Below are 1153433 nucleotides of genomic sequence, written 5' to 3' on the forward strand. Positions count from 1 at the left end.
CAAAAATCCAAAATTTTCTAGAAAGCTTTAACAAATTTTATTTTTTATGAATCAACTTGCTCATCTTTCTCAGATTCTAACTACAGTACCATCTACAACCTTATGCTGCATTATAGTTTCTATACCTTTACTGTAAACACAATGCGCTATAAGTGATAGAAGTTGTCCGGACTCCCTGTCTACGATATCTCATGTCCTTGTCAAAAAATGCAATTTCCATAAATATCATGTTAATGCTTATTCCAAGCAAAAGAAAAATGTCAAATTTAACATTTTTATTTCGTACAGGTTGGCGGAAGCTGTATCTTTATAGAGTGAAAAAAAAGAAATACTGTGTATAAGTGTTATAAACCTATCTATATTAATATATTTTATCTTCTGCTACTTTTCACTTCTATTTTATATAGTAAAGTTTTCTTGGCAGCTTCATGCAATCCCTGCTAAAAAGGATAGACGTGAGGTGTCAAATGCTATCAAAATGACAACAAATCGCAGGAAAATGAATATTGTATTACAAGGCAAAGTAATTTGTTGAGGGATCTGACTGGTTCCTACAGCTACTCTTACAGTGTCCTCCCAGATGTCCCCTTCGATAGCACGCAGGGAAAATGTAAAATTAAGCAGTCCGATTTACAATGAAATGAAATGAATCTCTGCAGAATAAATCAAATACCTGCACCTCACCCGTGAAGGGCAATTTGCTGTCTTTCACTCATGAAGAAGACAGACTTTTGCAAGTTATTACTACTTTTCTCACTTGTCCAGATTTTTCTTTTTTTTGTACCTTTTACTGTATGTGGTTATGACAGACGGTGATGTGCATTTTAATAACTTATTATATCTTTTAAAAATAATGTTAAATAAACAATTTCTACACGATGGCAAGAACTAATTTCCTTTCAGATAACATTAATAAGCAATTCCAGGTCTGAGAACATGTACTGTCATTATTTTAATTATTAGCTGAGCAAATTTGGGGATTTGGGAAATCACATAACAATTAAAATAGGTCTCTAGTTTAAGTTTAATATAACAGCGTATTCCCAGTGTGATACCTTCAATGAATGTTACCAGTTTGACAAACATGATAGCAATGCTGAAACAGCCGTATGACCTATCAAGATAAATCAGAGTCAGGAGATTGTGCTTCATGTTCTTCATAATATAGGCTAAATATTGCAATTATTACTATCTGATGCATTCTACAATAGTTTTATTGTCATTCATTGGTAGAGCCATTGAGTTGACTTTTTGTATGCTACTACTACTTTAGAATGTTTTATTTTTATCATACAGTTACATTATTATTATTTTCCTTATTATTATTTATCATCATTAGATGAGACACGAGCCAGTGTACTGAAATTTGGCAAACTGCTCAAATTTGGCAGGAAAATTTTTTATTTTCATTGAAGTTATTTGATGTGAATTGAATGATCCTTCTGATGTTTTGGGACTCTAAAACTTAAACTCACTGATCACCTATCTTACCATTTCTTAGCATCACCATCTTGTCCTTTTATCCACTCATCAGCTTGCAACATCTTCTTGAGCCACCTTCACTCTGTATTCCGGCACCAAGTAGACCTCTGATATCAAAACACAACATAAAAAGTGACGTGCTTAGTCAGCGCCTGAGGCCTACTTGGTGCCAGAAAACTTGGCACAGAGTGAAGATGGCCAAAAAGAAAGTTGCACACAGGGGGAAAAAAGAGCACGTATGGAAAGGAGGACAGGACTGTGAGCTATGGTTGTAACAGTCTAACTTCTTTCTGACATCCGATGATGTACTATCCCATCCATGTAGTCTGGGCCCGTCTGACCATGGATGGGATAGTACATCGAAGCCGATCGACCACGCACACAGGTGGTGTGCGGCCGATCGGGGCCGGGTGTCAGCTGATTCTCACAGCTTACAAGTCTATAATCACTGCACTAGTGCAGTGATTATAGACTTGTACGTATTGATGGGATTATTTCTCGTTCACTAGCACCTTACTTCCCTCGGTCGTGTGCTAGCCATCTCTATACTTGATTCTCACAGCTGACACCCGGCACTAAGTGCTAGAAGTCCTGCCACTTTAAATCCCAGAACACTGCGATCAAACAACATCGCAGCATTCCGCTGCCAGCAGAAGTATAGAGAAGCATCGCGCAGGGATCCCTCTGTGATTCCCTCAGAACAACGCTATATGATCGCGTTGTCCTGAGGTTCTCATTTCAGATGCCTGGCTCCAAGATGGCCGCGGGGTCCTTCCGGGTTCTGCAGGGAGGTTGCTTCAAGCCTCCTCCACTGCCTGTCAGATCGCTGATCTGATACAGTGCAGTACAAAGTGTCAGATCATCAATCTGACTTTATACAGTGATGTCCCATCCTGGAACAATGAAAAAAAGTAAAAAAAATATATTAGCATGTCTCAAAATATATTTTTTTAAATTTGTAAATAAAGACAATATATACAGTATATATTTTTTTTTCCCAATAAATACATTTCTCTATGTATATAAAAAAAATAAAAGTACACGTATTTAGTATCGCCGAGTCCGTAACAAACCGACCTATAAAATTGTGCCACTAGTTATCCCTTTTAGTGAACCCCTTAAAAAAGGCAAAAAACAATGTTTTATCATCATACCGCCGAACAAAAAGTGGAATAACACTCAATCAAAAAGACGGATATAAATAAAAATGGTACCACTGAAAACTTTATCTTGTTCCTCAAAAAGCGAGCTGCGATACAGTGTCATCAGCGAAAAAATAAAAAAGTTATAGCGCTAAGAATAAAGCGATGCAAAAATAATAGTTTTTTTTATATAAAATAGTTTTTATTGTATAAAAGTGCCAAAACATAAAAAATATAAATGAGGTATCGCTGTAATCGTACTAACCCGAAGAATAAAATTGCTTTATCAATGTTACCACATGGTATAAACGCCCCCCCATAAGAAATTCATGAATTGCTAGTTTTTGTTCATTCTGCCTCTCAAAAATCGTAATAAAAAGTGATTAAAAAATGTTATGGTACCAATAAAAATGGTACTAATAAAATGTCAACTCGTCACGCAAAAAACAAGACCTCACATGACTGTGGGCCAAAATATGGAAAAATTATAGCTCTCAAAATGTGGTGATGCAAAAAACTATTTTTTTGCAATAAAAAGCGTCTTTTAGGTGTGACAGCTGCCAAAAATAAAAACCCACTATAAATAGTAAATCAAACCCCACTTTATCACCCCCTTAGTTAGGGAAAAATAATAAAATTAAAAAACTATTTACTTCCATTTTCCCATTAGGGTTAGGGTTAGGGCTAAAGATAGGGTTAGGGTTGGGGATAAAGTTAAGGTTAGAGTTTGGGTAAGGGTTAGGGTTGGGATTAGGGTTAGGGTTGGGACTAGAGTTAGGGATGTGTCATAGTTAAGGGTGGGGTTAGGGTTGGGATTAGGGTTAGAGGTGTGTTGGGCTTAGGGTTGTGGTTAGGGTTGGGATTAGGTTTAGGAGTGTGTTTGATTTAGGGGAGTGGTTAGTGTTATGGTTAGGGTTTAGATTAGGGTTAGGGGTGTGTCGGGGTTAGGGTTGGAGTTAGAATTTGGAGTTTTCCACTGTTTAGGCACATCAGGTGCTTTCTAAATGCGACATGGCGTCCGATCTCAATTCCAGCCAAATCTGCATTGAAATAGTAAAACGGTGCTCCTTCCCTTCTGAGCTCTGCTGTGCGCCCAAACAGTGGTTTACCTCCAAAAATAGGGTATCAGCGTACTCAGGACAAATTGCAAAACAACTTTTGGGGTCCAATTTCTACTGTTACCCTTGGGAAAATAAAAAATTGGGAGATAAAAAATCATTTTTGTGGGAAAAAAATATTTTTAATTTTTATGGCTCTACATTATAAATTTCTGTGAAGCACTTGGGGGGTTCAATGTGCTCACCACACATCTAGATAAGTTAGGGGGTTAATTTCCAAAATGGTGTCACTTGTGGGGGTTTTCACTGTTTAGGCACATCAGGGGCACTCCAAATGCGACATGGCATCCGAACTCAATTCCAGCAAATTTTGTATTGAAAAGTCAAACGACACTCCTTCCCTTCCGAGCTCTGCCTTGCACCCAAACAGTGGTTTACTCCCACATATTGGGTATCAGCGTACTCAGGACAAATTGTAAAACAACTATTGAGATCCAATTTCTCCTGTTACCCTTGGTAAAATAAAACACATTGGATCTGAAATAAATCTTTTGTGTAAAAAAGTTAAATGTTCATTTTTTTAAACATTCCAAAAATTCTTGTGAATCACCTGAAGGGTTAATAAACTTCTTGAATGTGTTTTTGAGCATCTTGAAGGGTGCAATTTTTAGAATAGTGTGACTTTTGGGTATTATCTATCATATAGACCCATCAAAGTGACTTCAAATGTGATGTGGTCCCTAAAAAAAATGGTGTTGTCCGGGTCATCAACATGCAAATCACCCTTGGGGGTAAAGGGTTTAAGTGAAAAGTGAGTTATTATTTATTAAAGAGGCTAATCACTACTTTAGCTTTGATGGACTATCCTTAGGATAGGTCATCAATGTTTGATTGGTGAAGTTACGACACTTGTCAAACATTCCAATCAGCAGTGTCGGCGGCTGCTGGAAGTGCCCAGTTACAGAGATAATTTAAATAGGGGGTGAATGTGCAGTACCGCTCTCAGTAAATGGAGCAGCTCTATAACAGAGCACTTTCGGCAGCTGCCGACACCGAGAACAGCTGATCGTTGGGGTGCCAGGTGTTGCACCACCACCAATCAGGCATTAATGACCTATCCTAAGGATAGGCCATTCATTTTAAAGTAATGGACAACCTCTTTATCTCCTCTCTCCCAGCACTCTACAATTTATAAAAACAGCAGCTGGCTGGCTACCTTTTTGCTGAATTTGAAAAAAGCAAATTTGAAAAATACTTGTTTGTAACACGAGGCACACAGATGTTTATCGCTTTCTCCATATTTATCATGTTATGGACTAGAATTCATCAGCGGCAGCAATGTTAACGCGAATACCTGCCCACTAGGCATCAAAATTTGGACTATTTAATTTTATTATAGATTATTTACAGTGGTAAAAAGCTTTGTTCTTCTGTTTCACTGATCCAAATCCCATACATAGAAATAAATATAAAATATAAGATTATTACTGTCTGCAGCCGGCACTCCGGGGACTTTAAGGCTATGTGCCCACAATGAGCTTTTGGTGAGTTTTCTACATTGCATATTTCTATTGCATCATAAACTCAGCATCTTACAGTTCCAGTAAAGTGGATGGATTTATAGAAATCTCCTGCCCACTGTGCTTTTATTTTACTCAGTGTAAACTGACCTGCAGTGCGGGTTTCAAATCCACAGCATGTAAATTTCTTTTGTGGGTACAGTGATTTTATGTGCAGATTTTCTCCATAAACCTGCATGAGGTACAGAAAATCCTCAGGTCAAAATGTGCATGTGTTTTAGTGTATTTCTGCTGAGTAAACAATTAAAAAATGCATGAGACTCGCATGTGGCTGTATCGATAAAGTTTTGTCAAAGTCAAATACTGGAAAGTATCAAAAACTAAGCAGCTTTATTTAAAACATGAAAAAAAAAATGAAGCATCAAAAATGCAATAAAAACACTCAAAAACACCTTGAAAAAACACAATTAACCTAATTTACTCCATAGGTTCAGAAATGGGGCAGAAAATCTGAAACATCAAAAACTCACCAAAAGCTCTTCATGGGAACTTAGCCTTAGGGGTTTTCAGCGTTATTAAAACTTATTTTCCCCAGCTGCTGTTTGTTTAAAAAAAAACAAGAAACAACTTTACTCACCTTCCCCAGGTCCAGCGCTCAGTTATTGGCTGCAGTGCTCTAAACGTGATGTCACTGCTGCAGACAATAAGGCCGGGGTCACACTAGAGAGGAATACGGACATATCAGAGGCACATAAATTGCATTGCACACTGACCAATGTTTCTCTATGTGGCAGTTCCTACCTGGCATATATTTCTCGGCTGTATTTTATGGGCTGAGAAAATCGCAGCATGCTGTGTTTGTCAGCATATTGCGCAAAAAATTTGCCAATGAAAGTCTATGGGGGCGAGAAAAATACGGATTACACATGGACCATGCATGTGACTTGCGAGAAATACGCACCGGTGTTCTATAGAAAAGCCAGTAATTCAGTGCGGTGCACAGTGAAATTACACTGACAGGTTAGAATAGAATAGATAGAATAAATGCCTGCAAATAGTATAGGTAGGTAGATATATATATATATATATATATATATATATATATATATATATATATGTCAGTGAGACACACATATATATATTTATATTTCATACAGCGCTAGATAGCAGAAAAGCCGGTAATTCAATTGCCGGCTTTTGCTAACTTTTTATCAAACCCGACAGGATATGAGACATGGTTTACATACAGTAAACCATTTCATATACCTTTTTTTACATATTCCTCACTACTAATGTTAGAAGTGTCTGTGTGCAAAATTTGGGAGCTCTAGATGTTAAAATAAACGGTTAAATCATGGAAAAAACTGGTGTGGGCTGCCGCACAATTTTCACCTCCAGAGTGGGAAAGCCAGTGACTGAGGGCAGATATTAATAGCCTAGAGAGGGACCAAGGTTATTGGCCCCCACTGGCTTAAAATATCTGCCCCCAGCCACCCGAGAAAAGGCACATCTGTAAGATGCGCCTATTCTGGCACTTAGCTACTCTCTTCCCACTCCTGAGTAGCGGTGGGATATGGCGTAATAAGGGGTTAATGTCACCTTGCTATTGTAAGGTGACATTAAGCCTGGTTAATAATGGAGAGGTGTCAATAAGACACCTCTCCATTATTAATCCAATATTAATAAAGTGTTAAAAAAACACACACACATTAGGAAAAAAGTATTTTAATGAAATAAATACACATGGTGATGTAATAGGTTTATTATACGCTCAATCCAAATAACAACCCTTGTCTTCTGAAAAAAAGTTAGAATTAAAAACAACAATATCCCATACCTGTTCGGCGCACAGTCATGTCCCACAATGTAAATCCATCTGAAGGGGTTAAATCATTTTACAACCAGGAGCCTGCTAATGCAGCTGCCCCTGGCTGTAAAAACTGGGGAATGAATGGAATGCAGGGGAACATAGCTACCGAGACTTGCGGTGCTGCGCCCCATGCTGGCATAACCTCATATGGACTCTAGTGTGGAAATTTGTCAGAATATTTTCCCACGCTAGAGTTCATGAGTTTATGCCAGCAGGGGGTGCAGCACCCCAAGTCTAGGTAGCTACCCTCCCCTGCATTCCATTCATTCCCCAGTTTTTACAGCCAGGGGCAGCTGCATTAGCAGGCTCCTGGTTGTAACATGATTTAACCCCTTCAGATGGATATACATTGTGGGACATGACTGTATGGCAGACAGGTATGAGATATTGCTTTTTTATGTTAACATTTTTCAGAAGACAAGGGTCGTCATTTGGATTGAGCGTATAATAAAGCTATTGTAACACCATGCATACTTTTTTCCTAATGTGTGTGTTTTTTTAACCCTTTATTAATATTGGATTAATAATGGATAGGTGTCTTATTGACACCTCTCCATTATTAACCAGGCTTAATGTCACCTTACAATAGCAACGTGACATTAACCCCTTATTAGTCCATATCTGTTGTGAATTTGCTTTTTGCTCCCTCTAGTGGTTACTAGTTTTTTGACTCTGGTTTTTCTGTCATTCCTTTTATCCGCACCTGGGTCGTTAGTTAGGGGTGTTGCTATATAAGCTCCCTAGACCTTCAGTTCAATGCCTGGCAACGTAGTTATCAGAGCTAGTCTGCTGTGCTCTTGTCTACTGATCCTGGTTCCAGTTATATCAGCTAAGTCTGCCTTTTGCTTTTTGCTATTTGTTTTGGTTTTGTATTTTTGTCCAGCTTGTTCCAAATCTATATCCTGACCTTTGCTGGAAGCTCTAGGGGGCTGGTGTTCTCCCCCCGGACCGTTAGACGGTTCGGGGGTTCTTGAATTTCCAGTGTGGATTTTGATAGGGTTTTTGTTGACCATATAAGTTACCTTTCTTTATTCTGCTATCAGTAAGCGGGCCTCTCTGTGCTAAACCTGGTTCATTTCTGTGTTTGTCATTTCCTCTTACCTCACCGTTATTATTTGTGGGGGGCTTCTATCCAGCTTTGGGGTCCCCTTCTCTGGAGGCAAGAAAGGTCTTTTGTTTTCCTCTACTAGGGGTAGCTAGATTCTCCGGCTGGAGCGTGTCATCTAGAATCAACGTAGGAATGATCCCCGGCTACTTCTAGTGTTGGCGTTAGGAGTAGATATATGGTCAACCCAGTTACCACTGCCCTATGAGCTGGATTTTTGTATTCTGCAGACTTCCACGTACCTCTGAGACCCTCGCCATTGGGGTCATAACAGTTTGCCAGGCCAGTATTAAATGTTTAATGCGTTGCAGAAGAGGGATTATAAGAAAGAAGATTCTGAGTTTTTTTTTTTTTTCTTTCTTCTTCCCCTTTACCTCAGAGTGGCTATGCTTGCTGCAGACATGAATGTCCAGACCTTGATTACAAGTGTGGACCAGCTGGCTACTCGTGTGCAGGGCATACAAGACTATGTTATCAGAAATCCTAGGTCAGAACCTAAAATACCGATTCCTGAACTGTTTTCCGGAGACAGGTTTAAGTTTAGGAATTTTGTGAATAATTGTAAATTGTTTTTGTCCCTGAGACCCTGTTCATCTGGAGACTCTGCTCAGCAAGTAAAAATAGTTATTTCGTTCTTACGGGGCGACCCTCAGGATTGGGCTTTTTCGCTGGCGCCAGGAGATCCGGCATTGGCTGATATTGATGCGTTTTTTCTGGCGCTCGGTTTACTTTATGAGGAACCCAATCTTGAGATTCAGGCAGAAAAGGCCTTGCTGGCTATGTCTCAGGGGCAGGACGAGGCTGAAGTGTATTGCCAAAAATTTCGGAAATGGTCCGTGCTGACACATTGGAACGAGTGTGCACTGGCCGCTAATTTTAGAAATGGCCTATCTGAAGCCATTAAGAATGTTATGGTGGGTTTTCCCATTCCCACAGGTCTCAATGATACTATGGCACTGGCTATTGAAATTGACCGGCGGTTGCGGGAGCGCAAAACCGCAAATTCCCTCATGGTGTTGTCTGAACAGACACCTAATTCGGTGCAATGTGATAGAAAAACCGCAAATTCCCTCATGGTGTTGTCTGAACAGACACCTGATTTAATGCAATGTGATAGAATCCTGACTAGAAATGAGCGGAAAATTCATAGACGCCGGAATGGCTTGTGCTACTACTGTGGTGATTCTACACATGTTATCTCAGCATGCTCTAAACGTATAGCTAAGGTTGTTAGTCCTGTCACCGTTGGTAATTTGCAACCTAAATTTATTCTGTCTGTAACTTTGATTTGCTCACTGTCGTCTTATCCTGTCATGGCGTTTGTAGATTCAGGTGCTGCCCTGAGTCTTATGGATCTGTCATTTGCTAAGCACTGTGGTTTTACTCTTGAACCATTAGAAAATCCTATTCCTCTTAGGGGTATTGATGCTACGCCATTGGCAGCAAATAAACCGCAGTATTGGACACAGGTTATCATGTGCATGACTCCTGAACACCGCGAGGTGATACGTTTCCTGGTTTTACATAAAATGCATGATTTGGTTGTTTTAGGGCTGCCATGGTTACAGACCCATAATCCAGTCCTGGACTGGAAGGCTATGTCAGTCTCAAGTTGGGGCTGTCGTGGTATTCATGGGGATTCCCTGCCTGTGTCTATTGCTTCTTCTACGCCTTCGGAAGTTCCGGAGTATTTGTCTGATTATCAGGATGTCTTCAGTGAGTCTGAGTCCAGTGCACTGCCTCCTCATAGGGACTGTGACTGTGCTATAGATTTGATCCCAGGCAGTAAGTTTCCTAAGGGAAGACTGTTTAATCTGTCGGTACCTGAACATACCGCTATGCGTTCATATATCAGGGAGTCTCTGGAGAAAGGACATATTCGTCCGTCTTCTTCCCCCCTTGGTGCGGGATTCTTTTTTGTGGCAAAAAAGGACGGATCTTTGAGACCTTGTATTGATTATCGGCTTTTAAATAAGATCACTGTCAAATTTCAGTATCCTTTACCGCTGTTGTCTGACTTGTTTGCCCGGATTAAAGGTGCCAAGTGGTTCACCAAGATAGACCTTCGTGGTGCGTACAACCTTGTGCGCATTAAGCAAGGTGATGAATGGAAAACCGCATTCAATACGCCCGAAGGTCATTTTGAGTACTTGGTGATGCCTTTTGGGCTCTCCAATGCGCCTTCAGTTTTTCAGTCCTTTATGCATGACATTTTCCGGAAGTATCTGGATAAATTTTTGATTGTTTATCTGGATGATATTTTGGTTTTTTCTGATGATTGGGATTCGCATGTGGAGCAGGTCAGGTTGGTCTTTAAAATTTTGCGTGAAAATTCTTTGTTTGTCAAGGGCTCAAAGTGTCTCTTTGGTGTACAGAAGGTTCCCTTTTTGGGGTTCATTTTTTCCCCTTCTGCTGTGGAGATGGACCCAGTCAAGGTCCGAGCTATTCTTGATTGGACTCAGCCCTCGTCGGTTAAGAGTCTTCAGAAGTTCTTGGGTTTCGCTAACTTCTACCGTCGTTTTGTCGCTAATTTTTCTAGCATTGTGAAACCGTTGACGGATATGACCAAGAAGGGCTCCGATGTAGCTAACTGGGCTCCTGCTGCCGTGGAGGCTTTCCAGGAGTTGAAGCGCCTGTTTACTTCGGCGCCTGTTTTGTGCCAGCCCGATGTCTCACTTCCCTTTCAGGTTGAGGTGGATGCTTCAGAGATTGGAGCAGGGGCCGTTTTGTCGCAGAGAGGCCCTGGTTGCTCTGTTATGAAACCTTGTGCCTTTTTCTCCAGGAAGTTTTCGCCTGCCGAGCGAAATTATGATGTGGGCAGTCGGGAGTTGTTGGCCATGAAATGGGCATTTGAGGAGTGGCGTCATTGGCTCGAGGGTGCTAAGCATCGTGTGGTGGTCTTGACTGATCACAAAAATCTGATGTATCTCGAGTCTGCTAAACGCCTTAATCCGAGACAGGCCCGCTGGTCATTGTTTTTCTCCCACTTTGATTTTGTTGTCTCGTATTTACCAGGTTCAAAGAATGTGAAGGCCGATGCTCTTTCTAGGAGCTTTGTGCCTGATGCTCCTGGAGTCGCTGATCCTGTTGGTATTCTTAAAGATGGAGTTATCTTGTCAGCTATTTCTCCGGATCTGCGACGTGTGTTGCAGAGATTTCAGGCTGATAGGCCTGAGTCTTGTCCACCTGACAGACTGTTTGTCCCGGATAAATGGACCAGCAGAGTCATTTCCGAGGTTCATTCCTCGGTGTTGGCAGGTCACCCGGGAACTTTTGGCACCAGAGATCTGGTGGCCAGGTCCTTTTGGTGGCCTTCCTTGTCAAGGGATGTGCGGTCATTTGTGCAGTCCTGTGGGACTTGTGCTCGAGCTAAGCCTTGCTGTTCTCGTGCCAGCGGTTTGCTCTTGCCCTTGCCTGTCCCGAAGAGACCTTGGACACATATCTCCATGGATTTCATTTCTGATCTTCCGCTATCTCAGGGCATGTCCGTTATCTGGGTGATATGTGATCGCTTCTCCAAGATGGTCCATTTGGTTCCTTTGCCTAAGCTGCCTTCCTCTTCCGATCTGGTTCCTGTGTTTTTCCAGAACGTGGTTCGTTTGCACGGCATCCCTGAGAATATTGTGTCAGACAGAGGATCCCAGTTCGTTTCTAGGTTCTGGCGATCCTTTTGTAGTAGGATGGGCATTGATTTGTCGTTTTCGTCTGCTTTCCATCCTCAGACTAATGGACAGACGGAGCGAACCAATCAGACTTTGGAGGCTTATTTGAGGTGTTTTGTCTCTGCTGATCAGGACGATTGGGTGACATTCTTGCCGTTGGCTGAGTTTGCCCTTAATAATCGGGCTAGTTCCGCCACCTTGGTTTCGCCTTTTTTCTGCAACTCTGGTTTCCATCCTCGCTTTTCTTCGGGTCATGTGGAGCCTTCTGACTGTCCTGGGGTGGATTCTGTGGTAGATAGGTTGCAGCGGATCTGGAATCATGTGGTGGACAACTTGAAGTTGTCACAGGAGAGGGCTCAGCGCTTTGCCAACCGCCGCCGCGGTGTGGGTCCCCGACTACGCGTTGGGGATTTGGTATGGCTTTCTTCCCGCTTTGTTCCTATGAAGGTCTCCTCTCCCAAATTTAAACCTCGTTTTATTGGGCCTTACAAGATATTGGAAATCCTTAATCCTGTATCTTTTCGTCTGGATCTTCCTGTGTCGTTTGCTATTCACAATGTATTTCATAGGTCCTTGTTGCGGCGGTACATTGTGCCTGTAGTTCCTTCTGCTGAGCCTCCTGCTCCGGTGTTGGTTGAGGGCGAGTTGGAGTACGTGGTGGAGAAGATCTTGGATTCTCGCCTCTCCAGGCGGAGGCTTCAGTACCTGGTCAAGTGGAAGGGCTATGGTCAGGAGGATAATTCCTGGGTGGTCGCCTCTGATGTTCATGCGGCCGATTTAGTTCGTGCCTTTCATGCCGCTCATCCTGATCGCCCTGGTGGTCGTGGTGAGGGTTCGGTGACCCCTCACTAAGGGGGGGGTACTGTTGTGAATTTGCTTTTTGCTCCCTCTAGTGGTTACTAGTTTTTTGACTCTGGTTTTTCTGTCATTCCTTTTATCCGCACCTGGGTCGTTAGTTAGGGGTGTTGCTATATAAGCTCCCTAGACCTTCAGTTTAATGCCTGGCAACGTAGTTATCAGAGCTAGTCTGCTGTGCTTTTGTCTACTGATCCTGGTTCCAGTTATATCAGCTAAGTCTGCCTTTTGCTTTTTGCTATTTGTTTTGGTTTTGTATTTTTGTCCAGCTTGTTCCAAATCTATATCCTGACCTTTGCTGGAAGCTCTAGGGGGCTGGTGTTCTCCCCCCGGACCGTTAGACGGTTCGGGGGTTCTTGAATTTCCAGTGTGGATTTTGATAGGGTTTTTGTTGACCATATAAGTTACCTTTCTTTATTCTGCTATCAGTAAGCGGGCCTCTCTGTGCTAAACCTGGTTCATTTCTGTGTTTGTCATTTCCTCTTACCTCACCGTTATTATTTGTGGGGGGCTTCTATCCAGCTTTGGGGTCCCCTTCTCTGGAGGCAAGAAAGGTCTTTTGTTTTCCTCTACTAGGGGTAGCTAGATTCTCCGGCTGGAGCGTGTCATCTAGAATCAACGTAGGAATGATCCCCGGCTACTTCTAGTGTTGGCGTTAGGAGTAGATATATGGTCAACCCAGTTACCACTGCCCTATGAGCTGGATTTTTGTATTCTGCAGACTTCCACGTTCCTCTGAGACCCTCGCCATTGGGGTCATAACACATATCCCACTGCTACTCGGGAGTGGGAAGAGAGTGGCTAAGCGTGAGAATAGGTGCATCTTACAGATGTGCCTTTTCTGGGGTGGCTTGGGGCAGATGTTTTTAGCCGGGGGGCCAATAACCATGGTCCCTCTCTAGGCTATTAATATCTGCCCTCAGTCACTGGCTTTCCCACTCTGGCGGAGAAAATTTCGTGGGAGCCCGCTCCCAAATTTTGCACACATACACTTCTAATATTAGTAGTGAGGAACATGTAAAAACAGGTATATGAAATGGTTTACTGTATGTAAACCATGTCTCATATCCTGTTGGGTTTGATAAAGAGTTAGCAAAAGCCGGCAATTGAATTACCAGCTTTTCTGCTATCTAGAGCTGCATTAAATATAAATATATATAGTATATATATATATATATATATATATACTGTATATATATATATATGTCTCTCTGACATATATATATATATATATATATATATATAGAGAGAGAGAGAGAGAGAGAGAGACTGTATATATGTTTTCATGAATATTTAAGCCCATGGATCCATTCTATGTCCATTTTGCAAGCCGTCGAGAAAATCTCGCCGCGCGGATGCCATACGGATGACACACGGATAATTTTTTGAGAAAAAAATCGCATCCTCGCGTTGAATATGGATCACTGTTCAGGAACTTTTCTGAGTATCTCGGGCGTAAAAAATGGACCGTATTTTCCTATGCTAGGAGGGACGCTGGCCTAAGGCCGGTTTCACACGTCAGTGGCTCCGGTACGTGAGGTGACAGTTTCCTCACGTACCAGAGCCACTGACACACGTAGACACATTAAAATCAATGCATCTGTGCAGATGTCATTGATTTTTTGCGGACCGTGTGTCCGTGTGCCAAACAAGGAGACATGTCAGTGTTTGTGGGAGCGCACGTATTACACGGACCCATTAAAGTCAATGGCTCCGTGTAAAACATGTACCGCACACGGACGTTCTCCGTGTGCCATGCAGGAGACAGCGCTCCAGTAAGCGCTGTCCCCCCACATGGTGCTGAAGCCGCGATTCATATCTTCTGTGCAGCAGCGTTTGCTGTAGAGAAGATATGAATAATCCATTTTTTTAGTGGTATTTCATGTTTAAAATAAAGCTCCATGTCCCCACCCCCTGTGCGCCCCCCCCGCTGTTCTGAAAATACTCACCCGGCTCCCTAGTTGGCTGTCGCTGCTTCCTGTCCTGGCCGCACCTTCTACTGTATGCGGTCACGTGGGGCTGCCGATTACAGTCATGAATATGCGGCTCCACCTCCCATAGGGGTGGAGCCGCATATTCATTACTGTAAATGAGCGGCCCCACGTGACCGCATACAGGAGAAGCTGCGGCCAGGACAGGACACTGCGAGGGAGGCGGGTGTTGTGAATTTACCTTTTTGCTCCCTCTAGTGGTTACTAGTGATTTGACTCTGGGAATGTCTGCCATCCCTTGTATGCTCACCTGGGTCGTTAGGTCAGGGGTGTTGCTATATAAGCTCCCTGGACCTTCAGTTCAATGCCTGGCAACGTTGTAATCAGAGCTAATCTGTTGTGCTCTTGTCTACTGATCCTGGTTCCTGCTAGATTAAGCTAAGTCTGCTTTCTTGCTTTTTGCTATTTGTTTTTGTTTGCATTTTTGTCCAGCTTGTACATAATCTGTATTCTAACCTTGCTGGAAGCTCTAGGGAGGCTGGAGTTCTCCCCCCGGGCCGTTAGACGGTTCGGGGGTTCTTGAATTTCCAGTGTGGATTTTTGATAGGGTTTTTGTTGACCATATAAGTTATCTTACTACATTCTGCTATTAGTAAGTGGGCCTCTCTTTGCTAAACCTAGTTCATCTCTGTGTTTGTCATTTCCTCTTACCTCACCGTTATTATTTGTGGGGGGCTTGTATCCAACTTTTGGGGTCTATTCTCTGGAGGCAAGAGAGGTCTTTGTTTTCCTCTTCTAGGGGTAGTTAGTCCTCTGGCTGGCGCGAGACATCTAGCGACCAACGTAGGCATGTTCCCCGGCTACTTCTAGTGTTGGCGTTAAGAGTAGATATATGGTCAACCCAGTTACCACTGCCCTATGAGCTGGATTTTTGTACTTCGCAGACTTACTTGTTCCTCTGAGACCCTCGCCATTGGGGTCATAACAGTTTGCCAGGCCAGTATTAAATGTTAAATGCATTGCAGAAGCGGGATTATAAGAAAGAAAATTCTGAGTTTTTTTTTCTCTTTCTCATTTTTTTTTCTTTTCCCCTTTACCTCTGAGTGGCTTGTGTTTGCTGCAGACATGAGTGTCCAGACCTTGATTACAGGTGTGGACCAGCTTACTGCTCGTGTGCAGGGCATACAAGATTATGTTATCAGAAATCCTATGTCAGAACCTAAGATACCGATTCCTGAACTGTTTTCCGGAGACCGATTTAAATTTAGAAATTTCAGGAATAATTGTAAATTGTTTTTGTCCCTGAGACCCTGTTCATCTGGAGACTCCGCTCAGCAAGTGAAAATTGTTATTTCTTTTTTACGGGGCGACCCTCAGGATTGGGCCTTCTCGCTGGCGCCAGAAGATCCGGCATTGGCTGATATTGATGCGTTTTTTCTGGCGCTCGGTTTGCTTTATGAGGAACCCAATCTTGAGATTCAGGCAGAAAAAGCCTTGCTGGCTATGTCTCAGGGCCAGGACGAGGCTGAAGTGTATTGCCAAAAATTTCGGAAATGGTCCGTGCTGACCCAGTGGAACGAGTGTGCATTGGCTGCAAATTTCAGAAATGGCCTTTCTGAAGCCATTAAGAATGTGATGGTGGGTTTTCCCATTCCCACAGGTCTGAATGATTCCATGGCCCTGGCAATTCAAATCGACCGGCGGTTGCGGGAGCGCAAAACCGCAAATTCCCTCATGGTGTTGTCTGAACAGGCACCTGATTTAATGCAATGTGATAGAATCCTGACTAGAAATGAGCGGAAAATTCATAGACGCCAGAATGGCTTGTGTTACTACTGTGGTGATTCTACACATGTTATCTCAGCATGCTCTAAACGTCTTACTAGGGTTGTTAGTCCTGTCGCCATTGGTAATTTGCAACCTAAATTTATTCTATCTGTAACTTTGATTTGCTCACTGTCATCGTATCCTGTCATGGCGTTTGTAGACTCAGGTGCTGCCCTGAGTCTGATGGATCTGTCATTTGCCAAGCGCTGCGGTTTTGTTCTGGAGCCATTAGAAAATCCTATCCCTCTTAGGGGTATTGATGCTACGCCTTTGGCAAAAAATAAACCGCAGTTTTGGACACAGGTTACCATGTGCATGACTCCCGAACATCGGGAGGTGATACGTTTTCTTGTTCTGCATAAGATGCATGATTTGGTTGTTTTGGGTTTGCCATGGTTACAGACCCATAATCCAGTCTTGGACTGGAAGGCAATGTCGGTGTCAAGTTGGGGCTGCCATGGAATTCATGGAGATTCCCTGCCCTTGTCTATTGCTTCTTCTACGCCTTCGGAAGTTCCGGCGTATTTGTCTGATTATCAGGATGTCTTCAGCGAGTCTAAGTCCAGTGCACTGCCTCCTCATAGGGAATGTGACTGTGCAATAGATTTGATTCCGGGCAGTAAGTTTCCTAAGGGGAGACTGTTTAATTTGTCGGTACCTGAACATACCGCGATGCGTTCATATATCAAGGAGTCTCTTGAGAAGGGGCATATCCGTCCTTCTTCTTCCCCTCTTGGTGCGGGATTCTTTTTTGTGGCCAAAAAGGATGGATCTTTGAGGCCTTGTATTGACTATCGGCTTTTAAACAAGATCACTGTCAAATTTCAGTATCCTTTGCCGCTGTTGTCAGACTTGTTTGCCCGGATTAAAGGTGCCAAGTGGTTCACCAAGATAGACCTTCGTGGTGCGTACAACCTTGTGCGCATTAAGCAAGGCGATGAATGGAAAACCGCATTCATTACGCCCGAAGGTCATTTTGAGTACTTGGTGATGCCATTTGGGCTCTCTAATGCACCTTCAGTTTTTCAGTCCTTCATGCATGACATTTTCCGGAAGTATCTGGATAAATTTTTGATTGTTTATCTGGATGATATTCTGGTTTTTTCTGATGATTGGGACTCGCATGTGGAGCAGGTCAGGATGGTTTTTAAGATTTTGCGTGAAAATTCTTTGTTTGTTAAAGGCTCAAAGTGTCTCTTTGGTGTACAGAGGGTTCCCTTTTTGGGGTTCATTTTTTCCCCTTCTGCTGTGGAGATGGACCCAGTCAAGGTCCGAGCTATTCATGATTGGACTCAACCCTCGTCAGTTAAGAGTCTTCAGAAGTTCTTGGGTTTTGCTAACTTCTACCGTCGTTTTATCGCAAATTTTTCTAGCGTTGTTAAACCATTGACGGATATGACCAAGAAAGGCTCTGATGTAGCTAACTGGGCTCCTGCTGCCGTGGAGGCTTTCCAGGAGTTGAAACGCCGGTTTACTTCGGCGCCTGTTTTGTGCCAACCTGACACCTCACTTCCCTTTCAGGTGGAGGTGGATGCTTCGGAGATTGGGGCAGGGGCCGTTTTGTCGCAGAGAGGCCCTTGTTGCTCTACTATGAGACCTTGTGCCTTTTTCTCCAGGAAGTTTTTGCCGGCAGAGCGAAATTATGATGTGGGCAATCGGGAGTTGTTGGCCATGAAGTGGGCATTTGGGGAGTGGCGTCATTGGCTCGAGGGTGCTAAGCATCGTGTGGTGGTCTTGACTGATCACAAAAATCTGATGTATCTCGAGTCTGCTAAACGCCTGAATCCTAGACAGGCCCGCTGGTCATTGTTTTTCTCCCGTTTTGACTTTGTGGTCTCGTATTTACCAGGTTCTAAGAATGTGAAGGCCGATGCTCTGTCTAGGAGCTTTGTGCCTGATGCTCCTGGAGTCGCTGAACCTGTGGGTATTCTTAAGGAAGGAGTTATCTTGTCAGCTATTTCTCCTGATCTGTGGCGTGTGTTGCAGAGATTTCAGGCTGGTAGGCCTGACTCTTGTCCATCTGACAGATTGTTTGTGCCTGCTAAATGGACCAGCAGAGTCATTTCCGAGGTTCATTCCTCAGTGTTGGCAGGGCACCCGGGAATTTTTGGCACCAGAGATCTGGTGGCCAGGTCCTTTTGGTGGCCTTCCTTGTCAAGGGATGTGCGGTCATTTGTGCAGTCCTGTGGAACTTGTGCTCGAGCTAAGCCTTGCTGTTCTCGTGCCAGCGGGTTGCTCTTGCCCTTGCCTGTCCCGAAGAGACCTTGGACACACATCTCTATGGATTTCATTTCTGATCTTCCGGTGTCTCAGGGCATGTCTGTCATCTGGGTGATATGTGATCGTTTCTCCAAGATGGTCCATTTGGTTCCTTTGCCTAAGCTGCCCTCCTCTTCTGATCTGGTTCCTGTGTTCTTCCAGAACGTGGTTCGTTTGCACGGCATTCCTGAGAATATTGTGTCGGACAGAGGATCCCTGTTTGTTTCCAGGTTCTGGCGATCCTTTTGTGGTAGGATGGGCATTGATTTGTCGTTTTCGTCCGCTTTTCATCCCCAGACTAACGGACAAACGGAGCGAACTAATCAGACTCTGGAGGCTTATTTGAGGTGTTTTGTCTCTTCTGATCAGGATGATTGGGTGACCTTCTTGCCGTTGGCTGAATTTGCCCTTAATAATCGGGCTAGTTCCGCCACCTTGGTTTCGCCATTTTTCTGCAACTCTGGTTTCCATCCTCATTTTTCCTCGGGACATGTGGAGCCTTCTGACTGTCCTGGGGTGGATTCTGTGGTGGATAGGTTGCAGCGGATCTGGAGTCATGTGGTGGACAATTTGAAGTTGTCACAGGAGAAGGCTCAGCGTTTTGCCAACCGCCACCGCGGTGTGGGTCCCCGACTTCGCGTTGGGGATTTGGTATGGCTGTCTTCTCGATTTGTTCCTATGAAGGTCTCCTCTCCCAAGTTTAAGCCTTGCTTCATTGGTCCTTACAAGATATTGGAAATCCTTAATCCTGTATCCTTTCGCCTGGATCTTCCGGTGTCGTTTGCCATTCACAACGTATTTCATAGGTCCTTGTTGCGGCGGTACGTTGTGCCTGTGGTCCCTTCTGCTGAGCCTCCTGCTCCGGTGTTGGTTGAGGGTGAGTTGGAGTACGTGGTGGAGAAGATCTTAGATTCTCGTCTCTCCAGGCGGAGGCTTCAGTACCTGGTCAAGTGGAAGGGCTATGGTCAGGAGGATAATTCCTGGGTGGTCGCCTCTGATGTGCATGCGGCCGATTTGGTTCGTGCCTTTCACACCGCTCATCCTGATCGCCCTGGTGGTCTTGGTGAGGGTTCGGTGACCCCTCACTAAGGGGGGGGTACTGTTGTGAATTTACCTTTTTGCTCCCTCTAGTGGTTACTAGTGATTTGACTCTGGGAATGTCTGCCATCCCTTGTATGCTCACCTGGGTCGTTAGGTCAGGGGTGTTGCTATATAAGCTCCCTGGACCTTCAGTTCAATGCCTGGCAACGTTGTAATCAGAGCTAATCTGTTGTGCTCTTGTCTACTGATCCTGGTTCCTGCTAGATTAAGCTAAGTCTGCTTTCTTGCTTTTTGCTATTTGTTTTTGTTTGCATTTTTGTCCAGCTTGTACATAATCTGTATTCTAACCTTGCTGGAAGCTCTAGGGAGGCTGGAGTTCTCCCCCCGGGCCGTTAGATGGTTCGGGGGTTCTTGAATTTCCAGTGTGGATTTTTGATAGGGTTTTTGTTGACCATATAAGTTATCTTACTACATTCTGCTATTAGTAAGTGGGCCTCTCTTTGCTAAACCTAGTTCATCTCTGTGTTTGTCATTTCCTCTTACCTCACCGTTATTATTTGTGGGGGGCTTGTATCCAACTTTTGGGGTCTATTCTCTGGAGGCAAGAGAGGTCTTTGTTTTCCTCTTCTAGGGGTAGTTAGTCCTCCGGCTGGCGCGAGACATCTAGCGACCAACGTAGGCATGTTCCCCGGCTACTTCTAGTGTTGGCGTTAGGAGTAGATATATGGTCAACCCAGTTACCACTGCCCTATGAGCTGGATTTTTGTACTTCGCAGACTTACTTGTTCCTCTGAGACCCTCGCCATTGGGGTCATAACAGGCGGGTGAGTATTTTCAGAACAGCGGGGGGGCGCACAGAGGGGTGGGGACATGGAGCTTTATTTTAAACACGAAATACCACTAAAAAAAATGGATTATTCATATCTTCTTTACAGCAAACGCTGCTGCACAGAAGATATGAATCACGGCTTCAGCACGATGCAGGGGACAGCACTAAACTTTAGCGCTGTCTCTTCTGCATGGTCCGTGTGGTACCCAGGCGACACACGGCTGCCGCACGTGTGCCACACGGATGGCCTACGTGAGCTCACGGACACACGGACACGGATAACTCCGGTACCGATTTTTTCCAGTACCGGAATTATCTGGACGTGTGAGACTGGCCTAACAGATACTAGGTTCTTTCATGAACATGGGGAGGGTGAGTAAAGCTCTGTTTGTTTGTTTGCTTTTTAACAAACTGGCTCCGGGAGAGAGGTTTCCAAAACTTGGTGAATACTGTCTTTAATGACAGAGTTTAGCATATAGAAATATACTTTTAACTCCTACCCTTGCAATAGTGATGGCTGCAGGCGGTACTAATGTTATTTTCCCCCCATAAAATCATAAAAGAAATTGAGCTAGTCATTTTTGGTCAAGGCGAGAATATTTACGGTCTTATACGGTATATTGGCTGTGCTGCCAGGCTGCCCCCTTTATTCTGTCCCATTACATTGTGATTGTCAGTCATCTTCTCTTGAGGATGCTAGCGGCAAGTAACTACTGTCCAATTATTGTGAGATTGCCCCAGATGATGGCCATTTTCCATCTTGTTTAATGATAATTGCACTGTGTCAGTCCTATATGAGTTTCCAGCACTGGATATGATTGCCATTACTGGAGAACCAGTGCTTTCTTTCAGGTCTATTCCATCTATCGTTTGAGACATTTTCAGCTAACTGTACTTTTGTCACAGATAATCCATCACATTAGTTACAAAGACAGAATACATGGTGTATATAGAACATGCCAGGGTAAGGATAGCGCTATTAAATGACTTGCTGTAGTAGTGAATAGTGCCTGAGGCGTTCAGTCTGTGCTTCACTTAATTGCATATTTTATCTCTTGCTAGTTGGTTTTTAATTACAATTACTTTACCAATCAAGTCTAACTAATGTGCGGTATTTTAGCAAAACGTATAACTTGCTGATTTGTTAAATTCATTTTAGATTTTTTTTATCGCATTAGAAAATTCCTTGTAATGCTGTCATTAATTCCTAAAATGACACAAGTATGAAGGAGCGGAACTTTAAACTCGTGGGCCTCAATGCAAAAACAGCATCACCATTTTTAATAAGTAATGAGTTTTCATGTGAGCCAAATCGTTTTTTTTTCAAGTTTTGAGACCCAAGTGTGACTGCAATCACCGCACATGTTATAGGTACACCTCTGCAACTATACTACATATATGGGATTGAGCACAACTTACGTGCACACATTGAGTATTTGCAGCAGATTTTTCAGCAGCAAAAATCAGTGTTGGAAGGAAAAACCTTGCACAAAATATATTTTTTTTATTTGCAATTTTTATCCCATAAGTAAAAATCGCTGTAAAAACGCTGAAATTATTGACATGTTCCAGACTTGAAAAAAATGGAAAACTTTGATGGCTCAAATCCACTCAGAGAAAATAAGCAGAATGTGCATGAGATTTCAGAAATCACATCCACTTTTCTAATGCTGTAATGTACGCTGTTTTTAACCCTTGAAAAACATTAGGAAACAAAAATTCAGCACGTGAAGTAGCCCTATCAGAAGTCACTAAGGAGGAGGTGCAATATTATTTTTTTGTGGGTGCTGAAAGGTACTCTTATAACACTGCAATAGGTAGATCTTGTTTTTGTCTCTGCGTGAATGAACACACATTTGACTTCCTAAGGTCTGCTTACATGTTATGAGGAATATAATTTGCCAATAAAATGTGAGAAATTGAAAAAATATTTTAGTCATTAATTTAAACAGCATGAATAAAAATTGCATAAGTGTAGAGTAAAATCCTTTCCATGTTCACAATACTAAAGTGATTATCTCAGCCAAATACTTATAGGCTTATTAAAAGGATATGCTATAGTCCTTATTCAATAATTATTAGTGATGAGCAAGTATACTTGTTGCTCGGGTGGTCTCCAAGTATTTGGGCGTGCTCGGAGATTTAGTTTTTGTTGACTCAGCTGTATGATTTATGGCTGCTAGCCAGTCTGAGAACATGGGGGGGTTGCCTGGTTGCTAGGGAATCACCACATGCAATCAAGCTGTCTAGTAGCCACAAATCATGCAGCTGCGGTGACGAAAACTAAATCTCCGAGCAGTCACAAATAGTGTTGAGCGATACCTTCCGATATCCAGAAGTATCGGTATCGGATTGGATCAGCCGATATCCAAAAAATTTCGGATATCGCCAATACCTATACCCGATACCAATGCAAGTCAATGGGACACAAATATCGGAATGTAAATAAGCCCTTTCTGTCCTTCTATATGCTGTTCTGGAGGGGGGAAGAGTGTGGGCGGTGTGTGGGCGGACACTGTGCGTGTCTGTGTGTGCGGGCAGGGTTTGTGCGAGCCTGCTGGGGATCTATACGGGCCTCTCGGGGGTCTGTGCGGGCTGCCAGGGGTCTGTGCGTGCCTCAAAGGATTTCTTTTAAATTTTTAACCATTTGATGGCCTATTAAGGTTATGTTTATGCTGAATAGTTGAAAAAAAAGATATTAAAAAAATTGTCATTTTTTAGAGAATATGGATATTTGTAAAATTGAAGTAGATTTCAATTAACTCATTCCTACTCATTAGAGACTCCATAGTGCCATGTATTTCATGTGCTTTTGCTCTTTCACTATTTGTATTTAGGGGGTCTGAAAGACTTTCAGGCACAGGACACAATAGTGCTAGAAATTTTTATTAAAATGTTGTCTTATACTTGGTCATTGATTGTCTATGAACATGTTACAGATCATGGCCAGAGAATTCTGAGTCCAAAGACAGTGTGAACTTATTCTCAAGCTGCTAAATGAACTGTCTTCATTTGTTGGTCTTTTGCATATTCTTCAGTTTTGACTCTTACTAGTAAATAGATTTAATAGCACAACACACAATGGAGTAGAATACAGATGTACCATTCTCTGCTGCAATTTAATTCCTGTCTTATGCTCTTCTTTATGCTCTTCTTTTTATTTCTGCTCTAATAAATGTGCTCATTCTCTTTTATTTTAGCTGGAGATTATTATTCCTGCATCTTTTTTTTTTTGTCTCAGATGTCGACCTTGTGTTTTTAAAATGTTTTATTTGTTTATTAGATGTAAGTTTGATTATACTTTATATGTATTGTTCTCATAACTATTTATTTCTGTAGCACAAACATACCAGTTAAGGTTACATACACAATACAGAATGGAGCTACAGATATCAGCTCCAGTCAAAATGTAGTGGCAACTTCTGGGTACTGCAGGATGGCTCCTATTAAAAAGCATAGGGTAGAGTGGCACGTGCAAAGAGAAAAAAGAAAAAGAAAGGTCCGCACCACTACTATGGCTGCAGTGCAACCTCCTGGGGTTTTATGAGAGCAGCAGTCGGCATATGACCTAGAGCCTTCGGGTGCTCATCCAGAACATAGACAATGTGGACCCGTTGAAGCGCACTTGCGTGAATCGATAGTCGTGAGTCCTGCACCCCCGTTCCCTTTCTCCGGCAGAAGACGTTGCAATAAAGCTTGAGAATCAGCCTGGTGAGTGCTGTTCTTTTGATTCTACTACATTTGCATAGGGTAGAGTGGCTCAAGCCAACATGTAGCAGCAACTGCCAGGCACTGCAGAATGGCTCCTATTCAACAGCATATGGTAGAACTGCTCCAGTTGACATGTAGGAGCTTCTGCCGGGTACTGCAATATGGTTCCAATTCAAAAGCATAGGGTTAAGCGGCTCCAGTCAATATGTAGCAGCTACTGTCGGGTACTGCAGAATGGCTCCTATTCAAAAGCATATGGTAGAGCTGCTCCATTCAATATGTAGTGTCTACTTATGGGTACTGCAGAATGGTTTCTATTCTTTTGAATAAAGTATGTTTAAACTATACATTGAACCTAAGGATACGACGTCAATATGCTGTAAACATCACATGAAATTGACAAGAAAGATTCTCTAGTTAGATGCAGGCCTGCCATTATGGCAAATACCAATGTTATTGCCATCAGAAAGCCCAGTCCAAAAAAAGATCGAAAAAATAAAAACCTTTTTAATTAAGCAATTCAGTTTAAAAATGAGATCAGAAGGATACTAGACCCATGAGCCGAATTCTGAGGGAAGGGGAATAGGCTTTATGCTTGAAAAGGATTAAGTTGTTAGTCTTTGTGTCTACTAAAGTTGAAAGATGGTGTCCAGGTTGGTGAAAAGGAGATGTTGAGGAGAGGTCAATGGTTTCTGACGCTTGTCTGAATGGGGGCCAGATACTTCAGCTGTGGTGGATACACTAATGTGTTCTTTTCCCTTTTACTCTTGGCTCAACCAATTAATATAATAAGAGCCAATGTTACAGCTGGTGATATGATACTGCACCTATAGTATTTTTAAGATAACGTTCCTTTCATCAGAATAACACTTAGCTTAGAATATTGAAGAAATGTTCATTATGATCAGTAAACAAATATAGAGACTCCAAAGTTTTTTGGGCTCTTGTTACATCTACATCTTTAGGTGAGTGGCAAGAGATGATTGTCTTAAAAAATACTTTATAAAAATATCCTCTTCTGATAGTAAGAAAACTAGAACTCTAGTGCCATCTAGAGTGCTGACTTATAAAAAGCCAAAGCTGACACTCCATTTCCAGACACGTGTTTTATGTTTTGAGATGTTTGCCCTTCATCAGTGCTAAACAAAAGGACTGATTTGGTTAAATGAGAGGCCTCTGGCATGAGGTTTTAGGGGGCACAGTTTCTCCTTGTGGAGAATTCCAATCTGGAGTAAGGAGACTTGTAGGCTATACATCAGTCATCCTGCTTTGCATTGATGAGGGGCAAATATGCCAAAACATGTGTCTGCAAATGGAGTGTCCTGTTTGACTTTATACCCTAACACATGTGACAAGGACCATTAAAGGCTCAAGAGTGACTTTTAGGATTTCTACCTCCAATAGGTGACACAGGAGTTCTTGTTCTCTTCCTCTCCGAAGAGGATATTCGCATATTTAATTTACTAGAGGAGCATTGCATGGCCTATGGCCTATAAGTCTCTTTATGCCAACTTGCCACTCTCTTCAAGGAGCAAACTCCCCATTTAGACTCCACAAAAAATGCTGAAAAACCTAGAAAATGTTTCCACTACTGCATAAAATGTGCCCACGCATTCTGAGCCATCTGAGAATTGTGCTCGCATATTTGGACATTGAATGGAATTAGTTTTATGAGAAACTGGATTCCTTTTCAAGGTTTATGGAAGAATAAGCTTGGACACATCTGTAAAACCACATGGATATCAGTGCTCCAAGATAGCAGTGTTACCAATGACCTGTCCTGTTGTCGTGTCACATATTATAGCAGTACTATTATTACTGGTAATTGATCTGTGCGTATTATATTACTTACATGCCCACACATAAGTATTCAGCTTTATTCTAACATCAGGCAAACATACAGCACACACATCGCAGTTATTTGAGCAACAGGATAAGTAGTTGAAATCAGTGATAATAAAAACATCAGCAAGACTCGTTTATGACCTCCCGCTGGCACATACTTTACCTCAGCTGCTGAAATGATACTGAACAACAACGAACGAAGAGACTGATCTCACTGAAGAGCAGAGTTTACAAGGTATAAAAGCAGAAATAATTGCATAATGGCTTTTGCATGCAGAAGGCGGCATTAATTGTCACCGTGCTGACGGCCATTATTGCTGATCATTGCTCTGATGTCGATAAAAAACTAACTTTTACCTGCTGATAAAAAATATCAAAGAAAACCAAAAATGCAACATAAAAATGGAATAAAAGGTTGCAAGCAGGAAGGCAAGATACTTTTTTGAGGTTACCTAATTTTTTACTTACTAAATAATCTGCTGGATAAGTGTTTCCAAACTATCTATCTTCTGTATCTATCTATCTATCTATCTATCTATCTATCTATCTATCTATCTATCTATCTATATATCTTTCCATCTATTATCTGTCTATCTATATTTCTATCTATTATCTATCTATTATCTATATTTCTATCTGTTACCGTATTTTTCGGACAATAGGACGCACCGGACTATAAGGCGCACCCAGGTTTTAGAGGTGGAAAATAGGGAAAAAAATATTTGAAGCAAAAAAAAGTGGTAAAATATTTAATAACATAAATAACATACTATTATATGTGTGTTATTATATATAATAGTACGTTATTATGTTGGAAGCTGCGGGACCAGTGTGGTGTCTGTAAAGTACTATATGAAGACACTGGAGGGTGAGTATAAGAATGGGGGCACAGGGCTTATAGTGAAAGCACCACTCCAGCACTGCAAAATAACACTGGAGTGCTGCTTTAAAATCCCATGGGAGAAATATAACTCCCAGCATGTCCTGCAGATCCTATGACATGCTGGGAGTTATAGTTCACCAAAGGAGTGGCAGAGTGCTTTATTGTGTTTTGTAAAGACTGACCTCTTAATTGTGGGAGCCAGCCTGTGGTGAGGTAAAAGCTGGTGCATCCCATGGCTGCACACACAGAGCCCTCTCTCTTGTTGCCTTTCCACAGCGCATGGAAGCTGCAGATTCTAGGTGGGAGTCTGAAGGACCTATGATGATGTCAGAAGAGGGAGGGCTCTGAGCTGCCATGTGATGCTCCAGCCTGCCCACTTCTGACATCACACAGGTCCTCCTTGTGCACCACAGACAGCTCAGCGTCCAGCACAGGCAGGTATGCAGCGATCTCCTGGCCCCTGCTGCTGCTGCCTCCTCCCCAGGACACACAGATTCTCCCCAGAATCAGTGCTGGGGAAACTGTGTGTCGCTGCTTAAGTGCAGTATTCATTTGCTGCTCCCGGCTCACCGCTCAGCTGATCGGTGGGCGGGGAGCCGCTAATGAATATTCACTGCACTTAATCAGCGGGGCCATGTGGTTTTCCCAGCGCTGATTCCGGGCAGCGGGGACATCCTGAAGTGGGATATCATTGCGATCCCACTCGCTGCTGCCCCCCTCCCCACATGCTATATCCGTACTATAAGACGCATCCACACTTTCCTCACAAATTTGGAGGAAAAAAAAGTGCGTCTTATAGTCAGAAAAATATGGTATCTATCTATCATCTATCTATCATCTATCTATTTATTATCTATCTATCTATATTTCTATCTATTATTTATCTATCTATTTATCATCTATCTATCATCTATCTATTATCTATCTTTCTATCTATTATCTATCTATCTAGTATTTATCTATCTATTATCTATCTATCTATCTATCTATTATCTATCTATCTCTCTATTATCTATCTCTCTATTATCTATCTGTTATCTATCTATTTATCAATCTATCTATTATCTATCTATTATCTATCTATCTATCTATCTATCTCTATATCTATCTACTATCTATCTGTTATCTATCTATCTATCTATCTAGTATCGATCTATTTATCTATCTATCATCTATCTATCTATCAATCCATCTATTATCTATCTATTATCTATCTCTATATCTATCTATTATCTATCAAACTATTATCTATCTATCTTTCTATCTATCTATCTATCTATCTATCTATCTATATATCTATCTATCTTCTATCTATTTTTATTATCTGTCTATTATCAATTATCTATCTATTATGTATCTATCTATTATCTATCTAAGTATGTATGTATCTATCTATCTATCTATCTATTATTGATCTATCTATCTATCTATCTATCGATCAATCAATTGATCTGCCTGTCTATCTAGCTGATATCTAGCCAATATCTATTTATCTATCTAGAAAAAATATTGAGAAGTAGCGCCAAAAATACTATATTATGGGTGCAAAGCTTTTGGGGCAGTTACCCTTTTTGTCCCATATAATATGAATAGAAAAATAAGCAACAATCTTAATTATGTGAAAACAGTGAGAGACTTTGTATTTTCAGTTCTGTTATGGAATTGAAACACTTTCACATCATTAGGAGTGCTGGTTTCTATCTATCTATCTATCTATCTATCTATCTATCTATAAAAAAGAAAAATTGGAGGCAGCACACCGTTTGTAGTGAAAAAGAGCTTATTTAATCAGCCCAGAAAGCGACGTTTTGGTCCCAACAGGAACCTTTCTCAAGCGGGCTGATTAAATAAGCTCTTTTTCACTACAAACGGTGTGCTGCCTCCAATTTTTTTTTTTTTATAATTGAGGTTTGGTATTTGCCTGGGGGGCTCTGCACCTGGACTTTTTCTTTGTGTTGCTCTAATTCTCTTTTTATCTATCTATCTATCTATCTATCTATCTATCTATCTATCTATCTATCTATCTATCTATCTATCTACCTGTCTGTCTGTCTATCTATCTACAGTATCTAGTCCAAAGAGTTGAGGCAGCACACCATAAAAAGATATAATCTAAACTCTGTTTATTAGCCCATGTGGCAACATATCTGTCCAAACGTGTGGACCTTTCTCAAGCCTTTCTCGGTCCACACTTTTGGACTGAAATGTCGTCACATGGGCTAATAAACAGAATTCACATTATATCTTTATATGGTGTGCTGCCTCAACTCTTTGGACTATACTTAAGGGCTGGCATGTACCTATGAGGCTCAGCACCCTCTCTATCTGTCAATCAATCTGACATCTATCTGTCAGCCTATGATAGAAAAGATGAAGCAGCTCTAGTAGTATATTGCCGGGTGCATTCCTTCGGAAGATTACCAAAGACCCCATAAGTAACTGACCAAAAAAGATGACCGCACCACAGTGTTAATGTGCAAAAAAGGTATTTATTTATCTATCAGGTGTTATAGCAATCTAAAGAAAAGGCCATTGGGATCCAAAGACCAGGCTGCGGAGAGCCCCATCTTGAATGGAGCATTAATTTCTATGGGACTGAGACAGCAGAGCGCTGTACTCACCTTTCTTTGGCAGTCCAATAGACAGTGAATGAAGTGAAGGCTGAACATTGAAAACTTTGATTATGAGATGAGGCTACAGAGCCTGTTCTCAGATTTCCAAAGCCTTGGTTTTGGATAGCTGGGGTCCCAGTGCTTGGATCCCTATTGATCAGCAAGTTATTCCCTAACCCATGGATCCTCGGAATATAGGATAATGTGCTGTTGTGGAATTAACACTTCACCTCCAATACATTTACCAGTACTTACATAAATGAGTGCAAATAGATCAAAGTGTAGAAAATTAGATTGTTTCTTTGGCAATCATTTCAGAGTTGTGGTCTTTATGAAGGTCTTTTTAGCCATTGACCCACCACATCTAAATATGAGGTTTCTAGTTTAGTTACCGCCTCAGCAGTCGGAGCCTTAGTTATAAGAAGGTACACTTGTTATCTGCTTTATACTTTTAATGATGCTATAGGGAATAATTAAGTCATATTAAACCACGGAGCTTTGGTTGAAATTCTTCTAATAGCGCTGCAAGTCTTATCTCGTCCCCAGAACTGTGATGTTGCTCTCTTTAATATTAACACAAGCTGTAAATTGCAAACCTCTGTATATGGCAAGTGCTTTGTAAGAGCTGTAATCACAACACAAAGCACTTTCAAGGTTTTCAAGCATTATAATTATATTTTGTATATAGTGGTTTTACCTCGTTCCTGCATCTTGGAAATTGATTTGTCTTAAGTGACATGTTTTTATGTAGTAGATGTCTTCACGGTTCACTAATTACAGTAAGAAAAAGTGAGAATTAGATACCGAGGGATTCACATCCCTGGGAATTATTCTGGACTGGGCCATAGTGAGTAAACCAAAATTTTAATGGACTCCGTCACCTATATTAGTTTTAAATAATTTAGAATCAGATAGTAGAGATGAGCAATTCGATTTGCACTATCCTGGTCTGACGTCCAGTATGAATGTCTGTGCCAGCCGGTCTTCATTTCTGTACTTTGTGGTTGTCGCAGGGTCTAGTTAGTACAAGAGGCTCCTTGGATGCTGGTCCAATAATGCCAGGTGCTGAAGGGAAGACTATTTGTCATGGAGGACCAGAAGGGACGATGAAGCAGGGCAACATAAATTGAATTTCTCTTCTCTATCAGGTACATGTACCCTGGTGCGAAGTCCAGTTTGATCCTCTGTGGCAATTGGGCTTCATTTTTGCACATAGTGACTTTCGCATCCCCTAGTTGACACAAAATGTACCTAGGATGCCGGGCTCAGAATTATTTAACAGCTCTCGTTGTGGACTCCAGATAAGGACACTGAAAATCAAATTGCTCATCGCTAACAGAAAGTGATAAATATTTGGTTTTTTATTTCTAATCTGGTCTTATTTTCTGATCCAATTTTTTTTTTGTTAATTTTATTTTTTTCACATGATTATGGGATTTATGATCTTGCTTAAGCTTCTGATAAGAACTTACAGCGGCCACATGGTCCAAAGACAGCGACAGATTGGAAATGTTCATATTTTAGTGTGATAGTATTATGGGCATGCTCTGTGGTCTGTGCAAAGGTTATTATGTATTTGTGGGAAAGAGGGTGAGGATTTGAGCTGTGCCTTGATATTATTCTGTAATTATTTGTTTTATTTACATATATAATAATTTTATATTATTATACTTCTATTTAATGCTTAGAATGTGGGGTCCAATCCCAATGGCATGGAAATTTGGGACCCATTGCTGAGTCAGAGTTTGTTCCCACCATAGGATCCTCTGATGCATTAAAATAGGGTTGATTTAATGTCCATTAACCATAGCTGACTGGCAGCAGTAAATGACTGGGGATCAGCTTCTAATTTCCTGATAGATGTGAGTTTAATAGCTTGCTTACACAGGCCGACCTCACATCAGATTCACTGAAAGAACTGTAAAAGATTGTTCTGCGTGGTTCAGCTCCCATTGTTCTCAGCAGCACAGATCCTGTTTACACCGTGCAATGTGCTACCAAGAATGATGATCTTTTGTGAAAAACAGCAGACTGTAATATCAGAAGCTAAAAGTAGAAACTAGTGATTGTGAATTTATCATATGTGGCCCTACTGGATAGTTATTACATATAGAGATCAATAAAGGGCAAAGCCCTACCTTCTCATGTCAGGTGGTCATGAAATTACAAAGTTGTCATCTTACACATGTCACAAGATAAAGAGTTTTGACCTTTACAGTAGCTACAAAGACTGCCACGTCAAACCAAAATGTTTCACGTAGGTAGACAAGATTCATCTCCATGACCTAATATAACTTAAAGGATAAAGTTTTCCCACTTATAATAAGTTGACAACATTCCTGTTGAATTAGTTTAAAATATTCTGTATGTCTGTCTTAGTACTCAGCAGGACATTATACATTTTCTTATATTACACATTTAATTGGTAATATCTAAAAGAGAGAAGAAGCACTCAATAGAAAAACATGAAATATGTCATCTCATCAAAAAGAAAATTAAAATAAAGGAAAGAGTGCAGATAACTGTAAAGTATAAAATATACTATAATGTAGAGAGGTGGAACTTAAAACTCTATGGGATAACTGTTGATTAAGCAATTGTTTTGTCTGGCAGCTATCTCCACTGGCTTACCCTGACAAAGGAACACTAGATTCGGCCCATCATTCCTGTCTTCTCTATGAGAGAGTCTCTGCCAAAGTCCTCTAGCGCTAGCTTTTATTCAGGTAGATCAAAATGATAAGCCATTTAAAGTGTTCTCGACTCTTCCTCAATAGATGATGTCTAGTGAGAGTCGAGAAGACTCCATATACATTAGGCTAGTTTCACACTAGCGTTTAGCTGGGCTGCGGAGGGATGCGGATTTCCTCTGTGAAGCCCCACCCACTGCCGCGCCTCTTTATTCAGCTCCACCTATGGCTTCATGCGGTGTGCGCACCCTATCTTTAACATTGGGTATACAGGCCATGCCGCTATATGCGGATGCCTCTGCATGTGTCATTTTGACGGTGCGGTATCTGCACGAAATTGCAACTCATTGCGTTCGGCGCAGGTCGTCGCACCATCAAAACGACGCATGCGGAGGCATCCGCTTACAGTGGCATGGCCTGCATACCCAAAATTAAAGATAGGGTGCGCACGCCGCATTCAGCCATAGGCCGTAGGCCCGGCTAAAAGCTAGTGTGAAACTAGCCTTAGACAGTGTTCTGATCTCGATAATATCAGCTGACTGACTTTTTTCTTATGTGTTACTGGACCATATGGTTACAAGGCACAAACTGCAATAGGGTGTACCACTTATTATGTGCTATAATATACAGTGGGGCAAAAAAGTATTTAGTCAGTCAGCAATAGTGCAAGTTCCACCACTTAAAAAGATGAGAGGCGTCTGTAATTTACATCATAGGTAGACCTCAACTATGGGAGACAAACTGAGACAAAAAAAATCCAGAAAATCACATTGTCTGTTTTTTTATCATTTTATTTGCATATTATGGTGGAAAATAAGTATTTGGTCAGAAACAAACAATCAAGATTTCTGGCTCTCACAGACCTGTAACTTCTTCTTTAACAGTCTCCTCTTTCCTCCACTCATTACCTGTAGTAATGGCACCTGTTTAAACTTGTTATCAGTATAAAAAGACACCTGTGTACACCCTCAAACAGTCTGACTCCAAACTCCACTATGGTGAAGACCAAAGAGCTGTCAAAGGACACCAGAAACAAAATTGTAGCCCTGCACCAGGCTGGGAAGACTGAATCTGCAATAGCCAACCATCTTGGAGTGAAGAAATCAACAGTGGGAGCAATAATTAGAAAATGGAAGACATTCAAGACCACTGATAATCTCCCTCGATCTGGGGCTCCACGCAAAATCCCACCCCGTGGGGTCAGAATGATCACAAGAACGGTGAGCAAAAATCCCAGAACCACGCGGGGGGACCTAGTGAATGAACTGCAGAGAGCTGGGACCAATGTAACAAGGCCTACCATAAGTAACACACTACGCCACCATGGACTCAGATCCTGCAGTGCCAGGCGTGTCCCACTGCTTAAGCCAGTACATGTCCGGGCCCGTCTGAAGTTTGCTAGAGAGCATTTGGATGATCCAGAGGAGTTTTGGGAGAATGTCCTATGGTCTGATGAAACCAAACTGGAACTATTTGGTAGAAACACAACTTGTCGTGTTTGGAGGAAAAAGAATACTGAGTTGCATCCATCAAACACCATACCTACTGTAAAGCATGGTGGTGGAAACATCATGCTTTGGGGCTGTTTCTCTGCAAAGGGGCCAGGACGACTGATCCGGGTACATGAAAGAATGAATGGGGCCATGTATCGTGAGATTTTGAGTGCAAACCTCCTTCCATCAGCAAGGGCATTGAAGATGAAACGTGGCTGGGTCTTTCAACATGACAATGATCCAAAGCACACCACCAGGGCAACGAAGGAGTGGCTTCGTAAGAAGCATTTCAAGGTCCTGGAGTGGCCTAGCCAGTCTCCAGATCTCAACCCTATAGAAAACCTTTGGAGGGAGTTGAAAGTCCGTGTTGCCAAGCGAAAAGCCAAAAACATCACTGTTTTAGAGGAGATCTGCATGGAGGAATGGGCCAACATACCAACAACAGTGTGTGGCAACCTTGTGAAGACTTACAGAAAACGTTTGACCTCTGTCATTGCCAACAAAGGATATATTACAAAGTATTGAGATGAAATTTTGTTTCTGACCAAATACTTATTTTCCACCATAATATGCAAATAAAATGATAAAAAAACAGACAATGTGATTTTCTGGATTTTTTCGTCTCAGTTTGTCTCCCATAGTTGAGGTCTACCTATGATGTAAATTACAGACGCCTCTCATCTTTTTAAGTGGTGGAACTTGCACTATTGCTGACTGACTAAATACTTTTTTGCCCCACTGTAAGTATCTTTATTTCAGCCACTTTAGTCACCAGGGCTCACATGAGGCTGCAACCTTTGTAAGCTGCAAGGCCTGGTATGTAAAAAAGTGATCTTGTAAGTTAAGTGTTACACACACCTAACCATATAAACTCTACAGTCAATCATTTGTCTGAGCACCAGGTTTTACATTTAACTATACTATGTGATAGGATCTTACTTAGGCACCTGTAAGCCAGAAGTGTTTTGCTTTCTGTTTCTCTCCAAGTGTTACACACGGTTTCTGGGAATCCAGGGCTCTGCTACGCTCACCTCAATCCGCTGCCCTCTGTTATGCTCCATGTGGGTTTTGCTGGTTGCCTGGTTTGGCTCATTGACGTCATCACCATAATTGTATTTAAGGCCTATTGGGACATACACCTGTGTTTTAGGATTAAAACTCTAGTGTTTAGTTTGGGGTGTGCTTGTTCCTACACTCTGATTTTGCAATCATTCTTGCTTTGCTCTACTTACTGCACCTGTACTACCGGTTCTGAGTTTCCTACATGTGCCACCTCCTTGCTGCCCATGTACTATCCTGTCAGATGCCCCAAAATCCACGTTCTGTGTACCCACCTGGATCTGGAGCTAAACTTCACAAAGTGATTCAAGCAGTAAGCTCCCAATTGTAAACCACTTGAGCAACTTTGCATATGACTGCCCTGGACTGGAGTTTGGGAGTGATGTTCCCTGCTTCAACAATTGCTGTGAAAAGCAAGTGCAAGTGACTAATGATATAGGGAGCCCTTCCATTTGGTTACTTTCCTCCAATAGTCCCGTTTCGTGCTCACTATCCTAATCACACATATTTATTTTTTAGATGGCTTTATGTCTATGAGAATGGCAATCTAAAGTTGAATAAATCAAGTAACTAAAATATAAAAATATACAGGTTTTGAATTGCTCAACCAATCTAAACCTCACATCAATCAGAGGTCTTTAGGATGACGATAGGTAAGCTTTAGCATTCCAACCCTATTGATGTGATCTGCAAATCCCATTATGTCAAGGTGGAGAGAAGATGAATGATTTCATCCACAATATGAAATCTCATGAGAGGTTTTCACATGGCAAAGCATCAAAAGATGAAGGCTTGCTCCAAATACATACTATCAACATATATCTATATCAGATTGGTGAAATATATATCTGCAATTTAAACTTTCATCTAGTTTAAAGAATCTTTCTTTGACTTGTTACATCCTATCTTAATCAGTTTGGTTCTGTGAAGGTTTCTGAAGATTATGATTATATGATGATATGAAATGTGTCCTTCAAGGTGATATTCCCAAATTATGATTTTTACGATACCAATTGAATCTTTTGCAAACGTCGTATGCAAAATGTAGTAAAATATATATATATTTTTTGTAATAAATACATAAGTTTAAAATCAGACTTCCACTGTCCTTCTTAAACTTTTTTGCCTCAGTATATACAGTATGTAGCAATGACCAATGACCCAATTATGCTATTTTCGTCCCTATCAGCTATTAGTCTGTTTAGTATCATCCTGTCCTTGCTGCAGTGGAAATCAATGGTGATAGACTTGTATTTATGCACAACAGCCAATCAGAAGAGGCAGAGCAACAATGGCAGAAGTGAGCAGCAGTGTGAATTAAGAGGAAGCAAAAGGTGTGTCTCAGACTACCATAGAAACACTGTAGAAAACTGTAGTCGCAGATAACAATTCTGAATCAATGGAGCTAAGATAAAAAAGCTGGCTAGCAGCAAAACACAAACAAATAATGACAGTCGTCCGTTGAAAGTATTCACTTACATATCACGTTTGAGATTATGAATGGTCAATCACTTTAAGTGTGTAAGTAAAAGAGGAGATGAATATAATTCATGGAACATGATGCTTTATAAACACACATTTAAGAAAAACCAATGGCTTCCAGAGTCAACTAAAGGCCAATACTTTTAAAGCAGAGAATATATCTAATATCTTATCCTATTATGTTTTTGACATGCATTTCATTGAAAGTAGGACTTTTTAACCCTTTACCCCCAGGGTGGTTTGCATGTTAATGACCGGGCCAATTTTTACAATTCGGACCACTGTCCCTTTATGAGGTTATAACTCTGGAATGCTTTGGAACGGATCCCAGTGATTCTGACATTATTTTCTCATGACATATAATATCATGTAATTGATGAGAGTTGTAAAATTTCTTTCATATGACTTGCATTTATTTGTGAAAAAAAAGGAAATCAGGCAAAAATTTTGAAAATTTTGCAATTTTCCAACTTTGAATTTTCATGCCCTTAAATCACACAGATATGTCACACAAAATACTTAATAAGTAACATTTACCACATGTCTACTTTACAGAAGCACAATTTTGGAAACAATTTTTTTTTTATAGGGAGTTATAAGGGTTACAAGTTGACCAGCCATTTCTCATTTTTACAACACCATTTTTTTAAGGACCACATCAAATTGGAAGTCACTTTGAGGGGTCTATATGATATAAAATATCCAAAAGTGACACCACTCTAAAAATGGCACCCCTAAAGGTGCTCAAAACCACATTCAAGAAGTTTATTAACCCTTCAGGTGCTTCACAGGAATTTTTGGAATGTTTAGAAAACATGAACATTTTTCTTTTTTCACAAAAAATTTACTTCAGATCCAATTTGTTTTATTTTACCAATGGTAACAGGAGAAATTGAACCCCAAAAGTTGTTGTGCAATTTGCCCTTAGTACGCTGATACTCCATATGTGGGGGTAAAATACTGTTTGTGTGCATGGCAGAGCTCAGAAACGAAAGAGCCTCGTTTCACTTTTCAATGCAAAATTGGCTGCAATTGAGGTCGGATGCCGTGATGTGTTTGGAAAGCCCCTGATATGCCTAAACAGTGGAAACCCCACACAATTGACACTGCTTTGGAAAGTGAACCCCCTAAGGAACTTATCTAGATGTGTGGTGAGGACTTTGAACCCCCAAGTGCTTCACAGAAGTTTATAATGTAGAGACATAAATTTAAAAAATCATATTTTTTCCACAAAAATGATTTTTTTGCTCCCAATTTTTTTATTTTCCTAAGGGTAAAAGGAGAAATCTGACACCAAACATTGTTGTGAAATTTGTTCTGAGTATGCTGATACCCCATATGTGGGAGTAAACCACTGTTTGGGCACATGGCAGAGCTCGGAATGGAAGGAGCTCCGTTTTCAATGCATAATTATCTGAAATTGAGATCGGACGCCATGTCGCAGTTTGAGAGCTCGTGATGTGCCTAAACAGTGGAAATCCCCCACAAGTGACATCATTTTGGAAAGTAGACCCCCTAAGGAACTTATCTAGATGTGTGGTAAACACTTTGAACCCCCAATTGTTTAACAGAAGTATATAAAGTAGAGCTGTGAAAATAAATAAAAATCATTTTTTTCCACAAAAATGATATTTTAGCCCACAATTTTTTATTTTCCCAAGGATATCCGGTGAAATTGGACCCCAAAAGTTGTTGCGCAATTTGTTCTGAGAACGCTGATACCCCATATGGGGGCATGGCCGAGCTCGGAAGAGAAGGAGCGCCGTTTTTAATGCAGACTTTGATGGAATGGTCTGCAGGCATCACGTTGGGTTTGCAGAGCCCCTGATGTACCTAAACAGTAGAAACCCCCCACAATTGACCCCATATTGCAAATTAGACCCCCCAAGGAACTTATCTAGATGTGCTGTGAGAACTTTGAACCGCCCAAGTGTGGGAGTAAACCACTGTTTGTGTGCATGGCAGATCTCGGAAGGGAAAGAGCGCTGTTTGACTTTTCAATGCAAAATTGTCTGGAATTGAGATCGGACGCCATGTTGCATTTGGAAAGCCCCTGATGTGCTCAAACAGTGGAAACCCCCAAATTCTAACTCCAACCCTAACCCCAACACACCCATAACCCTAATCACAATCCTAACCATAAGCCTAACCACACCCTTAACCCAAACACATGCCTAACCCTAATCACCACCCTAACCACAACCCTAAGCCCAACACACCCTTACCTCAACACACCCCTAACCTGAATCCCAACCCTAACCATAACCCTAACCACACCCCTAACCCTGACACACCCCTAACCTTAATCCCAACCCAAACCGTAATCCCAGCTGTAAACATAACCCCAACCCTAATCCTAATCCAAACCCTATCCCTAATTTTTGCCCCAACCTTAACCCTAACTTTAGCCCTAACCCTAACCCTAATCCTAATGGGAAAATTGAAATAATTAGAAAAAAACTATTTTATTATTTTTCCCTTACTAAAGGGGTGATAAGGGGAGTTTGATTTACTATTTATAGTGGGTTTTTATATCGGGTTTTTATGTCTGTCAGCTGTCACATGCTAAAAGATGCTTTTTATTGCAAAAAATAGTTTTTGCATCATCACATTTTCAGAGCTACAGTTTTTCCATATTTGGGCCCACAGAGTCGTGTGGGGTCTTGTTTTTTGTGGAACGTTTTTATTGGTACCAATTTTGGGCACATGACATCTTTTGATTGCTTTTTATTACGATTTTTAGGAGGCAGAATTAACAGAAACCAGCAATTCATGAATTTCTTTTGGGTGGGGCATTTATACCTTTCTGCGTGTGGTAAAATTGATAAGGAAGTTTTATTTTTCGGGTCAGTACGATTACAGCGATACCTGATTTATGGTCCAGTGTGTCTTATAGTCTGAAAAATAAGGTCAATGTCACAATCTATTGCATTTATGACAATAAAACCAAAAAGAGTTCCTTTGAAAGCTAGGGCTAAAGAATATTAATGTGTAGGTACAATTAAAAAGCAACAACATATGCTGTCACACTTAAAGCACCAACAGATGCACTAAATGCTTATATTCACAGCAATCATAATTGAAAATTAATATTAATAAAAATCAGCAGTGATAAAATAGCACAAATAGAAGTAGGACAATTGGTGATAAATATAATGACACTTACATTAAACGTTTGAAATGTCTAACATGAATAATATTGGATCAATGAAAAATTAAACCTTATAAAAATCAATGTGTGCACTCAATACTCACATTGAAACCTTTTGAACAAAGAGTGGCTAATTTGAAAATCCAGAAAGTTTCCCTATTGTTTAATCTCTGAAGGCGATAAGGAATCCGCTATTAGCTCCGAGATAGTAAAACGTAAACTATCCAGGTTTTTTGGCAGTCAATTAGGAAGTGTCTCAACAAGCAATGATCTAGTATCACACTTTTTATGTCTTTGCTTGTTCTTTCTGTTGTGGACAGGTTGGATAGAACGTATACAAAAGAATTGGAGTGTGCAATCCAAGATGCAATAAAAAGTATTTTATTAAAAGTTAGACATACAAGGCAAAAAATTGCAATAAAATATATACCAGGGAACAAAGGAATTCAAATCAGAGAGTGGGTACCAATAATAGGAGAGTGCGGGTATCCCACAAATGAAATAGGGTGAAGAGGAAGTAAATAATAGATTACAATTTTTTTTATAAAGTGACAATGCAGCATAGTACAGCATTAGGCCATAAAAAAGGAACTAAATCATATTGTAAGTGGTTAAATCCTAAATACCACTACTAGTGGTGCTAATGGCAAAATATATCTCTTCAGTCAAGAACTCTTACCCATATTTCTGTTTGTGAGGCCACAGCCCCAACGCGCGTTTCTTGATGGCTTCCTCAGGGTGCTGTAGTCTATGTCTTTTGTATGTATCCTTGATAGGAGTATCCAGACTCTTGTTTTTTCAGTCGGCCCTCCTATGTAGGCATAGGACCACATTATTTTCTAAGAAATTAGGTAATTATATCTGTTTTTGATGATATTGTATTAGGTGGGATAGTACATCCAACATATTGAAAACCTCAACTGGGCTCTAATAAACAGATAATGAATGATGCATTGCTATTAAAATATTGGTCATTGGAGAAAACCTCTCCAGTTGTTCTAGATTGGACATTTTTACCGCCATGCTTCAGCACTGCACAGCATAGACTTTTGGGCCCCCCCACCGATAAACCCTCCTCAACTCAGGGAATCATAAGGATTTGCTGGACATATTGGTTGACCCCTGGATTTCATAAATGTGGCTCAGTGCGATGTGGTTCTTTAGATTTCTATGTCTTCTGAAGACAATATTAGGGGTTTTCGGTATATGCATGGCCAACACAGGGTCATTCCTCAAAATGAACCAATAATTACCTAGCAAAAATGTGATAGAACTGTGAGAGCTGTTGAAGCTGGTTACGAAACTATATTGGTAATTAAATAATAGCTCCATTTTCTATCACCAATTGAGGGTTAGGTTTAACCCACTGTTGAAGATCCTTGGACCTAGAAAAAGGATCCCTCAAAATACCTCTGGGGTAGCCCTAAACCTTTTATTTAGGATAGGTGAATCTCTCAAAAAGTTTGCATCATTTGTACAATTTTTACAGATATGCCAATACTGTCCAAATGTAATTTTTTTATCCATTTTGGAGGATGATCACTAGAGTATGCTAAATAATTATTTACATCCACTTTCTTTAAATGGTTGGGCGTACAAATTTCCCCCTCATCACTTTTGAAAATAACCAGTTCTAAAAATTCAATGCATGTGTTAGGTGTCAAGTTCTCATCTCTGCACAAGGGGAATCTCGAACCATCTCCGCTGTGGTCTCCCATACTTCTCCAGCCACAGTGGAGCCTGCTCAGCAGAGACGTCAGTCCCAGCGTCTGGCTCAAGCTGATACTGTGCGACTGGTTGCTGCTGCCCTTCCAGGCTCTGCCTTTGTAGCCAGCACTGATCAGCAGCGAGCAAGTCTTTCTGGGACCTGTTTTTCCCATACTGAGCATGCCCACGGGACAACCTCCCATTGGAGGTTGGGGGTCACATGCTCAAGTCCTCATGCTCCTATTGGACCATCTGGAAGGTCCCGTAGCACTGCTGCTAAAAAAGGTTCGCATGGCCTCTCGGCCATGCGCTAGTCTATACGTGAATACGTGTGTGTGTAGATGTGTGACTGTTGCTCTTTAATCATCCCCCTTCCTAGTGTTGTTGACTGCTCACTAATGGTGGATGTTTGCAATCTAGCGCCTGACAGTGCTACCTGCACCTAACACACGATACAGTATCTGTTTGCAGTGACCGCCAGTGCAGCGCAGTGCGTTAATGGAGCGCTTTCCTGACCCAAGTCTGGATGAGCATTAAATTATTGTTTCTGTTTAACTATGACACCTCAGTAGCAGTGTCAAGCACAAGTGGTCTAGAGGAACTCTTTACCCGAGTCTTGGGTTAGATTTCTGTGACTCATTGCTTGCGCTCTTTGTGCGGTGCTGCGGCCCTATGATGCAACAGGGTTCGCTTCCTTCATACCGGGTGAAGCTAACCCGTGTGTGTATCCACATTATACCACCATATAGTCCGTCATTACTCAGCAGCAGGTTCCATCTCTGCACGGTGGACCCTGGGCTGTGAACGCACCTTATACCATCTTCCTAATTATTTTGTGTGTTCCGCTAGCCCTAACATTACACTAGCACCATGGTCTGGCTAGTAATGGTGGACGAACAGCAACCCTTGCAGTACATCCAGCAGCTGGAGGGCAGGTTGGCGGCTCTTGAGCACACAACGTCAGCTGTGGATGTTACCGCAGTAGCTGTTCAGGCTGCTAGCCTGGCTGCAGCAACTTTATCCAGTGCCACCCCGGTTCCAACCTTATCTCGCCTCCCGCTTCCAGACAAATACTCTGGTGATAGCAAATCTTGCAGGGGTTTCGTGAGCAAGTGCTCTATACACCTCGAGCTCCTGGCTGCATGCTTTCCCACAGAGCAGGCAAAGGTGGGATTCATTATGTCTCTCCTGTCAGACAGGGCATTGGAGTGGGCTACGCCGATGTAGGAGCGTGGCGATCATGTGGTGCAGAGTGCTCCGCTGTTCTTGAGCACTCTGAAACAGGTATTTTTAGGACCTCGAGTCACCCATGATATGGCGCTCCAACTGTTAGCATTGACTCAGGGCTCTTACTTGGTCAGCCATTTTGCCGTCCACTTCCGCACCTTAGCATCTGAGCTGGAGTGGTCAGATAAATCCCTCATCCCTGTATTTTGGAGGGGGCTGGCTGACCATGTGAAGGACACTTTGGCCACTAGGGAGATTCCTGCCACACTGGAGGAGCTAAAAGCAGTATCAACTCGCATAGACCTTCGTTTTAACGAGCAAAGGTTGGAACGAGCCCAGTGTAGGCAGAGGTTTCGGCTGGCTCCTACCTTCGCCAAACCCCTGGAATCTCTGGTCCAGGTGCCCGAGTCACATGAGGCCAAGGAGATGCCACAAGCGGGATCAAAGTCCCGGACCTCTCGTGCACTTAAGGTCTGTCATGTCTGCAGGCAGTCAGGACATATTGCCTCCAGATGTTCCCAGCGTTCGGGAAAACGTCAGCTCTAGTGGTTGTAGGAGGAGGTACACTAGACACAGCAACGTTTTCCTCCAAACTGTCCTTTAAGGGGACAATTACCATAGGCCTATCCACTCATACGGTAGAGCTTTGCGCAGATTCCAGGGTGGAGGGCAATTTTATGTCATCTGTCTTCGCCCAATGACACACAATTAGTGTTGAGCATTCCGATACCGCAAGTATCGGGTATCGGCCGATATTTGCTGTATCAGAATTCCGATACCGAGATCCGATATTTTTGTGGTATCGGGTATCGGTATCGAAACAACATTAATGTGTAAAATAAAGAATTAAAATAAAAAATATTGCTATACTCACCTCTCCGACGCAGCCTGGACCTCACCGAGGGAACCGGCAGCGTTGTTTGCTTAAAATTCGTGCGTTTACTTCCTTACGTGAAGTCCCGGCTTGTGATTGGTCGCGTGCCGCCCATGTGGCCGCGACGCGACCAATCACAGCAAGCCGTGACGTAATTTCAGGTCCTTCAGGATTTTAAAATTACGTTCCGGCTTTGTGATTGGTCGCGTCGCGGTCACATGGGCGACGCGACCAATCACAAGCCGTGACGTCACGGGAGGCTGGACACGCGCGCATTTTAAAATGCGCGCGTGTCCTGCCTCCCGTGACGTCCCGGCTTGTGATTGGTCGCGTCGCCCATGTGGCCGCGACGCGACCAATCACAGCAAGCCGTGACGTAATTTTAGGTCCTTCAGGATTTTAAAATTACGTTCTGGCTTGTGATTGGTCACGTCGCGGTCACATGGGCGACGCGACCAATCACAAGCCATGACGTCACGGGAGGCAGGACAAGCGCGCGCGTGTCCAGCCTCCCGTGACGTCATGGCTTGTGATTGGTCGCGTCGCCCATGTGACCGCGACGCGACCAATCACAAAGCCGGAACGTAATTTTAAAATCCTGAAGGACCTGAAATTACGTCACGGCTTGCTGTGATTGGTCGCGTCGCGGCCACATGGGCGGCACGCGACCAATCACAAGCCGGGACTTCACGTAAGGAAGTAAACGCGCGAATTTTAAGCAAACAACGCTGCCGGTTCCCTCGGTGAGGTCCAGGCTGCGTCGGAGAGGTGAGTATAGCAATATTTTTTATTTTAATTCTTTCTTTTACACATTAATATGGATCCCAGGGCCTGAAGGAGAGTTTCCTCTCCTTCAGACCCTGGGAACCATCAGGGATACCGTCCGATACTTGAGTCTCATTGACTTGTATTGGTATCGGGTATCGGTATCGGATTGGATCCGATACTTTGCCGGTATCGGCCGATACTTTCCGATACCGATACTTTCAAGTATCGGACGGTATCGCTCAACACTACACACAATACCCCAGGTGAGGCTCCCCAAACCTGTGACCGTACGACTGGTGAATGGGTCGACACTGCCCTCACAGATAACACACCAGACCATCCCATTTACTCTATCTATATCGCCATCTCATCAGGAGATTATTTCCATACTCATCATTCCTGAGGGAATTGATGAGGTCCTTTTAGGGATACCTTGGTTATCATACCACTCCCCTCATATAGAGTGGTCTACAGGCAAAATTTTGGGATGGAGTGAATCCTGTGAGGGTAGATGTCAGAGGGAGTGCGTTCAGGTTGCTACTACTGAGGTACCAGCAGATTTTTCCTCTCTCCCCAAGCACTATTGGCCCTATGCGGATGTTTTCTCCAAAAGGGCTGCGGAGACTCTTCTGTCTCACCGCCCATATGACTGTCCTATTAACCTCTTGCCTGGTGCTGAGCCTCCTCAGGGTTGAGTCTATCTTTTATCTCTCCCGGAGATTGAGACAATGTCTCAGTATATCCAGGAGAATCTGGCAAGAGGATTCATTAGGAAGTCAGTGTCACCTGCAAGGGCTGGGTTCTTCTTCATGCAGAAGAACGGAGAATTACATCCATGCTTAGATTACAGGAGTCTTAACGCCATCACCGTTAAGAACAAGTACCCACTGCCCCTGATATCTGAGCTCTTTGATAGGCTTTGGGGAGCAAGGGTATTTACTAAACTAGATCTTCGGGGTGCTTGCGACCTGATTCGCATCCATGAGGGGGACGAATGGAAGACAGCATTTAACACCAGGGACGAGCACTATGAATACCTGGTGATTAGTGTTGAGCGATACCTTCCGATATTCAAAAGTATAGGTATCGGATTGGATTGGCCGATATCCAAAAAATATCGGATATCGCCGATACCGATACCCGATACCAATACAAGTCAATGGGACACAAATATCGGAAGGTATCCTGGATGGTTCCCAGGGTCTGAAGTAGAGGAAACTCTCCTTCAGGCCCTGGGATCCATATTCATGTAAAAAATAAAGAATAAAAATAAAAAATATGGATATACTCACCCTCGGACGGACCCTGGACCTTAGCGGTGCAACCGGCAGCCTCCGTTCCTAAGAATGCAGTGAGTGAAGGACCTTCGATGACGTCGCGGTCACGTGAGCAGTCACATGAGTGGTCACGCGACCAATCACAAAACCGTGACATCATCGCAGGTCCTGTACACTCACTGCATTCTTAGGAATGGAGGCTGCCGGTTGCACCGCTAAGGTCCAGGGTCCGTCGGACGGTTGAGTATATCCATATTTTTTATTTTTATTCTTTATTTTTTACATGAATATGGATCCCAGGGCCTGAAGGAGAGTATCCTTTCCTCCAGACCCTGGGAACCATACACTGGGAACTTCCGATTCCAATTTCCGATATCACAAAAATATCGGAACTCGGTATCAGAATTCCAATACAGCAAATATCCGCCGATACCCGATACTTGCGGTATCGGAATGCTCAACACTACTGGTGATGCCCTTCGGGCTCTGTAATATGCCTGCCATTTTCCAAGACTTTGTGAACTATATCTTCCGGGATATGCTCTCCACCTCGGTTGTAGTCTATCTGGATGATATTATCATCTACTCTCCAGATATAGACTCCCACCGGAGAGATGTTTGCAAAGTCTTTGACCTCCTACTGGCAAACTCCCTCTACGCCAAGTTGGAGAAGTGTGTGTTTGAGCAGGAGTCCTTGCCTTTTCTTGGCTATATATCTCTGCCCAGGAATTGGCTATGGATCCTGCCAAGCTGCAGGCTGTGATGCACTGGCAGGAACCCCATTCTCTCAAAGCGGTGCAGCACTTTATGGGGTTCATTAAATACTATCGCCAGTTCATTCCCCACTTCTCAACTTTGGTAGCTCCCTTGGTTGCCCTCACCAAAAAGGGAGCAAATCCCAAATTGTGGTCGAAGGAGGTCTCCAAGGCCTTCCCCTCTATTAAGTCCCACTTTGCTAGCGCTCCCATTCTACATCACCCCTATGTAGATAAACCGTTCATAATGGAGGTGGATGTCTCATCTGTTGGTGCTGGAGCAGTCCTATTCCAAAAGGTCGGAAGCATCCTTGCTTATTTTTCTCTAAGACCTTCAGACCAGCCGAGAGGAATTATTCCATCGGGGACAGGGAGTTGCTAGCCATGATGTTGGCTTTCTCAGAGTGGAGACACCTCATGGAGGGGCTCGCTTTCCCTTCCAAGTTTACACTGACCACAAGAATTTGGTCTATATACAGACTGCCCAGCGGCTAAATTCTCGCCAGGCCAGATGGTCCCTGTTCTTCTCCCGGTTCCATTTCACCCTCCATTTTATCTTCGGGGAGAAGAACATTCATGCTGACGCTCTCTCCCACTCAGTAATGTCATAAGCAGAGGAGGAGAAGGAGGAACCTCGGCTTATTGTCCCTTCTGAGAACCTGAGGACTGTGGCTCTGGTTTCACTAGAGTCTGTGCTCCAGGCAAGACTTTTGTGCCATCAAATTTGTGACCGGAGGTTCTCTCTTGGGCTCACTCGTCCAGGGTGGGTGGACACTTTGGGACCAAAAGGATATCTGAGCTTCTGGAGAGGACGTACTGGTGGCCGCATATGGCCCGTGACGTCGGAGACTATATTTGGGCGTTTGTCTCCTGTGCCAAGAATAAGTCTCCTCGACAGCGGACAGCTGGGTTACTTTATCCCCTGCCGGTGGCAGACAGGCCCTGGGAGATGGTCGGGATGGACTTTGTGGTGAGCTCACCCAAGTCCCATGACTGCACCATCATTTGGGTAATCACCAACCATGTTTCTAAAATGGTGCACTTGGTGCCCCTTCCACGGCTACCTTCTGCACGGGCCTTGGCAGCGTTGTTTATAAAACACATTTTTCTCCTACACAGTATGCGGACAAAACTGTCAGTAACCGGGGTCCCCAGTTTGCATTTCGGTTCTGGAGAGAGCTTTGTCATCTAATCCGCATCGAGTTGAATCTCTCTTCAGCAAACCATCCTGAGAACGAATGGGTTGGTAGAGAGGGCAAACCAGACCTTGGTCACATATCTGTGACATTTTGTTTCAGCCAGGCAGGATGACTGGGCATCGTTGCTACCATAGGTGGAGTTTGTGCTGAACCACGCAGTAGCCAACTCCACTTGGCAGACCCCATTTCTCCTTAGCTACAGTCAGCATCCACGGGTTCCTGTGCCTATGCCCGTGTCTTCCGCCAACTACAAGGTGGCAGACTGGGCTGTGGAGGCACGAGACATTTGGAACTGCACTCAGGATGCCATTCAGGCCTCCAAGGAGAAAATTAGGTCCTCCACCGATGCACATCGGTGCCCTGCTCCGACCTTTGCTCCTGGCGATTTAGTGTGGCTCTCTGTTATGATCCTAGTGGCTGAGGATCGCAAAACGGACTAGCTAAGTATATGAACTTAGACACGAGCTCTTAGGGAGGTGGTAACTGGACTGACCGCAAACCTGATCCTAACCAACACACTAAAGGTAGCCGGTGAACGTACCTAAATTCCTGGACGTCTCGACGCAGCCTGAGAAACTATCTACTCCTGGAGGGAAAGTAAGACCTCACTTGCCTCAAGAGAAATCACCCCAAAGATATAGAAAGCCCCCAACAAATAATAACGGTGAGTTAAGGGGAAAACACAAACGTAGAATGAAAACAGATTCAGCAAATGAGGCCCTCTAATACTAGATAGCAGAAGACAGATAGGGAACTGAGCGGTCAGTTAAAAACCCTATGAAAAATATCCACGCTGAGAATACAAGAACCCCCACACCAACTAACGGTGTGAGGGGAGAAACTCAGTCCCATAGAGCTACCAGCAAGCTAGGAAATCACATATTAGCAAGCTGGACAAGAAACAAAAATAAAGCAAGAAACATATGACCACTGATGGTCAAAAATGAACCAAGCAAAACTTAGCTTCTCTTGAAGAGACTGATAACGAAGGACTGCAGGAGAGCTCCAAAATAGCACTGAAGACATTGACAGCAGGCAAGGAATAATGGTCCAGGTGAGCTAAATAGCAAACCTGAATAGCAAGTAACGAAACAGCTGATTCCAGCCAAAGAGCCGCAGTAAAACAAAAAGGCCACTAGAGGGAGACAAAACAGAGAACTCACACAGTGTTCACAACAGCTCTCCGCCTGTAACATCAGGCTTCAAGTTGAGTCCACTAAGTTTGTACCTTGCTACTTGGGTCCCTTCAAGGTCCTGGAACAGGTTAACCCTGTGGTCTACCATCTGGCCCTTCCTCCATGCCTAGGTATCACCGACACCTTTCATGTGTCCCTCTTAAAGCCCGTACACATTTCCTGGTTTTCCGAGACATCTGCCGGGACATCGGGTTCGTCTACAGATGATTACGAGGTGAACGCTATCTTGGGGTGTAAAGTGGTACGTGGTAAATAATATTATTTGGTGGATTGGAAGGGTTATGGCCCAGAGGACAGATCCTGGAAGCCTGCTGAGCTCATTCGAGCTCCGCAGCTCATTGCTGCCTTCGAGCATAGCGAGGTCCAAAGGGAGGGGCCCTAAAGGGGGGAATCTTGAACCATCTCCGCTGCAGTCTCCCATTCTTCTCCAGCCGCAGTGGAGCCTGCTCAGTGGAGACATCGGTCCCAGCGTCTGGCTCAAGCTGATACCGTGCAACTGGTTGCTGTTGCCCTTCCAGGCTCTGCCTTTGTAGTCAGGACTGATCAGCAGCAAGCAGGTCTTTCTGGGACTAAGTCCTGCTTTTCCAATACTGACCATGCCCACGGGATGACCTCCCATTGGAGATCGGGGGTCACATACTCAGGTCCTGTTGCGGCTTCTATTGGACCATCTGGAAGTTCCCATGCGCTAGTGTACACTTGAAAGCGTGTGTGTGCAGATGTGTGACTGTTGCTCTTTAATCATCCCCCTTCCTAGTGTTGTTGACTGATCACGAATGGTGGATGTTTGCTATCTAGCGCCCGACAGTGCTACCTGCACCTAACACACGATACAGCGTCTGATAGCAGTGACCGCCAGTGCGGCACCATGCGGTAATAGACCGCTTTCCTGACCCAAGTCTGGGTGGTTAGTGGCGTCCGCCAGAGCGGCACTGCAAGCACTCTTGTGCATTTATTGTTTCTGTTTAACTCTGACACCCCATTAGCGGTGTCGAGTACAAGTGGTCTAGAGGAACTCTTTCCCTGAGTCTTGTGATAGAGTTCTGTGACTCCTTGCTTGCGCTCTTTGTGCGGTGCTGCGGCCCTGTGGCGCAACAGGGCTCGCTTCCTTCATACTGGGTGAAGCTAACCCGTGTATTTATCCACATTATACCACCATATAGTCCGTCATTACTCAGCAGCAGGTTCCATCTCTGCACGGTGGACCCTGGGCTGTGAACACACCTTATACCATCTTCCTAATTATTTGTTGTGTTCCGCTAGCCCTAACAGCATGTCTCCCAAAATGTGATGGTAAATTCCAAACCCCAAGCATTCTTATTCAAGTTGGTAACAAAATTATTTTGCCTTATCCTGTGACACCATCCAGACAAAAAAACAAGTATTCTGTGAACCTTCTGTAAAAGATGATGGGGCACTTCGGAAATAATAGTAATAATAATAATAATGATAATAATAATAATAATAATACAGGTGGTGCTTAGCATTCAAATAGTCTGATTTCATATTTAGCAGGAAATGTTTTTTACTTTCTTGGGAAAAACAGTTAATATAGCTTTACATATTTCAAGATTAATAATATTTAGCATAACTTGTTCTATATGTTCTCTCACACTTTAATATAAAGAAATTAAAATTGAAGAACCAAACGTGCTAATGTTGACATTTCATGATGAAAAGTCCATAAATAAAATCCCCACTAGTTATTATTGTATATGAGCTGTGTACATTTTGAGCATTCAGTCATTTTAATAAGCCTTTGTTACATTGTTCTTGCTACACTGGTTATTACCTTATATTCTTCTACCTCCCCTAGGGTTACTCCCTTGGTTCATCGTTAGGTTATCAACAGACCATAGCATGCTTTACAATGATTAATTTTTACCATTGCTGTCATTTGCTTGTGCTATAGATCTGGGCCCCAAGTAATTTCATGGGAGGTTTAATTAAAGTAAAATTTAACACTAAAGTATCATCTTACTTTGGTTTTGGAGAAAAAATACAGTGAATGCATCTTTGTACATGGTAAAACATAATGATATTGTAGATATAATACATCATTACAGACATTTGAATTTTGAAGAACGGATTAAAAATAGCATCATTGTCTTATGAGTAATAATAAAGCCATTGTAATTCATCCATGAAAACATTCTATATGCTACACTTTTATTGATAAAACCTGTCAATGAAGATATGAGCATTATGTATTTGATAAACTATAATGCAATAATAACTCAACTGTTATCTCTGAGAGAGTCATAAGCAATATGATAGTTATCACTATGGGACAATATGATGAGGATATGTGAATATATTCCCATTATAGTTTTCTTACATTTTTTCTAATTCTTGAATCATATGCAAAATTGTCTGGAATGATATAATATAATGCTTAGAGATGAGAGTGATGATCATCTACAAAATTGACTTTGAGTCAAATTTCCCAAATACAAAGGTCCTGACGAATTTGCGATTCTATTTGCCTGGATTGCGAAAAAAATAGTATATAATGCCTGGCACCTTTTCACACATTGCTGAATAGTACCTCAGCCAGAGAGTGAGTTCATGATGTCAGGAACAGCTTTTCCTTTAATACTTCAGCTATTACTTCACACAGACAGTAAAGGGGGACTATAAAAGATGAGGGTAGGGAAAACAGTGTTCATTTTAGGATTTTACAGCCTACTGCTAGGAGGCTGAAATGTGTAATTCATTTTATCAGATAGTGATAAAAAAACTAAATTTGTGGTGCACTACTGTAACGCTGAAGTGCCTTGAAAATGGGAGTGTTATACTAAGTCTACGTATAGTAATATACAGGTTCAAGTGGTAGGGAGGTGCAGTATCTTCAGAGTCAGTGTGACTTTGAATTTTTTAATCTGCAATATATTGCAGTAAGAGCATCTTACAAACAAAAATTTGTTCAGTCTTCAACCAGTGCAAACAAGAAGGACAATTTAATACCGCTTTGTCCTAATTTTGAAACTAATGAAAAATTCTGAAACCTAGTCTTGTGTTTAAAGTTAAGAGTAGGAAACCTGTTGGCTATACAAAAAGAGGAATGTTTTTCACTCCTAACTGAGAAGATTTTATTTTTTCACTTTCAAAATAGCTATCTTGTTCCTGCTCCCTGCTCCGGTTTAGTTTTTAACAGTTTGTGAAAAATGTATGGCTTCTTGATTTAGCAAAAGAATAAAACTCTTGATAGTCCGTAAGCAGAGATAATTTATTATTATTATTATTATTAATATTATTATTATTTATTGTTATAGCGCCATTTATTCCATGGCGCTTTACATGTGAGGAGGGGTATACATAATAAAAACAAGTACAATAATCTTAAACAATACAAGTCATGACTGGTACAGGAGGAGTGAGGACCCTGCCCGTGAAGGCTCACAATCTACAAGGGATGGGTGAGAATACAGTAGGCGAGGGTAGAGCTGGTCATGCAGCGGTTTGGTTGATCGGTGGTTACTGCATGGTTGTAGGCTTGTCGGAAGAGGTGGGTCTTCAGGTTCTTTTTGAAGATTTCGATGGTAGGCGAGAGTCTGATGTGTTGTGGTAGAGGGTTCCAGAGTAGGGGTGATATGCGAGAGAAATCTTGTATGCGATTGTGGGAAGAGGAGATAAGAGGGGAGTACCTCTTATCTGTATCTGTGTACCTTCTCTTGTTAAAAAGTCATGGCTTCTTTTGTTTGCACCACCTGCATATAAACATCAACAGTGCAGGCATCTGCCCTAAAAAAGGAATATTTTTTGGAAATTTTTAACATTTTAATTAACCTATAAAGTCTAATACTTTAGTGTGTTGTTAGTATTGTGTTGATGCCATCTGTTTTACCCTAGGCAGGTGTGCTGAGCTCACTTAGATATTACTAAGTTTATGTTTGCATTAAAGAGCTCAAAAGGGGTTCAATACCATGCATGGAGACCTCAGAATATTTTGGGTTTCAAAAGATCTGCTCAACTTTAGTAATACATGTTTGTTGAGTATGTGGTGTCTTACTTCTAAGAAGCAAATAGTAGGCTAATTTGCTAACTCCTTTCTCAAATATATTGCTTACTATCCTCATCTATTAGCTGGAGCCGTGAGCAACAGTATAGAGCTTTGTGAGGTTTGAACCTTGTTAATCAAAAACAGAAAAATTGGAAACAAATTTGAATATTTCTAAAAGGAACCATAAAAGGAAAACAGCTAAACTATGATACTTTTACACTGGCCTTCCGCCCACATTTCCGTATCAGCTACTGGGTTGTTGGTTGACGGTCCTTAAATTCCCAGCTATGACGGGCAGACCAGTTTCAGATACACATTTAATGATTAGTAACAGATCCTTCACTGTGCATAGGCTGCAATTGTTCTCAGCAAGTCAGGTCCTGTTTGCACAAGATGATACGCTGCGGAAAATGATTTCACCTAATGAGTGTTTTATCTGTTAACACTGCAAAATTATTGTAAACGAGTGTTCTTAGGAATGCTCAATCATGATCGTAGAACAATGGCAATTTCTACATTTCTACATTTACAGCTTTTAAAGATTGAAAAACTCCCTTAATATTGTCAATCTTTCGTACTGAAAAAATGAATATTACAACTTTGACCCGGAATGTAATGTACTTTTTTGATGATTTCAGAACTGAAGAGATTTAGAGACAGACATGGCAAAGTTTGAGGCATGTTTACCTAAATGCATTGTGCACTCAACAATTGACTTTCATTGTCCTTCTGAGTTATATTGTATTTGTGCAATGTAGCATATGCCTGACTTTTGTTCTAATGAAAACTGCTTTTAACATTGTATGACATGGTTTGTTCCTAACAGAATGTGAAATGTGCACAGAATTATATTTCAATCAATTTACATCTGTCGATTTGTGATAGAAGAAATGATTATAAAAATTGTTTATATTTCCTTATTAAGTGAAAGTTATTTCCAATATTCCCCATTTTATTCACCGAGTCCCTGATTTGCAAATGTGAGTGGAAGATTGACTTTAAATTTCCAGAGATGATTAGCTGCCAGATCTAATCAAATTGAGAAGTAATTAGCAAATTAAAGCTTGATTAGGTCTTTGCTTGATTTTGCAGAAATTATAGTTTATGCAGTTTAAATGATGGGGGAGGGAAGAATCTTTGCACTTTTTAAGATATGAACACTATAGAAAAATGCAATGTCAGGATATTTATTGGATGGTAACCAAACTTATTTTCAAAAATCAACTGTAATGAGAATGAGCTCCATTTGAGCCAGTTAAAGAATAAGACTTTTCTAGTCGAATGTTATTCAAGCGTGATATATTGATGGGAATAAGCTGACAATAAATAAATGGTCTTGGAATCAGAAGCTCTAAATTAGTCCCTTTTGACATTGCAACTCTGTAAATTTGTAACATCGTGTTACTGGCATACAACAAATAGACAGGATTTCAGTTGAACATTTCAGCTTTTTTAAGGAAAATGGGGCAATGAACTGTACGTGTGCTTTTCATCTATTGAGATTTAGATAATCCTAGAATAACAGGGTATTAAAAAATACTCTGACACAGTTTCTTCAAGTTCAAAACAAAAAGCACTCTAAAGGGCAATCATGTGCCAAGTTGACATTGAGTTTTCAAAGTTCCTCCAAGCTTTAAGAATTTGCAATTTAACTTTTATATTCATATATTTCAACCAACGACATGATGAAAAACACAGAACTCAAGAAGAAACACATTTCTCTTATTATTCTGACCAAAACATGAACACTATGGTCCTGATCTATTAAAACTGACTTTGTGCATGCCAGTCTTAGTGATCGGCTGTCCAGCTTATGAAGAACCTCATTTATTAAAAAAGCACTCCCACACTCCCATGTAAGTTTTATTCATCTTAATAAATTGCAATAATCATTTTATATAGCACTGTGTACTTAAAATGGTGCATTTTGCCTTTCTACCCAGTTAATTCTTCTCTTTTCCATTAGGTCCATGGCACCACATGATTAAAAACAGACTAGCTAAATCCTTCTACTCTCTATTTTGAAACAGGAGATCTCTTTTCCATAGACATCATCCCCCCTCTTCAACTGCTGACACAGCTGATCCACTCCTTCCCCTTTTCAAGGGACTTTTTTTAGTAATTTTCAATTGCAGTTCTCATGATGACTCATGCAGGGAAAAAAGACTTCCTGTTCCTTCATAGAGTTTTTACGGATTAATCCAGTCTGTTTTTAATCATGTGATATCATGGACCTATCAAAAAAGAGAAGAATTTACTGAGTAGAAGGACAAAATGAGCAATTGGGACCTAGTCCGTTTGTCTGCCCTTATTCACACGCTGAGGTCAACTTTGACACATGGTAAGTCGAGGTGGGATGGCTTTTATGCTATTTTGGATCAAAAACAGTATTACTAGGAACCCTGTATTATTTAAATGCACTTTTGCTTTTTACTTATTTAGTTACAGCAGGGTTTTTGCTCATTTTGTTAATTGTAGGTTTTGAATGTTTCATGGCAAATGAAAACATGCATTTATGTGTTGCATGTACACCAACTCAAATAAAGCTCAATTTTTGTGTTTTTCTTTATATATTATGGTCATTGCAACATATTTCGAGGATATAAATTTTGATGGAAGTGCTTCTTTAATAGGCATATAGGCATATGTCACTTAAATGGATTTTTTCATAAACAAAGTACATTTTAATTAATATATCTTGGAATAAGTATAAGTTCCACAATTGGATTTGTTTAAAAAAAAGGTTCCTGTGCTGAGACAATGTTATAAACAGGACAATGCTATGTATTGTGTAATCGATTTGTCCTACTGTGCAGGAACATGGTTTGATCATACCATATCTCCTTGGCAGGGGAGGAAGCAAAAGAGTATACAGGCATTATAGCATGGGATCACAAAAAAACAGTTAATTCCCTGTTTTTAAGTAATGTTTTACCTCGAAGAAAGAAACAGCTGTGATCACATGCTGCATTGTCTATATACTCTTTCCTCCCCTGCCCAGGAGATGTGGTATGATCAGACTATGTTTCTGCATGGTAAGACACATCAATTACACAGTACATAGCATTGGCTCATTTATAACATTGTCTCAGTATACAGGAACCTTTTTTAAACACATCCAATTGTGGAACTTATTATTATTCCAAGATCTATTTATTAAAATGTACTTTGTTCATGAGAAAACCCCTTTATGTGACATATGCATGGTCAGTCATAGCCATTACACAGTATATAGCATGAGCACATTTATAAAATTATATCAGCACAGAACTAAACTGGCATGTGCCTCTGAAAAAAATATACTTCAGTCAGGGACTCCAAACAGAGACTGGATTACATTTCTGGAGTAAGGGACTCCAATAAATAGGTGTAACTTTTCATGAATTTGATGGGCAGGCATAGCCACACTCTGTCCAGGCTATGCTTAGCCCATAATGATGCAGATGGCTAAAACTGGAGCGTAAGTGCCAAAAGTCACAATATTTTAACCCCTTTCTGACCTCGTCCGAGGTCAGAACCCCTGCTTTGATGTGGGCTCTGGCGGTGAGCCCGCATCAAAGCCGGGACATGTCAGCTGTTTTGAATAGCTGACATGTGCCAGCAATAGTGACGGGTGGAATTGCGATTCACCTGCCGCTATTAACTAGTTAAATGCCGCTGTTAAACGCTGACAGCGGCATTTAACCGGCACTTCCAGCCATCGGGCCGGAGATGAGCGCATCGCCGACCTCCGTCACATGATCGGGGGTCAGCGATCCGTCAGGATAGTAACCATAGAGGTCCTTGAGACCTCTATGGTTGCTGATGCCAGATTGCTATGAGCACCACCCTGTGGTCGGCGCTCATAGCAATGCAGGAATTCAGCTACATAGGAGCGATCTGATGATCGCTCCCATGTAGCTGAGCCGATCGAGTTGTGCCAGCTTCTAGCCTCCCATGGAGGCTATTGAAGCATGGCAAAAGTAAAAAATGTAAAAAAAAAAGTAAAAAAAAAATATAAAAGTTTAAATCACCCCCCTTTCGCCCCATTCAAAATAAAACAATAAAAAAAATCAAACATACACATATTTAGTATCACCGAGTTTAGAATTGTCCGATCTATTAAGAAAAAAAGGATTAACCTGATCGCTAAATGGCGTAGTGAGAAAAAAATTTGAAACACCAGAATAACGTTTTTTTGGTCACCACAACATTGCATTAAAATGAAATAACGGGCGATCAAAAGAACGTATCTGCACAAAACTGGTATCAATAAAATTTTCAGCTTGGAATGCAAAAAATAAGCCCTCAACCGACCCCAGATCACGAAAAATGGAGACGCTCCGGGTATCGGAATATGTTGCAATTGTTTTTTTTTTTTAGCAAAGGTTGGAATTTTTTTCACCACCTAGATAAAAGAGAACCTAGACATGTTTGGTGTCTATGAACTCGATAATCATAATGTCAGGTCAGTTTTAGCATTTACAGAACCTAGTAAAAAAGCCAAACAAAAAACCAGTGTGGGATTGCACTTTTTTTTTGCAATTTCACACCGCTCTTGGACTTTTTTTTCCCATTTTTTAGTACACGACATGGTAAAACCAATGATGTTGTTCAAAATTGCAACTCGTTTTCCAAAAAATAAGCCCTCACATGGCCATATTGATGGAAAAATACAAAAGTTATGGCTCTGGGAAGGAGGGGAGCAAAAAACAAACACGGAAAAACAGAAAATCCCAAGGTCATGAAGGGGTTAAACCATAATTCTGGAGTAAACACCTTAATAAATCGTGGGAAATTTCTCTGAGTGGGTCAATACTTGGTATAAAATTGATAATCTAAAGAACATAACAGCCCTTTTGATACTGATATAATTTGCTTTTTTATATTGATGGCCTGTATGGACTGATTGAGTCAGGCCTTTCATACTACATAATAGTTGTGCAAGATATGTGCATGAGGTTTTTTTGGGAAAAAAGTGTATCATAATTCTGGTACTTTTATGTCAGCAAGGGAGCAGACAAATGACCATATCCACACAACCTAGAATGCAGTGTACAGACTGGCCGATGGCTCTCCTGACCCTTCATGTTTTTCTATGCAGCTGTCACGGTTAGGTCAAGAGAGCCGTTGGCTAGTCCCTGTACTGCATTTCAATTCCGTTCTTGCTCCGGTTTTTACCACCATCTGACTGTGCCCTAAATTTCCTCAATCATTTGTAAGAGTTTTATTGAGTTTCATAACATCATTGGTGGATAATTTCCAACTTAGCTTTAATTTGTATATCTGCATTTTACTAGTATTTCAATAAAGGACTGTAACTGTGTGATATATTTTAAATTAAGGCTCAGCTAATGAGTCTTTTGAATATTGTGAATATTTGGTCCAATTTACATATATTGACAATTCAACTCTTCATGATTAATTAAGATGAGAAATTCTATCACTGGTAGGGCAAAATTTCCAACATTTCAACAGTAAAGGTCAAATACACGAATTCGACTGACTCAATGTTGGCTACAACATGCTCTTTTGCCCAGAGAACAGATAAGGATTCAACCCATGTTTCAAAACTACAATTAAGATAATTGACAAAGACAAAACAAGTTCAAAATGCTAATTGGATTTTTCCATCTCTTCACTTTCAATTAGCTGGGATGATATGACACCTATCTTCATTTTTAATGTTTCACAGTTATCTATGTACCAAACACACAGTCAGTCAAGTAAGTAGTGATTACTGAAATAGTTTTGGAGCCGAAACAACATTTTGGGATGTTATAATTGCCCTCCTGTGTTTGAACAGCTGTATCTTGTAATTAGTATTTACTTCATTTATGTAGCAGTTGGAATATGCACTCAACATACGGAGAGCTTTTTGCATTACAGAACACACCCAGTTGACTGGAATGCAAAGAAGCCAGTGAGCGGAATGGCAATGATACTGGCTGCACTTACCCTTGGCATTGATGCCTATTTCTCTAGCTGTTATCACTTTGGTTTTGGGAAACTGCATCTTTAATTATTTAACCCAGAATATATTCTTATGAATTTCATTATATTTGCCCTTCCAGATATGTTTTCTGAAAATGAGACAGAGATAAAAAGATAGATAGTAATTGAGTTTCCATAGCATAACAGATGTATGCTGTATTCACCCAAGATGAAAGGACACAAAGTAGAGAAGGGAGTGTTAATGAATGCTGTTCTCTCTTCCTCCCAGGACTTTCATCACTTTTAGCTTACACTGGATGAGACGTATTGTATTAGTATTAGTGCATAGTATATGGAAAAAAAAGGAAGGATTGAGTGCAAATAAGAACTTGGGATCATAACATGATAATAAAGGCATAAAAGACGATAGATAGGAGAGATATGGAATTAGCGGCTAATACAAAGGTACAACTAATGTCATTAATGCATAGTTTATATTAAGATCCATAATACTGTACATACATTGCTTAACACTTTGCAATCTCATCCTATATATGCTCTTGTTTCATATGCTAAATCTTCAAAGAAAAGTAAATGTTAGTGGTAGAGTTCAATATGTCCAAAACTTTGTTCACAATCCCAACTTCACAAATATTTGGAAGCCAATGGAAATAAATGGTGAGGGCACAAAATGATTTAAAGTGTTACTGTCATTTCCAAAAACTTTAACATTTCTTAGAAACATTTCAAAAGTTTCGATCCTTGAAGGTCCAGGTACAAAACAACAACAAGAAAGCCCACACTGATTCGTGAAACAAGAATCACACTTCTATCTTTGGCATTGCACCATATATGTTCTTATTTGACTGCTAGTAGAAAGCACCATTCAACTTCATTCAGCAACCCCAGCTGGACCTCAACAATCAAAGCTTTTGACTTGTAACTATGGAATATCTAAAGTTTTTTCAAACGATTTTGACTCTTTGTCTTTTGGTTAGTATTAGGTCGAGTGTGACCTGACAAAACATTGGATTGCACCCGGATCAATGTTAGTTTATGGGGCTGAGCACATGCCTGACTTTTGAATCAGATAGAGCTGTTCTGCTGAAAAAATTGCTACATGGCAGACTTTGATCCGATATTGGGATCGCATTCGGCCATGCAAGTCAATGAGTTCATTGAAATTATTGGACTGCATTCGGATGACACTTGAGGGCAGTCCGAGTTACACACACTGACATCTGAGAGATTTGGATCACAATATTCTGACACTCAGATCAAACTCTGACTAGAGCAGGGGTCTCAATTTGCATTCCTCAAGGGCTGAAAACAGGTCATCTTTTCCGGATGTCCTTGTATTGCACAGGTGATAATTTAATCACCTGCACAGATAATAATTCCAGCACCTTGTGCAATGCTAAGGAAATCTTGAAGACATGTACAGTTTGCAGCCCTCGAGGAATACAGTTTGAGATCCCAGGATTAGAGTTTGATCAGAGTGTCACTTACATTATCAACTACATTCTCTCACATGAAATAATTTACGACATTGTGCACAAGCCATTATTCTGTATATGCTCAGTACAACCAGCAGATATGTGCCCCAAACATTAACCCCTTACCAACCTCCACCATTCTAGTACTGCAGAGGTTGCATCTCTTCTTTTGATGCGGGCTCCGGCGGTGAGCCGCATCAAAGCCGGGACACGTCAGCTGTTTTGAACAGCTGTAATGTGCCCGCAATAGCGGCGGGTGAAATCGCGATTCACCCGCCACTATTAACCAGTTAAATGGGGGTCAGTGATGCATCAGCATAACAACCAAAGGTCTCCTTGAGACATCTATGGTTATTGATGCCGGATTGCTGTGAGTGCCACCATGTGGTCGGTGCTCATAGCAATGCATTAAATCTACTACTGTACATAGGATAAATATCGGTCACACAGTACACATAGAATAAATTTCAAATAACTCACATTCCTATTTATATATCTGTATATGTGAAGAAAGTGTACAGAGTTCCATATGCATCACCCCAGTGCATTGTGTAACAATTCGCTGTGGAAACCACAGCAACAACCAAACTAAAACCAAAACAATCAGTAGAGGACACCAAGAACCAAATGAAATATCAAGACGTGGACATATCAGAATAAACTTTTATTATTTATTATATTATATATGACGATGGTTACAAAGTATATTAAAATTTGCATAAATCCATAAATATAAAATATTATGTAAACATAAATATTTAAAAACAACAAAACATGCGCTGCACCAGGAAGATCAGAATAAAAGAGTGAAATATCACTCCTAGCTCCAGCCCCACTATAATAACAGGGTGTCTCAAATTATGCTGGTACCACGTAATAAAAAGTATCTCTGCCAAGACCAACACAATAAAACAACAATATAAAGTGCACAAATGCCAACTCAAAATTAAATAGTATTGCTAAGTTCAACTCAATAGAACTAAATTAAAAGTGCATCAGTGCCAAATCCACATTTAGATAACCTCTCATGATTATCAATTGATGTAAATCACTGCATAAAGTGACATAGTGCAAAAAGTGTAAATAGTGCAAAAGTTTACCCACAAAACATACCTAATAGAGTGTCAGTATATGTTGGCGATAGCTCATTATAAGAAAGTGGTGTCAGCAGTTAATTATTAATTTATACCTGCGGGGGCTGAATCCTGGACCTGCGCTTCTCCCGACGCGCGTTTCGGATTCAATATATCCTTCTTCAGGGGGAATATTCCCCCTGAAGAAGGATATATTGAATCCGAAACGCGCGTCGGGAGAAGCACAGGTCCAGGATTCAGCCCCCGCAGGTATAAATTAATAATTAACTGCTGACACCACTTTCTTATAATGAGCTATCGCCAACATATACTGACACTCTATTAGGTATGTTTTGTGGGTAAACTTTTGCACTATTTACACTTTTTGCACTATGTCACTTTATGCAGTGATTTACATCAATTGATAATCATGAGAGGTTATCTAAATGTGGATTTGGCACTGATGCACTTTTAATTTAGTTCTATTGAGTTGAACTTAGCAATACTATTTAATTTTGAGTTGGCATTTGTGCACTTTATATTGTTGTTTTATTGTGTTGGTCTTGGCAGAGATACTTTTTATTACGTGGTACCAGCATAATTTGAGACACCCTGTTATTATAGTGGGGCTGGAGCTAGGAGTGATATTTCACTCTTTTATTCTGATCTTCCTGGTGCAGCGCATGTTTTGTTGTTTTTAAATATTTATGTTTACATAATATTTTATATTTATGGATTTATGCAAATTTTAATATACTTTGTAACCATCGTCATATATAATATAATAAATAATAAAAGTTTATTCTGATATGTCCACGTCTTGATACTGTACATAGGAGCGATCTGAGCTTCGCTCCTATGTAGCAGAGCCAATTGAGTTGTGCCACCTTCTAGCCTCCCATGGAGGCTATTGAAGCATGGCAAAAGTAAAAAAAGTTTTAAAAAATATGAAAAAAATAAAAAAAAGTTTAAATCACCCCCCTTTTGCCCCATTCAAAATAAAGCAATAAAAAAATCAAACCTACACATATTTGGTATCGCCGCATTCAGAATCACCCGATCTATCAATAAAAAAAAGGATTCACCTGATCGCTAAATGGTGTAGTGAGAAAAAAATTAGAAACTCCAGAATTATGTGTTTTTGGTTGTCACGACATTGCATTAAAATGCAATAATGGGTGATCAAAAGAACATATCTGCACCAAAATGGTATCATTAAAAACAGCAGCTCGGCATGTAAAGAATAGGCCCTCACCTGACCCAGATCATGAAAAATGCACAATTTTATTTTTAGCAAAGTTTAGAATTTTTTTTCACCACTTAGATAAAACATTATCTCGACATGTTTGGTGTCTATGAACTTGAAATCACCTGGAGAATCAAAATGGCAGGTTAGTTTTAGCATTTAGTTAACCTAGCATAAAAGTCAAACAGAAAACCAGTGTGGGATTGCACTTTTTTTTGCCCTCCAACAGGGCAGATCAGTATGCCTGCACAGGAGCACAAGACAAAGCAAGCAGGATGATGACATCGCATGACGATGGGAGGTGCCGGACCTGGACCTGTAAGACCCATCACACCGAACCGCCCCCGGGGGAGTATAATAAAACTTGTTTTTCCTCTCTTTCAGGTCGGACCTGGGGCTTATCTACAGCATTATAGAATGCTGTAGATAAGCCCCGAAAGGCAGTGGTCACATCTTATAATGGCAAAATGAGGTGACAGGTTCCCTTTAAGGGCTGCTTATACAGACCGACCAGTCGCACGATATGTGTGCCAATAGATAAACTGTTACCAATCAGCGGTCATTTACACACGCAGACCAAATAAAATTATGTACACTTAGTAGTCCAGTATAGATCACTTAATGCGCATCAGTTACATACTTATAAGTATAGGCTGCCATTGTTGTTTGCAATGTGAGTCTTGTCTACACAGGACAATGCACATCCGAGAAAGATGTTTTTTTTGTTTGGCACAAAAGTTCATTTTAACAAATAAACTAGCATTTTACTTGTTCATCAGGTGATCGGCAGCTTGTTTATAAGGCCGGCGTCACACTGGTGAGTTTTCCGGACGTATGAGTGCAGAAAATACACCCGTAAAATATGCATAACACACGGCCTAATGATTTTCTATGGCCCAGCTCCTATCAGCCATATTTTACCGATCTGAATTATACGGTCTTCTACGGCCGTAAAAAATCGCAGCATGCTGCGTTTGTCACCGTATTGCGCAAAAAAATCACCAATGAAAGTCTATGGGGGCGAGAAAAATATGGATTACACATGAACCAGCAGTGTGACTTGCGAGAAATACGCACCGGTGTTAGAGAGAAAAGCCGGTAATTCAATTGCCGGCTTTTCATTTCTCCTTCCCAAACCCGACAGGATATGAGACATGGTTTACATACAGTAAACCATCTCATATCCCTTATTTTTTTGCACATTCCACACTACTAATGTTAGTAGTGTGTATGTGCAAAAGTTTGGCACTGTAGCTGCTAAAATAAAGGGTTAAATGGCGGAAAAAATTGGCGTGGGCTCCCGTGCAATTTTCTCCGCCAGAGTGGTAAAGCCAGTGACTGAGGGCAGATATTAATAGCCTAGAGAGGGTCCATGGTTATTGGCCTCCCCCTGGCTACAAACATCTGCCCCCAGCCACCCCAGAAAAGGCACATCTGGAAGATGCGCCTATTCTGACACTTGGCCACTCTCTTCCCACTCCTGTGTGGGGTAATGAAGGCTTAATGTCACCTTGCTATTGTAAGGAGACATTAAGCCAGATTAATAATGGAGAGGTGTCAATTATGACACCTATCCATTATTCATACAATAGTACGAAATAGTTAATAAAACACACACACATATTTACAAAATCCTTTAATGAAATAAAGACACATGTTGTTGTAATATTTTATTAGACTCTTAATCCACCTAAAGACCCTTGTCAACTGGAACAAAGTCACAAAAAAACAAACAACAATATTCCATACCTTCCGTCGTTCTGTCCCACATTGTAAATCCATCTGAAAGGGTTAACTGATTTTACAAGCAGAAGCCTGTTAATGCAGCCGTTTCTGCCTGTAAAACCCGGGGAATGAATGGGAAGCAGGGTGACCAGTAGTTACCTAGAGTCGCGGTGAGGCGCCCTCTGCTGGATATCCTCATGAACTGGAGCCTTGGAATTTTTCCCATGCTTGAGATCATATGAGGACATCCAGCAGGGGGCACCTCACCGCGACTTTGAGGCTGTTTCAAAACAGATGGGGCATGCTAGAATTTGCAAAAAAATTACAATTTTATTAAAGATCCACTAGTCTAAAGAAAAATGAATTTTGTTGCTAAAATTGAGGGTGGGACCATTAACCCCTTTCTGACCTCGGACGGGATAGTACGTCCGAGGTCAGAACCCCCACTTTGATGCAGGGCTCCGGCGGTGAGCCCGCATCAAAGCTGGGACATGTCAGCTGTTTGAGCAGCTGACATGTGCCCGCAATAGCGGCGGGTGAAATCGTGATTCACTCATCGCTATTAACTAGTTAAATGCCGCTGTCAAGCGCAGACAGCGGCATTTAACCGGTGCTTTCAGCCATGCGGCCGGAAATGAGTGCATCGCCAACCCCCGTCACATGATCAGGGGTCAGCGATGCTTCTGCAGAGTAACCATAGAGGTCCTTGAGGCCTCTATGGTTACTGATCGCTGGTAGCTGTGAGCGCCACCCTGTGGTTGGCGCTCATAGCACACCTGCATTTCTGCTGCATAGCAGCGATCTGATGATCGCTGATATGTAGCAAAGGCAATCGAATTGTGCCAGCTTCTAGCCTCCCATGGAGGCTATTGAAGCATGGCAAAAGTTAAAAAAAAGTAAAAAAATGTGAAAAAAATATAAAAGTTTAAATCACCCCCTTTTCGCCCCATTCAAAATAAATCAATAAAAAAATCAAACCTACACATAATTGGTATCGCCGCGTTCAGAATCGCCTGATCTATCAATAAAAAAAGCTTTAACCTGATCGCTAAATGGCGTAGCGAGAAAAAAATTTGAAATGCTAGAATTACGTTTTTTTGGTCGCCGCCACATTGCATTAAAATGCAATAACGGGCGATCAAAAGAATGTATCTGCACCAAAATGGTATCTTTAAAAATGCCAGCTCGGCACGCAAAAAATAAGCCCTCAACTGACCCCAGATCATGAAAAATGGAGACTCTACTAGTATCGGAAAATGGCTCAATTTTTTTTTTTTTTTAGCAAAGTTTGGAATTTTATTTCACCACTTAGATAAAAATAACCTAGTCATGTTAGGTGTCTATGAACTCGAACTGACCTGGAGAATCATAATGGCAGGTCAGTTTTAGCATTTAGTGAACCTAGCAAAAAAGCCAAACAAAAAACAAGTGTGGGATTGCACTTTTTTTGCAATTTCACCGCACTTGGAATTTTTTTCCTGTTTTCTAATACAGGACATGCTAAAATCAATGATGTCGTTCAAAAGTACAACTTATTTTGCAAAAAATAAGCTCTCACATGGCCATATTGAAGGAAAAATAAAAAAGTTATGGCTCTGGGAATGAGGGGAGCGAAAAACGAACACGGAAAAATGTAATATCCCAAGGTCATGAAGGGGTTAAACCAAATTACACATGTGCATAATGTGTTAACATAGACTTGAAATGTTAAAGTGCAGGAATGGAAAATTTAAAAAATAGGTGACAATTCAACAATAAATTTCTTGAAAAAGTAAACCCAAAATAAAATAAAGGTATGGATGTAATCGGTATTACAATGCTTTTATAAAAATGGAATTAGTTTGGGGTATAAAAACCTAATGAGCACTTCACTTTAAATTACAATTATTTGTTATATTATTACTATTATAATTATAATTATTATTATTTTCATCATTTTAAATCATTGTTCTTAATAACATTTTAAAAAAAGTCATTGGTATAAATTATACAGTAATTTTGTACAACTCCAATCAATCATTTCATCCATCCATAAATACGTAAAAATCACTCTACTTGTTGCACAATATCTAGTGGTGATTAGTGTTTACTTGATACTATTTCTATTGCCATCATAAAACTCATAGCATGAAATGTCAAAAATAAAGTACACTACTGAGCCACATACGTATGTTTTATGTATGCACCATTTGAAACTCTAAAGTTTATGTGTTTTCATATAACAACTTCATTGCCCTCAATGTCCCTTTGCCAAAAAACAGACATCCAGGAAGACTGTAGACTTTGAGTTGCGTCTTACATCTTTAGCTTACTGCAGCTTCTGACAATAAGATCAGTAGACAAGTCCCAAAGGCAACGCAAAGGACACATAAAGGCAAAAAGCAGATGTTTCCTCTCCAGCTGTATCATAGTCACTGTCTGTCATTCCAAAGGTGAAAAACTGACTTTGACAGTGAGGGAGGAATAGTTATACAGAGATTAAACTTGAAGATAGATGGAGATATTTATATGTATATTTTTTATCAAGGAGAATGAAATTGGCTTTTGCATCCTGCCTAAATCGACTGTGCTAAAATGTATCCTCCGTCATTAGGAGTTTAATCTCCAGTGGCATTTCATAATAGTGGCTTTCACATATGTTCCTCTTTGTTGATAGCTGACTTGGATATTTCAGGATGCAATGTTCACATCTTTTTCGTTGTAGAATAATTACAATGATGGTAAATGGTAAAATCCATAAAGGTGTTGAGCAGTAAATGTCATAACAGGAAGGGCTCCTGTACGAATACATATGGGCGATTTTTGATTTTTAATAGCTCATCATAGAAGACTTCCTTACACTATGTCACTCTAATCACTCCCCCTATTCTTATTTTGGTAGCAGTGATTAAGTCACAATTGCTCACATGAGAAGCAGCGAAACTTCCTCAATTAAAAAAAAAATATCTCTCATGAACCGCAAATCCAATAAATGTGTTGGGGGTAATGAGAGATAGTTTAAGAATCATTTCATTATAGAAGGGGTATTCTCATCTCTAAGATCCTATCCCAATATGTAATGGCGTGAGAAAATAGAAATAGCAAGTACCTCCAGTCCTAAGTGTATTATTATTATTATTATTATTATTATTATTTAACAGCCTTCATCTTGAACTTGAGCCATGGTGACATGATGGTTGAGTGCTGTATAGGAACATCGATCTTGTGCAAGCCTAGATAGGTCCACCAGGTTCTTTTCCACAATTAATGAATTAAATGTTATTTATTTGATCGTGTCTTGTAATTTTTGTGTTTTTAATCAGTCTTGTCAACTATGGTATCTCTAATAAAATGTAGTTATATGGACTTATTTTGATTGTTTACATTTAAGGTCAAGTAGTTCTCCTCTTTAAGTCTTTTCCACCATTATCTTAATAGTTTCCAATCATCAGGTTGCTGGTCTTCCTCTTGTGCCTTTTTCCTCTTGTGCCTTGTTTCATCCATTCTCCCAACCATTATGTTTTTCTCCAGTGATTGCTTCCTTCATATTTTGTGACCAAAGTAGGCAAATCGCAGCTTGGTGATCCTTGCTTCCAGTGTCATGTCTGGCACGATTTGCTCCTAAATGAATTTGTTTGTTCTTCTTGCCATTCCTGGTATTGATCACATCCTTCTCCAGCATTAAAATTCAAAGGCGTAAATTCTTCTGAAGTCTTGTTTTTCTATCATCCTGATTTCACACCCATATGTTACTAAAAAAAATACTATGTACAAGCTTTGTCTTTGTTTCCAGTGAAATGTTCCTTGATTCGAAGTCCTAAATGTTCTATATTTCTTCTGATTCACTATTTCGCTTACCCATTGTGCAGGGCATTGCAGTAGCATAGTTATTCATGGTTATGACCACTCATATGGTGACAGTTAATTGTCAGTGGTGGTAACCATGGATGCCTAAACTGCTGCATTGCCCTGCACATGGGGTAAGAGGCAGTAAATCAGAAGAACTATATTACATTTCTAATTGGAAGTTTGTGCTAATATCATTATTATTACTACACCTAATATATATTGGTATAGGCTCTTGGAGATGGGAATACTGTTTTAAGCTTAGGTTTAGAATTATGTGTTAGGGGAAACATAATTGAATTAATGGCGTTAAATAGGCAATACTGAGTCATCACTATGCGATGTTAGATGGATAACGACAGGAAAAATAGATGTAGGATATATTTCAATTGTATTTAAGAAACATTATTTTTCCTTTCCTATGAGAGATTCATAGAGGCCTATTTATACTGCAAGTGAGAAATTTGCTTTTCTGTGCATATTAAAGGGAACCTGTAAGCTCGTCAGCTCCGATTATGCTAATAATCTTCAGATATTGGGTTTTATCTGCAAGTCAATAGCATTAAAAAGGTGCCTGGCTGCAAGACTGAAAGTGTCAGGTTGTGCTTACATCCGCCGCTCTCTGTACTGTGAGTGATGGCTACAATTGCCCCTACCACGCCTACATGTCTGAAAGCCGGCGGCTTCTGGAAAAAATAAAGTTCATTTTCTCCTGGGTGCGCTTTTTCATTACTATGGCCTGGCACATTTATAACATTATTAAACAGTAAATCAACCTTACATCTGCAAATTAAATCATGTTATTGGACCTGACAGGTTCCCTTTAAAAAGAGATCAATATAATCTGACATATATATATATATTTTTTTTTAATTAGAATCCTTCTAAATTTACAATATGAATACATTCTTTTAAGCTTTGAAGTTAATTATCTTGGTCTCCTATATTCAATAAATTAGACATTAAAAAGCTGCTATAAAGGTGACAGTTGTCCACCAAACTCAGCTCTACCAAACCTGGCAGATGTTTTCCCTTCATGAGTAGTGTTGAGCATTCCGATACTGCAAGTATCGGGTATCGGCCGATACTTGCTGTATCGGAATTCCGATACCGAGATCCGATATTTTTGTGATATCGGGTATCGGTATCGAAACAACATTAATGTAAAAATGTGTAAAAGAGAGAATTAAAATAAAAAATATTGCTATACTCACCTCTCCGACGCAGCCTGCACCTTACCGAGGGAAGCGGCAGCGTTCTTTGTTTAAAATTCGCGCTTTTCTTTCCTTTACGTGAGTCCCGGCTTGTGATTGGTTGCGTGCCGCCCATGTGACCGGGACGCAACCAATCACAGCAAGCCGTGACGTAATTTCAGGTCCTTCAGGATTTTAAAATTACGTTCCGGCGTTGTGATTGGTTGCGTCGCAGTCACATGGGCGACGCAACCAATCACAGCAAGCCGTGACGTAATTTCAGGTCCTTAAGGATTTTAAAATTACGTCCCGGCTTTGTGATTGGTTGCGTCGCAGTCACATGGGAGACGCAACCAATCACAAGCCGTGACGTCACGGGAGGCTGGACACGCGCGCATTTTAAAATGGGCACGTGTCCAGCCTCCCGTGACGTCCCGGCTTGTGATTGGTTGCGCCGCGATCAACCAATCACAAGCCGGGAGGCTGGACACGCGCGCATTTTAAAATTTTAAAATGCGCGCGTGTCCAGCCTCCCGGCTTGTGATTGGTTGACCGCGGCGCAACCAATCACAAGCCGGGACGTCACGGGAGGCTGGACACGCGCCCATTTTAAAAAGCGCGCGTGTCCAGCCTCCCGTGACGTCACGGCTTGTGATTGGTTAATGGCGGCCATGTTGCCGGGACGCGGACCAATCACAGCAAGCCGTGACGTAATTTCGTCACGGCTTGCTGTGATTGGTCCGCGTCCCGGCAACATGGCGCCGTGACCAATCATAAGCCGGGACGTCACTGGAGGCTGGACACGCGCGCTTTTTAAAAAGCGCGCGTGTCCAGCCTCCAGTGACGTCACGGCTTGTGATTGGTTAATGGCGGCCATGTTGCCGGGACGCGGACCAATCACAGCAAGCCGTGACGTAATTTCGTCACGGCTTGCTGTGATTGGTCCGCGTCCCGGCAACATGGCCGCCCTGACCAATCACAAGCCGGGACTTCACGTAACCAAGTAAAAGCGCGAATTTTAAACAAACAACGCTGCCGGTTCCCTCGCTGAGGTCCAGGCTGCGTCGGACAGGTGAGTATAGCGATATTTTTTATTTTATTTCTTTCTTTTACACATTTATATGGATCCCAGGGCCTGAAGGAGAGTTTCCTCTCCTTCAGACCCTGGGAACCATCAGGATACCGTCCGATACTTGAGTCCCATTGACTTGTATTGGTATCGGGTATCGGTATCGGATTGGATCCGATACTTTGCCGGTATCGGCCGATACTTTCCGATACCGATACTTTCAAGTATCGGACGGTATCGCTCAACACTATTCATGAGCCATGCCCCTCTTCAGCTCCTGACCCAGTTGCTCTCTCCCAGCCTGATGGAAACTTTTGCAGTGATGACTCATACTGGGAAAAGAGATTTCCTGTTTCTACATAGACCTTAGAAGGATTCAGCTAGTCAGTTGTTAATCATGTGATGTCATAGTGCTAACGGAAAAAGAAGAATTAACTGGGTAGAAAGGCAAAATGAGAAATCGTAAGTGCACAGTGCTATATAATATGATGATTGCAACATATTAAGATAAAAACTTTGATGGGAGGAGTGCTTCTTTAAATAACATACATATCTGGGAATGTATAGTTTTACATAAAATTACACTTATGACCAAATGATGATGCCCTAATAAGTTAAATGACAAATTGAATTCTGCTGTTTCTGGACGTGCTCAGACAACAGTGAACAAAAGATTAATGTTAGCCTTAGCGGAAGGCACAGTCTGGCAGCAAGATCTTGGGCTTAGATGAGTTTTGTGTTCCCTATGCCGTGTTAATGCATTATTATTCTTAATCCCCCATGAAAAAAAATGGAATACCTTAGATAACCTGAGATTAAGAACAATATTTATAAACAGTGAAATCCCTAAAATGAGTAAATATAAGACAGATTGGACGACTGTGATGATATAATAGAGCACACACGTTTCTGGATGAGGAAGAGGGTCTGTTTTGCATCTTAAATGTCACCTTCTCTTCAGAGCTGAGGAAATGTAGTTTAAAGTAAATAGAACATTAATCTCCTCCAAGCAGTAAGTAATGAGATACCAGCTGAATGTTCATGTGTACATAATGCTGTATTAGGTGATGCATGTAATGCACTTCAAGAGGTAGGTCAGGGCTTTTTATTAAGTAAATAGGATATACAGCTTGCATCATACAGACGTTTCTTCTAAGGTCATTTTGAGTCGTCCATAAGTACTTTTAAAACTGACATCAAAGAAAAAGTTTTGTGAAGTGTTATGGCAGTCTCTCTGCTCTGTGAATATAGATAAATAGATGGACCGACAAAGAAATCAAGAGATGAATTAGATAGAAAGACACAAACAGACAAACAGAAAGAAGTCAAAGAAAGTGAAAATTCACACCGATCTACAAAGAGTAAACTATATTGGTATGAGGCGCTAACCGAATGGACCACAACCTACAAACTGTCAAAATAGCAGCATTCACATGATCTGTGAAAACTAGTGGATCACTAAAACACCCTACCTTTTTCACTGCCAACTGGAGCTCTGCCAGTTTTGAAAAATTTTAGATAGATACATAAATATGAGATGGGCAATGATAGATAGATATTAGATAGAACATAGATAGATAGACTTTAGTCAAAATGGCCATCTGAGGACTTGTTTTTTGTGGGACAAATTGTACTTTTGAATGACACCATTGATTTTAACATATGGTGTACTGGGAAAGGGTAAAAAGTGCATTGAAATTGCAAAAAAAGTGCAATCCCACAGTTTTTTTTTTTACCGGGTTCACTAAATACTGACCTGCTATTATGATTCTCCAGCTCATTATGAGTTCACAGACACCAAACATGTATAGGTTCTTTTTTATTTAAGTGGTGAAAAAAAATTCCAAAATTTGTAAAAAAAAAAAAAAAAAAAAATGGTGCCATTTTACAATACCTGTAGTGTCTTCATTTTTTTGTACACTTGAGCTGGGTGAGGGCTTATTTTTTGCGTGCTGAGCTGATGTTTTTAATGATACTATGTTGGTTTAAATATGATCTTTTGATCACTCGTTATTGCATTTTAATTCAATGTTGCAGTGACCAAAAAACATAATTCTGGTGGTTTAACTTTTTTTCTCGTTACGCTGTTTAACAATTGGGTTACTTTTGTTTTTATATTGATATATCAGGTGATTCTGAATGCAGCGATACCAAATATGTGCATATTTTATTTATTTTTTAATTGTTTTATTTTGATTGGGATGAAAAGGAGGTGATGCGAACTTATATTTTTTAATTTTTAATATTTTTAAAAGCCTTTTTTTTTTACTTTTTGAATGCTTTAATAACCTTTATGGGAGACTAGAAGCTGCAGTTGGCTCTGCTACATACAGGCGATTCAACACAAAACTCACAAAAATTAACGTCTACTGGTGGCCGAGAGCACAAATTTGTTAAGTCTCTCCCAGTATTTCTGTCTATACCTGTGAGACAGTATAGGATACTCCCTAGACTATAGAAAACCAACAAACGGAGTATATAAATCCCAAAACACATTATTAATATAGATTATATATTTTTATTAATTTAATCAAGACAATAACACTCAAGTGAGACAGTATTACAAATACATCTGTCACAGGATAAAATGCAAAGGAGGAACCAAATGACAGTGGGGGAGCAGTTAGAAAATATACAACACCACAGGGACTGCTGATACATAATTCATGATAGCTAGACATTCATATGTCAAAAAATAGTTAGTTGGATGAAATAAAGTGCAGTAGTGCCAGCCTCTATCAATAAATAAAGTGTCACAGTGCACCCTTAGGCTGAGCCCCTCAAACCGGCAGTGGCAATGAAAGTATATACATCAGAATACAAATGTCTACATTCCATTATGCCATAATGGAGGTTTAAACCCCTTTTGAGAAAGCATAATTGCGAAACGTGCGTTAAGGGGCGGTGAGTGGAGCGGTCTGAGACGCTTGGAACTTGATGGGTAAGCTGCTACCATGATGGTCAGTATGAGAGAGTTAGTATAAGGTGCACTGTGACACTTTACCGGTGGATATAGGTTGACACTATGGCATTTACCTGGCATAATGGAATGTAGACATTTGTATTCTGATGTATATACTTTCATTGCCACTGCCAGTTTGAGGGGCTCAGCCTAAGGGTGCACTGTGACACTTTATTTATTGATAGAGGCTGGCACTACTGCACTTTATTTCATCCAACTAACTATTTTTTGACATATGAATGTCTAGCTATCATGAATTATGTATCAGCAGTCCCTGTGGTGTTGTATATTTTCTAACTGCTCCCCCACTGTCATTTGGTTCCTCCTTTGCATTTTATCCTGTGACAGATGTATTTGAAATACTGTCTCACTTGAGTGTTATTGTCTTGATTAAATTAATAAAAATATATAATCTATATTAATAATGTGTTTTGGGATTTATATACTCCGTTTGTTGGTTTTCTACATACAGGCGATGTTCAGATCGCCTGTATGTAGCATAAATGCTCACTTTCTATGAGCGCCGACCACCAGGCAGCGCTTATAGCAATATAACTATGACAACCATACAGGTTTGCTGGAGACCTCTGGTTGTCATGCCAACCCATCAGTGACCCGTGATCAGCGATTGGCGGGATTTCTGGTGCGCTTGCCGGAAGCACGAGTTAAATGCTGCTGTCAGAGATTGACAGTGGCATATAACTAGTTAACAGCCATGGGTGGATTGAGATTCCACCCATGGCTGTTGCAGGCACATGTCACCTGTATATATCAGCTGACATGTGCTAGGAAAACAGGGGGAGTCTGACATTGGCGTACTATTATTCCCGATGTCGAAAGGGGTTAAAGCTCATAATAGCAATGTTTGAATGCTTGGGTTCTATAGCGACTATTTTGCATTTTTCATTATCTCCTTACATTATCCACCCATTAATCAGTTACTCAATAGAAGTAACTAGAATATGTGCCATGCTTACATAGTTATACTTTGTGCAAATTAAAAAAAATAATAATTAAAGGAAAAAAATAATAAAATGGTTAAATGATAGCGCCAGTTTGAAAACCATCCCTTGTCCATATTGATAAGTTTTAACTTTCTGATTTGAGTAGAGGGGGTCTATACTTTGGATTTTGTTTAAATCTTGGGAATGATGGGCAATTACTGGACTGAACTCTCTGTCATTATCTCTGATGTTAATGATTGGCTGCAGTAGTCGCTTGGTGGGTGGCAAGACATCAATCTCAAAGTGTAAGCAAAGACCACTAAAATGACAGAGGATTGAGTATTGTATTTTTATGTATTCTTCTTTTTCTTATTATTATTGTGATTACAATTATTAGGTTCTGCTGTCATTAACATTAATATTATACATTTTCTGCGCCTTTTTTTCTCTTGAACAATCCCTTTAAATACAGGTGCAGAAAAAAACAAATCTCTACCGCTTAGTTTCACGCTGGGTCGGCAATATTCCCTCCTCTACTTTGTTATGTCTACAGAGATTTTGCTTTATAAACAGATCCCAGAAAAACTTTCCCTTTTAACTTGTAACAGACAGCTATTTAAGGCGTCCTTGTAGGTTTTACTTCACTCTGACATCTACAATTACTAAACACTGTCCTGGGAAGTTACATAGAGAAGCTTGTGGACAGCAAGTTTCCACCAGGAGCTGTTTTCATACAGTAGGAATGGCAGAGCCGGGTCATGGACGTATGATTCGGCTGAAAGCGAAGCTTGTACACAAGTCAGTCTACTCTTGAGGCCCTCCTCTGGAGATTCTTAGGTCATTCATTTTATATCTGCCTGTGTGACAGCTTGTGTGTGGGATTCTATCATTTCTATTTCTAAGCACACAGCTTTCTTCTGCAGTTGAAATCTTCTCAATCACTTCCTTTCCTTCGAAGATTGGTTGCTAATGTGTTTTGTATTGTATTATCAGACTCTATCATTCAGCATGTTTTGCCTTTTAACCATTTGCCTTGTAACCTTAACATTGCTCACACCACAGTAATAAATATATGAGTATATTTTTGTATCCTACACTTATATTCCAGTCCAATAGCTTGAGCTCACATTTTGCCACTCAAGGGAGAATTACAAAGCTAATTGCATCTGAATTATCATGCAAAGATAAACAATAGGAACACTTAGCGTTACATTATCAAGTGTAAAAAGTTTAGAAACTTTCTTCACCACACTTAACAAAGAGTCTGATTAGCTAGAAGGAATAGGCGTATGGCTTAGAAGAAATACATATAGCTTGAAATGTGACACTGTGCACCAAAATTTCCTCAAAATAAGAAGCCAATAATGTGCTGTTAATGTCCTGTTAGGGATGTTACAATGCTGCCTGAAGGAGTAGCTACCAGGCAAAAATTACCTTATTTCATCCCGTGAGCCTCCAGCTTTCAGTCATCAGGAGAAGCTATTGTCACCACTCATGGCATTACACATCATACTGTAAGCAGAGGCTGATAATGTATCCTGACACTTTTATTGTCATCCAGCTCTGCACCGATGCGCTGCAGACTGAGCTGTCAATCAAAGACTTAGGATGTGCTTACAACTGCTACTCGAAGCATAATCAATTAATCTAGAAGTGTGACAGTAGCTGCACCTTTATTGCCCCAATGACTGAAAGCTGGCAGCTCCCAGGAGGAAATAAGTTCATTTTTTACCAGTAGCCGTATTTTCATTACAGCTGCCAGGCAGCATTGTAATACTATTTATTTGCAGATTGACCCATATATATGCAGGTAAATAACATTTTTTGAGGTGACAGGTTCTCTATAAGGTGTATATCCATATCACGATTATCATGAAAGAGTGTTACTAGGAACAAATGAGCATAATGGTGATTTATTGGGTGAAATTATCACTAATGATCATCCTTCTTGGCGGTACATTGTCCCGTCTCTGTGTAAACAGGAAATGTGCTACCAAGAACAATAACAGCCTGTGCTCAGTGAGCAATCTATTACATATCGATCAATGCGCATCTAAATCGAGAATGGTCTGTGCAAAAATGCTATTAAATTACTAACATTCATTAAACAAGTAACTTTCAGTCCATGTGACGGTGCACCAAATTTGCCATCTTATATAATCCACTATGATAAATTTGACTAAACATGCTAAAAATGTTCCAAACGCTAAAAATTACAAATACACTATAAATATAAGTAATACAACATTTCATATGTGTATATTCACTATATAAATACTAGAACTCCTACCAATAAGGATAGTAGATTGTGAGCCCTCATGGGTACTTGTTTTTATTATCTATACCCATTTTCACATGTAAAGCGCCATGTAATAAATGGCGCTATAATAATAAATAAGAGCGATAATAATAACAAGAAAAAAAAAATATATTTTTTAAAAAGTATATAATTTTATTGATACACAGGCATTAAAACCACTTTAAGAAAATGGGGAAAATGGAAAGGGGGCCATACACAATGAAAATACATAAACATTTATAAAGAGTGTGTATAATATAAACAGGTATATACTTAATTTGCCTCAAATTAATTTTCTTATCTCTAGTGTGATGTCTTTCTTTAACTTTCCATTAAAATGTGCTAGGTCTAAATTAGGATATTGAATATAGTAAAAGGTAAATTATTTGGACAGAGGCACAGTATTGCACTTATAGCAGTCTAGAAGCCTTAATGTATATAGCGGTCTGTGAACAGTAATGTTTACAGCAGTCTATGATTCATAATAAATAAATAGCAATCTTTGAGCCATAATGTGCAGTATATAGCAGTCTTTGAGCCATAATGTACAGTATATAGAAGTCTTGGGACCATTTTTACATCAGTCTATGGGCTATGCTGTAACCATAGCAGTTTATGAGTCATACTATGTATGAGTTATTCTGTATCTATTGCAGTTTATGAGCTGTCATGTATATAGCAGTCTTTTTGCCATTTTGTATTTGTAAAAGTTTATGGAACTGATTTTAGCTACAGCAGTTTAGGAACCATACTGTATATGTCAATGAGCTATACTCTAAATAGTATTTTATGGACCATACAGCCCTATTACAGACTATGGCCCATACTATCTCTATAAAAGCTGAGAGGCTATACTTTTGATACTATTCTATGGACCATACTGTATCAGTTTATGTGCCATGCAATGCCTAAAGCAATTTCTTGGCCATACTATCTGTAGTTCCCTAATGGTCATACTGCACATAAAAGCTATCTATTTGCCATACTATATGCTCATATGTTTCCAGTTTTATTTCATCAGAAAAAAATGCCATATTATGGAGGAACCACACTGCAACACCCTTTAGTATTGAGTCTTGGAAATTGGATAACTTTGCCATATAGGGCAGAACTATGATCATGAGTTCTTCTTGTCTGTGAAATTAAACATCACTTTGGCTTGAATATAAACATTCTGTGTACTGCACCTCTGAACATACCGGCGATCTAAAATTTTGGGGGAAGGAGCTGTTTTCCGAATGTGGGCATTACTGTTTTTAAGGGCATTTATCAGACTGTTTGTTTTATCCCTAGTCTTTAGAGCTCAAGATGGGCATTTTAAAGCAACTGACATTTTTTATACCACCCTTTTATATTCTTCATAGAAGCCCCTTGTTCTTCTGCAGTTCACAGCTATGTCAAACATTGAATGTAGGAATCAAACTCTTCTACTTTGATCATCCTCACACTTTCTTTGATTAAGGTTTTCAAACTATGCAGCATAGCAGCAGGGGACAGGTTGATCTCTGTTGCTTCTAATGGGCAAATGCAAGAAGAGAAAATGGTGTTTAGAGACCGTTTGAGATCAATCGTCTCTTTCTATGCTCAAGATTCAAAACAGAGTCATGAATAGGTACTATAAGTTTAATGTTGAAAGTCTAGTAAAAGGATCTAATGAATCTCATAAATATACTTAAATAATTACATAAATCCTTCTGCACAAAGATTGTCAGGGAATTCATTTGTATTCAGAAAACTTCAGAAAAATAGGATGACGGCTTTGTTGGAAAATGTTTGCAAATGTAATGATCTGAGCTAGACTTATGTGGTTGAATTGTATCTGATCTCTAGAAGTCTATGTCATTTGCAGTAACGGGTGATGACCTGAAATAAGACATTTGTCAAAATGGAGTTATATCATTATATTACTCAGCTGCAATAAAATCAGAAGTTTTCACCATCTTACATTGAAAAAAATACTAATGGCTGATGTTTATTAACTAATTTACTTTTTAGCATAAAAGTAGTGAGACTTTGCGTTGGACTCATTAAAATGTTCTGACACAAGAATATATATTTTCGAGAAAAGTTACAAAAACAAGAAAAAAGCTAATTAGTGAAGAAAATATTAGGCAAATTCTGTTTACAGAAACATTACTAGGCAAGTGGAAATGAAGAGGGTCACATTATACAGAATCTTAATTGTAGGATTAAGCTTTCCATCTTTTTTTTAATGAAAAATCAATAGCGGATAAAAAATAAGTCTTTAAAATTTAAGTTAAAAACTATAAAAAATGAAATAAAATGCTTTACAAGCTGTGTGCAATTATGTAAATTACCAGACACATCACAAAAGGGAGGTCCTGATTTTCTTGCAAATAGATCCCATCATGTCCAGTGGCTTGCGATTTCGAAATTTTTCTGTATGAAACATTAAATACCATATTTTGCGGACTATAAGACACACCGGATTATATGACGCACCCCTAATTTTGAGGAGAAAAATAGGCAAAAAACGTATTTAATAAAATGGTGGTGCTTCTTATAATTCATGCATCTTATTGCTTACCGGGAATTGAGGCTGCGGTGAAGCGGGGTCCCAGAGTCGCTGCTGGAGGAGGCAAGAGTGGAGCATTGCTGCTGGCTGCAGGCTGGGGTGAGGGGGTGTTCGGATGTGCACTGCTGTGGGTGTTCAGTGGTGCGTGGGCTCTGCTGACATTTTGTGAAAGCCCAGAGACCCAGACTTACATGGTTTACTATGCGGTGGACACCAGGAAAATGGCTGCCGGGAGTGGTGCATGTGCAGTTTGAGATCTTAGCACCAAGATCCACCAAAGCTCTGGTCTTTGACAAAATATCAGCAGAGCCCCTGTACCATTGTATTACCACAGCAGCCACATCTGAACACCCCCTCATCCAAGACTGCGGCCTGCAGCAATGCTCCACTCTTGCCTCCTCCAGCAGCGACCCTGAGACCCTTCTCTACCACAGCTGGTAAGGTATATCCACGTTATAAGATGCATACCCATTTTCCCCAAAAAATTTTGGGAAAAAAGTGCATCTTTCAATCTGAAAAATACTGTATGTAGGACCCATGTTTGGCTGCCACATCAATATTCTGGGTCCATTAGGAGCCCTGCAAACCATATTGTGCTTGCCAAAATCCCTGGCTTTCACTCCTCTATAGGGTTTTTGCAAGTTTTTCAGAGATCTTGTTGCTATGACTAATAACAATGTTGACAGCATTTATGCCGCTGTTATTGAAGAATGTTATATTTACAGATGTAACATTCCTCAAATAATCATTAATTTGTGTTACAAATGTTAGTTTGCAAGAGGGAGAGGAGAAGAAGAATATAGAAAAAAATTGCAGTTTTTAGGGGCATAGGCCCCTTAAAAGTATAGGCAGCATATGTGTAGGAGTGTGTGCATACAGCGTTCATTACATGAACCGCCAGGTCACACGTCCAGATTGATACTGTCAAGTGTGCACCCATTGTCACCGGCATATGATGTCAGTGTCATGTGCCACATGACACTGACATCATATTCCTATTAGGTATATACTCACCCTCGGACGCGCCCTGCTTCTTTCCGGCAGCCTTCCTTCCTAAGAATGAGCGCGTGAAGGGCCTTAGATGACGTCGCGGCTTGTAATTGGTCGTGTGGCCGCCCATGTGACCGCTCACCCGACCAATCACAAGCCGCGACGTCCCCGCAGGTCATTCACGCGCTCATTCTTAGGGAGGAAGGCTGCCGGTTAGTACCAGGGCGCGTCCGAGGGTGAGTATATCAATATTTTTTATTTTGATTCTTTATTTTACACTTAAATATGGATTCCGATACCGATTCCCGATATCGCAAACATATCGGAACTCGGTATTGGAATTCCGATACCAGATTCAGAAGATCGCCGACCTCATGGCCAACCCCACACAGGGGTCTGGTCGGGTTTCATGAAACCCGACTTTGACAAAAGTCGGCGACTTCTGAAAATGGCCGACCCGTTTCGCTCAACCCTAGTGAGCGCCAAACCTGCAGAGGAGGAGGACGCTGCCTGACACATGGAGCGCAGGAAGGTAAGAGGAATCTTTTTTCTCTTCATCTCTGTGTGCATGAAGCCAGGACAAAGGACCAGGATGGATATATGAGAGTCAGGATAGATACATGGGGGCAGGACAAAGGACTAGGATGGATACATAAGAGGGGCCAGAATGGATACATATGAGGAGCAAGGATGGATACATATGAGGGGCCATTATGGATACATTTGGGGCCCCATGGTGCCAGGATGGATATATGGGGCATGATGGATGTATGGTGGGCAGGACAAAGAACCAGGATGGATATAAAAAAAGGTGGCAGGATGGATACATATGGGGGTCAGGATGGATACATATGGGGGGCCAGGATGGATACATATGAAGGGCCAGGATGGATTTGCATATATATGGGGGCCAGGATGGATATTTGAGGGGTCAGGATGCAGATACATGGGGGAGCCAGGATGGATACATATGGGGAGGTCAGGGTGGATATATGGGGTGCAGGACAAAATACCAGGATCAATACATTTGGGAGGCCAGGATGGAAACATATGGGGGCCAGGATGGATACATATGGGGGAAGGACAAAGGACCAGGATGCATATATAGGGGGCAGAATGGATACATAAGGGGGGCCAGGATTGATATATGATGGAGCCACGATGCATATATATGGGGGGCCAAGATGGATATATGGGGGGCCAGGATGGATATAGCGTAGAGCCAGGATGCATATATATGTGGGGGCCAGGACAATGAACCAGAATGCATACACTCCCTGACAGAAGTTATGTCGCTTATCCATGTTATGTAAATAAAAGCTTATAACCTGACGTTAAATTAATCCATTGGTTGTATAAATTATTCTTTTGAAAGCTGAAACCCTCCGAAATGTGGTTTAGCTTAAGAAAATAAATTGGCATTAATGCAGAAATATTGATCAGTTAATGGAAGCCCCAAAGAGAATGAATGGAGCTGCGGTCAGACATATCGCCTGTTCCTCCATTTTAAAATGGGAATAATTGTCCTATCGGGATAAAACTTCCTCATTCTTCCAATGGGTGCAGTTTCTAATGGTAGGACCTAAATGAACACCTATCCAGTGGAGCCCAAGGATCGGTGATGACTTATTTCAACCAAAGATCCCCTTTAAGGTAAACTACCATAATTGTACATCCTAGTTATGGTGGTGAACAGTAGATGTGCAGGAGCCATGTGGGTTTTACAGTCGATGCTCCACTACAATGGGGACAACGGCTTACAGATCTTTGCATATAGCTGTAGGGTGGGCCCCTAGAGTCCATTCCCCCTATGGGCCCCAGACATGCCAGTCTGACCCTATATATATATATACAAAAAAAAAATATATATATATATATCTACTGTATATATATATATATATATATATATATATATATATATATATACACTGTTATACTGTATATATATATAGTCTGTAACCTTATTCATCTGGCATAATCCCTCTATATTTAATGTATCTGTATTCCAATATTTCACCTTTTAAGTTAAGGTATTTTTTAATCACCTTTATGAAAGCTTCAAGGTTATTTCATGTAATGTCATTGCTCTAGAACTGCAGCAAGTACATAGTCAATGAAATTCTAACTACTGTATTGTGGCTTCTATTTTTGAAGACAATTCTAATGCATTTTTTACTCCATAACATACTGTAGCCTGAGGTGAACATTTCCATAACAGCACACATCACTGCTGAATATTAAATAATATAGTTATAGAAAGTTGCAAAGTCTAGAACAGCTTCACGGAATAATGTGGAAATACTTATATGGAAATGAATGTCAGGGACACATTAAATGCTTCTAATAAAACAAAAAAAAGTTTCCAGTGTTTTACATGGATTCAACAATGTAGTACAATATGCAAACAATTAACTTATACTGTAGTTGTTCGAATGGAATTCTACCATCGGCCATTTTTTTGGACTACTTAGTATTCCAATGGAAACTTCTTGCTTCCATTTTCGTGTCTCTTGAATTTACCCACATGTGATCTCTTGTGTTGTGTTTTTGACCACGGTGTCCATGTCTATTAGCACATGTGAAACCTGTTTAGTGTTCTGCACAAGCTACTGTGGAAATCACAAAAAGTAAAGATTAACGGGTTTTCAATAAAGTAAATATCTGCTCACTTAGCATAATGCAAAACCCCTACTCTGTAGCTTATTAGAAATTTCCCTGCCTTAAACCCATGTCTATGTTCCCTTTTGTGATCATATAGACCAGTGTTCCCCAACTCCATCCATCAGGAGTCACAAAGTTTCATGTTTTTAGGATTTCAGTTGCTAATTCTATCACCTATCCAATACTAAGGAAATCCTGAAAGCATGAATTCTGAGGACTGGATGTGAAGAACACTGATATAGACAGTTCTGTGCAGAAGACTCAAACTGATTGTGTCACTGTTGGCAGTGACTGAGGCTAGTGATGTGCCATATATTCCATAACACACTTTTCTTCTTCCCTACTATTTCACGTGCTAGAGGCCAAGTATGACTTGTGTTTGATGTTACTACTGCCTAGTCGGCTGATTTTGTGTTCTTTTACACTAACCCTTCCATGGCCATTTTCACTTTTTCTTTAACTATACATTTAGTATAACAGTATGATACAATTTGACAAGGTAGGTTTTCAACCCAAATTGTTCGACCCTTGCCAAAAAAGATGCAATAAGAAATGGTAGGTTTGTAGATAGGTGCACATAATGAAAACAAAATGTGGCAAAAGGTTGCAGTATAGGTTTGGCCCGTACACTTTTTGAAAATTGGACTAGTAAAGCAAAAGTGTAAACATAGACATGCACAATAAATGTCTACATGGTTTAAACAACTTTTTTCTTCAATCACATTCCCAAAAATGATGTGATAAAAAATGCAATGTATATATATGTTCCCCAAAAATTAGCATCTGTAACAGAGAGCTGTCTCAATGTGTAAAATTTGACTAGTAAAATAAGTGACAAAAATTGTTTGTGACAATCACACTTTGTGTAGTGTGAGTTAAATGTTTGGTTTTTGGGTATTTTTTTAATCGAAATTTTGGATAACAATTATTGACCTCTTCAAAAAACGCAATTGCACAAGAATTTCAAATACTCAGTACAGTCACATTTGTCAAGCAAGCTCACTATCTGACACTGAGTTTAGATTATTTTACTCTGAAAAAAGTGTTGTCTGTCTTCTACTTTCTGATGTATTAATAATAAAAAATGTGTAATTGTAATTCAAATGAAGCAGGAAAAATGCTGGCTACACTATATTACCGATCAATCAAACTGGCACTGCTGTTGGTTCCTCCTTTATTATTTTCCAGTATAAATCTTTGTATTAGTCACAGACTACTACAGTCATCTTTTTCAGTGATACAGTTGTACATCACATGTGCTGAGATAGATGTAATGTAATAGCACTATGGGGCATCTCAAGCGACTTGCAAATTTCTTAAAATTCTATTCAAATTTGATCCACATCAACTTGTTTCTTTCACCTCTATTGAGGATTGGTCATCAATGTCTTAGTCCATAAAGAGTCTTTTAAAGAATATAATAGACAATTTAATATAAATATCAGAGATTAAAACATTTGCTGAAGTTTGAATTCAGTTGATTTGCTCAAATTCAGACAGGAAATTTGATTTGTCTAGAATGTAGTCAATGCAAATCCAATATGCCCCAATAGCCATTAGAAAAGCCATTTTTTGGGCTCTGAGGTCTTCTGATGCATGAAATATGGATGAGCCAGGAAGAGGTTAACAATTAACTATCATAATACTCACTTGCCGCTCGCCTTTTTCTCCTTGTGCTTCACCTCACTAGTTTTCTGCTCACTCCCTAATCTTCATCTGCATTCTTCTGTAAACGCTTCACCATGGCTTCTGCTGAAAACTAAATATCTATGCGTGTCATAACGTGCATCACCTAGCAGGGTCATATCATCCCATATAACTGCATGGGGCAACTCACTTTAGGACAACAAGAGGGAAGAGAACAATTAGCAGAAGACTTGAAGGGAAGCTGTGGTGGCAGAGATAGGGCGGGTTAAGGTGAATATGAGATTTTGCTTTTTAACCCTTTCCAACAAAATGGTGGCCAAATGGCTGCCATGTTGAGGAAGTTCTAAAATCAAGTCCCAAAAAATTCTGATTCACTGTCTTTAACACATGAATTTTGGCAAATTCTAAACAAATTTTGTAAGCTTAAAATCAATGTAATAGTTCTAACAAAAACTATAATCCAGTTTATTATAGTAGTTTGAACAGATCAGATTTGTTTATTTATAGAGGTACCATATATACTGGAGTATAAACTGACCTGTGTATATGCCGAGGCACCTAATTTTACCTAAAAAAACTGGGAAAACTTGGTATGCATGGCCCCATCCTTATCCTTGCATGCATGACTCCATCCCTATCCATGTATGAATGACCCTATCCTTATCCTTGTATGATTGGCCCCTATCAAAAACATTAAAAAAAAAAAAACATTACACTTACCTTCCCATGAGAGTGGAGAGAGGTGATAATTAGTGTTGAGCATTCCAATACCGCAAGTATCGGGTATCGGCCGATACTTGCGGTATCGGAATTCCGATACCGAGATCCGATACTTTTGTTGTATCGGGAATCGGTATCGGATCCATACTAATGTGTAAAATAAAGAATTAAATAAAAAATATTGATATACTCACCTCTCCGGAGGCCCCTGGACATCACCGCTGTGAACCGGCAGCCTTCTTTGCTTAAAATGAGCGCGTTTAGGGCCTTCCATGACGTCACGGCTTCTGATTGGTCGCGTGGCGGTCACATGAGTGACACGCGACCAATCAGAATCCGTGACGTCATGGAAGGCCCTAAACGCGCTCATTTTAAGCAAAGCAGGCTGCCGGTTAACAGCGGTAAGGTGCAGGGGCCTCCGGACGGGTGAGTATATCAATATTTTTTATTTTAATTCTTTATTTTACACATTAATATGGATCCCAGGGCCTGAAGGAGAGTTTCCTCTCCTTCAGACCCTGGGAACCATCAGGGATACCTTCCAATACTTGAGTCCCATTGACTTGTATTGGTATCGGGTATCGGTATCGGATCAGATCCGATACTTTGCCGGTATCGGCCGATTCTTTCCGATACCGATACTTTCAAGTATCGGACGGTATCGCTCAACACTAGTGATAATTCATTTCTCTTAAGTAGTGGCACACATGACCGCTGGGCATCTGCAGGAGCCGGCTGCTGCGGCTGGCGCTGTGATAACTATTACAGAGAAATGAATATTCATTGCCAGTGTAGTGAATAATCATTTCTCTTTAGCAGCAGGCTCAGGAGTTAGCCACAGCAGCCTGCTCCGCTCCAGCCTCCTGTGACCTGCTGCTCCGCCGCTGCTCCTCGCCATCCATGTTCTGGACACCTCAATCAAGTATAAGCTGAGGGGGCATTTTCAGCACAAAAAAAGTGCTGAAAAACTCAGCTTATACTCGAGTATATACAGTATTTCAATAGCTGGATTAACAGCCTAATTTCACTTTTCAGTAATATGTGAAGTCAGTGCAACTCAAATGTCAAGTTCTTATTCTGTGGACAACAACATCTAAATAATGGACTTTGTTCTAAGGAAATATTGAATGTTTTATTTCGTATGACTGGACTTTTTATGTTTGTTGTGCTTAGTTTTCTCAGACTATTTATTTTTTAATGACTGAGAAAGAGAGGCAAAGTAGCAAAAAATGTTGATTACAATACTAAATGCAACCTATAAGTCCAATATTTGATTATAATCCCATCAAATATAATTTAAAATGCTAATAAAAAATCCATTTATCATATCCAGGCATGTGTCTACTTCACTCTGCTGACAAACGATATAACAGAACATTTTAACTATAGCGACATGTAAAGTAGCTCATGAATATGATAATCATTTTGTATTTCCACCTTAGCCATTTCCTGAAACACATTAAGCCATATTTAACTAGAGATGTCGCAAAATAACACAAGTTCACATTAATATGCCCCATAAATTTACTGTATACCTCTTCAAGGAAAGAACTGATTTTTGAGCAAATAAAGAAATTTTTCACTGAAAATGCAATAATAACATTTTTTAGTAACTTAGTAAGTCCTTTGTTGTTATTTTGCTTTTTTGTCTAAAGTAAATTCAGATCTAGAGGAATATTCCATTAGGATGAAGTTATAACCACAGACTAGATGATAATAACTTCTTGATAGTTGGCGGTCCGACCCAGACACTACCACCAATTGCCAAAATGGAGGATGCTGATAGGTTGATAAAAAACTTAAATAACTGTTTAATTAACAACATTGTGTGATCTGACTCCATCCGTAGACACATATAACACCGTAGAGTTGAACAGCCAAATTTCACTATTGTTTTTGGATGTTAGTGATCTTCCATCAAAGTCTAAGTGGACATACTACCCGGATGAGGGGAGTTTAATAGACAAAGAAGTTGTCAAACATTTTAATACATTATTGGAATTAGTTGTTTAACCACTTCAAAACTGGAGTTTTAATTCAAATTTTTTCTACATTTTTGTTTCATTTTTAATGTTTTCAAAATTTTTCAGATGGGAGCTTTACAATGCAATTTGGCACAACCCAAATTCCTAAAGATATAGTGGGCCACGTGAATTTTGTCAGTCCTTCAACTGCCAAAGCGGCCCACTAGTGCGGTAAGCTGTTTGGATTTCCCATAAAGGGCAAGTTTTAGGCAAAGTGTGGCCCTGTACAAAAATTTAAATTGGTGCCCGAATGCTCGCATGTTACACCATTAAAAAAGTCATTTATGCATTCACGTAAACCAATTCAGACTGTTAAACAAGCGCCAATTGACTAATGAAGAAAAATGGGGACGGAATAATCACTAATAGTTTATTCTGTCCTCATGCAGTGTCATGTTATCTTCTGTTTACACCGGGAGACAAGTTGCTGAGAGAGATGATTTTTCTTATGACATAAACAATCCAATCACCTGATGAATGGACATTTTGAAAGTTTGTTGGGTGATTGCCCAATGCCCATCTGTACCTCCATCATTTTTCAATGTGGATGCTATGCATACAGTGTAAGGTAATACCTGCAAATACTGCCATCCACGCACATATTGTATGTTACACTACATGATACAAACAATTGTGTTACTCACACGCTCATGCTAAACACATACATGCATGGAATGCTGCACTGGCACTCACACTGTATGTCACATACACATACATACACACTGTATTATTAGCACACACACTGCATATTACACAAACAAACGGTATGTTACACACTGCATATTACATGCTACATGTTATTCACATTCACACATGATGAATGCTGTACACGCACTGGACATACACACACTCACACACATAAAGGGTTCACCAGGTTCTTTCCTCCTGTTCAGTTCCTCCACACTTCTTCAGGATGAAGGATCTTTAGTCATATAACCAGTGTGTCACTGAAGGTTCTACACTTCTAACCTTGGAAACGGTACTGATAATATGGGACTGGTATTATCAGTGTGTCTTTCCTATAAAGGCTTACTGTTCTTTTGGCGATAGAGGCAATTCCCCACTTTATTCCTCCTCCCATGGCTGCTCACCAATGGAAGCTGATACTACTAATGCAGAAAATCTATCATATTGGTCTTTGTGAACTCTACTACATAGAATAGCAGCATTCATTATGTGGATCAGCAACACCTACAATTATTAGTATATACTCCATCTGCTGTTTAAAGGGAACCTATCATTAGATTATTATACCCCTAACAAAAGTCATGTGTGCATAGGTCATGTAATAGCTGTTAAATTCATATCTTGCTTGTAGCATTTCATTTTGAAATCATAGAAAAATCCACCCTTGAAGTTTTATTTAAAAGTTCAGATTACACAATGCCTCTTTTCTTATTTCTCTGCCACCCAAAGTCTTCCTGTCTCTGACCAACAGGTCATTCTTCTCTCTGTGACCTGCTTCCTTATAATAATAATAATAATTTTATTTATATAGCGCCAACATATTCCGCAGCACTTTACATTATAGCGGGAATTCGTACATACAATAGACATTAAAGCATAACAATAAACACAGATCAAAACAGATACCAAGAGGAATGAGGGCCCTGCTCACAAGCTTACAAACTATGAGGAAAAAAGGGAGACACGAGAGGTGGGTGGTAACAATTGCTTTCGTTGTTCGGACCAGCCATAGTGTAAAGATCGGGTGTTCATGAAATGCTGCATGAACCAGTAATCAGCCTTAGTATGTAACAGTACAGACACAGAGGGCTATTAACTGCATAAAGTGTATGAGAACATGATGCGAGGAACCTGATTATGGTTTAAGTTTTTTGAATGGGCCACACAGGGATTGGTAGGTTAATGAATTGAGGCGGTAGGCCAGTCTGAAAAAATGCATCTTTCAGGCACGCTTAAAGCTGTGGGGATTGGGTATTAATCGTATTACCCTGGGTAGTGCATTCCAAAGAATTGGCACAGCACGTGAAAAGTCTTGGAGATGGGAGTGGGAGGTTCTGATTAATGAGGATGTTAACCTCAGGTCATTAGCAGAATGGATGGCACGGGTGGGGTGGTAGGCTGAGACCAGGGAGGAGATGTAGGGTCGTGCTGAGCCATGGAGTGCTTTATGAATGAGGGTAATATGGGTAACCAATGGGTAACCAGTGTAATGACTGGCACAAGGTAGAGGCACCGGTATAACGATTGGTGAGGAATATGATCCTGACTGCAGCATTCAGGACAGATTGGAGAGGGGAGAGTTTGGTTAGAGGGTGGCCGATTAGTAGAGAGTTACCATAGTCCAGACGAGAATGAATAAGTGAAATAGTAAGAGTTTTGGCAGAGTAGAAAGTAAGAAAAGAGCAGATTCTAGAAATGTTTTTGAGATGCAGATAACAAGAGCGAGCCAGTGATGGGATGTGGGGGGTGAATGAAAGCTCGGAATCAAGTATGACCCCAAGGCAGCGGGCATGTTGCTTGGGAATAATGGTGGAACCACACATGGAGATGGCAATGTCAGGCAAAGGTAGGTTAGTAGAGGAAGGAAACATGAGGAGTTTAGTTTTTGAAAGTTTCAGTTTCAGATAGAGGGAGGGCATGATGTTGGAGACAGCGGTAAGACAATTACTCGTGTTTTCTAGAAAGGCAGGCGTGATATCAGGAGCAAAAGCATATAATTGGATGTTATCAGCATAGAGATGTACTGGAAACCAAATCTATTGATTGTTTGTCCAATAGGGGCAGTAGAAGAGGAGGGGGCCTAGGACTGATTCTTGAGGAACCCCAAAAGTAAGGGGAAGATGAGAGGAAGAGGAGCCATCAAAAGATACAGTGAAGGAGCGGTCAAAAAGATAGGAGGAGAACAAGGAGAGAATGATGTCCTTGAGGCTGATGGAGTGTAGCATAGTGAGCAGGAGCTGATGATCCACAGTATCAAATGCTGCGGAGAGATCCAAGAGAATTAGCAAGGAGCAGTGACCATTAGATTTAGCTGTTAGTAGATCATTAGAGACTTTAGTGAGGGCGGTTTCAGTAGAGTATAAAGAACGGAAACCAGATTGAAGAGGCCTAAGATTCAGCCCTGGTGCATTCATTGCCAAGGATCCTTTCATCAGAGGAGGCAGTGCATGCACAGTAAGCTCCTGATGAAGTTGTGAGCACAAGACTAATATTTTGCACAAGTGCTGCCTCCTCTGATGAGACATCCCCCAGGCAATTACTGCACCTACACAGAATCTCATTAAAGGGAGCTTCAAACAAACATATATGAAAGTACGGGTAAGCTGTCTAGCAATATTTAGTGTATATGTGTATATACAACTCTGGAAAAAAGTAAGAGACCACTGTGAAATGTTCAGTTTGTCTGATTTTTCTCTTTATAGGTATATTTTTGAGTAAAATGTAAATTGTTCTTTTAGTCTATAAATAAATTTCCAAGCAATACATTTTTTTCTGACAAAGAAAAAAGGTCAAAATTAAAAAAAAAAAAACAGTGCTTTCAGACCTCAAATAATGCAAATAAAACAAGTCCATAATCATTTAGAAACAACAATACTAATGTTTTAACTCAGGAAGAGTTCAGAAATCAATATTTTGTGAAATAACCATAATTTTTTATCACAGCTTCCATGCGTCTTGGCATGCTTTCCACCAGTCTTTCACACTGCTTCTAGTGCAAAAATTTAAACAGTTCTTCTTTGTTTGTGACTGTCCATCATCCTCTTGATTACATTCCAGAGGTTTTCAATGGGGTTCAGGTCTGGAGATTGGGCTGCCCATGACAGGGTTTGGATGTGGTGGGCTCTTAATTTTTGCCAGATCTGTATGTGTGTTTGTGTGTTCATATTGTAGACTAGAAATAACAGAAAATAAAATGGTTAACGGCTATGAAGCATAAACAATATGTTAATGATTCCAAGCATAAACATTTTATCTGTGAGTATAAAGGCACTGTACTGTACAAGCCTGTTTTTCAATAATATATTGCACAAAGTCTTATTTACCGTGTTGTGTGCACCTACGTTCTCTGAGCTCTTGCAGATGTTGAACATCTGTCTAAAAAGAACCAGTGATTCATGACAAATTCTATAAATGTCTACAGGCTTGCTGCCATGCTAGCGAGATATCGAATAAGAAAGTATTTTCATGAATACATTTTCAAGAAATAAACAATTTGCATCTATAATGGACTCCAGCGAAAGGCGGATTGTGCGCTAATGTTGCATTCTTACAGGTGTCAATGTGTTATGTATATTATGCATGTTGATTGAGGCAAGCAAATAAGAAAAAGGATGGAAAAAAAATAAAATAATTTATAGCAATTTTTTTTTCACTTTTATGCTTGTGTTTGGCTAAGTGCTTGATTGCTGCAGGTAGGAGAACAGATCTTACATCTGCGCTAAGGGAGTGTTTCTTCAAAGTTGTACAGATTACTATGTATGCTGTTTCTTTACCAATTGAAAAACTGTCATAGTTCTAAGTACTAAATACCATGTGTACGATGCTAGGCATTTTAATGAGTTTGCTGTGGTATAAGGCTATGTGCCTGTCTGTGTTGGAAACTTTCATGTATGGATAGTAAATTTATTTTGTCTTCAATAGTGTTGAGCATTCCGATGCTGCAAGTATCGGGTATCGGCCGATACTTGCTGTATCGGAATTTCCGATACCGAGATCCGATATTTTTGTAATATCGGATATCGGTATCGAAACAACATTAATGTAAAAAGGTGTAAAAGAAAGAATTAAAATAAAAAAAATCGCTATACTCACCTGTCCGACGCAGCCGGGACCTCGGCGATTGTAACCGGCAGCGTTGTTTCTTTAAAATTCGCGCTTTTACTTGCTTACGTGAATTCCCGGCTTCTGATTGGTCAGGGCGGCCATGTTGCCGGGACTCGGACCAATCACAGCAAGCCGTGACGAAATTACGTCACGGCTTGCTGTGATTGGTCCGCGTCCCGGCAACATGGCCGCCATTAACCAATCACAAGCCGTGACGTCACGGGAGGCTGGACACGCGCTTATTTTGAAAAGCGCGCGTGTCCAGCCTCCCGTGACGTCACGGCTTGTGATTGGTCACGGCGCCATATTGCCGGGATGCGGACCAATCACAGCAAGCCGTGACGAAATTACGTCACGGCTTGCTGTGATTGGTCCGCGTCCCAGGAACATGGCCGCCATTAACCAATCACAAGCCGTGACGTCACGGGAGGCTGGACACGCGCGCTTTTCAAAATAAGCGCGTGTCCAGCCTCCCGTGACGTCACGGCTTGTGATTGGTTAATGGCGGCCATGTTGCCGGGACGCGGACCAATCACAGCAAGCCGTGACGTAATTTCGTCACGGCTTGCTGTGATTGGTCCGAGTCCCGGCAACATGGCCGCCCTGACCAATCAGAAGCCGGGAATTCACGTAAGCAAGTAAAAGCGCGAATTTTAAAGAAACAACGCTGCCGCTTACAATCGCCGAGGTCCCGGCTGCGTCGGACAGGTGAGTATAGCGATATTTTTTATTTTAATTCTTTATTTTACACATTTATATGGTTCCCAGGGCCTGAAGGAGAGTTTCCTCTCCTTCAGACCCTGGGAACCATCAGGAATACCGTCCGATACCTGAGTCCCATTGACTTGTATTGGTATCGGGTATCGGTATCGGATTGGATCCGATATTTTGCCGGTATCGGCCGATACTTTCCGATACCGATACTTTCAAGTATCGGACGGTATCGCTCAACACTAGTCTTCAACCTTATGTTTCCCATTAAAATGATGGATGGTGAAATCTGACAGACCTCAACCAATATGGTCGTGTGAGAGTTTAGAAATCATTTTCTATTACTTTGTTACTGTGCCTGCTGTAAACATTGAACCTCAAGGTTTTGCATAGTGCAATTTTTTACTCTTCAACAACATGTTTGCCCAACAATTATCACTGTAGGGAATGTGCTCTGTTTTCTCTAAAAAGTCTCATCCCATGTAGAAAAAAGATAACAAACTTTAATTTTAATTGAAAGTTCCCTTTAAATGGAATCAATGACTACTCATGACTAGTGTTGAGCATTCCGATACCGCAAGTATCGGGTATCGGCCGATACTTGCGGGTATCGGAATTCCGATACCGAGATCCGATACTTTTGTGGTATCGGGTATCGGTATCGAAACAACATTAATGTGTAAAATAAAGAATTAAAATAAAAAATATTGCTATACTCACCTCTCCGACGTAGCCTGGACCTCACCGAGGGAACCGGCAGCGTTCTTTGCTTAAAATGCGCGCCTTTCCTGCCTCCCGTGACGTCACGGCTTGTGATTGGTCGCGTGCCGCCCATGTGGCCGCGACGCGACCAATCACAGCAAGCCGTGACATAATTTTCAGGTCCTGAATGCCTAATTCTAGGCATTCAGGATTTTAAAATTACGCTACAGCCTTGTGATTGGTCGCGTCGCGGTCACATGGGCGACGCGACCAATCACAAGCCGTGACATCACGGGAGGCAGGAAAGGCGCGCATTTTAAAATTACGTCACAGCTTGTGATTGGTTGCGTGCCGCCCATGTGACCGCGACTCGACCAATCACAGCAAGCCGTGACGTAATTTTCAGGTCCTGAATGCAGAATTAGGCATTCAGGACCTGAAATTACGTCACGGCTTGCTGTGATTGGTCGCGTCGCGGTCACATGGGCGGCACGCAACCAATCACAAGCCGTGACGTAATTTTAAAATGCGCGCGTTTCCTGCCTCCCGTGACGTCACGGCTTGTGATTGGTCGCGTCACCCATGTGACCGCGACGCGACCAATCACAAGGCTGTAGCGTAATTTTTAAATCCTGAATGCCTAGAATTAGGCATTCAGGACCTGAAAATTACGTCACGGCTTGCTGTGATTGGTCGCGTCGCGGCCACATGGGCGGCACGCGACCAATCACAAGCCGTGACGTCACGGGAGGCAGGAAACGCGCGCATTTTAAGCAAAGAACGCTGCCGGTTCCCTCGGTGAGGTCCAGGCTGCGTCGGAGAGGTGAGTATAGCAATATTTTTTATTTTAATTCTTTATTTTACACATTAATATGGATCCCAGGGCCTGAAGGAGAGTTTCCTCTCCTTCAGACCCTGGGAACCATCAATGATACCGTCCGATACTTGAGTCCCATTGACTTGTATTGGTATCGGGTATCGGTATCGGAGTAGATCCGATACTTTGCCGGTATCGGCCGATACTTTCCGATACCGATACTTTCAAGTATCGGACGGTATCGCTCAACACTACTCGTGACATGTTTATTTTAGTAAATAATTGTTTTCCCTATTAACTAAAATTTCCACAGCTTCTCGTATTAGAAATTTACTTTTATTTCTCGAATAACTTCATGAAAAAAATTCTAGCTGATTCCTGCACCTTGGGGGTGTGTCCCTGCGCACTCTGACACTGTCCAATCAGTGCTAGCAGTTCCAGACTGTATAGGGACACGCCTATTTGATAGGATGAATTATAACATCCAGTTTTAAATATACTCGTACATATCAGGAAGGAATAACAGAGGAACAACACAATGTAGAATTGTAAGAAAAGATGCTCCATAGTAAATAATTATGGGGAATAAAAGTATTTACAAAAACAAGTCAGGAGTGTTTTCTAAACGTCTTTAAGACACATGTCATTAGTATAAAAAAACATGGTAGAAATATATTTTGAAGCTTTTTGGTTAAATAATGAAAAAAATGGTTTCTGAAGCCAGGGGCAGATTATGTCAGGAAATGTTTTTCTCATAATATTCTTGGGAAAAGATCAAAGAGTGTAATGTGAAGTTTTTAGTTCATGCAGACCACATATAATTATATGTTATAAGCCATTAATGTAGCTATTTATGCAAATGCAAGCTCCCTCAGGAGCACGGTCTGTTGATTTTCACTTCATAACTACTGCAATAGATACTGTTTCCTCTTATCTTTAATCTTTAATTAAACAATATCAGCCAAGTCAGAGTTTATGCTTGTCTACTAAGAAGCTTTCATCACTACCTGGCACTCCGTTCAGGATTAAATCCTTCACCTTTCTGGCCCCATTTGTATGGAATGAGCTTGGAAAAGAAAAAAAGGAGACAGAAAGTTAAAGCAACAACTGTATTTTTTTTAATAATGAAAGAATTGAAAGCTGTTATTAAAACTGCCCATAACGCAGAAAGACATTTCCATTTCTAATATTGACTTTATCAAGTTTCATGGACATAGGTGTCAGAACAGAACAGTTTGTGATTAACTTTTTGTAAATGAATTCATAATGTATACCACTAATTTTATATATGGTAATGATCATTATAGTACAGTAGCGTGCACAAAAGTCATAATGACGTTTCTTCTTCTAAATAGCAAGTTTGACCCTGGGTTGAAAACCGTCCAGAAATTACTGCATTTTGATACAGGAAAGAAATATATCTTGGTACCGTGTTAGCCAGTAGATAGAAAAATATTTAGAATTGAGAGTCCTCAGTGGTTGATACCTTTTAATGGCTAACTGAAAAGATGGTAACAAATTGCAAGCTTTCGAGACTACATACGTCTCTTCATCAGGCCAAGACTAAAACAAATTCTGAAGAATCACATATTTATGCACAACATAGTATAGAGAAAAAGAAAAAAAGAGGGGAAAAAACATGGATAAGCTAGGTGACATGAAGCAGAATTACCATGGGTGATAAACAGTTACGTCCATAAATATTGGGCCAATTCTTAGATAAGGATTGTTTTATTGTCCTGTGATTAGGGTAATCACAGGACAATAAAACAATCCTTATCTAAGAATTGGCCCAATATTTATGGACGTAACTGTTTATCACCCATGGTAATTCTGCTTCATGTCACCTAGCTTATCCATGTTTTTTCCCCTCTTTTTTTCTTTTTCTCTATACTATGTTGTGCATAAATATGTGATTCTTCAGAATTTGTTTTAGTCTTTGCCTGATGAAGAGACGTATGTAGTCTCGAAAGCTTGCAATTTGTTACCATCTTTTCAGTTAGCCATTAAAAGGTATCAACCACTGAGGACTCTCAATTCTAAATATTTTTCAGAAATTACTGGACAGTCAATAAAAAAGGGCACTTTTTCCTCTTGTCCGCAAAAAGAATTGATGAGTCCATGAATTTTTTTTCGAGCTGAAGAGACTGGAAAATATTTTTATGACATTATTTATCACCGTCTTACAGTTTACCGAATACAGCTGATGCCTTCATATAGGATTAATTGACTGTAGATATGTATCACTTATAATCTTAATGATTATGTGTCTTATGTGTCCGTAAAAAAAGTTGTCTGCCCGTGATTTTTAAGAAGTTGTCTAGAAAAAAATACAAAATCAAGTTGGCAGCCCTGATTGGACTTATCAAGTCCTTGGTAGTGTCCTGTTATCTTCTAGACTCCCATATCTGGTAAAGCCGCCAACAGTATGGAATCACACTGCAACAGCAGTAGCATCTCTATTGGATACAAGACCCTGGAAACTGGACCCACTGTACCCAATTGTACAGTTTGATGATGCTGCTTACAGTCCATGCTGCTATTTGTAAGCTGAATCGGCAATGCAAGTAGTTTTAAAAAATGTTATTGTGCATATTCCTCCACTGCAGTCATTTTCTTCATAGTTGGATGTGCTTTTTAAGCTAGACTTGCATTGGGACGTGTCATGTGACAGAAATTCTCTGAAAAGTCCGTGCAACTTACTGTTGTGTGACTATTTTAGAGCTGTTAATTTGCTGTTAATAAATAGTCAAATTGCAGATAAGGCTACGTTCACACTAGCGTCGGTATGGGGCCGTCGCGCTGCGTCGGCCCGACGTACTGACGCATACTGTGAAGAAAATGCCCGACGTTGGCAGCAGAAGCAGTCTTAAGACTCTTCCGCTGCTTCATTGTAAGGTACGGGGAGGAGGGGGAGGAGTTTTGGCCATGCATGCGCGGTCAAAAATGGCGGTCCTGATGCACAAAAAAGTTACATGTAATTTTTTTTGTGGCGGCGGTGCGCCAAAACACAGCACAACTGTCGCACGACGGTTGCGACGTGTGGCACTGCGTCGCAATGCGTCGCTAATAAAAGTGTATAGAGAAAAAATGCATCCTGCAGACAACTTTGCAGGATGTGTTTTTTATCCACTGCGACGCATTGCGACGTGCAGTGCATGACGCTAGTGTGAAAGAGGCCTTAGTCACATGTACATTGCAGGTTCATATGACTTGCATTAATGTCTACCGCAAGTGAGAAATGTGCAACTTTTCACCAGCAACACAAAATCCAACACATATGGCAACATGTGCAACTTTGTATGGCAGTAGATTCAAGGTCGCATTGCGACACCATACAAAACTAATAGATGCACATATTGCAGTGTTGCGTAACATTTTTTGCAGTTAAGCTCAAGCCAAAAAATATTTTTGGGTAGCTTAGAATAGATATCTGACTTTAAAGTTGTGTAAGACATTCTAAAGGGATTTTGTAAAAGAGGAAAATTTAAATAGATTCATGAAAGAGTTAAATATCTTACTTAAAGGGGCTCTATCAATAGCTTTAGGGTCACCAGACTGGTACATTTTTTGGGAAGGTTAATGAAAGACATGTTCAAACATACCTTACTATTGATAAATTAACTTTCAATTCCTAAGAAAATCATCTTTGAATGTTTATGTACTGTAAATGGCTGCCTGTGCACCGAGGGCGGGTCTTTGTTTACAGAATAATTTATCTCAGTGATGGAATATTCATTTGTGGCAAGAAAGATATGTTTGAACTTGTCTTTTAAAACCCAATCCAGATTTGTAATGTAGTCTGACAAACCTAAAACTCCTCACAGGGTAGAAAAATATAATAATAACATTATTAATGAAAAATGTTGATCCAGAGATATATCCTACTCCCAGAAGGGGTCAGAAAGGAATCTTTTCTCCTTGCTTTGAGAAATTGGTTTGTACCATTGAGTGGCTTTACCTTTAACTGGATCTGCTGGCTTTTAAAAGTATATGAAATTTAGCTACATTATGTCTTCTAAACCCACTAGCCATATGACTGTGATAAACAATTTATAGACGTCAACGAATTTTTAATATAGTGCCAACAGGAACAGAAAACTGTAGTTCAAACAATTCCATACTTAGTGAATCTTTAGAAATCGTATTTTCTCTTGATTCCCCCACGTGACTCTTATTTGCTATCTGAAACCTGGAAATTCAATACTTTTAGGTTAGCAAATTATCTAGAATTTTGTTGCCCATTGATTCCTCAATATACAAATCACTGTAACTATTGAACTTGATAAATCAATTCTACCATATTTACTTTCTTGCTCCTGTGTCCATTCCCTCTTCTCAGTACAGTCTAAATCCAGTTATGAGCTGAGTAAATCAGCCAAATGAGTCAGTCAAATTAGTTAAAAACCCCTTGAGGAAGCTGCTAATTGACTATATTAGCGTAAAAACTCCTTTCCGACTTCACTTGCGGCAATCATACTAGTTCTCAGGATGAACATTTTGTCACAGAATCTAGTGACCATAACCTATAATATTATATTGTTTAAGAAAGTAATTCAGGAGCTCATTAACCATTTTTATTGAATAAATCACTGCAATATCATGTGGCAGAAAAGTACATAATCTTCGTACAGTAAAGAATCACCGTGTTTGGTGATAGAACCTTCTTGCCTTTAGACTTAGAGGATGCCCCTTGTCATTTTTTGTGGGTTTACATATACAGAAGATCTTTAGAAAGATCTCTATTCTGTCTCTTCATATATTTGTATATTGTAATAGGACCATCCCTAAGCTTGCAGTTCGCTCATTCCCTTAATAACCTTGGCTGTTGTTATCTGCCCCCACTTCACCTGAAGTATGAACTTCTTATGCACTGGATCACAAAATTGTATAGAATATTCCAAATGTAGTCAGTCTAGTTACTTGTATAGAGGCAAAACTGTTATTGCTATGCATTTTTTAATGCATCTTATGATTTTACTGATTTTATTTTCTTTGGCAGCAGCTGCCTGGCACCGATCACTGAATTGGGTTTGTTGTCCACCAATACACCCACATCTTTTTCAAAGCCAATTTTACTCAGTGTTTTACAATTTAATACATAATTGTACATTTTGTTTTCTCAGCAAAAATGTATGACCTTACATTTATTTATATTAAATTTCAATTGCAATTTCTCATCCCAAGCCTCCAGCTTTCATAAATATTTCTGTAATATAAATTTATCCTCCTAGATGTTGATTATTTGCAGAGCTTAGTATCCTCTACAAATATTAATATTCTACTGTGTATGCCCTCAGGCATTTAATTTATAAACATATTAAATACAATGGCCCAATACTGACCCCGTGGGTACATCACGCTTATCTGTGACCCAATCAGACCCCATCAAAATGTGTTCCATTAATAACGCATCTATGTTTCCTTTCACTGAGCCAGTTGTTAATCCAATAACACTTGTATTTTCACATATTTCCATTGTTCTTATTTTATAGACCAACTGTCATGATTGCTCCACTCAGTGAATGATTGCTATGCTGTTCTATGGAAACTGTCTTGCTGAGCTGTCTGTCTCTTGATTGACAGCTTGGTTGTCCAATAATGTGATGGGCTTACTTGTTATGGACCTGGTGGTTAGGAGCACCCGGAATGACCTGATGAGTAAACTAATAATCGGAACAAGCTCTTGGAAAGTGGGAACTCTGCTGACCGCAAACCCTACTCCTATCACACAAACTAGAAATAGCCGTGGAGCGTACCTAACTCTCCCTAGATGCCTCTTCACAGTCTAAGAGCTAACTACCCCTAAAGATAGAAATAGAAGCCTAACCTTGCCTCAGAGAAATTCCCCAAAGGTAAAGGCAGCCCCCCACATATATTGACTGTGAGTTAAGAGGAAAGTCACAAACACAGGAATGAAACAGGTTTTAGCAAAGGAGGCCAGACTTCACTAAAATAGTCAGAGGATAGCAAAGGGAACTATGCGGTCAGCACAAAAGACTACAAAAAACCACGCAGAGTAAGCAAAAAGACTCCCCACACTGACTCACGGTGTGGAGGTGCCACTCTGCACCCCAGAGCTTCCAGCTAGCAAGGGAATATCATGATAGCAAGCTGGACTAGAAATTAGCAGTACTAAGAAATATATTCAGGAAACAGTAACAACAAATGAACTAGCAAAGACTTAGCTTCTGCTGGAGTAGACAGGTCCTCAGAGAAGTCCAAGAGAGATCTGAACCAATACTGAAACATTGACAGCTGGCATCAAGTAACGATCTGAGTGGAGTTAAAAAGGGAAGCCAGCAAGCAATAAATGAGAGCAGCTGACAAAGCCAACCTCAGTGACCAGCAGTTCCGCTCAAAGCCACCAGCGGGAGTCCAAGAGCAGAACTAACCAAAGTACCATTCATGACCACAGGAGGGAGTCCGAGAACGGAATTCACAACACTTACTGGCCTGTCGGTGCCTTGATTGACAGATTGACTGTCCAATCTGTGACTGGGGTATGTGGGACTATCTTCAGGTGTTCAGTGTTCTGGTAATCACATAGCTACTTAACTGAGCTGTCTACCCCTGATCCCTGCCAGATGTAGTTTGTGCTTCTTGGTGAGTGTTAGCCTGATTCTGCTGCTCCGAGTTCTGATATTCTGCTACCTGACCATTTGGACCGTGTTCTGACTTCCCATTTGTCTTGTCCTTTCCTTTGGCTTTTGATTCGCTATCTCTTGTTATTTACCCTAGACTGTGACCTGACTTAGGCCTTTGTCTTTTCCCTTGGTTATCTACGTACTCTCTCAGTATTGACCCCATAATGTCTGACTCTTCTGTGTCATGGCCTGTCCGTGAGTAGTGACAAGCATCACACCAACCTTTCATTTGACACTGTTTCAAACTTCTTGGAAAAGTCCAGATAGACAATATCCTTAGTCTTACCCTAGTCCGGTCTAAAACTTACGTCTTCGTGGAAGCTTATCAAATACATCTGTCAGAACCAAACTCTCAGAAACCTATGTTGATGCTGGGTTAAAAGTTTATGCTTATTGAGGTACTCCAGGATAGTATCACTTAAAACACCATCAATGATTTTTCTCAGTCAAGGCCAAGCTTACCGCCTAAAGTTTCCAGGATCAGTTTTTGTTTTCTTTATGAATACTGGCACCATATTTGCTATGCACCAGCCTTGTGATGTTGACCGTCTTATTATGGAATCCATGAATATTAGAAATAAAGGTATGTCTATCCTGGTACTTAATTCCTGCAGTACTCAGAGTGTATGACATCCGGACCCGGTGAGTTGTCTATTTAAGAGTTTCTACTTCTTCTTGGATTAAGCAGATGATATTTAATTGAAGTTTATGGCATCCTTGATCATGTTGTCTGTCATGAGATTTTCTTTTTTAAATACTGAAGAGAAGGAATTTAGTAGATTAGACTTTGCCTCATCTTCTTTCACCATTTCAACCAATTTTTTTTAAAGGGTTAACATTTTCATCTTAGGTCTCTTACAGATTATGTAGTTAAAGAATATGTTTGGATTTTTCTTACACCCTAAATTAGTTTTAACAATATTTTTTCTCTCTCTACTTATTTAATGCTTGTTATTGCCCTTTTTCTTTGGTTCCTCAAGTGCCTTCTTTTTGTCAATTATTTATGTAGTAATTTAATAAACCATATTGTTTTTCTTTTATTTCTTTTATTTCTAATTAATTCACTCCAATATGCAGTCCAAAATACTGTCCAAATTGCAGGACATAAAAAATGTGAATATAAGCAATGCAAATGAAATGATGAGAAAATGTCTTAAATCCTTATCAAAAATCAATGGCTTGGTGATTAGTATATCAGTAGGCATTGGAATCAAGCCTAATGATCCAAATGATTTTATAATTTTTATTTAAGTGTCTAAGATAAAACACCATTGGGTCGCATGAATATAAAAATAAAGAAAGCTGAAAAAATGAGAAACTATCAAAAGTCCAATGAAACTTTTAGTATGCCATATAGTATGTGCAATCGGTAACGTTACAGCTCTATAGAGTCTTTCTCAAACTTAATATATGGGGATGGAAATAAACAACAATCACTTAACATTAGAAATGAGCAGAACAGGCAAAATTTGAACACTCCTGTTCCCATGGATTTTTCTAGGAAAAACCAATTTGCAGTGAGGTTATTCTCCATAAATAGAAGGTTTATTAGACCCCAGAGTAAAATGAACATAAAATGTAAAAAAATAAAAAAACTCATACTCACCTTACGGCTCACCACTTCGGCTCCTCCGCTCCTAATGATCACCTGTACAGTTTGCACCAGAGCTTCATTGCCATGAGCACTGAAATCTTTGCAAAAAATTTAAGGTCATAATGATAAGACATCGCACAGTGCATGATGACCTTGTGCGTCCATTCATAAAATCATTCTGAGCACCATCAGAGCCAGAGTTCCCGGCCCAGCATGAGAGGCCAAGAGATTCAATGCTCGAAGTGGTAATAAAAAGGCGCAACAAAAATGATGAGAAGCAAAAGGGCTAGAGTCAAGGGAAAAGTATAACTATCTTTTAAATCTATTAACCATTTGATGGCTGTCTTTTTGTTTTTTGGTATGGAAGTCAATAGCAAAAAAATCAGCATATTTGCAAATGCAAATTTTTGTAATATTTAACTCTAATTAAATTTCAATCTAATATATTCGTTCATCTCTACTTAGCAGTACATTTTCATAATACAACACCTGTTATCACATTGAATTTTCGATTGAAAAAAAGAGAAAGTACATAACAAAAAATTTGCTTAAAGAAGAAGGAGCCTCTGTGCTCTGAAATCTTGCAAATACAATTTTTCTGGTTAGCTAATAAAGGTATCACTTCCAAAATATTTTTGTCATTTTTGGTCATAAAATTATATACACTGGATGATTTTGACAATTGCAGCACTTTAAAATCTGCAGCACATCACTTCTTTTGCATTTTTGCAGGGGTTTTGTAGCATTGTTTTACCCTAAGCAAGCAGTTAGACAGTGAAAAAGCACTGCAAAAGAAATGCAAAATGTTTTTGTTTCATTTTCACAATTTTTAGCTTTTTTTAAAAATAATAAAGCTAAATTTATTAAAACATGTGTGTAATCCACACCCAAAAAGGCTGCAAAAAACAGCAAAAATTCTGAGAAATGGGCATTGTGAAAGCCAACTGCCAGAAAAAAATGCAGCAAAAACCTTGTGTGTGTACATTGCCTAATAATCAACAACCTGCTAACTTTCTTAGTGTGTACTGTTTTATTAAAAAGATGTAACAACAGTATAAATGTATGCAGTATGCTCCCTAGCTCCATCTAGTTGTGGCTTCTTGCGGTCAGAATGTTTTATTTTTAATCTACATTTATTATGGAATTAATATAAAGTTATAGGTGCTTCCTTTACTAAATTTGAAGCTGTGATAAATAAAAAGTAATCTGCATAGAAATTATGATCTATTTTAACAAGAAAATGGTATTTATGGTTGGTCATTAAGCTTTTACTTTCTAATATATTTTACATTTAACAATTCTCCTTGTATTACATTTTTCTTCACCTTTAAATAACATGATAAAATTCATGACATATTCTTAATAAAAATATGAATCAAACAGCACATTGAATAAAATAACAGAAATGGTGAATTCCTATTATAAAAGTTTAGTCAGTATAGACATCTCTTCACTCGTTAAAACTTTTTGTCTATTTAATGTAATTCCTGCACTGAAGAAATTACACAGTGCTGGACAAAGCAGGAAATAGCAGGATTTTATTGATTTTAATTACATTTGTGAAGAACTGCAATTAATAAAACATAGTATGAAGTCTAATGAAAGTTATATGCAATTGACTGAGAAATTCATTAGAAGTGTATCTGGAATGAATGCAAATTCAAGCTTACCTAGTCATTATTAGAGCAGATTAAAATAAAAAGAAAATACAGGGAATATACTAATGATCTGTCTGGTTTAAAAAAATAATAAAATCTAAATATTTTATAGTTTTTTTTTTAGTTACTTGCTATGTATCAGAGCATATGACAAGCTTAGAAAGGAAAGTAGGGAAATGGTACATTCATCCAAGAAGAATAAATTACATATTTTTCTTCAATTGTTTAACATATTTGAACCCACTAGTTACTGATGAGTACTAGGTAAAGATGGGCAAATCTGCTAAAATTCATTTTGTGCAGATTTCCTTAAATTGACTAATAGAATTAAAGGGGTTATCTGGTGCAAATCAATAAGTCTGCAGACATTATGTGTGACTACAGACTTATTAATCCCCCCAGGACAAGCAGTGTGTGCTGCGGGGATTCAGTGGTCTATGAATCGGGGGACTGGAAGGTTTGCATGCATTATACATGCTACTCCCCAGTGGGCATGGCCTCACTCCACACACATGTATTTAGCCGAGTTCATACCCCAACTAGTGACGTGACCGGCCAGTGGGCCAGGAGGATCCCCACAGCACACAGTGCATGCACTGGGTGGATTCATACATCTGCAGTCACACAAAAGGACTGCAGACTTATAGATTTGGACCATACAACACCTTTAATTCAGTCTGAATAAAATCGGTTTGAACGAAAACATTTCCCAATTGCCTTCAAAATATGTTTTGTTTTGGTCTGAGTTTTTTTAAAATCCCCAAAACATAATAAATGGAGGGGGTAGAAAGGATTAACATTATGGATAAGTTTAAATTAAAGGTAAAATTGGAAAAATTATTGTACTCACATGTCCTAGTCCTTCAACTGACTCTTACATTATCTCTGTCACCGCCACAGTTTCATTATTGTTACTTACAGAGCTGAGGCCCATGCAGTCATATTGGAAGTGATGCTCATAATATATGTCAATATTTTAGCCACTTCCTGACCTTCCTAAGAATCCAGAAAAATGGTGGCCAGTTGACTTGATTCGTTTGTCAACGTTTTCGAGAAAATTGTTAAGTCCTAGTGCTAGCCTTGTTTTGAATCTATGACATGCCAAAATGTTGACTGGTCTACTTAATAATTGGTTTCAGTGTACACATACTACACACATAATACTTTACAAAGGTCTTCTTCTTTACTTTTCCTCATTTTTCAGATATTTGGTGGATATAGGGATGAGCGAATGTGCTCGGTAATACTCGGATAGTATCGGATTGCTCATATTTGCTTGTCTCTCCTTGAGCAGTATTCGGTGTTCAATTTCAAACTTGAAACACTACCCCGTATGTTTGGTGCCTGTTGCACAGCCAATAAGCAAGCATGGATTGCCTGAGAGTAACTGTAATGCCGTAGCTAACTTGGTAGTGGCATTAATGTGATTGACTGGCCATATGACATCATCAGGAGTTATAAAAGGACAGCCTCTGTGACTCTTGGCATACTCACAACATCACGCAGTTCTGTGACAGTTATTGGAGGAAAAGAGTGCTTTTCCCAGCGTGTTTGTGCACATTTTAACAAATCAGCATCCTGTAGATTTGATACTGATGCTGACTTGAACCATCATACTAACAGTCCTTCTTAGGTCTAGTCTTGTGCTTTGCTGCTTGTCTCAGATGAAATCTACATTTAGCATTGGAAGGGAGATAGAGTTGCAGGGAGAATGTGGGACATTTTCTAAATTGTTCTACTACAGGTGTACAAACTTGGTTCCTTTTTACTCTGTACCCAGCCACCACTATTTCTCTTGTACCAGTACGTGTCCAAGAACATCACCTGTTCCCTTAGCAACGCAATTACTGAGATTGTCCACTGACATGTGGACAAGCATCTGTGGCCAGAGATGCTACATTTCCCTGATGGCATACTATCAGGATCCTGTCAGCACTGGCTAACTGCCATGGCTGAGCATGGTGACTCACCCACACTGTGGGAGAGCCCGGGGTCAGATGCTATGGGGAAAGCTCAGGCAGATGTGACCTGCGATCATGTGACCACAGGATGTGGGGCTTAGCGTCCTGCTGCTGGAGATGAGTGCAGGATTCTACTGGGACCCTGGAATAGAGGATAATGTAACTCAGGTCAAACAAACAGGGGTTGTACACGGATAGGGTGGTGCGATACAGGAGGGGCAAGCAGAGAATAGTCAGTGCATAAGCAAGGAGTCATAAACGGAGTTAGCAGCACAGTACAGAAGGGACAGGTGGAACTCTTAATGGGGACAGAACCAAGTCAGAACCAGACAAGCCTAAAGTAGCACAGGCACAAAGCACAGGCACAACAGGGTCACACACACTAGGTCAAGGGGCAAAGTATAAGCAACGAGGAATGACCCCACAATGAGGCTATGAGAAGCCTCCCAGAATCCCAGAGTGAGGCTGTCCAGATTAAACTCTGAACTACCTAATCCCACAAACTAAGCAGATCATGACACATACTGGGTGAACACTGTTGAGGCTGGAGACGAGTCCCACTCTGGCACAGCACATATGCTACCGATGGAGAAGATTGCTGGTCCTACTTTTATCAGGGTTTCCTCCACCTCCTACACCAGTTCCTGCATCCCCTCCTGCTCCTCCTCATCCTTCATCTTCAATGTGCTATCTCAGAGTGCATCGTCTGCATCAGCCGGAAACTGTAGCACTTCCTCAACAAAGCGGCAACAGGCTCTGCTGCAGATAATTTGTCTAGGGGACAAACTGCACACCACAGCAGAGTTATAAAATGGAATAACCGACAAGACAAATCAGTGGCTCTCATCGCTGAACCTACAGCCAAGTATGGTCATGTGTGATAATGGACATAACCTGGACGTGATTATCAAGCTTGGCAAGTTCACACACACATACCATGTTTGGTAAATCAGTGGTTTCTGAAAACCTGCCCAGATATTTCAGAGCTTCTGGTCAAGGTAAGCAGCAGCTATGTGTTTATTTTCATGGTAAGAGAGGTAAAAAATAAATGCTTAAAGCACCACTTCACTGTTTTTTTCCAGCTCTATAGTGGATCTTTAAATGTAAGCCCCCTGCCCCCAGTCATACACTTACCCTTAGGTGTTGTCACCATTTTTCAGCACCACTCTGGTCTGCAGTACCAGCTTGTGAGCGCAGCTTCTGAGTGGCCAGAAGTCAGAGCCTATGTCATAAGCTTTCAATGCAAGTCTATGAGAGCCAGAATGAGCCTCACATAAACTTGTATTAAAAAGTGACCAACGCGCAGCTCCGTGAAACACTGGGTCTGCCGGCAGGTCACTTTTCGCCAGAGACAGACAGGAGTGATGAAGGCGGCAGCAGGTGAGTATGAGACAGAGGGCAGGGAATTACATTTAGAGCACCACTCCAGCGGGCCAATAAAAAAAATCCTGGAGAGGTGCTTTAATGATACTGTGCATCAAACTAATTATATTCAGCCTAAAATAAACTAATCAACATATTAATTACATAAACACACACAAAAATAAATTAATGGAAAAAAGAAACATAGTTATCGAAAATGCTTCCATGTACACCTGCATCTGGAGCTTACTCTATTAACTGTTATTACACCTTATTAATATACGGTATCATGCTAAAAAATTTGACAACTGGTGAGCCTATTCAAATGAAAAAAATATCTCTTACTTATGATGTGTCTAATTACTGCTCTGAGAACAGACCTTTTACCGTTTATTCAGTCTTTAATTTAAATGGCATGAAATGCCTTTTAGTTTGGGCTTTGGCTGGCATTGTGTATCTCATTTCAATGAACAACATTCAGATGCAAATACAGTTTGTTTAAAGTGGATACAAATGACGCTAACATGACTGATGAGTGCTTTTGATCAGAGCTTCTCAAAATGAAACATTGAAATAGAAAATGCTTTTCAGATTGGCATATGAAATTCCAGGAATTAATTATTTAATTTGCATTATTTATAAATGCCTTTGAAGAAAATGAAGGTAGGAAACAGGAGACATATTTGTGTCTTGGTCTCTCTACATAAATGTGACTTCTTATTGCTTCATTCTACAATATTTATCCTAAGTGTTGTCATTGATTTAAAATTAATGTTGTTTAAAGTAAAATTTATTTTTATAGCAGGAAGTTAGACAAAGTTCAAGTAAAAAGTATTATGGCAGCCGTCATCAGATGCCCACTTCAAATTTTTGAGCTTCATAAGTCAAATGGTCATGATTCAAATGGTCATATACCATCTTATAACTAGAGATGGATGTCCAGGTCCAGCAAGTTTGGCTGAAAATTTATAAAAAGTTTGGGGTCGGGTACCAGAACAATACCCGGACCAGAACTCAAACCCGGACCTCATTCACTTGATTGTGTGGCCCAACCATCCAGTGTTTTCCACACTATCACATTTAAAAGACAGCTTGAGCATGCAGCTGTGATGGGAGATATAAAGTTTACCTCTGGTCACTGGTCTCAGCTGATGGGACTACTGTTCCCATCAGCTGACTCCTGCTGCCACTAATTACAGTGAGAGCAGGAGCGGCTCTGAGGGGAGTATCTATAAGCCAGTTCCTGCAATGTAAATAAATAATTAAAAAATAACATGGGTTCCCCTGTGTTATTGATAACCAGTCAGGTAAAACTGGGGGCTGCAACCCTCAGCTGTCAGCTTAAGCAAGGCTGGTTATCAAGAATAAAGGGGTCCCAACACCATATTTTTTAATTATTTAAATAAATAATTTAAAAAAAATGTCGTGGGGTCCCCCCTTTCAGCAAATGGTCCTGCACTACTCCATCTTGTAAGTGACTTGGCCTCTACTGGCTATGGTCCTGCTGAATGAAGCAGGTAGTGCAAAACAAAATTACGTCACATGTGTCATACAGAAGACACTGAGCAGCAATGGAAGGAGATGGCTAAAGCATCTTGTAACTGCTGATATATAAACTTCCATAAGGATTGGATGAAATTGAATGTAGAAATGGCATTGCAAATGGCACCACAGTAAAAAGGCTTATAGGATGTTGCACTCCCTCTTCTCCCAAGTGTGCCACTGATTGTCACGAATTTCAGTGATGGCTAGGGTACAGACTGAAACTGCTCACACCAGTCTCCCGATGCCCCAGCTGTTACTATGCAGTGTGCACAGAGCTCTAAAAGAGAGGACAAGCTGCATCAGTGTGGTAACATTTATAATTATTTTTTTTCTATTTGTGATCTTTAGCTGCGGTGGTATGAAGCACCTTTGCTCCTCTTAAATATTATCCTGACCCTGCTTTGGACTAAAATACACACTTTTGCACTAAATCATCAATGCCTTTGAGCCTGTTTTTTCTCTAGTTTTGTGTGTTTTTCCCCTAATATATGTGCTATCCTATTTTTCTCTGTTTCCACTTTGTGGGTAGTGTTTAGCAATTCTAGATGTTTTTGCCTGATTTATCAATTGCTTCTTTTTAGAAAGTTTTAAACTTTGGTGTAATTCCACTCTAGTCTCCTCCTTTGAGTATGCTAGTGTTTTTAATGCAAATTTTGTGCCATTTTATGAAACATTTGACATTTGGAGCTAATCTGTTGCAAAATCAGTTCAGAATGAAAAGAAAAACTGATATAACATGGTCAAATTCCCAATAGATCAGTTTTTGGACCAATAGGTAGACTTTAGCTGGACTGTAGATAGTTCAGTTTCATTTCCAAAATATTATTTATATTCAATGTTATCGTTAGTCATTTTCCAAATGCAGACCTCTAGCACTTTAAACATCAACAATCCATGTAGAACCATGTGATAGAAACCGTAACAATGTGAAAAAGGAAGGAGGATCCAGTGATCAGCTGAGGTGATCTTTCCTAACAGTGTGTTAGTGCCCGACAACATGTGCAATTTATTTTAATAGCTTTGCAACAAAAGTTATTTTTTGCCACCTCCTCCTATCGCTGGATCCTCCTTCATTTTTCATTTCATTGTGGCTTCTCACTTTGATCCATGCGAGGCATTGGTTGGCTTGGGGAGCACGCATACACATGCTAGTAAAATGATTCCACCATTTTTTACCATGCGAAAGAAACCATCCATATTGTGAGCCACTTTCTTAAAAGTGGTTGTCTGATCCAAATCAAAAAGTCTGCAGTAACCCTGTGTGACTGCAGACTTTTGAGTCCCCCCCAGTGCACGCACTGTGAGCTGTAGGGATTTGCCCATTTCTGAGACAGGACTGGAGGGTATGTATGTTTTATACATTCTCCCGGGCCAGTAGGCACGGCCTCACTCAATACATTTGTACACCACAAGCGTCTGGAGAGAGAGGCTGCGCCTACTGACCAGGAGTATGTACAGTATAAGTCATGCATACTCTCCAGTTCAGTCTCAGAAGCCACCAAATTTCCACAGCATACAGTGCGTCCACTGGGCGACTTATCGGTTTGGACCAGAAATCTCCTTCAAGGGTACGCTCACACTTGCATACAACACTGCCAAATGCTATCTAATGTTTTATTGGCTAGCACTCGCCTCAATGTTATACTATGGGTCAGTGCAGATCTGCGATTATTTTCTCATGCCAAGAGACCCCAGACCATAATAAGGGACATTAAATTTGTGGCAAATAACGTTTTTGGTTATCAAATTTCCTGGGAAATAATGTGCAAACTGGTAAATTCAAATTGTGCATGAGCCTCTAATCTCTACTAGTAAATGTTATATTTTATGGAGTTTCCTGCTTTTAAATATAACTTTATTGTAGCCCTAGAGGTATGATAGATAGACGTTCAAGTCCCATTGTCCCATGTCAAACATTTACTACCTACATTCAATATGTACATGAATGACCCCTTGTGTATTCAAAGTTCTCTGAAATAGGGGCTTAGGTTCTCTGTCTAGTGATCACCAATCCTATGTTTTTGATAAATTATCTTGGTTGTGATTTATCTCCTTGAAACTTTAAGCAGGAAGAATTTTTACTTCAGCTACTTTTTTATATTTACTTATCAAATTAAATTGTCTACTTATGATAATGTACATAAAGCAGAATAAATATTCTTTAGCGTGGTACCTTTATGTGTAGACCATAATGTAAGGAAGCCTCCTGCAGAGTCTGCTTGTTTTATCATGAATCAATATTCCACTTAACAAACCAATGCCCTTTCCGAAATGCCAGTCTACGCAGCAATCATATACACCTAGAAGTCAGTGCCAGAATTGGCCAAAGAAATCTGTCCGCATTTCCATTTCTTTTCAAAACGCATTCTTTGTAAAGCTGAGCTGCTAAAATATGTTCTCAATGTGAGATAACTACAGTAATTATGTATCAAGATGTCAGAAGGACTTAAAAATAAGTATATAATGCAGAGTGTGTGCATTTTCTGCTCTTTTTGGGGACTATAAATGTAACATAAAACTGGCATATAGCTTACCTCATCATTCTGAATGACTTGGTTCCCAGGTGAAAGTAGTGAATATCTAAAGGACTCACAGGAAGCAGAAAAGGAACAATTGCATTTTTTTCTTTTTTTGGTACAAGGTCGTAAATTCAAGGTAGTTTACTGCAATGTTTCTTTCTCTTGGTAGACATGTAGGTACATATGACCCCAACCCACATTGTGACATTAGTTTAGGCTACAGATGAACTGACTGTTCTAGGCTCGTTAGCTTAGACTGGTAACACCATACTGGGTAGTGCAAGATCATTGTTGAATGGTCATCTGTTCTGCTAGCTGTAATTTTTTTTACAGGCATCATTTTAGACTTTTTTTTCTACATCGGTCTTCTCAACGGCTAGAACTTGGAACAATGCCCAATCACAGTACTGCTTGGTTAATCCCTTTGCTGGTGGAGATCCCTTACTCAATTTCTTTCCTTAGGGTTTGACTTTATTCTGAGATGAGCAACAGAAGAAGTGCAAGAATTAAAGAAAACCAAAAAAAATTACTTTGTGATATTTTGTCAAATGATGTTTATTCTACATGAATCTATATGTACAACCTGGTGCTTTTTATTTAAATTGCAGCCTTCTGAATCTTTTGATAGCATGTTAAAAATAAGGGTAGACACATTAGTATTTAGACCCACAAAATTCAATACTCCCAGGAAGTTATCATTTAAAATGTGCACTTCTATTGGCTTGACTCTTTATATTTACTCCTATGACTAATGCAGTCAGGGCTGGATGATAAGTAGGTCATGGGTAGAATACGGCCACTCTAGCACCATTAAAATTGGACAAAGTGATCAAAATACAATTTTATGCATTGGTGTCAAATGCTTGCTTTCCTTTAGTTCTCTCTGGCTATCACCCACAAATTTGAAAATGGTTGGAATCTGCATTTGAACGTTGCAATAATTTTTTTTTTCATATCGGAGAATGCCATTTATTTTTTGTTATATTTTCCAGAGGCATACAGGTGACTCTTCCCTCTTGTATAGTAATTAGAGTAAACAGAAAAAAGGGAAAAAAGAAATCGCTTCATATGAATGCACACCACACCATGTAGAAAAATAACAAGGTAAACCTTTATTGACACAACAAATAAAAACAATTAAAACAGGATAAACCAACATCCCCACGTATGCCCGCAAAGAGTACAACAATACAAATAAATGAATAGAGGCGCCATTGAGTCAAAAAATGCTGAAATAGCAATGAATCACACAGAAATCCGCTCCATGTTCCACAGGGCAAAAAGCATGGATATCAAAACTCAGATAGTATGGGAGGTGTGTTAGAAACTTCTAATAAATAGGCATAAGTCCACAGTTGTAGAAATAGAAAAAACACCCCTATGGGTAAGTATCACATATATCACATATAAAAGCCAAAAGGCGCCCAGGCGGCTGGATCTAGCTAGTAAAATGGTAGAAACATGGGCCAATGGCAAAATAATAATTATGCATCCGCAATACTGCCAATGAATAAAGAATATATCTACCATGAATGGAGAAAATGTAAATCCAGGTCCCAGGAGCGGCTAAGCCGAGTGTGGAGAGGAACTGCGGCAGACCCAGATGGGGATAAAAGGCGCCGAGAGCGCAGCACACGTGGGGAGGACACCCAACGCGTGTCGCCGTTACAAGGACGGCTTCGTCAGGGGAAAGTGGGTTGTAACGATCAAAGACGGTTTAAATACCTTATGCGTGTGTAGCCTGGGGAATGAGCGATGCCGGAAACCGGAACCGGAAGTAGCGTAAAAAGGGCAGAAAAGTGTGTAGTGGCAGACGTCTCTGCCACTACTACACAATGCGCCTGCGCTGAAAATGATCAGCGCCGCACTTTGTGTAAGAAGATAAAGCAGGGACGTGCATGAACGAGAGAAGGGGAGGAGGCGGCCGCATGCATCAGTAAAGATATAAGGACTTGTACAGGAAAACAAGGATTACAGAGATAGGACAATAGGAGATGGACAAAAACACACATATCTCTAATCACACAATAAACAGCCACACAATACATGTGACAGAACGTACATAAAATGTGGGTGCCCAGGATGGTATCAGAATGTGGTGAGATATAGGACCCGAGATGGCAGATAGATACCAATAAGCAATATATGCCTATGCTCAGAGCCTTAGACCAAAGAAGTGACACTCCTACATTTGCATATATAGAAGACACATAAACACACACAAAAGATAACATAGCTCTGAAGATTTATTGCGTGATTTATGCCCCATTCAGCATCAACCTGTAAAGAAATTTGTTAAACAGTAAAGGCTAAATTGACAAATTAAACAGTTAGACAAAGATGAATTCTAGGCAAACCTAGAATAAATGCCACTCCATAGTAATGGGGCGGTTTCATATGGCCCTACGGACCTAGATGCATGAAAAGAACGGGCAAGACCTAATAAGAGCGTTTAGAAGCCAATAGAAGTGGAATAAAGAGTAAGGGTAAGGTGATGCCGCATCCAATTAAAAAGGAGGACAAAAACATGTCCGCATGTATGCGAAACCGTAGGACCTGGAGTATGTGTCACCCCATAATGGTGGGGCGGCCTCATGAAGCCCTAGGGACCTGAATACAGAAAAATGGGGGGCAAGGCCTGACAGAAAGACGGTTGGAGACTAATGGAGATGGGACAACAAATGAGGATGAGATGATACCACGCCCAATAACAGGGAAGAGCAACAAAATGTATGCCAAAACATGGGGAATCGGACTGAGTATACAGGAAGGATGAGTCAAATTGACCTAATACAGAAGAAGAGTGACATGAAAAAATACTCTGTCCTACATAATGAACCAGGAAACCATATATAACTTGAGGACACACGTGATATCCCAACAGACGACATCCAGCTTGCTTGAACAGGGACCGTCATAATGTAAGCCAGAGAGTGTCAGTGCCAGAGATTCACGCATGGATTTAAGTCCAAGAGCATTTTCAAATATGAGGATGACAAGACCTCTCATGTCCCTCCTGGGTCAAATATTTATATGAGGGCATATAATGCCCCCATGCCCTTCTTGATGACATGGAATAGAGTTAAGATTTATCTAGGTCCAATGCGGACGACTCCACAGGTCGCCCATCAGTGATTAATTGCCGAGCAAAAGATCTTCATCCATATATACGAAGGCCCATGAGGAAGGTCTTGGGCACAGCCTGTATTCCAAAAAGTTCAAGGTTGGAGGGAACGAAGAAAACCTCTCGAAAGCCTACGAAGTATACAAAGGACAGCCTCAATGGTCATCTGGGAGAGAAGAGAAAGGCACCAAATTAAATTAATGCAGAAAACCAGTGAAAAGTAGATCCTCATTGATCCCAAAGGGAGCAGTGGAGTGTAACATAAAAATCCAACGGGCCTCTACTTGTAAAAGCCTACTCTCTAATGATCCTCCCCTGTCGGACCCACGAATGCGCTCAAGACCCACTACTCTGGTGCCCGAATGTCTACCAGCATGATGTTTCAAGAAATGTGCTGCCACCGTGGTGAGCAACTTATCCTTCTGGAGGTCAGCCATAGCCGTCCCAATCGTAGAAAAATGCTTCTGTATGCGTCGGCGCAACTCCTGGGAGGTCTGTCCCACGTATACCAATGGGCAAGGGCATATGATGGCATAGACGACATTTGTGGTCTTACAATTGATGTAACTATTAAGTCTGTGCTCTTTCCGATCAGTTGGATTACAGAACTTGTCCCTCACTGGGTGCATAAACTGACAAACGTTACAATCACCACAGGGAAACGAGCCCTTCAATGAAATGCCCCTATTCAGTTTCACCGTGGGTCTAACATAGTGACTTCTTGTAAGGATGTCACGGAGATTAGGTGCTCTCCTCGCAGTTATCAGTGGGCGTTCACTAACGATTTGTGATGTGGACAGATCCGTTGTGAGAATGCCCCAATGTCTCTGTAAAATATGCCTTACCTGAGACCAATGCGTATTAAACCCAGTGATGAAACGGATCGATTTGTCCGACACTTTCTCTCGAGGCTGTAATAAGGCCACTTGCGACTGCCCCCTGGCTCTCTGATACGCCTGAGAGATATGCTTGTTGGGATACGTCCTCTTCTTAAATCTCTCAGTCAGGTCATGTGCTTCTCTGTAAAAATCCTCGTCTCGCGAGCAATTCCTCCTGGTTCTGAGAAATTGCCCAACCGGAATACCTTTCTTTGTATGGGAGGGATGGAAGCTGCGGAACTCCAATAAGTTGTTGGTAGCCGTGGGTTTCCGATAGAGGCAAGTAGACAAAACACCATCTTGACATGTCACATTCAGGTCCAGGAAGTTGACTGAGGAGGGAGAACATGAAAAGGTAAGAAAGATGTTATATGGATTATTATTAAGTGAATCAATGAAAGTCTCAACCTCTCCCTGGGTACCTGTCCAAATAAAAAACACATCATCGATGTATCTACGCCAGCATCGAACCTTTGATAGAAACCACACGGAATTGTAGACCACAGTGAACTCCCACCACCCTAAGAAAAGATTAGCCAGGGCAGGGGCACAACGAGCCCCCATGGCGACGCCAGAAACCTGAAGAAAAAAATTTCTGTCGAAAAGAAAGAAATTATGTCTCAAGATGAAATCCAGGAGGTCCACTATAAATGAGTCATGTAATCTATCCGAGTTCTGCTGTTGGTCAAGGAAGAAGAGAACTGCTTGTAGGCCCTGTTCATGATCAATATTAGAATACAAAGATTCGACGTCGCAGGTCACCATGATCTCACCTTGGATCAGAGAGATATCTTGCAATGATGTTATGAAATGGGATGAATCCCTGATGTATGAAGGAAGATTCAAAACAAGTGGCTGCAAGAAGAAATCTATATAAGTGCCCGCCTTCTCGCACAGACTCCCTATGCTGGATACAATAGGACGTCCAGGTGGTTTGTGGATGTCCTTATGTATCTTGGGTAGCATGTAAAAAGTTGATGTGATAGGATGCTTAACCCAGATAAAATCTCGTTCACCCGTATTGATGATCCCCAATTCCAGTGCCCTGTCGATTAGTGTTCTTAATTTGGTAGAGAAGACACCCGTAGGGTCAGATGGTAGTTTTCGATAAAATCTAGGGTTCCCCAGTTGACTGTATGCTTCCCTAGTGTATAACTCGTGGGGCCAGAGAACAATGTTACCACCCTTATCGGCTTCACGTATAATGAAGTTACTGTTGTTTTTGAGGCCGGCTAATGCACGCTTTTCTGGTACAGTCAAATTGTCCACAAAGGGGACTTTGGAAGGCAACCCCATAATATCCTTTCTTGCCATTTCAAAAAAAATTCTCACGGCTGGGACAATGGAAAAGGGGGGCGACACCCGGGATTTATTCCTGTGAGGGAATTTGGGCCTACCTGTATCCACTTGATCCTCATGTAACAAGTCCATGAGGTCCTGGAAGACCCTTTGCTCCGTTTGATCCAATAGTGGAGTGGCCTGCGATTTGTTATGGAGTACCTGCAACACAATTTTTCGGCAAAACAAAAAAAGATCTTTAAGCAGAGTAAATTTATCAACTTGTTGGACCGGTGAAAAGGTTAAGCCCTTAGAAAGGACAGATATCTCATCCATAGAGAGGACATAGTTAGATAGATTGATAACTTGGAGAGTGTTACCTGGATCCTGGTCACATACACTGGCGGCATTAAACGGAGTCACCTCTGTTGGTGTCTCCGTGGGTTGCGACGTGGTAGTCTGTAATTGTAATTTTTGGCCGTTCGTGTTGCGCCGTTTCCTATGCCCTCGCCTGGTCCTGGGTCGATTTCGCTTTCTGCTGATGACAAAAAATCGCTCGAGGTATGCCCATCTGTGGGTGGTGAATGCCTTTCTGGGTTAGAACCCCTTGGTCTCCGGTTAAAACCCCGGCGTTTGTTCCCCTGATGTGTCCAGCGGAAAGCCGTTTTTTCATCAAAATCTGTCTTGTCTCTTAGAAATTTTGAACGTTTTTTAGTCATAATCTCTTTATCATATTTGTCCAACAAGTCTTTGAGTCTCACTCTAAAAGGTTGGACCTGAGACACCTCATCAAATTTATTCAATTTAGTCTCTAGACTAATAATCTCCGCCTTAACGGTAGTCAGAAGTTCTCTGTCATGCGTAATCAATAAGTTAATCAAAATGTTGGAACATCGTATCAAACCTTGTTCCCATATTGTCCGAAAGTGCGGGGAAGGTTCCCAAGCCGGGAAGATAGATACCCTGAGTCCCCTAGGAACAATATTGAGCTTTAGGTACTCTTCCAAAGACCGAATATTCCAAAGCAATCTAATCCCCTGTTTCTGTGAGGCAATTAACTCAGTAGTGAGACTTGAAAAATCAGCGTCCCCAGAAATCTGATTAGTTTCAACGAAGGCACTAGAGGAAGTCGCCCTCCATGCTGCTTCCCGCGCTTCCCAGTCCATGATACCGGCAAAGCTCAAGGAAAACCACACTAACAATAAAATATAAATATACTCAAACTGTAAAGCTGAATAAACTCTGGTAAGCTGTGTGCTGCTGGCCAGAACGGCAACCAAGAGGAAACCTGCAAAACCAATAATATAGAAGAGTTACCAGCGCACTACCAATATCAATGAATATATACGGGGTGCAAACAGAAGCGAAAGAGACCATGAACAAACAGAAAAAAGGGAAAAAAGAAATCGCTTCATATGAATGCACACCACACCATGTAGAAAAATAACAAGGTAAACCTTTATTGACACAACAAATAAAAACAATTAAAACAGGATAAACCAACATCCCCACGTATGCCCGCAAAGAGTACAACAATACAAATAAATGAATAGAGGCGCCATTGAGTCAAAAAATGCTGAAATAGCAATGAATCACACAGAAATCCGCTCCATGTTCCACAGGGCAAAAAGCATGGATATCAAAACTCAGATAGTATGGGAGGTGTGTTAGAAACTTCTAATAAATAGGCATAAGTCCACAGTTGTAGAAATAGAAAAAACACCCCTATGGGTAAGTATCACATATATCACATATAAAAGCCAAAAGGCGCCCAGGCGGCTGGATCTAGCTAGTAAAATGGTAGAAACATGGGCCAATGGCAAAATAATAATTATGCATCCGCAATACTGCCAATGAATAAAGAATATATCTACCATGAATGGAGAAAATGTAAATCCAGGTCCCAGGAGCGGCTAAGCCGAGTGTGGAGAGGAACTGCGGCAGACCCAGATGGGGATAAAAGGCGCCGAGAGCGCAGCACACGTGGGGAGGACACCCAACGCGTGTCGCCGTTACAAGGACGGCTTCGTCAGGGGAAAGTGGGTTGTAACGATCAAAGACGGTTTAAATACCTTATGCGTGTGTAGCCTGGGGAATGAGCGATGCCGGAAACCGGAACCGGAAGTAGCGTAAAAAGGGCAGAAAAGTGTGTAGTGGCAGACGTCTCTGCCACTACTACACAATGCGCCTGCGCTGAAAATGATCAGCGCCGCACTTTGTGTAAGAAGATAAAGCAGGGACGTGCATGAACGAGAGAAGGGGAGGAGGCGGCCGCATGCATCAGTAAAGATATAAGGACTTGTACAGGAAAACAAGGATTACAGAGATAGGACAATAGGAGATGGACAAAAACACACATATCTCACCACATTCTGATACCATCCTGGGCACCCACATTTTATGTACGTTCTGTCACATGTATTGTGTGGCTGTTTATTGTGTGATTAGAGATATGTGTGTTTTTGTCCATCTCCTATTGTCCTATCTCTGTAATCCTTGTTTTCCTGTACAAGTCCTTATATCTTTACTGATGCATGCGGCCGCCTCCTCCCCTTCTCTCGTTCATGCACGTCCCTGCTTTATCTTCTTACACAAAGTGCGGCGCTGATCATTTTCAGCGCAGGCGCATTGTGTAGTAGTGGCAGAGACGTCTGCCACTACACACTTTTCTGCCCTTTTTACGCTACTTCCGGTTCCGGATTCCGGCATCGCTCATTCCCCAGGCTACACACGCATAAGGTATTTAAACCGTCTTTGATCGTTACAACCCACTTTCCCCTGACGAAGCCGTCCTTGTAACGGCGACACGCGTTGGGTGTCCTCCCCACGTGTGCTGCGCTCTCGGCGCCTTTTATCCCCATCTGGGTCTGCCGCAGTTCCTCTCCACACTCGGCTTAGCCGCTCCTGGGACCTGGATTTACATTTTCTCCATTCATGGTAGATATATTCTTTATTCATTGGCAGTATTGCGGATGCATAATTATTATTTTGCCATTGGCCCATGTTTCTACCATTTTACTAGCTAGATCCAGCCGCCTGGGCGCCTTTTGGCTTTTATATGTGATATATGTGATACTTACCCATAGGGGTGTTTTTTCTATTTCTACAACTGTGGACTTATGCCTATTTATTAGAAGTTTCTAACACACCTCCCATACTATCTGAGTTTTGATATCCATGCTTTTTGCCCTGTGGAACATGGAGCGGATTTCTGTGTGATTCATTGCTATTTCAGCATTTTTTGACTCAATGGCGCCTCTATTCATTTATTTGTATTGTTGTACTCTTTGCGGGCATACGTGGGGATGTTGGTTTATCCTGTTTTAATTGTTTTTATTTGTTGTGTCAATAAAGGTTTACCTTGTTATTTTTCTACATGGTGTGGTGTGCATTCATATGAAGCGATTTCTTTTTTCCCTTTTTTCTGTTTGTTCATGGTCTCTTTCGCTTCTGTTTGCACCCCGTATATATTCATTGATATTGGTAGTGCGCTGGTAACTCTTCTATATTATTAGTAATTAGAGTATACTTCAGTTTGGCATTTGAAGTCAGCATATTAATAAATATAATAAATATAAAATATAAAAAAATGACAACTTCACCGTGACATTTCTTTTTTCCTCTAAAGGTCTTTGAATGAAGTCCATGATCCAGCAGAATAGAAACAATTGAAAACGGAATTAATAAGAATGTGCCAATGTAGCCATTAAGAACATTAATGTTCTAGTTGGTAACATCTAAAATGCTTTACTCACATCAATTAGTGCATTATAACGTCAAAATGGCTTAATCTCTGGCTCCTGAAAATGTCTACTTTTTAAGTGCTTGTTACATAGAAATCAATGACACATAAGCCCTTAATGAGTTAAATCTTTGTGTTTAAGGCTAGAAAAATATTTAGAATTGAGAGTCCCCAGTGGTTGATACCTTTTAATGGCTAACTGAAAAGATGGTAACAATTTGCAAGCTTTCGAGACTACTCAGATCTCTTCATCAGGCATAGACTAATAGAAATTCTGAAGAATCACATATTTATGCACAACATAGCACAGAAAAATGCCATAGAAAAGACAGGTGACGTGAAGCAGAACTACCAATATGTGAGTAATAAACAGTTATGTCCATAAATATTAGGACTGTATTCTCTCATCTGAGTGCATCAGGTCAATTGTACAGATCACTGTTGTGAAATTGGATTTTGGGCTCCCCCGGTGGCCACTGGTGGAATTGAACTGGTGTGCATCATCCTCTCTGTTCACCTGTTTCCATCAGGATGTGGGAGTCGCTATTTAGCCTTGCTCCTCTGTCACTTCCAGGCCGGTCAACATTGTAATCAGAAGCCTTTCTGTGCATGTTCCTGCTGCTAGACAACTCCCAGCTAAGTTGGACTTTAGTCCTTGTTTGTTTTTGCATTTTGTTCCAGTTCACAGCTGTAGTTTCGTTTCTGTGTCTGGAAAGCTCTTGTGATCTGAAATTGCCACTCTGATGTTATGAGTTAATACTAGAGTCTTAAAGTAATTTCAGGATGGTGTTTTGATAGGGTTTTCAGCTGACCATGAAAGTGCCCTTTCTGTCTTCCTGCTATCTAGTAAGCGGACCTCAATTTTGCTAAACCTATTTTCATACTACGTTTGTCATTTCATCTAAAATCACCGCCAATATTTGTGGGGGCCTCTGTCTGCCTTTCGGGGAAATTTCTCTAGAGGTGAGCCAGGACTATATTTTCCTCTGCCAGGATTAGTTAGTCCTCCGGCCGGCGCTGGGCGTCTAGGGATAAAACGCAGGCTACGCTACCCGGCTACTGTTAGTTGTGCGGCAGGTTTAGTTCATGGTCAGTTTAGTTTCCATCCTTCCAAGAGCTAGTTCTTATGTTTGCTGGGCTATGTTCTCTTGCCATTGAGAACCATAACAGTTTGACCGGCCAAAAAAGGGTTAAATTAATTGACAGAGAAAGGAGAGAAAAGAGAAGTCTGCTGAAGATTTTTTTTTTTTTTTTTTTTCAGTTCTAGTGTGCTTGTAATTGAATCTCTTGCAAGTCTGCCTATATTGCAGCCTTTCTCTCTCTCTCTCCTTCTAATCCTGGAATGGCTCTGTGTTCACCTGTTTAAAATGGATATTCAGAGTTTAGCTGTAGGTTTGAATAATCTCACCACGAAAGTTCAAAATTTACAAGATTTTGTTGTTCATGTTCCTATATCTGAACCTAGAATTCCTTGGCCTGAATTTTTCTCGGGGAATAGATCTTGCTTTCAAAATTTCAAAAATAATTGCAAGTTGTTTTTGTCCCTGAAATCTCGCTCTGCTGGAGATCCTGCTCAGCAGGTCAGGATTGTGATTTCCTTGCTCTGGGGCGACCCTCAGGATTGGGCTTTTGCATTGGCTCCAGGGGATCCTGCGTTGCTCAATGTGGATGCGTTTTTTCTGGCCTTGGGGTTGCTTTATGAGGAACCTCAGTTAGAACTTCAGGCGGAAAAGGCCTTGATGTCCCTATCTCAGGGGCAAGATGAAGCTGAAATATATTGCCAGAAATTCCGTAAATGGGCTGTGCTTACTCAGTGGAATGAGTGCGCCCTGGCGGCGAATTTCAGAGAGGGTCTCTCTGATGCCATTAAGGATGTTATGGTGGGGTTCCCTGTGCCTGCGGGTCTGAATGAGTCCATGACAATGGCTATCCAGATCGATAGGCGTCTGCGGGAGCGCAAACCTGTGCACCATTTGGCGGTGTCTACTGAGAAGACGCCAGAGAATATGCAATGTGATAGAATTCTGTCCAGAAGTGAACGGCAGAATTTTAGACGAAAAAATGGGTTGTGCTTCTATTGCGGTGATTCAACTCATGTTATATCAGCATGCTCTAAGCGTACTAAGAAGCTTGATAAGTCTGTTTCAATTGGCACTTTACAGTCTAAGTTTATTCTATCTGTGACCCTGATTTGTTCCTTATCATCTATTACCGCGGATGCCTATGTCGACTCTGGCGCCGCTTTGAGTCTTATGGATTGGTCCTTTGCCAAACGCTGTGGGTATGATTTAGAGCCTCTTGAAACTCCTATACCCCTGAAGGGGATTGACTCCACCCCATTGGCTAGCAATAAACCACAATAATGGACACAAGTAACTATGCGGATTAATCCGGATCACCAGGAGATTATTCGCTTTCTTGTGCTGTATAACCTACATGATGTGTTGGTGCTTGGATTGCCATGGCTGCAATCTCATAACCCAGTCCTTGACTGGAAAGCTATGTCTGTGTTAAGCTGGGGATGTAAGGGGACGCATGGGGACGTACCTGTGGTTTCCATTTCATCATCTATTCCCTCTGAGATTCCTGAATTCTTGACTGAATATCGTGACGTTTTTGAAGAACCTAAGCTTGGTTCATTACCTCCGCACCGGGAGTGCGATTGTGCCATAGATTTGATTCCGGGTAGTAAATACCCTAAGGGTCGTTTATTTAATCTGTCTGTGCCTGAACATGCTGCTATGCGAGAATATATAAAGGAGTCCTTGGAAAAGGGACATATTCGTCCTTCGTCATCTCCCTTAGGAGCCGGTTTTTTCTTTGTGGCTAAGAAAGATGGCTCTTTGAGGCCGTGCATTGATTATCGGCTTTTGAATAAAATCACGGTTAAATATCAATATCCGTTGCCACTGCTGACTGATTTGTTTGCTCGCATAAAGGGGGCCAAGTGGTTCTCTAAGATAGATCTCCGTGGGGCGTATAATTTGGTGCGAATTAAGCAGGGGGATGAGTGGAAAACCGCATTTAATACGCCCGAGGGCCACTTTGAGTATTTGGTGATGCCTTTTGGTCTTTCAAATGCCCCTTCAGTCTTTCAGTCCTTCATGCATGACATTTTCCGTGATTATTTGGATAAATTTATGATTGTGTATCTGGATGATATTTTGATTTTTTGGGATGACTGGGACTCTCATGTCCAGCAGGTCAGGAGGGTTTTTCAGGTTTTGCGGTCTAATTCCTTGTGTGTGAAGGGTTCTAAGTGCGTTTTTGGGGTTCAAAAGATTTCCTTTTTGGGATATATTTTTTCCCCCTCTTCCATCGAGATGGATCCTGTCAAGGTTCAGGCTATTTGTGATTGGACGCAACCCTCTTCTCTTAAGAGTCTTCAGAAATTTTTGGGCTTTGCTAACTTTTATTGTCGATTTATTGCTGGTTTTTCTGATGTTGTTAAACCATTGACTGATTTGACTAAGAAGGGTGCTGATGTTGCTGATTGGTCCCCTGCTGCTGTGGAGGCCTTTCGGGAGCTTAAGCGCCGCTTTTCTTCCGCCCCTGTGTTGCGTCAGCCTGATGTTGCTCTTCCTTTTCAGGTTGAGGTCGACGCTTCTGAAATCGGAGCTGGGGCGGTTTTGTCGCAGAGAAGTTCCGATTGCTCCGTGATGAGACCTTGTGCTTTTTTCTCGCGTAAATTTTCGCCCGCCGAGCGGAATTATGATGTTGGGAATCGGGAGCTTTCGGCCATGAAGTGGGCTTTTGAGGAGTGGCGTCATTGGCTTGAGGGGGCTAGACATCAGGTGGTGGTATTGACTGACCACAAAAATCTAATTTATCTTGAGTCCGCCAGACGCCTGAATCCTAGACAGGCGCGCTGGTCGTTGTTTTTCTCTCGGTTTAATTTTGTGGTGTCCTACCTGCCGGGTTCTAAGAATGTTAAGGCGGATGCCCTTTCTAGGAGTTTTGAGCCTGACTCCCCTGGTAATTCTGAACCTACAGGTATCCTTAAGGATGGAGTGATATTGTCTGCCGTTTCTCCAGACCTGCGGCGGGTAGGGTTGAGCGACTTTCATTTTTTTAAGATCGAGTAGGGTTTTGGGAAACCCGATTTTGTCCAGAGTCGAGTCGAGTGCAGTCGGCCGATTATCGCTAAAAGTCGGGGATCGACCGAAACACGAAACCCAATGCAAGTCAATGGGGAAGCATAGTCGGCAGTGAGTGGAGGCCAGGAAAACACCTACAGTGCCCATTTTAATGCCAAAAACATCCATTCTTGTTTCTGAAGCTTGCCAATCTTAATTAACTGTATAATAATAGTTGGGCATAGGGAATTGGGGGAAAGTTGTGGGGGGAGTAGGGCTGGCTCAAGTTTTTCGTGGGCCCAGGAAATGCGGACTACGTCACGGCGGTGTTGCAGGGAAAGGTAAGTATTTAAAAGTTGCAAGTGCTGTGATCCTGAGCAAGCAGGGGGGGGGCCCACTCATTCGCATTGCCACTGGCACAGGGCCCCTCAAAGTACGGCGGTGTGTTTGCATGGCGGGGGCGCCTCCCACCAGCAGCGACACTTTTGCGTACTCTGAGGGGCCCTGTGCCAGTGACGTCGCCAACGAGTATGCCCCCCCACCTGATGAAGGAACCTGCACTTTCATCTGCACCTTCCTCTTTGTCCCTGTGTAAGGTGGTATAACATGCGGGAAGGGGAACCTTACTTTCAGCAGGGACAGATTCTGGCTGTGTAGAGTACAAGGGGAATGTAGTGGTCTAGGTCAATGTACCAGCAGACTCATTTAGCAGTGGCTGGGCAATGGGCAGGATGAGGAGGAAACAGATATAGGGCCAAAGAATAAAGTAGGCTACATGCAGTTCAAAATTGGTAACAGGACTAAACAGGCGGCATTGCTTTGTTCAGTGGAGTAGCAAACCCAAGAGCAGCAGACACTGTTTCAAGGGCCTAACCACACTAGTAGGCCAAATGCAGTTTAATATCTGATAGTATAGGGCGAAAGCCAGAATGTGGAAGCTCAGCTTTGTTCAGTTGAGGACAACACCAGGGAGGGGCAGACACCTTTAGTAGGCCGGAAAAGCCTATTGCATTTTTTAAAATGGTAATTTGGAGCAGAAGGTTGAAGCTCAGCTTTATTTAGTTGAGGGCAACACCAGGCAGGGGCACACAGACAGACACCTTTAGTAGGCCGGAAAAGCCTATTGCATTTTTCAAAATGGTAATTTGGAGCAGAAGGTTGAAGCTCAGCTTTATTTAGTTGAGGGCAACACCAGGGAGGGGCAGAAGCCGTTAGTAGGCCCTAACCACCATTTTTTTTTTTAAAACCACTTAATGAGAGCCGGAAGGTTGAAGCTCAGCTTTATTTAGTTGAGGACAACACCAGGGAGGGGCAGAAGCCGTTAGTAGGCCCTAACCACCATTTTTTTTTTTAAAACCACTTAATGAGAGCCGGAAGGTTGAAGCTCAGCTTTATTTAGTTGAGGACAACACCAGGGAGGGGCAGAAGCCGTTAGTAGGCCCTAACCACCATTTTTTTTTTTAAAACCACTTAATGAGAGCCAGAAGGTTGAAGCTCAGCTTTATTTAGTTGAGGACAACACCAAGGAGGGGCACACAGACAGACACCTTTAGTAGGCCGGAAAAGCCTATTGCATTTTTCAAAATGGTAATTTGGAGCAGAAGGTTGAAGCTCAGCTTTATTTAGTTGAGGGCAACACCAGGGAGGGGCAGAAGCCGTTAGTAGGCCCTAACCACCATTTTTTTTTTTTTAAAACCACTTAATGAGAGCCGGAAGGTTGAAGCTCAGCTTTATTTAGTTGAGGACAACACCAGGCAGGGGCACACAGACAGACACCTTTAGTAGGCCTGAAAAGCCTATTGCATTTTTCAAAATGGTAATTTGGAGCAGAAGGTTGAAGCTCAGCTTTATTTAGTTGAGGGCAACACCAGGGAGGGGCAGAAGCCGTTAGTAGGCCCTAACCACCATTTTTTTTTTTAAAACCACATAATGAGAGCCGGAAGGTTGAAGCTCAGCTTTATTTAGTTGAGGACAACACCAGGGAGGGGCAGAAGCCGTTAGTAGGCCCTAACCACCATTTTTTTTTTTTAAAACCACTTAATGAGAGCCGGAAGGTTGAAGCTCAGCTTTATTTAGTTGAGGACAACACCAGGGAGGGGCAGAAGCCGTTAGTAGGCTGTTGTGAATTTGGATTCTGGGCTCCCCCGGTGGCCGCTTGTGGAATTGGACTTGTCATCCTCTTTCCTGTTTCACCTGATTCCATCAGTAGTGGGTGTCGCTATTTAAGCTCATTTCTCTGGTGGTTTCTTGCCGGTCAACAATGTTATCTGATGCCTCTCAGTGCTTGTTCCTGCTTCTAGACTACTACTAGATAAGTTGGACTTTTGTCCATGTTTTGTTTTGCCTTTTTGTTCCAGTTCACAGCTGAAGTTTTGTTACTGTGTCTGGAAAGCTCTCGTTGATCAGGGATTGCTACTCTGGCGTTATGAGTTAATGCCAGAGTTTAAGGTAATCTCTGGATGGTGTTTTGTTAGTGTTTTTCTGCTGACCATGAAAGTATACTATCTGTCTTCTGCTATCTAGTAAGCGGACCTCAAATTTGCTAAGACTATTTTCCTGCTGCGTTTGTTGTTTCATCTGAACTCACCGTCATTATATGTGGGGGGCTATTGTCTTCTTTGGAATATTTCTCTAGAGGTGAGCCAGGTCTTATATTTCCCTCTGCTAGCTATTTAGGTCTTAGGCCAGAGCTGGGCATCTAGCGTTAAATAGGAAATGCTACCTGGCTATTTCTAGTTGCGCGGCAGGCTTAGTTCATGGTCAGTATAGTTCCATCTTCCGAGAGCTTGTCCCTCTATAGGCTTGCTATGATCTCTGCCTGCAGAGATCATGACAGTTTGACCGGCCAGTAAAGTGTTAAAGACCCAGGTTGAGAAAGGAGAGTTATAAGAAGTCTGCTGAAATTTTTTTTTTTTTTTTCCTCCAGTCTGCCTTGCTGCAGTCTTTTCTCTCTCTCTCCTCCTAATCTCTGTATGCTCTGTGTGCACCTGACAATAATGGATCTCCAGAGTGTAACTGCGGGTTTGAATAATCTCATCACGAAAGTACAAAATTTACAAGATTTTGTGGTACATGCTCCGGTATCTGAGCCGAGAATTCCTTTGCCGGAGTTCTTCACAGGGAATAGAGCTAGCTTCCAGAATTTCCGAAATAATTGTAAGCTTTATTTGTCCCTGAAGTCTCGTTCAGCTGGAGACCCTGCTCAGCAGGTTAGGATTGTGATTTCCTTGCTCAGGGGTGACCCTCAAGATTGGGCCTTCTCATTGCCAGCAGGGGATCCTGCGTTACGCGATGTGGATGCGTTTTTTCTGGCCTTGGGCTTGCTTTATGAGGAACCTCATTTGGAACTTCAGGCAGAAAAAACTTTGATGGCACTATCTCAGGGGCAAGACGAAGCTGAAGTTTTCTGCCAAAAATTCCGTAAATGGTCTGTGCTTACTCAGTGGAATGAGTGCGCCTTGGCGGCAACTTTCAGAGAAGGTCTCTCTGATGCCGTTAAGGATGTTATGGTGGGGTTCCCTTTGCCTGCAGGTCTGAATGAGTCCATGACAATGGCTATTCAGATTGATAGGCGTCTGCGGGAGCGCAAACCGGTGCACCATCTGGCGGTGTCTATGGAAAAGACGCCAGAAAGTATGCAGTGTGATAGAATTCTGTCCAGGAGCGAGCGACAGAATTTTAGACGGAAGAATGGATTGTGTTTCTATTGTGGGGATTCTACTCATGTTATATCAGCATGCTCTAGGCGTACAAAGAAGCTTGATAAGTCTGTTTCCATTAGCACCATTCAGTCTAAGTTTATTTTGTCTGTAACCCTGATTTGCTCTTTGTCATCCATTGCCACGGACGCCTATGTTGACTCTGGCGCCGCTCTGAGTCTTATGGATTGGTCCTTTGCCAATCGTTGTGGTTTTGATTTAGAGCCTTTGGAGACTCTTATTCCTCTGAAGGGGATTGACTCCACCCCATTGGCTAATAATAAACCACAATACTGGACACAAGTAACCATGCGTATCAATCCGGATCACCAGGAGATTATTCGTTTCCTGGTGCTGTATAATTTACATGACGATTTGGTACTGGGATTGCCATGGTTGCAGTCTCACAACCCAGTCTTGGACTGGAGAGCAATGTCTGTGTTAAGCTGGGGATGTAAGGGTATTCATGGGGACGTACCTTTGGTTTCTATTTCGTCGTCCATTCCCTCTGAAGTCCCTGAGTTCCTCTCTGATTATCAAGACGTCTTTGACGAACCCAAGCTTGGGTCGTTACCTCCGCACCGTGAGTGCGATTGTGCCATAGATTTGATACCGGGTTGTAAATATCCAAAGGGTCGTTTGTTTAATTTGTCTGTGCCGGAACATGCTGCTATGCGGGAATATATAAAGGAGTCTTTGGAAAAGGGACATATTCGTCCATCTTCTTCTCCCTTGGGAGCTGGGTTTTTCTTTGTCTCAAAAAAAGACGGCTCTTTGAGACCATGTATTGATTATCGGCTTCTGAATAAGATCACTGTTAAGTATCAATACCCATTGCCATTGCTTACTGATTTGTTTGCTCGTATAGAGGGTGCTAAGTGGTTCTCTAAAATTGATCTTCGTGGGGCGTATAATTTGGTGCGGATCAGGCAGGGGGATGAGTGGAAGACCGCATTTAATACGCCCGAGGGCCACTTTGAGTATTTGGTCATGCCTTTTGGTCTTTCTAATGCCCCTTCAGTTTTCCAGTCTTTTATGCATGATATTTTCCGCGATTTTCTGGATAAATTTATGATAATATATCTGGATGATATTCTGATTTTTTCTGATGACTGGGACTCTCATGTCCAGCAGGTCAGGAGAGTTTTTCAGGTTCTGCGGTCTAATTCTTTATGTGTGAAGGGGTCTAAGTGCGTTTTTGGGGTCCAGAAAATTTCCTTTTTGGGGTATATTTTTTCTCCCTCTTCCATTGAGATGGATCCCGTCAAGGTGCAAGCTATTTGTGACTGGACTCAGCCCTCCTCTCTTAAGGGTCTTCAGAGATTTTTGGGCTTTGCCAACTTTTACCGCCGATTTATTGCTGGTTTTTCGGATGTCGTTAAACCACTGACTGATTTGACCAGACAAGGCGCTGATGTTGCTAATTGGTCCCCTCATGCTGTAGAGGCCTTTCAGGAGCTTAAGCGCCGTTTTGCCTCTGCCCCTGTGTTGCGTCAGCCTGATGTGAATCTGCCTTTTCAGGTTGAGGTTGACGCTTCGGAGATCGGAGCTGGGGCAGTGTTGTCGCAGAAAGGTTCCGACTGCTCCGTCATTAGGCCTTGTGCCTTCTTTTCTCGCAAATTTTCGCCCGCAGAGCGGAATTATGATGTTGGGAATCGGGAGCTTTTGGCCATGAAGTGGGCGTTTGAGGAGTGGCGCCATTGGCTCGAGGGGGCTAGACATCAGGTGGTGGTATTGACTGACCACAAAAATTTGATTTATCTTGAGACTGCCAGACGCCTGAATCCTAGACAGGCGCGCTGGTCTTTATTTTTTTCTCGCTTTAATTTTGTGGTGTCATACCTACCAGGTTCTAAGAATGTTAAGGCAGATGCCCTTTCTAGGAGTTTTGACCCGGACTCTCCTGGTAATTCTGAACCCACAGGTATCCTTAGGGAGGGAGTAATTTTGTCGGCCGTTTCTCCTGATCTGCGGCGGTCCTTGCAAGAGTTTCAGGCGGATAGACCGGATCGTTGTCCGCCTGATAGACTGTTTGTTCCGGATGATTGGACCAGCAGAGTCATCTCTGAGGTACATTCTTCTGCATTGGCAGGTCATCCCGGAATTTTTGGTACCAGGGATTTGGTGGCAAGATCCTTCTGGTGGCCTTCTCTGTCACGAGATGTGCGAGTCTTTGTGCAGTCATGTGACGTTTGTGCTCGGGCCAAGTCTTGTAGTTCTCGGGCTAGCGGACTGCTGTTGCCCTTGCCTATTCCTAAGAGGCCTTGGACACACATCTCAATGGATTTTATTTCAGATCTGCCTGTTTCCCAGAAGATGTCTGTCATCTGGGTGGTCTGTGACCGTTTCTCTAAAATGGTCCATTTGGTTCCTCTGCCCAAGTTGCCTTCTTCTTCTGAGTTGGTTCCTCTGTTTTTTCAGAATGTTGTCCGATTGCACGGTATTCCTGAGAATATTGTTTCTGACAGAGGTACCCAATTTGTGTCTAGATTTTGGCGGGCATTCTGTGCTAGGATGGGCATAGATTTGTCTTTTTCGTCTGCTTTTCACCCTCAGACTAATGGCCAGACCGAGCGGACTAATCAGACCCTTGAGACATATCTGAGGTGTTTTGTCTCTGCTGACCAGGATGATTGGGTTGCTTTTTTGCCATTGGCAGAGTTCGCCCTCAATAATCGGGCCAGTTCTTCCACCTTGGTGTCCCCGTTTTTCTGTAATTCGGGGTTTCACCCTCGATTTTCCTCCGGTCAGGTGGAATCCTCGGATTGTCCTGGAGTGGATGCGGTGGTAGAGAGATTGCATCACATTTGGGGGCAGGTTATGGACAATTTGAAGTTGTCCCAGGAGAAGACTCAGCGTTTTGCCAACCGTCATCGTCGTGTTGGTTCTCGGCTTTGTGTTGGAGATTTAGTGTGGTTGTCTTCTCGTTTTGTCCCTATGAGGGTCTCTTCTCCTAAGTTTAAGCCTCGGTTCATCGGCCCTTATAGAATATTGGAGATTCTTAATCCTGTTTCTTTCCGTTTGGACCTCCCTGCGTCCTTTTCCATTCATAACGTTTTTCATCGGTCGTTATTGCGCAGGTATGAGGTACCTGTTGTACCTTCAGTTGAGCCTCCTGCTCCGGTGTTGGTTGAGGGTGAGTTGGAGTACGTTGTGGAGAAAATTTTGGACTCTCGTGTTTCCAGACGGAAACTCCAGTATCTGGTCAACTGGAAGGGTTACGGCCAGGAGGATAATTCTTGGGTCAATGCATCTGATGTTCATGCTTCTGATCTTGTTCGTGCCTTCCATAGGGCTCATCCTGGTCGCCCTGGTGGATCTGGTGAGGGTTCGGTGCCCCCTCCTTGAGGGGGGGGTACTGTTGTGAATTTGGATTCTGGGCTCCCCCGGTGGCCGCTTGTGGAATTGGACTTGTCATCCTCTTTCCTGTTTCACCTGATTCCATCAGTAGTGGGTGTCGCTATTTAAGCTCATTTCTCTGGTGGTTTCTTGCCGGTCAACAATGTTATCTGATGCCTCTCAGTGCTTGTTCCTGCTTCTAGACTACTACTAGATAAGTTGGACTTTTGTCCATGTTTTGTTTTGCCTTTTTGTTCCAGTTCACAGCTGAAGTTTTGTTACTGTGTCTGGAAAGCTCTCGTTGATCAGGGATTGCTACTCTGGCGTTATGAGTTAATGCCAGAGTTTAAGGTAATCTCTGGATGGTGTTTTGTTAGTGTTTTTCTGCTGACCATGAAAGTATACTATCTGTCTTCTGCTATCTAGTAAGCGGACCTCAAATTTGCTAAGACTATTTTCCTGCTGCGTTTGTTGTTTCATCTGAACTCACCGTCATTATATGTGGGGGGCTATTGTCTTCTTTGGAATATTTCTCTAGAGGTGAGCCAGGTCTTATATTTCCCTCTGCTAGCTATTTAGGTCTTAGGCCAGAGCTGGGCATCTAGCGTTAAATAGGAAATGCTACCTGGCTATTTCTAGTTGCGCGGCAGGCTTAGTTCATGGTCAGTATAGTTCCATCTTCCGAGAGCTTGTCCCTCTATAGGCTTGCTATGATCTCTGCCTGCAGAGATCATGACAGTAGGCCCTAACCACCATTTTTTTTTTTAAAACCACATAATGAGAGCCGGAAGGTTGAAGCTCAGCTTTATTTAGTTGAGGACAACACCAGGGAGGGGCACACAGACAGACACCTTTAGTAGGCCGGAAAAGCCTATTGCATTTTTCAAAATGGTAATTTGGAGCAGAAGGTTGAAGCTCAGCTTTATTTAGTTGAGGGCAACACCAGGGAGGGGCAGAAGCCGTTAGTAGGCCCTAACCACCATTTTTTTTTTTTAAAACCACTTAATGAGAGCCGGAAGGTTGAAGCTCAGCTTTATTTAGTTGAGGACAACACCAGGCAGGGGCACACAGACAGACACCTTTAGTAGGCCTGAAAAGCCTATTGCATTTTTCAAAATGGTAATTTGGAGCAGAAGGTTGAAGCTCAGCTTTATTTAGTTGAGGGCAACACCAGGGAGGGGCAGAAGCCGTTAGTAGGCCCTAACCACCATTTTTTTTTTTTAAAACCACTTAATGAGAGCCGGAAGGTTGAAGCTCAGCTTTATTTAGTTGAGGACAACACCAGGCAGGGGCACACAGACAGACACCTTTAGTAGGCCTGAAAAGCCTATTGCATTTTTCAAAATGGTAATTTGGAGCAGAAGGTTGAAGCTCAGCTTTATTTAGTTGAGGGCAACACCAGGGAGGGGCAGAAGCCGTTAGTAGGCCCTAACCACCATTTTTTTTTTTAAAACCACATAATGAGAGCCGGAAGGTTGAAGCTCAGCTTTATTTAGTTGAGGACAACACCAGGGAGGGGCAGAAGCCGTTAGTAGGCCCTAACCACCATTTTTTTTTTTTAAAACCACTTAATGAGAGCCGGAAGGTTGAAGCTCAGCTTTATTTAGTTGAGGACAACACCAGGGAGGGGCAGAAGCCGTTAGTAGGCCCTAACCACCATTTTTTTTTTTAAAACCACATAATGAGAGCCGGAAGGTTGAAGCTCAGCTTTATTTAGTTGAGGACAACACCAGGGAGGGGCACACAGACAGACACCTTTAGTAGGCCGGAAAAGCCTATTGCATTTTTCAAAATGGTAATTTGGAGCAGAAGGTTGAAGCTCAGCTTTATTTAGTTGAGGGCAACACCAGGGAGGGGCAGAAGCCGTTAGTAGGCCCTAACCACCATTTTTTTTTTTTAAAACCACTTAATGAGAGCCGGAAGGTTGAAGCTCAGCTTTATTTAGTTGAGGACAACACCAGGGAGGGGCAGAAGCCGTTAGTAGGCCCTAACCACCATTTTTTTTTTTAAAACCACATAATGAGAGCCGGAAGGTTGAAGCTCAGCTTTATTTAGTTGAGGACAACACCAGGCAGGGGCACACAGACAGACACCTTTAGTAGGCCTGAAAAGCCTATTGCATTTTTCAAAATGGTAATTTGGAGCAGAAGGTTGAAGCTCAGCTTTATTTAGTTGAGGGCAACACCAGGGAGGGGCAGAAGCCGTTAGTAGGCCCTAACCACCATTTTTTTTTTTAAAACCACATAATGAGAGCCGGAAGGTTGAAGCTCAGCTTTATTTAGTTGAGGACAACACCAGGGAGGGGCAGAAGCCGTTAGTAGGCCCTAACCACCATTTTTTTTTTTTAAAACCACTTAATGAGAGCCGGAAGGTTGAAGCTCAGCTTTATTTAGTTGAGGACAACACCAGGGAGGGGCAGAAGCCGTTAGTAGGCCCTAACCACCATTTTTTTTTTTAAAACCACATAATGAGAGCCGGAAGGTTGAAGCTCAGCTTTATTTAGTTGAGGACAACACCAGGGAGGGGCACACAGACAGACACCTTTAGTAGGCCGGAAAAGCCTATTGCATTTTTCAAAATGGTAATTTGGAGCAGAAGGTTGAAGCTCAGCTTTATTTAGTTGAGGGCAACACCAGGGAGGGGCAGAAGCCGTTAGTAGGCCCTAACCAAAGTTGAAGGCCAAATGCAGTTTAATTTCTGATACTATAGGCCGAAAGCCAGAAGGTGGAAGTTCCGATTTAGACAGTGGAGGACAATTTGAATTAGGGACTGCAGACAGACTTAGTAGGCTGTCCCCTGTGGACCATGCATCCACCACATTAACCCATTGCGCCGTAATGGACACGTAATCTTCCGTGGCCATGCCTACAGGTCCATGCGTCTGTTGTCAGGTGCACCTTTGTACTCACAGATTGCCAGAGTGCATGGACAATGCGGTCTTCTACATGCTGGTGGAGGGTTGGGATGGCTTTTCTCGCAAAAGAAGTGTCGACTGGTTAGCTTGTAGCGTGGTACAGCGTAGTCCATCATGGCCTTATTAATAGTAAATAAAATATATAACTAGGCTCTATGAACTTTTAAATAGGTTCCAGGGGTACACGGGCAGCATTGGTGTGGTCAGTGGAGGAGTATTGCAAGTAGGGGCTGCAGACAGGCTATCAAAGGCCTAAAATAACAAACAGTAGGCAGTCATGGCAGTTTTACATCGGTTACATGGATACACAGGCAGGCACTCCAGGCAGCATTGTGGTCAGTGGAGGAGTATTGCAAGTAGGGGCCGCAGACAGGCTATCAAAGGCCTAAAATAACAAACAATAGGCTCATGGCAGTTTTACAGCGGTTACATGGATACACGGGCAGGCAACTTGGTGGTGGTGAGTGGAGGAGTATTTAAAGTAGGGACCGCAGACAGGCTATCAAAGGCCTAAAATAACAAACAATAGGCTTATGGCAGTTTTACAGCGGTTACATGGATACACGGGCAGGCAGCTTGGTGGTCAGTGGAGGAGTATTTAAAGTAGGGACCGCAGACAGGCTATCAAAGGCCTAACATAACAAACAATAGGCTCATGGCAGTTTCACAGCGGTTACATGGATACACGGGCAGGCAGCTTGGTGGTGGTGAGTGGAGGAGTATTTAAAGTAGGGACCGCAGACAGGCTATCAAAGGCCTAAAATAACAAACAATAGGCTCATGGCAGTTTTACAGCGGTTACATGGATACACGGGCAGGCAGCTTGGTGGTCAGTGGAGGAGTATTTAAAGTAGGGACCGCAGACAGGCTTCAAAGGCCTAACATAAGAAAATGGGCTGGCTGTAGGCACTTTATAATTGGTTCCAGGGGTACACGGGCAGCAGTGGTCTGGTCAGTGGAGGAGTATTTAAAGTAGGGACCGCAGACAGGCTATCAAAGGCCTAACATAACAAACAATAGGCTCATGGCAGTTTCACAGCGGTTACATGGATACACGGGCAGGCAGCTTGGTGGTGGTGAGTGGAGGAGTATTTAAAGTAGGGACCGCAGACAGGCTTCAAAGGCCTAACATAAGAAAATGGGCTGGCTGTAGGCACTTTATAATTGGTTCCAGGGGTACACGGGCAGCAGTGGTCTGGTCAGTGGAGGAGTATTTAAAGTAGGGACCGCAGACAGGCTATCAAAGGCCTAAAATAACAAACAATAGGCTCATGGCAGCTTTACAGCGGTTACATGGATACACAGGCAGCTTGGTGGTGAGTGGAGGAGTATTTAAAGTAGGGACCGCAGACAGGCTATCAAAGGCCTAAAATAACAAACAATAGGCTCATGGCAGCTTTACAGCGGTTACATGGATACACGGGCAGGCAGCTTGGTGGTCAGTGGAGGAGTATTTAAAGTAGGGACCGCAGACAGGCTTCAAAGGCCTAACATAAGAAAATGGGCTGGCTGTAGGCACTTTATAATTGGTTCCAGGGGTACACGGGCAGCAGTGGTCTGGTCAGTGGAGGAGTATTTAAAGTAGGGACCGCAGACAGGCTATCAAAGGCCTAAAATAACAAACAATAGGCTTATGGCAGTTTTACAGCGGTTACATGGATACACGGGCAGGCAGCTTGGTGGTGGTGAGTGGAGGAGTATTTAAAGTAGGGACCGCAGACAGGCTATCAAAGGCCTAAAATAACAAACAATAGGCTTATGGCAGTTTTACAGCGGTTACATGGATACACGGGCAGGCAGCTTGGTGGTGGTGAGTGGAGGAGTATTTAAAGTAGGGACCTCAGACAGGCTTCAAAGGCCTAACATAAGAAAATGGGCTGGCTGTAGGCACTTTATAATTGGTTCCAGGGGTACACGGGCAGCAGTGGTCTGGTCAGTGGAGGAGTATTTAAAGTAGGGACCGCAGACAGGCTATCAAAGGCCTAAAATAACAAACAATAGGCTCATGGCAGCTTTACAGCGGTTACATGGATACACAGGCAGCTTGGTGGTGAGTGGAGGAGTATTTAAAGTAGGGACCGCAGACAGGCTATCAAAGGCCTAAAATAACAAACAATAGGCTCATGGCAGCTTTACAGCGGTTACATGGATACACAGGCAGCTTGGTGGTGAGTGGAGGAGTATTTAAAGTAGGGACCGCAGACAGGCTATCAAAGGCCTAAAATAACAAACAATAGGCTCATGGCAGCTTTACAGCGGTTACATGGATACACAGGCAGCTTGGTGGTGAGTGGAGGAGTATTTAAAGTAGGGACCGCAGACAGGCTATCAAAGGCCTAAAATAACAAACAATAGGCTCATGGCAGCTTTACAGCGGTTACATGCATACACAGGCAGCTTGGTGGTGAGTGGAGGAGTAGTGCAAGGAGTGTCTGTCCCAGTACTCCCAAAATATAAATAGATGTTAATGTCTCGCAAAACAACCAAAACAAAAAAAAAGGTGGCATACTTAGGTACAGGGGTGGGCTCATCTACTGAGTTTCTGACATAGTAATTTGGCAGTAACTATTTAATGGTGCCAATATAGGACACAGACACAGACTACTTTAAGTTGCATCATAGATGTCTACAAATTTGTATTGTCAGTGCCAGACATTGAATGATGTCAGCGAATAGACTAAAGATTGGTGGAGCTGTGCGACATAATTTTGCACGTGGTAGAGCACATTTTGAGCTGGGGTAGGGGGGAACTCTCTTGAGGCCGGCGGGACCGCCCCAGGGCCCCTCATGTTACAACGGTGTGTCTGACGTTGGGTGCGCACCACCACCGCCAGAGACACTACATTGTACTATGAGGGACCCAGTAGCAATGCCGTCAACCAAAAGCGAGCACACCCACCTCTTCAGACAAACAGCAGTCTCACGGGTGCTTGCGCCAAGTCGCGATACCACGGCCCCGTGTGGGGAGTTTTGCCATTTAGGGAGGTGTAAACATGTCGTATGCTGTACAATCAGCTGCAGCAAATTAGACATTAGAAAAGTAATTCACAGGCAAGAGCTTTTCATAGGAAAGCTAGGTGTCGGCCGGGCAAGGTGGGGCAAAAGATTTCGAAATCCAGTTGTGGTTCATTTTAATGAATGTTAGATCGTCAACATTTTGGGTAGCCAGACGAGTCCTTTTTTCGGTTAATATTGAACCTGCAGCACTGAATACTCTTTCTGATAGGACACTTGCTGCCGGGCAAGCAAGCTCCTGCAATGCATATTCTGCCAATTCTGGCCAGGTGTCTAATTTGGAGGCCCAGTAATCAAATGGGAATGACGGTTGAGGGAGAACATCGATAAGGGATGAAAAATAGTTAGTAACCATACTGGACAAATGTTGTCTCCTGTCACTTTCAATTGATGCAGCAGTACCTGTCCTGTCTGCGGTCATAGCAAAATCACTCCACAACCTGGTCAGAAAACCCCTCTGTCCAACGCCACTTCTGATGTGTGCACCCCTAACACTCCTAGTCTGCTGCCCCCTGGAGCTCGTGTGAGAACGATCACGTGCGCTGTGTGCTGGGAATGCCTGAAGCAAATGGTCAACAAGAGTTGATTGTTTGGTTGCTAATATTAGTTCCAAGTTCTCATGTGGCATAATATTTTGCAATTTGCCTTTATAGCGTGGATCAAGGAGGCAGGCCAACCAGTAATCGTCATCGTTCATCATTTTCGTAATGCGTGTGTCCCTTTTTAGGATACGTAAGGCATAATCCGCCATGTGGGCCAAAGTTCCAGTTGTCAAATCTCCGGTTGTGATTGGTTGAGGGGCAGTTGCAGGCAAATCTACGTCACTTGTGTCCCTCAAAAAACCAGAACCCGGCCGTGACACGCAACCAAATTCCTGTGCCCCCGGGAAAGGTTCGGCATTAAAAATATACTCATCCCCATCATCCTCCTCGTCCTCCACCTCCTCTTCGCCCGCTACCTCGTCCTGTACACTGCCCTGACCAGACAATGGCTGACTGTCATCAAGGCTTTCCTCTTCCTCTGGTGCAGACGCCTGCTCCTTTATGTGCGTCAAACTTTGCATCAGCAGACGCATTAGGGGGATGCTCATGCTTATTACGGCGTTGTCTGCACTAACCAGCCGTGTGCATTCCTCAAAACACTGAAGGACTTGACACATGTCTTGTATCTTAGACCACTGCACACCTGACAACTCCATGTCTGCCATCCTACTGCCTGCCCGTGTATCCTCCCACAAATAAATAACAGCACGCCTCTGTTCGCACAGTCTCTGAAGCATGTGCAGTGTTGAGTTCCACCTTGTTGCAACGTCTATGATTAGGCGATGCTGGGGAAGGTTCAAAGACCGCTGATAGGTCTGCATACGGCTGGCGTGTACAGGCGAACGTCGGATATGTGAGCAAAGTGCACGCACTTTGAGGAGCAGGTCGGAGAACCCAGGATAAGTTTTCAATAAGCACTGCACCACCAGGTTTAAGGTGTGAGCCAGGCAAGGAATGTGTTTCAGTTGGGAAAGGGAGATGGCAGCCATGAAATTCCTTCCGTTATCACTCACTACCTTGCCTGCCTCAAGATCTACTGTGCCCAGCCACGACTGCGTTTCTTGTTGCAAGAACTCGGACAGAACTTCCGCGGTGTGTCTGTTGTCGCCCAAGCACTTCATAGCCAATACAGCCTGCTGACGCTTGGCAGTAGCTGGCCCATAATGGGACAACTGGTGTGCAACAGTGTCATCTGCCGATGGAGTGGTTGGCAGACTGCGTTCTGTGGAAGAGCTGTAGCTTCTGCAGGAGGACGAGGAGGAGGAGGAGGAGGGGGTGCGAACGCCTACAGCCAACTGTTTCCTAGACCGTGGGCTAGGCACAACTGTCCCTAAATTGATGTCGCCTGTGGACCCTGCATCCACCACATTCACCCAGTGTGCCGTGATGGACACATAACGTCCCTGGCCATGCCTACTGGTCCATGCATCTGTAGTCAGGTGCACCTTTGTACTCACAGATTGCCTGAGTGCATGGACGATGCGCTGTTTAACATGCTGGTGCAGGGCTGGGATGGCTTTTCTGGAAAAAAAGTGTCGACTGGGTAGCTCGTATCGTGGTTCAGCGTACTCCATCAGGGCTTTGAAAGCTTCGCTTTCAACTAACCGGTAGGGCATCATCTCTAACGAGATTAGTCTAGCTATGTGGGCGTTAAAACCCTGTGTACGCGGATGCGAGGATAAGTACTTCCTTTTTCTAACCAGAGTCTCATGTAGGGTGAGCTGGACTGGAGAGCTGGAGATCGTGGAACTTTCGGGTGTGCCGGTGTACATGGCAGACTGAGAGACGGTTGGAGACGGTATTGTTTCTGCCGGTGCCCTAGATGCAATATTTCCTCCTACAAAACTGGTGATTCCCTGACCCTGACTGCTTTTGGCTGGCAAAGAAACCTGCACAGATACTGCCGGTGGTGCGGAAAATGGTGGCCTTACAGTGACGGAAGGGATGTTGCGTTGCTGACTAGCTTCATTGGCCGAGGGTGCTACAACCTTGAGGGACGTTTGGTAGTTAGTCCAGGCTTGAAAATGCATGGTGGTTAAGTGTCTATGCATGCAACTAGTATTTAGACTTTTCAGATTCTGACCTCTGCTTAAGCTAGTTGAACATTTTTGACAGATGACTTTGCGCTGATCAGTTGGATGTTGTTTAAAAAAATGCCAGACTGCACTCTTCCTAGACTCGGATCCCTTTTCAGGGATTGCAGACTGAGCTTTAACCGGATGGCAACGCTGTGCTCCAACAGGTTTTGGCTTTGACACGCGTTTTGGGCCAGATACGGGCCCGGCAGATGGAACCTGTTGCGATGTTGATGCCTGCTGCGGCCCCTCCTCCACCTCTGCTTCTGAACTACTGCCGCCTGCACCCTGTTCCCCCAATGGCTGCCAATCGGGGTCAATAACTGGGTCATCTATTACCTCCTCTTCGAGCTCGTGTGCAACTTCGTCTGTGTCACTGTGTCGGTCGGTGGTATAGCGTTCGTGGCGGGGCAACATAGTCTCATCAGGGTCTGATTGTGGATCTGTACCCTGAGAGGGCAATGTGGTGGTCTGAGTCAAAGGAGCAGCATAGTACTCTGGCTGTGGCTGTGCATCAGTGCACTCCATGTCAGAATATACTTGTAATGGGCATGGCCTGTTAAATGTTTCACTTTCTAAGCCAGGGACGGTATGTGTAAAGAGCTCCATGGAGTGACCCGTTGTGTCGCCTGCTGCATCCTTCTCTCTTGTTGTAGTTTTTGCTGAGGAGGACAAGGAAGCGACTTGTCCCTGACCGTGAACATCCACAAGCGACGCGCTGCTTTTACATTTACCAGTTTCGGAAGAGGAGGCAAAAGAGCTAGAGGCTGAGTCTGCAATGTAAGCCAAAACTTGCTGTTGCTGCTCCGCCTTTAAAAGCGGTTTTCCTACTCCCAGAAAAGAGAGCGTTCGAGGCCTTGTGTAGCCTGACGACGAAACTGGCTCCACAGCTCCAGACTTAGGTGGAATATTTTTATCCCCACGACCACCTGATGCTCCACTACCACTACCATCATTACCAGCTGACAATGAACGCCCACGATGACCTCTTGCACCAGACTTCCTCATTGTTTTAAAATCTTAACCAAAGTAACTTTATTTGTTGCTGTCAAACAACTTACACGGTGAGCTATAACTTCAGTATGATTTCAATATCCCTTAACAGGTTGGTGAGACCACAAGGAAAATCAGGCACAATGTTACACACTCTGTTTTCTGTGGCACAAAATCACAGAGATGACACACACGCAGGACTGTCACTCAAGCACTAATGTCAATATTAATCTCCCACCTAATTTATGGTTTGTTTTTTTTCAGGGAGACTTTAGAAACCAAATAATATTAAAAAAAAAAAAAAAAAAAAAAAAAAAAAAAGGCTTTCTATGGCCCACAATTAGAGAGAGAGAGGTGGCACACCCAGGAGTCAAGACTGGCACACAAGCTGAAAGGGCAATTTTACTCTCCCACTGTTTTTTTATGTATTTTTTGTTTTTTAAGGGAGACTTTAGAAACCCAATAATATTTAAAAAAAAAAATAAATAGGCTTTCTATGGCCCACTGAATGAGAGGGAGAGAGGTGGCACACCCAGGAGTCAAGACTGGCACACAAGCTGAAAGGGCAATATTACTCTCCCACTGTTTTTTTAGGTTTTTTTTTTTTTTTCAGGGAGACTTTAGAAACCCAATAATATTTAAAAAAATAAATAAATAGGCTTTCTATGGCCCACTGAATGAGAGGGAGAGAGGTGGCACACCCAGGAGTCAAGACTGGCACACAAGCTGAAAGGGCAATATTACTCTCCCACTGTTTTTTTAGGTTTTTTTTTTTTTTCAGGGAGACTTTAGAAACCAAATAATATTAAAAAAAAAAAAAAAAAATAGGCTTGCTATAGCCCACTGAATGAGAGATAGCACACACAGCAGTGGCACACAAGCCCTGACTGAGGCCAATATTTTTCTCCCACTGATTGATGTAGTGTTTTTGTGTTGAGGTAGAATTTAGAACACAAATCACGGAAAAAATAAATAGGCTTTCTATGGCCCACTGAATGAAAGGGAGAGAGGTGGCACACCCAGGAGTCAAGACTGGCACACAAGCTGAAAGGGCAATATTACTCTCCCACTGTTTTTTTATGTATTTTTTGTTTTTTCAGGGAGACTTTAGAAACCCAATAATATTTTAAAAAAAAAATAAATAGGCTTTCTATGGCCCACTGAATGAGAGGGAGAGAGGTGGCACACCCAGGAGTCAAGACTGGCACACAAGCTGAAAGGGCAATATTACTCTCCCACTGTTTTTTTAGGTTTTTTTTTTTTTTTCAGGGAGACTTTAGAAACCAAATAATATTAAAAAAAAAAAAAAAAAAATAGGCTTGCTATAGCCCACTGAATGAGAGATAGCACACACAGCAGTGGCACACAAGCCCTGACTGAGGCCAATATTTTTCTCCCACTGATTGATGTAGTGTTTTTGTGTTGAGGTAGAATTTAGAACACAAATCACGGAAAAAATAAATAGGCTTTCTATGGCCCACTGAATGAAAGGGAGAGAGGTGGCACACCCAGGAGTCAAGACTGGCACACAAGCTGAAAGGGCAATATTACTCTCCCACTGTTTTTTTATGTATTTTTTGTTTTTTCAGGGAGACTTTAGAAACCCAATAATATTTTAAAAAAAAAATAAATAGGCTTTCTATGGCCCACTGAATGAGAGGGAGAGAGGTGGCACACCCAGGAGTCAAGACTGGCACACAAGCTGAAAGGGCAATATTACTCTCCCACTGTTTTTTTAGGTTTTTTTTTTTTTTCAGGGAGACTTTAGAAACCAAATAATATTAAAAAAAAAAATAAAAAAATAGGCTTGCTATAGCCCACTGAATGAGAGATAGCACACACAGCAGTGGCACACAAGCCCTGACTGAGGCCAATATTTTTCTCCCACTGATTGATGTAGTGTTTTTGTGTTGAGGTAGATTTTAGAACACAAATCACGGAAAAAATAAATAGGCTTTCTATGGCCCACTCAGTGAGAGATGGCACACACAGGGATGGCACTGTAGCAGAAATGCCAATCTTAATCTCCCACAAAAAAAAACAAAAAAAAAAAAAAAACTGTCCTACAATTACTATCTCCCTGCAGTAATGTAAGCCAGGTATGGCAGGCAGCAATAGGAGTGGACTGATGCACAAATTAAATAAAAAGTGTGGACAAACAAAAAAGATAGCTGTGCAGAAAGGAAGGAACAAGAGGATATGTGCTTTGAAAAAAGCAGTTGGTTTCCACAGTGGCGTACACACAGCAATACAGCTATCACGGAGCCTTCTAGGGCAGCCCAATGAGCTACAGCGCTGAGGGGAAAAAAAAAAAAAAATAGCTTCCACAGTCCCTGCACACCGAAGGTGGTGTTGGACAGTGGAAATCGCTGCAGCACAAGCGGTTTGGTGGTTAGTGGACCCTGCCTAACGCTCTCCCTGCTTCTGACGAAGCGGCAGCAACCTGTCCCTAAGCTCAGATCAGCAGCAGTAAGATGGCGGTCGGCGGGAACGCCCCTTTATAGCCCCTGTGACGCCGCAGACAGCAAGCCAATCACTGCAATGCCCTTCTCTAAGATGGTGGGGACCAGGATCTATGTCATCACGCTGCCCACACTCTGCGTTCACCTTCATTGGCTGAGAAATGGCGCTTTTCGCGTCATTGAAACGCGACTTTGGCGCGAAAGTCGCGTACCGCATGGCCGACAAGCACAGGGGTCGGATCGGGTTTCATGAGACGCCGACTTAGCCAAAAGTCGGCGACTTTTGAAAATGATCGACCCGTTTCGCTCAACCCTAGCGGCGGGCCTTGCAGGAGTTTCAGGCGGATAGACCTGATCGTTGCCCACCTGGTAGACTGTTTGTTCCTGATGATTGGACCAGTAAAGTCATTTCTGAGGTTCATTCTTCTGTGTTGGCAGGTCATCCTGGAATCTTTGGTACCAGGGATTTGGTGGCAAGGTCCTTCTGGTGGCCTTCCCTGTCTCGAGATGTGCGAGGCTTTGTGCAGTCTTGTGACGTTTGTGCTCGGGCCAAGCCTTGTTGTTCTCGGGCTAGTGGATTGTTGTTGCCCTTGCCTATTCCGAAGAGGCCCTGGACGCACATCTCGATGGATTTTATTTCGGATCTTCCTGTTTCTCAGAAGATGTCTGTCATCTGGGTGGTGTGTGATCGTTTCTCTAAGATGGTCCATTTGGTTCCCCTGCCTAAGTTGCCTTCTTCTTCCGAGTTGGTTCCTCTGTTTTTTCAAAATGTGATCCGTTTGCATGGTATTCCGGAGAATATCGTTTCTGACAGAGGTACCCAATTCGTGTCTAGATTTTGGCGAGCATTCTGTGCTAGGATGGGCATAGATTTGTCTTTCTCGTCTGCTTTCCATCCTCAGACTAATGGCCAGACCGAGCGGACGAATCAGACCTTGGAGACATATTTGAGGTGTTTTGTGTCTGCAGATCAGGATGATTGGGTTGCTTTTTTGCCTTTAGCGGAGTTTGCCCTCAATAATCGGGCCAGCTCTGCCACCTTGGTGTCTCCCTTTTTCTGTAATTCGGGGTTTCATCCTCGATTTTCTTCTGGTCAGGTGGAATCTCGGATTGTCCTGGAGTGGATGCTGTGGTGGAGAGATTGCATCAGATTTGGGGGCAGGTAGTGGACAATTTGAAGTTGTCCCAGGAGAAGACTCAGCTTTTTGCCAACCGCCGGCGTCGGGTTGGTCCTCGGCTTTGTGTTGGGGACTTGGTGTGGTTGTCTTCTCGTTTTGTCCCTATGAGGGTTTCTTCTCCCAAGTTTAAGCCTCGGTTCATCGGCCCGTACAAGATATTGGAGATTCTTAACCCTGTGTCCTTCCGTTTGGACCTCCCTGCATCTTTTTCTATTCATAATGTTTTTCATCGGTCATTATTGCGCAGGTATGAGGTACCGGTTGTGCCTTCCGTTGAGCCTCCTGCTCCGGTGTTGGTTGAGGGCGAGTTGGAGTACGTTGTGGAAAAAATCTTGGACTCCCGTGTTTCCAGACGGAAACTCCAGTATCTGGTCAAATGGAAGGGATACGGTCAGGAGGATAATTCTTGGGTGACTGCCTCTGATGTTCATGCCTCCGATTTGGTCCGTGCCTTTCATAGGGCTCATCCTGATCGCCCTGGTGGTTCTGGTGAGGGTTCGGTGCCCCCTCCTTGAGGGGGGGGTACTGTTGTGAAATTGGATTTTGGGCTCCCCCGGTGGCCACTGGTGGAATTGAACTGGTGTGCATCATCCTCTCTGTTCACCTGTTTCCATCAGGATGTGGGAGTCGCTATTTAGCCTTGCTCCTCTGTCACTTCCAGGCCGGTCAACATTGTAATCAGAAGCCTTTCTGTGCATGTTCCTGCTGCTAGACAACTCCCAGCTAAGTTGGACTTTAGTCCTTGTTTGTTTTTGCATTTTGTTCCAGTTCACAGCTGTAGTTTCGTTTCTGTGTCTGGAAAGCTCTTGTGATCTGAAATTGCCACTCTGATGTTATGAGTTAATACTAGAGTCTTAAAGTAATTTCAGGATGGTGTTTTGATAGGGTTTTCAGCTGACCATGAAAGTGCCCTTTCTGTCTTCCTGCTATCTAGTAAGCGGACCTCAATTTTGCTAAACCTATTTTCATACTACGTTTGTCATTTCATCTAAAATCACCGCCAATATTTGTGGGGGCCTCTGTCTGCCTTTCGGGGAAATTTCTCTAGAGGTGAGCCAGGACTATATTTTCCTCTGCCAGGATTAGTTAGTCCTCCGGCCGGCGCTGGGCGTCTAGGGATAAAACGCAGGCTACGCTACCCGGCTACTGTTAGTTGTGCGGCAGGTTTAGTTCATGGTCAGTTTAGTTTCCATCCTTCCAAGAGCTAGTTCTTATGTTTGCTGGGCTATGTTCTCTTGCCATTGAGAACCATAACAGATCACACTCTGATTAGCTTTTGATCAGAGTTTGATCACATTGTGCTCTGATTCAGATAAAGAGAAGATGGAGAAAAAACATCTTCATCTTCTCCATTCTGTCAGTGCGCAGAAAGCAGATGCCATCCGATTGCAGTCCAATGGTTTTCATGGACTCATTAACTTGTACAACTGAGTACATTATGAATATCAGCTCAAACTTGGACACGCCACAATATTTTCCCCAAACTGGCCTGGACAGAAAATACTGTCATGTGTGTTAGGGTTTTGCGGAACGCACCAAATATTTATTTCTGGAGTATTCCGTGCGTTCGCAACCCGAGGTCCACAGCGCAGGAGTAAAACGCGCTGCTAGTAACTGATGGTACTATATGGCGGTATAAGTGAACTCTGTTACTTCAAAGAGTCACCAAAGACAAGAGAACGCTGTGCCCTGTTAACCTCACAGAGGAAGACAGCTACCAAATAGAGCGAACAGTGGTCATGCAGTCAAAATAGCACACGCAAAACTCCTCACCGGAGGTGCCGGTATTCTAGGGGCTTATTTCAGCCGAGCCCTGAATTCACTCACACAAACTCCTCACCAGAGGTGCCAGTATTCTAGGGGCTTATTTCAGCTGAACCCTGAAACCACATACACATGATCACACTGGTGCAGAACACATAAGTTATTTGATACTAGTGCATGGCCGTGCGGCCATGGGAACCTTTTATAGCTGCAGCAACTTCAGGACCTTCCTAGAGGACCAATGGGAGCTGCTGCAGTACCTGAGCATGTGACCCCTGACCTCCAATGAGAGGTCTTACCCTGGGCATGCTCAGGAGGGGAAAAGCAAGACTTAGTCCCAGAGATGTCTGCTCGCCGCTGACCAGTGCTGGTTACAATGGCTGAACCTGGAAAGGCAGGAGTAATCATCCGCACTGTATCAAGCTGAGCCAGATGCTGGGACCGACATCTCCACTGAGCAGGCTCCACTGCGGCTGGAGAAGAATGGGAGTTGGCAGCGGAGATGGCTCGAGATTTCCCCTGTGCAGAGGCAGGAATTCAACCCCTAACAATGTGTACAAGCCCATGTCTAGGTCCAAATGACTACACATAAAACATGGCTGCAATGAAAAAATGTGTTCTTAGTTTTCCCACCATTATTTACTGAGGTATGTGTATTATTTAAAGTGCTTTTTTTAGAAATGTCCAGTTATGTCCTATCCTAGAGGTAGCGGTCATGGAGGTCAAACCAAAGTGGGCAATAGTCGTTCTTGAATGAGGCTAACATGTTTTATTAAAAGGTTTGCAGTTTATTAATAGTCAAGCTTAGCCAATGATGATACAATAGGAGTAAACACTCAGTTCTGGTGTATTATTAACTGTATTAACATATATTATTATATCAGTCATAAATCAGCTTTCAAGCAATACAGTGATTTTTCATATTATAAGAATTCATTAGAGATGAGCAGATAGATTTGTGGGACTTGAGTCCAACGACCAAGTCAGTTGTATCTGGCAAATAGATGGGATTGCCACAAATCTCTTACCTTCCTGCATCTGCAATGCGACATTCGATTTGCCAGGGCTTGTGTAACATTACCAGTGCGTCATGATGTACAGATGATGTCTTGCCCACCCTGGCTAACGTAGTTGATACCTTTTGATAGCTAACTTTCCCGCTGCCTTGGGGTCATACTTGATTCCAAGCTTTCATTCATCCCCCACATCCGATCACTGGCTCGCTCTTCTTATCTGCATCTCAAAAACATTTCTAGAATTCGCCCTTTTCTTACTTTCGACTCTGCAAAAACTCTTACTGTTTCACTTATTTATTCTCGTTTGGACTATTGTAACTCTCTTCTAATTGGCCTCCCTCTTACCAAACTCTCCCCGCTCCAATCTGTCCTGAATGCTGCAGCCAGGATCATATTCCTCACCAACCGTTACACCGATGCCTCTACCTTGTGCCAGTCATTACACTGGCTACCCATCCACTCCAGAATCCAGTACAAAACTACTACCCTCATCCACAAAGCACTCCATGGCTCAGCACCACCCTACATCTCCTCTCTGGTCTCAGTCTACCACCCTACCCATGCCCTCTGCTCCGCTAATGACCTCAATAATCAGAACCTCCCACTCCCATCTCCAAGACTTTACATGTGCTGCGCCAATTTTTTGGAATGCACTACCTAGGTTAATACAATTAATCCCCAATCCCAACAGTTTTTAGTGTGCCCTAAAAACTAATTTGTTCAGATTGGCCTACCGCCTCAACGCATTAACCTAACTATCCCTGTGTGGCCCATTAAAAAAAAAAACATAATCAGGTTCCTCACATAATGTTCTCATACACTTTATGCAGTTAATAGCTCTCTGTGTCTGTACTGCTACATACTTAGGTAGTTAACTGGTTCATGCAGCTTTACATGAACACCCGAGCCTTACACTATGGCTGGTCCGAATAATTAAAGCAATTGTTACCATCCACCTCTCGTGTCTCCCCTTTTCCTTATAGTTTGTAAGCTTGCGAGCAGGGCCCTCATTCCTCCTGGTATCTATATTGAACTGTGATTTCTGTTATGCTGTAATGTCTAATGTCTGTACAAGTCCCCTCTATAATTTGTAAAGCGCTGCGGAATATGTTGGCGCTATATAAATAAAATTATTATTATTATTATTATTATTATTATTATTAACTGAAAAAAGTGATGACAATTAGCATTGAACTCTTAATTTGTATTTTTATCTACTTCCAAAAATTGAACAGAGGTTTAATCTTCTTATCTCTTACTGAATGAGGTAATAGACATCAGTAGAAGAGCAACACATATTTGTCTAAGTTTTCCATGTTGAATTTTCTGAATTTCCCAGTAACTTCCAGCAGGAAATCTCACATAGCTGTTAAAATAGTAAGATAGCTAAGAGACTCTTTTTCAGTCTCTCTTACTTAAAAAGACAGAGTTACTGTTAGGTGTTGAGTTCCCGCCACTGCACAGGGGGAATCTCGAACCATGTCTCCTGCGGTCTCCCTTTCTGCTCCAGCCACAGTGGAACCTGCTCAGCAGAGACATCGGTCCCAGCATCTAGCTCAGCCTGATACTGTGCAAATGGTTACTGTTGCCCTTCCAGGCTCTGTCCTTGTAGCCAGCACTGGTCAGCGGCAAACATGCTTTTCTGGGACTAAGTCCTGTTTTTCACGCACTCAGCATGCCCACGGGAGGACCTCTCATTGGAGGTTGGGGGTCACAAGCTCAGGCCCTGTTGCAGCTCCAGTTGGTCCACCAGGAAGGTCCTGTAGAGCTGCAACTATAAAAGGTTTGCATGGCCGCATGGCCATGCACTAGTATCAAATGTGTTTGGCTTATGCCAGTGGATACTCTACCACTCTATATATATGTGGTGTGAGGCTGTAGCTTTGGGACTGTACACTCAGGCAGGCAGCTAGTGTCAGTGGGGGCAATTAGCCTTGGCTTAGCATCTGGTTCCTTCATGTGTGCGGTTAGCACAGAAGAGTTCCAGAGCAAGCACAACGCTTAGTTAGGGTAATAGTTTTGTGTACAGCGTGACTCTGTGAGTCAACAGAGATTACTTCCAGTTCATACGGAGTGAAGCTTAACCCACGTGTGAGCTCAGAGGTTATCCGCCGTTACTTTGCAGCAGAAATCTCTGTACGGTGGACCCCGGGCTGCGAACGCAACTCGTAGCTACCTATCTATACTCGGTGTGTTCCGCTAGCCCTAACACTTACTTCCCCTAAATTAGACAGTGTTCCAAGATGTGATAGGTCCTCTTTAAGAATTTAAAGGTCCAGTAACTTCCTCTTGCACCACTCAATCCATGAAACAAGGATTACATACTATACAACTTTATAGATTTTTTGAATATTTTGGAATAATAATAAAAACATTTTCATGCAACACATTTTTGACAGACTCTATATAAAACTAGAGAAGGAAAACATAGTCATTAAATATCCCGGCATCAGAGTTACCGTTTGATGTAGAATACTTCTCTACTAATTTATAGAAGGCATCTTTCTGCATTATGCCTGCACTTGAACAGATAACCATAAAACAGCACAATTCGTTAAAAAAGTTACAAATATTTCATAATTCAAAGAGTTTGTCGACAGTACATAAATTGTAAGTTATCAGTTCTTTTGCCATCAAGCATATAGTCATTTTTCTCTGGAGGATTATTTATTGAGCCAGCACTTTAAAGAGCTTTATTTGTTTAGCGAACTGTAAAAAAAGATACCTTGAATCAAAATAGCCTGAGTTCTATTATGAAGTAGAAAAGAGATAATGGAAAAAATATCCATACAAAATACTCATTAAGCCATGTCTAATACGCTTTTAAAAATCCCTGACGCTCACATTTTCGAAGGTTGTTGGCAGTGTTATGGGGGATCTCTATTAAATATTGATAGATTGATGGACTTAAAAAGCCAGCAGTGATGACCATGGTGCGATATGTAATAAATTATTTGCTCAATGCATATCATGGTGTCTGCTAAAAATGTTGTAGGCTTAGGGTGCCTCAAGGCTTTATGATGCTTTTCGTGTAAAACATCATACATGGGTAAACCAGCTGTCATTGTAAATTAGGTCTATAATGACAGCTGACAGAGCGAGGGAGAATTAGTTGCAATTATTTTAATGTATGCATCAAACAAGCTCTGGCCACATTCTGTATTCTGAGTATTAAATTTTGCGTTTCATTATTAGGACTTTTTAAAAAATAATTTCCATTTCTTAATTTTCTCATGCCACTTTTGAAACTGTACATTTTATATGTAAGTCACCACAGTTGAAATACCATTGGTTTATAGTCTAGCACCATGGATGGACACAGTGTATCAGTTTTTATTGTAATTCTCCTCTTTTAGAAATCCATTAACTAATTAATTTACTAAAGAGCTGGGGCTGCATGATGACTTGTGGCCGAGACGCATTTATTAATATCAATTATATTACATTTGGCAAGTAGAAGCCAAAAACATTGGGGATTTTGTGGTTGCAGTAAGTTTGCAGGTCGTGACCATGTTTATTATCTGTACTTATGATGTAGGAGTAAAGATTTTTGATCTTATGCTGCATAACCACAAATTGACACATAGCCTTTACTATAGTACACTCCAAATTCCAAAAAAGATTGAACGCTGTGTATAATGTAAAGACAACAGGAGCGCAATCATTTGGATTTCTCTTACAGTCAATCTTTTTCATTCTCAGAGGAACAAAGAACACAGATCAGAAGTTGAAAATTAGATAGTTTTCCATTCCATTTGAAAAACAAAAAAAATTTAGACATGTATAACAGCAACATATCTCAAAAAGATGGGACAGGGTTAGTTCTACCTTTGTGCAGCATTACCTCTTCCTTTTATTCACAAATTGTTGCTCTAAAACCTCTAAATAATACTTAGCATTGATAGTGTTTTTCAACAATTTTTTATTAATATGACCACAGTTTTTAATTTTGAATCAAAACTATTTTAAATGAGCTTTGGTCCAGATCAGATGGCAGTGTTTAAGGATTGTGTTGACATACAACTTCTTTGCATGTTAGAGCGCTAACTTGCATTTGCAGGTTGCACGGCAAACTGTGTTCACAGAAAATGATTTGTGGTAGTATTCCTGAGCTACTGCAGTGATTTGCATGACAGAATCATGTCTGTTTTTTCAGTGCCACCTGAGAGTACAAAAAATGAAAGTATTCAAAAATGACCATCAGCCTTGGCACTTGTGCACATGGATTTCTCCATGGATTTCAATAGGTGGCACTAGAGTTCTGGTCCTCTTCCTCTCTGAAGAGACAATTTGCATATTTCCCAGAGGAGCATGTGGCTTTAAGTGTACTCATCTCGACATGCTTAACATGTCACTCTCTGCAAGGAGAAATGATACTTCTTGGATCCCAGTCAGACACCTCTCACTCAGCCAGACCAGATCTCACACTTTGCACTGATGAGGGGCAGTACCCCGAAACACAGTGTCTGCAAATTGAGATTCTGGTTTGGCTTTTATCCTAAGTCATGTGACAAGGCTCGTTAAAGGGTCGACATTTGCTGTTAGGATTGCTACTTCCAATAGGTGGCACTAGTGTTCTAGTCCGCTTCCTCTCTGAAGAGACAATTTGCATAAGCCTTATACTGTAAGTCAATGATAAAGTACATCATGTAAGCAACTACCTAATTCCAACTCACTAAATTAATGGGTCACAACAATCTATGTTGAAGAATTAATTGTAAAATTGCAAGTTTTGCCTTCTCCAAAGTAAACCAAGCAAAGCAAAGAGCAATTCATAATAATAATAATAATAATAATAATAATAATAATAATAATAATAATATGAAATGAGTGGTGCAAGCTCCATCATAAACTCTACTGAATCCTAATGGAATAAAAAAGAAAACTACGGTAACGTGAAAAAGTTATTCTTTGTTGTCTTTTTATGTGCTGACTGCAATGGTTCAGTTAAAATGTTCAACAAACATTGTCAATGTATTGCTCATTTCAGGTCAATTTAATAATATCATGAAGAAAAAGAAAAAAGTTTAATTTAAAAGCAGAATATGGTGCTTTATTGTATTGAGTATTTTCCTCCAGCCCACTAAAGTGTTGTGAGGCTTATACTTAAGTTTTATAAAAGGGCTTATTTTATATGGACATTTATATTTGTAAAGCAGGTGGGAGAATGCCCAATTACTTCCACCTGCAGAGGCGGCACAACATGTCCTGACAGGACCTGTGTGATGTCACAATCATGAGATCAGTCACATGATGGAAGAGCCACATGGTCTGGAGCTTAAGCACCTGGCTTCTAAAGACAGCAGTGTTCAGTGTGCCTGGAGAGGAAGCACACCAGGAAAGTGTTTGTGCCCATGTTGTTGGTTAAAGGACCTGAGCCATTGACATTGCTGAGCGTGCTGATCCCTGCTGAGAGAAGGACTGTGTTTTGTTTTGTTTTGCTGTCTTGCCCAGAGGGCCATGTTTATTTTTCCAAGCCTGGTTTATGCTGCCTATAATAAACCAAGCACATTCTTAAAGAGGCAGTGTTTTTTTACTTTTCTGTTTTTTTGCAGAAGTTATCAGAGTATCTTTTACGCATTATTCTTTTCATGCTGGCATTAACACATTTTAACATTGTATCTTATCCTTTCCTGCTGATAATTGATGAGCATCCTCTAATGTAGCCTTACTTTAATGTGTGCTCCCAGCTGTGTTAAGAGCACAGTACATTAAAATGTATTTGTTTCTTCAGAGTTCACTGACATTTGTTGACATTTGGGAAATTGTATAGATGCTTTCTGTGAAGGAAGGTTTCTTAAGCAAATCACCAGGTTTGGAAAAATGAAATTTAGAAAAAATTGGTAGCTTCAATAAAAGATTTTGGAAAACAATAATAAAACAAAAACTACAACCAGTAATTTATATACAAAATAAGGGGCCCAAATGCATTGCATGGAACCCAGCAGGAGATGATACATATTATCCAATCTTTGCAAAACTGAGACTACCAAAATGGTCCTCATCTCCAGGGTCCTGATTGAAATACATGAGTTGGAGTTTATCCAAAATAGGTGACCAATTCAGCTAAGGTTGCTTATTCTCCAGTCACAATGGATAACATTGTGCACAGTTTATGCCTTTTCATTCCCCAAAAAATTGCAGAGAGGCCATTTTTCCTACAAATACTTATGCACTTGAATATGTGTGGCATAGAAGTGGTAAAATTGCATAAGAAGAGGTGAGTGCATCTTGGGAAGTTGGCACTTTCTAAATAACTATTCTATTATATTCTAGCACCCTAAAATCCTTGCCTTTAGCCATAGAGAACTTGGAATCTCAACTGAGAAGCAATAACCTTCAAATGCTCCTATTTTACCCAATCTTAACTTGAAACTATGGGAAAACTTTTTAGTTAATTTTCGTAACTCTTTTAAATTATAAATTGTAATTGAGGATAGTTTCCACAGTTCCAGGCCCATACAATTTCATTGTCTGCATGACATTGCCTGAAAGCTACAAATGAAAAGCTTTGTGATGATCTAGTGACCAATATTAAATCTATTGAAATAATTTTTTCCCTAATATCTGGCTTACCCAAGGAAATGTTACTGTTTTGCTTTTAAGTCTCTACTTGCCAAACTGCAGGAGTAGGGCTTAAGTCAATGAATAACTCCCTTCTCTCTCTCTGTCATATACAAGGAAAGATTGTTATTCCACTAAGATGCCTTCATCCTTTCAAGTACTTTAGCAAGACTCTGGACATAGCTCCCCTAATCTGCTCTAAAGCACTGCTTTGCGTCTTCACCTTGCCAGGTTACAATGAAGACATGTAAACCTGGATATCTTCCCCTGCCAGACCTCAAAGCTGAGACACTGTCTATAGGCTGTTTTAGTTTTTTGGTCATTAAGTTTTGTTGATGACGATGTCCATGACCTGGTCATGAATTCATTATTCTCTTCTTGCTAACAATGAAGTTAAGAAAGTTTTGCATAGGTTCTCGCCACTCAATAGCAATAGGGATGGTACTAACAAGGGCTGCATGGACCTCCTCTCTCACTCTTACTCTCTTTATAATAATAATTTTTATTTCAATAGCACCAAAAATTCCACAGCACTTTACATTTCAGTGGAGACATAACAGAGTAAGATATGATAGAGTAAAACGTAACTCAACAGATACTAAGAGCGATGAGGAACCTGCTCGCAAGTATACAATCTTTGTTTAAATACATATACACTCACCGGCCACTTTATTAGGTACACCATGCTAGTAACGGGTTGGACCCCCTTTTGCCTTCAGAACTGCCTCAATTCTTCGTGGCATAGATTCAACAAGGTGCTGGAAGCATTCCTCAGGGATTTTGGTCCATATTGACATGATGGCATCACACAGTTGCCGCAGATTTGTCGGCTGCACATCCCAAAGATGCTCCAAACAAGGCAGGATGGATCCATGCTTTCATGTTGTTTACGCCAAATTCTGACCCTACCATCCGAATGTCGCAGCAGAAATCGAGACTCATCAGACCAAGCAACGTTTTTCCAATCTTCTACTGTCCAATTTCGATGAGCTTGTACAAATTGTAGCCTCAGTTTCCTGTTCTTAGCTGAAAGGAGTGGTACCCGGTGTGGTCTTCTGCTGCTGTAGCCCATCTGCCTCAAAGTTCGATGCACTGTGCATTCAGAGATGCTCTTAGGCCTACCTTGGTTGTAACGGGTGGCGATTTGAGTCACTGTTGCCTTTCTATCAGCTCAAACCAGTCTGCCCATTCTCCTCTGACCTCTGGCATCAACAAGGCATTTCCGCCCACAGAACTGCCGCTCACTGGATTTTTTTTCTTTTTCGGACCATTCTCTGTAAACCCTAGATATGGTTGTGCGTGAAAATCCCAGTAGATCAGCAGTTTCTGAAATACTCAGACCAGCCCTTCTGGCACCAACAACCATGCCACGTTCAAAGGCACTCAAATCACCTTTCTTCCCCATACTGATGCTCGGTTTGAACTGCAGGAGATTGTCTTGACCATGTCTACATGCCTAAATGCACTGAGTTGCCGCCATGTGATTGGCTGATTAGAAATTAAGTGTTAACAAGAAGTTGGACAGGTGTACCTAATAAAGTGGCCAGTGAGTGTATATATATATATATATATATATATATATATATATATATATTTTTTTTTAATCACGACATTTTTTAAAACCTTAGTGAATGCCAAAATACTACAGATATAGTACTGTAGGAGTAACACAAACACCGACGTATCTTGAAAATACAAATATGCACAACTCGATATAACGATACCTAAACTACAATTTAGAATACACTGAGTATAAGTGCCATATAAAGAAATTTTATTGAATAGACATTTTAAGAAAAGGAAATAAATTACGTACAGGATACTAGAGGCTGCATAGCTCAAATGCAGGAGATATCTACAATACTAAACCATGGTGATCATACATAAATATCTATACTTATGAATATACTTAGATTAGCATTGCCTGTACTTAAGTTATAAAGTGGTACAGTTTACATACTTGCTAAGGCATATGATAAGGTGCTAAGTAAGATCTTACATGTGCAGACCGGGTGTTGATAGTGGTTATCCTGCTACAAAGATTAAAGGCTGAGTCACACATAATGATATCGTTAACGATATCGTTGCAACGTCACGCTTTTGGTGATGTAGCAACGATCCCGCTAACAATCTCATTATGTGTGACAGCGACCAACGATCAGGCCCCTGCTGGGAGATCGTTGGTCGATGGGAATGATCAGGACCATTTTTTGGTCACTGATCACCCGCTGTCATTGCTGGATCGGCGTGTGTGACGCCGATCCAGCGATGTGTTCACTTGTAACCAGGGTAAATATCGGGTTACTAAGCGCAGGGCCGCACTTAGTAACCCGATATTTACCCTGGTTACCATTGTAAAAGTAAAAAAAAAAACAGTACATACTCACATTCTGATGTCTGTCACGTCCCCCGCCGGCGTCCACAGGGTTAAAACTGATTTCGGTAGGAGCGCTGCTAATATGCACGCGCTCCGGCCGAGAGCTTCCCTGCACTGACTGTGTCAGTGCCGGCCATAAAGCAGAGCACAGCGGTGACGTCACCGCTGTTACTGCCGTCGCTGACACATTCAGTGCAGGGAAGCTCTTGGCAGCAGGGCGTGCATATTAGCAGTGCTCCTGCCGAAAGCAGTTTTAACCCTGTGGACGCCGGCGGGGGACGTGACAGACATCAGAATGTGAGTATGTAGTGTTTTTTTTTTCACTTTTACAATGGTAACCAGGGTAAATATCGGGTTACTAAGCGCGGCCCTGCACTTAGTAACCCGATGTTTACCCTGGTTACCCGGGTGCTGCAGGGGGACTTCGGTATAGTTGAAGACAGTTTCAACGATGCCGAAGTCGTTCCCCTGAACTTTGGTTGCTGGAGAGAGCTGTCTGTGTGACAGCTCCCCAGCGACCACACAACGACTTACCAACGATCATGGCCAGATCGTATCGCTGGTCGTGCTCTTTGGTAAGTCGTTTAGTGTAGCGGTACCTTTAGTGTAACCTTTGTTTTCATCATTTGGACCTCTGCTGTTTCTTTGATTCTTGGCTTAGTGGACAATCTTATCAGTGACTGACAGCTTCCTTTGCATACAGTATATACAGAGATAGCTGTCAATCACTGATAGATCCAATCACTAGACCAAAAACCCCAGAGAGAAGAGGTTTTAATGATGAAAACACTGATTATTCTGAATCTTTTCTCATAAAATTAGAGTATTTTACGGACTATAAAACGCACTTTTTTTCCTCCAAATTTGGGAGGAAAATGAAGGTGCTTCCTATTGTCCGAATGTAACTTACCAGGGAGGATAAGTGCGTCCGCAGTGGAGTGGGATCATAAGAGGCAGGGTCACTGTAGCAGCTAACATGGCAGTGACAGGAGTAAGGCAATCCTGTGGACCTTGGACTGGGAGGAAGGGATGTCCTGTGGTGCCAAGTTGCAGGCCCTGGTCTTTAAGAAAATGTTGGTGGTGAGGCAGGAGTGGAGTCCCCTCTCTATACATTGATTTCTCAGCAGTAGACTTCAGTATTTAGATCTCGGCGCGACCCTGCTTCTTGTGACCCTACTACACAACTGTGGACCTTCCGACCAGTAAGTTACTGTAAATTCAGTCAATAAAACAGACCCCCATTTTAACATTAAAGATGTATTTTCCCTATTTTCCTCCACAAACTTTTGGTTGTGTCTTATTGTCCAGTGCATCTTATAGTCTGAAAATATAGTATATGTCAATCTACTCCACTCCTCCTGCTCTATAACATATTGCCTGCAGATAGGTCTTTTGCTTTTGATTCAGATTTATCTTTTGTTTCTTCACTTTGCATGTTGCAAGCTGGTCAAAAATAAAATCTTAAAGGGATACTGTTGCATTCTAAAATGCTACTAATCTGCAGATATTGGGTTAATGTGCAGGTTAATCATGTTCCAAATTGGCTTGGTCTCTACACTGAAAGCTTGGCTGATTGTTGGAAATTAATTTTGCTCCTTCTGGCAGCCTTTGGCTTTCAGTCATAGAGATGTGGTCGTTGTGGCTTTAGTCATCACTCAGTACAGGGACTAGTGAATATAGCCACACCCCTGCACTGACTGACAGCTGAATTTACAGTGCATCAGTGCAGAGCTGGCTCTCAGTCAGTGCGATTGCTGCCACTGCTTTCTATGTACTAAGCGGTGACTGAAGCCATAACGGCCACGCCTCTATGACTGAAAGCTGGATGCTGCCAGAAGGAATAAAGGATAAAGGTAAATTCCTCCCATCTGTAAAACTTTCAGTGCAGAGGAGGCACATGTTTGGAATACTATTAAACTGCAGAATAACACCATATCTTCAATTTGATAGCGTTTTCTAACATAACAAGTTCCCTTTAACACTTGTATTTTTAAAAGCATCCTTTTTTCAGCATTTTTTTCCCACACCTGCCTAAAACTTTTGGACAGTACTGTGTATCCATCATTTTTGTTACATTTGAAGAATATGCTGTTTTTGCTCTTGGATTGTACAACTTAATTACAAAATTTATCATCACTTTCTTACTCAAGGGTTCCCACTTAAGCAAAATTACACGCTCATATTCTGCACAAAATCTAATAATTTGCCTTTCTCTCCTTTTAAATCAATATATAAACCACCTTCTCTTTCCAGACAGATGTGGTTTTTGGTAATGAAAAAAGTAATTCAACTCTGTGTCAAGTAGGTCAGCCGTTAAGAGAATATTCCTACAGCGTATTTCATTACTTTTATAAGGTCCCTTGCTTATTTATGACTTTCAGGCTTATTTGGGCCATGAGGTCCCAGTTCAGATTTTAGTCTCTTTGGTTATTAATGTCATTAATTTACGCCAGTTGTGTGTTTGCCCTATTAGTAATGATAACATGATTGAGTTATCAAACGGTATGAACTGTGGGCTACTCTTGGGCTTTATTTAATTTATATCTTTACCTGCCAATCATTTTTACAGTAAGATAACTTGTGACATTTAATATGGATTACTCCACAGACTTAAGCCTCATACATATGGCAAAGCAGTGCGTACAGATCCTGTACGGTGCACATAGGGTCCCTATGGTGCCATATTAACGAGCTTAAGATACTCGTAAACACATGTGTCACCGTAAGGTGCCTCTGAGCAATGATTTTAGGTAAGAAGGTCTGAATGATACAGCTTGTACTCAAACAAGCCAGAGTGTTTCAATATCAGTTCTTTATAAAAAATGTAATACCTCTTCATATGAAACCAGGAGAATATTTGAAGCGCAATAGAGATGTCTATGGCTGCCATATTACTGATCCCTACAATTAGTGTTCTTAATAACAGAACTATCGTTTATCCTTTAAATGTGCTGGGGAATCAATTATTTATGCGGTATTGGTTATTGGAGTGTTAATTGGAAATCATATCTAGTTATACTTATGTTACCGGTAATTCATAATTAATGAGATCAAATGATTTAATGTTTATTCACTTTATTGAATTTTAATATTTTATGGCATGCTATTTATTGCCTTTGAAGGATTTGTCTTAATGAAATAGGCACAGATTTGAGCTCGAAAGTGAATATCACAGCCATCATGGCTTCTCTTTTCATGACCATTGTATTCTAAATCTAATATTGGAAATGCTTCTTTTAGCAGCAGAAACTTTTTCTAATATATATGGTGTCATTATTGCTGGATTCCTTACTGTCTTACCAAAGACTTTAAACTGCAGTTTCTAGCAGTGTAAAACCTACCAGTGATCTTCAAATTGTCTTCCAAAGAGACTTTAGAGAATTTACAGTGGTCTCGTGCTCCCATAGAGTTCTTGAGTAAGATTCATAATAGTTAATATATAAGAAATATGTTGGGAAAGAAAAAAAGGTAGTCGCCTCAGCTTCCACGGAGGACAAAATTCAGTGTGTTATCCACTTGTATTCACGTAGACATTGTTTGGTCAAAGTGCAGGGCAGGGAGTGTAGAAACACACCAGGCTGGCGTCCAGGTCAGAAATGGAAGAAGGGTCCATGAGAGCTGTGCCTTTACGCAATTCAGGTAACTAACCCGAAACACACAAGTTTATGGATCCTTAATCTTTTTTGCTTTTTCTTTCCTTTTTCAGGCCACATGGACCCTTCTTCCATATATGATATATGCAGTAGTGCATCTTTAGTAGTTTATAAAATAACAAGAACACTAGGATTAAAAGGAAAATAAAATAAGAGACATAAATTGCCTATGCCCCTTGCTTGCTCTGTTAACACAGTACTGATGTGATTGCAGATGATACCCTGTTTAGCACGATTTCTACCCTGTAGAGAGTAAAATAACAAAACATTTTCTTGTTGTGATTCATATTAAAAAATCTCAGATGCCAAATAACCTAGCGGGAGCTACCTGTGGAAATAGCTTAATATCTCACAATATTAGGGCTACTGATGCAAAACGTCTGATAGAAATAGTTTGCTGTTTAAACCTTTTAGAGCAAACACAAATATATTTTGCCCACACATATCATTTATAACTGTAATACAATAGAATATATTTAACATATCAAAGATTAAGGTTTATATCATTGTAAAATATGAACAAGAATACACTCTTTGGTCCATTTATAAAATGAATCTTAATTCATGTATCTGGAAACCTGGAGAATATCAGGGTACATAACGCAAAATTAAGGAAGTCAAAGCACGGGGGAACAAGTGCATCAGGGGTGATTAACAGCACTCCACCCAAATGCTATGATACTTTTGGGGACATCCTCTTTTTCTATATACTATATTCTCATATAGTATAATATCATTCATCAGTTTCCTCCATTAATAGTAATGGCCATCCACCATCTGTCTCAGTGCTATTGCGTTCCTGCAAAAAAAAAGTCACATGGAGAAATGTTCTATCATAGTGTGGACAAGTTTTCTCATCCACAATTCCCAATACACAGAGCTCCGGCACACAATCAATATGAATTAGCCATAACAATGTGGAAACCACTTCATTCCAATATCTCCATACCATCGTGAAGTTCCAAAATAAGATGCCAAATATCTGCCCTCAATTCCCCTCTTCTGTGACACCCATCAGAAGTCAATGTGCAAAACCTATATAATTTATATGGGGTAGAAAAGACTGGTAGAAGAGATATAATTCTATTAACTTGCTATACGCAGCTGCTGATACCACCGTGTAGGCTTCCAAAGCCTCACTCCATTGTTATTCAGTCATTGAGGGTATCAATTGTCACCACTAGTCCTCCACATCGAGTTGAATAAATGTGATTTTGGAGTTCAGCAAAAAAGTGTAAAGGGTTGATATCACCCCTGTGGGGCCATGGGTAGTGAGTACATCAATTAGCGGGTATCTCCATATCCGCATCTTAGGATGTAGGAACTGGTGTGTCATAGCATGTCTCAATTGCAAATATCTATAAAAGTCCCTGTGATGAACACCATGTTTTGAAAGAATTTGATCTAATGATAATAAAGTTTCTTTTTTTGAAAACTTTGCCAAGTGTTGTTATACCATAATTTTTACAGAATCCTAGATCTTGTAATTTTTTAAGGTGGGAAAATTCGGGATTACACCGCAGCTGAATCTCACCAATTTGATTAGTGAATTTCAAAATACGTTTACTTTCCTTCCAAATCTGCATCGCAAAACTATGTGAAAACAATAAGCCTTGTAATGGTTTATAGGACTCCTCCAGTTGAGCCCTAACTGAATTTTCATTAAAAAACTAAAAAAATATCAGCTTCTATTACTACTAAACCAACTCTTTAAACATCACAATTGACCAGCTAAATAGTATAAAAATAAATTGAGTACCACCTAACCACCTTGACAATTAGGTCTCTGCAGGATTCCAATGCAGAGTTTGGGCCTTGGTGAATCCTCAGTCTCTTTTTATCACTTGATGTCATAGACCTAATAGAAAAGATAATACTTAGCTGGGTAGAAAGGCAAAATGAGCAATTATAAGTACACAATGCCATTTAAAAGGATGACTGCAATATATTAAGAGAATAACAAATTTGATGGGATTGCTTTTTTAATATGAGATATTTAAAAGCATAACACAGCCATTCTGACATCCATTTTCAAAACAAGTACACTAACCTCACTAGGTCTATTTAGTAATTTAACATGCAGGTTGTATTGTAAAATCTGGTGACAGATTCTCTTTAAGAGTTATCATACATGTAGAACATGTCTTGCAATGCATTACTTAACATAGGGTAGGTACACTTAAACAACTGTTTGTGCTGTTGTGTATGTTGCGTTCAGATGCCTAAAACATTTTTAATAGACAATTTTGCAAATTTAAGCTCTTTAACAGTCTTACTTTTCTGCTCATAGAGTTCCTTTGCTGACCTATGCAGTAGCAGACTACTTATAAATAAGTGATCAGAAAACTCCTACTTTTAGCAGATCCCATTGAATGTATATCCTTCTTGTACAGCAAACAATAACAACAGTAAAGCAATAAAACATTGACATGTGCCTGCTGAGTATAGATGGAGAGTTATCCCTTTGAATCATTTCCTCTGATAGGCCCAAAGTATCTCTTTCTGATATTGTACATCTTCTCTGTGTAGTGTCAATCAATAAGTGTTACTCCACCCTTGTTGCCCAATTTTCTTGCTAGCATGTAAAGGGAGTAACATGCTGTACACAGGGTTTATGGTAAACGAGATGGTAGCCTGATTCTAACGCATCAGGTATTCTAGAATATGTACAGTATGTAGTTTATTTATGAAGATTTTAGAATAATACATTGAATACACAGGATCCGGACTGCGCCTGTCGCTGATTGTTCGCGGCTGGCCACGTAGTATATAGCACAGCCACGTAGTATGTAACACAGCCCACGGAGTATATAGCACAGCCCACACAGTATATTGCACAGCCCACGCAGTACATTGCACAGCCCATGTAGTATATAGCACAGCCCACGTAGTTTATTGCACAGTCCACGCAGTACATTGCACAGCCCATGTAGTACATTGCACAGCCCACGTAGTATATTGCACAGCCCATGTATTATATTGCACAGCCCACGTATTATATTGCACAGCCCACATATTATATTGCACAGCCCACACAGTATATAGCAATGTGGGCATCATATCACTGTTAAAAAAAGAATTAAAATAAAAAATAGTTATATACTCACCTTCCGTTGGCCCCGGATCCAGGCGAAGCGGTTACCGACGCTCCTCGCGCACTCCGGTCCCAAGAGTGCATTGCGGTCTCGCAAGATGATGATGTAGCGGTCTTGCGAGACTGCTACATCATCATATCGCGAGACCGCAAAGCATGGAGCGGTCACCGGAGCGTCGCGAGGAGAGGGAAAGGCCGGTTCTGGATCCGAGGGGCCGACGGATGGTGAGTATATAACGATTTTTTATTTTTTTATTATTTTTAGCATTAGATCTTTTAACTATTGATGCCGCATAGACAGCATCAATAGTAAAAAGTTGGTCACACAGGGTTAATAGCAGCGATATCAGAGTGCGTTACACCGCGGAATAACACGGTCCGTTACCGCTGCCATTAACCCTGTGTGAGCGCTGACTGGAGGGGATTATACAGTGGGCACTGACTGCGGGGTGGAAGGAGCGGCCATTTTGCTGCCGGACTGTGCCAGTCGCAGATTGGTCGTGGCCGTTTTGCCGCGACCAATCAGCGACTTGGATTTCCATGACAGACAGAGGCCGCGACCAATGAATATCCGTGACAGACAGACAGAAAAACAAACAGACAGACATACGGAAGTGACCCTTAGACAATTATATAGTAGATGTTCCTTTCATATAACTTTCCATAACCATAAAAAATTTACGTCATGTTTAGTCTTCCCGGTATATTTCCCCGGCCCTAATCTAATCTGCTTTTATTTATTCTCTTCCTCCTATGCAATCATTTGTTTCCAGTGACTGCTGTGAAGAATAAAAGTAAAGGTGAGTTCTGTCTTAGTATAGAATGAGAGTCATATAGATAGTCTATGAGCTGCACTATACGTAACAACACTGCAGTCCTCATAAAGCAACATAATAGCCAAAACTATGATAACAAGTGCATGAAGTATGCAAATGCTTCACGAGGAGATTTCAACCTTTGTGGTTATGCTAAATCAGTCCAAATGCATAAGGGACCTTGGAGATGGAATCACAGTGAGCACAGTGATACCATCCATGTATTCATGGAGATACACCATATTTATCTAGTTCCCCAAGAAAGAAACTTTTAGACCATATTTTTGGCCTAATAGATCGGCTTAGAATTTAAATATAGCTAACTGCTATGGGAATATTCAGGATTGATGATATCTCTGATCCTGGATGTCTAACCCTTTATATTCAATGGCCATAATCAATGTAGCTCCTAAAGACTTAAAAGGAACCTGTCACCATTTTTTAGCATTCCAACAAATGCCACCACCTTTTCCTGCTGTTCACAAATGACTACATTCTCCTCCTGACTCTCCCCTTTACACCTCAAAAATGCTCCCACGCTGTATTTAAATGAGGCAGGTCTGGTCAGATGGGCGTCCAACCTGTGGCATCTGTTTCTCCTCTCTGCTAGTAAAAGCCATCCTCCGGCTCTGATTGACATGGATGACATGCCCTACATCATCCACATTGCTGAACAGAGTCTCACACTTCCACAGTAGCATTGCTGGTCGCGCAGGTAAAAGACATCAATGCGCATGCGCATTTTGAGGTGTAAAGAGAGAGACCGGAGGCAATATAATTATATGTAAAATGCATAACAACAGCAGAAAAAGGTGGTGACATTTGTTGGGATGCTAGAAAACTGGTGACAGGTTCCCTTTGACAAAAGTGAGGAAATGTTGATGAGTTGCTGTTTCTACCAGAGGCCTATCAAAAACCCTAGAAATTAGGAATCACAATTAAAACTCCAGAAAGAGGAGAAAAAACAAAAGTAATAAAAAAGATGTTAAAACTAATGATAATTAAAAAAACATTTTTGGCATTGCAGTAATTGAAATGACTTGAATAATAAGGTCTACATGTCATTTATAGTATTATATGTTATGTCAAAACAACATATGATATATATATATATATATATATATATATATATATATATATATATATATATATATATATATATATATATATATATATATATATATTCGACCACAGAAAGGTTGAAATTCTCTAAAATATTGATCAGGTGTATACATAGTCAAACGTTTCATACTTTACACCAAATTTATATATGTATTTATGCTTTTTGCTGTATATTTGCATGCAGGAGGCAGCATGATCATGCATGTGTAGTTTTTCATGCTATTTTATGTCATCACACATCGTAGTAAAAAATGGTGTTTGATGCATGGAATAATGTGTAATATGTGATGCATGTTGGCTGGCAGTAATAACAGGAAGGCAGAAGCTTTACTACTGAACTATGATATACCAGATAAATGGTTAAGAATATGTGATATATTTTATCTTCTCTTTTCTGATGTGCAAAGAGAAAAAAAGGAAAAAAAAAGAGAAATTAGATAATGTGATCACTAATAAGTCATCCAAATAATCTACTTAAAACTGACTGGCATAGTTTTGCTTTAGAGCTATCCAACAGATGATTTTGTACTTCAGAGCATTATTTAATCACTCCTTGATCAGCCCCGAAAGGGCCTTTAACCCCTATATGACGTTGGGTGTAATAATAAGCCCACATCAGAATCTCTCCCTTTGATGGGGGCTCCGCCACTGAGCCCACATCTTTTCCAGCACATGTCAGCTATTTTGAATAGCTGGCACGTGCCTCTAACATCCGCAGGTGGAATCGCGATCCACCTGCTGCTGTTAACTTGTGAAAGGCCGCTGCCAACCTCTTACAGAAGCATTTAACTCACGCATACCGGAAGTGCAAAGGAAATCCCACCCATCTATGAACCCGCCACATGATTGCGACTCATCGATGAGTTGGCATGACAACCAGAGGTCTCCAGCAGACCTCTATGGTTGTCATACCTGTATTGCTATGAGCGCCGCCCGGTGATCGGCACTCATAGCAAATGAGCATTTCTGCTAAACACAGGTGATCTGATCATCGCCTGTGTGTGGCACAAGCAATCAGACAATTGCAGCTTCTAGTCTCCCATGGAGACTATTGAAGCATGCAAAAAGTTTTTAAAAATTAAAAAAAAAAATAAAGTTCAAACCACCCCCCTTTCACCCATTCAAAATAAAACAATAAAAAAAAATCAAACATACACATATTTGGTATCGCCACATTCAGAATAGCCCGATCTATCAATATAAAAAAGAATTAATCCGATCGGTAAGTTTGGATTTTTTTTTCACCACTTAAATTAAAAAAAAGGAGACATGTTTTGTGTCTATGAACTCTAAATGACCAGGAAAATCATAATAGCTCATCAGTTTTAGCAAACAGTGAACACAGTAAACGAAAAAAAAAAATACAACAACTACTGTGGAATTGCACTTTTTTTGCAATTTCACCACACTTGGAATTTTTCTACAGTTTTACAGTACAGGATATGTTAAAACCAATAATGTCATTCAAAAGTAAAACTTGTTCCACAAAAAACAAGTCTCACGAGGACATTTTGACCAAAAATTAAAAAAACTTATGGCTCTGGGAAGAAGGGGAGAAAAAAATGCAAGAATGAAAATACCTTCAGTCGTTCTGGGGTTAATGACCAGTCCTTTTTTTTCTTTTTTTTTTAAATTGATTTGGCTGTATGAATATTTTTCATATATGTATAAATTACTGTATATAGAAACCAAATTTTTAGCTTTCTTTTTTATTTTTGTATATTTTTTTATGTTCACGATTAACACCTGTTGAATTAATTCTCTAATGTATTACGGTCATGTAGATAGTTGTGAAAATAGGTTTTTCAATCCAGCAAAGTGAATTAAAAACAAAAAATACTTTATTATGGATTCATTAAAATAGTAACATGGGCATAATAAATCGAGTCTAGCTGACTCTTAACCGTAGATACAGTTCCAGACTGAACAACATACATATATTGGATTGGGTGAGCTGCATCTACAAACTTTCTAATATTATTGATCATGTAGATTCCTAATATATACAGTTTTGAGTGTTGCATGCACAAAATGTATTTTGTATGAATACGAAAAATCTTTTTTGTGTGTTTTGTCATAGGGACTTTATATATTTTATTACTTTTTCTGTATTTTTGTTTTATACATTTGTTTGCATAATTTGTTCTCTATGACATCTCTAAGTCATTTTTTCTATTTTATTGCTCAAGTTCTCCTACTATAACTGAGGCATCCAGAGAGCATCTACAGAAGCTCAAGTTACAGGGGAAATCCATCCCCTGCTGTGTCAGGCTTCACTGGCAGAGCTGATCTGGGTCTTAAGGCCCCGTCTCACATAGCGATTTACCAACGATCACGACCAGCGATACGACCTGGCCGTGATCGTTGGTAAGTCGTTGTGTGGTCGCTGGGGAACTGTCACACAGACAGCTCTCTCCAGCGACCAACGATCAGGGGAACGACTTCGGCATCGTTGAAACTGTCTTCAACGATGCCGAAGTCCCCCTGCAGCACCCGGGTAACCAGGGTAAACATCGGGTTACTAAGTGCAGGGCCGCGCTTAGTAACCCGATGTTTACCCTGGTTACCAAAAAAACAAACAGTACATACTCACCATCTGATGTCCGTCAGGTCCCTTGCCGTCTGCTTCCTGCTCTGACTGAGTGCCGCCGTACAGTGAGAGCAGAGCGCAGCGGTGACGTCACTGCTGTGCTGTGCTCTCACTGTACGGCCGGATCTCAGTCAGAGCAGGAAGCAGATGGCAAGGGACCTGACGGACATCAGATGGTGAGTATGTACTGTTTGTTTTTTTTGGTAACCAAGGTAAACATCGGGTTACTAAGCGCGGCCCTGTGCTTAGTAACCCGATGTTTACCCTGGTTACCAGTGAAGACATCGCTGGATCGGTGTCACACACACCGATTCAGCGATGTCAGCGGGACCTCAACGACCAAAAAACGGTCCAGGCCATTCCGACACGACCAGCGATCTCGCAGCAGGGGCCTGATCGCTGGTACGTGTCACACATAGCGAGATCGCTACTGAGGTCGCTGTTGCGTCACAAAACTTGTGACTCAGCAGCGATGTCGCTAGCGATCTCGCTATGTGAGACGGGGCCTTTACAGTGGACCAATTTATTATTAGCTGATATCTCTGATGGTTTAGGGTGATGAAAAAGCTAATATGATGTATATTATTCATGGTGGTCCTAGGTCTATTTAATAGTGTATACATTGTTATATTTGGTTACACGTCTCGTAACTTCTCATAGATGCCCCCAATCTATTTTATGTACTGCTGCTATATATTATATCACATGGATAGGCAAATGAGTTTTCATAATATTTCAGTTGAAAAAAAGTAAAATTGTCTGAGTACACATTGTGAAATATAATGAGACATTTCTATAAAAAAAAATCAACAAAACTAATACAATAAAAGTTGGAAATAATTGATGTTCCATAGTTAGTAATGCATCATCATTTGGATTTAAAGGGAATCTGCAATCATTACTTCACCCACCAAACTATATGGGCATGTAGCTCTTTCAAAGAGAAGTACAGCAATATTGATATAGCCAGTCCATTCACCATTTACTGAAAAAGTTGTATTTGAATTAATATGCAAATGAGGCTGAAGTTCTTTCAGCACCTGGAAGCTCTTCCCAAACCTCTGTCACTCCAGTTCTCTTCACCAGCTAGGGCTGCCTTGTCCTGCTTTTCTGATATTTCATTTGCTATGAGACTTCAAGCATAATAGGTGTCAGTTAAACAGAAGGATTCAAACCAGGATGGGGAATTCTACCAAGTGTAAGAGATTTTGAAAGAGCTTCCACACACCAAAGCGCTTGTCTCATTTGCATATTGACTTAAACACAAATTTTTCAGTAATAAAGAAGTAGATTGGCCATATAAAGGTATTGCTGGACTTGTCCTTGAAAAAGCTGAATTCACATATATACTTTGGAGTGTAATCCAGCTGACAGATTCCCTTTAAACAAGCTATTGAGTCACTAAAAAATGCTTTTAAAACATCTTTGAATGTCCTGAAAAAAGAAAGCTACACTGACTTTCAAACCTTTGACATTCCAGTTTTAACACTTTTGGAAAATATTTCCATTTCTACTTCCTGCTGCAGCAAAGATGTCCTATCTCACGGACATGTGACTGCTGTAGCTTTTCCCTGGCTGCATTTTTTTTGTTATCTGTTATTTTAGAGAATTCTAAGATGTTCTCAAAATAGTTTGTTATGGGCAAGCATGTTGTACTATTTAAAGAGGACTTGTCAAAAGTTGTCCCAGGTGTGTCAGGTGTGATAAGCAGTCATCCTGAACCCATCCATAGAAGGTCATTGCGATTAGTTCTACAAACACCTTCTTGATTTTTGCATCTCTGTTGTGGAGTGATATTCTTCCCCCTCTAGGACCCAACAGTTACCTCCATCTCCTGCTGCTATGCTGCTAGCACACCTATGCTGAAGGTTTAAATAAATTCAGTGCCCTCAGCAGGATGCTGGTGTGAGTTCAATTTTCCTCTGTATTGTTGGAAGTACTAGCATCGGCTAGTGTCTTATCGGAGTGCTCTTGGAGGATTGATGGCGTGATATCTCGGTGGTCTTCTCAAGCTAACTGTATCCCCTCATTTGTCCACCCTCTCTGTCCTTAGTTGAAGTGGGGGCTGGCTAGCGCACACCCCATCCCCTTCCTATCCAATCCCTATTGCTAGGGTCAGGCAGGTATTAGGTTTCTACTCTGCGATAGGTGCGGAAAATATTTAGGGACGTTCAGGGCAGACAGGGTGTTATTAGATCTGCATACGGTCTCCACTCCCCCCTTCCCTAGTGTTCAGGTCTCCCCATCCCTCTCTCCATTGTTGTGCACCTTACTTCTTCCTCACCCTGCATTACATTAACACCAGCCATACACTTTCATTTTAAAAAAAAACCTGACACTTTTTTTGTATGTGGTTTTTTCTGTGTTTTTTTTTTCTTTTTCCGGGGTCATGGATCCCATTTCTTTGCTAGCAGAGCAGCTGTGGAGGTTGTCACTGGAGGTGACTGACCTTCGATATGAGGTTCAACAGCAATGGATGTGGCTGCAGGCTCCTACTGTGGGACTCTGCGAGTTGGCCGGTCCAGCTTGAACCCAAAGTTGCCCTAACAGAAAGGTTTTCAGGAGGAAGGGACAAGTTTTTTATATCTAAACAAGCATGTAAATTATTCTTTAAACTTTGTCCTTACCCTTCTGGAGATGAAGAGCAACGAGTTTGAATTGCGATTTCACTTTTGCAAGGGGATCGTCAATACTGGGTTTTTCTTTCCCACAGGGGTCTATTTGTCTCCAGTCTGTAGAAAGTTTTTTCAGGGCTTCAGCCCTTATCTATGATGATCCTAACTGAATTTCCTTGGCTGAATCCAGGCTGCATCGCCTTCAGCAGGGGAATCATTCAGTGGAGACTTACAGCTCTGCATTACGCAGATGGGCAACCGATGCCAAATGGAATGACCTGGCTCTTGGAAGCCAATTTTGTCAAGGCCTTACTGAAAGGTTAAAGGATGCCTTGGCTGTGTAGGAAATCCTAGAGTCATTGGAGGCTGTCATGTTATTGGCTATACAGGTGGATAGATGCCTATGTGATAGATGAGTAAAACAACTTTTGCCTGAGCCCTCTTTCTGGTACAATAGTCCTGTGCTGGGGGGATGGTCCAGGGGTGGATCAATACTTGTGAAGTTAGAGGAACCCATGCAGTTTGGAGGTGCTTCTGCATCGCATGTCTCCTCTGACATTCGTGCGTGTTTTTTGTGTGAAGGAGGAACATTTTATTAGGGCCTGTCCTTTGATTCCTAAACAAAAAGAGACTTGATTAACCTTTGTTCGTCTTCAACCTGTTATTTTAAGAAAGTCCTGACAGCAGAGGTGGTGCTAGAGAACAGGACTGAGAGAAATTTTGTGTTTGTAGATAGTGGAGTTGGAGTCTTCTTGCTTGCTTGCTCTACCTTAGCTAAGCCCATTCCTATTTACACCATAGACTCAGCACCACTTGCACAGAGAGCTATGAAGCAGACTGTACATAACATAAGACTGAAGCTTGGGTCTTTTCATTATGAGGTAATTCCTTGTTATGTCCTGGAGGGTCTCCCCACTCCAATTGTACTGGGTTTGCCCTGATTGGTGAAACTGATTCTAATTATGGATTGGCAATCCAGAGAAATTGTGAAATGGAGAGATTGCTGCCATGATAACTGTGTAAATATTTCCCTTTCTGCAGTATCTATGGGGACCATACCTGCATTTTTGTCTGGTTTTGAGGACATACTTTCTGAGAAGGGGTGTCAAGATTTGCCCCCATCGTGCATATGACTGTCCTATTAACCTGACTCCCAAAGCTAAACTACCCAAGTCGAGACTGTATAATCTGTTCAGTCCTGTAAGAGACAAGCAATCACATATTTTATTGCTGAGAGTCTTGAGAAGAGACATATCAGACCTTCACCTTCGCCCATGAAGGCAGGGTTCTTTTATGTGAAAAAGAAAAATGGCGATCTCCATCCCTGTTTAGATTTCCGGGAATTGAATCTAATTACTATCCGAAATCAATGTCCTCTTCCTCTGACCTCAGATTTATTCAACCAGGTGTTGGGAGCAAAGGTTTTCTGCAAGTTGGATTTAAGGAGGGCCTATAACCTGGTTAGAATCAGGGAAGGAAAATGGCGTTCAATACCTCTGAGGGATATTTCGAGAGTCTGGTTATGCCTTTTGGTCTTACCAATGCACTGACTGTGTTCCATCATTGCATAAATTATATTTTCCATTATTTGGTGGGCAGTTTTGTGGTGGTCTTTCTGGATTACATTTTAGTTTATTCAACTGATTTGGAGACACATCAGGAGCATGTGAGACAGGTGTGTCATACATTAAGGGATAACAAGCTTTATGCCCAACTAGAGAAATTTGTTTTTGTCATCCAGGAGGTGCAGTTTTTGGGGTACCTGTTGTCATCATCTGGTTTTTGGATGAATCTGGAGAAGGTTTGTGCTGTACGTTATTGGGACCATCCTGAGAGCCTGAAGGCATTACAGCGTTTTCTGAGTTTTACTAATTTTTACCAGAAGTTTATTCAAAATTAGTCGGTAATGGTGAAACCCCTTCCTGACATGACAAGGAAGGGGTCTGATTTTTGTAAATGGTAAGATGCTGCTCAGCTGGATTTGTCCTCTTTGAAGAGTAATGTTGACACTGCAACTATTCTCAGTCAACTCAATGTTTCTCAACCTTTTGTCATAGAAGTGGATGCGGCAGAGGTGGAGGTTTGGGCAGTGTTGTCTCAGGGTCTGTCCGCAGGTAAATGGCTTCCATTTGTTTTCTTTTCCAAAAAATTATCCTCGGCTGAGAAAAACTGCAATGTGAGTAATATGGAGCTTTTGGCAATTAAATTGGCATTCAAGGAATGGCGACATTAGTTGGAGGGGGCAGTTGGACCAGAAAAACCTGTCATCTCTTCAATCGGTTAAACATCTCAACCCTAGACAAGTGAGGTGGTCCCTGTTCTTTACTAGATTTAATTTTATGGTCACTTTCCATCCTAGAGTTATAAACACCAAGGCAGATGCTTTGTCCTGAAGCTTCCCTGGTGGTGGTGACCATGAGGAAACTGCCCCAATTATGCAGAAGGAGGTAGTCATCTTGGCCATATTCCCTGATCTAGAGGGTGAAGTGTTGGAGGCTCAGGGGTCACCCCTGCCTCCTGCCCTTCAAGGAGGTTATTTGTTACCATCTGAATTGCATCATAAAATAATTAAGGAGCATCATAATTCTGTGCTTGGTGGTCATCCAGGTAGTAAGGCAACCGCGGACCTCCTTTCTCATCATTTTTGGTTGCCGGGGTTGCATCGGGATGTGGTTAAACAGGTGTCTGCTTGCAGTGTTTGCGTACATTGTAAAGTATTGCATACCCGTTTGTCTGGTTCTCTTCTTCCACTGCCCATTTCTAGCAGAACATGGACACACTTGTCTATGGATTTTATTACTGACTCGCCAGCATCAGCAGACAAGACAGTGGTTCTGGTGGCAGTAGATAGGTTCAGTAAAATGGTGCATTTCATTGCTTTACCGACACTTGTGAATGCCAGGACTCTGGCTTAGGTTTTTGTTAATGAGATTGAGAAGCTTCACGGGGTTCTCTCTGATGTGGTGTCAGATCAGGGGACCCAATTTGCTTCCATGTTCTAGAAAGCATTCTGCACTAGACTGGGGGTGCATATGTCCTTTTCTTTTGCTTTCCATCTGAAGTCAAATGGGCAGACCGAGAGCACAATTCAGAATTTGGAGACTTAACTCAGGTGTTTAGTCTCCGAAAACCAGGAGGATTGGGCATCTTACTTACCGTTGGCCGGGTTTGCTATTAATAATTATTGCCAAGAATCTACCGGGAGGTCACCATTCTTTGTTGCATATGGTTTTCATCATCAGTTTGGTGCTTTTAGTGGGGGATGGGCTTTGGGATTTCCTGAGGAGGAATGTTTTGCTTCGTCGCTCTTTTCAGTGTAGCAGGGGTTCACAGTACTTTGAAGATCATGGTACATATGTCCGGACCAGTTGAACGTTTCCTGTCAGCCATACATTTATACCTAAATGTGAATTACTTTGTGTGGTTGTATACCAAGAATATCAAGTTGAATGTCTCTTCCTGCAAACTGGGACCTAGGTTTATTTACCCCTGTAAAATAGCTTCCATCATTAATCCTGCAGCTTTTCAACTTGAGTTACCCCAGGCTCTTAGAATTCACAATGGGTTCCACGGGTCTCTGGTCAAGAAGTATGTTGAACCTCTTGAGTCCTACCACCACCCCCATTCTTTGTTGATGATAATTTGGAGTTCCAAATTTTGAGGATTGTTAATTCTTGTCTTCAGCGTTGTTCCTTGTTATACTGCGGTGGACTGGAGGGATTATAGTCCAAAGGAGAGGATGAGGGTTTCAGCATCAGAGGCGAATGCCCCTAGACTGGTTCATTCATTCCATACCTTTCATCCTGAGAAATTTGGTCCTGTCATGGGTAGAAGGGGGTACTGTCATGGGTTTGTCTGGTGTGACAGACAGTCATCCTGGACCCAGCTGTAGAAGGTCATTGCGATTAGCTCTACAAACACCTTCTTGATTTTTGCATCTCTGTTATGGAGTGATATTCTTGTCCCTCTAAAATCCAACAGTTTTCTTTCGCCTCCTGCTGCTATTTAGCAAACCTTTGTTGAAGGCTTAAAAAATTCAGTATTTTCAGCAGGGTGCTGGTATGAGTTCAGTTTCCCTCTGTCTTATTGGAAGTGCTAGCAGTTGACTAGTGTCTTCTCAGAGTGCTATTAGAGGATTGCTGGCGTGATATATTGGTGGTCTTCTCAAGCTAAGTGTATCCCCTCGTTTGTCCACCCTCTGTGTCTTTAGTTGTAATCGGGGATGACCAGCGCTCACCCCCGCCCCCTCCCTTTCCAAGGCCTTTCTAGGGTCAGGCAGGGATTAGGTTCCTGCTCGGCAATAGGTGGAGAACCTATTTTGGGACGTTTAGGGCAGACAGGGTGTAGTTAGATCTGTCAAGGGGTCTCCACTTGTCCATTCCCTAGCACTTGTGATTCACCCTCCCTCTCCCCGTTGTTGTGAATCTTACCTCTCCCTCACGCAGCATGACACCAGGTCAAAAGGGAAAGTTTTTTCTCTTATTTTATTCCAATTGCAGCCACCTATGTATTCTGCTGTTTTTTTTTTGCTATTTTTTTCTGTATGTATCCACCATACAGTTTACAATTTTTTTGTCCTTTTCTTAAAGGGTATTTGTTGTGAATTCGGTTTGTGGGCTCCCCCGGTGGTTTGTTATGGTAGTGTCTCTTATGTGCCTTCTTCCATCTCTGATTACCTGTCGCCACCCTCTAGGGGAGTTTCCTATTTAAGGCTGCTTGGCTGTTAGTCATATGCCGGCCAACAATGTGCTAGTAGCATTCTGTTGCATTCACCTGCTTCAAGTCCCAGTTCAGCTAAGTTGAATTTTGTTTCTTGTTTTGCTATTTTTGTCCAGCTATCTGCAATGTGACCTTTCAGTGCTGGAAGCTCTTGTGGACAGAAAATTACTACTCCAGTGGCATGAGTTGTCACTGGAGTTTAAAGTAGTTTCTGGATGGTGTTTTTGAATAGTGTTTTTAGGTTGACCGTGAAGTAACACTTTCCTGTCCTTCTGCTATCTAGTAAGCGGACCTCACTGTGCTAAATCTGCTGTTCATCCTACGTATGTCATTTCCTCTGAACTCACCGTCAATATCTGTGGGGGCCTACTATCATCTTTTGGGGTTCCTCACTGGAGGTAAGGCAGGCCTGTATATTCCTCTTATAGGGGTAGTTAGATCTCCGGCTGGCGCGTGGTGTCTAGGGCATCGTAGGTACATCCCCCGGCTACTGTAAGTGTTGGGTCAGGTTCAGGTCACGGTCGACCTTAGTTTCCATCACCCGAGAGCTAGTCCGTTTTGTATTTTTATTCCCCTGGTCATTGGGGTAACCATAACAGTTTGGCCGGCCCGTAAAAAATCTATGTGTTACTTCCGTTCCAGGTTGAGGTGGATGCTTCGGAGATCGGAGCAGGTGCAGTTTTGTCGCAGAAAGATCCTGACTGCTCAGTAATGAGACCATGTGCGTTTTTCTCCCGAAAGTTTTCGCCCGCTGAGCGAAATTATGATGTGGGAAATCGGGAACTTCTGGCCATGAAGTGGGCGTTTGAGGAGTGGCGTCATTGGCTTGAGGGTGCTAGACACCAGGTGGTGGTCCTCACTGACCACAAGAATCTAATTTATCTTGAGTCGGCCAGGCGTCTGAATCCTAGACAGGCGCGCTGGTCGTTGTTTTTCTCCCGATTTAACTTTGTGGTGTCATATCTGCCTGGGTCCAAGAATGTGAAGGCGGATGCCCTCTCTAGGAGTTTTGAGCCTGACTCGCCTGGTGATTCCGAACCTACCGGCATCCTGAAGGATGGGGTGATATTGTCAGCTGTCTCCCCAGACCTGCGGCGTTCTTTGCAGGAGTTTCAGGTGGATAGGCCTGATCGCTGTCCGCCTGGTAGACTGTTTGTCCCTGATGATTGGACCAGTAGAGTTATCTCGGAGGTTCATTCTTCCGCGTTGACAGGTCATCCTGGAATTTTTGGCACCAGGGATTTGGTGTCTAGGTCCTTCTGGTGGCCTTCTTTGTCTCGAGATGTGCGCATGTTTGTGCAGTCTTGTGATGTTTGTGCTCGGGCCAAGCCCTGCTGTTCTAGGGCCAGTGGGTTGTTGTTGCCCTTGCCTATTCCTAAGAGGCCTTGGACGCACATCTCTATGGACTTTATTTCTGACCTTCCGGTTTCTCGTAGGATGTCTGTCATCTGGGTGATTTGTGACCGTTTTTCTAAGATGGTTCATTTGGTACCTTTACCCAAATTGCCCTCCTCCTCTGAGTTGGTTCCTCTATTTTTTCAGAATGTGGTGCGTTTGCATGGTATTCCTGAGAATATAGTGTCTGACAGGGGTACTCAGTTTGTGTCTAGATTTTGGCGGACGTTCTGTGCCAGGATGGGTATCGATTTGTCTTTTTCGTCTGCATTCCATCCTCAGACTAATGGCCAGACTGAGCGTACTAATCAGACCTTGGAGACTTACTTGAGGTGTTTTGTGTCCGCTGATCAGGATGATTGGCTTGACTTTTTGCCGTTGGCAGAGTTTGCCCTTAACAATCGGGCCAGTTCTGCTACTTTGGTTTCTCCATTTTTTTGTAATTCAGGGTTTCACCCTCGGTTTTCGTCCGGTCAATTGGAGTCTTCGGATTGTCCTGGAGTGGATGCTGTGGTTGATAGGATGCATCGGATTTGGGGACAGGTTGTGGACAATCTAAAGTTGTCCCAGGAGAAGACTCAACAGTTCACTAATCGTCATCGGCGTATTGGTCCTCGTCTTTGTGTTGGGGACCTGGTGTGGCTGTCTTCTCGATTTGTTCCTATGAAGGTCTCGTCTCCTAAGTTTAAGCCTCGGTTTATCGGCCCTTATAGGATTCTGGAGGTTCTTAATCCTGTGTCCTTTCGTTTGGACCTCCCAGCATCTTTTAATATCCATAATGTTTTCCATCGGTCATTATTGCGGAGGTATGAGGTACCGGTTGTTCCTTCTGCTGATCCACCTGCTCCTGTGTTGGTTGAGGGTGAATTGGAGTATGTGGTGGAAAAGATCTTGGACTCCCGTGTTTCCAGACGGAAACTTCAGTATCTGGTTAAGTGGAAAGGTTATGGCCAGGAGGATAATTCTTGGGTGACAGCATCCGATGTTCATGCTCCCGATTTGGTTCGTGCATTTCATAGTGCTCATCCAGATCGCCCTGGTGGTTCTGGTGAGGGTTCGGTGCCCCCTCCTTAAGGGGGGGGTACTGTTGTGAATTCGGTTTGTGGGCTCCCCCGGTGGTTTGTTATGGTAGTGTCTCTTATGTGCCTTCTTCCATCTCTGATTACCTGTCGCCACCCTCTAGGGGAGTTTCCTATTTAAGGCTGCTTGGCTGTTAGTCATATGCCGGCCAACAATGTGCTAGTAGCATTCTGTTGCATTCACCTGCTTCAAGTCCCAGTTCAGCTAAGTTGAATTTTGTTTCTTGTTTTGCTATTTTTGTCCAGCTATCTGCAATGTGACCTTTCAGTGCTGGAAGCTCTTGTGGACAGAAAATTACTACTCCAGTGGCATGAGTTGTCACTGGAGTTTAAAGTAGTTTCTGGATGGTGTTTTTGAATAGTGTTTTTAGGTTGACCGTGAAGTAACACTTTCCTGTCCTTCTGCTATCTAGTAAGCGGACCTCACTGTGCTAAATCTGCTGTTCATCCTACGTATGTCATTTCCTCTGAACTCACCGTCAATATCTGTGGGGGCCTACTATCATCTTTTGGGGTTCCTCACTGGAGGTAAGGCAGGCCTGTATATTCCTCTTATAGGGGTAGTTAGATCTCCGGCTGGCGCGTGGTGTCTAGGGCATCGTAGGTACATCCCCCGGCTACTGTAAGTGTTGGGTCAGGTTCAGGTCACGGTCGACCTTAGTTTCCATCACCCGAGAGCTAGTCCGTTTTGTATTTTTATTCCCCTGGTCATTGGGGTAACCATAACAGGTATTGCTCACAGGATTCTCTGAGGACCTGTCTTTAAGCTGCATCGCATAATTGCTCTGTGAGCACATGCCCCCTTGGCATTAAATTTCCCCATAAGGTGCACTAAACAAATGGTCCATATTTCTAGAATCATAAGGTGCAGTTTAAAAAAAATATAATAATAATTCTAAGTGAACATATGAGGGAGCAGTGGGAGAAAATAAGACAAATACTTTCCCCTTTGTTGTTTGATACAGCTATAAGAATAGACAGGTTCCCAAAGAACTTAAAAATAATCTAAAGTGTAATATAATAGAGAATAGCCAATATAAAACAAAGGAATTGTTTGCAGATAAAAAGTTTACTCCACAATATCAGGATACTTAGTTGAATGCTAAAATTAAATTTGAAAAGTTCAATATCTTCAGATTTTAGTAAAGTTAACTTATTTTACCTGGTAAAGAACATGGGTCCAATTTAGTGCCTGTTCAAATTGTGTATGATTGTAGAATTTGTATTTTTAGTTCCTGAAAGTTACATTCCCTGATAACAGAGAGTAATATACTTTTCATCATTATTAAACAGCAAACTACATAAAACTAACATCACATAAAGATGTCATCGCCAGGCAGGCAAATTCTGGAGGCAAGAAATCAAACAGATCCTTAGATGTTTTTTTCTATTTCCTTCTTTATGAAAGTTTTCATCTTTTGAAAAAGTAATTACTGTTCTCTTTAAAGGGTACAGCAATGGGCTCAACATGGTGCCCTGCACTGAAGATCCCTTTTGGGAACTGACATTATTAGACAATATCATAAGATATATACATTTCGGTAGAGGTGTTTATCTTTAATGATTAAATATTTGACAAAGGTTCTATACAGAAATTCATAAATTAAATTATCCAGAATGGATTGTATACCCTAATCTATTGCACTAAAAGTCAATTGGATTAAGTCAAAATCATATACAAATATGATATATTATATATTATTATATATAATAAATTGTGTATGTGAAATCACAGATAGACTATGTTTTACTAAAGGCAAATATTTAGTAAGCACTTTGGCCAAAGCTTAAAGAGAACCTGTCACCAGGTTTGGCCGATATGAGATGTGGCCACCTCCTTTCAGGGCTGATATGCAGCATTCTATAATTCCGCATATTTGCCCCAACTCGACCTGTAAGAGAAGAAAGATAACTTTTATTATACTCACCTTATTATACTCACCTGCGGGGCAGTCCGGTCCGAGGTGTGTCGATCTTCTTGATCCGGTGCTTTCCATCTTCTTGTGATGCCATCCTCCTGATTGATTCATGTGGATGACACGTCAATGCATCATCCACACAGTCTGATTGGCATCGTGCTACAGTGCAGGAGTACTTATCTGTCTTGTTGAGGGCAGAACAAAGTACCGCAGTGCGCAGAAACTGGGAAAAGTCAGCGAGGCCCAACACAATCTTCTGATTGCCCATCATTGCATTTTATTGCAATGTAGCAGCAAGCAAAAAAACGTAATTCTGGCATTTTTTATTTTTTCTCATTACGTTGTTTAGCGATCGGGTCATTTTTTTATAGTGATAGATCTGGTGATTCTGAATGCAGAAATACCAAATATGTGTATATTTGATATTTTATTGTTTTTTTTTTTAATGGGGTGAAAGGGAGGTGATTTGAACTTTTATTTTTTAATATTTAATTTTTTTTTTTACTTTTTGCATGCTTCAATAGTCTCCATGGAAAACTGGAAGCTGCAGCTATCTGATCGCCCGTGCTACCCACAGGTGATGATCAGATCGCTTGTGTGTAGCACAAAAGCTCACTTGCTATGAGTGCCCATCACCGGGTGGTGCTCATAGCAATCTGGCTATGACAACCATACAGGTCTGCTGGAGACCTCTGGTTGTCATGCCAACCCATCAATGACCCGTGATCACAAGATGGGGTTGCCAATGGGTGGGATTTCAGACACATTTCCGGTAAGGGCGAGTTGCATGCCGCTATCAGAGATTGACAGCCGCATATAACAGGCTAACAGCCACAGGTGGATCACGATTCCACCCATGGCTGTTAGTAGCACATGTCAGCTGTTCAAAACAGGTGACATGTGCAGGAAAAGATGTGGGCTCAGTGCCGGAGCCCACATCAAAGGGAGGGATTCTGACGTGGGTGTATTATTACACCCAACATCAGAAAGGGGTTATGTTAGATAATGTTCTGTGAAAAGATATCAAGATAGCGCATTGTGAGTCATGATAAGCTTTGCCACATCTATATACATGGGAAGTGGGAAGTGAGAATGTTTAGTTGGGCCCACAAGTGTGCATGTTTATTTAACCCCTTCACGACCTTGGGGTTTTCCGTTTTTGCATTTCCTTTTTTTGCTCCCTGTCTTCCCAAAGCCATATATTTTTTTTTATTTTTCATTCAATATGGCCATGTGAGGGCTTAATTTCTGCTTGACGAGTTTGACTTTTGAACAACATAATTGGTTTTACCATATCACGTACTTGAAAACGGGGAAAAAGTCTACGTTTGGTGAAATTGCATAAAAAGAGCAATTCCTCAATTGATTTTTTTTTTTTTTACCATGTTCACTAAATGCTAAAACTGAGCTGCTATTATCGTCATTATACGTTCACAGATACCAAACATGTATATGTTTTTTTTTAATTTATATTGTATAAAAAAATCCAAAGTTTGCAAAAAAATAAAAAATATTGACATTTTCCGAGACCCATAGACTCTCCATTTTTCATGATCTAGTGCTGGGTGAGGGCTTATCTTTTCCATGACAAGCTTACAATTTTATTTATACTATTTTGGGATAGATACAATCTTTTCATCGCCTGTTATTGAATTTTATTGCAGTGTTGCAGAGACTAAAAAACTATCATTATAGCGTTTTGATTTTTATCTCTTTACGCCATTTACTGATTGCATTCATTCTTTTTATATTTTGATAGATCGGGCATTTCTGAATGCAGCGATACCAAATATGTGTATTTTTTATTGTTTTATTTTGAATGGTGTAAAAGGGGGGTGATTTGAACTTTAACTTTTTTTTTACTTTTTTAATATTTTTAAAGCCCTTTTTTTTTCTTGTTACTTGCTTCAATAGTCTCCATGGGAGAATAGAAGCTGCGATATTGTGATCACCTGTTCTACACTTAGCATGTGTGGCCAAGATGATCATCTGCTATGAGCGCCAACCACAGGGCAGTGCTCATAGCAGATTATCAATGACAGCCACAGGGGTCTCCTGCAAACCCTGGGTTGGCTTGCCAACCCATCGATGCCTTGTGGTCATGAGACAAGGACACCGATGGGTGCAATTAGTAACCCGCTTCCGTTCCATGCTAAATGCCGCTGGCAGAGAATGACAGCTGCAAGTGCATCACGATTCCACCCATATCTGTTAGGGCTCAGCACCAGAGCCCACATGGAGTGCAAGGACATGACCTATGGCATACATATACATCATAGGTCATGAAGGGGCTAATGGTCAGATGACCAAATATTTTTTTCAACTTGATCTTGGAATTTTTTGACAACAACTGCCACTCCTATCCATGATCTGTGTCTGGTATTAGAATGGAGTCCCATTAATCTGAATGCAGCATAAACACATAGACAAAAATTGTACTCTTTTTGAAAAAAAGTTCTAATCCTAAAAAATACCTAAAATGCTACATCAATCAGTTTTAAGTATTTCTGACAGCTTAAAAATACAAACATTATTATGTCAATGTTATTCTTTTATTTTATTGCATCTCAATATATTGCATAATTTCCTCAAGATGAGTCTACAATTTATAAATGTATATGTATATGTTAGAATCTTAATTTTTCCATGACCTTCGGATATATCATGAGATGTATATAGTTGAAACATGCCATTCATAAATAGAATACCTTAATACGGCATCTTGTCCATACATGCAATAACAAGCAGAGGGATCTGACAGATCAATATGCCACTCTGAGCTTCTTGCAGGTAAACAAAACTAAAGGTAACCTAATTGGCCCTTATGACAAACCTTCACTTTATTAGGACACTTTCAGTAAAGGTTTGGAAGTTTCAATGCACAAGGGGACACAAGCTACAATGAGATAATATAAATCAAATCCCCCTACAGTATTATTTTATCAGAGGCTAATTGGATTCCTGCAACCCTCAAGAAACACTTAGAGATGACAAAGCTTTCAATATTCTTCTGACAGAAAACAAATTTATTTCTTCGTACCCAATGGTATGAAGAACTTCTAAGGCCAGAGCATATACTATTCTATAGGATTTAGTGTTATGCAACTTCCAACTGTGCCCATTCAATAAGCTACATTAATGGCATGGGAAAACCTTTTGATTGATTATTTTTACATTGCTTAAAAGGGAACTCTAGGTATTGGTTTGAACATAAAATGTGCTTCAATGTCATGATATTCAATGTTACAAATGGATTTGATGCTTTAATTAACTCGATTTGTTCTTTACGTATCTACAGTATTGTTCCTCCATGAAAGCCAAGTAAGACTATTTTGCACATAGCTCATATATATCCCTACTATAACATGAAGCCCTCATATACATTAGCTGCTTCATTTCATTGATTACATCTGTTTAACAACATTTTCAGTTCCAATCAGATCCTTAAAGGCATGGATAGTTGAGTTTGGTGTGGAACAACATGACCAACCATGCAGAGCCCAGACCTCAAACCCATGGAATTGCTTTGGGCTGGACTAGAGAGAAGATTGTGAGCTTGGCCATCTTGTAAAACATCAGTTCAGTGACTGAGCTCACAAGTGCTCTTCTAGATGATTGGTCAAAATTTCCCACAAGCATATTCCAAAAAGCCTTTCCAGAAGAAATCCTTGTAGAGAGTCTTTCCAGAAGAAATCTTTATAGAGAGCTTTCCCAAAACAATAGAAGCTGTTTTAGCTTTGAAGAGAGTACCAATTATTGCCTATGGGTTTAAAATGGCATGTCATGAAAACTCCTTTTAGGATTATCTGTAGGTAGTTTTATTGCTAAACTGCATTATGTGCAACCATGGTATGCAATCTTCTTTCATTCCAAGACTAGACTGTAAAAACCTGGCAACTTTTTTACTGCCTGGTACAGCATGTAGTAGTAAGAGTTACAGTAACTACCTGTGTAAGTCCTTAATGTTTAGGGCTGTCATGCAAGGGTGCATAAAAAAACTCTAGAGAAAAGGACAGATAACTAAGGATTGATTTTCAGAGTCCGTAAATTGAAAATTCAAGGTCAAACTATATGAAGATGTTATCTCTAAACCAGGACCAAAAATGGCAAGCAAAGCTTGTACATCAAGAACACAAATATACGTTTTTGTTGGTGGCACAACTTGAAGCTCATGGTCCCAATTGTAAAATTTACAAAAGGGTGCCCATAACACTGGGCTTTAATAGTATTGGTATTTCCATATGGGTCAAAAGATTTATTTGCCCCCTGGTAGGCTCAATGGCCCAGGTGTGACTGCAACCCCTGTACCTTCTATGGTTACGTCCTTGGTCTTTTTCCTATTGACTATACTCCTAAACCCATTAATCATACTTTAATTTATGAATGGTGAGGGGTTAAGGGTCTATATATAGAAATATATAAATCACTGTCTGTTCGGGCATATAGGCTAATGCTTAAATAAACTAAGTTTTAAGTCACTTGGAAAATCATGATTTAGACAGAATAGAAAAACATCTAACCTAACTACAGGAATTTCACCATAATAGGATTTATACTGAAGAAATTATTTGAAGTTCAAGGCCAATATTCTTGAATTTATGATGCCACGCATGGTACCAATATCATGCAATTTATCCTACCGGTAACAATGGGGAATATTGATTGATGCCTGTGCAATGAATAGCTTTATAATAATTAGGAAGGCGAAGGACAATCTTGTTGCCTCCTGTGCTGGGTTAATGCCATGTGTGTGCCTAGATTTTGTACAAACATTATGTGATCTCTATTCATTTAACAGGTTTCTAGGTCAGGAGCGAGAATAAGTACCTCCTTGTAACAATAAATCCTATTGGCCTCCTATTGCTTTGGCAACATAATTTCATGGCTGCCGCAGGGAACGCGCTGCAAGGCTTTTCTATTTAGCAATATCTATCTCTTACATTTCTCTCGATATTGAACATTTTCGACATTAATCTATATTAAATTGTGTTGCTGTAAGGTAATAAATAATCAGATTTCTTTCCTTGGAATTCTGGAGAGTATTTGTGTTTGATATTTCAGCTATGGGTTAATTTTGTGACTTGACTACTACTTTGTGTACATTGTTTGACTGTTTGCTGTATCTTGGAAAATTTTAAAAATGTTCTTCAATGTTCTGGATAGAAGATTTGCTTATTGATTATTTTGATACAATTTAGGCATGATAAACTCTTAGATCTTAGCTACAGTTCAATTTTACTAAATTCATGTATGTGTATTATTTCTGTATTCATATACAACATGATTGGCTACAAAATAAAACAATTTTATTTTCTGAAATTAAAGTCAGTTTAAGAGGAAAAAGCTTATTTTACTTGTATTCCAATATTGTTTCAGGTAGACTTAAGTCAAAAACTTTGGTTCTTCACATTGAGGGTATGTGCACATGGGATCTCTTTGCAGAGTTGTCAGGGCAGAAACAAAGCAGAACTTCAAAACTTTGATGAGTTTTGAGTTTTTGGGGAGGGCATGAAGAATTTCCACTTAGTTTTCACTCAATTTCTGCTCTGAAACCTTCATTAAAAAACTTATTTTGCCCATAGTCTTAAAGGGTATTCCCATCTCCAAGATCCTATCCCAATTTTTAGTAGGTGTAATAATAATAATAATAATAATATCAAATACCTCCAAATAAACACACACTCTAGTTTGTATGATAAGCTATGCCACTTGCCACATGTGCAGGGCATTGTAGTAGCAAAAGTATCCATGGTTATGACTAGAGGTGAGCGAATATTTCAATATTCTGTTCAGCTCATGATCGCCAAATTTGCAATATTCACCAATTTAATCATCGAATATAGCTGAACATAACAGCACAAAAGCTTCCCATGCTTTTGATCATCGGTAATGTTACCGTTGGTAGATCGTTATTGCCATCAGAGCCCTGCAGGGCCATGCTGTTATATGTCAACATGATCCCGCAGAGATGCTGTGACCTGTGGTAAAAACCTTACTGCAGGTCAGCAGGCACCAGCTGATGAGAGGCTACTACTCCTCCCATCAGGCTATGTCTGCTGTCACTTATAACAGTGATAGTTGGAGCCAGTGATGGGAGAAATAGTCTCTTGTCTGCCAGTGCCTGTGCTGTACACTGTAGTCCATGCAATTCTGAGTGTGCCATGGCAATCTCACGTGTAGAACAGTTACATCAGGAGATGTGACGCTCTACCTGACCGCTGAAGATACACTGTCAGGAGGTAATCGCTCCCACATTGTATCACTGAGCTGCTGTGAGAGAGGTCACATGAGTTCATGATGAACTCTGGTGAACTTTCTCACGCAGCAGTGGTGCTGTAACTGAGATCACCGGACCTGATCAGCTGATGAACTCGTGTGACCTCTGTCATAGCAGCTCAGTGCTATACACTGTAGGAGCGATTACCTCCTGTGTCAGTGTATAGTCGGCAGTCTTTGAGAGCAGTCACATTTGTGACTGCCCTCAAAGTTATCAGGATCATCCTGGAACATTATGTATTATCTTCTCTGTGGACAGGTAAGCAATATATTGGTTTATTATTTCATTTTTGTTGCAGGAGACGTTAGCATCAATGGATTAGGCATTCAGTAAGTATTGTTTAATTTAGATTCAATAAAGGAATCTGTGTCATTATTTCAAATAAGGAACTTTATTCTGGGTGTCTGTGCTTTTTCTTAATATTACGACAGGGTTAACATAGTAATGAGGTTTTCTTATAGACTCCTCTCCATTACTAACCTGTGGGCTGGATGTTACTTGACAGTACAAAGGTGACATCAACTTCCCCAACCATTACTCCACTTCCCACTGCTGCAGGACAAATGGGAAAAATAAGGCTAGTTGCAAGATTTAGCACATCTTACAGATGCCCCTTTTCTGGGGTGGTTAAGATCTGATGTTACTGAGGAGGGGGCCAGTATCCACTGCCCTTTCCTAGGCTATTAATATCAGCCCACAGCTGTCTGTATAGTCTTTGCTAGTTATAATTTATAGAGGGACCCTATGTCAATTTTTTTCTGGGGTCAATATGTAACCTAGCCAGTAAATACTAAGAAAACAGCTGTGAGCTGATATTAATAGCCTGGGAACCTTTATGGCTATTAGCTCCTTCCCAGAATATTAACATCAGCCCTCAGCTGTCAGCTTTCCCTCTGCTGGTTATGAAAATTATTTGGGAGCCCATGCAATTTTTTTAAATTTAACAGTGGTTGTTTGGTTACAACCTATGTAGGTTCATTCTGTAAATGTTCCTACATAAGATGGTTACAGTGTGTGCATGTGTGCACATATGTGCGTATGTGTGTTTACTTACTGCTTTAGTAATGAGGTTGTCTGGCTGACATCTTTTCATTACTAAACATAGGGATTGGTGTCAATAACAGCCAAGTACCAATCCCATTACCCTGATGCTAATGCATTAGAACAGGGGTGGGGAACCTCAGGCCCCAGGGACATTTACGACCCTCGATGACCTTTTATCAGGCCCCCAAGCAGATTCTCAGGGACTGCATTCTTTGACAGGGAGGTGTATTTTGATTACAACCAGCTCATTAATTTCTTATTGCTCTGTTAGCACACACATGCAGTGTTCACTTCTGAACACTGAAGGGCATGCAATGAAAGATTAAGTCCTGAAACCACTGCCAGAGACAGGATGTACTTTGTGAGTGGAGTTAGTGCGGACCCGAAGGATGGTATAAATATCCAAATGGCCCTTGGCAGAAAAAAGATTCCCCACCCCTGCATTGGAATGAAAAAGAAGGTGTTGAACACAGAAATTGCATCACCAATCTTTGTATATTTAGCTAAACAAAGACTTCATTGGTGCACAAAAATGCATACAAAACCGCTGCAAAAACGCACCAAAAAGCGCCAAAATGTGCATTTTTGTCACAGCGTTTTTTCTGCCAAGAGATGCAGAAACCTTGCAGAAATTTCTGCAGGCAAATACCCAAAGTGTGCATATACCCTAAAGCTGGAGTTACCCTAGCGATTTTAAAATCGGTCCAATTTTATTCCTGCAAAGTCGGACGAGTGTAATGCAAGTGTCATGCTTTTTTCATGCAAATACAATCCGATTTACATCCTAAGGACGGTTTCACACATCCTGATATAGTACCTGAGATGTCAGTGGCATAAACAATTAGTACAGTGTGTGTGCAGCTTACTCAACATGTAATTAATTATTAAAAGATTAAAAAATGGCTTGGGCTCCCATGTAATTTTCATAACCAGCAGAGGGAAATCCGATGACTGGGGGTCGATGTTTATAGCCTTTGAAGGGGGTAAAACCCCGGAGCTTCCCACGATATTAATATCAGCTCACAGCTGTATGCTTAGCCTTTACTGGCTATTAAAATGGGGGACCCCATAAAAAATGACGTAAGGTCCCCTATAATTGACCCCTAAATCCCTGGAGCTTTTTTCGGTTTTACGTTTTCACTTTTCTTTCTTCCCAGAGCCATAGCTTAATTATTTTTCTGTAAATATGGCCATGTGAGGTTTAGGCGGGACAAGTTGTTCTTTTGAACAACACCATTGGTTTTACCATGTCATGCTCTAGAAAATGGTAAAAAATTATTCCAAGTGCGGTGAAATTGTAAAAAAGTGCAATCCCACACTTGTTTTTTATTGGATTTTTACTAGGTTCACTAAGTGCTAAAGCTGGCCTGCCATTATGATTGTCCAGGTCATTATGAGATCATAGACACCAAACATGCCTAGGTTCTTTTTTATCTAAGTGGTGAAAAAAAATTCCAAACTTTGTTTAAAAAAAAAAATGCGCCATTTTCCAATAGCGTCTCCATTTTTCATGATTTTGGGTTAAATGAGGGCTTAATTTTTGCATGCCGAGCTGACGTTTTTAATACCATTTTGGTGCAAATACAAACTATTGATCGCCTGTTACTGCATTTTAATACATTGTCGCGGCAACCAAAAATGTAATTTTGGTGTTTTCACTTTTTTTCGCTATGCCTTTTAGCGATCAGGATAATACTTTTTTTATTGATAGGTTGGGCAATTATGAATGTGGCGATACCAAATATGTGTAGTTTTGATTTCATTTGTATTGTTTTATTTTGAATCAGCTGAAAGGGGGGTGACTTGAACTTTTATATATTTTTTATATTTTTAAAAACATTTTTCTTAACTTTTGGCATGCTTCAATAGTCTCCACAGGAGACTAGAAGCTGCCATAGCCCGATCAGCTCTGCTACATAAAGGCGATGATCAGATCGTCTCTATGTAGTAGTATTGCTGAATTGCTATGAGCGCCAATCCAGCACTGACAATCATAGAGGTCTCCAGGAGACCTCAGGTTTTCATGCCGATACACCGATGACCCGCGATCACATGAGGCAGGTCACCGGTGTGCGTATTTCAGGCATGATTGCCGGAAGCGCCATTTAAATGCAGCTGTCAGTGGCATTTAACTAGGTAGTAGCCACAGTTGGATTGTGATTCCACCTGCAGCTATTGCAGGGACATGTCAGCTGTTCAAAACAGCTGACATGTCCCAGGAAAGATATGGGCTCACTGCCAGAGCCCACATCAAAGGGAGGGATACCGATATCAGCGTAAATGTACTCCCGATGCCGGTAAGGGGTTAATAACCAGCAAAGGCTATGCAGACAGCTGTGGTTTGATATTAATAGCCTAGGAAGGGGCCATGCATACTGGCCCACCAGGCCAAAAGCATCAGCTATCAGGCGCCACGAGAAAAGGTGCATCTCTAAGATGCACCAATTCTGGCACTTAGCCTTGCTCTTCCCACTTGTCCTGTAGCGGTGGCAAATGGGGTGAAAGTTGGGGGGTTGATGTCACCTTTGTATTGTCAGGTGACATCAAGCCCTGAGGTTAGTAATGGAGAGGCATCAATAAGACACCCCCATTACTAACCTCATAGTAACATTGTACAAAAACACAGACACCAAGAAAAAAGTCCTTTAATTGAAAGAATGATACATACTCCTTTAATAAATCTTAATTAAACCATAGTTATGACCTGGCCCATTCCACCGATGCCCTCGTCATCTGCAAAAGAGTTAAAAAATAAAAAAATATTCACCAGCTTTTTTCATAGATGCTGCTAATCCATTTGTGCCACAACAGGTCTAGCTCTGCTACATCTAGATGGCAGTCTGCCATTCAGCAGAGATACTGGGCAGCATCTGCTACTGCTGCCCATTATTTCACAGTAAAGTGGTAGGACCTGCCTGCAGGGGAGAATTATGAGAGTTGTATCCAAGTGACAACAATGACAGCAGTGGCGCCTTTTGGGACTATTACTCCCATCATCCGACACCTGCTGCCCCTAATAATAGTAGAACTAGAAGAATAAACTCTGCTAAGATACTAGGTGCAGGCTGAATCTGGACGGGTCCAGAGGACATAATTAAGAGAAAAAAAGCCGCACTCAAAGAGTCTTGTTATGTTTGCAAAAAGGAAAAACTCTTGTGTTTATTATGTATACAATAGAAGTTCACCACAGGGAAATTCAATTGACAAAGTAAGGTATCAAGATAACGAGGTAACATCTCAACCCTGTTCTGGGTCTTTGAGGTTTGGCAACCAGCCTTGCTAAAGCTGACAGCTGGAGGCTGGTATTCTCAGTCTAGTAAGGGGCCATTGATGTAGGCTCCCCAGTCAACAAATAGCAGACTGCAGCTTCCCAGAAAAGGTGCATCTATTAGATGCACCAATTCTGGCACTTTGCCTGGCTCTTCCCACTTGCCCTGTAGCGGTGGCAAATGGAGTTCATTTTGTGGGGTTGTTGTCACCTTTGTATTGTCAGGTGACATCAAGCACACAGATTAGTAATGAAGAGGCATCTATAAGGCACCTATCCATTACTAATCCTATAGTTACATGGTAAATAAAGACACATCCAGAATAAAGTCCTTTATTAGAAATAAGACTAAACACAGTTTTACTTTTTTATTTAAAAAAACATAGTTATACTCACCTAACGCCTAATTTCACTCAATCCCTTCGCTTCTGTGAGAAAACAAAAATGAAAAACAACAATATCCATCACCAGTCCGTCGTGCCATATTTTTTCTGAATTTATGTTTGGCGATCGCGATCGTTTTCCGAACATATTCACTCATCTCTAGTTATGACCAATCATATAGTGACAGTTGTTAGTTGTTAGTGGCCATAACATAGATATCTAAGCTGCTGCAATGCCCTGCGCAAGTTGTAAGCGACATTGCTACAGTAATCAGAAGAACTATACTACATTTCAAATTATAGGTATTTGCTAATATTATTATTACACTTGCTACATATTGGGATAGGGTCTTGGAGATGGGCATACTCATTTAAAATAGTCCATATACTGTATTTTGAATTATTAGTAGTCATGTAAAGTTATTTGTGTAATCAATTATATCAGAACCTTCTCTGCTGCTGGGTTTTAATAAACTACACCCTGCACTGGTGCTTCCTGCATTGATTAGGCATTGGGTCATGCATGTTATAAGGTCACAATATCAGGACATCATAGTGTGCTTCACTTAAGGCCTAGTCAACACCTCGGGAAAGCACGTTATGGTACCATGATGTTGACAACTTGTGTTGAGACCAATTCAGAGTAGGAAGAATTAGTGCAAAATGAAGGGAAAAGAGAACAGATCGGGCATGGAGCTACATCAGTAGGCAAGATGAGTTACAAAGTGATCATATCATTAAAATTTGTTTAATTTGAGGTCTATTTGATAAATTAATTTTATGTTTTTCCTGGCTAATTTCTAGAAAAATTTTGAATTTGAATTGATGCAGATTTGCTCATTACTTGGCTCACGATTAAACAAATATATGCTTGTCAATCAATCTTTTTTTACCCTTTATTTTTTTTATTTTCGGCTTTTTACTTTATTACTCAAATGTCAAAATAGATCAATTGTTCAATAATATGGTTCTAGTTTCTTGTGATCAATACATTATTGCTTGCAAATCTCTCAACACGCTGTGATCTACATCATAACCATTGGGTGGCCACATACAGCATAAACATCTCAGAACAAAGTAGCACAAATATATATTTTTTCATTTCATAGCAAGCCAAAATGAAATATAAGGACGGACACAAGTATTTTTGCAAGTGGTAATTCTTTCTCAAACTCCACATTAATAAAAAACACAAACATTATCACCCCATCCTCCACTATTAATAGACTCTCAAATGTAAAGACTTTTCTGGGTCTTGTAATGTTTAACAGAAGACAATTTCATGTTGAGATTATCTTTAGCCATGAAGAGTGTCAGCATTCAGTAACATGTACATTAATGTGTCAAGAACATGAGTAGTCGATGTTGAATGATCTCGTGAAGAGCTTCACTACCCATGTTTTTTATAATTTAGAATGACTCGTTCAGCGCCTCATTCCATGCAATACACAATAACACTACAACTGTATAGATGTTCTTCCATTTATCATCTTCTCCCCAGAGCATTATATTTCACAGTTACTTGTCCCCAGGTGAAAGTGCTTGTAGTGTTGATCAATTAACACCACAATCTCACTCATCTGTAGATCTACCACTTACATAACACACAAATTATCCTTCGTGCAAACAGTGCAGGAGACATCTTTTCTACATACAATTATTAACCGAGCCCTCAAGGTATTTTTATAGCTGTTGGTGTTTCTTACAATAATAATGTGCAATTGTAAAATGCAAATACAGCATGCTTGTAGTGCCAAGATCTAGCAATGAGCTAGTGATCCGTCAAGGTCAACAATCATTGATCATGAATCGTTGGTCATTACTAGAGGTAGGCTCATTGATTAACTGATTTGGAGAAACAGTTAATTTGCCTATTTCTATCAAAGACTAATGATTCCCTAATCCATTTGCAAACTGTGAATCATGAACTTGGCGGATCAGTTCGTTGAACTCTTCTGCCAACATGACACCGAAGGGAAATGCTTTGGTTTTCAATCTGCTGACTTGCAGACTCATCTAAAATTATTCCAAAGTGGCTTTCTTCATAATCTACTTACTCCTAAGCAATGAAACTCCGTAAGAGTTTTTATATGACTTATGATTATGACTGTGAACACACAATCACTGTAAAAAATATTAGCAATGCTTCTGCACTGTTATAAAACAGATGCAACCTTTTGTGCTCTTCTCTTGGCTGAAGATATCATAAGGTGAGTTGGTGGCCACTTCTGTGGACTCATCAGTAATCGGTCATCGCTGGATTGGAACAATGGCATTCACTAGATGACATCCACAGCTCATGTTTTAATTAGCCACTATGACATTACACCAGGCCGATTAATCAAAAGGAGGGTTATGGATGCCCGGAAGTAGGAGGTGGGTCTCAGTGCTCCTGCCCAGTAGTCATAGATTATAGATGTGGTCAATAGACTGAGCCCTGCCAATCACTTTGCGCAAACTCTACTCATGCAAAATGACCTCCTAAAAAACATAATTTCTCCTTATTTTGTTTGTGGTTGTGTATGCTATATGTGTCTATATGTGACATCCCAGTGATTGTGATTTTATTTGCAGCTCGTCAAGTGTTTGGCTAATAAGTTAATGATGATCTTTTTGCATAGCGAGAAACTGCTGTTTTTAACAAAACTCTTGGAATGTCAGAATGTAATAAAAGCTCTACTAATATCTAGAATATTGAAATAACTGTGAGACTTAGTACTAAATTTTAGCAATGTAATGATCACATTTGTAATTAATCACAAATAAGCACATGCATCATGCACTACCAACATTTATTTAGTGAGAGCCTCTTTCCTCTTTTCACAAAATGCCAGTTACTTTCCATTTCTTCCACAAAGCTCTTCTAATGTTGTTTTCCTGCATTTGTTAATCAAAGTAAAAGGAAAGTAAATAATATACATGTACATTTAATTTATTTTTTATTTTTTTCAGTTTATGGCGGCAATCCTTTTATTATGGTCTTATTTTTCTCAATTCAATGCTATTTCTTTGACAGAAACTCATTTTGCTTTTTGTCCTTTCATATGATCACATTTTGAATGCAGCATTATTTCCTGTTAAAACTGCAGGTTAAATTTAACTTCAATATGTTCTGTGATTAAAGTAAATTAGCAGGTTATTGCTATGTAATCTGAAGACAGCAGTAGATAGGGGCTGAAACAAACATTTCAATGATGTGTCACTTACTAAGCTGTGTGCTGTTGTTTACTTACAGTAAAGGAGTTATCACCAGGAGATTATAAATTTCTGGACTACAGCTCATGAGTCTGCTAGAAAACCCCCTCCTCTGACAAGCAGCTTACTGTCAATAGACAATGTACACAGAAAGCTGTGGTGTGTGCGGAGTTAGCTTTATTAACTCTGGTACATGGTACATCTAAGAACTCGGCTTCCCAAGTGCTGCACCCAGGCATGTAAGCAATACATCATTGGAATCAGAGTCTCTTTTTCTACATTATACTTCTCTCAGCAGAGGTAGAAAAAACCAGGTGACAGATTCCCTGAGAACTACACAATGTCATCATCAACTTAACAAATTAGGGCTGAGCGCATAGTTTTGGATAACTCCTTATCCGAATAGCTATAGCGCTTACCGAATAGCTGCATTGGGAACCCGAAAACCTGGAGCGCTTCCGATAATCAGCTGTTTGGCGCTGCATCTGCATCTGTTGTGGCTCTGGCAGTTACAGCATATGATAATCAGCTCACTGTGTATTGACAATATAGATAGAAAGCCTGGTGTGGGCGGGGTCAGCTTTCTGAGCTCTGCTGCATGCTAAATCTAAAAACTCTGAAAGTGTCACAACTGTTTCACCCAGTAAACTAAGTGATACATTGTTGTATTCAGGGTCTCTAAGCCTACATTATGCTGCTCTTAAATGAGGTGGCAAAAACCTGCTGACAGATTCCCTTAAAGTGAATAAATAGAATAAGGCGAGAATTAAAGCTTTATCAATGATTAGACAGCACTCTGCACCTATGACACTGTGCTATCAATATTATCCAAACTAAAAATATTATATAGTGATATATAGGGTTGAGCGACTTTCATTTTTTTAAGGTCGAGTCGGGTTTTGTGAAACCCGACTTTGTCCAGAGTCGAGTCAAGTGCAGTCGGCCGATTATCGCTGAAAGTCGGGGATCGACCGAAACACGAAACCCAATGCAAGTCAATGGGGAAGCATAGTCGGCAGTGAGTGGAGGCCAGGAAAACACCTACAGTGCCCATTTTAATGCCAAAAACATCCATTCTTGTTTCTGAAGCTTGTCAATCTTAATTAACTTTATAATAATAGTTGGGCATTGGAAATTGGGGGTCATTTGGCTAAAGTTGTGGGGGATAGGGCTGGTTTAAGGTTTTAGTGGGCACAGGAAACGTGGACTACGTCACGGCGGTGGAGCAGTGAGAGGTAAGTATGTCAAGTTTGCAAGTGCTTTGATCCTAAGCAAGCAGGGGGGCCCACTCGTTGGCATTGGCACTGGCACAGGGCCCCTCAAAGTACAGCGGTGTGTTTGCACGGCGGGGGCGCCTCCCACCAGCAGCGACACTTTTGCGTACTCTGAGGGGCCCTGTGCCAGTGACGTCGCCAATGAGTATGCCCCCCTACCTGATGAAGGAACCTGCACTTTCATCTGCACCTTCCTCTTTGTCCCTGTGTAAGGTGGTATAACATGCGGGAAGGGGAACCTTACTTTCAGCAGGGTCAGATTCTGGCTGTGTAGAGTGCAAGGGGAATGTAGTGGTCTGGGTCAATGTACCAGCAGACTCATCTAGCAGTGGCTGGGCAATGGGCAGGATGAGGAGGAAACAGATATAGGGCCAAACAATAAAGTAGGCTAAATGCCGTTCAAAATTGGTAACAGGACTAAACAGGCGGTACTGCTTTGTTCAGTGGAGTAGCAAACCCAAGAGCAGCAGACACTGTTTTAAGGGCCCAACCACACTAGTAGGCCAAATGCAGTTTAATATCTGATACTATAGGCTGAAAGCCAGAAGGTAGAAGCTCAGCTGTATTCAGTTGAGGGCAACACCAGGGAGGGGCAGACACCATTAGTAGGCCCTAACCACCAATTTTTAAAAACACAGCACTTAATGAGAGCCAGAAGTTTGAAGCACAGCTGTATTCAGTTGAGGACAAACACCAGGCAGGGGCAGACACCGTTGGTAGGCCGGAACCACCAATCTTTTAAAAAACAGCACTTAATGAGAGCCAGAAGGTAGAAGCTCAGCTTTATTCAGTTGAGGACAACACCAGGCAGGGGCAGACACCGATAGTAGGCCCATAACCACCAATTTTTAAAAACACAGCACTTAAAGAGAGCCAGAAGGTAGAAGCTCAGCTTTATTCAGTTGAGGACAAACACCAGGGAGCAGCAAACAGAGGTATTAGGCCCCATCCAGCAATTAAAAAAAAAAAAAAAAAAAAAGCTTAATCAGAGCCAGAAGGTAGAAGCTCAGCTTTATTCAGTTGAGGACAACACCAGGCAGGGGCAGACACCGTTAGTAGGCCCATAACCACCAATTTTTAAAAACACAGCACTTAATGAGAGCCAGAAGGTAGAAGCTCAGCTTTATTCAGTTGAGGACAACACCAGGCAGGGGCAGACACCGTTAGTAGGCCGGAACCACCAATCTTTTAAAAAACAGCACTTAATGAGAGCCAGAAGGTAGAAGCTCAGCTTTATTCAGTTGAGGACAACACCAGGCAGGGGCAGACACCGTTAGTAGGCCAGAACCACCAATCTTTTAAAAAACAGCACTTAATGAGAGCCAGAAGGTAGAAGCTCAGCTTTATTCAGTTGAGGACAAACACCAGGGAGCAGCAAACAGAGGTATTAGGCCCCATCCAGCAATTAAAAAAAAAAAAAAGCTTAATCAGAGCCAGAAGGTAGAAGCTCAGCTTTATTCAGTTGAGGACAACACCAGGCAGGGGCAGACACCGTTAGTAGGCCGGAACCACCAATCTTTTAAAAAACAGCACTTAATGAGAGCCAGAAGGTAGAAGCTCAGCTTTCTTCAGTTGAGGACAACACCAGGCAGGGGCAGACACCGTTAGTAGGCCCATAACCACCAATTTTTAAAAACACAGCACTTAAAGAGAGCCAGAAGGTAGAAGCTCAGATTTATTCAGTTGAGGACAACACCAGGCAGGGGCAGACACCGTTAGTAGGCCAGAACCACCAATCTTTTAAAAAACAGCACTTAATGAGAGCCAGAAGGTAGAAGCTCAGCTTTATTCAGTTGAGGACAAACACCAGGGAGCAGCAAACAGAGGTATTAGGCCCCATCCAGCAATTAAAAAAAAAAAAAAAAAAAAGCTTAATCAGAGCCAGAAGGTAGAAGCTTAGCTTTATTCAGTTGAGGACAACACCAGGCAGGGGCAGACACCGTTAGTAGGCCCATAACCACCAATTTTTAAAAACACAGCACTTAAAGAGAGCCAGAAGGTAGAAGCTCAGCTTTATTCAGTTGAGGACAACACCAGGCAGGGGCAGACACCGTTAGTAGGCCGGAACCACCAATCTTTTAAAAAACAGCACTTAATGAGAGCCAGAAGGTAGAAGCTCAGCTTTATTCAGTTGAGGACAACACCAGGCAGGGGCAGACACCGTTAGTAGGCCGGAACCACCAATCTTTTAAAAAACAGCACTTAATGAGAGCCAGAAGGTGGAAGCTCAGATTTATTCATTTGAGGACAACTTGAATTAGGGACTGCAGACAGACTTACCAGGCTGTCCCCTGTGTGGACCATGCATCCAATACATTAACCTATTGCGCCACAAAGGACATGTAACCTTCCGTGGCCATGCCTACCGCTCCATGTGTCTGTTGTCACGTGTACCTTTGGACTCACAGATTGACAGAATGAAAGGACAATGTGGTCTTTAACATGCTGGTGGAGGGGTGGGATGGCTTTTCTCGCAAAAGAATTGTCAACTGGGTAGCTCATAGCGTGGTACAGCGTAGTCCATCATGGCTTTATTAATATTAAATAAAATAAAAAAATAGGCTCTATGCACTGTAAAATTGGTTCCAGGGGTACACGGGCAGCAGTGGTCAGGTCAGTGGAGGCCTAGTGGAAGGAGGGACCGCAGACAGGCTTCCAAGGCCTAACATACTAAAATGGGCTGGCTGTAGGCACTTTATAATTGGTTCCAGGGGTACACGGGCAGCAGTGGTCAGGTGAGTGGAGGCCTAGTGGAAGGAGGGACCGCAGACAGGCTTCCAAGGCCTAACATACTAAAATGGGCTGGCTGTAGGCACTTTATAATTGGTTCCAGGGGTACACGGGCAGCAGTGGTCAGGTCAGTGGAGGCCTAGTGGAAGGAGGGACCGCAGACAGGCTTCCAAGGCCTAACATACTAAAATGGGCTGGCTGTAGGCACTTTATAATTGGTTCCAGGGGTACACGGGCAGCAGTGGTCAGGTCAGTGGAGGCCTAGTGGAAGGAGGGACCGCAGACAGGCTTCCAAGGCCTAACATACTAAAATGGGCTGGCTGTAGGCACTTTATAATTGGTTCCAGGGGTACACGGGCAGCAGTGGTCAGGTCAGTGGAGGCCTAGTGGAAGGAGGGACCGCAGACAGGCTTCGAAGGCCTAACATACTAAAATGGGCTGGCTGTAGGCACTTTATAATTGGTTCCAGGGGTACACGGGCAGCAGTGGTCAGGTCAGTGGAGGCCTAGTGGAAGGAGGGACCGCAGACAGGCTTCCAAGGCCTAACATACTAAAATGGGCTGGCTGTAGGCACTTTATAATTGGTTCCAGGGGTACACGGGCAGCAGTGGTCAGGTCAGTGGAGGCCTAGTGGAAGGAGGGACCGCAGACAGGCTTCGAAGGCCTAACATACTAAAATGGGCTGGCTGTAGGCACTTTATAATTGGTTCCAGGGGTACATGGGCAGCAGTGGTCAGGTCAGTGGAGGCCTAGTGGAAGGAGGGACCGCAGACAGGCTTCCAAGGCCTAACATACTAAAATGGGCTGGCTGTAGGCACTTTATAATTGGTTCCAGGGGTACACGGGCAGCAGTGGTCAGGTCAGTGGAGGCCTAGTGGAAGGAGGGACCGCAGACAGGCTTCGAAGGCCTAACATACTAAAATGGGCTGGCTGTAGGCACTTTATAATTGGTTCTAGGGGTACACGGGCAGCAGTGGTCAGGTCAGTGGAGGCCTAGTGGAAGGAGGGACCGCAGACAGGCTTCCAAGGCCTAACATACTAAAATGGGCTGGCTGTAGGCACTTTATAATTGGTTCCAGGGGTACACGGGCAGCAGTGGTCAGGTGAGTGGAGGCCTAGTGGAAGGAGGGACCGCAGACAGGCTTCGAAGGCCTAATATACTAAAATGGGCTGGCTGTAGGCACTTTATAATTGGTTCCAAGGGTACACGGGCAGCAGTGGTCAGGTCAGTGGAGGCCTAGTGGAAGGAGGGACCACAGACAGGCTTCCAAGGCCTAACATACTAAAATGGGCTGGCTGTAGGCACTTTATAATTGGTTCCAGGGGTACACGGGCAGCAGTGGTCAGGTCAGTGGAGGCCTAGTGGAAGGAGGGACCGCAGACAGGCTTCGAAGGCCTAACATACTAAAATGGGCTGGCTGTAGGCACTTTATAATTGGTTCCAGGGGTACACGGGCAGCAGTGGTCAGGTCAGTGGAGGCCTAGTGGAAGGAGGGACCGCAGACAGGCTTCCAAGGCCTAACATACTAAAATGGGCTGGCTGTAGGCACTTTATAATTGGTTCCAGGGGTACACGGGCAGCAGTGGTCAGGTCAGTGGAGGCCTAGTGGAAGGAGGGACCGCAGACAGGCTTCCAAGGCCTAACATACTTAAATGGGCTGGCTGTAGGCACTTTATAATTGGTTCCAGGGGTACACGGGCAGCAGTGGTCAGGTCAGTGGAGGCCTAGTGGAAGGAGGGACTGCAGACAGGCTTCCAAGGCTTAACATAATAAAATGGGCTGGCTGTAGGCACTTTATAATTGGTTCCAGGGGTACTGTTGTGAAATTGGATTTTGGGCTCCCCCGGTGGCCACTGGTGGAATTGAACTGGTGTGCATCATCCTCTCTGTTCACCTGTTTCCATCAGGATGTGGGAGTCGCTATTTAGCCTTGCTCCTCTGTCACTTCCATGCCGGTCAACATTGTAATCAGAAGCCTTTCTGTGCATGTTCCTGCTGCTAGACAACTCCCAGCTAAGTTGGACTTAGTCCTTGTTTGTTTTTGCATTTTGTTCCAGTTCACAGCTGTAGTTTCGTTTCTGTGTCTGGAAAGCTCTTGTGATCTGAAATTGCCACTCTGATGTTATGAGTTAATACTAGAGTCTTAAAGTAATTTCAGGATGGTATTTTGATAGGGTTTTCAGCTGACCATGAAAGTGCCCTTTCTGTCTTCCTGCTATCTAGTAAGCGGACCTCAATTTTGCTAAACCTATTTTCATACTACGTTTGTCATTTCATCTAAAATCACCGCCAATATTTGTGGGGGCCTCTGTCTGCCTTTCGGGGAAATTTCTCTAGAGGTGAGCCAGGACTATATTTTCCTCTGCCAGGATTAGTTAGTCCTCCGGCCGGCGCTGGGCGTCTAGGGATAAAACGCAGGCTACGCTACCCGGCTACTGTTAGTTGTGCGGCAGGTTTAGTTCATGGTCAGTTTAGTTTCCATCCTTCCAAGAGCTAGTTCTTATGTTTGCTGGGCTATGTTCTCTTGCCATTGAGAACCATAACAGGGTACATGGGCAGCAGTGGTCTTGTCAACGGAGGCCGATTGTAATGAGTGTCTGCCAGTTAGTAGTCCAAAACAACAAATAAATGTGAATGTCTCGCATTAAAACAAAACAAAAACACTAAAGGGTGCAATCATTTGGTTCAGGGGTGGGATCCTCTGCATTGTTTCAGACCTACTAATTTAGCGCAAAGTATTTACTGTGGTAAATAGAGGACACTGCCCCTGACTATGTTAAGTACCATCATACATGTCAACACAATGGTATTGTCAGTGGCAGGTATGGAAGGATGTCAGCGCATAGACTAAACATTGGTGGAAGTGTGAGAGATAACTGTGGAAGTGGTAGAGCAATGTTTGACCTGGGGGTGGGTGAACTCTCTTGTGGCCGGCGGTACAGGCCCAGGGCCCCTCATGTTACAACAGTGTGTCTGACGTTGGGTGCGCACCACCACCGCCAGAGACACTTTATTGTACTATGAGGGACCCAGTAGCAATGCCGTCGACCAAAAGCGAGCACACCCACCTCTTCAGACAAACAGCAGTCTCACGGGTGCTTGCGCCAAGTCGCGATACCACGGCCCCGTGTGGGGACTTTGGCCATTTAGGGAGGTGTAAACATGTCGTATGCTGGACAATAAGCTGCAGCAAATTAGACATTAGAAAAGTAATTCACAGTAGTCCACAGGCAAGAGCTTTTCATAGGAAAGCTAGGTGTCAGCCGGGCAAGGTGGGGCAAAAGATTTCGAAATCCAGTTGTGGTTCATTTTAATGAATGTTAGATCATCAACATTTTGGGTAGCCAGACGAGTCCTTTTTTCGGTTAATATTGAACCTGCAGCACTGAATACTCTTTCTGATAGGACACTTGCTGCCGGGCAAGCAAGCTCCTGCAATGCATATTCTGCCAATTCTGGCCAGGTGTCTAATTTTGATGCCCAGTAATCAAATGGGAATGACAGTTGAGGGAGAACATCGATAAGGGATGAAAAATAGTTAGTAACCATACTGGACAAATGTTGTCTCCTGTCACTTTCAATTGATGCAGCAGTACCTGTCCTGTCTGCGGTCATAGCAAAATCACTCCACAACCTGGTCAGAAAACCCCTCTGTCCAACACCACTTCTGATCTGTGCACCCCTAACACTCCTAGTCTGCTGCCCCCTGGAGCTCGTGTGAGAACGATCACGTGCGCTGTGTGCTGGGAATGCCTGAAGCAAACGGTCAACAAGAGTTGATTGTTTGGTTGCTAATATTAGTTCCAAGTTCTCATGTGGCATAATATTTTGCAATTTGCCTTTATAGCGTGGATCAAGGAGGCAGGCCAACCAGTAATCGTCATCGTTCATCATTTTCGTAATGCGTGTGTCCCTTTTTAGGATATGTAAGGCATAATCCGCCATGTGGGCCAAAGTTCCAGTTGTCAAATCTACGGTTGTGATTGGTTGAGGGGCAGTTTCAGGCAAATCTACGTCACTTGTGTCCCTCAAAAAACCAGAACCCGTCCTTGCCACGCAACCAATTTCCAGTGCCCCCGGGAAAGCTTCCACATTAAAAATATACTCATCCCCATCATCCTCCTCGTCCTCCACCTCCTCTTCGCCCGCTACCTCGTCCTGTACACTGCCCTGACCAGACAATGGCTGACTGTCATCAAGGCTTTCCTCTTCCTCTGGTGCAGACGCCTGATCCTTTATGTGCGTCAAACTTTGCATCAGCAGACACATTAGGGGGATGCTCATGCTTATTATGGCGTTGTCTGCACTAACCAGCCGTGTGCATTCCTCAAAACACTGAAGGACTTGACACATGTCTTGTATCTTCGACCACTGCACACCTGACAACTCCATGTCTGCCATCCTACTGCCTGCCCATGTATGTGTATCCTCCCACAAAAACATAACAGCCCGCCTCTGTTGGCACAGTCTCTGAAGCATGTGCAGTGTTGAGTTCCACCTTGTTGCAACGTCTATGATTAGGCGATGCTGGGGAAGGTTCAAAGACCGCTGATAGGTCTGCATACGGCTGGAGTGTACAGGCGAACGTCGGATATGTGAGCAAAGTCCACGCACTTTGAGGAGCAGGTCGGAGAACCCAGGATAAGTTTTCAATAAGCACTGCACCACCAGGTTTAAGGTGTGAGCCAGGCAAGGAATGTGTTTCAGTTGGGAAAGGGAGATGGCAGCCATGAAATTCCTTCCGTTATCACTCACTACCTTGCCTGCCTCAAGATCTACTGTGCCCAGCCACGACTGCGTTTCTTGTTGCAAGAACTCGGACAGAACTTCCGCGGTGTGTCTGTTGTCGCCCAAACACTTCATAGCCAATACAGCCTGCTGACGCTTGCCAGTAGCTGGCCCATAATGGGACAACTGGTGTGCAACAGTGTCATCTGCCGATGGAGTGGTTGGCCGACTGCGGTCTGTGGAAGAGCTGTAGCTTCTGCAGGAGGACGAGGAGGAGGAGGATGGGGTGTGAACGCCTACAGCCAACTGTTTCCTAGACCGTGGGCTAGGCACAACTGTCCCGAAATTGATGTCCCCTGTGGACCCTCCATCCACCACATTCACCCAGTGTGCCGTGATGGACACATAACGTCCCTGGCCATGCCTACTGGTCCATGCATCTGTAGTCAGGTGCACCTTTGTACTCACAGATTGCCTGAGTGCATGGATGATGCGCTGTTTAACATGCTGGTGCAGGGCTGGGATGGCTTTTCTGGAAAAAAAGTGTCGACTGGGTAGCTCATATCATGGTTCAGCGTACTCCATCAGGGCTTTGAAAGCTTCACTTTCAACTAACCGGTAGGGCATCATCTCTAACGAGATTAGTCTAGCTATGTGGGCGTTAAAACCCTGTGTACGCGGATGCGAGGATAAGTACTTCCTTTTTCTAAGCAGAGTCTCATGTAGGGTGAGCTGGACTGGAGAGATGGAGATCGTGGAACTTTCGGGTGTGCCGGTGGACATGGCAGACTGAGAGACGGTTGGAGACGGTATTGTTTCCGCCGGTGCCCTAGATGCAATATTTCCTCCTACAAAACTGGTGATTCCCTGACCCTGACTGCTTTTGGCTGGCAAAGAAACCTGCACAGATACTGCCATTGGTGCGGAAAATGGTGGCCTTACAGTGACGGAAGGGATGTTGCGTTGCTGACTAGCTTCATTGGCCGAGGGTGCTACAACATTAGGGACGTTTGGTAGCTACTCCAGGCTTGAAAATGCATGGTGGTTAAGTGTCTATGCGTGCAACTAGTATTGAGACTTTTCAGATTCTGACCTCTGCTTAAGCTAGTTGAACATTTTTGACAGATGACTTTGCGCTGATCAATTGGATGTTGTTTAAAAAAATGCCAGACTGCACTCTTCCTAGCATCGGATCCCTTTTCAGGGATTGCAGACTGAGCTTTAACCGGATGGCCACGCTGTCCTCCAACAGGTTTTGGCTTTGACACGCGTTTTGGCCCAGATACGGGACCGGCAGAAGGAACCTGTTGCGATGTTGATGCCTGCTGCGGCCCCTCCTCCACCTCCGCTTCTGAACTACTGCCGCCTGCACCCTGTTCCCCCAATGGCTGCCAATCGGGGTCAACAACTGGGTCATCTATTACCTCCTCTTCGAGCTCGTGTGCAACTTCGTCTGTGTCACCGTGTCGGTCGGTGGTATAGCATTCGTGGCGGGGCAACATAGTCTCATCAGGGTCTGATTGTGGATCAGTACCCTGAGAGGGCAATGTTGTGGTCTGAGTCAAAGGAGCAGCATAGTACTTTGGCTGTGGCTGTGCATCAGTGCACTCCATGTCAGAATCTACTTGTAATGGGCATGGCCTGTTAAGTGTTTCACTTTCTAAGCCAGGGACGGTATGTGTAAAGAGCTCCATGGAGTAACCCGTTGTGTCGCCTGCTGCATCCTTCTCTCTTGTTGTTGTTTTTGCTGAAGAGGACAAGGAAGCGACTTGTCCCTGACCGTGAACATCCACAAGCGAAGCGCTGTTTTTACATTTACCAGTTTCAGAAGAGGAGGCAAAAGAGCTAGAGGCTGAGTCTGCAAGGTAAGCCAAAACTTGCTGTTGCTGCTCCGGCTTTAAAAGCGGTTTTCCTACTCCCAGAAAAGAGAGCGTTCGAGGCCTTGTGTAGCCAGACAACGAACCTGGCTCCACAGCTCCAGACTTAGGTGGAATATTTTTATCCCCACGACCACCTGATGCTCCACTACCACTACTATCATTACCAGCTGACAATGAACGCCCACGGCCACGACCTCTTGCACAAGACTTCCTCATTGTTTTAAAAACTTAACCAAAGTAACTTTATTTGTTGCTGTCAAACAACTTACACGGTGAGCTATAACTTCAGTCTGATTTCAATATCCCTTTACAGGTTGGTGAGACCACAAGGAAAATCAGGCCCAATGTTACACACTCTGTTTTCTGTGGCACCAAATCACAGAGATGCCACACACGCAGGACTGTCACTCAAGCACAAATGTCAATATTAATCTCCCACCTATTTTATTTTATTTTTTTTTTCAGGGAGACTTTAGAAACCAAATAATAAATAAAAAAAAGGCTTTCTATGGCCCACTGAGTGAGAGATGGCACACACAGGAGTCAGGAGTGGCACACAAGCCCTGAGGCCAATATTTTTCTCCCACTGATTGATGTAGTGATTTTTTTTCATGTAGATTTTAGAACCCAAATCAAGCAAAAAAATTAATAGGCTTTCTATGGCCCACTGAGTGAGAGATGGCACACACAGGAGTCAGGAGTGGCACACAAGCCCTGAAGCCAATATTTTTCTCCCACTGATTGATGTAGTGATTTTTTTTCAGGTAGATTTTAGAACCCAAATCAAGCAAAAAAATTAATAGGCTTTCTATGGCCCACTGAGTGAGAGATGGCACACACAGGAGTCAGGAGTGGCACACAAGCCCTGAGGCCAATATTTTTCTCCCACTGATTGATGTAGTGATTTTTTTCAGGTAGATTTTAGAACCCAAATCAAGCAAAAAAATTAATAGGCTTTCTATGGGCCACTGAGTGAGAGATGGCACACACAGGAGTAAGGAGTGGCACACAAGCCCTGAGGCCAATATTTTTCTCCCACTGATTGATGTAGTGATTTTTTTCAGGTAGATTTTAGAACCCAAATCAAGCAAAAAAATTAATAGGCTTTGTATGGCCCACTGAATGAGAGATGGCACACACAGGAGTGGCACACAAGCCCTGAGGCCAATATTTTTCTCCCACTGATTGATGTAGTGATTTTTTTTCAGGTAGATTTTAGAACCCAAATCAAGCAAAAAAATTAATAGGCTTTCTATGGCCCACTGAGTGAGAGATGGCACACACAGGGATGGCACTCTAGCAGAAATGCCAATCTTAATCTCCCACAAAAAAAAAAAAAAAAACAGGGACTGTCCTACAATTACTATCTCCCTGCAGTAATCTCAGCCAGGTATGGCAGGCAGCAATAAGGAGTGGACTGATGCACAAATTAAATAAAAAGTGTGGACAAACAAAAAAGATAGCTGTACAGAAAGGAAGGAACAAGAGGATTTGTGCTTTGAAAAAAGCAGTTGGTTTGCACAGCGTCGTACACACACAGGCACAGCAACGCAGCTATCAGGGTCAGGGAGCCTTCTAGGGCAGCCCAATGAGCGACAGCGCTGAGGAAAAAAAAATGTAGCTTCCACTGTCCCTGCAAACAAAAGGTGGTGTTGGACAGTGGAAATCGCTACAGCACAAGCGGTTTGCAGCTTTATGTACCCTGCCTATCACTATCCCTGCTTCTGAAGAAGCGGCAGCAACCTCTCCCTACGCTCAGATGAGCAGCAGTAAGATGGCGGTCGGCGGGAACGCCCCTTTATAGCCCCTGTGACGCTGCAGAAAGCAAGCCAATCACTGCAATGCCCTTCTCTAAGATGGTGGGGACAAGGACCTATGTCATCACGCTGCCCACACTCTGCGTTCACCTTCATTGGCTGAGAAATGGCGCTTTTCGCGTAATTGAAATGCGACTTTGGTGCGAAAGTATGCCTTTACTACAAACATGTGGTGTACTATATACAGTGTTTTGTGACTTGTGTGCCTTTATAGTCCATTGTGACCTTTCAAACTATCATTTGGCTTTTTTCAGGCAAACACCATTTTGTTACTTCCATATGTATTTATTAGCCTATCTTGTTTCCTATATCTGCTATAACATTGCATGTTTGCAGTATTTTTATATCGTGTGCCATCACTATTTACTGTTTTCATATGTATTTTCTGTACCGGCTATTGTTATTTTTTGTAATAATTTTTTTTTCTTTTTTAAAACGACATTTTGGATCTATGACTCCTAATCACCTATAACACTGTGTGACAAATGAAATTGGTCATGTTGAATGAAATTCTCCTAGTAACATATTATACTGTCTCTATTAATAATGTCCAATAATTTGAGATATGAATGTTGGGACACCCATGTGAAGTGATAATTAGATCAGCGGTATGCATGTTCATCTAGGGATAAAAAACTAACAACTATTTTTTGCATCTGTAAATTACTCTACAGAGCACATCAAACTAATGATGCCTAAAGAAACTATACTTGATTTCATTAAATGAAAAGTGATTTTTTTCAAACTTCATATACATTTACAGATTAAGCTGTAGAATATTATTTTGTTTTCTTTAAATTGGGGAAAAATTAATTCCACTTTATATGCCACTTTTTTCACAGTGCCAGGTTGCACAAATATTTTCAACCTTTTATGTTTTCATAACAATTTGTAGAATCTCTGACAAAATGCTTTTAAAAGCAAGGTCAGGTCTTTTAGTTACACATTTTTGATAATGAGACCCAGAAATGTCAATTATACTACAGGATGTTGCATCCCGGTGCTATTTTTCCGACATGACACTTATGTACAGCCATTGACTTGCAGTAACCTGAATGATAACACAATGTAACCTAAGTATAGATTTTGTGGTCATACACCTGATTATTGTATTATGTACCTTCCTATCAGTAAAATACTATTTTTTTCAATTCCTCTAAATTCATTTGGCTGATCCTAAATATTTTCGCTTTAAAGCTTAATATTTTAGTTCCAAATCTAATTTACTTTCCAGTAGGTGACAGAGATGACTCCTATGGCACATTTCTCTGTCTGTAAAAACAATATCATTCCTGTAGATCATAATGCAAGTTGTCAACAAGTTCATCAGTTCTTGGCATGAAAAATGTGTCATGATAAGAAGCTTCACTGAGGTAATGAGAGTGTAAAATAGACTAAAATTGTCTTCAACTATGTATTCATTACTAAGAACATACATTATGTACATTTCTTATAGATAGCAGATATGTAGTTAAAAAAAAGTTCCTCATTTTGAATGGTGGCCAGCTTGTTAACATAGCCTGAGGTTTTTTATTATTATTATTATTATTATTATTATTATTATTATTAAGGATAATCAGTCATAGAAGTGCTGCCTTTGTCACTTAGTAAAGTATGATCAATCAAGTTTAGGAGAGGGATACTGTTTTCATCGTTTCCTAAAGGAATAAGGATGCACAGATGACACATGGGTGACCTGGACAAAACTCAAAGCTTTACTCCACTGGGGCACGCAAGCTTGGCAGCTCACTTTAAGTTCTTACCGACAAAAATTAAACAACTGGTGATGGAAGTTGTAATAATGTTCCGATATAAAAGGCCCTGCTAGGTTAAGTCTTGATAAACCTTATTAAGGCCCTAACCTATGGCTGAAAGCAATAGGAGTCCCATCCATGCATGAAGTCTCTTAGCATGTGAGGTTTTTCTCCTTCAAATCCACGTTGGCTAGACAAGCACCTTTGTACCTTTCCTGAAGCAAATCTCATAGATAGTAGCAGCTTGCTATACCTACACAGATACGGGGGTCTTTCCTGTCCCCCTTACAGGCCTCTTGTCAGTAGTTCTCTTTTGTGGTGTCCTTCTCATCTGGTTTCTGCATTGCACAGCTTGCCTTGACGTTAAGATGGCCTCAAGCCCGTTTGCCCTCACAGCCCGTCCAACCTCAGGATGCCATATAATTAAAGAGCCTGCTACACAAATTCTTGATCCCAGTAGACTACATTTAATTTCAGCTTTGCTATTCATGCTTTTAGAAAAAAAAGTGTGTCTACAAATATAAATAAGCTGTTGATGACTATCAAAGTGTCGATGTGGCATCAAATATGTAGAATAAAGTCCTCAACCTTTTTGTATAAAGCATATTATTACCTTTAAATAAAGAATAGTGCTTAGTGTGACAACAAGATAACTTCTTGACACTTGTGTCTGACAAGGAAGCCCTATAACTACAATTAACATGTGCAATAGGAGCATTCCCAACTTAAAAAATCATTAAAAATATACATGGTGTTGACAGTCCTTTACTCTCAAGTGCATTTAAGGTATTACATACACTCAACATGCCACTCGAAGCAAGGATCACCAAGCTATATCTTTCCTATTTTGCACATTTCATATGGGGAGAGCAATCACTGGAGAAGGACATCATGGTCGGAAGAATAGAAGGAACAAGGCAATGAGGAAGACCAGCAAACCGATGGCCTAATACTATGAAGATAACAGCTGAGAAGATCCTGTTGAACCTATTTAGGCTTGCACAAGATCAATCTCCCCACAGATCATTCATCCATCAAATCTCCATGGCACGAGATCCAGCCAAAGGATGTTAAAAAAACCCACAAGATCACTTTTTGTTAGTAATAATGTATAATTATTCTTTTTATGCCCCGTGTACTTTTCCTTGAGCATCGTCCCTGAATCACTGTTTTTATGACCTTTATTTGGTTACAGTTCATCTGTGTAAAAGAATCCTGAAAAGGCTAACCCTCAAAATAGTAGAGAAGTTTTAACCAACCAAGAATGAGCGTCTTCACTCCAAGGGGACTATATCTGTTGCGCCTTGCTCTATAATATGTTGAGCCTCATATAAAACCACAAAGAAATTCTGCTTTAAACATCCTCATAAAGTAACTACAGTATTAAATACCCATAATTAGTTTGATTCAAGATGCAAGAAATTTCCTGTAAATTATTATCTTCCATCAGTGTAGAATTGCTGATCATTTCAGTTCAAATCCTTCAGGTTCAATGCTGTTTTTTTTTATCAACATGTGACCCAGTTTTCCCAAGGTAAAATGATAATCTATGAGTTTCAGATTTTAGAGGATATAATTTAAACATCATTCATAAAGCTTTAATGGCCAGTAGAAACCGGCTGTATGAATAGATTACATTAGAAAATGCAAAAGAAAAAAATAATAAATAAAAGAAAATACTAGAGGGAATAGTGAAATAAAATATAAAAATGAACATTTTATCTCGCTGGAAGGGAAACACGTTTAGGTGCTCATGTTTTACTTTAATGATAATAAGATGTGAGAAATATTGGCACTTTCTTCATTTCCCATCTAAATGATAGTAAACTGCCACTGATAATGTGATGGTGTAGCCATTTTTCTTTCTTTGTTCCATTGGGAGAATGAGATGTTACAAGGTTAGAGCAAGGTTTAGTGACAGAAAGATTTAGTAAAAGCATGATGCAAAGCCCTTTGTCAATGTCCTACTAGAACTAATAGCTACAGTAGACTATGTGGTAATTAGCATGAATTTGTTTTTATGCATATGTAATATACATAAATACAATCATTACAAAAACACATAATACTACACGCAAAAAGAAAAGGCAAAAAGTATAAACTGCTCCTAGCTAAATCAGTCTATTCACACAGCAGGCACAGAAAAGCTAGGCTCCAGTTTCAATAACGTCCATATACTACAGTTACAAAACATGGGAAATTATAATGAAGTGTTGTCACCTTGCTTAGGAGAAAAAAGCAATGCCACTTGGTAATAAAACCTTTCTTCCATTTCCAAATAATTATAGTAATACATAACCAAAAATAGTGCAGTGCTCGACCCAAGCAGGAACCAGTCTGACTTGTGTTTCTTAAGCACTGATTAAAGGGAAACAGAAGTTAAAACGGAAGAGTATGAAAATATTAAACAGATATGATAGATAGATGATAGATAGATAGTTGATAGATAAATAGATAATAGATAGATGATAGATAGATATGTAATAGATACATATTGAATAGATAGATAGATAGATAGATATTGGATAGATAGATAGATAGATAGATAGATAGATAGATAGATAGATAGATAGATAGATAGATAGATAGACAGACAGAAAGACAGACAGACAGACAGACACAAATAAATATATAGATAATAGATAGATAGATAGATAGATAGATAGATAGATAGATAGATAGATAGATAGATACATAGATAGATGGAGACAGCACACCAAAAATCTGTACAAAAGCTGATTATTTAAAAGTCCATTGTGGTGACATTTCAGTTTCAATATGTGAACCTTTTTCAAGTGGTTGGAACCAAAATGTCACCACAACCTGGAGTCTATATTTAACCCCTTAGTGACAGAGCCAATTTGGTACTTAATGACCGGGCCAATTTTTACAATTCTGACCACTGTCACTTTATGAGGTTATAACTCTGGAACACTTTAATGGATCCCGCTGATTCTGAGATTAGTTTTTCGTGACATATTGTACTTCATACTAGTGGTAACATTTCTTCGATATTTCTTGCAATTGTTTATGAAAAAAATGGAAATATGGCGAAAATTTTTAAAATTTTGCAATTTTCAAACTTTGTATTTTTATGCCCTTAAATCAGAGAGATATGTCACACAAAATAGTTAATAAATAACATTTACCACATGTCTACTTTACATCAGCACAATTTTGGAAACAATTTTTTTTTTGTTAGGGAGTTATAAGGGTTAAAAGTTCACCAGCAATTTCTCATTTTTTCAACACCATTTTTTTTAGGGACCACATCACATTTGAAGTCATTTTGAGGGGTCTATATGATAGAAAATAACCAAGTGTGACACCATTCTAAAAACTGCACCCCTCAAGGTGCTCAAAACCACATTCAAGAAGTTTATTAACAATTTACGTGCTTCACAGGAACTGAAACAATGTGGAAGGAAAAAATGAACATTTAACTTTTTTTGCAAACATTTTAATTCAGAACCATATTTTTTTATTTTCACAAGTGTAAAAACAGAAATTTAACCATACATTTTGTTGTGCAATTTCTCCTGAATATACCGATACCCCATATGTGGGGATAAACCACTGTTTGGGCGCACCGCAGAGCTTGGAATAGAAGGAGCACCGTTTGACTTTTTCAATGCAGAATTGGCTGGAATTGAGATCGGATGCCATGTCATGTTTAGAGAGCCCCTGATGTGCCTAAACAGTGGAAACACTCCACAAGTGACACCATTTTGGAAACTAGACCCCTTAAGGAACTTATCTAGATGTGTGGTGAGCACTTTAAACCCCCAAGTGCTTCACAGAAGTTTATAAAGTAGAGCCATGAAAATAAAAAATCACATTTGTTTACACAAAAATGATCTTTTTGCCCACAAATTCTTATTTTCACAAGAGTAACAGGAGCAATTAGACCAAAAAAGTTGTGCAATTTCTCCTGAGTACGTCGATACCCCATATGTGGGGGTAAACCACTGTTTGGGCGCACTGCCAAGCTTGGAAGAGAAGGAGTGCCGTTTTACCTTTTCAATGTAGAATTGGCTGGAATTGAGATCGGACGCCATGTCGCGTTTGGAGAGCCCCTGATGTGCCTAAACAGTAGAAACCCCCCACAAATGACACCATTTTGGAAACTAGACCCCTTAAGGAACTTATCTAGATGTGTGGTGAGCGCTTTGAACCCCCAGGTGCTTCACGGAAGTTTATAACGTAGAGCTGTGAAAAAAAAAAATCGCATTTTTTCTACAAAAATGATCTTTTTGCCCCCAAATTTTTATTTTGACAAGGGTAACAGGAGAAATTAGACCACAATACTTGTTGTGCAATGTCTCCTGAGTATGTTGATACCCCACATGTGGGGGTAAACCACTGTTTGGGTGCACAGCAGAGCTTGGAAGAGAAGGGGTGCCGTTTTACTTTTTCAATGTAGAATTGGCTGGAATTGAGATCGGACACCATATCGCGTTTGGAGAGCCCCTGATGTGCCTAAACAGTAGAAACTCCCCACAAGTGACCCCATTTTGGAAACTAGACCCCTTAAGGAACTTATCTAGATGTGTGGTGAGCACTTTAAACTCCCAAGTGCTTCACAGAAATTTATAACGTAGAGCCGTGAAAATAAAAAATCCTCTTTTTTCCCTCAAAAATGATTTTTTAGCCTGCAATTTTTTATTTTCTCGAGGGTAACAGGAGACATTGGACCCCAAAATCTGTTGACCAGTTTGTCCTGAGTACGCTGATACCCCATATTTGGGGGGGCACTGTTTGGGTACCCATCAGGGCTCGGAAGGGAAGGAGCGCCGCTTGGAATGCAGACTTTGATGGGATGGTCTGCGGGTGTGATGTTGCATTTGCAGAGCTCCTGATGTACCTAAACAGTAGAAACCCCCCACAAGTGACCCCATTTTGGAAACTAAACCCCCAATGAGCTTATCTAGATATGAGGTGACTATGAACACCCAACTGCTTCACAAAAGTTTATAATGTAGAGCCATGAAAATAAAATAAATCATACTTTTTCCACAAAAATGATCTTTTCACCACCAAATTTTTACTTTCACAAAGGTAACAGGAGAAATTGGACCCCAAAATTTATTGTGCAATTTATGCTGAGTAGGCTGATACCCATATGTGGGGGATAAACCACTGTTTGGGTGCATGGCAGAGCTCGGAAGGGAAGGAGCGCCGTTTTGGAATGCAGACTTTGATAGAATGGTCTGCGGGCGTTATGTTATGTTTGCAGAGCCCCTGATGTACCTAAACAGTAGAAACCCCCCACAAGTGACCCCATTTTGGAAACTAGACCCCCCAAGGAACTTATCTAGATGTGTTGTGAGAACTTTGAATGCCCGAGTGCTTCACAGAAGGTTATAATGCAGAGTCGTGAAATTAAAAAAATAATATTTTTTCCACAAAAAAGATTTTTTTAGCCCCCACATTTTTATTTTCACAAGGGTAACAGGAGAAATTGGACCCCAAAAGTTGTTGTCCAATTTGTCCTGAGTACGCTGATACCCCATATATGGGGGGGACCACTGTTTGGGCGCATGGCTGAGCTCGGAAGGGAAGGAGCACCGTTTTGGAATGCAGACTTTGATAGAATGGTCTGCGGGCATTATGTTGCATTTGCAGAGCCCCTGATGTACCTAAACAGTAGAAACCCCCCACAAGTGACCCCATTTTGGAAACTAGACCCCCCAAGGAACTTATCTAGATGTGTGGTGAGAACTTTGAATGCCCAAGTGCTTCACAGAAGTTTATAATGCAGAGTCGTGAAAATAAAAAATATTTTTTTCCACAAAAAAGATTTTTAGCCCCCAAGTTTTTATTTTCACAAGGGTAACATTAGAAGTTGGACCCAAAAGTTGTTTTCTAATTTATCCCGAGTACGCTGATGCCCCATATGTGGGGGTAAACCACTGTTTGGGCGCACGGCAGAGCTCAGAAGGGAGGGAGCACCATTTGACTTTTTGAGCGCAAAATTGGCTGTGGTGTTAAGAGACCCCCTGATGTACCTAAACAGTGGAAACCCCCCAATTCTAACTCCAACCCTAACCCCAACACACCCCTAACCCTAATCCCAACCCAATCCATAATCCTAATCACAACCCTAACCCCCAAAACACCCCTAACCCTAATCCCAAAGCTAACCATAACCCTAATCAAAACCCTAAACCGAACACACCCCTAATCTTAATCTCAACCCTAACCTCAAAACCTAACCCTAATCCCAATACACCCCTATCCCTAATCCCAACCCTAGCCTTAACCCTAATCCCAAACCCTAATGCCAACCCTAATCCAAACCCTAATCCCAACTCTAACCCTAACTTTAGCCCCAACCCTAGCCCTAACCCTAACTTTAGCCCAAACCCTAACTTTAGCCCTAAACCTAGCCCCAACCCTCACCCTAACTTTAGCCCCAACCCTAACCCTAGCCCTAACCCTAGCTCTAACCCTAATCCTAGCTCTAACCCTAACCCTAGCCCTAACCCTAACCTAAGCCCTATCCCTAGCCGTAACCCTTAGGCTATGTGCACACATTGCGGATTTTGATGCGGATCCGCAGCGTTTCCGCAGCTGCGGGTCGGCAGCAGTTCCCATGAGTTTACAGTACAATGTAAACCTATGGGAAACATAAAACGCTGTGCCCATGCTGCGGAAAAAACCACGTGGAAACGCAGCGGTTTACATTCCACAGCATGTCAATTCTTTCTGCGGATTCCGCTGCGGTTTTACACCTGCTCCATAATAGAAAACCGCAAATGTAAAACCGCAGGGGAATCCGCACAAAAACTGCGGTACATCCGCGATAAATCCGCAGGAAAAACGCAGCATTTTGGCCCTGCTGATTTACCAAATCCGCTGCGGATAAATCCGCAGAGAACCATTCTACGTGTGCACATATCCTAACCTTACCCCTAACCCTACCCCTAACCCTACCCCTAATTAGAAAATAAAAATTCATACATTTTTTTAATTTTATTACTTTTTCCTTACTAAGGGGGTGATAAAGGGGGGGGGTTATTTAAAAATTTTTTTATTTTGATCACTGTGATAGGATCTCACAGTGACCAAAATAAAACAAGTGGAAGAATTTTCCTCTGCCGGCCGGCAGATCATGGTGGGCGCACTGCGCATGCGCCCGCCATTTTCTTACCGGAGCAAGAAGCCGGAGGCCAGCAGAAGAAGCAGGAGGACCCAGGGACACCGGTAAGTATAACAGGGTCCCCGAATCCCCCTATTTCTCTGTCCTCTGATGTGTGATCACATCAGAGGACAGAGAATGACATCGCTTTTTTCTTTTTTTTTTTTTTTGCTGTCGCCGGTAAACAGTTAATTACCGGCGATCGCAAAACAGGGGTTGGTAAAAACCGATCCCGATCATGTTCTTTGGGGTCTCGGCTACCCCCGGCAGCCGAGACCCCAAAGATCTTCCGGGTGCCGGGCGGCGGGCGCACTGCACATGCGCCCGCCATTTTTTCCCCGGAAAAAGATGGCGGCGCCCATGGGGAGCCACGAGGAGCACCGGGGGAGATAGGTGTGTATTGGGGGGCTATCGGGGGTGATCGGGGACCCCATTTCTCTGTCAGACAGAGAAATTAAATGCCAAATCGCGTTTTTTTTGTTGTTGCGACTGCCGGTAAACGGTTAATTACCGGCGATCGCAACTCGGCGGTCGGTAAAACCCCCCCAAATCATGTTCACTGGGGTCTCGGCTACCCTCGGCAACCGAGACCCCAGAGAAAATCCGACTCTGGGGGGCGCTATTCACTTTTTCCACAGCACCGTTAATTAACGGCGCTGTGGTTTAAGTACCCTTAGCGGACGCCGTTAAAAGGCGTATCGGCGGTCGTTAAGGGGTTAAGGCCTTGGTCACACTTGCGAGTGCAGTGTGAGAGACTCTCTCTCTTAAATACCCGGGACTGCCGCCAGCGCTCAGCTGCATAGGAATACAAGCAGCCGCACCCTCTGGCCCTGAGTGCCGGCGGCAGTGTGCGAGTCTCTCGCATTGCACTCGCAAGTGTGACCCCGGCCTAAGAGCGTTAATTGATCAAAACATGTAGGCCAAGTGTTTCATATTTTGAACCCTTTATTTTAAGAGCATATCAATAAATTAATTTTGTTAATAGAAAATATATTTTGTTTCTGAGGGAATTGGATATTTCTCTCTACGAGTATCATTATTCACTTGGGAGCCAACTCAAGGTTTCTTCTGTGCACAGCACCCATTGTGGATTTCATGTTTTGATCTAGTGAGCTGATGTGAACACTTCTCTCTGTTTTTGCTTTATAAATAATCAAAGTAATAGCAATTGGATAAAACTTAACCTTTAATTGGTTTGTATAAAATGGTACATATACTGGACTATAAAATAGACAAAGGACAAAACAACAAACCACCCTTGTGCTATGTGCAACCTACCAAACAGAACGGGGGAATAACAACAAAGACAATAAAGTTGACAGTGGTTGAGGGTCACGATATACAATGGCCCTTAATCCCTGGCTGGGGATATGTATTGATAACCAATACCCTTTAGTATATGAGGCTCCAAAATTTGGCCATACAATATTTCTTGGTATGGTATAAATATTCTGAGTATATATCCTGGAGGTGATACTGGCTATATGAAATGACCAATTGGTACCGTTACCACATGTATCACCGCAAACACCAAAGTTCCCCACTTATAGGTATGTAAGAAAACCACAATGCATATTAGCTCAGGGTATAAATAAGAACCTTATTGCGGGAACATGAGTAGATTACCCGCCAGCCATATATCATAACTGTAACACTGTCAACACGAAATAGCAGCAAGAACAAGAGGCTTATATGAGCAAATCATGACCTTAAACAATACCACTATGCTTGAAAAGATTTAGGACCATGCTGCCTCATGGACATATGCCACGAGCATCCCTTTGAGTCAAGGTAGTGAGGTCAATATGTTCCTGCACAGGACCCTATTACCAACGGGCCCTATATGTGCAGATGTATGTGCAATACAACATATCCATATAACGGATAGATCTCACCCAAATGATGAAAAAAAGACGTTATTTATATAGGGTGAGCCAGCCTCTCTCCTACGTGGCGTCGTCTTTGGGACCACACCACAGTTTGTACCAATATAGTTTACACAAAAGACTATACGACCAGCAAAGAGGAAAGGTTCTTGTAGACGGAAGACTAGAGCAGATAAGGGATATTATTTTTTCTTATCTTTTCTGTGCACTAAAAAAAATATTTTGAGTTGCTTTTTCTGTGTTTTTTTTTCTATAGAGATGATAGGAATCAGTTAAGAACACAATGATTTGCCATGTTGCTTCTTTAGTCAATTTTTTTAATAGATTTGAGCAGCTAGCATTTATATTACTGAGTTTAATCAAGCTAAACATATATTTTAATTGTGCATCTATAATATTATATTCGGCAAGTTATAATACTATACTCCACATTTATTTTGCCTTAAGATTAAAGCATTTTTTCTTATATTAAATACTTTTAGTAATATAACCCAGGAAAGATCCAATTTATAATCTTGAAGAGTGGCATGGTTGCTGGTTACAGATAAGAGGTGTGGACAATCTGTCAATCAGTATGAAAGATAAAAAGGAAATACTGTGGAGCATGACAGTCGTGAATGGTTAGGTCTAAAAGTTTTTATCAACACACAATTCGTATGGCAAAGTAAAGGTCAAAAATCTTAGTGAAAAATGGACAAAGTGGGAGACTTCTTATATTTGCTTTATATAAAAAAAATTACACTGCTACATCATATCAAGTGTGGCCCAGTTGATACTCACCCAAACCCACTGTCAGGCGCCACTACTCTAACTGTAATAACAACGCTAAAGGTAGATGTGGGTAGGTGTGGCAGTAACATATTGGCAAGGTCGTATTGCTGCCCTGTCGATCAGTGATATATTGAACTTTAAATATTGTTTTACTTATTGTCCTCTTTCTTCTGTTTTTTTTACTTTAAAAATGGCGCGTGTTACCTTTGCCATGCTTTTGTCCATATACATGGGAATTATCCCATAAGTCCATAAAGCATGCATAATAGCCTCCATGAATACTGAGAGAGATGCATTTGTTTTAATTTTGTTGCATATTAGAAGGATGTAGCTGAAGTAGGGTGAGCCAGGAAGCTAAATTAGAAAATGGGTGGTTTGCAGTAACAAGACACTATATCAATATTGAGGTTATTTAATTTTTTTTTTTAAAAAAACATGATCTAAATACATATACAGTAAGATTTTTCTTATAATCCTTTCAAGGGCCATCCTCTAAGGGCCCTGTATCACATATCAAGTTTTGTGACGCAACAGTGACCTCAGTAGCGATCTCGCTATGTGTGACACGTACCAGCGATCAGGCCCCTGCTGTGAGATCGCTGGTCATGTCAGAATGGCCTGGACCTTTTTTTGGTCGTTGAGGTCCCGCTGACATCGCTGAATCGGTGTGTGTGACACCAATCCAGCGATGTCTTCACTGGTAACCAGGGTAAACATCGGGTTACTAAGCGCAGGGCCGCGCTTAGTAACCTGATGTTTACCCTGTTTACCAAAAAAAACAAACAGTACATACTCGCCTTTCGGTGTCCGTCAGGTCCCTTGCCGTCTGCTTCCTGCTCTGAGTGCCGCCGTACAGTGAGAGCGCAGCACAGCAGTGACGTCACCGCTGCGCTCTGCTCTCACTGTACGGCGGCTCAGTCAGAGCAGGAAGCAGACGGCAAGGGACCTGACGGACACCGAAAGGCGAGTATGTACTGTTTGTTTTTTTGGTAACCAGGGTAAACATCGGGTTACTAAGCGCGGCCCTGCGCTTAGTAACCCGATGTTTACCCTGGTTACCCCGGTGCTGCAGGGGGACTTCGGCATCGTTGAGGACAGTTTCAACGATGCCGAAGTCGTTCCCCTGATCGTTGGTCGCTGGAGAGAGCTGTCTGTGTGACAGCTCCCCAGCGACCACACAGCGACTTACCAACGATGACGGCCAGGTCGTATCGCTGGTCGTGATCGTTGGTAAATCGCTATGTGAGACGGGGCCTTTAGTCTAGAAGAAAGAAAGGCTTACCACCATCATCGTTGAGTTTTTACTGTGTGAGTAGTGAGGCTAAGGACAATTTTACCACAAGATGTTGTAATGGTTGTTTTGTTGAACAAGTTAAAGAAGAGTCTGGATGCCTTTATTAATAAATATATTATTTTAAGTTTTGGGTATCTTGCTAGAGATGGGAAGTAGATCCATAGATTTTGACATTTATTTTGTTTGCCGAAACTTGTTTCTAGAAACTTTTTTCCCCTGTCTTCCGATTTATATCTTCCTTTGTATCAGTGCAGTAGGATTATTGAAGGATTATTGAGTATTCGGTGTCGAGTTCCCGCCACTGCACAGGGGGAATCTCAAACCACCTCTGCTGCAGTCTCCCATTCTTCTCCAGCCGCAGTGGAGTCTGCTCAGCGGAGATGTCGGTCCCAGTGTCTGGCTCAGGTAGATACTGTGTGCTTGGTTACTGCTGCCTTTCCAGGCTCAGCCATTGTAACCAGCACTGACCTGCGGAGAGCAGATGCTCCTGGGACAAAGTCCTGTTTTTCCTCTAATGAGCATGCCCAAGGGATGACCTCTCATTGGAGGTTGGGGGTCACATGCTCAGGTCCTGTGGCGGCTCCAATTGGACCATTAGGAAGGTCCCTGAGTGCTACAGATATAAAAGATTTGCATGGCCGCTCGGCCATGCGCTAGTATAAACCTGTTATCGTGTGTGTGTGGATGTATGCCTATTCTGGTGAATGATCCTAAATAATTCCCATTCCTAGTGTTGTTGAATGGTAGAGCTACCTAGCGCCTGACAGTGCTATCCTTAACACAAGAGCACGGTCCTTACTGCATCAAACCAGCAGCGATCGCGAGTGCGGCGCCGTGCGCAATTAGTGCGTTTTCCTAGCCCTAGTTAGGGTGGTCAGTGGTGTCCGCCAGAGCGGCACTACACGCACTCTGTGCGGTAAATCTTTAATTAGTCCTGACAACCGGTCAGTGTAGGGTGGGAACTCCTGCTTGATCTCAGCATCTGACTCAGGGCATCCTCAGGTGCGGGCTCAAAAGCCACCATGGGTCAGAGCAAGATCAATCACCAGCATAGTAGGGGTGAATTTCAGGGATCCCACTAGCATCCATCTGCTGCACCCTGTGACTGCTAACAGGGCACAGCGTTTCCTTTGTTTCCTTGTGACTCTGTGAAGCAACAGAGTTCACATCAGTTCATACCGGGTGACAGAACCCGTGTTTATTCTGGCGTAGTACTGCCATATACTGTAGTGCCGCCATTACCTAACAGCAGATTCCATCTCTGCATGGTTGTCCCCGGGCTGCGAATGCACCTTATTACTATCTTTATATTTATTCAGTGCGTTCTGCCAGCCCTAATAATTGAGTGCGCTTGATTTATTGTTTCTTTTATATATATATATATATCTTGAACTATTTAACTATTATATGAGAAAAAACAGACTATTAAAGGGAGGTAGTAGAAGCACAAACAAATGTGATAACGTGGGGAACAATCAGCAATTTGCTAGATATTCCTGTGTAATACACATACATTCAGTCTTTGTAACAATACTGGAGTAGTTGAAACACACTAAAATAACTATATAGAGTATATAAGTTAATGAAAGTCATAATAAATGCACGTCAATATAGTAAAAGGAAAGTTGGATAATATAGCTTTAGAAAATAGCAAGTAATTTCAAATGTACAGGTCAACGCAAAGGCTTGTTCTATGTCAAAACGTACATTTTTTTTATAAAAAAATATTTCCTTCCCTAAAATCCTTTGAGATTTACTTTGAAGTTCCTTTATTAACTGGAGAAATGATTTCCCACTGGTGTGCACTTTTGAACTTCTTTATGGTCTATTATCTTGTGGCTAGGGTAAGAGAAAATTAACAGAGATACAATAGCACACTACAAAGGTGAGGAAGAATGACGAAAAATAGCTATAACAGATCACAGATGTATTATCACTCTCTATTCCTGATCACTTGCTAAAAAAGTACCATATCATTGTCCTGATAAAAGGACCCCTAAAGCGTTCAGGAATGGAAGTATTTTGAGCTCAGAGTTATAATACACTTTGGCAGAGGAAACAATTGCTTAATAGTGACCCAGGGACCTTAAATCACAACTAGATGTTTTTTATGGCCATTTTATGACCATTTTCACCTCTATAACCTTTCTTTTTTCCAAACCATTCACCAACTACCTGTACATTTTTTTACTCAGATATTTCCTTAGACCTTGGTCTTCCTTTTACAAGGATTTTTTAATATTACATAGACATTTTTATATTGTACTTATTTTAGTATCATGATCTATCACAGGTTATGATGTATGATTGGCTTATAGTTTTACAAAGCAAGAACAAAAATTCTTCCATTGCATGGGTCGTTGTCTGATACAAAGTAAGTAGTCAGTGAGAAATTAAAATTTTTTCTTTACTAGATCAGTATTCAGATTAGAAATTATATTAAATGTGGGGCTAATTCGGACCCGATGTCAAATGGGGATTTAAGTAGAAATTAAAAAAACTTTGTAACACTAACACATATGCACAAGCACAGATACACACATCTTATTTGGGCCTTTTTTAAGCAAATGTCAAAGTACAATGCTAATATACACAGAAACAATGCTCACATAAAACTACTGATCAGGTCCTAAAAGATATAGCTCTATAATACATAAAGCATCATCCAGGTTATACTATCATAGACTACTCACCTAACACTGCCATATATTTCCACATACCACTATTATTCAGCTAAAACTGATCCTGCAAGAGAAAAAAAAGGGGGACAAAATGCACCTAGAGAGCTTAAAGGTTTTTTTTAAAGCTGGGCAAGAGTGTATCTCTCCATAAAATAAGTGATAATTTGCCAACTTGCCCATAACCCTTTAAATCTTAAAGATGACCGTGTCTTGCCATACCTATGTGATTTTTCGAAATCGTGTAAATGCTTCTGTTATCCTGAATTTCACCTCGTCTGTCCCTGTAGCTCTCCTTTGCTGAGATACGGCACCTTCTTCCTTTTTACACAAAATATGCTAATATAATGTTGTTAGCCAAAGAGTGCATCTTCTTAAAAATCATGTCTCCCTTGGCTGAAAAGAGGTCCATATCTCAGGAATGGAGAGGTCTTGAACAAAAGAAAATAATGCCAGATACACAATTTAATAAAATATCATATTTATGGCAAGTTAAACATTTTCCTTAAGTTATCATGTATAATCACGGATGGAACAAAGTGAAAAAAGTCGTTCTACAACTGACCTTTGAAAAAAAATTGTAGCAAGTGCATGTAATGAGAACTCATATCTGGCTCTCGGGCCATGGATTTTACACCATTCAGATAATTAATTAGAGATAAGTGAATCTTTTGAAATTCAGTTTCACCGACTTTGACTTTTTTTCACCCCAAATTGGCTTTACGGCAAATAAATTTGCAAATCTTAATACTAGAAAGCTTGCAATTGCTCAGAAAATACAAATGGGGAGAGGAGAGAAGGTCCAGCTGACCATAAGAGCTTAAACTTCACAGGCAAGCGACAGAAAAAGATAAGAGGGCCTCATTGTCCATAAGAGTTCACACTCTGCAGGAGAGAGAGGATCCCACTGACGATAAGAGCTTATAATTTACAGAAGAGACAGAGAGAGAGAATCCTGATGACCATAGGAGCTTGCACTCTATAGGAAAGAAAGAGACTTAAGGTACCTTCACATTAAGCGACGCTGCAGCGATAGCGACAACGATGCCGATCGCTGCAGCGTCGCTGTTTGGTCGCTGGAGAGCTGTCACACAGACCGCTCTCCAGCGACCAACGATGCCGAGGTCCCCGGGTAACCAGGGTAAACATCGGGTTGCTAAGCGCAGGGCCGCGCTTAGTAACCCGATTTTTACCCTGGTTACCAGCGTAAAATGTACATGCCGGTCTGACGACCAAATAAAGTTCTGAACTTTGTTCAACGACCAGCGATATCACAGCAGGATCCTGATCGCTGCTGCGTGTCAAACTAAACGATATCGCTAGCCAGGACGCTGCAACGTCACGGATCGCTAGCGATATCGTTTAGTGTGAAGGTACCTTAACCCTATGACCCTGGAGATGTGAACAACTCTGTCATACAAGCTGTGCTACACTTGTAGCAACTGATCTGTGATGGTCCTGCGGTACTGACCAACACAGTACAAAGGATGATAATCTGCTAGATGTCATAGCCACAAAGCAGAATGTGGAAACTAAAACTGTTAGGCTGTATGCACACGTTCAGGATTTTTTGCGTTTTTTTCATGGTTTTATCGGGTTTATCCTATTATTAGAATGCAATCTGCACTTTGTGTGCACATGTTGCATTTTTTTCCGCAGCAGAATCGCATTCTGGAAAAAAATGCAGCATGTTCATTCTTTGTGCAGAATCGCGGGGATTCCGCACACATAGGAATGCATTGATCAGCTTACTTTCCGCATGTGGCTATGCCCACCATGAGGGAAGTAAGCGGACCATGTGCGGTTGGTACCCAGGGAGGAGGAGAGGAGACTCTCCTCCAGGCCCTGGGAACCATATACCTGTAAAAAAGAAAAGAATTAAAATAAAAAATTGTGATATTCTCACCTTCCGGTGTCCCCTACAGCCTTCCCACTCCTCGCGATGCTTCCGTTCCCAGGGATGCTTTGCAGCAAAGACCTGTGATGATGTAGCGGTCTCATGAGACCACCATGTTGTTGAATGCTCGCAAATGGTGGAGCTATCTAGCGTCTGACAGTGCTATCCTTAACACAAGAGCATTGTCCTTACTGCGTCAAACCAGCATAGGCAGCATCAATAGTAAAAAGTTGATCACACTTGTCAAACACTATATTTGACAAGTGTGACCAACCTGTCAATCAGTTTTCCAAGCGATGCTACAGATCGCTTGGAAAACGCTAGCATTCTGAAAGCTAATTATGTTTGTAAAACGCTAGTGTTTGGCAGGAAAATGCATACCAATTCCGCATGCCTTTTACCTATGGCACAGTTGCGGAATTGTCTCAAAAATTTCCGCTGCAATTCCGGACGTGTGCACATAGCCTTAGCCCACTCGCTAATGTTTCAGCAGTGCAAAGTGCAAATTAAATATGAATATGATCGAATTCTCATAATACCTTGAATTTCAGGAAATTTGAGTTGAATTTGATCCCTCTCAGATTGAGCTTCTCATCCCTATTATTAATGTGTTTTCAATAAATTATTATTATTTATTATTGCTATAGCACCATTTATTCCATGGTGCTTTACATTTGATAAGATTACGCATAATAAAAAAAAGTACAATAATCTTGAGCAATACAAGTTACCAACTGGTACAGGAAGAGAGAGGACCCTGCCCACTAGGGTTCACAATCTAAAAGAGATGGGTGAGGATATAGTATGTTAGTGTAGAGGTGGTCATGCAGTGGTATAGTGGAATGAGGGTTACTGCAGATTGTAGGCTTGTTATGAAGGAGAGATAAGAGGGGAGTAAAGAAGGATATGTGAGGATCGGAGGTTGCATGCAGGTAAGTACTGGGAGATGAGGTCACAGATGTTTGGAGGACACAGGTTGTGGATGGCTTTGTATGCCATGGTTAGGGTTTTGAATTGGAGTCTCTGGGCAATGGGGAGCCATTGAAGGGATTGAAAGAGAGGAGAGGCTGGAGAATAGCAGGGGGATAAGTGGATTAGTCGAGCAGCAGAGTTTAGCATAGATTGGAGGGGTCAAAAGTGTTAGAAGGGAGAGCGCAGAGAAGGAGGTTGCAGTAGTTGAGGCGGGAGATGATGAAGGCATGCACTAATGTTTTTGCAGATTCTTGATTAAGGAATGTATGGATGCGGAAGATATTTTTGAATTGGAGTCCGCAGGAAATAAAGGGCTTGTATATATAGCATGAAAGAGAGAACAGAGTCAAGGGTGACCCTCAGTCAGCGAGCTTGCCGGACTGGGGAAAGTGGGCAGACAAATTAAATTAAATTAAAGATATTTGACAAATGAAATAATTTTGGATTGCAATAACATATATTGAAAGATATTCACTAAATATATGAAAATAAAGCAGAAATCCTATTAAAAGATTAAAAAAAATCAACAAACATTGTTTAATTCATAATAAGGTTATTAAACTCCTTCACTGAAAATAGACAATTTGGCCATCTGGCTAGAATCTTGGCATGGTATACAAGAAAAATCATACATAACTACCAAAATAAATCCAAGCCATTGAAAAGAAAAAAGAAAATGCAGAATGCAGGATGTACTTAATGATTCTGAGTTTCAAGCACATAGTAAATATCCCCAGGGTTGTATTTTTTTTCTTTTGGAATAACTATAGAATTAATTGAAAAAAAAATGACAGAAAAGGCATTATACTAAAATGCAGCGGGAAAAAAATAACATCTGAATACTGACAAAGAAGAGTAACAATTCTTGGAATGGTTTTATAGTGACTTAAAGTTTTTTGCCCTAATTAATTCATAAATGTGTGTTTACTGCTTCATTTTATGGGCATTACTTTTATTTAACAATAATGATATGCTTTGAACTATTTTTTAAGGAACAAAGGATACATTAATGATACACTCTTTACTGGATTTTACACAAAAGGCACTTGTTTCTTTCAACAGTATGTGTAAGTAATGAGTTTAGGACAGAAACAAACTGATTTTAGTGTTTAGAGCACATTTTAAAGGGTTCATCATATTTTAAAGTATACTGGTAGCTATATAGTAAACTATGATCAGCCAGAACCCCAAAAAAGAAAAAGATTGGGCATGTCGTATTTCAATATGTCCAGTTCTTTGTTAACAAGAGAGATTATGTGGCAACAAAGGGCATTTTTTCCTCTCTGCCATTGAGAACACATGCATGCTTGGTAGAACTGAGATAGTATGGCCGTCAGCTAAATAAACTTTCAGCCAGCAAATTGTGAAGGTGTACAGCAAGACTTCGTAATGTTCTGAAAAAAAAGATAAATGTGAGTGATATGTTCTGATTCTCAAATATGTTTTATTGAAACAAATCATTACATAAAAGCTATAGTGGATGGTAAGGGAGCCATGACCATTATTGCTCTTGGGCCCAGATCACTATTAGATTTCCTCTTGATAGTTTTTCATCAGAAAGATAACATTTCCTTTATCCCTAATCTAGAAAAAAAATATATATATTAAAAAAATTTCTAAAATTATTGGTAAAGTTGGTGAAAAATCCCTCAAATGTGAATACCCTAATTATACTATTGCTACAATTTAACTACATATGTGTTTTCCTTAACATTTTCATTTGACATGAGATGAGTGACCTGTGATGACAGATTAAAAAGTTTATCTTCAATAAAGAAAAAACATAATTTTTCATTATTCTGCTGGCAGATTTTTATACTATATGTTGCTTCAAAATGGCTTTGATGTGAATTGGAGCCAGCAGAAAGTTTTTGCTATTTCTATTTCTATTTAATTAAAGAAAGAAGTCCTTAAAGGATTGTTCTCAAGTTTCATATTCAGGAGCACATTGTTCTCCTGCCTTCTAGATTCCTCTTTGTTGTGGAAGGTTCACTCCTGAAGATTGACAATTCGGATCTGTGGCATGATTGTGCCGCTGATTCAAATGATGCACTCTCCGATACAACAGTTGCATAGGAGGAGCACATAGACATAAAAACTGGACGGATCATGTACTTCACTTTCTATTTTAACCATTTTTTATGTTGCAACAACCCCTAAAAGGGATATTGCTATCTTAGTAAGTGATGGCTTTTCCCTAGGATTTGACATCACTAAATGAGGACCGATGATCTGACCTGTTGGACGTCTACTGACAAAACCTAGCAGAAAAATAAAAAGAGCATGCACCCCCCTTTAAGAAAGTAAATAGTAATGGTACATATAAGTAATAAAAGGTACTTAGTTGATTCTGTTTTGATTAAAAAAGCATAAATGTCATCCCATCACAACAAGGTGTACGCAATCAGGATGGTGTTATCCTCTATTATTAAAACCTTACCATGTGTCAGCCGACCTAAATATACTGCATTTTTCAGACTATAAGATGCACTTTTTTCCCAAAAATCTTTTGGGGAAAATGGGGGTGTGTTTTATAGTCCAAATGTACTTACCAGGAGTGTGGCAGCAGCAAGAGTCGGGTGATTGTGTCACAGTGGGCTGGGAAGAAGGGGTGTTCAATTATCCAACGTTGCAGGGCGATGATCTGACCTCACCCCAGGTTGATGCATCATATGCAGTGGGGCTCGGTGGTGCGGGGAACCAACTCTTTTGACCCAGCCCCACCAGTGCTGCCGATCCCCCCGGTAAACTGAATTTGAACTGTAAGATGGAACCCTATTTTATGCACTAATTTTTTCCCTATTTTCTTTCTGAAAATTTGGGGTGCATCTTATGGTCTGATGAGTCTTATAATCCCAAAAATATGGTAGATGGGGCAGAGCAGGACCGTAGTCTGACTATTCAGACACCTGCCCATGGGAAGCTGTATAGATGAAATGACTAGCTCAAAAAGGGGGAGCCACACCCCTGTTTTTACAAAGTACAAGAAACTACAGCAAGGTCCCTTACAGATTCTGAGAATGGAGAGCTGAAGTACTACTTGAAGAGCATGCAGCATGTCCTGAACATCTGGATGCCTGAAAGCATCACTTTAAAGGAAAATAAACTCTCGGAGGCCTGTAGGTCGAACCCCTATCAATCATAAAGTGATGACATAACGTAGCAATGTGCTGAGATGGGAATACCTCTTTACTAAAATCCTTGGAAAGGCAAAGGTAGTCACATCTGTGTTATATTGCTTTGCTCTACAAAGAAAAGTTATGAGTTCTTTATGCTTCAAAAAGTTTGCGAACAGAGAAAATGCATTGAGCTCAGATACCAAGAAATAAGTAAAATAAGCCTGAGTGGTTTTCTTAATATTGATGTGCTATCTTAGAAGTGTCTTGAGTCGTATTTAGCTTTCTTTGTCTTTTCTCTGTCTAGCCAGTGCTATTTACATTACAAGATTGCTTTATTCTATGTAAGCCCCATACTTATCCGCTCTTCCTTTATCTTGCTCTAATCTGTTGCATATCCTTCTTCCTTTATGAGTCTCGGCATTCTCTGAAGAGCTCTTTCTTTCTTGGCCACAAAGCCGTGTCACATCAAAAATAATTTCCTTTACTGTCTTGGTATTTTTCCTACTAAGCTTCTCCCTTCTTTTGGTCCTAATTGAAAATATACTTCAATTTTTTTTTTCAAATAGGAATTACTGTAGACTAAGAAACTTGTGAAAAGAAACAAAGACCGGAATAACAGAGTAGCTGAAAGCTCTGCTGTACATATAATCCTATTGCATCTGCATGGTTCCCACTTTCGATACAGTGGGGTAGTAGACGGTATATAACCTTTCTCCGCATCAATATGGAATTTAACTTGCTTAAATCCTGTTCATACTTTGAACAAAAAGTTCCTATAAGAAGTGGAGACGGAAAAAATAATCATTTGGACTATATCATTAGATGTACTTATACACAGAATATATTTTATCTCCATAACACATACTTCGTTATATAAAGAGAAATACAAAGTAACTTATGTATACTGTATACTAAATATGATGAGAATGAATTGACGGAATAAATACAAAGTAGATTAGGTTCATTGATTTTCCAATAAAAATTACTCTGAAATCATGATTTAAATGTAAATCCCTCTGAATCTTGAACATTGTGAACTGATTTTTTGATTTTAGAGTATCTTAAACTGTGATCATTATGTAGATTGCAAAAATACATATTTTTGGATGAACTTCTTGTATTAATTTAAAAGCATAGTAAAATGGGATTTCTAGCAGTTTTCACCTTATCGGTAAAAATGACCCGGTAACACGGTGCTTCGGGTAAGTGCGATTACAAATTATTTTAAACATATTTTAGTGGTTAAAAAAAATCAGAACCTAGTAAAAAATTTTACTTTGACTTTTCAGTTTCTGAGTAATGTTTTATTATTCTGTCAAAGACCTGTGTGAGGGTTTTTTTTTTTGTCCTGAACTTGTATTTTTCTTAATACCATATTGAAGTACATAAATTGTTCTGACTGATTTTTATTGCATTTATTTATTTGGTGAAGCAAAAAACAACAATTTTAGCATTTCAATTTTTGTCTTTAACATTTAAAGGAGTTATGTACTACTTGTACAACTACTTCGAAATGCCTTAGTCTTGGGATTAAAATAAGAAAATCCTTAAACTCACCTCCTTCACCAGTGCTGATCCGGCAATGTCAGGGCCATGTTTTCAAGTGCTCGCATATCAGCAGTTGCCCATCGGCTCCTGCTCATTGATATTCCACCAGAACCAATATCCACTGTGACAAAATTTTAAAGGTGGCAGACAGTCAGTGTTTTCTGATTGGCTTATATAATTTTATATATTGATAGTTCACACTTTTATGGACATGACGATACCTAATATGTTATTTTTTAACTTGTTGATTTTTTATTGTAGAAAAAGTGGGTGATTTAAACCTTTTTATATTCCCTTTTGAAAATGTTTGCTTTATTTTTTATTTCTCTAAAGAGACTAGTACCTTTCATCACTTGATCGCTTACACTATATACTGCAATGTTGCAGGTTACAGTGTATATGATGGTCTCCTATGAATTCCAACCAGTGGTAGCCAAGATGGCTTCAGAAGACCGCCAGCTGTCCTAAATGCCCACTGACTCATTTTGATAGTGTTGTGTAAGGGATGGGGCCAGTACATGTGCTGAACAAAGGCAATTGCTAAATTTACATGCCACTACTAAGGATTAAAGGTACCTTCACACGAAACGACATCGCTAGCGATCCGTGACGTTGCAGCGTCCTCGCTAGCGATATCGTTTCATTTGACACGCAGCAGCGATCAGGATCCTGCTGTGATGTCGCTGGTCGCTGAATAAAGTCCAGAACTTTATTTGGTCGTCCGATCGCTGTGTATCGTTGTGTTTGAAAGCAAAAGCAATGATACCAGCGATGTTTTACACTGGTAACCAGGGTAAACATCGGGTTACCAAGCGCAGGGCCGCGCTTAGTAACCCGATGTTTACCCTGGTTACCAGCGTAAAAGTAAAAAAAACAAACAGTACATACTCACCTGCGCGTCCCCCAGCGTCTGCTTCCTGACACTTACTGAGCGCCGGCCCTAAAGTGAAAGTGAAAGCACAGCGGTGACGTCACCGCTGTGCTGTTAGGGCCGGAGCTCAGTCAGTGTCAGGAAGCGGACGCTGGGGGACGCGCAGGTGAGCATGTACTGTTTGTTTTTTTTACTTTTACGCTGGTAACCAGGGTAAACATCGGGTTACTAAGCGCGGCCCTGCGCTTAGCAACCCGATGTTTACCCTGGTTACCCGGGGACCTCGGCATAGTTGGTCGCTGGAGAGCGGTCTGTGTGACAGCTATCCAGCGATCAAACAGCGACGCTGCAGCGATCGGCATCGTTGTCGCTATCGCTGCAGCGTCGCTTCGTATGAAGGTACCTTAACAGCAGCAACTAAATAATTAAACAGCAGTGATCCAAGAAAGCTCTGCTTTCTGCTTTTATAGGCATGTTCCAGATGTGTACACATCCAGCATCTGCTCAGTAAAGAGCGTGTTCAGCTCCTGAGCCTGCTCCCTACATATCACATATCACCTGAAATTAAAAAAATATATATTTCACAGGTTTTTAAATGATTATAATCCTATTCTATGAGAAATTTAGCATGAGTTTCAATGTGGGTAGTATGACATCTGAAGTAAATATGCAAAATCACGAGCTAGAACTAATAAAATTACATTTAGTTGAAATCAGTCAGATAGATATTTATTAGGTTTCAAAAATTCCCACCAGTTTCAGTGGAGAAGAACCACATTCGCATGGCAACCTCTAAGACTTTGACATTGTAAATATTGCTCAGAGTCTACTGGACCCTTACAAATTTGACACATTTGACATGTTTGATTGATGGCAAAAATACCTTGGAAAAACCTGTGAAGCCAACCATATTTTAATAATATAATATAATATTTTATATCCCCAAGAAATCCTGTCAATGTGAAAGTCCAATTTTTTCATTAATTTTATACGTAAAATCAGCTAGTCAATAACAGTTTTTGTCCAAAAATTCTTGCATTTATGAATCTACATCTTTGGTAAAAGGAATCCTTGTTTAATGAACGGTAAATAGATAAATGAATGTCTATTACTTGCAGATTACAGAAAATAAAATTACTACCCGCTTCTCTAAACTAAAGTGAAGCAATGTAAAGTCACCTATTCTAACATTAGTGCCCAAAATGTATAAGCGGCTCCTGATGAGTAACAGCTTTGTAAATGGCTAAAACATTCTGTTTAATTATGCCACACATCCCAATCACTTCTATTTTCACTGTGCCCTTATTAAACCGTAAGCTTCCTGACCATAATTTCCATCTTGACAACTTTAATTGCATCGTTATTGGCCTACCTTAGACAATCAATAAAGCATGTTACTGCAGACCTCTTCTCTCTCATTTGGCTCTTAATGTATCTCATGTGTTTGCCATAGATAGAAGGTATTGGGTTTTTTTATCTGTTTTTTTCAGCTGTTGGTTTGATTTTGAGATAAATGTATTTACGGTCTATGCTTATTACATCTTAGGGTACCGTCACACAGTGGCATTTTTATCGCTACGACGGCACGATTCATGACGTTGTAGCGATATCGTTACGATCTCGCAGTGTCTGACACGCTACTGCGATCAGGCACCCTGCTGAGAATCGTACGTCGTAGCAGATCGTTTCAAACTTTCTTTCGTCGCTTGATCACCCGCTGACATCGCTGGATCGTTGTGTGTGACAGCGATCCAGCGATGTGTTCGCTGGTAACCAGGGTAAACATCGGGTAACTAAGTGCAGGGCCGCGCTTAGTAACCCGATGTTTACCGTGGTTACCAGCGTAAAAGTAAAAAAAAACAAACCGTACATACTCACCATCTGATGCCCGTCAGGTCCCTTGCCGTCTGCTTCCTGCTCTGACTGTCTGCCGGCCGGAAAGTGAGAGCAGATCACAGCGGCGACGTCACCGCTGTGATCTGCTCTCACTTTCCGTCCGGCAGACAGTCAGAGAGGAAAGCAGACGGCAAGGGACCTGACGGGCATCAGATGGTGAGTATGTACGGTTTGTTTTTTTTTACTTTTACGCTGGTAACCACGGTAAACATCGGGTTACTAAGCGCGGCCCTGCGCTTAGTTACCCGATGTTTACCCTGGTTACCAGCGAACACATCGCTGGATCGCTGTCACACACAACGATCCAGCGATGTCAGCGGGTGATCAAGCGACGAAAGAAAGTTTGAAACGATCTGCTACGACGTACGATTCTCAGCAGGGTGCCTGATCGCAGTAGCGTGTCAGACACTGCGAGATCGTAACGATATCGCTACAACGTCATGAATCGTGCCGTCGTAGTGATAAAAATGCCACTGTGTGACGGTACCCTAAGATGTAATAAGCATAGACCGTAAATACATTTATCTCAAAATCAAACCAACAGCTGAAATAGCTGATAGTGAGTATGTATGGTTTGTTTTTTTTTACTTTTACGCTGGTAACCACGGTAAACATCGGGTTACTAAGCGCGGCCCTGCGCTTAGTTACCCGATGTTTACCCTGGTTACCCGGGGACTTCGGCATCGCTCCAGCGCCGTGATTGCAACGTGTGACCGCAGTCTACGACGCTGGAGCGATAATCATACGATCGCTGCGACGTCACGGATCGTGCCGTCGTAGCGATGTAAATGGTACTGTGTGACGGTACCCTTATGTTACAGTCAGATTTCAAAGCATCTTGTTGTTGTCGTCCCTGTAGATTAAGTAAATTTTACCTACCGGGAAAATAACATTTCCATGGACTCACTAGGTAGATGTTAGTACCATTCAGTTTCGATAGCAAAATATAATGTCAATTGATTTCCATTCCATTCCAAATATACAGTAATATGAAAAATAGGACAAAGCACCAGTAAGTATATCGGGCTGGGAATATTGTCTAACAGGGAGTTCAGCCCATAAGTGAAATTGTATGGCACAGAGACAAAATAGGGTAAATCTAGCTCATCAAAAGGATTAATAACACAAGAATACTTTATAGAAATAAACATAAAACCATATTAAAGGTATCTTTATAGAAATCCAACAGATAGGGTATATAGGGACAAGTTGCGACTGGGTGACAACCTAATTGAATAATAGATATAAAACTATGACAGTCATAGCTGATAGAAAGACATAAATAACAAACTAAATATCTCCAATCTATTGCAGAAAAATATCAATATGTGTGCAAAATCTCAGATACAATGTGGTCGAAAAAATATAATTTTTGAATCATTCATGAGTCAATAATATATATATAAATAAAGTGCAAGTGCAAATGGGACAGATGGAATATATTTTCTGTTTTAGAATTATTTTACATGACTATTTACCACAAGAGTAGAGAAAAAAGCTGTTTTGTATATCAGTAGAAGTATAGGTATAAAACAGTGATATGACTTCATTTAGAGACCTTACCTACTGTATGTTGGTTTTTATGACCTTGAGCTCCTCTCTAAAACTAGGGCTTTATAGGGCATATTAGGGTGAGATGATGACGAGCAGGGGCACCAATTGCGCAGGCTCATAGGGTATCAACCTCCGCAGTCAGGTAGGGCAAACTTCGGAACAGTGCATTTCCATTTCGCTGTATTCCCCATTGTTTACCTCTTTAAGGGAATATGTGCAATAATCTGGGAAGTGTGCAATAAATCTGAGCTCACGATATTGTTATTATTGCTGTGATATCTTCCTATTTTTGACAATTCTACTTATTTTATTTGTCTGAATTGAATGGTCTGTTATTTGAATTCCTGTCCTCTCCTTTAAGACAGGGCCCAATCGATATTGTTTTATAGCCGTATGTGTGGTGTGTTTGGTATCTTTTTATCATATAATATATTAAAAGTTCAATTTTATTATGTTTATTAAGTTTATTACTTTTTGTATACAGTGCTTTTGGTCGGTGATTATTATTGAGTTTTGTTGCACTTTATATCTATGCTCGGTGAAATAATAAGGTAAGGAGATGCCTTACAGAACTTACTGTTTGCACAGCTTCCAAAGAGGGACAGACACCATAGCTTCCAGAGGGGTAAGGAAACTGACTAGAGTTCTTATTTGAAGATTATAATTAAAGACACCAGATGAGAAAGAGGTAGAAAGCTTGCAACAACTTTTATATGTTGTAGGCAGAAATCAGGTGATTGTCCAGCAGTCTGGCAGCTAAATTACCTCTCTATATTTTTAAGATGAATTTTTAGACACTTTTGTCATACTTTCCACTACATTTTGGCTGACTTGTAATTTTGTGCCCAAACTTTGAGCCAGTTTAACGGATATATTAAAGACACAAGCCTTTCAACAAAACCACACATATTCTTCATCAAGCCTCAAAAAGTGTTTTAGACACATATAAAATTGTTCTAAACTAATCATTCCAACTTTTACATGCTTTGTAAAGTTTTACACACTGAAAGTAGTAAATCGGTGAGCATCAAGAATATCTAGAAATGCTTCCTATTGTAGAAACCGATTTTAGCTCTTATTACCAGATTTTCCTATAGGTGATCAGACCTAAGCACCAAACATCCTAAATGTAGTTAGAAAACAAAGACCATGAGAAACCTGACCTCCTCCTAGAAACCTTTAGAGATCTCGATAAGTAGGGATTTAAACTACAAAATCTAAAGATATGGGGTACGTCTTGTATCTGCACTTCTGTATAAAGAGATGTTCGCATATATAATGTGTAATACACGTAGAGTTAAGAAGAGACTGTATAAAAAATAGACAAAATGCGTTGGAGGAACAAAGAATACCTTTAAATGTAATTGAATTCTTCATACTGTAATATTACTTGCCGCCTGTCCCAGTTTCGGCATACATCCTGGTGAGCGCTTTGTCCATTCACTTTTTTTCTTGTGACCGAGGGCTTTGTGCTGCCTGACCCGGCTTCCATTCACATTTTTATGTAGTCTGCTGCGGCTTTGAACTGCATGTGTACTTGTATGATACACCACTTGGCTCTACGCCTCAACTTGTATTCTATTCATACTTTGCTTGCTGTGCCAGTCATGAAAATCTTTTTCAACAAGCTTGGTTTACGGTGTCTTTTTTGAGTAGTTACAAAACTGCAGCCTAGGATCAAATGAAATATCAGTAATTGTTTTAATGAAGCAATGCCTGTACAGTTATAATTATCAAAATGTGAATTAAATCACGTTGGAAAATATAAAACTTTATGGATTTATTTAGTTATTACAGTCAGCAACTTGGGGATTCTCTATGTATATGCAGCAGATAGAGATTGTGGAAGCAGCATTTTTTGTGCTGAACCAATATTCATAAGTATATTCCTTAGGAACCAATAATAAAACTGAGGAATAAGCCATTTGGCACTATCGTTGTGGTTTTTTTTCTTGGCCTCCTTTCGACACTAACTCAGTCACAGCTTTTAATGTATAAAGGCATTGAAATATTAAAGGAACATTACACATGGACAATATATAAAAAAATCAATAAACTGTCTTCCGTCATGCCCTACTTTCCTTTGAAGCTAACCTGTATCTTATTGCAGTTAAAACTGAGAATTATATTAAAAAAAATCACATCATATAGAATTTACATTCTAATACTGTATACATTCATATGCACAGCTACATATAAAAGTATTGGGACACACTTTTTCAGCACTGAATTCAGGTTTTTTATTTAGTCTCATTGCCACAGGCAGAGGAAATCCAGCCCTTCGCCATGCAGACTGCCTTTACTAACATACTAAGACGACAAGTGGGTCTTTGCAAAGAGCTCATGGAATTTGAGCTCAGACCTGTAATAGTAGCCAATGTTGTTACAAATCAGTTAATGACATTTCTTCTCTCCTGAATATTTCACCATCAACTGTGAGTGGAATTGCTTAAAAGTGGTAAAGTTTAGGAACAAATGCACCTGAGCCACATAGGGAAAACATAAAGTTACAGAGCAGGGTTATCAGCTTGAAAAGTTGCATAGTGCATAAGAATCACAAATGCTCTCCTGACTCCATTATTGGAGTTTTAGGTACTTCACAGGATTTAAAGCAATGTGAAAGAAAAAAAATAAAATGCTACTTTTTTCCACAAAAATTGTGTCTTTAACACCAATTTTTTCATTTTCACAAAAGGAACAGGAGAAAATTGCCATGCAATTTATCCTGCGTACATTGATACCCCATAATTGGGGAAAAACTACTGTCTGGGTGCACGGTAGGGCTTGAAAGGGAAGAAGCATTATATGACTTTTGGAGCACACATTTTTGCTGAATTAGTGGAAAAGTTAGCCAATGCCATGTCATGTTTTCACAGCCCCTGACATACTTAAACAGTAGAAACTCCCCACAATTGAAACTACAACTCTCAAAGATCTTTTCTAAAGGTATTACGAGCACATTGCACCTTGTGTTTCACAGAATTTTACAATGATGAGCTGTGAAAATGAAAAAATACATTTTTTCCACTAATTTTTCATTTTCACAAGGGTAACAGGAGAAAATGGACTATATAATTTGTTGTGCAACTTCTCTTGAGTACACCAATACCCCGTATATGGCAGAAAACTCCTGTTTAAGCACATGGCAGGGCTTGAAAGGGAAGAAGCACCAATTGAATTCCGGAGAGCATTTTTGTCTGAAATAGATTGTGCATGCCATGTCACACTTGAAGAGCCCTTGCATTAGAAGAAACCCTCACAAGTGATGTCTTTTTGGAAACTATACCTCTTAAGGAATTAATCTACTGCTTTAGTGAGAGTTAATAACTCTTAGGTAAATCACAGAATGGTATAACATTGGACTGAGTGAATGGAAAATTACCATTTTTTTTCACTGAAATGTTGCTTTGGCCCCAAGGTTTTCATTTTCAAAAGAGATAACAGGAGAAAATTAACATGCAATTTGTCACACAATTACTTCAGCAGGTGCACCAATCGTACAGGAGAGGAAACCACATTCCTCTCCATGTCTTCTAAATGCTGTGATCACTACGGATTGCAGCATTTCAGGGGTTAAAAAGACCGGGGTGGTGCGCTCACCTTTTCTGGCAGTGACAGCTGGGTCTTGGCAGCTATCGTGCAGGCACCGCTCCTGTGCCTGCAGCACGATCTCCAGGACATACCAGTACTTCCATTTGCAGGAACACATTGCAAAACAGGACTTACAAGTATGTCCAGTGTCAGAAGGTGTTAAAAAAAATTAAAAAAATGTACACAAATTTACCACATTTATACTTATTTTTAGAACTAGCTTTCTTTCAAGGTCAAAAACAACATTCTTCTCATAGAGTTCTTCATACGTTATCAGATGGCACGAAGGCACATATGATACTTTCCACCATAATACCATTCTTTGTAGGATTTAAGGGAAGCTTGGTTCTTGGCTCAATTACTGCCTTCTTTGCTTGCTGACATTGTGTGGCCTTTGGGATTGAGATGATTTATAAGATATTCTTGGGTGAAAAGGGACCCAGTGAAAATGAAATGGCTACTGCTATAATAAACTACACCATAACTGCCATAACTGCCTCACTTCATTTTTTCAAGAAGTGACTGTCTAGCAGAAAAGCTTATATCCAAGTGCAGGCAATTTGTTGCCGAAATCTCAGCAACTGAAAAATCCATTACATACAACTAGTTTTGTTTCAGAACGCATACTAACAAAACTTCGATCCGCCACTAGGCAGCCGAAAAATACGAAGAGATCCAAATCATAATAAAACAAGGCTTTATTAGTGGAAAAACATATCCATTGCCATAGTGCACAGGCACCTAAACAAGAGGTGGGGAACCACCATATATATCATGCCAAATAGCACATCCTGCAGTATAGAACAGTAGCGCTGTATATATCTAAAGTGCATAGCACTAACTATTGCCTAAGCATATATAGTGCAACTAATAATATAAATATCAGTCTTATTCAGCAGTCACCATATCTACCTGTAGCAGGTTCGGCGTCCCACCTCACCCCAACGCGCGTTTCGCAAATAGCTTCTTCCGGGGGCGTGTCTGGGGAAGGGGAGTGCAGGGTTTTTATCGTGCATAGGCTCCAATAAGCTCCGAAATACAGGAACATGTGATCTAAAACGTCACCAGGTAACTGTAGGCATTTACCGGCGCATGCGTCTCTTCTTCCCTAGTCCCAGGCAAATGTCACTTCCGGACTTGCGCTCAGTGGAACGCTTGCTGGAACGCAAGCTATCCAGTATAGAACGCATTCTGAAGTGAGTGGGACAGTGAGAGGCGCATGCGCACTGCCCGGCACCACCAGTGCTGTCAGAATAGATGGTACGGTTCAGGGAAGTATAAAAGGGGAAGGGGGAATGGAGATTGCCACACTGAGGGGCCGTTATTCGCAGAAGCAGTGCATGAACATCATATGGGGATGTGTGATATCTTAACCCCATAAACAACACAGAAAAGTGCTATGTGCCATTGTAGGTGCAAGTGCAACAATATTAAGGGACTAAAGTGCTACAATAAGAAACTGACCACATAAAGTGTACTGTTCAAAGAAATAAAGATGAAATGGGAATTGCCGCATTAAGGGGCCTGTTATTCACAAAAGCAGTGTGTGACCCTCATATACAAATGTGTAATATCTTAACCCCATAATTACACAGAAAAAGTGCTATGTGCCCGTATTAGTGCGAGTGCAACAATATTAAGGAACAAAAGTGCTATAATTAATCCTCCAATAAAAACCGACCATCTATAAAGATTAATACTAAAAGTGATTTATTACCAGTATTGTTAAAGTGACAAGTGCTTATTAGGATATATTTAGACTAAAGTGCTGATTATATATATAATTAAAAATACACTTTTATGGTACATTATTGCTCCATACTATAAATACACCCCCCATATCTCTATCAGAGAAGCCCCCTCCCTTATTCCACCCATTAGACCGAAAGACCCTCAAAGTCCATAATAACAAATAATGTCATCAAAACACACATATGGTAACCTCTATGCATAGTACATGGGGCTGCCCTCATAAAATAAATAGAACGTGCAAAACAGTTACAGACTATCTTATTCAGAACTCTACAATTCTTGAAAAGGGCCTTGGTATCCATATTCTCGGCATTATTCTCCTTCGCCATCCGTCTGGCATAGTGCCACATAGCACTTTTCTGTGTTGTTTATGGGGTTAAGATATCACACATCCCCATATGATGGTCATGCACTGCTTCTGCGAATAACGGCCCCTCAGTGTGGCAATCTCCATTCCCCCTTCCCCTTTTATACTTCCCTGAACCGTACCATCTATTCTGACAGCACTGGTGGTGCCGGGCAGTGCGCATGCGCCTCTCACTGTCCCACTCACTTCAGAATGCGTTCTATACTGGATAGCTTGTGTTCCAGCAAGCGTTCCACTGAGCGCAAGTCCGGAAGTGACATTTGCCTGGGACTAGGGAAGAAGAGACGCATGCGCCGGTAAATGCCTACAGTTACCTGGTGACGTTTTAGATCACATGTTCCTGTATTTCGGAGCTTATTGGAGCCTATGCACGATAAAAACCCTGCACTCCCCTTCCCCAGACACGCCCCCGGAAGAAGCTATTTGCGAAACGAGCGTTGGGGTGAGGTGGGACGCCGAACCTGCTACAGGTAGATATGGTGACTGCTGAATAAGACTGATATTTATATTATTAGTTGCACTATATATGCTTAGGCAATAGTTAGTGCTATGCACTTTAGATATATACAGCGCTACTGTTCTATACTGCAGGATGTGCTATTTGGCATGATATGTATGGTGGTTCCCCACCTCTTGTTTAGGTGCCTGTGCACTATGGCAATGGATATGTTTTTCCACTAATAAAGCCTTGTTTTATTATGATTTGGATCTCTTCGTATTTTTCGGCTGCCTAGTGGCGGATCGAAGTTTTGTTAGTATGCGTTCTGGAAGTGCCAATTATATAGTGAGGACAATTGCTTAAATAGTTTTGTTTCAGAAGCATGTGCATGGATTTTTGCAAGCATCATTCAGATTCATGTAAATGTCACATAACTTTCTTTAGTAAATCTGCCATGTATTAATTAATACACACTAACAAAAGTTGAAATTCAGGTTCACATTTAATTATTGCAATGTAGATATAAGCTTTAAAGTGCTTGAGAAGGTTTAAATATTATTTAAACTGGCATAAAATATCAATCTCTAATTTTAAAGCTTTAATATGTGAATAAGAGAAAAAAAGACATTATTTATTTCCTGTATTTTTCACAATTTCCCCTCTTTAGCCTCCATTTCTAATATTCAGTTGTCTCTGAGTAAGAGGGTGGAAACTAGAGATTTCTGTTCTTCTGTCTTTAAGTAGCATATGTTCAGAAGTACGTCTGACGTGGGCAGGGAGTGAGTGCCGGAATCGATGCATCTGTGAGTATGGGGCATTTCTGCAGGCGTGACATCTCACTGGCTAATTTGTAAATAACTGGGGATATTTAAGAAGGAGAAGTAGGGGCAAGAGACGCACTCCCCTTGAGAAAGCACATGGGCGAAACGCGCATCGGGGCATTTTGTGCAGTGGTGTTTGTGAGGGATATACTCACCCTCGGACGGGCCCTGGTTGTAACCGCTGCAACTGGCAGCCTCCGTTCCTAAGAATGAGCGAGTGAAGGAACTTTGATGACGTTGCGGCTTGTGATTGGTCGCGTGACCGCTCATGTGACCGCTCACGCGACCAATCACAAGCCGCGACGTCATCGAAGGTCCTAAACTCGGCATTCTTAGGAACAGAGGCAACGCTAAGAGCAGGGGCCGCCGGAGGGGTGAGTATATCAATATTTGTTATATTTATTCTTTATTTTATACATGAATATGGATCCCAGGGCCTGAAGGAGAGTCTCCTCTCCTCCAGACCCTGGGAACCATACGCACCGCACACTTCCGATTCCGATTTCTGATATCGCAAAAATATCGGAACTCGATATCGGAATTCCGATACAGCAAATATCGGCCGATACCCGATACTTGCCGTATCGGAATGCTCAACACTAATCCTCATATGTCATGATGTAATTTTAAAATTAATTTTCAATAAACTTTATTGATTTTATACTTTGAATGCTATAGTGGTCCATGAGTACTTTGTACTCATCTTTAGGTGGTATAGTTGATTTGTCCACTATTTTTGATTTTCAATATAATCAATGGAGAAGCAGGCAAAGCAATGCTTCTAGCTGGTAGTATTTATTTATGCTGTTGGAATCTTTATTTTGATATGTTCAGAAGTAGTAGCAAATCGGAGACATTATAGAGCAGAATCGAGCAGTATAGCTATGAATCCAGAGCAGGTATGAGGTAATACTCTTACCAAATAGCACAGCACAAGCTTTTCTAAAAAGTCAGCATAAAACACTGTATAATTTTAACAAAGCATACAAGAAAACTATATGAAAAAAAGATATCATATTAATATAAAAATGGATTATTCACAATATAAAACTATAGACATAGATACAAAATGATTGCAACCACATATAAACAATATTTCATAAAGTTTCTTATAGTTCCTTTCTGATGAATTCTCCTAAAGTGTTGTTGACTATCTAAAATGTTTCACAAATTATAATAAATAAAATTGTTAAACATTTTTTTTTAAAGTATTACCCTGACCAAGTTTATGTTGACATTTATCAAAGATAGAGTTTAGAAAGTGGAAATTTAAGAAAAAAGTTTGCTTTTCTTAAACATGCAAAGACCAAACATTTATTGGAAATCATTGAACAAAGCCAAAATATTCATTTTTTTTCTATCTATTTACACATTCCGAATATTTAACCTGTTCTAAAATGGAAAGATTGGACTTCTAAGTATGTCCACCACAATGTCTCTGTATCTATAAAAAAAACTCTTCTAATTCAATAAATGCCACTCTGATTCACCCCGGATCATCATTACCTAGCTGTCATTTCTCCTTATGTCATTCATTTTTTTAGCATCCTTGAACTTAACCGATATTTTCCAAAAGACGTTCATTGATAGTGACAGAACTCATTCAGACAGAAGCAGCTTCTGCCGTCCTAATTTATCTTCCCAAAATTTAGAGTGACAACCATATTTTGTATACGTAAGGACATTAAAAATACAGAATGAAGATATTATGCATCCGATGATTGCTAAATTTCCGAGGCTTCTGTTTATTAGATCAATTTTATTGTAAGTCATATAAGTTTAGTGTAGAACCATAAACATTATGCAAATGGAAAAGTCAGCATAACGCCATCCATACAGTCTTATAGAATTCAGTGCCCTTAAGAAATGGTGGTTCTTTAAACTGATTTGCAACCGTCTTTGTATGCAGTGTAGCGAGAACTACCACATAGGGCCTGTAAGTAGCACAGCTCAGATTAATGGCTGGCATGGGAACCCTTCTGGCAGGATATCCCACAGAGTTCAGACAAGGGTAGCTCAATATGCTTAGGCAGTATTAAAGTTAATTAGGAAAAGATTCACCTGCAGCTATCCAAATCCATATCTCTCTTGGGTATCAGATTAAGAGCTGGTCTGTGCGTAGACGGAATCAGATAGCAACACTTGAGGCTTCAGTGTCTAATAGGAGTGTTCAGTGGATTCGAGCTGCCAAGATATCTGTTTGTTTGTTCACATTTTCCTGCAGTAGTAATGCTCTTTATAATTCTTTAACATCATTTCCTTTGAAGCAATAAGGCCGTTTTTTTAATGTAAAAATAGCTGTGCTTCTTTATATCAATCAAATGTTAATTAGAAAATTGATTCCTTAATTGCACAAAAAGAAGGAATGTGTAGGATTTATGACAATTTTTCCACTTTTTTGTATATTGTTTTTTCCACTCCATGCCATTATACCCATTTACTATGGTGTTAATAGTTGCCAAAGGGCATTATTCTATGGAATAGATTAGTGTCCTATGATTAACATCATAGTTGCCTAAAGTATATTAATCAATAGTATTATGTTGCTTTTAGATTTATTTTTTTTTTGGTTTAGGATATGTATAGATAATATTGTACATGTTAAAAAACAAAATTATGCAACTGATAAGGTCAAGTAGAAGCTCATACTAGCCACATCCTAATTTCTGTTGGATGGCTTTAGAAATGTCCCCTACTTTTCATGAGAAATTGTTGTTAGCATACAAAGTTAAAAAGACTATGGCTTATATGACTACTTACACTGGCATACCAGGCATGTCACTCTTCAAAAGGAGAAAAGTTACCCCTTTAGATACCAGCCAGAGGTCTCATACAGCCAAACCTGATCTCATGTTTGTACTGCTGAGGTGCAACACCCCCAAACATCATGTCTGCAAATTGATATTTTGGTTTGACTTTAATCCTAAATCATGTGACAGGGCTCATTAAAGGGTTTATTTGGACTTTTAGGACTGCTACTTCCAATAGGTTATAAACCTCCCTACACTGGCATACCAGGCATGTCATAAGGAGAAACTTTACCCCTTATATCGCAAATTTTAAAGAAAAAAAAAACAACTATGGGTCAGGATTACATTTATTCCCATACTGCCTCCAGTTCCCTACTTTATATAAGCCTGGCCCATTGACAGGGTTATATTGGGCCAGAAATCAGCCCCCGTAGTGTGCAATTAGGCCAGGAAATGGACCTGTGGATTTGCGGAATGGGATGAGAGAGCAGCCCAAGGTTAAATTATATATTTAATTGCCATAATGGCACACTTGAAAAACAATGGTTATACATATATAATGGTCAGATATGCAAATATAATAGTGGTAGGACAAAAGATATAAGCAGAATATATGATCAATTAGCAGTTAGATGAAAGACCTGGCTTGTGGGGAGGGGTTGCCACATATATGGCTTGTGGTCCCCTTTGTGTGTGACTTCTCCTCACACGATGTGTCATCGCGACCTCCAGAGAAAAAGCAGTAGGATATGCTGTATGCTGCACACAAGCATGTAACTGTCTGGGTCACTCCCCTCCTGCTCTCTCGGCTGAACCTAAATTCCCTTCTCCTGGAGGTTTGGAGCTAAATCTCCCAAAACCTATGAAACATCATAACTCTTTTCTGGATGGTCATAGGGCGGCAGTTCTGGCATCATCAGATCCGGCCGGGCCCCTTCTACTCAAAAAGACTAAACACAATTTTGCTACCTTGCAGCTACTTGCTGTTCTATGTATATTCTTTCCCATGCGTGTTACAATGGCTCGAGACACAGAGGGGCATTTGCCCTGTTCTGGTGATCTCGGAAATATACACGATGTACAGCTAGGATGTACAGTATTTCCTTAACTCCTTTATGAAATCCTAGCTGGCTGAACAAATGACTCAGGCCACATGGCTTGGGTCCACAGGGGGTTTTCCTGTAGAAGGTTGCATACCAGCTAGCTGATGGAAGGTTTTAATCCCTTGTTTGAAGCTGGCCAGGTGTCATGTTACAACTGCACATCCTGAAGGGGTTTTCATAGTCCCATGCCAAATAGAATACAGATGATTGGCATGGAATTATACAGTTAGGTCCATATATATTTGGACAGAGACAACATTTTTCTAATTTTGGTTATAGATATTACCACAATGAATTTTAAACAAAACAATTCAGATGCAGCTGAAGTTCAGACTTTCAGCTTTCATTTGAGGGTATCCACATTAAAATTGGATGAAGGGTTTAGGAGTTTCAGCTCCTTAACATGTGCCACCCTGGTTTTAAAGGGGCCAAAAGTAATTGGACAATTGACTCCAATGTCCAATGTCTATAGCCAAAATTAGAAAAATGTTGTCTCTGTCCAAATATATATGGACCTAACTGTATCTCCAATATTCTCCACATAACACAATATAAGTTATCATTATCCCATAGAAGACCAATCCCTGCAACACCCAAGCACAGCACTTCACAGCTGTGCACTCACACACTATCTACAGGAGTATAAATTAAATCAGGTGAATCTCTATTATTCTTTTACCTTTACACATTAAATTTGTTTTTTGCGGTTACACACATCTGCACAATATGTTCAGTGTTGTATAGCTGTCTCTCCCTATCTCTATTGCTGTGATCTATGATGTCCTCTCATTATTAAGATTCACGATAAAATGGCTCCTAAATTTCTTGCTTCTACTTTTATACTCTTTATAATAGTCACTTCTGATTGGCAGTGCTGTACCATATGATGCTATAGCTGCAAGGCTTTATGGAGCAGCCCAAACATTTGCACCCAAAGTCTTGTGATTTGTCTTTGACTCATTCAATGTTCTGCAATATACTGAAGATTCTTAAAAAGTTTATGCAAATTTGATGCACATGAAATCTATTATCTCAACTGTAATGCAGATCATGAGCAGTGTCTATGCTGCTCATCCCCATTGGCCCCAATCTCCTCCCTCTCATGTCCTGACTCTGCACTGAAGCACAATTTTTAAATAAAAAAGCAAAATTTTGAAATATACTGTCACAATATGTTTATACTGCATGTGTCACCACATTGTGGTTATGAGGTGAATTGTTGCCTGAATTGCTAGCAAAAACTGAAACAAGATGTTCACTCTACATTATTCAGTTATTTACATGTGGGTATTGCTTAGTCCCGGCTAGAAATGGGCTTTTGGCTGTGAATCTTCACCAGTGTGATTGTGAGTGGCACATGCCAAAATAATTTTGGTTCCTTTCTTCCTTATCTTCCTTTTTGTTAAAATTCTTTCATGCAGTTAATATGGAATGCTACACAAACCTAAAGTAGGCATTCCTCAGTCTATTCAGCTGATACAGTTTAACCTCTACAACAATTATGCAATTGAATTTGTGCTCTGACTGATGGATTTGTCTGTTAGGTTCTGTCACTACATTACACCCCACTCTACCTCCCATGTTCCTCCTCACTTTCCACCCTACGCCTTTCACTACACCTCCCATCTCCAGATGTAAAAATCTGTCAATATGCCAAAAATTATTATAATGCTTAATATTTAATACACGAACAAGAGTAACTTCTCTAGAACTGAAGGTAAAAATATTTCTACATTTTTAAAACGATAAAAAAATCATTGTTTTTCTTATAAAAATCTAGACCTGATTGCATTACTTCTTCTTTTCCTTCAGTGTGGTCTCAAGACAAGTATAGACCTATCAATATTTGCATTATCACATTGTAAGTTCTCTATGGACCTGATTCATTAAGACCGACCTGATTAATGCTGATCTTGATAAGGGACATGTTGGAGTCAGAAGCTCCTGATTCAGAGATTTTTGCCTCTTAATGAATCAGGTGTGTTTGAAAAGTGGCATTCGCCTTTGTTTGCCTTGCCACAAATTTTTGGCGTAAAATTTCTGACATAAGGTACAATGCAGCTGACATAATGTATCATGCCCCCTTTCCGCCCTCATCCTGCCTTAGGGGCACTCAGCACTGAGAGAGACAGGAAGATCGTGCTGAAGCTTCAAGCAATGGTTTCATCTCAATACTGTGCTGGATTCACAGCCACACAGATCAATACTACTATACAAATATAGCATTTTTAAAATAACTCATATTAAGTTATACCATGTCAAAGAAATTCCAGTGCATGTTATCCCAACGCAGAAAGCTCGAAATGTAAGGTCCTGATGGGATCTTCTTGATCTTACGTTATTGATCTTTCGATGTGCAGGACCCTCACGCAGTGCAGGCAGAGGAGAAATCCTTTATTTCTGTGTGTACTGTGTATCGGAAACATCATAACAGCTGGTCTATACTCACTAACAGTGTTGAAAATGCAGGCTGCAAGTCATTTAATGAGAAGATCTAATGAAACTCTTCATTTAGGCATACACAATAGTTTGGTCTGAAAGGTAACTAAAACACCATTCCTACCATAAGCAGGTTTATCAGTTTTTGTCTTCTAGTAACAGCCAAAATATGCTACAGCAATTTTTGGGCATTTTGTCAGCCTCTGTATATCCTATTTCCTTCTGTGATCCCTCCAGTAAGGAAGTTATTATTAACAGAAATGCGTAACATTCAACTTTAGCAATAGATCAGACTATGAAAACACTGACTAAACTGACTGACTCGTTGTGATCCAACAGAGAGTAGAGAACTGCAGCTCTTAAAACAGCAATTTTCAAAACATTTAGTTACCGTATTTTTTGGCATATAAGACGCACTTTTTCCCCCCCAAAAAAGGGGGGAAAATGGGGGGTGCGTCTTATATGCGCAATGCAGGCTTACCGTGGACCGTGGCGGCAGAGGTGCGGTGGCAGAGGTGCGGCGGCAGAGGTGCGGCGGCAGAGGTGTGGAGATGAGGAGGCGCAGTGAGCGGGGTCCCTTTCCCCGGTGAGGTGATGCAGCAGCCCCGGTAATGCAGCAGGGCCAGGTGAATCCTGTTGTTATCGGTGCGCGCGGCCATCTTCCTGAGGCCGCGCGTTCGCAGATGGAGCTCTGCTGCCCGGGGCTTCAGGAAAATGGCCGCGGGATGCTGCGCGTGCGCAGGTGGGGATCGCGGCGGCCATTTTCCTGAAGCCCCGGGCAGCAGAGCTCCATCTGCGAACGCGCGGCCTCAGGAAGATGGCCGCGCGCACCGATAACAACAGGATTCACCCGGCCCTGCTGCATTACCGGGGCTGCTGCATCACCTCACCGGGGAAAGGGACCCCGCTCACTGCGCCTCCTCATCTCCACACCTCTGCCTCCACGGTAACCACAGGATTCACCCGGCTCTGCTGCATTACCGGGGCTACTGCATCACCTCACCAGGGAAAGGGACCCCGCTCACTGCGCCTCCTCGTCTCCACACCTCTGCCACCACGGTAACAACAGGATTCACCCGGACCCCTCTCACGCCATACCTCTCACTGTGCCTCCTCATCCCAACACCTCTGCCGGTAACCACTGCTGCCACCCTCCCATGGACACCAGGCCGTGGCGTCGCCCACCTAAGCAGGAAGGGACCCTGCTCAGGTGCACGCCGTACCGCCTCACCCCACCTCTGCCGACACCATGCCTCCTGTGACCCTGCTCTGCCACCGCCAGCCCACAGTTAAGATACTGTAAATTCGGACAATAAGACGGACCCCCATCTTATAAAAAATCTTTTTTTCTGCAATTTTCACCCCAAATTTGGGGTGCATCTTATGGTCCGGTGCGTCTTATAGTCCGCGAAATACGGTAGTTTTGCTGAAAAAAATGGAGAAATGTAGTTGATTATTTATGTTGCAAATGTCGTATGGAAATATAGGCAGATGCTATTTAATAAGAAGCAGCATATTACTTGTCACTAATTATAATGACTTCTACAGATGTTGTTGCTTCATTGCTGATGATATTTCTGCAGTAACTCATCTACTGTAATCCAGATTCAGGATTATCCATATATTAATATGATAAAATAGAAATATTTATTGTCTGAGCAATGATTAGTGGGTAATATTGAAAGGGAGCTGGCTAGAAATGTCAGACAAAATAGAGTGGCATACTATGTTGTTCAGTAAAATGCCAAGTGGCATATCAGAAACTCATCAGCATGAATTATTATAGTCAAAGGAGTCCATTTTGCACCTGTTATGTGTACGATGTGTTATGGATCTGTCACTGCCGTTAATTTGGGTGTTCACGCCTATAATGGAGCTTAACAACAGAGTTAAAAATGTTTCTGAGAACAGAGGTTAACTTCTTCAATAAGTTCATATGACGCAGTCGGACAGTTAGTTTTTACGTTTCATTATTATACGGTGCCAGTGTAAAATTTACTTTTTAAAAATCATCAGAATTAGTTATTTTTAAATATTCACAATGTAGTAAAGGGAAATTTCAGCTCTGAAGCATGCAGATTTGTGAATGAAGTTTTGGACCTTAGTACACACTGAAACTCAGGTCTCGTAAAATGAAAACTTTGTAAAGCATATATAAACATTGCACAAATATATTATATTATTTTACATTATAGTATCTTGACATGCAATCATTTTTTTTTTGACGAGCAAGGGCTGTAATCACTGCTTTCCTATAAAGTGAACAATCTAAAAGTTGATGTCTTAGGGCCACTAAATGTAGCTATTTAACATGTTCATTATATTTTTACATTTTCAGATTGCCTAAGGGGTTATACCGGTTCAGAAAAGTGTTGACAAGTTATATGTATGATATATGTATAACATCTATCACAAATCAGAGAACCAAATAGAAATCCCTAAAAGGTGTTTCTTTTGATGTGCTGCATTGGCAAGTTGTCAGATTTGACTGTCATTTGTAGGAAAATTAAGATGTATATGGTAATTGAAATGCAACCTATAGAAATGTCAGCTGATAATGTATTAGATATACAATCTTGTCGTCTGCAAGTGTTCTTTAGTTAACTGAAAGAAGGAAGAAAATAATGGAGGGCACTCCAGTCTGGAAAGTGAGGGTGCTCAGTGGTAGAGGAGTTATAACATGAATATTTAAAAACCAGCGAAAAGGAAATATCCACACTAATTTATAATAAAATGTACAACTTTTATTTTGATAGAAAAATGTAACATACAAAATCACACATGGCAGGATATAAAAAATCCGACATGCAAAAAGAGAGGAAAAAACCAACCAATACACTAAAGGTAGGACACAAGTCCAAAGTATGACCAGGGAGAGTGAGGTAAATTGCTTGGATATCAATAGTCACAAGGCAATGCTCCATATATCAAGACACCATAAGTCCATATTGTGATCTAGTCTATCCCATATTCACAGCTTATTAATAAAATAGATTACAAACTCACCCATAGTTAGTCCGGACTACTACGTGGCCTGCCCACAGCCCCTGACGCGCGTTTCGCCTGATATCTTTCTCAAAGGGGAAGTGATAAGGATGTCTCGTCCCTCCTGCACTATTTATAGAACCCCGGCACACCAATGTAAATGGCGCATGCGCCCGTGACATCCCACACATGAAAAGTGCACACCCTGTTGGTGTCATCATGCCGCGCGCATGTGGGCGGTATAACACTAGCATGGTGGCTAGTATATATACTGTAACCTTTGTGTGTTTTTGTAGCCTTCCATTGAGTTACTCTGCTGTTTAAAAAAAAAAAAATTGCTTTGTATTCATATATTTTTTAATATTAATAAAGTATAATTAATCTGTGAGACTTTCTGCAGTACCTTCTTCATTTTTTGTGTTTTTTTATCCATTTTGCAATAATCAGGTTTGAATACAACATCAATATTGGCTGTTTTAAAGAAGCTATTTACTACTTGGACAACTTCTTGTCATACTTCTTGCTTGTCCCCCATAAAATAATAAAGGACATACTGACCTCCCATGCTGATGCAGTTCCTGCGGTCTCGGCACACTCTTTCCCGATGCTCCCGTGCTGTTGTTGTGACACGTGACACCGGCGTTGATTGTCTGTCCCTGCCTCCTGTCTAATTGAGCATGAAGAGGAAGTCCGAGATCAGCTGCAGCCCAGACTTCCCTTTCATGTTTGATTTGCCTGAAGGCGGGGACAGTGACTTCTGCATTGACTACTTGCCAGCGTCACAACAACTGCAGGAAAGCCCAGGGAGAGCAAGTGCAGACACCGTGGGAATGGCTCAGGCACATGAGGTGAGTATAAGCTTTATTATTTTATGGGAGCCAATCATTTTGATCAAGAAGGGGTTGTCCTAGTAGTAGTCAATCAATTTAACTTCTAGTTGCTGTGGTCAATACTAACTGCAACATCTAAGGAGTTTAACAAATACAGTTGAAGTTTACGTACACTATATAAAAAGACAAATGCATGCTTTTCTCAATATCTGACATGAAATCAGAATAAACCTTTCTGTTTTAGGTCAAATAGGATTATGATAATTAGTACATTTTGCCAAATTCCAAAATAATGAAAGAGAGAATGTTTTAAGGCATTTCGATTTATTATTGCAAAGTCAAAAGTTTACATACATTTCATTAGTATTTGGTACCATTGCCCTTAAACTGAATGACTTGGGTCAAACGCTTGGGATATCCTTCCACAAGTTTCTCACAATAGTTGGTCGGAAGTTGGGCCCATTTCTCCTGACATAACTTATCCAGGTTTGAAGGTCACCTTGCTCGCACCTGCCTTTTCAGCTTTGCCCATAAATTTCCAATACAATTGAGATCAGGGCTTTGTGATGGTAACTCCAGAACATTGACTTTGTTATCCTTAAGTCACTTTGTTACCATTTTGGCAGTATGCTTTGGGTCATTTTCCATTTGGAAGACCCATTTCCACCCAAGCTTTAACTTCCTGGCTGATTTCTTGAGATGTTGCTTCAGTATTTTGTCATAATCTACTTTTCCCATGATGCCATCTGTTTCGTGAAGTGCACCAGTCCTTCCTGCAGCAAAACAACTCCACAACATGATGCTGCTACCAACGTGTTTTACAATTGGGATGGTGCTCTTACGCTTCCAAGCTTCTCCCTTTTTCCTCCAAACGTAACAATGGTCATTATGCCCAAAAAGTTCAAAATTAGTTTAATCAGAATACAGGACATGTCTACAAAAATTAAGGTCTTTGTTCCTGTGTGCATTTGCAAACATTAATCTGGCTTTTTATGTTTCTTTTGGAGTAATGGCTTCTTCCTTGCAGAGTGGTTTTTAAACCCATGTTGATACAGTACTCGTTTCAATGTGGATATTGACACAATCTTACCAGCTCCGCAATCATCTTCACAATGTCTTTTGCTTTTGTCCTTGGGTTGATATGCACATGTCAGACCAAAGCACTTTCATTTCATTCCCATCTTGTGTGCACCTGTGTATAATTGTTTGTGCAGATCAATGAGGTACTTTCAAGTATCTTGAAATTGTACCCAAGGATGACCCACACTTGTGGAAGTCTACAATACTCTTCCTGATATCTTGGCTGATTTCTTTGAATTTTCTCATGATACTACACAAATAAGCAGTTTGTTTCAGGTGTGCATTAAAATACATCCACATGTTTGTCTCTATTTAACTCTGATGTTGCCAAAAATCAGAAGCATCCAAACACATGACATCATATGGACAGTCAAGAATTTAAAAGCATAATAATCTTGGGGGACACTGACATGCTATAGTGCCAGCCCCCGCGAGTGGACCCCCGCCTGCTCCGGGCCCCGGCACTTGCGATACTTACCTCTCCTGGTTCCAGCGCTGCAGCGCCTTCCATCCTCTGACTGTGATGTTCAGGTCAGAGGGCGCAATGCCATCACCAGTGTGCGCCCTCTGCCTGAGCAATCACAGCACAGAGAGCAGGAAGACCCTGACACTGAGGAGTCCAGAGCAGAGCAGCTTCAAGCAACGAGAGGTGAGTATTTCATTTTTTTTAATATTTGGAGCAATATATGGGGACCATCAGAAGGGGCCCATATATGGAGCATTATATAAGGCTAATTCTACAGGTCCTTCTCAAAAAATTAGCATATAGTGTTAAATTTCATTATTTACCATAATGTAATGATTACAATTAAACTTTCATATATTATAGATTCATTATCCACCAACTGAAATTTGTCAGGTCTTTTATTGTTTTAATACTGATGATTTTGGCATACAACTCCTGATAACCCAAAAAACCTGTCTCAATAAATTAGCATATTTCACCCGTCCAATCAAATAAAAGTGTTTTTTAATAACAAACAAAAAACCCATCAAATAATAATGTTCAGTTATGCACTCAATACTTGGTCGGGAATCCTTTGGCAGAAATGACTGCTTCAATGTGGCGTGGCATGGAGGCAATCAGCCTGTGACACTGCTGAGATGTTATGGAGGCCCAGGATGCTTCAATAGCGGCCTTAAGCTCATCCAGAGTGTTGGGTCTTGCGTCTCTCAACTTTCTCTTCACAATATCCCACAGATTCTCTATGGGGTTCAGGTCAGGAGAGTTGGCAGGCCAATTGAGCACAGTAATACCATGGTCAGTAAACCATTTACCAGTGGTTTTGGCACTGTGAGCAGGTGCCAGGTCATGCTGAAAAATGAAATCTTCATCTCCATAAAGCATTTCAGCCGATGGAAGCATGAAGTGCTCCAAAATCTCCTGATAGCTAGCTGCATTGACCCTGCCCTTGATGAAACACAGTGGACCAACACCAGCAGCTGACATGGCACCCCACACCATCACTGACTGTGGGTACTTGACACTGGACTTCAGGCATTTTGGCATTTCCTTCTCCCCAGTCTTCCTCCAGACTCTGGCACCTTGATTTCCGAATGACATGCAAAATTTGCTTTCATCAGAAAAAAGTACTTGGGACCACTTAGCAACAGTCCAGTGCTGCTTCTCTGTAGCCCAGGTCAGGCGCTTCTGCCGCTGTTTATGGTTCAAAAGTGGCTTTACCTGGGGAATGCGGCACCTGTAGCCCATTTCCTGCACACGCCTGTGCACGGTGGCTCTGGATGTTTCCACACCAGACTCAGTCCACTGCTTCCTCAGGTTCCCCAAGGTCTGGAATCGGTCCTTCTCCACAATCTTCCTCAGGGTCCGGTCACCTCTTCTCATTGTACAGCGTTTTCTGCCACATTTTTACCTTCCAACAGACTTACCATTGAGGTGCCTTGATACAGCACTCTGGGAACAGCCTATTTGTTGAGAAATTTCTTTCTGGGTCTTACCCTCTTGCTTGAGGGTGTCAATGATGGCCTTCTTGACATCTGTCAGGTCGCTAGTCTTACCCATGATGGGGGTTTTGAGTAATGAACCAGGCAGGGAGTTTTTAAAAGCCTCAGGTATCTTTTGCATGTGTTTAAAGTTAATTAGTTGATTCAGAAGATTAGGGTAATAGGTCGTTTAGAGAACCTTTTCTTGATATGCTAATTTATTGAGACAGGTTTTTTGGGTTATCAGGAGTTGTATGCCAAAATCATCAGTATTAAAACAATAAAAGACCTGACAAATTTCAGTTGGTGGATAATGAATCTATTATATATGAAAGTTTAATTGTAATCATTACATTATGGTAAATAATGAAATTTAACACTATATGCTAATTTTTTGAGAAGGACCTGTATATGGAGTATCTTATGGGGTCAATAATATAGGGAGCATTATATGGGGCCAATTTAATATGGAGCATCTTATGTGGCCAATTCAATATGGAGCAGTATATGGGGCCAATTACATATGGAGCAGTATATTTTGCCAATAATATATAAAGCATCTTGTTGGACTAATTATATATGGAGCATTTTATATGGCCAATTATATATAGAGCATTATATGGGGCCCATTATACATGGAGCAGCTTATGGGGCCAATTATTTTTGGAGCATTATATGGGACTCATTCTGTGAGGAGTATTATATGGGGCCTATTCTGTATGGAGAATCATATGGGGCCCATTCTGTATGGAGCAATATATGGGACTCAGTATACTGTATGGGGCCGATCATATACCGTATGGAGCACTATAGAGGCCCATTATATATGGAGCAATAGATGGGGCCCATCATATACTGTATGGAGAATTATATGTGGCTCACTATACTGTATGGAGCATTATATGGGGTCAATTCCGTATTGAGCAATATATGCGGCTCATTCTGTATGGAGTACTCTGTGGTGCCCATTATACTGTATTGAGCATTATATGAGGCTCATTATTCTGTTTGGAGCAATATATGGGGCTCATTATTTTGTATAGAGGACTATGTGGTGCCAATTATACTGTATGGAGCACTATATGGGGCCATTATACTGTATGGGACAATATATGGGGCTCATTATTCTGTTTGGAGCAATATATGGGGCTCATTATTCTGTATGGAGGACTACACTGTCCGTTTTCTGAGCTAGTGTAGAGTGCACAATAGATATCACTCATGTAATGTAAGAAGTAAGTTAAATCTTTGGCATTGTACTATACCTATATTTCTCTGCCGTATCTGTGCATTATGAATTGTGGTATGTGTTAAAGGGGCCCACCAGGACTCTTTCACCCAGGGCCCATGAAAACCTGGAGCCGGCCCTGCCCACAGTAGTTTATTGAAGGAAATTTATCCATTGGCAACATACTGCTGAAGGAGTTTCCATGTCTCATCTAACTGATAATACTTGGAAAATACTTGGATTTACTGTGCTTCATATATACTTTGGCTAATGTACTAAAGACAGTACTTATTGAATATGAATTTGAGACAACCATCAACATGTCAATAAAAAAAAAATTATTCCAGTCTCGTAAGGTGATGTAGTAAATACTGCATGTATATTTCAGCATGCAATCTGATTAAAAATTAATAGTGATGTTCCAGCGTTTTATCTTCCTGATTTTCCGTATAATTAAAGACTCCATAAAATATAGATTGGGATGTTTTAAACCTATGTTTTGGACTGAATAACCTGAGATATCCTTTAATGGATTTCCTACTGTGATAAATTATCAACACCAATGGAAGTCTTTAGAATTCAGGTGCGATGTCTTGAACAGGAAAATTGCATTATATGCAGCCTTCATCTAGGGCATAAAATTGGATTTGGATGGATTACAATAATAATGACCATGGACATTAGAAGTTTCTTCGCTATTGACTACTTTTTACAATACAGAAATGTTGATAGTTTATGTCAATGAAATGTAATCCACAATGATTCCATTTTTTGTGATTTATCATGGGGGTGAGGGTTACTAAGATAAAAATCACCAAAATTTGGTCTATAATTGGTGAGAGTTCAATGTAATTTCATTGTTAATCATGCACATAAGCTAAAAATGTATCTTTTTGTGGATGTCACTAGAAGGAGCTCACAAGCTTACTCAGTACACTTTTATTAATAAGTTGAATCTATCACAAAATATTTGACTGCTGGGGTCTGGACAATGAGAGCTTTACAGATCATCAGAACAGAAATCCCAAAGTCACCTGCATGAATAAAGTAGTACGGACCATGTGTGAACTCAACTCCATTAAAGGTACCATTACACTAAACGACTTACGAACGATCACGACCAGCGATACGACCTGGCCGTGATCGTTGGTAAGTCGTTGTGTGGTCGCTGGGGAGCTGTCACACAGACAGCTCTCTCCAGCGACCAACGATCAGGGGAACAACTTCGACATCGTTGAAACTGTCTTCAACGATGCCAAAGTCCCCCTGCAGCACCCGGGTAACCAGGGTAAATATCTGGTTACTAAGTGCAGGGCTGCGCTTAGTAACCCAATATTTACGCTGGTTACCATTGTAAAAGTAAAAACAAAAACAGTACATACTCACATTCTGATGTCTGTCACGTCCCTGGCGTCCACAGGGTTACGAGCTGCGGCTCAGAGCTTCCTGCACTGAATGTGTCAGCGCCGGCAGTAAAGCAGAGCACAGCGGCCGCGCTTAGTAACCCGATAGTTACCCTGGTTACAAGTGAACACATCGCTGAATCGGCGTCACACACATCGATCCAGCGATGACAGCGGGTGATCAGCGACAAAATAAAGTTCTGGACTTCTAGCTCCGACCAGCGATATCACAGCGAGATCCAGATCGCTGCTGCGTGTCAAACACAATGAGATTGCTATCTAGGATGCTGCATCGTCACGGATCGTCGTCGTTCTCGCTGCAAAGTCGCTTAGTGTGAAGGTACCTTAAGAGAAAATGAGATGTGGTGATCGTACAAAGTGAACAAGTTGGCTCAGTGGTACTCCATAAAATATTATCATTGTGGATTTCAATGGCATGCTGTATCAAGAAGTAAAGCCTTGCAGAGCTGTTATGATCTGGTGGCCTAAGAGCAGCATGAGACATACTCTGGAGAAGGTGGTACCTGTACTGACCGCAGACCCTGAACCTAACACCGCAACTAGAAGTAGCCGTGGAATGTACCTAGCGCTCCTTTGACATCTCGACACAGCCGGAGGACTAATTACCCCTATAGATAGAAAAGGGAAAACTATCTTGCCTCAGAGAAAATTCCCAAAGGATATGCAGCCCCCCACAAATATTGACTGTGAGAGGAGAGGGAAAAAACATACACAGACTGAAATCAGAATTTAGCAAAGGAGGCCACTTCTAGCTAAATAGAAAGGATAGGACAGAGTACTATGCGGTCAGTATTAAAACACTAGAAAATATCCACCACAGAAAATACAAGAACTCCACAGCTAACTAAAGATATGGAGGGTATATCTGCATCTCCAGAGATACCAGCTTGGCTGAACAAATCCTTATACAGACCAAGCTGGACAAGACAAAAACATGAAAAATAACTGAACAATAAGGCCACAGCATGTGGACAGCAAAAAATCAAGGCCAGAACTTATCTTTGTTGAAAAGAACTGCAAAGCAGGAGAGACCAGGCAGAGATGTGAATCCTCCAGGAACAATGGACAACTGGCACTGACTAAAGGGTGAAGCAAGACTAAATAGCCCAGTCAGATTTGCAAAAAGAGAACATACCTGACAAATGCTGTGACTCAGAGACAGCAGCGCTACCACTTACAACCACTGAAGGGAGCCCAAGAGCAGAATTCACAACAGTACTCCCCCTTTGAGGAGGGGTCACCGAACCCTCACCAGAGCCCCCAGGCCGATCCGGACGAGCCAAATGAAAGGCAAGAAACAAATCATCAGCATGAACATCGGAGGCAACAACCCAAGAATTATCCTCCTGGCCATAACCCTTCCATTTGACAAGATACTGAAGCTTCCGCCTCGAAAAACGAGAATCCAAAATCTTCGCAACCACATACTCCAACTCCCCATCAATCAACACCGGGGCAGGAGGATCAACAGAGGGAACAACGGGCACCACATATTTCTGCAACAAAGATCTATGAAAAACATTATGGATGGAAAAAGAGGCTGGAAGGGCCAAACGAAAGGACACTGGATTGATAATCTCAGAAATCCTATAAGGGCCAATAAACCGAGGCTTAAACTTAGGGGAAGAAACCTTCATAAGGACATGACGGGAAGACAACCAGACCAAATCCCCAACCCGAAGCCAGGAGCCAACACACCGACGACGGTTAGCAAAACGCTGAGCCCCCTCCTGAGACAACACCAAATTGTCAACAACATGAGCCCAAATTTGCTGCAACCTGTCAACCACAGAGTCCACCCCAGGACAATCAGAAGGCTCAACCTGCCCCGAAGAAAAACGAGGATGAAAACCAGAGTTACAAAAGAAGGGTGAAACCAAGGTAGCAGAACTAGCCCGATTATTAAGGGCAAACTCGGCCAATGGCAAGAAAGCCACCCAATCATCCTGTTCAGCAGACACAAAGCATCTCAAATAAGTTTCCAAAGTCTGATTAGTTCGCTCGGTTTGGCCATTTGTCTGAGGATGAAATGTGGAAGAAAAAGACAAATCAATGCCCAGCCTAGCACAAAAGGCCCGCCAAAACCTAGAAACAAAATGGGAACCTCTATCGGACACAATATTCTCCGGAATGCCATGCAAACGAACAACATGCTGAAAAAACAACGGAACCAAATCAGAAGAGGAAGGCAACTTAGGCAAAGGTACCAAATGAACCATCTTAGAAAACCGGTCACAAACCACCCAGATAACTGACATCCTCTGGGAAACCGGAAGATCCGAAATAAAATCCATAGAAATATGCGTCCAAGGCCTCTCAGGGACCGGCAAAGGCAAAAGCAACCCACTAGCGCGGGAACAGCAAGGCTTGGCCCGCGCACAAGTCCCACAGGACTGCACAAAAGAACGCACATCCCGTGACAAAGAAGGCCACCAAAAGGACCTACCAACCAAATCTCTGGTACCAAAAATCCCCGGATGACCAGCTAACACAGAACAATGAACCTCTGAAATCACTTTACTAGTCCATCTGTCAGGAACAAACAATTTCCCCACTGGACAGCGGTCAGGTTTATCAGCCTGAAATTCCTGAAGAACCCGTCGTAAATCAGGGGAGATGGCAGAAAGAATCACCCCTTCCTTCAGAATACCGACCGGCTCAAGGACCCCAGGAGAATCAGGCAAAAAGCTCCTAGAGAGGGCATCAGCCTTAACATTCTTGGAACCCGGAAGATACGAGACCACAAAATCAAAATGGGAGAAAAACAGGGACCATCGGGCCTGTCTAGGATTCAGCCGTTTGGCAGACTCGAGATAAATCAGATTCTTATGATCGGTCAAGACCACAATATGGTGCTTGGCCCCCTCAAGCCAATGTCGCCACTCCTCAAATGCCCACTTCATAGCCAACAACTCACGATTGCTGACATCATAATTGCGTTCCGCAGGCGAAAACTTTCGAGAAAAGAAGGCACACGGTTTCATCAAGGAACCATCAGAATTCCTCTGAGACAAAACGGCCCCTGCCCCAATCTCAGAAGCGTCAACCTCAACCTGAAAAGGAAGAGAAACATCCGGCTGACGCAACACGGGGCAGAAGTAAATTGGCGTTTAAGCTCCCGATAGGCAGAAACAGCCGCAGAGGACCAATTCGTCACATCAGCGCCTTTCTTTGTCAAATCGGTCAGGGGTTTAACCACACTGGAGAAGTTGGCAATGAAACGGCGATAAAAATTAGCAAAGCCCAAAAATTTCTGAAGGCTCTTCACGGATGTGGGCTGGATCCAATCATGAATGGCCTGAACCTTAACCGGATCCATTTCTATAGATGAGGGAGAAAAAATGAAGCCCTAAAAAGAAATCTTCTGTACTCCAAAGAGGCACTTAGACCCCTTCACAAACAAGGCATTATCACGAAGGATCTGAAATACCATCCTGACTTGTTTCACATGAGACTCCCAATCATCCGAAAAAATCAAATCATCATCCAAATCTACAATCATGAATTTATCAAGATAATTCCGAAATATATCATGCATGAAGGACTGAAACACAGATGGAGCATTAGAGAGTCCGAATGGCATCACAAGGTATTCAAAATGGCCTTCGGGCGTATTAAACGCAGTTTTCCATTCGTCACCCTGCTTAATACGAACAAGATTATATGCCCCTCGAAGGTCAATCTTAGTAAACCAACTAGCCCCCTTAATCCTAGCAAACAGATCAGAAAGCAAAGGCAAAGGGTATTGGAATTTGACCGTGATCTTATTCAAGAGGTGAAAATCAATACAGGGTCTCAAGGAGCCATCTTTCTTGGCAACAAAAAAAAAACCTGCTCCCAATGGTGAAGAAGATGGCCGAATATGCCCCTTCTCCAAGGACTCCTTAACATAGCTCCGCATGGTGGTATGTTCTGGCACAGACAGGTTGAAAAGTCGGCCCTTAGGGAACTTACAGCCTGGAATCAAGTCAATAGCACAATCACAGTCCCTATGCGGTGGAAGGGAACTGGACTTGGGCTCATTGAATACATCCTGGAAATCTGACAGAAACTCAGGAATTTCAGAAGAGGGGGAGGAGGCAATTGACATCAAAGGAACGTCACCATGAACCCCCTGACAACCCCAACTAGTCACAGACATAGATTTCCAATCTAATACCGGATTATGCACCTGTAACCATGGGAAACCCGGCACAATAGCATCATGCAAATTATGCAACACCAGAAAACAACAATCTTCCTGATGGGCTGGCGCCATGCACATGGTCAGCTGTGTCCAAAACTGAGGTTTATTTTTAGCCAACGGTGTAGCATCAATGCCCCTCAAAGGAATAGGACTCTGCAAAGGCTGCAAGGGGAAACCACAACGTCTGGCAAATTCTAAGTCCATTAAGTTTAGAACGGCGCCTGAATCCACAAATGCCATGACAGAAAATGATGATAATGAGCAGATCAGGGTCACAGATAACAGAAATTTAGGTTGTACAGTACTGATGGTAACAGAACTAGCGATTCTCTTGGTACGCTTAGGGCAATCAGAAATAACATGAGCAGAATCGCCGCAGTAAAAACACAACCTATTCTGACGTCTGAATCCTTGTCGTTCAGCTCTAGACACAATCCTATCACACTGCATAGGCTCAGGACTGCGCTCGGAAGACAATGCCATAGTGTGCACAACTCTGCGCTTGCGCAAACGCCGATCAATCTGAATGGCCAGAGACATAGAATCACTCAGACCAGCAGGCGTGGGAAACCCCACCATAACATCTTTAACGGATTCAGAAAGACCCTTTCTGAAGATTGCCGCCAAGGCATCCTCATTCCATTTATTCAGTACAGACCATTTTCTAAACTTCTGGCAATATGATTATGCCGCTTCTTGACCCTGAGACAGGGCCAACAAGTTCTTCTCAGCATGATCCACTGATTTAGGTTCGTCATACAATAACCCAAGCGCCTGAAAAAAGGTGTCTACATTAAGCAACGCCGGATTCCCAGGTTCCAGGGCAAATGTCCAATCCTGGGGGTCACCACGCAGCAGAGATATAACAATTTTAACCTGCTGGATGGGATCACCAGAGAAACGGGGTTTCAGAGCAAAAAACAGTTTACAGTTATTTTTAAAGCTCAGAAATTTGGACCTATTCCCAAAAAAACAAATCAGGAGTTGGAATTCTAGGCTCTAAAACCGGAGTCTGAACAATATAATCGAAAATACCCTGTACTCTAGCAGCAAGTTGATCCACACGAGAAGCCAATCCCTGAACATCCATACCAGCGCTGAACTCCTGAGCCACCCAGAGGTAAAGAGGGAAGAAAAAAAACCACAACAGACTACAGAAAAAAAATGGCTCAGCACTTTTCTTCCCTTCTTCTGAGATGCGGTTAACTCATTGTTGGCCAGTTGTACTGGTATGATCTGGTGGACTAAGAGCAGCATGAGACGTACTCTGGAGAAGGTGGTACCTGTACTGACCGCAGACCCTGAACCTAACACCGCAACTAGAAGTAGCCGTGGAATGTACCTAGCGCTCCCTGGACATCTCGACACAGCCGGAGGACTAATTACCCCTAAAGATAGAAAAGGGAAAACTATCTTGCCTCAGAGAAAATTCCCAAAGGATATGCAGCCCCCCCACAAATATTGACTGTGAGAGGAGAGGGAAAAAACATACACAGACTGAAATCAGAATTTAGCAAAGGAGGCCACTTCTAGCTAAATAGAAAGGATAGGACAGAGTACTATGCGGTCAGTATTAAAACACTAGAAAATATCTACCACAGAAAATACAAAAACTCCACAGCTAACTAAAGATATGGAGGGTATATCTGCATCTCCAGAGATACCAGCTTGGCTGAACAAATCCTTATACAGACCAAGCTGGACAAGACAAAAACATGAAAAATAACTGAACAATAAGGCCACAGCATGTGGACAGCAAAAAATCAAGGCCAGAACTTATCTTTGTTGAAAAGAACTGCAAAGCAGGAGAGACCAGGCAGAGATGTGAATCATCCAGGAACAATGGACAACTGGCACTGACTAAAGGGTGAAGCAAGACTAAATAGACCAGTCAGATTTGAAAAAAGTGAACACACCTGACAAATGCTGCGACTCAGAGACAGCAGCGCTACCACTTACAACCACCGGAGGGAGCCCAAGAGCAGAATTCACAACACAGAGCTGGTGTTCAGCAAAGGATATCTACAATGAGTTGTCCCTTTGTTTACATTAGTTTCTTCCATGTTCTCCAGTCTCCTCTCGAAATCCAAAGATATACTGATAGCGAATGTAGATTGTGGGCCCCATTGAAGACAGTGATGATGACGTCTGTAAAGTGCTATCTAATTAATGATGCTGAATAAGTGAGAAAACTAAATTAAAATAAATACATGTGCTCTACAATTTCAATCACAAAGGGGACTTTGGGATCCGTAATCTCATGGTAAGTTTGGGTTCCAGCTGTCAGGCCTCCAGTGATCAAATATTTATCAACTATCCTGTGGACAGAACAAACCTTTTAACTCTGTGTGGAGAGGAAATTTGGAAGTCTGCATCAAAATACCAAATCTTTGACCTTCTTTAGAAGAATATGTTAGACCTCACAATCTAAAAATATTTTTCAAAGAAATAAATTTAGCAAAAGTTATTGAGATGGTGCTTAATAGGTACAATATGCAGTAACTTGCATTTTCAGCTATTAGACACATATAATAAGTATGATTATCATAAGCGCTATGCTGATATCATGGCACCGGCACTGAGACCCAGTATTCTAAACTGGGGTGACAGCTGTAATGCACAGGCTCAGCCCAGCCTTATTGTTGGAAATCAAATGCAACTCAAATACTCACTGTCTGGGCTCGTGCACTTGGCTGTATTTTCAATTTGACAATTTGATGCTATCCTACAAAATATCTGACCAATGTTACTCTATGGGGCCTTGCACATGTCCAATGTTTTTAATCGGACTGAGCTAGTCCAAGGAAAACAAATGCATGCATAAGCTTGAGCTTTTAGTCAGATGACACATGACCAAGTCAATGTATCCATGGAAACCATTGAACTGCACTCGGATGATGTCTGAGTGCTGTCTGATTTCCATGGACTGACAGAATTGAGAAGATGGAGACATTTTTTTCTCCATCTTCTCCTCATCCAAGAGAATTGGATCACACTTGTATAAAACTCTGGTCAGAGTTTGTTCAGAGTGTGAATTGCATGATCGACCCAGGTGAATGAATATATGCTCATCGGCACCAATTCTTTAAATGCTTCAATTAAAAATATTCTACTTTTATAAAATTAATATTTCAAATGTCTAATTGAATTGTGTATGAAAAATCCGAGGCACCAGAATATTCAGGAAAATTTTAACTTTTATTTCATAGCTTAAAATACAACGCAACCACAATATATGCCAATGTTTTGGCCATTTTCTAGCTAAAATGTAGAGCTAAAATACAGTCAGTATTGACTGGAGGCCGAACCGAAGAAACACAGAAGTTTACTATTGGTGCATGGTAGCTTTTCAACTAGATTAATTAAATTGGAAAGATTTAAAAAGAGTGGCCTCGTCAAATGCAATGCTTAATCAACCTTTCCAAAAACAACAGTAAGCTCCAAAATTAGAGAGTATGACATGTATGAAATAATAAATGGACTTTTTCTTTAAATCCTCCATATCTCACAGAACCTACAGTGGTGGCCACATGGACCCGATCATTCATCAAACACAATGTCTCTGGAACATGCCTGTGACCAATCATAATTTTTGATTTTTGTAGAAGTGTAGAACAATTCCACAAGATTTGCTTTTATCTATCGGCCTCCTTTGTGTTCTCAGTATACAGCACCATGGAATTGCCCTGTGAAGTGCCAAGATTTTCTTTGTATATGTGATACCATATATAAACTTTCTGTTTCTTCTTTCTCAATATCAATTCAAGTTTTCTACAAAACTTTAAAAAATATAATAAACTCACAATAATGTTTTAGTGAAGATAATGCGGTGTTATTTTTCACCAAAGTCTATACATGTACAATGAAAGGGAACATGATTGATGTATATTGGACATGCGTTTGAATAGCAATGGCTTACTGCATTAAATTTGGTAATAGGTATAGCTCAGTCAGTTCTCATTATCATATTGATGAAGGTGCTTTTCTACACAAAATGATTGACTTATGCTTTAATCTTGATAGCTAGAGCTAAAAACTATTTTTCCTGACCTGTATTCATTTTAGCGCTGTTTAATGGACTTTCTATAAAAGTTTCAGTGTTCAGTCTTATTTTTTATTCAGGTGCTTTACGTTAACTCTTTATTGCATTACTTCACACAAAATTGAGCAGTGTTTTCTGAGACCAAATTTCTGTTTTAAACATAATTACATAGTTTTATAGGTTGGAAAAAGACCTAAGACCATTAAGTTCAACCTTTCTCCACCAATTATACATTTTGTCACTAAATTATCTATAACCCATAATGTTATCTGGACAGAGGAAAGCATCCAGCCCTTTTTTAAGCTTCTAGAGTATCTACTATTACTAGCTCTTGTAGTTGGGAATTCCATAGTATGACCGCTCTAACTGCAAAGAACCCTTTCCAGATTTAGCTACCTGAATTGCCTTTCTTCCACATGCAATGAGTGCCCCCTAGTCATTTATATGGTCTTTGGAAAGAATAAGTCATGTGCCAGTCCTTTGTAATGACCTCTGATATATTTATACATGTAAATGAGATCTCCTCTAAGATTGTTTTTTTTCTAAGCTAAACAAGCCCAACTTTTACAACCCCTCATCATATAAGAGATCTTCCATCCTTTGTAAAAATCTAGTTGCCACCTTTAAACTGACTCTAACTTCTGAATATCCTTTTAAAAATGTGGAGCCCAAAACTGAATCCCATATTCTAGATGTGACCTCAAAAGTGATTTATAGAGGGGGAACAATATGTTGGGGTCATGGGATTTTATCTATTTTTATACACCCTAAAATCTTGTTTGGTTTTGTGGCTGCTGCTTGACATTGAGTACTGCTGCTCAGCTTACTTGTAACCAGAATGACCAAGTCCTTCAACTGTTCTGCCCCATTTAATGTATATGCAGCAATTGGATTATTCCATCCTAGGTGCATTACTCTACATGTTTCTTCATTAAATCTAATTTGCCAAGTGTTTGACCATTCAGTCATCTTATTTAGATAGTTTTGCTATATTGTAGTGTTAAGGTCAAATTTTAATATCCTACATAGTTTGATGTTGTCAGCAAAGACTTACACTGTACTCTAATCACAGTTCTAAATATTAGTTAAAAAAGTACTCTCATCAAAATTGTTATTCTCGTAATAAATTGCAGTCATCATATTGTATAGCACTGTGTATTTACAATTGCTCATTTTGGCCTTCTACCCAGTTATTTTTTCTCTTTTCTCTGCTCTATGTAGAAATAGGAAGTCACTTGTCCATGCATTTATCATACTACTCTTAATCTTCTTACCCAGCTGCTCTCACTCCCCTCTGTTAGGAACTTTGCAGTGTCTTATGACTTATGAAGGGAAAATTGACCTCCTCTTTTTACATGGGATTCAGTTAGTCTGTTTTAATCACGTAATAGACCTAATAGAAGTAGAATAATTAACTGGGTAGAAAGGCAAAATGAGCAATTATAAGTAAACAATGCCATATAATATGATGACTGCAATATATCGATGAAAATTTTGATGGGAGTGCTTCTTTAGGTGAAAGTGTAGGGATTACTCATTCTCCCACTTGGTAGAGCATTGTGTGGATTCTGGGTCGGAGGGCAATTTTATGTCTTACGCCTTCGCCCAACGACACGCAATTCCCCTGGTAATGTTAGATCAGCCAGTTACCATACGAGTGGTGAATGGGTCGACACTGCCCTCTCAGATAAAACACCAGACCTTTTTCTCTACAAAAAACAAAGAGACAGTGCCACAATGGATGGTGAAAAAATAGGAGCTTACATTTATTCTGCCTCCTGTAGCAACGTTTCGGTCAACAGACCTTTATCAAGGTCTGCTGACCAAAACGTCGCTACAGGAGGCAGAATAAATGTAAGCTCCTAATTTTTCACCATCCATTGTGGCGCTGTCTCTTTGTTTTTTGTGGTCTTGGTACTGTCCGGGATGGGCTCCCTGGTTTTGGACCTGCGCCCTTGTGTCCACTGAGACCTTCAATCTATATATATATATATATAAGGGTGCGGTTTTGACTTTCTTTTGCTATCATACCTTTCTCTCTGTCCATGTCGACATCTCATCAGGAGATAAAATCTCTGCTCGTCATTCCTGAGGGAATTGATGTTGTCCTGTTAGGGATACCTTGGCTACAATACCACTCTCCTCATATCGAGTGGTCCACAGGCAGAATTTTGGGATGGGGGGAATCTTGTGGGGGTAGATGTCAGAGGGAAAGCGTTCAGGTTGCTACTACTGAGGTACCCGCAGATCTATCCTCTCTCCCCAAGCAATATTGGCCCTATGCAGACGTATTCTCCAAACGGGCTGTGGAGACCCTTCTGCCTCACCGTCCATATGACTGTTCTATTGACCTCTTGTCTGGTGCTGAGCCTACCCGGGGTCAAGTCTATCCGTTATCTCTCCCAGAGACGGAGGCAGTGTCTCAGTACATCCAGGAAAATCTGGCAAGAGGATTCATTAGGAAGTCAGTGTCACCTGCAGGGGCTGGATTCTTCTTCATGCAGAAGAAGAATGGGGAACTACGTCCATGCATAGACTGCAGGGGTCTTAATGCCTTCACCGTTAAGAATAAGTATCCCCTGCCCCTGATATCTGAGCTTTTTGACATGCTTCGGGGAGCAAGGGTATTTACTAAGCTAGATCTGCGGGGTGCTTACAACCTGATTCACATCTGTGAGGGGGACGAATGGAAGATGGCTTTTATCACCAGGGATGGACACTATGAATATGTAGTGATGCCCTTTGGGCTCTGTAATGCCCCAGCCGTTTTCCAAGACTTTGTAAAAGATATCTTCCGAGAAATGCTTTCCACCTTGGTTGTAGTCTATCTGGATGATATTCTCATCTGCTCTCCAGATATTGATTCCCACCGGAGAGATGTTTGCAAAGTCTTCGACCTCTTACGAGCTAATTCCCTATACGCCAAGCTGGAGAAATGTGTGTTTGAGCAGGAGTCTTTACCTTTCCTGGGCTATATCATCTCCGCCCAGGGATCCTGCCAAGCTACAGGCTGTGATGGACTGGCAAGAACCTCATTCTCTTAAAGCGGTGCAGCACTTTATGGGGTTCATTAACTATTATCGCTAGTTCATTCCTCATTTCTCAACTCTGGTAGCTCCCTTGGTTCCCTCACGAAGAAGGGAGCAAATCCCAATTTGTGGTCTGAGGAGGTTTCCAAGGCCTTAATTTCTATTAAGTCCCATTTTGCTAGCGCTCCCATCCTACATCGCCCTGATGCAGATAATAAGATTCATGATGGAGGTGGATGCCTCTTCCGTTCGTGCTGGAGCAGTCCTCTTTCAAAAGGATGCTCAAGGTCGGAAGAATCCTTGCTTCTTCTTTTCCAAGACCTTCACACCAGCAGAGAGGAATTATTCCATCGGGGACAGGGAGTTGCTAGCAATGAAGTTGGCCTTCTCTGAGTGGAGACATCTTTTGGAGGGGGCTCGCTATCCTTTCCAAGTATTCACAGGCCACAAGAATTTGGTTTATCTACAAACAGCCCAGCGGTTAAATTCTCGCCAGGCAAGATGGTCCTTGTTCTTCTCCCATTCCATTTCACCCTCCATTTCCTTTCTGGGGAGAAGAACATTCGTGCCGATGCTCTCTCTCGCTCCGTTGTATCATCTGAGGAGGAGGAAGAGAAGCCTCGGCTTATTGTCCCTACCAAGAGTCTGAGAACTGTGGCCCCGGTTTCGCTAGAGTCTGTGCCTCCAGGCAAGACTTTTGTACAATCCAGTCTGCGTCCGGAGGTTCTCTTTTGGGCTCACTCATCCAGGGTGGGTGGACATTTTGGGTCCAAAAGGACATTTGAGCTACTGGCAAGGACACACTGGTGGCCGCATATGGGCTGTGACGTCACAGACTATGTTTGGACAAGTCTCCTTGTCAACAGCCAGCTGAGTTGCTTTACCCCCTGCCGGTGTCGGACAGGCCCTGGGAGATGGTCGGGATGGATTTTGTAGCTGCACCATTATTTGGGTAATCACCGACCGTTTTTCCAAAATGGTGCATGTGGTGCCACTTGCATGGCTACCTTCTGCATGGGCACTGGCAGCATTGTTCATCAAACACATTTTTCGCCTACACGATATGCCGGACAAAATTGTCAGTGACCGGGTCCCCAGTTTGCATCTCGATTCTGGAGAGAGCTTTGTTGTCTGCTCAGCATTGAGTTGAATCTTTCCTCGGCATATCATCCCAAGACGAATAGGTTGGTAGAGAGAGCCAACCAGACTCTGGTCACATATCTACATCATTTTCTTTCTGCCAGGCAGGATGCCTGGGCATCCTTGCTACCATGGGCGGAGTTTGCGCTAAACAACGCCGCAGCCGACTCCACCGGTAAGGCTCCATTCCTACTAAATTACGGCCATCATCTGCATGTCCCTGTGCCCATGCCCGTGTCTTCCACCGACTCCAGGGTGGCAGACTGGTTTGTGGAGGCATGGCACATTTGGGACCGCACTCAGGATGCCATTAAGGCATCCAAGGAGAGAATGAGGTCCTCCACCAATGCTCATCAGCGCCCCGCTCCGACCTTTGCTCCTGGAGACTTAGTGTGGCTCTCCGCCCGTAACATCAGGCTGCATGTTGAGTCCACTAAGTTTGCACCTCACTACTTGGGTCCCTTCAAGGTCCTCGAACAGGTTAACCCTGTGGTCTACCATCTGGCCCTTCCTCCATGCCTAGGTATCACCGATACCTTTCATGTGTCCCTCTTGAAGCCCGTATACATGTCCCGGTTTTCCCGAGTCATCTGCTGGGACATCGGGTTAGTCTACGAACGATTACGAGGTGAGCGCTATTTTGGGGTGCAAGGTCGTACATGGCAAGAAATTTTATTTGGTGGACTGGAAGGGTTATGGTCCAGAATATAGGTCGTGGGAACCTGCTGAGTACATTCGATCTCCGCAGTTCATTGCGGCCTTCGAGCATAGCGAGGTAATGTTAGGGCTCGAGTTCCTGCCTCTGCATAGGGGGAATCTCGAGCCATCTCCACTGCGGTGTCCCATTCTTCTCCAGCCACAGTGGAGCCTGCTCAGGGGAGACGTCGGTCCCAGCATCTGGCTCAGGCAAATACTCTGCATCTGGCTACTGCTGTTCTTCCAGGCTCTGCCATTATAGCTAGTACTGGTCAGGGGCGAGGACTCGCTTCTGGGACTAAGTCCTGCTTTCTCCTTTCTGAGCATGCCCAAAGGAAGACCTCTCATTGGAGGTCAGGGGTCACATGCTCAGGTCCTGAAGCAACTCCCATTGGTCTTCTAGGGAGGTCCTGAAGTTGCTGCAACTATAAAAGGTTTGCATGGCCGCATGGCCATGTGCTAGTATCAATCTTTGTCATGAGCTTTGCGCCAGTGTGGTCATCTATGCTTGTCGTCAGGGCCCAGCTGAAATAAGCCACTAGAATGCCGGCACCTCCAGTGAGGAGTTTGTTTGCATGTATTCAGGGCCTGGCTGAAATAAGCCACTAGAATACTGGCACCTCCGGTGAGGAATTGTTTGTGTGCTTGATTGTTTCTCTGACTGCATGACCACTGATTGCTATCGGCTCAGCAGTTAGCTGTGTACTCCTGTGAGCTTAACAGGACACAGTGCTTTTCGATTTTGGCGACTGCGAAGTAACAGAGCTCGCTTATACTGCCATATAGTGCCATTTGCTAGCAGCAGGTTCTCCTCCTGCACGGTGGACCTCGGGCTGCGAACGCACCAATAATAACATCAATATTTACTCGGTGCGTTCTGCCAGCCCTAACACCTAATACATGGACACTTTTGCTTATTTAGTATTTATTTGTTTATTATTTATATATATATGTATTTGGTCTCACATAATTATGATTTACACATTTATGCACTTGCACTTTATTTATGTGAGATTTAACTCTCCCTGACAACCAGCATTATTCTTTACTTGTATTAATCATAGTTTCATCATTTTAACCCTTTTCCAATTACTTGAGACCCAATTTTTATGTTACTCTTAAGTGGAATATTTTCTACATATTTTTATAATACATTGTTATTGTTTTAAATGATTTAATAAACAATATGTTTTATGATATTGCAAGTGTGGCATTTCTTATTGTAGGATTTATGATTTATCTGCTTTTGCCTACCATTATTGTTGTTTTTCTAGAAATCGTTAATCCATGCTTAACATTTGCAACACTTTTCTACAGGAATATGTCAAACACTGAAGAAAACATTATTTAGAATCAGGAAATGTTGCACTCACCTGTAAATACATTTTGCTTCATTAACAGTGTTCTTGACCAAGAAGGGATTTAAATATAAACCATTGTACTCACGTGTTCTAGAACCACTTGACTCCCTACTTTGCCTCCACTGCCTTCATCATTATTTTTTGTGCTGAGACCCAGTAACTTACAAAATTCAATGTGGGGGGTAATGCTGCTCATTAAAGACAACATGTGATTCTTGCAAGACCCCTTTATCAGCCTGACTCCTATTATTCTTGATTACCTATGTGATTCATTTATTTGACTCATAATGGTTGAATATGCAAAACTATTGATATTAGCAGTGGCTTGACATAGTCTTCAATGGCTTTCAATAGAATATTGATTCTTTTTTACAATATATTGCCATATTTATAGCTACATCAAGTTGAACCCCAAGAGAAAATAGAAGGGGTCCAAGAATTTTAAGAATGCCAGGACGCCATCTTTAATGCTTTGGCCATATGTCTAAATGGTACACAGATCTGTCCTTTCTTACCTTGTCTCTTGGTTTAATATGTCTTAGATTTATTCAACAAGATCATTAGCTTTAAAACAAAACGTAATTTTGTGATACTTCTTCAGGAGATGCCTAAGCTATATTTATCTATGTGTGAGTAATCAGTAGATAATACAAATTTAATTATAGCCTGTCAAGGATTTTGCTGCCTAGTTGTGATATAGTATTGAATTGGATTTGTGAGGAACTAAAGACCTGCACAAAATTTAAGAACCGCTAAGTGTAGTTATGTCAGTATGAGAAAAAAATGTGTTTTCTCTAAAGATATTTCTGAATTTTTAAATTGTTCCTGACTTGAATTTTTCCCTGCCCGTGACCAGTTTTATTACCACATAAATGGATAGAGAGTTCTTCTCTACTTGCTCATGACATGAAAATCATAAAAATTGCTGTCCTTTGAATGCAAATTATTACTTTGCACTCACTATATCTGTACAGAAACAAATAACAAAACCCCCTTTTGATAATTTATATATTTTTTCCATGGCTGATGGGTTTACTTTTATCAAAAAGCTGAACTGTTCCGCTCTCGAGAAGCAATATCAGCCCATCAGCCGCAATTGTTGAAATATGTGAGCAAGGGTTATAGTCTTAACATTTAATTCCATAGCATTTACGGTGTATCATAAAGGTGTCGTTTTGCTGGATAACATCTGTAATGCAAGATTAAACACAGTTTGGACACTGGATTTAGATCATTGATTTCTTGAATTAGTAGTGGCTGGAGTTTGCTGTCTGACAGATTTGTTATTATCACACAATCAGTCACTTCTGTTTAACTCAACTGTTTGTTACAAAGTATAAGGTTAATGTAGGATACAAATACCTTTTACAAACAATCAAACAGATGCTGCCGATTTCAAAATAATGCATTGGGGAATTTTAAAATGTTTCTCATTACAGTGCTTCTCATTCTGGCAATTTTACTCCAAGGTTGTGTTATTTTTTTGCATTCCTGCTCTTACTATAAAATAAATGGAGATTTTAGATGGTAGCCCGATTCTAACGCATCAGGTATTCTAGAATATGTATGTAGTTTATTTATGAAGATTTTAGAATAATACATTGAATACAAAGGATTCGGCCGGCCGCGACCAAATAGCGAAGCGTGGTTCAAATACCGCGCCAATTCGCGGCCGGACTGCACCTGTCGCTGATTGTTCGCGGCTGGCCATGTAGCATATAACAGCCCATGTAGTAAATAGCACAGCCACGTAGTATATTGCCCAGCCACATAGTATATTGCACAGCCACGTAGTATTTAGCACAGCCATGGAGTATATAGCACAGCCCACGGAGTATATAGCACAGCCATGTAGTATATAACACAGCCCATGGAGTATATAGCACAGCCGCATAGTATATAGCACAGCCCATGGAGTGTATAACAGCCCACATAGCATATAACACAGCTCATGTAGTATATAACAGCCCACGCATGCAGTATATAACACAGCCCATGGAGTGTATAACAGCCCACATAGCATATCACAGCCACGTAGTTTATAACAGCCCACGTAGCATATAACACAGCTCATGTAGTATATAACAGCCCACACATGCAGTATATAACACAGCCCACGTAGTGTATAACACAGGCCATGTAGTGTATAACACAGCCCACGTAGTATATTGCACAGCCCATGTAGTATATAGCACAGCCCATGCAGTATATAGCACAGCCCATGCAGTATATTGCACAGCCCACCTAGTACATTGCACAGCCCACGTAGTACATTGCAGAGCCCACATAGTATATAGCACAGCCCATGTAGTACAGTGCACAGCCCAAGTAGTATATTGCACAGCCCACGTAGTATAATGCATAGCCCACATAGTATATTCCACAGCCCACGCAGTACATTGCACAGCCCATGCAGTACAATGCACAGCCCACATAGTACATTGCACAGACCACGTAGTATATTGCACAGCACACGCAGTACATTGCACAGCCCACGCAGTACATTGCACAGCCCATGCAGTACATTGCACAGCCCACATATTATATTGCACAGCCCACGTATTATATTGCACAGCCCACGTATTATATTGCACAGCCCACATAGTATATTGCACAGCCCACATATTATATTGCACAGCCCATGTAGTACATTGCACAGCCCACGTAGTATATAGCACAGCCCACGTAGTATATAGCACAGCCCACGTAGTATATTGCATAGCCCACGTAGTATATTCCACAGCCCACACAGTACATTGCACAGCCCATGCAGTACAATGCACAGCCCACATAGTACATTGCACAGACCACATAGTATATTGCACAGCCCATGCAGTACATTGCACAGCCCACATAGTACATTGCACATCCCATGTAGTATATTGCACAGTCCATGTATTATATTGCACAGCCCACGTAGTATATAGCACAGCCCACGTAGTACATTGCACAACCCACGTAGTATATTGCACAGCCCACGCAGTACATTTCACAGCCCAGGCAGTATATTGCACAGCCCACGTAGTATATTGCACAGCCCACGTATTATATTGCGCAGCCCACGTATTATATTGCACAGCCCATGTAGTATATTGCACAGCCCACGTATTATCTTGCACAGCCCACAAATTATATTGCACAGCCCACGTAGTATATTGCACAGCCCACGTATTGTATTGCACAGCCCACATATTTTATTGCACAGCCCATGTAGTACATTGCACAGCCCACGTATTATATTGCACAGCCCACGTAGTATATTGCACAGCCCACATATTATATTGCACAGCCCACATATTTTATTGCACAGCCCACGTAGTACATTGCACAGCCACATATTATATTGCACAGCCCACGTAGTATATTGCACAGCCCACATAGTACATTGCACAGCCCATGTAGTACATTGCACAGCCCACATAGTACATTGCACAGCCCACATAGTATATAGCACAGCCCACGCAGTATATAGCAATGTGGGCATCATATCCCTGTTAAAAAAAATAATTAAAATAAAAAATAGTTATGTACTCACCTTCCGTTGACCCCGGATCCAGGAGAAGCGGTTACCGACGCTCCTCGCGTGCTCCGGTCCCAAGAGTGCATTGCGGTCTCGCGAGATGATGATGTAGCGGTCTCGCGAGACCGCTACGTCATCATCTCGCGAGACCGCACTGCATGGAGCAGTCACCGGAGCGTCGCGAGGAGCGGGGAAGGCCAGTTCTGGGGCCAACGGACAGTGAGTATATAACAATTTTCTATTTTTTTAAATTATTTTTAACATTAGATCTTTTAACTATTGATGCTGCATAGGCAGTATCAATAGTAAAAAGTTGGTCACACAGGGTTAATAGCAGCAATAACGGAGTGCGTTACCCGCGGCATAACGCAGTCTGTTACCGCTGCCATTAACCCTTTGTGAGCACTGACTGGAGGGGATTATGCAGCGGGCACTGACTGCGGGAAGGAAAGAGTGGCCATTTGCCACCCGACTGTGCCCGTCGCTGATTGGTCATGGCCGTTTTGCCACGACCAATCAGCGACTTGGATTTCAATGACAGACAGAGGCCACGACCAATGAATATCCGTGACAGACAGAAAGACAGACAGACAAGGACAGACAGAAAGACGGAAGTGACCCTTAGACAATTATATAGTAGATGATAATGTGAAAAAAGATAAATAAATTTCAAGTTACAATTACAATGTTAGAGCAAATTATAATGAAGGTGAGATGTTGTCCATACTGGAGTGGGAATGGACATGGTTAGAAATGTTTCTTCCATATCTTTTTCTTGGTAGGACTTAGGCTTTGTTCACATTACCCTAATTTCTGTCCCCGTATGGACCATGGAAAAACTGGATAGCTCTCGTACCAATATTACTCATTATGGCTGTTCAGATGACCTTTTTTATTACACAGACCAATTGTCAAGTTGAAAAAAATCACAACATGCATTACTCCTATTCATTTTTTGGATGAGACTCATCTATTCCAGTTAATGGGTGAGAAAAAAAATTGCCCCAAGCAGATCAACCGTATGCCATTCAATTTTTATGGATGCATTGTAATTCTTTATCATAAGAAACTGTATTTGGTCTTGGACATTTTTAATGTTAGTCAAAAAAGAAGCTTCATGGCTCCAGACTACCAAATGCTGTTCAATCCTACCCCTCCAATGGTCAACATAACAAGATTGAGGTGGTGCACTGCTAAGATCCAACAGAAGTATAGAGAAGTGCCACTTACCACATACTTAAAAGTCCTTTATTCTGGAGAATGAGTCATTTATGCAGTGTGCAGGGGCACATGTGGGACAAAAAGTGGACGATGGCTGTTTTGCATCTACACAACGCTCCTATGGGTTCATATGTGTAATGTGCTGCTTTTCTGTGATAATGCAAGTCAAATTTATACATCTTAGTAACTGCTGATTAGTGATGAGTAGTGTTGAGCGATACCGTCCGATACTTGAAAGTATCGGTATCGGAAAGTATCGGCCGATACCGGCAAAGTATCAGATCTAATCCAATACCGATACCCGATACCAATACAAGTCAATGGGTCTCAAGTATCGGACGGTATCCCTGATGGTTCCCAGGGTCTGAAGGAGAGGAAACTCTCCTTCAGGCCCTGGGATCCATATTAATGTGTAAAATAAAGAATTAAAATAAAAAATATTGCTATACTCACCTCTCCGACGCAGCCTGGACCTTACCGAGGGAACCGGCAGCGTTCTTTGCTTAAAATGAGCGCATTTACTTCCTTCCGTGACGTCATGGCTTGTGATTGGTCGCGTGCCGCCCATGTGGCCGCGACGCGACCAATCACAGCAAGCCGTGACGTAATTTTCAGGTCCTCAATGCTTAATTCTAGGCATTCAGGATTTTAAAATTACGTTCCGGCTTGTGATTGGTCGCGTCGCGGTCACATGGGCGACGCGACCAATCACAAGCCGTGACGTCACGGGAGGCAGGAAACGCGCGCATTTTAAAATTACGTCACGGCTTGTGATTGGTTGCGTGCCGCCCATGTGACCGCGACGCGACCAATCACAGCAAGCCGTGACGTAATTTCAGGTCCTGAATGCAGAATTAGGCATACATGACCTGAAATTACGTCACGGCTTGCTGTGATTGGTCGCGTCGCGGTCACATGGGCGGCACGCAACGAATCACAAGCCGTGACGTATTTTTAAAATGCGCGCGTTTCCTGCCTCCAGTGACGTCACGGCTTGTGATCGGTCGCGTCGCCCATGTGACCGCGACGCGACCAATCACAAGCCGGAACGTAATTTTAAAATCCTGAATGCCTAGAATTAGGCATTGAGGACCTGAAAATTACGTCACGGCTTGCTGTGATTGGTCGCGTCGCGGCCACATGGGCGGCACGCGACCAATCACAAGCCGTGACGTCACGGAAGGAAGTAAACGCGCGCATTTTAAGCAAAGAACGCTGCCGGTTCCCTCGGTAAGGTCCAGGCTGCGTCGGAGAGGTGAGTATAGCAATATTTTTTATTTTAATTCTTTCTTTTACACATGAATGTTGTTTCGATACCGATACCCGATACCACAAAAGTATCGGATCTCGGTATCGGAATTCCGATACCCGCAAGTATCGGCCGATACCCGATACTTGCGGTATCGGAATGCTCAACACTAGTGATGAGCGAATATGCTCGGATAAGGTGTTATCCGAGCATCCTTGAGTCACTTTAGCATGTTCGAAAAGTATGTTAGAGTTCCAGTGCCTGGAAGTGTTGCAGCTGTTCAATAGCCACAACACATGCAGGTATTGACTGTTTGCTAAGCAATCCCTGCATGTGTTTCCACTGTTGAACAGCTGCGAGGCATGCAAGCGAGGGACCCCAACATAATTTTTGAGCATGCTTGAGCATGCTTGGATAACACCTTATCTGTTGTGAAATTGGATTTTGGGCTCCCCCGGTGGCCACTGGTGGAATTGAACTGGTGTGCATCATCCCCTCTGTTCACCTGTTTCCATCAGGATGTGGGAGTCGCTATTTAACCTTGCTCCTCTGTCACTTCCATGCCGGTCAACATTGTAATCAGAAGCCTTTCTGTGCATGTTCCTGCTGCTAGACAACTCCCAGCTAAGTTGGACTTTAGTCCTCGTTTGTTTTTGCATTTTGTTCCTGTTCACAGCTGTAGTTTCGTTTCTGTGTCTGGAATGCTCTTGTGATCTGAAATTGCCACTCTGATGTTATGAGTTAATACTAAAGTCTTAAAGTAATTTCAGGATGGTATTTTGATAGGGTTTTCAGCTGACCATGAAAGTGCCTTTTCTGTCTTCCTGCTATCTAGTAAGCGGACCTCAATTTTGCTAAACCTATTTTCATACTACGTTTGTCATTTCATCTAAAATCACCGCCAATATATGTGGGGGCCTCTGTCTGCCTATCGGGGAAATTTCTCTAGAGGTGAGCCAGGACTATATTTTCCTCTGCCAGGATTAGTTAGTCCTCCGGCCGGCGCTGGGCGTCTAGGGATAAAAACGTAGGCAACGCTACCCGGCTACTGTTAGTTGTGCGGCAGGTTTAGTTCATGGTCAGTTTAGTTTCCATCCTTCCAAGAGCTAGTACTTATGTTTGCTGGGCTATGTTCTCTTGCCATTGAGAACCATAACAGTTTGACCGGCCAAAAAGGGTTAAATTAATTGACAGAGAAAGGAGAGAAAAGAGAAGTCTGCTGAAGATTTTTTTTTTTTTTCCCTTCCCTTCAGTTCTGAGTGTGCTTGTAATTGAATCTCTTGCAAGTCTGCCTATATTGCAGCCTTTCTCTCTCTCTCTCTCCTTCTAATCCTGGAATGGCTCTGTGTTCACCTGTTTAAAATGGATATTCAGAGTTTAGCTGCAGGTTTGAATAATCTCACCACGAAAGTTCAAAATTTACAAGATTTTGTTGTTCATGTTCCTATATCTGAACCTAGAATTCCTTTGCCTGAATTTTTCTCGGGGAATAGATCTTGCTTTCAAAATTTCAAAAATAATTGCAAGTTGTTTTTGTCCCTGAAATCTCGCTCTGCTGGAGATCCTGCTCAGCAGGTCAGGATTGTGATTTCCTTGCTCCGGGGCGACCCTCAGGATTGGGCTTTTGCATTGGCTCCAGGGGATCCTGCGTTGCTCAATGTGGATGCGTTTTTTCTGGCCTTGGGGTTGCTTTATGAGGAACCTCAGTTAGAGCTTCAGGCGGAAAAGGCCTTGATGTCCCTATCTCAGGGGCAAGATGAAGCTGAAATATACTGCCAGAAATTCCGTAAATGGGCTGTGCTTACTCAGTGGAATGAGTGCGCCCTGGCGGCGAATTTCAGAGAGGGTCTCTCTGATGCCATTAAGGATGTTATGGTGGGGTTCCCTGTGCCTGCGGGTCTGAATGAGTCCATGACAATGGCTATCCAGATCGATAGGCGTCTGCGGGAGCGCAAACCTGTGCACCATTTGGCGGTGTCTACTGAGAAGACGCCAGAGAATATGCAATGTGATAGAATTCTGTCCAGAAGTGAACGGCAGAATTTAAGACGAAAAAATGGGTTGTGCTTCTATTGCGGTGATTCAACTCATGTTATATCAGCATGCTCTAAGCGTACTAAGAAGCTTGATAAGTCTGTTTCAATTGGCACTTTACAGTCTAAGTTTATTCTATCTGTGACCCTGATTTGTTCTTTATCATCTATTACCGCGGATGCCTATGTCGACTCTGGCGCCGCTTTGAGTCTTATGGATTGGTCCTTTGCCAAACACTGTGGGTATGATTTGGAGCCTCTTGAAACTCCTATACCCCTGAAGGGGATTGACTCCACCCCATTGGCTAGTAATAAACCACAATACTGGACACAAGTAACTATGCGGATTAATCCGGATCATCAGGAGATTATTCGCTTTCTTGTGCTGTATAACCTACATGATGTGTTGGTGCTTGGATTGCCATGGCTGCAATCTCATAACCCAGTCCTTGACTGGAAAGCTATGTCTGTGTTAAGCTGGGGATGTAAGGGGACGCATGGGGACGTACCTGTGGTTTCCATTTCATCATCTATTCCCTCTGAGATTCCTGAATTCTTGACTGAATATCGTGACGTTTTTGAAGAACCTAAGCTTGGTTCATTACCTCCGCACCGGGAGTGCGATTGTGCCATAGATTTGATTCCGGGTAGTAAATACCCTAAGGGTCGTTTATTTAATCTGTCTGTGCCTGAACATGCTGCTATGCGAGAATATATAAAGGAGTCCTTGGAAAAGGGACATATTCGTCCTTCGTCATCTCCCTTAGGAGCCGGTTTTTTCTTTGTGGCTAAGAAAGATGGCTCTTTGAGACCGTGTATTGATTATCGGCTTTTGAATAAAATCACGGTTAAATATCAATATCCGTTGCCACTGCTGACTGATTTGTTTGCTCGCATAAAGGGGGCCAAGTGGTTCTCTAAGATAGATCTCCGTGGGGCGTATAATTTGGTGCGAATTAAGCAGGGGGATGAGTGGAAGACCGCATTTAATACGCCCGAGGGCCACTTTGAGTATTTGGTGATGCCTTTTGGTCTTTCAAATGCCCCTTCAGTCTTTCAGTCCTTTATGCATGACATTTTCCGTGATTATTTGGATAAATTTATGATTGTGTATCTGGATGATATTTTGATTTTTTCGGATGACTGGGACTCTCATGTCCAGCAGGTCAGGAGGGTTTTTCAGGTTTTGCGGTCTAATTCCTTGTGTGTGAAGGGTTCTAAGTGCGTTTTTGGGGTTCAAAAGATTTCCTTTTTGGGATATATTTTTTCCCCCTCTTCCATCGAGATGGATCCTGTCAAGGTTCAGGCTATTTGTGATTGGACGCAACCCTCTTCTCTTAAGAGTCTTCAGAAATTTTTGGGCTTTGCTAACTTTTATCGTCGATTTATTGCTGGTTTTTCTAATGTTGTTAAACCATTGACTGATTTGACTAAGAAGGGTGCTGATGTTGCTGATTGGTCCCCTGCTGCTGTGGAGGCCTTTCGGGAGCTTAAGCGCCGCTTTTCTTCCGCCCCTGTGTTGCGTCAGCCTGATGTTGCTCTTCCTTTTCAGGTTGAGGTTGACGCTTCTGAAATCGGAGCTGGGGCAGTTTTGTCGCAGAGAAGTTCCGATTGTTCCGTGATGAGACCTTGTGCCTTTTTCTCGCGTAAATTTTCGCCCGCCGAGCGGAATTATGATGTTGGGAATCGGGAGCTTTTGGCCATGAAGTGGGCTTTTGAGGAGTGGCGTCATTGGCTTGAGGGGGCTAGACATCAGGTGGTGGTATTGACTGACCACAAAAATCTAATTTATCTTGAGTCCGCCAGACGCCTGAATCCTAGACAGGCGCGCTGGTCGTTGTTTTTCTCTCGGTTTAATTTTGTGGTGTCCTACCTGCTGGGTTCTAAGAATATTAAGGCGGATGCCCTTTCTAGGAGTTTTGAGCCTGACTCCCCTGGTAACTCTGAACCTACAGGTATCCTTAAGGATGGAGTGATATTGTCTGCCGTTTCTCCAGACCTGCGGCGGGCCTTGCAGGAGTTTCAGGCGGATAGACCTGATCGTTGCCCACCTGGTAGACTGTTTGTTCCTGATGATTGGACCAGTAAAGTCATTTCTGAGGTTCATTCTTCTGCGTTGACAGGTCATCCTGGAATCTTTGGTACCAGGGATTTGGTGGCAAGGTCCTTCTGGTGGCCTTCCCTGTCTCGTGATGTGCGAGGCTTTGTGCAGTCTTGTGACGTTTGTGCTCAGGCCAAGCCTTGTTGTTCTCGGGCTAGTGGATTGTTGTTGCCCTTGCCTATCCCGAAGAGGCCCTGGACGCACATCTCGATGGATTTTATTTCGGATCTTCCTGTTTCTCAGAAGATGTCTGTCATCTGGGTGGTGTGTGACCGTTTCTCTAAGATGGTCCATTTGGTTCCCCTGCCTAAGTTGCCTTCTTCTTCCGAGTTGCTTCCTCTGTTTTTTCAAAATGTGGTCCGTTTGCATGGTATTCCGGAGAATATCGTTTCTGACAGAGGAACCCAATTCGTGTCTAGATTTTGGCGAGCATTCTGTGCTAGGATGGGCATAGATTTGTCTTTCTCGTCTGCTTTCCATCCTCAGACAAATGGCCAGACCGAGCGGACGAATCAGACCTTGGAGACATATTTGAGGTGTTTTGTGTCTGCAGATCAGGATGATTGGGTTGCTTTTTTGCCTTTAGCGGAGTTTGCCCTCAATAATCGGGCCAGCTCTGCCACCTTGGTGTCTCCTTTTTTCTGTAATTCGGGGTTTCATCCTCGATTTTCTTCTGGTCAGGTGGAATCTTCGGATTGTCCTGGAGTGGATGCTGTGGTGGAGAGGTTGCATCAGATTTGGGGGCAGGTAGTGGACAATTTGAAGTTGTCCCAGGAGAAGACTCAGCTTTTTGCCAACCGCCGGCGTCGGGTTGGTCCTCGGCTTTGTGTTGGGGACTTGGTGTGGTTGTCTTCTCGTTTTGTCCCTATGAGGGTTTCTTCTCCTAAGTTTAAGCCTCGGTTCATCGGCCCGTACAAGATATTGGAGATTCTTAACCCTGTGTCCTTCCGTTTGGACCTCCCTGCATCTTTTTCTATTCATAATGTTTTTCATCGGTCATTGTTGCGCAGGTATGAGGTACCGGTTGTGCCTTCCGTTGAGCCTCCTGCTCCGGTGTTGGTTGAGGGCGAGTTGGAGTACGTTGTGGAAAAAATCTTGGACTCCCGTGTTTCCAGACGGAAACTCCAGTATCTGGTCAAATGGAAGGGATACGGTCAGGAGGATAATTCTTGGGTGACTGCCTCTGATGTTCATGCCTCCGATCTGGTCCGTGCCTTTCATAGGGCTCATCCTGATCGCCCTGGTGGTTCTGGTGAGGGTTCGGTGCCCCCTCCTTGAGGGGGGGGGTACTGTTGTGAAATTGGATTTTGGGCTCCCCCGGTGGCCACTGGTGGAATTGAACTGGTGTGCATCATCCCCTCTGTTCACCTGTTTCCATCAGGATGTGGGAGTCGCTATTTAACCTTGCTCCTCTGTCACTTCCATGCCGGTCAACATTGTAATCAGAAGCCTTTCTGTGCATGTTCCTGCTGCTAGACAACTCCCAGCTAAGTTGGACTTTAGTCCTCGTTTGTTTTTTGCATTTTGTTCCTGTTCACAGCTGTAGTTTAGTTTCTGTGTCTGGAATGCTCTTGTGATCTGAAATTGCCACTCTGATGTTATGAGTTAATACTAGAGTCTTAAAGTAATTTCAGGATGGTATTTTGATAGGGTTTTCAGCTGACCATGAAAGTGCCCTTTCTGTCTTCCTGCTATCTAGTAAGCGGACCTCAATTTTGCTAAAGCTATTTTCATACTACGTTTGTCATTTCATCTAAAATCACCGCCAATATATGTGGGGGCCTCTGTCTGCCTATCGGGGAAATTTCTCTAGAGGTGAGCCAGGACTATATTTTCCTCTGCCAGGATTAGTTCGTCCTCCGGCCGGCGCTGGGCGTCTAGGGATAAAAACGTAGGCAACGCTACCCGGCTACTGTTAGTTGTGCGGCAGGTTTAGTTCATGGTCAGTTTAGTTTCCATCCTTCAAAGAGCTAGTACTTATGTTTGCTGGGCTATGTTCTCTTGCCATTGAGAACCATAACACTTATCTGAGCATGCTTACTCATCACTGCTGCTAATGTATTAAAATTCATGTCATATGGTTTGAATACCGCAGGACAATGCTGATTTTGTTTGCGCCTAAGTGAACTTAGCCTTACCCTGCGTTAAATAGCAGTCCATAATTAACATAAAAAAGAAATCAAAGCATAATTTTGTGTTACTCTGTTGGGAGATATTTATGTTATTTGTTCTTTTTATGTTCTCACTTAGAGGTTGTAATATGAATTCCATTCTGTTTAAGGTTTAACTAGTAAGCTGTGATTATGTGTTGTAATTTTCTTGTTTCATGAGAGAATGAGGTAAAGGTGGACTGTTATGACCCCAATGGCAGAGGGTCTCAGAAATAAATACCAAGTCTGCAAACACAAAAAAACCAGCTCAAGGGCAGTGGTAACTGGGCTGACCGTATATCTAATCCTAGCACCACAAATAGCAGCAGCCGGGGAACATGCCTAAGTTGGTTCTAGACGTCTCGCGCCAGCCGGAGAACTAACTAACCCTAGAAGGGAAAAGATAGACCTTTCTTGCCTCCAGAGAAAAGACCCCAAAAGTTGGATACAAGCCCCCAACAAATAATAACGGTGAGGTAAGAAGAAAAGACAAACGTAAGAATGAACTAGGTATTTAGCAAAGAGAGGCCCACTGACTAATAGCAGAATATAGTAAGATGACTTATACGGTCTGCAAAAACCCTATCAAAAATATCCACGCTGGATATTCAAGAACCCCCGAACCGTCTAAAGGCCCGGGGGGAGAATACCAGCCCCCTAGAGCTTCCAGCAAAATCAGGAATCACATTTAGTACAAGTTGGACAAAAATAAGAGCAATACAAATAACCAAAAAACAAGGAAGCAGGACTTAGCTTAATTTTGCAAGAACCAGGACCAGCAGACAGGAGCAAACAGAAAGGACTGATTACAACGATGCCAGGCACCAGACTGAGAATTCAGGAAGTTCATATAGCAACACCCCTGGACTAACGACCCAGGTGGGTGCCAAACTGAGGAAAGACAATCCCAGAATAATATCACTAGTGACCACAAGAGGGAGCCAAAAAAGTCTAATTCACAACAGTGGACATATTTGAATTAGGGTGGCAAATATATCAGCTACCTTTAGGCATATTTCCTGTGGATATATTCCCTATTCATCACTGTTAATGATAGAGTGGAAGAGAAAATTTTGCATAAAAAGGGGAAAGACAGTGAATGATAAAAATTAGTGAGGAAAGAGGTCGATGAAAATCAGAAACGACTCAATGGATACTGTGAAAACCACAACAGTCACAAACTTTCCATCATTTGCCAAAAAAGCATGGTCATTGTGAAACAGGGATCTAATTTTGGCTTTACGACTATGAATCATAGCAACTTATTATTGTCCTGGTTGGGTTCTGGTATGCTCACTTTCCTTGATTCTTGATGATGATGATGACCAGAACTGAATAGTTTTCAAAATCATACAAAATCAAGATGCAGTCAATATAATTTTGTGGTCATATATCTTTGAAATATTTTTGAATATGTACCCAGCATAAAAATGTGAACAAAACTTAAGATACACATTCCTTTTGTTTGCTTGCAACTATTTCTAAGAAATAAGACTTTGAAGAAATTAAGTAAAAGAGAAATAATTCACCTGTCCATATGGATTTTCTTGGGAAATTCAATTAACAGAAAAGTTATTCTCTGTGAATTCCTTTATTATTCTCTGTGGTCTCTATAGAGCCCAGAGCATAATAAACGTACATCAAAAATACAATAAATCTTTATCTTTGCCTTACCACTCACTTCTAAGGCCCCTCCAGTTTTCACCATGGGCAAAAACATCCTGGACCTCATCAGAGACAGAAGTTCAGGCTTAGTATTAAGAGCCATAAGGATTTAGTGCATGCAATGGTGATTATAAGATGCAACAAGGATCGGACAGGTGACAGTGAACAGAGGAGGCGCTGAGGAGGTGAGCAGTAAGGTGAGTATAAGTATATAATTTTTTATTTCTTAACTTTATGATTAAAGCAGCAGCAAGTTACAATTTTTTTTGTCCGAATGCATATTTTAGTAATATCCAAGTAGATTTCAATATATTCACTCATCTCTTGTAGACATAACACTGACTTTAAAATGGAACTATATTACGGCCACGTGAAACTGACTGTTAGGGTTGGCGGATCGCACAGAATAAAGGAGTAATATAGCACAATCACAACCCGGGGTCCACCGTGCAAAGATGGTAAAATGCAGCTGTAGAGCAATGGCGGAAACAGGCAAATAGGTGGAAGCTTTAAATTAGCAGTGTTAAGATGACACACTGTGTAAACAGAATGCTATATGACCAGCTCTGTAAACGCACAGAGAGGCACAGCGAAAAGCTAAGTGCAGACCCTGTTACAAGTCACAGGGAAAGCACATGGACTGAACTAGCACTGCAACCGAACCATGTCACTCGCACACAGTAACAAAGCAGATGCTGAATATAGAAGGGCTGAAATAACACTGCAACCAAACCATGTCACTTGCACACAGTAACAAAGCAGGTGCTGAATATAGAAGGATATTGTGCTAACCGCACATGGGACGCTAGATGCATGACCATGTTGCTACCCAGAGAGATCTAGCCTGAGGGTTTGTACTTGCTCTGTGACTCAACTGTGCTAACCGCACACATGGAGGAAACAGATGTCAAGCCAAGCGAAGTATGACGAACTAACCCTGCTTAGCCACGTAAGTACTCGTAGGGATAAAGGTGACACATGCATATGAGCAGACTGAGTGGTAGAGTATCCACTGGCAACAACCATTCATAAATGACACTAGCGCACTGGCTTGCACCTCTGAGAACCTTTTTTACACAAGGTTCATGTCCAGCCGGACAGAACCTTGTCCATGATCCAATCCGGAACTGCCACCTCACCAGATCAGCTGACGTCCGACCACCAATATCGAGACACTACATCACGGACATGCTCAGTAAGGGGATTTCTGGACTTAGACTCCCCAGTACCTGCATATTACTGGCTACAAAGGAGTGGACTGGAAATCCAGCAGAAACCAACCAAACACCAAGAACCTGAGCAAGACGCTGAGACCTACGTCTCTGCTGAGCAGCACCCACAGTGGCTGAACCTAAATGTGAGACGGCAGTGACAGATGAGGCCTGGGATCTATCCCATGCAGGGGAAGAATCCTGAGGCCTAACACTGGCCTAATACTGTACTGTGAGATGTCTGAAATGGGCTTCCAACCATTGACATTTCTGGCCTCAGTAATTACGTAAATCATCTTGTTTTCTTAGGATATCTTCATCTAGATTTTATTGAATTGGAAACATGAAAGTTCACTTCTGTTGGGAGACAGTAGTGGAGGGGAACTGCATGTGGCAATAAAGTATTAATTCTGTGATTTGTTTTCTTCTAAGCCTATTATTCAGCTTTTGTAGGAATCCATGCAAAGCTTGTAAGATGATTAACCTAATGGACAAAAAAAGCATGTGGTAACATTCTAAAAGTTTGACATTTATAACTATTCAGTAGCTATGAGTTAGTTCGGCTGTAAATCAATTTGATACTTTTAAAAGCACATTGGGATCCACATTATTGTATGAGCTGGAAATAATCAAACATTATCTAATTTCAATGACTCAGTAGTTCAAATACATATAAAAAATCATTGTATTTCTCTACCAGTAAACCTGTTCTGCTTCATATAACAAGTCACTCATGTAGAAAACTACCTTATTGTGGATATCAATAAAATTGCCTATTTATTATTTTACAGTAGATTAGACTATTTAATTCTCTTCAAATCACCAACTGCTTTATTGCAACAATAACAAAAAGCTATTATTTGGCTTTGGAATATAAATACATGTTTTCCACATTCTGGTAAAATAAAAATTACAACAATTAAACATGAGAGTTCTTACTCAATATGCAATAAGGCAATTATTAAAAAAATAAAATTAGGCTCAGACAATAAATGTGCTGTTTATTCATAATAGCATAAAACTAACAGTATAACAAATAAATGTGCTTTATAGAAAATCCTGTTACATGAAAGTAATTCTCAATTTTTAATGATGCTGTTAATGCTGACTAGGTGATGTTTAACTGATACACTAATAAACTCATTCAAGGTCAAATGCAAGATAGAAAAGGACAAGGCATGATTGCAGTCAAGTTACTTACCGAAAGTAACTCATTGTTCGTTTGCACTCATAAGAAACTGTTATTTGTTAGACATCTGATAGTGGGTGTATAAGGGAGAGGGTCACAGGTACTGTCCTTTTAATATTAAGTGTCAGGGAGTGAGCCAAGCAACCATATAGCATATTTAGCCAGGAGGCTGACCTGTGATCTCTTACATTATAATTGTGTGACAGGTACTGTGCTGCTATAATAATTATCTTTGATATACGATTCTGTCAGTGGAGAACTTCAGTGAAGCAGTTAATACAATTGCATTATACAGGAAATTCTGGTGAACAACACCACCTTCAAAGACCATTAAGGCATGTAATTTTCATGTGAGGTCACAATTAGTAATGAGCAAACAGCATGGTTGCTCGGGTGATCTCCGAGTCTTTGTTAGTGCTCGGAGATTTAAGCCCCATAACACTAAGCGAGGTCGCTAGCGAGATCGCTGCTGAGTCACAAGTTTTGTGACGCAACAGCGACCTTAGTAGCGATCTCGCTATGTTTGACACGTAGCAGCGACCAGGCCCCTGCTGTGAGATCGCTGGTCATGTCGGAATGGCCTGGACCTTTTTGTGGTCGTTGAGGTCCCGCTGACATCGCTGAATCGGTGTGTGTGACATGGATTCAGCGATGTCTTCACTGGTAACCAGGGTAAACATCGGGTTACTAAGCGCAGGGCCGCGCTTAGTAACCCGATGTTTACCCTGGTTACCATCGTAAATGTAAAAAAAAAAAACACTACATACTCACATTCCGGTGTCCGTCAGGTCCCTTGCTGTCTGCTTCCCGCACTGACTGACTGCCGGCCGTAAAGTGAAAGCACAGCACAGCGGTGAAGTCACCGCTCTGCTGTTAGGGCCGGCGCTCAGTCAGTGCAGGAAGCGGACGCCAGGGGACGCGAAGGTGAGTATGTACTGTTTGTTTTTTTACATTTTACACTGGTAACCAGGGTAAACATCGGGTTACTAAGCGCGGCCCTGCGCTTTGCAACCCGATGTTTACCCTGGTTACCCGGGGACCTCGGCATTGTTGGTCGCTGGAGAGCTGACTGTGTGACAGCTCCCCAGCGACCACACAGCGACTAATCAGCGACGCTGCAGCGATCGGCATCGTTGTCTGTATCGCTGCAGCGTCGCTAAGTGTGACGGGGCCTTTAGTTTTCGTCGCCTCAACTGCATGATTTACGGCTGTTAGACAGGCTGAATACATATGAGGAATGCCTGTTTGTTAGGGAATTCTCACATGTATTTAGGCTGTCAAGCAGCTGTAAATCATGCAGTTGAGGCGATGAAAACAAAATCTTCGAGTACTAACAAATATTCGGAGATCACCCGAGCAACAATGCTATTTGCTCATCACTAGTCACTATGTGATCATATGACCTAACTGAAGAGAACTACACTAATAACTTACAGAGAAAAACAACTAAACAATTTAAAAAGAGCTGGAAAAAAGTCAACTATATATACAGTATATCTTTTTCCAATGAGGAATTATTTGAAAGAATGGAGAGGACTGTAATTTTTATCGTAGGTACAGTTTGACTGTGAGGGACAGGATCTTACAAAAAAATCCAAAAAATCACGCATAATTTTATATAATTAATTGAGCGAAATAAGTATTTGATACACTAGAAAAACATAATTGAATATTTGGTGAGGTCAGACCACTCTTCCATACAGATCTTCTCCAGATCTTTCAGGTTTTAAGGCTGGGCAACATTGAGTTTCAGTTCTCTACAAAGATTTTCTATTGATTATAGGTTTAGATATTGGCTATGCCACGCCAGGACCTTGTAATTGTTCTTATAGAGCCACTCCTTAGTTGCCCTGGCTGTGTGTGGAAGACCCAACCATGACCCATCTTCACTGTGTTTACTGAGGGAAGGAGTTTGTTTTCTAAATCCTGCAATACATGACCCCATGCATCCTCTCTCCAATATTGTGCAGTTTTCCTGTCCCCTATGCAGAAATATACCCCCCAAAAATGATGTTTCTCCAACTATGGATCACAGTTAGGACAGTTTTCTTGGGGTTGTGCTCATCCTTCTTCTTCCTTCAAACACGGCAAGTGGAGTTGATACCAAAAAACTATATTTTGGTCTCATCTGATCACATGACCTTCTCCTATGCCTCCACTGGATCATCCAGATGGTCATTGGCAAACTTCAAAAGGCCCTGGACATGTGCTAGCATGAGCAAGGGGACCTTACATTTCCTGCAGGATTTTAATCCATGACGGCATAGTGTGCTACTAACAGTAATGTTTGAGACTGTGGTTCCAGCTCTCTTCATGTCATTGACCAGGTCATCCTGTGTAGTTCTGGGCTGATTCCTCACCTTTCTCTGAATCATTCTTAAACCACGAGGTGAGATCTTGTATGGAGCCGCAGACCGATGAAGACTGGTAGTCATCTTGTGTTTCTTGCATTTACTAATAATTGTGCCAACAGTTGTTACCTTCTCACCAAGCTGCTGCCTATTGACCTGTAGCCCATATCAGCCTTGTGCAGGTCTACATATTTGTCCCTGGTGTCCTTAGACAGCTCTTTGGTCTTGGCCATGGTGGAGAGGGTGATCAAATACTTATTTAATGCAATAAATTGCAATTTAAATATATAAAAATCAAACCATGTGCTTTTCTGTTTTTTATTTTTAGATTCTGTCTCTTACAGTTGAGGTGAACCTATGATAAAAATTACAAACCTCTCCAATTTTTGTAGGTGGGAAAACTTGCAAAATCGCCAGTATATCAGACACTTTTTTTCACCACTGTAAATATTGGGGAACTAGAGACAGAACAAATAACAAAAAAGATTTGAAGTCTTCCTTTAAAATTTGTCCATGAAAAACCTAAAATTTTGAGATAACACTTAGTGTCTAATAATAACACTTGCCATGTTAAAAAAAATATTGGAAAAAAGTCCTCAGGTTGTTCGGAAGAAAACTATCATGATCCTCATACTTTATTTCAACTGCTAGTTATTTGGCTCCTTTGTGTCCATCTATGAGATATGTAAGTATTGTAGTGCAGTGGTAGCACCGTATGCATACACTATACACGCCAGTCCTCCTCTGACTAGTTCCCGTGGGTGTCCTGCACCGCTGTAACACAGTCGCTTTACTCACACAGCTTTTACTAACATCTCCATTGGTTTGCAGCCACTAAACGCGCTGGTCCTCCTCTCATCAGTTCCTGTGGCTGGCGACAGTGCTGTGTTAACTGTGGATGCCAGGCATCTCAGCTCCCCTGGCTGCTTGGCTATGCTCTGTTCTGTGTCACCCCACACCGACAAAGCTCCACAGAGCCTCTTGCTCTGTCCTCCTCCAAACACCAGCTGGACACTGACTCTCACCCTGACACCTGACACACCCATACTCTTTACTGCAGGGTTTTTAACAAACAAACCTGTGGCTTCCTGCCACATGAAAAACCTGGACCGTAAATGAAATGGACTGCACCATTAACATACTGCAGTCAGTTTCATAACACAAAACCCAGAGCAGGTTTTGCCTAAATCTGTCTTGGACAAACAGCATGTCCAAGACTAACTTTATTTATTATTACATTTAGCCTGCATTGCAGTCACTGCTATGCCTGTGACTTCCATGCACACCTATGGACTTCATACATTTCCATGCACAACCAGGGGAGAACACACAGCAACCCCTACCTGTGACATTGGTCACTGCTTCACCATTGCAATCACAGCTACACCTGCGACTGCAATACCCCCTCATATCCTCACTACGCTTCTGTGTGCATTCTGGGGAGCCCAAACAGCGCCCCATATCTGTAAAAGGGGTCACTGCCTCACATACCTGTGGGGTTGAACACTTGTTACTCCGTATGGGCGAGAGACAGGGCATCCTCATGACCCTGTGACATCTGAACCCAACACTGCACTAAGAAACCAAAGTAGGGACCGGAACCATCGATCAACGCATACATCCCTCCCCTTTGTGTTTCTCCTCCATACTTCATTCTGGGACCACCCACCACCTCGGAGTCCATTGCTGATGACATGCTCACTTTCATGTTTTACCGTAGGTTTGGGCTGGTTTTGTGTGGTCCTGACCTTGTTTATTTTGGGTTCACCAACCACATAGCTCAACCTGTCACCTAAATACCTGCTTTCAGGCCCCTGGTACCAATTCCTTCATACCCTTATTCATGCCTCGATGACTATGCCACGCTAAAATGTTGCAGTATGCGCCGCCAACTCCGAGCATACATCTGCATTATGCTGCACCTGAATCTCCTGACAATGCCGCCTAGCGAGCGCTCTCTCTATTTTACCATGACCCCCGGCCACATCCTTGACCAGTGACAGAGGGTTCCTTGTGCGCACTTCCCCAGTCGCCTCTGTGACCACACACTCCTGGATCTTCCCAGAGCCCTTTCTATTTGCACGTTTTTTACACCTGCAGCTCCATGTGGGACCCTTGATCTGAGCTGTGCCAAAATTCAATGGGGTCCCCACAACTTCTACTGCCACAACCTCTAGGGGGAGCCTATCGGGGTTATACTCTATCCTTAAATTGGTGACCCCTGTGGCAGATATCTTAGCATCTTTGGGTTCTATGCCCAAAACAACATTTTCAGTTTTTCCTGCCATTACCTCTAAGGGGAGCTTATCGGAATTACACGTTGTCCCTAGGTTGGCACCCCTATGGCAGGTATTTCACCATCTTCGGGTTCTATGCCCGAAACAACATTTTTCACTTCTGCCAATGCATCTAGGAGGAACCTATTGGGATTACACTATGTCTCTAGGTTGGCGACCCCTGTGGCAGGTATCTCAACATCTTTGGGTTCCGCACCCAACACATTATTTTCCGTGAAAGGGTTGACCCTGGTCTCCCACAGGGACCAAAACAGGGGCAATTCTCTCCCCAACACAGTCCCATATGGAAGGGTCTTTTCCACTCCCACCACCTGTTTAAAGTCCCCACACGGTGTGAAAAAAATAACCTCTGCGATTGGGTACTCCCGAATTTCCCCATGATACCCATCATCTCCATTGTCCATCCTTTGGGGTTGCCCCCGGAAACAAGAGACCTATGGACCAAAGTCACATTACTCTCCATTTCCAAGAGAGCCTCTGTTCAGCACCCATTCACAAGTACCTGGCACAATTGTGGTTCACTGCCAGCTGTGCCCATAGTGGTGATACAGACTGGCTGGGCACACATAGACTCATGGCAAGTGTTCCCACAGTCCATGGGCTTAGATGTCACCGAACAGTTACTAGCCCCATGCCTGAGCTCTGGTGCAACATCCTGAGTGGGTTTATGCCTAGGTCCCTCAGCCTGACCCAATGCTGCATGGCAGCCACACATCCGATCAACCATGATTCTCTCCATCATCTCATATGAGGAAAAAAACTCAGACTGGAGCCACTCCTCCACCAACTGCAATTTGCTTGAGACCTGGCAGGCCGAGACTCTTCATAGGACCTCTGGTACACCCAATGATCACTGCTCACCTTAGGGGTCTTTTCATGACTCAGCTGACCGCCTCTCATCTTAGGAGTCTCCTCTTTACCATGGTTAAGCTCTGCTAGCTTCCACTGTAGCACCTCTTGCTACCACTGACTGAGGACCAACTCCTTCAAAAGCTCCTCCATTTTTCTAGCAGACTTGCTCAGCACACTTTAGGGTATGCCTCAGTTCACACTGCCCGCATTCTCCACCATATGTAGTGCAGCAGTAGCACCGAACGCAGCGAAGAGGCAGAAACCCACAAAGTTCAAACACAAAACGTTCCTTTAATGTGTTACTTCACACAGCCCATTCCTCACAAGTGCATAGAATTCATGTTTAGTTCACATAAACATTGCACTACATAATAAACAGCATCTTCCAAGTCACAGCCCCTACACACGCCAGATTTCTCTTTGCCCAGTTTCCGTAGGGGACTGCAGGTTGTGACCAAGTCTCTTACACACACAGCTTCATATGTTGCAGACACTACACACATCAGTTCTCCTTTGACTAGTTCCCGTGGGTGTCCTGTACCACTGTATCACAGTCTCTTTACTCACACGGCTTTCGCTCACTACTCCATTGGTTTGCAGCCACTAAAAATGCTGGTCCTCCTGTGACCAGTTCCCGTGGCTGACGGCAACACTGTGTTAGCTGTGCATATGTACAACCTGGGGAGAACACACAGCGACCCCTACCTGTCACATTGGTCACTGCTTCACCATTGCAATCACAGCTACACCTGCAACAGCAATACCCCGTCACGGCCTCACTATGCTTCCGTGCGCATTCTGGAGAGCACAAACAATGCCCTCTAGCTGTAACAGGGGTCACTGCCTCACAATATATAGTAAACAAAATTTGGCAATGATGTGGCTTACTGATGCAACCACTATCTTAGCCATCCCTGGGTACTTTCTAATAAAACAGTTCAGTGCATGCACAAAAGCCAGAGATTCTGTTGTCTGATTCAGCGCATGTGCTGAGCGTGAGTCAGCTTTGGCTTTACAATACTACTTAGCTCATTGATGAGCAGTTGGTAGCTTTCTATTGAGCAGCTGACATAAACAAAATTACCTTTTTATTATATCCATTTTAGATCACCACTTCAATTTTTTTTATTGCAACATTGGAGTGGTGCTAATAATCATAGCTCCATGCCTTTAGTTTTATACTTACTAGCCGCTGTCTTCATCTTTTATTAGCACTGCTTCAGTCAGTTTGTGACCTTCCAGATTGCTCCAGTGTTTGATAGGCAATCCAGAAGTCAAAACTTAAGATCAAGGCCAGGACAAAGCTCTCATAGGCTTACAATGAGCCCTGGTGACCTTTACCTCTGACTTCTTGTCAGTCAAAAGTTGCGGTGACAAGATGATGGTATGGGACCAGAGTGGTGTCAGTAAGAGCTAAAGACAGCAGTTGGTAACAAAAAATGTTCAACTGGTGATTTAAAGGATGTCTAGACTTTTTTTCATAATACATCCATTATATGATTAAATACAGTATAAGTAATTGAAATACAACATATAAACATATTTAATATTTTATAATGTACTTACATACCGCCGGTTCACTCCAGGTTTCAGACTCTATGCTGACTCTCAAACTTACTGTACATTGTATTCCTTTATGCCCTGCTATAAATCTTATGATGCATCACAACAGCATCACATGGGCACAAAAGCAGCTATTTCTAGTCTTACCTGCTGGGAGGACATTATATTTGCATTTTACTCTATATTCTCCTAAATAAGCAAATTATTCATGTTCTGTGACTTGCTCCATTATAACTTTGTAACAGTTCACTGAAACAAAAAGAGGACTTAGAAATCCTCCAAAATTTTTCCAAAAAACACCAGGAAAAAGGCAGAGATGCATACCTGCCCAAGCCTCCAAACAAATGCACTATCAGGGTGCAGTGGACCCAATTAAAGATGGCAGCCACACAGATGCAGCAATACCTATAAAACAGCCAATTTCAACCTACCAATCCATGGAGAGAGTGGCTGTTGGTATATTAATGCACAAAAGATAAAATTCTTTATGCAGCATTATTCACATACAGGTGATGCAGAGCATCTGGCTTACAGCCTATTAGTGATGCCCATACTCTTAGATCAGGTGGGCTGCCCCTGCTAACCAAAATGAATCCTGTGTGAACAGAGGCCACAGTTTACAGAGCCATCTGGGCCCAACTAAACCCTGAAGGATATAAAAGTGCAAAAAACACATATCAATATATGTGAGGTATTAGTTGATATTATGGCCAAAATATGGAAGCTCGCAACCCACGTGAAGGGTCCCCATGTTTGCGATTCCTATCATTAAACATCAAAAAAGAGCTCACCTACACAAAAAGAGGACTTAGAAATTATCCAAAAAAATTTCAAAAAACACCAGAAAAAAAGACAGAGATGTTTACCTGCCCAGGCCTCCAAACAAATGCACTAACAAGTGGTGCAGTGGACACTGTTAGGTCATCAACATTATCTGTGATAGCAGCTTTTGACTTTCTCCAAAGAAAGCTTCAGTTGTAGAGTCTTTGCAATTTCATCATAAAATAAATTCTGGTGAATTAGAAGATGAGTCTGTTCGGAGACCATAAAGACAATAGTTGAGTTAATCACATCAAGGCAATTCAAATTCAACTTGAATTTCACACAAAATTCAGAAGCAATTTTATGTGATTTCAATCACAAGAATTAAGTAAAATGGTAGCCTGTTGCTATTTTGCTGTAATCAGAAGAAGGGGTTAAAATAAAATAAAAAATAGTATTCACTTTTCCCTAGGCCCTGACCCTTTTTGTGCACCTATCCTCTTGATCATTGCTGTCTGGTCTTTATTTACTGGTCTCCAGTCTTCTTCAAGCCACAGGCACTTATGGCACCAATGAGGTTACTAGACATCATGACTTTGTAGACCAATGCACAGCTTGATGTCATTTGAGTTCTTAAAAAACTGAAAAGACCTCATGTGATGTCATGATGTGTGTCAGGCTGTGACATCATGATGTCATGACTGTACAAAACCTAACAAGCACTGGAGGTGCCAAATTGACGAATGAAGACCAGCAGTCTGTGAATGAAGACAAAGTAGGAATGACCAAGCAGGGAGTGCCATTTTAATATATTCTTAAAATGGGAAAACCAAATCACAATGTTCAAATCTGTTTTTTCATGGTAAATAGTACAAAAAATAATTTTAATAAAGCATATTATATAACATGGAATAGGAAAGTATAAAAGTACAAAGAAAATCAAAGAACCTTTTTTGGAAATTTATCAATCGATTTAGCCTCTTTCTGGGTTAATCTGCCCCACAATCCTCCAAACTTGCTTTTTGCACCGTTAGAATTAAAAAAGGAGGTGTTGTTGACTTGTTTCTGACATCTTTAATAAGCAGAAATACAGAAAATCGCTAATTTTTACACAAATCTAAACCATCTCATTTCTTTCATAGATTATAATTTCTGACAAACAGGCAGGCCAAGATGATGCAAATGACTTTAGAATCGTGCTTCTAAAAATGGTCCCATTTTAATCTAGCTAGGTGTAGTTTAAGACTGGCATTAATCTTCATAGAGGTGTGCCATGATTCCTCCAGAATGATAGAATGTTATCCCGGACATTAAGGGGTTAAGGACCTATTTAATAAAAGTGATTGTTAAGCTTCACAGATTACTGGAAAATACCATTTACTGAATTGCTTTTGCCGTTAACAATCCATAATGTTCAGAATTTGGAATTAGTTCATTGTCAATATCCTCGCGCTGCATCCATCCAATACTAAATCCTATGGTTGGCTGCAAGTAGAAAATTTTATGGGAACATTTTGTCAGGGTTGAGTGTGTCAGGCATGTAAATGTCCCTCCAACTAAATTTCTGCATAAATCGAGGATGCCTTTGCTGTGACTCTCATTTATTCATGAGTTGTTTAATCCAGGGTGGTCCTGGAATCTTTAGGATTCTGTACAAAGCATTGCACTAAGCTTCATTTTTTTCCAGTTCACAAGCCTTGCGGCTGTCACTGGATTTTTTTTTTAATGTTCTTCCCTTGATGAAGTGTTTTGTTAATCTCGAGAAGTAATAGTGATGGTACAATGAAAACCTAACTTGAAGGACAGATCCTTAGTATGAATATACTCGGGACTTTATTTTTGTACTCAATTAATCATTCTGAGCAAAACTTGCATACATCACTGACCAAACAACAAAAAATGTAGAGAAAAATGTAAATCACCTGGTAAAACACAACACGAACTGATCAAAGACAACTCAAGAGAGAGATTTGTCAGTTCTGTCTGATAGCTGGGATTATTTTTAAATTTTAGCATTTAATATTTTGGAGCATTTACCATTTCACCACTCAGTAATTGCATACACTACTTTAAGCATATTTAAAAAAAAAATAGTAGAAAAAAAGACAACCTATAGAAATGTTCTCTATCCCAAGAGGAATGGTGCAAAGGGATCGCATTTTGAAAAAATGTGTCTATTCTTTCTTTATATGGCTACCAAACAGTTGTAATGGGAGAAAGAGCGATTTGAAGGTTTGTTATGTTATGCCTTTATCAAAATTTGTGCAATGGTAAGGGAAATATACTGTATTTTTAAAATATTTTTTTTAGAATTTTCAGTGATTTGTATAGAGATTATACAAACACACATCACTCACTGTTGGCGATTGTTACAGCTCACCTTCTCCACCTCTTTGCACAAACAGCATCCCTAGAAACCTCTTTAATTACTTCAATTAATATTTACAGTCCCCAAATCCTACTGTCAATTTGGCCCCTGAAAGGCATATCTCTGACTGCTGCTAACACCAGCTCAAACAAGAGAAATTTGAAAAAAATATATGATGCACTCTCTAGATTTAGTAATAAACTTGATTTGAAGGGAATCTTGTCAATATTTTTTTTTTGTAATCTGAAAGCACCATGATGTAGGGGCTGAGAGATTGATTTCAGTGATGTGTCACTTACTGGGTTGTGTTTTGCTGTTTAAATATAATTAGTGTTTAATCAGCAGGAGATTATCACTGCAGGACAACTGGTCTTGTGCATCCTAGTCCAACCACGCCCCCTCTCCCTTATTGGCAGCTTTCTGTCACTATTCAATATAGGCAGAAAGCTGTGATGTGGGTGGGGGTTATACAACGTTCAACAACTAATGTCTGCTCAGTCTGCAACAGACAAAAAACCCAGATTCTTTCCTAACTGCTGCATCCAGTAAACCAAGTGATACATCATTGGAATCAGGGTTGCCATCCCTACCTGATGGTACTGTTGTATTAAAAAGCAAACAGATCATGACAGATTCCTTTTAAAGGGAAGAAATGTGTTTTTCTTTATATGTTTTAAGAAAATGTTGATGTGTGGAGTTCTGTTGGTTGAACAACATATATCAGGCAGTTTTACAGTATCCATATCAGAATAAAGTTTTCAGACGGTAAAGAGCATATCCACAATGATCTCCTGACTTATGTAGAAATGAGGCTGTCAATGTCTTCTGCCCTTTCCAGAGGTGATTGCAGTGTAACATCTGCTGCACTGGCGTAATCATCTTGACAATGCATTGTGCAAAGGAAGCAAAATATACAGATAAACCAATAAAATATGCACAGAGTGTAATCTTGGAAGTACTAGGTAGAAGGCCATTATTATGCACTATTGTTGTTTCTTTTTCCTATTTGAACTGCTCGGATGCATATCAGAATTGTTCTGAAGTATACAGTGGCTCAGTGGTTAGCATTGTTGCTTTGCAGCATTGGAGTCCTGGGTTCAAATACCACCAAGGACCATTGTTTGTATCGGTTTCCTTTGTTTCCCTCCCACACTCCAAAAATAAACTGATAGGGAATGTAGATTGTGAGTAGTGATGAGCAAATATGCTCATGCTGAATAGCCACGGAGACTCGGACATATTTTTCGAGCACACCAAAGACACTCGGTTACCACACGGGCATGCTCAGATAACACCTTACTAGTGAGGAGCGAATATACTCGTTGTTCTGGTTTTCCCGAGCACGCTCAGGTGATCTCCGAGTATTTTTTAGTGCTCAGAGATTTAGTTTTCTTCGCCTCAGCTGCATGATTTTTGGCTGCTAGACAGCTTGATTGCATGTGGGGATTCCCTAGCAACTGGGCAACCCCCACATGTACTCAGGCTGGCTAACAGCTGTAAATCATGCAGCTGCATCAACAAAAATGAAATTTCTAGTAATGCATTCCCTCTGGGCAGTAACAGCTTTATCGGGGATGCGATGCTAACAGACATACCTAGTCCCTGGTGCCTAAGTTGGCTTGAAGGAAGGTGAAAGGCCCTTTTTCAGTTTTGTTCTGGTGTATAGGAGCCTATCTGTTTCTGCAAACAGTCTGAAGACTTCAAGACTTTGTGTACCCTTAAATGATTTATCCAAGACTACTTTTCTTTTACTATGGGCATAAAATCTAACAGGCAAGTATATGCTATTTACCTGCCTGCTGTGCCCGGCACTGATCTCTACCAGCACAGAGCAGTCCCTCTGCGATTCAGTGGCTTGTGATGATGTCTTCTTGGCTGATTAGTGGTCTATTTTCCACTTTGCTCTTTTGATGGGGTGCAACTGCCAATGTCATGCTGATTGACAGCCGGCTCCTCAATGTCTAACTCTGGAGAGCCAGCTATCAAGCAGCATGACATCGCCCGATCAACAGAGCAGCCTGGAAGAACTGTCTTTTTGTAGCTGAATTGTCTGCAGTAGTGGTCAATGACCTACTGTATCAGCATTGGGTCAAAGAGGCAAGTAGTTTTTAAGCCCATAGTAAAAAAAAGTAATTGTTAAAATCTTTAATTTCTTTGCCAACCCCCTGCAAGAATTCAAGACAGTGACTAATGCCTATCACTTCTAATGGCCAACATCTGAGGCTCAATAGATAAAAAAGACATTGCAGGATCTTCTCTGACTCTTGATACATAATGAAACAATTCCACATGGAATTGCTCCTTAATTATGTTCACTAACTACACATGTATTACAAAGACATGTCTTATTATTTCCTCGTACCTTGCCCGCAGTGAATAGAGATATTTTGCAGTTTGAAACCATGATCTACCTATTAATTCTCTAGGGGTTGATGAGACCGCTGAGGCATGGGATGTACGGTATATAGTAACATTCCATACTGAATTTGTAGGCAGATTTCCTAATGTTCACCATTAGGCAGTAAACAGAATGGAAGCTCTACTGTAAAAAATGTAGTAAAACTTTTCCATAATACGGCCGTGTGTGACTGTGACAGGTTAGAGAATAAATCATGTCGGTAGTTAATAGTACTCCTTGTATTTCCTGAGGATTAATTAAGTAATGTTCTGACTGCAGGCACTACGTAATGAAATAGTGTGGGCTGTGTATATGAGAAAGGTGCTGTCTACTGCTGTTTAATTGGCTATTTTCCCTTCACCGGAAAGGAAATTTACTTTGATATATCGCTGATGTTAATGCATTTTGTTAAAAAAAAAAATGTTTATGCCCTCCATCTTTGAAGTAGCAGAAGGTTATATTCCTTACTGGAAAAGGGACAGCTCTAGACATAAGCCTGGTTCATCGAATGTCCTAAAAATTTAATTCTGATTGGAATGAATTCTTCACAAATGCAATACTGAAAAGAGAGATAGCTTTGTTTGCGGTGGATGCAGAATAAAAAGAAAATCCCACCTGGCCACACCTGATGTCATATGTCACCTCTGAATGTTTAGCATTGGGCATTTCTTTTCTTTTTTTTGCTTCTCCTCCAAATTGATTTGCAGAGTGTGCGAATTTACAGAGACCTATGGGTCATGCTTCCAAGTTCCAGAAATGAAGGCAACAAAAATGAAATACATTAAAGTGGTTGTCACGATTACTAAAATATAAATGTTTATGATGTAATTATGTACACTTTATCTTACCAATACACTTGGCAAACCACAAGAGTGTCTATGTCACTGGCAAGTTTTGGCCCGGTGCTCCACACAGGAGATCATGCTATCGGGCTGGCCAATGACAATATCACAGATTTATATGTTAAAATGTTGGTAACTATCATGAATATTTCTACACTACAGACATTTTTCTTATTTGATAAATGTCTAGTCCTGGAAGGGGTGGTCAGCTTTTTTAAAAGTTAACCACAAGTGCCGACCTTTCACCAGGTCCATTGGAATCAGTTTTTGCTCTTTTTAAATTCTACTGATATTCTGATTGCTTCATTTCTTGTGTTTATTTTTGAATTTAATGTAATTTCCTTGGTAATTTAATTGATCTTTATCAAGGTAGAAAGGCTCACAGGATTTTCTGAGAAAGTGTCATTATGCTTCGCTGAATTATTATTTTGTGCGCAACGTCCCATTGGTAAAACCCAAAATCTTTACTCACTAAATCATCATCTGTCTAGCCCCTCTGCTGCTCGATTCCTACCATCCTGTCCTCAGAGTCACCCATTCTTTCTCACATCACAAGCCTCTGAAGCCTGTTTATGGCTGAAAGTCCTGGCTTAAAGTGATCAGATCAAAGATGTGATGGTGAAAAAGAGAAGGTCGTATTGTGAGCACTGCTGCTAACTTCCTACCGTCTGGACCTCCGGGTCTATTTTTTTCTGCAGTGACCTCTGAGAATTGGACAGTGGGCAGTGAAAGGAACTAAAAAGTTTGTATTTGTTTGGGTTTTTTCTTACATCTTAAATTTATTATGTTTTGTGGTCTCTAGGGACCACACAGCATGATAACAGACATTCAATTTCTGAAGAATACCTTCATCGTGAAATGAATATCCCAGGAATATCTGTGCTATTTGGTGTTAGGTGTCGAGTTCCCACTGCCGCAAAGGGGGAAACTCGAACCATGTCCTCTGCGGTCTCCCATTCTTCTCCAGCCACAGTGGAACCTGCTCAGTGGAGACGTCGGTCCCAGTGTCTGGCTCAAGCTGATACTATGTGACTGGATACTGCTGCTTTTCCAGGCTCTGCCTTTGTAGACAGCACTGATCAGCAGCGAGCAGGCCTTTCTGGGACTAAGTCCTGCTGTTCCCATACTGAGCATGCCCACGGGACGACCTCTCATTGGAGGTCGGGGGTCACATGCTCAGGTCATCTTGCAGCTCCTATTGGACCATCAGGAAGGTCACATAGCACTACTGCTATAAAAGGTTCTCATGGCCATGCGCTAGTGTATACTTACTAACATGTGTGTAGATGGATGTCTGTCGATATATGAAAGCTCCTTAATCATTCCCATTCCTTGTGTTGATGACTGCTCGCAAATGGTAGAAGCTACCTAGCGCCTGACAGTGCTAACCTGCACACTCAGCACACGTTACAGCATCTCTTTGCAGTGCCCGCCAGTGCAGCCCCATGTGCTTTCCTGACAACCAGTCAGAGTAGGGTGGGAATTCCCGCTTGGACTCTGCATCTGACTCGGGGCGTCCTCAGGCGCGGGCTCAAAAGCCACCGAGGGTCAGAGCAAGTCCAATCACCAGTTTAGTGGGGGTGATTCATAGAGATCCCACTAGCTTCTTTCAGCTGCACCCTGTGACTGCTAACAGGGCGCAGCGTATATTGGCGACTCTGTGAAGCAACAGAGTTCGCTTCCATTCACACTGGGTGAGATCTAAACCCATGTGTGAACAAGCGTCCATCCGCCATTACTCAGCAGCAGGTGTCACCTCTGCACAGTGGACCCCGGACTGCGAACACACCTCATATTCTCTATTATCATTATTTGGTGTGTCCCGCCAGTCCTAACATTTGGTAAATTTGAACTTTGTCAGATCAGCTCCCTTTTTATGAAATAAATAATACACAGAAATATGAAAAAACTCAGTTTTGTAACTTTTGAACCACTTATTTCTTTCTTCCCCTCTTCCTAAACTCATTGTTATTTTTAAAATGTAGCTCAAACTCATCTTTGTCAACGTAAGGCAAGCTGCTAGCACAGTAAATTGTTAAAGGGAACCTGTCAGCGGGATTTTGCACCGTAACCTACAGACAGTGCAGGTCAGCACCATTATACTGATTAAAATGATGCAATGGTTGATGAAATCCGTCTTGTGGTAGTTTTTTAAACTTTATTTGCAGTTTTGAGTTAATGATATGCTCGTTCTCCGGAGCGACCTGTGGGGGGTCTTCATGTGGTGCTCTGCTTAGGTATTTATAATGCTGACTGCTGACAGGTCACTGATCCCTCAGTGACCTGCCCCCTAGTTTGCATAATAGAGCATATTGAAGTCTTTGGAGAGTCGAGGTTAGAAGAAGAATTGTGAGAATGCATCGCATTGAGAGACTAGGTAGACACATGTAGATTGAGCTGCATATTCTACACATCAGTACTGGATTCACAGTTACACAGCTCAGTACTGCTGCATGATGTCTACCATGCTGCTGCTAGTTCTGTTTGTGTTCTTCAAAAAACCCAACAGGAATCTATTGCTATGTGTATGCATTACTATGGAAACATCAAAGCAGTTTCCATCCAGTAGCTTAGATAAAGCTGAAAATTAGCAATAGAGACCATAAAGGGGAAAAGTGTTAAAAAATACAACTGAAGTAATGGCCAGAATTGGTGTTATTCTTTTAGTACACACACAGGACAGCTTGCCCTGAAAAGTTACCTGAAACAACAGGTATGCTTTTACTTCTTTTTAGTCTAATTTAATTCATAAAGTGTAAAGGTATAACATTTCCCTTTGCCAATTATATATTTTGTTTTCTTTAAGTCAAAAGTCTTAGTTTTAATTCATCAGGTCTATGAGAATTCTGTTTACTTGCACCACAGAAACACTTTTCTTTCATTTTTAAGAGGATAGCGGACAGCAGGAGATTGTGTATTATCAATTTTCTCTTGCAATAAGTCTGTGTAGCACAAATACTAAATTGCCTTGGGTATATTCTACCACATAAAGGTGAATAAGGATTAGGTACAACTGCCATATAATTCACAACATCAAGCAGTACTGCATTGCTGGAAGGGCTCGCTGCTTGACACTAAACAATATTTATAGAAAACAAAATTATGTTCATGCAGTATAAGGACACGTAAAGTACAACAGGCTGCGCACCTTGAAGTTAGAAAGATTCTAAAAATGGAAAATACACATGGCTATAAGAATTCTTGGAGAAGTTTTAAACTACTTGTATGAATTTATAGACATTGTAGGTGACATATTGTATAGAGTTTTCATTCCTAAATGTTATTTAGTAGTGTTTGATGAAAAAGTACATAAGCAGTGTTGCTCATCAACTCTACATATGGATGACCAGTTTGTTAAAACTTTGAATTCTTGGAACTTGGAGATTGCAATTAATGACATTTCCCTGGATAAATGCAGCGCCCCCACTGTCGCAGGGCCGAGGGGTACCCGGTACCGGGCCTCTGAGTCTCTGCTCTGGGGTGTCACGGTGGCTAGACCCGGTCCGTGACCCTGCTGAGGGGCGTACAGTAATAGATGTAGATGGTGGTAGTGGTGCGGTGTAGTGCCGGTCGCAGTTAATAACGAGGACACCAGGTTGCAGTCTCTTTACCTCTTTACTGAAGGTCTCAAAGTCCTCAATCCGGAATACGGTTAACCAGGCTGCGCAAGTCCGGCCGGTCCGATGGCACCTCCAGAGTTCCCTTTGCAGGTGGAAATCTGTGCCTTTCTGCTAGCGCTATGAGTTGTGGTCCTCCCCTGCTGAGCTTACGGGATAGTCCCCACAACTGTTGTGCCTGTTTCTCGTGTTCCCTCACAACTCGATTAGATGATCTTCTGCTAATCCTCCGTCCCTCCCTGGTGGTATGGTTGGGACGCACCCGTATGACGGGTAGGCTCGGAGCTCTTCCGGGACCCTAGAGTCGCCCCTCTCCAAAGGTTGCCCCTTATGTCTGCATAGGTGATTTAGGTGAGACAGCCCGCCTGTGACTGACTGTCCTGCCGTTGGTTTGAAGTATGGCTTAGAGCTCTGTACTTCCTCGGCGTTCCGGCTGCCGGTTGTTTGCACCTCAGTAGGATGTTGCCTCGATCTTACAGCACGACTCCTACTGGTATTCTCCTTCTTGCTTTGATCTTGTTTCTCACTCAGCACAATAAATCTCGCTTCTTGTCCTTTCTTAGGGCACCGCCGCTATCAAGTGCAGGCGCGGTCCTGTAGCTTTCTCTCTGTTTGCCAGGCCTCTGTCAGGATCCCACCCCTGACAGGGACCCTACCGAATCTTCCCCTACAACACCCTCTGCCACAAGGTGTTGCCTGGTTCCAACCCAGTCAGCGTTCTTTCTAACTTCCTGCCTAACCCCCAGTTTTACCAGACTGTGAGGAGTGGCCTAATGAATAGTACCCTTAGCTCCCCCTGGAGGCCAGACCATGAAATATATTGGTGTCTGTGATACCTGGTCAGATGAACTCCTTCAGTGCCATCAGACGTACCATAGCCCCCCTTAGCGGCGGAGCCACAGTACTGAATATTTAATATTACAGTCATGAAGCACCAATATACTTTGTATAAATGAGTGGTAAATACCAACTCTCTCTAGGCACTCCTCAGGTGCCCTTCTGGGACTACTCCAAACCAATACATAAACAAAAAAACGGAGGAAAAAAGTCCACTTCAACATATTTAGAAACAGTATTCAAAAGGTTTATTAAGTAATCAATCATGTACAAATGCAAATATATAAAATACAAAACATGGGTGTATTGTCAATACAGCCATATAGCAGAAGACACATAAAGGAGAAAATGCGGCAATGACCAAGTCAGGGGGGGAGCTCACAAATAAACCTTTTGGGTGGCAGCGTCAATTCGAAGTATAAAGAAAACGTATGACCAAATGCAATCACTATGTCTAACTCACATGGCTAAATAGCCCAAAGTACAAGATCATATCTTCATAAGTGCATATAGTTGCTGCTTACCCATTGTGGATCAGGTATGTCCTCCCCACCTCACTCGGTCCCCCCGGATGCGCGTTTCGCGTGGCTTTTTCAACAGGGTGTATCCATGGTGTGTCCCATTGTGCTTAAATATCATAAACCCGGAAGTAGAGCCGGTGAAATCGGCGCATGCGCAGTAGCGTCCAGAGTGCATCATCCAGTAGGGCCATCACAGTGGGGAGTGTGTGAGAGGCGGAGCTCCACCTTCTCAGCACAAGGAGTGTAACACTCCCCACTTGTAAGTGATAGGTCCACAGGAAGATGGCTACGATGGACGACACCGGGCATGCGCACCACTAGCTCCCAATTAAAAGCCCATGGCTACAACCATTTTCTTAGTGATAAAAACGAAATCGTTCAAAAGCAGAACGCCGCAGCGTCCCAAAATATACTTAAAACCGGAACGCTAGAAAGATTCGGAAACGTCCTCCGTAGAGTGGAAAAGCAGGACGCTAAAAAGATGCAAAAACTTATAACGCACCTCATATGTTCAGAGTGTGTGAAATTACATATAAACAATAAAAAGAAGAGAAAAGAAACAGAATTATAAAAGGACAACCTACAAAGAAAAACGATGACATTCATATGAATATGTGATGTCAAAGAAGTATACATCATGCGTGTAAAACATTTATGTGATTATGTGTATATATTATAAAACAGACCCCACTTCACAATAGGGAGTAGAATATATTATGTGCAAGTAGACGCTTACAGCCCCAGCGTACATTTTTAATATCAAAAGGTCCTCTAAAGGACCTAAAAAATAATATAAACCAACGGGGTTAAAACTCATGTGTGATCCTGCACATTCTTGAAAATTGCAGGATGTAAGAGTGAAACATAGTGAGTAACCGATGGACCCCAACCCCATAACTAGGCCTAATCATAAAGACATATTTACAGTCTCATACAGACATTCCTTAAAAAGTAGTGTATCAATGTAGAAACCATATAAAAGTACAACCACATAAAAAACACATAAACCACATATAAAAAAACATATAGACAACATGTAAACAGCATGTAGAAAAAACTCCTTCTCTTCGGGCTCCGAAGCGTTCAACGGGTTTTGCTGTGGCATCATCACCAGTGTGTAGCCATGGACGACTAATAAAAAACTAAGAGGAAAAACACACAACAAGACAGTAAATACATAAATATTAAAAGCGAATGGTGAAAGAGTCACCCAAGAGAGGGCAGCCAGGTCAAAGGTCACAAAATTGTCCATATTATAACCTTATTATATCGCTGCAGATTAGGACAAAGCCGAAATTCTACGAAAAAATACATCTGGGATAAAGTAAAGGTGTCAAATATAACAGAGAACCTACGGGACTCTCACAGAAAAGGAGCGAAGCTGAGCTGTTCATTGAGTCCCTTGGGGGCAAGGGTATCAAGGGTGACAATCCACTTACACTCGCACTGTGCGAGTAGCTTGGTCATATTGCCACCCCTGATACCTCCATGTATTTTATCTATCCCTCTCACTTTTAAGCCCCTAGGATCTGATCCGTGAAACAGCCGAAAGTGCCTGGGTATTGTTTTTAAGACCGATGGATCTTCTTCTTCTTTACCAGCCAAAATATCCCTTACGTGTTCGCGTGTCCGAACCTTTAGTTCCCTAGATGTGAGACCAACATAAATCAGAGAGCAGGGACAGGTTGCATAATAGACCACAAAAGTAGTGTTACATGAGATGTACTCTCTTATCTTAAATTCCCTGCTCCCGTCTGAATTCCTGAAGGTCCCACATCTAAGGATGTTCGGACACGCGACACACGAGCCACAAGGAAAACATCCCTGTCTGGGGCTCCTCGCACCAAGAAATGTTTTACTTTTTGTTGTTATATAATGGCTCCTTACCAAAGTGTCTTTCAAGTTTCTGGCTCTCCTTTGTGTCATCAGAGGAGATTTCGTGAGATATGGGGCCAAAGCACTATCGGTCTGCAGCACAGACCAGTGTTTACTGAACACCTCACGGATGCGGTGCCATTGGCAATTCGCAGTAGAAATAAATCTAATCGCCATCTCATCATTCGCTCCTGATCTGTTCGACCCCCTAAGTAGGTCCTCTCTCCGTGTATGTCTAGCTCGTCCATACCCTGCCCTGATGCTACGATGGCTGTATCCTCGTGCCCTAAAACGTTCCGTAAGGATGGCAGACTGTCTCTCAAAGCGGGCATCCGTAGAGCAAACCCGCCTGTTCCTCAAGAATTGTCCAACTGGGATGGCTTTAATAACTGAATAATTGTGTGCCGAGGAGGCGTGAAGCAAGGAATTCACAGATGATTCCTTGCGATACAAGTCTGTTTCAATAGAGCCATCCTCGGCAACACACAACGTAATATCCAAAAAATTAATTTCCCTGGAATGCCAAATATGAGTAAATTTCAAATTAAAGTTATTAATGTTCAGGGCCTGCATGAATTTGGATAGGCTGGCTTCGCCACCATTCCACACCATCAGAATGTCATCAATGTAGCGAAACCAGCCCACCACTGGGTCCGCGGCGTGTGCGCCCTCGCCCTGGAAAATGCATCTTTCCCAGTAACCCAAGAATAAATTTGCATACGAAGGCGCACACGCCGCGCCCATTGCAGTGCCCTGCAACTGTAAATAAAACTTATCCTTGAAAACAAAATAGTTGTGGGTTAAAATTAACTCAAGCAATTCCAAAATAAATTCAGAAAAATGGCCATCCCAGTTGGTAGTCTCAAGGAAGAAGCGGGCAGCCCTCAGACCATCTGCATGTCTGATCGAGGTGTATAATGACTCCACATCAATGGTAACTAAGATCATGCCCGCCTCCAGAGACAGTCCGTCCACCCTTCTCAACACGTCAGTAGTGTCTCTGACATAGGAGGGCAGCGTCTCCACCAAAGGTTTTAAGTAAAAATCAATAAACTTACAAATATTCTCGCATAGCCCTCCCATGCCAGAGACAATAGGACGTCCCGGTGGGTTGACAGCATCTTTGTGCACCTTGGGCAGGGCATAGAAGGTAGCCACCTTTGGAGACCTTGGCATAAGTCCATCAAGGACCTTTTTGGGGACAACACCTGACTCGCTCGCCAACTCCAAGATATATTCCAACTCTCCCGAAAAGGCCGAGCCACAGTACTGCAATGACCAGGACTCTGGGGCGCTGCATAAAGATATTGATGACCTACTCTTTGGTAAAAAGCCAAGTGGGGTGAATATTTCGCAAGCCACTGTGGTATTTCTGGCAGTAGTCTTCCTATAAATAGGTGTTATAAAAAGTTTTTCATGTTCTTCCTTTAATTATAAATCTAGATATATAATTTAAGATTGATGAACATTATTAGTAAAATAGAGATTATGAGGCTTGAAATCGGTGTAATGGTTGAACTCCAGTATGGCAGGTACACAACCTGGTATCCCCTAGTAAATAAAGCAACTTACATAATAAGAAAAATAATAAATGGAAAACCATTCAATGTAGAATTAATGCTTGTGACACATTTAGCAGGTCTACAGGAAAACAATAACGTGACTTCTTTCTGCTATTATTTTTATATTGTTTTTAACCCACTTAGCTGTGTTAATATCATCGAAAGCCAGTCTTGCTCTGATCTTATATACATAGACTAAATAACAAACATATCCTGAATAGACTAAAAAACAAACCTACCCTCCTTGATACAGACTGCTGGTTAATAAAATTCCTGAAAAACATTTTCTTAGTAGGTTTGATTGCAATAATTATTAAGGCAAATCAATTTTTTTTATTTTGCACAGCAGAGGAGTGTCAAATCAATTCATTTATTGTATTATTACTCTTTGTTGTTTCTTAGTTACATTATACATTATTACTTACTTGCTCGATAGATCTTTATGTTTTGACTTTCCTGAAACTGTCGACTCAGAAGCACAGTAGAATTTAACTGTTTATAACTTTTTTATTTTATACTGTGTCCTTTAGATTTTATAGTAGCTTGTTTCATTTCAACGTACCATATTAGGGCATATAGAGTTCTTAAAGGGAGGTCTACAAGACCTGAGGCAAGGAGATGTTCACCAGGGTGATGTCAAGACTGAAAGTCAGAGACTCCTTTGTTGTGTCAGAAGCAGCAGATTTTCTCACTAAGCTCCTTGTGATGCAGCTTCAGTGCTGATTTTATTGTCTAGGTTCTTGCATCTTGTAATTTCACGTCTTGGCAACAACCTTGCTTGGCTTAGCATTTTCTGGTCACCAGCCTATAGTTCTCCTGCCTTAATCTTGCTTGTTGCTTCAGATGTAAAATAGCGTAGTGTGCCATGGAGATCGACTGTATGCTATTTGTACATATGTCGATTGACTGTAGAGTAACAAATTACAGCCACAATTCCAAGCCTGAGCCTGGGTTTTCTGACCTGAACTCACAGCATCATAAACACATATTATGCTATTATGTTGAGTTAACAAGTAATTCATTTGTTCCAAGTTCTGACTCCACAACATAGGAGAAAAAATACATCTGTGATACACTCATTCAATACACTTCTCTTTACTCTAAAAACTGATGGCATTTATCTGCGCATTGCTTCTGGTCACATCTCTGGCTCTCTCTACAAATTGTTTCCTTTCATCTCTTTACCAAAATTGTATTAATATTAAAAATTATTTTTATTTCTATAGTGCCAAAATATTCTGCAGCACTTTACAATTCAGCAAGAATGTGATCAAACAAGATAAGACATTCCAGAGTAACATGTAGTTCAACTAATACCAATTAGAGTGAGTGCCTTGCCCATAAACTTGTAATCTATGAGGAAATAGGGGTAGCACAGCCATTTTAAATAATAAATATTGACAATCAAATAACGCTGCATCAACTGGTTACCAGCCAGTATCTGTAAATGTATATGATCAAAGTGCGAAATAGGGCAGGAAGGGAGAACAGGGTATAGCTAGAATAGTGAAGTGATAAGATAGGCTAGTCTAAAGGAATGTGTTTGTAGTTTACACTTGAAACTGTGTATTCTGTGAAGTAGCCAGATAGTCTGGGGTAGTGCATTCCAAAAAACTGTAGCAGCGCAAGAGAAGTCCTAGAGACGGGAGTGGAAGGTTACAAATATTGTAGTCCTAGGTCATTAACGGGACGAAGAGGATGTGTAGGGTGGTAAACAGAGATGAGTGATGAGATGTAAGATCATGCAGAACTGTGGAGAGTTTGGTATGGAAGAGAGATAATTTCTGTACTGGACCGTCAACCAATGCACAGACTGGCACAAGGTGGTGGCATTAGTGTAGCAGATGGACAGAAATATGATCCTTGGTGTTGCATTCAGGATAGATTGGAGTGGGGAGAGTTTAGTAAGAGAGAGACTGATCAGTAGAGAGTTGAAGTAGTCATCACAAGAATAAATCAGCAACAGTAAGAAATTTTGCAAAGTAATAGGTAAACAGAGGTCAAATTCTAGAGATGTTTTTGAGGTGTGAAGTTTGTACTGTTTATTATTTGTTCATTATCAGTGATGGGCGAAACTTTGGCTGTTAGGGTCTGGCTGGTTCAGCCAAACAGTTTTAAAAAAGTTTGGTTCAGGTACCTGAGCATTACCCAAACCCAAAACTGGACCACATTTAGATGACTGGGGAGCCAGAACATCTGTTGTTTGCCATGCTGTCACCTGCGAGGTATATCGTGGCACTACTGTGTTGGTGCACAAGGTAGGTTCCCCAAACCAGTGAACATAGAATACAGAAACTTGGCACTCAACTTGGTAACGTGGAATATGCTTTTTTATTTCAGATAGCAGTCCCAGTATATATACTGGGACTGCTATCTGAAATAAAAAAGCATATTCCACGTTACCAAGTTGAGTGCCAAGTTTCTGTATTCTATGCTGTCACCTGCATGACAGCACAACAAACATGGCCTCTGATGAGCGGTAAGATCATTATCGCCAGTCAGAGAGCTGCAGTTCCCAGACTTTTTCTGACGGTGCTAGCAATGATCTCACTGAGGACAACGCAGTTCATCTGCCACCATCAAGATTAAAAAGTTATTTTCACAGTCATGGATTAAGGCATGGGACATTATATCGGACATGTGAGAGATATTGTTGCTTTTTATTTTTGTTTTTTTTACAGTAGACCAGGGCTTCAATTGAATGGGCATGAGGTGAGTATTTTTACTGTTCGGGCTTGCCCATCACTATTTTTTATACCTTCTTTCAGGACTATCCCAGCTGTTAGAATCTGATCCTTCTTCCAGAATGTAACTATAATATGCTGGGGGGTTTTTTAAATCAAAAGACTTGTCATAATTAGTTATTTTCTCTCATATTTTGTATTTACCTAACAGCTGCACCTTATGGACAAAAGCATAGGACCATCTACACATTACATCTACAGGAGATTTTAAAACATCTCATTTCAAATCTATGAGGAATAATATTTAGTTTATCCTCCCATTGCAAACTAAAATAGCTTCCATCCGGTAATTTCTAAAAATTATTAATCTTTAGTTGTAATGCAGTAAAACACGAATGTCCATGGTGACATTAAAACAATGTTGTGACTAAGGGTGAGTTCTACAGAAACGTGTCAGTTTTGTTAATGTCACCATGGATGTTTGTGTTTTAATGGATTAAAAATAAAGATTGATTTTTTTTATATGTTACCACTTGAATGTACTGTATTCCTTTTCTTCTATAATATTGCTGTGCACACCAGCTGAACACAGCACCCACCGGTAGAGATGCCTTTCAACTGACTCAACTAGTAGCAAGGAGGTGAGCTCTTCATTTCTATCTTTAAAAAAGCTTCCATTCTTTTAGGATGACTTTTTTAAAGATTTTTGGAATGTTTGTCCATTCATCCAGAAAAGCATTTCTGAAATCAGACGCTGATATAGGTTGAGTTTTAGTTAATCCTAAAGGTGTTGGATGGGATTGAGGTCGGGGCTCTGTGTGGTCAGTAATGTTCTTCCACACCCAACTATGGATCTTGTGCACTGGGGCACAGTCACGGAGATCTAAAACGGGTCTTCCCCAGACAGTTCCCATAAAATTGTAAGCTGCAAATGTCCAGAATATCCTGATATTCTCAACGTTTTTGTTTTCCCTTCACTGGAACTAAGGAGCATATGGCAACCCTCAAGACATGGTCATGAGTTGTATAATCCTTTGTTGGAAAGTGGAAATAATTAAGAACAAGGAAAAACACAGGCTCAGATAAATGTAATATTCAGTGAGTTCAACACAATATGTCATGAAAACATTTGTGAGAGACTCCCAGATAAATGTATAATGGAAACCAAATGTTCTTCACAAGTACCTCACAAAATTGTAAGCTTCAAATATCCAAAATATATTGATAGTCTAAAGCTTTTTGTTTTCCCTTCACTGGATCTTAGGAGCATATGGCAACCCACGAAAAATCAATCTAGAAAAGGTCATCAATATTTTAGTCTCTGGTAATTCCTTTAGTGTATCTATTACAAAGTCTAAAATAAATGTAAAGTTATAGGTTTGAATCTTTCCTACATTTTAATTGCTCTTGGATTTATCGGGAAGATAAATTAGGTGAGTTCTAGTCCTTGAGATTCAGTAACCAGGAAATCACTATATTGTACACAGGATGCATTTTTAGAAACCCTTTAGATTGTGGCTATACTTAATAATGCATCACAGTTACATATAGAGAAATATATTGCCTTTTTGTTATTTGACGCTTTTGTGGACAGTGCATTGCAGTTTTTTCAGCTATTTTCAAGCTTTATAGAGACGTAAATGTGAGTAGCACATGCCACCATTGTGCACGCAATGTAAAGGGATCACTTTATACCATATATGTGGAGCCCTCTACCATCTGTTGCTGAACATTAATCCAATACTAGCTGAGAAACACTCATTTGGTTGTAAAGTACAGCAATTTCGCTTTTACATACTAAAGATTATCCATGGCTAAGGATCTTAATCCATATAAACAGAAGTGCAGTATACCACATTTAACCATTCCCTTTTCTTCCATAAACCTAATTCTTTCCACTCATTTATGTTCATTACGAAAAGAATCCCATCATTAGGTTTATTTGATTTCTTAGTGAAAATGTTTAAAAATAAAAGAATGAGTGTACCTGTAAATAAAAAGATAGGAGTCTTAAATAATCATCATTTCTAGGACCAACCCATGGAAAGTTAATATCTCCTAGTTGCTCGGATTCATGCCAAAAATAAAAATATATCCTTTATTGTCAATTTGTACAATTAGAAACTTTTATTTAGGCATTTGGAGCAATTTGTAATGAATAGACCCAACATATGCAACGTATCAACTTCCAATGCACATCCCCGATTTTTATGCGTGTGTGTTATCGTAGTCTAGAATAGGCGTGGGCACAAACCTGATTTACACTGACCCTATAATAATAGCTCAGTTCTCTGCATGGACACATGCAAGTTTCAGATTCTGTAACACAAAAAATGTAGCATGCATCATCGGATGCTGATTTATGGCTGGTCATCTCCTAATGAGGTCAATCAGGGCACAAATTTCCATCCATAATACAGTTCTGAAAAAGAATATTTTCTTTTAGACCAGTGTTATATTCATATTTTGTAAGTTAGGTCACTAGAGGATTACATTTTGGATTATATCAAGGAATATTTGAAGACTTAGAAAAATAAATCCAGTAATACAAATGTATTATTGACATGTGGTTGTAAGATGGACATGCTTACAGAAATCAATAGGGATAAAAATATGGCTTTTTCAATTTACCATTTAACTAATGTTTAAAGAGTTATTTAGTGAGAAAGGTATTGCTTATTCAACGTATAGGAGACAAATTTCTTAATATTGGAGATCCGACTGCTGGGACCCTACTGATCCCGTAAAATTATTCTCTATGGGGCTGATAAAGATACAGTAGTATAAAAGCTTTTTTTCTCTAGAATTTCAGTAACAATTGAATGGAGCACATGTGTCTCCGCGGCTACATTACAGTGGGTTTCTTCAGAGCCTTGTTCCTGGGATCCATAGGAGTCTCTGCAGCATTACAACAAACTGACCCTCCATACATGCGTTGTGACAGTCACATAGTCACAACACATGCAGCTGAGGTGCCGAACAGCTGATTATCGGGAGCGATCCAGGTATCTAGGCTCCCGATGCAGCTATTCGGTAACCGCTATCTGAAGTTATCCGAAGCCATTGGCTCATCCCTATGTGGCACCAGGGTCTGGGTCAGTCTGCCACCTATACATTCCCTATAAATTTGCTTCTGCTTTCAAGCTTTATCCAAAGCTAAATTACATTTTCCACTAAGTACTTTTCAAGTAAAACCAGATTAGCATAAAGCCTTCTTGATATTCCTCTTTCAGTAGTGTTTGTCTACTTCTCCGCCTTGTTCAGTTGCACAGAGTAGTTTTATAGTATGTAATAAAGAAAATGATTGTAGCATTATTTTAGAATTCATTCCTACAACCTGCTGCACTATAAATATTTTCTAATAAATCTTTGTTCCTGCAAAAATCTATAGCTCCTTAGAAACATATTGACCAGCGTTTCTATTGCTGATTTCGCTTTAGTATTCATTTCAGTATCTCCTCCTCGATCAGGGCATATCTATCATGTTATTCTTTACATTTTCTGCCTACTTCATAAGGCTTTCTACTTCCCATTTCTTCTAGCTCACATTCTTGACAAGTGCAAAGCACTTAACAATAGCATTGGCCAGTTGTAACACATTTTGTAGCGTCCGACAAATGTTTACTGAAAGGAGTCAGGGTGAAAAACAGAAGGTTTTCTTATTACTTTTGATCATGTGTGCGTTCAAAAACATTTGCTTTCTAGTGCCTTCAAACATCATGTCAATGTTTACAATCTTTGATGTAGAAGTCCTTTGTAGTTCAAAACCACACTGAATGCAGCGGTGCTCTAGGTAGCAAGATTCAGAAAGGTAATATTTAAATAGATTTGATGTGAAAATACCTGTAGGGAAAGTGTGGGACCAAAATGCGTAGTATTTTCACAGCCTCACATTGAGGAAAGCCAAGTAAACATATGTCAAAGGTCACTGGGGAATTTGTAGATCAGATAGCGTAAGGGGTCATGTGAATAGGAGGTTAACTACAGTTAAAACATATTTTATTGAAATATAATGTTTACTAAAATGTTGATAGATATCAAAAAAGGAAGTTTTTCCCGATTATTTTTTCAGAACCATGGACAGCTATAAAACGTTATCCCTTGGAATATACAATAAATTTGAATAGGAACACTAACCCTGACAGTTTTGCCTGGCTGGTTATCAAGAATACACTTCATTTAAAAAAAAAATTATCTATAGCACAGGTGGCGGCTGATGAATTTTCCCATCAGCCACTGCTTGCACTCACTGTTAGCAGTTGAATACAACTCTCAACATTTTCTTCTTCTAGAACTGGTCACAGCACGAGCAAGGGACAGTGATGTGAGTTGTTTTTTTCAGCACCCGGTGCCAGAGAACAGCGCAAACAAAGCCGCTGATTTCCAGGCACCAGTGCATATCACACTGATGCACATGTACATGTGCAGGACATTTTCGGCCCATGCTGCTACCGGAAACATTTACGTCTGAAAGAGCCTTCAGTGAACTTGGTCATTTACCGAACTTTGGCCGACTTTTGCCAATTTTTAGGAACAAAGCTTGGGAATTTGAACACAAACCTGAATGTGCAGCATTCATGCCGAATTTTAGATTGTCGTACATTTTGCGAACAAGTTTGCTCATCTCATATAAACCTATAAAAACAACGTTAGGCTGTGGGTCAGTGGCTAATATCTAAGAGATTAAATATCAATGGTAAATAATTAGCAATATGATAGCACACAGAATCCACGCCAGAAAATAGAGGTAGCAAATATCAATACAATTTTATTAGAATATAAATATGAACAAGACAATGGTCAAAGAGAGACAGCAGCTAAAAAATGGCCAGTCTATGTAGATGGTGATAGATGGTGACAATTATGCTGGCAGAGTACGCAAGAAAAAAATCCATCCAAAAAATCCTGCTACAGTAACGCACTGCCATATGTTACAGGATAACACAGGGGTAATCAGTTACAGGGATGAGTAATATAAAAGAGAACACTTAGGCTAGATAATCTATAAGTCAATACTCATCTCACTGTAAACCCAGTAATAGAAAGCATATAGTTAAGCCCAGAGTAAGTAGATAAAGATCTATGCCATATATGGTGATATGTAGTTACCTTGGGGCATGGTTTAAAGGAATGCAGGCGTGCTGTAAGCAGGAAAGAGCCTCGACGCGCGTTTCACCATCGTGGCTTCATCAGGAGAAGTTTGCTCATCTCTATTTCTAAGGTTATCTCAACTCATCCCTCAACCAGAAATATATTTTCCTTCTAAGGTCATCTAACTCATTCTCCTCCAGTTCTAAGGCCTGGTAAAATAACAAACGGACCTGGGCTGAGCTTGCGCAAACGAAGACTCTTCAATGGTATAAAATGAAGGGTTTTTTATCCACCAACACGTTTTACCTTTTTTCAAGGTAAAAATTCCAATAACATTACGCTGTTTTCAAATTAAGTGGCAAAAATCTGGTTACAAATTCCTTTTAATCTGAACACTACTTAATTGATTTATATCATTATGATCAATTGGAACCCCTTTATGACACTACTTGGTTGCACCAGATAACTTCTTTAGCTTTCGGTGTTCTTTTTTATAGTCTAATTTTCTCATTGACTATTGTGTCTAAAGAATGAGTCATATCTAATGCCAATGTTATAAATGCAAGGATAAAAATAAATTTTAGTTACCCAGTTTTTGATAAGATAGAATTTGAGGCATGTTACTTTTTTGTTGGAATGAAATAAAGATTTCCCCTTAATTACCCACTGTGCTACATTTTTAACCACATCCACTGACACATTTGTAGTTAACTGAGGTCTCCTCCAACTTACCCAGGGGAGTACACATAGCTGTTTCACCAGCTTACACGTATTCTTCTTAGTAGAAACAAATTGTCAGAGATGAAAGGTTTCTTCAAGATTACCCTGTAATTAAGAAAAGCACATACAAAATTGTTTTAGAAACGGGGTGGAAAACGAGGAAGCTTGAAAGGAATATTGAGCCAAATGTCTGACTATGTGAATGCAGTATGTGGCACTTGAGTTAATCACGCAGTGAAAGAGATGATATAAAAGGACTTCATTGATTTATTTATTGAATCTTTCGTCTCTGGAAGCCTCTTGGACTGATTATCACACCAAGAATTACAGCTTTGCATATAAACAATTTAGAAATGCAGATTAAATGTGCATTATGAATGTTATGTTCCCAGAGGACACAACTGATTTGACAGGAGATATACTGTATGTTTTCAGAATGGTGAGATACAAAACGTATGCTGCTGCTACCTCCTATATCCTTTATTCCATCGTATTGTTTATATTAGCGTTCTAGCACATTCTAATTTATCACCCAATTGGAAAGTGCTTTATAGCGGCAATGATTCAACCCCCTAGTGATTTAAAGAAAGACATAGCGATACAAATTAAACCATGTTACCTTACAGTATTCCTTTATTTCCGGCACATTTCTTTTCTTTGTATATATATATGGCAGGTCGCAAAGGATAATATTGTGGTTTTGTTGGAAAAATATATTATCAGTGACTCATTTCATTGTTTGCTACAAAGACATGCACGGTATTATCAGGTATATGCTGTCTTCCCAAAGTAATAATCTACCGGACGATATTTGTGTTGCTGTAAGATCTGTCACGGATATTTCGACTTTGTTTAGGAAAGTAGCTGCAGATACTGTCTACTAATATCAAGAGAAATAAATGGTTAGTTCATGCAGTTCTTGAGATAACTTTATACTTTCACATACTTCAGGATTTTATTTTTACATTTTAAAGGGAATCTGTCACCACATTTGACCTCTCTAAACTATTACTATGGGCATACAGGTTATAGAATGCTGAAAACAGTCATCCCTGTATGTCTCATATCAGCTGTATTGTTGCTGAGAATTCAACTTTTATCACTTTATGTAAGTGACTTCTTCCAGGAAGTGGGGCGGATGGGGCCTGGATATAACAGAGACCATACGGAGAACACTCGTGTGACTCTCGGCTGAGAGAATCGGACCGATTTTTCATACGTTAAGTGTGAGCCCCGGCCTTAGATCTACTTCTTGACAGCAGAGACATGGCAAATTGCCGGTATCCATTTATCTCATTTATTGCTTGATATTTATATCCATCAAATGCTATCTCCCCTGATGACGCTGTCATTACAGCAATACATGCGAGGTCTTTCCTCACACTCCTGTTCCTCTTGCTTACAGCTTACCATGGTTTATTCCTATTTATCTAAGTACATGTGAGTTACAGTTGTTTTGGGCATGAAAGGTGTTCCATTTTCCAGTGTGAACTGCACACAGTATTGTGGGCTCTACATGTGTTAGCCCTATTAGTGCCCACTCGCTTTCCCTATATTTAAACCATGCATCTTCTGGGTTTTGGCACATAATTTATATGCTGCCCATTCGAGCTATTTTGCTTGTATACATTATCTTCATATATGTAAATGGGATTATACATATAGATAAGTATATGTTACTACTGCTACTAATTACATCTTAGGCGAGGGTGTTACAGCTGTCTTAGATGTTTGCAATGTTTCATTATATACAAGCATCTGGTGTGGGTGCGTGCGGCATGTTACATGACCATAGAATATAGCATAATTTCACACTATCACTTCTGTGAGAAACTTTTTGGAGTTCTAACAATACCCATGATCACCATTATCTATACTGTACACTGGTATATCTATTTATGCACTTCCTATGATTTTATTTTTTGGTCTATTTTATACTCAGGGGTGTGTACTACTTTATTGGACATGTGGTTCTAAATGTTTTTATGGTCTTTGTTAATTATGTTTCATAGAGATATATGCATTTTTATATTTAATTAGGTCTGGTTATCTTTATGTAGTGGCCTTCCGCTCTTGTTTTCGCCTAGCACCTTATTTTCTGACTCCGAACTGCTTCATCTATACTTGAGACTTCCCCACAGAGGAAATATCAAACAGTGTTAAGTGTCAATTCTAAGGACCACAACAAAGGCATTTTTGATCCAGAGGTGAACCAAAGAAGTCATGTTCAGAATTGATTGCCTCCTGTTATTTCCCAGCACTATGTTTTCTCTTGATTTCTGTATGTGTCGGCCTGTAGCATGCTCGTGCTTTACATTCTGGTTTGTAACTTCTGTGCTCAGCCATATCCTCTGATTCTCCCTTTAGTGAGCCAAGGGCAGTTTCCAGTAACACAGAACGTTACAGCTATCGAAGGAGGAACGGTGAACCTGACTTGTCGCGTTGATCAAAATGATAACACCTCCCTCCAGTGGTCAAACCCAGCTCAGCAGACCCTCTACTTTGACGACAAAAAAGGTAATCATATTTTTAATACTACATACCATGTTGGGAATGCTCTCCATTTTCCCCTATACTATGCCATGCATTCAATCCCTTGGAATATTTTTATCCTGACTTCTTGCTATTTTGATACGTCTGACAAATACAGAGAGAGAAGGTTTCTGACTGTTGAGATGTAACATGAAAAGCTTTTTTGCTGTGAGGCTTTGTAGGTTTTATGAATAGATTCTTCACTGAGCTTTAGCTGAGAAATTCCTCAGCCGATGCTCAGGAATATACCTCAAATAGAGAATATGTACTGCTCACTAACAATAGACTTGCTGGTTAAGATTGCGGTCTCTTACTTTGTCGAGAATAATTGAGAATGTTGCAGTAAGTGTTAAATGAAAAGCTTACATGTACGTTGGAGGATGCCCGAAGGTCTGCAGGCTATGACAATGTGAGAAATGTTAGGATAACTTACATAGACTTATATTTCGCTATCTCCGCTATGTTCTACCAGGCGAGAACAGAATGGCAAAGTTTTAATACTAATTTCCTGTGAAGTCTGGAAAGAGAGTGAAAAAAAACAAAAAAAAAACAAAGTCCCATTCATTTTTGCCAAAGGGTTTGAACATGAAATACTTAAGCATTTCACAAGAAACAGCGTGGAATCTGCTACAAAGTATATTCAGATCATTCATTCGATTAGAAATAAATGTTGTTAATGTCTGCTCACGCGTTTCTTCTCTTCTTCTGAAAATTTGCACATCTCCTCTCGCCTTTTCTGCTTTTCTTTAAGGAGATATCAATGTTGAGATTTAGAACTGGATTTGAATCTTATCAAAGATATATAAAAAATAAATTATTTGTGTTTCAGTGTCTCCAAAAATGTATGGAAATATTTACAGAGAATCACATCCCAGAGATAAAGTAAACAGCATTGTAGGATCTCCATGGGGGCCTATAAAAAGCCAATTGATTATTAATAGACTTCTTCAGAGGTTAAGGCTGTTTGCCCATGACTAGTTTTTGGTGAGTTTCTGACACTGCATATTTTCACATCATCAAAAATGCAGAATCTGACAGTCCCAGGAAAGTGCATGGGATTTACAGAAATATCACACCAACTGAGCATCTTTTTTATTCTGAGTAAACTGACCTGTGTTGCGTAGTTCAAATGCGCAACAAGTCAATTTCTCTTGCAGTTATGCTGAGTTTTATGTGTGGATTTTTCTCATGGACTTGCATCAGATGTGGAAAATCCGCAGGTAAAAACCACACATGCATTTTTAGAAATGGAAATGCATAAAAAAATGCATGTAATCCTGTATCAATTAGGGTATGTCAAAGCCAAATACCAGTAAGTATCAAAAACAAAGCAGCTTTCTTTAAAACATAACATTCCAACGAGACTAAAAATATGCAATGAAATGACCGTAAATAGCCTAACTTGCTTTCTAGGTAAAAAAATGTTGCTGAAATTTTGCAGCATCAATATCTTACCAAAAGCTCATCATGGGAATGTAGCCTAAAGAAGTCTCATCTTCTGATGAAAGTCTGTAGCCACTCTAAGAGACTACAGACATCTGAATCCTTATAGAGCACACACCACATGTTGTCAAGCTTCCCTGGAGAGAAGATAAATCCAGCTTCTTAAAAATTCTAAAGATTTATTGAAAAATGTATTTAAAAAATTGCATATCAAAATTGTGAATTAGCAGCATTTTTCAAACACACACTGATGTTCCTTGAGCTACATGGTTTACTATCCCAGAATGCATCTGTGTACAAAACCACCAATGATCATAAGTATGGATATCACATGACAAACAGGTACATAAAATCAAGAAACATAGAAAAACAATTTACATAATTAAAAATAAATACCAACATTACTAGAGGCTATAGGAATAATACTTAGTAATGGAACATAATTTCCTTGAATAAATGAAGGCCATGCAGGCTGCAGGTACATAATTTATATATTCAAAACATCTCATGAGTGAGGAGGCATCTCCTGATATCTCCTCCTCTAATCGATCTGTTGACCCTTTCAATTCAAGACACTTGCAATGATGCTATCTGTCATTGGTGCTGAGAGAGGAAGTGTCTGAATGCACTCGAGATGGTGCGATGGGAATTGTTCTGTCCTCACTAAATGAGGCAGGCTCATTGTAGCTATCCAGTCAGCTAAACCGCTATACCGGGTCCAATAAGGAGACTGTGGTTGAGTCTGTGCTTTATTAAACGTAGTGGTATATTGATGCGGTGAAACTGTGAACAATGATATACATGGAATCAGTACATGGTATAGAACAAATACATACTACACATGATAAACGTTATGCATTACATTTAGAAGGCTAGTAACTGAACTAGGAGAGCAACTGGTTAAGCTAATAATAATAATAATAATAATAATAATTTTATTTATATAGCGCCAACATATTCCGCAGCGCTTTACAACTTATAGAGGGGACTTGTACAGACAATAGACATTACAGCATAACAGAAATCACAGTTCAAAACAGATACCAGGAGGAATGAGGGCCCTGCTGCTCGCAAGCTAGGCTAATATAGAGCAGAAATATCTACAGAGAGCATAAAGACATACCGGCAATGCAATCGCAAGGGGGATGAAGTGCAAGTGTCTTTCCTGGAGAGCAAACTGGAAGTGAAAGGATAATGGAGGGAAATGTAGGCTGAGCTACCATAATGCATTGCAAGGGAGAATCAGACATAAAAAATACATAACAGAAAAATAGAACAGTCAACATATCTCTGACCGCTAGAGGGAGCCAAAGCACTACAAATAAAGGTATGAATATATCAAGTCCTGTATACTGGCTGAGAAACTGCAAATTATGCAAACAGATAATCGGAGGTAACAAATTAGATGGCGGAGACAGAACACTCCCCGTCTGACATCAATGGATGTCACTACTCCTTTCTTCCAAAGGCAACAATAGGACCAGTTCAGATACCGGTCTGGAAAATGTCTTAGGTTCATTCCCTTTGGTCATCCTTAGTTCAACTTTGCGGACGTTGCCGTCCTTGCTCGGGAACGTTGGGGTAACTAGACCAAGTGGCTACTGGTTCCGGTGAATTTGACAGTCTTTCACAAGAACAAGGTCACCTACGTTCAGATTAGGTTTAGTAGATTGCCACTTCGTACGTGGCTGCAGGGTAGACAAATATTGTTTGCGTCACCTGTCCCAGAAAGTATTTGCAAGACTTTGTACCTGTCTCCATTGGCGCTTGACCAGATTGTGGTAATGTTGTATGATTAGGTAGGCAACATGACATTTTCCAGGAAGTATAAGAGGGAATTTCTCCACAAACTCCATCTCAGCTTGTTTGAGTCGGCCTCCTACTCTCAGTAGGCCACTGTTGTCGATGAATGGGTCAAGTTTTCTCAATACGCTGCTCACTGGTATTGGAGCTTTGTTAATGAGACATTGGATTTCTGCAAAGTAGGTTTCTCTTTGAACAGTGAGGATGATGTGATTTCTAGAGAACGCTAAGTCAGAGGTAACATATGTATCTTTACAAAGATGCCAACCTTTACATTTTTCTGTGCCACAAGTTCTGGTGGTCCTGAATGAGCGAGCTATATGAGTCAGGCAGGTAATGGCTCGAGTAAGTGACTTCCAACATGAGAATCTGTCGAACCTGCAAGATCCAAGCTGGATAACAGAGGTCATTGTATGAAGTGTAGACACCTGAGGGCGGATTTCAGCATCTGAGTCCTCTCCTACTAGTTCAAAGGTGTCTGGAAAACATTCCTCAACGTACAATAGTTTTGGTCCTGAGAGCCACGTTGTGCTTCCTAGTCGACTTGCGTCAACTACTCTAGTTGCATGATCTGCGGGATTCTGGTCCGTGGGTATGTAATGCCACTGCTTTGGATGAACTGCTCTCCTGATTCGTAGCACTCTGTTATTGACATAAACGTAGAATCGCCTGGTTTCGTTGTGTATATATCCCAAGACTACTTTGCTGTCTGAGTAGAACTTGGCCTGTGTCAGGTCGATATCCATTTCGGATGTGATGAACTCTGCTAACTCAATGGCTAGGACTGCGGCACAAAGCTCTAACCTGGGTATAGTGTGCTCTGGTTGTGGTGCGAGTTTGGCCTTTCCCATAATGAAACCAATGTGGCACTGACATTTGGAGTCTACAGTTTTGAGGTAGGCAACAGCGGCAATTGCTTTGACGGAAGCATCTGCAAATACGTACAGTCTTTGGTTTTGTATCTCCGTAGATTGCACAGGGGCGTATGGTCTTGGCACATTCAGGTTGGAGAGTGCCGCTAACGAGTTCTTCCACTCTTCCCACTGGATCCTCTTTTCAGGTGGCAGAGGTGCATCCCAGTCAGATGTTTCCCTAGTTAAGTCTCTTAGTAGGGCCTTGCCTTGTATAGTAACAGGAGCTGCGAAACCCAAGGGATCGTACAGACTGTTGATGGTAGACAGGACGCCTCTATGTGTGAAAGGCCTTTCTTCCTGGTTGACCTGAAAGGTGAAAGTGTCTGACTGTAGATTCCAGAGAAGCCCAAGGCTGCGTTGCATTGGTGCGGGGTCTGACCCCAGGTCCAGGTCTCTGAGACCATTACATAGGTCCTGAGAAGGGAATGCTTCCATGAGTTCTTGGCTGTTTGAGGCTATTTTATGAAGCCTAAGGTTCGAGCAGGCAAGCATGTCCTGGGCTCTCCTGAGAAGACTGATGGCAGTCTCATTTGAAGGCATGGCTTTTAGACAGTCGTCGACATAAAAGTCCTTTTCTATGAATTGTCTGACATCTGCTCCGTATTCTGCTTCTCCTTCCTGAGCCGACATTTTGAATCCATAAATGGCGACTGCAGGGGAAGGACTGTTGCCAAAGATGTGCACTCTCATGCGATACTCTGTGACTTCTTTATAGGGATCATTGTCTCTGTACCAGAAGAATCTTAGGAAGTTCCTGTCTCTCTCTCTCACAAGGAAACAATGGAACATTTGCTGGATGTCAGCGATGAAGGCAATGGAATCCTTACGGAAGCGCATAAGGACTCCAAGCAGTTTGTTATTGAGGTCTGGTCCTGTCAGTAGAACGTCATTCAGGGAGACATCATTGAATTTGGCACTGGAATCAAACACGACTCTGATCTGGCCTGGTTTTTTAGGGTGGTATACTCCGAACATGGGTAGAAACCAGCATTCTTCAGAGTCTTTGAGAGTGGGAGCTAGTTCTGCGTGACAGTTTTCGAAAATCTTTGACATGAAGGAGAAAAAGTGATCTTTCATCTCTGGTTTCTTTTGCAGATTACGCTTGAGAGAGGAGAAACGTTGTAATGCCTGATTTCTGTTGTTCTGTAGACGTGGTCTGTGGGTTTTGAAGGGAAGAGGTGCGACCCAGCTGTTGGTCTCATCTTTAACGAGTCCCTTGTCCATTACCTCTAAGAACAACTTGTCCTCTACCGACATTGCCACTTGGTTGTCCTGCTTAGTTCTCTGGAAGACTGTGCACCCTAACTGATCCTCATAGCTTCCCGACACTATGCTGCTGTCATGAGTAAAGTCTATTAAATGATTGGGCAGTTGGATGCTGTGTGGCAGTTCCCTGACATGGAACTCATTGTTACAAGGTTGAAACAGAGATGGTCGTCCTTTCTCCAATGTATTTGTCAGCATGCTTGTCACAGAAGATGGGGCGTGCATGCGTCTCAAGCATACATTGCCAATTATGACCCATCCTAGGTCTAGATTTTGGGCATAGGGAGCATTGTGGAGTCCATTGATATGACGTCTCACTTTATGAACCTGCAGGATATCTCTCCCCAACAGCAGAATTATCTGGGCCTGATGGTCGAGTTCTGGTATAAGGTGTGCTATTCGCTTTAAGTGAGCGTGATGGATTGCTACATCTGGCATAGGGATTTCAGATCTGTTGTCTGGGATCTGGTTACATTCGATGATCGTAGGTAGCGGTAGGCAGAATTGTCCGTCTAATGACTCGATTTGGTAGTCAGTAGCTTTCCTGCCTGCCGTTGTCACAGTACCTGCACACGTCTTTAATGAGTAGGGAGTGCTTGGCCCTTTGATGTTGAATAGGTCAAAGAATGTTGATCTTGCCAAGGATCGATTACTTTGATCATCCAAGATAGCATACAGTCTTACAGCCTGGTCTCTATGGCCTTTTGGGTATACTCTGACAAGGCATATTTTTGAACAGGACCTACTGTCTATTGTCCCTTTGCAGACCTCGGTACATTGTGAAGTGATCTCTGGTGTAGCTGTATCAGTGTTCCTTTCCTCCCCGCCATGCTCACTGTCAGCTGGCGTGTTTTGTGCACTCCATGGAGCCGGGCCAGGGTGTAGAGCAGTGTTATGGTCTGTGGTGCCACATTCTGTGCATTTTACACTGACCTTGCAATCCTTGGCGAGATGAGTTGTGGACGAGCAGCACTTGTAGCAGATACCGTTCTCTTTCAGGAAGCTTCTGCGGTCTGGCATAGATTTTCCTCTGAAGGCTCTGCATTTCAGGTGAGGATGAGGCTTCTGATGAAGTGGGCACTGCTTGTCAGGGTCCTGCACCTTTGTCTCTGATTGGGAGCAGCCAGCAGACCTGTAATTAGAACCTGGAGAAGAAACATAAGTCTTGTGTACTGCCACAGATGTTCTGCGTGGATTTGCAGGTGGTGACGGTGTGGCATATGGCATCGCAAAGTCAAAGCTGGGATCGTTTCTAATTCTCGCTTGTTGGTGTATAAAGTCTACAAAAACGGAGAAGGGAGGAAATGGAACACTGTGTTTGTATTTATACGTGGAACCATGTGTGAGCCACCTCTCCTGTAGATTGTAGGGCAACTTCTGGACTATAGGGTTAACACCTCTGGCTGTGTCGAGAAATGCAAGTCCCTGTAGGTCGTCCTCGTATTTGGCAACTTGGATTTCCTTTAGTAGGTCGCCTAGCTCTCTAAGTTTCTGGAGACCTTTGTTAGAAATTTTAGGGAAGTCATCGATTCTTTTGAACAAGGCCTTTTCTATTACTTCTGCTGAGCCGTAACACTCATCCAGCCTCTTCCAGATCTCTTTGAGGCCAGTCTCAGGGCGGTTTATATTACTGTCTCTGATCCTTACAGCGTGTTTGACTGACTCTTCTCCCAGGTATTTGACTAACAGGTCTATCTCTTCCCTGTGTTGTAGCCCCAAGTCTCTAATGACATTTTGGAAGGAAGCTTTCCGAGCTCTGTAACCTTCAGCTTGATCAGTGAATTTCATGAGTCCCTTGGCAACCAGTTCACGTCATGTGAAGAACTTGGCAAATTCTGTTGTGAACCGGTTGTCAGTGGAGTACACTGGTGATGGATCATCCTGATAGTGATGTGAGGTGCATTCATACCTGTTAGTGTCCTCAGGGTGGCGCCAGCCGGTGTCGTATTGCTTCGGTCTGACGTATGGTGTGTCAGCAGGGTGATCCACATTGGTTACCTGGTGAGGGGCAAGGTAGTCATTAGCAGAGTTGTTTTGTCTCACGTTTTCGAGTTTGTTTCTGTCCTGGAGCTGAGCCTCGTGATGACTCTCGCTCACTTCGCTGGAGACGTCGTATTCTTGTTTTGGTACTGATTCAGGGTTATAGTTTGGATCAGGAAGTTCATTAACATACTGAGATGTGCGTTGTGGTGAGTCTTGTAGTGGAAACTCCAGACTCGACGTACTGCTTTGGCTATGCACCTTAGGACTTTGCGCGGCTTCTAGCGATTCCGCTTCAGCGAGGGCTGCGGCAGCTTCCCTTTTTGCTGCTAGGCTTTCTAAGGCGGCATCCACGCGTGCCTTTTCTAACTGCATCCTTCTCTCTTGGTCGGCTCTCTCTAAGCGTGACCTTCTCTCTTCGTCATCTAGGCGTGCCTTTTCTAATTTAAGTTGCATCTCTTGGTCAGCAAAGCTCGCTCGTATTTTGGCGGCTTCAGCATTTGCGCGGGCAATGGCGACCGCACTGCTGATGGATGTTGTCTTTGAGGAGACGGAAGTAACAGATCTTGTTCTATGCGATTTGTGAGACATGGTGTCTTGGGAAAGTGCTTGGCTGTGCAGAGATTGCTGTAGCTGTATTTAGTCTCTCTGTAGCCGGTGACTTGAATCCCACTAGATGGATGGCTGCCGTTTCACTGTTCTGTCCTCACTAAATGAGGCAGGCTCATTGTAGCTATCTAGTCAGCTAAACCGCTATACCGGGTCCAATAAGGAGACTGTGGTTGAGTCTGTGCTTTATTAAACGTAGTGGTATATTGATGCGGTGAAACTGTGAACAATGATATACATGGAATCAGTACATGGTATAGAACAAATACATACTACACATGATAAACGTTATGCATTACATTTAGAAGGCTAGTAACTGAACTAGGAGAGCAACTGGTTAAGCTAGGCTAATATAGAGCAGAAATATCTACAGAGAGCATAAAGACATACCGGCAATGCAATCGCAAGGGGGATGAAGTGCAAGCGTCTTTCCTGGAGAGCAAACTGGAAGTGAAAGGATAATGGAGGGAAATGTAGGCTGAGCTACCATAATGCATTGCAAGGGAGAATCAGACATAAAAAATACATAACAGAAAAATAGAACAGTAAACATATCTCTGACCGCTAGAGGGAGCCAAAGCACTACAAATAAAGGTATGAATATATCAAGTCCTGTATACTGGCTGAGAAACTGCAAATTATGCAAACAGATAATCGGAGGTAACAAATTAGATGGCGGAGACAGAACAGGAATTTTCAGAATTGATAATATCAGATACAAAAAAACCCAGATTGTCAGAAAGATATAGATAGTTCTTCTCCCAGAAGGACATCATTAAATTAACCAGAAAAGGTGAATATATAGCACACATGGAAACACCTCTACATTGTAAGAAGAATTATTGGTCTAAGGAGAAAAAATTACAAGTCATGAAAAAGTAAGTGATAAAAATAATAAAAGCATAACTCGGAGGAGTAACCAATATACTTAGAAAGATGGAATTGCAAAGGATTAATGACAATGTCATGTGAAATTGATGTATATTATGCTACCACATCACAACTTAAGCAAATAAATTCAGTGGACCAGGTCAAATTGGAAAGCTGTTCCAATACGTCACCGCTTGTTCAGTTACCGCTCCAAGAATACAGAGCGGTCACTGTAACCGTGCTCCCGGCTCTGGCTGATTCTTAGCTGTCAGGGCTGTGAGAGTGGTTATAGCGACTGCTCTGTATTCTCAGAGAGATGACTGAACCAGCAGAGCCCCAGCCTCCTTGATTGAAAACCAAATGCTGGCAGGGAGAATAAAGTTAATTTTCTCCCTGCTGCATTCGGCTGCCTGCAGGCGCCGAACAGCATAATAACGCTATTAAACTGAAGATAACTGCATATCTGCAAGTTAATATCCTTACTTCTGGGGGCTAGTGATGAGAGAGTATACTCGTTACTTGGGTTTTCCCGAGCATGCTCAGTTGGTCTCCAAGCATTTTGGCGTGCTCGGAGATTTAGTTTTCATCGCCGCAGCTGCATTATTTGAGGCTGCTAGACAGGCTGAATTCATGTGGGAATTCCCTAACAAAAAGGAAACCCCCACATGTGTTCAGGCTGTCTAGCAGTCACAAATCATGCAGCTGCTGTGACAAAAACTAAATCTCTGAGCACGGCAAAATACTCGGAGACCACCCGAGCATGCTCGGAGAAACCAAATTAACGAGTACACTCGCTCATCACTACTGGTGACAGGTTCCCATGAAATGAACACTGCCATCAAAATTTCGGACAAAGGTGGAGTTCTGGTGGTTATGGACTCTTCATCCTACAAGTCACAAATTATTGCTATGTTCAGTGATGCGACCACATACAGAAAACTGCCCTTCAAACCTACCAATTTTTTCCAGCGGGACCGCAATCACATTACTGAGGAGGGATTTTAACTTGGAGAATAACAAAGGTATGAAGAGATTATATTATAGTTCATCAGCCATTTTTGTCCATACTTCATGCCCTCTTCAAGATCCATAAATCAATTGACGTTCTTCCAATGAGACCAATTGTGTCTGGCATTGGATTGGTCACAAAATGACTCAGTGAGTGGATAAATTCATTGTTAAAACCACTTTCCCAGAGCACTCCTGGTGTCCTCAAGGATTCCCATGATGTATTGGAACAGCTTTTTAATTTGACCTAGTCCACTGAATTTATTGGGTTAAGTTGTGATGTGGTTTCATTATTTACATCAATTCCACAAGGCATTGCTATTATTGTTTTTCAATTCCATCTAAGTATAGTGGTCACTCCTCCAATTTATGCCCTTACATTATTTTTGTCACTGAACTTCTTATGACTCATAACTTTTGCTTTTTTGACCAAGAATTCTTCGTACCATGTAGAGATGTTTCAATGGGTGCTGAATATTCACCATCCTAACTTAGGTGCCTGTAGGCCAGATAGTTAAAAATAAATACCAAAGTCAATGGAGGATATGGAAATAATACCTAATAATGGAACATAATTTCCTTGTGTAAATTATGACTCTGTAAATTGTTTTTCTAAGTTGCTTGATTTTATATATCAGTGTTTGTCATGAAATATCCATGCTCATGGTTATTGGTGCTTTTGTTCATATAGGCATTCTGGGATGGTAAACCACCTAGCTCAGACAAAGAAAGCCAGTATGTGCTCAAAACACATTGCAAATTCTCAATTGTGAGATTTAATTTTTTTAATATACTTTTCATCCCTTGCTTATTGACATCTACAGCCTAATGGTGAACTGGTTTCATTAAGACTTCATATTTGATTTTCTGATGTTGCTGGATGGAGTGAGCAGTCACATGACCACAATTATGCTTTTTGTATACATGGATTCACTTGGCAGCTAGACACAAGTTAGTTGTGTGAGGCCAAATATGCATAGTCAGAATTTGGTCAAAGCTATGTAAATAGCATACTTATGGTCATGTCGCAGCTCCTGCTCTTGGCCAATGCAGCAGAATCTTGACAGTGTGCAGTGCACACACTGTAAGGATTTAGAAGTCTGCAATTAAATGGAGTGACTGTAGATTTTCATCAGAAGACTGGACAACACTTTTATGTTTCACTTTAGCCTTTTCACTTTAGCTTTTAGCTCCAAAATACTATGCTTTCTAAAGTTTTACTCTCAGTAAATCTAAAAACTCGTCTTGATTCACAGTGACCTACAAGGTTATTGTGATCCCCCTTCTGTCCTTGGCTATAGATGAACAAATGAAGCAAAGGTTATTATCATGACTCATAATAAAGCAAAATTTTGATAGTGTGCTGAAAAAATAATGTCACTTAAGAGGCTTAAGATAATCTTAATTTGTACAAGCCATTGGCCAATATCAAATTAGGTGTCAAATTACACTTTTCCATTCCATATTATTCCACAGCTGTGTTACATGAGTCAAGGTGATATTTGCTATATCTGTATTTAGACTATACAACAGATTAATCAAAGTGTTTACACTGCATCATTGGCGTAAAACACTTCGAAAGTCTCAAACATTTTGGTATCTCAAAGTTGGCAAAAAATGTTGTGCTTTTGGCGTTTTCACCTTAGTCATAGTCCGTTCCATCAAAGTGGTAGAACTTTATTTTTTAGTCCACCAATGGGACTTTCATACATGTCTTGAGCATCACACAGCTCCTGTGACTCCTTACTTCCTTGTGGATGGGAAGGGGCAAGCATTCCTCTCTATATGACCATTGTGTTTGGGCAGCATTATTCTACTAGTGAACTGAATGTGCTGCTGTAATAGACGAAGTGCTTGTTCTAAAGACTAGAGTGTTAAATGTATGATTACAAATAGAGATATTAGTGTCTTTGAACAAACTCAGCAGCTCATGTGGAAAGTGAACAGTATTTAGGCAGACAGACTGGTGGAGGTTCCTGATTTTGTAGGACTGATAACACCTGTAAGTCAGGAGTTGAGTGGAAGGGGGAGATGAGCAGCTAACTGCTCTATAGAATTTAGTGGATTGGAGTGAAGTGATTAGTATCTCAGAAACAAAAAAAAAGAAATAATAAAGAAGGCTAAGATAAAATTACAAAAATGTATTCAAACACCATAAAATAAAAATATAACAATATTTAGTTAACAAAGAAACCCACGGATCAGGCAATTGGTGAGTGAACCTGGACCATATAATGTGAAAGTTAAAAGGTAGCCTTCATCTATAGTAAGAAAATGTTGTACACGGCGACTGCTGCTATAAATACATGTTCTAAATAAAGCACGAAAGGGACAAAGGGGTATATATATCAGACAATTGTCAAATATGAATATAATCCCAGTAAGGCTGGTTTCACACTTGCGTAGTGCAGAGCTGCGGAGGGCTGCGTAGTTCCTCCATTAAGCCCCACCCACTGCACACCTCTTTCATTCAGCTTCTCCGAACTGCACCAAATGCAACATGTTGCATTTTGTTGCAGTTAGCGCAGCGTCAAAACGATGCATGCAGAGGCATCCGCATATATTAGCATGGCAATGTTAAAAATAGGTACGCATGACGCATGCCATCGTAGGTGGACCTGAATGGAAGAGGTGCGGCAGTGGGTGGGGCTTAACAGAGGAACTATGCAGCCCTCCGCAGCCCTGCCCTATGCGAGTGTGTAATCAGCCTAACATGGTCATTAACCTCTGTATATACAAGTAGTGAAATGAGAAAATTAGGGATATACATGCCAATATCAGAAGGAAAACAATAAAATAATAATAAAGAGATGGGTGAGAAGTACGGCAGATGTACGCCAGTTACCCAGACATTTATGAGTAAAGAAATAATATTAATGCAACCCTTATGCTCATCATAGAATTGCAGTTACATGTATTTAAATACACAAATATGTCAACATGGCATTAATACTAATGTTCATAGCATTACCTATGGGAATTAGGATGTCCAGGGACCCACCACACTCACACATCCACTATCTCATATTTGCGTGCATACCCCTCTGTGCCTCATTTCTCTACTTGTGATTTATATTTTTATGTCTGTATGTAGGTTGAAACACACATGCCTGTATTCACTGTTTGATCAACATTAATGCCTACCTCAGTGTATACACAGGTTAATGACCATGTTACTGGAATTATATACAAATGTGACAATTGTTTGATATATGTACCCCTTTGTTCCTTTTATGCTTTATTTTGAACATGTATTTATAGCGGCAGTCATGTTGTACATTTTCTTACTTGCTGTGTTTGCAGGCAATTATTTCTTGTTATAGTGTTTAGGTGCTGGCTACCTTTCACCTTTCACATTCTAAGGTCCCAGTTCACTCACCAATCACCAACAACATTTTGTAAATTTATCTTGGCCATTTTCATAAACTCTAAAAGACCATCAATATGGGCATCTTGGCGCTTCTGGTCTTCGCCGTCACACTACCGATTCTCACTGCATCTTCTTTTCACCGATGCTCACATTGATCCCTATGCTTCTTCTTGCTGAGCTAAGAAATCTGGCATTGATGAGGTCCTGGACATTTCTGCACACATGAGCCCTGGGTATACAGGCATGTTATTATGTCATGATGCTGTAACCTTATGCACGCCTTTGCAGAATCATACCAGGCCCAACTTAAAGAGGTCTGGGGATTCAGCACGAGTGGCATTGACAAGAAGATGCAACAAGGGCCGGATTGGTGAGTAGAGGACCGAAAGGGCTCAGATAGGTGTGTAGCTATTGCTTTATTTTTTAGAACTTCCATTTATTTTCTTGGGTCTAGAGATGACCAGGAGCATAATAAAGGACCTTCAATTAAAAAAAAAAATCCACACAAACAACAAATTTCAATTTTTGCATGATGATTTTTCTTTAGTGCTGATTGTGCCTACAATGGGCATGATGATATCCTCAGAACTGGATGATTGAGTAGTGAGATAAGGTGGCCTGATTTAATGAATCTTTTTTCCTTTTACATCCTTTGAGCATCCAGGTGCATGTGCCATGCTTATTTTTTTTAAAATGGCACCAGAGTAAGAAGAAAGTAAGCCGGTGGGGGTAGTATAATGCATGGGCAATGTTTTGCTGGGAAATCATGGGTCCCTGCATTTATGGGAATCTGAAACATGCCACCTACCTAAAAAAAATGTAAGACCATTCAAATGCATTAATAACTTTGATATTTCTTCTTGGCAATAGTTACTTTCACCAGGATAATGCCTCGTGCCACAAAACAAAACCTATTCAAGAATGGTTTGTGGACCATTACACTACTTTTTAACCGTTCTATGCCAACAGTTCAAGGTGTTGGCTTGGCTGACAAATATCCCAGTTCTCAGTGGTGTTTCTTATAGTAAAATATTGTATTGCAGGCCAAGCTATTCTTAAATTTGTCTTTAAAGGGATTTTCTGGTATTGCACAAATAATAATAATAATAATAATAATAATAATAATAATAATTAGCGGTTATTTAAAAAAAAAATGCTGAAAATGTGTAATATACTTTCTTCTTTCATCCACTAAATTTTTCTAAGTTTTTTTTTATTTCTTTTGCACTTATTATTAACAAATTATTGTTGAATTCAGTCCAGGCAGGCCCATTTGAGCTAATCATACTGGACTCAAGACATACATTTTAATTACACTGCTATATAGTAGTAAAGCCCACTTGGCAGGAGAAATTTCTGCTGATGTTTTTACCCCACAGAGGACAGCCAAGATGGATCTAAACTGAAACCCAAATCATGTGATAGTTTATCTTTCACCATGATTTGCATTATTAATGAATTCATGAATATCTTGTTTTTTCATCTAATTTTATAAGAGTGTGGATAAAAACCAAGGTCATTTTGACACTTAAGGGACAGCCTCACCAAGGTATATGATGGATATGGTACTATACCTGTGCAATTTTCAGCTTTTAGATGTAAGCAAGAAGGCTACCATGTATTGACAGGAGAAAGAGATCTTGGCTACTGTGAAAAATTAAAAGACAAAGTTGATAAAAAGTTATAAACATAAAATAACTTTGGTACTTGTTACAACCTTTTCATTTTTCTCAGTGCTGATTTTAGGAACAAAACCAATAATGAATAAAGCAAAGCACTGCAAATTGCTTAATTTGGAAAGTTTTATTGGATAACTAACATGAAGAAATCCTTTTAAATATCATCTTGGTATGCTCACCTTCTCTCAACTAGTATTGTGATCATTACATAACAGATATTATTATTCGTGGCTCAGCACAAGTAAATGTATTGCACTAGAAGGTAAATATATCAAAACTAAAAAGACCCCTGAGATAGGAAAAGGAATGCTCAGCTCTAGGAAATGCCTCTTCCAAGTTCATGTTCTAATATAAAGTGTAAAAAATAAGTAGGGGAGATTTCCACTGTGTGCTAATTTCCCTGAAGGGAGTTTTTTTTACCATCAACAAATACATTGAGAAGCACCTTGGGGAAAAGAGACTTCCCTTAGCTAGGAATTGTGCTGTTCTTCACTGGAAGCTTCCAGGATTCCACATTTCTTAAAAGAGGAACAAATCAAGATAAATTGCCTTACATTCTGCACTGTTAGCCTTCCCTACGCCTTAGGGTGTACCTAGAAATTGTGTTTTGCATGTGAGTATACATTTTTAAAGGTTGGATCATACTAAAATTACATGATGTCTGGTGGTAATGCTCCTTGGGCACTGCTTAGAAGTTAGATCTCTCAGATCAGCATTGACACAATGCTGGGAAAAAATGTTAACAGTGAATATATATATACTGTATATGTATGTATATATATATATATATATATATATATATATATATATATATATACAGGTCCTTCTCAAAAAATTAGCATATAGTGTTAAATTTCATTATTTACCATAATGTAATGATTACAATTAAACTTTCATATATTATAGATTCATTATCCACCAATTGAAATTTGTCAGGTCTTTTATTGTTTTAATACTGATGATTTTGGCATACAACTCCTGATAACCCAAAAAACCTGTCTCAATAAATTAGCATATCAAGAAAAGGTTCTCTAAATGACCTATTACCCTAATCTTCTGAATCAACTAATTAACTCTAAACACATGCAAAAGATACCCGAGGCTTTTAAAAACTCCCTGCCTGGTTCATTACTCAAAACCCCCATCATGGGTAAGACTAGCGACCTGACAGATGTCAAGAAGGCCATCATTGACACCCTCAAGCAAGAGGGTAAGACCCAGAAAGAAATTTCTCAACAAATAGGCTGTTCCCAGAGTGCTGTATCAAGGCACCTCAATGGTAAGTCTGTTGGAAGGAAACAATGTGGCAGAAAACGCTGTACAACGAGAAGAGGTGACCGGACCCTGAGGAAGATTGTGGAGAAGGACCGATTCCAGACCTTGGGGAACCTGAGGAAGCAGTGGACTGAGTCTGGCGTGTGCAGGAAATGGGCTACAGGTGCCGCATTCCCCAGGTAAAGCCACTTTTGAACCATAAACAGCGGCAGAAGCGCCTGACCTGGGCTACAGAGAAGCAGCACTGGACTGTTGCTAAGTGGTCCCAAGTACTTTTTTCTGATGAAAGCAAATTTTGCATGTCATTCGGAAATCAAGGTGTCAGAGTCTGGAGGAAGACTGGGGAGAAGGAAATGCCAAAATGCCTGAAGTCCAGTGTCAAGTACCCACAGTCAGTGATGGTGTGGGGTGCCATGTCAGCTGCTGGTGTTGGTCCACTGTGTTTCATCAAGGGCAGGGTCAATGCAGATAGCTATCAGGAGATTTTGGAGCACTTCATGCTTCCATCGGCTGAAATGCTTTATGGAGATGAAGATTTCATTTTTCAGCATGACCTGGCACCTGCTCACAGTGCCAAAACCACTGGTAAATGGTTTACTGACCATGGTATTACTGTGCTCAATTGGCCTGCCAACTCTCCTGACCTGAACCCCATAGAGAATCTGTGGGATATTGTGAAGAGAAAGTTGAGAGACGCAAGACCCAACACTCTGGATGAGCTTAAGGCCGCTATTGAAGCATCCTGGGCCTCCATAACATCTCAGCAGTGTCACAGGCTGATTGCCTCCATGCCACGCCGCATTGAAGCAGTCATTTCTGCCAAAGGATTCCCGACCAAGTATTGAGTGCATAACTGAACATTATTATTTGATGGTTTTTTTGTTTGGTATTAAAAAACACTTTTATTTGATTGGTCGGGTGAAATATGCTAATTTATTGAGACAGGTTTTTTGGGTTATCAGGAGTTGTATGCCAAAATCATCAGTATTAAAACAATAAAAGACCTGACAAATTTCAGTTGGTGGATAATGAATCTATAATATATGAAAGTTTAATTGTAATCATTACATTATGGTAAATAATGAAATTTCACACTATATGCTAATTTTTTGAGAAGGACCTGTATATATATATATATATATATATATATATATATATATATATATATATACAGTATATATATATATATATATATATATATATATATATATATATATATATATATATATATATATTGTAACAACTCTGCTGGCATCACGGCATGGCCTCGCATTTCTCACACTATCTTACCCACTGCTCCAGGCCATGATGTGGTTTCTGTTTCTTGCCAGCTCCATGTTCTGTGTCTCTGCTCTCTGCATGCTTCATAGTTCTGTGTCTAGAGGGGCGGCGCCTGAACTCTCTGGTTCTTATAGGAATCAGGTGCATCTGTCCAATCTGTTCCTGACCAATTGCCAGGAGACCTCCAGTATTTAGTTCAGCTCCACTCAGTGGTCTGGGCCTGTGCAATGTGTTAGCTCAGTTAGTGTCTTGCTTCTGAGTTTGCCTGGCCTTGCTCTGAGTTACTCCCTCTCTGGAGGATTCTCTGTGTTATTTCCTTGGTCTTGTTGTCTGCCCACCAGGAGGCAGTATATCCTGGTCCCAGTGTCTTTGTCCTTGTGTCTTGTTCCATTGCCTTGTCTGTACTTAGTCTTACCTCGGTCTCCTAGTCTTTGGCTTCCTTCCCTGTGCTCTTTCCTTGTATTCTCAGTCTGCTTTCACTCCGCACTCTTGCAGCTCTGCCTGCTCTGAACCTTTGTTACTTTACCACTGCTCCTCACTTCTGCGTTTCTGCTCCTTTGTACTCAGCTTATCTTCTGCTGTTGCAGTTATCCCTTGCTGCAGCTTCTCTCCACATTCTTTGTGGCTCTGCTCAGCTTTGCTGCAGAGACCCCTCCCGCAGCACCTCTCCGCTCCTTGCGGTTCTACCTGGCTCCGCTCCTTGCGGTTCTACCTGGCTCCACTCCTTGCAGTTCTACCTGGCTCCGCTCCTTGCGGTTCTACCTGGCTCCGCTCCTTGCGGTTCTACCTGGCTACACTCCTTGCGGTTCTACCTGGCTCCGCTCCTTGCGGTTCTACCTGGCTCCGCTCCTTGCGGTTCTACCTGGCTCCGCTCCTTGCGGTTCTACCTGGCTCCGCTCCTTGCGGTTCTACCTGGCTCCGCTCCTTGCGGTTCTACCTGGCTCCGCTCCTTGCGGTTCTACCTGGCTCCGCTCTTTGCGGTTCTACTTCTCCTGCACTTGGCTCCGCCGCCAGCTCTTGGCTCCGCCTCCTGCCTGTCTGCACTTGGCTCTGCCTCCAGCTCTTGGCTCTGCCTCCTGCCTGTCTGCACTTGGCTCCGCCTCCAGCTCTTGGCTCCGCCTCCTGCGGTTTTGCACTTGGCTCCGCCTCCTGCTCTTGGCTCCGCCTCCTGCATTTCTGATCTTGGCCCTAGCTCCTGTGCTTTCGCTCTGCATCCGCTCTTGCGGTCTTTATCTACTTATTCCTAGGTCCTCGTGTCTGAACAGGTTCTTACCCGTTCTACATACCTGCCTGCAGACCGGTCCCTACCGGTTCTTCCAGTGTACCAGTCTTGCCCGCCTGCCTACCAGAGAGCCAGCCGTGCCCGCCTGCCTGTGTTCCTGTTGTACCCATCTGCCTGCCTATGTGCCAGCCGTGCCCGCTTGCTTGTCTATATTCCGTTCCCCGGTGGGATCAGCAGCCACAACCAGACTCCACCCTGGAGTGGTGCCTGGTAGCTTCCTATTGCACAAGTCTGACCTCACCATCAGAGGCTCCAGCGAACACCTAGGAAGCTACTTAGTTACGCCCCTTCCAGGGAGGTTTGGTCTGTGGTCCAGTGGGGCCACTCCCCCGCACGCCTGCGCCAACCAGTCTGGGCGCGAGCATGACAGTTTGCACAGGCCATGGTCCCCGCTGAGTCCCATGTGCCTTTGCTCTCGGAGCAAGATGAACTCTCTTCTTGCCAGTATTGGCCTCCGAGGAGAATATTTACCCAGTCTGAAAGCCAATCCTTCACTGCTCCATCTCCAATTGTCATCTCCAATGAGCTGTTGGATCAACTTCAAGCCTGCGCTCCTAATGACGAATCCATGCCAGCAGATCCTCCATGCTACTATGGGGACCCAAAGCAATGTCGTGTGTTCTTGGAGCGGTGCTTGCGTTATTTCAAGGGGCATGCTCCCCAATTCCCCACTGACTGGTTGAAAGTAGGTTTCTTAATGGCCTACCTAAGAGGAGATGCTTTGATGTGCTGCGACCCCCTTTGGGAAGCAGGGGACCCCATTATCTTGAATCTGCCGGCCTTCCTGGTGGCCTTCTGTAAAGCCTTCGATGAGCCAAGTACTGCATCTCCTGAAAGGTCTTCCCCTCCAAGCTCACAGAGATGGTCCAGACGAAAGAAACCTGTAGGTACTCCGTCGCTTCCGTCCATGACCGTCCAAGACTCACCTGTTCCACAACCTGCCAAAGCGGCCACCCGAGCAAGATCCAAGAGGTCTAATAAGAGGGGGCTGGCAAATCTGCAGCCTGAATCTGGTGCTGAGATTGAAATATGGTATCCCTGTGGTTGTAAAGAACATTCAGGTGGTCTTTGCCCTGTGAAGCCTGTACTCCAAAACCCTGGGCCAGTAGGAGAGGCTGCCCCTGGCGAGAGTACTCCCTCTCCATCTAAGTTAATGACTGTTTCTCTGCCTTCTGGGAGCTTTGGTGTGTCTAAGCCGCCTGTCATACGGAGTCGGGGTATGGCCTCCGTTCTACAGTTCCAGAACCCGGTGTGGGCATTGCCTGATAATGGTCGAGCCCTGCTAAAGAGCAGTCTAGTCCTGCAAGGACAACTACAGCTCCAAGTTGGAGCCTTATACACGAAGAAGTTTGTCTTCCACATGCTGTCTGTTATGCCCATGGGTCATTCTGAGCCAAGGACTCTACCACCCGCTCTGGTCAAGGGTTCCAGCAAAGTGCTTCGTTTGAACTTAACCAGTCTTGAGAACTGTCTGGTTCCCATGCGTCAAAGACACTCAGCAGTGTCATCTTCTTCTGCTGGTCTGCTAGTCGACGAGTCAAGGTGTGCTGACGTCACCGAAGATGGGGAAACGGTGACTATGTCTCCACACATCTCCAGCGACTATACCAGTAAACACTTAGTCGTCGAGTCAAGGTGTGCTGACGTCACCGAAGATGGGGAAACGGTGACTATGTCTCCACACATCTCCAGCGACTATACCAGTAAACACTTAGTAGTCGAGTCAAGGTGTGCTAATGTCACCGAACATGGGGAGGCGGTGACTATCTCTCCACACATCTCCAACAACTATACCTGTAATCCGTTCCTAGGAACATCCCCGCCGCTTGGACGATTTCTTCTGGATAACGGGCACAAGATGGTTCCTATGTTTATACCTTCTGCATCCTTATGGCCGGCTGGTGAAGACTTCAAAACAGAAGTTTGTTCACCTCAATTGTTCTCTGACCCGGTGGAGCTGATGCTCTCCACACTCATCTCTAGTGACTTTTCCTGTGTTCAGTATCCGGGAGCTTCTCTACTACCTGTTGGGCAAAATTTGAATCCTATGAGACGGTTTCCAGTTTCCAAGTGTCTGGCTGTTGAAGATATTAAGACGGCAGCATTCAAGTCCCTGTTACCTATGTACCTAGAGGAGGTGGTCCTGCTCATTGTGGAAGCTAACCCTGTTGAGTACCAAAAGACTTTGTTTTCTGAGATACCTGGTGACCCTCCTGCCGCCTTCTACCCTGAAGATGTCATGTTGGCCTGGACTATGTGTGCTCCCATCCTTCTTCTACAAGTTATTCTGGCGGGCTTAAAGAAGAGGGGCCGTAAAGGGGGGGGGGGTACTGTAACAACTCTGCTGGCATCACGGCATGGCCTCGCATTTCTCACACTATCTTACCCACTGCTCCAGGCCATGATGTGGTTTCTGTTTCTTGCCAGCTCCATGTTCTGTGTCTCTGCTCTCTGCATGCTTCATAGTTCTGTGTATAGAGGGGCGGCGCCTGAACTCTCTGGTTCTTATAGGAATCAGGTGCATCTGTCCAATCTGTTCCTGACCAATTGCCAGGAGACCTCCAGTATTTAGTTCAGCTCCACCCAGTGGTCTGGGCCTGTGCAATGTGTTAGCTCAGTTAGTGTCTTGCTTCTGAGTTTGCCTGGCCTTGCTCTGAGTTACTCCCTCTCTGGAGGATTCTGTGTTATTTCCTTGGTCTTGTTGTCTGCCCACCAGGAGGCAGTATATCCTGGTCCCAGTGTCTTTGTCCTTGTGTCTTGTTCCATTGCCTTGTCTGTACTTAGTCTTACCTCGGTCTCCTAGTCTTTGGCTTCCTTCCCTGTGCTCTTTCCTTGTATTCTCAGTCTGCTTTCACTCCGCACTCTTGCAGCTCTGCCTGCTCTGAACCTTTGTTACTTTACCACTGCTCCTCACTTCTGCGTTTCTGCTCCTTTGTACTCAGCTTATCTTCTGCTGTTGCAGTTATCCCTTGCTGCAGCTTCTCTCCACATTCTTTGTGGCTCTGCTCAGCTTTGCTGCAGAGACCCCTCCCGCAGCACCTCTCCGCTCCTTGCGGTTCTACCTGGCTCCGCTCCTTGCGGTTCTACCTGGCTCCGCTCCTTGCAGTTCTACCTGGCTCCGCTCCTTGCGGTTCTACCTGGCTCCGCTCCTTGCGGTTCTACCTGGCTCCGCTCCTTGCGGTTCTACCTGGCTCCGCTCCTTGCGGTTCTACCTGGCTCCGCTCCTTGCGGTTCTACCTGGCTCCGCTCCTTGCGGTTCTACCTGGCTCCGCTCTTTGCGGTTCTACTTCTCCTGCACTTGGCTCCGCCGCCAGCTCTTGGCTCCGCCTCCAGCTCTTGGCTCTGCCTCCTGCCTGTCTGCACTTGGCTCCGCCTCCAGCTCTTGGCTCCGCCTCCTGTGGTTTTGCACTTGGCTCCGCCTCCTGCATTTCTGTTCTTGGCTCTAGCTCCTGTGCTTGCGCTCTGCATCCGCTCTTGCGGTCTTTATCTACTTATTCCTAGGTCCTCGTGTCTGAACAGGTTCTTACCCGTTCTACATACCTGCCTGCAGACCGGTCCCTACCGGTTCTTCCAGTGTACCAGTCTTGCCCGCCTGCCTACCAGAGAGCCAGCCGTGCCCGCCTGCCTGTGTTCCTGTTGTACCCGTCTGCCTGCCTATGTGCCAGCCGTGCCCGCTTGCTTGTCTATATTCCGTTCCCCGGTGGGATCAGCAGCCACAACCAGACTCCACCCTGGAGTGGTACCTGGTAGCTTCCTATTGCACAAGTCTGACCTCACCATCAGAGGCTCCAGCGAACACCTAGGAAGCTACTTAGTTACGCCCCTTCCAGGGAGGTTTGGTCTGTGGTCCAGTGGGGCCACTCCCCCGCACGCCCGCGCCAACCAGTCTGGGCGCGAGCATGACATATATATATATATATATATATATATATATATATATATATATATATATATACACACAGTTGTGGCCAAAAGTATTGACACCCCTGCAATTCTGTCAGATAATACTCCGTTTCTTCCACAAATTCTTTGGTATTATTATCTTCATTTAATTTGTCTTAAATGAAAAAATACAAAAGGGAATGAAGCAAAAAGCAAAACATTGATCATTTCACACAAAACTCCAAAAATGGGCCAGACAAAAGTATTGGCACCCTCAGCCTAATACTTGGTTGCACAACCTTTAGCCAAAATAACTGCGACCAACCGCTTCCGATAACCATCAATGAGTTTCTTACAATGCTCTGCTGGAATTTTAGACCATTCTTCTTTGACAAATTGCTCCAGGTCCCTGATATTTGAAGGGTGCCTTCTCCAAACTGCCATTTTTAGATCTATTCACAGGTGTTCTATGGGATTCAGGTCTGGACTCATTGCTGGCCACCTTAGCAGTCTCCAGTGCTTTTTCTAGTGCTTTTTGAAGTGTGTTTTGGGTCATTGTCCTGCTTGAAGACCCATGACCTCTGAGGGAGACCCAGCTTTCTCACACTGGGCCCTACATTATGCTGCAAAATTTGTTGGTAGTCTTCAGACTTCATAGTGCCATGCACACAGTCAAGCAGTCCAGTGCCAGGGGCAGCAAAGCAACCCCAAAACATCAGAGAACCTCAGCCATGTTTGACTGTAGGGACCATGTTCTTTTCTTTGAATGCCTCTTTTTTTCCTGTAAACTCTATATTGATGCCTTTGCCCAAAAAGCTCTACTTTTGTCTCATCTGACCAGAGAATATTCTTCCAAAACACATTAGGCTTTTTCAGGTAAGTTTTGGCAAACTCCAGCCTGGCTTTTTCATGTCTTGGGGTAAGAAGTGGGGTCTTCCTGGGTCTCCTACCATACAGTCCCTTTTCATTCAGACACTGACGGATAGTACGGGTTGACACTGTTGTACCCTCGGACTGCAGGGCAGCTTGAACTTGTTTGGATGTTAGTCGTGGTTCTTTTTCCAACATCCCCACAATCTTGCGTTGAAATCTCTTGTCAATTTTTATTTTCCATCCACATCTAGGGAGGTTAGCCACGGTGCCATGTGCTTTAAACTTCTTGATGACACTGCGCACGGTAGACACAGGAACATTCAGGTCTTTGGAGATGGACTTGTAGCCTTGAGATTGCTCATGCTTCCTCACAATTTGGTTACCTCAAGTCCTCAGACAGTTCTTTGGTCTTCTTTCTTTTCTCCATGCTCAATGTGGTACACACAAGGACACAGGACAGAGGTTGAGTCAACTTTAATCCATGTCAACTGGATGCAAGTGTGATTTAGTTATTGCCACCACCTGTTAGGTGCCACAGGTAAGTTACAGGTGCTGTTAATTACACAAATTAGAGAAGCATCACATGATTTTTTGAACAGTGCCAATACTTTTGTCAACCCCCTTTTTTATGTTTGGTGTGGAATTATATCCAATTTGCACCTTAGGACAATTATTTTTTTGTTTTTTTCATTTAAGACAAATTAAATGAAGATAATAATAACAAAGAATTTGTGCTTGAAATAACTTTCAGGAAGAAACTGAGTATTATCTGACAGAATTGCAAGGGTGTCAATACTTTTGGCCACAACTTTATATATATATATATATATGTACAGTGCCTTGCGAAAGTATTCAGCTCCCTGGAACTTTTCAACCTTTTCCCACATATCATGCTTCAAACATAAAGCTACCAAATGTAAATTTTTGGTGAAGAATCAACAACAAGTGGAACACAATTGAGAAGTTGAACCAAATTTATTGGTTATTTTACATTTTTGTGGAAATTCAAAAACTGAAAAGTGGGGCATGCAATATTATATATACTGTATATGCACTGCTCAAAAAAATAAATAGAACACTAAAATCCCACATCCTAGATATCACTGAATGAAATATTACAGTTGTAATCTTTATTCATTACATAGTGAAATTGTTGAGAACAATAAAATCTAAAAATTATCAACGGAAATCAAAACTAATATCCCATGGAGTTGAAATGATGCTCAAAATCAAAGTGGAAAATGAAGTTACAGGCTGATCCTACTTCGGTGGAAATGGCTCAAGACAAGGAACTGATGCTCAGTAGTGTGTGTGGCCTCCACGTGCCTGTGTGAACTCCCTACAATGCCTGGGTATGCTCCTGATGAGGCAGTGGATGGTCTCCAGAGGGATCTCCTCCCAGACCTGGACTAAAGGATCTGCCAACTCATGGGCAGTCTGTGGTGCAATGTGACATTGGTGGATGGTGCGAGACATGATGTCCCAGATGTGTTCAATCGGATTCAGGTCTGGGGAATGGGCGGCCAGTCCATAGCTTCAATGCCTTCATCTTTCAGGAACTGCTCACACACTCCAGCCACATGAGGTCTGGCATTGTCCTGCATTAGGATGAACCCAGGGCCAACCATACCAGCATATGGTCTCACAAGTGATCTGAGGATCTCATCTCAGTACCTAATGGCAGTCAGGCTACCTCTGTAGAGCAGATGGAGGGCTGTGTGGCCCTCCAAAGAAATGCCACCCCACACCATTACTGACCCACTGCCAAACCGATCATGCTGAAGGATGGTGCAGACAGCAGATCACTCTCCACGGCTTTTCCAGACTCTGTCACTTCTGTGAAGAGCACAGGGCACCAGTGGCGAATTTGCCAATCCTGGTGTTCTGTGGCAAATGCCAAGCGTCCTGCATGGTGTTGGGCTGTGAGCATAACCCCCATCTGTGGACATCGGGCATTCAGACCATCCTCATGGAGTCGGTTCCTAACCGTTTGTGCAGACACATGCACATTTGTGGCCTGTTGGAAGTTATTTTGCAAGTCTCTAGCAGTTTTCCTCCCGTTCCTCCTTGCACAAAGGCTGAGGTAGCGGTCTTGCTGTTGGGTTATTGCCCTCCTACAGCCCCCTCCACATCTCCTGGTGTACTGGCCTGTCTCCTGGTAGTGCCTCCAGCCTCTGGACTGTACGCTGACAGATACTCCAAACCTTCTTGTCACAGCTCGCACTGATGTGCTATCCTGGATGAGCTGCGCTACCTGAGCCACTTGTGTGAGATTCATGCCACCACGAGTGTGAAAGCACAACCAACATTCAAAAGTGACCAAAACATCGGCCGGAAAGCATTGATACTGAGATGTTGTCTGTGATACCTACCTGCAGAACCACTCCTTCATTGAGTGTGTCTTTATAACTGCCAATAATTTCCATCTGCTGTCTATTCCATTTGCACAACAGCATGTGAAATTGATTGTCAAACAGTGTTACCTTCCTAAGTGGACAGTTTATTTCACAGAAGATTTATTTACTTGGAGTTATATTCTGTTGTTTAAGTGTCCCCTTTATTTTTTTGAGCAGTATATATATATATATATATATATATATATATATATATATATATATATACCGTATATACTCGAGTATAAGCCGACCCGAGTATAAGCCGACCCCCCTAATTTTGCCACAAAAAACTGGGAAAACTTATTGACTCGAGTATAAGCCTAGGGTGGAAAATGCAGCAGCTACCGGTGAATTTAAAAAAATAAAATAGATGCTCCATACCGTTCATTATGGCCCCATAGATGCTCCACATAAAGCTGTGCCATATATAATGCTCTGCACCGTTCATTTTGGCCCCATAGATGCTCCATATAAAGCTGTGCCACATATATAATGCTCTGCACCATTCATTATGGTCCCATAGATGCTCCACATAAAGCTGTGCCATATATAATGCTCTGCACCGTTCATTATGGCCCCATAGATGCTCCACATAAAGCTGTGCCATATATAATGCTCTGCACCGGTCATTATGGTCCCAGAGATGCTCCTTATAAAGCTGTGCCATATATAATGCTCTGCACCGGTCATTATGGTCCCACAGATGCTTCACATAAAGCTGTGCCATATATAATGCTCTGCACCGTTTATTATGGCCCCATAGATGCTCCTTATAAAGCTGTGCCATATATAATGCTCTGCACCGTTCATTATGGTCCCATAGATGCTCCACATAAAGCTGTGCCATATATAATGCTCTGCACCATTCATTATGGCCCCATAGATGCTCCACATAAAGCTGTGCCATATATAATGCTCTGCACCGTTCATTATTGCCCCATAGATGCTCCATATAAATCTGTGCAATATATAATGCTGCTGCTGCTGCAATAAAAAAAAATGACATACTCACCTCTCTTGCTGCAAGCAGCTCATCAGCGTCCCGTCTCGGCGTCTCTCCGCACTGACTGTTCAGGCAGAGGGCGGCGCGCACACTAGTACGTCATCGCACCCTCTGACCTGAACAGTCAGAGCAAGAGGACGGGAAGACGGAACGGCGCCCGGTGTGTGGAACGCGGACAGGTAACTTTGACATACTTACCTGCTCCCGGCCTCCCTGGCTCCTTATCCCGGACAGCTGGTCTCCGGGTGCCGCAGCCTCTTTTTCTGTCAGCGATCACCGTTACCGCTGATTAGAGGAATGAATATGCGGCTCCGCCCCTATGGGAGTGGAGTCCATATTCATAACTTTAATGAGCGGTCCCACGTGACCGCTGAACAGGGGACGAGCTGCAGCACCGAAGACCATGGGACGGGAAGGGGGAGCGCCAGGAGCACCGGGACTAGGTGAGTATGCGACAGACCTCTCTCCCCCTCACCCGCCGACCCCACCGCCGATCATGACTCAAGTATAAGCCGAGAGGGGCAATTTCAGCCCAAAAATTTGGGCTGAAAATCTCGGCTTATACTCGGGTATATATGCACATGTGTATATATATATATATATATATATATATATATATATATATATATATATACATATATATACAGTGGGTGAAATAAGTATGGAGCATGTCACCAATTTTCTAAGGAAACACATTTTTAAAGATGCTATTGACATGATTTTTTCACCAGATGACAATAACAACCCATCTAATCCACACAGGTAAATAAATCAAACCATGGATGACTATAAATCAAGTAATGTGTAATAATGGGAAGTGACACAGGGAAAACTTTTTGGACACATTGGAAATCTATCAGTAATTAGGTCTATGACAACACGTGATTAAAAAACAGACTAGCTTAATCCTTCTAATCTCCAAGTAAAAACTTGAAGTTTCTTTTCCCTACATGAGTCATCCCCCTCTTTATCTGATGATCCAGCTGCTCCATTTATCTCCCCTACCAGGGACTTTCAGTGAGGTAGAATTGTATTTCTAATGATGACTCATGCAGGGAATTTTTGGAATTAATGCATTTGGAATAAAGAATGCTTTGGTCAATTTCATTACAACATAAAATTAAAAGAATGGGGTGAATACTATCTACAAATTTATTTATTTTACTGTATGGTCAGTTGAGTCTCACTTTTCTAAAAAGTCAAAAACCCCTTTAACTTATTATGCCTTTTTTTTAAATGAAACATATTGATAGCCCTCACAAGAATATTACAGAAAATGTAAGTGTTCTTCCTCTATTTAATTAGAGTATATACTTTAGTTTGTTTTATAAAATTTGTTGAAAAAAAATAACAATGGTGACCTTGATTTTAGCCTTTGCAACAAAAAGAAATACAAATTCATTTTTTCAGTCACTGATCTATTTAAAGTTTATTATAAACTACTGTAGTATAGTACTTTTTAAGTTAATTAGAAATTTTCTCCATCCACAAATTCTATAAAGCTAACTAAAAAAGAAATGATTAGCTGCATTTATAAAGAAAAACATGTGTGATCGAAACAAAGCCAATTATCTTTTCTGTGTTCATGTTAATATCAAGGCCAAACTTGCTAATTACGGGATGTTCTGTACATTTTATGCCCTGTTAATATTTTAAATTGAATTATGAAAACTTATTTACACCAAGATTAGAATTTATTATCTATCCATGGAACAGGAGATAAGTTTCCAGTTGCTGGGGGTCTACTTGTTGGGATCCCAGAGGTACAGGTTGACTGGTCTCTGGCATTCCCATTATGAAGGAAAGTGGCAGAGGTGTGCATGCTTCACCTTTGCTCCTTTCAGTGCCTGATACATGGAATCAGGACTGGTCCCAGTGAAAGGACCTCCAAAGATCAGGAAGTTATCACCTATTCTATGAATAGGCGGAAACTTTTATCTTGTGTAAAATAATTAAAAAAAAAACAGGTCGGTACCACAACATGACTTGATGGGGCAGTCCAACAGCTAATTGCCTCAAAATAGGAGTACTATAATAAAGCTTCTGGCATGGTGCTAAAAACCCTAGAGTCAAAGACAATTGTGCAATTAAAATATACTAGTTGGCCAGTGCGAAATTTTCACATATTGGTGGTCGGGGGCGCAGGCAATTTCAGAAAAAATCAAGCTGGTCAAATGTTAATGTTTTTAATGAGATGATGAACACAGATAGGTATTTATATATGTAAATTGGTAATACAATAAATTGGTTTGATAAGTAGAAGCTAAACAAATGTCTTGAGGTTGTGGTGCCACCTGCAGGTTATTGTTTTTTTCTGCAGGTTTCTGAAAATAAATGTTTAAACTGTATTTATTTATCAAATCGTGAATGTGTGGTTTGTTTGTGTCTTCTCTTGCTGAAGGGGGCAAGTTTGCCTTTCAAATGGTGAATTATGTGTGTGTGTGGGGCAAAGTAATCACCGAAAAGGCAGAGCATGTGTTAGCGCTGGCGGAACGCACCGAGTAAATATGGAGATAGTATAGGTGCAGCCCGGGGTCCACCGTGCAGGAGTGGAACCTGCTGCTAGTAAATGGCGGCACTATATGGCGGTACTACGTCTGTATAGAAGTGAACTCTGTTGCTTCACAGAGTCCCTGCGATTAAAGGAAACGCTGTGCTGTTAACCTCACAGAGGATCACAGCTCACTAACCGAGCAGGTAGCATGCAGTGGTCGTACAGTCAGCAACAGCACACAAACAACTCCTCTTCAGAGGTGCCGGAATTCTAGTGGCTATACAGCTGACCATGAGCACATGCTGATACAGACCACAAGGTAGCTAAGCTCATACACTAGAGGATAAGTTGATACTAGCGCATTGCCGTGCGGCCATGCGAACCATTTATAGAGAAAGCTCTCCAGGACCTTCCTAGTGGTCCAATAGGTACTGCTTCAGGTCCTGAGCATGTGACCCCGACCTCCAATGAGGTCGTCCATTGGGCATTCTTAGTGGAGGAAAAGCAGGACTTAGTCCCAGGAGCATCTGCTCACTGCTGAACAGTGCTGGTTACAATGGCTGAGCCTGGAAGATCAGCAGTAACCAAGCGCACAGTATCTGACTGAGCCAGATGCTGGGACCGACTTCTCCACTGGGCAGGCTCCACTGTGGTTGAAGAAGAATGGGAGACCCCAGCGGAGGTGGCTCAAGATTCTCCCTGTGCAGCGGCGGGAACTCGACACCTAACATTACCTCCCCTCCTAGGGCCCCCCTCCTTGGGCCTCGCTACGCTCGAAGGCAGCAATGAGTTGCAGAGCCTGAATGTGCTCAGCAGGCTCCCAGGACCTGTCCTCTGGGCTATAGTCCTTCCAATCCACTAAGTAAAATTTTTTGCCACTTACCACCTTACACCCCAAGATAGCGTTCACCTCAAAATCATCCGTAGATGAACCCGATGTCCCGGCAGATGACTCAGAAAACCGGGACATGTGAACAGGCTTAAGAAGAGACAGATGAAAGGTGTTGGCGATACCTAGGCATGGAGGAAGGGCCAGACGGTAGATAGCAGGGTTAACCTGTTCCAGGACCTTCAAGGGACCCAAGTAGCAAGGTGAAAACTTAGTGGACTCAACTCGCAGCCTGATATTATGGGCGGAAAGCCACAATAAGTCGCCAGGGGCAAACGTCGGAGCGGGGCGCTGATGTGCATCGGCAGAGGACCTCATTCTCTCCATGGAAGCCCGGATGGTATCCTGAGTGTGGTCCCAAATGTTACGTGCCTCCACAGCCCAGTCTGCCACTCTGTAATTGGCAGAAGACACGGGCATAGGCAAAGGAACCCACGGATGCTGGCCGTAGTTAAGGAGGAATGGGGTCTGTCGAGTGGAGTCTGCTATGGCATTGTGAAGCGCAAAGTCCGCCCATGGTAGCAAGGATGCCCAGTCATCCTGACTAGCAGAAACAAAATGTCACAGATATGTGACCAAGGTCTGGTTGGCCCAATCTATCAATCCATTTGTCTCGGGATGGTATGCTGAAGAGAGATTCAGCTCGATGCTGAGTAGACGACAGAGCTCTCTCCAGAACTGAGATGCAAACTGGGGACCCCGGTCACTGACAATTTTGTCCGGCATACTGTGTAGGCGGAAAATGTGATTTATAAACAACGCTGCCAAGGCCCGTGCAGAAGGTAGCCGTGGAAGAGGCATCAAGTGCACCATTTTAGAAAAATGGTTGGTGATTACCCAAATGATGGTGCAGCCACGGGACAGCCACAAAGTCCATCCCAACCATCTCCCAGAGCCTGTCTGCCACTGGCAGGGGGTAAAGTAAACCAGCTGGCCATTGTGGAGGAGACTTATTCTTGGCACAGGAGACACATGCCCGAATATAGTCTCCAACGTCATGAGCCATATGCGGCCGCCAGTAGCTCAGATGTCCTTTTGGTCCCAAAGGGTCCACCCACCCTAGATGAGTGAGCCCAAGAGAGAACCTCCAGTCATAAATTAGATGTCACAAAAGTCTTGCCCGGGGGCACAAACTCTAGCGAAACCGGAGCCACTGTCCTCAGACTCTCAGAAGGGACAATAAGCTGAGGTTCTTCCTCCACTGATGACACTACAGAGCAGGAGAGAGCACGAATGTTCTTCTCCCTGGAGAGAAAATGGAGGGTGAAATAGAACTGGAAGAAGAATAGGGACCATCTGGCCTGGTGAGAATTTAGCCTCTGCGCAGTCTGTATATAGACCAAATTCTTGTGCTCAGTGAAAACTTGAAAGGGAAAGCGAGCCCCTCCAGGAGGTGATAAAGCCAGCTTCATGGCTGGCAACTCCCTGTCCCCGATGGAATAATTCCTCCCCGCTGGTGTGACTTTCTTGGAGAAGAAGAAGCAAGGATGCTTCTGACCTTGAGCATCCTCCTGGAAGAGGACTGCTCCAGCACCGACGGAAGAGGCATCCACCTCCATAATAAAAGGTTTATCAACATTGGAGCAATGTAAAATGGAAGCGCTAGTGAAGTGTGACTTAATTGAGAGAAAGGCTCTGGAAACCTCTTCCAACCTCAATTTGGGATTTGCTCCCTTTTTGGTGAGGGCAACCAAGAGAGCTACCAAAATTGAGAATTGGGGAATAAACTGGCGATAGTAATTAATGAACCCTATAAAGCGCTGCACCACTTTGAAAGAATGGGGTTCCTGCCAGTCTATCACAGCCTGAAGCTTGTCAGGATCCATAGCCAATCCCTGGGCGGAGATGATATAGCCAAGGAAAGGCAAGGACTCCTGCTCAAACACACAGAGAGTAGATGAGAATATCATCCAGATAGACTGTGACCGAGGTGGAGAGCATATCCCAGAAGATATCATTCACAAAGTCTCAGAAAATGGCAGGGGCATTACAGAGCCCGAAGGGCATCACCAGGTATTCATAGTGCCTGTCCTTGGTGTTAAATGCCGTCTTCCATTTGTCCCCCTCACACATGCGAATCAGGTTGTAAGTACCTCGCAGATCTAGTTTAGTAAATACCCTTGCTCCCCGCAACCTGTTGAATAGCTCTGATATCAGAGGCACAGGCTATTTATTCTTAACGGTGAGGGCATTAAGACCCCTGTAATCAATGCATGGACGTAGTTCTCCATTCTTCTTCTGCACTAAGAAAAATCCAGCCCCTGCAGGTGACACTGACTTCCTAATGAATCCTCTTGCCAGATTCTCCTGGATTTAATGGGACATCGCCTCCGTCCCCGGGAGAGACAGGGGATAGACTCGACCCCGGGAGGCTCTGCACCAGGCAAGAGGTCAATAGGACAGTCATGGGGCTGTGGGGTGGAAGGGTCTCCGCAGCCCTCTTGGAGAATACATCCGCATAGGGCCAGTATTGCTTGGGGAGAGAGGAAAGATCTGCGGGTACTTCAGTAGTAGCAACCTGAACTCACTCCCTCAGACATCTGCCCCCACAAGATTCATGGGATGGTCTGGTGTGTTATTTGTGAGGGCAGTGCTGACCCATTCACCACTCGTACAGTCACCGGCTTGGCGAGCATCACCAGGGGTATTGCGTGGCGTTGGGCGAAGGCTGAGGACATAAAATTCCCCTCTGCCCCAGAATCCACACAAAGAGGACATAAAATTCCTCTCCACCCCAAAATCCACACAAAGCTCAACAGTAAGAGTGGAAGGGCCTAAGGTGATTGTCCCCTTAAACACAGTTTGTAGGAAAACGGCACTGTCTAGTATACCTCCTCCTACGGTTACTAGACGCGGTCATTTCCTGACCGATGGGGACATTTTTTGGCATAATGTCCTATCTGCTGGCAGACATTACAGACCACGGATATTCGAGTGACCCGGGACTTAGGTCTTGCTCGAGATACCTCCATGGCCTCATGGGACTCGGACACCTGAACAGGAGATTGCACAGGAGTGGCGAAAGTAGGAGCCAACCAGAATCTCTGCCTACACTGGGTTCGCTCCAACCTTCATTCGTTAAAACGAAGGTCAATGCGGGTGGAAATAGTTATAAGCTCTTCCAGTATGGCAGAAATCTCCCTGGTGGCCAAGTTGTCCTTCACATGGTCAGCCAGTCCCTTCCAAAAGACCAGGATAAGTACTTTATCTGGCCAGTCCAGCTCAGATGCCAAAGTCCGGAAGTGGATGGCGAATTGACTGACCAAGGACGAGCCCTGTGTCAATGCCAGCAGTTGGAGCGCCATATCATGGGTGACATGAGGTCCCATAAAGATCTGTTTCAGAGAGTCCAAGAAGCGAGGAGCACTCTGCACCACATGATCATCGCGCTCCCACAGCGGTGTTGCCCATTCCAACACCCAGCCCGACAGAAGGGATAAAATAGATTCCACTTTAGCTCGTTTCTTGGGAAAACGTGCAGCCAGGAGCTCTAGATGTATAGCACACTGACTCACGAATCCCCGACACAGCTTACTGTCACCAGCAAACTTGTCTGGTAACGGGAGACGGGATAAAGTCAGAACAGGGGTGGCAGTGGACAAACTAGCTGCAGCCACACTAGCAACCTGAACAGCAATTGCGGTGACATCCACAGCAGAGCTTGTGCATTTAAGAGCCACCAACCTGCCCTCCAGCTGCTGGATGTACCATTGTAGACTCTGATTGTCTGCCATTATTAGCCAGACCCTGGTGCTAGCATATTGCTAGGGCTGGTGTAACACACCAAGTAAATATGGAGATAGTATAGGTGTGTTCGCAGCCCGGGGTCCACCATGCAGGAGTATATCCTGCTGCTAGTAAATGTCGGCACTATGTGGCAGTACTACGCCTGAATAGACACGGGTTCCGTCAACACGTCTGTATAGAAGCGAACTCTGTTGCTTCACAGTGTCACCAGGATTAAAGGTAATGCTGTGCTCTGTAACCTCACAGAGAATCACAGCTCACTAATGGAGCAGGTAGTATACAGTAATCGTACAGTCAGCAACAACACACAAACAACACCTCTCCAGAGGTGCCGGAATTCTAGTCGCTATATGTCAGCCCTAAATTAACGTTTAAATTGTATTTTGGGATCACATTGTGGATGTGTGGTTTGTTTGGCTATTTTCTTGCTGAAGGGGACAAGTTTACCTTTCAAATGGTGTATCATTTGTGAGTTTGAGTGCAGTATGAACAGAGATACAAAATAATCACCAAAAAAGAGTGTTCAGAAAAAATATTTAAGAATTAAAACATTTCAGTTAGTAGAGCTGATCGGATCTGCCAAAATTAAAATTCAACAAATAGCATCTTTTTCCCACAAAATTCGATAAGCCAGAAATTTAGTAACTGAATGTTTATTATTATTATGCTCAGGGGTCTCTCCAGATTACAGAGCATATTAAACATAGGATGTAAAATACAAAAACAAATACCCACTTCACCTTTCTGACGCTTTTCACTGCCCTCCGTGGCTAGTTTTTTCTGCCATTACACACTGTATCTCCAATGTGTTCACTCTAGCCAAACTACCAGATGTGACCAGGCTTTTGATGTCCACGTGTGCCATGTCTTATATCAACTCATAACTAGTGTTGAGCGATACCGTCCGATACTTGAAAGTATCGGTATCGGAAAGTATCGGCCGATACCGGCAAAGTATCAGATCTAATCCGATACCGATACCCGATACCAATACAAGTCAATGGGACTCAAGTATCGGACAGTATCCCTGATGGTTCCCAGGGTCTGAAGGAGAGGAAACTCTCCTTCAGGCCCTGGGATCCATATTAATGTGTAAAAGAAAGAATTAAAATAAAAAATATTGCTATACTCACCTCTCCGACGCAGCCTGGACCTCACCGAGGGAACTGGCAGCGTTCTTTGCTTAAAATGCGCACGTTTACTTCCTTCCGTGATGTCACGGCTTGTGATTGGTCGCGTGCCGCCCATGTGGCCGCGACACGACCAATCACAGCAAGCCGTGACTTAATTTTCAGGTCCTGAATGCCTAATTCTAGGCATTCAGGATTTTAAAATTATGTTCCAGCTTGTGATTGGTCGCGTCGCGGTCACATGGGCGACGTGACCAATCACAAGCCGTGACGTCACGGGAGGCAGGAAACGCGCGCATTTTAAAATTACATCACGGCTTGTGATTGGTTGCATGCCGCCCATGTGACTGCGACGCGACCAATCACAGCAAGCCGTGACGTAATTTCAGGTCCTGAATGCCTAATTCTGCATTCAGGACCTGAAAATTACGTCACGGCTTGCTGTGATTGGTCGCGTCGCGGTCACATGGGTGGCACGCAACCAATCACAAGCCATGACGTCACGGAAGGAAGTAAACGCGCGCATTTTAAGCAAAGAACGCTGCCGGTTCCCTCGGTGAGGTCCAGGCTGCGTCGGAGAGGTGAGTATAGCAATATTTTTTATTTTAATTCTTTCTTTTACACATTAATGTTGTTTCGATACCGATACCCGATACCACAAAAGTATCGGATCTCGGTATCGGAATTCCGATACCCGCAAGTATCGGCCGATACCCGATACTTGCGGTAACGGAATGTTCAACACTACTCATAACCATAAGATGCGCAGGGACTTTCTAAACCTGGTAATAGCCGGCAATTTTCACATAGAGTGAAGACACTGGATATGCGGCACACAACAGGGAAAGAAAGAGGGGTGAAGGACCAGATAGCAGGCAGCTAGCAGTGGGTAGTATGGAGAAGTGAATGTTGAGATATTAGTTTTGTTGATATTTTAATCTGTTAATCAGCTCACCACAATTTTGATAAGTTTTAGAGGAGCAAATTACAAAAAAATTGTGTTTTTTTGCAAAATTCAAGTTGGGTTTCTATTTCACTCTAGTACATTAGACAATTTCTAGCAGTCACCCAATCTAACTTTTGTTTTCTTTGTAAGTTGCAAGACAAATAGGGGAGGTGCAGACAGAAATACAGCAAATTGTTGTTTCATGCATTTATGTGCTTCTTCAGTCAACATCAAAGAAGTGCCGAATTGTCAAACATAGCTGTCACATGTATTGTTGTCCGCACCACCCATATTGTACTACCGCTTACTATGAAAAATAAACTGCTGTTTTATTTGGTGAGTGGCATGACATTTGTTCTTCATTTTTCTTTGAATCTTGGTTCACACCCTTAAAATTATCTAATTTTCAGAAGTTGCAAATCTAGACCTCCTGTCAATTCATTTTTAAGTTAAGCCATTGCAGACTACATTGCATTTGTGCTTTCGAAATTGGACCTGTGAGGAATAATAATTGAGATAGATAACTGAATCAATTCTAAACTTATTGATTTAATTTCAAGTTTAAAGAAAAAAAATGGATTATAACAAATGCAAATTTTTCAGGATTTGATTTGCGTGAATCCAGTAAAATAATAGACAGCCGCCATTTAACTGGATTCCAGGGGCCTATCTGTCACCTCAAATTAACTCCATTTTAGCTTTCATCTCTTTCTGAGCTTTCCTGTGTGATATTTAGAGGTGATGCCCCCTTTGAAAGACCTGAATGGAGAAAAATCCCACAGAAGAGTCAACAGAAGGAGGAGGGGAGGGCTGGCTTAATTGCAGGTATAACGCATGTCAACAGGCCCTTAGTCAGTTGTGATGTCCCCTTTCAAAAACCTGAATGGATAAGTAATACACAGAAGAAACAACAGGAGCAGGAGGGAAGGGATGGCTTAGTGGCAGGTATGAGGCATGTGAACAAGCTCTTAATCAATGGTGATGATGCCCCCTCTGGAAGACCGGAATGAAAAAGAATACCACAGAAGAGTCAACGGGAGGAGAAGGGGAGGGGTGGCTTAATTGCAGATATTGGGAGTGTCAACAGGCCCTTAGTCAGTGGTTATGCCCCCTTTCAAAGACCTGAATGGATAAGAAATACACAGAAGAAACAACAGGAGCAGGAGGGAAGGGATGGATTAGTGGAAGGTTTGGGGCGTGCCAAGGAGAAATACGCATGAGTTTATTGGTTTTTTTTTATCCTATATCTTAAAGATTCAATTTGCCACAAATATTTTAAATGCAAATAAAATATGCCCTTTTCACCTCCCAAGTTTTGTGAATCTGCCAGAATATTATTTCAGAAGATTTGCTCAACTCTACTTACTCAGCATTGGAAGAATGTCACAGAAATTGTACCACCCTGTTTGTAGTGGTACCGTTCCCCTCCTGCTGTAATATCAAGCAACTGGAAGTAAACTTAAATTCAACTTTTTGTATAACATTTCCTTCAGGTTTTTGTCTTACATAATTTCCTGCAAAAAAAACCACAGATAACCTTTTACCTTAGCGCACATATTGATTTTATCAATTTTCATATGGCATATATCATAATTACAGTGAGCTTCAGTCTGTGGTGGATTTACATGCACATACTGTTAGGGTTGGCAGATTGCACAAAAAAATAAAAAATAAAGGGCAATCTCAACCTGGGGTCCACCATGCAGAGATGTTAAACTGCTGCCAGTGTGAACAATGGCGGAACGAAGCAGCGAGCGTTCACCTTAATCAGACTGCGTAAATTCCACATAGTATGAGCAGAACGCAGAATACCCAGCTCTGTTAACGTCACAGAGATGTAATGCAAAAGGGTTGAGCTTGCTCTGTAACTGAACAGTGCTAAAAGGCACATTAGGACGAAACAGATGCTAACTCAAGAGGAATAACTCAAATGACGCTAGCTACAGAACCCTTTTGACTTCACAGAGAAGTACAGCACATAGGTTGGGTTTGCTCTGTAACTGAATTATGCTAACTGCACACATGAATGAGACAGATGCTAAGCCAAGCGGAATAAACCATAAGAGGCACAGACTCAGAAGATAAACAAATACACACACATGCAGAGTGATAGAGTATCCACTCACAACCACCGAACCTAAATGATACTAGCGCAGCCACCTGCACCTCTGAGAGCCTTTTAAACCCAAAGACCACCCCAAATACTCACACCCAGCCAGCCACAACATTGCCCGCTGGCCAATCCGGAGCTGCCACATCACCAGAGCAACTAACGTCCAACCACCAATAAGATGACGCCACATCACGGACATGCTCAGTATGATAATCTCTGGACTTCAACTCCAGAACGCAAGGCTGCACCTGTATATCACTGGTTACCATAGATTTGGCTGGAAAATAATAATTATGCATAGTTCATTGTAGCCAATTAAAAATGGAAATGTTACTAATGCATAAGAAACAGTGACCATGGTGAAACAGTAATTATGATTATGCAATGGATTTTTAAAATCTATTTTTATGGCACTGTTTCTATATGTTAAGATGCTATTAAAATAAAACCAAAGTAACTAACCAGAGCAAAAGTTGGTATGCATGCAACATGTAAGAGCTAGTTTACACTGTGGACATTTAACAGACAAAACCTAAGATACAAACAAAAGGAACACATACCCTGGTGTAAGTAAATAGTAATAGTATATGGTACTTAGTAAATACTGTTTTTGATCAAAAATAGTAAAAGCCATCCCTCCGGGACAAGGTGATGCCCTATCAGAGCTATCCTATCCTCTAGCATTAAAGCCTGATCTTGTGTCAGACAACCTCAAAGTAGATGGGGCAGAGCAGGACAAGGGCCCGACTTTTCAGACACCTGGCCATTGGATGCTAAACAATAATAAAATACCGAGCTTAAAAAAAGGAACCACACCTCTGTTTATTAGTGTTGAGCATTCCGATACCGCAAGTATTGGGTATCGGCCGATATTTGCTGTATCGGAATTCCGATACCGAGTTCCGATATTTTTGTGATATCGGAAATCGGAATCGGAAGTTCCCAGTGTATGGTTCCCAGGGTCTGGAGGAGAGGAGACTCTCCTTCAGGCCCTGGGATCCATATTCATGTAAAAAATAAAGAATAAAAATAAAAAATATGGATATACTCACCCCTCCGGCTGCCCCTGGACCTTACCGATGTAACCGGCAGCCTCCGTTCCTAAGAATGAGGAGTTTAGGACCTGCGATGACGTCGCGGCTTGTGACTGGTCGCGTGAGCGGTCACATGAGCGGTCATGCGACCAATCACAAGCCGCGACGTCATCGAAGGCCCTAAACTTTTCATTCTTAGGAACGGAGGCTGCCGGTTACATCGGTAAGGTCCAGGGGCTGCCGGAGGGGTGAGTATATCCATATTTTTTATTTGAATTCTTTACTTTTTACATGAATATGGATCCCAGGGCCTGAAGGAGAGTTTCCTCTCCTTCAGACCCTGGGAACCATCCAGGATAGCTTCCGATACTTGTGTCCCATTGACTTGCATTGGTATCGGGTATCGGTATCGGCGATATCCGATATTTTTTGGATATCGGCCGATCCCATCCGATACCAATACCTTTGAGTATCGGAAGGTATCGCTCAACACTACTGTTTATACAAAGTACAAGAAACTACAACTTTTTAAAACAAAAAAGTGAGCTGGATCACAAGTAGGTACACATGAAATGTAAGAGAGCATATTCACATTGTAAACATTTAACAGACAAAACCTAAGATAGAAACAAATTGATCAAATACCCTGTAGTAAGTAAATAAGTAATAGTACATATAAATAACTAAATAGCATAGGGTTTTTAGAGAAAATATTAAAGTAACAGAGGACTATGGGCAAACGTAGATTTTCTTTTCGACTAAGCAAAGTGGACTATGCCCTATAAAGTCTGCTCCCAAAAGAAAAAGCACACATTAGAGACTCCATATTTCTACATGTTCTATGTCTCAAATCAAATTTATGACATTCATCAAAATACACATTTGTTTTCACCACATTTATGACCTGGCAGTAAAAACAAACCATTAAATGAATTGTGATCCATCTCAATAATCCTCCATAAACTTGATCTTTATGACAATATTGATTTGCCATAATCTGACCCACGAGCAAAAAAACACATTTTTAAATTTTTTTTGCAACTATTTTATTAAACTTTTTGTTCTTGAGAAACGTACTATTTCTAAATTAGAAAAAAAGATGTATTTTACAGAAATCTATATTTTTTTGAAATTTTATTTAGAGATGTACTCTTGCTAATGTAGAAAAATATATATTTTAAATGGATCTTTATTTTTTGTGTTAAATTCATATAAAAAATGTATCCACATTGTATGTACTGTATATTTACTAGATCTCAGTTTTTTGGGTAAAAAAAACCCAAAATTACTTGCTACAAATATGTCAGATACCAGATTGTCAGCAGACACTCTCTGATATCTTAAAACCATCTGCTTTAAAGCAAATCATTGAAACAACGTGCTGACAGAAAAACAAACACATTGCTTTACTGAATGTGGCCACCACATGTGTGGCTCCATCTGGCCATGCACATTGGTGAACATTACAGCTGGTGCCTGTTATAGCTGTATATTTTAGATGCTTTTTGTATTGCCATTGGTGATGGAGAAACTGAAAATAGATTTTTATCTGATCTGAAAGAATGTGAAAAAAATAACTGCTGACTTTGCTAATTGCTGACTGTGCAAACCAAGCAATTTATGGTAAAGGAGTCCAAGTTGGATAATGACAAAGTTTTGCTTGATGGAGTCGTTATTTAACATGATGTCATGTGAAAGAATAATGCTAATTAAAAATATATTTTAAACAATAATATCATATTTTAATTTATACTAAGTTAAAATATAATATTTTAAACTATAATTGAATACTTATTTTTGAATATATTTAAGAAAGCAACTAAACATTTGTATATACGGCTACCATGCTGATGAATGTACCTCTATGAAAACATCAGGTAAGAAAACCCCTGGGCAATCTAATCCATAAATCACGTGTTAACTTTTTCCATCTGTTCTTTCTCCTACAGTGACTGATAAAAATAAAAGCAGAAATATTTTAAAAATGAAGCTGATTAAAATGCAAATTAGGTAAATGTAGACAGAAATTCAGCTGAAAGTCTTTATCTCAGTCTTTTGTTTCAGGAACACAACAATCCACAGACTCATGGCTTTCTGCTTGATTAGTCTACTGGCCATGGGAACCATGCAGAATGCTCACAGTAGTACAGAAATCATGCAGCCTTGCATGTCATACTGAAAAATAGCGCCTGGGACACTTGGATAAATGGTTTCATCAATAGTTCCAAGGCCAAATCAATAGAACGCAAGCTGTTAAGGTATCTGGAAAGGGGATCAGTTACTGTACATTATGCCACACCATAGTCATAGGAGTATGACGGTGTGACTTCCCATCTTGAAGGTCTCTTCATGGCATTGCCCACTTGGTCTCATCAGTTTCCAAGAAGGGTTTGTAATGATGCATTCTGTACTGCTAGTGAAATTAAATATCATATACCAATGGGAAGGAGTCAGTGTTTGCACAAACCATCATAAGATGGTTGAGTAACATTGGACTATAAGATAGCTATAGGTGTTCCGCTGCCCAATGCTACACTTTTAAGGCCTCTCTCAGTGCAAAACAAGATGGCAAAGGAGTCTGTAATAGAGGTCAATCATTTTCAGCAATTACAGGGAATCTGTCACCCCATTTTTTGCATATAAGCTGTGGCCACCGCTATTAGAGGCTTATCTACAGCATTCTGTAATGCTATAGATAAGCCCCCGATGTAACCTGAAAGATAAGAAAAACAAGTTAGATTATACTCACCTGGGGGCGATCCGGTGTGGTCCAGGTCCGATGGGCGTCGCAAGTCCGGCGCCTCCCATCTTCATGTGATGACATCCTCTTCCTTGCTTCTGTTGCAGCTCCTGCGCAGGCATACTGATTTGCCCTGTTGAGGGCAGTGTAAAGTACTGAAGTGCACAAGCGCCTGGCCTCTCTGACCTTTCCCAGCGCCTGCGCACTGCAGTACTTCAATCTGCCCTCAACAGGACAAAGAATTATGCCTACACAGGAGCCACGACAGAAGCAAGGAAGAGGATGTCATCGCATGAAGATGGGAGGCACCGGACCCGGACCTGCGACACCCATCGGACCCGGACCGCACCAGAACCGCCCCTGGGTGAGTATAATCTAATTTGTTTTCTTATCTTTCAGGTTACATCAGGGGCTTTTCTACAGCATTATAGATTGGTGTAGAAAAGCCCCTAATCACGGTGGCCACATCTTATATGCGAAAAATGAGGTGACAGATTCCCTTTAATCTGACATTTCTTTTCCATGCAGTTACAGACAAAAATTGGTCTGGCGACCACCTGATCCATGTCATGAAGCAGACTTCATGTTGTGTTTCAGGAGTTGTTTTTTAACATGATAAAACAAGGATGCATGCTGCTTCATCTACTGTAAGCAGCCTGTATGTCCTAAATGTGCTACCATGGCCTGCAACATCTCTGGACATGCCTCCCATATTTGGGACTTCATTGGATGGTAATTGCAATGGATGCTGCCATAAGCAGATCTTGATGATTTGAGTGACTAAGTGCATTCAGGGGGTAAGTATATGGGGTTTTTTTTACATCGTAGAATAGAATATTAGCCAGGATTTTTGTAATGTTACTGTAAAAACTATATGGGTATTACAGAATCTGATTGCGTGGGACAATACAAGACTGAGACCAAAATTGATGCAAATAAGTATATTTAAGTGTGACAAAACTAAACAGAGCACTTCCTGCAATAGTAACAGAAACACAGCACAATATGGAATGATGCATGTAACACAAAACTGGCAGAGCACTTACTGCAATTGTAACAAAAACACAGCACAATATAGAAATGTTAAGAGTAACTGAAGTGCGTGGCGCAACTGCTAATAACCAGTCCAACAGTAATATAAAGCAGGTGTGTACCAGGCACTAAACATAGAAGTCCAGCAGAAAGTATGTGAGTAAGCACACCGCATTTAATAAGGCAGTCCAGCGATATTAAGAATGAGCATGCACACAGCACTGACATGTAGAAGTCCAGCAATCACAAGGGTGGAAATGCACATGGCACTTAAACGTAGAAGACCAGCATTATACAGGAGTGGAATTAACAGGAGAAGGTCATTATGTGTACATGTTGGGCTGAAAATCCCGCACAAGTCCAGCACTGCAGCCCACACAAACACAGACCTAGAGGAGATGGTGATGTCTGGATTCCTTACTGGCCACAGCAGTTCCAGGAGCGAATAGCTCCAACTAGAAGTCCAGACAGTAGTTAAGCACAGACAGCATCAAGGAGACACACCAAAGACTGTAGGCAGCAGAACGTGGAAAGGCAGAGCACCGAGTAACGAACAGCAGCAGCAGGGAGTCCACAGCAGACCAGAAGAAGCTCAGGAGCCACAGCAACAAAATACTCAGGCAAGGAGGAGCACACGACCTGGACTTAAATAATCAGGACAGACAGGAAGTTCCATGACAGGGCAAGATACAAGACTCCATCTTGGAGCGGGGCAAACAGGCACAAAGGAAATTCTGGAATCCTTACAGTTACATGCAAGAAAACTGATAGCCATGATGAAGATCTTTTAGATCGAAACGCGTAGCTATTAGCAGGTTTTTGTCGCTGTTCACATTCCCCTCTGTGCAGGGATGATTTTTAAGGATATGGATCAATAAAGGACTTTTAATCGGAAAGGAGCTGGAACAATCTTCATATTTTTCATGTCTTCAGCTGTTGCTACATCTGGGTCAGGACGGGTTCACATGCTCCTGTGGTCTGTTGGTGAGCTGACTGGGCCTTTGGCCCCCGTATTTTTCTATTAAGAAAACTGATGCTTTAGGGTAAGTTCACAAAGGGTGTTTTTGCTGCTTTTTTATGATAATTTTCAGCTGCTTTTTACAGTACCAGCAAAGCCTATGAGATTTCAGAAATCTCATGCACACACATTGGGTTTTTGTGTGATAAGTATTTTGTGCTTTGCAGCGTTTTTTTGTCATAAGGCTTGTAGCTTCTTTCAGCATTTTTTCAGTGTTTGTCACCTATTGACTTGAATGGATGGTAAAAAAACGCTGCAAATACGAAAGGTTAACTTTTCTTGCAGCGTATTTGCTGCAGAAAAGTCAAGGAGAGCTGGATGTGACATCACACTCAGCTCTGCTACATCTAGATGGCAGGCTGCATGATGCGTCCATGCAGCCTGTTATCCAGCAGAGCGGACCCGATCCCCATTCACTTGAATGGGCGGTCTGACTTTACAGTGTTTGACACGCTGTCATATGCATGATAGCTCGACAACCACCTCTTCTGATCGGTGGGGAAATCCTTCCTGCCGGTCAGAGAGCTGCGGCTCCCCGCTGTCAGAAGACAGCAGGGAGTGCTCAGCTGTGATTGGAGGTGTACACTCACCTCCGATCACTGGTGTCAGCTGATGGGACTACTGATCCCATCATCCGACACCTACAGCCGCTTATTACAGTGAGAGCAGGAGCAGCGGATTGGAGTTTTCATCTGCCGCTCCTGTGCTATAAATACATTTTTAAAAAAACAGCGTGGGTTCCCCCTAATTTTGATAACCAGCCAGACAAAACTCACAGCTGGGGGCTTCAACCCCCAGCTGTCAGCTTTAGCAAAGCTAGTTATCAAGAAGAGAGGGGTCCTCACTAGTGTTGAGCATTCCGATACCGCAAGTATCGGGTATCGGCCGATATTCGCGGTATCGGAATTCCGATACCGAGTTCCGATACTTTCAGTATATCGGATACCGGAATCAGAAGTTCCCATAATTCAAAGAGCCAGAATTCAGCCAATTAGGAATCATTAGAAGTGTGGGCACATCCTGTTCTGCATGTTAGACATGTATCTACTGGCATGGCTGTGATTGGCTGCTGAAATGATGTCATGATGCACTATGAAAGTCGCCGCCGCCATTTTGGGTTCACTCTGCTGTGAATTCAGTTAGGGACAGGACGCTGTGTTCTGACTGAGGGCCAGTTTTGAGATAGCGATTTGCCTCATTGTGCTTTACCAAGGCTAATTTAGCAACCTGTAATAATTATAGGGGATAACTCAGGAGACTCTTTGCGTGGAACAAGACAACTACAGGACACAGTTTTATAAGTGGTAAAGTCTATATTATTGCACGGTGATTCAAACAGGTGCAGAGAGAAACTCAAGTCCACAACACTAGGTGCAAATAATAAACGCAGCTTAGCAGTCTATAGGAAACTTCAGAGGAAAATGCAACCAAGCAGAAAGTCTATGAAGCACAGTTATTCTTGAGGATACTTGACACAAATAAATCCTTGTCTTAGTCCAGGCACAGATAGATATACTTATTAGGCAGTTCAAATCATATCTTAGCTCAACCAGGGAGGCCTGGTTAATAGTCTCAGGTTATTGCAAAGCAGCAACAGCTTACATGACCAGCAAATGCAGATGGAAGTAAACACGAACAGCAGATGAAGGAGGATTACTGGAAACTTGTGTATGCAGCAGGAACTCAGAGCAGAGTAGCAGGATCACCACGCAGGTTAACAGGAGCAGGTGTATAGCCAGGGAGTAATCAGAGGTCAGGAGCTGGATGCAAGGCAGAATACTCTAGCACAGACTGAAGGCTGGGGTGGAGTTTTATAGCAGGAGATACAGTGCACATGAGACCAAAGATGCCATCTTGAAAAAGGGCAGTAATGCACAAAAGGTAAAAAATGTTCAGAGTCCTGACACAACTGCTGTGTGAGAACCTTGTTGTTGCCTTGCAGCGCTGTTCACGGCTGTCTGCACGGTCTCTGTGTGAGTGCAGCTCACTCTGTAGTCTGTTCTGCCACCACAGCCGGTTGTAGTCAGCTCAGGGTGCGTAACTGCCTCATACTGTTCCATTGTCCCTTTTTCAATTACTGCTGCCTGCTGCACATTTTTTCAAATTTATCGTATTAGTGGCTTCCCATCCGTATCCTGCTAGATTATAGAAAAACACTATATAGGATTACATAGAGAAGCTTTTTTGCTGCTGAGGATGATGAAGAAGAAAGTGTGGGAGAAGTTAAAAAGAAGGTGAAGAGCATGGAAGCAGTGTAACATAAATATCTGATAAAATATAAAAAATCTTAACATAGTCAATATCTTTGTAACTCCAAATGTCTTTAAAAAAATTAATTCCTGCTATTCCATTTGATTGGCCTAAACCTCTATGCCTTTAATGTCTCCTCCACCTCCCCCAATACATCCTACATTATTCCTAGTTGTTTTCCTTCATATAGAATGAACCTACAAGGAAAGAAAGGGTTTATTTTAATTCCGATATTTTTGTCCCATTGACTTGCATTGGTATCGGGTATCGTATCGGCGATATCCGATATTTTTTGAATATCGGCCGATCCAATCCGATACTTCTGGGTATCGGAAGGTATTGCTCAACACTAGTTCTCACACTTTTTTTAAATTATTTAAATAAATAATTTAAAAAAACAGCATGGGGTCCCCCCATTTTTGACAACCAGCCTTGCTAAAGCTCACAGCTGGGGGCTGGTATTCTCAGTTGGGTAAGGGGCCATTGATATAGGCCCCCAGCCTAAAAATACCAGCCCTGCAGCTGCCGAGAAAATGCGCATCTATTAAATGCACCAATTCTTGCACTTTGAACGCCTCTTTCCACTTGCCCTGTAGTGGTGGCAAGTGGGGTAATATGGTGTTAATGTCACCTTGCTATTGTAAGGTGACATTAAGCTGGCTTAGTAATGGAGAGGCGTCAATAAGACACATCCATTACTAATCCTCTAGCAGTTAAAGGGTTAAAGGGAACCTGTCACCCCCAAAATGGCTGGTGAGGTAAGCTCACCGGCATCAGGGGCTTATCTACAGCATTCTGTAATGCTGTAGATAAGCCGCCGATGTTACCTGAAAGAGGAGAAAAAGACGTTAGATTATACTCACCCAGGGGCGGTCCCGCTCTGGTCCGCGTCCGACGGGTGTCTCCGGTCCGCTCCGGCGCCTCCCATCTTCGTTCCATGACGTCCTCTTCGGGTCTTCGCGCCGCGGCTCCGGCGCAGGCGTACTTTGTCTGCCCTATTGAGGGCAGAGCAAAGTACTGCATTGCGCAGGCGCCGGGCTTCTCTGACCTTTCCGGCACCTGCGCACTGCAGTACTTTGCTCTGCCCTCAATAGGGCAGACAAAGTACGCCTGCGCCGGAGCCGCGGCGCGAAGACCCGAAGAGGACGTCATGGAACGAAGATGGGAGGCGCCGGAGCGGACCTGAGACGCCCATCAGAGCGGGACCGCCCCTGGGTGAGTATAATCTAACGTCTTTTTCTCCTCTTTCAGGTAACATCGGCGGCTTATCTACAGCATTACAGAATGCTGTAGATAAGCCCCTGATGCCGGTGAGCTTACCTCACCAGCCATTTTGGGGGTGACAGGTGCCCTTTAAATAAACACATGCTCATGTAGAAAAAGTCTTTAAATGACTTAAAACACCACACAGTTTTGACCATCTTTGTATTGTTGTGCCATTCCAAAGTGAAGCCATCGATCTTCTGTAACAAAAATAAAATAAAAAAGAAAAAGTATACTTCCTGATCTGTCGTAGTCTGATATAACGAGTGTCCCACGCAGTATCTGAGGGAGATGAAGCTTACAACCGGGAGCGTTGCTAATGCGACAACTCCTGGCAGTAAGCAACTGGGGAATGAATGAGATGGAGCGGGAGCAGGCTCAGTAACGAGTGGTGAAGTCACCGAGTCTGCGCTCCCTCACAGCCTGACCTGAGGTAGCCTCTACACTGTGTGAAAATGCTGGGGAAGAGGATACCGCAGGTAATGTATCTATTCTATTCTATCTATTCTATCTATTCCATCAATCTATCTATTCATTCTATCTATTTTATCAATCGATCTATTCTATCAATCTATCTATTCTATCAATCTATCTATTCTATCAATCTATCCATTAGATGCCCCAATTCTTGTGCTTTGCCCGCCTCTTCCCACTTGCCCTGTAGTGGTGGCAAGCGGGGTAATATGGTGTTAATGTCACTTTGCTATTGTAAGGTGACATTAAGCTGGCTTAGTAATGGAGAGGCGTCAATAAGACACATATCCATTACTAATCCTCTAGCAGTTAAAGGGTTAAATAAACACATGCTCATGTAGAAAAAGTCTTTAAATGACTTAAAACACCACACAGTTTTGACCATCTTTGTATTGTTGTGCCGTTCCAAAGTGAAGCCATCGATCTTCTGTAACAAAAATAAAAAAGCAAAAGTATACTTCCTGATCTGTCGTAGTCTGATATAACGAGTGTCTCACGCAGTATCTGAGGGAGATGAAGCTTACAACCGGGAGTGTTGCTAATGCGACCACTCCCGGCAGTAAGCAACTGGGGAATGAATGAGACGGAGCGGGAGCAGGCTCAGGAACGAGCGTTGACGTTACTGAGCCTGCGCTCCCTCACAGCCTGACCTGAGGTAACCTCTACACTGTGGGAAAATGCTGGGGAAGAGGATACCGCAGGTAATGTATCTATTCTATTCTATCTATTCTATCAATTCCATCAATCTATCTATTCATTCTATCTATTTTATCAATCGATCTATTCTATCAATCGATCTATTCTAGCAATCTATCTATTCTATTAATCTATCTATTAATTTTATCTATTCATTCTATTCTATCAATCTATCTATTCATTCTATCTATCTACAGGAAGTTGTTTTTTCTCTGTGTGCACTCAATTTATTGGCATGCACAAAGAGAGAAAAAAACGCCTGAAAAAATGCACCAAAAATGCACCTAAACTTGCGTTTTTGGAGTAGCTTCTTTCATGCCAAGATGATCAGGTTTTGCTGCAGAAAATAACACAGCAAAAATGCCCTGTGTGAACTTATCCTTATAGGTCAATATATTTCATGATCCTAATGTAGCAGCTAGACTTTATCATCTTACTTACAATACATTTACTGTACCTTAAAATATTTTTCTATTGTATGTCCTTTACTGGCAGTCTCTGATGCTCCTTGGCATTCCCTAGGGCTCTATATTGTTTTATTCATGTCATATGACCATAGAGTTTAAAAGAACATGGCACTTAAAACAACAAATTTCAATTTTTTTGAACAATAAGACACACCTAAGGCCCCAAGTTTAAACAGCAGAAAATAGGAAAAAAAGTTCTCTATTAATTAAAACTTTCCTGGCGGTGTAAAGTAGAGGGATCATAATCACTAATTCTACTAGAGTAGAATAGAAAGGTTGATAAATCTGTTTTTAGGGTCTCTCTGCAGTGTTACACACACAAACAGCTCTGTTGCATATGTATTTATTAACACACACAAAGCTCTGCTACATATGCACATGTAAACATACCCATAAAGACATACACAGTTCTGCTACATATGCACACATACATACACACAGCTCTGATGCATGACCATATAGACATACACAGTTCTGCTACATGTGCATAAGCAGAAACAGCTCTTCTACCTGCTCACTTCATGTACATATAGACATACACAGCTCTACTACATGAACACTACATGCACATATAGACATACACATACCCACTATACATTATCACAGCCTGCAGTTTGTGATCTGGACCTGTACGGAGGCAGCAGCAGAGCATTTCCAATACCTTTGCTTTATTAGCTCATGCACATTTCAGGTCATGTGATCAATCACATGACCAGAAAGGTCCTGGAATAACTGATGTAGAAGGTCCTGCAGCTGCTCAGCTCCTGCAGCCTCCATTCAATCCTGGTAGCTTCCTCTCCTGCTCTGCACTGATCACATAGATCAGTGTCAGACAAGAGAAGAGACAACAGCTCTCTCTGTGATTGGGATGGATGCAGTTTCAGCATGCTCCCCCATCACAGGAAGCTAACTCTGGAATATAAGATGCAAACACTACGCAAGAGTTTTTGATGCTAAAAAATGCATCTTAAATTCCGATAAATACATTAATCAAACAAAACTGCCCCGTTTAACAAGTCAAGCAAGAAAAATAGCAATTAGTTTACAAGAACATGATATTAAGACAATAAACAAGGTGTATAAATCATAGACTCAATGGATATATTAATGAATATTGCAGGAGAAAAGAGAAGCAGGAATTCAGGCTATTGGATGATGGTGTGGTACGAAAAAGTTGCATAAAGATACAGCAAATAGTTTGATGTCAGTAGTGTAAATTATATGACAGTAATTGACCTCTAATGAGTGTCCCCAATACAATGTGTAAAGCAAATGCAAAGGGCATCATTAGAGAATTAGCTATGATGGAAAAACGTATGTTTCGCACATACAGCTTCATCTGGGGGTTTAGTGGACATCTAAGAGGGCATGTTCAGATGACAAGCTATCACTTGGATAAAAGATTATGAAGGCAGAAAAAAATCAACAAAAAATTACAATTTGGATGGGCTTAGGAAGATATTGCGAAGAATAAGCAATTCCTCGTTAAAAGTACTGCTCGTACGAACGGTTTTCTGCAAGCAAAGTTTGAAAAAAGGTGCTTACAGATTATCAATGCCAACAATAATATGCATTTTATATGGTTTTGAAGTTTTCCATGTTTTGTACTCACTCACTTTGTACTTTAGTACTGCTTATATTTGTGATATTAATACTGACCTTAGAAAGATTGTCAAACCTCATCCAATTTTAAAGTTTTTGTTTAGCATCATGTGTCAGAAGATCACAGACATTATGGTTTAGCAACAGTAGCAAACACTGAAATAGATAATCTGATTTATGTCTGAATTTTAATAACTCTACGTGTGTTTGCCTTCAAGTATTAAGAACTGGCGGAAGATATATTGATTTATCTTTAGCTTTAGGGCATCCTAGTGAAGCATACTCGGGAATATTAAGACAGAAGATTAGGGTTTTATAATGATAGTGCTGATATGTGAGAGTAGGCGGTATTCTGTACTGGAGTGTAGGCATTTGGAAACTCTCAGGCCCTTCGTTCTGCTTTCATTATGCTAGAGTTCAATAGAGAATGAATCTGATGTGCTGAAATTTGATGATGTGAAACAGTGATTATAGGTTTACGGCAAAAAGTAATCCTCCCTATACCTTAATTTTACACACACCATCAATTTAATTTTTTTTTCTTTAAAAAAAAGTAGTGAAATTACCAGCAATGACACTGTTTAGGTGAGTTTTAGATTGCAAAGCTCAGTGGTCTGTAAGTAAGGCTGGAAAATGGCTCTCTTTGCTTTCACGGAAGTTGACATTAGGTTTCAAACAGATATCTTGTTTCTCCATATTCATTTTGTAACATTTACTGTTTTGATTTGAAATGTTTTTAGTATGTTAGCAATGTGCATAAAATCATATGATAAAGCTTTGAAAATGATGTATCACAACACGGGAAATTGGTAAAATATTGTGATGTCACTTGTCACTGGTCTCTGCACGCTAGGCACTGTGACACTGCTCTGTTTCCGGCTTGTTAATCCTGACCTGAGTTGGCAACAGAGAGTGCAATGTGATTGTGTAAATCGTAGAAAAAAAAATATGTTCGGCTCACCATTTAGATGAATTTCCTTATGAATCCAGGAAATCTTGAGCACGGATTCGCGATTCTGCCAAAGGCCTAGAGATGTACATGTGGAAAAAAGGGAATCCAGCTCCAAGAGATAAAATCATCGAACTTTAGTAGTATTCATTTAAAATAGAAATATGCTATATATATGCTATATATATGCTATAAGACATACAAAAACTGGGTATACCGGAAGGAGAGTGCCTGTATAAACTGTACGCGTTTCGAACATACAGGTGCTATTAGTCTTAATTTTAAATGAATACTATTAAAGTTAAGTGATTTCATCTCTTGGAGCTGGATTCCCTTTTTTCCACATTGTGTAAATCGTACAGTGCCCAGAGTGCAGGGATGTAGCTGGGACTAGTCTCACTCCCGAAACAAGCACCACTGATGATGCGTCGTTACATACAGGGAGGGGGCAAGGGCTGCGGCAGTGACCACAGACTTTACCTCCTGGTGACACTTTGTTTGAGTATGTTCTGTAATTCTCATAGGGGGTTATCAGAAATTACGTAAGGGAAAAAAAGGAAGAAAAGCAGTTAGATACTGTAGTGATAGGGAAAATAGTTCAGATTATGGCAGCGAATAGCTAGGGATTTAGGAGGGAAATTACATAGACTTAAGACTACGCTTTTAAGGAACAATGTGCTCAAATACACTTATGTACTAAGAGCTTTTATTGAAGGCAAAATACAAACAATTAAAAATATGCAACATAGCATTTAGTTGAGCTTTATGAAGAAACCCTTACCAATGACTACTATTGCTATTGGTTTAAGTGGGTGCAGAACTATAATGTAAGTTTAGGCTTATCAAAGACAGTGATTAAAATAAATACAGCACATCATTCCTGTAACAGATAACCTAACTTTTGTAGCCACGACAATCTCTCTATTAATCCAAGGTTATTATGAATATATCAACTCCTATGGGCAGAGTTTATGCTGTGATTGCAATAATGTGTTAGGGGTCGAGTTCTCGCTTCGGCACAGGGGCTGCAGTCTCCCATTCGTCTCCTGCCGCAGTGGAGTCTGCTCAGCGGAGACGTCGGTCCCAGCATCTCGCTCAGTCTGACTCTGTACAAAGGGTTACTGCTGCTTTTCCAGCTTCTGCCATTGAAGCCAGTGCTGGGCAGCGGCGAGCAGATGCTTTTGGGACTAAGTCCTGCTTTTCCCCTTCTGAGCATGCCCAGGGTAAGATCTCTCATTGGAGATCGAGGGTCACATGCTTGGATACTGCAGCAAAGTCCATTGGTTCTCCAGGAAGGTCCTGAAGGTGCTCAGGCTCTGTGGCAGCCTCTCATTGGTCCTCCTAGGAAGGTCTTGTACTTGCTGCAGCTATAAAAGGCTCGCATGGCAGCACAGCCATGCGCTAGTATCAATCCAAATATGTGCTTTGTGCCAGTGTGGTTATGTATGAATGGATTCAGGGACCCGGCTGAAATAAGCCCCTAGAATACCGGCACCTCCGGTGAGGAGATTGTATGAACATATTCAGGGACCCGGATGAAATAAGACCCTAGAATACCGGCACCTCCGGTGAGGAGATTGCGTGTGTGCATAACCACTGACTGTTATCAATTCGGCAGCAAGCTTGTGCTCCTGTAAGGCTAATAGGGCGCAGTGCTTTCCTCTCACGGCTACTCTGTGAAGTAACAGAGCTAGTCTATACCGCAAAAAGTGCCACCATTCACTAGCAGCAGGTTCCTCCTGCATGGTGGACCCCGGGCTGTGAACGCACCATTTATAATAAACAGCTATATTTACTCGGTGCGTTCCGCTAGCCGTAACATAATGTATTCTTAAACTTGTTATTTAAAGGGATAACATAGCTACTTGTTTGCATGTGATAGTGGTTTACATAGGCAGTAAGAGACATTGGTGGCAACATATTTCTGGCCACAATTAGTAACTACTACTAATTTATTATTTAAGTTTGGTAATTTTACCTTATACCATATTCCAGTTTGCTATATGGCACCTTAGGTGTTATATAGAGTAGCTGGATAGACTTATATATTGCATAATTGAATAAATAAGGTATGTTTATCGGGATAGTCCATCTAAGTCAGTTATTTTGCTTTATATTAGTGGATTTCTTTTGAAATTTAATAGGTCCTGAATTGATGATATTTCAAGGGCAGACCCCTTTAATCCAGCTTGCGTACAATTGATCAGGGCCCATTAGCCCTCATCAGAACAAGATTTGGAAACTATGGCTGTGAAAGAAGACCTTTGGAGGTCCTAGCTACGGTACCTAACGTCCAGATGTATCATGTGCCTAATGAACGTTCAGCACACTGCTGTATGTTAATAGAATAATGAACATTAGTAACATAGTAACATAGTTATTAAGGTTGAAGGAAGACTTTAAGTCCATCGGGTTCAACCCATAGCCTAACCTAACATGCCCTAACATGTTGATCCAGAGGAAGGCAAAAAAAAACCCATGTGGCAAAGAGTAAGCTCCACATTGGGGGAAAAAATTCCTTCCCAACTCCACATACGGCAATCAGACAAGTTCGCTGGATCAACGCCCTATCAAGGAATCTAGTGTATATACCCTGTAACATTATACTTTTCAAGAAAGGCATCCAGTCCCCTCTTAAATTTAAGTAATGAATCACTCATTATAACATCACTTTTGTAGTGCTGACGTATTGAGAAGCACAATAATGTAACATTTATATAACACGGGGGCACTCATACCATGTTTGCCATGAAGAACAAAATTACAGCTTCTGCCTATAAACATGTAAGGAGAAGATCCAGGAGGAGCTGGACAGAGACAGAGACAGATTACACAAAGAGGAGAATCTGCTGAGGCTTCTAGTGACAAGAGCCTAGAAAGGGGAAAACACTATCAAATGTTAGACACAAGTCATGTAATCGGAAGAAAGTATGTAGAAACACATGAAAAGTTATCCTGAAAAATTACCTGAAATTATAGTTACACTTTAACTACTAGATCACATATACCACTAGGAATATTTCCTGCATCAGTCGGTACATATTATTATTTCTTTCAATAACCTTATCATATGGACATATAGAATAGCTAAACACGTGTGACTCTCCCTTTAGTGGAGCTGTGTGGGTGCCAAGACCTGGTCTTGGCACCCACACAGCTCCACTGACCTGATATGCCTGACAATTTGGGACTTTTCTTATAGGTGTTCGCACTGGGCTGGGTAAGAGGCACTTTAGGTTTGTTGAGGAGGGTTATTTTGTGGTTACCACGTGGTACTGCTGTGCCCTTCCATATAACCCCATTTAGAGAGTGTATGCTCACGGGACCTTGTTATTAAGTGGCCTGTTAGTACCCTCCTGACTGCCTTGTTATTTTGAGCAGTGATTTGTATAGTGCGCACTTTTGTATTACACTTATTTTATATGCTATCAGGTCTAGTTGGCAATTATGTTTAATGATGCTAGAGGACGTGTATTAGCTGTGTAAGGTGCACTTCTTTATCAGCATTTATCTGTTATTGTGCTGGACCCATCATTTTTTGTTTTTAAATGTTTTTAAACGCTTTTGTGCATGTTGTTCCTTGAATAAAGATTCTTGTAGTTTTCAACTATATTGTGGTGATCCCTATCTTTATGCATACGCTTGTCTTTGTTTATATTTCACTGCGGTGACACGCCTTACCTGGTTTTCCCATGATGCTTTAATTGGCCGAAATATCTTTAAATTGTCACTTCACCTATCAGCATCAAATAAATACTCATCTGCAGCGTTATTTTTCTTGTACGTGTGCAGTGATTTTTTTCTGAATTCTTCCTTTATTTACTGCCTTTGGCCCCCCAAAAATTATAGTTAAATTCTATATACAATACTAGATATATTAGTAAGTTTTGCAAAGGGATTTTGACTTAGTTTTATAATTAGCAAACATTATGTAAAGCCCTAACCAGTCGGAATGTAAAAGTAACAGCTATTAATTGAATATATCATTCATGCATACTGTACATTTCACTTGATCATAAATGATTGCTTCTGGATAAGGAATGTATGAATGGGTTTAAATATGTCCCAAACCTTTGGTGTACAGTGTATGGTTTCTAGAGTATTAATACTATAAACAAAGCCATATTCTGGAAAAGTCTTCGATTATTCATTGAGCTTTTTGTGGTCCATAAACACCAAGGGTCCATGACACCAGCTTCTTTTGGGTAGATAGGGTATTGTGAAATACAGCTGAAAAAAAGCAGCACTGGTTACCTGCCCAGGTCACTGAACAAATACACTACAGGATGCAGCCAGGCCATATAGCAAAGATGTTGCAAAACATAGGTGCAAAATACTAGACAGCCACTCACGGCCTACCAGGTCATGGAGGGGTTGACTCCTTAGTATATGTTTGCACAATAAAGGCTTGTATAGGGCCCTGTTCAAATGTCGGTAATGCATAGTGTCTGGTTCTCAGCCTATTAGTCACATCCATACTGTTCGATTAGGCGGGTTAGCCTAGTCAATGCATCCCATGTGAACACCCCTGCATACAAGACCAAACGTGCTGGGCTTGGCTGCAACCTGAAAAATAAAGTGTGCAAAATACATATAAATATGTGAGGCATTGTTTGATATTTTGGCCAAGATACGCAAGCTCGCAACCCAACGTCCAGGGTCCTCACACTTGCGAGTCCTATCACTAAACTTAGTAGCAAAGCCACAAAAGATGACCAAAAATCCTCCAAAAATTCAAAAATACAGCTGAAAAAGAGGCAGCACCACTTACCTGCCCAGGTCTCTGAACAAAGTGCACTACAGGATGCAGCCAACCCATATAGCAAAGATGTTGGCAACACAGGTGCAAAATACTTAATAGACAGCCACTCACAGCCTACCAGTTCCAGGAGGGGGTGACTGCTTAGTATACATTTGCACAATAGAGGCCTGTATAGGGCGCTGTTCACATATAGGTAATGCATAGTGTGCATTTTGCATTACCTACTATTTAGTATTTTGCACCTGTGTTGCATCTTTGCTACATGGGTTGGCTGCATCCTGTAGTGCATTTGTTCAGAGACCTGGGCAGGTAAGCGGTGCTGCCCTTTTTCAGCTGTATTTTTGAATTTTTGGAGGATTTTTAGTCCTCTTTTTTTGCTTTGCTACTAAGTTTAGATGGAGTATTCTGCAATATTTCTAAGCAAAGGTGGAGTTCTTAATTAAAATAATAAAACAAACCTGATTATATACTGAAAAATAGACTCAAACCCCCTTCAGATAGAAATCTTGTACTACAGTACTTCTCGTGGTGCTCTTCTCTCCATGCTTTATAGGACAATAGCTCCAGCTACACAAAAGTTGCCATGAAAAGCATGAAATCATTTCATTTATTTCACTCTGACAGCGTGATAGAAAATTTCTGACATGGCTTTTACAATGATGGCCTAAAAATGAAGGATGGGGCTGAAAAGAGGAAAGAATTAAGCCTTTGAGTTAAACCATGGGGGATTTCTGGAATATTTACTGGTGTATTGGCTCATTGCTTAATCAGATGGCAGAAAGATTTTCACAGTATGACTTCTTTTATCCTAATTTAAAAGACTATTAACCCAGAGTAAACTATATTCTTAAAGTTTTTTTTTTTCCTTTTCGGGCTGATTGACATTTTATTTCTACTCATTGGAAACTTTTTTCTTATTTCACACTACTAAACAGTTCAGGCTAATGCCCCTAAGATAATATATTTTATTCATCTTTTCTTTTAGGGCATTTTCAAGGTCACGAAATTCTGTTTAGCACAAGTGTTAAACAATCTTTTTTTCACTATTAGTCATCAATTTTTTAACAGTATGGTGCAATATTTATCTTCATTGACCGTGTGAACGTCATTATAGAGGACAGATTTAGGTTATGTTGTCCCATGGGTTAGGAAAAATAATATCAATTGGTTTTCGATTTAAATAATGCATTTCTACAGTAACTTGGCATTTAATGAAGAATCTTTAGAAGCATTCGCAAATTAGTATTATATCTTAAACTTGGATAAAATTGTAATAAAATTGGCATATTAGAACCAGCAACAGTATTCACTGTGGGATTTGACACAAATGACATTTGCAGTTGTCTCCTAAATACCTGCTCTACTTAATCAATGTGTCAGAAGACTTGAGAAATGAGAGAATTTCTCACTATTGAAGGTAAAATATATCCTTAATAATTCTTAAGGCTATTTACCATAAAATGAAATCGAAATGGCATTTACAGATATGTCTTTTCTATTTATAGCCACTTTTTGTGAATATTTATTGGGGACATACATCCCAGAGGCTTGTTAGATGCTTGTAAAATATATGTCAGGTGGAGGTTTATCGGCTCTGAAATCTGCTTGACATGTTCATATACTTTTTTGGAAAATGCATATTAGAAACTTTCCTTTAAAAACTAAATATAGAATACAAATGTAGCTGAACTGGGTTCATTAGTATAGTAGAGATGGCAAGATAGTATGTTACCATTAAACAAATGTAGCTGAACTGTGTGTATCAGTATAGTAGAGATAACAAGATAGTATGTTACCAGTCTACAAATGTATCTGAACTGTGTGAGTCAGTATAGTAGAGATGGCAAGATGATGTTTTACTAGAATACAAATGTAGCGGAACTGGGTGCATCAGTATAGCAGAGAAAACAAGATAGTTTGTTACCAGTATATAAATGTAGCCGAACTGGGTGCATCAGTATAGCAGAGATAACAAGATAGTTTGTAACCAGTATATAAATGTAGCTGAACTGTGTGTGTCAGTATAGCAGAGATAAGATAGTATGTTACCAGTATACCAATGTAGCCGAACTGGGTGCATCAGTATAGTAGAAATGGCAAGTTAATGTTTTACTAGAGTACAATTGTAGCTGAGCTGGGTGCATCAGTATAGCAGAGAAAACAAGATAGTATGTTACCAGTATTCAATGTAGCCAAACTGGGTGCATCAGTATAGTAGAAATGGCAAGTTAATGTTTTACTAGAATACAAATGTAGCTGAACTGGGTGCATCAGTATAGCAGATATGGAAAGATAATGTGTTTCCAGAATATCAGGGTATGTGCACACGTCAGGATTTCTTGCAGAAATTTCCTGAAGAAAACCGGAAATTTTCTGCAAGAAATCCGCATTTTTTTTGCATTTTTTTCCCATTTTTTTCGCGTTTTTTTTTTAGCATTTTGCAAGCGAAATTAGCTTGCAGAATGCTAAAGTTTTCCAAGCGATCTGTAGCATCGCTTGGAAAACTGACTGACAGGTTGGTCACACTTGTCAAACATAGTGTTTGACAAGTGTGACCAACTTTTTACTATAGATGCTGCCTATGCAGCATCAATAGTAAAAGATAGAATGTTTAAAAATAATAAAAAAATAAAAAAAATGGTTATACTCACCTGCAGACAGCCGATCTCCTCAGCGGCGTCCGTTCCTATAGATGGTGTGTGTGTGCAGGACCTTCAATGACGTCGCGGTCACGTGAGCGGTCACATGACCGGTCTCGTGACCAATCACAAGATCGCGACGTCATCGCAGGTCCTTCACCACACCATGTATAGGAACGGAAGCGACAGCATGCACCGCTGAGAGGCGGGAAGACTCTGGGGGCCATCAAAGGTGAGTATATGACTATTTTTTATTATAATTCTTTTTTTTTACCAATTATACGGTGCCCAGTCCGTGGAGGAGAGTCTCCTCTCCTCCACCCTGGGTACCAACCGCACATGATCTGCTTACTTCCCGCATGGTGGGCACAGCCACGTGCGGAAAGTAAGTAGATCAATGCATTCCTAGGTGTGCGGAATCCCCACAATTCCACAAATTTAATGAACATGTTGCTTTTTTTTCCGCGATGCGATTTTTTCACGGAAAAAAATGCAACATTTGCACAAGAAATGCAGAATACACTGTAAATAATAGGACGCATATGTAAGCAGTTTTTTTGCATTTTTTTCACATTTTTATCACGTTTTTATAGCGAAAAAACGCGAAAAAAACGCGAAAAATACTGAACGTGTGCACATGGCCTCAATGTAGCCAAACTGGGGGCATCAGTATAGCAGAGATAGCAAGATAACGTGTTACTAAAGAATTTCCATAGAACCATTAACTTTTTTTCTCATGATGGCACACCATGGATGCACGCTGATTGCAAATTTAGGTTTGCTATATTCATCCACTTAAAAATGTAAGCCACTAACATTTTTTTCCACTCACACTAAGTAAATAATTGATAGAGTAAATGTAGCTATTATTATGCTAAAAAAATTTTTGTCTTGAATGTCTCCTATTGTTTTATGTGAGAGCTATTGAAAAATGCTTATAAGCTGGTAATGCCCCGAAGAAGTAAAATCTGCTTAGCACTGTTTTGTTGACGTTAATGACTGCACAGTTGGGTGTTTCCTCTGGTAGGGCCAGCAGAGGATAGCACAGTCATTTCCCAGGGCTGTTCTAGAAGATGAATAACAGAGGTTTATGCCTTATTATTGCCAAAAAAATGTAGAAGTTCAAAATGAAAAACTGGGAAACTATATCTTTTCAGTATGTCTTTATGGAAAATGTGTAGTTTATAATTAGGATTTTCAACAATGATGCTCTAAGTTATTATTATTACTATTAATATTATTATAATTTTTATCACTACAGTTACTACTACTATTACTGCTAAAACTAATAGTAATAACTAAAGATGTGCAAAAAGATTTGAATGATCCAAAACATGACCATAACAACATGGTTATATCACGGTGGCATTGAAAAAAGCCAGGGGCACCAAGAAAGAGCTCACATAAGTATACCTAAAATCTTAATCTTTATTTAAAAATATAAGAAACACCAGGTAATGAGCAAACTAATAATGCAAAAAAAACAAACCATCAGACCATGTATCCCAATAAGAAAAAAGTGGTATAGATCCACAGAAAATCCAAATGACAGGGTTAATCTCTACATTTAACAGGAACTAGACAGATGGCACTGGAAGACTTGTGTAATTACACATAGAGATATTTAGGGTTTAATAAGGCTTTTTTTTTGCATATATGGAATGATTAACTCTGTCACTATTATTTTATATGTATCTATACCAGTGTTTTCTTACTGGGACGTGCGGTATGATGGTTTATGTTTTGTTTTTGTTTTTTTCATTTTTTGTGCATTATTTGGTGTTTCAAAAGTTTTGCAACAAGATTTTAGAAATATTTCTGTGAGCTGATTACTATACTTTACCTCTACACTATCTAAAATACAGTCAATTAGGGGCACTAAGAAGGCCCAAAGAAGTTTGTAGGAGGCTGGTTTGGTTCAAGGGAGTACCAATGTGAATGCCAGACAAGGGCCCTGCAAAACACTTTGGTCATCTCTAACAGTAATATATATTTGGTGTTTGGCATCAGTTTGGTAGAATGGCAACATTTATGAATATTGTAATCAGGCTTGGACTGGCCCATAGGGGAACAGGGGAATCCCCCGGAGGGCCCCTGTGAAGATACAGGCTCCCAACCCCACTGTATGGGCAGTACTTGGCATAATTCACATGATTTACTTCTTCTCAACTCAAATGTCATTTACATAGATGATAAGCTATAACGTGTAAGATGATTTCATGCCCAATTCTCAAATTAAATTCTGAAATATTGAAATTGTGTTCATTGGTGGCCTTCCAGTTATGTAGACTTGAAGTTAATAACAGCTAATTGATGGGAATAGCAATGAACATATTTATTTCCTAAAGCTCAATCTATTAGTCTTTGGGTTGAAAATAAATAGATGTACCATTCCCTTGTACAAAGGTGAGAGTTAATAGTTCACATATTCACATTTATGAGACAGATAGAAATCACAGTCCCATATTTTGCTCCCAACCACTTGCTATAATTGCGGATGTTTAATGTTACACTGATCAAGGGCAATAGGATCAGAATTCTTACTTGAAAGGTTACGATGGAAGTCAAGTTTAATTTGCTAGTCTAAAACATGGAAATTGCTAACTCTTTGATAGCAGTATGTGGCACCTTTGTATCTTATCATAAAGCAAGGTCTTGTGTTCCACTTTATATCAGATCGAAATAAAATATCACTCCAAGTGCTTAATGCGTTTGGAACAGAGATTAATTGAAAATGAATCCAATTCTTTTTTTTCTTCCTTTGAATAACTGTTATTGGCAGTTTTAGGAACAATTCAGACAAAATAACTTGCAAGAGTTTCAAACACTTTTAAAATGAATTTAATAGATGTAGGTTACCGCTGTTTCTGCTTCCCTATAGAGCTGATCTACTGTTTCTAAAATGAGGCTATTGTTTTCTAGTAAGCCAAATCATCCAATGAGCACCTAACAACATACATTTTTTCAGTTGAGAAAATGGTTCACATAAACATACACATTATTTTATATTAAGTTCAAAATATATGGTTAAGAAGGAGGCTTTGATGTAATACAGATAGATAAATTGACAAGATTGGTGTTAGCTGGTGTTACAAATGATTATGGTAGATGTTTCAGAGTATGTCCTCCAAAAATAAAAAAAATATTGCCAGTAAATCTACATTTCAGATGATTATCTTCTGTCATGGTGAAAAATTCTAACTAATGATTTAATAAATAATATTCAATTATTATTATTATTATTATTATTATTATACTCATTATTATTAATAGCAGTAGAAGTAGCTTAGTTATAATTTTATTATCCTTTTGTCAAAAATGGAAACAGATTCATTTAAATACTTCTGAATGGCCAGTGCATCTAGGTAGGCAATTTTGTGTATTGATTTCAAAGATCCAATATAGGGAATATGCAGAACAAGTTTTACCTTACCACTGATTACAGCCACAAGACATGAGCAGAGGCAACCTGATTATCAAAATAGGTGCAAATGGTGGGATCAAAACCAATCAGATGTTTATACAATATTCTTTATTTTAACCCCTTCAAGACGCAGCCCTTTTTTTGTTTTTGCGTTTTTGTTTTTCGCTCCCCTCCTTCCCAGAGTCATAACTTTTTTACTTTTCCGTCAATATGGCCATGTGCAGGCTTCTTTTTTGCGAGATGAGTTGTACTTTTGAAATACACCATTGGTTTTACCATGTCTTGTACTAGAAAATGGGAAACAAAATCCAAGTACGGTGAAATTGCAAAAAAAGTGCAATCCCACACTTGTTTTTTGTTTGGCTTTTTTGCTAGGTTCACTAAATGCTAAAACTGACCTGCCATTATGATTCTCTACATCATTACAAGTTCATAGACACCAAACATGTCTAGATTATTTTTTATCTAAGTGGTGAAAAAAATTCCAAACCTGGCTAAAAAAAAAAAAATGCCATTTTCTGATACCCGTAGTGTTTCCATTTTTCGGGATCTTGGGTCAGAAGGGGACTTATTTTTTGAGTGCCGAGCTGACGTTTTTGTGCAGATACGTTCTTTTGATCGCCCGTTATTGCATTTTAATGCAGGGTCACGGTGACCAAAAAACTTAATTCGGGCTGTTTTAATATTTTTCTTGCTACGCTTAGCGATCAGGTTAATCCTTTTTTAATTAATATATCGGACGATTTTGAACTCGGCGATACCAAATATGTGTATTTTTGATTTTGTTATTGTTTTATTTTGAATGGGGCGAAAGGGGGGTGATTTAAACTTTTATATTTTTTTTATTTTTTTCATATTTTTTAAAACTTTTTTAACTTTTGCCTTGCTTCAATAGCCTCCATGGGAGGCTAGAAGCTGGCACAACTGGATCAGATCAGCTACATAGGAGCGATCAACAGATCACTTCTATGCAGCTGAATTACAGGCTTGCTATGAGCGCCGACCACAGGATGGTGCTCACAGCAAGCCAGCATCAACAACCAAAGAGGTCTCAAGGAGGCCTATGGTTGTTATGCCAACACATCGCTGACCCCCATCACATGATGTGGTCAGCGATGAGAGCATTTCCGGCCCGATGTGTTATGATCTGGTGGCCTAAGAGCAGCATGAGACGTACTCTGGAGAAGGTGGTACCTGTACTGACCGCAGACCCTGAACTTAACACCACAACTAGAAGTAGCCATGGAATGTACCTAGCGCTCCCTAGACATCTCGACACAGCCGGAGGACTAATTACCCCTAGAGATAGAAAAGGGAAAACTATCTTGCCTCAGAGAAAATCCCCAAAGGATAGACAGCCCCCCACAAATATTGACTGTGAGAGGAGAGGGAAAACCATACACAGACTGAAATCAGAATTTAGCAAAGGAGGCCACTTCTAGCTAAATAGAAAGGATAGGACAGAGTACTATGCAGTCAGAATTAAAACACTAGAAAATATCCACCACAGAAAATACAAAATCTCCACAGCTAACTAAAGATATGGAGGGTATATCTGCATCTCCAGAGATACCAGCTTGGCTAAACAAATCCTTATACAGACCAAGCTGGACAAGACAAAAACATGGAAAAGAACTGAACAATAAGGCCTCAGCATGTGGACAGCAAAAATCAAGGCCAGAACTTATCTTTGTTGAAATGAACTGCAAAGCAGGACAGACCAGGCAGGGATGTGAATCCTCCAGGAACAATGGACAACTGGCACTGACTAAAGGGTCAATCAAGACTAAATAGCCCAGTCAAATTACAAAAAGTGAACACACCTGATAAATGCTGCGATTCAGAGACAGCAGCGCTACCACTTACAACCACCGGAGGGAGCCCAAGAGCAGAATTCACAACACCGATGGCTGGAAGCGGTAGTTTGACAGCAGCATTTAACTAGTTAATAGCGGTGGTTGAATTGCGATTCCATGTGCCGCTATTGCATGCACATGTCAGCTGTACAAAACAGCTGACATGTCGTGACTTTGATGTGGGCTCAGCGCTGGAACCCACATCAAAGGGGAAGACACGATATGCGCAGTACTAGTACGGCGCATGTCGTGAAAGGGTTAAATGTGTGAGATGAGACTCAATCTTTAATATATTTGGGTGACCATTTTATGACTGCTAGAGAGACAAATCATGTTAATTGATATTAAAGAGAGTCTGACAGTAGGATCAACCCTCCTAAATCATTTATATCAGCATGCAAGATATAAGAAGCTGAATAAAATGATACCTCAATATCTGTTGTCTGATATCTTATTCCAGAGAAATCCATGTTTGTCTCATCTGTAAATTAACTGTTAAGATCTATGGGTGGACACTGATCTGCATGAGGCTCCACCCCACAGTTTATTTTACATGAAAGGAGAGCTACTAGTGTGATGTGTAATGGCCGCTCTCTGCTCTCCTGATCTCCCTGCAGAGCTGTGTGTGATTATAACTGACACATCTACAGGTTACTCTCAGCTTTGGCTTCCATCTCACAGGTAGCCAGTGCTGCAATACAGCAGAGGTATGAGAGCTGCAGCAAATGTGTTTGCAAGGAGACAAACTTCAGTTCTACTATTCTGTGTTAGTTACATGTCTCACACTGAGGCTATGTGCACACGTCAAGAATTCTTGCAAAAATTTCCTGAACAAAACAGGACATTTTCTGCAAGAAATCCGAATGTGTTTTTTTCGCGTTTTTCTCACGTTTTTCACGTGTTTTTGATGCGTTGTACGTTTTTTTTGTGTTTTTTTCCAGAGCTTTCCAATGCACTATATAGCTGGAAAAACGCAAAAAATCCACAAAATTAATGAACATGATGCATTTTTTACCGCAATGCGGTTTTTTGGTAAAAAACGCATCATGTGCACAAAAATTGCAGAATGCATTACAATTGATGGGATGCATATGTATGCGCTTTTTATGCGTTTTTATCATGTTTTTATAGCGAAAAAATGCGAAAAATAACTCGAAAAATCCTGAACGTGTGCACACAGTCATAGCATCCCCTCTCATTTATAATAATCTCTGGAGGCACATTGTCTGCGAGATCTATGTTCGGCCCATAGATCTTAACAGCTCATGTATACATAGGAAAAATAAAGATTTCTCTGGGATAAGATATCTGATCGTAGATATCAAGGTATTATTATAATTCTATGACCTATGTGCCCATATTGGCAGCTTAGGAGGTTTGATCCTCCCTTTAAGTGTATACTATACTGTCAGTGATACTGATTAGTCTGAAAACAGCACCTTATAGAGGTGGAGCACAGCAATGAATAGCCGTATATTCAACAGTTCCCATTTATCTGCTAAGCTTTAAAATTGCAGATCTATTCCTTATAGTTCTGTGCCGCCCTACAAGCATTGTAACTGTGACCTACGATTCTCTCAAAGGAACAAGAATAATTCAATGGGTTTTCCTATTTTATAAAAAAAATGGTTAAAGGGGAAAGAAATGTACACATATAGATATACTGTGCAAACATTTAGAGGAGATTTAAAGCAAATTGTATTAATTTACATTTACTTAACAAGTCTACTTAAAATAAACTACTCTTGACTGAGCATCCCTCTCAGCGCTACCACTGCTAAGCAAGAATGCAGTGAAGAGGTTGCATTTCCAATTAAGCAATTAAATGGACTGGAAAACTGTAACTTACAGTGTATACTGCTCACTTCGGTGCAGTAACTATGATTATCACTGTTAACTACATTATTATCTATCAGACTTATTTCAGATAACTCTTATAGTGCCCCGTCGATAAGCAACAAAAAACAAGGTCATCTAACACCTATCTTCAAGTACCTTTCTAGATCATTTTGAAATAATAATATATTTTGGGGGAGCATCATTATTGAACTTCAAAGACTGGTGGCTGCAAAAAACATAGATTTTTTTAAAGGGGTTGTCTATCTCTATTATTTATTTAATAGAAAAAAAATATGGACGGCATGGATTCTCTGTAGCCTTCATCTTGTGAGGATGGCATGTGACTGATTCACCATTGAGAGGCCACAATGGTATCCGACTTGAGAATCCTGTAACCACTTATTACTATCTACAGTTATGTGCCAAAATAGTCAGAAGAGGAAGCATTGGGGCAGGTGGCGGGCCCCGGACACTACTATGGAGAAGTCAACGTAACATCTCTGCCAGTTCCTGTCCTTTCTGTTTCTGCTTCAGCAGCTAGTCAGCACCGTTCATTTATTACTAGTGATGCATGACACCATCAGTCCTATTTTATTCCTAGGACTTTTGGTGACCGTAGGTCAGGGAACTATGGAGCTAATTTTCTGTTTATTACTCTCTTCTGGGAGGGGGTCTGCCTGCTACTCAAACCCCTGGGTCTCTGACTTCCACTGCAAGTCAATTCATTGTGCTATCTATCTTCTGCATTTTGACCATCCTCTTGTTTGAAGATATTCTTCCTGACATGACCTCTTGGCTTTGACCCTGCTTGGTGGCCCCTCTTGACTCTGCTTTGCTCCTTGGGACATCAGCCATTCTGTGGAAGCAATACGAAGGGCGAAGGTTGGGGTTCCTCTTGAATTTGCCAGATGGAGGTGCCACAGGTAGTCTTTTTGACACACAAGACAATCACTAACTATAATTATAGGGTTTTTTTTGCTTGTTTTTTTAATTTATAAATCATGATGGACCTACAGTATTTTTTTATGTATTACTGAATTATTTATTTTAAAAAACAGTAATAAGAACGTTAAAAAAATACCAAAATATCTTGAAAAGAAACACCATATTCATGCTTAACAGTAAGCATTTTGAAACTTTTGCCAACTGTAACATAATGTATCTGAAATCTTGATGATAATACCTGCCTCGTTAATGTCCAATGCTCTTATTATCTCCTGACTGAGCCTTACTAAGGTTTTCCAGATTACAGCAGCAGCTCTTAGCTAAAAGTGAGCTATGTGAATGGAAAGATAAAATAACACACCACAAGATTAGGAGAATGATGTTATGGAGCTTGATCTTTTTGCCAATAGGGTTTTAAGGGGAGTAGACACCACAGCGAGGATTTCTTACAGAGGAATTTCTGCTTAGTTTATGCATATTTATTTGTCTGACTGCAGGAAATAATTATCACATCAACCACTGCAGAGACGTATATGACTAAATAGGACAAGCCAGACATGTGATAAAAGCAAATTGTGATATTTCTATTGCTCATAAATAACACATATATTTAGAGTTTATATCCTCATAAACAACTATAAACCTTATTATTTTTATTATTAATATTATTATTCATTTTGCTATATATATAATTTATATGCTGACATAAATTGTTGGGAAACCTCTTTAGAGCAGTCACATCTGTAGTGTTTCACCTACTACGTGTCTTGGGGGGACACTCGCTTGGCATAGGATTCAGGCACTCAGGCACGATTTCTCACACAAATCAGTCCATATGGTTTATTTATTTGTCATAAACCGCACAGTAAGCCAGGTTACACATCACCAGCTTACACATAGTCCATTGCTTCAGCACATGTGGCTTTACAAAGCATTCAATAGGCACACCTTATCTCTCCATTCAGAAGGTGACTGCACAGTTCAGCAACTGTCATGTGTTAGCGCACAGTTCTTTTCCCCATACCAGGGGTTACCTCTCAGGAGCTCCTGCTCCACAGGTTGACTCCACGTCAGTCCCAGGTCCTCAACACGGACTGTCCAGGTCGACGGTCTCACAGTGCTTCCAGGACGTCTCCATTCCCAGGAGACTCCAACACTGACCGTCCAGGACCTACAGCACACAGGCTTCCAGGGCCTTGCCCTTGGAACATTCAGATCCAAACATAGGAACCCACAGGAAAACATGTGACCCACACCCTGGTCACATTACATACCTGTAACCACTCCCCTGCATGGGAGTGTGGGTGTGTGTGGCTAGTTTGACCCGCCCATCTCTCATGACTAGCCCTGCCAGTCTCCCATTAGAACTACACATTTACATGTGGGACTACAGGTCCCAGACCACAACATAACTTCAGACTGACAGCGCAGAGTGTCCTCCTCTACACACATACCGGCCATCTACAATTCTGCCGGACTTTGTCTCATCACAATTATGCCTCCAAGTGCACCTTGAAGTGCACACGCAGCACCCCCTGGCTGTAAGATTTGTCACTGCACCACACATCTCTTAATAAAAGTCCTAAAAACTAGTTAATGACAGCTAAATCATCAACTAGCTAGCACCGTATTTGCAATGTTTTATTTCCTAAAAATGAAATTTTTTGCAATCCTAATATGCCAACGTTGACAATTTTTTTCCAAAAATTTGATGCACTATGACTCAATATGCGGCAGTTGATCCTAAAAGTCTACTAGAAATGTATACAACCCGTTACACGCTCTTTATCACAAACACATTTTTTGTATTTCCAAAGTCACCTTAACCCCTTAGAGAACCTGCCCTTTTCTTTTCTGCGTTTTCGTTTTCCGCTCTCCTTCTACCTAGAGCCATAACTTTTTTCTTTTTCTGTCAATATGACCATGTGAGGGCTTATTTTTTGTGGGACGGGTTGTAATTTTGAATGACATCATTGGTTTTACCATGCCATATACTAGAAAATATGAAAAAAAATTCCAAGTGCTTTGAAATTGCAAAAGAAGCGCAATCCCACAACAGTATTTTTTTTCTCTTTTTTGCTAGGTTCACTAAATGCTAAAAATGACCTGCCATTATCATTCTCCAGGTTATTACGAGTTTGTAGACACCAAACATGTCTAGGTTCTTTTTTATCTAAGTGGTGAAAAAAAAATTCAAAACTTTGCTAATAAAAAATAAAAATTGTGCAACTTTCCGATACCCGTTTTTCGTGATCTGGGGTTGGTTAAGGGCTTATTGTTTGCATGCTGAGCTGACGTTTTTAATGACATGATTTTGGAGCAGATACTTTTTTTTGATTGGCAATTATTGCATTTTAATGCAATGTCGCGGCGACCAAAAAAGTGTAACTCTGGTATTTTCAATTTTTTTATTCCTACGCAATTTAGCAATCAGGTTAATCCTTTTTTTATTTATAGATCGGGCTATTCTGAATGCGGCGATACCAAATATGTGTAGGATTGATTTTTTACTGTTTTATTTTGAATGGGGCAAAAGGGGGGAGTGATTTAAACTTTTACATTTTTTTTATTTTTTTCATATTTTTTAAAACATTTTTTCCTACTTTTGCCATGCTTCAATAGCATCAATGGGAGGCTAGAAGCTGGCTCAACTTGATCAGCTCAGCTACATAGGAGCGATGCTTAGATCGCTCCAAAGTAGATGAATTACAGCATTGCTATGAGTGCCGACCACAGGGTGGCGCTCACAGCAATCCGGCATCAACAACCATAGAGGTCTTCATGTGACCTCTGGTTATTATGCCAATGCACGATGACCCCCCAATCACATGGGGTCACCGGTGCGTGCATTTCTGGCCAAATGGCTGAAAGCTCTTGTTAAATGCCGCTGTCTGCATTTGACAGTGGCATTTAACTAGCTAAAAGTGGCAGGTAGATCGTGATTCTGCCTGCGCTATTGCGGGCATGTCAGCTGTACAAAACAGCTGACATGTCCCGGCTTTGATGTGGGCTCACTGCCGGAGTCCGCATCAGGCCAGTCTCACACATCCAGATAATTCCAGTACCAGAGAAACCGGTACCGGAGTTATCCATGTCCGTGTGTCCATCTGCTCACGTGGCACATCAGTGTGGCACATGTGCGGCAGCCATGTGCTGCCCGTGTGCTGACTGAGGACCACACAGACCATGCAGGAGACAGCGCTAGAGTTAAGCGCTGTCCCCTGCTTTTGGTGCTGAAACCGGCATTCATTCCTTCTCCCCAGCAGCATTCGCTGGAGAGAAGGAATGAAAAATCAATTTTTTAAATATTTTTTCTATTAAAAATAAAGTTCGGGGTCACATCCCGCCTCCCACGCCCTGTGCGCCCGCCCGTTTGCATTAAAATACTCACCCAGCTCCAGCAATGCCTCCTCTCAGCGCTGCAGCTTGTCCTGTATGAGCGGTCACGTGGTACCGCTCATTACAGGGATGAATATGCTGCTCCACTTCTATGGGAGGTGGAGCCGCATATTCATCACTGTAATGAGCGGTACCACTTGACCACTCACACAGGACAAGCAGCCGGCGCTGAGAGGAGGCATCGCAGGAGCTGGGTGAGTATTTCTCTGCAAGCAGGCGGGCACACAGGGGGTGGGGAGGGGTGGTAGGCGGGAGGTGACCCCCAAACTTTATTTTTAAAGAAAAAAAAGCAAAACGTAATTTTTCATCTCTTCTGTTCTGCAAGCGCTGCTTTCAGCCCAGCAGGACAGAAGGGATGAATGCCGCCTTCAGCACCACAAGCAGGGGGGACAGCGCTTACTGTAGAGCTGTTTCTCCTGTGGCGTGCACACGGAGGAGAGTGCACACTGTTCTCTGTGTGCACGTGTGCGGGATGCTTTGCGGACCATGCTGCCGGAGAAAAACGGACATGTCTCCGTGTTTTGCACACGGACACACAGTCCGTGAAAACATGGAGACATGTGCATAGACCCATTCATTTGAATGGGTCTACATGTGTCAGTGTCTCTGGGATGTGAAAAAACTGTCACTACATGTACCGGAGCCACTGACATGTGAAACCGGCCTCAAAGGAAGACATGCGACTTCCGCTGTACAAGTACGGAGGAGGTCGAGAAGGGGTTAAAAAACCGGTCTCCAGAAAAAATGCTATTATCTTGCAGATACGGAGTTAATTTGCAAACTAATAATATGATTAACCTACCCGGCACCAGTACTTAGCTGAACGCTGTGGGGAGGAAATTAACTTTATTCCCCCTGCAGCATTCCGGTTTCAGTCATGAGGCTGTACCAGCTCTGGTTCAGTCACTGCTTTGGATATATAGAAAAGTGGCTGTTACTGTGCCCGTGGCCCTGACTGACAACCCGCCTTAATGCAGTCCAAGCTGTCAGTCAGTGCCAGTGTATGCACAGAGTGTTGACTGAACCAATGGCAGCATCAAACTGGTGACTGAAATTGGAATGATGCTGGGGGAATAAAGTTAATTACCTCCCTGCAGCATTCAGGTAAGTGTGGGTGATGGACAGGTTAATAACAATATTAACCTGCATATTAACCCCATATCTGTAGGATAATTGGACTTTTATTGATTAGTTCCCTTTAAAAAGTAACTGGGTTTCAAGTAACTATTCAAAATAAGGTGTCCTGTTGGTATACCTGAGGAATAAACTATTTGTAGCCATTATGTGACATATTCTGCATTCGCATCAGTTGTCCCCTTTGCATGCTCTATCTGTAACTTGCAGTCCACTGTTTACTGGAAGTAAGATGAATTGCAGTAATTTGTCCCATAGAGAGCACTGAACAGTAAAGGAGATGCCTGCTCTGTAATCACTTTTTAGCTCAAAAAACAAGCTGCAGCAACATTATGCAGCAGAGTTCAGCTGTGTTGACCTGAATCTACCTCTGCTGTGATGTAAAATACTTGTCATCGTGCTGTGAAAATTAGTTTTCTGTCTGCTTCTTTCTGCTTTCTTCCCTGTTCCTCTTCCCAATCCTCTACCTATAGACGACAATAGGCACTAGGTGATGCAGCTGGTTTCAATGGTAAAATACATTGCAAAATTTCTTAGTTTCGCTTGCACTATTGATTTATCCAATGTTTGTCGAAAGTTCAGATCTGTTTTAAAAATATAGAGCTTGGCAACTTTTTCACTTAGTGCACACTATATGAACAGACTTTTCAGTGTTTTATTGTATTCTCAACACCATTATCTCTATTAGTTTTCACTCTATCCAGATTCACCCCAAAATGACTGCTGCATTTCCTGCTTCTGATTTTATACAGACTATGATAACACCTTCTGATTAGTTGTGTTATACTATGTGATTAATTAGCTACAGGGCATTCTGAGGACGCCTGCCTTGTTGCGCCAGAGGTCAAGTGAGCATTAAGTGGCTGATACAATCCTCTACAATGAGCAGAATGATGGTGACCATTGTAGACAATTCAAATTGCATATTGTTCAAATGCTCTGGGTCCAGTAAATTAATATAAATTTGACCCAAATTTTAATCACATTGAATCAATTTGCTCATCTCTATTCAATTGACTATATAAAGTTTTATTTTGCCACCTACAATTAGTACCCTCATACTGGCCGAAAACTTTACATATCTGCCAGCTGAATGGCTCTTTATGAGTCCCCACAATTCCAGTCCTTCACCTACAAATGCACACTTGGATCAGCTGATCATGAATGCATTCTGTATTGAAAGAGTGGAAGAAGTGACTGACAGACACCTCTGGTGCAAGTTTATCTCCCCTGAGAACAAAAATAATTGAGCGTGTTGAGATCCAACAGCCTAATCCTTCTTTCCGCATACATCTGCTGTTAGGAAAAATCAAAACTTTCAAATGGATAGCCGGCCAGTCCAACTGAAACCAATAAGTTTTGCTGATATTATTAAAATGGGTATTAATTTCAGTACATAAGTTTGGAATTTTTTTCTCGCTACGTGATCAGGTTCATTCTTTTTTTTTTTTTATTGATAGAACAGGTGATTTGGAACGTGGCGGTACCAAACATGTGTAGGTTTGATTTTTTTATTGTGTTATTTTGAATTGTGCAAAAGGGGGTGATTTGAACTTTTATATATTTTTTTAGAAGCTAGAAGCTGACATAGCCTGATCGGCTCTGCTACATAGGAGCAATGCTCAGATCACTCCCATGTAGTAGAGTTACAGCACTGCTATGAGCGCCGACCACAGGATAGTGCTCACAGCAATCTGGCATCAACAACCACAGAGGCCTTCAGCAGACCTCTGCTTGTTATGCCAATGCACCGATGACCCCCGATAATCTGACGGGGTCACCGGTGTGCGCATTTCTGGTCCGGATGGCCAGAATCACTTGTTGAATGCTGCTGTCAGCGTTTGATAGCGGCATTTAACTAGTTAACAGCAGCTGGTGGATCACGATTCCACAAGCCGCTATTGCGGGCACATATCAGCTGTACAAAACAGCTGACATGTCCCGGCTTTGGTGTGGGCTCACTGCTGGAGCCCGCGTCAAAGAAGGGGATCTGCCATCGGACGTACTTTTCCGTCAGAAAGGCAGAAAGGGGTTAATACATAATTTTTGCATTGTAGGCCATTACCGAATATTGCTAAAGAGCAGATCATATTTGGCCTAAGCAGAATCTCAGATATATTTTCCCATAGAAACTGGTAATTTTAAACTTTGAAGAAATGATACAAGTCAATTTTTTTCCCGTAACTTCCCAGAGTCTATATTTTATTATAGTTCATCCTTTGAACCATAGAGGATTTGATTGAAAGTTTGACAATATAAGCCTTCAATGCTGTAAGCCATTTATAATTTACCTTTTTCATTCTGACAATATTTGAAGGGGGGGACATACATAAATATTTGACAAAGAAAGTGTGCCAAGATTTTTCCATTTGAAGGAAGATCCTGCCATTATTTATCACTGTTCTGAACTGACACAAATCCTTTATACCGCCATGATGCAAGGATTACCTTATCTTCCACTATACTTAAAAGATATTGTATTATTACATTGCCTGCAAAAATGCAAGCTGTTTTGCATATCTTTATATGAATGTTTTGCTCTTGAAAAAATTTGCATTAAGATCTTTAACAAGTCAGGGATTGAAATGTGCAGGTGTTCAGTGCGCAATAAGCTATTCTCAATGATTAATTTGCAAAAATTCAGTATTAAACATCCCCAATAATGTCATGTATTTAACCTTGAACAGAGAATTCAGATCTAAACTCTAAACTATTTTTACTTAAAATGATTTTAAATCACGGTACATATTTAAATTCTATTTGGTATCAGAGTCAATTTTCTCCACTTTAAATGCTAAACAGAAACAAGAATTTGAGCATACAAATAGCTGGTGTGACTGGACATGAAAATGGAGTGATACATCTCCTTTGCATAATTATTGAGATGTAAGCAAATTTAAGTTTATGTCCAAACTATCATGAGGATGACTAGTTATAATAACAGTACCTTGAGTTCTCTACTTAAAGAGATCTTTGTAGGCACGTGTGCATTTGACATACTTGAGGCCACATTCCAACTAGATAAGCTCAGCCTTGCTCAATGCAAGAGTACTCTGAGAGGCCAGAAATAGTCTAGTTGGACTGTGGTCTAGGAGTTTGGATATTGCATACTTGCAGTGACATGAATGCCGTTCATGGTGCCTCCATCGGCAAAACCTCTCAGCGCGCAGTGCACATGATGTGAGGATTCAGTAGTTTGCGGTCATAAAGAATGTCCACATCTAGGATATCTGCGGAGACACCATCACGTGTTTCTCAACGCAAGCAGTGAATAGCCAGGCCTTTCCCCGGGAAGGAACAACCACGGGAAAGGCAGCATCCAATAAAGGAAAACATCCAATACAGGAAAACCACCTATGCCAAGCATGGTATCCATCCACAGACAGCTGTTTCGGGGTGTTTGCCCCTCATCAGTGTGAAGTAGGAATCTGGCTATTAGGAGCAGTGCCTAGTAAAAGGCTGTAAAGGCACAGATGATTGGCCTCGGGGAAACCAAAACATCCAACACCGCGGAGACACCATCACGTGTTTCTCAGCGCAGTGATCCAGAACACTGCCCCCATCCCTTATGGGAAATATGCAAATGCATGTAGGATATCTGCGGAGACACCATCACGTGTTTCTCAATGCAAGCAGTGAATAGCCAGGCCTTTCCCCGGGAAGGAACAACCACAGGAAGGGCAGCATCCAATAAAGGAAAACATCCAATACAGGAAAACCACCTATGCCAAGCATGGTATCCATCCACAGACAGCTGTTTCGGGGTGTTTGCCCCTCATCAGTGTGGAGTAGGAATCTGGCTATTAGGAGCAGTGCCTAGTAAAAGGCTGTAAAGGCACAGATGATTGGCCTCGGGGAGACCAAAACATCCAACACTGCGGAGACACCATCACGTGTTTCTCAACGCAGTGATCCAGAACACTGCCCCCATCCCTTATGGGAAATATGCAAATGCATGTAGGATATCTGCGGAGACACCATCACGTGTTTCTCAACGCAAGCAGTGAATAGTCAGGCCTTTCCCCGGGAAGGAACAACCACGGGAAGGGCAGCATCCAATAAAGGAAAACATCCAATACAGGAAATCCACCTATGCCAAGCATGGTATCCATCCACAGACAGCTGTTTCGGGGTTTTGGCCCCTCATCAGTGTGGAGTAGGAATCTGGCTATTAGGAGCAGTGCCTAGTAAAAGGCTGTAAAGGCACAGATGATTGGCCTCGGAGAGACCAAAACATCCAACACCGCGGAGACAGCATCACGTGTTTCTCAACGCAGTTATCCAGAACACTGCCCCATCCCTTATGGGAAATATGCAAATGCATGTAGGATATCTGCGGAGACACCATCACGTGTTTCTCAACGCAAGCAGTGAATAGCCAGGCCTTTACCCGGGAAGGAACAACATCCAATAAAGGAAAACATCCAATACAGGAAAACCACCTATGCCAAGCATGGTATCCATCCACAGACAGCTGTTTCGGGATTTTGACCCTCATCAGTGTGGAGTAGGAATCTGGCTATTAGGAGCAGTGCCTAGTAAAAGACTGTAAAGGCACAGATGATTGGCCTCGGGGAGACCAAAACATCCAACACCGCGGAGATACCATCACGTGTTTCTCAAAGCAGTGATCAAGAACACCGCCCCCATCCCTTATGGGAAATATGCAAATGCATGTAGGATATCTGCGGAGACACCATCACGTGTTTCTCAACGCAAGCAGTGAATAGCCAGGCCTTTCCCCGGGAAGGAACAACCACGGGAAGGGCAGCATCCAATAAAGGAAAACATCCAATACAGGAAAACCACCTATGCCAAGCATGGTATCCATCCACAGACAGCTGTTTCGGGGTGTTTGCCCCTCATCATTGTGGTGTAGGAATCTGGCTATTAGGAGCAGTGCCTAGTAAAAGGCTGTAAAGGCACAGATGATTGGTCTCGGGGAGACCAAAACATCCAACACCACGGAGACACCATCACGTGTTTCTCAATGCAGCGATCCAGAACACTGCCCCCATCCCTTATGGGAAATATGCAAATGCATGTAGGATATCTGCGGAGACACCATCACGTGTTTCTCAACGCAAGCAGTGAATATCCAGGCCTTTCCCCGGGAAGGAACAACCACGGGAAGGGCAGCATCCAATAAAGGAAAACATCCAATACAGGAAAACCACCTATGCCAAGCATAGTATCCATCCACAGACAGCTGTTTCGGGGTGTTTGCCCCTCATCAGTGTGGAGTAGGAATCTGACTATTAGGAGCAGTGCCTAGTAAAAGGCTGTAAAGGCACAGATGATTGGCCTCGGGGAGACCAAAACATCCAACACCGCGGAGACACCATCACGTGTTTCTCAACGCAGTGATCCAGAACACTGCCCCCATCCCTTATGGGAAATATTTACTAGGCACTGCTCCTAATAGCCAGATTCCTACACCACACTGATGAGGGGCAAACACCCCGAAACAGCTGTCTGTGGATGGATACCATGCTTGGCATAGGTGGTTTTCCTGTATTGGATGTTTTCCTTTATTGGATGCTGCCCTTCCTGTGGTTGTTCCTTCCCGGGGAAAGGCCTGGCTATTCACTGCTTGCGTTGAGAAACACGTGATGGTGTCTCCTCAGATATCCTACATGCATTTGCATATTTCCCATAAGGGATGGGGGCAGTGTTCTGGATCACTGCGTTGAGAAACACGTGATGGTATCTCCGCGGTGTTGGATGTTTTGGTCTCCCCGAGGCCAATCATCTGTGCCTTTACAGCCTTTTACTAGGCACTGCTCCTAATAGCCAGATTCCTACTCCACACTGATGAGGGGCAAACACCCCGAAACAGTTGTCTGTGGATGGATACCATGCTTGGCATAGGTGGTTTTCCTGTATTGGATGTTTTCCTTTATTGGATGCTGCTCTTCCCGTGGTTGTTCCTTCCTGGGGAAAGGCCTGGCTATTCACTGCTTGCGTTGAGAAACACGTTATGGTGTCTCCGCAGATATCCTACATGCATTTGCATATTTCCCATAAGGGATGGGGGCAGTGTTCTGGATCACTGCATTGAGAAACACGTGACGGTGTCTCCGCGGTGTTGGATGTTTTGGTCTCCGCGAGGCCAATCATCTGTGCCTTTACAAAGAATGTCCACAGACTTGTAGCTTAAGACCTGAAAAACACTTTAAATATGACCTTCTGAAAAGCTTTATCATGTAAAACGTGACCAAATTATTAAGTTTTCTCCAATATTGGCAAAACTAAACAATTTATTTCATATTTAACCCCTTTCTGACATTAGATGTACTATCCCGTCGAGGTGGGGTGGGCCCGTATGACCACCGACAGGATAGTATGTCATATGCGATCGGCCACACTCACATCGCATCTGACATCCGGCACTATGTGCCAGGAGCGGTCACAGACCGCCCCCGGCACATTAACCCCCGGCACACTGCGATCAAACATGATTGAAGTATCCCAGCGGTATAGGGAAGCATCGCGCAGGGAGGGGGCTCCCTGCGTGCTTCCCTGAGACCCCCGGAGCAACGCGATGTGATCGCATTGCTCCGAGCGGTCTTTTACCTCCCTGCAGCAGGCCCAAATCCAAAATGGCCACTGCATCCGGGTCCTGCAGGGAGGTGGCTTCAGAGCGCCTGCTCAGAGCAGGCACCTGTAAAGCCTGGAGCTGTCAGATCAGCGATCTTACACTATAACATGATGCCCCCCCTGGGGCAATGTTATAGTGTAAAAAAAAATATTCACATATGTAAAAAAATTTAAAAAATTTCCAAAAAATATTTATGTATTGTTCCTATAAATACATTTCTTTATCTAAATTAAAAAAAACAATAAAAGTACACATATTTAGTATCGCCGCGTCCGTAACAACCCGACCTATAAAACTGTTCCACTAGTTAACCCCTTCAGTGAACACCGTAAAAAAAAAAAACCGAGGCAAAAAACAACTCTTTATTATCATACCGCCAAACAAAAAGTGGAATAACACGCGATCAAAGAGACGGATATAAAAAACCATGGTACCACTGAAAACGTCATCTTGTCCCGCAAAAAATGAGCTGCCATACAGCGTCATCAAAGAAAAAAGAAAAAGTTATTAGTCCTCAGAATAAAGCGATGCAAAAATAATTATTTTTTCTATAAAATAGTTTTCATCGTATAAAAGCGCCAAAACATAAAAAAAATATAAATGAGGTATCGCTGTAATCGTTCTGACCCAAAGAATAAAACTTCTTTATCCATTTTACCAAATGCGGAACAGTATAAACTCCTCCCCCAAAAGAAATTAATGAATAGCTGTTTTTTGGTCATTCTGCCTCACAAAAATCGGAAAATAAAAAGCGATAAAAAAAGTCATGTGCCCGAAAATGTTACCAATAAAAACGACAACTCGTCCCGCAAAAAACAAGACCTCACATGACTCTGTGGACCAAAATATGGACAAATTATAGCTCTCAAAATGTGGTAACGCAAAAAATATTTTTTGCAAAAAAAAGCGTCTTTCAGTGTGTGACGGCTGCAGTTATAAAAATCCAATAAAAAAAATGCTATAAAAGCATTTATATCACCCCCTTAGTTAGGGAAAAATTAAAAAAATAAAAAAATGTATTTATTTCCATTTTCCTATTAGGGTTAGGGTTAGTGCTAGGGTTAGGGCTTGGGTTAGGGCTAGGGTTAGGGCTAGGGATAGAGTTAGGGCAAGGGTTAGGGTTAGGGCTAGGGTTAGGGTTGGGGCTAGGATTAGGGCTACGGTTAGGGCTAGGGATAGGGTTAGGGCAAGGGTTAGGGTTAGAGCTAGGGTTAGGGTTAGGGCTAGGGTTAGGGCTAGGGTTAGGGTTAGGGTTGGGGCTATGGTTGGGGCTATGGTTAAGGCCACAGTTAGGGTTGGGGCTAAAGTTAGGGTTTGGATTACATTTACTGTTGGGAATAGGGTTGGGATTAGGGTTAGGGGTGTGTCAGGGTTAGAGGTGTGGTTAGGTTTACCATTGGGATTAGGGTTAGGGATGTGTTTGGATTACAGTTTCAGTTTTAATTGGGGGGTTTCCACTGTTTAGGCACATGAGGGGCACTCCAAACGCGACATGGCGTCCGATCTCAATTCCAGCCAATTCTGCGTTGAAAAAGTAAAACAGTGCTCCTTCTCTTCGGAGCTCTCCCGTGCGCCCAAACAGGGGTTTACCCCAACATATGGGGTATCAGCGTACTCAGGACACATTGGACAATAACTCTTGTGGTCCAATTTCTCCTGTTACCATTGTCAAAATACAAAACTGGGGGCTAAAAAATAATTTTTGTGGAAAAAAAAGATTTTTTATTTTCATGACTCTGCGGTATAAACTGTAGTGAAACACTTGGGGGTTCAAAGTTCTCACAACACATCTAGATAAGTTCCTTGGGGGGTCTAGTTTCCAATATGGGGTCACTTGTGGGGGGTTTCTACTTTTTAGGTACATTAGGGGCTCTGCAAACGCAATGTGATGCCTGCAGACCAATCCATCTAAGTTGGCATTCCAAATGACGCTCCTTCCCTTCCGAGCTTTGCCATGCACCCAAACGGTGGTTCCCCCCACATATGGGGTATCAGTGTACTCAGGACAAATTGGACAACAACTTTTAAGGTCTAATTTCTCCTGTTACCCTTGAAAAAATACAAAACTGGGGGCTAAAAAAGAATTTTTGTGGAAAAAAAAGGAATTTTTATTTTCACGGCTCTGCGTTATAAACTGTAGTGAAACACTTGGGGGTTCAAAGCTCTCACAACACAGCTAGATGAGTTCCTTATGGGGTCTACTTTCCAAAATGATGTCACTGGTGGGGGCTTTCAATGTTTAGACACATTAGTGGCTCTCCAAACGCAACATGGCGTCCCATCTCAATTCCTGTCAATTTTGCATTGAAAAGTCAAATGGCGCTCCTTCCCTTCCGAGCTCTCCCATTCGCCCAAACAGTGGTTTACCACCACATATGGGGAATCAGCGTACTCAGGACAAATTGTACAACAACTTTTGGGGTCCAATTTCTTCTCTTACCCTTGGGAAAAAAAAAATTGGTGGCGAAAAGATCATTTTTGTGAAAAAATATGATTTTTTATTTTTACGGCTCTGCAATATAAAGTTCTGTGAATCACTTAATGGGTCAAAGTGCTCACCACACATCTAGATAAGTTCCTTAGGGGGTCTACTTTCCAAAATGGTGTCACTTGTGGGGAGTTTCAATGTTTATGCACATCAGTGGCTCTCCAAACGCAACATGGCGTCTGTTAGGTGTCGAGTTCCCGCCTCTGCACAGGGGAATCTCGAACCATCTCCGCCGCAGTCTCCCATTATTCTCCAGCCACAGTGGAGTCTGCTCAGCGGAAACATCGGTCCCAGCGTCTTGCTCAGCCTCACTCTGTGCATAGGGTTACAGCTGCTTTTCCAGCTTCTGCCATTGAAGCCAGTGCTGGGCAGCGGCGAGCAGATGCTTTTGGGACTGTCCTGCTTTTACCCTTCTGAGCATGCCCAGGGCAAGATCTCCCAATGGAGATCGAGGGTCACATGCTCAGATACTGCAGCAGATCCCATTGGTCCTCCAGGAAGGTCCGGAAGGTACTCAACTTCTTTGGCAGCTTCCCATTGGTCCTTCTGGGAAGGTCCTGTACATGCTGCAGCTATAAAAGGTTCACATGAGCGCACTGCCATGCGCTAGTGTACATTTGTATATGTGTGTGTGTTGATGAGTGCAAGTCATCTTTAAATATCCCATCCCTATTGAATGACTGCTCGCGTAAGGTGGATGATTGATGTCTAGCACCCGACTTAGCCATCAGCACGTAACACACAAAACAGTGTCTATTGCTGTGACCACCAGTGCGGCGCCATGCGCTTTCACAGTGCTTTCCTGACCCAAGCCTGGGTGGTTAGTGGCGTCCACCAGTGCGGTACCACATGCATTCTCTTGCATCTTTATTAATATTATTTCTTTGTCTCTGACACCCCAGTTGCGGTGTCGAGCGCAAGAGGTCTATATGAACTCAAATCCTGTGTCTTGGGATTGAGTTCTGGGACTCCTTGCTTGTGCTCTTGGTGCGGTACCGCGGCCCTGTGACGCAACAGGGTTCGCTTCCTTCACACAGGGTGAAGTTAACCCGTGTGTGTATCCACATTGTACCACCATATAGTCCGTAATTACTTAGCAGCAGGTTCCATCTCTGCATGGTGGACCCCGGGCTGCGAATGCACCTTACTCTATCTATTCTAATTCTTTGGTGCATTCCGCTAGCCCTAACAGGCGTCCCATCTCAATTCCTGTCAATTCTGCAATTCTGAAAAGTCAAAAGGCGCTCCTTCCCTTCCGAGCTCTCCCATGCGCCCAAACAGTGGTATACCCCCACATATGGGGTGTCAGTGTACTCAGGACAAATTGGACAACAACTTTTGGCATCCAATTTCTTCTCTTACCCTTGGGAAAATAAAAAAATGTTGGCGAAAAGATCATTTTTGTGAAAAAATATGATTTTTTTATTTTTACGGCTCTGCATTATAAACTTCTGTGAATCACTTAATTGGTCAAAGTGCTCACCACAACATCTAGATAAGTTCCTTAGGGGGTATACTTTCCAAAATGTTTTCACTTGTGGGGGGTTTCAATGTTTAGGCACATCAGGGGCTCTCCAAACGCAACATGGCGTCCCATCTCAATTCCAATCAATTTTGCATTGAAAATTCAAATGGCGCTCCTTTGGTTCCGAGCTCTGCCATGCGCCCAAACAGTGGTTTACCCCCACATATGAGGAATCGGCGTACTCAGGACAAATTGTACAACATCGTTTGGGGTCCATTTTCTCCTGTTACCCTTGTGAAAAAAAGTTAAACATTCATTTTTATTTAAACATTCCAAAAATTCCTGTGAAACACCTGAAAGGTTAATAAACTTTTTGAATGTGGTTTTGAGCACCTTGAGGGGTGCAGTTTTTAGAATGGTGTCACACTTGGTTATTTTCTATCATATAGACCCCTCAAAATGACTTCAAATGAGATGTGGTCCCCCAAAAAATGGTGTTGTAAAAATGAGAAATTGCTGGTCAACTGTTAACCCTTATAACTCCCTAATAAAAAAAAATTTTGTTCCAAAATTGTGCTGATGTAAAGTAGACATGTGGGAAATGTTACTTATTAAGTATTTTGTGTGACATATCTCTGTGATTTAATTGCTTAAAAATTAAAAGTTGGAAAATTGCGAAATTTTAATTTTTTTTGTCAAATTTCTGTTTTTTTCACAAATAAACGCAGATTCCTCACCTACTGTATTCTCACCCATCCCTTGTAGATTGTGAGCCTTCGCGGGCAGGTGTTGTGAATTTGCTTTTTGCTCCCTCTAGTGGTTACTAGTTTTTTGACTCTGGTTTTTCTGTTATTCCTTTTATCCGCACCTGGGTCGTTAGTTAGGGGTGTTGCTATATAAGCTCCCTGGACCTTCAGTTCAATGCCTGGCAACGTAGTTATCAGAGCTAGTCTGCTGTGCTCTTGTCTACTGATCCTGGTTCCAGTTTTATCAGCTAAGTCTGCCTTTTGCTTTTTGCTATTTGTTTTGGTTTTGTATTTTTGTCCAGCTTGTTCCAAATCTATATCCTGACCTTTGCTGGAAGCACTAGGGGGCTGGTGTTCTCCCCCCGGACCGTTAGACGGTTCGGGGGTTCTTGAATTTCCAGTGTGGATTTTGATAGGGTTTTTGTTGACCATATAAGTTACCTTTCTTTATTCTGCTATCAGTAAGCGGGCCTCTCTGTGCTAAACCTGGTTCATTTCTGTGTTTGTCATTTCCTCTTACCTCACCGTCATTATTTGTGGGGGGCTTCTATCCAGCTTTGGGGTCCCCTTCTCTGGAGGCAAGAAAGGTCTTTGTTTTCCTCTACTAGGGGTAGCTAGATTCTCCGGCTGGCGCGTGTCATCTAGAATCAACGTAGGAATGATCCCCGGCTACTTCTAGTGTTGGCGTTAGGAGTAGATATATGGTCAACCCAGTTACCACTGCCCTATGAGCTGGATTTTTGTATTCTGCAGACTTCCACGTTCCTATGAGACCCTCGCCATTGGGGTCATAACAGTTTGCCAGGCCAGTATTAAATGTTTAATGCATTGCAGAAGAGGGATTATAAGAAAGAAGATTCTGAGGTTTTTTTTTCTCCTTCCCCTTTACCTCAGAGTGGCTATGCTTGCTGCAGACATGAATGTCCAGACCTTGATTACAAGTGTGGACCAGCTGGCTACTCGTGTGCAGGGCATACAAGACTATGTTATCAGAAATCCTAGATCAGAACCTAAAATACCGATTCCTGAACTGTTTTCCGGAGACAGGTTTAAGTTTAGGAATTTCGTGAATAATTGTAAATTGTTTTTGTCCCTGAGACCCTGTTCATCAGGAGATTCTGCTCAGCAAGTTAAAATTGTTATTTCGTTCTTACGGGGCGACCCTCAGGATTGGGCTTTTTCGCTGGCGCCAGGAGATCCGGCATTGGCTGATCTTGATGCGTTTTTTCTGGCGCTCGGTTTACTTTATGAGGAACCCAATCTTGAGATTCAGGCAGAAAAGGCCTTGCTGTCTATGTCTCAGGGGCAGGACGAGGCTGAAGTGTATTGCCAAAAATTTCGGAAATGGTCCGTGCTGACACATTGGAACGAGTGTGCACTGGCCGCTAATTTTAGAAATGGCCTTTCTGAAGCCATTAAGAATGTTATGGTGGGTTTTCCCATTCCCACAGGTCTGAATGATACTATGGCACTGGCTATTCAAATTGACCGGCGGTTGCGGGAGCGCAAAACCGCAAATTCCCTCATGGTGTTGTCTGAACAGACACCTAATTCGGTGCAATGTGATAGAAAAACCGCAAATTCCCTCATGGTGTTGTCTGAACAGACACCTGATTTAATGCAATGTGATAGAATCCTGACTAGAAATGAGCGGAAAATTCATAGACGCCGGAATGGCTTGTGCTACTACTGTGGTGATTCTACACATGTTATCTCAGCATGCTCTAAACGTATAGCTAAGGTTGTTAGTCCTGTCACCGTTGGTAATTTGCAACCTAAATTTATTCTGTCTGTAACTTTGATTTGCTCACTGTCATCTTATCCTGTCATGGCGTTTGTAGATTCAGGTGCTGCCCTGAGTCTCATGGATCTCTCATTTGCTAAGCGCTGTGGATTTACTCTTGAACCATTAGAAAATCCTATTCCTCTTAGGGGTATTGATGCTACACCATTGGCAGCAAATAAACCGCAGTATTGGACTCAGGTTACCATGTGCATGACTCCTGAACACCGCGAGGTGATACGTTTCCTGGTTTTACATAAAATGCATGATTTGGTCGTTTTAGGGCTGCCATGGTTACAGACCCATAATCCAGTCCTGGACTGGAAGGCTATGTCAGTCTCAAGTTGGGGCTGTCGTGGTATTCATGAGGATTCCCTGCCTGTGTCTATTGCTTCTTCTACGCCTTCGGAAGTTCCGGAGTATTTGTCTGATTATCAGGATGTCTTCAGTGAGTCTGAGTCCAGTGCACTGCCTCCTCATAGGGACTGTGACTGTGCTATAGATTTGATCCCAGGCAGTAAATTTCCTAAGGGAAGACTGTTTAATCTGTCGGTACCTGAACATACCGCTATGCGTTCATATATCAAGGAGTCTCTGGAAAAAGGACATATTCGTCCGTCTTCTTCCCCTCTTGGTGCGGGATTCTTTTTTGTGGCAAAAAAGGACGGATCTTTGAGACCTTGTATTGATTATCGGCTTTTAAATAAGATCACTGTCAAATTTCAGTATCCTTTACCGCTGTTGTCTGACTTGTTTGCCCGGATTAAGGGTGCCAAGTGGTTCACCAAGATAGACCTTCGTGGTGCGTACAACCTTGTGCGCATTAAGCAAGGTGATGAATGGAAAACCGCATTCAATACGCCCGAAGGTCATTTTGAGTACTTGGTGATGCCTTTTGGGCTCTCCAATGCGCCTTCAGTTTTTCAGTCCTTTATGCATGACATTTTCCGGAAGTATCTGGATAAATTTTTGATTGTTTATCTGGATGATATTTTGGTTTTTTCTGATAATTGGGATTCGCATGTGGAGCAGGTCAGGTTGGTCTTTAAAATTTTGCGTGAAAATTCTTTGTTTGTCAAGGGCTCAAAGTGTCTCTTTGGTGTACAGAAGGTTCCCTTTTTGGGGTTCATTTTTTCCCCTTCCGCTGTGGAGATGGACCCAGTCAAGGTCCGAGCTATTCTTGATTGGACTCAGCCCTCGTCAGTTAAGAGTCTTCAGAAGTTCTTGGGCTTCGCTAACTTCTACCGTCGTTTTATCGCTAATTTTTCTAGCATTGTGAAACCTTTGACGGATATGACCAAGAAGGGCTCCGATGTAGCTAACTGGGCTCCTGCTGCTGTGGAGGCTTTCCAGGAGTTGAAACGCCGGTTTACTTCGGCGCCTGTTTTGTGCCAGCCTGACGTCTCACTTCCCTTTCAGGTTGAGGTGGATGCTTCGGAGATTGGGGCAGGGGCCGTTTTGTCGCAGAGAGGCCCTGGTTGCTCTGTTATGAAGCCTTGTGCCTTTTTCTCTAGGAAATTTTCGCCTGCCGAGCGAAATTATGATGTGGGCAATCGGGAGTTGTTGGCCATGAAATGGGCATTTGAGGAGTGGCGTCATTGGCTCGAGGGTGCTAAGCATCGTGTGGTGGTCTTGACTGATCACAAAAATCTGATGTATCTCGAGTCTGCTAAACGCCTTAATCCGAGACAGGCCCGCTGGTCATTGTTTTTCTCCCGCTTTGATTTTGTTGTCTCGTATTTACCAGGTTCAAAGAATGTGAAGGCCGATGCTCTTTCTAGGAGCTTTGTGCCTGATGCTCCTGGAGTCGCTGATCCTGTTGGTATTCTTAAAGATGGAGTTATCTTGTCAGCTATTTCTCCGGATCTGCGACGTGTGTTGCAGAGATTTCAGGCTGATAGGCCTGAGTCTTGTCCACCTGACAGACTGTTTGTCCCGGATAAGTGGACCAGCAGAGTCATTTCCGAGGTTCATTCCTCGGTGTTGGCAGGTCACCCGGGAATTTTTGGCACCAGAGATCTGGTGGCCAGGTCCTTTTGGTGGCCTTCCTTGTCAAGGGATGTGCGGTCATTTGTGCAGTCCTGTGGGACTTGTGCTCGAGCTAAGCCTTGCTGTTCTCGTGCCAGCGGTTTGCTCTTGCCCTTGCCTGTCCCGAAGAGACCTTGGACACATATCTCCATGGATTTCATTTCTGATCTTCCGCTATCTCAGGGCATGTCCGTTATCTGGGTGATATGTGATCGCTTCTCCAAGATGGTCCATTTGGTTCCTTTGCCTAAGCTGCCTTCCTCTTCCGATCTGGTTCCTGTGTTTTTCCAGAACGTGGTTCGTTTGCACGGCATCCCTGAGAATATTGTGTCAGACAGAGGATCCCAGTTCGTTTCCAGGTTCTGGCGATCCTTTTGTAGTAGGATGGGCATTGATTTGTCGTTTTCGTCTGCTTTCCATCCTCAGACTAATGGACAGACGGAGCGAACCAATCAGACTTTGGAGGCTTATTTGAGGTGTTTTGTCTCTGCTGATCAGGACGATTGGGTGACATTCTTGCCGTTGGCTGAGTTTGCCCTTAATAATCGGACTAGTTCCGCCACCTTGGTTTCGCCTTTTTTCTGCAACTCTGGTTTCCATCCTCGCTTTTCTTCGGGTCATGTGGAGCCTTCTGACTGTCCTGGGGTGGATTCTGTGGTGGATAGGTTGCAGCAGATCTGGAATCATGTGGTGGACAACTTGAAGTTGTCACAGGAGAAGGCTCAGCGCTTTGCCAACCGCCGCCGCGGTGTGGGTCCCCGACTACGCATTGGGGATTTGGTGTGGCTTTCTTCCCGCTTTGTTCCTATGAAGGTCTCCTCTCCCAAATTTAAACCTCGTTTTATTGGGCCTTACAAGATATTGGAAATCCTTAATCCTGTATCTTTTCGTCTGGATCTTCCTGTGTCGTTTGCTATTCGCAATGTATTTCATAGGTCCTTGTTGCGGCGGTACATTGTGCCTGTAGTTCCTTCTGCTGAGCCTCCTGCTCCGGTGTTGGTTGAGGGCGAGTTGGAGTACGTGGTGGAGAAGATCTTGGATTCTCGCCTCTCCAGGCGGAGGCTTCAGTACCTGGTCAAGTGGAAGGGCTATGGTCAGGAGGATAATTCCTGGGTGGTCGCCTCTGATGTTCATGCGGCCGATTTAGTTCGTGCCTTTCATGCCGCTCATCCTGATCGCCCTGGTGGTCGTGGTGAGGGTTCGGTGACCCCTCACTAAGGGGGGGGTACTGTTGTGAATTTGCTTTTTGCTCCCTCTAGTGGTTACTAGTTTTTTGACTCTGGTTTTTCTGTTATTCCTTTTATCCGCACCTGGGTCGTTAGTTAGGGGTGTTGCTATATAAGCTCCCTGGACCTTCAGTTCAATGCCTGGCAACGTAGTTATCAGAGCTAGTCTGCTGTGCTCTTGTCTACTGATCCTGGTTCCAGTTTTATCAGCTAAGTCTGCCTTTTGCTTTTTGCTATTTGTTTTGGTTTTGTATTTTTGTCCAGCTTGTTCCAAATCTATATCCTGACCTTTGCTGGAAGCTCTAGGGGGCTGGTGTTCTCCCCCCGGACCGTTAGACGGTTCGGGGGTTCTTGAATTTCCAGTGTGGATTTTGATAGGGTTTTTGTTGACCATATAAGTTACCTTTCTTTATTCTGCTATCAGTAAGCGGGCCTCTCTGTGCTAAACCTGGTTCATTTCTGTGTTTGTCATTTCCTCTTACCTCACCGTCATTATTTGTGGGGGGCTTCTATCCAGCTTTGGGGTCCCCTTCTCTGGAGGCAAGAAAGGTCTTTGTTTTCCTCTACTAGGGGTAGCTAGATTCTCCGGCTGGCGCGTGTCATCTAGAATCAACGTAGGAATGATCCCCGGCTACTTCTAGTGTTGGCGTTAGGAGTAGATATATGGTCAACCCAGTTACCACTGCCCTATGAGCTGGATTTTTGTATTCTGCAGACTTCCACGTTCCTCTGAGACCCTCGCCATTGGGGTCATAACAGGCAGGGTCCTCACTCCTCCTGTACCAGTTATGACTTGTATTATTTAAGATTATTGTACTTGTTTTTATTATGTATACCCCTCCTCACATGTAAAGCGCCATGGAATAAATGGCGCTATAACAATAAATAATAATAATAATAATATCAAATAAATTTTACCAATATCATGAAGTACAATATGTCACGAGAAAACGTTGTCAGAATCACCATGATCCGTTGAAGCATTCCAGAGTTATAACCTCATAAAGGGACAGTGGTCAGAATTGTAAAAATTGTCCTGGTCATTAACGTGCAAACCACCCTTGGGGATAAAGGGGTTAATGATAACGGCTCAGGCTTTCCAAGGAATGAAGGCAAAATTTGGCTGAAGTGGAGAATTTCTGCTGTTACAATATTTGTCAGCTGTGTGAGACTTGCTGCTTTTAAGTTGGAACATGCTTCTATGTATGAGGAATGTAGATGGGTGAGTGAAGTATCTACAATGGCATGTGAAAGTTTGGGAAACCCTGGTCAAAATTTCAGTTATTGTGAACAGTTAAGCAAGTTTAAGATAAAATTATCTCTAAAAGTGCTAAAGTTAAATATGACACATTTCCTTTGTATTTTAGGTTAAAAAAATTGTCATCTTTTTTCATTTTTAAAATTGCAAAAATGAAAATGGGTCGATGTAAAAGTTTTGGCACCCTTGTGCTCAGATAACTTTGACTAAAATTTCAGACCTTAATTATCCTGTTAGGGCTGTGGCTTGTTCACTATCATCGTTAGGTAAGGTCAGGTGATGCAAATTTCCCAACTTTATGAAAACCCAGCCTCATCTAAACTTTTGCAAAAAAACAGCAGCCATGGGTTCTTCTAAGCAGTTTCTTAGCACTCTGAAAATGAAGATGGTTGAGAAAGCAGGAGAAAGCAATAAGAAAATAGCAAAACGTTTTCATGTTGTCCTTTCATCAGTTTGAAATGGCAGTTAACAGGAACAGTGGATGTCAAGATAAAATCTGAAATACCAAGCAAAATGTCTGTGAGAGCTGCTTGTAGGATTGCTGGAAAGGCAAATCAGGACCCCCTCTTGAATGCAAAAGTCCTTCAGAAATATTTAGCAGACTGCCGAGCTTTGGTACATTGCTCTACTGTTCAGAGGCACCTGCACAAATAGGACCTTCATGGAAGAGTCATCAGAAGAAAATCTCTCCTGCATTCTCACCAAAAAATTCAGCATCCGAAGTATGTAAAAGAGCATCAAAACAAGCCTGATGCATTTTGCAAACAAATTAAATAAATGCAACACGGCACTCTGTGGAGAAGTGGTTATTGGTGCTCGAGTAGGGTATCCCACCCTTAATGGCAATTGTTCAGAATAACTCGGCACTCAAATGTTTGTGAAAACGAAAGATTCAATTTATTTTGCGTCCAGACATAGAACCAGTTAAAAGTTTTCGGTCAAACATAGACCTTCCTCAGAACAGTTCAAAATTATCTGGAGTGTAATGGCACTGCGGATGGCCAGCTTGCGGGTCCCCTTATTATTTTTAGAGGGCTGTCCCCAATAGAATGTGCTAATATATGGACCCGGGGTAGATGGCGTGCTATGCCTTTAAGGAGTTACGTGGTCCTTGCTCGTGTTGAAGCTCCAGTGCTGGTAGCGTGCTCTGTCACCTGGGAAAGTGCCACTTCATGGGAGGAGATATTATCTTCATACTTGATGTAGTTAGGTAAGTAGAGATATAGGATGGATTCCTGTGTGTTATGGAGCAGCAGGAGGAAAAGCAGCTGTGATTGCCTGTTTACTGCATAAAGACACTCAAATTAACACTGGAAAAGGTATCTGATTCTGTCTTTTGCTTCATTCTAAATAGGGTCTTCTTATTACATGGCTGATAAATAATATTCAGTTTAAGGAAACGTTTTGGCTCCTTGTGTGGAGCAAGATTAGTATTTGCCTGACTTTTTTCTTCATTGACTGGGAATTTAAAATAAATTAAATGCCATTATCCATTATAGGGTATCATTAGTGCAAGAATAGTGTTATGTCCCTTTTACTGAAAACAATTTATTCCCTTTAACTTGTGCCAAACTTTTCACTCTTTTAAATATTTGTACACATGCTTAGAGATTGGTTACAGTGACTTAAAATGTTATCCTATATTCCAGTGAAATTAGATTCTACTAGAATATACAGCTCTGGCAAAAATTAAGAGACCACTGTAAAATGTTCAGTTTGTCTGATTTTTCTCTTTATAGGTATATTTTTGAGTAAAATGTAAATTGTTCATTTGTTCTATAAACTTCTAACAACATGTCTCCGAATTTCCAAGCAATAAAGTTTGTATTTTTTTTCTTGACAAAGAAAAATGGCCCAATTTAAAAAACTCAGTGCTTTCAGACCTCAAATAATGCAAAGAAAACAAGTTCAGAGTCGTTTAGAAACAACAATACTAATGTTTTAACTCAGGAAGTGTTCAGAAATCAATATTTTGTGGAATAACCATGATTTTTAATCACAGCTTTCATGCGTCTTGGCATGCTTTCCACCAGTCTTTCACACTGCTCCTGGAGCAATAATGTAAGCAGTTCTTCTTTGTTTGATGGCTTGTGACTATCCATCATCCTCTTGATTACATTCCAGAGGTTTTCAATGGGGTTCAGGTCTGGAGATTGGGCTGCCCATGACAGGGTTTTGATGTGGTGGTCTCTTAATTTTTGCCAGAGCTGTACAAAAAAAATCAGCAGTTTTGAGACTACAGATTTTTCTAAATTTGCTTTGTGCGGATTAAGCAAAATTAAGGAGGGCTGGCTGCCATTTTTCTAAACTATAGGCGCAAATCAAAACACCCCCCCAAATAAAAGATATGTTCTTGGAGTCATGATGCCAAGCTATGAGCATTTTTACTTTATGGACTATTAACACCTTACAGTGATATCATCATATATTAATAATGTTTGCACTTGCAGGTTATAATATGGTATCATTCTGTGTCCTTCCTGGGTTGCATCTTGTGCACCCTCTAGGGTTTGATCAGTAACCATATGACCCTGCTTGTGCTGCTGCTTAATCAGTTGCAGCACGGTACAGGACTTACAGTGATTTATGTTTCCTATAATGTATCAGAACCTGTAGTAGTGTGCCCACCTCTGCGGGCAGGTAGGGCTATTGAGCTGGCATTGTCTCGGGAATGTGTCAGGTCCCTTCATTCCTTGTCCCCTGAACTAGTTAGTCCTAAAGTTCACTTGGCACAATAGTGGAGATTCAAACCACTTGGGCCATTATGTATTTGGATAATTTGGGAACCTCAATAGTATTTTGTACTTTTAATTGTGATAATTGAAAGTTATCTTTTTAGTCGGGGCGCTTATTTTGATTAGCCAGACCTTGGTTATATCTCTCACGTTATTATACTCTTTTTGTCAGTCTATGAACAACAGGCTCCTGTTATAAGCTTAGAAATAAAATCTTAAATTCACCTCAGTGCTCTTCTGTCAAGCCATTTTGCTGCTTGTTGTCTGCCATAGAGCCACCTCTTTTTTTCCTCCATCTCAAACCGTATCTCCCAGCATATTCACTATATTCTGGGGCTACTTGCCACGACCAGGCTTCTTAGGTCACTGCACATTGAACATCATGATGTCACGGATGTGCAACACGCAGTGACCTAAAAGGAACCTGTCATGTAATATAAGGTTAATGACCTGCAGATATGGGATACATTTTCAGGTTAATAGAGTTCTGACACCATGCTGAGCCCGCACTGAGAGCCCCTCTGTCTGGAGGAAATTGACTTTACTCAACCTGGCAGGCTTGCTGTTTCAGTCATAGAGGTGGCACTGTCATAGTTTCAGTCTGTTCTATGTATAGTGATTGATGGCAGCATATGCTCCCCTGGAAATGACTGAAAGCCGGCTTATTATTAGGGCCAGCTGTCAGTCACTGCTGTCGGCGCTGTTACTGCCGCCGCTCTCTATACACTGAGTGGTGACTGAAACAATGACACAGCCGCCTCTATGACAGAATGACTGAAATAACGAGCCTCTTGGGGTTATTAAAATGTATTTCCTCCTGACAGTGCGGCTACTGCACGGTGTGACAACCTGCAAATTCACCCCATATCTGCAGGTTAATAGCCTCATTTTACATGACAGATTCCCTATAAGTTCTGGCCGCAGACAGAAGTTCTGGCCTAGAGTGAACAGGCTGGGAGATGAAGCTTATGATGGGGGACAGAAGAGCCGTCTTTGATAACCGGATGGCAATCAGTAAGTAACGGAAGGCCAGACATGTGAGCAGTGAGCTGAGAATACATTTTGCATTTTTTTTGTATCTTATATTTATTATGCTCTTGGGTCTGTTGAGACTCTGGAGAATAATATGGAACATTCAAATTGTGGAGAATACATTTGCTGTGAATTAAATTTCTATAGAAAATCTGCACCATTTGGTGTACTTGAATTTTGGCAGGCCCACCCTTTTTTTATATGTAACAAAAAATACCAAATACAGAATAAACATATACTACAATCATGTTTTTGGCACAATTATAAACTGTACAGACTATGATGAAATGTAGGAAATAAAATTCAAAGACACATTATGCTTTTACCACTGTGTATAACTTCTGCTGAAGAAATGATAATAAAGTGTTAGCAGGGAACAGATATTAAAAATCTCACACATTCTAAAATTCTCATGGAAATAAAAACACGTGTTCCAGCAGATTTGGCTCAGCATCTTGTCTGTTTGAGATCCTATCTCGGTCTTTCATACCTTCCTGATTTTCTACAATAGACCCTGGTGCACAGGCTATGAGCCAATGATAATTTTAAATGTTGTTTGACACCTTAAAATCAGATTGTACTCACTCTGCAAGGCACCATACATAAACTTTTAGAACTGTCTTTTATTTTAAAAAAAAGAAGAAGAAATAAACATTTTGTTTAAATATGAATTTCATTCTGCTAGCTTTTTCCGTGGAAACAATACATTTGTTAGCATGTGGGGATTTCAGATGCTTGCTTAAAGGAAACCTGACATTTATTTCCTCTCTTATAAATGGCTTCCACCACTGTGTTCCTTCTGTGAGAACCCTCCTAAACGCTCAACCGTGCAGACCAGGATACCTTTAAAAAAAATCCTTACTCCTGTGTCATACAATTTACAAATCTCCACCATTTGATCCAACGGATAGACCTGTCCATCCTCTAAACCACAAGCAGGGTAGATTTTATTGTCTCCTCACCTTTATTGATGTGGATATGAATTGTGATGTCTCCTACATCTAAGGCCGGAGACACACTGGAGCGAGATACGGCCGAGTCTCGCTGGTTAAAAGCAAGCTGTGGCACCGGCACTCCGGAGCGGAGCGTGCAGCTCCATGTATTACTATGCAGCTGCACGCTCTGCTCCGGAGTGCCGGTGCCACAGCTTGCTTTTAACCAGCGAGACTCGGCCGTATCTCGCACCAGTGTGTCTCCGGCCTAACAGTAAAACTAGGGCATGCTCCAAATATGCAAATTGCCTCTTCAGAAAAGAAAAGGAATATAACTTTAATGCCACTTATTGGAAGTAGCAGTTCAATTGCAAAAATCAAAACCAGCTCTTTAACAAGCCCTACCATATGTCTTAGTATGAACTCTAAACCACAATCTTAGCTTAACCCCTTCATGACCTTGGGATTTTCCGTTTTTCCATGTTCGTTTTTCGCACCCCTCCTTCCCAGAGCCATAACTTTTTTATTTTTCCATCCATTTGGCCATGTGAGGGCTTATTTTTTGCGGAACGAGTTTTACTTTTGAATGACATCATTGGTTTTACCATGTTGTGTACTAGAAAACGGGAAAACAATTCCAAGTGCGGTGAAATTGCAAAAAAAGTGCAGTCCTACACTTGTTTTTTGTTTGGCTTTCTTGCTAGCTTCACTAAATGCTAAAACTGATCTGCCATTATGATTCTCCAGGTCAGTACGAGTTCATAGACACTTCACATGACTAGGTTATTTTTTTATCTAAGTGGTGAAAAAAAATTCCAAACTTTGCCAAAAAAAAAATTGTGCCATTTTCCGATACTCGTAGCGTCTCCATTTTTCATGATCTGGGGTCGGTTGAGGGCTTATTTTTTGCGTGCCAAGCCGACGTTTTTAGTGATACAATTTCGGTGCAGATATGTTCTTTTTATCGCCCGTTCTTGCATTTTAATGCAATGTTGCGGCGACCAAAAAAATTCTGGCGTTTCAAATTTTTTTCTCGTTACGCCGTTTAGCCATCAGGTTAATGCTTTTTTTTTTTTATTGATAGATCGGGCGATTCTGAATGCGGTGATACCAAATATGTGTAGGTTTGATTATTTTTTTATTGATTTATTTTGAAGGGGGCGAAAGGGTGGTGATTTAAACTTTTATATTTTTTTTATTTTTTTCACATTTTTTTAACTTTTTTTTAACTTTTGCCATGCTTCAATAGCCTCCATAGGAGGCTAGAAGCTGGCACCACTCGATCGGCTCTGCTACATAGCAGCAATCTGATGTTCGCTGCTATGTAGCAGAAATGCAGGTGTGCAGTGAGCGCCGACCACAGGGTGGCGCTCACAGCTGCCGGGGATCAGTAACCATAGAGGTCTCAAGGACCTCAATGGTTACTATTTTGAAGCATCACCGACCTCCGATCATGTGACGGGGGTCAGCGATGTGCTCATTTCCGGCCGCCCGGCCGGAAGCGGTAGTTAAATGCCTCTGTCTGCGTTTGACAGCGGCATTTAACTAGTTAATAGGCACAGGTGGATTGCGATTCTGCCCGCACCTATTACGGGCACATGTCAGCTGTTCAAAACAGCTGACATGTCCCAGCTTTGATGCAGGCTCACCGCCGGAGCCCACATCAAAGAGGGGCTTCTGACCTCGGATGTACTATCCCATCCGAGGTCAGAAAGGGGTTAAGGGGTGTTGCTCCTCCTCAGTGAAAGCATGAGATCTGATTTGGCTGTATTAGAGGTCTTTAACTGGGGTCTAAAGAGTAACATTTCTCCTTCTAGAGAGTGACATGCCTGACAGGCCAGTTTAAAGAGACTTATAAGTCATGAAATGGTCCCCTGGGAAATTAAATATGCATTTTATGGCCTTTAAAGGGAAGGTGCCATCAAAAAAAATTGTTTCCAGCAATTGAAAAAAATTTAAAGAATTAATGTTTACATGTAAAAAATATTATCATTTGTTTATAATTTAGTAAACTATGAAAAATAATTTTAAAAGGTTTGGCATTTCCACTTTTAAACACTAGGGGGAGCAGCTACTGAAATTTGACAAAAACCTAGTGTACAACTAACTCACATTACAGCACTGCAGTAATTATGGGCTGAGTCTGCTGACGTGTGTGATGTCAGTCCTCTCCTCCCCTTCTGGTGTTTGCTAAGAGATGAGAGGATTCAGGAACCCAGTGGGCAGCCATTTTGTTGGTGACTGCAAAGTTATACTGACAAGTAGACAGTCACCGAGGATGGCAGGCAGCAAGGATTCTGGGAGATATATGGTGGAGGGAGCAGGGAGACAGCAGCACAGAGTATTTCAGGAGAGCAGTGTGCAGGTCTATGGGGGGCACCATGTTCGGTGCGCGGAGCAGCCAGGGATTGTACATGGACACTGTCTTTTTTACACATGGATGGCCCAACTGCTTGTCTGCTCCACAGAAATCCAGTAAACATTTCTGTGGATTGATGGTCTGTTCTGATCCAGACATTGCATGCAAAGACCCCATTCCCCTCCTCAGATTCTGTCCTAGCGATATGTGAAAGCGAGGCCACAGGTGCAGTCCAAAGTGACGCTGGGAAGGAAATGTAGCCATATAGTAACGATAAACATGAGACCCCTCTCTTCAGCTGCCTCACCAGCCCTGACTGCACCTAACTGGAGGTCATGCTGCCCCCTCTATTACCCCAGACCCGTGTGCAGGTGCCCCACCAGGACCACCCTAGAATGGGTCCCCTTTCTGAAGATAATACTGCCATAGTGTTCTCACATAATACCGCCATATAGATAACACAATACCATCATATTGATCACACATAAAACCACCATATAATTCTCACATAATACTGCCACATAGATCACACATAATCCCACAATATAGTTCTTATATTATTGCACCATACTGATCAAACATAAAACAACCATACATATCACATATAATACTGTCATATAGATCACACATAATGCCATCATACAGGTCACACATAATAATTAGCGGCATCAAGTGTGGTCTATATGGCAGTGCTATGTAAATAATATACTAATATTATATGGTGGCATCATGTGTGATCTATATGGCAGTATTATGTAATAGATATATCCAGCAGTATTATGTTTGATCTATATGGCAGCATTATGTTAAAAAATATATATGGCAACATTACGTGTGGTCCATCTTACAGTACTATGTAATAGATATATCTGGCGGCATTATGTATGACCTATATGGCAGTATTATGTAATAAACATATATGGCGGTATATTTATTATGTAAAGGCAGAAAAGTTGTGAGCTATGCCCTTCTGTGACCCCCACAATTATTATTATTTTTTTTGGGGGGGGGCAATTAAACCTTATGCTATGTCGCCCTATGATTTGTATGTAGGCCCCTGGTGACGATCCCCACAGCTTGTGCTGGAAGACACCAGGCTTGGGGTGTCAGTGAGATTGAGGTGGGTTTCATGGAGCATGAGATGGGTGTCAGGGAGTATGGGGTGGGTGTCAGGGGCATGGGGTGAGTGTCAGGGCCCAGCCTCAGTCTTTCCTCTTCTGCTCCCTGGATCACTAGTCTCAGACTGCTGCCACCTGCCCTCTGCTCTGGAATGTATAGTAGGACGATCAGGCAGGAGACCTGAGGAGCTGCAGGACTACAAAACTTAGGAGCTCAGTCCTGGCATGCTGGGACTTGTAGTGACACAGCAGCTAGAGCTTGCTGAGTGTCATCACCCCCTGAGGTCTGCTTCCTTGTAGGGTCTGCTCCCTTGTGCCAACCATAGCCCAAGTGTTAGAACAGTATTGTGGCGCTCCCAGGAGGTGGACCTGTGCCAGGGCGGATGTCAGACCTTCTGCAGAACCCTGGATCCATCCCAGAAGCTGCCGCCTACCTCTTTACACTGTGCAGACCATAGGTGAAGCCCCCAGGCTGCTGCCTGCACACTGATCCCCCTGCACCATGCACAGCAGGCAGGGAAGGGTTAACCATTACTGGCCAGCCTCGGTGCCGCCCCTTGTAACCACTCAGGGACCCTGTGCTGCTGAGAATTGCTCTCCTTTTAGAAACATGGAGCTTCGGACTCCAGTCTGCACTCTGCACCTACAGTCACTGTGTCAGGGTGATGAAGTGCAACACGTCCAGGCTCCAGCCACAAATCAGTGTTGCACAGAAAAGCTGCAGACATAACGCTCCATGTACAGGGAGAGGTGCTGCTGCTGGGTGATTTCCTGCTCCTGGACTGAGAGAAGAAGCTTTCAGCAAGACAGCGCAGGTCGGCAGTGATCGCAGCCTGTACTGTAATACTAAGTACAGGCTGCGATCACTGCTAGTGCTGCAGATACTTACCCTGGACCCTCACTCCCAGCAGCTTCTCCCCAACATTTAACAGGTTAATAGCGGCGGGTGAATAGCGATTTCACCCGCCGCTATTGCGCACACATGTCAGCTGTACAAAACAGCTGACATGTCGCGACTTTGATGTGGGCTCAGCGCCGGAGCCCACATCAAAGGGGGAGACACGGCATGCACAGTACATGTACGGCGCATGTCGTGAAAGGGTTAAACCCCAGTCTCCAAAAACTCAGCACATTAGCAAACACAAGTTTGTTCACTGCCCTAACAAATGTGGGAACCTATACATCACACTTTGATTGAAACTTAATGACTCCTCTGACTACAATGTGTGCCCTCATCACGATATCTCCAGTCTTGATACATCAGGACCATAGTTTGAGTCTGGACCCACTTTACAGCGACTAACAGGTTACTTTATATGGATGCAAACACAGATGCCTGTCAATCACTGCAAAGTTAGATCAGGGGAATACTATGCTCAATAATAACAATGGTATAAAACTTGTTTCATTTTTGGCTCCACTAGTAGCAAAGTGACAACATTTTAGTCTTATTGTTATGGTAACCACATTTCTCATATAATGAGGGTCTTGCCCTTTTAACCCCTTAACGACCCGAGGTATTTTTGTTTTTGCGTTTTCGTTTTTTGTTCCCCTTCTTCCCAGAGCTATACATTTTTTATTTTTCAGTCAAAACGGCCATGTAATTGTCTGTTTTTTGTGGGTTGAGTTGTACTTTTAAACGAAACCATTGGTTTTAGCATATTGTGTACTAGAAAATGGGTAAAAAAATCCAAGTGCTGTGAAATTAAAAAAAAAAAGTGCAATTCCACAGTTGTTTTTTGTTTTAACTATGTTAAATGAATGCTAAAACTGACCTGCCGTTATTATTCTCCAGGTCATTACAAGTTCATAGACACCAAACATGTCTAGGTTCTTATTTATTTAAGTGGTGAAAACAAAACCCAAACTTTGGTAAAAATAAACTGGCGCCACTTTCCGAGACCTGTAGAGTTTCCATTTTTCATAATCTTGGGATGGATGAGGGCATATTTTTTGTGCGCCGAGCTGATGTTTTCATTGATACTATTTTATTGTGATGTTGCGGCGACCAAAAAAAGTAATTCTGATGTTTAGAATTTTTTTCTTGTTACGCCGTTTAGCGATCAGGTTAATTTTTTTTAACATTGATAGATCGGGCAATTCTGAATGCGGCGATACCAAATATGTGTATATTTGATTTTTTTATTGTCTTATTTTGAATGGGGATAAAAGGTGGTGATTTGAACTTTTATTTTTTTATTTTTAATATTTTTAAAAACTTTTTTTAACTTTTTGCAAGCTTCAATTGTCTCCATGGGAGACTATAAGTTGAAATGCTTTGATCGGCTCTGCTAAATACAGGCGATGATCAGATCGCCTGTATGTAGCAGAAATGCTCCCTTTCTTTTGAGCGCCGACTATTGGGCGGTGCTCATAGCAATCTGGCTATGAGAACCATAGAGGTCTGCTGGAGCGCCGGAGCCACATCAAAGGGAGAAATTCCGATATGGGCATACTATTGCACCCAACGTCAGAAAGAGGTTAAAATCTTCCCGAAAGTCCTATTTAATGCATACCATAACTACAACAGTTCTGCTATTTGTTCTATGGTTACATTACATTACAGAACCCATTTCTCCTTTCCTAGGAAAAAATATTCTTCATAAATTCTTGTTGCAACAAAATATGCAGTTTTGGAGTTCATTTTCTTCCTTCAAGGAGAATGAATGATACAGAGGTTTCATCATGTAATCTGCTTTATTGCATCTTTATGTATATTCTCTGTGGCTAAGTAATTTTACCCAATATTTCCACCTTATTATGTCTCCTGATTTTTAATAATATCCACTGTATCCAGATATATGCAGTGAGAAAACACTTGCAGCATTTGAATCAATACTTTCCTGCTTAGATTGTTAATGTATTACTCAACATGAGGCAAAACTATGAGCTGTGTCAGTGCAATTTCCTCCTTCTAAGGACTTGTTAATATTTTAACATGGTACATGGGCTTGGAACTCTGTTCATTGACCGAAGTGTCTAGATATTAGACTAATATTTTTCTTCCTTGTTCGAATCTGTCTTGTAACTGAAAAAATATATTATTTGACATTACTTATAGAAAATTCTCAATGTCAACATTATATTCAGGATTGACTCTCAGGGGGGAATTTATTAAGACTGGTGTTTTATATGCTAGTTGTCATGATCCAGACCAGGTTTTGAATCCTGTATTCCCTTTTCCCGGTCTGATCATGTCAGGGGTTAACTTTTCTCAGCCTCAGTCTGATCTCAGGTTTGCTAATTAGCGTCGTTGTGTCCTGCAGATCATGTCAGTTTCTGCCTAGTTCTGCTGTAAGCTGACTCTAGTTTCTCCAATTTGTCCTGCTGCGTTTGCTGTCTGAACCCGTGTCTCTGCTTTCCCCTGTTTCTGTCTTAACTCAGTGTTTCCCTTTAGTGTGCAGACTCCCTGGTTTTGACTTGGCGTGTATACTGACCTGTTTCTGTCATTTGCCTTTTGGCTTATCCGCTCCTGACTGTTACTGACACCCTGGCTTGTCTCTGACCACGAATTTGCTTATTCCTTTTGTACTGCACTATGGTCTAGGATTTGACTCTGCTTGTTTTGACTATTCTGCTGCCACCTGTGGTTGCCTCACTGTTGCATTGCAGGTTAGCCCTGTTTAGGTGCAGACCTGCTTCCTCTCTATTGCCATTAAGTGAAGCCTGGACCTACCTGCATTGCAGCAGCATGACATTAGTCTTAATCCAGAGTCCACTGGAGTCAGATGCTCAAAACTTTCTAAGAGGTGCAGGCCTCTTACTGAAATTGGTGTATCTTTCAGCTTCTTGTCCACCAAAGTTAAAATGTACTCCAATATGACTGGAATACATTTCTGCCATAATTCCTGCCACTTTTAAGATGGAAATTATAGGTAATTTGCCAGGTTGTGCTACACTGCACCCAGTTCTACTAAGCATGTACACTTTAAAAATAGCTGGTAAAATTGGCAATAAAAAAATGATAGTTGCAAAATTTCTGCACAACTACATATTCAATAACTTTTCCATGTAAATAGCATAGGTCTCACATACAGACCTTCATCAAAAAGATGTGTATTACTGTAAGAGAGGGGGTAAGAATATAGTCCAGCATTCTTAGGGCATGCAACTGCCATTGCTGGTGGAGTGATACAGTCACATTCCCTAGAAGTACTGCCCTTTAATATTATCCCTCTGTCTTACAGCAATATTTCTAAAGAAGTCATGGACATTAGACCGAAAAGGCAATGTTTTTGGTTCCCAAAATTAAAATTTTACACTATTTCATCTGTATACCATAGAGTGCCAAGTCATTCATATTATATGAAGAATAAAACTTGGCACTCAACTTATGAATTTTTGTTGAAAATTTATTTTCAGCCCATAAAATGTTTCGGTCCAACATGGACCTTCATCAGTCTGCCGACTGCTTGTGAAAGAAATAATTTTAGAAGGGTGTAGTAAAATGGCCATTTATCTGTGCCACCAAAAAAGTGGCCTGAAGGCGTCCACTGCTTGTCTCTCCAGACAAAGGTGGATGCTGTGTCTACTACACGTACAGAACAACTGACCACCACTGCCATTCACTGGATCTCTGCCCCCACAGCCAATTAATCTAGATCTTCTGACCCTCTTCTAATTAGTAGAATTTCGGACCACTTCAGGCCACTTTTTTTGGTGGCATAGATACATGGCCATTTTACTACACCCTTCTAAAATTCCTTTTTTCACAAGCAGTCGTAAGACTGATGAAGGTCCATGTTGGACCGAAACATTTTATGAACTGCAAATACATTTTCAACAAATATTCATATGTTGAGTACCAAGTTTTATTTTTCTATTCATTGGTTTGGGTGACCTACTTGAGCACCTTCACAGTAGTGCCACATTATACAGTATATCATATTATATGGTCATGAAAGTTATAGAAAGTTGAAAAAAATGATGCCTTGATTCCAGAGTAATTCATATTTTTCTTAAAATGTAAATGCGCTGTTAAGTTATATTGGCAGGACATAGATCTCCCAGAGAATCTGCCTCCAGAGCTTATTTTAAATGTAAAAGGGCATTACCAGTGAGAGACTGGTGGTGCAAGTGGATTTGTAGATGCACTGTGTCACGGGGCCAGGACTGCCTAGGAAGAGGATTAGTTAAGCAGCTATGAGGTTTTTACTGGAGCTCCTGATGGTAGAGACAGACTGGGCTCCATGTAGCCCCCAGGTAACACTCTAAAGCAGATCACAGTACTGCAGCTGTTGACACGGGACTAGGGCTATGTTCGGACACACTGGTCTAGGATACTAGATCAGAGACTGGTCGCAAATGGACTGGCAGCAGTGGGACCAAGGATTCAGTTTCAAGACATTGGTCACACCGGGACCAGAGAAATGGGTTCAGGACACTGGCAGCACTAGGACCTGGGGACCTCACAACTGCACTAAAAGAACACCACGCTACCTAATGACTAAACTTGTTGCTTAGACACTGTCTAAGTGGGAGAGAAAAATATTTAAAATTGAGAGTCCTCAGTGGTTGATATCTTTTAATGGCTAAGTAAAAAGATGGTAACAAATTGCAAGCTTTTGAGACTACTCAGGCCTCTTCATCAGGCATAGACAAATACAACATCACAATTTGTTACCATCTTTTCAGTAAGCCATTAAAAGGTATCAACCACTGATGACTCTCAATTCTAAATATTTTTCTATCTACTGGCTAACAAGGTACCAAGATACAGTTGTGGCCAAAAGTATTTACACCCCTGCAATTCTGTCAGATAATACTCAGTTTCTTCCTGAAAATAATTGCAAACACAAATTCTTTGGTATTATTATCTTCATTTAATTTGTCTTAAATGAAAAACACAAAAGAGAGTGACACAAAAAGCAAAACATTGATCATTTCACACAAAACTCCAAAAATGGGCCAGACAAAAGTATTGGCACCCTCAGCCTAATACTTGGTTGCACAACCTTTAGCCAAAATAACTGCGACCAACCACTTCCGGTAACCATCAGTGAGTTTCTTACAATGCTCTGCTGGAATTTTAGACCATTCTTCTTTGGCAAACTGCTCCAGGTCCCTGATATTTGAATGGTGCCTTCTCCAAACTGCCATTTTTAGATCTCTCCACAGGTGTTCTATGGGATTCAGGCCTGGACTCATTGCTTGCCTCCTTAGAAGTCTCCAGTGCTTTCTCTCAAACTATTTTCTAGTGCTTTTTGAAGTGTGTTTTGGGTCATTGTTCTGCTGGAAGACCCATGACTTCTGAGGAAGACCCAGCTTTCTCACACTGGGCCCTACATTATGCTGCAAAATTTGTTGGTAGTCTTCAGACTGCATAACGCCATGCACATGGTCAAGCAGTCCAGTGCCAGAGGCAGCAAAGCAACCCCAAAACATCAGGGAACCTCCGCCATGTTTGCCTGTAGGGACCGTGTTCTTTTCTTTGAATGCCTCTTTTTTTTCTCCTGTAAACTCTGTGGTGATGCCTTTGCCCAAAAAGCTCTACTTTTGTCTCATCTGACCAGAGAACATTCTTCCTAAATGTTTTAGGCTTTTTCAGGTAAGTTTTGGCAAACTCCAGCCTGGCTTTTTTTATGTCTCGAGGTAAAAAGTGGGGTCTTCCTGGGTCTCCTTACCTTACAGTCCCTTTTCATTCAGATGCCGACGGATAGTACAGGTTGACACTGTTGTACCCTCGGACTGCAGGGCAGCTTTACCTTGTTTGGATGTTAGTCGAGGTTCTTTATCCAACATCTGCACAATCTTGTGTTGAAATCTCTTGTCAATTTTTCTTTTCGGTCCACATCTAGGGAGGTTAGCCACAGTGCCATGGGCTTTAAACTTCTTGATGACACTGCGCACGGTAGACACAGGAACATTCAAGTCTTTGGAGATGGACTTGTAGCCTTGAGATTGCTCATGCTTCCTCACAATTTGGTTTCTCAAGTCCTCAGACAGTTCTTTGGTCTTCTTTCTTTTCTCCATGCTCAATGTGGTACACACAAGGACACAGGACAGAGGTTGAGTCAACTTTAATCCATGTCAACTGGCTGCAAGTGTGATTTAGTTATTGCCAACACCTGTTAGGTGCCACAGGTAAGTTACAGGTGCTGTTAATTACACAAATTAGAGAAGCATCACATGATTTTTTGAACAGTGCCAATACTTTTGTCCACCCCCTTTTTTATGTTTGGTGTGGAATTATATCCAATTTGGCTTTAGGACAATTCTTTTTGTGTTTTTTCATTTAAGACAAATTAAATGAAGATAATAATACCAAAGAATTTGTGTTTGCAATCATTTTCAGGAAGAAACTGAGTATTATCTGACAGAATTGCAGGGGTGTCAATACTTTTGGCCACAACTGTATATATCTTTTCTGTATCTAAGTGAGAGAGAGTCTTTTATAAAGGATGACTCCCAGCAGGTGGACATTACATTAAATGCTTCTCAGCTACAAGCTGAGGGCATTTACTTTATGCACTCTCTACCCCTTTAAGAGCAGAGGTGGGATTGTGCACACTAAGTGCACAGCAGGGAACTGCAGCACATACTACAGACAGGAAGCAGGAACACATCAGGGAACCATGCCACTGGGCTGAGGCAGTGAGTAAGCCAGCAACCCTGATGGAGGAAGAAGTTGACACCATGCAGGGGCACCGGCCGTAGCATTTCAGTTCTCCCCCTTACACCCCTCTTCTTCAAGCCCACTTAGGCTCTCTGTAGAGAAGTTGGAAGCTGACACCTTTAAATGAACTCCCATGACTTTGCCTCTACTTCCATTTCTTTGGAGACCAAGCACACACAGCAGCTCGGTGACTAGCAGACCTGATGGAGAAGATGGCGGCACTGCTTGCTGACCTGCAGGTATGGGGACCAGACACCTCTTTTGACTCTCCCATTCCCAATGAAGCACCCACATAGTCTCCAGACTAGAATGGGCATTTAAGTTCTCAGCTCAGAATGACCTAAGGGAGTACTAGACGGTACATGGAAGGCAATTGTTAACATGTATAGCGCTCTGATCTGGAGCTTAAGTTATTTAATCATGACTTGACTGTTTCTGAGTAGGGCTCATCCTTTATGTGACAACACCCTCATTGGATTCTGGATCTGTCAGAAAGGAATCTGACACCGACTCTTCACAGCTTCCAGCACAAACTTTCCAGCTGAACTGAAGCCTCCATTTGCCACGGAAGCAATCACAGTCATCTGTAGAGAGGGAATATTCCCATTAAGAGCAGAATTTATCCATTGACCAAGGCTTTAGAGTTTGTAAACTTCACTGGACAAAGACCGTCAAGATGTTCCATACTACCACAATCCTATCTCATGACTGAGTTCTGGCTTCTGCTCAGCCTGCAAAACATGGTCAATCTTTTTGGATTGCACTTGACTAGCTTCCTCAACAGGCTGGGAAATGGGTGGTCTTTGAAAGAACTAAGCTACATGCATCACTGGTTTCCTCACATGCTTCACTTGCCTGGCCTGCTTCTGGAAGCCGTGAAGGGAAGTTTTTGTAGAATATATTGGGTTTGGCTCATCCAAGATATTACAAAAGGCCGCCTGAAAGGCCTGCAGATCTGAGGTGATAAGAGCCCTCTTTTCCCATAGGGGGTATATTGGAGGAAAACTGCTGACTGAAAACTTCATAGTGCCGCATGCACTGCTCCAGGAACATTTACTTGTGCAATCTTTTGCTCTCAGGCTAAAAAATTGCCTTTAGTACACAAATAAAATTGTTTATATTTCTATTCCAGCCCCATCCTCTTGTATCAACAACGCAATGGCTTGATTACACATATGGTGAGTTGTCAGTTAGGTAGAGGGGATTGAGTTGTTGGTAGGGAACAGAGTCGGGGAGGCAGAAATTGTGCTTTGACACTCCTTAAGCACTTAAACCTCATATGGATAAAACCAGTGATTCTTTTTGTCAGGGACCAACAGATTTCATACGTAAAAGAGTGGATGACATTACATTTCAGAGAGCAACATTATCATATTAAAAATTTGGAGGTGGTATGCTGTTATTCTGCCAGATTCCTTTAAAGAACATGGCTAGCAAAGAGAGAAGGGCTTTTACGTTTGGGAAAGAATGAATAGTCACCTGATGACCTATGCAGTCTGCGATGCTTTTGTCTTTTGTGTATGGGTCCTTTACACAGTTGTTCAAGGTATGTGTATTGAAGCTTTTAACATTTTGTACTTGTGTGTTGTAATCAATAAGTGTTGTTTTGCTTCTTATGACTCATCTGTGTATAAATTGGACAAGTGCAATCCGATAAAAAATAGGATTGCGCACCCATCTCAAGGGAAACCCAACATTTCATCAACCAAGTATAGTATAATCGCAGCTCGAACTGTCAGAATAGAATAAAATAGATATATAGATAAAATAGATAGAAATACATGTCAGTGAGATATATAATTAGTGCAGTGTATGTGAGCGATTATACATATGCAGAAAATAATAATTTTTATTTATATAGCGCCAACATATTCCGCAGCACTTTACAATTAAGCGGGGACATGAACAGACATTAAATTCAGTACAAGTTAAGGCAATTTAAACATTGACATTAGGGGTGAGGTCCCTGCTCGCAAGCTTACAATCTACAAGGAAATTGGGGTACACAATAGGTGAAAAGTGCTTGTTATTTCAGGTCTGGCAATTATAATAAATAGGGATTTTCATATAAAGCTACATGATCCGGTCATCAGCCCATGTGTTTAAGTGCAATAGTCAAGTATCAAGTGCAGTTATCGTGTGCATGGAGGGTGTGGAGACAGATGAATAGTAGGGTGCAGATTCAGAATAATATTTGGAAGGAGGGAACAGGGCAAAGTTAGCTCACTGAGTAGTTGATGTGGTAGGCTTGTTTGAAGAGATGGGTTTTTAAAGCTCGCTTGAATAGGTCGGGGCTAGGTATCAGTCTGATCGTCTGGGGAAGTGCATTCCAGAGAGCTGGCGCAACACGAGAGAAGTCTTGTAGATGGAGGTGTGAGGTTCGGATTACAGGGGATGTTAGCCTTAGGTCATTTATAGAATGGAGGGCACGTGTAGGGTGATAGACAGAGATGAGAGAGGAGATATAAGGCGGTGCAGAACTGTGGAGGGCTTTGTGGGTGAGAGAGATGAGTTTATACTGGACCCTGTAGTGAATGGGTAGCCAGTGTAATGATTGGCACAAGATGGAGGCATCGGTGAAGCGGCTGGACAGAAATATGACCCTGGCTGCCGCATTCAAGATGGATTGGAGAGGAGAAAGTTTGGTAAGAGGGAGACCGATCAGAAGAGAGTTGCAGTAGTCCAGACAAGAATGAATAAGAGCGACAGTCTTAGCAGTTTCAAAGCTGAGAAAAGGTAGGATTCTGGAGATGTTTTTAAGATGTAGGTGACAGGAGCAAGTGAGAGATCGGATATAGGGAGTAAAGGAAAGTTCAGTGTCGAATATGACCCCAAGACAGCGGGCATTCTGCTTGGGAGTTATGGTTGAACCCTCCAGGGTAATTTCGATGTTGGGTAGAGTGAGGTTAGTAGAAGGGAGAAACACAAGTAGTTCAATTTTGGAGAGATTTAGTTTCAGATAGAGGGAGGACATGATGTTAGAGACAGCAGACAAACAATCCTTGGTATTTTGAATTAGGGTAGGGGTGATGTCAGGGGAAGAAGTGTATAATTGGGTGTCGTCAGCATAGAGATGATACTGGAACCAAAATCTGCTGATTGTTTGTCCAATAGGGGCAGTGTATAGAGTGAAAAGGAGGGGGCCTAGGACTGAGCCCTGCGGAACCCCGATAGTAAGGGGACAAGGAGAGGAAAAGGAGCCGGCAAAAGATACAGTGATGGAGCGGTCAGAGAGGTAGGAGGAGAACCAGGAGAGGGCTGTGTCCTTGAGGCCTATAGAGCGGAGCATAGTGAGAAGGAGCTGGTGATCTACAGTGTCAATGAGTGACACTGATGAGTGCAAACCCTTAAAGTGACCACAAATATTTTTGCGGAGCTAAAAAAAACCCTGTATCTATCTATCTATCTATCTATCTATCTATCTATCTATCTATCTATCTATCTATCATATGTCTTTTTATCTACCAATCTATCATCTATTTCCACATTGTCATAGTACATTAAGATAGATAGGTCATAAAAGAGACAGGTCTACCTGATGATATATGCACAAATAGGCAATTTATCCCACACCCAGTATGAATGACATTTTGACTCTGAAAAAGAGCCTTTCATTGTGGGAGCCAAAACGTCATTCACTTTGGGAATGAAATAAATCCTCTGATTCTGTCTATATGGTCAAGTAGTGATGCCTCTTTTATTGATTCTTGATCTAATAGGCAATCGATTGAGAGGCTTGCATTCGTATTTTATGGAGTTAGTGCTGCTCTATTTTTTTTTTGCTTTGATAGATACATAGATAGATAGATAGATAGATAGATAGATAGATAGATAGATAGATAGATAGATATATTTTTATAGACTATTACAAATACCATCTCAGAATTCTAACAGCAGCATGCAGTACAAGTACATAGTGCAATTTGCAAAGCAGAAAAGCTGTTTAACCAACTGAAACATCTAAGTAAATTCACTCTGCCTTCTTTTTCCTATACCAAGGATAAATTGTATGTTTCGAAACGTGCTACAGTGCAGTTGTGACAACTGAAAAAATATTCATTATGTTTTACTTGTCTGCTCTCAAACAGAAATGGAATTTCTTGCATCTCTACAGTTCACATAACAAAAGTAAAGAAAAATATGTATTTTATGCTGTAGGATTCTTTTTGATCCTATATTACATAGTATGTTGCCTCATTGTGAGTGATCTGACATCATGGGGTCGACTGATCAGAATTTGCCTTAGGAAATCCTAGCACAAAAATAGACTGGAAAAAATTGTACTAAATTTATGAAATGAGAATACCCTGTAGCTTTCTGTTGAATTAATCTTCCTTAGTATATTTTTTCCTGCAGCTGCTTTCAATTTTATTCCAATATGCATGAAAAAATTCAATTATTTTAGATTGCTAATAAAAAATACTGGTTTGCTATATGTTTACAGTGAGAAAAGAGAAGTGTATATAATATACAGTGCCTTGCAAAAGTATTCGACCCCTTGGAACTTTTCAACCTTTTCCCACATATTATGCTTCAACATAAAGATACCAAATGTAAATTTTTGGTGAAGAATCAACAAGTGGAACACAATTGTGAAGTTGAACGAAATTTATTGGTTATTTTAAATTTTTGTGGAAATTCAAAAACTGAAAAGTGGGGCGTGCAATATTATTCAGCACCTTTAACTTAATACTTTGCTGCGATTACAGCTGCAAGTCACTTGGGGTATGTCTCTATCAGTTTTGTACATCAAGAGACTGACATTTTCTTTATAAACGCAAAGACTTGAGTGCGGTTGATTTCCTTCTATATATTTAATGTCAGATATCAACGTTCAGTCTTTTAACCCCTTCCCGACATGCGCTGTACTAGTACGGTGCATGTCGGGTCCCCTGCTTTGATGTGGGCTCGGCGCTGAGCCCACATCAAAGTCGCGACATGTCAGCTGTTTTGTACAGCTGACATGTGCACGCAATAGCGGCGGGTGAAATCGCGATTCACCCGCGGCTATTAACCTGTTAAATGCCGCTGTCAAATGCTGACAGCGGCATTTAACCGGTGTTTCCGGCCGGGCGGCCGGAAATGAGCTAATCGCCGACCCTGTCACATAATCGGGGGTTGGCAATGCATCAGGATAGTAACCATAAAGGTCCTTGAGACCTCTAGAGTTTCTGATGCCGGCCTGCTGTGAGCGCCCCCCTGTGGTCGGCGCTCATAGCAAGCCTGCATTTCTGCTGCATAGCAGCGATCTGCTGATCGCTGCTATCTAGCAGAGCCAATCGAGTTGTGCCAGCTTCTAGCCTCCCATGGAGGCTATTGAAGCATGGAAAAAGTAAAAAATCATGTTTTTAAAAATATGAAAAAAAATATATATAAAAGTTTAAATCACCCCCGTTTCGCCCCATCCAAAATAAAACAATTAAAAAAAAAAATCAAACCTACACATATTTGGTGTCGCCGAATTCAGAATCATCCAGTCTATCAATAAAAAAAAGCTTTAACCTGATGTTAGGGCTAGCGGAACGCACCAAATAATTAGAGAGATGGTATAAGGTGCGTTCGCAGCCCGGGGTCCACCGTGCAGAGATGGAACCTGCTGCTGAGGAATGACGGACTATATGGCAGTACAATGAGGATACACACACAGGTTAGCTTCACCCTGTATGAAATAAGTGAACCCTGTTGCATCACAGGGCCACAATACCACACTAAGAGTGCAAGCAAGTAGTCACAGAACTCAATCCCAAGAATCAGGATTAGAGTTCGTCTAGACCACTTGCGCTTGACACCGCTAGTGGGTGTCAGAGTATAACTTAAATAATAATTTTTATGCACAAGAGTGCGAGCAGTGCCGCTCTGGCGGACACCACTAACCACCCAGACTTGGGTAAGGAAAGTGCTCTGATAGCACACGGTGCCGCACTGGCGGTCACAGCAATAAACACTGTATCGTGTGTTAAGTACTGATGGCTCTGTCGGGCGCTGGATAGCAATCATCCTCCTTACACGAGCAGTCATGCACAAGGGAGGGGATGATTAATGAGTAACTTTCACACATCAACACACACACGTTTTCAAGTATACACTAGCACATGGCCGAGCGGCAATGCAAACCATTTATAGCAGCAGTGCTACATGACCTTACAGATGGTCCAATAGGAGCTGCAACCTTAGCATGTGACCCCCGACCTCCAATGGGAGGTCATCCCGTGGGCATGCTCAGTATGGGAAAAGCAGGACTTAGTCCCAGAAAGACCTGCTCACTGCTGATCAGTGCTGGCTACAAAGGCAGAGCCTGGAATGGCAGCTGTAAGCAATCGCACAGTATCAGCCTGAGCCAGATGCTGGGACCGACGTCTCCGCTGAGCAGGCTCCACTGTGGCTGGAGAAGAATGGGAGACCACAGTGGAGATGGCTCGAGATTCCCCCTGTGCAGAGGTGGTAACTTGACACATAACACCTGATTGCTAAATGGCGTAGTGAGAAAAAAATGCAATAACCTGCGATCAAAAGAATGTATCTGCACAAATGTGATATTATTAAAAATGACAGCTCGGCACGCCAAAAATAAGCCCACCCCAGATCACGAAAAATGGAGACGCTACGGGTATCGGTAAATGGCGCATTTTTTTTAAGCAAAGTTTGGAATTTCTTTTCACCACTTAGACAAAAAATATATATTAGCGACTGGATAAAAATTAACCTTTATTAGGTATTGTTAAAAGCCCAATATGGCACACTAAAAATGACGAGACAAAACCAAAGTGATTGGTGCCCTATTACCCAAACAGAAAAAGGGGAAATCACACACAACAATTAACAAACAAACCAACACTATCAGTGTTGAAATGACTTCCAATCTATATTCGTAGTTGTGGCTATTATTTCAATGGACTAGCTGCCACCAAGCTCATGAAATACACGGTTTACTGCAGTATGTTGGACATCTGTCTGTGGGTCACACTTTGATGTTAGTGTCCACCTGTCTACACACTATATGTGCAGTACTCAACCTTCAAATTCCGTTTAAATGGCTTTTCAATTATAGTAATGCATTATATTTGGTATATTTACATATAAGACCCACCTTATTACTATTCTCAAATATATACATACTAAAAACTGCCATATATTAGATTGGAGCCTTTTGTCAATTATAAATTGGCTGCACCAATACCCAGCCTATAAAATTGCCAAATCTTCATAATTTCCCATCCATGAATCTATGGGATACATGTATTTCTCATTTCAATTCCTATGAGTGTTCCCAGACGGGTTAATTTTTGGCAACCTACAGGGTTAATGTGGATGCGATATTATGTAAACATTGCTGGGATGTGTGCGTTATCCTAAATATATTATTCCCATATATATGGGTGGATCTCACCGCATCTTCATCATCTCCAGCCTTTCAGCTATCACTATCCACCTCGTGTCCGCCCTGGTATGTGGGTATCGTGCTCTACAATGCGTCTCCCGACGCGTTTCTTCTTTATAGAATCATCAGGGGAGAAATGCTGCTGCCATTGCGGCTCTCCCCCTTTCTGTGGTATTTATAAATTCAGCTCGGTACCGAGCTCTGTAAACCCCGCCTCCTGGCATGTGACGCGCTTCCTGAGCTTCCTCCTATGTTGCTAGGCAACCTGCGACGCTCTCCTGCTTTCTTAGGCGCTTAGTATCTCCGTTCGGCGGCGCCTGCGCACCACCTTACCCAGACCAAGCGTAATACAGAATCTGAGGGCCGACTCCTGCCTGGTAATCAAACAACAGGATATAAATGCATATGTTCATGCTATTCAATCCTATATGGTGCTTATTAATTCAGTGCAACTCTTGCATATATTCACCATTGCGCTTCATATTAAATTGGCACCATAAACCAACAGGAAGAATATTATAATTTTCACAAACAAAAATCTTTTCTTTTCAACCAATAGGCATGATTCAAGATGCTCTCAGCATATCTTAGCACAAATATATAATGGGACGGAGGCAAGGTACCTCCCTAACCGTCCTCAAATAGCTCCTATTATATCTACCGACCTATTAAGATGGATAAATACGGGCAAGAGGGATTCACCACCACTACCATCTTGCCCTCATATAGATATATAATTTTAGATCTATAATTTCATGGTCCCTATAGTAAAGAAAATCAAAAATCAGTTAAAAAAGAGAGAAAACAGAAAAATGATGATAGGACAGGAGGCGGGGTTTACAGAGCGCGGTACCGAGCTGAATTTATAAATACCACAGAAAGGGGGAGAGCCGCAATGGCAGCAGCATTTCTCCCCTGATGATTCTATAAAGAAGAAACGCGTCGGGAGACGCATTGTAGAGCACGATACCCACATACCAGGGCGGACACGAGGTGGATAGTGATAGCTGAAAGGCTGGAGATGATGAAGATGCGGTGAGATCCACCCATATATATGGGAATAATATATTTAGGATAACGCACACATCCCAGCAATGTTTACATAATATCGCATCCACATTAACCCTGTAGGTTGCCAAAAATTAACCCGTCTGGGAACACTCATAGGAATTGAAATGAGAAATACATGTATCCCATAGATTCATGGATGGGAAATTATGAAGATTTGGCAATTTTATAGGCTGGGTATTGGTGCAGCCAATTTATAATTGACAAAAGGCTCCAATCTAATATATGGCAGTTTTTAGTATGTATATATTTGAGAATAGTAATAAGGTGGGTCTTATATGTAAATATACCAAATATAATGCATTACTATAATTGAAAAGCCATTTAAACGGAATTTGAAGGTTGAGTACTGCACATATAGTGTGTAGACAGGTGGACACTAACATCAAAGTGTGACCCACAGACAGATGTCCAACATACTGCAGTAAACCGTGTATTTCATGAGCTTGGTGGCAGCTAGTCCATTGAAATAATAGCCACAACTACGAATATAGATTGGAAGTCATTTCAACACTGATAGTGTTGGTTTGTTTGTTAATTGTTGTGTGTGATTTCCCCTTTTTCTGTTTGGGTAATAGGGCACCAATCACTTTGGTTTTGTCTCGTCATTTTTAGTGTGCCATATTGGGCTTTTAACAATACCTAATAAAGGTTAATTTTTATCCAGTCGCTAATATATATAAATATTTTTTGGATAAGTACACCCAGCTTATAATTCAATTAAAATTGGCATGGCAGGATTTCTCAGCACAGGAATAGACACGAATCAATGGGTTACGGAGGCAAGGGAAGTGTTCTCGGATAGATCATATACTCAAAAGAAATATGTTCCCTCATTTAACGCCGCATTCAAAGAATTGACCAAAGTATACAAAGAACAAATATCCTCCTGGTGGGAAGTACAAAGTCTGGATAACTATATTAAATCTGGTATTGTCCCTAGACATTTAAGGATCACCCTGACACCGGGTTATCGATATAAAAATCCCACTTTATTGGCAAAATGGGAGAAGGAAGCTACAGCAAGCTCCCTTAGGTTAATGGGGCTTTTGCTGGAGGAGGAAAAATTAAATTTGAACATCCTGAATGAATCATTAAAAGAACATATTGATATAACAAAAAAAATTTCAGCTGAACCAGAATTCTCAAAAAAAGAAACACAGTTGCAGAATTCGGTAGAAAGATTTCAATATTATTTAAAAGATAAAAAACATAAATTTTTCATAAGAGATCTCCAGGAGTTCAAAGAAAACAAAGCTTATTCCTTTTCCTCCAGCAGATTCCCCCGTAGAACAGAGACTGACATTTCTTCTTCGGAAGCAGAAGCCTCTGATAGTGAGGCTAGACCCAGTGGCCAGAGAGGAAGAGGAAAAAATAGGGGAAGAGGAGGCGGCTGGGGACGAGGTGGCAACAAAAAATCTCCAGTTAAGAACAGTTTTTTAGATCTCAGCTACCCCCTCAGGAATCGCCAGAACCCTCCGGTATAAACAAACAAGTCATGAATTTGTCATCAAGACCACTATCAGAGATCGAGGTATCCTTATTGAGCAGGGGCTTGTCTTTTGTACCCAGCTCAGATATGGACATCTTCGAAGTGGTCAAAGATGTTAATTTATTTGTAAGGCGTCTTAGATGGAAAAAGCATTTTCTGAGAGAGGACAGAAAACAATGTACTGATTTAGGTATAGCAGAAGACCTGTTACAGGATGTCCGGCTATTGTTTCATCTGGGAGATATAGACCCCAATATAGAGGGGCAAGGTCCCTTCACAGAATTGAAGAACAAGAGCTTAAAAATGCCGCCACCTACGGGGGATTTGAGCTCAATTGATATTTTTTTGAATTTGGTTACAGAAGATCTATTAAAGGTATCAGACACCAAAAGGCAAAGATTACATAATCTATCTAAGAAAGAAATGGATTGTCTGTGTAAATTAGAAAAAGATACAAATATCACCATAAAGCCCTCTGATAAGGGGGGCAATGTGGTGGTAATGGATACACAAGATTATCAGAGGTTATGTCTGTCATTACTGGAAAAGAAAGATGAATATAAAATATTACCACATAGCCCCCTAAAACAATTTGAGATGGAATTAAAGCACATCATTGAAGGGGCTTTTAGAGATGGTATAGTGGGTAAGGACGAGAGGGACTATTTATTACCAAGCCATCCGGTAACCCCTACTTTTTACTGCCTCCCAAAAGTACACAAAGGCACAAATCCCTTGAAAGGGCGTCCAATTGTCTCAGGCAACAATAGCCTAACCGAAAAACTTGGCATCTACATTGATAGGATTCTGAAACCGTTTGTGGGAGGTCTGAGTTCGTATGTACGGGACACCACCGACCTTTTACTTAAGTTGGAAGGTATCTGTCTTGATCCTGATATGATTTTGGGAAGTATCGATGTGGAGGCGCTGTACTCATCGATCCCACATGAAAAGGGCTTAATGGCTGTGAGCCATTATCTGGGCACGAGAGGCATACAATATGAGAGACACAATAATTTTGTCATAAAGGCTTTGGAATTTTGTTTGACCCGGAATGTTTTTCTGTTCAACCGGAAGTACTTCCACCAGCTCAGGGGCACTGCGATGGGCAGCCCTTGTGCGCCCTCGTATGCAAATTTGCTCCTGGGCTGGTGGGAGGAAAAGATGGTCTTTAGTGACACCATGACCCATCCTGAGGAGAGGATAATTCTGTGGCTGCGTTATATTGACGATGTCTTCGTAATTTGGAGAGGAGGAGTTAATGAATTTGGGAACTTTGTTGAAGACCTAAACACTAATGATCTGGGCCTGCGGTTCACGTATGAGGCCAGTAACACCAGTCTGGCATTCCTGGACATTCGTATTGAAAAACATCCTAATGGAGAACTGATCACAAGGACACACAGAAAAGACACAGCCACAAATTCTCTCCTCAGGTGGGAAAGTAGTCACCCGGTTCCTCTGAAAAGGGGCATCCCCAAGGGACAATATTTTAGGGTGCGGAGGAACTGCTCAAACATGAATGTATTTAAAGAACAAGCAAAAGATCTAAAAGATCGGTTCCTAGAAAGGGGATACCCAGAAAAAGTACTGAATAGAGCTTATAAAGAGTCCCTGAAAAAAGAGAGGAAAGATTTATTAACGTCTAAACCAAAGTCAGAGGAAGAGAACTTCATACGTTTTATTACAAGATACTCAAATGGAGCTAATCATATAAGAGAAATTCTCCAAAAACATTGGTCAATATTGCAGATGGACAGGGACATATCCAAATATGTCCCCCCTGTGCCTCAGATTACGTTTAAGAAGGGCAAATCCCTCCGTGACAGATTGGTTCACAGCCATTTTGATCCCGGTAAAAAATACAGCCTTACAACTAATCAGATAATAGGCTGTTATAGATGTGGAAACTGCAAAAGTTGTTCCTCAATAAGACCCTCAAAGAGTTTTTCAAGTAATGTGACAGGTACCACATACTTAATTCGACATTTCATTAATTGTCGTACTAAAGGGATCGTATACAAGGCCACCTGTGAATGTGGCCTGGAGTATGTGGGGAAAACAAAAAGAGAGTTTCGAAAGAGGATTGGTGAACATCTCCGGGACATTGCAAAAAAGAGAGAGACCCCAGTGGCTACCCACATGAATTCATTTCATCAGGGTGATCTAAGTAAAATCAAATTTGTGGGTATCGAGAGGATAGCGCCTCCGCATAGAGGGGGTGATTGGGACAAGTCAATACTCCAGAAGGAGACAAGATGGATTTTCACTTTGAGAACAGTACAACCATCTGGATTGAATGAAATGCAATCATATAGTTGTTTTCTGTAAAATTATGTATCTTATATCCTAAAAATGTTGAGTCTGGTAGGGATCAATGTAGGGCCAGTCTTCGTGGAGTGGGGACGCCAAATGTAAAAAGATCTAGGGTGCCAATCCCCACGAGAGGTAGGCTTTACCCATTGGAGGAGACTTTGTAGCCAATATTGAATCATTCGAACTCAACTGTACAGACTTTACAGTATGCCAAGATAATCCCATATGTAACACTTATTTCCATCTATCCTTTGTATATATGAGGGTTTCATAGGGATAGATAGTTTGGGACAGCCTACGTTGAGTGGGGGCGCCATATGCGCAGGGCTCTCTTAGGGTGCCAACCTCCGCGATAGGCAGGGAGAGGAGAGCAGATATATAATAGGGACCCATAGGGTCACATTTTTCCCACGTTTTTTAGGCGGTGGTGTCCCGTATACATGAACTCCTGTCCTATCATCATTTTTCTGTTTTCTCTCTTTTTTAACTGATTTTTGATTTTCTTTACTATAGGGACCATGAAATTATAGATCTAAAATTATATATCTATATGAGGGCAAGATGGTAGTGGTGGTGAATCCCTCTTGCCCGTATTTATCCATCTTAATAGGTCGGTAGATATAATAGGAGCTATTTGAGGACGGTTAGGGAGGTACCTTGCCTCCGTCCCATTATATATTTGTGCTAAGATATGCTGAGAGCATCTTGAATCATGCCTATTGGTGAACAGGTTGAAAAGAAAAGATTTTTGTTTGTGAAAATTATAATATTCTTCCTGTTGGTTTATGGTGCCAATTTAATATGAAGCGCAATGGTGAATATATGCAAGAGTTGCACTGAATTAATAAGCACCATATAGGATTGAATAGCATGAACATATGCATTTATATCCTGTTGTTTGATTACCAGGCAGGAGCCGGCCCTCAGATTCTGTATTACACTTGGTCTGGGTAAGGTGGTGCGCAGGCGCCGCCGAACGGAGATACTAAGCGCCTAAGAAAGCAGGAGAGCGTCGCAGGTTGCCTAGCAACATAGGAGGAAGCTCAGGAAGCGCGTCACATGCCAGGAGGCAGGGTTTACAGAGCGCGGTACCGAGCTGAATTTATAAATACCACAGAAAGGGGGAGAGCCGCAATGGCAGCAGCATTTCTCCCCTGATGATTCTATAAAGAAGAAACGCGTCGGGAGACGCATTGTAGAGCACGATACCCACATACCAGGGCGGACACGAGGTGGATAGTGATAGCTGAAAGGCTGGAGATGATGAAGATGCGGTGAGATCCACCCATATATATGGGAATAATATATTTAGGATAACGCACACATCCCAGCAATGTTTACATAATATCGCATCCACATTAACCCTGTAGGTTGCCAAAAATTAACCCGTCTGGGAACACTCATAGGAATTGAAATGAGAAATACATGTATCCCATAGATTCATGGATGGGAAATTATGAAGATTTGGCAATTTTATAGGCTGGGTATTGGTGCAGCCAATTTATAATTGACAAAAGGCTCCAATCTAATATATGGCAGTTTTTAGTATGTATATATTTGAGAATAGTAATAAGGTGGGTCTTATATGTAAATATACCAAATATAATGCATTACTATAATTGAAAAGCCATTTAAACGGAATTTGAAGGTTGAGTACTGCACATATAGTGTGTAGACAGGTGGACACTAACATCAAAGTGTGACCCACAGACAGATGTCCAACATACTGCAGTAAACCGTGTATTTCATGAGCTTGGTGGCAGCTAGTCCATTGAAATAATAGCCACAACTACGAATATAGATTGGAAGTCATTTCAACACTGATAGTGTTGGTTTGTTTGTTAATTGTTGTGTGTGATTTCCCCTTTTTCTGTTTGGGTAATAGGGCACCAATCACTTTGGTTTTGTCTCGTCATTTTTAGTGTGCCATATTGGGCTTTTAACAATACCTAATAAAGGTTAATTTTTATCCAGTCGCTAATATACAGTGGGGCAAAAAAGTATTTAGTCAGTCAGCAATAGTGCAAGTTCCATCGCTTAAAAAGATGAGAGGCGTCTGTAATTTACATCATAGGTAGACCTCAACTATGGGAGACAAACTGAGAAAAAAAAATCCAGAAAATCACATTGTCTGTTTTTTTATCATTTTATTTGCATTTTATGGTGGAAAATAAGTATTTGGTCAGAAACAAAATTTCATCTCAATACTTTGTAATATATCCTTTGTTGGCAATGACAGAGGTCAAACGTTTTCTGTAAGTCTTCACAAGGTTGCCACACACTGTTGTTGGTATTTTGGCCCATTCCTCCATGCAGATCTCCTCTAGAGCAGTGATGTTTTTGGCTTTTCGCTTGGCAACACGGACTTTCAACTCCCTCCAAAGGTTTTCGATAGGGTTGAGATCTGGAGACTGGCTAGGCCACTCCAGGACCTTGAAATGCTTCTTACGAAGCCACTCCTTCGTTGCCCTGGTGGTGTGCTTTGGATCATTGTCATGTTGAAAGACCCAGCCATGTTTCAACTTCAATGCCCTTGCTGATGGAAGGAGGTTTGCACTCAAAATCTCATGATACATGGCCCCATTCATTCTTTCATGTACCCGGATCAGTCGTCCTGGCCCCTTTGCAGAGAAACAGCCCCAAAGCATGATGTTTCCACCACCATGCTTTACAGTAGGTATGGTGTTTGATGGATGCAACTCAGTATTCTTTTTCCTCCAAACACGACAAGTTGTGTTTCTACCAAACAGTTCCAGTTTGGTTTCATCAGACCATAGGACATTCTCCCAAAACTCCTCTGGATCATCCAAATGCTCTCTAGCAAACTTCAGACGGGCCCGGACATGTACTGGCTTAAGCAGTGGGACACGTCTGGCACTGCAGGATCTGAGTCCATGGTGGCGTAGTGTGTTACTTATGGTAGGCCTTGTTACATTGGTCCCAGCTCTCTGCAGTTCATTCACTAGGTCCCCCCGCGTGGTTCTGGGATTTTTGCTCACCGTTCTTGTGATCATTCTGACCCCACGGGGTGGGATTTTGTGTGGAGCCCCAGATCGAGGGAGATTATCAGTGGTCTTGTATGTCTTCCATTTTCTAATTATTGCTCCCACTGTTGATTTCTTCACTCCAAGCTGGTTGGCTATTGCAGATTCAGTCTTCCCAGCCTGGTGCAGGGCTACAATTTTGTTTCTGGTGTCCTTTGACAGCTCTTTGGTCTTCACCATAGTGGAGTTTGGAGTCAGACTGTTTGAGGGTGTGCACAGGTGTCTTTCTATACTGATAACAAGTTTAAACAGGTGCCATTACTACAGGTAATGAGTGGAGGAAAGAGGAGACTCTTAAAGAAGAAGTTACACGTCTGTGAGAGCCAGAAATCTTGATTGTTTGTTTCTGACCAAATACTTATTTTCCACCAGAATATGCAAATAAAATGATAAAAAAACAGACAATGTGATTTTCTGGATTTTTTTTTCTCAGTTCGTCTCCCATAGTTGAGGTCTACCTATGATGTAAATTACAGACGCCTCTCATCTTTTTAAGTGGTGGAACTTGCACTATTGCTGACTGACTAAATACTTTTTTGCCCCACTGTATATAAATATTTTTTGGATAAGTACACCCAGCTTATAATTAGATAAAAAATAACCTATACATGTTACTGTAGGTGTCTATGAACTCGTAATGACCTGGATAATCATAATGGCAGGTCAGTTTTAGCATTTAGTGATGCTAGCAAAAAAGCCAATCAAAAAACAAGTGTGGGATTGCACTTTTTTTGCATTTTCACCGCACTTGGAATTTTTTTCCCATTTTCTAGTACAAGACATGGTAATACCAATGGTGTCGTTCAAAAGCACAACTTGTCCCGCAAAAAATAAGCCCTCACATGACCATATTGATGGAAAAATAAAAAGTTATGGCTCTGTGAATGAGGGGAGCGAAAAATGAAAACACAAAAACGAAAAAGGGCCGCGGCAGGAAGGGGTTAAGGTACATATTTATAATAAAAAAATAAATGCCTGTACATGGTTAAAATATATGAAATGCATTCCCCAAAAAACTCATAAACTCAATAACAATGGAGGCAGAAAAGCCCATATAATAAATAATAAACTTTTTTTGTAATTAATCAAATACATAACATAAAAATGATAAAAAAGATAAACTAAATTAGTATGTGACACAGATATCCATCGCATCCAGGAAACTGGTTGATAATCAAATTACAAGTATATAATAAGTATGCACTCATATACAAATCTGTATAGTGGAGATAGTAAGCCCAATGTCTCATAAACTAACCATATACATATATGCATAAACAACAGTCAAATCACAGTAGAGCCCAATAGTGGCTTGAGTGGGAGTGAATAATATTAATAATCAATAGAGGAGACCTGTGGGGGCCTGGAGCGGAACACCAATGTTTGTTTCGCATTAGCTTCTTTCAGGAAAAATTTACATTGTGAAATCTTGGAATCAAGTTGGACTCAATAGAGAATAAAGAAAATGATGAATGGTATGGATATAAAAGCACTTTATATAAGAGTGTGATAGACAATAAGGGAGGTGATGCAGCAGTTGGAAAAAATATTGACTGCTTCTTTAAAGTAATAGCTGCCTTCTAATTTTTTTGTTCTTCTGCCAGGGATTGATATAGTCCTTCTGCTATCAATTGACTGTTAACTCAAGGGTATTGTAGATGAATTAATAAGGGACAAAGAATCAAAACATTTACGGCATAAAGACTAAATTCATTTCAAAAGTATACATTCTGTTTTATTCTGCATTTTTAAGGAGAATCTTAAAAACCAATGATTATGGGAATTTAATAGATTCCTTGTTAAATACGGTAATATAGGGGTACGCCATCACAGATCTCATTGTGGTTGAAGTTTCTTGGGTTTAGAACAACTCAGCGGAAAATGTTGGAGGTGTCACTGAAAGAATCTGTCAAACCTCAGTCAGGTCTTTTGGCAAATATGGGTGAGTAGAGCTAAGCCATGTCAAAAGGACTCAAGGTTTTGAAGTCTTCCCTCTTTCCTCAAGTACTTTTCCTACATTACTCATGTCATACTCAATCTACAATTGTTTCTCAAAGGATGAATACCCAATAGCCAAACCTCACATTTTTTGTTTCAATTCTAAAATTAAGCAGGCCAAACAGATATTTTAGTTATCGCTCTCATTTCCACTCACACATGTACATTCAGCTTGGAGGTTGTTTATGTGCTTTTAATTAGGAGAGATACAAAAACCAATGTCCCTCAGCACTGGCAATAACTCATCTCCCAGAGAACAAAAGGACATTATGATAAAATTAAAACTGAATGCTTGACACTTATCTCCCTCAACCTGTTGTGTTGAGGATGGTTGAAAGGCCCCTAAACCCATTTGAAGTTAAAGTTTAATCGGTCCTGCTGATTTTGATCTTCACATCAGGCTTGTCCAGTAATCTGTCAAGCTTTCAATATTTTTCTACACTGTTTCCATTAGTACTAAGCAACTTTCTGCACAGTAGAATATTAAAATCAATTTCCTGCATATTAAAATGTAGAAACAAATTTTTAATTTTGATAAATTGTATTTATATGTTTACTTGCTTGGCATCTCTAATATGCTTTTGGCATTATTTATCCAGTAAATCAATTTAAGATAATATTATCTTTTCATAGATTTTCTTAGGTCAAAGTCCAAAATTTTCAAAGTCTCCATGTATAATATCAAGATCTTAAGCAGACCTCATGGCAACAGAAACATTGAATAATTTTAGCCCTGAGTAGTACTTACATTGGCCTTTATCACCCTCTAGTTGTGTAAAGACGGTAGCAAAGTTTCTTTTAAAAATTACTATAGACTTTGCAGGTCAATGGCAGACCTAGATTTGCTTTCAGTTATTTGTCCAAACAAAAGTATATACTGTCTATCCTTTACCTCCTGAAGTTATGACAGCAAAATGCATTTACAGTAAATACTGTAAAATAAAACAAAAAATGCTTCACAAATTTCCTTATTCAATTTTTTATTGTTTTATAATGCAATACATAAGTAAAACAAACATATCAACAGGTTCAAACGAACACACCATATGGCATATGGTAACTACTGAAATAGAGAATTTCTACCATAACATGGTTGTTTCTTAAGAAGTGGGGCAAGTGACAGGACAAGTCAAGGTAGAAGAGACTGTTGCCTAGGATGGGAATAAAGGAATTCATTATTTTTTTCATTTGTAAATAGGAAATGTAATGATTAGTGGTAATAAGCAAAAAGTAGGGACGTTATTTTTATATCATACTAAGCTTATGGACTGAGTTAATTGACATTCTGAAACCACTGCATGATTTATGAAGAAAACTTTTCCCTTTCATAAGTGGGATTTTGTAACCTTTACCTCCAAAAAGCTTCCATATATTCTGGTAAAAGAGGCTGATGAGTTTATAATGTTATGTGCAAGTTGGAGTAAAAGACTTTGTAGAGATGAGTAGCTCAATCCGCAGTGGATCGTGTTAGAGTCAAATCTCCTGAAATGGTTTCACGAGAATTTGAACATTTTGAGATTCGATTGTAAAAACAAAAAATTGGCACACTGCTGAAACATCAGAGACCTTTCTAATGTCATTGGATTATAGTTTGTATCGCTGAGTCATTTTCCATCTCTAGAGTCCATGGGTATGTTTCTCTCATGTGTAAGCATTTATGGTCAGCAGGGTCCTCTCTCTGGTAGAATATAAGTTCTTATTGTCAACAGGGTCTTCTCTCTCTCACCTGAAGAGTGTAAGTTATTTTTGTCAATCGAGTATTCTCTCTCTATTCTGTAAATTGCATGTTCTTATTGTCAGCAGTCTCCTCTCTCTCTCTCTCCTGTAGATGGTGAGCTCTTTTGGTCAACATGGTCCACTGTATGTCTCCTGTAAATTTTAAGATATCTTGGTCAATGGGATCCTCTCTCTCACACTCTTGTGTAGAGTGTAAGCTCTTTAGGTTAACAGGGTCCTCTGTAGCTCTCCCTCCTATAAATTGAAAGCTCTTATGGTCAATGGGGTCCTCTCTCTCCTGGAAAGTGTAAGCTCTTATGGCCAGCATGGTCCTCTTTTGCTCTCTCTCCTGTAAATTCTAAGCTTTTAAGGTATAGGGGATCCTCTCTCTCTAACACTTTCTTGTAGAGTGTAAGTTCTTATCATCAGAGGAGTCTTTTCTCTCCTGTAGAGTATAAGCTCTTATCAACAACAGGGTCCTCACTCTTTCTCTCTCTATCTCTCTCTTTCTCCTGTAAATTGTAAGCTCTTATGGTTAAAAGGGTCCTCTGGCTGATGCTCTCATGTAGAGTGTAAGCGCTTATGGCCAACAGAGTCCTATGTCTCTCACTGAACTGTAAATTGTAAACTCTTTTGATCAGTGGGGTCCTCTCGCTTTCCAGTAGAGTGTAAACTCTTATAGTCAGAGAGGTCCTTTCCTCTAGATTTTAAGCACTTGTGGTCAGAGGGGTCCTTTTTCTTTTTCTCCTCTGTAAATTGAAAGTTCTCATGGTCAAAGGGGTCCTCTCTCTCATTATCTCATGTAGAATGTTAGCTCTTATGGTCAATGGGATCCACTCTCTACAGTAAATTGTAAGCTCTTTTGGTCTGCAGGGTCTGCGCTCTTCTGTAGTTTAAAAGCTCTTATGGTCAATAGGGTCCTTTTTTTCTCTCTCTCTGGCAAATTGTAAGCTCTGATGGTCAACAGGGTACTCTCTCTCCTGTTCTCTTGTAGAATATAAGCTCATATGGTCAAAGGGATCCTGTCACAACAAAGTTGTCTGGTGACCTGGGCCTCCTTCCCTATCCCTAACAATAAGGGATGCAATAGCTCACCTGCTCTTCAGGATACTTCCAAAGATGAAGATGCCAGTGCCTCCGCCCTTGCCTTATCTTCTGAGAAAGCTCTCTGTCTGTTTTCTTCCCCCACCCAGGGAAGAGGGGCGCTACTGTGCACCATAGTACACCAACCCGAGAAATATGGCAACACAAACAAGGGTTAACAGAAAACTCCAGGCATACAAAATATTCACTCACGTATAACAGAGAAATGCCACAGGGTGTAAAGGTAGGGGAATAAACCAAAATAGAGAAGGATAAGGAATTATCATGCAGCAATAAAGCCAGTTCTGACAAGTATTAGGAACAGAGCCCAGATTATGAAGGGAAAAGGAGTGGCTCACCAAGCTCAGCTGTGAGCACAATGATTTTCTACATGGCCAATTAACTTCTGTTCTGCCAGAAGGTATAAACACTTTTAAAATGAAGAAGTGCGTCTTCTCAGCACCAGAATAGGAACAATCAGATGCAGCAGTCTTCTTGCTCCATACTGTCATGATAACCCTGTGACAGATCCTCTCACTCTTTCTCATGTAAGCCTTATGGTCAGTGGAAGACTCTCTCCTGTAGAGTATAAGCTCATATGGTCAACAGGGTTTTCTCTGTCTTGTTCTCTTGTAAAGTGTAAGTGCTGTTATGGTCAGCGGGTTCCTCTCTTGTGTAATTTGTAAGCTCTTTTGATCATCAGGGTTCTTTCTGTTGTGCTCTCTTGTGGAATGTAAGCTTGTATGGTCAGCAGAATCCTCGTTCTTGCCTGTAAATTGTAAACTCTTATGGTCAGAGGTTTCCTCTCTTGCACAATTTATAAGCTCTTATGGTTAGCTAGGTCCTTTCTCTATCTTCCCTGTAAATTGTAAGTTCTCATGGTCAGAAGGATCCTCTCTTTCCTGTAGAATGTAAGCTTTTATGGTCTACAAGCTGCTGTCGCGCTCTCTCATCTGTAGATCATAAGGTTTAAGCTCTCTCCTGTCTTCCTTGTATTTTCCAAGCAATTATAAGCATTCCAGGCTGGAAATATGAGAAAATTATTTCACCGCAAATAAAATTTTGTCGGAAAGGTCGACAAATTCAAATTTCAAAATATCTGCTCATCTCTACTTACTAGGCTTTGCATAACTGCACAATACAAACATTGTGGACAAATACAGTATGTCATCAAGGGAATAAAAGAATAATTTACATTTCTATGCTGTACATCCCAGAAGTAGGAATAATTTCCTTGTTGCATGAAAGTATGGTGGAAGCAGCTTGTCAGTCCCTTTTTTCTTGAACCTCAAAGTAGTAACAATTAGTATACAGTAATACATTTACATAGTAAATTTGAGCACACCATGCACCACACATTTTGCTCAGGTTGTGAACTAGTATAACTTTTCTACCTGTGCTGTATTTTCCAAAGATCAAACTTCAATATATAATTCAAGTTATCTGTTGTATCTCTGGATTTTTTTTTACCACCACCTGCTATGTTTTCATTGTATTTTAGAAGTGTGTCATTTAAACTTATTCAGCCATACTCTACAATTTGTCAAAATTAGCTTTTCTGATAATTGTATATTAGCTTTTCTATTCTCTTGGCATTTGCAGTGTTTTAGAAATTGAATTCTAACCCCATGAACAGTCAACTGTTCTCTTTGAATTCACAAAAGGCTCATTTGAAAATATGTTTATTTGATAACCTCTTTTGACTATTGTAATAATATTATATATCGATGTATATAACTGAAGAATAGACTGAAATCCATAAAAATAATGCCTTTCTGCAATAATTTATACTTTTATAATTCTTACATATGTTTTCCACCTTTTCTGTTTTTTTTAATACATGCATCAGCATTTAATAAAATGAAAAAAACACAACTTTACCTATTGATCCCCCACCACCGGGTACCTCACTAGCCTCTACCGTTCCTCTAACAGTAAGGTGTATGGCCCTGCAGTAAATCATTGTTTGCAGCGGTCACATGTCTGAAAGACCCAAAGAGGATGTACAAGAAGGAGGCTCCAGCCCAATGGATGTGCAGTCTTCTTTATTAGGTAAGTATAAAACAGAGGGCAAATGGTTTGACTTCCATTCTAAGGTTAGCTATAGCATCTACACGCTTCAGGTGCCTAAGCCCCTTAATCATGATACTTTGTTTCTATAGTCAGTGCATTTAAATAGTAAACCACTATGGACATGATTATGTGATTCATAAAATATATTGGATCCATTTATTAACTATATCTTCATACCCATAATGGTTTTATTTAAGGTATATTTTGTATTTTCATATTGTGTTTTTTTTGCATGTCTTTACACTCTGCTTCAAATGTCTGTGTTAATTAATTGTGTGACTGATGTGTGGACTGCAACAGAATACGATTTAAATGCACTGACTGTAAATACAAAGCATCATGTTTAGGGGTGCTAAGGCACTTGAAACACATAGATACTATAGAATTAGTTCTGAATTTTTGGAGTAGTTGTCCTGCTGCAGAACAAATTTGGAGACAATCAGATGCCTTGCTGATGGTATTGCATAATGGGTAAGTATATATTTGTTTCTCTCAGAATCAACCCATTTATGACATGCACCATATGTATATGAAACTGTGGGAGCTGCACTCCTGCAAATGACATGATGATCTCTCAGGTTCACGCTGAGCATCGACAAGATCAAATGTGGGTGTCCGCTCTATATGAGAGCTTACACCCTAGCACCATCTATGGGAATTTAACCCCTCTGATGCTGCTGTCAATAGTAAAAACTACATCGAGGGGCATCTCAGAGGGATGGATCTCCCTCTCTGTTCCCATTGGAACAGCGCGATTGTGATTGTGTTGTGCTGATTGTCTCCATGTTGACCTAATACCAAAAGATGGCCGATGGGTCATCAAAGGATGGTGGTCTGTAAGCTCCCTAATAAGACCAAACGCAATATGGCGTCCACTAACGATTCCAGCAAATTTTCCCTTTAAAATGTCAAATTGCGCTTCTTCACTTCTGAGCAATGCCGTGCACTCAAACAGTAGATTCCTCTGACAAATAGGGTATTGCTGTACTCAGGAGAAATTTCACAGCAAGTTTTGATGTCCATTTTCTCCTGTTATCCTTATGAAAATAAAAAATAATTGTTGGTCTAAAGTTCAATTTTTGTGGAAAAAAGTAAAATGTTCATTTTTGCCTTCCACATTCCATTAATTTATGTGAAGCACCTCAAGTGTTAATAATAGTGTTGAGCATTCCGATACCGCAAGTATCGGGTATCGGCCAATACTTGCGGGTATCGGAATTCCGATACCGAGATCCGATACTTTTGTGGTATCGGGTATCGGTATCAAAACAACATTAATGTAATAATGTGTAAAAGAAAGAATTAAAATAAAAAATATTGCTATACTCACCTCTCCGACGCAGCCTGGACCTCACGGAGGGAACTGGCAGCGTTCTTTAGTTAAAATTTGCGCGTTTACTTCCTTCCGTGAAGTCCCGGCTTGTGATTGGTCGCGTGCCGCCCATGTGGCCGCGACGCGACCAATCACAGCAAGCCGTGACGTAATTTCAGGTCCTTCAGGATTTTAAAATTACGTTCTGGCTTGTGATTGGTCGTGTCGCGGTCACATGGGCGACGCGACCAATCACAAGCCGTGACGTCATGGGAGGCAGTCCAAAGATAAAAGTTTAGCTGACAGCACAACTGAATGGTAGGATGCCCGTCCTAATTCCACTGGACCCAAGTGGAGGAGTACATACCATAAATAGAAGTGAAGGACAGCATCCAATCCGGGTGAAAAACGTGTCACTTTATTTGTGCCAAATGCGACGTTTCGACCATGGCGAATTTGCTTGATAAAGACCGCCATGGTCGAAACGTCGCATTTGGCACAAATAAAGTGACACGTTTTTCACCCGGATTGGATGCTGTCCTTCACTTCTATTTATGTCATGGGAGGCAGGACATGCGCGCATTTTAAAATGCGCGCGTGTCCTGCCTCCCGTGACGTCCCGGCTTGTGATTGGTCGCGTCACCCATGTGACCGCGACGCGACCAATCACAAGCCAGAACGTAATTTTAAAATCCTGAAGGACCTGAAATTACGTCACGGCTTGCTGTGATTGGTCGCGTCGCGGCCACATGGGCGACGCGACCAATCACAAGCCGGGACGTCACGGGAGGCAGGACACGCGCGCATTTTAAAATGCGCGCGTGTCCTGCCTCCCATGACGTCACAGCTTGTGATTGGTCGCGTCGCCCATGTGGCCGCGACGCGACCAATCACAAGCCAGAACGTAATTTTAAAATCCTGAAGGACCTGAAATTACGTCACGGCTTGCTGTGATTGGTCGCGTCGCGGCCACATGGGCGGCACGCGACCAATCACAAGCCGGGACTTCACGGAAGGAAGTAAACGCGCGAATTTTAAGCAAAGAATGCTGCCGGTTCCCTCCGTGAGGTCCATGCTGCGTCGGAGAGGTGAGTATAGCAATATTTTTTATTTTAATTCTTTCTTTTACACATTAATATGGATCCCAGGGCCTGAAGGAGAGTTTCCTCTCCTTCAGACCCTGGGAACCATCAGGGATACCGTCCGATACTTGAGTCCCATTGACCTGTATTGGTATCGGGTATCGGTATCGGATTGGATCCGATACTTTGCCGGTATCGGACGATACTTTCCGATACCGATACTTTCAAGTATCGGACGGTATCGCTCAACACTAGTTAATAAACTTTTTTAATGTGATTTTGAGCACCTTGAGAGGTGCAGTTTTTAGAATGGGGTCAGTATTAGGTAATTTCTATTACATGGGCCTCTCAAGAGCAACTTAAATGTGATGTGATCCCTAAAAATAATGGTTTTGTTAAGTTAGTTGTAAAAATTGGAAATTGCTTATCAACCTTTAACCCATATAACGTCTTAATATATTCAATTTTGTCTCAAAAACTGTTCTTATGTAAACTAGACATGTAGGAAATGTTATTTCTTAGCTATTTTGAGTGACATACAGCTGTGCTCAAACGTTTACATACTCCTGCAGAATTTTTGCTTTCTTGGCCTGTTTTCAGAGAATATGAATGATAACACCAAAACTTTTTTTCCACTTATTGTTAGTGGTTGGGAAAAGCCATTTATTGTTAAACTACTGTGTTTTCTCTTTTTCAATCATAATTGCACAATTGCACAAAAATCTTGTGGTCCATTTTCTCCTGATACCCTTGTGAAAATAACAAAAATTGGTTCCAAAGTAAATGTTTTGTGAAAAAAGAAAAATTTTCATTTTTTCCTTCCACATAGCTTTTGTTCTTGTGAAGCACTTGAACGGCTAATAAACTTCTTCAATGTGATTTTGAGCACCCTGAAGGGTGCAGTTTTTAGAATGGTGTTACTTTCAGGTATTTTCTGCTATGTTAACCCCCCAAACTCACTTTAAGGGCTGTCCCACACGTCCAGATAATTCCGGTACCGGAAAAAAATCGGTACCGGAGTTATCCTTGTCCGTGTGCCCGTGAGCTCACGTAGGCCATACGTGCGGCACACGTGTGCCGCCCGTGTGCCGAGTGGGTACCACACGGAGCGTGTGGTACCCACGTGTGTGGTACACTGCATCGTGCTGAAGCCACGATTCATATCTTCTGTGCAGCAGCGTTTGCTGCATAGAAGATATGAATAATAGTGTTTAAAAGAAAGATCTATGTGTCCGCCGCCCCCCACCCCCTGTGCGCCCCCCCGCTGTTGTGAAAATACTCACCCGCTTCCCTCGTTGGCTGTCGCTGCTTCCTGGTCTGACCGCGCCTTCTACTGTATGCGGTCACGTGGGGCCGCTCATTTACAGTCATGAATAGGCGGCTCCACCCCTATGGGAGGTGGAGCCACCTATTCATGACTCTAATCGGCGGCCCCACGTGACCGCATACAGTAGAAGGGGCGGCCAGCACAGAACACTGCGAGGGAGGCGGGTGAGTATTTTCAGAACAGCGGGGGGGGCGCACAGGGGGTGGGAGGGCGGCGGACAGATAGATCTCTCTTTTAAACACTATTATTCATATCTTCTATGCAGCAAACGCTGCTGCAGAGAAGATATGAATGGCGGCTTCAGCACCATGTGGGGGGGACAGCGCATACTGTAGCGCTGTCTCCTGCACGCCACACGGACTGCACACGGAGAAGGTCCGTGTGTGGTCCGTGTTTTACACGGACCCATTGACTTTAATGGGTCCGTGTAATACGTGTGCTCCCACGAACACTGACATGTCTCCGTGTTTGGCACACGGAGACACGGTCCGCAAAAAATCAATGACATCTGCACAGATGCATTGATTTTAATGGGTCTACGTGTGTCAGTGGCTCCGGTACGTGAGGAAACTGTCACCTCACGTACCGGAGCCACTGACGTGTGAGACCGGCCTAAATGTGATGTGGTCCCTAAAAAAATGGTTTTGGAAATTTTAGTGGAAAAACGAGAGATCGCTTGTCAACTTTTAACCCTTCTAACAAAAAATTCTGATTCCAAAAATTTGCTTATGTAAAGTAGACATGTGGAAAATGTTATTTGTTAACTATTTTGTGTGACACCACTCTTTGAATTAAGAGTACAAAAATTAAAGGTTTGAAAATTGCTAAGTTTTCAATATTTTTGCCAAATTTCCATTTTTTTCATAAACGCAAGTTATATAGAAGAAATTATACCACTAACATGAAGTACAATATGTCACAAAAAAACTATCTCAAAATCAGGGGGATAGGTTAAAGCGTGCCAGAACTATTACCTCATAAAGCAACAGTGGTCAGAATTGTAAAAAAAATTGGCTTGGTCATTAAGTAAAAAAAACACCATAAGAGGAAAAACCTCCACTATTCTAAACAACAAAAAAAACACCAGTATACAGGCAGAGATGCTTACCTGTTCAAGGCCTCCTACAATTGCATTAACCAAGGTACAGCGGACCCAAGTAAAGATGGCAAATACACAAGTGCAATAATACCGATAATGCAACCACCCTACAATCAGGAATTGGCCGCCTGGTGCACCTGTGCAAACAAATAATCTGTATGTGGCGTGTTCACACAGGATTGCAAAGTATATGGCTCTAAGCCTATTAATGACGCCATGTAGCGGGCTCACCATAATGCATCCTGTGTGAACAGAGGCCACAGTGTACAGAGCCATCTAGGGCCCAGCCGCACCCTGGAAAAATATACAGTGCACCAAAAACATAACAATGTATGCAAGGTATTGGTCATATTATGGCCACAATATTTAAGCTGCCAACCCGCGTCAAGGGTCCTTACGCATTGGCAGTCCTAATAAAAAAAAAACACCATAAGAGGAAAAACCTCCACTATTCTAAACAACAAAAAAACCACCAGCCTATTAATGACTTGGGTCCGCTGTACCTTGGTTAGTGCAATTGTAGGAGGCCTTGAACAGGTAAGCATCTCTGCCTGTATACTGGTGTTTTTTTTGTTGTTTAGAATAGTGGAGGTTTTTCCTCTTATGGTGTTTTTTTTAGATTAGGACTGCCAATGCGTAAGGACCCTTGACGCGGGTTGGCAGCTTAAATATTGTGGCCATAATTTGACCAATACCTTGCATACATTGTTATGTTTTTGGTGCACTGTATATTTTTCCAGAGTGCGGCTGGGCCCTAGATGGCTCTGTACACTGTGGCCTCTGTTCACACAGGATGCATTATGGTGAGCCCGCTACATGGCGTCATTAATAGGCTTAGAGCCATATACTTTGCAATCCTGTGTGAACACGCCACATACAGATTATTTGTTTGCACAGGTGCACCAGGCGGCCAATTCCTGATTGTAGGGTGGTTGCATTATTGGTATTATTGCACCTGTGTATTTGCCATCTTAACTTGGGTCCGCTGTACCTTGGTTAGTGCAATTGTAGGAGGCCTTGAACAGGTAAGCATCTCTGCCTGTATACTGGTGTTTTGTTTTTTTTTCTTGGTCATTAAGTACCAAATTGGCTCTGTAACTATAGGGTTAATTGAAAGGAAACCAACCTTTCATGGAAATAACTTGAGCAATATTCTGTTTCAGCATGGAGACTGAGATATTTCTGAGATTGTTGTGATTAGCTGAGACAGATCTTTTTACAAGAGTTTCTGCTTGATAAAGCAGACTTTTGTGTATGGGAAATTTGGTAGAACAAATCATGGAAATAACTGTCTTGCTCCACATCCCAAACCAAAAAAACAATCTATTTTATTTCAAGGTGGGTAAATCTGGATTCTATTTTTGTGTTAAATTATGTAACGGGAAAAGCAGAAAAACGCACCATTCCTTTCCTATATTTTATTGCATGAAAAATTATTTTATACAATGATTTTTTGTTGCAAAAGGTCCCAAAAGTGAGTTAACATACAAAGAGCCAAACTACTTTACTTCAATAAGTTCATATAGTCAGGGAAACCACTAGCATTCAGAAGATAAAACATAAGGGAGACTCATTGCATTATGGAAGAACTTTTCTATTAACTTGGAATGTCCAAATAGAAAATTAAAAAATATAAATGTTAATTAATAAATATATTTATATATGCAAAATATATTAACGTATAAATAGTGTAAATATGCAAATATCGTGTGATACAAAAATGTGTTAGTGCAAAATGGTGCTAGCTAGATCGATATTATGGCCACCTTTGTGTTTAAGTCTGCTACTTCTATTTAATTGCTGATTTAGTTTGGATTTGATTACAAAAGATATAATCATTTCCTTTTTTAACTGTCCCTTGATTTAAAGTATGCAAAAAAGAATGGCATGAAATTGCCAACTTAAAAACAAGAACATTTTTTGCACTCTGTCAAGAGATATTTATGCTTTATAAAATGTGTGGTTGCTCAGTTGCGAAGAGGATTTCAGCCTCTTATAGGATTTGCTTGTATGTTCTGGTATCGTATTAAATTTATTTTGTGAGATATTGTAGTCCTTAACCCCTTTACCCCCAAGGGTTGTTTGCACGTTAATGACCGGGCCAATTTTTACAATTCTGACCACTGTCCCTTTATGAGGTTATAACTCTGGAACGCTTCAACGGATCCTGGTAATTCTGACATTGTTTTCTTGAGACATATTGTACTTCATTATACTGGTAACATTTCTTTGATATTACCTGCATTTATTTGTGAAAAAAATGGAAATTTGGTGAAAATTTTGAAAATTTAGCAATTTTCCAACTTTGAATTTTTATACAATTAAATCACAGAGATATGTCACACAAAATACTTAATAAGTTACATTTCCCACATATCTACTTTACATCAGCACAATTTTGGAGCCAACATTTTTTTTGTTAGGGAGTTATAAGGGTTAAATGTTGACCAGCAATTTCTCATTTTTACAACACCATTTTTTTTAGGGACCACATCTCATTTGAAGTCATTTTGAGGGGTCTATATGATGGAAAATACCCAAGTGTGACACCATTCTAAAAACTGCACATCTCAATGTGCTCAAAACCACATTCAAGAAGTTTATTAACCCTTCAGGTGTTTCACAGGAATTTTTGGAATATTTAAATAAAAATGAACATTTAACTTTTTTACACAAAAAATTTACTTCAGCTCCAATTTGTTCTATTTTAGAAAGGGTAGCAGGAGAAAATGGACCCCAAAATTTGTTGTCCAATTTGTCCTGAGTACGGTGATACCCCATATGTTGGGGTAAACCCCTGTTTGTGTGCACGGGAGAGCTCGGAAGGGAAGCAGCACTGTTTTACTTTTTCAACGCAGAATTGGCTGGAATTGAGATCGGATGCAATGTCGCATTTGGAGAGCCCCTGATGTGCCTAAACAGTGGAAACCCCCCAATTATAACTGAAACCCTAATCCAAACACACCCCTAACCCTAATCTCAACTGTAACTCTAACCACACCCCTAACCCTGACACACCACTAACCCTAATCCCAACCCTATTCCCAACTGTAAATATAATCCAAACCCTAACCCTAACTTTAGCCCCAACCCTAACTTTAGCCCCAAACCTAACCCTAGCCCTAACCCTAACCCTAGCACTAACCCTAGCCCTAACCCTAACCCTAGCCCCAGCCCTAGCCCTAACCCTAGCCCTAACCCTAACCCTAACCCTAGCCCTAACCCTAGCCTTAACCCTAATGGGAAAATGGAAATAAATACATTTTTTAATTTTTTTAATTTTTGTAACTAATGGGATGATGAAGGGGGTGTGTGATTTACTATTTATAGCAGGTTTTCTAGTGGATTTTTATGATTGGCAGCCATCACACACTAAAAGACGCTTTTTATTGCAAAAAATATTTTTTGCGTTACCACATTTTGATTGCTATAATTTTTCCATATTTTGGTCCACAGAGTCATGTGAGGTCTTTTTTTGGGGGGACAAGTTGACATTTTTATTGGTAACATTTTCAGGCATGTGACATTTTTTGATCGCTTTTTATTCCGATTTTTGTGAGGCAGAATGAACAAAAAACAGCTATTCATGAATTTCTTTTGGGGGGGTGTTTATACCGTTCTGTGTTTGGTAAAATGGATTAAGCAGTTTTATTCTTCGGGTCAGTTCGATTACAGCGATACCTCATTTATATCATTTTTTTATATTTTGGCACTTTTATATGATAAAAACTATTTAATAGAAAAAAAAATTATTTTTGCATCGCTTTATTCTGAGGACTATAACTTTTTTATTTTTTCGCTGATGATGCTGTATCATGGCTCGTTTTTTGAGGGACAAGATGATGTTTTCAGCGGTACCATGGTTATTTATTTCCGTCTTTTTGATCGCATGTTATTCCACTTTTTGTTCGGCGGTATGATAATAAAGCGTTGTTTTTTGCCTCATTTTTTTTTTTTATGGTGTTCACTAAAGGGGTTAACTAGTGGGACAGTTTTATAGGCCGGGTCGTTATGGATGCGGCGATACTAAATATGTGTACTTTTATTATTTTCTTATTTTTATTTAGCTAAAGGAATATATTTATTGGAACAATATTTTTTTTATTATTATTATTTATTTAGGAATTTTTTATTTTTTTTTACACATGTAATTTTTTTTTTTTACATTTTTACTTTGCCTCAAGGGGGGCATCACAGTAAAGTGACAGATCGCTGATCTGACACTTTGCTGTGCATTGTGTCAGATCGGCGATCACACAGCACAGCAGGGAGGTTTCCTGGTGCCTACTCTGAGCAGGCGCTGTGAAGCCACCTCCCTGCAGGACCTGGATGCAGCCCCATGGACATTTTGGATCCAGGGACTGCAGGGAGGAGACGCTCGGTACAAGGTGAGCACATCGCCTTGTACTGATCGTCTCAGGGAAGTCCGCAGGGAGCCCTCTCTCTGCGCGATGCTTCCCTATACCGCCGGCACACTGCGATCATGTTTGATCACAGTGTGCCAGGGTTTAATGTGCCGGAGGCGGTCCGTGACCACTCCTGACACATAGTGCCATATGCGCACTGCGATAGTCAGCTGACACCCGGCCGCGATCGGCCTCACTCCCCCCGTGAGTGCGGCCGATCGCGCGGGACGTACTATTCCGTCCTTGGGAAGTAGGGCCCACCCCACATGGACGGAATAGTACATCCGATGACAGAAAGGGGTTAAAGAGATTGTCTGATGCCAAAAAATCATTTTAAGCATGTTTTGAAAATATAAAATGGTGCAATGATCTCCTTCCACGACCCTGTGGATCCAGCGCAGCTAACTCTAGAAGCAGTATGTAATAAACCAAAAGAACAATAATACTACGAATTATCTCATAAATATATCAGCTCTATTAAATATAAAATAAAAAAGATTTTGTTACAAAATAAAGAAGCTCAATGGAGGGCTTACAAACCCCCCAAGGCTTTAAACTGTATATAATTATTATGCCCACATATCATTTGCACTACATTCCCTAATAGTTTATATACACTGTGTTCTAAATTATTATGCAAACTGGATTAAAGTGTCATAAAGATTTAATTGTTTTGTTTTTTTAAATAAACTCATGGATGGTATTGCGTCTCAGGGCTCAATGGATCACTAAAATCAATCTTAAGCACATGTGATGATTAGTTTTCCATGTGATTCTAATTAAAGGAAAACTACCTAAAAATTATCTTCCACATTATTAAGCAGGCCACAGTTTTCAAGAAACATGGGAAAGAAAAAGGATCTCTCTGATACCGAAAAGCATCAAATAGTGCAATACCTTGGTCAAGGGATGAAAACATTAGATATTTCCTGAAAACTTAAGCGTGATCATCATACTGTTAAGAGATTTGTGGTTGAATCTGAGCACAGACATGTTCGTGCTGATAAAGGCATAATGAGGAAGTTTTCTGCCAAGTTCATCGGATTAAGAGAGCAGCTGCTAAAAAGACATTACAAACCAGCAAACAGATATTTAAAGCTGCTGGTGCCTCTGGAGTCCCTCGAACCTCAAGGTGTAGCATCCTTCAAAGGCTTACTTTGGTTCATAAACCTACTATTCGGCCACCCCTAAACAGTGTTCACAAGCAGAAACAGTTGCAGTGGGCCCAGACATACATGAAAACTAATTTTCAAAGGCTTGTTTACTGATGAGTGTTTAGCAACCCTGGATGGTCCCAATGGATGGAGTAGTGGATGGTTGACGGATGGCCACCATGTCCCAACAAGGCTGCAAAATCAGCAAGGAGGTGGAGAAGTCATGTTTTGGGCAGGAATCATGGGGAAACAGCTGGTAAGGCCCTTTAAGGTTCCTGAATGTGTGAAAATGACCTCTGCAAAGTATATAAAGCTTCTGACTGACAACTTTCTTCCATGGTATAAAAAGCAGAAATGTGCCTTCAGGAGCAAAATCATCTTCATGCATGATAATGCACCATCTCATGCTGCAAAGATTACCTCTGAGTCATTGGCTGCTATGTGTTAGGACTGTTGGAACACACCAAATATAAATAAGAGGAGATATAAGATGCGTTCGCAGTCTGGGGTCCTTGCAGAAAAGACACCTGCTGCTCGGTAATGACGGTCTATATGACATTATTAAAAGAAGACATAAATGGGTTAGCTTCACCTGGTGTGAAGAAAGCAAATCCTGTTGCATCAGAGGGCCGCGATACTGCACAGAGAGCACAAGCAAGGAGTCACAGAACTCTGCCCCAAGACTCAGGGTTAGAGTCCCTCGAGACCTCTTGCGCTCTACACTGCTACAGTGGTCTCAGGGGTAAACTAAACCTAAAATAGATTTAGCACACTGGGTGCTCGCAGCACCGCTCTGGCAGACACCACTATCTGCCCTAACTAGGGACAGGTAAGCGCACTGGTTGTGTACAGTGCCACACTGGTTGATGCTGCTGTTAGATACTATAGATTGTACCTGGTGCTGGATGGCACTAACTGGTGCTAGACAGCTCCAACATTCGCGAGCATTCATCAACACTAGGGATGGGTATGATTTGGAGCTTTTACCAGAACAGGCATTCATCCACACACACAATAACTGATTTATACTAGCGCATGGCTGTGCAGCCATGCAAACCTTTTATAGCTGTAGTGCTCCAGGACATTCCTAGTGATCCAATACGAGCTGCTACAGGACCTGAGCATGTGATCCCCGACCTCAAATGAGAGGTCGACCCATGGGCATGCTCAGTAGGGGAAAAGCAGGACATAGTCCCTGGAACGTCTGCTCGCCACTGATCAGTGCTGGCTACAAGGGCTGAGCCTGGAAAGTCAGCAGTAATCAAGCGCACAGTATCAGCTTGAGCCAGGATCAACGTCTCTGCTGAGCAGGTTCCAATGCATCTGGAGGAGAATGGGAGACCACAGTGGACATGGTTCGATATTCCCCCTGTGCAGCGGCGGGAACTCGACACCTAACAGCTATGAGATAAACGCATGGTGTGGCCACCATCTTCCCCTGATCTAAACCCTATAGAGAACCTTTGGAGTATCATCAAGCAAAAGATCTATGAGGGTGAGAGGCAGTTCACATCAAAACAGCAGCTGTGGGAGGCTGTTTTGACTTCATTAAAGAAATACAAGCAGAAACTCTCCAAAAACTTACAAGTTCAATGGATGCAAGAACTGTGAAGGTGATATCAAAGAAGGGGTTCTATGTTAACATGTAACTTGGCCATTTAGGATGTTTTGGAGTTAAATAGCTTTTTGTTCAGTGAATGTGACCTCCTAATGCTGCAAATTCAACAAATGAGCATTTTCAGTTCTTTAAAACATATCAAATGTTTAGAAATTCTACTGTACCTAATAATTTGGAACAGTGCCTTTTGTGTTTTTATTCATTTTGGAGATTATACTGTTATAGTTGGGAGGTTTCCTCAATAAAATTCGATGTATACTCTAACTGGTGATGACTTTTATTAGACTGACTGTCACTTGCACCGACCATTTAAGAAAATCCAAGAAAAATATAATTTGCATAATAATTTGGAACATGGTATATATTTCAGATAGATGAATATAGGAGGCAAACTTATTTAGTGCCCCAACATGTGTTTCTCCGAGCTTCTTCAGGGAAAATATCTCTGTGCATGCCGCTCCGGCCACTCTAGAAGCAATGTTTGTGATTATTCAAAAAGCAATCAACAGAAAAAAAAGAGAGACTGACAGCACTCACAAGTTAGGGCGCCCGGTCCTGATCCAGAGAACCTTGCTGGATAATCCAAAGTCCAAGAAAGTAGTGAAGAACCAGCGCTCCTTCCAGGTGTAGTATTCCAAAATGTAAACTTTATTAAGCCATGTAAACAGCAACGTTTTGACCCGAAGGTCTTTGTCAAGCATATCACATCCTGTCAAGGGAGGGCCTTAAATAGTGTCGATGTTGCAACCTACACCAATCACAATAAGGCCAACCCCTGTTACAAAATATCAAATAGTAAAACATATATACATACATCAAAACAGACATCAACAATGTACAAATAAAAAGTCCATCACCATCGGTACAATCATCACTTCATAGGGCCAAAGAATATCAATATATACGGAGTTGCATGGTTTATTTACTTTTTCATTAGCCAATCAGCAAATGTATCCATCATCACCATAGAAACATGCATCCAATCGGAGAGTAACCCATGTATAATCACACAAGGTCGTGCGGGCCAATCCCCATCATCACAGTGGTGGGGCCAAAATCGTATCCTGCCTATCAGCAATCGCTAATAAACATGAGCCTCACCACACAGCCACTCACGTCATCCCATACATACAAAGAATCATACGTCACAACCCTGTATCGGTTGCTCACTTACCGCCCGTGGCCCCGATGATGCTGCCCAAGCGTGCGCACGCGCACAACAAGCCGGGAGAGCACACCATGCACCACGGTGAACTCGGCCGGCAAGAGCGCCCACCCACAAAGCACGTGGCAACGTCACATGACCAGGACTATAACCTAGGAGATATAAATCAAAACAAAATCACGTCATCCCATACATCCATAGAATCCCACGTCACAACCCTGCACCGGCTGCTCAATTACCGCCCATGGCCCTGATGACGCTGTCCAAGCGTCTCCCAACTTGATGTGCGCGTGCGCACGCTTGGACAGCGTCATCAGGGCCATGGGCCATGGGCACGACCTTGTGTGATTATAAATGGGTTACTCTCCGATTGGACGCATGTTTCTATGGTGATGATGGATACATTTGCTGATTGGCTAATGAAAAAGTAAATAAACCATGCAACTCCATATATATTGATATTCTTTGGCCCTATGAAGTGATGATTGTACCGATGGTGATGGACTTTTTATTTGTACATTGTTGATGTCTGTTTTGATGTATGTATATATGTTTTACTATTTGATATTTTGTAACAGGGGTTGGCCTTATTGTGATTGGTGTAGGTTGCAACATCGACACTATTTAAGGCCCTCCCTTGACAGGATGTGATATGCTTGACAAAGACCTTCAGGTCGAAACGTTGCTGTTTACATGGCTTAATAAAGTTTACATTTTGGAATACTACACCTGGAAGGAGCGCTGGTTCTTCACTACTTTCTTATTCAAAAAGCAATGTCTGTTCCATATGGACATAAACAGAATCCCTGAAAATTGTGATTGGCTACAGAAGTTGCTGCTCTCTTCTAGTTACTTCATTGATTTTGACAATCATAAGCTTCAGCTGTTCGGTTGACATCTGGATGACAGGGACATTGTTCCTGGAGCTGGCGCAGACCCACAAGGTTGTAAGAAATTAAATTGAAAACATCCATGCCTAAAAAGAAAAATATTTACTATCAGACAATCCCTTTAACTAAATCCATGTCAAAGTAAGGATGGACATGACTGAATAAAGCTAACAAATTAAATGGAACAATAAATGATGGCACACAAAAGGCAAGAGTCTTCAAGACAACCCCAACTTTAAACACAGACATCAACATTCAATTGATCCCACAGGTCTAACTCCTGGCAACCATGGACCAATGCTAGTATTGCTGATAGAGGTCTTACATGCATCAGTTTTCAGTGAAGGACTCCTACCATATCTACTAATAGGGCAAATACTGTAGATTAGTGTTTTCATTGCTTGACATCCTTTATAACTGTTACTAGTTTATTTTGTTTTTGAGGGAAATGTTTATTCAATTGTAGAGCAATTTTATAATATATTTCATATGAAATATTTACATATACCGTAATTTTCGATTTATATGACGCACCCCAAATTTTGAGGAGAAAAATAGGAAAAAAAAACTTTTTTAATAAAATGGTGGTGCTTCTTGTAATCATGCATCTAATTTCTTACCGGGCGTGGAGGCTGCAGTGAAGCGGGTTTCTGCTGGGGAAGGCAGGAATAGGGTGATGCTGCGGATCCCAGACTGGGAGAAAGGGGTGTTCGGATGTGTGACACTACAGGTGTTCAGTGGTGTGGGGGCTCTGCCGGCATTTTGTGAAAGCCCGGAGCCCCCAGGGTTCCAGGGTTTATTATGCGGTGGACTCCAGGAAAATGGTTGCCTGGGGCAGCCCATGTGCAGACAGAGAGCTTGGCGCTGAGATCTAATTTCCGGAGATCTTGGTGCCGAGATCTCCATCTGCGCATGCACTGTCCCCGGCAGCCATTTTTCTGGAGTCCACCGCATAGTAAACCATGGAGCCCCTGAGGCTCTGGGCTTCCACAAAATGTCAGTGGAGCTCCCCGCATGACCGAACATCTGCAGCGTTGCACATCCAAACACCCCCTCATCCCAGCCTGCGGCATGCAGGAATGCTCCACTTTTTCCTGCTCCACTGCGGCCGTTAAGGTATATTTTAATTATAAGACACCCCCCTTTTTCACCCCAAATTTTGGGGAAAAAAGTACATCTTATAATCCAAAATATAGCGTATGTTTCTATCTATAAAGACAAATTAAAAGAAAGCTACATATTGTATGAAAGAATAAAGAAGTCTCTGCTCATTAGACTTGGGCTATATAGCTCACCTGTCATCAGAATCACATGTCGTCAGCTTATTCAACAACATCCTAACTCTTGTGACACATCAGACTTGTCAAGCAAATAAGTCCTGACACACTAGTTGGGAACTATGGATTAAAACCTAAATTGCTGTTAGAATACATTTTATGTAAAGCTGAAATAAAAAATGATGCTGACTACAAAGACAAATTCAGAAACCTTCTGTAAAAGTCTAGCAATTCACCTTATGTGTTTATTATGTCATCACAAACTAACTTTAAAAGGAATCCGTATCCAGACAAAACCCTTTTATATTGCTTTTTTAATGTGTTTCATGAATGCTTTTACTCCTGCAAAAATGACACAATTAAGGAGGAATTTAAGGCACAATTCTAAAGTGTATGCTGTATTCTAAAAACAGCTGAGAGTCAATATGTAGACTCAGCTTTTAAAACACAATGCTTCCGATAGTTATATTTATTAATGTGTTTATGCAGAATATACTAGCACATAGGTATAACTTTATATTCTATATGTTGAGAATATTTTTATTGTTTCTCTCCTCACATACAGAAACTGGCTTTGTCATCTATTTTCCACTTTATAGTATGTCCCTCACATTGAAAACCTCAATAAGTTGTATCCTCTTGTATGAAAACCACACTCATGATACAGATTAAAGAACAAACACAAACTGGGGCTCCAATTTAGTACAATTACACCATACAAGGATTACATGGCCACATGAAGATTATTTATATATATATATATATATATATATATATATATATATATATATAAAACACCAAATAATATCCCTTATAGGGTCATGAAGGATAACATATAACACAACCGAAAAAAGAACCTTCACTCAAAGACCAAATTATTAAAGAATATATGAATATTTATTAAAGACAAACATACATGGAAGTAAAAACATAATGGATGCCACCAGTGCAGAAACAACGGTGGGACCACCACGGGTCTGACCTCAATACAAATATACACAGCAATAATATAGAACAATAATAAAATGCAGCCTCAGAAAATGTGTATAAATACATATATCATAAATAAGTACCATAAGAGTAAATACAATAAAGTGCTGATATGCAAAAGTGCAATAAATATTTGCTATGTTGTGCCAATGTGCACTAGTGCAGGAAATACTGCTGCACACAATAGACTCAGTAGATTAAGCTGCTAGGCTGAAATGAATAATAAAACAAACATATTGTAAGTGTATATTCGGCACAAGTGTGCCATATAGTATATGGGTATAGTTACCAAGAGGATGAGAACCGGGGACCCGGTGGGTGGGTCCCCGGTTCTCATCCTCTTGGTAACTATACCCATATACTATATGGCACACTTGTGCCGAATATACACTTACAATATGTTTGTTTTATTATTCATTTCAGCCTAGCAGCTTAATCTACTGAGTCTATTGTGTGCAGCAGTATTTCCTGCACTAGTGCACATTGGCACAACATAGCAAATATTTATTGCACTTTTGCATATCAGCACTTTATTGTATTTACTCTTATGGTACTTATTTATGATATATGTATTTATACACATTTTCTGAGGCTGCATTTTATTATTGTTCTATATTATTGCTGTGTATATTTGTATTGAGGTCAGACCCGTGGTGGTCCCACCGTTGTTTCTGCACTGGTGGCATCCATTATGTTTTTACTTCCATGTATGTTTGTCTTTAATAAATATTCATATATTCTTTAATAATTTGGTCTTTGAGTGAAGGTTCTTTTTTCGGTTGTGTTATATATATATATATATATATATATATATATATATATATATATATATATATAAATATATATATATATATATCATAAACAACTTCTGATAGAATTAAATCAATAATCCCCAAATACCGGAATATAAATAATTTCTTGAATAACTTCTCAGTATACAGTAATCACATATAACCCCTGCTATGAATCAGAAAATATCAAGAAAGGGTCAGAGAGTTTCTTAAATGTCTAACAAAATTTATTACATCAAAAATCATAATAAACATAAACTTACAAAAATGACACTAATAGCGGGATAATAAGGAGAAAATACTTATTACATCATATGTTGCATTATAAAATATAAATATATAATTATTCCATATTTGTTGGTCCCATTAGGAATCCTAGCCTAAAAAAATTTTGCTCTATATATCAATTGTATAATTTAATAGTTCAGATTAGTGCTATTAACCCAGCCATAGCTATGTGTATGTGGCTGGTAAAAATCAAGAGGTAGAAAATAGTATTGCAGGCAACATTCCCTATGTGAGTATATGTGTAAGGCTTGTCAGTCCTAACAATAGGGGGAATGGTGCAAGCTGTGATTCTAAATCCGAAATAGAAAAGTGCTATAGTGCATATAATATATTAAGGCAATAGATAGCTAGCTCATAATGAGCAATGCAACTTACAGATTGTGTTTGTAAATGTAAGGTTTCTCCACCCGCCGCCTCAATGCGCGTTTCGCCGATCTTCTTCAGGAGACCGACGCTGCGGCGCACAACGCAAATGTGAACGTAGCCTAAGGAGTAAGCTTTAGATCAATACAAGGAGATCCAATCACAAACATGGTTAGGAGAAAGCCAAGAGTTAGAACCAAGAGTCAAACAATAGGTATTATGTAGACAAACCAGCCAGGAACAAGGTTAAGATTAGGATAAAGCTCTATCACCATAGTACTACTACAAGCACAGTAAAATATATGATAGTCCTGATAGGAGCTGAAGGATGGTGTCACAAAGGAATCACGTCCCTCTGGAAGACTTGGAGCTAGATGGTCACATCAGGTAATGAATTTTTTTTAGAGATTGTGTGATTTGTGTCCCATATGAAATGGATTTAGTTTCTTCTGGTGCTGAAGATCTTAATGACCCATTGGTCAGAAAAATGCAGCTCCTTTTCTGTTGTTTCTAATCTGTTCATTACCTCTTCCTATATAAACTGGTCAGACCTTCTTGTCCCTGCCGGTGAAAGATTCATCTTCCTGTGCTGTGTGCTAAAGATAAGAGGTTGGAATAGAGTTGTTGCAGAGGTGCTCTGTGGTTTGCTGTTGCATGTGTGTATCTATCTTTTGGTCCTCATTCCCCTTTAGTTTATTCCTCATTGTCCCTATTCTCTTCACTATTGTTGGTTAGTGCATTTGTATGATAGAGGTTTTCTGTTACCCCTGTTTTGTCTTTGTGTCTTTTCACATTACATTTCTGTCCCATGCCTTATGGGGTGGAGGAGGGGACATATCAAGGTTTAATAGGAGTATAGTAAGTTCGGAGACTCGGGCCTCTCTACCTTCAAGGGTACCCCAGGGATAGGGATAGTTAGGGTCCCAGTTCTAGAGACTGTTTGAGGCTTACTAAAGATGATCATACAGTGACATTTTAACCAGCCCCAAATTTTGTATCTTGATATTGATCCTGTTATAATCCTTGCCAAACAATTGCAGGATAGTCACTTGAACTGTCAGACTTGTGATCTAGGGTCTCACAGCAGCAGAATGTTGGTCTGGTGGTCAGTGAGTCTGAACTGGTACCTAAGGTGGTCCTCCCAGATATGTTTTCCCAGGGATGGGATAAATTTGTTGTTTTAAATGAAGCCTGCAAGTTTTATTGTAGACTTCATCCTCATTCATCTGGGAGTGAGGAGCAATGGGTTGGGAGTGTTAATTCTCTCCTTCAAAGAGATCCTCAATCCTGGGCTTTTCACTTCCTTCAGACTCACTGTCCCTCTGGTTGGTTGATGTTTTTTTAGGCTTTAGGCCTCTCATATGATGATCCAGACTGTGCAAGTTCCAGCAGGGAGAGACTGTGTCTCCCTTTGCTGAGTCTAAGCTGTGCAAGTGCCAGCAGGGAGACCTCCAGTGGACGAATTCTGCTCAGAGTTCCATAGATGGGCCACTGGCACCTGATGGAACGATCCTGCTCTTAGTAGTCAGTTTTGTCAGGGCCTGTCTGAAAGATATAAGGGTGCACTAGTGTTTTACAAAGCATTGTTGGAGGCCGCCATGGCTCTGGCCATATGCATAGATAGACACCTCAGGGATATACCTGTTGTGACTTGGTATTCCCTAAAACTAAGGTTCTCCCTGTGTGCTTTGAAGAACCGATGCAATTAGGAGGGGCCTCCTAATTTTTTTCTGTGGTCAAAAGGAGCATTTTATTGGGGTCTGTCCTTCTGTACTAAAGAACAAGAAGCCATTGGTAAACTTCTAATCCCCAGTTGTATGTATGATAACAATCTGGGTGCATATATCTTCTCTGCATGTGTATCTCAGTTTTTCTTACTCGCAAAAGAGGTTATTGGTATGAAAACTGAAAAAATATCTATATTCTTGGGTAGTGGGTTGGGAGCCAACATGGTATATGCTCGGTTTGCATATAGTAGTACTCTGGTGAAGCCCATCTCCATATATGCAAATGACTCTGCACCTCTTGGTTAGGGAAATTTTACTCAAGTAGGGGCAGTTCAAAGTTAGCTCTTTTCTTGTTATATTTTGGAAGATCTCCCTACTCCTATTATGTTAGACCTTCCTTGGCTAACTGCATTTTCCGGTTATTAACTGGCAGTCCAGAGAACTAGTTTAATGCAGTGATTTCTGCCAGAATAATTGCATAAGTATCATCATTTCTACTGTTTCCACTAAAATCAGACCCTGTTTTCTGTCTGATTTTGTGGATCTGTTCTCAGAAAAGGAGTGCCAAGAACTGCTTCCCCACCATGTGTATGATTGCCCCGTACCTTAAGCGAAATTGCAGAAAATCAGATTAAGCAAACTGTCTGGCCCTGAAAGGCTATCTATCTCTTCACCCATAGAGGCAGGGTTCTTCTTTGCTAAGAAGGAAGATGGGGTCTGCATGCCTGTTTAGATCTTCATAAGTTATTTTGAATTACTATCCAGGACCCTTATCCCCTCCCACTCATTCCCAACTTATTTAATCAGATTGTTGGGGCAAAATGGTTTTCTAAGATGGATCTCAGGGGAGCCTATAATCTGATTAGGGTCAAGGAGGAAGATGAGTGGAAGATGTCCTTTAACACTAATGAAGGGCATTTTGAAAACAATGTCATGCCCTTTGGTTTGACTAATGCCCCCACCGTTTTCCAACATTTTGTTAACATTTTTCATCACCTTGTGGGTAGATTTGTAGTGGTATATCTTGATGATATTTTAATATGCTCACCTAATCTGAAGTTACATCAGGTACACATCTGGCAGGTGTTATAGATTTTGCAGGATGTTAAACTGTACACCAAATTAGAAAATGAGTAATCGCTGTTCAAGAGGTTCAGTTCCTAGTTTTCCTAGCATCTGCAGTAGGTTTTAGAGTTTGCTAAATACTGTCATAAATTTATCAAAAACTTCTCATCGTTTGTCAAACCCCTTGGAGTCTCAGGCATTTCTACCTTCAAGAGTACCGCCAGTACCAGGATAGTTGGGGTGCCAGTTCTAGGGACAGTTTGAAACTCCCCTTCCTTACTGAAGACCATCACAGCATGACAGATGGCATGGAACATTAAAACAATACAAAATATATATGTACTATGCATGTTAAGGTGGGTGGAATGCACTAAATAAATTATAATAATGAAGTGCGTTCGCCACCAGTGGTCAACGGTGCAGAGATGGGACACTGAGGCTAAGAGGACAATGGCGAGACTTGCAGCAAGCATAAGAGACTCGCACTGAGTTAATGTCACTCAGTGGAGTAGCACATGGCTGTGCCAATGGCACACAGCGATGGAAATGAAACTCTGCTATGAGACCGTGTTTATCGGTACATGGCCACATAGTAAATACAGCACTAAATGTGTACCCTGTTAGCGTCACAGGAGTGCGCAAGCCCCACTGGGAACTGGTAGTAGACTCCAAGCACTCACAGAACTCCTCTCCGGAGGAGCCGGAATTCTAAAGTCAATAGCGCCTGCCCTGAATTCAGCCACACAAACTCCTCTCCAGAGAAGCCAGAATTCTAAAGGCACTGAGCCTGCCCTGAACACATACAGCTGAGTCCACACTACCATCAGGTTCCTCACACACACCAAATATAAATGATCTTAGTGCACCGACGGGCACGCCAAAGATCCTTTTATAGTTTCTGTCAATCTGACAGGACCTTGCTCACCGACCAATCCGGAGCCGGACCAGGACCTTGAGCATGTGATGGGTGACCAACAATGAGAAGTTGACCCCGGAGCATGCTAAGTTGAGCAAAATGTGGACTTAGTCTCAGGAGTGACTGCTTGCCGCTGAGTATTGCCAGTTACTATAGCTGGACCTATAGAGGCAGCAGTAACCAAGCGCACAGCCCGCGTCTGAGCAAGATGCTGAGACCGACGTCTTTGCTCAGTAGCATTCACTGCGGTTGAGACTGGGGACTGCAGGAGAAGACAAGGCTTGGAATCCATCCTGTGCAAAGGGAGGATCCCAGCACATAACAATACAATTCACAATTATTTCCACAAAATATACAAAATGGCATTTTGAAAACAGATGCTATTTAGTTTGAAATCAACCATTGGCCTAAATAATGTGAACTCCATGCCCAGGAGACATACAAACTACCAGACCATGTTATTATTACATTATTCAACAGATCAGAGCAGTTATCTATCAATAGTGACAAATATCATACTGTTAAAATCCATTAAAGGAGAAGGTAAGCTTTATTATGGCTGAAAACCCAAGTTCCGTGCTGTGTTTAATTTCCATTTGGCTTAGAGAGCTGCTGTTCTTTATTGCTCAAAGTATAGTTTTCTGTTACCTGTTTTGTTGTGGTGAAAAAAAAATACCTTAAAGTATAGTTTCGAAACCAAGATAGTTCCTGTGAGGTTACAGCTTTACTTTCCTCTGGCTGTATTGTATGAAATGACTGAGGAATAAAATAAATTCTAATTATTATTATACACATAATTATTCATGCAAAATAATTACCGTATGCCATCTATGTTTATCTATGAATAAGTGAATAACAATTTTGGGCTTGAGGTGTAAAACTGCTCCTTACTACATTTTAAAAGTTCTGTAAAATTTTCAAAATCTGAGAGTCAACTATCTGTCAATCATCCGTCATATATTGTAAGCCTGACTCCTGACTGGCACAAACTATTTTTACTTTTTTTTATGTATTTTAATCTTAAACAGATTATACTTTATTGAATAAATCCAATTTAAATTTCTTTTATTCATGAAGTTATTTTAGCTTCTGACAATCATTTTGACCTTATAAGCTGCAGGGAAGAGATGATGAATACATGGTCCTTTGGTCTGACTTTTCATTTATTAACAATGATTTTTTAATATATATCATACATTTTATGCAGTAGTGGACATAGAAAGTAAGGGCCCCTGTGCAAGAACAGTATATGAGCCCTTTGCAGTCTATGACAGAAGCTATGTGCTAGTTTGAAGGTAGAAGTGGGCTAATAACCTCTCGGGCCCTTCTGTGACTGCATATCATTGCACTAATGATATGCAGTATCTGCACATGATCTTATGCTACATGTGGTAGCCAGAAATTTTTAAAACATTTTCTAACATCAGTCTTTTTTATCATTAAATTCTCATGTATTAATGTGTGTAATTGGAAAGTCTTAATAGTAAAAGTGGCGCCAAGTGTCACAATGATAAATATCCTGCAGCGAAACCAACAATTCCCCACAAAGTAAAATTGTAAATTTGCTTCCACTTGCTATCGGGTGAATAGTGGCTGTTACCGGCTGGAGCAGCCATTAGCTTCTTCTAATACTGGATTAACTTCAACGAAAGACTCTTCTGGACGGACATCTGCCACCGCCTGACAGGACTACCAGGCGTCCTGTGCTATCTCTGCAAGGCGGGTGAGCTTACACCATTTCTTTCATGGCTGTTTAACAGCTTTGTGTCTGGACTAATTGAGCATTTTGGTCCTATATCTGAACCACTACAGGTTTATTTTTATTATCTTTTTTGTATTGGCGTTTGTGGGTTTCTCCATCTCTGTGGACAGTTATTTGGCTTGTGCCGTTTTTTCCAGCGCGAACCTATACACGCGTTTGTGTGTATATACATATAATATTTGTAATTGGAAAGTGTTTACATACTGTACGTAGTTTAGTTTTTTAGAGACCTTCGACAAACGTTGCTGTTTGCTTGTCCAATACTTGAATGACAAATACACATACAGATATAAGGCTGGGTTCACACAAGAGTGTGCAGTTTCTCTTTTCTGCTGTATTACAGAAACGCAAAAATGAAAGTCCTGCAAGAAATGGATCTACCCTATGAAAAACATAAATGGCGCCAGACAGGCTTACATTGACTAAAATGTGGGCAATTATTTTTTTTTTTCTTTTTAGGATATTCATTATTGTAACAGAAGTAGAGATGAGTGGATCGATCAATGGAGGATCAAGTTCAAGTCGGATTAATTTGCAGTTTCATGCAAATTCAAACATTTTGATATTTGATTCGCATTTTGCAAATAAAAAAATTACTTCTCATTATTTCTCACACTGTTAAATCATGAGAGATTGAGATTATACAATTTTGTGCAGCACTGGGTAAGTCTCTCTCCTGTAGAGTGTAAGCTCTTATGGTCAGAAAATTCCTCACTTTCCTGTAGAGGGTAAGCTCTTATGGTCAGAGGATACCTCTATCTCATGTATAGTGAAAGCTCCTATGGTCAAAGGAGTCCTTTCTCTCCTGTAGAATATTAACTCTTATGGTCAGAAGAGTCCTCTTCTGTAGAGTGTAAGCTCTTATGGCAAGAGGAGTCTGCTCTCTCTCCTGTAGAGTGTAAGTTCCTCTGGACAGTGGGCTCTTTTTATCTCTCTCTGTTCCCTAGAGTGTAATATCTTATGGTCAGCAGGGTCTTCTCTCTTTCTTCTGCCCCATGTGTGTTTTCTAAGTAATCACAAGATTTCCAGCATTGAGATTCGCATAGGCTTATTAGTCGCAAACCAAATTTTGGAGAAAAATTGGAATTTAAAAAGGACTGCTCACCTCTAAACAGAAGATCCTACCTTAATATTAGTTCACAATAGGAGCTGAATCAAAAATCCACTGAAAAAAGCATAAAATATAAGCTGGTTTGGGCATAAATTGATTTGGGGGGCTGTCAAGAGGGAATTATACAGTATGTCTATTATAAGTCCATATGTGATTTATACGTCTTTATGACTTATAATTTGGCTACTATCTGTCAGCACAGTGTGTTTATTTCACAGTTGTTCTCTGCTTATATAATTGTCATTAGTAGTAATGAGCGAATATACTCGTTACTCAAGGTTTCCCGAGCACGCTCGAGTGTCCTCCCAGTATTTTTTAGTGCTTGGAGATTTAGTTTTCATCGCCTCAGCTGAATGATTTACAGCTATTAGCCAGGCAGAGTACATGTGGGGGTTGCCTAGTTGCTAGGGAATCCCCACATGTAATCAAGCTGGCTAGTAGCTGTAAATCATTCAGCTGTGGTGAAAAAAACTAAAACTCCAAGCACTAAAAAATACTTGGAGGACACCCGAGCATGCTCGGAAAATCTTGAGTAACGAGTACATTCGCTCATCACTAGTCATTAGCACAATCCAAACAGCTTATTATTTAGTTAATTAATATAAACACATCTCCAACCTTGACTACTGCAACCTCCTGCTCTGTCTTCTTCCTTTTCACACTTTAAACCCTTCCAATTCATACTAAACTCTGCTGCCTGACTATTCTGTCACCCCACTGTTCTCCGGCCTCTCCTCTCTGACAATCCCTTTATTAGCTCCCAATTTGCTATAACTTCCAGTTCAAAACCATAACAATGAAATACAAAGCCATCCGCAACCTGTCTCCTCCATACATATGTGACTTAGTCTCCCGGTACTTACCTGCACGCAACCTCTGATCCTCACAAAATCTCTTTCTCTACTCTCCTCTTATCTTCTCTTCCCACAATCACATACAATATTTCTCCCATGCATCCCCCCTAATCTGGAACTCTATACCCCAACATATCAGACACTTGACTATTGTGGAAACATTCAAAAGGAACCTGAAGACCCACCTCATTTGACAAGCTTACAACCTGCATTAACACTCGTTCCACTATGCCGCTGCACTACCAGTTCTATCCTCACCTACTGTATCCTCACCCATCCCTTGTAGACTGTGAGCCCTCCCAGGCATGGTGCTCTCTCCTCCTGTACCAGTCAGTGACTTGTATTGTTCATGATTATTGTACTTGTTTTTATTATGTCTATGCCTTTGCACCATGGAATAAATGGAGGTATAATAAAAATAATAACATACAGAAAATATGTTGGGAACATCTTAAAGACATGCATGTATGAAATTATCTCCATTAAAAATTTGCTCAAATTCCAATGTAATGACATTGTTACAGACAAATATCTTCTTCACACATACACCTAAAGGATGCAGTAAAGCTGAAAACTAATTATTACTACAGTGCATCATTTCAGGTTCTCTCATTGAATTATTCAAAAATATTCGATCATAGCTATATTTACAATTCAAATCTTCATGATATTTTCCTTCTTATTGTTGAAATATCAGGGGAATTGAGAAAATAATAGCGACTGTTGATGTTTGTAATAATTATGCAAGTGATTTGACAGTTGTAAATTTGGATGCATGAAGTAACCCTGGTGCTTATTTAGATGTGTAATTTGCCCACTGAGGAATTTCTTTAGAAAATATTAATTGAGATTTTTTGGTTTTCATTTAAGATTTGCCAATCAATCAGAAGCATTTAAAAGATTAGACGGACAGAAATAAATAATTTAAGTAGACAAAAGAAAAAAATGCTCTTAGTAATGTAATTGTAATATGCAGAAATTTCTGTAAAACAATCTTGCAGCAATTTTGTAAAGAGCATAGAGGATAATATCTTTCTAAACATCAATTTTTCATGGGCATATGACTGTTGTGGTGATGCTAATCCAAAGGGTAGGTCATGTGACAAAGTAGGATTAAGTGAGAAATTGCTGTATGGTCTCTACTTGTGCAAGTTTGCATGAATTTTTTACCTCCAAGTTTTAGGGGAGGGCATCACACAATGACTAATTATGTATAATCTGATGTTATATAGTTGGGTGTGAACTGAAATGGATGGACCCGAACTGTTGTCTGTGTTATTGCTCAGGTTCGGCAGCCGGAATAAAGCTTGTAGAAAGGCTGTAGGGCAGCCAATTAACAAGCTTTTCCAGTGTGGGCACTTTTGTCCCCATTACAGTCAAGTCAAGGACTGGCATGGCTGTAATTGGCAGGCGCAGTATGTAAAAAAAACTGAGTGGGGTCCCTCAGCTGTATGCTTTATCTTGCAGGTTATCTAAAATAAATATTAAATAATGTAAAAAAATGTAATGGAGTACCTCCTTTGTTTTATAACCAGCCAAGGCTGTTATTCTCAGGTTGGGAAGTTTCATAGATATTTAATCCTCCCCAGCTTAAAAATAGCAGCCTGCAGCTGCCCAAGAAAAGGTGCATCCATTAGATGCACCAATTCTGGTGCTTTGCTCTGCTCCTCCCGCTTGTCTTGGTGCGTTGACAAGAGGGGAAATATTTTGGGGTTGATGTCAGCTGTTTAATGTCCACTGACATCAAGCCCAGGGGTAAGTACTCATGATGCGTCTATACCCCCCATTACTAACCTCGTAGTCAAAAGCAATTAACACACATACACAGAAAAGTCCTTTAATTCTAAACTATACTTCCCAATCCTCTTTTACCCATTTATTAGTTTTAAAAAATAAAACAATTTAAAGTGGTCCACTGTAGATCCATCCCACGTCCCACAACAATCTCTGACTCTGCTACATCCAGAAGCAGTGCTGAGCAGTGACATGATTAATGTGGCCACCGGAACACACTGACAGTAGCGTGTGAATCTGGCTTCTGTGATAAGCGCTGACATCATTAAGGTTATAAACAAAAAAAGCAAAAAGCCAGCTCACCGATCAGTTAAAGAAGCGCGGAACTCCGTCCTGACAAGACGTAATGGAAATCCAAGGAAAAAAGAAAGATGTTCCAGCTTCTTAATAAAATGCACAAACTTTAATCCAACATATTAAAATTGGAGATGACTCCTGGGACAACACCATGACAATGGTGAAGTGAGCGATGCGTTTCGACACAGCGGTCTTTGTCACAGCTGATCTACTTAATGTTACATCCGGTATATAAAGGATCAAACACCAATGAAATAGTGACAAAATAACACGTGACCCAAAGGTCCTTCGCAATAAGAATATACATATATATATATATATATATATATATATATATATCCACAAAGATGAACAAACAATGCACAATATATACAATTAAACAATAAAAAAAAAAAGGCCGATGAACTGTGGTAAACTTACTGACGTCTGCAGGCGTATGTGAGAAATTTCTCACACTGCACTCTTCCAGCAGCCACAGACTACTGATGTGGCCATTGGACCAGTGTCCTGCAAATTGATTTGATCATCTCTACTGAATGGTAAGTTAAGCATATGATTCTAAGAAAAGGATAATTATAATAATTATAGAGTAAATGCAATGTGGTGCCGGGTTTCTAGTAGATTACTGGCTACATTAAATTATTCCTATATGTGATCTTATAATATTTCAAAAGATCATTTCAACTGTAAAATTTAGAGCAAAACATTTCTCCAGAAACTACAAGACTTCCTTCCCCAAAAGACTAAATTTTTGGAATAGCCTACTGGAGGAGCTGATCACAGCTGGAACAATCAATGTCTTCAATGATGCTGAGAAGATTTTGTGGAATGTTTATCTATAATATTCTTGCTTTGAGTGCTATTCCAGCCTACATGGAATTTGGGATAAGTTGGAATTTTTTTGCATTTAGGGCCTTATGTATTTTTTTTTATCTTCTCCTAATCAAAGGGGAAAACAAGTATCCATATTGTAGCTCCATTCAGTCTATTTCTCCACATACTCTCTCATGCTTAGGTCAACCTTGATTGATGTACTGTATATTGCTGTAAGTAACAATGATACTTAGATGTTTTACACATTAACTTTCTGACAGATTTTAACTTAGAATTTGCATTAATTGTTAACATTGTAGGCTAAAATAGTCAATTTAGGATCTCTGGTTTAATCTCCATGTTAATGACTCGGTTGAGGTTTCCATCTGAATCCCTCAAAAATGGCCTTGAGACAGAATCTCCTATGGAGCCAAAGAGTAAAATGAGGCTAGCGGGGTCCGAAGTCTGTAACTTTGACCTTTGTTTGGACAGCATTCGGGCAGTTTACATTTTTAAAGGGCACCTGTCACCCCGTTTTTTCCGTATGAGATAAAAATACTGTTAAATAGGGCCTGAGCTGTGCATTACAACAGTGTATTTTGTGGACCCGATTCCCCACCTATGCTGCCGAAATACGTTACCAAAGTAGCCGTTTTCGCCTGTCAATCAGGCTGGTGTGGTCAAAAGGGCGTGGTGTCTTCCCCCAGATCTTGCTTAGTTTTCCGTTGGTGGCGTAGTGGTTTGCGCATGCCCAAGGTCCCGAATCCTCTGCACAGGGGAGTGAAAACAGCGCGTTGTGTGCTATTTCATTGGTGATCGGTGGGGGCGGCCATCTTCCTTTGGCCGCGCATGCACAGAAGTGGTGCTCTGCTGGCCGCGGCTTCAGGAAAATGGCCGCGGGATGCCGCGCATGCGCAGATGGAGATCGCGGCGGCCATTTTCCTGAAGCCGAGATGCGAATTCTGCTTCAGGAAAATGGCCGCCGTGATCTCCATCTGCGCACGCGCGGCATCCCGCGGCCATTTTCCTGAAGCCGCGGGCAGCAGAGCGCTCCATCTGCGCACGCACGGCCAAAGGAAGATGGCCGCCCCCACCAATCAACAGGGAAATAACGCACATTGCGCTCTTTTCACTCCCCTGTGCAGTGGATTTGGGACCTTGGGCATGCGCAAACCACTACGCCACCAACGGAAAACTAAGCAAGATCTGGGGGAAGACACCACGCCCTTTTGACCACACCAGCCTGATTGACAGGCGAAAACGGCTACTTTGGTAACGTATTTTGGCAGCATAGGTGGGGAATCGGGGTCCACAAAATACACTGTTGTAATGCACAGCTCAGGCCCTATTTAACAGTATTTTTATCTCATACGGAAAAAACGGGGTGACAGGTGCCCTTTAAAGTGTTGGGGTGGTCTGCAAGTCAGACCCTCAGGGATATTGGATGGCTTCCAGATGTGAGGATGCTCGAGCAATGATGGACAGAGACATATGTAATCTGTTCAGATGCCATAAATTTACTGGTTCCTGACAGTCAGTTATATACACTTTTGAGTAGGCGTATACATTATGTTCGTGCGCGAATCAGCTGTTTATTACATATGAGACCATCATTAATTCATCATTAATTCCTTAAGTGATTCTTACATAAGAGGTAACCTGCGGACAGACACGTACGGTCTTAAAGTTCATCTGATTACCCTCACCCTTGTCAGCAATTCTAATTGATAATCAATAGTTAATGACTTATCAAAGCTAGGCATGTCTGGGCATATTCTGTTAGACTAAGAAATATATGTGTATGAATTATAAGAATATATCAAGGTGGTCCCTGATTTCCCCATCAAAAGTCAGACAAACTAATCCCAAATACTGTAAAGGAGGCAAAGCGTAGTCTAAAGTTGCAGACTTCCGAATCCAGTTTTTTAATTGTACTTAATGACAAAAATAGGGGACTGTCTGAGTCATATTTTTGGGAAATAAGATGCAACACCTCAATGGTGGAATATGGCCTTGCTTAGATGATATTATATAATTGTCCAAAAAAAACAGAGATGATATAGCTTAAATTTTTCAGACCAGCAATTTTTTAAACTTTCTCTGAAGTACTGAGCCAAAATAACAAAGGTTTATAGCAAGTGCATGGCTATGTTTATAGTTCTATACCCATGTTGACATGCGTTTGGATTGACCACCATGTAAGGACAACTTTAAAATGACTACACAATTATGTATTGAAGAAAATACTTGAAACGCTATCTTTAAATAATGACAAAATAAAAATATTATCAGTAGGACAGCAGAAACGTCTTCCTCTACGTTAAACCTAAAATATAGCCTCAATGAGCATTATGTCATTAAGGGGGTCTTCTAATGTAGCAAAAGATACTTTGGTGCCTCATTCACCAGTATTGGAGTGCAACTGCTTCCTGTTCACTATTTATAGCCACACCCATATCTCTTAAAAAGATATCACCACTCAATAAAATGGAAAAAATGCAATGGAAACTCCAAGTATGATGAAAATATTTAATTCATTCCCCTATAACAAATACACATTTTTTGTGGCAAGCCTATACATTGTGTTGCTTTCTATGAGATCTGTGAATGTAACAAATTAGAGCAAGTGAACTGTACACTAATTATGCTTATTACTGGTCTACTTTATGTTGCAGATTTGATTTCAGACTTTGATTCAACTATGTTATTCCTATTAATGCCAATGAATTTCTGTTAAGCATGAATGGATTTGGTGCTTAAGGGATGCTGTAGGTAATTCCCTGGTGCTCTATGCATTGATGATTGAGGTCTTTTTCTTAATAAGATGTTGGATAGTAAACGTTTCGAGAAATTACCTTTTTACATGCATTGCAGATAAGCCATTGACTCATAACTCCCAATCATTTAATTCACATTATGGAAAAGTGATACAATTATTTTAGCAGTGGAAATCATGTCCCACAATTTCTTGTCAATGATAATCAGTGTAAATTAGGTGCTCATGTTTTATTGGGTACAGCACTTAAGAATTTCAGCCATTTTGGCATATTTGATAAGGCTTAATGGTCGTTATTCATTGTGCATTTATATATTTATGAGCATTCATTTGAATAAAAGGACAGAATATGGCTATTATTTCCAACATTATGAGAATCATAAATTATCTGAATTTTATGTTAAATATTCTGAGGTCATACAGGTGGATTTGAGCTGCTAAGGTGGGAAATAGTTTTGGTAAAAAATGTTAAATTTGTACTGAAACGGGGCAAAAAACCCCACAGATATAGTCCACCTGATTATATCCTGTGAATGCAGTTTTTATTGTAACAGAACTGTACTTTAAACAAACTTTAAACAACGAATAGAACAGTTGATTATAAGAAACTTTGTAATGTGTTTATCAGACAATTCAACTTCCTCCCCCCCTTTGTTTTGATCAGGGGAGATGGGCTATGTTATCCTCTATGGATAATTGAGATGAGGGGGAGTGAGCAGCAGGAAAAGGAACAGACACAGAGACAGAATAACATTGCGCAGAGCTCTGTAGCAAGTGTTTTACATCTTACATCAGAGCTTGATTAGGATCAACATGGTTTAGCTCTTCTATACGATATCCTCCATGATGCTGGAGCTTGTCTCTGTGAGTGAAAAAGTGAATGAAGAGCAGGAATCCCCCTTTCTGTACTATTCTCTGCTGCCTATGAAAGAAACCACTGCAGTTCATCTCCTCCCCATTTACCAATGGATTGCAAGCTTCAGGTAGAGCATGCAATGGGAAACACTAGTGAGAATGCAGGACATAAGACAAATAATGGTGAGAAATTATATTATTCACCATGTGCACACAGGACACCATATTCTAAAGAGTTTTTTAAAAGCATAGTTACCCTTGAAAGGTGTTTTCTGTTTTAACCTTTTTTTTGCCCCGAAAGTTTTTTGAAATTTAGGCATTCTTAAATAAATTGTTTCATAATCTTATATTGGTAAATTTGCAGAATGCTTGTAATAAAAGTTTTAATTTGCTTGTTACTAAACATTCTCCCGGTATTGTACTTAAAAATTGAAGAGCTGCAGTCTTGTAGAGATAGCCGGTCTCCTAGGCAAAGAGTGTAGTGCTTAAAACCTGTTTCAAACTGAGTTTGTAAGTGCTGTTCTGATGTTGACCAGATAGCTGTATTCCCCTTCATTGCCACCGTGCTCCTCTGGTGCCGGAAAGGCAAAGCCACTGCTACTTGTAGCACCATAGAGTGCTCAGTTTGGTCCATTGATGCTAATATGCCAGTGATATAAACTACTAATCCAACAGGAGCGCACTGCGCCTGCACTTCTATTCTACAACATGACAAAACCCCTTTAAGTTACCACCAGATGGCATTAGGTGCTGAATACTGATTTATTATATGTTTTAAGCTAGGGCCACATGGCAGTATTTTCTCTCATCCAAGAGAATCGTGTCAATTATGCAAATGTTCCTCTGATCAAACGCTAATAAAAGTGTGAGCATAGTGTGATCATCGAGTGCACCAAATCTCTTGGATGAGCAGAAGATGAAGAAAAAAATTCTCCAACTTCTAAATTGTGTCAATCTGTAAAAATTGGACTGCTCTCACACGTCATCCAAGCACCGTTCAATGTTTTCCAAGGACTCAATGACTTTTATGGCTGAGGGCGATTTGAATATCAAATCAAACTCAAGCGTGCAGTAATCTTTTACTTAGACTCTGTCGATGGAAAAAATCAGACCTGTGCACAGTCCTTTAGAAATAAATTGGTCCAAGTGTGTTCCGATGTTTTGTCAGATCACACTCATAGTGGAAATATGCTTGTTTGCACGTGCCTTATTTGTGAAACCAGGATGAAGAAAACTAGAAACCTGTTTTTTGGGGTCACTTTGTATATCTGAGTGAGGTTCAGTTTTCAGCCTTGCTGTTTGTGTAAAATGACATATCACAAGTCCATGTGTTTCACTTATGCAAGCACCTCTGTAATTCAAGGCTATGGCATTCTTAGAATGTCAATGCTATTGAAAAAAAATAGTATCTACCTGCTTCAATGTATACATGTTCTGTTGTAATCAAGAATGTCACTTTAATACTAATATATATATTTTTTGCTTCTTTCAGCACTTAGGGATAACAGGATTGAACTGGTTCGAGCTTCCTGGCATGAGTTGAGTATCAGCGTTAGTGATGTCACGTTGTCAGATGAAGGGCAGTATACATGTTCCTTGTTTACAATGCCTGTCAAGACTTCTAAGGCTTTCCTCACTGTTCTAGGTGAGTACTACAGACTTACAAAAAGGAAAAAAAACAACTTGTTTTTGATTGTATTCAATATACAGTATAAGGCTGGAATATTTCTACTTTAAGTCATTAATATGCTCAAGTGTTTAGCTGCATGTACAATGTTTCCTCGTACATTCACGCTGGACTAATTCACACCAAGCAATGTATTAAGCTGTACAAAAAAAGTTTGAGGACCTCATAGTTCTCTGGATTTCAACATCCCTGATTCCATAGTTTCTATATTTCTGCAGCCAGCGTCGGACTGGAGCACCTTGGGCCCACCAGAGAAAATCATTCTTGGGGCCCACTATGTAGCTACATAGAAATAGATACAAGACCACCAATTGTGTGGTAAAAAGCACTAATATCAGGGTATAATATAAGGTAGTTCACGTCTTAATTATGTAGCAAGGGTTGGGGTAGCCCCCTCACAGAATATAATGTAGCCCCCTCATAAAATATAATGCAGTCCCCTCTCATAGAATATAATGCAGCACCCCACAAAATATAATGCAACCCCCTTAGGTATGACGCAGTCCCCACCATAGAATATAATGTAGCACCCCCATAGGGTATAATGCAGCCCCCCTCATATAGTATAAGGCAACCCACCACAGAATATAATGTAGTCCCCCTGAGAGAATGCAGTTCCACCACAGAATATAATGCAGCCCCCCATAGAGTATACTGTAGCCCCCTCATATAGTATGATGTAGCCCCCCATAATATAATGTAGTACCCTGAGTATAATGCAGTCCCCCCACAGAATATAATGTAGCCCCCCAGGGCCATATTTAGAGTTTCTGCTGCCCTAGGCACTTTTAGTGCTGCCTCCCCCTTTGGTGAGTATGACACTATCAGCAGTGACTTTGGCAAGAATCGCTGATGTGAAAGTCGCCTTTTGCAGCCGATCCGGCAGTTTTTTTGCATGTGCCACGTAATGGATCACTTACAGCAACACTGCGTTCGGCCTCATTCATTCCCTATGGGATTTGCGGCACTTGACGTGATCTGGTAAATGTGGTACCATACCTCACAACTTTTGAAGAAGGGAAAGAGGTATAAAGTTTGTGGCGCGCGTAGTGCGCCGCGGCAAATTTTAGGCCATGCCTCTGACCACACCCATTTCACAACTAGTCACACCCATATCCACGTCCCAACCACAGCCATTTAGCACTGCTGATCACACTGTTTTATATACAATAATTATAAACAAAAAAAAATGGCTACACAGTGCTCCATACTGTATAATGGCCACACATGATACTCAATACTGTATGACGGCCACCACACATGATGCTCCATACTGTATAATGGCCACACACAGTTTTCCTTACTGTATAATGGCCACACATAGTGCTCCATACTGTATAACGGCCACACACAGTTCTCCTTACTGTATAATGATCCCGCATGATGCTCAATACTGTATAATGGCCACATATAATGCTCCATACTGTATACCGGCCACATACAGTTCTCCATACTGTATAATGATCCCACATGATGCTCAATACTGTATAACGGCCACACATGATGCTCAATACTGTATAATGGCCACACAGTTCTCCATACTGTATAATGCCCCCCCTCCTGTATGCATGGCTCATCTCCCTCCCATCCCATATGCATGGCTCATATTCCACCCTGTATGCATGGCTCATATTCCCCCCTGTATGCATGGCTCATATTCCCTCCTGTATGCATGGCTCATCTCCCTCCCATCCCATATGCATGGCTCATATTCCCCCCTGTATGCATGGCTCATATTCCCCCTGTATGCATGGCTCATATTCCCTCCTGAATGCATGGCTCATCTCACTCCCATCCCATATGCACAGCTCATATTCCCTCCTGTATGCATGGCTCATCTCACTCCCATCCCATATGCACAGCTCATATTCCCCCCTGTATGCATGGCTCATATTCCCCCTGTATGCATGGCTCATATTCCCCCCTGTATGCATGGCTCATATCCCCCCGTATGCATGGCTCATATTCCCCCCTGTATGCATTGCTCATTCTCCCCCCTGTATGCATGGCTCATATCCCCCCATATCCATGGCTCATATTCCCCCTGTATGCATGGCTCATATTCCCCCTTGTATGCATGGCTCATATTCCCCCCTGTATGCATGGCTCATATTCCCCCTGTATGCATGGCTCATCTCTCCACCCCCCACTCCCACTACCGCTCCTGCTCCTATCTTGCATGGTGCGCCGGCTTAAGTCCTCCTTCATCCCCCCGTCCCCCCGTCCCTCATACTCACCTGTCCCACACTGCACGGCCACGCCGACATCCCTCGTGCTCTGTCCCGACTCCCAGTGCAGCACATTCTACCTGCCTGAGCGATCATGTGATACCGCTCATTAAGGTCATGAATATGCGCATATTCATAACCTTAATGAGCGGTACCACGTGACCGCTCATTCAGGACGAGCTGCAGACGCCGAGACCATCGCTGGAGCAGGGTGAGTATCGTCTTCAAGGAGGGTGGGAGGCGGGTGGCCGGGGGGCCCTGGAGCAGTGGGGGCCCTAGGCAGCTGCTGGCCAGTATGCCAGCAGGTGTCAGTGCTAGGGCCCACCGGAGAATCCTCCGGTTCTCCGGTGGGCCAGTCCGAGCCTGTCTGCAGCAGATAAAAAAATGTCAGAAAGAACTGTTGTTATCTTAATCCCTCATCTATGTTGAGTTATAGTGGTTTGCAAAAAGTATTCACCCCCTTGGCAGTTTTCGTGTTTTGCTGCGTCACAACTCAGAATTCCACAGGTTTTTTTTAGGGTATGCATCTGTTCATGTAAAGAACATGCCTACAACTGTAAACATTTGAACATTTGGTTTTCTTTTTATTGTGAAGCAGACAACAATTGGGACAAAATAACTGAAATGTGCATAACTATTCACACCCCTAAAGTCAGAACTTTGTAGAGCCTACTTTTGCGTCACTTATAGGTGCAAGTCAGTGTGAATATGTTTCTATGAGCCTTCCACATCTTACCACTAGGATTTTTTGCCCATTCCTCAAAATAAAACTGCTCCAGCTCCTTCAAATTAGATGGTTTCCTCTGGTGAACAGCAATCTTCAAGTCTGACCACAGATTCTCAATTGGATTAAGGTCTGGGATGTGACTAGGCCACTCCAATACAATTACACATTTCCCCTTAAACCACTCCAGTGTTGCTTTAGCAGTATACTTTGGGTCATTGTCTTGCTGGAAGGTGAACCTCCATCCCAGTCTCAAATCACTGACAGACTGAAACAGGTTTTGCTCAATAATATCCCTATATTTCAAACCATCCATCTTCTCCTTGACTAGGGCCTTTTTCCCTGTACCTGCTGCTGAAAAACAACCACACAGCATGATGCTGCCATGTTTCACTGTGGGGATGGTATTCCTTGGGTAATGACCTGTGTTGGTTTGGCACCAGAAGTAGCGTTTACCTTGGTGGCCAAAAAAATCTAAATTTTGGTCTCATCTGACCACCGCATCTCCCTCCATACATTTGGGAAGTCTCCTAAATGTCTTTTGGCAAACTAAAAACATTACAATTTTTGTGTGTAAGTAATGACTTTCTTCACCACTCTTCCATAAAGGTCATTTATTTGACCAAGAAGGAGAGTGATGGGGTGCTACGCCAGATGACCTGGCCTCCACAGTCACCAGACCTGAACCCAATCGAGATGGTTTGGGGTGAGCTGGACCGCAGAGTGAAGGCAAAAGGGCCAACAAGTGCTAAGAATCTCTGGGAACTCCTTCAAGATTGTTGGAAGATCATTCCCTGTGACTACCTCTTGAAGCTCATCAAGAGAATGCCAAGAGTGTGCAAAGCAGTCATCAAAGCAAAAGGTGGCTACTTTGAAGAACCTAGAATATAAGACATAATTTAAGTTGTTTCACACTTTTTGTTAAGTATATAATTCCACATGTGTTAATTCATTGTTTTGATGCCTTCAGTGTGAATGTACAATTTTCATAGTCATGAAAATACAGAAAAATCTTTAAATGAGAAGGTGTGTCCAAACTTTTGGTCTGTACTGTACCAATGGGCTGATTTCATATGCACATGCTTGGTCCCATAAATTTAAGTTCTACCTATATTTTTCTCACTTTACTTCAACAACTTGGACTATTTAGCGCTGATGCATCACACACAAATCGGATAACAAAAATATTTAAAAACAGATTGTAATATAGCAAAATAGGTAAAAAGCCAAGATGGTGAATACTTTTGCAAGCCACTGTAAATATGAATGCAAAGCTGAGCCAAGCCTGCATGTTTATATTGTAGTTAGTGTTGAGCGATACCGTCCGATACTTGAAAGTATCGGTATCGGAAAGTATCGTCCGATACCGGCAAAGTATCGGATCTAATCCGATACCGATACCCGATACCAATACAAGTCAATGGGACTCATGTATCGGACGGTATTCCTGATGGTTCCCAGGGTCTGAAGGAGAGGAAACTCTCCTTCAGGCCCTGGGAACCATATTAATGTGTAAAATAAAGAATTAAAATAAAAAATATTGCTATACTCACCTCTCCGACGCAGCCTGCACCTTACCGAGGGAACCGGCAGCGTTGTTTGCTTAAAATTCGCGCTTTAACTTCCTTACGCGAAGTCCCGGCTTGTGATTGGTCGCGCGCCGCCCATGTGGCCGGGACGCAACCAATCACAGCAAGCCGTGACGTAATTTCAGGTCCTTCAGGATTTTAAAATTACGTTCCGGCGTTGTGATTGGTTGCGTCGCGGTCATATGGGCGACGCGACCAATCACAAGCCGTGACGTCACGGGAGGCAGGAGACGCGCGCATTTTAAAATGCGTGCGTGTCCAGCCTCCCGTGACGTCACGGCTTGTGATTGGTCGCGTCGCTCATGTGACCGCGACGCAACCAATCACAACGCCGGAACGTAATTTTAAAATCCTGAAGGACCTGAAATTACGTCACGGCTTGCTGTGATTGGTTGCGTCCCGGCCACATGGGCGGCGCGCGACCAATCACAAGCCGGGACTTCGCGTAAGGAAGTTAAAGCGCGAATTTTAAGCAAACAACGCTGCCGGTTCCCTCGGTAAGGTGCAGGCTGCGTCGGAGAGGTGAGTATAGCAATATTTTTTATTTTAATTCTTTATTTTACACATTAATGTTGTTTCGATACCGATACCCGATACCACAAAGGTATCGGATCTCGGTATCGGAATTCCGATACAGCAAATATCGGCCGATACCCGATACTTGCGGTATCGGAATGCTCAACACTAATTGTAGTCATTAAGAATAACCATTAGCGGTAGTGAGGATTGACTAGTGCCCATCCTGTCCTTCTCTCTGCAGCGTTTATCGCCAGGGTCAGGCAGGGATTAGGGATCCTACTCGGCGATAGTTGCGGAACCTATTTAGGGTCTCTCAGGGAAGACAGGGTGACATTAGAACTGTCGAGGGGTATCCACTCTCCCCTTCCCTAGCGTTTGATTCCCTTTCCCTTATCCCTTCGTCTTGCACTTAGCCTTTCCTACATGTTTCATGGCAGAGTCACAGCAGTTAGAACCCCAGCATTCATACATTTATGAGCCGTAATAAGCATAGGTAACATACATTATATTATTTATGATTCTTTATAGGACAACCTTGTTAAGAAAACACACTAAAAATTGAGTTTTAATTGCGCATCCGTAACCTTTTACTAATTGAAAATAATTCACAATATGCAAACATTATGGAAATTGTTGTGAATTCTGTTCTTGAGCTCCCTCCTGTGGTTATGAATGGTACTTCGGCGAGTTTTGTTCATGGACTCCCTCTGGTGGCTGTGAGTGGAGCTGCTGGTTCTGAGATTCCTTCTCCAGCTGATCTCGTTCAGGTCTTGGCTGGCTGCTCTATTTAACTCCACTCAGATCGTTACTTGATGCCAGCTGTCAATGTCCTAGTACTGGTTCAGTTCTCTTGGATCTTTCAGATGACCTGTCTACTTCAGCAAAAGCTAAGTCCCTGCTAGCTTATTTGTTACCATTGTGTTTTTGTCCAGCTTGCTATTATTATTTTATCTTGTTAGCTAGAAGCTCTGGGATGCAGAGTGGCACTACCGCGCCGTGAGTCGGTGCGGTGGTTTCTTTTGCACACTCTGCGTGGTTTTTTGTTAGTTTTTTATGCTGACCGCAAAGATACCTTTTCTATCCTCAGTCTGTTTAGTTCAGTCTGGCCTCCTATGCTGAAACCTATTTCATTCCTGTGTTTGTGACTTCCATCTTAACTCACAGTCAATATATGTGGGGGCTGCCTATTTCTTTGGGGAATTTCTCTGAGGCAAGGTAGGCTGTATTTTCTATTTTTAGGGGTAGTTAGCTCTTAGGCTGTGAAGAGGCGTCTAGGCAGAGTCAGGAACGCTCCACGGCTATTTCTAGTTGTTGTGATAGGATTAGGGCTTGCGGTCAGCAGAGCTCCCACTTCCCAGAGCTCGTCTTGTATTGCTAGTTTGCTCATCTGGTCATTTCTAGTGCTCCTAACCACCAGCCCAACATAACAGTACAGCTGGCCAGCAAAGTGTTAATGCATCTCAATAGAGGGATAAGAGAAGTTCTGAGACCATTTTTTTTCTCTGCAGTGTGTTTTGTATTTCATTTCCCCTTAACCTCTGGGTGGTTCAGGACACAGGTCTAGATATGGACATTCAAGGTTTGTCCTCTTGTGTGGATCAACTCACTGCAAGGGTACAAAGCATTCAAGATTATGTGGTTCAGAACCCGATGTTAGAACCCAGAATTCCAATTCCTGATTTGTTTTCTGGGGATAGATCTAAGTTCCTGAATTTCAAAAATAATTGTAGACTGTTTTTTGCTTTGAAACCCCGCTCCTCTGGTGACCCCATTCAGCAAGTAAAAATCATTATTTCTTTGCTTCGTGGCGACCCTCAAGATTGTGCATTTTCCCTTGCGCCAGGAGATCCTGCATTGCGTAACGTAGATGCGTTTTTTCTGGCGTTTGGATTGCTTTATGATGAACCAGATTCAGTGGATCAGGCAGAGAAAATTTTGCTGGCTTTGTGTCAGGGTCAGGATGAAGCGGAGGTATATTGTCAGAAGTTCAGAAAGTGGTCTGTGCTTACTCAGTGGAATGAGTGTGCCCTGGTGGAAATTTTCAGAAAGGGTCTTTCTGAAGCCCTTAAGGATGGTATGGTGGGATTCCCCACGCCTGCTGGTCTGAATGAGTCTATGTCCTTGGCCATTCAGATCGATCGACGCTTACGTGAGTGCAAAAATGTGCACCATTTGGCGGTGTTTCCTGAGCAGAAGCCTGAGCCTATGCAATGTGATAGGACATTGACCAGAGCTGAACCGCAAGAATACAGACGTCAGAATGGGCTGTGTTTTTACTGTGGTGACTCCACTCATGCTATCTCTGATTGTCCTAAGCGCACTAAACGGTTCGCTAGGTCTGCCATCATTGGTACGGTACAGCCAAAATTTCTTTTGTCCGTTACTCTGATTTGCTCTTTGTCGTCCTATTCTGTTATGGCATTTGTGGATTCAGGAGCTGCCCTGAATTTGATGGACTTGGAGTTTGCCAGGCGCTGTGGTTTTTTCTTGGAGCCCTTGCAGTATCCTATTCCATTGAGAGGAATTGATGCTACACCTTTGGCCAAGAATAAGCCTCAGTACTGGACTCAATTGACCATGTGCATGGCTCCTGCACATCAGGAGGATATTAACTTTTTGGTGTTGCATAATCTGCATGATGTGGTCGTTTTGGGTTTGCCATGGCTACAGGTCCATAATCCTGTATTGGATTGGAAATCAATGTCTGTATCCAGTTGGGGTTGTCAAGGGGTACATGGGGATGTCCCATTGTTGTCTATTTCGTCCTCCCATCCTTCTGAAGTCCCTGAGTTCTTGTTAGATTACCAGGATGTATTTGATGAGCCCAAATCCATTGCCCTACCTTCTCATAGGGATTGCGATTGTGCTATTAATTTGATTCCTGGTAGTAAGTTTCCGAAGGGCCGACTGTTCAATTTATCTGTGCCAGAACACGCTGCAATGCAGAGTTATATAAAGGAGTCCTTGGAGAAAGGGCATATTCGCCCGTCGTCATCACCGTTGGGAGCAGGGTTCTTTTTTGTGGCCAAGAAGGATGGTTCTCTGAGACCTTGTATAGATTACCGCCTTCTTAATAAAATCACCGTCAAATTTCAGTACCCTTTGCCGCTACTGTCTGATTTGTTTGCTCGGATTAAGGGAGCTAGCTGGTTCACCAAGATAGATCTTCGAGGGGCGTATAATCTTGTGCGTATTAAACAGGGCGACGAATGGAGAACAGCATTTAATACGCCCGAGGGCTATTTTGAGTACTTGGTGATGCCATTCGGGCTTTCTAACGCTCCATCTGTGTTTCAGTCCTTTATGCATGACATCTTCCGAAAGTACCTGGATAGATTCATGATTGTATATTTGGATGATATTTTGGTCTTTTCGGACGATTGGGAGTCTCATGTGAAGCAGGTCAGAATGGTGTTCCAGATCCTTCGTGCTCATTCCTTGTTTGTGAAGGGGTCTAAATGTCTCTTTGGAGTTCAGAAGGTTTCATTTTTGGGCTTCATTTTTTCCCCTTCTACTATCGAGATGGACCCTGTTAAAGTTCAGGCCATTTATGATTGGACACAGCCTACTTCTGTGAAGAGCCTTCAGAAATTTCTGGGTTTGCTAATTTTTACCGTCGCTTCATAGCTAATTTTTCTAGTGTTGTTAAACCATTGACTGATTTAACCAAGAAAGGTGCTGATGTGGTCAATTGGTCCTCTGCGGCCGTTGAGGCTTTTCAGGAGCTGAAGCGTCGTTTTTCTTCTGCCCCTGTGTTGTGTCAGCCAGATGTTTCGCTCCCGTTTCAGGTCGAGGTGGATGCTTCTGAGATTGGAGCAGGGGCTGTTTTGTCTCAAAGAGGTTCTGATGGCTCTGTGATGAAACCATGTGCTTTCTTTTCTAGAAAGTTTTCGCCTGCTGAGCGCAATTATGATGTGGGTAATCGAGAGTTGTTGGCTATGAAGTGGGCGTTTGAGGAGTGGCGACATTGGCTTGAAGGAGCCAAACATCGCGTGGTATTCTTGACGGATCACAAGAATCTGACTTATCTCGAGTCTGCCAAGCGGTTGAATCCTAGACAGGCTCGATGGTCGCTGTTTTTCTCCCGCTTCAATTTTGTGGTTTCGTACCTTCCAGGTTCTAAGAATGTGAAGGCTGATGCCCTTTCAAGGAGTTTTGTGCCTGATTCTCCGGGAGTTCCTGAGCCGGCTGGTATTCTCAAAGAGGGGGTAATTTTGTCTGCCATCTCCCCTGATTTGCGGCGGGTGCTGCAGGAGTTTCAGGCTGATAGACCTGACCGTTGCCCAGCGGAGAAGCTGTTTGTCCCTGATAGATGGACTAGTAGAGTTATCTCTGAGGTTCATTGTTCGGTGTTGGCTGGTCATCCTGGAATCTTTGGTACCAGAGATTTGGTGTCTAGATCCTTTTGGTGGCCTTCCTTGTCACGAGATGTGCGTTCTTTTGTGCAGTCCTGTGGGACTTGTGCTCGGGTTAAGCCCTGCTGTTCTCGTGCCAGTGGGTTGCTTTTGCCCTTGCCGGTACCAAAAAGGCCCTGGACGCACATTTCCATGGATTTTATTTCAGATCTCCCTGTCTCTCAGAGGATGTCAGTTATCTGGGTAGTTTGTGAACGCTTCTCTAAGATGGTCCATTTGGTACCTTTGCCTAAATTGCCTTCCTCCTCTGATTTGGTTCCATTGTTTTTCCAGCATGTGGTTCGTTTACATGGCATTCCGGAGAACATCGTGTCGGACAGAGGTTCCCAGTTTGTTTCAAGATTTTGGCGGTCCTTTTGTGCCAAGATGGGCATTGATTTGTCTTTTTCTTCAGCTTTCCATCCTCAGACAAATGGCCAAACCGAACGAACCTTTGGAAACATATCTGAGATGCTTTGTTTCTGCTGATCAGGATGATTGGGTGTCCTTCTTGCCTTTGGCTGAGTTCGCCCTTAATAATCGGGCCAGCTCGGCCACTTTGGTTTCGCCTTTTTTCTGTAATTCTGGTTTCTACCCTCGTTTTTCTTCAGGGAAGGTTGAGCCTTCGGACTGTCCTGGTGTGGATTCTGTGGTGGACAGGTTGCAGCAAATTTGGACTCACGTAGTGGACAATTTGACATTGTCCCAGGAGAAGGCTCAACGTTTCGCTAACCGCCGTCGCTGTGTTGGTCCCCGACTTCGTGTTGGGGATTTGGTTTGGTTGTCGTCTCGTTTTGTTCCTATGAAGGTTTTGTCTCCTAAGTTTAAGCCTCGTTTCATTGGTCCTTATAAGATTTCTGAAATTATTAATCCTGTGTCATTTCGTTTGGACCTTCCAGCTTCTTTTGCCATCCATAATGTGTTCCATAGGTCATTGTTGCGGAGATATGTGGCTCCTATGGTTCCCTCCGTTGATCCTCCTGCCCCGGTGTTGGTTGAGGGGGAGTTGGAGTATGTGGTGGAGAAGATTTTGGATTCTCATATTTCGAGACGGAAACTTCAGTACCTAGTCAAGTGGAAAGGTTATGGTCCGGAGGATAATTCCTGGGTGGTTGCCTCTGATGTTCATGCTGCCGATCTTGTTCGTGCCTTTCATTTGGCTTGTCCGGAGCGGCCTGGAGGCTCTGATGAGGGTTCGGTGACCCCTCATCAAGGGGGGGGTACAGTTGTGAATTCTGTTCTTGAGCTCCCTCCTGTGGTTATGAATGGTACTTCGGCGAGTTCTGTTCATGGACTCCCTCTGGTGGCTGTGAGAGGAGCTGCTGGTTCTGAGATTCCTTCTCCAGCTGATCTCGTTCAGGTCTTGGCTGGCTGCTCTATTTAACTCCACTCAGATCGTTACTTGATGCCAGCTGTCAATGTCCTAGTACTGGTTCAGTTCTCTTGGATCTTTCAGATGACCTGTCTACTTCAGCAAAAGCTAAGTCCCTGCTAGCTTATTTGTTACCATTGTGTTTTTGTCCAGCTTGCTATTATTATTTTATCTTGTTAGCTGGAAGCTCTGGGATGCAGAGTAGCACCACCGCGCCGTGAGTCGGTGCGGTGGTTTCTTTTGCACACTCTGCGTGGTTTTTTGTTAGTTTTTTATGCTGACCGCAAAGATACCTTTTCTATCCTCAGTCTGTTTAGTTCAGTCTGGCCTCCAATGCTGAAACCTATTTCATTCCTGTGTTTGTGACTTCCATCTTAACTCACAGTCAATATATGTGGGGGCTGCCTATTTCTTTGGGGAATTTCTCTGAGGCAAGGTAGGCTGTATTTTCTATTTTTAGGGGTAGTTAGCTCTTAGGCTGTGAAGAGGCGTCTAGGCAGAGTCAAGAACGCTCCACGGCTATTTCTAGTTGTTGTGATAGGATTAGGGCTTGCGGTCAGCAGAGCTCCCACTTCCCAGAGCTCGTCTTGTATTGCTAGTTTGCTCATCTGGTCATTTCTAGTGCTCCTAACCACCAGCCCAACATATCAGGAAATAAGTGAATTTATAGGCACATTTAGTGAGCCCACAAGCAAATTTCTATCATTAAGTATTTCAAATCATGAAATATAACCTTATAAGTAGTGTTGAGCATTCCGATACTGCAAGTATCGGGTATCGGCTGATACTTGCGGTATCGGAATTCTGATACCGAGTTCCGATACTTTTGTGGTATCGGAAATCGGAATCGGAAGTTTCCAGTGTATGGTTCCCAGGGTCTGGAGGAGAGGAGATTCTCCTTCAGGCCCTGGGATCCATTTTCATGTAAAAAATAAAGAATTAAAATAAAAAATATGGATATACTCACCCGTCCGGGGGCCCCTGGACCTTACCGATAGTAACCGGCAGCCTCCGTTCCTAAGAATGAGCAGTTTAAGACCTTCGATGACGTTGCGGCTTGTGATTGGTCGCGCGCCGCTCATGTGACCGCTCACGCGACCAATCACAGGCCGCGACGTCATTACAGGTCCTAAACTCTAAACTAAACTGAGGAGTTTAGGGCCTGCGATGACGTCGCGGCCTGTGATTCGTCGCGTGACCGGTCACATGAGCAGCACGCAGCCAATCACAAGCCGCGACATCATAGAAGGTCTTAAACTGCTCATTCTTAGGAACGGAGGCTGCCGGTTACAATCGGTAAGGTCCAGGGGCCCCCGGACGGGTGAGTATATCCATATTTTTTATTTTAATTCTTTATTTTTTACATGAATATGGATCCCAGGACCTGAAGGAGAGTTTCCTCTCCTTCAGACCCTGGGAACCATCCAGGATACCTTCCGATACTTGAGTCCCATTGACTTGTATTGGTATCGGGTATCGGTATCAACGATATCCGATATTTTTTGGGTATCGGCCGATACTATCTGATACCGATACTTTCAAGTATCGGAAGGTATCGCTCAACACTACTTATAAGCCTAGAGAGTAGTCCTAAACAGGGATTGACAGTTATCTGTGTATGCATACAAATGCAAGGAGGCAATGTATTGACAATGAGCATCATGCGCACTAATACCTTTACTTAAATGCCTTGAAATGCATGAAGATATTTGTGGTTAAATTAAGTTGTTAGTAGTTGTCTGAGGAATGTCCTGTCACTATGAATGCATTTGGAAATGCAAATCTTCAAGATCCGCTGCTAACAGCTTCCGCTGCATTTGCAGACCAATGATGACCCAGAAGTGCTCTATTGAATGCATTCCAGACACACTGCAATTCATTATAGCACTTTGGGGACATCATAGCTACCATACATTTTACTCCCTCATACCATAATCATGGAAGTAGGACCAGTGTGAGATTCTCTAGTAAAGGTCCCTTCATGACATTGCCAATGTGGCCTCCAGCTATCTTTGCATAAAAAACAAAAGCAGGACCCATCACCAAAGAGGATAGACCATTCTATCCTCCATTGCTCCATTTCAACCTGTGGTCTTCAATGGGAGATGTTATGAAGTGGCTATAAAGAAGGAACATGACACTGATCCTACTTGTGGGATTATGGGGAATGGTATAATGTATGGTAGCTGGATGTCATGTCGGATGCTGTTCACACTAGGGCGTCCAACAGACAGCAGTAATTCCACTTACGTCCACTACACGCTCAGTGGCGTCAGCTAGACTTTATACAGCTTGCTCGGGGTTAATCTAGCTGTTAATCAGGTTGGAGGCTGGGTCACGCCCACAGCCATTAAATAGTCGCGCTGGACTTTGGGCGTCGCCGATTATAGCTTGTGCTTTGTGTCTAGTGATTCCGGTCTGGAGTGGTGTTCTTGTTGGAGGAATATCGTATCTGAAGGTGTATTATCCTTTGTCATATTCCTCCTTCCTATGTTTGTATTTGTTTTGCCCTGTGCACATTATAGTGTATTCCTGTGTGTCTGCGGCGTGGTGCATTTTTCAGTTTTCCCTGTCTGGGCTTTCTGTGGGGATTGGTGTGTGGTCTCTTCACTGGGTGGCGGGTGGTGGTTTCAGCTTAGGGCTGAAACAGGAGACAGGGTCAGGCCTGGCGGCCCAGACATGCACACCTTTAGAGTAACTTCTGGGAAAGGGACAGACAGGGTTTCCCTAGCCTAAGGGAAATCGCAGGGGCCTGTTGTGAATTCTGCTCTTGGGCTCCCTCCGGTGGTTGTTAGTGGTAGTGCAGTTGTCTTGGGGTTGTAATCAGGGCAGGTGTTTCTGCTGATTGCAGCTTTACTAGGTATTTAGGTGTGCAGGATCCATTACTCCTGGCCAGTTGTCCATTGTTCTTGGAGGGATTGCATCTCTCTCTGGTTCCTCATGCTCTGCTGCCAATTCAAGCTAAGATAAGTGTCTGGTTTTTTGTCTCTGTGCACACATGCAGTGTGCTTTGCAATTCAGTGCAATTCATTGTGTTTTTGTCCAGCTTAGACTTTGTTTGGATTTTTCAGTCATGCTGGATCTCAGGAGTTGCAGATATACTTGCTATGTCTTTAGTTAGATGTAGTATATTTGTATTTTCTGCTGTGGATATTTTTAGGATTTTAACCTTTCGCGACATGCGCCGTACATGTACTGCGCATGTCGGGTCCCCTGCTTTGATGTGCGCTCCGGCGGTGAGCGCACATCAAAGTCGCGACATGTCAGCTGTTTTGTACAGCTGACATGTGCGCGCAATGGCGGCGGGTGAAATCGCTATTCACCCGCCGCTATTAACCTGTTAAATGCCGCTGTCAAACGCAGACAGCGGCATTTAACTACCGCATCCGGCCGTGCGGCTGGAAATGACGTCATCGCCGACCCCCGTCACATGATCGGGGGTCGGCGATGCATCAGGAAGGTAACCATAGAGGTCCTTGAGACCTCTATGGTTACTGATCACTGGTAGCTGTGAGCGCCCCCCTGTGGTCGGCGCTCACAGCACACCTGCATTTGAGCTACATAACAGCGATCTGATGATCGCTGTTATGTAGCAGAGCCGATCAGGCTGTGCCTGCTTCTAGCCTCCCATGGAGGCTATTGAAGCATGGCAAAAGTGAAAAAAAAAGTTTTTAAAAATGTGAAAAAAATATTAAAAATATAAAAGTTTAAATCACCCCCCTTTCGCCCCATCCTAAATAAAACAATAATAAAAAAAAAAAACCTACACGTATTTGGTATCGCCGCGTTCAGAATCGCCGAATCTGTCAATTAAAAAAAAGCGTTAACCTGATCGCTAAAGAGCGTAGCGAGAAAAAAATCTGAAACGCCAGAATTACGTTTTTTTGGTCGCCGCGACATTGCGTTAAAATTCAATAACGGGCGATCAAAAGAACGCACCTGCGCCAAAATTCAATCATTAAAAACATCAGCTCGGCACACAAAAAATAAGCCCTCACCCGACCCCAGATCACGAAAAATGGAGACGCTACGAGTATCGGAAAACGGCACTTTTTTTTTTTTTTTTTTTTAAGCAAAGTTTGGAATTTTTTTTCACCACTTGGATAAAAAATAACCTAGTCATGTTAGGTGTCTATGAACTCGTAATGACCTAGAGAATCATAATGGCAGGTTAGTTTTAGCATTTAGTGAACCTAGCAAAAAAGCCAAACAAAAAACAAGTGTGGGATTGCACTTTTTTTGCAATTTCACCGCACTTGGAATTTTTTTCCCGTTTTCTAGTACATGACATGGTAAAACCAATGATGTCGTTCAAAAGTACAACTCGTCCCGCAAAAAATAAGCCCTCACATGACCATATTGACAGAAAAGTAAAAAAGTTATGGCTCTGGGAAGGAGGGGAGCGAAAAACGAAAACACAAAAATGAAAAAGGGCCGCGGCATGAAGGGGTTAATACTGACCGCTTAGAATTCTGTCCTATCCTTTTCTATTTAGCTAGAAGTGCCTCTTTTGCTAAATTCTGTTTTTCTGCCTGCGTGTGTCTTTCCTCTTATACTCACAGTCAATATTTGTGGGGGGGCTGCCTATCCTTTGGGGTTCTGCTCTCAGGCAAGATAGAATTCCCATTTCCACCTATAGGGGTATTTAGTCCTCCGGCTGTGTCGAGGTGTCTAGGACATGTTAGGTACACCCCACGGCTACTTCTAGTTGCTGTGTCAGTTTAGGGTTTGCGGTCAGTACAGGTACCACCTACTCCTGAGAAAGTCTCTCATGCGGCTCCAAGGTCACCGGATCATAACAGTACAACTGGCCGACAATGAGTTAAATGCATCTCAGAAGCAGGGAAGAAAGGTGTTGAGCCATTTTTTTTTCTGTAGCCTGTTTTTTCTTTCCTTCCCTCTTTTCCTCTGGGTGACTGAGGAGACTTGTGCTAGCATGGGTGTTCAGGGATTAGTTTCTCGTGTAGACCAGCTTGCTGCTAGGGTACAGGGCATTTCTGATTATATTGTTCAGACACCACTTTTAGAGCCTAGGATTCCTACTCCTGATTTGTTTTTTGGGGACAGGTCCAAATTTTTGAGTTTTAAAAACAACTGTAAACTGTATTTTGCTCTGAAACCTCGTTCCTCTGGTGATTTTATTCAGCAGGTTAAAATTGTCATCTCCCTGTTGCGTGGCGACCCTCAGGATTGGGCATTTTCACTGGAATCTGGGAATCCGGCCTTGCTTAATGTAGACGCCTTTTTTCAGGCTCTAGGATTATTATATGATGAACCAAATTCTGTGGATCAAGCGGAGAAGACCTTGTTGGCCCTGTCTCAGGGTCAAGAAGCGGCAGAATTGTATTGTCAGAAATTTAGAAAATGGTCTGTGCTGACTAAATGGAATGATGATGCTTTGGCTGCAATTTTCAGAAAGGGTCTTTCTGAATCTGTTAAAGATGTTATGGTAATATAGAAAAGTAGGAGACAAAAAAAGCGCAAATAGGGTCTTATCCTCAGGATTGCTTCTAATCAATTATGAGAGAACTGCTCACCTGGTGGTACACAGTAAAGGCATGTAGTTTGTCAGCTGCTGCAGATCCACAGGTCAGCGCTGCGACCTCTTAGAGACGTTATAATAGATGAATGTGGATAAAATCCGCGCTGCTGCGACAAATAATGGATCTAGATATAGTTATAAGGTGTTCGGGTGGTTTTTTCAACGCGTTTCGAAGCTCATGGCTTCTTCTTCAGGAAGTTTTCACACTGTGTGGAAACTTCCTGAAGAAGAAGCCATGAGCTTCGAAACGCGTTGAATAAACCACCCGAACACTTTATAACTATATCTGGATCCATTATTTGTCGCAGCAGCGCAGATTTTATCCACATTCAAAGATGTTATGGTGGGGTTTCCCACGCCTGTTGGTCTGAATGATTCTATGTCTCTGGCCATTCAGATTGATCAGCGCTTGCGGGAGCGCAGAACTGTGCGCGCTGTGGCGTTGTCCTCAGAGCAGATGCCTGAGCCTATGCAGTGTGATAGGACTCTGTCAAGAACGGAACAACAAGGATTCAGACATCAGAATAGGTTGTGTTTTTATTGTGGCGATGCTTCTCATGTCATTTCAGTTTGCCCTAAGCAAACAAAGAGAATCGCTAGTTCAGTTACCATCAGTACTGTACAACCTAAATTTCTGTTGTCTGTGACCTTGATCTGCTCATTGTCGTCATTTTCTGTCATGGCGTTTGTGGATTCAGGCGCCGCTTTGAACTTAATGGACTTTGAATTTGCCAGGCATTGTGATTTCCCCTTGCAGTCTTTGCAGAACCCTATTCCTTTAAGGGGCATTGATGCTACACCTTTGGCTAAAAATAAACCCCAGTTTTGGACACAGGTGACCATGTGCATGGCGCCAGCCCATCAGGAAGATTGTCGTTTTCTGGTGTTGCATAATTTGCATGATGCTATTGTGCTGGGTTTTCCATGGTTGCAGAAACATAATCCTGTGTTGGATTGGAAGTCTGTCTGTGACTAGTTGGGGTTGTCAGGGGGTTCATAATGACGTTCCTTTGATGTCAATCTCCTCTTCCACCTCTTCTGAGGTTCCAGAGTTTTTGTCTGATTTTCAGGATGTATTTGATGAGCCCAAGTCCAGTTCCCTTCCACCGCATAGGGACTGTGATTGTGCTATTGACTTGATTCCAGGCTGTAAGTTTCCCAAGGGCCGACTTTTCAACCTGTCTGTGCCTGAACATACTGCCATGCGGAATTATGTTAAGGAGTCTTTGGAGAAGGGACATATTCGGCCATCTTCTTCACCGTTGGGAGCGGGATTTTTTTTTGTTGCTAAGAAGGATGGTTCCTTGAGACCCTGTATTGATTATTGCCTCTTGAATAAGATCACGGTCAAGTTTCAATACCCATTACCTTTGCTCTCTGATTTGTTTGCCAGGATTAAGGGGGCTAGTTGGTTTACTAAGATTGACCTTCGGGGGGCATATAATCTTGTTCGTATTAAGCAGGGTGATGAATGGAAAACTGCGTTTAATACGCCAGAAGGCCATTTTGAATACCTTGTGATGCCATTCGGACTCTCTAATGCTCCATCTGTTTTTCAGTCCTTTGTGCATGATATCTTCCGGAATTATCTTGATAAATTTATGATTGTATATTTGGATGATATCTTGATTTTTTTCCGATGATTGGGAGTCTCATGTGAAACAGGTCAGGATGGTATTTCAGATCCTTCGTGATAATGCTTTGTTTGTGAAGGGGTCTAAGTGTCTCTTTGGAGTGCAGAAGGTTTCTTTTTTGGGCTTCATTTTTTCTCCTTCATCTATGGAGATGGACCCGGTTGAGGTTCAGGCCATTCATGATTGGATTCAGCCCACATCCGTGAAGAGCCTTCAGAAATTTTTGGGCTTTGCTAATTTTTATCGCCGTTTCATTGCTAACTTCTTCAGTGTGGTTAAACCCCTGACCGATTTGACAAAGAAAGGCGCTGATGTAACGAATTGGTCCTCTGTGGCTGTCTCTGCCTTTCAGGAGCTTAAATGCCGATTTACTTCTGCCCCGGTGTTGCGTCAGCCGGATGTTTCTCTTCCGTTTCAGGTTGAGGTTGACGCTTCTGAGATTGGGGCAGGGGCCGTTTTGTCTCAGACGAATTCTGTTGGTTCCTTGATGAAACCGTGTGCCTTCTTTTCCCGTAAGTTTTCGCCTGCTGAATGCAATTATGATGTCGGCAATCGGGAGTTGTTGGCTACGAAGTGGGCTTTTGAGGAATGGCGACATTGGCTTGAGGGAGCCAAGCACCGTATTGTGGTCTTGACCGATCATAAAAATCTGATTTACCTCGAGTCTGCCAAACGGCTGAATCCTAGACAGGCTCGATGGTCCTTGTTTTTCTCCCATTTTGATTTCGTGGTCTCGTATCTTCCGGGTTCTAAGAATGTTAAGGCTGATGCCCTCTCTAGGAGTTTTTTGCCTGATTCTCCTGAGGCACTGGAACCGGTCGGCATTCTGAAGGAAGGGGTGGTCCTTTCGGCCATTTCCCCTTATTTGCGACGGGTTCTGCAGGAATTTCAGGCTGACAAACCTGACCGCTGTCCAGTGGGCAAACTGTTTGTTCCTGACAGATGGACTAGTAGAGTGATTTCTGAGGTTCATTGTTCTGTGTTGGCAGGCCATCCTGGTATTTTTGGTACCAGAGATTTGGTTAGTAGGTCCTTTTGGTGGCCTTCTTTGTCGCGTGATGTGCGTTCTTTTGTGCAGTCCTGTGGGACTTGTGCGCGAGCCAAGCCTTGTTGTTCCCGTGCTAGCGGGTGGCTTTTGCCTTTGCCGGTCCCTGAGAGGCCCTGGACGCATATTTCTATGGATGTTATTTCAGATCTTCCCAGAGGATGTCTGTTATCTTTGTGGTTTGTGACTGGTTCTCTAAGATGGTTCATTTGGTGCCTTTGCCTAAATTGCCTTCCTCTTCTGATTTGGTTCCGTTGTTTTTTCAGCATGTGGTTCGTTTGCATGGTATTCCGGAGAATATTGTGTCCGACAGAGGTTCCCAGTTTGTTTCTAGGTTTTGGCGGGCCTTTTGTGCTAGTTTGGGCATTGATTTGTCTTTTTCTTCCGCATTTCATCCGCAGACAAATGGCCAGACCGAGCGAACTAATCAGACTTTGGAAACTTATTTGAGATGCTTTGTGTCTGCTGATCAGGATGATTGGGTGGCTATCTTGCCATTGGCCGAGTTTGCCCTTAATAATCGGGCTAGTTCGGCTACCTTGGTTTCGCCCTTCTTTTGTAATTTTGGTTTTCATCCTCGTTTTTCTTCAGGGCAGGTTGAGCCTTCTGAATGTGCTGGTGTGGATTCTGTGGTTGACAGGTTGCAGCAGATTTGGGCTCATGTGGTGGACAATTTGGTGTTGTCTCAGGAGGAGGCTCAGCGTTTTGCTAACCGTCGTCGGTGTGTTGGTTCCCGGCTTCGGGTTGGGGATTTGGTCTGGTTGTCTTCCCGTCATGTTCCTATGAAGGTTTCTACCCCTAAGTTTAAGCCTCGGTTTATTGGTCCTTATAGGATTTCTGAGATTATCAATCCGGTGTCTTTTCGTTTGGCCCTTCCGGCCTCTTTTGCCATCCATAATGTTTTCCATAGATCTTTATTGCGGAAATATGTGGTGCCCGTTGTTCCCTCTGTTGATCCTCCTGCTCCTGTGTTGGTTGATGGGGAGTTGGAGTATGTGGTTGAGAAGCTTTTGGATTCTCACCTTTCGAGGCGGAGGCTTTAGTACCTTGTCAAATGGAAGGGTTATGGCCAGGAGGATAATTCTTGGGTTTTTGCCTCTGATGTCCATGCTGCTGATTTGGTCCGTGCCTTTCATCTGGCTCGTCCTGATCAGCCTGGGGGCTCTGGTTAGGGTTTGGTGACCCCTCTTCAAGGGGGGGTACTGTTGTGAATTCTGCTCTTGAGCTCCCTCCGGTGGTTGTTAGTGGTAGTGCAGTTGTCTTGGGGTTGTAATCAGGGCAGGTGTTTCTGCTGATTGCAGCTTTACTAGGTATTTAGGTGTGCAGGATCCATTACTCCTGGCCAGTTGTCCATTGTATTTGGAGGGATTGCATCTCTCTCTGGTTCCTCATGCTCTGCTGCCAATTCAAGCTAAGATAAGTGTCTGGTTTTTTGTCTCTGTGCACACATGCAGTGTGCTTTGCAATTCAGTGCAATTCATTGTGTTTTAGTCCAGCTTAGACTTTGTTTGGATTTTTCAGTCATGCTGGATTCTCAGGAGTTGCAGATATACGTGCTATGTCTTTAGTTAGATGTAGTATATTTGTATTTTCTGCTGTGGATATTTTTAGGATTTTAATACTGACCGCTTAGAATTCTGTCCTATCCTTTTCTATTTAGCTAGAAGTGCCTCTTTTGCTAAATTCTGTTTTTCTGCCTGCGTGTGTCTTTCCTCTTATACTCACAGTCAATATTTGTGGGGGGCTGCCTATCCTTTGGGGTTCTGCTCTCAGGCAAGATAGAATTCCCATTTCCACCTATAGGGGTATTTAGTCCTCCGGCTGTGTCGAGGTGTCTAGGACATGTTAGGTACACCCCACGGCTACTTCTAGTTGCGGTGTCAGTTTAGGGTTTGCGGTCAGTACAGGTACCACCTACTCCTGAGAAAGTCTCTCATGCGGCTCCAAGGTCACCGGATCATAACAGGTGCCCAGGTAACCAGCCTTAGTCTACCCAGTACTCCCGTGACACTGGACTCCTCTAGTTTTCATTCCAGGTACACTAACAGGTTGGTGTTGCATTGATTTAGTGGTGAAGTCAGTGATATGGCCATTTATTCAAAGTGTCCCACCAAGACAATGCCAAGCTACACGTTGCTCATGATATGCTTAGCAGTTTACATGGGCTAAGCGTGCTAGCATGGCTACTGTGCCTTCAGACTTACTCTATTGAGTACAACTGGGATGTCATTGGCCGACAATTGCAAAGGGAGCTTCCAGCGGAGGATCTTAATGATTTGTCCAAGTGCATTCAGCATAGTAGTACATTCCAAAGACAAACAATAATGACCTCATTGATAGCAGTCGCAGTAAATGTGGGGATGACTGCACATAGCACTCAACCATGGTACTGAGTAAGGCTAAGTTTACATTTGCGTATATGTGCACAGCGTATCATCTGCATACGCAAACGCATGCCAAAATGCATGCAAATGCCTTTTTACACAGCATTTTTTATCCGCATCAGCTTACGCATGATGGCAAAAAAAAGCTGCATGTGCTTGTATGCATTTTTTGCCTGTGCTTGCGTTTTTTATGCACATGCATTAGATATTTCCAGGAGGGCGTGTCTCAATCAGTTCCTGGACACGCACAGTCCATAGCACGCAAGCACATCAAACGCATGCGTACGCAAGGACATGCATACGCATGCGTTCCCATAGACAGTAATGCATTTTTTAATGCACTCATCCGCATGTGCATGCCTGCGCATATTTGATGGATTTTTGATGCCTCCAAAAATACAACATGTTGCGTTCATCGGACCTTGACGCACACCTCGAAATGACGCATGCATACATCATGTTAAAGATAGGTATGCATGATGCATGCTGATCAATGCAGATGAAGCGCAGGGCACACAGACGAAAGTGTGAATTCAAAAATTTTTGAAATGTTGTTTATATTATTTCATTATTTCCATGTCATGAACATGACTATTGATCCTGTTATCTCCATAATTCATGGATTTTTTCTTGGCACAGACAGCGACAACCCTGGCACACACCTGCATCAAAAACTGCACCAAATACAGCATCTAAAACCACATCAAAAACCACACCAAAAACCTGCACCAAAAAGGTTTTGATGCAGTTTTTGGGCAGTTTTTTGTGCTGTTGTGATGCGTTTTTGGTGCAGTTTTGGTGCAGTTTTTGGTGCAGTTTTTGATGCAGGTTTTGATGCAGTTTTTGGTGTAGTTTTTGATGCAGTTTTTTGTGCAGTTTTTGATGCAGGCTTTGATGCAGTTTTTGGTGCGGTTTTTGATGCAGTATTTGGTGCAGTTTTTGCGCGGCTTTGATGCAGTTTTTGGAAATAAATAATAATAATAATAATAATAATTTTATTTATATAGCGCCAACATATTCCGCAGCGCTTTACAACTTATAGAGGGGACTTATACAGACAATAGACATTACAGCATAACAGAAATCACAGTTCAAAACAGATACCAGTAGGAATGAGGGCCCTGCTCGCAAGCTTACAATCTATGAGGAAAAGGGGAGACACGAGAGGTGGATGGTAACAATTGCTTTAGTTATTTGGACCAGCCATAGTGTAAGGCTCGGGTGTTCATGTAAAGCTGCATGAACCAGTTAACTGCCTAAGTATGTAACAGTACAGACACAGAGGCTATTAACTGCATAAAGTGTATGAGAAGATGGAGGAACGTGATTATGTTGTTGTTTTTTTATTAATAGGCCACACAGGGATAATTAGGTTAATGCGTTGAGGCGGTAGGCCAATCTGAACAAATGAGTTTTTAGGGCACGCTTAAAACTGTGGGGATTGGGGATTAATTGTATTAACCTAGGTAGTGCATTCCAAAGAATCGGCGCCGCACGTGTAAAGTCTTGGAGACGGGAGTGGGAGGTTCTGATTATTGAGGATGCTAACCTGAGGTCATTAGCAGAGCGGAGGGCACGGGTAGGTTGGTAGACTGAGACCAGAGAGGAGATGTAGGGTGGTGCTGAGCCATGGAGTGCTTTGTGGATGAGGGTAGTAGTTTTGTACTGGATTCTGGATTGGATGGGTAGCCAGTGTAATGACTGGCACAAGGTAGAGGCATCGGTGTAACGGTTGGCGAGGAATATGATCCTGGCAGCAGCATTCAGGACAGATTGGAGCGGGGAGAGTCTGGTAAAAGGTAGGCCAATTAGTAGAGAGTTACAATAGTCCAGACGAGAATGAATAAGTGAGACAGTAAGAGTTTTTGCAGAGTCAAAAGTAAGAAAAGGGCGAATTCTGGAAATGTTTTTGAGATGCAGATAAGAAGAGCGAGCCAGTGATCGGATGTGGGGGGTGAATGAAAGCTCGGAATCAAGGATGACTCCAAGGCAGCGGGCATGTTGCTTTGGAGTAATGGTGGAACCGCACACAGAGATGGCAATGTCGGGCAAAGGTAGGTTTGTAGAGGGAGAGAACACGAGGAGTTCAGTTTTTGACAGGTTCAGTTTCAGATAGAGGGAGGACATGATGTTAGAGACAGCGGTAAGACAATCACTGGTGTTTTCTAAAAAGGTCGGCGTGATAACAGGAGAAGAGGTATATAATTGGGTGTCGTCAGCATAGAGATGGTACTGGAAACCAAATCTACTGATTGTTTGTCCAATAGGGGCAGTATACAAAGAGAAGAGGAGGGGGCCTAGGACTGATCCTTGAGGAACCCCAACAGTAAGGGGAAGGTGAGAGGAGGAGGAACCAGCAAAACAAACAGTGAAGGATCGGCCAGAGAGATAGGAGGAGAACCAAGAGAGAACGGTGTCCTTGAGGCCGATGGAGCGGAGCATAGTGAGGAGGAGCTGATGATCCACAGTGTCGAATGCTGCGGAGAGATCCAAGAGAATTAGCATGGAATAGTGACCATTAGATTTAGCTGTTAGTAGGTCATTAGAGACTTTAGTGAGGGCAGATTCAGTAGAATGTAAAGAGCGGAAACCAGATTGAAGAGGGTCGAGAAGAGAATTATCTGAGAGATAGCGGGTAAGACGGGAGTGGACCAGGCGTTCCAAGAGTTTAGAGATGAAGGGAAGATTAGAGACAGGTCTATAATTAGCGGCACAATTTTGATCGAGGGAGGGCTTTTTAAGTAGTGGATGTATGATGGCATGCTTAAATGAGGAGGGAAAAATACCGGAAGTGAGGGAAAGGTTGAATATTTTTGTTAGGTGAGAGGTGACAGCCGGGGAAAGGGACTGGAGGAGATGCGACGGAATGGGGTCGCTGGTGCAAGTGGTCGGGCGAGAAGATGCAAGGAGCCTGCTTACTTCTTCTTCTGTAACTGGTTCAAAGTCAGAGAGCGAACTAGATGCAGTGGGGGAGGGAGGACAGTGCTTGGTATTCAGAGATTGGGAAATGATTTCCTGTCGAATGTGGTCAATTTTTTCTTTGAAGTAATTGGCCAGATCGTCAGCGCGGAGATCTGTGGTTGGGGCCTGCTCTCTTGGGTTGAGTAGGGACCGGAAAGTGTCAAAGAGACGTTTAGGGTTATTGGACAGCGAGGTGATGAGGGTGTTGAAATAGGTTTGTTTGGAGAGGTGAAGGGCAGAGTTGTATGTTTTTAACATGAACTTATAATGGATGAAATCTTCGGGCAGATTAGATTTTCTCCACAGACGTTCGGCGCACCTGGAGCACCGCTGCAGGAAACGTGTTTGCAGCGTGTGCCACGGTTGTCGCCGTCTGTGCCGAGTTGGCACAGACGGCGACAAATAAATAAATAAACGGAAAATGTGCATGATTTGAATGGAAACATGCATGAAAAAATGGATTCGGAGGCCAGATTCATCATTTCACATCTCAGTTTCATCCTTTTTTTGCCTGATTCGTCGCTGTGCGTTTTTTCGCCGGACAGAAAAACCGTTCCTCTGTATGTGTTTTCCGTCTGGCGGAAACAGCTTTTTTGACGGATCTGGCAAAAAACAGATGAAACGTGTAGCCATTAGGTGCAATCCGGCGCTAATACAACTCTATGAGAAAAAACGGATCCAGCGGAAAAAACGGATCCTGCAAATGTGCTCGCAGTATGCGTTTTTTACCTATAGACTTGCATTAGTGACAGATCGCGACGGATGGCCACACTTCGCATCCGTCATGCAACGGATCCGTCGTGTTTTGGCGGACCTTTCGACACAAAAAAACGTTCAAGTGAACGCTTTTTTGTCCGTCTCGTCCACCATTTTCTACCGTGCATGCGCAGCCAAAACTCCGCCCCCTCCTCACCGGACTTCAGAATATGCAGCAGATGCGTTGAAAAACTGCATTCGCTGCCCACGTCATGCACAAATTTCCCAACATGCATCGGTACATCGGTCCGACGCTAGCGATGGACCCGTACCGACGCAAGTGTGAAAGAGGCCTTAATGAGCGTTGAATTAAAAAAAATGGAAAAAAGCATCATGGGCTCCTGCGCAATTTTCTGCGCCAGTTGGGGAAAGCCGATGGCCGGGGTCCAATATTTGTAGCCTGCTATGAATATCAGCCCGCAGCTGTCTGTGTAGCCTTTACTGGCTATTAAAATAGGGGGACCCAAAAAAAATGACGTGGGGTCCCCTATATTTTATAGCCAGAAAGGCTGTGCAGACAGCTGCAGGCTGATATTCATAGCCTAGAGAGGGGCCATGGATATTGCCCCCCCGGCTACAAATACCAGTCCGCAGCCGCCCCAGAAATGGCGCATCTGTAAGATGCGCCAATTCCGGCACTTAGCCCCTCTCTTCCCACTCCCATGTAGCAGTGGGATATGGGGTAATAAGGGGTTAATGTCACCTTGCTATTGTAAGGTGACATTAAGCCGGGTTAATAACAGAGAGGCGACAATAAGACGCCTATCCATTATTAATCCAATAGTAAGAAAGGGTTAATAAAACACACACACATTAGGAAAAAAGTATTTTAATATTCTTCATTTGACCATACTTACCATACTTCAGCGCCTGCAAAAATGTAAAATAAGAAACCTTATACTACCTGTCTGCCATAGTCCAATTAATAATGAGGGTCCCACGACAATCTCCCCTATAGAACAGTGACATCGGGTGATGTCACTGCTCTATAGGACCCTCAGTGACACACTGACAGGAGACAATGGCTCCTGCAGTGCATCACTGAGGTTACTATAGTTCAAAGTCTCACTTTATGGCAATTGCTGCATGGGAAAATTTCTCATACAGCAATGCCAAAAGTGAGACTAGGGACTATTTTTTTGCAGCGGCGGAGGAATACAGTGCGGAAGGATACCTTCTTCCCATCATTATGTTACTGAAGCCCTGGAGAGCGGTCACATCAGCTGATGCTGCCATTCTCCATGGGAGATCGTCGTGGGACACTCGTGGATTTCTGCAGACAGGGAGTATATTGGTTGTTATTTTAATCTTTTTTACAGATGACACTGGCTTCGGGGATCAAAATGACAAGTAATGGTGAGTACGTAATCTATGTATAATGTGCTGTATGTCTGTATGTATGTATTGTATGTAATGTATGAATGTACTGTATGTAGTATGCATGTATGTATGTGGTATGTATGTAGTATGTAGTATGTACAGTTATATGAAAAAGTTTGGGCACCCCTATTAATCTTAAGCCTAATGTTTTATAAAAATTGTTTTTTTTGCAACAGCTATTAAAGTTTCATATATCTAATAACTGTTGGACGCAGTAATGTTTCTGCCTTGAAATGAGGTTTATTGTACTAGCAGAAAATGTGCAATCTGCATTCAAACAAAATTTGACAGGTGCATAAGTATGGGCACCTCACCAGAAAAGTGACATTAATATTTAGAAGATCCTCCTTTTGCAAAAATAACAACCTCTATTCGCTTCCTGTAGCTTTTAATGAGTTCCTGGATCCTGGATGAAGGTATTTTTGACCATTCCTCTTTACAAAACAATTCCAGTTCAGTTAAGTTTGATGGTCGCCGAGCATGGACAGCCCTCTTCAAATGATCCCACAGATGTTCAATAATATTCAGGTCTGGGGACTGAGATGGCCATTCCAGAACAGTGTAATTGTTCCTCTGCATGAATGCCTGAGTAGATTTGGAGCAGTGTTTTGGATCATTGTCTTGCTGAAAGATCCATCCCCTGCGTAACTTCAACTTTGTCACTGATTCATGAACATTATTGTCAAGAATCTGCTGATACTGAGAGGAATCCATGCGCCCTCAAATTTAACAAGATTCCCGGTGCCAACATTGGCCACACAGCCCCAAAGCATGATGGAACCTCCACCAAATTTTACTGTGGGCAGCAAGTGTTTTTCTTGGAATGCTGTGTTTTTTTGCCGCCATGCATAATGCCTTTTTGTATGACCAAACAACTCAATCTTGGTTTCATCAGTCCACAGGACCTTCTTCCAAAAAGAAATTGGCTTCTCCAAATGTGATTTTGCATACCTCAGCCGGCTCTGTTTGTGGTGTGCTTGCAGAAACGGCTTCTTTCGCATCACTCTCCCATACAGCTTCTCCTTGTGCAAAGTGCATTGCATAGTTGACCGATGCACAGTGACACCATCTGCACCAAGTTGATGCTGCAGCTCTCTGGAGGTGGTCTGAGGATTGTCCTTGACTGATCTCACCATTCTTCTCTGCCTTTCTGATGTTTTTCTTGGTCTGCCACTTCTGGCCTTAACAAGAACTGTACATGTGTTCTTCCATTTCCTTACTATGTTCCTCACAGTGGAAATTGACAGGTTAAATCTCTTAGACAGCTTTTTGTATCCTTCCCCTGAACAACTATGTTGAATAATCTTTGTTTTCAGATCATTTGACAGTTGTTTTGAGGAGCCCATGATGCCACTCTTCAGAGGAGATTCAAACAGGAGAACAACTTGCAAGTGGCCACTTTAAGTAGCTTTTCTCATGATTGCATACACCTGGCTATGAAGTTCAAAGGTCAATGAGGCTACAAAACCAAAAAAGTGCTTCAGTAAGTCAGTAAAAAGTAGGTAAGAGTATTTAAAACAAGAAAATGATAAGGATGCCCATACTTATGCACCTGTGAAATTTTGTTTGAATGCAGATTGCACATTTTCTGTTAGTACAATAAACCTCATTTCAAGGCAGAAACATTACTGTGTCCAACAGTTATTAGATATATGAAACTGAAACAGCTGTTGCAAAAAAAACAATTTTTGTAAAACATTAAGCTTAAGATTAATAGGGGTGCCCAAACATTTTCATATAACTGTATTTAGTATGTATGTAATGTATGTAGTATGTATGTATGTATGTATGTATGTAGTATGTATGTAATGTATGTAGTATGTATGTATGTATGTAGTATGTATGTAGTATGTATGTACAGTGGGGCAAAAAAGTATTTAGTCAGTCAGCAATAGTGCAAGTTCCACCACTTAAAAAGATGAGAGGCGTCTGTAATTTACATCATAGGTAGGCCTCAACTATGGGAGACAAACTGAGAAAAAAAAATACAGAAAATCACATTGTCTTTTTTTATCATTTTATTTGCATATTCTGGTGGAAAATAAGTATTTGGTCAGAAACAAAATTTCATCTCAATACTTTGTAATACATCCTTTGTTGGCAATGACAGAGGTCAAACGTTTTCTGTAAGTCTTCACAAGGTTGCCACACACTGTTGTTGGTATGTTGGCCCATTCCTTCATGCAGATCTCCTCTAGAGCAGTGATGTTTTTGGCTTTTCGCTTGGCAACACGGACTTTCAACTCCCTCCAAAGGTTTTCTATAGGGTTGAGATCTGGAGACTGGCTAGGCCACTCCAGGACCTTGAAATGCTTCTTACAAAGCCACTCCTTCGTTGCCCTGGCGGTGTGCTTTGGATCATTGTCATGTTGAAAGACCCAGCCACGTTTCATCTTCAATGCCCTTGCTGATGGAAGGAGGTTTGCACTCAAAATCTCACAATACATGGCCCCATTCATTCTTTCATGTACCCGGATCAGTCATCCTGGCCCCTTTGCAGAGAAACAGCCCCAAAGCATGATGTTTACATCACCATGCTTTACAGTAGGTATGGTGTTTGATGGATGCAACTCAGTATTCTTTTTCCTCCAAACACGTCAAGTTGTGTTTCTACCAAACAGTTCCAGTTTGGTTTCATCAGACCATAGGACATTCTCCCAAAACTCCTCTGGATCATCCAAATGCTCTCTAGCAAACTTCAGACGGGCCCGGACATGTACTGGCTTAAGCAGTGGGACACGTCTGGCACTGCAGGATCTGAGTCCATGGTGGCGTAGTGTGTTACTTATGGAAGGCCTTGTTACATTGGTCCCAGCTATCTGCAGTTCATTCACTAGGTCCCCCCGCGTGGTTCTGGGATTTTTGCTCACCGTTCTTGTGATCATTCTGACCCCACGGGGTGGGATTTTGCGTGGAGCCCCAGATCAAGGGAGATTATCAGTGGTCTTGAATGTCTTCCATTTTCTAATTATTGCTCCCACTGTTGATTTCTTCACTCCAAGCTGGTTGGCTATTGCAGATTCAGTCTTTCCAGCCTGGTGCAGGGCTACAATTTTGTTTCTGGTGTCCTTTGACAGCTCTTTGGTTTTCACCACAGTGGAGTTTGGAGTCAGACTGTTTGAGGGTGTGCACAGGTGTCTTTTTATACTGATAACAAGTTTAAACAGGTGCCATTACTACAGGTAATGAGTGGAGGAAAGAGGAGACTCTTAAAGAAGAAGTTACAGGTCTGTGAGAGCCAGAAATCTTGATTGTTTGTTTCTGACCAAATACTTATTTTCCACCAGAATATGCAAATAAAATGATAAAAAAACAGACAATGTGATTTTCTGTATTTTTTTTCTCAGTTTGTCTCCCATAGTTGAGGTCTACCTATGATGTAAATTACAGACGCCTCTCATCTTTTTAAGTGGTGGAACTTGCACTATTGCTGACTGACTAAATACTTTTTTGCCCCACTGTATGTATGTAGTATGTATGTAGTATGTATGCAGTATGTAGTATGTATGTAGTACGTATGTATGTAGTATGTATGTAGTATGTATGTTGTATTTATGTAGTATGTATGTAGTATGTATGTTTTTTTTTACATTCAACACATTAGCCAGATGATGGGACTACTACTGTCCCATCATTGGCTAATGTGTCAATCACTGTCACTGTAGCAGGCATCGTCTGATGGGACTTGTAGTCCCATCGAATGATGCCTGCACACACGCACAAACCCCCGGCAGCCTGCACAGACCCCCGGCAGCCCGCACAGAGCCCCGGCAGGCATGCACAGACCCCCGGCAGTCCGCACAGAGCCACGGCAGGCACGCACAGACCCCCATCAGCCCACACAGAGCCCCGGCAGGCAGCACAGAGCCCCGGCAGGCCCGCACAGAGCCCCGGAAGGCCCGCACAGAGCCCCGGCAAGCCCGCACAGAGCCCCGGCAGCCCGCACAGAGTCCCGGCAGGCATGCTCAGAGCCCCAGCTGGCACGCACAGAGCCCCAGCAGCCCGCACAGAGCCCCGGAAGGCTGCACAGAGCCCCGGCAGGCATGCACAGACCCCCGGCAGCCTGCACAGACCCCCGAGAGGCCCACACAGACTCCGTCTGCACACACAGACACGCACAGTGTCCGCCCATGCACTGCCCACACTGTTCCCCCCTCCGGAACAGGATGTGGAAGGACAGAAAGGGCTCATTTACATTCCAATATTTGTGTCCCATTGACTTGCATCGGTATCGGGTATCGGCAATATTCAATATTTTTTGGATATCGGCCGATCCAATCTGATACCGATACTTTTGGATATCAGAAGGTGTCGCTCAACACTACCATCCACTCTAGAGTTAAATATAAACTTATCACTTTCACTGACAAAGCACTCCATGGTTCAGCACCATCCTACATCTCCTCCCTTGTCTCAGTCTACCACCCTACCCATGCCCTCTGTTTTGCTATCTGTCATCCCTGTGTTGCCCATTCAAAATCTTCCTCATGACCAGGACTTTTGTATTATGTTCTCACATGCTTTATGCATTCATTTAAATGCCCTCTGTGTCTGTACTTTTACACATTCTGGTTGGTAACCATTTCATGCAGCATTACATGAACACCCAACTTATTACATTTCGGCTTATCTGAACAATGAAAGCAATTGTTACCATCCACCTTTCATGTCTCCCCTATTTCCTCATAGATTGTAAGCTTGCAAGAAGGGCCCTCACTCCTCTTGGTACAGTATATGTTGCTTTATGTGATTATTGTTATGCTGCAATGTATTTTATTGTCTGTACAAGTCCCCTCTATATAGTAAAGTGTTGCGGAATATGTTGGTGCTATAGAAGTAAAATTATTATTATTAGTCTTGGTGTTACAATTTCAGAGTTGAGGAAAGTATCTATCTACTCAGGTTTCCTGCTCTATAACATGATGCCTGCAGACTAGACTCTATATAAACGATTTTACTTTTAAAACCTGTGCTTTATCTCTTAAGCCACAGCTCTTTTATTGAATTTCTGTTTCCTATTATTCTCAGGAGATAGTATTTTGGCTACAGCCAGCTTAGGCTACGTTCACATTTGCGGTGTGCGCCGCAGCGTCGCCGCCGCAACGCACCGCATGCGTCGTGAGGCCCTATCTTTAACATTGGGGCCGCATGGCGCCGCATGTACATGCGTTGTCATGCGTTGTGGTGCGTCGTACGCCGCATGCGGCGTTAGGGCGCACCTGCCAGGGCGCGGCCAACGCAACATGTTGCATTTTTTTGGCGGCGCAGACTTTTTTAAAAACGCATGCGTCGTGTTTGCGTCGTGTTTGCGTCGTCAATGCGCCTTTTTTCCCATTGACTTGCATTGACAACGCAGACGACGCAAGTACTTGCGTCGTGATGCGTTGTACGACGCATGCGTTTTTCTTTCAAAAATGCAAAACATTGTCTAGACTTTGTCTAGACACTTAAAAAAAGCACTATATATATAAAAAAAGGGGGGGGGGTTTGCCATTGTCTTTCACAAGGCTATTCACACAACACACAGAGAAGACACTGAGAGGAGCAACCTGCTTTCCAAACCTGTAAGTATATATTTCTCTTTGCATAATTTTTTTTCTGTGTTTTATTTCTTGTTTTTGATTTAATTTGTGCAATGTTTGCTCTGTGATATTGTACGGTTATGGCACTGTAGGTTGTTATTGAATACTAACATTTTTTTTTAATGTGTTTCTGATATATGCTGGCGTTTCTTGTGTGCGGCCTTGCTGGGTTTGGATTGGTTTTGGATTTATTTTTGGTTGTTCTTGTGTCATGCGGATGTTCAATGCCTTTTTTTTGTAAGATTTTTTATTGTAAAATTTGTGGTGCATGTCTTTTTCTGGCTTCTATTGTTGGTGTAACCGTATGGCGTTTTCTAGGCTCATGTCTTGCTGTGTTTTATTATGCTGTTGGCATTTTTTTTTCTTTCCTTGAGTGTCTTTTCTTGCTGGTGGGGGGCTACATTTATGATGTTTCATTTGTATTGTATTGTTCCGTGCTGCTATATGCCATTATATGTTTAATTGTATTATGGTTACGTCGTTTTCTGTATGGCTTCCATATATATATCTCCTGTATTGAATGTTTCCATAGCCAAGTGTGTAGTTATTTTTTTTTTTTTTTTTTTTTGGGCCCTTTTTTTAAAATTTCTTGTGTTTTCTTTTCTATTTGACTATGGTTTTTCTTTTGGTTGCTGTATATTGTAACAGCGGTTGTCCTGTAATGTTTATTGCTTATTATCTAGAATGGTATTTATCGCCTTCTCCAGATGTATTTCTGTGGTAGATGTCACCAGATGGTGTTGTTTTGGATCATGTCTTGTTGCTATTGTAAAGTATTGCGTGCAGTTTGCTATTTCATTGTGCCTTTTTTTTCCCTGTACAGTTTTTTTATATTTAAAAATTTGGACATTGGTGTCTTTTTTTGGTAAAATTTTTTGGGGTCTATTCTTGTAGTTTCTTCTATTGTATTCTCTTGCAATGTATGGCGTTGTGGTGTCGCTTTTTCAGTTTGCATTGTCCTATCAGTCAACAGTCAATTGTGGTTGTTTTAATTTTTTATGCCGATTTTATTGTATGTGTTAGATTTGGATGTGATTTTTTGCTCATTTTTTCATTGCAGAGCAAACTTGCAAGAATGACGAGTGAGTCAGAGTCTGAACATAGGCAATCGGCGAGGGGGAGTGCGGTGAGTAATTATGTCCAGTTGCTTACTATTCGCTGCCATTTGTAGCATTGTCACTAATTTTTGTATACATTTTTTTACAGGCTTCTTCAAGTGAGGGGGAAGGCACACAGCGGGAGCAGGGAGATCGGTGCCAAGATGGGTCGTCAGGCCGGCAAGTGAGTATTTGTTTTTTTTTTTTTATCTTTTTTTTGGAGTAGCATCCTGCTGGGAGGAACATTAGGAGCAACCTGGTTTCACTAGGGCTGTTTACTAAGCTTAATTACATATAGCTTTTCAGGGCAGCAAGTATTTGGGGGAAGGTAACATACAGTTGAACTCCCTGCACAAAAACATTCAAAAATACAGGTGTAGAAACCATCAATATAGATACATCAAATGGCAAAGGATAGGGCAAAGGTACAAATCATGCCACGTGCTGATGATGGTTGTTTATATTTGCCTATTTGTAACCTTTTTGTTTTCTATTTTTTCTAGGTTTCACAACGGGACCACAGGGAGTGTATTGATGTGGAGCTCCTGATCTCCAGCATCCAGGAGCGTGGCCCGTTGTGGGACAGCCGTGACCCTCGGCACATGGACCAGGTGGTGTCGAGGCGTTTGTGGGCAGAGGTGGCAAAGTCGCTGTGGGATGGCTTTGACAGTGCCTCAGCGAAGGACAAAGGCACCTTTAGTGAGTATTGCTGAGACGCTGCTATGACCCATCTTGCCAGGATAAACACAACCGTGTGTGATGCTATCAACGCCTAAACTTTGCATCACACACGGTTGTTTTTATCCTTTTAAAATGCGACATATGTAACCTTTTTTTTTCTTTGCATTCACAGTGAAAAAGTTGAGGACCAGATGGCGATCCATAAAGGACCGTTTCAATAAGGGGCTCCGTGCAGAGGAGGAGCAATCGAGGAGTGGTGCTGCTGCGGCCAAGTCGGTTCCATATAAATACAACCGCCAATTACAGTTCTTAAGACCGGTCCTTGGCCGCCGACAGTAAGTATTTTGTCCACATACCATATTGCACATTGTACATTGCCCAGACACATAACATATTGCACAGCCACATAGTACATTGACCAGCCACGTACATTGTGCATCCACACACATAGTATATTTACAGGCCACTATATCGCAGCCACATAGTACACGTTCTAGCCACGTATCCACATAGTACATTTCCCAGGCACATAGTGTATTGGCCATCAATGTAGTCAGCGTAGCATATTGGCCATCCACGGTAATTATTTTAGGTTAAGCAAGAGTCCTTGTAGTTCCTGACAGGTTCCGTTCTGAGTCAGTGTAGTTCTGATCGCAGGAATAATGATGACGTCTCGATCACATGATCCTAACGTCATGGACATTCCTGCGATCAGATCAGCAAAGTCTGGTTTTTATTTTTTTTAAATTCTTTTATAGACCTTAAATTTTATATTATTTTTGCAACATAGCCAGCATCTTGAAATTAGTTTTTCACACAATAATTTTTTAAAAATATGACAGGGGTATGCATTGCCTTTTGCAGAGGGAATGTACAGTCATTTTCTGCCGTCGGTATGTCCATGATTGTTATCGTGAGCCCTAATGGTCAGCTGGCGATAACAATCAGCAATTTATTATAGGCCACACAGACTGAGAGACAGGGGATTGTAATGTTTTGATGTGTCATGTAATTTTTTTGACAGGAGTTGGCGTATGTGATAGGTTATGAATTGAAGACTAATTTTTTCATTATCTTTTCACAGGACACACAGCAGCACCCTCCAGCGAGCTCCCCCCTGTGAAGCGGAACTTCATGGATCGCCATCTGAGCCGTCACAGCCATCCCACAGCGACAGCAGGCCTGCACCACCATCATCTGGAGAACCGGCTGCCGGTACGTCAGGTTTTCCCCTGCCCGAGGCCTCTGGCGCACCTTCGTTCGGGTATTCCCGACAGCGCCAGCGGGCCTCGGACAGGTCAGTCATGCCTGAATTTTTGCACTTGGGCACGGTGTTCCAGAACGGTTTCAAGGCGTTGAGAGATGAAATGTCCAGTATGGGACGGCGCCTTGAAATCCTGGAAGCCGAGCTCTCAAATCCGGCAAAACATTTCTTCAGCACACTTGCTAAAGGCATGGTGGAAAACCTTACGCCGGAACTCCAGATTTCGGTGATGCAGGACTGCAACAATTCTTACGTGAGGGCTCTGCAGCAGTCTCGGGTCGCGCAGTCAGCGACACTGCCCGTAGTGCCGTCGCTGGCTAGCGTGACTCCGACTACTGCTGCAGAGTCACTCCAGCCCCCCCACCCTGGTCCAAGTGCCGGGCGACGCCACCACAGGCACCATACCAGTGTGCGGCCCACTCCTGCTCCTGCCAGGCCCTCATCCTCCCGTAGGAGTGCTTCTGGGGGAGATGCCGCCGAAGGAAGGAAAAGGAAAAAAAAGAGGAGGCACACAGACAAACACACAGAGGCACAGGTTCTGGCTGCTCCAGGACACACACCATCTCGTCGTGGCTCTAGCCACAGCAGGAGCAGCCAGGGCCAACCAAGCCAAAAACGAAGGCGGCTTGTGTTGCCTCCTCCCTCCTCTAGTGACGAGGCGGTCTCCCTAGTGTACCCTGCGGGGGGTTTGGACCTGCCATCAAGCCTCCTCGAGTATGGCGGCTCCTCCTCCTCCTCTACCACTCCCACTCCCAGGTCCAGAACGAGAAGCTACCGGTCACCGGTGGTAGCGGATGTTGATCCCCCCTCGGCTGTTGAAACCCCATAATTTTCTTTTCCCTTTTTTTTCTGTTTCCCCTCAATAAAAATTTAATTTTTTGTATACAATATTTGGTCTTCTTTTCAAGTACACTGCTCGGTAATTCACTCCGTGCGTCGTTTATTTGTGCTTCAAACACCTCATATATGCAATGTCAGACAGTATTTTTGGATTTTTTAATTTGACCGTTTCTTTGGGTGTCTTTCATTGCTGTATGAGGTGTTTTCAAACACTAAAGTGTATGAGTTGTTTTCAAAGAAAAAGGGTATGTGTCCACGCTCAGGATTGCATCCGGATTTGGTCCGGATTTTAATTCAATATTTGTAGCCAAAACCAGGCGTGGGTAATAAATACAGCAGTGGAGCATATGTTTCTATTCTACTTTTCCTAATTGTTCCACTCCTGGTTTTGGCTTACAAATATTGATGAAAAAACCTGAGCAATTCAGGATGCAATCCTGAACGTGGACACATACTGTAAAGGTACCTTCACACTTAACAATGCTGCAGCAAAACAGACAACGATGCAATTCACTGCAGCATCGCTATTTGGGAGCTGGAGAGCGGTCTGTGTGACCGCTCTCCAGCGACCAACGATGCCGAGGTCCCCGGGTAACCATGTTAAACATCGGGTTGCTAAGCGCAGGGCGCACTTCCGATGTTTACCCTGGTTACCAGTGTAAAATGCAAAAAAAAAAAATATTCACAATCGCATCCCCCGGCGTCAGCTTCCCTGCACTGACTGAGTGACGTCCCTCACAGCAACGCTGTGCTGTGCATTCACTTTACGGCCGGCGCTCACTCAGTGCAGGAAGTGGACGCCAGGGGACGCGAAGATGAGTATATTTATTTTTAGTTTTTAGTTTACAATTAACACTGGTAACCACGGTAAACATCGGGTTACTAAGCGCGACCATGCGCTTGGTAACCCGTTGTTTACCCTGGTTACCAGTGTAAAACATCGCTGGTATCGTTGATTTTGCTGTCAAACACAACGATACACGGCGATCTGACAAACAAATAAATATGGTATGGTATAAATTTTGTCTTGGAAGCATGGTAGAAAACGTAAGAAATTTTTTTTATTAAAACACAACATTTTAAAAACAAAGGTTTACAAGTTTTTTAGATAAGGCACATTTACATTGGTGAACTATTTTTAGCATAGTCACACCAGAATACAGTCCAACAGTTTATTACACCATTGAATCTTGCCATGACAGACGGCCAAAATCTGACACAAAATAGGCCGCAAAACGGTCCCTCATCTGCGCAATTTCCACGCTTGACCTCAGAGGATGATCATGGAAATTGGGCAATGGGTTGGCTATGGTTTCATCCAGATCAACGTTCAGTCTCTCTTTGGCCAGAATAAAATTGTGGAGAACCACACACGCCTTCACCACCTCATCCACTGTCTCAGTTTTCAGATTAATGGCGGATCCTAATATCCGCCATTTAGAGACAAGGATGCCAAAGGCGCACTCCACAGTCCTTCTGGCCCTGGACAGTCTGTAATTGAACACCCTTTTCGTGTGGTCCAAGCCCCGACTTGAGTAGGGTTTCAATAGGTTGGCAGACATTTGGAATGCCTCATCCCCAACCACAACAAATGGCATCGCAGGGCCTTCGGTGTGGGGAAGAGGTCGTGGCTGGGGGAAATTGAAATTGTTGCCATATAATTTTTGGCCCATATCAGACTCTTTGAATGTGCGCGAGTCATTTGACCGGCCAAAAGCACCAATGTCGACTGCCAGAAAACGGCAGTCCGCACCGGCAATTGCCATCAGCACAGTGGAAAAATATTTTTTGTAGTTATAGAAAAGGGATCCACTTTTCCCTGGCTTGGTAATACGAATGTGCTTGCCATCCACCGCGCCAATACAGTTTGGAAACGAACACACTTCCTCAAATTTCTCGGCGTTGGCCAACCAGATATCGCTTGTAGGGACGGGTAAAAATTCTTCCCGGAGGTTATCCCACAAAGCGCGGCAGGTCTCAGCAATAATTCCCGAGAGAGTGGAGACTCCAATCCGGAACTGAAATTGAAGGGATCGCAAGGTCTCTCCGGTAGCCAGGAAACTGCCAAGAAGATAAAGAAATTACATTAGTACATTGCAATTTATAAGGGTATGTCTCCACTGTCCGGAGACGCGGCGCTATCGTTGCAGCGGCGAAGCCGGTCGGCGATAAGCCCCGCCCCCTTCCTGGGACGCAATGGTGCCGGATGTGTACAGTACACATCCGGGATCATCGCACCCCTCGCCATAGGGCCCTGTGATATACCTTGCGGGGACGCTGCGTCCCCGCAAGGTGTACGGACATGCTGTGTTCTGAAAAGACGCGCAGCATGTCCGGAGTCGCAGGGCCTCCGCGTGCGGGTTTCCACGCATAGTGGAGACGGGATTTCATAAAATCCCCTACACTATGCTGGAACATCTGGACGCTGCTTGTTTGACGCTGCAGCGTCAAACAAGCTTACTGACCGTAGAAACACAGCCTAAAAGTACATTGACCATACCACCCCCAACAAAAATTAAGAAAAAAAAAAAAAAAAAAAAGGGAAGATGTGAACGTAGCCGAACATATCTCAAGTCATTCAAACAGCTACGTACCGTAGAGTCACCAGCAGCCGCTCCTCTGCGGATATAGCTCTCCGGAGCTGAGTATCCTGCCTGCTGATGGCTCCTTCCACCCGACGCAGAAGATACCGGAAGCTCTCCTGAGACATCCTGGTGTACTCGAAATACTTCTCCAGGTTCTCATTCAGTTCGCCAAACAAGCTATGGTATGCTCCACGGCTCTCCCGGACTTCCAAGATAGGGTGTATCCAAAATCTGCGATGAATCCATCTCCGTTTTTCTCTTTCTCTTTGATGAGCACAGGCGACAGCATAGGCATGAGCCAAGGCTAAATCCATCTCCATATCCATGATAACACTGTCCAAGGGACGCTCCATCATGAATACCAGCAAATGGGAGGAATTCATGTCTGCCATGGTATATATACACAATTACATAAACACCAACCCTCTTCTAGCCATTGGTGGCCCTTATCTATTGTGTAGACACTTTTTTTTGTGGGTGGGATGAAGAATGACTCACTGCACAAAAAACGCATGCGGCGCAAAACGCTGCGTTTTTTGTTGGAAACGCAACTGCGTTTACAAAAACCGCTGCGTTTTGCGCCGCATGCGTTGAACGCATGCGGCGCAAAACGCAGCGTTGTGCATGCGTTGTGTTGCGTTTTTGTCTGCGTTGTGCGTTGCGGCGGCGACGCTGCGGCGCACACCGCAAATGTGAACGTAGCCTTAAACCTTTCAACTATATATTCTTAAGGACATGGTGCTCATAAAACTCTAAAATTAAGGAAAGTTTTATAGCTGCTTTTCTTTTTTTCTACCTTAGTGTTTTTCTTTGTTCCTGTCATTTCTACTGCAGACTATTAGTTTTTGTTGTTTTATTGGGAGCACTTCACCATTTATACCTTATTCCCTAAATGATCTCTCCCTTTTTTTCCCTCTGAGGGTTTCAGTGACACTAAAAATGAAAGAGATTCATCGAGAATGCTGCGGAATAACGCTTAAACTCAACACTTTATGAGATTCATTGAATGTCAGCGGCTGAATCAGATGAAATTGCTATAGTTTATTGCAAACACACCTATGTTCCTAACCTGTTATACAATTTTAGAGATTGATTTTTTTTTTTACTTTTTGCCCGTGAACTTCACTTGTTTTAGAATACCAAGTTCTTTCACTTAATAGGACTAATGCTGGATGCCAGACACATTAAAGTTAATCCAGCTGATGAATTGGTTTTGTGCATAGTATTTGAAAGCTGGCTTTTTTAAGCCCCACTGGGACAATTTTACAAAAAATCTTTACAAGTTTGCCATTAAGGACAAAAACTACCCATTTTAAGCACAGTATTTCAGGATAATAACTTCCTCAGCTTAATGCTTTTCCACAGAGACCCATCTTTGGATCCAAAGTATAAATGTCTTTCTAAATCCTCCGTATGAACTGATGGTTCGGCATTATACAGCCATTGCAAAGAAAATAAAGGGTTTTATCCAATATAAGCTTCTCTCTGTTTGAATGAGAAATTATTAAATTAATTTAGAAGATTTTATAATCTGACTTGTAAAGAATGTATTGCCTTTATCAGGGCTCTTTTTTGGTTACTGACTTTTAGGTTTTTTTAATATTTTCAATTTGTAGTGTTGAGCAATACCTTCCGATATTCAAAAGTATCGGTATCGGATTGCATCGGCTGATATCCAAAATATATCGGATATCCCCGATACCGATACCCGATACCAATGCAAGTCAATGGGACACAAATATCAGATTGTAAATAGGCCCTTTATGTCCTTCTATATGCTGTTCCGGAGGGGGAAGAGGGTGGGCGGTGCGTGGGCGGTGCGTGGGTGGACATACATACTGCATACATACTACATACATACTACATACATACATACTACATACATACTACATACATACATACATTCTACATACATACTGCATACATACTACATACATACTACATACAAACATACTACATACATACTACATACATACTACATACAGTACATTCATACATTACATACATATAGACATACAGTACATTAACCCCTTAGCGACCTTTGACGCATACGCTGCGTCATGAAAGTCGGTGCCAAAACGACCTATGACGCAGCGTATGCGTCATGGAGGGATCGCGCTCCTGCAGATCGGGTGAAGGGGTTAACTCCGATTTCACCCGATCTCCAGGAACAGGGGGAGTGGTGCTTCAGCCCAGGGGGGGTGGCTTCACCCCCTCGTGGCTACGATCGCTCTGATTGGCTGTTGAAAGTGAAACTGCCAATCAGAGCGATTTGTAATATTTCACCCAAAAAAACGGTGAAATATTACAATCCAGCCATGGCCGATGCTGCAATATCATCGGCCATGGCTGGAAAACCTAATCTGCCCCCACCCCACCCCACCGATCGCCCCCCCAGTGCTCCGGTGCGCGGTCCGCCCCCCTAATTAGTTCTGTCCGCTCCTGCGTCCTCCTGTCCGCTCCCCCCGTGCTCCGGTGCCCCCTCCCTGTGCTCCGGTCCCCCCCCCGTGATCCGATCACCCCCCCCTACATACTTACCTGGCCTCCCGGTGTCCGTCCGGCTTCTCCATGGGCGCCGCCATTGTCCAATATGGCGGGCGCCTGCGCACTGCGCCCGCAGAGTCTGCCGGCTGGCAGATTCGTTCCAGATCTATTTTGATCACTGCGATATAGCCTATCGCAGTGATCAAAATAAAAAAAAGTAAATGACCCCCCCCCCCTTTATCACCCCCATAGGGAGAATAATAAAAATAAATAAAATATTTTTTTTTTTTTTTCTGCTAGGGTTAGAGTTAGAACTAGGGTTAGAATTAGGGGTAGGGGTAGGGTTAGGGGTAGGGTTAGGGCATATGCACACAGTGCAGATTTGGCTGCGAATCCGCAGCGGATTGCCGCGGATCGGCCGCGGATCGGCCGCGGATCCGCCGCGGATCCGCAGCGGATTGGCCGCGGATCCGCAGCGGATTGGCCGCTGCGAATTCGTAGCAGTTTTCCATCAGGTTTACAGTACCATGTACACCTATGGAAAACCAAATCCGCTGTGCCCATGGTGCGGAAAATACCGTGCGGAAACGCTATGTATTTTCCGCAGCATGTCAATTTTGTGCGGATTCCGCAGCGTTTTACACCTGTTCCTCAATAGGAATCCGCAGGTGAAATCCGCACAAAAAAACACTGGAAATCTGCTGTAAATCCGCAGGTAAAACGCAGTGCCTTTTACCTGCGGATTTTTCAAAAATGGTGCGGAAAAATCTCACACGAATCCGCAAAGTGGGCACATAGCCTTAGGGTTAGGGTTGGAATTAGAGTTAGGGTACCGTCTCACAGTGGCACTTTTGTCGCTACGACGGTACGATCCGTGACGTTCCAGCGATATCCATATGATATCGCTGTGTCTGACACGCAGCAGCGATCAGGGACCCTGCTGAGAATCGTACGTCGTAGCAGATCGTTTGGAACTTTCTTTCGTCGCTGGATCTCCCGCTGTCATCGCTGGATCGTTGTGTGTGACAGCGATCCAGCGATGCGTTCACTTGTAACCAGGGTAAACATCGGGTTACTAAGCGCAGGGCCGCGCTTAGTAACCCGATGTTTACCGTGGTTACCAGCGTAAAAGTAAAAAAAAAAAAAAAAAAACGTACATACTCACATTTCGGTGTCCTTCAGGTCCCTTGCCGTCTGCTTCCCGCTCTGACTGTCTGCCGGCCGGAAAGTGAGAGCACAGCACAGCAGTGACGTCACCGCTGCGTTCTGCTCTCACTGTACGGCGGCACTCAGTCAGAGCGGGAAGCAGACGGCAAGGGACCTGAAGGACACCGAAATGTGAGTATGTACGTTTTTTTTTTTTTACTTTTACGCTGGTAACCACGGTAAACATCGGGTTACTAAGCGCGGCCCTGCGCTTAGTAACCCGATGTTTACCCTGGTTACCCGGGACCTTGGCATCGTTGGTCGCTGGAGAGCAGTCTGTGTGACAGCTCCCCAGCGACCACACAATGACTTTCCAACGATCACAGCCAGGTCGTATCGCTGGTCGTGATCGTTGGTAAATCGTTATGTGAGACGGTACCCTTAGGGTTGGAATTAGGGCTAGGGTTGGAAATAGGGTTAAGATTAGGCTTGTGGTTAGGGTTAAGGATAGGGTTAGGGTTGTGTTGGGGTTACAGTTGTGGGTAGGGTTGGGATTAGGGTTAGGATTAGGGTTGGATTTAGGGTTACGGGTGTGTTGGGGTTAGGGTTGTGATTAGGGTTATGGCTACAGTTGGGATTAGGGTTAGGGGTGTGTTGGGGTTAGTGTTGAAGTTAGAATTGAGGGGTTTCCACTGTTTAGGCACATCAGGGGTCTCCAAACGCAACATGGCGCCACCATTGATTCCAGCCAATCTTGCGTTCAAAAAGTCAAATGGTGTGCCCTCCCTTCCAAGCCCCGACGTGCGCCCAAACAGTGGTTTACCCCCACATATGGGATACCAGCGTACTCAGGACAAACTGGGCAACAACTATTGGGGTCCAATTTCTCCTGTTACCCTTGCAAAAATAAAAAATTACTTGCTAAAACATAATTTTGAGGAAAGAACAATTATTTTTTATTTTCACGGCTCTACGTTATAAACTTATGTGAAGCACTTGGGGGTTGAAAGTGCTCACCACACATCTAGATAAGATCCTTTTGGGGTCTAGTTTCCAAAATGGGGTCACTTGTGGGTTTTTTCTACTGTTTAGGCACATCAGGGGCTCTGCAAATGCAACGTGACGCCCGCAGACCATTCCATCAAAGTCTGCATTTCAAATGTCACTACTTCCCTTCCGAGCCCTGACGTGCGCCCAAACAGTGGTTTACCCCCACATATGAGGTATCAGCGTACTCACAACAAACTGGGCAACAAATATTGGGGTCCAATTTCTCCTGTTACCCTTGTGAAAATAAACAATTGCTTGCTAAAACATCTTTTTTGAGGAAAGAAAAATTATTTTTTATTTTCACGGCTCTGCGTTGTAAACTTCTGTGAAGCACTTGGGGGTTGAACGTGCTCACCACACATCTAGATAAGTTCCTTGGGGGGTCTAGTTTCCAAAATGGGGTCACTTGTGGGGGGTTTCTACTGTTTAGGCACATCAGGGGCTCTGCAAACGTAACATGATTCCCGCAGACCATTCCATCAAAGTCTGCATTCCAAATCGTCACTACTTCCCTTCCGAGCCCCGCCATGTGCCCAAACAGTGGTTTACCCCCACATATGGGGTATCAGTGTACTCAGGAGAAACTGGACAACAACTTTAGGGGTCAAATTTTTCCTGTTACCCTTGGGAAAATTAAAAAATTCTGGGCTAAAAAAATATTTTTGAGGAAAGAAAACACATTTTTTATTTTCACGGCTCTGCGTTATAAACTTCTGTGAAGCACTTGGGGGTTCAAAGTGCTCACCACACATCTAGATAAGTTCCCTTGGGGGTCTAGTTTTCAAAGTGGGGTCAATTGTGGGGAGTTCCTACTGTTTAGGCACATCAGGGGCTCTGCAAACACAACGTGACGCCCGCAGAGCATTCCATTAAAGTCTGCATTTCAAAACGTCACTACTTCCCTTCCGCTCCCCGACGTGTGCCAAAACAGTGGTTTACCCCCACATATGGGGTATCAGCGTACTCAGGAGAAACTGCACAACAACTTTTGGGGTCCAATTTCTCCTGTTACCCTTGGGAAAATAAAAAATTGTGGGTTAAAAAATCATTTTTGAGGAAAGAAAAATAATTTTTTATTTTCATGGCTCGGCGTTATAAACTTCTGTGAAGCACTTGAGGGTTCAAAGTGCTCACCACACATCTAGATTAGTTCCTTGGGAGGTCTAGTTTCCAAAATGGGGTCACTTGTGCGGGAGCTCCAATGTTTAGGCACACAGGGGCTCTCCAAACGCGACATGGTGTCCGCTAATGATTGAAGCTAATTTTCCATTCAAAAAGCCAAATGGCGTGCCTTCCCTTCCGAGCCCTGCCGTGCGCCCAAACAGTGGTTTACCCCCACATATGAGGTATCATCGTACTCAGGACAAACTGGAAAACAATATTTGGGGTCCAATTTTTCCTATTATCCTTGGGAAAATAAAAAACTCCGGGCTAAAAATCATTTTTGAGGAAAGAAAAATATTTTTTTATTTTCATGGCTCTGCGTTATAAACTTCTGTGAAGCACCTGGGGGTTATAAGTGCTCACTATGCATCTAGATAAGTTCCTTGGGGGGTCTAGTTTCCAAAATGGGGTCAATTGTAGGGGAGCTCCAATGTTTAGGCACACAGGGGCTCTCCGAACGCAACATGGTGTCCACTAATGTTTGGAGCTAATTTTCCATTGAAAAAGTCAAATGGCGCGCCTTCCCTTCCAAGCCTTGCCGTGCACCCAAACAGTGGTTTACCCCCACATATGAGGTATCGGCGTACTCAGGAGAAATTGCCCAACACATTTTAGGATCCATTTTATCCTGTTGCCCATGTGAAAATGAAAAAATTGAGGCAAAAACAAATTTTGTGTGAAAAAAAAGTACTTTTTCATTTTTACGGATCAATTTGTGAAGCACCTGAGGGTTTAAAGTGCTCACTATGCATCTAGATAAGTTCCTTGGGGGGTCTAGTTTCCAAAATGGGGTCACTTGTGGGGGAGCTCCAATGTTTAGGCACACAGGGGCTCTCCAAACCTGACATGGTGTCCGCTAACGATGGAGATAATTTTCATTCAAAAAGTCAAATGGCGCTCCTTCCCTTCCGAGCCTTACCATGTGCCCAAACAGTAGTTTACCCCCACATATGAGGTATTGTCGTACTCAGGAGAAATTGCCCAACAAATTTTAGGATCCATTTTATTCTGTTGCCCATGTGAAAATGAAAAAATTGAGGCTAAAAGAAAATTTGTGTGAAAAAAAAGTACTTTTTCATTTTTACGGATTAATTTGTGAAGCACCTGGGGCTTTAAAGTGCTCACTATGCTTCTAGATAAGTTCCTTGGGGGGTCTAGTTTCCAAAATGGGGTCACTTGTGGGGGAGCTCCAATGTTTAGGCACACGGGGGCTCTCCAAACGCGACATGGTGTCCGCTAAAGATTGGAGCCAATTTTTCATTCAAAAAGTCAAATGGCACTCCTTCCCTTCCGAGCCCTGCCGTGCGCCCAAACAGTGGTTTACCCCCACATATGAGGCATCAGCGTACTCAGGACAAATTGGACAACAACATTCGTGGTCCAGTTTCTCCTTTTACCCTTGGGAAAATAAAAAAATTGTTGCGAAAAGATCATTTTTGTGACTAAAAAGTTAAATGTTAATTTTTCCCCTCCTTGTTGCTTCTGCTGCTGTGAAACACCTGAAGGGTTAATACACTTCTTGAATGTGGTTTTGAGCACCTTGAGGGGTGCAGTTTTTAGAATGGTGTCACTTTTGGGTATTTTCAGCCATATAGAACCCTCAAACTGACTTCAAATGTGAGGTGGTCCCTAAAAAAAATGGTTTTGTAAATTTTGTTGTAAAAATAAGAAATCACTGGTCAAATTTTAACCCTTATAACTTCCTAGCAAAAAAAAAATTTCTTTCCAAAATTGTGCTGATGTAAAGTAGACATGTGGGAAATGTTATTCATTAACTATTTTGTGTCACATAACTCTCTGGTTTAACAGAATAAAAATTCAAAATGTGAAAATTGCAAAATTTTCAAAATTTTCGCCAAATTTCCGTTTTTTTCACAAATAAACTCAGAAATTATCGACCTAAATTTACCACTAACATGAAGCCCAATATGTCACGAAAAAACAATCTCAGAACCGCAAGGATCCATTGAAGCGTTCCTGAGTTATTACCTCATAAAGGGACACTGGTCAGAATTGCAAAAAACGGCAAGGTCATTAAGGCCAAAATAGGCTGGGTCATGAAGGGGTTAAACAAAGATTACATACTCACCATTACTTGTCATTTTGATCCCCAAAGCGTGTCAGCCTGAAAAAATATGAAAAAAACAAACAACCAATATACTCCCTGTCCACAGAAATCCACGAGAGTCCCACGACACTGTAGTATGTATGTATGTTGTATGTAGTATGTATGTATGTATGGAGTATGTATGGAGTATGTATGGAGTATGTATGGAGTATTTTTTTTTAATTCAACACAATAGCCGGATGATGGGACTACTACTTTCCCATCATTGGCTAATGTGTCAATCACTGTCAGTGTAGCAGGCATCGTCTGATGGGACTTGAAGTCCCATCGGACGATGCCTGCACACATGCAGAGAGCCCCAGCACACACGCACAGAGGCACGGCAGCCCACAAAGAGGCACGGCAGCCTGCACAGAGGCACGGCAGCCCGCATGTTGTATGTATGTATGTAGTGTGTATGTATGTAGTATGTATATAGCATGTATGTGGTATGTATGTAGTATGTAAGTATGCATGTTGTATGTAGTATGTATGTATTTAGTATGTATGTAGTATGTATGTAGTATGTTGTGTGTATGTATGTACTATGTATATAGTATGTATGTATGTAGTATGTATGTATGTAGTATATATGTATGTATGTAGTGTGTATGTATGTATGTAGTATGTATGTATGTATGTAGTATGTATGTAGTATGTATGTATGTAGTATGTATATAGTATGTATGTAGTATGTATATAGTATGTATGTAGTATGTATCTAGTATCTATGTATGTTGTATGTAGTATGTATGTATGTATGTAGTATTTATGGAGTATGTATGTAGTATGCTGTATGTATGTATGTATGTATGTAGTGTGTATGTATGTAGTATGTATGTAGTATGTATGTATGTAGTATGTAGTATGTATGTAGTATGTAGTATGTATGTATGATGTATGTAGTATGTATGGAGTATGTATGCAGTATGTATGAAGTATGTATGGAGTATGTATGAAGCATTTTTTTTTTTTCAATTCAACACATTAGCCGAATGATGGGACTACTACTGTCCCATCATTGGCTAATGTGTCAATCACTGTCAGTGTAGCAGGCATCATCTGATGGGACTTGTAGTCCCATCGGACGATGCCTGCACACATGCAGAGAGCCCCAGCACACACGCACAGAGGCACGGCAGCCCGTACAGAGGCACGGCAGCCCGCACAGAGGCATGGCAGCCTGCACAGAGGCACGGCAGCCCACACAGAGGCATGGCTGTCATGTTCTCAATGGCAAGAGAACATAGCATCAGCATATATAGGAACTAGCTCTTGGAAGATGGGAACTGAGCTGACCATGAACTAAACAACGCACAACTAGCAGTGGCCGGGTAGCATGCCTACGTTGATTCTAGATGCCCAGCACCAGCCGGAGGACTAAATAATGCTAGCAGAGGAAAATATTAGTCCTAGCTCACCTCTAGAGAAATACCCCGAAAGGAGACAGAGGCCCCCCACATGTATTGGCGGTGAATTAAGATGAAATAACAAACGTAGTATGAAAATAGGTTTAGCAAATTTGAGGTCCACTTACTACATAGCAGAAGACAGAAAGGACACTTTCATGGTCAGCTGAAAACCCTATCAAAACACCATCCAGAAATTACTTTAAAACTCTGGCATTAACTCATAACACCAGAGTGGCAATTCCTGTTCACAAGAGCTTTCCAGACACAGTAACGAAACTACAGCTGTGAACTGGAACAAAAATGCAAAAACAAACATGGACAAGAGTCCAACTTATCTAGTAGTTGTCTAGGAGCAGGAACAAGCACAGAGAGGCTTCTGATAACATTGTTGACCGGCAAGCAACTAACAGAGCAGCAAGGTTATATAGCGACTCCCACATCTTGATGGGAACAGGTGAACAGAGAAGATGAAGACACCAGTTCAATTCCACCAGTAGCCACCGGGGGAGCCCAGAATCCAAATTCACAACAGTACCCCCCCCTCAAGGAGGGGGCACCGAACCCTCACCAGAACCACCAGGGCGATCAGGATGGGCCCTATGAAAGGCACGAACCAAATCAGAGGCATGAACATCAGATGCATTCACCCAAGAATTATCCTCCTGGCCGTATCCCTTCCACTTGACCAGATACTGGAGTCTCCGTCTGGAAACACGAGAGTCTAAGATTTTCTCCACAACGTACTCCAACTCACCCTCAACCAACACCGGAGCAGGAGGCTCAACGGAAGGCACAACCGGTACCTCATACCTGCGCAATAATGACCGATGAAAAACGTTATGAATAGAAAAGGACGCAGGGAGGTCCAAACGGAAGGAAACAGGGTTAAGAATCTCCAATATCTTATACGGGCCGATGAACCGAGGCTTAAACTTAGGAGAAGAGACCCTGATAGGGACAAAACGAGAAGACAACCACACCAAATCCCCAACACAAAGCCGAGGACCAACACGACGGTGGCGGTTGGCAAAAAGCTGAGTCTTCTCCTGGGACAACCCCAAATTGTCCACCACCTGCCCCCAGATCTGATGCAATCTCTCCACCACAGCATCCACTCCAGGACAATCCGAAGATTCCACCTGACCAGAGGAAAATCGAGGATGATACCCCGAATTACAGAAAAACGGGGACACCAAAGTGGCAGAGCTGGCCCGATTATTGAGAGCGAACTCTGCCAATGGCAAAAAAGCAACCCAATCATCCTGGTCAGCAGACACAAAACACCTCAGATATGTCTCCAGGGTCTGATTAGTCCGCTCGGTCTGGCCATTCGTCTGAGGATGGAAAGCGGACGAAAAAGATAAATCTATGCCCATCCTAGCACAGAATGCCCGCCAAAATCTAGACACGAATTGGGTCCCTCTGTCAGAAATGATATTCTCAGGAATACCATGCAAACGAACAACATTTTGAAAAAACAGAGGAACCAACTCGGAAGAAGAAGGCAACTTGGGCAGAGGAACCAAATGGACCATCTTAGAGAAACGGTCACACACCACCCAGATGACAGACATCTTCTGAGAAACAGGCAGATCTGAAATAAAATCCATCGAGATGTGCGTCCAAGGCCTCTTAGGAATAGGCAAGGGCAACAATAATCCACTAGCCCGAGAACAACAAGGCTTGGCCCGAGCACAAACGTCACAAGACTGCACAAAGCCTCGCACATCTCGTGACAGGGAAGGCCACCAGAAGGACCTTGCCACCAAATCCCTGGTACCAAAAATGCCAGGATGACCTGCCAACGCAGAAGAATGAACCTCAGAGATGACTCTACTGGTCCAATCATCAGGAACAAACAGTTTATCAGGTGGGCAACGATCCGGTCTATCCGCCTGAAACTCCTGCAAGGCCCGCCGCAGGTCTGGAGAAACGGCTGACAATACCACTCCATCCTTAAGGATACCTGTGGGCTCAGAGTTACCAGGCGAGTCAGGCTCAAAACTCCTAGAAAGGGCATCCGCCTTAACATTCTTAGAACCCGGTAGGTATGACACCACAAAATTAAACCGAGAGAAAAATAATGACCAGCGCGCCTGTCTAGGATTCAGGCGCCTGGCGGTCTCAAGATAAATCAAATTTTTGTGGTCAGTCAATACCACCACCTGATGTCTGGCCCCCTCAAGCCAATGGCGCCACTCCTCAAAAGCCCACTTCATGGCCAAAAGCTCCCGATTCCCAACATCATAATTCCGCTCAGCGGGCGAAAATTTACGGGAAAAGAAGGCACAAGGCCTCATCACGGAGCAGTCAGAACTTTTCTGCGACAACACTGCCCCAGCTCCGATCTCAGAAGCGTCGACCTCAACCTGAAAAGGTAGAGCAACATCAGGCTGACGCAACACAGGGGCAGAGGAAAAACGGCGCTTAAGCTCCCGAAAGGCCTCCACAGCGTCAGGGGACCAATCAGCAACATCAGCACCCTTTTTAGTCAAATCGGTCAATGGCTTAGCAATATCCGAAAAACCAGCAATAAATCGACGATAAAAGTTAGCAAAGCCCAAAAATTTCTGAAGACTCTTAAGAGAAGAGGGCTGCGTCCAATCACAAATAGCTTGAACCTTGACAGGATCCATTTCAATGGAAGAGGGAGAAAAAATATATCCCAAAAAGGAAATCCTCTGTACCCCAAAAACACACTTAGAACCCTTCACACACAAAGAATTAGACCGCAAAACCTGGAAAACCCTCCTGACTTGCTGGACATGAGAGTCCCAGTCATCCGAAAAAATCAGAATATCATCCAGATACACAATCATAAATTTATCCAAATAATCGCGAAAAATATCATGCATAAAGGACTGGAAAACTGACGGAGCATTTGAAAGACCAAAAGGCATCACTAAATACTCAAAGTGGCCCTCGGGCGTATTAAATGCGGTTTTCCACTCATCCCCCTGCCTGATTCGCACCAAATTATACGCCCCACGAAGGTCAATCTTAGAGAACCACTTGGCCCCCTCTATGCGAGCAAACAAATCAGTCAGCAACGGCAATGGGTATTGATATTTAACAGTGATTTTGTTCAAAAGCCGATAATCGATACATGGTCTCAAAGAGCCGTCTTTTTTTGACACAAAGAAAAAACCGGCTCCTAAGGGAGATGACGATGGACGAATATGTCCCTTTTCCAAGGACTCCTTTATATATTCTCGCATAGCAGCATGTTCAGGCACAGACAGATTAAACAAACGACCCTTTGGGTATTTACTACCCGGGATTAAATCTATGGCACAATCGCACTCTCGGTGCGGAGGTAACGAACCAAGCTTGGATTCTTCAAAGACGTCACGATAGTCAGACAGGAACTCAGGAATTTCAGAGGGAATAGATGATGAAATGGAAACCACAGGTACATCCCCATGAGCCCCCTTACATCCCCAGCTCAACACAGACATAGCTCTCCAGTCGAGGACTGGGTTGTGAGATTGCAGCCAAGGCAATCCTAGCACCAAATCATCATGTAGATTATACAGCACCAGAAAGCGAATAATCTCCTGGTGATCCGGATTAATACGCATAGTTACTTGTGTCCAGTATTGTGGTTTATTATTAGCCAATGGGGTGGAGTCAATCCCCTTCAGAGGAATAGGAGTCTCCAAAGGCTCTAAATCATACCCACAGCGTTTGGCAAAGGACCAATCCATAAGACTCAAAGCGGCGCCAGAGTCGACATAGGCGTCCGTGGTAATAGATGACAAAGAGCAAATCAGGGTCACAGATAGAATAAACTTAGGCGGTAAGGTGCAAATGGAAACAGATTTATCAAGCTTTTTAGTGCGCTTAGAGCATGCTGATATAACATGAGTAGAATCACCACAATAGAAACACAACCCATTTTTCCGTCTAAAATTCTGCCGCTCGCTTCGGGACAGAATTCTATCACACTGCATACTCTCTGGCGACTTCTCAGTGGACACCGCCAGATGGTGCACTGGTTTGTGCTCCCGCAAACGCCTATCGATCTGAATAGCCATTGTCATGGACTCATTCAGACCCGCAGGCACAGGGAACCCCACCATAACATCCTTAATGGCATCAGAGAGACCCTCTCTGAAAGTCGCCGCCAGGGCGCACTCATTCCACTGAGTAAGCACAGACCATTTACGGAATCTTTGGCAGTAAATTTCCGCTTCATCTTGCCCCTGAGATAGGGACATCAAAGTTTTTTCTGCCTGAAGCTCCAAATGAGGTTCGTCATAAAGCAACCCCAAGGCCAGAAAAAACGCATCCACATTGAGCAACGCAGGATCCCCTGGTGTCAATGAAAAAGCCCAGTCTTGAGGGTCGCCCCGGAGCAAGGAAATCACAATCCTGACCTGCTGTGCAGGGTCTCCGGCAGAGCGAAATTTCAGGGACAAAAATAATTTGCAATTATTTCGAAAATTCTGAAACCCAGATCTATTCCCCGAGAAAAATTCCGGCAAAGGAACTCTCGGCTCAGATACAGGTGCATGACAAACAAAGTCTTGCAAATTTTGTACCTTCGTGGCGAGATTATTCAAACCTGCAGTTACACTCTGAAGATCCATTACAAACAGGTGGACACAGAGCCATTCAAAGATTAGAAGGAGAAAAAAAAAAAAAAAAAAAAAATCTCAGCAGACTTCTTATTTCTCTCCTTTCTCAGCCAAGGATTTTAACCCTTTAGTGGGCCGGTCAAACTGTCATGTTCTCAATGGCAAGAGAACATAGCATCAGCATATATAGGAACTAGCTCTTGGAAGATGGGAACTGAGCTGACCATGAACTAAACCTAACGCACAACTAGCAGTGGCCGGGTAGCATGCCTACGTTGATTCTAGATGCCCAGCACCAGCCGGAGGACTAAATAATGCTAGCAGAGGAAAATATTAGTCCTAGCTCACCTCTAGAGAAATACCCCGAAAGGAGACAGAGGCCCCCCACATGTATTGGCGGTGAATTAAGATGAAATAACAAACGTAGTATGAAAATAGGTTTAGCAAATTTGAGGTCCACTTACTACATAGCAGAAGACAGAAAGGACACTTTCATGGTCAGCTGAAAACCCTATCAAAACACCATCCAGAAATTACTTTAAAACTCTGGCATTAACTCATAACACCAGAGTGGCAATTCCTGTTCACAAGAGCTTTCCAGACACAGTAACGAAACTACAGCTGTGAACTGGAACAAAAATGCAAAAACAAACATGGACAAGAGTCCAACTTATCTAGTAGTTGTCTAGGAGCAGGAACAAGCACAGAGAGGCTTCTGATAACATTGTTGACCGGCAAGCAACTAACAGAGCAGCAAGGTTATATAGCGACTCCCACATCTTGATGGGAACAGGTGAACAGAGAAGATGAAGACACCAGTTCAATTCCACCAGTAGCCACCGGGGGAGCCCAGAATCCAAATTCACAACACATGGCACACACAAAGAGCCCTGGCACACAAGCACAGAGCCCCACAGTCATGCACAGACACCGCCCGCACACACACACGCAGTCTCCACCCACGCACCACCCATACTCCATTATAGTGCATAATTGCACTATAGGAACTTCCAATTCCGATTTCCGATATCGCAAAAATATAGGAACTCGGTATCGGAATTCCGATACAGCGAATATCGGCCGATACCCGATATTTGCAGTATCGGAATGCTCAACACTATAAATTTTATGAATTATTTATATTTACACTTTTTTACTATGTATTAGTTTATATTAGAGATTATCAATTTTTTTAACTAAAATTAGTCACATTCTCCAAATATTCCAAGAAAAAATTGATTTGTCGTTAAACGTTTTACTGCAAATTGAAAATATTGCAAAGCCTCCAATTGCCACGAAAAGCATGTATGACACTTCTTTTTTCCTGACATAATAAACTTCTTCACTGCTGGCTTGTCACACGATCCTTAGAGTGTGCATGAATGTTTTGGCTGTGTTGCATTTCTTAGATGTACAAAACGTAACCCCTTTCTGCCAGCTGATGGGATAGTACGTCAGCTGAGAGACTCACCCGCTTTGAGGTGGGCTCCGGTGGTGAGCCCACCTCAAAGCCGCGACATGTCAGCTGCTATCAACAGCTGATATGTGGCCACAATGGGCTCGAGTGGAATCGCGATCCGCCCGCAACCATTAACTAGTTAAATTCTGCTGTCAAACTCTGACTGCAGCATTTAACAAGCTCAGTCGGAAGCGCTAGCACCGCTGACCCTGTCACATGATCGGGGGTCAGCAGTGCATTGCCATAACAACCTGAGGTCTCCTTGATACCTCTATGGTTGTTGATGGCAGATTGCTGTGAGTACCACCCTGTGGTCGGCGGTCAAAGCAATGCTGCATTTCTGCTACATAGAGATGATCTGTGCTTCACCTCTATGTAGCAGAGGCGATTGTGTAGCGCATGCTTCTAGCCTCCTATAGAAGCTATTGAAGCATGCCAAAAAAAAAAATGTGTTTAAAAATATAAAAAAATAAATAAATAAAAGTTCAGATCACCCCCTTTCGCCCCAATCAAAATAAAACAATAAAAAAATCAAACCTACACGTTTGGTATCACCATGTTCAGAATCGCTCGCTCTATCAATAAAAAAAAGGATTAACCTGATCGCTAAATGGCGTAGCGAGAAAAAAATCAAAACCCCAAAATTACGTTTTTTTGGTCACTGCAACATTGCATTAAAATGCAATAACGTGCGATTAAAAAAATGTATCTGTAGAAACATGGTATAATTAAAAATGTTACCTCGGCATGCAAAAATAAGCCCTCACCCAACCCCAGAACATGAAAAATGGAGACTCTACGGTTGTCGGAAAATGGCGCAATTGTTTTTTTTTTTAGCAAATTTTGGAATTTCTTTTCACCACTTAGATAAAAAAGAACCTAGACATGTTTATGGTGTTTATGAACTCGTAATGACCTGGAGAATCATAATGGCAGGTCAGTTTTAGCATTTAGTGAACCTAGCAAAAAAGCCAAACAAAAAACAAGTGTGGCATTGCACTTTTTTTGCAATTTCATTGCACTTCGAATTTTTTTCCCATTTTCTGTTACATAGCATGGTAAAACCAATGGTATTTTTCAAAAGTACAACTCGTCCCGCAAAGAATAAGCCCTCACATGGCCATATTGACAGAAAAATAAAAATGTTATGGCTCTGGAAATAAGGGGAGCGAAAAACGGAAACAAAAAAATGAAAAAAGCAAAACATCTATGGAACATGTGAATATGGCAATACAGTTTTTTTTAGTTTTTCCTGACTTTCACACTCTATCTCTATAGCTATGCTGTTATTTCCTTTAACTATCCAGACTCACCATAAAATGGATGCTGCAATTTGTGCTTTGGCTTTGATAAGCCATTCTGTTGGATATACTATGTGATGTAAAATCTGCCATCATTATGAGGAAGCCTGCCTAGCCACACCTAAGGTCCTGTCAGCTTTATCTGGCTGATGCAATCTTCTGCAGTGTGAATAATGGCAGCAGCCATTTTTGGCTGTTCACACTCAGAAAATCTCAATCACTAGAATTTTCCCCAAAATTCTGCCTGATTTCAATTTGCATAAAATGGATGCGCTCACCTTTAGTTTTCAACACCTGCATTAAATTAATTATTATTCCGAATTATATTTTTTATGTTTTAGATTTTATTTACATATTTAACTTTAATTATTTGTTTGTGTGGACTTTTAATTGATTAGGTGTTCCTGAGAAGCCACATATTTCAGGATATTCATCTCCAGTTATGGAAGGAGACCCTATTCGCTTGACTTGTAAAACATCTGGTAGCAAACCCGCTGCAGATATTAGATGGTTCAAAGGTGACCAAGAAATAACAGGTAAGAACATTTTATATTAAAATTGCAAATGTGCCGCAGTTCCATAAAAAGATTTTTCATTTTGTTTGCTAGTTGCTTGTACTCTATTTTATGATCTGTCTGTCCTAGCATTAAGATTTTGTTTCAATTGTTCTACAGCAAGTAAAGAAGCAATTTAAATTACAGGAGTTGGGAAAATTAACCAAATGAGCTAATATGTGATTGGAGATTAATTTTCCAATTCCTTAAAGAGGATCTTTTACATCATTTTTAAACGTAAACTGAGTACCTCCTCTAGTTGGTGTTGTTCTACTCATTTGGTTTTCTTCCACTCTTTCTGGGTTGATATTAACAAAGGATTAATTCTTAAGCTGTCAGGCAGTTGAGAAAATGGCAGGTGAAGTGCCGATGTGAGAGACACAAGACAGACGAACTGTTGATCAATAGAATGATCTGTGAATATAGATATAACATGCAGCCAGTCTCGAATCACTCTAAGGAGAGAGGCCAAGTTATATAGTTTTATGTTAGGAAAATGAATGCCACCATTTATCCTACTTTGAGATGGCATATGAAAAGGGATTTGAGGACACCCACCCCCTAAATAAAGTATCAATATAAATCAATTATATAAATATGGTATATAAAGTATCAATATAAATAAATTATTTGTTTTATTTCTTTTGGATTTAGGTCTATGGGTAGGGATTGACCATTTTACCATTGTCTTGGTCTTTTAGTTTGGTGGGGTAAAACTGCTGAAATCTAGTAGAACTGTCATAAAGGTATTGACAAACGGGTGAAAAGCCTTTATGTCTTTGAGTGACTGAAGAAGAAGAAAAGTCCTAAAATATGAGCATATGGTTGTTTTTAACTGTTAGTGACTTCAGCTATCAGCCATTAGTGAGTCAGTCAAAAGTCATAGTGGTTGCAAAGCTTGTTTGAGATCAGTAGTGATAACGATAGTTAGATATGCTCCAAAAATATTACCTGAGGCACCTATAAATCAGAGATAATTCCGCTTCTCTCTATTTTCCAGGTCCTCAAATTTGTCACTGAGGGAAATTTATTCTTTTTGATTATTGGTGGAAGACTGGGCCAAAGAGGTGATGATACTGTCACCGTCATTGACCATATTCTCTAGTTCGGCAAGTTTTTGTGTATCTATCATAATCTGGGCTAGAGCTGAACTGATGGATTCATGGAGGACATCTAATCTCTTATTAAAGAGCAGTACGAGGAATCCTGAGACTTCCTGAGCAACAGCAGCTCCTTGTAGGTTTTCTATTACCGGTGAAGCTGGAGGAGTTAAAAGTTCAGGCAAAGCCTTTGGATTTTCTGATGATCTTGTCATCTGAAACATTGTCAGTAGTTGATTACATTTGTTATTTTTACAGTTTTTGCTTTTTGGTAGTGTAGAAGATGTAGGCGTTCCCCAACTGGAAGATCTGGTTGATATTTAAGATATGAAGTGAGGTGAATTTTGTTGTTTTGAAAAGTATTTTTTTATGCTCATTGATATACAGATCTCAATGACTATGATGAGGTAATGGAAATGAATGTATGAAATGTAAGGAGAGCAATTTCTCACATTAATGAATTGTAGGGGATGATTTAATATGTGTCAACTCAGAAGAATAGCTTGTTACCAACAGCAGTAATTCAAAACAACATAAAAGATCTCTCTCCCATTTTCCTATTCATTTTCTGTCTGCCTGAGCTGACTGGTGACTGAATTTATGTAAGTTCAGGAAATGACGTTGCCTGTATAGGTCTCTGGGTTGTAGTTTTGTACTAGAAATGTTGATTGTTCAAATCATAAAGAATAATCTTCAAACTAGGATGTCAAATTCTGAACTTGCACTGAGAAAAAATAAAATTCAGTTTCAGAATCAGTTATTTGTTGGCTTTCCAGCGAGGCCAGGTGTCAGTATTTGTATATTAACTGTAATCCAAGGTTCAAAGATATGAGTCAATAAAACAACCACTAAATGGTCATGCAGCACAACAATTAAGGTACCGTCACACTCAGCGACGCTGCGGCGAATAAGACAACGAGCCGACCTAAACTAGATCACTGGAGCGTCGCTGTTTAGGTCGCTGTAGAGACGTCAAATACAGCAACTCCAGAACGATGCAGGAGCGATCCAGTGACGTAACGGCGACTCACTTCTCGTTCTCGCTGGTTGTTAGCTCCATTACATCCATTGTTAGCGTCATTGCTTTTGATGTCAAACATGACGATACATGCCGACCTGGCGACTAAATAAAGTTCTGGACTTCTAGCTCCGACCAGCGATGGCACAGCGGGATCCAGATCGCTGCTGCGTGTCAAACACAATGAGATCGCTATCCAGGACGCTGCAACGTCATGAATTGTTGTTGTTCTCGTTGCAAAGTTGCTGAGTGTGACGGTACCTTTACAGTAGTGACACTATATAAGAAGGGAGTTTTCTGCTTTGAGACAAGTTATAATCTGGTTATGGCCTATTTAGGTTGTTAATAAAGCTGAGCTGTATCTTCAGCCTTGCATCAACTTAGATAGACTGGTGGTAGATTACTTTATAAATAAATCAAAGACACTGAAGACATTGGAAAGCATGTACAGTAGAGCCCTTTCTCCCAGCTACCCCACTAACAGCTACAGTACATCACTTTTGAAGTAGTAGAGGTCTTTCACTGGAGATCTCAGGATGTTAACATTTCTTTGTGTATTATAGCAAAGCAGATTTCCAAGGAAGCAGGAGGATGACTAAGTCTAGTGACTGAAAGATGGCCCTTGTGAAGCCTGAGATCAGTCCTAGTCCTAGCTGTGAGAATGAATCAGCAGGCTGGTGATTCTCAGTGTGCATTGTGCTTGGCTGCAGCTGACAATGGTCATGAGTGCCAGGGATATTTCTAAAAAGACAAACTTGCCATGCTCCTTAGGCCTCAAAATGGCAAGTATGAATCATTCAGTGTTTTAGTGCAAACTATGTGCTGGGAGTCCTGGGCTATGAAATAATTGGCTCCTGTGGAAAACCAGACCTTCTTAATTACTTAAGTAGAAGTATCTTGTTTTCAGCTGGATTGAGGAAGAGATGGTGAGGATTATAGCTGGATTGATCAGCCATCCATCTGGAACTCTTTTAAAAAGCAGCCATGCAAGATGCCCTGAGCCCAGAAGTCTTGACCTGACATTTTCATGCATGTGGATCGCCCCCCAAGGGCTGTAGGGTACTCGGTACCAGGTCCGATGTTCACTGGGGGATGTCACGGTGGCTTACCCGGTCCGTGGCCCTGGGATGTCCGTGTAACGGGAAAGGTCTTTAAAGGGATAGAGAGTTTATGTTCGTGACCCCACTTGTGGTATTCGGTCAGGGTGACCGACGTTGCTTTAAGGGGTCCACCGGGGTGAAGTTAAGGCAGCTAGATGGCATACCTTCCCACAGGTGAAGTATGTCCCCAGGGTCTCCCGGTGTATAGATGGTGATATGGTGAGAGGCGCAGAGAAGAACGAGGACACAAGGTTGCAGTCTCTTTACCTTTACTGAAGAATTCAGCATCCACAGTCCAGGGCACCAGATCACGGGGCAGGCAGAGTCCGGCTGGTTTGGAGGCAAGTCCAGAGTTCCCTTGTCCAGGTGGAAATCAGTAGCCTTCCCTTGCGCTGCGGTGGTGTAGTCCCTTACTGCCTATGGCTTCACATAAGGGTCCAACCGATGTGGTGTTTCATTCTCTCTGTCCCCCATATAGGATAGGACAAAACCCATATGACTGGTAACTTGAGCCTGTTTATAGGGATTCTTAGATAACCCGGCTCTGTAGGTGTCACCGTGCCTCCTGGGTGTAGGTGCGGACAGGTAACCTGCAATTAGCTGCCCTGCCAGTCTCTGAAATAAGGCGTAGAGGTCCTTACTCCCTCGGTGTTCCGGCTACCCGGATTTTGCACCTCAGAAGGAGACAGCTTGAGCGGGGCTGGTCCCCTTCTGGTATCCTCTCGTTTGCTTCGACTTCCTTCACTCTCGCTGCAATGCAATTCTGCCTTTCAATGTCTCTTTGTGGGAGCTGCAGCTCTGAGGGCATGCACAGCTCCGTTAACCTTCTGTCCTCCTCAGACTCTGGTCTGGAACTGATTGAGCTGAGCTCAGCCAGCAACTGACTAACTTTCCCTACAGACTACCAGTTATATATATATGGGGAGTGACCTAATATATAGGAGCAGAAGCTCCCCCTGGTGGTCTGGAGTGTGGAATGTGTTGCATGCTTGTGATAGCCGGATGCAGTTATCCTTCTTTGCCTCCAAACGTAGCATCACTCTCCCAGTGAGAGAAGCAATATCACTGTGATGACCAGGACCCTGGGGCGCCTCACTCTCCCCCATTTAATCCAGTACTCCCGTACTGGGAAAAGAAAACAACAGTTACAGGTTAGCAAAAGACATACAAATTTTTGAAATGCTATAAAACAAGTTAAAGCTTCCCTTTAAGGGAGGTATTGACACTTGAACGTTGCATTAACTATGTACATTATACGCGTACTTTCACGGATAGAAAACTTTAATAAAACAGTATGATTATTAACTAACTATTAAGTGCCACGAGCCTCACAGGTATACTATCTAGTGCAAAGTTTTCATCCAACCCCCGCGGATTACATTATTCTCTTCATTTTATTAAAAAGTACATCAGTATATCAGCTACATGGGGTGGGGTTAGAACAGTTAGTAATTTAAGAAAGAATAGAGGTACAGAGAGTAACATAAAGTGCATGTGTACTAATGCCAGAAGCCTCGCCAACAAAATGGATGAATTAGAACTAATGTTGTTGGAGCATAATTATGATATGGTGGGGATATCTGAGACGTGGCTGGATGAGAGCCATGACTGGGCTGTTAACTTGCAGGGCTATAGCCTGTTCAGAAATGACCGTACAGATAAGCGAGGGGGAGGGGTGTGTCTATATGTAAAATCTTCCTTAAAACCCATCCTGCGTGATAATATAGGTGAATTTAATGAAAATGTAGAGTCCATGTGGGTGGAGATAAGGGGAGGGGGAAAAAATAATAAATTACTGATAGGGGTTTGTTATAAATCTCCAAAACTAATGGAAGCAATGGAGAATATCCTCGTAAAGCAAATAGATGAAGCTGCGACTCAAGGAGAAGTCATTATTATGGGGGACTTCAACTACCCTGAAATAGATTGGGGAACAGAAACCTGCAGTTCCAGCAAAGGTAATCGGTTTTTGACAACTAGGAGAGACAATTACCTTTCACAACTGGTTCAGGACCCAACAAGGAGGGGGGCACTGCTAGACCTAATATTAACCAACAGGCCAGACCGCATATCAAATATAAGGGTTGGGGGTCACTTGGGGAATAGTGATCACAAAATAATAAGTTTTCATGTAACCTTTAATAAGATGGGTAGTAGGGGGGTGACAAGGACATTAAACTTCAGGAGGGCAAATTTCCAACGGATGAGAGAGGATCTTGGTGCAATTAACTGGGACGATATCCTGAGACACAAAAATACACAAAGAAAATGGGAGACATTTATTAGCATCCTGGATAGGACCTGTGCACAGTATATACCGTATGGGAATAAACATACTAGAAATAGGAGGAAACCAATATGGCTAAATAGAGCTGTAAGGGGCGCAATAAGGGACAAAAAGAAAGCATTTAGAGAATTAAAGGAAGTAGGTAGTGAGGAGGCATTAAATAAATACAGAAAATTAAATAAATTCTGTAAAAAGCAAATCAAGGCAGCAAAGATTGAGACAGAGAGACTCATTGCCAGAGAGAGTAAAAATAATCCCAAAATATTCTTTAACTATATAAATAGTAAGAAACTAAAAAATGACAGTGTTGGCCCCCTTAAAAATAGTCTGGGTGAAATGGTGGATGAGGATGAGGAAAAAGCCAATATGCTAAATGACTTTTTTTCATCAGTATTTACAAAAGAAAATCCCATGGCAGACAAAATGACTAGTGATAAAAATTCCCCATTAAATGTCACCTGCTTAACCCAGCAGGAAGTACAGCGGCGTCTAAAAATAACTAAAATTGACAAATCTCCGGGCCCGGATGGGATACACCCCCGAGTACTGCAGGAACTAAGTACAGTCATTGATAGACCATTATTTTTAATCTTTAAAGACTCCATAATAACAGGGTCTGTACCACAGGACTGGCGTATAGCAAATGTGGTGCCAATATTCAAAAAAGGGGCAAAAACTGAACTCGGTAATTATAGGCCAGTAAGCTTAACCTCTACTGTGGGTAAAATCCTGGAGGGCATTCTAAGGGATGCTATGCTGGAGTATCTGAAGAGGAATAACCTCATGACCCAGTATCAGCACGGGTTTACTAGGGACCGTTCATGTCAGACTAATTTGATCAACTTCTATGAAGAGGTAAGTTCCGGACTGGACCAAGGGAACCCAGTGGACGTAGTATATATGGACTTTTCCAAAGCTTTTGATACGGTGCCACACAAAAGGTTGTTACATAAAATGAGAGTAATGGGGATAGGGGAAAATATGTGTAAGTGGGTTGAGAGCTGGCTCAGGGATAGGAAACAAAGGGTGGTTATTAATGGAGCACACTCGGACTGGGTCACGGTTAGCAGTGGGGTACCACAGGGGTCAGTATTGGGCCCTCTTCTTTTTAACATATTTATTAATGACCTTGTAGGGGGTATTCAGAGTAGAATTTCAATATTTGCAGATGACACTAAACTCTGCAGGGTAATCAATACAGGGGAGGACAATTTTATATTACAGGATGATTTATGTAAACTAGAAGCTTGGGCTGATAAATGGCAAATGAGCTTTAATGGGGATAAATGTAAGGTCATGCACTTGGGTAGAAGTAATAAGATGTATAACTATGTGCTTAATTCTAAAACTCTGGGCAAAACCGTCAATGAAAAAGACCTGGGTGTATGGGTGGATGACAAACTCATATTCAGTGGCCAGTGTCAGGCAGCTGCTACAAAGGCAAATAAAATAATGGGATGTATTAAAAGAGGCATAGATGCTCATGAGGAGAACATAATTTTACCTCTATACAAGTCACTAGTTCGACCACACTTAGAATACTGTGCACAGTTCTGGTCTCCGGTGTATAAGAAAGACATAGCTGAACTGGAGCGGGTGCAGAGAAGAGCGACCAAGGTTATTAGAGGACTGGGGGGTCTGCAATACCAAGATAGGTTATTACACTTGGGGCTATTTAGTTTGGAAAAACGAAGACTAAGGGGTGATCTTATTTTAATGTATAAATATATGAGGGGACAGTACAAAGACCTTTCTGATGATCTTTTTAATCATAGACCTGAGACAGGGACAAGGGGGCATCCTCTACGTCTGGAGGTAAGAAGGTTTCAGCATAATAACAGACGCGGATTCTTTACTGTAAGAGCAGTGAGACTATGGAACTCTCTGCCGTATGATGTTGTAATGAGTGATTCATTAATTAAATTTAAGAGGGGACTGGATACCTTTCTGGAAAAGTATAATGTTACAGGGTATATACACTAGATTCCTTGATAAGGCGTTGATCCAGGGAACTAGTCTGATTGCCGTATGTGGAGTCGGGAAGGAATTTTTTTCCCCATGGTGGAGTTACTCTTTGCCACATGGGTTTTTTTTGCCTTCCCCTGGATCAACATGTTAGGGCATGTTAGGTTAGGCTATGGGTTGAACTAGATGGACTTACAGTCTTCCTTCAACCTTAATAACTATGTAACTATGTAACTATGTACATAAACACGATTCTATCTAAAATGAAATCTCAAGCTTCATCAGTATTCACTATATTAGCTCTTTACTATATTAGCTCTTTAATATATTAACCATCTATCTTGCAACATACAAGTCTATCTGTCATAGTGCAACTAGTAAACATTCCCTTTAAGGGTTCAAACAATATTCAAGTCCTTTTGTTTAATACTGAGGTATTGCAAATGTATCAATCACATTAACATTCAAGTCAATAACCCAACCCTCAACATTGGCCTTTAGCGGGCTGCAAGGCGTGTATCCAGACCCAGAATCCTGCAGCACCAAATGAGTTTTTCTTCAGGTCTCTGGAAAAAAAAAGCAGTTCTCACAACAATGTTAGAAGCAGTCTTTTTAAAACTTATTTAAAAGCTCCTTTTGTAAAACCAGTAGGAAGCACCTTTAAGAAGGTGCAAACTATTACAAGACAGTTTGTGAGCCATTCACTGTCCATGACTCCAGTGTCTTTAAAGCAACGGACAACTTGTGCAAACTTAGGATCCTCTTGAAACTGAGGACCCCTTTAAGGAATAACCCTGGCCGGGTTCAATAAACTTTAGCAGCAAAGAGTTTAACAGTGAACTAATTACAGTGATTTTCAAATTTTCCTGTGGTTTACTGGGGTAGCACGCGTAAAGGCAGTGCCTTAGGCTATCAGGTGCTACATATGGGGCACCTTAACTTCAGACAGGGGATTGGGTACCTACTGACCTCTGTTCCACCACAGCTTGGGTGTAGGTTATGGTTGGCCTAGTGGCTGCTGCAGGCTCCGTAGTGGTGATGGTACACACCATAGTCTTAGTGGTGGTGCACGCAGGGGTGACAGTGGGAGTAGTGGTGGTTATAGCTGCTTTAGCACAAGGGGGTGCTGTTACTGCACGAGGCGGTATGGCTGGTGTCTTTGAGCTAGACAGTCTTGGGATGGGGTCTCTATATTTATGAATGTTTAGAGCGAACCACAATTTTTCGCCAAAATGCCTGGTGTATGTGACACGATCTCTGGGGTAAAGATCCCTTTCCAGGTGTCCTTCCCAAAGGTGGGACTCCACGTCCCTCCTGTTAATGAAGATTTCAGCATACAGTCCCTGCTCTTTTATGAAACCCCAACCTCCTTTTAGCTTGAAGGTTACCACGATGCCCTGCTTAAGCGAGGCCTGGTTGACATAGCAGTCCTTGCGGACCTGGGCCTTGGCCTGCAGATCTCTTTCATCAAAGGCCCTGCACTGGGCCTGGTGTTCCTCCTCCCTTTCTTCCCATCGACGGGTGAGCTGCTGCTGGTACTCATCCCAGCTCAGGACCTCTCGGGTTTCTCCCTCGCTCTCCTTTCTCCCAGGGAACCTCATGAGATCAGGTCCAGGATTGACCCAGCGATAAACAGTCTTTTCTGCGTAGACCTCCCCTGGTAGGTTGGCAGGTTGAATTGGTGCCTTTAAGAACTGCTCCATCCCCGTAGGCTGGTCCCATTGCCCCAAGTTTTGGATCCCGCTGGACCCATAGGGAGATGGCGCTGCAACGGGGCCTATCAAAAGTTCATCGGCTACCAGGGCAGGGTTGGCGTCTTACCTGCTGCTGCTGTATTTCCGGTGCCAGTCTTCTCCATCGGTGTCGGAGGCTGTTGGACAGGAAGCGGCACTGGCAGGTCTTCCATGAGCGTCATCTGACATGTGGCTTTGGCCCTCAGCTGCATCTGTAGGAGCTGGTCAATGAGCTCTTCCACTCCGGCCTGCAGGAATTCAGGGCCGACTGGTGATGCCTGGCTGCGGTGTCTTTCCAGGTGGCTGGGGAGTCCTCCGCTTTCACCCCACACTCTGGTTCCGGGCTGCTCGACATGGTGTCCTCCACTCTGCTCCCTCCATCCTGGTCTCTTTTCAGCTCTCTCTTTCAGGGGCAGTTCTTTCTTCTTGGTCTCCTCCACCATTTAGGATCAGGAGGCAGATCTCTGTAGCTGACGGACACATCCTCAGAGTACAGAGATATTTGGACTGGGCGGCCATTATTTTTCGCGCTTCTCAGTTAGTTTCCGCCCACGATGGCTTAGTTTTTTTTAAAAAAGTTGTAAATTCTCTTTAGCTACTAAAAACTATCAAGAAATGTAAAGTCTGAAACTGCACATTGTTCTGCATTCTATGTCATACCCAGCAGTTTGTGCAGGGGTCAGATAGTGCGCAGTCATTATTTTAGGGATTAATATGAGATTTCAGGTTTGACTGGATATTGTATTTCATTCAATCTGTGTGAAGGGTCATGGATTACTGAACCATTGCTACCAATGTTTATCTGTCTCCAGTACTAAGCACTTACTTGGGATAATCTTAAGTCTCTATAAGTCATTTGCTGTAAAATAATGTAAAACTATTCTAAATGTCACATTGTTTATCTTTTACAATGCACAAATATTACAAATATTATTTTTACTTTTACCTCGGGTATTAAGTACTTTTCCATTCTCATCTTGTTAATTGTGCATTATAAAGAAAAACCCTGCTACATAATATGCTTTAATAAGGCTCGCTCAATGTCTCCTACATGTCACTTATCTAGAAGTAAAACTGCAGTTAGGAATAGAGCTCTGTGTTTTCTTACTGTTATAATGAACCTTTCAGTGAACTTCTCACTTCCTTTTAATATAGATGTTGAGAAAAAACAAGAGAGGGATAGCAACGGAAAGACATTCACGGTTATAAGTGTGCTGGATTTCCGAGGGGATCGCAAAGATGATGGCGCAGTTGTGAGCTGTAGAGTGGACCACGATTCTCTGAATTCGACACCTCATATAGCAACGCAGGCCTTAGACATCCACTGTAAGTACAATCATGGTATGAAATGGTAATGATAAGAAAGAATGACTTTGATGTAAATTATTATTCTGACCGAAGTTTTTTTGCCTTATATGGATTCTCAATGTTTTCGATGCTGTGATGTCTGACTCACGTCGCATATTCTGATTGTTACTTTCAATAATGGTCAAACTAAGTTTTTATGTTTTTAAACTGATCAGAACAACATGAAAAACTGATGACAGATTGACATAATTTTGTATTGGGGTTTTTGTTATGATCTGGTGGCCTAAGAGCAGCATGAGACGTCCTCTGGAGAAGGTGGTACCTGTACTGAACGCAGACCCTGAACTTAACACCGCAACTAGAAGTAGCCGTGGAATGTACCTATCACTCCCTAGGCATCTCGACACAGCCGGAGGACTAATTACCCCTAGAGATAGAAAAGGGCAAACTATCTTGCATCAGAGAAAATTCCCAAAGGATAGACAGCCCCCCACAAATATTGACTGTGAGAGGAGAGGGAAAAAACATGCACAGACTGAAATCAGAATTTAGCAAAGGAGGCCACTTCTAGCTAAATAGAAAGGATAGGACAGAGTACTATGCGGTCAGTATTAAAACACTAGAAAATATCCACCACAGAAAATACAAAATCTCCACAGCTAACTAAAGATATGGAGGGTATATCTGCATCTCCAGAGATACCAGCTTGGCTAAACAAATCCTTATACAGACCAAGCTGGACAAGACAAAAACATGGAAAAGAACTGAACAATAAGGTCACAGCATGTTGACAGCAAAAATCAAGGCCAGAACTTATCTTTGCTGAAAAGAACAGCAAAGCAGGAGAGAGCAGGCAGGGATGTGAATCCTCCAGGAACAATGGACAACTGGCACTGACTACAGGGTCAAGCAAGGCTAAATAGCCCAGTCAGGATTGCAAAAACTTGACACACCTGATGAATGCTGCGATCCAGAGACAGCAGCACTACCACTTATAACCACCGGAGGGAGCCCAAGAGCAGAATTCACAACAGTACCCCCCCTTGAGGAGGGGTCACCGAACCCTCACCAGAGCCCCCAGGCCGATCCGGACGAGCCAAATGAAAGGCACGAACCAAATCCTCAGCATGAATATCGGAGGCAACAACCCAAGAATTATCCTCCTGGCCATAACCCTTCCATTTGACAAGATACTGAAGCTTCCGCCTCGAAAAACGAGAATCCAAAATCTTCTCAACCACATACTCCAACTCCCCATCAATCAACACCGGGGCAGGAGGATCAACAGAGGGAACAACGGGCACCACATATTTCCGCAACAAAGATCTATGAAAAACATTATGGATGGAAAAAGAGCCTGGAAGGGCCAAACGAAAAGACACTGGATTGATAATCTCAGAAATCCTATAAGGGCCAATAAACCGAGGCTTAAACTTAGGGGAAGAAACCTTCATAGGAACATGACGGGAAGACAACCAGACCAAATCCTCAACCCAAAGCTGGGAACCAACACACCGACGATGGTTAGCAAAACGCTGAGCCCCCTCCTGAGACAACACCAAATTGTCCACAACATGAGCCCAAATTTGCTGCAACCTGTCAACCACAGAGTCCACCCCAGGACAATCAGAAGGCTCAACCTGCCCCGAAGAAAAACGAGCATGAAAACCAGAGTTACAAAAGAAGGGTGAAACCAAGGTAGCAGAACTAGCCCGATTATTAAGAGAAAACTTGGGAAATGGCAAGAAAGCCACCCAATCATCCTGATCAGCAGACACAAAGCATCTCAAATAAGTTTCCAAAGTCTGATTAGTTCGCTCGGTTTGGCCATTTGTCTGAGGATGAAACGCGGAAGAAAAAGACAAATCAATGCCCAGCCTAGCACAAAAGGCCCGCCAAAACCTGGAAACAAACTGGGAACCTCTATCGGACAGAATATTCTCCAGAATGCCATGCAAATGAACCACATGCTGAAAAAACAACGGAACCAAATCAGAAGAGGAAGGCAACTTAGGCAAAGGTACCAAATGAACCATCTTAGAAAACCGGTCACAAACCACCCAGATAACCGACATCCTCTGGGAAACCGGAAGATCCGAAATAAAATCCATAGAAATATGCGTCCAAGGCCTCTCAGGGACCGGCAAAGGCAAAAGCAACCCACTAGCGCGGGAACAGCAAGGCTTGGCCCGCGCACAAGTCCCACAGGACTGCACAAAAGAACGCACATCCCGTGACAAAGAAGGCCACCAAAAGGACCTACCAACCAATTCTCTAGTACCAAAAATCCCAGTATGACCAGCTAACACAGAACAATGAACCTCCGAAATCACCTTACTAGTCCATCTGTCAGGAACAAACAATTTCCCCACTGGACAGCGGTCAGGTTTATCAGCCTGAAATTCCTGAAGAACCCGTCGTAAATCAGGGGAGATGGCAGAAAGAATCACCCCTTCCTTCAGAATGCCGACCGGCTCAAGGACCCCAGGAGAATCAGGCAAAAAGCTCCTAGAGAGGGCATCAGCCTTAACATTCTTGGAACCCGGAAGATACGAGACCAAAAAATCAAAACGGGAGAAAAACACGGACCATCGGGCCTGTCTAGGATTCAGCCGTTTGGCAGACTCGAGGTAAATCAGATTCTTATGATCGGTCAAGACCACAATACGGTGCTTGGCCCCCTCAAGCCAATGTCGCCACTCCTCAAATGCCCACTTCATAGCCAACAACTCATGATTGCCGACATCATAATTGCGTTCCGCAGGCAAAAACTTTCGAGAAAAGAAGGCACACGGTTTCATCAAGGAACCATCAGAATTCCTCTGAGACAAAACGGCCCCTGCCCCAATCTCAGAAGCGTCAACCTCAACCTGAAAAGGAAGAGAAACATCCAGCTGACGCAACACAGGGGCAGAAGTAAATCGGTGTTTAAGCTCCTGAAAGGCAGAAACAGCCACAGAGGGCCAATTTGTCACATCAGCGCCTTTCTTCGTCAAATCGGTCAGGGGTTTAACCACACTGGAGAAGTTGGCAATGAAACGGTGATAAAAATTAGCAAAGCCCAAAATTTTCTGAAGGCTCTTCACGGATGTGGGCTGGATCCAATCATGAATGGCCTGAACCTTACCCAGCTCCATTTATATAGATGAGGGAGAAAAAATGAAGCCCAAAAAATAAATCTTCTGTACTCCAAAGAGGCACTTAGACCCCTTCACAAACAAGGCATTATCACGAAGGATCTGAAATACCATCCTGACTTGTTTCACATGAGACTCCCAATCATCTGAAAAAATCTAAATATCATCCAAATATACAATCATGAATTTATCAAGATAATTCTGAAACACAGATGGAGCATTAGAGAGTCCGAATGGCATCACAAGGTATTCAAAATGACCTTCGGGCGTATTAAACGCAGTTTTCCATTCGTCACCCTGCTTAATACGAACAAGATTATATGCCCCTCTAAGGTCAATCTTAGTAAACCAACTAGCCCCCTTAATCATAGCAAACAGATCAGAAAGCAAAGGCAAAGGGTATTGGAATTTGACCGTGATCTTATTCAAGAGGCGATAATCAATACAGATTCTCAAGGAGCCATCTTTTTTGGCAACAAAAAAAACCTGCTCCCAATGGTGAAGAAGATGGCCGAATATGCCCCTTCTCCAAGGACTCCTTAACATACCTCCACATGGCGGTATGTTCTGGCACAGACAGGTTGAAAAGTCGGCCCTTAGGGAACTTACAGCCTGGAATCAAGTCAATAGCACAATCACAGTCCCTATGCGGTGGAAGGGAACTGGACTTGGGCTCATTGAATACATCCTGGAAATCTGACAAAAACTCAGGAATTTCAGAAGAGGGGGAGGAGGCAATTGACATCAAAGGAACGTCACCATGAACCGCCTGACAACCCCAACTAGTCACAGACATAGATTTCCAATCTAATACCGGATTATGCACCTGTAACCATGGGAAACCCAGCACAATAGCATCATGCAAATTATGCAACACCAGAAAACGACAATCTTCCTGATGGGCTGGCGCCATGCACATGGTCAGCTGTGTCCAAAACTGAGGTTTATTTTTAGCCAACGGTGTAGCATCAATGCCCCTCAAAGGAATAGGACTCTGCAAGGGGAAACCACAACGTCTGGCAAATTCTAAGTCCACTAAGTTTAGAGCGGCCCCTGAATCCACAAATGCCATGACAGAAAATGACGATAATGAGCAGATCAGGGTCACAGATAACAGAAATTTAGGTTGTACAGTACTGATGGTAACAGAACTAGCGATTCTCTTGGTACGCTTAGGGCAATCAGAAATAACATTAGCAGAATCGCCGCAGTAAAAACAGAACCTATTCTGACGTCTGAATCCTTGTCATTCAGCTCTAGACACAATCCTATCACACTGCATAGGCTCAGGACTCCGCTCGGAAGACAATGCCATAGTGTGCACAACTCTGCGCTCGCGCAAGCACCGATCAATCTGAATGGCCAGAGACATAGAATCACTCAGACCAGCAGGCGTGGGGAACCCCACCATAACATCTTTAACGGATTCAGAAAGATCCTTTCTGAAAATTGCCGCCAAGGCATCCTCATTCCATTTAGTCAGTACAGACCATTTTCTAAATTTCTGGCAATATGATTCTGCCGCTTCTTGACCCTGACACAGGGCCAACAAGGTCTTCTCAGCATGATCCACTGAATTAGGTTCATCATACAATAACCCAAGCGCCTGAATAAAGGTGTCTACATTAAGCAACGCCGGATTCCCAGGTTCCAGGGCAAATGCCCAATCCTGGGGGTCACCACGCAGCAGAGATATAACAATTTTAACCTGCTGGATGGGATCACCAGAGGAACGGGGTTTCAGAGCAAAAAACAGTTTACAGTTATTTTTAAAGCTCAAAAATTTGGACCTGTCCCCAAGAAACAAATCAGGAGTTGGAATTCTGGGCTCTAAAACCGGAGTCTGAACAATATAATCGGAAATACCCTGTACTCTAGCAGCAAGTTGATCCACACGAGAAGCCAATCCCTGAACATCCATACCAGCGCCGAACTCCTGAGCCACCCAGAGGTAAAGAGGGAAAAAAAAAACACAACAGACTACAGAAAAAAAAATGGCTCAGCACTTTCCTTCCCTTCTTCTGAGATGCGGTTAACTCATTGTTGGCCAGTTGTACTATTATGATCTGGTGGCCTACGAGCAGCATGAGACGTACTCTGGAGAAGGTGGTACCTGTACTGACCGCAGACCCTGAACTTAACACCGCAACTAGAAATAGCCGTGAAATGTACCTATCACTCCCTAGACATCTCGACACAGCCGGAGGACTAATTACCCCTAGAGATAGAAAAGGGCAAACTATCTTGCCTCAGAGAAAATTTCCAAAGGATAGACAGCCCCCCACAAATATTGACTGTGAGAGGAGAGGGAAAAAACATACACAGACTGAAATCAGAATTTAGCAAAGGAGGCCACTTCTAGCTAAATAGAAAGGATAGGACAGAGTACTATGCGGTCAGTATTAAAACACTAGAAAATATCCACCACAGAAAATACAAAATCTCCACAGCTAACTAAAGATATGGAGGGTATATCTGCATCTCCAGAGATACCAGCTTGGCTAAACAAATCCTTATACAGACCAAGCTGGACAAGACAAAAACATGGAAAAGAACTGAACAATAAGGCCACAGCATGTGGACAGCAAAAATCAAGGCCAGAACTTATCTTTGCTGAAATGAACAGCAAAGCAGGAGAGAGCAGGCAGGGATGTGAATCCTCCAGGAACAATGGACAACTGGCACTGACTAAAGGGTCAAGCAAGGCTAAATAGCCCAGTCAGGATTGCAAAAACTTGACACACCTGATGAATGCTGCGATCCAGAGACAGCAGCACTACCACTTATAACCACCGGAGGGAGCCCAAGAGCAGAATTCACAACAGGGTTTCAATCAATTTTCTTTTAATGTCAACATAAAAATAAACTATGATGGAACCTGTAGCGATGGTACTGATGCAGAGCAATGCAAAACGGTGCTCTTCCCTCACACTTAGAACTGTCTTTATTAGTTCTGCCCTGACAGTATAACACCCATTGGATTGTACATTTGTCATTGGTTTATCTGATTCTTTGGATTTGTTGATGAAAATTAGAGATGAACGGATTGTTAGAATTTTTTATTCTCTGACTTAGTCAACTTTTCACCCCAAAATTTCCATACTGGAAAGCTTGTAATTGACTGTAAAATACACATGAAGGCAAGGAGAGCAATCTTTGCTGTCCATGAGGTCTCACATTTTATAGGCAGGAGAAAGAAGAGAGAGCACCCACTGACAATAAGAGCTTACACATTAAAGTAGAGAGAAAGAGAACCCTGCTGACCATAAGAGATTGTTCTCTACAGGAGAGCGTGATGATGACCACACTGTACATAATTGTTTACAGGCGATAGGAGAGAGAGACTTCCTAATGACTTTGGAGATGGAAAATGACTCTATTGTAGAAACTGTGCTCTGCTGGGATCAGCTTATCTGTCATGGTCCAGGAACTGATTACCACTGCCCAAGGTGTGATAATCCTCTAGATATCATAGCTGCAGGGCATCACAAGAAGGACCACTTCACAATGCAAAATGACATTTGCCTACTCTCTGATGTTTCAGTAGTGTGGGAAATGGAAAAGATGACAGGCATGATTTTCTTTTTTGTGAACTGGGAATAGAATTCCAAAATATTTGATTTTATGTTAAATCATGAATTTAAGCAAATTTGACTCAAGCATGATCTTCTATGAATTGATCCACTCAACTCTACTGAAAAGCCAAATACACTACAAAATGAATTCTGTGTGCCCAAAAAAACTTCTTGAAGTCTGATTATTGCACACTCTGAAGAGGTTTGATGATTGCTGCTGAGTTTACTGGTTGTAGGCAGTTTGGGCCCACCAGTGGAAATAATAATAATAATTATTATTATTATTATACATTTTTGTAGCCCCATTTATTCCATGGTGCTTTACATGTGAATTAATGAAAACTTTTGATTGGCTCCAAAGTTAGTTCTAAATAAAGGCATGTGCATGTAAACATCTTTTCCACGTGGGGTTCCCGTGGAGTTTTTTTAAGCAGAAGACATTTTAGGAAAATGCTGGCAGAATTTCTCCTGAACTGTATTCTTTGGCATCTTTTTAGTTGTTTTGTGGTGGCTTTTTTAAAGCAGTACATATAAAGATACAGTATACAGTAATCTAGTGAGGGGTGTTCAAAAGAAAGCCACCTGAAAAGTGGACTTGTCACTTCTTTTGTCCAGTTCACGGCTTTTGAAGCCTGGTAAAGGAAGTTCAAAAAGACTGAACTTATGAGCAAGAAGTCATTTTGACATTACAGTTCATATCTTTATTGTTTTTAGTATTTTAAGCTCTTTCTTTATGTATTTCAGGCAGAATTCTCCAAAAAAAAGTCATGTGCACATACAATATCTTAAGAGTGACTTTCCTTTTTGCCAAAGTAAGGGCCAAACAGAGACTGTCCCCAAATTTTCTTTAGTGAACCTACATGATCCTAAAAGTAGGCAGATTGTCAAACAACTGCCAAAGTCTATAAAAAAGCATTATAAATGCTGTGACTGCTGTGAAGTAAAAAAAGCCCTTTTAGTGTCAAATAATAATATAATAATAATAATCTTTATTTATATAGCACCAACATATTCCGCAGCGCTTTACAGTTTAACAGTTTCAAACACAACAGTCATAGGTAACAACGTTAACAATACAATAATAAAGCAAAATAAGACGACCCTGCTCATGAGAGCTTACAATCTACAATGAGGTGGGGGAGATACAAAGTACAGTTGTGTATTTACAATGATGTATTTACAATGATGGTCCCGCCATCTTCAAGGGGTGGGGGGTAGATGGAGATAGTGAATGGGCTACAAACACACAAACATAAAATGACTTTGATTAATTAACGTGGTAGGCCACTCTGAACAAATGTGTTTTGAGCGAGCGCCTAAAACTATGCAAGTTGTGGATGGTCCTAATATCTTGGGGTAGAGCGTTCCAGAGGATTGGTGCAGCACGGGAGAAGTCTTGGAGTTGGGATTTGGAGGTACGGATTAGTGCAGAGGTTATTCGAAAGTCATTTGCAGAGTGAAGCGGTCGGCTAGGCCGATAGACAGAAATGAGGGAGGAGATGTAAGGGGGTGCCGCACTGTGGAGAGCTTTGTGGGTGAGAACAAGTGCTTTGAATTGTATCCTGTAATGAATGGACAGCCAGTGTAATGACTGGTGAAGAGCGGATGCATCTGACTAACGATTAGCCAGATAGAAAACCATGGCTGCTGCATTAAGGATAGACTGGAGAGGGGAAAGTCGAGTAAGGGGGAGGCCAACTAATAGAGCATTGCAGTAGTCCAGGCGGGAGTGGATTAAGGTGACAGTGAGGGTTTTTGTTGTCTCCATGGTGAGAAAAGGGCAGATTCTAGAGATGTTCTTTAGGTGTAAGTGGCAAGAGCAGGCAAGAGATTGTATATGGGATGTGAAGGAGAGATTGGAGTCAAACATAACACCCAGACAGCATACCTGCTGCCGGGGTGTTATTATGGTGCCAACCACGGAGAGGGAAATGTCAGATTTAGGGAGGTTAGTAGAAGGCGGGAGCAGAAGAAGTTCAGTTTTGGAGAGGTTGAGTTTCAGATAGAGAGCGGACATGATGTTGGAGACTGCAGACAGACAGTCAAGGCGTTCTGTAGTACAGCAGGGGTAAGGTCAGGGAATGACGTGTATAGTTGTGTGTCATCAGCACAAAGATCGTACTGAAAGCCAAATCTGCTGATGGTCTGTCCAATTGGGGCTGTGTTGAGGGAGAAGAGAAGGGGGCCAAGGACTGAGCCCTGAGGTACCCCAACAGTGAGAGGAAGAGGAGATGAAGTGGAGCCAGAGAACAGAACACTGAAGGAGTGGTCAGAAAGGTAGGAGGAGAACCAGGAGAGAGCAGTGTCCTTAATGCCTAGAGACTGGAGCCTAGAGAGTAGAAGAGGGTGGTCAAGAGTGTCGAAAGCTGCAGAAAGGTTGAGAAGAATGAGCAGAGAGTGGTCACCATTACATTTTGCTGTCAGAAGGTCATTGGTCACCTTGATGAATGCAGTTTCAGTCGAATGTAGGGGGCGGAAACCAGACTGTGAAGGGTTTAGGAGGGAATGAATGGAGAGGTAACGGGTAAGGTGGGAGTAGATCAGGCGCTTCAAGAGTTTTGAGATGAAGGGGAGATTGGAGACCGGTCTGTAGTTGTTTGTGCAGGATGGGTCGAGGGTTGTGTTTTTTTAGTAATGGGGTAATAATAGAGTGTTTGAAGGAGGAGGGGAAAATGCCAGAGGAGAGGGAGAGATTAAAGATTGTAGTTAGGTGAGTTGTGACGACTGGAGAGAGAGAGAGACTGGAGGAGGTGTGAGGGAATGGGGTCGGTGGTGCATGTAGTCGGACGAGAAGAGGAGAGGAGCTTGGAGACTTCTTCTTCTGTGATGGGATCGAATGTGGAGAGTGAGCCAGGGGAGATGCAGGGAGGGATGGGAGTCATTGCACTTGATGTCTGGGAGCGGTTTTCTTGATGGATATTGTCTATTTTCTCTATCAAAGGGGAAGCCAGGTCATCAGCACAAATGTCTGTGATAGGGTCTTGTGCTTTTGGCCTGAGGAGGGAGTGAAAGGTGTCAAAAAGTTTCTTGGGGTTGTTGGATAGTGAGGAGATCAGAGTGGTGAAGTAGGTCTGTTTGGCGAGGTGAAGGGCAGAGTTATAGGTCCTTAAAGGGGTTGTCCACTACTTTCAATTAACCCCCCAATGTATCCCCCTGGGGCCCCTGATGAATTGTGTAATTACTTTCCATTGCCATTTTCGTCTGTGAGCGGTGCTGTTCCGGCGGCTGAGTCCGGGTCACGTGACCCCCAGGCAGCAGCCGCCACTTATTTCCACCGACGTCACGTCAATTTCCAGACTCTGGAAATTGACGTGACGTCAGTAGCAGGCGTGAGCCAGCCTCACAGTCAGCAGTCACTCATCAAGAGTGACTGGGCTGTAAGCGGGGCTGGGGGCTGCAGGGCTGTGCTGGGGGTGGGCGGGACTGTGCTGGGGGTGGGTGGGGCTAGGCAGGGATGTGCGGGCGGGGCTAGACAGGGATGATTGTTCGGGCGCCGGTGCTCTGCGGGCCTGCGCCGGTGCTGTGCTGACGCCGGTATGTGTTGGGGTCTGTGGTGGGTCTGCTGGGGGGGTGGTCTTTGGGGTGTGTGTGTGTCTCTGTGTGCAGGCATCGTCCGATAAGACTACAAGTCTCATCGGGCTCTGCCTGCTACAGTGACAGTGAGTGACACATTAGCCAATGATGGGACAGTAGTAGTCCCATCATCCCGCTAATATGTTGAATGTAAAAAAAATAAAAATAAATACACATATACAGTACATACATACATACAACACACACCATGTGACATGTGACAACATGCACCATGCGATATGCGAAAACATTCAACATATGACATGCACCAAGCGACGACATGCACCATGCGACGACATGCACCATGCGACGACATGCACCATGCGGCAACATGCGACAACATGCAACACGTGACATGCGACATGCAACATGCCATATACATTACGTAAATACATACAACATACATACAGACATACAGTACATATAACATAGAGTACATACTCACCATCACTTGTCACTTTGATCCCCGAAGCCAGTGTCATCTGTAAAAAATATTAAAATAATAAACAACCAATATACTCCCTGATCCGCAGAAATCCAATTAAAAAGAGTGTCCCTCGACAAACTCCCGTGGAGAGCAGGAGCATCTGCTGATGCAACTGCTCTCCAGGGGCTCAAGGAACACAATGATGGAAGGTATCCTTCCACAATGTATTCCTCACAATGTATTCCTACGCCCCTGTGAGAAAATAGTCCCTAGTCTGTTGTGAATTTGCTTTTTGCTCCCTCTAGTGGTTACTAGTTTTTTGACTCTGGTTTTTCTGTCATTCCTTTTATCCGCACCTGGGTCGTTAGTTAGGGGTGTTGCTATATAAGCTCCCTGGACCTTCAGTTCTATGCCTGGCAACGTAGTTATCAGAGCTAGTCTGCTGTGCTCTTGTCTACTGATCCTGGTTCCAGTTATATCAGCTAAGTCTGCCTTTTGCTTTTTGCTATTTGTTTTGGTTTTGTATTTTTGTCCAGCTTGTTCCAAATCTATATCCTGACCTTTGCTGGAAGCTCTAGGGGGCTGGTGTTCTCCCCCCGGACCGTTAGACGGTTCGGGGGTTCTTGAATTTCCAGTGTGGATTTTGATAGGGTTTTTGTTGACCATATAAGTTACCTTTCTTTATTCTGCTATCAGTAAGCGGGCCTCTCTGTGCTAAACCTGGTTCATTTCTGTGTTTGTCATTTCCTCTTACCTCACCGTCATTATTTGTGGGGGGCTTCTATCCAGCTTTGGGGTCCCCTTCTCTGGAGGCAAGAAAGGTCTTTGTTTTCCTCTACTAGGGGTAGCTAGATTCTCCGGCTGGCGCGTGTCATCTAGAATCAACGTAGGAATGATCCCCGGCTACTTCTAGTGTTGGCGTTAGGAGTAGATATATGGTCAACCCAGTTACCACTGCCCTATGAGCTGGATTTTTGTATTCTGCAGACTTCCACGTTCCTCTGAGACCCTCGCCATTGGGGTCATAACAGTTTGCCAGGCCAGTATTAAATGTTTAATGCATTGCAGAAGAGGGATTATAAGAAAGAAGATTCAGAGTTTTCTTTTTTTTTTTTCTTCTTCCCCTTTACCTCAGAGTGGCTATGCTTGCTGCAGACATGAATGTCCAGACCTTGATTACAAGTGTGGACCAGCTGGCTACTCGTGTGCAGGGCATACAAGACTATGTTATCAGAAATCCTAGGTCAGAACCTAAAATACCGATTCCTGAACTGTTTTCTGGAGACAGGTTTAAGTTTAGGAATTTCGTGAATAATTGGAAATTGTTTTTGTCCCTGAGACCCTGTTCATCTGGAGATTCTGCTCAGCAAGTAAAAATTGTTATTTCGTTCTTACGGGGCGACCCTCAGGATTGGGCTTTTTCGCTGGCGCCAGGAGATCCGGCATTGGCTGATCTTGATGCGTTTTTTCTGGCGCTCGGTTTACTTTATGAGGAACCCAATCTTGAGATTCAGGCAGAAAAGGCCTTGCTGGCTATGTCTCAGGGGCAGGACGAGGCTGAAGTGTATTGCCAAAAATTTCGGAAATGGTCCGTGCTGACACATTGGAACGAGTGTGCACTGGCCGCTAATTTTAGAAATGGCCTTTCTGAAGCCATTAAGAATGTTATGGTGGGTTTTCCCATTCCCACAGGTCTGAATGATACCATGTCCCTGGCTATTCAAATTGACCGGCGGTTGCGGGAGCGCAAAACCGCAAATTCCCTCATGGTGTTGTCTGAACAGACACCTGATTTAATGCAATGTGATAGAATCCTGACTAGAAATGAGCGGAAAATTCATAGACGCCGGAATGGCTTGTGCTACTACTGTGGTGATTCTACACATGTTATCTCAGCATGCTCTAAACGTATAGTTAAGGTTGTTAGTCCTGTCACCGTTGGTAATTTGCAACCTAAATTTATTCTGTCTGTAACTTTGATTTGCTCACTGTCATCTTATCCTGTCATGGCGTTTGTAGATTCAGGTGCTGCCCTGAGTCTCATGGATCTCTCATTTGCTAAGCGCTGTGGTTTTACTCTTGAACCTTTAGAAAATCCTATTCCTCTTAGGGGTATTGATGCTACACCATTGGCAGCAAATAAACCGCAGTATTGGACACAGGTTACCATGTGCATGACTCCTGAACACCGCGAGGTGATACGTTTCCTGGTTTTACATAAAATGCATGATTTGGTTGTTTTAGGGCTGCCATGGTTACAGACCCATAATCCAGTCCTGGACTGGAAGGCTATGTCAGTCTCAAGTTGGGGCTGTCGTGGTATTCATGTGGAGCAGGTCAGGTTGGTCTTTAAAATTTTGCGTGAAAATTCTTTGTTTGTCAAGGGCTCAAAGTGTCTCTTTGGTGTACAGAAGGTTCCCTTTTTGGGGTTCATTTTTTCCCCTTCTGCTGTGGAGATGGACCCAGTCAAGGTCCGAGCTATTCTTGATTGGACTCAGCCCTCGTCAGTTAAGAGTCTTCAGAAGTTCTTGGGCTTCGCTAACTTCTACCGTCGTTTTATCGCTAATTTTTCTAGCATTGTGAAACCTTTGACGGATATGACCAAGAAGGGCTCCGATGTAGCTAACTGGGCTCCTGCTGCCGTGGAGGCTTTCCAGGAGTTGAAACGCCGGTTTACTTCGGCGCCTGTTTTGTGCCAGCCTGACGTCTCACTTCCCTTTCAGGTTGAGGTGGATGCTTCGGAGATTGGGGCAGGGGCCGTTTTGTCGCAGAGAGGCCCTGGTTGCTCTGTTATGAAACCTTGTGCCTTTTTCTCTAGGAAGTTTTCGCCTGCCGAGCGAAATTATGATGTGGGCAATCGGGAGTTATTGGCCATGAAATGGGCATTTGAGGAGTGGCGTCATTGGCTCGAGGGTGCTAAGCATCGTGTGGTGGTCTTGACTGATCACAAAAATCTGATGTATCTCGAGTCTGCTAAACGCCTTAATCCGAGACAGGCCCGCTGGTCATTGTTTTTCTCCCGCTTTGATTTTGTTGTCTCGTATTTACCAGGTTCAAAGAATGTGAAGGCCGATGCTCTTTCTAGGAGCTTTGTGCCTGATGCTCCTGGAGTCGCTGATCCTGTTGGTATTCTTAAAGATGGAGTTATCTTGTCAGCTATTTCTCCGGATCTGCGACGTGTGTTGCAGAGATTTCAGGCTGATAGGCCTGAGTCTTGTCCACCTGACAGACTGTTTGTCCCGGATAAGTGGACCAGCAGAGTCATTTCCGAGGTTCATTCCTCGGTGTTGGCAAGTCACCCGGGAATTTTTGGCACCAGAGATCTGGTGGCCAGGTCCTTTTGGTGGCCTTCCTTGTCAAGGGATGTGCGGTCATTTGTGCAGTCCTGTGGGACTTGTGCTCGAGCTAAGCCTTGCTGTTCTCGTGCCAGTGGTTTGCTCTTGCCCTTGCCTGTCCCGAAGAGACCTTGGACACATATCTCCATGGATTTAATTTCTGATCTTCCGCTATCTCAGGGCATGTCCGTTATCTGGGTGATATGTGATCGCTTCTCCAAGATGGTCCATTTGGTTCCTTTGCCTAAGCTGCCTTCCTCTTCCGATCTGGTTCCTGTGTTTTTCCAGAACGTGGTTCGTTTGCACGGCATCCCTGAGAATATTGTGTCAGACAGAGGATCCCAGTTCGTTTCCAGGTTCTGGCGATCCTTTTGTAGTAGGATGGGCATTGATTTGTCGTTTTCATCTGCTTTCCATCCTCAGACTAATGGACAGACGGAGCGAACCAATCAGACTTTGGAGGCTTATTTGAGGTGTTTTGTCTCTGCTGATCAGGACGATTGGGTGACATTCTTGCCGTTGGCTGAGTTTGCCCTTAATAATCGGGCTAGTTCCGCCACCTTGGTTTCGCCTTTTTTCTGCAACTCTGGTTTCCATCCTCGCTTTTCTTCGGGTCATGTGGAGCCTTCTGACTGTCCTGGGGTGGATTCTGTGGTGGATAGGTTGCAGCAGATCTGGAATCATGTGGTGGACAACTTGAAGTTGTCACAGGAGAAGGCTCAGCGCTTTGCCAACCGCCGCCGCGGTGTGGGTCCCCGACTACGCGTTGGGGATTTGGTATGGCTTTCTTCCCGCTTTGTTCCTATGAAGGTCTCCTCTCCCAAATTTAAACCTCGTTTTATTGGACCTTACAAGATATTGGAAATCCTTAATCCTGTATCTTTTCGTCTGGATCTTCCTGTGTCGTTTGCTATTCACAATGTATTTCATAGGTCCTTGTTGCGGCGGTACATTGTGCCTGTAGTTCCTTCTGCTGAGCCTCCTGCTCCGGTGTTGGTTGAGGGCGAGTTGGAGTACGTGGTGGAGAAGATCTTGGATTCTCGCCTCTCCAGGCGGAGGCTTCAGTACCTGGTCAAGTGGAAGGGCTATGGTCAGGAGGATAATTCCTGGGTGGTCGCCTCTGATGTTCATGCGGCCGATTTAGTTCGTGCCTTTCATGCCGCTCATCCTGATCGCCCTGGTGGTCGTGGTGAGGGTTCGGTGACCCCTCACTAAGGGGGGGGTACTGTTGTGAATTTGCTTTTTGCTCCCTCTAGTGGTTACTAGTTTTTTGACTCTGGTTTTTCTGTCATTCCTTTTATCCGCACCTGGGTCGTTAGTTAGGGGTGTTGCTATATAAGCTCCCTGGACCTTCAGTTCTATGCCTGGCAACGTAGTTATCAGAGCTAGTCTGCTGTGCTCTTGTCTACTGATCCTGGTTCCAGTTATATCAGCTAAGTCTGCCTTTTGCTTTTTGCTATTTGTTTTGGTTTTGTATTTTTGTCCAGCTTGTTCCAAATCTATATCCTGACCTTTGCTGGAAGCTCTAGGGGGCTGGTGTTCTCCCCCCGGACCGTTAGACGGTTCGGGGGTTCTTGAATTTCCAGTGTGGATTTTGATAGGGTTTTTGTTGACCATATAAGTTACCTTTCTTTATTCTGCTATCAGTAAGCGGGCCTCTCTGTGCTAAACCTGGTTCATTTCTGTGTTTGTCATTTCCTCTTACCTCACCGTCATTATTTGTGGGGGGCTTCTATCCAGCTTTGGGGTCCCCTTCTCTGGAGGCAAGAAAGGTCTTTGTTTTCCTCTACTAGGGGTAGCTAGATTCTCCGGCTGGCGCGTGTCATCTAGAATCAACGTAGGAATGATCCCCGGCTACTTCTAGTGTTGGCGTTAGGAGTAGATATATGGTCAACCCAGTTACCACTGCCCTATGAGCTGGATTTTTGTATTCTGCAGACTTCCACGTTCCTCTGAGACCCTCGCCATTGGGGTCATAACACTAGTCTCACTTTATGGCATTGCTGTATGAGAAATTTTCCCACACAGCTTTTTGCCATAAAGTAAGACTTTGAACCTTAGTAACCTCAGGGATGCACTGCAGGAGTCATTGTCTCCTGTCAGTGTGTCACTGAGGGTCCTATAGAGCAGTGACATCACCCAGTGTCACTGTTCTATAAGGGAGATCGTCATGGGACACTCGTTATTAATTGGACTATGGCAGACAGGTAGTATACGGTTTATTGTTTTATGTTTTTTGCAGACGCTGAAGTATGGTAAGTATGGTTAAATGAAGAATATTAAGATACTTTTTCCTAATGTGTGCGTGTTTTATTAACCCTCTATTAGTATTGGATTAATAACGGATAGGTGTCTTATTGATGCCTCTCCATTATTAACCCGGCTTAATGTCACCTTACAATAGCAAGGTGACATTAACCCCTTCTTATTACCCCATATCCCACCACTACACGGGAGTGGGAAGAGAGGGGCTAAGTGCCGGAATTGGCGCATCTTACAGATGCGCCATTTCTGGGGCGGCTGCAGACTGGTATTTGTAGCCGGGGGGACCAATATCCGTGGCCCCTCTCTAGGCTATGAATATCAGCCCACAGCTGTCTGCGTAGCCTTTCTGGCTATAAAATATAGGGGGACCCCACGTAATTTTTTTTTGGGGGTCCCCCTATTTTAATAGCCAGTAAAGGCTACACAGACAGCTGCGGGCTGATATTCATAGCAGGCTATAAATATTGGCCCCCGGCCGTCGGCTTTCCCCCTCTTGCGCAGAAAATTGCGCAGGAGGCCACGCCGTTTTTATCCGTTTTTTATAAAATTAAACGCTCATTAAGGCCTCTTTCACACTTGGGTCGGTACGGGTCCATCGCTATGCGTTGGGCCTACGTACTGACGCACGTTGTGAAATTTGTGCACGTCGTGGCCAGCGGATGCAGTTTTTCAACGCATCCGCTGCCCATTCTGAAGTCCGGGGAGGAGGGGGTGGAGTTTTGGCCTCGCATGCTCGGTAGAAAATGGCAGACGCGACGGACGTGCCAACGGTCCGCCAAAACACGACGCATCCGTTGCACGACGGACGCGACGTGTGGCCATCCGTCGTGATCCGTCACTAATAGAAGTCTATGGGTAAAAAACGCATCCTGCGAGCACATTTGCAGGATCCATTTTTTTCCCAAAAAGACGGATTGCTAAAAACGCAAGTGTGAAAGTAGCCTTAGCCTGCTTTCACACTAGCATCGGTAAGGGTCCGTCGCGCTGCATCGCTAATAAAAGTCTATGGAGAAAAAATGCATCCTGCAGACAACTTTGCAGGACGCATTTTTTCTCCACAACGATGCATTGCAACGTGCAGTGCATGACGCTAGTGTGAAAGAGGCCTTAGAAACATCGGCCTTTCTATTATATATCTATGGATATATCTATCCATAGATATATTTATAGATAGATACAGTATATCTATAGATACATAGATGTATCTATCCATATATTTGGCTGCTTTCACACATCAGGTTTTTGCCGTGAGGCACAATCCGGCAAGTTTTGAATAAAACGGATCCATTTTTTTCCGCCGGATACGTTTGTTTCTCATAGAGTTGTATTAGCGCCGGATTGCGCCTGATGGCCACACGTTTCATCCGTTTTTTGCCGGATCTGTCAAAAAAGCTGTTTCCGCCGGATGGAAAACACATACAGAGGAACGTTTTTTCTGTCCGGCGAAAAAACGCACAGCGACGGATCCGGCAAAACAACGTATGAAACTGAGCTGTGAAATGATTAATCCGGTATTGGAATCTGTTTTTTCATCCATGTTCCCATTCAAATCATGCACATTTTCTGTTTATTTACTTACTTCCAAAAACGGCATTAAAACCGCACATAAACCGCACCAAAAAAAGCATCAAAACTGCACCAAAAACTGCATCAAAACTGCACCAAAAACTGCATCAAAACCTGATGCAGTTTTGCAGTTTTGGTGCAGTTTTGCAGTTTTGGTGTGGTTTTGATGCAGTTCTTGGTGTGGTTTTGATGCAGTTTTGATGGAGTTTTTGGTGCGGTTTTGATGCAGTTTTTTGTGCGGTTTTTGCGCATTTTTGATGCAGTTTTTGGTGCGGTTTTGGTGCAGTGTTGATGCAATTTTGTTGCGCTTTTGATGCAGTTTTGGTGCGGTTTTTTTTTTCAGTTTTTTGCACGGTTTTGATGCATTTTTTAATTCGCTTTTGTTGTGGTTTTTGCGAGGTTTTTAGGCATTTTGGTGCGTTTTTGAAAGCTAAATAAAGATGTATTATTGAACAAAAAAAAAGATTTGTGATGTCATTATTGTCCAACCTCCTCTTTTACATTTGTCCAACCCACACTCCATTAAACACACAGATAGACAGATGGATGATAGATGAAATGGATAGACAGATCTACATATAGATAGATCTATAGATGCATACATCTATCTATTCATATATCTATCTGTAGATGTGTCTGGATAGATATATCTATTGATAGATGTATAGATAGAGTAGTGTGTGTGTCCACTGTCCGGATTACATCCGAATGAGCTGCAGATTGGATGCTGCATACTTGTAGTCCCATCGGATGATGCCTGCACACACACCCCAAAAGACCCGCTGCACAGCCCCGCACACACCTGAACAGCCCCGCACACACACGAACAGTCCCGCACAGGGCTGTACACATCTGAACAGTCCCGCACACATCCGAACAGCCCGCAGACCCCGCACACACCTGAACAGTCCCGCACACATCCGAACAGCCCACAGACCCAGCACACACCTGAACAGTCCCGCACAGCGCTACACACATCCGAACAGCCCGCAGACCCCACCTGCACACACATACACGCACACTGTCACTGCCCACACACTTCCATCCTCCCGAGCTGCAGCGTTTCTCGGACCCACATCCGCAGCAAAACTGCAGATCTTTTTTACATCTGTGGTTTTGCTGCGGATGTGCCCAACTCAATGAAAGTCTAAAGGTGCAGAAACGCTGCAGTTCCGCACAAAAGAAGTGACATGCTGCGAGAAAAAAAATCTGCATTTTGGTGCAGCTTTTTCCGCAGCATGTGCACAACAAGTCTGCGGCTCCAATAGACTTACATTGGTTGTGCACTACACTGCGGATTTGATGCAATTCAGTGCAGCAAAAAACGCTGTGGATCTGCAATCAGATCCGCAACGTGTGCACACAGCCTTAGCATTCAGTGAACCTAGCAAAAAAGCCAAGCAAAAAACAAGTGTGGGATTGCACTTTTTTTGCAATTTCATTGCACTTTGAATTTTTTTCACATATTCTGTTACACGACATGATAAAACCAATGATGTCGTTCAAAAGTAGAACTTGTTCCGCAAAAGATAAGCCCCCACATGGCCATATTGACGGAAAAATTATGGCTCTGGATAGAAGGGGAGCGATAAACGAAAACAAAAAAGCTCCAGGGGTGAAGGGGTTTAGAAACATGGATATGGACATATCTATGGAAATAGACATAGATATATCTGTATCTATCTATGTATCTATCTATCTATCCATCTATCTGTGTGTAATGGAGTGTGGGTTGGACAAATGTAAAAGAGGAGGTTGGACAGAAATGACATCACAAATCTTTTTGAAGATAGAGGAGGGAGAGGAGGTAGGGGTTGGGGTGTGTTTTGGCGTGGGTGTGCCAGGTGCAGAGTTACAGGCGAGTGCAATGCATCATGGAACTTGTAGTATTAGAGCACAGTAAGTCAGGAGAAAGGAAGTTGTCGATTAACCCCATGAGAGCTGGATCCAGCACTAAAGATGTGCTGCTACAGCATGATATAAGGTAATATTGCTAAAATAAACACAGTAGATGTTTTCAGTGGCATATAATAGCAAGATTTATGAAAAAAAAAAAGGTTATAGTAGTGGACAACTTCTTTAACATAAATTTGAAGTGTATGAAGTCTTCTGGTGTGCGAGTTTTCCTCCATAAGCGTTCAGCATCCTACAGCATCACTGGAGAAATCGGGTTTGCGATGTGAGCCAGGGCTGTTTCACTCTGTGTTTGGAGGTTCTGAGGGTGAGGGGAGCTACTTGGTCAAGGGTGCTTCTAAGAGTCTCGTTGTAGTGATGTACAGCCAGATCAGGACAGGAAAAAGAAGAGATTGGGGACAACGATGAGTGTAGGGAGTCTGAAAGTGTATGAGGGTTAATTGCATGTAGATTTCTGAATGTGTGGTAGGTAGGAGAGTGCTGGGGTGGGCGAGTGTTATGATCTGGTGGCCTAGGAGCAGCATGGACGAGCTCTGGAGTAGGTGGCCTCTATACTGACCACAGACCCTGAATTTAACACCGCAACTAGAAGTAGCCGTGGGATGTTCCTGTCACTCCCTCGACACCTCGTCACAGCCGGAGGACTAATTACCCCTAAAGAAAGAAACAGGAAAACTATCTTGCCTCAGAGAAAATCCCCAAAGGAAAGACAGCCCCCCACAAATATTGACTGTGAGAGGAGAGGGAAATTACAAACGCAGACTGAAAACAGAATTTAGCATAGGAGGCCACGCTACCTAGAAAGAAAAGACAGGACAGAGTACTGTGTGGTCAGTATTAAAATACTACCAAAATCCACCACAGAGAATACAAAAATCTCCACATCTAACTAAAGGCATGGAGGGTAACTCTGCGACTCCAGAGCTTCCAACTTGGCTGAATAAATCCTTACACAGACAAAGCTGGACAAGTAAAAACATAGCAATTCACTGAACTATAAAGTCCACCGCATGTGGACTGCAAAAACAAAGCCAGGACTTATCTTTGATGATTTGGACAATCCAGCAGGAGAAACCAAGCAGAGATGTGAATCCTCCAGAGAAACAATGGACAACTGGCACTCACTAAAGGGTGAAGCCAGACTAAATAGCCCCGTCCAAAGTGGAAGCACCTGATGACTGCTGTGAAGGACAAACAGCAGCACTACCACTTATAACCACTGGAGGGAGCCCAAGAGCAGAACCCACAACAGAATTCACAACAGGCGAGGAGTTGTGAGTGTGAAGGATAGAATGTTGTGGTCAGAGAGGGGAAGCGGTGAGTTATCTAGGTAGGAGATTGAACAGAGCCGGACAAAGACCAGGTCCAGGGTGTTATAGTCTTTGTGTGTTTCAGAGGTTGAGAGCTGTGAGAGGCCTAGAGAAGTGGTTAGTGATAGAAGCTGGGATGCAGATGTGGAAGTGGGGCTGTTAATGGGAATGTTGAAGTCTCCCAGGATAAGGGTTGGGAGTTCTGAGGACATGAAGTGCGGCAGCCAGGCAGAGAAATGGTCCAGGAAGTGGGTGGTTGAGCCTGGGGGCCGGTATATGACCGCTACTCTGAGGGAGAGGGGATGGAAGAGCCTGATGGTGTGGACCTCAAAAGAAGCAAATGAGAGTGATGGAACTGGGGGTATAACCTGGAACGTGCATTGTGGGGACAAGAGTATGCCGACTCCACCACCAGGTCTGTTTGTGGGTCTTGGGGAATGGGAGAATTGTAAGCCACCATGGGAAATGGCAGCAGGGGAGACAGTGTCAGAGTCCTGGATCCAGGTTTCAGTGAGGGCCAACAGATTCAGACAGTTGTTCAGAAAGTAGTTGTGCAGGAAAGGAAGCTTGTTACATACAGACCGTGGATTCCAAAGGTCACAATTGAAAGAGAGAGATGAGGGAGTGACAGTAATATTAATAAGGTTAGTATGGTTTTGATATGAGGAAGGGTAGCGGTTGAGGTTGGGGGATGGGGGACCGGGGTTGGGGGATATGTCTCCCGAAATCAGAAGGAGTAGGAAGATGAAAAGCAAGTAGTTTTTGGAAGTGTATGAAGTTTTTTTGTGCAGTGTGTTTAGGCATGATGGGCTGAGGTTTTTCTGGAAGGTGAGAAGTGCATGGGAGCTGTACATGGGAGAGGGAAGGAGTGAGGAGCTGATGTATATGAGTCATGGTGGAGGGGGGATTGGGCGGTGAATGTGGATTGCAAGGGAGCATAGGAGGATAGTAATAAAGCACATGGATAGAAGGGAGAGCAGAGCATGGGTTACCTGACTCCTGCCCTGACTAACTGCCATGGAATAACTGCTGTATCACGACACTTATCTTCGTGACGCTTTGTTTCTGGGACACTTGCGTGCACCCCCACTTGCGTGCACCCCTAATGATGTTACTAAATTTATAGTCCAGACTGCTGGGTCAGAAGAGATGGATTGTGGGACCAGGGTGGGGGTAATTTGGCAGCTGGGGCCAGCACACCAGGGGGTGATTAAATGATCAAACACATTGTGGCTGGCAACATCTATATGCTATAAAACACCTTCAGCAAGATGATATCTAGAGTGACCACAGTCATGGATATACATCAGTGAGTGAGTTAAATGTACAATGCAACAAATGAATTATACCAATCATTAAGCAGGCACATTAAAATATGTTGCTAGATGCTAGAGTGGCAGATGACAGACAGCAAGCAGAGGGAGTTTAAACCATTAAAGTCTATTGCAGCAGATGAGACAGCAAGCAGAGGTGGGAAGTTATACCATTAAAGTCTATTGCAGCAGATGAGACAGCAAGCAGAGGTGGGAAGTTATACCATTAAAGTCTATTGCAGCAGATGAGACAGCAAGCAGAGGTGGGAAGTTATACCATTAAAGTCCATTGCAGCAGATGAGACAGAAAGCAGAGGTGGGAAGTTATACCATTAAAGTCTATTGCAGCAGATGAGACAGCAAGCAGATGCCAGGAGCGGGAATTTGATTCTGTTCAGCGCTAATAGTTATGTTAGCAGACATGATTTTTTCTGCTTATAGCCTTCTATAGTTGAATTTTTGCCAAAATGTATGTGACTGACTGAAAATCAGTTTTGTGCATCTTGATGAATTGTTTTGGTAACATAATCAAACGTAAATATAGTTTAAAGATGATCTGCTACCAGGTTTTACAATTTAAACTGCATATATCAATAAACAGATTTATTAATTCCCATTAGACTTAAGTACTTACCTTAAAAATCCTTGCTAGAATAGTTGCATAATCCGTTAGGAAACTTCAAAGATAATTTTTGCCAACCAATTCTGTTTGACAGCTCCTCAGCATCCCTCTTCCCTGCTGCTGTGGCTGAAATCTCTCACTACTCAGTATAAGCTGCAGTTATCAGTCAGAATGGGTGAGAGGAGACTGAATACACTTGGACTCATTTGCTTTCTCTCTATTTTCCTGGAGGCATAACTTGATCATTTTAACATCAGAATTAGAGGGATTTTGCAATGTAAGCACATCAGCCTCAACAAGTCTAAAATAAAATCTATTTAATAATGCATGCAGTTTGCATTGTAAAATCCAATGATAGATCAGTTTTAATTTTGATGTATGCTAGCTATAAAAGCTAAAAAATGTCCTGGTGTGAAAACTAAAAGTGTGCCTCCTCCCTATTTGGCATTTCATTGATATGCATAGGGGATTAGGATTGGCACACAACATAATTTAGTTGGTATGAAGCTGCCCATGGACATAAAATACAATCTCTCAGCCAACAATTAAAATGCCTGATTCCCCCATTAATATGCTCATTTGTTCTGCTCATTAGAGGAATACTGAATGAATTGCTTCACATCCACACAATTATTATTGTTATGCATCATATATCATTCATAAATCTAACAGAACCTAACATTCCTATATTGGCCAAGTTCATCCGAGAAAACACACTGTAGAATTCATCATCTACATTTGTGTCTCATCTTTGCATCTAACTTTACTTTGGTTTTGCCGAAGCATTATTTTTTATGATTTTATATTTTTGAAATAATGATCTAATTATTATTCTGCAGAAATAGCAAGTAAATCTCTTCAATTCATGAGCTTATTAAGAAAATGTACATTTATTTGTTGCCATGCTTTGCCTCGGGGGAAACGTTTTCTATTCAGATGTAACTTGCCCCTTGGATAAAACAAGTGTTAATAGAGGGCAGTAAGTGGATGTTTTCATGAACTGGAAATAACCATTGTATAACGAAAATGCAGGAATTGTTCTCCCATTTTCTACAATATCTGTCTCCAGCTTCCTTTACGCACTGTTGGTTTATCAGTAAGTGTTTCTGCTTGATAACAAGCATTAGTGAAGATACCATAAAAGAAAATAGGTAATTCTCAAATTAATCAAGTAGATCTGGTTATATCTATGACTGCTTCACACTAGCTAACCACAAATATCAGAGGGAAGTCTGGTCTAAGGGCTAACGTTTCTCCTTATGGAGAGTGACATACCAGCTGGCTTGTCAGGGTAAGGAGGCTTATTCGCCGTGCAATGCTCCTCTGGGAATTTAAATATGCAAATTGCCTCTGCTGAAAAAAAGAGGACTTAACTCTATAGCGCCACCTATTGGAAGTAGCGATCCTACAAGTCACAATCAACCCTTTAACGAGTCTGAGAACTGATTTGGCTAGGTGAGAGGCTCTGGAGTGGGGTCAAAGGGGGAGGAAGGAGGGGCATTGCACGGCGAATAAGCCTCCTTAACTTGACAAGCCAGCTGGTATGTCACTCTCCATAAGGAGAAATGTTACCCCTTAGACCCCACTCCAGAGCCTCTCACCTAGCCAAATCAGTTCTCATGCTTCACACTGACGAGGGCCAACAGCCCGAAACACCGTGTCTGCGAATTGAGATACTGATTAGGCTTTTATCATAAGTCATATTGCACGACTCGTTAAAGGGTTGATTATGACTTGTAGGATCGCTACTTCCAATAGGTGGCGCTATAGAGTTAAGTCCTCTTTTTTTCAGCAGAGACAATTTGCATATTTAAATTCCCAGAGGAGCATTGCACGGCGAATAAGCCTCCTTACCTTGACAAGCCAGCTAGTATGTCACTCTCCATAAGGAGAAACGTTACCCCTTAGACCCCACTCCAGAGCCTCTCACCTAGCCAAATCAGTTCTCATGCTTCGCACTGACGAGGGCCAACAGCTCGAAACACCGTGTCTGGAATTGAGATACTGATTTGGCTTTTATCCTAAGTCATATTGCACGACTCGTTAAAGGGTTGATTGTGACTTGTAGGATCGCTACTTTCAATAGGTGGCGCTATAGAGTTAAGTCCTCTTTTTTTCAGCAGAGGCAATTTGCATAGAGGGAAGTCTGTCATCCGTAAAGTGAGTCGGTCAGCATAAAATGTCAGATCAAACAAAGAACACGTGCTCAGTATACTCTTGACATGGCCAAACATTTACAGCACCACTCCAGCGTTTGTTGTTTTTTATTGGGGACTTGGAGAGGTGTCATTGATCTAAGTTTCCTGCCCTTAGCCTTATACTTACCAGGCGCAGTCTTCATTGGGTATTCTCACCGCTCCTTTCGGTCTCCAGCAGTTTGTGACCTGCCGGGTCACTCCACTATTTGTTAGAGCCATCAAGAGGTCACTTTCTAACGTAAGGCTATGTGCACACGATGCGTTTTTGACGCTTTTTTGCAGCGTTTTTATGCATGTAAATGCTCCAAAAATGCAATGGAATACTAAAGCAAGGTAATTCAATGACAATCCTGAAGTGTTGTGCACATGATCAGTAAATTTCTGTCCATATTTGCAGCATTTTATTTTCTGCAGCATGTCAATACTTTTTGTGTTTTGGATCGTTTTTGACTCATTGATTTCAATTGAGTCAGTCAAATCTGAAGCAAAAATGTAGGTGTAAAAAGGTTTGCATATTTGCTGCATATTTTCTGCATATTTGCTGCCGAAAACACTGCGATTTGTCAAAGGAAAATTGTCAGAAGGAAAATAGTGTGGGTGGAGAATACAGTATGTGTGTGTCTGTGTGTGTGTCTAAGGGTTAAGAATATGTGTGTGTGTCTCTGTGTGTGGGTGGAGAATATGTGCGTGTGTCTGTCTGTGTGTCTGTCTGTATGTACTCATGCCACATGTGTACCCAGGCGTCATTTGATGGAACTACTACTCCCAACCGGCTACGTGTTTTGTCACATTTAACAGAGATAGCATAAGCCGATGATGGGAGAATAGTCTCGTCATCAAAGTCACCTGTGTTCAATTGTAAAAAAAATCAAAACATTTACATATTCACATACAAAATACATACTCACTGAACACCTAATCTGTGATGCCCGTGTCTCCTGCAAACAATCAAAAATAATAAACCAACATATACTCACCTTTCCGCCGTAGTCCATTGAATACCGAATGTCCAATGTCGATCTCACCTGGCTGCCGGCGATACACGGTCAGGAGGTAATTGCTCCCACAGTGTATCACTGAACCGCTGTGAGAGGTCATTGGAGTTCATGAGCTGATCAGCTTCGGTGCTCTTACTTATGGCACTGCTGCATGGGAAAGTTCTCACACAGAAGAAGTGCCATAAGTGAGAGCACTGGAGCTGATGAACTCCGGTGAACTCACGGTGGGGATACACTGTGGGAAAGATTACCTCCGCTCAGTGTGTCGCCAGAGTCCAGGAAGAGCGGTAACATCTCTCAATGTGACTACTGTTCTACATGTGAAATCGCCATGGAACACTTGGTATTAAATGGACTACATCAGACAGGATACTATTATATGTTGGGTCATTATTTTTTTATTGTTTTCAGGAGACGAGGGCGTCGGAGATTAGGTGTTCAGTAACTATGGTAAATTTAGATTTAATAAAGGAGTTTGAGGGATTATTTCAAATAAAGGATTTATTCTGGCCGTGTCTCTATTTACCATGTAATTATAGGATTAGTAATGGATGGGTGTCTTATAGACACCTCTCCATTACTAACCTGTGAACTTGATTTCACCTGACAATACAAAGGTGACATCAACCCAACAAATATTACCCCAGAGCGAGGCTAAGTGCCAGAATTGGCGCATCTATAAGATGCACCATTTCTGGGGTAGCTGAGAGCTGATTTTTTGCATGTTCATAAGGGTAACAAGAGAAATTGCACTATACAATTTGTTGTGCAATTTCTCTTGAGTACATCAATACCCAATATTTAGGGGAATACTACTTTTGAGGCACAGTGCAAAGCTCAGAAGGGAAGAGGCACCATATTTTAGTTCAGATTTTGCTGGAATGGTTTAAGGGTGCCATATCACATTGGCAGTGCCCCTGAGGTGCCAGAACAACAGAAACCCCCTATATGCAAAATAATTTTACAAGCTACACTCCCCAATGTATTCACCTAGGGGTGCAGTGATCATATTGACATTTTATACCATTGAGCGGTGAAGAAAGAATAAATTACCATTACTACCATTTTACCACTAAAATGTTGTTTTACCCCAAAGGTTTTAATTTTTCTAAGGGTTAATAGGAATTTTTTTTACAAACACAGTTATACTCATCTAATGTCTATTCCACCAAAACTTTTGTTCTCCTGTAAAGAAACAAAAATAAAAAACAACCATATCCCTCACTTGTCGGTTCCTCTGTCGTACGCCATAATCCATGTCTGGGGGATAAACAGTTTTCAACCTGAGTGGTGCCAAGATGCGGGTTGAGCTACGATGAGATCCATTGAGATCCCCGGAGCACCGTGAGCTAGCGAGGATTAACCAGTAGTGTTGAGCATTCCGATACCGCAAGTATCGGGTATCGGACGATACTTGCGGTATCGGAATTCCGATACCGAGATCCGATACTTTTGTGGTATCGGGAATCGGTATCGGAACCATATTAATGTGTAAAATAAAGAATTAAAATAAAAAATATTGATATACTCACCTCTCCGACTTAGCCTGGACCTTACCGCTGTGAACCGGCAGCCTTCTTTGCTTAAAATGAGCGCGTTAAGGGCCTTCCATGACGTCACGGCTTCTGATTGGTCGCGTGCCGCTCATGTGACCGCCATGCGACCAGCGACGTCAAGCCGCGACGCGACAAGCCGCGACGTCATCCCTCAGGTCCTAAATTCCCTTCTAGGAATTTAGGACTTGAGGGATGACGTCACGGCTTCTGATTGGTCGCGTGGCGGTCACATGAGCGGCACGCGACCAATCAGAAGCCGTGACGTCATGGAAGGTACTGAACGCGCTCATTTTAAGCAAAGAAGGCTGCCGGTTCACAGCAGTAAGGTCCAGGCTGCGTCGGAGAGGTGAGTATATCAATATTTTTTATTTTAATTCTTTATTTTACACATTCATATGGATCCCAGGGCCTGAAGGAGAGTTTCCTCTCCTTCAGACCCTGGGAACCATCAGGATACCTTCCAATACTTGAGTCCCATTGACTTGTATTGGTATCGGGTATCGGTATCGGCGAGATCCGATACTTTGCCGGTATCGGCCGATACTTTCCGATACCGATACTTTCAAGTATCGGACGGTATCGCTCAACACTATTAACCAGGTCTCACCACAGCTCAGCCCAGCTGGGAAAAAAGCCTCAGTGACCGGAGGTAACCTCTATGATGTCACCATCGGTCACTGATGCTGCGCTTGCAGCAGCTCATTCTTCAGTGGTTCTCAGCGTGGACGGTTGCATCTTGGCACCATCCAGGTTGAGTATGACTTTGCTATTTTTAAATAAAAATGGAAAAGTGTGTTTTGTTTTATTTCTAATAAATTACTTTATTCTGGCTGTTTTAATTTACCATATAACTATAGCAGGGGTGGGGAATCTTTTTTCTGCCAAAAGCCATTTGACTATTTATATCATCCTTGGGGGTCGTACAAACTCTGCCCACAAAGTGCATCCTGACTCTAGCACTGGTTTCAGGACGTAATCTTTCATTACAGGCTCTTCAGTGTTCAGTAGTGAACACTGTGTGTGTTTGTGTGTGTGCTAACAGAGCAAGAAAAAATTAATGAGCTGGTTGTAATCAAAATACACCATCCTGCCCAAGAATGCGGTCCCTAAGAATCTGAAAAAAGGTTATCGAGGGCCGTAAATGGCCCTGGGGCCTGAGGTTCCCCATCCATGAACTATAGGATTAGTAATGGATAGGTGTCTTATAGACGCCTCTCCATTACTAAGCCATGGGCTTGATGTCACCTGACAATACAAAGGTGACATCAACCCCACAAATATGAACCCCACTTGTCAACACTACAGGGCATGTGGGAAGAGCAGGGCAATATCCATGGCCTCTTACCAGCCTGATAATACCAGCCCTCAGCTGTGAACTTCAGCAAAGCTGGCTGTCAAAATTGGGGGAACTCAGCGCCGTTTTTTAAAATTATTTATTTAAATAATTGAAAAAAAAACATCTTGGGGACCCATTTTCTTAATAATCAACCTTGCTGAATCTGACAGCTGAGGTTTGCAGCCCCTAGCTGTGAGTTTTGCCTGACTGGTTATAAAAGATACAGGGGAAACACGGCATTTTTTTCATTTATTTATTTATTAATAGCACAGGTGGCAGCTGATGAATACCCACATCAGCTGCTCCTGCTGTCACTGTTGTCACATGTTGTCACATGTTTCCTAGCTCTGGTGACTCAGTTGTAGTCATGACGACATCGGGTCACCATGGCAACAATCAGGACCCCATGTCACACCGCGGGGTCTCCTATCCAAAGGTAGAGGGGCTATCAGCCCTGTGTCGGGTCCAGAATGCTTTGATCATGTTCGATCGCAGCATTTTAGGGGTTAAAGTGACGGGAGCAGTCTGTCAGAAACTGTCAGCTCTGCACTGACAGAGAGACTTGCTGATCATGCCCTGCACATGACCAGCAAGTGTCCTAGCTTTGGTGACATTGGGTCACCACCATGGCAATGGTCGGGACCCACGTCGCACCACAGGGTCTCCGATCCCAAGGTAGAGGGGTTGTTAGCTCTCTGTCAGCTTCCGGAATGCTTCGATCATGTTTATTGCAGCATTTCGGGGGTTAAAGTGCCAGGAGCGGTCTGTGACCGCACCTGGCACTCAGTGTCGTGTGTCAGCTGTTGGAATCAGCTGACACCCAGTAGGAATCTCCAGCTAACCCCCTGTGTGCATGGGCGATCGCAATGACATAATATTCCATCCATGGTCAAATAGGCCCAGGTCACATGGAATATTACATCTGATGTCAGAAAGGGGTTAAGAGCTTTTGACCATTACCTCTGTTTTTTGGAGAACACTCCAAGGACATGCAATCCTCTTAATTGTCTGCTGCCGAATCTGATCTCAATGGAGGTTCCTGACTTTCAATCAGTCAGAAGTTGTGTTCACAGTGAGAATAGCTGAGGCCAGTGCCTGGTAATTATAAGTCTAGGGGCAGGGAACTGATTAGAAGCACCACTCAGCACTGAAGTTTAAAAATGTTGGAGCGGTGCTTTAAATGCTCTTTTGCCTCTATATCTACCCCTTCTTCTTTGATTGATAGCTTTGGATTTATAGGGGTAGAGAAGGGCAGACATAGATGGAAAACTAGTAGGTGGAATGTTGTGTGCCACACCAAGCTTGCACTGAGCACCTGTACTTGGTTTCAACAGTCATTCTGTGGTTACAACCTCCCTAGGAGTAATTTTAGGATTTTTTTAAGCTGATACCTCCATTAACATATCTGGTCACTTTACTGTAAGAATAGTTTTATGTCCAGTGTCATCACACATTCACATGTGTAAAAAAAAAAAAAAAATCCTAAATATAGAAAAAAATATTGTTCCCATAAAAACATTTCTTTATCTAAATAATAATAAAAAAACAATAAAAGTACACATATTTAGTATCGCCGCATCCGTAACGACCTCACCTATAAAACTGTCCTGCTAGTTAACCCCTTCAGTGAATGCGGTAAAAAAAACGAGGCAAAAAACAACGCTTTATTATCATACTGTCGAACTAAAAGTGGAATAACACGCGATCAAAAAGACAGATATAAATAACCATGGTACCGCTGAAAACGTCGTCTTGTACCGCAAAAAAACATGCCACCATACAGCATCATCAGCAAAAAAATAAAAAAGTTGTAGTCCTCAGAACAAAGCGATGCAAAAATAATTATTTTTTTTATAAAATAGTTTTTATCGTATAAAAGCGCCAAAACATAAAAAAAGATATAAATGCGGTATCGCTGTAATCGTACCGACCCAAACAATAAAACAGCTTTATCAATTTTACCAATGGTGGAATGGTATAAACGCCCCCCAAAAAAGTAATTCATGAAAGGCTGGTTTTTGGTCATTCTGCCTCACAAAAATCGGAATAAAAAGCGATCAAAAATGTCACGTGCCGGAAAATGTTGCTAATAAAAACGTCAACTCGTCCCGCAAAAAACAAGACCTCACATGACTCTGTGGACCAAAATATGGAAAAATTATAGCTCTCAAAATGTGGAGACGCAAAAACTATTTTTTGCAATAAAAAGCGTCTTTTAGTCTGTGATGGCTGCAATCATAAAAATCTGCTAAAAAAATGCTATAAAAGTAAATCAAACCGCCCTTCATCACCCCCTTAGTTAGGGAGAAATAATAACATTTAAAAAATGTATTTATTTCCATTTTCCCATTAGGGTTAGGGCTAGAGTTAGGGCTAGGGTTAGGGCTAGGGCTAGGGTTAGGGCTAGGGTTAGGGCTATGGTTAGGATTAGGGCTAGGGTTAGGGTTAGGGCTAGGGCTAGGGTTAGGGCTAGGGTTAGGGTTAGGGCTAGGGTTAGGGTTAGGTCTAGGGTTGGGGTTAGGGTTAGGGTTGGGGCTAGGGATAGGGTTGGGGCTAGGGTTAGGGTTTCAGTTAGAATTGTTGGTTTCCACTGTTTAGGCACATCAGGGGCTCTCCAAACGTGACATGGCATTCGATCTCAATTCCAGCCAATTCTGCGTTGAAAAAGTAAAACAATGCTCCTTCCCTTCCGAGCTCTCCCGTGCGCCCAAACAGGTGTTTACCCCAACATATGGGGTATCAGCGTACTCATGACAAATTGGACAACAACTTTTGGGGTCCAATTTCTCCGGTTACCCTTGGGAAAATACAAAACTGGGGGCTAAAATTTAATTTTTGCGGAAAAAAAAAAGATTTTTTTTTTCACGGCTCTGCTTTATAAACTGTTGTGAAACACTTGGGGGTTCAAAGTTCTCTCAACACATCTAGATAAGTTCCTTGGTGGGTCTAGTTTCTAATATGGGGTCACTTGTGGGGGTTTCTACTGTTTAGGTACATTAGGGGCTCTGCAAACGCAATGTGATGCCTGCAGACCAATCCATGTATGTCTGCATTCCAAATGGTGCTCATTCCCTTCTGAGCTCTGCCATGCACCCAAACGGTGGTTCCCCCCACATATGGGGTATCAGCCTATTCAGGACAAATTGGACAACAACTTTTGGGTCCAATTTCTCCTGTTACCCTTAGGAAAATACAAAACTGGGTGCTAAAAAATAAATTTTGTGGAAAAAAATGATTTTTTATTTTCACGGCTCTGCGTTATGAACTGTAGTGAAACACTTGGGGGTTCAAAGTTCTCACAACACATCTAGATAAGTTCATTGGGGGGTCTAGTTTCCAATATGGGGTCACTTGTGGGGGGTTTCTCCTGTTTAGGTACATCAGAGGCTCTACAAACGCAGCATGGCATCCCATCTCAATTCCAGTCAATTTTGCATTGAAAAGTCAAACGGCACTCCTTCCCTTCCGAGCTCTGCCATGCACCCAAACAGTAGTTTACCCCCACATATGGGGTATCAGAGTACTCAGGACAAATTTCACAACAACTTTTGAGGTCCAATTTCTTCTCTTACCCTTTGGAAAATAAAAAATTGGGGGCAAAAAGGTCATTTTTGTGAAAAAATATGATTTTTTATTTTTAGGGCTCTGCATTATAAAGTTCTGTGAAGCACTTGGTGGGTCAAAGTGCTCACCACACATCTAGATAAGTTCCTTAGGTGGTCTACTTTCTAAAATGGTGTCACTTGTGGGGTATTTCAATCTTTAGGCACATCAGGGGCTCTCCAAACACAACATGGCGTCCCTTCTCAATTCCAGTCAATTTTGCATTGAAAAGTCAAATAGCACTCCTTCCCTTCCGAGCTCTGCCATGCATCCAAACAGTAGTTTACCCCCACATATGGGGTATCAGCGTACTCTGGACAAATTGTACAACTTTTTGGGTCCATTTTTTCCTGTTACCCTTGGTAAAATAAATCAAATTGGAGCTGAAGTAAATTTTGTGTGAAAAAAAGTTAAATGTTCATGAATCATTTTTATTTAAACATTCAAAAAATTCCTGTGAAACACCTGAAGGGTTAATAAACTTCTTTTATGTGGTTTTGAGCACCTTGAGATGTGCAGTTTTTCGAATGGTGTCACACTTGGTTATTTTCTATCATATAGACCCCTCAAAATGACTTCAAATGAGATGTGATCCCTAAAAAAATGGTGTTGTAAAAATGAGAAATTGCTAGTCAATTTTAACCCTTATAACTCCCTAACAAAAAAAAATTTTGGTTCCAAAATTGTGCTGATGTAAAGTAGACATGTGGAAATGTTACTTATTAAGTATTTTGTGTGACATATCTCTGTGATTTAAGGGCATAAAAATTCAAAGTTGGAAAAATGCGAAATTTTAAAAATTTTTGCCAAATTTCCATTTTTTTCATAAATAAACGCAGGTTATATCAAAGACATTTTACCACAATCATGAAGTACAATGTGTCCCAAGAAAACATTGTCAGAATCATCAGGATCCTTTGAAGTGTTCCAGAGTTATAACCTCATAAAGGGACAGAATGTTAAAAATTGGCCCGATCTTTAACGTGCAAACCACCCTTGGGAGTAAAGGGGTTAATGCTCCAAATATAAATAAAAATATGATAATTAGTCAGTATCACTAAAAAAAATTACATCCAGGTACCTGATGACATTGTCTTTGATTGGAGTAATCATTTTTTTTCATATTCATGTTGTCTAGACTCCATGATCACTTTTCCAATCCACAGGTCGTCTCTGCAGACCTCCATCTTCTCCAGTCTTGTGCAGCTCATACCCACCCACAAAACTTCCCTTAAAGATAGCAGTGTCATTATAATGCTCCTGAATAAAAAAAAACTGCCCTATGCTTGAATCATATCACCTTGATCACTCAGAAGAAAATTGTGTATCAAAATAATTATAAAAATCAGCCAAGGTACTTGGAATCATTTATATCAAAATGTTAATACCTATATAATGGCAGTTTAAGGGTTCCTGTTTTTGTTTTCTAGGAATAGTGTTAAAGCTTCATGGATGCTCTTACAAGCATTTCTTGGCTGTTTATGTTGGTGTTTATGTTTCTTTCAGATCATAGGTGCTAAATGAAGTCTTTAATTCCAAATCTAAATTAACTTAGGATAAGAGCCAAGTCTTGAAAAATCAACGTAGCTGTTGCCATACAAATAGTACAAGACTGATGGAATGTTATTTATTTAATGATTGTCAATTGTTTGTTTAGGTGTCTAATTTATATGAAATTTACTAAGTGCCTCATTATTATATTAAAATGCAGTTAGTTCAATGATTTTCATTGAATTTTAGCAAAATATAGCCATTATAGTCAAACATTGGAACAGCCTTAGCCATTATGCAAGGTTTTTTAAGCTTCAAATAGAAGATAGTAAAAAGTAAAAACACATAAACAATCAAGACATTGCACAGACTTTTCATAAGGTAAGTGTACAGGAAAGGTTTTAGGATTATCTGTCACCAGAGTCTACAGCAGAAAGAATAGTCACAACTAGTGTTGAGTAGGGTTGAGCGAAACGGGTCGATCATTTTCAAAAGTCGCCGACTTTTGGCTAAGTCGGCGTCTCATGAAACCCGATCCGACCCCTGTGCTTGTCGGCCATGCGGTACGCGACTTTCGCGCCAAAGTCGCGTTTCAATGACGCGAAAAGCGCCATTTCTCAGCCAATGAAGGTGAACGCAGAGTGTGGGCAGCGTGATGACATAGATCCTGGTCCCCACCATCTTAGAGAAGGGCATTGCAGTGATTGGCTTGCTGTCTGCGGCGTCACAGGGGCTATAAAGGGGCGTTCCCGCCGACCGCCATCTTACTGCTGCTGATCTGAGCTTAGGGACAGGTTGCTGCCGCTTCATCAGAAGCAGGGAGAGCGTTAGGCAGGGTCCACTAACCACCAAACCGCTTGTGCTGCAGCGATTTCCACTGTCCAACACCACCTTCGGTGTGCAGGAACAGTGGAAGCTATTTTTTTTTTTTTTTCCCCTCAGCGCTGTAGCTCATTGGGCTGCCCTAGAAGGCTCCGTGATAGCTGTATTGCTGTGTGTACGCCACTGTGGAAACCAACTGCTTTTTTCAAAGCACATATCCTCTTGTTCCTTCCTTTCTGCACAGCTATCTTTTTTGTTTGTCCACACTTTTTATTTAATTTGTGCATCAGTCCACTCCTATTGCTGCCTGCCATACCTGGCTTACATTACTGCAGGGAGATAGTAATTGTAGGACAGTTTTTTTTTTTTTTTTGTTTTTTTTTTGTGGGAGATTAAGATTGGCATTTCTGCTACAGTGCCATCCCTGTGTGTGCCATCTCTCACTGAGTGGGCCATAGAAAGCCTATTTATTTTTTCCGTGATTTGTGTTCTAAAATCTACCTCAACACAGAAACACTACATCAATCAGTGGGAGAAAAATATTGGCCTCAGTCAGGGCTTGTGTGCCACTGCTGTGTGTGCGCTATCTCTCATTCAGTGGGCTATAGCAAGCCTATTTTTTTTTTTTTTTTTTTTTTTTAATATTATTTGGTTTCAAAAGTCTCCCTGAAAAAAAAAAAAAACCTAAAAAAACAGTGGGAGAGTAATATTGCCCTTTCAGCTTGTGTGCCAGTCTTGACTCCTGGGTGTGCCACCTCTCTCCCTCTCATTCAGTGGGCCATAGAAAGCCTATTTATTTTTTTTTTTAAATATTATTGGGTTTCTAAAGTCTCCCTGAAAAAAACAAAAAATACATAAAAAAACAGTGGGAGAGTAATATTGCCCTTTCAGCTTGTGTGCCAGTCTTGACTCCTGGGTGTGCCACCTCTCTCCCTTTCATTCAGTGGGCCATAGAAAGCCTATTTATTTTTTCCGTGATTTGTGTTCTAAATTCTACCTCAACACAAAAACACTACATCAATCAGTGGGAGAAAAATATTGGCCTCAGTCAGGGCTTGTGTGCCACTGCTGTGTGTGCTATCTCTCATTCAGTGGGCTATAGCAAGCCTATTTTTTTTTTTTTTTTTTTTTTTTAATATTATTTGGTTTCTAAAGTCTCCCTGAAAAAAAAAAAAAACCTAAAAAAACAGTGGGAGAGTAATATTGCCCTTTCAGCTTGTGTGCCAGTCTTGACTCCTGGGTGTGCCACCTCTCTCCCTCTCATTCAGTGGGCCATAGAAAGCCTATTTATTTTTTTTTTTAAATATTATTGGGTTTCTAAAGTCTCCCTGAAAAAACAAAAAATACATAAAAAAACAGTGGGAGAGTAATATTGCCCTTTCAGCTTGTGTGCCAGTCTTGACTCCTGGGTGTGCCACCTCTCTCCCTTTCATTCAGTGGGCCATAGAAAGCCTATTTTTTTTTTTTTTAATATTATTTGGTTTCTAATTCTCCCTGAAAAAAAAAAAAAAACCTAAAAAAACAGTGGGAGAGTAATATTGCCCTTTCAGCTTGTGTGCCAGTCTTGACTCCTGGGTGTGCCACCTCTCTCCCTCTCATTCAGTGGGCCATAGAAAGCCTATTTATTTTTTTTTTTAAATATTATTGGGTTTCTAAAGTCTCCCTGAAAAAACAAAAAATACATAAAAAAACAGTGGGAGAGTAATATTGCCCTTTCAGCTTGTGTGCCAGTCTTGACTCCTGGGTGTGCCACCTCTCTCCCTTTCATTCAGTGGGCCATAGAAAGCCTATTTTTTTTTTTTTTAATATTATTTGGTTTCTAATTCTCCCTGAAAAAAAAAAAAAAACCTAAAAAAACAGTGGGAGAGTAATATTGCCCTTTCAGCTTGTGTGCCAGTCTTGACTCCTGGGTGTGCCACCTCTCTCCCTCTCATTCAGTGGGCCATAGAAAGCCTATTTATTTTTTTTTTTAAATATTATTGGGTTTCTAAAGTCTCCCTGAAAAAACAAAAAATACATAAAAAAACAGTGGGAGAGTAATATTGCCCTTTCAGCTTGTGTGCCAGTCTTGACTCCTGGGTGTGCCACCTCTCTCCCTTTCATTCAGTGGGCCATAGAAAGCCTATTTTTTTTTTTTTTAATATTATTTGGTTTCTAATTCTCCCTGAAAAAAAAAAAAAAACCTAAAAAAACAGTGGGAGAGTAATATTGCCCTTTCAGCTTGTGTGCCAGTCTTGACTCCTGGGTGTGCCACCTCTCTCCCTCTCATTCAGTGGGCCATAGAAAGCCTATTTATTTTTTTTTTTAAATATTATTGGGTTTCTAAAGTCTCCCTGAAAAAACAAAAAATACATAAAAAAACAGTGGGAGAGTAATATTGCCCTTTCAGCTTGTGTGCCAGTCTTGACTCCTGGGTGTGCCACCTCTCTCCCTTTCATTCAGTGGGCCATAGAAAGCCTATTTTTTTTTTTTTTAATATTATTTGGTTTCTAATTCTCCCTGAAAAAAAAAAAAAAAACTAAAAAAACAGTGGGAGAGTAATATTGCCCTTTCAGCTTGTGTGCCAGTCTTGACTCCTGGGTGTGCCACCTCTCTCCCTCTCATTCAGTGGGCCATAGAAAGCCTATTTATTTTTTTTTTTAAATATTATTGGGTTTCTAAAGTCTCCCTGAAAAAACAAAAAATACATAAAAAAACAGTGGGAGAGTAATATTGCCCTTTCAGCTTGTGTGCCAGTCTTGACTCCTGGGTGTGCCACCTCTCTCCCTTTCATTCAGTGGGCCATAGAAAGCCTATTTTTTTTTTTTTTAATATTATTTGGTTTCTAATTCTCCCTGAAAAAAAAAAAAAAACCTAAAAAAACAGTGGGAGAGTAATATTGCCCTTTCAGCTTGTGTGCCAGTCTTGACTCCTGGGTGTGCCACCTCTCTCCCTCTCATTCAGTGGGCCATAGAAAGCCTATTTATTTTTTTTTTTAAATATTATTGGGTTTCTAAAGTCTCCCTGAAAAAACAAAAAATACATAAAAAAACAGTGGGAGAGTAATATTGCCCTTTCAGCTTGTGTGCCAGTCTTGACTCCTGGGTGTGCCACCTCTCTCCCTTTCATTCAGTGGGCCATAGAAAGCCTATTTTTTTTTTTTTTAATATTATTTGGTTTCTAATTCTCCCTGAAAAAAAAAAAAAAACCTAAAAAAACAGTGGGAGAGTAATATTGCCCTTTCAGCTTGTGTGCCAGTCTTGACTCCTGGGTGTGCCACCTCTCTCCCTCTCATTCAGTGGGCCATAGAAAGCCTATTTATTTTTTTTTTTAAATATTATTGGGTTTCTAAAGTCTCCCTGAAAAAACAAAAAATACATAAAAAAACAGTGGGAGAGTAATATTGCCCTTTCAGCTTGTGTGCCAGTCTTGACTCCTGGGTGTGCCACCTCTCTCCCTTTCATTCAGTGGGCCATAGAAAGCCTATTTTTTTTTTTTTTAATATTATTTGGTTTCTAATTCTCCCTGAAAAAAAAAAAAAAACCTAAAAAAACAGTGGGAGAGTAATATTGCCCTTTCAGCTTGTGTGCCAGTCTTGACTCCTGGGTGTGCCACCTCTCTCCCTCTCATTCAGTGGGCCATAGAAAGCCTATTTATTTTTTTTTTTAAATATTATTGGGTTTCTAAAGTCTCCCTGAAAAAACAAAAAATACATAAAAAAACAGTGGGAGAGTAATATTGCCCTTTCAGCTTGTGTGCCAGTCTTGACTCCTGGGTGTGCCACCTCTCTCCCTTTCATTCAGTGGGCCATAGAAAGCCTATTTTTTTTTTTTTTTTAATATTATTTGGTTTCTAATTCTCCCTGAAAAAAAAAAAAAAACCTAAAAAAACAGTGGGAGAGTAATATTGCCCTTTCAGCTTGTGTGCCAGTCTTGACTCCTGGGTGTGCCACCTCTCTCCCTCTCATTCAGTGGGCCATAGAAAGCCTATTTATTTTTTTTTTTAAATATTATTGGGTTTCTAAAGTCTCCCTGAAAAAACAAAAAATACATAAAAAAACAGTGGGAGAGTAATATTGCCCTTTCAGCTTGTGTGCCAGTCTTGACTCCTGGGTGTGCCACCTCTCTCCCTTTCATTCAGTGGGCCATAGAAAGCCTATTTTTTTTTTTTTTAATATTATTTGGTTTCTAATTCTCCCTGAAAAAAAAAAAAAAACCTAAAAAAACAGTGGGAGAGTAATATTGCCCTTTCAGCTTGTGTGCCAGTCTTGACTCCTGGGTGTGCCACCTCTCTCCCTCTCATTCAGTGGGCCATAGAAAGCCTTTTTTTTTTTTGGTTTTTTTAATATTATTTGGTTTCTAAAGTCTCCCTGAAAAAAACAAAAAAAACATAAAAAAACAGTGGGAGAGTAATATTGCCCTTTCAGCTTGTGTGCCAGTCTTGACTCCTGGGTGTGCCACCTCTCTCCCTTTCATTCAGTGGGCCATAGAAAGCCTATTTTTTTTTTTTTTAATATTATTTGGTTTCTAATTCTCCCTGAAAAAAAAAAAAAAACCTAAAAAAACAGTAGGAGAGTAATATTGCCCTTTCAGCTTGTGTGCCAGTCTTGACTCCTGGGTGTGCCACCTCTCTCCCTCTCATTCAGTGGGCCATAGAAAGCCTTTTTTTTTTTTGGTTTTTTTAATATTATTTGGTTTCTAAAGTCTCCCTGAAAAAAACAAAAAAAACATAAAAAACAGTGGGAGAGTAATATTGCCCTTTCAGCTTGTGCGCCAGTCTTGACTCCTGGTTGTGCCACCTCTCTCTCTCTAATTGTGGGCCATAGAAAGCCTTTTTTTTTTTTTTTTTTAATATTATTTGGTTTCTAAAGTCTCCCTGAGAAAAAAAAAAAAATAAATTAGGTGGGAGATTAATATTGACATTAGTGCTTGAGTGACAGTCCTGCGTGTGTGTCATCTCTGTGATTTTGTGCCACAGAAAACAGAGTGTGTAACATTGTGCCTGATTTTCCTTGTGGTCTCACCAACCTGTTAAGGGATATTGAAATCATACTGAAGTTATAGCTCACCGTGTAAGTTGTTTGATAGCAACAAATAAAGTTACTTTGGTTAAGATTTTAAAACAATGAGGAAGTCTGGTGCAAGAGGTCGTCGTGGGCGTTCATTGTCAGCTGGTAATGATGGTAGTGGTAGTGGAGCATCAGGTGGTCGTGGGGATAAAAATATTCCACCTAAGTCTGGAGCTGTGGAGCCAGTTTCGTCGTCAGGCTACACAAGGCCTCGAACGCTCTCTTTTCTGGGAGTAGGAAAACCGCTTTTAAAGGCGGAGCAGCAACAGCAAGTTTTGGCTTACATTGCAGACTCAGCCTCTAGCTCTTTTGCCTCCTCTTCCGAAACTGGTAAATGTAAAAGCAGCGCGTCGCTTGTGGATGTTCACGGTCAGGGACAAGTCGCTTCCTTGTCCTCCTCAGCAAAAACTACAACAAGAGAGAAGGATGCAGCAGGCGACACAACGGGTCACTCCATGGAGCTCTTTACACATACCGTCCCTGGCTTAGAAAGTGAAACATTTAACAGGCCATGCCCATTACAAGTATATTCTGACATGGAGTGCACTGATGCACAGCCACAGCCAGAGTACTATGCTGCTCCTTTGACTCAGACCACCACATTGCCCTCTCAGGGTACAGATCCACAATCAGACCCTGATGAGACTATGTTGCCCCGCCACGAACGCTATACCACCGACCGACACAGTGACACAGACGAAGTTGCACACGAGCTCGAAGAGGAGGTAATAGATGACCCAGTTATTGACCCCGATTGGCAGCCATTGGGGGAACAGGGTGCAGGCGGCAGTAGTTCAGAAGCGGAGGTGGAGGAGGGGCCGCAGCAGGCATCAACATCGCAACAGGTTCCATCTGCCGGGCCCGTATCTGGACCAAAACGCGTGTCAAAGCCAAAACCTGTTGGAGCACAGCGTTGCCATCCGGTTAAAGCTCAGTCTGCAATCCCTGAAAAGGGATCAGAGTCTAGGAAGAGTGCAGTCTGGCATTTTTTTAAACAACATCCAACTGATCAGCGCAAAGTCATCTGTCAAAAATGTTCAACTAGCTTAAGCAGAGGTCAGAATCTGAAAAGTCTAAATACTAGTTGCATGCATAGACACTTAACCACCATGCATTCTCAAGCCTGGACTAACTACCAAACGTCCCTCAAGGTTGTAGCACCCTCGGCCAATGAAGCTAGTCAGCAACGCAACATCCCTTCCGTCACTGTAAGGCCACCATTTTCCGCACCACCGGCAGTATCTGTGCAGGTTTCTTTGCCAGCCAAAAGCAGTCAGGGTCAGGGAATCACCAGTTTTGTAGGAGGAAATATTGCATGTAGGGCACCGGCGGAAACAATACCGTCTCCAACCGTCTCTCAGTCTGCCATGTCCACCGGCACACCCGAAAGTTCCACGATCTACAGCTCTCCAGTCCAGCTCACCCTACATGAGACTCTGGTTAGAAAAAGGAAGTACTTATCCTCGCATCCGCGTACACAGGGTTTTAACGCCCACATAGCTAGACTAATCTCGTTAGAGATGATGCCCTACCGGTTAGTTGAAAGCGAAGCTTTCAAAGCCCTGATGGAGTACGCTGAACCACGATACGAGCTACCCAGTCGACACTTTTTTTCCAGAAAAGCCATCCCAGCCCTGCACCAGCATGTTAAACAGCGCATCGTCCATGCACTCAGGCAATCTGTGAGTACAAAGGTGCACCTGACTACAGATGCATGGACCAGTAGGCATGGCCAGGGACGTTATGTGTCCATCACGGCACACTGGGTGAATGTGGTGGATGCAGGGTCCACAGGCGACATCAATTTAGGGACAGTTGTGCCTAGCCCACGGTCTAGGAAACAGTTGGCTGTAGGCGTTCGCACCCCCTCCTCCTCCTCCTCGTCCTCCTGCAGAAGCTACAGCTCTTCCACAGAACGCAGTCGGCCAACCACTCCATCGGCAGATGACACTGTTGCACACCAGTTGTCCCATTATGGGCCAGCTACTGCCAAGCGTCAGCAGGCTGTATTGGCTATGAAGTGTTTGGGCGACAACAGACACACCGCGGAAGTTCTGTCCGAGTTCTTGCAACAAGAAACGCAGTCGTGGCTGGGCACAGTAGATCTTGAGGCAGGCAAGGTAGTGAGTGATAACGGAAGGAATTTCATGGCTGCCATCTCCCTTTCCCAACTGAAACACATTCCTTGCCTGGCTCACACCTTAAACCTGGTGGTGCAGTGCTTATTGAAAACTTATCCTGGGTTCTCCGACCTGCTCCTCAAAGTGCGTGCACTTTGCTCACATATCCGACGTTCGCCTGTACACGCCAGCCGTATGCAAACCTATCAGCGGTCTTTGAACCTTCCCCAGCATCGCCTAATCATAGACGTTGCAACAAGGTGGAACTCAACACTGCACATGCTTCAGAGACTGTGCGAACAGAGGCGTGCTGTTATTTATTTGTGGGAGGATACACGGGCAGGCAGTAGGATGGCAGACATGGAGTTGTCAGGTGTGCAGTGGTCGAAGATACAAGACATGTGTCAAGTCCTTCAGTGTTTTGAGGAATGCACACGGCTGGTTAGTGCAGACAACGCCGTAATAAGCATGAGCATCCCCCTAATGCGTCTGCTGATGCAAAGTTTGACGCACATAAAGGAGCAGGCGTCTGCACCAGAGGAAGAGGGAAGCCTTGATGACAGTCAGCCATTGTCTGGTCAGGGCAGTGTACAGGACGAGGTAGCGGGCGAAGAGGAGGTGGAGGACGAGGAGGATGATGGGGATGAGTATATTTTTAATGCGGAAACTTTCACGGGGGCACAGGAAATTGGTTGCGTGTCACGGCCGGGTTCTGGTTTTTTGAGGGACACAAGTGACGTAGATTTGCCTGCAACTGCCCCTCAACCAATCACAACCGGAGATTTGACAACTGGAACTTTGGCCCACATGGCGGATTATGCCTTACGTATCCTAAAAAGGGACACACGCATTACGAAAATGATGAACGATGACGATTACTGGTTGGCCTGCCTCCTTGATCCACGCTATAAAGGCAAATTGCAAAATATTATGCCACATGAGAACTTGGAACTAATATTAGCAACCAAACAATCAACTCTTGTTGACCGTTTGCTTCAGGCATTCCCAGCACACAGCGCACGTGATCGTTCTCACACGAGCTCCAGGGGGCAGCAGACTAGGAGTGTTAGGGGTGCACACATCAGAAGTGGCGTTGGACAGAGGGGTTTTCTGACCAGGTTGTGGAGTGATTTTGCTATGACCGCAGACAGGACAGGTACTGCTGCATCAATTGAAAGTGACAGGAGACAACATTTGTCCAGTATGGTTACTAACTATTTTTCATCCCTTATCGATGTTCTCCCTCAACCGTCATTCCCATTTGATTACTGGGCCTCCAAATTAGACACCTGGCCAGAATTGGCAGAATATGCATTGCAGGAGCTTGCTTGCCCGGCAGCAAGTGTCCTATCAGAAAGAGTATTCAGTGCTGCAGGGTCAATATTAACCGAAAAAAGGACTCGTCTGGCTACCCAAAATGTTGACGATCTAACATTCATTAAAATGAACCACAACTGGATTTCAAAATCTTTTGCCCCACCTTGCCCGGCCGACACCTAGCTTTCCTATGAAAAGCTCTTGCCTGTGAATTACTTTTCTAATGTCTAATTTGCTGCTGCAGATTGTACAGCATACGACATGTTTACACCTCCCTAAATGGCCAAACTCCCCACACGGGGCCGTGGTATCGCGACTTGGCGCAAGCACCCGTGAGACTGCTGTTTGTCTGAAGAGGTGGGTGTGCTCGCTTTTGGTTGACGGCATTGCTACTGGGTCCCTCATAGTACAATGTAGTGTCTCTGGCGGTGGTGGTGCGCACCCAACGTCAGACACACCGTTGTAACATGAGTGGCCCTGGGGCGGTCCCGCCGGCCTCAAGAGAGTTCCCCCCTACCCCAGCTCAAACTGGGCTCTACTACGTGCAAAATTATGTCGCACAGCTCCACCAATCTTTAGTCTATTCGCTGACATCATTCAATGTCTGGCACTGACAATACAAATTTGTAGACATCTATGATGCAACTTAAAGTAGTCTGTGTCTGTGTCCTATATTGGCACCATTAAATAGTTACTGCCAAATTACTATGTCAGAAACACAGCAGATGAGCCCACCCCTGTACCTAAGTATGCCATCTTTTTTTTTGTTTTGGTTGTTTTGCGAGACATTAACATCTATTTATATTTTGGGAGTACTGGGACAGACACTCCTTGCACTACTCCTCCACTCAGCACCAAGCTGCCTGCCCGTGTATCCATGTAACCGCTGTAAAACTGCCATGAGCCTATTGTTTGTTATTTTAGGCCTTTGATAGCCTGTCTGCGGTCCCTACTCCTCCACTGACCACCAAGCTGCCTGCCCGTGTATCCATGTAACCGCTGTAAAACTGCCATGAGCCTATTGTTTGTTATTTTAGGCCTTTGAAGCCTTTCTGCGCTCCCTCCTTCCACTAGTCCTCCACTGACCAGACCACTGCTGCCCGTGTACCCCTGGAACCAATTTTAAAGTGCCTACAGCCAGCCCATTTTATTGTGTTAGGCCTTCGAAGCCTGTCTGCGGTCCATACTTCCACTAGTCCTCCACTGACCAGACCACTGCTGCCCGTGTACCCCTGGAACCAATTTTAAAGTGCCTACAGCCAGCCCATTTTATTGTGTTAGGCCTTCGAAGCCTGTCTGCGGTCCATACTTTAAATACTCCTCCACTCACCACCAAGCTGCCTGCCCGTGTATCCATGTAACCGCTGTAAAACTGCCATGAGCCTATTGTTTGTTATGTTAGGCCTTTGATAGCCTGTCTGCGGTCCCTACTTTAAATACTCCTCCACTCACCACCACCAAGCTGCCTGCCCGTGTATCCATGTAACCGCTGTGAAACTGCCATGAGCCTATTGTTTTTTTATGTTAGGCCTTTGATAGCCTGTCTGCGGTCCCTACTTTAAATACTCCTCCACTCACCACCACCAAGCTGCCTGCCCGTGTATCCATGTAACCGCTGTAAAACTGCCATGAGCCTATTGTTTGTTATTTTAGGCCTTTGAAGCCTTTCTGCGCTCCCTCCTTCCACTAGTCCTCCACTGACCAGACCACTGCTGCCCGTGTACCCCTGGAACCAATTTTAAAGTGCCTACAGCCAGCCCATTTTATTGTGTTAGGCCTTCGAAGCCTGTCTGCGGTCCATACTTCCACTAGGCCTCCACTGACCAGACCACTGCTGCCCGTGTACCCCTGGAACCAATTTTAAAGTGCCTACAGCCAGCCCATTTTATTGTGTTAGGCCTTCGAAGCCTGTCTGCGGTCCATACTTCCACTAGGCCTCCACTGACCAGACCACTGCTGCCCGTGTACCCCTGGAACCAATTTTAAAGTGCCTACAGCCAGCCCATTTTATTGTGTTAGGCCTTCGAAGCCTGTCTGCGGTCCCTCCTTCCACTAGGCCTCCACTGACCAGACCACTGCTGCCCGTGTACCCCTGGAACCAATTTTAAAGTGCCTACAGCCAGCCCATTTTATTGTGTTAGGCCTTCGAAGCCTGTCTGCGGTCCCTCCTTCCACTAGGCCTCCACTGACCAGACCACTGCTGCCCGTGTACCCCTGGAACCAATTTTAAAGTGCCTACAGCCAGCCCATTTTATTGTGTTAGGCCTTCGAAGCCTGTCTGCGGTCCATACTTTAAATACTCCTCCACTCACCACCAAGCTGCCTGCCCGTGTATCCATGTAACCGCTGTAAAACTGCCATGAGCCTATTGTTTGTTATGTTAGGCCTTTGATAGCCTGTCTGCGGTCCCTACTTTAAATACTCCTCCACTCACCACCACCAAGCTGCCTGCCCGTGTATCCATGTAACCGCTGTAAAACTGCCATGAGCCTATTGTTTGTTATGTTAGGCCTTTGATAGCCTGTCTGCGGTCCTTACTTTAAATACTCCTCCACTCACCACCTAGCTGCCTGTGTATCCATGTAACCGATGTAAAACTGCCATGACTGCCTACTGTTTGTTATTTTAGGCCTTTGATAGCCTGTCTGCGGCCCCTACTTGCAATACTCCTCCACTGACCACAATGCTGCCTGGAGTGCCTGCCTGTGTATCCATGTAACCGATGTAAAACTGCCATGACTGCCTACTGTTTGTTATTTTAGGCCTTTGATAGCCTGTCTGCGGCCCCTACTTGCAATACTCCTCCACTGAGCACAATGCTGCCTGGAGTGCCTGCCTGTGTATCCATGTAACCGATGTAAAACTGCCATGACTGCCTACTGTTTGTTATTTTAGGCCTTTGATAGCCTGTCTGCAGCCCCTACTTGCAATACTCCTCCACTGACCACACCAATGCTGCCCGTGTACCCCTGGAACCTATTTAAAAGTTCATAGAGCCTAGTTATATATTTTATTTACTATTAATAAGGCCATGATGGACTACGCTGTACCACGCTACAAGCTAACCAGTCGACACTTCTTTTGCGAGAAAAGCCATCCCAACCCTCCACCAGCATGTAGAAGACCGCATTGTCCATGCACTCTGGCAATCTGTGAGTACAAAGGTGCACCTGACAACAGACGCATGGACCTGTAGGCATGGCCACGGAAGATTACGTGTCCATTACGGCGCAATGGGTTAATGTGGTGGATGCATGGTCCACAGGGGACAGCCTACTAAGTCTGTCTGCAGTCCCTAATTCAAATTGTCCTCCACTGTCTAAATCGGAACTTCCACCTTCTGGCTTTCGGCCTATAGTATCAGAAATTAAACTGCATTTGGCCTTCAACTTTGGTTAGGGCCTACTAACGGCTTCTGCCCCTCCCTGGTGTTGTCCTCAACTAAATAAAGCTGAGCTTCAACCTTCCGGCTCTCATTATGTGGTTTTAAAAAAAAAAATGGTGGTTAGGGCCTACTAACGGCTTCTGCCCCTCCCTGGTGTTGTCCTCAACTAAATAAAGCTGAGCTTCAACCTTCCGGCTCTCATTAAGTGGTTTTTAAAAAAAAATGGTGGTTAGGGCCTACTAACGGCTTCTGCCCCTCCCTGGTGTTGTCCTCAACTAAATAAAGCTGAGCTTCAACCTTCCGGCTCTCATTAAGTGGTTTTAAAAAAAAAAAAAATGGTGGTTAGGGCCTACTAACGGCTTCTGCCCCTCCCTGGTGTTGTCCTCAACTAAATAAAGCTGAGCTTCAACCTTCCGGCTCTCATTATGTGGTTTAAAAAAAAAAAATGGTGGTTAGGGCCTACTAACGGCTTCTGCCCCTCCCTGGTGTTGTCCTCAACTAAATAAAGCTGAGCTTCAACCTTCCGGCTCTCATTAAGTGGTTTTAAAAAAAAAATGGTGGTTAGGGCCTACTAACGGCTTCTGCCCCTCCCTGGTGTTGTCCTCAACTAAATAAAGCTGAGCTTCAACCTTCCGGCTCTCATTAAGTGGTTTTAAAAAAAAAAAAAATGGTGGTTAGGGCCTACTAACGGCTTCTGCCCCTCCCTGGTGTTGTCCTCAACTAAATAAAGCTGAGCTTCAACCTTCCGGCTCTCATTAAGTGGTTTTAAAAAAAAAAAAAATGGTGGTTAGGGCCTACTAACGGCTTCTGCCCCTCCCTGGTGTTGTCCTCAACTAAATAAAGCTGAGCTTCAACCTTCCGGCTCTCATTATGTGGTTTAAAAAAAAAAAATGGTGGTTAGGGCCTACTAACGGCTTCTGCCCCTCCCTGGTGTTGTCCTCAACTAAATAAAGCTGAGCTTCAACCTTCCGGCTCTCATTAAGTGGTTTTAAAAAAAAAAAAAATGGTGGTTAGGGCCTACTAACGGCTTCTGCCCCTCCCTGGTGTTGTCCTCAACTAAATAAAGCTGAGCTTCAACCTTCCGGCTCTCATTAAGTGGTTTTAAAAAAAAAAAAAATGGTGGTTAGGGCCTACTAACGGCTTCTGCCCCTCCCTGGTGTTGTCCTCAACTAAATAAAGCTGAGCTTCAACCTTCCGGCTCTCATTAAGTGGTTTTAAAAAAAAAATGGTGGTTAGGGCCTACTAACGGCTTCTGCCCCTCCCTGGTGTTGTCCTCAACTAAATAAAGCTGAGCTTCAACCTTCCGGCTCTCATTATGTGGTTTAAAAAAAAAAAATGGTGGTTAGGGCCTACTAACGGCTTCTGCCCCTCCCTGGTGTTGTCCTCAACTAAATAAAGCTGAGCTTCAACCTTCCGGCTCTCATTAAGTGGTTTTAAAAAAAAAATGGTGGTTAGGGCCTACTAACGGCTTCTGCCCCTCCCTGGTGTTGTCCTCAACTAAATAAAGCTGAGCTTCAACCTTCCGGCTCTCATTAAGTGGTTTTAAAAAAAAAAAAAATGGTGGTTAGGGCCTACTAACGGCTTCTGCCCCTCCCTGGTGTTGTCCTCAACTAAATAAAGCTGAGCTTCAACCTTCCGGCTCTCATTAAGTGGTTTTAAAAAAAAAATGGTGGTTAGGGCCTACTAACGGCTTCTGCCCCTCCCTGGTGTTGTCCTCAACTAAATAAAGCTGAGCTTCAACCTTCCGGCTCTCATTAAGTGGTTTTAAAAAAAAAAAAAATGGTGGTTAGGGCCTACTAACGGCTTCTGCCCCTCCCTGGTGTTGTCCTCAACTAAATAAAGCTGAGCTTCAACCTTCCGGCTCTCATTAAGTGGTTTTAAAAAAAAAATGGTGGTTAGGGCCTACTAACGGCTTCTGCCCCTCCCTGGTGTTGTCCTCAACTAAATAAAGCTGAGCTTCAACCTTCCGGCTCTCATTAAGTGGTTTTAAAAAAAAAAAAAATGGTGGTTAGGGCCTACTAACGGCTTCTGCCCCTCCCTGGTGTTGCCCTCAACTAAATAAAGCTGAGCTTCAACCTTCTGCTCCAAATTACCATTTTAAAAAATGCAATAGGCTTTTCCGGCCTACTAAAGGTGTCTGCCCCTCCCTGGTGTTGTCCTCAACTGAACAAAGCTGAGCTTCCACATTCTGGCTTTCGCCCTATACTATCAGATATTAAACTGCATTTGGCCTACTAGTGTGGTTAGGCCCTTGAAACAGTGTCTGCTGCTCTTGGGTTTGCTACTCCACTGAACAAAGCAATGCCGCCTGTTTAGTCCTGTTACCAATTTTGAACTGCATGTAGCCTACTTTATTCTTTGGCCCTATATCTGTTTCCTCCTCATCCTGCCCATTGCCCAGCCACTGCTAAATGAGTCTGCTGGTACATTGACCTAGACCACTACATTCCCCTTGTACTCTACACAGCCAGAATCTGTCCCTGCTGAAAGTAAGGTTCCCCTTCCCGCATGTTATACCACCTTACACAGGGACAAAGAGGAAGGTGCAGATGAAAGTGCAGGTTCCTTCATCAGGTGGGGGGGCATACTCGTTGGCGACGTCACTGGCACAGGGCCCCTCAGAGTACGCAAAAGTGTCGCTGCTGGTGGGAGGCGCCCCCGCCATGCAAACACACCGCCGTACTTTGAGGGGCCCTGTGCCAGTGGCAATGCGAACGAGTGGGCCCCCCCTGCTTGCTCAGGATCACAGCACTTGCAACTTTTAAATACTTACCTTTCCCTGCAACACCGCCGTGACGTAGTCCGCATTTCCTGGGCCCACGAAAAACTTGAGCCAGCCCTACTCCCCCCACAACTTTCCCCCAATTCCCTATGCCCAACTATTATTATACAGTTAATTAAGATTGGCAAGCTTCAGAAACAAGAATGGATGTTTTTGGCATTAAAATGGGCACTGTAGGTGTTTTCCTGGCCTCCACTCACTGCCGACTATGCTTCCCCATTGACTTGCATTGGGTTTCGTGTTTCGGTCGATCCCCGATTTTTAGCGATAATCGGCCGACTGCACTCGACTCGACTCTGGACAAAATCGGGTTTCCCAAAACCCTACTCGATCTTAAAAAAATGAAAGTCGCTCAACCCTAGTGTTGAGCATTCCGATACCGCAAGTATCGGGTATCGGCCGATACTTGCGGTATCGGAATTCCGATACCGAGATCCGATACTTTTGTGGTATCGGGAATCAGTATCGGATCCATATTACTGTGTAAAATAAAGTAATAAAATAAAAAATATTGATATACTCACCTCTCCGGAGGCCCCTGGACATCACTACTGGTAACCGGCAGCCTTCTTTGCTTAAAATGAGCACGTTTAGGGCCTTCCATGACTTCACGGCTTCTGATTGGTCGCATGCCGCTCATGTGACCGCCACGCGACCAATCACAAGCCGTGACATCATTCTCAGGCCCTAAACTCCTCATTCTAGGAATTTAGGACCTGAGAATGACGTCGCGGCTTGTGATTGGTCGCGTGGCGGTCACATGAGTGGCACGCGACCAATCAGAAGCCGTGACGTCATGGAAGGACCTAAACGCGCTCATTTTAAGCAAAGAAGGCTGCCGTTTACCAGTGGTGATGTCCAGGGGCCTCCGGAGAGGTGAGTATATCAATATTTTTTATTTTAATTCTTTATTTTACACAGTAATATGGATCCCAGGGCCTGAAGGAGAGTTTCCTCTCCTTCAGACCCTGGGAACCATCAGGATACCTTCCGATACTTGGTGTCCCATTGACTTGTATTGGTATCGGGTATCGGTATCGGCGATATCCGATACTTTTCGGGTATCGGCCTATACTATCCGATACCGATACTTTCAAGTATCGGATGGTATCGCTCAACACTAGTCACAACCAAACAAAATCAAAAACCCTTTAGAGCCATCTCTCCAACCTTGAAAATTGGCCATGGAGCAATGAAGCAAACCACCTTCCACCCAAAAGCTCTCCAGCACCAACATTCAAGTGCATTTTGTGAGCCTATCAATAGTTGGGCTAATGAAATACTGTATATATCTCTACATCATGCAGGAACATATCTAAGAAAAACCAGTCACCACAATAGAAGATCCACCAAGCAAGCACCATACTCCCACCAATCCATTGAGCACCCCTCCTCCTCAAAGATTATACTGAGAAGGAAAGTGAAAATGATTATCATAAGTTTCTCTTCTAGTGATCTTACAAAATATATTCTTATTATTAGCAAATATTCCAAGACATGTTGGGAATGTGTGGAGAGGATAACCAGCCCTGGCAGATTACATCACATTTTTTTATTGTATCTATTCATATCACGTCAATATTTTTGTACATCCTTACTTTAAGTCCAGCAATAATTGTTTAAATTAGTTAATTGGATTGCGATATGAACACATACAGCCAATAGAATAAGTTGGTTAACCCCTTCCTGACCTTGGGATTTTCCGTTTTTCCGTGTTCGTTTTTCACTCCCCTCCTTCCCAGAGCCATAACTTTTTTATTTTTCTGTCAATTTGGCCATTTGAGGGCTTATTTTTTGCAGGACGAGTTGTACTTTTGAACGACATCATTGGTTTTACCATGCCGTGTACTAGAAAACGGGAAAAAAATTCCAAGTGCGGTGAAATTGCAAAAAAAGTGCAGTCCCACACTTGTTTTTTGTTTGGCTTTTTTGCTAGGTTCACTAAATGCTAAAACTGACCTGGCATTATGATTCTCCAGGTCAGTACGAGTTCATAGACACCTAACATGACTAGGTTATTTTTTATCTAAGTGGTGAAAAAAATTCCAAACTTTGCTAAAAAAAAAAAAAAATTGCGCCATTTTCCGATACTCGTACTCTCCATTTTTCATGATCTGGGGTCAGTTGAGGGCTTATTTTTTGCTTGCCAAGCTGGCATTATTAATGATACCATATAGGTGCAGATACGTTCTTTTGATCGCCCGTTATTGCATTTTAATGCCATGTCGCGGCGACCAAAAAAACGTAATACTGGCGTTTCAAATTTTTTTCTCGCTATTCCGTTTAGCGATCAGGTTAATGCTTTTTGTTTATTGATATATCAGGCGATTCTGAACGCGGCGATACCAAATATGTGTAGGTTTGATTTTTGTTTTATTGATTTATTTTGCTTGGGGCGAAAGGGGGTGATTCAAACTTTTAGGCTAGGTTCACATTGCGTTAATGTGTGCATGCTAACGGACAGCGTTGTACGGCGAAAATGTCGCAATTAACGCCGTGCAATGGGTCCGTTAGCGCACCCATTGACAGCAATGTGAATTTTCCCTGCAGCGCATTGCTAGCGCGTGCCTTTTTCGGCTCGCGCTAGCGATGTGCCGTTCTTCTGTGGCGCGCCTCGGACGCTGTTTGCGGGGATCTGCGAGAGCGAGGACATTAACACGACCCCTAACGTGAACCCTAAATAAACATTGCGTTAGCGCAATCCGCTAGCGCTAATTCTAAACGGATTGCCCTAACGCAATGTGAACCTAGCCTTATATATTTTTTATTTTTTTCACTTTTTTTTTACTTTATTTTTTTACTTTTGCCATGCTTCAATAGCCTCCATGGGAGGCTAGAAGCTGGCACAATGCGATTGGCTCTGCTACATAGCAGCGATCTGATGTTCGCTGCTATGTAGCAGAAATGCAGGTGTGCTGTGAGCGCCGACCACAGGGTGGCGCTCACAGCTACCGTGGATCAGTAACCATAGAGGTCTCAAGGACCTCTATGTTTACAATGTAGAAGTATCGCCGACCTCCGATCATGTGACGGGGTCGGCTATGCGCTCATTTCCGCCCGCCCGGCCGGAAGTGCCGGTTAAATGCCGCTGTCTGCGTTTGACAGCGGCATTTAACTAGTTAATAGGAGCGGGCAGATCGCAAATTCCTATTACAGGCACATGTCAGCTGTTCAAAACAGCTGACATGTCCCGGCTTTGATGCTGGCTCAACGCCGGAGCCCGCATCAAAGTAGGGCTTCTGACCTCGGACGTACTATCCCGTCCGAGCTCAGAAAGGGGTTAAAGAGTTAATTTATGATTAAAGAGACAGACCTAAAATTCACAGTGGTTGAGCCCTGGAGAGGACAAGGAGTCAGGGAACATCTGTTCTGGAGCTAAGTTCAGGAGTCCTGACATATCCTGTGATGAAATTACCCCATTAAAGGGAACCTTTCAGCTGGCTTTTAACCCCTTTATCACCTTGCAATTTTCCATTCTTTGCTTTTTCGTTTTTTGCTCCTCTCTTCCCAGAGCTATAACTTTATAATTTTTTCTTCAATATGGTCATGTGAGGGCTTGCTTTTGCATGACAAGTTTGACTTTTGAAGGATATTACTGAATTTAACATATAGCATAATGTAAAGTGGGAAAATATTTCCGAAAAAGTGAAATTCCACAATTTATTTTTTTTTTAATACAATGTACACTAAATGCTACAACTTACATGGCATTATGATTCTTCAGGTCATTATGAGCTTGCAGATACCAAACATGTATAGGTTCTTTTTTATTTAAGTGGCAAAAAACAATCCAAACATTGTAAGAAAAAAATGGCTCCATTTTCTGAGATCTGTAGCGCCTCCATTTTTCGGGATCTGGGGCTGGGTGTGGACATTTTTTGGGTGCCAAGCTGACTTTTGTATTCATACAATTTGGGGGTAAAGACGATGTTTTGATCTCCCGTTATTGTATTTTATTGAAATTTTTCGGCAACCAAGAAAACGCAATTATGGCGTCTTGACGTTTTCACTCATTATGAAGTTTACTGATCGGATTAATTCATTTTTTATTTTGATAGATCAAACATTTTTGAAGACAGAGATACCAAGTGCAGGTGCTTCTTGAAAAATTAGAATACCAACAAAAAGTTTATTTATTTCAGTTCTTCAATACAAAAAGTTAAACTCATACATTATATAGAGTCATTTCAAACAGGGTGATCTATTTCAAGTGTTTATTTCTGTTAATATTGATGATTATGACTTACAGCCAATGAAAATCCAAAATTCAGTATCTTAGTAAATTAGAATAATTAACAAAAATACCTGCAAAGGCTTCCTAAGCATTTAAAAAGGTCCCTTAGTCTGTTTCAGTAGGCTCTACAATCATGGGGAAGACTGCTGACTTGACAGATGTCCAGAAGGCAGTCATTGACACACTCCACAAGGAGGGTGAGCCAAAAAAGGTCATTGCCAAAGAATCTGGCTGTTCAGAGTGCTGTATCCAAGCATCTTAATGGAAAGTTGAGTGGAAGGAAAAAGTGTGGTAGAAAAAGGTGCACAGCAACCGGGATAATCGCAGCCTTGAACAGATTGTTAAGAAAAGGCCATTCAAATATTTGGTGGAGATTCACAAGGAGTGGACTGCTGCTAGAGTCATTGCTTCAAGAGCCGCCACACACAGATGTATCCAGGACAGCTATAAAAGCAGGCCAAGCCCTGTATACATGTGAACTCATTTGCATAAACTACATTCATAAAAAATGGAGAAATTTAACTATAGTACAAGGGTATAGACATATTTAACTTTTCCGATGCTTTACATAGATTAGATGCCATTAGTTTAGAGGGTAAAAACTTGATGGCAGGTTCCTTTTAAAGTGTCACGGCCTATAAAGTTTCACAAGATCCACCAGAAAATTCTTCAAATATTTTCCAGAAATAAATACACCCTCTCTAATAGGAAGACCAAGAGACCACTGTTGATTCTCGACCTTAGCTCAGGAGGTGTTATAAATATTTGGTCATTTGGTCCCTCTTTAATGATGGTCACAATACCCATAGACATACCAAGATACAGTGCAAATGTTGCATTCAAGGTTTGGTGCCAGAGTTTGCTCAAATACAGTACCTCTAGGCTACAATATTCTAAAATAAGCTGCTCCATTGGGCAGGTGGCAGCCGTATGGCAGCATAAGCTGTTGTATGTAAGCATGTTGCCACCTTCTGACATGGGGAAGACAGGAACATGTAGAGCAAGTGTGGTCTTGTATTTTGATTTCCTTGTTCAATCCTGTGAACAGCACATGGAATGGTCATACCAATGCCTTATTATTTTCCTTTGGATATCTCAGGGGAATCCTGACACATGTAAAATCAAGCTAACGTGAATGAGTATAAAAAGATGAAAAAATATAGGCCATAAATTATAAATGACTTGGTAGGGTGTATTGCTGTATAGAAAGCAGAATAAATCTAGTTCCTATACGGCCTTACTGCCTTTCTGCTGAAAAGATCTCAGTAGTTATTTTAAGCTGACTGTCAGTTTATCTGGGTTACAGAGCGCAGCGTAGGGAAAAGCAGGTTTCGCTGCACTGGACACTTTGGTTACAGCTGAAAAAGTTGTTTTCAGGATGGGCAACTAATTTGTATGGTTCTTGCTTTCATGTTCTTATTCCCTTAAACCATGCTACGGGTGCAGTCATTTTAAAAAATGTATCAAAAGTTTGCATATTCTATGTGTCTTCAATACTCAGTCTGTCTCTGCACTGCAGGGGTGCCAATGGAATCAAAGAGAAAGGCAGCCAAGTCAGACTCATTCCCAGGCTTAGTGGAATTCAGAATCTGCTTACATGATATAGAGAAATGGAAAAAAACACATATAAAGATATTACAGCGAACAGAGCGGAGAGGAAGGTCAATGAGTGGATGTATCTGTGTTTTCCTTGAAATAAACATATTTTTATTTATACTTGAGATAATTAAAGGAATAAAAGAGATTTGCAAGGCATTAAGTAAGCAGGTCTTTCAGTATATTTTAAAAAGTTGTTTAATTAGAAGACAAGCAGATCTTGGCACCGACCGCAACCATCGGAAAGCAGGTATTTCTCGTTAACGTAGGGTTTCATTCTATGCAGATGAATTACCACTACAGATGATCAAATCTGCCAAAATTCCAATCACACATATTTTTCTTTTATTAGATGTGAATGGAATGCAACTTTCTAGGCAGAGGTGTATCTAGGTTTTCTTGCACTTGAGGCAAGAATTCAGTTTGGCACCCCCTCTCCCATCCCTCGCTCAAGCTGTTTGAGTAGATATCATGTGACCACTCATGTGCGATTTGCATACTTACTGATTCCCTCTATGTTCAGTGAAATACTACAGCCCCTGCTTCACTGAGAGAGCCAGATAGTATGGAAATTGCATGTGAATGATCATGTGATGTCTGCTGGAACCGTAAAGCAGATCCAAATCCTAACAGTGAGTATATTAAACACTTTTGCAACTGGGCATACTACAGTGCTTAAAGGGAATCTGTCACCCTTTTGAGCTTTTAGAGTTATTAGCATTGTCATATAGGTTGTATACAGCAGAAATTAGTCATACTTTGGTGATGTCTTGCTCAGTTAAAATCATCTTTTAGAGCTGCACATTCTGCTGCTGTCTCTCCTCACCATTCGATCCTTCTGTGAGAACTTTCTTTAATTTTGCTGCATGCAGGTGCCTGAGAGTCACTGTAACTTCCAGACCCAGCAATCTCCAGTGCACAGTAAAGATGAATTCCACATAGTGCAGAGGAGGAAGGGCAGGTGGAATGTGCAGGCATAAGATTTCAGGGTGGGCATATGATGTATAAGGGAAACTGAAGAGAAGGGGTGGAGAAATTCTGTATTGTGTAGACCAGAGGCAGTCTTCTCTGCCAGGCAGCATACACCTGGAACATCGAAACTAGATGATTGACATGACCATCTATAACATTATCTTACTAGTTATTAAATGTTACATTGATTGCTCCATGTTTACAGGATCGGAACCATAACACTGCAAGAATATATTACCAGAACCACCAGTATTACAGAAATGCAGCATCACAAGCTCAATTAGTACAGAAATAATCACCAGATCTACCACAAGTACAGAAATATCTCACGAACCACCATTAGTAAATGAATGTGTGAATATGTACATTAATACATCACCAGAACCACCATCAGTACATGAATATATCAACAAACTAACATCAGTACAGAAATAGAACAAATGAACCACAAGCAGTGCAGAGATGCATCACCAGAACTACCATCACCACATTAATACATCACAATAACCACCATAAGTACCTGAATATATCACTAAAATCACCATTAGTACATGAATATGTCACCAAGTTTAGTACAGCAATCAATTGTAATGTAAGGTCAGCCCTATATACAATTGTGAACTTAAAACTCACAATATGACCCGTTGAAGCACAAGCACAGCGCAAAACGGCCGTCGTCGTCTCCTGCTCAGAGAATCTCCGTATTTCACTCCCCGGCCATGGGATTTAATATTTTTATTAAAGATTGGGATTTTCATAATGGTGAGTGCCTTCACTCTTTTTTCTTATACATGGCTTTGGAAGTATTTGTTTTTCTAAGAAGAGCACCTGGATTTATGATGTGCGGCTGATTTTTGCATGATCTGTGGATCGACACCTGAGTCTCATGCTGGGATTACCTCGATTCTCCCGGTAGTGCCGTCCTACAAACCTTTTTTTCTTTTTGTTGGATTTTAAAACTCACAATATGTTCTTAAAAATAGCAATGTGTTGCTTGGAGTTGTTATCAGTCACACAGAAACCACAGTACTGATGATAGTTGGTCAGAATCCCAAATAAACTTTTACATCCAAATACCTATAGGTGGCTGTTAGGGGTTGAGTTCCCGCCTCTGCACAGGGGGAATCTCGAACCACCTCTCCCATTCTTCTCCAGCCGCAGTGGAGCCTGCTCAGCGGAGACGTTGGTCCCAGCGTTTGGCTCAACCTGGTGCTGTGCAGATGGTTTATGCTGCTTTCCCAGACTAAGCCATTGTAGTTAGTACAGGTCAGTGGTGAGCAGATGTCTCTGGGACTAAGTCCTGCTTTTTCACTTCTGAGCATGCCCAAGGTAGGACCTCTCATTGGAGGTCAGGGGTCACATGCTCAGGTATTGCTGCAGCTAACATTGGTCCTCTAGGAAGGTCTTGAAGTTGCTCTGGTATTGTAGCAGCTTCCATTGGTCCCCTAGGAAGGTCCTGAAGCTGCTGCAGCTCTACAAGGTTTGCATGGCTGCACGGCCATGCACTAGGATCACTTCATGTTATGAGCTTGCTATTTGTGGTCGCACCTGTATCTGGATAGGGTTTGGCTGAAATAAGCCCCTAGAATACCGGCACCTCCGGTGAGGAGTTTGTATGTATGTATTCAGAGCTGGCTAAAAGCCACTAGAATTCCAGTTCCACCGGAGAGGAGTGTTTGTGTGCTTCTCTGTGTGCGTTACCACTGACTGTCATCAGCTCAGCAGTTAGCAATGTTCCTCTGTGACGCTAACAGGGCACAGCGTGTTCTTTTCACTGCGACTCAGTGAAGTAACTGAATTCACTTATACCGCCATATAGTGCCATCATCTTCTAGCAGCAGATTCTCTCCTGCACGGTGGACCCCGGGCTGCGAACGCACCAATTATAACATCTATATTAACTCGGTGCGTTCCACCAGTCCTTACAGGTGGCATCTTGTGTGATTGGAGTCATTCTATTTTCTTCGTCATCTTGTTCAGAAGCCATGATGACTTTTCACATCCACAATGCATCTTTACCGACTTCCAGCTTATCTGATTATAATGCTTCTGAATAAATATATAAGCCCTACACTATACCCCTGAAAAAAATATTAATTGATCCTCGCTGTATTCCCTGCACAACATATGATGCCACAGTGTCCCTCTTATGGTACATGCCTACCACACTGCCCTCTTTGTACCATATTGGGCCCCGTTTTCACAGTGTCCTCTCAAACTGTGTCCACACTATAGTTCCCAGTCTCTACGATAGTATAGAGTGGAGGTATATAGGCAACAATATTCCAATACCTATTTATACAGTCACAGACTATAGCAACTGTAAAAAAGATTATTTGCGGCGGTGCATATGCTGCGATTTGGAGAAAAAGGAAAAAAACACTCACTGAATCCTTACTGCTAATTTTTTTTTATTCCAAATTACATGGACCTGGTTCCACAGTGTGCAATTTTACAAGGAAAAGGGTGCAAGGAAAAAAGGTGGACAACGATAGCTTTGCATCTGCCTTGCACTTTATGGGTCCATTATCTAATCGTGTACCCAGTCTCTATAGTGTTCTCTCTCATCATACTCCCCTCATTGGTATACTGTCCCCTCTTTGCTGTCCCCTCACAATGTCCCAACGCGTTGCCCACTACCTTTGCTTACCCCAACCTACCCAGTCTCTATTCTTCATTCTTTTCGCTCCCATAATGTCTGTTGCCTCTATTTACCTCCCTCCTCATAATGTCTCCTCACATACTTACCCTCTTGCATTCCAAACTGTCTCCTCATACTTCCCCATACAGTTTCCGCACCCATTCCCTCCCACTTCCCATACTGTCACCTAACAGATCACTCCACCCCTCAAACTCTCAAACTGCCATATGGTTTCTTCACAGCTCCCCGTAGCTCCTCAAACTTCCATACTGTCTCCTCACTGGTTTCCCTTACTCCCCATGATGTATCTGCACCAATTCAACCATCCCTGCTCCTCAAATTGAATCTGCATCTATTCTACCCCTGATTCTCATTCTGTGTCCACACCAATCCTCCTGCACCTCATCCTGTGTCTGCAGCACCAACCCCTCACTCCTCACACTGTGTTGGCACCAATCTCTCCCCACTCCTCATTCAGGGTCAGCACCAGTCTTCTCCCACTCCTCATACTGTGTCCACAGCCTCCGTCTTCCCCACTACTCATACTGTATCTGCTGCGCAAAGTCCCCCAACTCCTTATACTGTGTCCACAGCACCAATCTCCCCCCACTCCTCATACAGTTTCCACAGCACCAATCCCCCAATCCTCATACTGTGTCCAGTGCAGCAATCTTTCCCGCTCTTCATACTGCGCCCACATCACCAATCCCCCACCGCTCCTCATACTGTATCCACTCAATCCCTCCTGATCCTCATACTGTGTCCACAGTACCAATCTTACCTCCACTCCTCATACTGTGTACTCCTGGCAGTGAGGCTCTCAGTGCAGGTGCTGGGCAGCTTCGGTCTGCTATTAATGTGCAGATTAACCTGATATCTGTAGGTTAACTGCATTTTTATATGATAGATTCCCTATAAATTGTACTCAAATAAATGTTCTCATTTCTAATTATGATCCTTAATAAAAAAAAATAAATACAATCTGAGGTGTAGCAATAAAGTCTGACTTTTGTGTGTGTCGTTACTCTTGCATCAACCATAATTATTAGGGGGAGCAATGATGGCCTGCCATTTGACTCTTTTCTCCATTACAAATAAAATTAAAATGTAGGGGCATTATCTAGACAGTATAATTTTTTTACAGAGTTAACTGGTTTCTGAAAAATGCAGTTTGCTTTGTTATGCAGGAACTTTATGGTTTGGTTATTTCTACTTTGTTGTAAACAGAATCAGATTGCCAGACAGAAAAATAGGGTCAAATGCCCAGAGGCCATCTTCATATAAAGCCTTTCACTATACCATATCACCTTTTTAAAGTGTACCTTTTGTAGTGCACGTCTTTCTGAGAGGCAATTTCACATTTATATCTAAGTGACATATTTGGGATTTTTGTGCATTGTGTGGAATAGCTATGCTTGCATTCTATAGCCACAATTCTTTTACTGATGAATGGTGGGCTTTGGGCTTTTTCAAAGTAGTATTTTTTATGCATTTTGTCTGCCCAATTTTATAGGTAGAAAAAAATGCAGCATTTTACAGAAGATGTAAAATTAATAAGATCGCATTCACATGTTCCATATCTATCCTTTGTTTTGCAGAAAAGAATGCAGCAAAAATTATGCATGCGCACAAAACCTTATAGCAAGGAATAATTATTTCAGGAGCTTTATGGCTGTTCAATTTGATATTGTCTACTGAAAAATTAGAAATCGGTTACCAAATTTGGCTAGAGAAACTTATGGTATTCATGATAACAAACATATGCTATGTGCATTACACAAGATGTGAACCCTTGCATCAATATGTTGTCAGGTTACATGGCAAAAACCTGCTGACAGATCCTTTAAAGACATTGTGTGCACATTCCCTTATAGACTATTGAGAGATTGTAGAAGCTGTTTGGTTCCTTTTTTTTGTTTATCTCTATAAATATACCGTAGGTACTTATAGAATTCTGATTCTCTGAGAAAGTGAGCAAACATTGCAGGAGGAAATTAGCAAGAAAACCTTAACAGATTGACATATTTTCACTCAATTTCGATGCTACTTAGAAGTGTGACAGTGTGCCTACTGTTATACAATTACAGCAGCAGTAGTAAAATGACTTTCACACCAGTACTATTTTATTGATTTACAGGAATAATAATAGCATTGTACATTTATATGAGACATACAGGACTAAAAAGAATGAACACAAAGAATGAACATAATACTTCTTGGTATAAAACTTAAGAAAGGTATACTAGGTTTTCTGGACTTTGTAGAAATGGAACATATTATAGTGGAATGAACATATGGCCCATGAAAACAGATGGATATTGAATTCCTTGTCTTGGTATGTGGGTGGGGAATGAACAAAGAATATGTGCAATTTCTAGTAGTATGAACATATATATATATATATATATATATATATATATATATATATATATATATATATATATATATATATATATATAATTTACACTGCTTAGTAATTGACTTGATTCCTTGAATATTAGTGTATCACAGTGTAAGGGTGTGGACTGTATTGCCATTTTCCAGTCCCTGAAGACAATAATTGTGCAGTGTAGATGATGTCATGTGAAATGTGAACTATGTACTGTGATTTTGGGGTATATTGCAATAGACTGTGATATGGTAGTGAGCAGCATAGGGTAAGAGATCAATAAGATTCAGTTAATGATTGGGGTGAGGTGCTAGTGAAAGCCAACACTTCCTGGTAGTGTCTCAGAAAGGAAAGTACAGTGACAAGGTCAAGTTCAGGTGCAGTGTGCTGCTAGGGCCAGCATGTACCAGTGGTTCAAGGCAATGGAAGTGGATATTCCGGCATTGTCAGGAGGCCAAAGCTCAGTGTGGGGGCTGATGGGAGCACCATGCCCTCTGGTTTACAGGGGAAGATGGACACAGAATCATGTGAATGGCAGGTGGCTTATCCTGGAACTGTACAGGAAATTCCTGGGGCTGATGGAGTCAGTGGGCTTAAGGATAGTCAATGAGGAAAGCCTGGTAGGGCTGAATATGTCTTGTGCAAAGGAATTAAGGTGCAATAAGTGTTATGCTCTTTCCCAAATGTTACAACCTGATGAACTTGAACTGACCAGGAAATATGTACTTGTTGCAATGAACTTGGTGTCCCCTGAGTTGTGCGTGGTGGCTCCTAAAGATGGTTGCCTGGAGACAATGGAGGCCTGCTGTCTACAATTGGGTGTGATTCACCCAACACCAGAGAGCACAGTTGTCCTGTAAAGTGCCAGAGCGTAAACTGACAGCAGCTCAGTCATGACTACCACTCTTGGTCACTTTACAACAGCAATAATAGGCAGTTGCTAACAGAGCTTCTACAGAATAACCCCTGCCTGATTTGACATCTTGTGTAATCATTTACACGGAACATGCAACTATACAAATACCCTCCAATCTGCAGGCACCATGTAATAGAACAGAGGGAGTTGAGTAGATTAATACAGTATATAGTTTTATGTTAAAAGATTCAGTATAATCTGTATTTCATGTAGATAGTAAATTCATAGCACAGTTCAGATTTATGAGGATGTTAATCTTAGGTCATTAGCAGAACGGAGGGCATGGGAAGAGTGGTAGACTGAGACAATGGAGGAGATGAAGGATGGTACTGAACCATGGAATGCTTTGTGGGTGAGAATGATGAGTTTATATTTAACTCTGGAGTGGATGGATGACCAGTTCAATGACTGGCACAGGGTAGAGGCATCTGTGTAGTGGTTGGAAAGCAATATGATCCTTGCTGCAGCATTTGAGAAAGATTGGAGAAAGGAGAGTTTAGTAAGAGGGAGACCAATTAGTAGAGCATTACAATAGTCCACAAGAATGAATAAGAGCTACAGTAGCAGCTTTTGCAGAGTCTAAAGTAAGAAAAGGTTGAATTCTAGAAATGTTAATGAGGTGTAGATGACAAGTGCGAGCCAGTGATTGGATGTGGGGGGAAAATGAAAGATCTAAATCAAGTATGACCCCAAGACAGCGGGCATATTCCTGGGGAGTAATGATAGAACCACACACGGAAATGGCAATATTGGGCATTGGTAGGCTAAGTGGAGAGAGGAAGCACATGGGAAGATTTTGCAGAGTGGTGACCCAGTTAAATAAGGCAATTGGTTGTGCATAAGCCACAGTCCACAGTATGACAGTATGTAAAGAGGGAGAGTGTGGGAAATAGCAATTAGGGGTAACCAAGGACAGGTTGCAGAGAATTATGGTCTGCCAGTACAGGTCTGTGAGATATTAGAAGTGATGCCCGAGCTGTGTATCTGGCAGAAAACATTTCTAAGTCAAATAGTTAACTTATTGGGAGGTTGTGACATGCACACCAGCGCAGCCCAGGTGCAGGGCAACTGTACCTTTGGTCTTTTGTCCATCTGCGAGGTGCGCTGAAATGTAAGTGAATGTCACACCCCTAAACTAAGACGCCACATGTGTCACGATGTTGGGTCTGGGAGTCATCTTTCGGGTATTGTGAGTATCATGTGGTGGGAGGAGAGAGAATCATCATTAGTGATGCATGAGTGTCCTTGGATATGGTGCTATCTGAGCACACTTGAGTGCTAATAGAGTATCTTCGGCATGCTTGAAACTATGCTCGAGTCATGGTGGCTGTATGTCTCACAGCTGTTTGAGAGTCGCAACACATGCAGAGATTGCTTAACAAACAGGCAATCCCTACATGTGTTGTGGCTGTTAAACAGCTGTGAGACATGCTGTTACTGACTAAAAGGAAGACTTTAAATATTGATTTTATGGTTAATATTTTATTATCTATGACTTTAAAAACGTTTGTTGTCCTAAAGCGTTGTAGGTTAGGCCCTCTAATAATACCCACTCATCATAGGTCCTTATTTCAGTTTTCTTAAAGATCTTTTTTCATAATCAATTTTCTGGCATGTCTACAAGATATGTCTGAAATCTGGAATACATACCTCTAGATTTACCCCTTATTGGAAGAATGGGGGTCAATTGACTCCTGCTCTGCAATTAAACATGTGTGCTTTTCCCAAGGTCTTTAATGTGTTCCATGTCTGAGTTATAGAAAGACAAAGCAATGGTGCTGAGCCAGTACCAGTAGATATGCCTTGAATATCTAAGATGGGATTTCCCATAAATGTCATTGAGAGACAGTATTTTATTTTCAACTTTATACAAATTATTGATCTGTCAATCAGTTTATAAAATTCTAATGCTGTCTACATGACTACTTAGCTGATCCTGACTCAACTTCTGTTCTAGCTCTGTCCTTATTTCCAAGGTGCTCCTTGAATAAACAATAAGGGAACAGTCACAATCAGTTTTGCTAGTAATTTTTCACTGCAAGGGAGGTCTACAATGCATTGCAGGTCATTGTGTTGTTGTATTAAAGGCCTTTTCAGCATCGATAGGGCTAAATACCCTTTGACATCAAATGGTGTGCGCGAGAAACTCTATAACATACAGTTATTTACCCATTATTCTCTATGTAATCAAGCTTTTGAAAGAGCAGTGAAGGCATATCTGTAATTCCAACAGAAATTTGTGATGCTTTTTTATAGATGATTTATGCCCCACTCTGCTGCTTGAAAGTGTATTTTGAAACATAAAATAGCTTTTAGCTGAGCACAGAAAGTAAGGCTAATTTATATCATAGTTGTAACAATGTGTTTCAGTGCTTTAAGTAGAACTTAACTCAGAATATAGTAGCAAGAACTACTATGAAAGTAATTACTTTCCACTGAGCACATGGCTGCATATAAAATGACTTGGAGGGCTTAGATCCGTTGCGATCACCTTTCAGGAACACTCAGAAATTCAGCTGCAAGGATTATATTTTTCTTACAGCACCTCTACAGGAGAAATGGAGTATTACAGCAAGCCTGATGGTGTCTGTGTATTGCATTGACCTCATCGGGTCCTACAAAAGGAGATACCTTTTGTACACTAATTAATTGCTCATTTTAATTAGATGCCCCTGTCTTGGAATTATTTATATTTTAAATATAATTTTAATAACCAGAAACATTTTCTTAGTTTTTTTTCTCCAGTTTTATGCAGTAGATCAATATATGGAGATGAAAGGGACAAACTAACCCTGCAGAGACTTTTTCCTCTGTATCCTCCATCTTGATCTCCATCCACCATCCTCTCTCTAGTTTAAAAATGTCAAAAATTTTGTGCGTTTATAATACATAATTTCTTACCTTGGCACTTTCATTGCCAACAGATATTTTGAAGTCTGGGTCTTCAGGACATCCCCAGTTGTGTCAAACAACACTTCAGAAGCTTGCAGCCCATGGAACATAAGTGCACAGCCCCTGCCTGAGCATGCACACTAAGTGGACTATGAATTCAATGTCCGCACTCAGGTGGGATCTCTCCTGAGTTTTGCATTCCCCAGGAGTTTTTGAGCATTTAATGGGGTCTCTGAACCTGGATCCTGACTGATCTTCTGACAATTAAAAGAACAAAAAATATAAAACTGTTTTAAAGCATTTATTTACTCTTTAAGTTATCATATCAACTTTCATATTCAGATAGATGAGATAGATAGATTCTCCTTTACAGATTTAGCCTTGGGGCCCAAGGGCTTCAAACTTAGCCAATAGAATTAAAGAGGACCTGTCATCATGTCAAAAGTGGCCAGATTTAATGCTTAATTTTTTTTCTGTGCCACTGAGTATTCCTCTTTAAAAAAAAAAATAGAAAATCTACCATACAGTTCAGGAGAAATTGGCCTTTTTAGTTATTGATTTTTTATGGCCTATGCTAGTGGGGCATCGCTCACAGGGCTCCGTGGGGGTGTTTATTTAGCATGTTCTTCATAATTAACCCTTTGTAGAGATTCTAGCAATTTGTATATTTGATGCACCAAATATAAAATTGGTATAATTGATGGACTCAATATATAAATATAAAATAAATAATACTCGGGAGCAGTGGGAATATTATAAGTGTACCTATGACATGGTGACTAGTCTTCTTTAACCCCTTCATGACATGGTCATTTTCCTGTTTTTCCATTTTCGCTTTTTCCTCTCTTTTTTCCAAGAGCCATAACTTTATTTTGCCATAGCTATACTCATATGGGGGCTTGGTTTTTTTTCGCAAGAAGTTGTACTTTTGAATTATGCCATTAATTTTATAATGTACTACATTAGAAAGCAGGAAAACATTCCAAGAATGTTGAAATTGCAAAAAAAGTGCAATTTTACAATTTTTTAAATCATATTCATTTTATGGTAGAATTGACATGACAATATGATTCTCTAGGCCGGGATGAGTATGAAGAGAACAAACCATACATAGTTTATTTTATTTATGTGGTGAAAAAAATAGCAATCTTGTTTCACCATTTTCTGAGACCTGTAAGGTTTTCATTTTTTTGGGATATGAGGTAGTGTGAGGTCTTATTTTTTGCACCCTGAACTTACTGATATCATTTTGGGGTAGATACAATGGTTTTTTTTCCGCCTCTTATTGTAATATTGTGACAGTAAAAAAGATATACCGTATTTTTCTGACCATAAGATGCACTTTTTCCCTCCAAATTTGGGAGAAAAGTGAGGGTGCGTCTTATGGTAGGGATGTAACATGGGGAGGGGGCAGCAGCAAGTTGGATGCACTGGGAAGCAGAAAAGTGTCCCTGCCAGGCTTCAGGAATCAGCACTGGGGAAACCACACGGTCCCGATCATTAAAGTGCAGTGAATATTCATTAGCCGCTTCCCACCCACCTGTCAGCTGAGTAGTGAGCAGGGAGCAGCACATGAATACTCCTTTACTTAAGCAGGGACACACATGGTTTCCCCAGCGCTGGATTCCTGCAGCAGCTGGGGAGATCTGTGTCCGGTGGAGGAGGGGGCAGGAGCAGGGGCCAGAGGGGACAAGATACTGCATACCTGCCTGCTGAGGCTATGCTGGATGCTGAGTGCTCCAGCACAAGGACCTGTGTGATGTCATGAAGAGGGCGGGCTGGAGCATCACACGGCAGCACAGAGCCCTCCCTCTTCTTGACGTCATCACAGGTCTTGCAGACACCACACTACAATCTGAAAGTTTCCTCCTGTGCTGTGGAGAAGCAACAAGAGGGAGGGCTCTGTGCAGTCATGGGATGCTCACAGCTCTTTACCTCACCACAGTGAGGCTGGCTGGCTGCCACAATTAAAAGGTTAGTCTTTACAACACACAATAAAGTACTCTGCCAATCCTGTGGTGAACTATAACTCCCAGCATGTCATAAGATCTCTGCAGGACATGCTGGGAGTTATAGTTCTCCCATGGGTTCTTAAAGCTGCACCCCAGTGTTATTTTTCAGTGCTGGAGTGGGGCTTTAAATATAAGACCTGTGCCCCCAGTCTTATACTCACCCTCCAACGTCTTCATATAGTACTTTGCAGCCACCACACTGGTTCCGTAGCTTCCAACATATTAACATACTATTATATATAATAACAACACATATAATAGTATGTTTATGTTATTAAATATTTTACCACCTTTTTTGCTTCAAATATTTGTTTCCCTATTTTCCACCTCTAAAACCTAGGTGCGTCTTATAGTCCGGTGCGTCTTATAGTCTGAAACTCCAGAATTACCCGTATTTTTCGATTTCTTTTCTCATTGTGCCATTTATCAATCAGATTAATTTAATTGATATTTTGATAGATCAGACTTTTACAATTGTAGCAATATCATATATTTGTACTGTAAAAAATGTGTTATTTTATTTTTAAAGGGGCAAAAGGGTAGGGATTTAAAATTTTGTGTTTTTAGTTTTTACAAATTTTAAAATAGTTTTTTAGCTTTTTATTGTATTCAGTAGGAGTTGAAGCTGCTATCATCAAATCACATATGCTATACATGGTAGTGCATCAGCACTGCAATGTAAACAGAGAATCATGATCTCCTATGAATGTCGACCATGGGCTGGCTTTCAAAGGGGGATGGTGTTGACAGGCACGTAGATCTTTAGCAGACCACCAGTTGTGATGACAACCCATCAGTACCTAGCGTTCATGTCTTAGTCATGGTCATGAGAGCAAGGACTGACGTGTCCCTTGTCGGGACGTGTTAAAGGGAACTTGTCACCTGAATTTGGCGGGTCAGGTTTGCGGTCATATGGGCGGGGTTTTTGGGTGTTTGATTCACCCTTTCCTTACCCGCTGGCTGCAATATTGGATTGAAGTTCATGCTGTGTCCTCCATAGTACACGCCTGCGCAAGGCAAGATTGCCTTGCGCAGGCATGTACTACGGAGGACACAGCATGAACTTCAATCCAATATTGCAGCCAGCATGCAGCCAGCGGGTAAGGAAAGGGTGAATCAAACACCCGAAAACCCCGCCCATATGACCGGAAACCTGTCCCGCCAAATTCAGGTGACAGGTTCCCTTTAAGTGTCCCTATCAGAGATTGACAGTGGGATTTAACAGGTTACTACCTGTGGGCAGAACTCTACTCCACCCATAGCTGTTAGAGGCAGATGATGACTGATTAAGTTAGCTGTCATGTGCTGAGAAAGATGCGGGCTTGGAGTGCGAGCCTGCAGCAAAGTCAGAGAGCCTGCATATGACGTACCGGTATGTGTCTGTAAGGGATTAAACATTTTTCATTTATTCTTATCATTTTCATATAAATTTGTCTTATTGGTTCTGTAAACTTCAAGCAAAGCTTTCACATTCTTTGGTTCAAAAGAGAATAATTGAAGCAATGCCTTTTATAATACATAAAGCTGATCTAGAGCTAATGATGCTTAAAATAATGATGAACATTATCAATTAAAAAGCCATGCAAAGAAGCTTCTGAAGTCGAATTATACTTAGGAGATATTTATATTTTATAATATATAATATTTAGAAAATATTCTAAAATACTGATTTAGAAGAGCTCAATAAACCAGATATCTAATGTTTCCATATATTTTCTAAGTCTTCACTATTACTTTATTTTCCAGGCAACTATGCATTTGTTTTTTTTTTCTTTTTTCTTATGGGTTTAACAATTGTGTACTAAAGATGAGTGATTTGATTTTAATAAAATTCATGTCAAATGTCATCAAATTTGCTTGTCCTGGTGAAATTGAAGAATGTGCTCTCCTAGTTACATAATTAATTGTTTTCTTTTCAGTTTTAATGGTCTAATTTGAAAACTGTATATGCCACAACAATACTCTGGGCTGTTACAGAATTTTCCAGTCCAAGCAAGTGCCTTCCAACTAATATATTATTTTTAATTATGGCCTTTTTGTCAAGAGGGTTAGAATAATGTTAAAAAAAAAGAGAAAAATGCATTTTTATTTTAAAAAATGTAGTTTGCGGACTGTAAGACGCACTGGGCCATAAGAAGCATTCTAAATTTTGGGATGGAAAATGGGAATAAAAAGGTTTTTAAATAAAATGGTGGTGCGTCTTATACTCTGTATTTTTATTTGTTTATATATTTCTTAATTAATTGTTGTACTATTTATTGGAAAACTTTGGATCATTTATTATGCTGGATCTTCATGCATTTCTCAGATTCTTTTTGCACTTTATGTGGTTTTTAATATGCTGCATTTTCTATGCTGGAAGGATTTTCTACCTTATAAGGTTTAATAGGTGGTATTTTTGACCTTGATACTTATTATGTGTTTTTTGCATCACATGAATAATTTGTATATATTTATCTAACCAACTATATTATCATTTGGTGTGCTTTTATTCACCTACAGCTGATGACAGTGATTAGACAGGCTATGACTAGTGTTGAGCATTCCGATACTGCAAGTATCGGGTATCGGCCGATATTTGCTGTATTGGAATTCTGATACAGAGTTCCAATATTTTTGTGATATCGGAAATCGGAATCGGAAGTTCCCAGTGTATGGTTCCCAGGGTCTGGAGACGAGGAGACTCTCCTTCAGGCCCTGGGATCCATATTCATGTAAAAAATAAAGAATAAAAATAAAAAATATGGATATACTCACCCCTCCGGCGGACCCTGGACCTTAGCGATATAACCGGCAGCCTCCCTTCCTAAGAATGCAGTGAGTGTAGGACCTGCGATGACGTCGCGGCTTGTGATTGGTCGCGTGAGCGGTCACATGAGCGGTCACACGACCAATCACAAGCCGCGACATCATCGAAGGTCCTTCACGCTGCATTCTTAGGAACGGAGGCAGACGCTTGGACCGGTGAGAGCCAGGGGCCGTCCGAGGGGTGAGTATATCAATATTTTTTATTTTTATTCTTTATTTTATACATGAATATGGATCCCAGGGCCTGAAGGAGAGTTTCCTCTCCTTCAGACCCTGGGAACCATTCCGATATTTTGTGTCCCATTGATATGCATTGGTATCGGTATCGGCGATATCCGATATTTTTTGGGTATCGGCCGATCCAATCCGATACCGATACCTTTGCATATCGGAAGGTATCGCTCAACACTAGCTATGACATCTATCTGCTTGTCCTTTATTATTATTTGGTGTGCTTTAATTCACCTACAGCTGATGACAATGATTAGACAGGCCATAACATCTATCTGCTTGTCCTTTATTTTCTACAATGTTTTGCTACGCGCAGTACCGATGCCCCACTTCCTGCCATACATCTACTTCCTGTCTATCCAAACATGTCTACTATCTTCTGCTAACGGGGCTACTACATACAGCTAGACATCTCTTTGCCTGCCTTTTCCTATCCTATTCTCTACTGTGCAGCTGGTGCTATTGCCACTGCCACTGGACAGCATGACTGCCACACATCTACTGCCTGTCCACTGTCTTTTATTGCTAGACTGTCCTGAGGATGCCAAGTTTCCCAGTGTTTTGTTATATCTTCTACAGACACCCATAAAAAGATTGTCTATTTTATGTATATCTACACAGCACTACTGCTGGGAGCCCTGTCCAGGTACATAGCCATGAAACTGCTTCCACAGAAGGTACAAAATGTTGCCATTGCTTCTTTACTTTCAAAATAACAAACCTTTTCCTGCTTATGGCTTTGATAAAAAGTCATAGTTTCTTCATTGTGAAAACAGCAATTATGTTGCTGATCCTAATAAAGGGATAATTATGTTGATAAACACTTTCAAGGCAGGCATCTGCCCCCAAAAAAGAAGCATTTTTGGAATATTTTTACACTTTGAAAAAACTGTAACTTCTATTAGTGTAGTACGTTGTTAAAATGTCTGTTGGTTACCACCTGTTAACATCTGATGACCCAGATATATGAACTTCACTTTGACATTTCTAAAGCTATGTTTGTGTTAAAGAGATTGTAAAACATTTAGTATAGTCCTAGAAGACCACAAACTGTTACACATCTTTTCTGGGCCATTAAAGGCTTAGAAGTACTTGTGATTCATGGTGAATCGATTCACTATGAATCAAAATTTTGGAAAAAAATTGGTAAAGATTAGATGTAAATTTGTGTGCATCTCTAATGTTCACACATAGTAATACACATAACAAGAATGGGTTGTTTATGTAAAAGTCACATAAAAAGATAAGTATAGCCATGGCCTGAAGATTGAAAGGGCTGTACCAAAATATTTTTATGAATTTTTATCCTAAAAGTGCTATATATTTATAGGGGTTGTCCAGTCCAAATTGATAAATCTGCCATCACCTTTTGTTACTGCAGACTTATGAATCTAACCAGCGCACACACTGTTTCATAGGGTATGTATGAGTTATACATACCCCCGACCAGTTGGCGTGGCCTTGCTTCCATACACTTGTATGGAGTGAGCATGTGCCTTTCTAGTGATGCAGCCGACCAGTGGGCGTGGACAACTAGAGGGCACGGCAAAGCTCTATACACTTGTATAGAGCGATGCCGGGCCAACTGGTCGGGGGTATGTATAACTCATACTGAGGTCTAAAACTGGCAAATCCCCACAGTAGGTGTGCTGGGGGGATTCATAAGTCTGCAGTCACACAAAGTGACATCACATTTTAGCTCTTACTGTTTTAGGCTTTATTACATTTCCACTGTATCTTGTATTTTGCCTTCAAATGCAAAAAATTATTTTTTTCAAAGCATAATGAAAATTCATTACAATATCTCCTAGTAGGGTACCCTAGTAATGATGATAAAAAAGTGTTATCACTCAGCCCTTGAACTCTAATTTTGTGGTGTCATGCAGTTAAGTGGCCTCTGTTTGACTTCATAAGTAGGGAGAGCAGTAGGAAAATTAATAGGGTGACAACTCTCGGATCAGTGACTAAAGACATCAGTTAGTAAAAGAACTAGCAAAATCGAAACTGCTTGATCAAGTAGATGTGAGGACAACAGCAGGACTTTTTGGGGGGACTAGGAGACCTTGATCATAGGAGAGGATACACCAGAACATGGTTACTGTTAAAAACTTTGTATTGTTTTATTATCTCTTCATATGCAGAAAATGTCCTTAGGAATGATTAATAAGTTATTGCTGAACCAGTCAATATGAAATAGAATCTGGAGAGAAGTGAGTCACTAAAAGGTCATCTTAAGTTATCCAAACTCTAACGACAAAGGTCAATATTCCAACAACAAAAATTAAATTATCGCCAAATTGTATAAAACTATGCTAAGTTAGAGCACAACATAATCAAGAAGTTTACAACCCATGGCACTGTAGCTAATCTCCCTGGATGTTAGTGGCACAGAAAAATTGATAAAAGGTGGCAACACATTATAGTCAGTATAGTGGGCAAGCAGCCCCAATCAAGTTCCAAAGAAATTCAAGCTGTCCTGCGGGTTAAGGGTGCATCAGTGTCAGTGCTATCTATTAGTGTTGATTGAACAGCTTTGGATAATTGCTTATCTGAATAGCTGCAGTGCATACTGAGTAGCTGCCTCAGGAACCTGGATACCTGGAGCGCTCCTGATCATCAGCTGTTTGTAGCCGGAATTTTCTGTAAAAATTTCAAGGATGCCGATACTTTTGGCCAAGACATTAATATGATAATTTCAATACAATAAGAGAAGAAAAACGTAGATGAGAGTGCTTCTTTGATTAGTTTAGGAAGAAAAACTGTGGGGGAACAAAAGCGTACAAGATGATTGGGTGATACCGTTTTGAGTGCAAAGGCAAGCAAATGGATGGTGCTCACCTGAGCAGGTTGTGTGCAGGCACACCTCCTATGAACACCTGAAGATATCAGCTGCCACAGTCTTGTGGCTAGGGGATGATCTCCTCCAAGATAGTTGACCAATGTGGACAATAACACGATATCAGTCTGCACTGCTGTAATGAAAAATCATTAGGATCAAGAAGAGTTGAACAGTTTTTATTTCCACAATGCATTTCACCTCTGGACTAATATCTCTTTCAAGTGAAAAAATCAATTGCATCTTGATTAATTAATTAATTTATCACATCTTTCAGGTAAATTGATTAATTGGCAGAAAAATACTCCATTCATGTTCTTGAATACATTTATGCTATATTTTGTTTCACATCTAGTGCAGAAATTATAGTCAGTATGTTGGCCCACATAAGACTAAGACCCCTTCCAGAAAGATTCACCTGTTTTTAAAATTTGGTGGACTTGTGTGAAAAAAGTTAAAAGTTGCAAAATTTTTGTGCAACTACAATTTGAACAAAAATTCATGTTTAATCCCTACCCGTTTTATGGCCAAAAAGGATAACTGAATTAGCCTCCATATGTACAACTGTTAGTAGCTTTGCAGATATTTCCAAGGTATTGCATGGATTGTGCTAAGCCGAAAAGTGTAACTAGTTTAATTGTTTGTTTTTTTGTTGCTTATTTTTTAACCATTTTACTTTAGCACCTTGAATGTTTTATAGTAAAATGTATTGCAAAGTTTAATTCCACTCCCTGTCAATGCAGACTACTAGCCCATCTTTACCCCTGTTGGTACAGTCACTAGTTCCTCATGTCTTCTCCAAAATTTAAAGCAATTCTTCTAATATGACCAATTCAAAATTGAGATTAAATTTGCATTTAGACTAAGCTGACAAGGCACACGTTTGCCATTATGTATTCTTAACAGCATCAAGCAGCTTGTTGTATTGTATTCAATGCAAGCTGGAAAGGTTAGACAGTTAAACATTTTTAATCAAAACTAATTACACAATTTTTGCGTTTATACTTTTGGAAGAATCTCCATCATTAACATTATATTACAAGAATTGATCAGATAGTAACACTTCTGTAATCCAAAATTCCAGCTAGGACACTGGGTGGGTGACCATCTGCTTCAGTGTGTGTTTTGCTATTAGTTTGTGAAAAGATGTAACAGTAGTTGTTGTCCTGTGGAGGCAAAAAAAGTAGTCACTCAATATGTCATCTTACATCATCTTATAATTCCATATTTACCTACTCACTATATGGCAAATTTATTTACATTGACCTATCATTTTCTTTATATTTTATACCATTTTTATTTTCATATGTGCTAAAAAGAGAACATTTACTGTTATATAACATTCATTAGCCGACCCAGTGGTCATTTAATGGTTGTTCCTCTCTCTGCCAAAAGAGCAAATCCGCAACATGTAAAAATGCACCTGCTGCAAAGCGTCCTTGAAAATAATTCCAGCATGTAATGTTGCCTGTAACTGATGATGAATAGCTGCAAGACACATTTGCTTCATGAAAATTAATTGGGGGTATAGTTTTAATTTATAAACACTAAGTAAAATATGAATAGTGTATAAAGTATATACCATATATAAAGATATTACTGAGACAGTTCTATATTTCCAGCCTTCTTAACATAAGTAATATTCATCGATTATTCTCCTAAGTTCACAATCATCAGTTACAGAACCTTAATTTGCAATGAATAGTGATAAATTGCTGTATTTAGAATAGCAATTTTCCAGAGAAAGCGAGAAAGTTAGTTTTCTGCTCTCTTTGCATGTTTTATTCCTTCTAATATTGTAGCAATTAACACCTTTAGAGTCCAGTCAAAGAACGGGTTTGTATTTAATTCACACAATTCTAACTTTACAATTTAATATGAATGTAGAATACATGAAACAAAATGAAATATTTGTATAAAATTAATGAAAGGAATGATAAACATACACATAGTGCATGCATGTAATATATACTGTGTATATGCTGTATATACCTATTGAAAATTACTTTGGACAAAGTCTCTTAACATCTAGGGTACCTTGGAATTCCAACGTTGGATGACCATAAGCTATTGTGCATGTAGTCATTTAAGACCTTTGGATTTTTCTTGTTTAATCTCTATTTGCAGCATAAATTGATGAATTGTAACAACATCAAAGGAATATAGCCAATGATGCAATGTGTAGTTGAAGAGGGGTTTGCCTAGATCTGAATATTGATAACCTATACTTAGGGTAAGCCATAATTATCACATCAGTAGGGGCCGACTTTCACGATCTCAGCTACTCAGGCTCTGTTTACCTGCTTTTATCTTTATAATAGCATATGTCCTTGGTATATAAAAATGTTGCAATACCCAACACAGACACTACTTTTTAGATAGCATTTGTTCAAACATAGCAGATGTGTAGAGATGAGCGAACGCAAACTGTAAAATTCAGGGTTCGAACTGCACAACTAGTGTCTGGTGCTGAACTCCAATCACAAACTTTTTTCCCGGAAGTCAGTTTTAATGTTCGGAATTGAGAGAGAGAGAGAAAGAGAGCCCTAGCCCTTACTGCAACCATTTTACAGCACCAACGTTCAGATCCTCATTGACTTCTATGGGTTTCGGGTCTGGGTTCAACTGCGGGTAGAGTTTTGTTACACAAGCCAAACTTTGGACAAAAGTTGTCGAACTCGACAAACCCAAACATTTACTGGTCCGCTCATCCCTACAGAAGAGGCTGCAATTCTCTACAACGGATGTCGCCCCTTTAAACAGCTTATTGACGAGGGTGCCAAGAGTCACACCCCTTTCAATCCGATATTGACGGCCTATCCTAAATATAGGATATCAATAATCTGACCCTTAAAAACCACTTTATTTTTTTATTTATTATAGTCAGGTGAAAAAGTGGGAACATTCCAATGATTTTTGAAATTGTTTAACCCCTTCATGACCTTGGGATTTTCCGTTTTTCCGTGTTCGTTTTTCGCTCCCCTCCTTCCCAGAGCCATAACTTTTTTATTTTTCCGTCAATTTGGCCATCTGAGGGCTTATTTTTTGCGGGACGAGTTGTACTTTTGAACAAAATCATTGGTTTTTACCATGTCGTGTACTAGAAAACGGGAAAAAAATTCCAAGTGCAGTGAAATTGCAAAAAAAGTGCAGTCCCACACTTGTTTTTTGTTTGGCTTTTTTGCTAGGTTCACTAAATGCTAAAACTGACCTACCACTATGATTTTCCAGGTCAGTATGCATTCATAGACACCTAACATGACTAGGTTATTTTTTATCTAAGTGGTGAAAAAAAATTCCAAACTTTGCTAAAAAAAAAAAAAAAATTGCGCCATTTTCCGATACTCGTAGCGTCTCCATTTTTCATGATCTGGGGTCGGTTGAAGGCTTATTTTTTGCAAGCTGAGCTGGCATTTTTAATTATACCATTTCAGTGCAGATACGTTCTTTTGATCGCCCGTTATTGCATTTTAATGCAATGTCGCAGCGACCAAAAAAACCATAATTCTGGAGTTTTGAATTTTTTTCTTGCTACGCCGTTTAGCGATCAGGTTAATGCTTTTTTTATTGATGGATCGGGCGATTCTGAATGCGGCGATACCAAATATATATGGGTTTGATTTTTTTTTAATAGATTTGTTTTGTTTGGGGCGAAAGGGGGGTGATTTAAACTTTTATATTTTTTTATTTTTTTCACATTTTTTTACTTTTTTTTAACTTTTGCCATGCTTCTATAGCCTCCATGGGAGTCTAGAAGCTGGCACAACATGATCACCTCTGCTACATAGCAGCGATCTGATGTTCGCTGCTATGTAGCAGAAGTGCAGGTGTGCTGTGAGCGCCGACCACAGGGTGGCGCTCACAGCTGTTGGGGATCAGTAACCATAGAGGTCTCAAGGACCTCTATGGTTACTATTCTGAAGCATCGTCAATGGGGGTCGGCGATGCGATCATTTCCGGCCGCCCGGCTGGAAGCACTAGTTAAATGCCGCTGTCTGCATTTGAAAGCAGCATTTAACTAGTTAATAGGCGCGGGCAGATCGCGATTCTGCCCGCGCCTATTACAGGCACATGTCAGCTGTTCAAAACAGCTGACATGTCCCGGCTTTGATGCGGGCTCACCGCCGGAGCCTGCATCAAAGCGGGGCTTCTGACCTCGGACGTACTAACCCGTCCGAGGTCAGAAAGGGGTTAATATATGTAGAGATGGTATTATTTGATCTTTAATGTGTCACTCATGATATTTTTAGCACCACATATTGTATGTAGCAATCCTAAAAGTCAATATCGACCATTTAACAAGAACTGATGATGTACAACTTTTCAATGGGATCACCATGTATGATTTTTCACCTTAATGAAAATTATACTTTTAAGATTGTGATAAAAAACACTAACTATTGAATGCAATAATTTATTTAAAACAATTATGAACATGAGCCATAAGTAGCCTTTTTCATTATCATATAGTAAGGGTACTTGAAAAATTGTGCATGCTCAATTGCTTCCTCTCTTTCAACACTTACTAGTATGGATACATATTTAGCTTTTTTGTCACTAGTCAATCAATTGGATTTTACACCAGAAGATAATCATATAATGGTAAATAAAAAAAATCTTGAAATTGATAAAAACCTATTTTGTCATGATATTCGGTTTATGATAAAGTGACAATGTGCTCTGTCTCTAAAAATCCAAATCAAAATATCCTTATCTTCCTCTTGACAATTTCTAGTACAAAATGACCATGACAACATTATAGGGTAACATGTATTAAAGACAATATTTTATTACCAAACTTTTACAAGTGCTTTAAAGTGTAACTGCACTTTCATAAAAAAATTGATGTACCATAGAGACATGTCAGAAGTTTTTAATTGTAGGGGTCTAGGTTGCAAAAGTTAGAGTTCTAATCTTTTCCGAGACTTGAAGGGAACTTGCCAAGTTGCCAACTACCTGCGAGTTCTGCCTGGCATGATCTCTACTGCCTCAGAGTGATCAAAGACCACTCTTGATGGCTATTCTTCTGTTTTTGGTGATGTCACATCAACTGAGCAGCTTGTTCTCTTCTGCTCTGCTCTGTTGACAGGTTATAACTTCCAAAGTCATGCTGATTGTAAGCTGCCTAACTATGGGAAGCCGGCTGTCAATCCGCATGACAACAACAGAGTATTCCAGAAGAGAAAGAGCTACTCTGTTGATATGAGGTTAATTAAATCAGGAAAGTCACTGCCTTAGCCAGAACAGATCATCGCCAAGCAAGACAGTCAGGTAATTTCTTAGTCCCATACAAAAAAATAACCAAAGTCCCATATAACTCTTTTAAGATGAATTAAATATAAAGTCTATAAGTTCTTCTTTAGTCCTGAAGCAGACAAGTCTTCTTCTTCCTTCTATAAAGATCCTATGACTAGAACCTCGACTGACAAATAATTGTCATGAATCATTTGTTGTTTTTTGTAGAAAGGGAAATATGAGGTGAAATCATTATGTTGCAATGACATCTTATTGTGACAAAAATCACTTGTAATTCCTTTGTTTACTTCAAAAAATGTTTTACTATATCTCTGATTGGAAAATTCATTCTGTTTCTACATTTATTAAAAATTGAATCGGAGTATTTAATTTCCTTGATCAATGGCAATCTAACAGCTTGTGACTGAAAAGTAAGAAGCGAAAGATAGGAAAAGAAAAAAATTGGTTCTAAAACATGAAGCGGGAGGCTACAATCTACATGTTTAAATGAGATCAATTAGGTTAATGATGGATGGAGATAGGAAATTAATGATTTAAATGCAAAACAATTTAAAATGCTGCTTCATTGCCTTCAAAAATCTCATGCTGGAAAATAATAGGACTGGATTTCTAAAGGTTAATTGTGTATTAATACCCTATGGATGGAGTTTTTTTCACAAGTTACCTAATAAAACATACTTTTAAGGATCAATTATTTCTTAATATTGGTATAATTATATCTATTAGAGTTCTATTTACATTTTAACCCTTATGGTGAGGAGGGCAAGGACCCAATAAATCTGTTTTAGCGGAAAGGATTTGGCTTAGTCACATCTGACGCAACACGTAGATAATCTTCCAACAGTCATTGACACTTATAATATGCTGGCAGGAACAAGCTTTCGGCAGTATGGAAAATGCAAATGCACTAATATTCTTTTGATTTTCCTGATTTTAAAATGTCATTCATATATGTATTTGATCTGTATTTGCATTACTATTGCATGCCAAAACCAGCAAGCTATCCAAAACATGTAGAATGCATGAAGTGTTCCAATATATATATATATATTATTGGTCTGGTTTAGGCTAAAAAATATTAATGCAAATTGCTAATCAAGTCACCCAAGCATGAATGTGGAGTAGGGTGAACTTAAAGGGTTTTTCCCCACAAGCAAAGATCTTGGAATAATAATAATAATTTCCACAATTGGATGTGTTTAAAGAAAAATGTTCCTGTGCTGAGATAATCTTATAAATGTGCCCCTGCTGTGTACTGTGTAATGGCTGTGTCTGACCATACAGGAACATGGTCTGATCATACCACAGCTCCTGGGCAGGGGAGGAAATAGAAGAGAGTATACAGGTTACCCAGCATAGGATTACAAATGATTCTCTCTTTTCAGTATAACATTGCCTAAAAGCAAACCAAGTGAATTGATTTGCCTCACAAAAAGAATCATTTGTGATCCTGTGCTTTCCTGCCCTGCCCAGGAGATGTGGTATGCTCAGACCAAGTCCCAGCACAGTCAGATTCAGTCAAATACGCAGGACACATCAGGGGCACATGTATAAGATTATCTCAGCACAGGAAAAAAAATGTTAACACATCTAATTGTGGGACTTATTTTTATTCCAAGATATATAAATTAAAATCTACTTAGTTGGTGGGACAACCTCTTTAAAAAGGTTTTCTAGGATACTGGAAATTCTTCTGTAACATAGACAATGTTACTAAACCACTGACCCCCACTGTCATATGCCAGATCAGTGGCTGGCTGAATTGGGCAAGTGACTGATGAACACCCTGAATACAAGGGGTAATTGTCATTTTTTAGCTTATACAGTAACATTTTCAACTTGCTTGATGATTTTATAAAATCAATGAAAACCTTTTTTGAATGAATTGTTGGATAGTAGAAAATCATGGCTGTTTTTTTTCAAGAAATATCAGTAGTCGCAGGCTTGTTAATCCTCAAAACGAGCACATTTTGTACTGTCAGGACTCTTTAGTGCCGACGGCGAGACCAGACGATCATGTGACTGCAAGTATGGCATATGCATTCTTCGGACCACATTCTGACCAGACATGCACTGTCTCACTCAATTTACCTGTTCTTGCCTCCATTACCAGAGAATCCTGATTGTGTGGAAAGTGCATGCTGTGAGGATTCGTAAGTCTGCAGTCACACAAACTTTTGAAGTAACTTTACCTTTATGAAGATCCTGTGTTTTGAGTGGTTTTCCATAACATTGGTGTTTATGCATTCGCCATGTGGTATACAGTAAATGACATGGCAATTTCTCAATACATCAACGGTGTTACGAAATTCATATATACATTTTTACTTTTCACTGTTATTGGACAACGGGAATTTAGTTTCATTTCTGAAATGCAACTTACAATGTTCACAAAAAAATGATTAGATCAGTAAGAGATAAGCAAAGATGCAATGTAGCTCTACATATTCACTGAGGTAGAAAAGAATTGTATCCAGTGTGAAAGGTACCAGCAGAGATGTATAAAGTATCTATCTATCTGCCTATCTATCTATCTATCTATCTATCTATCTATCTATCTATCTATCTATAAATCTATCCATCTATTTATTTATCATCTATCTATCTATAAACATTGTCTATCTATTGTCTATATCTATTGTCTATAGATATATCAATCTATATATATTTTATATGGATAGATATATGGATAGATAAATCTATATGTCTATCTATCTATCTATCTATCTATCTATCTATCTATCTATCTATCTATCTATACACTGCTCAAAAAAATAAAGGGAACACAAAAATCCCACATCCTAAGTATCACTGAATGAAATATTCCAGTTGTAAATCTTTATTCATTACATAGTGGCATGTGTTGAGAACAGTAAAACCTAAAAATGATCAACGTAAATCACAACCAATATCCCACTTGAGTCTGGAGTTGGAATGATGCTCAAAATCAAAGTGGAAAATGAAGTTACAGGCTGATCCAGATTCAGTGGAAATGCCTCAAGAAAAGGAAATGATGTTCAGTAGTGTGTGTGGCCTCCACGTGCCTGTATGACCTCTCTACAAAGCCTGGGCATGCTCTTGATGAGGCAGCGGATGGTCTCCTGAGGGATCTCCTCCCAGGCCTGGTTTAAAGCATCCACCAACTCCTGGACAGTCTGTGGTGCAATATGACGTTGGTGGATGGTGCGAAACATGATGTCAAAGATGTGCTCAGGTCTGGGGAACAGACCGGCTGACACACTCCAGCTGCATGAGGTCTGGCATTGTCCTGCATTAGGAGGAACCCAGGGCCAACCGCACCAGTATATGGTCTCACAAGGGATCTGAGGATCTCATCTCGGTACCTAATAGCAGTCAGGCTACCTCTGGTGAGAAAATGGAGGGCTCTGCAGCCCTCCAACGAAATGCCACCCCACACCATTACTGGCCCACTGCCAAACTGGTCATGCTGAAGGATGTTGCAGGCAGCAGATCACTCTCCACGGCATCTCCAGACTCTGTCACTTCTGTCACATGTGCTCAGTGTGAACCTGCTTTCATCTGTAAAGAGCACAGGGCACCAGTGGCGAATTTGCCAATCCTGGTGTTCTGTGGCAAATGCCAAGCGCCCTGCACGGTGTTGGGCTGTGAGCACAACCCCCATCTGCGGACGTCAGGCACTCAGACCATCCTCATGGATTTGTTTTCTAACCGTTTGTGCAAACACATGCACATTTGTGGCCTTCTGGAGGTCATTTTGCAGGGCCTGTCAGTTTTCCTCCTGTTCCTCCTTGCACAAATGCTGAGGTAGTAGTCCTGCTGCTGGGTTGTTGCCCTCCTACAGCCCCCTACACATCTCCTGGTGTACTGGCCTGTCTCCTGGTAGTGCCTCCGGCCTCTGGATACTACCCTGACAGACACAGCAAACCTTCTTGCCACAGATCGCATTGATGTGCCATCCTAGATGAGCTGCACTAACTAATCCACTTGCGTGGGTTGTAGAGTCCGTCTTATGCTACCACTAGTGTGAAAGCACAACCAACATTCAAAAGTGTCCAAAACATCAGCCAGAAAGCATTGGTACTGAGATGTAGTCTGTGGTCCCCACCTGCAGAACCACTCCTATATTGTGTGTGTCTTGATAACTGCCAATAATTTCCATCTGTTGTCTATTCCATTTGCACAACATCATGTGAAATTGATTGTCAAACAGTGTTGCTTCCTAGGTGGACAGTTTGATTTCACAGAAGTTTGATTTGCTTGGAGCTATATTCTGTTGTTTAAGTGCTCCCATTACTTTTTTGAGCAGAGTATATATATACGGTATATATATATACATATATATATATATATATATATATATATATATATATATATATATATATATATATATATTTGGAGGCAAAAATACTTTCTCAAATTTACTAAAACATATCACAAATTACTGTGGTGACACCAGATAAAAGTAACAACTGCTTTAATAGAGATTGTGTTTTACCGGAACAGAAGTTTGGAGTTTCCATCTCCTTGTGCTTATTTAGCCTCTTTTCACACTTATGTTTCTTCCCTTGTGCCAAATAAAATGGTACTGAAAAGTTAATTGGCTTCCTGAGAATTTGTGATAAGGAAACATCTGAGATCTCAGAAGATTACATTATGAGCCTTTCAGTTAGGGGAACCAATGTCTTTGAGAGCTGTACAGCACAGGAGTATTCAAATGTTTTTCTTTTATTGCATATACACAGGATTTGTCAACAAAGTCTAATGTATATGTTGTCACTTAAAATATCAATATTTCAGTATAATTAAACATAAAATATTTAGCTTTTATAGAACTTTTCTAAAGTTCTAGAACTTTCCCAAACCTTGTTACAAGGTTGATTACATTTTTTCATTAAAATATAACTTACACGACCTCCATTCTAATGTTAGAGATAAGAAGGTTTTCTAACACAGGTCTACATGCTGTACAATTGGAAAGTTATAAGCTCACTCAGTGAAAAGCCTACAAATGAGTAAAGTGCCTTCTGCTATTGTTTAATATTCTGCTATTGTTCTAAGCTTTCTCATTAATGTTAATGTAAATTGTTTTCCACTTGCATTCACGGTTGTTATATTTGGCTGAACAAATGTATTTGAATTTACGTTTTTTCCAAAGTTCTAAAAATATTGCCCTATTACCAAGTGATGCATCATCTTCTTCAAGGGAGAAACTGTATTTACTCATTTAGTCTTGTGTAGTGAAATGCATCCAGCTCATAGATTAGATGATGAAATACAATTTAGCGTTGGAGGATTCTTCATTTGCACAAAATAATTTCTAATCAAAGGAAATAAATAATATGAGACTAAAAGACTAAAAAAAGCTTATAGTCAATTTCCTTAAAGCGTTGTTATCATGAGTTACCTTCTTTAATGGTATTCTGGAAGGAGCGTTGTATATATTATTGGATCTGGAATGTCTTGTTTAGGTAAAACATGATGCTATAAGAATTTTATCCAAACTGAAGTCCATCACCACCACATCTTACATGGCTGTTGACTGATGATTTGGCTGATTGTTTTGCTTTCAGCTATCTCGTACTACTATTTCATACACATGAGGGCTCATGCTGCCAAGTGCTTTAGTATTCTCAATGAAAGATCCACTGTCGGTCATCTCTCATTGAAGTTTATCTCTTAGACAACAAAATAATCTGCAATCTGAAATCGGACATGCCTAACTTTTATTTAGAGTCGTTACCTCCATATACATTAGATTGTTGGCCAAACCCATCGATATCAGCGGATTCAACTGATGTTAGTCTATTGTGCATGGGTTTATCACCTAATTTGAAAGCAGCATAATCTAGAGACAGGGACCTTGATAAAACCAATGAGTCACTTACTGGGCTGCTTGCTGTGGTTTTGAGAAAATCAACGTTTTACTAATCTCAGACACTGTAGCAAATATCTGGTGGCTAGAGATGATCAAATCTTTTGAAGTTTGAAATCGGCAGGTTTAATAAATATTTCTGCAAAATTTGATTTCTGCTAATTTATTCATGGCAAATCTCAGTCCAGTTGTCTTGGAATGGTGTGTAGAACATGTTGCCACCCTCTAATACTGTACTGACCCTGCTTATTCATTTATATAGCAAGAGGGAGAGTAACATTTTCAGTTCTTGTGTTATATGAGCTGAACGCTCTGACCTTTATCACTGTGCTGTAAAAGCATTAAAAGGGCGCTGCTTGGCCAAGTTACATCTTTTATGCTAGGTATGATGGTCCCTCATGATTGCCTTTGCTAGACTATGTGATTTGACATCTGCAGGACATTATGGGGAAGCCTGCTTGGCCACACCTGTTGTCTCTAGCCCACTCAATGACTAATCAGCGGGTATGTAATGGTGCCAGGCTTTTTTGGTGAGGTGGGGCATAAGCCATATAAATTAAATTGCAAATTGTTCATATTTGTGAGGACCTGGGAATGTCAAGAAATCCGACTCATTCAATTTGATCATCTCTTTTGGTGTAAGATTCCCTATAGTATTGTTAGTTGACCAGAAACCAGTGGAGTATAAAAACCGACCAGCCAAAATTTATATACAAAGTAGATCAAATTTATTAATACATATGAAACACATACATTAAATAAAAAAATATGAATCCAAAAAAAGAATGGAAACATATGGAGGAGAGATGGAGGTAAGCAGGGAGGGAAAACAGCACCAGGTAACTACATCAGACCAGAAAAGCAGATCATAAGAATCATTATAGTGCAAAGCCCAACAATTTTGGAGCAACAAAAGTAAAGTGCATAGTGTGCATGATGTGCATTAAACCATGAGCAATTCATTACAGATTCCTGTCTGCTTACCCATATTGGATCACAGCTGCTGTCACCCACCCCGTGGCCTCTGACGCGCGTTTCGTGTACCTGCTTTGTCGAAGGGGATGATGGAGAATGTTTGTTGGTAGTCCACTTTGGAGGACACCGACCTTTGATCACTCAAAGCCTCATTCAAAGATAGTGGTGCATTAGAGATCTGTAATAAGTTTTACCATAATCCAAAAACAATGAAAAAAAATAAAACTGCCAAAATATTGGTTGAAAGTCCAAGACCCTGACACAATAAAAATGTAAAATAAAAATTGGATTTTGTGGGTTCTTAATCTGTTTTTTTTTTTATCCATGCAAATTGAAGTGCAAACGACTTAAATTTGAGAAGTACTGCAAATTTCAAGAAATTAGACTTAAATTCGATTTGTTGAGGATTTAGTGGTATAGTTCCACTGGTATCAGATTCTTTATATAATTATTGGCTAGTAATCTGTTTCAGAGGACACCAACATTTGATTACTCAGAACATGAGCCTCATCGAAAGATTGTGGTACATTAGATGTCTGTAAAAATTTTTACTATCATCCAATTAGAATAAAAAATGTACAAAAATAAAATAAAAAATAGAAAAATAAAATTGTCAAAGAGCTCGCCACATCTCCAAGACCCTAACACAATATAAATGGAAAATAAAAATTGAATTTGTTAATCATTATAATGTTTGTGTCTCCGTGACTGTGAAACAACCAATTTGACTTTTCTTCCTTTGATTTGCCATATTAATCCAAAGTTAGGTGAGAGATCTTACCAACATTGACAATTTAAATTCTATACATTTCTTATATTTTCATCTCAGGGAACTTTTTTCTGAAGTCTAACTGGAAAAAAATAAATAAAATGTATTTTCAGCATACACCATAAAAGGACATATGGTTGATCAATTGACAATCTGAACATCTGGATTATGTGTCATTTTCAGCAAATACTTGATGAGAAAATGGAGCAACATATTTTCATGATCAGTCATTTAAAAAAATGAAGCACATTCAATAAGATGCCAAACAAACAGTTTTAGCAGGAGCATGTACAGAACCTTCTGGAGGCTTGCGCGGCTTGTGGAAATGAGCTGCCTTAATCTTTTTCATGCTTTCGTGCTTTTCTGTCAAAAACAAGTTGAAAAAAATATGTTTATTTAAAGTAAATAGGGATAATTACAATTTAATCTATGTTTAGCTTTTACTTTTAGTCCTGTTCTCTTTCAGGTTTAATGTTGAGGTTGACATTGTTGCTCTCTACTGACATTTTTTGCTTATATTAATTAACTAATTAAATGATATTATAATTTTACATATTTATCTAAAATTTCTTGTAAAGATCTGCCTAAGGGCACATGCACATGACAGTATTTTTGGTCCGAGTGAGATCACACAAAACATTGTCTCACACTCGGACCAATGTCATTCTATGGGGCCGGGCATATGTCCATTTTTTTCCAAGTACTGAAAAAATCCCAGCATGCGCAAGCTAGATCTGATTATTGGATCACACTAGGTGTTTCTATAAAGGTTTTGCAGCAAATATTCCAAAGTCTGCATGCAGCACAATTCTTGTAGTTAAAACTGCCTAAAACCCAATGGACACCATTAAAACTTAACACGAATCACCATACTCCATTTAATATGTGGTATCGCCATTATGGGTCTTTTATAAATGGATTCTATTAAGCTAGTGTGAACAGAGTTTAAGAATAGAAGTCTCTAGTAAATTCTTTCTGGAATATATGTCAGAGATAAAATATGGACATTTCTCCTCCAATGTAGAAGTCCTTTTCTAGATAAGCATACAACGGCGTCCTTCTTTACTTTTCTTCCTGCCGTGACATACCGGGATGATTTTGCTATTCTCCTATTGGAGACGTTAATGCTATGTGTTTCTGTAGGCAGCTACCTAGTGACTATGATGTGCACACCACAGCATCCTGGATGTTGTAGTCATGTGTTGAATTTACACAATGAAAAACTAGAGGGGTTTGCCACATCTTGGACCATTTTTATTTACTTCGATGCATTCAATTTTGTCTAAGAATTAGTGTTTTAATGGTTGCTGTAGCATGTGACCAGACCAGTCCATCAGCCTCACAAATTTTGTCCTCCGGAAATTATTTCAACTGGATCCATTTTTTAACATTGAACTCTATGGAAAATGAATCCGTTAAGTAGCCATCCGTTTTTCTCTCTTTTGAAATGGATAATAATAATAATCTTTATTTTTATATATCGCTAACATATTACGCAGCGCTTTACAGTTTGTACACATTATCATCGCTGTCCCCGATGGGGCTCACAATCTAAATTCCCTATCAGTATGTCTTTGGAAAGTGGGAGGAAACCAGAGTGCCTGGAGGAAACCCACGCAAACACAGAGAGAACATACAAACTCTTTGCAGATGTTGTCCAAGGTTGGATTAGAACCACTGCGCCACCGTGCTGCCCGATCTGTTTTTAATCTACTGGATCAGTTTAAAATGTGTGATGACTTGAAAATTTCCATGTCCAATAGTATATACTGTACTAAATATTTGTTTCTCTACCTCCAGTAAGAAAAAAAAGAATCCTTTTCAAATGGTAGAATCACTATTAACTGATCAGTTTTCCTTAGATTTTAATGATAAAAGAACAGATCCTGTTGAAATCATTTTTTTCAGGCAGATTGCTGTTGAAATGAATGACTCCTGGACATATCTGAATATAACCATCACTATGTTACTGATTCAAAACTCACTATATCAAGACAAAGTAATGAAACTTGTATTATCACCATACAATGATCACCTGGTGAAGGGTATCAGTGTATATAGAGCACCTTCCCCACATTTCCCCCCAATTCTTCAGTAACAGTACTTTCCCTTTGTCCAACATTAATGATATCCCCTTATGTGGGCCCCATACTGTAATGTTCCCCATGTGACCCCCATATAGTGATAATATTCCCCAATTCTGGCTTGATATAGTAATTATGCCCCCCATGTGACACCCCTATAGTGATAATGTCCCCAATACTAGTCATCGTATTGAATAATTACATGCAATGTGGCTCCTATATGGACATAATGTCCCCCAATTATAGCCTCCTTAAATGAGTAACGTCCCTCTATTTGGTCCCAATAAATAATGTTCCCCAATTCTGGCTTACTTATTGTATTAATGTCCAACTTTTCTAGACCCTATAAGTTAGGCTTCCCATGTGGCCTCCATATTGTGTTAATATTCCCTAATTCTGGCCCCAATACAATAAGATTGGCTCCTTTGTGGCCCATATTGTGCCCCCACTGTCTGTCCTCACATTGTTCTACTATTATTTAAATTCGCACTCCTAGTGACTCTGTTCTCTTCCTCCCTATCCCAGCTAGCTCCTTGCACTGCATTTACTCTTCAGCTGCAGGCCTATCAATGGCCCATAACTGCAGAGCGTCATGTTGCAGGCCATTGCAGATGTGAAGCTAACATGAGAAGACAATCCCTATGATATGAATAAAAACATTAAATACTTTAAAAGTTAAAAATAAAACATATCAAAAACAGAAATAGAAAAAATTACTAAAATATATTGATGCAGGAAGAAGTGATATAGTTGAATCCACAGGAAAACAAGAGAAAATTGGAAATAGTTCCACTAAAAAAGTCATTGTGTGGTCCTAGAAGTGTCCATGCCTGACCGTGAAGGTTGGCTCCATTATACGCAACGCAAGAGATTACACCCCTGTTCATCGTGGTCTGACCCTAGCAACCTCTGTAGAGCCCTAATGAATTTATAACAAACTATTTCCTGCAGCGAAGGACAACAATGCAACAACACAAACATATGATACAAAATGCTATACAACAGTATTATGTTTTTTAAAACTAATAATGTACACAGTTTGTAATGTGTGACAGATCTTCTTTAGGGTATGGCTCCACGGTCCGTTTCGCCGGCGGGATCGCCGCAGCGGCGAAGCCGCTCGGCGCTAAGCCCCGCCCCCTTAATGGGACGCGATGGTGCCGGATGTGTACAGTACACATCCGGGATCATTGCACCCCTCGCCATAGGGCCCTGTGATATGCCTTGCGGGGACGCTGCGTCCCCGCAAGGTGTACGGACATGCTGCGTTCTGAAAAGACGCGCAGCATGTCCGGAGTCGCAGGGCCGCCGCGTGCGGGTTTCCACGCATAGTGGAGACGGGATTTCATAAAATCCCCTTCACTATGCTGGAACATCTGGACGCTGCTTGTTTGACGCTGCAGCGTCAAACAAGCAGCGTTTACTGACCGTGGAAACATACCCTAAGTGAAGTTTTGCCCAGGACTTTGACTTCATGTTGGGTGGTGGGAAAAAAAACTACTGTTAAAATATTGTTCTTAGTTAATGTAATGCCATGTTTTTTTTCATGTAATAAAATCTTGCCAAGAAGAATCTTTCAAGAACTTTTTCCATCTTTTATTGTCACCTATCATCTGCACAAATCCTGAAAAACTGAAATCATTTTCAGGGGGAGAACTAAAATAACTCAGCGAAAACAATGTGGTTGCAAAACTGTGAACACCCTCTTATAAATGGGAATGTGGTTGTGTTCAGAATTAGCCAATCAGATCTATCAATCATGATAATTAGTATTCAGTACATAGCTGTTATGGTTTACAGTGATTCTGATTAACCTCATATAAAGTTTAGAAGTTCTAGCAGGATTTTCCTAACAAGTTCTTAGTTGTATTTTACAGCAACAGTCATGGTCTGTAAACAGCTTACAACACAAGAAAGGGATCTGCTGTAGAAAGTAATTTTTCATGAGAAGGCTACCAAAAAAATCTGAATTTTTATATAAACCATGAAACACTGAAAAGACGGTCACCAAGAAGTCACGTAAACTTGCATAATAGTGTGATTACCTGTTTACCTATATTCTGAGACCCATTGCATCCCCATTTTTCATGATCTGGGGTCGGGTGAGAGCTTATTGCTTGCGCACCAAGCTAACGTTTTTAATAACATTTTTGTGCAGATACAATCTTTTGATAGCCCATTATTGCATATTAATGCAATGTCGCAGTGACCAAAAAAACATAATTCTGGCGTTTTGATTTTTTTTTCTCGCTACGCCATTTAGCGATGAGGTTAATCCTTTTTTTATTGATAGATCGGGCGATGCCAAATATGTGTAGGTTTGATTTTATTTTTATTATTTTATTTTGAATGGGGCAAAAGGGGTGTGATTTAAACTTTTATTTATTTTTTCATACTTTTAATCACTTTTTTTTACTTTTGGCACTTTTCAATAGCCTCCATGGGAGGCTAGAAGCTGCCACAACTTGATCGGCTCTGCTACATAGAGGCGATGCTCAGATCGCCCCTATGTAGCAGAATTACTTCATAGCTATGAGCACTGACCACAGGGTGGCGCTCATAGCAATCCGGCAGACCAGGAGACCTCGGGTTGTCATGCTTATGCACCACTAATCCCCGATCACATGACGGGGGTCAGCGGTGCGCGTATTTCCGGCCCGGTGGCCAGAAGCGCTTGTTAAATGCCCGCTGTCAGAGTTTGACAGTGGCATTTAACTAGTTAATAGCAATCGCAATCCACCTGCGCCTATTTCGGGCACATGTCAGCTGTTGAAGACAGCTGACATGTTGCGGCTTTGAGGTGGACTCACTGCAGGGGGCCCACCTCAAAGCGGGGCTTCTGACGTTTGACGTACTATCCCGTCCGATGTCAGGAAGAGGTTAAAAAAACAAAGGCAGCACTGCAAGGTCCAATTTCAATGACAGTTGACTGACCAAATAAATCACCATTGAAATTAGACCTTGGAATGCTGCCTTCATTTTTTTTTTACATACTGAGGTTTGGTTTTTGCCTGGGAGACTTATTACCTGTTGTTTTTCAGCTAATACCAGTGCTGTACCTATATTTTTGTACTTATATATATTTAGAGATTGATAAATATGCATATGTGTGTGTGTAAATGAATATTATATTTGTGCCACAAGGGCCCTTTGTTTAGAAAAGAAACTTTTTTTCAGTTTTACTTTACTAGCGTAGAGTACCGTTCCGGCAAGCTTGATTAAGTATTGCAGGGGGGCTCCACTTCACAGCTTACCACCTGGATCCACTTACCCTTGTTAGTGCATGAAAAAACATAGACTCGGCAGGAAGCATTCAAATGGTTTTAGAGGAAGAAATTTAATATATTCTCCAAGTAAATAGTGATAAGTGTTTTGGAACATTGTGCTGTCCATGGACGTCTCCAGAACTCGAAGTACACAAATCATCAGAATCACATTATAACAGGCAGATATTATTAACAAAAACACACATTGTAAATCTAAGATACAGAAATATATGTTTTCTTTATGCTATACACTGACACTCAAATGTAATCTACTATAATTTTGAGATAAGAGGCTACAGATTGTAATAATTCACATAAAAACTGTTAAAAGCTCAAAATAAGAAATTGCAAAAGTGGGTACGGAAATAAAATAATGAGATTACAGACGTTATACAGCTGATGTTTAAGAGCTTTATACAGTGGGGCAAAAAAGTATTTAGTCATTCAGCAATAGTGCAAGTTCCACCACTTAAAAAGATGAGAGGCGTCTGTAATTTACATCATAGGTAGACCTCAACTATGGGAGACAAACTGAGAAAAAAAAATCCAGAAAATCACATTGTCTGTTTTTTTATCATTTTATTTGCATATTATGGTGGAAAATAAGTATTTGGTCAGAAACAAAATTTCATCTCAATACTTTGTAATATATCCTTTGTTGGCAATGACAGAGGTCAAACGTTTTCTGTAAGTCTTCACAAGGTTGCCACACACTGTTGTTGGTATGTTGGCCCATTCCTCCATGCAGATCTCCTCTAGAGCAGTGATGTTTTTGGCTTTTCGCTTGGCAACACGGACTTTCAACTCCCTCCAAAGGTTTTCTATAGGGTTGAGATCTGGAGACTGGCTAGGCCACTCCAGGACCTTGAAATGCTTCTTACGAAGCCACTCCTTCGTTGCCCTGGCGGTATGCTTTGGATCATTGTCATGTTGAAAGACCCAGCCACGTTTCATCTTCAATGCCCTTGCTGATGGAAGGAGGTTTGCACTCAAAATCTCACGATACATGGCCCCATTCATTCTTTCATGTACCCGGATCAGTCGTCCTGGCCCCTTTGTAGAGAAACAGCCCCAAAGCATAATGTTTCCACCACCATGCTTTACAGTAGGTATGGTGTTTGATGGATGCAACTCAGTATTCTTTTTCCTCCAAACACGACAAGTTGTGTTTCTACCAAACAGTTCCAGTTTGGTTTCATCAGACCATAGGACATTCTCCCAAAACTCCTCTGGATCATCCAAATGCTCTCTAGCAAACTTCAGACGGGCCCGGACATGTACTGGCTTAAGCAGTGGGACACGTCTGGCACTGCAGGATCTGAGTCCATGGTGGCGTAGTGTGTTACTTATGGTAGGCCTTGTTACATTGGTCCCAGCTCTCTGCAGTTCATTCACTAGGTCCCCCCGCGTGGTTCTGGGATTTTTGCTCACCGTTCTTGTGATCATTCTGACCCCACGGGGTGGGATTTTGCGTGGAGCCCCAGATCGAAGGAGATTATCAGTGGTCTTGAATGTCTTCCATTTTCTAATTATTGCTCCCACTGTTGATTTCTTCACTCCAAGCTGGTTGGCTATTGCAGATTCAGTCTTCCCAGCCTGGTGCAGGGCTACAATTTTGTTTCTGGTGTCCTTTGACAGCTCTTTGGTCTTCACCATAGTGGAGTTTGGAGTCAGACTGTTTGAGGGTGTGCACAGGTGTCTTTTTATACTGATAACAAGTTTAAACAGGTGCCATTACTACAGGTAATGAGTGGAGGAAAGAGGAGACTCTTAAAGAAGAAGTTACAGGTCTGTGAGAGCCAGAAATCTTGATTGTTTGTTTCTGACCAAATACTTATTTTCCACCATAATATGCAAATAAAATGATAAAAAAACAGACTGTGATTTTCTGGATTTTTATTTCTCAGTTTGTCTCCCATAGTTGAGGTCTACCTATGATGTAAATTACAGACGCCTCTCATCTTTTTAAGTGGTGGAACTTGCACTATTGCTGAATGACTAAATACTTTTTTGCCCCACTGTATACGGTATAAGTCATGGTGATGTTAAGTTGTTATCTGTGTTTTCATGAATTGACTGCTACAACTACTGGACAAGGAAATCTAAAGTGTAAAAGTGCCATTTATGGGTGCCGTGTTCACAATCTTTAACATCTAGGCAAAGGAAGGAATAATGACATTTAGCATCTCTCATTGGATGATCGACATTTTGTTGCAATATACAGCTAACATTCTAATTACAATATGAGATGTGTGATGCATCCCATTTTTCTGCTGTTATTCTGCAAAGGAATTTTTAAGGGGTTGTCCATGGATAAAAATTCTTGATTGGTCTGCAAATGTAAAGCATGAAAATATGCTAATATATTTTACACTTCACTCCTCCACGCTGAAATTAAACACCATGAAGAAAGTATTATGGATTTAAGGAAATCACAGGATCGATATGAATGTTAACGATATGGAAATAATGAAAAAATATCTTCATATATTCAATATCAAGAGTGCGAAATACATGCTCTTGACCGGCGTGTTGTGCCCAGCACCGATCTCTGCCAGCACAGCGCAGTCACAGACGGCTTCTGGCGGCAAATCGGTGGCTTCCACTGAAGTAACGTCTACAGAGCAGCAACTTCTCTGCCTCTCTGACTGCCATAATCATGTTGATTGACAGCCAGGTTGATTGCCTAAATGCGGAGAGCTGACTGTCAATCAGAATGACATCATCAGTCATGCTCTCTAGTTAGAGCAGCATGTCTTAGCATGTAATCAATGAGGTTATTACAGCACCACTCAAGGATTCTTTTTCATTTCAGAGCTGGATTGATATCACTAATCCATTTTTTCCTGTTACTAGTAATATAACTACCAACCACTGTCTTCAGCTCTTCATGGCACCGCTATGGTATCAGGCCGCCATCTTGTGAATGCAACTTCTGACTGACTAGAAGTAACTATCTCAAGTTCTCACTATAAGTATATGACAGCTTCATTCTTACTCTCTCAGACTTACATTGAGAAGTGACTTCACTGGAGAGATCTGGCAGATCAAAAACAGCAGAGAAGGTCCAGAGTGATGCCGAGAATAGATGAAGACCATGGTTACTAAATTTAATACTAGAGGAAGGGAACTTACATTAGTGACATCTCTCTTGTAAAATAAATGAAAACTGTTGTGAACTGTGTTTCTGGGCTCCCTCTGGTGGTCACTAGGGTTGAGCGAAACGGGTCGATCATTTTCAAAAGTCGCCGACTTTTGGCTAAGTCGGCGTCTCATGAAACCCGATCCGACCCCTGTGCTTGTCGGCCATGCGGTACGCGACTTTCGCGCCAAAGTCGCGTTTCAATGACGCGAAAAGCGCCATTTCTCAGCCAATGAAGGTGAACGCAGAGTGTGGGCAGCGTGATGACATAGATCCTGGTCCCCACCATCTTAGAGAAGGGCATTGCAGTGATTGGCTTGCTGTCTGCGGCGTCACAGGGGCTATAAAGGGGCGTTCCCGCCGACCGCCATCTTACTGCTGCTGATCTGAGCTTAGGGACAGGTTGCTGCCGCTTCATCAGAAGCAGGGAGAGCGTTAGGCAGGGTCCACTAACCACCAAACCGCTTGTGCTGCAGCGATTTCCACTGTCCAACACCACCTTCGGTGTGCAGGGACTGTGGAAGCTATTTTTTTTTTTTTTTCCCCTCAGCGCTGTAGCTCATTGGGCTGCCCTAGAAGGCTCCGTGATAGCTGTATTGCTGTGTGTACGCCACTGTGGAAACCAACTGCTTTTTTCAAAGCACATATCCTCTTGTTCCTTCCTTTCTGCACAGCTATCTTTTCTGTTTGTCCACACTTTTTATTTAATTTGTGCATCAGTCCACTCCTATTGCTGCCTGCCATACCTGGCTTACATTACTGCAGGGAGATAGTAATTGTAGGACAGTTTTTTTTTTTTTTTTGTTTTTTTTTTGTGGGAGATTAAGATTGGCATTTCTGCTACAGTGCCATCCCTGTGTGTGCCATCTCTCACTGAGTGGGCCATAGAAAGCCTATTTATTTTTTCCGTGATTTGTGTTCTAAAATCTACCTCAACACAAAAACACTACATCAATCAGTGGGAGAAAAATATTGGCCTCAGTCAGGGCTTGTGTGCCACTGCTGTGTGTGCTATCTCTCATTCAGTGGGCTATAGCAAGCCTATTTTTTTTTTTTTTTTTTTTTTTTTAATATTATTTGGTTTCTAATTCTCCCTGAAAAAAAAAAAAAAAACCTAAAAAAACAGTGGGAGAATAATATTGCCCTTTCAGCTTGTGTGCCAGTCTTGACTCCTGGGTGTGCCACCTCTCTCCCTCTCATTCAGTGGGCCATAGAAAGCCTATTTATTTTTTTTTTTTAATATTATTGGGTTTCTAAAGTCTCCCTGAAAAAACAAAAAATACATAAAAAAACAGTGGGAGAGTAATATTGCCCTTTCAGCTTGTGTGCCAGTCTTGACTCCTGGGTGTGCCACCTCTCTCCCTCTCATTCAGTGGGCCATAGAAAGCCTATTTATTTTTTTTTTTAAATATTATTGGGTTTCTAAAGTCTCCCTGAAAAAACAAAAAATACATAAAAAAACAGTGGGAGAGTAATATTGCCCTTTCAGCTTGTGTGCCAGTCTTGACTCCTGGGTGTGCCACCTCTCTCCCTTTCATTCAGTGGGCCATAGAAAGCCTATTTATTTTTTTTTTTTAATATTATTTGGTTTCTAATTCTCCCTGAAAAAAAAAAAAAAAACCTAAAAAAACAGTGGGAGAATAATATTGCCCTTTCAGCTTGTGTGCCAGTCTTGACTCCTGGGTGTGCCACCTCTCTCCCTCTCATTCAGTGGGCCATAGAAAGCCTATTTATTTTTTTTTTTAAATATTATTGGGTTTCTAAAGTCTCCCTGAAAAAACAAAAAATACATAAAAAAACAGTGGGAGAGTAATATTGCCCTTTCAGCTTGTGTGCCAGTCTTGACTCCTGGGTGTGCCACCTCTCTCCCTTTCATTCAGTGGGCCATAGAAAGCCTATTTATTTTTTCCGTGATTTGTGTTCTAAAATCTACCTCAACACAAAAACACTACATCAATCAGTGGGAGAAAAATATTGGCCTCAGTCAGGGCTTGTGTGCCACTGCTGTGTGTGCTATCTCTCATTCAGTGGGCTATAGCAAGCCTATTTTTTTTTTTTTTTTTTTTTTTTTTAATATTATTTGGTTTCTAAAGTCTCCCTGAAAAAAAAAAAAAACCTAAAAAAACAGTGGGAGAGTAATATTGCCCTTTCAGCTTGTGTGCCAGTCTTGACTCCTGGGTGTGCCACCTCTCTCCCTCTCATTCAGTGGGCCATAGAAAGCCTATTTATTTTTTTTTTTAAATATTATTGGGTTTCTAAAGTCTCCCTGAAAAAACAAAAAATACATAAAAAAACAGTGGGAGAGTAATATTGCCCTTTCAGCTTGTGTGCCAGTCTTGACTCCTGGGTGTGCCACCTCTCTCCCTTTCATTCAGTGGGCCATAGAAAGCCTATTTATTTTTTTTTTTTAATATTATTTGGTTTCTAATTCTCCCTGAAAAAAAAAAAAAAAACCTAAAAAAACAGTGGGAGAATAATATTGCCCTTTCAGCTTGTGTGCCAGTCTTGACTCCTGGGTGTGCCACCTCTCTCCCTCTCATTCAGTGGGCCATAGAAAGCCTATTTATTTTTTTTTTTAAATATTATTGGGTTTCTAAAGTCTCCCTGAAAAAACAAAAAATACATAAAAAAACAGTGGGAGAGTAATATTGCCCTTTCAGCTTGTGTGCCAGTCTTGACTCCTGGGTGTGCCACCTCTCTCCCTTTCATTCAGTGGGCCATAGAAAGCCTATTTATTTTTTTTTTTAATATTATTTGGTTTCTAATTCTCCCTGAAAAAAAAAAAAAAAACCTAAAAAAACAGTGGGAGAATAATATTGCCCTTTCAGCTTGTGTGCCAGTCTTGACTCCTGGGTGTGCCACCTCTGTCCCTCTCATTCAGTGGGCCATAGAAAGCCTTGTTTTTTTTTTTTTTTTTAATATTATTTGGTTTCTAAAGTCTCCCTGAAAATAAAAAAAAAATACATAAAAAAACAGTGGGAGAGTAATATTGCCATTTCAGCTTGTGTGCCAGTCTTGACTCCTGGGTGTGCCACCTCTGTCCCTCTCATTCAGTGGGCCATAGAAAGCCTTGTTTTTTTGTTTTTTTTTTAATATTATTTGGTTTCTAAAGTCTCCCTGAAAATAAAAAAAAAATACATAAAAAAACAGTGGGAGAGTAATATTGCCATTTCAGCTTGTGTGCCAGTCTTGACTCCTGGGTGTGCCACCTCTGTCCCTCTCATTCAGTGGGCCATAGAAAGCCTTGTTTTTTTGTTTTTTTTTTAATATTATTTGGTTTCTAAAGTCTCCCTGAAAATAAAAAAAAAATACATAAAAAAACAGTGGGAGAGTAATATTGCCATTTCAGCTTGTGTGCCAGTCTTGACTCCTGGGTGTGCCACCTCTCTCTCTAATTGTGGGCCATAGAAAGCCTTTTTATTTTTTTCCTTCATTTGTGTTTTAAAATCAACCTCAACACAAAAACACTACATCAATCAGTGGGAGAAAAATATTGGCCTCAGTCAGGGCTTGTGTGCCACTCCTGTGCGTGCCATCTCTCATTCAGTGGGCCATAGAAAGCCTTGTTTTTTTGTTTTTTTTTAAATATTATTTGGTTTCTAAAGTCTCACAGAGAAAAAAAAAAAAAAAAATTAGGTGGGAGATTAATATTGACATTAGTGCTTGAGTGACAGTCCTGCGTGTGTGTTATCTCTGTGATTTGGTGTCACAGAAAACAGAGTGTGTAACATTGTGCCTGATTTTCCTTGTGGTCTCACCAACCTGTTAAGGGATATTGAAATCATACTGAAGTTATAGCTCACCGTGTAAGTTGTTTGACAGCAACAAATAAAGTTAGTTTGGTTACGATTTTTAAACAATGAGGAAGTCTGGTGCAAGAGGTCGTCGTGGGCGTTCATTGTCAGCTGGTAATGATGGTAGTGGTAGTGGAGCATCAGGTGGTCGTGGGGATAAAAATATTCCACCTAAGTCTGGAGCTGTGGAGCCAGTTTCGTCGTCAGGCTACACAAGGCCTCGAACGCTCTCTTTTCTGGGAGTAGGAAAACCGCTTTTAAAGGCTGAGCAGCAACAGCAAGTTTTGGCTTACATTGCAGACTCAGCCTCTAGCTCTTTTGCCTCCTCTTCCGAAACTGGTAAATGTAAAAGCAGCGCGTCGCTTGTGGATGTTCACGGTCAGGGACAAGTCGCTTCCTTGTCCTCCTCAGCAAAAACTACAACAAGAGAGAAGGATGCAGCAGGCGACACAACGGGTCACTCCATGGAGCTCTTTACACATACCGTCCCTGGCTTAGAAAGTGAAACATTTAACAGGCCATGCCCATTACAAGTAGATTCTGACATGGAGTGCACTGATGCACAGCCACAGCCAGAGTACTATGCTGCTCCTTTGACTCAGACCACCACATTGCCCTCTCAGGGTACAGATCCACAATCAGACCCTGATGAGACTATGTTGCCCCGCCACGAACGCTATACCACCGACCGACACAGTGACACAGACGAAGTTGCACACGAGCTCGAAGAGGAGGTAATAGATGACCCAGTTATTGACCCCGATTGGCAGCCATTGGGGGAACAGGGTGCAGGCGGCAGTAGTTCAGAAGCGGAGGTGGAGGAGGGGCCGCAGCAGGCATCAACATCGCAACAGGTTCCATCTGCCGGGCCCGTATCTGGCCCAAAACGCGTGTCAAAGCCAAAACCTGTTGGAGCACAGCGTTGCCATCCGGTTAAAGCTCAGTCTGCAATCCCTGAAAAGGGATCCGAGTCTAGGAAGAGTGCAGTCTGGCATTTTTTTAAACAACATCCAACTGATCAGCGCAAAGTCATCTGTCAAAAATGTTCAACTAGCTTAAGCAGAGGTCAGAATCTGAAAAGTCTAAATACTAGTTGCATGCATAGACACTTAACCACCATGCATTTTCAAGCCTGGACTAACTACCAAACGTCCCTCAAGGTTGTAGCACCCTCGGCCAATGAAGCTAGTCAGCAACGCAACATCCCTTCCGTCACTGTAAGGCCACCATTTTCCGCACCACCGGCAGTATCTGTGCAGGTTTCTTTGCCAGCCAAAAGCAGTCAGGGTCAGGGAATCACCAGTTTAGTAGGAGGAAATATTGCATCTAGGGCACCGGCGGAAACAATACCGTCTCCAACCGTCTCTCAGTCTGCCATGTACACCGGCACACCCGAAAGTTCCACGATCTCCTGCTCTCCAGTCCAGCTCACCCTACATGAGACTCTGGTTAGAAAAAGGAAGTACTTATCCTCGCATCCGCGTACACAGGGTTTTAACGCCCACATAGCTAGACTAATCTCGTTAGAGATGATGCCCTACCGTTTAGTTGAAAGCGAAGCTTTTAAAGCCCTGATGGAGTACGCTGAACCACGATACGAGCTACCTAGTCGACACTTTTTTTCCAGAAAAGCCATCCCAGCCCTGCACCAGCATGTTAAACAGCGCATCGTCCATGCACTTAGGCAATCTGTGAGTACAAAGGTGCACCTGACTACAGATGCATGGACCAGTAGGCATGGCCAGGGACGTTATGTGTCCATCACGGCACACTGGGTGAATGTGGTGGATGCAGGGTCCACAGGCGACATCAATTTAGGGACAGTTGTGCCTAGCCCACGGTCTAGGAAACAGTTGGCTGTAGGCGTTCGCACCCCCTCCTCCTCCTCCTCGTCCTCCTGCAGAAGCTACAGCTCTTCCACAGAACGCAGTCGGCCAACCACTCCATCGGCAGATGACACTGTTGCACACCAGTTGTCCCATTATGGGCCAGCTACTGCCAAGCGTCAGCAGGCTGTATTGGCTATGAAGTGTTTGGGCGACAACAGACACACCGCGGAAGTTCTGTCCGAGTTCTTGCAACAAGAAACGCAGTCGTGGCTGGGCACAGTAGATCTTGAGGCAGGCAAGGTAGTGAGTGATAACGGAAGGAATTTCATGGCTGCCATCTCCCTTTCCCAACTGAAACACATTCCTTGCCTGGCTCACACCTTAAACCTGGTGGTGCAGTGCTTATTGAAAACTTATCCTGGGTTCTCCGACCTGCTCCTCAAAGTGCGTGCACTTTGCTCACATATCCGACGTTCGCCTGTACACGCCAGCCGTATGCAGACCTATCAGCGGTCTTTGAACCTTCCCCAGCATCGCCTAATCATAGACGTTGCAACAAGGTGGAACTCAACACTGCACATGCTTCAGAGACTGTGCGAACAGAGGCGTGCTGTTATTTATTTGTGGGAGGATACACGGGCAGGCAGTAGGATGGCAGACATGGAGTTGTCAGGTGTGCAGTGGTCGAAGATACAAGACATGTGTCAAGTCCTTCAGTGTTTTGAGGAATGCACACGGCTGGTTAGTGCAGACAACGCCGTAATAAGCATGAGCATCCCCCTAATGCGTCTGCTGATGCAAAGTTTGACGCACATAAAGGAGCAGGCGTCTGCACCAGAGGAAGAGGGAAGCCTTGATGACAGTCAGCCATTGTCTGGTCAGGGCAGTGTACAGGACGAGGTAGCGGGCGAAGAGGAGGTGGAGGACGAGGAGGATGATGGGGATGAGTATATTTTTAATGCGGAAACTTTCACGGGGGCACAGGAAATTGGTTGCGTGTCACGGCCGGGTTCTGGTTTTTTGAGGGACACAAGTGACGTAGATTTGCCTGCAACTGCCCCTCAACCAATCACAACCGGAGATTTGACAACTGGAACTTTGGCCCACATGGCGGATTATGCCTTACGTATCCTAAAAAGGGACACACGCATTACGAAAATGATGAACGATGACGATTACTGGTTGGCCTGCCTCCTTGATCCACGCTATAAAGGCAAATTGCAAAATATTATGCCACATGAGAACTTGGAACTAATATTAGCAACCAAACAATCAACTCTTGTTGACCGTTTGCTTCAGGCATTCCCAGCACACAGCGCACGTGATCGTTCTCACACAAGCTCCAGGGGGCAGCAGACTAGGAGTGTTAGGGGTGCACACATCAGAAGTGGCGTTGGACAGAGGGGTTTTCTGACCAGGTTGTGGAGTGATTTTGCTATGACCGCAGACAGGACAGGTACTGCTGCATCAATTGAAAGTGACAGGAGACAACATTTGTCCAGTATGGTTACTAACTATTTTTCATCCCTTATCGATGTTCTCCCTCAACCGTCATTCCCATTTGATTACTGGGCCTCCAAATTAGACACCTGGCCAGAATTGGCAGAATATGCATTGCAGGAGCTTGCTTGCCCGGCAGCAAGTGTCCTATCAGAAAGAGTATTCAGTGCTGCAGGTTCAATATTAACCGAAAAAAGGACTCGTCTGGCTACCCAAAATGTTGACGATCTAACATTCATTAAAATGAACCACAACTGGATTTCGAAATCTTTTGCCCCACCTTGCCCGGCCGACACCTAGCTTTCCTATGAAAAGCTCTTGCCTGTGAATTACTTTTCTAATGTCTAATTTGCTGCAGCTGATTGTACAGCATACGACATGTTTACACCTCCCTAAATGGCAAAACTCCCCACACGGGGCCGTGGTATCGCGACTTGGCGCAAGCACCCGTGAGACTGCTGTTTGTCTGAAGAGGTGGGTGTGCTCGCTTTTGGTTGACGGCATTGCTACTGGGTCCCTCATAGTACAATGTAGTGTCTCTGGCGGTGGTGGTGCGCACCCAACGTCAGACACACCGTTGTAACATGAGGGGCCCTGGGGCGGTCCCGCCGGCCTCAAGAGAGTTCCCCCCTACCCCAGCTCAAAATGTGCTCTACCACGTGCAAAATTATGTCGCACAGCTCCACCAATCTTTAGTCTATTCGCTGACATCATTCAATGTCTGGCACTGACAATACAAATTTGTAGACATCTATGATGCAACTTAAAGTAGTCTGTGTCTGTGTCCTATATTGGCACCATTAAATAGTTACTGCCAAATTACTATGTCAGAAACTCAGTAGATGAGCCCACCCCTGTACCTAAGTATGCCACCTTTTTTTTTTGTTTTGGTTGTTTTGCGAGACATTAACATCTATTTATATTTTGGGAGTACTGGGACAGACACTCCTTGCACTACTCCTCCACTCACCACCAAGCTGCCTGTGTATCCATGTAACCGCTGTAAAACTGCCATGAGCCTATTGTTTGTTATTTTAGGCCTTTGATAGCCTGTCTGCGGTCCCTACTTTAAATACTCCTCCACTGACCACCAAGCTGCCTGCCCGTGTATCCATGTAACCGCTGTGAAACTGCCATGAGCCTATTGTTTGTTATGTTAGGCCTTTGATAGCCTGTCTGCGGTCCCTACTTTAAATACTCCTCCACTGACCAGACCACTGCTGCCCGTGTACCCCTGGAACCAATTATAAAGTGCCTACAGCCAGCCCATTTTCTTATGTTAGGCCTTTGAAGCCTGTCTGCGGTCCCTACTTTAAATACTCCTCCACTGACCAGACCACTGCTGCCCGTGTACCCCTGGAACCAATTATAAAGTGCCTACAGCCAGCCCATTTTCTTATGTTAGGCCTTTGAAGCCTGTCTGCGGTCCCTACTTTAAATACTCCTCCACTCACCACCACCAAGCTGCCTGCCCGTGTATCCATGTAACCGCTGTGAAACTGCCATGAGCCTATTGTTTGTTATTTTAGGCCTTTGATAGCCTGTCTGCGGTCCCTACTTTAAATACTCCTCCACTCACCACCAAGCTGCCTGTGTATCCATGTAACCGCTGTAAAACTGCCATGAGCCTATTGTTTGTTATTTTAGGCCTTTGATAGCCTGTCTGCGGTCCCTACTTTAAATACTCCTCCACTGACCAGACCACTGCTGCCCGTGTACCCCTGGAACCAATTATAAAGTGCCTACAGCCAACCCATTTTCTTATGTTAGGCCTTTGAAGCCTGTCTGCGGTCCCTACTTTAAATACTCCTCCACTGACCAGACCACTGCTGCCCGTGTACCCCTGGAACCAATTATAAAGTGCCTACAGCCAGCCCATTTTCTTATGTTAGGCCTTTGAAGCCTGTCTGCGGTCCCTACTTTAAATACTCCTCCACTCACCACCACCAAGCTGCCTGCCCGTGTATCCATGTAACCGCTGTGAAACTGCCATGAGCCTATTGTTTGTTATTTTAGGCCTTTGATAGCCTGTCTGCGGTCCCTACTTTAAATACTCCTCCACTCACCACCAAGCTGCCTGTGTATCCATGTAACCGCTGTAAAACTGCCATGAGCCTATTGTTTGTTATTTTAGGCCTTTGATAGCCTGTCTGCGGTCCCTACTTTAAATACTCCTCCACTGACCACCAAGCTGCCTGCCCGTGTATCCATGTAACCGCTGTGAAACTGCCATGAGCCTATTGTTTGTTATGTTAGGCCTTTGATAGCCTGTCTGCGGTCCCTACTTTAAATACTCCTCCACTGACCAGACCACTGCTGCCCGTGTACCCCTGGAACCAATTATAAAGTGCCTACAGCCAGCCCATTTTCTTATGTTAGGCCTTTGAAGCCTGTCTGCGGTCCCTACTTTAAATACTCCTCCACTGACCAGACCACTGCTGCCCGTGTACCCCTGGAACCAATTATAAAGTGCCTACAGCCAGCCCATTTTCTTATGTTAGGCCTTTGAAGCCTGTCTGCGGTCCCTACTTTAAATACTCCTCCACTGACCAGACCACTGCTGCCCGTGTACCCCTGGAACCAATTATAAAGTGCCTACAGCCAGCCCATTTTCTTATGTTAGGCCTTTGAAGCCTGTCTGCGGTCCCTACTTTAAATACTCCTCCACTCACCACCACCAAGCTGCCTGCCCGTGTATCCATGTAACCGCTGTGAAACTGCCATGAGCCTATTGTTTGTTATTTTAGGCCTTTGATAGCCTGTCTGCGGTCCCTACTTTAAATACTCCTCCACTCACCACCAAGCTGCCTGTGTATCCATGTAACCGCTGTAAAACTGCCATGAGCCTATTGTTTGTTATTTTAGGCCTTTGATAGCCTGTCTGCGGTCCCTACTTTAAATACTCCTCCACTGACCACCAAGCTGCCTGCCCGTGTATCCATGTAACCGCTGTGAAACTGCCATGAGCCTATTGTTTGTTATGTTAGGCCTTTGATAGCCTGTCTGCGGTCCCTACTTTAAATACTCCTCCACTGACCAGACCACTGCTGCCCGTGTACCCCTGGAACCAATTATAAAGTGCCTACAGCCAGCCCATTTTCTTATGTTAGGCCTTTGAAGCCTGTCTGCGGTCCCTACTTTAAATACTCCTCCACTCACCACCACCAAGCTGCCTGCCCGTGTATCCATGTAACCGCTGTGAAACTGCCATGAGCCTATTGTTTGTTATTTTAGGCCTTTGATAGCCTGTCTGCGGTCCCTACTTTAAATACTCCTCCACTCACCACCAAGCTGCCTGTGTATCCATGTAACCGCTGTAAAACTGCCATGAGCCTATTGTTTGTTATTTTAGGCCTTTGATAGCCTGTCTGCGGTCCCTACTTTAAATACTCCTCCACTCACCACCAAGCTGCCTGTGTATCCATGTAACCGCTGTAAAACTGCCATGAGCCTATTGTTTGTTATTTTAGGCCTTTGATAGCCTGTCTGCGGTCCCTACTTTAAATACTCCTCCACTGACCACCAAGCTGCCTGCCCGTGTATCCATGTAACCGCTGTGAAACTGCCATGAGCCTATTGTTTGTTATGTTAGGCCTTTGATAGCCTGTCTGCGGTCCCTACTTTAAATACTCCTCCACTGACCAGACCACTGCTGCCCGTGTACCCCTGGAACCAATTATAAAGTGCCTACAGCCAGCCCATTTTCTTATGTTAGGCCTTTGAAGCCTGTCTGCGGTCCCTACTTTAAATACTCCTCCACTGACCAGACCACTGCTGCCCGTGTACCCCTGGAACCAATTATAAAGTGCCTACAGCCAGCCCATTTTCTTATGTTAGGCCTTTGAAGCCTGTCTGCGGTCCCTACTTTAAATACTCCTCCACTGACCAGACCACTGCTGCCCGTGTACCCCTGGAACCAATTATAAAGTGCCTACAGCCAGCCCATTTTCTTATGTTAGGCCTTTGAAGCCTGTCTGCGGTCCCTACTTTAAATACTCCTCCACTCACCACCACCAAGCTGCCTGCCCGTGTATCCATGTAACCGCTGTGAAACTGCCATGAGCCTATTGTTTGTTATTTTAGGCCTTTGATAGCCTGTCTGCGGTCCCTACTTTAAATACTCCTCCACTCACCACCAAGCTGCCTGTGTATCCATGTAACCGCTGTAAAACTGCCATGAGCCTATTGTTTGTTATTTTAGGCCTTTGATAGCCTGTCTGCGGTCCCTACTTTAAATACTCCTCCACTCACCACCAAGCTGCCTGCCCGTGTATCCATGTAACCGCTGTGAAACTGCCATGAGCCTATTGTTTGTTATGTTAGGCCTTTGATAGCCTGTCTGCGGTCCCTACTTTAAATACTCCTCCACTGACCAGACCACTGCTGCCCGTGTACCCCTGGAACCAATTATAAAGTGCCTACAGCCAGCCCATTTTCTTATGTTAGGCCTTTGAAGCCTGTCTGCGGTCCCTACTTTAAATACTCCTCCACTGACCAGACCACTGCTGCCCGTGTACCCCTGGAACCAATTATAAAGTGCCTACAGCCAGCCCATTTTCTTATGTTAGGCCTTTGAAGCCTGTCTGCGGTCCCTACTTTAAATACTCCTCCACTGACCAGACCACTGCTGCCCGTGTACCCCTGGAACCAATTATAAAGTGCCTACAGCCAGCCCATTTTCTTATGTTAGGCCTTTGAAGCCTGTCTGCGGTCCCTACTTTAAATACTCCTCCACTGACCAGACCACTGCTGCCCGTGTACCCCTGGAACCAATTATAAAGTGCCTACAGCCAGCCCATTTTCTTATGTTAGGCCTTTGAAGCCTGTCTGCGGTCCCTACTTTAAATACTCCTCCACTCACCACCACCAAGCTGCCTGCCCGTGTATCCATGTAACCGCTGTGAAACTGCCATGAGCCTATTGTTTGTTATTTTAGGCCTTTGATAGCCTGTCTGCGGTCCCTACTTGCAATACTCCTCCACTGACCACAATGCTGCCTGGAGTGCCTGCCTGTGTATCCATGTAACCGATGTAAAACTGCCATGACTGCCTACTGTTTGTTATTTTAGGCCTTTGATAGCCTGTCTGCAGCCCCTACTTGCAATACTCCTCCACTGACCACACCAATGCTGCCCGTGTACCCCTGGAACCTATTTAAAAGTTCATAGAGCCTAGTTATATATTTTATTTACTATTAATAAGGCCATGATGGACTACGCTGTACCACGCTACAAGCTAACCAGTCGACACTTCTTTTGCGAGAAAAGCCATCCCAACCCTCCACCAGCATGTAGAAGACCGCATTGTCCATGCACTCTGGCAATCTGTGAGTACAAAGGTGCACCTGACAACAGACGCATGGACCTGTAGGCATGGCCACGGAAGATTACGTGTCCATTACGGCGCAATGGGTTAATGTGGTGGATGCATGGTCCACAGGGGACAGCCTACTAAGTCTGTCTGCAGTCCCTAATTCAAATTGTCCTCCACTGTCTAAATCGGAACTTCCACCTTCTGGCTTTCGGCCTATAGTATCAGAAATTAAACTGCATTTGGCCTTCAACTTTGGTTAGGGCCTACTAACGGCTTCTGCCCCTCCCTGGTGTTGTCCTCAACTAAATAAAGCTGAGCTTCAACCTTCCGGCTCTCATTATGTGGTTTTAAAAAAAAAAATGGTGGTTAGGGCCTACTAACGGCTTCTGCCCCTCCCTGGTGTTGTCCTCAACTAAATAAAGCTGAGCTTCAACCTTCCGGCTCTCATTAAGTGGTTTTAAAAAAAAAATGGTGGTTAGGGCCTACTAACGGCTTCTGCCCCTCCCTGGTGTTGTCCTCAACTAAATAAAGCTGAGCTTCAACCTTCCGGCTCTCATTAAGTGGTTTTAAAACAAAAATGGTGGTTAGGGCCTACTAACGGCTTCTGCCCCTCCCTGGTGTTGTCCTCAACTAAATAAAGCTGAGCTTCAACCTTCCGGCTCTCATTAAGTGGTTTTAAAACAAAAATGGTGGTTAGGGCCTACTAACGGCTTCTGCCCCTCCCTGGTGTTGTCCTCAACTAAATAAAGCTGAGCTTCAACCTTCCGGCTCTCATTAAGTGGTTTTAAAACAAAAATGGTGGTTAGGGCCTACTAACGGCTTCTGCCCCTCCCTGGTGTTGTCCTCAACTAAATAAAGCTGAGCTTCAACCTTCCGGCTCTCATTAAGTGGTTTTAAAACAAAAATGGTGGTTAGGGCCTACTAACGGCTTCTGCCCCTCCCTGGTGTTGTCCTCAACTAAATAAAGCTGAGCTTCAACCTTCCGGCTCTCATTATGTGGTTTTAAAAAAAAAATGGTGGTTAGGGCCTACTAACGGCTTCTGCCCCTCCCTGGTGTTGTCCTCAACTAAATAAAGCTGAGCTTCAACCTTCCGGCTCTCATTAAGTGGTTTTAAAACAAAAATGGTGGTTAGGGCCTACTAACGGCTTCTGCCCCTCCCTGGTGTTGTCCTCAACTAAATAAAGCTGAGCTTCAACCTTCCGGCTCTCATTATGTGGTTTTAAAAAAAAAAATGGTGGTTAGGGCCTACTAACGGCTTCTGCCCCTCCCTGGTGTTGTCCTCAACTAAATAAAGCTGAGCTTCAACCTTCCGGCTCTCATTAAGTGGTTTTAAAACAAAAATGGTGGTTAGGGCCTACTAACGGCTTCTGCCCCTCCCTGGTGTTGTCCTCAACTAAATAAAGCTGAGCTTCAACCTTCCGGCTCTCATTATGTGGTTTTAAAAAAAAAAATGGTGGTTAGGGCCTACTAACGGCTTCTGCCCCTCCCTGGTGTTGTCCTCAACTAAATAAAGCTGAGCTTCAACCTTCCGGCTCTCATTAAGTGGTTTTAAAACAAAAATGGTGGTTAGGGCCTACTAACGGCTTCTGCCCCTCCCTGGTGTTGTCCTCAACTAAATAAAGCTGAGCTTCAACCTTCCGGCTCTCATTATGTGGTTTTAAAAAAAAAAATGGTGGTTAGGGCCTACTAACGGCTTCTGCCCCTCCCTGGTGTTGTCCTCAACTAAATAAAGCTGAGCTTCAACCTTCCGGCTCTCATTAAGTGGTTTTAAAAAAAAAATGGTGGTTAGGGCCTACTAACGGCTTCTGCCCCTCCCTGGTGTTGCCCTCAACTAAATAAAGCTGAGCTTCAACCTTCTGCTCCAAATTACCATTTTAAAAAATGCAATAGGCTTTTCCGGCCTACTAAAGGTGTCTGCCACTCCCTGGTGTTGTCCTCAACTGAACAAAGCTGAGCTTCCACATTCTGGCTTTCGCCCTATACTATCAGATATTAAACTGCATTTGGCCTACTAGTGTGGTTAGGCCCTTGAAACAGTGTCTGCTGCTCTTGGGTTTGCTACTCCACTGAACAAAGCAATGCCGCCTGTTTAGTCCTGTTACCAATTTTGAACTGCATGTAGCCTACTTTATTCTTTGGCCCTATATCTGTTTCCTCCTCATCCTGCCCATTGCCCAGCCACTGCTAAATGAGTCTGCTGGTACATTGACCTAGACCACTACATTCCCCTTGTACTCTACACAGCCAGAATCTGTCCCTGCTGAAAGTAAGGTTCCCCTTCCCGCATGTTATACCACCTTACACAGGGACAAAGAGGAAGGTGCAGATGAAAGTGCAGGTTCCTTCATCAGGTGGGGGGGCATACTCGTTGGCGACGTCACTGGCACAGGGCCCCTCAGAGTACGCAAAAGTGTCGCTGCTGGTGGGAGGCGCCCCCGCCATGCAAACACACCGCCGTACTTTGAGGGGCCCTGTGCCAGTGGCAATGCGAACGAGTGGGCCCCCCCCCCTGCTTGCTCAGGATCACAGCACTTGCAACTTTTAAATACTTACCTTTCCCTGCAACACCGCCGTGACGTAGTCCGCATTTCCTGGGCCCACGAAAAACTTGAGCCGGCCCTACTCCCCCCACAACTTTTGCCAAATGACCCCCAATTCCCTATGCCCAACTATTATTATAAAGTTAATTAAGATTGACAAGCTTCAGAAACAAGAATGGATGTTTTTGGCATTAAAATGGGCACTGTAGGTGTTTTCCTGGCCTCTACTCACTGCCGACTATGCTTCCCCATTGACTTGCATTGGGTTTCGTGTTTCGGTCGATCCCCGACTTTTAGCGATAATCGGCCGACTGCACTCGACTCGACTCTGGACAAAATCGGGTTTCCCAAAACCCTACTCGATCTTAAAAAAATGAAAGTCGCTCAACCCTAGTGGTCACTAACGGTATTGTGTTAGGTATGTCTTGTTGCAGGCCTGAGCTCCAGCTGTGTCGTTAAGCAGCGGGTGTTTCCTATTTGAGTCTCCTCTGGACTCAGTCTCTTGCCTGGCATTGTTGTATCCAGACCTATTTGGTCTCCTCCGGATTCCTTTCAGTCTGCCTCATGCAAGAAAAGCTAAGTCTGTTTTGTACAATTTGGATCGTTTGCATTATTCAGTGTTTTTGTCCAGCTTGCTTTACATTTGATTTTTGACTCGCTGGAAGCTCTAGGGGGCTGATATTCTCCCTCCACACTGTCAGTCGGTGTGGGGGTTCTTGAATGTTCAGCGTGGATGTTTTGTAGGGTTTTCTGCTAACCGCATAGTCCACTATCTATTTTCTGCTATCTAGACTATTGGGCCTCACTTTGCTGAATCTAGTTCATCTCTACGTTTGTGTTTTCCTCTTGCCTCACCGTTATTATTTGTTGGGGGCTTTCTATATCTTTGGGGTTCAATTTCTCTGGAGGCAAGCGAGGTCTTATTTTTTCCCTCTAGGGTTAGTCAGTTCTCCGGCTGGCTCGAGACATCTAGAACCAACGTAGGCACATTCACCGGCTACTTTTAGTTGTTTGTGTCAGGATCAGGTATGCGGTTAGTCCAGTTTCCACCTCCCTAGAGCAGTATTTATATTTTTGCTATCTTGCCGGAATATCAGAGATCCTCTGCCATTGGGATCATAACAGAATGCCAGGCCAAAAGAAAATATTTAATGCATCGCAGAAGCGGGATTAAAAAGAAGTTCTTAGTTTTGTTTTTTTTTTGCTGCAGTTTGCCTAGCTTCTTCCATCCCCTTTTTCTCTGAGTGGCTGAAACTCTGCTGCAGATATGAATGTCCAGACTCTGACTTCTAGTGTGGATCAGCTTGCTGCTAGGGTGCTAAGCATTCAGGATTTTGTTATCCATAACCCTATGTCTGAACCAAAAATACCTATTCCTGAGCCGTTTTTTGGAGATAGATCTAAGTTCCTGAATTTTAGGAATAATTGTAAATTGTTTCTGTCTCTGAAACCTCGTTCCTCTGGTGATTCCGCTCAGCAAGTTAAGATTGTTATTTCCTTCTTGCGCGGCGACCCTCAGGATTGGGCCTTCTCTCTGGCGCCAGGAGATCCTGCATTGGTGAATGTTGATGCGTTTTTTCTGGCACTTGGTTTGCTTTATGAGGAGCCTAATCTTGAAAATCAGGCTGAAAAAATGTTGCTGGTTATCTCTCAGGGTCAGGACAAAGCTGAGGTATATTGCCAAAAATTTCAGAAATGGTCCGTGCTTACTCAATGGAATGAGTGTGCACTGGCCGCAAATTTCAGAAATGGTCTTTCTGAAGCCATTAAAGATGTGATGGTGGGGTTTCCTATCCCTACAGGTCTAAATGATTCAATGGCTCTAGCCATTCAAATTGATCGACGTTTGCGGGAGCGCAAATCTGATAATCCTTTGGCGGTGCTGTCTGAACGGTCACCTGATTCTATGCAATGTGACAGAATTCTGACCAGAGCCGAGCGACAAAATCATAGACGTCAAAATGGGTTGTGTTTCTACTGTGGTGATTCAACACATGTTATCTCAGCATGCTCTAAACGTTTAAAGAAAAAAGTTAATCTTGTCGCCATTGGTACTTTTCAGCCTAAGTTTATTTTGTCTGTGACTTTAATTTGTTAATTATCTTCTTACTCAGTTATGGCTTTTGTGGATTCTGGTGCTGCTTTAAGTCTGATGGATTTGTCGTTTGCCAAGCGCTGCGGTTTTGTCCTGGAGCCTTTGGAAAATCCTATTCCTCTTAGAGGAATTGATTCTATGCCATTGGCAGAGAATAAACCTCAGTATTGGGCGCAGGTGACCATGTGCATGACTCCTGTACATCAGGAGGTGATTCGTTTTTTGGTACTGCATAAAATGCATGATGTTGTCGTTTTGGGTCTGCCATGGTTACAGGCCCATAATCCAGTTTTAGATTGGAAAGCTATGACTGTGTCTAGTTGGGGGTGTCAGGGGATTCATGGCGATTCTCCATTGGTGTCTATTGCTTCTTCTACTCCTTCTGAGATCCCTGAGTTTTTGTCAGACTTTCAGGATGTATTTTATGAGGCCAGGTCCAGTGCCCTTCCTCCTCATAGGGACTGTGATTGTGCTATAGATTTGATTCCTGGTAGTAAGTTTCCTAAGGGACGACTCTTTAATTTATCTGTGCCAGAGCATGCCGCGATGCGGAGTTATATAAAGGAGTCTTTGGAGAAGGGACATATTCGCCCATCCTCGTCCCCTCTTGGTGCAGGATTCTTTTTTGTGGGCAAGAAAGACGGGTCTCTGAGACCATGTATTGATTATCGTCTTCTGAATAAGATCACTGTTAAATTTCAGTATCCTTTGCCATTGTTGTCTGATTTGTTTGCTCGGATTAAGGGATCCAGTTGGTTCACCAAGATAGATCTTCGTGGTGCGTATAACCTTGTGCGCATAAAGCAGGGAGATGAATGGAAAACGGCATTTAATACGCCTGAGGGTCATTTTGAGTACCTGGTGATGCCTTTCGGATTATCTAATGCTCCTTCTGTGTTTCAGTCCTTCATGCATGACATCTTCCGGAAATATCTGGATAAATTTATGATTATTTATCTGGATGATATTTTGTTTTTTTCTGATGATTGGGAGTCCCATGTGAACCAGGTCAGGATGGTGTTTCAGGTTTTGCGGGAGAATGCTCTATTTGTGAAGGGTTCAAAATGTATCTTTGGGGTACAGAAGGTTTCTTTTTTGGGTTTTATTTTTTCTCCTTCTACTGTGGAGATGGACCCAGTTAAGGTCCGTGCCATTCATGACTGGACTCAGCCCACGTCTGTTAAGAGCCTGCAGAAGTTCTTGGGCTTTGCTAATTTTTACCGTCGTTTTATCGCTAATTTCTCCAGCGTGGTTAAACCTTTGACGGATATGACCAAGAAGGGTTCTGATGTTGCGAATTGGTCTCCTGCGGCCGTGGAGGCCTTTCGGGAGCTGAAGCGTCGGTTTACTTCAGCGCCAGTCTTGTGCCAGCCGGATGTCTCTCTTCCCTTCCAGGTTGAAGTTGATGCTTCTGAAATTGGTGCAGGGGCTGTTTTGTTGCAAAAAAGTTCTGATGGCTCCGTGATGAAGCCATGCGCCTTCTTTTCAAGGAAATTTTCGCCTGCTGAGCGGAACTATGATGTTGGTAATCGGGAGTTGTTGGCCATGAAGTGGGCATTTGAGGAGTGGCGACATTGGCTTGAGGGAGCTAGACATCGTGTGGTGGTCTTGACTGATCATAAAAATCTGATTTACCTCGAGTCTGCCAAGCGCCTGAATCCTAGACAGGCCCGTTGGTCGTTGTTTTTCTCCCGTTTTGACTTTGTGGTCTCGTACCTGCCTGGTTCGAAGAACGTGAAGGTTGATGCACTTTCTAGGAGTTTTGTGCCTGATTCTCTGGGAGTCTCTGAGCCGGCTGGTATTCTCAGAGAGGGAGTAATTTTGTCTGCCATTTCCCCAGATTTGCGACGAGGGCTGCAAAAATTTCAGGCTGATAGGCCTGATCGTTGTCCACCAGAGAGATTGTTTGTCCCTGATGGATGGACCAACAGAGTTATTTCTGAGGTTCATTCTTCGGTGTTGGCGGGACATCCTGGGATTTTTGGTACCAGAGATTTGGTGGCTAGGTCCTTTTGGTGGCCTTCCTTGTCGCGGGATGTGCGTTCTTTTGTGCAGTCCTGTGGGATTTGTGCTCGGGCTAAGCCTTGCTGTTCTCGTGCCAGCGGGTTGCTTTTGCCCTTGCCTATCCCAAAGAGGCCTTGGATGCACATTTCCATGGATTTCATTTCGGATCTTCCGGTGTCTTGGAAGATGTCTGTCATCTGGGTGGTGTGCGATCGTTTTTCTAAAATGGTCCATTTGGTGCCCTTGCCTAAGTTGCCTTCCTCCTCTGATTTGGTTCCTTTGTTCTTTCAGAATGTGGTTCGTTTGCATTGCATCCCTGAGAATATTGTATCTGACAGAGGATCCCAGTTTGTGTCCAGATTCTGGCGATCCTTTTGTGCTAAGATGGGTATTGATTTGTCTTTTTCGTCGGCTTTTCATCCTCAGACTAATGGCCAGACCGAGCGAACTAATCAGACGTTAGAGACTTATTTGAGATGTTTTGTTTCTGCTGATCAGGACGACTGGGTTACCTTTTTGCCACTGGCCGAGTTTGCCCTTAATAATCGGGCTAGTTCTGCCACCTTGGTTTCACCCTTTTTCTGCAACTCTGGTTTTCATCCTCGTTTCTCCTCGGGTCAGGTTGAATCTTCTGACTGTCCTGGGGTTGATTCTGTGGTGGATAGGTTGCAGCGGATTTGGAACCATGTGGTGGACAATTTGAAATTGTCACAAGACAAGGCCCAGCGGTTTGCCAACCGCCGCCGCGGTGTGGGTCTCCGACTTCGTGTTGGGGATTTGGTTTGGTTGTCTTCTCGGCATGTTCCTTTGAAAGTCTCCTCTCCTAAGTTCGCTTTATCGGTCCTTATAAGATTTTGGAAATCCTTAACCCGGTGTCTTTTCGCTTGGACCTTCCAGCGTCTTTTGCTATTCATAATGTGTTCCATAGGTCCTTGTTGCGGCGGTACGTGGTGCCTATGGTTCCTGCTGTTGAGCCTCCTGCCCCGGTTTTGGTTGAGGGCGAGTTGGAGTATGTGGTGGAGAAGATTCTGGATTCTCGTATCTCTAGACGGAAACTCCAGTATTTAGTTAAGTGGAAAGGCTATGGTCAGGAGGATAATTCCTGGGTTGTCGCCTCTGATGTTCATGCGGCTGATTTGGTTCATGCCTTTCACGCTCCTCGTCCTGATCGCCCTGGGGGTCTAGGTGAGGGTTCGGTGACCCCTCCTCAAGGGGGGGGTACTGTTGTGAAGTGTGTTTCTGGGCTCCCTCTGGTGGTCACTAACGGTATTGTGTTAGGTATGTCTTGTTGCAGGCCTGAGCTCCAGCTGTGTCGTTAAGCAGCGGGTGTTTCCTATTTGAGTCTCCTCTGGACTCAGTCTCTTGCCTGGCATCGTTGTATCCAGACCTATTTGGTCTCCTCCGGATTCCTTTCAGTCTGCCTCATGCAAGAAAAGCTAAGTCTGTTTTGTACAATTTGGATCGTTTGCATTATTCAGTGTTTTTGTCCAGCTTGCTTTACATTTGATTTTTGACTCGCTGGAAGCTCTAGGGGGCTGATATTCTCCATCCACACCATCAGTCGGTGTGGGGGTTCTTGAATGTTCAGCGTGGATGTTTTGTAGGGTTTTCTGCTAACCGCATAGTCCACTATCTATTTTCTGCTATCTAGACTATTGGGCCTCACTTTGCTGAATCTAGTTCATCTCTACGTTTGTGTTTTCCTCTTGCCTCACCGTTATTATTTGTTGGGGGCTTTCTATATCTTTGGGGTTCAATTTCTCTGGAGGCAAGTGAGGTCTTATTTTTTCCCTCTAGGGGTAGTCAGTTCTCCGGCTGGCTCGAGACGTCTAGAACCAACGTAGGCACGTTCACCGGCTACTTTTAGTTGTTTGTGTCAGGATCAGGTATGCGGTTAGTCCAGTTTCCACCTCCCTAGAGCAGTATTTATATTTTTACTATCTTGCCGGAATATCAGAGATCCTCTGCCATTGGGATCATAACAGAAAACTAAACGGTAGAAATGGATGAACCCCTGGATGTTTGGTTAGACCGGTTCACACAAACAGTAAAAAAAAGTTCTGTTCTGGTACTAGAACATTACCCAAAACTGGACCGCATTGGGGCTCGAACATCCAGTGTTTGTTGCGCTGTCATGTGCAGCGGGGCACACACTGCTTCTGAATGGCTGTAAAATCATTTCTGCCAGTCAAACAGCCAAGCTTCCATGCTGTCATCTGCGAGCTTAGCCTCAGTGACTAGCGGTGACATTGTCGAGGTTTCCGCAGGTCACTGAGGCTGCATTCCCAGCTAGGCTTCTGAACTGCCAGGTCTTGGTGAGATCACAAACATCAGGAAAAAGTGAGAAAGCAGCAGCTCTACCTTTCTCTGGATGTACAGTACAGTCCAAAAGTTTGGACACACCTTCTCATTTAAAGATGTTTCTGTATTTTCATGACTATGAAAATTGTAAATTCACACTGAAGGCATCAAAACTATGAATTAACACATGTGGAAGTATATACTTAACAAAAAAGTGTGAAACAACTGAAAATATGTCTTATATTCTAGGTTCTTCAAAGTAGCCACCTTTTGCTTTGATGACTGCTTTGCACACTCTTGGCGTTCTCTTGATGAGCTTCAAAAGGTAGTCACCAGAAATGGTCTTCCAACAATCTTGAAGGAGTTCCCAGAGATGCTTAGCACTTGTTGGCCCTTTTGCCTTCACTCTGCTGTCCAGCTCACCCCAAACCATCTCGATTGGGTTCAGGTCTGGTGACTGTGGTAGCCAGGTCATCTGGCGTAGCACCCCTTCACTTCCCTTCTCAGTCAAATAGCCCTTACACAGCCTGGAGCTGTGTTTGGGGTCATTGTCCTGTTGAAAAATAAATGATGGTCCAATAAACGCAAACCGGATGGAATAGCATGCCACTGCAAGATGCTGTGGTAGCCATGCTCGTTCAGTATGCCTTCAATTTTGAATAAATCCCCAATAGTGTCACCAGAAAAGCATCCCCACACCATCACACCTCCTCCTCCATGCTTGACGGTGGGAACCAGGCATGTAGTGTCCATCCGGTCACCTTTTCTGCGACGCACAAAGACACAGGTGGTTGAACCACAGATCTCAAATTTGGACTCATCAGACCAAAGCACAGATTTCCACTGGTCTAATGTCCATTCCTTGTGTTCTTTAGCCCAAACAAGTCTCTTCTGCTTGTTGCTTGTCCTTAGCAGTGGTTTCCTAGCAGCTATTATACCATGAAGGCCTGCTGCACAAAGTCTCCTCTTAACAGTTGTTGTAGAGATGTGTCTGCTGCTAGAACTCTGTGTGGCATTGACCTGGTCTCTAATCTGAGCTGCTGTTAACCTGCGATTTCTGAGGCTGGTGACTCGGATAAACTTATCCTCAGAAGCAGAGGTGACTCTTGGTCTTCCTTTCCTGGGGCTGTCCTCATGTGAGCCAGTTTCTTTGTAGCTCTTGATGGTTTTTGCCACTGCACTTGGGGGCACTTTCAAAGTTTTCCTAACTTTTCGGACTGACTGACCTTCATTTCTTAAAGTAATGATGGCCATTTTTATTTGCGTAGCTGCATTTTTCTCGCCATAATTCAAATTCTAACAGTCTATTCAGTAGGACTATCAGCTGTGTATCTACCAGACTTCTGCTCAACACAACTGATGGTCCCAACCCCATTTATAAGGCAAGAAATCCCACTTATTAAGCCTGACAGTGCACACCTGTGAAGTGAAAACCATTTCCAGTGACTACCTCTTGAACCTCATCAAGAGAATGCCAAGAGTGTGCAAAGCAGTCCTCAAAGCAAAATGTGGCTACTTTGAAGAACCTAGAATATAAGACATAATTTCAGTTGTTTCACACTTTTTTGTTAAGTATATAATTCCACATGTGTTAATATTCATAGTTTTGATGCCTTCAGTGTGAATGTACAATTTTCATAGTCATGAAAATGCAGTAAAATCTTTAAATGAGAAGGTGTGTCCAAACTTTTGGTCTGTACTGTATGTTCTAAATTTTGCGGAGAGTGAAACTGCCGCTGATTGGCTTTAGAGAATTTATTGACATATCAATATCATGTAATTACCTGGAGAGACTGTGCTGACACCACTTGAATGGCACTAGACGTGAGTTTTAGTATCATAATTTTGTAACTTAGGGATTGAATGAGGGTTGTCTGAGTAGTGAACAACCCCTTTAGCTTCTGGAACTTATCTGTCCTGTGTCTTAATATGCATGAATATCGGGCTGACACAGACAGAAAAGTGCCTCTGTGCAAAAACATTATATGAGTCCTTTTCAGTGCAATACTGTGTCTTTGATAGAAGCTTGTTGCTACTTTGGAGGAGGAAGTGGGCCCTCCTACCTCTTCTTTACTCCTGGTTGCACCAGTAGTATATCTGCCCCTAAATATGTTGTAGAGACAGACTCTACCACTGTTTTTTAACCTTTGCAAAGAGGATCCAACCAGCACAGGTGGGATTTATCACCTATGTTACTTGGTTAAATAGACCAGCACAGGACTGTCCTGTGCTAATAACTTGCATTTTGAGCAACCAAATTGATAAGGAATTTGCTAATGGTTATAGAAGGAATGTAGAGGTGAAAATAAGTGCAGTGTAATGGGAGCCCATTTTTATCCATGCTATAGCACCTTAGCTTATATTTCTATATTTTTGGCAAAAGCCCATTTTCAATAATAATTGAATTCTTCTTTGCTATTTCTGTATTTCAAAGCAAGTCGAAGGCTGTCTGTCAGTTCAAATTAAGATCTGGGTATTCCCAGATCTTAATTTGAACTGACAGACAGCCTTCGACTTGCTTTGAATTCCTCATATATCTAGAACTTAGTTATCCAAGTTGACTATGTCATTTAAACTTTGTTTTCTTCTAAGGAGCTCATTAATCTCCACATCACATGTTGTCTTCAATGTCTAATTAGGGAAATGTTCCAATTGGGAGATGTATCAAATACTGCATCAGACAAATAAATGCACAGGTAACTGAACACTAAGGATGGTGCAATTTAAAGGCCACATCTGTACACTAGGTACATTTTTGCTGCTATATTTCTGAGTTAGTTTGCTAGATTTTGGCAGAAAGCACAGACAAACTTTGCTCAAACTTTGCTTCATGTTTTTCTTCAAAAGAACTTTAAATTCTATCCAAAAAGTTTACTGTTTTTTATTAGTTCAGGAAAGAGAACAATAAAATAATGAAGTTGTTATTATATTCTTATTCTGTTTAGTTTAGTGAGCACATGTAGAAATGTTCCTCAACTTCTTGCCCCATACAGTTTAACACATTTATTGTTGCATTACAGTGGTTTGTTAAACTTACAAAAAGCGTAGAGAGATATTTCAGGATTAGATTACTCATCCATACAGCATTACATGCTTTATGTCACATTTTGGTGGTACACAACAGTAAAAAAAGCGTTTGAAAATGTTGCTTGTTTCTTCACATTTTTTACACATACACTACTCCATGTTCTGGAGTACAATTTTGTGATATATAAGGGTGTGTGTTCACGTTCAGGAATGGGCAGCGCTTTGGACATCTGCCGGCTATTGGATACAAGTTAATTTGCATGTTTTCTTTGAACCATGCAGATTCACCATGTCCAATACATTGTACGGGTGAAATTTATCTTGCGGAGGCTCTTGTGGAGGCAAGATAAATAGACATGCTGCGGTCTGGAAAGACGAGCCACATATCTGCCTTCGCAGGTGAGCCGCGGGCTCACATGGTGGGCATGGGATTACTTGAAATCCCATCCATTATGCTGTAACATCTGGATGCTGCAGGTTGGACTCTGCACAAATATGCAGCGTTCAACTCGCAATATTTACTGATCGTGTGCACATACCCTAACACTAAAGAAATCCTTTAAAAATTTTGCTGGGTTACATTTTTCAGCCATACAGTATTATGTGTCTGTTGGTATAAAATCCTCAAAAAACTTGATCAAAATGTTATTGTTATTATATTGATTACCCATAGACTATTCCGTGGTCTAGAGTACATTTCCTTGGTACTTAACACTTAAAAAACGTCTTAAAAATGTACATCTTGTGAGTAAATTTTGTTGATATATAAATTTTATCGGAATTATATTGCTCATTCATAGACAATTAAGTGGTCTTGAATAGATTTTGTTGGCAAATAAACCTCCCAAAACTTGATTACAAAATTTATCCGTACTGTATTGTTCATCTACAGGGTATTACATCTTCTTGGGTACATTTTGTTGCTATAAAAGCCTCAATAAACGTGTTCAATATTTATCAATACTATACTGCTCACCCATAGGGTATTAAGTCTTCTTGGGTACATTTCATTGGTATATAATCCTCAAAAAACATGTTCAAAAATTTATGCTGTGTGCACACAATTCAGATTTGGTGCGTTTTTTTGGCATTTGTTTCTGAGCGGATTTGTGGCAAAACCTGATGTCAGGAAAGTGAATGAGAAACCTGAAGTGTCATGCACACACTGAGTATTTTTGACCTGCAGATTGGATGGAGAAAATAATATGCAGCATGTCAATTCTCTGTGCGTTTTTGAACTTCCACTTCAGTCATGTCACACAAAAACGCAGGCAAAAAAGCATAAAAAATTAGCGTTTTTGCAGCTGCTATTTTACTGCCAAGAAATGCAGAAATGGTGCAGAAATTTTACTCAACGTGTGCACATACCCTTATTGGTATTATATTTCTCACCCATAGACTATTCCATTGTCTGGACTACATTTCCTTGGTATATAATCCTCAAAAGTGCATAGTCTTTATGAGTCTAGAGTATGAGTATGAGTATACATGACAATTTGAACAGAATGTGTATGAGGCCCTCATTTATGTCTAATACAGGGTGTATCTGAATATCTTATTTTTGGAACTCCTTGATTCCTACATAAATGAAATTGAAATTTCCGTTTTTTTAATAAAAAAAAAACAATTTTGGTTTACATAAATTATACATTTTTTTAAATCCTTTTTAAAATTTGCCTTATATACAAGTCATTATAAAGGAAAAATGTTTTGTAACATTTTTTTCGTGTAAAATGCAATTTCTCTTCGGTTTGGAATATTTTATTGTCACTCCTTAAAGTGGAGTAAAAGTGTGACACCATTGTTTTCAGCAGCAATCTGGGGGTCAGAGATGCTTTCAGGGGTCTTCCCCATGCTGTTCTCCTTCACTCAGCACTTTCCCCATCTATTTGGACATTTTCACTGCCCCCCGACTTCTAAGTAGGGTCTGCCGCAATAAAGCTCAGCTTTCCTATTGACATGTGAGTATTAGGAATTGCTCAGCTCAAGCAACAAGCATCCAAGCTTTGCAGTCCCTAGTAGAGTCCTATTCACAAAGAGAGAAAATGTGTGTTTTTTGATGGGTGAAATGGAATGGTCTACTAGTATTAACTTGGACAAGCACAAGCTTGGTCATGCAAGACATTGCGGGGGGTATAATGAGCACACATGCAGTGATTAGTGTTCAATATATTGGCTCCTAGTTGCTTAGACATGCCACAAAAGTCAGAAATTGTGTCTATCATAAGTTCTAACTACTGCTGAGTTCTTATTTTTCTTTTGCACTTACGTTCATACATTTAACAATAGAGCTGAAGAACAAAACTGACAAGAGGAAACCAACCTCCCTCCCCTCCAATTTTACAAAAATGTGACCATTTTTTTTCAAAATATGGCATAATGAAAAATACAATCCTAAACTTAGAAATTGCAACAACAAGAAGGAAAATTTGTGCAATTATGCAAATAATGGGATTTATTATCATGTTAATGATATGCATATTATAAAAAAATGGAAGCAATGTTTTCGATAATGTCTTTATTGAGAATCGAGTATGATCTCCACATGCAGAAATACACACACATGCTTTGGCATGCTATCACTGTGGTTATTGTTTTTTTTGTAGAGCGCACTTTGCATGCAATGGCCTGGTGTTGGCATGTTGAAAAATGGCTCTTGGCACACTTTGAATAAATGGCCATCCTTTTCATTGGTTCCACCACCAAATCAATAAAATGCAAGCTGAAAATGTACCTGAAATGAGGCCAAAAGGAGTCTGGCTACTTTACATTATGCCACCCCACATCATAATACCGAGAGTGTGACCAGTATGATGTTCCCTTGTGAACGACTCTTCATGGTGTTGCCTACATGGTCTTGTCAGATTTAAAGAATAAGATGTAGAGATTAACTCTTTATTGTAAGTGAAATTAGATGTCACATACCAAGCCTAAGATGTCAAACAGTGTCTACACAAACCATCAGATGGTGCTTGCATGACTTTGTGTTTCGATCCAAACATCCAGCTACAGATGTTCTCTTGACCTCATGCCATTACAATCAAAGGCTACCATGGTGCAGAGCAAGAAGGCAATGAAGGCTGGAATGAATGTTTATTTTCTTCAGCAATGAGTCCTGCTTTTGTCTTGGATGCAATGATAGCCAGTTATTGGTCTGGAGAATACATGGGCAACACCCTAAAATGGGAATGTGAAAGTGACCTAGGAGCTATTTTTTCAACATGACAATGCCAAGTCGCATGTTGCTCGTACTTTCACATTGAGCACATCTGGGACATCATTGGTGTGCAATTGAAAAGGGAGCTGCCAACAGCGGATCTTGAAGATTTGCATGTCTAAGTGCATTCAGAGTTAGATAACATTCCTCAGACAATGATTAATAACCTTACTGATAGTAGAGAAGGTGTGTAATTGCATATATTTCTGCAGATCGAGATGTTTTCCATTTTTTCATTTTATTCATTTGCATGGCTTTAACATATCTATTGATTCTGTGATTTTCATAAATCCACAACTTCCTCTTCTTGCTGTTGCAGTTTCAATATTGAGGTTGGCATATTAAGCGCAAATCATAATGTGTACTTATGCTACTTCATGTCTGCTATACTTGTACTCAAAAAGGGACACCAGGCAACATTGCAGCATGGTTCATGTTTTTTTAGGCAGGGTTTCCATTATATTTGTGCCATATTTCAGTGACTTCCTTATGGCTTTCGTATGGAGCTCTGGAAAGAGAAAAGCATTGTTTACTGAACTTTGGTGGGCGAACTTCCGAAAATGAGGTCAGCCATGATAAAGCCACTGATGTGGCAAACCTGATCTGAACCTAAATCACACTTTTCATTTGATGTATTCTAAATAAACTATTTATAAAAAAATGTTTTGTTACAAAGCCAATAATTATTTTTTACTTTTCTCATTTGCAGATACGCCTACTGTAAAGATTCATCCCTCCACTCCTGTTCCTCAAGAAGGCCAGCCACTAATTTTAACTTGTGAATCTAAAGGAAAACCTCTGTAAGTGTTTTATTTTTACTAAAAAACTGCAGAAAAGAGTATTAAAGGCACTAAGCAGTTTTTGTGGCATCATGGGACTAGAAAAAAGATCTTTTTTTCCTCCCATGAACACTTCTGCTTTAGTGCACGAGCTATGCCTGGTGCTGCAGCTCATACCCATTCATGTGGATGGGGCTGAGCTGTCATATGTGACAAAGCCAATAATAGAGGGTGTTAGATAGTGTTGAGCATTCCGATACCGCAAGTATCGGGTATCGGCCGATATTTGCGGTATCTGAATTCCGATACCGAGTTCCGATATTATTGTGATATCGGAAATCGGAATCGGAAGTTCCCAGTGTATGGTTCCCAGGGTCTGGAGGAGAGGAGACTCTCCTTCAGGCCCTGGGATCCATATTCATGTAAAAAATAAAGAATTAAAATAAAAAATACGGATATACTCACCGTCCGGCGGCCCCTAGACCTAAACCGATGTAACCGGCAGCCTCCGTTCCTAAGAATGAGGAGTTTAGGACCTGCGATGATGTCGCGGCTTGTGATTGGTCGCGTGAGCGGTCACATGAGTGGTCACGCGACCAATCACAAGCCGCGACGTCATCGAAGGTCCTACACTCCTCATTCTTAGGAACGGAGGCTGCCGGTAACATCGGTAAGGTCCAGGGGCCGCCGGACGGGTGAGTATATCCATATTTTTTATTTTAATTCTTTATTTTTTACATGAATATGGATCCCAGGGCCTGAAGGAGAGTTTCCTCTCCTTCAGACCCTGGGAACCATCCAGGATACCTTCCGATACTTGTGTCCCATTGACTTGTATTGGTATCGGGTATCGGTATCGGCGATATCCGATATTTTTCGGGTATCGGCCGATACTATCCGATACCGATACTTTCAAGTATCGGAAGGTATCGCTCAGCACTAGTGTTAGAAAAATTCAGTTGTAGTAAAATATCTTTACACTTAAAAACCCAAGTAACATCTGCAGAAAGACAGAATTTATTTGTTTTACTTGCTTATATTGCTCCATTCATTTCCACAGCGTTTTAGAGATATCATCATTAGTGATGAGCAAGTGTGCTCATTACTCGAGTTTCTCCGAGCATGCTCGGGTGGTCACCAAGTATTTTTGGCATGCTCGGAGATTTAGTTTATGTTGATGCAGCTGCATGATTTGCGGCTGCTAGATAGCGTGAATATATGTTGGGATTCCCTAACAAACAGGCAATCCACACATGTATTCAAGCTGTTTAGCAGCGGCAAATCATGCAGCTGCATTGACATAAACTAAATCTATGAGCATGCCCAAATACTTGGAGAACACCCTAGTAACGAGCACACTTGCTCATCACTAATCATCATCAGTGTTCTCATTGGGATTCACAATCTAGATTCCCAAACAGTATATCTTTGGAGTGTTCTATGACACCATAAAGTCTGCAGTAAACCCACACAAACACGGGGGGAACATATAAACTCCTTGCAGATCTTGTCCTTGGTGGGATTTGAACCCAGGACTCAGCACTGCACTGCTAACCACTGAGCCACCAAGTTGCCTTTTGTAGGATTATTCTTTGACTTTGAGATCTTTATCAAAATTTCCAAAAATAATTGAAAAAACTACAGCAGCATTTATATTCTCTGCACCATCATAAACAATATAGCACAAAAGATCTAGGGGCATTAAATATTACTGAACTAGCTAGGTGTACCAATTTTTTACACCACCAGACAATCTCAGGAAAATAGTATGTATAAATAGCCAAGAGAATCCTTTATAAAATATCTAAAACATAACTTTTAATACCATATTTCATAAAAACATTTCATGGACACAGAAAAAACGTGATAAAGTGCAAAACAGTGCATACCAGTGCTCAATTAAAAAAATGGTTTTGTCTCACCAAATTGATAAACGCTTGACAGGAGCCAGTTCATGCTTTGAGGGGGACAAAGGGAGGAAAGTATTTGACTATGCTACCCCAGTCGTGCCCCTGTATTGCTCCTGCCCTGACAAGGGCAGTACCCGAGTCAGACTAAATACTTGTACCCACCACAACAGGTTTACACAACCCTACGCGTTTCCTCTCACATCTGTGAGATTCATCAGGGGAAAATACTAGATTGTGGAATATGCTCTTTAGAAAAAGCGCCCCTCCATTGGGAGGTAGCTGCTATGTGTCCGATGCCAACGGTTTCTAGCATAGACTAAATAATGGGGTGAGACCTGGGGTGGTGCCTATATCCCCTTATATAGTTTCCTAATTTCCTGTATAGATACTTGTATGGCGTCCTACCTTTCTATTATATGAGCCACGTGGTGTTTATTGGCGTTGTGTCGCCATCTTTACACATAAATGCCTCCATAGGTCGGCGCTGCGTTCTCCCCTGCAGCACCTGTGATGAAGAAGGGCACCGCCGTCACTTCCGGTCTGCGCTGCTCCAACCAGTATGCATTGCGCATGCGCAGCTCTAATCAAGAGGAAGTGAACGATAAAGAAAATCCCATCCACTAGAATCTCCGGTTCCCTAGCAACGCGCCTGTCGCTATGCGCACGTCCATTATATATAACCGAGCGGCGGTACAAACCGCTGTGCAGTGCATGCACTTACAACCCCTAAGGAGATCAATACTGCTCCGGAACGCTCCACCTCCACAGAATACCCCCAAAATGGGTCCCAGATGGGTATTTTCCCCTGATGAATCTCACAGATGTGAGAGGAAACGCGTAGGGTTGTGTAAACCTGTTGTGGTGGGTACAAGTATTTAGTCTGACTCGGGTACTGCCCTTGTCAGGGCAGGAGCAATACAGGGGCACGACTGGGGTAGCATAGTCAAATACTTTCCTCCCTTTGTCCCCCTCAAAGCATGAACTGGCTCCTGTCAAGCGTTTATCAATTTGGTGAGACAAAACCATTTTTTTAATTGAGCACTGGTATGCACTGTTTTGCACTTTATCACGTTTTTTCTGTGTCCATGAAATGTTTTTATGAAATATGGTATTAAAAGTTATGTTTTAGATATTTTATAAAGGATTCTCTTGGCTATTTATACGGGCATTAAATATTAGCCTAAATTGGATATTAAGCCCCAACACAAGTTAAACTACCAGATGGACTATATGAATGCTACCTATAATTACAAGATCACCAAATGGTATATAATGTGTAATGTACAGATGTGTCCATTCTTATCTTTACACAATTTTAGGATTTTGGAAAGGATTCAAATATCCAGCCATGTAAATTTAATGTTATTGTGAGATTGTAGCAAAACAATGGACAAGCTGGTACATACATCACATCTTCCATTAAGTGGCTTTATAGAGTCATAGCATATACATCTCCCAATAGAGTATCACAAATTGTAATTATCTATTTTTGTATAGCTGGCTGTCTCACTAGATAAATCTCTGGATGTGCCAAGTCAACAGCAAAGGCAAAGAAGGACACATATGTTATATGTAAAATTTAGAAGTACCTACAACCTAGGACATTTTGGTGTTTCCATTGTGGGCACCAACACGTTTTGAACCCTGCTTTTAAAAATTCTACTTTTTCTCTTAGGCTGGGTTCACGTTGCGTTAATGCAGTCTGTTAGATGGACTGTGTTACACCGTGGCAAAACGCGGTGTAGCGCAGTCCATTAATGCTGCCATTAACCCCTATTATCGGGCACATCGCCAACGCATGCGCTAGCGATGTGCCATCATTCAGTGACGGAGTCTCGGACGTGGGCTGCAGCATCTGAGGCTCCGTCACCGCTAGCACAGATGAATCATCTGCGCTAGCGGTATAGCATAACGCGATGGCGTGTATGCTATAGCGCTAACGAAGCCCATCAACGCTATGCGTTGAACTGGCTGCTTTAACGCAATGTGAACCTGGCCTTACTTGTATTCACAAGTGCAGGGCCTACATTGTGAGTTTTGAAACATTTATTCTTGATATTTTGGAGGCCCATTTGGTAACACCGCCCTGTTAGTGTATCTGGTTTGCTTGAGATGTTTCTTTAAGCCATCAAATACTCCTATTTTTAAGAGGCTTTTCTTGAAGTTGTGGAATATGAATTGTGCATACAGTTGTGACTACCAGTCTTCAGTATGAAATGGAAAATTCCATTAAAAGTCCCTCATTTTTTTAACCGTTCTATTCAGATTTCTACAGATATAAGCGACATCTGGGAAATTAAGCTCTGACTGTCATGTTTCCACTCTGTTGTATAAAATGTGTGTAATTGCCCTACCTCTTGGATGTTTTTTTTAGGCGATTTAGAAAATGTTGACATATCGCTTATTTTGAAATATTAATGCAACTTTTCCATAATTATGTTCAGCCTCTAAGGCTTAACTTCTGATTAAGAGCACATTTAAAAGGTTGGTCCCAATTGATATATGTTTTAATGCAGATTTAAAATAATTAGATTTTGACTGAGGAAGCTGAATACAAATCAGCAACAGAAAAGCCCATATCAGTATGAGGATGCTCAGGAGCACATGAGGTTTCCTGCACATTCAGCACCAGAAATGAAAAACAGAAATTTATTCTGACAGATAATAATAATAATAATAATAATAATAATAATAATAATTGCCTGTGTTCAAGCTTTGCCATGCGTTCAACATCTACCCTGAATTTGCTATTTCTTTTCTTTAGAAAAACTTGTGTCTATGCAAATCTATGCAAATCTATTGTCACGTTATAATTGTCTTTGCTCTACCATTTAATTATATGCTGCATTACTGTACATTTTACATAGCAAAATCCATACAGCTGAAGGTGAATACACTGATAACCAAGAGAATAAAAGTTCTACACTAAAAAAGATTAACAACTCCCCATTGACCTATGTGGTGTTACACTAGTTTGCATTATATGATAGTGCTATATATGAGCACTAGTGATACATTACATTGCATTACCAATTACAGATCCCTCATGATTGTTGAAACAAGACCCAAATCTAGTTTACCTAATTCTAGCTGGGGATTAATGACAGTGATCTATTTGGTTGTCTCCATCAGACGCTCGACCATTCTACTTCAATCAATCCTGTTCACAGTGAATTTGAACAGCAGATCTGGCTATTCATTTTAGCAAATTATTGGTCCCAGTGAACAATTTGCATGCAATTTACATGTGTATCTTTACAAAGAGCGGTCCTTTTATAACACAGTCCAACTACAATCTGCTGGTTCCATTAACGCAGTCTCTCACAAGTCCTTGCAGCTCTTCATCTATGTCCAACTGATATCTCTGAGGGCTTTTATCAGAATGACCTATCTCTTTTTAACTTCTACTGTTTTTTCCAAAAAGTCAAGTATGTTCCACTTTTCCCCAGACTACAGATGCTCCCTAGTCCCACTTTCACAACCCACCCGCAGACCTACTGTATATCTTGCAGCTGACTAGGTCCAGTTCTTGGTCCAGTTTTACAGCAGGTTTCTAATACTGTTGCTGCACATTTACTTAGCAGTAGAATTGGTATGAATCAAATCGATCCATCAGACACATTAATTCAATACTACATACAACATAGGACATTTTGGTGTTTCCGTTATGGGCACAAGTTTTGGTCATGATTAAGAGTGCTGCAGCACCTGAGAGGCCTAGATGCCATCTTTAATTTTAACATGAACATTTTATCAGTTGTCCACTAAATACTACCTACTTGAATAAAGAAGATTGCATGTATAGTTGAAACCAGAAGTTTACATACACTATATAAAAAGATACATATTCATGTTTTTCTCAATATCTGACTTGAAATCAGAATAAACCTTTCCTGTTTTAGGTCAATTAGGATTACTATCATTATTTAGATTTGCCAAATGCCAGGATAATGAGACAGAGAGAATGTCTTAAAGCATTTTTATTACTTACTGCAAAGTCAAACGTTTACATACATTTCATTAGTATTTGGTACCATTGCCATTAAATTGAATTACTTGGGTCAAACATTTGGGATATCCTTCTACAAGCTTCTCACAATAGTTGTGGGTAGGTTGTAGGGAGCATACTGCCAAAAATGGTAACAAAGTGGCTTAAGGATAACAAAGTAAATGTTTTGGAGTAGCCATCACAAAACCAACATCTCAATCCTAATGAAAATTGATGGCCAAAGCTGAAAAGGCAGGTGCGAGCAAGTTGACCTACTAACCTTGATCAGTTGCACCAGTTTTGCCAGGAGGAATGGGCCCAAATTCCGACCTTTTGTGGCTTTCCCTACTTTGGGAGTGTGTCAATGACTGTCTTCTGGACATCTGTCAAGTCAGCAGTCTTTCCCATGATTGTGGAGCTACTGAAACAGACTAAGGGACCTAATTAATCACTTAGGAAGCCTTTGCATGTGTTATTTGTTCAATATTCTAATTACTGAGATATTGACTTTTGGATTTTCCCTGGCTGTAAGTCATAATCATCAACATTAACAGAAATAAACACTTGAAATTGATTCCTCTGTTTGTAATGACTCTATCTAATATATGAGCTTCACTTTTTATATTGAAGAACTGAAATAAATTAACTTTTGATAATATTCTAATTTAGTGAGAAGCACTTGTATTTTAACAGTGCATTTGCTCCTATGAGAATACAAAGTCCTAGAAGCTTGCAAAGTATTTTTTGATCAATAACAATTTTTCCGTTAAACTGCATTAGTAAAGATGAATCTATGAAAAGACAACATAATGTTTTATGCATTTGTTAGGAATATCATCTCCTCCATTCTGTTCACCAGACTCATGAGGGATGCCTGTGCAATCAATCATTTTCAATTAAATATTGCAAAACCTCACGAGGGTCCCAAAAGAACTGAGAAATTGAAGATGATGTAGCCAGCAAAAATGATCTCCTTGCTTAAGCTGTATTGTATAATAAAAGTCCAATTATGAACAAGAATAATGTCATTGATATTTTTGAAAATACACTGCCTACTGTTCTACTGTTGTAGTAATTGTTCAATGTCATTCTTGTTATCTATCTATCTATCTATCTATCTATCTAAATAGAAAAGACAGATAGCAGCACAAACTTGAGCAGATTTTGGGTGCAATACTTCCTGAATAATGTGATTGTCCAACGCAAAATATGCTTGACTAAGACCTTGCTGTGAGGTCGAAATGTTGCACCACTTGGTGCTGGATTAAAGCCCACAATTTTTCCTTGAACTGGAGTGCTGCCTGATTTTTTTCCATCTATCTATCTATCTATCTATCTATCTATCTATCTATCTATCTGTCTGTCTGTCTGTCTGTCTGTCTGTCTGTCTGTCTATCTATCTATCTATCTATCATATAGCTATCTAAAAAGGAAAGAATAAGAACAGCACAGAAAAGAGCTATTTGGGTGCAAAGCCTTCCCAAGTAATTACCAAATCTTCAATATAAGTCCAAAGATTGGAGGCAGAACACCATTCAAGTGAAAAAAGCTTCTTATTTAATGGCCCAACATGGCAATGTTTCAGTTTCAAGGTAGGAACCTTTCTCAAGCAATACAATAGTGCAAATACATGATACTTAAGCTGTGCACATGATTGGCACCATTTAACTATAATCGTGTATCAAGAGCATAATACAGTTATATACAATAACATATTTCGAGTGAACTGATAGTCCCATAGGGCAAATTAATTTCATGTAAGAATTACACTATGCAAATAAGGATTCGCCTATGTTAAGTGTAGAAGAGCAATACTTCTTGGCTAGACCTATATAATACTATGTATTTTTTAATCCACATTAAGTCCATGTGGTCTTAAGGTACTTAATGTACGTATCCATTGCAATTCTTTAGTTTTGAGGAGCTTAACTCTATCACCTCCACGACTGGAGATAGCTGATCAACTATATGAAATTTAAGATTTCTCTCCATATGGCCTTTTCCTAACAAATGTTTAGAGACTGGTAAATCAGATTTCTTTATCCTGATTATGTTCCTGCAGTGGTTGATATGAGTTTTGAAGTCCCACGTGGTTTCACCCACATACCAAGTTTACAGGGACATTCAGGTAGATAAATGACACGGTCACTTGAGCAAGTTAATAAGTGTTTAATATAGAACTTTAATATAGAAGGTCTATATTAAAGCTTGAGAAAGATCCACACCTAGGATCGAAACGTTGCCATATGGGCCTTTAAAGAGCACCTTTTTTCAACTTTAATATGGTGTGCTGCATCCATCTTTTTAGATTTTATCAATCTATCTACCTGTCCCATATCTATCTATCTATTGATCTATCATATATCGTATCTACCACAAGCCATTTATAACATTGCTGTCGTCTTATATGCAGGTGTTCTCAACCAATTCTACTTGTTGATTCAAATTGTAGGCTTGCAGCCCAGGAGAGACATGTTTGTCCATTATTGTAGGCTTTTTAGCCTGAAAGTATCATGTGAAGTAGGATAGGGAAGGGTTACGATAGAACCCATCAGAGAAGTGTCACCTTGCCCTGGTTGATGGGCACACATGAATTGGCCAATTTATGCGCTAAGAACCTTTGCTTTTTCCGTGAGTACATTTTGCTGAGGGACAATGCGGTTGGAAGTTTTTTCCATTGACATGATATGTCTTGGCATTCACAAAGTGCTGCTGTGCTTTTTAATACATTTTCAATCTATGTATTGCATCTACCACAAGCCATTTATAACATTTATGTCCTCTTATGTGGCACAGAGGTCTTTATCAAACCGTGAAGCCTATTCATGCTGAACCTGTGAGCAGGATTTTGCTCAGTAAAAATTAAGGCTTTTGTGAGGCTTCAAAAAAAGAAAATTTATATCCCGAATAATGGCATCGGCGGTGGCGCCTGTGCAGTAGTATCTGTCTATTACTGATAGATGTGCCAATGTGCATGCACTTCCGTCGGGGGAGGCACCATTTTTCTGGAGGAAAAACATTTTTGGCTGCAGTAAACTGGTAGTGGCACATGCACAGTAGCATCTATCGGTTGCCGGTAGATGCTACTGCGCAAGCGCCGCCTGCTCAGTTTCATCTTTCGGTAAGAGATAGATGCTGCTGTGCAGGCACCACTGCTGGTGCCATTTTTTTGGATGTAATTTGTTTTTCTAAGTCTCACAATAGCCACAATAATGTAGGTATTATCAACAACATTACATATGAAGAATATTATCAACAGTAATATCAACACTATTATATGCATTATGTAAAATAGGGGGCAGGACACTTAAAGATCAGAATCTCATTAACTGAAAAATACAAATACAGATTAAATAACAACCACAAGATGGATTTCATTAACCCATGTATCATTTTAATCAGTAGAATGGCGCCAACCTGACAGTGTCTGTAGTTTACTTACCAAAATCCTGCTGATAGGTTCACTTTAAAGAGAGGTTCAGGGAGAAAAAACATTCTTCCCAAAAGTGCTATAAGACAGTAACTTTCTAAAAATATTAACCTTTAAATTCTTCATCGTTCCCTCACCAAAGCTTTGTATCCAACTGCATCGGTTTACCTTCTTTGTCACAATGTGTCACTAGAAAATGTCCGCCAATCCAATGACATATCAACCATAGGATCTAGAGATGAGCAAATTGATTTTATGGCAATTGAATTCACGTTGACCTGAGAGAATTAAAATAATATTTGAATCAACTAAAATGACTACTGCCGTTTTTTCACATTGTAAAAGATTGTATCAGTTAAAGAAGACATATATGATCTCAGGTTGGCTTCCATATAGTGCAGCTATCACATCACATGGCATAGCACAGCCAATCAAAAAGGACTATCAAAGCCTGTTTAAAAACAGAGACCGGAAATGCAGTTACTAGTGTTGAGCATTCCGATACCGCCACGCGACCAATCACAAGCCGTGACTAGATTCCTAGAATTCGGAATTTAGGACCTGAGAATTACGTCACGGCTTGTGATTGGTTGCGTGGCGGTCACATGAGCGGCACACAACCAATCAGAAGCCGTGACGTCATGGAAGGCCCTAAACGCGCTCATTTTAAGCAAAGAAGGCTGCCGGTTACCAGCGGTGATGTCCAGGGGCCTCCGGAGAGGTGAGTATATCAATATTTTTTATTTTAATTCTTTATTTTACACAGTAATATGGATCCCAGGGCCTGAAGGAGAGTTTCCTCTCCTTCAGACCCTGGGAACCATCAGGATACCTTCCAATACTTGGTGTCCCATGGACTTGTATTGGTATCGGGTATCGGTATCGGCGATATCCGATACTTTTCGGGTATCGGCCGATACTATCCGATACCGATACTTTCAAGTATTGGATGGTATTGCTCAACACTAATAAAGAATCAAAATAAAAAATATTGATATACTCACCCTCAGACGCGCCCTGGTACTAACCAGCAGCCTTCCTTCCTAAGAATGAGCGCGTGAATGACCTGTGGTGACGTCGCGGCTTGTGATTGGTCGCGAGTGGTCACATGGGCGGTCACGCGACCAATCACAAGCCGCGACGTCATCTAAGGTCCTTCACGCACTCATTCTTAGGAAGGAAGGCTGCCGGAAAGAAGCAGGGCGCGTCCGAGGGTGAGTATATATCTAATAGGAATATACTCACCCTCGGATGCGCCCTGCTTCTTTCCGGCAGCCTTCCTTCCTAAGAATGAGCACGTGAAGGACCTTAGATGACGTCGCGGCTTGTCCATGTGACCGCTCGCGACCAATCACAAGCTGCAACGTCACCGCAGGTCATTCACGCGCTCATTCTTAGGAAGAAAGGCTGCCGGTTAGTACCAGGGCGCGTCCGAGGGTGAGTATATCAATATTTTTTATTTTGATTCTTTATTTTACACATTAATATGTGTTGTGAATTCTGTTCTTGAACTCCCTCCGGTGGTTATGAATGGTACTTCGGCGAGTTCTGTCCATGGACTCCCTCTGGTGGCTGTGAGTGGAGCTGCTGGTTCTGAGATTCCTTCCTCAGCTGACCTCGTTAGTCCTAGGCTGGCTGCTCTATTTAACTCCACTTAGATCGTTACTTGATGCCAGCTGTCAATGTCCTAGTACTGGTTCAGTTCTCTCTTGGATCTTTCAGATGACCTGTCTACTCCAGCAAATGCTAAGTCCCTGCTAGCTTATTTGTTTACCACTGTTTTCTTGTTCAGCTTGCTATCATGATTCTGCCTTGCTAGCTGGAAGCTCTGGGATGCAGAGTGGCACCTCCACGCCGTGAATCGGTGCGGGGTCTCTTTTGCACACTCTTCATGGTTTTTTGGTAGTTTTTTATGCTGACCGCAAAGATACCTTTTCTATCCTCAAGTCTGTTTAGTTAAGTCTGGCCTCCTTTGCTGAAACCTATTTCATTCCTGTGTTTGTGACTTCCATCTTAACTCACAGTCAATATGTGTGGGGGGCTGCCTATTTATTTGGGGAATTTCTCTGAGGCAAGTTAGGCCTTATTTTCTATCTTTAGGGGTAGTTAGCTCTTAGGCTGTGAAGAGGCATCTAGGCAGAGTCAGGTACGCTCCACGGCTATTTCTAGTTGCTGTGATAGGATTAGGGGTTGCGGTCAGCAGAGCTCCCACTTCCCAGAGCTTGTCCTGTATTACTAGTTTGCTCATCTGGTCATTCCTGATGCTCCTAACCACCAGGTCATCATAACAGTACAGCTGGCCCGTAAAGTGTTAATGCATCTCAATAGAGGGATAAAGGAAGTTCTGAGACCATTTTTTTTTCCTCTGCAGCGTTTTTTTTGTTTTTCTTTTCCCCTAAATCTCTGGGTGGTTCAGGACACAGGTGTAGATATGGACATTCAAGGTCTGTCCTCTTGTGTGGATCAACTCACTGCAAGGGTACAAGGCATTCAAGATTATGTAGTTCAGAACCCTATGTTAGAACCCAGAATTCCAATTCCTGATTGTTTTCTGGGGATATGTTGTGAAATTGGATTTTGGGCTCCCCCGGTGGCCACTGGTGGAATTGAACTGGTGTGCATCATCCTCTCTGTTCACCTGTTTCCATCAGGATGTGGGAGTCGCTATTTAGCCTTGCTCCTCTGTCACTTCCATGCCGGTCAACATTGTAATCAGAAGCCTTTCTGTGCATGTTCCTGCTGCTAGACAACTCCCAGCTAAGTTGGACTTAGTCCTTGTTTGTTTTTGCATTTTGTTCCAGTTCACAGCTGTAGTTTCGTTTCTGTGTCTGGAAAGCTCTTGTGATCTGAAATTGCCACTCTGATGTTATGAGTTAATACTAGAGTCTTAAAGTAATTTCAGGATGGTATTTTGATAGGGTTTTCAGCTGACCATGAAAGTGCCCTTTCTGTCTTCCTGCTATCTAGTAAGCGGACCTCAATTTTGCTAAACCTATTTTCATACTACGTTTGTCTTTTCATCTAAAATCACCGCCAATATTTGTGGGGGCCTCTGTCTGCCTTTCGGGGAAATTTCTCTAGAGGTGAGCCAGGACTATATTTTCCTCTGCCAGGATTAGTTAGTCCTCCGGCCGGCGCTGGGCGTCTAGGGATAAAACGCAGGCTACGCTACCCGGCTACTGTTAGTTGTGCGGCAGGTTTAGTTCATGGTCAGTTTAGTTTCCATCCTTCCAAGAGCTAGTTCGTATGTTTGCTGGGCTATGTTCTCTTGCCATTGAGAACCATAACAGTTTGACCGGCCTAAAGGGTTAAATTAATTGACAGAGAAAGGAGAGAAAAGAGAAGTCTGCTGAAGATTTTTTTTTTTTTTTCTCAGTTCTGAGTGTGCTTGTAATTGAATCTCTTGCAAGTCTGCCTATATTGCAGCCTTTCTCTCTCTCTCTCCTTCTAATCCTGGAATGGCTCTGTGTTCACCTGTTTAAAATGGATAATCAGAGTTTAGCTGCAGGTTTGAATAATCTCACCACGAAAGTTCAAAACTTACAAGATTTTGTTGTTCATGTTCCTATATCTGAACCTAGAATTCCTTTGCCTGAATTTTTCTCGGGGAATAGATCTTGCTTTCAAAATTTCAAAAATAATTGCAAGTTGTTTTTGTCCCTGAAATCTCGCTCTGCTGGAGATCCTGCTCAGCAGGTCAGGATTGTGATTTCTTTGCTCCGGGGCGACCCTCAGGATTGGGCTTTTGCATTGGCTCCAGGGGATCCTGCGTTGCTCAATGTGGATGCGTTTTTTCTGGCCTTGGGGTTGCTTTATGAGGAACCTCAGTTAGAACTTCAGGCGGAAAAGGCCTTGATGTCCCTATCTCAGGGGCAAGACGAAGCTGAAATATACTGCCAGAAATTCCGTAAATGGGCTGTGCTTACTCAGTGGAATGAGTGCGCCCTGGCGGCGAATTTCAGAGAGGGTCTCTCTGATGCCATTAAGGATGTTATGGTGGGGTTCCCTGTGCCTGCGGGTCTGAATGAGTCCATGACAATGGCTATCCAGATCGATAGGCGTCTGCGGGAGCGCAAACCTGTGCACCATTTGGCGGTGTCTACTGAGAAGACGCCAGAGAATATGCAATGTGATAGAATTCTGTCCAGAAGTGAACGGCAGAATTTTAGACGAAAAAATGGGTTGTGCTTCTATTGCGGTGATTCAACTCATGTTATATCAGCATGCTCTAAGCGTACTAAGAAGCTTGATAAGTCTGTTTCAATTGGCACTTTACAGTCTAAGTTTATTCTATCTGTGACCCTGATTTGTTCTTTATCATCTATTACCGCGGATGCCTATGTCGACTCTGGCGCCGCTTTGAGTCTTATGGATTGGTCCTTTGCCAAACGCTGTGGGTATGATTTGGAGCCTCTTGAAACTCCTATACCCCTGAAGGGGATTGACTCCACCCAATTGGCTAGCAATAAACCACAATACTGGACACAAGTAACTATGCGGATTAATCCGGATCACCAGGAGATTATTCGCTTTCTTGTGCTGTATAACCTACATGATGTGTTGGTGCTTGGATTGCCATGGCTGCAATCTCATAACCCAGTCCTTGACTGGAAAGCTATGTCTGTGTTAAGCTGGGGATGTAAGGGGACGCATGGGGACGTACCTGTGGTTTCCATTTCATCATCTATTCCCTCTGAGATTCCGGAATTCTTGACTGAATATCGTGACGTTTTTGAAGAACCTAAGCTTGGTTCATTACCTCCGCACCGGGAGTGCGATTGTGCCATAGATTTGATTCCGGGTAGTAAATACCCTAAGGGTCGTTTATTTAATCTGTCTGTGCCTGAACATGCTGCTATGCGAGAATATATAAAGGAGTCCTTGGAAAAGGGACATATTCGTCCTTCGTCATCTCCCTTAGGAGCCGGTTTTTTCTTTGTGGCTAAGAAAGATGGCTCTTTGAGGCCGTGCATTGATTATCGGCTTTTGAATAAAATCACGGTTAAATATCAATATCCGTTGCCACTGCTGACTGATTTGTTTGCTCGCATAAAGGGGGCCAAGTGGTTCTCTAAGATAGATCTTCGTGGGGCGTATAATTTGGTGCGAATTAAGCAGGGGGATGAGTGGAAAACCGCATTTAATACGCCCGAGGGCCACTTTGAGTATTTGGTGATGCCTTTTGGTCTTTCAAATGCCCCTTCAGTCTTTCAGTCCTTTATGCATGACATTTTCCGTGATTATTTGGATAAATTTATGATTGTGTATCTGGATGATATTTTGATTTTTTCGGATGACTGGGACTCTCATGTCCAGCAGGTCAGGAGGGTTTTTCAGGTTTTGCGGTCTAATTCCTTGTGTGTGAAGGGTTCTAAGTGCGTTTTTGGGGTTCAAAAGATTTCCTTTTTGGGATATATTTTTTCCCCCTCTTCCATCGAGATGGATCCTGTCAAGGTTCAGGCTATTTGTGATTGGACGCAACCCTCTTCTCTTAAGAGTCTTCAGAAATTTTTGGGCTTTGCTAACTTTTATCGTCGATTTATTGCTGGTTTTTCTGATGTTGTTAAACCATTGACTGATTTGACTAAGAAGGGTGCTGATGTTACTGATTGGTCCCCTGCTGCTGTGGAGGCCTTTCGGGAGCTTAAGCGCCGCTTTTCTTCCGCCCCTGTGTTGCGTCAGCCTGATGTTGCTCTTCCTTTTCAGGTTGAGGTCGACGCTTCTGAAATCGGAGCTGGGGCGGTTTTGTCGCAGAGAAGTTCCGATTGCTCCGTGATGAGACCTTGTGCTTTTTTCTCGCGTAAATTTTCGCCCGCCGAGCGGAATTATGATGTTGGGAATCGGGAGCTTTTGGCCATGAAGTGGGCTTTTGAGGAGTGGCGTCATTGGCTTGAGGGGGCTAGACATCAGGTGGTGGTATTGACTGACCACAAAAATCTAATTTATCTTGAGTCCGCCAGACGCCTGAATCCTAGACAGGCGCGCTGGTCGTTGTTTTTCTCTCGGTTTAATTTTGTGGTGTCCTACCTGCCGGGTTCTAAGAATGTTAAGGCGGATGCCCTTTCTAGGAGTTTTGAGCCTGACTCCCCTGGTAATTCTGAACCTACAGGTATCCTTAAGGATGGAGTGATATTGTCTGCCATTTCTCCAGACCTGCGGCGGGCCTTGCAGGAGTTTCAGGCGGATAGACCTGATCGTTGCCCACCTGGTAGACTGTTTGTTCCTGATGATTGGACCAGTAAAGTCATTTCTGAGGTTCATTCTTCTGCGTTGGCAGGTCATCCTGGAATCTTTGGTACCAGGGATTTGGTGGCAAGGTCCTTCTGGTGGCCTTCCCTGTCTCGAGATGTGCGAGGCTTCGTGCAGTCTTGTGACGTTTGTGCTCGGGCCAAGCCTTGTTCTCGGGCTAGTGGATTGTTGTTGCCCTTGCCTATCCCGAAGAGGCCCTGGACGCACATCTCGATGGATTTTATTTCGGATCTTCCTGTTTCTCAGAAGATGTCTGTCATCTGGGTGGTGTGTGATCGTTTCTCTAAGATGGTCCATTTGGTTCCCCTGCCTAAGTTGCCTTCTTCTTCCGAGTTGGTTCCTCTGTTTTTTCAAAATGTGGTCCGTTTGCATGGTATTCCGGAGAATATCGTTTCTGACAGAGGTACCCAATTCGTGTCTAGATTTTGGCGAGCATTCTGTGCTAGGATGGGCATAGATTTGTCTTTCTCGTCTGCTTTCCATCCTCAGACTAATGGCCAGACCGAGCGGACGAATCAGACCTTGGAGACATATTTGAGGTGTTTTGTGTCTGCAGATCAGGATGATTGGGTTGCTTTTTTGCCTTTAGCGGAGTTTGCCCTCAATAATCGGGCCAGTTCTGCCACCTTGGTGTCTCCCTTTTTCTGTAATTCGGGGTTTCATCCTCGATTTTCTTCTGGTCAGGTGGAATCTTCGGATTGTCCTGGAGTGGATGCTGTGGTGGAGAGGTTGCATCAGATTTGGGGGCAGGTAGTGGACAATTTGAAGTTGTCCCAGGAGAAGACTCAGCTTTTTGCCAACCGCCGGCGTCGGGTTGGTCCTCGGCTTTGTGTTGGGGACTTGGTGTGGTTGTCTTCTCGTTTTGTCCCTATGAGGGTTTCTTCTCCCAAGTTTAAGCCTCGGTTCATCGGCCCGTACAAGATATTGGAGATTCTTAACCCTGTGTCCTTCCGTTTGGACCTCCCTGCATCTTTTTCTATTCATAATGTTTTTCATCGGTCATTATTGCGCAGGTATGAGGTACCGGTTGTGCCTTCCGTTGAGCCTCCTGCTCCGGTGTTGGTTGAGGGCGAGTTGGAGTACGTTGTGGAAAAAATCTTGGACTCCCGTGTTTCCAGACGGAAACTCCAGTATCTGGTCAAATGGAAGGGATACGGTCAGGAGGATAATTCTTGGGTGACTGCCTCTGATGTTCATGCCTCCGATTTGGTCCGTGCCTTTCATAGGGCTCATCCTGATCGCCCTGGTGGTTTTGGTGAGGGTTTGGTGCCCCCTCCTTGAGGGGGGTTACTGTTGTGAAATTGGATTTTGGGCTCCCCCGGTGGCCACTGGTGGAATTGAACTGGTGTGCATCATCCTCTCTGTTCACCTGTTTCCATCAGGATGTGGGAGTCGCTATTTAGCCTTGCTCCTCTGTCACTTCCATGCCGGTCAACATTGTAATCAGAAGCCTTTCTGTGCATGTTCCTGCTGCTAGACAACTCCCAGCTAAGTTGGACTTAGTCCTTGTTTGTTTTTGCATTTTGTTCCAGTTCACAGCTGTAGTTTCGTTTCTGTGTCTGGAAAGCTCTTGTGATCTGAAATTGCCACTCTGATGTTATGAGTTAATACTAGAGTCTTAAAGTAATTTCAGGATGGTATTTTGATAGGGTTTTCAGCTGACCATGAAAGTGCCCTTTCTGTCTTCCTGCTATCTAGTAAGCGGACCTCAATTTTGCTAAACCTATTTTCATACTACGTTTGTCTTTTCATCTAAAATCACCGCCAATATTTGTGGGGGCCTCTGTCTGCCTTTCGGGGAAATTTCTCTAGAGGTGAGCCAGGACTATATTTTCCTCTGCCAGGATTAGTTAGTCCTCCGGCCGGCGCTGGGCGTCTAGGGATAAAACGCAGGCTACGCTACCCGGCTACTGTTAGTTGTGCGGCAGGTTTAGTTCATGGTCAGTTTAGTTTCCATCCTTCCAAGAGCTAGTTCGTATGTTTGCTGGGCTATGTTCTCTTGCCATTGAGAACCATAACAGGGATAGATCTAAGTTCCTGAATTTCGAAAATAATTGTAGACTGTTTTTTGCTTTGAAACCCCGCTCCTCTGGTGACCCCATTCAGCAAGTAAAAATCATTATTTCTTTGCTACGTGGCGACCCTCAAGACTGGGCATTTTCCCTTGCGCTAGGAGATCCTGCATTGCGTAATGTAGATGCGTTTTTTCTGGCGCTTGGGTTGCTTTATGATGAACCAGATTCAGTGGATCAGGCAGAGAAAATCTTGCTGGCTTTGTGTCAGGGTCAGGATGAAGCGGAGGTATATTGTCAGAAGTTTAGAAAGTGGTCTGTGCTTACTCAGTGGAATGAGTGTGCCCTGGCGGCAATTTTCAGAAAGGGTCTTTCTGAAGCCCTTAAGGATGTTATGGTGGGATTCCCCACGCCTGCTGGTCTGAATGAGTCTATGTCCTTGGCCATTCAGATCGATCGAAGTTTACGTGAGCGCAAAACTGTGCACCATTTGGTGGTATCTTCTGAGCAGAGGCCTGAGCCTATGCAATGTGATAGGACCTTGACCAGAGCTGAACGGCAAGAATACAGATGTCAGAATGGGCTGTGTTTTTACTGTGGTGACTCCACTCATGCTATCTCTGATTGTCCTAAATGCACTAAGCAGTTCGCTAGGTCTGCCACCATTGGTACGGTACAGCCAAAATGTATTTTGTCCGTTACTCTGATTTGCTCTTTGTCGTCCTATTCTGTTATGGCATTTGTGGATTCAGGTCTGCCCTGAATTTGATGGACTTGGAGTTTGCCAGGCGCTGTGGTTTTTTCTTGGAGCCCTTACAGTATCCTATTCCATTGAGAGGAATTGATGCTACGCCTTTGGCCAAGAATAAGCATGGCTCCTGCACATCAGGAGGATATTCGCTTTTTGGTGTTGCATAATCTGCATGATGTGGTCGTTTTGGGTTTGCCATGGCTACAGGTCCATAATCCAGTATTGGATTGGAAATCAATGTCTGTATCTAGTTGGGGTTGTCAAGGGGTACATGGGGATGTCCCATTGTTGTCAATTTCGTCTTCCCATCCTTCTGAAGTTCCTGAGTTCTTGTCAGATTACCGGGATGTATTTGATGAGCCCAAATCCAGTGCCCTACCTCCTCATAGGGATTGTGATTGTGCTATTAATTTGATTCCTGGTAGTAAGTTTCCGAAGGGCTGACTGTTCAATTTATCTGTGCCAGAACATGCCGCTATGCGGAGTTATGTAAAGGAGTCCTTGGAGAAAGGGCATATTCGCCCGTCGTCGTCACCGTTGGGAGCAGGGTTCTTTTTTGTGGCCAAGAAGGATGGTTCCTGAGACCTTGTATAGATTACCGCCTTCTCAATAAAATCACCGTCAAATTTCAGTACCCTTGCCACTACTGTCTGATTTGTTTGCTCGGATTAAGGGGGCTAGCTGTTTCACCAAGATAGATCTTCGAGGGGCGTATAATCTTGTGCGTATTAAACAGGGCGACGAATGGAAAACAGCATTTAATACGCCCGAGGGCCATTTTGAGTACCTGGTGATGCCATTCGGGCTTTCTAATTCTCCATCTGTGTTTCAGTCCTTTATGCATGACATCTTCCGAAAGTACCTGGATAGATTCATGATTGTATATTTGGATGATATTTTGGTCTTTTCGGACGATTGGGAGTCTCATGTGAAGCAGGTCAGAATGGTGTTCCAGGTCCTTCGTGCTAATTCCTTGTTTGTGAAGGGGTCTAAATGTCTCTTTGGAGTTCAGAAGGTTTAATTTTTGGGCTTCATTTTTTCCCCTTCTACTATCGAGATGGACTCCGTTAAAGTTCAGGCCATTTATGATTGGACTCAGCCTACTTCTGTGAAGAGTCTTCAGAAATTCCTGGGCTTTGCTAATTTTTACCGTCGCTTCATCGCTAATTTTTCTAGTGTTGTTAAACCATTGACTGATTTGACCAAGAAAGGTGCGGATGTGGTCAATTGGTCCTCTGTGGCCGTTGAGGCTTTTCAGGAGTTGAAGCATCGTTTTTCTTCTGCCCCTGTGTTGTGTCAGCCAGATGTTTCGCTCCCGTTTCAGGTCGAGGTGGATGCTTCTGAGATTGGAGCAGGGGCTGTTCTATCTCAAAGAAGTTCTGATGGCTCGGTGATGAAACCATGTGCTTTCTTTTCTAGAAAGTTTTCGCCTGCTGAGTGCAATTATGATGTGGGCAATCGAGAGTTGTTAGCTATGAAGTGGGTGTTCGAGGAGTGGCGACATTGGCTTGAAGGAGCCAAGCATCGCATGGTGGTCTTGACGGATCACAAGAATCTGACTTATCTCGAGTCTGCCAAGCGGTTGAATCCTAGACAGGCTCGTTGGTCGCTGTTTTTCTCCCACTTCAATTTTGTGGTTTCGTACCTTCCGGGTTCTAAGAATGTGAAGGCTGATGCCCTTTCAAGGAGTTTTGTGCCTGATTCTCCGGGAGTTCCTGAGCCGGTTGGTATTCTCAAAGAGGGGGTAATTTTGTCTGCCATCTCCCCTGATTTGCGGCGGGTGCTGCTGGAGTTTCAGGCTGATAGACCTGACCGTTACCCAGTGGAGAAATTGTTTGTCCCTGATAGATGGACTAGTAGAGTTATCTCTGAGGTTCATTGTTTGGTGTTGGCTGGTCATCCTGGAATCTTTGGTACCAGGGATTTGGTGGCTAGATCCTTTTGGTGGCCTTCCTTGTCACGGGATGTGCGTTCTTTTGTGCAGTCCTGTGGGACTTGTGCTCGGGCTAAGCCCTGCTGTTCTCCTGCCAGTGGGTTGCTTTTGCCCTTGCCGGTCCCGAGAAGGCCCTGGACGCATATTTCCATGGATTTTATTTCAGATCTCCCTGTCTCTCAAAGGATGTCTGTTATCTGGGTGGTTTGTGATCACTTCTCTAAGATGGTCCATTTGGTACCTTTGCCTAAATTGCCTTCCTCCTCTGATTTGGTTCCATTGTTTTTCCAGCACGTGGTTCGTTTACATGGCATTCCGGAGAACATCGTGTCGGACAGAGGTTCCCAGTTTGTTTCAAGGTTTTGGCGGTCCTTTTGTGCTAAGATGGGCATTGATTTGTCTTTTTCTTCAGCTTTCCATCCCCAGACAAATGGCCAAACCGAACGAACCAATCAGACTTTGGAGACATATCTGAGATGCTTTGTTTCTGCTAATCAGGATGATTGGGTGTCCTTCTTGCCTTTGGCTGAGTTCGCCCTTAATAATCGGGCCAGCTCGGCCACTTTGGTTTCGCCTTTTTTCTGTAATTCTGGTTTCCACCCTCGTTTTTCTTCAGGACAGGTTGAGCCTTCGGACTGTCCTGGTGTGGATTCTGTGGTGGACAGGTTGCAGCAGATTTGGACTCACGTGGTGGACAATTTGACATTGTCCCAGGAGAAGGCTCAACGTTTCGCTAACCGCCGTCGCTGTGTTGGTCCCCGACTTCGTGTTGGGGATTTGGTTTGGTTATCATCTCGTTATGTTCCTATGAAGGTTTCGTCTCCTAAGTTTAAGCCTCGTTTCATTGGTCCTTATAAGATTTTGGAAATTCTTAATCCTGTGTCATTTCGTTTGGACCTTCCAGCTTCTTTCGCCATCCATAATGTGTTCCATAGGTCGTTATTGCGGAGATATGTGGCTCCTATGGTTCCCTCCATCGACCCTCCTGCCCCGGTGTTGGTTGAGGGGGAGTTGGAGTATGTGGTGGAGAAGATTTTAGATTCTCATATGTCGAGACGGAAACTTCAGTACCTAGTTAAGTGGAAAGGTTATGGTCAGGAGGATAATTCCTGGGTGGTTGCCTCTGATATTCATGCTGCCGACCTTGTTCGTGCCTTTCATTTGGCTCGTCCTGATCGGCCTGGGGGCTCTGGTGAGGGTTCGGTGACCCCTCCTCAAGGGGGGGTACTGTTGTGAATTCTGTTCTCGAACTCCCTCCGGTGGTTATGAATGGTACTTCGGCGAGTTCTGTTCATGGACTCCCTCTGGTGGCTGTGAGTGGAGCTGCTGGTTCTGAGATTCCTTCCTCAGCTGACCTCGTTAGTCCTAGGCTGGCTGCTCTATTTAACTCCACTTAGATCGTTACTTGATGCCAGCTGTCAATGTCCTAGTACTGGTTCAGTTCTCTCTTGGATCTTTCAGATGACCTGTCTACTCCAGCAAAAGCTAAGTCCCTGCTAGCTTATTTGTTTATCACTGTTTTCTTGTCCAGCTTGCTATCATGATTCTGCCTTGCTAGCTGGAAGCTCTGGGATGCAGAGTGGCACCTCCACACCGTGAGTCAGTGCGGGGTCTCTTTTGCACACTCTGCGTGGTTTTTTGGTAGTTTTTTATGCTGACCGCAAAGATACCTTTTCAATCCTCAAGTCTGTTTAGTTAAGTCTGGCCTCATTTGCTGAAACCTATTTCATTCCTGTGTTTGTGACTTCCATCTTAACTCACAGTCAATATGTGTGGGGGGCTGCCTATTTCTTTAGGGAATTTCTCTGAGGCAAGTTAGGCCTTATTTTCTATCTTTAGGAGTAGCTCTTAGGCTGTGAAGAGGCGTCTAGGCAGAGTCAGGTATGCTCCACGGCTATTTCTAGTTGTGATAGGATTAGGGGTTGCGGTCACCAGAGCTCCCACTTCCCAGAGCTTGTCCTGTATTACTAGTTTGCTCATCTGGTCATTCCTAGTGCTCCTAACCACCAGGTCATCATAACAAATATGGATCCCAGGGCCTGAAGGAGAGTTTCCTCTCCTTCAGATCCTGGGAACCATAGTATCCCATTGCACTGCATTGGGTTTCGTGTTTCGGCCGACCCCGACCACGACTTTTTTTATAGGATCGGCCGATTTCACTCGACCTGACTTTTGAGAAAGTCGGGTTTCGTGAAACCCGACCCGATCCTATAAAAATAAAAGTCGCTCATCCCTAGTCTTGATGAATCAGGGCTATGATGCAAAAAAGAGGATAATTTAGATGTAACTAGTAGGGAGAGAGATGAGAGACTCTAAGTGTCAGATACCTCTTTTCAGGGAAATTGGAGACTTTGGAATACTTTTGATTCTTAGTTAACCAATTTGCTGCTAATTATATTTTTTGCAAATATGAATTTTAAAAAATTTGAGCATCTTTAATAGAAATAGCATAACATCAAACTATGACTGGTCATAAAATGATGGAAAGGAAAGACGGAATGTATCTGAAGGAAAATATTTTGAGAATTGCAGAATTTTACTTTGAGAAATGTCTGAGCCGAGAATACCTCTTTAAATATTGCAGTTTATTGTGTATTGGATCCAGTTTTTAGAAGGCAGTTTTTTCCTGGATATAATAACTTAGTGGGTTTATGTATTACATCGCCTTCACTGTCCTGTTGTCTCAATCTCACTGTATATTTCTTTTTCTTACATGATTGCTCATAATAGCAGTCACATCACATCTTCCCTTGAGAAGTGTTGACATTATGGGTACTTTGTCAATTACATAAACACTGACAATGATCTGAATGGAACATTGCAGTAATTACTGGAAGATTCTTCGTTCAGTTGAAAACATAAAAAACTGCAGCATTTTTCAGCCTTATTTCATTTTTTACAAAATCTCATCTGCTGTAACAACATTCTTGCAATTTATGCTACTTTCTGTGGAAATCTTATTTTCCTGCCAAGTCTCACATTTTTGTAGCATGAAAAATCTGGCATTTAAATTTGTTTTAAAATTGAAATTCTACAAATTTGTTACATTTTTCCCAAAAATTCCATTGGCGGCATATCTTTTCACTGCAAATTGAAAGTATTGAAAAGACTCCAGAGGATGTATATAAACTCTAACGTCTTTTAAGGCTGTATCCAACCAGGCTCTTTAAAGCTGTACTCCAGCATATATTTAAGCACTGGAGTGGTGACACTAATGTAAGTTTTTGACTCTAATATTAGGCTCATCTGGTGCTGCCTTCTGATCTTCCCAGCATTGCACCTGTCCTGGGCTGCCATCTTGTGACTGCAACATCTGACTGACCGGAAGTTAGAGGTAAAGGTCTCAAACTCTCAGTGCAAGTCTATGACAGCCTTGTTTTGGCCTCGTTCTGGCTCTCGCAGACTTACATTGAGTTATGACTTACATCTCACCTAGCAAACACTTGAGTAATCCAGCAGGTCACATCCTGTAGGAGACTGAGTGTAATGGTAACCGATAATAGAAGAAGGCAGCAGTTGGTAAGCATAACCCTAGGGGCAGATAACTTACATTAGTGATACTGCTCCAGCAAAAAAAATAATGCTGGAGTAATACAATAAAGTAAACACAACTTTAGTAAAGCCTAAGTGACCTTGACAAATATGTTGTTCTTCACTTCTGTGCAGTCACACATCATATCTAATGTGTATACAGTGTTTTATGGCTTTCTCTCCCTAAATATTTGACTAATTTGTGATCTGTGATGACCTCTCTTTATCTAATGCTCAAGGTCATATGAACCTTCTCTAGATTCTGCAATGTGTAAAATTGATACAAACATTTTAAGCAATTTGTACAAAGTGAATTGGAAAGGAGTTCAGTGAATTCCTAAAAATTCAACAAAAATTCGATTAGCATCCAATGTATTTGCTCATGTCTAGTGTAAATCTTCATTAAACCTTTTATACCCTTTTTTTAGAACCAGCAGATCCTCCAGCATCGAACGTTTAGTGTGAGTATCTTCTCCAATTTAGAGTACCACTATTGATTATGACACCTGTTAATTCTTCATAATAAAGATACCTGACACATAAATGGCCTAAGATCTCAGTGTAATTTTGGCCCAAACTATGAACTCTTACTACCATGTAAAGTTAGGAAGACAGATTTAGAGAAATAAATAAAATGTCTGAACTGGTGCTAGCTCGTCTACAAACATTTGGTTATGGCCAACTACAGGCTGAAACAATTTAACAAGTTGGATCAAATTTAAGGAAATCTGTTGAATTTAAGTAGTAAATGAGTAAAAACTAGCCAATTATATCCATGAAATACCATCAAAATTTACCATTTCAGAAGATTTTTGTCAGTGGCCACCATGCATTTTATAAAATATATCTCATAGCAGAAACTGATGAGCGAATAAATTAGAGTTGAATTGAATTCTGCTTGAATTTAACCAAAAACCACAAAAATTCAAAACTTGTGTAATTCACTTCCACACGGATTAAACAAGATAGCAGTCAATGTCCAACATTTTCTAAACAATAGCATGCCATCAAAATGTTTTAAAAGATTAAACAAATATTCTTATATTCACCTTACTGCTTACCTCTGCTGCACCTTTGTGTCACCCGTTTGGTCCTAGCAGACCATCATCCCTCACTGGAATCACATGTTTGCAATAGGTCATGGCATATGTAGAACCAACCCAGCCCTCATCAAAACCATACATCCCAGCCCGGGGGGAGAGGGTGCAAGAATTCAGCTTGATCGGCAGCCATCAGCAAAGACCGGGGACGTGACAGTGAGAAAAAGAAAGGCCGGAGAGTTTAGCGGTGAGGTGAACGTAAGGATTGTTTTGTTTGTTTTTTACACCGTACCCAAGATCACAATAATTTGTTAAAAATAAATGCTTCAGAAATCAAATTTCCTGGGAAAATTTAGCTCGAACAGGCAAATTCAAATTTTGACTAATTTTCTCATCTCTAATAGCAGACATAGGTTCCTGAAGAGAAAAGAGTCTGTGATTTGCTCACACTTTTTCTATGATAAAGAATATGGATGCTGTGTCAAAAATAGAAAGGGTTTATAACACTATTTAACATATTAACTACTAAGGATATCCCTGCATGAAATAACAATGGCTACTGAAGCACAAGACACCTCTAATAGGAGTTAATTAGGAGTTAAAAGGGAAATTGTCACAATTACTACCAATTTAGAATATAATTTGCAAATACAGCTAATTGATGATAATTAATATGTCAGACTAATTTTTACCATGATCTCCATCTTACAGTCTTTTTTCCACTGTGAGATCCAGCCTGTGAAATTGATCAGCAATATAACCACATAGCCGCAATATGTTAAAAAATATTTAATGTGCCACTCTTTTATTGTTATATATTAGTGCAATAATACTTTTGGACATGAATAAAAATAGTTTAAAACAACAAAGGTGGTGGTCACAAATAATAATTAAAATATAGGTAAAAATAAAATGCAAGGGTTGTAAAAAGCTGAATTTGAATCACATGTCGGGGCTGGAGCGAAACGGAGCTTGGTGGAAAATCTGTTCTGGTGTAATCTATCAATTATTTATAACTACACTTGCATTTCCACCTTCTGATTACAAATATATGTCACAGGTTCAATTCTACCTATATTTAATCAATAATTTCTCTTTTCTTATCATGCATTTTTGCCATGACTATCGCTCTTGTTGTTTTTAACTGTTTCCATTCATGCTCAACTAAATTTTTCTACTAAGGTGTATCAATAGAAATTACAATGGTGAGTGGTGATGAGCGAGTGTACTCTTTGCTCGGGTTTTCCCGAGCACGCTTGGGTGACCTCAGAGTATTTATGACTGCTCAGAAATTTAGTTTTCATCTCCTCAGCTGAATGATTTACAGCTACTAGCCAGGCTGACTACATGTGGGGGTTGCCTGGTTGCTAGGGAATCCCCACATGTAATCATGCAGGCTAGTAGCTGTAAATCATTCAGCTGCCAGGATGAAAACTGAGTCTCCGAGCAGTCATAAATACTTGGAGATCACCCGAGCATGCTCAGGAAAACCCGAGCAACGAGTACACTCGCTCATCACTAATGGTGCGTCAAAAATATTCCGCACTCAGGTCATATTAAAACTAACTACTCTGTGAAATCAGTGCTTTCTTGTCGTAAATGGTCATCTCCCCAATCACTACTATGAAAGATTTCACTTGTGATTGAGATGCAAGAAACAAAGGCAGCCCCACTTGTGATTCATTGAAAGAAGAGTAGTGTGCAGTGATTTGAATTTTTTATGGCTAGAGGGTGTGTGTGGCGCCGATATCTATTGAACCCTGACCACAGTATGTAGAAGGTTTTTTGTTGCAAAGAAGTGTGTATGAATAGATAGAGAAGTTCTAGCAAGGTTGCACACCTGTAAGCAATGAAGAAGGAGCCAGACTCCATCCACATCAACAATTAATGATAACAATAAGCGTGCACATGAACTGATTCTCCTGGATAGACAAGTGAAAAACCTACAAGGACGAAGATTCACTACTGCTGACAAAGTGAAGACAGCAATGCATCTGTGGCTCGTAGCTCATGATAAAATATTTTTTGGATCAAGGAATATAAATACTTGTTGACAGAAGGACAAATGATTTTAAAAGAGAAATTATGTAGAAAAATTATGCATTTGTCTTTTTTGAAAGTTTATATTCTACTGCCAATGTGCAGATAATTTTTAACTCGCCCCAATATATTGTTTGCTCATATTTAATTTATGAGTGTTTATATTTCAGTACCTCTACTTTTTTCTTTTTTTAGGGTCACAACTAGTGTTGAGCATTCCGATACCGCAAGTATCGGGTATCGGCCGATACTTGCGGGTATCGGAATTCCGATACCGAGATCCGATACTTTTGTGGTATCGGGTATCGGTATCGAAACAACATTAATGTAAAAATGTGTAAAAGAGAGAATTAAAATAAAAAATATTGCTATACTCACCTCTCCGACGCAGCCTGCACCTTACCGAGGGAAGCGGCAGCGTTCTTTGTTTAAAATTCGCGCTTTTTTTTCCTTTACGTGAAGTCCCAGCTTGTGATTGGTTGCGTCGCAGTCACATGGGCGACGCAACCAATCACAGCAAGCCGTGACGTAATTTCAGGTCCTTAAGGATTTTAAAATTACGTCCCGGCTTTGTGATTGGTTGCGTCGCAGTCACATGGGCGACGCAACCAATCACAAGCCGTGACGTCACGGGAGGCTGGACACGCGCGCATTTTAAAATGCGCGCTTGTCCAGCCTCCCGTGACGTCCCGGCTTGTGTTTGGTTGCGTCGCGGTCAACCAATCACAAGCCGGGAGGCTGGACACGCGCGCATTTTAAATATTTTAAAATGCGCGCGTGTCCAGCCTCCCGGCTTGTGATTGGTTGACCGCGACGCAACCAATCACAAGCCAGGACGTCACGGGAGGCCGTGTTTGGGGGCAGACAGCTGGAAGGACAGGACCCGGTATTATCAGCGGGGTAGAGCTGCCCCCACCGGTATACACAGCGACCGCCGCTACAGCAGAGGGGCCGGTAATAATCCGACGGAGAAAGAACAGAGATTGAGAGGGAAATTCGAAACCAGCAATTTAAAATGCGCGCGTGTCCAGCCTCCCGGCTTGTGATTGGTTGACCGCGAGGCAACCAATCACAAGCCGGGACGTCACGGGAGGCTGGACACGCGCTCATTTTAAAATGCGCGCGTGTCCAGCCTCCCGGCTTGTGATTGGTTGACCGCGAGGCAACCAATCACAAGCCGGGACGTCACGGGAGGCTGGACACGCGCTCATTTTAAAATGCGCGCGTGTCCAGCCTCCCGGCTTGTGATTGGTTGACCGCGACGCAACCAAACACAAGCCGGGACGTCACGGGAGGCTGGACAAGCGCGCATTTTAAAATGCGCGCGTGTCCAGCCTCCCGTGACGTCACGGCTTGTGATTGGTTGCGTCGCCCATGTGACTGCGACGCAACCAATCACAAAGCCGGGACGTAATTTTAAAATCCTTAAGGACCTGAAATTATGTCACGGCTTGCTGTGATTGGTTGCGTCGCCCATGTGACTGCGACGCAACCAATCACAAAGCCGGAGCGTAATTTTAAAATACTGTATGACCTGAAATTACATCACGGCTTGCTGTGATTGGTTGCGTCGCAGCCACATGGGCGGCACGCGACCAATCACAAGCCGGGACTTCACGTAAGGAAAGAAAAGCGCGAATTTTAAGCAAACAACGCTGCCGGTTCCCTCGCTGAGGTTCAGGCTGCGTCGGAGAGGTGAGTATAGGAATATTTTTTATTTTAATTCTTTCTTTTACACATTAATATGGTTCCCAGGGCCTGAAGGAGAGTTTCCTCTCCTTCAGACCCTGAGAACCATCAGGAATACCGTCCGATACTTGAGTCCCATTGACTTGTATTGGTATCGGGTATCGGTATCGGATTGGATCCGATACTTTGCCGGTATCCGCCGATACTTTCCGATACCGATACTTTCAAGTATCGGACGGTATCGCTCAACACTAGTCACAACATGTATAATTTGTCTTCATTGATTTACATCAACATACTGCCGGATTTCTCTTGTGCAGTTCTCACTATGCAGGGGAGAGCATGCACAGTTTATGCGGGTGGAGTGTGCTTGGAAGCTGGAATTTTTTAATGGTCATCTCGTTGATAGCATTGGCCTGTTCATCCTGCAAGCATTCCTAAGAGATAACACAATTGGGGTGTTTAATCACAAAGAAAGAAGGTTTGGGGGCTGTTGGCTTAATAAATCATTGTCCTACAGCTCATTATGGAACCTGCAACCAACGGGAAGTTTTTGCAGAAACAGATACTATATAGTGCCAGGTGTAAAGATCGCACTTTCCAGATAGCAAACCTCCGTGTAGACATTAAAAGGAATCTGTCAGTAAGATACAATTGTCAAAATGCAAACATGGACATTTAGGTCTTTGAAATGTAATTCTTTAAACACTTTTATATCTTGTATTTGTTGCTATGTTCCTGAGTAATTGACATTTTCATTTATATGTAAATTCTTTTAAGTGCTCTGGGAGTGGCAGAACACTTTACAAGCCACAGCCTCCTGGGGTTGTCTACACATCCAGCACCAGGCTCTTTAGCTTGATTGATAGCACACTGTTTGATTTTCTTGACAGTGCCTCACATCACATGGACAGTGACGGTGATATGAGCCAGCGACAGAGCGCTCTATCATTGAAGACATTGCACAGTGCAAATCGCACAGGGACTAGGCCAGCCCATGAAAAGAGCATCAATGATGATGTTTCATATCAGTGAGGAGGCAGAGGCAGTGACCTCTGCCACTGTCCCTTGATGTAACTTCATTTGCGCATCTCAGCATTCACTTGGATCCTCATATAAAGTGTAATAAAAAAGAAGTTGTAAAAAAAATAGAATAACCTCTAGATAGTGTTATTAAGCAAGGATTTTAATTTGTGTATTGGAAAATAGTTTAGCTTATGGCATTAAATAGATAGGGATTTAAGATGGAAATTAGCATGGATTCTGTACCACCCCTTTATCTCCTTTATACACACCTTTGGTGTACCATACACATTGTAGCTCAAGATCAGAACAACAAAAGTAAAAGGTCTCTGGTATCCAAAATCCTTACACCTCTCTTTCAGCAAATTCTGAAATACTCTGAATATCATAAAGTAATAAGGATAATAATGTGAAAAGTAACAGGCAACAGAAATGACAAAAAAAATAGAAAACTTATGCGAAAATGTCTGGATTTTTTAGAAAAACATCTAATATATTCGGAGTATAATTACTATATAGATAAATCTCAGTCAATCCTGTGAAATTCTTCTATTTTTTTTAAGCAACACAAGAATGTATCTGTCAAATATTGTCAATAAATGATGTGATCCCGAGAAAGATTTTCACAGCAGGTTTTGCTATTGACTAAGCTGGTAAATATGTGATATGGGCTGATACATTGCAGCATGGGGTGTTGTCAATAAGAAAGGTCGCATTCCCATGGTTTTTATCTGAAAGCCATTTACACCGTCTCCATAATGGTCGAATACAGTAAAGTTCTGGTTACTTTTTTGTACATTTTGTTTCACAACAACAGTGCGATTGATATATAATGCTCTGAAACTAGCCTAGAACTGACGGGAAGAGTCTTATATGAAAAGTAATGGCTATTGGACATTACTCTTGGGTGAAATCATTTTCTGTAATTTACTAGAACCTGTTTTGTTTACTGAAGTGAGGATCAAAACCTATAAATGGCATAGATGAGGTTTCCAGAGTATATAATGTATGTATACGCAGCCATGCAAGAGAATGTATACGCTCCTTATACCTGTGTTAGAGTACAATTAATGCAGTATGGTTGGTATATTTGGCTCCAATTGGCCACAGTCAATATATAAAGAGAATTTAGCTCTGGAAGAAGAGTATTAAGTTAATCAACATTAGATTATTGCTAATAAGTTTTGGTTATCCAAGGGATAGAAGTTCTTTGCCTATTAATTCTATACTGGCTAGTGTGAAACAGAGACCATTCTGTGTCTATGGACCTCTGCGAGCTATGATAATATGTACAGATGAAGATTTTTGCAAAATTAGTATTATTTTTTGGTGTTCAAGGTTTCATATAGACCAGCATTACCTTTGAAATTGTCAAATGTTTGTGTTGTGGCCATCAAAAAGATGCATACATATTCATAAAAAAAACAAACTCAGAATCAAATAAACACTTCGCAAAGACGCATTCTTATCTGTATATTTTTTTCACAAAATTGCTAGTGTTGGACTAGACACATGATGTAATAGTAGCTATAAAGCGGAATAAAAAGTTTTTAGTTTTTTCAACTTTTGCTTCTCCATTACTGAGATAATAGCAAATAATGTTTTTGCCACCTAATGAGTTTTGGCCATGTGGATGTTATTAGAGAGTTCTCACTGGGGGGGTGTATTTTTCTCCCTGTATGAGATTCCATCACTGGGGCATGTACTTCTCCCTGTATGAATAGCAAACAATGGCGGCATGTACGTCTTCTGTTGTGAATTTGGTTTTTGGGCTCCCCCGGTGGTCACTGGTGGTACTGGACTTGTGTGCTTCACTTTCTCTGTTCACCTGTTTCCATCAGGATATGGGAGTATCCTATTTAGCCTTGCTGCTCAGTTATTCTAGTGCCGGCCATCAATGTAACCAGAGCCTTTCTGTTGCATGTTCCTGCTTCTAGACTACTATCAGCTAAGTTGGACTCTTAGTCCTAAGTTTGTTTTGCATTTTTGTTCCAGTTCTCAGTTATGTTATTTTTCTGTAGCTGGAAGCTCTTGTGGGCCGAAATTGCCACTCCGGTGTCATGAGTTGACACATGAGTCTTAAAGTAATTTCGGGATGGTATTTTGATAGGGTTTTCAGCTGACCGTGAAGTTCCCTATTGTATCTTCTTGCTATCTAGTAAGCGGACCTCGCTTTGCTGAACCTACCTTCATACTACGTATGTCTTTTCCTCTGAACTCACCGTCAATATATGTGGGGGGCTTCTGTCTCCTTTTTGGGGGAATTTCCCTAGAGGTAAGCCAGGTCTGTCTTTTCCTCTATTAGGGTTAGTTAGTCCTCCGGCTGGCGCTGAGCGTCTAGGGATAAAACGTAGGTACGTCACCCGGCCACTGTTAGTTGTGTGATAGGTTTAGCTCACGGTCAGCTCGAGATTCCATCACCCAAGAGCTGTTCTGTTATTTATGTTCTCTGACTTTCCCTTGCCATTGGGAACCATGACAGTATGGCCGGCCAAGGGTTAAAACCGTTGGCAGAAGAAAGGAGAGAAAAAGAAGTCTGCAGATTTTTTTTTTCTCTTCTGAGCTTGCTTTTTAGTTGACTCAGTTGCATTTCTGCTCTAATTGCAGCCTTTGTCTCTCTCTCTCCTTCTAATCCTTGAATGGCTCTGATCTCACCTGATTAAAATGGATCCTCAGAGTTCGGCTACAGGTTTGAATAATCTTGCTATGAAGGTTCAAAATTTACAGGATTTTGTTATTCATGCTCCTATATCTGAACCTAGAATTCCTATACCAGAATTTTTCTCCGGGGATAGATCTCGTTTCCTGAATTTCAAAAATAATTGTAAATTATTTCTTTCCCTGAGATCTCGCTCCGCTGGAGATCCCGCACAGCAGGTTAAGATAGTAATTTCCTTGCTGCGGGGTGACCCTCAAAACTGGGCATTTGCATTGGCACCCGGGGATCCTGCGTTGCTCAATGTGGATGCGTTTTTTCTGGCTTTGGGGTTGCTTTATGAGGAACCTAACTTAGAGATTCAGGCTGAAAAAGCCTTGATGGCCCTATCTCAAGGGCAAGATGAAGCTGAAATATACTGCCAAAAATTTCGTAAATGGTCTGTGCTTACTCAGTGGAATGAGTGCGCCCTGGCGGCGAATTTCAGAGAGGGTCTCTCTGATGCCATTAAAGATGTTATGGTGGGGTTCCCTGCACCTACAGGTCTGAATGAGTCCATGACAATGGCTATTCAGATTGATCGGCGTTTGCGGGAGCGCAAACCTGTGCACCATTTGGCGGTGTCTTCTGAGAAGGCTCCAGAAAATATGCAATGTGATAGAATTCTGTCCAGAAGCGAACGGCAGAATTTTAGGCAAAAAAATGGGTTGTGCTTCTATTGTGGTGATTCAACTCATGTTATATCAGCATGCTCTAAACGTACAAAAAAGGTTGATAAGTCTATTTCAATTGGCACTTTACAGTCTAAGTTTATTCTGTCTGTGACCTTGATTTGTTCATTATCGTCAATTACCGCGGATGCCTATGTCGACTCTGGCGCCGCTTTGAGTCTAATGGATTGGTCCTTTGCCAGGCGCTGTGGGTTTGATCTAGAGCCTCTGGAAGTTCCTATACCTCTGAAGGGTATTGACTCTACACCATTGGCTAGTAATAAACCACAATACTGGACACAAGTGACTATGCGTATGAATCCAGACCATCAGGAGATGATTCGCTTCCTTGTGTTGTACAATCTACATGACGTTTTGGTGCTCGGATTACCATGGTTACAATCTCATAACCCAGTCCTTGACTGGAAAGCAATGTCTGTGTTAAGCTGGGGATGTCAGGGGGCTCATGGGGACGTACCTTTGGTTTCCATTTCGTCATCTATTCCCTCTGAGATTCCGGAATTTTTATCTGATTATCGTGATGTTTTTGAGGAGCCTAAGCTTGGTTCACTACCTCCTCACAGAGATTGCGATTGTGCCATAGATCTGATTCCGGGCAGTAAATTTCCAAAGGGTCGTTTATTTAATCTATCTGTACCTGAACATGCTGCTATGCGAGAATATATTAAGGAGTCCCTGGAAAAGGGACATATTCGTCCTTCTTCATCTCCCTTAGGAGCCGAGTTTTTCTTTGTATCTAAAAAAGATGGCTCTTTGAGGCCGTGTATTGATTATGGACTCTTGAATAAAATTACAGTCAAATATCAGTATCCTCTGCCACTGCTTACTGATTTGTTTGCTCGAATAAAAGGGGCTAAGTGGTTCTCTAAGATTGATCTCCGTGGGGCGTATAATTTGGTGCGAATTAAGCAGGGGGATGAGTGGAAAACCGCATTTAATACGCCCGAGGGCCATTTTGAGTATTTAGTAATGCCTTTTGGTCTTTCAAATGCCCCTTCAGTCTTTCAGTCCTTTATGCATGACATTTTCCGTGAATATTTGGATAAATTTATGATCGTGTATCTGGATGATATTTTGATTTTTTCGGATGACTGGGATTCTCATGTCCAACAGGTCAGGAGGGTTTTTCAGGTTTTGCGGGCTAATTCCTTGTGTGTGAAGGGTTCTAAGTGTATTTTTGGGGTTCAAAAGATTTCTTTTTTGGGGTACATTTTTTCCCCCTCTTCCATTGAGATGGATCCTGTCAAGGTTCGGGCTATTTGTGATTGGACGCAACCTTCTTCTCTTAAGAGCCTTCAGAAATTTTTGGGCTTTGCTAATTTTTATCGTCGATTTATAACTGGTTTTTCTGATGTTGCTAAACCTTTGACTGATTTGACCAAAAAGGGTGCTGATGTTGCTGATTGGTCCCCTGCTGCTGTGGAGGCCTTTCGGGAGCTTAAGCGCCGCTTTTCTTCCGCCCCTGTGTTGCGTCAGCCTGATGTTACTCTTCCTTTTCAGGTTGAGGTCGATGCTTCCGAGATCGGAGCTGGGGCGGTCTTGTCGCAGAAAAGTTCCGACTGCTCCGTGATGAGACCTTGTGCGTTCTTTTCTCGAAAATTTTCGCCCGCCGAGCGAAATTATGATATTGGTAATCGGGAGCTTTTGGCTATGAAGTGGGCTTTTGAGGAGTGGCGTCATTGGCTTGAGGGGGCTAGACATCAGGTGGTGGTATTGACCGATCACAAGAATTTGATTTATCTTGAGTCTGCCAGGCGCTTGAATCCTAGACAGGCGCGCTGGTCGTTGTCTTTCTCTCGGTTTAATTTTGTGGTCTCATACTTACCGGGTTCTAAAAATGTGAAGGCGGATGCCCTTTCTAGGAGTTTTGAGCCTGATTCCCCTGGTGATTCGGAACCTACAGGTATCCTTAAGGATGGGGTGATATTATCTGCTATTTCCCCAGACCTGCGACGGGCTTTGCAGGAGTTTCAGGCGGATAGACCTGATCGTTGCCCGCCTGGTAGACTGTTTGTTCCTGATGATTGGACCAGTAGAGTCATCTTGGAGGTTCATTCTTCTGTGTTGGCAGGTCATCCCGGGATCTTTGGTACCAGGGATTTGGTGGCTAGGTCCTTCTGGTGGCCTTCCCTGTCTCGAGATGTACGAGTTTTTGTGCAGTCTTGTGATGTTTGTGCTCGGGCCAAACCTTGTTTTTCTCGGGCTAGCGGATTGTTGTTATCTTTGCCTATTCCGAAGAGGCCTTGGACTCACATCTCTATGGATTTTATTTCTGATCTCCCTGTTTCTCAGAAAATGTCTGTCATCTGGGTGGTGTGTGACCGTTTTTCAAAGATGGTCCATTTGGTGCCCTTGCCTAAGTTGCCTTCCTCATTCGAGTTGGTTCCTCTGTTTTTTCAAAATGTGGTTCGCTTGCATGGTATTCCGGAGAATATCGTTTCTGACAGGGGGACCCAGTTCGTATCTAGATTTTGGCGGGCGTTCTGTGCTAGGATGGGCATTGATTTGTCTTTTTCGTCTGCGTTCCATCCTCAGACTAATGGCCAGACTGAGCGAACTAATCAGACCTTGGAGACTTATTTGAGGTGTTTTGTGTCTGCAGATCAGGATGACTGGGTTGCCTTTTTGCCGTTGGCGGAGTTTGCCCTCAATAATCGGGCTAGTTCTGCCACTTTGGTTTCTCCTTTCTTTTGCAATTCGGGGTTTCATCCTCGTTTTTCTTCCGGTCAGGTGGAGTCTTCGGATTGTCCTGGAGTGGATACTGTGGTGGATAGGTTGCATCGGATTTGGGGACAGGTGGTGGACAATTTGGAGTTGTCCCAGGAAAAGACTCGGCATTTTGCTAACCGCCGTCGTCGTGTTGGTCCTCGTCTTCGTGTTGGGGACTTGGTGTGGTTGTCTTCTCGTTTTGTCCCTATGAGGGTTTCTTCTCCTAAGTTTAAGCCTCGGTTCATCGGCCCGTATACGATTTTGGAGATTCTTAACCCCGTGTCCTTTCGATTGGACCTCCCGGCATCTTTTTCTATCCATAATGTCTTCCATCGGTCGTTGTTGCGCAGGTATGAGGTACCGGTTGTGCCTTCCGTTGAGCCTCCCGCTCCGGTGTTGGTTGAGGGTGAATTGGAGTACGTTGTGGAGAAGATCTTGGACTCCCATGTTTCCAGACGGAAACTTCAGTATCTGGTCAAGTGGAAGGGCTACGGTCAGGAGGATAATTCTTGGGTGACAGCCTCTGATGTTCATGCCTCTGATTTGGTCCGTGCCTTTCATAGGGCTCATCCTGATCGCCCTGGTGGTTCTTGTGAGGGTTTGGTGCCCCCTCCTTGAGGGGGGGGTACTGTTGTGAATTTGGTTTTTGGGCTCCCCCGGTGGTCACTGGTGGTACTGGACTTGTGTGCTTCACTTTCTCTGTTCACCTGTTTCCATCAGGATATGGGAGTATCCTATTTAGCCTTGCTGCTCAGTTATTCTAGTGCCGGCCATCAATGTAACCAGAGCCTTTCTGTTGCATGTTCCTGCTTCTAGACTACTATCAGCTAAGTTGGACTCTTAGTCCTAAGTTTGTTTTGCATTTTTGTTCCAGTTCTCAGTTATGTTATTTTTCTGTAGCTGGAAGCTCTTGTGGGCCGAAATTGCCACTCCGGTGTCATGAGTTGACACATGAGTCTTAAAGTAATTTCGGGATGGTATTTTGATAGGGTTTTCAGCTGACCGTGAAGTTCCCTATTGTATCTTCTTGCTATCTAGTAAGCGGACCTCGCTTTGCTGAACCTACCTTCATACTACGTATGTCTTTTCCTCTGAACTCACCGTCAATATATGTGGGGGGCTTCTGTCTCCTTTTTGGGGGAATTTCCCTAGAGGTAAGCCAGGTCTGTCTTTTCCTCTATTAGGGTTAGTTAGTCCTCCGGCTGGCGCTGGGCGTCTAGGGATAAAACGTAGGTACGTCACCCGGCCACTGTTAGTTGTGTGATAGGTTTAGCTCACGGTCAGCTCGAGATTCCATCACCCAAGAGCTGTTCTGTTATTTATGTTCTCTGACTTTCCCTTGCCATTGGGAACCATGACAGTATGGCCGGCCAAGGGTTAAAACCGTTGGCAGAAGAAAGGAGAGAAAAAGAAGTCTGCAGATTTTTTTTTTCTCTTCTGAGCTTGCTTTTTAGTTGACTCAGTTGCATTTCTGCTCTAATTGCAGCCTTTGTCTCTCTCTCTCCTTCTAATCCTTGAATGGCTCTGATCTCACCTGATTAAAATGGATCCTCAGAGTTCGGCTACAGGTTTGAATAATCTTGCTATGAAGGTTCAAAATTTACAGGATTTTGTTATTCATGCTCCTATATCTGAACCTAGAATTCCTATACCAGAATTTTTCTCCGGGGATAGATCTCGTTTCCTGAATTTCAAAAATAATTGTAAATTATTTCTTTCCCTGAGATCTCGCTCCGCTGGAGATCCCGCACAGCAGGTTAAGATAGTAATTTCCTTGCTGCGGGGTGACCCTCAAAACTGGGCATTTGCATTGGCACCCGGGGATCCTGCGTTGCTCAATGTGGATGCGTTTTTTCTGGCTTTGGGGTTGCTTTATGAGGAACCTAACTTAGAGATTCAGGCTGAAAAAGCCTTGATGGCCCTATCTCAAGGGCAAGATGAAGCTGAAATATACTGCCAAAAATTTCGTAAATGGTCTGTGCTTACTCAGTGGAATGAGTGCGCCCTGGCGGCGAATTTCAGAGAGGGTCTCTCTGATGCCATTAAAGATGTTATGGTGGGGTTCCCTGCACCTACAGGTCTGAATGAGTCCATGACAATGGCTATTCAGATTGATCGGCGTTTGCGGGAGCGCAAACCTGTGCACCATTTGGCGGTGTCTTCTGAGAAGGCTCCAGAAAATATGCAATGTGATAGAATTCTGTCCAGAAGCGAACGGCAGAATTTTAGGCAAAAAAATGGGTTGTGCTTCTATTGTGGTGATTCAACTCATGTTATATCAGCATGCTCTAAACGTACAAAAAAGGTTGATAAGTCTATTTCAATTGGCACTTTACAGTCTAAGTTTATTCTGTCTGTGACCTTGATTTGTTCATTATCGTCAATTACCGCGGATGCCTATGTCGACTCTGGCGCCGCTTTGAGTCTAATGGATTGGTCCTTTGCCAGGCGCTGTGGGTTTGATCTAGAGCCTCTGGAAGTTCCTATACCTCTGAAGGGTATTGACTCTACACCATTGGCTAGTAATAAACCACAATACTGGACACAAGTGACTATGCGTATGAATCCAGACCATCAGGAGATGATTCGCTTCCTTGTGTTGTACAATCTACATGACGTTTTGGTGCTCGGATTACCATGGTTACAATCTCATAACCCAGTCCTTGACTGGAAAGCAATGTCTGTGTTAAGCTGGGGATGTCAGGGGGCTCATGGGGACGTACCTTTGGTTTCCATTTCGTCATCTATTCCCTCTGAGATTCCGGAATTTTTATCTGATTATCGTGATGTTTTTGAGGAGCCTAAGCTTGGTTCACTACCTCCTCACAGAGATTGCGATTGTGCCATAGATCTGATTCCGGGCAGTAAATTTCCAAAGGGTCGTTGGAGCTGGGAGCATGTGCTTCTTCTTCATGTATGAGTTTCTATCACTAGAGGAGTGTACTTCTCCCTATATGAGTTTCTATCACTGTGGGCATGTGCTTCTTTCCCCTGTATGAATTACTATCACTGGGGTGTGTACCCCTTCTCCATGTATGATTTTCTATCACTGGGGGTGTCTACTTCTCTCTGTATGAATTGCTATCACTGGAAACATGTGTTTCTTCTTCATGTATGAGTTTCTATCACTAGAGGAGTGTACTTCTCCCTATATGAGTTTCTATCAATAGAGGGGTGTAATTCTTCTCCCTATATGAGTTTCTATAACTAGAGGAGTGTACTTCTCCCTATCTGAGTTTCTATCACTAGAGGGGTGTACTTCTTCTCCCTATGTGAGTTTCTATCACTAGATGAGTGTGCTTCTTCTCCCTATATGAGTTTCTATCACTGTGGGCATGTGCTTCTTTCCCCTGTATGAATTACTATCACTGGGGCGTGTAACACTTCTCCATGTATGATTTTCTATCACTGGGGGTGTGTACTTCTCCCTGTATGAATTGCTATTACTGGAAGCGTGTGCTTATTCTTCATGTATGAGTTTCTATCACTAGAGGAGTATACTTCTTCCTATATGAGTTTCTATCACTGGAGGCGTGTGCTTCTTTCCCCTGTATGAATTACTATCACTGGGGTTGTGTACTCCTTCTCCATGTATGATTTTCTGTCACTGGGGGTGTGTGCTTCTTCCTCCTGTATGAATTTTGCTATCACTGGGGTTGTGTACGCCTTCTCCATTCATGATTTTCTATCTCTGAGGGCAAGTACTTCTTTTCACTTTCCACTTGGACTTAAAGTTAACTCATTTCATGAAAAATGCTTTAATTGCTAATGTCTCCACAACTGAGGCGACATTACAAAACAAAACAAAACAATATTTTAGTCTGATCTGCAGACACTATAAAGTCATGTGTCCAGTAGTGTTGAGCATTCCGATACCGCAAGTATCGGGTATCTGCCGATACTTGCGGGTATCGGAATTCCGATACCGAGATCCGATACTTTTGTGGTATCGGGTATCGGTATCAAAACAACATTAATGTGTAAAAGAAAGAATTAAAATAAAAAACATTGCTATACTCACCTCTCCGACGCAGCCTGGACCTTACCGAAGGAACCGGTAGCGTTCTTTGCTTAAAATGCGCGCGTTTCCTGCCTCCCGTGACGTCACGGCTTGTGATTGGTCGTGTGCCGCCCATGTGGCCGCGACGTGACCAATCACAGCAAGCCGTGACGTAATTTTCAGGTCCTGAATGCAGAATTAGGCATTCAGGACCTGAAATTACGTCACGGCTTGTTGTGATTGGTCGCGTCGCGGTCACATGGGCGGCACGCAACCAATCACAAGCCGTGATGTAATTTTAAAATGCGTGCGTTTCCTGCCTCCCGTGACGTCACGGCTTGTGATTGGTCGCGTCGCCCATGTGACCGCAACGCGACCAATCACAAGCCGTAACGTAATTTTCAAATCCTGAATGCCTAGAATTAGGCATTCAGGACCTGAAAATTATGTCACGGCTTGCTGTGATTGGTCGCGTCGCGGCCACATGGGCGGCACGCGACCAATCACAAGCCGTGACGTCACGGAAGGCAGTAAACGCGCGCATTTTAAGCAAAGAACGCTGCCGGTTCCCTCGGTAAGGTCCAGGCTGCGTCGGAGAGGTGAGTATAGCAATATTTTTTATTTTAATTCTTTCTTTTACACATTAATATGGATCCCAGGGCCTGAAGGAGAGTTTCCTCTCCTTCAGACCCTGGGAACCATCAGGGATACCGTCCGATACTTGAGTCCCATTGACTTGTATTGGTATCGGGTATCGGTATCGGATTAGATCCGATACTTTGCCGGTATCGGCCGATACTTTCCGATACCGATACTTTCAAGTATCGGACGGTATCGCTAAACACTAGTGTCCAGTTCAACATGAAAAATTTGGTGAAATGATCTTTTTAAATGGACTTTCTGACTCCCTGGCTCTAACTCAGTTACTCCAGCGCAAGCAACTGTAGTGGTCTATAACAATAGGATATAAAAGAAAATATAAACTGGCGCTGCACCAATGGAGCAAGAATGGGGGAAGTAAATGTGTGCGATGGAGGGGGAGGGGACTGTGGAGATCTAAGCTGCTGGTGATGTGACGGAGTCTGTGCTGAACTCTGTCTGGAAGGTTAAACAGTGAAAGTAAAATAAGTAAATCACCTGCGCTAATTGATGGTGTAGCTAGTACAAGACTAGCAATGGTGCCTCCACTGTGGGGGAATTAGAAAGAGGGCTAAGTTCAATGGATTGGCGGGACGCCAAATCCTTAGTGTTTAATACACAATTGCACAAAGGTGTTAAAATCGGGGTGAATCACATCTGATAGTGATTAGTTATGCCAAAATGCTTGTAGGCATGAACAGATGCACTTACTAGGTACTGTGAGTCCAATAGTCCCGAAAATGGAAGGCAGCAGTCCTCCTTGCAGATTAGTGCCTTAGGGCTACACCGTGAGGTTACGGGGTAGTGACAGGGCTGACTGGACTACGAACGTCGTTAATGACGCGGTTGCAGCAGTAAGCAGGAGCCGCCAGCTCCTGGCGTGCTCCATCCGGAAGCTACGCCAGAGCGGTGGCGGAGTGTGTAGGGGGCGTACTACCTGTAACCAACGCGTTTCGAAGGATACACTCCTTCTTCGTCAGGGCTGGAGTTCCCTGTGTGGCCCGACCTTATATAGTGTACGCTGTCATGGTTCCCAATGGCAAGGGAACGTAAGAAACATATAAATAACGAACGAGCTCTCGGGTGATGGAAACTCGAGTTGACCGTGAGCTAAATCTACCACACAACTAATAGTAGCCAGGGAGCATACCTACGGCTTCCTATATGCCACGCGCCAGCCGGAGGACTAACTACGCCTGGTAGAGGAAGAAACAGACCTGGCTTACCTCTAGGGAAATACCCCAAAAGATGATAGCAGCCCCCCACATGTAATAACGGTGAATTAAGAGGAAAAGACATACACAGTATGAAAGTAGATTTAGCAAAGAGAGGTCCACTTACTAGATAGCAGAAAGATACAAAAGAGGACTTCACGGTCAACTGAAAACCCTTTCAAAAACCATCCTGAAATTACTTTAAGACTCCTGTGTCAACTCATGACACAGGAGTGGCAATTTCAGCCCGCAAGAGCTTCCAGCTACAGAGAATTACAAAAACTGCAAACTGGACAAAAGATACAAAACAAAAGGACAAAGTCCACTTAGCTGATCAGCAGACTAGTAGCAGGAACATGCAACCGAAGGCTCTGGTTACAATGATGACTGGCAAGGAAATGACTGGAGAGCAAGGCTAAATAGGAAACTCCCAAACGCTGATGGAAGCAGGTGAACAGAAGCAGCAAAGTGCAAACAAGTCACCAATACCACCAGCAACCACCAGGGGAGCCCAAAAAGCGGATACACAACAGTACCCTCCCCTTAAGGAGGGGGCACCGAACCCTCACAAGAACCGCCAGGGCGATCTGGATGAGCCCTATGAAAGGCACGAACCAAATCCGAGGCATGAACATCAGAGGCAGTTACCCAAGAATTATCTTCCTGACCATAGCCCTTCCATTTAACCAGATATTGAAGTCTCCGTCTGGAAATACGGGAGTCCAAGATCTTTTCTACCACGTACTCCAATTCACCCTCCACCAGCACAGGAGCAGGAGGTTCAGCAGAAGGAACCACCGGTACCTCATATCTCCGCAACAGCGACCGATGGAACACATTATGGATAGCGAAAGATGCCGGGAGGTCCAAACGAAAGGAGACAGGGTTAAGAATCTCCAAAATCCTATAAGGACCGATGAACCGAGGCTTAAATTTTGGAGAAGAAACCCTCATAGGGACAAAACGGGAAGACAACCACACCAAGTCCCCAACACGAAGGTGGGGGCCAACACGACGACGGCGGTTAGCAAACTGCTGAGTCCTCTCCTGGGATAATTCCAAATTATACACCACTTGTCCCCAAATCTGATGCAACTGATCCACTACCGCATCCACTCCAGGACAATCCGAAGATTCAACCTGACCAGATGAAAAACGCGGATGAAACCCTGAATTGCAAAAGAAAGGAGAAACCAAAGTGGCAGAACTAGCCCGATTATTAAGAGCAAACTCCGCCAACGGCAGAAAGGCAACCCAATCATCCTGATCCGCAGACACAAAACACCTCAAATAAGTCTCCAAAGTTTGATTAGTTCGTTCCGTCTGGCCATTGGTTTGAGGATGGAATGCAGACGAAAAAGACAAATCAATGCCCAACCTGGCACAGACTGCCCGCCAAAATCTAGACACGAACTGGGTACCCCTGTCAGAAACGATGTTTTCCGGAATACCATGCAAGCGAACCACATTTTGAAAAAACAGAGGGACCAACTCAGATGAGGAAGGCAACTTAGGCAATGGCACCAAATGAACCATTTTAGAAAAACGGTCACACACCACCCAGATGACAGACATCTTCTGAGAAACAGGGAGGTCCGAGATAAAGTCCATAGAGATGTGCGTCCAAGGCCTCTTCGGAATAGGCAAGGGCAACAACAACCCACTAGCCCTAGAACAACAAGGCTTGGCCCGAGCACAAACATCGCAAGACTGCACAAAAACACGCACATCTCGAGACAGGGAAGGCCACCAGAAGGATCTAGCCACCAAATCTCTGGTGCCAAAAATTCCCGGATGACCTGCCAGAGTAGAAGAATGAACTTCCGAGATTACTCTAGTGGTCCACTCGTCAGGAACAAACAGTCTACCAGACGGACAACGATCAGGTCTGTCCGCCTGAAATTCTTGCAAAGCACGTCGCAAATCTGGAGAGACAGCAGACAAAACCACTCCATCCTTAAGGACACCAGCAGGTTCAGAATTCCCAGGAGAGTCAGGCTCAAAACTCCTAGAAAGAGCATCTGCCTTCACATTCCTAGAACCCGGTAAGTACGAGACCACAAAATTAAACCGGGAAAAGAACAACGACCAACGTGCCTGTCTAGGATTCAGGCGCCTGGCAGACTCCAAATAAATTAAATTCTTGTGATCAGTCAAAACTACCACCTGATGTTTGGCACCCTCAAGCCAATGACGCCACTCCTCAAATGCCCACTTCATGGCCAAAAGCTCCCGATTACCAACATCATAGTTTCTCTCGGCGGCCGAAAATTTTTGCGAAAAGAACGCACAAGGTCTCATCACTGAGCAGTCGGAACTTTTCTGCGACAAAACCACCCCCGCTCCAATCTCGGAAGCATCAACCTCAACCTGAAAGGGAAGAGAAACATCAGGCTGGCGCAACACAGGTGCAGACAAAAAGCGGCGCTTAAGCTCCCGAAAGGCCTCCACGGCAGCAGGGGACCAATTGGCAACATCAGCACCCTTTTTAGTCAAATCCGTCAGAGGTTTAGCAACGCCAGAAAAACCAGCTATAAATCGACGATAAAAATTAGCAAAGCCCAAGAATTTCTGGAGACTCTTCAGAGAAGTAGGCTGCGTCCAGTTGTAAATAGCCCGAACCTTGACAGGGTCCATCTCAATAGAAGAAGGGGAAAAAATGTACCCCAAAAAGGAAATTTTTTGAACCCCAAAAACACACTTTGAACCCTTTACACACAAAGAATTCTCCCGCAAAACCTGAAAAACCCTCCTGACCTGCTGAACATGAGACTCCCAGTCATCAGAAAAAATCAAAATATCATCCAAGTACACTATCATAAATTTATCCAAATATTCACGGAAAATATCATGCATTAAGGACTGAAAGACAGAAGGTGCATTAGAAAGGCCGAAAGGCATTACCAAATACTCAAAATGGCCCTCTGGCGTATTAAATGCGGTTTTCCACTCATCCCCCTGCTTAATTCGCACCAAATTATACGCCCCACGAAGATCAATCTTAGAGAACCACTTAGCCCCCCTTATGCGAGCAAACAAATCAGTCAGCAAAGGCAACGGATACTGATATTTGACTGTAATTTTATTCAGGAGTCGATAATCAATACAAGGCCTCAGAGAGCCATCCTTTTTAGAGACAAAGAAAAAAACGGCTCCTAAAGGTGATGAAGAAGGACGAATATGTCCCTTTTCCAGAGACTCCTTAATATACTCGCGCATAGCAGCATGTTCAGGTACAGATAGGTTAAACAAACGACCCTTTGGAAATTTACTGCCAGGAATCAGATCTATGGCGCAATCACAATCCCTGTGAGGAGGGAGTGAACCAATTTTAGGCTCTTCAAAAATATCACGATAATCAGACAAAAATGCCGGAATCTCAGATGGAATAGATGACGAAATGGACACCAAAGGAGCGTCCCCATGAGCCCCCCGACATCCCCAGCTTAACACAGACATAGCTTTCCAGTCAAGGACTGGGTTATGAGACTGTAACCATGGTAATCCAAGCACCAAAACATCATGTAAATTGTACAACACAAGGAAGCGAATCACCTCCTGATGGTCTGGAGTCATACGCATAGTCACTTGCGTCCAGAACTGTGGTTTATTACAAGCCAAAGGTGTAGAATCAATACCCTTCAGAGGTATAGGGACTTCCAGAGGCTCTAAATCAAACCCACAGCGCCTGGCAAAGGACCAGTCCATAAGACTCAGAGCGGCGCCAGAGTCCACATAGGCATCCACGGTAATAACTGATAATGAACAAATCAAGGTTACAGACAAAATAAATTTGGACTGTAAAGTGCCAATTGAAATAGACTTGTCAAACTACCTAGTACGTTTAGAGCATGCCGATATAACATGAGCAGAATCACCACAATAGAAGCATAACCCATTTTTACGCCTATAATTCTGCCGCTCGCTTCTGGACATAATTCTGTCACATTGCATTTTCTCTGGCGTCTCTTCAGAAGATACCGCCAAATGGTGCACGGGTTTGCGCTCCCGCAAACGCCGATCAATCTGAATTGCCAATGTCATGGACTCATTCAGACCTGTAGGCGCAGGGAACCCGACCATAACATCTTTAACGGCATCAGAAAGGCCCTCTCTGAAATTTGCCGCTAAGGCGCACTCATTCCACTGAGTAAGCACAGACCATTTACGAAATTTTTGGCAGTATATCTCAGCTTCATCTTGCCCTTGAGATAGGGCTATCAAAGCTTTTTCAGCTTGAATCTCCAAATTAGGTTCCTCATAAAGCAACCCTAAAGCCAGGAAAAATGCATCCACATTGAGCAACGCAGGATCCCCTGGTGCCAATGAAAATGCCCAATTTTGAGGGTCACCTCGCAGCAAAGAAATTACAATCTTAACCTGCTGGACAGGATCTCCTGAGGAGTGAGGTCTGAGAGAAAGGAACAATTTACAATTATATTTGAAATTCAGAAACCGAGATCTATCTCCGGAAAACACCTCTGGTGTAGGGATTTTAGGTTCAGAAATAGGAGTATGCATAACAAAATCTTGTAAATTTTGAACCTTCGTAGCAAGATTATTTAAACCTGCAGCCAAACTCTGAGGATCCATCTTTAAACAGGTGAGCTCAGAGCCATTCAAGGATTATAAGGAGAGAAAGGCAAAGGCAGTAATTAGAGCTGAAATACAACTGATCCAACTATGGAGCAAGCATAGGGAAAAAGAAGAAAAAAAAAAAATTTTACAGACTTCTTTTTTCTCTCCTTTCTTCTGCCAATAAGTTTTAACTCGGGCCGGTCATACTGTCATGGTTCCCAATGGCAAGGGAATGTAAGAAACATATAAATAACGAACGAGCTCTCGGGTGATGGAAACTCGAGTTGACCGTGAGCTAAATCTACCACACAACTAATAGTAGCCAGGGAGCATACCTACGGCTTCCTATATGCCACGCGCCAGCCGGAGGACTAACTACGCCTGGTAGAGGAAGAAACAGACCTGGCTTACCTCTAGGGAAATACCCCAAAAGATGATAGCAGCCCCCCACATGTAATAACGGTGAATTAAGAGGAAAAGACATACACAGTATGAAAGTAGATTTAGCAAAGAGAGGTCCACTTACTAGATAGCAGAAAGATACAAAAGAGGACTTCACGGTCAACTGAAAACCCTTTCAAAAACCATCCTGAAATTACTTTAAGACTCCTGTGTCATCTCATGACACAGAAGTGGCAATTTCAGCCCGCAAGAGCTTCCAGCTACAGAGAATTACAAAAACTGCAAACTGGACAAAAGATACAAAACAAAAGGACAAAGTCCACTTAGCTGATCAGCAGACTAGTAGCAGGAACATGCAACCGAAGGCTCTGGTTACAATGATGACCGGCAAGGAAATGACTGGAGAGCAAGGCTAAATAGGAAACTCCCAAACGCTGATGGAAGCAGGTGAACAGAAGCAGCAAAGTGCAAACAAGTCACCAATACCACCAGCAACCACCAGGGGAGCCCAAAAAGCGGATACACAACAGTACGCCCTCTTCGCTCAGATCCTGCCTTGGTAGCCCGTATGTGGGAGATTATGGACAGTATACTTATCGTGATAAATGTTGATCTAACTTCTACTGTGACATGCAGAATCTGCATAGATGATGAACCTGGGTTAGTAGAGAGGGATTACTTAATAATTACTTTGAGAAAGACCATTGAGGGTGTCAGCTCGATTTGTTGCTGGATAATATATGTGCAAATATATGAATACCTAAGAACATAACATGGAGAGGGACATATGTGACAATGGTTAAAACTATATGTTTATTCAAATTTAGACTAAAATAAATGCATATTAAAAAGCCGTGCTCGGGTATATCTAGTTTACTCATGATGATAATCATGAGAAAAATAATAAGATTACGGTGGACATAAAATATAAAAAATAAAAAATATATAAAATGCATACACTTATATGCGTTTAAATATTGTATAGGAATATAGTCATGTAATATTTGTCATGGACTATATAGCTGTCAGGTGTGGTCAATAAATAAGTCCAGGACCATATACCATAATATTGTTACTGTAGTTGAATCAAATTAAGTATATGGAAAACTATGTGCTGGACTAATTAAAGGGAATAAAAATGACAAATGTATTAAAACTGAATTAGAAATATGTTAAAACGCATATAACTCTATTTCTTGGTTGAGCCCTTTAGGGGCCAGGCTGTCTAGTGTGAAAATCCACTTGGATTCAACTTTTGACATCATTTTTAGGAAATCACCTCCCCTAGGATTTTGCCGGACTATTTGGATCCCACAGAAAGAGACATTGGTGCATGATTGATTATGTCTCTCCACAAAATGGCGGGATAGGGGGTGCCCTTTGAATCCTTTCTGAATATTGTCGAGGTGTTCTTTTATCCTGACCTTTAGGGGTCTTTTTGTTCGACCCACATAGATTTTATTGCACGGACATGTAAGTATGTAGATAACCCCTGACGTATCGCAGGAGATCTAATTTTTGATAAGGAAACTTTTGGTACCGCTTGAGTCCAAAAATGTAGTTTGGACACATCTCTTCCCTTGGCCTCGAACTGTTTGATGATATGTGCCGCTTCATCATTATAATCCACCAAATCCGTACAGTTCCTCCTAATACGGGTAAATTGGCCCTTGGAAATATTTGTTAGCCAAATTGGTAGGTGGCAGCTAGTTAGATGTATAAAACTGTTAGAATTCACTTCTTTGTGGAAACATTTGGTTTTTAATGTATTGTTTTCTATATAAATGGTCAGGTCTAGAAAATTCACTCTGGTGTTACTGATGGTAGGGGTGAATTCCAGACCAAACTGGTTAGTATTTAAGTTGGAGATAAATTAGTTTATTTGATAAATACAAATTGGCACACGTTTTGCGCCCAGTTATGCCAATTTGTATGTAGGTAACTGGGAGCTACAATATATCTTTAAGTCAGGTTCACTCCATACAGGCCTTAAACTTTGGCGTCGCTTTATTGATGACATCCTGTTTATTTGGGAAGGCACGCCAACTGAGCTCAACTCATTTATCTCCAACTTAAATACTAACCAGTCTGGTCTGGAATTCACTCCTACCATCAGTAACACCAGAGTGAATTTTCTAGACCTGACCATTTATATAGAAAACAATACATTAAAAACCAAATGTTTCCACAAAGAAGTGAATTCTAACAGTTTTATACATCTAACTAGCTGCCACCTACCAATTTGGCTAACAAATATTCCCAAGGGCCAATTTACCCGTATTAGGAGGAACTGTACGGATTTGGTGGATTATAATGATGAAGCGGCACATATCATCAAACAGTTCGAGGCCAAGGGATATGATCCACGAATCCTGGACCAAGCTAGACAGTCAGTAAGCCAAATATCTAGAGACAACCTGATCCACAAAGACAGTTCAAACAACCCCCCTCCAGATATTCAACAACAAATAAATAACCTACCTATAGTGACACAATTTCATTCAGGTTATAGAAAATTTACAAATATAATCAGAAAACACTGGCCAATTTTGCAGGGGGACAAATACATTGGGAACCTTTTACCCAGGAATCCCAAATTTGTCTACACAAAGGCGCAAAATTTAGGTCTCCTTCTGGCGCCAACTACGAAATCGGTCTTGTTAAGGGGTAAAAAATCTGCAACAACAATAGACCCCCGAAATTTGGGTTTTATGTCTTGTGGTCATTGTTCATGCTGCAAACGGACATCCCGCAAGAGATGTGTCCAAACTACATTTTTGGACTCAAGCGGTACCAAAAGTTTCCTTATCAAAAATAAGATATCCTGCGATACGTCAGGGGTTATCAACATACTTACATGTCCGTGCAATAAAATCTATGTGGGTCAAACAAAAAGACCCCTAAAGGTCAGGATAAAAGAACACCTCGACAATATTCATAAAGGATTCAAAGGGCACCCCCTATCCCGCCATTTTGTGGAGAGACATAATCAATCATGCACCAATGTCTCTTTCTGTGGGATCCAAATAGTCCGGCAAAATCCTAGGGGAGGTGATTTCCTAAAAATGATGTCAAAGGTTGAATCCAAGTGGATTTTCACACTAGACAGCCTGGCCCCTAAAGGGCTCAACCAAGAAATAGAGTTATATGCGTTTTAACATATTTCTAATTCAGTTTTAATACATTTGTCATTTTTATTCCCTTTAATTAGTCCAGCACATAGTTTTCCATATACTTAATTTGATACAACTACAGTAACAATATTATGGTATATGGTCCTGGACTTATTTATTGACCACCCCTGACAGCTATATAGTCCATAACAAATATTAGATGACTATATTCCTATACAATATTTAAACGCATATAAGTGTATGCATTTTATATATTTTTTATTTTTTATATTTTATATCCACTGTAATCTTATTATTTTTCTCATGATTATCATCATGAGTAAACTAGATATACCCGAGCACGGCTTTTTAATATGCATGTATTTTAGTCTAAATTTGAATAAACATATAGTTTTAACCATTGTCACATATGTCCCTCTCCATGTTATGTTCTTAGGTATTCATATATTTGCACATATATTATCCAGCAACAAATCGAGCTGACACCCTCAATGGTCTTTCTCAAAGTAATTATTAAGTGATCCCTCTCTACTAACCCAGGTTCGTCATCTATGCAGATTCTGCATGTCACAGTAGAAGTTAGATCAACATTTATCACGATAAGTATACTGTCCATAATCTCCCACATACGGGCTACCCAGGCAGGTTCTGAGCGAAGAGGGCGTACACTATATAAGGTCGGGCCACACAGGGAACTCCAGCCCTGACAAAGAAGGAGTGTATCCTTCGAAACGTGTTGGATTGGTTGCCCCTGACACGCGCCCGCCTCTCAACCTTGTGACGTCACAACAGGTAGTACGCCCCTACACACTCCGCCACCGCTCCGGCGTAGCTTCCGGCCGGAGCACGCCAGGAGCTGGCGGCTCCTGCTTACTGCTGCAACCGCGTCATTAACGACGTTCGTAGTCCAGTCAGCCCTGTCACTACCCCGCAACCTCACGGTGTAGCCCTAAGGCACTAATCTGCAAGGAGGACTGCTGCCTTCCATTTTCGGGACTATTGGACTCACAGTACCTAGTAAGTGCATCTGTTCATGTCTACAAGCATTTTGGCATAACTAATCACTATCAGATGTGATTCACCCCAATTTTAACACCTTTGTGCAATTGTGTATTAAACACTAAGGATTTGGCGTCCCGCCAATCCATTGAACTTAGCCCTCTTTCTAATTCCCCCAAAGTGGAGGCACCATTGCTAGTCTTGTACTAGCTACACCATCAATTAGCGCAGGTGATTTACTTATTTTACTTTCACGGTCTATAACAATGCCTACCTAAAAAAAAAATGTTGAAAGTCTGACAACCCCTTATAATAATGCAGAAAGTTTGTTAAGTTTTAGATCAATATTTAGGTTTTTTCTACTGATTATGTTTGTTTCATTTTTTAACAACATTTGTTACTGTATTTTACTCAATATTTGCATGTTCCAGATGCAAATACTGTGCTGATGTCATAGGAATGTAACATACAAATCTAAATTGACTTGTTTAGAAAACAAAAGTACCAGTTACGCTTCCAGTTCTGTATGTGAGAAAATATGTTTTGTGGGAGGCCGCATGCTGCAGTAATAGTAATGACGCAAGTTAGAATACGTTGCTATTCACAGATGGTTAATCAGTCACTTACTAGGTGTCAGTCTGTCAGGTAGCACTTTGTATCTGCGTGAGCAACACTTTATTGGAAGCTCTAAAATATAGCAGTAAACACAATGTTAGTGCCAAGGGGGTGGTTAGCACCTGCTGCAATTGAATGCAATATCTATCATTAATTAAAATGCTATTATTAATAATAAAATTATACCTTATAGCTTTGGCAGCTGATGCTTAAGTGAGGGAACTTAGTGTTCATTTTGCATCAATGAGTAGCCTATATAAAAAAAAAATGGAAAGACATTTTATCCAAATGTCTGGTTCTCTCTTACAATACATAGAATACTTGCAATTAGTGTTGAGCATTCCGATGCTGCAAGTATCGGGTATCGGCCGATACTTGCTGTATCGGAATTCCGATACCGGGATTCCGATACTCTTGTGGTATCGGGTATCGGGTATCGGAACAACATTAATGTTAAAATGTGTAAAATAGAGAATTAAAATAAAAAATATCGCTATACTCACCTGTCCGACGCAGCCGGGACCTCAGCGCAGGAACCGGCAGCGTTGTTTGTTTAAAATTCCCGCTTTTACATGGTTACGCGAAGTCCCGGCTTGTGATTGGTCAGGGCGGCCATGTTGCCGGGCCGCGGACCAATCACAGCAAGCCGTGACGAAATTACGTCACGGCTTGCTGTGATTGGTCCGCGTCCCGGCAACATGGCCGCCATTAACCAATCACAAGCCGTGACGTCACGGGAGGCTGGAAACGCGCTCATTTTAAAAAGGGCGCGTGTCCAGCCTCCCGTGACGTCACGGCTTGTGATTGGTTGCGTCGCGGTCAACCAATCACAAGCCGGGAGGCTGGACACGCGCCCATTTCAAAATGAGCGCGTCCAGCCTCCCGGCTTGTGATTGGTTGATCGCGGCGCAACCAATCACAAGCCGTGACGTCACGGGAGGCTGGACACGCGCCCATTTCAAAATGAGCGCGTCCAGCCTCCCGGCTTGTGATTGGTTGATCGCGGCGCAACCAATCACAAGCCGTGACGTCACGGGAGGCTGGACACGCGCCCATTTCAAAATGAGCGCGTCCAGCCTCCCGGCTTGTGATTGGTTGATCGCGGCGCAACCAATCACAAGCCGTGACGTCACGGGAGGCTGGACACGCGCCCATTTTAAAATGAGCGCGTGTCCAGCCTCCCGTGACGTCCCGGCTTGTGATTGGTCAGGGCGGCCATATTGCCGGGACGCGGACCAATCACAGCAAGCCGTGACGTAATTTCGTCACGGCTTGCTGTGATTGGTCCGCGTCCCGGCAACATGGCCGACCTGACCAATCACAAGCCGGGAATTCACGTAACCAAGTAATAGCGCGATTTTTAAACAAACAACGCTGCCGGTTCCCTCGCTGAAGTCCCGGCTGCGTCGGACAGGTGAGTATAGCGATATTTTTTATTTTAATTCTTTCTTTTACACATTTATATGGTTCCCAGGGCCTGAAGGAGAGTTTCCTCTCCTTCAGACCCTGGGAACCATCAGGGATACCGTCCGATACGTGAGTCCCATTGACTTGTATTGGTATCGGGTATCGGTATCGGATTGGATTCCGATACTGTGACGGTATCGGCCGATACTTTCCGATACCGATACTTTCAAGTATCGGACGGTATCGCTCAACACTACTTGCAATCCATTCAGCGTGCACAGATGAAAAAGCACCGGAAAAGTTCTTATAAAATGCTCATACAATGGTGCATAGCAAAACGTAATTGCTGTGCACATGTACTGCCCTTTGTCACTTTTTTAAACCACTTTATGGTTTAGAAACCCTGAAGTGGTTAACAAGTGGGTTAGCAAGTTTTTAAATGACACTTGGCAAGTGGAAGACCTTGGTATAGGTTATGCATGTGTGCAGAGATGCTTCACACTACATCTTTATTTTCCTTTGTGGTACAATTAGAGAGAAATGTACTCTTTTTAAATAGGTTAATCCTAGATTACTTCAAGTTAATAATAAATACCGTATATACTCGAGTATAAGCCGAGATTTTCAGCCCATTTTTTTAGGGCTGATACTCAAGTCATTGTCCCAGGGGGGTCGGTGGGGGAGGGGGAGCAGTGGCTGTAACATACTCACCTGCTCCCGGCACGGTCCAAGGCAGCTTCCCTGATGGTCTTCTCCAGGCGCTGACAGCTTCTTCAAGCATTGAGCGGTCACATGGTACTGCTCATTACAGTAATGAATATGCGGCCCCACCCCTATGGGAGTGGAGTGCCATCCATATGGATGGATGGCACTCCACTCCCATAGGGGTGGAGCCGCATATTCATTACTGTAATGAGCAGTACCGGTGACCGCTCAATGCTGGAAGAAGCTGTCTGCGCCTGGAGAGGACCATCCGGGAAGCTGCCATGGACCGTGCCGGGAGCAGGTGAGTATAATAGGGAGGGTGAGCAGCATTGGGCGATATTCACCTGTCCTCATTCCACCACCGGGCGCCACTCCGTCTTCCGCATCATCTGCTGTGATGCTCAGGTCAGGGCGCGATGATGTGGTTAGTGCATGCCCTCTGCCTGAACATCAGTGCAGAGGACGCGGAAGACACAGCGGTGCCCGGCGGTGGAACGAGGACAGGTGAATATTGCAAGTGCCTGAGCGACGAGTGGTGATTATGTCATTTTTTTTTAATCGCAGCAACAGCATATGGGGCAAATATCTCTATGGAGCATCTTGGGACCATAATCAACATTTGTGCACCATTATATGGGGCAAATGTCTCTATGGAGCATCTTATGGGGCCCTTATTAACCTGTTTGCAGCACTGCATAGGGCAAATGTTGTGAACTCTGTTCTGGAACTCCCTCCTGTGGTCAGGAATGGTATTTCTGTGAGTTCTGTCCGTGGGTTCCCTCTGGTGGCTGAAAGTGGAGCTGCTGGTCTGGAGGTGGCTTCCTCAGCTGCATCGTTTAAGACTGGGCTGGTTCCTCTATTTAACTCTGCTCAGATCGTTACCTGATGCCAGTTGTCAATGTATCTGTACTGGTTCAGATCTCACTTGGATCTCCTGATGACCTGTCTACTTCAGCAGAAGCTAAGTCCCTGTTAAGCTCATTTGTTGTTCATTTGTGTGCTGAATATATTTCTGAGTACCTGCTAAGTTTTGTCCAGCTGGCTATCATGATATTGTCTCGCTAGCTGGAAGCTCTGGGTTGCAGAGTGGCACCTACTGCGCCGTGAGTCGGCGCGGGGGGTTTCTTGCTCACTCTGCGTGGCTTTTTGTAGTTTTTTGTGCTGACCGCAAAGATCCCTTTATCTATCTTCTGTCTATTTAGTAAGTCGGGCCTCCTTTGCTGAAACCTGTCTCATTCGTATGTTTGTGCTTTCCTCTTAACTCACAGTCAATATATGTGGGGGGCTGCTCTTTTCCTTTGGGGAATTTCTCTGAGGCAAGGTGAGGCTATATTTCTCTTTAGGGGAAGTTACCTCTCAGGCTGTGAAGAGTCGTCTAGGCAGAGTCAGGTACGATCCACGGCTAATTCTAGTGTGTGATAATAGATTAGGGCTGCGGTCAGCAGAGCTCCCACTTCCCAGAGCTCGCTCTATTTTGCAGTTTTGACTATCAGGTCATTCCCGGTGCTCCTAACCACCAGGTCCAGCCATAACAGTACAACTGGCCAGAAAGTGTTAATGCATCTCCATAGAGGGATAAGAGAAGTTCTGAGACCATTTTTTTTTCTCTGCAGTGTGTTTAGTCTTTTTTTCCCCCTAAACCTCTGGGTGGTTCAGGACTCAGGTGTAGATATGGACATTCAAGGTCTGTCCTCTTGTGTGGATAATCTCACTGCAAGGGTACAAGGCATTCAGGATTATATAGTTCAGAATCCTATGTTAGAGCCTAGAATCCCAATTCCTGATTTGTTTTCTGGGGATAGATCAAAGTTTCTGAATTTCAAGAATAATTGTAAACTGTTTCTTGCCCTGAAACCTCGCTCCTCTGGTGACCCTAGTCAGCAAGTAAAAATCATTATTTCCTTGTTGCGTGGTGACCCTCAAGACTGGGCATTCTCCCTTGCGCCAGGAGATCCTGCATTGCTTAATGTAGATGCGTTTTTTCTGGCGCTTGGATTGCTCTATGACGAACCAAATTCTGTGGATCAGGCAGAGAAAATCTTGCTGGCTCTATGTCAGGGTCAGGATGATGCTGAAATGTATTGTCAGAAGTTTAGAAAGTGGTCTGTGCTTACTCAATGGAATGAGTGTGCTCTGGCGGCGATTTTCAGAAAGGGTCTTTCTGAGGGCCTTAAGAATGTTATGGTGGGGTTCCCCACGCCTGCTGGTCTGAATGAATCAATGTCCTTGGCTATTCAGATCGATCGGCGTTTGCGAGAGCGGAAAGTTGTGCACCATATGGCGGTGTCCTCTGAGCAGAGGCCTGAGCCTATGCAATGTGATAGGACTTTGACCAGAACTGAATGGCAAGAGCACAGACGTCAGAATGGGCTGTGTTTTTACTGTGGTGACTCCACTCATGCTATCTCTGATTGTCCTAAGCGCACTAAGCGGTCCGCTAGGTCTGTCACCATTGGTACTATACAGCCTAAATTTCTTTTGTCCATTACTTTGATTTGCTCTTTGTCATCCTACTCTGTTATGGCGTTTGTGGATTCAGGCGCAGCCCTTAATTTGATGGACTTGGAGTATGCCAGGCGCTGTGTTTTTTCTTGGAGCCCTTGCAGCATCCTATTCCATTAAGGGGAATTGATGCTATGCCTTTGGCCAAGAATAAGCCTCAGTTCTGGACCCAGTTGACCATGTGCATGGCTCCTGCACATCGGGAAGATATTCGCTTTTTGGTGTTGCATAATTTGCATGATGTGGTCGTGTTGGGTTTGCCATGGCTACAGGTCCATAATCCAGTATTGGACTGGAAATCTATGTCTGTGTCCAGTTGGGGTTGTCAAGGGGCCCATGGTGATATTCCAGCGTTGTCAATTTCTTCTTCCACTCCTTCTGAAGTACCTGAGTTTTTGTCGGATTACCAGGATGTATTTGATGAGCCCAAGCCCAGTGCCCTGCCTCCTCATAGGGATTGTGATTGTGCTATTAATTTGATTCCTGGTAGTAAGTTTCCTAAAGGCCGACTTTTCAATTTATCTGTGCCAGAACACGCCGCTATGCGGAGGTATATAAAGGAGTCCTTGGAGAAAGGGCATATTCGCCCATCGTCATCACCGTTGGGAGCAGGGTTCTTTTTTGTGGCCAAGAAGGATGGTTCTCTGAGACCTTGTATAGATTACCGCCTTCTTAATAAAATCACGGTCAAATTTCAGTACCCTCTGCCTCTATTGTCTGATTTGTTTGCTCAGATTAAGGGGGCTAGTTGGTTTACCAAGATAGATCTTCGAGGAGCGTATAATCTTGTGCGTATTAAGCGGGGCGATGAATGGAAAACCGCATTTAATACGCCCAAGGGCAATTTTGAGTATCTGGTGATGCCATTCGGGCTTTCTAATGCGCCATCTGTATTCCAGTCCTTAATGCATGACATCTTCCGAAAGTATCTGGATAGATTCATGATAGTATATTTGGATGATATTTTGGTCTTTTCGGATGATTGGGAGTCTCATGTGAAGCAGGTCAGAATGGTGTTCCAAGTCCTTCGTGCTAATTCCTTGTTTGTGAAGGGGTCTAAGTGTCTCTTCGGAGTACAGAAGGTTTCCTTTTTGGGTTTCATTTTTTCCCCTTCTACTATCGAGATGGATCCAGTAAAAGTCCAGGCCATTTATGATTGGACTCAGCCTTCATCTGTGAAGAGCCTTCAGAAATTCCTGGGCTTTGCGAATTTTTACCGTCGCTTTATCGCTAATTTTTCTAGTGTTGTCAAACCACTGACTGATTTGACCAAGAATGGTGCGGATGTGGTGAATTGGTCCTCTGCGGCCGTTGAGGCGTTTCAGGAGCTGAAACGTCGTTTTTCTTCGGCTCCTGTGTTGTGTCAGCCAGATGTTTTGTTCCCTTTTCAGGTCGAGGTTGATGCTTCTGAGATTGGAGCAGGGGCTGTTTTGTCTCAGAGAAGTTCTGATGGCTCTGTGATGAAGCCATGTGCTTTCTTTTCTAGAAAGTTTTTGCCTGCTGAGCGTAATTATGATGTTGGCAATCGGGAGTTGTTGGCCATGAAGTGGGCATTCGAGGAGTGGCGACATTGGCTTGAGGGCGCCAAGCATCGCGTGGTGGTCTTGACGGATCACAAGAATTTGACTTATCTCGAGTCTGCCAAGCGTTTGAACCCTAGACAGGCTCGATGGTCACTGTTTTTCTCCCGTTTTGATTTCGTGGTTTCATACCTTCCGGGTTCTAAGAATGTGAAGGCTGATGCCCTTTCAAGGAGTTTTGTGCCTGATTCTCCGGGAGTTTCTGAGCCGGCTGGTATTCTCAAAGAGGGGGTGATTTTGTCTGCCATCTCCCCTGATTTGCGGCGGGTTCTGCAGGAGTTTCAGGCGGATAGACCTGACCGCTGTCCTGCAGAGAGATTGTTTGTCCCTGATAGATGGACTAGTAGGGTTATCTCGGAGGTTCATTGTTCGGTGTTGGCTGGTCATCCTGGAATTTTTGGTACCAGAGATTTGGTGGCTAGGTCCTTTTGGTGGCCTTCCTTGTCCCGGGATGTGCGTGCTTTTGTGCAGTCCTGTGGGACTTGTGCTCGGGCAAAGCCCTGCTGTTCTCGTGCCAGTGGGTTACTTTTGCCCTTGCCGGTCCCAAAGAGGCCCTGGACGCATGTTTCCATGGATTTTATTTCAGATCTCCCTGTCTCTCAAAGGATGTCGGTCATCTGGGTGGTTTGTGATCGCTTCTCTAAGATGGTCCATTTGGTACCCCTGCCTAAGTTGCCTTCATCCTCTGATTTGGTTCCGTTGTTTTTCCAGCATGTGGTTCGTTTGCATGGCATTCCGGAGAACATTGTGTCAGACAGAGGTTCCCAGTTTGTTTCGAGGTTTTTGCGGTCCTTTTGTGCTAAGATGGGCATTGATTTGTCTTTTTCTTCTACTTTCCATCCTCAGACAAATGGCCAAACTGAGCGAACCAATCAGACTTTGGAGACCTATCTGAGATGCTTTGTTTCTGCTGATCAGGATGATTGGGTGACCTTCTTGCCATTGGCTGAGTTCGCCCTTAATAATCGGGCCAGTTCGGCTACTTTGGTTTCACCTTTTTATTGTAATTCTGGTTTTCATCCTCGTTTTTCTTCAGGGCAGGTTGAGCCGTCGGACTGTCCTGGTGTGGATTCTGTGGCGGACAGGTTGCAGCAAATTTGGACTCATGTAGTGGACAATTTGACATTGTCACAGGAGAAGGCTCAACGTTTCGCTAACCGCCGTCGCCGTGTTGGTCCTTGACTTCGTGTTGGGGATCTGGTTTGGCTGTCATCTCATTATGTTCCTATGAAGGTTTCTTCTCCTAAGTTTAAGCCTCGTTTTATTGGGCCTTATTAGATTTCTGAAATCCTCAATCCTGTGTCATTTCGTTTGGACCTTCCAGCTTCTTTTGCCATCCATAATGTGTTCCATAGGTCGTTGTTGCAGAGATATGTGGCGCCTATGGTTCCTTCCGTTGACCCTCCTGCTCCGGTGTTGGTTGAGGGAGAATTGGAGTATGTGGTGGAGAAGATTTTAGATTCTCGTATCTCAAGACGGAAACTTCAGTATCTGGTCAAATGGAAGGGCTATGGTCAGGAAGATGATTCCTGGGTTCTGGCCTCCGATGTCCATGCTGCCGATTTGGTTCGTGCCTTTCATTTGGATCGTCCTAATCGGCCTGGGGGGTTCTGGTGAGGGCTCGGTGACCCCTCCTCAAGGGGGGGTACTGTTGTGAACTCTGTTCTGGAACTCCCTCCTGTGGTCAGGAATGGTATTTCTGTGAGTTCTGTCCGTGGGTTCCCTCTGGTGGCTGAAAGTGGAGCTGCTGGTCTGGAGGTGGCTTCCTCAGCTGCATCGTTTAAGACTGGGCTGGTTCCTCTATTTAACTCTGCTCAGATCGTTACCTGATGCCAGTTGTCAATGTATCTGTACTGGTTCAGATCTCACTTGGATCTCCTGATGACCTGTCTACTTCAGCAGAAGCTAAGTCCCTGTTAAGCTCATTTGTTGTTCATTTGTGTGCTGAATATATTTCTGAGTACCTGCTAAGTTTTGTCCAGCTGGCTATCATGATATTGTCTCGCTAGCTGGAAGCTCTGGGTTGCAGAGTGGCACCTACTGCGCCGTGAGTCGGCGTGGGGGTTTTCTTGCTCACTCTGCGTGGCTTTTTGTAGTTTTTTGTGCTGACCGCAAAGATCCCTTTATCTATCTTCTGTCTATTTAGTAAGTCGGGCCTCCTTTGCTGAAACCTGTCTCATTCCTATGTTTGTGCTTTCCTCTTAACTCACAGTCAATATATGTGGGGGGCTGCTCTTTTCCTTTGGGGAATTTCTCTGAGGCAAGGTGAGGCTATATTTCTCTTTAGGGGAAGTTACCTCTCAGGCTGTGAAGAGTCGTCTAGGCAGAGTCAGGTACGATCCACGGCTAATTCTAGTGTGTGTGATAATAGATTAGGGCTGCGGTCAGCAGAGCTCCCACTTCCCAGAGCTCGCTCTATTTTGCAGTTTTGACTATCAGGTCATTCCCGGTGCTCCTAACCACCAGGTCCAGCCATAACAGGCAAATGTGTCTATGGAGCATCTTATGGGGCCATTGTTATCCTTTGTGCAGCATTATATGGGGCATATTTTAATATGGAGCATCTTATGGGGCCCATCATAAACTTTATGGAGCATTATATGGGGCATATTTTGTATGGAGCATCTTATGGGGCCCATCATGAACTGTATGGAGCATTATATGGGGCTCCTGATTCAATATGGATATTCAAAAACACTTAACCTACTGATATCTCAATTAATTTGACTTTTATTTGTACCTATTTTTATTTTTGAAATTTACCAATAGCTGCTGCATTTTCCACTCTAGGCTTATACTCGAGTCATTAAGTTTTCCCAGTTTTCGTGGCAAAGTTAGGGGTCTCGGCTTATACTTGGGTCGGCTTATACTCGAGTATATACGGTAACTATTGGCACTGAATTGTCAAGTTTGAGTACATTATACAGCATCACTGAGCTTTGTGAACCAGAACTGAAGTGAAATAAATCTGCTAGAAGCTGTAGCATGTTCAGCCTGTGTCTGCCTGGTCTCTCACTGTGCTGAGTGCTCCTTGCATCTTCTCCCCCTGTCTAAAGAGTATAGTTACAACTCTAATATGATTATTCAGTGAGTTGACAACGTATCTTGATTTCATTAACCCCTTCAACAATGGGTGATTTTTGTTTTTTCATTTTCATTTCTTCCCCCCTTCTTCCAAGACTTTTGTATTTTTCCATCCACATAGCTGCTTGAAGGTTTGTCTTTTGCAATACGAGTTGTACTTTTAAGTTACAGCATTCGTTATTAGAGATGAGTGAATTTGATTGGGTCAGTGCTTATTCGGCAAGCTGTAGTGCTTACTGAATAAGCCGCAGAGCTGAGCTACAGTTGGCTGGATAAGCCCTGAACCGATCCAATTCGCTCATCTCTATTCATTATATCATGTGATGCACTGGAAAGTGCGAAAAAAATTTCAAGTGCGTTGAAATTGCAAAAAAGTGCAATTTCACAATAGGTTTTTTGGCTTTTTTTGCTCATCAATTTCACTATGCCGTAAACTGACCAGGCAATTTGATACTCCAGATCACTACAATTACACCAACACCGAATATGCACAGTTTTTTTTATTTAAGTGGTAAAAAACTTTCAGAAATTTGTATATAAAAAAAATTGCGTCACCATATTCCGAGACCCATAACGCCTTTAATTGTCAGGATATGAGTTTGATTGAGGGCTTATTTTTTGCTCACTGAGAAGACATTTTTACTGATACTATTTTGTCATATTTTTTGCCTCTTACTAGATTTTAGTAATCTTGCAAAGACCAAAAAAAGTTATTCTGGCAGTTCAATTTTTTTTCTCGTTAGTTTACCGATAGGATAAATTTATTTTATATTTCAATAGATCTGACTATTTTTTATTTGTTCTATTTTTTTATGGGATGATTGGAATTATAGTCTTTTTTATTTTTTTTACTTTTTCCTTTTACTGTATTTAATAGTCCCCTCAGGGAACTTCAAGCTGCAATCATGTGATCGCTTGTGCTATACATAGCAGTGCCCCCCTTCCCACAAATATTGAATGTTCCTGTCAGAGATTGACAGCAGCATTTAACAGGTTAACAGGGATGACACTGTTAAATGTACATGATGGCTGAAAACATCCTCTGCCGGTAAAGATGTGAGCAAACATCAAAGTCAGGGACGTGACAAATTATGTAAATATGCATTATATATCATGAAGGGGTTAGTGTGGATTGAATCTGTTTTTTAGCGCGAATGATGAGTTCAGGAGGCAGGAGGAAGGTGAAAATTATGCTAACAAATGGAGAAAGAAGTATTCTCATATTTTTCGTTTCTTGTACTATCTTGTACTAATAATCAAGGCAAAGTTTGTTGAAATGACAGTAATCACTGAAAATATAGAGTAAACTTTAAATTTGATGCATTAATTTCTCAACACCTATAGAACATGAACTTTGTATTCCTATTGTGATACCTTTAATTTCTTTTTTTTATTTACATACATTTGCGAGATCTTGCACTGTTTCACTTAAAAGAGTTCTTAAGTCACAAATTTCCAGGCATGTTGGGAAGAGCAAAGCACAAAAGTTACATTTTCCTATATAACAAATAGAAAAGTCAATAAAGCTTTTCAGCCTGGTTCAAACTTATCTTTAGATAGGCTTTATTCACATTTGGTTTATGGTTTCCATTATACAGATGTGTTAAAATCATAAGTGTTGCACACCTTGTCCTTAGGTTTGGTAATGTATCTTTCTATGTGCCCACATCAACCACGATGTGATCTCAAAGCGCTGTTGGGTTGCTGTGGCAGCCAAGGGTTAAAGACGTCAATGTATGACACCATGGATCCCCATTGAACCCTCAGCCTGTTGTTGGGTTTTAATAGCGATCGTGATTTTTACTATATGCATCAATAGTGAAGTATTGTAGTCTACAGAAAAATGTCAAGCACAGGATCAAGTCCCCAATGGGGACTAACAAATACAGCTCTGGCAAAAATTAAGAGACCACTGCACAGTTTTTTTTTAAAATCAGCTTCCCTACATGTCTGACAGACATTCCAGTCTCAGTTGAATTCCAACCAGAGTACACCTCATTCTAATTAATTTGCTTCTGATTAGGTGATAGCCTGAAGCAAATCTTATTTAATGAAGGAAAGTATAAAAAACACTGCAGTGGTCTTCACAATCCTCTTACAATAGGACAAGCTGGATGGCAAAACAAGTGCTAGTAATATCCCAAAAGTAATAGGAATGAAAAAATAACTTTTAACCATGCCAAAGGAGTTGAAAAGAAAAGTCTTGAGTGAGGAAAAGAAGGGCTCAATTCTGGCTTTACTAGCAGAGGGATACAGCGAGCGTCATGTTGCCTTAATTCTTAAAATTTCTAAGACGGCAATCCATTACAACAAGGTCAACATTGGGGACAGCTAAGCTAAAGACCGGCAGACAGTGAAAACGACTCTCTACTGACCGGAATGACTGTCATCTTATTCAAATGTCATTCAGCAACCGCAAGTTGACGTCAAGTGACCTACAAAAGGAATGGCAAATGGCAGCTGGGGTGCAGTGTATGGTAAGAACAGTTTTTAACAGGCCCCCATGGGCAGGACTCAAGTCATGTGTAAAGCTAGAAAAAAGCCTTTCATCAATGAGAAGAAAAGGAGAGCCAGGCTGAAGTTTGCCAAAGACCATAAGGATTGGACCATAGAGGACTGGAGTAAAGTAATCTTCTCTGATGAGTCTAAGTTTCAGCTTTGCTCAACAACTGGTCATCTAATGGTTAGATGGAGACCTAGAGATGCGTACAAGCCAGTGTCTTGCACCCACTGTAAAATTTGGTGGAGGATCTGTGCTGATCTGGGGATGCTTCAGCAAGGCTGGAATTAGGCAGGCTAATCTTTGTGAAGGACATATGAATCAAGCCTCATGCAAGGTTATCCTGGAAAAACAGTTGATTCTTTCTGCTCAGGCAATGTTCCCTAACTCTGAGTACTGGTTTCTGGTTTTTGCAGCAGGACAATGCGCCATGCCACACAGCTAGGTCAATCAACGTGTGGATGAAGGACCACCACATCAAATCCCTGTCATGGCCAGCCCAATCTCAAGACCTGAACCCCATTGAAAACCTCTGGAATGTATACAGGAGGAAGATGGATAGTCACAAACCATGAAGCAAAGGAGAACTGCTTACATTTTTGTACCAAGAGTGGCATATGATCACCCAAAAGCAGTGTGAAAGACTGGTGGAAAGCATGCCAAGAAGTATGAAAGCTGTGATTAAAAATCATGGTTATTCCACAAAATATTGATTTCTGAACTCTTCCTGAGTTAAAACATTAGTATTGTTTTTTTCTAAATGATTCTGAACTTGTTTTTTTGCATTATTTGAGGTCTGCAAGCAATGCATTTTTTTGCTATTTTGACCATTTCTCATTTTCTGAAAATAAATACAAAATGTATTGCTTGGAACTTTGGCGACATGTTCTCAGTAGCTTATAGAATAAAAGAACAATTTACATTTTACTCAAAAATATACCTATAAAGAGAAAAATCAGACAAACTGAAAATGTTACAGTGGTCTCTGGTTTTTGCCAGAGCTGTTTTGTAAAAAATTAAGTTATTAAAAAAATATAAAAAAATAAAACCTCAACCAAATTTTTATAACCCTTCTTTTCCCTCATTAAAAATAAAGATATTGTATTCTAAAATCAAATAGTAACCATATCTGGTATCACCACATGCAATCAGTAGATTTTATAAAGAAAAAAAAATAAAATTGTCAAAACTATTTTCTTTTGGTTTCTGCAAAAAAAAAAAAAGTAATATGAATTGATGAACATGTCATATCTATCCAAAATGATATCAGTAAGGCTACGGTCACACTACCAGTATTTGGTCAGTATTTCACATCAGTATTTGTAAGCCAAAACCAGGAGTGGGTCAAAAATTCAGACTTGGTGACGAGTATCTATTATAGCTTTCCCCTCTGTTTGTTCCATTCCTGGTTTTGGCTTACAAATACTGATGTAAAATACTGACCACATACTGATAGTGTGACCGTAGCCTAAACGGGTATTTCTTGGCCCACAAAAAAATAAGCCCTCCCACAGCTCTATTGACTGAAAAATTCAAACATTCCAATTTCTTTTTTCGCCCACTGAAAAAGTAAAAGCAGTGGATAAGTTTAATATCTCTGGGATCATATTGACCTGCACAATCACGATGCCCGTAAAAAGAATTCCCATAAAACAATACTTTAATTGTGTTTTTTTTTTACCCGGTTTTCCCCATTGTGAGTTATTTTCATGATTTCCAGTACAAAATGGGACAAAGTTATTTTTTATCATACAAAAGTGCAACTTTTCTCACAGTATACAATCCTTCATATGTCTATGTGTACAGAAACATTAAAAAGTTACGTATTTTGGAAGAAGGGGAGAAAAAAATCAGAACGTAAACGTGAAAAATGGCCATGTCAGTAAGGGTTAATGAAAAGATTAGTGCTAGTCAAATAAACAAGAAACTGCAACAGAATCTACCGACAATGCCTCCATCCCAGATGTGATCATAGTGTTACAAATTCCCATATCTTATTTTTTTCAAATAGTATAAATTAATCTTATTCAAGTGTCTTTACCCTCCTTAGCGTAATAAGCATTTCAATGTCATAACCTTTTAAATCTCTTAAAATGAAAAAGCTTCTGACTGCATTCTCATAATGAAAATGATGTGACCAGACAAGACTGGATGTATATCAGAGGAGACTGTAAAGAAATTTTATTATAACAGATGGCCAAATAGGCATGAAACCTGGTTTGGGGAGTATTTCTTTCTGCTTTATATTTGATGTGGCAGAATACATTATTACAGATCTGACACAAAGCAGCAAAGATTGATGAACCTTTTACAACTCTTCCAGTATATCAAATACTGTATAGGGTGGATTCTCTAATATCATGAATTGTCCGAACTTTAAAGGTGCTTTAAATTTTAAAAAATGGCAAAATGCAAAAACAAAAAGTTTTTTTTGCTTCAGAAATTAGTTACCATATATCTGAGCAAAACATCTGTAAAAAATTAAATAAAGAGACTCTTTGTCAACTCCTTTCCGACATGTGGTGCAATAGTATGCCCATGTTGGACTCGCCCTGTTTGGTGTGGGTCTAGCGCTGAGCACCTACCTTTCCGGGCACATGACAGCTGATCTATGTAGCCGACATGTGCCCGCAACAGCCGCGGGTGGAATCGTGATCCACCCGCGGCTGTTAACAAGTTAAATTCCACTGCCAAACTCTGACAGCGGCATTTAACTCCCCCTTACAGGAAGTGTGTTGCTTATCCCGCCCATTGGTGACCCCGTCACATGACCCCAGGTCACCCTTCTCCTGTGTGTAGCAGAGGTGATCAAAGTACTGCAGCTTCAGTCTCTCATGGAGACTATTGAAGCATGCAAAAAATTAAAAAAATATTTTTACAAATATTAAAAAAATAAAAAAATATGAAAGTTCAAAATCATCCCCCTTTCGCCCCATTCAAAATAAAACAATAAAAAAATCTTATATACACATATTTGTTATTGCTGCCTTCACAATCGCCTGATCTAACAATATTAAAAAATACATTTTGGTCACCCCATACATTGCAATAAAATGCAATATTTGGCAATGAAAATATTGTATCTACACTAAAGTGGTGTCAATAAAAAACCACAGCTTGGCACGCAAAAAGTAAGCCCTCACCCAACCCTAGATCATGAAAAATGGAGATGCTACAGGTCTCAGAAATGGCGTCATTTTTTTTTTACAAACTTTGGATTTTGTTTTCACCACTGAAATAAAAAAAAACCTAGACATGTTTAGTGTCTTTGAACTCGTAATGGCAGGTCAGTATTAGCATTTAGCGAACATGGTAAAAAAGCAAAAAAACAACTGTGGAATTGCACTATTTTACCAATTTCACCGCACTTGGAATTTGTTTCCCATATTACAGTACACGATATGTTAAAACCAATTGTGTAGTTCAAAAATACAACTTGTCCCACAAAAAATCAAGCCATCACATGGCCATATAAACCAAAAAATAAAAAAGTTATGGTTCTGGGAAGAAGGGGAGCAAAAAACGTAAATACAAAAACTGAAATACCCCATGTTGTTAAGGGATTAAAAAGTCAATTATATTTCCCCTAAAGAAAGGAATCCCAGGCCTGATTGATTCCCTCCAATTTGTCACTAGATAATAAGAACCTGTCTAGGAATACTATATCTTTAGTAGAGAATATGCATTGAGCATAGATTGTAAATCCAATGTCCTAATTGTACCAAAGGGTACAGCAGCCAAAAAAGAAAAAAAGTGCCACGACGAAAATACTAATAATATTCATCTGTATTAAAGGATCAGCAAATCATCAGTGAAACATGCGTCAGGGTGTTGGTGTGAGCCTGTATGTACTTTTTTGATCATTTGCCTGCAATTTATATGCATTTTTTCATCATCTATATATATATAAGAGGCATCGTGATTACTCGCTAATCCCGCCCCCTGCAGAGTAGCTCCGCCCCCCACACATCACCACACATAATCCTGCCCCCACCCCATTACCACACACAATCCCACCCCCACCACAACACCACACATAATCCCGCCCCCACCCCATTACCACACACAATCCTGCCCCCACCACATCACCACACACAATCCTGCCCCCCCACCACAACACCACACATAACCCTGCCCCCCCACCACATTACCACACATAATACCACCCCCCCACCACATTACCATGCATAATCCTGCCCCCACCACATTACCACACATTATCCCGCCCCCAACCACATTACCACACATAATCCTGTCCCCCACCACATTACCACACACAATCCTGGCCCCATCACACTACCTCACATAATCCCGCCCCCCCACCACATTACCACACACAATCCTGCCCCCACCACATAACCACACACAATCCCGCCTTCCACCACATTACCATACATAATCCCGTCCCCCCACCACATTACCACACATAATCCCCCCTTCCCACCACATTATTACACATAATCCCACCCCCCACCACATTACCACACATAATCCCGCCCCCCACCAAATTACCGCATACAATCCTGCCCCTCCACCACATTACCACACATAATCCCCCCTTCCAACCACATTACCACACATAATCCCACCCCCCACCACATTACCACACATAATCCCACCCCCCACCACATTACCACACATAATCCCGCCCCCCACCACATTACCACCCATAATCCCGCCCCCCAACACCATTACCACACATAATCCCGCCCCATTACATTACCACACATAATCCCACACCCCACCACATTATCACACATAATCCTGCCCCCCACCACATTACCACACATTATCCCGCCCCCAACCACATTACCACACATAATTCTGCCACCCACCACATTACCACACACAATCCGGCCCGCATCACATAACCACACATAATCCTGCCCCCCACCACATTACCACACATTATCCCGCCCCCAACCACATTACCACACATAATCCCACCCCTCCACCACATTACTACACACAATCCTGCTCCCATCACATAACCACACACAATCCCGCCCCCCCACAACATTACCACACATAATCCCGTCCCCCCACCACATTACCACACATAATTTTGCCCCCCCACCACATTACCACACAATTTCTCCCCCCCACCACATTACCACACATAATCCCGCCCCCCCACCACATTACCACACATAATCCCGCCCCCACCGCATTACCACACATAATCCTGCCCCCCACCACATTAGCACACATAATCCTGCCCACCCACCACACTACCACACATAATCCTGCCCCCACCACATTACCACACATAATCCCACCCCCCACCACATTACCACACACAATCCCGCCCCCCACCACATTACCACACATAATCCCGCCCCCCCACCACCACATTACCACACATAATCCCACCCCCATCACATTACCACACATAATCCCGCCCCCCACCACATTACCACACATAATCCCGCCCCCCACCACATTATCACACATAATCCCACCCCCCACCACATTACCACATATAATCCCGCCCCCCACATTAACACACATAATCCCGCCCCCCCACCACATTGCCACACATAATCCCGCCCCCACAACATCACCACACATAATCCCGCTCCCACCACATTATTACACATAATCCCAACCCCACCACATTACCACACATAATCCCGCCTCCCACCACATTACCACACATAATCTCACCCCCCACCACATTACCACACATTATCCCGCCCCCCACCACATTACCACACATAATTCTGCCCCCCCACCACATTACCACACATAATCCCGCCCCCACCACATTATCACACATAATCCCGCCCCCACCACATTACCACACATAATCCCGCCCCCCCACCACATTACCACACATAATCCCGCCCCCACCGCATTACCACACATAATCCTGCCCCCCACCACATTAGCACACATAATCCTGCCCACCCACCACACTACCACACATAATCCTGCCCCCACCACATTACCACACATAATCCCACCCCCCACCACATTACCACACACAATCCCGCCCCCCACCACATTACCACACATAATCCCGCCCCCCCACCACCACATTACCACACATAATCCCACCCCCATCACATTACCACACATAATCCCGCCCCCCACCACATTACCACACATAATCCCGCCCCCCACCACATTATCACACATAATCCCACCCCCCACCACATTACCACATATAATCCCGCCCCCCACATTAACACACATAATCCCGCCCCCCCACCACATTGCCACACATAATCCCGCCCCCACAACATCACCACACATAATCCCGCTCCCACCACATTATTACACATAATCCCAACCCCACCACATTACCACACATAATCCCGCCTCCCACCACATTACCACACATAATCTCACCCCCCACCACATTACCACACATTATCCCGCCCCCCACCACATTACCACACATAATTCTGCCCCCCCACCACATTACCACACATAATCCCGCCCCCACCACATTATCACACATAATCCCGCCCCCACCACATTACCACACATAATCTCGCCCCCCACCACATTACCACACATAATCCCGCCCCCCACCACATTACCACACATAATCCTGCCCCTCACCACATTACCACACATAATCCCACTCCCCCACCACATTACCACACATAATCCTGCCCCCACCACATTACCACACATAATCCCGCTTCCCACCACATTACCACACATAATCCCACCCCCCACCACATTACCACACATAATCCTGCCCCCACCTCTTTACCACACATAATCCCGCCCCCCACCACATTACCACACATAATCCCGCCCCCACCACATTACCACACACAATCCTGCCCCCCACCACATTACCACACATAATCCCGCCCCCCCACCACCACATTACCACACATAATCCCACCCCCACCACATTACCACACATAATCCCGCCCCCCACCACATTACCACACATAATCCCGCCCCCCACCACATTACCACACATAATCCCAACCCCCACCACATTACCACATATAATCCTGCCCCCACCACATTACCACACACAATCCCGCCCCCCACCACATTACCACACATAATCCCGCCCCCCCACCACCACATTACCACACATAATCCCACCCCCACCACATTACCACACATAATCCCGCCCCCCACCACATTACCACACATAATCCCGCCCCCCACCACATTACCACATATAATCCCGCCCCCCACATTACCACACATAATCCCGCCCCCCCACCACATTGCCACACATAATCCCGCCCCCACAACATCACCACACATAATCCTGCTCCCACCACATTATTACACATAATCCCACCCCCACCAAATTACCACACATAATCCCGCCTCCCACCACATTACCACACATAATCTCGCCCCCCACCACATTACCACACATTATCCCGCCCCCACCACATTACCACACATAATTCTGCCCCCCACCACATTACCACACATAATCCCGCCCCCACCACATTACCACACATAATCCCGCCCCCACCACATTACCACACATAATCCCGCCCCCCACCACATTACCACACATAATCCTGCCCCCCACCACATTACCACACATAATCCCACTCCCCCACCACATTACCACACATAATCCTGCCCCCACCACATTACCACACATAATCCCGCTTCCCACCACATTACCACACATAATCATACCCCCCACCACATTACCACACATAATCCTGCCCCCACCTCTTTACCACACATAATCCCGCCCCCCACCACATTACCACACATAATCCCGCCCCCACCACATTACCACACACAATCCTGCCCCCCACCACATTACCACACACAATCCCGCCCCCCACTACATTACCACACACAATCCCGCCCCCCCCAACACATTACCACACATAATCCTGCCCCCCACCATATTACCACACGAGGCTCCGTCCCCACACATTACCACACGAGGCTCCGTCCCCACACATTACCACATGAGGCTCCGTCCCCACACATTACCACATGAGGCTCCGTCCCCACACATTATCACACGAGGCTCCGTCCCCACACATTACCACACGAGGCTCTGTCCCCAAACATTGCCACACGAGGCTCCATCCTCACACATTACCACACGAGGCTCCATCCCCACACATTACCACACGAGGCTCTGTCCCCACACATTACTATACGAGGCTCCATACCTCCACATTACCACACGAGGCTCCATCCACCCATATTACCACACCAGGCTCCGTCCCCCCACATTACCACAAGAGGCTCTGTCCCTACACATTACCACACAAGGCTCCGTTGTCACACATTACCACTTGAGGCTCTGTCCCCACACATTACCACACGAGGCTCTGTCTGCACACATTACTATACGAGGCTCCGTCCCTCCACATTATCACTCGAGGCTCCATCCCCACACATTGCCACACGAGGCTCCATCCTCACACATTACCACCTGAGGCTGCGTCCCCACACATTACCACATGAGGCTCTGTCCCCACACATTGCCACACAAGGCTCCGGCCTCACACATTACCACACGAGGCTCCATCCCCACACATTGCCACATGAGGCTCCGTCCTCACACATTACCACATGAGGCTGCGTCCCCACACATTACCACACGAGGCTCTGTCCCCACACTTTACCACACTAATCCAGTTTGCTTTTGATTTTACACTGTGAATAAAATGTATTAGTATTATTCTGATTTTTCATTATTATTTTTGTTATTAACTTCATTTTAAGTTAATTTACCACCTGTGTAAGCGCTATTGAATGTTGTCATTATTTACTTTAGTTTAATCACTAGCAGCGTTAATTAGATAGCAATGAGCATGCCGAGAGTTAGCTGGCTGGAAACTGCTAGTATGTACTATATTACTGTATATGAGACTACCTCAAATAGTGTTGGCACTGTGTATGAGCCTTGATACCTATCTGATATTTATACTTTAGTACTTACCTTTTTATCATATACATTTTCCATGGTTGGTTTTCTGCATAAATACACTTCTTGCCTGCTCACTATTTTACATAATTTTACATCTCAGGGTAATTATTACTGTATTTTTGGCCTGTTTGGCTCACTCATTCCCTTTATTTGTATTTGCTATGTTGGATATTTATTTCCTCTTTACTTGTTTTTAACTTGTATCTTTTTATAAAGATTTTTTATATATATTTACTTTTGTCATAGCACTGCTCTTTTCTTTATTGGTTACAGTATATTGGATTGCAATAAAGTTTTTGCAGTTCCATCTTTGTGGGACATGGATCCACAATTTGTGCTTATGTCAACCTTTGCCACTCCATGGATACACATAACATACACCAGCTTCCCATGGAATGGCTAATGTGGGAGTGTGGCCCTTATTAAGGTGACCAAACTTCCAGAGTCAAGGAGACCAGTTACTTGCACCCCATTCACCATTACCTGGCACCCTGCAGGAAGGGTAGGTGAGATAGGTGCAGCTTCGGCCTACACCACAGTCCACTGGCTCTGAGTAGTAATAGAGCGTAAAACCCTGGAAACCTCTTTTATTGGATGGAATAGATGATTTATCCTATACAAACCATACAAACTTTACGAACTATGAATAAAGCTTCACTTTATTAGGATATACCATTATAACATTGTTAACATTACTTTTTCCTTTGTTCCTTTGGTCTTCTCAATGTGGTGGCTTTCTGGCAGAATTTCTTTGTTTTATGTCGTGATAAAAAATAATTTACTTTTACAAGTGAGCAAATTTTTGGAAATTGAAATTCTGATTTGAATTGCAACTACCGCATAGCCTACTTTTTTCCTGAAAAGATAATAATAAATAATAATCTTTATTATCTTAATAATAATAATTAATCTTTGTATAGCGCTAATATATTCTGCAGCCCTTTACAGTTTGCACACATTATCATCACTGTACCCGATGGGGCTCACAATCTAAATTCCCTATCAGTATGTCTTTTTGGTATGTGGGAGGAAACCGGAGAACCCGGAGGAAACCAACGCAAACACGGGGAGAATATACAAACTCCTTGCAGATGTTGTCCTTGGTGGGATTTGTACCCAGGACCCCAGCGCTGCAGTGCTATTCACTGAGCCAAAGATGTGTGTAACACTGTGGGGTGTCCTAAAACTGTATCCCACACTTTTGAAAATCTTTAATCCACACACAACCTTAGTGACGTCAAAGTGAGCGTAACTTGTGCGAATGTAAAATTTAATTTAAAAAAACAGGTGTAAAAACCAAGTCCTGTACATTGTGACCCACTCAGTTTGTCTGGCAGACACCTACTTTTTTGTTCTTTAAGCAATGTTGTTAGTTCGAAGGAAGTATGAAAAAAATTTCCCTCTCTCTCGCTCGCTCGAATCTTTGTATTCTTTTTTCTTCACAGACTATAGAACTATGTTGTTCATTGCTGTTCTGTAAATCTTGTTCAATGTTTTATGGCTTTCCCTCCCTATCACTATTGCTATCAATTCACTTATTTGATATTTTATATCATATTATATTATTAGTTATGTGATTCAAAGTAACCATGCTTAAAAAATAAATTAAAGTTATATTAGGATTCAACATAGAATAGATCACAACTTGGCAGGCTGACTTTAAATTTGCCTATTTGTGAAGCTTTTACCAAGACTCAATTTGAAGAGACGTTATTATCTGCAAATTCATTGCCCATTATTATGATCTGGGGTCTCTCCAGACCCCAGAGCTTAGCAAATGTGACATGCAAAACATAACCTCACTGCTCTCTTCTTTGGCTCCTCCACCCATCACTGTCATCCATCCGCGCCTCGTTGCATCTTCTGATCACCACAACTTCTGCTGAAACCTCCATGCCTCTTACACTGAGCATTTACTTCCAGCTATTACGAGGATTGGGAAGGTGTTGTGCAAGTGCGCAAAGGTCATGATGTCACGACATGTGGCAGAACCGTGCTCAGGCATGCACAAAAACTTCTCAGCCTTCAATAGAGCCATAAATCCCGGCTCAGTGTGAGGAGCCCAGGGATTTCAGCTTGAGTGGTGGGGATCTGAAGATGCAATGAGGTCTGGACAAGTGATGGCGAAGAGTGTAGGGAGATGAGCTCAAGATTTTTAATTTTTCTAACATTGTGATGGCCATTTATGGTTCAGAAAAATAGCAACCAGCTGCCACCATTTTTCTGAATCTGCATGGGAGCGAATTACAAAAAATACACATTGGTGAAAGCAGACTTTTGTAAAATTCAAGCAGCGCTCAATGCAGCTCAAATGTATTTATTCATCTTTAATCACAGCCAAAATAAATACTAAGTATAAATTTACTCTAAAGTTATAAACATCAATTCGATTTGTAAAACCTCTGCTCAGTTCCCAGTGAATTATTCCATTTTGCACCTATTTACATATATATTTATAAAGTACATTTATTGCAGTAGGAGTGGTAAACATTGATTTGACATCTAATATGAAACATTCCGACTTTATTGAATTCCTATCATCTTACTGCAGCACAGAGGTAAAGTAAAGCTGCACGCCTTACATAATGCGTAGCATACAGCCTTTCCCCCCTGGTGACATGACATCATCAGCTTTTTTATATGCTTGAAATTACTGTATTAACTGCTGTCTGGTGGAGTTAAATGAAATGTAAGATCTGTATGTAGACATAAATGTAAGCAATAAGAAAACTCATAATCAATTTTACATATTTTAAAAATTGAACTGGAATTAGTATAAACCGTCTGTGTGTAGAGTTCTGATTTGCACAGGGACAGGTGGGGCACAGTGATAAATTCTGAGCCTTTTCCTAATTTTCTGAAGTTTAAGGAAAATAATTGGATATAGCAAAAATTGCCAAAATCATCTTAAAAAAGTTAATGGTATGTTATTGGTATATTTGTACTTGTGTATAGTCAGTTTACGTTATTTGCATAATTCTACCAGCTGCATGTGATAATGAACTAGGGAAAAAAAACACATTGAACATTTTTAGAATTTAGCACAATATTTAAAAAAAAAGTATTTTGTTAATATTATATAAAGAAATAATTATAACATCCACATAATAATAGGTCAAAAATAGTTTACCAGTGTTCAAATATAAAATGCTTATCGTACACGAACACATTTATAACGGATCATGGATCAAAGGGGCAGTATATTTCCTATACTGTAAGTATTGGTGTGATATAGTGCAAGGAGATATTGTTCTTAAAAGGGAAGGATTAGTTCAAATATTGGTAAAAGATGTGGCAAAGCTAATTGAGACATTTATTTGAACAACATTATTTGGATTTCAGCAGTTTATGACCTGCGGATTTCTCCAGTATTTGCTGGGCAATGTGGAATTCACAACTTAATATAAGTCTTTGAGAGCCAGAACGAGCACAGAGCAAGGCTCTCACAGACTTACACTGAAGTTACCGCTGACTTCCGGTCAGTCAGGAGTTGCCATAACAAGATTAGTAGCAGCACTGATCTCCTATCTCAGAAAGGGAAAATCTGTCTTCACTGAATACAGATTGCACCACAGAACTGAGAATTTTGATAATGTCTGACCAATTCTGGCAGAGAAAGATGTAGATATCTCTGATATGATATATTACAAAGTTGCTTAATTTCATGAATACTCTTGATTTATGAAATAAAAGTTAAAATGACAGTTACTCTTTAAACTGGCTGTTGCTTACTGTTGATGATCGAACGTGCTTTGATAAAGTGTTATCCGGCATGCTCGTGTGCTAACCGAGTGTCTTTGGCGTACTAAAAAAATATGTTCGAGTCCACTCGGCTACATGTCTCGAGGCTGTTCGACAGCCGCACCACATGCAGGAATTTCCTAACAACCCTGCATCTGTTGCGACTGTCGAACAGCCACAAGATATGGCTGCAAGGATTCAAAAAATATTTATGGAGCATATCAAAAACACTCGGTTAACACATGAACGTGCTCGGATAACACCTTATCTGAGCATGTTTGCTCATCTGTGTTGGTTACCACCGGTCAGATAGGCTAATGTTACTTGGACATTACTAAGACTGAGTTTGCTAAAGATCTCAAAAGGAGTCAGTGCAGTTTTCCAGGCCCTTAGAGGGTCAGTAGTATTAAAATTCACAATTAATCAATTCATTCAAATTAATTTGTTACAAACTGCTTTTTGGGAGAAAATTTAGTGAAGCTGGGAAATAGGAATTTCAACGATTCACTTATCTCTAAATGGTAGAAATCAGGTCAGCACTTGTGCTCTGTGGACCAAGTAAGTGTATAGTTTACAGATAAATCCAGTGACGTTCTTGTAAATTTTAATAATTTACTTTCATTGTTATTTGACATTTGGCCCAGACTGTCATGACCACTTCTATTATCCATGACTCATCTTTAGCGATCACATCTTTGACATCACTTTTCCAGCACCCATCATGTAGTCCTCCACCTCTATGCAAATCATATAATGCCTCCTTATAGTAATGCTCCAACATTCCTTCATTCAAATAATGCCTCTTCACATTGTACTTCTTTACTGTAATAATTCCCCCATTGTGTCTCCTTAGGGTATGAGCACACATACTTTTTGAGGCGTTTTTGTAGGGGTTCCACTCCAAAAGGTGTCTGAAAACTTAGTCAATAAATCCATGAACGACTGTTTCTACTCATTACTATTGGAATATGACTTGATGTTCCTATAATCAGTCTTATGAATTTTTTAATTGTGCTTCAGCTTTTGAAAAGTGTCTGCTAGGAGAAAATAAAGGGCATGTCACTTTGAATTTTTTACTGATGGGAAATTCACCAAACTAGGCACTGTCTAATCTGAAAGCTAAAAAAAAAGCTTATCAACAACAATTCTTTTAAAGAATAAATTAAATAAACTCTTAAAAACTTTTACAAGAAATCATAAAAATCCTTTAAAACTCCTTAAAGATTGAATGTGTCTTAAAACAGTTTACCTGTACATTAAAAAACACCTCATTTTTGACCATCCCTTTTACAATGCCACCATTGTGCCTTTATAGTGTAGAAATATTGCTCCTCATTGGTCCTTATTGTAGCAATATTGACCCCCATTGTGCCTCCTTATTGTTGTAATGTTGCCTCCCTTTGGTTCATATTGTAGTAATATTGACCGATATTGTGCCTCAACAAAGTGTAACAAAAATACTTAACTTAACCTGTCACACGGTGATTCATGCCTTGTCACTTGAGTCCCTAGCCTGGATTTAGTGTCAATTATGTTTTTGTGCTGCATGTCATCCACTGCATGTTGTAGTCATCTTGCAATCTGCTGGCCAGAATCTGTCCTCAACTTGCTCAAGTAACTAGCAGATTAGGGAATCAATGAGGATGCAGATACTGGACCAGCCCATCTAGTATTTGCCAGAATTGCCAGATAGCCAGTGTTAGGTGTCGAGTTCCCGCCGCTGCACAGGGGGAATCTCGAACCATGTCCGCTGCGGTCTCCCATTCTCTTCCAGCCGCAGTGGAACCTACTCAGTGGAGACGTCGGTCCCAGTGTCTGGCTCAGCCTGATACTGTGCGAATGGTTACTGCTGCCGTTCCAGGCTCTGCCTTTGAAGCCAGCACTGGTCAGCGGCAGGCAGGATTTTCTGGGACTAAGACCTGCTTTTCATGCACTGAGCATGCCCACGGGAGGACCTCTCATTGGAGGTCGGGGGTCACATGCTTAGGCCCTGTAGCAGCTCCCATTGGTCCACCAGGAAGGTCCTGAAAGAGCTACAATTATAAAATGTTCTCATGGCTGCACGGCCATGCGCTAATATCAAATGTGTTTGGCTTATGCCAGTGGATACTATACCACTCTATACTTATGTGGTGTGAGGCTGTAGCTTTGGGACAGTACTCTCAGGCATGCAGCTAGCATCAGTGGGGGCAATTAGACTTGGCTTAGCATCTGGTTCCTTAGATAGGGTAATAGTTTGTGTACAGCGTGAATCTGTGAATCAACAGAGATCACTTCCAGTTCATACGGGGTGAAGCTTAACCCATGTGTGAGCTCTGAGGTCATCCGCCGTTACTTTGCAGCAGATATCTCTGCATGGTGGACCCTGGGCTGCGAACGCACCTTATAGCTACCTATCTATACTCGGTGCATTCCACTAGCCCTCACAGTATACTAGTGCCACGGTCTGGCTAAGTAATGGTGGACAAACAGCGATTGCAGGGGTACATCCAGCAGCTGGAGGGCAGGTTGGTGGCTCTCGAGCTTGCAACCTCAGCTGTGGATGTTACCGCAATAGCTGTTCAGGCTGCTAGCGTGGCTGCAGCAACTTTAACCACTGCCACCCCTGTTCCGACCTTATCCCACCTTCCGCTGCCAGACAAATACTCTGGTGACAGTAAATCATGTAGGGGTTTCGTAAGCTAGTGCGGTATACACCTCGAGCTCCTGGCTGCACGTTTTCCCACAGAGCGGGCAAAGGTGGGGTTCATTATTTCTCTTCTTTCAGACAGGGAGTTGGAGTGGGCTATGCCGCTGTGGGAGAACGACGATCATGTGGTGCAGAGTGCTCCTCGGTTTTTGAGCACTCTGAAACAGGTCTTTTTAGGACCTCGAGTCACCCATGATATGACACTCCAACTGCTGGCATTGACTCAGAGTTTGTCCATGGTCAGCCATTTTGCTGTCTGGACTTTAGCATCCGATCTGGAGTGGCCAGATAAAGCCCTCATCCCGGTATTTTGGAGGGGGCTGGCTGACCATGTGAAGGATCCTTTGGCCCCTAGGGAGATTCCCGCCACACTGGAGGAGCTCATAGCAGTATCAACTCGCATCGACCTTCATTTTAATGAGCAAAGGTTGGAGCGAGCCAAGTGTAGGCAGAGGTTTTGGCTGGCTACCACCTTCTCCAAACCTCTGGAATCTCCGGTCCAGGCTTCCGAGTCACATGAGGCCATGTAGGTGTCACAAGCGGGATCTTATTCCCGGACCACTCGAGTACTTAAGGTCTCTCATGTTTGCCAGCAGTCAGGACACCTTGCCTCTAGGTATTCTGAGCGATCAAGAAAAGGTCAACGTCTAGTGGTAGTCGGAGGAGGTACACTGGACACGGCGACATTTTCCTCCAAATTGTCCTTCAAGGGGACAATTACCATAGGCCCATCCACTCTTATGGTAGAGCTTTGCATGGACTCCGGGGCAGAGGGCAATTTTATGTCATCTGCTTTTGCCCAACAACACGCAATACCCCTGGTGATGCTTGCCAAACCTGTGACCATTCGAGTGGTAAATGGGCCGACACTACCCTCACAGATTACACACCAAACCATTCCATTCACTCTTAACATGTCTCCATCTCATCAGGAGATTATTTCCCTACTAGTCATTCCTGAGGGAATTGATGAGGTCCTGTTAGGGATACCTTGGCTACAGTACCACTCTCCTCATATAGAGTGGTCCTCAGGGAGAATTCTGGGATGGAATAAATCTAGTGAGGGTAGATGTCAGAGGGAATGTGTTCAGGTTGCTACAAGTGAGGTACCCGCAGATCTTTCCTCTCTCCCTAAGCACTATTGGCCCTATGCGGACATGTTCTCCAAATGGGCTGCGGAGACCCTTCCACCTCACCGCCCCTATGACTGTCCTATTGACCTCTTGCCTGGTGCAGAGCCTCCCCAAGGTTGAGTCTCTCCATTATCTCCTCCGGAGATGGATGCAATGTCCCAGTACATCCGAGAGAATCTGGCAAGAGGATTCATTAGGAAGTCAGTGTCACCTGTTGCGGCTGGGTTCTTCTTCATGCAGAAGAAGAGTGGAAAACTACGTCCATGCATAGACTACAGGGGTCTTAACGCCATCACCGTTAAGAATAAGTGCCCACTACCCCTGATATCTGAGCTCTTTGCTAGGCTACGGGGATCAAGGGGTATTTACTAAATTAGATCTGCAGGGTGCTTAGAACCTGATGCGCATAGGTGAGGGGGACGAATGGAAGATGGCTTTTAACACCAGGGATGGGCACTATGAAAATCTGGTGATGCCCTTTGGGCTCTGAAATGCCCCAGCTGTTTTCCAAGACTTTGTGAATGACATCTTCCGGGATATGCTCACCACCTCGCTCATAGTCTATCTGGATGATATTCTCATTTACTATCCAAATATTAACTCCCACCGGAGAGATGTTTGCAAAGTCTTTGACCTCTTACGGGCAAACTCCCTCTACACCAAGTCGGAGAAGTGTGTGTTTGAGCAGGAGTCCTTGCCTTTCCTAGGCTATATCATCTCTGCCCAGGGATTGGCTATGGATCATGCCAAGCTACAGGCTGTGATGGACTGGCATGAACCCCATTCTTTTAAAGCGGTGCAGCGCTTTATAGGGTTCATTAATTACTATCGCCAGATCATTCCCCACTTCTCAACTCTGGTAGCTCCCTTGGTTGCTTTTACCAAGAAAGGAGCAAACCTCATATTGTGGTTGGAGGAGGTCTCCAAAGCCTTTCTTGCTATTAAGTCACACTTTGCTAGCGCTCCCATCCTACATCGCCCAGATGTAGATAAGCCGTTTATATTGGAGATGGATGCCTCATCCGTTGGTGCTGGAGCAGTCCTCTTCCAAAAGGATGCTCAAGGTCGGAAGCATCCTTGCTTTTTCCTTTCCAAGACATTCTCACCAGCAGAGAGGAATTATTCCATCGAGGGCAGGGAGTTGCTAGCCATGAAGTTGGCTTTCTAACAGTGTAGACACCTCCTGGAGAGGGTTCGCTTTCCCTTCCAAGTTTTTACAGACCACAAAAATTTGGTGTACTTACAGACAGCCCAGCGGCTAAATTCTCGCCAGGCCAGATGGTCCCTGTTCTTCTCCCGGTTCCATTTCACCCTCCATTTTCTCTCCGGGGAGAAGAACATTCGTGCCGACGCTGTCTCCCGCTCCATAGTGTCATTAGAGGAGGAGGAGCCTCGGCTTATTGTCCCTTCTGAGAGCCTGAGAACAGTGGCTCCGGTTTCGCTAGAGTCTGTGCCCCCAGGCAAGACTTTCGCACCATCTAATTTGCGACCGGAGGTTCTCTCTTGGGCTCATTAGTACAGGGTGGGTGGACATTTTGGGACCAAGAGGACATTTGAGCTTCTGGTGAGGACATACTGATGGCTGCTTATGGCTCGTGACGTCGGGGATTATATTTGGGCATGTGTCTCCTGCGCCAAGAATCGGTCTCACCGGCAATGGCCTGCTGGGCTACTTTACTCCCTGCCAGTGGCAGACAGGCCCTGGGAGTTGGTCGGGATGGACTTCTTGGTGGGCTTACCTAAGTCTCATAGCTGCACCATTATCTGGGTAGTCACCGATCATTTTTCTAAAATGGTGCACTTGGTGCCGCTTCCACGGTTACCTTCTGCACGGGCTTTGGCGGCGTTGTTCATAAAACATATCTTCTGTCTACATGGCATGCCTGACAAAATTGTCAGTGACTTGGGTCCACAGTTCACGTCTTGGTTTTGGAGAGAGCTCTGTCATTTACTCTGCATTGAGCTGAATCTCTCTTCTGCATGCCATCCCGAGACGAATGGGTTGGTAGAGAGGGCCAACCAGACTCTGGTGACATACCTGTGACATTTTGTCTCTGCTAGGCAGGATGACTGAGCATATTTACTACCTTTTGCGGAATTTGCTTTGAACAATGCCGTAGCCGACTCCACTGGGCAGACTCCATTTCTCCTTAATTATCGCCAACATCCACATGTCCCTGTGCCCATGCCCTTGTCATCCACTGATTCCAGGGTGGCAGACTGGGCAGTGGAGGCATGTGACATTTGGGACTGCACACAGGATGCCATTCGGGCCCCCAAGGAGAGAATGAGGGTTTCTGCCAATGCACACTGGCGCCCTGCTCCGACGTTCGCTCCTGGCTACTTAGTGTGGCTCTCTGCCTGTAGCATCAGGCTGCGAGTTGAGTCCACTAAGTTTGTGCCTCGCTACATTGGTCCTTTGAAGGTTCTGGAACAGGTTAACCCTGTGGTCAACCGTTCGGCTATTCCTCCGTGCCTTGGTATCACCGACACCTTTCATATTTCCCTCTTAAAGCCCGTCTATATGTCCTGGTTTTCCGAGTCATCTGCTGGGACATCGGGTTCATCCACGGATGAGTACGAGGTGAACTTTATCTTGGGGTGCAAGGTGGTACGTGGCAAGAAATACTATTTGGTGGATTGGAAGGGTCACGGCCCAGAGGACAGAACCTGGGAACCTGTGGAGCACAATCGAGCTCCGCTGCTCATTGCAGCCTTTGAGTGTAGCGAGGCTCAAGGAGGAGGGGGCCCTAGGAGGGGGGTAATGTAAGGTGTCGAGTTCCCACCGCTGCACAGGGGGAATCTGTATTCTGTATTCTCACCCATCCCTTGTAGATTGTGAGCCCTCGCGGGCAGGGTCCTCACTCCTCCTGTACCAGTTATGACTTGTATTGTTCAAGATTATTGTACTTGTTTTTATTATGTATACCCCTCCTCACTTGTAAAGCGCCATGGAATAAATGGCGCTATAACAATAAATAATAATAATAATAATAATAATCTGAAACCATGTCTGCTGCGGTCTCCCATTCTCCTCCAGCTGCAGTTGAACCTGCTCAGCGGAAATGTCGGTCCCAGCGTCTGGCTCAGCCTGATACTGTGCGAATGGTTAGTGCTGCCTTTCCAGGCTCTGCATTTGTAGCCAGCACTGGTCAGCGGCGAGCAGGCTTTTCTGGGACTGAGTCCTCCTTTTCATGCACTGAGCATGCCCACAGGAGGACCTCTCTTTGGAGATCGGGGGTCACACGCTCAGGCCCTGTAGCAGCTCCCATCTGTCCACCAGGAAGGTCCTGAAAGAGCTGCAACTATAAAAGGTTTGCATGGCCGCACGGCCATGCGCTAGTACTAAATGTGTTTGGCTTATGCCAGTGTATACTATACCACTCTATACTTATGTGGTGTGAGGCTGTAGCTTTGGGACTGTACACTCAGGCAGGCAGCTAGCATCAGTGGGGGAAATTAGCCTTGGCTTAGCATCCAGTTCCTTCATGTGTGCGGTTAGCACAGAAGAGTTCCAGAGCAAGCACAACCTTTAGGTAGGGCAATAATTTGTGTACAGCTCAACTCTGTGAGTCAACAGAGATCGCTTCCAGTTCACACAGGGTGAAGCTTAACCCACGTGTGAGCTCTGAGGTTTTCCGCCGTTACTTTCCAGCAGATATCTCTGCATGGTGGACCCCGGGCTGCGAACGCACCTTGTAGCTACCTGTCTATACTCGGTGCGTTCCGCTAGCCCTAACAGCCAGTCCAGCCCAGAGGTGTAACATACATAGTATAAAATTATTATCAATAATATACAAAGCATAACATGGTAGAGTCAATTCAGAATGTAGCAGGTGTCATGACATGTAAGTGTTAAATAAATTTATCATAAAAAACAAGCTAGCAAATGCAAACCATGCACACCAGAGGCTATCTGCTCAGTTCAAGATTAAAAACGGTAACTTTATTTCATTTCTAATATATTTTGCTGAACTTGTTTATTGAACAAGATTTTCTGCTTATAGCAAACAAAATGAAAAATACATTATTGGTGAGGAATGCAATTTTGAATATATTGATATTACATATTGCCAAGCAAAATATTTCAGGAGATCTCCCTTACCCGAAACGAGAGAAAATGAAAGGAGCCAACCTGTAAGAATGATATTTCTGAAATCATAAACCACTGAGAGCCTGATTCAAAATTATCAAAGTTTTACTTAGTAGACAAGTAAATTTGAACTTTGTCTCACTGGAAAGTGCTCAGTTAAAATATTGTAAAACCAAAGGAGATTCTATTTTTTTCATGTCGTGAAATACAAGATATTTTTTTAAGATTATTTTCCATTTTCACAATTTTAACTTTCATTCTTGATATAATTTTAAGGGATTAATTCCCAACATTTCAATTTATGGAATATCCTTAAAAGGCTGGTTTGGTACCTGCTGTATAAATAATTGGACAGAGTGGGGCAAATTTTTCTATTCATTCTTCTTCTGAGGCCGGGGGTCACACTTACGAGTTCAATGTGAGAAACTCGCACACTGCCGCTGACATTCGGGAGCAGAGTTTGCGGCTGCATGTATTTCTATGCAGCTGAATGCCCCTGTCCAAGTGCCGGCAGCAGTGCCGGGTATTGAGGCGAGAGACTCGCGTTACTTTCTCTCATTGAACTCACAATTTATTTAAAAAAGGCATTTCGTGCCGGTGACTTTCAGAAATTTAACAAAAACAACTAATTGAATGGTTTTATCCATCCCCATAATCTTTTTTAAGTATTTTATTTTTAATTTCCTATTGGTTTAATCCATTGTTTGTGTTTTTTGCAGTGTCTGCTTACAATTGATGCTGTCCAGGGAAAAAATAAAAAACCATGCCCATTCAAATTTAGTTATCAATTATCAATTTTGGGCTGATTCCCATTGATCAGTAAGTTGTTTGGAAAATCCCTCAAAGACATGTCATTTGGTCTTTCTTCAGCAGTGCCATTATTTTGGTCACTTGTCTCTTCTGAAAAAAAGTTGAGAAATCTTGAACTAGCCATTCTTAAAGGGGTTGTCTTGGATCCTTAAATGGTATATGCAGGACTTTATAAAAAAAATGCATCTAAGCACTTACCTGCCTGCTTTGCTTGGCATCATTTTTTCCTGGATCAGAGCAGTAACAGATTCTCCTGCCTGGGATTCAGAAGCCTCTGCTGAGATAACTTCTACAAAATGGAGGCTTCTTTTCCACTCTGCTCTGTTAATGAGCGTAACTTCCGATGTCGTTCTGATTGACAGCCGGATCCCTGCTGCCTAACTTGGGGAGCCAGCTGTCAATCAGAATGATGCCAGAAGGCCTGTCCATCACGTCAGCAGAGGGAGCTGAATCCCTGGCAAAAGTGGTCCGTGACTGCTCTGTGCCGGGGAAGAACGGCGCCATGCACAGCAGGCAGGTAAACTGAAATTACCTGCCTGTTACTGCTTAGTTACATTTTCTGTTTTGTATAATGTCCCGGATACACCCTTTAAGATAGATTATTAATTACCGATCAGTGAGGGTCTGACACCCAGCATACTTACCGATAAGCACAGCTGCTCCCACTTTAACTGTACGTACACAATGTACAGAGCCTGAACAGCCCAGATAGGTACACTATTTAATGGCCTTTCTTGGATGCTACAGCTCAGCTCCTATTGCAGTGAATGTAAGTAGTTAAACTGCACCCAAGAATCGCCACTACATAACGTCCGGAGATGTGCTGCTCCTACTCCATACATTGTGTACCTCCTGAGACAATGACAGCTACAAAGAGCTGATCGGTGGGAGTACCAAGTATTGAACTCTCACCAATCTGATATTAACAATCAGGGAAAGATCATCAATATGAAAGTCCAGGATAACCTCTTTTATGGTTTGCAAAACTAAATTTTAATTCAATAAAGAATTCCTTTAAAGGGGTTGTATGGCCTTACACTACAAGTCTGCAGACTTGTGATTTCTCACATCGCAAGCATTGTGCACAGCGAGGATTCTCTGGTGTCTGTGCCAGGAGCTGATGGGCATGTGATCGCAAGTATACGGTATGCATACTGCCAGCCACATTTCGATAAGACTGTTTCTGGCCACACTCAATACACTTTCAAGGAGGGAGGCCGCGCCCATCTAATCAAAATGTGGCATATTACATACTTGCGGTCTCATAACCGCTGTTCCCTGAGCCAGGACTGGAGAATCCTCACAGTGTACAGTGTGCATGATGTGAAGATTCACCAGTCTGCAGTCATATACAGTGACTGCAGGCTTGTTAGCTTTAGACCGGACAACTTCTTTGATTGCTGGCCCATATTCCATTCATTGTACTCAGATACATATTCTAGATGTCCGAATATCTCTAATGTAGATCCTGTTGCTGCCATAGTCTGCCTTATACTGTATATTATCAGAGGTCAAGTACCGACTACCCCTTCTTTTTCTAATTTTTTTCGAACATTAACATGATTTAGTGTCTGAGTACATTTATATTGACTCCCTAAGGGCTGTCCCACACATCCAGATAATTCCGGTACCGGAATAAATCGGTACCAGAGTTATCCGTGTCTGTGTGCCTGGGAACTCACGTAGGCCATACGTGCGGCACACGTGTGCCGCCCATATGGCGAGTGGGTACCACACGGAGCGTGTGGTACCCACGAGTGTGGTACCCTGCATCGTGCTGAAGCCGCGATTCATATGTTCCCTGCAGCAGCGTTTGCTGCAGAGAAAATATGAATAGTGTTTAAAATAAAGATCTATGTGTCTGCCGCCCCCCCACCCCCTGTGCGCCCCCCCCCCCGCTGTTCAGAAAATACTCACCCGCTCCCTCGTTGGCTGTCGCTCCTTCCTGGTCTGGCCCCATCTTCTCCTGTATGCGGTCACGTGGGGCCGATCATTTACAGTCATGAATAGGCGGCTCCACCTCCCATAGGGGCGGAGCCGACTATTCATGATTGTAAATGAGCGGCCCCACGTGACCGCATACAGTAGAAGGCGCAGGGCAGAGAGGAAGGAGTGACAGCCAACGTGGGAGCGGGTGAGTATTTTCTGAACAGCTGGGGGGCGCACAGGGGGTGGGGGGGCGTAAGACACATAGATCTTTATTTTAAACACTATTATTCATATTTTCTCTGCAGCAAACGCTGCTGCAGGGAACATATGAATCGCGGCTTCAGCACCATGTGGGGGGGACAGCGCTTACTGTAGCGCTGTCTCCTGCACGCACACGGACCCCAGACGGAGAACGTCCGTGTGAGGTCCTTGTTTTACACGGACCCATTGACTTTAATGGGTCCGTGTAATACGTGCGCTCCCACGAACACTGACATGTCTCCGTGTTTGGCACACGGAGACCCGGTCCGCAAAAAATCAATGACATCTGAACAGATGCATTGATTTTAATGGGTCTACGTGTGTCAGTGTCTCCGGTACGTGAGGAAACTGTCACCTCACGTACCGGAGCCACTGACGTGTGAAACCGGCCTAATGTAGTGACACTGGCAACCCATTCCTGTAACTTGTCTCCTCTAAACATTGGAGATTAAGCTAGATTAGAAAATCGTCTCTGCCTTATGTCCTTCCGATCTTCACAGGTTTTGGGGGATTTTTCAGCTCAGCGGCATGTGCTTCAAGGGAATTGAATTGCACAGATGAAGCGCTGTTTCCAAAAACAGTCACTCCTAAAATGGTTTATTACTTTAGTAAACTGGTTTCAATTTTACTCCAAAATCAAAGTGCCAAAATCTATGTTATGCCTCATATTCATTTGAATGTGACTGAGGTGCAATACCAAATTCAGCCTAAAGACAAAGGTGGCGCTATTCTAGCAGGAAAATGACCAGAACAAATATTTGAATATTTCTAGCCAAACAGACTATCTATGTTGTTGAAACATGATTTATGAACTTGACTAATTAAGACAAAATTAATGTACTGTAGCTCATTCTTTTGTGCATTACGCTTTGTGATCCCACTGAACCTAGCTGTCCATCATGGGAATATTTTATTTTTACATAAACAAAAATAAAAATGTGCAGCAGGTCAGCCAAAAATGAATCATTTAGAAATATTAAGCATCCAGCAGCTTTTGATTTAGAATAGCTGTCCTTTGAGCAATATGTTCGCTATCATAGCAGCTGCCGGACAAATGAGCCAGTGCTAATGAATAAACTGGATCTTAGTATTAAAAGCTTGTGATGTGAACTGTATTTAAAATAATTATTAGAGTGCATTAGGCGACTTTTAAGTGATGCGGTCATTTATAAAGTCTCCTAATAGAAAATCACAGTCTTGTGATCGAGAAAATATTCTAGGTTTCATGGGAAATAGCGCTCCAGCCTCATGGACAAATGCTCAAAATATTTTACAGTCAATGCAGTACCTTAAAATTATCCAAGTTAAAGGGAAAATTATATCAGAAAATTACCTACTGTTTAAATTAGTAAAAAAAAACAATTTTTAAATTTTTTTTTGTTTATTAATTTTTCGTATCATGTTCATCATTAAAAGAAAAATAGAAATCTAATTTTTGCAATAGCCACTGCTTTTTGTTCTTTCGGGAAATGCATGGATGCATTAGCACTAGCAGCAATAAAAATAAAAAGGAAAAAAATAAAAAATTGCAGCAATTGTTTGATTCAGATCCCTTTTCACTGTGTTAAAGCACCTAATGAGCGTGTGCAATATTATTTGTGCAGGGAGAAGGAAGGAGCAGGGGGAGCTGTGACTTAATATATTGTGGTTGGGGGATCCTGTGGATTTATCAGCCATGTTTAGAGGTATTTTATGGCATTGTAGTCCTGACTGTGATGATAATGAGACTTCCGAAAAATCTGCTATAAAAAAACTGGATGTGTGAAATAATAAAATAGTCTCTGTGGCCAGTGTGATTTCTATTTATCATCAAAATAACTAATTTAAACAAAATATCTCAGGAGATCAGAGATCCATCTCCCTTTCTTTTTCCTGGCCTGTGTCTGGCAGTAAAACAACTGGCTGCAGCTGGAGTCTCCTTCCTCAGGGACGGTCTGCGTGAAAATGGCAAGATTTCACTTTTTTATATAGATTGTGATACTATTTATTTTTTTGATATGTTTATTATAAAAACCTGATTGAAGCAGGAGATCTCTCAGGACATGCACTTCCCTTTTTTTTTTCCACACACCTATGTCTGGCAGTAAAACAACTGGCTGCAGCCTGAGTCCCCCCCCCCTGGCTGGCCAATGTGAAAATTGCAAGATTTCTATTTTTTTAATACAGATTATGAAATATTTATTTTTTTATACACTTAATTTGAAAATCTGGTTTAAACAATATAATATTTTCTGAGGGTGCATTCCCTTTAACACTTTAAAATTTAAAATATTTGCAATTTAATCTACATCTATATTACAAAGCAATGCATAAGTGTAAAAAAATACAAGAATTACACAGAGAGAATTGGCATAAACAGTGGCTTGGCATTTTTTATGTTTTGCTACCTCACAACCTGGATTTTAACTCATGTCTTTGAGGGTTTGCATCAGTTCATGTAAAGAACATGCCTAAAGCTGTGAAACTTTGTTTTTCTTCTTATTGTGAAGCAAGCAGCAAATTGGACAAAATAGCTGAAAACTTCAATGTGCATAACAATTCACCCCCCTAAAGTCAGTACTTTGTAGAGCCTCTTTTTTGAGGCAATTACAGCTGTAAGTCACTTTGGATAAGTCTCTATGAGCTTTCCACATCTTGCCACTGGGCTGTTTGTCCATTCCTTATGGCAAAACTGATCTAGCTCCTTGAAGTTAGATGGTTTCCTCTGGGGAACAGCAGTCTTCAAGTCTGACCACAGGTTCTTAATTGGATTAAGGCCTGGGCTTTGATTTGGCCACTCTGAAACATTTACCCATTTTCTCTTAAACCATTCAAGTGTTTCTTTAGTGATATTCTTTGGTTCACTGTCTTGTTGGAAAGAGAACATCAGTCCCAGTCTCAAATCATTGACATAATGAAATAGGTTTTTCTCAAGAATATCCCAGTATTTCACAGCATCCATCATTTCCTTGACTCTGACCCTTTTCTCTGTCCTTACTGCCAAAAAACCTCCCCAAAGCATGATGCTTCCACAACATGTTTCACTGTGGGGATGGTGTCCTTGGGTGGATGAACTGTGTTGGTTTGGCACCAGACATAGCATTTACCTTAGAGGCCAAAAAGTTCAATTTTGTTCTCATCTGACAACCACAACTTATTCCATGCATTTGAGGAATCTCCTACACGTCATTTGGCAAACTCAAAATGAGCCTTACAATTTTTGTATATAAGTAAAGGCTTTTTTCAGTCCCAATTTCCAGTCCAGTCTCTGCTTTGAACTCTGCAGCCTCTTCAGTGTCACCTTTGGTGTCTTTGTAACCTCTATGATTAATGTCCTGGTTGTCCGGGCTGAGAGTTTTGGTGGCTGGCCCTCTCTTGGCAGGTTGCTTATGGTACCATGTCCTTTCTATTTGATGATAATGGATTTGATAGTGCCCCGTGGGATCGTTAGAGATTGGGATATTTATTTTATAACCCAACCATAATTTGTACTTCTCAACAACTTTGTCCCAGACTTTGTAATACAATATTGATCCCGCGCTTAAGGGTAAACCAGAAAAGAAATACTTCAAGTAGGTCTGGCTACACAGTACACCAAAGCCTCCACTTTTACTATGGTAGGTACCTGTGCAAATACCAACAAATCCCTCTGGCCAGAACACTAACACATCCATATGTTATTCTACTGCTACCAGCAGTAGGACTGTGTGTAGCTGCGAGCTTACCTGTGAGACATTGGTGCTGCAGCATGCGATGAACTTCCGTGTCTGCAAGGTGCCAGTCCGCTCTTTGGAAGCAAGCGTGCAAGGGCTATGGCAACATGTGCACCGAAAGGTGAGACGCAATATGCAGCTAGGGAAGCACTGGCCGGTAGCATCCCTAGGTATTGCGCGGGGCAAAAAGAAAGGTGGCTGATAGACTCCACCTATTTGTGATGTCACGTTTAGAATGGAGCGTAGAGGTGCTCAAAACAACAAGGGAACAGAGCTAACCAACGCGTTTCGAAGAGCCACGCTCTTCTTCCTGAGGAAGATGTGACTAATAAAAGTAACTACTAGCATCAGAAATTTTAAGGGGCTTCATTGGAAAGGTGAAGGGGTGAATACATATGCACATGCCAATTTTTAGTTCTATGATCACATAAATGTAATTTATGCCTACATTTTTCTCACGTCACTTCACCAACTTAGACTATTTAGTGCTGATGCATCACACACATATCGGACTACAAAACTATTTAAACACAGGATGCAATGTAAAAAAAGAGGTAAAAAAAGCATGGGGGGTAAATATTGTCACAAGTCACTGCATAAAATAAATTGTGCTGATTCATTGTATAAAGTGTTTGAAGCTTTATTTTTCTGTACTAGAATTCCAAATCCCAAACAATGGAGATGAAAGGAAAAATTTTGATTGTCTGCTGAGACCAATAGGGGACATAACTGCAGATAGACTTGTGCATCTCCCATTGAAGTCAATAAAAAAAAATTTAAAGTTTGCTTCTACTAAACGCAATTTTTTTTACTATCAGGCCAGAACCAGTATTATGGACAAAGGATGGTGGAGAACTTCCAGATCCAGACAGGATGGTCGTAAATGGACGTGAATTAACAATAACGTTCTTGAACAAAACAGACAATGGAACATATCGATGTGAAGCAACTAACACCATTGGTAAAAACAGCGCAGAATACATCTTGATAATAAATGGTAGGTTGACTTATTATTTTTCTTCATTATTTTAGACATACAGATGCGTCCTTCTTTATTTATTCTCCAAACTTGATGTATCCTAAGTTGTGTGGCCAAAGAATTTAAACACATATAAAAAAAAAATCTGTTGCATGGATTCTTAGATTTATGGAACACATCAACTATAAGATTCTGAATATTTTTTTTAAAAATCAACAAAGCTCAGATTTACTAATTGATTGTGACAAATGTCTCTGATGGATGTAAAAAAAACCTCACACATATGCGACTATATTAAAAAAAAAAAAAGAACCATAGTTTCCCATGTTAAAACAAACTTTCTACAGAAAAGAGTGAGATTATATTTAATTTGTTTCAAGACGACTTAAAGAAAAGTTAAGGTTGGACCCATCTGTATGAGCGTGACCATTCTGCATCATTGTGCTAAAAATACTGGGCCTCGTCTATTAAAGTTTTTGTAGAGGGATAGTGGCATATAATATAGTTTGAGTGCTGTAAAGTTACAAGAAAAAAAAATCATGACTGAGAATATATTTTTCATCTGTCTAATGCAGTGTGATTTAAGAATTGAGGCCATGATTGAGTAAACCTGGGTCTCTAACTTATTTGCTTTATCCAATTATAAAGAATTCATTAAATTTTTAATTGTCCCAAGTATTACAGTACTAATGGAACTTTACCAGAAAGTAATTTGTCATTAATTATCATTGTTTTATTAGCGACCATTGTTTTAGGGTTATGATAATTAACAAGTGAAAACTACTGGAGGAATGCACAAAATGGTCTTCAAGAAATAAAGATTGTCTGCATTTGTGTCAAGTGAGGAAAGGAATATTTGGATGCACTGAATAATTACATCAATGACCCTGATTTATTAAAAACTTTCACTCCAGAATTCTTTCCTAAATGCTTTGAAAAATCACAAAATTTAGGAGTAACTCAGGCTGCGTGACCACGTTCAGGATGGCCGGCGGTATCGCCGGAGCGGCGAAGCCGCTTGGCGCTAAGCCCCGCCCCCTTCTGGGACGCGATGATGCCAGATGTGTTAACTGTACACATCCGGGATACTCGCACCCCTCCCATAGGGCCCTGTGTAATGCCTTGCGGGGACGCTGCGTCCCCGCAAGGTGAACGGACATGCTGCGATCTGAAAAGACGCGCAGCATGTCCAGAGTCGCAGGGCCGCCACGTGCGGGTTTCCACGAATAGTGGACACGGGATTTCAAAAAATCCCCTCCACTATGCTGGAACATCTGGACGCTGCGTGTTTGATGCTGCAGCTCTGCGCAGCGTCAAACAAGCAGCGGTTACTGACCGTGGACACATACCCTCAGAGTTGAATATTGAATATTGGCATCTTCATGCCAGCTTCTCCCAGCTCTGCTTAAACGTGCGGAACTGAGGTGGGACAGCGGCGTGGAGACCATCCTCAAAAATCTTAATTTTTGTACGTTTTCCTTCACTGCGTTGTGAGTTTTTTCAGGAACATTACATATGCTTACATTTGTCCACTTTTATAGAATGGATTTTTTGATGGTTTGGTAACATTTTTCTTACTACTAAGCACTGCATACTCTTGATGAGCAAACAAATTTGAGTGGAATTTAATTCTACTCTAATTGTGCAACAAAAATCAGCAATTTTTTGTATTTCATTCCCACGTGGTTTGAGTAAAATGTGGACAGCAAAAAGTGAAAATAAAAATATTGATACTTATCTTACCACCTCTGCTAATTACTGTCACGCATTTTGTCCTTATCACATCTACTGATCCCTGCTGCTCGAACTGAAATCCCTGAGCCTCTCACACTAAGAAACTAAGGCTATGTGCACACGTTCAGGTTTTTTCGCATTTTTTTCACGTTTTTTCACTATAAAAACGCTATAAAAACTCATTAAAAATGCATACATTATGCATCCTATCATTTAGAATGCATTCTGCATGTTTTGTGCACATGGTGCGTTTTTCCCGCGAAAAAATACACATTGCGGTAAAAAAAGCAGCATGTTCATTAATTTTGCGGATTTTCCGCGTTTTTCCCGCAATTCTATTGCATTTGGAAAAAAACGCACAAAAAACGCGTAAAAAAAAAAATGTTGTGCATACCCATCAATATTTGCCTGTTCATCCAATAATATAATGTGTATGGAGATGCCTGCCAACTTATTGTCAAGGATATGTCGATTGGGCATTTCCAATTTTCATCTGCCTATCTCTGTTGTTCTCCAGGAGATAAGCCTGCCATTAATCATGTCTGTCAGTGGGTTTCTCATAGAGAACACTGGAGAGCATGGCCGATTGAGTGCTCCTGTGTATGGGAGAGTCAGCTAAGATGGCTGTCAGGTGAATGATTGACCAAAGCATTGTTCTGCCAGAAGCCTTCTAATATGTATGGGGTCTTTACTCTGCTCTGCCAAATGAGAATACATGATAGCTCAACATTCATGTAAATATGAGAGTCAGACAAGATAGCTGTAAACCAAATTATGTATTCTGAGAGAGCAAAGTGAAACCAGAAAGACTTAGAACAAGCACACACTAGGTTTGCATTGTAAAAAATATACTTATATTAATTAGTGGGCTTTTTACATTTGTCCAGCAATATGTAAGTGTTGTACTTGCAGAAGTGCTCTACTTATATAGGATAGTGTTAAAAAGGTCATCTATATTAGTATTGGGACAGTGGTGGTCTAAAACTTTGCACCTCACCAGTTAGCTGTTAACAGCTCAGACAAAATCTTGATGCCATCAAGTAGAATAGCCACTAAACAGTATGATGGAGCCATAGAGTCCCACTCTGTACACTGTACACATTGTCTACTGCAGGAACTGGTAACTCCTGATTGGTGTAGGTGCCAGTTGTTGAATTATTGATGATCTAGTAATTGTGTAAGAAAGTGGAAAAGAGAGTAGAAGAGTACAGTTGAAATTGATGCCTAGCTGAGTAATTGCAAGTGAACACCGCCATATGCTGGTCAAATGCGAAAGTGAAAGTAAAGAAAGAATTACACTACATGAAACCTAATAATGGATACCTATGTCTACAGAGGAGGAGATTAAAGATGACATCAGGTCACCTGTGTTGCAGAGACTAAATATAAAAGGTCGGGCAAGGCCGGAAAGGAGGAGTTGGAGACTAAACCTGTACTAGGACAGGTTAAGTGGCTGCTATGTGGGCTTACAGCCACCATTGCCACATAAGGGCCCAGTAGCAGTCAGATGCCAGAGAAGGCCGGAGCTGAGAGGAAGATCTATGGCCTGAGCTATGAGAAATATTGGTGAAATAAGCTGATAGGAAGACCCGGGACTATAAGCAGTGCCAGTATAAGATCCGTACCCTGTTCCAGTAGAAGACTGTAAGTGGTGCCAGTAGGGGATCCTTACCCCGTGCCAGTAGAAGATTTGCACCCAGCACCAGTACAATATTCATACCGCATGCCAGTATAAGACCATGACTAGACCCGAACCAGGCTCGGGAACAATCTGGTTGTAGCGGAGGACTGTCCCTGTGAATCACTACTTCAATCATGGACATACGGTACAGGGTGTGGTCTGGGATTGTGCTTCAGGGAATAGAGATGACCAGCACAACGAGCAAACTGTATACCCGAGTGCCGTACAAATCTAGGACTTGCGACTAAGCAGGAAATTCCAATGACCCCTGCTATGGCCAATGTAATCATAAGAGGTGTTTACAAAGACTAAAAAATAGAAGGGCCTAGTACTAAGAGTGAAGCCTATTGAGTTGAGACATAAATACATTACCAGTTGTTTAACTGCTAGTTAACAAGAACAGTTTATGTAATAGAACATTGCATAGATGTTGTATCTTGTTGCATTGTAATCATACAATACTGCACAGACCCTTTACTTTAAGCTTACATTGTAGAGCATAATTTCAGGTATATATATATATATATATATATATATATATATATATATATATATATATGTATATATATACACTCACCGGCCACTTTATTAGGTACACCTGTCCAACTTCTTGTTAACACTTAATTTCTAATCAGCCAATCACATGGCGGCAACTCAGTGCATTTAGGCATGTAGACATGGTCAAGACAATCTCCTGCAGTTCAAACCGAGCATCAGTATGGGGAAGAAAGGTGATTTGAGTGCCTTTGAACGTGGCATGGTTGTTGGTGCCAGAAGGGCTGGTCTGAGTATTTCAGAAACTGCTGATCTACTGGGATTTTCACGCACAACCATCTCTAGGGTTTACAGAGAATGGTCCGAAAAAGAAAAAAAATCCAGTGAGCGGCAGTTCTGTGGGCGGAAATGCCTTGTTGTTGCCAGAGGTCAGAGGAGAATGGGCAGACTGGTTCGAGCTGATAGAAAGGCAACAGTGACTCAAATCGCCACCCGTTACAACCAAGGTAGGCCTAAGAGCATCTCTGAACGCACAGTGCGTCGAACTTTGAGGCAGATGGGCTACAGCAGCAGAAGACCACACCGGGTACCACTCCTTTCAGCTAAGAACAGGAAACTGAGGCTACAATTTGTACAAGCTCATCGAAATTGGACAGTAGAAGATTGGAAAAACGTTGCTTGGTCTGATGAGTCTCGATTTCTGCTGCGACATTCGGATGGTAGGGTCAGAATTTGGCGTAAACAACATGAAAGCATGGATCCATCCTGCCTTGTATGGAGCATCTTTGGGATGTGCAGCCGACAAATCTGCGGCAACTGTGTGATGCCATCATGTCAATATGGACCAAAATCTCTGAGGAATGCTTCCAGCACCTTGTTGAATCTATGCCATGAAGAATTGAGGCAGTTCTGAAGGCAAAAGGGGGTCCAACCCGTTACTAGCATGGTGTACCTAATAAAGTGGCCGGTGAGTGTATATATATATATATATATATATATATATATATATATATATATATATATATAATATACACTTTTAAATAGATTTCCCTTCTGTGTTAATCAAATAGAGTTGGTAAAGTACCACCGTCTCCTCATTGTCTGTACTGTTGCATCCTAGTAACCTGCTTATGATTGCATAATTTGCATAATTGTCCTCGATTTCAAGATAGCAAAAAGCGCTGTAGTGTTCACTTGGTGCAATAAACATTTGTTTGGAACTTGTCCCATATGTTTCCCAATGTTTGTATCCAAGAATAATCTAAATATTGTCATGCTATTTATGGCTCTCCTAGTAGTGAAGCTCTAACCTGCAGAATATTATTTGAACAACTGACTTACCTAAACTTCAAAAAATTTTCATAGAGATAAAAATGCCCTCTGTGTGAAGAATTTTGCAGCTATTAGTTTCATATTATGCCAGCAGGTACCCCAAAAGTGAAATTTTACATGCATATAAAGCAGGGAAAATAAGTAGTTGATACACTGCTGTTTTTTCAAGTTTTCCCACCTACAAGAAAAGGAGAGGTCTGCAATTTTTAGGTACACTTCAACTGTAACAGACAGAATCTTAAAAAAAGTCCACAAAATCACATTGTATGATTTCTACATAATTAATTTTCATTATGTTGCATTAAATAAGTATTTGATAAAATAGAACTTAATATTTGATACGGAAGCATTTGTTTGCAATTAGAGAGATCAGATGTTTCCTGTAGTTCTTGACCAAGTTTGCACACACTGCAGCTGGGATTTTGGCTAAGTCTTCTATACAGATCTTCAACAGATCTTTCAGGACTGTCATTAGGCATGAGTTTCAGCTCACTCCAAAGATTTTCTATTGGGTTCAGGTCTGGAGATTGGTTGGGTCACTTCAGGACCTTAAAATGCTTCTCATGGAGCCATTTTGTAGTTGCCCTGGCTGTGTGTTTTGAGTTGTTGTCATGCTGGAAGACCTAGCCATGACCAATCTTTAGTGATCTTACTAGAGAAGGAGGTTGTCTGCCAAAATGTCACGATACATGACTCTATCCATCCTCCCTTCAGTCATCCTGTCTCCTTTGCAGAGAAGCGCCCCCAAAGTAAGATGTTTCCCCCACCATGCATCATGGCTGGGACAGTGTTCTTGAGGTTGTACTCATCCTTCTTCTTCTTGAAAACACAGTTAGTGAAGATGATACCAAAAAGTTATATTTTTGTCTCATCTGAGCACATGACCTTCTCTCTTGATTCTTCTGGATCATCCAGATGGTAATTGACAAATATTAAATGGGCCTGGACATATCCTTGCGTGAGCAGGGGAAGTTTGTGTGCCCTGCAGGATTTTAATCCATTAAGGCATAGTGTGTCATTAACAGTAATGTTTGAGACTGTGGTCCCAGTTCTCTTTAGGTCATTGACCAGGTTCTCCCATGTAGTTCTGGGCTGATTCTTGACCATTCTTACTATCAACCTTACCCCACCAGATGAGATTCTGCAAGGAGCCCCAGACCAAGGAAGATTGACAGTCATCTTGTGTTTCTTCTGTTTTCTGTTTGCCTATTGTCCTGTAGATCATCCCAGCCTTGTGTAAGTCTACAATTTTGTCCCTGCTGTCCATAGACAGCACTTTGGTCTTGGCCATGGTGGAGATGTTGGAGTGTGATTGATTGAGCGTGTGGACAGGTGTCTTTTATACAGGTAACATATGCAAACAGGTGCCATTAATGCAGGTAATGAGTGTAGAGTAGGGTGAATCTTAAAGAAAAACTAACAGGTCTGTGAGAGCCAGAATTCTTGCTGGTTGGTAGGTGATCAAATACTGATTTCATGCAATAAAATACAATTTAATTATTTTAAAAAATTCAGATTTTTATTTTTTGATTCTCTCAATTGAAGTGTACCAACGTTAAAAATTACAGACCTCTCCATCCTTTGCAGGTGTGAAAACTTGCAAAATTGACAGTGTATCAAATAATTACAGTGATGTGAAAAAAATGTTTGCGCCCTTCCTGATTTCCTGTTCTTTTGCATATTTGTCACACTTAACTGTTTCAGATCATCAAACAAATGTAAATATTAGACAAAGATAACACAAGTAATCACAAAATGCAGTTTTTAAATGAAGGTTTTTATTCTTAAGGGAAAAAGAAATCCAAACCACCAGGCCCTGTGTGAAAAAGTGATTTCCGCCTAAACCTAATAACTGGTTGGGCCACCCTTAGCAGCAACAACTACAATAAAGCATTTGTGATACCTGGTAATGAGTCTTTTACAATGCTGTAAAGGAATTTTGTCCCACTCATCTTTGCAGAATTGCTGTCATTCAGCCACATTGGAGGGTTTCTAAACATGAACAACCATTTAAGTTCATGCAACAGCATGTTAATCGAATTAATGTTAGGACTTTAACTAAGACTCCAAAGTCTTTATTCTGTTTTTCTTAAGCCATTCAGAGGTGGACTTGCTGGTGTATTTTGGATCAATTTCCTGCTGCATAACCCAAGTGCGCGTCAGCTTGAGGTCACAGATGGCTGGATATTCTCGTTCAGGATTTTTTGGTAGACCATGGAAATCATAGTTCCATTTTTTATGCAACTTTTCAGCAGCGTTTTTACAGTACCAGCAAAGTCTATGAGATTTCAGAAATATCATGCACACAGCTTGTTTTTGTTTTGTCCTGAGTATTTTGTGCTTTGCTTGGTTTTTGCAGAAAAGAGGATGTCACTTCTTTTAGCGTTTTTCAGTGTTTTACACCCATTGAAAGTCATGGGTGGTGAAAAAAATGCTGAATAAACGCAGGTATTAGGTTTTGCTGCATTTTTTTGTGCCAAAACCTTAAGAAGTAGAGTATTTTTTTTCTCACTATTTTTTTCGTCACTAAACTTTATCAGCATGCATGAGACAAATGTAGCATGAAAAAGGGAGCAAAAACTGCACAAAAACAGCTAAAACAGCAAGAAAATTAACAAGAAAAATCTACTCTGCAGCTCCTTCGCTACCAAGAGAGCAGGTTTTGCTGCAGAAAAAAATGCAGCAAAAATGCCACTTGTGAACATAGCCTGAAAGGAAACTGGGCCGTAATATTCAATATATATTTATTTATTATATTTGTTTTAATGAAAAAATTTACAATAATTTACTTAAGTGAAAAAAAAAATCAATGATAACTAGAATGACAGCCTCTGGCAGGTTTTCTTTAACTTTGACAATCTTAGCTCCGTTATATTACTTTGAAACCAAGTATAAAAATTGCTTTGCTTCGTGATTTGATCTTTTTATCCCTGTAAAAAAAAAATCCCGTCTCTATATTCTTAGAGTCGCTGTTTATAATTCAAGAGGAAAATGTGGAGGAAGAGTGAACCTACTTATTAATTCCTAGCAGCGGTGGAAGTTACTATAACACTAAACAGTAGCAGGAGTTACAATGGACTGACAGTGCGGTGAAGCTTTATAGCTCAGCCCTATTGTCTCCGAGCACAGCTGTGCCTGTGTACATCAGAGGAGGGGAAATCTGTCTAATTGTACAGCGTAATGTACAACTTGCGAGAAGAAAGCCATTGGATCAGTGTTTGCTTTATGACTAGATATTCCGTATTACTGCCGGAAAGTAATTGCAAATTCCGACCGGTACACAAAATGCCGTAATGCGGGTGGAAAATATGAAGCTTAGATTTATCATCGCAAGAGTTCAATATATAACTGATTTTTTCCCCCCATTTTTTAATTTTATAAATCTCTTGCTGCCTTAGCGTGAAGGAGAATGGAAAGACATTGATAAATGTCTCGGCGAGCATAGAATAGCGTATTGTAGAATTTATTTCCAGATCACCTCCTTTTAGACTGAGCGGCTCAGATAAATGTTCATTTGCACTAATGCAGAGGTGACATGCTGCGGTAACAACCAGCGGACGACATCAGTTTGTATTTCCTATTAATATCCTGCTAGAAACGTAATATTGCAGGTCACATTTTCAATCTGAATCGTCTCATTTGAAAGTTGGAAAGCTAACTATGAATTATTTATCAAGTTCAGATCTGCAGCTGTGCCAAGGTCCCTATGAAGAGCGTTGCCTAACGAACCTAATCCATGTTGTGCCATCTTGGTCTCTGTGTGAGAAGCACTGCTGAAACTTCGTATGCGGTTATTCATCAGTCACTGAGTAAATTGTTAACAAATGGACTTCAAAGTTGGTTTTCCTTGGAGGAGCATAAAAAAAGCATAATTGATTGTAAAAAGCATGATACATACAACCAATACTCGGCATTCTTATCACCCACCATTCATAGGCTGAGATGGGATTATCAGCATCAATGTCAGCTCCATCTTCAACCTTCAATCATTCTCATCAATCAGAGGGTTGTCCAGTAAAGATACTGTAACTCCTGTTCCAGATGCTCCTACACCAGTAAATTGTTCTCACAAATTGCAGATCTTCTGAAACTTGCCTACACCATTCACTGGGAAGCAGACCTGGCTGCTACCATTACAGTCAGTCCCTGGCAGCCCAGCTCCACCTCCTCTTCTACTCCTGACCCAGCTCCTCTGCTCCTCTCCCTGTCAGAGACTTTTTAGTGATGTAGAATTGTAGTTCTAACGATGACTCATGCATGGAAAAGAGACTTCATGTTACTACTGTAAGGGTTTACAAGGATTTTTGTGTGCCCTAAACTCGTCCCGGTTAAGTATTAAGGTTGTACATAATATTAGGCATATTTATGTGACATGTATAGTATTCTAGCTGCTGCTGCACAATGTATATTGCTGCATTATAGGGAAATTTCAGTTCTCACGTCCGTCCACTAGATGGGGGCACAATAGTACATTAGCACACAGGGGTGTAAATAGTTAATTATAGGCGGGATTTGCAGTGGTTAAGTCAGGATGACTTCCTGAGTAAGTTAGTTGGGGCCGGGGTGCCCATAGAGCTCGGGTGGGCTTAAGGACCGGGCGACACAGCAAACCACACAACGTTTAAGAGGTGAAGTGCCCAACCATCCACAGTAGCAGGCTAGGATAGCAACAGGCCGCAACAGAGCTGGAACACAGTCTGGGAACAAGGAAAGGACAGAAGTGCAGATGAAGCAGCAGTGGGACCACAGAACTGAACTAAGGACAAAAGGCAGGTCCGGGATAGTACACGGGATGCAGGTCGCTCAGAAATGTGGCGGGTCATCGCATGGGCTGATGCCCTTAAATCTGATGCGAAATGGATAAGGGAACCCACATGATCAGAGTGTTTGCTAAAGGAGGATGCTGTGTTACCGCAGGAGGCGGTGGGACCCGTAGTGTACTAGCAGACGTATGACAAGAGACAGAGAGAGGAAACGTTGTGAACTGTGTGAAAACTGATGCTATTGTTGTCACTGACCAGGATGAGCTGTGTGAAAGAAAAAGTAAAGTTCCAAGTTTTAAGTATGTATTGGACTCTGTCTCTCATTGTGCAATAACACAAGCAGTGGAGCCTAAGCAAGCCCAATGGAACCCTGAGGGTGAAGAAGGCATAACTGAAGGTATGCTGACAGTGGGACAGTGTTTTCATGTGATGGGAGGCCAGTGAGCGTTACTACACATAGTCAAAGCGATGACTACTGCCCTGGCACTCTCTCACACTACATAGAGCTTAGAAGGAGCCCATTTTTAGTCATGTGATGTGATAGACTTAATGTAAAAGAGAAGAATTAACTGGGTAGAGAGGCAAAATGAGCAATTGTAAGTACACAGTGCTATAAAATATTATGACTGCAATATATTAGGATAAAAACTTTGATGGGAGTGCTTCTTTAACCTGCATATATGGGGTTATTCTGAAGTTTAATTACATTCTGCCCAGTGCCTTCACTGAAATGTACTGAGAAGAAACTAACTTGATCCACCCGGCAGCCTCCCACTTTCAGTCATATAGGTGCAGCCAGCGTAGTTTCAGTCATTGCTCAGTATACTGTAAGTGGTGGCTGAAACCACGCTCCAACACTGACTGACAGCTGGCTCAGCACTGATGCATTTTACAACCAGCTGTTAGTCAGTACCGGGGCATGGTTAAAAGCTCATTTCCTCCCAGCAGCAGAGTTCTCAGTGTGGGTGCCCCTGCGTGGTTACAGTTCTTATCCTCCTGGCAGCTGGGCTCTGTGCTGGTGCCCTGGTATGGTTACAGTTCATTTCCTCCTGGCAGCAGGGCTCTTAGTGCTGGTCCCCTGGCATGGATACAGTTCATTTCCTCTCAGCAGCAAGGCTCTCAGTGCTGGTGCCTCTGCAGGGTCATAGTTAATTTCCTCCTGGCAGCATGGCTCTCAGTGCTGGTGCCCCGGCATGGATACAATTAATTTCCATCTGGCAATGGGGCTCTCAGTGCTGGTGCCACAGCATGGTAACAGGCCTTTTCCTCCGGCAGTGGGGCTCTCAGTGCGGGTGCCCCGGCATGGATACAGTTCATTTCCTCTCGTCAGTAAGGCTCTCAATGCAGATGTCAGCCCGCATCAGATTACTATTAGCCTGCATATTAACCCCATATCTGCAGGTTAATAGCAATTTTTGATATGACAGGTTCCCTTTAAAATTTCCTACATTGCACAATATGAAAAATGATAACGTGTAATATTAGGAAACATTTTGTTGCTTGCAGGCCTGTATTATGAAGTGAAGTGGATGCTAAATGTGACTTCTTGTACCTATTACCAGAATCCTTTGTGTTATCTCGGTATTTACTAATCAGAAGCTGGCTGAGCGGGCTTAATAAGTGCACATAAACAAGCTCTTGATTCCTTATCCAGTACTGTTTCAAGGATGAGCACCACTTACCGACCAGCAGCATAGCAGCATTTCGGAGCCAGTAACACTCTGAAGGATCATTTCAGAGGGTTTTTTTTAGGCTTTATGGATTTAGAGTTATGGTTAAAAACTATTCCTGGAAAAGCAGTATAAAGAAAAACACATACAGTAGCTAGAGTTTTATTCCCGGGTATAAGAAGCTTACTTGCTACAGAGTTGACAAAAGTTTAGTCATTAGCTGAACCAAACACAGGCATGTAACAGGTGTGAGGCCGGGGATACAGGTATTATGTATATATTTATTTCTTTATGTATATATTTATTGTTGGGTTTTTTTTGCATCCACCACATATGGAGTTCCTACATCTTAAAGGAGTGGTTCGAAATTCAAAGTGATATTCATTCTAAATCAATGTCTATATAGTTCCATAATATAAACTATTTTCTAATTTACTTGAATTAAAAATTCCCTATCCTTCCAAAACTACACTATCTGTTTTTCATTTTTTTTTCCTTTTCCTGTTTGACATCTCTTCATTGAAGAAGCAAAGTGCATGCTGGGATACTGAAACGAAGTGTCATGGGGGGGCAGAGTCTGTGGTCACTGTTACAGCCCCTGTTTCCTCCCTGAAACAAAGCATCATCACTCATGCTCATTTTAGGGGCTGGGCTAGTCCTTGCGTGCTGTGAACTGTGCGATGTGCACAATGACAGCGCACGCTGTGTTGCCAGCTCAGATCAGCAGTAACGTGTCGGTTTCAGAATACCCAGTGTTCTTTTCACTTGTTTGCTACTTTATCAAATAATTTCAGCTCTTCATTCCTCCCATCCTCTTTTCACACACATCACGATTTGTCTGCAGCCTCATTCTCCGCGTGTTCCCACTTCTTTTCTTGTTTTTTACAGCACATTAGCTCTTTTATTTTCCCCTTCTGTCTTTGTCCCAGTCTTATCCTCAAAAACAACCCATCTGTATTTTACTTAAAAACCTTATTTCTCATATTATATCAGCCGTGTACATTTAAGCAGAGCACTGTGGGAACTAAAGGAAAAGAAGTCAGCATGATTGGTATTAGAAACAGCCCAGTATGTCTTCCCTTCTATCATTCCTCCTTAGAACATTTTTAAAGGGAATCTGTTACCAGCGTTATACCACACAATCTGAGGGCAGAGATAGAGACCCTGATTCCACTGATGTGTCACGTGGGCTGTTTGCTGTAGCTTTGACACAATCATTGTTTTATCAGCAGGAGATTATCCCTAGAGTACTAGTAAACTTGCTGCCATGTAGTTCTCCATATTCATGAGCTCTATATAGCCCCGTACCCTCCTAATTGTCAGCTTTCTGCCTATGCACAGTGCACACCGAAGGTTGCCAATCAGTGATGTGGGCAGGGTTATACAGAGCTCAGTATTCAGAGAACTGGTAGATCTGCAGTACAGAAAAAAAATGATTTTATCAAAACTGCAGCAAGCAGCATAGAAAGTGATACGTCGCTGGACTCAGGATATCTGCTCCTTATCATGCTGCTTGGGTTGCGAAAGCCTAAAGACAGATTTCCTTTAAAAGGTTATTCCCATCTCTGCATGTTATGGCTTATTGTAGGATATGTTATCATCATTGAGGGGACGTTCTGTGGAACCTCCACTGACACTGAGAACAGGAAGATTGAAACCCTGGTTCAGCAATGCTTGCTTTTTTATGCTTTTTCCATGCAAATGATGTTGCTTGCGGTGCAACTTCTCAGCCTAGCTCCCTGTACAGCTGGGTAGGCAATGCTGCTGTGCGTGGAAAATGACCCCTGAGGAAGCATTTGCGAAACGCATGCCAGGTGCATTTGTAGTGTGAGCATCTTTCACATTGGCAGCCAGGATGTACACTATTATATTCTTATATCGATTGACTTTTTTCAGTTTTCTTCTGACATGCCATTCTTATTTCCATTGGGCATTATCAATTGATTACGCATTATCTTTTATACTTGGATTATTACTTTCAGGATCTTTGCTTTACACCCCAACACGAGTCAATGTGGTCCTCTCTGTTGGGACAATTACAATTATTAACTTTTTTGACTTTTATTCAATTTTTTGCAATAAGATATTTATTATTTCGATTAATTTTTCCCTGCCTTTCACTTTATCATTATCAGTCCCATTCCTGTGCATGAACAATCCATATGAAGGTCACTACAGATACTGTATTTTCAGAATCTATTGGAGTCGGAGTGGTTGTACCTCTTGTAAAGTGATGGAATATCCTACAAATATGCATTTAATTACTGAGATGGAACTGCCTCTATAAAAGAATCCTACGTAAAGTAGCCTAGCGAGCGACCGCTGAACTTTTTCTGCGTGACCGCCCTATCATTACATGCAGTTTTATGCACAAAGATGCATTGTTGAATTTGTATCTAACCTACTAATAAAAGATCACAGATTCATACACTTTTAATAGGTTAGAGCTTGTAAAAAACTTTGTTTTTTTAACCACAAGCTACTCCTCTAAATTCAGAAGCACATGGCCATAGGTTATAATAACAAAACAGCCAAAAACGCAATCAAAGGACAGCACTGACAAGACCGATAAATAATAGACTTGCTACATTTTAGGGTATAAACAATTAACGCGGCAGCGGAGCGCGGCTTTCTGAACCCGTCTTTGTTTGCTTGTTTTTGTGCTGATTTTATTCAGAAGTCTAATAAATTATAGACCGACGCGACTCTCTCTTCACATTCCAGAACATTCTGTTAGTTTTTGACAAATGAAAAGTGAGAAACGAGCGGAAAATACTGTGCATATTGTTTGATCTCTAGTTGACTAATCTGGATTCGGAATTTCACATACTGTAGAACAAGGTCATCGATGAGCGCTTTTTTTTTCAGGTGCACCTGAGAGATGAAAGGCAATATTCTTTTTTATGTAGTGGCGCAGATAATAATAATAGTTGAAATCGATACAGATATGAGACGAATGATTACAATTCGCCCGTAACTGTTACTTTCCACTGTCGTCAAAACAGTCAGCAATATTATTTCCATTTTTCATTGATGGAGGGGGATGGTATAGTAGCGAGGGGGAGAGGTGACCGTAAAAGAGCTTATGTATTTTTGGTGGAGTGGAAGAGATCAAACTGTTAGAATTCTCCGTGCTGCATTTGCAGAATCGATACTACGGCCGCTACTTTCATTTGTCTTGGCTTTTATTGATACTAATAAATGTCAAGAAAACACTCTCCGAAACAAGAAGGTGTTCACAAAGGCAGAGATTATGGCAACAGCACAATGCTAGGAATTGTTGCTTTGCTGGATATACATTCATAATATTTAACGGAAAATGAGCCCTTGTCCTCCATTACAGTCTAATTGACTGATTCAGATAGTGCAAATATACATCATGGGAAGGATTATGTTCTGCAGCCCCTCACTGGGTCGTTACCACCTTGCGTTGCTCATTCATGATTTCTGCGAAGATTAAATTATTTTTTGTAGTGCAATTAAAGTTTGACTTTTACGCATTTTCAGCAGTGCGGGAAAAAAGTTTAACAGCTTTTGTTGATTTTTTTTGCAACAAATATATGCAATATTTCTGTTTCCAATCATTTTACATTATACAGCGCCAAACTGTTGAAAATTTCATAATTTAGAAACAAATTATACTTTTTTTGCACCACTGTAAATAATTCAGGATTTCGTCCATAATGTGCTTTCATGATTGATAGTTGGCATTAAAGATTTTGGTAACTTTATTAAAGGGGCTGTGAGGCAGTGATGGGGATCATATGCGAGGGTCGATATGTGTCCCCCAGGATGCGCATAGAAGTGCATTGAGGTCGCAGGAGTGCATTGTAGTCACAGGCATAGCTGTGATTGCAGTGCAAAATAAAAGGAAGCTTTTTTCTTAGGGAAGCTATTTGCCCAAGGCAGATTTAAGAAAACCTGCCAAGGGCTTTTATTTTTGGAGAGGATTACAGGATGGTAATGTGGCGGCTCGCTCCCTCCTGGCCAGGTCTTACAAGTGGCCTATGACCACAGATTCCTTGTAAAAACCCTGCAGCAAAGGGTTGGGTGTGTCAGTCTTGGTTTGCAAAATCGCAGAGCCGGATGCTCTGCAAATCTTCAGCTGGTGTGAGGCAACACGGAACCTTGTACCCCTCAGCATGACACATCGGTGCAGTCGCCCACAGCAATCGGTCTTGGTTATGGACAACCTTGTTTCCCGGCTGAGATCCGGAGGTTACCTTTTGTGTTCCAGTTGTAAGTTTCTTTGGACATTAAAAGACATTTGTTTTGAACTTTCCTGTGGTCACTGCCTGACTGTCACACTGCACCAACCCCACTGCACTACAGTGCTTTCAGGGATTATGGATGATTTTACACTGGCCAAGTATGAATGGGTTTTTCTAGGAACATTCAATTCCTATGGAAACAGGGAGTCAATTGCTCAGTGAATGAGCTAAATGCTTAAGCATCATCATTCTCAGCAGCACATCATCCTGTGTAAGCAGAACATGTGCTGCAGAAAATAATAACTGTCTATACTCACAAAAAGACCTAGTACTGATTGTTCTGAGAGCTGCGGAAGCATGGGTGGGCTGTCTAAAAAGGATATTAAACTGCAAATCATCTTACATTAGGCAATTAGTGGTTAATTGGCAAGTCTAACTGCAACCTTATCAGCTTGATGAGGCTCAGACTCTCGACAGCAATGAGGAGATTGCAGCCCGATCAGACGTCTAATTGGCAGAGCCAAATAATAATGGCCTACTCTAAGGACTCTCCTTTAATATAGCTACAGGGTGTGACTTATATGAATTTAATATACCATGCGGTATATTGGTTAACAACATTTCTGGAGCAGACAAAGATTTGAACATGTAATGGAGCACACCCACACAGTCTCATCCATTTCCTGAAAGGGGTTAAACATGTTCTGTAATCTAACTGAAGGTGCAGCTACAGGAAGAAAATGAACTTATATTTTCCATGCAGAAAGCGCACAGCACACAGCTCACTGAGATCGCACCCCCTACCCTGTACACAAACACTACAGAGCAAGGTGCCAGTTAAAGGAAATCTGTTAGCAGGTTTTTTCTACTACATAATACAGAATCATGAAGTAGGCCAAGAGAAGCTGAATCCAGTGATGTTTCTCTTAGATTACTGGGTGCAGCCATTCTAACATAATCAGAGCTTTAAAATGTAACAATTCAGCAGAGCTGAGGAAGCTAACTCCGCCCCCTACAGGCTCTACATGCATAAAGTCCATAAACAGTGAGGTGCTTATCACAATAGGGGGCGTGGCAGGACTAGGAGGCACACGCCCCTATGTCCCAGCAATGATAATCTCCTGGTACTAAAACAATTATACCAGCAAGCAAAATCACAGAGCTTGATGAGAAAGGAATCACTGGAATATGTGTTTTAACCCCCTATAGTATGCTGTCTTCAGATTACATAGCAAAGACCTGCTGACAAATTTCCTTTAAGGAGCAGTGGCAGTGATTACAGTGTGAGCAGTTGCAAGGAGAAAGTAGCTTTATTTTCTCCCTGCAGCCGCACTTCAATTAGACTGCTGCACATGTTTAAATAGGTATTTACCTGCAGATTTCCAATATGTTTGCAAGTAAATACCATTTTTTTATTTGCTTACATTTTCCTTTTAAGCAAGTGTCTGCAATCCCTGTCTGGGAAAAATGAAATTGTAAAATTACAAAAAAAAGCAAAAAACTAAGAAAAAGAAGTATAGTTTAGTTTGTTTACATTTATAGTTTGCAGCACCAATAAGTTTCCTTTTATTTCATTGAACTCACCAATAATGTGACATTGTCCTGCTGCAATCATACAGTAGGTTTTTTCCTGAGATGGTGAACTGCTGATATACATCATTTTGTTGTTTAGCATGCAGAGATGAAATTAAATGTTACTTGTATGAGTGTATACTAATTCTTCATAACTCCTAGGTACAATGTTATTTCTTCACTTTGTGTTAGGAGTCATATACTGGTTCTTTGTGTGTAGAACAGCAAAAACTAAGGGTATGTGTCCATGGGCTGGTTTACAACCAGATTAGCTGTGGATGGAACGCTGCATACAACCACAACATTCAACCAGCAGCGTCCAGATGTCACAGCGTAGTGGAGGGGATTGTGTGTAGTGGAGTGTGTGCGAACACACACTCGCCGGCCCAGCGGCGCTTCTTTTTAGAACGCATCATGTCTGTTTACCTTGCGGCGACGCTCCGTCACCACAAAGTAAATCACAAGGCCCTATGCATAGGGTGTGGAGATTCCTGATGTGTGCAATGAACACATCCGGAATAACCACGCTTTCAGAAGGGGGCAGAGCGGGTTTTCTGCTCAGTCCAATGCACCGTAAATCTGGGCAGTGGACACGCACCCTAAAGGTCCCTTTATATTGACCAACCTGCTGTACGATAGGAATGCCAATTGGTAATGTTTTCCTGATAGGCAGTCATTTAAATGTTTGTTTACATAGACAACAGTAGACGATGCACACTGAATGATCTATACCAGATCGCTTAGTGCATGTAGGCTGCAATTGTTCTCGGCGGTGTGAGTCCTGTTTGTGCAGAATGGTGCACCGCTGAGAACTATGATCTTCCGTGCTGCATAAAAGTGTTTGGCTCATTCATTAGGTGATTAGCAGTCTGTTTACATGACATGGTAATCGCGAAACATGATTATCTTGCAGTGTAAAGGCCCCTTAAGGTGCAGACAACTCATGCTTTGACAACTGTAGATGAACGTTGTACAGTCTGCTTGTACAGCGTAGGTAGAGGTCAAAGATCAAGGTTGCCACCTGAAGATTGTATAAAATTACTGCGTAAAATTGATAATCAAGAAAAAGTTACCAAGGACCAATCTGATCATACTTATGAATCTATAGGACTTTGTTGACTTGTATGGGACCTCTCGAATACAACCAACAGAGGGGAAACAAAGAGAGGGAGAGAAAGGTCACCCCCCCCAAGGTGTCTGAGAAAGCCTAATTCATTTTCTTCATTGAAACATAACTGTGTATGTGTGTAAGGAGTTCATTAGAAATACAGGTGAAATAATTTCCTGAAATTCATTTGATTCACACAGCAGATTTGATTTGGTCCCAATAAATTTGGACGGAATCAAAAGTACCACCAAAAGATGATAATTAAGCTCTGAAGTCTCTTGAGACCCCTAAAGTACAATAAATAGAGAAAAGGGAAAACATTAAAAATGATAAAATATTATCTCACCTTTCCTAGGCCCATCACTCACCTGTCCTGCCACTGCAGATCCTGGTCATCTGCTTGTTGCGTGTGGTCTTCAGATCTTCTAATGATGACTTAGCCTCACATGATCACATGCGGTGGGACGCACATCCTTAATGAGCAAAGCGAGTGGTGGACCAGGTAAAAGCTGGGGCAGCAGGACAGGTGAGAGGAAGCCTAGAAAAGATGAGATGATATATTATTATTTCTTCCTTGCCCTTAAAACAGTAAAGCCTCTTCATTTTGCTGATCAGTAGAAGTCCTGGTACTAAGGCTATCCATTCCATAGCCATAGAGACTCCCATAAAGACAACATAAAATGTAGATGCATCTAATTTTTTTTTTTTTGCATTACCTCAATTTCAACTTTCAAAAACAATGTAGTAACAGTTTAGAAAGAATTTTTTTTTTTCATATTTCTCTGATTTTTTGGGGCTTTTTTTTCCAATTTTTTTGAGCTTGAATGTTCTGGTGAAGATTTAATGTGTTCATTGCTAGCTCTTCACAGGGACACCTCCAATTCAAGCCTTCAAGTCTGTGATGCATTAAATGTGAAAAAGGAAAACATGAACAAGGGTTAACAGTAGCATGCTCTAAAAATGATCTTTCCTTCCAAATGGAATTACACCTGGTGATCTGTAATGGATTGCATTTCATGCTGACACTTTCATTCTTCTGCTGTACTGCTTTTGAGCATCTTCTTTTGTAAGCTGTTTCACTCAAAAAGATAAACAGACAAAAGCACGGCAAGAGAGAGAGGAGCAGAAAGGCAGCCATGTGGAGAGACATGCTGCCTAGTAACAACCTGGCCCCGTGACGGCCAAACTCATTCACGCCTAAGAGTTTGCACATTGTGTCCCGGCTGCACCGGCACTGAAAAATTATAAAAAATTATTGGGTCAAGTTGAATATTGACTTGTTCATTTAAAAAGATGTCTCCAAAGTGACAATGGCCGCAAAATAGCATTACATCAGTGCAAATTTTGTCAAGGCTGTACTAGAACCCATGAGCCTAACACTTAAAAGGGACAGTTGGAGGTGCACCCAGAAGAGCGGGAGGTCTGGTTGCCTAGGCAGCCATAGAACTCTTAAAGTCTTTTTCAAACTTCGAAACTTCTCCCAGTTGATGCAGCTCATCCAGAAATGGAAAATTCTTTAATCTTTTAATGCTTTTCTAACATCCATATATTTTCCATTATAATTCTTCAACAAGTTGTATTTTTAAGTGTGGGCAAAAAAGTGAAATGTAAAATTATGATTTTCAACAATATTCTTTTTGATTTGAGTAGCTCTATGAAAATGTTACCTTTTTTTTGTGCTGTTCCTGTTTTATAATCCAGAGCTGCATTCGCACTTCTACAGGCTTCAGAGTTAAAGCATTCCATCATTGCACTCTTGTCAGCAAAGAGATGGCTCCTGTGAGTTAATGACTTACACCTGTGCATTATATATAAAAATGTAAATTCCATCTCCAAGTGTTAAAGCCATATTCTATGCTATCAAGTTACATTATTAGGATTGTATCTGCCAACCGGATTGTTGACTTTTTCCAATAGCAACTTGTAGAATTTGGAGTGCAGCACTGGACTACAGTACAGGCTGTAGCTCATTATCAGTACAGGATAATGAGTCTTTTATTTACAAATTTATATCCATTTTTTTAAATATACATAACATCTGCTTATAAGCTGAAAAGTTTTGTTCACAGGTAAATACTGGGGACGGTATGCAAATTAGCTCTTCCTAAAAAGAAAGAATATTGTCTCTTTGGTGCCAGGTATGGTAACTAACTTGTAAGTCAATGGGCAGGTGCGAATAGCTGCAGATTCTCTCATCCAAGAGAATGGAGCCGACTGTGCAAATGACGCTCTGATCAGAGTTTCATCAGAGCGTCATCATAGCATGATCCAATTCTCTCTGATGAGGAGGAGATGGAGAACAACATTTTTCCATCTTCTCCATTTTGTCAGGCCACAGAAAACTGATTGTGTTCAGATGTCAATCAAATGTGTTCCAATGATGTCCACGCACTGACTGACCTGTGTTGGCAAGTGCAATATGAATAAAGGACCAACCACGGGCATGCTGTGACTTCTTCCTCAGACATATTCTGTCTGAGGAAAAAATGGGTCATGTGCATAGCCTCATAGACGAAAATGGGTCCAAGTGAGATTCCGATATTTTGTCAGATGGCACTTGGACCGAAAATGCATCTACCCTTGCAGAGATAGTTTTCTTATGATTTTAACTTTTTTTCACACAATATTGCATGTGTGACTGACTACTTAGCTCGATAAAGGATTGGGATTGCGCCAAGTGATCTACTCCTCTCTTATTAGCAGAACCATTGCCTAAAAGTATCATAGATAACGAGGGAAGGGTTTCCCAGAGAATTAGGTCAACTCCCTTTGGTACAAATGAACCGAACGCAGTTCTGGGTATTTTGATGAAACACGACATGACAAGAGTCCATGAACCTTTTTTATTGCACAATGTTCTCTACTTTTGGCCACCAACTGTATAGGGATTTTCAACACAACCTCATTAAAGAGAATGGATATTGCTGTTGTTTCCTCTACAGTTGGTGACAGCAAAAATTAATTGTGAACCCCAGACCAGAAATCAAGTGGCACTTTCTAAATTGGAAAATTCTCTATAGAAAGAATGTGTATCTGCTAGAAAACATCTATGTCTCTCTAAATTCTGTATTGTATTACTAGTAAAATACAGCAATGAAATGACCAGCAGATTCATATGTAAAATATCTACTGTATGAGTTAAGGGGTTCTGCTATATTATCCATTCATGACTGAGGTTCAAATATCTGGCTCCATGTGGAAACCAGAAGCCGATGGAGATATCGAAACTGCTTATCTGTTCTTTTTATTCTCACCTACCTGTGACCACCACACTGAACTGATAGACCCCTTCAGTTCTGGAACCTTTGCATATACTATTCTGGTTTCTGACAACTCATGTCCACATTTGATAAGAGTCTGACACCTAACAATAATGATGTGATTTTCGAGTGGTCAGTAATTGCCCTGACTGGTCATACTGCAGACTCTCTGGCACAATTACTGTTCTAATAACTATCAAAGCAGTTTATTTCCAGCAGAGAACTCACTGGGAAATGTAACAGCAAAACAAAAAACATGTTGACCAAATACATGATTACGAGCAAGCAGGGTAAATTTAATTCTTCGGTATTCATGCTATGCTTCTGTTCAAGGAATTTAGGAACTGTTTTCCTATTAACATTTTCGCAATCTAGAGTTCATTCCAACTAACGTGCATATAAAGTGAATTATTGGAAATAAGACGCATTATTTTCTAGTTAGCTTTAAAAACCTCTTCCAACACAACAGAGAAGTAAACTGAGCTATTGTGTCTGACTTAAAAGACGGACACCGCAGGAATGGAGGCGAAACGGAGCCCAAGGTTGCAGACTTTTCACTCCGTTATACTCAATGGCTTCATTTTGGGCCGGACTGGTTGTGGGCCGCCTTTTCTGCTTGTTGTTAGCAAAATCTTTGTTCTGAAGACACCTATACTGTTAAGAGATGGGAGGGAGCACGAAGCCGCTGACTCCGTCCCTTACCCCAGCAGCCACGGGTATCATTAGAAATATTGGTCTTGTAGTAAATCTTGCTTTCCTCCATCCGGGGTAATATTAGTAATATATCCCATCTGGTGCTCGGGTACGGGAACAGCATGGACATGTGTTATTTCAAAGGCCAAGACTGAATTTCAGTCCCAGTCCGTACCTGGATGTGGGGTACAAAGCTAATGTGAACGCATCCTTATCTGTGCTGTTCCTTCCAAATTTATTAGTCAATAATAGATTTTTTTCAAATGGTGAAGGATAGCTTAAAACTTTAACCCCTTCCCGACATGTGACGGGATAGTACGTCACATGTCGGGACCCCCGCTTTGATGTGCGCTCCGGCGGTGAGCGCACATCAAAGTCGCGACATGTCAGCTGTTTTTTACAGCTGACATGTGCGCGCAATAGCGGCGGGTGAAATCGCGATCACCCGCCGCTATTAACTAGTTAAATGCCGCTGTCAAACTCAGACAGCGGCATTTAACTACCGCATCCGGCCGTGCGGCCGGATATGAGCGCATCGCCGACCCCCGTCACATGATCGGGGGTCGGCGATGCGTCAGGAAGGTAACCATAGAGGTCCTGGAGACCTCTATGGTTACTGATTGCCGGTGGCTGTGAGCGCCCCCCTGTGGTCGGCGCTCACAGCACACCTGCATTTTAGCTACATAACAGCGATCTGATGATCGCTGTTATGTAGCAGAGCCGATCGGGCTGTGCCTGCTTCTAGCCTCCCATGGAGGCTATAGAAGCATGGTAAAAGTTAAAAAAAAAAGTTAAAAAAAATGTGAAAAAAATAAAAAAAATATAAAAGTTTAAATCACCCCCCTTTCGCCCCAATCAAAATAAATCAATAAAAAAAAAACCCAACCTACACATATTTGGTATCGCCGCGTTCAGAATCGCCCGATCTATCAATAAAAAAAAAGCATTAACCTGATCGCTAAACGGCGTAATGAAAAAAAAATCGAAACGCCAGATTTACGTTTTTTTGGTCGCCACGACATTGCATTAAAATGCAATAACGGGCGATCAAAAGAACGTATCTGCACTAAAATGCTATCATTAAAAATGCCAGCTCGGCACGCAAAAAATAAGCCCTCACCCGACCCCAGATCACGAAAAATGGAGACGCTACGGGTATCGGAAAATGGCGCAATTTTATTTATTTATTTTTTTGCAAAGTTTGGAATTTTTTTTCACCACTTAGGTAAAAAACAACCTAGTCATGTTAGGTGTCTATGAACTCGTAATGACCTGGAGAATCACAATGGCAGGTCAGTTTTAGCATTTAGTGAACCTAGCAAAAAAGCCAAACAAAAAACAAGTGTGGGATTGCACTTTTTTTGCAATTTCACCGCACTTGGAATTTTTTTCCCTTTTTCTAGTACACGACATGGTAAAACCAATGATGTCGTTCAAAAGTACAACTCGTCCCGCAAAAAATAAGCCCTCACATGGCCAAATTGACGGAAAAATAAAAAAGTTATGGCTCTGGGAAGGAGGGGAGTGAAAAACGAATACGGAAAAACGGAAAATCCCACGGTCATGAAGGGGTTAATGCTTATTAATAGAAATGAGAGGATCACTTTGCACAAACCCGCTACATGGTCCCTATCAGTAGTCTCTGGCCATTCATAGGAGCAGAGCAAAATTCTTGTTTGGGGGCTTTTTCTAGAACCTTCAGTGGAATCATGGATGTGGGGTACAAAGCTAATGTGGACGAGTCCTTATCTGTGCTGCTCTTTTTAGATAATTATTAATTATTTGGCTCACATATATAGCACCATTACTTCCACAGCACTATACAGACATTATCATCACTGCCCCCATTGGGGCTCACCATCTAAATTCCCCATCAGTATGTCTTTGGAGTGTAGGAGGAAACCGGAGTACCCAGAGAAAACCCACACAAACACAGGGAGAACATGCAATCTCCTTGCAGATGTTGTCCTGGGTGGGATTTGAAACTATGCCCCGTGCCGCAAAGCTGCAGTGCTAACCACTGAGCCACCGTGCTGCCCCTTATTATTATCATTTATTAGAAACTCATCTCTTGTGTATCTTGTCTTTTCAATTTACCAATCAATAATAGTTTTTATTTGAAGGGTGAAGGATAGCTTAAAACTTTAATGTTTATTACTGGAAATGAGAGGATCGCTTTGCACAAATGCAATACAGATCAGTGGGCAAATTACTGGAGCTTCTGGGCTCCCTAGAGCAATTTTTTTTATTTGCCAGCCTGATGTGATATCATCTGTGAGGTGTGCAGGACACAGCTAGTCGTGAAGTGAGCATGGGGTCCCAGAAGGTAAGGAAATTCTCCCAGCTCCTGTTAAGAGCCATAGACTAGTGACCTGGACCATTAACCGAGGTCGCACAAAGGGATCCGCTCATCTCTATTTATTACTTTATATAGAATATTACTGTATATTACTGTTCTGTGGAGGTGAAGGCAATGATAATTCTGATGACAATTATTATTAGTAGTAGCATAAGTCATATCATTATATGCTTAGGAGTAAAGTGTCCTATGCAGAGGTTACCCACCTTCTATCGATGACTATGTCAGCGGGACGTCCTATTAGTGATTGTCAGCTATCTCTCTAGGCACAGAGAGTGAATGCAGTCAATTATTGAGTCAATCACTTACCTCTGTTACAGAAGGGAAATTAATTCTAATTCTGATGACAATTTGTATTATTTATTATTATTATTATTATTATTATTATTATTATTATCATCATCATTTATCAGAAACCCATCTCTTGAATAACACATGGCCCATGACCTCTTCTTGTAGTCATTGAATAGGAACCTTCATTAACTACTTCTTTCATTAGATAGAAATATGATGTACAGGGCTGGACACTGTTCCGATATCAGAACTGTAGCCTGTAAGACATTATCACATGGCCGGGATAGATTTGTGTCCACTGGATGTAAACTAAAAAGTTTTCTATAAGTTTGTGAAAAGTAAATTTTTTTAGAAAGGCAAGCAGAGATTTTGAAAACTGCAAAAGTTTTCTATTGACAAATATTAGAATTTTCTGAAAACTTAGTACTAGAAGTCAATCAGCTGTTTTGCTGGAATGCTGCATCTAAAATATAATAGTCCATTATATACCCTTTCAGAAGTCCCCTGTGGATTAATAAAAGGGTCTTTATGATTGCTGCCCACCATTGACTTCTGCTTTAGCTAGGGAACGACTGCCGAGTACAAAATACAAAACATGGAGTCAATTCTTCTTAGTTTTCATTGATAAACCCCAGAGGAAGTCACTGCAGGTGAAACAGTCACTTTGCCGTGTGGTTTCCATCCTGTAGCATGTTACTTTTTGCTTGTTTGTCTCCCACTTTTACCCAGCATGTTGTTTTATCCACATTTGATCTCCCACGCACAATCCATTGTACATGGCATGGATGGAGGCTTGGTTCTTGTCAATTAAATTCACTCTCCATCGTATCAGATGGAATCATTTTTTGCCGTATCCAGTAAATGAAAAAATAATGCAGCATTTTCTATACCTTTTCAATGAAGCGAAATCTAAAACGAGAGTGATTTAATATTATTAAATGACCAAGTGTCTAGAGCACTTTGTTAAAGCATGTCTATGTTACCATGTGTCTACATTACCCAGCTTAACCATTGTTATGATTTTTGTATGCTATGATTTTGTCTTTATGTTTCATGTCTCTTTTTATGTTTTCCCATTGACCAGAACCTTTATTTACAACCACAATCATCCCCCTTTTCACCACTGCAACAGTCAAAACCTCTGTTACCATAACACCCCGCTCAACCTCATCCGTCTCTGGCACCAAAGGTATGTTTGATCTACCATACACCTTGTGCTCTAGTCTGACGCCAATGTCACTAACTGAGATGAGATAATTGACGCTAATTGGGTTTGAAATAAGTCAATGTTGGATCCGCTTGAATAACCACATTTCTGTTTAATTTCTGCTGTACGTTATTTGTTATTTGTGGAACTTGTCACATCGAACAGGCTATCTGATCTGTAGGCAGCAAGTTATAGAGGAAAAGGGGCTGGGAAGATTGAGATATAACTTTATGGGAAATTATTTTGTATCTTTTAATTTAATTACGTGTTGATTATATACTTAGGAGTCCAGTGGGAGGTCCTATTTAGAGATTGAGCACCCTCCCTTCCTCACTATGTATAAAGTTATAACTAGTGTTGAGCATTCCGATACTGCAAGTATCGGGTATCGGCCGATACTTGCTGTATCGGAATTTCCGATACCGAGATCCGATATTTTTGTGATATCGGGTATCGGGTATCGCAACAACATTAATGTAATAATGTGTAAAAAAGAGAATTAAAATAAAAAATATCGCTATACTCACCTGTCCGACGCAGCCGGGACCTCAGCGAGGGAACCGGCAGCGTTGTTTGTTTAAATTTCGCGCTTTTACTTGGTTACGTGAAGTCCCGGCTTGTGATTGGTCAGGGCGGCCATGTTGCCGGGACGCGGACCAATCACAGCAAGCCGTGACGAAATTACGTCACGGCTTGCTGTGATTGGTCCGCGTCCCGGCAACATGGCCGCCATTAACCAATCACAAGCCGTGACGTCACGGGAGGCTGGACATGCGCGTATTTTGAAAAGCGCGCGTGTCCAGCCTCCAGTGACGTCCCGGCAACATGGCCGCCATTAACCAATCACAAGCCGGGACGTCACGGGAGGCTGGACATGCGCGTATTTTGAAAAGCGCGCGTGTCCAGCCTCCAGTGACGTCCCGGCAACATGGCCGCCATTAACCAATCACAAGCCGTGACGTCACGGGAGGCTGGACATGCGCGTATTTTGAAAAGCGCGCGTGTCCAGCCTCCAGTGACGTCCCGGCAACATGGCCGCCATTAACCAATCACAAGCCGGGACGTCACGGGAGGCTGGACATGCGCGTATTTTGAAAAGCGCGCGTGTCCAGCCTCCCGTGACGTCACGGCTTGTGATTGGTTAATGGCGGCCATGTTGCCGGGACGCGGACCAATCACAGCAAGCCGTGACGTAATTTCGTCACGGCTTGCTGTGATTGGTCCGCGTCCCGGCAACATGGCGCCGTGACCAATCATAAGCCGGGACGTCACTGGAGGCTGGACACGCGCGCTTTTCAAAATACGCGCATGTCCAGCCTCCCGTGACGTCACGGCTTGTGATTGGTTAATGGCGGCCATGTTGCCGGGACTCGGACCAATCACAGCAAGCCGTGACGTAATTTCGTCACGGCTTGCTGTGATTGGTCCGCGTCCCGGCAACATGGCCGCCCTGACCAATCACAAGCCGGGACCTCACGTAACCAAGTAAAAGCGCGAATTTTAAACAAACAACGCTGCCGGTTCCCTCGCTGAGGTCCCGGCTGCGTCGGAGAGGTGAGTATAGCGATATTTTTTATTTTAATTCTTTCTTTTACACATTAATATGGTTCCCAGGGCCTGAAGGAGAGTTTCCTCTCCTTCAGACCCTGGGAACCATCAGGAATACCGTCCGATACCTGAGTCCCATTGACTTGTATTGGTATCGGGTATCGGTATCGGATTGGATCCGATACTTTGCCGGTATCGGCCGATACTTTCCGATACCGATACTTTCAAGTATCGGACGGTATCGCTCAACACTAGTTATAACGCTCAATCCCTAAGTGTTCAAGTGAGGGACTGAAGGTCATCTCTTTATCTACAGTTCGAGAGGGAATGATGTGAATCGTGGAGTGTGACCACCTACTGGACTTTAAAAAGGGCAATGATTTACAGTACAGACCAAAAGTTTGGACACACCTTCTCATTTAAAGATTTACTTAGCTGCTTTTTTCTTGCCATAATACAAATTCTAACAGTCTATTCAGTAGGACTACCAGCTGTGTATCCACCACACTTTTGCACAACACAACTAATGGTCCCAACCCCATTTATAAGGCGAGAAATCCCACTTATTAAACCTGACAGGGCACACCTGTGAAGTGAAAACCATTCCCGGTGACTACCTTTTGAAGCTCATCAAGAGAATGCCAAGAGCATGCAAAGCAGTCATCAAAGCAAAAGGTGGCTACATTGAAGAACCTAGAATATAAGACATAATTTCAGTTGTTTCACACTTTTTTGTTAAGTATATAATTCTGCATGTGTTAATTCATAGTTTCGATGCCTTCAGTGTGAATGTACAATTTTCATAGTCATGAAAATACAGAAAAATCTTTACATGAGAAGGTGTGTCCAAACTTTTGGACTGTACTGTACATGAATAAAGTAAAAATTTTACAGGTTCCTGAAAAAGTATATCTCAATTTACTCAGCTTCTGCTATGTAACGCATTGCCTACAGAAACGTTTGCATGTGACGGGTTCCTGTTCGTGGTTCCAACCATTGATATAGATTATGCGTCCATTCAGATCCAATCAAACATATTCCAAAGATATGTACAAATTTTAACATTTGTTGCCTCTAAATAACCAAAAAAGGAATATACAGCTCTGGCAAAAAATTAAGAGACCACCACATCAAAACCCTGTCATGGGCAGCCCAATCTCCAGACCTGAACCCCATTGAAAACCTCTGGAATGTAATCAAGAGGAGGATGGATAATCACAAGCCATCAAACAAAGAACTGCTTACATTTTTGTGCCAGAAGCCGTGTGAAAGACTGGTGGAAAGCATGCCAAGACGCATGAAAGCTGTGATTAAAAATCATGGCTATTCCACAAAATATTGATTTCTGAACTCTTCCTGAGTTAAAACATTAGTATTGTTGTTTCTAAATGATTATGAACTTGTTTTCTTTGCACTATTTGGGGTCTGAAAGCAATAGGGTTTTTTATTTTTTTTATTTTGACCATTTCTCCTTTTCAGAAAAAAAATACAAAATGTATTGCTTGGCAATTTGGAGACATGTTGTCAGAAGTTTATAGACTAAAACAACAATTTACATTTTACTCAAAAATATACCTATAAAGAGAAAAATCAGACAAACTGAACATTTTGCAGTGGTCTCTTAATGTTTTCCAGAGCTGTAGTCTTTCCAAAATTAAAACTATATGGAGGTGTTTTTTTTTACATTTAATTCTGAAAATTATGATGTTTGCTTTGGTTGTTGGAAACCATGCACCCAGAAGAAACCCGAATGCATCAGAGAACATGGAAAGAATTTGGTCTGGAAATAGTTTACCTTTAAAGCTTTTCTTCAATGTAATTACTTATTGTGAATACTGGAGTTTTTGGAGATGGGCGATTGACCGTAGAGAAAACTTAGAGCTGAACCAAAGTTTTTATGCATCATAGAGGTTTGTTTTTTCTCTGGATCAGCAATGAAGAAGAATAGACTGTTCTTAATGGACCTATTTCTTCTTCTCAAACATTCTACAGTATGATACTTAGAGGAGGACATATAATTGGTGCGGCTGCACGGTGGCCCAACATGTAAGGGGCCTCTACCACCTCCAAACCAGCAAGGAGCTTCTGTCATAGACAGAACTATTGGGCCTATACACTATTATTGCACAGGTGTCCACCACTGGTGATACTATAGAGAATACTTCATGCAGATGAAGCCATTATCACTATATGACATATTAGCAAATAAAGTTTTAATGTCCTGGTCCAGTGGCCAGGTCAGTAGTCCATGTCCATTGCACTAGGAACCACCTTCTACCTGCCTGCATGCCTGGCTCCTCTTCTGATTAGCTCGCCTATCGCGATGTTGGGTGTGTATCATTTCACAAAATCATCAAGCCAGGCCGGCTAGTCAAAATGGGAGTCACTGGTGCTGGCAAGAAGGAAACAGTTTAAAGAGCCACCGGTCCAGTGACCATGAAATATTGACTTTTCCAGTGGACCAGGGTCCCGTGTATCTGTAAATGGCAGCTTATTACCCTTCAAGCTAACAATGGAACCACTATGTCATGAAAATTGACCCATAAATGCCAAAAAGGCAACTGCTGCTTATTGATAAATAGTTAAAAAAGCAATAGATATGATTGGCAAGTGCAACTAGAAAATTCCCACAGTGATTACTTACTCCCAGTAGCCCACATGAGGTGCTATACAGCCCACTTATAAAGGTTACATCAGAATTAAAGAGGAAATGTCACCACAGAAACTGCATTCACATATTAAATAGATTTGTATGAGCTGGCGTCATAGATGTCATTACTTGGAAAATCCATGTTGTGGTAGCTTTAATATAATTTTGATAAATTTTCCTATTAAATACTAAAATGTAAATTTTATTTATCAAAGTAGAGAGTAATAGAGTTTATATGTCCAGGCATAAAGACCCAAGTATCTCCTCCCAAACTGCCTGACTGACAGCTGTCACCAGTACTGAGCAGTGAGAGGTGAAGACTGAGTTTAGCTGGTGAATACATGTGGACTGATGAGCTTTTTTACTAATGAGTTAGAATCATTTTAATGACAAGCATGAGAACTTTCAAATAGGATGATCGTGCTTATCTGACATTGATTTTCAAAGTAAATAAATCAGCCTCACCAGGTCTAAGGCCATGTGCACAAGTTCAGTATTTTTCGCTATAAAAACGCGAAAAAAAGCTTACATATGCCTCCCATTATTTTCAGTGTATTCTGCATATCTTGTGCAAATGTTTCATTTTTTTCCGTGAAAAAATCGCATCGCGGAAAAAAAAGCAACATGTTCATTAAATTTGCGGAATTGCGGGGATTCCGCACAACTAGGAATGCATTGATTTGCTTACTTTCCGCATGTGGCTATGCCCACCATGCGGGAAGTAAGCAGATCATGTGCGGTTGGTACCCAGGGTGGAGGAGAGGAGACTCTCCTCCACGGACTGGGCACCGTATAATTGTTAAAAAAAAAAAAGAATTAAAATAAAAAATAGTCATATACTCACCTTCGATGGCCCCCGCAGTCTTCCCGCCTCTCAGGTGCACGCTGCCGCTTCGGTTCCTATAGCTGGTGTGTGTGAAGGATCTGCGATGACGTTGCGGTCACATGACCGCGACGTAATCGAAGGTCCTGCACACACCATCTTATTATGACCCCAATGGCAGAGGGTCTCAGAAATAATTACTAAGTCTGCAAACACAAAAAAAACCAGCTCATAGGGCAGTGGTAACTGAGCTGACCATATATCTAATCCTAGCACCACAAATAGCAGCAGCCGGGGAACGTGCCTACGTTGGTTCTAGACGTCTCGCGCCAGCCGGAGAACTAACTAACCCTAGAAGGGAAAAGAAAGACCTTTCTTGCCTCCAGAAAAAAGACCCCAAAAGTTGAATACAAGCCCCCCAACAAATAATAACAGTGAGGTAAGAGGAAAAGACAAACGTAAGAATGAGCTAGGTATTTAGCAAAGAGAGGCCCACTAGCTAATAGCAGAATATAGTAAGATGACTTATATGGTCAGCAAAAACCCTATCAAAATATCCACGCTGGATATTCAAGAACCCCCGAACCGTCTAACGGCCCGGGGGGAGAACACCAGCCCCCTAGAGCTTCCAGCAAAGTCAGGAATCACATTTAGTACAAGCTGGACAAAAATAAGAGCAAAGCAAATAACTAAAAAACTAAGAAGCAGGACTTAGCTTAATTGTGCACGAACCAGGACCAGCAGACAGGAGCAAACAGAAAGGATCTGATTACAACGATGCCAGGCACTGGACTAAGGATCCAGGAAGTTTATATAGCAACACCCCTGGACTAACGACCCAGGTGGGTGCCAAACTGAGGAAAGACAATCCCAGAGTCATATCACTAGTAACCACAAGAGGGAGCCAAAAAGTCTAATTCACAACACCATCTATAGGAACGGACGCCGCTGAGGAGATTGGCTGTCTGCAGAAGGTAAGTATAACCATTTTTTTTATTTTTTTTATTATTTTTAACATTCTATCTTTTACTATTGATGCTGCATAGGCAGCATCTATAGTAAAAAGTTGGTCACACTTGTCAAACACTATGTTTGACAAGTGTGACCAACCTGTCAATCAGTTTTCCAAGCGATGCTACAGATCACTTGGAAAACTTTAGCATTCTGCAAACTAATTATGCTTGCAAAATGCTAAAAAAAAAAAAAAAACGGGAAAAAAGTGCAAAAAGAAACATGCGGATTTCTTGCAGAAAATTTCCAGATTTCTTCAGGAAATTGAGGAACGTTAATGATTTAATGATTTACCAACCGGCTGTTTAACAAAATGGAACGTACTTTTCTTTGCATGCTCCCATTGAGGCATATGAGACCGATACGTTTTCACCTGTAACAGCAGCAGAAAGCGTCTTCCTACATATGTGCGGCACCGAACTGCACGGATGAACGGGAAGATATTTGCACATTACTGTAGTAATTAATTCCTTCAGTATATTTGAAGAAACAGACGTTTGTGAGGGGTAATATGACAAAGACCCTCTGAAAGTTGGGACTAGATAGAGACTTTAGCTCTGACCCAAGTCTCATGGCCAAAGATTGCTCTATGCTGCCACATCGTAGCATGTCGTAGGTATGTAAGATCTCAAGATCCTGGGACAAGCTGGTGACAAAAAATCCATCTGTCATTTTGCGGCTTGCTGGTCACGTTACCTTGTGGACTGCAATGTGGCACTTTGTGAGTCGCAATATGGACCCATTCACTTCAATCAGGCTGGGAAGTAGCAGCGATACAGAGTGATTTTCGCTGCCCTTTTGTCATATCCAACCCTGTAGCTCCAGTCTTACATGGCCCCTTAGACAAGCAAATGGGTTAAAAGGATGGTCTGGTCTAACATGATAAGTGTGACATCACTCTGTGTGACGGAAAGCGTGTCAATCTAAGGCTAGTTTCACACTAGCGTTCGTCAGGGATGCAGATGGCAGCCTTTTTCCTCTGTTAAGCCCCACCCACTGCCGCGCCTCTTCCTTCAGCTCCGCTTACATCTGCATGCGTCCTGCGCACCCTATCTTTATCATTAGATATGCAGGCCATGCGGATGTATGCTGTTTAGTGATGAACGAATATACTCGTTACTCGAGATTTCTCGAGCATGCTCGGGTGGCCTCCGAGTACTTTTTAGTGCTCAGAGATTTAGTTTTTTTCACAGCAGCTGAATGATTTACATCTGTTAGCCAGCATAAGTGTATGTGGGGGTTGCCTGGTTGCTAGGGAACCCCCACATGTAATCAAGCTGGCTAAAAGATGTAAATCAATCAGCTGAGGTGAGGGAAAAGTAAATCTCCGAGCACTAAAAAATACTCGGAGGACACCCGAGCATGCTCGAGAAATCTCGAGTAACAAGTATATTCGTTCATCAATAATGCTAATGCCTCTGCATGCATCTTTTGGAAGCTGTGCCGACTGCAACAAAATGCAACATATTGCGTTCGACGCAGGTCAGCACAGCGTCAAAACGACGCATGCGGAGTCATTCGCATACATCCGCATGGCCTGTGTAACCAATGTTAAAGATAGGGTATGCAGGACGCATGCAGAGGTAGACGGAGCTGAAGGAAGAGGCGCGGCAGTGGGTGGGGCTTAACAGAGGAAGAAGGCTGCCATCCGCATCCCTGCCGAGCAGAAGTCTGAAACCAGCCTAACCCAGTGCACTCACTGTGTGCTGCGAGGAATCGATGCTCTATGCACCAAGAACAGAGGTCAGGTATGCGATATTCATACTCCCAGCAGAACCCGTCTAGTTGTACAGTTGAAATAAAAAGTCTGCTGTCACTCTTTGTGGCTGCAGACTTGTGAATCTCCTCAGTGCACGCACTGTGTGCTGAAAGGATTAGCTGTTCTCTGCCCCGGGAACGGAGGTCAGGCATGCGATATGCAGAACCCATTGAGTGGGCGCTAACGTCTAGTGGGCATGGTCTCGTGAATACAAGTGTACTGAGTGAGGCCGCTCACACTACACAGGTTCTGCCCTGGAACATGTATAACGGATACCTAACCTCCATTCCCGGGGCAGAAAGCGGCGATTCCTCTCAGTACGCAGTGTGTGCACTGGGAAGATTCACAAGTCTGCAGTCACACAGATGATTGTAGATGGATCTCCCCCGTAGGGCAGTGGGGTACTCAGTACCAGGTCCTTCGGTTCTCAAGGGGGATGTCACGGTGGCTGACCCGGTCCGTGGCCCTCGGGAGGTCCGTTGAAATAAGGGGGAAAGGTCTTTAAGGGGAAATGTTCGTGACTCCACCTGTGGTATTCGGTCAGGGTGACCGACGCTGCTTAGAGGTCCGCTGGGGTGATGTTATGGCAGCTAGATGGTGTACCTTCCCACAGGTGAAGTGTGTCCCCAGGGCTTCCCAGTGTGTAGATGGTGGATGGTGAAAGGCGCAGTGAAGAACGAGGACACAAGGTTGCAGTCTCTTTACCTTTTTACTGAAGGCTTCAGCATCCACAGTCCAGAGCACCAGATCACAGGGCAGGCAGAGTACGGCCGGTCTGAAGGCAAATCCAGAGTCCCCTTAGCCAGGTGGAAATCAGTAGCCTTCCTCTAGCGCCTGGGTGTTGTAGTACCTTACTGCTGAGCTTCTCATAAGGTCCTCACAACTGTTGTAGAGGTTATGTCTCTCTCTCTGTCCCCCTGATGGTAAGGATAGGACAAACCCATATGACTAATGGCCTGAGGCTTTTTACAGGGACTCTAGCACGCCCCAGCCCCACAAGTTGCCACAGTGCCTCCTGGGTATAGGTCGGGCAGGTAATGTGAAATTAGCTGTTCTGCCGGTCTCTGGAGTAAGGCATAGAGACTGTTGCTCCCTCGGTGTTCCGGCTACCGGATCCTGCGCCTCAGAAGGAGGCAGCCTGTATAGGGCAGAACTCCTTCTGGTTTCCTCTCCTTTTGCTATCACTTTGTTTCTCACCCTCTACAATACAATTTGCTGTTTGTGTCTCTTTCTTAGGATGCTGTCGCACGTGGGGCAGGCGCAGCTCCGTGTCCTTCTACCTAGGCCTCTGACAGGATCCCACCCCTATCAGGGACCACCCTGTCAACAACTGCTCGATGTTCCTCCTTCCTCTCTGTCTGCCTGACAGGAACCGACTGAGTGAAGCTCAGCTGACTTCTGACTAACTTTCTATCCAGACCACCAGTTTTACCTAATTGTGAAGAGTGCCCTACTAAATAGGAGCCTAGCTCCCCCTGGTGGACTGGAGTGTGAAGTGTGTTTTATGATTTGTGATGCCTGGTAAAGAGATCTCCTTTTTTGCCTTCAAATGTATCATCACTCCCCCTGGTGGAAGAATGACATTACTGCAATGACCAGGACCCTGGGGCGCTGCTTAGACCTTTTATTTTAGACTAGACAATCCCTTTCCAACTGTGCTGTACTTTTTATTTTGGTTTGCTCAAAGAGAATCAATTAGCAAGTTTTTGCTATGAATTCTGAGAACACCATAATCTAGAGACAGAGACCCTGATTCCAGTCATGTGTCACTTTCTGGGCTGTGTTCTACATTTTCTATAAAATCAGTGTTTTATCAGCAGGAGATTATCCCTGCAGGACTACATGCCTTGTGCCTCCTAGTCCCATCTCACCCTCAGCACTGATTGGCTGCTTTCTATGAATATACATTGTACCCAGGGCATTGCTAATCAGTGGTGTGGGTAAGGTTATACAGGGCTGAATATTCCAAGATCTGCTAGATCTGCAGCAGAGGAAACTATGGCTCTTTAATAACTGCTGCACACAGGAAACTATGTGACACTGGAGTGAGAGTCTCTGTCCCTACCTCATGCTTCTCTCAGATTAAATTTCAAAAATCCAATGAAAGATTCCCTTCATGTATTTATTCAACATGCTATTCAGTGGCTCAATGTCATGTTACATTGATTATTTTCTCCTTCATCACAGGTTCAGGGTTTTCACTCTTTTGTTTTATTACTAAGGTGTCTACTATAGCAACATAATGAAAACTTTTGTGCAAATCATCTGCACTTATAATGGAACTGGAAATCTCCAACTTTACATTTGAATACATAAGTGTTAGTTGATTGCATAAACTTGATTTATGTGTTTATGGGTTCAATAAAATTTACTTACTGTACGTACGACTGATTGAAAATTAATCAGCTATTTATTGCTGAAAATAAATTTGTTGCCAGCAAACTGCATACATTAATGAATAGATTTCTTACAATGTCACGACTGTATACTCTTTTAAATCTTTTATGAATAGTTAAACACAATCTTCACGAGCCACCGCATGACTGTCCTCTGCTCAGTGTCCTTCTTCCCTGCTAAATCTCACTCTGCTAAGTATAAGCTGCAACTGTCAGCCAGGCCAAGTGAGCAGAAACTGAATACACTAAGGTTCATGAGCTTTATCACAATTTAGAATCATAAAATGTTTCTTTTAATATCAATATCATGCTGCCATTCTGACATGCCTTTTCAAAGTAAGTATACCAGCCTCATTAGGTCTAAGGCATCTATTTATTAATGTATGCATTCTGTATGCATCCAAACATTATATTGGTATTTTTTGTTGGGAGAGAGAGAGAAAGGGTGATCTTACTCGTTCCTATAGAAGATCCCTCTTTAACATGTTCCTAAACCGGATGCATTCGGAGATCTGTGAACCATGTTTTACAAGTAGATACATGCATGTTTAATATATAAATATTTACTGGATTGTATTGATTGGTATCATGACAAGTAAAAAAGCTTAAATTCATTCAAGAAAGGTTAAGGGTAAACACAACTAAATGATTTTTGAGTGTCGAGAGGCAGAAGTGAGAAGGCATGGCTCATAAATGGAGAAAGAAGCATATTTCTCTGTTAAAGTGAACCTTCAGCAGGATTTTGCAAAGTAAACTACAAACACTGTCAGGTTGGCAGTGTTTAACTGATTAATATGATACCTGGAGTGAAGAATTCCGTCTTGTGGTTCTTGTGTAATCAGTGTTAGAAGTTTTCAGTTAATGAGATTCTCGTGCTCCAGTGCAAGACTGCAGAGTCTTATCTTCCTGCTCCAAGAAGCCCAGGAAAGACCTACCCACAGGCCATCCCGAAGCACAAACAGTCTGTCTCAATGATGAGGAGCATGTCTGTGCTTCAGGGTGGCCTGTGGGCCTTTCCTTGGTTTCTCTGGCTTTGAGCAGAAAGATAAGACCCTTCCGACAGTCCCACCCTAGAGCACGGGCACTTCATTAACTGAAAACTTCTAACACTGATTACACAAGCACCACAAGACAGATTTATTCACCCCAGATTTCATTTTAATCAGTGAAGTAGCAGCAACTTGACAGTGTCTGCAGTTTAATTAGAAAAAATCCTGCTGACAGGTTCACTTTAAGATATGCTGCAAACTTGCTTATATTTATTTGTACTATTGCTGGAATGATGAAGACAATTTAAAGCATTAATAAATTATGCTACAAAATGATTTTATGGGACATACAATTATTTATTAAAACAGACATGTTTGGAGCGCTGATGGGTCATCTGAAAGTTATTTATACAGAGGTGTGAAGCAGATAGCTTCAAAACAGAAGTTTTGTCAGTCCGCTTGATGTGTCTCTGGAACTAGCTGGAAACATACTGATTTTGGGTAGCAGCAGAAATCAGATTTCTTTTATATTTCTTTTATATAGTTAAGTCCATTTAAAACTTCTAAAATGTATTTCCCACCTCTAGCATCTCAGTAAATCTCATTGGCATGCCTGAATTTGTGATTATTTTTTTTGCTCAAAGTGAAAAACTTATCTTAGGGACGACAGAGATCATCTATAGGAAAGGCTCAGCTGGTAGTCCATCTTTTTTTCTGGCATCGCATCATAAACCGTTTTATCCTATGGTTCCTTTCCATTGCCGGCTTAGATAGAAGATTGTAGAACCCTAAAATGAGGACTTGTAATGAGGTAGTCTGGGGGATGGGACTACAGGACGAAGAAATCTGCAAGTTTTTACAGTTTGGTAGACTATTGTTATTTCTAAAGATTTCTGTAATATTGGTATGAACATTATGTTGTGATGACAGATCTTCAAAAATACACTTTTCTATTACTTATGTCACGTAGTCCTAATCTTTCTAGGAAATTTCAATCCAAGGACCCACTGAAAACTCTTAAAAGCACAAATTTTATTATTATGTCAGTAAAAATTGTTTCTTAAAAATGGAGAAGAAAAGCGGCTTTGACTTTAGAAACAATTCATTGTAGAGGAAGGGGAGAGTCAATAGTGGTCCATGGTTCCATCTACAACAGATAATCCACAACAGATATATGCCACAATGCATATAGACCGTGACGCAATTTGAAGTTCGTTGGCCCCAATGTAAAATCTTCATCGGGGCCCTCAAGTATCGTAGGTTTTTATTACTAATAGTCCTTTCATGTAGGCCAAAAGGGACTTTTGGGCCCCTCTGAGCTCCAGTGCCCAAGAGCGATTGCAACCCATGAGCCCCACATGGAGTTAAGCACTAAAAAAGGGAGGAAGAATTGGATACGTAGCGGAGGGGGTGGGGATAAACTGGAGGAATGGTGTTTGCCATGACTTATTCGCCAGCTAAGTTGGGGATCCCTACATGACAGTGGAGGTTAGCACCCTAGTTTGCTAATAAGGTGCTACTGCTCCATCTCCTGTATGCCCCTAATGAAGTCTTATACCAAAATGTAGATATCACCAAAGTACAAACAATTCAACTTGTGTTTCATTAAATATAGTTTAATGCAGGGTCTATAAATTGCTATAAACCAGGTCTAATTTATATACAGTATCCACAATAAATAGAAATAAAAAGGATGAACTTACTGCATAGCAAGCAGCAAAATAACAAGATAACAGTCTCCCTCTAAGACTTGGGTCACGCCACGGTTTTTCCCTCATCCGAGAAAATCGGTCCAATTATGCTAATCACACTCTGATCGGAGTTTGATCAGAGTGTCGAGGTGAGCAACAGAGGAGCACCAGATGTTGTAGAAGGGCCAGCTGGGATATGCAGTTACACGGGCAGCGGATTGTAATGTCACAGCAGCTGGAGTGCGTGTCTGGATCTCTAAACATATCCTTCTTGTCCACATCAATTGTCAATAACAGGAGGTGGCACTTATGGAGATGGCATAGGACCCCTCGGAGGCGCCCCCGTAGAGGTGGTGTCTGGGGGCAGGTGCTGGAGCGCCAGTGATGTTCATGCAATTTCAAGTAGCCAGACACACGTGTGAATTTATAAACTTTACTGAAGGATAAGACAGGAGACAGTCTCTCTCACTTATAGGCAAAGTGCTGGTAATTCACAGTTTGGGTTACACTGCATATGGTGCTTATGAAGGAAGGTGTCTTCTCCTTATGAAACAAGCAAGTTTAATGTCTCTCAGGGTGGCCGGGGCGCAGCCCTCATCACTTGTTATGGGAGGAAATATCATGTCCAGTCCAGGTAATATTATACTAATGGAGAGAACTTCATAGATGGGCTCCTCATGGTGATACATTAGTACTATGTTAATACTTAATGTTTTGGCCCTACTGTTCCCTATTACAGGGTGTAGGTGGGAAAAAGTTTGTGGTGGGTCTGGTTCTGGCTAGAAGCACATAGGAAAATCAGTATGCAGGAGAGCACTTGTCCAGCCTTATCTCTCCTGACTGTAGGAGTCTTCACTCCTCCGTGGATGTAACTATGTGGAGAATGATGTTACCTCAGCGTGAACTGGAATGGATTGAGAGAGAAGTGGCATTTCCTTGTGCTTCCTTGACTAGATAGGACTAGACTTGTTTGCGCCAGCTCTCAGGAAGTGTGTGCACTCAGGTGGGATGCTCCTTCCAGCTGTTTCTAAGGCATCTTCTTGAGAGGAGATTAAACACCTAATGTTCATATGAATACATTGACCCAACAAAGTACAAATTATTATGCACATTTTTGAATCCTCAGTGTACGCACTTGCAATGTATTACATCTCCTAATTCACAGAGCCCAAAGTTGCTCTGACACACTGGAACAAATCTACTGCCAAGCGACAACTGTTTCACACAGCAGCAGTAGGACAGGTTACTAGGAAACCACAGTGAGATCAGAGTATGATCCGATTTTCTAGGAGGTGGTGGAAAAAAGAAAACTTTCTCCACTTCCTCGATATTGTCATCTGAGTGTGATCTGATTTTTTCCACTGACCCATAAAGTTGAATAGACAAGTTCCATGCAATACTTGAAGGTAAATTGTACAAGCTGCAATTTTTTCCCCAGACTGACCCAGTCCGAGAACAAAATTGGACATGTGCTAGAATAACATAATGATGAGTGCCATCCATCAAAAACCACAGCTAGCACTCGTCTGGGTTATATGGTCATGTGCATGATCCCTAATACAAGCTGCACCAGATGTTAAAGGCATAGATGATTAGAAAGGCTATACAGGTATGTCATATAGCTAAAAGCGAGAAATCAGTTTACTGCATAGGAACAAGGCTGTTTTAGACTTAGAATAAGATCTTGTGATCTTTACTTTTGACTTCCATCCAGTCAAAAGTTGCCGTCACAAGATGGTGGCGTGAGACTGGAGGGAACAACTGAAGATGGCTGCTGGTAAGTATAATACTAGGGTCAAGAAAATTAATTGCACCACTCCTTCAGCGTAATAAAATAAATATGCAAAAGTGGTGCTTTAATAGTAAATAAACATGAATATGGATATCAGTTAAACTTGTATGAGACTGCTGAGACTAGTAATTGGCTGCAGCCATCACATGGGTTTGACGTAAATAAAAGTCCGGCAGGTCAGATTGGGTATATGGTGGTGGAATGCCAGGGATGATGATATATGTTAGTATTATTGATAAGTGAATTGAATATATGCACATTGCATTTGTTTTGTGTTTTCGGAATTTGCTGAGCCAGGAGAGTTAAAAAAACTGTTGTGAATTACATAAAATTTCTTCTCACATTTTAACACATAGCAAAAGATTACATCTGCCAGAGATGGCTCACTTGACCTCACGTGTAACTAAGGCTTCCGCCATCATGCCTTGCAGCTACCATATCACATAGTGTAGCACAACCAGTCAGAATAGAATATCAAAACCTATAGACAAGCAGAAACAGTGAATGTAGGGGCTAGATCGTAAGATGATGTCACAGCTAAGCCACAGAGACAGGGAGAGAAAGTGATAAAACACTGAAGAAACCATAGGTACCATGTGACAGCACAGCAGAGAAGAATGGCTGCATATGACAGAGGCTTATTTGTGTTATGGTCACTATGACATTACTAAGCTGTATGCATTAGAGAGCTTGAAGTGGGTTCAATTAAGCCATAGAAGATCTCTGAGTTCTATAAATGTCTATTCAGGGCAATTTGGAGCACTCACGAATCACAGCGAATTTAAAAATAGTCTGGGTGAAATGGTGGATGAGGATGACAAAAAGCCAATCTGCTAAATGACTTTTTTTCATCAGTTTTTACACAAGAGAATCCCATGACAGACAATATGATCAGTGATAACAAAAATTCCCCATTAAGTGTCACCTGCTTAACCCAGCAGGAAGTATGGCAGCATCTAAAAATCACTAAAATTGACAAATCTCCGGGCCCGGATGGGATACACCCCCGAGTACTGCAGGAACTAAGTACAGTCACTGATAGACCATTATTTTTAATCTTTAAAGAGTCCATAATAACAGGGTCTGTACCACAGGACTGGCGTATAGCAAATGTGGTGCCAATATTCAAAAGGGGACAAAAACTGAACTCGGAAATTATAGGCCAGTAAGTTTAACCTCTACTGTGGGTAAAATCCTGGAGGGCATTCTAAGGGATGCTATACTGGAGTATCTGAAGAGGAATAACCTCAAGACCCAATATCAGCATGTGTTTACTAGGGACCGTTCCTGTCAGACTAATCTGATCAATTTCTATGGAGAGGTAAGTTCCGGACTGGACGAAGGAAACCCAGTGGATGTAGTGTATATGGACTTATCAAAACCTTTTGATACGGTGCCACACATAAGGTTGATACATAAAATGAGAATAATGGGGATAGGGAAAATATGTGTAGGAGGATTGAGAGCTGGCTCAGGGATAGGAAACAAAGGGTGGTTATTAATGGAGCACACTCGGACTGGGTCGCGGTTAGCAGTGGGGGTTCCACAGGGGTTAGTATTGGGCCCTCTTCTTTTTAACATATTTATTAATGACCTTGTAGGGGGCATTCAGAATAGAATTTCAATATTTGCAGATGACACTAAACTCTGCAGGGTAATCAATACAGAGGAGGACAATTTTATATTACAGGATGATTTATGTAAACTAGAAGCTTGGGCTGATAAATGGCAAATGAGCTTTAATGGGGATAAATGTAAGGTCATGCACTTGGGTAGAAGTAATAAGATGTACAACTATGTGCTTAATTCTAAAACTCTGGGTAAAACTGTCAATGAAAAAAACCTGGGTGTATGGGTGGATGACAAACTCACATTTAGTGGCCAGTGTCAGGCAGCTGCTACAAAGGTAAATAAAATAATGGGATGTATTAAAAGAGGCATAGATGCTAATGAGGAGAACATAATTTTACCTCTATACAAGTCACTAGTTCGACCACACTTAGAATACTGTGCACAGTTCTGGTCTCCGGTGTATAAGAAATACATAGCTGAACTGGAGCGGGTGCAGAGAAGAGCGACCAAGGTTATTAGAGGACTGGGGGGTCTGCAATACCAAGATAGGTTATTACACTTGGGGCTATTTAGTTTGGAAAAACGAAGACTAACGGGTGATCTTATTACTATGTATAAATATATGAGGGGACAGTACAAAGACCTTTCTGATGATCCTTTTAACATAGACCTGAGACAGGGACAAGGGGGCATCCTCTACGTCTGGAGGAAAGAAGGTTTAAGCATAATAACAGACGCGGTATCTTTACTGTAAGAGCAGTGAGACTATGGAACTCTCTGCCATATGATGTTGTAATGAGTGATTTGTTACTTAAATTTAAGAGGGGACTGGATACCTTTCTGGCAAAGTATAATGTTACAGGGTATATACACTAGATTCCTTGTTAGGGTGTTGATCCAGGGAACTAGTCTGATTGCCGTATGTGGAGTCGGGAAGGAATTTTTTTCCCCAATGTGGAGCTTACTCTTTGCCACATGAGGTTTTTTTTGCCTTCCTCTGGATCAACATGTTAGGACATGTTAGGTTAGGCTATGGGTTGAACTAGATGGTCTGAAAGTCTTCTTTCAACCTTAATAACTATGTTACTATGTTACTCACCATGAAAGAAACTTTTTGGAAATATTCGGACAACTTGATAAATTTAAATTACAAAGGATTCTTTCATTGCGAAAATATTACATTTTTCAGCCATTCCGTTGCATGTGTACAGCTTTATAATTACTTCATTCAAGCACTGAGAAAAAAGTTGAGAAGAAAACAAATGTAACAATAGTTTTGGGAAAAGGGAATTTCCTTAATGAAATAATAGAAGCTGATATACAATAATTAGAGATGGGCAAATGTATTTCTACTGCAACCATACCAAAATTCTTATTCTCCATATTACAGATTTTTCTTTTTGTAATTCACTTAGAGCAAAGGAAGGAAAAGGGCGACCAGTTGTGGCTAACACTTTGATGAATTGTAGAGGGCCGGCAAAAGCAACAAAAAAAACAATAGATTATGAACCCTATAGATCACCTGTTCTGACACCACTGCTGCCTCTGGTGCCTGCTGCTTGCAGTCCCTCCTTAAGGCCTATCTTTCTCATTATCATTATCTGGTGTCTTCAGTCTAGAACAACCTCGAAGGTCACAGGAGGTGATGTAACATTTGTAACACTAACGTCCGAGGCATGATCTCGGCCAAATATCCTGTAATATAGAATGAAGACAATCATGATGTTACTATGCACAGTGACCACTGAGGCCTGCCTTACATTGAGGTGGATATTGGAGAACATAGTGTGTTGTAACATCATGACATGCCCAGAACCTCAAGGTATGATCGCGGCCAGAAGGCTTGCTGCAGAGTGAACAAACTGGCACTCATATTCAGAAAAAAGTGGCCTTTTTACGTGTTACTTATATTAACTTTATTTTCTAGGGTCTGGAGAGACCCTGAGCATAATAGTGAATGTTCAATTTGCTGGGAATAACGTTGAGTTTCCTGGTAAAATCCGCTCAATTTGGCGAACTCGTATCTTACCAGATTTGCTCATCTCTAATGGTAATTATTTTTTCTTGTTAAATTAGGTTTTGAATGTTTTAAATTGTGTCTTGAATGAAATCATAGAAAATCCTATTGGCAAGTCTGACATGAATGATAATTTTTGTCAGATATGAAGCAAGTTATCTCAAGGACTGTAGAGATCCTCCTTGGAAAAGAGCCAGCTGGTAGTCCCTCTTACTTTGGCTCAGTAGGATGAAACATTTCCTCACATGGCCTCTATCCATTCATTTCTCAGGAAGTTTAGAAAGCTGTGAAATCTTACAGATAAGTGAGGGATTATTTAGACAGACAAAATCATCATAAAATGCACGTTTCTTCTAAGACAATGAAAAGCTAAAAAATTCATGGTAGTGTAATTAACAAAAACACGTTTATTCACTAATGGAAAACGAATTAGTCTGCTAACTGTACATGTGATAAAATGTCTTTTTCTCAATCAGAAGAATATCTTCATAGCCTCAGTCATTTTTTAAAATACTTTTAGCATATCTATGACATGATGGCCCTAAAAAGCAAAATAAATACCACACTTATAAGGTATACAATAATGTGCAGCTTCCTTTAAATACCAATATTCTTATATGAAGGTCGGGGTTAAACAAATTCCTATCAATTAGCCATAAATTGTGTGAGAACTCAGTAACAAGTGTTAACTGCCATACTGTTGTAGGGGAGGTCAAGAATTACTGTACATGGTGTCCATTAATGCAATCTGTTTTTGTAAATCACAACCATGTTGGCTTCTTCAGAGTGAAGGTCTCTCCAGTTAAAATATTAATGGACTAGATGGTGGCCCGATTCTAACGCATCGGGTATTCTAGAATATGTATGTATGTATGTACGTCGCACTGTGAGTGGGGGTTAAATTTTGCGCCAATATCGCTGATTGGTCGTGCCCGGCTGGCCAATCAGAGAAGCGTGGTTCAAATCCAGCGCCAATTTGCGGCCGGACTGTGCCTGTCACTGATTGGTATTGGAATTGAGGTCCTGGCTTCAAATCCCACCAAGTACAACATCTTTAAGGAGTTTATATGTTCTCCCCGTGTTTGCAGGGATTTCCTCCAGTTCTCCAAATAGGGAATCTAGATTGTGAGCCCCAATGAGGACAGTGATGATGATGTTTGTAAAGCGCTGTGGAATTAATGGTGCTATGTAAGTGAGTAAAATAAACAGTCGCAGAAAACACACTGCAGATTGTAGGGAATTCCATTGATGGAGGAGCATCTAGAGAAACCCACACCGCAAACCACAGCATAGTCCGCAAATAAAGCGATCAGACTATATAGCAGCCTCAGTGTAATCACAGTGTGACCCCAGGGCACCATCACCCTACTAACCTCTGTGACCACGGCTGCAGGTGAGGGGTGTGCAGAACTCCCACCATACACATAGGGGTATATAGCACTGGACCTCAGAGTATAACACTGCACATTTGATTCACCAAATTTCCCGGGGTGATTGAAGAGAATCTACTCATCCTTAGACCACAGCATTCTGGCCTTCACCCATCTGATACACACGCCATATCCTAAAAGTAATCCCCTTTTACTAACATTGCACATCTGGTCACAAAAGCATCAGACAGGCACAAATGTGCCAAAGGGGGATGAGAAAAAGAGCCACATTAATGCCAACTGCTGCTGTAGTCACAGATCAGTTCTCCTAGAGCCTATCATGTAGGACCATCAGGAGTTGAGATCCTGATGAGATGGCACACTGTACCCTGCACACAGCACCCTGCCCACCATACCCTGCACACCATACCCTAGACACACAGCACCTTGCCCACTGTACCTTTCCCACCGTACCCTGCACACAGCACCTTGCCCACCGTACCGTGCACACCATACCCTGCATACAGCACCTTGCCCACCATACCCTGCCCACCGCACCTTGCCCATCGTACCCTGCACACCATACCCTGCACACAGCACCTTGCCCACCATACCCTGCACACCATACCCTAGACACACAGCACCTTGCCCACCGTACCTTTCCCACCATGCCCTGCACACTGAACTTTGCCCATCGTACCCTGTGCACCGTACCCTGCCCTCGCCCATCAGCCACTTGGACCTTCTGGACTCTGAGCGTCGCTGTGTGTTTCCAGCCTCAGCTCAGACACTGGATCGCAGCAGAGACCTGCAGTACAGATACAGAGCCTCAGTGTCTTCTGCAGGGAGAAGGGAAGACACCCGCTCACGATGACAAACACCCGATCCGTGTCCGGATAGGTGAGCGGGTCTTTGGGTTCTCACCTGCACGTTACATGGCAGCTTCACCTGCAGTCTGCTCAGTGGGTGCACGGTAAGGGTCCACTGCTTCAGGGGCTTATTCTGGGACTCCGCTGCCCAGTTACCTCAGTGCCGTGTGCCGGCCGCCAAAGACCACCATAAACGGCCGCGACATAGAAAGAGACCATTATTGCCCTATAGCAGCCATGCAGACACTTCTCTGTTTTCTCTGCGCACTGTACTCCCTGCCTCTGGGAAATGTAGTTAAAATGCAGAATACTACATGGCCTATGAGGGTAAGCAAACTACATCTCCCAGAATTCCGAGGCCCATATGTTACACCGCCGGAATAAACCTGTCAATCAGAGATGCGGGATTTCCGTGACAGACAAGCAGACTAACAGAGGGAAGTGACCCTTATACGATTATATAGATGGATGATGCTCTAGAATATCCACAAAATCCTTCAGTATTATTTGAGAATTTTCTAAACTGAATAATCCCCTTCAAATATAATTATAGTCACACTGTAGATCTAGCTCACAGAATATACAACAAACGGGACTGAAAATACAAATGAGTTTACAGAGAAAGCCAAGTATAAAATACAAATCTTTATTAATGATCTGTTAAAAATAGGAACAATACTTTAAAAAAATAAGAAACAATTGAGTCATAGGGACTCTTAACAGGAGAAACAGTATGATTAATAGGTATGATACCTAAATTAGTCCTTATAATTATGTTCCTCATCTAATATGTCACTAAACAAAGCCTCAATCCATCAATCAATCCCCAAGATTACAGTCTGAGTCTCAATGTGTTCCATCTAATATATAAAGCTGAATGTGTGTATGTGTGTATGTCCGGGATTGGCATCTGAACCGTCGCAGCTACAGCCACCAAATTTTGCACAGTCACACATCTGGACCCCGAGAGCGTCATAGGCTATGATGTGAGGTGAAATTTTAACCCCGCGCTTTCCAATTCACCAAACAATTTTGCCCCTATCTACATAATGGGGAAAAAGTGAAAGGAAAAGTGTTGGAGGCGTCGCAGCTACAGGCACAAAATTTTGCAGTCACACGTCTGGACCCCGAGAGCATCAAAGCTATGTTGTGAGGTGAAATTTTAACCCCGCGCTTTCCAATTTACCAAACAATTTTGCCCCTATCTACATAATGGGGAAAAAATGAAAGGAAAAGTGTTGGAGGCAAATTAACAGCTGCCAGATGTGAACAAGGGGGACTTAAAGAATGACAGCGATGGCGCCAAAGAGTATATACTGTACAGTTGCTAAGGTGGGGCCCCAACATGGGATAATCACCACACCACCACGGGGATATGAACACACACATAAAATGCGACACACACTACCACGTGCTCGAACACATATACCACCCTCAGCGCACATTTCACCACACATACACCAACCTTGCCACATAAAAGTCGAAACACAAGTCGCCGCTCAAAACTCGCCACGCGCAAAACTCTCCACATGCAAAACTCGCCACACGTGCAAAACTCGCCACATGGAAAACTCGCCACATGCAAAACTTGCACACGCGGAAAAATTGCCACATGCACAAAAGTTGCAACACATGCAAAAGTTGCCTCACACAAAACTTGCACATACTCAAAAGGCACCACACATAAAACTCGCCACGCGCAAAACTCGCCATGCGCAAAACTTGCTGCACACAACTTGCTACACTAACCTGTCACATGCAACTCGACACACAAAAAGTTGCTACACGCATGTCGCCACACAAAACTCATCTCACAAAAGTCGCTACATGCATGTCACCACACGCAACTCAACACACACAACTTGACACACGAAACTCGCCCTAAAACACACACAAGTCTGGTATTATCCTTCAAAAATAAAAATCTGATTAATAAGCAGACAAACTACAAGAGCAACAAATGTACCATATAGGAATCCGGCAGCTGTCAGTCACATGACCAGTCTATTATGTGTATGTGTGAGCTAATATATACTGCCAGAGGGTGGGCTTCCTGTAGGCTGGGGATTTATCAGGCTGCCAATTTAGCTTACAAATACTGAGGTAAAAATACTGACCAAATAACGTGTGAACGAGGTCTAAAACAGGAGGAGATGACATACAGATATATACTATATACAGGAGGAGATGACATACAGGTATATACTATATACAGGAGGAGATGACACACAGGTATATACTATATACAGGAGGAGATGACACACAGATATATACTATATACAGGAGAGATGACACACAGGTATATACTATATACAGGGGAGATGACACACAGGCATATACTATATACAGGAGAGATGACACACAGGTATAAAGTATATACAGGAGGAGATGACATACAGGTATATACTATATACAGGAGGAGATGACACACAGGTATATACTATTTACAGGGGAGATGACACACAGGTATATACTATATACAGGAGGAGATGACACACAGATATATACTATATACAGGAGAGATGACACACAGGTATATACTATATAGAGGAGGAGATGACAAGATGACATACAGGTACATACTACATACAGGAGGAGATGACATACAGGTATATACTATATACAGGAGGAGATGATACACAGGTATATACTATATACAGGAGCAGATTACCTACAGGTATATAGTATATACAGGAGGAGATGACATACAGGTATATGCTATGTATAGGAGGAGATGACATACAGGTATATACTATATACAGGAGGAGATGAACACAGATATATACTATATATAGGTGAGATGACACACAGGTATATACTATATACAGGAGATTACATACAGGTATATCTAATATATAAAGCTAAATGTGTGTATGTATGTATGTGTGTATGTCCGGGATTGGCATCTGCACCGTCACAGCTACAGCCACAAAATTTTGAACAGTCACACGTCTGGACCCCGAGAGTGTCATAGGCTATGTTGTGAGGCGAAATTTTAACCCCGCGCGTTCCAATTCACCAAACAATTTTGCCCCTATCTACATAATGGGGAAAAAGTGAAGGGAAAAGTGTTGGAGGAAAATTGACAGCTGCCAGATGTGAACAATGGGGACTTAAAGAATGAGAGTGATGGCGCCAAAGAGTATATACCGTACAGTTGCTAAGGTGGGGCCCCGACATGGGATACTCACCACACACGGGGATATGAACACACACACAAAATGCGCCACACACTACCACGTGCTTGAACACATATACGACCCTCAGCGCACATTTCACCACACACACACCAACCTCGCCACATAAAAGTCGAAACACAAAAGTCACCACTCAAAACTCGCCACGCGCAAAACTCGTTACATGCAAAACTCACCATATGCAAAACTAGGCTCACGCAAAACTCGCCACACGTGCAAAACTCACCTCATGGAAAACTCACCTCATGCAAAACTTGCACACACAGAAAAATTGCCACATGTACAAAAGTTGCACCACATGCAAAAGTTGCCTCACACAAAACTTGCACATACTCAAAACGCACCACACATAAAACTCGCCACGTGCAAAACTCGCCGTGCACAAATCTTGCTGCACACAACTTGCTACACTAACCTGTCACATGCAACTCGACACACAAAAAGTTGCTACATGCATGTCACCACACAAAACTCATCTCACAAAAGTCGCTACACGCATGTCGCCACATGCAACTCAACACACACAACTTGACACATGAAACTCGCCCTGAAACACACAGAAGTCTGGTATTATCCTTCAAAAATAAAAATCTGATTAATAAGCAGATAAACTACAAGAGCAACAATTGTACCATATAGGAAATACGGCAGCTGTCAGTCACATGACCTGTCTATTATGTGTATGTGTGAGCTAATATATACTGCCAGGGGGGAGGGCTTCCTGTTGGCTGGGGATTTATCAGGCTGCCAATAGCAACCAATCACAGCTCAGCTTCTATTTTGCTACAGTTAATTAATCTGAGCTCTGATTGGTTAATATAGGCAACAAAGACATTCTCAGTATAACAAAGCTAATATATGTTAAGAAATGCTTCTATTAGCTTAGTTTTTGCCTTTTAATAATTACATTTCTATCTATTTGTTTTGTGGTTTTTGTGTGCAGAATAAATTTTTGTTAACACATTCTATTTTGCTAACAGCAGTCATTAACCCGGGCGAAGCCGGGTAGTACAGCTAGTATATATATATATATATATATATATATATATATATATATATATATATATATACATATAGGGTTCGGCATGAGACATAGATCTTAGTATGGGGGCAATCGCCTAGAATAACAAAGGGGTATGAAATGTCTTGGCCACATTGCAGACCTTTAAGGAGAATATATCCAGGTTTTTGAAACCTAGCCCGAGAGCAGCATAATGTAGAGACAAAGACATTGATTCTAATGTTGTGTCACTTAGTAGGCTAATTGCCGTAGTTTTGAGAAAGTCACTGTTTTAGGAACAGGAGCTTATAACTAGAGTTGAGCAAATTTTTCAATATTCGGTTCGGATTACGTTCGCCAGCGAATATGGTTTTTGCAATATTCGCCATACATAGCCGAACGCCATTGGCGTCAACAGGAATGGAAATGAACAAATATGTTTGGAAACGATCATCAAACATAAATTCGGCATGCATAGGGTACCAATATGGCACGAATATGGCAAATTCTGATTTGACGATCGTTTCCACACAAATTCACTCTACTCTAATTATCACTAGTGGATTAGTAAACTTGGTGCCATATAGTCCTCTCTACTCATGTGCCCTGTATAACTGCGCACCACTACTGATTGGCAGCTTTTTGTCTATGCACAGTGTACAAAATAGCTGCCAAACAGTGGAGTGGGAGAGTTATACAAAGTTCAGCATTTAGAAACTAAATCATTAGAATTGGGGTCTCTTCCAACATTATGGTGTTTTCAGCAGGGATAGCAAAAAGTTGGAGACATATTCCTTATAAAGGGGTTGTCCAGCCATTCTAAAACCTGTACAGATGCCATACATGGAGTGCTAATGCCAAACTGAGATATCCTCAAATTCGGTCACCCATGTAGATAAAGCATAGGCTGCTCCAGACATCGTGCTATGATATTGCATTAGTTGCATTATTGATAGGTTGCATTTGTCAGGTGACTAGAACAGCGCATCATCAATAAAACATACACAAACATGCAGTTCTAATCTTTTTACAACATATTGAGGTGTGCAATAACTGGGCTCCTTTTGAACGACTAAAACAGTGGTCCAGACCCCCAATTCTTCCTCAATTAGGTTGGAGATCAATTGGAGTTGCATTATTCTGCATGTATGTTGCCACTCCATCCACTGAGCTATCTCCATCATTCCCACTGACAATGAGAAGAGAGACCAGTTTCCCCCATTTAAATCTCAGTAGCTGTGTGGACGAGCGGGAGATTGTGTCTACCTTCCTGGTGATGGATGGGTGCTATGACCCCAATGGCAGAGGGTCTCTGCAATAAATACCAAGTCTGCAAACACAAAAAAACAGCTCATAGGGCAGTGGTAACTGGGCTGACCGTATATCTAATCCTAGCACCACAAATAGCAGCAGCCGGGGAACGTGCCTACGTTGGTTCTAGACGTCTCGCGCCAGCCGGAGAACTAAATAACCCTAGAAGGGAAAAGATAGACCTTTCTTGCCTCCAGAGAAAAGACCCCAAAAGTTGGATACAAGCCCCCAACAAATAATAACGGTGAGGTAAGAAGAAAAGACAAACGTAAGAATGAACTAGGTATTTAGCAAAGAGAGGCCCACTGACTAATAGCAGAATATAGTAAGATGACTTATACGGTCAGCAAAAACCCTATCAAAAATATCCACACTGGATATTCAGGAACCCCCGAACCGGGGGAATCACATTTAGTACAAGCTGGACAAAAAATAAGAGCAATACAAATAACCAAAAAACAAGGAAGCAGGACTTAGCTTAATTTTGCATGAACCAGGACCAGCAGACAGGAGCAAACAGAAAGGACTGATTACAACGATGCCAGGCACCAGACTAAGAATTCAGGAAGTTCATATAGCAACACCCCTGGACTAACGACCCAGGTGGGTGCCAAACTAGGGAAAGACAATCTCAGAGTCATACCACTAGTGACCACAAGAGGGAGCCAAAAAAGTCTAATTCACAACAGTACCCCCCCTTTAAGGAGGGGTCACCGAACCCTCACCAAGACCACCAGGGCGATCAGGATGAGCAGCGTGAAAGGCACAAACTAAATCGGCTGCATGCACATCAGAGGCAACCACCCAGGAATTATCCTCCTGACCATAACCCTTCCACTTGACCAGATACTGAAGCCTCCGTCTGGAGAGACGAGAATCCAAGATTTTCTCCACCACGTACTCCAACTCGCCCTCAACCAACACCGGAGCAGGAGGCTCAACAGAGGGAACCACAGGTACAATGTACCGCCGCAACAAAGACCTATGGAACACGTTGTGAATGGCAAACGACACCGGAAGATCCAAGCGAAAGGACACAGGATTAAGGATTTCCAATATCTTGTAAGGACCGATGAAGCGAGGCTTGAATTTAGGAGAGGAGACCATCATAGGAACAAATAGAGAAGACAGCCATACCAAATCCCCAACACGAAGTCGGGGACCCACACCGCGGCGGCGGTTGGCAAAACGCTGAGCCTTCTCCTGTGACAACTTCAAGTTGTCCACCACATGATTCCAAATCTGCTGCAACTTATCCACCACAGAATCTACCCCAGGACAGTCAGAAGGCTCCACATGTCCCGAGGAAAAACGCGGATGGAAGCCAGAGTTGCAAAAAAATGGCAAGACCAAAGTAGCGGAACTAGCCCGATTATTAAGGGCAAAATCAGCCAACAGCAAGAAGGTCACCCAATCATCCTGATCCGCAGAAACAAAACACCTCAAATAAGCCTCCAAAGTCTGATTAGTTCGCTCCGTTTGTCCATTAGTCTGAGGATGAAAGGCAGACGAAAACGACAAATCAATGCCCATCTTAGCACAAAAGGATCGCCAGAACCTGGAAACAAACTGGGATCCTCTGTCAGACACGATATTCTCAGGAATGCCGTGTAAACGAACCACATTCTGAAAGAACAAAGGAACCAGATCGGAAGAGGAAGGCAGCTTAGGCAAAGATACCAAATGGACCATCTTGGAAAAGCGATCACATACCACCCAGATGACAGACATGCCCTGAGACACCGGAAGATCTGAAATGAAATCCATGGAAATGTGTGTCCAAGGCCTCTTCGGGACAGGCAAAGGCAAGAGCAACCCGCTGGCACGAGAACAGCAAGGCTTAGCTCGAGCGCAAGTCCCACATGACTGCACAAATGACCGCACATCCCGCGACAAGGAAGGCCACCAAAAGGACCTAGCCACCAAATCACTGGTGCCAAAAATTCCCGGATGCCCTGCCAACACCGAGGAATGAACCTCGGAAATGACTCTGCTGGTCCATTTAACAGGAACAAACAGTCTGTCAGGTGGACAAGAGTCAGGTCTACCAGCCTGAAATCTCTGCAACACACGTCGCAAATCCGGAGAAATGGCTGACAAGATTACTCCCTCTTTAAGAATACCAACTGGTTCTGCGACTCCAGGAGAGTCAGGCACAAAGCTCCTCGAAAGAGCATCAGCCTTCACATTCTTTGAACCTGGTAAATACGAGACCACAAAGTCAAAACGGGAGAAAAACAATGACCAACGGGCCTGTCTAGGATTCAGGCGTTTAGCAGACTCGAGATACATCAGATTTTTGTGATCAGTCAAGACCACCACACGATGCTTAGCACCCTCGAGCCAATGACGCCACTCCTCAAATGCCCACTTCATGGCCAGCAACTCCCGATTGCCAACATCATAATTCCGCTCAGCAGGCGAAAACTTCCTAGAGAAAAAAGCACATGGTCTCATTACAGAGCAACCAGGGCCTCTCTGCGACAAAACGGCCCCTGCCCCAATCTCAGAAGCATCCACTTCAACCTGAAAGGGAGGTGAGACATCAGGCTGGCACAAAACAGGCGCTGAAGTAAACCGGCGCTTCAACTCTTGGAAAGCCTCCACGGCTGCAGGAGCCCAGTTAGCAACATCAGAACCTTTCTTGGTCATATCCGTCAAAGGTTTAACAACGCTAGAAAAATTAGCGATAAAACGACGGTAGAAGTTAGCAAAACCCAAGAACTTCTGAAGACTCTTAACTGACGTGGGTTGAGTCCAATCATGAATAGCTCGGACCTTGACTGGGTCCATCTCCACCGCAGAAGGGGAGAAAATAAAACCCAGAAAGGGAACCTTCTGTACTCCAAAGAGACACTTTGAGCCCTTAACAAACAAAGCATTCTCACGCAAAACCTGAAACACCATCCTGACCTGCTCTACATGCGAGTCCCAATCATTAGAAAAAAACAGAATATCATCCAGATAAACAATCATAAATTTATCCAGATACTTCCGGAAAATATCATGCATAAAGGACTGAAACACTGAAGGAGCATTAGAGAGCCCAAAAGGCATCACCAAGTACTCAAAATGACCTTCGGGCATATTAAATGCAGTTTTCCATTCATCTCCTTGCTTAATGCGCACAAGGTTGTACGCACCATGAAGATCTAACTTGGTGAACCACTTGGCACCTTTAATCCGGGCAAACAAGTCCAACAACAGAGGCAAAGGATACTGAAATTTAACAGTGATTTTATTCAGAAGCCGATAGTCAATACAAGGTCTCAAAGATCCGTCCTTCTTGGCCACAAAAAAGAATCCCGCACCAAGAGGGGAAGAGGATGGACGGATATGCCCCTTCTCCAGAGACTCCTTGATATACGAACGCATTGCGGCATGCTCAGGTACAGACAGATTAAATAATCTTCCCTTCGGAAATTTACTACCCGGAATCAAATCTATAGCGCAGTCACAGTCCCTATGAGGAGGAAGAGCACTGGACCTGGACTCGCTGAATACATCCTGATAATCAGACAAATACTCAGGAACTTCCGAAGGAGTAGAGGAAGCAATAGACACCGGCGGGGAATCACCATGAATTCCCTGACAGCCCCAACTTGACACAGACATTGCCTTCCAATCCAAGTCTGGATTATGGGTCTGTAACCATGGCAGACCCAAAACGACCAAATCATGCATTTTATGCAGAACAAGAAAACGAATCACCTCCCAATGTTCAGGAGTCATGCACATGGTTACCTGTGTCCAAAACTGCGGTTTATTTTCCGCCAATGGCGTAGCATCAATACCTCTAAGAGGGATAGGATTTACCTATGGCTCAAGAACAAAACCACAGCGCTTGGCAAACGACAGATCCATAAGACTCAGGGCAGCACCTGAATCCACAAATGCCATAACAGGGTAGGAAGACAATGAGCAAATTAAAGTCACAGACAAAATAAATTTAGGTTGCAAATTACCAATGGCGACAGGGCTAACAACCCTTGTAAGGCGTTTAGAGCATGCTGATATAACATGTGTAGAATCACCACAGTAAAAACGCAACCCATTCTGCCGTCTATGATTTTTCCGTTCATTTCTAGTCTGAATTCTATCACATTGCATTAAATCAGGTGTTTGTTCAGACAACACCACCAGAGGATTAGCAGTTTTGCGCTCCCGCAAACGCCGGTCAATTTGAATAGCCAGCGCCATGGAATCATTCAGACTTGTAGGAATGGAGAAACCCACCATCACATTCTTAATGGCTTCAAAAAGGCCATTTCTGAAATTTGCGGCCAGAGCACACTCATTCCACTGAGTAAGCACGGACCATTTCCAAAATTTTTGGCAATACACTTCAGCTTCATCCTGGCCCTGAGAAATAGCCAGCAAGGCTTTTTCTGCCTGAATTTCAAGATTGGGTTCCTCGTAAAGCAATCCGAGCGCCAGAAAAAACGCATCAATATTCGCCAATGCCGGATCTCCTGGCGCTAGCGAGAAAGCCCAATCTTGAGGGTCGCCCCGCAAGAAAGAGATAACAATTTTAACTTGCTGAGCTGAGTCTCCAGACGAACGGGGTCTCAGAGAAAGAAACAATTTACAATTATTCCTGAAATTCCTAAACTTAAATCGATCTCCAGAGAACAGTTCAGGAATAGGTATTTTAGGTTCAGACATAGGACTACTGGTAACAAAATCTTGTATGCCCTGCACACGAGCAGCAAGCTGATCCACACTTGTAATCAGAGTCTGGACATTCATGTCTGCAGCAAGCTTAAGCCATTCAGAGGTAAAGGGGAGGAAGAAAGAGAGGAAAAAAAAAAACTCAGAATTTCCTTTCTTATTATCCCATTTCTGCAATGCATTAAACATTCAACTTGGGCCTGGCATACTGTTATGACCCCAATGGCAGAGGGTCTCTGCAATAAATACCAAGTCTGCAAACACAAAAAAACAGCTCATAGGGCAGTGGTAACTGGGCTGACCGTATATCTAATCCTAGCACCACAAATAGCAGCAGCCGGGGAACGTGCCTATGTTGGTTCTAGACGTCTCACGCCAGCCGGAGAACTAACTAACCCTAGAAGGGAAAAGATAGACCTTTCTTGCCTCCAGAGAAAAGACCCCAAAAGTTGGATACAAGCCCCCAACAAATAATAACGGTGAGGTAAGAAGAAAAGACAAACGTAAGAATGAACTAGGTATTTAGCAAAGAGAGGCCCACTGACTAATAGCAGAATATAGTAAGATGACTTATACGGTCAGCAAAAACCCTATCAAAAATATCCACACTGGATATTCAAGAACCCCCGAACCGTCTAACGGCCCGGGGGGAGAATTCCAGCCCCCTAGAGCTTCCAGCAAAATCAGGAATCACATTTAGTACAAGCTGGACAAAAAATAAGAGCAATACAAATAACCAAAAAACAAGGAAGCAGGACTTAGCTTAATTTTGCATGAACCAGGACCAGCAGACAGGAGCAAACAGAAAGGACTGATTACAACGATGCCAGGCACCAGACTAAGAATTCAGGAAGTTCATATAGCAACACCCCTGGACTAACGACCCAGGTGGGTGCCAAACTAGGGAAAGACAATCTCAGAGTCATACCACTAGTGACCACAAGAGGGAGCCAAAAAAGTCTAATTCACAACAGATGGGGGTACCACAGGTGAGACCCAAAACAATTAAACATGTAGATAAGTGAGGTAATTCTTAGGAAAACCTTTACTTTCCATGTAAAAATAAAGGAAACGGGAGGTTTATGACTAAAAAAGTACAATGTGAAATCTGTTACAATTTTGGTTCTACTTTAAAAAAGTAATATGTATTTATTAACAACATGTAGCACATGCCAGTAATTTCATAATCTCAAAATGTAAAACCGAAAGCACAAATTTCCGACTTCAAATATAAAAAGATTTATTCAAACCATTAAAAATGCATCAATTAACTGTGCTAACAAAATGATTCCAAAAACTGAGACAACTAGGCTGAGTGATTCATGCTAGAAGCAGCACTCAGATACGCATGCCAAATGGCATACTCCCCAGCAACTCAGGGCCAAAAAACATGGCACTTTTGGATTTGGTCGTACAGCCCCAGGTTAGCATTACTGCAACATATGCAGAAGCTTAAATAATCCAACAAATGATTCTTGGTCTCAGAAGTGTAAATGAAAATTTAATTTGAATTTAGAATTATAATTAAAAATGCTAAACTGCATTTTCAATTTTAAGAAATCAATGTTTGCATTTTTGTAAAATACATATTTTATTAAAAACTACAAAATCAAAAATATATCCAAGAGATTTACATCTGAGGCTTGATTTGATTTTAGGTTACGCATTAATGATTTACATCATAGCATCATTTATTCTGTTCTAGCATTTGGAAGATTTAGGACCTCCTTGGAGGGATCTACAGTCCTGATCCTGTGAGCATCTTGATACTGAAGAAATGAAACTTTACTTTTTCAAAAAAATAGATCAATGCAAAACAGATTCATAGATCTTTCAATTTCCAGTCCTTGTTGTTCTAAGCAAAACATTGATTTTTATGTGCAGCTCCAAATTTGAACAAATACATTCCAGGGTGGTACCGGTCCCAGAAATCAAGGCTATACGTACAGTAAAGGGAAACTTGTGACTGATATGTGGTACCTGGAGAGAGGGAGTGTAGATCTGGTTGGTCCGATTCCCGTTTTCCTTGGATGATAACAACCTGTACAGAATCTACCTCCCCTGAAGAGCTATTTATGCAGATCAGTGTCCAGCCCATAGCCTGGAACAGCTCATTTACATATAATAATAATGTAGATTTCTCTGGAATAATACAGCAGATCACATATCAAGGTATCATTTTATTCAGCTTCCTATGACCTGTATGCCCATATAGGAGGGTTTTGGCCGATATGAGTTACGGCCATCACCTTTGCTCTGCCCTCAACATGACAGATAAGTACGCCTGCGCAGGAGCGCAGTGCTGAGGAGACTGTGTGGATGATGCAGGGGCACATCATCCACAAGAAGCAAGCAGGAGTGTGGCATCGCAACAGATGGGAGGTGTCGGACCAAGAAGAGCGACACCCTTCACAACGGTCCGCCCCAAAGGTGAGTATAATGAAAGTTATTTCTCTTCTCTTACAGGTCGGGTTAAGGGCAGATATACAGAATTATAGAATGCTGTATATAAGCCCTTAACGGTGATCGTCGCATCTCATATTTGCTGACAGGTTCCCTTTAATCTCATTGTTGATTGCAGCATATTCAAAGGGAGTCAGCCACAAATTTAACCTTCAAGCTATCCACATATCAATGCAGGGGACCGACAAGAAACACTTTTTTTAATCTGTTTCTCTCTTGACCAAAAAAACAACTTTATTGTAGTATGTAGATAAAGGTGCTCAGTGCACCCTTGGTGTGGCCAAATGCCTCGGTGCAGTGTTCCACTCATGTATTTAGAATACTGCCACTCCTTCCAAGTTGATTGACAGCACTGGTTGCCTAGTGCTATTTGAAGATAAATCTCTGTTACGTGATCCTTGTTCCTGTGCAGGAGACAGAGCAAAAATCACTCTCTTCTCGCTTGTGAAATTATTATTATTATTATTATTTATTATAGCGCCATTTATTCCGTGGCGCTTTACATGTGAGGATGGGTATCCATAATAAAAACAAGTACAATAATCTTAAACAATACAAGTCACCAACTGGTATTGGAGGAGAGAGGACCCTGCCCGCGAGGGCTCACAGTCTACAAGGGATGGGTGAGGATACAGTAGGTGAGGATAGAGCTGGTCGTGCAGTGGTTTGGTCGATCGGTGGTTACTGCAGGTTGTAGGCTTGTTGGAAGAGGTGGGTCTTCAGGTTCTTTTTGAAGGTTTCTCTCCTCTGCTATCATTACAGTGCTGGGGAGAGCACATAAATCACTGCTATTGAAGTGATGGCAATGGATGCAAGCAATGTCAGCAGCAAGGAGAGAGTGATTTGTGTGCTCTCTCCTGCACAGGAACAGGAATCACATCAAACAGATTTATCTTCAAACAGCACTGGATCTGGGGAATCAAAGCCTTGTCAATCAACATAGAAGGAGTGGCAGTAATCTAAATAAGTAGGTGGAACTATGCACAAAGGAATTTACACACCCCGATGGTGCACTGAAGACTTTAATTTGCATTTTACAGTACATTTTATTTTGGGGGCAACGGAAGGGCCACATTTCAAAACAGAAAGAATTATTTCTACTTGTTGCTCCTTCTCGTACAAGTCAACGTGGTTTGTTTGAAAAGTAAATATGGAGTCACAGACTCCCTTTAAGTTAGTGAAAGCACTAAATGCATCACATAGAAATATGGAAATAATATGGCAAGTCATTCAATCATGAAGAAAAGCATTGTCCAGATATTATTAGTGGCCAAATTATGTTCTTTATTTTCAAATAGTCTTAGTCTTAAACATGACAATTTTTCATGCAATATATTTTTGATGACTTGTGACTCTTTTTTCTTTTCGGAAATAGTATTTCTATTTTTTTTTTCACTATATATACAGTTCGACATTAAAAAACAAATTTATTTTCTTTTTTTTATACATTTTAGCAAAAAGCATAAATGTTGAGTGATGCAGTTAAACTCTTCTCACCAAATATATTTCATTTTCTTAAAGTGCTTTACAGTAGTGGAAATCATTAATAAAGTTTATGTTTAACCAAGATGTAAGAGTATTTATGGATGAAAATCACGTATAGATTTTCTCTTTTAAGGTGAACCTCTGAATTTGTATTGTCTCTCAATGGAGATGTCACCACACTTCCACATTCCTTCTCCATGGCAACATAACAAGTCACATTCTATTAGAACTCTGTTTTGAAGTGACAATTCTATATTTATCAGGTTTTCTTTTCTTTTGGTCATTCATCTGTTCTGGTGGTTAGGGCATTCTGGCAACTGTAGACAGATTGATGTGACTAGACAGGCTCTCTATCACTCACAAAGACTCAAAAACCGTCTGGCAGGTCAATTGAAAAATGAAAGAGTTTTCCAAAATAGTTAAACACAGTTTTTGCAGCTGTCGGTGCTGTTTATGGAGTTTAACATTCAGCTTGAGTTCATTTTATCCCTGTTATGATATAGCACAGGTTTCGCGGTATATTTCATGTATGACATCAGCTAGAAGTAAAACTATACAAAATAAACAACAGTATAATATAAAAAAGCAACAACCCCCACAAAACAGGAACAAAAACACAATATCTCCAGTACAACATTATTGATTATCATCCTCTAAAAACATCCTCAATTTTATTTAGATCTTGCCTATGTTGTATAAATTTGCGGTATGATAAAGGGTACTAAATAAGTATAATAAATAATAGAGCCTAAAATTTGCGATTATCATAATTTGCCTTGTTCCGATCTTTGAGAGATTTGGAGGTCTGAAACAGACCTCGCTGAACAGTGAGGGTGATCAATGAGTAGAACAGGCTGCAATAAGGAGGTGGTGAGTTCTCCTTCAATGGAAGTCTTCAAACAGAGGCTGGACAGAAACCTGTCTGATGATTTAGTGAATCCTGCATTGAGCAGGGAGTTGGACCAGATGTTCCTTGAGGTCCTTTCCAACTCTACCATTCTAGGATTCTATAAAGACCTATCAAAAATTGATAGCATAGCAGTTCCTTCCATTAGACAATCAATATTCAGGTCCTAGAGAAGCTGTCTTTTAAAAATTATCAGCCCTATACATGTTCTGATATTTTACACCAGCTTTGACGAATCTAAAATTATCTGAATGTTAAATATAATCACTATGGTGAGTTATTCTTCCCGTAAAAAAATGATGGTCACCTAGGAAGCATAGCAGCACAAGTGTTGTCAATGTATACCTAACACAAGCTAAATAATCCTCTGTATTATATGTCAATGAGCTGTGTGCATTAAAAATAGAAAAGATGGACTGAAACAATCTAGTCCTATTAATATTTAAGCCCAATGTGAAGAACACATTGGTGCTCGATGATATTTATGATCACACTCTGGACCTAAGAGAAAATCCAGATCAAAGTGTATTACCAGAATAAATCTTTCCCATGAACGGGCAACGTTATGGGCAAGAATAACTATTTTCAGCTGTTGAGAAAGTAAGAAAGCTTTACGCACAAGGCAGAACGTTGCCTATCTCTATGCTACAGCTCACTGCAATGTTCCTCAATGAGCACAGATGCTAAAAGAACATTATACATCTCTGTCTCTTCTTACTTTTGTTCAAGTTGTACAGAAATCTGTACTAACACCGCTAAAAAATATGACTCTGATGTTCTCCGTGAGATGAATACATGTGGTCACAAGCATTGAAGGAATCTCCTGAAATCCCATTTGTGCAGGTTCTCTCAATTTAGGGGAAAATTTGATTAAAAATTTCTATGTAAATTGAATTAGTAGAGAAGTGGTTAAAAAACAAAACCCTTATACTCTCTTCAGCCCTCATCCGCAGCTGTTCCCATCAGCGCTCCGACCGACTTTTCTGGCTTTCTTCTTTTTTTTTATCTTCCTGTTGGGAATTTCCTTCACTGCCACCATTTTGTCATCCGGACCACAATTGACATCACCGGAGACCCTGCCGGAAGTAGAAGAAATAAAAATACAGGAGACAGAAGTGATGATCGGAGGACTGGCGACAGTGGGATAGATATGGGGAGAGCATAGTACAGTTGAGTATAAGTTGATTTTTAACCAAGTCCTTGCATTTTATGACTGGACACCATTTTTCTGGATCAACAGAAGCGAACAGTGGTCTTCAGAAAAATGGCTTCAGGGGGCCACGGCATCCGAAGGTCTTCAGCAAAATGGCACCCAAAGGGTGGTACATGTGTAGATTTAAACCTTATCTCAATAATGAGCTAAGATCTCAATATGCGAATGTGCCGCCGAGGCACCATTTTGCTGACTGGACAGTTCAGATGCAGCAGTCCTTAACATACAGTTTCCTGTGCAGCATCAGTTTCAATTTCATCAACTCAGTACATTTCAAGCCTCTTCTTAAGTTCAGCTCAGATTATCCTAAGTTTGATCCTTCTGTCAGCCCCAGGGATTTCCCATCCAGCCCAATAACACACCCGAGATCCTCTATGTTTCCCCTGCATGGTTCCCTGTCTGGCTTCCTCTGTATGGAAGGGATTAAGACACACTCCTCAGTGACTAATTCAGGCCATAGGCCCCATACGTTACAGGAAGGTCCACAGGAAATTTGGTATGACCTCATGCTGCCAGAATGATATGTACTCCCCATGCCTCCAGCCAACTGCAGCTTGAACCTGAACTTCATAAGAACCTCTCACTTATGAAGACTGAATAAACCAGGAAATGACTCACCTTCTAGCTTGACTTTGCCCATCTCATACAGGGCTGGTCCCAAACATTTAACTGCCTGTTTCTGCAGTCTGTTGCTGGGATGATTTAATCTTTCACCTGCATTCTAGCACACAGCTTACATTACTCACCTATATTAACAATATGTGAAACAATTTTTAGACTAACACACTAATAGGCCTACCACTGCCTATCTTAATCTATCTGTAACTACTCTGGATTGTAAGGTTCCTATCTATCACTACCTAAATACTAACGTAGATCCTATTCTTTCACTAAACCTGAGCTGAGGGTACAGAGTTACCTAAGGCATCACTAATACAGTACCCACACAATAGCATCAATATTTATAATACTAGACTGTGGCCCGATTCTAATGCATCGGGTATTCTAGAATATGCATGTCCCCGTAGTATATGGACAATGATGATTCCAGAATTCGCGGCAGACTGTGCCTGTTGCTGATTGGTCGAGGCAACCTTTATGACATCATCGTCGCCATGGCAACCATTATGACCTCTACGTCGATACTGTGCCCGTCGCTGATTGGTTGAGGTGAATTCGCGGCAGACTGTGCCCGTCGCTGATTGGTCGAGGCAACCTTTATGACATCATCGTCGCCATGCTGTGCCCGTCGCTGATTGGTCTGGCTGGCGGCCTCGACCAATCAGAGACGCGGGATTTCCAGGACAGACAGACAGACAGAAAAACCCTTAGACAATTATATATATATAGATTCTATGGTACTTATAACATTCTACGCATTTCACATATTACACTACACCATAAATTGCAATGAAAACACATGTCATAGTACACACTTTACAATTTTTCCCAGCAGGGGCAGGTGCATAACAGTCTCTGTCGCACCTTTACAGAGAGATGGGTGACAGCTGCAAGAATGTATAGGAAGACATCTGTCAGTCACTGGCAGCGGACAGTGAGAAGCCACCGGGGACCACCCTGTCCAACTAGTCTTCCATGAAGCTTGGTTCCTGGTGGCTTTTAAATTATGTTTCTTCCTGAAATGTTTCAAAGTCAAAAATATCTGGATAGAATCATACGGACAGTGTCTGATATATGCTGGTCATGGATTGGGCCTTACCCTTGTTCTTTGCCGCAGTATAATAAAGGGACAGACACCCTTATTCCAGAGATGTGTCACTTACTGGACTGCTTGCTGAATTTTTGAGAAAATGTTTTATCAGCAGGAGATTATCACTAGAGGACTAGTAAAAATACTGCCATGTAGTCCTTCATATTCAAGAGCTCTGTATAACTCCGGCCACACAACTGATTAGTAGCTTTCTGCCTATGCACATTGTACACAGAAAGATGCCAATCAGTGGTGTGGGTGGGGTTATACAGAGCTCAACATTCTCATCACTGCTAGATCTGCCACAGAGAAAACAGGGATTGTATTAAAAGGACAGCATACAGCCCAGTAAGTGACATATCGCTGGAATGATGATCTTTATGCCTACATTATGCTGCTCTCAGATGAGGTAACAAAAACCTGGTGACAGATTCCCCCTAAGAAAATGGAGTCCTTAGCCAAATTAGAGAAAATTTAAGGGTAGATGTACTACCACTAAAGACTACTTGGAGGATCACCTTTACAGAAAATGTTTATTTTAGAACATATTTGATTGTAAAAATGGCCCATCATACAAGCAAGTGCTGTTAAACTGTAAGTTCAGAGGGTAACAGAAAATCGAGGTTCCCCATTATTGCCACTGGGCTAAGGAACACTACAGTATACCCTGCCTGGTACAGAACGGTATATTTGGTGTACAAGTGACACAGAAGTAATGTATAATCCTATATCACTCCCGCTCATAAAGTAGTGGCGTTTTGATTAATATTTTGGGAATTACTTCCCCTCATTATTTATGGAAGAACTCCATGCATATGCTTCCTCGATACGCTCAATATAGAATGTCATCACTAATAATATAACAATCTATTCATTGTTGTACCTCATGAACAAAACTCTTTTTATGTTTTTGTTTTCAAATAAACAGATATAACTATTTATTTAGCGGCATCATATTCCGCCGCACTTTACATACATTATCATCAAAATTTAAATTCCCTCTCAGTATGTCAGGAAACCCACCCAAACACTGGCAAGAGAACCTACGAACTCCTTGTAGATGTTTTCCTTGGTGGGATTTGAACCCAGAACCCCAGTGCTGCAAAGCAACAATTCTAACCACTGAGCCATTGTGCTGCCGGCTGCTTTTCAGCCCATGGGAAGGTCAGATTTCTTGTCTGTCTGTGTACAGTATAACCCTTAACTAACTGAAACATAACATACAAAGGGTTTATACACTAACACACAGTAATTGTATAGGCATTTTATATTACTACTAATGAGAAAAGCATGCTACCGGTACAATAGGTCCTGGGACAGTCAATAATTCGGCAGTTTTAGGGCTGGCTCATTCACTTTGGAAAACAAGAGTGCAACAAGATGTGTTTCATGTTGGCTACTGAGTGCCTAAAGTAGATTAGAACGCTACAGTTGAGCACTTGTTAGTCATAAGATTTGTTACCAGAAGTATATTAATACAATGGTAAGATAAGGCACTTCATATTAAAAGGAATATTTTATTGATACAAAAATTAAACACTATAAAAACACAAAAGAAAGGTGCTAGATCATGAAGGAGAGACTCAATCCCAAGGGGTACCACGTTAGCACAGGTTATATTAAATGATGTAGCCCAACACAATGCACTACATGTAATTATCACATTAATGAGGAAATATCCTAAAAAAGTTAAAAAAAGTGCACAGTGCAAACATGTAAACAATTCTAAAGGTAAGCATGTGGTGATAGCCTTAAGATATTTCACAATGCAGCGATAAACAATGAGGCAGAAAAAAAGATTCATAAACACCTGGCTGAACCTATGTTAACGGAGGCTGTAATGCAAAACATGCCACGTTAAGAACACAAAGGGTTAACAGCCAGTATGTTCTGAACAAAGTAAATTTGCCAATGGGATAAGTGTGAGCCGCACTGCTAATAAATAAGGTACACATAGTAAAATGATGTAAGGGCATATATTACCGGTGGTGTGCACGTGGATATCCCGGGCGTCTCTCTGCCCCGACGCGCGTTTTGCGCTGCTTGTTCGGAAGGCTTCGTTGACACTTGTGCAGATGAAACCTTGTATGGTGTATTGGGAGTAGTGAGGTTTTTTATACATTGTGTTGATGCCAACCTGTTCTCTTGCATAGATAACTGTGTTCCTGCTTTGTGTACACTCAGAACATCAATGCCAAATGGAAAATGATGATTAAATTAGTATGTTAATTCCAATTTTAGGTTCACTTAGCTCAAGCACATAGAAGAGCCAAAAAGTGGCCAACTTCTGTTAGGACTCATATAGAAGTCCGATTGTTTCTGAGAAAATCAGATCTATTATTCTGATCAGACTTTGAGAAGAGTTTGATTAGAGTTTGATCAGAGTGTGGTACGAGTGTCATCTGACGTGGAGAAAAACAAAAACAATTAGACAAAATTGATTTAGACAAAAACTATTTCTCCACCTTCTCCATTCTGACAGTCTGTGAAAATTGGGCCTCGCTTGAATGTAATTGGACATGTCTCCGATATTTTCCACTCAGTCTGAATACTATATGGCACATGTGAATGGCCCCATAGACTATCCCAGTGCTCTCAGTAAAAATCACAGATATCACAAATACGCAAAAAACAGACGTCTGAATGTGGCCTTAGTCTGCATCTACCTAGTGCTAGAAAAAAAGAAAAACTTTACTGTATCTTAATAAGAAATAGACAAATGATATACTCTTTAATTCATATTTTCAACTGTACAATGCTGAAGATATTAGCGAATAGCAACATTACCCCACAATTGACAGTTTATGCTTATTACTGAGCTCAATGAAGTGAATTCTTCAATTAATCCTTTGAATAAACTTTATTTTTTAATGTTCATGCGCTTAATTTACTTTCACAAATAGGAATTAGTGCTAAATAGCTAATATAATGTGCTCATTATCAAAAGAATTTTTGTCCAAAATATCAAAGCAGATACATAAATAAATATATAGATAGATGATTGATAAATAGGTAGATACATCATAGATAGATAGATAGATAGATAGATAGATAGATAGATAGATAGATAGATAGATAAATAGATAGATAGATAGATAGATAGATAGATAGATAGATAGATAAATAGATAGATAGATAAGAAGACAAATATGAGATAGATAGATAATAAATAGATATATAGATTACAGATGGATGATAGAAAATAGATAGACAGATAGATAGATGATAGATAGATAGATAGATAGATAGATAGATAGATAGATAGATTATAGATGGATGATAGAAAATAGATGATAGATAGATAGATAGATAGATAGATAGATAGATAGATAGATAGATAGATAGATAGATAGATAGATTTGTTATTGCTTTATAAAAATGAGTGAAGTATCAGGCTCCAGTGTAAAATCTACATTAGTATGTACAAATCTGGACAGACAATGGGTTAGATAAGTCAATCTAAATGTGGCAATCGGACCAAAAAGACCTGTCCTTTATGACTTACATAATAGTTATTGTGTCTTTTAGCTCTTGCTCTGCCTCGTCCAACTGGATATTGCTTCACTGAAATGAACTGTAGTATACCGGAAAGGAACATGGTTAACAAATAGATGAAAATAGCTTAAGATAAGATGACTTAGAATAATAAAGGGTGGGGGACAAGCACACATCGGGTGATATTGGACGGTACAGATGAGAAGGGAGTTATGGAGCTTCTCACCTGAAAGGGTTGTGATTGTCACAGCGCCAATTATTGCCCGTGAATATTACAGCTGCTGCAGTCCCTTCGGCAAATCATGGTAAACCCTCTTTTGCATATCGATTAGTACAAAAAGGAGATTGTTGTTTCAGAGTAGATCGTGCTGTATAAAGGAAGCAGTCCCACAATGGAATAGCAATTTCACAGTTTTTAGACTGACAAATACATAAAATAAAATACATAGCACCCAGGACCAGTTTTAGACAAAGTGGGGCCCTGGGCAAAAGTTTAAAGTGGGGCCCCAAATGCTAACATGTTGCACCATCACACAGAAACATTTCTGTTGTATTTACAAGCGCTAAGTTCAGGTCGGTAAACGAGTGCGATCGACAATATTGAAGTCGTTTGATGCTTAGTTCCTGGCCACTTTAGTGTAGGTGCACACGTTCAGTAATTGGCAGCGCTTTGGATGCTGCACATGTCCGCTGCGTCCAAAGCGCTGCCAGCTATGGAAAGAAGGTGATTCTGCATGTGTTCACTGAACCACGTGGATTCACCACGTCCAATACATCGTAGCGTGACTCACGTCTCCGCAAGATAAATAGACATGCAGCGGTCGGTCTCCGCAGGTGAGCCGAAGGTGTCAGTGCACGCATAGTGGGCATGGGATTTCTTGAAATCCCATCCACAATACTGTAGCATCTGGACACTGCACAAGTACACAGCATCCAACCTGCATTGTTTACTGACCGTGTGCACCTACCCGTACTCTGGCTGAGGAAGAATGGTTGGTTCAGATAATCCTCGATACAGTATAATGCAGTTCCCATAAATTACATACAGTAAAATGCACTCCCCATGGTCCTTGATAGAGTATAATGCAGCGCTCTTCAGAGTATAATGCAGCCCCCTCAGAGTATACTGCAGTCCCCCTTATAGAGTATAATGCAGCCCCTTCATAGAGTATACTGCAGCCTTCTCAGAGTATAATGCAGTCCCTTCAGAGTATAATGTAGCCCCCTCAGAGTATAATGCAGCCCCCCAGAGTATAATGCAGCCCAACACATAGTATAATGCAGCCTCCCCAGAGTATAAAACAGCCCCCTCAGAGTATAATGCAGCCCCACTCACAGTATAATTCATCCCCACACAAACACACACAGTATGGTGCATCCCCCTCACACACACAGTATAATGTAGACCCCCACACATACAGTATAATGCAACCCCTCCACACAGTATAATTCAGCACCCTCAGAGTATATTGCAGCCCCCTAAGAGTATAATGCAGCCCCCCACACACAGTACAATTCAGCCCCCCAGAGAATAAAGCAGCCCCCTCAGAGTATATTGCTGCCCCCAAAGTATAATGCAGCCCCCCACACACAGTATAATGCAGCCCCCCACACACACAGTGTAATTCAGCCCCCGCACAAACACACACACAGTATAGTGCAGCAGATGCACACAACACAGTATTGTGCAGCAGACACACACACGGTCTTCACAATACCTCTCCTCCTCGTTCCCTTGCTCTGGCTTCTACAGAGTGTCTCAGTGTCTCATCAGCTCCACTGCTGGCACACGCTGAGTCAGAAGCAGAGGGGGAGTGATGGGAGAGGGAGCATCACATGACTCTCTGCCCTCCATCAATGCTTTCAACTGTATAGGCATCTATGATGCCGATAAGTTGAATGCGCAACATGGGGGGGGCAGCGCTGGGGCCCTTTTACTCAGGGGCCCCATAGTGGCCGCATGTTGTGTCACTATTAGTGGCACGCCACTGGCTGGGGGCCCCTGAATGAGCAGGGGCACTAGGCGACTGCCTCATCTGCCTGCCGCTAATGCCGGCCCTGAGAGCACCTGTAGTTTGTTTTTGAAAAAGAGCTTGATTCGAGCACGAAATGTGTAAACATAAAAACTGCCAAATTGCTATTCCACTGTGGAACTTCTTCCTTTATACATCAGCGTGGTCTACTCGTAAACTTAGACTAGACAGTGTAATCGTAGATAGCATTGAACTGTGTAGCTGTGAATCCAACACAAGGCTGAGAAGCCTTGAAACATCATCGGTGTGTGATTCTCCACTTCTCTATCAATGCTCCTCCCTACTCTTCCCCTTCAATAGACTAAATATTCAGTGGCAATGTGTTTCCTCAGTGAACTGGAAGTCAGATTTTATCTATTTTTAGTGTGAATGGTGAGTTCAATAGGCAGGAGTGAGTGTGAAAAGTGTCTTATGAGAGTAGAAAGAATCATACTTCTCTAATAAGACAGAATACAATATTTCTTAAATTTGCTTTTACTGTTTGTTTATTTGAAATGGCCGTGACCAAAGCTATGCTATTAGATGATAAAATGACTTTACACCTTTTAAGCATTATTTGCCTTAAATCAAACCCTGATGTTGCAGTTAATCAGCTGATAACACCAACAAACTCAGAGACACTTGAAGAGCTTGAAATCTCTTCCTCTGTAAGTCTTATATGCTTGTTATTTATGGAGAAATAGACTAATGTAGCTGAAAATCGGTCTTTGGGGGATGACTACTTCCAGCGTCGGACTGGAGTAGCTTGGGCCCACCAGAGAAAATCATTCTAAGGGCCCACCATGCTTAAGGGGTACTAGCAGCAGAGTCTTCCCTCTTTCACTGGATCCTGCATAAAAACGGTCCGTCGGGCAGAGAAAACGTTCAGAGGAACGTTTTTTCTGCACGTCGGAAAATCGGTCAGCGACGTATCCTGCGCTGTCCGTCACTGGCTACAATGGAAGCCTATGGGCACAGGATGCGTCGCTGCCTGTGAAAAGCAGGAATCCAGCAACTGGTCCCGTCTTTTCAAAGAGAGCATGCGTGGAAGAATTTCCCGTCAGGGAAATTCTCTCTCGCTCGCTCTCTCTCTCTTTTTACTATTGATGCTGCCTATGCAGCATCAATATAGTCAATAAAACATATACACGGCACTCCGAAGAAGGAAGGCGTAGGTGCTCAAGTAGGGTATCCGACCCCCAATGATAAATTCGTAGAAAAACTTGGCACTCAAGGGTTTTGAAATATTTTCTAAAGTTTTTATTTAACATCCAGAGAAATTAGTCAATTGACTAATTTCAAAACCCTTGAGTGCCAAGTTTTTCTACGAATTTATGCAGCATCAATAGTAACAAGATATGTTAAAAATAATTAAAAAAATTAAAAATCGCAGTATTCTCACCTACCGGCGTTCCCGCGTAGCGTCACCAATGCTCCCGGCAGCTAGTGTTCCTAGTAATACATTGTGACTTCTTGCGAGATTTCGTGGAGTATTGCTAGGAACGCTAGCTGCCGGGAGCATCGATGACACTGCGCGGGAACGCCGGTAGGTGAGAACACTGCGATTTTTTTATTTTTTTTTAAACCTGGTTTGTGTTGTGTATGCATTTTCGCAGCGGAAAACCGCTGCGAAGACACATACACAACAGGTGCACATAGCCTCGACGGGCCCAGTGCACACGTTTTCCACAGTCTGCACAGGATCCGTCATTTAAACGTCTTGACGGATCCTGTGCAGATTTTGAAGATGGAAGTGTGAAAGTAGCCTAAGTTTCCATCTAGTTAAGCACCCTTATCGGCAGCGGATAATTTTGTGTAAACAAGACAAGTGCTGCCTAGAACAATGATATTCTATAAGCACAGAAAGATTTTACTATTTAGACATGTGCCACATACACACAATAGACACGACACATACACACCAGTCACACGCTAGACACAGGATACATACATGTGACACACACACACCAGTCACACGCTAGACACATGACACACTCACGCGCCATACATACACCAGTCACACACTAGACACAGGATTAGAGATGAGAGGACCCCTAGATGTTCGGGTCCGGCCGAACAGTTAAAAATGAGTCCAGGTTCGGGTACCAGAAAAGTACCTGGACCCTATTCATTTGAGTGGGGGGCCAATACATCAAGTGTTTACCACTCTGTCAGATACAAGACAGAGCGGCAAACATTGCTTCTGATCGGCGGTAAAATCATTACTGCCAGTCTGAAAGCTGATGTTCACACACTGTCAAATGATGCGAGCCCGCAGCTGTGATCGGAGGTATAAAGTTTACCTCTGGTCACTGGGGTCAGCTAACCTCATCGAGGTTATGGCAAGCCATTGAGGCTTTGTTCCCAGCCAGGCCCCTGAACTGCGGTGACCTTGGTGAGATTCCCACTAGCGCAGTGAGAAAGTCCCACGGTGCAGAGGCGGTGAACTCACCAATGGGCTTTATCTCACTCCCCCTCTTCTCCACACAGCCCCGGATCACCTCTTTTTCCACAAAGCTCATCATCCCCCCTTTTCCACACAGCCCCCTCATCACCCCCCCTTTTCCACAAAGCTCATAATCCCTCCTTCTCCACACAGCCCCTCATCGTCCCTCCTCCAAACAGCCCCTCATCATCCCTCCTTTTCCACAGCCCCTTCAGCATCCTTCCTCCACACAGCCCCCTCATCCCTCCTTCTCCACACAGCCCCCTCATCATCCCCCCTTCATCACACAGCCCCTCATCATCGCTCCTGCTCCACACAGCCCCCTCATCATCCCTCCTTCTCCACAGAGCCCCCTCATCATCCCTCCTCCACACAGCCCCTCATCATCCCTCCTTCTCCACAGCCTTTTCAGCATCCCTCCTCCACACAGCCCCCTCATCATCCCTCCTTCTCCACAGCCTTTTCAGCATCCCTCCTCCACACAGCCCCCTCATCATCCCTCCTTCTCCACACAGCCCCCTCATCATCCCTCCTCCACACAGCCCCCTCATCATCCCTCCTTCTCATCTTTTCAGCATCCCTCCTCCACAGCCCCCTCATCATCCCTTCTTCTCCACAGTCTTTTCAGCATCCCTCCTCCACACAGCCCCCTCATCATCCCTTCTTCTCCACAGCCTTTTCAGCATCCCTCCTCCACACAGCCCCCTCATCATCCCTCCTTCTCCACACAGCCCCCTCATCATCCCCCCTTCATCACACAGCCCCTCATCCCTCCTCCACACAGCCCCCTCATCATCCCTCCTCCACACAGCCCCCTCATCATCCCTCCTTCTCCACAGCCTTTTCAGCATCCCTCCTCCACACAGCCCCCTCATCATCCCTCCTTCTCCACACAGCCCCCTCATCATCCCCCCTTCATCACACAGCCCCTCATCCCTCCTCCACACAGCCCCCTCATCATCCCTCCTCCACACAGCCCCCTCATCATCCCTCCTTCTCCACAGCCTTTTCAGCATCCCTCCTCCACACAGCCCCCTCATCATCCCTCCTTCTCCACACAGCCCCCTCATCATCCCCCCTTCATCACACAGCCCCCTCATCATCCCTCCTCCACACAGCCCCCTCATCATCCCTCCTTCTCCACACAGCCCCTTTCAATTTACATCAAATAAATACATCCTCTGACCACTCACACTGAATGCTGGGTCTTCATTCCTATCTGTGCAAGGGTCCATTGTGCAGACCCTCATTCCTCTCCTTACACAGTTCCATAGTGCAGCCCCCTCGGTCCTCTAGTTCACACAGGGCTCCAGCAGCCTCAGTGAGCACAGCGCTGCTTCCTGCTATCAGGTCACTGGTCTGATGGAGGCCCCGCCCCTTCCAGTGACATCATGCCCTCAAAAAATCAACTCCGTTCTAGACGCTGTGTGCAGTGTCTCACAGCCTGTGGCTCTGTGCTGTGCGTGGTGCTGTGCGGGTTATTGTATACCCGGTGCTGGCCATCTGCACGGCTCAGCACCAAGTGAGGTGAGAGCTTTCTATCACCTGCTGCTGCCGGTTATATTGATCTCATGAGCACTGCGCAGCTGAGACAGCGGCGCGAAGACATCAGTAGAAGCCGCAGCAGGTGATGAGAAAGCTCTCACCTCACATCACATGTACTGAGCAGTACAGGCGGCCAGCAGCGGGTATGGAATAACACTCACTGCTGGGTCCATGTAATCATAATGCGCTAAAATACAGGACAGAGCAGGAGTCTGGTGGGGGGGAGGGCCCCCTGGGGGGCGGGCCCACCGGAGGATTCTTCGATCTCCCGGTGGGCCAGTCCGACCCTGACTACTTCTATATTATATTCGTCAATATATGTGATGATTCATTATTTTTAACTGACAGTGATGGTTCACAGATGCGAAGAAAGTATCAGCAGAAAAAAAGTAAAAGTCTGCAGAAAAATATTATTTACTAACTTATAATAAATAGGATTTTTAATTATTAATGCCTTGGAGATTTTTCATTTTTGCTGCAAAAATAATGTTTTCCCGTCATTACGAAGCAAAAGTGTAAAGACTCTGCAAGCTGTTGCAATGTGGAGAGTTTGGACTTTCCTTGGTGAGGCGAAATATTGATTGATTCTTTGAGATTTAGATGGAAATGACCTGATGATGATACAAGTTATGAAAAGTCAGAAGGTGAACTTCGTATTGGAAGAGCTCATGCATATATCAATATTAAGTTCTGGGTAAGATCCATAATATTTAGTGCCAGTAACAAGATATCCAGAAATATGTCATCAGGAAAAACTTTCCTGAACTAACGGCAAATTCTGTCTTTGGTCGTAATATGGCCTATACATGTAACCATAAATCTTCTTATCTTCCAGCGACATATCGGGGGACATTTATTTTACGCAGACATTCATACACAGGTCTTACTCATATGAGCTTCGGGGTCCAGACTTATTTAGAGGCAAATTCCTCTTACTACATTAGGCGTGCTCCAGTAACAAAATCTGTGCCGGCTATGCGCTGGCTTTCATTTTCTACTATAATTTACTCAAATTTCTGGAATAAATTATAGTAAATTTACTGACTACAGTCATCCTTTCCCCTCCAGCTTAGTTTTTTCAAGTGTTGGGCAAGTTCTCCCCATGCCCAAGGCTCGTCTCCCTATCTTTTAACCCTGAAGTGTAGCATTATACCGGAGGAAAATAAGTAAACCAACAGCTTTGATTTATCCCGTAATACACACACTAATTGTGCCATTATGGCTACCTACCGTAGTCTATCTACCCCGCTACCTACTTTGCCCTAGCATTGAGTTTAGACTTTATGTTTGGACATCTCTTCAATTAATTTCCCTTTGTAGGTATATGAGGGAACATTTTGCACTCATCAACATTGAAGTTATATCACCAAAAAGAAAAGGTCGTAAAATTATTAAAATCACCGGTTTAATAATCTTATCAATAATAAGCGAGTGATGAAAAAATAGAAATTTTATTTCAAAACATCTAGATTTATTCAGTTTCAAGTATGAGCACCATGGGCAGAAATCTCTGCACTTACTCATTTCGGCATGCTATCAGTAAGATTATTAATGATTGCCTGAGAAATGATCTGCCTCGTTAAAAGCACTTGGGTACAAAAGTCATCAAGATCAGCTGCTGGCAGCTCCCTTTTGCAATTGCCAAACAATGTTGTCCCAGATGTACTTGATGGAAAACAAAAATACAGAGAGGCTGCAGGCAATAGTAGCATGTTTAGGCCACACAGGCTGTTAACTGCAGCGAGAGCAACATGCAAACTGGTGTTATGTTGAAAAATTGTTACTGGGACACTTTCCCATTCCCTTATGTAAGCCTCTTCATGGCGTTGTCCACATGGTCTCCTGACCAATCTCCAGTTATTATTGTGTCCAATGCGAAAGTGGGACTCAGTGCTCAAGAGACTAGGGCTACATTATAGTCGCCATTGCTGTCTTGATCTGCATTATCATAGCCTTCGATAGTAGTGGCATGAGGTCAATGAAACACCTGTAGCTGGATGTCTGACTCGTAGCCCAATATTGTGCCTTGTGTAGACACTGCTTGACATCGAAGGTTGGGTATGTGATGTCTAATTTCACTTGCAAAACACCATGCATCACTATGTACCTTTCTTTGAGTTTGAAGGGGCCAAGGGGCAAATGCTTTGAAAGGCCATCATGAGGGAATGTTACATCGGTCCTATACCCACGATTATGATGTGTAGATACTAGTGATGAGGGAATGTGCTCATTACTTGAGTTTTCTGAGCATGCTCGGGTGTTCTCCGAGTATCTTGGGTGTGCTCGTATATTATGTGTGAGTCCCCGCAGCTGCGTGATTTGCAGCTGCTAGACAGCCTGAACACATGTGGGGATTCCCTAACAAACAGGCAACCCTTGCATGTGTTCAGGTTGTCTAACAGCAGCAAATATTGCAGCTGCAGGGACACAAACATAATCTACGAGCACGTACAAGATATTCAGACAACACTTGAGCATGCTCAGAAGACCCGAGTAATGAGCACACTCGCTCATCACTAGTAGATGCATGATATACTTCAAGTATTCATTCCAGGTGCAGTAATAGCTTGGCTTTATATTGATTTTGTTGTGACACCAGTGGCGCTGCCATTTCTCCAAAAAGTAGCAGAATCTATTTCTTAACACAAGAACTCCAGGATGCATGTTGCTTGTACTACTGTGAGCAGTCTGCATTGTCTCAATGCGTTACCATGGCCTGCAGCATCTCCAGACTTGTCTCCAATCTTTCTCATCTGGGACATCATTAATCAACAATTGCAAAAGAAGCTGCTAGCAGCGGATCTTGATGATTTATGTGCACAGGTGCAGTCAGTGTGGCAGAAAATTCCTCAGACAGCCATTAATAACCTTATTTTTTTCATGCCAATGCATTTATGTGTGGAGATTTCTGTTCTTGGTGCTCATGCTTGATAATTAGTGATGAGCGAGTATACTCGTTGTTTGGGTTTTTCCGAGTATTTGTGACTGCTCGGAAATTTAGTTTTCTTTGGCGCAGCTGCATGATTTGCGACTATTAGCCAGCTTGATTACATGTGAGGATTCCCTAGCAACCAGGCAACCCCCACATGTACTCAGGCTGGCTAGTAGCTGTAAATCATGCAGCTGAGTCAACAAAACCTAAATCTCCAAGCAGTCACTAATAGTCGGAGACAACCCGAGCGTGCTCTGGAAAACCAGAGCAACGAGTACACTCGCTCATCACTATCAATAATGAATAAATCAAGGTTTGAAAATGTTTCAATTTCCTCTTCATTTCCATATCATTAACATGTCTATGTATCCCGTGAGTTCCATAATTCCACAACTTTTCCTTCTTGGTGTTGCAATTTCAATGTTGAGGAACGTATTACAATGAACGTGCCCTTATTCCTCCTCGACTTATATTATTTACTTTTGTGTTATTCTTACGAATGTGAATCACTTTTGCCATCAGGATTGTTGTACTGGAGATTTCAGCGCCCGAAGGTGGGTGGCAAGAGTGAAATATGTCTCCGTTAAACATATAAGGTTATGCTAACTAACCGCAGAACGTCAGCTTCTCATGCACAGGTTAACTGTCTGACTTTTTTACCCTTAGGCAGATTGTGTACAGTGAATTTAAGAGATATCTGTCCTGAACTTACAAGAATTCAACTTTTTATTTTTCCCTTTACCGCTCCTTCTGCAGAGTGAAATTTCACACCTCTCGATAATCTCCGCGCAGCCCACATATACTCCTTCAAAACTCAATCTGCGCTCACTAGGCACACATTCATTCTCAGAATTCTCTCGATGCCTAGCACCCAATTTCATTTGCATAACATATGCAGAACCATTTTCTCTTTCCTTACGCCATCTGTGCTGCACATATTCTCCCTCTGTTGCGCTTGTTAAAAGCAATGATTTTACATGATTGTCCATTTGATATTAAAAGCTTAAGGGAAAATATTCAGAAAAAAAAAACAGGCATGTAATATGATTAAGATAAATGGTAATACAGGAATACAATATTATTTTATTATTTTAGATTAAGCTTAAGTTTAGATGAAGATGTCGAAACCGTTGCAAAGAGAATGGCTACAATTTATGCAGCCTCCCTGTCTAAATGAGGGGGAGGCCATGTGAAATGTTCATTACAGCAGTTAAGGGACTTTAAATCATTTCCGACTGCTGGGAAACTTTTCATTTTGCTTTCTTCGTGAATTTCATACGGAATTCTCATTATAAATGGCTGCTCGTGAACATTTAGTGGAGGTCCTGAACTCAGAATACATTATTTATCGGCTTCATCAATATACTAAAAGGGCATGTGATTAGTCAATGTCAATAACCAAATCTACAAGCTCCACCCTGTCGACTAATTGAGCCAAACCACCTTTGACTTATTTGCACCAAATGTAGAGTGCTATAAAAGGACGCTTTGCATCAATTATTTTTAATAGCATTCTGCCAGCGCTATAGGAGCAGGAGCTAGTATACATCCCTCTTGCAATTGTCCAATATTTTGTCTAAAACTGAAAGTCCAGCTCTATGTTATGCCTGTGTACCTGATAGATGAGTATTAAGGGGTAGGAGATAAAGATCTGCCTATGTTTTCTGTAATTTGTACTGGAGTCTGTAGTGCAATAAGCAGATAACACTTATAGGGAATCTGTCAGCAGTTTTTTGCTATGTAATTTGAGGACAGCATGATTTAGCAGCTGAGACATTAAATTCAGTGATGTTTCATTTATTAAGCTGTGTGCTATTGTTTACTCACAATAAAGGTTTTATCACCAGGAGATTATCAGTTCCCTAACCAAAGTGCACTGGTCTGACACCGCCCCCTCCTCTGATAAGCAGCTCACTGTCAATAGAGAGTGTACATTGAAAGCTGTGGTGTGGGCAGTCAGCTTTCTGAGCTCTGGTACATGCTACATCTAAGAACTCTGATGCACCCAGTAAACTAAGTGATACATCACTGGAATCAGGGTCTCTTTTCCTACATGATGCTGCTCTCAGATGAGGTAGCAAAAACCTGTGGACAGTTTCCTTTAAAAGCGCTTTCACATTGCATCTAGGCAGCTGTTCAGACGTGAGTGGTCATTTTCAGGCGTGTAAGCCTAGTAGAGTGGACACTCAGACATAGAAGACTGCGGGGGTTTTGATCGTAAGACCCAACGGAGCCACTGAATAGCGGCCTAAACGGTGTGAAAGACCCTAACAACAAGCATTGGACTGCAAGTTAAAAACCATAAGGATACCTGAAGACTGTAACTTATGGGAGATTTATTAAGCATAAGTTATCATAATTAAAATATATATATATATTTGCAGATTTACAAATTGTCTACAAGTACAGTGATCATTTAATCACTTCTAGTGATGAGAGAGTATACTCGTTGCTCGTGTTTTCCCTAGCACTCTCGGGTGACCTCCAAGTATTTGTGACTGCTCGGAGATTTAGTTTTCATCGCCTCAGCTGCATGATTTACAGCTACTAGACAGCCTGAGTACATGTGGGGATTCCCTAGCAACCAGGCAACCCCCACATGTACTCAGGCTGGCTAGCAGCTGTAAATCATGCAGCTGAGTCAACAAAAACTAAATCTCCGAACACTAACAAATACTCGGAGACCACCCGAGCAATGAGTACTCTCGCTCATCACTAATCACCTCCCAAATAATCTCATTGCTTAGTAATTAATAGTACTCCAGTAAAAATGACATATGTTCTGCCATGTAGGGTGTCTAAGAGGGTCGACAATTCAGGGGCTTAAAGAACGCCAGAGATGAAAGTCATGCACCGCTTATTTAGACCCTGCGTTATGTATAACACAAAGCATTGGATTTTCTGGATTGATCCTTTAATAAAATCAGATTTCTGAGCCCATTTTTCTCGTAAAAGCCATACAAAGCAGCCAGTTCTATCTTGTCGGAGAATTGTCCCACAAATGCACCGTACGGTCTTACAGTGAAATGGAATGATTCTAATTAAGTCATTTTTTTAAAAGTTGTGTAACTTAATTAGTTGTACTTTACTAATGGGCTTGAAACAGATGAGTATGGCTGTTAATGACTGACATTAGCTACATTTTCTCTTAACGCTAGATAAATAATCAGCCTGCTGGTCTGTTAATGAAGATACCGGCGCTTCCATCAAATCTATTGTCCAAACAATAACCTGAATTACACCAAGCAGATGGCCATTGTTGTATGGATTAGTAGCAGTGCATTGTAATTCATTCTCTTTCCCACGTAATTTATCAGATGATGTGTTTTCTTCGGGTGACACATAAACTCTGTAGATGCTGATGTTTTATGTTACCCAGGCTTATCAGTCCAGACAACAGCTGGCTCCTACTTGCTTTCTTCCAGTCAGCAGACAGACCTTTAAGTAATGAGCTTTACAATTGTTTAACACATTAGCTCTAGATACTCACAAAGGAAGATGGGAGGCCGGGTTCCTGCAGAGTAGAGCACACAAGCATAGAGCTTTGCCTGGGACTGGCCCAGGTTTGGATGCGGCTGTATGAACCAGGCCAATCCAAGATCCATGCGAAACATCCTAGTGTTGTCCTTATTTTTCTCGGATAGGACACTGACCCATAGAGTTTAATTAATCCATACAAACATCAGTGTTAAAAATGGATCAATTTCTCTGATCTTTGAGACTCAGCTCATGTCCTCCTCGCATCTGTTGTGTGCATCAGTCTTACGCAGCCAGTAACGTCTATGGAGATCCATCTAAAATAGATGACACACTGAAGACAGCCTTCATACTGCAGAGATCCATCCAATGTTCATCTGTTTTTAACTAATACATTATTAATAGTCAATGGATAAAATTAATTCAGATGGTCTGCCTGCTTCAGTGAAAATAGAGATGAGAAAAATAAATAGAGGAAACTAGAAGGACACATGATAAAAAGTTATGTGTCTCTCGAAAGGTAAAACACAAATGTGTGAATGTAGCCTGAAGGCCCTCATACACACTAAATGTCTGTAAAGCAATGTTTCAGACTATTGTTTGGCTGCCAGCCCTTTTGGCCATTTCTCACATACACAGGGGTGCTTTGTTCTTCCGAGTTCTTCTGAGTTCTATATGAGAAAGGCAAACTGCAAATATCTCTATCAGTGGCCTATCTTTGGCAGAACAATTTGATCAGCAGTTCCAAAATCGGACATGGACGATCGTCATCTCTCCCGACATTCAGTTGACCGGCCTCCGAATGTTTCTGATCTCTACTTGTATTACCATTGGCTATAGGGGTGAATCTATAGAATATTCAGAACTTACACCCAACCCCAATGCCTGAGCGGTCCTAAATAGAGATGAACAAATAAATCTGCAGCAAATTTAATTTCCCAAACATTTCAGATTCTAGTGAAACAGAAATTTTCGGTGTTTAATTAGCACAAATCCAGCCAATAGTTGTCATTTTACGGGGCTTTTTTGATGACCAAGAAGCAGTTAAAGTGAAAAAAAACATATTATCCTCCAATCCTAGACAATCACCTGACCCCATAAACCATCTTAACAGTTCCTCAAGTCCTCTGTTTGAGTCTTTGATTTTTCCAGCACTGGAGTCCACACTGACACATGGAGAGCAATGTATGTCATTGACATGTGTCACCCCCCACATGAAGATTTGGGCTTCCAGACTATGAGAACCTAAGACTTGAGGAGCACCTAGGACCTGCAGAGCCAGTGTATGGAGTCAGGTGAGGTCTTATGGCAATATGTATTTTTATAAATTATTTTAACCCATTTTGTCCACTCTGTATATAATACTGTGGGGTCAGGAGAGCATAAAGAATAACTTGTCATAGTAATCAGAGCACTTCCACGTAACTTCAGTACCACAGGGTCTATTGACACAGCATATGTAGTATACATCGAAGGTATATGTCAGAAAGAATTCCAGATTTATACCTCTTGTGGTGCAGTGACCAATGTTACAGCCAGGGGGCGCTGTGTGTGCACTTCAAGATGCGCTTGGAGGCATAATGTTGATGAGAGAAAGTCCGGCAGGATTATAAATGGCCGGTATGTGTGTCGCAGAGGAGGTCACTCTGCGCTGTCAGTCTGAAGTTAAGTTGGTGTGCTGGGACCTGTAGTCCCACATGTGATTGTGTAATTCTAATGGGAGATTGGCAGGGCTAGTTATGAGAGATGGGAGGGTCAAACTAGCCACACACACTCACACTCCCACCCAGGGGAGTGGTTACAGGTATGTAATGTGACCAGGGTGTGGGTCACATGGTTCCTGTGTATGGATCCTGTTGGTTCCTGTGCAAGGTCCTGGACGGTCAGTGTTGGAAGCTCCTGTGAGTGGAGTCTTCCTGGAAGCACCTGAGACCGTGGACTTAGTGGACGAGGTGTTGGATTGTCCTGGTATGGACTGGAGTCCTGCAAGCACCTGATAAGACAAAACAACAGAACGGAGTATACAAGTCCCAATACGCATTTTATTTAAAAATTGTATAATTTTATTTATATTATCAAAATATATAATTCAAACTGAGTAATCAAATATAAATACAATACATATAAATAACAGGATTAGTGGAGGAGGAAACACTATAATAGTGGCGGAGCGGATGACAACACCTATCACATCATATCACAAGGACTGCTATTGTGGGAGCCATAGTATGAAAACAGTCTGTGGCAATAGCCCTAATCATCATAGCTATATTGCTCAAAAAGAAAAAAAAAAAAAAAAAAAAAAAAAGTTGCAACAGTGCAGGTTATATCACTAGCTAAAGTGCCATAGTGCCTACAGGACTCATCACCTCATATCATATAAAGCAGCTTACCCATTAGGGTAAAAGGAACAAACCCCTTTTTGAGAAAGCGACCGCGAAACGTGCGTCAAGGGGGTGGTGTGTGGAGCGTGGTGAGACATCTCAGACCTAATGGGTAAGCTGCTTTATATGATATGAGGTGATGAGTCCTGTAGGCACTATGGCACTTTAGCTAGTGATATAACCTGCACTGTTGCAACTTTTTTTTTTTTTTTTTTTTTTTTTTTCTTTTTGAGCAATATAGCTATGATGATTAGGGCTATTGCCACAGACTGTTTTCATACTATGGCTCCCACAATAGCAGTCCTTGTGATATGATGTGATAGGTGTTGTCATCCGCTCCGCCACTATTATAGTGTTTCCTCCTCCACTAATCCTGTTATTTATATGTATTGTATTTATATTTGATTACTCAGTTTGAATTATATATTTTGATAATATAAATAAAATTATACAATTTTTAAATAAAATGCGTATTGGGACTTGTATACTCCGTTCTGTTGTTTTGTATTTATTGGGGAGTTTCCTAGACTGTCCTATTGTTTCGGACAGAAATATTGGGAGAGATATAACAATCCTTGTCTCTCGGCCACGCATATGTATTAATTTTTGTGAGTTTTGTATTAAGCACCTGATAAGAGTCTGAGTCCTGGAATGGTCAGGGTGTTGGATTGTCCTGGGTTGGACTGGAGTCCTGCAAGCACCTGGTAAGATCATGGACTGATGGCCTGTGTGTTGGAAGTGCCTGTGATTGGACTTCCTGGAAGCGCATGGAAAGGCTGCATCTACAGAGCCTGAGACGGTTTCTGTGTTGGGGAAGCTACAGTTCCTACTGTGGGTCTGGACTATCCTAGGTGCCCTGGTCACAAGGACGGTGATCCCAGTGAGGCAGTTTTCCCCTGTGAACCAGCACTGGCAGGAGTCAGTATATGGAGCCGGAGCTCCTATAAGGTAACTCCAGGTAACAAGGGGTTACGGGCAGACACGGATCTGCCATTGAAACAGACTATCGATGGTTAATGTGTTCCGTTGATGTAAATAATGAACTGTTTGTGTTATGGTTTATGACGTTTAATAAACCGAATAGACTGTTTAAGTGGAGAAACCGTGCCTGAGTGCTTAAATCCCATGCCAAGCGAGTGTCCCCCAACACACTCAGGTAGTGTATCACCACACTTTATAAGGTGCCACTGTGTAGTCATACTGAAGTGTAGGACACACATAATAATGGAAATATAACGTGAGCTGCCCATGTTAAAATTTCCTAACACTTGGACGGCACTCGGCCCAACATTAGATGACAGTTTTTACATATAGACTGAGAGTGAAAAAATTGCAGCATGCTTTAGTGTTTACCATATTTCAGATGAGAGTCGCCTAATTAAATTTTGAATGCTCAAAAAATCGGATCCCATAAGGATCAGTTGTATAACATCCGATTTTAAAAGATTGCAATACTTAACATAGGAAAAAACGGTATTTGGTCTGATACATTTTATTTACTGTTGATGTATAAAAGTGGATGTCATGCAGATGTAAAATCAGACATATGGATGACATCTGAATTGCATACGGGTGGAAAATGGATGAAAATCATCCATTTATTCTGAATATAACAATTTTCATGCGTTTCTCTTAATCCGGCCTGAGAAACAGCTCAGCTTGCAGCACTAATCCATATAATTAAAAAACATGGTAGCTGGACCCTGCAATAAAGGACCCTCTGTTAACCTCTGTTAGATAAAATAGGGCCCCGTGGATCAGTTTGGTTTTCGCACCACGAGCTTAATCATAGCATAACATTGATTTCTATATATTAAAGCATTTACAATATCTTTTTTTATCTCTTTAAATACAATTTCTTATTTTCCAATGTTATAATTTCTGTTTTTTTACTACTGATTCTTTTCTTATTAGTTCTATCTTAAGCGACTCCAGCTTTTTCCAATGTCAGCCTGTTATTAAAAAAGGAGTAAACTGATATTAGGTCACAACAACTAACACAGAGAGATAACTAAATATTTCAAGTTTTCATGGCAAAGTGGTTTACCTACTCATAATTGATTTGAGCCCTTTTGCCCTTACCTTTTCTTCACGATTCCTATGCTGTGCGGTTGCTTGGAAACACCAACGTGTTGCAATACATTATTGGCAATACAAGGCTATTGCTTTTCTGAGTTGCTGCGCAACCGATTTTAATTAAAATCTGAAATACACATCTAGGAAAAGATGTATACAGGAGGGATACTTGCGAGACTTACCAAAAGTTTAGATGACTATTGTAATCACTAAATCAGATTTTTTTTATATAGGTTCCAGAAAACCTTTGAACGAGGCATGCGAATGCCATGAACATAACGAGTACGAAAAAATAGAAATAATTGGGTGTTTCTTAAGTCTTTCCAAAATAAATGAAATGTTAAGAGGTCCAGGCTCTGCTTTAATAAATTGCATGCAATTACAGTTCTCTGGCTTCGTTGATCACAGCTCTCCTTTCTCAGTTTCTGGTGGTTCTACCTGGAAATATATGACTAAATTGACAGCTAGTTGAAGTGAAAAAAATCACTGCACTCGTCCAGTTCGAAAAAAGTTGCTTAGGTGAACACTTTATTGAGATACGGTGATGAAGACGAAACGGTGATGAAGACGTTTCTATCAATGGACGTTTTGTTGTTTAACCCCTTCCCGACCTTTGACGCCACGTAGGCATCATGAAAACCCGTGCCAATCCGACCCATGACGCCTATGTGGCGTCATGGAATGATCGCGTCCCTGCAGATCAGGTGAAAGGGTTAACTCCAATTTCACCCGATCTGCAGGGACAGGGGGAGTGGTACTTCAGCCCAGGGGGGGTGGCTTCACCCCCCCGTGGCTACGATCGCTCTGATTGGCTGTTGAAAGTGAAACTGCCAATGAGAGCGATTTGTAATATTTCACCTAAAAAACTGGTGAAATATTACAATCCAGCCATGGCCGATGCTGCAATATCATCGGCCATGGCTGGAAAACCTAATCTGTCCCCCCCACACCCACCGATCTCCTCCCCAGTCCAGGGGTTAGGGTTAGGGCATGTGCACACAGTGCGGATTTGGCTGCGGATCCGCAGTGGATTGGCCGCGAATCCGCAGCGGATTGGCCGTGGATCCGCAGCGGATTGGCCGCGGATCGGCCGCTGCGAATTCGTAGCAGTTTCCCATCAGGTTTACAGTACCATGTACACCTATGGAAAACCAAATCCGCTGTGCCCATGGCGCAGAAAATACCGTGCGGATACGCTGTGTTGTATTTTCCACAGCATGTCAATTTTGTGCGGATTCCGCAGCGTTTTATACCTGTTCCTCAATAGGAATCCGCAGGTGAAATCCGCACAAAAAAACACTGGAAATCCGCTGTAAATCTGCAGGTAAAACGCAGTGCCTTTTACCTGCGTATTTTTCAAAAATGGTGCGGAAAAATCTCACATGAATCCGCAACGTGGGCACATAGCCTTAGGGTTAGGGTTGGATTTAGATTTAGGGTTGGAATTAGGGCTAGGATTGGAAATAGGGTTAAGATTAGGCTTGTGGATAGGGTTACAGATAGGGTTAGGGGTGTGTTGGGGTTACAGTTGTGGTTAGGGTTGGGATTAGGGTAAGGGTTGGGATTAGGGTTAGGATTAGGGTTAGGGTTGGGATTAGAGTTACGGGTGTGTTGGGGTTAGGGTTGTGGTTAGGGGTGTGTTGGGGTTAGAGTTGTGATTAGGTTTATGGCTACAGTTGGGATTAGGGTTAGGGGTGTGTTGGGGTTAGTGTTGAAGTTAGAATTGAGGGGTTTCCACTGTTTAGGCACATCAGGGGTCTCCAAACGCAACATGGCGCCACCATTGATTCCAGCCAATCTTGCGTTCAAAAAGTCAAATGGTGCTCCCTCCCTTCCAAGCCCCGACGTGCTCCCAAACAGTGGTTTACCCCCACATATGGGGTACAAGCGTACTCAGGACAAACTGGGCAACAACTACTGGGGTCCAATTTCTCCTGTTACCCTTGCGAAAATAAAAAATGACTTGCTAAAACATAATTTTTGAGGAAAGAACAATTATTTTTTATTTTCACGGCTGTGCGTTATAAACTTCTGTGAAGCACTTGGGGGTTGAACGTGCTCACCACACATCTAGATAAGTTCCTTGGGGGGTCTAGTTTCCAAAATAGGGTCACTTGTGGGGTGTTTCTACTGTTTAGGCACATCAGGGGCTCTGCAAATGCAACGTGATGCCCGCAGACCATTCCATCAAAGTCTGCATTTCAAATGTCACTACTTCCCTTCCGAGCCTTGACGTGCGCCCAAACAGGGGTTTACCCCCACATATGGGGTATCAGCGTACTCACAAAAACCTGGGAAACAAATATTGCGGTCCAATTTCTCCTGTTACCCTTGTGAAAATAAAAAATTGCTTGCTAAAACATCTTTTTTGAGGAAAGAAAAATTATTTTTTTATTTTCACGGCTCTGCGTTGTAAACTTCTGTGAAGCACTTGGGGGTTGAACGTGCTCACCACACATCTAGATAAGTTCCTTGGGGGGTCTAGTTTCCAAAATGGGGTCACTTGTGGGGTGTTTCTACTGTTTAGGCACATCAGGGGCTCTGCAAACGTAACATGATGCCCGCAGAGCATTCCATCAAAGTCTGCATTTCAAAACGTCACTACTTCCCTTCCGAACCCCGGCATGTGCCCAAACAGTGGTTTACCCCCACATATAGGGTATCAGCGTACTCAGGAGAAACTGGTCAACAACATTTGTGGTCAAATTTTTCCTGTTACCCTTGGGAAAATTAAAAAATTCTGGGCTAAAAAAATATTTTTGAGGAAAGAAAACACATTTATTATTTTCACGGCTCTACGTTATAAACTTCTGTGAAGCACTTGGGGGTTGAACGTGCTCACCACACATCTAGATAAGTTCCTTGGGGGGTCTAGTTTCCAAAGTGGGGTCACTTGTGGGGTGTTTCTACTGTTTAGGCACATCAGGGGCTCTGCAAACGCAACGTGACGCCCGCAGAGCATTCCATCAAAGTCTGCATTTCAAAACGTCACTACTTCCCTTCCAAACCCCGACGTGTGCCAAAACAGTGGTTTACCCCCACATATGGGGTATCAGTGTACTCAGGAGAAACTGGGCAACAAATTTTGGGGTCCAATTTCTCCTGTTACCCTTGGGAAAATAAAAAATTGTGGGCTAAAATATCATTTTTGAGAAAAGAAAAATTATTTTTTATTTTCATGGCTCTGCGTTATAAACTTCTGTGAAGCACTTGGGGATTCAAAGTGCTCACCACACATCTAGATTAGTTCCATGGGAGGTCTAGTTTCCAAAATGGGGTCAATTGTGTGGGAGCTCCAATGTTTAGGCACACAGGGGCTCTCCAAACGCTACATGGTGTCCGCTAATGATTGAAGCTAATTTTCCATTCAAAATGCCAAATGGCGTGCCTTCCCTTCCGAGCCCTGCCGTGCGCCCAAACAGTGGTTTACCCCCACATATGGGGTATGATCGTACTCAGGACAAACTGGACAACAACATTTGGGGTCCAATTTCTCCTATTACCCTTGGGAAAATAAAAAATTCCGGGCTAAAAATCATTTTTGAGGAAAGAAAAATATTTTTTTATTTTCATGGCTCTGCGTTATAAACTTCTGTGAAGCACCTGGGGGTTTTAAGTGCTCACTATGCATCTAGATAAGTTCCTTAGGGGGTCTAGTTTCCAAAATGGGCTCATTTGTAGGGGAGCTCCAATGTTTAGGCACACAGGGGCTCTCCAAACGCAACATGGTGTCCGCTAACGATTGGAGCTAATTTTCCATTCAAAAAGTCAAATGGCGCGCCTTCCCTTCCGAGCCTTGCCGTGCACCCAAACAGTGGTTTACCCCCACATATAAGGTATCGGCGTACTCAGGAGAAATTGCACAACAAATTTTAGGATCTATTTTATCCTGTTGCCCATGTGAAAATGAAAAAATTGAGGCTAAAGAAATTTTGTGTGAAAAAAAAGTACTTTTTAATTTTTACAGATCAATTTGTGTAGCACCTAAGGGTTTAAAGTGCTCACGATGCTTCTAGATAAGTTCCTTGGGGGGTCTAGTTTCCAAAATGGGGTCACTTGTGGGGGGAGCTCCAATGTTTAGGCACACAGGGGCTCTCCAAACCTGACATGGTGTCCGCTAGCGATGGAGATAATTTTTCATTCAAAAAGTCAAATGGCACTCCTTCCCTTCCGAGCCTTACCATGTGCCCAAACAGTGGTTTACCCCCACATGTGAGGTATCGGTGTACTCAGGAGAAATTGTCCAACAAATTTTAGGATCCATTTTATCCTGTTGCCCATGTGAAAATGAAAAAAATTGAGGCTAAATTAATTTTTTTGCAAAAAAAAAGTACTTTTTCATTTTTACGGATTAATTTGTGAAGCACATGGGGGTTTAAAGTGCTCACTATGCTTCTAGATAAGTTCCTTGGGGGTCTAGTTTCCAAAATGGGGTCACTTGTGGGGGAGCTCCAATGTTTAGGCACACGGGGGCTCTCCAAACGCGACATGGTGTCCGCTGAAGATTGGAGCCAATTTTTCATTCAAAAAGTCAAATGGCGCTCCTTCCCTTCCGAGCCCTGCCGTGCGCCCAAACAGTGGTTTACCCACACATATGAGGTATCAGCGTACTCAGGACAAATTGCACAATAACGATCGTGGTCCAGTTTCTCCTTTTACCCTTGGAAAAATAACAAAATTGTTGCTAAAAGATAATTTTTGTGACTAAAAAGTTAAATGTTAATTTTTTCCTTCCATGTTGCTTCTGCTGCTGTGAAACACCTGAAGGGTTAATAAACTTCTTGAATGTGGTTTTGAGCACCTTGAGGGGTGCAGTTTTTAGAATGGTGTCACATTTGGGTATTTTCTGCCATATAGAACCCTCAAACTGACTTCAAATGTGAGGTGGTCCCTAAAAAAAATGGTTTTGTAAATTTTGCTGTAAAAATGAGAAATCACTGGTCAAATTTTAACCCTTATAACTTCCTAGCAAAATAAAAATTTGTTTCCAAAATTGTGCTGATGTAAAGTATACATGTGGGAAATGTTATTTATTAACTATTTTGTGTCACATAACTCTCTGGTTTAACAGAATAAAAATTCAAAATGTGAAAATTGAGAAATTTTCAAAATTTTCGCCAAATTTCCGTTTTTTTCACAAATAAACTCAGAAATTATCGACCTAAATTTACCACTAACATGAAGCCCAATATGTCATATAGCTCTCTCGGCCAGGACACTTACTGTATCGGTACCTCCCACTTTGCCACCAACGCTGGCTTCCAGGACTAGGATCGCGGTCCCTACTGTGCTGCCTATGGATACTTAAGCAGCTATAATTGTTTTGGGCAAGTGTGCACATACAACGCAGTTACCTCTATTTACTTCAATCCCTGCTGGCTCAACGCTACACAGCAAACCCCCTTGTTGGTAGATGGTACAAACACATATGCACCATCCCGGATAATCCCTGTTTGGATCACAGGCCTTATATTCCCGTATGGGGTTAAGACTTGGCCATCTTCACAATTGATTACCTTTAAACAACAAAACATCCATTGATAGAAAAGAACCGCCAACTTTTTTCGAACTTGATGAGTGCAGTGATTTTTTTCCCTTCAACTATTTATGGGACCATTGGCTCCGTTCACTTGCACCATCAAACTCTACAAATAGTCGAGTGCTAGCTTTTCGTTCTTTCTAAATTGACAGCTAGATGTTCCAACTGCCCTTGTCAATAGGGCATATCCTTCACACGAGACTGTCCAATCATTCCTATTACCTTCAGATGAACCTTATTTACAAGGGTAGTGGTGATGCCCAGTTGTCAATTTATTCAAACATTTCCCACATGAATAACAAAGGAATTTCACAACTTTACTAAAGGAGAATCTCATGTACCATTAGCTAGTTTCCATACTTGCTCGGTATGACCTCCCACCATACAAAACTGCCTAATAGTTACCAAAGAGCCAAGGCCCCAGGATAGCTTTCCTTGTGGAAAAAAATAGCATCAAGTATACATTGAAATGTTTTGGTCTTTATGGCCTTTTTCAAGCCCCAAAAAACAAAGATAAAATACAGCTCTTGTACATAGTTATACAGTGACAAGCAAAAGGATAACAATGTGTTGAACTTTTGACTTTCAGGCTGCAGATCTTACTATCCACTATTTGGAAAATGATTAGATATGCAGATTCTTGTCATGCCACTGCATTGTTACTGTTTTGCTCCTGGTGTTGGAGCAATCTTTTTTTTTTACTGTTTACTATAAAATACAACCTGCTCTCACATTCCCTAATAGATCAGTGTGTTAGGTTAGGTTGATTCCAAAGCAAAACATCACTGGTTCTAATCACGAAGCAGCCAAGAAGATTTCCCAAGAAAAGAGAAACAGCATCACACAGCTCATTGATAGCGGTTTCTTGGCCTAAAAAATTGCCAAACTACATCATGTGAGTGTCATGACTGTTGAAAGAATATAAAATTAAGTCTGTCCATCCATTCAAAAGCTAAGAAGTGGATGTCCAAGAAAAATATTGAAATCAACAGGTCAGGTCCGCACAAGGTCTATCAGTTCTGGTGCGATAAACATGGCAGTGGAGGTGACTCGTATGTGTAATAATAGTGAGATCACAGATGTCCATGCAAGGATGGTGGACCAAAAAAGGTGAGAAAGCCTAGACTTCAATACCGTCTGCTCGAGGTTGCAAAAAAGTCTATGGAGTGTACAGTAGAAGATTGAAGATGGGTAATTTGAAGAGATGAGACGAAGGTCAATGGACTAGGCTCTGTTGGATGAAAATGGGTTTTTTAAAGAAACAAGGGAAAATAGGGATAATGGATTGAGAAGTTGAAGGAACTGTCAAGTTTGGTCGAGGAAGCCTGATGATATTGAGTTGCTTCACAGCCAAACTTGTTGTATTCTTGGCCAGGATTGATGATGGCATCAATGTTGAGCTATATGTGATTATCCTACAAGAAGAGATACTTTGTACACTCGAGTGCTATGGGTATGAAAAGGACCACATAGTGTTCCAACAGTACAATGACCAGAAACATACTTTGAGATTGGCAAAGAATTGGTTCAATGACAATGAAGCAGAGGTGTTGGAATGGCACCCACCACCCACACTCCCCAGACTTCAACCCTATTGAACACTTGTGGGTAGGGTTGAGCGACTTTTACTTTTTGGGGGTCGAGTCGGGTTTTGCGAAACCTGACTATCTCAAAAGTCGAGTCGAGTGCAATCGGCCGATTATCGCGAAAAGTCGGGGATCGACTGAAACACGAAACCCAATGCAAGTCAACGGGGAAGCATAGTCGGCAGTGAGTGGGGGCCAGGAAAACACCTACAGTGCCCATTTTAATGGCAAAAACATCCATTCTTGTTTCTGAAGCTTGGCAATCTTAATTAACTTTATAATAATAGTTAGGCATTGGAAATTGGGGGTCATTTGGCTAAAGTTGTGGGGGGTAGGGCTGGTTCAAGTTTTTAGTGGGCCCAGGAAACGTGGACTACATCACGGCGGTGGAGCAGTGAGAGGAAAGTATTTCAAGTTTGCAAGTGCTGTGATCCTGAGCAAGCAGGGGGGCCCACTCATTCGCATTGGCACTGGCACAGGGCCCCTCAAAGTATGGCGGTGTGTTTGCACGGCGGGGGCACCTCCCAACGGCAGCGACACTTCTGCATACTCTGAGGGGTCCTGTGCCTGTGACATCGCCAACGAGTATGCCCCCCCACCTGATGAAGAAACCTGCACTTTCATCTGCACCTTCCTCTTTGTCCCTGTGTAAGGTGGTATAGTATGCGGGAAGGGGAACCTGACTTTCAGCAGGGTCAGATTGTGGCTGTGTAACGTGCAAGGGGAATGTAGTGGTCTGGGTCAATGTACCACAAGACTCATCTAGCACTGGTTGGGCAATGGGCAAGATGAGGATGAAACACAGATATAGGCCCAAATAATAAAGTGGGCTAAATGTAGTTTAAAATTGGTAACAGGACTAACCAGGCGGCATTGGTTTGTTCAGTGGAGTAGAAAACCCAGGAGCGGCAGACACCGTTTTAAGGGCCCAACCACAGTAGTAGGCCAAATGCAGTTTAATATTACAAATAAAGGCCGAAAGCCTGAAGATGGAAGCTCGGGAAAACAAAACAGGAGAAAACCCAGGAGCAGCAGACACCGTTTTAAGGGCCCAACCACACTAGTAGGCCCAATGCAGTTTAATATTACAAATCTAGCCCGAAAGCCTGAAGATTGAAGCTCTGGAAAATAACACAGGACAACACCAAGGTGCGGCAGACACCGTTACTAGGCCCAACCAAAATAGTAGGCTAACTGCAGTGTTAGGCTACGTTCAGATTTGCGGCTTGCGCCGCAGCGTCGGGCGCCGCAGCGGCGCCGCATGCATCATGCGCCCCTATATTTAACATGGGGGCGCATGGACATGCGGTGCACTTGCTTTTTGCGCCGCATGCGTCCCTGCGGCGCCCGCGTCGGGGCGCGGAGGACGCAGCAAGTTGCATTTTTGCTGCGTCCAAATTCAATGGAAAAAAGGACGCATGCGGCGCAAAAAGCAGCGTTGTGCATGTGTTCACATTTGCGCTGTGCGTTGCGGCGGCGACGCTGCGGCGCACACCGCAAATGTGAACGTAGCCTTATATAAACAACAACTTAATGAGAGCCTGAAGATTGAAGCTCAGCTCTGTACAGTGGAGAACAGAAAGCAGCGGCAGACACTGTTAGTAGGCCCCAACCACACTAGTAGGCCAACAGCAGTGTTATATTAACAACAACTACTTAATGAGAGCCTGAAGATTGAAGCTCAGGCAAGTAAACCTGGAGAACACCTTGGAGCGACAGACACCGTTAGTTGGCCCCAACCATACTAGTAGGCCAACAGCAGTGTTATATTAACAACAACTACTTAATGAGAGCCTGAAGATTGAAGCTCAGCTCTGTACAGTGGAGGACAACACTAGGGAGCGGCAGACACCGTGAGTAGGCCCCAACCGAAACAGTAGGCCAACTGCACTGTTATCTTAACAACAACTACTTAATGAGAGCCTGAAGATTGAAGCTCAGCTTTGTACAGTGGAGGACAACACCAGGGAGTGGCAGACACCATTAGTAGGCCCCAACCACACTAGTAGGCCAACAGCAGTGTTATATTAACAACAACTACTTAATGAGAGCCTGAAGATTGAAGCTCAAGAAAACCAAACAGGAGAAAACCCAGGAGCGGCAGACACCATTAGTAGGGCCCAACCAGACAAGTAGGTTAAATGCAGTTAGATATCTGATACTATAGGCCGAAAGCCTGATGACTGAAGCTCAGCTTTGTACAGTGGAGGACAAGACCTGGGAGCGGCAGACACCGTTAGTAGGCCCCAACCACACTAGTAGGCCAACAGCAGTGTTATATTAACAACAACTACTTAATGAGAGCCTGAAGATTGAAGCTCAGCTCTGTACATTGGAGGACAACACCAGGGAACGGCAGACACCGTTAGTAGGCCCCAACCGAAATAGTAGGCCAACTGCACTGTTATCTTAACAACAACTACTTAATGAGAGCCTGAAGCTTGAAGCTCAAGAAAACCAAACAGGAGAAAACCCAGGAGCGGCAGACACCTTTAGTAGGCCCCAACCACACATATTAACAACTTCTTAATGAGAGCCTGTAGATTGAAGCTCAGCTTTGTGCAGTGGAGGACAACTGTAATGGGAGACAGACACAATAAGTAGGCCTAAATAAGTAATTAGGCAAAATGCTGTTCAAAATTGGTAACTGGAGTACACTTGCAGCATAGCGTGGTACAGCGGAGGACGGCATGTGTAATTAGTGGCTCTGACACACGAAGTAGGCCTAAAATAAAAATTAAGACTATATTAAGTTCAAAATTGGTAAAAGGAGTACACATGTGGCATAGCTGGGTTCTGTGGTGGAGGACAACTGTTATGACAGGCTTACACAGTTACTAGGCACAAATAAGTAAGTAGGATAAATGCAGTTCACAATTGGTAACAGGAGTACACAGGCGGCATAGCTTTGTTCAGTGGAGGACAACTGCAAGGAGTGGACTGGCCGAGACAGACACTCGTAGTAGGCCTGCAATGGAAAGTAGGCTCTATGCAGTTTACAGTAGGTTACAGGGGTACACAGGCAGGATTGGTGTGCTCAGCGGAGGACAATTCGAAGGAGCGACTGCAGACAGACTTAGAAGGCCTAAAATAACAAAATAGGCTCTTTGCAGCTTCCATTAAGTGGCAGGGGTACACAGGCAGCATTGGTGTGCTCAGAGGAGGACAATTCGAAGGAGGGACCGCAGACAGACTTAGTAGGCCTAAAATAAGAAAATAGGCTCTATGCAGCTTCCATTATGTGGCAGGGGTACACAGGCAGCATTAGTGTGCTCAGCGGAGGACAATTCGAAGGAGGGACCGCAGACAGACATGGAAGGCCTAAAATAACAAAATAGGCTCTATGCATCTTCCATTATGTGGCAGGGGTACACAGGCAGCATTGGTGTGCTCAGCGGAGGACAATTCGAAGGAGGGACCGCAGACAGACTTAGTAGGCCTAAAATAAGAAAATAGGCTCTATGCAGCTTCCATTATGTGGCAGGGGTACACAGGCAGCATTAGTGTGCTCAGCGGAGGACAATTCGAAGGAGGGACCGCAGACAGACTTAGTATGCCTAAAATAAGAAAATAGGCTCTATGCAGCTTCCATTATGTGGCAGGGGTACACAGGCAGCATTGGTGTGCTCAGCGGAGGACAATTCGAAGGAGGGACCGCAGACAGTAAGTACTCCAAAAAACTAAATAGATGTCAATGTCTCGCCAAACAAAAAAAAAAAGGGGTTGCATACTTCGGTACAGGGGTGGGCTCCTATGCTGACTTTCAGACATTGTAATTTGGCGCAAAGTATTTACTGTTGTAAAAGTAGGACAGGGCCCCTGCCAATTTTAAATAGCATCATACATGTCAACAAATTGTTATTGTCAGTGCCAGGCATTGAAGGATTTCAGCTCATAGACTAAACAGTGGTGGAGCAGCAAGAGATAATTTTGCAAGTGGTAGAGCACTGTTTGAGCTGGGGGGGCACTCTCTTGTGGCCGGCGGTACAGGCCCAGGGCCCCTCATGTTACAACGGTGTGTCTGACCACCACCAGAGACACTTCATTGTACTATGAGGGACACATTGGCAGTGCCGTCGACCAAAAGTGGGCACACCCACCTCTTCAGACAAACGGGACTCTGACGGGTGCTTGCGCCAAGTGGCGAGACCACAGCCCCGTGGGGGGAGTTAGGCCATTTAGGGAGGTGTAACCATGTCATATGCTGTACAAACAGCAGCTGCAAATTTAGAGATTGGAACAGTCAGTAACACTAGTCCAAAAGCAAGACCTTTTTGCAGGAAAGCTAGGTGTCAGCTGGGAAAGGTGGGGCAAAATAATTTGAAATCCATGAGTGGTTCATTTTAATGAAGGTTAGATCATCAACATTTTGGGTCACCAGACGAGTCCTTTTTTGGTCAGTATTGAACCAGCAGCACTGAATACTCTTTCTGATAGCACACTAGCTGCTGGGCAAGCAAGCTCCTGCAATGCATATTCGGCCAATTCAGGCCAGGTGTCTACTTTGTATGCCCAGTAATCAAAGGGGAATGACGGTTGAGGGAGAACATCGATAATGGAGGAAAAATAGTTAGTAATCATACTGGACAAATGTTGTCTCCTGTCACTTTGAATTGATGCTGCAGTACCTGTCCTGTCTGCGGTCATTGCAGAATCAATCCACAACCTGGTCAGAAAACCCCTCTGTCCAACGCCACTTCTGATTTGTGAACCTCTAACACCTCTGCCCTGTTGCCCCCTGCAGCTCGTGTGAGAACCATCACTGGCGCTGTCTGCTGGGAATGCCTGAATCAAACTGTCTACAAGAGTAGCTTATTTGGTTGCCAATATTTGTTCGAGGTTCTCATGTGGCATGATATTTTGCAATTTGCCTTTATAGCAAGGATCAAGGAGGCAGGCCAACCAGTAATCGTCATCTGTCATCATTTTTATAATGCGTGGGTCCCTTTTGAGGATATGCAAGGCATAATCCGCCATGTGTGCCAATGTTCCAGTTGTCAAATCTGTGCATGTGCTGGGTTGAGGAGCACTTTCGGGCAAATCAACGTCACTTGTCTCCCTCAAAAAACCAGAACCCGGCCTTGCAATGCCAGCAGTTTCTGTTGCCCCCTGAGAAGCTTCCTCATCCAAAAAATACCCTTCCCCATCATCCTCCTCGTCCTCCTCCTCTTTGCCCGCCACCTCGTCCTGTTGACTTCCCTGAGCAGACAATGGCTGACTGTCATCTAGGCTTCCCTCGTCCTCGGCTGCAGATGCCCGATCCTTTATGTGCATGAAACTTTGCATCAGCAGACGCATTAGGGGGATGCTCATGCTTATTATGGTGTTGTCTGCACTAACCAGCTGTGTGCATTCCTCAAAACACTGAAGGACTTGACACAGGTCTTGTAGCTTCGACCACTGCACACCGGACAACTCCATGTCTGCCATCCAACTGCCTAACCGTGTATGTGTATCCTCCCACAAATACATAACAGCACGCCTCTGTTCGCACAGTCTCTGAAGCATGTGCAGTGTGGAGTTCCACCTTGTTGCAACGTCAATGATTAGGCGATGCTGGGGAAGTTGCAAAGACCGCTGATGGTTCTGCATATGGCTGGAGTGTACGGGCGAACGGCGGATGTGCGAGCAAAGTCTCCGCACTTTCAGGAGCAGGTCGGGTAACCCCGGATAACTTTTCAGAAAGCACTGCACCACAAGGTTTAAGGTGTGAGCCAGGCAAGGAATGTGTTTCAGTTGTGAAAGGGCTATGGCAGCCATAAAGTTCCTTTCGTTATCACTCACTACCTTGCCTGCCTCAAGATGTACAGTGCCCAGCCATGACTGAGTTTCTTGCTGCAAGAACTCGGACAGAACTTCCGCGGTGTGTCTGTTGTCGCCCAAACACTTCATTGCCAATACAGCCTGCTGACGGTTGCCACTAGCTGTTCCATAATGGGACACCTCGTGTGCAACAGTGTCAGCTGCGGATGGAGTGGTTGTGCGACTGCGGTCTGTGGACGAGCTCTCGCTTCTGCTGGAGGACGAGGAGGAGGAGGGGGGACGAATGCCTACAGCCAACTGTTTCCTAGACCGTGGGCTAGGAAGAACTGTCCCAATATTGCTGTCCCCTGTGGACCCTGCATCCACCACATTAACCCAGTGTGCCGTGATGGAGACGTAACACCCCTGGCCATGCCTACTGGTCCATGCATCTGTTGTCAGGTGCACCTTTCTACTCACAGATTGCCTGAGTGCATGGACAATGTGGTCTTTTACATGCTGGTGGAGGGCTGGGATGGCTTTTTTCGAAAAGAAGTGTCGACTGGGTAGCTCGTAGCATGGTACAGCGTAGTCCATCAGGGCTTTGAAAGCTTCAGTTTCAACTAACCGGTAGGGCATCATCTCTAACGAGATTAGTCTAGCATTGTGGGCGTTCAAACCCTGTGTACTTGAATGTGAGGATGAGTACTTCCTTTTTCTAATGAGAGTCTCATGTAGGGTTAGCTGGACTGGAGAGCTGCATAGGGTGGAACTATGGAACTAGCGGGGGTGCCGGTGGACATGGCAGACTGAGAGAGTGTTGGTAATGGTATTTTTGCTGTTGCCCTACATACAGTGTTTCCTACCACGAACCTGGTGATTCCCTGACGGCTTTGGCCTTGCGACAAAACCGCCACATTTACTCCAGGTGGTGTGGTAAACGGTGGGCCTACAGTGAGGAAAGGGTTGTAGTGTTGCTGTCTAGCTTCATTGTGAGAGGGTGCAACAATGTTAATGGACGTTTGGTAGTTAGTCCAGGCTTGCAAGAGCATGGTGGTTAAATGTCTACGCATGCAGCTTGTATTTAGATTTTTAACATTCTGACCTCTGCTGAAGGTCCTTGAGCATTTCTTACAGATGACTTTGCACTGATCATTTGGATCTTGGTTAAAAAAATACCAGACTGCACTCTTCCTACTATCGGATACCTTTTCAGGCATTGTACACTGAGCTACTTTAACCGGATGGCCACGCTGTCCTACAACTGGTTTTGGTTTTGCCACACGTTTTTGACCAGATACGGGCCTGCCAGATGGAACCTGTTGTGATGTTGATGCCTGCTGCGGCTCCTCCTCCTCCGCTTCAGAGCTACTGCCGCCTGCACCCTGTTCCCCCAATGGCTGCCAATCAGGGTCAACAACTGTGTCATCTATGACCTCCTCTTCTATGTCCTGAGCACCTTCCTCTGGGTCACCGTGTAAGCCGGTGCTATAGCATTCGTGACGGGGCTTAATAGTGCCATCAGGGTCAGATTCTGGCAATGTGGGGGGCAATGTTCTGATCTGAGTTAAAGGAACAGCATAATTATCTGGCTGTGGCTGTGCATCTGTGCACTCCATGTCCGATTCATCTTGTAATGGGCATGGCCTGTTAACAATTTCCCTTTCTAACCCAGGAACGGTATGTGTAAATAGCTCCATGGAGTAACCTGTTGTGTCGCCTGACGCATCCCTCTCTGTTGTTCTGGGTGAAGAACACAAGGAAGCGACTTGTCCCTGACCAGGAAAATCCACTGACGACGCACTGCTTTTACATTTTGCACTTTCCAAGGAGGAGGCAAAAGAGCTAGAGGCAGAGTCATCAATAAAAGCCAAAACTTGTTCCTGCTGCTCCGGCTTTAAAAGCGGTTTTCCTACTCCCAGAAAAGGGAGCCTTTGAGGCCTTGTGTAGCCAGACGATGACGCTGGCTCAACAACTTGAGCCTTAGGTGCTATTTTGCTTTTCCCACTACCACCAGATGCTCCACCACCGCCACCATCATTACCAGCTGGCAATGACCGCCCACGGCCACGACCTCTTCCATTAGACTTCCTCATTCTTGGAAAAATTAAACCAAACTAACAACCGTTATGTGGTCCTGTACAAGCAGGTAGAAGGTGTTTGTAAACTTGTTGTGAATTAAAATCTCCCTTTTTTATGTGTGGGAGAATGCTGGAAAAAATGAGGCCCACTGTATTACACTACACAGTTTGATTGGCAGAAAGAGGTTGGCAGATATGCCACGAACAGGACTGACGCACGCAGATGCACACACTGGCATTAGAAATCTCACTCTTTATGTGTGGGAGAATGCAGGGAACAATCAGACTCACTGGATTACACTACACAGTTTGATTGGCAGAAAGAGGCTGGCAGATATGCCACAAACAGGACTGACGCACGCAGATGCACACACTGGCATTAGAAATCTCACTCTTTATGTGTGGGAGAATGCAGGGAACAATCAGGCCCACTGGATTACACTACACAGTTTGATTGGCAGAAAGAGGCTGGCAGATATGCCACTAACAGGACTGACGCACGCAGATGCACACACTGTCAATAGAAATTTCCCTCTTTATGTGTGGGAGAATGCAGGATTTAATCAGACCCACTATATTACAGTATATTTTCTGTGGCAAAAAATGAATGACAGATACCACAGACAACACTGGCACAGATGCACAGATTTGGCAAGATTATTCTCCCTTTATTTATTTATTTTTTATATATGGGAGACAAGTGAATAAATCAGGCCCACTATATCACAGTATATTTCCTGTGGCACAAAATGAATGACAGATACCACAGAAAGCTCTGACACAGATGCACTGATTGGCAATATAAATCTCCCTTCTTAGGTGTGGGACAGTGCAGAAAAATACAGGCCCACTGTTTTACACTACACAATTTCAGGGGCTGAAAGTGGCTGGAAGATATTTAAAAAAAAAAAAAAAAGGGACCGTACTACAATTACTATCTCCCTACAATAATCTCTGAAAAGTATGGCAGGCAGCAATAAAAAGGACTGCTGCACACAAAAAATGAGGACAAACAAACAAGATAGCTGTGCAGAAAGGAAGGAGCAACAGGATTTGTGCTTTTAAAAAAGCAGTTGGTTTGCACAGCGGCGTGCACACAGCAACGCAGCGATCAGGGAGCCTTATAAGCTACAGAGCTGTTGCACAGAAATCTTGCCTCCACTGTCCCTGCAAACAAAAGGTGGTGTTGGACAGTGGAAATCGCTACAGCTCAAGCGGTTTGGGGGTTAATATACCCTGCCTAACGCTATCCCTGCTTCTGACGAAGCGGCAGCATCCTCTCCCTATGCTCAGATCAGCAGCAGTAACATGGCGGTCGGCGGGAACGCCCTTTTATAGCCCTTGTGACGCAGAAAGCAAGCCAATCACTGCCATGCCCTTCTCTAAGATGGTGGGACCAGGACCTATGTCATCATGCTGCCCACACTCTGCGTGCACCTTCATTGGCTGAGAAATGGCGCTTTAAGAGTCATATGAAAAGCGACTTTGGCGCGAAGATCGTGTACCGCATGGCCGATCCCACGCTGGGATCGGGTCGGGTTTCATGAAACCCGACTTTGCCAAAAGTCGGCGACTTATGAAAATGACCGATCCGTTTCGCTCAACCCTACTTGTGGGTAGAATTGCAGAAAAAGCTGTATACATACCTGAGCGAGTCAACCAGTATGCATCCACTTTGAGAACGTGTAGAAGACACCTGGGATCACATTGTGGTCGAGACATGCTTGAATCTATTTGAGAACATGCCCAGAAGGATTCAGCCAGTTTTGAAAACCCAAAGGTGGATTTACAAAATTCTAGCAAAATAATAGAAATGTAAATTTAGATTTCTAGGAGCAAAACAGTAACAATTCAGTGACAGGACAAGAATCTGCATAACTAATTATATGCCAAATATGTGCAAGTCAAATTTATGTATGAGATGGCCAAGATGATTGTCCATAAAATGATAATAGTCTCACATTCGAAGCAGTAGTGAATGGTGAGATAAAGAGCCTGAAAGTCAAAAGTTCCAAGCATTTTAACCCTTTTGCTGATCACTGTATATTCTATAAATAAATTATTATAATACTTATTTTGAAGTAAAGATGCAGTTATCACACTTTATGAAAAATTGACAAAAATTAGGCAGATAAACAGCAGTGATCATACTGAAAAATTACTTTTTTTGTAAATTAAATTGGTACATACCGCAACATTTTTCTCTAGTATGCTTTGCTCTTTACAGAAAATCTTAGCACTTACTCACTAGTTCATATGTCCTTTAGCATTTGTAAACTGGGTAATAGGACTTGTGGGCATCCTAGTGGTAGGTTTTGATTTTTCTCTCCCTCACCCTTCACATAGTATGTTTTTCTTCAGAAGAGTAAATATAATGTGCGCAGGGGTTGCAATTGCAACCAGACACTGGGGTAAATATGTCCTTATGACCCACATGAGAAGACTGATACTAGAGATGATCAAATCTTTTGAAATTCAAATTTGACAAAATTTAAAAATATTTGATTTTTTTAGCAGCTAAATTGAATTGCAAGTACTTCAGTTGCCCTGAAAAAATATGTGTAAGACTCTGAGGTCTCATAAGACTAAACTTTCAAGCTCTTTAGAGTACAAATAGCCTTAATATTGTCAAAGTGACCTCCACATAGATGATCGTAGGTAAATGGATGGTAACCATTCTTTACTGCTGTTTTCTCACATGCATTATCTGTACACTGTATTCAGAGTTTTTTGTTTTTTTCTCCATATTTCTGTTGCTATTCTGTGAGCTGTGACATCCTTTCACTAAACAGATTCACACAAAAATGGCTGCTGTAGTAGGCTTTTATACAGGCTAAAATAGTCTCCCCTGATTGGATATGCTAAACTATATGATGCGATAGCTGAATGGCATTATTAGGAAGTCCGCCTCATCATGCCCAGTATCATTTGAGTGTTCTTTAGCTGATGCAATCTTCTGCATCCGTAAAATAGCTGTGGGTATTTTTGGTAATCAGAAGAATTTAATCACATATTGAATTTACAAAACTATGACACAAGTTCAATTTGCATAAAATTGATTTGCTCATCTCTAATTAATACACCCATAATAACTGGGGAATTGTGTTAGGGGTCGAGTTCCCGCCTCTGCACAGGGGGTCTCCCATTCTTCCCCTGCTGCAGTGGAGCCTGCTCAGCGGAGACGTCAGTCCCAGGGTCTTGCTAAGTCCCACTCTGTACAAAGAGTTACTGCTGCTTTTCCTGCTTCTGTCATTGAAGTCAGTGCTGGGCAGCGGCGAGCAGACGCTTCTGGGACTAAGTCCTGCTTTTCTCGTTCTGAGCATGCCCTGAGTAAGATATCTCAGTGGAGATCGAGGGTCACATGGTCAGATACTGCAGCTAAGTCCATTGGTCCTTTCAGGAAGGTCCTGTAGGTGCTAGGACTAAGTCCTGCTTTGCACACACTGAGCATGTCCAGGGCAAGATCTCTCAGTGGAGATCTAGGGTCACATGCTCAAGTATGGCAGTCTCTCATTGGTCCTTCTAGGAAGGTCTTTTACTTGCTGCAGCTATATAAGGCTCGCATGGCCGCACGGCCATGCGCTAGTATCAAATCTGTTATGTGCATGCGCCAGTGTGGTCACGTTTATGTGTGTTCAGGGACTCAGCTGAAATAAGCCCCTAGAATGCCGGCACCTCCGGCGATGAGATTGTGTGCGTGGATTTAGGGCCCCGGCTGAAATAAGCCCCTAGAATACTGGCTCCTCCGGTGAGGAGATTGTATGTTTGCGTGACCACAGACTGCCTTCTGCTCAGCAGTTAGCTGTGAACTCCTGTGGGGTTAACAGGGCACAGCGTCTTGTTTCCGTGCGACTCTGTGAAGTAACAGAGTTCGCTTAAACCGCCATATAGTGCCATCATTTGCTAGCAGCAGGTTCCTCATGCACGGTGGACCCCGGGCAGCGAACGCACCAATAATAACATCTATATTTAATCGGTGCGTTCCGCTAGCCTAACATCATGTTGAGGATTCTGTATTGGAAACCACAGACTATAAGTTATGCCATTGTTACTCTTGTCTAAATTAAGTTAAAGGTGTTGTAGACAATATAAGGAATAAATGATTGATCGTTGTATGTTCCACCAATGAGACCCCTACCAATTTATAGAACAGGTATGCTGACCCCCAATTCTAAAAAATGTCTTTCTTTTGGACTGACTTAGCTAGATAAGTACAGCAGTTGGGGGTATCCTTTAAATCCAGAAATAGTGAAATAAACTAATGTGTGTATGAATGACCATGCTGCTCTATTCATTTGTAACTACAGCTAGGAAAGATCAGGACTTGAGACCCCTGTTGTAAGAATTGGTAGGGATTCTCAATGGTTGCAGCTACAGAGATCAGACATTTATACTCTGTCATTGGGCTAGGAGATATATTTTGTTCATGGGGAAACTATTTTAAAGGGCTTAGTGTCATTCAGGACAGGTGATGGGAGAACCCATCGATGCTCAAGGTCGGCGGGTTAGGCTTAACATCTAAAAAAAGTTTGGTTCAGGTAACAGAATGGAACTCACACGCGGACCCCTTTCAGATGAATTGGAAGCCCGAACATCCGTTGTTTGCCATGCTGTCTCCTGCATGACAGCCCTGCAAACATGTGCTCTGATCAGCGGTAAGATCATTACTGCAAGAGAGCTGCGGTTCCCACATTGTCAGATGACAGCATGAGTCAGCAGCTGTCACAGGCGGTAAAAAGTTTAATAACCTGTGGTTTTAATGTCAGCAGCCATAAAACAGCTGATATCAACCCCACAACCATTACTGACTTGCCACTGCACCAAGGCTTGTGGGAAGATCCGGGCAAAGTGCCAGAATTGGTAATAGATGTGCCTTTTATGGAGTGGCAATGACCTGCTATTTTTAGGCTGGGGGTCAATATCCATGGCCCCTTACCAGCCTGACAATACCAGCCCCCAGCTATCTGCTTTAGCTTGGCTGGTTGTCAAAAATGTGGAGGACCCCATGACATTTTTTTAAAATTAATTATTTAAATAATTTTTAAAAGCAGCATGAAGACCCCTCTATTCTTGATAACCAGTCATGATAAAGCTGACAGCTGAGGGTCGCAGCCCACAGCTGTCAGTTTTGCCAATGCTGGTTATCAAAAACAGAAATGACTCCACGTAATTTTTTAAATTTATTTATTTATAGCACAAGCACTGGCTGATGAATACTCCCACTGTTTTCAGTGATGGCAGACATAGGCAGATGGGAGTCGTACTCTCTCATCAACTGATGCCTGTGACTTGAGGTAAACTTTTTACCACCAGTCACAGCTGCTAGCTCACGCTGTCTCTGATCTTAACATCATTCAGAACTACTGGTGTTTCTGCATGACAGTGTGGGAAACACCTGATGCTCGGGATGCTGAAATTGAAGAGTAACACAAATGTCCTGGAGTTACTCTGTGTTCGGGGTCCGTGCCTCAACATAGGGTGTTCGGTACAGATCCCAAACTTTACTGTTCGGGTTCTCTCATTCCAGGATTTGTTTTTCCTCACTAGGCAAAGAACTTAGTCAGGTAGTTGCTGACTACCTGCCTGTTCTGTCTGGCGCTGATCTCTCAGATCTGTCACAGACCCCTCCTGTCAGTGATTCTGCAGCTTCCGTTAACATCATATTGACATAGTGCCTTCTTATTTCTATTCCTACATGTGTAGAGCCGGCTGTCAATCAGCATGACGTCGGCAGTGACACCCCTTCGACAGAGCAGACCAGAAGATAAAGAACTGCTCTGTTGACATGAGGTTAAATGAAAGCATCAGAATCGTTGGCAGGAGCCATCATTGGCACCAGGCAAAACATGCCGGTATTTAACAGTTACCTGCCTGTCAGTTATTAGCCCCATGAGAAAAAAATACAATGGTCCCAGATAACCCCTTTAAAGGGAAAGCTATCATCAGGAAATGACCTATTGTATTAATTAGGTTTTTGTGCTACGTATATATTTTAATAACATGTTTGCAAATTTTTTCTTTTTCCATATCACAATCTGTATTTATTAAAAAAATTGCACATTTCACACTTGCCACCAGGGCTATTTTAGCCTCCACATCATGTCTCTTCATGAAGAGTTTTAAGACATCTAATTATCAGAACAGGCAGGATTACAGTGAACATCTGTATACAGAGCAGAAAACACAGGATCCTCCATGTGCAATAGGTGATATCACAGATAAACCTGCACTCATATCCTTTGTAAGCTATCATTAGATGCTTCAATATAAAAGATAAGGTCTGAGTCAGTCTATTGCTGTTAATTTCCTATAGCAAAATAATGAAGTAAAAATCTAGAAGGGACCAGTGGGAAAATAGCAAATATTTTTTTTTATTAATAAAAAAATCACATTTCCAATCTAAGAGAAAGACATACATTTACGACAAAAAAATGATTTAAACAATTGATTTTTTTAGGACATTTTCCTCTTAAGGCTTTTGACTACTTTTGGAATCTAGAGAAAAGCTACAGAATCCACATCTCAATATGCAGAACTCATTCATGCATGCATTACACAAACAGCCCATCACATTAAATGGGAACAATGCAATTCTTATTTCCTCCTGTGGGGGTGCTGCAAGTAAACTGAGCACTCATTGCTGCGTTCCTCCACAGGTTATAGTTGATCTCTCATGGCAATAGAAACAGAAACAGCTAATGGTTAAAGCAAGAAGGGATTGACCAAAGCGGACAATCAACTTAATAAAACATTAATGTATTTAACATCAGGCAAAAAAACAGAACTTAATTAACTGTTGAATAATTCATTCACTGGACATTTAACATTAATCTAAACATTGTTAGATTTAATTTAATAAAAGCGATTATTGGCCTCTACAGCTTACAAAATTGTCTTTTTAATGCGATATAAGGTCTGTAAAGTCTCATAATGAGCAGGAAAATGCCGATTGTATGCTACAAATTATTATGTCCAATGTGTCTTGTCAGGTTGGTGGTCACAAAAAAGCTTTCGAGAATGTTATCAGCCTCAAGACTGGCAGATGGGTAGTCCTGGCATGGTAGATAAGACGGGCTCCACTTCAGCTGCCACCTCCTGAACAAGCGCAATACATTACAGGGTAGAGACAAATCAATAGGGAAATGTATTATTTAGATCCAGACAATTAAGTTTTGCTATGCTCCTATACTTTGTGTATAAATATAAAAAATAGGAAGATAATTCTGCATCAAACGCTATAACTAAGTTACGCTATGTGACATTTGCTATCACTAATTGCTATTCATTAAGCTAAATATTGATTAGAGGAGGACAGTTAGGTTAAATTATAAAGATTACTTCATTCAATATTGTATGTTACAGCAAAATAATCTGCATCACTGCCAGAGAACCGCACAGAACTGCTAAATTCTTAATTACCAAATATAATTAGCTACTTTTGGCGAGCAGACTGTCTGGAGTGGATGGTCCTGTTGGGTAATACAGGGCTCCCTCCTGTTACAATATTCATTTATTCTATGGCAACCATTGTATATTTTACGTATTTAACTCACAAAAATATCAACCCTCAATGCACAAAATGAGGATTATAAGAAAATAAGAGTAAAAGGAATACAGATAGAAAAAGATCTTTAAATATACAGGAGAGCTAGCTGCTGGAAGCTGGAAGTCACTATTAGATGACAAGGAGGGTCTTCTGGGACCTATTCTCATGTGGTGTCCAAACCAGCTGCTCATCCTGGAATAGGTAAACAGGAGGGGATCAACAGAAAGTAGGGGAGATCAAAAACAGAAAATCACGGCACTAACATATAGATCAACAATTGTAGCTTTAATTGGAATCCAAACCATTAATTACATTTTGACGTTTCGGTCAAACAAAGTTTTCATCAGAAATATTTATATTACTGTGGAGGTGGGTATATCAGGCAGCATAAGAGGAAAGAGTGACTCCGTCGCAGAGGTGATCACATCTCATCTACAGTGGGGAAAGAATGGAGAGGTCTGTAATTTTTTTTCATACTGTAGGTACACTTCAACTTTAAGAGACAGAATCTTAAAAAATTCATAAAATCACATTGCTTGATTTTCACATAATTAGTTTGCATTTTATTGTATGAAATAAGTATTTGATCACCTACCAACCAGCAAGAATTCTGTCTCTCACAGAACTATTAGTTTTTGTTTAAGTTTGTTTAACTCAGTGCTCACTACCTATACTAATTGCACCTGTTTGAACTTGTTCTGTGTATAAAAGACACCTGTCCACACACTCAATCAATCACACTCCAACCTCTCCACCATGGCCAAGACCAAGGAGATGTCTAAGGACACCAGGGACAAAAATTGTTGAACTGCAAAAGGCTGGGATGGACTACAGGACAATAGGCGTCAGCTTGGTGAAGGCAAAATTGATTAGCACACCTATTAGAAAATGGAAGAAACACAAAATGGCTGTCAACCTTCCTCTTCTATGCAAGATCTCGCTTCTTCGGGTAAAGATGATTCTGAGAAAGGTCAAGAATCAACCCAGAGGACCTGGTCAGTGACCTGAAGAGAGCAGGGATCACAGTCTCAAACATTACCATTAATAGCACACTACGTCGTAATGGATTAAAATCCTGCAGGGCACACAAGGTCCCCCTGCTCACACCAGCACATGCCCAGGCCCATTCGAAGTTCGCCAATGATCACCTGGATGATCAAGAGTCATGGGAGAAGATCATGTGGTCAGATGAGACCAAAACAAATTTTAGACAGTCGATCATTACATGCATATTAATACAAAGCTTGCTTTTTTGTTCTACAATTCCCCAATATAAAGCACTGAGGTGCCAATATGTTACTAAAAACTTTCCTAATCAGTATTGTGATATCTTTGGTATGAAAAGAAGAAATAGAAGTGGCACTCACCCAAATGTTGCTGTAATTCAATGTCCTTTATTCATGTTACGAAAAAACAGACATGGTGTGGAGAGGCGGCTGGTGAGAGTTGCGGTGCGGGGAGGAGGAAAAGGCCTGTTCACTGTGTACATGGCTCATGTGTTTGTTTCAACCAATTGTTTTCTTGTTTCTACAAGACTAGGGAGGTTCACACCTGTTGTGAAATTGGATTCTGGGCTCCCCCGGTGGCCACTGGTGGAATTGAACTTGTGTGCATCATCCTCTCTGTTCACCTGTTCCCATCAGGATGTGGGAGTCTCTATATAACCTTGCTCCTCTGTCAGTTTCATGCCGGTCAACAATGTAATCAGAAGCCTTTCTTTGCATGTTCCTGCTACTAGACAACTCCCAGCTAAGTTGGACTTTCGTCCTTGTTTGTTTTTGCATTTTGTTCCAGTTCACAGCTGCTGTTTCGTTACTGTGTCTGGAAAGCTCTTGTGATCTGAAATTGCCACTCTGGTGTTATGAGTTAATACTAGAGTCTTAAAGTAATTTCTGGATGGTGTTTTGATAGGGTTTTCAGCTGACCATGAAAGTGCCCTTTCTGTCTTCCTGCTATCTAGTAAGCGGACCTCGATTTTGCTAAACCTATTTTCATACTACGTTTGTCATTTCATCTAAAATCACCGCCAATATATGTGGGGGCCTCTGTCTGCCTTTTGGGGAAATTTCTCTAGAGGTGAGCCAGGACTGTATTTTCCTCTGCTAGGATTAGTTAGTCCTCCGGCTGGCGCTGGGCGTCTAGGGATAAAACGTAGGCACGCTACCCGGCCACTGTTAATTGTGCGGCAGGTTTAGTTCATGGTCAGTTTAGATTCCATCTTCCAAGAGCTAGTTCTTATATATGCTGGGCTATGTTCTCTCGCCATTGAGAATCATGACAGTTTGACCGGCCAAAAAGGGTTAAATTATTGGCTGAGAAAGGAGAGAAAAAAGAAGTCTGCTGAAAATTTTTTTTTTTTTTTTTCTCTCTAGTTCTGAGTGTGCTCATAATTGAATCACTTGCTAGTCTGCCTATACTGCAGCCTTCCTCTCTTTCTCTCCTTCTAATCCTTGAATGGCTCTGTGTTCACCTGTTTGAAATGGATCTTCAGAGTGTAGCTACAGGTTTGAATAATCTCGCCACGAAGGTACAAAATTTGCAAGATTTTGTTGTTCATGCACCTATGTCTGAACCTAGAATTCCTTTGCCTGAATTTTTTTCAGGGAATAGATCTTGCTTTCAAAATTTTAAAAATAATTGCAAATTGTTTTTGTCCCTGAAGTCTCGCTCTGCCGGAGATCCTGCACAGCAGGTCAGGATTGTAATTTCCTTGCTCCGGGGCGACCCTCAAGATTGGGCTTTTGCATTGACACCAGGGGATCCTGCGTTGCTCAATGTGGATGCGTTTTTTCTGGCCTTGGGGTTGCTTTATGAGGAACCTCATTTAGAGCTTCAGGCGGAAAAAGCTTTGATGTCCCTATCTCAGGGGCAAGATGAAGCTGAAATATACTGCCAAAAATTCCGTAAATGGTCTGTGCTTACTCAGTGGAATGAGTGCGCCCTGGCGGCGATTTTCAGAGAAGGTCTCTCTGATGCCATTAAGGATGTTATGGTGGGGTTCCCTGTGCCTGCGGGTCTGAATGAGTCCATGACAATGGCTATTCAGATCGATAGGCGTCTGCGGGAGCGCAAACCTGTGCACCATTTGGCGGTGTCTACTGAGAAGACGCCAGAAAATATGCAATGTGATAGAATTCTGTCCAGAAGCGAGCGGCAGAATTTTAGACGAAAAAATGGGTTGTGCTTCTATTGTGGTGATTCAACTCATGTTATATCAGCATGCTCTAAGCGTACTAAGAAGCTTGACAAGTCTGTTTCAATTAGCACTTTACAGTCTAAGTTTATTCTATCTGTGACCCTGATTTGTTCTTTATCATCTATTACCGCGGACGCCTATGTCGACTCTGGCGCCGCTTTGAGTCTTATGGATTGGTCCTTTGCCAAACGCTGTGGGTATGAATTGGAGCCTTTGGAAGCTCCTATACCTCTGAAGGGGATTGACTCCACCCCATTGGCTAGTAATAAACCACAATACTGGACACAAGTAACTATGCGTATTAATCCGGATCACCAGGAGATTATTCGCTTTCTGGTGCTGTATAATCTGCATGATGTGTTGGTGCTAGGATTGCCATGGCTGCAATCTCATAACCCAGTCCTCGACTGGAAAGCTATGTCTGTGTTAAGCTGGGGATGTAAAGGGACTCATGGGGACGTACCTTTGGTTTCCATTTCATCATCTATTCCCTCTGAGATTCCTGAATTCTTGTCTGACTATCGTGACATTTTTGAAGAACCCAAGCTTGGTTCACTACCTCCGCACCGGGAGTGCGATTGTGCCATAGATTTGATCCCGGGTAGTAAATACCCTAAGGGTCGTTTATTTAATCTGTCTGTGCCTGAACACGCTGCTATGCGAGAATATATAAAGGAGTCCTTGGAAAAGGGACATATTCGTCCTTCGTCATCTCCCTTAGGAGCCGGTTTTTTCTTTGTGTCTAAGAAAGATGGCTCTTTGAGGCCGTGTATTGATTATCGGCTTTTGAATAAAATCACGGTTAAATATCAATATCCGTTACCACTGCTGACTGATTTGTTTGCTCGTATAAAGGGGGCCAAGTGGTTCTCTAAGATTGATCTCCGTGGGGCGTATAATTTGGTGCGAATCAAGCAGGGGGATGAGTGGAAAACCGCATTTAATACGCCCGAGGGCCACTTTGAGTATTTGGTGATGCCTTTTGGTCTTTCAAATGCCCCTTCAGTCTTCCAGTCCTTTATGCATGACATTTTCCGCGATTATTTGGATAAATTTATGATTGTGTATCTGGATGATATTCTGATTTTTTCGGATGACTGGGACTCTCATGTCCAGCAGGTCAGGAGGGTTTTTCAGGTTTTGCGGTCTAATTCCTTGTGTGTGAAGGGTTCTAAGTGCGTTTTTGGGGTTCAAAAGATTTCCTTCTTGGGATACATTTTTTCCCCCTCTTCCATCGAGATGGATCCTGTCAAGGTTCAGGCTATTTGTGATTGGACGCAACCCTCTTCTCTTAAGAGTCTTCAGAAATTTTTGGGCTTTGCTAACTTTTATCGTCGATTTATTGCTGGTTTTTCTGATGTTGTTAAACCATTGAGTGATTTGACTAAGAAGGGTGCTGATGTTGCTGATTGGTCCCCTGATGCTGTGGAGGCCTTTCGGGAGCTTAAGCGCCGCTTTTCTTCCGCCCCTGTGTTGCGTCAGCCTGATGTTGCTCTTCCTTTTCAGGTTGAGGTCGACGCTTCTGAAATCGGAGCTGGGGCGGTGTTGTCGCAGAGAAGTTCCGACTGCCCCGTGATGAGACCTTGTGCTTTTTTTTCCCGTAAATTTTCGCCCGCCGAGCGGAATTATGATATTGGGAATCGGGAGCTTTTGGCCATGAAGTGGGCTTTTGAGGAGTGGCGTCACTGGCTTGAGGGGGCCAGACATCAGGTGGTGGTATTGACTGACCACAAAAATGTAATTTACCTTGAGTCTGCCAGGCGCCTGAATCCTAGACAGGCGCGCTGGTCGTTGTTTTTCTCTCGGTTTAATTTTGTGGTGTCATACCTACCGGGTTCTAAGAATGTTAAGGCGGATGCCCTTTCTAGGAGTTTTGAGCCTGACTCCCCTGGTAATTCTGAGCCCACAGGTATCCTTAAGGATGGAGTGATATTGTCTGCCGTTTCTCCAGACCTGCGGCGGGCCTTGCAGGAGTTTCAGGCGGATAGACCGGATCGTTGCCCACCTGGTAGACTGTTTGTTCCTGATGATTGGACCAGTAGAGTCATCTCTGAGGTTCATTCTTCTGCGTTGGCAGGTCATCCTGGAATCTTTGGTACCAGGGATTTGGTGGCAAGGTCCTTCTGGTGGCCTTCCCTGTCACGAGATGTGCGAGGCTTTGTGCAGTCTTGTGACGTTTGTGCTCGGGCCAAGCCTTGTTGTTCTCGGGCTAGTGGATTGTTGTTGCCCTTGCCTATTCCGAAGAGGCCTTGGACGCACATCTCGATGGATTTTATTTAGGATCTGCCTGTTTCTCAGAAGATGTCTGTCATCTGGGTGGTGTGTGACCGTTTCTCTAAGATGGTCCATTTGGTTCCCTTGCCTAAGTTGCCTTCTTCTTCCGAGTTGGTTCCTCTGTTTTTTCAAAATGTTGTTCGTTTGCATGGTATTCCGGAGAATATCGTTTCTGACAGAGGGACCCAATTTGTGTCTAGATTTTGGCGGGCATTCTGTGCTAGGATGGGCATAGATTTGTCTTTTTCGTCTGCTTTCCATCCTCAGACTAATGGCCAGACCGAGCGGACTAATCAGACCTTGGAGACATATTTGAGGTGTTTTGTGTCTGTGGATCAGGATGATTGGGTTGCTTTTTTGCCATTGGCGGAGTTCGCCCTCAATAATCGGGCCAGCTCTGCCACCTTGGTGTCCCCGTTTTTCTGTAATTCGGGGTTTCATCCTCGATTTTCCTCCGGTCAGGTGGAATCTTCGGATTGTCCTGGAGTGGATGCTGTGGTGGAGAGGTTGCATCAGATTTGGGGGCAGGTAGTGGACAATTTGAAGTTGTCCCAGGAGAAGACTCAGCTTTTTGCCAACCGCCGTCGTCGTGTTGGTCCTCGGCTTTGTGTTGGGGACTTGGTGTGGTTGTCTTCTCGTTTTGTCCCTATGAGGGTTTCTTCTCCTAAGTTTAAGCCTCGGTTCATCGGCCCGTACAAGATATTGGAGATTCTTAACCCTGTGTCCTTCCGTTTGGACCTCCCTGCATCTTTTTCTATTCATAATGTTTTTCATCGGTCATTATTGCGCAGGTATGAGGTACCGGTTGTGCCTTCCGTTGAGCCTCCTGCTCCGGTGTTGGTTGAGGGTGAGTTGGAGTACGTTGTGGAAAAGATCTTAGACTCCCGTGTTTCCAGACGGAAACTCCAGTATCTGGTCAAATGGAAGGGATACGGTCAGGAGGATAATTCTTGGGTGACTGCCTCTGATGTTCATGCCTCCGATCTTGTCCGTGCCTTTCATAGGGCTCATCCTGATCGCCCTGGTGGTTCTGGTGAGGGTTCGGTGCCCCCTCCTTGAGGGGGGGGTACTGTTGTGAAATTGGATTCTGGGCTCCCCCGGTGGCCACTGGTGGAATTGAACTTGTGTGCATCATCCTCTCTGTTCACCTGTTCCCATCAGGATGTGGGAGTCTCTATATAACCTTGCTCCTCTGTCAGTTTCATGCCGGTCAACAATGTAATCAGAAGCCTTTCTTTGCATGTTCCTGCTACTAGACAACTCCCAGCTAAGTTGGACTTTCGTCCTTGTTTGTTTTTGCATTTTGTTCCAGTTCACAGCTGCTGTTTCGTTACTGTGTCTGGAAAGCTCTTGTGATCTGAAATTGCCACTCTGGTGTTATGAGTTAATACTAGAGTCTTAAAGTAATTTCTGGATGGTGTTTTGATAGGGTTTTCAGCTGACCATGAAAGTGCCCTTTCTGTCTTCCTGCTATCTAGTAAGCGGACCTCGATTTTGCTAAACCTATTTTCATACTACGTTTGTCATTTCATCTAAAATCACCGCCAATATATGTGGGGGCCTCTGTCTGCCTTTTGGGGAAATTTCTCTAGAGGTGAGCCAGGACTGTATTTTCCTCTGCTAGGATTAGTTAGTCCTCCGGCTGGCGCTGGGCGTCTAGGGATAAAACGTAGGCACGCTACCCGGCCACTGTTAATTGTGCGGCAGGTTTAGTTCATGGTCAGTTTAGATTCCATCTTCCAAGAGCTAGTTCTTATATATGCTGGGCTATGTTCTCTCGCCATTGAGAATCATGACACACACCCCTCCCTGTGAGCCATGCACATAAAAGCCGGTCTGTGCTACGTGTCCACATTGGACATTCCTTTCTGAATCCTGCTCATACAGGTACTATATATATGACCAGGTCTTTAAATACATCAGATTGGGATTACATAAATTAGTTAGGACTGCTCTAATATGGGTATACCTTGATGTTTAGGAGAGCGGCTTATTATACACTTTTTGCAAAAAACGTATTAACCAAATACCCTGTGATTTTCCATGTTTTTACTAGCACTTGCTGTTTACTGATATTTTCTGCAACAGATAATTCTTTGGTTTGACTGTGCCTTTTTGTGTTTCAGTATTGAATATTAGAGTATCACATTGGTGGAGATTTTAAATTTTCAAGAAGCGAATGGAAGTGAAAGTGGGGAAAAAACGTATAAATGCTAAAAGGAGCATTAAGCTGACATTCCCATGCCCGGTAGTTTTGTCTTTGTGTGGCACTCACCAGTGGTCAGGACTATGGATACAGCCAAGTGGGCAGCAACACTGTATGCATAGTCCACTCCACCTACGTTTGCCGCACAGAGATGGATATTTCTATCTCATCCATAAACGTCTATAACGTTTTAGGCAAGACTATTTTTTAGGTTTACAAAGAACCTAAATGTGTCCTGGAATAGAAACAATGTACTATATATTCTCCAATACTTTCTCCAATCCTTCTGTTGATTTACTGCTTAACAGACTCCATACAAGTGGCTATTAAACAATACTTAGATTAAACAAGGAGATATATAGCATTTAAGATAAAAGAATGAAGCAAGACAATGCAGCAGATAAAACTCAGTTGAAATATATGAAGCGATTATACTTAAAAGGTCGACTGGGGTCTGTCTGTACCAAGAGTATTCTTTCGAAAATTGTAGAAAGGGAAAAAAAACATAGCCCAAAATAGTATCAAAGGAGAAGTCACCTTGAAGTTCCACAGACACCTCATCAATGTCTCCCTTGGGGGCTACACATTAAATTCAGAGAGCAGAATAGTAACCTAGAATGTGGTCCTGTTAATGAAATATATAGGATCAGCAATGATGAAAATGAATGATTATTCACACAGCTGGAAATTATTATGTGAAGTGGGCATCTCAACTGAGCAGAGTGGTGTTTGCCGGAAGAAGCAGAGATAGCAATGTTAGTGTATTATCTAAGTTGTCTCTTTTTGACAAACTGTTCTTGATAAAAGAGTTTCCTAAAAATAATCTGCGACTACATGTGATCATCAGTGTTCTACAGAAAAATCTGATAGCAAGTATTTTATATCCTTGCAGTGCCATCATAGGACCAATGAAGCATTACAGAGTTCCCGAGAACCCAATGGCCCTGATTTTTATCAGGACCAGCGATTTTCATGAGGGGAGTAGGGGGCATATTGGAGTCAAACACTCCTAATTAATTAATTTGCTTCTAATTGACTTAGGAGCATAAGCAAAGTGGTATGCACCTCCGGGCGCCTCCCCACAAAAATAACTCCAGACTAGAGTAACTCAGAAATGCCACAACTCATCATGAATTAGATGAGCTGTGGTGTCATGCCCTGGTCACATCCCCATCCTGCTCCAGCTCTGCCCATTTTTCAAAAACATTTTACAACTTTTTTAAAGTGTTTTACACTAAAATTATGGCATAATCACTTAGATGAATCGGGACCATTGTCTTTTTTATATAAAGGCAGTCCAGGTCCTCTAGTCAAAGACAATCTTTTGCAAATTATCTTTGCTCTAGATAAATGATGAATTGCCCATCTGTTAACTTAGAATTCTCTTACAGGGCCTTGAAAATAAAGATTCTTATCCAGACAACATCATTAAAGGCTATTCCCATTTTATTAAGCTATTGCACATCTACAATTGTTAAGTTGCTGATCACTGGGAGTCCCATATTTGTATCCTGAAGTGATCCTGAGAACAGAGCTCTTCAGTGCCTAGTTTGGGATGAGTGATAGCTGTGCATATGCACTACCTTCATTCATTCAGCCATGTTTGGGACTGTTGACCAAGTGCTTCCCTCAGTTATCTCCATCAGTCCCATAAACAACGAAAGGATCAGTGACACACTTGTGCATCCATTTTTCTGGTTAGTTGGGGCACGACAGTCCCTTTCTCAGGATTAGTAGGACCATCAATGATCAGCAAATTAGCAGTTATCTTATATATATAAAGCTGAGTGTGTATGTATCAAGGCACACCCACTCCACAAAGCCCCACCCACTACACATAGCTACAGAGAAAGAATCCCTGGTCCAGGGACACCCGATATCAGTTGTGACACACAGCTTGGCCTTACATACATTACACACACAGCTCTGCTGCAGGGACCCCCTGATCCCATGTATACGGGGTTACTATACTTCAGCCAGTGATGTGATATAAGACCCTGATCTGTGACACGAGCTCACACTTCTACACCAGCAGCAGCACAGCAATGCGTCTGACTTCTCCTGCCAAGCACGTGACTGGTCACATGGTCATGACATCATCACAGGTCCCAACAACAGTTGTGCTGGCATGGAGGGGATGGGGCAGTGCTAGCATGGAGGGGATGGGCCAGCGCTGTCTGCACAGAGACACTGCCTTCCACTGTGTGTATAGAAAAGCTGTGCTGCAGAAAAATGCTGTGTATAAAGGAGGGGCATGAGGTGCAGGAAGAATAAGGCCCCTTAACTGCTGCCATTATTTGTTATAACTAACCACAGTGAGTTACTATGCCCATGCAACACCCGGCTCTTCAGCTAGTACTTTAATAAACTTATTGGGAATAACCGTTTAATTAAGAAAGGTAAAATGACCTTACACCCTGGAACTGAAAACCTGGTGCACTTCTGCTGCCTTGTCTATTCAGATCTGTGTTCCATTTCTCCTGGCTCCAAGATGGCCCCCACATTGGGGAGAGCAATCATAAGTCTAAAGCATGTCTTCCCTGCTATATATATCCCACAGTATGGTGAAAGTAGGGGAGGTGAGGCTCAGACATATCACTGCCCTTGCCATGCCAATACTTCAGCTATCTCGAATCCAGGAAGAACTGAACACCATTCTGAGAAAAAAAGCAACTGGAAGCAAATGGTGAGCACGAGGTAGGGTAGCTATACATGAGAAACATAAAGTCTCTTTTCAGTACCAGCGTGGTGGGTTGCTTTAGGAAGCAATATAGAAATGTAGCCCAAACTTTTTCAAAAACTTTTAGTCATTACAAAAGTTTTAAAAACCAAATAAACAAGTTCACTAATTCTTTCACCTACTTCAAACACAACTTTGTAAAGCTCTTATGTCATTAATCTGTACATGAATAATTACCAGCTGCAGATCCTAATCAGACGCGTTACCTGTGGGGACATTTATCTGGAGGCCAGGTTGAAGTTACATAAATATTCTTGTCAAATGTACCTTTCATGCATGTTTTGCAATCGAGAGCATTTTGTGCTGTCAGGCAAAAGGCTTTTTGTTGACCACCGGGAACTATTCTGAATTTCTAATCGTCATTAAGACATTACTTGAAAAGTGAAGCAAAGCAGACCATTAAATACAAATGAAACATCTAATTTGATTATGCCAGTGAATACTTTAGGGATAATACAAGATTTAAAACTGCCTCAAGGCAACCAGAGGCAATTGTAATGTAGCACTGTCTGATACAAATATGTGGTCTCGGAAACAACCTTCACAGAAGTCATATTTGTTTTGTTTCATTTTTAAAAGGAAAAAACTAAAATGAATGATCGTAAGACAAAAGACATTTTACTATTTTTTAGAAAGCTGATGTGATTAGGATTAGACAACAACCACTTAATTGTGCTTACTTGGCTAGAACATAAAGCTGCTTTTTTTCTGCTTTTCAGACATGTCATATTTTGAAAAGTCATTTCCAAATTTCTCCCCCAATAGGTTAATTTCTAATTTAGCACAAATCAGCCAACTACAACAGAGTGTCTATAGAAAGTGTCTGTCTTCGGAGAACCAAGCATCACATATAACCAGTCTACTAGCTTCAATGGACAACATGCAATGATTCATTTCATCTGAGGAGGCACCATAGGGATTGATAAATCAAATAAACACCATTTCACGTCATTTTTGTTACCTTCATGCACCTCTACTGTGGCTTTTTGACAGTTGCAGTCCTTTGCCTTGAGGCATAGTTCACACTGACCAACTACGAATAATTACTAACTCGAAACGCTTAAGTCTATGGATACTTAATCTTTTTTTTAGCTTTTTTTGCTTTTTATCACCATGTTTTTAATTGCACAGTAAAAGTTAAGTTTCAACATTCTCTCATTGGTGCTGTAGCCAAGTCCTCATGGATCCTTCTCCCCTTTCTTCCATTTCTCATCTATATACCAGCTTGATGTGTTCCTACACTCCTTGCACCAAACTCTGACCTAAAGAAGGTCTACCAGGGTTCCTATGTCAAAACAAATGGTTTTCACATTGAAATGTCCTTCCTGGAAGGTTAGCTGATTACTAGTGTTGAGCGATACCGTCCGATACTTGAAAGTATCGGTATCGGAAAGTATCGGCCGATACTGGCAAAGTATCGGATCCAATCCGATACCGATACCCGATACCAATACAAGTCAATGGGACTCAAGTATCGGACGGTATTCCTGATGGTTCCCAGGGTCTGAAGGAGAGGAAACTCTCCTTCAGGCCCTGGGATCCATATAAATGTGTAAAAGAAAGAATTAAAATAAAAAATATCGCTATACTCACCTGTCCGACGCAGCCTAGACCTCAGCGAGGGGACCGGCAGCGTTGTTTGTTTAAAATTTGCGCTTTTACTTGGTTACGTGAAGTCCCAGCTTGTGATTGGTCAGGGCGGCCATGTTGCCGGGACGCGGACCAATCACAGCAAGCCGTGACGAAATTACGTCACGGCTTGCTGTGATTGGTCCGCGTCCCGGCAACATGGCCGCCATTAACCAATCACAAGCCGTGACGTCACGGGAGGCTGGACACGCGCGCTTTTTAAAAAGCGCGCGTGTCCAGCCTCCAGTGACGTCCCGGCTTATGATTGGTCACGGCGCCATGTTGCCGGGACGCGGACCAATCACAGCAAGCCGTGACGAAATTACGTCACGGCTTGCTGTGATTGGTCCGCGTCCCGGCAACATGGCCGCCATTAACCAATCACAAGCCGTGACGTCACGGGAGGCTGGACACGCGCGCTTTTTAAAATGGGCACGTGTCCAGCCTCCCGTGACGTCCCGGCTTGTGATTGGTTGCGTCTCCCATGTGACTGCGACGCAACCAATCACAACGCCGGAACGTAATTTTAAAATCCTGAAGGACCTGAAATTACGTCACGGCTTGCTGTGATTGGTTGCGTCGCCCATGTGACTGCGACGCAACCAATCACAACGCCGGAACGTAATTTTAAAATCCTGAAGGACCTGAAATTACGTCACGGCTTGCTGTGATTGGTTGCGTCCCGGTCACATGGGCGGCACGCAACCAATCACAAGCCGGGACTCACGTAAAGGAAAGAAAAGCGCGAATTTTAAACAAAGAACGCTGCCGCTTCCCTCGGTAAGGTGCAGGCTGCGTCGGAGAGGAGAGTATAGCAATATTTTTTATTTTAATTCTCTCTTTTACACATTTTTACATTAATGTTGTTTCGATACCGATACCCGATATCACAAAAATATCGGATCTCGGTATCGGAATTCCGATACAGCAAGTATCGGCCGATACCCGATACTTGCAGTATCGGAATGCTCAACACTACTGATTACCAATTTTTGTGTGCATTTATTGTGCAAGGCTCCTGTAAAACCTAAACATTCAATCTCATGTAATTAAAACATCCTTCGCTAATTAGTTCTTGGAGAAATCTTTAACACAGTAACACAGTGGTTTACTTACGTTGTATTTCCATACTATTGCTGTTTACTTACTGTGGTTAATAAAAGCCAAATCTGTTTATTTTTGTTTTCTTTGATGATAGGCCTTTTCTAGAGATATTGTTTGGCAAAAAGCTATGTAAGATGTATATGTTCCTTTAGGGTATATTTCCAAGGTCAGTATTTGCTGCGGATTGGATGCTGCTTACAGCCGCAGCATCCAATCCGCAGTGGCCAGACGTTACAGCATTGTGGATAGGATTTTATGAAATCCCATCTTCACTGTGAATGCTGGGATACCTCCTCTTCCCTGCGTAAACGCACATGCGGCGCTTCTTTCTAGACCGCATCATGCCCATGTATCTTGCAGAGACACTCAGTCTCTGCAAGATAAATATCACCTTCCAATGTATAGGATGCGGTGATTCTGCATGGTTCAATGAACACATGCGGAATCACCACACGTACAAAAGCCGGCAGCTGTTTGGATGGAGCTGCATCCAAAGCGCTGCCAAGCCTGACCATGATAACATACCCTTAGGCTCCTCTTGCATGGAGTTATGAAGCCTCAATGTGCTTTTGTACCTGCTCCATCAGACTTCATATATATGAAGAAAACTTTAGTACTTGGGATTAGAGGACCCTTGCGTTTTGGTACACGACCCAAACTTTAGTCTAAAGTTCGGTTCGGGTACCAAAAATGTAACCGAACTTGAGCCTGAACCCAAACCCCATTGAAAAAAATGGTTACCCGAACTCTCTCTCTCGCTCTTTCTCTCTCTCTTTAGTCCACTGACTTCCCCAGGAATTCCGAACATTGAAACAGACTTCCGGTAGAAGTTTCACCAAAGTGTTAAGATCGGGTTTGCTTATCTTTAATTATTACCTAATACATGGGAATGACGCGTCTCTATGATTCCATATTAAATCTGTGGCATACAGAAGCTCCATACACTTATGTGCATTAGCCCAATCAATAAAACCTTTAGTATTTAGCATGTAATAATATGGAAGTAAAATAACTACTTTCATAAACAGATCACCATTATTTATTTGTGGGTTTTCTCCTTAAGCAGTTTCTGTTTCTGTGTTCTAATCTTTGCCCCTTAGACTTGTTCTTGCTTTGCTTCCCTTCATACACCGCCATTAATTCATTGAGTATCCTCGTGCTATTAAGAGGTTATTATTTGTTCATGTAAGCAGATGTAAAGTTTTTTTTATTATTATTTCGGTATGATTGCATCTAGCAAGCGTGCATATATCTAATTCGCCTGTCCGAGATGATACTTTATAAAAATGACAACAAGGGCAATAAAGTAAATCATGCAGTGTACAAACAGTGATGAATAATTAGAATAATACAATTATTTCTCAAGTGCTACTTTTACATGGTTATACTGATCTTTAATTTTCTATTTAGAATTAGATCTGTGTTTGATTCTAGAAGTGGGGGAGAGGATGAAGTGGAATACATTTATCTTCAGCGTCTTGTCTTTTCCAATTTATTCTGTGAGCGGGAAAAAATATATATTTTTCATTGACTGGTTGTTTTCAACTAAATTGGAATTGAGTCTGGAAAATAATCCAAACTTATGAAATGGTTTAGAATTATTTTCTTGTAGTAAATCTTATGGTTTGCTTGCCGTGCTATACAAATACACACACACAGATATACAGTGGGTACAGAAAGTATTCTGACCCCTTTACATTTTTCACTCTTTGTTTCATTGCAGCCATTTGGTAAATTCATAAAAGTTCTTTTTTTCTCGTTAATGTACACTCTTGACTGAAGAAAGCAGAAATGTAGACATTTTTGCAAATTTAATTTTAAAAAAATGACCACCTTGAACCCCCAGATGCTTCACAGAAGTTAATAACATTGAGCCATGAAAATAAAAAACAAATTTTTTCCACCAAAATGGTGTTTTCGTCGCAATTTTTTTTAATTTTCACAAGGTTAACAGGAGAAAATGGACCACAAATGTTGTGCAATTCTCCTGGGCTCGCTGATACCCCAAATGTTATGATAAACTGCTGTTTGGGTGCACAGCAGGGCTTGGAATGGAAGGGGTACCATTTGACTTTTGAAGCGCAAAGTTGTCTTGACCAGACAGTGGATCCAATGTTGCAATTGCAGAGCCCCTGATGTGCCTAAACAATGGAAACCCCCCACAAGTGACCCCTAAAAGCAAATTGCTATAAAACAGAACTATTTGCAATCTAGTCATACTCACACCTTGGTTTCAGATTCCATTACAGGAAAGATAGTGCCGCAGTAAAGCCAAATAGCATATTTTAAGTCAATGGAGCCTGTGCTGCTTCTTTGATTTTTCTAAGACTCTTTTCTACTGTGTTCATACATTGAGGCCATGCAACTGCTGTGGTATGGCAGAAAACCATGCCACCATGCAAAGTGGTAGAATATGCAAATGACAGCAGTTTCGGAATGATGGCAGTGCCATGAGGCCATGTTTACACGTTCAGTATCTTACAATCAGAGGAAAAGTATAATAGAAACATGTCACTGCTTCTGTATTTATCACCCACTCCTAGAATCAGCATACAAATACTGATGTGAAATGCTGACTAAATACTGAATGTGTGAGCAAGGCCTTAATAACTGAAAATCACATCGATCTGCATGTTTGGGCAATTTTTGGCTGCATTGTACATTGTACAATGTATAACAGAGGCTAATATTAGGAACCACATGATGTAAATAAAGATTCAAGGGGGATTCCGAATTAGAAAAACAAAAAAACAGTGCCACTTTTGTCTACAGGATGTTTGTGGTACTGCAGATCAGCCTCATTATGTAATTGTCATGCCAGACCTGTTGACTTATGTGTTTTTGGAAGAAAATGATCAATTATGTATAACCGCATTAACCAAGAGAGACTGTGTATCCAGAAAAACTGTAAACTCACAAAATCACCTATACATTATCTATAGGGCATGACTGCTATGTATATGGTTCGTTTTTCATAATCTCCTTTTCCACCAATTATACAATAAAAGACCTGTTGGCTACTGGATGCAGATACCACCTGCCTAATTCTTTTCTTTTATTTATGAACACACTGGACAATAAATGTCAGAATTTTATTTTTTTATCATATTTATGGAAAATATATGTAAAAGTTCATCAATAAAACAAAGTGCATTTCTATGAAATGGGCTGTATGCAGACAGTAGGAGAAAATATGCTTTATACTTTAACTTTCTCTCTGAGTTTCCCATCAAGTTACCATAGCAACCAATAAAGGGTAGGGTGTTATAATGGCTTTTGTCATGAAAAAGTAAAGATAAAACTGCACATTTGCAAGGAAAAAAAATTATCACATCATAAAACATTAGGAAAAACATAACAAATGCTTGTAGCAAGCAGAAAGAGTGTTGTGTAATGTTACTACCGTAACTTGCCTATTACTTATCAGTTAATGATGAAAAACAGCTCCCCTTCGGAAGGGAAAGAACTGCCTCTGCCATCAACATGTCAATTTTTGATGCCATAAAGAGAGAAAAAGCTTTATAGAAAAGCCACCCATACTACATTCCCCAGCTGAAGATGGAGAGATGATTTTCATCCTTCTGGAGGAGAGCTATTTTGCATTCTGTTATCGAAAAGCCTCTACTCAAAGATTGAACATTGGTGTAGGAGAATCAATTCTCTAAGCATATGTGCACACAACGTTTGTCAGATACTGTTTTTAAAGTAGAAGACATTTCAGGAAAACAGTAGTCATGTTTTTCCTGAAACTTATTTGGTGGTTTTTTCTCGAAGCTTTGTTGCCAGTGTGTTTTTTTTTTCTAAAATTTGCATACAATAGTGAGTGGCTTCTAAGTGGATGCCAAGTGAAGAGTGGTTGGGTCTCTTATTTTACCACTTTGCAGCATTTGAAGCCTGAAGGGGTTAAAGGGACTCTGGTAGCACAGAATGACGGTTCAAACGAAGTCCCACCACTCGGTACTTGACGGCGAGTCCAATCATTGATATACACCTTCCAACAACATGCTTGTTTTCCATCTTTTTGGCAAGGGCAGACACAGACATAAGAACGTTGTTGTGCAAAAGCATTATACAGTGGCTTGCGTAAGTATTCATCCTTTTTGGCAACTTGGCACTTTCCGTGTTTTTCTACCTCACAGCCTGGAATTTTGCAATTTCTTTTTAGGGTTTGCCTCAGTTCTGTGAACATTTAGTTTTCTTTTTTTATTGTGAAGAAAACAACAAATAGTACAAAATAACTGACAACTTCAGTGTGCATAATTATTCATCCCCTAAAATCAGTAGTTTGCAGAGCCATTTGCGGCAATTGCAGCAGCAAGTCACTTTGAATCTGTCTCTATGAGCTTTCCACATCTTGGCAGTGGGATTACTCATTACTGATGGCAAAACTGCTCTAGTTCCTTAAATTTTGATGGTTTCCTCTGGTGAACAGCAATCTTCAAGTCTGACCACAGATTCTCAATTGGATTAAGGTCTGGGCTTTGACTAGGCCACTCCAAAACATTTACACGTTTCACCTTAAACCATCGAGTGTTGCTTTAGCAGTATGCTTTGGGATATTGTTTTGTTGGAAGGTGAACCTCCATCCCAATCACAAATAATTGACAGATGGAAACAGGTTTTGCTCAAGAATATCACTTTATTTGGCACCATCCATCTTCCCTTCAAATCGGACAATTTTCTTTGTCCCTGCTGCCGACAAACAGCCCCACAACATGATGCTGCCACCAACATATTTCACTATGGGGATGGTGTTCTTGGGGTGAGGAACTGTGTTGGTTTATCGCCAGACAGAACATTAACCTTGGTGGCCAAAAAGTTAAATTTTGACTTATCTTACCACAGCACATTCCTCAATACTTTTGGGTAGTCTCCTTCATGTGTTTAGGCAAACTTAGAATGAGCCTTACAACTTTTTTGTGTAAGTAAGGCTTTTATCTGCCCACTCTTCCATAAAGGCCATCTGTATGGAGTGTTTAGTTTATGGTAGTCATACGTACACATACTCCAGTCTCTGATTAGGAATTCGGCAGCTCCATCAGGGTTACCTTTGGTCTCTGTGCTGGCTCTCTGATTAATGCTTTCCTTGCCCTGGCAACAGGGGTGGATACATATGCACATGCCAATTTTTGGTTATTGGATGCCATAAATTTAATGTATGCCTATTTTTTCTCTTCACCAACTTAGACTATTGAGCACTGATGCATCATACACAAATCGGATTGCAAAAGTATTTAAACACAGGTTGTAATGTAAAATAAACAGGTAAAAAGCCGGGGGGGGGGGATTCTTTCACAAGCCACTGCACGCGCCCCTTGCAGTCCAATCAGTAATCACAGGAGATGACATATAATTGGTGCAACCTATGAAGATGCACAGGAGCCAAGAGCTAAAGGGGCCCACTTTCCTCTCCAAACCAAGTGAATTTGTGCATTATAATGAGTTGTTGGACTGCAAAGAGTCCATATATTATTCTTGCACAGGACTCCTCTTCCCACTGTGTCTGCTTATGGCTCATCATGATGCACAATCCCACCTGCTTCATAGCTGGATGTGAGCTGCTTTTTCTCTTGGGCCCCCATACTGTTGCACACATTGCACCAATGGTATGCCCATCCCTGGGGGTCTGCTCTATTATTATTTGTACAGCCTCCTGACTAAATTTTATATTTCCTTCTGTTGTGCTTATAGAGTACATATTTGTAATAAATGGAAAGCTTTCTGTCCAGCAAATGCAGTCAGTAAAGGAGAAAAGAAAATAGGAAAACTTTCTTTTCTGATAATGATTCAGTAAAATCCGATAGGTCTCATTTATTTTGGTGGACTACAGGGGCGTTATAAGGTTGATTGATACCCAAGACATGGGGTTCAGAATGCTCTTACTGTAACTGAGCCATGTTCCCAAAAACTTCAACATTATAGCTATTGACAATAATCAATATTGTCGAAATGACTGTAGTGCCAACTGTTTGGACACATTGTGCAAGGAAATGTAAAGGTGTGTTCTTTAGTTATCAGTTATGGCGCTAATGAGGACAGGGGCCTGCACATATTTGCTCTCTATAAATTCATTCCAAGGGTAGGTGTGACCACAGCCGCACACCTGTGACTGGAGAATTGGCTCCCTTTATTGACTTTGAATATAGGCTGAACTGGATGGACAAATGTCTTTTTTCGGCCTTACTAACTATCTTACTTACTAACTATGACTTCTATGCATTTCTTATGTTGCTGAGCAAGTATAATCCCTGGTTGTATGCTAAGCTTTTAGGGAAGAGTTTGCAACACGATGTTCAGACTGGCTGTTGGCTGTCCTGACCGAGAGTGAAGGCTGCATGGGACTATCACTCTCAGGTCAAGATAGCCAACGGCCAGTCCATGCATTGCGTTGTGATCCTCATCTGAGTTATACAGCTGTCTGATTCTTCCTATACAGAAGTGACTAAAGAGAGTCATGCAGTCACAGCCCCTTGTCCCAGCAGCTAAAGCTGGGCAGGACACTTATTCTGGAGTTAGGTGCTAGTAAATGTCCTTAGAGAATGTTCACTCAATGCTTTTTTGCAGCAATTTTTGCCTGGAAAAAATGCATTATGGGCATTTTCATGTGAATAAAAAAGGTAGCAAAAATGGAAAAAAATTGACATGCTGCGGTTTTAAAAAAAGCTCAAATAAATGAAAAGAAAAAACAGCACGTGACTGAGTATTTTGGAAAGCTCTTTTTTTAGCTGCTGCTGTAAAATGCTGTGTTTTCATTCTTACTCAAAAAGGTGTATGGAAAAATGCTACATGTACACATGCCTCTAGGTTTCCTGTTGTGAATTTGCTTTTTGCTCCCTCTAGTGGTTACTAGTTTTTTGACTCTGGTTTTTCTGTCATTCCTTTTATCCGCACCTGGGTCGTTAGTTAGGGGTGTTGCTATATAAGCTCCCTGGACCTTCAGTTCAATGCCTGGCAACGTAGTTATCAGAGCTAGTCTGCTGTGCTCTTGTCTACTGATCCTGGTTCCAGTTATATCAGCTAAGTCTGCCTTTTGCTTTTTGCTATTTGTTTTGGTTTTGTATTTTTGTCCAGCTTGTTCCAAATCTATATCCTGACCTTTGCTGGAAGCTCTAGGGGGCTGGTGTTCTCCCCCCGGACCGTTAGACGGTTCGGGGGTTCTTGAATTTCCAGTGTGGATTTTGATAGGGTTTTTGTTGACCATATAAGTTACCTTTCTTTATTCTGCTATCAGTAAGCGGGCCTCTCTGTGCTAAACCTGGTTAATTTCTGTGTTTGTCATTTCCTCTTACCTCACCGTCATTATTTGTGGGGGGCTTCTATCCAGCTTTGGGGTCCCCTTCTCTGGAGGCAAGAAAGGTCTTTGTTTTCCTCTACTAGGGGTAGCTAGATTCTCCGGCTGGCGCGTGTCATCTAGAATCAACGTAGGAATGATCCCCGGCTACTTCTAGTGTTGGCGTTAGGAGTAGATATATGGTCAACCCAGTTACCACTGCCCTATGAGCTGGATTTTTGTATTCTGCAGACTTCCACGTTCCTCTGAGACCCTCGCCATTGGGGTCATAACAGTTTGCCAGGTCAGTATTAAATGTTTAATGCATTGCAGAAGAGGGATTATAAGAAAGAAGATTCTGAGTTTTTTTTTCTCTCCTTCCCCTTTACCTCAGAGTGGCTATGCTTGCTGCAGACATGAATGTCCAGACCTTGATTACAAGTGTGGACCAGCTGGCTACTCGTGTGCAGGGCATACAAGACTATGTTATCAGAAATCCTAGGTCAGAACCTAAAATACCGATTCCTGAACTGTTTTCCGGAGACAGGTTTAAGTTTAGGAATTTCGTGAATAATTGTAAATTGTTTTTGTCCCTGAGACCCTGTTCATCAGGAGATTCTGCTCAGCAAGTAAAAATTGTTATTTCGTTCTTACGGGGCGACCCTCAGGATTGGGCTTTTTCGCTGGCGCCAGGAGATCCGGCATTGGCTGATCTTGATGCGTTTTTTCTGGCGCTCGGTTTACTTTATGAGGAACCCAATCTTGAGATTCAGGCAGAAAAAGCCTTGCTGTCTATGTCTCAGGGGCAGGACGAGGCTGAAGTGTATTGCCAAAAATTTCGGAAATGGTCCGTGCTGACACATTGGAACGAGTGTGCACTGGCCGCTAATTTTAGAAATGGCCTTTCTGAAGCCATTAAGAATGTTATGGTGGGTTTTCCCATTCCCACAGGTCTGAATGATACTATGGCACTGGCTATTCAAATTGACCGGCGGTTGCGGGAGCGCAAAACCGCAAATTCCCTCATGGTGTTGTCTGAACAGACACCTAATTCGGTGCAATGTGATAGAAAAACCGCAAATTCCCTCATGGTGTTGTCTGAACAGACACCTGATTTAATGCAATGTGATAGAATCCTGACTAGAAATGAGCGGAAAATTCATAGACGCCGGAATGGCTTGTGCTACTACTGTGGTGATTCTACACATGTTATCTCAGCATGCTCTAAACGTATAGCTAAGGTTGTTAGTCCTGTCACCGTTGGTAATTTGCAACCTAAATTTATTCTGTCTGTAACTTTGATTTGCTCACTGTCATCTTATCCTGTCATGGCGTTTGTAGATTCAGGTGCTGCCCTGAGTCTCATGGATCTCTCATTTGCTAAGCGCTGTGGATTTACTCTTGAACCATTAGAAAATCCTATTCCTCTTAGGGGTATTGATGCTACACCATTGGCAGCAAATAAACCGCAGTATTGGACTCAGGTTACCATGTGCATGACTCCTGAACACCGCGAGGTGATACGTTTCCTGGTTTTACATAAAATGCATGATTTGGTCGTTTTAGGGCTGCCATGGTTACAGACCCATAATCCAGTCCTGGACTGGAAGGCTATGTCAGTCTCAAGTTGGGGCTGTCGTGGTATTCATGAGGATTCCCTGCCTGTGTCTATTGCTTCTTCTACGCCTTCGGAAGTTCCGGAGTATTTGTCTGATTATCAGGATGTCTTCAGTGAGTCTGAGTCCAGTGCACTGCCTCCTCATAGGGACTGTGACTGTGCTATAGATTTGATCCCAGGCAGTAAATTTCCTAAGGGAAGACTGTTTAATCTGTCGGTACCTGAACATACCGCTATGCGTTCATATATCAAGGAGTCTCTGGAAAAAGGACATATTCGTCCGTCTTCTTCCCCTCTTGGTGCGGGATTCTTTTTTGTGGCAAAAAAGGACGGATCTTTGAGACCTTGTATTGATTATCGGCTTTTAAATAAGATCACTGTCAAATTTCAGTATCCTTTACCGCTGTTGTCTGACTTGTTTGCCCGGATTAAGGGTGCCAAGTGGTTCACCAAGATAGACCTTCGTGGTGCGTACAACCTTGTGCGCATTAAGCAAGGTGATGAATGGAAAACCGCATTCAATACGCCCGAAGGTCATTTTGAGTACTTGGTGATGCCTTTTGGGCTCTCCAATGCGCCTTCAGTTTTTCAGTCCTTTATGCATGACATTTTCCGGAAGTATCTGGATAAATTTTTGATTGTTTATCTGGATGATATTTTGGTTTTTTCTGATAATTGGGATTCGCATGTGGAGCAGGTCAGGTTGGTCTTTAAAATTTTGCGTGAAAATTCTTTGTTTGTCAAGGGCTCAAAGTGTCTCTTTGGTGTACAGAAGGTTCCCTTTTTGGGGTTCATTTTTTCCCCTTCTGCTGTGGAGATGGACCCAGTCAAGGTCCGAGCTATTCTTGATTGGACTCAGCCCTCGTCAGTTAAGAGTCTTCAGAAGTTCTTGGGCTTCGCTAACTTCTACCGTCGTTTTATCGCTAATTTTTCTAGCATTGTGAAACCTTTGACGGATATGACCAAGAAGGGCTCCGATGTAGCTAACTGGGCTCCTGCTGCCGTGGAGGCTTTCCAGGAGTTGAAACGCCGGTTTACTTCGGCGCCTGTTTTGTGCCAGCCTGACGTCTCACTTCCCTTTCAGGTTGAGGTGGATGCTTCGGAGATTGGGGCAGGGGCCGTTTTGTCGCAGAGAGGCCCTGGTTGCTCTGTTATGAAGCCTTGTGCCTTTTTCTCTAGGAAGTTTTCGCCTGCCGAGCGAAATTATGATGTGGGCAATCGGGAGTTGTTGGCCATGAAATGGGCATTTGAGGAGTGGCGTCATTGGCTCGAGGGTGCTAAGCATCGTGTGGTGGTCTTGACTGATCACAAAAATCTGATGTATCTCGAGTCTGCTAAACGCCTTAATCCGAGACAGGCCCGCTGGTCATTGTTTTTCTCCCGCTTTGATTTTGTTGTCTCGTATTTACCAGGTTCAAAGAATGTGAAGGCCGATGCTCTTTCTAGGAGCTTTGTGCCTGATGCTCCTGGAGTCGCTGATCCTGTTGGTATTCTTAAAGATGGAGTTATCTTGTCAGCTATTTCTCCGGATCTGCGACGTGTGTTGCAGAGATTTCAGGCTGATAGGCCTGAGTCTTGTCCACCTGACAGACTGTTTGTCCCGGATAAGTGGACCAGCAGAGTCATTTCCGAGGTTCATTCCTCGGTGTTGGCAGGTCACCCGGGAATTTTTGGCACCAGAGATCTGGTGGCCAGGTCCTTTTGGTGGCCTTCCTTGTCAAGGGATGTGCGGTCATTTGTGCAGTCCTGTGGGACTTGTGCTCGAGCTAAGCCTTGCTGTTCTCGTGCCAGCGGTTTGCTCTTGCCCTTGCCTGTCCCGAAGAGACCTTGGACACATATCTCCATGGATTTCATTTCTGATCTTCCGCTATCTCAGGGCATGTCCGTTATCTGGGTGATATGTAATCGCTTCTCCAAGATGGTCCATTTGGTTCCTTTGCCTAAGCTGCCTTCCTCTTCCGATCTGGTTCCTGTGTTTTTCCAGAACGTGGTTCGTTTGCACGGCATCCCTGAGAATATTGTGTCAGACAGAGGATCCCAGTTCGTTTCCAGGTTCTGGCGATCCTTTTGTAGTAGGATGGGCATTGATTTGTCGTTTTCGTCTGCTTTCCATCCTCAGACTAATGGACAGACGGAGCGAACCAATCAGACTTTGGAGGCTTATTTGAGGTGTTTTGTCTCTGCTGATCAGGACGATTGGGTGACATTCTTGCCATTGGCTGAGTTTGCCCTTAATAATCGGGCTAGTTCCGCCACCTTGGTTTCGCCTTTTTTCTGCAACTCTGGTTTCCATCCTCGCTTTTCTTCGGGTCATGTGGAGCCTTCTGACTGTCCTGGGGTGGATTCTGTGGTGGATAGGTTGCAGCAGATCTGGAATCATGTGGTGGACAACTTAAAGTTGTCACAGGAGAAGGCTCAGCGCTTTGCCAACCGCCGCCGCGGTGTGGGTCCCCGACTACGCGTTGGGGATTTGGTGTGGCTTTCTTCCCGCTTTCTTCCTATGAAGGTCTCCTCTCCCAAATTTAAACCTCGTTTTATTGGGCCTTACAAGATATTGGAAATCCTTAATCCTGTATCTTTTCGTCTGGATCTTCCTGTGTCGTTTGCTATTCACAATGTATTTCATAGGTCCTTGTTGCGGCGGTACATTGTGCCTGTGGTTCCTTCTGCTGAGCCTCCTGCTCCGGTGTTGGTTGAGGGCGAGTTGGAGTACGTGGTGGAGAAGATCTTGGATTCTCGCCTCTCCAGGCGGAGGCTTCAGTACCTGGTCAAGTGGAAGGGCTATGGTCAGGAGGATAATTCCTGGGTGGTCGCCTCTGATGTTCATGCGGCCGATTTAGTTCGTGCCTTTCATGCCGCTCATCCTGATCGCCCTGGTGGTCGTGGTGAGGGTTCGGTGACCCCTCACTAAGGGGGGGGTACTGTTGTGAATTTGCTTTTTGCTCCCTCTAGTGGTTACTAGTTTTTTGACTCTGGTTTTTCTGTCATTCCTTTTATCCGCACCTGGGTCGTTAGTTAGGGGTGTTGCTATATAAGCTCCCTGGACCTTCAGTTCAATGCCTGGCAACGTAGTTATCAGAGCTAGTCTGCTGTGCTCTTGTCTACTGATCCTGGTTCCAGTTATATCAGCTAAGTCTGCCTTTTGCTTTTTGCTATTTGTTTTGGTTTTGTATTTTTGTCCAGCTTGTTCCAAATCTATATCCTGACCTTTGCTGGAAGCTCTAGGGGGCTGGTGTTCTCCCCCCGGACCGTTAGACGGTTCGGGGGTTCTTGAATTTCCAGTGTGGATTTTGATAGGGTTTTTGTTGACCATATAAGTTACCTTTCTTTATTCTGCTATCAGTAAGCGGGCCTCTCTGTGCTAAACCTGGTTAATTTCTGTGTTTGTCATTTCCTCTTACCTCACCGTCATTATTTGTGGGGGGCTTCTATCCAGCTTTGGGGTCCCCTTCTCTGGAGGCAAGAAAGGTCTTTGTTTTCCTCTACTAGGGGTAGCTAGATTCTCCGGCTGGCGCGTGTCATCTAGAATCAACGTAGGAATGATCCCCGGCTACTTCTAGTGTTGGCGTTAGGAGTAGATATATGGTCAACCCAGTTACCACTGCCCTATGAGCTGGATTTTTGTATTCTGCAGACTTCCACGTTCCTCTGAGACCCTCGCCATTGGGGTCATAACAGTTTCCACAATGAATATTGGTATGTTTTTGATATTGCATATTTTCGTTTTGGAAGAAACACAATGTATTACAGTTCTATCAAAGCATGAGATACAGTATATAAACCTCATGCCCACTTATGCTCATGTTTTTTTTTAATCTGTGAAAACTGACTTGCGGTAAAAAAAAAAAGTTAAATCTGCATTTTGTCCATTTGTCTCGCCGTAAACATACATTATATTTGCAGATTTTCCTCTAAAAGACTTCAATGAGATGAGGAAAATCAGCAGACAAAAAAACTCATATGAATTGTTAGTGCAATTCAGCAGGGTAAACACTATAAAAAAGGCATCTATTTTGAACAAGACTTTATGAAATAAAGTTTTATCAAAGGTAACAGGATGTTTCCAGAACAGAGAATTTTAATTTAAAATATGACACCGAAATGAGAGAAAACATGCTAAAAATCCATGTAAAATAATGCACTCAAAAAAGCAATGAAAAACACAAGTAATCTGAATTAGCTAATAGATGCAAAAATCTGCAGCACCAAAAAAACACCAAATACTTCTTATAGACACCGATGTAACCACGGAGATTCCCAGGTAAATCTGCTCCAGGAAAATGATGGTGGTTATTTTGAGTCGGTTTCACTGTTGTTCTTGCGTTGACTGCGTGGTCAGCTCTCTTAGGCCTAATTCAGATGCCAGTTTTTCTTGTATCATGGCTATCAGTGTTTTTACATATGATATTTAGTGATGAGCGAATATACTCATTACTCAAGATTTCCCGAGCATGCTCAGGGGTCCTCTGAGTATTTGTTAGTGCTCGGAGATTTAGTTTTCTTTGCTGCAGCAGAATGATTTACATCTGTTAGCCAGCATAAGTACATGTGGGGGTTGCCTGGTTGTTAGGGAATCCCCACATGTACTTATGCTGGCTAACAGATGTAAATCAATCAGCTGAGGTGAGGAAAACTAAATCTCCGAGCACTAAAAAATACTCGGAGGTCACTCGAGCGTGCTAGGGAAATCTCGAGTAACGAGTATATTCGCTCATCACTAATGATATTCTATGAAGATGTTAATCACTTCTTTCCAACTTTTTGCTTTGGCTGAGCGGTCCCTTTCAAAATAACAAACACCTAAATCGATGGTGCAAGTCTATGGGTCCATGAAATGAATTGGACTCTGATGACATCTGAGTGCGGTCCAATTTTCATAGACAGTCAGAAAAGAGAAGCTAATGATCTCGGACGACCACACTCTTATCAAGTGATAATCAAAGTCGGATGACAATAATCAGTCTATTTTTCTCTCATACATGAGAAAATCTGATGTCTGAATGAGGATTCACTCTGTACCGTTTCATCGTTTTCGAACTTTGAAGCGGTTAAAAAGAAATGACATAAGATGGAACATGTGCACAATATCATTGCTGTGCACGACGTTCATTTTCCTGGGACACTTTTTCAGACTGACTCCGGGCAGAATACACCTAAAAAAGATGCTGCGTGCTCTTAACTTTAAAGTTAATGTGTTCATTTGCTTTTTTTTTTAATTCATCAAACTCAGTGACATATCCTAACAAGTGTTCAAGTATAGCCACTTATCAATAGCCAAAAAAGCTCTAATTTGTTAAATATAATTAATATTCCTTAGAAATTGGATAAATAAAATTATATAAGGCAGTTTACGGTGTATTTTGGGCATCCGTTCCATTTCTGAGTACAGATTATTGGGTCACACATTGCTACATTGCTACTTATATTAAACACATGAGAAAGATGAAAAAAGAAGTTTCATTTTAAAAATAATATCATTTTATTAGTTACATGATATGTATAAATAGTAGAAAGATAGAATATATAAAGAGCACAAAGATGGAAAACAAAACGGACCACTGGTGCCAATAAACCACCTAAATCTGTACTGTACATAGGCAGGACACTGCTCAATCAAATATACTAGATCAACAATAAACAAGTAATATATATGAAAAATTCTTGGACTAAGAGCAGTGCTTACCAGTAGAGTGAAGGGTTAAAGGCACCGGACTGGATTCTGGAGAACCCCAAAACTCAGGCACAATAAGAACCAATCATAAAGTGCAAGAAAACAAAAACAAACACTGATACAAAAAGCTTTCCCTCGATTCTCCAATGTCAGACATGTTACCTTGAATTACACTTTCTACATTAGCAACATTCGGCAGTGTATTGACATTACTACTGTCTATCTCTGTAAATCCCTGGCTGTTCTGTAGTTTTCGGAAAGCAGACTTTCTTGACAGCTGTGCCCTTTTTGAGAATTTTCTGTCAGTTCTATGCCAACACCACTCTAAAAGGGCTTTAAAGTCAATTTACCCTTTGAGTGCTCTTAAGAATAGTGATCCATTAAGTCAACAAGGGTGGGCAGGCGGAGAAGTTCACAGTGCTAGCTTTATTCAGTTTCAGTGTATTTTTGCAGAAAATGTATTTTAGCTGAAGCTTTGTATTCTGGACCTTTCTTTTCTGTAAAATTCACATTTTTTTGCGTATATTGTCACATGAAGCCTTAGGGCTTGTTCACACGACCGTATTTGTGGTCCGAGTGCTGTTCGTGAAAAAAACAGACAGCACTCGGACCAATGTTATTCAATGGAGTAGTGCTGATGAACCATTTTTTTCACTAAACGATTCTGCATATGAAAAAAATTTGCACTAGTTTCTTCTGTAAATCTGATGAGACTCACCCATTCAAGTCTATGGGTGCTCAGTTTTTATGGATACGTTACAATTATGTAACATAGGAAACTGTAAATGATCAATAGCTGCTGCTTAAAAAAATGATTGTATAACGATGACAAGAGAGAAAAAAAATCGACCCACTTTTATGGATTAAATTCTGAATGATCTTTTATGCATTTATGGAAGAGATAAGCGAACATGAACTTAAAAGTTTGCTATTCGTACTGGACAGTTAGTGTCTGGTGCTAAACACTGAACATGGACTTCTCCCGGAAGTCCATTGCAATGTTCGGAGTTCCGGGAGAGGTCCAGGAGAAAGTCAAAGAGAGAGAATATTTTTCTAATCAAAAGTTTGGGTCCCCGTTGTTTTCAATGGGGTTCGTGTTCTGGTTCAAGTTCTGGCACCCGAGCTGAACTTTTGAATAAATTTTGGGTCGGGTAACAGAACCCGAATTTCAACAGGTCCGCTCATCCCTAAACCTAAGGCCACGGTCACACATTCAGTATTTTACATCAGTATTTGTACAACAAAACCAGGAGTTGGTGATAAACACAGAAGTGATGACGTGCTTCTATTATACTTTGCCTCTGATTGCTTCGCTCCTGGTTTTTTCTTACAAATACTGAGGTAAAACACTGACCAAATACTGAATACTGAACATGTCAACGTGGCCTTAGGGAAAGATTGTTTGGTTACTTCTGTTAGACTTGTGTTTGCCTACAAAGCTACTACCGTGGTACGTCTAACAAAATTAGAATATCATCAAAAAGTTAATTTATTTCAGTTCTTCAATACAAAAAGTGAAACTCATATATTATATAGTCATTACAGAGTTCTCTATTTCAAGTGTTTATTTCTGTTAATGTTGATGATTATGGCTTACAGCCAATGAAAACACAAAAGTCAATATCTCAGTAAGATAGTAAGTGCAAAGGCTTCCTACATGTTTAAAAAAGTCTCTTAGTCTATTTCAGTAGGCGACACAATCATAACACTGAATTTGGGGGCTCACTGTTGTTGCCTCACGCAAATATTGCATCTCCCTTAGTCATATACTTACTCTTCTTCAGTAAAATAATAAATTGAATAGTTTGTTAGATGAATAATGATAAACTGTTTTTGTCTGTACATAGTGAATCAAGTGTACTGTAAAAACTATTGCTCATATGTGTCAGTCTGAGCCTGATCAGGAGTCTCAAAATGCATTTACCGTATTTGACTCACTTATATAGCACCAACATATTGCAAAACACTTTACAGGCATCTGCATCATTCTCCCTATTAGGACTCAAAATATAAATTCCCTATCAGTATGTCTTTGGAGTGTGGGATAAAACTGAAAAACCCAAAGGAAACCCACACAAATATGGAAAAACAAACTATTTGCAGATGTTGCACTTGGTGGGATTTGATTGAACCAAGGACCTCAGTGACTAACCACTGGGCCACCATTCTTCCCATGCTCCTTGTGTAAATATGATAGTGATACACAAAGTTGACCACCTCTCTAATCACTTCTTTGGGACTGGCATAGATAGGCAGTCCATCAGTTTCATAGAAACGAATAACAGTGGTCAAGCATTAACACAATTGTTCAATTCACACACAAATTATTGGATCCCCTGCTCCTAAAATTGGTGAGGGTCCAAACCCCTTTTAATTCTGGAAAATCCATGTGAATTGGATTGTAGGTTACCCTAAAGTTATATCCTGGATATATGCAAATGAATGCTAATGAATGTATAAAGAATAGTTCTACACTTTTATTCTATTGATTTAATAGACCCGTAAAATAGTTATAAGCATGAAACCTAAAAGTGTGAATATTGTGGTTGGGTGAACCTTCCACAATCTCTCTGATGTTAAATATGGATCCACTTTAACCTCATTAGGTGTAGACTGACCCGGCCTGGGCTGTTTACTGCAGTGTTTTTGCTTTATTTGATGCCTTTCTACAACTGTAGCATGTACAAGTATTTTATTATATATTTAGGTTTGCATGAATCCTAAATGAATGAGTTACTAAGAGCAATGCAAAATGTACAAAGCCAGAGCTAGGCGACTTGTATGGCCATGACTAGGAGCCAATGCTACAAGCCAAGAAATAAGTCATGTATAGCACCAGGTGTTACATTAACCTGGCTCTCATTTGAACAATGTAAAAGAAAATGATACCATGATTAAATGCCACAAAACATATTTTCCAGCCGGGCCAGCCACTCGTTTGCACTAATTTTACTACCTAGAATATTCTGTGCCTGACACATCGTGATACCTCCTATTTCTACCTTGTCTCCTTCTGCTACTTAGAATTGCTAATCAATAGGAGCATGCTCCATTAAAACCCTACTACTTGATTTGGCATATTTACTCTGGAATTACAAACTTGATATGTTAAGATTGATTGCTGTAAACCGTTCTACCATCTGCAATTTTGCAAGGTGTCAAAGATGTCTAAGAGATGATAAATGTCTATTCAGATGATTACAATTTTTTTTTCCTTCTCTTTTAATAAAATGCATGTTGACGTTTTCTCCCTGTGAGAAAAACCGACTGGATCATTTTACTTACACTGATACATTGTATCAAACTATCAGGACAGGGGAGAGCATTGTGTCAGTGTTGTATAGATGTAGCTATTAATATAGCTATAGTATTCACTTTGTACGAGAGTGGCCACACCACACAAATAGTGCAGATATAAGCCTTAAGCCCACCATAGACCTTAGCTGGCTGTCCACAAAACAATGGTTCAGCGGATAGTTCAGTCGTCATTAGTGATGAGCGAGTGTACTCATTGCTCGGGTTTTCCAGAGCACGCTCGGGTGGTCTCCGAGTATTTGTTAGTGTTCGGAGATTAGTTTTTATCACGTCAGCTGAATGATTTACAGCTACTAGCCAGGCTGAGTACATGTGGGGGTTGCCTCGTTGCTAGGGAAACCCCACTTCCCCACTCCCCCCTCATCCTGGCTAATAGCTGTAAATCATTCAGATGCCGTGATGAAAGCTAAATCTCCAAGCAGTCATAAATGCTCGGAGATCACCTGAGCATGCTCAGGAAAACCCAAGCAACGAGTACACTCTCTCATCATTAGTTGTCATCTGTCTTGGCCGTCCTTCCCATACACAGGATCACTCTCTTCCGTGTTTTCTATGAGAGAACTGGCGCCGGTGACTTATCTCAGGTAGGATAAAAGGATTTGTAGTCTACAATTGGACATGTCAGATCCCAAATTCCTCCGACAATCATCTGTTCAGGGTCCCCTTACACATTAGACTGTCTAAAATGTTTAGCTCCCTACTAATAATGCTTCTATTGTTATAGTGTGGGTAGAGGACACCGAATGCAGTATGTGGAATTTGTGGGGAATTTTTACTGCTCACTCAGAAGTCTTGCAAAAAGGGAAGTTTATTAGAACAGTTGGTACAAGTGGTAGAATTACATCAGTGCTACTTGAATGCGACTAAAATGCACTGAACGTTTTGACTCAACCTTTTCATAGAATGTTCGAGTTAGAATCGACCTCCGGGGTCATCGTGCCCAACCCCCTGCTTAATGCAGAATTCACTAAACTATCTCAGACAGATGTCTGTCCAGCCTCAGTGTGAAGACTTCCATTGAAGGAGAACTCACCATTTCTCGTGGCAGCCCGTTCCACTTATTGATCACCCTCACTGTCAAAAACTTTTTTTCTAACATCTAATCTGCATATTCTCCCTTTTCAGACTTAGTCTGTTATAGAAATTGCAGCAAAGTTGATTTATGTGGGTCTGCGGTGGTATCTGGTGCTATGCATGCATTGTGTTTTTTTTTTAATACATTTTTATTTTCATCAATTCTGGGGAATGATCCATTTTTTGCCTTTATTATCGCTAGTCACCTGGATCTTCTCATAATAATGGGATCCATGGTTTTCAACTTCTAGAACTGCTTCTAGTCTCTTATTCTTGTTGTAGTGATGACATACTGATACAGGGTCATGTAACTGCTGCAGTCAATCATGGGTTGCAGGGGTGACCCATTAGAGCCAGTGAACATGACATTTAAGGGGTTGAATGGCCAGGATCAACGTTATCTCCATGATGACTATGCCATTGAAATATGGTGGTCGTCTATAAGAACCAGGCAACTCTGATGGAAATGTGAAATGGTGCCAAAGGGTAAAAAAAAGGAGGCAAAAAAAGGGGGATAAAAAGTGTTTTGAAGTGTGAATGATCTGTGTGTGATTGCCAAGTTCTGACATTGCATTATTTTCCAATATGACCCTAATACCCATTAGTCTTGTTTTGCTTTATCTTTTTATATGTAGAGGCTAGTATGAGATCCTTGGTCTCCTTGCGGGAGTTTTTACTAGAATGTGTTCTTTTTTTCAATATTATCTCATGTAATTGATTTTTTATCTCTCCAGGGTAGCAGTTTTTATAACAATATAATTCGTCATGTACAGTAAGGAGAAAGGTTTTGCATACAGTGCTCTCAGGAATAATCAGTACATGTAGATTGGCCAAACGGGCAGCCATACATCACATTTTAGGCTACTTACATAAACTCCTTTCAGCAGAAAAGCACTGTATATCTCTTTAATTTTATACATATTTTGATTAGGTTGCAAATAAACAAAATTAAACATTTTTTTTACGGTGAAGAAGAGTTCCATTAAAAACACCACATGTCTCCACTGCTGTGCAGTGTGACAGGATAGATTTACTTTGCTATGCCTAGGATGCAATTTCAGTTCAACATATTTAGTTTGTTTACAATAATCTCACCGCTATAATTCTACCACGACTGGAGGAATAAAATCGACTCAAATTGGGTTTGGAATGACTTTCTATCATATCATTAGTAAATAACTAGCGCACAATCAGGTCCTTCACTTCACTAGTAGTAGGCATATGGAAGTCCGGAAATTCTGTTTCTGTTTCTGTTTCATTTATATAATAGTAACATTAATAGTTACATTAAAAAACATTGTTTATATAGAGGAAATGGCGGCTTTATAACAAATTTAGAACATGGAGTGGTTAAAACATAAATTTTAATTAATTAATAGAATAAATGGTCTAGGTATGTATAGGCAAAAACAGTATAGGAAGTATAGGTGCACCTTTACAGATAACATAGAAAACATAAAACCTTGGAAAACAAGCCCTCTAGGATGTTTATGCCAGTGGCACCTAATAGACGAAACATATAGCAAGACGATATTAACACAACATAATCATCTTCATAGAAAAATGTACAGTTTCACACAATTCCTTCTAGATGTAGAAGAGGTTCCAGGTAATTCTTTCTAGTCAGGTTAGAAAAATGTTCGTAGGGAGGGAGATTTTTTAAACTTTCCTTCTCGTCGAAAAGGGAGCAGCACAGCAGTACATCAATAGTCAGTGATGTTCATGACCACCACGTTACCTCCTTTATTGGACAGTTTAATGGTAACCTGGTGGTCATTTTCAAGACCACAGAGACAATACATTTCTGATTTCCTAAGATTCCTCTGATAAATCACTAACAGGAAATGCGTTGGACAAATTCCTGGCTTAACTTCCTCCACTCTGGATACTTTTTGAGCATAGCACTGAGGCTCTTGATCCACCTGACTAGGAGGAAATTACTTCTATATCCAGAAGAAATTGGATGAGAATGTTCCTTTTTCTATGGAGATGATAATGTTGTGTTAAATATCGTCTTGCTATGTGTTTAATTTATTAGGTGCCACTGGCATTAACATCCCTGAGATTTTGTTTGCCCAGGTTTTATGTTGTCAGTAGAGGTGCACCTATACTTCCTAGGCTGGTTTTTCTGTACACACCTATACCATTTCTTTAGTTAATTAATTATTTAATTAATTTAAAGTTAAGTTTTAACCACCCCAGTCTTGGCTAAATTGCTTTCTATCAGGCTGGCGATTCTTATCAATTTACACAGGTTTTAACAAATTTGGAACAACCCCTTACTAAGCATTTGTTAACACTTCCCGATCACTAATTAGGAAGGCCTAAAACTTATTGATTGACTAAAGTGGCGTTGTAACTTGCGGTTCATGTACCTTAAATTAAAATCTGTAAAACACCCTTTACCCCATTTATATCTTATATTTTAGAGAGGACTTCACCCCTCTCTGCTTCTGCTTTTCCAATATCTGACCCCGGGGCACATAAATCTTGGACTGGTTAGTTTACTATTTTTCTCATTTGTGGGGTATTCGTGAGGGTGTGCAAGGAAGGCCCATCATTGCCTTCATAGAGGCAGTTAACGTGGTTTCTAGCGGACACCTGGAAAGAGAATGCCAATCTCAGGTTGGTTGAATATGAACCAAAAGTATGTTGGTCTCTCCTCCACAACCAATATAAAGAAGGATATGAAGAATAAGTCCAACGACCACAGGAAGAGGATCTGAGCAAGCAAGCATCAAGTCCTCCTGTCCATGAGACTTTTTGGGGGTGTAGTAGCTTTACCCTGCAACAGTAAGGCCAATTTTTATCTATGAATACCCTTGGATTGAAGACACTATGAAGGTTCATATTACATGATACACAGATAAGTTACCTCTATGACACTTAGCCCTTTAATTAGTTGACATTTATATTTATATGAGAAGAATTTGTGGATAAATTGTAGGAAAGGTAACGTAGTCAATTAACTCTTTGCGGCTTTGTCATGTGTGCATTGTGATAATGATTAAGATTATATTAAGATAATATATGCAAAACTTTTCCTGCAGTAAAATGTAAAACCACATCATATTACACTAAGTTGTGCTATCTGATAAACCTCCTAAATACACCCTATAACTCCACTCATTAATTTGTCAATCTCCCCTGCTTCTATACGCATTAATGAAAATGCAATTCATCGCCTTAACATATGAATAACAAACACATTTGCGTTTTCATGAGTTTATGAATTGAGCTGAGTATACACTCCCAAAAATATTAGCAAAATTGTGAATTAGAACCACAGTCCATTCAAAACATTTCACCCCTCTGCACTCAGTGTACTAAACATAGATGCATCACAGAAAGTTAATACAAATAATATCAGTTTTCAACAATACATGCAACAGAGCTGAAATTGCTGAATTAATGGAAACTTGTCAGCAGGTTTTTAGCCCCCAAACTAGCATCAGCCATGTAAATCATCTGAAAATGAAGTTGATTTTCTATATTTTTGAATTATATGTCTGTTTCTCCATTTTCTAGAAATCCATTGGTGAATGCTTAAAGGGAAGGTGCCGCAATTTTGTTTTTATATTAAAAATGATTGTTTATATAAACAATTATTTTTAATACAAAATTATTTTTTTTAACTTTAATATCTTTTTTATTATTAATTATTTTTTCAGCCACTGGGCACCGCCATTTTGCTTTGCAGGAGTGTAAGAGTCCCAGCATGACACTTACACTCTGCAAATATGGCAGCCCTGGGCATAGGACTCAGTGGTCGGCGTCCGACCGCATACCTATCATTGTGCTGCTCCCTGCTGTGATGTGGCCATGCCCCCTGGGCTGTCTCCACATCACAGCAGAGGCAGGAGGTCAGTGGCATCTTTCTTCAGCCCAGCACAGTGTGTGAGCTCCAGTATGAGAGCTGGGCTGATAGGAGGGGCAGCTCCAGCTGTCTCCCCTTTCACACTGTCAGCAGTCGGCTGTTCCCTGTCCTCTGCTATGCTGCCTGGTGTGTGGCTGTGATCTCTAGAATCGCTAGAGAGGGTGAAGTGCTGTGGTCTGATGTCCTCTATCAGGAGCTGCAGAGAGGTAACAGAGGGGGGATGGGGGAGAATCTCTGTGCTGCTCCGACCCTGCCTCTCACTGCAGCTCCTCACAGGACATCAGACCGTGTATCTATCACTATACTGTGCTGAGCCATGTATCTAATCCTCTCCTGTGTGATATTGTCTGCTGAGCCGTGTATCTAATCCTCTCCTGTGTGATATTGTCTGCTAAGTTGTGTATCTAATCCTCTCCTGTGTGATACTGTCTGCTGGCCCGTGTATCTAATCCTCTCCTGTGTGATATTGTCTGCTAAGTTGTGTATCTAATCCTCTCCTGTGTGATACTGTCTGCTGGCCCGTGTATCTAATCCTCTCCTGTATGATACTGTCTGCTGTGCCATGTACCTAATCCTCTCCTGTGTGATACTATGCTGAGCCATGCATCTAATCCTATACTGTGTGATACTATGCTGAGCCGTGTATCTCATCCTATACTGTGTGATACTGTCTGTTGAGCCATGCATCTAATCCTATGCTGTGTGATACAATGCTGAGCCGTGTATCTAATCCTATCCTGTGTGATACTGTCTGCTGAGCCATGTATCTAATCCTATACTGTGTGATACTATGCTGAGCCGTGTATCTAATCCTATCCTGTGTGATACTGTGCTGAGCCGTGTATCTAATCCTTTCCTGTGTGATACTGTGCTGAGCCGTGTATCTAATCCTATACTGTGTGATACTATGCTGAGCCGTGTATCTAATCCTATCCTGTGTGATACTGTGCTGAGCCGTGTATCTAATCCTATACTGTGCGATACTGTATGCTGACCTGTGTATCTAATCCTATACTGTGCTGACCTGTGTATCTAATCCTCCTGTGGAATACTGACTGCTGAGCCATGTATCTAATCCGCTCCTGTGTGATACTGTATGCTGAGACGTGTATCTAATAATCCTCTCCTGTGTGATACTGTCTGCTGAGCCGTGTATAATAATAATAATCTTTATTTTTATATAGCGCTAACATATTCCGCAGCGCATTGCAGTTTGCACACATTATCATCACTGTCCCCGATGGGGCTCACAATCTAAATCTAATCCTATCCTGTGTGATACTATACTGAGCCGTGTATCTAATCCTACACTGTGTGATACTATGCTAAGCCGTGTATCTAATCCTATCCTGTGTGATACTGTGCTGAGCCGTGTATCTAATCCTTTCCTGTGTGATACTGTGCTGAGCCGTGTATCTAATCCTATACTGTGTGATACTATGCTGAGCCGTGTATCTAATCCTATCCTGTGTGATACTGTGCTGAGCCGTGTATCTAATCCTATCCTTTGTGATACTGTCTGCTGAGACATGTATCTAGTAATCCTCTCCTGTGTGATACTGACTGCTGAGGCTACTTTCACACTTCCGTATGTATGGGGCCGTCGCAAACCGTCAGCCCGACGTACCGACGGACGTTGTGCTAAATTTAGCACAACGTGGGCAGCGGATGCAGTCTTACGACGCATCCGGTGCCCAGTGTGATGAGCGGAGAGGAGGGGGCGGAGTTCCGGCTGCGCATGCGCGGTCGGAAAAAGCGGAACTGATGGGCAAAAAAAAGTTACATTGAAAGTTTTTTTTGTGCGTCGCGGCCGCCAAAACACGACGCATCCATCGCACGACGGATACTATGTGTGGCCATACGTCGCAATGCGTCGCTAATGTAAGTCTATGGGGAAAAAACGCATCCTGCAGGCAACTTTGCAGGGTGCGTTTTTTCTCCAAAACGACGCATTGTGACGTATCCCTAAAGATGGAAGTGTGAAAGTAGCCTGAGCCGTGTATCTAATGCGCTCCTGTGTGATACTGTCTGCTGAGACGTGTATCTAATAATCCTCTCCTGTGTGATACTGACTGCTGAGCCATGTATCTAATCCTATCCTGTGTGATACGGTCTGAGCCATGTATCTAATCCTATCCTGTGTGATGCGGTCTGAGCCATGTATCTAATCCTATCCTGTGTGATACGGTCTGAGCCATGTATCTAATCCTCTCCTGTGTGATACTGTCTGCTGAGCCGTGTATCTAATCCTCTCCTATGCACTCCTCTCCCCCCTGCTTATCTTTCCCCATTGCACACGCAACTCAATGTGTGCGATAACAGGAGCTGCAGGGGTCATGCTGTATTATGGCATTATGTGAGATCTATATTACGGTATTATGTGATCTGTATGGTGGTATTATGCTTGATCAGTATTGTGAGAATTATATGGTGGTATTGTGTGTGATCTATATGGCGGTATTATGTGAGAACACTGGCAGCATTATGTGTGATCTATATGGCGGTATTATGTGAGAACACTGGCGGTATTATGTGTGATCTATATGGCAGTATGTGAGAACACTGGCAGTATTATGTGTGATCTATATGGCAGTATGTGAGAACACTATGGCAGTATTATGTGTGATCTATATGGCGGTATTATGTGAGAACACTATGGCAGTATTATGTGTGATCTATATGGCAGTATGTGAGAACACTGGCAGTATTATGTGTGATCTATATGGTGGTATTATGTGAGAACTGTATGACAGTATTGTGTGATCTATTTGATAATATTGTATGTGATCTATATGGCGGTATTATGTGTGATCTATATGGCGGTATTATGTGAGAACACTATGGCAGTATTATCTTCAGAAAGCGGACCCATTCTATGGTGGTTCTGGCTGAGCACCTGCACGTGGGTCTGGGGTAATAGGGGGGGCAGCATGACCTCCAGTTAGGTGCAGTCAGGGGAAGGCTGGTGAGGCTGCTGAAGAGAGGGGTCTCATTTTTATCGTTACTATATGGCTACATTTCCTTCCCAGCATCACCCCGTACTTTGCCTGTCACCTCGCTTTCACACATCGCCAGGACAGGATGGGAAAGACAGGATCTGAGGAGGGGAATGGGGTATTTGCATGCAAAGTCTGGATCAGAACAGGCCATCAATCCGCAGAAATGTTTCCTGGATTTCTGTGGAGGAGACGGTCCATCCACGTGTATAAAAGACAGCGCTCTATGTACAATCCCTGGCTACTCCGCGCACCAAACAGGGGGCCCTCATAGACCTGCACACTGCTCTCCTGAAATACTCTGTGCTGCTGTCACCCTGCTCCCTCCAACACATATCTCCTAGAATCCTTGCTGCCTGCCATCCTCGGTGACTTATACTTGTTAGTATAAGGCTGCTTTCACACTAGCGTCGGTACGGGCCCGTCGCAGTGCATCGGGCTGACGTACTGACGCATGCTGTGAAAGAAATGCCCAACGTGGGCAGCGGAAGCAGTCTTACGACGTTTCCGCTGCCCCATTGTAAGGTCTGGGGAGGAGGGGGTGGAGTTTCGGCCGCCCATGCGCAGTCAAAAATGGCGGACTCGACGCACAAAAAAAGTTACATGCACGACGGTTGCGACATGTGGCAATATGTCGCAATGCGTCGGTAATGTAAGTCTATGGGGAAAAAACGCATCCTGCAGACAACTTTGCAGGATGTGTTTTTTCTCCTGAACGACGCATTGCAACGTACAGCCAACAACGCTAGTGTGAAAGTAGCCTAAGGCTGCCTTCACACTAGCAGCATTTGGCCAGTATTTTACCTCAGTATTTGTAAGCCAAAACCAGGAGTGGGTGATAAATACAGAAGTGGTGCATATGTTTCTATTATACTTTTCCTCTAATTGTTCCACTCCTGGTTTTGGCTTACAAATACTGAGGTAAAATACTGGCCAAATACTGATAGTGTGACAGCAGCCTTACTCTGCAGTCACCAACAAAATGGCTGCTCACTGGGTTCCTGAATATCATCCTCTCTTATCCCTTAGCAAACACCCAGAAGGGGAGGAGAGGAGACATCACACACGTCAGCAGACTCCATCCATAATTACTGCAGTGCTGTAATGTGAGCTATTTGTACACTAGGTTTTTCTGAAATTTCAGCAGCTGCTCCCCCTAGTGTTTAAAAGTGGAAATTCCCAAATTTTTCAAATTATTTTTCATATTTTACTAAATTATAAACAAATGATAATATTATTTAAGAAAATGTAAACATTAATTCTTTACATTTTTAAAATTTCTGTAAAAAAAATTTTTTTGATGGCACCTTCCCTTTAAATAAATGAGCTGACAGATGCCGGACGCTTGGCCCGCACTTATAGCTCTGCGACCGCTCTCCCTTTTTCTCCTCCTGCCACTGGCCTCCTTTCAGTGGCTGATAGGTCACTCTTTTCTGTGACTTACTACCAGGCTTGAGAGCTCATTTTGGCACCATCATCCCATGAGGAGCACTTGGACAGATCAATAGTCTGGCTCTAGCAATATCAATAGGACCTAGTTTCTCATGTGCCACCCCGGGGAATGAGGATGCCTGCGTGAGATCTCAAGCGTGAGATCTCGATAACGCAAAGGTATAGACATAAACATTCCAGATGCTTTATATAGATGATGATAGATCAGGGTCTAAAAATAAAAACCTGCTGACAGGTTCCCTTTACAGTAATGCAACAGACCCAACGTAAAATCACTGAAAATAGCCAATTATAGTTTGTTGGTTTTATAACATTGCAGTATTTATACATTATTCTAGAAGAAAAAGGAAATCCAACAAAAAAGGATCTTTAAAAATGAAGGTTATTTCATGTCCATTAAAATCCAATCCATCACATAGATAGCCGCAGACGCATTTCAGACTTCGTCTTTATTTCATTGCACTTAAACATTATATTATAATTCAAAGTTTGAGATTCATGTTTAATATTCTAAGATCCTAAATTGCACAACATTTTTAAAAGCTGCATTTCTGTGTTTCCTCCAATGTTTTCTGACATTTTAGGGTTTTTAGTCACTTTTTTGTCAAACTTCTAATATTCCATAAAGCTTCAGATTTTGTGCAAAGATTTTAATAAGTCTAACAAAAAGGTAGAAATGCACATTTTAATATCAGGATGAAAAATCTTCAAAAATCATTTGCAAGCTATTCTGAAATGTATTTTTCAAAGTAAATAAATAAAATAATAATGATTTGTGAAAGCAGCAGTTGTTTATTTAGCACCAACATAATCCATGGTGCTGTACAGAGCTAGTTATCCATGTCATTTACTTTGTGGGGACTCAGATTAGGGCAGTACGGTGGCTGAGTGGGTAGCACTGTTGCAGCCCTGGGGTCCTGGGTCCAAATCCCAACAAGAACAACATCTGCAAGTTTGCGTAGGGTTTTCTCCCACACTGGGAATACATACTAATAGCGAACTTAGATTGTGAGCCCCATTGGGGACAGCTATGATAATGTATATAAAGTGTTTCAGAATATGATAATGCTATGTAAGCAAAGCATAATGATATTAGGAGTTTGTATATTCACTCTATGTTTGAGTAGATTTCCTCAGGTTCTCCGGTTTCCTCCAACACTACAAAGGCATACTGATAGGGAATTTAGATTGTGAGCCCCAATGGCGACAGTGGTGATGTCTGTAAAGCACTGTGGAATAAATGTCCCTATATAAGTGAGTAAAATAAATAAATACATAATAAAATAAGATGTATTCAGTGGGCCAATATCATAGGAATCTATTTATCCTATTAATATATTTTGGGATTGTGGAAGAGAACCTTGTACCAAGAGACATATTGACATTTTTATTGCAAAGCGAATGTGTCATTATCCATTAAATTAATAGCAAACAGGACAGTTTCTCTTTAGATTAACCATGTGTGCCTTTAAAAAAATGTAATAGTCAAGTACTGGTATAGAGTAATCACTATGCTAATTACATGGAGCTAGGAGAACAATCAGCTGTAATGACAATGATATATAGCCACTAGGGGTAGTTAATGGGGTTACTTGGCACTTGCATGTGCTGTCAGTGGTGGTATAGAGTACCAAGGATCAAGGAACCAAATCTGTACCAGAGCGGAGTTTTACGCTGCTGTAATTGGTGTGGCATGCAGCGGACCCCTGGTTGAACCACTAATATTATTATTATTTATTATTATAGTGCCATTTATTCCATGGCGCTTTACATGTAAGGAGGGGTATACATAATAAAAACAAGTACAATAATCTTAAACAATACAAGTCACAACTGGTACAGGAGGAGAGAGGACCCTGTCCGCAAGGGCTCACAATCTACAAGGGATGGGTGAGAATACAGTAGGCGAGGGTAGAGCTGGTCGTGCAGTGGTTTGGTCGATCAGTGGCTACTGCAGGTGGTAGGCTTGTCGGAAGAGGTGGGTCTTCAGGTTCTTTTTCAAGGGTTCGATGGTAGGCGAGAGTCTGATATGATGTGGTAGAGGGTTCCAGAGTTGGGGTTATGCACAAGAGAAATCTTGTATACGATTGTGGGAAGAGGAGATAAGAGAGGAGTAGAGAAGGAGATCTTGTGGGGATTGTAGGTTGTGTGCAGGTAAGTACCGGGAGACGAGGTCACAGATGTATGAATATGAAACCACTAGCAGTAATAGGGCTACGGGGCACTTACTTGTATATACTTGTATATTTAAAATACAATGAAAGTTTACATTTTCTCAAAGTTTCCCAAAAATAATATGCAGCTTTTGTTGCAATAACTTGAAATGGCTCAGATGGCTGTAGAAATTGAATCTGTCTTTGAATAGTTTTATTACCCCTGTCATTTTGTAAAATAAACATGGCTCCATTATTTCCTAATGACAATCTTAACAATCTCCAGATTAGAGCATATTTCGCATTCCCCCAGTGGGCAGCACTTTAGATGTTCGTAACATTTCTTTCTGCCTTAATCAAGGAATGCCGAACGGAGGCAATTGATGAGTCTGCATTAGGGAGTCATACAAGAGATGCATTATAGTATGTCTGTCGAAATCATTGCCTTTGCACATTTGATCAACAGCCAGATGAAAGCTTTTATCACATTTATTTAATTTGAAACTTGAGTTAGTACTTATATTGGGCCCTCGATTCAGGACCTTATTGCTCTCTGCAGGGAATAAAGGAAATTACTTTCTCAGTTCAGATGTAAAGTGTGGTTGCCTTGCTGAAATTCTAATATTGTGTGGGTCTTTTACTTCTTTTTATATAGATCATTTGCAACCAGTAACCAGTCAAGTAGGAGATATGAATAGTAAAAAATTATATTGGCTTCATGTTAAAATAGTGTAATGATACGGTAAAACAATATGCTAGATTTGCAGTATGCGGTACTTGTATATATTATATAATACATTTATGCTGCTTTTATGCCACATACTCTAGGCAGTACCATGTCTCATAGCCTTTATTGTGTACAGGGTCCTTGTGGCTTTAAACTACACAGCCAAAGTCAATAACTGCTTTGCTGTACAGTACATGGTATACTGCCATGTTCTCAAGACAATATGTCAAATGCATATGAATGTTTCATATGCCTCACACAACTTTATGGAAAGTCTCCATAGATACTAAAGTCCGTTGGAATGGCCATGGGGGTAGACATGGTCAAATGGATTCCTAACCAGTTTAGTTATTTTACTTACATGGCGTCATCATATTCTGCCTCATATTACAGACATTGTCATCACTGTCCCCAATGTGGCTCATAATCAAAATTCCCTATCAGTATGGGAGTAAACTGGAAAATCTGGAGGAAACCCAAACAAACATGGTGAGAAAATACAGATGGTGTCTTTGGTAAGATTTGAACACAGAATCCCAGCACTGCAAAGCTCCAAAGATAATGATGCTGCCAAATCAAATTAGTTATGATTTCACAAATTCAGTAAAATGGTGGCTGACAAATTCTTTATAGGACTAGCAAGGTGTTAAAAATAAAGAAAAAATATACTGACCTAGTCCCATTCCTCACCTATCCTGCCGCCATATCTCTCCTCCTGGGCCTCACTGCACTTTTGATCAGTCTTCTCCTCTGATTTATAATTCTTTGGACTTCTCTTCAGTCTTTCGGCACTGACTTGGTTTTATATGTTCGGAAAACTGAAGAAAATGATGAAGAAGAGAGCACTGAAGAGATCTATCAGAAGGATGTAGAGAATAAGGTGGGGAGCTGTGGCGGCTGGACAGTTAAGGTGTGGGTGTAGGACCTATTCCCAACCCTCTATTTATTATGTGTTTGGTTTTGCAAAGGCCTCAGAACATAATAAATGTCTTTTTAGAGCAAATTCAATAACGGAATTGAATATATTCCAAATGAATTGAATTTGCTGGTCAATTCTAGTTAATTGTGCTACAGACAAATAAAGTTGGAAAATATCAATGTTGGACAGTTTGAATTTTATCCACCCTTAATATCCTCTGGTCGCAGGAGATAGCTGTCAGCTAAGCAAGCATTTGTTTGACCACTATTGCATGTGCATGGTGATCTCTAAAGGGTATACTAAATAATTTACTAAACATTTTTGAATGCTTTTTTGTAGTGTTTTTGAATGGTTTTTGGAGTATTATATACCACCAAAATTTTACAAAAAGCATGGAATACTCTACGAATGACAACAACTCAATTTTTTCACTCCCCAAAAAAGAATGTGCTGACATGCAGCTGATATATATTTAGCAACGGACTGCAAAGCTTTAACCCCTGCCTAGATGCTCTATTCTGCCACTCTCCCTGCTAATGCAGCTGTCCCTAGGCTAAATGCAGAATGTATTGCATTGGAACAGAAAAAGAACAAGATGAGCCTGTTAGTTGAAGGACTGTTAGTATGATGGTTCAGCTTCAGCACCGGTATCAACACTATATAGGACTCTGATTCGTTAAACTGTGCACACACAGGCCTGGGTAACTGCTCTTTCCCTCCAATAAAAACTGTACCTGAGCTGTGCAATGGCAGCAGTGAGCCGAGAGTGGTGATGCTTGTCATTTTATTACCTCTAATAAGTAATGCGGCAAGCTAATCAAAGTAATGCCACTACCAAGATGGCTTCGGCATTACAGTGACTAGCAAGTAATCCCTGCATGCTTACTGGCTGTGAAAAGGCACCAAACATGCAGGGCGGGGGGATTCAAGCTTCAAACCTGATCACCAGTCAATGTTCGTCGAGTGCCAAGCACATCCAAGCACTCAGATACTCGAGTGATATCCGAGTTTCACCGAACACCTTCGCTCATCTCTAATTCTCAACTAAAAGTTCCCCAGGAAATGCAATCAGAAGTTCTTTCAGAATTTGGTAAACCCTTCATCCAATATTACATGACATTTGCATCTAATGGGAGAATGTACATGATATTTTAGAATTTCAGTCAGGGACTAATTTGAAGATGGTAATTTGCAATTTATTGTGGGTGTTTAATTAGGAATTAAATGACTTCATAAATCTAATAAAACTTTTCATTCACGGCCACCTAGGCTGATGTCTATTCATTATATTCCACCTCCTCAAAAACATGCTATGAAGTCAAATAGCTGGTTGCTTTTATTTTCCTATCAGGACTGTAGACACTGCAGGTTTTAAAACCCTGTATAAAAAAATCATATAACTGTTGATATTAATTGTAGACCACATTTCAATAGACATAATGTTAGGGTGGTATTATGTAAAAAAAAAACAAAGTAAGAATTGTTGTATTCTATTCATGTTTGTACTCTAAAATGTCTGAAATGTAGCATTTAGTACAATGTACAACATAAAGACATATTTCTCAGAAATGTAATTGAAATATTGATTGGAAAAACATTTCAAAAATGGTAACCCGTCACAAATACTATAACAACTCCCACCACAGTAAATGCAGTGCTTATGTTACATTTTACAGTATGTTTTCATAAACATATGACTATAATGGTTTTTGGAGCAAAAAGGTGCTGTAAATGTAAAAAAAATGCCACAAAAACACTATATTTTTTCTAACAAATGTGTTAAGCCACTTAAAATAATATGTTAGTTTCAGCAAATTAAAGTTTTTCCTTGTGATCCTCAAGACTTGCTAAAATGAGAAACTTGATTGTCTTCTTTTGAAAATATGATTGGTCATCTATTGGGCACAATGGTAGATGGAACATTGCAAGACAGCTCTAATTCCTGTAAGGGCTCCTTCAGACATCAGTTTTCCTAATACCAGTTTTATCTGTGTTTTTCATGGATAGAGCTTATACAAACTCATATTTATTGTATTCTATGGAGCTGCTCACATTGTAATTTAATTTTGCGGACTGAATCTCACAAAGATGTCCAATTCTGATCCAATCGAATTCAGCAGTGCAAGTCTATGAGTCCATGAAAGATCAGATTTCACTGGGATCCCATCTGTGTGTGGTCTGTTTTTCAGAAACTGATCGATTCAGTCAAGAAAAAAAATGTATGAGACTTTGACCAAACTCTGATGGTAAAAATTAACACTGACCAAACTGATGAAACTCTGATCAAAAACGCTGCTGAAACTCAGACTATTTTTTCTGAATGAGAGAAGTCATTAACGTCTAAATGAGCCCTAACTGTGATGTGTTGTGGAACTGTGGATCCATCTGACTTGATGTGGAATGACAAAATGATAAAATCCTTAGAGATATTAGCATTTAGTAACTGCTTAGTAAAGGATGAGCTGAGTTACAGCAAGAACTAGCGATAATTCTGAAGATCTCACACTTTCACTGAAAGAGGATCTTCCGAGGATTCCAGGATCTCTATATATACTACGATCCCAAAACCTGATATTTACTGCCTGGCTTTTTCTAGAAAGTCAGGCATTTTGGAGGGAATCGATAAGTTGGCAGTGTGCTGTTCAGGAGAAATATAACTGCAATATTCAGTGAATATTACCTTTATTGAAGCCCACAAATTGACCCATTTTTGGGGGTCCTGACAGAAGTCTTCATCAGGTGGTTCACTAGACTAAGGTTCCTGCCCAGAACGGAAATCTGTTTGTGTTCTGCTCATTTGTGGACTTCAACAAAAGTAATAATAGTTTCTGAATATTGCACTTTATATTTTGACTGGGCAGTGCACCGTCACCTCACCAAACCCTCTATCTAAAGTTAACCCACCTAATTGATGAGCGTGTTGTCTCATGGTTAGTGTTGAGCGATACCGTCCGATACTTGAAAGTATCGGTATCGGAAAGTATCGGCCGATACCGGCAAAGTATCGGATCTAATCCGATACCGATACCCGATACCAATACAAGTCAATGGGACTCAAGTATCGGACGGTATCCCTGCTGGTTCCCAGGGTCTGAAGGAGAGGAAACTCTCCTTCAGGCCCTGGGAACCATATTAATGTGTAAAATAAAGAATTAAATTGGTCGCATGCCGCCCATGTGACCGCGACGCGACCAATCACAAGCCGTGACGTCACGGGAGGCAGGAGACGCGCGCATTTTAAAATGCGCGCGTGTCCAGCCTCCCGTGACGTCACGGCTTGTGATTGGTCGCGTCGCCCATGTGACCGCGACGCAACCAATCACAAGCCAGAACGTAATTTTAAAATCCTGAAGGACCTGAAATTACGTCACGGCTTGCTGTGATTGGTTGCGTCGTGGCCACATGGGCGATGCGACCAATCACAAGCCGTGACGTCACGGGAGGCTGGACACGCGCGCATTTTAAAATGCGCGCGTCTTCTGCCTCCCGTGACGTCACGGCTTGTGATTGGTCGCGTCGCCCATGTGACCGCGACACGACCAATCACAAAGCTGGAACGTAATTTTAAAATACTGAATGCCTAGAAGGACCTGAAAATTACGTCACGGCTTGCTGTGATTGGTCGCGTCGCGGCCACATGGGCGGCACGCGACCAATCAGAAGCCGTGACATCACGGAAGGAAGGAAAAGCGCGCATTTTAAGCAAACAACGCTGCCGGTTCCCTCGGTGACGTCCAGGCTGCGTCAGAGAGGTGAGTATAGCAATATTTTTTATTTTAATTCTTTCTTTTACACATTAATGTTGTTTCGATACCGATACCCGATACCACAAAAGTATCGGATCTCGGTATCGGAATTCCGATACCCGCAAGTATCGGCCGATACCCGATACTTGCGGTATCGGAATGCTCAACACTACTCATGGTGCATTCTCCCACCTTCAAAGTGAAGCTGATCTAACAAATACCACATTCTACCATGCTAACCGAGCACAATCTGAATGGTATCATTAGTCCCTTTTAAGGACATTTAGGAGTGTTCTGCGTATTTTTGGCAATAGCTTATATTTTAAAAAAATCCCCAAAGGCTGCCAACTTTTTAGCTAAATCAAAAGGGCAGCGCCAAATTAGTAATATGATTGTTTTAACCCTAGAACGCATACCCATAGAAATCTACACATTCACACACCTGGGGCCTTTTAGGCCTGTTTACAATTATCATGGAATAACTCAAATAAAAATACTTTTCAAAGTTTATTGCAAACTAAGGATGCATTCCAACTAGCGCTGGGGTCCGCCAGGAGGGGATCCATAATGGATCTGACCTCCTGGTGACCCCAGCTAAGGCTGGCGGAATACCGCCATATCGGCAGCCTTAGCTGGAGTTACCAGGAGGTCAGATCTATTATGGATCCCCTTCTGGCGAACCCCAGCACTACTGGGAACACAGCCTAAGATGTGTATATTTCAAAACATAATTATGTGCATAAAACAACAAAAAAGTAAGTAAATGGGCACGCCAAATATAGGCATTCTATATGCAATTTTTTTATGAAAACATTTTTTGGTTGTAGCAAACTTGGTGCAGGAATATTTATTTGTAACTTTACATATTTCCCCGACAATTCTCGCATATTATTTTTTCGGCTGAATGTTCCTTGCATACATTTTGTCCGCAAGTAGAACAGAAATGCTCCGATTTTCTTTCCTTCTTTGCTGGACAAATATAGCAGCGCTTTCTTTTTTTTTCTCTTTGCTCTGGATGTTCCAGAAAGCGTATTCCACATCGGATCATTGCCTCCGTAATTTGCCATGATAAGCATATCATGCTGCTTCTCTCCATCATAGTAGGCATCAAAAGTTCATAACAAAGTTCTGTCAAAAATAGACGTCTCTTGTCTTTCCTGTTGGCATGGAATTCTGGATTAGTTTAACAATAAACAATGTAGCTATTGAGGGCTGACACATCAAGGATATTGGAAAAAAGGGCAACAGGCCAACGTTTAGTCTGCCTTTGGCACGAATACTCTCCAATCATTTCGTCCATCTTGTCGACACCTCCTTTTGTCTTATTATAATGCAGTATGATTTCAGGTTTTTTTCTCCTGTCATTGGTGTCAATACTTCCATCATGATGCATTGTACTCAGTAATATCACGGTTTTTTTTTCTTGGCTTTATAAGACACCATTGTTGCTTGATTGCAGAAACCGAATACACTCTCGTAGATTGTTCGCTGTGCATTGTGCTTCATGATTGGAGGAATTTTGCGGCGGTTTGGCCTCATAGTACCAACAAGTGTAAGTTGCTTTTGAAGCAAAAAGTTGGCCATTTCAAAATTGGTAAAGTAATTATCCATTGTAATATTTTTTCCTGGATTGAAAATTGGTAGAGCAAGTGTTTTTACTATGTCGGAACATAGGTCTTTCTGGACTGGAGCATCAGCTTCTTTGCCACAGTAAATCAGACCATTCATCCCATAATAGCTTGCTGAATCGCACATCCAGAAAATTTTTATGCCATACTTAGTTGGCTTACTGGGCATATACTGAATGAATTTGCAATGAATTTGCAACGTCCCCTAAAGGCAAGAAGTTGCTCGTCCACTGTCACATTATCACTGGAATGGTAAAGCTTTGTACAGTTCTTGATAAAAAGATCCAGATATAGCTAATAGGGGCTAATTTATTGGTTGCCAACCTCACAGGGCGAGTTCTCTTTTCATCAAAATGAAGGCATCTCCGAATACCCTCAAATCTATTGATGGACATAGTAGCTTTGTAGTGTGGATCTGCAAATTGGTTCTGAAATAACTCTCTGATTGGAACATCGTATGATTTTGTCGACCCTGCTAGAAGAGTAAGGCCAATATAAGCATATAGTTCCTCTTTAGTTATATTTTTCCATGTTTTTTTTCTTCCTGACGCAACAATACAGACAAAAAGACTGAGTATCACATGTAAACCTAGTACAGGCCTAAAAGGCCCCAGGTGCGTGAATATGGGGTAGTCCCAAAAAAAGGTTGTTATACCGAAATGTCTGTAACATAAAAATATATGAATAACTGGAAATTACTAGCAACTATATACCTGAGGATTACCTAGATTTTCAAAATTCTAACTAAAGTACTTTTACAGAAAATAGAAAACAAGTAACCTGGCAGGCCTGCGAGGCCCAAGGTATGCGTTCTAGGGTTAAGGAGCGGAAAATAGCAGAATATCTGTAAGATTATTGAATGTCTCTGTATTTAATTTCAAAGTTGTATTTTGTTATTTTATTTTTTCACATTTTTATTGTTCTCTGATACTTAGACACACAGCTGACGACATGAAGAACCCAAATAAAAATTGACCCTTCTCCTCCAATAAAATGTTCATTATATCTTGTTTTACTTCAGAAGGAGGTGCATTCACCTGATCTGCTTTCCAGAAAGTGTAAAGTCAACTAGAAGATACATAGGCAGACAATACTACTGAGTCCTAAGCTGGCACATAAAGTAAATTAACCATTTTACAACATGAGTACCTTGCACCCTTAAGGAGACAGAAAAATACACAACAGGAAAAGAAAGCAGAAGCAAGACACAGTACATAAAAATGATGAGCAACCAATAAGTAATGAAAGCTAAAATATTTCTAGGTACGAAAATGAGAATTTTATCGTAAATAAGTTCATTTAGGTTGGAGAAATGCATTTTTCACTTTTTACTATGCAGTTTGGGAGTTATCTCAGCTTTGATTGATACTTTCATGCAATGTTTTATTTTATTCTTACTATAAATTTAAAAGTAAAATCCTGAAAATCCAACGTATGAAAATTTCAAGATTTTTACAATTCGCAGACTTTTCCATTAGCAGTTTCGGAGACGTTTGATGTGGCATAACATTTTACTACAGCTATTATAAAACAACTACAGTCAATGGAAATTGCCCCTGCATTTATTTCTACTGTAAATTATAAGTGCATAAATGACCATGAATAAGAGTCGTTTTATTATGCTTCAGTTTAGATATAAAATGAGAGCGATTAATAAACTATGAGCTATAAAAACAGGCTGGCAATTGTTTGGTGTAGCATAAACGTAAAATGTTAAAATGTGACTAAATGGATTGGACAGTGTAAAGAATTTAATTTGTCTTAATGTATAAAATATTTACATGAAATAGTGTGGATAAGCATGTTAGAATTACCGTATGCAATGCATGTAAGGCATAGACAGTCCAAAATACAAAAGAAAAGTTCTCCCAATGTTGGCTTATACAACCCCTTAGCCTTTTTTGCCTTCACTTGATTGCATCGGCTACAGGACCGTATTTGCGCATGCGTTCTACCAACCTGTACTGATTTCTCATGGATGCTGTTTCAGTGACCTGGGCTTATACTTCCGGTGCACGGGTACACATTGCTTCCTTTCATCCAAATGTATTGTTATGTTTGGCTTGACACATGCACAATGCCAACTCCATCAGGATTGCCACTCACAGTAGGTACTAATATAAACCACCTTATGAGCCATTCCTATTGTACTTTTCCCCTGAAGAAGCCATGCTATCAGTGGCGATACATGTGGGGTTTATCTTCTCCCATCTGGACTTTTTTTTCATATAGTACCGGTTTCAATAGCATCCTCTGACCCATTATTTATTGATTTTTTTCCTTGATTGTGCTGGTAATATTTTTGGGACAATATTTTTTTTATTTATTTTTACTTTGGTGCATTTTTAACACTCAGATATATAAATATAGGTAATTATATTTGTTATAGACACCTGTTTATCATATCAGATGGGAAAGACTCAAACGCTTTTGCGGGTTTGTTCCTTGTTTTTACTAGCCTTATGGCTTTTTTAAGTGTTTTCAATGTAGTTTGGTTTTGGCTTATAAGTTTAATATATATATTGACTTTTACAGGTGATCCTTTTTCTCTGCTTACTTCTTTTCCTCACTACATTACTCATGGGGATACATGTGACAAATATAGGAAACATTTCGACCCGTCCTAGGCTTTATTAAAAAGGTGCTATGCCCAGTGATTGTCAGTGCTATGTGCACTATGGAGAGGTTGGGAAAGGTCAAAATGTCTTCTATATATGTTACATACAGGTGCTTCTCACTAAATTAGAATATCATCAAAAAGTTAATTTATTTCAGTTCTTCAATACAAAAAGGAAACTCATATTATATAGAGTCATTACAAACAGAGTAATTTATTTCGTGTTTATTTCTGTTAATGTTGATGATTATGGCTTACAGCCAATGAAAACCCAAAAGTCATTATCTCAGTAAATTAGAATACTTTATAAAACCAGCTTGGAAAATGATTATAAAATCCAAAATGTTGGCCTACTGAAATGTTGTTCAGTAAATGAACGCAATACTTGATCAGGGCTCTTTTTGCATCAATAATTGCATCAGTGTGGCGTGGCATGGAGACAATCAGCCTGTGGCACTGCCGAGGTATTATGGAAATGCGAGTTGCTTTGATAGCAGCCTTCAACTCGTCTGTATTGTTGGATCTGGTGTCTCATCTTCTTCTTGACAATACCCCATAGATTCTCTATGGGGTTATGGTCAGGCGAATTTGCTGGCCAAACAAGCACAGTGATACTGTTGTTTTTAAACCTTGTATTGGTATTTTTGGCAGTGTGGACAGATACCAAGTCCTGCTGGAGAATGAAATTTCCTTCTCCACAAAGCTTGTCGGCAGAGGGAAGCATGATGTGTCCTAAAGTTTCCTGACTTTAGTCTTGATAAAACACAGTGGACTTACACCAGCAGATGACATGGCTCTCCAAACCATCACTTGAAATTTCACACTAGACCTCAAGCAGCTTGGGTTGTGTGCCTCTCCACTCTTCCTCCAGACTCTGGGCCCTTGATGTCCAAATGAAATGCAACATTTACTTTCATCTGAAAACAACACCTTGGACCACTTAGAAACCTTCCAGTTCTTTTTCTCTTTGGCCCAGGTAAGATGCTTCTGGCGTTGTCTATTGGTCATGAGTGGCTTGACACAAGGAATGCGACACTTGTAGCCAATGTCCTGGATACATCTGTGTGTGGTGGCTCTTGAAGGAATGACTCCAGCAGCAGTCCACTCCCTGTGAATCTCCACCAATTTCTGAATGGCCTTTTCTTAACAGTCCTTTCAAGGCTGCGGTTATCCCAGTTGCTTGTGCACCTTTTTTCTAGAAATCCCAAATGTAATGCCACCAATCAAAATTAAATATATTCTTAGCAAGGTAAGGCTGTAGTTAAATAATAAAATATAACTTTTAATAAATATTCTTAAAAGAGCCCAACAGGCTCATAAAACAACATGGATCACAACGTACATATACATATACTGGCTGCTACACCCAATGAGCTATACAAAAACGCTCCAAAAAACAGCACGGTGGGAATACACCACCACCTTATTCATAAAGACTGACAATGTGCAAAAGGTATCTTCTCTCATATACCCCCTATATAGTACATGTCATCACAAGATAATTCAAATCAAGGGGAGTATTCATTAATTGCTATTGATAATCAGAACAATCTCACCCAAGATGAACGTTGCTTCACGGAATGTAGTGGTCTGGAAATCCATATATGTAAGGTGGCACTCTTCATGCCCGTTCCAAACCTCACTCATGTGGATCCCGCCAAATACTTATTCTGGAGCGTTTTTGTATAGCTCATTGGGTGTAGCAGCCAGTATATGTATATGTACGTTGTGATCCATGTTGTTTTATGAGCCTGTTGGGCTCTTTTAAGAATATTTATTAAAAGTTATATTTTATTATTTAACTACAGGCTTACCTTGCACCTTTTTTCTACCACACTTTTTCCTTCCATTCAACATTCCATTAATATTGTTGGAAATAGCGCTCTGTGAACAGCCGGCTTATTTAGCAATGACCTTTTGTGGCTTACCCTCCTTGTGGAGTGTGTCAGTGACTGCCTTCTTGACATCTGTCAAGTCAGTAGTCTTCCCCACGATTGTTGATCCTACTGAAACAGACTAAGGGACCTTTTTAAATTTTTATGAAAACTTTGCAGATTTTTTTTGTTAATTATTTTATTTTCCTGAGATAATGACTTTTGGGTTTTTATCATCAACATTACCAGAAATAAACACTTGAAATAGATTACTCTGTTTATAATAACTCTATATAATACATGAGTTTCACTTTGTGTATTGAAGAGCTGAAATAAATTAACTTTTTTGATGATATTCTACTTTTGTGAGAGCACTTGTATGTCCCCATACCTAACACAATGTTATTTTCCTTCACAAATAAATTACAAGCTTTGAAACTTTCTACAGGGTTTTGAGTTCAGTTATTTTCTGTTCTTATCATACTCATGTATTAACAGGGCAATTCTTCAAATTGAGTGATTAGTGGAGTTCTTAGGATGAATAGCGCCGCCAATCAACAGGACATTTAGGATACAATAACATATAAAAAAATTTAACAGTTTTGTTACACTTTTAATAGAGAAAACAAGTCACGTAGGCTGAACTCTATGGACTTAAATTTTCCTTCAACCTCATAAACCATGAAACTATGAAACTATATATAATTAGCCACCATCAGCTGCTTTGGATGGCAATGTAGGGACATATGACCACCTATGTCTCAAGAGTTTGTTGAATTTCACAATTTTTTTGAGGGTTTTTTATTTACCATGTTCAATATATAGTAAAACTGATCTGGCATTGTGATTCTACAGGTCAGTACAATCATGGAGATACCAACCGCCATTTATATATTTTTTAAATTTATTTAAGCAATGTCAAAAATGTCTTTCTTGTGTAGCCATTTTCCAAGAACCATTATGCCTTAACTTTTTGGGATACAGGTGTGTGGGAGGGCTTATTGTCTGCATCTCGAGCTCACCTTTTTTTATGAGGTATTGGGATAGATACAATATTTTGATTGCCTCTTACTAAAGCTTACTAAACGGATTAATTAATTTGGTATTTTGATTTATTGGACTGCTACAAACACAGGAATACTAAATATGTTTTATTTTTTTATTTTTTTAATGTTTTACTGTGTTTAATTGTCCTTTTAGGTGACTTGAAGCTGAGATTGTCTGATCGCTTATGCTGTGTATAGCAAAACTGATGGTCTCCTATGAATGCCAACTACAGGCTGGCTTTCAGAGAAGTATTGTCATGACAAACACATGGGTCTTCAGCAGACCCTAGGCTGTCATAGTAGCCCATCGTAGCCTTGTGATCAGAGCACAGGCATGCAGAAGGATGCATGGAATGTCAGTGGCATTTAACAGGTTATTAGCTGCAAGCAGAGCTCCACTCAGTCCACAGCTGTTACAGATCCATGATGATTAATTAAATCGCCCATCATCTGTTGGGAGAGGAGCAGATTTGGTGTGCGAGCCACCATATAAGTCAGGGAGCCATATATGATGTACCACTGCATGATATGTCTGTAAGGGGCTAAGCAGATTTTGTTTTTATAGAAATATTCAAGTGAAACATGGAAAACTATATGTCTCCAACTCTCTACTTCCTTCTGTATCCCATGCTGTCTTCAAGTAAGCGTTCCAACTGATCAACTTGGGCAAGAAATCTCTAGATATAGATTGACACAACCATATCTGCACAATAGCTTGTCAGTAGGGATGAGCGGATCAGTGGAAGTTTGTTTTCTGGTACGCAACCCAAACTTTATTCCAAAGCTTGGTTCAGGAACCAGAACTTGAATCAGAACCCAAACCATGTTGAAAACAATGGGGACCCAAACTCTCTCTCTGGACTTACCCTGAAATGCTGAACATTGTAACGGACTTCCGGGAGAAGTTTGTGATCGGTGTTAAGCAATGGACACTATCGGGTACAAGCCTCAAACTTTTAAGCTCGTCTCTACTTGTCACCCTCCAATCAATATTTCTTTTGTTCATTAGAGTCCTAATATTAATAGCAACTGAATGCTGGGAAACGACTTCTACTAGAGTTACACTATTATGGTCTTATAATTTTTTAGCTTTTTTGGTTTTTACCCCTTTTCTTAGTCAAAGAAAGAACTTTTTCAATGTTTGAGAATTGAATAACATGCAAAAAAGTTTGTCACTTACTTTATTCCAGTAGTACAGATAATTTAAGGAATTGTCAGCATGAACAGATTGCTAGAAACACAGCACACATCCTGTAATTTGTCTAACGCTAAGTACGCTCGAACATAAAAGCTTTCTATTTTTCCCAGCACCTTTATTAGACTGAATTTCTCACAAAATGGATGCGAGTAAGGTAAAGTCTTTGCATTACAAGGATCCTTGTAGTTGATCAATATCATACATTTTCTTGTCAGCACTTTTTTAACTTTTTTATGTTTCCTTATTCTTTTTTTTAAATCTGGAAACAATATGCTACATGGGAATAGTGTAAATTTTTTTCAATCCTGATAAGTATGAACATGTCCCCTGGAATGATAACAGACAGAGAGGAATTTTGTTTATATGCCTTGATGTATCTTACAGATCAATAGATACTAATAGAATTTGGTGGTCTGCAAAGCATAGCAGATCTAATTCGGATACAGTATGCGCTCAATGCAAGATAATGCAGTACAGTTAGGTCTTCGTGGTTCAGATTAGAACAGAGTGTACAATAAATCACAAATGTCAAGGAAAACCGTATATTCTCAAGTAATCAACCTATCTGGACTATTCTGCTAAATTTCTCCTTTATGATAAATTGACTAATACAGTTGCAAAGAAGTAAATGCAGCAGGTAAGGCTTTGTGCACAGGAGATTAGACTTTTGTCAAAAAGTCAAATCTGAAATTGCCATTGACTAAAATATGGTTAATGATATATCTGTGGGGAGAGAAAGAGTATAGGATTAGCATAAGGGTACAGAGCAATGCTTTGGGAAAGATCACAGATACATCCCTCGTTACAAATGCAATGTATGTTTTTTTCTATCTTTTATTTAGCAGGAATTAATAGGAACGTAGAGGGAAAAAACTAATAATGAGTTCTTTATAAAGTACAAATGTTTTACTTTCCCTCATCAGGTCCACAGCTGATTTCCTGATGCTGTGCTCAGTGTATTTTATGGCAGGCAGTGCTGATATCATATCAATAATGCTGCAGCCAATGACTGACCGCAGCTGCTCTCAGCGGCTTGAGCCTTCAACTCAGAACCAGTGATCTCCCTGATTGCTGCGTTGTCGATCTGGTATCAGCAGCATAGTCTCATCGCTGAGCCCAGGAAGGGTGAAAAAAGCACAGGATCTGAAAAAAGAAAAACAAGCTGAGGGACATGGGTTTTCTGAAACTGGAAAACCCTTTTAATCATTTATTTCTTGCTGATGTCATAAAACATTCTCTCTCTCTTATTATTCTGGCATTTGGCAAATATTAATAATTATGGAAATCTTAATTGACCTAAAATGGGAAAGGTTTATTCTGATTTTATGTCAGATATTGAGAAAAACATGCAGATGTGTCTTTTTATAGTGTAAAATCCTATAGAAATTTTGTGAAAAGACCAGAAGTGAGCAATTTATGGGAGAAAACCCACAAACATATTACAGTTGAAGTTGTATTGAAGAAAACAATGGGCTACAATTTCTCCAAGCCAATGGGTAGGACTAATTAACAATTATTGGAAATATTTAGATGGAGTTATTGCTACACAGGGGTTCATTCTACACACTGAAATCAAAGGTTCACATATTTTAGCCCTTCGCAGATGTAAAATTGGATCATTTTCCTGAAAAAATGACAGAGTCTAATATTCCGGACTCATTTGTTTGAGTTGCTTTTATCTAGCTACTTTAAGGACTAAAGTTAAAATCTGATCTGATGACAATCTGACGTAGTGTTAACTTAAATTTAGGATTTTGTATAATGCACAGTTTAGGTGTAGAGATAGATAGATAGATAGATAGATAGATAGATAGATAGATAGATGATAGATAATAGATAGATGATAGATAGTAGATAGATAATAGATAGATAGATAGATAGATAGATAAGTCATAGATAGATAGATAGATAATAAATATATAAATAGATAGATGATAGATAATAGATAGATAGATAGATAAATCATAGATAGATAGATAGATAGATAGATAGATAGATAGATAGATAGATAGATAGATAGATAGATATTGGAAGTGCAGAGTATGTTTCAAAGAGTAGAGAAAGTACTGGAGGAATTGCATAGAAATAATGAGCATGTGTTAGGGATTTCCCACAGAGAAAATGCTGTATAAATGATGTATTATTCAGACTTTTCTGCCAGATAGATCTGATCTCTAATTCTCAATTCCTTTTATTTTTCACTAGAATAGCTCAGATCAGGTTTTCCAATTCTGACAATGGTGCAGCTTTATAAGACATTTCAGTTTATTACCCAGCACTTATTTGAGTAAGGGTACATTGTTTTCGGTGGCTTTTTGCTGATTAGTAAGCCACTTTCGAGACATTATCACATTTATCATTTTTGCTGACATTTTCTCTATGGATAATGTTTCCCAAGCCATTGAATACATAGCTGGCCAATCCAGAGAAATAAAATGACCTTAAACTTCTGGGCCCCTATAATGGAGCTTTTAAGTATCACAAATCTTACATAATATGGCACTGTTATTACATAATGTGGCAGAATGAACTGCAGCCTATGCATCACTTAAAGGTACATTCCTTGACAGATTGGTTCTTTTTTTTAGTTTTATTTTTATTTTGCTTTACTGCTTTTATTTATATGTTATGATTTTACATCATAAAATTATTGATGATATAATATTTCCTTTACAGATCCCAATGCATATCCTGGTCCTGCAGCCACTGACCACGCTCTTATAGGAGGGATAGTAGCCGTAGTTGTCTTTGTCACATTATGTTCAATTATATTGCTTGGGCGATACTTGGCAAGACATAAAGGTATGTCAATGCAATTATTATTCTAGCATTCCTTTCCCTATTTCATTATACTTTACATATTAAATATTATTAAGTGTCTAACTATTACAAAATTGTTGCATGAGTCATTCAATGTTAGCCAAGTCATTGGTGGACTAGGACTAGTGTTATCTACTAGAGATGGGAGGACCCCTGAATGTTTCGGGTCCGGCGGTTAAAAAAAAGTTTGGGTTCAGGTACCAGTATCTGGTCCCAAACCCAAACCCAAACCCAGACACTATTTCCTTGAATGGGGGGTCTGAACATCCAGTGATTGCCGCTCTGTCATGCACATGACAGGGTGGCAAACACTGCTTCTGCTTCTGATAGGCGGTATAATCAATACCTCTGGTCAGACAGCCATGGTTCCCACGCTGTCAAATGACAATGTGAGCCTACAGCTGTGATCGGAGGTAAAATGTTTACCTCCAGTCACTGGTGTCGGCTGATGGGACTACTGCTCCAATCAGCAGACACCTACTGCTGCTAATAACAGTGATAACAGTATTAATCAGCCAGCGCCTGCTCTATAAATAAATAATTTTAAAAAAGCAGCGTGGGTTCACCTGTATTTTTGATAACCAGAAAGGCCAAACTGCAAGCTGCCAGCTTTAGGAAAAATGGTTATCAAAAATAGAGGGGTCCTCATGCTGTTTTTTTAAATTATTATTATTTTTTTTTAAATGGAGTAGAGTCCCTCCCATTTTTTAAAACCAGCCTTGCTGCAGGCTGGCATTGTCAGGCTGGTAAGGGGCCATGGATATTGACCCCCAGGCTAAAAAATATCAGGCCGCAGTCACCAAGAAAAGGTGCGTCTCTTAGATGCACCAATTCTGGCACTTTGCCCGGCTCTTCCCACTTTTCCTGTAGCAGTGGCAAGTGTAATACTATTTGTGGGGTTGATGTCACCTCTGTATTGTCTGTTGACATCAACCCTTACTGATTAGTAATGGAGAGGCGTCTATAAGACACCTATTCATTGTCAATCCTATAGTTGTATTGTAAATAAACACACAGCCAGAATAAAGTCTTTTATCTGAAATAAAAACAAAACACAATTTTCCCTTTTTTATTTAATAATAACAAACACAATTGTACTCGCCTAACGCCAATTCTATTGAATCCCTCGTGTCCTGTAATACAACAAAAATAAAAAAACAACAATATCCCTCACCTGTCTGTCATTCTGTCACATATTGTGATCCATGTCTTGGAATTACTAGTTTTTAACCTAGACGGTGCCAAGATGTGACCGTCCAGCCTGAGAACCAATGGTGAATGAGCTGCTGCGAGCACAGCATCAGTGAGCAGCAGTGACCTCATTGAGGTTACTGCTGGTCACTGAGGCTACGTTCCCAGCCGGGCCAATGAACTGCAGTGACCTCCCTCCAGTGAGATCACCGCTAGCACAGTGAAAAAAAGTCTCACAGTACAGAGGCGGGTTAACCGCAGTTCAAATTCCTCTCAGTGAAATTCTCCCGGTGAGCAGCGGTGATTATTTAAATATTTTGATAAATTGGACATTTATCGACATGGCTGCACCAAATGAGTTTATATTTTAATTATTTTTGGGGTGATTTAAGCTTTTATAATTTACTATATTTAATATTGTTAAAATCAAAGTCTCTTTTATTAGCTTATTAAATCCCCTCAGTGAACCTGAACCTGTGATCGTTTGATCACTTATTCTATACACTGCAATACTTCAGATGACAGAGAGCCAGCTCTGCTAAGACAACCCAACAGCACTTCACGATTACATCGTGAGGTGACTGATAGGAGCCTCACATCTGCAACCAGTTTATTTACATGATGTCAAAAGTTGACAGCAGCATTTTACTGATTAAACAACATTGACAGCTAGCTTTAGTCATTGCCCTCAAACAAGCACTTCCATCAAAATTTGTATCCTCTTAAATAGAGATGAGTGGACCCGTGGTAGTTTGGGTTCTTCAGGTTCAGCCAAAGTTTAGTTCCAAAGTTCAAGCCTTGAAGACTTTAAGAAGGCTGACACACAGAGTCGAAGCGTCACACCATGGGCTATTGAAAGCTGCTTGCTATGGCACTATGATGGTGTGCTGCTTACATTTTTTCTACATATTACAAGGACTGGTAAGTACCTAGAGAGATCTGCTCCCGGCTATTTTTATAAGGTGCTGTTCTTTGTTTTCTTTTTCTAGATAGAATAGATGTCCTGTAGAAATTTATTGTCTAACGCCCCTAACATATAATAAACTAGCACTCTTAAGTGCCTTTATGTGGCACTAAAGGGTGTTTTTAGCCTTATTTAACCTGTTAAATATATAAGCAACTTGGGGTCTCCTCTATTTTTAATAACCAGTCTCGGCTCTTCCCGTGTTATGATCTGGTGGCCTAGGAGCAGCATGAAACGTACCCTGGAGAAGGTGGTACCTGTACTGACCGCAGACCCTGAACTTAGCACCGCAATTAGAAGTAGCCGTGGAATGTACCTATCACTCCCTAGACATCTCGACACAGCCGGAGGACTAATTACCCCTAGAAATAGAAAAGGGAAAACTATCTTGCCTCAGAGAAAATCCCCAAAGGATAGACAGCCCCCCACAAATATTGACTGTGAGAGGAGAGGGAAAAAACATACACAGACTGAAATCAGAATTTAGCAAAGGAGGCCACTTCTAGCTAAATAGAAAGGATAGGACAGAGTATTATGCGGTCAGTATTAAAACACTAGAAAATATCCACCACAGAAAATACAAAATCTCCACATCTAACTAAAGATATGGAGGGTATATCTGCATCTCCAGAGATACCAGCTTGGCTAAACAAATCCTTATACAGACCAAGCTGGACAAGACAAAAACATGGAAAATAACTGAACAATAAGGCCCACAGCATGTGGACTGCAAAAATCAAGGCCAGAACTTATCTTTGTTTAAATGAAAAGCAAAGCAGGAGAGACCAGGCAGGGATGTGAATCCTCCAGGAACAATGGACAACTGGCACTGACTAAAGGGTCAAGCAGGACTAAATAGCCCAGTCCGATTTGCAAAAGGTGGGCACACCTGATGAATGCTGCGATCCAGAGACAGCAGCGCTACCACTTATAACCACCGGAGGGAGCCCAAGAGCAGAATTCAAATCCGTATCCCCCCTTGAGGAGGGGTCACCGAACCCGCACCAGAGTCCCCAGGTCAATCCGGACGAGCCAAATGAAAGGCACAAACCAAATCCTCAGCATGAACATTGGAGGCAACAACCCAAGAATTATCCTCCTGGCCATAACCCTTCCATTTGACAAGATACTGAAGCTTCTGCCTCGAAAAACGAGAATCCAAAATCTTCTCAACCACATAATCCAACTCCCCATCAATCAACACCGGGGCAGGAGGATCAACAGAGGGAACAACGGGCACCACATATTTCCGCAACAAAGATCTATGAAAAACATTATGGATGGAAAAAGAGGCTGGAAGGGACAAACGAAAAGACACTGGATTTATAATCTCAGAAATCCTATAAGGGCCAATAAACCGAGGCTTGAACTTAGGGGAAGAAACCTTCATAGGAACATGACGGGAAGACAACCAGACCAAATCCCCAACCCGAAGCCGGGAACCAACACACCGACGACGGTTAGCAAAACGCTGAGCCCCCTCCTGAGACAACACCAAATTGTCAACAACATGAGCCTAAATTTGCTGCAACCTGTCCACCACAGAGTCCACCCCAGGACAATCAGAAGGCTCAACCTGCCCTGAAGAAAAACGAGGATGAAAACCAGAGTTACAAAAGAAGGGTGAAACCAAGGTAGCAGAACTAGCCCGATTATTAAGGGCAAACTCGGCCAATGGCAAGAAAGCCACCCAATCATCCTGATCAGCAGACATAAAGCATCTCAAATAAGTTTCCAAAGTCTGATTAGTTCGCTCGGTTTGGCCATTTGTCTGAGGATGAAATGCGGAAGAAAAAGACAAATCAATGCCCTGCCCAAAAGGCCCGCCAAAACCTAGAAACAAACTGGGAACCTCTATCGGACACAATATTCTCCGGAATGCCATGTAAACGAACCACATGCTGAAAAAACAATGGAACCAAATCAGAAGAGGAAGGCAATTTAGGCAAAGGTACCAAATGAACCATCTTAGAAAACCGGTCACAAACCACCCAGATAACCGACATCCTCTGGGAAACCGGAAGATCCAAAATAAAATCCATAGAAATATGCGTCCAAGGCCTCTCAGGGACTGGCAAAGGCAAAAGCAACCCACTAGCGCGGGAACAGCAAGGCTTGGCCCGCGCACAAGTCCCACAGGACTGCACAAAAGAACGCACATCCCGTGACAAAGAAGGCCACCAAAAGGACCTACCAACCAAATCTCTGGTACCAAAAATCCCAGGATGACCAGCCAACACAGAACAATGAACCTCAGAAATCACTTTACTAGTCCATCTGTCAGGAACAAACAGTTTCCCCACTGGACAGCAGTCAGGTTTATCAGCCTGAAATTCCTGAAGAACCCATCGTAAATCAGGGGAGATGGCAGAAAGAATCACCCCTTCCTTCAGAATGCCGACCGGCTCAAGGACCCCAGGAGAATCAGGCAAAAAGCTCCTAGAGAGGGCATCAGCCTTAACATTCTTAGAACCCGGAAGATACGAGACCACAAAATCAAAACGGGAGAAAAACAGGGACCATCGGGCCTGTCTAGGATTCAGCCGTTTGGCAGACTCGAGGTAAATCAGATTCTTATGATCGGTCAAGACCACAATACGGTGCTTGGCCCCCTCAAGCCAATGTCGCCACTCCTCAAATGCCCACTTCATAGCCAACAACTCACGATTGCCGACATCATAATTGCGTTCTGCAGGCAAAAACTTTCGAGAAAAGAAGGCACACGGTTTCATCAAGGAACTTTCAGAATTCCTCTGAGACAAAACGGCCCCTGCCCCAATCTCAGAAGCGTCAACCTCAACCTGAAAAGGAAGAGAAACATCCGGCTGACACAACACAGGGGCAGAAGTAAATTGGCGTTTAAGCTCCTGAAAGGCAGAAACAGCCGCAGAGGACCAATTCGTCACATCAGCGCCTTTCTTCGTCAAATCGGTCAGGGGTTTAACCACACTGGAAAAGTTGGCAATGAAACGGCGTTAAAATTTAGCAAAGCCCAAAAATTTCTGAAGGCTCTTCACGGATGTGGGCTGGATCCAATCATGAATGGCCTGAACCTTAACCGGATCCATTTCTATAGATGAGGGAGAAAAAATGAAGCCCAAAAAAGAAACCTTCTGTACTCCAAAGAGGCACTTAGACCCCTTCACAAACAAGGCATTATCACAAAGGATCTGAAATACCATCTGATTCCTGACTTGTTTCACATGAGACTCCCAATCATCTGAAAAAATCAAAATATCATCCAAATATACAATCATGAATTTATCAAGATAATTCCGAAAAATATCATGCATGAAGGACTGAAACACAGATGGAGCATTAGAGAATCCGAATGGCATCACAAGGTATTCAAAATGGCCTTCGGGCGTATTAAACGCAGTTTTTCATTCGTCACCCTGCTTAATACGAACAAGATTATATGCCCCTCGAAGGTCAATCTTAGTAAACCAACTAGCCCCCTTAATCGTAGCAAACAGATCAGAAAGCAAAGGCAAAGGGTATTGGAATTTGACCGTGATCTTATTCAAGAGGCGATAATCAATACACAGTCTCAAGGAGCCATCCTTCTTGGCAACAAAAAAAAAACCTGCTCCCAATGGTGAAGAAGATGGCCGAATATGCCCCTTCTCCAAAGACTCCTTAACATAGCTCCGCATGGCAGTATGTTCTGGCACAGACAGGTTGAAAAGTAGGCCCTTAGGGAACTTACAGCCTGGAATCAAGTCAATAGCACAATCACAGTCCCTATGCGGTGGAAGGGAACTGGACTTGGGCTCATTGAATACATCCTGAAAATCTGACAAAAACTCAGGAATTTCAGAAGAGGGGGAGGAGGCAATTGACATCAAAGGAACGTCACCATGAACCCCCTGACAACCCCAACTAGTCACAGACATAGATTTCCAATCTAATACCGGATTATGCACCTGTAACCATGGGAAACCCAGCACAATAGCATCATGCAAATTATGCAACACCAGAAAACGACAATCTTCCTGATGGGCTGGCGCCATGCACATGATCAGCTGTGTCCAAAACTGAGGTTTATTTTTAGCCAACGGTGTACCATCAATGCCCCTCAAAGGAATAGGACTCTGCAAAGGCTGCAAGGGGAAACCACAACGTCTGGAAAATTCTAAGTCCATTTAGTTTAGAGAGACGCCTGAATCCACAAATGCCATGACAGAAAATGACGATAATGAGCAGATCAGGGTCACAGATAACAGAAATTTAGGTTGTACAGTACTGATGGTAACAGAACTAGCGATTCTCTTGGTACGCTTAGGGCAATCAGAAATAACATGAGCAGAATCACCGCAGTAAAAACACAACCTATTCTGACGTCTGAATCCTTGTCGTTCAGCTCTAGACACAATCCTATCACACTGCATAGGCTCAGGACTCCGCTCGGAAGACAATGCCATAGTGTGCACAACTCTGTGCTCGCGCAAGCGCCGATCAATCTGAATGGCCAGAGACATAGAATCACTCAGACCAGCAGGCGTGGGGAACCCCACCATAACATCTTTAACGGATTCAGAAAGACCCTTTCTGAAAGTTGCCACCAAGGCATCCTCATTCCATTTAGTCAGCACAGACCATTTTCTAAATTTCTGGCAATATGATTCTGCCACTTCTTGACCCTGACACAGGGCCAACAAGGTCTTCTCAGCATGATCCACTGAATTAGGTTCATCATACAATAACCCAAGCACCTGGAAAAAGGTGTCTACATTAAGCAACGCCGGATTCCCAGGTTCCAGGGCAAATGCCCAATCCTGGGGGTCACCACGCAGCAGAGATATAACAATTTTAACCTGCTGGATGGGATCACCAGAGGAACGGGGTTTCAGAGCAAAAAACAGTTTACAGTTATTTTTAAAGCTCAAAAATTTGGACCTGTCCCCAAAAAACAAATCAGGAGTTGGAATTCTAGGCTCTAAAACCGGAGTCTGAACGATATAATCGGAAATACCCTGTACTCTAGCAGCAAGTTGATCCACACGAGAAGCCAATCCCTGAACATCCATGCCAGCGCCAAACTCCTGAGCCACCCAGAGGTAAAGAGGGAAAAAAAAACACAACAGACTACAGAAAAAAAAATGGCTCAGCACTTTCCTTCCCTTCTTCTGAGATGAGGTTAACTCATTGTTGGCCAGTTGTACTATTATGATCTGGTGGCCTAGTAGCAGCATGAGACTTACCCTGGAGAAGGTGGTACCTGTACTGACCGCAGACCCTGAACTTAACACCACAACTAGAAGTAGCCGTGGAATGTACCTATCACTCCCTAGACATTTCGACACAGCCGGAGGACTAATTACCCCTAGAGATAGAAAAGGGAAAACTATCTTGCCTCAGAGAAAATCCCCAAAGGACAGACAGCCCCCCACAAATATTGACTGTGAGAGGAGAGGGAAAAAACATACACAGACTGAAATCAGAATTTAGCAAAGGAGGCCACTTCTAGCTAAATAGAAAGGATAGGACAGAGTACTATGCAGTCAGTATTAAAACACTAGAAAATATCCACCACAGAAAATACAAAATCTCCACATCTAACTAAAGATATGGAGGGTATATCTGCATCTCCAGAGATACCAGCTTGGCTAAACAAATCCTTATACAGACCAAGCTGGACAAGACAAAAACATGGAAAAGAACTGAACAATAAGGCCCACAGCATGTGGACAGCAAAAATCAAGGCCAGAACTTATCTTTTTTTAAATGAACAGCAAAGCAGGAGAGACCAGGCAGGGAAGTGAATCCTCCAGGAACAATGGGCAACTGGCACTGACTAAAGGGTCAAGCAGGACTAAATAGCCCAGTCCGATTTGCAAAAAGTGGACACACCTGATGAATGCTGCGATCCAGAGACAGCAGCGCTACCACTTATGACCACCGGAGGGAGCCCAAGAGCAGAATTCACAACATTCCCGATTGCCCAATCGTGCATTGGCAATCAGGTTAATGGTTTTCTCACAATTTCACCCCTCAGTGTGTCTGGCATGTAGTTACTGATGGTTCAGCCATCCAATCGGATGGAAGGGCATGCTGAAGCCATCAGTGCTTTGATTGACAGCTTGGCCATCCAATCTGAGACTAGGAGGTGCTGGGCTGTCTCCAGCAATAATTGGCATGGTTGTGATGGGGCCATAAGTGCCCACAGCATTCATGCTTGTTGATTGGCTGCTCTGCAGTCCTTCAACAGATTTATTCAGCTGGCAAACCAGAACAGAACAAGGACTTCTGTTTAAACGTATTGTATTCAGGGCTCAGCCCTAGACACTAGGTGTCCAGTACAAACCCTGAACTTTATCTTTTGGGTTCCCTCCTCCCTACTTTCAATACATCATCATATTATATGGCACTGTGTACTTACAATTGCTCATTTTGCCTTTCTGCCCAGTTAATCCTTCTCTTTTCCATTATGTCTGTGACATCACATGATTAAAAACTGACTAGCTGAATCCATCTAACCTCTATGTAGAAATAGAAAGTCTCTTAATTGCATGGGTCATGAGTAACTACAAAAGTCCCTGGCAGGGGGGAGGAGTGGAAAAGTTGGGTCAGGAGTTGAAGAATGGGAAGATTTTTGCTGGGAAAAGCGACTTCAAGATTTCTACATAAAGCAGTGAAAAGAAGAGAGTTTACTGGGTAGAAAGGCAAAATACGCAGTTATAAGAGCACAGTGCTATATAATATGATGACTGCAATGTATTAAGTGGATAAAAACTTTGATGGAGGGAAAGATTAGTTCTTTTAGAGTAAGCAGGATCATGCATTATGGTTGCACATATACAACTTCCTTTTATCCTTTCCCATGCCTTGGTTGAACTTGATGGATAGTTGTCTTTTTTCAGTTGTATTAACTTTATAACTATTGTAGTGAATCAAAATTATTCACTTTTTCTCTATTTGCTGGCAGATTATAATTAGTGATGAGAGAATGTGCTCGGATAAGGTGCTATCCGAGCATGCTCTTGTGCTAATAGAGTATCTTCAGCATGCTCTAATACTATATTCGAGTCGCCGTGGCTGCATGTCTCGCGGCTGTTCGACAGTCACAACACATGAAGGGATTGCCTAACAAACAGGTCAAACAGGTAATCTCTGTATGTGTTACGGCTGTCAAACAGCCATGAGACGTGAAGCCACGGAGAGACAAGCATAGTATTAGAGCAAGCTGAAGATACTCTATTAGCACTCGAGCATGCTCGGATAGCACCTTATCTGAGCACGCAATCTCATCCCTAGTTATAATCTGTTATAAATCGCCTCTATACTCTAGTGACAGATTCTTCAGGGAACACTAAAAATGTTGAATTATAGGTAATAGATTATATTTAGAAATGGCTATTACTGCAGTTTCCCAATATGTCAGTAAAGGATAGCTTAAATAAACTTACACTTTGGAATTTCTAGTAGATGTCCACAGTGGTTTTCGTGTCACTTGCTGACAGTCCTTATGTCCTGTAGCTCCTTCTTGGTGCATCATCTGAAATAATTGGAGTCAAATCTTCTCAGCTGCAGGTTCTTTTTGGAAAAAGAAAGTGGTTTACTGACCTGAGAAACATTTAAAAACATCACTCTGAAATCTCTAGGTCTAGCAATTTACAGCTGTGACTCCAGGAGCAGCTTAAAATCACCATTAAATTGCTCTATCATTGGAGAGCAATACTGTCTGGTAAAAATGTTAGCACATTTCAGCCGAGGAAAATTTCACTTGCCAAATAATTAGCATGTCTGATACCTCTGAAGCTGAAGCCAACAATGCTCAGGTGGTTGGGTGATATGTCCAGCTTTTTGTGTTAATGGCTCCTATTTCTCATGACAAAAACTGTGTGTATTCTTCGGGACATTCATCCAAAATTTTGACAGGCTCCATTTTACGTCACAATTGCTGGGTGACCACATAAAGATACATATATAAACATGTGCCATTAGAGTATTATGAAATCATATTTTATTCTTGCTTTTTTTGTTAAAGTTGGCATGAAAGGACACCTCAGTGTATATAGGATTTTTAGCCCCATCGCAAAGGTCGATAGGTTTGAAACCACCTTATACTTAACCACATTAATCATAAGGTACTGGTACTTGCCCACCCCAATCTTCTTTTCTTAACCATTGGATTGGCTCCCCATGGAGAGGAAATCTCCATGCTTGTTCTACCTTGAGATGAGCAAATTGGTTCAAAGTTAATGGAAGACACCTTAAATTTTACCAAAAAATTTAATTCCCCTGAAAACCATGCACGTTCAGAAAAATTTGCATTAGTGGAGTGTAATTTAGCTGATAGATATTAATCCCAGGAATGGAGGAAAAATGACAAAATGCATTAATCAGGCCACTCAGTTGTCCTACCACCACAGCTCCCTGTCTGGCACTTCATGCAGCTCCCTGCAACCTCCCTTCAAAAGTTCCAGCACAAAGTGAAGATGGAGAAAGAGAAAAATGCATGCTATGGAGAAGTAAAGAATGAGTCCAAGGGAGTTGTGCTGATGACCAAATTACAGCAGCTGCGGGACAGGTTAGCGGAAGTCTGAGTATTATTATTATTATTTATTATTATTATTATTATTTATTGTTATAGCGCCATTTATTCCATGGTGCTTTACAAGTGAGGAGGGGTATACATAATAAAAACAAGTACAATAATCTTGAACAATACAAGTCATAACTGGTACAGGAGGAGTGAGGACCCTGCCCGCGAGGGCTCACAATCTACAAGGGATGGGTGAGAATACAGTAGGTGAGGATAGAGCTGATCGTGCAGCGGTTGGTTGATCGGTGGTTACTGCAGGTTGTAGGCTTGTCGGAAGAGGTGGGTCTTCAGATTCTTTTTGAAGGTTTCGATGGTGGGCGAGAGTCTGATGTGTTGTGGTAGAGGGTTCCAGAGTAGGGGTGATACGCGAGAGAAATCTTGTATATGATTGTGGGAAGAGGAGATAAGAGGGGAGTAGAGAAGGAGATCTTGTGAGGATCGGAGGTTGCGTGTAGGAAAGTACCGGGAGATGAGGTCACAGATGTAAGGAGGAGACAGGTTGTGGATGGCTTTGTACGTCATGGTTAGGGTTTTGTACTGGAGTCTCTGGGCAATGGGGAGCCAGTGAAGGGATTGACAGAGGGGAGAGGCCGGAGAATAGCGGGGGGACAGGTGGATTAGTCGGGCAGCAGAGTTTAGAATAGATTGGAGGGGTGCGAGAGTGTTTGAGGGGAGGCCACAGAGCAGGAGGTTGCAGTAGTCAAGACGAGAGATGATGAGGGCATGGACTAGGGTTTTTGCAGATTCTTGGTTGAGGAATGAACGGATTCGTGCAATATTTTTGAGTTGAAGTCGGCAGGAAGTGGAAAGGGCTTGGATATGTGGTTTGAAGGAGAGATCAGCGTCAAGGATAACCCCGAGGCAGCGAGCTTGTGGGACTGGGGAGAGTGGGCAGCCATTTACTGTAATGGATAGGTTCGTTGGGGGGGTCACGTGAGATGGGGGAAAGATGATGAATTCTGTTTTGTCCATGTTAAGTTTCAGAAATTTAGCGGAGAAGAAGGATGAAATAGTGGACAGACATTGAGGGATTCTGGTTAGTAGGGAGGTGATATCTGGTCCAGAGATGTAGATCTGTGTGTCATCAGCATAGAGGTGATACTGAAAGCCATGAGATTCTATGAGCTGTCCCAGGCCAAAGGTGTAAATGGAGAAGAGCAGGGGCCCAAGGACTGAACCTTGTGGGACTCCGACAGAGAGGGGGCGAGGTGAGGAGGTGGTGTGTGAGTGGGAGACGCTGAATGTCCGGTCTGTTAGGTATGATGAGATCCAGGATAGGGCCAAGTCTGTGATGCCAAGGGATGAGAGGGTCTGTAATAATAGGGAATGGTCCACTGTGTCAAAGGCAGCCGACAGGTCGAGGAGGAGGAGAACAGAGTAGTGTCGCTTGCTCTTGGCGCTTAAAAGGTCAGTGGTGACCTTAGTTAGGGCAGTTTCAGTGGAATGGTGTGGCCGGAAGCCAGATTGTAAGCGGTCAAAGAGGGAGCAAGAAGAGAGATGGGAGGACAGTTCAAGGTAGACGTGTTGTTCCAGTAGTTTTGAGGCATAGGGGAGAAGTGATATAGGGCGATAGCTAGATACAGAGGATGGGTCAAGAGAGGGCTTTTTGAGGATAGGTGTGATGGAGGCATGTTTAAAGCTTGAGGGGAAAACACCATTTGTTAGTGATAGGTTGAAGAGATGGGTTAGGGTTGGGATGAAGATTGTGGTGAGGTTTGGGATGAGGTGGGTTGGGAGCGGGTCAAGTGCACAGGTGGTGAGATGCGATCTTGAGAGTAGAGTGGCGAGTTGATCTTCTGGAATGGTGGAGTAGTTGGTTTTGGAGGTGGAGGGTAGGGAAGTTGGGAGGAAGGGCTCTGGGGCTTGTTGACCAAAACTGTCTCTGATGTTATCAATCTTCTGCTTGAAGAATGAGGCAAAGTCTTCAGCAGAGATAAGTGAGGAGGGAGGAGGTGCTGGGGGACGGAGGAGAGAATTGAAGGTGTTGAATAACTGTTTAGGGTTGTGAGACAGGGAGGATATGAGAGATGAGAAGTAGGTTTGTTTAGCTGTGGCGAGTGCGGACTTGAAAGTAGTGAGGGACTGTTTGAATGCGATTAAGTGGTCGTTGGAGTGGGATCTTTTCCATCTGCGCTCAGCAGCCCTGGAAGCTTGCCTCAGTTCTTTGGTCAGGCTGGTGTGCCAGGGCTGTCTGTTGATTTTGCGAGCTTTGGTATGTGTAAGTGGGGCAGCAGATTCCAAAGCTACAGCTATTGTGTTGTTATATAGAGCGGCAGCGTCATCCGCATTGTGTATGGAAATTATGTCTGTGAGAGGGAGGAGGGATTCAGAGAATGAATGTAGGTCAAGATGTTTAAGATTTCTGCGAGGGTGTGAAAGTTTGTGGGGTGGGGACTCTAGATATGGAGTGGAGAGAGATGAGAATGTGAGAAGGTTGTGGTCAGAGAGAGGAAGAGGCGAGTTAGAGAGGTTAGATAGGGAGCAGAGGCAGGTGAAGATGAGGTCCAGTGTGTGACCATCTTTGTGAGTGGCTGTAGAAGACCATTGAGTGAGGCCGAAGGAGGAATAGAGAGATAGAAGTTTAGTGGCAGCTGAGAGGGAAGTGTCAATGGGTATGTTGAAATCGCCCATGATGATAGTGGGGATGTCCGCAGAAAGGAAATGAAGTAGCCAGGTGGTGAAGTGGTCAAAGAAGGTGGTGGCTGGCCCTGGGGGGCGGTAAATGACAGCCAGTTGGAGGTTGGAGGGGGAGTAGATGCGCACAGAGTGCACCTCAAAGGAAGGGAGGGTAACAGAGGGTGGCAGTGGGATTGGGGTGAAGGAGCAGTTATCTGACAGGAGAAAACCAACTCCTCCACCATGCTTGCTGCTGGGGCGGGGTGTGTGAGAAAGGTGGAAGCCACCGTAAGAGAGTGCAGCAGGGGAGGCTGTGTCAGAAGGGGTGAGCCAGGTTTCGGTGATGGCGAGGAAGGAAAGTTTGGTAGTAACAAAAAGATCATGGATGTAGGAAAGCTTGTTACAGACAGAGCGAGCGTTCCACAGAGCTCCTGTTAGTGGGACTGGGGAAGCGGGGGCTGGGCGAATGGGTATAAGGTTAGAGAGGTTACGGAAGTTTGTGATGGAGCGTGGATGGGAGGTAGAAATGACTGTGGGAATATGGTGAGGAGGACCAGGATTTGGAGAGATATCACCAGCAGTGAGAAGAAGCAGAGATAGTGTTAGCAGGTGGGAGCAGGAGAGAGCGTGAGGGGGCTGCCTGTGCTTTGAGACAGAGGATTGTATGTTAAGGAACAGTTCTGAGGAGGAGGTGAGATGGATGGGGAGGATTGAAGAGGAGATGAACAGTTCCTTACTTGGTGTGGGGATTGGGGGAGGTAGCAGAAAGTGAAAGATTATAGGGGTGAAAGTGAAAATAAAATCATATTATGATTCGTTATTTTCAAAGGAAAAATTTAAGATCAGCTCACCTACCCATGAGTACACAGGATCCAAATTCCAAAGGAAAGCTGTCCATTTAAAAAAAAGTTTAGTTGATACAGCATTTAAAGTAAAATGCAAACATTTATTCAAGGAATAATCCATCTATAAAAATATATAATTCCATAGAAAGTCCACAAGAATAAATGGATAAGTATAACATCCGAGGAGAAAGTCCCAAGAAAAAATGCAATCAAGGTTCTGGTTGACACGTTTCGAAGTGATACTTCTTATTCATAACCAGGTTTAATGGATGAATTATTCCTTGAATAAATACTTAATTTTCACCAAATATTTATTATGATCTGGGGTCTGGACAGATGACAGAACATAATAAGGCATATTCGATTTGAATCAATTAAATATGATGCAAATTAAATAAACTATCTGAATTCAAGCAAACCTCTTGAAATAAAATTTTGGAAAATGTGCTCATCTCTAACTATACTCATTCAAAAGGAGTCCGATAGAAAACACATAAGACTAATCTGTGGCAAGTATGTTACTTTAAAAAGATGCAACCTAGATTCTGTGCTGAGTTATATGGTACTCAGTATAGATGAAAAAAAATCAAACAAAATACACATCCACCTCCGGGCAAATAAGTTTGTTACTGCCTATATACGAAACGAGGGCAGCATTGCCTACCTGACCTTCTGAAAAATTGTTAGAAACAGTGAATGTGTATCTCTTAGGGTGTTTATCCTTTTCCTTGGTTAAAAAATGACTTGGATTAGCTTCCTTCACCCTGTACCTACTGGCATCGGGCGACTATTTGGGAATCATGATGAGTACAAACGTCTGGCTATATACGGTATATTTAGAAGCTTGACTAAAAAAAAATGTACCCTTAACACGTTACAGCTGGTTTTTGTGCTTTACACAACACATCATGTTAATATTTTTTTTCCCTTTTGCCCTCAATATACCATAGAGACAACATAACTGAAAGTAAGGAATAGCCTGTCTAGTCCATCCAGTACTTGGAGACGTTTGGCATGCAGATGCCACATTAATAGAATCTGATGCAGATCAGAACATTGTATATAAATGATATGGTAATGTATTGTAAGCAGCTTTGCCTTGCATCAATCTCTAAATGAAACAAGAGACAGTCAATGACAAGCAAAATTTCTAACAACCGTTTGTATAATCTTGATCTCTGTAGGGACATATTTAACAAATGAAGCAAAAGGAGCTGAAGATGCCCCAGATGCAGACACAGCCATTATCAATGCAGAAGGCAGCCAAGTGAATGCAGAGGAGAAGAAGGAATATTTCATTTAAATGCAAACCTGGTTACTACGAGTTTTACTTATCAGGCTGACTGCTGGAAAAAAAACTGGCTATCATTTTATTTTTTATTTTATTTTTTTCAAAATTCATTCCCACCATCTTCCGCTCCATTTTATTAACTCCTGCTATCAATAGCCAGCTTATGCCAACAATCAGCTGTTGACAGCATCATACTTTAATTGCATTTCATAATGCGGGACTTTTCTTACTGCGGAAAAATATGAAAAATAATGAAAAAAAAAATGAAAAAAACATGTCCATCATTCTGTTAAAAATCCAATCATACAGTGCTTGAATATACAGCCTTAACAATTGTTTTTTTCTTTCTTTTTTTTTCTCACTGTTACACGACATACGTTCTTTTTTTATGTTTACACAAAGAACTTCCAGGCTGCCCTTTTGTATATCTCTCCAGCACACATACAAGTACATGATAATACCAACATGTATTATAGTCCATGTTATTGAGCCTATTGGCAGTTCTGTGTATATCACACTGATCTACTTATAGAAGTCATGTTAGGATTTTAAGCAATGGCATCCCGTGTGGCTGGGTGCGGTATTACAAAACACTGCAATAATCTGGACTACATTCATTGCTGCATGTATAAAGTATGGAGTGTGTCTTGCCATTACATGGTTTTGGTGCAGACTTGATTAAATTCAATTGATTAAGTTCCACTTAAAGACAAACACTATTTTCTCGCTTTCATTATGGCTGGATGATGTTTTTTTTTAAGAATGGTCTACTATACATGATCTGAACATAGTAACAGTGAGTATAGATATATGCTTTAATAATAACAGTACTCATAAGTCAGGGCAAAGTCATGTACAGCATTGGATATAATAGACATGCTCAATGAAGACTTAAAAAATACAAAATAGATACATTACACTTAAAGTAAAAGTTTGCCCTAGCGTACCATTTTGCTTTTTTATCTAAATAGGTATAAAATTTGGAGCTGTTTAGCTTATTAGTATGTTTTTTAATGCTAGAGATAAATACAAAGCTGTAATCCTCTCCATAGAAGTTGATTTTAAAGATAACATTCTGTATATCTGCAGCCACCACTAGAGGGAGCTTACGAGCCTACTGCATACTGAAATTACATTAAAGCTAATGGTAAAACTGTATACAGTAAGTTTTGTGCAGCTGCAAGTCGTCTTCATGGTATTTTTAATTCTATGTCTATTACGGAGATTTGGAGATCTGTATTAGTAACACAGAGCTTCAACTACTATGAAGACATATATGACGAAATAAGACAGTACTACATTTTATACCTAAAAAAAGACTTGGTTTTGAAAAGTGCACATTCACTTTAAGCCGAGGTGTAGTAAATGGTATTTCCATGTATGATTTAATCTTTACTATTTTTTTTTATTTTTCCCGTATTTTTTTGGATGACTTCACCGTGTTTATTTAAAGTTCTAGGTCTCTCCATATTTATTGTTTCTACGTGAACTCTACTGTTTTTTTTTTCTTTAAGAAGAGAAAAGTCGTCAGAATATTTGTGCATTTTCCGTATCTTGTAAATAGTAAATGTATTAAATCAAGTTGAACATTATTTGATACATATTTAACTTTTTTGGATGTAAGGAAGTCACAAGTACCCATTTTCTAAAGCCCCTTACCCTTCCTACTCCCCCCAAATCCTTCTTAGATATGAACCTAAAACCAGTATTAGGTGTAGATAATGTGTTTGAATTTCTGTCTGTATGTCCTAGCACTGTTCAAACTTTTTCTAGATCATCTTATTTTTTATCTGTTCTACAATGGAAGCACAATGTTAAAGGAAAGATACTTTAATCTCACCACCAGTGCAGAGCCTCAGGTTTTCAAGTTTAACCATATTTGAGTACAACTCTATTTTGTTGCTTTAGTTGCTTAGCTTTCTAGGAATTTTTAGTTTTATTATTATCTTTTTTTTGTTTCTTTGCCTATTTTATTTGTTTTCAATTTTTGGGTTGATTTGTCAAAAATCAGAAACAAAAAAAAAGTGGTAGTGCAACAAAAACTACACGGTTTATGGATACTGTAAATGAACTTCTACTAAATTTCTGTCTATGCATTTGTGAGGTATAACTTATGTCACAGTAAAATGATACCGAATTTCTGACAGTGAAAGCTTCGGTATCAATTTATCCACAAGCCATGATACATTTCCGAACACGTCAGTGAAGTTTTGATGATCGAAAAAAATTCACTCCTCTAATCATAAACTCAATATTCCGGACCTGTTGGCATGATATTCTTTTTTTTTTTCTATCCTTTTCAGCCTGTAATAAATATAGTTATTTTACGTTTCCAGCATTGATTCCCAAAGTCGGAGATTGAGAATCGCTCTGAATTCTGCTTTGCCTCAATATTCCAGGCATTGTGCATTTGAAATAGGGTATTTTAACAAGGTAGCTAGACTTAGTGAAGTGTGAGAGGCTGACAGCCTAAGAAGCAAAAATTATGTCTACTGTTATTTATAGAATCTTTGGAATCAGGAAAAGGAAGACACGTCGAGGCTTTGACTTAGAATAAATATATATACTACAAATATGATCTCAACTTCAGTAATACTTGTGGAAGACTTACATTTTTTTCTGTAATACTTTGGGGTTGCCTGTAGCGCCCTCCTTTGTTTTCTCCATAATATACCAAGTATGAATAATCATGACATGGTTGAGTGTTATCATAATAAAACATATACAGTATTACATTTGAAAGAAGTATGTCTTCATTGGTGTGGCTGCATGCTTGTTTTACGCACCATAACATATGTGAAAAATGCAATAATACGTTTAAACTATAGTAAATATGATAGTAAGACAACAGGGGTACTGTAGCTGCTAGAAATATGGCGAAACTGTATGGGTTGACAAAAATAGATTATCGGACGGTCGCGTTCAGGCCAAGGAGACGCGGTGAAAGGGAAGGTCACTGGGTAGCGGAACACAAGGGCTGCAGAAGATATTGCGTCAAACAGTCTAATCCCTGATAGTATGTTTTGTGTTCTGTTTGTGCTATCCAACTGGATCGATATTGCTCCAGACTAATGATGAGTGGAAATGCTCGGATAACGTCTTATTCGAGCATGCTCAGGTGTTATCTGATCATCTGGGAGTGCTCGTATATTATGTTTGATTCCCGCAGCTGCTAGACAGCCTAGACCCTTGGGGGATGCCTGTTTTTTAGGGAATCCTCACATGTGTTGAGGCTGTCTAACAGCCACAAATCAAACAGCTACAGGGACTTGAAAATAATATCCAAGCACTCCCAGATGCTTGGATAACACCAGATCATGCTCGAATAAGAAATTATCCAAGTACGTAGCTCATCACTACTCCGGACACATCTCCTGCTGCCCTGGAAAAAATGGAAACATATTCAACGTACCTTATGGATTTTAACTTTCAGATGGCAATAGTCCATCTTTGACTTGACAAAACAAAACAAAAATACTTCCATGGGTTTGGTGACAAATATGCTGTAAAATACATTTTTAATTTCCATTTTAGGCATGACACAGTGCCCTATAGTTGTGCCCACAGTTATGCCATTACAATGTGGGCAACTTTTTAAATGCACCTTGAAACAAGTATAACATTCCATATATTACTCTTCCCAAAAATTGACCAATAGGCCGCTAGTCCTAATTGGTACTGTCGCATTCAAATTTCTTTTTCAGTGTTGAGCTAGTCTTTATCATATAATCCCTAAACTGTTATTCTTATTAGTATTGTTATTAGCTGTTTCTAATATATTAAATATAGTATAGTAACCATATTATCGGCAGTGATTTTAAATTTTTTATTTTTTGCTTTTTTGAACAAAAAGTTAATCGCATTCACGGTTGCCACTTACGAGTATATTTACTGACGGTCAAAAAAAAATGTAAAAAGTGAAGCGAACCTGTATAGGAATATAGGGGGTGCTAAATCATGATTCCTGCAGATAGATGTTAAATAATGTTGTGAAAATGGTTGGGAATGTTACAGCTTCCATTTTTATAGGGATGGAAAAGACAGTTTTGCATTGGAGCCTAGAGAAGATTTTTTCCACATACCTCAGCCAATGTCAGCAGATCTGCAGTTTTCACATATATAATGACTCTAGAAGTATAGAGTGTAGTAACTCTAGTATATACAGTTTTTATATTACATATAGAAAATTGTCAGTAAAATATTTAGAAGAGTTGGCATCTCGGTCTTCTTCGCTAGGAGGGTTGGTACAGACTCTCCCTCTAGCTTTTTCATACACTGTTGTGTCTTAAAGTTCTACATTCCTTGTAACCTCTATAGGCAGTCAACATTTGTAAATGCATAAAGGCGTGTTTATCAAGGACTCACAACGTTAGACAAAAAAAATTTCAGCGTACGATTGTGATTCCAAATTTGAAAGACAAAACAAAAAAAAAGACAAAAACTGTTCTGTAAACTTTTGAACTGCATGTTTGTGGAATATATGAACCATTAAGCACCATCTGGATTCTGGTTAAATATTTTCATGCATATTCATTCTTTTGTATGATTTGACAATGATTTTGTTTTTTCTTTTGCCTCACTATTTCCACCGCGGAATCACAAAAAAATAAATACTTTATTAAATTTGTACTTATATTGGAATATCAATTTGCTCTCGCTCGCATTATTATATATATATATATGAAATAAAGAAAAGAAAATGTCCTTTATTCACTGTTCCCTATATGATTTGTGGCATAAAGGTCTGAGGCAGTTAAGATATCTGAAAGAACATTGCTTTGAAAAACGATTGGTAGTTAATAATGTTTTCCTCCTCTCCAATGTTAAGTAGAAGAAATCCTTTAACAATCCTTATCACCTTTCCTGACCTGTCTGTTTTAAAGAATGCTTGTATGTTCCATAGAATAAAAATTCTAGAACATCTATTCTTCTCTGTATTGGGCCATTCCTCTGTGATTCCTCCTGGATATGTGAAAATAAAATGGATATTACCATTCCACTTGCCAATGGGGCACGTCCCTACATTTTTTTACATCATCCAACCGGTGCTGACAATGCCCAACTTTGTAGGGTCATGCCCTATTGACGAATGGTGAAACTTAGTTTTTTTTTCTTATATTGCTTCGAGTAAAGCAGAAAAGTAGCGAGATGCAAAAAAGAGCTGATACTGGTGAAAAGATATGATATGGGGTATGCAAGTATTTATTAAGGCAGACATGTCAGGAATGGTAACGGTGCAAGGGACATCCTTTGAACACCCAAAACTCTCACAGTCCTTGACATTAGATCTCTGTGAGCTAATTTGGGCACAATGGAGATATATTAAGACTGGTGAACTTTACATTTTTTGTCCAGTCTTACATAAAGAGACTACAGACACGTGAATCCTTACATCTAGAGTCATGGCCAAAAGTATTGACACCCCTGTAATTCTGTCAGATAATACTCAGTTTCTTCTTGAAAATGATTGCAAACACAAATTCTTTGGTATTATTATCTTCATTTAATTTGTCTTAAATGAAAAAACACAAAAGAGAATGAAGCAAAAAGCAAAACATTGATCATTTCACACAAAACTCCAAAAATGGGCCAGACAAAAGTATTGGAATCCGCAGCCTAATGCTTGGTTGAACAACCTTTAGCCAAAATAACTGCGACCAACCGCTTCCGGTAACCATCAATGAGTTTCTTACAATGCTCTGCTGGAATTTTAGACCATTCTTCTTTGGCAAACTGCTCCAGGTCCCTGATATTTGAAGGGTGCCTTCTCCAAACTGCCATTTTTAGATCTCTCCACAGGTGTTCTATGGGATTCAGGTCTGGACTCATTGCTGGCCACCTTTGAAGTCTCCAGTGCTTTCTCTCAAACCATTTTCTAGTGCTTTTTGAAGTGTGTTTTGGGTCATTGTCCTGCTGGAAGACCCATGACCTGTGAGGGAGACCGAGCTTTCTCAAACTGGGCCCTACATTATGCTACAAAATTTGTTGGTAGTCTTCAGACTTCATAATGCCATGCAAACGGTCAAACAGGCCAGTGCCAGAGGCAGTAAAGCAACCCCAAAACATCAGGGAACCTCCACCTTGTTTGACTGTAGAGACCGTGTTCTTTTCTTTGAATGCCTCTTTTTTTCTCCTGAAAACTCTATGTTGATGCCTTTGCCCAAAAAGCTCTACTTTTGTCTCATCTGACCAGAGAACATTCTTCCAAAACGTTTTAGGCTTTTTCAGGTAAGTTTTGGCAAACTCTAGCCTGGCTTTTTTATGTCTCAGGGTAAGAAGTGGGGTCTTCCTTGGTCTCCTACCATACAGTCCCTTTTCAATCAGATGCCGCTGGATAGTACAGGTTGACACTGTTGTACCCTTGGACTGTAGGGCAGCTTGAACTTGTTTGGATGTTAGTCGAGGTTCTTTATCCAACATCCGCACAATCTTGCGTTGAAATCTCTTGTCAATTTTTCTTTTCCGTCCACATCTAGGGAGGTTAGCCACAGTGCCATGGGCTTTAAACTTCTTGATGACACTGCGCACGGTAGATACAGGAACATTCAGGTCTTTGGAGCTGGACTTGTAGCCTTGAGATTGCTCATGCTTCCTCACAATTTGGTTTCTCAAGTCCTCAGACAGTTCTTTGGTCTTCTTTCTTTTCTCCATGCTGAATGTGGTACACAGAAGGACACAGGACAGAGGTTGAGTCAACTTTAATCCATGTCAACTGGCTGCAAGTGTGATTTAGTTATTGCCAACACCTGTTAGGTGCCACAGGTAAGTTACAGGTGCTGTTAATTACACAAATTACAGAAGCATCACATGATTTTTTGAACAGTGCCAATACTTTTGTCCACTCCCTTTTTATGTTTGGTGTGGAATTATATCCAATTTGGCTTTAGGACAATTCTTTTTGTGTTGTTTCATTTAAGACAAATTAAATGAAGATAATAATACAAAAGAATTTGTGTTTGCAATCATTTTCAGGAAGAAACTGAGTATTATCTGACAGAATTGCAGTGGTGTCAATACTTTTGGCCATGACTGTACATTGTGGCACTACACACTGTCAGGATTCCCCGATGCCAGGAGCGGCAGTCATATGACTACAAATATGGAATATACATACTCCAAGTCATATTCCAACTATATGGGCGCCACCTCACTTGATGCAAGTCCAGAAACAGACTAGTCGGAATTTGGCTCACAGTATTCATATTTCATATTTGCGGTCACATGATCACAGTTACCGGCACTGAAGAATTCTTACAGCGTGCAGTGCACACAATGTGAGAATTCACTAATCTACAGTCACATACAATGACAATACCCTTTTAAGTAGGTCTCATTATAAAGCAAGCTGACGTATAAAGCATGTGCCATTAAATAACTTTGGCGCATGCCATGCTTTGAGTTTTCCACAAATGCAAAAATGCACATTTTGGCATAAATTATAGTAAATTTGGGTGTGGCCCCAATTACACTAAACTCTTCTTAAATGTTAGAAAAGTGTTATGAGCAACAGAAAAAAAGTAAAATGTCACAAATGATGGCGTACAAATGGCGACCACAATAATTTTCAAATTTTTTAAGCCAGTTTTTTATGTAAACACAATGAAAATAAATGTTCCTCAATATATTGCAAAATATGAGCTTGTCCTGTAGAAGTCCTTCACGGTAGAATCATCTTAGAAGGATTGAACATTATGGAAGACTTGCTGTTCTGCCACACCGTAAATACTGGTAATCAGAGAAAAGGCAATATTATTTATCTATGTGCAAAACATTATGGACAGCAAAGAGGGAACCCGTCATAATTTAGCCAGGGGTCAATAGTCCTAGTCTCTTTACAACTGTATAGCTCTTAGGCCCTAAATAACAATATATCAGTCACAATAGTTTTAAGTTAGGAGAAATAAAATAGCTTCATCCACAAATCACTGGGAACTAGCATGCATTTGTACTTGTGAGAATAGATGGTCTTACTGTAGCATATTTCTGCAATTGTACAGTTTATGGTGTCTATTAATCATTGTAATCACAAATATACAATATATTTTTTTTTTTCCAGAGGACTGAATTGTTTATCTTTAAATATGTTGTCACTAACGATATTGCTTCCTATAAATCTGTTTCTTTGTCAGCATTACACCCAGGAATTGGCCAGGAATTGTGATGAGTATCTTACTCACCAAGAAAAAAGTGCTAAAATGTCACACATTTCAAATGTTTTTTGGGATGGTAAATTTTGCATTAAGAGTAAATCTGTAATTCATACCGAAAGCAAAAACAGAAACAAAACTTTTTTCTAAAAAAAAAAATGATGATGATGATGATGAAATGTAACACCTCATGTATTTTCATTTTAATGTTTAAATAAACAAAAATTATCTTGACGAAAAGAATCATGTGTAATGATGTAATTCACAAATGTGAGGGGGTCGAGTTTACTCTGTGCACGCGTGCGTAAGCGCGCCTCGTAGTTACATGCTCTTCCATGTAACATAGCAGTTGTAGTGTAATTTAGTGCCACTTATCTGTAACCAAATGAAAACACCTGTACATATGCTTCTTTTTCCCTGTTAAAGGTGAGACGAGCATTTCTCATGTGGGACATTTCTATTTCTTCAATAAAAATCTAATGAAGTAAACGAAGCTGTGAGATTACTGTGTTCGAGTTGATGTTGTTTGTGGGATGGCTCAACCCTTTGTACACAAACTTTCAAAGATTATCAATTGTAATTATCATAACAACAGCTAATTTCAATAGAGAGGAACTGATGTTTTAATTTTTATTTTATAAATTAGTTGCACACATGTAGATAAGCAACTTTGTAAGTTAAATCAAATGGTTACCCTCAGCAGGGAAGGACGTATATATGTAATAATTAGTAACCATTAACTACAGCCATCTACAACGTCCAAAGTATCTAGGAATAGACATATGTTCAACGCTATATATCGATATAATCATATAAAGAATTGCGTATAAGAACAAAGATAATATAGTAAGCTTTATTGAAGAAAAAACAAAACAAAGACAAGGGATACAATCCCAATAAAAACACTTTAAAAACTGGTAGCCACAAGTGTGTCATACAAATGAGCCAAAAAAATTAAAGTGGCACCAAACTGAGTGCATGTAACAAATCAAAAGGAAGTATACATTATCCTATCATACTCATGATGTTAAAAGCCTAGTACCAAGTGATACAAATCAGGCTACACTCCCATGATCAGGAGTCACTGTATCTATACTACCATTATGATACTCTATAGTATATATGCATACACGCTACATAGAACGCCAAGTATGATGATAGTAGCTGCAAAATAGCAAATAGCAGATAGGGTATAAGAACTAAAGATAACAACGCGACCAATCACAAGCCGTGACGTCATGGGAGGCTGGACACGCGCGCATTTTAAAATGCGTGCGTCTCCTGTCTCCCGTGACGTCACGGCTTGTGATTGGTCGCGTCGCCCATGTGGCCGCGACGCAACCAATCACAGCAAGCCGTGACGTAATTTCAGGTCCTTCAGGATTTTAAAATTACGTTCTGGCTTGTGATTGGTCGCGTCGCGGTCACATGGGCGACGCGACCAATCACAAGCCGTGACGTCACGGGAGGCTGGACACGCGCGCATTTTAAAATGCGCGCGTCTCCTGCCTCCCGTGACGTCACGGCTTGTGATTGGTCGCGTCACGCATGTGACCGCGACGCGACCAATCACAAAGCCGGAACGTAATTTTAAAATACTGAATGCCTAGAAGGACCTGAAAATTACGTCACGGCTTGCTGTGATTGGTCGTGTCGCGGCCACATGGGCGGCACGTGACCAATCAGAAGCCGTGACGTCACGGAAGGAAGGAAAAGCGCGCATTTTAAGCAAAGAACGCTGCCGGTTCCCTCGGTGAGGTCCAGGCTGCGTCGGAGAGGTGAGTATAGCAATATTTTTTATTTTAATTCTTTCTTTTACACATTAATGTTGTTTCGATACCGATACCCGATACCACAAAAGTATCGGATCTCGGTATCGGAATTCCGATACAGCAAATATCGGCCGATACCCGATACTTGCAGTATCGGAATGCTCAACACTAGTCATCACCCATCTCAGTAATGGAAAAAATGATCGTCCCTGTAACATAGTTATTAAGGTTGAAGGAAGACTTTAAGTCCATCTTGTTCAACCCATAGCCTAACCTAACATGCCCTAACATGTTGAACCAGAGGAAGGCAAAAAAAACCATGTGGCAAATAGTAAGCTCCACTTTGGGGAAAAAAATTCCTTCCCGACTCCACATATGGCAATCAGACTCCCTGGATCAACGCCCTATCAAGGAATCTAGTGTATATACCCTGTAACATTATACTTTTCAAGAAAGGCATCCAGTCCCCTCTTAAATTTTAGTAATGAATCACTCATTACAACATCATACGGCAGAGAGTTCCATAGTCTGAAGACAGATTTTACTGGTGAATTAAGAATTTTGAGAATAAAGATCAGTCCCAAAGGATAAAGAATAAGATGCATTCAAATAATATGTATTAGGAAGTTTCTCTTTTATATCTGTATTAATAATTTATTAAAACAAATTAAAACAATTGTTACACTTTGAGAGATAAAAAAATGGCTAAAGGACATCAAAATGGAAAAGATTCCTCATTCTGATGCCGATTTATGTCATGTCAATATCCACCAATCGAAAAACACAAAGTCCCATATTGAACAAAAGAAAAGGACACTTGATCCATGAACTTTATTCTCCTTTTATGTTTGAATGGAAAACTAGCTGAAACTATCCATGATCTTGACTATTGGAGCTGTATTGAAAGTGGTTGCTTCTGAGTTCCTCCGTTACACTAGTATTGTATATGACACACAACTGGAGAGGTGCCCTGTTGTAAATGTTCCATTGGAGGCTAGAAATTTCATCTTGTCCCTCTACTTATAGTAAGTAAGTATAGGGTCACCAGTGTTGGGTTGTTTATCCCTACAGTCCTGATCATCACTAATGGGCTTGTTTCTTTGTTACACATAACACTATTATACTCTTGGGTCAATCAAGCTACAATGTCATGAGGTAACAGTATTTTTAACATATAATGACCTTTTCCTGGCCATTGTGTCTTCATGCCATGTTCATTATATAATGCAACAGATAGTTTGGAAGTGTTCTATGGGTGTTTAGCTTGAAGATCATATACATTTAATTGATAACATCTTTAAAACTAAAATAAATCCTTGATTTCACTTTCTAGTAGTGCAGTTCATTACTTCACAATCTGTACATCACCTACACCTAGACAAGCTTCTCTATCGGACTCCAACTGAAAGCAGCAGCATTTTATTTTTTGTAACACTATGACCCAGATTCATTAAGACTGGGATTCTGTGCACCAATCTTAATGAGGGGCATACAGGAATAAGATGTGTCAAATGTAATAAGAGGAGTTCACAACTTAATGAATTAATTTGGGGCATCTTAATAGTGGCTTCTTGTGCCTTATCAGAAATTATGCTCCCTAACTAAAATAACATTCTTGTTAATAGAAATTCTGCAACTATTGATGAATTTGTCAGTTAATATCACAGCATCAAGTCTCCTATAGAGACTATTGAAGCAAGTAAAAGGTAGAAAAAAAAGTTTTTAAAAATATAAAAATTACAAAAATATAACCTTTCAAATCACCTTCCTTTTGCTCCATTTAAAATAAAACAATAAAAAATACATATATTTGGTATTGCCGTGTTCAGAAACGCCCGATCTATCAAAATATAAAAATAATTAATCCAATCAGTAAATGGCATAACAAGAAAAAAAATTAAAATGTCAGAATTTTCTTTTTTTTGTTGCCTCAGCAATGCAATAAGTTGCAATAATGGGTGATCAAAAGATTGCAGCTACACTAAAATAGTATCAGTAAAAATGATAGCTCAGCAAGCAAAAAAATAACCCAACCCCAGATCCCAAAAAATGGAGAATCTACGGGTCTGGGAAAATTTGCCCTTATTTTTTTTACAAATTTTGGATTTTTTTTCACCACTTAAGTAAAATAGAACCTATACATGTTTGGTATCTAAAAACTTGTAATGACATGGAGAATCGTAATGACAGGTCAGTTTTAACATTTAGGGAACATGGTTAAAAAAACAACTGTGAAATTGCACTTTTTTTTGCAATTACACCAGACTTTGAATTTGTTTCCTATTTTCCAGTACATGATATAGTAAAAACAATGATATTATTTAAAAGTACACCTTGTCCCTCAAAAAACAAGCCCTCACATGGCCATATTGACATAAAAATAAAAAAGTTATGGCTTTGGGAAGAAAGGGAGCAAAAAAAATAAAACGCTAAAATTGAAAATCCCAATGTCATGAAGGGGTTAAGGGTTACCAGCGACACTGTCTATATAAGCAGATAGAACTGTTTTTTATTGATCTGAAATAAAGGATATTGTTTTTATAAGTGGATGCACCTACATTTTCTTCAAAAAAGCATTCATACTGTACATACATCTTCACCACCCACTCATTCTATAAAGGCATTCCTCACTAACACCAGGTGACCTATATGCAACTGTTGCAAAAGAGAAACCTGCAAAAATAGTGACAAAGTGTCTTTGACTGTAGTTATTTATTTTTAGAAATAGAATATTACATGAGGCAGTCTGTGAACACATACATAAAAATAAAGAAAAATAGCACTGTCTCTGTTGGATGCAATACTCCTAAGAAAAACATCTTGCATTCTGTGTATAAGACAAAGAATCCAAGGAAGTAGGTGGAAAAAATGAAGTTTATTTCACAAAATATATGCACTCATCAATATCGGTGGGCTCAGCCAATAGTTATTGATTAGTGATGAGCAAGTATACTCGTTACTCGGAATTTCCCAAGCATGCTTGGGTGATCTCCGAGTATTTTGATGTGCTCGGAGATTTAGTTTCTGTCTCCATAGCTGCATGATTTGTGGCTGCTAGACAGCCTGAATACATGTGGGGATTTCGTTACAAACAGGCAACCCCCACATGTACTCAGGCTGGGAAGCAGCTGCAAATCATGCAGCTATGGAGACAGAAACTAAATCTCCGAGCACATCCAAATACTCAGAGATCACCCAAGCATGCTCGGGAAATCTCAGTAACGAGTATACTCACTCATCACTATTAGTGATGGTGATGTTGAGGAAAATAACCTCCCAGACATTCATGTTACAGTGCTCAGCAGAGCAAGCGCTCCTGTTTATGTGAGAATTCGGTGAGATTACTGTATTGTTGGCCAGACAATTGGCGAAACTATCATTTGTACAATAACTCTCTGCTGTATATTGGTACTTAATGTTCACAAAAATATCTTGTTTTCTTATTTGATCCCTTTTCTATTGATATGTTAAAAACTCTCTACTAGTGGTCAAGTTAAGTGATAGATATCAGCAATGCTAATAAGAACAAAATAGTGCCAGCAAAAATCATTCTGTGATATATTAGCATACTGCTAATAGTAGCTGACAACGTGGCCCCCACCCAGAGAATGAAGATACAGATGAATGCATGGTGGAACAGGAAGCCGTCGGCTGTAAGATGCCCATCATACTGTGTGAGGGTATCATACGGTAAGTGGGGGGCATTTTTGTTGGCATCATGCTCTAAGGGAGCCATGAAAGGGTAATTGTAGTGGATGACTACACTAAGGGGCTTCAATAGGAACAAAATTATTTTGCAAATTTAGCAATACATGTCCTTCTCCTTTCTTTAAAAGTTATGACTCTGAAGCATACACTTCTATGACTGCACATGTACACCATGACACCCCACCTATTCCGACAAATATGTATATATATATATATATATATACATATATATATATATATATACATACAGTACAGACCAAAAGTTTGGACACACCTCATTTAAAGATTTTTCTGTATTTTCATAACTACGAAAATTGCACATTCACAATGAAGGCATCAAAACTATAAATTAACACGTGTAATTGTATACTTAACAAAAAGGTGTAAAAAAACTGAAAATATGTCATATATACTAGGTTCTTCAAAGTAGCCACCTTTTGATTTGATGACTGCTTTGCACACTCTTGGCATTCTCTTGATGAGCTTCAAGAGGTAGTCACCGGGAATGGTCTTCCAACAATCTTGAAGGAGTCCCCAGAGATGCTTAGCACTTGTTGGTCCCTTTGCCTTCACTCTGCGGTCCAGCTCACCCCAAACCATCTCGATTGGGTTCAGGTCTGGTGACTGTGGAGGCCAGGTCATCTGGCGTATCACCCCATCACTCTCCTTCTTGGTCAAATAGCCCTTACACAGCCTGGAGGTGTGTTTGGGGTCATTGTCCTGTTGAAAATAAATGATGGTCCAACTAAATGCAAACCGGATGGAATAGCATGCCGCTGCAAGATGCTGTGGCGGCCATGCTGGTTCAGTATGCCTTCAATTTTGAATAAATTCCCAACAATGTCACCAGCAAAGCTCCCCCACACCATCACACCTCCTCCTCCATGCTTCACGATGGGAACCAGGCATGTAGAGTCCATCCATTCACCATTTCTGTGTCGCATAAAGACTGGGTGGTTGGAACCAAAGATTTCAAATTTGGACTCATCAGAGCAAAGCATAGATTTCTCCTGGTCTAATGTCCATTCCTTGTGTTCTTTAGCCCAAACAAGTCTCTTCTGCTTCTTGCCTGTCCTTAGCAGTGGTTTCCTAGCAGCTATTTTACCATGAAGGCCTGCTGCACAAAGTCTCCTCTTAACAGTTGTTGTAAAGATGTGTCTGCTGCTAGAACTCTGTGTGGCATTGACCTGGTCTCTAAGCTGAGCTGCTGTTAATGATTTCTGAGGCTGGTGACTTGGATAAACTTATCCTCAGAAGCAGAGGTGACTCTTGGTCTTCCTTTCCTGGGGCGGTCTTCATGTGAGCCAGTTTCTTTGTAGTTCTTGATGGTTTTTGCCACTGCACTTGGGGACACTTTCAAAGTTTGCCCAATTTTTCAGACTGACTGAACTTAATTTCTTAAAGTAATGATGGCCACTTATTTTTCTTTACTTTTGCTACTTTTTTCTTGCCATAATACAAATTCTAACAGTCTATTCAGTAGGACTATCAGCTGTGTATCCATTAGACTTCTGCATAACATAACTGATGGTCCCAACCCCATTTATAAGGCAAGAAATCCCACTTATTAAACCTGACAGGGCACACCTGTGAAGTGAAAACCATTCCTGGTGATTACCTCTTGAAGCTTATCAAGAGAATGCTAAGAGTGTGCAAAGCAGTCATCGAAGCAAAAGGTGGCTACTTTGAAGAACCTAGAATATAAGACATAATTTCAGTTGTTTTAACCCTTTTTTGGTAAGTATATAATTCCACATGTGTTAATTCACAGTCGTGATGCCTTGAGTGTGAATGTGCAATTTTCATAGTCATGAAAATACAGAAAAATCTTTAAATGAGAAGATGTGTCCAAACTTTTGGTCTGTACTGTATATATATATATATATATATATATATATATATATATATATATATATATTTGGTGGGGCGGCCTAATTAGGACTTTTGCTGTGGTGTTCAATGATTTCTATGTACACCCCTATCCCAAATCATCTCAATTGGGTTGACATTAGGTGATTGTGCAGACCACATCATCTGATGCAGCATCCGTCCCTCTCCTTATCACATAACCCATGCATAGCATGGAAGAGTAGTTTGGGTCATTGTTCTGCTGTAGAACTAATTATGCTCCCACTATGCGCAAACTAGATGGGATAGCACATCATTGCAGAATGTTGTGGTAGCCAGAGTGGGTAAGTGTGCCTTAAATCTCCAATAAATCATCAAATGTGTCACCAACAAAGCACCTTAACATGATCACACCTCCCTCTTCATGCTTCATGTACACCACAAATGTAGAAGCAATCCATTCACCCTTTCAGAATATCACAAGGACATAGCTGTTAGTACCAAAAATCTCAGATTTGATTAATTAGGTCAAATTTTCCCTCCGTCACATACAATATTCGGACTAACGAGTTCACATACAATGTGCCTGTCAGGCGCCTGCTGGAAAAATACCTATAATATCTAATGTTTGCAATTTCAGTGCTCTAAAAGTGATCAGTGACCTTCATAGGGATGTAATAAAAGAGACTACACATAATCAGTTGCAAAAAAAAACATTTACTTAACATAAAACTAATAACTATGAAATACAAACTTTTCAAAACTCCCGCCAAATAGTCTGAAGCAAGAGAAGAAATATGTTAGGGAACTACTGTATATGCCTGAGCAGCACACTTTCTTTTATAAAATCTCCCTTATTTCTATGAAATATCCTCACATTTTGTGCTATACATTCATAAAACAAGCTAAATAAACTATTGTGATGAATAAAAACATAAAATACCAACCTAAGGCCATGTGCACACGTTCAGGATTTTTAGCGTTTTTTTCGCGTTTTTTCGCTATAAAAACGTGATAAAAACGCGAAAAAAACGCTAACATATGCCTCCTATTATTTACAGTGTATTCCGCATTTTTTGTGCAAATGTTGCGATTTTTTCCGCGAAAAAATCGCATCGCGGAAAAAAAGCAACATGTTCATTAAAAATGCGGAATTGCGGGGATTCCGCACACCTAGGGGTCCATTGATCTGCTTACTTCCCGCACGGGGCTGTGCACACCATGCGGGAAGTAAGCAGATTATGTGCGGTTGGTACCCAGGGTGGAGGAGAGGAGACTCTCCTCCACGCACTGGGCACCATATAAGTGGTCAAAAATAAAGAATTAAAATAAAAAATAGTCCTATACTCACCCTCGATGTCTTCCCGCCTCTCAGCTGCATGCTGCCGCTTCGGTTCCTGTAGCTGATGTGCGGTGGAGGACCTGCGATGACGTCACGGTCTTGTGACCGTCCTGTGATTGGTCGAGACCGGTCATGTGACCGCGACGTCATGGAAGGTCCTGCGCGCGCACACCATCTATACGGAACGGACGCCGGTGAGGATATCAGCTGTCTGCGGGTGAGTATAAGCATTTTTTTTATTTTTTTTATTATTTTTAAACATTCTATCTTTTACTATAGATGCTGCATAAGCTGCATCTATAGTAAAAAGATGGTCACACTTGTCAAACAGTAAGTTTGACAAGTGTGACCAACCTGTCAGTCAGTTTTCCAAGCGATGCTACAGATCGCTTGGAAAACTTTAGCATTCTGCAAGCTAATTACGCTTGCAGAATGCTAAAAAAACGCAAAAAAAACGCAAAAAAAAAATGCGGATTTCTTGCAGAAAATTTCCGGTTTTCTTCAGGAAATTTCTGCAAGAAATCCGCAACGTGTGCACATACCCTTACTGAATGTGACGTATTCACATACAATGAGCCTGAGAGATCTGTGCAGCTATATCCTCTCCCCTGAAGCTCTGAAATCCAACTGTGATATCAGGTTTCACAGACCTTCAAGAGACAGGAGACTACGTGGAGGGAGGGGCTTTCCTCACAATCTGGTGAGGAAGGAGAAATTAAAGTAAAAGAGAAGCGCCTGTCAGATCAGTTGTATGTGACGGAGGGTTAAGTACAGAATCCACTGATATACAGTCTATTGATTTTGTAATTCCAGTTCTTGTGTTGCTTTATTTAAACAATTAATCTCTTTTTAATTGCATTCCTCAGTAGTGGGTGCTTTGCAGCAATTTGATCTTAAAGGTTTGCTTCTTGCAATCTCTTCTGGACAGTTGATGTTGAGATATGTCTGCTACTTGATGTCTGTGCATTAGTGTTGAGCATTCCGATACCGCAAGTATCGGGTATCGGAATTCCGATACCGAGATCTGATACTTTTGTGGTATCGGGATTAATATCAATGTGTAAAAGAAAGAATTAAAATAAAAAATAGGGATATACTCACCTCTCCGGCGGCCCCTGGACTTTACCGCCGGAACCGGGAGCCGTTGTACCTAAGAATGCGCGCTTGAAGGGCCTTAGATGACGTCACGGCGCTCTGATTGGTCCGTAGTGGTCGCGTGACCGCTACGCGACCAATCACAAAGCCATGACATCACCTAAAGTCTTTCAAGCGCTTGAAAGACCTTAGGTGACGTCACGGCTTTGTGATTGGTCGCGTAGCGGTCACGAGACCGCTACGCAACCAATCAGAAGCTGCGGACGTCTTCTAAGGTATTTCAAGCGCTTGAAAGACCTTAGGTGACGTCACGGCTTTGTGATTGGTCGCGTAGCGGTCACGCGACCGCTACGGACCAATCAGAGCGCCGTGACGTCATCTAAGGCCCTTCAAGCGCGCATTCTTAGGTACAACGGCTCCCGGTTATGGCGGTAAAGTCCAGGGCACGTCAGAGGGTGAGTATATCCCTATTTTTTATTTTAATTCTTTCTTTTACACATTGATATGGATCCCAGGGCCTGAAGGAGAGTTTCCTCTCCTTCAGACCCTGGGAACCATACAGGATACCGTCCGATACTTGGTGTCCCATTGACTTGTATTGGTATCGGGTATCGGTATCGGATTAGATCTGATACTTTGCCGGTATCGGCCGATACTTTCCGATACCGATACTTTCAAGTATCGGACGGTATCGCTCAACACTACTGTGCATCCTTTATGAGGGCTGTTATCTGAGTTGCTGTCAATTTGTGGTTTATGAACTCTGATGAACTTATCCTCTGCAGCATATGACATTATTGATCTTCCTTTCCTGAGTTGTCCCCATAAGAGTCACTTTTATTGTAATGATTAAGGATTTTCTTGACTCTCAACATCACATCAACAAGTGCTATCTGTGGGTGTAAGTATGACAAGGAGGGAGAAGTTGATCAAGATGATGGAGTACTTAAGTGACCAAACCAGCATCCTTCCTGATTCTTCAGTGCCCTTTAACAATTAGTTGTCCAAGCTGCACACTTGATCCAACCTCTTCATGAATGCCTTCGAGGTGCTGCCATGGCCTGCTGCTAGTGTGTTGTCTGAGTTTGCTTTTTGTTCGGCCAATGCAATAATAACAGATAGGCACACAAGCCTATCAACAGAAAATGCAGACAGGCTGACTTTTCTAAAATTGAAGAAGAGCTGGTTTCTTCTTTGTAAGCCCTATGGATGATAGTAACCCAACGTAAATGCAGCCCAAATGTTCTTTTTTGATAATTATCTTAACATCCATCCCTTACCATCCAAACACATACTGTTCTGGAAATCATGTCCTACTCCTCCTTTTTCTGCAACAAGTACTTAGTGGTCATCTATGTATACCCAACATGGGTAATGTTTTTAAATTTGTAAACATTTGAACATTGTGCAATGGGGAAACTTGTACTCCCTAACTCTAGCAATTGCAATAACTGCAAAATTTATTGTGAGGTCCCCATCATGTTTCTTTTTGGTGTGTATGATACAGACCCCATGGGTAATTTTTGGAAACCTTTGTACATTGTACATTGCACTTTTGTATATTGTGCAATAGTCAAATTTCTACTCTCAATCTCTATATATTCTATTATTAATATATTCTATTTTTAATTGTGTTGCCTTCTCTTGGTCTCTTTAGGCGTGTATCTGGGAGCCTGATATTGATTTCTGGGTCTTCACTGGAACATCAATACCAACACATCCCTTTGTAAAGGGAAATTCAACATAATACCTCTGTTAGCATACAGCATACACTCACCGGCCACTTTATTAGGTACACCATGCTAGTAACGGGTTGGACCCCCTTTTGCCTTCAGAACTGCCTCAATTCTTTGTGGCATAGATTCAACAAGGTGCTGGAAGCATTCCTCAGAGATTTTGGTCCATATTGACATGATGGCATCACACAGTTGCCGCAGATTTGTCGGCTGCACATCACCACCACCAGCCTGAACCGTTGATACAAGGCAGGATGGATCCATGCTTTCATGTTGTTTACGCCAAATTCTGACCCTACCATCCGAATGTCGCAGCAGAAATCGAGACTCATCAGACCAAGCAACGTTTTTCCAATCTTCTACTGTCCAATTTCGATGAGCTTGTGCAAATTGTAGCCTCAGTTTCCTGTTCTTAGCTGAAAGGAGTGGTACCCGGTGTGGTCTTCTGCTGCTGTAGCCCATCTGCCTCAAAGTTCGACGCACTGTGCGTTTAGAGATGCTCTTAGGCCTACCTTGGTTGTAACGGGTGGCGATTTGAGTCACTGTTGCCTTTCTATCAGCTCGAACCAGTCTGCCCATTCTCCTCTGACCTCTGGCATCAACAAGGCATTTCCGCCCACAGAACTGCCGCTCACTGGATTTTTTTTCTTTTTCGGACCATTCTCTGTAAACCCTAGAGATGGTTGTGCGTGAAAATCCCAGTAGATCAGCAGTTTCTGAAATACTCAGACCAGCCCTTCTGGCACCAACAACCATGCCATGTTCAAAGGCACTCAAATCACCTTTCTTCCCCATACTGATGCTCGGTTTGAACTGCAGGAGATTGTCTTGACCATGTCTACATGCCTAAATGCACTGAGTTGCCGCCATGTGATTGGCTGATTAGAAATTAAGTGTTAACAAGAAATTGGACAGGTGTACCTAATAAAGTGGCCAGTGAGTGTATACTGCTGACATATGTAGCAACCCAGAAACGCCTGTGTACAAAATCCGTGTCTGAGGGTGAAATTACTGGCCCTCCCACTGTGTTAAGTCCTACCAATCTGCTGTCCAAGAAGCAGGCACTGATGCCTCTTGCCCACAACCTGCAGTTTTACATACAGTGAGAACATTCAGCAATCACCGTATCAAGTACAAAAAGCAGACATCACCACCGACTTCACTGGATCTATGCGCTTTGAGTGCGATATGCAGATCTAAGCTGTGCCTCAGGATCCCGGGTGCTCCTCTGAAGAAAACATGTCAATACTGTCCATCAACAAAGAAAAAGGCAGGTAGCACTCATCGATCCTTAAAATTCCATTCTTTATTCAGTCACAATTAAAAAATCATCATGGCCTGTGAGAGTGAGGATACGAGTGTCTAGCGTTTCGTGCTGATATAACGCTTCTACGGGTCAATGGTTTGAAGGATGTGACGTGAGAAGAAACGCCTCATCCAAGGCATACTCCTCCCACCGCACTCCTCGCCCACCATTTAGTGAAATACATAAAAGAAGACCAATAAAAATCATGATCCACCTGGCTTCAAGTCTCAGTAATAAATTATGCAAATTTCCCCCTCGTTGGGGCAAAACATTCAGCAACCACATCCAATTTTTGGTCCCAGGGCAGTGTTCAGTTTTCCCTTGTCAGCATATATGTATCTTTTCAATTTGTTACTTAGATAGGGCACATACAGTTGTGCTCCAAAGTTTACATACTCCAGCAGAATTTTTGCTTTCTTGGCCTTTTTTCAGAGAATATGATAACACGAAAATGTTTTCCCCTCTCATGGATAGTGTTGGGTAGAGCCATTTATTGTCAAACTACTGTGTTTTCTCTTTTTAAATCATAATGCCAACCCAAAACATTCAAATGACCCTGATACAAAGTTTACATACCCCATTTCTTAATACAGTGTATTGCTCCCTCTAACATCAATGACAGCTTGAAATCTTTTGTGGTAGTAGTGAATGAGGTTCTTTATTTTCTCAGATGGTAAAGCTGCCCACTCTTCTTGGCAAAAACCGTCCAATTTCTGTAAATTCCTGGGCAGTCTAGCATGAACTGCACTCTTGGGATCTCTCCAGAGTGGCTCAATGATGTTGAGGTCAGGAGACTGAGATGGCCATTCCAGAATCTTCACTTTGTTCTGCTATAGCCAATGACAGATTGACTTGGCCTTGTGTTTTGGATCGTTTTCATGCTGGAACGTCCAAGTACATTCAATGCGCAGCTTCTGGGCTGATGATTGCAAACTTGCCTCCAGCATTTCCTGATAACGTGGTGCATTCATCTTTTCCTAAACTTTGACCAGGTTTCCTATGCCTTTGAAGCTCACACATCCCCAAAACATCAGCGATCCACCTCCGTGCTTTACAGTAGGAATGGTGTTCCTTTCATCATAGGCCTTGTTGACCCCTCCAAATGTAACGTTTATGATTGTGGCCAAAAAGTTCAATTTTGGTCTCATCACTGCAAATTACCTTGTTCCAGAAGTTTTGATACTTGTCTCTGTGCTGTTTTCCTTACTGTAGGCGAGATACTTTGTGGCATTTGCGCAGCAATGGCTTCTGGAGACTGGACCATGCAGCCTATTTTTTGTCAAGTGCCTCCTTATTGTGCATCTTGAAACAACCACACCGCTACTTTTCAGAAAGTCCAGTATTTCAGCTGATATTATTTGGGGGGATTTTGCATCCCCAACAATTTTCCTGGCAGTTGTGGACGAAATTTTTCTTGGTCTACCTGGCCGTGGTTTTGTTCTTACAGAGCCACTGATTTTCCATTTGCTAATCACAGTTTGAATGATGCTGACTGGCATTATAAATTCCTTGGATATCTTTTTGTATCCCTTTCCTGTTTTATACAGTACAGCAACCTTTTCCCATAGATCCATTGACAATTCTTTTGCTTTCCCCATGACTCACAATCCAGAAACATCAGTGGCTGGATGAAAGATGCAAGAGTCTGTCTGGATCCCAGAAACTCACTCAGCTTTTATGCACACACACTGATCACAAGCAAACAAGCAAAGTCATGGGTGAGTATGTTGCCTTTAGTAGCCATTCAGACCCATTTGTGTCAACTTCAGTGCATGTTATCAGGCCAAAATTACCCGGGTGTGTTAGCTTTTGATCAGGGTCATTTGGATGTTTTTAGTTGTCATTATGATTTAAAAAGAGAAAACACAGTAGTTTAACAATAAATGGCTTCACCCAACCACTAACCATGAGTGGAAATACATTTTTGGTGTTATCATTCATATTCTCTGAAAAAAGGCCAAGAAAGCAAAAATTCTGCCAGGGTATGAAAACTTTTGAGCACAACTATATATTCGTTAGCAGTTTACATTGTCCGATGTAGTACAAACACCATTCCCGGCTTTTCCAGGCTCCTAAATAAGACTTGTGTCTCTTTATTAAACTGTCCCTTCCCTTAAATTTTACACATTTTTGTAAAAAAAAAATGGCGGCGGGGTATTGGCCATTTTCTGTACATTTTAAGCAGGTCTAAGAGACTGGGGTAATACGCTCCACAGTGTCCTATTCAGGCCACAGCCTTCCACATATTAGAACATGGTCATTGCCACCCTAAGGCCTTTACCTGAGCTCTGTAGCACTGCCTGTCACCTGAGTAATACACTCCACAGACCTCGTCACTCTCTGGGACATGTCCTGTAACTACTCCATTGTTGCTCAAAACCATGAAAAAGATGCATTCTGCCTGGTTGGGTACCTGCTATGACAGTGGTTCCATAGAGATCAGTGGCCAAAATGAACTGTTAAGCTCACAAATCTCAGGTTTCACGGCACCTGCTGGCCCTCTGAAAATGTGAAGCAAGGTCTACATATTGATATAGCGATGGACGTGGTGATGGTGGCGGGCAAAGCCAAAAACTCAAATGGGCATGTTTTAGCTGGAAAGTGCAAGGGAATATGTATTCCACTACTTATCTAACAATTTTGAATGAGTGAGCAACCTGACAAATGTAGGAGTGATAGCTCCCCCAAATGTAAAAGGAAAAATTTAAGCTAAAGCGCTACGTGTGAACAAATGCTAAAGGGGAGGTATAATTTTTTTAATTATTTTTTTATTTTTACTTTACATTATATAGAAGTAATTATGAAGGAAAAATGTTTCTTAGAATTTTTCCCTTTAAAAAAAATAAATTTGGTTTGGTAGGTCTTCTTATAAAATCCGTAATACTGGTGCAATAGTTTGACAACATTATTCTCAGATGCCATATGTGAGTCAGAAAGTCATGCAAGTGGAGCACCCGCTAGAACCGTGGGGTACTCGATACCGGGTCAGGTGATACTTAAGAGTGTGGTCACAGTGGCAGTGACCTGGTCCATGGCCCTGGGCGTCCAGTTAACCCCTTCCCGACATTTGACGTACTATCCCGTCGAGGTGGGGTGGGCCCGTATGACCGCCGACGGGATAGTACGTCATAGCCGATCGGCCGCGCTCACGGGGGCTGCATATCGCAGCTGACATCCGGCACTATGTGCCAGGAGCGGTCACGGACCGCCCCCGGCACATTAACCCCCGGCACACCGCGATCAAACATGATCGCGATGTGCCGGCGATGCAGGGAAGCATCGCGCAGGGAGAGGGCTCCCTGCGGGCTTCCCTGAGCCCCCCGCAGCAACGCGATGTGATCGCGTTGCTGCGAGGGTCTTACCTCCCTCCCTGCCTGCTCCAGACCCGGATCCAAGATGGCCGCGGATCCGGGTCCTGCAGGGAGGGAGGTGGCTTCACAGACGCCTGCTCAGAGCAGGCACTGTGAAGCAGCCTGCACTTCTCTCAGATCGGTGATCTGTCAGAGTGCTATGCAAACTGGCAGATCACCGATCTGTATTGTCCCCCCCTGGTGCAAAGTAAAAAAGTAAAAAAAAAAATTTCCAAATGTGTAAAAAAAAATAAAAAAAAATATTCCAAAATAATGAAAAAAAAAAAAATATATTATTCCCATAAATACATTTCTTTATCTAAATTAAAAAAAAAAAACAATAAAAGTACACATATTTAGTATCGCCACGTCCGTAACGACCCAACCTATAAAACTGCCACACTAGTTAACCCCTTCAGTAAACACCGTAAGAAAAAAAAAAAAAAAACGAGGCAAAAAACAACGCTTTATTACCATACAGCCGAACAAAAAGTGGAATAACACGCGATCAAAAAGACTGATATAAATATCCATGGTACCGCTGAAAACGTCATCTTGTCCCGCAAAAAACAAGCCGCCATACAGCATCATCAGCAAAAAAATAAAAAAGTTATAGTCCTGAGAATAAAGCGATACCAAAATAATTATTTTTTCTATAAAATAGTTTTTATCGTATAAAAGCGCCAAAACATTAAAAAAATGATATAAATGAGATATCGCTGTAATCATACTGACCCGACGAATAAAACTGCTTTATCAATTTTACCAAACCCGGAACGGTATAAACGCCTCTCCCAAAAGAAATTCATGAATAGCAGGTTTTTGGTCATTCTGCCTCACAAAAATCGGAATAAAAAGCGATCAAAAACGGACACGTGTCCGAAAATGTTACCAATAAAAACGTCAACTCGTCCCGCAAAAAACAAGACCTCACATGACTCTGTGGAGCAAATGTGGAAAAATTATAGGTCTCAAAATGTGGAGACGCAAAAACTTTTTTGCTATAAAAAGCGTCGCTGGTTTCACACTTGCGTTTTTGTCTGCAGCGTTTTTTGCACAAAAAAACGCATGCGTTTTTTCCCTATATTTAACATTGAAAACGCATGCGGTTTTTTTGTACGCGTTTGGTCGCGTTTTCAAACGCATGCGGGTTTTTTCTGCATGCGTTCATTTTCAGAAATACAACCTGCAGTATTTTCTTGCGTTTTTAAGCACATGCGTTTGTTTGCGTTAAAAACGCATGCATTTTTATCGAAAAAAACTGAAAACACACTGAAAAGCCACCCACCACCATCAAGGTGATAAAGGGATCCAAACCCTAACCCTAACTCTACCCCTAACCTCACCCCTAACCGTTTAATGAACATTTTCTGACAGTCATAGTGCCACGTATTTCAGTGCCACGTATTTCAGTGCCACGTATTTCAGTGCCATGTATTTCAGTGCCACGTATCACGTATTTCAGTGCCACGTGTTTCAGTGCCACGTATTTCAGTGCCACGTATCACGTATTTCAGTGCCACATATTTTAGTACCACGTATTTCAGTTGCACGTATTTCAGTGCCACGTATTTCAGTGCCACGTATTTCAGTGCCACGTATCACGTATTTCAGTGCCACGTGTTTCAGTGCCACGTATCACATATTTCAGTGCCACGTATTTCAGTGCCACGTATTTCAGTGCCACGTATTTCAGTGCCACGTATTTCAGTGCCACGTATTTAAGTGCCACATATCACATATTTCAGTGCCACTTATTTAAGTGCCACGTATTTCAGTGCCACGTATTTCAGTGCCACGTATTTCAGTGCCACGTATTTCAGTGCCACGTGTTTCAGTGCCACGTGTTTCAGTGCCACGTATCACGTATTTCAGTGCCACGTATTTCAGTGCCACGTATTTCAGTGCCACGTATTTCAGTGCCACGTATTTAAGTGCCACATATCACATATTTCAGTGCCACTTATTTAAGTGCCACGTATTTCAGTGCCACGTATTTCAGTGCCACGTATTTCAGTGCCACGTATTTCAGTGCCACGTATTTCAGTGCCACGTATTTAAGTGCCACATATCACATATTTCAGTGCCACTTATTTAAGTGCCACGTATTTCAGTGCCACGTATTTCAGTGCCACGTATTTCAGTGCCACGTATTTCAGTGCCACGTGTTTCAGTGCCACGTATTTAAGTGCCACGTATCACGTATTTCAGTGCCACGTATTTCAGTGCCACGTATTTCAGTGCCACGTATTTCAGTGCCACGTATTTCAGTCACGTTTAGGGTTAGGGTTAGGGGTAGGGTTAGGGTTAGGGCTAGGGTTGGAGGTAAAGTTAGGGTTGGGGCTAAAGTTAGGGTTGGGGCTAAAGTTAGGGTTAGGGTTTGGATTACATTTACGTTTGGATTAGGGTTGGGATTAGAATTATGGGTGTGTCAGGGCTAGGGGTGTGGTTAGGGTTACCGTTGGGATTAGGGTTAGGGGTGTGTTTGGGTTAGGGTTTCAGGTAGAATTGGGGGGTTTCCACTGTCCAGGCACATCAGGGGCTCTCCAAGCGCGACATGGCGTCCAATCTCAATTCCAGCCAATTCTGCGTTGAAAAAGTAAAACAGTGCTCCTTCCCTTCCGAGCTCTCCCGTGCGCCCAAAAAGGGGTTTACCCCAACATATGTGTTATCAGCGTACTCGGGACAAATTGAACAACAACTTCTGGGGTCCAAGTTCTCTTGTTATCCTTAGGAAAATAAAAATTTGGGGGGCTAAAAATCATTTTTGTGGGAAAAAAAAGATGTTTTATTTTCATGGCTCTGCATTATAAACTGTAGTGAAACACTTGGGGGTTCAAAGTTCTCACAACACATCTAGATAAGTTCCTTGGGAGGTCTAGTTTCCAATATGGGGTCACTTGTGGGGGGTTTGTACTGTTTGGGTACATCAGGGGCTCTGCAAATGCAACGTGACGCCTGCAGACCAATCCATTTAAGGCTGCATTCCAAATGGCGCTCCTTCCCTTCCGAGCTCTGTCATGCGCCCAAACAGTGGTTCCCCCCGACATATGGGGTATCAGCGTACTCAGGACAAATTGGACAACAACTTTTGGGGTCTAATTTATCCTGTTACCCTTGTGAAAATACAAAACTGGGGGCTAAAAAATCATTTTTGTGAAAAAAAAAAAAGAATTTTTATTTTCACGGCTTTGCGCTATAAACTTTAGTGAAACACTTGAGGGTTCAAAGTTCTCAAAACACATCTAGATAAGTTCCTTGGGAGGTCTAGTTTCCAATATGGGGTCACTTGTGGGGGGTTTGTGCTGTTTGAGTACATCAGGGGCTCTGCAAATGCAACGTGACGGCTGCTGACCAATCCATTTAAGTCTGCATTCCAAATGGCGCTCCTTCCCTTCCGAGCTCTGTCATGCGCCCAAACAGTGGTTCCCCCCCACATATGGGGTATCAGCATACTCAGGACAAATTGGAAAACAAATTTTGGGGTCCAATTTATTCTGTTACCCTTGTAAAAATACAAAGCTGGGGGCTAAAAAATCATTTTTGAGAAAAAAAAAAAATTATTTTCACGGCTCTGCGTTATAATCTGTAGTGAAACACTTGGGGGTTCAAAGCTCTCAAAACACATCTAGATAAGTTCCTTAGGGGGTCTCCTTTCCAAAATGGTGTCACTTGTAGGGAGTTTCAATGTTTAGGCACATCAGGGGCTCTCCAAACGCAACATGGCGTCCCATCTCAATTCCAGTCAATTTTGCATTGAAAAGTCAAATGGCGCTCCTTCCCTTCCAAGCTCTGCCATGCGCCCAAACAATGGTTTACACCCACATATGGGGTATCAGCGTACTCACGACAAATTGCACAACATTTTTTGGGGTCCAATTTCTTCTCTTACCCTTGGGAAAATAAAAAATTGGGGGCGAAAAGATCATTTTTGTGAAAAAATATGATTTTTTATTTTTACGGCTCTGCATTATAAACTTCTGTGAAGCACTTGGTGGGTCAAAGTGCTCACCACACATCTAGATAAGTTCCTTAGGGGGTCTACTTTCCAAAATGGTGTCACTTGTAGGGAGTTTCAATGTTTAGGCACATCAGGGGCTCTCCAAACGCAACATGGCGTCCCATCTCAATTCCAGTCAATTTTGCATTGAAAAGTCAAATGGCACTCCTTCCCTTCCAAGCTCTGCCATGCGCCCAAACAATGGTTTACACCCACATATGGGGTATCAGCGTACTCAGGACAAATTGCACAACATTTTTTGGGGTCCAATTTCTTCTCTTACCCTTGGGAAAATAAAAAATTGGGGGCGAAAAGATCATTTTTGTGAAAAAATATGATTTTTTATTTTTACGGCTCTGCATTATAAACTTCTGTGAAGCACTTGGTGGGTCAAAGTGCTCACCACACATCTAGATAAGTTCCTTCGGGGGTCTACTTTCCAAAATGGTGTCACTTGTAGGGAGTTTCAATGTTTAGGCACATCAGGGGCTCTCCAAACGCAACATGGCGTCCCATCTCAATTCCAGTCAATTTTGCATTGAAAAGTCAAATGGCGCTCCTTCCCTTCCAAGCTCTGCCATGCGCCCAAACAATGGTTTACACCCACATATGGGGTATCAGCGTACTCAGGACAAATTGCACAACATTTTTTGGGGTCCAATTTCTTCTCTTACCCTTGGGAAAATAAAAAATTGGGGGCGAAAAGATCATTTTTGTGAAAAAATATGATTTTTTATTTTTACGGCTCTGCATTATAAACTTCTGTGAAGCACTTGGTGGGTCAAAGTGCTCACCACACATCTAGATAAGTTCCTTAGGGGGTCTACTTTCCAAAATGGTGTCACTTGTAGGGAGTTTCAATGTTTAGGCACATCAGGGGCTCTCCAAACGCAACATGGCGTCCCATCTCAATTCCAGTCAATTTTGCATTGAAAAGTCAAATGGCGCTCCTTCCCTTCCAAGCTCTGCCATGCGCCCAAACAATGGTTTACACCCACATATGGGGTATCAGCGTACTCAGGACAAATTGCACAACATTTTTTGGGGTCCAATTTCTTCTCTTACCCTTGGGAAAATAAAAAATTGGGGGCAAAAAGATCATTTTTGTGAAAAAATATGATTTTTTATTTTTACGGCTCTGCATTATAAACTTCTGTGAAGCACTTGGTGGGTCAAAGTGCTCTCCACACATCTAGATAAGTTCCTTAGGGGGTCTACTTTCCAAAATGGTGTCACTTGTAGGGAGTTTCAATGTTTAGGCACATCAGGGGCTCTCCAAACGCAACATGGCGTCCCATCTCAATTCCAGTCAATTTTGCATTGAAAAGTCAAATGGCGCTCCTTCCCTTCCAAGCTCTGCCATGCGCCCAAACAATGGTTTACACCCACATATGGGGTATCAGCGTACTCAGGACAAATTGCACAACATTTTTTGGGGTCCAATTTCTTCTCTTACCCTTGGGAAAATAAAAAATTGGGGGCGAAAAGATCATTTTTGTGAAAAAATATGATTTTTTATTTTTACGGCTCTGCATTATAAACTTCTGTGAAGCACTTGGTGGGTCAAAGTGCTCACCACACATCTAGATAAGTTCCTTCGGGGGTCTACTTTCCAAAATGGTGTCACTTGTAGGGAGTTTCAATGTTTAGGCACATCAGGGGCTCTCCAAACGCAACATGGCGTCCCATCTCAATTCCAGTCAATTTTGCATTGAAAAGTCAAATGGCGCTCCTTCCCTTCCAAGCTCTGCCATGCGCCCAAACAATGGTTTACACCCACATATGGGGTATCAGCGTACTCACGACAAATTGCACAACATTTTTTGGGGTCCAATTTCTTCTCTTACCCTTGGGAAAATAAAAAATTGGGGGCGAAAAGATCATTTTTGTGAAAAAATATGATTTTTTATTTTTACGGCTCTGCATTATAAACTTCTGTGAAGCACTTGGTGGGTCAAAGTGCTCACCACACATCTAGATAAGTTCCTTAGGGGGTCTACTTTCCAAAATGGTGTCACTTGTAGGGAGTTTCAATGTTTAGGCACATCAGGGGCTCTCCAAACGCAACATGGCATCCCATCTCAATTCCAGTCAATTTTGCATTGAAAAGTCAAATGGCGCTCCTTCCCTTCCAAGCTCTGCCATGCGCCCAAACAATGGTTTACACCCACATATGGGGTATCAGCGTACTCAGGACAAATTGCACAACATTTTTTGGGGTCCAATTTCTTCTCTTACCCTTGGGAAAATAAAAAATTGGGGGCGAAAAGATCATTTTTGTGAAAAAATATGATTTTTTATTTTTACGGCTCTGCATTATAAACTTCTGTGAAGCACTTGGTGGGTCAAAGTGCTCACCACACATCTAGATAAGTTCCTTCGGGGGTCTACTTTCCAAAATGGTGTCACTTGTAGGGAGTTTCAATGTTTAGGCACATCAGGGGCTCTCCAAACGCAACATGGCGTCCCATCTCAATTCCAGTCAATTTTGCATTGAAAAGTCAAATGGCGCTCCTTCCCTTCCAAGCTCTGCCATGCGCCCAAACAATGGTTTACACCCACATATGGGGTATCAGCGTACTCAGGACAAATTGCACAACATTTTTTGGGGTCCAATTTCTTCTCTTACCCTTGGGAAAATAAAAAATTGGGGGCGAAAAGATCATTTTTGTGAAAAAATATGATTTTTTATTTTTACGGCTCTGCATTATAAACTTCTGTGAAGCACTTGGTGGGTCAAAGTGCTCACCACACATCTAGATAAGTTCCTTAGGGGGTCTACTTTCCAAAATGGTGTCACTTGTAGGGAGTTTCAATGTTTAGGCACATCAGGGGCTCTCCAAACGCAACATGGCGTCCCATCTCAATTCCAGTCAATTTTGCATTGAAAAGTCAAATGGCGCTCCTTCCCTTCCAAGCTCTGCCATGCGCCTAAACAATGGTTTACACCCACATATGGGGTATAATCGTACTCAGGACAAATTGTACAACAACTTTGGGGGTCCATTTTCTCCTGTTACCCTTGGTAAAATAAAACAAATTGGAGCTGAAATAAATTTTGTGTGAAAAAAAGTTAAATGTTCATTTTTATTTAAACATTCCAAAAATTCCTGTGAAACACCTGAAGGGTTAATAAACTTCTTGAATGTGGTTTTGAGCACCTTGAGGGGTGCAGTTTTTAGAATGGTGTCACACTTGAGTATTTTCTATCATATAGACCCCTCAAAATGACTTCAAATGAGATGTGGTCCCTAAAAAAAAATGGTGTTGTAAAAATGAGAAATTGCTGGTCAACTTTTAACCCTTATAACTCCGTCACAAAAAAAAATTTTGGTTCCAAAATTGTACTGATGTAAAGTAGACATGTGGGAAATGTTACTTATTAAGTATTTTGCGTGACATATGTCTGTGATTTAAGGGCACAAAAATTCAAAGTTGGAAAATTGCAAAATTTTCAAAATTTTTGCCAAATTTCCATTTTTTTCACAAATAAACGCAAGTTATATCGAATAAATTTTACCTTTAACATGAAGTACAATATGTCACGAGAAAACAATGTCAGAATCGCCAAGATCCGTCAAAGCGTTCCAGAGTTATAGCCTCATAAAGGGACAGTGGTCAGAATTGTAAAAATTGGCCCGGTCATTAACGTGCAAACCACCCTTGGGGGTGAAGGGGTTAAAGGGGATGTGAATGAAAGTGAAAATAAAGTCTTTAATGGATGATTCATGATGCCATCTGTGGTGTTTGGTCAGGATGGTCGACGCTGCTTAAATGGACCGCTGGGGATGATGGTAATGCAGCTTGGATGGTTCTGCTCCCCACAGTTGGAGCAGGGCCTCAGGGCTACCTGATACAGTTGGTAGGCGATGGTAAACGATGGGGTGCAGGGCTGGGGGCGCAGGTAATGATTGAGGAACACAAGGGTAGCAGTTTCCTTTACCTTTTACTGATGAAATACAGGTACAGTCCAGGGTACAGGTAACTGTTGATGATGGGTCCGGTGTTATGATCTGGTGGCCTAAGAGCAGCATGAGACGTGCTCTGGAGAAGGTGGTACCTGTACTGACCGCAGACCCTGAACTTAACACCGCAACTAGAAGTAGCCGTGGAATGTACCTTTCACTCGACACAGCCGGAGGACTAATTACCCCTAGAGATAGAAAAGGGAAAACTATCTTGCCTCAGAGAAAATCCCCAAAGGATAGACAGCCCCCCACAAGGAGAGGAGAGGGAAAAAACATACACAGACTGAAATCAGAATTTAGCAAAGGAGGCCACTTCTAGCTAAATAGAAAGGATAGGACAGAGTACTATGCGGTCAGTATTAAAACACTAGAAAATATCCACCACAGAAAATACTAAATCTCCACATCTAACTAAAGATATGGAGGGTATATCTGCATCTCCAGAGATACCAGCTTGACTAAACAAATCCTTATACAGACCAAGCTGGACAAGACAAAAACATGGAAAAGAACTGAACAATAAGGCCCACAGCATGTGGACAGCAAAAATCAAGGCCAGAACTTATCTTTATTGAAATGAACAGCAAAGCAGGAGAGAGCAGGAAGGGATGTGAATCCTCCAGGAACAATGGGCAACTGGCACTGACTAAAGGGTCAAGCAAGACTAAATAGCCCAGTCAGAATTGCAAAAAGTGGACACACCTGATGAATGCTGCGATCCAGAGACAACAGTGCTACCACTTATAACCACTGGAGGGAGACCAAGAGCAGAATTCACAACAGTACCCCCCCTTGAGGAGGGGTCACCGAACCCTCACCAGAACCCCCAGGCCAATCCGGACGAGCCAAATGAAAGGCACGAACTAAATCCTCAGCATGAACATCGGAGGCAACAACCCAAGAATTATCCTCCTGGCCATAACCCTTCCATTTGACAAGATACTGAAGCTTCCGCCTCGAAAAACGAGAATCCAAAATCTTCTCAACCACATACTCCAACTCCCCATAAATCAACACCGTGGCAGGAGGATCAACAGAGGGAACAACGGGCACCACATATTTCCGCAACAAAGATCTATGAAAAACATTATGGATGGAAAAAGAGGCTGGAATGTTGTGAAATTGGATTTTGGGCTCCCCCGGTGGCCACTGGTGGAATTGAACTGGTGTGCATCATCCCCTCTGTTCACCTGTTTCCATCAGGATGTGGGAGTCGCTATTTAACCTTGCTCCTCTGTCACTTCCATGCCGGTCAACATTGTAATCAGAAGCCTTTCTGTGCATGTTCCTGCTGCTAGACAACTCCCAGCTAAGTTGGACTTTAGTCCTCGTTTGTTTTTGCATTTTGTTCCAGTTCACTGCTGTAGTTTCGTTTCTGTGTCTGGAAAGCTCTTGTGATCTGAAATTGCCACTCTGATGTTATGAGTTAATACTAGAGTCTTAAAGTAATTTCAGGATGGTATTTTGATAGGGTTTTCAGCTGACCATGAAAGTGCCCTTTCTGTCTTCCTGCTATCTAGTAAGCGGACCTCAATTTTGCTAAACCTATTTTCATACTACGTTTGTCATTTCATCTAAAATCACCGCCAATATATGTGGGGGCCTCTGTCTGCCTATCGGGGAAACTTCTCTAGAGGTGAGCCAGGACTATATTTTCCTCTGCCAGGATTAGTTAGTCCTCCGGCCGGCGCTGGGCGTCTAGGGATAAAAAACGTAGGCAACGCTACCCGGCTACTGTTAGTTGTGCGGCAGGTTTAGTTCATGGTCAGTTTAGTTTCCATCCTTCCAAGAGCTAGTACTTATGTTTGCTGGGCTATGTTCTCTTGCCATTGAGAACCATAACAGTTTGACCGGCCTCAAAAAAAAGGGTTAAATTAATTGACAGAGAAAGGAGAGAAAAGAGAAGTCTGCTGAAGATTTATTTTTTTTTCCCCTTCCCTTCAGTTCTGAGTGTGCTTGTAATTGAATCTCTTGCAAGTCTGCCTATATTGCAGCCTTTCTCTCTCTCTCTCTCCTTCTAATCCTGGAATGGCTCTGTGTTCACCTGTTTAAAATGGATATTCAGAGTTTAGCTGCAGGTTTGAATAATCTCACCACGAAAGTTCAAAATTTACAAGATTTTGTTGTTCATGTTCCTATATCTGAACCTAGAATTCCTTTGCCTGAATTTTTCGCGGGGAATAGATCTTGCTTTCAAAATTTCAAAAATAATTGCAAGTTGTTTTTGTCCCTGAAATCTCGCTCTGCTGGAGATCCTGCTCAGCAGGTCAGGATTGTGATTTCCTTGCTCCGGGGCGACCCTCAGGATTGGGCTTTTGCATTGGCTCCAGGGGATCCTGCGTTGCTCAATGTGGATGCGTTTTTTCTGGCCTTGGGGTTGCTTTATGAGGAACCTCAGTTAGAGCTTCAGGCAGAAAAGGCCTTGATGTCCCTATCTCAGGGGCAAGACGAAGCTGAAATATACTGCCAGAAATTCCGTAAATGGGCTGTGCTTACTCAGTGGAATGAGTGCGCCCTGGCGGCGAATTTCAGAGAGGGTCTCTCTGATGCCATTAAGGATGTTATGGTGGGGTTCCCTGTGCCTGCGGGTCTGAATGAGTCCATGACAATGGCTATCCAGATCGATAGGCGTCTGCGGGAGCGCAAACCTGTGCACCATTTGGCGGTGTCTACTGAGAAGACGCCAGAGAATATGCAATGTGATAGAATTCTGTCCAGAAGTGAACGGCAGAATTTAAGACGAAAAAATGGGTTGTGCTTCTATTGCGGTGATTCAACTCATGTTATATCAGCATGCTCTAAGCGTACTAAGAAGCTTGATAAGTCTGTTTCAATTGGCACTTTACAGTCTAAGTTTATTCTATCTGTGACCCTGATTTGTTCTTTATCATCTATTACCGCGGATGCCTATGTCGACTCTGGCGCCGCTTTGAGTCTTATGGATTGGTCCTTTGCCAAACGCTGTGGGTATGATTTGGAGCCTCTTGAAACTCCTATACCCCTGAAGGGGATTGACTCCACCCCATTGGCTAGTAATAAACCACAATACTGGACACAAGTAACTATGCGGATTAATCCGGATCATCAGGAGATTATTCGCTTTCTTGTGCTGTATAACCTACATGATGTGTTGGTGCTTGGATTGCCATGGCTGCAATCTCATAACCCAGTCCTTGACTGGAAAGCTATGTCTGTGTTAAGCTGGGGATGTAAGGGGAAGCATGGGGACGTACCTGTGGTTTCCATTTCATCATCTATTCCCTCTGAGATTCCTGAATTCTTGACTGAATATCGTGACGTTTTTGAAGAACCTAAGCTTGGTTCATTACCTCCGCACCGGGAGTGCGATTGTGCCATAGATTTGATTCCGGGTAGTAAATACCCTAAGGGTCGTTTATTTAATCTGTCTGTGCCTGAACATGCTGCTATGCGAGAATATATAAAGGAGTCCTTGGAAAAGGGACATATTCGTCCTTCGTCATCTCCCTTAGGAGCCGGTTTTTTCTTTGTGGCTAAGAAAGATGGCTCTTTGAGACCGTGTATTGATTATCGGCTTTTGAATAAAATCACGGTTAAATATCAATATCCATTGCCACTGCTGACTGATTTGTTTGCTCGCATAAAGGGGGCCAAGTGGTTCTCTAAGATAGATCTCCGTGGGGCGTATAATTTGGTGCGAATTAAGCAGGGGGATGAGTGGAAGACCGCATTTAATACGCCCGAGGGCCACTTTGAGTATTTGGTGATGCCTTTTGGTCTTTCAAATGCCCCTTCAGTCTTTCAGTCCTTTATGCATGACATTTTCCGTGATTATTTGGATAAATTTATGATTGTGTATCTGGATGATATTTTGATTTTTTCGGATGACTGGGACTCTCATGTCCAGCAGGTCAGGAGGGTTTTTCAGGTTTTGCGGTCTAATTCCTTGTGTGTGAAGGGTTCTAAGTGCGTTTTTGGGGTTCAAAAGATTTCCTTTTTGGGATATATTTTTTTCCCCTCTTCCATCGAGATGGATCCTGTCAAGGTTCAGGCTATTTGTGATTGGACGCAACCCTCTTCTCTTAAGAGTCTTCAGAAATTTTTGGGCTTTGCTAACTTTTATCGTCGATTTATTGCTGGTTTTTCTGATGTTGTTAAACCATTGACTGATTTGACTAAGAAGGGTGCTGATGTTGCTGATTGGTCCCCTGCTGCTGTGGAGGCCTTTCGGGAGCTTAAGCGCCGCTTTTCTTCCGCCCCTGTGTTGCGTCAGCCTGATGTTGCTCTTCCTTTTCAGGTTGAGGTCGACGCTTCTAAAATCGGAGCTGGGGCAGTTTTGTCGCAGAGAAGTTCCGATTGTTCCGTGATGAGACCTTGTGCCTTTTTCTCGCGTAAATTTTCGCCCGCCGAGCGGAATTATGATGTTGGGAATCGGGAGCTTTTGGCCATGAAGTGGGCTTTTGAGGAGTGGCGTCATTGGCTTGAGGGGGCTAGACATCAGGTGGTGGTATTGACTGACCACAAAAATCTAATTTATCTTGAGTCCGCCAGACGCCTGAATCCTAGACAGGCGCGCTGGTCGTTGTTTTTCTCTCGGTTTAATTTTGTGGTGTCCTACCTGCCGGGTTCTAAGAATGTTAAGGCGGATGCCCTTTCTAGGAGTTTTGAGCCTGACTCCCCTGGTAACTCTGAACCTACAGGTATCCTTAAGGATGGAGTGATATTGTCTGCCGTTTCTCCAGACCTGCGGCGGGCCTTGCAGGAGTTTCAGGCGGATAGACCTGATCGTTGCCCACCTGGTAGACTGTTTGTTCCTGATGATTGGACCAGTAAAGTCATTTCTGAGGTTCATTCTTCTGCGTTGACAGGTCATCCTGGAATCTTTGGTACCAGGGATTTGGTGGCAAGGTCCTTCTGGTGGCCTTCCCTGTCTCGAGATGTGCGAGGCTTTGTGCAGTCTTGTGACGTTTGTGCTCGGGCCAAGCCTTGTTGTTCTCGGGCTAGTGGATTGTTGTTGCCCTTGCCTATCCCGAAGAGGCCCTGGACGCACATCTCGATGGATTTTATTTCGGATCTTCCTGTTTCTCAGAAGATGTCTGTCATCTGGGTGGTGTGTGACCGTTTCTCTAAGATGGTCCATTTGGTTCCCCTGCCTAAGTTGCCTTCTTCTTCCGAGTTGGTTCCTCTGTTTTTTCAAAATGTGGTCCGTTTGCATGGTATTCCGGAGAATATCGTTTCTGACAGAGGAACCCAATTCGTGTCTAGATTTTGGCGAGCATTCTGTGCTAGGATGGGCATAGATTTGTCTTTCTCGTCTGCTTTCCATCCTCAGACTAATGGCCAGACCGAGCGGACGAATCAGACCTTGGAGACATATTTGAGGTGTTTTGTGTCTGCAGATCAGGATGATTGGGTTGCTTTTTTGCCTTTAGCGGAGTTTGCCCTCAATAATCGGGCCAGCTCTGCCACCTTGGTGTCTCCTTTTTTCTGTAATTCGGGGTTTCATCCTCGATTTTCTTCTGGTCAGGTGGAATCTTCGGATTGTCCTGGAGTGGATGCTGTGGTGGAGAGGTTGCATCAGATTTGGGGGCAGGTAGTGGACAATTTGAAGTTGTCCCAGGAGAAGACTCAGCTTTTTGCCAACCGCCGGCGTCGGGTTGGTCCTCGGCTTTGTGTTGGGGACTTGGTGTGGTTGTCTTCTCGTTTTGTCCCTATGAGGGTTTCTTCTCCTAAGTTTAAGCCTCGGTTCATCGGCCCGTACAAGATATTGGAGATTCTTAACCCTGTGTCCTTCCGTTTGGACCTCCCTGCATCTTTTTCTATTCATAATGTTTTTCATCGGTCATTGTTGCGCAGGTATGAGGTACCGGTTGTGCCTTCCGTTGAGCCTCCTGCTCCGGTGTTGGTTGAGGGCGAGTTGGAGTACGTTGTGGAAAAAATCTTGGACTCCCGTGTTTCCAGACGGAAACTCCAGTATCTGGTCAAATGGAAGGGATACGGTCAGGAGGATAATTCTTGGGTGACTGCCTCTGATGTTCATGCCTCCGATCTGGTCCGTGCCTTTCATAGGGCTCATCCTGATCGCCCTGGTGGTTCTGGTGAGGGTTCGGTGCCCCCTCCTTGAGGGGGGGGTACTGTTGTGAAATTGGATTTTGGGCTCCCCCGGTGGCCACTGGTGGAATTGAACTGGTGTGCATCATCCCCTCTGTTCACCTGTTTCCATCAGGATGTGGGAGTCGCTATTTAACCTTGCTCCTCTGTCACTTCCATGCCGGTCAACATTGTAATCAGAAGCCTTTCTGTGCATGTTCCTGCTGCTAGACAACTCCCAGCTAAGTTGGACTTTAGTCCTCGTTTGTTTTTGCATTTTGTTCCAGTTCACTGCTGTAGTTTCGTTTCTGTGTCTGGAAAGCTCTTGTGATCTGAAATTGCCACTCTGATGTTATGAGTTAATACTAGAGTCTTAAAGTAATTTCAGGATGGTATTTTGATAGGGTTTTCAGCTGACCATGAAAGTGCCCTTTCTGTCTTCCTGCTATCTAGTAAGCGGACCTCAATTTTGCTAAACCTATTTTCATACTACGTTTGTCATTTCATCTAAAATCACCGCCAATATATGTGGGGGCCTCTGTCTGCCTATCGGGGAAACTTCTCTAGAGGTGAGCCAGGACTATATTTTCCTCTGCCAGGATTAGTTAGTCCTCCGGCCGGCGCTGGGCGTCTAGGGATAAAAAACGTAGGCAACGCTACCCGGCTACTGTTAGTTGTGCGGCAGGTTTAGTTCATGGTCAGTTTAGTTTCCATCCTTCCAAGAGCTAGTACTTATGTTTGCTGGGCTATGTTCTCTTGCCATTGAGAACCATAACACTGGAAGGGCCAAACAAAAAGACACTGGATTGATAATCTCAGAAATCCTATAAGGGCCAATAAACCGAGGCTTAAACTTAGGGGAAGAAACCTTCATAGGAACATGACGGGAAGACAACCAGATCAAATCCCCAACCCGAAGCCGGGAACCAACACACCGACGACGGTTAGCAAAACGCTGAGCCCCCTCCTGAGACAACACAAAATTGTCAACAACATGAGCCCAAATTTGCTGCAACCTGTCAACCACAGAGTCCACCCCAGGACAATCAGAAGGCTCAACCTGCCCTGAAGAAAAAACGAGGATGAAAACTAGAGTTACAAAAGAAGGGTGAAACCAAGGTAGCAGAACTAGCCCGATTATTAAGGGCAAACTCGGACAATGGCAAGAAAGCCACCCAATCATCCTGATCAGCAGACACAAAGCATCTCAAATAAGTTTCCAAAGTCTGATTAGTTCACTCGGTTTGGCCATTTGTCTGAGGATGAAATGCGGAAGAAAAAGACAAATCAATGCCCAGCCTAGCACAAAAGGCCCGCCAAAACCTAGAAACAAACTGAGAACCTCTATCGGACACAATATTCTCCGGAATGCAATGCAAACGAACCACATGCTGAAAAAACAACGGAACCAAATCAGAAGAGGAAGGCAATTTAGGCAAAGGTACCAAATGAACCATCTTAGAAAACCAGTCACAAACCACCCAGATAACCGACATCCTCTGGGAAACCGGAAGATCCGAAATAAAATCCATAGAAATATGCGTCCAAGGCCTCTCAGGGACCGGCAAAGGCAAAAGCAACCCACTAGCGTGGGAACAGCAAGGCTTGGCCTGCTCACAAGTCCCACAGGACTGCACAAAAGAACGCACATCCAGTGACAAAGAATGCCACCAAAAGGACCTACCAACCAAATCTCTGGTACCAAAGATCCCAGGATGACCAGCCAACACAGAACAATGAACCTCAGAAATCACTTTACTAGTCCATCTGTCAGGAACAAACAGCAGTTTCCCCACTGGACAGCGGTCAGGTTTATCAGCCTGAAATTCCTGAAGAACCCGTCGTAAATCAGGGGAGATGGCAGAAAGAATCACCCCTTCCTTCAGAATGCCGACCGGCTCAAGGACCCCAGGAGAATCAGGCAAAAAGCTCCTAGAGAGGGCATCAGCATTAACATTCTTAGAACCCGGAAGATACGAGACCACAAAATCAAAACGGGAGAAAAACAGGGACCATCGGGCCTGTCTAGGATTCAGCTGTTTGGCAGACTCGAGGTAAATCAGATTCTTATGATCGGTCAAGACCACAATACGGTGCTTGGCCCCCTCAAGCCAATGTCGCCACTCCTCAAATGCCCACTTCATAGCCAACAACTCACGATTGCCGACATCATAATTGCGTTCCGCAGGCGAAAATTTTCGAGAAAAGAAGGCACACGATTTCATCAAGGAACCATCAGAATTCTTCTGAGACAAAACGGCCCCTGCCCCAATTTCAGAAGCGTCAACCTCTACCTGAAAAGGAAGAGAAACATCCGGCTGACGCAACACAGGGGCAGAAGTTAATCGGCGTTTAAGCTCCTGAAAGGCAGAAACAGCCGCAGAGGACCAATTCGTCACATCAGCGCCTTTCTTCGTCATATCGGTCAGGGGTTTAACCACACTGGAGAAGTTGGCAATGAAACGGCGATAAAAATTAGCAAAGCCCAAAAATTTCTGAAGGCTCTTCACGGATGTGGGCTGGATCCAATCATGAATGGCCTGAACCTTAACCGGATCCATTTCTATAGATGAGGGAGAAAAAATGAAGCCCAAAAAAGAAATCTTCTGTACTCCAAAGAGGCACTTAGACCCCTTCACAAACAAGGCATTATCACGAAGGATCTGAAATACCATCCTGACTTGTTTCACATGAGACTCCCAATCATCTGAAAAAATCAAAATATCATCCAAATATACAAGCATGAATTTATCAAGATAATTCCGAAATATATCATGCATGAAGGACTGAAACACAGATGGAGCATCAGAGAGTCCGAATGGCATCACAAGGTATTCAAAATGGCCTTCGGGCGTATTAAACGCAGTTTTCCATTCGTCACCTGCTTAATACGAACAAGATTATATGCCCCTCGAAGGTCAATCTTAGTAAACCAACTAGCCCCCTTAATCCTAGCAAACAGATCAGAAAGCAAAGGCAAAGGGTATTGGAATTTGACCGTGATCTTATTCAAGAGGCGATAATCAATACAGGGTCTCAAGGAGCCATCTTTTTTGGCAAAAAAAATAAAACCTGCTCCCAATGGTGAAGAAGATGGCCGAATATGCCCCTTCTCCAAGGACTCCTTAACATAGCTCCGCATGGCGGTATGTTCTGCCACAGACAGGTTGAAAAGTCGGCCCTTAGGGAACTTACAGCCTGGAATCAAGTCAATAGCACAATCACAGTCCCTATGCGGTGGAAGGGAACTGGACTTGGGCTCATTGAATACATCCTGGAAATCTGATAAAAACTCAGGAATTTCAGAAGATGGGGAGGAGGCAATTGACATCAAAGGAACGTCACCATGAACCCCCTGACAACCCCAACTAGTCACAGACATAGATTTCCAATCTAATACCGGATTATGCACCTGTAACCATGGGAAACCCAGCACAATAGCATCATGCAAATTATGCAACACCAGAAAACAACAATCTTCCTGATGGGCTGGCGCCATGCACATGGTCAGCTGTGTCCAAAACTGAGGTTTATTTTTAGCCAACGGTGTAGCATCAATGCCCCTCAAAGGAATACGACTCTGCAAAGGCTGCAAGGGCAAACCACAATGTCTGGCAAATTCTAAGTCCATTAAATTTAGAGCGGCGCCTGAATCCACAGAAAATGACGATAATTAGCAGATCAGGGTCACAGATAACAGAAATTTAGGTTGTACAGTACTGATGGTAACAGAACTAGCGATTCTCTTGGTATGCTTAGAGCAATCAGAAATAATATGAGCAGAATCGCTGCAGTAAAAACACAACCTATTCTGACGTCTGAATCCTTGTTGTTCAGCTCTAGACACAATCCTATCACACTGCATAGGCTCAAGACTCCGCTCGGAAGACAACGCCACAGTGTGCACAACTCTGCGCTCGCGCAAGCGCCGATCAATCTGAATGGCCAGAGACATAGAATCACTCAGACCAGCAGGCGTGGGGAACCCCACCATACAGAAAACAGACTACAGAAAAAAAATTGGCTCAGCACTTTCCTTCCCTTCTTCTGAGATGCGGTTAACTCATTGTTGGCCAGTTGTACTGTTATGATCTGGTGGCCTAAGAGCAGCATGAGACGTACTCTGGGGAAGGTGGTACCTGTACTGACCACAGACCCTGAACTTAACACCGCAACTAGAAGTAGCCGTGGAATGTACCTTTTACTCCCTAGACATCTCGACACAGCCGGAGGACTAATTACCCCTAGAGATAGAAAAGGGAAAATTATCTTGCCTCAGAGAAAATCCCCAAAGGATAGACAGCCCCCCACAAATATTGACTGTGAGAGGAGAGGGAAAAAACATACACAGACTGAAATCAGAATTTAGCAAAGGAGGCCACTTCTAGCTAAATAGAAAGGATAGGACAGAGTACTGTGCGGTCAGTATTAAAACACTAGAAAATATCCGCCACAGAAAATACCAAATCTCCACATCTAACTAAAGATATGGAGGGTATATCTGCATCTCCAGAGATACCAGCTTGGCTAAACAAATCCTTATACAGACCAAGCTGGACAAGACAAAAACATGGAAAAGAACTGAACAATAAGGCCCACAGCATGTGGACAGCAAAAATCAAGGCCAGAACTTATCTTTGTTGAAATGAACAGCAAAGAAGGAGAGAGCAGGCAGGGATGTGAATCCTCCAGGAACAATGGGCAACTGGCACTGACTAAAGGGTCAAGCAAGACTAAATAGCCCAGTCAGAATTTCAAAAAAGTGGACACACCTGATGAATGCTGCGATCCAGAGACAACAGCGCTACCACTTATAACCACCGGAGGGAGCCCAAGAGCAGAATTCACAACAGTCCGGGCAGCCTGGAAGCAACTTGGGATCCACCTAACCAAGTGGGTTCGGAGGCCTTCCTTCTGCGCTTTGTACTCTGACCCTTGATGCCTGAAGCTCTGCACAAGTCCTCTCAGTGTCTGTACTCCCAATGCATATGGCTGACAGTCTAAGCATGTCATGGGCACTGCCTTCTCACTGGCAGCCCCAAGCTCCTGAACTGCTGTGTTGCCTCTGGGTGCCAGATGGGGACAAGAGACTTAGATTCTCCTGCCCTCCGGATTCGGTGGCTGAGTATGCAATCCTCTCACCACCACAGACACTGGTGTCTGGTCTCTAAGTGCTTTATCTTGTGGTGAGCCCAATCGCAGCTTCAGACCCCAGTCCCTCTCTTCACTTGCTTCCTTTCCCTTCAGTGTCTTACACTGAACTCAGTAACCCCGCCTCCAGACCAAAACTTACAGGGAAACTACCCTAAAACCCGGTTTAGAGCTCCCCCTTCTGGTCTGGAGTTAGGAAGGTGTTGTATGTTTGTATTACCTGATTAGGGAATCCCTCCTTGTGTCCAGGCATGACATCACCCCCCTGTGAGGAAGGCAATTCCATTGTGACTAATGGACTCCTGGGGTGAAACATAAGCATCTTCTCCATGCTGTTCCCATTTACTTTTAGCACTTTTCCATCCATTTCAGCATTTTTCGCATGCCCCAGACCTGTTTGTTGGGTCCAGCAGAAAAATATTCAGCTTTCCCATCGACTTGCATGGGATTAGTTATTTGGTACGAATACAAGGATATTAGAAATTATTCATACCGATTTTCCAAAATCTGAATATTTCACTATTCGATCATCACTAATAGAAATGAGAGAACACAGTCGGCTCTCTCCTTTACCAAAGAAGCCGCATCTGGAACCCTGATACTTGGAGCGCTCTCGACGATCAGCTGTTCAGCGCCGCTGCTGCACGTGTCGTGGCTGTGTGACAGTCACAACACACAGGCTCTCCATGCATGTGTTTTGTCTGTCAGGCTATGTGCACACGTTGCGGATTAGTGTGTGGATTTTTCCATACTGCTTTTGCAAAATCCGCAGGTAAACCGCACTGCATTTCCGCACGTTTTTTTCTGCAGCATGTGTCCTGCGGATTTTGTTTTCCATACGTTTACATGGTACTGTACAACGCATGGTTAGCAGCTGCAGATCCACAATGTGTGCACATAGCTTCACACAGTTACTTGGAAGCCATTTCAGGTGACTACATAATGAAGCTGCTTGATAGAGAATACCAGGAGTGTGCAAATCTGTTATCAGAGTAAAAATGTGGTACTTTGAGTAATCTAGAATTTAACAAATATTATTGTGTTTTTTTACATATATTTTTAAAGCCTTATTTACATATTAATTTATTTGAGTTTGTTCTGTCTTTGATCTGAATCTACATACAATCTGCACATTACAATACAAACAAGGAAAACCTTTGCGTGAACTTTTGACCAATACTGTATATTGATAACTTTTGCTATATGAACTTATGATATGATTGACAGATTATCACACTTTATATCTACATCACTATGTCATATATTTATAATGTTATGACCAGTTAATTTGTTTGTTTCTTAAGGTGTGAACACCTAAGTAAGGATGCTGTTATACTGTAGGTCACTTACACATAATAGAAAAAACACAGTCCGTATTCCAAGATAATAATCTCATATACACACTGATCATTAAAAAATCATTAATTATCTCCTTATTAGTGTTGAGCATTCCGATACCGCAAGTATCGGGTATCGGCCGATACTTGCGGTATCGGAATTCCGATACCGGTATTCCGATACTTGCCGCGTATCGGATACCGGAATCGGAAGTTCCAAGATTCAAAATTCAGAAATTCAGCCAATGAGAATGATTCCAAGTGTGGGCACATCCTGTTTAGCATGGAGGGCATGAAACTACTGGCAAGGCTGTGATTGGCTGCTGAAATGATGTCATGATGCAGTTTAAAAGTCGCTGGCGCCATTTTCCGATCACTCTGCTGTGAATTCAGTTAGTGACAGGACGCTGTTTGCTGACTGAGGGACAGTTTAGAGATAGCGATTTGCTTCTTTGTGCTTTCCAAAGGCTAATTTAGCAACCGCTGTGTTCACCTACTATTCACCTTGCTTTTGCCTTGTAGCGCTGTTTTCACAGCGATCTGCAAGGTCTGTGTGTGTGTGTGTGTGTGAGTGCAGCCCACTCTCTAGTCTGAGTGCAGCCACATAGGCCATCCATAGCTGGTTGTATTCAGTTCAGGGAGGGTGGTTCATTGCCTCATACTGTTCTTTTTTTTTTTTTTTTTTTCAAGTAGTGTAGTCTGCTGCTAATTAATTTAAAAAAATCCTATTAGTGTCTTTCCACCCGTCTCCAGCTAATTTGTGGAAAAACACTACATAGGATAAAGTAGAGGAGGGTTTTTGGGCCTTGCAGCGCCGTTTACGGCTGTCTGCACGGTCTCCGTGTGACTGCAGCTCGCCCTGTAGTCTGTGAGCAGCCGTAGCCTGGTTGTCTGCAGCTCAGGGTTGTTCACTGCGTCATACCGCCAAATCAATTTTAATTTTTTTTCAAGTAGTGTAGTCTGCTGCTAATTAATTTAAAAAAATCCTATTAGTGTCTTTCCACCCGTCTCCAGCTAATTTGTGGAAAAACACTACATAGGATAAAGTAGAGGAGGGTTTTTGGGCCTTGCAGCGCCGTTTACGGCTGTCTGCACGGTCTCCGTGTGACTGCAGCTCGCCCTGTAGTCTGTGAGCAGCCGTAGCCTGGTTGTCTGCAGCTCAGGGTTGTTCACTGCGTCATACCGCCAAATCAATTTTAATTTTTTTTCAAGTAGTGTAGTCTGCTGCTAATTAATTTAAAAAAATCCTATTAGTGTCTTTCCACCCGTCTCCAGCTAATTTGTGGAAAAACACTACATAGGATAAAGTAGAGGAGGGTTTTTGGGCCTTGCAGCGCCGTTTACGGCTGTCTGCACGGTCTCTGTGTGACTGCAGCTCTATCTGTTGTCAGTTCAGCCCCCAAAAAAGAAATAAATAATAAAGTTCACCAAACACACCAGTTACACCACTTTACATTTGTGTAGGCCACATTAGCTCATATTAAAGTCTAGTCCACACTTTAGAAAATTAGTGTTTCTTATACCTGTTAGGAGGAGTTGCTCAGGAATAAGCACACAAAGCCGTTAGTACTTTTCTGCTTATCTTTATCAGTCAACCAAGATGAAGAAGGCAGTGAGTAAGGCACGTGGGCGTGGGCGCGGAGCAGGGAGGGGACGTGGGGATTCTGTGCCTGCTGCGGGCACCGGTGACTCATCAGCACCCACTTTCACCAGGCAACAGTCGTTCATGCGCAGCTTTGTGTCAGAGCGCCGTACACCGCTGCTGCGTGAAGACCAAATTGAAGCCGTTGTCGGATGGATGGCAGCTAATGCATCAACTTCCATTAGTGCCACATCCTCTCAGACACAGAGCACTGGAGAGCAGCCATCTGTCTCTTCACCACCTGCCAAATTGCCCAGGCAGACAGAGAGCCCAGGACAGGAGCCGTCTCTACTTCTGTTCTCTGAATCTCTTGGCTTGGAAACAGGGGGCCAGCCAAGCAGCATTGGAGAAATGGAAGAAGAGGCAGGGTGCAGTGATGCCCAACAGCTTTTTCTGTCTTCCTCTGAAGAGGCGGGTGGGCCAGTGGCTCCGGTCACCACATCGCAGGCCGCATCAGCTGATGATGACACTCAGGTGCCACTTACTGGTGCGTGCTCTGCTGCTGAGACTACCCAGGAGGAGCAGTTGGGGGCAGAGGGTAGTGTAGATGATGAGGTCCTCGACCCATCTTGGCGTGAGGGACAGGAAGGTGGTGGGAGCAGCTCTGAGGAAGAGATTCCCCGTACGGCCCAAAGAGGGAGAGGGAGGGGGAAGACTGCGGATCCTGCAGCCTCCGCTTTGGCACCCGTTAGGAGCATGTCTCTTCCAAAAGCCAAAAAGGGCGCTCCCAAGACTTGCAGTGCCTGGTCCTTTTTTGACACAGTTGCAGATGACATTTGCTATGTCAGATGCAACGTGTGTCATCAAAAAGTCAAAAGAGGTCGAAATGTCAGCAGCCTCAATACCTCCAACATGTGGAAACATGTGCGCACCAGGCACCCGGCGTTGTTAGAAAAACACACTGAAGAGGTAGGCCAACCAACAGCGGCAGCTACCACCTCTTCAGCTCGTGTTGCCTCTTCCTCTAGCTCACACGCAGCTGGTTCGGCTTCCTCCCAGGATCACCGTGGAAGAACCTCTGGCCCTGTTGTCCAGAGACCCGCTGTAATTCCACCCGCAGCACCACTTTCCCAGTCATCCACACACTCCCAGCCCAGTCTACAGCCATCGGTAGTACAGGCATGGGAGAAAAGGCGGCCTTTCTCGTCAAACCACCCACGAGCACAGGCTCTGACTGCAGGCATTGCCAAACTTCTGTCACTGGAAATGCTGTCATTCAGGCTGGTGGAGACTGACAGCTTCCGTGACTTGATGTCATTGGCAGTCCCACAGTACAATGTGCCCAGCCGCTTTTACTTCAGCAGGCAAGCCGTCCCTGCCCTGCACAAGCATGTGGAGGGACACATAAAACACGCGCTACTGAACGCCGTCAGTAGCAAGGTCCACCTCACCACCGATGCGTGGACCAGTCAACATGGACAGGGGCGATACCTTTCCCTCACTGCCCATTGGGTTAATGTCATTGAGCCGGGTACAGACCGTGCGAGTGGCGCAGGACGTGTCCTGCCCACTCCAAGGATTGCAGGAATCCATTCTGTACGCATTGACTCCTCCTCTTACACCAGTTCCTCAGAATCATCGCTGCAGGAGCCGTCACAGTCCACCTCCACATGGACCCGTGATGAACGTGTACCTGTTACGACCGACATGAGCACAGCCGTGGCCAAACGTCAACAGGCCGTGTTGAAATTAATTTTTTTGGGGAATCGTAGCCACACAGCGCAGGAGCTCTGGAATGCCATCAAGCAGGAGAGCGATGTGTGGTTTGTGCCAGCGAATCTCCAGCCAGGCATGGTAGTGTGTGATAATGGCCGAAATCTGGTGGCAGCTCTGGGCCTCGGCAACCTCACTCACATCCCATGTCTGGCACATGTGCTCAATTTGGTCGTGCAGAGCTTTTTGAGGGACTATCCGGATCTTGATGCACTGCTGCACAAGGTCCGCCTAGAGTGTGCTCACTTGCGGCGTTCCAGCACGGCAAAAGCGCGCATTGCGGCTCTGCAGCGCCGACACCGCCTGCCGGAACATCGCATCATATGTGACCTACCTACCAGGTGGAATTCCACGTTACATATGTTGGAGCGGTTGTGTGAGCAGCAGCAAGCTGTAATGGAGTACCAGCTGCTTCAGGCGCAAAGAAGTCGCACTCAGCGCCGTACAGACTTCACAACCACAGAGTGGGCCACTATGAATGACGTCTGCCAGGTTTTGCGTCCCTTTGATTATTCCACGCGGATGGCGAGTGCAGATGATGCACTAGTCAGCATGACTGTCCCCCTTATCTGCCTGCTTGAAAAATCACTGCAAGCGCTAAGGGATGATGTTGTGGAAGAGGTGGAGGATGAGGATTCACCATTTCCATCATCTTCTGGACAGTCAGCGCCACGTGGTTCCTCACAAACGCTTAGGCAGGGGACAGTTTGTGAGGAGGATGAGGAGGAGTCAATGGAGGAGGAAGACGTCCGTCCAGAGGAGGGAGTTACCGAATTGTCCAGTACTCAGTGTGTACAGTGAGGGTGGGGTGATGACGAGCGGGCAGAGATCACGCCTCCAGCAGGGGACAGCGTTTCTTGGGCAGTTGGCAGTCTGCAGCACATGGTGGATTACATGCTGCAGTGCCTGAGAAACGACCGCCGCATCGCCCACATTCTCAACATGTCTGATTATTGGGTGTTCACCCTCCTCGATCCTCGCTACCGGGACAACGTAGAAAGCCTCATCACACCGTTGAACCGTGAGCGAAAAATGCGGGAGTACCAAGACACACTGGTCAATTCCATCATCTTCTCCATTCCAACTGAGAGAAGTGCTGCTAGTGCATTCCAAAGCAGCTCAGTGCGTCCAGGCAGTGGTGGAGGCTCTGCACAAAGAGGGAGCAGAAGCAGTGCCTCTGCCCAAGGCAAGACCAGTATGGCCCAACTGTGGCACAGTTTTCTGTGCCCCCCACAAAAGTCTACACCATCACAGACGGCTCCAGTCAGCAGGAGGCAACGGTTCCGTCAGATGGTGACAGACTACATGTCTTGCCCTCTTGCTGTACTCCCAGACGGCTCTTCCCCTTTCAAGTTTTGGGTCTCAAAGCTGGATACATGGCCAGAGCTAAGCCAGTATGCATTGGAGGTGCTGTCTTGCCCTGCGGCCAGTGTATTATCGGAACGTGTCTTTAGTGCTGCAGGTGGTGTACTAACTGACCGTCGCATGCGACTATCCTCCGATAACGTTGACCGGCTTACTTTCCTGAAAATGAACAAGGCCTGGATCTCGCAGGAATTTGCCACTCCTCCTCCTGATTAAATAATTAGGTCACTGTATACGTTATCCAGGTCTCCTGTTGTGTTCATCTTTCTACCACCTGAACTTAAATTCCTGTGCTCCAACACCGCCAGTTGAGGCTCAGAAGTGCCGTCTGCACAGTCAAAACATACGACCCAGTGTTATTGGGTTTCAGTAACGTCAGCTGATCCCCAGCTGTGTAGCCGGCAATGTGTCATGCGACCGCCACGCTGACACAACAACTGAAATGTAAGGGAATCTGTCCCCCCCCCCCAAGGCGTTTGTTACTGAAAGAGCCACCTTGTGCAGCAGTAATGCTGCACAAGGAAAAGGTAGCTATTTTTGTTTAGCTCCTTGCACACGCAGAACTTAACACTTATAAAATGTGTCCCCTGCAACCGTAAAACCGTCCCGGAGGTGGGACTTTCCTTCGTAATGTGACGCAGCACAGCCGTCATTCCTACCCCCCCGGCGCCGCGCACCGGCTCCTCAGCGTTGTTTTATTCCGTCCCGGAGCCTGCGCTGTTATGTTATCCCGTGGCCAGGCACACTTAGCGCTGCCCGTCTTCTGGCATCATTTGGTGTCAGGATGGCTGCGCCTGTGCGGCCGCGCTGGCAGAGAGCCCGCCTCGCAGTGTCTTCTGATTTAATCCCACTGGGGGCCTGGGATCCATGGACATGCGCAGTGCATATCTGAACCTCCACCTCTCACTCATTTCCCTATGGCTTCTTCAGACTGTTCGGTGTCAGCTGGTCCCTAATAGCATGCCACGGCCGTGACACCGCACAGTCTTAAGAAGCCGTAGGGAGGGGAGTGAGAGGCGAGGATATGCACTGCGCATGGCCATGGATCCCAGGCCCCCAGTGGGATTAAATCAGAAGACACTGCGAGGCGGGCTCTCTGCCAGCGCGGCCGCACAGGCGCAGCCAGCCTGACACCAAATGATGTCAGAAGATGGGCAGCGCTAAGTGTGCCTGGCCACGGGATAACATAACAGCGCAGGCTCCGGGACGGAATAAAACAACGCTGAGGAGCCGGTGCGCGGCGCCGGGGGGGTAGGAATGACGGCTGTGCTGCGTCACATTACGAAGGAAAGTCCCACCTCCGGGACGGTTTTACGGTTGCAGGGGACACATTTTATAAGTGTTTAGTTCTGCGTGTGCAAGGAGCATGATGAAAAGAGCCACCTTTTCCTTTTGCATCTTTTGTGCTGCACAAGCTGGCTCTTTCAGCTACAAACGCCTTGGGGGGGGGTTAAAGGTTCCCTTTCGACTTTCTCAGGCTTCGGCCTACATTGTGTTCCTCTGCTTTTCCACCTGTCCCTGGGCTCCAACACCGCCAGTTGCCGTCCAGAAGTGCTGTACGCACAGTCAACAGTCCCTCCTCTGTTATTGGGGTTCAGTAACGTCAGCTGTTCCCCTGCTGTGTGTGTGGCAATCCCTCCTACCTCCTCCAACCTCCTCCTCCTCCTCCACCTGTCCCTGGGCTCCAACACTGCCAGTTGCCGTCCAGAAGTGCTGTACGCACAGTCAACAGTCCCTCCTCTGTTATTGGGGTTCAGTAACGTCAGCTGTTCCCCTGCTGTGTGTGTGGCAATCCCTCCTACCTCCTCCAACCTCCTCCACCTGACCCTGGGCTCCAACACCGCCAGTTGCCGTCCAGAAGTGCTGTACGCACAGTCAACAGTCCCTCCTCTGTTATTGGGGTTCAGTAACGTCAGCTGTTCCCCTGCTGTGTGTGTGGCAATCCCTCCTACCTCCTCCAACCTCCTCCTCCTCCTCCACCTGTCCCTGGGCTCCAACACCGCCAGTTGCCGTCCAGAAGTGCTGTACGCACAGTCAACAGTCCCTCCTCTGTTATTGGGGTTCAGTAACGTCAGCTGTTCCCCTGCTGTGTGTGTGGCAATCCCTCCTACCTCCTCCAACCTCCTCCAACCTCCTCCACCTGTCCCTGGGCTCCAACACCGCCAGTTGCCGTCCAGAAGTGCTGTACGCACAGTCAACAGTCCCTCCTCTGTTATTGGGGTTCAGTAACGTCAGCTGTTCCCCTGCTGTGTGTGTGGCAATCCCTCCTACCTCCTCCAACCTCCTCCAACCTCCTCCACCTGTCCCTGGGCTCCAACACCGCCAGTTGCCGTCCAGAAGTGCTGTACGCACAGTCAACAGTCCCTCCTCTGTTATTGGGGTTCAGTAACGTCAGCTGTTCCCCTGCTGTGTGTGTGGCAATCCCTCCTACCTCCTCCAACCTCCTCCTCCTCCTCCACCTGTCCCTGGGCTCCAACCCCGCCAGTTGCCGTCCAGAAGTGCTGTACGCACAGTCAACAGTCCCTCCTCTGTTATTGGGGTTCAGTAACGTCAGCTTTTCCCCTGCTGTGTGTGTGGCAATCCCTCCTACCTCCTCCAACCTCCTCCTCCTCCTCCACCTGTCCCTGGGCTCCAACACCGCCAGTTGCCGTCCAGAAGTGCTGTACGCACAGTCAACAGTCCCTCCTCTGTTATTGGGGTTCAGTAACGTCAGCTGTTCCCCTGCTGTGTGTGTGGCAATCCCTCCTACCTCCTCCAACCTCCTCCAACCTCCTCCACCTGTCCCTGGGCTCCAACACCGCCAGTTGCCGTCCAGAAGTGCTGTACGCACAGTCAACAGTCCCTCCTCTGTTATTGGGGTTCAGTAACGTCAGCTGTTCCCCTGCTGTGTGTGTGGCAATCCCTCCTACCTCCTCCAACCTCCTCCAACCTCCTCCACCTGTCCCTGGGCTCCAACACCGCCAGTTGCCGTCCAGAAGTGCTGTACGCACAGTCAACAGTCCCTCCTCTGTTATTGGGGTTCAGTAACGTCAGCTGTTCCCCTGCTGTGTGTGTGGCAATCCCTCCTACCTCCTCCAACCTCCTCCAACCTCCTCCACCTGTCCCTGGGCTCCAACACCGCCAGTTGCCGTCCAGAAGTGCTGTACGCACAGTCAACAGTCCCTCCTCTGTTATTGGGGTTCAGTAACGTCAGCTGTTCCCCTGCTGTGTGTGTGGCAATCCCTCCTACCTCCTCCAACCTCCTCCTCCTCCTCCACCTGTCCCTGGGCTCCAACACCGCCAGTTGCCGTCCAGAAGTGCTGTACGCACAGTCAACAGTCCCTCCTCTGTTATTGGGGTTCAGTAACGTCAGCTGTTCCCCTGCTGTGTGTGTGGCAATCCCTCCTACCTCCTCCAACCTCCTCCAACCTCCTCCTCCTCCTCCACCTGTCCCTGGGCTCCAACACCGCCAGTTGCCGTCCAGAAGTGCTGTACGCACAGTCAACAGTCCCTCCTCTGTTATTGGGGTTCAGTAACGTCAGCTGTTCCCCTGCTGTGTGTGTGGCAATCCCTCCTACCTCCTCCAACCTCCTCCAACCTCCTCCACCTGTCCCTGGGCTCCAACACCGCCAGTTGCCGTCCAGAAGTGCTGTACGCACAGTCAACAGTCCCTCCTCTGTTATTGGGGTTCAGTAACGTCAGCTGTTCCCCTGCTGTGTGTGTGGCAATCCCTCCTACCTCCTCCAACCTCCTCCAACCTCCTCCTCCTCCTCCACCTGTCCCTGGGCTCCAACACCGCCAGTTGCCGTCCAGAAGTGCTGTACGCACAGTCAACAGTCCCTCCTCTGTTATTGGGGTTCAGTAACGTCAGCTGTTCCCCTGCTGTGTGTGTGGCAATCCCTCCTACCTCCTCCAACCTCCTCCTCCTCCTCCACCTGTCCCTGGGCTCCAACACCGCCAGTTGCCGTCCAGAAGTGCTGTACGCACAGTCAACAGTCCCTCCTCTGTTATTGGGGTTCAGTAACGTCAGCTGTTCCCCTGCTGTGTGTGTGGCAATCCCTCCTACCTCCTCCAACCTCCTCCAACCTCCTCCACCTGTCCCTGGGCTCCAACACCGCCAGTTGCCGTCCAGAAGTGCTGTACGCACAGTCAACAGTCCCTCCTCTGTTATTGGGGTTCAGTAACGTCAGCTGTTCCCCTGCTGTGTGTGTGGCAATCCCTCCTACCTCCTCCAACCTCCTCCTCCTCCTCCACCTGTCCCTGGGCTCCAACACCGCCAGTTGCCGTCCAGAAGTGCTGTACGCACAGTCAACAGTCCCTCCTCTGTTATTGGGGTTCAGTAACGTCAGCTGTTCCCCTGCTGTGTGTGTGGCAATCCCTCCTACCTCCTCCAACCTCCTCCAACCTCCTCCACCTGTCCCTGGGCTCCAACACCGCCAGTTGCCGTCCAGAAGTGCTGTACGCACAGTCAACAGTCCCTCCTCTGTTATTGGGGTTCAGTAACGTCAGCTGTTCCCCTGCTGTGTGTGTGGCAATCCCTCCTACCTCCTCCAACCTCCTCCAACCTCCTCCACCTGTCCCTGGGCTCCAACACCGCCAGTTGCCGTCCAGAAGTGCTGTACGCACAGTCAACAGTCCCTCCTCTGTTATTGGGGTTCAGTAACGTCAGCTGTTCCCCTGCTGTGTGTGTGGCAATCCCTCCTACCTCCTCCAACCTCCTCCAACCTCCTCCACCTGTCCCTGGGCTCCAACACCGCCAGTTGCCGTCCAGAAGTGCTGTACGCACAGTCAACAGTCCCTCCTCTGTTATTGGGGTTCAGTAACGTCAGCTGTTCCCCTGCTGTGTGTGTGGCAATCCCTCCTACCTCCTCCAACCTCCTCCAACCTCCTCCACCTGTCCCTGGGCTCCAACACCGCCAGTTGCCGTCCAGAAGTGCTGTACGCACAGTCAACAGTCCCTCCTCTGTTATTGGGGTTCAGTAACGTCAGCTGTTCCCCTGCTGTGTGTGTGGCAATCCCTCCTACCTCCTCCAACCTCCTCCTCCACCTGTCCCTGGGCTCCAACACCGCCAGTTGCCGTCCAGAAGTGCTGTACGCACAGTCAACAGTCCCTCCTCTGTTATTGGGGTTCAGTAACGTCAGCTGTTCCCCTGCTGTGTGTGTGGCAATCCCTCCTACCTCCTCCAACCTCCTCCAACCTCCTCCTCCTCCTCCACCTGTCCCTGGGCTCCAACACCGCCAGTTGCCGTCCAGAAGTGCTGTACGCACAGTCAACAGTCCCTCCTCTGTTATTGGGGTTCAGTAACGTCAGCTGTTCCCCTGCTGTGTGTGTGGCAATCCCTCCTACCTCCTCCAACCTCCTCCAACCTCCTCCACCTGTCCCTGGGCTCCAACACCGCCAGTTGCCGTCCAGAAGTGCTGTACGCACAGTCAACAGTCCCTCCTCTGTTATTGGGGTTCAGTAACGTCAGCTGTTCCCCTGCTGTGTGTGTGGCAATCCCTCCTACCTCCTCCAACCTCCTCCAACCTCCTCCTCCTCCTCCACCTGTCCCTGGGCTCCAACACCGCCAGTTGCCGTCCAGAAGTGCTGTACGCACAGTCAACAGTCCCTCCTCTGTTATTGGGGTTCAGTAACGTCAGCTGTTCCCCTGCTGTGTGTGTGGCAATCCCTCCTACCTCCTCCAACCTCCTCCTCCTCCTCCACCTGTCCCTGGGCTCCAACACCGCCAGTTGCCGTCCAGAAGTGCTGTACGCACAGTCAACAGTCCCTCCTCTGTTATTGGGGTTCAGTAACGTCAGCTGTTCCCCTGCTGTGTGTGTGGCAATCCCTCCTACCTCCTCCAACCTCCTCCAACCTCCTCCACCTGTCCCTGGGCTCCAACACCGCCAGTTGCCGTCCAGAAGTGCTGTACGCACAGTCAACAGTCCCTCCTCTGTTATTGGGGTTCAGTAACGTCAGCTGTTCCCCTGCTGTGTGTGTGGCAATCCCTCCTACCTCCTCCAACCTCCTCCTCCTCCTCCACCTGTCCCTGGGCTCCAACACCGCCAGTTGCCGTCCAGAAGTGCTGTACGCACAGTCAACAGTCCCTCCTCTGTTATTGGGGTTCAGTAACGTCAGCTGTTCCCCTGCTGTGTGTGTGGCAATCCCTCCTACCTCCTCCAACCTCCTCCAACCTCCTCCACCTGTCCCTGGGCTCCAACACCGCCAGTTGCCGTCCAGAAGTGCTGTACGCACAGTCAACAGTCCCTCCTCTGTTATTGGGGTTCAGTAACGTCAGCTGTTCCCCTGCTGTGTGTGTGGCAATCCCTCCTACCTCCTCCAACCTCCTCCAACCTCCTCCACCTGTCCCTGGGCTCCAACACCGCCAGTTGCCGTCCAGAAGTGCTGTACGCACAGTCAACAGTCCCTCCTCTGTTATTGGGGTTCAGTAACGTCAGCTGTTCCCCTGCTGTGTGTGTGGCAATCCCTCCTACCTCCTCCAACCTCCTCCAACCTCCTCCACCTGTCCCTGGGCTCCAACACCGCCAGTTGCCGTCCAGAAGTGCTGTACGCACAGTCAACAGTCCCTCCTCTGTTATTGGGGTTCAGTAACGTCAGCTGTTCCCCTGCTGTGTGTGTGGCAATCCCTCCTACCTCCTCCAACCTCCTCCAACCTCCTCCACCTGTCCCTGGGCTCCAACACCGCCAGTTGCCGTCCAGAAGTGCTGTACGCACAGTCAACAGTCCCTCCTCTGTTATTGGGGTTCAGTAACGTCAGCTGTTCCCCTGCTGTGTGTGTGGCAATCCCTCCTACCTCCTCCAACCTCCTCCTCCTCCTCCACCTGTCCCTGGGCTCCAACACCGCCAGTTGCCGTCCAGAAGTGCTGTACGCACAGTCAACAGTCCCTCCTCTGTTATTGGGGTTCAGTAACGTCAGCTGTTCCCCTGCTGTGTGTGTGGCAATCCCTCCTACCTCCTCCAACCTCCTCCAACCTCCTCCTCCTCCTCCACCTGTCCCTGGGCTCCAACACCGCCAGTTGCCGTCCAGAAGTGCTGTACGCACAGTCAACAGTCCCTCCTCTGTTATTGGGGTTCAGTAACGTCAGCTGTTCCCCTGCTGTGTGTGTGGCAATCCCTCCTACCTCCTCCAACCTCCTCCAACCTCCTCCACCTGTCCCTGGGCTCCAACACCGCCAGTTGCCGTCCAGAAGTGCTGTACGCACAGTCAACAGTCCCTCCTCTGTTATTGGGGTTCAGTAACGTCAGCTGTTCCCCTGCTGTGTGTGTGGCAATCCCTCCTACCTCCTCCAACCTCCTCCAACCTCCTCCAACCTCCTCCACCTGTCCCTGGGCTCCAACACCGCCAGTTGCCGTCCAGAAGTGCTGTACGCACAGTCAACAGTCCCTCCTCTGTTATTGGGGTTCAGTAACGTCAGCTGTTCCCCTGCTGTGTGTGTGGCAATCCCTCCTACCTCCTCCAACCTCCTCCAACCTCCTCCAACCTCCTCCACCTGTCCCTGGGCTCCAACACCGCCAGTTGCCGTCCAGAAGTGCTGTACGCACAGTCAACAGTCCCTCCTCTGTTATTGGGGTTCAGTAACGTCAGCTGTTCCCCTGCTGTGTGTGTGGCAATCCCTCCTACCTCCTCCAACCTCCTCCAACCTCCTCCACCTGTCCCTGGGCTCCAACACCGCCAGTTGCCGTCCAGAAGTGCTGTACGCACAGTCAACAGTCCCTCCTCTGTTATTGGGGTTCAGTAACGTCAGCTGTTCCCCTGCTGTGTGTGTGGCAATCCCTCCTACCTCCTCCAACCTCCTCCAACCTCCTCCTCCTCCTCCACCTGTCCCTGGGCTCCAACACCGCCAGTTGCCGTCCAGAAGTGCTGTACGCACAGTCAACAGTCCCTCCTCTGTTATTGGGGTTCAGTAACGTCAGCTGTTCCCCTGCTGTGTGTGTGGCAATCCCTCCTACCTCCTCCAACCTCCTCCTCCTCCTCCACCTGTCCCTGGGCTCCAACACCGCCAGTTGCCGTCCAGAAGTGCTGTACGCACAGTCAACAGTCCCTCCTCTGTTATTGGGGTTCAGTAACGTCAGCTGTTCCCCTGCTGTGTGTGTGGCAATCCCTCCTACCTCCTCCAACCTCCTCCAACCTCCTCCACCTGTCCCTGGGCTCCAACACCGCCAGTTGCCGTCCAGAAGTGCTGTACGCACAGAGCCAAACACCTCGCCAATGTGTTAGTGGGGTTCAGCACCGCCAGCTGTTCCCCTGCTGTGTATACGGCAACGTGTACTGCGACCGCCACGCAGTCACAACAAGTTTACTTTAAGGGAACCTGTCCCCCCCCCCCAGGCGTTTGTTACTGAAGGAGCCACCTTGTGCAGCAGTAATGATGCAAAGGGAAAAAGTGCCTCTTTTCGTGGTGCTCCTTGCACATGCGGAACCTAACAGTTATGAAATGTGTCCCCTCACAGCGTAAAACCGTCCGGTAGGTGGAACTTTCCTTTGTCGTGTGACGCAGCACAGCCATCATTTTTACCCCCTTGGCGCCGTGCGCCGCCTCCTCAGCGTTGTTTGAATCTGTCCCGGAGCCTGCGCTGTTAGGTTATCCCTTGGCCATGCACACATGTTGCGGTGCCCGTCTTCTGACATCATTTGGTGTCAGGCTGGCTGCGCCTGTGCGGGTGCGCTGGCCGAGATCCCGCCTCGCAGTGTCGTCTAATGTAATCCCACCGCGGGCCTGTGATCCGTGCCCGTGCGCAGTGCATATCCTCGCCTCTCACTCCCCTCCCTACGGCTTCTTCAGACTGTGCGATGTCAGCTGGTCCCTAATAGCATGCCACGGCCGTGACACCGCACAGTCTGAAAAAGCCGTAGGGAGGGGAGTGAGAGGCGAGGATATGCACTGCGCACGGGCACGGATCACAGGCCCGCGGTGGGATTACATTAGACGACACTGCGAGGCGGGATCTCGGCCAGCGCACCCGCACAGGCGCAGCCAGCCTGACACCAAATGATGTCAGAAGACGGGCACCGCAACATGTGTGCATGGCCAAGGGCTAACCTAACAGCGCAGGCTCCGGGACAGATTCAAACAACGCTGAGGAGGCGGCGCACGGCGCCAAGGGGGTAAAAATGATGGCTGTGCTGCGTCACACGACAAAGGAAAGTTCCACCTACCGGACGGTTTTACGCTGTGAGGGGACACATTTCATAACTGTTAGGTTCCGCATGTGCAAGGACCATAATTAAAAGAGCTAAGTTTACCTTTTCCAGCATTAGTGCTGTACACAATGGCTCTTTCAGCTACAAACGCCTGGGGGGGGGGGGTTAAAGGTTTCCTTTCAACTTGCTCGAGTGCAGGCTTCGGCCTACACTCCGCTCCCCCTGCTCCTCCTGCTGACCCTGGGCTCTAACACCGCCAGTTGGGGCCCGGTACTGCTAGCTGCACAGAGAAAAACACCAGCCAATGTGTCAGTGGGGTTCAGCACCGCCAGCTGTTCCCCTGCTGTGCAGCCGGCATCGTGTCCTGCAACTGCCACGCAGGCACAACAGACCCAAAAGCTGCCGCCAGTGCAGGCTTCGGCCTACACTCTGCTCCATCTCCTCCTCCTGCTGACCCCGGGCTCCAACACCGCCAGTTGGGGCCCGGTACTGCTAGCTGCACAGAGAAAAACACCAGCCAATGTGTCAGTGGGGTTCAGCACCGCCAGCTGTTCCCCTGCTGTGCAGCCGGCATCGTGTCCTGCAAAAGCCACGCAGACACAAGAACTGAAATTGAAGGGAACCTGTCCCCCCTCCCCCAGGCGTTTTTACGTTATCCAGCCACCTTGTACAGCGGTAATGCTGCATGTGTGCAAGGTGGCTCAGAAACGTATTCTCCTCGCACATGTGGAACTGAAAACACGTCTGCAATGTGTCCTCTGTGTGACCATTTAACCGTCCCGGTGGTGTGACTTTCCTTTGTAATGACACGCTGCAACCCCCTTGGTAGCGCTGCCCGTCTTCTGGCATCATTGTTTGGCTGGCTGCGCCTCTGCGGCCGCCCTGACCCACACAACGCCCCTCGGTGTCTTATTTATTGGGACTGCGAGGGTGTGATTGATGGGCAGGATCAGTGCATCAGTTCGCCTGTCCCTCCTCTCCTTCCGCCTTCTTCGGACTGTGCGGCTTCATGGCCGTGGCATGCGATAAGGGATCAGATGACGCCGCACAGTCTGAAGCGGGTGTAAGGACCCGAGTGTGAGAGGCCAACATATGTGCTGCGCCAGGCCCTGAATCCCAGCCCCGCAGTGTTTTTACAATGTTAAGACACTGCGGGGCTGGGATTCATGGTCATCGCGAACCGCACCGGCCGACATTAAATGATGTCAGAAGATGGGCAGCGCTAACAGCGCTAGGCCAGGGGATAACACGACAGCGCAGACTCCTGTACAGCAAATAACAACGCTCAGGAGGCTGCACCCAGCACCAAGGTGGGATTCTTGACATCTGTGCTGCGTCTCATTACAAAGGGAACTCGCGCCTCCAACACAGTTTGACTGTATAAAGGGCTAAATGTTATACGTGTTTCATTCAGCGTGTGCAAGGAGCGAAATTAAAAGAGCAACCTTTGACTTGTGCAGCACTACTGCTGCATAAGCTGTGGCTCTTCTACTTTCTAACCCCTGAGGGGGGGTTAAAGGTTACCTTTGAAATTGGTTCAAGTAGGCTTCGGCCTACACTCTGCTCCCCCTGCAGAGCCCGGGCTCCAACACCGCTAGTTGCTGTCCGGAAGTGCTGGCTGCACAGAGCCAAACACCTCGCCAATGTGTCAGTGGGGTCCAGCACCGCCAGCTGTTCCCCTGCTGTGCAGCCGGCAACGTGTCCTGCGACCGCCACGCAGACACAACAGACCCAAAGCTGCCGCCAGTGCAGGCTTCGGCCTACACTCCCCTCCCCCTGCTCCTGCTCCTCCTCCTCCTGCTGACCCTGGGCTCTAACAAACCGCCAGTTGGGGCCCAGATGTGCTAGCTGCACAGAGAAAAACACCAGCCAATGTGTCAGTGGGGTCCAGCACCGCCAGCTGTTCCCCTGCTGTGCAGCCGGCAACGTGTCCTGCAAAAGCCACGCAGACACAAGAACTGAAATTGAAGGGAACCTGTCCCCCCTCCCCCAGGCGTTTTTACGTTATCCAGCCACCTTGTACAGCGGTAATGCTGCATGTGTGCAAGGTGGCTCAGAAACGTATTCTCCTCGCACATGTGGAACTGAAAACACGTCTGCAATGTGTCCTCTGTGTGACCATTTAACCGTCCCGGTGGTGTGACTTTCCTTTGTAATGACACGCTGCAACCCCCTTGGTAGCGCTGCCCGTCTTCTGGCATCATTGTTTGGCTGGCTGCGCCTCTGCGGCCGCCCTGACCCACACAACGCCCCTCGGTGTCTTATTTATTGGGACTGCGAGGGTGTGATTGATGGGCAGGATCAGTGCATCAGTTCGCCTGTCCCTCCTCTCCTTCCGCCTTCTTCGGACTGTGCGGCTTCATGGCCGTGGCATGCGATAAGGGATCAGATGACGCCGCACAGTCTGAAGCGGGTGTAAGGACCCGAGTGTGAGAGGCCAACATATGTGCTGCGCCAGGCCCTGAATCCCAGCCCCGCAGTGTTTTTACAATGTTAAGACACTGCGGGGCTGGGATTCATGGTCATCGCGAACCGCACCGGCCGACATTAAATGATGTCAGAAGATGGGCAGCGCTAACAGCGCTAGGCCAGGGGATAACACGACAGCGCAGACTCCTGTACAGCAAATAACAACGCTGTTGTGAATTTGGATTCTGGGCTCCCCCGGTGGCCGCTTGTGGAATTGGACTTGTCATCCTCTTTCCTGTTTCACCTGGTTCCATCAGTAGTGGGTGTCGCTATTTAAGCTCATTTCTCTGGTGGTTTCTTGCCGGTCAACAATGTTATCTGATGCCTCTCAGTGCTTGTTCCTGCTTCTAGACAACTACTAGATAAGTTGGACTTTTGTCCATGTTTTGTTTTGCCTATTTGTTCCAGTTCACAGCTGAAGTTTTGTTACTGTGTCTGGAAAGCTCTCGTTGATCAGGGATTGCTACTCTGGCGTTATGAGTTAATGCCAGAGTTTAAGGTAATCTCTGGATGGTGTTTTGTTAGTGTTTTTCTGCTGACCATGAAAGTATACTATCTGTCTTCTGCTATCTAGTAAGCGGACCTCAAATTTGCTAAGACTATTTTCCTGCTGCGTTTGTAGTTTCATCTGAACTCACCGTCATTATATGTGGGGGGCTACTGTCTTCTTTGGAATATTTCTCTAGAGGTGAGCCAGGTCTTATATTTCCCTCTGCTAGCTATTTAGGTCTTAGGCCAGAGCTGGGCATCTAGCGATAAATAGGAAATGCTACCTGGCTATTTCTAGTTGCGCGGCAGGCTTAGTTCATGGTCAGTATAGTTCCATCTTCCGAGAGCTTGTCCCTCTATAGGCTTGCTATGATCTCTGCCTGCAGAGATCATGACAGTTTGACCGGCCAATAAAGTGTTAAAGACCCAGGTTGAGAAAGGAGAGTTATAAGAAGTCTGCTGGAATTTTTTTTTTTTTTTTTTCCTCCAGTCTGCCTTGCTGCAGTCTTTTTTCTCTCTCTCCTCCTAATCTCTGTATGCTCTGTGTGCACCTGACAATAATGGATCTCCAGAGTGTAACTGCGGGTTTGAATAATCTCATCACGAAAGTACAAAATTTACAAGATTTTGTGGTACATGCTCCGGTATCTGAGCCGAGAATTCCTTTGCCGGAGTTCTTCACAGGGAATAGAGCTAGCTTCCAGAATTTCCGAAATAATTGTAAGCTTTATTTGTCCCTGAAGTCTCGTTCAGCTGGAGACCCTGCTCAGCAGGTTAGGATTGTGATTTCCTTGCTCAGGGGTGACCCTCAAGATTGGGCCTTCTCATTGCCAGCAGGGGATCCTGCGTTACGCGATGTGGATGCGTTTTTTCTGGCCTTGGGCTTGCTTTATGAGGAACCTCATTTGGAACTTCAGGCAGAAAAAACTTTGATGGCACTATCTCAGGGGCAAGACGAAGCTGAAGTTTTCTGCCAAAAATTCCGTAAATGGTCTGTGCTTACTCAGTGGAATGAGTGCGCTTTGGCGGCAACTTTCAGAGAAGGTCTCTCTGATGCCGTTAAGGATGTTATGGTGGGGTTCCCTTTGCCTGCAGGTCTGAATGAGTCCATGACAATGGCTATTCAGATTGATAGGCGTCTGCGGGAGCGCAAACCGGTGCACCATCTGGCGGTGTCTATGGAAAAGACGCCAGAGAGTATGCAGTGTGATAGAATTCTGTCCAGGAGCGAGCGACAGAATTTTAGACGGAAGAATGGATTGTGTTTCTATTGTGGGGATTCTACTCATGTTATATCAGCATGCTCTAGGCGTACAAAGAAGCTTGATAAGTCTGTTTCCATTGGCACCATTCAGTCTAAGTTTATTTTGTCTGTAACCCTGATTTGCTCTTTGTCATCCATTGCCACGGACGCCTATGTTGACTCTGGCGCCGCTCTGAGTCTTATGGATTGGTCCTTTGCCAATCGTTGTGGTTTTAATTTAGAGCCTTTGGAGACTCTTATTCCTCTGAAGGGGATTGACTCCACCCCATTGGCTAATAATAAACCACAATACTGGACACAAGTAACCATGCGTATCAATCCGGATCACCAGGAGATTATTCGTTTCCTGGTGCTGTATAATTTACATGACGATTTGGTACTGGGATTGCCATGGTTGCAGTCTCACAACCCAGTCTTGGACTGGAGAGCAATGTCTGTGTTGAGCTGGGGATGTAAGGGTATTCATGGGGACGTACCTTTGGTTTCTATTTCGTCGTCCATTCCCTCTGAAGTCTCTGAGTTCCTCTCTGATTATCAAGACGTCTTTGACGAACCCAAGCTTGGGTCGTTACCTCCGCACCGTGAGTGCGATTGTGCCATAGATTTGATACCGGGTTGTAAATATCCAAAGGGTCGTTTGTTTAATTTGTCTGTGCCGGAACATGCTGCTATGCGGGAATATATAAAGGAGTCTTTGGAAAAGGGACATATTCGTCCATCTTCTTCTCCCTTGGGAGCTGGGTTTTTCTTTGTCTCAAAAAAAGACGGCTCTTTGAGACCATGTATTGATTATCGGCTTCTGAATAAGATCACTGTTAAGTATCAATACCCATTGCCATTGCTTACTGATTTGTTTGCTCGTATAGAGGGTGCTAAGTGGTTCTCTAAAATTGATCTTCGTGGGGCGTATAATTTGGTGCGGATCAGGCAGGGGGATGAGTGGAAGACCGCATTTAATACGCCCGAGGGCCACTTTGAGTATTTGGTCATGCCTTTTGGTCTTTCTAATGCCCCTTCAGTTTTCCAGTCTTTTATGCATGATATTTTCCGCGATTTTCTGGATAAATTTATGATAATATATCTGGATGATATTCTGATTTTTTCTGATGACTGGGACTCTCATGTCCAGCAGGTCAGGAGAGTTTTTCAGGTTCTGCGGTCTAATTCTTTATGTGTGAAGGGGTCTAAGTGCGTTTTTGGGGTCCAGAAAATTTCCTTTTTGGGGTATATTTTATCTCCCTCTTCCATTGAGATGGATCCCGTCAAGGTGCAAGCTATTTGTGACTGGACTCAGCCCTCCTCTCTTAAGGGTCTTCAGAGATTTTTGGGCTTTGCCAACTTTTACCGCCGATTTATTGCTGGTTTTTCGGATGTCGTTAAACCACTGACTGATTTGACCAGACAAGGCGCTGATGTTGCTAATTGGTCCCCTCATGCTGTAGAGGCCTTTCAGGAGCTTAAGCGCCGTTTTGCCTCTGCCCCTGTGTTGCGTCAGCCTGATGTGAATCTGCCTTTTCAGGTTGAGGTTGACGCTTCGGAGATCGGAGCTGGGGCAGTGTTGTCGCAGAAAGGTTCCGACTGCTCCGTCATTAGGCCTTGTGCCTTCTTTTCTCGCAAATTTTCGCCCGCAGAGCGGAATTATGATGTTGGGAATCGGGAGCTTTTGGCCATGAAGTGGGCGTTTGAGGAGTGGCGCCATTGGCTCGAGGGGGCTAGGCATCAGGTGGTGGTATTGACTGACCACAAAAATTTGATTTATCTTGAGACTGCCAGACGCCTGAATCCTAGACAGGCGCGCTGGTCTTTATTTTTTTCTCGCTTTAATTTTGTGGTGTCATACCTACCGGGTTCTAAGAATGTTAAGGCAGATGCCCTTTCTAGGAGTTTTGACCCGGACTCTCCTGGTAATTCTGAACCCACAGGTATCCTTAGGGAGGGAGTAATTTTGTCGGCCGTTTCTCCTGATCTGCGGCGGTCCTTGCAAGAGTTTCAGGCGGATAGACCGGATCGTTGTCCGTCTGATAGACTGTTTGTTCCGGATGATTGGACCAGCAGAGTCATCTCTGAGGTACATTCTTCTGCATTGGCAGGTCATCCCGGAATTTTTGGTACCAGGGATTTGGTGGCAAGATCCTTCTGGTGGCCTTCCCTGTCACGAGATGTGCGAGTCTTTGTGCAGTCATGTGACGTTTGTGCTCGGGCCAAGTCTTGTAGTTCTCGGGCTAGCGGACTGCTGTTGCCCTTGCCTATTCCTAAGAGGCCTTGGACACACATCTCGATGGATTTTATTTCAGATCTGCCTGTTTCCCAGAAGATGTCTGTCATCTGGGTGGTCTGTGACCGTTTCTCTAAAATGGTCCATTTGGTTCCTCTGCCCAAGTTGCCTTCTTCTTCTGAGTTGGTTCCTCTGTTTTTTCAGAATGTTGTCCGATTACACGGTATTCCTGAGAATATTGTTTCTGACAGAGGTACCCAATTTGTGTCTAGATTTTGGCGGGCATTCTGTGCTAGGATGGGCATAGATTTGTCTTTTTCATCTGCTTTTCACCCTCAGACTAATGGCCAGACCGAGCGGACTAATCAGACCCTTGAGACATATCTGAGGTGTTTTGTCTCTGCTGACCAGGATGATTGGGTTGCTTTTTTGCCATTGGCAGAGTTCGCCCTCAATAATCGGGCCAGTTCTTCCACCTTGGTGTCCCCGTTTTTCTGTAATTCGGGGTTTCACCCTCGATTTTCCTCCGGTCAGGTGGAATCCTCGGATTGTCCTGGAGTGGATGCGGTGGTGGAGAGATTGCATCACATCTGGGGGCAGGTTATGGACAATTTGAAGTTGTCCCAGGAGAAGACTCAGCGTTTTGCCAACCGTCATCGTCGTGTTGGTTCTCGGCTTTGTGTTGGAGATTTAGTGTGGTTGTCTTCTCGTTTTGTCCCTATGAGGGTCTCTTCTCCTAAGTTTAAACCTCGGTTCATCGGCCCTTATAGAATATTGGAGATTCTTAATCCTGTTTCTTTCCGTTTGGACCTCCCTGCGTCCTTTTCCATTCATAACGTTTTTCATCGGTCGTTATTGCGCAGGTATGAGGTACCTGTTGTACCTTCAGTTGAGCCTCCTGCTCCGGTGTTGGTTGAGGGTGAGTTGGAGTACGTTGTGGAGAAAATTTTGGACTCTCGTGTTTCCAGACGGAAACTCCAGTATCTGGTCAACTGGAAGGGTTACGGCCAGGAGGATAATTCTTGGGTCAATGCATCTGATGTTCATGCTTCTGATCTTGTTCGTGCCTTCCATAGGGCTCATCCTGGTCGCCCTGGTGGATCTGGTGAGGGTTCGGTGCCCCCTCCTTGAGGGGGGGGTACTGTTGTGAATTTGGATTCTGGGCTCCCCCGGTGGCCGCTTGTGGAATTGGACTTGTCATCCTCTTTCCTGTTTCACCTGGTTCCATCAGTAGTGGGTGTCGCTATTTAAGCTCATTTCTCTGGTGGTTTCTTGCCGGTCAACAATGTTATCTGATGCCTCTCAGTGCTTGTTCCTGCTTCTAGACAACTACTAGATAAGTTGGACTTTTGTCCATGTTTTGTTTTGCCTATTTGTTCCAGTTCACAGCTGAAGTTTTGTTACTGTGTCTGGAAAGCTCTCGTTGATCAGGGATTGCTACTCTGGCGTTATGAGTTAATGCCAGAGTTTAAGGTAATCTCTGGATGGTGTTTTGTTAGTGTTTTTCTGCTGACCATGAAAGTATACTATCTGTCTTCTGCTATCTAGTAAGCGGACCTCAAATTTGCTAAGACTATTTTCCTGCTGCGTTTGTAGTTTCATCTGAACTCACCGTCATTATATGTGGGGGGCTACTGTCTTCTTTGGAATATTTCTCTAGAGGTGAGCCAGGTCTTATATTTCCCTCTGCTAGCTATTTAGGTCTTAGGCCAGAGCTGGGCATCTAGCGATAAATAGGAAATGCTACCTGGCTATTTCTAGTTGCGCGGCAGGCTTAGTTCATGGTCAGTATAGTTCCATCTTCCGAGAGCTTGTCCCTCTATAGGCTTGCTATGATCTCTGCCTGCAGAGATCATGACACAACGCTCAGGAGGCTGCACCCAGCACCAAGGTGGGATTCTTGACATCTGTGCTGCGTCTCATTACAAAGGGAACTCGCGCCTCCAACACAGTTTGACTGTATAAAGGGCTAAATGTTATACGTGTTTCATTCAGCGTGTGCAAGGAGCGAAATTAAAAGAGCAACCTTTGACTTGTGCAGCACTACTGCTGCATAAGCTGTGGCTCTTCTACTTTCTAACCCCTGAGGGGGGGTTAAAGGTTACCTTTGAAATTGGTTCAAGTAGGCTTCGGCCTACACTCTGCTCCCCCTGCAGAGCCCGGGCTCCAACACCGCTAGTTGCTGTCCGGAAGTGCTGGCTGCACAGAGCCAAACACCTCGCCAATGTGTCAGTGGGGTCCAGCACCGCCAGCTGTTCCCCTGCTGTGCAGCCGGCAACGTGTCCTGCAAAAGCCACGCAGACACTTGCTCTTGGACCTTCTGCTCCCCATCCTGGTTCCAGTACCGTCAGCTGGTTCCGGGCAGAGCCTTTGGCTTAGGTGCCTCCCTTTGGTATCCGAGTTCCACCAACGTCAGGTGGTCCTTGGTAGTGCTTTCAGGCACGGGTACCTCCTGCTTAGTAACCGGGTTCCAGTAACGTCAGCTGGTCCTCGGTAGTTCCATTGGCTCTTGGACCTTCGGCTACCCATCCGGGTTCCAGCACCGTCAGCTGGTTCTCGGCAGTGTCTTTTGCTCTTGTACCTTCTGCTCCCCATCCTGGTTCCAGTACCGTCAGCTGGTTCCGGGCAGAGCCTTTGGCTTAGGTGCCTCCCTCTGGGTATCTGAGTTCCACCAACGTCAGGTGGTCCTTGGTAGTGCTTTCAGCACAGGTACCTCCTGCTTAGTAGCCGGGTTCCAGTAACGTCAGCTGGTCCTCGGTCGTTCCATTGGCTCTTGGACCTTCGGGTAGCCATCCGAGTTCCAGTTCCATCAGCTGGTTCTCGGCATTTTCTCAGCCTTCTTGTACCTTCTGCTACATTTCCAAGTTCAAGAGACTAAACACGATGACCCGGAAGACCACCCCTAAGATGACGACGACACCAGAGACGACAACCACCGTGATGACGACGACCCTGGAGACGATGACCCTGAAGACCACCCCGATGACGACGACCCCGGAGACCACCCCGATGACGACGACCCCGGAGACGACGACCCTGGAGACGACGACGACCTGGAAGACCGAGAAGCAGAAGAACAAGAGGCTGCAGAACAAAGAGCAGAAGGACATTAAGCATAACACAAAATATCAGAGCAAAAAATATTATGTAAATTATAAGCAGAAGAAGACTAAGCAGTGTATGGGGGTGAGTCCGTTCCTCCTCGTGGTGCCCCTGGATAAAGCCTGATGCTGCAGGCCAAACTGAACGCGGACAAATGTAACTGTTTTGTGACAGGCAGAACGGAAGGTGTAATCTTCAAACTTTTATAGATAACAACTACGGGAATGCCTGTCACAAATAAGAATATGATGAAGAAGTAGAATATGATGAAGATAATAGTAAACTAAAAACAATATGAACAATGTAACCCAAAAAATAATAGGTAGAAGATGAAGAAGAAGATGAATAAGGTGAAGAAGTTGATGTCAAAGAAGCTGATGATGAGGATAATTAAGAAGAAAGCGTGGGAGAAGTAAAAAAAAAGGTGAAGGGCGTGGAAGCAGTGAAACATCAATATCTGACATTAAAAAAAAAATTAACATAGTCAAATTCTTTCTAACGCCGAACGTCATAAAAAAAAACGCAAAATCCTGCTATTCTATTACATTGGGCTAAACCTCTGTGCCTTTAATATCTCCGCCACGTCCCCCAATACATCCTACATTATTCTTAGTTGTTTTCCTTCATGTAGAATGAACCTACAAGTGTATAAAGGGTTTCTTTTAATTCCGATATTTTCGTCCCATTGACTTGCATTGGGATCGGGTATCGGTATCGGATTAGATCCGATACTTTGACGGTATCGGCCGATACTTTCCGATACCGATACTTTCCGATATCGGAAGGTATCGCTCAACACTACTCCTTATCTTTAATTTATGATGTGCATAACTGCAATCCAGAGAAAATTGCTGGTTTTATGATGAATTGATTGCTAAACGCTCATTAAATAAATTTCCAGTATTCTTTCCATCACTCAGCATAGGCTACAATATAAAAAACATTATGTGTCTTTACACATTTAACCCTGCTGTTCTGTTGGTCAAAAATGACTGTTTTTGAAATTCTATAATGTTATAAAAATTCAGCGTGTGATTCTGAGACTTGAGGGTCCCTGACTTTTCGTCATTAGGGGGGTACTCTCTGTGGGAATGTTGTTTTTTTTTAATTTTTGTTTACTTTATTTGGTACAATTTTTTTATGTGAAATCTAAACAGAACAGCATTAAATATATTGTTTTTACATATTTATTTTAATTTATTTAAAAATATTTACTACTTTTTTGTTTAAGTTACGTTAACATATCTCAATTACCTATTTGTTTGACAATATCATTAATTTCTTTGTATATATACAGTACAGACCAAAAGTTTGGACACACCTTCTCATTTAAAGATTTTTCTGTATTTTCATGACTATGAAAATTGTACATTCTCAAGCTTGAGAAAGGATAGTATACCGAAACGACGCCACGCCATTCAGGCATTAAAGTTCACTTTTTTCTTTAATTATTTTTTGTGCTGTTTTCCCTTTTTTATATTATATATATATATATATATATATATATATATATATATATATATTTTTATATATTCTTTTTACATACAGTAATGTATGTCATACTATAACAACATTGTATACATTTGTATAGTTTAAGTCATTGGCCTCAGTGACAGTGATATCATGTTTTGTTAATCTTCTTGCTTCAATGATTAGAAGTGCATGTGTTGGATACTATATGCTAGATTCACTATATTGTACAAAATGTCCATAATGATTTGAATCATATTTTCCAATAAAGCAAAGCCGTATCAATACAGTTTTGACAATATTCCACATACAAAAAATATCAACAAACCAAATAAAGCAGGAACAGATGAAGCCTGTCAATATCTTGCTATGGTGCTTCAAGCTGCTGTGATGCTAAATCCAGTTACATCTTTGTTGAGCCATTTTATGAATACTATGTGTGCAACAAACCTTGTGCCTCGAGCTTGTGCATCATTTCAGCTCCATCATTTATTGGTCAGGAAAAGAATAAGACTTATTTTTGAGAACTGAAAAACAAACAAATAAAGGAAAATAATTCATTATCAATCTAATGCTGTTCAGGCTGATAAATGCCTTGAATTGATGGGCTATCAACACCACCACAAACCAAGAACTGTATCTGTTTTTTTGCAGATAGACATACAGCCATTTTTGAAGAATCAGATATGAGAAATTCTGAGATTATGTGATAATGGTAAAAAGTATACAATTGTGGGATCAAAAATACATAGTGAATTCATGAATTTACTCCCGGTTGTATGTTAGGATTATTCTTCACAATGGATGTTAATAGAATGACAGATATTTTCATCACATTTTTATAAAAATCTCAGTAATCTTAGGGTTTGTTCATATGTTGTTTTTTGTTGCTTTTTTCTGAGGAATTTCTGCATGTATTTTTAAATATGCCGTGTTTTATAATACCATCAAAGCAAAAAAAGATTTCTAAAATCTCAAGCACGATTTATTTTTCTTGCTGATTTTAAGCTGTTTTAATTAAAATGTCTATTCTATCAGTGTTTTTGCAGCCTTTTTTCAAAAATGTTATTGAATTTAGAAAAAAGCATGAAACAAGCATAAAATTTTCACTCAGAGATGCAGGTTTTTTTTGCAGTGTTTTTCCAGCCAAAAGAAATGTTTTTGATGCAGAAATGTCTCCAGAAAATACAGATCTTATAAATCATTAGTACACTTAGTAGTGTATCAGAGTCAGAGGAGGGGGATGCAGCTGCAGGTCTTTCTTTAGTTTTTAAGTGAAATAGCCATAGCTAGGCTTTCCTTCACTCATGGCATAATTACTAAAGCAAAGTAACTACCCCGAAGTGCAGCTCCATGGGCATATGTCCCTGTTGCCTTACCGCAACTGTTTCTAGAGACAGAAAAAAGGGTGGAGCACGATAGTCATCCTCTTAGCTCACAGCACATAAAACATCCTGCTCTACAACAACTATGGAAAAAAAATTAAGAAAATTTTGAGAACAGAAAGCAATAAAAAAATGCTGGCTATATACAAGTCTCTACCTACTACACTTAACATACGCTGCTCAAAAAAATAAAGGGAACACTAAAATCCCACATCCTAGATATCACTGAATGAAATGTTCCAGTTGTAAATCTTTGTTCATTACATAGAGGAATGTGTTGAGCACAATAAAACCTAAAAATTATCAGCGTAAATCACAACTAATATCCCACGGAGGTCAGAAGTTACAGGCTAATCCAACTTCAGTGGAAATGTCTCAAGACAAGGAAATGATGCTCAGTAGTGTGTGTGGCCTCCACATGCCTGTATGACCTCGCTACAATGCCTGATGAGACGGCCGATGGTCTCCTGAGGGATCTCCTCCCAGACCTAGACTAAAGAATCCGCTAACTCCTGGACAGTCTGTGGTGCAACATGATGTTGGTGGATGGTGGGAGACATGATGTACCAGATGTGTTCAATCGGATTCAGGTCTGGGGAATGGGCAGGCCAGTCCGTAGCTTCAATGCCTTCATCTTGCAGGAACTGCTGACACACTCCAGCCACATGAGGTCTGGCATTGTCCTGCATTAGGAGGAACCCAGGGCCAACCGCACCAGCAAATGGTCTCACAAGGGGTCTGAGGATCTCATCTCGGTACGTAATGGCAGTCAGGCTGCATCTGGCAAGCACATGGAGGGCTGTGCGGCCCTCCAAAGAAATGCCACCCCACACTATTACAGACCCACTGCCAAACAGGTAATGCTGAAGGATGTTGTAGGCAGCAGATCGCTCTCCACGGTGTCTCCAGGTTCTGTCATGTCTGTCACATGTGCTCAGTGTGAACCTGCTTTCATCAGTGAAGAGCACAGGGCACCAGTGGCGAATTTGCCAATCCTGGTGTTCTGTGGCAAATACCAATCAACCTGCACGGTGTTGAGCTGAGAGAACAACCCCCAACCCCCACAACATGCACATTTGTGGCCTGCTTGAGGTTATTTTGCAGGGCTCTGGCAGTGGTCCTTCTATTCCTCCTTGCACAAAGGCTGAGGTAGCAGTCCTGATGCTTGGTTGTTTGTTGTGAATTTGGATTCTGGGCTCCCCCGGTGGCTACGGGTGGAATTGAACTGGTGTCTTCATCTTCTCTGTTCACCTGTTCCCATCAAGATGTGGGAGTCGCTATATAACCTTGCTGCTCTGTTAGTTGCTTGCCGGTCAACAATGTTATCAGAAGCCTCTCTGTGCTTGTTCCTGCTCCTAGACAACTACTAGATAAGTTGGACTCTTGTCCATGTTTGTTTTTGCATTTTGGTTCCAGTTCACAGCTGTAGTTTCGTTACTGTGTCTGGAAAGCTCTTGTGAACAGGAATTGCCACTCTGGTGTTATGAGTTAATGCCAGAGTTTTAAAGTAATTCCTGGATGGTGTTTTTGATAGGGTTTTCAGCTGACCATGAAAGTGTCCTTTCTGTCTTCTGCTATGTAGTAAGTGGACCTCAAATTTGCTAAACCTATTTTCATACTACGTTTGTTATTTCATCTCAACTCACCGTCAATACATGTGGGGGGCCTCTGTCTCCTTTCGGGGTATTTCTCTAGAGGTGAGCTAGGACTAATATTTTCCTCTGCTAGCTTTATTTAGTCCTCCGGCTGGGCTGGGCATCTAGAATCAACGTAGGCATGCTACCCGGCCACTGCTAGTTGTGCGTTAGGTTTAGTTCATGGTCAGCTCAGTTCCCATCTTCCAAGAGCTAGTTCCTATATATACTTATGCTATGTTCTCTTGCCATTGAGATCATGACAGTTTGACCGGCCCGCAAAGTGTTAATTGTTTGGGCTGAAGCAGGAGAAAAAGAAGTGTTGAAGGGAAATTTTTTTTTTTTTTTTTTTCCCCTCAGAGTTTTGCTGCCTAGCCCTTAATTGCTGTCTAGCTGCTTCTTACCTTCTCTTAACCCTTGAATGGCTCTGTGTCCACCTGTTTGTAATGGATCTTCAGAGTGTAACTGCAGGTTTGAATAATCTCGCCACGAAGGTACAAAATTTGCAAGATTTTGTTTGTCATGCACCTGTATCTGAGCCGAGAATTCCTTTGCCGGAATTGTTCTCGGGGAATAGATCCGGGTTTCAGAATTTTCGAAATAATTGCAAATTATTTTTGTCTCTGAAATCTCGCTCTGCCGGAGACCCTGCACAGCAGGTCAGGATTGTGATTTCCTTGCTCCGGGGCGACCCTCAAGACTGGGCTTTTTCATTGACACCAGGGGATCCTGCGTTGCTCAATGTGGATGCGTTTTTTCTGGCCTTGGGGTTGCTTTATGACGAACCTCATTTGGAGCTTCAGGCAGAAAAAACTTTGATGTCCCTATCTCAGGGGCAAGATGAAGCGGAAATTTACTGCCAAAGATTCCGTAAATGGTCTGTGCTTACTCAGTGGAATGAGTGCGCCCTGGCGGCGACTTTCAGAGAGGGTCTCTCTGATGCCATTAAGGATGTTATGGTGGGGTTCCCTGTGCCTGCGGGTCTGAATGAGTCCATGACAATGGCTATTCAGATCGATAGGCGTTTGTGGGAGCGCAAACCAGTGCACCATCTGGCGGTGTCCACTGAGAAGTCGCCAGAGAGTATGCAGTGTGATAGAATTCTGTCCCGAAGCGAGCGGCAGAATTTTAGACGGAAAAATGGGTTGTGTTTCTATTGTGGTGATTCTACTCATGTTATATCAGCATGCTCTAAGCGCACTAAAAAGCTTGGTAAATCTGTTTCCATTTGCACCTTACCGTCTAAATTTATTCTATCTGTGACCCTGATTTGCTCTTTGTCATCTATTACCACGGACGCCTATGTCGACTCTGGCGCCGCTTTGAGTCTTATGGATTGGTCCTTTGCCAAACGCTGTGGGTATGATTTAGAGCCTTTGGAGACTCCTATTCCTCTGAAGGGGATTGACTCCACCCCATTGGCTAATAATAATCCACAATACTGGACACAAGTAACTATGCGTATTAATCCGGATCACCAGGAGATTATTCGCTTTCTGGTGCTGTATAATCTACATGATGATTTGGTGCTAGGATTGCCTTGGCTGCAATCTCACAACCCAGTCCTCGACTGGAGAGCTATGTCTGTGTTGAGCTGGGGATGTAAGGGGGCTCATGGGGATGTACCTGTGGTTTCCATTTCATCATCCATTCCCTCTGAAATTCCTGAGTTCCTGTCTGACTATCGTGACGTCTTTGAAGAATCCAAGCTTGGTTCGTTACCTCCGCACCGAGAGTGCGATTGTGCCATAGATTTAATCCCGGGTAGTAAATACCCAAAAGGTCGTTTATTTAATCTGTCTGTGCCTGAACATGCTGCTATGCGAGAATATATAAAGGAGTCCTTGGAAAAGGGACATATTCGTCCATCGTCATCTCCCTTAGGAGCCGGTTTTTTCTTTGTGTCAAAAAAAGACGGCTCTTTGAGACCATGTATTGATTATCGGCTTTTGAATAAAATCACTGTTAAATATCAATACCCATTGCCGTTGCTGACTGATTTGTTTGCTCGCATAAAGGGGGCCAAGTGGTTCTCTAAGATTGACCTTCGTGGGGCGTATAATTTGGTGCGAATCAGGCAGGGGGATGAGTGGAAAACCGCATTTAATACGCCCGAGGGCCACTTTGAGTATTTAGTGATGCCTTTTGGTCTTTCTAATGCTCCGTCAGTTTTCCAGTCCTTTATGCATGATATTTTTCGCGATTATTTGGATAAATTTATGATTGTGTATCTGGATGATATTCTGATTTTTTCGGATGACTGGGACTCTCATGTCCAGCAAGTCAGGAGGGTTTTTCAGGTTTTGCGGTCTAATTCTTTGTGTGTGAAGGGTTCTAAGTGTGTTTTTGGGGTACAGAGGATTTCCTTTTTGGGATATATTTTTTCCCCCTCTTCCATTGAAATGGATCCTGTCAAGGTTCAAGCTATTTGTGATTGGACGCAGCCCTCTTCTCTTAAGAGTCTTCAGAAATTTTTGGGCTTTGCTAACTTTTATCGTCGATTTATTGCTGGTTTTTCGGATATTGCTAAGCCATTGACCGATTTGACTAAGAAGGGTGCTGATGTTGCTGATTGGTCCCCTGATGCTGTGGAGGCCTTTCGGGAGCTTAAGCGCCGTTTTTCCTCTGCCCCTGTGTTGCGTCAGCCTGATGTTGCTCTACCTTTTCAGGTTGAGGTCGACGCTTCTGAGATCGGAGCTGGGGCAGTGTTGTCGCAGAAAAGTTCTGACTGCTCCGTGATGAGGCCTTGTGCCTTCTTTTCCCGTAAATTTTCGCCCGCTGAGCGGAATTATGATGTTGGGAATCGGGAGCTTTTGGCCATGAAGTGGGCTTTTGAGGAGTGGCGCCATTGGCTTGAGGGGGCCAGACATCAGGTGGTGGTATTGACTGACCACAAAAATTTGATTTATCTTGAGACCGCCAGGCGCCTGAATCCTAGACAGGCGCGCTGGTCATTATTTTTCTCTCGGTTTAATTTTGTGGTGTCATACCTACCGGGTTCTAAGAATGTTAAGGCGGATGCCCTTTCTAGGAGTTTTGAGCCTGACTCGCCTGGTAACTCTGAGCCCACAGGTATCCTTAAGGATGGAGTGGTATTGTCAGCCGTTTCTCCAGACCTGCGGCGGGCCTTGCAGGAGTTTCAGGCGGAGAGACCTGATCGTTGCCCACCTGATAAACTGTTTGTTCCTGATGATTGGACCAGTAGAGTCATCTCTGAGGTTCATTCTTCTGCGTTGGCAGGTCATCCTGGCATTTTTGGTACCAGGGATTTGGTGGCAAGGTCCTTCTGGTGGCCTTCCCTGTCACGAGATGTGCGAGGCTTTGTGCAGTCTTGTGACGTTTGTGCTCGGGCCAAGCCTTGTTGTTCTCGGGCTAGTGGATTATTGTTGCCCTTGCCTATTCCTAAGAGGCCTTGGACGCACATCTCGATGGATTTTATTTCAGATCTGCCTGTTTCTCAGAAGATGTCTGTCATCTGGGTGGTGTGTGACCGTTTTTCTAAGATGGTCCATTTGGTTCCTCTGCCCAAGTTACCTTCTTCTTCCGAGTTGGTTCCTCTGTTTTTTCAAAATGTTGTTCGTTTGCATGGTATTCCTGAGAATATCGTTTCTGACAGAGGGACCCAATTCGTGTCTAGATTTTGGCGGGCATTCTGTGCTAGGATGGGCATAGATTTATCTTTTTCGTCCGCTTTCCATCCTCAGACGAATGGCCAGACCGAGCGGATTAATCAGACCCTGGAGACATATCTGAGGTGTTTTGTGTCTGCTGACCAGGATGATTGGGTTGCTTTTTTGCCATTGGCGGAGTTCGCTCTCAATAATCGGGCCAGCTCTGCCACTTTGGTGTCCCCGTTTTTCTGTAATTCGGGGTTTCATCCTCGATTTTCCTCTGGTCAGGTGGAATCTTCGGATTGTCCTGGAGTGGATGCTGTGGTGGAGAGATTGCATCAGATCTGGGGGCAGGTGGTGGACAATTTGAGGTTGTCCCAGGAGAAGACTCAGCTTTTTGCCAACCGCCACCGTCGTGTTGGTCCTCGGCTTTCTGTTGGGGATTTGGTGTGGTTGTCTTCTCGTTTTGTCCCTATGAGGGTCTCTTCTCCTAAGTTTAAGCCTCGGTTTATCGGCCCGTATAAGATATTGGAGATTCTTAACCCTGTTTCCTTCCGTTTGGACCTCCCTGCATCCTTTTCTATTCATAACGTTTTTCATCGGTCATTATTGCGCAGGTATGAGGTACCGGTTGTGCCTTCCGTTGAGCCTCCTGCTCCGGTGTTGGTTGAGGGTGAGTTGGAGTACGTTGTGGAGAAAATCTTGGACTCTCGTGTTTCCAGACGGAGACTCCAGTATCTGGTCAAGTGGAAGGGATACGGCCAGGAGGATAATTCTTGGGTGAATGCATCTGATGTTCATGCCTCCAATCTGGTTCGTGCCTTTCATAGGGCCCATCCTGATCGCCCTGGTGGTTCTGGTGAGGGTTCGGTGCCCCCTCCTTGAGGGGGGGGTACTGTTGTGAATTTGGATTCTGGGCTCCCCCGGTGGCTACGGGTGGAATTGAACTGGTGTCTTCATCTTCTCTGTTCACCTGTTCCCATCAAGATGTGGGAGTCGCTATATAACCTTGCTGCTCTGTTAGTTGCTTGCCGGTCAACAATGTTATCAGAAGCCTCTCTGTGCTTGTTCCTGCTCCTAGACAACTACTAGATAAGTTGGACTCTTGTCCATGTTTGTTTTTGCATTTTGGTTCCAGTTCACAGCTGTAGTTTCGTTACTGTGTCTGGAAAGCTCTTGTGAACAGGAATTGCCACTCTGGTGTTATGAGTTAATGCCAGAGTTTTAAAGTAATTCCTGGATGGTGTTTTTGATAGGGTTTTCAGCTGACCATGAAAGTGTCCTTTCTGTCTTCTGCTATGTAGTAAGTGGACCTCAAATTTGCTAAACCTATTTTCATACTACGTTTGTTATTTCATCTCAACTCACCGTCAATACATGTGGGGGGCCTCTGTCTCCTTTCGGGGTATTTCTCTAGAGGTGAGCTAGGACTAATATTTTCCTCTGCTAGCTTTATTTAGTCCTCCGGCTGGGCTGGGCATCTAGAATCAACGTAGGCATGCTACCCGGCCACTGCTAGTTGTGCGTTAGGTTTAGTTCATGGTCAGCTCAGTTCCCATCTTCCAAGAGCTAGTTCCTATATATACTTATGCTATGTTCTCTTGCCATTGAGATCATGACAGTTGTTGCCCTCCTATGACCCCCTCCACATTTCCTGATGTACTGGCATGTCTCCTAGTAGCGCCTCCAGCCTCTGGACACTACGTTGACAGACACAGCAAACCTTCTTGCCACAGCTCGCATTGATGTGCCATCCTGGATGAGCTGAACTTTCTGAGCCACTTGTGTGGGTTGTAGAGTCCGTCTCATGCTACCACGAGTGCGAAAGCACAACTAACATTCAAAAATGATTAAAATATCAGCCAGAAAGCATTGGTACTGAGATGTGGTCTGTGGTCCCCACCTGCAAAACCACTCCTTTATTGAGCGTGTCTTGATAATTGCCAACAATTTACATCTGTTGTCTATTCCATTTGCACAACAGCATGTGCAATTGATTGTCAAACTGTGTTGCTTCCTAAGTGGACAGTTTGATTTTACAGAAATTTGATTTACTTGGAGTTATATTCTGTTCTTTAAGTGTTCCCTTTATTTTTTTGAGCAGTGCATATCTACAACTGCCTGAAGAAAGGCTGTGATTAAAAAAAAAAGTAATCAGAGTTATGCTTTAACTGTGACACCTCTTCACATTACAATCTTATGGGAAAAAAAAGGTTTTACAGTCCTGCCAAACATAAAATGACAAAAGTCTTAACCAGGGTTGGACTGGCCCACTGGAGAGCCAGAAGATTTTCTGTTGGGCCCAGGCACTGACACCTGCTAGCATGCTGCTCCAGGGGCTCAGCCAGTGGCATGTCGCTAATAGCGGCACACCACTCAGCTGCTATGAGGGCCCCCGGTGACAGTAGAGCAGCATCGGGTGACTGGAGGCATGAGCTTGCTGCACCTAAAGCTTGTCTCCGCTTATAAAGAGAAATGAATATTCACCCTTCCCCATGCCCCCATGGGTATGGAGAGGGGTGAATATTCATTTCACTTTAATAGCAGGCAGTGGTAGCCACAAGCAGCATCTAACTGCCTGCTATCAGGGCCAGCAGACCAGGGCCCCTCACTCCCCCAGGGGCCCCCAGTCCACACGGCCACTATGGGGCAGTAAGTCAGGGGGTCCTGGCACCTGCACCACCCTCCAGTGCGCGCTGCATTTAACTGTATTGGCATCATAGATGCTGATACAGTTGAAATCAATAATGGAGGAGCGAGCGTCAGGTGATGCTCCCTTTCCCACTGATCCCCTCTGCCTCTGACACTGCGTGTGCACGATGACATCACATCATCACATATCTGCTGTGTGCTGGCAGACTGCAGTGCAGCTGCTGATACCGGAACAAAGCCGGAATCAGTGTGGGAGAGAGGAGGAGTACTGTGTATATCACAGAATCCTGGCTGCATTATATTCTGCGGGGGGAAGCTGCATTATATTCTGTAGGGGGAGGCTGCATTATCTTCTGTGGGGGGATTCTGCATTATATTCTGTGGGAAGGGAGTCTGTATTTTTCGCTATGAGGGGAGACTGCATTATATTCTGTGAGGGGGAGGCTGCATTATATTCTGAGGTGGGGAGGCTGCATTATACCATATGAGGGGAGGCTGCATTATATTTTTTTGGGGAGGCTGCATTATATTCTGTGGGGGGAGGCTGCACTATACCCTATTAGGGGAGGCTGCATTATATTCTGGGGGGAATAAGGCTGTATTATACCCTATGAGGGGAGGCTGCATTATATTCAGTGGGAGGAGGCTGCATTATACCCTAAGAGGGGAGGCTGCATTATATTCTGTGGGGGAGGCTGCATTATACCCTATGATGGGAGGCTGCTTTATACTTTATGAGGGGGCTACATTATATTCTATGGGGGGCTGTATTATACTTTATGAGGGGGATTACATTATACCCTATGATGGGGCTACACTATACACTATGGGGGGCTGCATTATATTCTATGGGGGTACATTATATTCTTTGAGGGGGGCTACATTATATTCTATGAGGGGGCTACATTATATTCTATGAGGGGGCTACATTATATTCTATGAGTGGGCTACATTATGTTCCATGAGGGGGCTGCATTATACAATATGACGGGGCTACTTTATTTTCTATGAGGGGGCAACATTATACAATATGAGGTTCTACTTTATATTCTATGAGGGGGCTACATTATACTATGAGGGGGCTACTTTATATTCAATGAGGGGGCTACATTATATTCTATGAGGGGGCTACCCCAACCCGTGCTACATAATTAAGAGGTGTACTACCTTATATTATACCCTCATATTAGCGTGTTTTACCGCACCATTTGTAATCTTGTATTTATTTCTATGTAGCTACATAGTGGACCCCAAGGACGGTTTTCTCTGGTGGGCCATAGGTAATCTAGTCCGATGCTGGTTTTAACCAAAAAATACACATCATTAAAGTTAATTTCTAAAAGACTAGATTTTTCAATGGAAATCAGCTACATACTTTGGTCCACAGAAGTCAATAGATGAATGGTGTTGATTTCCTGTTCTCTCTATAAAAATCAGATGACCCCACAATGATGGTCAAGATGCTGCCAGAAAAAACAGAAGCCAAAAAACAAGAAACAGTAAAGAAAATCCAATATTCCAACAAAATTGGGAAGTCTATAAAATAAATATTACTTAAATTAATTATAATTTTTAGTGGTAGCATATATCAATTTTTGTACAAGAATGAAAATAACAGCTCATGCATATGGTCACATTATGACTCTGTGCAAGCTTTGAGTTGGCCAAAACAATTTAGTGGAAAACCAAACAGTCACCCACATAATTATTATCCCAGTAGGGTGTAAATCATTATTTAAAGAAACGGGACTTAAAGAGGACCATACTGGACAAACTGCATAGCCATAAATCAACCAAACCAAGAAGAACTACAGTCAAAAGTCCAAATGTATGAAAACAGAAAAAAACTTTAATAGAGATAATATCAGGCAGATAGATAACAGCAAGAAACAATCACCGTGCCACCCACAGCACGTACAAAAATAGGGCAGGGTGGAGTTGCCTTATACTGCATATCAAATACACGGAATGACCATATATAATATACTAATCAAATATACAAATCAGAGGCCAGTTCATATGTCTGCATATATGAAACCATGCTCAAAACACATGTAAACAGTAAGAACAGCCACAGATGTGATATACATACCAGTCAGCTGTGAAAGATAAAGATGTAAGATGTGCAGGCACACCACCCCTGTCCACCCCGACTCGCGTTTTGGCAAATGCCTTTCTCCCCTTGAGACACAGTGAAAAAAAAGTTCAGCGCTGCTCATTGACTAACAAATACACAATGGCGTCAACAATACAATAGACAGAAGAAGCGTGTCTGAACTCGAAACAGTCATTGCCCAGATTTTATCCACTGATACACAATGTTAGGGCTAGCGGAACGCACCAAATTATAAGAGAGATGGTATAAGGTGCGTTCGCAGCCTTGGGTCCACCGTGCAGATATGGAACCTGCTGCTGAGTAATTAAGGACTATATGGCGGTACAATCTGGATACACACACGGGTTAACTTCACCCTGTGTGAAGGAAGCAAACCCTGTTGCGTCACAGGGCCACGGTACCACACCAAGAGTGCAAGCAAGGAGTCTCAGGACCCTATCCCAAGACACAGGATTAGAGTACGTTCAGACCACTTGCGCTCAACACCGCAACTGGGGTGTCAAAGTAACAGAAAATAAAACTTAAAGCACAAGAGTGCATGCTGTGCTGCTTTTGGCGGACGCCGCTAACCACCCCGACTTGGGATAGGAAAGCGCTCAATAAGCGCACGGCGCCGCACTGGCGGTAACAGAAATTGATGCTGTATCGTGTGTCTTTATGTTGACAGCTTAGTCAGGCACTAGACAGCAAGCATCCACCTTTTGCGAACAGTCATACACAAGGGAGGGAATTTTAAAGAACGACTTGCACTCATCAACACACACGATTCCAAATGTACACTAGCGCATGGCCATGCGACCATGCAAACCGTTTATAGCTGCAGCAAGAACAGGACCTTCCCAGAAGGACCAATGGGAGTCAACCACAGAAGAATAACACCTTCAGGACCTTCCTAAAGGACCAATGGGATTTGCTGCAGTATCTAAGAATCTAATCTAAGTATCTAAGTATCTAAGTATCATAAGAGCCAATGACCTGATACCAGAAAGTCCAAGAACAGGGACATTCTACATGCTTCCCAAAATCCACAAATCTGGAAATCCAGGAAGACCAAATATTTCATGTGTGGGCACCCTTACTGAGCAGGTATCTGGATGGGTAGAGGGTATTCTTAAACCCCTGGAAAAGGATACACCTAGCTTCATTCAGGACACAACTGACCTATTGAATAAACTATCAGCAATAGGTCCCCTGTTGTGAATTAGACTTTTTTGGCTCCCTCTTGTGGTCACTAGTGATATGACTCTGGGATTGTCTTTCCTCAGTTTGGCACCCACCTGGGTCGTTAGTCCAGGGGTGTTGCTATATGAACTTCCTGAATTCGCAGTCTGGTGCCTGGCATCGTTGTAATCAGTCCTTTCTGTTTGCTCCTGTCTGCTGGTCCTGGTTATTGCAAAATTAAGCTAAGTCCTGCTTCCTTGTTTTTTGGTTATTTGTATTGTTCTTATTTTTTGTCCAGCTTGTACTAAATGTGATTCCTTATTTTGCTGGAAGCTCTAGGGGGCTGGTATTCTCCCCCCGGGCCGTTAGACGGTTCGGGGGTTCTTGAATATCCAGCGTGGAAATTTTGATAGGGTTTTTGCTGACCGTATAAGTCATCTTACTATATTCTGCTATTAGTCAGTGGGCCTCTCTTTGCTAAATACCTAGTTCATTCTTACGTTTGTTTTTTCTTCTTACCTCACCGTTATTATTTGTTGGGGGCTTGTATCCAACTTTTGGGGTCTTTTCTCTGGAGGCAAGAAAGGTCTATCTTTTCCCTTCTAGGGTTAGTTAGTTCTCCGGCTGGCGCGAGACGTCTAGAACCAACGTAGGCACGTTCCCCGGCTGCTGCTATTTGTGGTGCTAGGATTAGATATACGGTCAGCCCAGTTACCACTGCCCTATGAGCTGGTTTTTTGTGTTTGCAGACTTGGTATTTATTTCTGAGACCCTCTGCCATTGGGGTCATAACAGTTTGCCAGGCCAAAGTTGAATGTTTAATGCATTGCAGAAGTGGGATTATAAGAAAGGAAATTCTGAGATTTTTTTTTTTTTCCTCTCTTTCTTCCTTCCCTTTACCTCTGAGTGGCTTGAGCTTGCTGCAGACATGAATGTCCAGACCTTGATTACAAGTGTGGACCAGCTTGCTGCTCGTGTGCAGGGCATACAAGATTTTGTTACCAGTAGTCCTATGTCTGAACCTAAAATACCTATTCCTGAACTGTTCTCTGGAGACCGATTTAAGTTTAGGAATTTCAGGAATAATTGTAAATTGTTTCTATCTCTGAGACCCCGTTCATCTGGAGACTCAGCTCAGCAAGTTAAAATTGTTATCTCTTTTTTACGGGGCGACCCTCAGGATTGGGCCTTCTCGCTAGCGCCAGGAGATCCGGCATTGGCAAATATTGATGCGTTTTTTCTGGCGCTCGGATTGCTTTACGAGGAACCCAATCTTGAAATTCAGGCAGAAAAAGCCTTGCTGGCTATTTCTCAGGGCCAGGATGAAGCTGAAGTGTATTGCCAAAAATTTCGGAAATGGTCCGTGCTTACTCAGTGGAATGAGTGCGCTCTGGCCGCAAATTTCAGAAATGGCCTTTCTGAAGCCATTAAGAATGTGATGGTGGGTTTCTCCATTCCTACAAGTCTGAATGATTCCATGGCGCTGGCTATTCAAATTGACCGGCGTTTGCGGGAGCGCAAAGCCGCTAATCCTCTTGTGGTGTTGTCTGAACAAACACCTGATTTAATGCAATGTGGTAGAATTCAGAATAGAAATGAACAGAAAAATCATAGACGGCAGAATGGGTTGTGTTTTTACTGTGGTGATTCTACACATGTTATATCAGCATGCTCTAAACGCCTAACAAGGGTTGTTAGTCCTGTCGCCATTGGTAATTTGCAACCTAAATTTATTTTGTCTGTGACTTTAATTTGCTCATTGTCTTCCTACCCTGTTATGGCGTTTGTGGATTCAGGTGCTGCCCTGAGTCTTATGGATCTGTCATTTGCCAAGCGCTGTGGTTTTGTTCTTGAGCCATTGGTAAATCCTATCCCTCTTAGAGGTATTGATGCCACGCCATTGGCGGAAAATAAACCGCAGTTTTGGACACAGGTAACCATGTGCATGACTCCTGAACATCGGGAGGTGATTCGTTTTCTTGTTCTGCATAAAATGCATGATTTGGTCGTTTTGGGTCTGCCATGGTTACAGACCCATAATCCAGTCTTGGATTGGAAGGCAATGTCTGTGTCAAGTTGGGGCTGTCAGGGAATTCATGGTGATTCCCCGCCGGTGTCTATTGCTTCCTCTACTCCTTCGGAAGTTCCTGAGTATTTGTCTGATTTTCAGGATGTATTCAGCGAGTCCAGGTCCAGTGCTCTGCCTCCTCATAGGGACTGTGACTGCGCTATAGATTTGATTCCAGGTAGTAAATTTCCTAAGGGAAGACTATTTAATCTGTCTGTACCTGAGCATACCGCAATGCGTTCGTATATCAAGGAATCTCTGGAGAAGGGGCATATCCGTCCATCCTTTTCCCCTCTTGGTGCGGGATTTTTTTTTGTGGCCAAGAAGGACGGATCTTTGAGACCTTGTATTGACTATCGGCTTCTGAATAAAATCACTGTTAAATTTCAGTATCCTTTGCCTTTGTTGTCGGACTTGTTTGCCCGGATTAAAGGTGCCAAGTGGTTCACCAAGATAGATCTTTGTGGTGCGTACAACCTTGTGCGCATTAAGCAAGGAGATGAATGGAAAACTGCATTTAATACGCCCGAAGGTCATTTTGAGTACTTGGTGATGCCTTTTGGGCTCTCTAATGCTCCTTCAGTGTTTCAGTCCTTTATGCATGATATTTTCCGGAAGTATCTGGATAAATTTATGATTGTTTATCTGGATGATATTCTGTTTTTTTCTGATGATTGGGACTCGCATGTAGAGCAGGTCAGGATGGTGTTTCAGGTCTTGCGTGAGAATGCTTTGTTTGTTAAGGGCTCAAAGTGTCTCTTTGGAGTACAGAAGGTTCCCTTTTTGGGTTTTATTTTTTCCCCTTCTGCGGTGGAGATGGACCCAGTCAAGGTCCGAGCTATTCATGATTGGACTCAACCCACGTCAGTTAAGAGTCTTCAGAAGTTCTTGGGTTTTGCTAACTTCTACCGTCGTTTTATCGCTAATTTTTCTAGCGTTGTTAAACCTTTGACGGATATGACCAAGAAAGGTTCTGATGTTGCTAACTGGGCTCCTGCAGCCGTGGAAGCTTTCCAAGAGTTGAAGCGCCGGTTTACTTCAGCGCCTGTTTTGTGCCAGCCTGATGTCTCACTTCCCTTTCAGGTTGAAGTGGATGCTTCTGAGATTGGGGCAGGGGCCGTTTTGTCGCAGAGAGGCCCTGGTTGCTCTGTAATGAGACCATGTGCTTTTTTCTCTAGGAAGTTTTTGCCTGCTGAGCGGAATTAGGATGTTGGCAATCGGGAGTTGCTGGCCATGAAGTGGGCATTTGAGGAGTGGCGTCATTGGCTCGAGGGTGCTAAGCATCGTGTGGTGGTCTTGACTGATCACAAAAATCTGATGTATCTCGAGTCTGCTAACCGCCTGAATCCTAGACAGGCCCGTTGGTCATTGTTTTTCTCCCGTTTTGACTTTGTGGTCTCGTATTTACCAGGTTCAAAGAATGTAAAGGCTGATGCTCTTTCAAGGAGCTTTGTGCCTGACTCTCCTGGAGTCGCAGAACCAGTTGGTATTCTTAAAGAGGGAGTAATCTTGTCAGCCATTTCTCCGGATTTGCGACGTGTGTTGCAGAGATTTCAGGCTGGTAGACCTGACTCTTGTCCACCTGACAGACTGTTTGTTCCTGATAAGTGGACCAGCAGAGTCATTTCCGAGGTTCATTCCTCGGTGTTGGCAGGGCATCCGGGAATTTTTGGCACCAGAGATTTGGTGGCTAGGTCCTTTTGGTGGCCTTCTTTGTCACGGGATGTGCGGTCATTTGTGCAGTCCTGTGGGACTTGTGCTCGAGCTAAGCCTTGCTGTTCTCGTGCCAGCGGGTTGCTCTTGCCCTTGCCTGTCCCGAAGAGGCCTTAGACACACATTTCCATGGATTTCATTTCAGATCTTCCGGTGTCTCAGGGCATGTCTGTCATCTGGGTGGTATGTGATCGCTTTTCCAAGATGGTCCATTTGGTATCTTTGCCTAAGCTGCCTTCCTCTTCCGATCTGGTCCCTTTGTTCTTTCAGAATGTGGTTCGTTTACACGGCATTCCTGAGAATATCGTGTCTGACAGAGGATCCCAGTTTGTTTCCAGGTTCTGGCGATCCTTTTGTGCTAAGATGGGCATTGATTTGTCGTTTTCGTCTGCCTTTCATCCTCAGACTAATGGACAAACGGAGCGAACTAATCAGACTCTGGAGGCTTATTTGAGGTGTTTTGTTTCTGCAGATCAGGATGATTGGGTGACCTTCTTGCCGTTGGCTGAGTTTGCCCTTAATAATCGGGCTAGTTCCGCTACTTTGGTTTCGCCATTTTTCTGCAACTCTGGTTTCCATCCTCGTTTTTCCTCGGGACATGTGGAGCCTTTTGACTGTCCTGGGGTAGATTCTGTGGTGGATAGGTTGCAGCAGATTTGGAATCATGTGGTGGACAACTTAAAGTTGTCACAGGAGAAGGCTCAGCGTTTTGCCAACCGCCGCCGCGGTGTGGGTCCCCGACTTCGTGTTGGGGATTTGGTATGGCTGTCTTCTCGATTTGTTCCTATGAAGGTCTCCTCTCCTAAATTTAAGCCTCGCTTCATCGGTCCTTACAAGATATTGGAAATCCTTAATCCTGTGTCCTTTCGCTTGGATCTTCCGGTGTCGTTTGCCATTCACAACGTGTTCCATAGGTCTTTGTTGCGGCGGTACGTTGTACCTGTGGTTCCTTCTGTTGAGCCTCCTGCTCCGGTGTTGGTTGAGGGCGAGTTGGAGTATGTGGTGGAGAAGATCTTGGATTCTCGTCTCTCCAGGCGGAGGCTTCAGTATCTGGTCAAGTGGAAGGGCTATGGTCAGGAGGATAATTCCTGGGTGGTTGCCTCTGATGTGCATGCGGCCGATTTAGATCGTGCCTTTCACGCTGCTCATCCTGATCACCCTGGTGGTCTTGGTGAGGGTTCGGTGACCCCTCCTTAAAGGGGGGGTACTGTTGTGAATTAGACTTTTTTGGCTCCCTCTTGTGGTCACTAGTGATATGACTCTGGGATTGTCATTCCTCAGTTTGGCACCCACCTGGGTCATTAGTCCAGGGGTGTTGCTATATGAACTTCCTGAATTCTCAGTCTGGTGCCTGGCATCGTTGTAATCAGTCCTTTCTGTTTGCTCCTGTCTGCTGGTCCTGGTTATTGCAAAATTAAGCTAAGTCCTGCTTCCTTGTTTTTTGGTTATTTGTATTGCTCTTATTTTTTGTCCAGCTTGTACTAAATGTGATTCCTAATTTTGCTGGAAGCTCTAGGGGGCTGGTATTCTCCCCCCGGGCTGTTAGACGGTTCGGGGGTTCTTGAATATCCAGCGTGGAAATTTTGATAGGGTTTTTGCTGACCGTATAAGTCATCTTACTATATTCTGCTATTAGTCAGTGGGCCTCTCTTTGCTAAATACCTAGTTCATTCTTACGTTTGTCTTTTCTTCTTACCTCACCGTTATTATTTGTTGGGGGCTTGTATCCAGCTTTTGGGGTCTTTTCTCTGGAGGCAAGAAAGGTCTATTTTTTCCCTTCTAGGGTTAGTTAGTTCTCCGGCTGGCGCGAGACGTCTAGAACCAACGTAGGCACGTTCCCCGGCTGCTGCTATTTGTGGTGCTAGGATTAGATATACGGTCAGCCCAGTTACCACTGCCCTATGAGCTGGTTTTTTGTGTTTGTAGACTTGGTATTTATTTCTGAGACCCTCTGCCATTGGGGTCATAACAGTCCCCTACCAGAAGGAACCATCCTGGCCACCATGGATGTGGAATCTTTGTACTCCAATATCCTACAACAGGATGGATTAAATGCCTGCAAATTCTTCCTGGAAAACACAGGGACTGACACAAATTCTGTGGTGAAACTTATAAAATTCATCCTCACCCACAATTACTTTGAATTTGACAAGAAAATCTATCTACCGGAGACTGGCACAGCAATGGGAAGTAAAATGGCCCCACAGCATGCAAATCTTTTCATGGCCAAGCTTGAAAGCGACTTTTTGTCCTCATGTCCCACCAGGCCTCTGGCATACTACAGCTACATTGATGACATTTTAATCATCTGGATTGAGTCTGAGCCACAGCTAAAGAAGTTCCATGAACAGTTTAATCAATTTCATCCTACCATCAATTTGACACTCAACTACTCCTGCACTGAAATTAACTTTTTGGACACCATCATTAAGCTGCAGAACAATAAAATAGAGACATTCCTGTATCAGAAGCCAATCGACCGTCCAACATACCTTAACCCCTTCATGACCGTGGGATTTTCCGTTTTTCCGTATTCGTTTTTCACTCCCCTACTTCCCAGAGCCATAACTTTTTTATTATATCCATCAATTTGGCCATGTGAGGGCTTATTTTTTGCAGGACGAGTTGTACTTTTGAACGACATCATTGGTTTTACTATGTCATGTACTAGAAAACGGGAAAAAAATTCCAAGTGCGGTGAAATTGCAAAAAAAGTGCAATCCCACACTTGTTTTTTGCTTGGCCTTTTTGCTAGGTTCACTAAATGCTAAAATTGACCTGCCATTATGATTCTCCAGGTCATTACGAGTTCATAGACACCTAACATGACTAGGTTATTTTTTTCCTAAGTGGTGAAAAAAAATTCCAAACTTTGCTGAAAAAAAAAAAAAATTGCACCATTTTCCGATACTCGTAGCGTCTCCATTTTTCATGATCTGGGGTCGGTTGAGGGCTTATTTTTTGCGAGCCAAGCTGGCATTTTTAATGATACCATGTTTCTGATTTTTTTCTCATTACGCCGTTTAGCGATCAGGTTAATGCTTTTTTTTATTGATAGATTGGGTGATTCTGAACGCGGCGATTCCAAATATGTGTAGGTTTGATTTTTTTTTTTAATTGATTTATTTTGATTGGGGCAAAAGGAGGGTGATTTAAACTTTTATGTTTTTTTTATTTTTTCACATTTTTTTTTACTTTTTTTTTTACTTTTGCCATGCTTCAATAGCCTCCATGGGAGGCTAGAAGCAGGCACAACTCGATCACCTCTGCTACATAACAGCGATCATCAGATTGCTGCTATGCAGCAGAAAATCAGGTGTGCTGTGAGCGCAGACCACAGGGTGGCGCTCACAGCTACCGGCGATCAGTAACCATAGAGGTCTCAAGGACCTCTATGGTTACAATACTGAAGCCTCGCTGACCCCCGATCATGCGATGGGGGTCGGCGATGACGTCATTTCCGGCAGCCCGGCCGGATGCAGTAGTTAAATGCCGCTGTCTGCGTTTGACAGCGGCATTTAACTAGTTAATAGCGGCGGGTGAATCGCGATTTCACCCGCCGCTATTGCGGGCACATGTCAGCTGTTCAAAACAGCTGACATATCCCGGCTTTGATGCGGGCTCACCGCGGAGCCCTGCATCAAAGCAGGGGACCTGACGTCGGACGTACTATCCCGCCCGACGTCAGGAAGGGGTTAAATGGGACAGTTTCCATCCAAAACACATAAAAAACTCTATTGTCTACAGCCAAGCCATCAGATACAATCATATATGTTCCAACCCAATGGATAGGGATGAACACCTTGGTCGCCTCAGAAAGACCTTTTTGAATCAGGGCTACCATCCAAGAACAATTGAAAACCAGATTACAAGAGCCACCAGAATATCAAGGAATCACCTGCTACATTACAAAGCTAAAGAAGAAAATAACCGGGTACCTCTAGTAGTTACCTACAATCCAAATCTGGAGGTGCTAAGGGGAGCTGCATGGAAATTACAACCTTTACTGCAAAAAGATGCCCGCTTACGATCCATTTTCCCAGACCCCCCACTACTGTGTTTTAGGCAGCCCCCAAATCTAAGAAACATCATTGTCAAGAGCTCCCTGTCCTCTCCAACAGCTGCAGGTACCTTTCCTTGCCACCAGAAAAAATGTAAAACCTGTCCATTTATAATGACCACGGACAAGATAAAGATTCCCAATTCACATCAGGACTACAAGATACCAGGTACTTTCAGCTGTGACACTTCTAATGTGGTGTACTTAATTATCTGTACTAAATGTTCAACTGGGGGTCTGTATGTAGGGGAGACAGGGCAGAAACTGAGAACAAGAATGAATTCTCACCGCCATACAATAAGAGAAAAAAGAATGGATCTACCTGTGGCAATACATTTCTGTCTCCCAAATCATAACATTATGGACATGAAATTACTTGTGTTAAAGGGTAACTTCAAATCCCAGAGAGACAGAAGAGTCTGGGAATATAAACTGATGACGACCTTTGACACTTTCACTGCAGGAATGAATGTGTCGCACGGATTTATGTATTTTTACATCAACTAAGGAACTTGCCCCTCAGACCATGTGGGGTCATCACAACAGAATGAGACCCCAATAAAACAATCCTTATCTAAGAACTGGCCCAATATTTATGGACATAACTGTTTATCACCCATGGTAATTCTGCTTCATGTCACCTGTCTTATCCATGGTTTTTCCCCCTTTTTTTTTCTATGCTGTTGTGCATAAATATGTGATTCTTCAGAATTTGTTTTAGTCTTTGCCTGATGAAGAGACCTGTGTAGTCTCAAAAGCTTGCAATTTGTTGCCATCTTTTCAGTTAGCCATTAAAAGGTATCAACCACTGAGGACTCTCAATTCTAAATATTCTGCAGTATCTAAGCATGTGACCCTTGATCTCCAATGAGAGATCTTGCCCTGGGCATGCTCAGAAAGGGGAAGAGCAGGAATTAGTCCCAAACACATCTGCTCGCCGCTGCCTAGTACTGGCTACAATAGCAGAAGCTGGAAAGGCAGCAGTAACCAAATCATCCAGTATCAGCCTGACCTAGATGCTGGGACCGATGTCTCCGCTGAGCAGACTCCACTGCGGCTAGAGAAGAATGGGAGACCACAGCAGAGATGGCTTGAGATTCCCCCTATGCAGAGGCGGGATCTCGACACCTAACACACATGCTTTGGATATGCACTTTATATATTTAGTATAAAGAAATACTTTTTAAGAGATTAATGAGAACTGTATTTTACCTCTATACTGTGGATAAATAATTTAGTGCATAACCTAATAACCTAATGATTAGAAACTTTAGATAAGATTGAGTGCATTGTAAAATATATATATATATATATATATATATATATATATATATATATATATATATATATATATATATATATATATATATATATATACATATATATATATATATATATATATACATATACATATACATACACACACAGCTCTGGCATTAAGAGACCACTGCAAAATTCACAGTTTGTCTGATTTTTCTCTTTATAGGTATATTTTTGAGTAAAATGTAAATTGTTCTTTTATTCTATAAACTACTGACAACATGTCTCCGAAGTTCCAAGCAATAAATTTGTGTTTATTGTCGGAAAATGAGAAATGGTCAAAATAACAAAAAAATGCATTGCTTGCAGACCTCAAATAATGCAAAAAAAACAAGTTCAGAATCATTTAGAAACAACAATACTAATGTTTTAACTGAGGAAGAGTTCAGAAATCAATATTTTATGGAATAACCATGATTTTTAATCACAGCTTGTATGTGTCTTGGCATTTTTTCCCCCAGTCTTTTGCACTGCTTTTGGGTGACCTTATGCCACTCCTGGTACAAAAATGTAAGCAGTTCATCTTTGTTTGATGGCTTGTGACTAGTGATGAGCGGAGTGTACTCGTTGCTCGGGTTTTCCCGAGCACGCTCGGGTGACCTCCGAGTATTCATGACTGCTCGGAGATTAAGTTTTCATCGCCTCAGCTGATTGATTTACAGCTACTAGCCAGCTTGTTAACATGTGGGGATTCCCTAGCAACCAGGCAACCCCCACATGTAGGGTTGAGCGAAACGGGTCGGCCATTTTCAGAAGTCGACGACTTTTGGCAAAGTCGGGTTTCATGAAACCCGACCCGACCCCTGTGTGGGGTCGGCCATGAGGTCGGCGATCTTCTGAATCTGGTATCGGAATTCCGATACCGAGTTCCGATATGTTTGCGATATCGGGAATCGGCCGATCTTGTGACCGCCATGCGACCAATCACAGGCCACAACGTCATCTAAGGTCTTTCAAGCGCTCATTCTGAGGTACCGAAGCTGCCGGTTACATCGGGCTGCGTCGGAGAGGTGAGTATATCAATATTTTTTATTTTTATTCTTTATTTTACACTTAAATATGGATCCCAGGGCCTGAAGGAGAGTTTCCTCTCCTTCAGACCCTGGGAACCATAGTATCCCATTGCACTGCTTTGGGTTTCGTGTTTCGGCCAACCCCGACCCTGACTTTTTTATAGGATCGGCCGATTTCACTCGACCCGACTTTTGAGAAAGTCGGGTTTCGTGAAACCCGACCCAATCCTATAAAAATAAAAGTCACTCAACCCTACCCACATGTACTCAGCCTGGCTAGTAGCTGTAAATCATTGAGATGCCACGATGAAAACTTACAAATACTCGGAGGTCACCTGAGCGTGCTCTGGAAAACCCGAGCAGCAAGTACACTCGCTCATCACTATTTGTGACTATCCATCTTCTTCTTGATTACAGTCCAGAGGTTTTCAATGGGGTTCAGTTCAGGGGATTGGGCTGGCCATGACAGGGATTTGATGTGGTGGTCCTTCATCTACACCTAGATTGACCTAGCTGTGTGGCATGGCACATTGTCCTGCTGGAAAAACAGTTCTCAGAGTTGTGAAACATTGCCTGAGCAGAAGGAATCCACTGTTTTTCCAGGATAACCTTGTATGTGGCTTGATTCATACGTCCTTCGCAAAGATTAACCTGCCCAATTCCAGCCTTACTGAAGCATCCCAAGATCATCACCGATCCTCCACCAAATTTCACAGTGGGTGCAAGACACTGTGGCTTGTACTCCTCTCCAGGTCTCCATGTAACCATTAGATGACCAGGTGTTGGGCAAAGCTGAAAATTAGACTCATCAGAGAGGATTACTTTACTCCAGTCCTCTATGGTCCAATCCTTATGGTCTTTGGCAAACTTCAGCCTGCCTCTCCTTTTCTTCACATTGATAAAAGGCTTTTTTCTAGATTTACATGACTTGAGTCCTGCCTCTAGGAGCAGGTATGAACTGTTCTTGCTCAATTCACCCCAGCTGCCATTTGACATTCCTTTTGTAAGTCACTTGATGTCATCCTGCTGTTGCTGAGTGACATTTAAATAGGATGATGGTCATCCCAGTCAAAATTTTAAGGATGTAGGCAACATGACGCTCACTGTGTTCCTCTACTAGTAAAGCCAGAATTGAGCCCTTCTTTTCCTCACTCAAGACTTTTCTTTTCAACTTCTTTGGCATGGTAAAAAGTTATTTTTTAATTCCTATTACTTTTGGGATATCAATAACACTTGTTTTGCCATCCACTTGTCATTTTGCAGTAGTATTGTGAACACCACAGCAGTGGGTTTTTTTATACTTTCCTTCGTTAAATAAGATTTGGTTCAGGTGATCACCTAATCAGAAGCAAATTAAGTAGAATGAGGTGTCCTCTGGTTGGAATTCAACTGACACTGGAATGGAATGGTTGTCCAGGCTCTTATCATGGTGTATAGAGCTGTAGAGGGCCTCAACATCTACACTTCCCAGTTGCACCCCAGGTCCACAGTTAAACACTCTAATCTGCGAAGAAGATCCAGAAGATACAAAGGGCTTCAATTCTCTGTCCAAGTAAATTCCCACATTATGGCTAATATTGTCATATTGGGATCAGTCATACAGTGGGGCAAAAAAGTATTTAGTCAGTCAGCAATAGTGCAAGTTCCACCACTTAAAAAGATGAGAGGCGTCTGTAATTTACATCATAGGTAGACCTCAACTATGGGAGACAAACTGAGAAAAAAAAATCCAGAAAATCACATTGTCTGTTTTTTTAATCATTTTATTTGCATATTATGGTGGAAAATAAGTGTTTGGTCAGAAACAAACAATCAAGATTTCTGGCTCTCACAGACCTGTAACTTCTTCTTTAAGAGTCTCCTCTTTCCTCCACTCATTACCTGTAGTAATGGCACCTGTTTAAACTTGTTATCAGTATAAAAAGACACCTGTGCACACTCTCAAACAGTCTGACTCCAAACTCCACTATGGTGAAGACCAAAGAGCTGTCAAAGGACACCAGAAACAAAATTGTAGCCCTGCACCAGGCTGGGAAGACTGAATCTGCAATAGCCAACCAGCTTGGAGTGAAGAAATCAACAGTGGGAGCAATAATTAGAAAATGGAAGACATTCAAGACCACTGATAATCTCCCTCGATCTGGGGCTTTACGCAAAATCCCACCCCGTGGGGTCAGAATGATCACAAGAACGGTGAGCAAAAATCCCAGAACCACGCGGGGGGACCTAGTGAATGAACTGCAGAGAGCTGGGACCAATGTAACAAGGCCTACCATAAGTAACACACTACGCCACCATGGACTCAGATCCTGCAGTGCCAGATGTGTCCCACTGCTTAAGCCAGTACATGTCTGGGCCCGTCTGAAGTTTGCTAGAGAGCATTTGGATGATCCAGAGGAGTTTTGGGAGAATGTCCTATGGTCTGATGAAACCAAACTGGAACTGTTTGGTAGAAACACAACTTGTCGTGTTTGGAGGAAAAAGAATACTGAGTTGCATCCATCAAACACCATACCTACTGTAAAGCATGGTGGTGGAAACATCATGCTTTGGGGCTGTTTCTCTGCAAAGGGGCCAGGACGACTGATCCGGGTACATTAAAGAATGAATGGGGCCATGTATCATGAGATTTTGAGTGCAAACCTCCTTCCATCAGCAAGGGCATTGAAGATGAAACGTGGCTGGGTCTTTCAACATGACAATGATCCAAAGCACACCGCCAGGGCAACGAAGGAGTGGCTTCGTAAGAAGCATTTCAAGGTCCTTGAGTGGCCTAGCCAGTCTCCAGATCTCAACCCTATAGAAAACCTTTGGAGGGAGTTGAAAGTCCGTGTTGCCAAGCGAAAAGCCAAAAACATCACTGCTCTAGAGGAGATCTGCATGGAGGAATGGGCCAACATACCAACAACAGTGTGTGGCAACCTTGTGAAGACTTACAGAAAACGTTTGACCTCTGTCATTGCCAACAAAGGATATATTACAAAGTATTGAGATGAAATTTTGTTTCTGACCAAATACTTATTTTCCACCATAATATGCAAATAAAATGATAAAAAAACAGACAATGTGATTTTCTGGATTTTTTTTTCTCAGTTTGTCTCCCATAGTTGAGGTCTACCTATGATGTAAATTACAGACGCCTCTCATCTTTTTAAGTGGTGGAACTTGCACTATTGCTGACTGACTAAATACTTTTTTGCCCCACTGTATGTATTATTGTGTAGGGAATCTTTGTGAAGAGTATGCAGGTATCCCTATGTTTGGTCCATAAGGACTAACAGTTGATGAGTGAGATTTTGTTTGCACTATATCACTTTTTTCTCATAGGTAGTTTTTATAATTAGTAATAAAAGTTATATTTTAATTTAGTCTCTTTGCTGACACGCACTGAAGTTTTAACAAAACATTTTTCACTCAGGACAGGCCTCGACATGTTCGACCAAGGAAATTGTGCACAAATGCTCAGTGTCACATCCAGAGGTTGTCTTTTCAAAATAGACTTATAAGTTCTGCCAGCATTGTTGCAGTGATTAAAGGGTTTGGGAGTCAGCCTGTTAGTGCTCAGACCACGCACTGCACACTGCATTTAAACTGGTCTGCATGACTGTCATCCCAGATGTAAGCCTCTTCAAAAGATGTCACAAAAGAAAGACAAGCAGACTGAGGACATATGGTGTCAAGCGTGTGTTGCGGCAAACAGTTAAGGAATACAAAGACAAGCTTGTCTTGCCTAAAGTCAAGCATGGTGGTGGAAGTGTCATGATTTGGGGCTGGATGAGTGCTGACAGCTGTGGGGAACTACAATTCATTGAGTGAAACATGAATGCCAATATGTACTGTGACATATGAATGCAGGACATTATCTCCTCCTCTCTTTGTAAACTATGCCACAGGACAGTATTCCAACATGATAACAACCCCAAACATAACTTGAAAATAACCAAAGGTAAATTGCCGTGCAGGCCAAGCATGTCTCCAAACCTAAACCCAATTGAGCATCTGTGGGCATCCTCAAACGGAAGGTGGAGGAGCACAATATTTATAATAGCCACAATCTCTATGATGTTGTCATGGAAGAGTGGAAGAGGATTCCAGTGGCAACCTGTGAAGTGCTAGTGAACTCCATGCTCAAGAAAGGTAATGCAGTGGTTAAAAATAATAGTGGCCAGGCAAACTATTCACAATGTGGGCACAATTTGGCTATTTTGACTTGGGGTATACTTACTTTTGTTGCCAGATGTTTACTTATAAATGGCAATGTGTTGAGATATTTAGAGGGCACTCAGAATTTACCCTGTTATACAAGCCGCACAATGGCTACTTTACATTGCATCAGGGTTGTCCCAGGAAAAGATATAATAAAATATTTACAAAAATGTGAAAGGTGCATTCACTTTTGTGAGATACTATATTTTAACTTATTTTTCTCTCAGGATGGATGATTCTTTCTCAAAATTTTCATTTCCTGAATAAAACCTGCAGTCAGTAAAGACAGATTTTTACATTACTGAGATAGCAGATGATACTTACTGCTGGTAAGAATCTATACAGATAAAAGAGGAAAGGAGAAGGGAACATCTCCACTTCAAGCCCCTCTCTCCACCTCCCTCCTCCCTGCTTCATAGATGATGACATTTGCTGCTAATAAGATTCTATCTCAGTAAAGTTACAATCTGTCTTCACTGAATACAGATTTTACCCAGAAATTGGGAATTTTTAAAATGAAAGTCTAGTCCTGACAGAGAAAGAAGCAGATTTCTCTGACAAAATATTTTACAGAGTTTCCTATTTTCATATGTGCTTTTGGATTTATGCAATAAAAATAAATGTTACGGTTACTCTTTAACCCTTTTACAACCTTAGACGTATCCATGCGTCCAGGTCACCTGGTACTTTCTGACCTTGGACGTATGGATATGTGTTGTGAATTTGGATTCTGGGCTCCCCCGGTGGCTACTGGTGGAATTGAACTGGTGTCTTCATCTTCTCTGTTCACCTGTTCCCATCAAGATGTGGGAGTCGCTATATAACCTTGCTGCTCTGTTAGTTGCTTGCCGGTCAACAATGTTATCAGAAGCCTCTCTGTGCTTGTTCCTGCTCCTAGACAACTACTAGATAAGTTGGACTCTTGTCCATGTTTGTTTTTGCATTTTGTTCCAGTTCACAGCTGTAGTTTCGTTACTGTGTCTGGAAAGCTCTTGTGAACGGGAATTGCCACTCTGGTGTTATGAGTTAATGCCAGAGTTTTAAAGTAATTTCTGGATGGTGTTTTTGATAGGGTTTTCAGCTGACCATGAAAGTGTCCTTTCTGTCTTCTGCTATGTAGTAAGTGGACCTCAAATTTGCTAAACCTATTTTCATACTACGTTTGTTATTTCATCTCAACTCACCGCCAATACATGTGGGGGGCCTCTGTCTCCTTTCGGGGTATTTCTCTAGAGGTGAGCTAGGACTAATATTTTCCTCTGCTAGCTTTATTTAGTCCTCCGGCTGGGCTGGGCATCTAGAATCAACGTAGGCATGCTACCCGGCCACTGCTAGTTGTGCGTTAGGTTTAGTTCATGGTCAGCTCAGTTCCCATCTTCCAAGAGCTAGTTCCTATATATGCTTATGCTATGTTCTCTTGCCATTGAGATCATGACAGTTTGACCGGCCCGCAAAGTGTTAATTGTTTGGGCTGAAGCAGGAGAAAAAGAAGTGTTGAAGGGAAATTTTTTTTTTTTTTTTTCCCCTCAGAGTTTTGCTGCCTAGCCCTTAATTGCTGTCTAGCTGCTTCTTACCTCCTCTTAACCCTTGAATGGCTCTGTGTCCACCTGTTTGTAATGGATCTTCAGAGTGTAACTGCAGGTTTGAATAATCTCGCCACGAAGGTACAAAATTTGCAAGATTTTGTTTGTCATGCACCTGTATCTGAGCCGAGAATTCCTTTGCCGGAATTTTTCTCGGGGAATAGATCCGGGTTTCAGAATTTTCGAAATAATTGCAAATTATTTTTGTCTCTGAAATCTCGCTCTGCCGGAGACCCTGCACAGCAGGTCAGGATTGTGATTTCCTTGCTCCGGGGCGACCCTCAAGACTGGGCTTTTTCATTGACACCAGGGGATCCTGCGTTGCTCAATGTGGATGCGTTTTTTCTGGCCTTGGGGTTGCTTTATGACGAACCTCATTTGGAGCTTCAGGCAGAAAAAACTTTGATGTCCCTATCTCAGGGGCAAGATGAAGCGGAAATTTACTGCCAAAGATTCCGTAAATGGTCTGTGCTTACTCAGTGGAATGAGTGCGCCCTGGCGGCGACTTTCAGAGAGGGTCTCTCTGATGCCATTAAGGATGTTATGGTGGGGTTCCCTGTGCCTGCGGGTCTGAATGAGTCCATGACAATGGCTATTCAGATCGATAGGCGTTTGCGGGAGCGCAAACCAGTGCACCATCTGGCGGTGTCCACTGAGAAGTCGCCAGAGAGTATGCAGTGTGATAGAATTCTGTCCCGAAGCGAGCGGCAGAATTTTAGACGGAAAAATGGGTTGTGTTTCTATTGTGGTGATTCTACTCATGTTATATCAGCATGCTCTAAGCGCACTAAAAAGCTTGGTAAATCTGTTTCCATTTGCACCTTACCGTCTAAATTTATTCTATCTGTGACCCTGATTTGCTCTTTGTCATCTATTACCACGGACGCCTATGTCGACTCTGGCGCCGCTTTGAGTCTTATGGATTGGTCCTTTGCCAAACGCTGTGGGTATGATTTAGAGCCTTTGGAGACTCCTATTCCTCTGAAGGGGATTGACTCCACCCCATTGGCTAATAATAAACCACAATACTGGACACAAGTAACTATGCGTATTAATCCGGATCACCAGGAGATTATTCGCTTTCTGGTGCTGTATAATCTACATGATGATTTGGTGCTAGGATTGCCTTGGCTGCAATCTCACAACCCAGTCCTCGACTGGAGAGCTATGTCTGTGTTGAGCTGGGGATGTAAGGGGGCTCATGGGGATGTACCTGTGGTTTCCATTTCATCATCCATTCCCTCTGAAATTCCTGAGTTCCTGTCTGACTATCGTGACGTCTTTGAAGAATCCAAGCTTGGTTCGTTACCTCCGCACCGAGAGTGCGATTGTGCCATAGATTTAATCCCGGGTAGTAAATACCCAAAGGGTCGTTTATTTAATCTGTCTGTGCCTGAACATGCTGCTATGCGAGAATATATAAAGGAGTCCTTGGAAAAGGGACATATTCGTCCATCGTCATCTCCCTTAGGAGCCGGTTTTTTCTTTGTGTCAAAAAAAGACGGCTCTTTGAGACCATGTATTGATTATCGGCTTTTGAATAAAATCACTGTTAAATATCAATACCCATTGCCGTTGCTGACTGATTTGTTTGCTCGCATAAAGGGGGCCAAGTGGTTCTCTAAGATTGACCTTCGTGGGGCGTATAATTTGGTGCGAATCAGGCAGGGGGATGAGTGGAAAACCGCATTTAATACGCCCGAGGGCCACTTTGAGTATTTAGTGATGCCTTTTGGTCTTTCTAATGCTCCGTCAGTTTTCCAGTCCTTTATGCATGATATTTTTCGCGATTATTTGGATAAATTTATGATTGTGTATCTGGATGATATTCTGATTTTTTCGGATGACTGGGACTCTCATGTCCAGCAAGTCAGGAGGGTTTTTCAGGTTTTGCGGTCTAATTCTTTGTGTGTGAAGGGTTCTAAGTGTGTTTTTGGGGTACAGAGGATTTCCTTTTTGGGATATATTTTTTCCCCCTCTTCCATTGAAATGGATCCTGTCAAGGTTCAAGCTATTTGTGATTGGACGCAGCCCTCTTCTCTTAAGAGTCTTCAGAAATTTTTGGGCTTTGCTAACTTTTATCGTCGATTTATTGCTGGTTTTTCGGATATTGCTAAGCCATTGACCGATTTGACTAAGAAGGGTGCTGATGTTGCTGATTGGTCCCCTGATGCTGTGGAGGCCTTTCGGGAGCTTAAGCGCCGTTTTTCCTCTGCCCCTGTGTTGCGTCAGCCTGATGTTGCTCTACCTTTTCAGGTTGAGGTCGACGCTTCTGAGATCGGAGCTGGGGCAGTGTTGTCGCAGAAAAGTTCTGACTGCTCCGTGATGAGGCCTTGTGCCTTCTTTTCCCGTAAATTTTCGCCCGCTGAGCGGAATTATGATGTTGGGAATCGGGAGCTTTTGGCCATGAAGTGGGCTTTTGAGGAGTGGCGCCATTGGCTTGAGGGGGCCAGACATCAGGTGGTGGTATTGACTGACCACAAAAATTTGATTTATCTTGAGACCGCCAGGCGCCTGAATCCTAGACAGGCGCGCTGGTCATTATTTTTCTCTCGGTTTAATTTTGTGGTGTCATACCTACCGGGTTCTAAGAATGTTAAGGCGGATGCCCTTTCTAGGAGTTTTGAGCCTGACTCGCCTGGTAACTCTGAGCCCACAGGTATCCTTAAGGATGGAGTGGTATTGTCAGCCGTTTCTCCAGACCTGCGGCGGGCCTTGCAGGAGTTTCAGGCGGAGAGACCTGATCGTTGCCCACCTGATAAACTGTTTGTTCCTGATGATTGGACCAGTAGAGTCATCTCTGAGGTTCATTCTTCTGCGTTGGCAGGTCATCCTGGCATTTTTGGTACCAGGGATTTGGTGGCAAGGTCCTTCTGGTGGCCTTCCCTGTCACGAGATGTGCGAGGCTTTGTGCAGTCTTGTGACGTTTGTGCTCGGGCCAAGCCTTGTTGTTCTCGGGCTAGTGGATTATTGTTGCCCTTGCCTATTCCTAAGAGGCCTTGGACGCACATCTCGATGGATTTTATTTCAGATCTGCCTGTTTCTCAGAAGATGTCTGTCATCTGGGTGGTGTGTGACCGTTTTTCTAAGATGGTCCATTTGGTTCCTCTGCCCAAGTTACCTTCTTCTTCCGAGTTGGTTCCTCTGTTTTTTCAAAATGTTGTTCGTTTGCATGGTATTCCTGAGAATATCGTTTCTGACAGAGGGACCCAATTCGTGTCTAGATTTTGGCGGGCATTCTGTGCTAGGATGGGCATAGATTTATCTTTTTCGTCCGCTTTCCATCCTCAGACGAATGGCCAGACCGAGCGGATTAATCAGACCCTGGAGACATATCTGAGGTGTTTTGTGTCTGCTGACCAGGATGATTGGGTTGCTTTTTTGCCATTGGCGGAGTTCGCTCTCAATAATCGGGCCAGCTCTGCCACCTTGGTGTCTCCTTTTTTCTGTAATTCGGGGTTTCATCCTCGATTTTCCTCTGGTCAGGTGGAATCTTCGGATTGTCCTGGAGTGGATGCTGTGGTGGAGAGATTGCATCAGATCTGGGGGCAGGTGGTGGACAATTTGAGGTTGTCCCAGGAGAAGACTCAGCTTTTTGCCAACCGCCACCGTCGTGTTGGTCCTCGGCTTTCTGTTGGGGATTTGGTGTGGTTGTCTTCTCGTTTTGTCCCTATGAGGGTCTCTTCTCCTAAGTTTAAGCCTCGGTTTATCGGCCCGTATAAGATATTGGAGATTCTTAACCCTGTTTCCTTCCGTTTGGACCTCCCTGCATCCTTTTCTATTCATAACGTTTTTCATCGGTCATTATTGCGCAGGTATGAGGTACCGGTTGTGCCTTCCGTTGAGCCTCCTGCTCCGGTGTTGGTTGAGGGTGAGTTGGAGTACGTTGTGGAGAAAATCTTGGACTCTCGTGTTTCCAGACGGAGACTCCAGTATCTGGTCAAGTGGAAGGGATACGGCCAGGAGGATAATTCTTGGGTGAATGCATCTGATGTTCATGCCTCCGATCTGGTTCGTGCCTTTCATAGGGCCCATCCTGATCGCCCTGGTGGTTCTGGTGAGGGTTCGGTGCCCCCTCCTTGAGGGGGGGGTACTGTTGTGAATTTGGATTCTGGGCTCCCCCGGTGGCTACGGGTGGAATTGAACTGGTGTCTTCATCTTCTCTGTTCACCTGTTCCCATCAAGATGTGGGAGTCGCTATATAACCTTGCTGCTCTGTTAGTTGCTTGCCGGTCAACAATGTTATCAGAAGCCTCTCTGTGCTTGTTCCTGCTCCTAGACAACTACTAGATAAGTTGGACTCTTGTCCATGTTTGTTTTTGCATTTTGTTCCAGTTCACAGCTGTAGTTTCGTTACTGTGTCTGGAAAGCTCTTGTGAACGGGAATTGCCACTCTGGTGTTATGAGTTAATGCCAGAGTTTTAAAGTAATTTCTGGATGGTGTTTTTGATAGGGTTTTCAGCTGACCATGAAAGTGTCCTTTCTGTCTTCTGCTATGTAGTAAGTGGACCTCAAATTTGCTAAACCTATTTTCATACTACGTTTGTTATTTCATCTCAACTCACCGCCAATACATGTGGGGGGCCTCTGTCTCCTTTCGGGGTATTTCTCTAGAGGTGAGCTAGGACTAATATTTTCCTCTGCTTGCTTTATTTAGTCCTCCGGCTGGGCTGGGCATCTAGAATCAACGTAGGCATGCTACCCGGCCACTGCTAGTTGTGCGTTAGGTTTAGTTCATGGTCAGCTCAGTTCCCATCTTCCAAGAGCTAGTTCCTATATATGCTTATGCTATGTTCTCTTGCCATTGAGATCATGACAGATATGTCTCAGCTAATTCTAACAGCTGATACTTGGCCCTCAGTGCCATGATCAGTGCCGCACCGTTCTCGGCACTTTAATCACCTAAATGCTGTGGTCGCTTCGATCGCAGCTTTTAGAGTAAGTCCCTCTGCCCTTGTATCAGAGACACTGTGATGTCATCATGGGGTCCTGATCACATTCATGGTTACCAGATGTCGTCATGATGACAATCGAGTCACCAGACACTAACAAATTAGATCATGCGCAGTGCGTGATCTAACTAGCTTATGTCTGCAGGGCTGACAGGTTATGAGTTATAGTAATGCTCCTGCATTCCTATACCTTATAACTGCGATCGGAATGCAGAAAGTGAAAGTCCCATAGCGGGAATTAGTAAAAAAGTGGAAACATTTGCAAAAATATTTTTTTTTAAATCACGATATAATAAAGATATATATATATATATATATATATATATATATATATATATATATATATATATATATATATATACTGTATATATATATATATATATATATATATATATATATATATATATATATATATATATATATATACAGTATATATGTCTATTGTACCCATAAATAAATATTATTATGAATAAAAGCAAAACAATAAAAGTACATATTTTTGGTATCACCACGTCCAAAACGACCCGACAGTTCCACCAGTTAACTCCTTTCGTGAACACTGTAAAAAAGAAACCCCAAAAAACCCATGCTTTATCATCATACCACCGAAACAAAAAGTGGAATAAAACGCGATAAGAAGACAAATGTAAGTAAAATTGGTATAGCTGAAAACAACATCTTGTCCTGCAAAAAAAAAAGCTGCCATAGAGCTATAGCTCTCAGAATAAAGTGTTGTAAAAATAATTATTTTTCCTATAATATAGTTTTTATTGTGTGAGAGCAGAAAAACATAAAACAACTATATAAATGTGGTATTGCTGTAATCGTACAGACCAAAAGAATAAAGCTGCCTTATCAGTTTTACCATCCACAGAACTGTATAAAAAAAAAAGGATAAAAACAATTCCTGAATTGTTGGTTTTTCTTTATTCTGCCTTCCAAAAATCGGAATAGAAAGCGATCAAAAAATGTCATGAAGCCGAAAATGGTACCAATAAAATCTTAAACTCCTCCAGCAAATAATAAGACCTCACATGACTCTGTTGGCCAAAATATGGAAAAATTATAGCTCTCAAAATACGGCAATGCATAAATGAACTTTTGAATAAAAAAAAATTGTCGCATAATGTGGGACAGCAGCCAAACATAAAAACCCGATATAAATGTGGTATCGATGTAATCACACCGACACGAATAATAAAGTCGTCGAATCACTTATACTGCATGAGGAACAGCATAAAAAATAAATAAAACCAACTCTTCATCTGCTGTTGATTTTTTATTTCTGCTTCCCAAAGATCGCAGTAAAGCTTGGCTCACTTTTATCCTGTGCTCTTAGTTGAGCGCTTAGGCCAGGGTTTCCATGTAAATCTCTGAAATACATGATTCAGACGGAACCCCCAGCCAAAGGTTCCCTATAATAAGGCAGATGGAGGTATGGTGGATGCTGTCTTACCTGTGATCTGGTGGTGTCCTTATTATTAGGAGTGCATAAGTGTCGCCGGCTACAGTTTTGTGCACCTCTGAAAAAAAGGTCACCGCTGAACAGAGGTCAGACGGAGTCCAGAGTAACTCTGCTTCTCATTATAGATAATGGATCCCTTGGGGGTTTCGTATAAATTAAGTCGCTCAGTGATTTAAAAGGAAACCCCGATGTAAGTGCTCAGCATAGAGCACCAGATAAATGTGATCCCAAATGTTACGTAAAATGTTCCCAATGAAAGCATCAACTTAATCCACAAAAAAGACCCACCTCAGGTCCTTTATCTGTTAATGAAAATATAGGAAGCGTTCATGTTACTGGTAGTATAAAGGCTCTAGAAAAGCAAAATTGCCCTGACCACCCTAAAACAAATTCAGCAAATTTTGTGCTCCCAAGCCCAAATACCTTCCTCCCTTCTGAGCCCCACAGTGTGCCTAAACGAAAGTCAGCATTCACGTTTGGCAATTCTGTAGTGATGAGACTCCGCCGAATTTATGGGTACATGAACTGGGCACAATGTAAGAGCAATATAATGCACTGGTCACTACAACTGCAATTTGCAATTTACACTCAGCAACATCCACTGCTGCTTGCTTTTGGAAAACACCCATGGAGTCAAACTTGTCACTACACCTGCAGATAAATACCCAAAGGGGTATAATTTCCAAAATGGGGTTACTTGAGGGGGATTCTGCTCTTCTAAATTCAGCAGCAATTGTGGGACAAATTGTGGTGCTATTTTTACCCATTTTCCAATGTGAAAATGTAAAATCTGCCACTAAAACAAAATTTTGGAAGTCAAAATGTAAATATTTTTTCCTTCACTGCCCAATATGTTCACTGCACTCCTAGGTCAATTCAGTGGAATTCATTGAGAGGTATAGTTTGTAAAATGGGGTCGCTTATGGGGGATCCTGCTGCTCTGTCACCTCAGGGGCTCTGCCAATGTGACATGGCACGCTCAAACCAGTCCAGCAAAATGTGAAATCCAATATGGTGATTGTTCCCTTCTGAGCTTTGCACTGTGACTCAAAACTAGTTTTCAACCACATATGGGTGTTGGCGTACTTCGGAGAAATTACACATAAAATTTTAAGGGTCCATTTTCTCCTGCTATCCTTGTGAAAATAAAAAACTGTGGGGCTAAATACATTTTTTTGTGGGGAAAAGGTGACTTTTTTATTTTCACGGCTCTACGTTTTAAACTTTTTTGAAGCAGCTGAGGGTTCAAGGGCTCACCAAACATCTAGATACATTTCATGAGGGGTCTTTCCTCCAAAATGGTGTCAGCTGTGTTTTTTTACTGTTTAGGCACATCTGGGGTTCTCTAAACGAGACATGACATGACATCGGCAGACCACTACATCAAAGTCTGCATTTCAAAACGTCAACCCTTCATTTCTGAGCCTCGCTGTGAGCCGAAACTGTAGTTTATCCCCACATATGGAGTATCGGCATTCTCAGGAGAAATTGCACAACAAATTATATGGTGGTTTTCATCTATTACCCATGTGAAAATGCAAAAATTTGGGGCTAAAAAACATTTTTGTGAGGAAATTATGTTTTTGTTTTCACAGCTCAATGTTATAAACTTCTGTGAAGCACTTGGGGGTTCAAGTTGCTCACCATGCATCTTGATAGGTTCCTTCAGAGGCCTCGTTTCCAAAATTGTATCAATTGTGGGGGTTTACACTGTTTAGGCACATCAGGGGCTCTCCAAACGCAACATGGCTTCTGCTTATTATTCCAGCAAATTTTGCATTTAAAAAGTCAAATGGTGCTCCTTCCTTTCTAAGCCCTGCTGTGAGGTCAAACTGTAATTTTCCCCCACATATGGGATATCGGCGTACTCAGGAGAAATTTCACAACAAATTGTATGGTTCATTGTCACCTGTTGCACCTGGGGAAAATGCAAAATTTTGGGCTAAAACATTTTTAGGGAAAAATGTGATATTTTTATTTTCACGGCTCAATGTTATCAACTTTTGTGAAGCACTTTGTCGTTCGAGGTGCTCAGCACAGATCTAGATAAGTTCCATGTGGGATCTAGTTTCCAAAATGATGTCACTTGTGGGGGGGTTTCTACTGTTTAGGCACATCAGTGGCTCTCCAAATGCGACATAGCGTCAACTAGTTATTCCAGCAAATTTTCATTCAAAAAGTCAAATGGTGCTCTTTCCTTTTCCAAGCCCTGCTGTGCACCTAAACAGTAGTTTTCTCCCTCATATGGGGTATTGGCACACTCAGGGGAAATTGTACAACAAACATCTTGCTATTTCTCCTCTTGCTCTTGTGAAAATGCTAACTTTTGGGGCTAAGAATATAATTGTGGGGAAAATCTGATTTTTTTTTCCATTTTATGGCTCAATGTTATAAACTTCTGTGAAACACCTTGGGTTCAAAATGCTCACCACACATCTAGATAAGTTTCCTCAGGGGTCTAGTTTCCAAAATGGTGTCACTTGTGGGTGGCTAGCACTGTTTAGGCACATCAGGAGTTCTCCAAATGCAAAATGGCATCCACTAATTATTCCAGCAAATTTTGCATTAAAAAGTCAAATGGCGCTCCTTCCTTCTGAGCCCTGACATGTGCCAAAACAGAGGTTTTCCTCCAAATATGGGGTATCGGCATGCTCAGGAGAAATTGAACAACACATTTTTGAGACATATTTTCCTGTTACTCTTTCGAAAATAAAAAAATTGGGTCTAAAATAAATTTTTTGTGACTAACAGTTAAATGTTCAGATTTTTTTTCACATTCCAAAAATTCCTGTGAAGCACCTGAAAGATTTATAACGGTCATTTTAAATGTGATGTGGTCCCTAAAAAAACGGTTTTGTAAATTCTGTTAGAAAATCGCTGGTCAATTTTAACTCTTATATATTCCTAAGGAAAAAATGTATCAAAAATTATGCTGATGTAAAGTCGACATGTGGTAAATGTTTTTTATTAACTATTTTTTGATATAGCTCTCTAATTTAAGGTCATAAAAAATAAAAGTTTGAAAATTGCTAAATTTTCAAAATTTCGTCAAATATCCATTTATTTCACAAATAAGTCATATCGAAGAAGTTTCACCAATATCATGAAACACAATATATCAGGTAAAACAATTTCAGAATCAGTGGGATCCGTTGAAGCATTTCAGAGTTATTGAATCATAAATTGACACTGGTCATCCTCTGATGCAGGTGTAAATGCTGACATAGCAGAGGGAGGGAGCTCCCTCTCTGCTCCAATCAGCATAATGCTATTGCAATCACATTGTGCTGATGGTCTCAATGATGTCCCCAGGCAAAAACATGGCCAAGGGGTCACCCAGGTACAGTGGCCTGTAAGCTTCTGCTCTGAGAAGGAGCTGATATGACTCTTGGCTGTGTTTGTTTGCACAGCTGATATAGCATCCTGGGACAAAGCAAAAAAAACAGATTTTAAAAATTGATTTATTTTTTTTTTAAATCACAAAATAAAGAACAAATAAAAGAAAAAATAGTCTGATAAATACATACATTTAGGTAAAAACAATAGTAAACAAACTAAGTACACATATTTGGTATCACCATGTCGAGAACGACCTTATCTATAAAACTGCCACACTAGTAAACCCTTTCAGTGAACAGGTAGCAAAAAAAAGTAGCAAAACCCTATGCTTTGTTACCATACTGTATATTACAAAGTATAATAAAATGCGATCAAAAAGTTGCATATAAATAAAAATGGTATCACTGAAAACATCATCTTGTCCAAAAAAAACAAGCTCCACAAGGAGACAAATAAATAAAACTATATCAAATTAGAACAATGCAAAAATAATTATTTTTTCTATTAAATATTTTTTATTGTGCAAAAGCGCCGAAACATTAAAAAAAACATATAAATGGATTATTGTTGTAATCGTCTTGACTCAAACAGTAAAGTTGTCCTATTACTTTTATGACATGCTGAACAACATAAAAAAAAAAAAAAATTAAAACACAATTTCTTAATTGCTGGACTTTGTTCATTTTTCCTGCCAAAAGTCAAAATGGAAAGTGATCAAAAAGTGTTATGTGACCGAAAATGGTACCAATAACTACATCAACTTGTCCTGCAAGAATAAGCCCTCTCATAACTCTATCACTAGATATATAGATAAATTATAGCTCTCAAAATATGGTTGGTGATGCAATAACTTAGTTTTGCAAGAAAAGCGTTTTATAGGCCGGTTTCACTCTTCTGTTTTTTTCCGTATCAGTGGCCATGTGTCCACGTGTGATACTTGCATCACAAGTGTGGCAACCATGTGCTGCACCAGTACCACACAGACAGGTGCCAGGGTAGAAGCGCTACAATAAGCACTATTCCTCGGCGCCGGGAGCTGAAGATGGCTCTCATCATTCTCCCCTGCTCTGCCTGTGATCAACACAAGCAGGGGAGAATGATGAGAGTTATATTCAAGTAAGAACAATGAAAGCAGGCAGTGACTGATTGGACTATTATTCTCATCAGCCTACACCTGTTGTCGATAATAACAGTGAAAAGCAGGAGCAGCTGATGAAAATATTCATCAGCCGTACTGCGCTTTAAATAAATAATTAAAAAAAACAAACGTTTTTTCATAACCAGCCAGGCAAAACCGACAGCTGGAGGCTGCAACCCTCAACTGTCAGCTTCAGCAAGGCTGGTTTGCAAGAACAGAGGGGTCCATATGCTGTTTTTTTAATTATTTAAATAAATAATTATAAAAAATGCCTGGCTTTTCCCATTGGCCCTGTAGTGGTCGCAAGTGGAGTTCGTATTTATGGGGTTGATGCCACCTTGTATTGTCAGCCATCATATAAGCAGCCAGCCAGCCCACTTCACTCACTAGCCAAACAAGAATGGAGGATTAGTTTCTGGAACCAAGGATGAAGCCACTTACCAGCCGAGTGAAGCACCTGGCCTAAACTACTTTGTCACTATTCATTAAAAGCTCTATAAGCTTTTATTTTTTCTGGACTTTACTTTTGCTTTCATGTTTCCGTGCAACATCTGTGGTTTCATGTGAGGTTAGAACTACTCCACGGGGAAGCCTCTCTTAGCACATTTCTTTGATGCCTCAAATGATTTGATCTTTGATCAGAGACTCTATCAATTCACCAAAGACACAGACTTTCATTAGTTCTGTGACATATTGCTGCATGATTACAGTACGTTCCACACAGTATGTATGTAAAAAAGAAGCTTTCTCTGAAGACTGATTTCATTTTAGCCCTTAGTATTACAAAGTAATTTTATGTTAACCTCTCAATTTTCATTCCTCTAAAAATAATGGAGGGACAGCCGTCAGCTATGCTAATTGTGTCTGTTTTATACAGTGTAGTAACTGAAGACGAAAAAGTCTGTATGTCACTTATAATAAGCTGCATGACAAAATGTCACATTTTTATCCTTCATTTTTCAAGATATTTACACATAGAGAAAAAGTTTCAGCAAGGTTTTCATTTTTTATGTAAATTGTTATCTTTTTCCCATTCATTTTATCCAAAAGAAGTTGTGGTAAAACATCATTTAAATTCCATATACAGTACAGAACAAAAGTTTGGACACACCATCTCATTTAACCCCTTCATGACCTTGGGATTTTCCATTTTTCCGTATTCGTTTTTCGCTCCCCTCCTTCCCAGAGCCATAACTTTTTTATGTTTCTGTCAATTTTGCCATGTGAGGGCTTATTTTTTGCGGGACAAATTGTACTTTTGAACGACATCATTGGTTTTACCATGTCATGTACTAGAAAACAGGAAAAAAATTCCAAGTGCGGTGAAATTGCAAAAAAAGTGCAGTCCCACACTTGTTTTTTGTTTGGCTTTTTTGCTAGGTTCACTAAATGCTAAAACTGACCTGCCATTATGATTTTCCAGGTCAGTACGAGTTCATAGACACCTAACATGTCTAGGTTATATTTTATCTAAGTGGTGAAAAAAAATTCCAAACTTTGCTAAAAAAAAAATAAAATTGTGCCCTTTTCCGATACTCGTAGCGTCTCCATTTTTCATGATCTGGGGTCAGTTGAGGGCTTATTTTTTGCATGCCAAGCTGGCATTTTTAATTATACCATTTTGGTGCAGATACGTTCTTTTGATCGCCCGTTATTGCATTTTAATGCAATGTCGTGGCGACGAAAAAAACGTGATTCTGGCGTTTCAAATTTTTTTCTCACTACGCCATTTAGCGATCAGGTTAATGCTTCTTTTTATTGATAGATCGGGCGATTCTGAACGCGGCGATACCAAATATGTGTAGGTTTGATTATATTTTTAGTGATTTATTTTGAATGGGGCGAAAGGGGTTGATTTAAACTTTTATATTTTTTAATTTTTTTCACATTTTTTTAACTTTTTTTTTACTTTTGTCACGCTTCAATAGCCTCCATGGGAGGCTAGAAGCTGGCCCAACACGATCGCCTCTGCTACATAGCAGCGATCTGATGTTCGCTGCTATGTAGCAGAAATGCAGGTGTGCTGTGAGCGCCGATCACAGGGTGGCGCTCACAGCTGCCGGGGATCTGTAACCATAGAGGTCTCAAGGACCTCTATGGATACTATTCAGAAGCATCGCCGACCTCTGAGCATGTGATGTGGGTCAGCGATGCGATCATTTCCGGCCACCCGGCTGGAAGCGCCGGTTAAATGCCGCTGTCTGCGATTGACAGCGGCATTAAACTAGTTAATAGCGGCGGGTGAATCGTGATTTCACCCGCTGCTATCATGGGCACATGTCAGCTGTTCAAAACAGCATGAGGAAAACTGAGGATGCGATCATGTCTGTCACAGGGCTTTGGTCTCCCTTGGTCCTTTATGGTATGTGACCAGCCCCAGCGAATGGGGGTGTAAGTACCATTATGGGTTAACTATGGCCATCCCAGCACTGTTGGGTTCTGAACCAATTATACCATATGAGGCTAAGAATTGCCCAGAAGGTGGCGCTGTTACAACATATGCTCCATATGTGGATTACCATTCATTCTGACAGCAGGTGTAGTCTTGGTATTGGTTTTCCAGCAACCAAGATGGTGCTGGCTCTGTAAGCTGTCTAATGCACACGTGCGGATGGGCGTGAGTTTTTTGTTATGTGGTTCTGTTTTTTTTCCTTTGGACATGTGCACTTTTTGCAGCAGGATGCCGAATATGGCATGCATATGTGATTGCAGGATGGGGTGAGCCATGAAATGATTCATGAAATACAGCTGAGTGTAGACTGCTAATTAACATTGAATCGTTTACTGTATGTTATCTCATGTTTGTATATTATTACACTTGCACTTATCTTTGGCCACTATTTGCACTTTATGTAAACTGTCTCTCATGAGCTGTTGTAACCTTTTTGCACAAATACTATTAAGGCTATGTGCACACGTTGCGGATTAGGCTTAGGAATTTCTGGTGCGGATTCTGCCTCTCCTGGCAGAAAACGCACCTGCGTTTTTTTGTGCGGTTCCGCAGCAGTTTTTTGTGTGGTTTTCTTGCGGATTTGCTGCAGTTTTTACCCCTGTGGTTTTCTATAATGGAGTGGGTACAAAAACGCTGCAGATTCACAAAAAAGAAGTGACATGCTATTTCTTTAAAACCGCAGCGTTTCCGCAGTGGATTTTCCGCAACGTGTGCACAGCATTTTTTTTTTTTCTTTCATTGATTTACATTGTACTGTAAATCAATTGCGGATCTGCAGCGTTTCTGCACCTTAAAATACGCTGCAGATCCGCAGAGAATCCGCAACGTGTGCACATACCAAAAGTATGTTTCAATTGTCTGTATGATAAATACCATGCCTGTACACCATTACCTTGCTTGAGAAAGGCTCTCCATGAGCTGAAACGTCGCCATGATGGGCTATTAAACTTGAACACTTTTTGAACTCATTTGCAATGGTGTGCTGCCTCTGACTTTTTGGACTCTCATTATAAGGTTTGGTACATGCCTGAGGGGCTTTGCACCCAGAATTTGTTTTTTCTGTGCTGCTCTCACTTTTTGCTGTAGTGTGTATATATATATATATATATATATATATATATACAGTATATATATATATATATATCTCAACTCATGAAGGAAAGTCACCAGCTGCTAATTTATAAAACAGGAGACCCTCAGTACGATGTTGAGACCAGTGGCAAAGCCTCAGTAACAGAAGAGGTAGTCATATGTGTGTGTAGTCTATCTATCTATCTATCAATTATCTATCCATCTATATATCTATACAGAAAAACCTGACCAGCACTTCCTAAGTGTGAACAGGTTCAATCTACGATGGCTGCATTATATAGAAAAAGATAACAGAGCAGCGCTCTGCATAAGCCAAGCTGTGTGAAGACACTGAAAACATTAAATCTAGACTGTGTTACTACTCAAAAAGATGTGCTTCCAAAAATGAAAATTCTTAGCACATAAATTCGCCAATTCAGGTGTGCCCATCTTCCACGGCAAGATGACCTCCCCCTCATGGGTCCTATTTCTACTGTACATGCCACTCTTGGGCTATCAGCCTACAGTTAAATGGCCAAACATGTCTTTCCTGGGCTCTAAGCCTACAATTCAAATGGGCAAGTAGAACGGATTACGATCACCTGCAAGTCAATGGGAGGAGTGCAGAATCTGGGTGTAAGGCAGCCAAACCTCTTTTTCAGTAGTAACACAGTCTAGATTTAATGTTTTCAGTGTTTTCACATAGGTTGGCTTATGCAGAGTGCTGCTGTGTTTTCTTTTTCTGACTATCTATCTACTGTATCTATTCATCTATCTATCTATCTATCTATCTATCTATCTATCTATCTATCTATCTATCTATAAAAATAAAAAAGAAGCAGCACTAGCAGGCAGTACAAAGTCAATATGGGTGCAAAATCTATCAGGCAATTACCAAACATCCAGTTAGCTTTAAAAGATTGGTCTTCCATGGTGAATGGTTTCACACAGTTTGAATAAAATGTGCACAGAGATTCTCACATTATCTGTTGCAATTATGATAGTCACAAATAGAAAATGCATATATTTAGTAATTGCAATTTTGTGTTTGTGTTTGTATAGCGATCACATTGTGCATTCATCTGTATATTCATTTAATTTTATGGGTACTGCTCAATAGTTTGTTTCTTTTTGCAATTTTTTTTACAGATTACTTAAATAGATTGTATTATTTTTATTCTTCAATTCTCATTTGTTTCATATAGATACAGTAGATGAATGGAGAGACAGAAAGAAAACATATAGAATAGCGCAGATATCTAGAATTGCATTTGTGTGCCTAAAGGTACCTTCACACGAAGCGACGCTGCAGCGATAGCGACAACGATGCCGATCGCTGCAGCGTCGCTGTTTGATCGCTGGAGAGCTGTCACACAGACCGCTCTCCAGCGACCAACGATGCCGAGGTCCCCGGGTAACCAGGGTAAACATCGGGTTACTAAGCGCAGGGCCGCGCTTAGTAACCCGATGTTTACCCTGGTTACTAGCGTAAAAGTAAAAATAACAAACAGCACATGCTCACCTGCGCGTCCCCCAGCGTCTGCTTCCTGACACTGACTGAGCTCCGGCCCTAACAGCACAGCGGTGACGTCACCGCTGTGCTTTCACTTTCACTTTAGGGCCGGCGCTCAGTAAGTGTCAGGAAGCAGACGCTGGGGGACGCGCAGGTGAGCATGTACTGTTTGTTTTTTTTACTTTTACGCTGGTAAGCAGGGTAAACATCGGGTTACTAAGCGCGGCCCTGCGCTTGGTAACCCGATGTTTACCCTGGTTACCAGTGTAAAACATCGCTGGTATCGTTGCTTTTGCTTTCAAACACAACGATACACAGCGATCGGACGACCAAATAAAGTTCTGGACTTTATTCAGCGACCAGCGACATCACAGCAGGATCCTGATCGCTGCTGCGTGTCAAACGAAACGATATCGCTAGCCAGGACGCTGCAACGTCACGGATCGCTAGCGATGTCGTTTCGTGTGAAGGTACCTTTAGTGTATCAGCCATAAATCCTCTACACAAAAACATGCAAGAAAGCAGAAAAAAACACAATGGAGCAACTATCAGCTCAATGGGTTGAGAAATTCCTAGAATAAGGGTGTGGTGCGCAGAGACTTCAGGCTGCTTTCCTGAGTAAGTGAACCGTGAAAAAAATGGGAAAATCTGGCAACCGCAAAAGTCATAAAACATCACATTTATTAGTAGATTAAAACATGAAAGGGAAAATTTTTAAAAACATGTTAACGGTCGACGTGTTTCGAGCTACATTAGCTCTTAATCATTATGGACTGTTATCATGTTTTTTTTTCATGATGCAAGAAAGCAGCACTTGCATAAAACTGAAAAAAAAAACTTGCATTAGCCCATGAACACAGTACTTCAGCATTTCAGCCCAATATGCTTCAGTGGGCTGAAACATCAACTGTATGAGTGGACTAAGAAAAGTTGTTATCCACTTGATGTGAATGCAGCAAAAAGAAAAATATCTGCTACAAATAGAGCACAAATGGATGCAAAATGTAAAGTAAAGTTTATGTTTATTAACAGATCCAGCTTAAAAAAGAACCCAGAATATATTCAGATATATACAGACCAAAGCGGGAAACATATATGTTAGTCTGTCGTGCATGCTCAACCCCACTTGGGGGAGCAGAGCAGAACCATAGAAAAACGGACACTCCAGCATGCAAGCCTTAAAACCCAAGAAAGAGAATGGAGTTCAAGTCCAGAAATTTTAAAAAAGGGTATAAATTTATTACAACAATAAATATTGTACACACAAAGTAAACAATACTTCAATAAGGGTACTGATAACCATTAGAATTTCAGCAAGAGAAACAGGTGGAAAAAAGTCGGTGGGTATACCAGATATCACCACATATATCATAAGGTAAAGTGCAAAGTGCTTTGTTATAGAAGAGGAAAAGATAACCAGGAAAGAGGGATAGTAGGTGTAGCTCAAACAAAATTGCTCATTAGCATAAGGAACAGTGTCCCGACCGCATCATGACCCTCCATATCCTAGAAATCTTACCCATAAAGTGGTGTCCTCTGGCTCCCCATCGTGCATCCCCAAAACGTTTCACGTTGGCTTCATCAGGGGGCAGTGCTGCAGTGTGTCCCAAGCTTGCTTTTAGATAGATCCCACCATATGTCCTAATCAATCACCGGTGACGGCGCACGTGTTCCGCCGACTGCACCGGGAAGTGCATTACTCACAGCTTCCATGATGACGCTGTGGGTCACAGCGCCGTCGCGATGACGTCACTGGACCGCAAATGTCACCACCTGGCGCCGTAAGCAATACCCCGGAAAGCTGGCCACCGAAGACTAACTTTTTTGTTAAGCCAAAAATGGATAGCAGACAGATGGGAGGCAAATGGAAGACATTTTGGCTGCAATTTATCAAAACTTTTATAGCAAAAATGTGGAGCAAAAGCTTTGAAAGTCACAAAATTTTGTCCAACTAGGAGTTGTGACAAATTGTTGTGACTTCTGGCATTTCCAGGCCAGTTTCTCCAAACTCTACTAAAATGAGGGAAGCGGAGGTGGGACGGTAGCACGGGGGAGGCGTGATGTTTCAGCTTGCCTAATTGGTGACATGCTGTACTCTGGAAAACTCTCAGATTTATGGCATAGTGTACTGAGGCGTACGCCACTCATCAGACAATCCAGATTCATGAAGAGACGTGCAACTATTTATGTATTAAGAGGATCGGTCTTCACTACGTCCCCTCATCAAGACCGGTGAGAAAACCACTGGTCTTCATAAATCGGGACCTTTATATCTAATGAATGGGTTCAGTACTGGAATATTTTTATTTCCATTTTATGATCCAAAAATGGATCAAAAATGGTAATAATTACTGGGTAGTGGAATATGGCCTTACCCGTACCAAGTGATGGTTGTTGATTACATCTGAATTATATATTTTTCCAAATATTTCTGCTGACAACATTAATAAAACATTTAAACATAAAATATGGTTTGCATGGTATATATCTATCTATACATGTTTATTTTTGCTTTGAAACAGGAAATAGTGAATGGATTTGTATAATAATAATATAATTGACTTAGAATGAGTAAGGACGGCATTCTTGTCTTTTCACAGCTCAGGTGGAGCTTGTGTTGTGCTTTCTACATTAATAGCTGTTCAGCTGTTGTGTTTTGACACCATTTGTTTTACAAATTGTTCACTGGTTCATTCATCCATCTTTCAGTATTATAAGTGACAATGACATTTCTGTATAAATGAAATAAGCCTCTGAAAATTATTATACCATCCCACAAAACTAGAAGCTGGAAACAATAATTAAAATCATCAGTCTTTCTGTCAATAAAGTCAGCATTGGCTTTTATAGCATAAAGTGGTCGGTAGGTGATAGAGCAAACTAAATTGTTATTTTCTTCTTTGATTTATTTGGTGGGAAATAATGATGACCTTAACATTCTCTTAATAAGATACATCTTTGTTCACCCACGTAATATTAAAGATAAGAGATGATACCAACTATGGGAAAAAAAGGCTTTAAAAAGTATGACCTTCTGTTTAAAAAATATATATAACCTCACATTCTGGGAAAAATACTTTCATTATTTCTCAAAGTATTCAGTATAGTTTTGTATTATGCAAGTAATAACAATTTCCTGGATCTGTAAATGACCCCTTATATGTTTTAGAGATGAGCGGATCGGTCAACATTCAAATTGGTCTGTTTACACAGATTTTTTTATGAAATTTGATTCACAGACACATTCTACAAATGTAATATCTGATTAAAGTGATCTTCAGGCTAATTGGAGCACTCTAAGGTTTTAAAGGGGTAATCTGGCTCCAGTCACTTTCGCATTGGAAGGTAAATGGGACTGGTGATGTCACATCTATCGATACTTGTATGTGTTGTTTGCGATATCTGCAGGAATTGTACAACTGTCCATTCTGTAGAATACAATAAGTACCCAATAATTACTGATCATTAATGGAATAAGGCAGGTATCATTAGACTAAGGGCTCATGCCCATTTGTGTTGAAATTGGATGAATTCAATCCGACAAAAAATCGGATTGAATTCGGACCAATGTTAATCTAGGATTGTGTGTTCATCTGCGTTTTTTTTCCAGCTCGGATCGGATCACGATAGGGCTGGAAAAAAATCACTGTATGCTGTGATTGTCATCCAAAATTAGATCGCATCCCGCAATAGAAGTCAATGGGTGCGAGAAAAAAATTGCACAGCACTCGCACAGCAATCGTACCATGCTAATGCTGTGCGATTTTTACACACCGGTGTCCTTTGAAAAGCCTGCAATTCATATGCGGCTAATGTAAAATCACACTAACAGGATAGAATAGAAAAGATAGAATACATATATACACCGAGAATAGGTTATATACACTAGATTGTGGCCCGATTCTAACGCATCGGGTATTCTAGAATATGCATGTCCCCGTAGTATATGGACAACGATGATTCCAGAATTCGCGGCAGACTGTGCCCGTCGCTGATTAGTCGAGGCAACCTTTATGACATCATCGTCGCCATGGCAACCATTATGACATCTACGTTGATACTGTGCCCGTCACTGATTGGTCGAGGCCTGGCGGCCTCGACCAATCAGAGACGCGGGATTTCTACGTCGATACTGTGCCTGTCAATTATATATATAGCTATATATATATATATATATATATGTGTCAGTGACACATATATGTATGTCTATATATTATATAGAGGTTAGATAGAAGATTAGCAAGTAATTAATTTGTCAGCTTCTGTAAAATCAATGCAGGAGCCGACAGGAAAGAAGACGTGGTTTACATGCAGAAAATAGATGCAGAATAGTTAGATATATATAGATATCAGTGACCAATACAATGTGTAGTGTGTGTATGCAAATTAGGGGACATGTATGTAATTAATAAAAGATTATTTTATGGAAAAAATGGCGTGGGCTCCTGTGCAATTTTCACAACCAGCAGAGGGAAAGCCAGCGACTGGGGGCTGATGTTTAGAGCCTGGGAAGGGGGTAATACCCATGGAGCTTCCCAAGCTATTAATATCATCTCACAGCTGTATACTTAGCCTTTAATGGCTACTAAAATGGAGGACCCCAAAAAAATGATGTGGGGTCCTCCCATAATTAATAACCAGCAAAGGCTATGCCGACAGCTGCGGTTTGATATTAATAAGCTAGGAAAGGGCCATGGTTATTGCCCTCTGGCTTAAAAACATCAGCTCCTAGCTGCCCCAGAAAAGGTGCATCTCTAAGACGTGCCAATTGTGGTACTTAGCCTTGCTCTTTCCACTTGCCCTTTAGTGATGGCAAGTGGGGTAATAGTTGTGGGGTTCATGTCACCTTTGTATTGTAAGATAACATCAATTAGACATCTATCCATTACTAATCCAATAGTTGTTAAGGGGTTAAATAAAGACACAGCCAGAATAAAGTATTACAATGAAATCAAACACAACATAGTTACCCATCTTTATCTTCCAGCTAATCCACGCAACGCCCTCAATCTGCCTTATAAACATAAAATAATAAAGCAACAATATACCATGTCTGTCCCTCATTTTGTCCCACGTAGTAATCCATATCTGGGGGATATACAGTTTGCAACCAGGACAGTGCTAAGATGCAACCGTCATGGCTGCAAACTACTGTTGAATAAATGAGATGCTGCCAGCGCAGCTTCAATGACTAGTGGTGCTCCCTCACAGCCTGACCCACGCTGAACTCTGGAGCGCGGGAAAATAAATTGGCATTTTCCCACACTCCAGAGTTCACCGCAGCTCAGGCTGTGAGGGAGCTCAGCTTCAGTGACATCACCGCTAATCAATGAAGCTCTGCTTGCAGCATCTGCTCATTCATGAGTAGTTTTCAGCTGGGGCAGTCGCATCTTGGAAAATGCTTGACACTTGCATGACACTTACATTACACTCGTCCAACTCTCCTGCATCTAAATCGGACCGATTTTAAAATTGCTAGTGTGACTCCAGCCTAAGGCAGGAATTCAGTTGAATAGAACATGTGCATGACATTTGACAGATCATGCACACGACCCTGCATGTATGAGTAGAATAGGACAGATATTCATTAGAATAATAGTACAGGCGCACGATACCTGCTGATCATACAATCAATATGAAATCAATATATGTGACATGACCGGCCACTCTCACATCAAGATATGGAGCTGGATTACTTCTTTAACCTCTTCCTGACATGGCTATTGTCGGTTATTGCATTTTTGTTTTTCTCTCTCCTTCTTTCAAGAGCTATAACTTTTTCTGTTTCTTTGTCCACATAGCCATTTGTGGGCTTGATGTTTGCAGGACGAGTTGTACTTTTGAGTGGCACCATTCATTTTATCATATTATACATCGGAAGGCAGGAAAAAGATCCAAGTGCAGCAAAATTGTGAAAAAAGTGCAATTTAGCAATTGTTTGTAGATTTTTTTTCAATTTACATTGTTCTACATATGGTAAAATTTAGACAGCAATATGATTCTCTGGAGCAATACCAAACATGCATTTTAGTAGTGATCAAAAATTCTGAGATTTGTCGCCATTTTCGAAACTTGTAAAATTTTCAATTTTTGGTGAGGACTTGTTTTTTGCTCCCTGCTCTGATGTTTTTATTGATGTAATTTTGGCATATATACAATGTTTTGATTGCCTCTTGTTTATTTTTTTTGCAGTGTCGCAGCTGCCGAAAAAAAATATAATTCTCCCGTTTCAATTTTTTCTCGTTACGTCGTTTACCAATTTAGGTAATTAATTGTATACTTTGACAGAGCGTTCTTTTATGGAAGTAGCATTACCAAATATGTGTATTTTTTATGTTTGTTTTAGTTCCATATTTTTAATGGGGGTTTGGGGGAGAATTGAACTTTTTTAAACATTTTTTTTAAACATTTTCTTCACTTTCCACTGTATTTATCACTCCTTTCAGGGAACTTAAACCAGCAATTATCTGTTCGCTTTTACTACCAATAGCAATGCTATGGTACTGCTGTGTGTAGCAAAAATCACGGTCACTTATGAACACCAGCCATGGGCTTTCTTTCACTGGAAGACCATCATGACAGGCATAGGGGTCTTCTCCAAACCTCCTGTCATCATGGCAGCCAATCGGGAACCCCGCAATTGCATCAGGTGAGTGCCGATGGGTGCGTAGAATAACACAGGACACTACTTTTTAACAATCTTTATTTCCACCTCTTGCCGGACTTTGTAATTTACTGAAATCTATTGACTTTTCAGGGGGGGCATGACCTATTGCCACATCAAGGGAGACAGTAAGAAAGTAGGGAGAAAATGGATAAATGAGGCAAGCACTGGTTGAATGCATAGGGGGGAAGTAAGTATTGTTGTCCAACCTCTCAGTTTCATTTGCTGGCAGGCAGTGAGGATGTTTTACTGGTGCAATGATGAAGACTGCAAGCATGTCACACAATATATTATAGTATATAGCTGTCTATAGAATTGTCTTTGCACAATTAAATGCCATCTATTTAAAGGAAACATTTGACACATTATTCATGGTCTTCAAAAGCCTTCACCTTTTTGAGTTGCCCATGTTAAGTTGATAAAAGTTCAAGCAAGCTTTTATATTACAATAATAAGAAGTGACATTAATGAGGTTGTTCAGTGCTGTTCAGTTGGATTAAAGTATGTGTCACACACTGTGTATATATATCATTATATATATATATATATATATATATATATATATAGCTACTGTATATTATATCATGTATGTCCTGTGGCCCGGTCCAGGAGCAATCAGTCAATGAATATGTCATAATATACAATATACAGTGCACATATGTCACTCATATCCTATACTGTGTGCACAGACATCTGATCTTATATACAGGATAATATGTGATGATATAAGATCTGATGTCTGTACTCATAGTGTAATATACAACATGACACATAATCCTGTATATAGCATCTGATGTCTGTACACATAGCATAGGATATATCAGGGATATGATATAAGTGGTGCACAGACATCGGATGTTATATACAGGGAACTATGTGACTGGTGTAACGTTTGATGTCTGTAGCCACAGTATACAGCAGCGCAGCTACCAGGGTGCAGAGTGGACGGTTACCCTGGGCCTCAGGGGGCGCACCCAAAGCTGCACTACCCTTAATTAATCAGCATGTATAATGTGCATATACAGTCGAGCCCTGCAGTAGATCTCCCTGCACTACCGCTCTCTGTTCTGTAGACCGCAGATCACTATATGCCTCAGGTCTACAGAACCACCGAGGCGCCGACGCACGCTGGGGACGTCCGAGTCCTGGAGCATGCTACACTGCGTTGCCTTGCCACTGGACTTGTCAGGATCCTGGGTTAGATGAGTATATGATTTTTTTAATTAAAACTTGTGATGTGATGTGGGGGCATCATAAACAATGGGAGACCCTTCTACGTAGTGTGTTGGACTCTGAAACTTTGTGGGGGGCCCTCATACAATTCAGGGAACAATTCAGCATCTATTATACAGCTTGTGGACTAATGCAAGGGTCACTATACAGCTTGAGGACTAATGTGGGGGCCATTGTACAGCTTGGGGACTAATGCGGGGGCCATTATACAGCTTGGGGACTAATGCGGGGGCCATTATACAGCTTGGGGACTAATGCAGGGGCCATTATACAGCTTGAGGGCTAATGCGGGGGCCATTATACAGCTTGGGGACTAATGCAGGGACCATTATACAGTTTGGGAGCTAATGTGGAGGAGCATTATAGTGTACAGTTTGTGAGCTAATGTGCGGAGGCCATTATACAGTCTGAGGGCTACTGTGGTATTCAGTATTTTGGGGGAGCAGTGGGGACCTCATACTGAGTATAGCGGAGCTGTGGGCCCAATATACTATGTATAGTGGAGTTTAAGGCCCATAATGCTGTGTAGAGGGCAGTTGTGGGAACATCATATTGTGTATATAGTGACTGTGGGTGTATTATACTGTGTATAGGGGAGCTGTTTGTCCATCATAATGTATATAAAGGAGTTGTACATTGGGGACTCGGGGGACTTTAGTAGATGTTAACTGGGCACTTAAGAAGCATCATTGTTATAGGGGCACTCAGAGTATTATGGCAGTCATGTGCACAAGGGGCATTATTACTTTCTAGGGGAAAAATGTGGATACTGTTTTCAAGTGCATTTGCACAGTGCATTAATATTTTCTAGTGGGGGCAATTTTACCATATAGAGGGCACAAAGGCATTATTACTATTTAAAGGGCACAGTGGTGGCATTATTATGTAGGGCAGTAAAAGGAGTGCTGTTTTTGTACCACACAGCAGGTGCAGTAATAGGGACACATACGGCAGCAGCGGCTCAGTATTGGGGTATCAGGGGCAGTAATAGGGACACATACGGCAGCAGCGGCTCAGTATTGGGGTATCGTGTGCAGTAATAGGAACACATACGGCAGCAGCGGCTCAGTATTGGGGTATCAGGTGCAGTAATAAGGACACATACGGCAGCAGCGGCTCAGTATTGGGGTATCAGGTGCAGTAATAAGGACACATACGGCAGCAGCGGCTCAGTATTGGGGTATCAGGTGCAGTAATAGGGACACATACGGAAGCAGAGGCTCAGTATTGGGGTATCAGGTGCAGTAATAGGGACACATACGTCAGCAGCGGCTCAGTATTGGGGTATCAGCAGGATGGGGAGTTTGTGCAGGTTGGGAATAGATGGTGATGAGGCTGGAATATGAGAAGTGAAATTTGTCTTTGTTGTATTCTCTGCAGACGAGTTGGCTGGAGAAGTTGTCATGTCGGTCTGGGCCAGATGAAAAAGATGGGAAAAGCGAACGAGTCAATCAGAAAGAAAGTAATCTGTAAGTCATTATCTGTAACTGTGCTGTGATCTCTTATATGTTATGCAGAGCTGATATCTACTGCTATATGGTAACGATATGGCGTTAATACAGATCTTGGCCTTTGTAGAGATTTTTGGTGGCACAGTGGTTAGCACTGTTGCTTTGCAGCGCTGGGGTCATGAGTTCAAATTCCACCAATGACAACATCTGTAAGGAGTTTGTATGTTCTCCCCGTGTTTGTGTGGGTTTCCTCCGGTTTTCTGGTTTCCTCCCACATTCCAAAGACTCATAGGGAATGTAGATTGTGAGCCCCAATGGGGACAGTGATGATAACGTCTGTAAAGACCTGTGGTGCTATATCAGTGAGTAAAATAAATACATAAATATTAGCTCATTGGTATCTGACCCTTTGCATCACTGTCCATCAGCTACTGTGTATGAAGAGGCTGCAGCACCATGTAGAGCGCAGCATAATCTTCATTATCTATGAGACCCCACTCTGTGTGTAAAATAGCAGTTTTGCCCGCTCCTACACCTAAGAGCAATAAATAGGACTGAGCTGTAATGCTGGATACAGCTGTGATTATATGTCATATAGTCGTGGTACACTCCCCTTGCTTCTTGTGACCTACAGGTGCACAAAGATATTATACAGTCACCATGTGACAAATGGGCCTGTGTACCTTCAAATGCCAGGGCTGAATTTTAGTCCAAGTCCGGCCCTGTATGTGTGCATCTCAATTCAAAGATTTCACGTTTCTCTGTGTTTTTGAAGCTTTGAAGTTCTTTGTTATCTCAAAATGTAGAAATCGATAATACAATGCCAAATACATTTTGGTGACATTTTGTGACTATACATGAGATTTGTAACATGTTTTGTTCTCATTATTTAATTGACTTGGTGGAAAATCTTGTCCTTGTTTATCCTTATATTTTAAAGGGAATTCCTCATTTTCTGTCCCTGAAAGAAATCAGATTTTCTACCTAGAATCCATGCATTTGCTATTAATGTGGTCAACGTATATGGAACCATAAAAGCCAGGGTGATCATGTGCAGAATTTGTATGTAAATTAACCTTGCAGCATAGTAAATACCATTTTATCCCATGGTATTCATTAAGGACAGCAGTTTTAAATAAATGCATTTATTAGCTGAAACTATAGAAGAAAATATTAACTGATTTAAAGTGCTAATTCAAGGGTTGCTTAATAGGGCGAGAAGAAATATGGCATCTTCCAATATGAGACACAACAGCACTAGTGATGAGCGAGTGTACTCATTGCTCGGGTGGTCTCCGAGTATTTGTTAGCGTTCGGAGATTTAGTTTTCATTAGTTATCCAATCTGAGTACATGTGGGGGTTGCCTGGTTGCTAGGGAATCCCCACATGTATTCAAGCTGGCTAACAGATGTAAATCATTCAGCTGCGGCAAGAAAAACTAAATCTCCGAGCGCTAACAAATATTCGGAGATCACCTGAGCGCTCTCGGCAAACCCGAGCAACAAGTATACTCGCTCATCACTAAACAGCACCCATGTAAAAATAATAGTCATTAGTTATCACATCTTCTGGGGTCTGGAAATTTATAAAAGACATTGGTCCCACAGTAATGAGCAAAATAGACATCAAAGTATTTTCCACTCTAGAAGGAAAGACCAATATACCCTTTCCTCAACAACTGGGTAATTGTCTACCCCGTTGTTAATGCAGCAATGATTCTAAGAGGAGGAGTTTTACATTGTGGGACCCCCAATTTCTAAAGTTACTATTGCAACTTCATATTTTTCCCATATGGCAGGGCTTTTCATACTGTGAGGAATAAACCAATTGTTGACCTCCCGAAGTAGAAGTGACCGTTTTCAGAAATAATAACTTGTATTGCATAGTCCACTATGTGGTTACTGCAGTCTCTGGTTTTGCAACATCATTGACTAATTCTGCACAAATTTTATGTTACCCAGAATCTCAAAAGACAAAATATATCAACAGCAATTCTTTATTAGATAACAATGGCTATGTTCATTCTTTTGAGCATTTAAAGGTTGTTCTTTCAGGTAAGTTATGTAGCAAACCCACCAGAAAAAGACATTGTGTGCAAATAGCCTAAGAAGAAAGTAACAAACACGGTTCAGGAAAACCTTCCCTAAAGCTTTCCACTCTAGAATACTTTGAAAAGTTTCTGTTTGTCTCTCTGAGTGAGGACTTTGGGATGAACATGTTTAACCTGTGAAGTTAACGCAATTGAATTCTAATTTCTTCAGTAGCTGTGAGCCTCCATGAAACCTCCTTTGATCTAGTCTCCCTTTGGTATAAACTTTAACCACAATATATAGCTTTATATTTAACATAATAGGATTTAGGTTTTCTTTTGTTGGAATATCCCGTTTAAATCTTTTATGATCAAAGGCACCTTGATGGTCAGAATCATTTTTGAGTTTTTTCTGCTGCATCAATATTTTCCATATTTTTTTGAGCTTCACATTAATGATGTATTAAATACGTTACTATTATTATGTTTATATTGCAATTGCAAATGTAAATACTACACCCAAATATGATGTAAAAGCATTTCATTGGGGCTACAGATAAAAAAATAAAATCATTGCACCATGCTCCACCGGTTTGAATCCTTCCCTGGCAGACCTAACATCAGAATTTCACCCGCTGACCCTCATGTTTTCACATAAGGATTTTTATTTTACAAATTATGTTTAATATGCTATGTGGTCTGCAGAGACCCTAGATGAAATTTGTGGCAATAAATTTGCGAATAATAACTTGTCCGTCATCTTAATTTCAATGGGAAATCTACATAAACAGGGGTATTCGAGTTTTGCCTGCTCTGCTCATCTCTAAATGCAACTGTTATACACGTACAGATGTAGCAGGCACCATCATGTCCGGCACACAATATTCTTACAAAACCACGCCTATGATAATGGATTAATTGACACCACTCATACAAAGTAAATAGGTTTATGCCTAAAATATCAGCCTAGAATGCCTTTCTTGACCTTTATGCATCTTAACGCAGTCTACTAAGTTCAGAACCTTCTATTCCAGCTTAAATATAACTCACCATTTTACTGTATAGCCTTCATCAGTACAAGGTACAGGAACAATGCCTTTGTGGAAAGATGTCTTGGATAGTGTAAATCCAAATTACAATGACAAAATTCGTCTTCATTATAGAATTTCTCATAAGGTTAAATAGTCCATAAGCTATAACACAATATGGTTGTCTAATGTGTAAAATGCAAACTTTCATCCATCTACAGCTCTGGCAAAAATTAAGAGACCACTGCAGAATCTTCAGTTTGTCTGATTTTTCTCCTTATAGGTATATTTTTGAGTAAAATGTAAATCGTTCTTTTAGTCTATAAACTTCTGACAACATGTCTCCAAATATCCAAGCAAAAAATTTTGTATTTTTTTTTCTGAAAAGGAGAAATGGCAACATTAAAAAAAACAGTGCTTTCAGACCTCAAATAATGCAAGGAAAACAAGTCCATAATCATTTAGAAACAACAATACTAATGTTTTAACTCAGGCAAAGTTCAGAAATCAATATTTTGTGGAATAACCATGATTTTTAATCACAGCTTTCATGTGTCTCGGCATGCTTTCCACCAGTCTTTCACACTGCTTCTGGCCCAAAAATGTAAGCAGTTCTTCTTTGTTTGATGGCTTCTGTCTATCCATCATCCTCCTGATTACATTCCAGAGGTTTTCAATGGGGTTCAGGTCTGGAGATTGGGCTGCCCATGACAGGGTTTTGATGTGGTGGTCTCTTAATTTTTGCCACAACTGTATCTTCAGACCACCAGGAAAAAGCAGTGAAAATAGGACTCATAGAGAAAAATATCATTCACTGTCAATAGAGGTGAAACAATATTCATATTTGCATCACAACAAATAAAAAGTATTTGTTAAAAGCCCCGACGCGCGTTTCACGTGATGTGCTTCCTCGGGGGGCTGCCCGAGGAAGCACCCCGAGGAAGCACATCACGCGAAACGCGCGTCGGGGCTTTTTACTGGAATCTGACTGCAGGCCTGCACATACATGGGTAAGCCCTAAGCTCCAACTGTGGTATGCTCTTTCTGGCACTTTTATAATTACTAAGCACTTTATGGATTTATGTGCAATATGGATTATCCTTATGTGGGGTCAGGATTGGGTGTGTCCCAAGGGTCATCTGGTCACTGAGATCTTTTGACTACTCCTGCCCCCTCTTCTTACCAGTATTTACACGTAGTGCCAGGCACTTAGATCATTGATCTTTAGTATTGTGTTATGGTTCTCAATGGCAAGAGAACATAGCCCAGCAAACATAAGTACTAGCTCTTGGAAGGATGGAAACTAAACTGACCATGAACTAAACCTGCCGCACAACTAACAGTAGCCGGGTAGCGTTGCCTACGTTTTTATCCCTAGACGCCCAGCGCCGGCCGGAGGACTAACTAATCCTGGCAGAGGAAAATATAGTCCTGGCTCACCTCTAGAGAAATTTCCCCGATAGGCAGACAGAGGCCCCCACATATATTGGCGGTGATTTTAGATGAAATGACAAACGTAGTATGAAAATAGGTTTAGCAAAATTGAGGTCCGCTTACTAGATAGCAGGAAGACAGAAAGGGCACTTTCATGGTCAGCTGAAAACCCTATCAAAATACCATCCTGAAATTACTTTAAGACTCTAGTATTAACTCATAACATCAGAGTGGGAATTTCAGATCACAAGAGCTTTCCAGACACAGAAACGAAACTGCAGCAGTGAACTGGAACAAAATGCAAAAACAAACGAGGACTAAAGTCCAACTTAGCTGGGAGTTGTCTAGCAGCAGGAACATGCACAGAAAGGCTTCTGATTACAATGTTGACCGGCATGGAAGTGACAGAGGAGCAAGGTTAAATAGCGACTCCCACATCCTGATGGAAACAGGTGAACAGAGGGGATGATGCACACCAGTTCAATTCCACCAGTGGCCACCGGGGGAGCCCAAAATCCAATTTCACAACAGTATTGCTATTAGGCTATGTACTCCCCATGGTATACATATTAGTGTGTGTACATGCAGTTACTTTCCAGTATAGTTGTTCACCTCATCCCCATCCTATTATATTTTGTGTTCTTATGTTGTATTTTGAAATAAAGTTTACATTTTGTGATAAAATTACCACTATGTAGTTTTTTTACACAGATGCTCATGGTCGTTGTTAATAAGTAAATACATAGACATTGTATATAATAGTGTCCAAATACAACGGGTTGCTTTCTATTTTGCAATTTTGCAATCTCCATTAGAATCTGCTGCTCTATGGTTTGTTCCACTTTGATCTCATGATGCAGGAACAAAGTCAAAGCCTTCATTTACACATAGCTTTTTCATCTTTAAAACACATGAGAGTAATTCACTCTAAAGCCCATTGAAATTAAATTGGTGACAGTTTTCCAATTAGATAAAATGCTGGTAAATAGAGTTCAAAAGTGACCAAACCGGTCTCGGTACACAGCGTGCTGCGGCTTAATCACTCCGCCGCTGCTTTGTTGGGTTTATTATTGCGCACTTCTATTATAGTGATACAAACATAAATATTTAAGCACATTTGGAATTTTTACAATAAACCTGACAATAATACAACCACTTACTTGCAATTCTAACCAGAGACAAAACAGAGGTATAATTTGCTTAGCGCAGGCATTAAATTGTACTTCTTATGCCTGCTGGAGCAAGAAGCAGAAAGTAATTGCTGTTATTTTACATGTTGTATATGCCTGGCTATCCATATAGGCTGCAGCTTTACTGGATAATAATGGGATGGCTTACACCTCAAACATTTTGAAAATTGGGTACTTAGGTTGTGCTCACTCTAGTGATTAAATGTATTTGAAGCCATTAAAAAGTCATATCTGAAGAATTTTTGGAACCAAACAGGAAAATGTTAGTAATCTAAAAGTACAAACTGTCTTTTTGTTCGGTCTGAGATTTTCAGGGATCAGATCCCTAAATTGTCATTTCCCCTTACTCCATCTATGCACAATATTTACAGCATAGGTATGAAGTTTACCTAAATGACTCAATTTCTGAGATCATGGACATGTTACAATTTCAAACTATTTTTCTTTACTTGCTGTGATGTCCCTTTTTTGCATGGAGCCCTGCTTTTCTGGCCAGTGCTTAGAAAGGAACGTACCAGCTCTTGTGTTTTTAGTGCCTGGAGCACTGTATCCTTTTAGCTGTGCACCCTCTAAAAGGAACGTTAAAGCAGCACTCCATAGTTTTTTTATTTTATTTTACCGTTGGAGCAGTGCCACTAGTCTAAGTTCCCTACACTCAAACTCATACTTACCAGCCACTGTCATCTTCTTTTATCAGCGCCGCTCCAGTTGTCTTCTGTCATTTTTGACCTGTCGGATTACATTTCAATGTAAGTCTATAAAATACAGAACGAGGTTGGAACGAGGCTCTCATAGAAATTGTGCCTGCTACCTCTGACTTCTGGTTAGTCCTAAGTTGTGATCACAAGATGGTATTGTGGGACCGGAGTGACACCGGGAAAAGCTGAAGATGGAGACTGGTAAGTACAATACAAAAGTCAGGGGTCTTACGTTAGTGGCACCACTCCAGCGCTGAATTAAAAAACATGCTTGAGTGGTGCTTTAACATTTAAGTTATGCAGATAGATATATTTGTTATAGGGCTCATTAATCCTCATTAATGTTGTTTTAATTGGTTAATTGCCAGGATGAATAACTTAGAGAGAGAGGGCTCACTAAGTTCTTGCATATGTGCCATTAGGGAGCCTTGGCCAAAATGATCTTGCTGAGTTGTGAGAGAAGTCAGCACAAGTAATTATGGAGGTTGTAGTAAGAAGATGGCACAAGTGAAAGGGTCTCTTGTAAACAAACTAGGCACATAATAGTGGGATTGGTGGAAACAAAGGGAGTGATCAAATAATAAAGTATTAGGGGGATTTGTGGTGTATCAAAACATCTGGGCAGACCTTTTCTTTAACCCCTTCGCGCCGTGGCCCTTTTTCATTTTTGCGTTTTTGTTTTTCGCTCCCCTCCTTCCCAGAGCCATAACTTTTTTATTTTTCCATCAATATGGTCATGTGAGGGCTTATTTTTTGTGGGACGAGTTGTACTTTTGAAAAACACCATTGGTTTTACCATGTCTTGTACTAGAAAACAGGGAGAAAATTCCAAGTGTGGTGAAATTGCAAAAAAAGTGCAATCACTGGTTTTTTGTTTGGCTTTTTTGCTAAGTTCACTAAATGCTAAAACTGACCTGATATTATGATTCTGCAGGTCATTATGAGTTCATAGACACCTAACATATCTAGTTTTTTTTTATCTAAGTGGTGAAAAAAAATTCAAAACTTTGCTAAAAGAAAAAAATGTGTCATTTTCAGATACCCGTAGCGTCTCCATTTTTTGTGATCTGGGGTCGGGTGAGGGCTTATTTTTTGCGTGCTAAGCTGATGTTTTAAATGATACCACGTTTGTGCAGATACGTTCTTTTGATCGCCCGTTATTGCGTTTTAATGCAATGTCACAGCAACCAAAAAAAACGTAAATCTGACGTTTCAAATTTTTTTATCGCTACGCTGTTTAGTGACCAGGTCAATGCTTTTTTTTATTGATAGATTGGGTGATTCTGAAAGCGACGATACCAAATATGTGTAGGTTTGATTTTTTTATGGTTTTATTTTGGATGGGGCGAAAGGGGGGTGATTTAAACTTTTATATTTTTTTTATTTTTTTCATATTTTTTTATTTTTATTTTTGTTAACTTTTGCCATGCTTCAATAGCCTCCATGGGAGGCTAGAAGCTGGCACCACTTGATCGGCTCTGCTACATAGCAGCGATTAAACTAAAACCAAAACAATTCAGTAAAGGCCACCAAGAACCAAATGAAATACCAAGACGTGGACATATCGGAATAAACTTTTATTATTTACTGCATATGACGATGGTTACAAAGTATATTAAAAATTACATAAATCCATAAATATAAAATATTATATAAACATTAATATTTAAAAACAAAAAAAAAATGCGCTGCACCAGGAAGATCAGGATGAAAGAGTGAAATATCACTCCTAACTTCAGCCCCACTATAATAATAACAGGATGTCTTAAATTATGCTGGTACCACGTAATTAAAAGTATCTCTGCCAATACCAACAAAATAAAACAATAATATAAAGTGCACAAATGCCAAATCAAAATTAAATGATATTGCTAAATGCAACTCAGTAAAGCTAACTAAAAGTGCATCAGTGCCAAATCCAAATTTAAGTAACCTCTCATGATTATCAATTGATGCAAATCACTGCATAAAGTGACATAGTGCAGAAAGTGTGAATAGTGCAAAGATTTACCCACAAAACATGCCTAATAATTCCCCCTGAAGAAGGATATATCTAATCCGAAACGCGCGTCGGGAGAAGCGCAGGTCCAGGATTCAGCCCCCGCAGGTATAAATTGATAATTAACTGCTGACACCACACTTTTTTATAACAAGCTATCGCCAACATATACTGACACTTTATTAGGCATGTTTTGTGGGTAAATCTTTGCACTATTCACACTTTCTGCACTATGTCACTTTATGCAGTGATTTGCATCAATTGATAATCATGAGAGGTTACTTAAATTTGGATTTGGCACTGATGCACTTTTAGTTAGCTTTACTGAGTTGCATTTAGCAATATCATTTAATTTTGATTTGGCATTTGTGCACTTTATATTATTGTTTTATTTTGTTGGTATTGGCAGAGATACTTTTAATTACGTGGTACCAGCATAATTTAAGACATCCTGTTATTATTATAGTGGGGCTGAAGTTAGGAGTGATATTTCACTCTTTCATCCTGATCTTCCTGGTGCAGCGCATTTTTTTTTTGTTTTTAAATATTAATGTTTATATAATATTTTATATTTATGGATTTATGTAATTTTTAATATACTTTGTAACCATCGTCATATACAGTAAATAATAAAAGTTTATTCCGATATGTCCACGTCTTGGTATTTCATTTGGTTCTTGGTGGCCTTTACTGAATTGTTTTGGTTTTAGTTTGGTTGTTGCTGTGGTTTCCACAGCGAATTGTTACACAGTGCACTGGGGTGATGCATATGGAATTCTGTACAATTTCCTCACATATACAGATATATGAATAGGAACGTGAGTTATTTGAAATTTATTCTATGTGTACTGTGTGACCTATATTTATCTATAGCAGCGATTATCAGATTGCTGCTATGTAGCTGAATTGCAGGCTTGCTATGAGCGCCGACCACAGGGTGGCGCTCACAGCAGGCCGGCATCAGTAAACACAGAGGTTTCAAGGACCATCTTCATGCATCACCGACCCCAGAACATGTGGCGGGGGTCGGCAATGCGATCATTTCCAGCAGCGCGGCCGGAAGCGGCAGTTAAATGCTGCTGTCAGCATTTGACAGTGACATTTAACAGGTTAATAGTGGTGGGTGAATCTCGATTTCACCCGCCACTATTGCGCACACATGTCAGCTGTACAAAACAGCTGACATGTTGTGACTTTGTTGTGGGGTCTGTTATGACCCCAATGGCAGAGGGTCTCAGAATTTATTACCAAGTCTGCAAACACAAAAAACCAGCTCATAGGGCAGTGGTAACTAGGCTGACCGTATACCTGAACCTAGCACCACAAATAGCAGCAGCCGGGGAACGTACCTACGATGGTTCTAGACGTCTCGCGCCAGCCGGAGAACTAACTAACCCTAGAAGGGAAGAGATAGACCTTTCTTGTCTCCAGAGAAAAGACAAACATAAGGATGAACTAGGTTTTTAGCAAAGAGAGGCCCACTGACTAATAGCAGAATATAGGAAGATGACTTATACGATCAGCAAAAACCCTATCAAAATTTCCACGCTGGATATTCAAGAACCCCCGAACTGTCTAACGGCACGGGGGGAGAATATCAGCCCCCTAGAGCTTCCAGCTATATCAGGAATCACATTTGGTACAAGCTGGACAGAAATAAGAGCAAATGCAAGTAACCAAAAAATAAGGAAGCAGGACTTAGCTTATTTTGCAAGAACCAGGACCAGCAGACAGGAGCAAACAGAAAGGAACTGATTACAACGATGCCAGGCACCAGACTGAAAATCCAGGAAGCTTAAATAGCAACACCCCTGGACTAACGAGCCAGGTGGGTACCAAGCTAGAGAAAGAAGCTCAAAGTGTCATGTCGCTAGTGACCACAAGAGGGAGCCAAAAAGTCCAATTCACAACAGTACCCCCCCCTTAAGGAGGGGTCACCGAACCCTCAACAAGACCACCAGGATGATCAGGATGAGCAGCGTGAAAGGCACGAACTAAATCGGCCGCATGAACATCAGAGGCGACCACCCAGGAATTATCCTCCTGACCATAGCCCTTCCACTTGACCAGATACTGAAGCCTCCGTCTGGAGAGACGAGAATCCAAGATCTTCTCCACCACGTACTCCAACTCGACACTGACATTGCCTTCCAATCCAAAACTGGATTATGGGTCTGTAAGGGCCCCTTCACACTGTGCAATCAAAGTCTGAACGAGCGTTCGATTTGTGACGTTTATCCGTCCTCGTTCCGAGGTTGCAAAGTGTGACATGGCGTTACGATTTGCGACGCAGCCCAGCATCGTACGATGTGAAAGAAAGAGCAGAACTTTCTTTCGTCGTAAATGTCTCGCTGTGGCGGTCGAAATCGTAGTATGTGACGGCGGTCATACGAGCTCGTAATGCGACTACGTGGGTTGGGCTTCCGCATACCTGTCTCCTGATTGGGCGTGACGTTTTAGCACGCCCATGCTGGTAATACGTCACGCTCGGAGTCGTAGGACTATGGCGGTGTGAAGGGTAGCGTACGATTGCGATGCGTGACGTTCACATCGCAACTACGTCAGAAAAAGCGTTAACATCGTAGAGTGTGACCGCTGGCTACGAGCTCGTACTGCGATGTCGAATATGACGCAAATGCGTCGTAATCGTAGCAGAATCGACCAGTGTGAAGGGGCCCTGACCATGGCAGACCCAAAACGACCAAATCATGCATTTTATGCAGAACAAGAAAACGAATCACCTCCCGATGTTCAGGAGTCATGCACATGGTTACCTGTGTCCAAAACTGCGGCTTATTTTCTGCCAATGGCGTAGCATCAATACCTCTAAGAGGGATAGGATTTACCAACGGCTCAAGTACAAAACCACAGCGCTTGGCAAATGACAGATCCATAAGACTCAGGGCAGCACTTGAATCCACAAACGCCATAGCAGGGTAGGAAGACAATGAGCAAATTAAAGTCACAGACAAAATAAATTTAGGTTGCAGATTACCAATGGCGACAGGACTAACAACCCTTGTTAGGCGTTTAGAGCATGCTGATATAACATGTGTAGAATCACCACAGTAAAAACACAACCCATTCAGACATCTATGATTTTTCCGTTCATTTCTAGTCTGAATTCTACCACATTGCATTAAATCAGGTAATTGTTCAGACAACACCACCATAGGATTAGCGGCTTTGCGCTCCCGCAAACGCTGGTCAATCTGAATAGCCAGCGCCATGGAATCATTCAGACTTGTAGGAATGGAGAAACCCACCATCACATTCTTAATGGCTTCAGAAAGGCCATTTCTGAAATTTGCGGCCAGAGCACACTCATTCCACTGAGTAAGCACGGACCATTTCCGAAATTTTTGGCAATACACTTCAGCTTCATCCTGGCCCTGAGAGATAGCCAGCAAGGCTTTTTCTGCCTGAATTTCAAGATTGGGTTCCTCGTAAAGCAACCTGAGCGCCAGAAAAAACGCATCAATATTTGCCAATGCCGGATCTCCTGGCGCTAACGAGAAAGCCCAATCCTGAGGGTCGCCCCGCAAGAAAGAGATAACAATTTTAACTTGCTGAGCTGAGTCTCCAGACGAACGGGGTCTCAGAGATAGAAACAATTTACAATTATTCCTGAAATTCCTAAACTTAAATCGGTCTCCAGAAAACAGTTCAGGAATAGGTATTTTAGGTTCTGACATAGGACTACTGGTAACAAAATCTTGAATACCCTGCACACGAGCAGCAAGCTGATCCACACTAGTAATCAAGGTCTGGACATTCATGTCTGCAGCAAGCTCAAGCCACTCTGAGGTAAAGGGGAGGAAGAAAAAAAAAAAAACTCAGAATTTCCTTTCTTATTATCCCACTTCTGCAATGCATTAAACATTCACCTTTGGCCTGGCATACTGTTATGACCCCAATGGCAGAGGGTCTCAGAATTTATTACCAAGTCTGCAAACACAAAAAACCAGCTCATAGGGCAGTGGTAACTAGGCTGACCGTATACCTGAACCTAGCACCACAAATAGCAGCAGCCGGGGAACGTACCTACGTTGGTTCTAGACGTCTCGCGCCAGCCGGAGAACTAACTAACCCTAGAAGGGAAGAGATAGACCTTTCTTGTCTCCAGAGAAAAGACAAACGTAAGGATGAACTAGGTTTTTAGCAAAGAGAGGCCCACTGACTAATAGCAGAATATAGGAAGATGACTTATACGATCAGCAAAAACCCTATCAAAATTTCCACGCTGGATATTCAAGAACCCCCGAACCGTCTAACGGCACGGGGGGAGAATATCAGCCCCCTTGAGCTTCCATCTATATCAGGAATCACATTTGGTACAAGCTGGACAGAAATAAGAGCAAATGCAAGTAACCAAAAAATAAGGAAGCAGGACTTAGCTTATTTTGCAAGAACCAGGACCAGCAGACAGGAGCAAACAGAAAGGAACTGATTACAACGATGCCAGGCACCAGACTGAAAATCCAGGAAGCTTAAATAGCAACACCCCTGGACTAACGAGCCAGGTGGGTACCAAGCTAGAGAAAGAAGCTCAAAGTGTCATGTCGCTAGTGACCACAAGAGGGAGCCAAAAAGTCCAATTCACAACAGGGGTCACCGTCGGAGCCCACATGAAAGGGGGAGACATGACATGCGCCGTACTAGTACGGGGCATGTCGTGAAGGGGTTAAATTGATTTTAACTTGGCAAACTATTTGAATGGTAACTGTGCTTTCACATCATAACTATCCAGAATAAAGTGCATTGTGTGTACATGGGGAATAAAACTATTTCTGGCTATCATATGGCTTACAGTTAGGTCCATATATATTTGGACAGAGACAACATTTTTCTAATTTTGGTTATGGACATTACCACAATGAATTTTAAACAAAACAATTTAGATGCAGTTGAAGTTCAGACTTTCAGCTTTCATTTGAGGGTATCCACATTAAAATTGGATGAAGGGTTAAGGAGTTTCAGCTACTTAACATGTGCCACCCTGCTTTTAAAGGGACCAAAAGTAATTGGCAAATTCAATAATTTTAAATGAAATGTTCATTTTTAATACTTGGTTGAAAACCCTTTGTTGGCAATGACTGCCTGAAGTCTTGAACTCATGGACATCACCAGACGCTGTGTTTCCTCCTTTTTTATGCTCTGCCAGGCCTTCACTGCAGTGGTTTTCAGTTGGTGTTTGTTTGTGGGCCTTTCTGTCTGAAGTTTAGTCTTTAACAAGTGAAATGCATGCTCAATTGGGTTGAGATCAGGTGACTGACTTGGCCATTCAAGAATATTCCACTTCTTTGCTTTAATTAACTCCTGGGTTGCATTGGCTTTATGTTTTGGGTCATTGTCCATCTGTAGTATGAAACGTCGACCAATCAGTTTGGCTGCATTTGGCTGGATCTGAGCACACAGTATGTCTCTGAATACCTCAGAATTCATTCGGCTGCTTCTGTCCTGTGTCACATCATCAATAAACACTAGTGACCCAGTGCCACTGGCAGCCATGCATGCCCAAGCCATCACACTGCCTCCGCCATGTTTTACAGATGATGTGGTATGCTTTGGATCATGAGCTATACCACGCCTTCGCCATACTTTTCTCTTGCCATCATTCTGGTAGAGGTTGATCTTTGTTTCATCTGTCCAAAGAATGTTATTCCAGAACTGTGCTGGCTTTTTTAGATGTTTTTTAGCAAAGTCTAGTCTAGCCTTTTTATTCTTGATGCTTATGAGTGGCTTGCACCGTGCAGTGAACCCTCTGTATTTACTTTCATGCCGTCTTCTCTTTATGTTAGATGGGCAGCACGGTGGCGCAGTGGATAGCACAGCAGCCTTGCAGCGCTGGAGTCCTGGGTTCAAGCCCCACTAAGGACAACATCTGCAAAGAGTTTGTATGTTCTCTACGTGTTTGCGTGGGTTTCCTCCGGGTACTCCGGTTTCCTCCCACATTCCAAAGACATACTGATAGGGAATTTAGACTGTGAGCCCCAACAGGGACAGCGACGATAATGTGTGCAAACTGTAAAGCGCTGCGGAATATGTTAGCGCTATATAAAAAATAAAGATTATTATTATTATTATTATTTGGATATTGATATGCCTACCTCCTGGAGAGTGTTGTTCACTTGGTTGGCTGTTGTGAAGGGGTTTCTCTTCACCATGGAGATTATTCTGCGATCATCCACCACTGTTGTCTTCCGTGGGCGCCCAGGTCTTTTTGCATTGTTGAGTTCACCAGTGCTTTCTTTCTTTCTCAGGATGGACCAAACTGTAGATTTTGCCACTCCTAATATTGTAGCAATTTCTCGGATGGGTTTTTTCTGTTTTCGCAGCTTAAGGATGGTTTGCTTCACCTGCATGGAGAGCTCCTTTGACCGCATGTATACTTCACAGCAAAACCTTCCAAATGCAAGCACCACACCTCCAATCACCTCCAGGCCTTTTATCTGCTTAATTAAGAATGACATAACGAAGGGATTGCCCACACCTGTCCATGAAATAGCCTTGGAGTCAATTGTCCAATTACTTTTGGTCCCTTTAAAAACAGGGTGGCACATGTTAAGTAGCTGAAACTCCTTAACCCTTCATCCAATTTTAATGTGGATACCCTCAAATGAAAGCTGAAAGTCTGAACTTCAACTGCATCTGAATTGTTTTGTTTAAAATTCATTGTGGTAATGTCCATAACCAAAATTAGAAAAATGTTGTCTCTGTCCAAATATATATGGACCTAACTGTATATGCTGAATTTTCACCAGTTTTCCCCTTTGCATGTTCTGTCTGTAACTGCAAATCGCTGTGAGCTGGAGAGAGGAGAGAAAATGCAGTGATTGCTTTCAAAGAACAGTCCAGACAGGGGAATCCATGCTCTTCATTCACATTTTAACTCACAGAGAAAATCAGCAACAACATGAAAGGCATTATAGCAGAGCTGAGCTGTGGTGATCTGAATCAAGCTCTGATATGAGGCAAAACACTTGAGCTCTGCACCATGTTTTTGTCTACTTTTATCTTTTCCCTTCCCTGCTCTTCTTCTGCCATCCTCTCTCCACAGAGGATAATTGGATGCCCCACATTACACCTGTAGTCCTTCAACTCTGATTAGGACACATCTGAGCTCTTTTTCACAATGAATAATGTGTTCAAGAGGTGAGGGGGGTGGAATAAATATCTGATAAGTGGAGAAGGAAGCTGATTTTTCTGATACGATACATTACAAAATACAATACAAACTTATAATCACATGTTCTATTGATTTATGCAAAGTTTGTTGAACACATAATTCTTTTTTAGATTTATTTTTTAAAACAAGTGGCAGCAGTAGAAACATTTTTTCCATGGCTGTCTCCCTCGCATGATTGCCCACAGTCTCATTTTTTCTGGGATGGTTCTAAGAACTGAGCTGCAAAAAGATCATGATGATGAAGATGCTGAAAACCCTTGCGGCAAAAATTGAATTCAAGACTAAGGAATTACATATAAAAACTAAACCAACGTGAGTACTGTATGTAATGTAGAGAGTGCATTGCCATCAGTACAAGATACAGACATCCATTTTTTATGCCAGAATACTGGTATTAAAACTTTGATGAATTGGACACTGCATTTGTTATCTGTCAGTCCAAACATTTTTGTTTCTATCCTGCAGCAAAAAAAAATCATGCAAATATATTACTTTGCACAGCATTATGTAAATACAACCAGAAAACCCCAATTTAATGAGAAAAAATAAACATATTAGGAGTTTTGTTATTGTTCAGTTTTTTTTGGGGGGCGGGGGGTCAGTTTGCCATTATTTCACCATGGAAAATTACAAATTTATATATGTATTATCACACCACAGAACACGTATCATTTCAATAAAGAAGTCTGTATTTAAAATCCTAAAATATCAGCGGCCCTACAAGATTTTCTCCACTTGCATATGAGGAGGTTACTCAGAGTATTAATGTTTCATATTTAACAGACATGAGCTGGAGCCAGCAGGAATCACAGATCAAGAAACTGCAAAATGGCAGATTCATGTGGAGATCTCAAGGAGGAACCAATTCATGGCAGGCTTGTTATGTGAAGCAAGGACACTGTATCTCACATTAGAAAGTTCTAAATCCTCTCATTAACCCTGTCAGGAGCTGTGGAAGTGTTTGAGGATTGCAGGCTGGCGCAGACATAATTGAAAAGGAATTAAGTTATCAAAGACTCAAACCCTATGATAGAAAAAAATTGCATTAAAGTTGTTTTCTCCCAACCATTTTCTTACAAAATGCATTGTGCTTTATTTTTTACAAATGGTATTTCTGTTTTAAAACTACATATGCCTGGCAGTTATCTAAAAATAAGTGTGCCGAGAGATTTAGCGTCTCGAAGGTTGTACTGCAAGAGACTTTAAATTAGGAAAGGCACAATTATAAGAAACTGTAAAAAGGTGGCCTATAGTGTTCACGTAAAATACAAAAAAAAATCAAATATTCTAAACCTTCATAACTTTGACTTTTTTTGTGACAAATATTGCAATCTTGTATCTTCTACAAGTTATCAACCCTAGAAAAAATATCAATAATTTTCCATGGCAAAGGAAGTAACTTGCGCTTCCTGGAAATACGACAATCCGCGATTGGATATGAAGTGCTGGTTTATTGTCAATGCATTTCAGAATCACATTGGCTCCTTCTTCAGGACACCCAAGCATAAAAGTATGTGTGCTTGTCCTGAAGGAGAAGTCGGTGTGATTCTGAAATGCGTTGACAATAAACCAGCACTTCATAGCTGATCGCGGATTGTCATATTTCCAGAAAGCACAGGTGACTTCATTTGCCCTGGCAAATTATTCCTGTTCAGCACCTTGGGAAGCTGCAGCTTCTGGAATACAGGTCTTTAGTGGATGTGTTTCACAAGGTGAGCGCTGCTACTTTTCCTTTGCTTTTTTTTACTTGGATAAGACTTTATTGCGCTTTTGCATTTTATTTAGAAAAAACAGCAAGGTATCTCATCTTTGTCAAAGAAAAACTTGTCCTCTCCTGTAGAGAAGGCCATCCTTCTGGCAGTAATGCCAGAACATGTAATGCCTAAAGTCGTGCACCCCATATCTGTAGAGACTATTGCAACCATCTCACAGTTCTCCCATATGGCACCATATAATATAGGCATTCTTTCTTTAGAAGCAATACATCTGGGGTAGAATTGCATAGAATCTGAAGGAGTATACCATCATATATCTAGTATGAAGCAGAAGGCATATCAAGGTGCAGTATAGCTAGATAGTCGTGTACAATGTCATATTATAACTTCAACCATATGTATGAGTGAAACCAAGGTCTAATAGAAAATCAATGGCACTGTTATTAGATAGATACCATCAACAGTGTTGGCAAGGGATTTTGAAGTCCTCTTTTTGTGCTTTTGCTGTTTAGTGTTAGGACTCGCAAGTGTGAGGACCCTTGATGCGGGTTGCGTATCTTGGCCAAAATATTGACTAATAATTCACGTATTTTTATATGTATTTTCTGCACTTTATCTTTCAGGATGCAGCTGGGCCCATTTCGTCTTGTAAGCTATTGTGTCTGTTCACATGGGATGCATTTGGATAGCACTGGGCAGCCCGAATGATCGAATAGTATGGGTGTCACTAGTAGGCTGTTAACCTGGATGCTGTGCATTATCTGCATGTGAACAGTGCCGCATACAAGCCTCTATTGTGCATTAATATACCAAGCAACCACCCCTTCCATGGATTGGTAGGTCGAGAGTGGTTGTCTCATCTGTATTTTTGCACGTATGTTGCCGCCATCTTAATTACATGGGTCCACTGCATCCTGATAGCACATTTATTTGGAGGCCTGGGCAGGTAAACATCGCTGTCTTTTTTCTGCTACTTTTGAATAATTGGAGGATTTTTAAGTCCTCTTTTTGTGCTTTTGCTGTTGCACTCCTGTTTTTGGCTTACAAATACTGATGTAAAATACTGACCGAATACTGAATGTGTGACTGTGGCCTTAGGAACTGCGACAATTATCAGAATGGGACACTTTTATCACCATAATCTCCTTTTTGAATGGAACAGCAATATGCATGCCTTACATATGATCTGTTCATCATTTATGGAGATGCACAAAAAAGCAAATGCAGCATTTAGCAGCTACATAGGGAACTCATGGAGCAGCAGTCACACATTTTCACGGCTGCTCCATTCAAAAGGAGGATATGTGTCCTATTTTGCACTATTCGCAGCAGTCGGACCCCATTCGATCTTTAAGTTTTCACCTGTTCTGTTGATAGGGATAACTTATCTTTACTTGACAAAACTTTGAAGTCCTTACCCATGATTGCTCCCAATTTGAAAGCGGTCATAACTTTAAGTAAGGATTATATATACAGTATGTTGTCAACTTTTGGCCAGACAAGAACTGAATTTTCCAGGATTGCATCCAAAAACTCATGACATTCCCGTAAACTTCAGCACTGTTGGAAATTACGTTTTATGATATGTTTCTTGTGATTCCACCCACGGGCTGTTCCGGGCACTTGTCAGCTGTTTAAAACAACTGACAGGTGCCGGGAAAGATGTGGGCTCACCGCCAGAGCCCATATCAAAGGGAGGGAGTCCGACATCGGGGTACTATTACGCTCAATGTCAGAAAGGGGTTAATGAATATGGCAAGAGAATAGAAGAGAAACTGTTCCAGGAGTGTAATCATGCTGTATGTACATACAGTATATAGTATATACTGTGAATAATTATACTGTAAAAAATATAGTTTGCTACAATCCGAATACTTTTTATCTTTCCATGTTTTTGAAATATAGGTGAACAAGATATTCATATGAAAAGGTTCATTATATTTGATTAAAAACTTTCTCAATTGTAGACTTTTTTAATAAATATCTGGGTTGGCCTGCGACTTTATCCAAGCTGTTAATTTCGACCTTCTATGAATTTGAGTTTGACATCACTGCTCAAAGCAGACCCCAATTAGACTTTATTCCTGACAATCCCTGACTAACCTTTAGGAAAGGTAGATCTATAGGTGATCGCTTAGTTCACAACATGTGTCTGCCACCCTGGCATTTGTACAGCATTAGACTATAAACTAGACATCCAGCTACAGGTGATCCATCAACCTCAAACTGCTGCTCTTAAAGGCTATCATGGTGCAGAAGCCAGAATAGTACTCTTTCCTTTTCAGCTAATCTCACTTTATTCTTGAATATAATGAGAGTTGGTTATTGATCTGGAGAGAAAGTGGTCAACACCATGAAATGACCTGTATGTCTGTATTCTGTACTTCTCCTTGGATTATGGTGAGGATTGGCATAACTTACAGTAGTCAGACCCCATTAATCTTCATTTCAGGTACACTAACAGATAAGTGTTACATTGATTTGATCGTGGAACGAGTGGCCAGGTTTTTTCTCCAAAGTGTCCAAACAGCTGTTTTTCAATACAACATTAGGCCACATTTTAATTATGTTAATTAAACAAGCTACCATTGAGCACATCTGGGATGTCATTGATTTGCAATTGCAAAGAGAGCTGCCAACAGTGGATCTTGATGATTTCATTTATCATAGCAGAACATTTCTCAGACAACATTCCTTATTATTTTGCGCCAATGTGTGTAACTGCTTGTATTTCTCTATGTGGAGCTTATACTTGTTACTAAATAAATTAAGATGGTTTGAATTTTTTTTCTCCATTTTTTTATCATTTGCATGTCATTAACATGTCCTTTAACCATTTTCTTTCCATAATTCCATATCTTTTCCTTCTTGTGTTGTAATTTAAATGTATTCACAGTATATATATTTATATTCTTTATTGTTTATAAGCAGAGATTAAATATTCATGAACATTGGGGTCTCTATGAACTATCCTTCCTGCCAAGACCACTACTTTGCCTTAGTTGTTAAAGTAACTGGTTTTCTAATACAAACAAAGGGATAATTGGTCTATCCTACCCATCCCCATGTGGTCTACAGGAAGATTTTAACCTTCATTGAATCAGTCACCCTATTTTCACACCTGCATTGTGATCACGCATGTAACTCAGATGTATTTTTTATTTCATGTTCAGAATGTGCCAGAAGCTTTATATTTCCATAATTCAAACTACAAGTGTTATAGAGAAGACCCAGAATTTTAAAGTTGAAAGGTAAAAGCTAACCCAATGAGGTGGATTCTCTGAACCCCAGGTTTGAATAAGCAGTACAGACTTGAGGCTTTTGTATAGCCGTCCTAGATTTACTAAATAGCAGCAGCATGGAACACCATAGTCTGATAGACTGGATGACACCTGTGGTAGGAACAGCAGAGCTGGAAATGCAATAAGGCACCTGACGTGTGGAACAGCAGAACTGGGAATGCTAGATGGCTCCTTCATTGTGGAATTCCAGAGTTTCTTATGTTGGAACCTTTTGCATGGAACCACATAGCATAATGGCACATTGGAAGAGCCTAGGTGAGTATGCAGGACTATCACCTTACAAAAGCAGAGCCAGTAATGCAGGCACATGGAAACAGCACAGCAGTACATAAAGAAAGGAAATTTGGAGCAGCAAACTTGACTAAGTGGTAAAGCAGACATGGGTTTGTCAGGATAGTCCCCTTGGATTAAAGGTACAGAGACTGCAGAGACCAGCAGTAAACCAGGACTTGGTTTCACATAAGATGCATAGTTAAGACTAGGAACTTGGTTGCCGTCAGGATTCAATACTGCCTAAATACTCAAATGACTCACCACCACCCCTCAGCCGACCTATGAAGCCTAAATGTCTGACTTTAGCAGTGCACATGCACAGGAGCAGAGAGAGACAGCTGCTAAGGCGGAGGATGTGGTTTACAAGCCCCAATGATGGAGCTTTGGTGTTAGTAACAGGTGACATTATCTATAGGAATATAGTAAGCATTGCATACCTCTAGGATCCTAATTTCTTAGGAAAACTGAGTTACTCTGATAATCCTTGATTGAATCTATGCTGACATGTGTTGCTTTGTTTGAAATGTGAGGGGATCACCGATATGGTAAGCCCCTGACTTTTTTGAAAAATACATCAGACTTCTGCCGCCTCCATCTTCTTTGGAGATGCAAGCCGGGTGGGTTTTAAGATCTGGGTAGAGACTTTTACAAAATCATTACCCACCAACTAGAATAAAGCCCTGAAAACAGATTTTATGGTTCAAGAGCAAACTTCATCTGGTTCTCTGATTTCCAAGCCATTTAGGTTTTGAACAGATCTTCCCCTTAAGCCATGACTTTCTTTTGTCAATCACTTTCTGATTCACTGGGTCTTAAACCGTTAACGGTAATCATGACAAAAATTACATACAAATTGAAGAGCAGAAGCCATCAGTCACAGTGTATGAAAAAATGAAATGGAAAGTCAGTAAATCTCTCCACATCCTGGGGGAGCTAGGGGACAGACCAAAAAAAGCAATATCATATCACTTTCTGACTGGGCAATCTCTAAACTGTGGGTTTTCTATAAAATGGTTTTCAATTGTTAGACTGTCATTATACGTGATTGGTGTGCACTATATAGGAGCTGAAAAGCTATCTTAAAAAGAATATAGCAACCTGCACTGTTGCAGAATCTATTAAATAATTGGAAAGCACTTTTACGGATGTTGGAAAGAAATTTTGAGAAGAATCTTTGTAACAAAGTTAACATATTTTCTTTGAAATATCAATTTCATTGAATTTAGATTTGTAAGTTACAGTAGTCCAAAAAGTATATTAGTTTGAGGAAAATGGACAAATAAAAAATTATGTTATTTCTTTTGTTCTAATATATTTGCACAGATCTAGATTACCCAGTAAAACTTTACCTGCCCCATTCATACATTAGTTAAAAGGGATTATTGGATAAAAACAAATTTTCATGTATACACAGCATAGATGGTAGCATATTGATCAGCGTGGATCCAACCACTAGGACCCTCACTGATCATCACAATGGGGAATTTTATTCCGCTGATGAGGCACTCTTATTCCCATTAGAACAGAGTTTCAGTGTGTGAGCACAACCGCCACCACATTCCTATTCTGTAGAGGTGCCCGAAAAAGAGCTGAGCACAGCGCTCTGCAGCCCCATAGGTCATGAATGGAGAGGCAGTCAAGCATGCATGCTGCTGTTGCATTTTAACAAGGAAACAATAGTTCCCATTTTTGCCAAATGGTGCTGGCGCATTGTTCATCAGTATCTGGACCTCCAGCGCAGTACTCCTCGCAAGTCTTTGCTCCTTACTGTGGCGCTTGTTCCCCATGAGTAGTGTCCTCCAATCCTTCAGCCCATACCTGCCACAGCAGATTCCTTTCACTTGGACGCTCATCCATTTACACATTTTTTTCTTGCTTCTACATCCAGTTTGTGTTAAAGAACACTCTGACGAAGGTCCTGTGCTGGACTGAAAACGTTTAGCAGTTTTTTGTCTGGATGCATTAATAAATAAGAAGCTTTTGTTCACATTGAGTGCCAAGTTTATTCATCTTTGGTCCCAACATTTGGGATTCTGTATCTAGATGATATGTTTTTTTTACTAAACAACCTCTTTATCTGCTATTTACCTACAGATGTCAAAATCATTACCTTTTCTTGAATTTGGTTTAGAACACCATATTACTACAAATCAAATTCAATACAATATCAGAACATGTGAAATGTGGGAGATGTGGTTGGTATTACTGTGATATCACAGTAATATTACTGTGTTTGAATTGAATAGAGAGGTTAGGGGACATTAAGAATAGCTGACGGGGAGCGGAGGCTCCACTGTCACTTTAAGGGTGCCAACCTTTGGGACCCCGGTGCTCAGGAAGGATATAATGGAACTAGAGAGAGTACAAAGGAGGGCAACAAAATTAATAAAGGGGATGGGAGAACTACAATACCCAGATAGATTAGCAAAATTAGGATTATTTAGTCTAGAAAAAAGACGACTGAGGGGCGATCTAATAACCATGTATAAGTATATGAGGGGACAATACAAATATCTCTCTGAGGATCTGTTTATACCAAGGAAGGTGACGGGCACAAGGGGGCATTCTTTGCGTCTGGAGGAGAGAAGGTTTTTCCACCAACATAGAAGAGGATTCTTTACTGTTAGGGCAGTGAGAATCTGGAATTGCTTGCCTGAGGAGGTGGTGATGGCGAACTCAGTTGAGGAGTTCAAGAGAGGCCTGGATGTCTTCCTGGAGCAGAACAATATTGTATCTTACAGTTATTAGGTTCTGTAGAAGGACGTAGATCTGGGGATTTATTATGATGGAATATAGGCTGAACTGGATGGACAAATGTCTTTTTTCGGCCTTACTAACTATGAGAACTATGAACCTCGACGGCAAAAGTAGGAGTGAAGAATAGGAGATATCTTTATCTCCTACCTACTCCAATGACCAACCACATCTCCCCTCCCTTACCCTTCTTCCTTATGTATATATTTCTATGTATACAGTGTTACAGTAATACTGAGTTTGGGATAACTTTTTGAAGTTACTGTCAGTGATATCAGAGGAAGAAGTCCCACTTACAGGCCAGTCTAGTTTTACATTTTGGTGTTTGCAATTGTGTTTTGGCACAAAATAGGTGTTTTTTAATTATGTTTAATAAAGAGTAATTTTTAAAGGGTTTTGTTTTTTCTGTAATATACTAGTCTTGATATCCCTACTGTTTATTGATATTGGTAGATGAGAAACGCATCAGTACAGGGATAAGGGATGAAGATATATGGATTTCTGAGATTAGTTCATCTTCAATTACCAAATCATTATCTAACTTGAGATATGTTATTAAAGTATTGTGCCTAGAGTATCTTATGTGCTGGATTAGTTACATTACATGGTCGTTTAGCATTTAACCTTGGTGGCTTTGTTTAGTAACTTTGTTCATTTAATGGCATTGTTATGGCAATTCAACATTGGAGTAAAGGTACCGTCACACTAAGCGACGCTGCAGCGATACAGACAATGATGCCGATCGCTGCAGCATCGCTGTTTGGTCGCTGGAGAGCTGTCACACAGACCGCTCTCCAGCGACCAACGATGCCGAGGTCCCTGGGTAACCAGGGTAAACATTGGGTTGCTAAGCGCAGGGCCGCGCTTAGTAACCCGATGTTTACCCTGGTTACCAGTGTAAAATGTAAAAAAACAAACACTACATACTCACCTTCGCGTCCCCCGGCGTCCGCTTCCTGCACTGACTGAGTGCCGGCCCTAACAGCAGAGCGGTGACGTCACCGCTGTGCTGTACTTTCACTTACGGCCAGCGCTCAGTCAGTGCAGGAAGCGGACGGCGAGGGACGTGTGACAGACATCAGAGGGTGAGTATGTACTGTTTGTTTTTTTACATTTTACACTGGTTACCAGGGTAAACATCGGGTTACTAAGCGCGGCCCTGCGCTTAGTAACCCAATATTTACCCTGGTTACCATTGTAAAACATCGCTGGTATCGTTGCTTTTGCTGTCAAACACAACGATACACGGCGATCTGACGACCAAATAAAGTTCTGAACTTTAATCAACGACCAGCGATATCACAGCAGGATCCTGATCGCTGTGTGTGTCAAACACAACGATATCGCTATCCAGGACGCTGCAACGTCACGGATTGCTAGCGATATCGTTTAGTTTGACGGTACCTTAAGGCCAGAGGTGTAACTTGAAGCTTTTGTCCCCCAGTGGAAAATCTCCAGGGCCCCCAACTAACACAGGTCTTTAGTAGCATTAGCATTTTCATATGGGACAAAGTGACCTTTGGGGCCTTTAGTATAGTGACCCCTGTGGCAGCTAGGGGGTGCTGTGTGTGCTCCTTGGGATATGCATGGAGGCATATTTGTCATTATAATCGTGGTGAAACAGTGACTGGCAGAATTGTGAATGACCGATATGTGTCGCAGTGGGAGTCTGCGTGGTAAGTCTAAAGCAATGTTGTTTTGGGACCTGCAGTCCTTCAAGAGTTTGTATAGTTGTAAGGGAGACTTACTAGGCTAGTTGTGTGAGATGGGTGGGACAAACTAGCCACACATCCACACTCCACCTGTGGGAGTGGTTAGTACTATATAATGTGACTGAGGTCTGGTCACATGGCCTTGGAGTGTGGACCTGAATGGTCTATGCCAGAAGGTCCTGGAAGCCTGTGTTGGAAGTTCTGGAAAATAGGATTCCTGAAGAGCACATGGCAGGGCTCTGGACCTAGCACATGCCAGTGTGTGGAACGGATGGAGATCCGTGTTGTACTGTCCGGGGTCAGAGTGAGAAACGTCTGAAGGATACCTCTGTGGAGGAGAGGTATCCGAGAAACCTGTGTGGCACCAACAGGTAACGGAAAGGGATCCGTGTTATGCTAACCGGGGTTAGAAGAGAGAGACATTGTGTATGGGGCACCTCTGAGGCCAAGAGGTGTCCAGGAACTCGTGAAGGCTGCCAACGGGTAACGGTCTGAAAACCGTGTGTAATGCTGACCAGGGTCAGAGACCAACTGTGGTGAAGTTGAATACTTCCAGATGGTGTTCAAACTGTTACTAAGTTCCTGTGGATGTGGTTTATGTTGTGAGAAATAAACCTAAAACACTCTGTTTTGATAGAAAACCGTGCCCGAGTGCGTTAATCCCATGCCAAGCGAGTGTCCCCCAAGACACGTAGTAGGCGCTATGCTACAGGCCCTACTAGACTCCAGGCCCCAGGTGCGACTGCAACTGCTGCACCTATAAGGCTACGTCCCCATGGTCAGTAATCGGCAGCGCTTTGGATGCAGCACCATTTCCGCTCTATTAAAAGCGCTGCCGGCTTTTGAACCATGCAGAATCACAGCACCCAATACATTGAACTGGTGATATTTATCTTGTGGAGACTGACACCATATAATTTATTTGTTTAGGGTACCAACCTTTGTAGTTAGGAAGAGGCTTCAAGTAAGACTGAAAAGGGACATATATTGTCTCTGCTCGTCATCACTTAGTATTATTTAGGGGTGAATAAGGTGATCATCATACTTGGCTCTATATCTCATATAAAATTTTTTGCATATGCCCTTCCAAAGGCAACATCTGACACATCAGTCTATCTGCCATAGCAATATTTTAGCTTTTAATGGTTGGCTGGGTATGACACCTTTCAGGTAATTTTTGGGAAGTACTCATTTGCATAAGAGACCAGCTGAGCATTGAGTCTTAAAGGTAATACTCTATGTAGAGCTATGGCCACCACCCCTGCTTGATTTCCCCTTCCCCTTCCATGTAGGGATGCCAGCATACTCACCGCCCCGGCCCCGCAGTGGTTTCCTGGTGTGCTCTTGCTCCTGTGGTAATGCATGCCGCCGCTCCAGTTAGTGAGCCTAGTGAGTGCATGCTCTCCTGCTCTTTAAGGGGCAGCACACGCATATAGCAAATGCCATCAGCTTGTAGCTGAGAGGTATTTAGTATAATAATATCCATCTGCTGGATGGCTCTCAGCCAAATGCTGGGAGTCATCCTGTATAAAAGACTCCCTCTCCCTTAGGGAGTCACCAAGAAATGAGTTTAGACATTAGGTAGTGTAGTGTTCTAGTAGTGTAGTTGTGAGGTCCCCCAATCCCAGTGTGACCACTGTCCTCAACCCGAATCCATGACCAGTGCATCCAGTCCCCTGAACCCAAATCCCTGGTCCTGGTGTGGCCAGTGCCTGAAAATTTTCTTGTGGTCCCTAGTGGGGCCAGTATCCTGTTCCTGAAGTTCCCTAGTCCCAGTGAGGCCAGTTCCAGAACATTGTAACCTGGTTTGTGAGTGGCCAGTCCCTGATCCAGTATCCTTGCCCTGTGTGTCTAAACATAGCCCTTGTCTTCATCAGTGAGCTGCAGTTCTGGGATCTGCCTAGAGTGATACCTGGCAGCTACCTGAAGCCCAGTCTGTCTCGACCATCAGAGCTCCAGTGAACACCTGGTAGCCGCTTAGCTATGCCCCTTCCTAGGCAGACCCTGTCTTGTGGCACAGTAGGTCCACAAATCCACTTGTGCCATTGCTGGGCATAACAATCTAGATGAGAAAATATGCAAATGAACAATTGTTGATCAAAAGAGACTGTCTTACGAAATGCCAACTAAGGCTTTGTTCACATGTCCATCAATAATCCATTAGAATAGATCCAGTAGCAATCCGTTGGCAAAAAAAATTGTGAATTCACAAATCTTTTGTCCATTTTTATAATAGGACTCGACAATTAGCCATTTGATTTTCTTCCATTGGAAACTGATCCAGTAATCAAAAAACAGATCCTGTCAAATGAAAAAAAAAAAAATGGATGGCTAATTAACAGATCCGTTTTCCATGGACTTCAATGTTAAAAAAACTGATCCAGCTAAAATGAGTTTTATAAAAACATTTGCACAACTTTTTTGCCAACGGATTGCTGCTGGATCCATTCTAATGGATGACTAGTGGATGTGTTAATATAGCCTAAGAAAGGTGGCTACCCTATAAGGGAGCCTTTTTCTGGGTTTCTACCTCCGATTAATGAGGATGGCAGAGTCTGACTGATTGTATAAGTGCAATATTCTTGAGGCAACATGTGAGGAAGAGACTTGACCAGCTAAGTATGGAGGTCTCCATGAATTTCTCCATGGGGAAAAAGTAAGCAAATTAGCTCTCTTGCAGAATAAAAAAAAACTATCTTGAAAAGTACCACCTACAAGAGGTGACTATAAATTAATCGATCCTTGAAACATGACCATTGATTAATGCCATGCCAGTTTCTGATAGTTTGCCCCCTCATAAGTTCTCTAATATGTAGTCTACCTAAGACGTAGGAGTCATGTTATCACTCTAAAATCTTGTACAACTGCAGAATATAACCATGTTTCTCTACATTATTTTGCGCACCATTGAGTCTACTACGTCTAAAACCAAACACACAATTAAACTTCATTTATGTGAGGCTTATGGATCAATTATAAAGCTTATGTAGCAATTGTTTAAGGTTTTAACAGTGTTTAAGAAAAGATTAAGCTCAATCTTTCCACTTCTCTCAGATATTGGCCTACGTTGTAATATTGTTTTTTTTTTCCCATTTTACTTTCATATTTTTTATAAGCTGTGACATTTATTGAAAACAAAAAGAGTCTACAAGAAGGAAGCGGCTAATAAAATCACTTAGTATTTGAGGTAAATAGGATTAAGTAGTTAATTTATCCCACACCATGTTAGGTTAAAGAAACGAAAGGCAAAATTAACTTTTTGTTCAATCTGGCAAATCCCATCTTTCACAAACTCATAGTATAGAGATACATTAGAGGGTAAGAACATATTGAAATCATAGTGGGGCAGCTCAATATTTCTCCTACAGAGGCCATGGCAGAACACTGTGGTTATTCATGACAGCTCTGTTCTTAAGGTACCTTCAAATTGAGCAACTTTACAACGAGAACGACAGCGATCGGTGACATTGCAGCATCCTGGATAGCGATCTTGTTGTGTTTGACACGCAGCAGCGATCTGGATCCCGCTGTGATATCGCTGGTCGGAGCTAGAAGTCCAGAACTTTATTTGGTCGTCAGATCGGTGTGTATCGTTGTGTTTGACAGCAAAAGCAACGATGCCTGCAATGTTTTACAATGGTATCCAGGGTAAATACTGGGTTACTAAGTGCAGGGCCGCGCTTAGTAACCCGATATTTACCCTGGTTACCATTGTAAAAGTTAAAAAAAAAACACTACATACTCACATTCTGATGTCTGTCACGTTCCCCGGTGTCCACAGGGTTAAACTGCTTTCGGCAGGAGCGCTGCTAAATGCACGCGCTGCTGCCGAGAGCTTCCCTGCACTGACTGTCAGTGCCGGCCGTAAAGCAGAGCACAGCGGTGACGTCACCGCTGTTACTGCCGGGTGCCGGCTCTGACACATTCAGTGCAGGGAAGCTCTCGGCAGCAGCGCAGCATTAGCAAGCGCTCCTGCCGAAAGCAGTTTAACCCTGTGGAGGCCGGGGGATGTGACAGACATCAGAATGTGAGTATATAGTGTTTTTTTTTTACTTTTACAATGGTAACCAGGGTAAATATCGGGTTACTAAGCGCGGCCCTGCAGGGGGATTTCGGCATCGTTGAAGACAGTTTCAACAATTCCGAAGTCGTTCCCCTGATCGTTGGTCGCTGGAGACAGCTGGACAGCTGTGTGACAGCTCCCCAGCGACCTAAACAGCGACGCTGCAGCGATCGGCTCGTTGTCTATATCGCTGCAGCGTCGCTGAGTATGACGGTACCATTTAGTCGACTTTGCTCTTAACAATAGAGGGGACAAAGCACCCAAGCAGAGAAGCAGGAGATCTAAATAGAGACAAGATAAGTCTATAAGTCTTCATTGGGGCTCTAAATTCACATAAGGCTTCTTTCACACTTGCGTCGGTATGCGGCCGTCGCTAAGAGTCGGCGTGACGTACCGACAGACGTTGTGAAAATTCGGCACAACGTGGGCAGCAGATGCAGTTTTTCAATGCATCCGCTGCCCATTCTAAAGTCCCGGGGAGGAGGGGGCAGAGTTCCGGTCGCACATGCGCGGTAGGAAATGGCGGATGCGGCGTGCGAAAAAACGTTCCCTTGAACGTTTTTTCGTGACAACAGTCTGCCAAAACATGATGCATCCAGTGCACGATGGATGCGTCATATGGCCATACATCGCGATCCATCGGCAATACAAGTCTATGGGAAAAAACGCATCCTGCGGGCACATTTGCAGGATGCGTTTTTTCCCAAAACGACGCATTGTGACGGAGGCCAAATGATGCAAGTGTGAAAAAAGCCTTAGGGACATGAAATCACAAACTTCCAAAGCAACGGCAGCCAGAGATAGGGCTGTACAAGAAGGGAATGTAGGCCTTTTGCTGACAATAGCTTCACATATGCTTCTTGAACCATGGGCAATATGAATCAGGCTCTTGCTCAGTCATGTTAAACAGGTATGTTTTACTTGGAAATGCTGCCACATTTCATAGTAATAAAACACATTTAAAGAGAATCTGTCAGCAGGCTATTGCTACATCATCTGAGAGCAGCCTGATATATGAAAAGAGAAGCTGAATTCAGTGAACTCACTTTAATCGATGCAGCCGTTCTGATAAAATCAAAGTTTTTAGATTTAGCGATACAGCAGAGCTGAGGAAGCTAACCCCGCCCACCCCAGGCTCTGTATGTACATAGCATATAGACAGTGAAGTGTTTATCACAGGAGGGCGTGTTTCAGGTGCTGCTGTGTCCCAGCAATGATATGCTCCTTGCAATCATTGCAAGCAAACAAAATCACAGAATTTGATAACTAACAAATAAAGTAGCACTCTGTATCGCTACTTGCAAACATGAAATATAGCAAATTTGAATTGCATTTTTGCTATAGAAAATAGGAAAAACTGAGAATACTTAGAGCATAAATTGGCCAATTCATGTGTATCAGGCAACTGCGATAAGGTGATTCTCTCTGTTGGGACCTATCCTAACGTGATTCCTCTCATGGGCTGATAGCCTACCTTTATATGGGAAGCAGAAAGAACAGCCTTATCATGGCTGCCGAGTCCATAAGATTTGATCCATATATGAGCTAAGTATTCTAATTTTTTCCTATTTTTTTACAGCAGTAAAGCAATTTAAATTTCATGTATCTCATGTTTGCATGCTCTAGTGCTATAGAGTGCTACTTTATTTCTTAGTTATATATAATAATGGCTACTCTTAGTAAGCATCTGTCCACACCTGTTTTTATGTTTGAAAGTGACTGTCAGTCTTTTGTTACTTGTATACATAGAGCTTGATAAGAGAGGCATTGCTGAAATCTGTGTTTAACCCCTATCTCATCCTTTCTTCAGATTCCATAGCAAAAACCTGCTGACATATCCTCTATCAAAACAGACTCAGGATCATGCTGTTCATATGAGTAGTCCAAAAAGCCAATACACAGTGTTTTTTTCCTACCCCACTCGCCATGAGTGACAGTTCTCTCCTACATCTCTGTATAGAGAGAGTATTGTCACTCAGTTTGAACAGGGAGGGGAAAAGCTGCTGGAGACCGGCCTTTTGTACCAGTAAACCATGTGGTCCCCAAACAGGGGAAACGCATAAGCATTTGAGAGTAAAACATACTTGATTTGAATGACAAAGCTAGTGTCTGATTCATGCTGCCTGTGGTTTGGGAAGCATAAGTCAGCAATCAGCTTTCTTTCAAATCTAACATAGAAATTCTCTTAAATGCAGTTGACCATAAGAAGGAGCTTTTCTGGCAATAGTAATACCATTTACTTACTGGACCTCTCCACAACCCTATAGATTGCAAAGTCGCTCATTATTATTTAGAATTGTTTGGTGGCATTAATAGTAAACTAATTTGTTGCATTATATTTTTATTGCTAGAAAGTATAACAATTTCCATATTAATTTTATGAGTTTTATGGATTTCTTTTGGATTTATTTTTTTTCCTACAGAGATGTCTATGAAATAATGTCACACCTAGCAAATGCTGCATTTGGAAAAAAAACAAAACATCATGGACACAAGAGTGCATCGATAGTGTGAAAAATGTCACAATATGCAGTGCTTGAAATGTATTTCATATTTGCCAGCATCATTTTTTTGCTGTAAAAAACACATTTTTGTTAAAAAATTAAGTATGTGAAACCACCATTAGAGGATTTATTTTCTGGTGACTGTATTTTATTGGGGTATTTTCTTGTGTTATTATGTAAGCTGTACAGCTCTGGCAAAAATTAATAGACCACCACATCAAAACCCTGTCATGGGCAGCCCAATCTCCAGACCTGAACCCCATTGAAAACCTCTGGAATGTAATCAAGAGGATGATGGATAGTCACAAGCCATCAAACAAAGAAGAACTGCTTACATTTGTGCGCCAGGAGCAGTGTGAAAGACTGGTGGAAAGCATGCCAAGACGCATGAAAGCTGTGATTAAAAATCCTGGTTATTCCACAAAATATTGATTTCTGAACTCTTCCTGAGATAAGACATTAGTATTGTTGTTTATAATTGATTGCATTATTTATGGTCTGAAAGCATTGTTGTTTTTTTTAATTTTGACCATTTCTCTTTTTCAAAAAAAAACAACTAAATTTATTGCTTGGAAATTCGGAGACATGTTATCAGAAGTTTATAGAATAAATGAACAATTTACATTTTACTAAAAATTATACCTATAAAGAGAAAAATCAGACAAATTGAACATTTTGCAGTGGTCTCTTAATTTTTGCCAGAGCTGTATATGACAGTGTTATCTTTGCACTAAAGTTTAGAAAAAAAGATGTGCAGGCCCCTGGTCTAGCGGCCATGTCAGTAGTCTGTGGCTTTCAGACCAGCGCCATGCCAAACTCATTCGTACTACCTGTTATATCTCTGTCTCCTCTTCTGATTAGTAGTTTTTGGGGCTTTTTTTTTATTTTTTGCGCAACGTCATCATGCCACAAATTAATGACATCCTACATTTCTTTTGCTCAGACACAGTTTCTATATTTGGTAAAGTAACCTATGTAGAGATTATACCAACCAGAAGGCTGACCGATAAGATATCTGTGATATCAATCATTTATGGGTTAAATTTATATTTTATCTTCTTTGATTTTCTATTGAGTGCACATTGGAGTGCTTATTCCTCACCCCCGCTCTTTTTCTCTGTCTATGTGTTGTACTGTAGCATTCATTGCAGGTATCAAGTAATTTATTTAATCTACCACCCTAATGGAAATCCTCATTTAAAACCACCCAGGAGGCATGGGATTTCAATTGTATCTTTATTTACTTCTTTTACTTATTATCTTCAAAACTTACAGTATTCATGGGGAGCCGTAGTGGGATAGACGGCATCAGATGACATTTTGAAAAATAAGTTTAAGTAATATGGGTGGAGGATTATTCATGCTGTGCAAAGTTATACAATTTGAATCACAAAGTGCATTATGCTAGCTTCAGACGCACCGTTGTACTGTGATGCGGCATTGGAAGTCCTGTAAATCCATGCTGGATTATATTTTTAATGGCTCATTCTTCAATTCTGTTTCTCTGGGTTTAGCATATAGTATAAGTCATGATCAATTGCTTCTCGGAATGGCAGATAATTAAGTGTTTTAGTTGAGATTCTGAAAAACATTTGCAAATTCGTTTAGATTAAATGGAAACTATCATAACTGTGTTGGTTATTTTATATACAGCCACTCCTACTAAACTGCCACCATGACATTAAATTAGTCTATTGCTTAATTGCAAGAAACTACGTCATGTATAATATATGTACTGTATATGCATTTTTATTGATGAAAAATAAAGTTATAATTTTTTTTTACCTTGCAAATTATCGGGTTTAGTCCAGAGGGGTGTTGATATTCTCCAGGCCTAGCCTAGCCTTTAATCCTGTAAACATGTCCCCTTGGGTGTGATTGCCGTCCAGTACTGTGGCAACATTACCAGTGGGTCCCTGTAAATCTCCGCACATTCACGTGATGTTCCGCCCTCCTGGATATACACTTATGGTCTATACTCCCTGGCTTCATGACAGTACTATGCACTGGCAGGAAGGCAGGATGTCATGTGCAGAGATTTACAGGGACCGGTTGGTAAAGTTGCTGCTTTGCTGGCTGAATATTACTTTCTCTGTAATAGCGTGCACAGGGTTAGCTGCAGCCGCGGGCTCCTGCAGGTGCTGGGCAGTGATGTGTGCCCGTTACGTAAGAGAAATGAATATCAAAGAGAAAAACAGCCGCACTCAGATAGTTGAACTTTATGCAAAAAGAACTGTTTCTTTATTCACGTATACAACCATCACCTGGTGCTTTTCAAAGATATAGTGACTGCGAACAACAAGGTTAACGTTTCGACCAGGCACGGTCTTTGTCAAAACCTCACTGCAAAACATATATAGTGTATGAATGTGCTGTACAAACATACATAAGCTAATATACCAATGAAGGTGAAACATGTATAAAAAACAATAACTTTATACATGGTTTTCACCTTCATCTGTATATTAGCTCATGTATATTTGTACAGCACATTCATACACTATATATGTTTTGCAGTGAGGTTTTGACAAAGACCGTGCCTGGTCGAAACGTTAACCTTGTTGTCCGCAGTCACTATATCTTTGAAAAGCACCTGGTGATGGTTGTATACGTGAATAAAGAAAAAATTATTTTTGCATAAAGTTCAACTATCTGAGTGCGGCTGTTTTTCTCTTTGATATTGGACTTTTGGATGTCCAGCCTGCACCTATCTTTTTGAATTTCACAGTGTGCACATCATTTCTTTTGGATTAAGAGAAATGAATATTCACCTCTCTTGACTCCCATGTCCGTGGTTAGGGATGGAGCCATGTATACAAGTATAGGGATGAGACCATCCAAACAAGGATAGGCATGGGGCCATGCATACAAGGATAGGGATGGGGCCATGCATACAAGGATAGGGATGGAGCCATGCATACAAGTATAGGGATGGGGCCATGCATACAGGGATAGGGATGGGGCCATCCAAACAAGGATAGGAATGGGACCATCCAAACAAGGATAGGGACGGGTCCATGCATACAAGGATAGGGATGGGGCCATCCAAACAAGGATAGGGATGGAGCCATGCATACAAGGATAGGGATGGGGCCATGCATACAGGGATAGGGATGGGGCCATCCAAACAAGGATAGGAATGGGACCATCCAAACAAGGATAGGGACGGGTCCATGCATACAAGGATAGGGATGGGGCCATCCAAACAAGGATAGGGATGGGGCCATCCAAACAAGGATAGGGATGGGGCCATGCATACAAGGATAGGGATGGGGCCATGCAAACAAGGATAAGGATGGGGCCATGCATACAAGGATAGGGATGGGACCATCCAAACAAGGATAGGGATGGGGCCATGCATACAAGGATAGGGATGGAGCCATGCATACAAGGATAGGGATGGGGCCATGCATACAGGGATAGGGATGGGGCCATCCAAACAAGGATAGGAATGGGACCATCCAAACAAGGATAGGGACGGGTCCATGCATACAAGGATAGGGATGGGGCCATCCAAACAAGGATAGGGATGGGGCCATGCATACAAGGATAGGGATGGGGCCATGCAAACAAGGATAGGGATGGGGCCATGCTAATGTGAATTCCGCTCTTGGGCTCCCTCCGGTGGTTGTAAGTAGCACTTTTGTGAGTTCTGCTCTTGGGCTCCCTCCGGTGGTTTTGAGTGGTATGGCTGCTTCTTGGATTTAGCATCAGCAGCTGCTTCCACTGATCGTCTTTCTGGCTCGGCTATTTTAGTCTGGCCTGAACCCTCAATCAATGCCAGTTGTCAATTGTTCCTGCTTGGAGTCACGGCTCTTTTGGATTTCCCTGACACTCTGACCTGTTCAGCAAAGATAAGTCCTTGTTTGTCCTTTTGTAGTCCTCTTGTTGTGGACTTATTGTTCAGCACATTCTATGTTTTGCTCATTTGTCCAGCTTATCAGTATGGATTTATTCAGCTAAGCTGGAAGCTCTGGGCAGCAGATTTTGCCCTCCACACCTTTAGTCAGGTGTGGAGATTTTTTTGCATTTCTCTGCAGTGGACTTTTTCTAGTTTTTATTACTGACTGCACAGTGTTCTGTCCTGTACTATCTATCTAGCTAGAAGTGGCCTCCTTTGCTGAATCTTGTTTCATTCTATGTATGTCATTTCCTTCTCCTCTCACAGTCATTATTTGTGGGGGGCTGTCTGTCCTTTGGGGATTTTCTCTGAGGCAAGATAGCTTTCCTGTTTCTACCTTTAGGGGTAGCTAGTTCTCCGGCTGTGACGAGGTGTCCAGGGAGTGACAGGAACATCCCACGGCTACTTCTAGTGTTGTGTTAAGATCAGGAACTGCGGTCAGTATAGTTACCACCTGCTCAGAGCTAGTTGCATGTCGCTCCTAAATCACCAGTCCATAACACATGCATACAAGGATAGGGATGAGACCATCCAAACAAGGATAGGGATGGGGCCATGCATACAAGGATAAGGATGGGGCCATGCATACAAGGATAGAGATGGGGCCATGCATACCAGGATAGGGATGGAGCCATGCATACAAGGATAGGAATGGGGGTCAATCATACCAGGATAGGGATGAGGAGCCAAGCAGACAAGGATAAGGATGAGGAGCCCTGCAGATAAGGTTAGGAATGAGGAGCAATGCATATAAAGATAGAGATGAGGAGACATGCATACAAGGATAGAGATGAGGAGCCAGGCAGAGAAGGATAGGGATGAGGAGCCATGCAGAGAAGGATAGGGATGAGGGGCTACGCATACCAGGACATGGATGAGGAGCCGTGCACAACAGGATAGGGATGAGGAGCTATGCAGACCAGGATAGGGATGAGGAGCCATGCATACAAGGATAAGCATGAGAAGCCATGCCACCAAGGATAGGGATGAGGAGCCATACATAAAAGAATAGGGATGAGGAGCAATGCATACATGTATACAAGGATAGGGATAAGGAGCCATGAAGACAAGGATAGGGAGGAGAAGCCATGCTGCCAAGGATATGGATGAGGAGCCATGCAGACAAGGATAGGGATGAGGAGCCATGCAGACAAGATAGACATGAGGAGCCATGCAGACCAGGATAGGAATGAGGAGCCATGCATACATGAATAGGGATGAGAAGCCATGCAGACCAGGATAGGGATGAGGAGCCATGCAGACAAGGATAGAGATGACAAGCCTTTCAGACCAGGATAGGGATGACAAGCCATGCAGACCAGGATAGGGATTAGGAGTCATGCAGGCAAGGATAGGGTTAAGGGGCCATGCATAGCAAGATATGGATGAGGAGCCATGCAAAGAAGGACAGGGATGAGGAGCCATGCATACAAGGATAGGGATGAGATGACAATGCGTACCAGGCTTATTTTTGAGTCAATGAGGTTTCCCAGTTTTTTGTGGTAAAATTAGGTGTCTCGGCATATACTCGGGTTGGCTTATACTCAAGTATATATGGTATACATTAAATAGTCTAAGTTCACAAGGGATGAATACCAGCACAAATGCCTGAGCAGCACAGGAAAAACATTAAAGAGACACACTCTATGAAGTAATCTATAAACCAACATATGAAAACGAGTGCACAAAAAAGTCTCATAAAATATTAAATGTTATTAAATACACTTTAAAAAAAATTAAGTCACAAGGACAAAAATGTGCAACAACACAATCTTCCTAGTGTGGTACCAGTCACATGTACAATATATGAGATATACAATTAAAAGTCAATTGTAAGTAGGTAAAAAAAACCTCACTAATACAATACCCCAAATAAGAAGGCAAGCACTGTGACTGAAACTAAATCATTTAGCAAGCAAAATGCAACAAAGTCAATACTTACAAACAAAGATGGCATGCTGAAAATAGGGAGGTAAAGTACATGCGTCCTGGTCCACCAGCCCCAACGCACGTTTCACCCAGAGGCTTTGTCATGGCTGTTCCCTCATTGTTCGCTATTTCAAATAGACTTCATAATTGTCCTCCATGTGATGCAGAGTAGTATATCACAGGTGGGTGATGTCATCTTTAATCAGCAGGCATTTCACAAATTAGCATATAACAAGGGGCAAAGGACAGTCTCACATGAAACATTGGCTCATGTCCCTTGACTTACTGAACAAAGAATAGTACATTTGTCATAATTAAGAATGGTTCAGCCCCGCACAACTGGCCAGATTATCCTCATTGATGTTGAGTTGTCACAATGTCTACAGCCTATAATTCTGCAGTTAAAACATTAGCTGCTTTTACATTGTTTCCTATGTCCGGTTATTAAATATAGGACTGTTTTAAGCCACAAGGTGAGTGCTATAGTTTTTTTTTTTGCTATTTTTGCAATTTGGAATCATCTTGCATCCGTTGAGCACCACATGTGGCTGTAATAGAACTCACTCAGAAATTAAGCAGTTTAAGGTACACCCTTATTTAACCCTCATATACTCTAAGCCTGCTTAATAGTGGTGATCCACTCTTTCGATTTGAAAATAGCTGCATTCACTCTGCAAACTGTAAAATTATGATTATTACAATTATCTTATATTGTACCACTATCACGGACACATCAAATTTTTATAACAGTTGGGTTGAAAAATGACCTATTTTTACAGACTATCCAGAAATTTCTGCAAGGTTGTCAACTTTAGTGACTGGACCTGTTATGACCAGCTGGCAATGGCTTGCCCTTTAGTATCTAATTAGGTCACATAACCCCTTTCTGACAGCTGACGTACTATCCCGTCGAGGTGGGGTGGGCCCGTATGACCACCGACGGGATAGTACGTCATACGCATATCGCAGCTGACATCCGGCACTATGTGCCAGGAGCAGTCACGGACCGCCCCCGGCACATTAACCCCTGGCACACTGTGATCAAACATGATCGCAGTGTTCCGGCGGTAAAGGGAAGCATCGCGCAGGGAGGGGGCTCCCTGCGGGCTTCCCTGAGACCCCCGCAGCAACGCGATGTGATCGCGTTGCTCCGAGGGTCTCCTACCTCCCTCCTCGCCGCAGGTCCCAGATCCAAGATGGCCGCGGCATCCGGGTCCTGCAGGGAGGGAAGTGGCTTACCGAGTGCCTGCTCAGAGCAGGCGCTGGTAAGCCTGCTGCCCTGAACAGCAGATCGCCGATCTGACAGAGTGCTGTGCACACTGTCAGATCACCGATCTGTAATGTCCCCCCCCCTGGGACAAAGTAAAAAAGTTAAAAAAAAAAATTTCCACATGTGTAAAAAAATAAATAAAAAATAAATTCCTAAATAAAGAAAAAAAAAATTATTCCCATAAATACATTTCTTTATCTAAATAAAAAAAAAACAATAAAAGTACACATATTTAGTATCGCCGCATCCGTAACGACCCAACCTATAAAACTGTCCCACTAGTTAACCCCTTCAGTAAACACCGTGAGAAAAAAAAAAAAAACGAGGCAAAAAACAACGCTTTATTACCATACCGCCGAACAAAAAGTGGAATAACACGCGATCAAAGAGATATAAATAACCATGGTACCGCTGAAAACGTCATCTTGTCCCGCAAAAAACGAGCCGCCATACAGCATCATCAGCAAAAAAATAAAAAGTTATAGTCCTGAGAATAAAGCGATACCAAAATAATTATTTTTTCTATAAAATAGCTTTTATCGTGTAAAAGCGCCAAAACATAAAAAAATGATATAAATGAGGTATCGCTGTAATCGTACTGACCCGAAGAATAAAACTGCTTTATCAATTTTACCAAACGCGGAACGGTATAAACGCCTCCCCCAAAAGAAATTCATGAATAGCTGGTTTTTGATCATTCTGCCTCACAAAAATCATAATAAAAAGTGATTAAAAAATGTCATGTGCCCGAAAATGTTACCAATAAAAATGTCAACTCGTCCCGCAAAAAACAAGACCTCACATGACTCTGTGGACTCAAATATGGAAAAATTATAGCTTTCAAAATGTGATAACGCAAAAAATATTTTTTGCAATAAAAAGCGTCTTTCAGTGTGTGACGGCTGCCAATCATAAAAATCCGCTAAAAAACCCGCTATAAAAGTAAATCAAACCCCCCTTCATCACCCCCTTAGTTAGCGAAAAATAAAAAAATAAAAAAAATGTATTTATTTCCATTTTCCCATTAGGGTTAGGGTTAGGGCTAAGGTTAGGGCTAGGGTTAGGGCTAGGGTTAGGGCTAGGGTTATTGCTAGGGTTAGAGTTAGGGCTAGGGTTAGGGTTATTGCTAGGGTTATGGCTAGGGTAAGGGCTAGGGTTAGGGCTAGGGTTAAGGCTACAGTTAGGGTTGGGGCTAAAGTTAGGGTTAGGGTTTGGATTACATTTACGGTTGGGAATAGGGTTGGGATTAGGGTTAGGGGTGTGTCAGGGATAGGGGTGTGGTTAGGGTTATTGTTTGGATTAGGGTAAGGGGTGTGTTTGGATTTGGTTTCAGTTATAATTGGGGGGTTTCCACTGTTTAGGCACATCAGGGGCTCTCCAAACGGGACATGGCATCCGATCTCGATTTCAGACAATTCTGCGTTGAAAAAGTAAAACAGTGCTCCTTCCCTTCAGAGCTCTCCCGTGTACCCAAACAGGGGTTTACCCCAACATATGGGGTATCGGCGTACTCAGGACAAATTGGATAACATGTTTTGGGGTCCAATTTCTCCTGTTACTTTTGGGAAAATACAAAACTGGGGGCTAAAAAATAAGTTTTGTGGGAAAAAAAAGATTTTTTATTTTCACGGCTCTGCGTTGTAAACTGTAGTGAAACACTTGGGGGTTCAAAGTTTTCACAACACATCTAGATAAGTTCCTTGGGGGGTCTAATTTCCAATATGGGGTCACTTGTGGGGGGTTTCTACTGTTTAGGCACATCAGGGGCTCTGCAAATGCAACGTGACGCCTGCAGACCAATCCATCTAAGTCTGCATTCCAATCGGCGCTCCTTCCCTTCCGAGCTCTGCCATGCGCCCAAACAGTGGTTTACCCCCACATATGGGGTATCAGCATACACAGGACAAATTGGACAACAACTTTTGGGGTCCAATTTATCCTGTTACCCTTGTAAAAATACAAAGCTGGGGGCTAAAAATCATTTCTGTGAAAAAAAAGAGGAATTTTTATTTTCACGGCTCTGTGTTATAAACTGTAGTGAAACACTTGGGGGTTCAAAGCTCTCAAAATACATCTAGATAAGTTCCTTAGGGGGTCTACTTTCCAAAATGGTGTCACTTGTGGGGGGTTTTAATGTTTAGGCACATCAGGGGCTCTCCAAACGCAACATGGCGTCCCATTCCAGTTAATTTTGCATTGAAAAGTAAAATAGCGCTCCTTCCCTTCCGAGCTCTGCTATGCGCCCAAACAGTGGTTTACCCCCACATATGGAGTATCGTCGTACTCAGGACAAATTGCACAACAACTTTTGTGGTCTAATTTCTTTTCTTATCCTTGGGAAAATAAAAAAATGGGGGCGAAAAGATCATTTTTGTGAACAAATATGATTTTTTATTTTTACGGCTCTGCATTATAAACTTCTGTGAAGCACTTCTTGGGTCAAAGTGCTCAAAACACATCTAGATAAGTTCCTTAGGGGGTCTAATTTCCAAAATGGTGTCAATTGTGGGGGGTTTCAATGTTTAGGCACATCAGGGGCTCTCCAAACGCAACATGGCATCCCATGTCAATTCCAGTCAATTTTGCATTGAAAAGTCAAATGGCGCTCCTTTCCTTCCGAGCTCTGCCATGCACCCAAACAGTGGTTTACCCCCACATATGGGGTATTAGCGTACTCAGGACAAATTGTACAACAACTTTTGGGGTCCATTTTCTCCTGTTACCCTTGGTAAAATAAAACAAATTGGAGCTGAAATAAATTTTGTGTAAATAAAAATGAACATTTAACTTTTTTTCAAACATTCCAAAAATTCCTGTGAAACACCTGAAGGGTTAATAAATTTCTTGAATGTGGTTTTGAGCACCTTGAGGGGTGCAGTTTTTAGAATGGTGTCACACTTGGGTATTTTCTGTCATATAGACCCCTCAAAATGACTTCAAATGAGATGTGGTCCCTGAAAAAAAATGGTGTTGTAAAAATGAGAAATTGCTGGTCAATTTTTAACTCTTATAACTCAATAACAAAAAAAAAATTTGGTTCCAAAATCGTGCTGATGTAAAGTAGACATGTGGGAAATGTTACTTATTAAGTATTTTGCGTGACATATGTCTGTGATTTAAGGGCATAAAAATTAAAAGTTGGAAAATTGCGAAATTTTCAAAATTTTTGCCAAATATCCGTTTTTTTAACAAATAAACGCAAGTTATATCGAAGAAATTTTACCACTATCATGAAGTACAATATGTCACGAGAAAACATTGTCAGAATGGCCAAGATCCGCTTTGAAGCATTCCAGAGTTATAACCTCATAAAGGGACAGTGGTCAGAATTGTAAAAATTGGCCTGGTCATTAACGTGCAAACCACTCTTGGGGGTGAAGGGGTTAATGAAGCACTCACATCAAAATTTTAATCCCCTTAATATTTTGCAGTCATCAAATAAAATAAAGCATTGTGCACTTACAATTGCTCATTTTGCTCTTCTACCCAGTGTTAAATATGCTTATTTTGCACATTTATTTAATCAAGACTATTCACTAGGTGCATTACTCTTAAAGAAAAATGTCATGATATTCTCATAAAAAAGGTAGTGGTCTATTGAATTGTCCACTGAAAAACCACATTGCAGCAAAACATAAAATAGATGAAATAGTTACGAACAGATTGTCCATGTGTAGATATCAGCACTTGATACTCATCTTTCCCAAAGTTCTGAATGGTAAAAGCCGTCTGTCTGTGTGAAATCTGAAGGTCATCATGGCTACCGCTACCAGCTGTTGCTTCCTTGTGTGACTTGTCAGATGTCCATGGAGAATGATGGTGAAGGCAGGAGGTGACAGCCCCCACGTGACAAAAGCCCCCCACCCTCCTAAGAGCTGTGTTTATATATGTGTCCTACAGACCACGTGTTCCCCTTTATATGGTGTTGACTTATGCTCTGAGCTACGTACACAGAAATAGCCCTTTGTAATGTCAGCAAGAAGCAATGTGCTCAGTATAGGATTGAGAATATGAATAATTCAATTAATAATTAATATTTAACACCCAGTTAATTCTTCTCTTCACCATTAGTTCTATGACATCATGTGATTAAAAACAGACTAGCTGAATCCTTTTAAGTTCTATGTATAAACATGAAGTCACTTTTCCTTGCATGAGCCAACATTGGAACTACAATTCTACACCACTGAAAAGTCCTTGGTAGGGGGGAGGAGGGGAGCAGCAGGGTCAGGAGTTGAAGAGGGGAATGATTCATAGAAAAAGGGAAAAGAGACTTCCTGTTTCTACATAGAGTTTAGAAGGATTCAGCTAGTCAGTTTTTAATTGTGATGTCATAGACCTAATGAAAGAGAGAAGAATTAACTGTAGAAAGACAAAATGAGCAATTGTAAGAACACAGTGCTATATAATATGATTGCAATATATTAAGACAAGGATAAAAACTTTGCTAATTTAATTAATTAGTTACTGTAACTCAGACTGAGACAATGTCAAGTATATTGCAGACTTGAGGCACTAAAATAGTGCTGAAAATGTCATAATCCATGAGAAGGAATAAGTCGAACAGCATCAGTCACTATCACAAATCATATTTTGTTATTGTATACACATCTACTAATGCAGTGTATCTTTTATATTAGGTATTGTGGAGTATTCCGTATGGACCTCCTGAGCACTGGGATACAAAGTCATTTTACAGAAAGCAATTTGAAGATACCCTCACCATATTATAAATATTGGAAACATCTGTCCCCAAAAATCGCTCTAATCTGTCTCTTAGCAGGTGCACAGATGTGTTTTCTAAAGAGCCAACCACACAGAAAGAGCATAACTTCTCACCAGGGAAGCTACGATTTCCATGGGAGAATCTGCAGCCATAATGTAGATCACCGCTGTGAAAAATAAAAGCTTTTCCATGTTACGTCTATCAGAAAGGAGTCACAGCATCATTTTTCATCATTCGGACCTCGCAGCTGTTTCTTACCTGATGGTTTCTTAGTCCCTTGTCCTGACAATTATTGCACAATATGCCCAAATCAAATAAACTTTTCATAAAAATATTCTCTTCCTTTCACAATTACGTGGCACCAAACTGCGCCAAACAATCCTCCAAATGGAAGGAGTGCACTGAAAGAAAAAGTCTTCTCTACAGGGGTGTGCTTGGTTATGGACAAGAAAAATAAGTTTGAAACTTAGAACTTGTAATACACTAACACTTCTATAACTGCTATATTAATAATTTTCACTGTAAAATATTATTTTTTTTCTAAAATATTTTTTTTACAATTTCCATAAAACTATTGGCTGCAAGAATCAAGCTTTGTGCACTATTTTTTGGTGCATTTTCGGTGTAAATATTTGCATGTATTGCCTCTACATTTTGTATATCGTCATGTGTCATTATTGAATGTTAGCCAATCAGACATTGTTGTGGGCAAGGTTTACTTCAGCCTTAGGCCTCATTCACACATCAGTAATTTTTAACAGTATTTCTATGCCAAAACCAGGCACGTTTCAAAAACACAGAATAGGTGTCAATCTTTCAATTATAGTTCTTTATATTATAGTTGTTTTGGCATACAAATACTGTTGTGCAAAATACTGACCCAATACTGATGTGTGAATGGTCACAAAAGAATTTCAACTATGTACAACCAACAAGTTAGTATAAAATGTAAGCCATAAAAAATAAACCAAAAATACAACAAATAACAGTAACTAAATTATCAAACCACATTAGACTCCATTCACACTATCAGTATTTGATCAGTCTTTTACATCAGTATTTGAAAGCCTAAACTAGGACTGGAAAAGTATAATAGAAACACATCACCACTTCTGTATTTTTCATCCACTCCTGGTTTTGGCTACAAATACTGATGTAAAATACCGATCAAATGCTAAATGTGTGAACGTGGCCATAGATATATACATCACAAGTTAAGCTACAAAAATCTGTACCAAAATAATATGGCTCAAAATATTCTAAGATGAGTGGTGCCAGATGACAGGCTGTAAAAAAAAGTAATTTGCATGATATTTTCTGGAGATGTTTGTTATATGTGTCTATATGTGAAACTCGATGTGGTTTGCAGTCTGTTGGGAATTTTACTAGAATTTTGTAATATTGAATTTGTATCATAAGAAGTTGGAGTCCTGTAAAAAAAAAACAGAAGTTGTGCACATCTATAACTAGCCAATATTGATTTATGTGGATCGATGAAACACATTCAAAAGTCCTATAAGGCCCTGTTCACATTATTGTTATGGCTGCTATTTAACCCCTTCATGACCTTGGGATTTTCCATTTTTCCGTGTTCGTTTTTCGCTCCCCTCCTTCCCAGAGCCATAACTTTTTTATTTTTCCGTCAATTTGGCCATGTGAGGGCTTATTTTTATTTTTTGCAGGACGAGTTGTACTTTTGAACGACATCATTGGTTTTTCCATGTCGTGTACTAGAAAACTGGAAAAAAATTCCAAGTGCGGTGAAATTGCAAAAAAAGTGCAGTCCCACACTTGTTTTTTGTTTGCCTTTTTTGCTAGGTTCACTAAATGCTAAAACTGACCTGCCAATATGATTCTCCAGATCAGTACGAGTTCATATGCATGTAGAAAAGCCACGGAGACACCATCACATGTTTCTTAACGCAAGCAATGAATAGCCAGGTCTTTCACTGGGAAGGAACAACCACGGGAAGGGCAGCATCCAATAAAGGAAAACCGCCTATGCCAAAACATGGTATCCATCCACAGACAGCTGTTTCGGGGTATTTGCCCCTCGTCAGTGTGGAGTAGGAAACTGGCTATTAGGAGCAGTGCCCGGTAAAAAGACTATAAACATAAGGGTGAATGACCTCGGGGAGATCAAAACATCCAACACCGCGGAGACACCGTCACGTGTTTCTCAACGCAGTGATCCACAACACTGCCCCATCCCTTATGGGAAATATGCAAATGCATGTAGAAAAGCCACGGAGACACCATCACATGTTTCTCAACGCAAGCAATGAATAGCCAAGTCTTTCACTGGGAAGGAACAACCACGGGAAGGGCAGCATCCAATAAAGGAAAACCACCTATGCCAAAACATGGTATCCATCCACAGACAGCTGTTTCGGGGTATTTGCCCCTCATCAGTGTGGAGTAGGAAACTGTTATGTTTATAGTCTTTTTACCAGGCACTGCTCCTAATAGCCAGTTTCCTACTCCACACTGATGAGGGGCAAATATCCCGAAACAGCTGTCTGTGGATGGATACCATGTTTTGGCATAGGTGGTTTTCCTTTATTGGATGCTGCCCTTCCCGTGGTTGTTCCTTCCCAGTGAAAGACCTGGCTATTCATTGCTTGCGTTGAGAAACATGTGATGGTGTCTCCGTGGCTTATCTACATGCAGTTGCATATTTCCCATAAGGGATGGGGGCAGTGTTCTGGATCACTGCATTGAGAAACACGTGATGGTGTCTCCACGGTGTTGGATATTTTGATCTCCCCGAGGTCATTCACCCTTATGTTTATAGTACGAGTTCATAGACACCTAACATGAGTAGGTTATTTTTTATCTTAGTGGTGAGAAAAAATTCCAAACTTTGCTAAAAAAAAAAAATTGTGCCAATTTCCGATACTCGTAGCGTCTCGATTTTTCGTGACCTGGGATCGGTTGAGGGCTTATTTTTTGCATGCCGAGCTGGCATTTTTAGTGATACCATCTTGGTGCAGATACGTTCTTCTGATCGCCCGTTATTACATTTTAATGCAATGTCGCGGAGACCAAAAAAAGTAATTCTTGCATTTTGAATTTTTTTCTCTCTACGCCGTTTAGCGATCAGGTTAATGCTTTTTTTTATTGATAGATCGAGCGATTCTGAACTCGCTGATACCAAATATGTGTAGGTTTGATCTTTTTTATTGATTTATTTTGATTGGGGCGAAAGGGGGGTGATTTAAATGTTTATATTTTTATATTTTTTTCACATTTTTTTTACTTTTTTTAAATTTTGCCATGCTTCAATAGCTTCCATGGGAGGCTAGAAGCTGGCATAACGCGATTGGCTCTGCTACATAGCAGCGATCATAAGACCGCTGCTATGCAGCAGAAATACAGGTGTGCTGTTTGCGCCAACCACAGGGTGGCACTCACAGCTACCGGCGATCAGTAACCATAGAGGTCTCAAGGACCTCTATAGTTGCAATGCTGAAGCATCTCTGACCCCCGATCATGTGACGGGGGTCGGCGATGCGCTCATTTCCGGCCGTCCAGCTGGAAGCGCCAGTTAAATGCCGCTGTCTGCGTTTGACAGCGGCATTTAACTAGTTAATAGCGGCGGGGGAATCGCGATTTCAACCGCCGCTATTGCGGGCACATGTCAGCTGTTCAAAACAGCTGACATGTTCCGGCTTTGATGCGGGCTCACCGCCGGAGCCCTGCATCAAAGCGGGGCTTCTGACCTAGGACGTACTATCCCGTCCGAGGTCAGAAAGGGATTAAACTCAAACTGTAACACATGAATCTGTTTTCAAGAAGATACTGAGAAGTTCTGAAGTAATCCATTAACATTAAGGAGTTTACATCAGGCTTACTTTAAGGTTTTGGTCTTTTTCTTAGTAAGATGAGTCCTAAAAAAACAACATCTTTTTTTATCAAAGAAAATACTGAAACCTCAGAATGGAACAAATACCTATAAGAACAGAATTTAAGATTCTGACAATACCTATTCATGGCCCTGATCAAAAGCATGTGGTTGATGCTATACACAAAATCTTACAATCTGATTGGCCAAGACTCACTATGTGGTCAAGTACACACCTGGCTGGGAGTAGCAGTAATTATATTATGAAGACTACACAACAGCTTCCAGGTTGCCATCCAGCTCATTCATCAGCACCAACTGTTACTGAAGTAATATGGACATCTTAAAAATGCTCTTGGTAAATAGTCCACTGACAAAGCTCTGATTGTGTGGTGATTACATGTCCCTCTTTCCATCATAGCAGACCAATAGTTAAAGGAGTTGTTCCATAAACAATTGTTGTCACTTATCCACAAAATGTATGAATATTTTAGGCTATAGCTACAAAGTGACTGCCTGTTCTCTGAAAAGCAGAGGAATGTTAGCCCATGTCTCAAGAGGAATTGCCTCCAGTTCTTCTATTCTTGGGTTTGCGAGCTTGGACTGTCTTCTTCAAACTTCACCAAATATTTCCTATGGGGTTCAAGTCAGACAACTCCAGAATATTTTAGCACTTCTGAAACTAAGCTTTGGTGCACTTTGAAATATGTGTGGAGTTATTGATCTGCTGGAAGGTGATGGTCAAGTTTCGGCATACACAGGGAAGGCATGACATTGCCCGCAGATTATTTCTAGTGATGAGCGAATATGCTCATTACTCGAGATTTCTCGAGCATGCTCGGAGGTCTTTCGAGTATTTTTTAGTGCTGGGAGATTTAGTTTTTCTTGCCGCAGCTGAATGACTTACATCTGTTAGCCAGCATAAGTACATGTGGGGATACCCTAGCAACCAGGCAACCCCCACATGTACTTATGCTGGCTAACAGATGTAAATCATTCAGCTGCAGCAAGAAAAAACTAAATCTCCGAGCACAAAAAAATACTCGGAGGAAACCCGAGCATGCTCGAGAAATCTCGAGTAACGAGTATATTCGCTCATCCCTAATTATTTCCCTATACTTGATTGAATATGTCTTGCCTTCCACATGTTGAATATTTCCAGTTGCAGGGGAAGCAAAGTAGTGATAGGGCAACACCAATCCACCACCATGCTTTACTGTAGGCAAGGTGTTCTCTGTATCCTTATTTTTTCCTCCTCCAGACACATCGCTGATTAATAGGCATGAATAGTTCTCTTTTTTTTAATCACCCCACAAAAGAAAATCTTAAAACTTCTGTGACTTACAACTGTCTTTGAGCTTATTGGATCTGATTTTTTTTTTGTACATTTGGGTTGGCAGAAGCATATGTTTTGGAGTTTGGGCTTGAATACCTTTAGAATATAGTATCTGCCTTTCTGTATAAATTAAGCCTTAGTGCCAAATCTTGCTACAGTTCTTTTGCAGTCACTCAAGAGATTTCAACTACCTGACTCCTCTTGAAACTTGAAGCAGCTGATGACAGCGACCTTTTTCTCTAATGTTCGGGTAATGTAACCATTGTTTTTTTAACTTAGAAGTTGTGAAGTACTTTACATATGCTCCTGTTTGGTAAAATACAAGATAAATTGATTCGCACAGAATGGCTAAATAAAATAGTACTGTTTACTGAATTGGTAATAAGAAAGAGCACAAGACAATAGAAAAACATAGATGATAGCAAAAGATACAATATATCAATAGATTTTACTAGCAGCTAACCATGCAAGACATCAAAAGATGTATACAAGAAAATATAAAATATACAGAAAATCAAAAGATACATCTTACAAGATAATCTGGATGAGTCTGTCTGTACCCGAGACCCAGATAAAGATTAGAGTGGATTTTCTTTTGTGCCATTGCACATCACCTCCTAGCGCCCTCAGGTATCTCAGGGCAGAAAGCTAAGATGAGACTAGATCTTTCTAGAATCAATAATTAAACATATGTGTAATGCGCATGTCCAAAAGAAAAAATGTTAGGAATACAGTTTATTGTCCATCTGTTCCCTGATTCTTATCTTGTCTGTGAAACTGAAATGATTCAGAACCATTAGAACCATTAAACTAACAAAATTAACCCTTTCCAATAAGGTCATGGGTTCCTTTTCTTGTACATCCTCCAACATGGTGTACATGATACAATGTACGAGGTGCCCTGGAAGTATTTATATTGGGGAAACTATGCAAAGACTACAAACTAGGATGAATCTACACAGACACACAATCAGGAATGAAATGGACACACCGGTGGGAAAACATTTCTCTGGACCTGGACACAGTATGACAGATTTAAAAAGTCTTAATACTAAAAGGTAATTTAAAGGACCACAGGGAAAGAAAAATTTGGGAATACAAACTAATGAATTTGTTTAATTTGTTGACACTAGTACTCAATTTTACACCTGGATTTATTAGTCACTACATGGATGCAATTCACACCTCCACCAGACAGACTCCAGATAACTAAAGGCCCCGTCTCACATAGCGAGATCGCTAGCGAGATCGCTGCTGAGTCACAAGTTTTGTGACGCAACAGCGACCTCAGTAGCGATCTCGCTATGTGTGACACGTACCAGCGATCAGGCCCCTGCTGCGAGATCGCTGGTCGTGTCAGAATGGCCTGGACCTTTTTTTGGTCGTTGAGGTCCCGCTGACATCGCTGAATCGGTGTGTGTGACACCGATCCAGCGATGTCTTCACTGGTAACCAGGGTAAACATCGGGTTACTAAGCGCAGGGCCGCGCTTAGTAACCCGATGTTTACCCTGGTTACCAGCGTAAATGTAAAAAAAAACAAACCGTACATACTCACCATCTGATGTCCGTCAGGTCCCTTGGCGTCTGCTTCCTGCTCTGACTGAGCCGCCGTAAAGTGAGAGCACAGCAGTGACGTCACCGCTGCGCTCTGCTCTCAGCTCTCACTGTACGGCGGCTCAGTCAGAGCAGGAAGCAGACGCCAAGGGACCTGACGGGCAACAGATGGTGAGTATGTACGGTTTGTTTGTTTTTACATTTACGCTGGTAACCAGGGTACACATCGGGTTACTAAGCGCGGCCCTGCGCTTAGTAACCCGATGTTTACCCTGGTTACCCGGGTGCTGCAGGGGACTTCGGCATCGTTGAAGACAGTTTCAACGATGCCGAAGTCGTTCCCCTGATCGTTGGTCGCTGGAGAGAGCTGTCTGTGTGACAGCTCCCCAGCGGCCTTTAGAACATTATTCCCACTGCCTCTCCATTTGTAAGAAAATGCCTAATTTGATTACCTTGGCTTATCTATGGACTCATCAAACTTCCCACCCCCTAACAAATATCCTGCTTTAGTATTCTTTAAATGTTGTGCTTGTCTCTTAGGCCTCTTTCATACTTCCGTTTTTTGGTGTCCATTGTAGTGCAGCAAAATGACGGATCGAAGGACGTAATGAAAATAGTAAAAAACGTGTGCAACGCATCCAGTGTAATGACGGATGCGTCATCCACAAATTCCGGGAAAATAAATGTTCGGGGACGAGAGAGAGAAAGAGAGAGAGAGACCTTTTTCCCGGACTTGAAAATCCTTCCAGGCATGCTCAGAGGGGAAAACTGGATCCGTCGCTGGATTCCAGTGTGTGATGGTCAGCGACGGATCCTGCATCCATAGGCTTCCATTCTAGTGAACGACATATGACGCAGGATCCATCGCTACATGTTTTCCCGACGCAGACAAAAAACGCTGCATTGAACATTTTTTCCAGACGACGGTCCACCAAAACACGACGGATCCGTCGCACGACGGATCCGTCGCATGACGGATGCGATGTATGGCCATCTGTCGTGATCCGTTGCTAAAACAAGTCAATGGGAAAATGCAGGATCCTGCAAATTTTTTTGCAGGATCCTGCATTCTCAAAAATCGACGGATTGTGATGGGAGCTGAAAGACGGAAGTGTAAAAGTAGCCTTATTAATCTATTTGTAATCTTGCCTGAAGAAGGAGCCACTGTGCTCTGAAAGCTTGCAAACATATTATTTTCTGGTTAGCCAATAAAGGTATCACTCCAAGAATACTTCTGTCATCATTGGGCAGAAAAGTATTCACATCGATTTTTCTGGCTAACACGGTACCACAATACAATTTGTTATTCTACATCAGTATAGCCTTCAAATGTACCTCTAGTAACATTCAATGTTGTTGCTATCTTTTGGTAACCTTTTCGTTGTTTATAAAAGATAGTTATCTTTGTTTAGACTACTTTCTATTTTAAAGGTAACCTTTTATGTAAAACACCACTCTTAACCTGCAGATATGGGGCTAATTTTCAGGTTAATATCTTTCTGTCACAGTGTGTTGTCACTGAGGCTCCCGCTACCGTAGGAAATTAACTTTGTTCCTCACGGCAACTTTCGGTTTCCAGTCATAGGAGTGGCACTACAGTAAGCAGCAAATCACAGCACTCCTGGTCGGTGCTCAAGTAGCGTCCAAAACCAATTAAATATCTGAAAAAACTTGGCACTACAAAATAAATATATTTCTTGATTTTAATTGGCTTATATAAACAAGTACAAAACATAGACATTTCGGTATCAAACAACCTTCCCAAGTGTACCGACTGCACAAGTAGAGAAGGAAAAAAAGAAAGGACACACTGTCCAGTAAAGTGTTCCGGAATGTTTTGGAGAAAAGCCTAAATAGATAGCATGCTGAACACGGCATACATCACTTGGTCCTATTTCTGCAGTCAGTACACTGACGAAGGCCACTTGAGAATGAAACGTCTATTTTTTGTCTTTGTTGATATGGACGCCAATTTAAATTAAGAAATATATTCAATTTTGACTGCCAAGTTTTTTCATATATTTAATAGTAGTGGCACTGGCGCAGTCTCAGTCACCGCCCTGTATATAACCACCCTCCGGGAATGACTGAAAGCCAGCCCTAATGATGAGTATGCTGACAGCCAGTGCCAATGGTGTGGTTACAGCCTCTGCTCTCTATACAGAGAGTGTTAACTAAAGCCATGTCAGCACCACTACTATGATTGGAAACTGAATGATCCCGGGGAGCAATAAAGTTCATTTTGTCCTGGCAGTGGGGCTCTCAGTGCAGGTGTTTCATGGTATCAGAACATTATTAACCTGAAGATTAACTCCATATCTGCAGATTAGTACTGATATTTTGCATGACAGGTTACCTTTACTTTAGATGAACTTAGGCTGAAACCCACTGATAGCGGCAGGCTTGGCTGGCATTCTAATATGTATCGGAGCTTCTAGATTTCACTCGGTAGGTGATGTCAGGGTAGATAAATATCAAGCAAGCCAGATTTTGGATAACTGTTTATTTTCTTTTCATCTTTATAATCCACCACCAGAGGAGTCTGGCAGATGCTATCTCATAGAGAACACAAAACCAAGCATTCCTGTGTATGGAGGAGTAATGGGAGACTTTGTGGCTGCTGACAAAACAATTGTCAGAACTAATGATGAGCGAGTAAACTCGTTGCTTGGGTTTTCCCGAGCACGCTCGGGTGGTCTCTGAGTATTTGTAAGTGCTCGGTTGATTTAGTTTTCAATGCCTCAGCTGCATGATTTACAGCTGATAGACAGCTTGAATAGATGTCGGGATTCCCTAGCAACCAGGCAACCCCCAAATGTACTCAGGCTGGCTAGTAGCTGTAAATCATGCAGCTGCGTAAAAAAAAAAAACTAAATCTCTGAGCAGTTACAAATACTCAGAGACCACCCAAGCATGCTAGGGAAAACCCGAGCAACGAGTTCATTCGCTCATCACTAGTCAGAACCATTGTTTATCTGAAAACTATCCATTGTGTATGAAGAAACCACTTTGCCATATTTCTAAAACGCAACCAATTGCTACAATCAACATTTCCCTAGCCATTCTGATATTTGATGTTATATCTGAACCCCCCTGCTGCAGTTTATGAAATCCTTGCTTCAGAAAACATCTGATTTACAAATGTGTGTTCTTATGAGGGATTCAATACAGGGGTTTTGCATAACTCTCACACTGCAGCAGGCATGAAATGTGGTATTTTGTGTCGAAATTGGAGATGCCATTTGTTATATTACTTGTATTGAGCTTATTAAGTTGTTCTTGTTAATTGCTTTATCACAAACAACAGGAAGTTTATGAATGTTGCTAATAAACTTATTTACAATGGGGATTGAATAATTTTGATTGCAACATTTATTGTTTATTGGACCCCCACTTTAAGTTTTGGGATAAAAATAAATAAGAATAATAATTAACAGCAGTCTGTCTTTTAATTGCTGTGTAAATGGGCAGCATTTGCTATACCCTGATAAACCTTTACGTCTTCCCCTGCTTACATTCAGAATTGATTCAGTGCTAAAAAAAAGAAAAAAAAATCATAATAATTAAATGCATTTGATCTCGGAGTTTGCAGAGAAGTATTTTCCGTATAGTTGTCAGTGGCTGGTGTTGTCGTATTGATGGACTTGGTTTGATGAGAATTTTGTAGCTGCCGGTTTTATTTGCTTCATTACCAATTCTGTGTATAACTACAGCTCTGTTTTTTATTTCTGCCACAGCAAATTCCACTTTCCCTGTCACTTTTTATCTGTAATATTTTGTTATCTGCTCTAATACAAACAATTCTATTGCAAACTTTTGTTGTTTAAAGGAATATCAAATAAATCATAAACCTTGAAAAAAGCCCCTAAAACAGTTTATCACTGCGCTGCCTCAGATATTTACAAATCATAACAAAAAAAAAGGTTTGCAATCTGTCTTCGGAAAATAAAAATATTACCTTTTCTATCATATCACTTTGGCTTTTCTTGCTTGTGGTGTTTTTTGTTTCCAGTTTTCATCTAATCCATAATGAAACAAAATGTATCAGTCAGTAATTTTGATTTACGAAAGATTATTTATTTTTCTCATTGCTCCTTAAGGGTATGAGCACACGACCTGCTGAGTTTCACAACAGGAAGAAGCTTCAGGAAAATGCCGGAGATGATTTTCTTGAGGGAACTCTTCTTTGGCATTTTTTTTCATCCGTTTTTGAATCAGCTTTGTGACTGATCACTTTTTATTTTAACTAGCATGTATAAGATAGAGAACGGTTTCCAAATGGAAGTCACCTAAGGAATAGACTGATCACTTCTTCTAACCACAGGCAGCTTGTATTAGATACTGGTGGTATGGTTTCGGTCAGGTAGGTTGGACTCTGAAACGCTAAAGTAGTTTAACAGCCTCCAGGGATTGAGCCGCACAGGACACTAGTCAGGCAGGTCTCCGGTAGCTATTCCTTCTGCTACTGCTGCCAATGACTATAAATATAAAAAAACTGATAGAATAAGACAAGTGTGAACAGGTTCAAGCCATCATGACTATTGGCCAATTGTGAGCTAAGTACCTTCATCTTTTTAAATATTTTCTATAGGAGTAATGCAGTTCCAATTTCAAATATTCAGTGTTTGCATATAATAGAATTTCAGAGTGTAGATGTATTTCTTGATGCCAATGATTGATGATTGTGTTTACGTAGAGACTAGTGATGAGCGAGTATACTTGTTGCTCAGGTTTTCCCGAGCATGCTCGGGTGGTCTCCAAGTATTTGTGAGTGCTCGGAGATTTAGTTTTCGCTGCCTCAGCTTCATGATTCACAGCTGATAGACAGCTTGAATACATGTGGGGATTCCTAGCTACCAGGAAACCCCCAACTATTAGCCAGGCTGAGTACATGTGGGGGTTGCCTGGTTGCTAGGTAATCCCCACATGTACTCAGGCTGGCTAGCAGCCATAAATTATGCAGCTGCGTCAACAAAAACAAAATCTCCGAGCATTAACAAGTATTCGGAGACCACCTGAGCGTGCCCGGAAAACCCGAGCAACGAGTACACTCGCTCGTCACTAGTAGAGACCGATAACTCAAAGGCAGTGGGCTGGAGAAGCCTCCGGCGACCTGTCTGTCTGACTAGTCACCCATGTGTCTCTATTTTTTTCTTTGCGTAGTATCCTGAGGATAGGTCACCAGTACCAGACCATTTGCATGCGACACCCATTACCTCTTCTGATCAGCTGTTCCTGATGCCAGAAACAGTGGTGAATCTGAAATACCCCATTGTGGCCACTATGCAGTTGATAGGGCTATGCTGTTCTATTTCACAAGTAAGCAAATCATGGCTGCTCGGTGCTGGTGCCTCACTTCCAAACATCTGGTATTAATGACCTGTCCTCTGGGTAGCCTACTAATATATATAACACAATGATCCGAGAAAAGTGACCAGATTTCAGATAAAAGAAATGAAACCAAGAATCCTAAAATTGTGCATGTAAGTTTATTAATATATATTCAATACATAAATTAGAAATACAAGTGATAGAATAGAGGCGACTCACTGAAAATGCATGCATTAAGTGCCTATGAATTAATGAAATTAAATTACATAAGCGGAGAGTGCAAGAAAAACGGAAAAGATGCCAGCCAGCCAATACAGGCTACCCTAATTCTCATTACTTATGTGGAATATGTACGCAGATCAAGGTGTTAGGCTATGATCACACTATCAGTATTTGGTCAGTATTTTACCTTAGCATCTGTAAGCCAAGAGCATGAGTGGAACAATAAGAGGAAAAGTATAATAGAAACACATGCACCATTTCTGCATTTTTCACCTACTCCTGGTTTTGGCTTACAAACACCGAGGTAAAATACTGATCAAATACTGATAGTAGTGTGGCCTGACAGTCTATATCCAAGTAACATTACCTCTCAAGTGAAGTTTGTACCAGCTGCCGTACTAGTAGTGTAAGCACTGCATCCCTTCACCCTGACGCGCATTTTGTCTTGCGTTTTATTTCACATTTTTGCATTGAATATGTAATTAATAAACTTATAATGGACGATTTTTGTATGCACTGTTATTATATAAATGTGGACAACCCTTTTAAGCGCTAGACTTACCAGCAGTTCTGTTATGACCTGGTGGTTTAGGAGCAACATGGGACGTGCTCTGGAGGAGGTGTTACCTGTACTGACTGCAATTCCTGAGCTTAACACACACACTAGAAGTAGCCGTGGGATGTTCCTGTCACTCCCTAGACACCTCGTCACAGCCGAAGGATTAACTACCCCTAAAGATAGAAACAGGAAAGCTATCTTGCCTCAGAGAAAATCCCCAAAGGTTAGAGAGCCCCCCACAAATATTGACTGTGAGTGGAGAGGGAAATGACATACGCAGAATGAAACCAGGATGTAGCAAAGGAGGCCAATCTCGCTAGACAGATAGAACAGGACAGAATACTGTGCAGTCAGTATTAAAAACTAGAAAAATCCACCACAGAGTTTACAAAAATCTCCACACCTGACTAAAGGTGTGGATGGTAAATCTGCTTCCCAGAGCTTCCAGCTTAACTGAAATAATCCATACTGACAAGCTGGACTAGAAAAAACATAGAAAGTGCAGAATGATTAAGTCCACAAAAAGTGGACTGCAAATGAACTAGGCTAGGACTTATCTTTGCTGAACTGGTCAGAATATCAGGGAAATCCAAGCAGAGATGTGAATCCAACCAGGAACCATTGACAACTGGCACAGGCTGAAAGACAGAGCCAGGTTAAATAGCCGAGCCAGAAAGACAATCAGTGGAAACAGCTGCTGACAGCTAATTCCAAGGAGCAGCAGTACCACTTAAAACCACCGGAGGGAGCCCAAGAGCAGAACTCACAAAAGTGCCACTTACAACCACCGGAGGGAGCCCAAGAGCGGAATTCACAACACAGTTCCACGAATATTAACATTAATAAATTATAATACTTTATCCTAAATTGCAAAATAAGCAGTGCGTACTGTAAGTTGTGGCTGGGAAGGTATAGTGCATGCATAAATAACAGAACCTTGAAAGCTCAGATTAAGAACAATACATTAGGCTTTGCTACATTCATACAGTTTCTGACCTCATCTTTATTGATTATTATTTATCTTGTTCCTCATTTTCTATATTCCAATTTGTGAATTTGCTTTGGTTCTTATTTATTCGTCCTGTTTATTAAGGTTACACTGGGCTAACAGACCTTAAATGTATTCACAGAGTCATAAATGGCAGCAAGCTCATAGCCACTTGCATTAGCTCATTAAGCATATAGTCTTTTCTAGAAAATAATTGTAATTCTGAATTCATACACATTTCCTCATTAGCTATACAGCAGCCACATAGTTTGTCATTTACAGGAATTCATTAAATAGCTCTAGTTAATGCAAACCTCTCCTAACAAGAGCGTTATGTTAAAGATGACTTTGTGTGACATTGACTTTTCTAATGTTTTTTTCTACTCAATTAAACATATATTTTTTTTATCTCCATTAATGCATTTTTTCAAAAGTGCAAGACAAACACTTTTGAAGGCCATGAGGAAGACAAGAAAAAATCTGTTTTGTCATCACAATATATATATATATATATATATATATATATATATATATATATATATATATATATATATATATATATATATATATATATATATATATATATATACATATATATATTATTTATATACACGGCTCCGCTCCGTACACCTCATACACACACGGCTACGCTCCGTACACCTTATACACTCACACGGTTCCGCTCTGTGCACCTCATACACACACACGGCTCTGCTCTGTACACCTCATACACACACACACATGGCTCTGCTACATCCACACTGTAAACAACTCCTGACTCCACACATAAGCTTAATTTATTTTTTTCTGTAGTGCATCTTGTATCGTGGCTGATGGATCATGTGCCAGCATCTCAGAATAGGGAGAATGGCAGGAAATAGACTCAGATGCTGGGGAGCAATAAGACACAAAGGGGTAGATCTACTAAGCTAAATGCACAAAATGCTGGCTTAATTTCTACCACAGACTGTTTTGCTGTAGATAAAAGGGATGAGTGAGCAATTAAGTGCTTGAATGCTTGTTACTCAAACCAGGGGCGGACACAGACTGCAGAGGGCCCCTGTGCAAGAAATCTTCCCGGCCCCCCTCCATAGTGCAACAAAGTTATGTAAACATATAGGCAGGGGTGGGATTAACCCCTTCACCCCAAAGCCTGTTTTCACCTAAGTGACACGGCCAATTTTTACAATTCTGACCACTGTCACTTTATGAGGTCATAACTCTGAAACGCTTCAACGGATCCTGGTGATTCTGAGATTGTTTTCTCGTGACATATTGTACTTTATGATAGTGGTAAAACTTCTTCGATATGACTTGCATTTATTTGTGAAAAAAACAGAAATTTGTCGAAAATTATGAAAATTTAGCAATTTTCAAATTTTTCGTTTTTATGCCCTTAAATTAGAGAGTTATATCACATAATATAGTTAATAAACAACATTTCCCACATGTCTGCTTTACATCAGCACAATTTTGGAAACATAATTTTTTTTTGTTAGGGAGTTATAAGGGTTAAAAGTTGACCAGCGATTTCTCATTTTTGCAACAAAATTTGCAAAACCATTTTTTTTACGGACCACCTCACACTTGAAGTGACTTTGAGGGGTCTATATGACAGAAAATGTCCAAAAGTGACACCATTCTAAAAACTGCACCCCTCAAGGTACTCTAAACCACATTCAAAAAGTTTATTAACCCTTCAGGTGCTTCACAGGAATTTTTGGAATGTTTAAAAAAAATTGAACATTTAACTTTTTTTTCACAAAATTTTTACTTCAGATCCAATTTGTTTTATTTTACCAAGGGTAACAGGAGAAATTGGACCAAAAAAGTTGTTGTACAATTTGTCCTGAGTACGCCGATACCCCACATGTTGGGGTAAACCATTGATTGGGCACATGGCAGAGCTCGGAAGGGAAGGAGCGCCATTTGACTTTTCAATGCAAAATTGGCTGGAATTGAGATCGGAACCCATGTCGTGTTTGGAGAGCCCCTGACGTGCCTAAACAGTGGAAACCCCCACAAGTGACACCATTTTGGAAAGTAGACCATCTAAGGAACTAATCTAGATGTGTGGTGAGCACTTTGAACCTCCAAGTGCTTCACAGAAGTTTATAATGTGGAGCCGTAAAAAAAATTAATATTAATTTTCACAAAAAATGATCTTTTTGCCCCAAATTTTTTATTTTCCCAAGGGTAGCAGGATAAATTGGACCCCAAAAGTTGTTGTGCAATTTGTCCTGAGTACGCTGATACTTCATATATGGGGATAAACCACTGTTTGGGCGCATGGCAGAGCTCGGAAGGGAAGGAGCGCCATTTGACTTTTCAATGCAAAATTGGCTGGAATTGAGATCGGAACCCATGTTGTGTTTGGAGAGCCCCTGACGTGCCTAAACAGTGAAAACCCCCAGAAGTGACACCATTTTGGAAAGTAGACCCTCTAAGGAACTAATCTAGATGTGTGGTGAGCACTTTGAACCTCCAAGTGCTTCACAGAAGTTTATAATGTAGAGCCGTAAAAAAAAATTAATATTAATTTTCACAAAAAATGATATTTTTGCCCCAAATTTTTTATTTTCCCAAGAATAGCAGGATAAATTGGACCCCAAAAGTTGTTGTGCAATTTGTCCTGAGTACGCTGATACTTCATATATGGGGATAAACCACTGTTTGGGCGCATGGCAGAGCTCGGAAGGGAAGGAGCGCCATTTGACTTTTCAATGCAAAATTGGCTGGAATTGAGATCGGAACCCATGTCGTGTTTGGAGAGCCCCTGACGTGCCTAAACAGTGGAAACCCCCACAAGTGACACCATTTTGGAAAGAAGACCCCCTAAGGAACTTATTTTGATGTGTGGTGAGCACTTTTAACCCCCAGTTGTTTCACTAAAGTTTAGAATGTAGCGCTGTGAAAATCAAAAAATCATTTTTTCTTTCCACAAAATGATGTTTTAGCCCGCAATTTTTTTTCCCCCAAGGGTAACAGGAGAAATTGGACCACAAAAGTTATTGTCCAATTTGTCCTGAGTACGCTGATACCCCATACATTGGGGGGAACCACTGTTTGGGCGCACGGCAGAGCTCGGAAGGGAAGGAGCGCCGTTTGAAATGCAGACTTAGATGGATTGGTCTGCAGGTGTCATGTTGCATTTGCAGAGCCCCTGATGTACCTAAACAGTAGAAACCCCCCACAAGTGACCCCATATTGGAAACTAGACCCCCCACGGAACTTATCTAGATGTGTTGTGAGAACTTTGAACCAACAAGTGTTTCACTACAGTTTATCACGCAGAGCCATGAAAATAAAAAATTTTTTTTTTTCCACGAAAATTATATTTTAGCCCCCACATTTTTATTTTCCCAAGGGTAACAGGAGAAATTGGACAACAAAAGTTGTTGTCCAATTTGTCCTGAGTACGCTGATACTTCATATATGGGGATAAACCACTGTTTGGGCGCACGGCAGAGCTCGGAAGGGAAGGAGCGCCGTTTGAAATGCAGACTTAGATGGATTGGTCTGCAGGTGTCATGTTGCATTTGCAGAGCCCCTGATGTACCTAAACAGTAGAAACCCCCCACAAGTGACCCCATATTGGAAACTAGACCCCCCACGGAACTTATCTAGATGTGTTGTGAGAACTTTGAACCAACAAGTGTTTCACTACAGTTTATCACGCAGAGCCATGAAAATAAAAAAAATTTTTTTTTCCACGAAAATTATATTTTAGCCCCCACATTTTTATTTTCCCAAGGGTAACAGGAGAAATTGGACAACAAAAGTTGTTGTCCAATTTGTCCTGAGTACGCTGATACTTCATATATGGGGATAAACCACTGTTTGGGCGCACGGCAGAGCTCGGAAGGGAAGGAGCGCCGTTTGAAATGCAGACTTAGATGGATTGGTCTGCAGGTGTCATGTTGCATTTGCAGAGCCCCTGATGTACCTAAACAGTAGAAACCCCCCACAAGTGACCCCATATTGGAAACTAGACCCCCCACGGAACTTATCTAGATGTGTTGTGAGAACTTTGAACCCCCAAGTGCTTCACTACAGTTTATAACGCAGAGCCGCGAAAATAAAAAATATATTTTTTTCCACGAAAATTATATTTTAGCCCCCATGTTTTTATTTTCCCAAGGATAAGGCTGGTTTCACACTTGCGTTTTTTTTAAAAACGCATGTGTGAAAAAACGCATGTAATCGCGGTAAAACGCATGCGTTTTTTTAGACGCATGCGTTTTTATAGAAAAACACAAGAAAACAAGAAAAAATCAAAAAACCCTAACCCTACCCCTAACCCTACCCCTACCCCTAACCTGAAATACGTGGCACTGAAATACGTGGCACTGAAATACGTTTATATACGTATATACGTATACAAGTGCCACGATATTTCAGTGGCCACATATATAAGTGCCACGTATATAAGTGCCACGTATATAAGTGCCACGTATTTCATGTACATGCCACGATATTTAAGTGCCACGTATTTAAGTGCCACGTATTTAAGTGCCACGTATTTAAGTGCCACGTATTTAAGTGCCACGTATTTAAGTGCCACGTATTTAAGTGCCACGTATTTAAGTGCCACGTATTTCACGTAAATGCCACGATATTTCAGTGCCACGTATTTCACTGAAATACCGTGGCACTTAAATACGTGGCACTGAAATATCGTGGCACTGAAATATCGTGGCACTGAAATATCGTGGCACTGAAATAACGTGGCACTGAAATAACGTGGCACTGAAATACGTGGCACTGAAATACGTGGCACTGAAATACGTGGCACTGAAATACGTGGCACTGAAATACGTGGCACTATGACTGTCAGAAAATGTTCATTAAACGGTTAGGGATGAGTTTAGGGGTAGGGTTAGGGTTAGGGTTTGGATCCCTTTATCACCTTGATGGTGGTGGGTGACTTTTCAGTGTGTTCTGTTTTTTTTCTATAAAAACGCATGCGTTTTTAACGCAAACAAACGCGTTGAGATCGGACGCCATGTCGCGTTTGGAGAGCCCCTGATGTGCCTAAACAGTGAAAACTCCCCAATTCTAACTGACACCCTAACCCCAACCCTAACCCTAGTCCTAACCCTAGCGCTACTTTCACACTAGCGTTTTTTTGCATACGTCGCAATGCGTCGTTTTGGCGAAAAAACGCATCCTGCAAAGTCATCTGCAGGATGCGTTTTTTCCCCATAGACTAACATTAGCGACGTATTGACACACGTCGCAAGCGTCGTGCGACGGTTGCGTCGTGTTGTGGCGGACAGCCGGCAGCAACAAACGTTACATGTAACTTTTTTTGTGCTGACGGTCCACCATTTCCGACCGCGCATGCGCGGCTGGAACTCCGCCCCCACCTCCCCGCACCTCACAATGGGGCAGCGGATGCGTGGAAAAACAGCATCCGCTGCCCCCGTTGTGCGGCGCTTGCACAGTATGCGTCGGTATGTCGGGCCGACGCAGCGCGACGGCCCCGTACCGACGCTAGTGTGAAAGTAGCCTAACGGGAAAATGGAAATAAATATATTTTTTAAAATTTTATTATTTTTCCTAACTAAGGGGGTGATGAAGGGGGATTTGATTTACTTATTTAGCGTTTTTTGGGCGGATTTTTATGGTTGGCAGCCGTCACACACTAAAAGACGCTTTTTATTGCAAACAATGGTTTTTGCATCACCACATTTTGAGAGCTATAATTTTTCGATATTTTGGTCCACAGAGTCATGTGAGATCTTGTTTTTTGCGGGACGAGTTGACGTTTTTGCTGGTACCATTTTCGGGTACATGACATTTTTTGATCGCTTTTTATTCCGATTTTTGGGAGGCGGAATGAACAAAAACCAGCAATTCCTGAAATTCTTTTAGGGGGTGCGTTTATACCGTTCCGCGTTTGGTAAAAAGGATAAAGCAGTTTTATTCTTCGGGTCAGTACGATTACAGCGATAACTCATTTATATAATTTTTTTATGTTTTGGCGCTTTTACACAATAAAAACTATTTTATATAAAAAATAATTGTTTTTGCATCGCTTTATTCTGAGAGCTATAACTTTTTTATTTTTCTGCTGATGATGCTGTATCGCGGCTTTTTTTTTGCGGGACAAGATGACGTTTTCAGCGGTACCATGGTTATTTATATTCGTCTTTTTGATCGCGTGTTATTCCACTTTTTGTTTGGCGGTATGAGAATAAAGCGTTGTTTTTTGCCTCGTTTTTTTTTTTTTTTTTTTACGGTGTTCACTGAAGGGGTTAACTAGTGATATAGTTTTATAGGTGGGGTTGTTACGGACGCGGCGATACTAAATATGTGTACTTTTATTGTGTGGGGTTTTTTTTATTTAGATAAAGAAATGTATTTATGGGAATATATATATTTTTTTTTTCTTTATTTAGGAATTTTTTTTTTTTTTTTTTTACACATGTGGAAAAATTTTTTTTTTACTTTTTTACTTTGTCCCAGGAGGGGACATCACAGATCGGTGATCAGACCGTGTGCATAGCACTCTGTCTGATCACCGATGTGACAGGCACGTTCCACAGGCTTGCCGGCGCCTGCTATGAGGATTCTCAGCAGACGCCGGCAAGCAGGGTCATCTTATGACCCGGAAGGAGTCCTGCGGCCATCTTGGATCCGAGGACTCCTTCCAGGTCACCGGAGCAGCGCGATCTCATCGCGCTGCTCCGGTGGGAGAGCGCAGGGAGCCCCCGTCCCTGCGCGATCCCCCTCTATGCCGCTGTCACTATTGACAGCGGCATCAGAGGGGTTAAATGCCCGCGATCGGCGACAGCGCCGATCGTGGGCATTGCTGCGGGGTGTCAGCTGTCATATACAGCTGACACCCGCACCCGATCACCGCGGCGCTCCGCGTGAGACCGCGGTGATCGGGGCGCCGTACTAGTACTGCGGCTGGCACTAATGCAGTGCCGGCAGCGCCGTACTAGTACGGCGCATGTCACGAAGGGGTTAAAATTTTTAACAACAGTTTCTGTGTTTGTGTGTAGGAACACCACACCCATTTTTAAGCCACACCCAACTTTTGAAGAGGGGAAAGATAAAGTTTGCGGCGCGCGCAGCGTGCTGCGGCAAATTTTAGGCAACGCCTCTGACCACACCCATTTCACAACTGGTCACACCCATATCCACATCCCAACCACAGCCATTTAGCATAGCTGATTACACTGTTCCATAAACAATAATTACAAACCAAAAATATGGCCACACAGTGCTCCATACTGTATAATGTCCACACATGATACTCCATACTGTATAATGGCCACACAGTGCTCCATACTGTATAAAGGCCACACATGATGCTACATACTGTATAATGGCCACACATGATGTTCCATACTGTATAATGGCCACACAAGATGCTCCATACTGTATAATGGCCACACAATGCTACATACTGTATAATGGCCACACATGATGCTACATACTGTATGATGGCCACATAGTGCTCCATACTATAGAATGGCAACACATGATGCTATATACTGTATAATGGCCACACATAGTGCTACATACTGTATAATGGTCACACATGATGCTACATACTGTATGATGGCCACATAGTGTTCCATACTGTAGAATGGCCACACATGATGCTACATACTGTATAATGGCCACACATAGTGCTCCATACTGTATAATGACCACACATGATGCTACATACTGTATGATGGCCACACATGACGCTACATACTGTATGATGGCCCTACATGATACTACATACTGTATAATGGCCACACATGATACTGCATATAGTATAATGGCCACACATAGTTCCTCCTACACACGCAACTCCGCTCCGCACACCTTGCATACACGGCTCCGCTCCGTACACCTCATACACACACACGGCTCTGCTCCGTACACCTTATACACTCACACGGTTCCGCTCTGTGCACCTCATACACACACACGGCTCCGCTCTGTACACCTCATACACACACAGCTCCGCTCTGTACACCTCATACACACACACATGGCTCTGCTACATCCACACTGTAAACAACTCCTGACTCCACACATAAGCTTACCGTCTAGCACCATGACAGCACAGCAGAGTCCTGCAATACACAGAGGCCCCTGATCATGTGACTCCTGTGTCCACCCCTCCTGTGACCTCATCACAGGTCCTGTGTGCACAGAGCAGCAGTGGCCATACATGCCATACATGTGATATACGGCTCTCTGCGGGAGGAGGGATGCAGCTCTGAGCAAGCTTCAGTGACTCACTGTGACTGGGGGGCCCTCCCCCTCCCTCCTCTCTTCCTGGTCCAGCGTCTGCTACTCGTCACCTCACCGCAGACCGCAGCAGTGACAGCAGCATAATATATGCTAGCAGGTGAGGAGGGGGGCCCGTTTAACTGTCATATCACATGCATGCAGCAGAGTGCGCCCGCCTGCTTCTCCTGTTAGCAGTAATACTACCGCTGGCTGTCATTCACATTCATTGTTTTGTATGCCTGTTGGGGGCCCCCTCCCACTCTGGGCCTCTGTGCAGTTGCACAGGTTGAACAGGCGGTATGTCCACCCACGACTCAAACCGAGCAATTTGTAGTGCTTGAATGCTTGTTTGAAATAATGAGTATAAGGCAAGTCAATGGGGAATTGGAGCATTCTTCCAGCAGACCCTAAAAGAAGATCTGAGGGGCAGTGAAAATGTTGATATAGATGGAAAAAGTGCTGAATGCAAGGAGAGCAGCATGGGGAAGACCCCCGGAAGCATCTCTGACTCCCAGGTTGCTGCCGAGAACAATGGTGTGACACTGTTATTTCACTTTAAGAGTTGACAATAAAATATTCCAAATTGGAGAGAAATTAGAGTTTGCAGGAAAAAAACATTCTTTCCTGAATAAATACTTGTATATAAGGCAAAATGTGAAAAGTATTTTAAAAGAGGAACTCCGATACAACCTGCTTTAGGTATAAAGTGCATGCCCTAATCATCTCCAGCCTCGACTACTGCAACATCCTCCTCTGTGGTCTACCTTCTGTACCTTCTGACACTCTTGCACCTCTCCAGCCTGTCCTTAACTCTGCTGCCCAACTAATTAATCTCTCTCTTCATTACACTCCTGCTTCCCCACTTTGCAAATCCCTTCACTGGCTCCTAATTTCCCAGTGTATCCAGTTTAAACTACTAACACTGACTTAGAAAGCCATCCATAACCTTTCTCCTTCATATATTTCTGAACTAATCTCCCAAAATCTTCCCTCACTTAATCTCCGGTCCTCCCAAGACCTTCTCTCCTCCACACTTATTCACTCCTCACCCAACCGCCTTCTAGATTTCTCCAGACTATCCCTCATCCTCTGGAATACTGTGCCCCAACATGTCCAATTATCCACCACATTCAGACGGAACCTGAAAATCCATCAATTCAAAAAAGCCTACAACATGTAATGACAACGCTGCCACCTCAACACCATCGGAGCTACTGAAGCGATGGCCGGGGGAACACCACAGTGCAGGAAGACTACTGTACACAAGATGAGGTGCAAACAACAAAGGGTAGATTTATTGGGAGGCAAGGAATGAAGGGAATGAGGAAGATGCAAACAGGGGTTAACAATAGCAAAAGACAATATAAATGAGTAATCTTGTCCGTAAAATAGCACGGTGCTCCAACAATTACAGACTCAGAATATGTCTCACAAGCAACTTTAAACAATAAAACCAGTAACAAAGCTACTCTATGCATAACCTCCCTGGCCTTTACTAAGCAGGGCACACGGATCCCATGTACTGACTACTGAAGCCTGCACTAGGCCCTAACTGGTGCACCATACAGGAACAGACTCACGGTGATGTTGGGGACTCAGGTCCAATCCCAAGGGGGCCCCCAGCAGTCTATACGGTGGTGCGCACGGCTTTCTGTCAGCTCTGTGAAGCGTGGTCTTCTCCTTGATTCTGGAAACTGTAAGTCCCCTTCTCAGTATCTTCGTGGCTTCACAAACTAGAACAGAACAGCCACCTTTGCTGCAACCCGGAAAAGTCTTGCAAATTTCAGAAGTAAACTCTGTCCCAGCCTGGGATCTTTCTTGTAGCAAACAGCACACAGTTCTCTCTCTCTAGAAGCTTCTGCTCACACACGCAGTCCAGGCTCAACTCCTCCCCTAAAGCTAGGGCAGTTCATCTTCACAGCCTAAAGCAGGCGAAAATCAGAACATTCCATCTCATACCAGACAAGGGGGTGCAGTCTCTTAAAGTGACAGCGTGTTCCTTACTGTCCATAACAGCACCACCCTCTTACATGCCTCTCTTCTTAATGATTGTCGTCCTCGGCCATCACAGCATCAGGGTCAAAGTGCAATGGAGGAACGTGTAATGCGGAAACAGCACCTATAGGGGAGGCAACAAAGGTGTAAAAACAGACATCGCACACTGTTCTACATATCGGACTGGTGGAACCCCAGCATTAGACCTCTGGGATCTCCGAAGCTCTTGGCTGTCAGGCAAGGCTTGACTCTCTTCCAAAGGAACTTGTGGCAGGGAACATTGTGAGCTCTTGTCTGGTCTCATCCTCGCATGGCGGCACTGGTACATCCATGGGATTACCGTTTCTGGGCGGCTGAGGACCCCCTACTGTGTCAGGGACAGTCCACCACTCCTCATCGATTTGGCCACTAGGCATGACAGATTCAGGAAGTGGAGAGGCGCCTTCAGTCGACAATGGCGTAGAACAGACCTCGGACCGGCAAGGCTGCAGCATATTTCTGTGAAGTACTCTAGGGGCGGATGCCCCATTCTCAATCTGTACCTTGTAGACAGGGCCGTTAGCATACACTCACTCGATAACCTTGTACGGCTGTACTTCCCATCTCTCACTTAGTTTTCCCTTAGGGCATTTCTCTCTGACCAATACTCAGTCTCCAGGTTGGAGCGGTAACTCTTGAGTCGGTTTGCGGGCAGTATGTTCTTTTTCTTGCAGTTGCTGTCCCGCCAACCGCCGTATCGTTTGCAATCGTTGCCGACGCTCTTTCACCTATGAGTAGTGTTGAGCATTCCGATACCGCAAGTATCGGGTATCGGCCGATATTTGCGGTATCGGAATTCCGATACCGAGTTCCGATATTTTTGTGATATCGGAAATCGGAATTGGAAGTTCCCAGTGTATGGTTCCCAGGGTCTGGAGGAGAGGAGACTCTCCTTCAGGCCCTGGGATCCATATTCATGTAAAAAATAAAGAATTCAAATAAGAAATATGGATATACTCACCCCTCCGGCGGCCCCTGGACCTTACCGATGTTACCGGCAGCCTCCGTTCCTAAGAATGAGGAGTTTAGGACCTGCGATGACGTCACGGCTTGTGATTGGTCTCGTGAGCGGTCTCATGAGTGGTCACGCGACCAATCACAAGCCGCGACGTCATCAAAGGTCCTAAACTCCTCATTCTTAGGAACGGAGGCTGTCAGTTACATCGGTAAGGTCCAGGGGCTGCCGGAGGGGTGAGTATATCCATATTTTTAATTTTAATTCTTTATTTTTTACATGAATATGGATCCCAGGGCCTGAAGGAGGGTTTCCTCTCCTTCAGACCCTGGGAACCATCCAGGATACCTTCCGATATTTGTGTCCCATTGACTTGTATTGGTATCGGGTATCGGTATCGGCGATATCCAATATTTTTCGGGTATCGGCCGATACTATCCGATACCGATACTTTCAAGTATCGGAAGGTATCGCTCAACACTACCCATGAGGTGACAGTTCGCTCCATCAGCTCCTCTGGCTGTTCCAAATTCAGCTCAATGATCTCTCGTCCAGCTCTTCCAAACAACAGTAGATAGGGGGTATAACCCGTGGTGGAGTGGACCCGATTGTTGTAGGTCCAGACCAATTCTGGCAGATAGTCCAACACACCTTCTTATCCTCCTCCAACGTTCTCAGCATCTGAAGCAAGGTTCTGTTGAAGCGTTCACAAGCTCCATTGCCTTGAGGGTGGTAAGGGGTGGTCCGGGACTGCTCAATGCCATACATGCGATACAATTCTTCCATCACCTTGCCTTGAAAACATGCGCCTTGGTCAGAGTGGATGCGCTTTGGGCACCCACACACCCGGATGAAGTCTTGACAGATGTCTCGCGCCGCCGATTCCGCAGTCTGGTCTCTAGTCGGAGTGACTACTGTGAACTTAGAGAAATGATCGGTCATCACCAAACAGTCTTGCAGCCCCCGGGCCGAGTGTCCCACGAGGAGATAGTCGATCATCAAGACTTCTAGCGGTTCCTTAGTTTGTATGGTCTGGATGGGTGCCCTCTGTTCAGTACTCTTAATGAGGTCACATACTCGACATTGCCGGCAAACCTCTTCCACCACAAGCTCCAATCGGGGGCAATACACATACCGCTGCAACCATTGGTAGGTCTTTGCGGGACCGAAGTGCGCTCCAAATTCATGGGCTTCTTTAGCTATTTCTTGAGCCATTCCTCCTGGAATGACCACTTGCCACCTTACTTCCATATCTTTTGGCTGTTGCCTCTTACGATATAATACTGACTCTCACACTTCCAGTATATCCCACTGGTGCAACACACTCCTCATTTCAGAGTCCAGATCATCTCTCTCTTGTTTGCCAGGCTTCCGCTTTTGCGTTACCCACCATTTCATGTGTCTCAGTCCTTCGTCGTCATCCTGAATGTGTCCCCATTCCTCATTGGTTCTCCCCAGGGACTGGGGTAGTGCGCAGGCCTCCCTTCTTGACTGGGCCACAACCATTGGGGGCTTAAACTTATTAAAGTCTGGGGTTTCCTCCTCTTCGAGTTGCCCCACTGGAGTCTCCACAGGCACTCTTGACAGCCCATCCGCATTTGCGTTTTCGGTAGCAGAGCGATAAAGGATGGTAAAGTCGAACTTGGCTAGGCGAGCCATCCACCGTTGTTCTAAGGCCCCCAATTTAGCATTCTCAAGGTGGGTCAGGGGATTATTGTCTGTTCAAACTTGAATCTTGGTACCTGTCAGGAAGCCTGCAAACTTTTCTGTCATGGCCCACACCAGGGCCAGGAGCTCTAACCGGAAAGAGCTGTAATTGTGAGGGTTTCTTTCACTGTCTCGCAGGGACCTGCTAGCATACCCGATGACTCTCTCATGTCCATCCTGTATCTGAGAAAGTACTGCACTGAGTCCATGAAGGCTACCATCGGTGTACAACAGGAACGGTTGATCGAAGTCTGCGTAGGCCAAAATCGGGGCCGAAGTAAGGGCACTCTTTATAGCCTGGAAGGCCTCGTGTTGTCCCTGTGCCCAGGGGATGCGCTGGGTCTTCGGCACTCCAGCGGTCCCCCTCAGCAACTCATTGAGAGGACCTGCCACCTTCTCGAAGTCTTTAACAAACCGGTGGTAGTACCCAGCAAGTCCCAGGAAGGCCTGGAGTTCTCTCACTGTTTGAGGGACTGGCCACTTCTGGATAGCAGCCACTTTTTCTGGCGAAGGTAGAACTCCATCTTGTGACACTATGTGGCCTAGGTACTCGATCTCTCTCTTGAAGAGGTGGCACTTCTTTGGCTTCACCTTCAGGTTATGGGCCCACAGTCTTCCAAGTACCTGTCCAAGCCGGGCAAGGTGTTCTTCGAATGAGGCTGAAAACACAATGATGTCATCCAGATAGATCAGGGTAGCCTCAAAATTTAAATCTCCCAAACACTTTTCCATCAGCCGTTGAAAGGTGCCTGGAGCATTCAAGAGCCCGAAGGGCATCCGGTTAAACTCGAACAGCCCCATAGGGAGGATGAAGGCGGTTTTCTCTCTGTCTTTCTCTGCCACGGCTACTTGCCAGTATCCGCTTGCTAGGTCCAGGGTGGAGAAGTACTTGGCTTTCCCCAATGCTGTCAAGGATTCCTCGATGCGGGGCAATGGATACGAGTCTTGAACAGTGCAGGCATTGAGTTTCCTGTAATCTACACAGAACCGGATTTTCCCATCCTTTTTCTTGACGAGCACCACCGGGGCTGCCCAAGGGCTCTGACTACTCTGCACCACTCCTGAATCCAGCATCTGCCTCAGTAATGTCTTCACCTCTTGATACATCTTGGACGGGATCTGCCGGTATCGTTCTCGAATTGGAGGAGCTTCCCCAGTCGGTATCTCATGCGTGATGGCTTCAGTACAGCCGAAATCTTCGGTGTGACGGGCAAATGAGGCCTGATTTTCCAACAGCATAGCTTCTATTGCTTGTACACGCTCAGGGCCCATAGCCTTCACATCCACTTCCATTTGATCAAGGATGACCCGTCCACTCCACTCCGAGGATGGTGTCTCTTCGTCTCCTGCAGCAACTGCTATGGTCCACCCCACGCCTTCTTTCGGTGATAAAGACATCTCCTTTTGACTCACCACTTCACCCTTATGTAGGTACACCAGGGCCAGATCTGTCCCTCGTGGCAAGGTGACCTCCCTGGGGCTCACATTCAAAGCTCTTATGGGGACATGTCCTCGCTGGACCACAGCTATCGTACGAGCTATCATGACTTCTTGGTCCACTCCTCCGCCTACCACAGGCTGAACAACCACTTCCAACCCATCAAGGCTGCGGTGAGTCCCCACTGGAAGGTATACTATAGTTTCTCGCTCGGGAGGTAGGATTACAGGTCCTTTACCAGGAGCCCTGATGACCCTTACCGTCTGATAAGATGGCACACTCTTCTGCGTCCCACAGACGCGGATCAGTCGTTGAAGGGCTTCCTGAGTAGGCTTATGTGGAGTAGCCTTCTTCCAATATCCAGGTCCCCATTTGATAAACATAATCTGATCGAGTACACGTAGGATATTCATTCCCAGTACTACAGGCACATCTTCCTTGATAGGCTCAGGGACTATCAGGATCCCTTTTCTCCCAACTTCTTGCCCACAGATTTGAATATTCATCCACACGACCCCTGTGACCAGGATCGGTTGTTGGTTGGCCGGATCAACGTCTCTTTTTCTGGCTTGGCCAGTTCCTGGAAATGCTGCTTGAAGTACGCTTCTGGTATCCTTGTCACTTGTGACCCGGTATCTACCAGGCAATCCACTAGAACTCCCTCAAATTCAGCACGTAGGATGGGACTCCCAGCAACCAAGTGTTGGTTATGATATGGGGCGGCCTCTCTCCTCGCCTCCCCCGCAGAGTGCCACACTACTGCGGGGGTTGGTAGTTTAACGGCAGCTTCCGCTGGCCTTGAGTATAGTTCCGACAGTCTCTAGCAAGGTGCCCCCATCCTCCACATTCCCAGCATTGGATGCCGCCTCCTCGCCGGGGAGCACCTTGAGCCTGTCCTCGTGCCTCTGATGCCTGACGGGAGGGGGCTTGTTCCCAGTGATCCCTTGTCGATCGGGTTGAAGAATGGTTGCATGAGTATGGTGGGTCAGGCTCTCGTAGTTCCCCCACTCTTCGCTCCATCTGGGTCAGTTTCTCTTGCACGTTAACCAGGGACCCCTGCAAGTCTTGCACTACCTGGACCAGCACCTCTTGATGGTTTGGGTCCCCTCTGGAATTGGCGCCCTGGACACGCATCATCCCAGACACATAGCTCTCTTCTTTACTGTGGGCCACTGTTTCCACCAGGATTTGACGAAATGTAAGGTCCGGATCTGCCCGGACCCGTTCTGACAGTGCTCGACTCAAGGATGTGCTGTGTAGTCCCAGAATGAATTGCTCCCGGAGTATCCGGTCTTTAGAGCCCATGCCGCCAAATCCGTCTGCCTCCTTTCTCTGCACCCCTGCGAACACTTCTTGCAGTGCTGTTGCATACTGAGAAATTCCTTCTTCTTCCCGCTGCAGGCTAGAGAAAAATTTGGCGCGAAGGTGTCCCGCGCTAGCAGTCTCGCACTAGATCTCCTCCAGGAACTTCACTAGCTCCTTTAGGGTACTGCGGGTGAGTTCTGGTTGTAGGCAGACATTTCTGCGGGCTTCTCCCTTTAGGGCAGTTAAAGCGATGTCCGCTTCAAGGTCTGGGCTGATGTTATAAATCTTCAGGGTGCTTTGCAGCCGAGACACCCAGTCGGACAGTGGAATATTCTTGCCGTCAAACTTTGGTAGCACACTAAATATGGTGCCCATAGGGAGTGTCCTTGCAGGGGTTCCACCAATGCCCACAGCATCTCCATTAACATTAGCATTCCCACCATTGCTGTCTGCTGCCTCCATCTTGGTGACAGTACCCTGCTCGCAGCGCCACTTGAAGCAATGGCCGGGGGACCACCACTGTGCAGGAAGACTACTGTACACAAGATGAGGTGCAAACAACAAAGGGTAGATTTATTGGGAGGCAAGGAATGAAGGGAATGAGGAAGATGCAAACAGTGGTTAACAATAGCAAAAGACAATATAAATGAGTAATCTTGTCCGTAAAATAGCACGGTGCTCCAACAATTACAGACTCAGAATTTGTCTCACAAGCAACTTTAAGCAATAAAACCAGTAACAAAGCTACTCTATGTATAACCTCCCTGGCCTTTACTAAGCAGGCCACACGGCTCCCGTGTACTGACTACTGAAGCCTGCACTAGGCCCTAACTGGTGCACCATACAGGAACAGACTCACGGTGATGATGGGGACTCAGGTCCAGTCCCAAGGGGACCCCCAGCAGTCTATACGGTGGTGCGCATGGCTTTCTGTCAGCTCTGTGAAGCATGGTCTTCTCCTTGATTCTGGAAACTGTAAGTCCCCTTCTCAGTATCTTCGTGGCTTCACAAACTAGCACAGAACAGCCACCTTTGCTGCAACCCAGAAAAGTCTTGCAAATTTCAGAAGTAAACTCTGTCCCAGCCTGGGATCTTTCTTGTAGCAAACAGCACGCAGTTCTCTCTCTCTAGAAGCTTCTGCTCACACACGCAGTCCAGGCTCAACTCCTCCCCTAAAGCTAGGGCAGTTCATCTTCACAGCCTAAAGCAGGGGAAAAGCAGAACATTCCATCTCACACCAGACAAGGGGGTGCAGTCTCTTAAAGTGACAGCGTGTTCCTTACTGTCCATAACAGCACTACCCTCTTACACTACTGCAACCCCGACTGATTGCGCTTCAACGGGTCTTGAGCTCATGGATGGACTTTACGGATTACTAATTGAATCCATAAAAAAATAGACTGTCTTTTGGAGTTTTATATACCACTGTAATGTTACACTAACCATGTTAAACTCTGTGAATGAGTAATTGAATCAAGAAAAAAGTTTAACTTGTTTTGGAGTTTTATATATCATCATAATGTAACATAAAGCAGTGTGTTATACTCTATGAATGAATGACTAATTGAATCCCCCAAAACAATTTTGAACTTTTTTCTGCAGTTTTATATACCTTTTGTCACGAAGGTGTCACTTCCCCCTGGAAGACCTGGAGTTAGATAGTCACTTCGGGTAATGAATCACAGATCTTCCTTAGAGATGGTGTGATTTGTGTCCCATATTAAATGCATTTAGTTTTATCTGGTGCTGCAGACTTTCTATGCTGGTCAGAAACATGCAGCTCCATTTCAGCTGCTTCTGATCTGGTCATTACCTCTTCCTATATAAACTGGTCAGACTTTCTTGTCCCTGCTGGTGAAAGATTTGTTTTCCTGTGCTGTGCGCTAAAGCTAACTGATTGGAGTTAGGCTACGTTCACATTTGCGTTGTGCGCCGCAGCGTCGGCGCCGCAACGCACAACGCAAACAAAAACGCAGCAAAACGCATGCAAAATGCTGCGTTTTGCGACGCATGCGTCCTTTTTTTCATTGATTTTTGACGCAGCAAAAATGCAACTTGCTGCGTCCTCTGCGCCCAGACGCGGGCGCCGCAGGGACGCATGCGGCGCAAGACGCAAGTGCGACGCATGTCCATGCGCCCCCATGTTAAATATAGGGGCGCATGACGCATGCGGCGACGCTGCGGCGCCCGACGCTGCGGCGCACGCCGCAAATGTGAACGTAGCCTTAAATTGTTGTAGAAGCGTTCTCTGGTTTGCTGGTTATAATTTAAAAATCATTTTTAAATTTTGCCTTCTATACAAGTCATATTAAAGGAAAAAAATTATTCTTTACAATGATTCTTAAGTTATCTTTGATTTTAAATGTTTTATTGTCAGTCCTAATAGTTGAGTAAAAGTGTGTTAGGATTTGCGGAATGCACCGAATATATTTATTAATGGGATTGGTGCGTTCGGAACACGGGATCCACCGTGCAGGAAAGAACCTGCTGCTAAGTGAATGGCGGAACAATATGGCGGTATGAACCAACTCTGTTAGCTTCACAGAGCGGCCGAGAAAGCAAAGCTCTGTGCCCTGTTAGACTCTCACAGAGGCACATGCTAACTACCCAGATGAGAGCAGTCAGTGGTCATGCATGCACACAACACTCCTCGCCGGAGGTGCCAGCATTCTAGGGGCTTATTTCAGCCAGGTCCCTGAATACACTCAAACACAAACTCCTCGCCGGAGGTGCCAGCATTCTAGGGGCTTATTTCAGCCGGGTCCCTGAACACATTCAAACACATGACCACAGTGGCGCAAAGCACGTAACTTTGGAACATACTAGTGCAAGGCCATGCGGCCATGCGAGCCTTAAATAGCTGCAGCACTTACAGGACCTTCCTAAAAGGACCAATGAGAGACTGCTACAGAGCTGGCGCACCTACAGGACCTTCCTAGAAGGACCAATAGATTTGGCTGCAGTACCTGAGCATGTGACCCTTGATCTCCTTTGAGAGATCTTGCCCTGGGCATGCTCAGTGTGTGCAAAGCAGGACTTAGTTCCAGAAAAGCCGGCTCACCGCAGATCAGTGCAGGGTACAATAGCAGAGCCTGGAGAGGCAGCAGTAACCCTTTGCACAGAATCAGTCTCAGTGAGACGCTGGGACCGACGTCTCCGCTGAGCAGGCTCCACTGCGGCTGATGGAGAATGGGAGACCGCAGCAGACACAGATTGAGATTCCCCCTGTGCAGCAGAGGAAACTCGACTCCTAACATTACCCCCCCTCCTAGGGCCCCTCCTCCTTGAGCCTCGCTTTGCTCAAAAGCTGCAATGAGCAGCGGAAACCGAATGTGCTCCACAGGCTCCAAGGTTCTATCCTCTGGACCGTGACCCTTCCAATCCACCAGATAAAATTTCTTGCCACATACCACCTTGCACCCCACGATAGCATTCACCTCAAACTCATCCATGGATGAACCCGATGTCCCGGCAGATGACTCAGAAAACCGGGACAAATGAACAGGCTTTAAGAGGGAAACGTGAAAGGTATCGGTGATACCAAGGCATGGAGGAATAGCCAAACGATAGACCACAGGGTTGACCTGTTCCAGAACCTTGAACGGGCCAATGTAGCGAGGCGCAAACTTAGTGGACTCAACTCGCAGCCTGATGTTATGGGCGGAGAGCCACACTAAGTCGCCAGGAGCAAAGGTCGGAGCGGGGCGCCGGTGTGTATCGGCCGAAACCCTCATTCTCTCCTTGGAGGCCCGGATGGCATCCTGTGTGCGATCCCAGATGTCACGTGCCTCCACCGCCCAGTCTGCCACCCTAGAATCGGTGGATGACACGAGCATGGGCACAGGGACATGCGGATGCTGGCCGTAATTGAGGAGAAAAGGAGTCTGACCAGTGGAATCGGCTACGGCGTTGTTCAAGGCAAATTCTGCCCAAGGTAGCAAAGATGCCCAGTCATCCTGCCCAGCAGAGACAAAATGTCGCAAGTATGTCACCAGAGTCTGGTTGATTCTCTCTACCAACCCATTCATCTCAGGATGATATGCAGAGGAGAGATTCAGCTCTATGCTGAGTAAACGGCAGAGCTCAGCAGTAACCCTTTGCACAGAATCAGTCTCAGTGAGACGCTGGGACCGACGTCTCCGCTGAGCAGGCTCCACTGCGGCCGATGGAGAATGGGAGACCGCAGCAGACACGGATCGAGATTCCCCCTGTGCAGCAGAGGAAACTCGACTCCTAACAAGTGTGACATCATAGTTCTTAGCAGCTATCTGGGAGTCAGAGATGCTTCAAGGGGTCTTCCCCTTGCTGTTCTCTTTCCATTCAGCACTTTTTCCATCCATTTCAACATTTTCATTGCCATCCAAACCTCTTTGTAGGGTCTGCCGGAAAAATGCTTGGATTTCCTGTTGACTGCCATTATACTCATTAGTCAAAACGAGCACCCGAGTATTATGAAATGCTTGGTTTGAGTGACAAGCATCCAAGCACTTTAGTGCTCGCTCATCTCTACTAAAAAAAACCCACAATAGTCCAGGAAAATTATTATTGGGGCCTAGAAATAGCAACGAGACCAAGTGTTTATTTCTCAGAGTACTAGAAAACACACAGTGTATTAAAGGACAGTACTCCCACATGAGGGTGAGGTGCAGAGTACACACAGTGGCTTAATAATCAGTACTACCACATGCCGGGGGTGCAGAGTACACACATAGTGGCTTAAAAGACAGTACTCCCACATATATGGGTGCAGAGCACGCAGAGAGGCTTAAAGGACAGTACTCCCACAGGTGATGAGCTACAGAGTACACATAGCAGCATAAAGAACAGTACTTTCACAGGTGGGGGTTGCAGAGTACACACAGTGGCTTAGAGGACAGTACTCCCACAGGCAGGTGGAGTAGAGTACACACAGTGGCATGAAGTTCAGTACTCCCACAGATAGGGGTGCAGAGTACACACAGCGGCTTAAAGGACAGTACTTCCAAAGGTGGGGGGGAGCTGAGTACATGCAGCAGCTTAAAGGACAGTTCTACCACAGATATTGGTGCACAGTACACACAGCAGCTTAAAGGACAGTACTCCCACATGCCAGGGGTGCAGAGCACACAGTGGCTTAAAAGACAATACTCTTACAGATATGGGTGCAGAGTACACACAGCGGTTTAGAGGACAGTACTACTTCAGATATTGGTTGCAGAGTACACACAGCAGCTTTAAACACCGTACTAGCACAGTACTCCAACAGACATGGATTGCAGAGTACACACAGCGATTTTTTTGCAGAGTCCACAGTCACTATCTGTCCCTCACTCCAGCTATCTTCCATCCCTACATTTATAAGAGCAAAATGGCAGTGGCACTTGATCTGGTGGTGATCTGGCATTCATAGAGGCCGAGTCACGGGCTGCGCCGGCCAATCACAGTCATGCCAATACTTGCCATAGCCGTGATGGCTCCGGAAGTGCCCACAGTATAAAAGCTTGTTGATTGGTTGCACTGCAGCCTTTCAACCATCTTTATTAGACTGGAAAACCCAAACAGGAAACCGCACATACAGTAAAAAAATCTGTATTCAATGTTTGGTAACGTAAACTAGGTATCCGGTATGGACCCCTAACTTTCATACTTGAAAACAGGCACAGCAATAAGTTTAAAACCTTAAACATGGACCAAGAATGGCACCAGACCACTGAAAAAAATGCAGACTGTTTTTCATGTAATAGTAATAAAAGGGATAAAAGAAAGCAGCCTAACCCATCTGATGCATGGTATAAACTTTACATAGACCGATTATATGTGTACCAAAATTATTCATTTTAAAATTATTATTTTTATACATTTGGAAACCGTTCAGACTATTTAGGCTAAGTATGCACAGTCTAAAATGTACACAGTTTCAATACATTTGCCCCAATGAGTGTTTAGATACAGAGCTAGGGAAAATTGAAACCTTCATAATAGAGAAAAATCTTGGCGCACCTGGTGTTATGAATACATTATATATAAATATAAGATATATTAAAGGAATATGTACGTTGGAGTTCTAAGACCGTATAACATATATATTTCATAAAGATCACATAGATTTTGGTGGTAATTCTTTATCATTTAAAATGAGGATGTATTAATTGCCTCATCTGCAGCAGAACGTCTTTTTGAACATGAACTGCAGCCATCACAGCCAAAAAGAAACACTTTAGCATCAGAGATGTACACCATGTTCCAAATTATTATGCAAATGACATTTTTCTCAGATTTGCCAAAATGGTCAGTGCAAATGACAGTCACAGTCTAATAAGAGTCATCACCCGTTAGAGTATACATCAAATTTTATTGAAGAAACCTCCCAATGATAACAGTATAATCTCCAAAATGAATAAAAACTCAAAATGCACTGTTCCAAATTATTAGGCACAGTAGCATTTCTAAACATTTGATATGTTTTAAAGAACTGAAAATGCTCATTTGTGGAATTTGCTGCATTAAAAGGTCACATTCACTGAACAAAAAAGGTATTTAACTCCAAAACATCCTCACAGGCCAAGTTACATCTTAACATAGGAGCCCTTTTTTGATATCACCTTCACAATTCTTGCATCCATTGAACTTGTGAATTTTTGGAGAGTTTCTGCTTGTGCTGCACCAGCAGCTTCAAATATCTGTTTGATGGTTTGGAATGGCTTTTTAGCAGCTTCTCTTTTAATCTAATGAACATGTCTGGCAGAAACCTTCCTCATTATGCCTTTATGTGCATGAAGTCTGTCTGTGCTCTGTTTCAGTCACAAATCTCTTCACAGTATGATGATCACTCTTAATTTTTCGTGAAATATCTAATGTTTTCATACCTTGTCCAAGGAATTGCACTATTTAATGCTTATCAGCTGCAGAGATCCTTTTTATTTCCCATATTGCTTGAAACCTGTGGCCTGCTTAATAATGTGGAACTTAATTTTTAAGTAGTTTTCCTTTCAGCAAAATGGTGATGTTTTCTTCCAGCATCTTCATCATGTGCCAGGACTGATTATTCCTCTGCGATGATGATGCACATCATGACTTTGCAAGGGGGTCAACGAGGCAGTGGGTACTTGCATGCTGGGTCCAGAACTGAAGGGGTTGCATCCTCTGTTTCCAGGGGAAGGCTTAACAGAGCCGGACCTTCCCTGGTTGCCGGGTTGAAGCCTGAGGGACCCGGACCAACCCACGAACACAGGAGGGTGGGCGGAGCCAGAAAAGAGTGCGCAGCAATGGAGACATAAAAAGAAAAACACACGAAGTCAGTCACGTGCCAGTTCAGAGCAGTGAGGAGGGCAGCATAGAGAGCAGCGTGCAGAACGGTGAGCGGCACACTCTACTTCCCTCATCAGAGAGTATCGGTGTGGCAATAGGCTGTATAGAAGGAGCCCCCATTGCCTGCAGAGCTGAGCCGTGTGGAGCACAGCCATGCTTGCAAATCCAAGCTGGGTGCTACACAGTCAGAGAGAGGAGTGCTCTTTCCGGGGAGCATCAGAGCCACACAGACCAGCGACCGCTGTCACCCCCCATCAACAGTGGGGACCAGTGAGAGAGAGATGAGCAGTGTGTGCCCGGTGACCATTATAAAGCCAGGTGCCATATGTTACAGGATCGTGAGTACCGAGCACGTGCCACCTGAAAAAGACCAGGAACGTGACCATTATTTGCATCCTGACTGTACTAGTGAATGTCAGTCCAGAGATTTGTGACCTGATGTCAGCGTATGTTAGAAGAGCCGCACTGGGCTCATATAGGACTGTGGCCCCCACCATTAAGTAGCCACTACAGTATATGGACTAGGGGCAGTGACAAATGTCACCAGAAGATGGGGTATTGTTGTTTGCTGAACCCCATTAGTAAAGATACTGCGCCAGCCGTTGTCAGCACCATCGAGTCCTCAGCAGGAGTTATAGTCTGCGAAGCTTCTGACACAATTTTGTCACAGGAACTGTTGTTACCAGAGCCGTCATTCTTACTCTTGGACTCTCCTATGCACATTTTACCTCACATTTTGCCTATTCTGCCTATATTTTACCTCACGTTTTCCGTAGAGGAGTAAAAACCTTGTTTATTAAAACCTGTTAAGCCTTGATCTGCTTCCTGTCCGTCACTGCATCCCGCAACCTGCTTACAACTTCATGACATCATAATGTGCATCAATCGAAGACTATACTGCACTTTGGATACCGTCATGATTTCAACAGCCTACTTGGTGTAAAGTAAAAGTAGAGAAAAGTCCAGCTAACTGTAATGGACATCCTTAGGTATCCGGAGCACAGAAAACGCTGTGTCAAGGAGTGGAGCAATCAAAAACAAAAGAAGTCCAGCTCAATGAACTTGTGAACAAACTTCTTTATTTATTCACCAAATGTGCTGAGCAGAAGGTGACAACATCAGCATAGACAGTTACATGATATGCGACAATAACGTGTTTCAGGTGACTACGCACCCTTAATCATGTCAATGAGACTTAATCAGAGAAAATATCTGTATCCCAGTCCTCTGGAAGTTAAATTCCTTTTTTCCTGTAAAGTTATTTTTTCTGTTAAAGCCCCATTTTGGTATATTTTAAATTAATATTAATTAATATGCTTTGCTTATATTAATACTAGCTGTTTCCAGCCAGCTAACGCTCGGCATGCTCATTGCTAAGTGGCTGAATTACATAGAAAGGAAGTGCTGCATGTGGTAATGTGTGGGGACAGAGCCTTGTGTGGTAATGTGTGAGGACTGAGCCTCGTGTGGTAATGTGTTGTGAATTCTGCTCTTGGGCTCCCTCCGGTGGTTATAAGTGGTAGCGCTGCTGTCTCTGGATCGCAGCATTCATCAGGTGTGTCCACTTTTTGCAATTCTGACTGGGCTATTTAGTCTTGCTTGACCCTTTAGTCAGTGCCAGTTGTCCATTGTTCCTGGAGGATTCACATCCCTGCCTGGTCTCTCCTGCTTTGCTGTTCATTTCAACAAAGATAAGTTCTGGCCTTGATTTTTGCAGTCCACATGCTGTGGGCCTTATTGTTCAGTTCTTTTCCATGTTTTTGTCTTGTCCAGCTTGGTCTGTATAAGGATTTGTTTAGCCTAGCTGGTATCTCTGGAGATGCAGATATACCCTCCATATCTTTAGTTAGATGTGGAGATTTTGTATTTTCTGTGGTGGATATTTTCTAGTGTTTTAATACTGACCGCATAGTACTCTGTCCTATCCTTTCTATTTAGCTAGAGTGGCCTCCTTTGCTAAATCCTGATTTCAGTCTGCGTATGTTATTTCCCTCTCCTCTCACAGTCAATATTTGTGGGGGGCTGTCTATCCTTGGGGATTTTCTCTGAGGCAAGATAGTTTTCCCTTTTCTATCTCTAGGGGTATTTAGTCCTCCGGCTGTGTCGAGATGTCTAGGGAGTGTTAGGTACATTCCACGGCTACTTCTAGTTGCGGTGTTAAGTTCAGGGTCTGCGGTCAGTACAGGTACCACCTTCTCTAGAGTACGTCTCATGCTGCTCCTAGGCCACCAGATCATAACAGTAATGTGTGGGGAGGAAGCCTCGTGTGGTAATGTGGAGGGACAGAGCCTCGTGTGTTAATGTGTGAGGACGGAGCCTCATATGGTAATATGTGGGGACGGAGCCTTGTGTGGTAATGTGTGGGGATGGAGCCTCGTGTGGTAATGTGTGAGGATGGAGCCTCGTATGGTAATGTGTGGGGACAGAGCCTCGTGTGGTAATGTGTGGGGATGCAGCCTCATGTCGTAATGTGTGAGGGCGGAGCCTCGTGTGGTAATGTGGTGGGGGTGGGATTATGTGTGGTGATGTGGTGGGGGCGGGATTGTTTGTGGTAATGTGGTGGGGGCGGGATTGTGTGTGGGAATGTGGTGGGGGGTGGGATTATGTGTGGTGATGTGCTGGGGGGCAGGACTGTGTGTGGTAATGTGGTGGGTCAGGATTGTGTGTGGTAATGAGATGGGGGGCGGGATTATGTGTGGTAATGTGGTGGGGGGGCGGGATTATGTGTGGTAATGTGGTGGGGCAGGATTGTGTGTGGTAATGTGGTGGGGGGCAGGATTGTGTGTGGTAATGTGGTGGGGGGCGGGATTATGTGTGGTGATGTGGTGGGGGGCAGGATTGTGTGTGGTAATGTGATGGGGTGGCGGGATTATGTGTGGTGATATGCTGGGGGGCGGGATTGTGTGTGGTAATGTGGTGGGTCAGGATTGTGTGTGGTAATGGAGTGGGGGCGGGATTATGTGTGGTAATGTGGTGGGGGGCGGGATTATGTGTGGTAATGTGGTGGGGGGCGGGATTATGTGTGGTAATGTGGGGGGGCGGGATTATGTGTGGTAATGTAGTGGGGGAGGGATTGTGTGTGGTAATGTGGTGGGGGGGCGGGATTGTGTGTGGTAATATGGTGGGGGGCGGGATTATGTGTGTTGATGTGGTGGGGAGCGGGATTGTGTGTGGTAATGGGATGGGGGCGGGATTATGTGTGGTGATGTGGTGGGGGCGGAGCTACTGTGCAGGGGGTGGGATTAGCGAGTAATCACGATGCCTCTTATATATATAGATGCTTTGCTTATATAGCGCTTTCTTATTCCGCAGTTCCTTACATACATTATTATCATTGATATAAGTATCACAATTTACATTTCCTATCAGTATGTCTTTGGAGCGTGAGAGGAAACCGGTGTACCCAGGACCCCAGTTCTGTAAGCTTGCAGTGCTAACCACTGCATCACCATGCTGCCCCATATTTTTCTCAGACACCATATACAACATTCTCTTTCAGTACTATTGCTTTACAAACAAGAGAAGTCCAGCTCAACGAACTTGTAAACAAACTTTCTTTATTCACCAAAAGTGCTGAGCAGAGGGTAAGACAACATCAGCATAGACAGTTACATGGTATGCGACATCGACGCAATTCAGGTGACTACACACCCTTAATCATGTACTTTATTTGCTGTTTTATAATAATGCAATTTATGATTGTGTTGTAGCAGTACTATGGTCCCTATTTAATATTATTTTTGGCCATTTTAGAGTAATAGGTTGTTTTTGAGTCATTTTTATTTTTGGTCAAAATTCAATATACTTTTTGTACCATTTTTATGACTGATTTTTAACCCCTTCCCGACCTTTGATGCCACGTAGGCGTCATGAAAACCCGTGCCAATCCGACCCATGACGCCTATGTGGCGTCATGGAAAGATCGCATCCCTGCAGATCGGGTGAAAGGGTTAACTCCATTTTCACCCGATCTGCAGAGACAGGGGGAGTGGTGCTTCAGCCCAGGGGGGGTGGCTTCACCCCCCCGTGGCTACGATCGCTCTGATTGGCTGTTGAAAGTGAAACAGCCAATCAGAGCGATTTGTAATATTTCACCTATGAAAATGGTGAAATATTACAATCCAGCCATGGCCGATGCTGCAATAGCATCTGCCATGGCTGGAGACCCCAATCTGCCCCCCCCACCCCACCGATCGCCCCCCCAGTCGTCCTTTCTGCCCCGATCTCCTGTCCGCTCCCCTCCTCCCTCCTGTCCGCTCCCCCGGTCCTCTTGTCCGCTCCCCCGGTCCTCCGATCCCCCCCCCCCGTGTTCCAATCCCACCCCCCCATACTTACCTAGCTTTGATGTCCCTCCCGGTGTCCGGCCGTCTTCTCCATGGGCGCCGCCATCTTGGAAAATGGCGGGCGCATGCGCAGTGCGCCCGCCGAATCTGCCAGCCGGCAGATTCAATACAAGTACATTTTGATTGCTGTGGTAGGTTCTATCGCAGCGATCAAAATAAAAAAATAATAAATAAACCCCCCCCCTTTATCACCCCCATAGGTAGGGACAGTAATAAAATAAAGAAAATATTTTTTTTTCTTTTTCCACTAGGGTTAGGGTTAGAACTAGGGTTAGAACTAGGGGTAGGGTTAGGGTTACGGGTAGGGTTAGGGTTAGGGGTAGGGTTATGGCATGTGCACACAGTGCGGATTTGGCTGCGGATCCGCAGCGGATCCGCAGCGGATCGGCCGCGGATCCGCAGCGGATCGGCCGCGGATCCGCAGCGGATCGGCCGCGGATCCGCAGCGGATCGGTCTCGGATCCGCAGCGGATCGGCAGCGGATTCGCAGCGGATCGGCCGCGGATCCGCAGCGGATCGGCCGCGGATCCGCAGTGGATCGGCCGCGGATCCGCAGGGGATTGGTCGCGGATCCGCAGCGGATTGGCCGCGGATCCGCAGCGGATTGGCCGCAGATCCGCAGCGGATTGGCCGCGGATCCGCAGCGGATTGTCCGCTGCAAATTCGAAGCAGTTTTCCATCAGGTTTACAGTACCATGTACACCTATGGAAAACCAAATCCGCTGTGCCCATGGTGCGGAAAATTCCGTGCAGAAACGCTGCGTTGTATTTTCCGCAGCATGTCAATTCTTTGTGCGGATTCCGCAGCGTTTTACACCTGTTCCTCAATAGGAATCCGCAGGTGAAATCCGCACAAAAAAACACTGGAAATCTGCTGTAAATCCGCAGGTAAAACGCAGTGCCTTTTACCTGCAGATTTTTCAAAAATCGTGCGGAAAAATCTCACACGAATCCGCAACGTGGGCACATAGCCTTAGGGTGAGGGTTGGAATTAGAGTTAGGGTTGGAATTAGGGCTAGGGTTTGAAATAGGGTTAAGATGAGGCTTGTGGTTAGGGTTACGGATAGGGTTAGGGGTGTGTTGGGGTTACAGTTGTGGTTAGGTTTGGGATTAGGGTTACGGTTGGGATTAGGGTTAGGATTAGGTTTAGGGTTGGAATTAGGGTTACGGGTGTGTTGCGGTTAGGGTTGTGGTTAGGGGTGTGTTGGGGTTAGGGTTGTGATTAGGGTTATGGATACAGTTGGGATTAGGATTAGGGGTGTGTTGGGGTTAGTGTTGAAGTTAGAATTGAGGGGTTTCCACTGTTTAGGCACATCAGGGGTCTCCAAACGCAACATGGCGCCACCATTGATTCCAGCCAATCTTGCGTTCAAAAAGTCAAATGGTGCTCCTGCCCTAACAGTGGTTTACCGCCACATTTGGGGTACCAGCGTACTCAGGACAAACTGGGCAACAACTGTTGGGGTCCAATTTCTCCTGTTACCCTTGCAAAAATAAAAAATTACTTGCTAAAACATAATTTTTGAGGAAAGAACAATTATTTTTTATTTTCACGGCTCTGCGTTATAAACTTCTGTGAAGCACTGGGGGGTTGAAAGTGCTCACCACACATCTAGATAAGTTCCTTTGGAGGTCTAGTTTCCAAAATGGGGTCACTTGTGGGGGTTTCTACTGTTTAGGCACATCAGGGGCTCTGCAAATGCAATGTGACGCCCGCAGACCATTCCATCAAAGTCTGCATTTCAAATGTCACTACTTCCCTTCCGAGCCCTGACGTGTGCCCAAACAGTGGTTTACCCCCACATATGGAGTATCAGCGTACTCACAACAAACTGGGCAAGAAATATTGGGGTCCAATTTCTCCTGTTACCCTTGTGAAAATAAAAAATTGC

At 42.3% G+C, this 1153433-nt stretch overlaps 2 protein-coding genes across 3 annotated transcripts; both read left to right on the forward strand.

Annotated features, from left to right (window-relative positions):
- Window positions 1-163695: 163695 nt before the first annotated feature.
- On the forward strand, window positions 163696-948166 carry CADM2 (cell adhesion molecule 2). 2 transcript variants are annotated; one of them, XM_077294076.1, is made up of 10 exons: window positions 163700-163722; window positions 319408-319557; window positions 480127-480279; window positions 536000-536137; window positions 546514-546684; window positions 669562-669652; window positions 760745-760923; window positions 787162-787266; window positions 927597-927722; window positions 943089-948166. In XM_077294076.1, exons 3-10 carry the CDS (start codon window positions 480240-480242, stop codon window positions 943205-943207), a joined length of 969 nt encoding a protein of 322 aa, XP_077150191.1. In that variant the 5' UTR covers window positions 163700-163722; window positions 319408-319557; window positions 480127-480239; the 3' UTR covers window positions 943208-948166. The 2 variants fall into 2 exon arrangements, with proteins under 2 accessions (XP_077150193.1, XP_077150191.1); XM_077294078.1 differs by lacking the exon at window positions 787162-787266 and having other exon boundaries at window positions 163696-163722.
- LOC143815146 (uncharacterized) lies at window positions 511986-516512 on the forward strand. Its single transcript, XM_077294075.1, has 5 exons — window positions 511986-513557; window positions 513638-513712; window positions 514032-514227; window positions 514382-514544; window positions 515294-516512. The coding sequence occupies exons 1-5, from the start codon at window positions 513354-513356 to the stop codon at window positions 516300-516302; spliced, it is 1647 nt and encodes a 548-aa protein (XP_077150190.1). The 5' UTR covers window positions 511986-513353; the 3' UTR covers window positions 516303-516512.
- Window positions 948167-1153433: the final 205267 nt, after the last annotated feature.

This window comes from Ranitomeya variabilis, chromosome 3 (assembly GCF_051348905.1).
Source record: "Ranitomeya variabilis isolate aRanVar5 chromosome 3, aRanVar5.hap1, whole genome shotgun sequence".
NCBI classification, from domain to species: Eukaryota; Metazoa; Chordata; class Amphibia; order Anura; family Dendrobatidae; genus Ranitomeya; species Ranitomeya variabilis.

Excerpts from the sequence above, each read along its gene's own strand:
- CADM2 (XM_077294076.1), top strand. The coding sequence starts at position 480,240 with ATGCCTGTCAAGACTTCTAAGGCTTTCCTCACTGTTCTAG. Across the intron at positions 480,280-535,999 it reads GGCTTTCCTCACTGTTCTAG|GTGTTCCTGAGAAGCCACAT; the intron begins GTGAGTACTACA and ends TTAATTGATTAG. Across the intron at positions 546,685-669,561 it reads GCAGGCCTTAGACATCCACT|ATACGCCTACTGTAAAGATT; the intron begins GTAAGTACAATC and ends TCTCATTTGCAG.
- LOC143815146 (XM_077294075.1), top strand. The coding sequence starts at position 513,354 with ATGGCGTTGTGGTGTCGCTTTTTCAGTTTGCATTGTCCTATCAGTCAA. Across the intron at positions 513,713-514,031 it reads ATGGGTCGTCAGGCCGGCAA|GTTTCACAACGGGACCACAG; the intron begins GTGAGTATTTGT and ends TATTTTTTCTAG. Across the intron at positions 514,545-515,293 it reads CCGGTCCTTGGCCGCCGACA|GACACACAGCAGCACCCTCC; the intron begins GTAAGTATTTTG and ends ATCTTTTCACAG.